Genomic DNA, 1,153,433 nt, shown 5'->3' on the forward strand with positions numbered 1-1,153,433 from the left:
TTTCCCAGGTCCATTTTATTATGGCAAGTACCCCTAGTATTGCAAATATTAATCCTAGTCCCCCGAAAAGTCCATCTAACAATGCTTCCCTCTACTCTTTATTTTTTCAGCTGGGACCAATGTTTCCAGCGGCCCCCACCTTTCATATTTACGCATGCACACGTGTCTCCGCTAATCAGTACCTCATAGGGTCCGCTCTGTCGAGGAGCGAATCCAGATTTTTCTATTACCCTTGCCCCCACCTCAGGTACTACCGCTGGGGATTTTGTTCCTTTATCCTCGTCTTCCTGTCGCATATCTTTCAACTGCCTACTCAGTTCCATCACATACTTCCTAATTAAAGGTCCTAACTCTAATCCTCCTGTAACTATTCCCTCAGGGGGTTCCTTGCTCATCCAGTCATTAGTTTGTAAGGGATGAGTCCTGTTGTGCAGTTCGGTGGAGCACACAGTCTCATCAATATAATGGGCAGGAGTTCCGGCCATGCCTGTCCGGTTCCCTGGATTGCTTTACTCAGGGAGGTTTTAAGGGTTCTATTCATTCTTTCTACCATTCCCGAACTCTGGGGATGGTAGGGGATGTGGAATTTCTGCTTAATGTTCAGTATTTTACAAGTTTCCTTCATTACCTTTCCTGTGAAATGAATCCCTTGGACCGAATCTATCTGAATGGGAATCCCCCATCTAAAAATTACCTCTTCCGCTAATATACAGGCTACCGCGGTTGAGGTGCAATTGCAGGAGGCGAATGCTTCCACCCAGCTTGTAAACTGGTCAATAATCACCAAACAGTACTTCCTTCCCCTGGAGTTTATTAGGGGCCCAGTAAAATCAATCTGTATGTTTTCCCATTGTCCCCGTGGGCAGGGTTGGTGCGCCATCCTTATTTTTATCGCTTTTCCCGGATTATGTTGGGCGCATGTAACGCAGTGCTGACAATGGACGAAATACAGCATGGAAATGGGGCTGTGCTCAATTTCCGGCCACCACCAATCCCGTGAGATATTGGGTATCATGGTGTTACACCCGGCATGGTTAATCCGTGGTGTAACGCCATGATCATTTGCCGAATGCACGAAGGAGCCAACACCTTTCCGTCCTTTCTCCACACGGAGTCTGTACCAGGTGATCCTCCTTTTCTCTCCCATTTTGCTCTTTCTTCCTCATTCGTATCTGCGTGCAGTTTAACTATGTTTATGTCCTTCTCTGTGGTAATGCTACAGACTGACTCTATCTTTATGTCTGCGGATGTGGCCGCTTCTCGGGCGGCATTGTCCGCAGCCTCATTTCCATGCTGTATTTCATCTACTACTCGTTGATGGGTCTTTACTTTTATCACTGCTGCTTCAGCTGGTTTGCTGGCTACTTCGAATTGTAATTTTATATGTTCATCCTGTTTGATGGCCTCGCCGCCGGAGGTAACAAACCCTCTCCTTACCCATGCTACCATGTAGTCATGTACTACCCCAAAGGCATACCTGCTATCTGTATATATATTCACTGTCTTTCCCTCTGCCAGTAATAAGGCTTCCGTCAATGCGGTTAATTCTGCTACTTGGGCCGAAAGGCCTTCGTCCAGCGCTATCTGCATCATTACCTCAAGGTGCTGGTTTAATACCATCCATCCCGTAGGTGGGTAGCCATCGACGTACCGTATCCGTCCCCATACAATGTGAGGTCTGAGTTTTCGAGAACTACCTCACTTACATTCCCTGGGGAATCTTCCCATTCTAATGCGTTACACTTGTGGGGCTCCCCCTAGTGAGGATTCCTTCTGCCGGGTTTTCCCCGGTGTCTCTGACTATCTTTACTGATTCATCGTAGGGCGGTAAAACGGCTTCCCACTTCGCTCGGCGGACATTGGAGACGGTCCGAAGCTTTCCAGTATTCAACGTTTCTACCAGAGTATGTTTGGTGTGTACGACAATTTTGCCTGTCATCACGACAGGTTCACTGACCATGCCTGCCCATGTGGCACAGTCTAGTGCAGCCATGCTTCTGGACAAGCCCACGGCTACTGGTGATTGTTGGGTTGAATAGTAAGCTATGGGTCTCATTCTGTCCCCATGCATTTCTGTCACTCAACAGAGAAAATTGCATTTTTAGATTGTTTCCAAACTTTTAGTATTTTTTTTCTTAAATTGTTTAGTATTATTTTTTTTACAAAGGTTTCCAAACCCAAGATTTTCCAATACAACTAAAATATTTATCAAGAAGAATATCTCAAAATCCCAATTCAAATACTGTACTGCAGATCTTTTTATTTAAATCTCTTTTACTAAACTAGAAGCTTTCACATCATTTAAAATAAGATCCTCCATAAAGGAAATGAGGGTAGAGCTTCACCAGCCTGTAGCCTCAAGAAACCCACGCAGGCTTTTAAAAAAAAGACATTACACTCTCCCTTCTCCTATCTTTATCTCACTCATAGACTAAATTTATTATCTTTCAACCTAATGATTACGTGGGTTTTTTTACACAAGTAATTGGGCATCTCAGCCTGCAATAACCAAATTGAAAAGACAACACTTTGTTTACGATACTAATTGATTTAAAATGAGCCACACATTTTTAATTGAAGTTTTATCTTTTGTTAAACAAACCCATCCTTTGTACATTTCCCAGCTCCGTAACTTATCATCAAAATAAATCCACATCTGTGTTTCTAACTTAAACTGTCATTCAATTCTAGGTACACAATTCAACCTCTTCACATTTTCTTAAACTTCCCACATCTAGGACAACACTACAAAGGTTAAAAACTTTCAGTTCACTGTCCGGAATAGTGGGTGGAGCTAAAACAAAGATACAGATGCACTATTTATCTTTTAAAAGACCAGCTTTCAGACAACTGGAAAATTCATTAACTCCCACCTCAAATATTCGACCGTCAAGAAAACTTCCACACAGCCACTTTCATACAACAAAGCTTATCTTTCTCTTCCTCAGCACAAAAACTGAAGCTTCTGTGTCGGTGTTATTATTCTTCTTAGATCTACCCACTCTATCTCCTACTCTTAATTTACGCAATTCCTCTAATTGAGACTTGGCAATGGCCTTATATTGCAAACATTGACTGACCACCATCAAACCTGCTATGACCATCTGTTTATTTGCCTTTCTCCCACCATAATTTTTGTTTTGCGGGGTCTTCTTTGGGATCCCATCCGTCACTTAACATAGTAACTATCAATTTTTTATGGTCGTCAGCAAACTACCTACTCAGCGAACCTCCCGGCCCATAATCTAGCATATCTTTGCACGCCATCTATTTTTGGTTCGTCTATCCCTCTATCGATTCGTTGTCCCCTTTAACCTGGTTTCCTCGAACCTAGGGTCTGCAATTACAAACCTACAAAGCCAATCCTGCTTTGATAATTACTATTGTGACCTCTTAACCACCCTCAATTCTTTTACACCATTACAGACCTTTCTCACAAGTTCGGACACCCCAGGCGACCAGATTACATCGGATTTATGATTGGTATTTAAAATATATACTCACTCAACACAGGCCTATTGTGGAGAAAAGAATTGTTTAATTGCTTGATCAAGGGAGATATGGTCTACACCACTTCCTTAACTGGATGCTTTCCCAATTGTTCTTGTCGAACACTTTAGGAGCTGCTTCTTTTATCCAGAATTCTTTGCAAAGTCATCATTTACATTTTCATTGGTCAGTCTTTCTACCGCGTGACAATTTTTTCACTTTGTTACAGATTGTTTAATTTCAGCTTTGTTAATTGTTTCAACATCCTCCTTGGGTATGAACATATGTATCCTGCATCCTGCCTCCTGTCAATAACAGGAACTTACACCATAAACTTAGAACCATTGTTCTGAAAAAACACATCCTGTGGTTAGGCGGCACCTGATAATTTGCTATATTAGCTAATTTTTTGCCTGGCTAGCATAAAGCACGTTTAACTCTTTAATCGCCCCTTCAGACAAGTTAAAATGTCCTTGTGCATGCTGTCTCTTGACATACTAGCTGAGCTGTTGTTGTATCGGAACCAACTATGCTTATAGTTGTAAGGAAACAGACATTTACAGGTAACAGATAGTTAACACCAGGATATGGTCAGGGACAAGGCCAGTATGTAATTAGACCCTGGCTTATTGGGTCTAAGTACAGGGCTAGTGGTCAGTGGATTTTAGAATTCTCAGGACAGTCAGAAGTCCACAGCCGAGCAGGCAGCCGACTAAATCAGGAATGGTCACCTTTTCCCTAGGAACCAGGTTGTATGACTTGCTGGTCATTGACTTGCATGTCTTTAATGTAATCTGAAGACAGTTGTATGATAACACGGTTGAGCCAATACATATATATAAAAACTTGTTGTTGAATAAAGCACTCAGGCCTGAATCACGTGGAAGTTATTGTTGAAGGACAGTAAACACGGAGAGAAATCCACTAAAACTAATCAAAAATGTAATTGCCCACATCTGTATGCCCAGTCATAGGTGGCTAATGCCTAACATATTGAACAACTCTGTATTATCTAATCATACAACAGTTACAGCACAGAAGGAGGCCATTCAGCCCATCTAGCCCGTGCTAGCTTTCTGCAAGAGCACTTCAGCTTGTCCCACTCCCCCCGCACTTTAGAGCATTTGAAAAAGAGTTTTATTTTAAAGTATGAAACCGATAACAGAAATGATCATTCAATTGATCCCCAAAGGAAGATCGCTCAGAGACTTCCTGTCACTCAGACTCATTGACAATAATTGGCTGACATTATATAATAGGCACATCGCTCAACTATCGGTAGCCGTGCCTTCAGCTGCCAGTGCCCTAAACTCTGGAACTCCCTACCTAAACTCCCCCACCTCTCTACTTCTCTTTCCTCCTTTATGTCGCTCATTAAAACCTATCTCTTTGACCAAGCTTTTGGTCACTTGCCCTAATATCTCCTTATTGTCCCTTATTATTCTTTCCAATAAAACTTTATGCAATGGTACTGAGGCAGCAGTGGTCATTTTAAGTTTTAGCGATAGTGTAAAATGGACTATTTTGGATTGGATGCCCATTATACACCTTTCCTGATTTCCCTTCCCATTGATTTCAATGACATAAGTCTGATTAGGCTGCTCACTGTTCACTTAGTTCTGCACGTGCTGACCTAATTAATTGCACAGAACTTTCTATAGAATTAACCACTAACAAAACATGCAGACTATTTGAAAACTTCAAAGTTAAACAGATTAAACTGATTCTCCCCTGTAGTTTAGACAATGAGAAACAATGTGATCTTTTAACCAATAAAATAAATACTTAAAACAACCTCATAATGTTGAAGTACTAAAGGCATTAATAGCATTGCCATGCTGAGTGAAATTCTAAAAAGCCAGAATTTGCAGTAACAAAACCAGTTTATAAAGGATTACAAAGTATTTGCTGCACAGAACCAGGCCATTCAGCCCAACAGGTCCATGCTGGTGTTTATGCTCCACACCAAACTTGCACAACCATGCATAATTTCTACCTTAATAACAACAACAACTTACATTTATATAGTGCCTGTAATGTAGTACAATGTCCCAAAACACATCACAGGAGTGTTATAAAACAAAATGTTGACACCGAGCCAAATAAGGAGATATTAGGGCAGATGACCAAAAGCTTGGCCAAAGAGGTACGTTTTAAGGAGCATCTTAAAGGAGGAGAGAGAGGTAGAGAGGCGGACAGGTTTAGGGAGGAAGTTCCAGAGCTTAGGGCCCAGGCAGCTGAAAGCATATTCTGAGTGACACGAAGTCTCTGAACGATCTTACATTTGGAGATCAAATGCATGATCATTTCTGTTATTGATTTCATACTTTAGAAAAAAACTCTGTTTCAAATGTTCTGAAGAGGGAGTTCCAGAGATTAAGGCCTAGTCAACTGAAGACAGGGCTGCCAATGGTGGAGCGATTAAAATCAGGAATGTTCAAAAGTCAGAATAGGAGGAGCACAGAGTTCCAGGGGGATTATAGGCTGGAGTATTATGATCGTGAGAATTATGATGAGCTCTGACTTTTGTTTGACTTGGATTGTGAGGGCACAAGGGCAATCAAGAAGAAAATTGATGACACAGAAATAGTCTGCCTTTAATTCTTCCCTGCATGAATCTGATCGGGCTCCACACCAGCTATTCACTTTGTTCTGTATGTGCTGACACAATCAATTCACAGAAATCACCAGCCTACCAGCTGCTGGCAAATACGCAGGCGGTTGGAAAACGGCAATTTGTTTCACCCAGTAGTTTAAACTGTTTGTCAGATTTCTGGATCGTTTTTGACTCTTTTTTTTCCAAAAAGTGAACTTGGAAGTGAATTACATTTAAGTAGTGCCTTTCAAATTAAAGTAGGTTCAGAGAGGTTTAAAACGCAGCCAATTGCTGCAATCACTGAGACAAACGAATATATGTAACCTTTCATGACCTTGCCCCTCCTTATGGGCTCAATTTTGCCCAAGCCGGTTTTCTGGCATATTGCCAGAGTTACGTCTGTTTTTCTAGGCCAGAAATGCGCCAGAAATAATTTGCCAAAATTTCCCTGATCCATAATTCGAATTTGGTGCTGTGCAGCGTGTCCAGTCACCTCAGGGGTGGAGCCTGCTGTCTGCGCCGAAAAACAAAGTGCAAGCGCGGAAAAAAAAGTTTTGTTTCTGACATTATTGCAATGGAAGCACATGCTCAGTACAGCTCCAAGTTGGCAATCAGCTATTTTTAAAGAGCCAGTTGTGTGTGTGAGAAGCAGTGCTGTGTTAGAGCATTGGAAAAATTGCAACTGCAGCAGTACAAGATGCAACGCAGTGCAAGAACCAAGAATTTCTTACAGGATGAAGTGGAGGCACTAGTTACTGTGATTGAGAACAGATGGCAGGAGCTGGACACCAGCAGGTCACATAAAAGTTCCACCCAAAGGAATGAAGAAACACTGGAACCAAGTTGCAGAAGATTACTGTGCAATGGTGACCACCATGAAATCTGGAGGTCAGTGTAAAAAGAAGTGGCAGGACCTTGGTCATGTAGTTAGTGTAAGTAATATTTTCATTTATTCAATGCAATTGCAATTGCAAATGTGACCATCTGTATGTCCCACCCAGCAGAAAGATACCATCTCTAAAAAGTTAGGTTTTTCTCTTTGCAGAGCAAGGTGGCACATAATAAAAGGGAAAAAAACCCGAACAGGAGGAGGCCCGACAAATCTGCACCCACTGACACCCTTGGAAGCCAGGGTCGCTGCTTTGATGGGTCCTGCCTGGAGAAAAGCAATCAGTACTGCACAAGCTGGGCCCACATTCGAGGGAGAGGGTAAGTCCTGCAAATTCATCATGGTCCTTCAAATCAGCCTGCTGCCTGGCCTGCGATGTGTGAGCCTACTCAGGCCATTCACCCTGCCCCCTCCTCTGCTAACCATTTGACTGTTCTGTTATCTTTTGCAGAACTTGAGGCCAAGCCTGATGATGCAGAAGAAGATACAGACGCGGACGAGGCTGAAGAGGAGAACATCTTCCAATCCAACCCTCCAGACCAAGAACATGAGGGTAAAGGGGACGGGATGGAGCTGGATGAAGCTCCCACTGTTTTACTGACTTCGGAGGAGGTGCCGCTCATGGAGGTGCCAGCTCCATCCGTGACTAGTGGTTTGAGTGCTGGTGGGACATTCCATGGTTTCCCACCTTCCGAGGTTGCAGGTCCCAGTGGTGGGGTGCAGCGAGGCACACAGTCATGTAAGTACATGCTGTTTGTAGCCACCAGATGGTGTCATTGTTGGAGACCACTGAGCAGCACGCACATGGTGCTGCTCTGGTCTAAAAGGCCAGCCATTTTGAGAGTCAGGCACTTTGGTCCGGAATAAAGCAGAGCCAAGGTTGTTCAGTTAAACAATACTCAGTTTGTACCTTTATTGCGTACATAACACACACCCAGGGCCCCACCTTCTGAGGGTCCCAGTGGTGTGGTGCAGCGAAGCACACCCAGGGCCCCACCGTCCAAGGCTGTGGGTCCTAGTGGTGGGGTGCGAGCCATACCCATGGGGAGGAGGGGAAGGAGATCTCGACCGCACTTTCCTGAGGTGCAAGATCAACAGATGTGGTTCTGATGATGTAATTGAGTGCGGAGAGCATTGACCTTACCCAATCACTCCTGGATGCCATCAGTGGGGTGAGTGATAAGGTAACGGGACTGTTGGGAGAAGTAATAGCAATGACACGAGAAACAGGACCGATGTCCGGGACCATCAGTGAGGGAATAGTGGCCATGAGGGAGGGAATGTCAGAGGTAGTTGATGCGCTGTCAGTGACCATCAGGGAGAGAATGTCAGAGATAGTGCAAACAATGTCACTGACCATGAGGGAGGGAATAGAAACATAGACATAGAAAATAGATACAGGAGTAGGCCATTCGGCCCTTCGAGCCTGCACCACCATTCAATGAGTTCATGGCTGAACATGCAATTTCAAAACCCCATTCCTGCTTTCTCGCCATACCCCTTGATCCCCCTAGTAGTAAGGACTACATCTAACTCCTTTTTGAATATATTTAGTGAATTGGCCTCAACAACTTTCTGTGTTAGAGAATTCCACAGGTTCACCACTCTCTGGGTGAAGAAGTTTCTCCTTACCTCTTATCCTTAGACCGTGACCCATGGTTCTGGGCTTCCCCAACATTGGGAACATTCTTCCTGCATCTAACCTGTCTAAACCCGTCAGAATTTTAAATGTTTCAGGTAGTTCAGACAGTTTTGCTTAACATGAGGGAGGGAATGTTGCAGGTCATTGAGTCAGGGCGCATGAGGGATGGCATGTTGGAGTTAGCTGCTTCAATAAGGGAACACGCCCATACCCCATGCCCCTTGACAGCATCAACTGCCACTCCCACTCCAATCCCCACACCAGCCTCGGAAGAGCCCAAAGCCGGGCCCTCCACATTGATGCCGATGCCCTCCGCTCCACTCCCGCCACCCTCCCCCGCCAACAGGCGCGTACCACCCGAGATCTTTGAACGAATAAGCTTTGTACCAAGCCCAGAAACATTGCGCCACCTCCTGCGGGCAAGGGTGGTGGAATGTCCAAGACCGAGCGCAGCGGGCGGTCTTAGAATAAGGTGGAGGAGAGATGGGTGCAGCCTTTCTTTGCTGCTGTTGTTGTTGTTCTTATTGTTATTATTATTATTATTGTTGTTGTTACTGTTGTAACTGTTCTCAAATTAAAGGTTTTTTGTAAGTTATGTAAATTTACAAAGTTAAAAGTTTGTAAGTGATCTTAAAGTTTTTAAGTGATCTAAAAGAGTGATCTTAAAGTAAAGTTTGATACAAGAATAATTTTATTAAAGTTATGTACAAAAGAACTGTTCATTAAACTGTTGAATAAAATATATTTTACATTAAAACTGAATCATTTCCATCATTTGTTCCATTATTAACACAAGTTTTTGAAGTAAAGGAGAATCATTTACAGCATTTGTTCGATTAACACAACACAACATTACAGTTGTACAGGACCTTGGTGAGGCCACACCTGGAGTATTGTGTACAGTTTTGGTCTCCTAACTTGAGGAAGGACATTCTTGCTATTGAGGGAGTGCAGCGAAGATTCACCAGACTGATTCCCAGGATGGTGGGACTGATCTATCAAGAAAGACTGGATCAACTGGGCTTGTATTCACTGGAGTTCAGAAGAATGAGAGGGGACCTCATAGAAGCGTTTAAAATTCTGACGGGTTTAGACAGGTTGGATGCAGGAAGAATGTTCCCAATGTTGGGGAAGTCCAGAACCAGGGGGCACAGTCTAAGGATAAGGGGTAAGCCATTTAGGACCGAGATGAGGAGAAACTTCTTCACCCAGAGAGTGGTGAACCTGTGGAATTCTCTACCACAGAAAGTTGTTGAGGCCAATTCACTAAATATATTCAAAAGGGAGTTAGATGAAGTCCTTACTACTAGGGGGATCAAGGGGTATGGCGAGAAAGCAGGAATGGGGTACTGAAGTTGCATGTTCAGCCATGAACTCATTGAATGGCCTACTCCTGCACCTATTTTCTATGTTTCTATGTTTCTATGGAACAGCTCCAAACAGTAAACATGTCCATGTGGAATAGTTGCCACTGAACCCTCAGGCATCAGTAAAGCGTTCACGGATGAGCTGCTGATGCAAGGCTCGAACAATCGTTAAAGGAACACGATGGCCCGCCCTCCTCCGCCATCGTGCTCTGGCCTCAGGCACTTGCATGGCTTTCTTATCCTCCTCCTCCTCGTCACCTGCATCTTCCTCTTCATCATCAGCCTCTCTCACCGCAGGTAGGTCTTCCACTACCAGGTGCTGCTGCCTCATGATGGCCAAGTTATGCAGCATGCAGCACACAACAGTGAACTGACCGACAATCTCAGGGGAATACAGCAAGTAACCTCCGGAATGGTCCAGGCATCGGAAACGCTGTTTCAAGCTGCCAATGGTCCTTTCTATGAGGCTGCGCCTCGCAATGTGCGACATGTTGTATTCACGGTCAGCTTCCATCCGGGTTACGCATAGAGGCGTCATGAGCCAGGTGGCGAGGCCGTACCCTTTGTCTCCCAGTAGCCAGCTCTGCCCTTCTGGCTGCTGCTGCTGAAACATGGCAGATAGTTTGCTGTCACGTAAGATGAACGCATCATGGCTGCTCCCAGGGTATCTTGCATCGACTGACATGATGCGATGCATGTGGTCACACACGAGCTGTACATTAATGGAGTGGAAGCCTTTTCTGTTCCTGTACATCTCGGAATCCTCCAAAGGTGCTAACAAGGCGATGTGGGTACAATCAATGTAACTCTGTACCTTTGGGAAGCCAGCAATCCTGGCGAAGCCCACAACCCTGTCATGGATTGCTTGGGCGGTCATTGGGAACTTTATGAAGTCATTCCTCTGGACTGCAGTGCAGCTGTCGACTGCTGAATGCAGATATGTGTTGCATGTTGAGAAATGGTGCTCACATTGTGGCTTGAAATGATCCGGAGGCATAGAATGAAAGTGCAGCTGTAACCTTCACTTCAACTGACAAAGCAGTCCTCCTGACGCTTCTAGGTTGCAAGTCTGCTTTGACCAACTCACAGATCTCGGTTACAACTTCTTTGCGGAAATGCAGCCTTCTGACACAGTCTGCATCACCTCAGGTGGAGGTATGAAAGCCTGTCTCGATATACCCAAGGTGGGTAAGGCCTCCTGCCCAGCACCCTATGGGCTCTGATGTTCCTGGTGCAATGACGTTGAATCAATTGTCTCTTATGTAGTACCATGATGCAGAAGGCTTGCACAAGGTATGGCATTGTCAATATTGCCCCCATACTTAAATTTAACCTTTGAAAGACACTCAAAATGGCAGGAAAGCAGGCAGCACAGGTTCGCAATTCTCTCTCTCCCCAAGGTTTGTATGGATGGACCACACCCAAGGTCTTGTGACTGTTCCTCTCTCCCCCCCCCTTAACTAATTGCGTTCTTGTGACTTTTCCCCTTCTCTCTCCCCGCCCCACTCCCCCACTCATTACAGTTTTCAGAAGCCTTACGATCGAAACCTCACTCCACGGCCTTAGTGCAGAAGCCTTACGATCGACACCTCTCTCCTCGCTCTCTCTCTCCTCTCACCCGCCCATCCGCCCCCCACGGCTTGTTTTCTAGCAGAGCCCCAAGCCCCTGTGTCCGGGCATGGGGCCGCTTCTGCCGGCCAAAGCTACGACCCTCCAGCCCTGCTTCAAGACGTTCGGTGGTGGTGTGTGAGTAAAAAAATGAGAAAACTTCTGAAACCCAACAAACTTCCATTTACTACATTGACAGGTAAAAAAAGTTGAACTTTATTGTTGATTTTTACAGCGTTCTTAACTCCCTCCAAAATCTTCGATTTAAAAACAATGATTTCTCCATGTGCACTGGTTTTCTTAAGTGCCCAGAAGGTTTTTCGGGAGTGGCCAGATACACCGACCTAGGAGAAAAAAATGCAAAAAATTATAAAAACCAACGCAGACATCAAAAAAAGCTGGCCTAGAAAAATCGTAACTACAGCAGTTTAAAGCAAATCGCAGGGGGAAACTTGGAAAAAATAAATACGCAAAACAAAACGGCGCAAATTGAGCCCTATACCTGTCATTTCCTTCAGCCCCACAAACCGTCTCCCCATCGCCTGCCCAGATTCTCTATTTTTTTGACTCTGATCTTGTCACCTACCGGAAACCTGGCACACCAACAGTTTTCTAGGTATTTTTACCGTCGCGTCAGATGAGGTGGACTCTTGATCCATTTTCAGCTCTTTGGCAATTTTTTGGGAGTGGACTGGAAGTCAGTCATAATGTGGTCGGAAGTGCGGCGGTAAGTGCTGGTGAGAGGCGGAAGTGGGGGCGGAACGGAGTCTCCACCGCTCCACAGTCAGCGGAGCGGTGGTGATGTCAGTGCGTGTGTGCGTCACCGTGTCTCTCCCCTCATTTAAAGGGGAGAGAACCAGCGATTATTTAGCTTTGGTCCACTGGACAACCAGGGAGGGTTTTGGCCGGGCCAGCGGTCTGGCACCCAAGAGTGGGTGCCAGGCTGCCTATTGGCTGCCCGGCCGAACCCGGGGTCATAATTGTCTGGCCGATCGGGAAGTCGCCTGGCAAAAAGAAAAACATGGTGGCCGCGGCAATGCGCCCTCTCCTTAAAGGGCCGCCACGCTGCTGTGGCTCACACAAAGAAAAAGCTGTCGGGGGCACCGCGCGGTATATCAATGATTTTTCCAGCTAAATTTCGCGGGGGGGTGGGGTGCCATGGAGGTGCAGGAGAGCGGTGGTGCGCGCTTTGATGACACACTTCGCATGGTCAGTAGCAGCCTGGGTGGAAGTGGGGACCACCAGAAAAATCCCCGAGGTGAATTTCGATCGTGGTGACCATTGGACCGGAAGTCGGCAGCCACTCGGCTCCACTGCCTAGCCGCCAATTTCTGGCAGTAAATAGCCTTTTTGGGAGGCTGAATTTTGGCCGCCCCCCCCTTTTCTTTGCCCCACCTTTGGCAGCAGTGTTTTCAACTCCCTTGGCCTCACACTTTGAAACACCATCCCGAAGCCTCCATTTCCTCCTTTATGACCCTCCTTAAAAAGCACCCTTTGTCCAAATGGCCATAATTTTAATCTGGAGACAGGTCAGGAGTGGTTGCTGGCCGAGGTGGGTGGGGGTGTGCTAGAAAGCGGTCGGCAAACCCGGGAGAACGGTTTACCCGCATGCGCTGCCAAATTTAACGGCAGGGCCTAATTAGCATTTCAAAGCTGTTTCCCACCCGCAGCTAGCCAGGTGGAGAGGCTGGCTGGCTGCAGGTGGGTGGGCCGCATAGAGGAAGGAGGGTGGGCTCCAGGAGTGGTGATTGGGGCCAGAGGTTGATCGGGGAATGTGGTTGGGACCGGAAGATGATTGGCGGGGGCAGGGGGTGGAATGAATCGGGAGTGAAGGAAGATCGTGGGGGTTATCAAAGGCCGGATGATGATGGGGGAATGTGGTCGGGGCCGGAGGATGATCGGCGGAGAGAGGGGGTGAATTGGGGGTGGAGAATATTGGGGGCTGGAGGAGCATTGGGGCTGGAGGGAGGAGGCCAGGAAGGTGATCAGAGCACAGGATGGGGGTGGTCGGAAGCCTCATGGTGGATGGGGGGGCAGATTGGGGCCTCGGGAGTCGAAGTCATGGGCAGATCGCAGGCCTCGTGGTGGGGTGTGTGATCACGCTGGGTTGGCAAGGCAGGGACCTGGATACAGCAGGTAGGTGTAAAGGCACTTACCTCCTAGATCCACTAAGTCTCACCTCCTGGTAGCTGGCAGGTTTCTAAGGCCCGGGAAACCTAACCAGCCAGAGTTAAATTTATAATGGTGAATCACCATGAGGCACGGAGCCTCATTATAATATTTAAATGTGCGACCCGCCTCCTGGGAGTGGGTTGGCTGCACACCCCTCGTCCTGCCTCCGTTAAAACCGTGATACCATTTTTTAACTCTTTGATCTCCCACCCGACCCCAACCCACCCGTTTTTGGGATTAAAATTCCATCCTGTATGCCTCTTTCTTTGGCTCAGTTGGAATAACCTGCTGTGAGAATGGCCAGAAAGGCTAGGGATGTTTTTTCTAAAACTAGTGCTGACCAATCCATGTAAAACTTGTTCTGTTTCAATGTTAAAATGGATTAAAAACAAGTGTATTTAGCCCATTAACCAGGACACTGCCAAATACTTCATTATTTTTCTTATTCATGAGGCGGAGTTTGAAGTTCAGTGATGTAACTTGAGTGAGGTTTGATTATAACCACCATTCCGTCAGTTCACTGCAAAATAAAGCAGATTAATGATTCGTATCTGATCATATCTAGCTGAAGTGTTTTCCATACATGTACTGAAAGATTGGAGAAGTGCACATGTGGGCACATGTGAAAGACCTGCGTGGTTAAATTCGGGGGGTGGGTATTGGGTGGGCTGTGATTGGAGGTCAAGGGTGGGATCGGGGGCCTCGGAGATGACATCGGTGGACTGGGGAGACTGGATCGGGGGCTGGGGTGAGGACCAGAGGAGGCTTGAAGGCTTGATTGGAAATTGTGGTCGACATTAGGGGACGGGGGCGTGGAGGGAGATCGGAGCCTCGGAGGAGCGATCGCGTGGTTGGAAGGAAAGAGATTGAGGGTCGGCGGGGGTAGGGGGTGGCTGGGGTTGGGGCCGGGAGATCGGGAGGGAGATTGGCGGTCAGGGCCAGGGCCTGGAAGTTGAATATCGGGCATCTCGGGCCTGAGAGCAGCGACAATTGTGCTACGTGCCCATGTTTATTTAATTACGCAGTGTTTAGAGTTGCTTTTCATGCTGACCACCTCAGGGCAAACCAATGGTGCAGCGAGGACGTGAAGCAGGCATTGGGCCCCCTTATTTGCACATGCAACTACACTAAAGCCTGCTTCAGGCATAGGTAAAGGACGCCTCTGGTTTGTCCTTTCCCAATATGGCGGGCAGCGCCATCAGATGTATGCACACGCTTTCCTGCCCACCATTTTGGCACCTTAGGAGACCACGTAGCTCCTGAAAAATGTGTGCAGCTCGGCCCAATTTAGCCCTCCTTGATTCCTGCGGGGAGGTACTACTGTTACACTCCCAGCATTATGTTAACATTTGATTAAATATCAGGTAGTGAAGTCCTGAACCTGTGAGAACGCCTAAGGCATAGCTGAACCTTGTAACCGTGTTCTCACTGATCTAACCTATACAGTGCCAGCATCACCAGGGTATTTTGGGCTCCAGCCATTTATTTTTAAGTTTTCAAATCACACAGTGTGAAACTAAAACTTACATTCAGATTGCTGCAATAATAATGTCAAAAATCTAAACGAGAAATAAATATAAATATAAAAAAGAATTATGCTTGCCTTTATTTCTGCTTGCACTATTTTCTTCTATTTTTGTTGTTTTATTTTGTTTCTAATCAATTCTATATATGTTGATTTTTCTTAAGCTGGCTTGCAATTAGCTGAAAACCAGCTCCAAAAACTGCATTCTCAGCACTTCAAGGCTCAGCCGGGCTAATGACTAAAATGATCACCTTATTACTTCATTTTCTAGCGTCAGACAAGAAGTACCTGTCTTGGTGAGATACTTTTCTAATGACTCCATCATTCCAACAGCCTCTCAATGTGCTAACTCACTGGCCTCACTCCAATAGTTCAATTGTTCTCTATTTGTAGAAGGCTTGGCTTGAAGACAAAAGTAAAGCCTTCCTTCTTCCTCATGTTAATCAGGATACTAAAGAGGCTACTTTTAAAATGTTTCATCACTGTAGTTGCTGTTATAAAAGTAGCCATTTTCTTGGAATGGCCACAACTGCTTAACAGCGATAGTTCTTAACATTCATCAATTTCACATTAACCATTGTTGTTTGGGAAGCTTCTTCCCTTATCTTTCAGACACTGAGCATAACACATTCCTGAAGAATTGCTGATCAGACATGAATTATTTGTGTTTCCTCTAGTTGAATGTATGAATATTCATATTTCATATTTTGCTTCTTTCCAAACACAAACAATTCCTGGTCATTACAGATGTTTGCATAGAATACATGATGTTATATTGATCAACATGGATCACACACACTCCACACATTATTGCACTGCTAAGAGGGATAATATAATACCTGAGACCCTCATAATTGGGATGGGGTCCACTGAGTATAGGCAAATCACTATTGCACTACGTATTTGATAATGTTGCAATAACATACAACTTCCAGAAAACAAAAGGACAAAAATGACCTCATCATAAGAAAGATTATGATTAATAACGGACCGCAAGATTATTTGAATTCTAACCACTGATCAACAGAGATTGGAAACTGGCTAATAAATGTTGTGACTATTTGCCAATTTCCTTGGATTTCATTGGTCCGATGTCTTTCATTGACAGAACTTTCAACCAATATAGTACAAACATATGGAAATGATGGGCAGGAAAAAAACAGCTGATCTAGCAAGCCTGTCCCACACTCATGATGTCCAAAGCATCATGACTAGGCGCTTTCCATCCCCCTCCCCCATCCCCTCCCCAGCAGCCATATAACCTCCTGGGGCAAAAAGCTGGAAAAAATAAATCCGGGGCCAAAAAGGGAACAAAAAACTCTGGACATTTCCTCTCCGGTCCCTTCAGGCATTCAAAAACAATCCAAGAGACTGACCACATTGGCCATACTTACGTCAACTGTTAAAGCACTTACTTTTTATAAGATGCAATCTCTGCCCCTTCCAAGAATGGTCTAGCTCCCGCTTGAAGGTGTGCAGAGTCAGTACACACCTGCACAAGCCACCACCACATTCCAGAGGTTCATTGCTCTCTGGAAAAGGAACTGACTAACGTCGAGCCATGTTCCTACTCTGGGGTAGTTTAAATGCATGACTCCCTAGTCCTCCCCAAATTGTTAAACTGAAATGATTTATCAATAGGTTCACAATCCTGCTCTATCAGTCTGCCTCTAAGTCTGCACTGATCTAAAGTAAACAGACCCAGCTCTTCAAGCCTGAGTGACTCAGGTTATTTTAGCTCTCCTTTGAACCTTTCCCAAGGTCACTGTATCCACCACCATGTGAGGGCACCAAAACTTGACACAGTGCTCTAGATGCAGTCGAACAAAGGACCTGTATAAGGACAGAAATGTGTCCTTTGACTTGTACTGAATGGTTCTATTAATACAACCCTGTTTGCTTTGGCTATGGCTTCTCGGCATTGGATGTGAACCTTCAGAAGTCTGTGCATAATAATATCTTGATCCTTTTTCTCTCAACTGCTTTCAGGATTGTTCCCTGTAAATGGTAAATATATTCTGTGCTGGTTCTATCTACATACATCACACTTCATTTGTCTAAATGTGACAGAATTGAACCACCAATCAGATTTTACAAGAGATGCTACAAACTCCACCCAATGGGTATGAACAGGGCAGGTATTTTTTCCGAAGGTTGGGCAGGAACTCTTTCCAGGTAAGTGTCACTCTACTCCCCTTCTTCTCCCAGTCCTGCGCCACCCAGGACCAGGATGGATGACAGCTGTTGGTAATTGGCACACCAAAATTGTATTCCACTGGCATTCGGTGAACAAAGTTATGAGAGATCCACTCACAGATCTTTCATGAATACAAAGTAGCAGAACTGCATTAAGCAGTGATGGAGATTAGATTATCTACATCTACAGCCAGAGATAGAGTGAGCTTCAGAAGCAGACCGGTTGATTTTGTGGATTCTGCTCTCACGCCTTTAGTTGTCAGAGCTGATTTTACAAGAAGTCTGAGATTTCTGTTGAGCAAGAGACAGGAGTTATAGAAGATCAGGTCGTCTCCTACTGCTCAAGTGGACAGGCAAGTTCTCTCATTGAGTCTAGTCAGTCCAGAAATCAATGGCCCAAAAATCCTGGTCGGCTGCTTCCAGTAGGCGATCGGGCAAAAAACTTTTAAAAGTTGCGCACTTACCTGAAACTGCTGCACCCACGCGAGTTCCCGGTTCTGAGGTCCCCACTGACTGCGCATCGTAGCACGTGCACGTCAGGACATGCGCAGGGCTGGAGCTGCAAGCACATGGCTCTGGGCAGCCAATCAGGTAAAGTATGTTCTCATTCATAATAATGGGAACTCTGTAAGTTGGAGATCCCATTATTATGAATGAGAAGCCCCCCCAAACACCCAAAACACTAATAAAAAATAGAAAAAATACGCCACATAGTTTTATTAATTTAAATTAAAGTTATTTATGTATTATAAAACAAAAATATTTTTCCAATTTAAAAAAATTTTTTTAGTTATGGTTTAAAATAAACTTACCATAGTGGGGAGGGTTTTTAACAATAAAATGTGTTTTTATAATTTTATTTTAAAATGTTTTTGTGTCTTTTAAAACTCTTACACCTGTAAAAGTAAGCTATGCGCCTGTTTTGATCAGATGCAAGAGTTTTCAGGACATTTGCTGGGCAAGATATGGATAAATCCCACAATCTTGCCCATGCAAGTGTCCTTACTGCTGAGAAGGGGAAGATCTGTCAAGCTCCACTCTGTACAGACCCAGGGAGACCGCGATTTCTGACCCAATATGGCACCACCAGTAGAGCTGTATTTAATCACAAGAGAAATATCGTCACAAGATAAATTAGATGTTTAATGCTGACTGAGAACCAACATTAATTATGCATGTGATAATTACATTATTTATTCTGTGAATAGTCAATGCTGAACTGATGTGGTTGTAAAATAAAACAATTGGTTGGGGAGGGAGTTGGAGAATGGGCTGGTATCTACAGTGTGGAAGCACTGACACAATACACCGTGGTTAAAAAGGCAGCAAGTTCTCTTCTGCCATTCCTCTTACAGCAGGTTCCTGATTTCAGGCAGCCCATTTTACAGAAGTATCGAGCATGGTCAAAACACTTTGCCAGAGAGGTGGGGAGTCAGGCCATGTCATTCTGTGTACCTTATAGTGCTTCAAGAATAACATTGACAGGGATGGTGCAATAGATTGTTGATCTTATCAGTCTTGGTACAGTAGGTTTGCTAAGGTGGCTGCTGGGAAGGCAGCGACCTAGCGAGCTCCCCTGCTAAACAACTCCTCGGCAACCTTCCATCCTCAACCTCCCCCTTCCACTGACTAAACTTCCCCTAGCCCGAATAGACCCTAATAGGGGGCCTTATACACTTAAATCCTCACTCTAATCCCAACCCTGCGAATCCCACAAGTTCGGGCCTACCTCAGGCTTCCCGCCACACCACTCATCGGTGACAGCAGCTGGGCCTCCTGCAGCGACTGGGTGACTCGACGCAACTTGAACCTCCTGGCCGGGCCTCCTGCGGTGACTCAACGTGACTTGAACCTCCCGGCTGGGCCTCCTGCAGCGACTGGGTGACTCGACGCAACTTGAACCTCCCGGCCGGGCCTCCTGTGGCGACTCGACGAGACTGGGCCTCCTGGCTGGGCCTCCTGCGGCGACTGGGCGACTCGACGTGACTTGAACCTCCCGGCTGGGCTTCCTGCGGCGGCTGGGCCTCCTGGCTGGGCCTCCTGCGGCGGCTGGGCGACTCGGCGCGACTTGAACCTCCCGGCTGGGCCTCCTGCGGTGGCTGGGCCTTCCGGCTGGGCCTTCCAGCTGGGCCTCCTGCGGCAACTGGGCGACTCGACGCGACTCGATGCGACTTGAACCTCCCGGCTGGGCCTCCCGCGGCGACTCGATGCGACTTGAACCTCCCGGCTGGGCCTCCTGCAGTGGCTGGGCCTCCCGCGGCGACTCGATGCGACTTGAACCTCCCGGCTGGGCCTCCTGCGGTGGCTGGGCCTCCCGCGGCGACTCGATGCGACTTGAACCTCCCGGCTGGGCCTCCCGCGGCGACTCGATGCGACTTGAACCTCCCGGCTGGGCCTCCTGCGGTGGCTGGGCCTCCCGCGGCGACTCGATGCGACTTGAACCTCCCGGCTGGGCCTCCTGCGACGACTGGGCGACTCGACGCGACTCGATGCGACTTGAACCTCCCGGCTGGGCCTCCTGCGACGACTGGGCGACTCGACGCGACTCGATGCGACTTGAACCTCCTGGCCGGGCCTCCTGCGGCGACTCGATGCGACTTGAACCTCCTGGCCGGGCCTCCTGCGGCGACTTGATGCGACTTGAACCTCCCGGTTGGGCCTCCTGCGGCGACTGGGCGACTCGACGCGACTCGACGCGACTTGAACCTCCTGGCCGGGCCTCCTGCGGCGACTTGATGTGACTTGAACCTCCCGGCGGGGCCTCCTGCGGCGACTGGGCGACTCGACGCGACTCGACGCGACTTGAACCTCCTGGCCGGGCCTCCTGCGGCGACTTGATGTGACTTGAACCTCCCGGCTGGACTTCCTGCGGCGGCTGAGTCTCCCAGCTGGGCCTCCTGCGGTGACTCAACGAGACTGGGCCTCCCGGTTGGGCCTCCTGTGATGACTGGGCGACTCGACGCGACTTGAACCTCCCGGCTGGGCTTCCTGCGGCGAATGCCGACTGTGCCTGGCTATCGGGTCTCTAGCACCCCCTCCAGTGATGATCAGAACACCTCCAGCGGCAACAAATGGGCCTCCACGATGGAGTCTGGGCTTCCTCGGCTACGGCTGGACCTCCTGAGGTGACAGGCGATCTCCTCCTCAAGGGCGCTATCCAGCACTGAGCCTGTGGCCAACATCTTGCCGTAGGCAACTTGGCCCATACAGCAGTGCCTGGTCTCCAGTCGTCTTGGACCCCCTTGCCACTGGACCAAGACCTCGCTCAGCTAAGCCCGTGTGGTAGCCGGTGTGCAACAACCACCCCACGTTAAAATAACTCACGCACAGGCATCTTATACTCCGTTAACATGAGTTTCGGGATCTGGAACATCAAGACCCTCATGGACAACCCAACAGCGACAGACCGGAACGCCGCACCGACATAGTTGCCCGGGAACTTAGACGCTTTGATATCGACATCGCCACCCTGGCAGGGGAAGGCCAGCTCAAGGAAGAAGGTGGAAGTTACACCTTCTTCTGGAAAGTGAAACCAGAGGAAGAATGCCGCCTCCACGGAGTCAGCTTTGCCATCAAAAACGAGCTGGTCAACCGCCTCAAAGACTTCCCCTGAGGGGCGTACGCCCCCAACACTCGATGCAACAGAAAAGTGCAACAGCCCCACTGACACCTGGGAATCCCTGGCCAAAGACCGCCCTAAGTGGAGGAAGTGTATCTGGGAAGGTGCTGAGTTCCTCGAGTCTCGTCGCCGAGAGCATGCAGAAATCAAGCGCAGGCTGCGGAAAGAGCGTGCGGCAAACCTGTCCCACCCATCCTTTCCCTCAACGACGATCTGTCCCACCTGTGACAGGGACTGTGGTTCTCATATTGGACTGTTCAGCCACCTAAGGACTCATGTTCAGAGTGAACGTAAATCTTCCTCGATTCCGAGGAACTGCCTATGATGATGATGATGATGGTACAGTATAGTAAAGTTCACGGGAGGTTGAGTTCCGCTTTGGCCACAATTGGGAAATTGCACCCAAAATACACCTGAAATTGCGCTGGTTAGGTTACAGTTCAAGTTTCCACCAAAATTAATTTGCATAATCACAAATTTGAAGTCTTCCATAAACCAGTACAATTGGGCAGTGTAATAGAACGGAATTATTCCTTTTCTTTCCATTAAAAAGTATTCCTTGATGTATTTAAGAGTGGTAACCTGCTGTTGTTTAATTCATACAGCTGAAAATGTGTTTATCACTAAAAATAAGCATTTTTACTCTAGTCCACCACCTGTGAGTAACTAGATTTAAAATCACTAAAAATAGCATAAAAAACTATACTGAACCATTTAATAGTTTAATTCTTATACACTAGTCAGTTTCCTAGTAACTTCAATATTTTTTTTAATGAAAACACTTTTAAACCGTGCCTATTGGTGCCTGTACTCCTCAGGAAATGAGCACAATTTGATGAATCTTCTCGAACCAGCGCAATCAGCAGAATATCGTATTTGCGACCTGGGGGTGGGGAGTGTGGCCAGTTTTGTGGGCGGGGCCTGACTCAGGCGAATTGAATCTTGAACCAGCGTAGAAGATCGGGATAAACACAAACATAAGTGGTTTTGGGCATAGCTCACTTATGTTTAAAATTCCCCAATCTTTAGCACGGGTTCGACCAAGTACGCTGGAAACTGGGTGGAAAGCTAGCAGAAAGAAGTGGGAACTCTGCCCCATGATGTTGGCAGGTCATGTCTGCTCTGTGAACTGTACTTGGGTGTAGTTATTTTAATTTTCCTTTTTGCTAGTATTGTATGCTTGCCTTTACACTCTTTTCCAATACTCCTTACCATTTGATCACCCCAGAAGTGCCACCATACCTTTCTCCTAACTTCATATTGTTGATTGTCCTCTAACTTAACATTTATTATAAACAGAAGATCTGCACTCCTTTCCTTTATTTATTAGATGTTCAAATTGTGATTCAATGGAGTGAATTTAAATGTAGTCGAGCAGGTGGGTTTGGGAGCAGGTGGTGTGGGGGGAAGGGGTCAAAACTGGAGAAATTGACGGCGCATCGGGAAGCTGGCTCCAACGCGCCAATTTCACCGTTTCATTCCAGCGCATTAGGCTGTGTGCACGCAACCCTCTCGGGAGAGGCAGTTTCCTGGGTCCTAAAATTCAGCAGTGAAAGCAAGGTAAGTACACAGAGGCAATTGAGGAGTCAATTAATCTGAGGGAAATATGGCACAAAATATTCAGCTGATTCCTTACCTGCTACAGAGTAGTAGCAAAAGGTTTGTTCACAGTACTTTTCCTGAGAGTTGACTTTGTTCCATCACATCAGGATGGCTGGTGCATTGACTGCCTTAGATTGGACCTCAGCTGAAGAGCAACATGACCAGCAGCAACACCAGCACCAGCAGTCTGCTGGTCACAGATATGTAGCTGCATAGCAGGGAGGGGACCAGCAGAGAGGGGCAACCAGCAGAGAGGGGGTCTGCAGAGAGGTGCAGCTCACAGGAGGCCAACCAGCTAAACAGGTTCTAAAGGCAGAGGCTGAGTTTCCTTGACATGTCTGAACAACAGTGTCTCAGGATGTTATGTCAGACAGCTGCAGCCTCCTAAAGGACCATTAAAAAGGGCCATAAAAGGTGAGCAGCAAGCAGCCCCTGGAGAGCCTGGCGGCCCCGACCTGCGAAGAAACACCAGCACCAGATCGGGGCCATGAAAGGAGCGGCGAGCGGCGGCCTGGGAGTAGTGTGGCGGCCTGGAGCAGATACCACCAGGGAAAAGTGCGAGCTGGTGCAGGAGGGCAACAGTTGTAAAGAGGGCAACTGGATTGGACGTCACCATAACCCAGGTCGATGATTGGAGCATGGGCAGGTACAGCAGGAACAGCGAGGTCGGGGCGCAGGAGCGGCGAGAGATTGCAGTGCGATGTAATCGGGTCCCAGGAGAGGCATGAGTTCAGGGCCCTGAGGAGGCACGGGCCCAGGGGCAGCACGGGCCAGCCCACACTGCGATATGTATGCACACTTGGTCCGTGCAGCAGAGCTGATCTCCAGTCATCTTGGTTAATCCTCGCTACTGGACCGAGACCTAGCTCTGTCAAGCCTGTGTGGTGGCTGGTGTGCAACTGCCACCACACGTTAAAAAAATCCACGCACAGGAATCTTCCATCCTTCAATATGTAGTTTGGGATCCGGAATATTAGGTCCTTCATTGAAACACCTAAAAGAAAACTTGCTCCCTGCTCGACTTGGTGGCCATGTGTTACCAGTTGCTGTCAAAGTCACCACTGCCCTCAACTTTTTTGACGCAGGTTCCTGCCAGGGCTCTGCTGCAGACATACCCAGGATCTCCCAGTCAGTGGCCCACACATGCGTAAGACAGGTGACTGATGGCTTGTTTGCCAGAGCTGTCAATTATGTCAATTTTCCTGTGATGATGCCAGTCAGAATGAGCGGGCACTTAGGTTTGCTGCTTTGGCTGGCAGGTGCAGGGAGTCATTGACTGCACACATGTGACAATCTGTGCACCCCCAGAACAACCAAGTATATTCCTATCAATGTGCAGCTGGTGTGCAACCACAAAAAGATCTTTATGTAGGTGTGCACTAGATTCCCAGGCAGCTGCCATGATGTTTCTGTCCTGCGTCAGTCCAAGCTCCCTGATGATTTCGGACCTGGAAGATGACTTAAGAGGCGACAAGGCTCATGACACCCATCAGAAAACCGACCACTGAAGCTCAATAGTGCTACAATAAATGCCATATCACCACCAGATGTGTGATTGAACAAGCCATCAGCATGTTCAAGATGGGCTTCAGGTGCCTGGACAGATCTGGAGGCGCCCTTCAGTACACACCAGTCAGGGTTTCCAGAACGGTTGTGGTTTGCTGCGAGGCTTCGAGGAATGAGGCGAAGAGCTCAGATCCTTCTCAGACGATTTGGAAGAGGAAGAGGAGGAGGAGGGTGATGAGGCAATGCACTCCCAGATGCTTACATTGCTGCCTGTGAAGCCAGGGATGCCCTTATTAATCAAAGGTTCACTTAGCTTGCACCGGTGCACCCATTTGAAAACAAAAGCATTTGAAAACAAACTAAAATATTACATTTAAAACAATTTATTTTTTTGTTTCTTAAAACTTTTGAAACTGCAAAATCACCAAAGTAATCAATGTTTCCCCTCATGAAATAACTTCTAGAACAATTGAGCTCAATTTTCCCCAAGCCCGTTTTCTGGCGTATTGCCAGAGTTACACTGTTTTTCTAGGCCAGAAGTGTGCCAGAAATAAGTTGCCAAAGTTACCCCGATGTATAATTGGAATTTGGCGCCGCGCAGCGTGTCCAGTCACCTTGGGGAGTGGAGCCTGCTGTCTGCACCGAAAAACAAAGCCGCACCTTCTGCGCATGCGCGGAAAAAAAAAGTTACGACACACATACTCACTGCAGCTCAGATTTGGCAATGGGCCATTTTTAAAGAGCCAGTTGTGTGTGTGAGAAGGAGTGCTGTGTGAGAGCATTGGGAAAATCGCAGCTGGAGCAATACAAGATACAACGCAGTGCGAGGACCAAGAATTTCTTACAGGAAGAAGTGGAGGCACTAGTTACTGTGATTGAGAACAGATGGCAGGAGCTGGACACCAGCAGGGGTCACATAAAAGTTCCACCCAAAGAAATGAAGAAACGCTGGAACCAACTTGCAGAAGATTACTGTGCAATGGTGACCACCCCGAGGTCTGGAGGCCAGTGTAAAAAGAAGTGACAGGACTTTGGTCAAATAGTTAGTGTAAGTAATATTTTCATTTATTCAATGGAATTGCAATTGTAAATGTGACTAGCTGTATAATGTCCCAACCAGCAGAAAGATACTGTTATGTCTTGAATAAAGAATCTGACCAGATACTGTAAGTTTAAGTAATGTGTGATCGTAGTCCTTTATTACAGGTCTCCAGAGTGCCTCTCCAGCCTGTGAGGCCTCCTTATGTACAGGTGCTCCCAAGGGTTTGTGGGATCCCTTGGGACTCCAGGGGATGAGCCCTCTGGTGGTTAAACAAGGTATTTACAGGTTTATATTTTTAACAGATACCCTCTCTAAAAAGTTGCATTTTCAACTTTGCAGAGGAATGTGGCACATAATAAAAGGAAAAGAACTCGAACGGGAGGAGGCCCGCAAATTTGCACCCACTGACACCCTTGGAAGAGAGGGTCACTGCTTTGATGGGTCCTGCCTGGAGAAAAGCAATCAGTACTGCACAAGCTGGGCTCACACTCAAGAGAATGCAATATCTCCAAGTTTGCAGATGACACTAAGCTGGGTAACGGTGTGAGCTGTGAGGAGGATGCTAAGAGGCTGCAGGGTGACTTGGACAGGTTAGGTGAGTGGGCAAATGCATGGCAGATGCAATATAATGTGGATAAATGTGAGGTTATCCACTTTCGTGGCAAAAACAGGAAGACAGAATATTATCTGAATAGTGACAGATTAGGAAAAGGGGATGTGCAACGAGACCTGGGTGTCATGGTACATCAGTCATTGAAGTTTGGCATGCAGGTACAGCAGGCGGTGAAGAAGGCAATTGACATGTTGGCCTTCGTAGCTAGAGGATTTGAGTATAGGAGCAGGGAGGTCTTACTGCAGTTGTACAGAGCCTTGGTGAGGCTTCACCTGGAATATTGTGTTCAGTTTTGGTCTCCTAATCTGAGGAAGGACGTTCTTGCTATTGAGGGAGTACAGTGAAGGTTCACCAGACTGATTCCCGGGATGGCAGGACTAACATATGAGGAGAGACTGGATCAACTGGGCTTGTATCCACTGGAGTTTAGAAGAATGAGAGGGGATCTCATAGAAACATATAAAATTCTGACGGGATTGGACAGGTTAGAGGCAGGAAGAATGTTCCTGTTGCTGGAGAGTTCAAGAACCAGGGGTCACAGTCTAAGAATAAGGGGTAAGCCATTTAGGACTGAGATGAGGAGAATCTTCTTCACTCAGAGAGTGGTTAACCTGTGGAATTCTCTACCGCAGAAAGTTGTTGAGGCCAGTTCATTAGATATATTCAAAAGGGAGTTACATATGGCTCTTATGGCCAAAGGGAACAAGGGGTATGGAGAGAAAGCAGGAAAGGGATACTGAGGTTGAATGATCAACCATGATCTTATTGAATGGCGGTGCAGGCTCAAAGAGCCGAAAAGCCTGTTCCTGCACCTAATTTCTATGTTTCTATGTAAGTCCTGCAAATTCATCATGGTCCTTCAAATCAGCCTGCTGCCTGGCCTATGATGTGTGAGATGACTCATGCCACCCACCCTGGCCCCTCCTCTGCTGCTAACCATTTGACTGTTCCATTATCTTTCGCAGAACTTGAGGCCAAACCTGACAATGCAGAAGAATATTCAGACGAGGATGAGCCTGAAGAGGAGGACATCTTCCAATCCAACCCTCTCGACCAAGAACATGGGGGTGAGGGGGAGGGGGAGGCGATGGAGCTGGATGAAGCTCCCACTGTTGTACTGACTTTGAAGGAGGTGCCGCTCATGGATGTGACAGCCCCTTCCATGACTGGTGGTTTGAATGTTGGTGGGACATTCCATGGTTTCACACTTTCCGAGGTTGCGGGTCCCCATGGTGGGGTGCAGAAAGGCACACCCAGCGCTTCTCCGTCCCAGGCTGCGGATCTCAGTGTTGGGGTACGAGCCACACGCAGGGGGAGGAGAGGAAGGAGAGCTGACCACGCTCTCCTGAGGTGCAGGATCAACAGATGTGGTTCAGATGATGTAATTGAGCACAGAGAGCATTGAACTTACCCGATCACTTCTGGACACCATCAGTTGGATGAGTGATGAGGTAGCAGGACTGTCGGGAGAAGTAACAGCAATGACATGAGAAGTGGGAACAATATCCGGGACCATCAGTGAGGGAGGGAATGTCAGAGGTAGTGCAAACCACATCACTGACCATGAGGGAGGGAATGTTGCAGGTCGTTGAGACACTGTCAGGGTGCATGAGGGACGGCATGTTGAAGTCAGCTGCTGCAGTAAAGGAACATGCCCAGACCCTGCGTCCATTGACAAAATCAACTGTCACTCCCACTCCAATCCGCACACCAGTCTCTGAAGAGTCCAAAGCCAGGCCCTCCAATTTGCCACTGGGCCTTCCAACTTGCCGCCTGATGCTGATGCCCCCCCACCCTCAAGAGGTGCGTTGTACCCGAAATGTTAGAAAGAATAAGCTTGGTACCAAGCCCAGAAGCATTGCAACACCGCTTGCGGGCAGGGTTGGTGGAGTGTCCAAGATCAAGTGCAGCGGGCGGTCTTAGATTAAGAGGAATGAGAGATGGATGCAGCCTTTCTTTGCTGCTGTTGTTAAGAACAAAAGAACATAAGAAATAGGATTAGCAGTAGGCCATATGGCCCCTCAAGCCTGTTCCGCCATTTAATAGAATCATGGCAGATCCGATCATGGACTCAGGTCCACTTCCCTACTCGCTCCCCACAACCCCTTATCGGTTAAGAAATGTCTATCTCTGTCTTAAATTTATTCAATGACCCAGCTTCCACAGCTCTCTGAGGCAGCGAATTCCACAGATTTACAAACCTCTGAGAGAAGAAATTCCTCCTCATCTCAGTTTTAAAATGGGCGGCCCCTTATTCGAAGATTATGCCCCTAGTTCCAGTCTCCCCTATCAGTGGAAATATCCTCTCCGCATCCACCTTGTCAAGCCCCCTCATAATCTTATACGTTTCAATAAGATCACCTCTCATTCTTTTGAATTCCAATGAATAGAGGCCCAACCTACTCAATCTTTCCTCATAAGTGAACCCCCTCATCTCTGGAATCAACCTAGTGAACCTTCTCTGAACTGCCTCCAAAGCAAGTATATCCTTTCTTAAATATGGAAACCAAAACTGCACGCAGTATTCCAGGTGTGGCCTCACCAATACCCTGTATAACTGTAGCAAGACTTCCCGGTTTTTATACTCTATCCCCTTTGCAATAAAGGCCAAGATTCCATTGCCCTTCCTGATCACTTGCTGTACCTGCATACTATCCTTTTGTGTTTCATGCACAAGTGCCCTCAGGTCCCGCTGTACTGCAGCACTTTGCAATTTTTCTCCATTTAAATAATAACTTGCTCTTTCATTTTTTCTGCCAAAGTGCATGACCTCACACTTTCCAACATTATACTCCATCTGCCAAATTTTTGCCCACTCACTTCGCCTGTCTATGTTTTTTTGCCGATTTTTTGTGTCCTCCTCACACATTGCTTTTCCTCCCATCTTTGTATCATCAACAAACTTGGCTACGTTACACTCAACCCCTTCTTCCAATTTGTTAATATAGATTGTAAATAGTTGGGGTCCCAGCACTGATCCCTGCGGCACCTCACTAGTTACTGATTGCCAACCCGACTCTCTGTTTTTGTTAGTTAGCCAATCCTTTATCCATGATAATATATTGTTACTGCTGCAACTGTTCTCAAATTAAAACATTTTTGTAATTTATGTAGAGTTTTTAAGTGAACTTAAAGAGTGATATTAAAGTAAAGTTTGATACAAGAATAATTTAATTAAAGTTAAGTATATTGTAAACTTTTGAATAAATTATGTTTTACATTAAAACTGAATCATATTCCATTAACGCAACACAACATTACAGAACAGCTCCAAACAGTAAACATGTCCATGTGGAATAGTTGTAGCTGAGCCCTCAGGCATCAGTAAAGCGTTCACAGATGAGCTGCTGACGCAAGGCTCGAGCAATCGTTAAAGGAGCACGATGGCCCGCCCTCCTCCGCCGTCGTGCTCCGGCCTCAGGCGCTTGCATGGTTTCCTCATCCTCGTCGCCCTCCTCCTGCTCAACATCTGCATCTTTCACATCATTATCATCAGCCTCTCTCACCACAGGTAGGTCTTCCATTACCAGGTGCTGCTGCCTCATGATGGCTAAGTTATGCAGCATGCAGCACACAACAGTGAATTGATCGACAATCTCAGGGGAGTACAGCAAGTAGTCTCCGGAATGGTCCAGGCATCGGAAATGCTGTTTCAAAATGCCAATGGTCCTCTCTGTGGTGCTGCGCATCGCAATGTGCGACATGTTGTATTCATGTTCAGCGTGCGTCTGAGTTACGCGTAGGGGCGTCGTGAGCCAGGTGGTGAGGCCATACCCTTTGTCCCCTAGTAGCCAGCTCTGCCCTTCTGGCTGCTGCTGCTGAAACATAGAAACATAGAAATTTACAGCGCAGAAGGAGGCCATTTCGGCCCATTGTGTCTGCGCCGGCCGACAAAGGGCCGCACGGCCCTTCGTCAGCAGCCCTAAAGGTTACATACAAACCCTTGAACAATGACATGGCAGACATAATGCTGTTGCGCAGGATGAACGCATCATGGTATCTTGCATTGACTGACATGATATGATACATGTCGTCATACACGAGCTGCACATTAATGGAGTGGAAACCTTTTCTGTTCCTGTACAGCTCGGAATACTTCAAAGGTGCTCGCAAGGCAATGTGGGTACAATCAATGTAGCCCTGTACCTTTGGGAAGCCAGCAATCCTAGAGAAGCCCACAGCCCTGTCATGGATTGCTTGGGTGGTCATGGGGAACTTTATGAAGTCATTCCTACGCGCGTACAGTGCAGCTGTGACCTGCCGAATGCAGACATGTGTTACATGTTGAGAGATGGCGCACACATCCCCAGTTGTAGCTTGATCCGGAGGCATAGAATGAAAGTGTAGCTGTAACCTTCACTTCAACTGACAATGCAGTCCTCCTGATGCTTCTAGGTTGTAGGTCTGCTTTGATCAACTCATAGATCTCACTTACAACTTCTTTGCGGAAACACAACCTTCTGACACAGTCTGCATCACTCAAGTGGAGGTACGAATGCCTGTCTCGATATACCCGAGGTGGGTAAGGCCTCCTGCCCAGCACCTTATGTGCTCTGATGTTCCTGATGCGATGAAGTCGAATCAATTGTCTCCTACGTAGCACCATGATGCAGAAGACTCGCACAAGGTATGGCATTGTCAGTATTGCCCCCATACTTAAATTTAACCTTTGAAAGAAGCTCAAAATGGCAGGAAAGCAGGCAGCACAGGTTCGCAATTGTATCTCTCCAGATCTGTACAGATGGATCACGCCCAAAGATCTTGTGACCCCTCCTCTCTTCCTCCCCCCCCCCACTTTATTAATTGGAGTCTTGTGACTTCTCTCTCTCCTTCCCAAGGTTCCAAGCCTTCCTGCCCCTCCCCAGGTTCCAAGCCTTCCTCCCCCACGGCTTGTTTTGTAGCCGAGCCCCGAGCCCCTATGTCCAGGCGGGGGGGGCTGATTCTGCCGGCCAGACCTACAACCCTCCAGCCTGCTTCAAGACGTGTGAGTGAGTTAAAAAATTAGAGAACTTCTGAAATCCCAAAAATTTACACTTCTACGTTGATAGATAAAAAAAAGTTGAATGTTATTATTGATTTTGACAGTGTTCTTGACTCCCTCCAAACTCTTTGATTTAAAAACAATGGCATCATTCACTGCAGATTTGTGAATGAGCGCTGGTTTTCGGGAGTGGCCAGATACGCCAACATAAGAGAAAGAAATGTTGGCCAAACTGCGAACAACTGAAAAAAATGGCGCAGACATGAGGGAACTATGACGTAAAAAAAAAACTGGCCCCGAAAAATCATTACTAAGTCAGTGATGCCGGTGCAGATCGCAGGGGAATCTTTGAAAAAACTAAATACGCCAAAAAAAAGGCGCCGCCAAAAAAACGGCAAATGAACAGGGAAAATTGAGCCCAATATCTATACCCTAAATTTTAATTACATAAGAACATAAGAATATAAGAAATAGGAGTAGGCCAGTTGGCCATTTGAACCTGCTCCGCCATTCAATGAGATCATGCCTGATCTTCTACCTCAATTCTACTTTCCTGCCCAATCTTCATAACACTTCGTTCTCCTAGAGTCTAAAATTCTATCGATCTCAGTCTTGTATATACTCAATGATTCAGCCTCCACAGCCCTCTTGGGTAGAGAATTCCAAAGATTCACAACCCTTTGAGTGAATAAATTTCTCCACATCTCAGTTCTAAATGGTCAACCCTTATTCTGAGACAGTGCCGCTTAATTTTAGACTCCTGAGCCAATGTAAACATTTTCCCAGCATTTATCTAGTCAAACCACTTAAGAATTTTAGATGTTTTAATGAGATCACTTCTCATTCTTCTAAACGCTAGAGAATATAGGCCTAATCTACTCAATCTCTTCTCAAAGGACAATCCCCTCATCCCACAAATATTCTTAGTAAGTCTATGTTGCACTCACTGAGGCAAGTATATCCTTCCTCAGATAAGGAGACCAAAACTGTGCACAGTATTCCAGGTGTGGTCTTACCAAGGCTCTATTTAACTGTAGTAAGCCTTCTTTACTCTTACACTCTAATCCTTTGTAATAAAGGCTAACATACCTTTTACGTGGCACCTTATCGAATGCCTTTTGGAAATCCAAATACACTGCATCCATTGGTTCCCCTTTAACTATCCTGCTAGTCACATCTTCAGGAAACTCTAATAAATTTGTTAAACATGATTTCCCTTTCATAAAACCATGTTGATTCTGCCTAATCATAGTATGATTTTTTTAATGCCCTGTTACCATTTCCTTAATAATGGATATCAGCAATTTCCCGATGACTGATGTCAGGCTAACTGGTCTGTAATTCCCTGATTACTCTCTCCCTACTTTCTTGAATAGCAGGGTTATATTTGCTACCTTCCAATCCACTGGGACTGTTCTGGAATCTAGGGAATTTTGGAAAATCGCAACCAATGCATTCACTATCTCTGCAGTCACCTCTTTTAGAACCCTAGGACATCGGCCATCAGGTCCAGGGGATTAGTTGGATTTTAGTCCCATTAGTTTCTCAGGTACTTTTTTTCTACTGATCATAATTGCTTTAAGTTCCTCACTCTCATTTCCCCATTATTTTTGGGATGCTTTTTGTGTATTCCACTGTGGACAGATACATAGTATTTGTTTAAGGTCTCTGTCATTTCCTTATTCGTTAGATGAAGTCCTTACTACTAGGGGGATCAAGGGGTATGGCGAGAAAGCAGGAATGGGGTACTGAAGTTGCATGTTCAGCCATGAACTCATTGAATGGCGGTGCAGGCTAGAAGGGCTGAATGGCCTACTCCTGCACCTATTTTCTATGTTTCTATGTTTCTATGTTATTCCCCATTATAATTTCTCCTGTCTCAGCCGCTAAAGAAAGACTTACATTTATATAGTGCCTTTCACGACCACCGGACATTTCAAAGCGCTTTACAGCCAATGAAGTACTTTTGGAGTGCAGTCACTGTTGTAATGTGGGAAAGGCAGCAGCCAATTTGTGCACAGCAAGCTCCCACAAACAGCACTGTGATAATGACCAAATAATTTTTGTTATGTTGATTGAGGGATAAATATTGGCCAGGACACCGGGGATAACTGCCCTGCTCTTCTTCAAAATAGTGCCATGGGATTTTTTACGTCCACCTGAGAGAGCAGATCAGTCCTTGGTTTAACCTCTCATCCAAATGACTGCACCTGTGACAGTGCAGCATGCCCTCAGCACTGCACTGGAGTATCAGCCTTGATTTTGTACTCAAATCCCTAGACTAGGACTTGAACACACAATCTTACAATCCCGAGGTGAGTGTAATACCCTCTGCGCCACAGCTGACACCTAAGGGACTGCTGCTTACTTTTGCTACTCTCTTACTTTTTACATACTTATAGAAGCTCTTACAATGTGTTTTTATATTTCTTGTTAATTTATTCTCATTTTCTATTTTCTCCTTTTTAATCAATTTTTTGGTTATCCTTTGCTTGTTGACTTGATTATTAGTTTAGGCCTGTGGATTACGACTCTAGAAACATAACCGCGACACTACTATACCCAGAAGTGCCATAATGCATCTGATAACATTCAGCCCATATTTGAGCATGTATTACAGTTTTAGAACAGTGCATGACCAGCAGAATAGAATGAAAATCAGGTGGCTCAGAGGGTGCCCACAAGCATCAGAAAATGGCTGCCGGCAGCAAGGCAAGCCTGAAAGGAGTTGGCAGGGGGGCGGTGGGGGGGGGGGGGGGTTGTTCCGAGGGTCTTGTGACCAAAGGGTGGAGGGGCCTGGAGCAGCAGAGGCCTGAACTCTGTGGGGGCCCAGAGGACCTGCTCATCGGTGGGTTAAACTCCCATCTATTGATGAGTCTCTCGGCAGAGTCCAACAGCAGCCTCATCTTCTGCCAAAAATAGTGACATTTGGGACAACAGATTGGCATGAAGGAAGTGGGAAGTGGAGTTACTGCAGTTTAACGGTTCATGCACACTACTTTAGAATTGCCCTGGACATACTGGCAAGTTGACTAATCGAGAAAAATATACAGAAACATACAGACCATCTGAAGCATAATGTTGACAGTGCACTGCATGCCTGGCCTCATACCGATCAGAAACCTGATCCGTGGACTCGTCTGCAAGCCTCTGTTTTACGTGACTAGCATTTTAATCACGCCTCGACTTGTTTTGGTATTACCATCAGACCAAATGCTGGTTCCCAAGTACTTGATAAAATATCCTTCATTCGTGTATTCACAGCCACTTAACTCTTAAAGAGTAAAAAACAAACTGGGAAATGGGAAGTGCAAGCTGAAAGTATATTTAAGAGAAGCCATATGCAGCCAAGAGCTGTATGGTCCCAGGATAAATTATATGAAATTAGTTGAGCGGTGATTTATAGAGGTTACAGCCCTCATTTTCAACTTGTTCTGGTGCTTAACTATAATTATTGCTGACACACTATCATTGCATGACTTTACATAGCATTCGCAAAGCATGAAGTAGTGGGTCCAAATGTCATGCCCGAGTGATTATTGATAATTGAATCTACTATCTTCATGCCCACAAATTCATAGGACCTGATAATGTTTGGAGAAGTTTTCGATTATATGTCTTTTAAAACTTAAGGATATAAAATTGTGAGTAAGAGTTTAATTTGCATTGAGGCTGAATGTTCCATGTACCAGATTTCTGCATTGCTCCAGCAAATTAAGTATCTTTCCTAGATTAATTTTGAATGATTATATAATTATTGTCCTGCAAAAAAGAAAACTGTAAAGTATTGAAATTATTTCTGTATTCGTGCTTTTAAAAGTAGAAATAATGAGATGAGAGGACAGTCATAATTAAAAAGCAGTTGAAAACAAAAATACTACATTTAAAACAATTTATTATTTTGCTTCTTAAAGCTTTTGAAATTGCAATCACCAAAGTAATCAATGTTTCACTTCATGAAATAACTTCTAGAATCTATGGGTTCAATTTTCCCCAGTTATCTGCACCGTTTTTTGGCGTGTGCTGCTTTTTTTGGCGAAAATTTAAATATCCAAGTTTCCCCAAAGTTTCTACACCAGTGTAACTCAGTTAGTTATGATGTTTTAGGTTAGTATTTTTTTGTGTCATAGGGGGCATAACCTGATGTCTTCGCCAGTTTTAAGCAAGTTTAGCCAACTTACATTTTTCCTTGGACGCATATGTGACCACTCTCAAAAAACCTTCTGGGCACTTAAGAAAAAAAGGGCACACTAAAAAATCGGTGCAGAAAGACAGCATTGTTTCCATGCAAAGTTTTGGAAGAAGTCAAGAAGATGAAGAATATGCCTCATGAAGCTTAATTTTTTCAAAGTCAAAAGGGAGAAAATGGAAGTCTTTAAGTTTTGATTTTTTTCAAAGTACCACGCCACCACCAAACGTCTCTTCACCGGGCCCGAGGGTTGGAGCATCGGCCGGCAGAATCACTCCCTCGCCCTGACGCCGAGCCCCTATGTCCGGGCGAGGGAACGATTTTGCCGATCGACCCTCGAGCCTGGTGTGGAGAAGTTCAATCGCTGGTGGGGTGGTACTTTGAAAAAAAATCAAAAATGAAAGAATTGCATTAGACTTCGTTGCCCCAAATGTCTTCATTGAATTCCTAGCTTCCCGGTCTAAGCAAGCCTATTGCACAAGCGCAGACCAGGGTGTGGTCCATACTAGGGCATCGACCTTGGGGGGCGAGAGAGAGGAAAGAAGGTGTGAGTCCTTTGTCCTGCTGCTTTGAGCTTCTTGCAAAGCTAGAAATTAATTATGGGGGCAGTATTGACAATGCAATACCTCGTGCAAGCCTTCTGCATGATGATGCTGTGGATTGGAAGATTGATCAGACATCATTGCATGAGGAACCTCAGAGCACGTAGGATGATGGGCAGAAGGCCTTACCCACATTGGGTATATCGAGATAGGTGTTCATACCTGCACCTGAGTGATGCAGACTGTGTGAGAAGGCTGAGTTTCTGCAAAGAAGTTGTAACCGAGATCTGTGAGTTAATAAAAGCAGACCTGCAACCTAGAAGCATCAGGAAGACTGCTTTGTCAGTTGAAGTAAAGGTTACAGCTGCACTTTCATTTTATGCATTTAGATCACTCCAGGCCACGACTGGGGCTGTGTGCAGCATTTCTCAACATGCAACACATATTTGCATTTAGCAGGATGACTGCTGCACTATATGCCTGGAAGCATGACTACATAAAGTTACCCATGACCGCCCAGGCAATGTGTGACATGGCTGGGGGCTTTTCCAGGATTGCTGGCTTCTCAAATGTACAGGGCTGCATTGATTGTACTGACAGCGCCTTGCGAGCACCTTTGCAGGATTCCGATATATAAAGGAACAGAAAATGCTTCCATTTCATTAATGTGCAGCTCGTGTGTGATGACATGCATCATGACATGTCAGTCGTTGCAAGATACCCTGGGGGCACCCATAATGCATTCAACATACGCAACAGCATTATATCTGCCATGTTTCAGCAGCAGCCAGAAGGGCAGAGCTGGCTGTTGGAGGACAAAGGGTACAGCCTCACCGCCTGCCTCATGATGCCACTATGCTCGGACGGTGGGGCCCTGTGTGTGCCTTGCTGCACCTCATTGGAACCCGCAGCCTCGGACTGTGCGAAACCATGGAATGTCCCAACACTCGTATCACTCAGGAAAGGGGCTGACACCTCAATGGGCATACAAGGCATCGTGGCAGCACCCTCGCTCCAAACACTGACACCTGCTCGACTATGTCATCGTCTGAGCAAGGGATCACAAGGATGTGCACATCAGCCGTGCCATGAGAGGAGCTGACGCCTGCTGGATGGACCACCGCCTAATCCGATCCATCATTGACATCAACATAGCCCCAAAGCGGCGAGGGCGGCGGAAGCAGTGCCGCAAAAATGTCAATGCTGAGGCACTTAGAGACCCAGCTAAGAGAGCCCTATACAGTCAGCGCCTCACAGCTAACCTGGCGTGCCTTGATGACCCCAAGACACAGAATGCCCACAGTGCTTGGTCTGCCCTCCAGGCCTCCAGTGGCTCCAAAGAGATGCTCGGTCACTCAACCAGGAAACACCAGGACTGGTTTGATGAGAATGATCAGTAGATCCAAGAGCTAATAGATCGCAAGCGCAGGGCATTTCTGAGCCTTCAACAACAACCCAACTAGGGAACAGCAAGACAGCATTACAGACGGCTTAAGGCCAAGACCCAACAAAAAACTCAGGACCTAAAGAACAGATGGTGGATGGAGAAAGCACAGGAAATACAGCAGCTGGCCGACAGCCATGAAGTGTGAGGATTCAACACCTAAGACCCCACCCCACTGCTGGCCAAGAACGGGGAGACACTCATCAAGGACACCGAGGCAGTCAGGGCCCGCTGGAAGGAGCACTTCGAAGATTTCCTCAATCGAGATTCTGCCTTTGACTCAAGTGTACTCTGTGCCATCCCGCAGCATGCTACCCACCACCACCTCAGTAAAACCCCAGCACTGCACGAGGTAGAAAAAGCCATAAGGCACCTTAAGAACAACAAGGCTATGGGAGCAGATGGAACCTCCGCTGAGTCACTGAAGTGTGGCGGGGATGCACTGTTGGCGCGAATGCATAACCTCATCTTTCTCATCTGGAGGGAGGGGAGCATGCCGGGAGATCTCAGAGATGCAGTGATCGTGACCATCTTTAAAAAAGGGGACAATTCCATGCGGCAACTACAGAGGAATCTCCCTGTTATCAGCCACTAGGAAAGTCATCGTTAGAGTCCTCCTCAACTGTTTTCTCCCTGTGGCCGAGGAGCTCCTCCCGGAATCACAGTGCAGATTCCATCCCCACGGGGCACAACGGACATGATTTTTACGGTGCAACAGCTACAAGAAAAAGGCAGGGAGCAGCACCAGCCCTTATACATGGTCTTCTTTGACCTTACAAAGGCCTTTGACACTGTCAACCGTGAGGGTCTATGGAGCGTCCTCCTCCATTTCGGCTGCCCCCAAAAGTTCGTCAACATCCTCCACCTGCTCCACGACGACATGCAGTCCGTAATCCTGACCAACGGATCCACAACAAACCCAATCCATGTCCGGACCGGGGTCAAGCAGGGCTGCGTCATCGCCCCAACCTTCTTCTCAATCTTCCTCGCTGCCTCACAGTCAACAAGCTCCCCGCTGCAGTGGAATTAAACTACAGAACCAGTGGGAACCTGTTCGACCTTCGTCATCTCCAGGCCAGGTCCAAGACCACCCCCAAAGTTCTCACACACAACTGACTCTTTAAAAATGGCTGAATGCAGACCAGGAGGTGTACTGATCATGCACGCCCATAGCATCAGGTAAAAAACATAATTTTTCTTTTCCATGCATGCGCAGAAGGAGGAGCATCGCTTTTCGGCGCAGACATTAGGCTCCACCCCGCTGAAGCTAAAGGACAGGCTGCGCAGTGCCAATTTTAAAAATGAGGATGGGGAAACTTGCTAGTTATTTTTTTGGAGGAGTCGGGGCCAAATAAAACGGGCGTCAAAAATGGCATTGGGGAAAATTGAGCCCATTATCTGAACCCTAAATTTTGATTACATAAGAACATAAAATCATAAGAAATAAGAACAGGAGGAGGCTATTTGGCCCTTCGAGCCTGCTCTGCCATTCAATAAGTTCACTGTTGATCTTCTACCTCAATTCTACTTTCCCACCCGATCTCCATATCTCTTCATTCCCCTAGAGTCCAAAAATCGATCTATCTCAGTCTTTAATATACTCAATGATTCAGTATCCACAGTCCTCTGGTGTAGTGAATTCCAAAGATTCACCACCCTCTGAGTGAAGAAATATCTCCTCATCTCAGTCCTAAATGGCTAACCCTTATTCTGAGACTGTGACCTTAGTTTTAGACACCTGAGCCAGTGGAAACATCTTCCCAGCATCTACCCAGTCCAACCCTTAAGAATTTGATATGTTTCAATGAGATCACTTCTCATTCTTCTAAACTTTAGTGAATACAGGCCGAGTCAACCCAATCTTGCCTCATACGACTATAGACCACTTAGCCTAACATCTGTGATTGGGAAAATGTTTGAGTCTGTCATGTAATCAACCAGCATTGTAACCCATGTATAATCTGACCTAAGTTGTACCCTATGAGAACAATGACCACTAGGTGGTGAACTTGTGGGAGACACTCCTAACCTGGACCTTCAGATATAAAAGCGGAAGCTCCACCCACTTCCATCACTTGAGTGCTATGGAATAAAGGATAGGTCACAGACTGACCTTCTCTCAAGCATGGGCCTTGTGTGCATTTATACCGTATAGTAAGGACGTATCAATGGCGACGAGGATGGGATTTAAACCACGCGAGCATGGCCACGAGCAGAACAGACGAGAGGTACTGTGTTAAGGAATGGTTGGGACAGAGATTCAACATTGTTAAAGCAGCACACAGTTCTCCAGGCAGACAAGGGCAGTCGGGCATGCCCCAACATGTAGTCGAACCCAGAGGGGGAGTTCGACAGAGACAATGGCAAGCTGAACGGCGATTCATGCCATTGCAAGGGACAATGTGGCCAGTAATGGGGCCATCAACACCTGTTAATGGCACACACAAAGACAATAACAGGGGCAGTCAGGGACGATCGACTGGCAAGGGACCTTTTGTTTCCAACAACAGCTCATTTTGGAGGCGTGGAGGCACACACTCAGCCGGAGTTTGCAGAGATGAGCAAAATACCTGCAGAAATTGCAGAACTGAACGCTGGGGGAAATCACTGGAAGCTGAAGTTCAGCGAGTTCATGTGGAGGACGTATGCAGTTCATACACCAGGACGCCACCGATAATGATGAAAGTGCTCCTCAATGGCATCTCAGTATCAATGGAGCTAGACACGGGGGCCAGCCAGTCCCTGATGGGTATCACACAATTCGAAAAGTTGTGGGCATCCAAGGCCAGGAGGCCAAAATTATCGCCGATTCACGCACAGCTACGGACATATACAAAGCAGATAATTCCGGTGCTCGGCAGCGCCACGGTAGTTGTGACCCACAAAGATTCGGAGAACAGGTTGCCACTCTGTGTTGTCCCGGGGGATGGTCCCGCACTACTGGGGAGGAGTTGGCTTGCTGTCATGAACTGGAAATGGGGCGATGTCAATGCAATTTCTTCTGTGGAGCGAGTATCATGCTCACAGGTCCTGGACAAATTTGACTCATTATTTCAACCCGGCATTGGCACTTTCATGGGGGCCAAGGTAGTGATTCACATAAACCCGGATGCCAGGCCAGTACACCACAAGGCCAGAGTGGTGCCGTACGTGATGCGGGAAAAGATAGAAGGCGAATTGGACCGCCTGCTGAGGGAAGGCATCATCTCGCCAGTCAAATTCAGTGACTGGGCGAGCCCAATTGTGCCGGTGCTCAAGGCCGATGGGTCAGTCAGGGTATGTGGCGATTACAAGGCCACCATCAATCGGGTGTCACTCCAAGACCAGTACCCGCTACCGAGAGTGGAGGACCTCTTTGCAACGCTATCTGGTGGCAAACTTTTTTCAAAATTGGACCTGACCTCAGCTTACATGACCCAGGAGCTGGCGAGTGAGTCGAAGAAGCTGACCACCATCAGGACACACAAGGGGTTGTTTGAGTACAACAGATGTCTGTTCGGGATTCGCTCGGCCGCCGCGATCTTCCAATGAAATATGGAAAGCCGCCTCAAGTCGATTCCAGGGACAGTGGTTTTTCAGGACGACATCCTCATCACGGGTTACGATACTGAAGAACACCTCCACAACCTGGAGGAGGTGCTATGCAGACTGGACTGGGTAGGGCTGCGACTGAAAAAGGCGAAGTGCGTCTTCCTAGCTCCAGAGGTAGAATTCCTGGGAATGAGGGTAGCAGCAGATGGGATCAGCCCTACTGCGTCCAAGACGGAAGCGATCCAGAGAGCACCCAGACCCCGTAACACGACGGAGCTGCGTTCATTCCTGGGGCTCCTGAAATATTTTGGTAACTTTCTTCCCAAATTGAGCACGCTGCTAGAGCCGCTACACGTGCTCCTACGCAAAGGTCGCGAATGGGTCTGGGCGGACAGCCAGGAAAGGGCTTTTAATAGAGCATGCAATTTGTTATGTTCCAACAATCTGTTAACGCTATATGACCCATGTAAGAAACTTGTTTTAACGTGCGATGCGTCATCCTATGGTGTTGGGTGTGTGTTGCAGCATGTCAATGCCAAGGGTCAGTTACAGCTTATGCCTCCAGAAGTCTGTCCCAGGCAGAAAGGTGCTACGGGATGGTAGAAAAGGAAGCGCTCGCAAGTGTATATGCGGTAAAGAAAATGCACCAGTACCTGTTTGGCAGGAAATTTGAGCTGGAGACAGATCACAAATCCCTAACGTCCCTTTTGGCCGACAACAAGGACATAAATGCAAACGCATCGGACCGCATACAGAGGTGGGCACTCACGTTAGCCGCCTATGACTACACTATTCGGCACAGACCAGGCACCGAAAACTGCGCCGATGCACTCAGCAGGCTCCCACTAGCCACCACTGAGGGGGCTACCGAACATGCTGCTGAGATGGTCATGGCTGTTGAAGCTTTCGGAAGCGAAGGCTCACCCGTGACAGCCCGTCAGATTAAAGTCTGGACAAATAGAGACCCGCTATTGTCTCTAGTCAAGAAATGTGTCCTGAATGGGGACTGGGCAGCCACGTACAGGGCATTCCCTGAGGAATTTAAACCATTTCACAGGCGCAGGGATGAACTGTCGATTCAGGCTGATTGCCCACTGTGGGGAAACCACGTAGTCATGCCCCAGATGGGCAGAGAGGTGTTCATCAGAGAACTCCACAAGGAAGGCAATTGCCAGGTCACACGTTTGGTGGCCAGGGATAGACGCAGATCTGGAACTTTGTATTCGCAGGTGCAACACGTGTGCCCAGCTGGGCAATGCGCTCAGGGAAGCCCCCCTTAGCCCCTGGCCATGGCCCGCCAAGCCTTGGTCACGCATCCATGTGGACTACGCAGGTCCTTTCATGGGAAAAATGTTTTTGGTTGTCGTAGACGCCTACTCCAAATGGATCGAGTGTGACATTTTAAATTCAAGCACATCCTCTGCCACGGTAGAAAGTCTACGGGCAATGTTCGCCGCCCACGGTCTACCGGACATCTTGGTCAGCGACAATGGCCGGTGCTTCACAAGCATTGAATTCCAGGACTTCATGGCAGGCAATGGAATTAACCATGTCAGAATGGCACCGTTCAAGCCGACCTCAAATGGCCAGGCAGAACGAGCAGTGCGGATAATCAAACAGGGGATGCTCAGAATCCAAGGGGGTTCCCTACAATGCCGCTTATCACGCCTCCTGTTGGCCTACAGATCCCGACCACAGTCGCTCACAGGGATTCCACCCGCAGAGCTGCTAATGAAAAGGACGCTCAAAACCCGGTTATCCCTTATACACCCCACCATGAAAGAAATTGTCGAGAGCAGGAGCCAGTCACAATATGATACCATGACAGGAATGCGAGGGCGCGATGTATTGATGTAAATGACCCTGTTTTTGTCCTCAACTACGCTGCAGGGCCCAAATGGCTCACAGGCACTGTGGTTGCCAAAGAGGGAAATATGATTCTGGTAGTTAAACTTACCAATGGACAAATCTGCCGCAAACACGTGGATCAAACAAAAAGGAGGTTCAGCAACCCCATAGAAGAAGCAGAGGAAGAACACGATATAGAGTTCACTCCTCCACAGGTGACCGAACACAGGAACCAAAGAGAGGAGAGCCCAGTCACTGTGGGCAGTCCGGATAGGCCTGAGACACTGCAAACAGCAGACGATCAAGCCAGCGCCCAACAACCGGAGCCCCGACTCAGGCGCTCTACAAGAGAGCGTAAACCACCAGAGAGACTTAACCTGTGATCCCAATAAGACTTTGGGGGGGGAGGTGATGTCATGTATTCAACCAACAATGTAATCCATGTATAATCTGACCTAAGTTGTCCACTATGAGAACAATGACCACTAGGTGGTGAACTTGTGGGAGACACTCCTAACCTGGACCTTCAGATATAAAAGGAAAAGCTCCACCCACTTCCATCACTTGAGTGCTAAGGAATAAAGGACAGGTCACAGACTGACCTTCTCTCAAGCATGGGCCTCGTGTGCATTTATACTGTATAGTAAGGACGTATCAGAGTCCATTATTAAAGAAGCAGTAGCAGGACATTTGGATAAGTAAAATTCGGTCAGGCAGAGTCAGCATGGATTTATGAAGGGGAAGTCATGTTTGACAAATTTGCTGGAGTTCTTTGAGGATGCAACGAACAAGGTGGATAAAGGGGAACCAGTGGATGTGGTGTATTTGGACTTCCAGAAGGCATTTAACAAGGTGCCACATGAAAGGTTACTGCACAAAATAAAAGTTCACGGGGTTGAGGGTAATATATTAGCATGGATAGAGGATTGGCTAACTAACAGAGAACAGAGAGTCAGGATAAATGGTTCATTCTCTGGTTGACAACCAGTAACTAGTGGGGTGCTGCAGGGATCAGTGCTGGGACCCCAACTATTTACAATCGATATTAATGACTTGGAAGAAGGGACTGAGTACAATGTAGCTAAATTTGCTGATGATACAAAGATGGGAGGAAAAGCAATGTGTGAGGAAACATAAAATCTGCAAAAGGACATAGACAGGCTAAATATTAAGTGGCCAAAAATTTGGCAGATGGAGTATAATGTTGGAAAGTGTGAGGTCATGCACTTTGGCAGAAAAAAATCAAAGGGCAAGTTATTATTTAAATGGAGAAAGATTGCAAAGTGCCGCAGTACAGCGGGACCTCGGGGTACTTGTGCATCAAACATAAAAGGATAGTATGCAGGTACAGCAAGTGATCAGGAAGGCCAATGGTATCTTGATCTTTATTGCAAAGGGGATGGAGTATAAAAGCAGGGAAATCTTGCTACAGCTATACACAGTATTGGTGAGGCCTGGAATACTGCGTGCAGTTTTGTTTTCCATATTTACAAAAGGATATACTTGCTTTTGAGGCAGTTCAGAGAAGGTTCATTAAGTTGATTCCGGGGATGAGGGGGTTGGCTTATGAGAAACGGTTGAGTAGGTTGGGCCTCTACTCATTGGAATTCAGAAGAATGAGAGGTGGATGCAGAGAGGATGTTTCCACTGATGGGGGAGACTAGAACTAGAGGGCATGATCTTAGAATAAGGGGCCGTCCATTTAAACAGAGATGAGGAGGAATTTCTTCTCTCAGAGGGTTGTAAATCTGTGGAATTCGCTGCCTCAGAGAGCTGTGGAAGCTGGGACATTGAATAAATTTAAGACAGTTTCTTAAACAATAAGGGGATAAGGGGTTATGGGGAGCGGGCAGGGAAGTGGAACTGAGTCCATGATCAGATCTTGTTGAATGGCGGAGCAGGCTCGAGGGGCCGGATGGCCTACTCCTGTTCCGATTTCTTATGTTCTTTTGTAGAAAATTCCACAGGTTCACCACCCTCTGCTTGAGAAAATTTCTCCTCATCTCAATCCTAAATTTCCTACCCTGTATCCTGAGACTGTGACCCCTTGTTCTATACTTCCCAGCCAGGTGAAACATCCTCCCCACATCCAGTCTGTCCAACCCAGTCAGAATTTTATATGTTTCAATGAGATTCCCTCTCATTCTTCTAAACTCTAGTGAATACAGGGCTAGTCGACCCAATCTCTCCTCATACGACAGTCCTGCCATCCCAGGAATCAGTCTGGTGAACCTTCGCTGCACTCCCTCTATGGCAAGTATATCCTTTCTTAGGTAAGGAGACCAAAACTGCACACAATACTCCAGGTGCGGTCTCACCAAGGCCCTGTATAACTGTAGTAAGACATTCTTGCTCCTGTACTCAAATCCTCTTGCAATGAAGGCCAACATACCATTTGCCTTCCTAACTGCTTGCTGCACTTGCATGTTTGCTTTCAATGACTGGTGTACAAGGACACCCAGGTCCCTCTGTACATCGACACTTCACAAGCCATCACCATTTAAATAATCCTTATGTTTTTCCTACCAAAGTGGATAACTTCACATTTATCCACATTATACTGCAATCTGCCATGTGTTTGCCCACTCACTCAACCTATTTAAATTGCCTTGCAGTTTCTTTGCATTCTCCTCACAACTCACAATCCCACCTAGTTTTGAGTCGTCAGCAAACTTGAAAATATTACATTTGGTTCCTTCATCCAAATCATTTATATATATTGTGAATAGCTGGGGCCCAAGCACTGATCCCTGTAGTACCCTACTCGTCACTGCCTGCCACCCCAAAAAAGACCCGTTTTTCCTAATCTCTGTTTCCTGTCAGTTAACCAATTTTTAACCCATGTCAGTTCATTACCCTCAATCCTATGTGCTTTAATATTGCACATTAACCTTTTATGTGGGACTTTATCAAAGGCTTTCTGAAAATCCAAATACACGCCATCCACTGATTCTCCTTTATCTATTCTATCAGTTACATCCTCAAAAATCTCCAGTGGGTTTGTCAAACATGATTTTCCCTTCATTATTCCATGTTGACTTTGTTTAATCCCGTTGATATTATCTCAGTTGGGCCAAATGGCCTGTTTCTGTGCTGTACACTCTATGTAATTCTATGTATAGCAATTGGGACATCTTCCAAGATAAGGCATTAAAACATGACTACCTATACCTGTCCCTATAACCCTACTCCACATACTCTGTGCATAAAGTAATTGATTCAGCAGTTTCTTAATTTCTGCTCTGTCTGTATAACAGGACAAAATATGAGAGGTGAATTTCATTTTTCATTGACGGGATGTAGGCGTTGCATGCAAGGCCAGCATTTATTGCTCACCGCTAATTGCCCTTTAATTGCCATTTATTACCATCAATGTCTTTTTCATATTTCCTTGAAAGTCATAAATCCTATAAGCTTGAGTAGACAATGCTTATTAAATTTAGCTTATTGCGCTAAATTTACATATCCTAAATCAATGACTTAGAACATAGATTTTCCCGCTAGCCCACTTATAAAAGATTTCAAAAAAATACTTAGAAACAAGAACAAAATAAATATCCTTTTATTCACTGCTAAAGCAAAATCAGTGTTGGCTTTAGACTTCCTGGAGCAGTGATTAATAGCCCAAACCAAAAGACGGGGAACGATAGGCTGGGGAGATGTTTGAAGAAAAAGAAAGGAAGACTTGCATTTTATATAGCGTCTTTCACGACCACCGGACGTCTCAAAGTGCTTTACAGCCAATTAAGTACTTTTGGAGTGTAGTCACTGTTGTAATGTGGGAAACACGGCAGCCAACTTGCGCACAGCAAGCTCCCACAAACAGCAATGTGATAATGACCAGATAATCTGTTTTTGTTATGTTGATTGAGGGATAAATATTGGCCAGGACACCAGGGATAACTCCTCTGCTCTTCTTCAAAATAGTGCAATGGGATCGTTTATGTCCACCTTAAAGGGCAGATGGGGCCTCGGTTTAACATCTCATCCAAAAGACTGCACCCCCTCAGCACTGCACTGGAGTGTCAGCCTAGATTTTTGTGATCAAGGAGTAGGACTTGAGCCCACAACCTTTTGACCCAGAAGCAAGTGTGCTACCCACTAAGCCACAGCTGACACATGGTGTGCTATGCCTTCTAGGATTCCATTGGTCAGAGGCAGAAATGAAAAGTGAAGTGCTGCTGCATTAGTAAACCAGTCAGCACAACTGGCTTAATCCAGTATGACAGGGCAATGGTAGTCTGTCATGTTATATATATTTAAAAAAAAGTTTTCAGTCTTGCATCAACCCTAACTTACTGTCTGGACTAACTTGAACACATCACTCTGTCAGACAAGACCCTTGATACACAAGCAGAATCCATAGTACCATCATGATTTATCTGATAATGTCACTTTTCGTTGTCAATTCCCCTCGATTGCATCTCTCTACATGCAATGCTCATGTGTATCTAAACACTTTATTATCATTTTCTTGTCACTGTAGTCCAGAGTTCCATCAACCTAGGTCGTGGAAATCTCACACTAAGGAGCAGTAGCAGTCACTTGACATTCTGCAGCAATCTTATTACCAGATTTCATCTTGAATGTTACTTTCTGGAAAATTACATTTTGAGCAAAGTCCTTGTTATTGGCCCTTCGTGTACATTGTGCCTTTTTTTTCCTTCTTCCTTCTGACAAACTGAAATAGGATTCTGCTGGAGTCAGCATTACTTTGAATTGATTTGTGCTTTCTTGAACTGGAAAAAAATACATATTCGCAAGGTACTATTCGAATCCAAGAAGACATATTAAGATAAATGTGCGAGTACAGCTTAGCATAATTAAAGAAACTTTAATTTTCCACAATTGGCAGGACATGGATGGCTCTGCAGGATGCAAAGTCTTACATACTTCACCTTTAGTGTCCTTGAGAGCTAAATTGGATAGTCCCCGAAAACAGGCATGGGGAACGCAATGCGCAATTACCCTGCGCCCATTCGATGTAATGCAGGCAGGACAGCATCTTCGTGCTGCCTGCTCATTATCATTATTTCTGCGTACAGCCACACTGATTGGCTACATACATCAGCAAGGGGCTCAAACGTCCTAGCACTACTTAAAGCTAGCCTGCACTGCTTAAATCTAGCCTGCACCTCTTAAAGGGGAGGTTCATTGTAGCTGGAGCAGGTGCTGCGAGTCTGATTTGAGCTGAATATGAGCTGGGAAAGACAGAAGGATGGCTGAATATGGGAGAGAGCGGGCAACCAGATTTTTCAATGCTGCACTGGAGGTCTTGGTGGAGGAGGTGCAAAGGAGGAGAGATGTCCTGTATCCGCAGGGGGCGAGGAGGTCCTGCAGGCACATGGTTAAAAGGCAGTGGAAGCAGATAGCCGTGGAGGTCAATGCCAGGAGTCTAAACTCAGAAGTGCCACAAGAAGCTTAATAACCTCACATGAGTGGTCAAGGTCAATGACTGCACCTTCAAATGCCATATCCTAACAAATGCACCACTAGCCTCAGCCACTGCTCAAATCACCACACCCCCATCACTCACCAACCAGCAATCTCTATCAATCAGGATACACACCTAACATACATGTGCTTCGCCTCACCTTCACGCACATAGTACCATTGCAAGCCTCACACCCACACCTCACACCATGCACTGCCAGCTATTCAACCATTATAGCCACATAACCAAATGTTTTTACATGACACTCACTGATACACTTCCCTCTCTTTTGCAGGAGAAGGTGGCACACAGCCAAAGGCAGCAAAAACTAACCAGAGGGAGAGAGGTGTGCCTGGATGCTCTAACCCCCATGGAGCACAGTGCTGGCCATTATCCGAAGGCATCGCTGATGCCATGCCCAGTGGCAGGGTTCAAACCATTGAAGATAACATTATCCTAAACCCTAATCCTCCTTCTCACATGGGGAAATGGTAGCATAGTGGTTGCATTGCTGGACTAGTAATCCAGAGGCCTAGACAAATGATCCGGAGACATGAGGTAAAATACCACCATGGCAGCTGGGGGATTTAAGTTCAATTATTTAAATAAACCTAGACTAGAAAGCTAGCGTCAGTAATGGTGACCATGAAACTGCCGCATTGTCATTAAAAAAAACCTATCTGGTTAACTAGTGTCCTTTAGGGAAGGAAATCTGCCGTCCTTACCTGGTCTGGCCTATATGTGACTCCAGGCCCACAGCAATGTAGTTGACTCTTAACTACCTTTGAAATGGCCCAGCAATCCACTCATTTGTATCAAACTACTACGAGAGCAATAACAAGAATAACATGGACCACATAGCATCGACTCGGCACCAGAATCGGACACGACAATGGCACACCCAGCCCAGTCGACCCTGCAATGTCCTCCTCACTAACATCTGGGGACTTGTGCCAAAATTTCACTAACATCTGGGGAATTGTGCCAAAATTGGGAGAGCCGTCCCACAGACTAGTCAAGCAACAGCCTAAAATAGTCATACTCACAGAATCATGGGGCCGAACTTGGTGGACTCACTGCATGCTGCCGCTGAGTTTTCTGGGTGATCTCCCCTCCAATGGAGTTTTGTAGAGGCCTCCTGCTGGCGGGGAGGGAAGACCACTGGGAACCGTCCACTGGCGCGCAACTCACGTAAGAGTCCTCCCGCACGCTGAGCTGCCAGTTTGGTCCGGGCGGGAGTCCGCTACAGCAGGGGGAAGGACCGTCGCGTGGAGGCAGGTCTAACCTCAACAGTAAGTAGGAAGACCTGTAAAAAAGGTTAGTAAACTTATTTTATTTAATTTTTTTCCAGCGATTCAGGTGGATGTGATCCTCTGAAGTTTTCCAGTGTTGTTTTTTATTTTTTGGAAATGTTTAATTTTATATGTTCCCCCCTCCCTCTTTGCCGAGGATTGCATTTGGCGCTGAGATTGGGAGGTCCTGCCCGCTGCTACTCAGATTCATGGCGTAAGTCGTTTTTTTGCCGCCGGGCGGTCTTTCCAGGACTTTTCCATGAAATTCCTGTCCAAAATACCGTCAGGTATCGCAGCAGTCCTTTGGGTGACACTTGGGCAGAACTTAGCTTCCACCAAGTTCGGGGCCCATACCTTTTAGCCAATGTCGCATACTCCTCCATCACTATCCCTGGGTATGTGCTGTCCCACCGGCAGGACAGACCCACCAAAGGTGGCAGCAGCATGGTATTCGGTCAGGAGTGGCCTTAGGAGTCCTCAACATTGACTCCAAACTCCACTGAAGTCTCATGGCTTCAGGTAAAACATGGGCAAAGAAAGCTCCTGCTGATTACCACCTACCACCCTCCCTCAGCTGATGAATCAATACTCCTCCATGTTGAACACCACTTGGAAGAAGCTCTGAGGATAACAAGGGCACAGAATTTACTTTGGGTGGGGGACTTCAATGTCTAATGTCTAAACATAGTTCAGTAGCAATAATAATGACCGAGTTGGCAGAGTCCGGAAGAAAATAGCTGCTAGACTGGGCCTGCGGCAGGTAGTGGGAGAACCAATACGAGGGAAAAACCTATTGACCTCGTCCTCACCAATCCACCTGTTGCAGATGCATCAGTCCATGACAACACTGGTAGCAATGACCACCGCACAGTCCTTGTAAAGACGAAGTCCCATCTTCACGCTGAGGACACCATCCATCGTGTTGTGTGGCACTACTATAGTGCTAAATGGGTTCGATTCAGAACAGATCTAGCAGCTCAAAACTGGGCATCCATGAGATGCTGTAGGCCATCAGCAGCAGAATTGTATTCCACAACAATCTGTAACCTCATTGGTGGGAAATCAAGTTGTGAGGAGGACACAAAGAATCTGCAAAAAGATATAGGTAGGCTAAGTGAGTGGGAAAAAATTTGGCAGATGGAGTATAATGTGGGAAAATGTGAGGTTATCCACTTTGGTAGGAAAAATAAAAAAGCAAATTATTATTTAAATGGGGAGTGATTACAAAAATGAGGTACAGAGGGATCTGCAGGTTCTTGTACATGAAGCACAAAAAGTTAGCATGCAGTTACAGCAAGTAATTAGGGGCCCAAGTTTCGAGCCGCGCCTAGAACGGCGCAGTCCCGACCTGGACGCCCGTTTTTCGCGCCACAAAGTGCGCCTAAAAAAAACCTCCAGATTCTCCACCTCCCTGCAGATCCTTTGGCCCTCGGCGCAGCGCAGCACAAGCTGTAGGGGGCGGAGCCAGGTCCCTGCGCTGAAAACAGTGCCGGGACCTCTGCACATGCACGCTACAGTGGGCGCGCAAGTGCAGTAGCTCCAGGTGCCCGAAACTGTGTGGGAGGGGCCCGAAGCACGCAGCCCCTAGCCCTGGCCGAATGACCTCACTGGGGCTGTGTGGATAAGGCTGCCTCCCACGCCCAGCTCCTGCTTCCTCCCGACCCGACTCGACTCCTGCTTCCCGCCCCCCGCCTCCAAACCAGACCCGACACTGACCCGACTCCCGGTTTCCCCCCCGGCCCTCCCGGCCCCGGACCGGACCCGACTCCCGCTTCCCCCACCCCCCGCCTCCGGACCCGACCCGACTCCCGCTTCCCCCCATCCCCCCCGCCTCCGGACCCGGCCCGACTCCCGCTTCCCCTCCCGCGATCCCGGACTGGACCCAACCCGACTCCCGCTTCCCCCCACCGCCCCCGGACCGGACCCAACCCGACTCCCGCTCCCCACCCCCCTCCCGAACTGGATCCGACCTGACCTCCCTCTCCCTCCTTCCCCCCGACCCGAACCGAACCGAACCGACCTCCCTCCCACCACCCCCCCGACCTGACCCAACGCCACCTACCTGTAAATCTGGTGCTGGGGACAGGCCCTGCCCAAAATCTCGGGCCCGGCCCATTCAGCCTCCCTCCCCCTTCTCCTTTCCCCCCACCATCTCCTTTCCACTCCCATCTCCTTCCCCCATCTCCTTCCCCCCCATCTCCTTCCCCCCCATCTCCATCCCCCCATCTCCTTCCCACCCCATCTCCTTCTCCCCATCTCCTTCCCCCATCTCCTTTCCCCCATCTCCTTTCCCCCCCATCTCCTTTCCCCCCGCCCCCCATCTCTTTTCCCCCATCTCCTTTCCCCCATCTCCTTTCCCCCCCCATCTCCTTTCTCCCCTTCGCCCCTTTATCCCCTTCTCCCCCCTCCTCTTCTCCCCCTCCCCCTTCTCCCCCCCTCTCCCTTCTCCCCCTCCCCCTTCTCCCCATCCCTCCCCCTTCTCTCCCTTCCCTCTCTCTGCTCCCCCCCTCTCTCCCTCTACACCCCTTCTCCCCCTCCCCTCGCTGTCAGAAATACAGACACTGACAGACAGAGAATGAAAGACACACACAGACAGACAGAGAGATAGAGACACTGACAGAGACACACTGGGAGGGGGGCATCCCAGCACGCTGCTGGAGGGCTCCCGGTGCTGCAGTCGGTAAGTAGAAAATGTTTTATTTATTGATTTAAAAAAAAAATTATTTCTTATTAATTTTTTTTGATTGATTTATTGGTTGCTTTATTGATGTATTTATCATTTATTATTGATGATGGCTCTTTATTTGTAAAACTGAAGTGTTTAATGTTTGTAAACTTCCCTTTAAATATCACCCCCCCCCCCCATTCCCTACGCCTGATTTGTAACCTACGCCTGATTTTCTAAAGTGTAGACAAGGTTTTTTCGAGCGTACAAAAATCTTCACTTACTCCATTCTAAGTTAGTTTGGAGTAAGTTTTCACTGATGAAACTTTGAAAACAGGCGTAAGTGGCCGGACACGCCCCTTTTGAAAAAAAAATTCTGTTCCAAAGTGAAACTGTTCTCACTGACTAGAACTGGAGCAAACTAAATGACGAGAATTCCGATTTCTAAGATACTCCGTTCTACACCAGTTGCTCCTAAAAATCAGGAGCAAATCATGTGGAAACTTGGGGTCATTGAAGGCAAATGGAATGTTGGCCTTTAATGCAAGGGGGATAGAGTATAAAAGTAGGGAAGTCCTGCTACAACTGTACAGGGTATTGGTGAGTCCACACCTAGAGTACTGCGTGCAGTTTTGGTCTCTTTATTTAAGGAGGGAAATACTTGCATTAGAGGCAGTTCAGAAAAGGTTCACGAGGTTGATTCCTGAGATGAAGAGGTTGTCATATGAAGAAAGGTTGAGCAGGTTGGGCCTATACTCATTGGAGTTTAGAAGAATGAGAGGTGATCTTATTGAAACGTATAAGATTCTGAAGGGGCTTAACAGGGTAGATGCAGAGAGGATATTTCCCCTCGTGGCGGAATTTAGAACTAGGGGACGTAGTTTCAGAATAAGTGGCCACCCATTTAAAATGGAAATGAGGAGGAATTTCTTCTCTCAGAAACATAGAAACAAAGAAAATAGGTGCAGGAGTAGGCCATTCAGCCCTTTGAGCCTGCCCCACCATTCAATATGATCATGGCTGATCATGCATTTCAGTACCCCATTCCTGCTTTCTCTCTATACCCCTTGATCCCTTTAGCCATGAGGGCCACATCTAACTCCTTTATGAAATTATCTAACGAACTGGCCCCAACAACTTTCTGTAGTAGAGAATTCCACATGCCCACAACTCTCTGAGTGAAGAAGTTTCTCCTCATCTCGGTCCTATATGGCTTACCCCTTATCCTAAGACTGTGACCCCTGGTTCTGGACTTGCCCAACATTGGGAACATTCTTCCTGCATCTAACCTGTCCAATCCCATCAGAATTTTATATGTTTCTATGAGATCCCCTCTCACTCTTCTAAATTCCATTGAATGCAAGCCGAGCCGATCCAGTCTTTCTTCATATGTCAGTCCTGTCATCCCGGGAATCAGTCTGGTGAACCTTCGCTGCACTCACTCAATAGCAAGAATGTCCTTCCTCAGATTAGGAGACCAAAACTGTACACAATATTCAAGGTGTGGCCTCACCAAGGTCCTGTACAACTGTAGTAAGACCTCCCTGCTCCTATACGCGAATCCTCTCGCTATAAAAGCCAACATGCCATTTGCCTTCTTCATCACCTGTTGCACCTGTATGCCAACCTTCAATGACTGATGTAACATGACACCCAGGTCTCGTTGCACCTCCCTCTTTACCAATCTGTCACCATTCAGATAATAATCAGCCCTCCTGTTTTTACCAGCAAAGTGGATAACCTCACATTTATCCACATTATACTGCATCTGCCATGTACTTGCCCACTCACTAATCCATCCAAGTCACCCTACAGCCTCTTAGCATCCTCCTCGCAGTTCACACTGCCACCCAGCTTAGTGTCATCTGCAAACTTGGAGATATCACATTCAATTCCTTTGTCTAAATCTTTAATGTATATTGTTATTGGTGGGGTCCCAGCACTGAACCTTGCGGTACCCCACTAGTCACTGCCTGCCATTCTGAAAAGGACCCATTTATTCCTACTCTCTGCTTTCTGTCTGCCAACTAGTTCTCTCTCCACGTCAGTACATTACCCCCAATACCATGTGCCTTAATTTTGCACATTAATCTCTTATGTGGGATCTTGGCAAAAGCCTTTTGAAAGTCTAAATACACCACATCCACTGGCTTCCCTTTGTCAACTTTACTAGTTACATCCTCAAAAAATTCTAGAAGATTTGTGAAGCGTGATTTCCCTTTCATAAATCCATGCTGACTTGGACCGATCCTGTCACTGTTTTCCAAATGCGCTGCTATTACATCTTTAATAATTGATTCCAACATTTTCCCCACCACCGATGTCAGGCTGACCGGTCTATAATTCCCTGTTTTCTCTCTCCCTCCTATTTTAAAAAGTGGGGTTACATTAGCTGCCCTCCAGTCCATAGGAACTGATCCAGAGTCTATAGAATGTTGGAAAATGATCACCAATGCATCCACTATTTCTAGGGCCATTTCCTTAAGTACTCTGGGATGCAGACTATCAGGCCCTGGGGATTTATCGGCCTTCAAACCCATTAATTTCCCTAACATAATTCGCTGGCTAATAAGGATTTCCTTTAGTTCCTCCTTCTCGCTAGACCCTCGTTCCCCTAGTATTTCTGGAAGGTTATTCGTGTTTTCCTTAGAGGAGTCAGACCAAAGTATTTGTTCAATTGGTCTGTTATTTCTTTGTTCCCCATTATGACTTCACCTGATTCTGACTGTAAGGGACCTACATTTGACTTCACTAATCTTTTTGTCTTCATGTATCTGTAGAAGCTTTTGCAGTTTTTATGTTCCCTGCAAGCTTACTCTCATATTCAACCTCATGAATCTTTGGAATTCTCTACCCCAGAGAGCTGTGGAGGTTGGGTCATTGAATATATTTAAGGGGGAGATAGACAGATAGAAGTGGAGTTGTGGCCAAGATCAGATCAACCATCATCATAGGCAGTCCCTCAGAATTGAGGGAGACTTGCTTCCACTCTTAAAATGGGTCCTTAGGTGTCTGAACAGTCCAATACGACAGCCACAGTCCCTGTCATAGGTGGGACAGATAGTCGTTGAGGGTAAAGAGAGGGTGAGACAGATTTGCCGCATGCTCTTTCCGCTGCCTGCGCTTGATTTCTATATTCTGTCAGCAATGAGACTCGAGGTGCTCAGCGCCCTCCCGGATGCGCTTCCTCCACTTAGGGTGGTCTTTGGCCAGGGACTCCCAGGTGCCAGTGAGGATGTTGCACTTTATTAGGGAGGCTTTGAGAGTGTCCTTGTAACATTTCCTCTGCCCACCTTTGACTCGTTTGCCATGAAGGAGTTCCGAGTCGAGCGCTTGCTTTGGGAGTCTTGTGTCTGGCATGAGAATGATGTGGCCTGCCCAGCGGAGCTGATCAAGTGTGGTCAGTGCTTCAATGCTGGGGATGTTGGCCTGATCGAGGATGCTAATGTTGGTAATGTCTGTCCTCCCAGGTGATTTGTAGGATCTTGTGGAGACATCGTTGGTGATATTTCTCCAGCGACTTGAGGTGTCTACTGTACATGGTCCATGTCTCTGAGCCATACAGGAGGACAGCTGCACTGGTGCACTTGGAGGCAGTGTTGAATCTCGTTGTCAATGTCTGCCACTGGATTAAAACCTTGCTCAGCTAAGCCCGTGTGGTAGCTGGTGTGCAACGACCACCCCACATTAAAAGAACTCATGCACAGGCATCTTCCACTCCTCTATATATATAAGTCTTCCTCGATTCCGAGGGACTGCCTATGATGATGATATATATAATACAGAATCAATTTTATCATTACTAAACACTTTTATTCTTACAGACTCCCCACCTTGAGGGGGAAATATAATTATTGACTCCTCATATGGTTTTTCACCTCAGGGTTCACATATCATAAACATTGAGAGGCTTCTGATAGCTCTGCTCTTTATGTTTCTGTGAGGTGGATGACCGCTGTATAATGTATTTTAAACTTAGAGAAAGAGAAAAAAGTGGATGGCCTGACTTGGTCCCCACTTCGTAAGGTGTATGCCACACGTAGGAGATTTACTGTAGTACAATAACATCTCCAGCGGAGACTCTCCCCTTCCCGTATCTTCAGTGCATTGTCGCTTCTCGAAGCACATTGATGATGTTCGTGAGTCATACTGCAGCTCCCATTTCTCCATCTTCCCTCAGCTTCGGTCGTGACCAGTATCATCCTGACAATCTTAAGGATTCGTATCATGGTCTATGGGAAACAAGATCAGTGTAGTATTTATTCTTGGCAGTTTTTAACTGATTAATGTGAAAACATTTGTTGTACTTAACGCTATTTTTCCCTGGTAACCGAATCAAATAAACCGCAGGGTTCAATTGGTCTATAATCGTATGCTGTCCCCACCACGTGTGTTCAAAGGCATGCTTCTTTTTCCCATAATTTGGAATCATTACTGAGTTGCCCACGTGATATTCAAAGTTGTACAGTAGACACAAGTCGCTGGAGAAATACCACCAACGATGTCTCCACAAGATCCTACGAATCCCCTGGGAGGACAGATGCACCAACATTAGCGTCCTCAACCAGACCAACATCTCCAGCATTGAAGCACTGACCACACTTGATCAGCTCTGCTGGGCAGGTCACATTGTTCGCATGCCAAACACGAGGCTTCCAAAGCAAGCGCTCTACTCGGAACTCCTTCATAGCAAGCGAGCCAAAGGTGGGCAGAGGAAATGTTACAAGGACACCCTCAAAGCCTCCCTGATAAAGTGCAACATCCCCACCGACACCTGGGAGTCCCTGGCCAAAGACTACCCTAAGTGGAGGAAGTGCATCCGGGAGGGTGCTGAGCACCTCAAGTCTCATCACCAAAAGCGTGCAGAAAACAAGCGCAGGCAGCGGAAAGAGCGTGCGGCAAACCTGTCCCACCCACCCTTTCCCTCAACGACTATCTGTCCCACCTGTGACAGGGACTGTGGTTCCCGTTTTGGACCGTTCAGCCACCTAAGGACTCATTTTTAGAGTGGAAGCAAGTCTTCCTCGATTCCAAGGGACTGCCTATGATGATGATGATTCAAAGGGATGTACTTTCTTGTCAAAGTATCTTTTAATTTGTCTTTTTGACTTCCCCAATTTGTTGGCCACAAATCGATTCATCTGATTGGTGTGATCTACCACTTGCTCCAGCCACTTGGAACTACATAGTTTCATTGTCAGGGGACTCATCCCTGTTAGTGTTACCTGGCCTGGCACTCTCATGAGCCTTCCCATCATGGCCTGATATGGGGAGACCCCTGTTGTTTTGTGAGGTGTGGACCTCATTGTCATTAAGCACATTGGCAGCATGTTAGCCCATTGAGTGGGGTGATCTGTGCACAATTTTTTTAACATTAACTTGAGGGTCCTGTTCCCCCTTTCGACCCCTCTGGATGACTGGGGATGGTGAGCAATATGTAATTTGTGTTTTATCCCCAACATTTCCTGCAGGTGTGTAAAAATGTTACCAGTAAAATGTGAACCTTGGTCACTGTCCACTTGTACTGGTACTCCCCACCTACAAAACACATAATTTAACAGTGTTTTGGCTGCCATGATTGCGGTGTTGGAGCTGAAAATTGCCTTGCACCTGTGGAAGTGGCCCAATGAAGTCTATCTGGAGGTGAGTCCATGGCTCTTGAGGTGGGGGTGTGCTTTAAAGCAAGGCTCGGTTAGTTGTAAGTGGTTTCCCTTAGGTGTTTTCGAAGCACCCCCACTTTACAATAGTTCTGGAGTTGGGAGTGATTACTGTACTGAACATATGAATGAGCCACGAATGAATACCTTGGTCTCAAACGGCAATGCTTTTATTAAAGTTAAAGCACACACCTGCTGCACCCAGTAAAACCACACACACCCTGGTGTGTAAAACAAACAAATGCATTACAATACACAGTTTGGCCCATCTAAACTGCCCCCTAATGCGAAGTACCCACGTCTTAAAACCTCCCCTGAAAACCCCTAAGAATTTGGTTGGGAGAATGCATGGTACCCCGTCACACCGTGGCTGTGATCTTAAAAGATGTGTGTGAAGAGATGATGGTCACTGTTTCGTAGGTTTATTCGTTTCTTCTTCTGATGAAAAGGTGTATCTTCTGGTTTCTTCTCTCCGTCCCATACGGAGGGTTGGATTCTTGTAGAGGCGAAGCAGCGAGGCAAGAGAAAGAGCTGTGTCCACATGGCCTTCTTTTATACCCCCATACTGTCTGCCCCTTTCAGCCCAAATAAAGTTTCGAGGCTTCCTGTCGGTGTGTCTTCTTTTTGGCTCAATAAAGTTTTCTTCCTTTGTTTCGAGGTTTTTCCAGTGATAGGTTTCGCCTCCGAGCAGTCTGGGCTTAATGGCTTTCTATTGTTCTGGTATCTCATCCAGGTAATAGCTCGATCACTGATCAGTTCACTTGACGAGTTCACATTGCTTAACAAATGGACTCTCCATTTGCTCATCACCTGCGATGAATTGCCTTATCTTGGCCATTGTTTTCCCAGACCTCCTGGCCATCATTCCAAGTCCAATATGGAAGCAGTACCTGGGCCCATCCCACAAACGGCTTTCAGCATTTTTCTGCAGTGAGAAATTAAAACGCAATGTCCAGATAGCCAAAAAATCCTTGGGGAGTCGATCCTTACATTCCCCCCTATGATATTTCAAGAGTCCGCTGGTGGGCAAGCATCGTGGTTCCCAATCAATCCTATCTCTTTTTACTTTTAAAACACCCCAAATACACCTCTCCGAAATACAGCCGTGCACCGCACTGTTACCATATATATACATATATACTGAAAGTTACATTCAAGGTTCATTAACCACAGCCTCCCATTGACTCCGGAGTGCCTGACTTCTCTTTTTACAAGAAATACACAACAGGTATATCACAATCAAAAGTTGTACAATGACGAGAGCATGTGAGCATATCCGGATCCACGGAGGAACCTCCACACTTATACCAAGGTCACACCAGGGCGGGGAATTTATCCCTTTAATTCTTTTCCCTGTGTCCCGGTTTGTCTGTTCCAATGTGAAATAATGTTTTTGGGTTAGCTCGACGGCCTTTAATAACGTTGTTAGGTGTTCCGGCAGAAAAGGAATCTGATACATGAACTGGGTAATGTACTGTTGCAGGTTCGGGATCGTGTCGTTTACCGCAATGTGAACCATGGATGGTTCTGGGATCGGAATAATACGTTCCTGTGCCACTTGAACTTCAGCGTGGGGTTTGAAGCAGAAAGTGCTGTTGGTGACCGGACACCAAATGTCCCGGTGCACTTGATACCGTTCCACACTCGTGGTTATGCGGTATGTCCCTTCGCCCGCATATACCACCTGAGGTGGAATGTGACTCTGGGCCCTCACCTCCATGGTGCAATTGATAGGCTCTCGACTCTCTGATTCAAACCCACACTCTGGCCGATCGAACGCGTACAAATGCTGGGGACACACTATGACGTGTGCACCCCTGCTCTGGCACCCCTTGAGATCAGTGCCAGTTATGATGTGCTCCCACTTTATAACAAATGGTGGGACTGCATGATACTGCACGTGCGCCCCTTCTCATATAACCCCAATGTTCTCCACCCTGTATACCGGTGCTGGTTGTGATGTCCTACCCATTACCGGCATATGCAACACTATCCCCATGATTGTGCAGTTGGACCAACCGCAATCCACTGGGACTGGGTAGGCTTCGGAAGCTAGATGGAGCTGACACAGGCTCATCGAATTATTATATGGGCTGAGCACTGCGAGGTGCCGGTTGCTGATCCATGACGGAACGCGGCCTTGCTGGAGGTCCTCTAAATTACTGCACACCTCGCTCAGCAACCAGGCATTCCTATCCTCCCGTATTAATGCATTTACAGTCTTTGCGTGTGTCTCCAGCTCTGCGATAACCTCCTTTAAATGGACAGTCATTGCCTGGTCCTCTAACTCTGACCACATTCCCTTCCCTCAGAATTTTCCGCAGCTGGTCCTTTAATCCACTGATCTGCAGCTGCAGCTGCATGTCGTCCATGCTGTTGACGAGAGATGTATCCGTGCTAAACGCCGCAGCGACATCATTGAGCACCCCTCTCCTCTGCCTCCCTGGACCAACGTTATCCCTCACTCCCATATTGTACAATCTTTCCCGACTCACAGCCCTGTAACTGAGTTCAAAGAACTGGCGGAACATTTCTGTAATGAGTGCCTCATACAACTGCTCACTTTCATTTGGACACCACTCAGGTAGATGTATCCCAGTTAGGTTTAAAATGACTGACGCGATCGCGTAATGCATCCCCCTGGAATAAAACCTTTCCAGTCGGCACTAAAACTAAACCATTCCCTGGGCCTGGTGTGGTCGTGGGACACCTAACTTCTGTCGCCTGTACCAGTGGGGCTGTGGGCAGGGGCTTCCTCTGTCCTCCTCTGCTGAATTATAAATTTCTCCCAGTCCTCAAGTTTGCTGCTTTTTCTGGCCAATTTATATGCCTCTTCCTTGAATTTAACAGTATCCCTAATTTCCCTTGTTAGCCACGGTTGGGATTTGGCTTAACCTCATATGATTAAGGTTTTTGCTTTCTTTTTACTTATTAATGGCTTGTGGATTTGTATTTTAGCCAGCAATTATGAAATGGTAAAATTGTTCATTCCCGCGATGTTTTTGGGTTTTGATGTATCAGTGGACAGTTTATCTGAGTGTGCTGTTGAGATACAGATTGTGTGATTTGTGCAATATAGCAAAGGTGATTAGTTACATGTTTAATGGTAAACAGATTGGCCATCTGGAAGTTTTGCAGAAATGACCTCATTTCTGAGGGTCTTGTTCACAATAACTGTTATAAAGATTTGATGGCCTGGAATTTGCGGTTAGCATCAAAGTGAAGGCGTTTGCCGCTGACCCCGAAGTACGCTTCGCACAAGGCTCTCGTGATCTCTGCGCCGAGAACTTGGGGTTTTCTGAACTTCAATTCAAATCAAAGGATGTTAGCGAGGATTCCCGTGTGCAACCTGCCGTGACATCAACAGGCTGTCCAAGCAGCCAATCAAAACGCAGAATTCTCACAGACAGCGAACAAGGAAGTGAGTAAGCTCTTAAAATTCTTGACTTTTTACAAATGTTAGAGGAAGCAAAACAAAGGTTGGGGCTTTCATATGGGGAAAAGACAAACCTGAAATAAAGATAATAACTTTAAAAATAATGGTTTTTTAAATAAATGTCTTTAAAAAATTTAAGAGGTTTAAGTTGCAAACAATATTTGGTGTCAGATTCAAATTCTCTTAAATTCTGTACTTTCTAAAATTATAGAAACTGCTGTTAGCTTTCAAATTATCCATTATTTTGAAAGATCTAATCCATGATTGCAAGTATTTTTTTTAGTATGGCTGTTCCTCTAGTAATTTTCTTGCTTACATTATGCATTCTGGAACTCTGCTCTTGAACACTTCAGTGATTCATTTGTCATTGCCTTGACCGTCTTCAAAGCTCTTGACAAGGGTGCATATTTAAACAAGTTAGCACCATATCATCTCCTACCAAAGTTGTCTTTATGGTTATCTTGTGAGTGTTCAAATCAGTCATTCTAAGGTGTAAGTAATGGCTCATCCACATTTATTGTTCAGTCAACTCAGTTATTCTCCAGGGTTCTGTTTTCTCTCCCCATCTGTTCCTTCTCTCTTATCAATGACCCTTCCACTCATCATCCAGCTCTATTGCTGATGATTCAAATCGACCTTCACCGACATCATTCAAATTGCATGCCCTCAGTGGGTACAACCTCTATCCCAGAATCTTTATATCCAGATCATCTTCATGAGCTTGGATGAACGTAGGAACAGGAGTGGGCCATTCAACCCTTCGAGCCTGTTCTGCCATTCAATTAGACCATGACTGATCTGTATCTTAACCCCATTTACCCACCTTGCTTCCAAATCGGTTAATACCCATACCTAACAAAAATCTAGCGAGCTTAGTTTTGACCAGCAGCCTCAACATATTTTTGGGAGAAAGAGTTCCAGATTTCCACTCTTCTTTTTAGGCAGTCCCTCGGAATCGGGGATGACTTGCTTCCATGCTAATATGAGTTCTCAGGTGACTGATGAGTCCAATGTGGGACCTACAGTCTCTGTCGCAGGTGGGGCAGGCGATGGTTGAAGGACGGATGGGTGGGGTGCCTGGGTTGTCGGGCACTCCTTCCGCTGTTTGCTCTGGGCTTCCGCGTGCTCCCGGCGAAGAGACTTGAGGTGTTCGGCACCTTCCCGGAGTCTTGTGTCAGGCATACGGACAGTGTGACGCATCCATCGGAGCCGATCGAGCGTGGTCACTGCATTTCCACTACCCTTTGTGTGAAATCACCCCTGAACAGCCTAACTCAAATTTTAAGGTTATGCCTCCTTGTTCTGGACTCCCCCACCAGAAGAAAACATTTTTAATCTACCTTATCAAATCTTTTAAAGATTATCCCTTAATTTTCCATACTGAAGGGAATACAAACCTAGTCTATGTAACCTGTCGTCATAATGTAACCCTTTTAGCCCTGGTATCATGCTGAAGAATCTGCACTGCCCCCGACCCCAAATCTTCAATCTTTTTGCCGCTGCTTTTTTAGGCATTGCTGATTTCAGCCTGGGTTTGTCCTTCAATTTTTCAACCTTCTTCGACAGATTCTAGTAACTTTCCCACAACAGCAATGAAAATTGTGGGGGCGAAATTACCCTGCTGTGTGCCTGCCGTTAGCAACTCCAGGGGGCGCTAATGGGGCATGTAAATGTTTTGGCTCAGGGTGACACTACCGGCTCCCTCAAAATTGCACGGTAGTTACCAGAGGCGTGAAACCGATAGCGCCGTACCCCTGCTGGTAACGCCCCAGGCCGCTGTGCCTCTGGCGATGATGTCATCACCGTGTGCAGCAACCCATTTCCGCCCTACGGCAGAAATTGGGCAGCACCCCATGAGGCTCTGTGGGCAATGTCAGCACCAGCCTCGTGGGTCGCGAACCGGGCAGGACGAAACTTAAAGGGGAGGTGCGCGCTGCCATTTTGCGATGCCCTCCAACTGACCGGTCCGGCCTCAGAGTCCACTTTCACATGGTCAATGCCACAATCGTGTAGCTTGGCACTCTGATGTGGTGCCGGGCTGTGGCCACGGCACCGCGCCTCACTGGTGGCCTAGTGGAGGCTCATCAAAAGCCCTGTAGAGCTCGCAGCATGCCCTCCTCTTTAACGGAAGGGGACATGTCAGCGCTAGGCAGAGAGCACTCCGACGTTCACCTGGGTTGCGCTCCTGAGCCCATCCCGGGAGGAAGTGCAGCGCACGACACTGCGCTCCACTTCCTGTCAGGATAGTTAAGCCCAATTTCGCTTCCGGGACGGGACTTCGGCACTGGGCGCAGAAAGTCCGGCCTCAGAAAATTTACTGCCCCCAAATGGGGCGATACGCAATTTCAGCCCCTTGTTTCTTCAGAATTGCAAAGGCACAAGTCTAACCACCAGATATTGACACTTACCTTTGGTGCTTCACCCTTGGTTCTTCTTCATCTATTGGCATCCTTTGCATCACAATCTCCTCTGAGATTCCGCCAAGAAACTTGGTTTCTTCTTTTGCGCCCAAGGCTTCATTTCACTGAACAATTCTTCTTTTTCTTGCTGATTTTCGCTCTCCTCTTCTCCTGAAGGCAATAACTTTTATTGGGATCTGGCTATACAGTTTCCAGATGTCATTTGGCACCACATCTGAGGAGTGTTTAGCGAACTATGAACCTTGACTGAGTTCCAGTAGCCATTTCGACCACTAGTCCAACAAGTCTTATGCTATTTTTCCTAGAATGAGATTTGCTCCTGACTCTGGATTTATACTGCAATTTTAGTTTCATGGTTATGCAGAAATTGACTTGCGGCAATACTAAAATTGCAATAAAGGAACGGTAGCATAGTATTAATGTTATTGGACTAGTAATAAGCTTGGTGCCAGATTTGAGGGCCCGGTCTTCGAACACTCTCTTCCTCAGGCGACCGAAGACTGCGCTGGTGCACAAGAGGCAGTGTTGGACCTCATCATCGATGTCTGCCCTTGCTGATAGTTGGCTCCCGAGGTATGGAAAATGGTCCACGTTGTCCAAGGCCACACCATGGATTTTGATGACTGGGGGGCACTGCTATGTGGCGGGGTCAGGTTGGTGGAGCACCTTTGTCTTACGGATGTTTAGTGTAAGGTCTATGTTTTCATATGCCTCGGTGAAGGTGTTGACAAAGGCTTGGAGTTCAGCCTCTGAATGTGCGCAAGTGTTGTCTGCATACAGTAGTTCGATGACAGAGGATGGAACGACCTTGGATCTAGCTTGGAGACGACAAAGGTTGAACAGGTTCCCATTGGTTCTATAGTTTAGTTCCACTCCAGTGGGGAGCTTGTTGAGCGTGAGATGGAGCATTGCAACAAGAAAGATTGAGAAGAGCATTGGCGTGATGACGCAGCCCTGCTTGACCCCGATCCAGATGTGGATTGGATCTGTGGTGGATCCGTTGGTCAGGATCACGGCTTGCATGTTGTCGTGGAGCAGGCGGAGAATGGTGACAAACTTTTTGGGGCAGCCAAAACGGAGGAGGTCACTCCATTGTCTCTCGAGGTCGACGGTGTCAAAGGCCTTTGTGAGGTCAAAGAAGGCCATGTACAAGGGTTGCTGTTGTTCCCGGCATTTCTCTTGTAGTTGTCGCGCAGTGAAGATCATGTCCGTTGTACCCCTTAGTGGACGGAATCTGCATTCTTACTCTGGGAGGAGCTCTTCAGCCACAGGGAGAAGACGGTTGAGGAGGATTACAGCAAACATAAGAACATATGAACATAAGAAATAGAAGCAGGAGTAGGCCATTTAGCCCATCGAGCAATAAGGTCATGGCTGATCTGATCATGGACTCAGCTCCATTTCCCTGCCCGCTCCCCATAACCCTTTACTCCCTTATCGCTCAAAAATCTGTCTATCTCCGCATTAAATATATTCAATGTCCCAGTCTCCACAGCTCTCTAGGGCAGAGAATTACATAGATTTACAAACCTCTGAGAGAAGAAATTTCTCCTCATCTCAGTTTTAAATGGGTGGCCCCTTATTCTGAGACTATGTCCGTAGTTTTAGTTTCCCCTCTGAGTGGAAATATCCTCTCTGCATCCACCCGATCGAGCCCCCTCATTATCTTATATGTTTTAATAAGATCACCTGTCATTCTTCTGAACTTCAATGTGTATAACAACATAAGAAATAGGAGCAGGAGTAGGCCATACGGCCCCTCGAGTCTACTCTGCCATTTAATACAATCATGGCTGATCCGATCATGGACTCAGGTCCACATTCCTGCCCAACCTACTCAACCTATCTTCATAAGTCAACCTCCTCATCTCAGGAATCAACCTAGTGAACCTTCTCTGTACAGCCTCCAATGCAAGTATATCCTTCCTTAAATTCGGAGAACAAAATTGCACGCAGTATTCCAGGTGTGGCCTTACCAATACCCTATACAGTTGTAGCAGGACTTCTCTGCTTTTATACTCTATCCCCCTTGCAATAAAGGCCAACATTCCATTTGTCTTCCTGATTACTTGCTGTACCTGCATACTAACATTTTGTGTTTCATGCACAAGGATCCTCAGATTCCTCTGTACGGCAGCACTTTGCAATTTTTCTCTATTTAAATTATAATTTGCTTTTCTATTATTTCTGCCAAAGTGGATAACCTCACTTTTTCCCACATTATACTCCATCTGACAATTTTTTTCCCATTCACTTAGCCTATCTATATCCCTTTGCATATTATTTGTGTCCTCCTCACAATTTGCTTTCCCAACCATCTTTGTATCATCAGTAAACTTGGCTACATTACACTCGGTCCCTTCATCCAACTCATTAATATAGATTGTAAATAGTTGAGGACCCAGCGCCGATCCCTGCGGCACCCCACTAGTCACTAACAATGACTTCCCCAGTGGCCGACAGCAGGGAGATTCCTTTGTACTTGCCGCAGTTGGACTTGTCCCCTTTTTTAAAGATGGTCATGATTGCGGTATGGCTGAGATCTCCCGGCATGCTCTCCTCCTTCCAGATAAGAGCGATGAGGTGATGATGTGCCTCAGTGGGGATTCCATCTGCTCCTGATGCCTTGTTGTTCTTGAGCTGACGGATGGCATTTTCTACCTCGTGCAGGGCTGGGATTTTGCTGAGATGGTGGGTAGCATGCTGCAGGATGGAATCGAGGACACGCGTGTCAAAGGCAGAGTCTCGATTAAGGAGATCTTCTAAATGCTCCTTCCAGAGGGCCCTGACTAACACCAGGACCAGGACCTCAAATCTGGCACCAAGCTTATGTTCTACAGGACTGTAGAGATACCCACCCTCATATAGGGCTCAGAGACATGGACCATATACTTTAGACTCCACAAAGCACTGGAGAAATACCACCAACACTGCCTCCGCAAGATCCTGCAAATCCACTGGGAGGATAGATGCACTAACATCAGTGTTCTCAATCAGGCCAACATCCCCAGCATCGAAGAACTGACCACAGTCGACCAACTCTGTCAGACATCGTCTGCATGCCCGACACGAGACTCCCAAAGCAAGCGCTCTATTCGGAACTCCTACACGGTAAGCGAGCCCCAGGTGTGAAGAGGAAATGTTTCAAGGACACCCTCAAAGCCTCCTTGATAAAGTCCAGCACCTGGGAATCCCTGGCCCAAGACCGCAGTGGAGGAAGAGCATCCGGGAGGGTGCTGAGCACCTCGAGTCTCGTCGCTGAGAGCATGCAGAAACCAAGCGCAGACAGTGGAAGGAGCGTGCGACAAACCAGACTCCCCACCCACACTTTCCTTCAACTTGTGTCTGTCCCACCTGTTACAGAGACTGTAATTCTCGTATTGGAATGTACAATCACCTGAGAACTCACTTTTGGAATGGAAGCAAGTCTTCCTCAATTTCGAGGGACTGCCTATTGTAGTGTCTCTGCACCTTGTTACAAACTCACACAAGGCATGTATATATCAGACACGATCACTCTGTGACCTTCACTTTATTCCCAGGACCAAGGAGTGCTGACCCTGGGTGAGACCTCCCCTTTTATACCTGGAAACCCAGATGAGGAATGTCTCCCGCAAACTCACCCTCTGTGGTCAGGGTGTGCATTTCAAGGGTACAGGTACAGTGTACATGAGTTACAGTTACATAACTATTGTCATTGCAAGATGGTGAAATACATGACATCACCTCCCCCCTTGAGTCTTTTAGTTTCAGAGGTTAAGTCTATCGGGTGGTCGGCGCTCTCTCATGGAGCGCCGCAGTTGTGGCTCTGGTGGCTGAGCCTCAGCACGCGTCACTGTCACTTGAGGTGATTCCGGCCTGTCCGGGCTGGCCACAAGGACTGTGCATGCTGAGGGCTGTCTTTGTTGCTCGTCCGTTGGCAGTGGTGTGGGTGCTATCTCATCATGTTCTTCTTCCGGTTCCTCAGTGTCTATGCTGAACCTTGTCTTTACTTGGTCCAAATGTTTGCTGCATATCTGCCCATTGTTTAGTCTGACCACCATGACCCTGTTTCCTTCTTTGCCAATTATGGTGCCCTCAAGCCACTTGGGTCCCAAAGCATGGTTAAGAACAAATACCGGGTCATCTATTTCTATACACCTCCCCCTTGAGCCTCGATCATGGAGCTCGGTTTGGGACTGGCGCTTGCCCTCAACAATGTCTGCCAGGGCTGGGTGAATGAGGGAGAGCCGCGTCTTGATCGTGCGTTTCATGAGGAGTTCTGCTGGTGGGACTCCTGTGAGCGAGTGCGGCCGGGACCTGTAGGCCAGCAGGAGGCACAATAGGTGGTACTGAAGGGAGGGTCCTTGGATGCGTAGCATGCCCTGCTTTATGACTTGGACTGCCCGTTCCGCCTGACCATTGGAAGCCGGCTTGAACGGCCCTGTCCGGACGTGCTTGATTCCATTGCCCGACATAAACTCCTGGAATTAATGGCTGTTAAAACACGCTGACCAGGATGTCTGGCAAGCCGTGGGCCCCCCAAACTGTACATAGACTCCACAGTGATGGATGTCATGCACGAGTTCAATATGATGCACTCGATCCACTTCGAGTATGCATCGACAACGATCAGGAACATTTTCCCCATGAACAGGCCTGGTGGGCCACCATACATAGTCTACATGAATACGTGACCATGGCCTGGTGGGCCACCATACATGTGACCGGGCAATGGTCTTCATTAACACGATGCCAGGGTGCTTGCTGTGGAGTTCCCTGATGAACGCTTCCCGTCCTTTCTGGGGCATGACTACCCGGCTGCCCCATAACAGGCAGTCGGCTTGGATGGAGAGTTCATCCATCCGTCTCTGAAACGGCCTGACTTCCTCCGGGCACGCCCTGTGTACGGGCGCCCAATTCCTAGTCAGGACACATTTCTTTATCATGGATAGGAGGGGGTCCCTGTTGGTCCAGAGTTTGATCTGTCGGGCTGTGATGGGGGAGCCCGCAGTGTCAAAAGCCTCAACGGCCATGACCATCTTGGCACTCTGCTCCGACGCCTCCTCGGTGGTGGCCAGTGGGAGCCTGCTGAGTGTGTCAGTGCAATTTTCGGTGCCTGGCCGGTGCCGTATGGTGTAGTCATACACAGCCAGTGTGAGGGCCCATCGCTGTATACGAGCTGACGCTTTAGCGTTGACAGCCTTGCTGTCGGACAACAAGGATGTTAACGGCTTGTGGTCCGTCTCTAGCTCGATCTGACTATCGAAAAGGTACTGGTGCATCTTTTTCACACCGTACACACACGTGAGTGCCTCCTTCTCGACCATGTCGTATCCACGCTCTGCCTGGGAGAACAACCTGGAGGCGTAAGCCACCGGTTGGAGTCGGCCATCATCGTTACCCTGCTGCAAAACACACCCAACCCCGTAGGATGACGCATCACATGTTAAAACCAGTTTTTTACAGGGGTCATACAAAGTCAACAGTTTGTTGGAACACAGCAGGTTCCTCGCCTTATTGAAAGCTACCCGTTCTTGACAATCCCCCCAAAACCATTCACACCCTTTATAGAGGAGCATGTGTAACGGCTCCAACAATGTGCTTAAGTTCGGCAGAAAGTTACCAAAATAGTTCAAAAGTCCCAGGAATGATCGCAACTCCGACGTGTTGCCAGGCCTGGGCGCCTGGCGAATCGCCTCAGTTTTTGATTCAGTGGGCCGGATCCTGTCTGCGGCAACCCTCCTGCCCAGGAACTCGATCTCTGGGGCCAAAAACACACACTTGGCCTTTTTCAGCAGCAAGCCTACCCGATCCAATTGTCATAGCACCTCCTCCAGGTTGCGGAGGTGTTCCTCGGTGTCTCGACCCGTTATAAGGATGTCGTCTTGGAATACGACCATTCCAGGGATGGACTTGAGCAAGCTTTCCATGTTTCGCTGAAAGATAGCCGCTGCCAAACGGGCACTTGTTGTAGAAAAATAATCCTTTGTGCGTCGTGATGGTGGTCAGAAGCTTGAAATCTTCCGCTAGTTCCTGAGTCATGTAGGCCGAAGTGAGGTCCAGCTTTGTGAACAGCTTTCCACCTGCCAGTGTGGCAAAAAGGTCCTCCGCTCTCAGAAGCGGGTATTGGTCTTGCAGCGATACTCGGTTGATGGTGGCTTTGTAGTCACCACAAATCCGAACCGAGCCATCTGCTTTGAGGATGGGAACGATGGGACTTGCCCAGTCGCTGAATTTAATGGCCGAAATTATGCCCTCTGTGAGCAGCCTGTCCAGTTCACTTTCGATTTTCTCATGCATCACGTACGGCACCGCTCTGGCTTTGTGGTGCACTGGTCTGGCGTCCGGAGTGATGTGTATCACTACTTTGGTGCCCTTGAACGTTCCGACACCAGGTTGAAAGAGTGACTCGAATTTTTGCAATACCTGCAAGCATGAACTTTGCTCCACGGATGAAATGGCGTGCACATCTCCCCATTTCCAATTCATCTCAGCTAGCCAACTCCTCCCCAAAAGCGCGGGGCCATTTCCCGGAACAATCCAGAGTGGCAGCCGGTTCTGTAATCCATTATATGTTACCACCAAGTTTGCACTGCCCAGCACTGGGATGATCTCTTTGGTGTACATCCGTAGCTGCGTCTCAATGCGTTCCAGTTTGGGCCTACTAGCTCTGTGTGGCCATAGTCTCTCAAATTATTGGGCGCTCATGAGTGGCTGGCTAGCTCCCGTATCCAGCTCCATGTGCACCGGGGATGCCATTCAGTAAGACTTTCATCATCTTGGGTGGCGTTTTAGTGTATGAGCTGTGGACGTCAGCCACATGAACTCTCTGAACTTCAGCATCTATGGCTTTACCCCAGGCCTCATCCTGCATTGCAGACCCCTTGCCTGGTTCCTCTGTCTCACAGACTAGCCTCGCTACTGCCTTTTTGCACATCCTGGCCAAGTGTCCACTGATATTACAAATCCTACAGGTATAAAGCTGGAACCTGCAGCTTTTGGCAGTGTGTCTACCCCCATACCTCCAGCATGAGCTGAGATTGCTGTTAACAAAAGGACTACTCCCAGGCATTCCTCTCTGATGGTCCATTTGGCTGTTTCTAAGCACTCTGATGGGGGATGTTAATGGTCCCATCACGGGATGCATTGTTCCTCGTGATGGCGTGAATTGCTGATCCCCTTTCCATTGTCCCTGTTGCGGGCCCACCCTGGAACTTGTTGCTGCCTGGGCGGTGTCGAATTGCCTTTGCCTGCCTGCCTGGGTGGTGTCGAATTGCCCTTGCCTGCCTGCGGGATTCTGTATCACTTTTACAACATTAACTCCCTGGTTCATCGCAACGTTAAAACCAGTTGGTCTGCCATAAAGGTCTGAGCTATCAACGCTGCCCCTTCTAAAGTCAGATCCTTGGTCTTTATGAGCTTCCTGAAAATGCCGGCATGATTAATGCCCTCGATGAAAAAGTCCCTTAATATCTCCCCCTTGCAGGCACCGGAGAACTTACAGAGACTGGCCAAACGCCGCAGTTCCGCCATGAAGTCCGAGAATTTTTGACCCTCCCGACGCCGGTGAGAGTAGAACCGGTGCCGGGCCATGTGTACACTACTTGCCGGCTTGAGATGCTCACTGATCAGCTGGCTGAGCTCTTCGAAGGACTTGTCCGCTAGCTTTTGTGGTTCGAGCAGATCTTTCATCAGCGCATACGTCTGTGGACCACAGCTGGTCAGTAGATGCACCCTCCGCTTGTCAGCCGCTGTCTCTTCCAGCCAGTCGTTTGTGACAAAGCTCTGCTGGAGTCTTTCCACAAAGTCGTTCCAGTCCTCACCCACACAGTAACGTTCCTCTGTGCCACCAGTGGCCATCCTCGTGATTCGGTGATTCCCGATTCTCATCGCCAGATGTAGTGTCTCTGCACCTTGTTACAAACTCACACGAGGCATGTATATATCAGACACGGTCACTCTGTGACCTTCACTTTATTCCCAGGGCCAAGGAGTGCTGACCCTGGGTGGGACCTCCTCTTTTATACCTGGAAACCCAGGTGAGGAGTGTCTCCCGCAAGCTCACCCCCTGTGGTCAGGGTGTGCATTTCAAGGGTACAGGTACAGTGCGCATGAGTTACAGTTACATAACTATTGGCATTGCAAGATGGTGAAATACATGACACCTATGATGATGATGATGATGGAATGGTAATCTAGAGACTTGGGACTTATAATTCGGAGACAAGAGTTCAAATCCCACCACGTCAGCTGGGGAATTTAAGTACAGTTAATTAAATAAATCTGGAATGTATAAAAAGCTAGTATCAGTAATGAAACCATGAAACTAGTGGATTGTCGTAAAAATCCAACTGGCTCACTACTGTCCATTAGGGAAGAAAATCTGCCGTCTTTGCTCGGTCTGGCCTATATGTGACTCCAGATCTACAGCAATGTGGTTGGCTCTTAACTGCCCTCTGAAATGATGGCTCACCACCTCCTTCTCAAGGGCAATTAGGGATGCACAATGAATGCTGGCCTTGCCGATGACACCCACATCCCATGAATGAATTTAGAGAAACAAAATCAACATATTTGTGTAAGAACAGAGAGAAGAACATTGTTGGATTTTTTTTAGTGTGAAAGTGGTATTATTTCAGATGAATCATCATTCTTGTAAAGCATCTTTGGACATTCCACTACATTAAAGATGTTAGATAAATACAAGTTGTTGCAAAAGAATAAATCAACATTCATTTCTGTTCTTGAGGGCAACAGGCAGCATATATTACTATTATTCATTGTAGTTAAGTTTGTAAAAAAAAATCAATCATCAAATTATGTTACTTCCCTTCACTCTCCTTTAAGATCCCTCATTCTCATCCATTTAAAACAATGTATTCATTCACAGGATGTGGGTGTCGCTGGCAAGGCTAGCATTTATTGTCCATCCCTAATTGTCCTTGAGAAGGTGGTGGTGAGCGAATTTCTTGAACTACTGTTCTTTGTAGCAGTTTGGTACGACTGAATGACTTGTTGGGACATTTCAAAGGGCAATTAAGAATCAACCACATTGTTGTGGATCTGGAGTCACATGTAGGCTGGATAAGGACGGCAGATTTCCTTCCCTAAAGGACATTAGTGAACCAGATGTGTTTTTACGACAATCCAGTACTTTCATGGGGCTGAAGGTTCCCCAGGAGTTGTTCCTTTTTTTTTGGAACAACTTGATTTTTCTGGACTATCTTTTTAGTTGCAATTCTGGCCATTTAATTTGCGCCAGTGTAAATGGGTTAGTTAGGTTGTTTTTTAGTTCAGTTTTTTTTTTCAAAAGGGGCGTTCCCAGCTACCTACCCCTGTTTTAGGTGTTTGGTCAGCAAATAGTTGCTCCAAACTAACTTAGGCCAGTGTAAGTTGCCACTTCTGTCCGCACAGAAAAACCTTACCTAGAATTAAGGAATCGGCGCAAGTGTCTACATTTAAAGCACCACCAAGCACCAAACAAAGCACAAAAAGTAATAAACAATTAATTAACAAATAAAAAATGGAAGGAACCCTGCACCTAAAGCACCAAGACCAAAGTAATAAGCAATCAATCAATCAATAACAAATAAAAAAATTGAAGTCCTACCAGAACACGGCCTGGGAAGGCAGCGGGCCGCCGATGAGGGAGAATATTCGGCCAGGGCTGGGGGGGGGTAGGGAGGAGAGGGGGAGTGGAGGGGGGGAGGGGAAGGAGGGCGAGGAGGAGAGGGGAGGGAGGAGGGGGGGAGGTGGAAATACCCTCTTGATCAAATGGTACAAATCTTCTGGAAGGTCTGGAGCGAGCCCCTTGGACTTCAGTATCCTGAGGATTTTGTTCACAGGAGATACAGTGGACGTTCCCTCTGCTCAGGCGCATCTGTTCCTGCTGTCGGGGCCGCTTATTGGGCTGCCTACGTGACGCAGTTACTCCCTGTTAAGTCCTGACTCTAAAGTACTGACTTGCACGAGACACATGCTGAAGTCAAGGTCACTCAGGACCTGCACCTTTAATTCCAGCTCTCCAGTGCTGCACTTGCCTGAGACCTCCCTTTATATACCTCAGTGGGACAGGTATGGAGTGTCTCCTGCAAGTGCACCCCTGGTGGAAAGGTATGCTTATTGTTACAGTCATGTATAGCATGGTAAGATACTGTTATATATAGTAATGTAAGATACATGACATCACCCTCCCCCAAGGTCTTATTGCCTTTATAGATTCAGTCTCTCAGGTGGTCTGCACTCTCGCATGGAGCATCTTAGTTGTGGTTCAGTTGTTTGCCTTGGTGCCTGTTTTTCGTTCGGTGTGATTGCTGGTATCTCGCCTGGGCTGTCTGTTTCGTTCGGTGTGATTGCTGGGATCTCGCCTGGGCTGTCTGTTTCGTTCGGTGTGATTGCTGGTATCTCGCCTGGGCTGTCTGTTGAGACTACCCTTTCCTCAGGTTGTTCCACCTGTCTGTCCACCAGGTGTGGTGTGAGTTCCACATTGTAGTCTGCCTCTGGTTCTTCAGTGTTATCAGTGAATCTACTTTTTACTTAGTCGACATGCCTCCGGCAGGTTTGGTCATTATCCATTTATACAACCAGTAGCCTGTTTCCCTCTTTGTCTGTTACTGTCCCTGCAAGCCATTTGGGACCCCGGCCATAGTTTAGCATAAACACTTTGTCCCCTATCTCATTCTACCTCCCCCTCGAATTTCGGTCATGGTACTCAGTTAGCTTTTGACGCTTAGCCTCAACAATTTCATGCATGTCTAGGAGGATTAACGAGAGCCTGGTCTTTAAGGTTCATTTAATCAATAGTTGCACGGGGGAATCCCAGTCAACGAATGCGGACGAGATCTGTATGCCAGCAGCAGTCGTGACAGGTGGCTCTGCAGCGTGGGACCTTGGATTCTGAGCATGCCTTCTTTAATGATCTGCACTGCTCGCTCCGCCTGGCCATTGGAGGCTGGCTTGAAAGGTGCCGTCTTAACGTGATTTATACCATGGTCAACTCTAAAATCGTGAAATTCTGCGCTGGTGAAGCACGGACCATTGTCACTGACCAGTATATCAGTAATGCTGTGTGTTGCAAACATGGTTCTAAGGCTCTCCACAGTGGTGGAGGTGGTGCTCAAGTTTAAAATGGTGCACTCGATCCATTTTGAAAATCCCAATGACTACGAGGAATATTTTGCCCATGAATGGGCCCGCATAGTCTACATGCACCCGCGACCATGGTTTGGTGGGCCAGGGCCAGGCGCTTAGGGGGGGCCTCCCTGGGGGCATTACTGAGTTGGGCACAAATGGTGCACCGACGGACGCAGAGCTCCAAGTCCGTGTCAATGCCAGGCCACCAGACATGAGATCTGGCTATGGCCTTCATAAGGACGATCCCTGGGTGCTCGCGATGGAGCTCCCGGACAAACGCCTCCCTGCCTCGTAAGGGCATAACTACTCGGCTGCCCCACATCAGGCAGTCTGCCTGTAGTGAGAGTTCATGCATGCGCCTCTGGAAGGGTTTGACCTCCTCGGGGCAGGCATCGCGAGCCTCTGCCCAGTCGCCGGTAAAAACGCATCTTTTAACTGGAGATAACGTGGGGTCGCTGGGCATCTAGGCTCTGATTTGGCGAGCCAACAGGGGCGAACCTGTGGATTCAAAGGCATTGATTGCCATGACCATCTCACAGTCCTGTTCGTCGGACCCTTCTGTGGTCGCCAGGGGTAGCCTGCTAAGCGCGTCAGCACAGTTGTCTGTGCCTGGTCTGTGCCTTATCGTGTAGCCGTAAGCTGCCAGCATGAGTGTCCATCGCTGAATGCACACCGAGGCGTTGGCGTTGATTGCCTTGCACTCGGATAGTAGGGACGTGAGGGGTGTGTGGTCGGTTTCTAACGCAAACTTGGCCCCGAAAAGATATTGGTGCATCTTTTTGACACCGTACACGCACGTGAGCGCCTCCTTCTCAACCATACCGTACCCGTGCTCCGCCCGCGAAAGTGACTTGGAGGCATAAGCAACGGGCTGCAATTTACCCGCATCATTGATGTGCTGTAAAATGCACCCGACCCCGTACGCTGACGCATCACACGTAAGGACTAACTTTTTACCTGGGTCAAAAAAGGCTAAAACACTACTGGAACATAGAAGGTTGCGTGCCTTATTGAAGGCTCGTTCTTGGGCGTCCCCCCAAAACCAATCGCACCCCTTTCTGAGTAGCACGTGGAGAGGCTCCAGCAGCATGCTCAAATTCTGCATAAAGTTCTCAAAGTAATTGAGTAGCCCGAGAAAGGCGCGCAGTTCCGAGACATTCCAGGGCCTGGGTGCCAGGAGAATCGCTTCAGTTTTGGATTCGGTTGGGCGGATTCCATCAGCGGCAATCCGTCTGCCCAAAAATTCAACCTCAGGCGCGAGAAACAGACACTTGGATTTCTTAACTCTTAGGCCTACCCGATCCAATCGACTTAGTATTTCCTCAAGATTGAGGAGATGAGAGTCGGTGTCCCTGCCCATGCTGAGTATGTCATCTTGAAACACAACCGTCCCCGGGATGGACTTGAGCAGACTCTCCATGTTGCACTGGAATATAGCAGCTGCCGACCTGATGCCGAATGGGCATCGATTGTACACAAAAAGGCCTCGATGTGTGTTGATGGTGGTGAGTAGCTTAGACTCTTCGGTCAGTTCTTGCATCATATACGGAGACGTGAGGTCAAGTTTCGAGAAACGTTTTCCTCCAGCCAACGTGGCAAATAGATCCTCCGCTCTAGGCAGCGGGTATTGGCCCTGTATGGAGACTCTGTTTATGGTAGACTTGTAATCCCCACAGATTCGCACGGATCCATCAGGCTTCATGAAGGGGACGATGGGGCTTGCCCAGTCGCTGAATTCCACAGGAGAAATTATGCATTGCCGCAGAAGCCGGTCCAGTTCGTTTTCAATCTATTCCCTCATCACATAAGGCATAGCTCTAGCCTTGTGATGGACCGGTCTGGCATTCTGTGTGATGTAGATTCTAACTTTAGCCCCTTTGAAGGTGCCCACACCTGGCTGAAAGAGATGTTCAAAATGGCTTAGAACTGTTGAGCAGGAGGTCCGTTCCTCTGACGACATGGTGTGAACATCATTCCATTTCCAATTAAGTTCTGCTAGCCAGCTTCTCCCCAACAGGGCTGGGAGATCCCCTGGGACAATCCACAGGGACAGTCGGTGCACCATCCCTTTGTGTGTGACTGAGAGCATGGCGCTGCCAAGGACTGGGATGATTTCTTTAGTATAGGTCCTTAGTTTGGTGTCGACCCTTGTGAGTTTTGGTCTGTTGCTTTTGTCGGCCACAGCTGTTCAAATTGTTGAACGGTCATGCGGGATTGACTGGCCCCCGTGTTCAGTTCCATGTTGACGGGTATCCCGTTGAGTAGAACCCTCATCATAATTGGAGGCGTCTTGGTGTAAGAACAGTGGACATTGATCGTGTTAACCCGCTGTACCTCGGCGTCCCGTGCACTGTTCCCACCATCTTCTGGCCTGCTTTCTGACCCTTCCGATTCATATACCAGCCGAGCTGCTGTTTTTCTGCACATGCGAGCCAGATGCCCTGTGTAGTTGCAGTTTCTGCAAATGGCATGCTGAAATCGACACACCCTGGTTGAGTGCCTTCCCCCACATCTCCAACACAGACTGTTTTCATTGTTTCCAAAGGATGAGCTGCGTCTGGCTGATCTCCCTTGAGCTTCTCTCAAGCTGTTGTTGATTGCTCGCATTGTGGGTTGATGAGGTGTGATCGGCCGTTCATGTGGCCCTTGATTTTGATGGCTTCTGGCGCCACTGTCTGTTGTTGAAGGCCTGCTCTCCTGCCTTTGTCTGTGTGTGGGGGTAGTGGTTTGTTTCACAATGTGAACCCCTTGTTCCAATGCCTCGTTGGTTGTCGTACCCGAAGTATAGATCAGCCTCGTTTCTTCTTCGCCTGCCAAGAACGTCTGTGCGACCAGTGCTGCTGCCTCCAGAGTCAAGTTCTTAGTCTCTATAATTGTTCGGAATATGCCTGCGTGGCCTATTCCTTCAATGAAAAAGTCTCTCAGTACTTCTCTCCTTAGTTCATCGGAGAACTCACATGAACTAGCCAGCCTCCGAAGTTCCACCACGAAGTCGGGTATGCTTTGGCCCACACAGCATCTGTAGTTATAGAACCTGTGTGTGGCCATGTGTAGGCTGCTCGCTGGCTTCAGGTGGTCTCTCATCAGTGTGTTCAACTCCTCAAATGACTTGCTTGCTGGTTTTTCGGGTGCCAGCAGGTCTTTCATTAAAGCGTATGTTTTCGAGCCACAGCTGGTCAAGAGATGGGCTCTTCTCTTGTCTGCCTTATCATCGCCCAGCCAGTCTTTGGTCACAAAGCTTTGCTGGAGCTTTTCTATAAAGTCATCCCAATTGTCTCCAGCATTGTATTTCTCGTCTGAGCTGTTGGTAGCCATTCTGTGGATTCTGTAATCCCATAACTCGTCGCCATGTTAAGTCCTGACTCTAAAGTACTGACTTTCACGAGACACATGCTGAAGTCAAGGTCACTCAGGACCTGCACCTTTAATTCCAGCTCTCCAGTGCTGCACTTGCCTGAGACCTCCCTTTATATACCACAGTGGGACAGGTATGGAGTGTCTTCTGCAAGTGCACCCCTGATGGTAAGGTATGCTTATTGTTACAGGTCATATCCAGTTACAGTCATGTATAGCATGGTAAGATAGTTATATACAGTGATGTGAGATACATGACACTCCCGTCCTCGCTCACAGAGGGCTGGGCTTCACATTTGGGGCACTGATCTTGGAGGACTTTGGTGATGACCGTTTGCTGATGACAATGGTCCACAAACCCCTTCAGAGTCCTGTAAGAATTTGGCAAGTCTAGACTGATGTCCGGCATGGCATTAAACACCCGCATGAATTCCCGGTTCATCTGGTCGAGAGTTACAAACCCAGACCCCCACAAACTCTTCAGGAGTTTTACAATCAGGTCAGAGTTGACACAGCCTGCAGAGCACACTCTGGCTACCGATGAGGGAGCCCATTCTACCAGGGCTAGGGACGGCGTGCTTTGGGCCCTTCCCACACAGCCTGCAGCGCACGTTTGCAGATTTGGCCTGCCAGGAGCTACTGCACATGCGCGCAGACTCTAGCGTGCATGTGCAGAGGTCCCGGCACTGTTTTCAGCTGCAGGACCTGGCTCCGCCCACCATGCATTCCGATGCGCTGCGCCACAGGCCACAGGCCACAGGCCTGGAACCAACGGGGAGAATATGGAGGTAAGAAATCGGTTTCTGTTCTACAAAGTCGGCCCACCTCCTAGCAGAGGGGGCAAACTTGGGCCCATGGTTACCATTACTGACACTCGCTTTTTATTCCAGATTTTATTTAATTACCTGAATTTAAATTCCCCCAGCAGCCGTGGTTGTTTGAATTCATTTCTCAGGATCATTAGTCTAGTCTGGAATACTGGGCCAGTAACATAACCACTGTTCCCATCAGCATTTTCTATCTTGATTATCATATGAGGGATGACATCTATAGGCTTACTTTGCAAATGAGTTCTCCTGATGTGGAGCCTCACCCATCGAGAATGCATATCAGGAAATTGTGGATGAATTCCCCATAACATTTGTGGAGCACATTATTAGGTAGGCCCTCTCGTACGAATCGAAATTTAGAGTGAAATTTGCAGTAAATGTCCCCACCATCCTTCTCTCACAAGCACATCTCTTTCAGACCTATAAGATTTTCCTATTTAGCTGCAGGTTTTATATCGATATTATAGTACTATAATTGCGGAGTTACTAATGACATTACTGATTTTCTTTTACAGCAAGTAACTTTGCAGTTGTCACTTTCTGCCACTGACGTATGTTCTTGCACTGTGGCTGCATAATTGTAAATCAAAACTCCATGATCTGCAATCTCCAGCAGCATTAGCGCTGTTCCAGACCTGAAAATAATACCTGAAATGAGCTCATGAGAATCACTCATTGCAAGTGTGACAAACTATCTGCAGATTTCACTCAGTCTAATAAATTGCAATCAGACCTGGTGCCGATCAGAATTAGATTAATATATTAACATATTATAAGCATTGGTCCTGAAATTCCTGAAGCCCAGAGGGTGATTTGACAGCAGACTTCCAGCCTGGAACTTGGAGTGGAACCTGGATCTGACTGAATTAAAATCATAGGGCTCAAGTTTCGGTCCCCTTCTAGAACGGTGCATGTCGAAGAGCCCCACCTAATTTGTAGAACAGAAATCGCGCCGAATACTTACCTCGCGATTCTCCGATATCTGTAGGCCTGTTTCCAGCTCGGCGCGGCGCAGCAGGAGCTGCTGGGGGTGGAGCTACAGCCCTGCGCCAAAAAGAGTGCTGGCAGCTGTGTATGCGTAGTAGCTCCTGGCCCTTCCAGCGCGTCCTGTCTCCGGGCGGCAGCCCTATCCCTGGCTAAAGGGACGTCGCCCCGATCCCGGGCTGAGCGGCCTGACATCTCTTACCTCATCGTTGGTGGCGGGGCCCGTGCGCCCGACAACTCGCTGGGGTGGGCCCCGCCCAAAATCCTCGGCAGTAGCGATCATCGCTGGGTGCGAGCCCCGCCCGAAGTGGCATTGTCGGCTGTGGCGGGGCCCGCCCAAAGTCCTGGGTGGGGGCCGGGCCCCGCCTGACCGACATCTCCTGGGGGGGCCCCATCCCAGCATGCTGTTGGAGGGCTCCCGGTGCTGCAGTAGATGAGTAGAAACAATGGGGCCAAGTTTCGGCCTGAGTTGCTCCTGATTTTTTGGAGCAACTGGTTTAGAATGGAGTATCTTAGAAATTTGAATTCTTGGCATTTAGTTTGCTCCAGTTCTAGTCAGTTAGAACAGTTTCACTTTGGAACAGAATTTTTTTTTCAAAAGGGGGCGTCTCCGGCCACTTACGCCTGTTTTCAAAGTTTCGGCAGTGAAAACTTACTCCAAACTAACTTAGAATGGAGTAAGTGAAGATTTTTGTACATTGAAAAAACCTTGTCTGCACTTTAGAAAATCAGGCGTAAGTTACAAATTAGGCGTAGGGAATGGGGGGGGAGGTTTAAAGGGAAGTTTACAAACATTAAACACTTCAGTTTTACAAATAAAGAGCCATCATCAATAATAAATGATAAAAATATCAATAAATCAACCAATAAATCAATCAAAAAAAATTAATAAAAAATAAAAAAAATCTTAAAATATCAATAAATAAAACATTTTCTACTTACCAACTGCAACACCGGGAGTCCTCCAACAGCATGCTCGGACGACCCCCCCAGTGTGTCTCTGTCAGTGTCTCTATCTCTCTGTCTGTCTGTGTGTGTGTCTGTCAGTCAGTGTCTGTATTTCTGACAGCGAGGGGAGGTGGAGAAGGTGGGTGGGAGGGGGAGAAGGGGGAGGGGGAGAAGGGGAGGGGGGAAGGAGGTGGGGTGGAGGGGGGAGGAGGTGGGGGGCGGAGATGGGGGGGAAGGTGGAGGGGAGGGGAGAGGAGGAGAAGGAGAGGGAGAGGAAAGGGGAGAGGAAGGGGGAGAGAGGGAGGGAGGGGGAGAAGGGAGAGGATGGAGGGAGGGGAGGGATGGAGGGGGGGAGAGGGGGAGAAGGGAGAGGGGATGGGGAGAGGGAGGAGGGGGGAGGTGGAGGTGGGTGGGGGGAGAGGAGGAGAAGGGGGAGGAGGAGAAAGGGGGGAGAGAGAAAGGGGAGAGAGGGGAGGGAGGGGGAGAAGGGAGAGAGGATGGAGGGAGGGAAGGATGGAGGGGGGAGAGGGGGAGAGGGGGGAGGGGGGAGAAGGGAGAGAGGATGGAGGGAGGGAGGGATGGAGGGGGGAGAGGGGAGAAGCGAGAGAGGATGGGAGAGGGAGAGTGGGGTGGGTGGGGGGGGAGGGGGGGGGGGAGGCGGAGGAGGGGTGGGGGGGAGGAGGAGGAGAAGGAGGAGGGGTGGGGGGGAGGAGGAGGAGGAGGAGAGGGTGGAGGGGGAGGAGGAGGAGGGTGGGGGGGAGAGGAGGAGAAGGGGGAGAGGAGGAGAATGGGGGGAGAGGAAGGGGGAGAGAGGGAGGGAGGGGGAGAAGGGAGAGAGGATGGAGGGAGGGAGGGATGGAGGGGGGGAGAGGGGGAGAAGGGAGAGAGGATGGGGAGAGGAGGAGGGGGAGGTGGAGGGGGGTAGGTGGGAGAGGAGGGGGGGAGAGGAGGAGAATGGGGGAGAGGAGGAGAAGGGGGAAGAGGAGGGGGGGAGAGAGGGAGAGAGGGGGAGAAGGGAGAGAGGATGGAGGTAGGGAGGGATGGAGGGGGAGAGAGGGGAGAAGGGAGAGAGGATGGAGGGAGGGAGGGATGGAGGAGGGGATAGGGGGAGAAGGGAGAGAGGATGGAGGGTGGGAAGGAAGGGAGAGAAGGAGAGAAGGGAGAGAAGGAGGCTGAACGGCCGGGCCCAAGACTTCGGGCTGGATTTACAGGTAGGTGGCGTCGGATCTCGGTGGAGGGGGTGTTGCGGAGGTCCGGGGGGGGGGGGAAAGTCGCGGAGGTCCGGGGGGGCGGGGGGGATGAGTCGCGGAGGTCCGGGGGGGCGGGGGGGATGAGTCGCGGAGGTCCGGGGGGGGAGAGTCGCGGGGGGGGGGAAGAGTCGCGGAAGTCGGGGGGGGTGGGAGAGTCGCGGGGTGGGCCAAGTGAGAGAGTCGTGGGGGGTGTCGCGGAGGTCGGGTCGGGTCGGGGGGGGCGGGGGGAAGCACAGGTCGAGTCAGGTCCGGTTGGGTGGGAGGAGCCTTATTCGTGCAGGGCTAGAGGCTGCATGCTTCAGGCCCCTCCCACAGTTTTGGGCGCCTGGAGCTACCGCACATGTGCGCCCACTGTAGCGCGCATGTGCAGAGGTCCTGGCACTGTTTTCACCGCAGGGACCTGGCTCCGCCCCCTACAGCTCGTGCTGCGCCGCGCCCAGCTCCAGAGGGCCTGCAGGGAGCCGGAGAATAGGTACGTTTTTTTTAGGCGCACTTTGTGGCGCGAAAAACGGGCGTCCAAGTCCGGGCTGCACCGTTTTAGGCGCGGCCCAAAACTTGGGCCCTTAATTTTTTATTTATTGATTGATTTTTAAATTATTTTATTCATTATTTTTTTTTTATTTATCATTTATTATTGATGATGGCTCTTTATTTGTAAAAGTGAAGTGTTTAATGCTTGTAAACTACCCCCCCCCCCCCGCCCCCATCTCTCGTTCCCTACGCTAATTTCTAAAGCGTAGGCAAGGTTTATCTGAGCGTACAAAAATCTACACTTACTCTATTCTAAGTTAGTTTGGAATAAGTTTTCGCTGCCTAAACTTGCAAAACAGACGTAAGTGGCTGGACACATCCCCTTTTGATAAAAAAAATCTGTTCTAAAATGAAACTATTCTAACTCATTAGAACTGGAGCAAACTAAATGCCGAGAATTGCAATTTCTAAGATGCTCCATTCTAAACTAGTTGCTCCAAAAAAATAGGAGCAACTCAGGCCGAAACTTGAGCCCATAGAATGGTTACAGCACAGAAGGAAGCCATTCAGCCTGTCGAGCCTGTGCCGGCTCTCTGCAAGAGCACTTCAGCTTGCCCCACTCTCCTGCCCTTTCCCCATAGCCCTGCAATTTTTTTCCCGTCAATTACTTCTTCAATTTCCTTTCGAAAGCCACAATTGAGTCTGCCTCCATCACCCTTTCAGGCAGTGCATTCCAGATCCAAACCACTCGCTGCATAAAAATATTTTTTCTTGTGTCGCCTTTGGTTCTTTTGCCAATCACCTTAAATCTGTGTCCTCTGGTTCTCGACCCTTCCACCAATGGGAACAGTTTCTCTCTATCTGCTCTGACCAGACCCCTTATGATTTTCAACAGCTCTATCTAATCTTCTCTGCTCTAAGTAGAACAAGCCCAGCTTTTACAGTCTATCCACGTAACTAAAGTCATGTAAATAATTTCTGCACCGTTCACATCCTTCCTAAGGTGCAGTGCCCAGAATTGGACACAATACTCCAGTTGAGGCTGAACCATTGCTTTTTAAAGGTTAATCATAATTTCCACGCTTTTATACTCTTTACCTCTATTCATGAAGCTCTGGATCCCATAAGCTTTTTTAACTGTTTTCTCAACCTGCCCTGCCCTTTTCAATGATTTGTGCACATATACCTTTTGGGACCAGTCGAAAACCCCCAGCACTTGCAGGGGCAGGCCATAATGAAATGCATGATGTGAGTCAATGGAACCTGGCATTGCTGCAATGGGATATAGGACTTCGGAAATTCAGAGGATGATTTTGCGATGTCATTGATCACAGAGAGATTATACTGCTAGAAAGAGCCAGCAGTGCTTTCAGTAGATTTATTTTTTTTAAGGTTCTGGAACCCTTTGAGCCCACTGATGCTATGGCAAGGTGCAGCAGTGAAATTTCTCCCCTACCACTCAGACGGGTTTGCAGCTGCAAAATAACCTGACCCAGGGATTTCTGTAAGGGGAATAGTAGGCAGGGAGAGGTTCTGCTGTATCCCACCTCAGATCTGCCTCCCCTGGAATTTCAGGGTTATATGGGGAACGGCAGCATAGTGGTTATGTTGCTGGACTAGTAATCCAGAGACCTAGACTAATAATCTGGAGATGTGAGTTTAAATCCCACCACAGCAGCTGCAGAATTTAAATTCAATTAAACAAATCTGGAATTAAAAAGCTAGCATCAGTAGTGGTGACCATGAAACTACTGGGTTGTTGTAAAAACTCATCTGGTTCACTAATGTCCTTTAGGGAAGGAAATCTTCTGTCCTTACTCAGTCTGGCCTCTAAGAGACTCCAGACCTACAGCAATGTGGTTGACTCTTAACTGCCCCCTGAAATGACCTAACAAACCATTCAGTTATACCAGACCGCTGCGACAAAGTCAGCACTGGGGGAGTAACTTCATCTCACGGACTGCAGTGATTCAAGAAGGTGGCTCACCACCACCTTCTCAAGGGCAAATGGGGATTGGCAATAAATGCCAGTAACGCCCAGATCCTATGGATGAATAAATGTAAATGTTTTTTTAAAAAAGGCCCCGATATTTACAAGGAGAGTGCGGGGAGGCCAAAACCGGCAAAGAACCCGGAAAGCCTGGGAGGCCCGGAGGTCCTGCTGATCCTAATGGCAGGCCTCACTAACATTTTGCAGCTCCGTCTCCCGTTCGGCAGCTGGCCAAATGGATAACCTACAGGAGGCCGCAACCAAGGACCCTTGGGGACTGTCCCGGCAATTGGGGGGTGTGGGGGGTTGTGGGAATGGTCGACAATCGGGGCTGGATTGGGTGGGATAGGCCTGTGATTGGGACTGGATTGGGTGGGAGAGGCCTGCCATCGTGGCTGGATTGGACAGGTTAGGCCTGTGATCGGGACTGGATTGAGTGGGATAGGCCTGTGATAGGGGCTGGATTGGGTGGGAGAGGCCTGTGATCGGGGCTGGATTGGGTGGGAGAGGCCTGTGATCAGGGCTAGATTGGGTGGGAGAGGCCCGTGATCGGGGCTGGATTGGACAGATTAGGCCTGTGATCGGGACTGGATTGAGTGGGATAGGCCTGTGATCGGGGCTGGATTGGGTGGGATAGGCCTGTGATCGGGGCTGGATTGGACAGGTTAGGCCTGTGATCGGGGCTGGATTGGACAGGTTAGGCCTGTGATTGGGACTGGATTGGGTGGGATAGGCCTGTGATCGGGGCTGGATTGGACAGGTTAGGCCTGTGATCGGGGCTGGATTGGACAGGTTAGGCCTGTGATTGGGACTGGATTGGGTGGGAGAGGCCTGTGATCAGGGCTGGATTGGACAGGTTGCCTGTGATCGGGACTGGATTGGGTGGGATAGGCCTGCCATCGTGGCTGGATTGGACAGGTTAGGCCTGATCAGGACTGGATTGAGTGGGATAGGCCTGTGATCGGGACTGGATTGGACAGGTTAGGCCTATGATCGGGACTGGATTGGGTGGGATAGGCTTGTGATCAGGGCTGGATTGGACAGGTTAGGCCTGTGATCGGGGCTGGATTGGACAGGTTAGGCCTGTGATCGGGACTGGATTGGGTGGGATAGGCTTGTGATCAGGGCTGGATTGGACAGGTTAGGCCTGTGATCAGGGCTGGATTGGACAGGTTAGGCCTGTGATCGGGGCTGGATTGGGTGGGATAGGCTTGTGATCAGGGCTGAATTGGACAGGTTAGGCCTGTGATCAGGGCTGGATTGAGTGGGATAAGCCTGTAATCGGGGCTGGATTGGACGGGTTAGGCCTTCAATCAGGGCTGAGGGAGGCCAAAGGCTTCCTTGAGGCATCCTGGGGGAAATCAGCCCTGCTCCTCCTGACCCACAAGAGTGCTGAAAGAGGCACTTACTTTGTGGAGCCAACAGCTCCCACCTCCCTTTCAATGGCAGGTTTCCCGACCCCTGGGAAACCCTGCACAGCAGCAGTGAATTTCAAATCTGGCTTTGAATTGCACTGTGTGAGTCCGATTTAAATATGCTAATTAAACGGGCCACCTCTCCTCGGCGCGACACTCGGACACCCTGATATCTGCCGTAAAAAAGGCAGCGGACACGTGCGCGGTGGGCTGGGATTGCGATTCACATATTTCACTCTTTATACCACCACCCTCCCTGATCCTCTTCCGTCCATCGTGGGGGGGTGGAGGTTAAAATCAAGGCCATCATGTCTCATCTAGCTCAAGACAAGAAACTTCAACTAAAGCAATGATCTTATAATGTACCCACGGAAGGAATAGAATCGATGGAGATATAACACATTGTACATGCAGTCATATATTCACATTTAAACAGCAAAAATCAATTACATCATTTCACTGTGATAAAGGCCTTTGATTTAAACGGGTGAAAAGACAATGGGCTGGAAATTAGGGTGACGGTTTTCAGAGGCGGTAATGTCGGGCGGTGGATAAATTTAGCGCCGGGAAATGGTTTGCATCGGCTAACAAAATATTCAGCAGCTGCGCCCTGACTGTGGAGTGAAACGCTAAAGGAAGTGTTCCACACTTATCTTAGGGATCCAGACAGGGTGAGCAACTGAATATCCTGCGCTAAAGAGCTGGCTTCGTAGCAACGGAAAAGAGGTTTCCTTGCTAAAAAAAAGAATCAGAACAAAAAACACAAGACATTCCCAATATATTACTCATCCCAAATAAAGCTAACTCGCAAATATAAATCAAACACACTGACCTCATGCAGTCATTCCTTCCCTCACTGCCGCCGGGACAGCTCTGCACACCAGAGTAGTCACTACGGGGCTCTACAGGTGCAGCGCTAAACAAATTTCAAATGCGGTTCGATACCGGGAGCGCTGCACGTTGGCGTAGCGCTCCTGGGCGATACTTCTCAGCGTCACTGGTACCGGCACACTGAAATTGCCGAGCGGTGCGAATGCCAGCGCTCGCAGCTGCAAACCCTTCAGTGCCCTTGTTCCGACCCTCACGAGGGGCAGTACCCTGGTGAATTTCTAGCCCACTGCCTTTTTAAGTTTTCTGACACTGTTACCTCACTCAGGTTAATGAGGATAAACTTTGAAAAACCTCATATCAAGGTATGAGCTGATATCAATCTCTGAGAGTGGATCTGGCAGAGAATCCGTTCACCTTTTAGTCCTGTCAGTTGCAGAGAGTGAGGAGTCTCCCAGCAAAGGTCAGCTGGCATCAAGCAGGATAAATGGAGCTGTGGGGGTTCTGCTATCTAACTGCATTAAATCCCTTCTCTGTCTGTTAGGTTCTGTGGAGAGATCACTGAAGCGTGATATTGTCTTACTGTTGTCGGTGATATCTTCTGCATTGTTGCTGGTAGACATTTCGTCTTTATCTCTGTTGCACAGAGACTGCACTAATATTTCTCCAGGCTGCCATTCAGACCTGCTGGTTTCAACACCATTGGACCATATGCTTTCAATATCACAAGAAAAAACATACCTGTCATCTCTAGGGCATTTTAGCAACTGATTTTTCTTTCTTTGCATGTAATCACATTATTGTCCTCTGCACCCTTTAGCAATTCAAACAGCTAATCTTAACAGCAAGCTAATCAAATATTGATTCCTCTCTCCCCCTTAGCTTCTGGCCAAACGGTAAGTTGCAGTTAATCTTCCACTTGGTCAATTCCATTTGAAGCCTATGACCCCTATAGTTAATAAACTAACAGCTGAAAATTCAGTGCCGCCCCACTTTCCCTCGGGGGCGGAACCGGAGTGCAAATTTCCCAGCGCTACACGGTGGGATGTGTAGTGCTGGCATGTAGACAGCGCCCTCCCCTTCCATTAAAGGGGAGGGCCAAGCTGCTAACTCTGTGGGCGGGAGCAGGGTCACCGCTAGGCCACCAGGGAGTGGAGTGCTCGGGCTGCAAGATCGCGGCACGGACCCCGTGGTCTGCAATCAAGAAGACCGCAACCACTAAATTGGCAATTTTTTAAATTTTTCACAGCTGCACCTCCCCTTTAAGTTTCACCCCATGAGTGGCCTACGGCATCAATAATGGCAGCTTCAGGGGACGATACTGAATTTTCGCTCCGGGGCGAAAACACGTCTCTGCGCACGGTGATGACGCTATCATCGCTGGCGCAGCAGCTCGAGGCACTACTGGTTATCGCCGCCGGGAGTCAGTAGCGGTGCCATGCCCAGGAGAAAAGTCGTTTGCGCCCCATTAGCAGCACCCCCCCCCCCGTAATTGTCCACTTATATTCATCTCTTATTGGTGTTGTAGCACAGAACAATTCTGAAATATTTTGATTATAAAATGTTTTGTTATAATGCTTTCTGTTCTCCTTAATATAGGTTGTTATGTCAACAAATCTAAACTCTAACCAATAATCATAAATTTCATTGCATGAATCCCATCCCTTGGTCCTTCAGTTCCTTCGGAGCCATTCTGGCCTGCAGACTGAACACTGCGCCTACTATGTCCTGATCATAAATCACTCTTTTCCTTTGTGTTTCATTCTGACTTTTTCTGTACCCACTCAAGTGTGAATAAGATCAAGGGACAGCAAGGGGAACATTTCATAGATTTATTGTTTTCAGTTGTATTCATACAGGAAAACATTATCATATATACGACCTATGTTATGTTCCTGTAACAGTGAGATTAATCACTAATTCACCTATGGTCAAATCACATGGAACACGGATCAGAGCGTTTGCAATCCCAAAAAGAAAACAGGTTTGTCTCAGTTAAAGAAATCCTGCGTGTCGTAGGAAATCTTTCAATTTATATATATTGTAAAAAATAAGGGGCTGGATTTTGGACTTTTGCAATTTTGGGGTGTTAATTGCGGTGGGGTGTTAAAGATAGCGCCTGAAAATAATTAGCGCCTACGACTACAAGTTTCGTCAAAAATGTAAGTTGGAGGAGTGTTGGCATTAAGTCAGCCGTTGCACAATGAACTTTGTGCGCCTGAGCTGAAACTTGTGGCGGTGAAGGAGGTGGTCATTTTGCGCATGCACAGTTAATTCTTTTTTTCCTGGCACAAAAGCTAATTCAGGGCACGGCAGCTTCCTGCGCACATGCGCATATGAATTGCCCCGCTTAAGCCACTTCTGCTGAGATGGAGGAGCAGGAAGGAAGGCAGCATGTCAGGTGCTTCTCTAATAAGACGAATGAGGCCTTAGTGCATGCAGTGGAGAGGAATTGGTCCTCACTCCATCTTGCTAGGGGAGCCAGACTACTGCCACCAATATTCAAAAGGCTGTGATTAAGGGATTGCACAGGACGTCTCTGCTGCAGACATTGTTTCCAGAACTGGGACACAATGTAGAAATAATTTCAACGACCTTATCAGGGTCATCAGGGTGAGTACCATTCACATTTATGTATGCCTCCTATTCTTCTAACATGAATCTCAGGCACTATGTGAAGTATTATATGCATACGGTCCCTCTCAAAAGTCTTGCTGTCTGTGGGGTGGGTTTCACAATGCATAAGAAAGAAGAAGGATGATGTCTCTACCCATTGCCTCCTAATGATCGATGCACAGAAACACAAGCATTTCGATCCTTCCTCACAATACACTCCCACTGCTGCTATGGGTTTTGTAAAGATCACCTGCAGTCCTTATGTTACATCCCTCTCATCTCCTAAGAAACACTCACAAAGCTCAAGCAACATCCACGCAGATTGAATGGAAGCCATTAGAACAGCCACACAGTCTCACCTATTGTAATATGATAGGCATCTGCGGCACAACAGGAGATAAATCCTTTCTGAAACCTTCCTATTTTTCTCTTTGCAGCCAAAGCACTCTCAAAACAGGAGGGAGCAGCTGCGCAAACATGGGGGTCGCCTCAACTATTACAGCTAATTGATGTCAAGGAACGGGTGTCCGCACTCATTGTAGTACCAGCTCGGTCGGTTGCCGGAGGCGATCTTGAGCCCCCTTCGGGTAGTGAGGGTATGTAAATGGATAGATTGAATGAAGAGACGGCATTGAGACGTATAATAAAGTGGCGGCAGGCCTTCAAATGAATATATGCAATGGCACCTTCCTCCTATCACCCTGCCCCCTCCCTGACTGTTAACCACACATATGGTTTTTTGTGCTTGGAGAAGAACAGCCACAATTGTGCCAATCTTCCTGGGACGCCTCCACCTCTGGCCATGGTGGTGATGGTGGCTGCAGACACAATGCTGATGACTGAGCCACAGAGCCCACCAATTGACCAACTCAAGATATTACATCTGGCGGCGAAGACAATTTTCCAGGGTTGGAGTCTTTGGAGGCTCCTGCCTGTGTCGTCTACACCAACGCAGTGTGAGAGGGCAATCTTGCAGGCCAGCTCTCCGGAGGGTGAGTCGACAAAGTTGGTCTGCTCAATGACAGGCAGACATGGAACTGGACTTGGTGGAAATGTCCAGGGAAAACACAGGCATGCACCGTGAGCTTATGGATGCATTGGGACAGATCCCAGAGAACATTGACAAGCTTTCTGCGACTATTGTAGAGGCAGCGTCACGGATTGCCGTTGCAACTCAGGAGTCCAGCGAGGCCATCATTGCCCACTCACAGAGGCTGGTGTTTTTGAACAGCAACAGTGGTATTCCAGAGTGTGTGGTGCATACCATTGAGCACTTCGCAGCCTTGGGCGCATCGCAGGCACAAACTACGTTGCAGCTTGGTGATGTGATGCGGTCGCTGACTGCTGCCATCCTCTCTGCATTCCCCACTGTCCAACGGGGAAGGGACGGTGCCGAAGCGGACCAGTGCTCCGGATATTGAGGCCCAGCCCCGTCTGAGTCTCAGTGGCTCCTGGGAAATGGAAGGTGCTGTCCATCCTCAGGATGACAGCATTCCGGCTCCCACTGCTGACTCGCCAACCATACACCACACATGGTTGACACCCCAGCCCCGTCTGCATTGTCTGCCCCTCCCCAACACAACAGCCCTCTAAGCAACCGTGAGGCCTCACTGAGCAGGGGCAGCAGGCTTGGGAGGTGGAAGAAGGAAAGACAGGGACGGGGGTGGGGGGCAGGGGGTGGGAGTGTGGATAAAAGCCATTTAGAGGTGGCACAAAGTTGTGCTGATGCACTTCTGTTGAATGAGTCAAAGTGTAAATAGTTGTCTATTAACAAATGACTTCTTTTGGTTTGAATTGCTGCAGGAAGAAGTTTTGTGTTTAGTTAGGTTTTGTTTCATCATTGTATCGTTTGGGGTTGTTGGGGGGTATTGTATATTATTAATCCTTATAAACTGGTTTCTTTGACTTTTGCCATTTGCTAAAGCATGGGCCTTACACTAAACATCCGTAAGACAAAGGTCCTCCACCAACCTGACCCCGCTACACAGCACTGCTCCCGGGTCATCAAAATCCACAACACGGGCCTGGACAACGTGGACCACTTTCCATACCTCGGGAGCCTACTATCAACAAGGGCAGACATCGACAATGAGCTCCAACACTGCCTTTAGTGCGCCAGTGCAGCCTGAGGAAGAGTGTGTTCAAAGACTAGGCCCTCAGGTCTGGCACCAAGCTTATGGTCTACAGGGCTGTAGTGATACCCGCCGTCCTGTATGACTCACAGACGTGGACCATATACAGTAGACATCTCAAATCACTAGAAAAATACCACCAGCGATGTCTCCACAAGATCTTACAAATTCCCTGGGAGGAGAGATGCACCAACATCAGTGTTCTCGATCAGGCCAACATTCCCAGCATCAAAGCACTGACCACATTCGACCAGCTCCATTGGGCAGGCCACATCGTCCACATGCCCGACACAAGACTCTCAAAGAAAGCCCTTTACTCGGAACTTTTACACGGCAAGTGATCCTCAGGTGGGCAGAGGAAATGTTTCTAGGTCACCCTCAAAGCCTCCTTGATAAGGTGCATCATCCCCACCGACACCTGGGAATCCCTGGCCAAAGGCCGCCCTACGTGGAGGAAGACCATCCAGGAGGGCGCTGAGCACCTCGAGTCTCGTCGTCGAGCATGCAGAAATAAAGCGCAGGCAGCGGAAGGAGGGTGCGGCAAACCAGACTCCCCGCCCACCCTTTCCTTCAATGATTGTCTGTCCCACCTATGACAGAGACTATAATTCCCGCATTTAGCCACCTGAGAACTCACTTTTAGAATGGAAGCAAGTCTTCCTCGATTTTGAGGGACTGCCTATGATGATGATTGTGTCTCATTGCAGAAGTCAGTATAGATGAGCCGTTATGGTGGCACAGAGTCATGAGTCAAAGCTGCAACCCACCTTCTCCATTCAGCATTCATGATGAGCTGGTGACGTAAGGCTCTTGCTGCGGACACATCTTCACACTGCCTCCCCTGTAGATGTGGTGGCTCTGCAATGGGTTCCTCGCCAGACTCGTCTTCCTCATCCTCTTCCTCCTGAGGTGGTCCTGCAATCCCCACTGGCAATGCCTGGCCCCTCATGATGGCTAAGTTGTGTAGCATGCAGCACACCACAATGAGTTCAGAGACCTGTTGAGGGGAGTATTGAAGGCTCCCTCCACAGCGGTCCAGGCATCGGAAGCACTGCTTGAGCACGCTAATTGTCTGTTCAATGATGTTGTGGGTGGCTGCATAGCTCTCATTGTAGCACTCCTTGGTTTCTGTGCCGGAGTTCCAGAGGTGGGTCATGAGCTAGGTAGCCAAGCCATAACCTTTGTCCCCAAACAGCCAGCCCTGCCCATGCCTTTGTCACTGAAACATTCGTGAGGCACTGTTCTCATGCAAGATGAAAACATCATGTGCACTACCTGGATAGCAAGCATTCACTGCCAGGATGCTTTGCGTGTGGTTTCAGACAAGCTGTATGTTTAGGGAGTGGTATCCCTTTTGGTTTCTGATTACCTTTGCATTGTGTGATGGTGCTCGCAAGGTGACATCTGTGCATCCAATAGCTTCTTGAGCCTTCAGGACGCCTGCAATTCTTCCAAACCCTAAAGCCTTATCATTCTGGCTGTCCCTGCTTGTTGGGAACTTTATAAAGTCCATTCTGAATGAGTACAGTGCCCTTGTAACCTGGCAAATGCAGCATGTGCAGTGTGTTGAGAGATGCTGCATATGTCCCCTGCTGCTGCCTGGAAGGAGTCGGAGGCATAGAAAGCCAGTGCCACAGTCACTTTCACCTCAATGGGCAGTGCAGTCCTGTTGGCGCTGGTAGGCTGTAGGTCTGCCTGTAGGAACTGGCATATCTCTGTCAGCTGTTCTTTTCTGAAGTGCAACCTTCTCATGCTCTGCACCACAGAGAGCTGGAGGTATGAGCAATGTTCCTTGTAAACCCATGGGGGGTGTAATGCCCCCTCCCTATACATCTGCGGCCTCTTTGAATTCTGGTTCGACATGGCGAAGAAGCCTTCTTCCAGCTTGAAGCCGCCTGCCAATAGCAACGAGCAGGATACGCTGGTGAACTAGTCTTGCCCCCATTGAAATTTCTCACAGAGTTTGTAAGCAAACTGTCATGGCACACAAAAGTGCCATTTGCAACTCGCAGCTTTACGCAGTGTTCTGCGCGCACTTGTAGCAATCACTGACAACTGCGCCATAAGATCCTCCAGCCTCCGTTTAAATATGCCACCAATAGCACCTGCTGCAGCCTGGGACTGCCTGTTTTTTAATGGCATTTCCTGGGACGGGTGTTAAATGAGGCGTTAGGGCAGAAAGTTCCATCCGGAGCACTAATACAGCATTGCACGACATTTGACGTCATCATCATGCTAAAAATGGACGGCGGGACGGTAAGATTTTGCGGCGGCGCGAATCAGTAGCCGAATCTACCAGCTGGACACTAAATCCTGGATGCCCAGCATTACTCACAAATACAGCCAGGGCACTAACAGAGGCGCAAATGAGCCGAAATTCCAGCCCAATGTTCCTTATTATAAAAACAGTAAATGCTGGAAACATACAGCAGGTGAACCAGCATCTGAGGAGAGAGAAACAGAGTTAATGTTTGGGCTCAGGCTCTAACTTCAAAGGGCCAAGCATTATCTCTGTTTCTCTTTCCTCAGACACTGTCTGTCCTGTTGAGTGTTTCCAGCATTTACTATTTCAGATTACCAACATAAGAACATAAAAATTAGGAGCAGGAGTAGGCCATTCGGCCCCTTTAGTCTACTCCGCCATTCAATAAGATCATGGCTGATCGTCTACATGAACTCTCCTGCACTATCCCCATATCCCTTGATTCATATAATATCCAAAAATCTATCGATCTCTGTCTTGAATATGCTCAAAGACTGAGCCTCCACTGGGGCAGAGAATTCCAAAGATTCACCACCCTCTGAGCATCTGCAGTTTTTTTTGTTTATCATTAATATTTCTTATTAGTTTACTTCAAAGCATTGACTAATCTTAGGGTCAAGACAACAATAACACCAGGGATTACAATCTTATAACAGGCTTGAAACTATGATTTACCCTAAATAACGGGCCATAATTTGCTGTCGGAGTGAATCTAACAGTGCCTGCCGGTCGTTAGGCTTGCCCTTGCGTGTTTAATTTTTATTTTGCGTGGCACGTTGCTGGAAGTGTGAGCTGATATTGTCGCAGCGAGGGAAACCAGGCATCCAGGATCTGAGAATCAGAGCAAACCACTGTGTATCTTCTTAACCAATCAGATGGAAGGATTGTGAAATTAACAGCGCAATGACTGAGAAGGAAGTGTAAATTAGAGTGGGTGAGGTGGGTGTCAGATTAGGTACAGAAACAGAAATGGAGGGAAAAAAGATTGGCTTAAAAGAAAGAGAGAAAAAAAGAGACACAAGGGAGAAGTTAAAAAAAAATGTTTATATTTAAAATGTCATACCTCTTTGCTCATTTCGGGGCGGAAATGGCGGCGGGGTGGTAAAGTTTGCGCCCGGGAACAGTTTGCGCCTCAGTCAGCAAAATTCAACAGCTGGGCCCCGAGTGTGGGGCGGAGCGCTAAGGGAGGCATTGCACACCTCTCTTAGGGCGCTAGGCCAGCTGATCATGGGAAAATCCCGAGCTAAACAGCTGGCCTTGGAGCGCCATAAGAGAGGCCTGGGGGAACAAAAAACCTGAAAAAATACCACCAAAAATATTCCCAATAAGTAACTCACGCCACCACAACATAAATCCCCCCCCCAACAAAAAACTATCACACTTACCTGAGGTCGCGTTACTTACCTCACTGCAGCCGCTACAGCTCGGACTGCCCGCGTTCCCAGCACGGCGCTCTATGGAGGGCTATGGGCCGGCGGGAGCCAAAAATCGAGCCAGTGTTGCAACCAGGGGCAGTGCACTCCAGCTCGCCTTTTCCGGGCGGTAATGCTTCGGGCCCCGCCGAAACCAGTACCGAATATCCCGGCTGGATGAGCTTACCGCTGCCATTGCCGGCCCTCTGGGACGTAAACAGGCGGCAATGGGCTGGAAACCCAACCCATCATGTCGTTAAAAGGATTGAATTGAAATGGATTGGACTCAACTTTCTGTGGTGAGTTTAGTTTGTATTTACCTTGCAAATAAGCAACTTCACAACCATTCAATGATGAGGCAGGAATGCAGTGCGGTGGGAACTTTAAATCGCTGATCTCCTGGGCGGCTAAAAGCAGTGCTTGGGGGAGGAATCTTGGATTCCGGGAAACTCCTGGTCATTCCGGGAGGTTTGGGAACCGTACACATACCAATTTCTGTCCCTATTTGAGAATGGAGCATGCCCGGCAGGTCTTGCTGCACCAGAAGCACTCTGCATCTGCTCACCTACAAGGGGAAATGAACATACCTCCATCCCTTAACTTGGAAATATGCCCGTTATATTAAATGTCCTGTCTACATCTCCCCCACAAATATACCTTCACCCATGTAATTTAACTGCTCAGTGAACTCACAAAGCTTCTGATTTTTTCTACCTGATGAATACTTCGCCCAAACCTTATTTAAAAAAAAATATTCTCTGCACTTAACAACTCCAGTACAACCAGATTTTTAATAATCAAACATGTGTGTGACTGCCTACTGCTTGTTCCCTTTGGTGGCTGTGTGCTACGCAGACACTCTTAATTCTAGTTTATCATTCTTCTGGTGGCAGGACTACCTGTGTTAGCTCGCTACTGTGTGAATAGCTTGAATATCTTGGAATTGAGGTGTCTTTCTCCACTCAGCAGATGAGACAGACCTGCTGCGGAATGTACCACTGCATGGGCAGTCAGGTCCTGTGCACTTTCTGCCAGGTGTGCATTCGTTAGAGGGGGTTGATGGAAGCTTTTGGGCACGTTGACATCCTGAGAGATAGCAACAATGGGACCGAAATTTATCAGCTCACCGCCCACTGCTGTAGGGTGTTTGTTTTTCACTCTACTCTGATTCTTCGACCTCGGAACTTATAGTGGGAAAGGACAACATGTGGCATAAACTTTTAGGCTTAACCCAGTGTCAGTTTTATTATGCCCAAAAAAACAACTAAAACTACAGGACTCGACTTCTGGATGAGATGTTAAACTGAGACACTGTCTGCTCTCTCAGGTGGATGTAAAAGATCCCATGGTACTATTTTGAAGAAGACAGGGGGAGTGATACCCGGTGTCCAGGCCAATATTGACCCCTCAATCAACATAACAAAAGCAGATTATCTGGTCATTATCACATTGCTGTTTGTGGGAGCTTGCTGTGTGCAAATTGGCTGCCACGTTTCCCACATTACAAGAGTGACTACACTCCAAAAGTACTTCATTGGCTGTAAAGCATTTTGAGACATCCAGTGATCATGAAAGGTACTATATAAATCCAAGTCTTTCTTTATTTTCAATGCTTGTGCTCAGAAAACATCTTTCTTTTAAAAACAGCTTTCAAAAGAGCCAGATCCTCGGCTCATCGGCTGAGGAGAGCAGCAAGCTGACCCTCCAGATAGCAGGTTCATCCTCCTTTGCCAGCACCATTTGTTCCTGCTCACCCATATTGTGTGTATCCCCTAGTGCACTTCCCTCTAGTCAGTCTCTAAACGCCCCCCCAGAGTTGATACATCTGAGCTGGTGTTTGGCAGCAAAAGGTGAGTGACAGTGGTTTTCTTTTTCATCTTCTTGGGAGGTGGGAAGTACTGGAAAAGTTTCATTTATTCCCCGTCCCTAATTGTCGAGCAGGTGGTGGTGATCCTTCATCTTGAATCAAGATAGCAAGATATCTAGAAAGCGAATCTGTAAGACAGAGGAAACAGGGCTTAGTATGTAGTAAGCAAGGAGGTCTTCCTGTGCTGAATGGTATATACTTTAATGCAAGGTGTATAGCGAATAAGGCGGATGAGCTAAGAGCACAGGTAGACACTTGGGGGTATGACATTATAGCCATTACAGAAACATGGCTGAAAGAGGGGCAGGTTTGGCAGATCAATATTCCTGGCTACAGGATTTTTAGACAAGATAGTGAGAGGGATAAAAGCGGGGGGGGTGGGGGCTGGTTGTGGTACTGATTAAAGAAAATATTACAGCGGTGAGGAGGAATGATATGTTAGAGGGATCATCAAATGAGGCCATATGGGTTGAATTGAAAAATAAAAAGGGGGCAATCACTTTGCTGGGCGTGTATTACAGACCCCCAAACAGGGGGAAGGAATGGAGGAGCAAATATGTAGGCAAATTGCTGTGAAGTCCAAAAATCATAGAGTAGTAATAATAGGGGATTTTAACTGTCCAAATATTGATTGGGACAAATTTAATGTGAAGGGTATAGAGGGTGCGGAATTCTTGAAATGCATTCAAGAGAACTTTTTTAGTCAGTATGTAGCAAGTCCAACATGAGAGGGGGCAGTCTTGGATTTAGTTTTGGGGAATGAAGCTGGGCAGGTTGAAGGAGTATTATTGGGAGAGCACTTGGGTGCCAGTGATCATAATTTAGTCAGATTCAAGTTGGTTATGGATAAGGACAAGAATAGGCCTGGAATAAAAGTTCCAAACTGGGGAAAAGCTAATTTTGCTAAGTTAAGGAGTGATTTGGCCATAGTGGACTGGAAACAACTACTTGTGGGTAAATCAGTGTCAGAACAGTGGGAGGCATTTAAGGAGGAAATCCTGAAGGCCAAGGCCAAACATATGTCCTCAAAGAAAAATGCTGGGAAAAATAATTCTAGAGCCCCCTGGATGTCTCGGGACTTACAGGGGAGGATTAAGAAAAAAAGGGCCGCTTATGTCATATAACAATGGCTAAATACTATAGAATCTTTAGAGGAATATAGGCCCCAAATTTCCCCAGCTGCTTAGAGCAACGTAGTTCGATGTAGTGCGCCAACTTCCTGGGGGAAAAAAAGCGGCAAAAATCTACTTTTGAATTTGGCCGCTCCTTCGTCATCCAGATCCATCTGCGTCGCACAGCGGAGCCTGGGAGAGGGGGAGGGGGGGTGGTGCCGGAGCTTCGGCCGTGCTTACTCAGCATGGCCAGCAGGGGGTGAGGCTTGGGCCCAGCATATTGTGTAGTGCTGGCAGGGGCACGCATGACCGTTTGAGCATGTGCGCATGTGCAATGGGCAGTTCAGCTTGCACGCATGCACAGTGTAACAGGAAGCTTGGCAATCAGCCAATTAAAGGGACAGCGTCCTCAGAATAAGTGGCTATGGAGCATATATAAGGGTGAGGTCTGAATATTGATTTTTGTGTGGCTGAGGGAGTGGAAAGGAGTGCTGGATAGGTGTAAGAGAGGTGTAAGTGTGATCTTTGAACATTACCTGCGTTTGCGTCCAATAGACGAATGGCGCAAGAGCGTGCAAGAATTTCCTCCATGAGGACATGGAGAAATTAGTAACGGTTATTGAGGAGAAATGCCTGGAGGTGGATATCAATGAGTGGTCCGTCAAAGGTCTCCCCGAAGGAAATCAGGAAAAGGTGGAACCTTGTTGCCGAAGAATGTGCCGTTGGAATCAACACTACAAGATCTGGAAGCCAGTGCAAGAAGAAATGGCAGGACATTGGTCAAGTAGTGAGTGTAAGTAATATCTTTATCTTTAAATTGAATTGCAGTGGAAAATGTGAGCATCTGTATGTGTCCCACCCATCAGAAGCGCACCATGTCTGACAATTTATATTTTCATCTTTGCAGAAGAAATTGGCCCACAACAAGAGGGAGAGAACTAGAACAGGAGGAGGTCTGCCAAGTCTGCACCAACTGACACCCCTGGAACAGAGGATTGCTGCCTTGCTGACTCGCACTGGATGAAAAAGAATCAGCTCTGCACAAGCTGGACCCACAGGCGAGGGTGAGGGTGAGTCATTAAAATGCATAGTCGCCCTTCAAATCAACCTGCTGCCTGGCCTGCTACGTGTGAGACTACTCATGCCACCCATCCTGCCCCCTCCTGTGCTGCTAACCATTTGACTGTTGTGTTGTCTTCTGCAGAAGGAGAAGACACTCCTCAAGATCCTGAGGATCCAGATGCGTGCGCTCCAGACCAAAGTGGGTGGGAGGAGGAGGGGTCTATAGAAATGTGAGCTCAGGAGAATGCTGACCGCGATATGGATCAGGACATATCACAGGGCATCACACTGCCAGAGCCCTCCATTAGGTCCTCGGCAACCTTCCATGGGTTCACACCTACCAAGGTCGCGGGTCGGAGTGGCAGTCGGGAAATGCATCTTGGGACACCCAGTCCCCCACCGTCCCAGCCTGCGCCTCGCACTGGAGGGGTGCCACTCGGCAGACCCACGGCGAGGGGAAGGAGAAGCCGACCAGTCTCTCCTGAGAGGCAGCCCTCAGCAGAGGTTAATCAGGTTGTTTCATTGGGTGAGGAGACCACTCGTGGTGGCCGCCAGTGGGGTGTGTGATGAGGTCGCGACACTGTCGGGTGCAATCTCTGCACTAATACGGGAAGTCAGGGCGGACATTTCAGAGGGTGTGCAAATGATGGCAGATGCCATGAGGGAGCTGGCTTCTGCAATAAGGGCACAAAGGCCAGAGACTCAAATGCCAATCCCACTTCACTCCATGCACCAACCACCGGTCAGACCCAAGCCGGGCCCCCAGCCACCCTCTCCCGCCCCACCACCATCACCGACCCTATGAGGAAGTGCACTTTCTCTGAGATGTGGGTGAGGGATGTGTGCAGACTTTCTTTCCCACTGTTGTTGTTGTTGTTGTTGTTGATGGTATCATTGAAGTGCACTGTAAAATTTACAATAAAAGATATTTTGCATCAAAACTGAATCATCCTCCATTAGGAGCACGCAACATTTAGGGTCAACTGTAAAAAGTAAAAATCCCTCACCCCTACAGTCATGCATGTCTGCCATCCCTAGCCCTGACGGGAGGTGCTAGTCGGTGCATTCTGCATTGGCAAGGTAGAACTGCTCTATTTTCAGTATCTGATTTATCTTTCATTTATTTTTGATGATGTTGTGCAGCTGTTGTGCTGAAGATGTTGTAATATTGTGCTGATGTTGTGAAGGTCTTTAGAGCTTTGGAATCCACTAACTCACCTTCCCCGCTCGCCCCCACCCCCCACCCCCCCGCATCTTTGGCTACCTGCGGCTGATTTCTTAAATGTAGGTAAGGTTTTTCTGTGCCTACAAAAGTGGCCACATACTCTAGCCTAAGTTAGTTTAGAGTAACTTTCAGCTGGCCAAATTTGCTTCTATGGCCAGAACAGGCGTAAGTGGCTTGTCACGCCCCCTTTTGGAAAGAACAAACTAAACTAAAAAAAACCCTAACTAACTGACTTACATTGGAGCAAGTTAAATGGGGAAATTTGCGATTTTTAAGTTACTCCAAAAAAAGCTACTTACTCAAAAAAAAACAGGGCAACTCTTAGGGAAATTTGGACCAATAGAAAGTTAAGAGGCAAAATTAAAAAGGATATTAGGAATGCTAAGAGAGAGCACGAGAAATTATTGGCCAATAAAATTCAGGAAAATCCTAAGATGTTCTATAAATATATTAAGAGTAAGAGGGTAACTAAAGAAAGGGTAGGGCCTGTTAGGGACCATGAGGGTAATCTTTGTGTGGAGGTGGAAGATGTTGGGAGGGTTCTTAATGAATACTTTGCATCTGTTTTCACAAAGGAAAGGGGCAATGCAGATACTGCTATCGAAGAGGAGTGTGATATTCTGGATGAAATAAATATTGTGAGAGAGGAATTATTAGGGGTTTAGCAGCTTTGAAAGTAGATAAGTCCCCAGGCCCAGATAAAATGCATCCCAGGCAGTTGTGCGAAGTAAAAGAGGAAATAACAGAGGCCTTGACCATCATTTTCCAGTCCTCTTTGGATCTGGGCATGGTACCAGAGGATTGGAGGACTGCTAATGTAGTGCCCTTGTTTAAGAAGCGAGAAAGGAATAGGCCGAGTAATTATAGGCCTGTCAGCCTAACCTCAGTGGTGGGAAAATTATTGGTAAAAGTCCTGAAAGACAGGATAAATCTGCATTTGGAAATGCAAGGATTAATTAGGGACAGTCAGCACGGATTTGTTCAGGGAAGATCGTGTCTGACTAACCTGATTGAATTTTTTGAGGAGGTAACTAAGAGGGTCAATGAGGGCAGTGCATACGATGTAATATATATGGACTTTAGCAAAGCTTTTGATAAGGTCTCACATGGTAGACTGGTCATGAATGTTAAAGCCCATGGGATACAGGGCAAAGTGTCAAGTTGTATCCAAAATTGGCTTGGAGATAGGAAGCAAAAGATAATGATTGATGGATGTTTTTGTGACTGGAAGAATGTTTCCAGTGGGGTTCCGTAGGGCCCAGTACTGGGACCCTTGCTTTTTGTGGTATATATCAATGATTTAGATTTGAATATAGGGAGTATGATTAAGAAGTTTGCAGACAACACTAAAATCGGCTGTGTGGTTGATAATGAAGAGGAAAGTCATGGGCTGCAGGAGGATATCAATCTACTAGTCAGGTGGGCAGTGTTGCGGCAAATGGAATTTTATTCAGAGAAATGTGAGGTGATGCACTTTGGGAGGGCTAATAAGGAAAGGATGTACACATTAAGCGGTAGGCCACTTAATAGTGTAGATGAACAAAGGGACCTTGGAGTGCTTGTCCACAGATCACTGAAAGTAGCAGGCCAAGTGGCTAAGGTGGTTAAGAAGGCATACAGAATGCTTGCCTTTATTGGCTGAGGCATAGAATATAAGAGCAGGGAGATTATGCTTAAATTGTATAATACTTTGGTTAGGCCACAGCTGGAGTACTGCATGCAGTTCTGGTCACCGTATTATAGGAAGGACGTGATTGCACTCGAGAAGGTGCAGAGGAGATTTACTCAGATGCTGCCTGGAATGGAGAATCTTAGTTATGAGGACAGATTGGATTGGCTGGTTTGTTCTCATTGGAGCAGAGGAGGTTGAGAGGAGACCTCATTGAGGTGTACAAAATATTGAGGGGCCTGGACATAATGGATAGTAAGGGTCTATTTCCATTGGTGGAGGCATCTATTATGAGGGGGCATAGTTTTAAGGTGGTTGGTGGAAGGTTTAGAGGGGATTTGAGGGGGGGCTTCTTTACGCAGAGGGTTGCGGGGATCTGGAACTCGCTGCCTGGAAGGGTGGTGGATGCAGAAACCCTCACCACTTTTAAGAGATGGTTGGATGGGCACATAAAGTGCAGTAACCTGCAGGATTACGGACCTAGAGCTGGTAATTGGGATTAGACTGGATCACCTTTTGTTGGACGGAGCAGATATAATGGTAAATATTGCAGGGAATAGAATACGGCCAGGGTGACCTCCTGGACTAGTTTTGATCTCCTGGATGGGTCGGAGAGGAATTTTGCCAGATTTTTTCACCCTAAATTGGCCTGGGTTTTTATCTGGTTTTTGCCTCTCCCAGGAGATCATATGGCTCCGGTTGGGTTGGAGTGTAGAATGTTTTAGTATAAGGGGTGTCGCAGTTGTGGTAAGATGGATTGGTTGGGCTGGGTGCTCTTTGCCTTTCCGTCAACGTTCATAGGTTTATATGTAACCTTTAAGGCTGCTGACCAAGGGCAATGTGGCTCTTTGTCGGCCGGCACGGACACGATGGGCCGGAATGGCCTCCTTCTGCGCTGTAAATTTCTATGTTTCTGTTTCTATTCCTTGTGTTGATGGTGTTAGATAGAAAATTGCGGGATTTTGACTCAGTGACCATGAAGGAACGGTAACATATGCCCAAGTCAGGATGATGTGCGACTTGGAGGAGATATTGCTGCTCTTGTCCTTCTTGGTGGCAGAGCTTGCAGAGAAGGGAGGTGCTGTCAAAGTAACCTTGGTAAGTGCAGCATTACATCCAATAAATGGTACATTCTGCAGCCAAATTGCACTGCAGCAACATCTCTAAGACCATGGATATGAATTCTGACATTAAGCCAATGTCCTTTGCTGCTATATATTTCTTTCCTTTGGTGACAAATAGACCAAAAACTGTTTTTTTTTTGTAATGTTTGCCCTCTCTTGAAAGGCATTTTCATTTCCTACATTTTCCTTGTGGAATTGTCCTATTTCTAGTAATATATTAAATTATGGGCAAGTTACCACCATAGAGTCAAGTCCGCTGAGAGTGAGGGTCAAACAAAAGTAATTCGCGTAGAACCCTTCATATCAAAAAGAAAACTTTTACCTATTTCCCTGAGCTGGATTTTAACCCAGGTGCAGGGGCAACATGCTTACCCAAGAGCCACCCAGTGCCCACTTTGAAGGTTGATATTTTCAAGAAGGTTGGGGAGACTGTACTTTGCGCATGGTACAGCAAAATCACGAATGTGTTCTTCGTGGGTTTTTTACTGAATCCACATTTTCAATACCTTAATTGGATATGTACTGAGGGAATAGGAAAACAAATGTAAAATTGTCAGCAGTGTTAAACAACTCAAATGTAGTACAGAAAATAGAAATTAATTTACCCTTCAATACCTACACTGCTGGTATTATATCTGCTGCAGGTCCCAGTAGAGGAACCATTTCCATAAATTCTGAATATTTTTTGGAGGACAAGTAGTTTTCTTTAGAACAAACTGAAATATATCATCGAGGCCTCTAAATTCTGCTTAGATTCTCAAGGGCCAGATTAAGTTGAGGATATAGTGAGATAAAATTGCGTCTGGGCACGCGCCCTAACAAAGAGGCCCGAGGATCGATGGAAGCTGGTCCTCGGGACTCATCAGCATGTTCGAGCCCAGCTGCCGAGCCTCCATGGTCAGCTCATCTGAGGGAAGGCATCAATGTTGGACAAAAAAACAGAAAATGCTGGAAACACTCAGCAGGCCAGGCAGCATCTGTGGAGAGAGAAACTGAGTTCACGTTTCAGGCTGATGACCTTTGTCAGAACCAATGTCAGAAAGCCTGGCTTGCTGACAGCAGCCCTCGGCTATGTCCCGGGCAGGGGTAGGGGGAGTGGGGTGGGCTACGGGGGAGGGGGACGATCGCAATGTCTCTGGAACTTACCATCCGTTGGCAGCCACAGGAGCCACTGAAGAATCCTGAATGGGACAAGCTCATTGCTGACTAATCTCAGCAAGGGGTCCTTCAACAGGCATTAGGCCCCTGATTAACATATTGGGGTCGAATTTGGGATGTCTGTGCTCCTCTAATTCTGCCCTCTTGAGCATCCCTAATTATAATCGCTCAACCTTTGGTAGCCGTGCCTTCAGCTGCCTAGGCCCCAAACTCTGGAACACCCTCCCTAAACCTTTCTGCCTCTCTACCTGTCTTTCCTCCTTCAAGACATTCGTTAAAACATATCTCCTTTCTGCGCTAATTTCTACTTATGCAGCTCTGTGTCACATTTTTATCTCATAATACACTGGTGAAGCACCTTGAGACATTTCATTACATTAAAGGCACAATAGAAATACAAGTTATTTTTGTGTTGCGCCCGTTTTATGCCCAGAAAACCAGAAAAACATATCAATTTTTACCCCCAGTAAGCCAGCAGTACTTGAGCACTTCCGCATTAACTGATTTTCTTTTTTAAATGTATACAAGTTGAGCGTCCGAAATCTGGACATCGTGCTGATCCATGGAGGGGTTGCCCGGAATCTGGAAAAACTTCCGAAACCCAGACATTTTTTTAAACCGATTACTGCTGCGAGAGACACCTTGGGAGGAGGGAAAAAAAAACCCAAAAAATCCAAAAATTAAAAAATAAAAACTCACAAAACATTCACAAAATCCTTACCTACTAAATCGCTGAAAAAGAATCAAAAAACAAAACCTTTAACTTACCTTTTTGGCAGATCTTCAACGCAGGTTTATCCTGGCCACCGACACTGCCGGCCCCCCTCCGCCGACCCTCCGCCGACCCTCCCTCCGCTGGCCCCCCTCCGCCGACCCTCCCTCCGCCGACCCTCCCTCCGTCAACCCTCCGTCAACCGACACTCCCTCCGCCAACCCTCCCTCCGCCGACACTCCCTACGCCAACCCTCCCTCCGACACTCCCTCCGCCGACACTCCCTACGTCAACCCTCCCTCCGCCGACCCTCCGTCGACCGACCCTCCCTCCGCCGACACTCCCTCTGCCAACCCTCCGCTGCCCTGGACCCTCTGCCGCCACACCCCCCCGTCACCCCCCCTCCACCGAGCCGCCCTCCGATGCAACCCCGTCCCACCCACATCGGACCCTCCCTTTGCCGACTCTCCGCCGTCCCAGACCCTCTGCCGACCCTCCGCCGCCACAGCACCCTTACCTTGGCCCAGGCGTTTCCAGATTCGGGATGTCAGAAAGACGTTCCGAAATCCGGAAATACCCGAAATCCAGAATGGTCTCGGTCCCGAGGTTTCCAGATTTTGGACGCTCTACCTGTACTTATAACCCATTAGTTTCTGAATGATCTGAATGGCCCACTGTTGTCTGCATCTTCCCATGACTGTCCTGGTATCCTTCTATTGGTAACTCTCTTCCTCTCCAAAGCATAGGCAAAGGGGTTTTCTAATTGGGAAGCCCATCATGGCACTATCAAAGCTGTAGAAACAAAAAAATGCAGCAGCACAATTGCCACAATGGTTCCTATAAAGTGGCTACAAAAGATTGACCTTATCGCACGTTCATTGAAACATTACAATAACGCTCCCACTCGTCACCATTTAATTCAGTGCCCGCAATTTGCATCTTGTGCAAAGTGGGCGAAGATACAGGGTGGTAGAACACCACTCATTTTTCCACTCTGGTTCGCCCAACGTATGCCTGTTTATCAGACAAATCTGATCGTAAAATATATCGTCATGTATGCATCAGGAATTGCTAATGGTATGCATCTTTGCAATCTGAATGTTAAAATCTTCTGACGAGCAGGAAAAACAGCAATTCCAACCCTTCAGTGACACATCCTAGTTAATTGTGAGATGGAATTCTGATAGCTCTGACTTGTCCTTCTCAATACAGGCTTAGAAGTCAAATGCATTGTAGTTTCTTATTTAGATGAGAAATGCACTAATTTGAAGTCAACCATAAAGTGCTACCTACTTGTATTCAGCAGAGTTATTTTGTTATCCAGCATCCTGACATGCGTAGCAGAGCTATATATCTTTCTGTGTGCATATCAAAAGACCTTTTTGCTGCCAGAGGAACGCAATGCACTGGCAAGCACATCCATGTAGCTCCTTAATGGCAGCTCTTTATTTAAAGTTTCAGAAGTGGTTATTCTCAAGTCCCACATCAAGCAGTTAAGGTGAACAAAATCTTGGGTTTGCTCACATTTACCAGATTGGACATTGAATTCACATCAGCCACATTTCTGCTGCCTTCATGTGCACAGGCCCTCCCCAACCACAACCATGGTATCCATGGTTCCCTGTGCAAGACTGATCTTCAGAAAATATTTCTAAACAAAATCCCTTTCTGCATGCTTTTCTGGCCTCGATTGGTGGGGTCCACATTACACGTTCAATCACTCAGCAAGCTGGCCTCCATTGATATGCCGGATCTTAACTGAGTCAAAGGAATGGCAACATCTGGCACAGGGAGGCTCTAACCCCAGCTCTGGCCATTTGCGTCAGTTGCCTTGTTAGGAATGCACAGAGCTGCTTCTCCCTGCTAGGCAAATAGGAAACTCCCAGAAACGGTGGAGCTCTGGCACAACCTGGGGTTGCTCTGCCAGTCTCCTGTTAGAGTTACAGCAGAAGATCGGTGAAACCCCCCCGAATGAAATACTCCACATTCTACTAACTGTAAGAATCACATGAGTAATGAGTTTAGACAGTCTCAGCCCAATTCTGAGCAAGCATGGGGGTAACTTTAACCCTCAGAAGTGGGTGGGTTGAGGTCGGGTGAGATGCAAAAAATTTTAAAATCTCAAACTCAACTCCCAACCTGCCCACCTCCAGGTTTAATGAAGGTGGGATGGGGGAGGGCAGCCAACTCGCCCACAGGAGGCAGCTTGGCCATTTAAATATTATAATGAGGATGAGAGCCTCACATTTAACCTGTCCTGGCCAAAACCCTTCCCCCCGCCCCAGCCTACGTAAGCTGCCCTTGTCAATATTGGGGCCCATGAGTCCCTAGGAAAAAACATTAGCATAATGGAGCACTAATTAGCTTGCCTTTCAGATAAGCTCAGAAGGATGGTTGTGTGGGAAATGGTGGAATTCACATTGGGATTGAATCTTCTTCTGAAGTTGAAGTTGAGGTCCACTTATGGCTGATCATTGACATGTGCCTAACCCACATAATAATTGACCTGCAAGTGCTTGATGCTAAAACTAAAGACAGAGCAGACACATTTTCCATTCCCTAATACTAACCCAGCTCGTCCAATTGTATGCTCAAAAATACAATGGTGGGGTGGGAATTGTTGAGAGTGGAGGGTGGAGGATGAAAGGAGTGTTGACAGATGTTGTTGAGAAAGGTGGAGAGATAAAGTGCAGTATTCACCCTTGCTTCCCTTGAGGACATTTGAACCTCTTCCTACAATGAAGCCAGGTCGTGGGAATATTGCTGCCGTCAGTGACCCTCTCTGCCACCAGTGTACAGGTCTGGACTTCCTTCACCAGGAACTCCAGGGAGGCATCCTGAGAGCAGCCCTTCAACTCAGAATCCCCTCCTTGCAGCAATATAACATCGAAATCTGAAAGCAGAGAATGCAACCTCACGTTAAGAGGTCCATTCCCGCTTTAAAGCAGCCTTGGGAGGTGTCATGTATGTATGCTTGGTTTTACCAGCCACCAGGTGGCGCCACTGTCGGAGATCATTGGGCTGTGCGCACATGTGAGCGGCCCAGGTATAAAAGGCCAGCCATTTTGTAATGTAATCACTTTAGGCCCTAATAAAGTAGAGCCAGGATTGTACCTGTTCAGAGTTTACAGTATTCAGTCTGTTGAGTTATTGCATACACAACATTTGGCAATGAGGTAGCAAGAACCTTCACATGCAAAAATGAGTACAATTGGAATTCTGAAGCGATTCGTGGAGGGAGAAGATTGGGCCGACTTTGTAGCCCACTTGAAGCTGTACTTCGTGGCCAACAAAATGGAGAAAGAGGCAGACACAGTTCAGTGCCGGGCGATCCTCCTCACGGTTTGTGGTCCGACAATCTATAGACTCATAAAGAATCTCCTCTCACCCTTAAGTCCAACAGACAAGGACTATGAAACATTGTGTGCTCTGGTACGTGACCATCTCAAACCAGATGAAGGCATCATCATCTCAAGATATCGATTCTATACGCACGTTCGTTCTGAGGGCCAGGATGTATCAGAATTTGTTGCCGACCTATGACGTATAGCTGGACCATGTAAGTTCGAAACTGTGTTGGCAGGCATGCTGCGGGACTTCTTTCTAATTGGCATCCACCACGAGGTAATCCTGCACAAGCTACTGGCGACGGGGACGCTGGATATGAGCATCACGATTGCCCAAACATGCATGACGACAGACAAAAGCTTAAAGCAGATATCATTGAAAAATCGGAACTCGGCAAGTACTGTAAACAAGATAGTATCGTCGTTTGGCAGAGCTGCATATGGCAGGGCCTACCCAACTGCGTACGCAAAACCTGTGGCTGCTCAAAGTCTGCCAACAGGAATTAATCCGATATCACCGTGTTGGCGTTGTGGGGGAAATCATCGGCATCATCAGTGTCGATTTAAACAGTATGTTTGTAAGGGCTGTTCGGGAGTGGGGCATTTCCAGCGCATGTGTCCGCAACTGAGCAAGCGTGCTGCGACACACCACGTGGAGGATGATGACCAGTCTAGCGCAGATCCGGATATGCAATCCGAGAGACCAGAGGAGGAAGTGTATGGACTGTTTTCATTCCTAACAAAGAGCCAACCGATAATGATTAATGTAAAACTTAATGGTGTGCCTATATCGATGGAATTGGACGCGAGTCAATCAATAATGAGTCAGAGGACATTCAACAGGCTGTGGGATACCAACGCTGTGAGGCCTAAGCTGAGTCCAGTCAATGCCAAGTTGCGTACGTACACTAAAGAACTCATAACGGTGATTGGCAATGCAGTAATCAAGGTGTTGTATGATGGTGCAGTTCACGATTTAACATTATGGATTGTTCCAAGCAATGGTCCAGTGCTGTTCGGCAGGAAGTGGTTAGAAAAAATCAAATGGAACTGGAATGAGATCAAGCATTGAAGTCATCGGAGGATACTCCATGTGCTCAAGTGCTGAGCAAGTTCCTCTCGCTGTTTGAACCAGGCATCGGCAAATTCACGGGAACCAAGGTGCAGATCCACGTGGACTCGGATGCAAGACCCGTCCATCATAAAACTCGGGTAGTTCCGTACATGATGAGGGAGAAGGTCGAAATGGAACTGGACAAACTCCAGCGTGAAGGGATCATATCACCGGTCGAATTTAACGAAAGGGCCAGCCCCATTGTTCCAGTGTTGAAAAGTGATGGCACTGTCAGGATTTGTGGAGACTACAAGCTTACGATCAACCGAGTTTTGAAACAGGATCAGTACCCATTACCGAAGGCTGATAACCTGTTTGCAACGCTAGTCGGGGGGAAGTCGTTCACAAAACTGGATCTGACATTGGCCTACATGGCACAGGAGCTGGTCGACACGTTGAAGAAACTTACATGCATCAACACTCATAAAGCACTGTTTATCTACAACATTTGCCCTTTTGGAATTCGCTCGGCTGCAGCCATATTTCAGAGGAACACGGAGAGTCTACTGAAGTCCGTCGCCAGAACCATCGTGTTCCAAGATGACATACTGGTCACAGGTCGTGACTCTGCCGAACATCTGAACAACCTGGAAGAGGTTCTACATCGTCTGGACAAAGTGGGACTCAGACTGAAACGCTCAAAGTGCGTCTTCATGGCATCGGAAGTCGAATTCCTGGGGAGGAAAATTGCTGCTGACGGTATCAGGCCCATGGACTCGAAAACCATCAAAAATGCACCCAAACCTCAGAATGTGATGGAGCTGCGTTCGTTCCTTGGTCTACTCAACTAGTTCTGTAATTTCTTACCTAGATTGAGCACCTTATTAGAGACACTGCACATGCTGCTATGAAAAGGCGACAACTGGGTTTGGGGTGCATCTCAAGATAGAGCTTTTGAGAAAGCTACTAATCTGCTTTGCTCTAACAAGCTGCTGGTACATTCTGATCCATGTAAGCGTCTAGTATTGGCCTGTGATGCTTCGTTATATGGAGTTGGTTGCGTGCTTCAAGCTAATGAGTCGGGCAAATTACAACCTGTTGCATATGCTTCAAAAAGTTTGTCAAAGGCAGAAAGAGCCTACAGCATGGTAGAGAAAGAAGCACTAGCCTGTGTGTATGGGGTTAAAAAGATGCATCAGTATTTGTTTGGTCTTCGGTTTGAACTGGAAACAGATCACAAGCCACTCATTTCATTGTTTTCGGAAAACAAACGTATCAATACCAATGCATCGTCCAGCATCCAGAGGTGGGTGCTGACATTATCTGACTATGATTATGTCATTCGCCATAGATCTGGCACTGAAAATTGTGCTGATGCATTGAGCCGTCTGCCGTTGCCCACACCGGAGGTAGAAATGCCACAACCGGCAGACCTACTGTTAGTCATGGATGCTTTTGAAAGTGAAGGAAGCCCTGTCACAGCTCAACAAGTTAAGACCTGAATCAACCAGGACCCGATATTATCGGTTGTGAAACATTGTATCCTTAGTGGTGATTGGTCTCCCATACCCAAGCAAATGTGTGAGGAGACCAAACCTTACATCTGTCGTAAAGACAAACTATCCATTCAATCAGATTGTATACTGTGGGGTAATCGTGTTGTTATGCTTAAGAAAGGCAGAGAGAAATTTGTGCATGATCTACATAGCACTCATCCCCGGTATTGTCATGATGAAAGCCATTGCCAGATCTCTTGTATGGTGGCCTGGAATCGACTCTGATCTGGAATCATGTGCGCATCAGTACAACACTTGCATGCAGCTTAGTAAAGCACCAACAGAATCGCCACTGAGTCTGTGGTCGTGGCCATCTAAACCATGGTCAGGATCCACATCGACTTTGCAGGTCCCTTCCTGGGAAAGATGTTCTTAGTTGTGGTGGATGCTTATTCCAAGTGGATAGAGTGTAGAATCATGTCATCCAGCACATCCACAGTTACCATTGAGAGCCTTCGTGTCATGTTTGCTACGCATGGTCTGCCTGACATTGTTGTAAGCGATAACGGACCTTGCTTCACCAGTATGGAGTTTCAAGAGTTCATGAAACTCAATGGTATCAAACATGTGAGGTCAGCATCATTCAAACCCACATCCAATGGACAAGCAGAGCATGCGGTCCAAACCATCAAATAGAGTATGAAACATGTAATTCAAGGTTCACTGCAAACTCGCTTGTCACGCATATTGCTTAATTACAGGACAAGACCCCATATGCTTACCGGGGTCTCCCCTGCTGAACTATTGATAAAGAGAGGTCTCAAGACCAGGATCTCTCTTGTCCACCCTGACTTGAATAATCGTGTCGAATACAAACGTCAAAGTCAACAAGGGTATCATGATCGCGCTACTGTGTCACGCGACATTTCTATCAATGATCCTGTGTACGTACTGAATTATGGTCAAGGTCCCAAATGGATCGCGGGTACTGTTACGGCCAAGGAGGATAACAGAGTATTTATCGTTAAGCTCAAGAATGGGCAGACATGCAGGAAACATGTCGATCAGATAAAGCTGCAGCACACGGATGAACCGGAACAGTCTGAGGAAGACACAATCAGAGGACTCCGCTGTCATCAATGTATCTGGACTTTCAATCACTGGCATGGTCAATGAATCTGGACTTTCAATCCCTGTCGTGGTCATTGCCACTCCCATCAGATCGGCTACCCAGCCCCCTGTCATAACAGACTCAGATCGCTCGCCTAAAGCTGGAGTTGAACTGAGATGTTCAACTCGGGAACGGAAAGCCCTGGACTGTCTCAATTTGTAAAAAGACCATTAATAATATCTTAAAGGGGGATATTGGCATGTATGTATGCTTGGGTTTACTAGCCACCAGGTGGCGCCACCGTCGGAGGTCATCGGACTGTGCGCACATGTGCGCGGCCCAGGTAGAAAAGGCCAGCCATCTTGTAACGTAATCACTTTGGGCCCCAATAAAGTAGAGCCAGGTTTGTACCTGTTCGGAGTTTACAGTATTCAGTCTATTGAGTTATTGCATACAAAACAGGAGGCCAGCTGGAGATTGCATGGAGAAAGTGGACGGGGTGCCCATTTCCTGACTCGATCGGGTAGGCAGCCCATCAGACAAATGTAAATGGGACCAAGGAGTTAAAATGGCTCAGACCCCATGTTGCCGACGTAATGAGAACTCCCACTCTCCCAGTCCACCCGATTCACACCTCCAGTTAAAACCGTGCATTAGTGTAGCTGAGCTCTGCGTGCAGATGCCGATTGGAGCTGAGGGTTATTCAGGGTAACACCAATGAGAAAACCTGTTGACTAAATCTTTTATCAAGCGAAGATCATGCATGTACAAATCTGGCTATCCTTCGCAATTCTGCATGTGTACATAAGAACATAAGAATTAGGAGTAGACTATTCGGCCCCTTGAGCCTGCTCTGCCATTCAATAAGATCATGGCTGATCTTCTACCTCAACTCCACTTTCCTGCACTATCCCCATATCCCTTGATTCCCTTAATATCCAAAAATCTAGCGATCTCTGCCTTGAATATACTCAATGACTGAGACTCCACAGCCCTCTGGGGTAGAGAATTCCAAAGATTCACCACCCTCTGAGTGAAGAAGTTTCTCCTCATCTCAGTCCAAAATGGCCAGCCCCTCATTCTGAGACTGTGACCCCTGGTGCTAGACTCCCAAGCCAGAGGAAACATCCTCCCTACATCTACCCTGTCAAGCTCTGTAAGAATGTTGTATGTTTCAATGAGATCACCTCTCATTCTTCCAAACTATAGAGAATGTAGGCCTAGTCTACTCAATCTCTCCTCATAGGACAGTCCCCCCCCCCCCCCCCCCTGCCAGGAATCAGTCTGGTGAACCTTTGTTCCACTTTCTCAATGGCAAGTATGTCCTTCCTTAGGTAAGGAGACCAAAACTGTACACAATACCCCGGGTGTGGTCTCACCAGGGCCCTACATAATTACAGAAACAAGTATTTACTCTTATACTCAAATCCTCTTGTAATAAAGGCCAACATACCATTTGCTTTCTTAATTGCTTGCTGTACATGCATGTTAACTTTCAGTGATTCGTATACAAGGACACGCAGGTCCCTCTGAACACCAACATTTCCCAATCTTTCACCATTTAAAAAATACCCTGCTTTTCTATTTATCCTACTGAAGTGGTTAACTTCACATTTCTCCGAGTGGTGTGAACTGATATCTTCTTTCTTTTCACACGTTTTATATATATATATGTGTATGTACACTATCGCAAAGCGAACAGTTTGCAGCTGACTCATGAGTAAGGAGGAGGGATGTGCACTGAATGTAAAGCATGGAGCAATGATTTATTCGAATTGTGTTATCACTACCATGAATTATTCATCACAGCCTCCCACCCAGCATCACAGCCTCTGCAACAGCAAGCGCCATGCTAATGACCTCACTGCCAACCCGACAATGTGAAATCAAAAGTCCCATTGACATTTAAAAAAAATGTAATCTCTCAACCCTAGGTAATTCAGGTCATGCTGACTGGGGTGATTGCAAGTGTTACAGTTAAATATTACAGCAGCTGGTTCAGAGTACAGAGGTAACAATTCCTTCGAGTTCCGAGAATCAGCTTTGCAAAACTAAATTATTTTTCCGCTTACTGCACTGCAATAATTTCTTTTCAACATTCTGCAATGCAAAATCTGACCGATTTTTTTCCTCCCCATTGTCAGCAAGCCAACCTACCTTGCCCTGCATAGTGGTTGATTTGATTTAAAATTTCACAACTATGTCCATGTAGTAGTCTCTTTGGAATATACAACAATTCAGTTTCTTGCCAATCCAATTAACCTTTATCCCGTAAACTGATCAAGTTTTTAGACCGGGGTGAACTTCAAGGTTTGCATTATTTTAATCTGACCATATTATTGTCAAACAGATGCTGCTCCATTTCTTTCCCATCCACAGCTGCAGCTCCTCCTATTGACATGGTATGCCCACGCTGGAATAGTATGACTGGTGAGAATAACTCCAACTATCAGAGGATAGGTAAGTTAAATCCTGATTTTAACTGACATAAGCACGAGCCCGAGCAATTTTAACTCCTGGGCCTCATTTCCATTTGATTGACATTCTCATGCTGTCTTGCCTCTTCTCTAGCTCTCACCACATGCACCGAATGCACAAACCCTAACATATCTCCACTTACAAGACTGGGGCAAAGTACCAATATCATAGCTGTCACTCAAATGGAGCAAGATGCCCCAGAGATTAATGGTCCACGCAGAGCCATGAGCACCGGGAAAGGCCAGGCTGGTGGCTTATCTGAACAAGGTTTTTGCATGTTAATTGTATCCCTTCATTCACCGCAGCCATTATTCAGCAAGCTTCACAATTTTGAGCTGTACATTGAAGACTGCCACCTTCTAATGTTCAGCTTCCTAATCCTTGCCCCTTTTCTCTTTTTTCTCGGTCATTCTCAGCAGCAGGAATCTGCAGAAGAAGATACCTCAGAGGAGAACAGTTCTCCCGAGACTGCACCGTCATGTGTTCCATTCCTCCCAAGCACAAGCACAGACACTCCCATTCCATGTGGGTTAGATAGTGAGGCAGAGGGGCCTGCACAACCATGGAAGACCCAGCATGATTGAGGAGCGGTGGTGGCAGGGACAGCTCAGGAGAGTGCTTGCCAGAGAGTAAGGTCCTCTCCCAACTCTGCCCAGCAGGACAAAGATGAGGACCTCAGGGGGGCCAGCCATGAAAAGAAAACTGCTTGTCTCTCACAATCAGTTATATATTGGAAACCTACCAAGAAGTTTCAGCACCGTGGCTGTAAGTATGGAAGAGTTTGCTTCCATTCTGTGTGGTGTCATCTCACATGGCATCGTCACTCTGCAGAGTGTTGCTGCCTCCAAGGACGCTGCAGTTGGGGCCTCACAAAGGGAGTGAACGTTATCAGCCTTTTCCACTTTGGTGGAAGCTCAAATGGCTGCCGTACAGGCTTTGGACTCCAACTTGGTGAGACAGGTGTCCACCGAGGACAGATTGATAGACTGAATATATGCAGGCTTTCAAGGAGCCAGTCAGCTTCTGCAGTCTGCTCGCCCGCAGATCATGTAAGTGACGACCCCCAGACCCGTGGGAGTTGGAGTGGCGCAATGGAAGCAGAACATGTTCCCCTCTCTCAGGATGGCATGCGCCTGTTCTTTGCCACCTCCTTAACCATTATCTGCCATGGTGCTAGCAAGTTACCTGGGCCAGACTGCAGCGGTAGTGGCCGAAGTGCAGCGGTCTATAGCTGGTCCATCACCCCTCAAGCACCAAGAAGTCACCAGCTACGAGCATCTGAAAAGTCCCAACGTGAGCAACAGAAGCCTCCCACTAGCTTTGCTGAGGCCACTAGGGGAACATGTTGTAGCAGTGGTAGAGTTAGAAAACCTATTTTTCCTATATTGTGCTCAGTAATCCTGTTGAACACATGACATTGATTATAGCTATGTTGCTCAGGCGTGGTGGGATTGCTGAAGGGTGTCATGAGTCATGTGTGCAGGGGGGGTATCCTGTGTCACCCAGCAGCTATCCGGTCATGTTGATGGTAGGATCAAATCTTGGGGGATGGTTGAATGTCATGGAATAAATGCATCCTGACAGCTGCCTAGGTATCTTGCATAAACTTGCACGATCCTGTTTCTGTAATCGGAGACAACAACAACAACTTGCAATTATATAGCACCTTTAACATAGTAAGACATCCCAAGGTGCTTCACAGGAGCATTATCAAGCAGATTTTGACACCAAGCCATATAAGGAGATATCAGGGCAGACGACAAAAAGCTTTGTCAAAGTGGTAGGTTTTAAGGAGTGCCTTAAAAGAGGAAATAGAGGCATAGAGGTGGAGAGGTTTAGCGAGGGAATTCCAATGAGCGATCATAATTGGGCTGCACAAGAGGGCAGAATTAGAGGACAGCAGATATCTCGGGAGGGCTGGGGGGCTGAAGGCGATTACAGAGATAGGAAGGGGGCGAGGCCATAGAGGGATTTGAAAATAAGAATGAAAATGTTAAAATCGAAGCGTTACTTAACTGGGAGCCAATGCAGCAAACACAGGGGTGATGGATGAACGGGACTTAGTATTCAGGCAGCAGGGTTTTGGATGACCTCAAGTTTATGTAGGGTAATAGATCAGAGGTCGGCCAGGCGAGCATTAGAATAATCTGGTCTAGAGATAACAAAGGCATGGATGAGGGTTTCAGCAGCAGATGCGCTGAGGCAGGGGCGGAGTTGAGTGATGTTGTGAAGGTGGAATTAGGCGGTCTTGGTGCTGGGTGCAAGTTAGGATATGAACACTAGTCCTGGAGACTAGCTAGTCTTTAATGGAGTGGTAGTCTTTTTCTGTTGCTGAATGCTGGTGGCTGGTGTTCTGGTGCCCTGATAGCAACATATGTGCAGTCAATAGCGCCTGGATGTGTGGGAGGGCCAGACAGCAATGCAAATCCTGGAACTCTCTCCTGTTAATTGTTGAGGTTAGTGGAGAAAGTGATGTACTGATTAGCCCTGGTGAACAGGGTGTCAGTGACCTGCTTAATACAGCCATGTACTGCAGACTGGGAGATTTGGGAAATTTCCCCTGTAGCAGACTGGAAGGAGCCAGTGTCAAAGAAGTTAAGGGCTGTGGTGACAGTAACTGACAAAGCATGACCTCCTGGTCCGGCCGGCAGCAAGTCCTAGCTGCAGGAGGCTGCAGAGGTCTGCCACAGCGTGTCTGGAACAGTGCAACCTCCTGATGTACTGCTCATCAACTACGTCCAAGAAACTGACCTCCTTGTACACACTGTGTGCCAGGCCTCGTACGATCTGCTGTCTTGCAATAGGCATAGCTACTACTGGTTACTGAGGCTGTTGCTGCTTCTGGCCCTTTTCCGCCAACTGTTTCTCCATTCAAATGAAACTGTCCATAAGAGCACCCATGATAAGCAGAAAAGGGTAATATTGTGTATGGAGAAAGAGTCAGACTGAACAATGTGAGCTCAAAGTAAAGTGTGAGGTTAGTCTTTTATTGCAGGTCTCCAGAGTGCCTCTCCAACCTGTGAAGCCTCCTTAAATACCTATGCTCCAAAGGGATTATGGGATCCCTTGGGACTCCAGGGATGAACCCTCTGGTGGCTGTACAGAGTAAATACAAGTCCACATATATAACAACACTCCCCCCGCAAAGTCAATAGTGTAACTATTTACAATGTGAGTCGATCTGGGGCCCTTCTTGCCCTGGTTGATCGTCTCAGTGTTAAAGCTGGTGTTGTTGAATCATTTGTTGGGCCCTCGCTGGGCTGCTGTGCAGCTGGCCTTGCTGGGCTACCTGGTGTATTAGTCCCTGCTGGGCTGCTGTGGATGATGGGTTCTGCTTCGTGGTCAACCGTGGTGCCGGTTGCCATTGGTGTGTATGTTGGGAGATCAAAAAAGGTAGGGTCCAAGGTGGGTTGCTCAGGATAGTCCGTGAATCCGAGTTCGATTTGGTCCAAGTGTTTCCAGTGAATAAGTCCATTTGAAAGTTTGACCCGAAACACCCTGTTCCCCTCTTTGGCCACGACAGTGCTGGGAAGCCAGTTGGGACCTTGTCCATAATTTAATACAAATATAGGATCATTGATTTCAATCTCGTGTGACACATTTGTGCTATCATGGTATGCACTTTGTTGAAACCGTCTGCTCTCTACCTGTTCATGTAGATAGGGGTGAACTAACGAGAGCCTTGTCTTAAGCGCTCTTTTCATGAACAGTTCAGCAGGTGGGATCCTAGTGAGCGAGTGGGGTCTCGTGCGGTAGCTAAGCAGGACTCGGGATAGGAGAGTCTGCAGTGAACCTTCAGTTACCCGCTTCAAGCCTTGCTTGATGGTTTGCACTGCTCTCCCGGTTTGACCATTTGACGCTGGTTTAAACGGGGAAGATGTGACATGTTTGATCCCGTTAAGGGTCATCAATTCTTTGAACTCAGCACTGGTAAAAAATGGCCCGTTGTCGCTCACCGGGTAAGCCGTGAGTGGCAAACATGGCCCGCAGGCTTTCAGTAGTGGCAGCGGACGTGCTAGCCGACATTATCTCACATTCAATCCACTTGGAGTACGCGTCTACAATCACAAGGAACATTTTACCCAAAGAATGGGCCTGCATAGTCGATGTGTAGCCTAGACCACGGTTTGGAGGGCCAAGACCATAAACTTAGCGGCGCCTCCCTGGGTACATTGCTTAACTGCGAGCATGTATTACATCTGTGAACGCAGGACTCTAAGGCCGCATCGATACCGGGTCACCACACGTGGGATCTGGCTATCGTTTTCATCATTACAATGCCTGGGTGGGTACTGTGGAGGTCATTGATGAAGGTGTCTCTGCCCTTCTTGGGGACCACTATTCGATTGCCCCACAGAAGGCAGTCTGCCTGTATAGACATTTCAACTTTGTGCCACTGGAACGGCTTTAGCTCTTCCTGTATTTCCACTGGGACACTCAACCAGCTCCCCTGAAGCACACAGCTTTTGACTAGAGATAATAAGGGGTCCTGGCTTGACCAGGTTTTGATCTGCCGGGCAGTGTCGGGTGATTGCTCACTCTCAAATGCTTCCATAACCATGGCTAGATCTGCGAGCTGCACCATTTCCATCCCCGTGGTGGGCAATGGCAGCCTACTGAGAGCATCGGCGCAGTTTTCTGTGCCTGGCCTGTGGCGGATGGCGTAGTTGTATGCGGACAATGTGAGCACCCATCTCTGGATGTGAGCTGATGCATTGGTATTTATCCCTTTACGCTCGGAAAACAGGGATATAAGTGGCTTATGGTCAGTTTCTAATTTGAATTTTAGCCCAAACAGGTATTGATGCATTTTCTTTACGCCATAGACACACGTTAACGCTTCTTTGTCAATCATGTTGTAGGCTCTCTCAGCCATAGACAGACTCCTGGATGCATAAGCAACCAGTTGCAGTTTCCCCAAATCATTAGCTTGTTGCAATACCCGACGCCATATGACGACGCATCACATGGTAGTACCAAACGCTTACATGGATCATACAACACAAGCAATTTGTTTGAGCATAATAATTTTCTCACTTTTACAAAGGCATTTTCTTGGCTTTTGCCACAAACCAATTTGCCCCCTTTTCGCAGTAAGACATGTAGTGGTTCTAACAGGGTGCTGAGACATGGTAAGAAGTTACCAAAGTAGTTCAAGAGTCCCAGACACGACCGCAGCTCCGTCACATTCTGTGGCCTCGGTGCGCTCTCGATTGCCTCCGTCTTCATGTTGGTGGGCCTGATGCCGTATGCCGCAATCCTCCTTCCCAAGGACTCCAATTCAGGCACCAGGAAAACGCACTTCGAACATTTTAACCGGAGTCCCAAGGGGTTGAGTCGACTAAGAACCTTCTCCAGGTTCTGCAGGTGCTCGACTGTATTCCGACCCGTGACCAAGATGTCGTCCTGGAAGACCACGGTGTGCGAGACCGACTTCAGTAAACTTTCCATGTTTCTTTGGAATATCGCCGCCGCTGATCGGATTCCAAACGGGCATCTGTTATAAACAAAAAGAGCTTTGTGCGTGTTGATGCAGGTGAGGGCCCTCGATGATTCCTCCAGTTCCTGCATCATGTTGGCTGAAGTCAGATCCAGCTCCGTGAATGTCTTTCCTCCCGACAGCGTTGCAAAGAGATTGTTGGCCTTTGGTAGTAGGTATTGGTCCTGCAGGGAGAAACGATTGACAGTTAGTTTGTAATCGCCATAGATTCTGACTATTGTGTTCCTAACAGAGATGAGGCTGCACACAGGGAGGTTAAAGTAACAGTGACCTCAGTCTTTATTAGACACTCCAGAGTGAGGAACAGGCCTTAGGGGCCGGCCTATATGCTGGGATCCCTTGGGACTTCAGGGGATGAGCTCTCTGGTGGCGAAACATGGGAGTGCATGCTTTACAGATACACAACATCACTCCCCCCCCAAAAGTCAAAGTGAAAACTATTTACAAGGTTAGGCGGTCGGGAATCTTTCTTTCCCTGGTGGACTGCCTCGGTACAAATGTCTGTTCTGGTGTGTTGGCTGTGCCCTCGCTGGGCTGGTGTGTTGTTGGCCCTGCAGGGCTGCTGGGTGAGCCTGGCCTTGCTGGGCTGTTGGGCGTGATGGGTTCGATTTCCTGGTCCGGCGTGGTGTCATTGATCCTTTGGGTGTGTGTTATGGGCTCGAAAAAGGTGGTGTCTGCTGTGGGTTGTTCAGGGCAGTTTGTGAACCGCAGCCTCGTTTGGTCCAGGTGCTTTCTGCAAATTTGTCCATTGTCCAGTTTGACTACAAACACCCTATTCCCTTCTTTAGCTATCACCGTGCCCGCGATCCACTTGGGTCCATGTCCATAGTTTAGCACATACACAGGGTCATTCAGATTAATTTCCCATGACACAGTGGCGCAACCATCGTTTCCATTTTGTTGCTGCCGCCTGCTCTCTACCTGATCATGCAGGTTGGGGTGAACCAGCCAGAGTCTGGTTTTAAGTGTCCTTTTCATGAGCAGCTCAGCCGGGGGCACCCCTGTGAGTGAGTGGGATCTCGTGTGGTAGCTGAACAGTACTCGGGACAGGCGGGTTTGGAGTGAGCCTTCTGTGACTCGTTTAAGGCTCTGTTTGATTGTTTGTACTGCCTGCTCTGCCTGCCCAATGGAGGCTGGTTTAAACGGGGCCGAGGTGACATGTTTGATCCCATTGCAGATCATGAATTCTTTAAATTCGGCACTGGTGAAACATGGCCCGTTGTCACTGACCAGTATGTCAGGCAAGCCATGGGTGGCAAACATGGCCTCGAGCTTTCAATGGTGGTGGTGGCGGTGCTTCCCGACATTATTTCACATTCAATCCATTTTGAAAAAGCATCCAGCACCACCAGGAATATTTTGCCGAGAAACTGGCCCGCATAGTCGACATGGATCCTTGACCATGGTCTGGACGGCCAGGACCACAAACTTAGTGCTGCCTCTCTGGGTGCGTTGCTCAACTGAGCACATACGCTGCATTGCCGTACACAGGACTCTAAGTCAGAGTCGATACCGGGCCACCACACGTGGGATCTGGCTATCGCTTTCATCATTTCTATACCTGGGTGTGTGCTGTGGAGATCCGAGATGAACGTTTCCCTGCCCTTTTTTGGTAGCACTACGTGGTTACCCCACAACAGGCAGTCTACCTGAATGGACAGCTCGTCCTTTCGCCTCTGGAACGGCTTGATTGGCTCTTGCATTTCAATGGGGATGCTAGCCAGCTCCCATGCAGTGAAGAGTTTTTTACTAGGGACAGCAGAGGATCTTGGCTGGTCCAAGTCCTAATCTGGCAGGCCGTGACAGGTGATTTATCATTTTCAAACGCTTCCATGACCATCAACAAGTCTACGGGCAGCGCCACCATCAATAAGTTTGCAGGCTGCGCCATTTCCATCCCCGTGGTGGGCAATGGTAGCCGACTGAGAGCATCCGCACAGTTCTTGGTGCCTGGCCTGTGGCGGATGGTATAGTTATACACTGATAGCGCAAGTGCCCACCTTTGTATGCGGGCTGAGGCATTAGTATTTATCCCCTTGTTTTCAGTGAACAGGGATATGAGTTTCCAGCTCAAATTTGAGGCCAAACAGGTACTGATGCATTTTTTTTACCCCGAACACACACGCTAATGCCTCTTTCTCAATCATGCTGTCGGCCCTCTCGGCCTTAGACAAGCTCCTGGAAGCATAGGCGACAGGTTGCAACTTCCCCGCAACGTTAGATTGTTGTAATACACACCCGACTCCGTACGACGATGCATCACATGCGAACACAAGTCTTTTACATGGGTTATACAATACAAGCAGCTTGTTGGAGCATAAAATGTTTCTGGCTTTCTCAAAAGCAATTACTTGGATTTTTTCCCCATACCCAGTTCTCACCTTTGTGCAATAACACATGTAGGGGCTCAAAATGCGTGCTTAACCCCGGTAGGAAGTTCCCAAAATAGTTGAGGAGTCCCAGGAACGATCGCAGCTCCGTGATGTTCTGTGGCCTGGGCGCATTCCTGATAGCCTCTGTCTTGGCGTCTGTGGGCCGAATGCCGTCCACCGCGATCTTTCTCTCCAAAAACTCCACTTCTGTTGCCATGAAGACGCATTTCGACCTCTTCAGCCGCAGCCCTATGCAATCCAGTCGCTGGAGGACCTCCTCCAGGATTTGTACGTGCTCAGCGATGTCCCGACCCGTGACTAGCAAGTCGTCCTGAAAGACCACCATGTGTCTTTCACCTGAAAGACCGACTTGAGTAGGCTCTCCATGTTTCTCTGGAAGATCGCTGCAGCCGACCGAATTACAAACGGGCATCTGTTGTGGATGAACAGTCCCTTGTGCGTGTTGATGTAGGTGAGGCCCTTCGAAGACTCCTCCAGCTCCTGCATCATGTAGGCCGAAGTCAGGTCAAGCTTGGTGAACGTCTTGCCTCTTGCCAGCATCGCAAATAGGTCATCTGCCTTAGGTAATGGGTATTGGTCCTGTAGCGAGAAATTATTCATAGTTACTTTATAATCGCCGCAAATCTTGACCGTGCCATCACTTTTGATTACAAACAATCGGGCTGGCCCACTCGCTGAATTCCACAGGGGAGATTATGCCCTCACGTTGCAGCCTGTCCAGCTTGATTTCCACTCTCTCCCTCATCATGTGAGGTACCGCTTGTGCCTTGTGGTGAATGGGTCATGCCTCTGGGACCAAGTGGATCCGCACCTTCATCCCGGAAATGTTTCCAAAAGGGAAGGAAATTTGTTAAGAACCTGAGTACATGAGGCCTCATCAACATGTGATAGCGCTCGGATATTTTCCCAGTTCCAGCGGATTTTTCCCAGCCAGCTCCTTCCAAGCAGTGTGGGGCCATCGCCTGGGTCAATCCAGAGTGGAAGTTCATGCACCGCGCCCTCGTAGGTGACCTTGACCATGGCGCTGTCCAGGACAGTGATAAGCTCCTTAATGTACGTTCTCAGTTTCGTGTGGATGGGGCTCAGGGCTGGTCTGAATGCTTTGTTGCACCACAGACTCTCAAACATCTTTTTACTCATGATGGTACCACCAAAGAGCACCTGACCAGTTGAGTTGCGATCACTCAGGTCCTTAACCATATTGATCCCTCCTGGTTTAATGAGTGCTAGTGTCCAGTTTCATGGCTACGGGTAAGCCATTGAATTTTACGTTTAGCATTATAGGTGGACATTTCGTCGAAAATGTATGCACCCCATGTACTACAGCATCTGCCTCCTCTCTCTGAGGCTCGAAATTGCTTTGATCCACCATGAACCGATCTTCCTCTGCCATGTGGTAGTTAGCAGGTTTTGCAGAGCTTGCAGCTCATTTGCAAGCTCGTTTGAGGTGCCCCATTTTTCCACAGCTCTTGCAAACATACCCTTTGAAACTGCATGAATAGGCTGAATGGAAGCCTCCACAATGCCAACAAGGTGTGAATTGCCTTGCATTCATTCTTTGTTGGGGACTCTGAGTCATCTGGGTCACCTGAGGCCTGCTGGCAGTTGCAGACTCGTGGGTACTGCCCTGTACATTTCTGCTCGCAAACACAGTTCCAGTTAATTTATGAACATTGCTAGCACTTGTGTGCTGAGAGATTTGTTTGGTGTTATCACTGCAGGACATAAACACCTGTGCTATCGCAATGGCCTTACTGAGGGTCGGTGTCTCCACAGTCAAAAGTTTTCGTAGGAAGGTCTCGTGGCCAATGCCCAGTACAAAAAGGTCTCTGAGCATTTGCTCCAGGTAGCCATGAAACTCACATTATCCTGCAAGTTGCCTTAGCTCGACGACGTAGCTTGCCACTTCCTGACCTTCAGATCGCTGGCTCTTGTAGAACCAATACCTTGCCATCAGCATGCTCTCCCTCGGGTTAAGATGATCCCGAACCAGTGGACACAACTTCTCATATGACTCATCTGTGGGTTTCAGAAGATTCTTCATGAGGCTGTAGCTCGGTGCCCTGCAGACTGCGAGGAGGACCGCTCTCCTTTTTGCAGCGCTTCCTTCTCCGTCCAGCTCATTGGCTACAAAGTACTGGTCTGGCCGTTCGACATAGGCTTCCCAGTCTTCACCCTCTGAATACTTCTCCAGGATGCCCACAATTTGCTGCATCTTTGCGTTGGATTCGTATTCTCGTCGCCAGTTATTGTGTTCCTAACACAGATGAGGCTGCACACAGGGAGTAACAGTGATCTCAGTCTTTATTAAGACACTCCAGAGTGAGGAACGGCCTGAGGGGCCGGCCTATATACAGTGCTCCCAAGGGATGCTGGGATCCCCTGGGGCTTCAGAGGATGAGCTCCCTGGTGGCGGAACATGGGAGTCCATGCGTTACAGATGGTGCCGTCTCCCTTGAGGACTTGGACAATAGGACTTGCCCACTTGCTGAACTTGATCGGTGAAATGATGCCCTCTCTTTGCAGCCAGTCTAGCTCGATCTCTATCCTTTCTCTCATCATGTGCGGTACTGCTCTCGCCTTGCGATGGATGGGTCGCGCCCCCGGAATTAGGTGGACCTGCACTTTTGCTCCTTGGAATTTCCCGATGCCTGGTTCGAATAGAGACGGAAATTTGTTTAAGACCTGGGCACACGAAGTGTCGTCAGCAGGCGATAGCACTCGTATGTCGTCCCAGTTCCAGCATATCTTTCCCAGCCAGCTCCTGCCGAGCAACGTGGGATCATCGCCCGGTATCACTCAGAGTGGTAGCTTGTGCACCGCTCCATCGAAGGAGACCTTTACAGTAGCACTGCCGATTACAGGAATCAGTTTTTTAGTGTAAATTCTTAGTTTCGTGTGAACTGGAGTTAAGACTGGCCTTGAGGCCTTGTTGCACCACAACCTTTCGAAAGTCTTTTTGCCCATGATGGACTGGCTCACGCCCGTGTCCAGCTCCATTGACACTGGGAGTCCATTTAGTTCAACATTCAGCATTATCGGGGGACAATTCGTGGTGAATGTGTGCACCCCATGTACCTCTGCCTCCTCTATCTGAGGCTCTGGTTCATCATGATCCTCCGTGGATCTGTCCTCCTCTGCAACATGGTGGTTTGCAGGTTTAACAGGCTTTGCAGCTTGTCTGCACACTCATTGGCGGTGTCCCATTGTTCCACAGCCCTTGCAAATGTACTCTTTGAATCGGCATGAATGTAAACGATGATCACCCCCGCAGCGCCAACAAGGTGTTAATGGCCTTGCAGTTATCATCCTTGATGGTGGACTCTGAGTCATCTGCGGATGTGCAGCTGCAGGTATATGTGACCTGCCGTGTACATTACGATTTGAAAACAACATCACTTTGTTTACAATACTTGTAGCAGCACTTGTGTGCTGAGAGATTTGCTTCGTATTGTCACTGGTGGCAATGAACGCCTGGGCTAAAGCTGTGGCCTTACTCAAGGTTGGGGTCTCTACAGTCAAAGGTTTGCGAAGTATGGTTTCATGGCTAATGGCAAGGACGAAAAAGTCTCTCAGCATGTGCTCCAAATGTCATTCAAATTCACAATGTCCTGCAAGGCATCTTAACTCGCCGATATAACTCGCCACTTCCTGGCGTTCAGACCTTTTGTAGCTGTAGAACCGATACCTTGCCATCAGAACGCTTTCCTTCGGGTTCAACTGCTCTTGTCATAGAAACATAGAAACATAGAAAATAGGTGCAGGAGCAGGCCATTCAGCCCTTCTAGCCTGCACCGCCATTCAATGAGTTCATGGCTGAACATGAAACTTCAGTACCCACTTCCTGCTTTCTCGCCATACCCCTTGATCCCCCTAGTAGTAAGGACTTCATCTAACTCCCTTTTCAATATATTTAGTGAATTGGCCCCAACCACTTTCTGTGGCAGAGAATTCCACAGGTTCACCACTCTCTGGGTGAAGAAGACTCTCCTCATCTCGGTCCTAAATGGCTTACCCCTTATCCTTAGACTGTGACCCCTGGTTCTGGACTTCCCCAACATTGGGAACATTCTTCCTGCATCTAACCTGTCTAAACCCGTCAGGGTTTTAAACGTTTCTATGAGGTCCCCTCTCATTCTTCTGAACTCCAGTGAATACAAACCCAGTTGATCCAGCCTTTCTTGATAGGTCAGTCCCACCATCCCGGGAATCAGTCTGGTGAATCTTCGCTGCACTCCCTCAATAGCAAGAATGTCCTTCCTCAAGTTAGGAGACCAAAATTGTACACAATACTCCAGGTGTGGCCTCACCAAGGCCCTGTACAACTGTAGCAACACCTCCCTGCCCCTGTACTCAAATCCCCTTGCTATGAAGGCCAACATGCCATTTGCTTTCTTAACCGCCTGCTGTACCTGCATGCCAACCTTCAATGACTGATATACCATGACACCCAGGTCTCGTTGCACCTTCCCTTTTCCTAATCTGTCACCATTCAGATAATAGTCTGTCTCTCTGTTTTTACCACCAAAGTGGATAACCTCACATTTATCCATATTATACTTGTTGTACGATTTCTCCATGGGTTTCGCTGGAGATTCTTCAAGAAGCCATACATTGGTGTCCCACAGATGGTAAGGAGGATCACCCTTCATTTGGCAGTGCCCTCTTCCCCATCTAGCTCATTGGCCACCAAGTATTGGTCGAGTCGCTCAGATTAACTGGTCATTATCACATTGCTGTTTGTGGGAGCTTGCTGTGCACAAATTGGCTGCCGCGTTTCCCACATTACAACAGCGCCTACACTCCAAAAGTACTTAATTGGCTATAAAGCACTTTGAGACGTCCGGTGGTCCTGCAAGGTGCTATATAAATGCAAGTCTTTCTTTGAAGATGTGCAAGGCAATACAATGGCCCTGAAATTGCAGCCTATCTGGTGCGCACGATGTGTGCGCACAACTGAAGAGGCCTCGCAAGTTCCGGGTTTAGGCACGCAAAGAGCGTGCACCTGAACCCAGCACTTGCAACCTGTCAAAATGTCTTTTGACAGATTGCACATATCCACGGGAGAAGGGCGTTCGCGGGCGGAGAGTTGCGCCATTTGCCCAACTCTCGCCCAGCAAATGATCTTCAAACTCCTACGCCTGGTAAAAGCAGGTGTAAGGCCTGCTTTTACAGTGTAAGAATTTTAATAAGTCGAAACAATAAATGTTGTTACTTGTTTTTACATTGAAAATCCTGTCTATGAAAGTATGTTTATTTAACACTATTAAAATTTATTTTTTAATTTAAACATTTTTTTTTCTCTAAGACAGTTAATTTAATGCAATTTCTATTAATTTTTTAAAAAGTGGTGTTTTTTAAAATTTTGTTTGTGTTTTATTTGATTTTAGGAGTATTCTCTAATATGTCCTTACTATACAGTATAAATGCACACGAGGCCCATACTTGAGAGAAAGTCACTCTGTGACCAGTAACCTTTATTAACCAGTACTGAAGTCATGAAGGTGGGTGGAGCTTCCCCTTTTATTCCTGAAAGTCCAGGTTAGGAGTATCTCCCACAAGTTCACCACCTAGTGGTCAATGTTCTCACGGTGTACAACTTAGGTCAGTTTATAAATGGGTTACAATGACAGTTGAATACATGACATCACCTTCCCCCCAAAGTCTTATTGGGATCACAGGTTAAGTCTCCCTTGTAGAGCACCTGAGTTGGGGCTCCGGTTGTTGGGTGCTGGCCTGAGTGTCTGCTGTTTGCGGTGCTTCAGGCTTATCCGGACTGCCTACAGTGACTGGGCACTCCTCCACTTGGTTCTGGTGTTCGGTCACCTGTGGTGGAGTGAACTCTACATCGTGTTCTTCCTCTGCTACTTCTATGGTGTTGCTGAACCTCCTTTTTGTTTGATCCACATGTTTGCGGCAGATTTGTCCATAGGTAAGTTTAACTACCAGAATCCTATTTCCCTCTTTGGCATTCACAGTGCCTGCGATCCATTTAGGCCCTGCAGCGTAGTTGAGGACAAAGACAGGGTCATTGACATCAATACATCGCGCCCTTGCATCACTGCCATGGTAGTCACATTGTGACTGGCGCTTGCTCTCAACAATTTCTTTCATGGTGGGGTGTATAAGGGATAACCTGGTTTTGAGCGTCGCTTTCATTACCAGCTCTGCGGGTGGGACCCCTGTGAGCAAGTGTGGTCTGGATCTATTGGCCAACAGGAGGCATGATAAGCGGCTTTGTAGGGAACCCCCTTGGATTCTGAGCATCCCCTGTTTGATTATCTGCACTGCTCGTTCCGCCTGGCCATTTGAGGCCGGCTTGAACGGTGCCGTTCTGACATGGTTGATAGCATTTCCTGCCATGAAGTCCTGGAATTCAATGCTTGCAAAGAACGGGCCATTGTCGCTGACCAAGACGTCCGGTCGACTATGGGTGGCGAACATTGCCCGTAGACTTTCTACAGTGGCAGAGAATGTGCTAGAATTAAGAATGTCACACTCGATCCATTTGGAGTAGGCATCTACTACAACCAAAAACATTTTTTCCATGAAAGGATCTGCGTAGTCCACATGGATGTGTGACCATGGCTTGGCGGGCCAGGACCAGGGGCTAAGGGGGGCTTCCCTGGGCGCATTGCCCAGCTGGGCACACGTGTTGCACCTGTGAACACAACGTTCCAGGTCTGCATCTACCCCTGGCCACCAAACATATGACCTGGCAATTGCCTTCATCATGACAATGCCCGTGTGCTCATTGTGGAGGTCTCTGATGAACACCTCTCTGCCCATCTGGGGATGACTACTCGGTTTCCCCATAATAGGCTATTGGCCTGAATCGAGAGTTCATCCTTGCGCATGTGAATTGGATTAAATTCCTCAGAACATGCCCCGTACGTGGCTGCCCAGTCCCCATTCAGGACGCATTTCTTGACTAAAGACAGTAGCGGGTCTCTATTTGTCCAGACTTTGATCTGATGGGCTGTCACGGGTGAGCCTTCGCTTTCGAAAGCTTCAACAGCCATGACCATCTCAGCAGCATGTTCGGTTGCCCCTTCGGTGGTGGCTAGTGGGAGCCTGCTGAGTGCATCGGCGCAGTTTTCAGTGCCCAGTCTGTGCCGAATTGTATAGTCATAGGCGGCTAACGTGAGTGCCCACCTCTGTATGCGGGCCGATGCATTAGCATTTATGGCCTTGTTGTTGGCCAAAAGGGATGTTAGGGGTTTGTGATCTGTCTCCAGCTCAAATTTCCTGCCAAACAGGTACTGGTGCATTTTCTTTACTGCATATACACATGTGAGCGCCTCCTTTTCTACCATCCCGTAGCCCCTTTCTGCCTGGGACAGACTTCTGGAGGCATAAGCTACCGGCTGTAACTGACCCTTGGCATTAACATGCTACAACACACACCCGACCCCATAGGACGACGCATTGCACGTTAAAACACGTTTCTTACATGGGTCATATAGCATTAACAGATTGTTGGAGCAGAACAAATTCCGTGCTGTATCAAAAGCCCTTTCCTGGCTGTCCCCCCAGGCCCAATCACAACCTTTGCATAGGAGCATGTGTAGCGGCTCTAGCAGCGTGCTCAATTTGGGAAGAAAGTTACCAAAATAGTTCAGGAACCCCAGGAACGAACGCAGCTCCATTGTGTTATGGGGTTTGGGTGCTCTCTGGATCGCTTCCGTTTTGGACGCAGTAGGTCTGATCCCGTCTGCTGCTACCCTCATCCCCAGGAATTCTACCTCTGGAGCTAGGAAGACGCAATTCAGTCGCAGCCCTACCCGGTCCAGTCTGCGTAGCACCTCCTCCAGGTTGTGGAGGTGTTCTTCAGTATCACAACCCATGATGAGGGCGTTGTCTTGAAAAACCACCACCCTTGGAATCGACTTGAGGAGGCTTTCCATATTTAGTTGAAAGATCGCGGCGGCCGAGCGAATCCCGAACAGACTTCTGTTGTACTCAAACAACCCCTTGTGTGTCGTGATGGTGGTCAGCTTCTTCGACTCACTCGCCAGCTCCTGGGTCATGTAAGGTGAGGTCAGGTCCAATTTTGAAAAAACTTTGCCATCGGAAGCGTCGCAAAGAGGTCCTCCACACTCGGTAGTGGGTACTGGTCTTGAAGTGACACACGATTGATGGTGGCCTTGTAATCACCACATATCCTGACCGACCCATCTGTCTTGAGCACCGGCACAATCGGGCTCGCACAGTCACTGAATTCGACTGGCGAGATGATGCCTTCCCTCAGCAGGCGGTCCAATTCGCCTTCTATCTTTTCCTGCATCACGTACGGCACCGCTCTGGCCTTGTGGTGTACTGGCCTGGCGTCCGGGTTTAAGTGGATCACTACCTTGGCCCCCATGAAAGTGCCGATGCCGGGTTGAAATAATGAGTCAAATTTGTCCAGAACCTGTGAGCATGATACTTGCTCCACAGAAGAAATTGCATTGACATCGCCCCATTTCCAGTTCATGACAGCAAGGCAACTCCTCCCCAGTAGTGCGGGACCATCCCCTGGGACAATCCAGAATGGCAATCTGTTCTCCAAATCTTTGTGGGTCCCGACTACCGTGGCGCTGCCTAGCACCAGAATGATCTCCTTTGTGTATGTCCGTAGCTGTGCATCAATCGGCAATAATTTTGGCCTCCTGGCCTTGAACGCCCACAACTTGTCAAACTGTTTGATGCTCATCAGGGACTGGCTGGCCCCTGTGTCTAGCTATATTGATACTGGGATGCCATTGAGGAGCACGTTCATCATTATCGGTGGTGTCCTGGTGTATGAACTGTATATATGCTCCACATGAACTCGCTGAACTTCAGCTTCCAGCGCTTTCCCCCAGTGTCCATTTGACCTTAGGGCTTAAATCGGGCTCATCCTCCTCGTACATCAACCTGGCTGCAGAATTCCTGCACACACGCACCAAGTGACCGCTGACGTTGCAGTTTCTGCAGGTATATTGCTGATACCTGCAAGCTCTGGCTGGGTGTTTGCCTCCACACCTCCAACATGAGCCGTTGTTGGAAACAAAAGGTCCATTACCAGTCAATCGTCTCTGACTGTCTGTGTAACTGTCCTTAAGCGTACCATTGACAGGTGTTGATGGCCCCATTACTGGCCGCATTGTCCCTTGCGATGGCATGAATCGCCATTCAGCTAGCCATTGTCTCTGTTGAATTCCCCCTTTGGATTCGACTACATGCTCGGGCATGTCCGATTGCCCCTGCCTGCCTGGAGAACTGTGTCCCGCGTTAACAATGTTGACTCCCTGTCCATTTGCTGCATTTAAGCCAAGATTTTTGTCAAACATCATTCTGGTCTCTTCCTCCCCTGAGATAAATGTCTGGGCCATCAAAGCCGCCGTTTCCAGGGTCAAGTCTTTGGTCTCAATCAGTTTCCCGATGCCCTCAATAAAAAAGCCTCGCAGCATCTTCACTCTGCATGCATCTGTGAACTTACATAGGCTCGCCAGTCGCCGGAGGTCTGCCACGAAGTCTGGAACACTTTGCCCTTCTCGCCGCCGGTGCGTGTAAAACTGGTATCTCGCCATGTGCATGCTGCTCACCGGTTTAAAGTGCTCCCCGATCAACTTACTGAGCCCTTCAAAAGTTTTGTCCACCAGCTTCTCTGGCACTAGAAGGTCCTTCATCAGGGAGTACTGGCTCCACAAACCATCAGGAGATGAAGCCTGTGTTTGTCGGCCGAATCCTGTCCCAACCATTCCTTGATGACGAAACTTTGCTGTAGTCTCTCAATAAAATCGTCCCAATCATCACCAACACAGTACCTCTCATCTGTGCTGCTAGTGGCCATGCTCGCGTGGTTTAAATCCCAGTTTCTCGTCGCCAATAATATGTCCTTACTATAATGTATAAATGCACACAAGGCCCATACTTGAGAGAAGGTCACTCTGTGACCAGTTACCTTTATTTGCTAACACTGAAGTGATGAAGGTGGGTGGAGCTTCCCCTTTTATACCTGAAAGTCCAGGTTAGGAGTGTCTCCCACAAGTTCACCACCTAGTGGTTAATGTTCTCACAGTGTACAACTTAGGTCAGTTTATACATGGGTTACAATGACAGTTGAATACATAACGTTCTCATTGATAGTAATGGGGGCTCGGAGCTCAGAGCTCCCATTGCTGTGAATGAGATACTACATTGTGATTGGTGGTCCAGGATCACGTGATCCCAGGATGTCCAAATGCTCCTGGAATACATGGGCCCCTAAGTTGGGCTGCACAGCTAGGCCTTGGAGTGCAAGTGTTTGTTCCAGCAGGACCACCAGGTACTTTCGTACATTTTTTTTCAGTCGGAGGCATCTTTGGCCCAATGTGAGAAAGAAATTATGTGGAAACTGGAAACTCTTCTGTCAATCCAAAAAGAACAATGGCTCACAGATCATGTGCTCCAATTACCTGCAGGTGAGTGCCCTTTTAAATACTGCTGCAGGACCCTGAGGGACCAATCCCGCTCAGTTTTACTGGCGGGTTGAGTGCTGGCCGGGACTTATATTAAAAAGGGGTCCAAATTGCGTGATGGGACCCTGATGTACATGTATTCATGAGCCTCCTGCCTATGTCTGGTGGGAGCCTTGGTTGAGGCTGAAAAGCATACGGTTAAAATGGTGGCAGACAGGAGCGTGTCAAGAACGCTGTGTATCGTGCAGTGTTACTGCTGGGCGGGCAGGGTTAAAACCGCCTCCAAAATATAATTTTGATTTCAAATAGTTCCTGCTACAACAGCCTGAATGTTTTATAAAATAACTCCACTGTCATAAAAAAAAAGATTAATCTTTGGAGGGTGCAAACTAAAATTAAACTAAATGAATTCACACTTGATATATAGGTAGAGGGCATCTTACCTGTGTACTTTTCACCTGACTGCCCTTCTACTCTCCCTGCAGAATATATTACACTGCCCAATCATTCTTATAGTTCACCCTGAAAATATGGAAGATTAATGAAACTAATTACAGTGCTTTCCAATAAGATGGAATGACCAATCAACACAACTGAGTTGCAATTTTTTTTAATATCTGTAACATAGCCAAAAATGGTCAAATAATTTTAACAAAACAGGTACTTGCGCTGGCTTGTGCTACAATGATTAAGCAGTGTGGATTACAGTGCAGCCTGTATCAGTCTAGCAAACTTTTTATAATACATTATAATAGAGAGCACAAAAGAAATGTACACTAATGAAAGTGTGCTTAAACCGGGGTACAGATGATGCCTCTCGCTGCATATATGATATTCATTTGTTAATTCAACTGATATTGATAACAAATTGCAATGGAATAGCGAGGTTTCTGAATAACAGAAATTTACATACAAGGACTGATTGCCCTGCGGTGGGGAAAATGTCAAATGAGTTTCTGTGTTGGTACTGTACTCAGAATCATCCTAGAAAGCAAAGATAACCCACTAGGTTATAACAAGTCTAAGCAGCTCATGGACTTTTTTTGTCACTTCACATTGAAACTATTTGTTCAATTGCCTCTGCTGCTTTCCCCACCATTCCTCTTGCCCACCAAGCCCAACCTCTGCCCAGGCTAATTCTACCCTAGCCTGGAACACCTGAAACCTCTAGTTTAGCTCCAATCTCCCCTCATGCTTTCTCCAAGCTTGTTTCATCCATGAGACCTACCACCTGCTTCCTTGAGTCCATTGCCACTAGATTGCTGACCGCCCAATTTTCTTTCTAAGTCCCTCTGTTAAATGACATTATACATAGTTCCCTCTCCTCAGGTACTGTCCCCCTCTCTTTCAAAACCACCTTCATCAACCCCCTCCTCCAAAAAAAACCCTTGATTCCTCAGACCTTGCATACTATTAACCAATCTCCAACCTCCCTTTCCTTTCCAAAGTGCTTGAACAGGTTACTGCTTCCTCAATCCATGTTTATTTTTCCCACAACTCCAAGTTGAATCTCACCAAACTGGTTGCCAACTTCCCCCAATAGCACAGAAATGGCCCTAAGTAAAGTCACAAATGGTATCCTCTGTGACTGTGGTCCATTCACCCTCCTCATATTCCCAGACCTCCCTGCAGTCTTGAAAAAAACAACCACACCATCCTCCTCCACTGCCTCTCCTCCATTATCCAGCTCTGTGCCGCTTCACTTTCATATGGTTTCACTCTTACCTACCGCCAGTCGTTACCAGAGCATCTCCAGCAATTACTTTTCTCCCTCATTGTGACATCTAGAGTCCTTCAAGGATCTATCCTTGGTCCTCTCCTGTTCCTCATCTACAGGCTTCTCCTTATTGACATCATCCATAGGAGGGGGTCAGCTTCCATATATACGCTGATAACACCCAGCTCTCTCGACCTTTCCACTGCCTCTGTGTTTTCAGACTGCTTGTCTAATATCCAGTCTCGGATGCACTGCAATTCTGACCAGTTAAAAATTGGGAAGACTAAAGCTGTCACCTTTGACAATCCATCACAAATTCCATATACTTACCACCAATTTCATCTCTTTCCTTGGCATTGTCTCAGACAGTTCATAACCTAGGCATCTGATTTGACTCCAAGCTGAGCTTCCAATCCCATATCCTTTCCATCATAAAGACCACCTACCTCCACCTCTGTATCACTGTCCGTATCTGTCCATCTGCTGCAGAAACCTACATGTACACTGATGTCACCTCCAGACTTGACTAATGCATTACTCTGCTGGCTGGCCTTCCAGTCTCCATAAACTTCAGCTCATACAAAATTCTGCAAACCCTTTTGTATCCCACACCAGGTCCCACTCACCCATCACTTCTGTTCTCATTGACTAATATTGGCTCCCAGGCCACAGATGCCTGAAATCTCAAATTCTCATCTTCATATTTAGATCACTTCATGGCCTTGGCCCTCTCTATCTCTGTAACTTCCTCCAGCCCTACAACCTCCCATCTCTGCCAAATCTCTATTCCTCTGACTCTAGCCCGTCGTCCCACCATTGGAAGCCATGTTTTCAGCTGCTTAGGCCCAACTCTCTGCAATGTCCTTCCACCCCCATTCCCTCTGCCTCTCCACTTTCCTCTCCTCCGTTAAGGTCCTCCTTGTAATCCATGTCTTTAATCAAACTTTTTGCCACCCTTCCTTATATCTCCTGTTTCTGATTATGTCTCTGCTGGGATGTCTTTCTACATTAAAGGAACCATATAAATACAAGTTCTTGATGTTGTTGTTGGTGGAGTGTGGAGATGGACCACTCCAGATTTGACCAGGTCACATTATAACCAAAATTAAATGATGTTCCGTGCATGTCTGGTGGATGAGGAAGACAATAGCTATGCACTCAGGACCAAGTGCCAGTACTGCCTCCTTTGACAAGAAGACTCTGCATGTGCTGTTGTAGAAGGTGGACCAGAGGAAAGTGGCAACTTCTAGGGCCAAAAGGAATCCTCCGAACCAGACCAATGAGCATCAAGCATGGAAGGAAATTGGCCAACAGATTCAATTCAGTCCAGCACATTCGTAGGCCATGCAAGCAAACAAGGAATTCTCTGGATTAAGGAAGAGTGTCAAGATAAAGTTAACAAAAATGTGTCAACTTAAAAAGTGATAATCCTTCTAATGGAAGTAAACAGCTGGTACCACACATGAGCACTAACCAAGCACTCCTGCGCCCCTCAACACCAGCCCACATACATTCACTCAAGGGGAATCCAATATAGAGGCTTGAGGGTTAGGAGCCGCTGAATCAATGAGCATCAGTGAGGAGAAGCAAGTGGACGTGGCAGCAGACAAGCAGCGACAAGAAGGGAGGGTTAGGGCATCTGCTGTGAGACCCATGGATTCACACTTTACACAGCTATACGCAGAGCTGTACCTGTTAATCAGCAGAAGTATTTCATGCAGTCATTTCAGGTTGCCTGCATGGAGCAGTGAAGAATATTCAGCAGTGCAGCTCCAATATCTATGCAGGAATATGAGAGGGTTGTGGATACCTGCAAAGCTCCATGGAACAAGTAACAAATTCAGGGACATGCGCAGTTACGTCTGCGAGGACAAAGAGTCCAACGCTGCTCTGCTGCTCTGCTGGCCAATTATGTTCCTGCAGCTATTGAGACTTTGGTCTCCAGTTTGCAGGAAAATCTCATTTCTGGCCCACCAGTGGTGAAGGGATCAACTTGATGGCAGGCTTTACACTCCTTAGTGGCAGCCAAGGATCTGTCCCCACACAGATCCCAAGTTATCTGCAAGGGGCACCCAACAGCAGTAGCGTAAGAGCAAAGGGCAGGGATGATTTACCTCTCAGGGTGTTGACCCATTCAGCAAGGCTCTCGGAGAACCACAAAAGAGACAGAGAAGGAACAGGAACAGCCAGCCAACACCGAATCACTGATTGACCTTGCAGAAAGATGGAATTCTTCTGCAGCTTAGTCACAAGATCCTGCCCCCATCGCTGGTCCACTGAGATGGCATTTAGAATGTACACAAAACTAGGAAGAAGAAAACACATAATTGACACTCCTACCAAGTGCAAAAATCTGGCAGATGGAGTATAATCTGGGAAAATGTGAGGTTATCCACTTTGGTAGGGAGAATAGAAAAACTAAATATTATTTAAATGCGGAGAGACTATAGAATGCTTCGGTTCAGAGGGATCTGGGGGTCTTCGTACATGAAACACAAAAGGTTAATATGCAAGTAATTAGGAAAGCAAATGGAATGTTGGCCTTTATTGCAAGGGGGGATGGGGTATAAAAGTAGGGAAGTCTTACTACAACTGTACAGGGCATTGGTAAGACCATACCTAGAGTACTGTGCACAGTTTTGGTCTCCTTATTTAAGGAGGTATATACTTGCATTGGAGGCAGTTCAGAGAAGGTTCACTGGGTGATTCCTGGGATGAAGGGGTTGCCTTATGAGGAAAGGTTGAGCAGGTTGGGCCTGTACTCATTGGAGGTCAGAAGAAAGAGAGGTGATCTGATTGAAACATATAAGATGCTGAGGGGGTTTGACAGGGTAGATGTTGAGAGGATGTTTCCTCTCGTGGGGGAATCTAGAACTAGGGCACATAGTTTCAGAATAAGGGGTCGCCCATTTAAGACGGAGATGAGGAAGAATTTCTTGTCTCAGAGGGTCGTGAATCTTTGGAATTCTCTACCCTAGAGAGCTGTGGAGGCTGAGTCATTGAATATATTCAAGGCTGAGATATTCTTGAAATATAGGGGCATCAAGGGTTATGGGGAACAGGCAGGAAAGTGGAGTTGAGTCCAAGATCAGATCAGCATGATATTACTGAATGGTGGAGCAGGCTCAAGGTGCCAAATGGCCTACTCCTGCTCTTATTTCTTATGTTCTTATGTTCTTAAACCCCGGTGAACTAAACATTAAAGCAGAACGTGGATATTGACTGGATTGGTTAATGTCGGCGGCAGGGAGGGGTGTAATTTCTGATAGGAAACCCATAAGTCTAGGTTTTGCCACATGCTGTGGAGGTTTAACTGTACAGCATGTGTCTATTAGCCCTGACAGGCTCCCCACCCAGAAGTCAACCTGATTGACAGGCTTGGCATGCAGTTGATTGGGGGGCACTCCACTGAACTAGGTAGGAACGATCCCTGACCTCAGGGTGTGTCCAATCCCTGGCCTCAGGTGTCTGATGGGGGAGAGCTTTGGGTGTTCAGGGGGAGCATTCCTGCTCCTCCTCGCCCACAAGCAGTGCTCTAAAGGCACATATCTTTCCCCCAAAGCTGTCCTCGCCTCACTTCAGCTGCCGGGGTTCCCGAGGCCCAGGAAACCCGGCCAGCAAAGCATGTTAAATCAGACGCTGCCAGCCTCATTAACATATTTAAATCACCAACCCATCTCCTGGGAGCGGGTTGGCTGCCTGCCCCTTGTCCCTCCCCCATAAAACCCGGAAGTGGACAGGTTGGGGTCAGGGTTCAAATTTTAACATCTGACCCAAACCACTTGTTTTTATGTGCTAAAATTCAGCCCAATATTTGTAACAGAAAAATAAACTGGTGGTACATCCTTTATAGCATGAGGCCTGGGATAATTTAAATACTGGTTGTCTCATCTGCACAGGCAGTATAGATTTAAGCCCTGACTTTAGCTCCCAACTGAGAGTTGTGCGAGGAGGTGCCAAGGCAGACAGCAAAGACAGCAAATGGAATTCAATCCTGATAAGTGTGAGGTAATGCATTTGGGGAGGGCTAACAAGGCAAGGGAATACACAACAGATGGTAGGACACTGAGATGCTGGAGGAACAAAGGAACCTTGGAGTGCGTGCCCACAGATCCCTGAAGGTAGCAAGCCAGGTAGATAAGGTGGTTAAAAAGGCATACGGAATACTTGCCTTTATTAGCCAAGGCGTAGAATTCAAGAGCAGTGAGGTTATGCTTGAACTGTATAAAACACGAGTTAGGCCGCAGCTAGAGTACTGTGTGCAGTTCTGGTCACCAAATTACAGGAAAGATGTGATTGCACTAGAGAGGGTGTGGAGGAGATTTACGAGGATGCTGCCTGGACTAGAGAATTTTAGCAATGAAGAAAGATTGGATAGGCTAGGTTTGATTTCTTTGGAACAGAGGAGGCTAAGGGGAGGCGTTATTGAGGTGTATAAAATTACGAAGGCCTAGATAGTGTGGATAGGAAGGACGTATTTCCCTTAGCAGAGGTGTCATCAACCAGGGGGCATAGAGTTAAAGTAATTGGTAGGTGGTTTAGAGGGGATTTGAGGGAAAATATTTTCACCCAGAGGATGATGGGGGTCTGGAACTCACTGCCTGAAAGGGTGGTAGAGGCAGAAACCCTCACCACAGTTAAAAAGTACTTGGATGTGCACTTGAAGTACTGTAACCTACAAGGCTATGGACCAAGAGCTGGAAAGTGGGATTAGACTGGATAGCTCTTTGTTGCCCGGCGCGGACATGATGGGCCGAAATGGTCTCCACCTGTGCTGTAAATATCTATGATTGTTTGATGAAACCGTTCGACCCTCTATAGCATGAGGCCTGGGATAATTTAACTACTGGTTGTCTCATCTGCACAGGCAGTATCGGTCATTTGCCTGAACCTGGTGGGAAGCGATAGTTGGCTGTTGGGCAGGAGTGAGATTTCGGATGGCACAAGGCCACCGTTGGGGACCCCAGGGAATGGTCCCCAGCTCTCAGGTGAGTGCTTGGAGCAGGGGCATGGCATGGGTTGGTTAGGACAGCATTGCGGTCAGGGGAAGGGGAGGGAAGCCTGGAGCCAAGGAGACCCAAGGAGACGAACGAAACAAAAAAAAAAGACTTACCTTTCTTTGCCTTTTCTGGCCCCGGTTCCTTTTGCCGTCAGGTTGGCCTGGTAGGGAGGCTCCATGGCCTCCAGTTAAAATTGCAGTTGAGCCCCAATGACGACGTTGGAGCCTGGAGTTCTGCATATTTAAAGTAGCACCCCACTGCTTTCCGGTGGGCGTTCCTCTCACCTGCTCAGAACAGCAGGTTATTATTGGATCCCACGGGAAGGCACTAGGATCGGTGCAGATAGTTCCACCAGCCATGTTTACTGCCCGCTCGCCTGATTTCTACCACCCTGTATATTCAGAAAGGCCATAAGAGTGTTGGAGGTAGTGGTAAAGATTGTTGCAAGTAGGTAGTGCAGATTGTTAATGGGGTTACTGTATTACGCAACATCCAATAGGACTGTGAATCAGCCCTTTATATTCAGAAAGGACGGATTGCAAAGCCACAAAATGCAGCTCCTGAGTGAAATTCCTGTAAATCAAAGAATTAACACACCAGTTTTCTTGGCTGTACATCAGCTTTCCCGCCTTCTCTTCTTCCTTCTCCTTTGTCGCAGATGCTAATAACTTTAGTGATTTTCTCAGGACAGTAGAGCAGAACATGATTGAACAAGACAGCAGAATCTGTTTCAGCATGCCAACTGTATTTCAACCAAACTCATATGGAACATGAGCTTCTTCACTCTTGTCAATAGCCGGTGCTCCAGGAAGTAGCTCTGGCCCCCTAGCAGCTCACTGGGCTATTCTGCCTACTCCTTCAGAAGTTGGTGGGTCAATGGGCTGCCACAACATGAAGGCATCATGGCTACTGACAATCCACTTGCATTCTTCTGTTTCTGTAGTTCAACAACACCTGTATGGTGATGGAATGAAATGCTCTTCTATTCTAATGTGCCATGGGGTTTTTGTTAGGTTTTGATGGCCACATGTGCCTTGATTGATGCCTCGATAACATCACCAATAATGGTTTGAAAGGATTCAATCACAAAACAATTTGAATTCTTTGCTGGTTTTCAGAGCAATAGGGCTGTCCCTGTATGGCTCAGGTGTCAGTACAATGCAAAGCAGTGTCAGAGCCTCCCTTGTCAAGTGGATATGGTGAAGGCAGCTCTTCTCACACATGGAAAAGCAGATGTATCTGGGTCTGAAGACATGGCTCCTGCACCAATTCCAAGTTGGCACAAGATGACTAAGGCGCAGGTACAATTGCCTTTCTTCTCTCCGCTGAACACCTTTGAATCCATGGTAGCATTGACAGGCCTGATGGAATACCCACGCTCTACAGGGTGCTCAGAGCGGAGGGTGGCAGCTGCTGTCAACAAAAAATGCTTTGTAGAAATAACCCACTGTTGCAAAAATTCTGCAACAAACAGCAGAAAAAGTTGCAAGATCAGTAATGTAGAAACAGCAGTGTGTACCACTCGCCACGACTTCTTCGGCGGCACCTCCCAAATCTGCGACCTCTACCACCTAGAAGGACAAGGGCAGCAGGCGCATGGGAACACCATCACCTCCAAGTCACACACCATCCTGACTTGGAAATATATCGCCATTCCTTCATCGTCGCTGGGTCAAAATCCTGGAACTCCCTCCCTAACAGCACTATGGGAGTACCTTCACCACACGGACTGCAGCGGTTCAGGAAGGGGACTCATCACCAACTTCTCAAGGGCAATTAGGATGGGCCATAAATGCCGGCCTTGCCAGCGACGACCATATCCCAGGAATGATTAAAAAAGCAGTATGATAAGGAAGCAAACTCCAACTGGCAAAATAAAAGTCTGTCCTAGTGTTGAGAATAGAATGTAATCACTAAACAGCAGCGAAACTGATACGCTCCCTGTTTTACACGGATGGGAACAGCAGAAGGAGTGAGGATCCAAGAGAACACAGAGAATTCCTTGTGGCAGCAATTCAAACTTGGGAGGACAGCGTGGCCAACACTCAGGCCAACCTGCTCAACTCTACAATGCACATGCCGTGTATGGGAGTCTGTTCTGAGTGAAATTATTGGGAATTGGGTGAGGCAAAGAGCGAGTTAGTATTGTGGACTGGAACTGCATCATGAAACAATAGGAAATAGATTTATACGCATGATTCATCACACAGTGCATTCTTGATCTAAGTTAGCTGTTAGGGATAGATGCTGAAGAGAAGGCAGGCACATCCTTGCAGGATCCGAGGGGTATCACGGCCTGATCTCACTACCAACCAGTCACATTGTAGCAGTAACAAAGGACGGACATATTTACCCCTTAAATAGTAATGGGTAACTGGTTATGCCTAATGAACAAAGGGCAGAATCACAATTTACCCTTTCTTTTTCTAGCATAGAGAGGAGCACGGTGGCCTAGTGCTTATGTTACTGGACTAGTCATCCAGAGGCCTGGACTAATGATCTTGAGACACGAGTTCAAATCTCATGACAGCAGCTGGGGAATTTAAGTCCAGTTACTTCAATTAATCTGAAATACAAAGCCAGTATTATTAATGGTGACTATGAATCTGCTGGATTGTCATTAAAAACCCAACTTGTTCACTAATTAGAAAAGGAAATCTGCCATCTTTACCCAGTCTGGCCTATATATGCCTCCACATCCACAGCAATGTCTTAACTGCTCTCTGAAATGGCCTAGCAAGCCACTCAGTTGTATAAGGTGGCTCACCACCACCTTCTCATGGGCAATAAATGCTGGCCTTGTCAGTGATGCCCACTTCCTGTGAATTAATTTTTAAAAATTGGATTTACAGACCACTTGGCATTGAGTTAACTGTACATCTCTAGAATCTATGAATACAAAAGTTTATGATTTTATGGTTCAAAATATATTGCCATATTCCACACACCAGTGATGTTAACAGTGTTTTTGTAGAATCCAATGCCTCAAATAATTATCATTTCATTCTGCTGCCAAGTAACTTAAATCTCAGATGGACTCTAAGAGCTTTGATTCAATTCATCCCAAACATTTTGCCATCTCATTATTCTTTCCCTTGACAGAAATTGTTTGTTTGATATTTGACCCTCAAGAGAAGTCATTTATTTTCTATCTTTTACCAATTTTCCTGTTTTCACAGTGGTTACACTTGGTCTGGCATCTTATTTCACTTCGAGTTCCAGGTCCTCTTCTTCACTGATTGCTTCTGCAGAATCATCAGGATTATACACTGAGCTTCGCTTTATTGCAAACAGCGAACTTGTCTGCTGTCTTCTTAGCCTATGGAAAGAGAATTAAAATCACTACAATATTCCAGTTTAATCTCCAACGTAGTAGCTTTATTTGACCAACCAAGTGAAAACATATCACTAAGATACAGCGAAATCCACATCAGTGGAATTTATGTTCGCCCAATGCACAGTGCATGCTCTATCCCCATAGAGACATACTTAAGTCCAGAGAGCTTAAGCGAAGGTTAGCAGATTCTAGGATGTGGAACTCCGAAGTGTGCATAGGAATATTGATGGGGTTTAACCAGCTAAAACCACACAGTTTGAAATATACAGTAGTTTAGCCACTGACTCTATCCCTCTCCCTGGCCACTGTCTGAGGCGAATCAGACTGTTCGCAATCTTGGCATCCTATTTGGCCCTGAACTGAGCTTCCGACCTCGTATCCACTCCATTACCAACACCGCCTATATTCGCCTCTGTAACATTGCCCATCTCCGTCCGTGCCTCAGCTCAACTGCTACTGTAACCCTCATCCATGCCTTTGTTAGCTCTAGACTCGACTATTCCAATGCACTCCTGGCCAGCCTCCGTAACCTTGAGCTCGACCAAAACTACTGCCTGTATCATAACTCGCACCAAATCCTCTATCAACCCTGAGCTTGCTGAACTACATTGGCTTCCAGTCCGGCAACACCTCTGTAGTGTCCCTGCCCCTTACTACAAACTCAAACGAGGCATAGATATCTCAGACACGGTCACTCTGTGACCTTCACCTTTATTGCCAGGACCAAGGAGTGCTGACCCTGGGTGGGACCTCCCTTTTATACCTGAAAACCCAGGTGACGAGTGTCTCCTGCAAGTTCACCCCCTGTGGTCAGGGTGTGCATTTCTATGGTACAGGTCCAGTGTACATGAGTTACAGTTACATGACTATGTCATTGCAAGATGGTTAAATACCTGACATCACCTCCCCACTTAAGTCCTTTTGTTTCAGAGGTTAAGTCTGTCATGTGGTCGATGCTCTCTCGTGGAGCGCCACAGTTGTGGCTCTGGTGGCTGAGCCTCGGCACGCGTCTCTGTCACTTGAAGTGGTTGCGGCCTGTCCGGGCTGGCCGCAGGGACTGTGCATGCTGAGGGCTGTCTTTGTTGCTCGTCCACTGGCAGTGGTGTGGGTGCCATCTCATGCTCTTCTTCAGGTTCCTCTGTGTCTACGCTGAACCTTTTCTTTACTTGGTCCAAGTGTTTGTGGCATATCTGCTTGTTGTTTAGTCGGACCACCCTGACTCTATTTCCGTCTTTGCCAATTATGGTGCCCTCAAGCCACTTGGGTCCCAAAGCATGGTTAAGAACAAATACTGGGTCATTTATTTCTATACACCTCCCCCTTGAGTTTCGATCATGGAGCTCGGTTTGGGACTGGCGCTTGCCCTCAACAATGTCTGCCAGGGCTGGGTGAATGAGGGACAGCCGCGTCTTGAGTGTGCGTTTCATGAGGAGTTCCGCTGACGGGACCCCCGTGAGCGAGTGCAGGAGGCTCGATAGGCGGTACTGAAGGGAGGGTTCTTGGATCCGTAGCATGCCCTGTTTTATGACATGGACCGCCCGTTCAGCCTGGCCATTGGAAGCCGGCTTGAACGGCGCTGTCCGGACGTGCTTGATACCATTGCCCGACATAAACTCCTGGAATTCATGGCTGCTGAAACACGGGCCATTGTCACTGACCAGGATGTCTGGCAAGCTATGGGTCACGAAAACTGTACGCAGACTCTCCACGGTGATGGATGTCATGCACAAGTTCAATATGATGCACTCGATCCACTTCGAGTATGCATCGACAACGATCAGGAACATTTTCCCCATGAACGGGCCCGCATAGTCCACGTGAATGCGTGACCATGGTCTGGTGGCCAGGGCCACAGGCTGAGTGGGGCCTCTCTGGGGGCATTGCCCAGCTGGGCACACGTCGTGCACCTGCGAACCCAGTGTTCCAGGTCTGAGTCAATCCCCGGCCACCATACATGTGACCGGGCAAAGGCCTTCATTAACACGATGCCAGGGTGCTCGCTGTGGAGTTCCCTGATGAACGCTTCCCTTAATTTCTGGGGCATGGCTACCCGGCTTCCCCATAGCAGGCAGTCGGCTTGGATGGAGAGTTCATCCATCCGTCTCTGAAACGGTCTGACTTCCTCGGGGCACTCACTGTGTGCGGGCGCCCAATCCCCAGTCAGGACACATTTCTTTATCATGGATAGGAGGGGGTCCCTGTCGATCCAGAGTTTGATCTGGCGAGCTGTGATAGGGGAGCCCGCAGTGTCAAAAGCCTCAATGGCCATGACCATCTCGGCGCTCTGCTCCGCTGCCCCCTCGGTGGTGGCCAGTGGGAACCTGCTGAGCGTATCAGCATAATTTTCGGTGCCTGGCCGGTGCCGTATGATGTAGTCATACGCGGCCAGCATGAGAGCCCAGCGCTGTATGCTAGCTGACGCATTGGCGTTGACAGCTTTGCTGTCGGACAACAAGGATGTTAACGGCTTGTGGTCCGTCTCTAGCTAGACTGCCTACCAAAAAGGTACTGGTGCATCTTTTTCACACCGTACACACACGCGAGTGCTTCCTTCTCATCCATGCCATATCTACGCTCTGCCTGGGAGAGCGACCTGGAGGCGTAAGCCACCGGTTGAAGTCGGCCGTCATCGTTACCCTGCTGCAACACACACCCAACCCCGTAGGATGACGCATCGCATGTTAAAACCAGTTTTTTACAAGGGTCATACAAAGTCAACAGTTTGTTGGAACACAGCAGGTTCCTCCCTTATTGAAAGCGCATTCTTGACGGTCCCCCCAAAACCATTCACAACCTTTACGCAGGAGCATGTGTAACAGCTCCAACAAAGTGCTTAAGTTTGGCAGAAAGTTCCCAAAATAGTTCAAAAGTCCCAGGAATGATCACAACTCCGACATGTTGCTGGGCCTGGGCGCCCGGCGGATCGCCTCCGTTTTTGATTCAGTGGACCGGATCCTATCTGCGACAATCCTCCTGCCCAAAAACTCGACCTCTGGGGTCAAAAACACACACTTGGCCTTTTTCAGCCGCAAGCTTACCCAATCCAATCGGCGTAGCACCTCCTCCAGGTTGCAGAGGTGTTCTTCGGTGTCTCGACCCGTTATAAGAATGTCGTCTTGGAATACGATCATTCCAGGAATGGATTTGAGCAAGCTTTCCATGTTTCTCTGAAAGATGGCTGCTGCCAAACGAATGCCAAACGGACACCTGTTGTAGACAAATAATCCCTTGTGTGTCGTGATGGTGGTCAGAAGCTTGGATTCTTCAGCCAGTTCCTGAGTCATGTAGGCCGAAGTAAGGTCCAACTTTGTGAACAGCTTGCCACCTGCCAGCGTGGCAAAAAGGTCCTCCGCTCTCAGAAGCGGGTATTGGTCTTGCAACGATACTCGGTTGATGGTGGCTTTGTAGGCGCCACAAATCCGAACCGAGCCATCTGCTTTGAGGATGGGAACGATGGGACTTGCCCAGTCGCTGAATTCAACGGCCGAAATTATGCCCTCACTGAGCAGCCTGTCCAGTTCACATTCAATTTTTTCACGCATCACATACGGCACTGCTCTGGCTTTGTGGTGCACTAGTCTGGCGTCCAGAGTGATGCGTATCACTACTTTAGTGCCCTTGAAAGTTCCGACACCAGGTTGAAACAGTGACCCGAATTTTTGCAGGACCTGTGAGCATGAACTTCGCTCCACGGATGAAATGGCGTGGAAATCCCCCCATTTCCAATTCATCTCAGCTAACCAACTCCTCCCCAAAAGCGCGGAGCCATTTCCCGGAACGATCCGGAGTGGCAGCTGGTTCTGTAATCCATTATGTGTTACCACCAAGTTTGCACTGCCCAGCACTGGGATGATCTCTTTGGTGTACGTTTGTAGCTGCGTCTCAATGCGTTCCAGTTTGGGCCTGCTAGCTCTGTGTGGCCATAATCTCCCATATCCAGCTCCATGTGCAACGGGATGCCATTCAGTAAGACTTGCATCATCATGAGTGCCGTTTTAGTGTATGAGCTGTGTATGTCAGCCACATGAACCCGCTGAACTTCAGCATCTATGGCTTTACCCCAGGCCTCATCCTGCATTGCAGACCCCTCGTCTGGTTCCTCTGTCTCGCAGATTAGCCTCGCTACTGCCTTTTTGCACATCTTGGCCAAGTGTCCACTGACATTACAAATCCTCGCAGTGTGTCTACCCCCGCACCTCCAGCATGAGCTGAGATTCAGATTGCTGTTAACAAAAGGACTATTACCAGGCATTCCTCTCTGATTGCCCATTTGGCTATTTCTAAGCACTCTGATGGTGGGTGTTAATGGTCCCATCGTGGGACACATTGTTCCTTGAGATGGCGTGAATTGCCGATCCCCTTTCCATTGTCCTTGTTGCAGGCCCACCCTAGAGTCTGTTGCTGCCTGGGCGGTTTCGAAATGCCCTTGCCTGCCTGCAGCGTCCCGAGCCGCATTTACCATGTTAACTCCCTGGTCCGTCACCACGTTTGGACCAGGTCTGCGCGCGTAAATTAGCTTGGTCTCCTCTTCCCCTGTCATAAAGGTCTGAGCTATCAATGCCGCCCCTTCTAAAGTCAAGTCCTTAGTCTTTATGAGCTTCCTGTAAATGCCGGCATGATTAATGCCCCAATGAAAAAGTCCCTTAACATCTCCCCCCTGCAGGCATCGGAGAACTTACAGAGACTGGTCAAACGCTGTAGTTCCACCATGAAGTCCGAGACGTTTTGTCCCTTCCGGCGCCGGTGAGAGTAGAACCGGTGCCGGACCATGTGTACGCTACTCGCCGGCTTGAGATGCTCACTGATCAGCTGGCTGAGCTCTTCAAAGGACTTGTCCATCTGCTTTTGGGGTGCGAGCAGGTGTTTCATCAGTGCATACGTCTGTGGTTCGCAGCTGGTCAGTAGATGCGCCCTCCGCTTGTCAGCCGCTGTCTCTTCCAGCCAGTCCTTTGTGACAAAGCTCTGCTGGAGTCTTTCCTCAAAGTCGTCCCAGTCCTCACCCACACAGTAACGTTCCTCTGTGCCACCGGTGGCCATCCTTGTTGTTCGGTGATTCCCGTTTCTCGTCGCCAAATGTAGTGTCCCTGCCCCTTACTACAAACTCACACGAGGCATAGATATATCAGACACGGTCACTCTGTGACCTTCACCTTTTATTGCCAGGACCAAGGAGTGCTGACCCTGGGTGGGACCTCCCCTTTTAAACCTGGAAACCTAGGTGAGGAGTGTCTCCCGCAAGTTCACCCCCTGTGGTCAGGGTGTGCATTTCTATGGTACAGGTACAATGTACATGAGTTACAGTTACATGACTATGTCATTGCAAGATGTTAAATACATGACAGCTTCCATTTTAAAATTCACATGCTTGTTTTCAAATCCCTCCATGGTCTCGCCCCTCACTATCACTGTAACCTCCTCCAGCCCCATAACCCTCCGAGATCTGTGCGCTCCTCCACTTCTGGCCTCTTGCGTATATCCGATTTTCTTTGCTCCACCATTGTTCCTTCAGCTGCCGAGGCCCTCAGCTCTAGAATTCCTTCCCTAAACCTCTCCACCTCTCTACCTCTCTGCCCTCCTTTAAGACCCTTCTTAAAATCTACCTTTTTGGCCAAGCTTTTGGTCACCTGTTTTAATATTTCCTTATGTGGCTCGTTGTCAAATTTTGTTTGTTAATCACACCCGTTAAAGGCACTATATTAATGCAAGTTGTTGTTTGAGAATTACTGATAGTTAAGACATTGCAGCAAAGCATAGAAAAAGACTAATGCAAATTATATTCACTTTTAAACAAAATAGCATGAATATTACATTGCATGCTATCATCTGAACACTTAACACATTTATCACTAGCAAGTTTCTCCATCCACTATTATATTTGAGGGATGAACCCATTTATCTAAAATGGTTTAACACGTTTTTATGACTTGGAGCCACAAATTGTCATGTGACTTTATTCTTCAATCATTTATAAACCATCAAATGTATTTATGTTTGAGGAGCACAAATAATTCTGATTATCTAACTAAAGGAATAGTTTTACAATAACATTTCTTGTGTCTCTTGTGCATGACGAGTCTGTTGTCAATCATGTGCTCAATTTTCTTTCTCCTCTTGGTTATGTTGTTGTATTTTTCTCCTTTCTGTTTGGCTATTTTTGACTTTTGTTCTACTTTCATTACCATGAATCATAGAATCATGAATCACAGGATGGTTACAGCACAGAAAAGGCCATTCGGCCCATCAAGCTCATGCCAGCTCTCTGCAAGAGCACTTCAGCTAGTCCCACTTATCCCTGCCCTTTCCCTGTAGCCCTGCAAATTGGTTTCCTTCAGAAACTTATCCAACTCCTTTTCGAAAGCCACGATTGAGTCTGCCTCCACCACCCTTTCAGGCAGTGCATTCCAGATCCTAGCTACTCACTGTCTAGAAACGTTTTTCCTCATGTCGCTTTTGGTTCTTTTGCCAATCACCTTAAACCTGTGTCCTCTGGTTCTCGACCTTTCTGCCAATGGGAACAGTTTCTGTGTATCTACTGGGGTTGCAATTGCCCCTCCCGATAAGGCCATTAGCTGCCTGAAAGTGGCGGCCAGGGGGCGGCGCAGAATGGCCACCGACTCTCCGCGGAGGGGCCACCATTTTTTAAATAATCCATCCTCAGGGTCGGAGTGGTGTAGGGAACTGCTCTGCCCGTTTTCCTGCCGCGGTGTTCACCAACAGAAAAAGCTGTCGGGGGCACCAATCGGCGACGACCCCTTCATGAAATTGCCCGGTGGGAAATATCCCCTTTTGTGGAATTGCCCTGCGGGAGCGACGCCACCACTGATCGGTGACCCTGACAGCTTTTTCTTAGTGGTCAGCATCGTGGCCGCCCTTAAAGAGGAGGTGGCGCTGCCGGCGACGCCATTTTATTTTTGATTGTCAGCCGACTGCCAGGTCAGCTGGACAATTTTGCTCCCGGGTTTGGCTGGCCCACCAACAGGCAACCTGGCACCCCCTCTTGGGTGCTAGGCTGTTGGCCCAGTCCGAAACCCACCCTGGTGGCCCAGTGAACCTATCTAAAAAGTATGCAGAGTTCGCAGTGGCCCTTCCCTTTAACTGAGACGTTGTTACGCATCAGCGCGGCGCTGATGACTGGTCGGGGCGGGTGACCCGCTAGCAAGGGCACTTCCACCCCTCAGTCGCCACGACTTCTACTCCGACCGAAAAAAACCTTCAACTGCCAAATATCAACGGCACCTCCGTCGCATGGGTTGCGCCGGAGAAAAACGTCCAAAAATGGAGGATGCGACCCGTTTCAGGTGGTGGATGATTTCACTCTGTCTGGACCCTCATGACTTTGAACACCTCTACCAAATCTCCTCTCAATCTTCTCTGCTGTAAGGAGCTTCTCCAGTCTATCCACGCACCAATTTATGTAAAGCTTTTTCCCCCATTACACAAAAAAAATTTCTACCCAATCACATTCCAGCAAAACAAATTCTGAGATACAGCCAACAAGACTGTAATAATTATAAATTGCAATTTTATTCATGAGTTCCTTCATTGCATTAACCTCAATAAAAATTACATTTTCTGATCAATCATTTTAAACATCTTAATCCGGGCCAATACTTGTATAAACTTACTTAAAGGGTTGGATTTTGTGGGGGGTCAGCGGGTGCGATTAGTGGCGAGTCGGGTGGGAAATTTTTCCACAATGGGTTGGACCCCACTGTGAACCATTGCTACGCGCCTTTCCCAATGTCAGCTCTGTCAGCGCTGAGCAGACCTGACACACAGCGGCGGGGAGGCAGTGAAAATCATTAGTGGCTTGTTTACAGTCACTTATCAATGTTTATTCCCCAGCTTTTTGGATTTGACAGATCACGCACTGATTTCCCACTGTGCCTAGACCTCGTCTGTGAAGCTAAGGCGGGAAGTCAGTGGCCATTGAATCAGCTGATGAGTTGACGGCTTCAAATCGGGGCGGGGAAGTGGAGCTGAGTCTATGATCAGATCAGCCGTGATCTTATTGAATGGCGGACAGGCTCAAGGGGCCATATGGTCTACTCCTGTTCCTATTTCTTATGTTCTTAAATGTCAACTCAAAGCTCCCAGCTGATCAATAAATGTTCCCTTTACCACCAGCTTCTCTAAACTGCATTTCCACAACAGATTCAGAATGCTGCAAGTCTTTACACAAGTCTCTATCCAATCTCAATACTTCGCTTACCATTGACAGATCGCTTCTGTCATCTCTACTTCACCTGCAATCTATTCCATCAGCATGGGTGTCCCTGAAACTCTCTCACTTTGGTCCTCAGAATCCCAGCATGATCAACCCTAACACGAGCCTCACTAAACACACCAGCAGCACCAACAACAGCACCAACCTTCTCTGCAGTCACCTGATGCTGCACAGGACACAGGGCATCAGCACCTGACCACATTGCTGCCCGGGAGGCCAGGGATGGCCTCACCATAGCCACATTTACTTCACTTGATGCTGCATATCCTGGCTGCCATAAGATGCACCAGGTTGGCACCACCCCACACTAACACTATAAAGCATCCCTGCAATGTCTATTCCTTTCACACTCATCACCATTGCGGGGGGTACCGTTATGTCTTACCATTCACTGCAACTCACTAAGCCACTTCCAAAAGTGCATACAAATCTGCCAAAGAAAGCAAAGTGCTGAAAATAAAGATTTCAATGTTTGATGCCACATTAATGGAAATTTTACATGAACATAGCATAAAACATCCAAGTGCCTACCCTTGTGTATTGTTAGTTAGTATGATTGCACTTGGATGAGGGTGAGTGTGAGTGGTGGCTGGCCAGTGAGATGGGGAAGTGATAATGTAGATTGAGAGAGAGAGATGGGTAGAGGTGCAAGGTAAGTTGGTGTGACTAAAGATGTGCAGAGTAGGCCTTTATACCAAAGTTTTGTGATCTACTGAGATCATTGAAACGTTTGCAGCACTGCACCCAGGACCTCCTGACCACATCCCTGCATGTGCCCTCCTGTGCAATGTGCAACCAGGCTGTATTGATCTCCTGGGGAGGTTGCTTCCGCCCATGGGAAGGGAAGACCTCCCTGTGTGCTGTGACCCCCTCCATAAGCATCTGGAGGGAGTCATGGGAGAGCCTGGGTGCAGCCGTGCACCTTTGTACAGTGCTTGTCAGGGTTTGCAGCACCTTAATGCTGTAGAACACTGACAGCACAAATGTCAAAATAAATTTGGCCATGGTCCCTTTAAGGAAACCGGCTGATGACGTGTCATCAAATTACAATACCAGTCCTGTTTCCTCTAATTGGCCAGGAAACACGCTAGGTGGGCTTAACAAGCCCAATCAGGGGAAATTTATTTCGGAGGCCGGGCTAGAGCCAGCAGTGGGGCCGGGATCCACCGTCAACGTTGCCTACCATGGGCCCACCGAAAATTGTAAAATCCAGACCAATGTGTATGTGCATAATTTTGAATTTTGAAATGTTTTATATAAGACTTATATATATATATCCTTATACTGATGCAAGCAGGCCCTATGCCTGCTTTTACCAGCTGTAAGAGTTGAATGGACAATTGCTAGGCAGTTGCTGGACGAATAGGCCAACTCTGCACCATCAATACTGATTTTTTAGGCAGTTTGAATGATCCATTGAGGCATACGTTGATAGATTGCAAGTTCCGGATTTTGTGCAAGCGCGTGCGGAAATCCAGACCTTGCGGGGCCTTTCAAACAGAATACGATGGCATGCTCTGAGAGAAAGCCATCGCAGGCACCGCAATTTCAGGGTCAACATTACCTCCAAAGTTTTTACCTAAATGCACCCTTAAACCTGGAACAAAAAAGTTTTCTAACTGAAAAGAAAGACTTAGTGGGGAAAATTCCATTGCGGCCTGTTAGGGAACGGTAACACCCGGGAGGTGGGACATTTTGCGACCGGTGCAGAAGTCTCGCACCGCTCGAAAAATTGTGGTTACCGCCTCCCCGAAAGGAAGTGCAGCGCAAAATAACACATTCCACTTCCTTTCTGGGATGGTAGTGCGGTGGACGGATAGGGAGTGAGGCGCAGCGCTATGCACTGGGACACGTAACACTGCCGCGTAGGAAGGTCGCTTCTCTTCATTAAAGGGAAGAGCCCAAGCTGAAAACTCTGCAGTGATGAAAAGGGCCTCCATAGACTACCGGGGGTGTGGGGTTGCCGTGCCAACAGCCCGGCACTCAAGCAGAGTGGCGGGGTGACCGATCGCGGCACGGACCCCGAGATCACGGCAGAAGAAAACCGACAGATTTTTATTTACACGGCCGCCATCTCCCCTTTAAATGGCGCCCCACGAGTGGCCTGCAGCTCGTTTCACCTTACCTGAATCGGTTGCTGGCATCGGGGCGATAACATAAGAATATAAGAACATAATAGGAACAGGAGTAGGCCATACGCCCCCTCGAGCCTGCTCCGCCATTCAATAAGATCATGGCTGATCTAATCATGGACTCAGCTCCACTTCCCCGTCCGTTCCCCATAACCCCTTATCCCCTTATCGTTTAAGAAACTGTCAATTTCTGTCTTAAATTTATTCAATATCCCAGCTTCCACAGCTCTCTGAGGCAGCGAATTCCACAGATTTACAACCCTCTGAGAGAAGAAATTTCTCCTCATCTCTGTTTTAAATGGGCGGCCCCTTATTCTAAGATCATGCCCTCTCGTTCTAGTCTCCCCCATCAGTGGAAACATCCTCTCTGCATCCACCTTGTCAAGCTCCCTCATAATCTTATACATTTCGATAAGATCACCTCTCATTCTTCTGAATTCTAATGAGTAGAGGCCCAACCTACTCAACCGTTCCTCATAAGTCAACCCCCTCATCTCCAGAATCAATCTAGTGAACCTTCTCTGAACTGCCTCCAAAGCAAGTATATCCTTTCGTAAATATGGAAACCAAAACTGCACGCAGTATTCCAGGTGTGGCCTCACCAAAACCTTGTATAGCTGTAGTAAGACTTCCCTGCTTTTATACTCCATCCCCTTTGCAATAAAGGCCAAGATACCATTGGCCTTCCTGATCACTTGCTGTACCTGCATACTATCCTTTTGTGTTTCATGCATAAGTACACCCAGGTCCCACTGTACTGCGGCACTTTGCAATCTTTCTCCATTTAAATAATAACTTGTTCTTTGATTTTTATTCTACCAAAGTGCATGATCTCACACTTTCCAACATTATACTCCATCTGCCAAATTTTTGCCCACTCACTTAGCCTGTCTATGTCCTTTTGCAGATTATTTGTGTCCTCCTCACACATTGCTTTTCCTCCCATCTTTGTATCGTCAGCAAACTTGATATAGATTGTAAATAGTTGGGGTCCCAGCACTGATCCCTGCGGTACCCCATTGGTTACTGGTTGTCAACCAGAGAATGAACCATTTATCCCCACTCCCTGTTGTCTGTTAGTTAGCGAATCCTCTATCCATGCTAATATGTTACCCCCAACCCCGTGAACTTTTATCTTGTGCAGTGATCTTTTATGTGGCACCTTGTCAAATGCCTTCTGGAAGTCCAGATACACCACATCCACTGGTTCCACTTTATCCACCCTGTTTGTTACATCCTCAAGCAAATTTGTCAAACATGACTTCCCCTTCATAAATCCATGCTGACTCTGCCTGACCGAATAACGTGGCGCTGCACACGGTGACGGCGTCATCATCATCGGCGCAGCAGAGCGGGTGGCTACAGGTTACCGTTAAACTCACGCGGAATTTAGTGGGGGTAGTTAGGGACGTCGTGCCTGGGTGAAAAGTTGTCTGTGCCCCGACCCGAATTTTTAGGCCTTAAACTTATGCAGGCCCTTGTCATATCTACCAGAAAACTCTCAAACTGCTACATGGAACTGAATTCACAGAGGATGAATGACTTCGAAAGTGTGGGGACTGAAGTTAGGTGGGACAACAGCGAAAAGCCCCCGAACGGCAATGGGATGATCAAGCAGTTAAAAAATGCACCAACTCTCCACATTTTACACAATCAGTGCTGAATTTTCGGTTTGTTGCTGCCTCTGTTTTTGCCCTGGAAGGACGGTAATGGCAGCGGAAATCATTTCGGGGTGGCCGGGCGACCAGCTTCCAGTGCCCCGCCGGGACATTCGGTGCTGGGTTTGCGGGGTTGCAGAGCAGTACTGCCTGAGAGAGGCGAGCCGATGTTCAACACCCTTTGGTTGCGACACCGGCTCGAAATTTGGAACTCGCCCGACCCGCAGCACCCCACAGCGCGCCCCCAGTGGGACCGTCTGTGAAAGCTGGCGGTCCAAGCTGTAGCGGCCGCAGTGAGGGAAGGAATGTCCACCTAAGGTAAGTGTGATTGTTTTTTATTTTTGCGATTCACGTGGATGCGGTGTCAGTAAAGTATTGGGAATGTTTTGGGTGTTTTTTTTTCCTTTTTTTTTCACAGAAGTCTCTCATAGAGTGCTCCGAGGCCAGCTGTTTAGCTCGGGATTTTTAGTTGCTCAGCCGGTCTAGCGCCCTAAAAGAAGTGTGGAACGCCTCCCTTAGCGCTCCGCCGCACACTGAGTCCAGCAGGTGAATTTTGCGGCCAGAGACGCAAAACATTTCCCGGCGCAAAATTTACCGCTCCGCTTGGGTTAACGCCGCAACAGAGGTGCAGCCAAATTTCCACCAGTGTTTCACATCTAGCATTTGCTGACAGAAATTAATGCTGAATTTAAAGTTCCGTGTTGCTACCATGTCGTTCCATAGTCTCTTCTTCTGCATGTCCCCAACTGCATCCGGAGGCTCCAATTCATGTAGGTTGGCAGTCAATGAGAGTCATGTAGGTAAACAGATGCTTATTTACGAACAGACAAGGAACCACCAACTTCTGAATGTAATTAATTTTGCACTATTTAGATTCGCAAAGAAGATACGCGTATAAATAAACTAGTATGTTCGTCTGTGCTATCTAGTTTGTAAAATAAGCCTGCTCAAATATTAAAAAAGAAGTTATTTGCCAATTCAGATTCAAAATACACAGGGAGCTCCTTGACATAATTGGGCTAGAAATTGGTCTTTTGGCGATAGAGGTATTTTTGGGACATTTTTGTGCAAAAATACCGTTACAAATACCGCTATTTTGTAAAGGGGTAAAATTGGCAACAAAATGCACCCGACGATAAAAATCAGCATTGCACGAGGATTCGCAGTGGAAACCGCAGTCCTCGCCAACTGTAGTCCGAGGTCGATTACCGCTAAAAAGAAAGGCCCTGAAAGGGGGGAAAACACACAAACAAAATTGCAAAAAACAAAAAAATCGAAAATTACAAAACATTTACAAGACCCTTAACTAAAGTAATTGCTGCAAAAGAATAAAAAAATAAAAATTATAACTTATCTTTTTTGCATGTCTTCATACTTACTGCTGTTTCTGGGGCTGCAACACAGCTTTTTAACCTGCCGTTTTTTTTTCGCGCAGAATACAGGTGCGCCGAACGGCCAATTTAAAGCAATATTGAGTTTTTTGGCATTGCACGATGGCGGTCCACTTTTCAGTGGTCTTTCCAAACAACTTTGGCCAATTTAGGTGAGCACCTTTTAACATCAAACTAAGCTGGGTGGCGGTGTGAGCTGTGAGGAGCACGCTCAGAGGCTGCAGGGTGACTTGGACAGGTTAGGTGAGTGGGCAAATACATGGCAGGTGCAGTATAATGTGGATAAATGTGAGGTTATCCACTTTGGTGGCTCGAAGGCAAAATATTATCTGAATGGTGACAGATTAGGAAAAGGGGAGGTGCAATGAGACGTGGGTGTCATGGTTCATCACTCATTGAAAGTCGGCATGCAGGTACTGCAGGCGGTGAAGAAGGCAAATGGTATGTTGGCCTTCATAGCGAGAGGATTTGAGTATAGGAACAGGGAGGTCTTACTGCAGTTGTACAGGGCTTTGGTGAGGCCACACCTTGAATATTGTGTACAGTTTTGGTCTCCTAATCTGAGGAAGGACATTCGTGCTATTGAGGGAGTGCAGCGAAGGTTCACCTGATTGATTCCTGGGACGGCAGGACTGACATATGAATAAAGACAGGATCGACTAGGCTTACTTTCACTGAAATTTAGAAGAATAAGAGGGGATCTCATAGAAACGTATACAATTCTGATGGGATTGGACAGGTTAGATGCAGGAAGAATGTTCCCGATGTTGGGGAAGTCCAGAATCAATGGTCACAGTCTAAGGATAAGGGTAAGCCATTTAGAACCGAGATGAGGAGAAACTTCTTCACTCAGAGAATTGTGAACCTGTGGAATTCTCTACCACAGAAAGTTGTTGAGGTCAGTTCGTTAGATATATTCAAAAGGGAGTTAGATGTGACTCTTACAGCTAAAGGGATCAAGGGGAATGGAGAGGAAGCAGGAATGGGGTACTGAAGTTGCATGATCAGCCATGATCTTATTGAATGGTGGTGCAGGCTCAAAGGGCCAAATGGCCTACTCCTACATCTATTTTCTATGTTTCTATGTTTCTATGAAATATCGCTGAAAAAACAGGTGCAAGGCTGGCCAATTTCTAGCCCAAAATTATAATTAATAGTTTCACATTATGAAAAGAACAGTGGTGTTATGACATATGTTGCAGCATCTAGTACAAATAAACAGAAGTCTGTGTTTCATGCAGTCAGCATTTCCTATCAAGTGCACTGATTGTCAGTGTAACTTTTGGGCAAAATTCAGCACAAAATTTAAACCAACATCACCCCATACCCCCACCATCACTTCAGCAAAACTTTTCTGTGCATGCAGCGATCTTTTGTGCATATAGGGCAGCTGCAGCGCAAAAGATGCAGACGTGTCCATAGCAGAAGGAAAAGACTTTACGCCTCTCTTTTTCCCATGCTGACTGAACACTTTTGTTTCTAACCGGCAGGTGTGATCCCAATATTTTACAATGGAAATCGTGCTGGAGAATAATCACGCTGGCCACAGTAATGGCAGCCATTTGCTATGTTTTATGGGACATGAGCAGGTAGGCCCATTGAGGAGCCTTTTTAACAGAATCTCCTTCTCAGCAACACCCTCAGACTCCACATTATTACCCAAAGTACATCTGTAACTTCCCCAAAATACACTATTTTGGGTGTCTAAAGCAAAGTTACATTGGACTCCAAAATGATGGAAAATTTACGAAGAAAGTATCAAGAAGCAACATTTCCTGGGGGAACATGCTCCCAGATCATCATTGGAAATAATTTTAGAACCTTTAGAGCTCATAGCCCCCTTCAGAATGTTTTAAAGCTGCCATTACACAAACATACTTTTGAGCACTTTAGTATTTTCTTGCAGTAACAAGTGATCGAATGTTGGGTGGGCATACAGCTGAAGATACAAGAAGCTTGTGTCCCACTGCACACTCAATCATGGGTGTTAGCAGATGTACACAGCAGATCCAACTATATTAATGTTTTCTGCAGGATGGCACCGGTGTAGATTGTAATTCTAAAACAGACTTTAAAAGCAACTCAATGAAGGGTGCATGCGTGGGCATGACTGTTGCACCATGATGTCCCTGTATAACAGCTAGGGTCGGGGCCAGTTGTACATGCTATTCTTTGAGCCATCTTTTAAACTCAGTTTCAGAACTGGCACCCTGTTGACCGTGCCAAGTATGCGCTGGGAACACAAGAAACAAATCTCCCCTTGTGTAATGTAGACACCTGTGAATATGCTCACAGGTTGAGTGGAGGAGTGGGTTGAATGGCACCTGAGGAGCTGGCACAGCGCCTATCCTGGGCCGATGTCCGGCGCGCGGCCAATGCCATCGAGTCGCTAAAAATAGCACTGGGCCCTGACTCCATTAGGTGTGTCGAGGATGCTCAAGGACGTGGGCCGATTCCGTCCGAACTGACCCCCGTCCAGATGGAATTCCTCATCGGCGCCAAGCCCTGAAACCTCCCTCAGAAGCCGGCGCCTCACAACTTGAGCCTCTTCCAGGAAATCCCCTCATGCCTTTCAGTTCTGCGCAGAGGGGCTTCCTGTACGGGCTGCTCTTGCACACTCTCAACGTTGCCATCCTCATCTGCCGTCTGGACACGCCATGGCGCACCAACTTGCCGTCCAGAGGAGGCGGTGGTCTCCAATGGAGTCCTCTCTACGCGGGAGTCCACCCTTTATTTATTGGGGACTTGGCCTGGAGGGTGTTGCACGGAGCAGTCCCGTGCAATAAGTTATTAAGTCGGTTCACGGACTCCCAGGCCGCCTGCAATTTCTGCGGTCTGGAGGAGTCCGTGTTCCATTTCTATATACATTGTGTGAGGTTGCAGCCCCTCTTCTTCTATTTGAAAGGGCTGCTCCTCAATTTCTGGTTGCACTTCAGTCCCACGCTCCTGATCTTTGGACACCCTGTGCGGAGGGGAGCAGGCAGGTTGAATAACCTCCTCGTAGGACTGCTCCTGGGCATGGCCAAGGTGGCCATTAACTGGTCCAGGCAGAGGGCGGTCGAGGTGGTCGTTCAGCCCGACTGCCTGCCTCTCTTCTGCGGTTACATTCGAGCCAGGGTGTCCCTGGAGATGGAGCACGCGGTATCCACTGGTACGCTCGTGGCCTTCCGCGAAAGGTGGGCACCGGAGAGACTGGAATGCATCATCACCCCCGGCAACCAAATTTGAATTTGATTTAAGTTGATGGTCAAACATTAATTTTTTTATTTATTGGTTTAATGCACCTTTACTAACGGGGCATTTGATTTACAATTCAACTAAAAACAGTTGTAGAGCTATTGAGTTGGGAGTAGTTTAGCCAGTCATGTGATGTTCACAAGACTCAACAAAACCTCACCCAGTTGGGTTCGGTTGATCAACAATGAGGTATGCGGTTGTGAGCCTAGTGAATGAACTGGTGTGTGATTATTAAACCTTTGCTAATAAACCAATTAGTTCTTAAAAGCAATGTGCTGCTATAAATTCTTAAGCAAAGAACCCACGAAGCAAATACATTACACCTTGTTAGGGATTAGATTTAGGATGCGGATTAAGTTTTGGTGAAGGTCAGAACTTGCCGTGTGCAAATTGGCTCCCATGTTTGCCTTCAGTCCCAGTAATTATACTTCCAAAGGTCACCCATTGGCTGTGATGTACTTTGGGATATTCTGAGATGGAGGAATGATTTTTAATTCTTCTTACTTGCCCATGTGAACACTGTGCAGCAAGGATATATTGATAGAATGGAGAACAGCCCCTGGAAGAGGATTGTCAACCTTACATGAGTTTCAAACTATATGCAATGAATGTTTTGTACAATCGGACAATTTCTTGAAAATTGTTGTAAAAGTTAATTGAATTTAAAAGAACTCTGCCCTATAATCCAGAATGTCTGATTTAAGGAAGTGCAGTGACTAACCTCTTATAAATCGGCAAATGTTAAGAAGTAAAAATGTGTTCTGTAATCAACCAGAATATTCCATTTTTGACATAAAATTCACAAATGTCCCCAGGGAGAATGCCACAGGTTACGCTACGAACACCCATACCAGCATCTGCTGGTCAGGAGAAGAGTCATTGGAAGAAATGCATACAATTTGCGAGCTGGCAGCCCGCCCGGAAACCATTCCCGCCGCCATTTCCGCCCCTCCAGGACGCAAACAGAAGCAGCAACATAACGAAAATCCAGCCCCTGAAGTCCAATGTAATAAAAATGGAATTCAACATAATCAGTCACCATGGGGGCAATCTTAACCTGACTTGCTCAGCTGAAATCTGGTGGGCGAACAGTTAAAAATCGCCCTGTTTTCTTACCTGTCCAAAAGCCGCCATGATCCCAACATTTGCAATTTTAACCTGCTCTCCTGAGCAGGCAGCAAGGACACATGCCTGGAGCCAACAGAGTCCTTTGTTACATATGCATGTTGCGGCCTGATGATATTATTGAGACCCAACTATGGGCCCAAGTTTCGAGCCGCGCCTAGAACGGCGCAGTCCCGACCTGGATGCCCGTTTTTCGCGCCACAAAGTGCGCCTAAAAAAACCCTCCGTATTCTCCACCTCCCTGCAGGTCCTCTGGCCCTCGGCGCAGCGCAGCAGGAGCTGTAGGGGGCGGAGCCAGGTCCCTGCGCTGAAAACAGTGCCGGGACCTCTGCACATGCTCGCTACTGTGGGCACGCAAGTGCAGTAGCTCCAGGCGCCCGAAACTGTGTGGGAGGGACCCGAAGCATGCAGCCCCTAGCCCTGGCCCAATGGCCTCACTGGGGCTGCGTGAATAAGGCTCCTCCCACAGCCAGCTCCTGCTTCCTCCCGACCCGACTCGACTCCCGCTTCCCGCCTCCGGACCGGACCAGACCCGACTCCCGCTCCCGCTTCCCCCGCCCGACTGGACCCGACCCGAATCCCGCTCCCGCTCCCGCTCCCCCCCCACCCCGACTGGACCCGACCCGACTCCCGCTCCCGCTACCCCCCCCCGCCCGACCGGACCCGACCCAACTCCCACTCCCGCTCCCCCCCCACCCCCGACTGGACCTGACCTGACTCCCGCTCCCGCTCCCCCCCCCCCCGACTAGACCCGACCCGACTCCCGCTCCCCCCCGCCCCCGCCCCCGGACTGGATCCGACCTGACCTCCCTCTCCCTCCCTCCCCCCGACCCGAACCGAACCGACCTCCCTCCCACCATCCCCCCGACCCGACCCAACGCCACCTACCTGTAAATCTGGTGCTGGGGACGGGCCCTGCCCGAAGTCTCGGGCCCGGCCCGTTCAGCCTCCCTCCCCCTTCTCCTTTCCCCCCCCCAATCTCCTTCCCCCCATCTCCTCCCCCCCCATCTCCTCCCCCCCATCTCCTTCCCCCCCATCTCCTTTCCCCCATCTCCTTTCTCCCCTTCTCCCCTTTATCCCCTTCTCCCCCCACCCCCTTCTCCCCCCTCCCCTCTTCTCCCCCCTCCCCTTCTCCCCATCCCTCCCCCATCCCTTCCCCTTCTCCCCATCCCTCCCCCTTCCCTCCCTCTGCTCCCCCCCTCTCTCCCTCTACCCCCCTCCTCCCCCTCCCCTCGCTGTCAGAAATACATACACTGACAGACAGAGAGAGAGACACACACAGACAGACAGAGAGATAGAGACACTGACAGAGACACACTGAGGGGGGGGGGGGCATCCCAGCACGCTGTTGGAGGGCTCCCGGTGCTGCAGTCGGTAAGTAGAAAATGTTTTATTTATAGATTTAAAAAAAATAAAATTTCTTATTAATTTTTTTTGATTGATTTATTTGTTGATTTATTGATGTATTTATCATTTATTATTGATGATGGCTCTTTATTTGTAAAACTGAAGTGTTTAATTTTGTAAACTTCCCTTTAAACCCCCCCCCCCCCACCATTCCCTATGCCTGATTTGTAACCCACGCCTGATTTTCTAAAGTGTAGACAAGGTTTCTTCGAGCGTACAAAAATCTTCACTTACTCCATTCTAAGTTAGTTTGGAGTAAGTTTTCACTCACAAAACTTTGAAATCAGGCATAAGTGGCCGGACACGCCCCCTTTTGAAAAAAAAATTCTGTTCCAAAGTGAAACTGTTCTAACTGACTAGAACTGGAGCAAACTAAATGACGAGAATTCCGATTTCTAAGGTACTCCGTTCTACACCAGTTGCTCCTAAAAATCAGGAGCAAATCATGTGGAAACTTGGGGCCTATAATTTTAACTCAGGCCTGAATGGGGAAACCACATGGCATTATAAGAACATAAAAACATAAGAAATAGGAACAGGAGTAGGCCATACAGCCCCTTGAGCCTGCTCCGCCATTCAATAAGATCATGGCTGATCTGATAATGGATTCAGCTCCACTTCCCCGCTCGCTCCCTATAGTCCCTTATCCCCTTATCATTTAAAAAACTGTCTATTTCTGTCTTAAATGTCCCAGCTTCCACAGCTCTCTGAGGCAGCGAATTCCACAGATTTACAACCTTCTGAGAGAAGAAATTTCTCCTCATCTCTGTTTTAAATGGGCGGCCCCTTATTCTAAGATCATGCCCTCTAGTTCTAGTCTCTCCATCAGTGGAAACATCCTCTCTGCATCCACTTTGTCAAGCCCCCTCATAATCTTATATGTTTCGATAAGATCGCCTCGCATTCTTCTGAATTCCAATGAGTAGAATTCCAACCTACTCAACCTTTCCTCATAAGTCAACCCCTTCATCCCCGGAATCAATCTAATGAACCTTCTCTGAACTGCCTCCAAAGCAAGTATATCCTTTCGTAAATATGGAAACCAAAACTGCCGCAGTATTCCAGGTGTGGACTCACCAATACCCTGTATAGCTGTAGCAAGACTTCCCTGCTTTTATACTTTGTAATAAAGGCCAAGATTCCATTGGCCTTCCTGATCACTTGCTGTACCTGCATACTATCCTTTTCTGTTCATGCACAAATCCAAGTTATGTTTGGGGCCCCTGATTGTAGACACTTATTTAGAGCTGTTTTTGAGTTGGGAGTTGTTTTTATTAGCTGTCAGCTGTTTTTGGGGCTACTTCAGTTTTTTTTTAAGCTGCCATCAATTTTAGCTAGTTATTAGATTGGCATAAGACGTTATCTGGTTTTTAGTGGTATTGGTTGATGGAGGATTATGGCCGTAATACCTGGAGAACTCCCTGCTCTTCACTGAATTGTGCCATGGAACTTTTCATATTCCGCCAAACCATCATAACAGGCAGAGGGGGCCTTCAGTTTAATGTCTCATTGGAAGGATGGCATCTCGGGCAAACGCAGGGAAAATAAATATTAAATTCCAAAACAAAAGATGGTATTTTCAGCTTCTGAGCTTGCCAGTCCATGATTTTCCTGTCCTTTAGAATAAACGGCAGGGCGAGGGGCAGGACATTGAGGGTTGGTGAACAAATGAAAAGAAAAGCCACAGTCATCCTTCATATCATAGAACGTTACAGCACAGCAGGGGGCCATTTGGCCCGTCGTGTTTGTGTTGGGTCTTTGAAAGAGCAGTCCAATTGGTGCCACTCCACTGCTCTTTCCCCATAGCACTACAGATTTTTCCTTTTCAAAAAATTGTGTAACCTTAACTGTTAAATATTCCTATATTGAAGCTTTTACAGATATTGGCCCTCAAACTATTTAATTTAAACCTAGTGCCACTGGGATGGCCTTCCAGTTTTCAGATGTTAAGGTAGTTTAAATAAGTTATACAGGATTTATTTTCTGATTGGCCACCATTTCTTAAATGCAACATTTTAACTTCTTGTCAATGTAACACCCTATTCGTGCGTACTCACAACAGTCTGCCTTAAAAAGCAGTTACTGACTCCTATAAATCACTGGGCAATCCTCATCATCATAGGCAGTCCCTCGGAATCGAGGAAGACTTGCTTCCACTCCTGAAGTGAGTCCTTAAGTGGCTGAACAGTCTAATACGCAAGCCACAGACTCTGTCACAGGTGGGACAGATAATCGTTGAAGAAAGGGGTGGATGGGATTGGTTTGCTGCACGCTCTTTCCGCTGCCTGCGCTTGATTTCTGCACGCTCTCCATGCTGAGACTCGAGGTGCTCAGCGCCTTCCCGGATGCACTTAGGGCGGTCTTTGGCCAGGGACCCTAGGTGTCAGTGGGGGGTCGCACTTTATCAGGGAGGCTTTGAGGGTGTCCTTGTAACGTTTCCGCTGCCCAATTTCTGGGCAATAATTACAATGACAAAGCAATTTGAAGAATTTCTTGCTATGATTGAGAAGAGCTCACTTTACTGAGACAGAGGTGACCCTCATCATGGAAAAGGCAATGGCAAGCAGGGCTGCATTTCTTGATGTAAGCCTTCATCTATCTAATCCACAGCTTGCTATTCCGAATGACCAAGCAGCTGGAAAGTTAATTGCTGCCATCACTTTCACTGCCACAGGCAGAGCAGCTGCAACCACTGATGAATTGTTTAGACCATGTTTACCATTACATGTACCTCCAATAAGGCTTCTCCAGAAATCCTGGGGCCAAAATCGCTCCTCCCAATAAGGGGCCGACGACTCTCTGTGGCGGGGCCGTCATTTTAGAAATTGCCTTACCTCAGGAACAGAGCGGTGTCTGGGACCGCTGTGGCATGTACGTGCCGGCTGCATACTGTCTGGCAGGGACTCCCTCGTGAAATTGCCACTTACCCAAAACTGCCCCACGGGCGAGGCCCCACTGCAGGCCGGTGCCCCGTGCACTCTGTGTGAAATGGCGGTGTTGCCGCCCTTAAAGGGAAAGTGGCACTGCCGGCTTGGGTGCCAGGCTACTGGCCCGGCCGAAACCCTCCCTGGTGAACCAGTGGACCTAACTAAAATATCTGCAGAGTTCGCAGCGGCCCTCCCCTTTAACTGACGTTATGATGACTGATCGGGGCGGTAGACCCGCTGCGAGGTCACTTCCATCTTGCACTCGACCGGAACACCGCACCACAGAGAATTTAAAAAGTGAATTTCTCCGGCATCTCCGCCCCATGTACTCGGGCGGAGAAAAACTTTAAGAAATGGTAGGTGTCCCCCATTTTGGACAGAGGGCCATTACTACCGATGAATCTACAGACACCCAGCTATGAGATTCAGAGGACAATGGATCCTCTTCCTAGAGTAGACTCTCTTCACCTGTCTCCTGTTAGAAATCTCTACCTCCGTTTCAACCCAGCCATCATAATAAGAATATAAGAATATAAGAATTAGGTGCAGGAGTAGGCCATCTAGCCCCTCGAACCTGCTCCGCCATTCAAAAAGATCATGGCTGATCTGGCCGTGGACTCAGCTCCACTTACCCACCCGCTGCCCATAACCCTTAATTCTCTTATTGTTTAAAAATCTATCTATCTGTGATTTGAATACATTCAATGAGCTAGCCTCAACTGCTTCCCTGGGCAGAGAATTCCACAGATTCACAACCCTCTGGGAGAAGAAATTCCTTCTCAACTCGGTTTTAAATTGGCTCCCCCGTATTTTGAGGCTGTGCCCCCTAGTTCTAGTCTCCCCGACCAGTGGAAACAACCTCTCTGCCTCTATCTTGTCTATCCCTTTCATTATTTTAAATGTTTCGATAAGATCACCTCTCACCCAGACAAGATAATGACTGCTGTAGTTGAAACAATTGCCATGCATATGCTCTTTTGTCTGGGACCTTTCAGCCGACTGGTATAGATTAAGGACTGGTCTTACTGTGGTTTCTGATGATTATGACACATAGCTATACAGAAATTGCAGCGTGACTAATGTGATGTGGATCTGAACTTCCTAAATAATTGGCTAAAGTGGCATCTTTAGAATAGATTTGCTCAGTTAAACTATGTGAGAATTTTCAACTGAAGGTAAAACTGTACCACCCAAAGCAGTCCCAATGTCTAAACTGTAATTTTCTACCTGGTAATAAACCAACACTAAAATCACCATCAGACAGGATATCACTCTGGTCTGGTCGCCTAATCTGGTGTTTGCTGCTCACCCTTTTTTTCTGGAAATCAACAGCATGAACGATAAAATGCAGATCCGTGTTTGAAAGGGGGCACTGCCATGTGATTCACACCTTTCCTGCTAAAGGGCTCTTACTATAATTTGTAAATTCCGGATAGATGGAATGCCATTAGCCTATATCAATAAAACTGGGCTGCAACAGATAAAAAGGATGCAGACAGATGGTCACACCTCATGTAAAAATTATTAAAAAGACTATGGGCTCAAACTTGGTGGAAGCTAAGTTCCGCCCAAGTGCCACCCAAAGGAGCGCCGAGATACCTAACGGTACTTTGGGCGGAGGCTTCGTGAAAAAGTCCCTGAAAGACCATCCGGTGGCAAAAAAGAGACTTATGCCGTGAATCTGGGCGGCAGCAGACGGGAGCTCCCAATCTCGGCGGGAAATGCAATCCTCGCCAAAGTGCCGCCGAGGATTGAGTCGGGACCAGGGAGGTGGGAGCACATAAAAATAAACATTTTCACCTCAATAAATCCACTGGAAGACCTTCAGGGGACCCCAAGCACATAACTTGCTGAAAAAAAAATTAATAAAAGAAGCTCACTAACCTTTTTTTGCAGGTCTTCTTACATACCGTTGGGATTAGACCTACATTCACGCAATGGTCCTTCCCCTTTCTGCCGCCGACTCCTGCCCACACCAATCTGCCAGCTTGGCGGGCGGGAGGACACTTACGCGACTTGCGCACCAGCGGCCGTCAGAGGCTGGTTCCCAGCGGTACTCCCCTCCCGCCGGTGGGATCCCTCCATGAAAATGGCACTGAGGGGAAACCACCCCAAAAACTCGGCGGCAGCCGGGGGCAGTGGGCAGTAAGGCCACCAAGTTCAGGTCCTATATATCATTAATGCATTTAAAAACATTGAACAATTTTGCAGGCCAGCAAGACAATAAAATAGCTGGCTACAAACTGTTTGGTGCAATGTCCCTCCCTCTTTGTGTTTTGTGAACTTGTGTTTTTGATTCCAAAGTCTACATTGGAATCAAAAACACAATTTCTAAATTTGCGGATGATGCCAAATTGAGGGGATCGTCAATACTGAAGAGGACTGCGACAAATTATAGGAGGACAATAATAAACTTGCAGAATGGGCATATCATTGGCAAATGAATTTCAACCCAGATAAATGTGAGGTACAGGTTGGACCTGTCTGGTCCGGGACTCTCTGGTCCGGATATATCCATGGTTCGGCATTAGATGGGCCTGAGGGAGAGGAGGGTTTATTTTGGCTGGAGTTTCGATTGGCTGGAGTGGCTGTCAGTCAGTGAGTGTGTTCGGCGATTGGCTGGAGCAGCTGTCAGTCAGTGAGTGTGTTCGGCAATTGGTTGGAGCAGCTGTCAGTCAGTGAGTGTGTGCGCAGTGAGACGCCCACAGGCTGCCAGCATGTGCACACACACACACACACACACACACAGGAGCCCAGGAGCTATTGACAGGTATCGATAAGCGTGACCTCCCGTGGTTCAGAAAATTCTCTGTTCCGGCACCAGTCAGGTCCCAAGGATGCCGGGCCAGAGAGATCCAACCTGTATTACATTTTGGTAGGAAGAATAGGGAGGTCACTTATTACTTCAAGGGTGCGAGTCTGGGTGGGGTAGAGGAAAGAAGAGATCTCAGAGTACAAATACACAAATGGTTAAAAGTAGCAACACGGAAGATCTCAACAGAATTCAATTTTAATTTTAGGTGGTGCACTCTGATACATCCATGGCCAACATGATGCAAAATACTCCTGGAATACCACGTAGCTGCAAAAAAAAATGTCTACCTCAAATTATACTTTTACAATTATAGCTTATATAATTAGGGATCTCTTCTGGCTGAGGGAGAAAAGACCTTTCTCTGTTTAAACTTGCAATGAAAGGCGCTTTAACTCCACAACACTCTAATGTAATTCTGCCACATGCCCAAAATAATGTTGGAAACAGCAGTTTCACGAGCATTTAATTCATGGCACAAAACGACAATCATCACTGCCAAATAAAACAGATAGATCAACGCTCCAAGTCACTGAAAGGCATTCTGCGCTTTGTGTGCACTGATGCATTAATAATCAAATTCATCCCATAGTTTAAACATGTTTGCTGTGTCTTATTTACCTTTTCAAACTCCATTTACATTAACATGCGACAGTCACAGACAATGGCGATCTGCACATTTTAATCGGGAAAAGCTCAGCATAGAAAGGTCATTGTGCCAGTGCTCATGAATCCATTACATGACAGAATGAAAATTCAAGATATTGACAGTGCTGGAAATTAAAACACTGAAGCTAGGCAGTTAGTAACTAGAGAAAGGTTAAACACAGAGTAAATTGCAAGGATGAGGTAGGCTCTTGGTGATCTTTTGCCCCAATTTACTTTCTAACCAGTGGGGCTCAAACGTACTCAAGAATATGTATTTAGTCATGTTTCACTGTGTATAAAAATAGCCAAATATACTCAAGGAAAGGGTGGCTTAGCTGCATGTGAGGTTGATGGTTTCTGGTTTGATAAGTATTTCTCAAGTCATGTATTATCTCTTGCAGACCTGACCATGACAGGTCAGGGAGAATGTTTGAAATACTGTAATTGTTTAATTATGGCTTTCTCTCAGATGCTTTTGTTTGGATTCTGCTTTACTAAGCTAACTAGCCTTAACAGATATCTGAGCAAAAAGTGTTATGGGATACACTTGCTGTTGATGGTTGTATTCTTTTAGGAGCTCCTGGACCTATCATACCTTATGCCTAGTGCAAGTGTTTTTTTTTAATTAGTTCACGGGATGTGGGTGTTGCTGGCAAGGCCAGCATTTATTGTCCATACCTAATTGCCCTTAAGAAGCTGGTGGTGAGCTGTCTTCTTGAACTGCTGCAGTCCGTGTGGTGAAGGTACTCCCACAGTACTGACTTTGTTATCGCGGTTTATTACAGCTGAGTGGCTTGCTAGGCCATTTCAAGAGGGCAGTTAATAGGGGCCGAAATTGCCACCCTCTTTAAGGTCCATTACTGCCTCTAAGAGGCGATAATGGAGCGGATAGGCCTCACTGACTGGGGGCAGATGGATAGGCCGACCCGTCCTAAATTGCCCCGGGTCGGGAGTAGCGGGAATGGGCTGCTGCCCCATTGGCATGTGCTGACCCCTTCCGAATGGTGGCAACCTCCTTTCCGCCCCGTAAGGGAAATTGCCCCATGGGAGTGGTGACACCGCCGCCAGGTCGGTGCCACTGACAGGTTTCCCCTTCAGGAAGCTGTGTGTGGCTGGGCGGCGCGTCAGCCCTTAAAGGAGAGGGCACGCTGCCAGTGCCTCCATTTTATTTCAATAGTCGGCCACTCCGAGGTTGGCCCGACAATGGCGGTCGGCCGGACCGCCAACAGGTAGCCCAGCATCCCCTCTCAGGTACTGGGCCGCTGGCCCGGCCGAAACCCTCCCTGGTGGCTCATTGGGCCTAACTAAACTGTTTGCAGAGTTTGCAGGGCCCTCTCCTTTAACTGAAGGAGGGACGTTGTGACGTGTCAGCGCGATGCTGATGACTCGGAGCAAAGGCTGCCCTGCTCCCATGCTCCAACGCCATTTCCGTCCCGCAGCCGCCCAGAAATTGAATTGTTTTTAAAAAGCTCTAAATCAATCGATTCTCCACCCAATCCATCCTCAAGATCAGTGAGTGTGACACTTTTTGATCGGGGGGCAATTTTGGCCCCTGTCGGTTTGGATTCACATATAGGCCAGACCAGGTAAGGACGGCAATTTCCTTCCTAATCATCATCATCATAAGCAGTTCCTCGGAATCCAGGAAGGCTTGCTTCCACTCTAAAAATGAGTCCTTAGGTGACTGAACAGTCCAATACGGGAATTACAGTCTCTGTCACAGGTGGGACAGACAGTCATTGAAGGAAAGGGTGGGTGGGACAGGTTTGCCGCACGCTGCTTCCGCTGCCTGTGCTTGCTTTCTGTATGCTCTCAGCGATGAAACTCGAGGTGCTCAGCGCCCTCCCGGATGCTTTTCCTCTATTTTGGCCAGTCTTGGGCCAGGGTTTCCCCGGTGCTGGTGGGGATGTTGCACTTTATCAAGAAGGTTTTGAGGGTGTCCTTGAAACGTTTTCTCTGCCCATCTTGGGCTCGCTTGCTGTGTAGAAGTTCCAAGTAGAGCGCTTGCTTTGGGAGTCTCGTGTCAGGCATGCGGATGATGTGTCGCTCTCAGCGGAGCTGGTCAAGTGTGGTCAGTGCTTCGATGTTGGAGATGTTGGCCTGATTGACAACACTGACGTTGATGCTTCTTTCCTGCCAATGGATTTGCAGGATATTGCGGAGACATTGTTGGTGATACTTCTCCAGTGCTTTGAGGTGTATACTGTATAACAACATAAGAACATAAGAAATAGGAACAGCAGTAGGCCATATGGCCCCTCAAGCCTGCTCCGCCATTCAATAAGATCATGGCTGATCTGATCATGGACTCAGCTCCACTTCCCTGCCCGCTCACCATAACCCCTTATCCCCTTATTATTTAAGAAACTGTCTATTTCTGTCTTAAATTTATTCAATGTCTCAGCTTCCACAGCTTTCCTTGGCAGCGAATTCCACAGATTTGCAATCCTCTGAGAGAAGACATTTCTCCTCATCTGTTTTAAATGGGCAGCCCCTTATTCTAAGATCATGCCCTCTAGTTCTAGTCTTCCCCCATCATTGGAAACATCCTCTCTGCATCCACCTTGTCACGCTCCCTCATGATCTTATATATTTCGATAAGATCGCTTCTCATTCTTCTGAACTCCAATGAATAGAGGCCCAACCTACTCAACCTTTCCTCATCAGTCAACCCCCTCATCCCCAGAATCAACCTAGTGAACCTTCTCTGAGCTGCCTCCAAAGCAAGTATATCCTTTCGTAAATATGGAAACCAAAACTGCACGCAGTATTCCAGGTGTGACCTCACCAATATTTTGTATAGCTGTAGCAAGACTTCCCTGCTTTTATATTCCATCTCCTTTGCAATAAAGGCCAAGATACCATTGGCCTTCCTGATCATTTGCTGTTTCTGCATACTATCTTTTGTGCTTCATGCAAAGTACCCCCAGGTCCCGATGTACCATGGCACTTTGCAATCTTTCTCCATTTAAATAATAACTTGCTCTTTGATTTTTTTCTGCCAAAGTGCGTAACCTCACACTTTCCAACATTATACTCCATCTGCCAAATTTTTGCCCACTCACTTAGCCTGCCTATGTCCTTTTGCAGATTTTTTGTGTCCTCCTCACACATTCCTTTTCCTTCCATCTTTGTATCATCAGCAAACTTGGCTACGTTACACTCAGTCCCTTCTTCCAAGTCGTTAATATAGATTGTAAATAGTTGGAGTCCCAGTACTGATTCCTGCAGCACCCCACTAGTTACTGGTTGCCAACCAGAGAATGAACCATTTATCTCGACTCTCTGTTTTCTGTTTGTTAGCCAATCCTCTATCCATGCTAACATATTACCCCCAACCCCGTGAACTTTTATCTTGTGCAGTGACCTTTTATGTGGCACATTGTCAAATGCCTTCTGGAAGTCCAAATACACCACATCCACTGGTTCCCCTTTATCCACCCTGTCTATTACATCGTCAAAGAACTCCAGCAAATTTGTCAAACATGACTTCCGCTTCATAAATCCATGCTGACTCTGCCTGACCGAATTTTGCTTATCCAAATGTCCTGCTACTGCTTCTTTAATAATGGACTCCAACATTTTCCCAACCACAGATGTTAGGCTAACTGGTCTATAGTTTCCTGCTTTTTGTCTGCCTTTTTTTTTAAATAGGGGCATTACATTTGCAGTTTTCCAATCTGCTGGGACCTCCCCAGAATCCAGGGAATTTTTGTAAATTACAATCAATGCATCCACAATCCCTGCCGTTACTTCTCTTAAGATCCTAGGATGCAAGCCATCAGGTCCAGGGGATTCACCTGCCATTAGTCCCATTGTCTTACTGAGTACCATCTTCTTAGTGATTGTGATTGTGTTAAGTTCCTTCCTCCCTATAGCCCCTTGACTATCCACTGTTGGAATATTGTTAGTGTCCTCTACCATAAAGACTGATACAAAATATTTGTTCTGAGTTTCTGCCATCTCCATGTTCCCCATTACTAATTCCCCGGTCTTGTCCACTAAGGGACCAACATTTACTTTAGCCACTCTTTTCCTTTTTATATACCTATAGAACCTCTTGCTATCTGTTTTTATATTTTGTGCTAGTTGACTTTCATAGTCTATCTTCCCTTTCTTAATCATTTTTTAAGTCATTCTTTGCTGGCTTTTAACAGCTTCCCAATCTTCTGTCCTCCCACTAGTTTTGGCCACTTTGTATGCCCTTGTTTTTAGTTGGATACCATCATTTATTTCTTTAGTTAGCCATGAATGGCTATCTTTTCTCTTACACCCTTTCCTCCTCACTGGAATATATTTGTCTTGAGAGTTGTGAAATATCTCCTTAAATGTACACCACTATTCATCAACCATCCTACACTTTAATCAATGGTCCTCATCTCTGAGCCATATAGGAAGGCGGGTATCACTACTGCCCTTGGTGCCAGATTTGAGGTCCTGGTCTTCAAACACTCTCTTCCTCAGATGACCGAAGGCTGCATTGGCACACTGGAGGTGATGTTGGACCTCGTCATCGATGTCTGCCCTTACTGATAGTAGGCTCCCGTGGTATGGAAAATAGTCTACGTTGGATTTTGATGACCGGGGGGCAGTGCTATGAGGTGGGGTCAGGTTGGTGGAGGACCTTTGTCTTACAGATGTTTAATGCAAGGCCCATGCTCTCGTACGCCCAGTGAAGATGTTGTCGACGGCTTGGAGTTCGGCATCTCAATGTGCGCAGACGCAGGCTTCATCCACATACTAGTACGATGACAGAGGTTGGAAGTGACGAAGGTTGAACAGGTTCCCATTGGTTCTATAGTTCAGTTCTACTCCAGTAGGAAGCTTGTTGAGGGTGAGATAGAGCATTGCAGTTGCAATGCTGGTGAGTGGAGTGGAACTGAACGCTTAGAGACTGAAATGGACCCTGTAGCTGCTGAACACAGGAATACAGACCGAACATGGCCTGCCTACAAACACAGTTTGGTAGTGAAGCATGAGAGCTTGATGCAGCCATTTGTGAGTGTGCCAAGCAGCTTGTATAGTTTGGGGGCATCTATGGAGTTGTCCCAAATCTCAGTATCTGTGCAGTTCTGCATGATAACCTGAAAAGCTGCAGACCACTATGGAGAAGGTCCTCTACAGTGAAGATCCCCTTGGCTGAGTTCACAAACTCAGCCGTAGTTTCTTTAATGAATGCACACACACAGCCTCTTTGGGCAATCAGAGATTCTGCATGTAGATTTCTTCAGCCATGTCCAGGCCTAATTAACCATTTGAACCAAATGATGGTATAAGGGCAGGTTAGAATTGATTACCAAAGATGGAAACACACCTGCCTGGAACACCTCCTCCTGCACAACCTGCAGATACAGAGGGATTCTCAGAGGTATACAGGGAGCATACAATGAAATGGCTCAGGAGAGAGGAGCAGCTCAGGGCTATGTGACTGCATAATCCATTTGCCCACTAGAGTGGTGTAGGGGATTGCGGGGGAAAGTGACAATTGATAATCAGGCTTATTAAAGATGTAAAGGGTCTCAGATTCCTGAACCCAGTCTGCATATTGAGAGTAAAAAGCAAAGCAGAGCGAGGGTGAGGAGTGTGTCTGGGGAAGCGGAGGAATTTGCTCTTGGAAAGAAAGACTTGTATTTATATAGCGCCTGACACAACCACCGGACATCTCAAAGTGTTTTACAGCCAAGGAAGTACTTTTTGGAGTGTAGTCACTGTTGTAATGTGGGAAACGCAGCAGCCAACTTGTGCACAGCAAACTCCCACAAACAGCAATGTGATAATGACCAGATAGTTTTTGTTATATTGATTGAGGGATAAATATTGGCCAGGACACGAGGGATAACTCCCCTGCTCTTCTTCAAAATAGTGCCATGGGATCTTTTACATCCACGTGAGAGAGCAGACGGGGCCTCGGTTTAATGTCTCATCTGAAAGACGGCATCTCCGACAGTGCAGCACTCCCTCAGCACTGCTCTGGAGTGTCAACCTAGACTTTTGTGCCCAAGTTCCTGGAGTGGGACTTGGATCTACAACCTTCTGTCTCAGAGGCGAGGGCGCTACCCACTGAGCCACAGCTGACACTGAACAGCAAATAAACATATGGCAGTGTTAACAAATGTAAATTTGTTGTACTGTATATACATCATTTTCCTGTTAAAAATATTGTATTGTTTTAATGTTTTTAATCTAAAGAGAACCAGTTTGTTTTACCTGCAAATGGTTTCTTGGCTTTGTGTTGCCAGTAGTTTTGCCACACTGAACAGGGAAGCGCAGAGCTTATAAACAACATGCCCTGGCATGGTCTGTGAATAGCTAGTCTTGATGTCAATTATTAAAAAATTAGTAGTTGTAGGCAGAGGCAATTTGGAAGCTGCAGTCTGCTTCCTTTTTGAATCTTTTAAGCTGACAGTGATAGCACTAGGAAGGTTTCTGGACTCGAGCTTCAGACTTCTTGAATGGAGAATATCGTTAGACATTTCAAACTCTCAAAATGCTGTTGTAGAGGTAAATCTACTTATTTTCTTGTACTTTTCTGTCTATTATGTTTCAAACCTTATTTATAGGAGGAAGACTTCAAAGAAATGGCTAAAGTGATATCCAGAACATATTTAGAATGATTGGCTTGGTTAATCTCCTACTTATTTATTGGTAGCTTTTGATGATTTGCATTTGTAGTGTTGCGACACCTGGAATGTGACATACAGAACTTCCACGTCATTGCTGACTGAGATTATACTATTGCAAGGGAGGCTTCAGAGTGGAAGTCAAGTAAAGGTGCACACCTCCACTAAACCAATCAGAAAGAAGTTTGTAAGACATCTCCCCAGAGACAGTGGTGTGCTTTGTGACTGGTTGCTGGAAAAAATGTAAATTATATATTTTTTCCAACTACAGGTAGATGAATAAATATATTTCACCATTTACAACTATGTGATTAAATAAATTACTGTTGCTGCCCATCTGTTTAAAGTGTGGCTTTTTATAGTGAAGGCTAAGAAATATATAACACTTTTGTTTAATCTATCCATTTGCATCTTTGCTTCTTTACCAAATACCTCTGCAACAGTAGCCAGTATTGTTAGGCAGAATATTTTGGTAAAATATTTTAAATTCGGCACTTATTTAGAACTGCCCCCCAGCAAACACTGAATAATGGTACAGAAGTTGCCATTGTTTATACTCAAAAACTAAATGAGAGAAGGCAACTACTGTAACTACTTAAAATAAATGTTTTAAAACATAAAGATCTGCTACAAGGTCTTTCTTTCCTTTATTTAAGGACTGTACCATCTACTGGATGAGACGTTAAACCGAGATCCTACCTGCCCTTTCAGATGGACATAAAAGATCCCACAGCACTATTTCGAACAGCAGTAAAATTCTTCTCAGTGTCCTGGTCAATATTTTTCTCTCAATCAACACCGCTAAAACCGATTATCTGGTCATTATCATGTTGCTGTTTGCGGGAGCTTGCTGTGCACAAATCATCTGCCATGTTTCCTACATTACAACAGTGGCAATGCTTCAAACATACTTAATAAGCTGTAAAAGCACTTTGCGACATCCCAAGGTCATGAAAGGTGCTTTATAAATGCAAGTATTTCTCTTTTCTTTTTTTTCCCACTTGCCAGTGTTCCTCTTGGCTGTACCTGTGTTCAGCTTGCTTATGGTGCTTGCCAACTGTTATGGGAGATCAACTAACATATATAGTATAAACGTTCTTACTTTCAAAGTTAATTTAGAAAAAGTGGAAAAATTCCACTTTGTTATGTCGAAGCTTTATACAAAAAAAAATCCTAGTTACTCCTAAATAATTTTCTGTTGGAAGCAGCAGATCTTTCTAGTCCTGGAGCATTTTTTCTGTTCGTCATAATTTGTAAGAAATGTAGGTACACTTGCATCTTTAGCCTGGTTGCTTTAGTCGCTTAAGCTACTGATCTGGAAAATTACATAAACTCAAGGTTCAAGCTGTCCACATAGGGAGGATTCAATGGGAAAACATTGGGCCTGAAATTCCAGTTGGAGGCTTCTTTTGGACGAATGCCTCCGATCTGAGAATTTTTACGAAATTACCTGCTGGTCCCGGAGGCACCTGCAATTCCAGTGGGGAGACTTTCTCTTCCCACGCTTCGAAGCTTGCTGCCGTCCTTGACGTTCGAATGCAGAAGGTGCAGTCACATGTGACTGCACAACCAATCAGGTACAGTATTCTCATTAATAGCAATGAGACTCCATATCTACAAGTTCTCATTGCTATTAATGAGGAGAAAAAAACAAACACACTAAACACAACATAAAAAATAAAAAACACAGCTCACATAATTAAAATTAATTGAAATTAAAGTTAATAAATATGTTGGAAAAAAAAATATTTTTCCAATTTGTTTTTAAGTTTTGTAATTAGGGTTTAAAATAAACTTACCTTAGTGGGTAGGGTTTTTAACATTAAAATGTGTTTTAAAATTTTATTTTTTATATGTTTTGAAACTCTTACGCTGAGAAAAGTAGGCAAGAGTTTTAAGGACATTCACTGGGCAAGAGATGGGCAAATAGTGCAATCTTGCCCATGTGAATGTCCTGGCTGCTGAGACGCGTGCGATCTGTCAAGCCAGAACAAGACAGATCGGAAAAGCCGGTTTTCGGCACATGCGCTATGTGTGCCGAAAACCTGCTTTTGCGATACCTTCCCAGGTCTGTACACACTCCGTACGGACCCAGGGAGGCTGGGATTTCAAGCCCATTGATACAGGTTTGTAAAACAAAAAAAATGTTATTGTACAGGTAAGCGTTATCATTTTTCTTGTCATTTTTATACCCTTATTATGCTACAAGTCTCATTTGCAGTAGTAAGAGCTCAAGTTAATGAGGAAACCAAAATGGAAACCAAATGGATTTTCAAAAGATCTTTTGGATCAATTTCATTGCTTTCCTTTCATTTTTTATTGGTTGTCTTTGCTGACTGTTTATTTTGATATGTAGTTTCTTGAATTTCATGATTAGTGCTTTTCATTCCTGCTAGCTACTTGCTGGTTTCCCTGTTCAGTTATGATTTGTTGCTGTTTCATGAATACAGAATTTGAGCCAATTAAGCACCAACGAGGGACAAAAGATTTACAAGTAAAATAATGTAATACCTATGTTACGCAGAAATGTAATGCCTCACGTGTGATGGACACAGGTGCGCACGATACACAACATTATATATATCGGATAACTGAACGCGTAGAAGGTAAAATTGTCTTCATACTGTGATTTTCACATGGGGCACTGAACCTGTCCTGTGATTTCTCTATTATTGAAATAAACAGGTGATAGTTTCAATATTGCAGAGAGAGGCAGATGGCATATGCTGCAATTCTTTATTTGTTATGATTTGTGGACTACAAAATAATAGCAAAACTGCCAGGGAAATTTAGAGAGCTGTATTTGGACGGGTAGAAATAAAGCCTTAAGCACACAAATGTACTACTGATTTCACCATCCCAGCTATTTCCAGTTGAACCAGTAAGGTCTTTATTTAAATATTTCAGTTTACTGCACCATTTAGTGCCCAAAAAGTATCAATCACCCCAGCCATAGCCTTTGCGGACAAAACCCCAATCTTTTATGGGGCATTTTAAAAGGATAATGAATTAAGTTTCTAGAGCAATGCCTAGGGGATTTCCAAGTTACTGCTATGGCACTAATGTTAGAAATCTAAAAATAAAGTCAATTACTACTGCCTCAACCCTCATAAAATGCAATAGATGTACTAAGCCATTAGGAGATCTGTACATACCTTTCAGTAAATTAAGTCGAAGACAATCAGAAAATGGGTGGTAATCACACTGACCACTATCCCTTCGAACAGGTTACTTTTGATTCTTTCCCTTTATCAATATGGGGCAAGGGTACACAGAAGTGAAATAATGAATGCAAAATAAAGCCTCACGCAAGTGCCTGGGGACAACATTGTTCACACAAGATGAACCCCAGAATTGTGGTGAGTCCTTTGTTTAATAAGAAACGCTCGTTAAGCAATGCCTCGATTTCAAAATTCTCATCCTTGTTTATAAATCCCTCCATAGCCTCACCCCTCCCGATCTCTGTAATCTCTTCCAGCCCCACAACCCCCTGAGATGTCTGCGCTCCTTTAATTCTGCCCTCTTGAGCATCCCTGATTATAATTGCTCAACCATTGGCAGCCATGCCTTCTGTTGCCTGGGCCCCAAGCTCTGGAACTTCCTCCCGAAACCTCTCTGCTTCTCTACCTCTCTTTCCTCCTTTAAGACGCTGCTTAAAACCTACCGCTTTGACTAAGCTTTTGGGCATCTGTCGTAATTTCTTCTGATGTGGCGTGGTGTCAAATATATTTGTTTGGTCTTATGTCACTCCTGTGAAGCGCCTTGGGACTTTTTACTACGTTAAACGCGCTATATAAAAACAATTTGTTGATGTTGTTGAAAAATTAGGTAAAGAAGTGGGGGCCATAAACCCAGGTGATCAAAATGTTCCTGTATTGTTGTTTGCTGTGCCTTATAGATGACACTGAGAACTTCACATTGATATTAAACTGGGAATGCTGGGTATTCAGGCAGAGATACTTATTCCTACTCCACTGGAGGGATAGGACACAGCTCAAACTAGATGTGGTCAAGAATGTACTGAAAGGGAAATAGTCATGACTTTCTGTTCACTAGTGTATCACAGTGGTACTCCCTCAAAATTGCAGAGGATCATCTCAATAAGAACCAAAATAGTGTTAGTTATAGCTCTGTTCTGCTAACAGTATAGAGCTGGTTGTTCAACTGAGCAAGGTTTCACGATGCAGCACAGTATCCCCTGGTGGGATAAAGAAAGAAATACTTGCAGTCAGAATCAGGGGAAGTCATAACGGGGAACAAAGAAATGGCGGACCAATTGAACAAGTACTTTGGTTCGGTATTCACTGAGGAGGACACAAACAACCTTCCGGATATAAAAGGGGTCGGAGGGTCTAGTAAGGAGGAGGAACTGAGGGAAATCCTTATTAGTCGGGAAATTATGTTGGGGAAATTGATGGGATTGAAGGCCGATAAATCCCCAGGGCCTGATGGACTGCATCCCAGAGTACTTAAGGAGGTGGCCTTGGAAATAGTGGATGCATTGACAGTCATTTTCCAACATTCCATTGACTCTGGATCAGTTCCTATGGAGTGGAGGGTGGCCAATGTAACCCCACTTTTTAAAAAAGGAGGGAAAGAGATAACAGGGAATTATAGACCGGTCAGCCTGACATCGGTAGTGGGTAAAATGATGGAATCAATTATTAAGGATGTCATAGCAGTGCATTTGGAAAGAGGTGATATGATAGGTCCAAGTCAGCATGGATTTGTGAAAGGGAAATCATGCTTGACAAATCTTCTGGAATTTTTTGAAGATGTTTCCAGTAGAGTGGACAAGGGAGAACCAGTTGATGTGGTATATTTGGACTTTCAGAAGGCTTTCGACAAGGTCCCACACAAGAGATTAATGTGCAAAGTTAGAGCACATGGGATTGGGGGTAGTGTGCTGACATGGATTGAGAACTGGTTGTCAGACAGGAAGCAAAGAGTAGGAGTAAATGGGGACTTTTCAGAATGGCAGGCAGTGACTAGTGGGGTACCGCAAGGTTCTGTGCTGGGGCCCCAGCTTTTTACACTGTATATTAATGATTTAGACGAGGGGATTAAATGTAGTATCTCCAAATTTGCGGATGACACTAAGTTGGGTGGCAGTGTGAGCTGCGAGGAGGATGCTATGAGGCTGCAGAGCGACTTGGATAGGTTAGGTGAGTGGGCAAATGCATGGCAGATGAAGTATAATGTGGATAAATGTGAGGTTATCCACTTTGGTGGTAAAAACAGAGACAGACTATTATCTGAATGGTGACAGATTCGGAAAAGGGGAGGTGCAACGAGACCTGGATGTCATGGTACATCAGTCATTGAAGGTTGGCATGCAGGTACAGCAGGCGGTTAAGAAAGCAAATGGCATGTTGGCCTTCATAGCGAGGGGATTTGAGTACAGGGGCAGGGAGGTGTTGCTACAGTTGTACAGGGCCTTGGTGAGGCCACACCTGGAGTATTGTGTACAGTTTTGGTCTCCTAACCTGAGGAAGGACATTCTTGCTATTGAGGGAGTGCAGCGAAGGTTCACCAGACTGATTCCCGGGATGGCGGGACTGACCTATCAAGAAAGACTGGATCAACTGGGCTTGTATTCACTGGAGTTCAGAAGAATGAGAGGGGACCTCATAGAAACGTTTAAAATTCTGACGGGGTTAGACAGGTTTGATGCAGGAAGAATGTTCCCAATCTTTGAAATAGTGCCATGGAATCTTTTACGTCCACCTGAGAGGGCAGATGGGGCCTCGGTTTAACATCTCATCCGAAAGAGGGCACCTCCGACAGTGCAGCGCTCCCTCAGCACTGCACTGGAGTATCGGCATAGATTTTGTGCTCAAGTTCCAGTTCACAGAGAGCAAGTTATGAGAGGTTGTATCCTCTGCTGCGTCTATACTTGTATCCTCTACTTTCAGCACCATATGTACGATTGGTTTACGCCGGCTAGCTCAAATTTTATATTTAAGCAAAGCCAGTCGATCACCAATCTGTAAATGATGTAACACTCCCAGGACAGTCGTAAGGCAACAATAGCAATGCATTGCAGATTACACAAACTGCATTAAAATATATCACTGTAGTTGTACCTGAAATTATCCTGACTGAAACAAAACAGCTACCCCCAAGGCTGCACTGACCTGGTAATTGCTCTTGAATATGGATAACATAAAAATTCATCAACTGCTGAGAAATCTAATTTTCATTAAATGTAGCCAAGCCAGAACGAGTCTGGGGTATCTAAAAATGTATTATGTCTTGCTATGAAGAATCACAATAGCTGTGTTTACAATGATAAGTTTATGCTTAGTGTTTATTACACCCATCAGTGAAATTAGCATGGTTAATGAGCTTTCTTTACAAAACAGGTGAGAAGAATTCATCTCATAGTTTGGTACTTCCTGCCTGGAATATGTGATGCTTTGCTGCAGAATGTGTTCCGAGCACTCTGTTAAATGTAAAGGACTTCAGTTAAATTTTAATCGGAATGTACCCAAAAAAAAACCAAAGGAAAATAAAGCTGATATTCAGCTTAATTAAGCTTATGTAAATGATGATATAAAGAAGATTCTTTCATATTTAAAATACATTTTGATTAATTTTCACGCATGCTTTCAAAGAGTGAGCTCTGTGATTCTTTCCAGGAGAGTTGATCCTGAGATATCAGCAAATATTTGGCCAGAGCGAAATGAACAAGGTTTGAAAGGAGCTAAGTAGACTTCAAAAGCTTGTATTATGGATTTTTATGGCACGTAGGCTGAACATTTTCCAGGCTTGGCCTGAATTCTGTGATTGTTGTTTGCCTTTATTTTCAAGGACAAACGAGATGTCGATGTATGCCTTGGTTTGGGGTTCACTTGTCACTAGTTAGGAGTCAGCCTCTTGCAGAGTGGTAGCATTACCGTCTCGGAGCCAGAAGGAGAAGGGTTTGAGCCCCAATCCAGATATCCCTGGGGCGTGGAGACCAGAATATGATATCTAAATACTGGATTTACATCCACTCGCAAACGGACTAAGTGCCCACTGGTTCAGTGGTAGCATTCCTGCCTCTGAGTCCGAAGAGTTGGGTTCAAGCCCCACTGCAGAGAGCCCTTGAGAGCAGAGACTGGAGCACCAGCTCTGAATACTGGGTTGACGTCCAGCAGGGGTACTTGCATCCGATGTGTGCGGGAGGCTCCCCCTCCCCCATCATAAAGGGTAGGTGGGATTAACTAGGGGGTAGGGGGTAGTGGGAGTCATCTAATGACTCTGCTGGTCAAGAATAGAGGAGCTAAACAATACCAACGCTTTGTGGTCTATACTAACTTAGCTGACCACAGCCAGGCTATAACTTGCCTCAGCATTGCAGAAAGTTGACTAGGGTCCCTGCTCCTGATTGCTATCCAGCAATCCCTGCTGGATGTGTGTGTATGCGTGCGAGGGGAAGCAGCAGATTACGATAAGACTGAGTGCAACTGCAGTGCGTTTATGTTTGAATTTCTTTTTTCATTCACGGGATGTGGGCATCGCTGGCAAAGCCAGCATTTACTGCACCTCTCTAATTGCCCTAAGAAGGTGGTGTGAGCCGTCACCTTGAACCACTGCAATCCATGAGGTGTTTTCCTAGTGGTTATTTACATCTGAATGACTTGCTAGGCCATTTGAGAGAACAGTTAAGAGTTAACCACATTGCTGTGGGTCTGGAGTCACATATAGGCCTAACCAGATAAGGATGGCAGATTTCCTTCCCTCAAAGACGTAAGTGAACCAGATGGGTTTTTACAACAATCCAATAGTTTTCTGGTCACCATTACTGATACTAGCTGTTCATTACAGATTTATTTAATTAATTGAATTTAAATTTCCCAGCTGCCATGATGGGATTTGAACTCATGTATCTGAATCATTAGTCCAGTAACATAAGCACTATGTATAGCCTACTGCCACGCAGAGTTTCCTCTGTGGCTTGATCTGCTGTATGGTGGAGTAAGTTTTGTATCCTCCTGACTGACCCTGGCAGAGTTTGTAAGTTCAGCTTTATTTATTTATATTTTTGCTAAGCTCCCAGCAGGATTTGTGCCCGCCGGGAGAGCGAGGGTGTAAAATGGCCACTGTCACATTCCAGGGTTTTTAGGCCATTTTTACACAGAAAGAATTTGGAAGAAAATAATTACTTATAATGCTAGGTTTTCCAAAGCATAGCATATTCAGACAAGTTTTTTTTAACAAGGGCTGGGATGATAGGTAGTTAAGGTGCCAAGGAGCGAGCAATGATCCTGATTCCCCATTGACTGTAAACGAACAATCATTTGACTGGCTCAGCAATCACAAACCATCCTACAACCATTGCATTGGAAAAGCTTTGATCATTATTCATTTTCAGTTGTGAACAGAGAGATATAAGATAGAGGCTATATGGAAAAAGCCTCTATGGAAAAAGGTTCTCTGCAGGCAGTCACGTCTTTAAAGAGAAAGGTACAAGGGCTTTCACTGCCCAAGTATGATTGGGCCTTTCTACTGTCTGGTAGATAAATATAGGCAAGGATCAACGGAATGGATGGCTAACCACAATCCACCCCACTATTGATGAAAAATCGAAAAAGTGGTGGTACATACGGCAGCTGCACATAATGTTTGATAACTTGTCATGATATAGTGCAGCATCTTCTTCCTCCATCTGACCAAATATTGGAATCTCTGCTTCAGCATGCCAATGATATCTTCTCCCAGGATTCAGTTGGAGTCAGAAGCTTGAGTTTACCTTCATTCTGCCTCTGTTTGGGGGTTCTCTCAATAAGTGCCTTTAACCAGAGGGTTAACTTTGGCTTCCTAGTAGCTACCGATTCAGTCTGCCTACTCCTTCATAAGGGCAGAAATTGGATTATGTTGCGTCCATTTTACAGACATAAAACCAATCCGATGAGGGCCAATTTAGGGACCAATGACCCACACTCAAAATATGCCAGAACGACCCCTGACTTGATATTGGCAGCTGCCTAGTGGGCCTCACACCTGTTCAGGCCTGCTCTGGGGAAATTAGATAGTGACGAGCGAAGAGGGAATGCACCCCGACTTCACAGTACTCTCAATCGGCTCTCACTCGTTGCCATGCCAACCCGACAACATCCCGGGACTTAATCTCGAGGCAAGACCAAGGAGCTGATGTTCACCTTTTTGAACTGGGCGAGCTGCCTGTTGGAGGCACAACAGGTGCGCCTTAAATAATATTAATAAGCTTTGTAGCCCAATCTCAGGCCAATCTCAGGCCTGGCTCGGGCCTCCTGGATGGAGCACAAACGGGCCTAAAGGAACTGCCACCCCATATAGTGATGGTACAGTGGAATGCCTATTTTACTCATATATTGCATGGGGTCATTGCTGAGAACACAGATAGTTACATGTGTGACACCGCGAAGGTCCTGCCCTTCTGTAAAAGGTGCTTCCTTTCCTTGAAGAAAGTAATGAAAAGTATTTTCTGCAGCAAACAAAGCTTCTGTCACTTGTTTTACTGCATCGGTGGAGTGAAGACTGGCTGATGCAGCATGATAAGGCCCAGTGGAATGCCTACGCTGAACACTGCTAAGGAAGCAGCTGCCATCAGCAAAGTGCTGTGGGGAAAACACCTCTACAAAGGGGGATTTGCAATGCAAAAATGCGGCAACAAAGAGCAAGTGGTGCAAACGTATTGCAGAAACCTCTGTATGAAAAGGCCACGAAAAAAATGAGAGCTTGCACCACAGCAGTAAACAGTAACTCACACCATTCAGAATTTGAGCTCTGAAGGTCAGAGTGTCGCCTATTTTAAATGAATGAACAGCGCTGGAGGGGCGAGCAGGTTGGAGAAATCATCACGGAGACCAATTTACATATGATTGCTATCTGCATGGCCTCCAAACTTCTGTACCACCAAATTTAGCACTCGTGCGTGATTCATGGAATACATGGGTGTGCTCTTGAGGCATGGGCCCTACAGTGTCAACTCACCATTCTCAACCTAAACCAAACTCTACAGGAATATTGCCTGGAGATGTGAAGATAACTGAAAGCTTTTTATATTAGAAAGCTAACACCATGCCAGATCCTTTGCTGCAATAGCAATCCTTCTCTGCCAATTTGCCTGTCAGTGTCATTTATTTAGTATCAACCAGTGACCTTTACACAACTGGAGTGATTTAGAACACAATATATCAGTGACAAGACTACCCCATTAATCCTAAATAAATCTTAAAATGAAATTATTAGGTTGAAGTAACTGCTGAAAGGTAAATGAGATACAATGTGCTTTTTATTTGGAGACTTTGAATACAAGTTGCTAGCAGACAATACGGAAAAAAAAGGAGACTGCAATTAAATTTATGTGAAGGTTGACATCCCCTGGTTTAATTAGTTAGCAGCCTTAGGATATTATTGTAGAAATCCAATTTGTGGATTCTTATTAGAGTTAGAAAAGGAAATGAGCTTATTCAGGGCTATAATAACCCTGAGTTGAGAGTTATAATAATCTGCTTTATTGTTCATGCAGAGAAACAGACTTAGTGGAAGCTATTTTATTCAGGAGAAAAACCTTGTGGAATTTCAAGTTTTATTAGATAGCTAAGTAGAATTATCAATTGACTATGCTATACATAATTATTTAGAAGTTTATTATATATGAAATGTCTATTTTGTGTTTGAACCTATGATTTACCTCATTTTCTCATACATTAATTAATAACACTTTGCGATTAGCCTGTGTGATTATATTTATGCTTAAATAATACATCCAATTGGTAAATATTCCTATTCATTCTGGTATCTGTTGTTTTGCTGTTGGGATGATTTTCTTAAAGGCTCATTAGAGGAAATATATTGCCTTAACAAAAGAATGCCTTTGGGAAGCAGAGAATGGGGTCTCATTTAGGATGTTCTAGTTTCAAGTTTTAGACAAAACTGTACAGTATCAAGTTACAATTTAAGATATTATTTCAAATGGCGGGTGCGTTAATGGTGGCCAGCATTTAAAGAGCTTATAACCATCCTGAGTGTAGAGGATCATTTTGTTTAGCCTTGGCTCAGTGGGTAGCACTCTCGCCTCCAGGTCAGAAGGCTGTGGGTTCAAGCCCCATTCCAGAGACTTGAATGTGTAATCTAAGTGATAATTCAGTGCAATATTGAGGGAGTGTTGCGCTGTTGGAGGTGCCATCTTTTGGATGAGATGTTAAACTGAGGCCCTGTCTTCCCTTTCAGGTAGGAGTAAAAGATCCCATGGCATTATTTTGAAGAAGAGCAGGGGAGTTATCCCCAGTGTCCTGGACAATATTTATTCCTCAAACAACAACTATAAAACAGATTATCTGGACATTATCTCATTGCTGTTTGTGGGAGCTTGCTGTGCGCAAATTTGCATTTCTTGCATTACAACAGTGACTACACTTCAAAAGTACTTCATTGGCTATAAAGTGCTTAGGAACGTCAGCAACAGGTTTGTGAGATGAATTTACATTGTGGGCTCACTTCCATTAGAAGTAGTTGCTCCACAGTGGTAGGGCTGGCTGTACTCTGAATTCATCTTGCACAGTGATGTGGATTTGGAGCATGGCAGTAATACCACAACAGACGTGCAAAACCCTAAAACTCCATTTTGATTTTATAATTTTGGCCACAGATCTTTGCTGAAGTAGAGGGAAAATCTGTATCAGCTAACCATGCCAAATCAAATCACGAACTGCCTGTTAAAATTGCCATGGACAGAATAAGAAGATCCCCCTCATCATATCCAGCCATTGGTGGCCATTCACAATTGTCACCAGCAGTACCTTGCCTGAGGCAGAGAACATGTCGCCAAAGGATGTCCTGTGCCTCCAGCGGCACTTACCTTAAGTGCGGCGACTTTGCGGCTGGAAACGGCGCCGGAAAAAAGTTGCCCCATCCTGGCCGCTCTTCCGAGTCCCCGGAGTCCCAGCATGGTGTGCATTGTGAAGTGGGGGGGTGGAGCAACAGGCCAGCGGCGAAAACAGTACCGGCACCTGCGCGCATGCACAGTGAAGTCTGCGCGCATGCTCCTGCCCTCCCAGCGTGACCTGCAGGCTGTGAGCAGGACCTGAGGCTCGCAGCCCCTATCCCCGGCCAAAGGGACACCCCGATCTTGCCGCACCCTATCCCCAGCCGAGTGGCCTCCCGCACCGGCCGGCCGGCCCGCTGACTTCCCGGGCGAGGTAGCACTTCAGTTTTATTTATTATTCATTGATAGTTGTGCTTGAGAGTTTTGATTGGGGGGAGGGGGGGGGAGGAGGAGAGTTTTGGTGGGGGGAGGAAGAGTGTTGATTGCGGGGCGGGAGTGAAAGAATGTTTTGGTGGGGGGGAGAGAAAGAGTGTTTTGATGGCGGGGTGGGGGGTAGATAGAGTGTTTTGTTGGGGCCGGGGGTGGGGGTGGGGGGGTAGAAAGGGTATTTTGTTGGGGCCGGTGGGGGTGGGGGTGACGGGGGGGGGGGCGAAAAAGTGTTTTGATGGGTGGTGGGGGGAACTTTAAAAAAAACTTGATTCTGGCATAAATGTTGGACTTCTATTTTTTATTTGTTATTGATTGATTGCTTATTACTTTTGGGGTTTGTTTAGTGCTTTGTAAGTCTTGGTGCAGGTCATCAGCTTCCTTGTATTTTTTTATTTGTTATTGAATGCTTATTTTTGTGCTTTGTTTAGTGCTTTTTAAGTCTTGGTGCTTTAAATATACTAACCTGCGCCGATTTCTTAACTGCCTGCAAGGTTTTTCAGAGCTGGCCACATACGCTGACCTAAGTCGATTTGGAGTAAGTTTTAGCTGACCAAAGTGGCATAAATGGACAAAACTGCTGTAAGTGTTTGGGAACGCCCCTTTTTGAAAAGAAAATTTAACCAAAAAAAACATACCTAACTGTCTTACTCTGGAGCAAATTTTGGGGGGAAAATGGCATTTTTTAATTTACGCCAGAAAAAACAACTTATTCCAAAAAAATTGATGCAAGTCATGGCCAAAATTGTGCCCATAGTTCTGGAGATAATTGAATTAACAGCATGATTTTGTATGATCTGACTGTTCAGGTCTTTTTGGAGATGCAAATACAAGTCCAGGACTTCATTTTCACATTACCTCGAACAGTGATGGTGTTGAGGGAAAAGGTGGCCAAAAAATATGGCAACCCTTACTTAGCCTGACAATACAGAGTAAAACCAACATAGAAAAGAAAGAAAGACTTGGATTTATATAGCGCCTTTCATGACAACCAGATGTCCCAAAGCACTTTACAGCCAATGAAGTACTTTTGGAGAGTAGTCACTGTTGTAATGTGGGAAATGAGGCAACCAATTTACGCACAGCAAACTCCCACAAACAGCAATGTGATAATGACCAAATAACCTGTTTTTGTTACCTTGATTGAGGGATAAATATTGGCCAGGACACTGGGGATAACTCCCCCGCTCTTCTTCAAAATAGTGCCATGGGGTCTCTTACGTCTACTTATGAGAACAGATGGGGTCTCAGTTTAACGTCTCATCTGAAAGACGGCACCTCCGACAGTGCAGCGCTCCCTCAGCACTGCACTGGAGTGTCAGCTTAGATTTCTGTGCTCAAGTTCCTGGAATGGGGCTTGAACCCACAACCTTCTGACTTATGCATACCACCAGAACTGGAGAGCAGGCAGTCCTTGGTGACTGAAACTACCAATGGTTATGTCTTTCAGCTACTGTTTCTGCCCTCTGTAGGGTTATTCAGGTTATCGGGCTAAAAAATACATGTTGAAATGAAGAGAGAGGAGATGGGCTGCCTTCTCCAGACAGCAGGGAGTTAATGGCAGTCAGCCATGAACTGCATGTGTTGGGAAACAGGATGTATTTGTGTTAATTAAAACTCACTTGTTCAGTACTCCACATGCTTGAGTCTGATTAAAAGAACCCACAACACTATGAGGCCCTGCTGGTCTGCTGGTGAAACTGTCCAACTTTATAAACAGTTTGGTTTTGCTAGCAGGAGGGTGAAATCCTGAATGTATTGACGTGTTTCTGAAAGGCAAACTGCAGTATGAATGGTTTACAAAAATAATTATTCAGGCTTATTCAGTTGTTGGTTCGAAAAGACCTTGGGTTTTCGCAATGTCAACAATACAAATCAAAGTCACTCCAGACCACTAGGATGCTGTATATCAATATCACCAGCAGAGTTGATAGGCAGACACCCAGTTAGAGACATGATCAGTAGGAAATGCAAACTTACAAAATTCTTACAGGGCTTGACAGGATAGATGCAGGGAGGATGTTTTCTCTGGCTGAGGAGTCTAGAACCAGGGGTCACAGTCTAAGAATAAGGGGTCGGCCATTTAGGACTGAGATGAGGAGAAACCTCTTCACTCAGAGGGTGGTGAATCTTTGGAATTCTCTACCCCAGAGGGCTGTGGAGGCTTCGTCGTTGAGTATATTCAAGACAGAGATCGATAGATTTATGGATATTAAGGGAATCAAGGGATATGGAGATAGCGCAGGAAAGTGGAGTTGAGGTAGAAGATCAGCCATGATCGCATTGAATGACGGAGCAGGTTCAAGGGGCCGAATGGCCAACTCCTGCTCCTAATTCTTATGCTCTTATTTACTGCTCCCCCACTCCCCGTCCCACTGTTAAGTCCTGACTCTAATGTATTGAATTACACGAGACACATGCTGAAGTCAAGGTCACTCAGGACCTGCACCTTTAATTCCAGCTCTTCAGCCCTGCACTTGCCTGAGACCTCCCTTTATATACCTCAGTGGGACAGGTATGGAGCGTCTCCTGCAAGTGCACCCCTGGTGGAAAGGTATGCTTATTGTTACAGGTCATATCCAGTTACAGTCATGTATAGCATGGTAAGATACAGTTATATACAATAATGTGAGATACATGACACCCACTGTGTCCATCGGGGATCATAAGCCACAAGAATGTCATCCAGTTTCAGTTAGTCCCTTCTGCTCCCACCAATGCACACTGCAACTCCACCAGGTCTAACATTCGCAAAAAATAAAAATAGGATTAAGAAGAATTGAAGCACAGCAGGCACCAGCCACAGTTGATGATGATGACAATAAATTTATGGCACTGTAATGGATGCTTTCACCCAGGCTCATTAAGCAGTTAACTTCAGTCATTACAACTGTTGCACTATTAATGGAATTCAAAATTAATTTTATTTATTGATAACATCTACAAATTTCCCTGATCCTTTGCATGTAATACAGTTAGTTTGCTCTTCCTGGCATCTAATCATCACAACAGAACCATTTTACATTGTAAGGCTCATTATGTATAGCTGTTTCAATAATGATTCATTCGGCTATGATCCTTTATCCAGTTTTTATGTACCTGAGTATTCGACGTATCTTGCCACAAGAGGAAGGCAGAAATAATTGGACGCATGTATAGTACGACATTAAGCAGCAAAGCGGGTTTCTGCTTTGCAGTGACACGAAAGTTACATTATAAATGCAGAATCAGGACCTGACCTGACCCTCGAGAGCTGTGTGAGGCAGTGTGGCAGAATAAAACCCACCAAGGAATGGGAGGATATACTTAATGGGAAAACACTGAAGAGTGTGGATGATCAAGGTTCAAATACGTAATTTCCTGAAAGTGCAAGTGCAGATAGATAATGCCATAAAAAGGCCAGTGGAATTTTATGTTTTAGAAATAGGGACTAGGGGATGGAAAGTCAGTTGGAGGCTAGTTAGGGAGCTATTGGCAGCGGGATGGTAAATTTTGCGCCGGGAAATGGTTTGCGTCTGCAGCCACAAAATTCATCAGATAGGTCCTGATTGTGGAGAGGAGCGCTAGGGGAGGCATTCCACATCTCTCTTAGAGCGCTAGGCCAGCTGAGCAACTGAAAATCCCGAGCTAAAGAGCCGGATTCAGAGCACCCTGAGAGAGACTTCCCTGTGAGGAAAAGAAATTGGCAAAATAAACACAAAAAACATTCCCAATACCTTGCTCACCACACATAGACATAAATTGCAAAAAAAACAATCACATTTACCTCAAGTATTCATTCCTTCCCTCACTGTGACCGGAACAGCTCGGACTGCCCGCTTTCCCAGGCGGTCCCACTAGGGGGCGCTACGCAGCGCTACGCGTCCTGCTGCAGCCAAATTTCAGAACGGTGTCGCAACCAGGGGCGTTGCACAGTGGTTGGATTCTCCTGGGCGGTACTGCTCCGTGCCCCCGCAATACCAGCACCAAATATCCCGGCAGGGCGCTGGAAAATGGGCACCCGCCCAGAGATCATTACCACGCCCATTATCGCCCCACTGAGGCACAAGCAGAGGCGGCAATAGACCAAATCTCCACCCCATAATGTGTAAGACTATGATGGATTTATACAAAATATTGGTTAGGCCACAATTACAGCAGCTTTGGGAACACAATTTTGGACAGGATATTAAAGCCGTAAACAGAGTACAATGCTGTAAAGTCCTGTCCCCTGAGTACAGATTCACACGAGACATGTAGTGAAGTCAAGGTCACTCTGGATCTGCATCTTTATTTCACAGCTCTGCAATGATGCACTTGCCTGAGACCTGTCCTTATATACCTGTCTCTTGCAAGTGCACCCCTGGTGGTAGGGTATGCTGGTGGTTACAGGTCATATCTTATTATAGCATGTTAGGATACAGTTATATATAATAATGTAAGATACATGACATCACCTTCCCCCAAGGTATTATTGTCTTTACAGGTTCAGTCTCTCAGGTGGTCTACGCTCTCGCATGGAGTGTCTGAGTTGTGGTTCAGTTGTTTGCCTTGGTATCTGTTTTTCTTTGGGTGTAGTTGCTGGTATCTCGCCTGGGCTGTCTGTTTCGATTGGTGTGATTGTTGTTGACTCACCTGGGCTGTCTGTTGGGATTACCCTTTCCTCAGGTTGTTCCCTCTGTCTGTCTACCAGGTGTGGTGCTAGTTCCACATTGTAGTCTGCCTCTGGTTCCGCAGTGTTGTTGGTAATTCTACTTTTGACTTGGTCTACATGCCTCCGGCAGGTTTTGCCATTGTCCATTTGTACTACCAGTAGCCTGTTTCCTTCCTTGCCCGTTACTGTCCCTGCAAGCCATTTGGGACCCCTGCCATAGTTTAGTACAAACACTTTGTCCCCTATCTCATTCCATCTTCCCCTCGAATTTCTGTCATGGTACTCAGTTAGCTTACGGCGCTTTGCCTCAACGATTTCATGCATGTCTGGGAGGATTAATGAGAGCCTTGTTTTTAAAGTCCTTTTCATGAACAGTTGCGCGGGGGGGGGATCCCAGTCAGTGAGTGTGGACGAGATCTGTATGCCAGCAGCAGTCGCGACAGGCGACCCTGCAGCGTGGGACCTTGGATTTTAAGCATGCCTTGTTTAATGATTTGCACTGCTCTCTCCGCCTGGCCGTTGGAGGCCGGCTTAAATGGTGCTGCCTTGACGTGATTTATGCCGTGGTCACTTATAAAGTCTTGGAATTCTGCGCTGGTGAAGCACGGACCATTGTCACTGACCAATATGACAGGGATTCCGTGCGTTGCAAACATGGTTGGTGGAGGTTGTGCTCGAGTTTAAAATGGTGCATTCGATCCACTTTGAAAATGTATCTACAACGATGAGGAAAATTTTGCTCATGAATGGGCCTGCATAGTCTTCGTGCACCCGCGACCTTGGTTTGCTAGGCCAGGGCCAGGGGCTCAGTGGAGCCTCCCTGGGGGCATTGCTGAGTTGGGCACAAATGGTGCACCTTCGGACGCAGAGCTCCAAGTCCGCATCAATACCAGGCCACCAGACGTGGGATCTGGCTATGGCCTTCATGAGAACGATCCCCGGGTGCTCGCGGTGGAGCTCCTGGACAAATGCCTCTCTGCCTCGCAGAGGCATGACTACTCGGCTGCCCCACTTCAGGCAGTCTGCTTGTAGTGATAGCTCATGCATGCGCCTGTGAAAGGGTTTTAATTCCTCGGGGCAGGCATCGCGAGACTCTGCCCAGTCACCGGTTAGGACACATCTTTTTACTAAGGATAACGTGGGGTCGCTGACCATCCAGGCTCTGATTTGGCGAACCGTCATGGGCGAACCTGTGGACTCAAAGGCATTAATTGCCATGACTATCTCACAGTCCTGTTCATCAGACTATTCCGTGGTCGCTAGGGGTAGCCTGCTGAGCGCGTCGGCACAGTTGTCTGTGCCTGGTCTGTGCCTTATGGTATAGTCGTAGGACGTCAGCATGAGTGCCCACATTGAATTCGCGCCGAGGCGTTGGCGTTTATTGCCTTGCTCTCAGATAGGAGGGACATGAGGGGCTTGTGGTCAGTTTCTAATGCGAACTTGGCCCCGAAAAGGAATTGGTGCATCTTTTTGACACCGTACACGCACGCGAGCGCCTCCTTCTCTCCCATTCCGTACCCGCACTCTGCCCGCGAAAGTGATCTGGAGGCATAAGCTATGGGTTGTAATTTGCCCGCACTATTGACATGTTGCAAAACGCACCCGGTCGCATTCGCTGACGCATCGCATGTGAGAACTAGCTTTTTTCCTGGGTCAAAGCAAGTCAAAACATTGTTGGAACACAGAAGGTTGTGTGCCTTATTGAAGGCGCGTTCCTGGGCGTCCCCCAAAAACCAATCGCACCCCTTCCTAAGTAGCACGTGGAGAGGCTCCAGCAGCGTGCTTAAGTTCGGCATAAAGTTCCCAAAGTAATTGAGTAGCCCGAGAAAGGCGCACAGTTCTGAGACATTCCGGGGCCTGGGTGCCAGGCGAATTGCTTCTGTTTTGGACTCTGTTGGGCGGATTCCATCAGCGGCAATCCTTCTGCCCAAAAATTCAACCTCGGGTGCGAGAAACAGGCACGTGGATTTCTTGACTCGTAGGCCTACCCGATCCAACCGCTTTAGTACTTCCTCCAAATTACGGAGATGGGAGTCGGTGTCCCTGCCCGTGATAAGTATGTCGTCTTGAAATACAACCGTCCCCGGGATGGACTTGAGCAGACTCTCCATGTTGAGCTGGAATATGGCAGTTGCCGACCTGATGCCGAATGGGCATCGATTGTACATGAAAAGGCCTCAATGTGTGTTGATGGTGGTGAGTAGCTTGGATTCCTCGGTCAATTCTTGCGTCATATACACAGATGTATACACAGAACTTTGGTTCGATATTCACGAAGGAGGACACAAACAACCTTCCGGATATAAAAGGGGTCAGAGGGTCTAGTAAGGAGGAGGAACTGAGGGAAATCCTTATTAGTCAGGAAATTGTGTTCGGGAAATTGATGGGATTGAAGGCCGATAAATCCCCAGGGCCTGATGGACTGCATCCCAGAGTACTTAAGGAGGTGGCCTTGGAAAAAGCGGATGCATTGAAAGTCATTTTCCAACATTCCATTGACTCTGGATCAGTTCCTATCGAGTGGAGGGTAGCCAATGTAACCCCACTTTTTAAAAAAGGAGGGAGAGAGAACAGGGAATTATAGACCGGTCAGCCTGATCTCAGTCGTGGGTAAAATGATGGAATCAATTATTAAAGGTGTCATAGCAGCGCATTTGGAAAGAGGTGACATGATAGGTCCAAGTCAGCATGGATTTGTGAAAGGGAAATCATGCTTGACAAATCTTCTGGAATTTTTTGAGGATGTTTCCAGTAGAGTGGACAAGGGGGAACCAGTTGATGTGGTATATTTGGACTTTCAGAAGGCTTTCGACAAGGTCCCACACAAGAGATTAATGTGCAAAGTTAAAGCACATGGGATTGAGGGTAGAGTGCTGACGTGGATTGAGAACTGGTTGTCAGACAGGAAGCAAAAAGTAGGAGTAAATGGGTACTTTTCAGAATGGCAGGCAGTGACTAGTGGGGTACCGCAAGGTTCTTTGCTGTGGCCCCAGCTGTTTACATTGTACATTAATGATTTAGACGAGGGGATTAAATGTAGTATCTCCAAATTTGCGGATGACACTAAGTTGGGTGGCAGTGTGAGCTGCGAGGAGGATGCTATGAGGCTGCAGAGTGACTTGGATAGGTTAGGTGAGTGGGCAAATGCATAGCAGATGAAGTATAACATGGATAAATGTGAGGTTATCCACTTTGGTGGTAAAAACAGAGAGACAGACTATTATCTGAATGGTGAAAGATTAGGAAAAGGGGAGGTGCAACAAGACCTGGATGTCATGGTACATCAGTCATTGAAGGTTGGCATGCAGGTACAGCAGGCGGTTAAGAAAGCAAATGGCATGTTGGCCTTCATAGCGAGGGGATTTGAGTACAGGGACAGGGAGGTGTTGCTGCAGTTGTACTGGGCCTTGGTGAGGCCACACCTGGAGTATTGTGTACCGTTTTGGTCTCCTAACTTGAGGAAGGACATTCTTGCTATTGAGGGAGTGCAGCGAAGGTTCACCAGACTGATTCCCGGGATGGTGGGACTGACCTATCAAGAAAGACTGGATCAACTGGGCTTGTATTAACTGGAGTTCAGAAGAATGAGAGGGGACCTCGTAGAAACGTTTAAAATTCTGACGGGTTTAGACAGGTTAGATGCAGGAAGAATGTTCCCAATGTTGGAGAAGTCCAGAACTAGGGGTCACAGTCTAAGGATAAGGGGTAAGCCATTTAGGACCGAGATGAGGAGAAACTTCTTCACCCAGAGAGTGGTGAACCTGTGGAATTCTCTACCACAGAAAGTTGTTGAGGCCAATTCACTAAATATATTCAAAAGGGAGTTAGATGAAGTCCTTACTACTAGGGGAATCAAGAGGTATGGCGATAAAGCAGGAAGTGGGTACTGAAGTTGCATGTTCAGCCATGAACTCATTGAATGGCAGTGCAGGCTAGAAGGGCCGAATGGCCTACTCCTGCACCTATTTTCTATGTTTCTATGTTTCTATGTTTCTATGTGATGTCTAATTTTGAGAAAAGTTTACCTCCAGCCAATGTGGCAAATAAATCCTCCGCTCTGGGCAGCGGGTACTGGTCCTGTAGGGAGACTCTGTTTATGGTAGATTTGTAGTCCCCACAGATTCGTACGGATCCATCAGGCTTCATGGCTGGGACGATGGGACTTGTCCAGTTGCTAAATTCCACAGGTGATATAATGCCTTCCCGCAGAAGCCTGTCTAGTTTGTGTTTAATCTTTTCTCTCATCACATCGGGTACAGCTTTGGCCTTGTGATGGACTGGTCTAGCATCCTGTGTGATGTAGATTTTGACTTTGGCCCCTTTGAAAGTGCCCACACCTGGCTGAAAGAGATGTTCAAATTGCTTTATAACTGTTGAGCAGGAGGTCCGTTCCTCTAATGACATGGCATGGACATCATCCCATTTCCAGTTTAGTTTTGCCAGCCAGCTTCTCCCCAGCAGTGCTGGGGGGTCTCTGGGGACAACCCACAGGGGAAGTCGGTTCACTGTCCCTTTGTGTGTGACAGAGAGCATGGCGCTGCCAAGAACTAGTACGATTTCTTTGGTATAGGTCCTTAGTTTGGTGTCGACCCTTGTGAGTTTTGGTCTGTCTCTTTTATGCGGCTGCAGTTGTTCAAATTGTTGAGCGTCCATGAGAGATTGACTCGCTCCCGTATCCAGCTCCATGTTGACAGATATCCCGTTGAGTAGGACCCTCATCATTATAGGAGGCGTCCTGTTATAGGAGCAGCGGCCATTGATCGTGTTGACCCGCTGTACATCGGTGTCCCGAGTACTGTCCCCACCATCTTCTGGTCCGCTTTCCGACCCATCCGATTCGTATACCAGCCGAGCTGAGGTTTTTTTTGCACATGCGGGCCAAATGCCCAGTATTTTCACAATTTCTGCAAACAGCCTGCTGAAATCGACATCCCCTTGCCAAGTGCCCACTCCCACACCTCCAGCACAGACCTGTTCCATTGTTTAAAGTGTTCCCAAAGAATGAGCTGCGTCTGGCTGATCTCTCTTGAGCTTCTCTCAGTTTGTATTGATTGCTCGCATTGTGGGTTGATGAGGTGTGAACGGCCGTTCCTGTGGCCCTTGATGGCTTCTGCCTGCTGTCGAGAGCCTGTTCTTCCGGTTTTGTCTGTGTGTGGGGGTAGCAGCTTGTTTAGTGCTGTGATCTTCTTGTTCCGATATTTCGTTAGTTGTCGTACCTGCATTGTAAATCAACCTTGTTTCTTCTTCCCCTACCAAAAATGTCTGTGCAACCAGTGCTGCTGCCTCTAAGGTCAGGTTCTTGGTCTCTATGAGCTTTCGGAATATGCCTGCGTGGCCTATTCCTTAAATGAAAATGTCTCTCAGCATTTCTCTCCTCAGTTCATCGGAAAACTCACATAAACTAGCCAACCTCCGAAGTTCCGCCACGAAGTTGGGTATGCTCTGGCCCACACAGCATCTATAGTTGTAGAACCTGTGTCTGGCCATGTGTGGGCTGCTTGCTGGCTTCAGCTGGTCTCTTACCAGTGTGCTCAATTCTTCAAACGACTTGCTTGCTGGTTTCTCGGATGCCAACAGATCCTTCATTAAAGCGTATGTTTTCGAGCCACAGCTGGTCAAGAGATGGGCTCTTCTCTTGTCTGCCTTATCGTCGCCTAACCAGTCTTTGGTTACAAAGCTTTGCTGGAGCCTTTCTATAAAGTCCTCCCAATTGTCTCCCGCATTGTACTTTTCATCTGATCCGTTGTTCGCCATTCTGTGGATTCTGTAATCCCGTAACTAGTCGCCACTGTAAAGTCCTGTCCCCTCAGTACAGATTCACACGAGGCATGTAGTGAAGTCAAGGTCACTCTGGACCTGCACCTTTATTTCACAGCTCTGGAATGCTGCACTTGCCTGAGACCTATCCTTATATACCTGTCTCTTGCAAGTGCACCCCTGGTGGTAAGGTGTGCTGGTGGTTACAGGTCATATCTTATTACAGTCATGTATAGCATGTTAGGATACAGTTATATATAATAATGTAAGATACATGACAAATGCAGATTCACCAGGGTGATGCCAGGAGTGGGAAACCACAATTACGAGGAGAGACTTGCGATATTGAGACTGTTTTCTTTCTGGAGCAAAGAGAGATATGAAGAGCTTTAACAGGAGGTTTTAAATTATGAAAGGCTTTGATAGAATGAACAAGAAAAAACTATTTCCTCTGGTAGGGGAGTCATTGACGAGGTGTCATCAGTTTAAAACTGTCACTAAGTGAGTGGGAACAGAGGGGTTATATTTGGATTTCTCTCGCAGTGGGCCACCACAAACATGATGGGCAGAATGGCATCATTCTGTGCTGTAAACCTCTATGGTTCCTGGGGGAGGTAGTCTCACACTGTTTAGGTTTGACAGCACCTGCAGTGCAACTCCAGTATGATATCAAAGATAGTTTAAAATGCTGCAGGGTGGCGTCCCTTGTACGTATGAAGCCAGAAGCTAACTGAAATGTTTGGAAATGCAGCCATCGTCACCTTCATTCTCTAATCATTTACGTTTTAACTACTAGGAGAAGAGCTTGGTGCGTGCATGTAAAAATATATATGGGGGTGAAATTGCGCCTTTTTATGGCCCATTAGCGCCTCCAAGGGGCGCTAACGGGGCGCAATGAGGGAGGTGGATACTACCGTCTCCCAGGAAATACCCCGGAGGTTTGGGGTTGCAACAGGGCCGCACCCAATGGTTAGTGCCTCGGGCCAGCGCGCAACCGGCGATGGCATCATCGCCGTGCGCGCCGCGCTTCAATACTCCGTGCCGACCCCGTAATGTACCGCAATGGAAATTACCCCACAGGTCGCGAAGCTGGCGGACAACCGCTGACGGGGGCGCCCCTTAAAGGGGAAACCTTTAGCGCACTGGGTCACCATCTTTATTTGTTGGCCTGCCGACAGCTCGGCCTGAAAATGGTGACCCTCGTGTCGACTGGGCCACCATCGTGCAGCCCGGCACTCCGTTTTGAGTGCTGGGCTGCTGACCCGGTCGATAGCGGCCCTGGTCACCCAGTGGCGGCCACCAAAGGGCCTACAGAGTGCGCAGCGGGCCTCCCCTTTAATTGAAGGGGAGGGGCATTGTAGCACGTCAGCATTACGTGGAGTATCCGCATAGCGCTGCCCCGCTCCATGAGGCATTGGACTCAGCGTCATGCAACTGCCACAAGAGCGCCCCTCAAACGAAACGGAGCACCAGAGCGCTCCACTTCCTTTGAGGGGTGCACGGCCCAATTCTGCATCGGGGGCAGGACTTCTGGTCCGGGCACAGGAAATCCCAGCCTCGGAAGCTTACCGCCCCCAATCGGAGCAAAGAGCAATTTCTAGCCCATACACTCCATGCAACAACTGCAGCTGAATATTCTCTGCTTGTCATTCCAACCCAAATTTCCTTCGTGGCCCCCATGTTCGTGGATATTGTTAATGGTCCCCCTTTCTATCAAATCTGCCGTCACCACCTCCTCCTCAAAAAGTCAACCCTCGACCCCTCCGTCCTTGCAAACTACCGCCCCATTTCCAACCATCCTATCTCCAAAGTTCTTGAATGTGGTTGTTAGCTCCCAAATCTGTGCTCAGCTTGCTCAGAACATCTTGTTTGAATCCCTCCAATTTGGTTTCCACCCCTTCCACAATACCGAAACAGCTCTCACCAAGGTCACAAATGACATCCTAATTGACTGCGACAAAGGTAGTCTATCCCTTCTCGTCCTTCTGGACCTGTCGGCAGCCTTTATCACGATTGATCAAAAAATTCTGCTCCAATGCCTCTCCACCGTCGTCGAGCAGGGTGGGACTGCACTCACCTGGTTTCATTCCTATCTTTCCAACCGTAACCATAGAATCACCTGCAATGCTTCTCTTGCCGATCCCGCACTATTACCTCTGGTGTACCCAACGATCTTTCCTTGGCCCCCTCCTTTTTCTCATCTACATACTGTCCCTTCATGACATCATCCGGCAACTCAACGTGAGTTTTCACATGTACGCTGATGATACCGAGCTCTACCTCTCCTTCACCTCTCTCGAACCCTCCACCATCTGTATACTATCAGACTGCTTGTCCAACATTCAGCACTGGATTTGTAGAAATTTCCTCCAATTAAATATTGGGAAGACTGAAGCCATTGTCTTCGGTTCATGCCACAAACTCCATTCCCTTTCCACTGATTCGATCGCTCTCCCTGGCAACTGTCGAAGGTTGACCAAGTCTGTTCGCAATGTTGGTGTCATATTTGATCATGAATTGAGCTTCCTACCTCATATCCATTCAACCACTAAGACTGCCCATTAACACCTTTGTAATATCGCCCATCTTCGCCCTTACCTCAACTTATCTGCTGCTGAAACTCTCATCCATGCCTTTATCACCTCTAGACTTGACTATTCCAATGCACTCCTGGCCGGCCTCCCTAGTTCTACCCTCCATAAACTTGAGATCATCCAAAATTCTGCCGCCCTTGTGCTAACTCGCACCAAGTCCCGCTCATCCATTTCCACTATACTCACTGACCGACATTGGCTTCCAGTTAAGCATCACCTCGATTAAACAATTTTCATCCTGGTTTTCAAATCCCCCATGGTCTTTCCCTTCCTCATCCCTGTAATTTCCTCCAGCCCTATAATCCCCCTAGACTTCTGCGCTTCGCCTATTCTGCCTTTTGAACATCCCGAATTTTAAATGCTCCACCATTGGCGGTCATGCCTTCAGCTGCCTGGGCCCTAAGCTTTGGAATTCCCTCCCTAAATTTCTCTGGCTCTCTACTTTTCTTGCCTCCTTTAAGACGCTCCTTAAAACCTGCCTCTTCAACCAAGAGCTTTTGGTCATATGCTCTCGCATCTCCTTATATGGCTTGGTGCCAATTTTTTTTTAATGCAACACGCCTGTGAAGCGCCTTGGGTCATTTTATTACATTAAAGGCGCTATATAAATATAAGTTATTGTTTTTGTTGTCATGCAGAGAAGTTACTTGCAAACACACATCCTACCACCCTGCTGTGTTAGACGGCAGTCTCCATGCTGCTCAGGAGAGCAGAGTGCACAGAATCCAGAAGTGTATTTCCTTACATGACAAGTTCTCAATTCAGTCATGCTATTAGAAAAAGATGCAAAAGTAGAAACTAGAAAATTGTTTACACAACAAGGTTGGCAGAGACATTTTCATTAAAAATTGGAGGGGAAGCAGCAGTTTTTTGTAATCAATCATCTTACAATAAAAATGTCACTGCGCCGAAAAGTACTGGGTTTGTATCTTCCTAATTACCAGGTGGAAAACTACTAGCTAAACGTGTAAGGCCATGCGTTTGTTTTCCATGCGGCTGGCGGGGTGGGGGTTGGAGACACCCAATATATTGGGCCCAAGTTTCGGCCTCAGTTGCTCCTGATTTTTTGGAGCAACTGATGTAGAACGGAGTATCTTAGAAATTCAAATTCTCGGCATTTAGTTTGCTCCAGTTCTAGTCAGTTAGAACAGTTTCACTTTGGAACAGAATTTTTTTTTCAAAAGGGGGCATGTCCAGCCACTTATGCCTGTTTTCAAAGTTTCGGCAGTGAAAACTTACTCCAAACTAACTTAGAATGGAGTAAGTGAAGATTTTTGTACGTTCGAAAAAGCCTTGTCTACATTTTAGAAAATCAGGCGTAGGTTACAAATCAGGCGTAGGGAATGGGGGGGGGGGGGTTTAAAGGGAAGTTTACAAACATTAAACACTTCAGTTTTACAAATAAAGAGCCATCATCAATAATAAATGATAAAAACATCAATAAATCAACCAATAAATCAATCAAAAAAAATTAATAAGAAATAATTTTTTTTTAAATAAATAAATAAATAAAACATTTTCTACTTACCGACTGCAGCACCGGGAGCCCTCCAACAGCATGCTGGGATGCCCCCCCCCCCCCCCCCCCCCCCCCAGTGTGTCTCTGTCAGTGTCTCTATCTCTCTGTCTGTCTGTCTGTCTGTGTGTGTCTGTCTCTCACTCTCTGTCAGTGTCTGTGTTTCTGACAGCGAGGGGAGGGGAAGGAGGGGGGTAGAGGAGAGTCGGGGGGCAGAGGGAGGGGAGGGAGGGAGGCAGAGGGATGAGGGAGAAGGGGGAGGGAAGGGGGAGAAGGAGAAGGTGGGGAGGAGAAGGTGGGGAGGAGAAGGGGGGAGGAGAAGAGGAAAGGGGGGGAGAGGAGAAGGGGAAAGAGTAGCGGGGAGAAGGGGAAAGAGCGGGGGGGGAGAAGGGGAAGGAGAGGGGGGGAGAGAAGGGGAAGGAAAGGGGGGGAAATGAAAGGAGAAGGGGGAAAGGAGAAGGGGGGAAAGAAGAAGGAAGAAGGGAGGGGGAAAGGAGAAGGGGGGGAAAGGAGAAGGGAGGGGAAAGGAGAAGGAGGGGTGGGGGAAAGGAGAAGGGGGGGAGAAAGGAGAAGGGGGAGGGGGATGGAGGCTGAACGGGCCGGGCCCGGCCGGGCCCAAGACTTCGGGCAGGACCCGTCCCCAGCAATGGATTTACAGTTTGGTTGGGTCGGGTCCGGGGTCCGCGGTCGGGAGCACGGGTCGGGTCGGGGGAGCGCGGGTTGGGGTCAGGAGCGGGGGTTGGGTCGGGGGCGCGGAGGGAGGTCGGGTCGGGTCGGGTCCGGTCCGGGGTGGGGGGGGGGCGGTCAGGAGCACGGGTCGGGTCGGGAGGGGGGAGGAGGGAGGTCGGGTTGGTTCGGGTTGGGGGGGGGAGGCAGGGAGGGAGAGGGAGGGAGAGGGAGGTCAGGTCGGGTGGGGGGTGGGGGGGGGAGCGCGGGTCGGGTCCAGTCCGGGGGTTCTTGTCCGGTCTGGTCCGGGGGTGGGGGGGGGTGCGAAGTGGGAGCTGGGCGTGGGAGGCAGCCTTAAGCACGCAGCCCCAGTGAGGCCATTCGGCCAGGGCTAGGGGCTGCGTGCTTCTGGCCCCTCCCACACAGTTTTGGGCACCTGGAGCTACTGCACATGCACGCCCACTGTAGCGCGCATGTGCAGAGGTCCCTGCACTGTTTTCAGCGCAGGGACCTGGCTCCGCCCCCTACAGCTCGTGCTGCGCCGCGCCGAGGGCCAGAGGACCAGCAGGGAGCCGGAGAATCTGTAAGTTTTTTTTAGGCGCACTTTGTGGCGTGAAAAACAGGCGTCCAGGTCGGAGCTTTGCCGTTCTCGGCGCGGCCCGAAACTTGGGCCATTCACCAAATAAATCAAGCCCCTCCGATTTTGAGAAGCTTCAGGTACTCGTAAAAAGAAAAGCACTACACTGCAACGCCAAAGAATACATTTACTGGCAAAGGTTTGACTCTGCAGGAAATGTTTACCACTGGTGCACCAAAACATCAATTTAAGCAATTATTAGTGAACGGATAATGTAATATAGAGCTCCACCTAGTGGACTACTGCTTTACCGAGTGGACTATGGTCGTAATGCAACTGTTGCTGTGAATACAATAAAAGCATCAAGTGACAAGGTCATCTGACAAGTTCCTGTGTAATGGAGCCATCTTGTAAGTGTGTGTTTGTGATGTGGTGAAGAATATATCACAGATACCATCAACTTAAGTTTGACGTTTTCCGAGATATTCCAAACAATGTTATTTTAGCATCAGCGGCAAACCATTTGAAATATACTGGCCTTTAAATACAATGAAACCTATTAATTACCGACACCTTAGGGAGGGGCATCAGCTGTCCTTTTTTTTTGCAGATGTCAATTATTTTCAAAATGGTCATTGTATATATCGACAACAGCTGCAGGGACAGAAAGGAATCCAGTGACAATCTATCAGTCCTAGCAATCTTCAGACTCAGAAATGATATCTAATTTGAACATTTTATAGCGTGACGTTAGGCAGTGCCCTGCTTTTTAAAGTGTAGTCTGTAGTTCGAGTGTCCGTGGTTTCAGAGTGCCTCTTGTATCTGTTACAATGTAAGTTATTTGGGACTGTCAATCAGTGTCCATGTTTTGCAGGTCTCCATATTCTGGGAGTATCGGTTTAAGCAGGTTTCACTGCCGTGTCAAGCAGAAAATCTGGGGTTTTGAAGTCCTTACACCATTAGCACTATGGGGCTAAATTTCCATGGAGGGTGGAGGGGGGGGTGGGTTCTGATCATCTGCTGTAACTTTGGAGGAAAAGCTGTGGAAAAATATTATAAGCTCATGTATTTCTTGGGATTCTACGGTTCCCCCACCCATCCTTCCGCAGTTTCAGTGTATAATCGGAAAGTACCCTTGCAGAAATTCACCAACATAAGTCACAGTTTGTTGCCATCACATTGAAATCATTAGAACATATTTTCTGGCTAGCGAGGTTCGTCCCATCTGATTTCCTTAAGATTTGAGCAGAATTTCGAAGAGCTGAAGTAAAATATTAAAATGAATAGAAACTGAATATTAATACATGTTAGCACGGCAAACATTCTGTGTAATGCAGACGTTGGCAATCTTTCTAGTAAATGGTACTGTAGGATAATAAGAACTTAAGAATTAGAAGCAGGAGTAGGCCATACAGCCCCTTGAGCCTGCTCTACCATTCAATAAGATCTTCGACCTCAACTCTACTTTCCCGCCTGATCCCCATATTCCTTGATTCCCCATACAATCCAAAAATCTAATTCAGCCCTGAATATACTCAACCACTCAACATTAACAGCCCAATGGGGTAGAAAATTCCAAAGATTCCCAAACATCTGAGTAAAGAAATTCCTCCTCATCTCAGTCTTAAATGGACAATCCTTTATCCTGATACTATGCACCCTTGTTCTACACTCTCCAGCCAGGGACAGTGTAGAACCTCTCAACATGTACCTTGTCAAACCCCTCAGAATCTTACATGTTTCAATGAGATCATCTCTCATTCTTCTAGGTTCCAGAGAGTCTCAGCCCAATCTACTCAATCTCACCTCATCAGACAACCCTCTCATCCCAGGGATCAATCTTTATTGCACCATCTCCAAGGCAAGTATGTCCTTCTACAGATAAGGAGACCAAAACTGTGCACAGTTCTCCAGATGTGGTTTCACCAATGCCCTGTACAACTTTAGTAAACTTACTGTTGTACTCCAACCCTCTAGCAATAAAGGCCAACATGCCATTTGCCTTCCTAATTGCTTGCTGTACCTACATGCTAACTCTGTGTTTCCTGTACGAGGACATCATGAACACCAACATTTAATAGTTTCTCACCATTTAAAAATTATTCTGTTTTCCTATTCTTCCTACCAATGTGAATAATCTTATTTTGACAGCTTCATTAAGATATGTCATCTTCTGCCACATCTGTTCTCAAATTCTGCAGGTAATATTGACTCTGGTCACCATCTTCTGCCAGGAATGCTGCATTGCCATCCTGTGAAGCGAGCACCCTAAAAACAAGGTTGAGCAGGTTGGGCCTATACTCATTGGAGTTTAGAAGAATGAGAGGTGATCTTATTAAAACATACAAAATTTGGAGGGGGCTTGACAAGGTAGATGCAGAGAGGATGTTTCCCCTCGTGGGGGAATCTAGAACTAGGGGGGATAGTTTCAGAATAAGGGGTCGCTTATTTTAAAACGGAAATGAGGAGGAACTTCTTCTCTCAGAGGGTCATGAATCTTTGGAATTCTCTACCCCAGAGAGCTGTGGATGTGCCTCTTGCACGTTTGGCCATTTAACAGTTTGACTACAAACATCTTGTTCCCCTCCTTGGCCAAAACCGTGCCAGCAACCTACTTTAGACCATGACCATAATTCAGGACAAACACAGGGTCATGAACAGCAATGTCACGTGATACGGCCGTGCGATCGTGGTACCATTGCTGCCGTTGCCTTCTGGTTTCGACATGATCATTGAGATCCGGGTGTACAAGGGAGAGTCTGGTTTTAAGGCCTCTCTTCATTAACAGCTTGGCAGGAGGGATCCCGGTGAGCGAGTGGGGCCTTGTCCACTAACTGAGCAGAATGCGGGACAAGCGAGTCTGTAGGGAGCCGTGAGTCACACGTTTTAGACTCTGCTTAATGGTTTGGACAGCCTGCTCTGCTTGACCGTTACACGTGGGTTTGAAAGGGGCAGACCTGACATGCTTGATGCCATTACGGGTCATAAACTCATGGAGCTCCAAACTGGTGAAACACGGTCTGTTGTCACTGACAAGGGCGTCGAGCAGGCCATGGGTGGCGAACATGACCCGGAGGCTTTCTATAGTGGCTGTGGATGTGCTGGATGACATGATTACGCATTCAATCCATTTGGAGTAAGCATCCACTACCACTAAAAACATTTTGCCGAGAAAGGGGCCGGCAAAGTCCACGTGGATCCTTGACCACGGTTTGGATGGCCATGACCACAGACTCAGCGGAGCCTCCACAGGTACGTTACTCAGTTGCGTGCAAGTGTTACACGAGTCAATGCCGGACCACCAAACGTGAGACCTGGCAATGGCCTTCATCATGACAATGCCTGGGGGGGTACTGTGTAAATCTTGCACAAAGGTTTCCCTGCCTTTTTTTCACATAACAACACGATTACCCCATAACAGACAATCAGACTAAATAGACAATTCATCTTTACGGCAGCTATAAGGCTTAATTTCATCCTGCATTTCCCTGGGAAGGGCAGACCAATTTCCATTTAGGACACATCTTTTTATGCTTGACAGTACAGGATCCTGGTTGGTCCAGGTCCTAATTTGGTGAGCCATGACGGGTGACCCCTCACTCTTGAAGGCATCCATGACCGGCAGCAAGTCTGCGGGCTGTGGCATTTCCACCCCAGTTGTGGGCAATGGTAGCTGGCTAAGCACATCAGCACAGTTTTCAGTACCTGATGACATAATCATAAGCGGATAATGTCAGTGTCCATCTTTGGATGCGTGACGAGGCATTGGTGTTTATACCTTTGTTCTCAGAGAACAATGAAATGAATGGCTTGTGGTCTGTTTCAAGCTTAAACCGAAGCCCAAACAGGTATTGGTGCATTTTCCTAACCCCTTATACGCATGCTAAAACCTCTTTCTCTGTCATACTATAGGCTCTTTCAGCCTTAGACAGACTTCTAGATGGGTATGTAATTGGTTGGAGTTTGCCTGATACATTGGCTTGCTGGAGCACACAACCGACCCCATATGATGAGGCATCACAGGCCAGCACTAACCGTTTACATGGGTCATAGTGTACCAGTAACTTATTGGAACATAGCAGGTTCCTGGCCTTCTCAAAGGCTCTATCTTGAGATTTGCCCCAAACCCAGTCGTTACCCTTTCTCAGCAACATGTGCAAGGGCTCTAGCAATGTGCTCAAACTAGATAGAAAGTTACCGAAATGAGAAGACCCAGGAACGAACGGAGCTCCGTCACACTCTGGGGTCTGGGTGCATTCTTGATGACCTCTGTCTTCGAGTCCGTAGGCCTGATGCCATCTGCTGCAATCTTTCTCCCCAGGAATACAACTTCTGGTGCCATGAAAACACACTTGGAGCGTTTTACCCTGAGTCCCACTCTGTCCAGACGACGTAGAATCTCTTCCATGTTGTGCAGGTGTTCGGTGGCGTCGCGACCGGTGATCAGGATATCATCTTGGAACACAACAGTTCTCGGGATAGACTTCAGCAAACTCTCCATGTTTCTCTGAAATATGGCTGTCACCGAGCGAATTCCGAAAGTGTATCTGTGGTATATAAACAGTCCTTTGTGTGTGTTGATGCACGCCAGTTTCTTCAAAGATTCGACCAGCTCCTGTGTCATGTAAGCGGAGGTCAGGTCCAATTTGGTGAACGACTTCCCCTCCCCACTAGCATTGCAAATAGGTCGTCAGCCTTGGGTAACGGATACTGAGCCTGAATCGAGACTCGGTTGATCATTAACTTGTAGTCGCCGCAGATCCTGACCGTGCCATCACTTTTCAACACCGGGACAATTGGACTGGCCCATTCGCTGAACTCGACTGGTGATATGATTCCTTCCCGTTGAAATCTGTCCACTTCGATCTCGACCTTCTCGCTCATCATGTACGGAACCACCCGAGCCTTGTGATGGATGGGTCTTGCATCCGGGCCTAGGTGGATCTTCACCTTGGCTCCTGTGAAGTTGCCGATGACTGGTTCGAGCAATGAGGGAAACTTGTTCAGCACTTGAGCACACGAAGCGTCATCCACTGATGATAAGGCTTTAATATCATTCCAGTTCCATTTAATTTTCTCAAGCCAACTCCTGCCGAACAGCGTTGGGCCATTGCCTGGAACGATCCACAACAATAAATCATGCACAGCTCCATCGTACGATACCTTTACTGCTGCGCTGCCAATGACTGGTATGAGCTCTTTGGTGTAGGTACGCAGCTTTGCATTGATTGGGCTCAGTTTGGGTCCTTTTGCCTTAGTGTCCCACAGCTTTTCGAAAGCCCTCTGGCTCATTATTGACTGACTTGCACCTGTGTCCAATTTCATGGATACTGGAACCCCATTTAATTTAACTTCCAGCATTATCGGAGGATTTTTGGTAAAAGAATGTACCCCATACACTTCTTCGTCCTGCACCTCGGGTTGAGTTGCCTGTGCCGCTTGATTTACGCTAGATCGATCATCCTCAGTCATGTGATGTGTCACAGCGGACACATTTGCTGAAGGTGCCCCATTGTTGGACAGCCTTTGCACACGTATTGCTTGAATCGGCATTGATGGGCCCGATGATAGCCCCCGCAAAACAAACAAGGCAAGATTTAATTCACCCCCCATGATGGACTTTGAGCAGTTACAGGTCATACGAACGCGGACGAGTAGGCCCTGCCATGTGCAGCTCTGCCTGCCGACGATATTATTTTATGCACAGTACTTGCCGGTGAGTTACGATGCTGGGAAGATATCTGTTTCGAGTTTTCGTCTATGGACATGCATGCCTAGACGATCGTGATGGCCCTGTTCAGGTCTAGAGTTTCAGCAACCAGCAGCTTTCGAAGGATGACGTCGTGGCCAATGCCAAGCACGAAAAAGTCCCGCAGCATTTCCTCCAACGCAGCTCCAAAGTTGCACGGCCCAGCGAGACGTCTCAGGTGGCGTCAAATTCCGCCACGTCCTGGCCCTCGGAGCGATTGTGCGTATAGAAACAATACCTCACCATGACGATGCTTTCTTTCAGTTTGAAGTGGTTCCGAACCAGCTTATACAATTCATCGTAAGTCTTATCTGTTGGTCAAGACGGTGAGAGTAGACTCTTGATAAGGCCATAAATGTCTGAACCAAAAATGGCGAGGAGAACCGCCCTGCGCTTAATTGAATTATCGGTTCCTTCCAATCCGTTGGCTACGAAGTACTGGTCGAGGCGATCAGTGAAATCCTCCCAGTCTTTCCCTTCCACGAATCTCTCTAAAATTCCAACAGACATGGTTGCGTGAAAGTTCGTATTTTGAACTCGTCGCCAATTGTTAAGTATCGAATAACTCCACGAGGCTAATTATGGTAAGCTAGTTCAGGCACATTGAATATATTTAAGGTGGAGATAGAGAGATTTTTCAACTACAGGGAAGTCAAAAGTTATGGAGAGAGGGCAGGAAGACGGAGTTGAAGCCAAGATCAAATGAGCCATGATCTTATTGAATGACGGAGCAGCCTCGAGGGGCCAAATGGCCTACTCCTGCTCCTACTTCTTATGTTCTTATGTGTCCTGGCCAATATTTATCCTTCAATCAACATAACAACAACAGGATTATCTGGTCGTTATCACATTGCTGTTTGTGGGAGCTTACTGTGTGCAAGTTGGCTGCCCAGTTTCCCACATTACAACAGTGAGTGCACTTCAAAAAGTACTTCATTGTTTGTAAAGCGCCTTGGGACACCTGGTGGTCGTGAAAGGCGATATGTAAATGTAAGACTTTCTTTCTTTCCTTAATCCCTGGGAGAGAATATACAGAATGTACCATGGAGATCTCAGAATTGAGTGTAATGGGAACTAAAATTCCGGCCTCGCTGGATGCATGCGAAATGTGTACGGACCTGCAGAGGCCTCGCAAAAGCCAGTTTTCAGGTCGCGATGCGCATACGTCAAAAACCGGCTTTTCCGATCTGTCAAGATCTTGACACATCCTCCACATCCCCAGGAGAAGGACATCCACGTGGGAGAGATTGGGCTATTTGCACAACTCTTGCCCAGCGAATGTCCTTCAAACTCATATGCCTGGTGAAAGCAGGCACATAGCCTACTTTTACCAGCAAAAGAGTTTTAAAACATAGGGGCCGAAATTGGTGGACATACTGCCGCATACCACCCGCGGACCGCCGACATACCGCCCAAAATCGCAGAATTGATCAAAAATTACCAACATACCGCCCACATACCACCCGGCGGGAAATTCATCAGTGACATACTGCCGGGCAGTATACACATCGCCCCCGCTGCATACCGCCAACATAACGCCCAAAATTGACAAATTGCTGACTTTCCACCGCCATACCGCCGACCCTGCAGACCGCCCTGGAAAAGATGGTTTTAAGTCGATCTTCAGTTGGTGGTATGCATCTTCACCTGTGAAAATGTTTTTATCTGTCACCCCACCCCCCCAGTCTCTGCCACCCCCAGTCTCTTCCCACCCCCCCCAACAGCGAATTGTTCCCCAGCACAGCAATCTCCCCCCCAAAAAGCAATCTCCCCCAAGTAGCGATTCCTCCCCCCCCTCCCACTTACCTGCATAGCGCTCTCAGGCTGACAGTCTCTGTCGATTCTGGTCTGTGCCTCTCGGGAGCGGAACTTCGCAGCACCATGCGCGTGCGCACAACTCGTGACCCGAAGATTCCCGAGTGAAAAGGACTCACCGCACGCACACCGCCGGCTGCACTCCACTCCGCCCGCTGCACTCCGCTCGGCATACCGCCAAGAAATGGGCGGACGATCAATTTTGGCCCCAGAAAAATTAAATGTAAAAACATATTTTTATGTTTAAAAACCCTGTCCATTCAGGTAAGTTTATTTTAAACCATATTAAAACACATTTAAATATTTCCTAAAAACTTTTCTAAAACATTTAATTAACTTTAATTTCAATTAATTTTAAGTATGTGAGGTGTTTTATTAAATTATTATGTTGTGTTTCGATGTTTTAGGGGTTTATTCTCATTGATAGTAATGGGAGCTCATAAAAACAGAGTTCCCATTATTATCAATGAGAATACTGCAGAGTGATTGGTGGTCCAGGCCCATGTGACTCCAGCTTTTTCGCATATGCAGGGAAGTCCTCTCCCGGTATGCTGCACATCGAATGAAGGCCTCTGACTGGAATCGAAGGTACCTCCGGGACCGGAATTTTAGCCCCATTATATTTGAATATGCTATCACTGATGGCTTGAATGCCAACTATCACAACTCACACGTTGGAGGTCATGATTTACCTCAAGGCTTCTGATTTGTGGCACATAAACACTTGCTCCAGGCTGTTTTACTTGAAGAACCCCTCTCTGATGTTGCTGCAAAGCGGAGTATTGGACTCTACCACCAGGCCTACCACCTTCTGCAGATCTTTGGAGAGGCTTGGTAGTGCCTTGATGCTCTGCTCACATCCTTTATTTCATGGCAGTGTAATGTCTGTAAGCTTGTAATGTTTGTAGCTCCACACTGTGGATCTGTGTACTGCAATTGCAGAGTTAATCATTAAACAGAACCAGGCAGATTTCCGAAGGCTTCCAAGAGAGCTGCCTACCATGTAGGAAGCTGTGTGTGCTTGCGTTCTGTGAAGATATCACATTTGGCGACGAGGATGGGATTTTTTCGGATGATTTAAAGCTTAAATTTTGTTGGTGAAGGATTCAGCCAGCCGACAGAGAGACTTTGGAAGTTTGTGTCATTGGAAAAAAAGCTACAAAATCCGAGGTAAAATACAGTACACGGTGTGAATATATCACAATTAGGGTGGCCAGGTCTTGATAAAGATATAGAGTACATTGTGAGTCAGTCAATCATACGACATGTCAATCGGTAAGCAAGCAACCACCACCAGTACCATTACAGCCATGGAAATGGCCTCCCAGGGTGTGGCAAAGGCTACATGTTGATTTTGCTAAGTTAGAAGGACAACAATTGTTCATTGTAATTGATAGCCATTCAAAGTGGGTTGAGGTGTTCCCAGTATGGAAAAAAATAAGTTTATATCCTGTGATATGTATAAACATGAAAGTTATGTATGATGTTTGTTATAATAACTTCTTCATTAAGGAGGGAGAAGTGTAATGTTTGTAGCGCCACACTGTGGATGTGGACATATTGTGTACTGCAATTGCAGAGTTAATCATTAAACAGAACCAGGCAGGATATGCCATGTCACGCTGATGCATCCCAAGTCCCTCCCCTTCTCTTAAAGGGGAGAGCTGCTGCGAGCTCTGCAGCCACTTCCGTGATGCCCACTGGGCCACCAGGGAGGGTTTTGGCCGGGCCAGTGGCCCAGCACCTAAGAGGGCGGACTGGGCTGCCTGTTGGTGGCCTGGCCGAACCAGCATCCGTCACTGTCGTGCCGACTGCAAAGTCAGCCGTCAAGAAAAAAGATGGCGTGGCATTGCCCTGTGCCAACCTCGCACCTGCGGTATAATTTACCCTGCGGGGCACAAAGTGATCGGCGCGGGTCGATAAGGGTGGACGCGCACGCCGATTATATCATCGTCGTGTGCGCCACCACCTGGGATGAAAAGTAAGGGGCACGACGCAACCCTGTTTCCGACACCGCCATCCCGGGGGCAATTCCAGCCGGGTCGCTTCTCGCACCTGCCTCTGGGTGAAAAGTTCTTAATGCCCTTCCAGAAAGGGGCAATTTCGGCCCCAACATCCTTTAGCTCTTCAACTCCCAGTCTTTCTCTGCTTAGGCGCTTGGCTCCAGGCCTCTCTTCAGCTCAGTCTCCCCGCATGCTGAGCTGAGTCCCTCTTTACTCTGACTGAACCCCATCTCCCGCCTTACTCTCCCTGTTTCTGTTCACCTGGCTGGGTAAAATCTCCTCCCCCTTCAGGGGCTTCCACTCGGAGTGCAATTATCTTTAAAAGGGGAGGTTCTTAAAGGGACCATACCCTTGCTTGGGGATCAGAGTCCTCATTCACCCTGCCCAGTCAAGACCAAATGTTGTCTTCAAGTCAAGCAAGGTTAGAAGATGGGGAATAATTGGATCAAGGAAGATGAAGGGGGAGAAGGGAGGAAGAGGGGCCAGGTGGGAAGGGAAGACATAGAATATGGTCAGAGAAAGGGGGAGGAGGGCAGGAGGAGAGAGGAAAGGAGAGGAAAGAAGGTGGAAGGGCAGAGTTAGGATGTGGGGAAAACAACTCCAAACATTAGAATGGTTCTGATATTTGAGGTCATGATTTTATTACCTTTCATAGACACTGATGCTTTAAAAAAAAAAATAGGCCACATTCTTTCAAACAGTGAAGATGCCTCTCGTTTAAAGAATAAACAGAGATGCCTACTTGTACTGGTGAAATTTATTCCTTTCTGGATTGGCACTGATTTCTCCAGATTTATTCCTGAGATAACGAGTTACTAAAGTTACTAAAGTTAGCAAAATGTAACATTGGAAACCCCGACACAGTGCATAACATGTATTGCAGGCAATTGTGGGGTCTTTTATAATGAACTTTTCCATCGGACCAGGTTGACATCGGTGTTTTCAATGCATTTTGAAATTAAATGTGACCCACCAATCATTTTTAATACATGATACATAATAGTTTGCAGTCTATAAAGTTTACAATATGGATGAATGGCAGCTTTCTGTTATATAGTTTCTTCCTGCACTAGAGAGGGGTCCTGGGGAGGGGTTAGGAAGTTGCCTGCCACTGCCTATGCCAACCTCCTTCCACATGGTTCCAGCTGCTGTGTTGGCAGGTCACTCGTCGCCCACAACCACTATTGCATCCCTCCTGTGCCTAATTTCAGTTGGAAAAATCTATCACTCTCTCTTGAAAAGTTTACTGCTCTTCTTTCAATCCTTGCTGTTGGAGTGATTTCTTCACTTGTCTGCCTGCTGGTTCTGCTCCGAGGTCAGTCAACTTCAAACCCTGCAGTTGACCTCTCGCAACTTCCCCTTCGAATTGTATGGACATCCGAAGGCACGAATTGCCGGTGGGACACGTACCTTCGACCTACCCAGCAACATTCAAGGTTAGCTGACCCTATGATTTCTGGCAGGGTCAGTGTCGGGGGCATTGGCCAGGAAGAGGTCCCATCCTACCACACTTTCAGCAGCAGATCGTGAAATTAAGGGGCCAAAGTGTTTCGTTGTAAGATCAATGTTAGAGGTAAAGATTCTCTCATTCTTCCAACATGAATCCTCACCTGTATCCAGCATCCTACCGCTGCTCAACAACAGAGTTCAGACTGGAGGCTTTGTCTTGAGGCTGTGTTGCGTTCCCTTTGGTCAGATGCATCTGCCTCATAAAAACTGCAGCAACTCAGTGGTGCATTCAGCACACTCCTCTGTACAGGCTAGAGTGATTGTGTTGTATTTTGCTTGAACTGCAGATGTTTTTTTTATAATAATAATGTTGTAGAATATGTTCAATCATTTGTTAGTTAATTTGCAGCAATTGCAGCAAATAATTATGGAAACAGGACATTATACCCACATGCCGTATAAATAAACTAAAATGCTGTGGTGGTTTGCAGATCAGAGAAGATTTTAAGGGTATTGCTATGCTCATATTTTATCCCATCTAAAACAGACAACAGATATTATTTCTATCACTTACCAGACTCCGCAGTAGACTCTGATGTTGAAGTGCTGTCTGTGTTGCTCTGGAGCTTAAGCAATTGGGCTAGCATCTTCCCAGGCTGAGAGACACACTTCCCTGGTGGTTTGCTGTCCAGTGCAGATGATTTGCATTACACAATGTGCTGTAGTTGAGTTCTTACATCCATTTTTATAATATTAATTCATTTATCTTGGGTGTCAGCTTTGGCTCAGTGGTAGCTCAGTTGCTTCTGAGATCCTGGCTTCAAGCCCCACTCCAGAGACTTAAGCACTTAATCTACACTAACAGTTCAGTGCAGTACTGTGGGAGTACTGCACTGTCAGAGATGAGACATTCAACTGCGACCCCATCGTTCCTCTCAGGTGGACATAAAAGTCCCATGGCACTATTCAAAGAAGAATGGGGAATTCTCCTAGTGTCCTAGAGATCGTTTATCCCTCAACTAACACCGCTAAAATAGATTATTTGCTCATTGTCAACTGTGGCTCAGTGGGTAGCACTCTCCCCTCTGATGTCAGAAGGTTGTGGGTTCAGGTCCCACTCCAGGGACTTGACCACAAAAAAATATCTCAATTGACACTCTAGTGCGGTGCTGAGGGAGTGCTGCACTGTCAGAGGTGCAGTCTTTCAGATGAAACATTAAACTGAAGCCCTGTCTGCTGTCTCAAGTGGATGTAAAAGATTCCATGGCACTATTTTGAAGAAGAGCAGGGGAGCTTGGTGTCCTGGCCAATATTTATCCCTCAATCAACAGAAACAAAAAAACAGATTATCTGATCATTATCACATTGCTGTTTATGGGAGCATGCTGTGCGCAAATTGGCTGCCGCATTTCCCACGTTACAACAGTGACTATACTTCAAAAAGTATTTCATTGGCTGTAAAGTGCTTTGAGATGTCCAGTGATTGTGAAAGATGCTATATAAATGCAAGTCTTTCGTGTTATTGCTGTTTGTGGGATCCTGCTGTGTGCACAGTGGCTGCCATGTTTCACTACATTACAATAGTGACTACCTTTCATTGGGATGTCTTGAGGTCATGAAAGGCGCTGTATGGATGCAGCTTCTTTCTATCTGCTGCCCTCTGCAGTTACTGGCACTTTTGCAAATGAACTTTTTTTTGATATTGATGGCGCACCCCTCTCAATGGCCCTCTGTTGTGAATAACATTGTTTCGGTGGCCAGTGCACTGAGTTCCAAATCACAAACACATTCTTCTGTGATGCCACCTTCAGACCTTTACCATCATTGGTGTATTAATTAATCATATTTGCATTCGTCAACTGGTATCTTTCTGCTCATTAAATAGATATATCTGAATGATAGCTCTGATGTTTCAACCTAGAAGCTGAGTCAATGGCACTCAAATTGCAGTGGAATGGTTCGATAAGTAATTGAAAACTGCTATCACTAACAAAGCTTTACACCGAATAGTCCAAATATAGGGCCTGTAATTACCGCCTGTTTTGCCAAAATTGAATTGAACTTTCTCTTGAGTTACCTTTAAGTTTTGTGGTTAACCTTTAAAAGCAGACCTGACCTGAGCAGAGCAAACCTACAGTTCAGCAAAGAGATGGATTGCTTTGACACATTTGGCATTTCTCAAGGAAGAAAAACAAAATCCTTGAAAATGAAAGATTCTATTCCACACTTGACTGCTTCCCCATTTGAGAGCGGACTGCGTTCAGTGAACTGTGCTGCAATGTGTCTTGGCAGATGTTGCTGAACATCATAAACTGTGCCGTTTTTATCAAGTCACACATTCCGAGCACACAAAATGACAAGGCTTCAGGTTAAAAAAATGATCAAATTCCTTTTCCTAATCAAAACTGCATGTGAAATGCAATTATTTCAGCAGATGGAACCAAACTGTTTGAGATTTGAGCATTTATTTTGTCCCTTTGCACTTGCTTGTTTAGCAAGTAGATTTTTGTTAGTCAGGCAAGGGAAAACTTGCAATCGTACACAGATTGGCGTTTCTAAGAACATAGAAATGAGAAAGACTGTTTAGCCCACTCAAGCCCAATACTGGGATGTCAATCTATTATAATCTACAGTTCCTGTCGTGGGCCTCCCCAACCTGTGTGAGAACACCACCGCAGGTCAGGGCTATAAATAGAGCTGGAGCGCTGGGCCCTGGAACATCATGGCGGAGGTGCGGCGAATGAGGGTACAGGGCCCAGAAGAGCTGAGGGCCCAGGGGCAGCACGGGCCAGCCCACACTGCGATATGTGTGCGCACGAGGTCCGTGTAGCAGAGCAAGTCTCCAGTCCTGGTTAACCCTTGCCACTGGATAAAGGCCTAGCTCTGTCAAGCCCGTGTGATGGCTGATGTGCAACGGTCACCACACGTTAAAAAAAAAAATCCACACACAGGCATCTTCCACCCCCTCAACTGGAGTTCAGGACTGGAACATCGGGTCCTTCATTGAAACATCTGTGAACTCTCGTGGAAGCAAGTCATCCTTGTTCGAGGGACCGCCTATGATGATGACAGTTCACATTAATCTGGTGACATTTCCATGGTCCCAAGTAAACTGCAACCAGTGTTCTGCAAAGCATTTAATCAATATCATCATCATCAAAGGCAGTCCCTTGAAATCGAGGAAGACTTGCTTCCACTCTAAAAATAAGTCCTTAGGTGGCTGTACTGTCCAAAACGAGAACCACAGTCCCTGTGGCAGGTGGGACAGAGAGTAGTTGAGGGAAGGGGTGGGTGAGACTGGTTTGCCGCACGCTCTTTCCGCTGCCTGCGCTTGATGTCTGCATGCTCTCGGCGACGTGACTCGAGGTGCTCAGCGCCCTCCCGGATGCACGTCCACCACTTAGGGCGGTCTTTGGCCAGGGACTCCCAGGTATCAGTGGGGATGTTGCACTTTATCAGGGAGGCTTTGAAGGTGTCCTTGTACCGTTTCCTCTGCCCACCTTTGGCTCGTTTGTCGTGAAGGAATTCCGAGTAGAGCGCTTGCTTTGGGAGTCTTGTATCTGGAATTCGAACAATGTGGCCTGCCCAGCGGAGCTGATCAAGTGTGGTCAGTGCTTCAATGCTGGGGATGTTGGCCTGGTCGAGGACACTAACGTTGGTGCGTCTCTCCTCCCAGGGGGTTTGCAGGATCCTGCGGAGATATCGTTGGGTCTGTAATGGATCCGTTGGTAAGGATCACGGCCTGCTGCTCCCGCATTGAGTTGTTGTTTAAGGCTCAGAAATGCACTGCGCTTGCGATCTATTAGCTCTTGGATCTCCTGATCATTCTCATCAAACCAGTCCTGGTGTTTCCTGGTTGAGTGACCAAGCGTCTCTTCGCAGGCACTGGTTATGGAGGCCTGGAGGGCAGACCAAGGGCTGTGGGCATTCTGTGTCTCGGGGTCATCAAGGAATGCCAGGTTTGCTATGAGGCTCTGACTGTATAGGGATCTCTTGGCTGGGTCTGTAAGTGCCCCGGCATTGACTTTTTTGCGGCACTGCTTCTGCTGCCCTCGCCGCTTTGGGGCTACGTTGATGTGAATGATGGATCGGATTAGGCTGTGGTCCGTCCAGCAGTCATCAGCTCCTGTCATGGCGCAGGTGATGCGCACATCCTTGTGATCCCTGGCTCGGACGATGACATAGTCAAGCAGGTGCCAGTGTTTGGAGCGAGGGTGTTGCCACGATGCCTTGTACTTGTTCCTTTGGCGGAACAATGTGTTGGTGATGACAAGGTCATGTTCTAGACATTTTGTCAGGAGTAGGGTACCACTGGAGTTGGTTTTCCCTACCCCCTCTCTGCCGATCACGCCTCCCCAGTGGCAAGGGTGTCCAAGATGACTGGAGACCAGGCACTGCTGTGTGAGCCTAGTTGCTAACGCGAGATATTGGCCGCAAGCTCAGCGCTGAGTAGCGCCCTTGATGGTAGGTGGTCCGTGGCTTGGTTGGGGGCAGGCATTGGGAGGGTCCGTGGCCCACTGGAGTTTAGAGTGGAAGGTCAGGGGGGTCACAGCCATGGTAATCACCATGTGCTGAAGGAGGAGAAGAGGCCAGGTCACCGGTGGGGAAGGAGAGGTCCAGTCATCGCTGAAGGAGGGGGGCAGGCCAAACGCCGTGGAAGAAGAGGTGGAGACCTATTGAGGAGGGGCAGCCCAGCCACCATCACCATACGGGAGGAGTCCCAGATGCCGCTGGAGAGGCCCGGTCACCGTTGGAGGGGGCCCGGTTGCCGTTGGAGGAAGCTGATCACCACTGGAGGGGCCCAATCGCCGCTGGAGGCCCGATTGCCTAATCGGAGGCTCATCGGTGACTGCTCCTCCAATAATGTTTATATTGTCCCTACAGTATTTAAATTCTCTCCATAATCAGATATTCATATTAAGGCAGAATTTATGCATCTACGTTCCTGACTCCAAGCTGGCAGCACATATTGAGAATTCAGGCACAGAGGTCAGTCTGGCCTGCAGGATTTAACTTTTCTTGTATGTATTCTTTCCTCCGATCTACTCTAGCTCATGGCACATAGTGTTGTAATCACACCCTCAGTAGGCTGCAAATTAACATGTCCTCTTTGCAGTTTCAGTTTCTTGCCCTTTCTGTTTGGGGGAATGCACATAACCAGAGAGAAAGATCCCATATGGGAGAAGGCACAACAACTTTTATCCCCTTAGCCTCTTTGGGAAGATGGTCCAATAGACCTGGGGGAATAGGGGAAGGGGAAGCAGGCGGACTAGCCTCCATTCAGTGTTTGCACTAAACATCTACTCTTTTTTTCTTATCTTATTCCCGCATTACAACAGTGGCTACACACCAAAAGTACCACATTGGCTGCAGTCTGGTGATCATGAAAGGCACTATATAAATACATATTTTTTATTCACCCAGATGCACAGAACATGAATGAGCAGCAGCAGGTGGTGGTGGCAAGAATCTACTGTGAAGAAGGTCAGAACATGGATCCAGATATTAGGGACCTACTTTTAAAAGAAGTATGATTTATAAGCACTCAAGATTGTTATAGTCATTGGAGATAGAAACATAGAAACATAAACATCTACAGCGCAGAAGGAAGCCATTTCGGCCCATCGTGTCCGCACCGGCCGACGAAGAGCCACACGGCCCTCGGTCAGCGGCCCTGAAGGTTACATATAAACCTATGAACAATAAACAATGGCGGAAAGGTAAAGAGCACCCAGCCCAACCAATCCACCCCACACAACTGTGACACCCCTTGCACCGCGACATTCTACACTCCATCCCTGTAAGGGATAAATTGTAAGGTTGCAAATAGGGGGTCAGAATTATGCTGAAGGTAGCGAACTTATGTACATAACACTTACTTGTATAGGTATAGCAGACTTATACACATTAAACTATAGCTTAACCTTAGTAACACTTAAACAGCCAAAGTCAGCAGTTTGCTTAAAAGTCCCTGAGGAAGAGATAAAGAAGCCAGTACCTTAGGCGTCAGATAGACTGGGATAGAGGGCAAAATGGAACAAAACAATGATGAGAGATGGACAGTTGCATGGACCACTCAGAGCCCGTCGGATAAGAGTCAACAAATCAATGTAACTTTGCTGATAACAATAGACCTATCGATGATTTTGCAGGAGGATAGCTCCTCTCCGAAACCTGTATAAATTATGCTTGAAAACTCTTGTGTTTTGGAGGTTCCATGACTGAACCTTCCCTTGCAATTGCTCGTAATAAAAGCCGGTTGAACCTGGGATTTCTTGTGTTCACTTCCGTGGTTGTTATACAACAGGAGAAGGGCGAGGTGTCGATTAACTAAATCAGTTCGTCCACCTTGAAGGAGAGAAGCCTCCTTTTTTAACCCCAACACTTGGCGTCACGAACAGGATGCAGACCCTCTGACCTGGATGATGTAACAGCTGAATGGCAGTGAGTATGTTTTGTACCACCTGCAGCTGTAGCATTGACGGGGAAGGGGGTAATCTGTATAAATAATTAGAAGGGGTAATCTGTAGAACAAGTTATAGCGAACCACGGAAGGACGAAAACCAAAGGTGGGATAGATGTATTGCCTAAAAAAGAAGGAATACAACCTAAGGGGGAGAGGACCCCAGCGATCGTTAGAGGAAAACTAAGGTGTATGTCCCGAAGCGTGACACGGTAATAACACGGAGGAGCCGGTATTGATCGTGCGCAGCGCAAACAAAGAAGGAATACAACCTAAAAAGTGGGGTGGGACCCCAGGATCCTAGGAAAACTGGCCAATGGGATAAAATGCTAGCAGAGGAAAATGGAAAATTAATAAAAGAAAAATGCTGGAAAAACACATTGAATTTACAAAGGGCAGCGTGTTTTATCAAAAGATAAAAATGCGACCTTGAAAGCTGCAGATGCTAGAAAGAGAAACAAAGATGTTTAGGAAAATGGACTGGAGGAAGATCATCAAAATACAAAACCTAATTTGAAGAAAGGAGATTTAAATTGGCTGTGAAAAAGATATTGGTTTAAATATAAAAACTTACGAGAAGTTTTGTGCCGAGAAAGAGAAACAAAGATATTTAACTATGGACTAGAGGAAGGTCATCAAAAAAATTATTAAGTTCGGATTCAAAAGGAAAAAAAAATCTAAGCTATGCGTACTCAGCACAGAAAGCAAAAACTGGGAATTAGAAAATTCTTAAAAAAGATGGAACCGACACAGAAGTTTAGATTTTGTGCTGAGAGAAAAAGAACACAAGATTTGCTCAGTGAAGGGGACCGTAAAAAAACAAAATGCTGGAATGTATATAGCTTGTGTGAAAATTGGATTTCAGTAAACAAAATAGCTATTAAAAATGTGTGGTCTCGTTTTAAATCAATGAAAAAATCTTTGGCAAGTATTTGAATTGGAAGTTTAGAGAAATTGGAATTTAATCTAAAATGCTGTCTTTCCCGATGAGAAGGTTTTATTATGACAACTTTACTAATGATTTCTGCTGTTTTAATGGATTCCTAATTTCCAAGCAAGTTTTGAAAGCACAAAGACTTAGGAAAAATTTTCGGATGATTACGTGAAGTCCTGTAAAGGAGTTAACCCTTTCCATTGACAGCTGTTTTATACTGGACATTATTAATTTGGATTTCTTAATAAAAGAAAGAAGACTCACCTGACAGACAGAGGAAATGGTGGGATAGTCAGAATAAAAATAAAACGAAGAAAGCCTATGTAATAATACTCACCTGCTACAGAGGACAGATAGATACTCAAACAAAATAAATTCAAGAGTTAGAAGCTAAGATAAATAAGCTGGAAGAGATAAAGACAGGACCAGACAGATAGTGCAGTGTACAGCCATAGCACCATCACCTACAGTAATAGAGCCAATGTACCCCACGGTGGGTAAGTGTAGTCCACAACCCCAACCTAACAGTCAACCAGACAGGGATAACGAGTGTGGAGTAGAGTGGCCCCGGCACAGGATAATGGCTATTTATCAGCTGCACCGATACGCACTACCACCATTCCCACCAATGGACGTAGAGCAGCCCACGTTACCATACAGGAGGTACCCCTCAGCCCACAGGAGAGACATATTCTATTGAATAAGTTACCAACCCCTAAAGCAAAATAGTAGAAATACAGAATTCTGACAAAAGATTGGAGTAGAATACTGAATGTGATTCAAAAGGCAGGCAAAAGGGTAGGGGGGAGTATGGGGAACGAAAGTGGATTGAATACAAAGACCACTCTGGGGCTAATGACCCCAACAAAAATGATGCAGCACTCTTGAAAATGTTTAAAGACGGACTAGGAGAGGCACATCAAAAGATATTTAAGTTAGGATTTAAGATAGGAGACGATTACGAAGAAACTTTGGAATGGGCAGAACATGTAGAGGAGTTAAGATTAGAACAAAAGGAAAAAATAGCAAAAATAGCAGCAACAGCGGTAGCAGCAGAGACGAAGGAAGAGGAAACACAGCCCCGCGCAGCTTCCCTGATATTGCTGGAGTAAGGGGGGAGGCGCGGGAAGGCGAGGCCCCCAACAGGCAAAGAAGGGAACACCATTAACCCGAGAAGAGCTGATGGACGTGCTCAGACAGGTACCAGCATCACTGCTACCCCTGCCACCACCGCCCCAACCTGAGACACCCTCTAACGAGGATATCATCAATATGCTCTGATTAGCCAGTACACGCTAGGGGTTGCTGGCCTCCGGCAGAGGTTTGGGACGACAGCTAGAGGACCCAAGGATGTTTATTAGTGCAGTGTTAGGGGGCCGGCACTGCGATATGCTAGTAGACACAGGAGCGTCCATTTCCATAACCAACTTAGATTTGCCCCTAACCTGCAGGACTGTAAACATACAAGGAGTGGGTGGGGATATCAGAAAGCAACCCTAAGTGAAATAGTGTTGTTAGAAGTACAGGGAGTAATGCTACCTATTCAGTTCTGGTGCTGTCAGAACACAGAAGGCACATTCACCATGCTGGATATAGCGAATGGATTTTGGGCCATACCTTTAGACAAAGAGTCCCAAGGAAAATTTGCCTTCACCGTAAAGAGAAAACAATATACATGGACCAGAGTGCCACAGGGATTCCATAATAGCCCGAACATATTTCATCGAGTATTGTCAGGGATTTTGGAGCCAGTAGATGTAGGAAAAGGAAGCACCCTTTTGCAGTATGTGGATGATATCCTCATTGCCTCCAGTACAGAACAACAACATGTACTAGCTTTAACTACAGTGCTAGGAGCTCTTCAGAGCGCAGGATTAAAAATAAATACTAGGAAGGTGCAGATGGGAAGGAGTGAAGTAACATATCTAGGATACATAATATCACAAGGGAAGAGACAGATGCCCGAGGACAGAAAGGAAGCAATTCGATCAATGCCCAGGCCAGGAACCGTGAAAGGGGTCAGGCAGGTACTAGGGCTATTCAACTACTGCAGAAATTTTATTCCTGAATATGCCGAGATGGCCCAACCTATACAGGACCTGGTCAAAGGGGGGAAACCTCCCAGAAGCCAGTAAACTGGGGCCCAGATCAAGAAACTACATTTGTGCGGTTAAAACAAGCTCTCACAAGTGCTCCAGCCTTGGGACTACCAGACGAAAATAGGCCCTTTCACGTCTATACCTACCATAATAACGATCATTATAAGGCAGTAGCGACCCAATTACATGGGGACAGGCATAGACCAGTGGCATATTACTCAGGTAAGCCGCAACCCGTAGCCGCAGGACTATGCAGGTGCGTTGCTGCCCTAGGCTGTGCGGCTTGGGCCATCAGAATTAGTGAGCCAATAAAATGTCAGGACGCATTATTCTACATATCCAGCATACCTTAGTAGAATTACTTAACACTGGAAGGCTAAAAACGGTATCCGATGCACGAAGGGCAAGGTGGGAAGCAATGTTCTTACCCCCAATGGGACGGTAACAATAATAAAAGACAACTGTAACAACCCTGCAGGGTGGATCATATGGAGGGAGAAGAGCATCAGTGTAGCCCGACAGGAGAAGACGAGGAAAGTAGTCAGGCAAGTGAAACCCCGCTTGAGGAGGCAGACATGGATCTATATGTAGATAGGTCTCGGCACTATATCAATGGGACACCACGGACGGGATTGGCCGTGGTAGATAGCAGCGGACAGGTTAGAAGGGAAAGACGGTTAGAAAGGGGTCTCTCAGCTCAAGTGGCTGAATTGGTGGCTCTCACCGAGGCTCTGAGGATGGCTAAGGGAAAAAGAGTAAACATCTTTACAGACAGTCGATATGCTTTCGGAGTAGTGCATGATAGTATATGATAGCCTGGAGCAGATGGAAATACATGACCTCAGAAGGAGGACCGATTAAACATGAGGAGATTGTTAAACACCTAGTGGAACCCTCCCTCCTACCCCAGGAGTGTGCGATAATAGAGATCAAAGCGCACATAAAAAATAATGATCAGTATCAACAGGGGAATACATGGGCAGATGAAGCAGCCAAGCGAGTGGCAGAGGCAGGTACACTGGCCAGGGAAGCCCAGGTTGGAGCATGTACCATCGGGCCTGAGGAAGTAAACATGCTTAAGGTACAGGGAGAAGCCACTCCACAGAAAAGGAGGGGTGGAAGCAGAGAGGGGCCCAACAAGGGACCAACGGGATATGGAGGGAAGACAGGAATGTGGTGGCCCCAGAATGCATCCAGAGGAGCCTATTAAATTTATACCACGGATGTGTCCATAAAGGTAGAACCAACATGATAAGCTCGATGTCCAGATGCCGGTGGTGGAAGAGAATGGGTAAATATATAGAGAACCACTGTAAAAGGTGCGTGATATGCGCAAAATACAACACAGGGGGGAAAGTAAAGGTCAGAATGGGACATCAGCCCTGACCGAAAGGACCCTGGGAAAACTTGCAGATAGATTTTACTGGACCGATACCCAGCAACAAGGGGAAGACATACTGCCTAGTTATAATAGACAAAGTGGGTAGAAGCTTTTGCCACTAGAAATTGTTCATCAGAAACCATGGTCAGGATCCCAGCAAAAGAAATAATACCCCGATGGGGAATGTCACTGCAACTGGACTCAGATCAAGGTACCCACTTCACAGGGAAGGTTATGAAACAGGCCTGCGCTTTACTAAGGATTAGGTAAAAGTTCCATATCCCATACCATCCGGAATCCTCCAGATTGGTGGAACGAATGAATAGGACCTTAAAAGCAGCCCTAGCTAAAGCAATCGAGGAAACTATAAAAGGGTGGGTAGAGATGTTACCCCGAGTACTGATGAAGCTCAGGGCAACCCCTAGTTGGATGACAGGACCGACACCCTTTGAACTAAAAAAAAGATAGGGTATGGAAATTTGTAATGGAACTCTGTAAGTAGTTATATGATTTAAAGACACAGGCTAGAGATTAGCAAATCAAGGACTTCAAGAATGACACTAAGAAACAGAAGGTCCAAATACTCCAAATAGACAGTCAGGTGATTATCCCAGAGAGGTCCAGGCTCGCACCCAAATGGACCGGACCCTATCAGGTAATAATGGTAAGTTATGGTAGTTATAAGGGGTATCGAAAGTGGATACACTGGACCCAGTTAAAAAAGTATGGTCACGAACTAACCGGTGACAACCGGGAAATATTGTTTTTTGCAGGAATCTAGTGCTCGTGGAAACAATGTGGGCAACTTAGCCTCATATCAAGGACAACAGGCTGAGGGATGGCAAAGCCTGTATTACACGGACTCGGTCGACATTAGTTTAAAAAGAATCAGAAACACTGATGGTGACGCACGGAGCAACAGTAGACTTAAATAATGGGCATTAAACAACGTAACGAGGAAACGAAACAACATTGGGGATGGCCAGTAATACTGGACCAATAATTAGTGGGAATAAGACCGCAGTGTGTTTTATAACCAGGAGGGGGGGATACAAAGATACTGCACCCGGGGGAAGGGGCTGCAGATTTCACTCACTATCTATGAATGGTGGTGGAGGGTTAACTCCCGAGATAGACCCACCAACACGGCCCCACCCACTACTTTAGCAACAGTGAGCACTACCAGGGCCCTGACCATCACACTCCTAGCACCACAAATGTGTCCAACAATGAACGCTGGGTCAAAAGGGTGAATGATAAGGCAGACCAAGGATAAGATACACTTCGGAGTACATCAGTGAATAATTACTGCATTCATAAATTTAAACAATATAACCACCCCTAACTTCTGCGGGTTAAACACTATAAGCCTGTATAGAAACCTGACCCTACGAGCACTTAAAGGCCCTGAATAAAAACCCAAGAATTTTAAATGGAAAGAGAGTCAGGTAAAAAACGGGACCGGGGAAAAAGATGGACACTAGAAATGGTATGCAGCGGGATACACTGCGGGATACGTGGCTGGAGTTGCGACGGTAAACGCTATAGACCTACACACGATAGTTAATCGAGTTAACACTCTAACACGAACCTTACAGGGATTGCTGGAAAGGGATGAGGATGATGAAAAGATACAGGCACAACTGGGTAATGGCGCAGAAAGGGAATTATTACAAGTGGCCCAAACATTGCGAGACCACGCCAGAACTATAAATTCGATGAATAGAGCAGAACGGAACTTAAGTAAAACCATACAGACAGAACTAGTATGTACAGGATATGGAGCATGATTGCTCAATGGAATACAACATAACCTAGAGCAGCTTCAGAATGGAAAGGTGCCGGATTGGATAACACTTGACGTATTTACCAACTGGACCTTGGACAAAAACATGACTCATGCCTGCGAGGTGCGGAGAAACAGTCATGCTTGGGTCCCAAAGGCCAGATGTGTAACCGGACATTTAAATATAATAGGTTTTGGATTATCTATACCATCTATGATGTGACAAAGGGAGATCCTCGAAACCAAACAATGTAGGAGAAATAAGAAATCAAACTCGCATGCGATACCATGACAAACCAGAAATGTAACTGAAGAGAACAACAATACTAAGAGTCTCAGCATAGATGATTGTTATAAAAATAACCAAGTTGCTTTATGTCAAGATCCACTACGAATGATCAAAGATGACTGTGGATATAACCAAGTGGACGGGTGCACCTTGAATATCACCCCCCTAACACAGGACTACTAAATTATCGCTGTTCCACGAGGAAATGGAGATTGATGTGTGAGCACCACGGTAACTGAAATGAAGAAAGGAACACCTCATGCACCATTATGGATATGGACTCCTGCTTTACTCCACTTGACGAGACAGATATAAACGAGTTTATTATAACCCCTGAGCTTAAGGAGGGAGTGCAGCGAAGGTTCACCAGATTGACTCCCGGGATGGCGGGACTGTCATATCAAGAAAGACTGGATCAACTGGGCTTGTATTCACAGGAGTTCAGAAGAATGAGAGGGGATCTCATAGAAACGTTTAAAATTCTAACGGGTTTAGACAGGTTAGATGCAGGAAGAATGTTCCCAATGTTGGGGAAGTCCAGAACCTGGGGTCACAGTCTAAGGATAAGGGGTAAGCCATTTAAGACCGAGATGAGGAGAAACTTCTTCACCCAGAGAGTGGTGAACCTGTGGAATTCTCTACCACAGAAAGTTGTTGAGGCCAATTCACTAAATATATCCAAAAAGGAGTTAGATGTAGTCCTTGCTACTAGGGGGACCAAGGGGTATGGCGAGAAAGCAGGAATGGGGTACTGAAGTTCAGCCATGAACTCATTGAATGGCAGTGCAGGCTTGAAGGGCCGAATGGCCTACTTCTGCACATATTTTCTATGTTCTATATTCTAATAGTGCATTCCGTGTGGTTCAGATGCCCTATATACACTTATGTTGAGAGTTGCTGAAAAAGGGGAAAGATAACACAGCGTTTCTTAAATGGACACTGCAGCCCCGAGAAGACAATCAGCAATATATCCAGAATATTAAAGTCCAGCCCAGTTATAGGGTTATTATCAGCAGAAACAAACCCCAACTGTCAGAATGAACATGGTTCAGTCGGGATGTGATTAACAGCAGCAATAACAACAGATTCTAATCCCTGCAGTCACTTGTGAACTCGCTAGTGCCTCAGCACGCAGGATGACTGAGTGAATCCCTTCCCACATTCAGAGCAGATGAACGGCCTCTCCCCAGTGTGAATTTAGTTTGCAAAAGAAGTTATGAACTTTTACGTTAATCTTAAATTGATCTTTGTTACAAAATCTACAATAGCGTGTGAAAGTTTCCACTGAATAAAATCTCCAATTAGAAAGATCTTGCTGACAATTCTTACCGACTTGCACATTACACACAGTGACCCCTCCATTATCCACCAGAAAAGAGGGGAATGGGAATTGGTGGGGAATCCATGTCCCCAAATGTTGCCCCTCCCATCTGGTGTAGCAATCCCCTCAGCACGGGAGACAAGTCCAGACCAAAACTGTGCGCAGTACTGCAGGTTTTACCAACCCCCTGTACAGTTGTCGGAGGACTTCCCTACTTTTATACTCCATTCCCCTTGCAATAAAGGCCAGCATTCCATTTGCCTTCCTGATTGCTTGCTGTACCTGCATAAGGAGCAGCGTACGGTCCAGGGTGCAGCGTGGAGGCCCCGACCTGCAAGAAACCATCAGCGGCAGGTCAGGGCCATAAAAGGAGCGGCATGCGACCCAGGGAGCAGCGTGGAGGCATGCCACTACAAGGTCCAGCGCAAGCTGGTGCAGGAGGGCGACGGCACCAAAGAGTGATGTCAGCAAGGTCCAAGTCGGCAGATGCAGCAGGAGCGGCGAGAGACTGTGGAGGGATGTGATCGGGGCCCAGGGGAGGCATGAGTTCAGGGCCTGGGACCCAGGGGCAGCACTGTGATATGTGTGCGCACTAGGTCTGTACAGCAGAGCAGTTCTCCAGTTGTCTTGGGTAATCCTTGCCACTGGACCAAGACCTAGCTCTGACTAGCCCGTGTGGTGGCTGGTGTGCAACGGCCACCACATGTTAAAAAAATCCACGCACAGGCATCTTCCACCCTTCAGGCTGTAGTTCGGGTTCTTTATTCGAAACACCTGTGAACTCATCCTTTTTTTTTGGCATGGAAGCAAGTCATCTCCTTTCGAGGGACTGCCTATGATGATGATGATGATGATACACTTATATTTTGTTGTGTTTCTTCAGGTTACATGCTTTGCTAACACCTGCAGCATTAAACATTTCCAAATGAGTTTCATTATCTCTGGAATTTGTTCAAATATTTCATTCATGATGATTGATGTGAAAAGTTAATGTAACACACAAGCAAGTTTCTCATCCCTCACATTTCTGTAATAAACAACTGTGGGAGAAGCGTTCCAAGCGGAGTGATAGCCATAAACATGCATGGACCACTGATTTGCAATATAATATCATCCACATTGCTTCATTAAATTTACTAGTTAGAATTAATGGGCAATGTAGCTATCACCTTTTTTGAATATGAAATTATATTTGTTTGTTTCCAATCCGTTGGAACCGCCACAGTATTCATTGACTAATACCCATCAGTGCTTCACAAATCTCCCCCCTCGACTCGCTAAGTACCCTGGGATATAATTCATCTATCCCAGGCATAGAGACAACCAGGGGCCATAAATTGTCCTTTTTGTAAGGCCTGTTACTGCCTAGAGGAGGCGGTAAGGCCTTACCAACCGGGAGCAGGTGGATGGTGTGACCCATCCTCAATTGCCCCCGGTCCAGGGGCGGAGGAAATGGGTTTCTGCCACGCCCTGACTTTCTGCACCACCCGGGGCTCCGACCCCTTGTCAGCCACGCGCCGAACCTTTATCGCCCGGCAGAAACCCCTTTTCTGGCCTGTGGGGAAAATTGCCCCACGGGAGTGCGGCCACTGCCGGTTGGTGCCCCCAACAGCTTCGCTGGGAAGCTGCCAGTGGCTGGGCGGTGTGGCCGCCCATAAAGGGGAGGGTCCATCGCCATGGCCACCATTTTGCTTTAATTGTCAACAGGCAGCCCGGCACCCCCTCTTGGCCGAATCCTTTCCTGGTGGCCCAGTGGGCCTCACTAGGCCTCGCACCTTCCCTCCCCTTTAGCTGAAGGGGAGGGATGTTGCTACATGTCAGTGTGACACGGCACGTCCGTATTACGCTGACGTCATCATTGCCCCGCTCCCAATCGCTGAGAGACAGTGATACAGTTAAAGAGCCAAATTTCCTGTCTCTCGCCGGTCGGTAATAATTCAAATATTTCTAATTATCCGCACGAAATGGGACGGAGGGCAATTTCACCCCAAGCACTTAAGAGATATCAGAAAGAAAAGAAAGAAAGACTTGGATTAATATAGCACCTTTCACGACCACCAGACGTCTCAAAGCGCTTTACAGCCAATGAAGTACTTTTGATGTGTCGCCACTGTTGTAATGTAGGAAATGTGGCGGCCAATTGTGCACAGCAAGCTCCCACAAACAACATTGTGATAATGACCAGATAATCTGATTTTCTGTTATGTTGTTTGAAGGATAAATATTGGTCAGGACACCGGAGATAACTCCCCCACTCCTCTTCAAAATAGTGCATGGGATCTTTTACTTCAACTCGAGAGAGCAGGCGGGGCCTCGGTTTAACATCTCATGCGACACACAGCATCTCCGACAGTGCAGCACTCCCTCAGCTCTGCACTGGAGTGTCAGCCTCGATTTTTTGTGGTCAAGTCTCTGGAGTGTGACTTGAACCTGCAACCCTCTGACCCAGAGGCGAGAGTGCTACCCATTGAGTCACAGCTGACACTAGGGGCAATTTAGGAATTTGCAAAGGGGGAGTTTAACCCATGTCAAAAAATTGGGAAAAGGGGAGCTTGTCCCCTATATCCCACTGGAGTGGTTGTACCTGAGATCCCAAGTGAATTACTGCTTCTCAGCCTATCTAGAATGTATGCTTTACGAATGCCAAAAATCCCAAAGCATAAATGTCACATATCTGATGTTGAATGGTATATTGTTATTGTGTTCTCTCTGGTTTAAAAAAATCTCCAAGTAGTCATCAGTTAGCATGTTAATTATCTCCTGTTCACTCTTATGACAATTATTGTTTACAGTAACACCCAGGAGGCCTCTAAGGGGTAACAGATGACCATTAATAACAAAATAGAAAGGCTGCAATAAATTTCTAGCTGTTCCCACGGACTCTGGTGTTTTTTTTCATCAATAACTATAATTGTTTTCAGCATAAAGAGGGCTTGTAGAAAGGTGATGGGTTGTAGCTTAAATAAGACAGCAGGAGGTATGAAAGGAACAAAGAATTAGCAAATGGGCACGATTTAACCCTGATTGGAGCAGTCATTGATCTGGACAGTATATAACAGGATAATGAAAATGTTCATGACGTGGGTGTAATATACTCACAGGTTGGGAGAGTTGTTGCATTGTGAATGGCTTAGCTAGTCACGTGATGTTCACGTGACTAGCTAAGCCATGCTCAATAAAACCCCAGTCAATTGAGTCTACGTCATTCACGATGAGGCATGCAGTTGTGAGCCGAGTGGATGAACTGGTAATATGTAGTGTTTGTTAAACCTTTGTTAATAAACCAACTAGTTCTTAATAGCAATGTGTTGCTATGAATTCTTAAGTAAAGAACCCATGAAGCACATACATTACAATGGGCAAGAATGCAACAGTACTCAGATAGTAAGACCGGAAAATAGATAGACAGGTTGAGGACCTAAAACGAAAATTATATATATATATATATTTATATGCACGAACATTACAACTAGGTAGTTAAAGTAGTGGAGCCAGCACCACAGGAGAAACCACGGTATGACATTTTCTAGCAAGGTTCTAACAAGAAAAGAGTAAATATTTGGCATTTGCTGCAAACCACCAAGCCACAATAAGGAGAATATTAGAATGGCGAGTGGAAAAAAAGGAAGGTAGTGCAGAAGGAGCCTTCAACCAGCCCAACAAAACCTGGCAATATTCAAGTAAAAAGGATTTTGAGCTGGCCAGTGTAGTGATTCTCGTGACTTGTGTGTCAGGGAGCTCCTGAGGGCTGGCTCTCTTCCTGGCTTGGCTGGTGTGATAATCAAGTCATTGTAAAGTCCTGTCCCCTCAGTACAAATTCACACGAGGCATGTAGTGAAGTCAAGGTCACTCTGGACCTGCACCTTTATTTCACAGCTCTGGAATGCTGCACTTGCCTGGGACCTGTCCTTATATACCTGTCTCTTGAAAGTGCACCCCTGGTGGTTACAGGTCATATCTTATTACAGTCATGTATAGCATGTTAGGATACAGTTATATATAATAATGTAAGATACATGACATCACCCTCCCCCAAGGTATTATTGTCTTTACAGGTTCAGTCTCTCAGGTGGTCTACGCTCTCGCGTGGAGCATCTGAGTTGTGGTTCAGTTGTTTGCCTTGGTGTCTGTTTTTCTTTGGGTGTGGTTGCTGGTATCTCGCCTGAGCTGTCTGTTTCGATTGGTGTGATTGTTGTTGACTCGCCTGGGCTGTCTGTTGGGATTGCCCTTTCCTCAGGTTGTTGCCTCTGTCTGTCCACCAGGTGTGGTGCGAGTTCCACATTGTCGTCTGCCTCTGGTTCCGCAGTGTTGTTGGTAAATCTGCTTTTGACTTGGTCTACATGCCTCTGGTAGATTTTGCCATTGTCCATTTGTACTACCAGTAGCCTGTTTCCTTCCTTGCCCGTTACTGTCCCTGCAAGCCATTTGGGACCCCTGCCATAGTTTAGTACAAACACTTTGTCCCCTATCTCATTCCATCTCCCCCTCAAATTTCTGTCATGGTACTCAGTCAGCTTACGGCGCTTTGCCTCAACGATTTCATGCATGTCTGGGAGGATTAATGAGAGCCTTGTTTTTAAAGTCCTTTTCATCAACAGTTGCGCGGGGGGGATCCCAGTCAATGAGTTCGGATGAGATCGGTATGCCAGCAGCAGTCACGACAGGTGACCCTGCAGCGTGGATTTTAAGCATGCCTTGTTTAATGATTTGCAGTGCTCTCTCCGCCTGGCCGTTGGAGGCCGGCTTGAATGGTGCCGTCTTGACGTGATTTATGCCGTGGTCAATTATAAGGTCTTGGAATTCTGCGCTGGTGAAGCACAGACCATTGTCACTGACCAATGTGCCAGGGATTCCGTGCATTGCAAACATGGTTGCGAGGCTCTCCACAGTGGTGGAGGTTGTGCTCGAGTTTAAAATGGTGCATTCGATCCACTTTGAAAATGCATCTACAACTACGAGGAACATTTTGCCCATGTCTACGTGCACCCGCGACCACGGTTGGTAGGCCATGGCCAGGGGCTCAGGGGAGTCTCCTGGGGGCATTGCTGAGTTGGGCACAAATGTTGCACCTTCGGACGCAGAGCTCCAAGTCCGCGTCAATACCAGGCCGCCAGACGTGGGATCTGGCTATGGCCTTCATGAGAACGATCCCCGTGTGCTCGCGGTGGAGCTCCCGGACAAATGCCTTTCTGCCTCACAGAGGCATGACTACTCAGCTGCCCCACATCAGGCAGTCTGCTTGTAGTGATAGCTCATGCATGCGCCTGTGAAAGAGTTTTAATTCTTTGGGGCAGGCATCGTGAGCCTCTGCCCAGTCACTGGTTAGGACACGTCTTTTTACTAAGGATAACGTGGGGTCGCTGGCCATCCAGGCTCTGATTTGGCGAGCCGTCATGGGCGAACCTGTGGACTCAAAAGCATTGATTGCCATGACTATCTCACAGTCCTGTTCGTCACACCCTTCCGTGGTCTCCAGGGGTAGCCTGCTGAGCGTGTCGGCACAGTTGTCTGTGCCTGGTCTGTACCTTATGGTATAGTCGTAGGATGCCAGCATGAGTGCCCACCGTTGAATTCGCGCCGAGGCATTGCCGTTTATTGCCTTGCTCTCATATAAGAGGGACGTGAGGGGCTTGTGGTCAGTTTCTAACGTGAACTTGGCCCCGAAAAGGTGTTGGTGCATCTTTTTGACACTACACGCACGCGAGCGCCTCTTTCTCTACCATTCCGTACACGCGCTCCGCCCGCGAACGTGACCTGGAGGCATAAGCTATGGGTTGTAATTTGCCCGCACTATTGACATGTTGCAAAACGCACCCGACCCCATATGCTGATGCATCGCATGTGAGAACTAGCTTTTTACCTGGATCAAAGAAAGTCAAAACACTGTTGGAACACAGAAGGTTGTGTGCCTTATTGAAGGCGCGTTCCTGGGCATCCCCCCAAAACCAATCGCACCCCTTCCTGAGTAGCACGTGGAGAGGCTCCAGCAGCGTGCTTAAGTTCTGCATAAAGTTCCCAAACTAATTGAGTAGCCCGAGAAAGGCGCGCAGTTCTGAGACAATCCGGTGCCTGGGTGCCAGGCGAATTGCTTCTGTTTTGGACTCTGTTGGGCGGATTCCATCAGCGGCAATCCTTCTGCCCAAAAATTCAACCTCGGGTGCGAGAAACAGGCACTTGGATTTCTTGACTCGTAGGCCTGCCCAATCCAACCGCTTTAGTACTTCCTCCAAATTACGGAGATGGGAGTCGGTGTCCTTGCCCGTGATGAGTATGTCGTCTTGAAATACAACCGTCCCCGGGATGGACTTGAGCAGTCTCTCCATGTTGCGCTGGAATATGGCAGCTGCCAACCTGATGCCAAATGGGCATCGATTGTACATGAAAAGTCCTCGATGTTTGTTGATGGTGGTGAGTAGCTTGGATTCCTCGGTCAATTCTTGCGTCATATACGCAGATGTGAGGTCTAATTTTGAGTAAAGTTTACCTCCAGCCAATGTGGCAAATAAGTCCTCCGCTCTGGGCAACGGATACTGGTCCTGTAGGGAGACTCTGTTTATGGTAGATTTGTAGTCCCCACAGATTCGTACGGATCCATCAGGCTTCATGACTGGGACGATGGGACTTGCCCAGTCGCTAAATTCCAGAGGTGATATAATGCCTTCCCGCAGAAGCCTGTCTAGTTCGTGTTCAATCTTTTCCCTCATCACATAGGGTACAGCTCTGGCCTTGTGATGGACCGGTCTAGCATCCTGTGTGATGTAGATTTTGACTTTGGCCCCTTTGAAAGTGCCCACACCTGGCTGAAAGAGATGTTCAAATCGCTTTATAGCTGTTGAGCAGGAGGTCCGTTCCTCTAATGACATGGCATGGACATCATCCCATTTCCAGTTTAGTTTTTCCAGCCAGCTTCTCCCCAGCAGTGCTGGGGGGTCTCCGGGGACAATCCACAAGGGAAGTCGGTTCACTGTCCCTTTATGTGTGACAGAGAGCATGGCGCTGCCGACGACTGGTACGATTTCTTTGGTATAGGTCGTTAGTGTGGTGTCGACCCTTGTGAGTATTGGTCTGTCTCTTTTATGCGGCCACAGTTGTTCAAATTCTTGAGCGCCCATGAGAGATTGACTCGCTCCTGTATCCAGCTCCATGTTGACAGGTATTCCGTTGAGTAGGACCCTCATCATTATAGGAGGCGTCTGTTGTAGGAGCAGCGGCCATTGATCGTGTTGACCCGCTGTACATCGGTGTCCCAGATACTGTCCCCACCGTCTTCTAGTCCGCTTTCCGACCCATCCGATTCGTATACCAGCCGAGCTGCCTTTTCTTTGCACATGCGGGCCAAATGCCCTGTATATGCACAATTTCTGCAAACAGCCTGCTGGAATCGACATCCCCTTGACGAGTGCCCACCCGCACACCTCCAGCACAGACATGTTCCATTTTTCCCAAAGAATGAGCTGCGTCTGGCTGATCTCTCTTGAGCTTCTCTCAGTTTGTAGTTGATTGCTCACATTGTGGGTTGATGAGGTGTGAACGGCCGTTCCTGTGGCCCTTGATGGCTTCTGGCGCCACTGCCTGCTGTCGAGAGCCTGTTCTCCCAGTTTTGTCTGTGTGTTGGGGTAGCAGCTTGTTTAATGCTGTGAACTTCTTGTTCCGATATTTCGTTAGTTGTCATACCTGCATTGTAAATCAACCTTGTTTCTTCTTCCCCTACCAAGAATGTCTGTGCAACCAGTGCTGCTGCCTCTAAGGTCAGGTTCTTGGTCTCTATGAGCTTTCGGAATATGCTTGCGTGGCCTATTCCTTCAATGAAAAAGTCTCTCAGCATTCCTCTCCTCAGTTCATCGGAGAACTCACATAAACTAGCCAACCTCCGAAGTTTCGCCACGAAGTCGGGTATGCTCTGGCTCACACAGCGTCTGTAGTTGTAGAACCTGTGTCTGGCCATGTGTAGGCTGCTCGCTAGCTTCAGCTGGTCTCTTACCAGTGTGCTCAATTCTTCAAACGACTTGCTTGCTGGTTTCTCGGGTGCCAGCAGATCCTTCATTAAAGCGTATGTTTTCGAGCCACAGCTGGTCAAGAGATGGGCTCTTCTCTTGTATGCTTTGTCGTCTCCTAACCAGTCTTTGGTTACAAAGCTTTGCTGGAGCCTTTCTATAAAGTCCTCCCAATTGCTCCAGCATTGTACTTTTCATCTGATCCGTTGTTCGCCATTCTGTGGATTCTGTAATCCCATCCTCGTCGCCACTGTAAAGTCCTGTCCCCTCAGTACAGATTCACATGAGGCATGTAGTGAAGTCAAGGTCACTCTGGACCTGCATCTTTATTTCACAGCTCTGGAATGCTGCATTTGCCTGAGACCTGTCCTTATATACCTGTCTCTTGCAAGTGCACTCCTGGTGGTAAGGTATGCTGGTGGTTACAGGTCATATCTTATTACAGTCATGTATAGCATGTTAGGATACAGTTATATATAATAATGTAAGATACATGACAGTCACTACTTAGGGAATAGAAGAAGCTAAACAACTACATAATATTGACCACGGCATGATAACATTTAAATTATATAGGCAACTATAAATTCCAACATACTTTTAGGCAAACTTCTGAGGGCCAAATTTAGTAATGTAGGTCAGGGAAGCATTACTCATGGAGGATCATAGAATCATAGTTTACAGCACGGAAGGAGGCCATCATGCCCGTGCCGGCCAACAAGTGGCTATCCAGCCGAATCCCACTTTCCAGCTCTAGGTCCGTAGCCCTGCAGGTTATAACACTTCAAGTGCACATCCAAGTACTTTTTAAATGTGGTGAGGGTTTCTGCCTCTACCACCCTTTCAGGCAGTGAGTTCCAGACCCCCACCACCCTCTGGGTGAAAAGATTTTCCCTCAAATCCCCTCTAAATCTCCCACCAATTACTTTAATTTATAACCCCTCGTTGTTGACCCTTCTGCAAAGAGAAATAGGTCCTTTCTATCCACTATATCCAGCCCACTCATAATTTTATACATCACAATAAGGTCTCCCCTCAGTCTCCTCTGTTCCAAAGAAAACAATCCCAGCCGATCCAATCTTTCCTTATAACTAAAATTCTTCAGTCCAGGCAATGTCCTCGTAATTCTGAAATTTGAGGATATTTGAGAATAAATGGACATCACTGGCAAGGCCGCAATTACTGCCCAAAACTACTTGACCAGAGAAGGGGGTGGTGAGCCTTTCCCTTAAATAAATCTGTCGAGCACCAATGGAAAAATAATTACAAATTCTCCAAAATGGATCAAAAGGAAAATTAACAGGAGGATTAGGAATTTTTTTTTACAAAAGCTTGTAGGGAGAAGGGAGATGGCGACTGTCCAAAATTATAGAAAAACAGAACATAAAAAGACATTTAGCGTGTCATGAGTACAACAGATAGAAACATAACACGAAAAAAATCTTCCAATACATGAACAGCAATTCTAGAGAGCGATGAATGAGAAAGTTAAAGCCTCAAGGGACCCATATGGTGTTGAACATGAAGATGAACAGGAGATATCAAAATATTTGGATTCAGTAAATGCATTTGAACAGACAACATAACTCGAGAGGTTAATGATTGAAAATGGCATTTGACATGATGATGTCGATAATTAGGAGCAAAGATATGATATCACTAAGTTAAATCAAATTTTAACACCTGTTGACGACAAGACTATATGAGTCTTTTTGTGCTAGTGATTCAAGAGTTCAAACAAAATCACATGAAACAGCTTATTTAACTTTTTAAAGGCAAAGCATCCTTGAGAATTTTCAGCAATTATTGTAGATTTGGAAAAGCAGTGTTTTGAAACTGTAAAAAGACACCAGTTGATAAATCTTTGCATATCTGGCTCATGAACTGCACAGCCAAATGAACACAGCAAGGATCCCTATTTCAATAAGAACATAAGAACATAAGAAATAGGAGCAGGAGTAGGTCATACAGCCCCTCGAGCCTGCTCCACCATTCAATAAGATCATGGCTGATCTGATCATGGACTCGGCTCCACTTCCCCACCCGCTCCCCAGAACCCCTTATCGTTTAAGAAACTGTCGATTTCTGTCTTAAATTTATTCAGCATGCCAGCTTCCACAGCTCTCTGAGGCAGCGAATTCCACAGATTTACAACCCTCTGAGAGCAGAAATTTCTCCTCATCTCAGTTTTAAATGGGCGGCCCCTTATTCTAGCATCATGCCTCTAGTTCTAGTCTCTCCCATCAGTGGAAACATCCTCTCTGCATCCACTTTGTCAAGCCCCCTCATAATCTTATACGTTTCGATAAGATCACCTCTCATTCTTCTAAATTCCAATGAGTAGAGGCCCAACCTACTCAGCCTTTCCTCATAAGTCAACCCACTCATCCCCGGAATCAACCTAGTGAACCTTCTCTGAACTGCCTTCAAAGCAAGTATATCCTTTCGTAAATATGGAAACCAAAACTGCATGCAGTATTCCAGGTGTGGCCTCACCAATACCTGATATAGCTGTAGCAAGACTTCCCTGCTTTTATACTCCATCCCCTTTGCAATAAAGGCCTTCCTGATCACTTGCTGTACCTGCATACTATCCTTTTGGGTTTCATGCACAAGTACCCCCAGGCCCCGCTGTACTGCGGCACTTTGCAATCTTTCTCCATTTAAATAATAACTTGCTCTTTGATTTTTTTTTCTGCCAAAGTGCATGACCTCACACATTCCAACATTATACTGCATCTGCCAATTTTTTTCCCACTCACTTAGCCTGTCTATGTCCTTTTGCAGATTTTTTGTGTCCTCCTTACACATTGCTTTTCCTCCCATCTTTGTATCATCAGCAAACTTGGCTACGTTACACTCAGTCCCTTCTTCCAAGTCATTAATATAGATTGCAAATAGTTGGGGTCCCAGCATTGATTCCTGCTGCATCCCACTAGTTACTGGTTGCCAACCAGAGAATGAACCATTTATCTCAACTCTCTGTTTTCTGTTAGTTAGCCAATCCTCTATCCATACTAATACATTACCACCAACCCCGTGAACTTTTATCTTGTGCAGTAACCTTTTATGTGGCACCTTGTCAAATGCCTTCTGGAAGTCCAAATACACCACATCCACTGGTTCCCATTTATCCACCCTGTTTGTTACATCCTCAAAGAACTCTAGCAAATTTGTCAAACATGACTTCCCCTTCATAAATCCATGCTGACTCTGCCTGACTGAATTTTGCTTTTGTTGCCGCGGAGGGGAGGGAGGGGAAGGAGACAGCGGCTTGTTGCCGTGCAGGGGAGGGAGGGGAAGGAGACAACGGCTTGTTGCCGTGCAGGGGAGGGAGGGGAAGGAGACAGCGGCTTGTTGCCGTGCAGGGGAGGGAGGGGAAGGAGACAGCGGCTTGTTGCCGTGGAGGGAGGGGAAGGAGACAGCGGCTTATTGCCACGGAGGGGAGGGAGGGGAAGGAGACAGAGGCTTGTTGCCACGGAGGGGAGGGAGGGGAAGGAGACAGAGGCTTGTTGCCACGGAGGGGAGGGAGGGGAAGGAGACAGCGGCTTGTTGCCGCGGAGGGGAGGGAGGGGAAGGAGACAGTGAGAAGGGAAGCCTCAGTGTTGATGTGCTGATGGCAATGTGGTTTTATTAAAAAATGTTCAAAAATTAAACAGCTACAAAGAACTATAAAAATGGCTGAGTGCCAACGTTTTTTTTCACACTGAGCATACGCGAACGCTCCAACGCGCACGCGCAGCGTTGCCGGCAGGAAAAAACTAATTTAAATAGTACCCGCCCCCTCCCACTTACAAAATCGCGCGAGTGTAGGCTCCGCCCCCCCTGGGCGCCGCGCCAAACAGACAAGGAGCTGCAGAGCGCTCGAGAATAGCGTGTTTTTTTTCTGACGCCGTTTTAGGCATGAAAAATGGGCGCCCAGCTCGGAGGGGCGCCCGTTTTTTAGCCTGTGGAAACTTGGGCCCTTTATTTCTCTCTCTGATTTGACATTGCATTTACCTCCTTTAATTCACCCTCCTTCTCCGTCCTTCCTGTGTTTATTTCCCAATCCTTAAATCTGATTAGTTAAGGAGATATCCTGTTGGTTGCCCTGTTCACTCAGGTCCATATGCCCTGGTTCCCTCGCTGCGCCGTTATCAGTTCGCACTTTCAGCAACTTTGAGCTGAAGGGTGCAGGGGCAAGTTTAACTAATGGCAGATGTCATTAGATTCACGCTACAGCAGTTTATGACCCTATATTGCCAAATTGAATGGGAATGACCAAGAAACTAGATCTAGGCACTCATACCAGTGATATACTTTATTAAGTAGATTTCTGCTTTGATATGAGGCTCAGAAAATGGGTGCTGATTGGGAACTGTAGCCTTAATAAACTTCATGTAAGATTTACAGGTCCATCTTTGATATTAAATTGCAAAATAAAGTAATATGGACTTTCTTCCTAAAGGAATGCCTGCATCCAGTGCAGTACTGAGGGAGTGCTGCACTGTCAGAGGTGCCAGCTTTCAGATGAGACATTAAACCAAGGCCTTGTCTGCTCTCTCAGGTGGACGCAAAAAATCCCATGGCACTATTTTGAAGAAGAGCAGGGGAGTTGTCCTGGCCAATATTTATCCTTCGATCACCATAACAGAAATAGATTATCTGGTCATTATCACATTGCTGTTTTTGGAAGTTTGCTATGCACAAATTGGCTGCTGCATTTCCTACATTACAACACTGACTACACTCCAAACAGTACTTCATTGGCTGTAAAGCGCTTTGGGATGCTCGGCGGTCATGAAAGGCGCTATATAAATACAAGTCTTTTTTTCTTTCTTCATTTATTATTCACGCGTAAATTCTTACAGGGCTTGATGGGTAGATGCAGGGCGAATGTTTCCCCTGGCTGGGGAGTCTACAACCAGGGGTCACAGTCTCAGAATAAGGCTTCGGCCATTTAGGACTGAGATGAGGAGAGATTTCTTCACTCTGAGGGTGGTGAATCTTTGGAATTCTCTACCCCATAGGGCTGTGGATGCTGAGTTGTTGAAGATATTCAAGACAGAGATCGATAGATTTTTTGATATTAAGGGAATCAAGAGAAATGGGGATAGTGCAGGAAAGTGGAGTTGAGGTAGAAGATCATCCATGATCTTATTGAATGGTGGAGCAGGCTTGAAGGGCCAAATGACCTACTTCTGCTCCTAATTCTTATGTTCGTATGTTCTTATGTGCAATGCCATAGGAGGGTGACGTTAACCCTAAAGTGCAGTACTGGGATCCCACTGAGCTGAGGTGATGGGAAAGCCAATGTGGGAATTCGTGTTTCTTATGTTCTTATGTTCTGTTATTAAGATCTTTATACCGATCTCCGTGTGTTCATACTGATTATGCTAATAAATCAAGACTCACCTAAAGAAATAAAGCTGAGTCCTGATTGTATTGATTACCAAATATTTACTAGTATGATAGAATTTTCTGAATGTTTGTCCCCAATATTGCAAATGTTTCCAAGAGTTATAGCTCCTTGTTAGAACACTCTACTACAGGGGTGACAAACCTATGGCCCATGATCCACAGCAATCTGTAGCTTGAAGCCCAGGGAACTGCACTTACATTTCTTATCTGTTGGATTGTCCTCTTAGAATTGTGAGTCTGGAAGTTTGGAAAGGGCTGTTTATTGCACTGTTGTCTCAGTGAATAAATCCTAAACCAGAACACTAGCATCTGTTAGTGTTAGCAACTTGAGATATGTGAATATTACTGCACATGAATTTAAACTTTATATCCAGTCATGACAACAAAAGCTTGGGTACCCATGCTTTAATGTACCATCACTTCTAATATAACGCACAATGTTATGCAAATATATATTTTTTAAATCTCTTTTATAAGATGCATATTGTATAGTTCCCAGACAGTTTTATAGAGAACAAGAAGGGATTACTGCTTCTGGCAAATGAGTGCGCACCCATAGCTTTTTTCAATTTTCCTCAGAAAATACACAATATATAAATGCAACAGCAGCAGAAAATACACAGCCATAACCAGCATAATGTGATTTTAATATTTTGCACAGTCTGCACATGGTTTCCAATTCCAAGAAAGGAAATTCAGATGGTAGAACACTAAATAATGTTTTCTTTAATTATAGATGAGAGTTCCCCCATGGCTCTGCCGGTTTATCCAATGAACAGTTCAGTTCAATCCCCAACCTATGCCAAGTTAGTTGGCCTCATTCCAGATGACAATAGGGTTGCTTTAATGAGCCACAGTGCCTCTAGGTTAGGGAGGAAACAAATGGCCGGTATTCCTACTCGTGATCACCATGTAGTGAGCCCTGCTGGAAATAAGTCACATGTGACAGAATTGGGCTAAGCTGTAACATCCTCATAGTCACTGCCATGGCTCACACATGAATAATGACCATTTGTCAAGATACCAGGTAATGATTGGCACTGATTGAACTGTAGCTCTGTTAAGGTACGTGACTAGAAATTGTGTAGTGTCCCACTTGGGGCGATAACTTTTGCAGGATCGTAGAAATATCGTCGGGCGCTATGCAAGTGAAGCCGATGCGAACTTCCAGTTTCGCGCTCCAGGAGGGTAGTGGAGTGCTAAACCAGACTAGAGGGGCGGTAGCAGCAGAGCGCATCACAATGTCCAGTGCAGTGCTACCGGGATCGCAGGCTCCTTCCCTCCCTTATAGGGAAGGGCATTGCTGCAGGCTCTGCAATAAGTCTAATCCCCTGCTCACCGATGACACCTGCGATCCGTGATGATCAGCCCCAGGCACTCTAACAGATGCATGGCTGATCAATCGTGGCATAACAAAACCTGACTTGAGGGCTCAATACAAATCTTTCACTTCCTTAAGTGGCATTACCATTAAATACCGCTCCCCAAGCGGCCGGCCTACCTAACAACAGCTCCTGCAACTGCCGGTGTTGACACCCAGCGATGCAGCAGGGGACGGAACCAAAGCTCGCATTTGGGGCGGTATTGGGGTGCTGCGCACTGCATGACATTATGATCTCCGAGTCGCAGGAGATTATGGTGTTAGGGTTACCACCGCCGCAAATCTCCATGGCAAGTTCGCGAGTGTCGGTACTCTCGCCGCGCCTGGTTTCAGAGTCGGTAGCATTCTGTTATCACTCCTCCGGAGGCGCTAACTGGAAGCGCAAAGGAGACCAATTTCTCCCCTGGCAGTCAAGGGGAAAGGATTGGTAGAGAAAACTGAGCATTAAAAAATATATATTTTCGGAACTATGTAAAGCATGAAACGCTGAAAGCGCACAGCAGGTGCATTAGCATCTGAAACGAGAACAGACAGGCAAGACCAATGGTTTGTATTTTATGTGGAAAAATAAATGGATTACACAATGCAATTCTAAAATCACCAATACAAATCTCAGAAACCCGAAGACTCTTTATCAGGACTGATCTGATGAAGGGTCTATGCTCAAAATATCCCCCCCCGCCATTGAAAATTGGGCAGGTTCTATAATGGAGGAGTGCATGATCTGCTCTGCCACTTTCCAGGTGGTGATGGTGGAAATTACATAAGAACATAAGAAATAGGAGCAGGAGTCGGCCATATGGCCCCTCGAGCCTGCTCTGCCATTCAATAAGATCATGGCTGATCATCGACCTCAACGTCATTAATATAGATTGTGAATAGCTGAGGCCCAAGCACTGATCCTTGCGGCACCCCACTAGTTACAGCCTGCCAACCTGAAAAAGACCCTTTTATCCCTATTCTTTTTTTTCTGTCCGTTAACCAATCCTCTATCCATGGTAATACATTATCTCCAATCCCATGATCCCTTAACTTGTGTAATAACCTTTTATGTGGCACCTTATCGAATGCCTTTTGGAAATCCTAATATACTACATCCACTCATTCCCCTTTATCTACTGATAGTTATATCCTCAAAAAACTCTAATAAATTTGTCAAACACGATTTCCCTTTCATAAAATCATGTTGACTCTGCCTAATCATGTTATGATTTTCTAAGTGCCCTGATACCATTTCCTTAACAATGGACTCCAGCATTTTTCCGATGACTGATGTCAGGCTAACTGACCTGTTGTTCCTTGTTTTCTCTCTCCCTCCTTTCTTGAATAGCGGTGTTACATTTGCTACCTTCCGCTGGGACCGTTCTAGAATCCAGGGAATTTTGAAAGATCAAAACTAATGCATCCACTATCTCTGCAGCCACCTCTTTAAGAACCCTAGAATGTAGGCCGTCAGGTCCAGAGGATCTGTCGGTTTTTAGTCCCATTAGTTTCACTAGTACTTTTTCTCTACTTAATTACATTAAGTTCCTCACCCTTGTTGGACCCTTGGTTCCCCAGCATTTGAGATATGCTTTTTGCATCTTCTACTGTGAAAACAGATACAAAATATGTGTTTAACGATTCTGCCATTTCCTTATTCCCCATAATAATTTCTCCTGCCTCAGCCTCTAAAGGACCAATGTTAACTTTTGCTGCTCTCTTCCTTTTTACAAACTTCGAGAAGCTCTTACAATCTGTTTTATATTTCTTGCTAGTTTTCACTCATAGCCTATTTTTTCCCTTTCTATCATTCTTTTGGGCATCCTTTGCTGGTTTCTGAATTTTTCCCAATCCTTAGGCTTACTACTATCCTTCGCAACATCATAAGCTTCTTCTTTCAATCTAATGCTATCCTTAACTTCTTTAGTTAGCCAGGGATGGATCACTTTTCTTATGTAGTTTTTGTTTCTCAATGAAATGTTGAAAATTATGAAATATTTCTTTAAATGCGAGTCACTGCTTACCTACTGCCATACCTTTTAATCTATTTTTCCAATCTACCTTAGCCAACTCACCCTTCATACCTATGTAATTGGCTTTATTTAAGTTGAAAACTCTATTTCAGACTTGGGCAAGTCACTCTCAAACATAATGTGAAATTCTATCATATTATGATCACTCTGCCCCAGAGGATCCTTTACTGCGAGATTGCTAATTAACTCTGTCTCATTACACAATACAAGAATCTAAAATAGCCTGTTCCCTGGTTGGTTCCATGATATATTTTTCTAGGAAACAGTCCTGAATGCATTCCATGAACTCGTCCTGCAGTCTACCTTTGGCAATTTGATTTGTCCAGTCTATGTGAAGATTAAAGTCCCCCACAATTATTGCATTACCTTTGTTACAAGCTCCTACTATTTCTTGATTAATATTCTGTCCAACGGTATAGCTACTGTTATGGGGCCTATATAGTACTCTCACCAGTGTTTTTTGCCTCATGTATTAGAAAAGGAATTTGATTTATTCAGTCACCAGTAACCTATGGCCCTGAAGACGAGTTAAAATAGACCCTTTATCAGGACTGATTTGATGAAGGATCTATGCCCAAAACATCGTCGTTGTTCCCCCCCCCATTGAAAATTGGACAGGTTCTATAATGGAGCGGGGCATGATCAGCTCTGCCACTTCCTAGGTGGTGAAGGTGGAAATTACCACCTGTGTCTCTACAGGGATCATCACATTTTAAGGAAAAATGTGTTCTGGAGTGCATATAGGAAGGAAAATGGCATAAGCAAAGAATAAAATGGGTTCCAGCAGGAGGCAGACCATGTATGGTTTGAGATAGAAAAAAAATCAGGGCCCATTTCAATTTACTTAATACTCAGAGAGGATAGTGCACTGCTGAATAGGGATATCATTGTTACATTTGATTAACACATGAAAAGATGAGGCAGTGAAACAGATGTTTTTGGGAATCAAAGTGAGTAGTTTGGAGAAAGGGCTCTACCATCAGCACAAACAAGAATGTGAAGAGATGAGGGGTAGGTTTTAAATATTGGGCAGCTGACCAATGGAGCGAGGAAATATGGCCTGGTCCATTTCAAAGGCTCGGCAACATTTACATATATGTTACAGGATGCGGGCAGCAAACAAGCATGCTAATGCAGCTCGCTTGCTCCAGTTCACTGCAATTTCGGGTGGCCCAGAGACCGACCCAACTGTATAAAAGATAGGTTTGTTGGGGGGGGTGGGGGGGAAATTACAATCATGGAGGGGAGGGTAGAAACCTAAGGCAACAGCGGCCCCACATTGGTGCAGAAATTGCGGTCGGAGGCTTCCTGCGGGCAGTTGCCTCCGATCTGAAAAATATCTACCAACTTGCCTGGTGGTCTGAGAGGTTCGGAGACTTGCGGTCCTGGGTGTCGATGCGAAAGCCTGCGTAGAGGCCCACGTATCGCAGGGACCTAGGCGCTTCACACGTGTCCCTGGGATCATGTGGGCCGGCCCAAGCAATCAAAGTAGGGGTACTTCCATTCATATTTGTGGTGAGTTCCGTATGTACGGAGTCACTATAAGTATGAATTTGAACACCCCAAAAACCACACAAACACTTAAAATAAATTTGTAAAAAACATTACATTTAATGTTAATGAAAATAAAATTTAATTCATTATTTAAAACAAATAGTGAATTTTTTTGAAAAATAAATTTACATATTTTAAAAGGTCTAAAAATAAACGTAATCTTATTTCACAGGTTTTTAAATGTTTAAATTATTGAAAAAAAATATTTTTCTGTCCTTTAAAAGTCTTACGAATTTCACGGGCATTCACTGGACAGAAGTTAGGTAAATATCCCAACTCTCCAGCTGCTGAGTCCCTTTACTTCCGGATGCGTGCGATCAGTCTAGAGGATTCTTGACAGATCGCAAGTTCTGGGTTTAGGTGCATGCTCCTGTTCCTCCTGGACCCACAAAAATAGTTTTAGCACTTACTCTTTTACTGTACCGCCAAGGTTTGCTGAGTGGGGTGTCCATTATGGATGCTCTGCCCAATAGGCAGAGTTTAGAAGAATGAGAGGTGATCGAATTGAAACATATAAAATTCTTAAGAGGCTTGACAGAGGTAATGCTGAGAAAAGGTTTCCCCTGGCTAGGGAATCTAGAACATGGGGTCACAGTCTCAGAATATGGGGTCGACCATTTAGGACTGAGATGCGGAGAACTGTCTTCACTCTAAGGGTTGTGAATCTTTGGAATTCTCAACCCCAGAGGGCTGTGGATGCTCAGTCGTTGAATATATTCAAGACAGAGGCCGATACATTTTTGGGAACTAAATAAATTGAGGGATATGGGGATAGTGCAGGAAGATGGAACTGAGGTAGAAAATCAGCCATTATCTTGTTGAATGGTGGAGCAGGCTCGAAGGGCCAAATGGCCTACTCCAGCTCCTACTTCTTATGTTCTTATGTGCTTAAAATGGCATTCGGGTCCTCTATTTGCATAAATTAATGAAGCTCGCGCCTGATTAGGCAGATGTCTTGGCTGCCCAATGGATGGTGCCATTAAAAATGCCAGCAGAGCTGGTACAAGGCAGTGTCCAGGCCCTCCATTTTAACTCCACTATTGCCCTTTTAAAATCGCCACTAATTTCACATCCCATTAGTTCTTCAATTAGTTTCTTAGAATCATAGAAATTTACAGCACGGAAGGAAGCCATTTCGGCCCATCGTGCAACAAGAGGCTATCCTGCCCTGAGCACCTCAAGTCTCGTCGCCGAGAGCATGCAGAAAACAAGTGCAGGCAGTGGAAGGAGTGTGCGGCAAACCAGACTCCCCACCCACCCTTTCCGTCAACGACTGTCTGTCCCACCTGTGGCAGGGACTGTAATTCCCATATTGGACTGTACAGTCACCTGAGAACTCATTTTTAGAGTGGAAACAAGTCTTCCTCGATTTCGAGGGACTGCCTATGATAATCCTACCTAATCCCACTTTCCAGCTCTTGGTACGAAGCCCTGCAAGTTACAGCACTTCAAGTACACATCCAAGTGGTGAGGGTTTCTTCCTCTACCACTCTTTCAGGCAGTGAGTTCCAGACTGCCACAACCCTCTGGGTGAAGAAATTTCCCCTCAAATCCCCTCTAAACCTTCTACCAATTACTTTAAATTTATGCCCCCTGGTTGTTGACCACTCTGCTAAGGGAAATAGGCCCTTTCTATCCACTATATCTAGGCCCCTCATAATTTTATACGCCTCAATGAGATCTCCCCTCAGCCTCCTCTGTTCCAAGGATAACAAACCCAGTCTATCCAATCTGTCCTCATAGCTAAGATTCTCCACTCCTGGCAACATTCTCGTAAATCTCCTCTGTACCCCTTCCAGTGCAATCACACCCTTCCTGTAATGTGGTGACCAGAACTGCATGCAGTACTCTAGCTGTGGGCTAACGAGTGTTTTATACAGGTCAAGCATAACCCCACTGCTCTTGTATTCTATGCCTCGGCTAATAAAGGCAAGCATTCCTTATGCCTTCCTAACCACCTTATCTACCGAGCCTGCTACCTTCAGGGATCTGTGTACATGCACTCCCAGGTCCCTTTGTTCCTCTACACTTCTTAATGTCCTACCATTTAATGTGTCTTCCCTTTCCTTGTTAGCCCTCCCCAAATGCATTACCTCGCATTTCTCTGGATTAAATTCCATTTGCTATTGTTCTGCCCACCTGACCAGTTGATTGATAGCTTCCTTCAGTCTACAGCTTTCTTCTTCATTATCAACCACACAGCCAATTTTAGTGTCATCTGCAAACTTCTTAATTTTACTCCCTCCATTCAAGTCTAAATCAGTGATGTATACTACAAAAAGCAAGTGACCCAGTACTGAGCCCTGCGGAATCCCACTGGAAACAGTCTTCTAGTCACAAAAACACCCATTGACCATTACCCTCTGCTTCCTGCCTTTGAGCCAATTTTGGATTCAACTTGAAACTTTGCCCTGGATCCTATGGGCTTTTACTTTCGTGATCAGTCTGCCATGTGAAACCTTATCAAAAGCCTTGCTAAAATCCATATACACTACAACATACGCACTGCCCTCATCCACCCTCCTGGTTACCTCCTCGAAAAAAATTCAATCAAGTTAGTCAGACACGACCTTCCCTTAACAAATCTGTGCTGACTATCACTGATTAATCCATGCCTTTCTAAATGAAGATTTATCCTGTCCTTCAGAATTTTTTCCAATAATTTTCCCACCGCCGAGGTTAGGCTGACTGGCCTGTAATTACTCGGTGTGTCCCTTTCTCCCTTCTTAAACAAAGGAACTACATTAGCAGTCCTCCAGTCCTCTGGCACCACAACTGAAGCCAGAGAGGATTGGAAAATGATGGTCAGTGCCTCTGCTATTTCCTCTTTTGCTTTGCTTAACAGCCTGGGGTACATTTCATCCAGGCCTGGGTATTTATCCACTTTCAAAGCTGCTAAACCCCTTAATACCTTCTCTCTCACTATGTTTATTTCATCTAATATTTCACACTCCTCCTCCTCAATAGCAGTGTCTGCATTGCCCCTCTCTTTTGTGAAAACAGCCACAAGTATTCATTAAAAACCATACCCACATCTCCCGCCTCCACACACAGATTACCCTCATGGTCTTTAATAGGCCCTACCCTTTCTTTAGTTATCCTGTTGCTCTTAATATATTTATAAAATATCTTTGGGTTTTCCTTGATTTTACTTGGCAAGAATTTTTCATGCTCTCTCTTTGCTTTTCTAATATCCTTTTTAATTTCACCCCTGCACTTTCTATACCCCTCTGGAGATTCTGCAGTATTTAGCCCTTGGTATCTGATTCCTGATTCTTGATTCCATAAGAAACAGGTACTCTCTAAATTGATCATGACCAGTTGGGTCTCAGCACCTTCTCATACACAAGCAACCAGGTTGGGAAAAGCAGAAAGTTACGGGAAGTGGGAAGAAGAGCACGTAACTGCTTTTACACAACAACTGAGCTCAAGGGATTTGTGTACATTATGAAGAAATGATTCAAATTTGATTACTGCAGATGCTTAATGTCGGAAATTGCATTGATCTTGCTGAAGTTAGCTATTTATATTGTAAAAGTATTAAAGGATAAATTCTTGGGAAAAAATTGACCCAACTGCACTGACTGGCAAGGGGAAAGTAAATATACCAAGCATTTATGTGATACAAATCAATACAAAAATCAGTAAGCTATTATAAATATGCAAGCCAAATTGTCCTGTGATTGTAAAATAAATTTATTTCCTGTTTATCATTTACGTTGCTTCTCTGGTTAACTCAGCAGCTTCCAAATTATTTGCCTTATCAGCCGGCACCCTTCAACTTCCAGCAGGCTCTCTTGTAATAGACAGACCTCATCGTCCACTGTTCCTTCTGCTCACTGGAACACACATGCTGTTTCCTCCACTCTAAATAAAACAACTTCAAAAGTAAGACTTCCACATAACTCAGCTCGCAGTAAATACCTCCAAGAAGACTGTGAACTTTATCAAGACTGGGAAAATGTGCAATTGAAGTACGTGATTTCAAAGAATCTGTTGAAAAGCAAAGCATTCGAAGCACTGTTTTTATACAATTTATTTAAAAGCAAAACTCAAATCAATGAACCAATGGATGAGGATTAAGAGCAGAGGCAAGAATATATAACTGAAACCCAACCAAACTGGCTCAAAGTCAAGCTACTGTGAATCGGGAAGGCAGTCAGCCATGTTGTTTTTATTGTGCAATCATAGGTGACCGTTGACACTTTTAGTCACTGAAAATGGCAGAAAAATCAATCTGACATGGACTCTCATTAATCAAGTCTTGAGATTCTAAAACTAAGGTCGAATAACTTCTGAAAAACTACCCAAAAATAACATTGCGTGTCCAGAATAGTGATCTTCAGTGCTTTCAAAGTTAGTTAAAGATGTAAACTTTTGGAGAACTTACGGCATCGAAAAGATCTGGTGTAATTTTTCTGACAGACCAGCTGAGGTCCAGCACTGTGTGTGCCCCAATTAAATCAAACTCAGCGGAATTGTGTTCGAGCAGGAACAGAAATATCAAGAAAAATGTTGTTGCTGGGACATGTGACTGGCAGTCATAGCCACAGGGAATAGCATTCAATGCCAGTGGCGTGTAACGATTATGCAGCCAGAGATAGAATGGAAATTTTGCTGCTGTGAGGGACCCGGGCTTGTCAGTCTCAATAATTGTTCAACTATTAACTAGTTAGTTTAAATGTGTTGGGCAACACAACTGTGAAGCAGGCTGAATAACCATGACCCTCATGCATACAGGAGACTTGCTAAGCTCAGATGTGCTTGTGATATTGGCACATTCAATGGCACTTACTGTTATCTGTCATAGTGTTGCCTCTGACCAATTGAAATAAATAGGAATATTGATATAAACAGTCAACTAAAGGTGACTGGGCTTTGTTTTAAAATTAGAGTTAATAAAAACAATATTTTGTAACAACAAAATAAAAGAGATGGGTATCCTGCAAAAGAAAAAGTACCCAATGGAAACACTTTTTTTAAAACTTAGGAATTATGGTTAAAGATTCAGCATGCACGACACCACCAAGGTTGCAAAGAGTTAAAAAAAATAGGTAAATCAAGAAGCAGTGACTGGATGATACCAAGGTTGGCCATTAATATCCTGTGGATTGTAGGAAGAAGTGAACTCTGGGAGAGGGAAGGAGTTCCATAATGTTGAGTTTTGGGGAAAGACAGAGTGATAGTAGAAGACTGCGATGAGTTTTGACTTCAATAGGATGAGGAGGCAGAGGGTGAAGTACATGTAAGACAGCTTTTTTTGTAGCTTAGGAAAAACAAGAAAAGCATTTCAGAAAAGCAATGGCCAGAGTAATATTAATAAAATAAAGAGACAATATAATTGTGACTTGGCACTCCAATATTTCCATGTGATCTAATAATGGTGGGATATCAATCTGTGAAGAAAAAGGAAGACTTGCATTTATATGACACCTTTCATGACCACAAGATGTCTCAAAGCGCTTTACAGCCAATGAAGTATTTTTGGAGTGCAGTCACAGTTGAAATGTAGGAAACACAGCAGCCAATTTATGCACAGCAAGCTCTCACAAACAGCAATGTGATAATGACCAGATAATCTGGGGTTTTTTGTTACATTGATTGAGGGATAAATATTGGCCAGGAGACTGGGGTTAACTCTCCTGCTCTTCTTCAAAATTGTGCCATGGGTTCTTTTACAAGAGGGCAGCGTTAGCATTGCACTGGAATGTCAGTTTAGATTTATGTGCCTGGAGTGAAGCTTGAACCCACAACCTTCTAACTCAGAGGTGAGTGTGCTACCCACTGAACCACAGCTGACACTTAAATAGAGGGAACTCTCTGTAACCCCTTCAAAATAATTATGGCTAATAATTCTTCCATGTGCTACATTTATCCCATGGGGAAAGTCATGCACACTGTGACTTTGTTCATGTGTTTAAATGTAACACACAGAAGATTATGGGCCCAAATTTCCCCAAATCCTTTTTCCAGCACACCCACCCAAGACGCGCTGACTTTGTGCGCTCAAAACGGCGCCAAAAAACGTACTCATGATTCTGGCCACTCTGCTGTGTGTCCCGGAGCCTGGCGCAGCATTTCTCGTGGAGTGGGGGGCGTAGTTACAGCCCTGCACCAAAAACAGTGGAAGGGGTAATGAGCGGAGGGGTGTGGAGGGAAGGGGTAATGAGCGGAGGGGTAATGAGCAAATGGGAGAAAGGCACCAGGTGAGGGGTCCACACTTTCTTACGGGTGGGAGGATTACCTGAAGGTTAGCTTACAGTCTAGCAGCTAACTCTTCTCTCCATTCCAGGACAGATATAGGTTTTCAGAGGGTCCATCCCAAAAGCCTAGAAGGAAGACTTTTCTATATAACCATTTATTCTGCAGTGCCACTCACTGGTTACACACACAAGAATGAAAATATAGTGGCAGTGCTGTGATTGGAGCTAATGTTATGTGATAGGCATTTTATCATTATAAATGTCAACCACAGTGCCACCTACAGGCATAACAGGTAATGTTGATGCATGTTGTCTCTTTTAAAATGGGTTTTCCAATGGACAAAGCTTGACTTAGGAGTTTTGAGTGTATCTCGAGTTAGAATGTTGAGACCCACTCAGTATTTTTAATATATAATGGATATAATGAATATTTAAATTAAGATTTAAATATTTATCCCATGGTGCCACAGACTGTTATGAGCATCACACAAGCAGAACATAAGAACATAAGAATTAGGAGCAGGAGTAGGCCATCTGGCCCCTCGAGCCTGCTCCATCATTCAACAAGATCATGGCTGATCTTCGACCTCAACTCCACTTTCTTGCCCTATCTTCATATCCCTTGAGTCCAAACATCTATCTCAGCCTTGAATATACTCATTGAATGAGCATCCACAGCTCTTTGGGGAAGAGAATTCCAAAGATTCACCACCCTCTAAATGGCCGATCCCTTATCCTGAGACTATAATCTCTAGTTCTAGACTCTCCAGCCAGAGGAAACAATTTCTCAGCATCTACCCTGTCAGTACCCCTCAGAATCTTGTATGTTTCAATGAGATCACCTCTCATTCTGCTAAATTCTGAAGCATGAACACAGGGTTCATAATGTTTAAGTGGTTATTATTTGCAGCTTGCTGTTATGCAAGGTGGACCAACAAAATTGGGGAAAAAAGGGCAAATTGGCTGCGGTTAACTCCTGGCCCACTCGATGTCAAGGTTGATACATTTTGGTCTTGATGCAAATTAAGAACTCTGGGCTAGAATTTCTAAACAATCCGCCAGTGCCCAATTGCCGCCCAAAATAACGCTAAGATTCCCCAAATTATCGCTGGTGAAAAATTCCCCCCAAAAAAGAAAAAAATACGCCCAGCAAAAAAAATGGGTGTTGCACCCCGATTCTCGGCAAAAAATGGAATCTTGGGCCGATTGGGTGGTTCTTAAAGAAACTGGGCGATAATTAATAAATTTGCTATAAATTTACTCCGAGGCTACGGGTTGGGCCTAGGAGGAGAAAAACACTAAAAATACTTTTTCAAAAATCAAAAAAAAAATCATAAAAACATTCTCAGGACCCTTTTCACTTAAATCACTACAAGAGAATTTTAAAATAATGAGTAAAAAACCAATTACTTACCTTTTTCTTACAGGGCTACTTACCTACCGCCCAGCTCCGCTGATTCTTGTGGGCATTTTTTTTTCAACTTACCTACGGGTCACTGCTGAGCCAAAAATCGCGATCTATGGATGGTGCACGCCAGCAGTCCGCTCCCCAGCGGTAATTCGAAACCGTCGGCGGAACAGAGCTGGAAAATTTTTCGATGACCCAGTTCTCGCCCAAAACAACCAATACCGCCGAGAAATGGAACGGTGAAGCATTGGAAATTCTAGCCCTCTATCATGGTGGTACCTCTTCACCATCTTCAAGGTAGAATTATCACCATATTCAGGGTTAGACTGTGCGTTGGTAGAAAAATACAAAAATAAAATTGATGGAAGCACTAAACAGCATTTTCCTGTACTTGTTATAGCACATAAAGTTGCTGTACACAAGGTGAATAAAATCTCACTCACTTATTGGAAGAGTGTTCTATATAATGGATGTAAATTGTTTAGAACTTGGAACATCTCTTTAAATGAGGTGGTGCAAGAACTGCAATGACAGGTTGCTGACAATGTTATTGTGCAGTGGATAAGTATCCTCTGCATCCCAACCTACAGTATCAGAGTTGTCAGTGCATTACTAGGCCAGAGAACAGTCATTAAAATGAGGGGAGTTGTAGCCTAGCGATTGATTAATTGCTGTGAGCAAATTAGCAAGGAACAACTTAAGGAAAAAAAGATGACTGTGAGGATAAGTCTGCTTCAAGTAATGCTCCCCAGCCATGCTTTCACATTTGCTAATCATCTGTGTGACTGCGATTACTGTAATATCCTGTTTGTTTTAAGCAAGGTCTAATTCGATCCTGTCTGTTCCTTTGGCTTCATGCTGCTGAGTCTGAAATCATGTTAAAATAACTTGTATATAAAGTTAAAAAAAGAGTTATTCAGCCTGTGAGATATTATTCAGTTGCAGATGATGATTAGAGGAGGAACTGAATTTATTATATTGATGTGCTTTCAGAAAACTGTTAGGTTTTTATCCAGATCATAAAAGAACTCTCAGAAATATTGAGGCACAAATACATGACAAAGATTGGATGGGACACAGTCTTGACTGAGAGTAAATCCAATAACAACAGATGGAGAGAATACTGCAAGAATCTGTACATGAATACTAACTCTCCCATTCTTCATCCCAGGTGAAAGATCAAAATTCACGGAAACCGCCCCCCCCCCCCACCCCCGCCCCGTGTTTGGGTTCATTGGAAAGGAAATTTAATTTGGGACTATCTACCAGAAAGTTTGAAACCCTAATGGAAGAAACTACGAACTTTAATCGAATTTTGGACTTTGACAAGACAAATTCAAGTCTGTGGGCGGGCCTAAGGAACTACAGGAGCCAGCTTGATTATTGGAACTGTCTGGGTGTTGGGACTAAAGTGAATTGTCTGCAGAAATGAATATTCGAAAACCCTTCTCCACAAGAGGCATTTACATTACAACAATAACTCAGAGGTGGCCAGCCATCAAACTAAACTGAGAAAAGCCATCTTCAACATGAATAAGAACAAAGGGCCCACTACAGCCTATATGCAAAAACCAAACACAAAAGGACATTGCGATTACCAAGCTAATATTTCCATCAGGAAACAGATTTAGAAGAGCGACCCAAACAAGACATATTAACTTTTAACAAGCCCGCCAAAATATTACAAAGAAATGTCAAGTCCGCCAAATTTAAACAAAGAACTCTGGACTGATTTGGTGCAAAGATTAGGACAACTCAAACCGTATAACTGGCCCCCTGTTTCAATAACATACTGCGACTATGCCTTCAAGAAGGGAGAGAAACCAACACGACAGTTGAAAACTAACTTCTCCAGCCTCGAAGTCCTGAAGTCCAAAAAGGAAGGAAGAACATCATCATCGTGGCAGCAACCGACCACAGCCAACGTGGTGCCACCGAAAAACCACCGTGATCGACCAAACTTGAAACAAAACTCCAACAGAAAGAAACCGAAGAATCGAAAGTTTCCACTCTACAATCTAAGTACTGACTACCAACAGGTGAAAACATTACTTTGAACCTATTTCTAACAAAGGAAACCGGATACTTACCCCATAGATCCAAAACATGCCTTACGCATCAGCGGACTCAACCCAACTGAAGATTGCGCAGTAAGAAGTCTTCTCCGACGTTCGGGGTGCAGCAAGCAGAACCTACAGAATTCAACGAACCCCAAAATCGCGAAATACCGCTAACTGACCAGAAAGGATTGGTAAGCATAGTCCCTGCCTACCCTGGAGTCTAACCTAGCTAGGATTAGGTATTGGGAGGTGGGAGGTGTAATTTTTACTGTAACCCCCTTTGAATGTGTAATGTATTGTTCTTTATTAGAGTAATTATAAGTTTGACATTGTATTTTTCTTGTCTGTAATAAAATCAAAGTTCTTTGCATCAAACCAGTTATCCTTTGCACTTTATCACACCCCCCAAATAAATCCAGAGTCGAGAATCCAAGGGAGTGAGAGCAATTCGAACCGCTCAAGTAGATCAGAGGTGAACCTGACCCCTTACACAGGAAAATCTATTAGTTTGCAGATTAGCGATGGATGCTCCACCTATTGAAGCAGAAGCTGAAGCTGCATTGAAGCACATAAAACCACAGGTGTCTGATACCCTCAAGCGAACCGATAAAAAGAGGAGGAAATGAAGCAATTAGAGAGTTGGGAACGGTCAGATGAATGCAGACAGATACTGTTTGCACCAATAGCGCTAAGGATGGTAAAGGAGCACACACAAACTACAGAACTGTAACGTTCATCCCACAAGGCAGCACGATGCTGCTAGAAGATATCAGAAACCCCTTTACGCCCCACGGGAGCGAGGTTGGCGTGGGGCGATGCCACCGAAAGCTGTGGTGACATTGCCCTGTCTGCTCTTAAAGGAGAGGGCCTTGCTCCGAGGACGGCATCTTTTTTTGTCAGCCAACTTGGCGGCTGCCAACAGGCCTGGCACCCCTTCTTGGTTGCCGAGTTGCTGGCCTGGCCGAAGCCCTCCCACGGAAGCGGCTGCAGAGTTTGCAGCGGCAGTTCCCTTTAAGAGAAGGGGAGAGATGTTGTGACACATCAGCGTGACACGGCACATCCACATCGCGCTGACATCACAGCCCCGCGCTGACATGGTCAGCGTGGTGCTAAGTGACATCATTGCACTTCCGCCCCTCTCTAGCCGCGCTCCAACAACACAGCTCTCCAATTTGGGAAACAAAGTGCCGAATTTGCAAACTAACTCCCCCCATCTCTGCTGGGAATTGAATAATTAATTCAAATTATGTGCCGCAAACCCAGCGCGGAGCAATTTCGCCCCCCATAATTTCTTCAAAGTGTGATAAAAAATGGCCAAATGCATTCCAGCCTTGAAGGTAATGATGATTTGTACAAAGCAATGATAAGGCCACAGTTAGAGCACTGTGTGCGGTTCTGGCTAACCCTTATAGACAGGACATTTTAACTATAGACAGCAGGCAGCAATGAGGCACCAGGATGATGCCTGGAATGACAAACTATTGTTACGAGAAGAGAATGCAGCAGAGAATTGATACAGGTTTTGCAAGTTATGATGGAATGAGTAGGGAGAGATATGTTTTCCCGGTTGGGAAATCCTCGTCAAGAAATCACCAATTTAAAATTGTTACTAAAAGAACGTGGAAGAAATTTCTTACTGCAGAGAGTTGTGAGAGCATGGAATGTTTTCCCACAGGGAATAGTTGAAACAGAGGTTATTGTGATTTCTAAGGGAACTGTAGATAAATTAAAGATAAGGAGGATACAGGCGACGGGGAGAAAGCCGGGCATTGGAGTTAATTTTAGATTGCTGAAGGAAGGAACTGACAGAGACTGCCGTGAGTGTCTGTACTTGCACAAAATAAGGAACTGGACAGGAATAATAATCAAACTGGCAGTAGCAACAGCACGTGACAGGCAATATTTGTGCAGGATTATGCAATAGCCACCCAAGATCAGACATGAGGATGACACCGAAAGAAGAAATATAAACATAACAACATCTAAGAAAGATCTGTCACCCACTTGGAATGATAATGGTGAATTGCTAACACAAAAGGACAGATGTGAGTCCTTCTCTTCAATGCAGTTATTTGAGAAAAATAATGGCCCCAAACTTGTGGTCCTGATAACGGTGAACTGGTAGCATTCGTCGTCATTTTGCCTTTGAAACTGACCCCAACTTCAGGATGTGGCGCATACACAGCCCAACGCGGAGATGCTGAAGTTACGGTCTGTCAGTCACTGCTCTGACACTGGCTACGCTGAGCGCCCCCTGCTCCCCCCAAGCAACCCGCCACACCCCACAGAGCTGCAATCAATTAAATCTCTAAAATTATGGAAACTGACAGAAACTTTGGCTCTTCTGCATAATGCTGCTGTTAAATACCCCTTAAAAGTTAGACCCTTTTGGATTAGATGTAACTAGGATTTTAACAGCATATTGACTGCTAAACAAAGGTTATGGCCTTGAAAAACTAATTTTAATTTTGTGGAGTGTCAAATTTATCCATGTTAATAAAAATTAAAATCTTTCAAGAAATTTTAGAAAAATGACATTTAAAAATAAAGTTTGTTCATCTTTACTTCAGGTTTACCTATTCCCCATGTGAGAGCCCCAATCTTTATTTTGCTCGCTAACATTTTAAAAAAGTTAGAATCAAAGGAACTTGTTCACTTCCCGGTTCCCTATCTCTGAGAGTTCTGCATTTTGATTGGCTGCTCAGACAGCTTGTTGATGTCACAGCAGCTCGCATGGTTCTCCATTAAATCGTGCTGCTTTCAATTATGCGTTGGAAAAGCCAAACTTTTTGCTAGAGATCGCGAAAATTTTGTGAGCAGCTTACTTCTGGGCCAGCAGCTTCGCCATTGACCGCAAATGATGGGCCATTGTCTATGATCATAGGAAGAACACAAACACCAGGCAAGCACATGGTGCTTTGCATAAAAGATCCCATGGTAATATTTCAAAGAAATGCAGTGGAGTTATCCCCAGTGTCCTGGCCAATATTTATCCCACAATCAACATTACTAAAACAGATTATCTGGTCATTAAGAACATAAAACATAAGAAATAGGAGCAGGAGTAGGCCATTAGGCCACTCGAGCCAGCTCCGTCATTTAATAAAATCATGGTTGATCTGATCTTGCGCACAGCTCCACTTCCCTGCCCGTTCCCAGAACCCTTTATTCCCTTATCGCTCAAAAATCTGTCTATCTCCGCCTTAAATATATTCAATAACTCAGCCTCCACAGCTCTCTGGGGCAGAGAATACAGCCCTCTGAGAGAAGAAATTCATAAGAACATAAGAACATAAGAAATAGGAGCAGGAGTAGGCCATAGGGCCCCTCGAGCCTGCTCCGCATTTAATATGATCATGGCTGATCCGATCATGGACTCAGGTCCACTTCCCTGCCTGCTCCCCATAACCCCTTATTCCCTTATCAGTTAAGAAACTGTCTCTGTCTTAAATTTATTCAATGTCCCACAGCTCTCTGAGGCAGCGAATTCCACAAATTTACAACACTCTGAGAGAAGAAATTACTCCTCATCTCAGTTTTAAATGGGTGGCCCCTTATTCTAAGATTATGCCCCCTAGTTCTAGTCTCCCCCATTAGTAGAAACATTCTCTCTGCATCCACTTTGTCAAACCCCCTCATAATCTTATACGTTTCGATTAGATCACCTCTCATTCTTCTGAATTCCAATGAGTAGAGGCCCAACCTACTCAACCTTTCCTCATAAGTCAACCCCCTCATCTCCGGAATCAACCAAGTGAACCTTCTATGAACTGCCTCCAAAGCAAGTATATCCTTTCTTACCATAAAAGGAGCGGCAAGCGGCGGCCCCTGGACAACGTGGTGGCCCCGACCTGCGAGGGAATATCAACGGCTGTTCGGGGCCATAAATGGAGCGGCTGTGAACTCGTCCTTTTTTTGGCGTGGAAGCAAGTCACCCTCGTTTTGAGGGACTGCCTATGATGACGATGATGATGATCCTTTCTTAAATATGGAAACCAAAACTACACGCAGTATTCCAGGTGTGGCCTCACCAATACCCTGTATAACTGTAGCAAAACTTCCCTACTTTTATACTCCATCCCCTTTGCAATAAAGGCCAAGATCCCATTGACCCCCATGCTAACCTTTTGTGTTTCATGCACGAGTACCCCCAGGTCCCACTGTACTGCAGCACTTTGCAATCTTTCTCCATTTAGATAATAACTTGCTCTTTGATTTTTTTTCTGCCAAAATGCATGACCTCACACTTTCCAACATTATACTGCATCTGTCAATTTTTTGCCCACTCACTTAGCCTGTCTATGTCCTTTTGCAGATTTTTTGTGCCCTCCTCACACATTGCTTTTCCTTCCATCTTTATATCATCAGCAAACTTGGCTACGGTACACTCGGTCCCTTCATCCAAGTCATTAATATAGATTGTAAATAGTTGGGGCCCCAGCACTGATCCCTGCGGCACCCCGCTAGTTACTGATTGCCAACCCGAGAATGACCCAATTATCCCAACTCTTTGTTTTATGTTAGTTAGCCAATCCTCTATCCATGCTAATATATTACCCCTAACCCCGTGAATTTTTATCTTGTGCAGTAACATTTCATGTGGCACCTTGTCAAACGCCTTCTGGAATTCCTCCTCGTCACAGTTTTAAATGGCAGACCCTTATTCTGAGACTGTGGGCCCGAAATTGGTGAACTTATCGTTCATTGCCATCGACTTTTCTCGGCGGTCACCTTGGTTTCTAGGCGGTCTCCCCTCCGAGCGAGTTTGGTGGAGTCCTCCCGCTGACAAGGAGAGAAGACCACTGGGTACTGTCTGCTGACATCCGCTGGTGTGCTACTCAGAAGAGTCCTCCCACCCGCTGCGTTGCCAATTTGGTCCGAGCGGTCCTCCGCTGCAGCAGGGGAAATGACTGCCGCATGGAGGCAGGTCTTATCTCAATGGTAAATATTAAGATCTGCAAGAAATGGTTAGTCCATTTCTTTTCTTTATTTTTTTTGCAGGGATTTAGGTGGACGGAGCCCCCTGAAGGATTTCTGGTGGATTTTTCATTAAAGTTTTGAACATTTTTTATTTGATCAGTTCCCCTCTCCCTGGGCCCGACTCAATCCTCGGTGGCACTTTGCCAAGGATTGCATTTGCCGCCGAGAATGGGAGCTACTGCCCGCTGCTGCCCAGAATCGGTCCTATTTTTGCCGCCGGGCGGTCTTTCTCAGATTTTCCCATGGAATTGCCACCCAAAGTACCATCAGGATCTCAGCGGTCCTTTGGACGGTACTTGGGCGGAACTTAGCTTTCACCAAACTCGGGCCTTATGTCCCCTTAGTTTCCCCCATCAGTGGAAATATCCTCTCTGCATCCACCTTGTCGAGCTCCCTCATTATCTTATATGTTTTAATAAGATCACCTCTCATTCTTCTGAACTCCAAAGAGTATAGGCCCAACCTACTCAACCTATCCTCATAAGTCAACCTCTTCATCTCCAGACTCAACCTAGTGAACCTTCTCTGAACAGCCTCCAATGCAAGTATATCCTTCCTTAAATACGGAGACCAAAACTGTGCGCAGTAATCCAGGTGTGGCCTTACCAATACCCTGTACAGTTGTATACGGAATTCCCTGCTTTTATACTCTATCCCCCTTGCAATAAAGGCCAACATTCCATTTGCCTTCCTGATTACTTGCTGTATCTGCATACTAACTTTTTGTTTCATGCACAAGGACCCCCAGGTCCCTCTGTACTGCAGCACTTTGCAATTTTTCTCCATTTAAATTATAATTTTCTTTTATATTTTTTTGCCAAAGTGGATGACCTCACATTTTCCCACATTATACTCCATCTGACAAATTTTGTCCACTCACTTAGCCTGTCTATATCCCTTTGCAGATTTTTTGTGTCCTCCTCACAATTTGCTTTCCCACTCATCTTTGTATCATCAGTAAACTTGGCTACATTACACTCGGTCCCTTCATCCAAGTCATTAATATAGATTGTAAATAGTTGAGGCCCCAGCACCGATCCCTGTGGCACGCCACTAGTTACTGTTTGCCAACCGGATAATGACCCATTTATCCTGACTCTCTGTTTTCTGTTCGTTAGCCAATCCTCTATCCGTGCTAATATATTACCCCAATCCCCATGAACTTTTATCTTGTGCAGTAACTTTTTATGTGGCACCTTATCGAATACTTTCTGGAAATCTAAATACACCACATTGACTGGTTCCCCCTTATCCACGCTGCTTGTTACATCCACAAAGAACTCCAGCAAATTTGTCAAACATGATTTCACTTTCATAAAATCATGCTGACTCTGCTTGATTGAATTTGCTTTTCCAAATGTTCCGCTACTGCTTCCTTAATATTGAACCAGTGTTACTGCACTGGATGTGCTGTATAGAGTATATTCACAGACCCCACGCTCCCACTTGGTAACTGCACTCAAAAGGACTGTGGCTCGAAGATAGGGTTACATCATGGTTTCTCTGCCCCCTGCTTTCAAGCGTGGGTGCCTGTTGGGAGCATAGGATAAGTCAATGCATCCTTATGTCCTTTCTTCTAGAAATCTAAACTCACAATATATATATAAATATAAGATAGCCACCAAGAAATCCAAAAGGGAATTCAGAAGAAAATTCTTTACCAAAAAGTGGTGAGAATGTGGAACTCGCTACCACAAGGAATGGTTGAAGCAAATAGTACAGATGCATTTAAGTGGAGGCTAGTCAATCATATGAGGGAGAAGGGAATAGAGGGTTGTGCTGATAGATTTAGATGAGGAAAGACAGGAGTAAGCTCAAGTGGAGCATAAATGCCGTCATGGACTGGGTTGGGCCGAGTGGCCTGTTTCTGTACCATACATTCTATGTAATCCTATGATATGAGTGCAATCCTGTAATTTATTTGAATTTCTTGTACATTCATAAGGGCTGATTATGGAGTTCACCTGGTGTAAATGGGGGCAGTGGTGGCTTGCAAATGGTGTGGTGTCATGCACCACCCAATTAGGCTGGTGCTCTGACCGGCAGCATCGAAGGCAGGATTCAGGAGTGCCTGCCTGTTGCAGGCAGTAGGCCACTTTGCAAAATGCAAATTGAGGTTCCGCAGCGTAACCGGGACCCCACCTACCACTTTGGGCAGAGCGTGCGCTGCCAACAATCCACCCATCTACACTGGCGTTGAGCGATCCTACCAGCGGACCTTCAGGGGACCAGTAGAGGCCAGTGAAAAAAAGCACAGCAAAGATATTTAGAACTTTTATTCCTGTGAGGCCAGGAGGAGCTGGAATGGTGTTGGCCCTGTGCTCAGCTCTGCACTACCCCTACCCAACTCCGCCACCCCGCCCCCTGGATCATCTTCCCCTCCTCTTGGCTCTGACTATCCCTAATTTCAGGCCCTCTCTGATTGGCGAGCTGCCTCAGAATGACGGTTCGGTCTATGTAGCCTGTCGGCTGCCTGTAAATGAGGCTCCGGCCTAAAAATGGCTTGGGGATCTGGGCAGCATCAATGGGTAAGCCACATGAGCGCCCTGCCCGCTGACCCCCGTGATGAGCCTAAACTTAAAACGGGCTGCCTGAGTACTTCACGGCAATCTTGTGATCGTTCTGGCCGTACTCTGTAAATCACAATGGCCCTGAAATCCCGGTTACTTCTTCCCGCGGGCGTTCGATTAAAAATAGGACAAAAGATGCACACTCATCTTTTGGTCGAATACTCGCCAGAGATCCTGGACTCGAGGCCTCCTCTTCTTGCGCAACAGAGCGTGTTCACGTTGGGACATCCGCAGGAGTCACGTGGGCTTGGATACCCAATCACGGTAAAGTATTTTCTCATTCATAGTAATAGGAGTTTCGTAAGCTCACATAAATACACTATAGAAATTAAAGTTGATAGAAATGTTTTTGAAAAAAAAATATTTGCCGATTTTTAAAAAAGTTTTAATTATGGTTTAAAATAAATTTACCTGAGTGGGCAGGGTTTTTAACATAAATATGTATTTTTAAATGTTATTTTAATATGTTTTTGATATGTTTTTAAACTCTTATGCTAGTAAAAGTCGGCAATACGCCTGCTTTTATCAGGCGCAAGAGTTTTAAGGACATTCGCAAATAGCCCAATCTCTGCCGTGGGAATATCCTCATTCCCGAGATGCATGCGATCTGTCAAGCCAGAAACTTGTGCATTACGCGCGAAAATCGGCTTTTCCGATGCCTTCCCAGGTCCGTACACACTCCTTATGGACCCGGGGATGCCAGAATTTCAGGGCCAATCTGTTTGGCACAAATGAAAATTGCACCTTCGAGTTCCTGATAAATGAGACACTTGATATCCAATGTCATGCATTTATTTTAGTTATCCATGTAATGTATATTCTATCTACAGCATTTTATGTATCCATGTAATTTTAGTCTGCTATTTTATGATTACTTTCAATCGCTGTCATTTAATGCAAATATTGTAACTGATATTTTATACAGCACTCTCTGACTTTAAAACATAATATTAATATTTTACAAATTTATTTCCGTTGCTCATTGTCATTTTTCTCGAGGAGTTAGCAATTGCGGCGAAAGTGCATTTTCCAAAGTAATTACTGCAGCTATTTAGAAGCCACTGCATTTGTCATTGTGGCAGGGTTTGCAGCTCCACAGGAGCTTCTATCAATCTGTTCCAGTTCAGCTTGTTGGCACATTTTCTGTTGTAAAAGTGCCCAGGCAGAGGCTATTTGGGGATGATTTTCGGCGAATACTTTAGCTGCTAAAGAGGTAAAGAGATGGCCAACTGAGGGTCTTAAGCTTAAATGCCAATTTCCTCCGTGTTTAGCCTAAGATGCCATCTTGGTAAAGGAGTTGAAGCCAACGCTCAGAACAGCCACCCGGAGGCTCGTTAAGAAGCTGATTGCAACTTAAACTGCCTGCTCATGATCACTAAAGAGGCATTTTGATGGCTAGCGTATCAGCTAACATCCTTGCATAACTGCAACCAGCTGTTTGGGGGTAAATGCAGGGCTGCTGTCGATTTCAAGCGCTACATAAAGAGGTACACACCACTTAAAAGATTAGTCACTATTTCATGGTCATTGCTGCTGGAGCTGGGAAGAGGACCTTGGAAACACATCAGGAGACTTTCTGGGGCACTTTGTCAGGACTTCACCAACACTTGAGTAACATTTATTCTGGAAATTCTCTGAGGGCATCACCTAATAAGAATAAGTGCTGTGCTACTCCACCTTACGAGGCACCTTATAGGAGTCACCAGAAGAAAGGGAGCGCTTAGCCATGGGCATCTTGCTAGGGGGTCCCCCTTCATCTGCAGGAGGAATGGGAGGAGACATGAGGGCAGGCAGAGCAGCAGCAGCAGCAGCTGCTGCAGGAGAGAGGGACAGGAGGGTGCAGGACATCCCTCCCCCTCTGGACCTCCTCCACCAGGACCTCCAGTGCCACAGTCGAGAACCTGTGCGCCCTCTCCCTCAGTCCCTGAGCCATCCTGCAACGTACCACTGTGTGCCAGCCAGAGCACTCCACACCTTCAGTGGAAGTGGGTACGAGGAGTTCACTTATACTGCTCCACGAAAATTGCACCTAATCAGTGCTTGAGTGCTAAACCTGCAGGTGTCTGTTTAGCACCTCCAGATAAGTTCAAATTATGTTTTCCCCCTTTGGCGAAAGAATCCCGCGTAATCTCCATGCAGCACCCTGTGTTTCCCAGAGCGAAGAGGGAGGGAAAGTGGCTTTGCACTTGGTTTAATCAGAGGTCAGATGACAGCTTGTGAGACATCATGGAATCCAGGTCATTTATAGTCAAGAATGTTGTCCACAGTATAAGTACTAAGGGCTAGAAATTGCATTGGCTTACCGCCCGGTTTCTGGGCAGTATTGGCCATTGTGGGCAATAACCAGGTTGGCGATGATATTTGAAGAAATAAATCTAAAAGTGTAGGACAAGGTGGTTTGGGCATGGTAACTTGGTAGAAGTAGATTGGGCAGCGATGTCACTCCTTGGAAGACATGTGGTATATCAGTCTTCCCTTGCTGCGTTCTTGGTGCTCTTGCCCAGTTTTCATGAGTATTTTCAGCCTCTTACTCAGTCATGGCTTTTTTGTAGCAAAGTTATAACGCATATGAACATAAAGAAACGAAGGACAGGAAAAGACCAGGGGGCAAAATTGCACAATTTTGAGGCGCACAATTTGAATGATCAGAATTTTTATTGCCCGGTGGCAGCTGCACGCAGGAGCCCCCGGAATTGGGCACTTGAAGTTTCAAAAATGTGAGTCAGCACGGCGCTGATGCCGTCAGTGTGACACGGACGTGCCGTGTCGTGCTGATGCGTCGCAAAGTCTCTCACCCTCTCTTAAATTAAATTAAGGTGGCAGCCACGGCGCTAGGCCCAACCCGTTTAAGGGAGGCTGCAGCGCCCTAGCCACTGACAGATTTGCGCCCTGTGAAACTGTCGGGGGCATTGCCTGGCACCGACCGTGCTCCCGCAGGGGTTATTTCCCCCGTGGGGCACAAACGGGCGATAAAGCATGGATACGCATGGCGATGACATCATCACCATGTGCGCTGCCGCTCGGGGCACCAATTACAGGGCGCGACGCAAAGCCGCTTTCACCCACGGCATCCCAGGGGGCAATTCCGACCGGGTTGCTTCCGCTGTCTGCCTCCTGGGCGCAAACCACTTAACACCCTGTTAGCGCAGCCAGAGGCGCTAACGGGCCTTGTGCAAAGGGGCAATTTCAGCCCCCAGTTGTTTATCAAGCCAGTCCAAGATTGTCATGACATAACCTTTGCATACCTGAACTCCATCTGCTCCATCCCCACTGTAAGAGCGAAAAACCTTAATTAGGGGTAAAGTAATTCGGTGTAATTAAAATAAGGTTTAAAATGCGTTCATGATAGAATAGCTGGATCTCACACCCCAGCTATTAAGTTAAACATAGAAGGTCAGAGAAATTCTCTGAGGAGATAACATTTATGTAGACAGCTCACAGTAATAATGAGAGAAGACCGCAATGTTCCAGTCACACGAGATAACAGACACAAAGCCTCTTTTAAGCAGAGTATAACCAGACACCTGCCAAGGACAAGTTAGCCTGGGAAGACGTTCCCAGAAAAGTAACACATAACCTGCAGGGGCTTTTCTCTAGCAACAGTCGCCAGAACTGAATGTACCAATGGAATCATTAGAAATCACTGTAACCAATAGAATCATTAGACATTACTGTAACCAATAGAATCATGAGAAATTACTGTAACCAATGATATTGCCTGTAACCTGTACTAACCAATGTATTAGTAGCAGGTGGGTGGGGACTGGTGGCAAATAACCAATGGAACACTTCCCTGCGTAGTTCCACCATTTTGACTGTATCTGAACTGTATAAGAATGTAACTGCATAGCTTGTCCCATGAGATCGGCATTGAGAGCACTCAGTAACGGTATTGTTGAGGCCGGATCTCCCTTGATTAATCAGATTTTAATAAACAACTCTTTTCTCTATAAAAGACCTTTCATGTGAGTGTTATATTTTTAATACTCACATCACCCACTCCACCCACCTGCTACACAATTTTATGGGAGCCAGAAAGAGAGAAAAAACCTTTAAATCAATATAGGAAAAAGCTTTGGAAAATTCCTCTCTGAACCCTGAAGGCAATCAGGAGATCATGGTGACTGGGAAACACACCCACTTAGCTCCTGTATATTGCACTGACCACAGTCGACCAGCTCCATTGGGTGGGCCACATTGTCCGCATGCCTGACACGTGCCTCCCAAAGCAAGCGCTCTACTCGGAGCTCCTACACGGCAAGCGAGCCTCAGATGGGCTGAGGAAACGTTTCAAGGACACCCTCAAAGCCTCCTTGATAAAGTGCAACATCCCCACCAGCACCTGGGAATCCCTGGCCCAAGACCGCCCTAAGTGGAGGAAGAGCATCTGGGAGGGCATTGAGCACCTCGAGTCTCGTCGCCAAGAGCATGCAGAAATCAAGCGCAGACAGCAGAAGGAGCGTGCGGCAAACCAGACTCCCCACCCACCCGTTCCTTTAACCACTGTCTGTCCCGCCTGTGACAGAGACTGTAATTGCCATATTGGATTGTACAGCCACCTGAGAACTCACTTTTAGAGTGGAAGGAAGTCTTCCTCGATTTTGAGGGACTGCCTATGATGATGGTATGTTGTTACATTGACCACATTCAGGAACTTATCCAGTTCTCTTTTGAGTGCTTGTAGTGATTCTGCAAGAGATGAGTAACAGATAAAACTTCAAACTAACTAAAAATTTCTACCTAATAATTGTAGTGTTGGCCGTGACTCGGTGGGTAGCACCTTTGCCTCTGGTTTCAGGAGGTTGTGGGTTCAAGGGGACTTGAGCACAAAAATCTAGGCTGACAGTCCAGTGCAATACTGAGGGAGCGTTGCACTGTCGGAGGTGCCATCTTTCAGATGAGACATTAAATTAAGGCTCTTTTCTGCCCTCTCAGGTTGATATAAAAGATCCCATGGTAGAATTTCAAAGAAGAGCAGGGGAGTTATCCCTGGTATCCAGGCCAATATTCATCCCTCAATCAACACCACCAAGCAAACATTATCTGGTCATTATCACTTTACTGTTTGTGGGAGCTTGCTGTGCACAAATTGGCGCAAATTTCCTACATTACAACAGTGACTACATTTCATAAAGTACTTAATTGGCTGTAAAGCACTTTGCACTTTGCGTCTGGGGGTCATGAAAGGCACTATGTAAATCCAAGCCTTGCTTTTCTCAAAGATAACCAGGTGAAAATTTCAGGATATCAGTCTAACATAATAAGCTATATTATTCAATTCATACCAATGATAGTCAACAAATGACATACCCTAACAGGACTGTGCCAATATTGCTCCACAAAGTGTTCAATCATCTATATCTACACTTATCCTTATAACCTTCCATTCTATTCTTTATACTAAAATTGATCTCGATGAATAATGAAAGCCATTTAATTGTTGTTGATGGGGGTCTATTACAGAGATGTACTACTCTATGGGAAGAAAATTATTTTAATCTCTATTTTGCTAGAAGCTATTGCAATTTATGTTAAATAACTTGTTTTGCACATATTCTTAATATAGAACTGCAGATGTTTACAAACAGAAAGGGGCCATTTGGCACATTGGATCTGTGCTGCCTCTTTGCTAGAGCAATCCTAAACTAATCCCACTGCCTTGCTTTCACCTCATAGTCTGTATCTTCCTTTGTTTAAAAGTTGTACCTCCTCCTTTCTTAAAAATGTAATGATCTCCGCCTCAACTACTCGGTGTGGCAAAGCTTCCCATGTTCTTAAGAATTCTCTACATAAAACTGTTCTCCTAATATCCCTCTTCACTCTCTCAATGACAATTTAAAACTGATAACCCCTTGTCATTGGCTTTCCAATCAGAGGAATAAGTCTTTCTAATTAAAACCATTCATCTGTTTAAAAAACACTACTAAATTTCCTCTTAGGCTTCTCTGCCAGTGGAAATAGTCCCAATTTCTCTTTGTGATTATAATTTACCATTCCTGATATTAGCTTGGTGAGTCTACGTTGTATGCTCTCCATGTCCATTTGCGCACAGCAAGCTCCCACAAACACCAATGTGATAATGGCCAGATAACCTGTTTTTGTGATATGGATTGAGGGATAAATGTTGGCCATGACAATGGGGAATTTCCCTGCTCTTCTTTGAAATGGTGTCGCGGGATCTTTTACATCCAGCTGAGAGATCAGATTATAATTTACCATTCCTGATATTAGCTTGGTGAGTCTACGTTGTATGCTCTCCATGTTCTTTCTATAATGGGTTGCCCAAAACCACACACAGTTTAATGTCACATCGAACATCGGTATGTCAGACAGTGCAGCTCAGTACTACATTGGAGTGTTAGCTTAGATTAGGTGCTCAAGTCTCTGGAGTGGGACTTGAATCCACAATGTCTGACTCAGAGGCAAGAGTGCTACTAACTGAGCCACGTCCCACCTCTCTCACCTTCCCTTTAATACCTTGTTGTCTATCAATCCTGCTTTAAGACATTCCTTGAAAATCATGGGGGGAAGTTTCTGGGGCATCAGTGGGTGCGATCGGTTGTGGGTTGGGTGGGAAAGTTTTTTTATAGCGGGTCAGGACCCCGCTGTCAACTTGCTGCCACGTACCTTTATCAAATGTCAGGTCTGTCAGCGCTGAGCAGTCCCGACACGCAGCGGCAGGGGAGTCAAATGAAATCATTAGTGGCTTGTTCACAGCCACTTAAAGCTTTTTTCCCAGCTTCTTGAATGTGACAGGTCGCCCATCGGTTTCCCGCTGTGTCTAGACCTCATCTGTGAAGCTAAGGCGGGAGGTCACTTGCCATTGTTTCAGCTGATGAGTTGACAGCTTCAAATGTCAAATCAAAGCTCCCAGCTGATTGAGAAATGTTCCTTTAACCACTAGTTTCTGTAAACTGCATTTCCATTACAGATTCAGAATACTTTACACCAGTCTGACCTCATTACCTCTTCCATCATTGATAGATCACTTCTGTCACAGGTGGGACAGATAGTTGTTGAGGGAAGGGGTGGGTGGGACTTGTTTGCTGGACGCTCTTTCCGCTGTCTGTGCTTAATTTCTGCGTGCTCTTGCCGTTGAGACTCGAGGTGCTCAGCGCCCTCTCGGATGCACTTCCTCCACTTAGGGCGGTCTTGGGCCAGGGACTCCCAGGTGTCAGTGGGGATGTCGCACTTTATCAGGGAAGCTTTGAGGGTGTCCTTGTAATGTTTCCTCTGCCCACCTTTGGCTCATTTGCCGTGAGGGAGATCCGAGTAGAGCACTTGCTTTGGGAGCCTCGTGTCTGGCATGCAGACTATGTGGCCTGCCCAGCGGAGCTGATTGAGTGTGGTCAGTGCTTCAGTGCTGGAGATGTTGGCCTGAATGAGGATGCTGATGTTGGTGTGCCTGTCCTCCCAGGGAATTTGTAGGATCTTGTGGAGACATCGTTGGTGATATTTCTCCAGCAGCTTGAGGTGTCTACTGTAAATGGTCCATGTCTCTGAGCCATACAGGAGGGCAAGTATTACTACAGCCCTGTAGACCATGAGCTTGGTGGCAGTTTTGAGGGCCTGGACTTCAAACACTCTGTTCCTCAGGCGGCCGAAGGCTGCACTGGCGCACTGGAGGCCGTGTTGGATCTTGTCGTCGATGCCTGTTCTTGTTGATAGGAGGCTCCCGAGATATGGGAAGTGGTCCACGGCATAGCCGTGGATTTTGATGACTGGAGGGCAGTGCTGTGCGGTGAGGACAGGCTGGTGGAGGACCTTTGTCTTACGGATGTTTAGCGTAAGGCCCATGCTTTCGTACGCCTCAGTAAATACGTCAACTATGTCCTGGAGTGCGTCCTCTGTACGTGCGCAGACGCAGGTGCCATCCGCATACTGTAGCTCGACGACAGAGGTTGGGGTGGTCTTGGATCTTGCCTGGAGATAGCGCAGGTTGAACAGGTTCCCAATGGTTCTGTAGTTTAGTTCCACTCCAGCGAGGAGCTTGTTGAGTGTGAGGTGGAGCATGGTGGTGAGAAAGATTGAGAAGAGGGTTGGGGTGATGACGATGCCCTGTTTGACCCCGGCCATGATGTGGATTGGGTCTGTGATGGATCTGTTAGTAAGGATCACGGCCTGCATGTCGTCGTGGAGCACGCAGAGGATGGTGATGAACTTTTGGGGGCATCCGAAACAGAGGAGGACGCTCCATAGACCCTCGCGGTTGACAGTGTCAAAGGTCTTTGTAAGGTCGAAGAAGGCCATGTATAAGGGCTGGCGCTGTTCCGTGCATTTTTCCTGCAGCTGTCGCGTTGCAAAAATCATGTCCGTTTTGCCCCGTAGGGGACGTAATTCGCACTGTGACTCCGGGAGGAGCTCCTCAGCCACAGGGAGAAGACGGTTGAGGAAGACTCTAGCGACTTTCCCATTGGCTGATAGCAGGGAGATTCCTCTGTAGTTTCTGCAGTCAGATTTGTCCCCTTTTTTAAAGATGGTCACGATTACTGCATCTCTGAGATCCCCCAGCATGCTTCACTCCCTCCAGATGAGAGAGATGAGGTTGACTGCGATGAAGAATCCTCGCACATCTTGGTTGTCGGACAGTTGTTGTATCTCCTGTACTTTCTCCATCCACCACCCGTTCTTTAGGTCCCAGGATTTTTGTTGGAACTCAGCCTTGAGCCATCTGTAATGTTGTTTTGCAGCTCCCGAGTTGGGTTGTTGTTTAAGGCTCAGAAATGCCCTGCGCTTGCGATCTATTAGCTCTTGGATCTCCTGATCATTCTCATCAAACCAGTCCTGGTGTTTCCTGGTTGAGAAACCGAGTGTCTCTTTGCAGGCACTGGTTATGGAGGCCTGGAGGGCAGACCAAGCCCTGTGGGCATTCTGTGTCTCGGGGTCATCAAAGCACGCCAGGTTAGCTGTGCGGTGCTGACTGTATAAGGCTCTCTTAGCTGGGTCCTTAAGTGCTCCGGCATTGACTTTTTTGTGGCACTGCTTCTACTGCCCCCTCCGCTTTGGGGCTATGTTGATGTCGATGATGGATCGGATTAGGCAGTGGTCTGTCCAGCAGTTGTCGACTCCTGTCACGGCGAGGGTGATGCGAACATCCTTGCGATCCCTGGCTCGGACGATGGCATAGTCAAGCAGATGCCAGTGCTTGGAGCGAGGGTGTTGCCATGATGCCTTGTATTTGTCCCTCTGGCAGAAGAAGGTATTGGTGATGACAAGTTCGTGCTCTGGACATTTTGTCAGGAGTAGGGTACCACTGGAGTTAGCTTTCCCTACCCCCTCTCTGACAATCATGCCCCCCCAGAGGTCTGTGTCCTTGCCAACCCTGGCGTTGAAGTCAGCGAGGAGGATCAGTTTGTCGCCCGCAGGGACGCAGGACAGGGATTTTTCGAGCTTGGTGTAAAAACCCTATTTGGCCTCATCAGTTGCAACGAGTGTCGGGGTGTATTCACTGATGACTGTGGTGCACTGGTTCTGGGATACGGTGAGTTGAAGAGTCATGAGACGTTCGTTAGTCCTGCACGGGGAGTCTTTGAGGCGGTCAACCAGCTCGTTTTTGATGGCGAAGCCGACTCCGTGGAGGTGGCATTCTTCTTCTGGTTTCCCTTTCCAGAAGAAGGTGTAACCTCCACCTTGTTCCTTGAGCTGGCCTTCCCCTGACGCCGGGTCTCGCTTAGACCAGCGATGTCGATATCAAAGCGTCTAAGTTCCCGGGCAACTATGGCGGTGCGGCGTTCTGGCCTGTCGCTGTTGGGGTTGTCCATGAGGGTCCTGACGTTCCAGGTCCCGAACTTCATGATAATTGAGTGAAAGATGCCTGTGCGTGAGTTCTTTTAACGTGGGGTGGTCGTTGCACACCGGCTACTACACGGGCTTAGCTGAGCGAGGTCTTGGTCCAGTGGCAACGGGGTCCAAGACAACTGGAGACCAGGCACTGCTATATGGGCCATGATTGTACTAGGATGAGAGTGAGTGTGACGAATGAGATGGGGAAATGATAATGTGGAGGTGCAAGGTAAGTTGGTGTGAGTAAGGATGTGCAGGAGTAGGGTAGTGAAGGCAGAGTGATGGAGATGTGATGAGGTTGAGTGTGGCTTTGTACTAATGTTTTGTGATCTACTGAGATCATTGAAAGGTTTGTGCCACTGTATCCCAGTCCTCCTGACAACATTCCTGCTTGTGCTCTCCGGTGCAATGTGCAACCAGGCTGCGTTGATCTCCTGGGAAGGTCTCTTCCACCCATTGGAAGAGAACCTCCCTGCATGCTGTGACTCACTCCATAAGCATCTGGAAAGAGTCATGCGAGAGCCTGGGTGCAGCCCTGCCCCTCTGTGCAGCGCTTGTCAGTATTTGCAGCAGCTCAATGCTGTAGAACACTAATAGCACAAATGTTAAAAATAATTTGCGCCTGGACCCTTTAAGGAAACCAGCTGATGATACATCATCAAATGACGTCATCAGACCCACTTCCTTCAATTGGCCAAGCCCAATCAGGGAAAATCATTCTACACAGCGGGCTGGAGCCAAAAGCGAGGTCGGGACCTTCACCGACATTGCCCGCCGAGATAGGGGAATTCTCGGCCCATATCTTCAACCAAGCTTTTCGGCACCCCTGCTAATATCAACAACAGCAACTTACATTTATATAATGCCTTTAACATTGTAAGACATCTTAATGTGTTAAACAAGAGCGATATCAATTTAAAAAAAAAAAAACTATTTTTACACCGATCCACAGAAGGAGATATTAGGGCAGATGACCAAAAGTTTGATCAAAGAGGTGTGTTTTAAGGAGCGTCTTAAAGGAGGAAAGAGAGGTAGATAGGCGGAGAGGTTTAGGGAAGGAATTCCAGAGCTTAGAGCCTTGGAAGTTGAAGGTACTGTCACTGTTATGTATTGTCCAGGTACATTAAATGTATAAGTACAATGGTGCGCCACAGAGGACGCTGTGATGCGAGACCTGAAAGTACCCGCTAGACAGAATATAAAAGGCTGCCCACCACACCTGAGAGGCACTCTGGAGTTGCACAATAAAGGACTAAGGTCACAGCAGTTACTATAACACCAGACTGTGTGGAGTCAGTGATTTGAGTGCTACATACATCACATTGGCGACGAGGACACAGACGAGCTTCACTCAACCATGGCTACTCTGGGCTTGTTAAAGGATTTTACGGTGGGCAATGATTGGGAGGCCTTTACGGAAAGGCTCGAGTACTACTTTACGGCAAACGGCCTGATGGGGGGCACGAACACACCGAGAGAGAAGCGTAAGGCGATATTGCTTTCCAGTTGTGGCGATGAGGTTAACTGCCTCATCAGGGGTTTGCTGGCACTCGCGAGCACCAGGGACAAGTCATATGAGGAGCTGATCGAACTCATTCGTGACCAACTGAAACCGAAGGAGAGCATCCTCATAGCCAGGCACAAATTCTACCATCACTGCAGACCCGAGGGCCAGGATGTCACCAAATATGCTGCGGACCTCAGGAGACTCGCAGCGGTGTGTGACTTTGGCACACACCTTGACGAGGCGTTGCGGGACGTTTTCGTTATGGGGATTGGCCATGAAGGTCTCCTTCACAAGCTGCTATCCACTGAACCTACAGTCACCCTGAAGCAAGCCATCATCATCAGCAAGGCATTTATGACCTCGACTTGCAGCACCAAGCAGATGATCCACACAGTCTCAAACCCAGTAGGCACTGTCCACAGGATAGCGCCCGCCACGGACAAAACTGCAGAACGCCCAGAGCAGAGAACACGGACCTTGGGGTCCTGGAACTCAGAGTCTGCTGAGGGGGGCTAATCGAGTAGCACCATGCTGGCGCTGCGGAGGAAGCCATGGGGCTCACCGGTGCAGGCATGCCTGCCACACGAAAGGCCACCTTCAGCGTATGTGCAAAAGAAACCTGACTCACCGTGTGGCTGAGGAGATGGTAGAGGACCCCAGCGAGGAGCAGGCAGAAGAAGATGAGGCGTTTGGACTGTACACCTGTGCCTGCCCCAGTGATTATGGAAGTCAAGATTAACGGAGTCCCAGTGAGTATGGAAGTGGACACTGGATCGGGTCCATCGTTGATGAGTCAGGAAACTTTTGATAAACTGTGGATCAACCCAGCTACACGACCCAAGCTGGTCCTGGTCACAGCGTAGCTGCGGACCTACAGCAAGGAACTGATAACTGTTCTTGACAGAGCAGATGTGCAGGTATCTCACGGGGGCGAGATGCATGGTTTACCTTTGTGGGTCATTGCAGGTGATGGGCCGACGCTACTAGGCAGGAGGTGGATGGGGAAGGTCCGTGGGAGCTGGGAAGACTTCATTCCTCCACAGACCGCTGTCCCCCGGGATCCCAAAGAGCAGCGCCGACCGAGCTGGAGGAGAAAGAAGCCGTTCATCGGCAGTCTAAATCCCCACACAGACGAGCAGACCCTGGAAGAGCAGTTTTGTAGGTGCGGGCCGATCGCTGGGGTGCGGGCTGGCGATGCGCTGCGGGCAATGAGCGGGAGGTCCATCGATGACCGACAAATCCGGGGGGCCCACGCAGAGGAAAAGTCGAGCGGCGGTCGCGGCTACGGTGGTGGCAGCCACGGCAGCCGCAGGAGAGAACGGCAGTTGTGGGGACAGCGATGGGAGCGGAGGCTACAGCGGCGGCAGAGGCTATGGCGATGGCTGGTGTGACTCGGGAGAACGCAAGCCAGAGCGACGGATACGGCAGCAATTACGGAGGCCGCTCTCACAGGGACTATAACTGATCGAGTCCAGGGAACCACTTCTGCCAGAGTCAAAATCAAGTTGTTCTTGGCCGTTTTTCTCCTTTCTTTCTTCTTTGTTCCTTCTGTTCCTTCTTCGCCAGCGAGCTCAAGATGGTGGTGAGCCTCGTGGCAGCAGAGCTCTGCAGAGAAAGGCAAGCAGAGCAACTAAAATGACGGCGACCAGTGGAAGCCTCGTGGGAAACACAAGATGGCATCTTAAAAGAGAAATGCACCCGGGAGTCTTAAAAGGACCTTACACCAGTGGCGGTCCCCACAAAGAGACTTTTTGTAAGGCAATTGCGAGTCTAAATGAGCAATGTGAATGTAGGATGACGGATTTATGATAAGAAGTAATATTTTAATGCTGAATGGTTACTGTGCTTAAAATAATGGATATGAATTACGAAAAGAGTTAATACCATGAGGTACAAGTAAAAGGGATATGGATCCGTGACTAACATGACTAATGGACTAATGCGATTTTCGATTCAGGTGATTCATGCAATGGTTCAGCGGTTGCAGATGAGCCGCCAAGGCGACTACTTTCTGAGAACAGAGGCAATGCTCCAGTTGCAATACCCTGTCTCAGTGCAGCCCATTACCTCGGGCAAAAAGGGGCAGTATTCCGCCACCGTACCTCACCCAGAGGAGCTGGGATTAAATAACTGTTCAGTGTACCTGCAACCTTTTGACATAACATCTGTACCACATATTATATGTACCATACAAATGTACTGTCTATGTATACCTGCTTTCTGTTGGAGGTTATGCTCGTGTACTTGTATCACCCATGTAAGGACTGCAAGTACCACATGCTTGCACCGGATCGCAAGCATAATCTCCACATGGGGGGGAGAAGAGGGAAGTGGATGGTCATGGACTCACACTCACAAATCAACCAGGACGAACAAGGCCGAGATCACCGGCAATGGCTTTTGGAACTGGGGGAGGGGGGAGTGAGATGTTATGTATTGTCCAGGTACATTAAATGTATAAGTACAATGGTGCACCACAGGGGGCGCTGTGGTGGAAGACCTGAAAGTACCTGCAAGACATAGTATAAAAGGCTGCCCACCACACCTGAGGGGCACTCTGGAGTTGCACAATAAAGGACTAAGGTCAGAGCAGTTACTACAACACCAGACTGTGTGGAGTCAGTGATTTGAGTGCTACATACACCACAGTCACCAATGGTGAAGCGATTAAAATCAGCGATGCTCATGAGGCCAGAATTGGAGGAGTGCAGATATCTCTGAGGCACTGGTTTCTTTGGCTCGGTGCTTATTATTTCCATACTTCAGTGAAGAACTAGGGAAGTTTTATCTATGTTACAGATGCTGTATGAATGCAATTTTCTATTGTTTTGTACAAATTTATGGTTACTCCTTTACTTATGTACTCTATTCTGTCAAAGGAAAAAGCTGTTACTTTGAACTCTCATATTGGATTGTTATATTGCATGCGCTAATATTTGTTCCTTCCCTCTTTAGAGATTTCTGCAGAAAGCTTGAAGTATTTTTTTTTACAAAGTGCAGAGATACTTGTCCTAAAGGGAACTGTATCACAATTTGTATTAAATAATATGATATGCACACCTTTTTAGTGTAGAATTTCAGATGTTTACTGAACGGAAGGAGGCCATTTGGCACATTGCGCCTGTACTGACTCTTTGCGAGAGCAATCCTAAAGTAATCCAAATTGTTATTATTTTATCATTACTTCATTACTCTTGTACTCTATGGGAGGAATTTTAATCACGTACCACACCCCGCGCCCCCCTGCCACCCCCCCACCCCATGGCAGGCAGGAGAGAGTCGGGGGTTAAATTGGTAAAAACGTGCAATCCAGCCCCAACCCATCGCGAATGTTCCTCCTTCCAGTTTAACAGCAGCGGGTTTGGGGACATCTGAGTAACTTATTCTGGAGAGGTGGGTCAGTGAGTGCATGACATCGGCACTGCAGTCAACCATGGAGCAGGTGGTTAAAGAAAAAAGAAAGAAGGACTTGCATTTATATAGCGCCTTTCACAACCACCGAACGTCTCAAAGAGCTTTACAGCCAATTAAATATGTTTGGAGTGTAGTCACTGTTGTAATGTAGGAAATGTGACGTGCGAGAGAACAGCTCCGCAGGTCGGACATTAAAAGAGCTGGAGCGGCGGGCCCTGGAATATCGTGGCCCCTCGACCTGCGAGAGAACAGCTCCGCAGGTCGGGCTATAAAAGAGCTGGTAGGGGTACCACTTCAACCTCCAACGCTAGCTGCTCCAAGTATGCGACGTTTTTGAGATGGGCAACTGGGTGATGTCATCAAAACCCTGGTCGCCATTTTGGAGTGTGGGCAGGAACATCGGCAGGGCCCAGGTACAGAGGAGTGGGAAGGTTGGGGCGGATGAGCGGCGAGTGTCTGTGGCGAGATGCGGTGAATGTTTATGGCGGAGGAGCGGTGAAAGATCATGGCAGAGGTACGACAGATGAGGGTACGGGGCCCAGAAGAGCCAAGGGCTCAGGGACAGCAAGAGCCAGCCCACACTGCGATATGTGTGCGCGCTAGGTCCGTGCAGCAGAGCAGGTCTCCAGTCATCTTGGTTTACCCTTGCCACTGGATAAAGGCCTAGCTCTGTCAAACCCGTGTGGTGGCTGGTGTGCAACGGTCACCACATGTTAAAAAAATTCACGCACAGGCATCTTCCACCCCTTCAATTAGAGTTCAGGACTGGAACATCGGGTCCTTCATCGAAACACCTGTGAGCTGATGGAAGCAAGTCATCCTTGTTCGAGGGACCGCCTTTGATGAATGGACACTGTCGCTGGGTCCTGCCTGCTGCAATCTGTAGCACCAGTAGTAGCATCTCAGGGATGCTCACACAGGGGTCATGCAGGTTCTGGGCATCAACATCACCTCCTCCTTTGACAGGCTGGAGTATCAAATGGATAGGAGCTTCATTCGTATCATGGATGTCTCCTTGTCTGCTTTCCCGCAGATCAGTGGGAGCGCTAAGCCACAGCCAGCAGCTGGGGCAGGTGTGCGATGGGAGTGGAACTGATTGCCATCATTTAGGAAGACAGCGCATTTGCTCCCTTGCCACTCCCTCAGTCAACTGCTGAGGTGCTGCAGTCTGCAGGCAGGTCTTCTCAGGCCCTAGCTCCTGGAGGTCACTCTGACCATAAGCATCCCATGTACCCGCATCTGACCCGCAGCAGCCTTCCACCTCACAAACATGGTATCAGTCACCTGCTTACTGCAAGAATGAACTGCGGATTGACTGATGTTGCTGAAATGACCTTTTGCAGCCTGGAAACAAGTCAGAAATGAGGCAAAGATGTTCAGCGGTGTGGTGACTTTGACTGCAACAGATAATGCAGTGGTGGCTGTGGCATTGGGTCGCAGGTCTTATTGCAGAAGGTGACACAATTCTGTGACCGCCTCTCTAGAGACAACTGACAAGAGAAATGCAGGGAACAACACCAACCCTTGTACATGGCCTTCTTTGACCTCACAAAGGCCTTTGACATTGTTAACCACGAGAGACTATGGAGCGCCCTTCTCCATTTCGGCTGCCCCCAAAAGTTTGTCGCCATCCATCGCCTGCTCCATGATGACCTGCAAGCCATGATCCTGACCAACGGATCCACCACAGATCCAATCCATGTCTGGACCGGGGTCAAGCAGGGCTGAGTCATTGCGCCAACCCTCTTCTCGATCTTCCTCGCTGCAATGTTCCACCTCACACTCAACAAGCTCCCCGCTGGAGTGAAACTAAACTACAGAACCAGTGGGAACCTGTTCAACCTTCGTCGCCTCCAGGCCAGATCCAAGACCATCCTAACCTCTGTCATCAAACTGCAGTACGTGGTCGACGCTTGCATCTGCGCATATTCAGAGGCTGAACTCCAACCATCATCAACATCTTCACCGAGGCGTACGAAAGCATGGGCCTTACACTAAATATCTGTAAGACAAAGGTCCTCCACCAACCTGACCCCGCCACACAGCACTGCCCCCCGGTCATCAAAATCCATGACGCGGCCTTTGATAACATGGATCGCTTTCCATACATCGGGAGCCTACTATCAGCAAGGGCAAACATCAACGATGAAGTCCAACACTGTCTCCAATGCGCCAGCACAGCCTTCGGTCGCCTGAGGAAGAGAGTGTTCGAAGACCAGAGCCTCAAATCTGGCACCAAGCTTATGGTCTACAGGGCTGTAATGATACCCGCCTTCCTATATGGTTCAGAGACGTGGACCATATACAGTAGACACCTTAAATCACTGGAGGAAGAACACCAACGCTGCCTCCACAAGATCCTGAAAATCCCCTGGGAGGATAGACGCACCAACATCAGCGATCTTGATCAGGCCAACATCCCCAGCATCGAATCACTGACCACATTCGACCAGCTCCGTTGGGCGGGCCACATCGTCCGCATGCCCGACACAAGACTCCCAAAGCAAGCGCTCTACTCCGAACTCCTACACGGCAAGCGAGCCCCAGGTGGGCAGAGGAAATGTTTCAAGGACACCCTCAAAGCCTCATTGATAAAGTGCAACATCCCCACCGACACCTGGGATTCCTTGGCAAAAGACCACCCTGTGGAGGAAGAGCATCCGGTAGGTCGCTGAGCACCTCGAGCCTCATCGCCGAGAGCATGCAGAAATCAAGCACAGGCAGCGGAAGGAACGTGCAGCAAACCAGTCCCACCCACCCTTTCCTCCAACGACTATCTGTCCCACCTGTGACAGAGACTGTAATTCATGTATTGGACTGTACAGTCACCTGAGAACTCACTTTTAGAGTGGAAGCAAGTCTGCTTCGATTTCGAGGGACTGCCTATGATGATGATGATGAGAGAAGCAAAGCCACCTTATGCACCGCTTCTCTAAGAACTGCCGGTATGTTATCCTGGGCCTACAGACTCTGTTAGGAGGGTAGAAATTTCTGTGAGTTCACCTCCTCCTAGCTGGAATCCCTGCAGCTGTAACTCCACATGCTCCTTTCACATTTTGCTGCTGCTGCTGCTCTTCCTCTAGCCAGAATGGACTTGCTAGAAGAAAGAATGTTCCCATAAGATTTCAGACGGTTGTCCAGCCATTACAAGCACTTTAAAACTAAGTAACTTGCAAAAAGACACAATAAACTGCCATCCAAATGTCTCCCAAACCTTTGAACTATTTTACATGAAAGCAGGTGGGGATTGTTTTAAGTAGCATTGAAAGTGGCCACCTCCCAACCTGTAAAGCCCACGACTTGTGGGTGGGTTGAGGAAGCAGCAATAACAGCACTGATTGACATCAAATCATAGTTGAGGTCATCTGATAATATTGACTATCCCCCCCCCAATTTGGTGTCATCCACAAATTTAGAAATTGTGTTTTTGATTCCAAAGTTTAAATCTTTAATATAAATTGTGAACAACAGTGGTCCCAGCACTGATCCTTGTGGAACACCACTGCCCACCTTGTGCCAGCCTGAATATCTACCCTTTACCCTAGCTATCCATTCTGCTAATTGTCCCTTGACTCCGCATTTTTTGACCTTGTTCATTAGTCTATTATGGGGTACCTTACTGAAGGCCTTTTGGAAATCTAGATAAATTTTATCTACTGCATTACCATTGTCTACTCTCGCTGTTACCTCTTCAAAAAATTCTATGAAGTTGGTCAAGCAAGACTTTCCCTTTTAAAATCCATGCTGACTATTCGTTATTATATTTTTGGTTTCTAAGGGCTAGAACCTCCACTTTTGTGGTTATCGCCCCAAAATGGATGATATTTCTGGCATGGGTGGTAAAAAAGGTATTCAGTTCATTGGCTTCTCACCCATTCTCAAACCACCTAGTCTCCACTTTTCAAAATGGGCGTTACTGCGAGCTAGATAAAATGGGCGGTGGCGTTAAATTATTTCGACCTTCTACTGCAAAGTGTGGCCGTCCTTAGCAACGGCATGGCAACGCTCGATTCCCACGATTCTGGAGGTCAAGGGTCACCATGACATGCGCAGAAGAGGAGACAGAGAGGGAGCTCAGAGGGACTGAAGGCATGGCTGGGTGTAGTGTGGCTGCTTTGGGAGGAAGGAGGGAGACTTTAGAGCTTCACAGCAAGTAGGCAAACAAAAAGTAGCTGTTACCAGCCACATATTTGACCGAATTTGCCCTATAATGGACAGAGAGGAGGAGGCATCACAGCACACTGTGGAGACTGACGCTGGAGAGAGCAGTGAGCTGGGAGAGGAGCATATTGGAGGGCGCAAAAGAGCCAGGAGTTCTCGGACGAGGCAAATGCCTCCTTCCTGCAGGAGTTCGAGTTACGCTGGGGTGATTTGACACAGGGAGGGCGTGGGAAGCCCACCCCAAAGGCCTACCAGAAGATATGGACCAAGATAGCAGAGGTGGTCTCGTCGGCGGCCAACGAGGTACGTGAGGGCAACCAATGTCGCAAACGATGGAACGACCTTGTGGGATCCGCAAGAGTAAGCATTACATTGATTTACATGGACTTATGTATTAATATAATTTAATTTGTAACAGTCATGAGTGACTATCAGCAGATGTGAGGTCTTGCACTTTTACCGGGAATGTTTTACTCAAAGTCTGCGGTCACGGTGCACGTCTTCAGGTAAAGAATGATAATAATCATAATAATCATGATTGCATCTGTCGGTTATGTGTTGTATCAGTTTCTGTGACAGTACCTAGCAATGATATCATGCAATGATCTCATGCCATGTCGTCCTGTCACCTTTTACAGAAGAAGCTATTGACGATGAGGTCTGTGCAGAGGCGAACAGGTGGGGGGGCACTAGTCCCCAGCGACATCACTGACATGGAGGAGCGTGTGCTCGCACTTGTGGGGAAGCACACCTGGACAGCCACGGATGCATCTGCAGACCCTGAAGTGATGCCATGTGAGTAAAGTTTACACCATTGTGTGATGTAAAGTCTATAGATGCCACACCCACTCATATCCGAACAATCATATATGATAGATGATTTCTAAAATTGTCGTAGAAATAATGCTGGCCTAATGAAAATCATTACAATGCACAGCGCGGTGATGCTCATGAAATGTGATGTCTGTGATGATTTTGATAGTGGTGGTGTTTTTGTCGTGCATATGTCGTGCATACGCTGGACTCACCTTGTGACCTTGTAACCCTAGCACCCCCTTCTCCTCCTTCGTCGTCGAGCAGCGAGAGGTCGGAGGGAGGCCTATAAAAGGCCCATCTGTCGGAGCAGCGGGAGTTCGTCGGTGAACAGCGGGAGGTTGGAGGGAGGCCTTTAAAAGGCCCATCTGTCGGAGCAGTGGGAGTTCGTCATCAAACAGCGGGAGGTTGGAGGGAGGCCTATAAAAGGCCCATCTGTCGGAGCAGTGGGAGTTCGTCATCAAGCAGCCAGTCGGTGCAGCTGCAGGAAGAGAAGGCAAAAAAGAAGTAGAAGGGTGACGTCACAGCCAAGGGGGTAAGTGATTGGCTGGTGATTGGTGAATAGTTTTTCTTTTTCTTTTCCTTTATCAGTATGTAACATTTATCATTGTTGTTGCCAAATTAAGTTAATCTAAGGGTTAAGTCAGGGCAGGAGAGCTCGGACACGTTTCATGGTCCTCCTGTGCTTTATGGGAACTTAGGGATGCTTCCAGTGTCTCTGACGAGTACATGTGCAGGAAGTGTATCCAGATGCAGCTTCTGACAGACCGCATTGCGGCACTGGAGCTGCGGGTGGATTCACTCTGGAGCATCCGCGATGCTGAGGATGCCGTGAATAGCACATTTAGTGAGTTGGTCATACAGCAGGTAAAGGGTACACAGACAGATAGAGAATGGGTGACCAACAGGAAGAGCAGTGGAAGGAAGGTAGTGCAGATCTCCCCTGCGGTCATCCACCTCCAAAACAGATACACTGTTTTGGGTTCTGTTGAGGGGGATGACTCATCAGGGGAGGGCAGCAGCAGCCAAGTCCATGGCACCGTGGGTGGCTCTGCTGCACAGGAGGGCAGGACAAAGAGTGGAGAGCTATAGTGGTAGGGGATTCTATTGTAAGGGGAATAGATAGACGTTTCTGCGTCCGCAATCGAGACTCCAGGATGGTATGTTGCCTCCCTGGTGCAAGGGTCAAGGATGTCTCGGAGTGGGTGCAGGACATTCTAAAAAGGGAGGGTGAACAACCGGTTGTCGTGGTGCATATAGGTATCAATGTTATAGGTAAAAAATGGGATGAGGTCCTAAAAGATGAATTTAGGGAGCTAGGAGTTAAATTAAAAAATAGGACCTCAAGGGTAGTAATCTCAGGATTGCTAGCAGTGCCACGTGCTAGTCAGAGTAGGAATTGCAGGATAGCTCAGATGAATACGTGGCTTGAGGAGTGGTGCATTGGAACTGATTCTGGGGGAGGTGGGACCAATACAAACCGGACGGTCTGCACCTGGGCAGGACCAGAACCAATGTCCTAGGGGGAGTGTTTGCTAGTGCTGTTGGGGAGGGGATAAACTAATATAGCAGGGGGATGGGAACTTATGCAGGGAGACAGAGGGAAGTAGAATGGGGGCAGAAGCAAAAGATAGAAAGAAGAAAAGTAAAAGTGGAAGGCAGAGAAACCCAAGGCAAAAATCAAAAAGGGCCACATTACAGCAAAATTCTAAAGTGTGTTAAAAAGTCAAGCCTGAAGGCTCTGTGCCTCAATGCGAGGAGTATTCGTAATAAGGTGGATGAATTAACTGCACAGGCAGCTATTAACGAATATGATACAGTTGGCATTATAATGAATATGATATAATAGGCATCACGGAGACATGGCTCCAGGGTGACCAAGGCTCGGAACTCAACATCCAGGGGTATTCAACATTCAGGAAGGATAGACAGAAAGGAAAAGGAGGTGGGGTAGCGTTGCTGGTTAAAATGGAAATTAACACAATAGTAAGGAAGGACATTTGCTTGGATGATGTGGAATCAGTATGAGTGGAGCTGCGGAATGCCAAAGGGAAGAAAACGCTAGTGAGAGTTGTGTACAGACCACCAAACAGTAGTAGTAAAGTTGGGGACAGCATCAAACAAGAAATTAGGGATGCGTGCAATAAAGGTACAGCAGTTATTATGGGTGACTTTAATCTACATATAGATTGGGCTAACCAAACTGTTTGCAATACGGTGGAGGAGGATTTCCTGGAGTTTATTAGGGATGGTTTTCTAGACCAATATGTCGAGGAACCAACTAGAGGGCTGGCCATCCTAGACTGAGTGATGTGTAATGAGAAAGGACTAATTAGCAATCTTGTTGTGCGAGGCCCCTTGGGGAAGAGTGACCATAATAGGGTAGAATTCTTTATTAAGATGGAGAGTGACACAGTTAATTCAGAGACTAAAATCCTGAACTTAAGGAAAGGTAACTTCGATGGTATGAGACGTGAATTGGCTAGAATAGACGTGCAAATGATACTTAAAGGGGTGAAGGTGGATAGGCAATGGCAAACATTTAAAGATCACATGGATGAACTTCAACAATGGTACATCCCTGTCTGAAGTAAAAAGAAAACGGGGAAGGTGGCTCAACCATGGCTAACAAGGGAAATTAAGAATAGTGTTAAATCCCAGGAAGAACCATATAACTGGGCCAGAAAAAGCAGCAAACCTGAGGACTGGGAGAAATTTAGAATTCAGCAGAGGAGGACAAAGGGTTTAATTAGTAGGGGGAAAATAGAGTATGAGAGTAAGCTTGCTGGGAACATAAAAACTGACTGCAAAAGCTTCTATAGAAAAAGATTAGTGAAGTCAAACGTAGGTCCCTTGCAGTCAAATTCAGGTGAATTTATCAAGGGGTACAAAGAAATGGCAGACCAGTTGAACAAATACTTTGGTTCTGTCTTCACGAAGGAAGACACAAATAACATTTCTGAAATACTAGGGGACCGAGGGTCTAGTGAGAAGGAGGAACTGAAGGAAATCCTTATTAGGCGGGAAATTGTGTTAGGGAAATTGATGGGAGTGAAGGCCAATAAATCCCCGGGGCCTGATAGTCTGCATCCCAGAGTACTTAAGGAAGTGGTCCTAGAAATAGTGGATGCACTGGTGATCATTTTCCAACAGTCTATCAACTCTGGATCAGTTCCTACGGACTGGAGGGTAGCTAATGTAACATCACTTTTTAATAAAAGGAGGGAGAGAAAAAAAAACGGGTAATTATAGATTGGTTAGCCTGACATCAGTCGTGGGGAAAATATTGGAATCAATTATTAAAGATGAAATAGCAGCGCATTTGGAAAGCAGTGACAGGATTGGTCCAAGTCAGCATTGATTTATGAAAGGGAAATCATGCTTGACAAATCTTCTGAACATTTTTGAGGATGTAACTAGTAGAGTGGACAAGGGAGAACCAGTGGATGTGGTGTATTTGGACTTTCAAAAGGCTTTTGACAAGGTCCCGCACAAGAGATTGGTGTGCAAAATTAAAGCACATGGTATTGGGGGTAATGTACTGATGTGGATAGAGAAATTGTTGGCAGACAGGAAGCAGAGAGTCGGAATAAATGGGTCCTTTTCAGAATGGCAGGCAGTGAATAGTGGGGTGCCGCAGGGCTCAGTGCTGGGACCCCAGCTATTTACAATATATACATCAATGATTTAGATGAAGGAATTGAGTGTAATATCTCCAAGTTTGCAGATGACACTAAGCTGGGTGGCAGTGTGAGCTGTGAGGAGGATGCTAAGAGGCTGCAGTGTGACTTGGACAGGTTAGGTGAGTGGGCAAATGCATGGCAGATGCAGTATAATGTGGATTAATGTGAGCTTATCCACTTTGGTGGCAAAAGCACAAAAGCAGATTATTATCTGAATGGCGACAGATTAGGAAAGGGGGAGGTACAACGAGATCTTTGTGCCATGGTACATCAGTCATTAAAAGTTGGCATGCAGGTGCAGCAGGTGGTGAAGAAGGCAAATGGCATGTTGGCCTTCATATCTCGGGGATTTGAATATGGGAACAGGGAGGTCTTACTGCAGTTGTACAGGACGTTGGTGAGGCCTCACCTGGAATATTGTGTTCAGTTTTCGTCTCCTAATCTGAGGAACGATGTTCTTGCTATTGAGTGAGTGCAGCGAAGGTTCACCAGACTGATTCCCGGGATGGCAGGACTGATATATGAGGAGAGACTGGATCGATTGGGCCTATATTCACTGGAGTTTAGAAGGATGAGAGCGGATCTCATAGAAACATATAAAACTCTGACGGGATTGGACAGGTTAGATGCAGGAAGAATGTTCCCGATGTTGAGGAAGTCCAGAACCAGGGGACACAGTCTAAGGATAAGGGATAAGCCATTGAGGACTGAGATGAGGAGAAACTTCTTCACTCAGAGAGTTGTTAACCTGTGGAATTCCCTACCGCAGAGAGTTGTTGATGCCAGTTCATCGGATATATTTAAGAGGGAGTTATATATGGCCCTTATGGCTAAAGGGATCAAGGGTATGGCGAGAAAGCAGGAAAGGGGTACTAAGGTGAATGATCAGCCATGATCTTATTGAATGGTGGTGCAGGCTCGAAGGGCCGAATGGCCTAATCCTGCACCTATTTTCTATGTTTCTATGTAATAACCTCATTTGTGTTTTGCAGCTCAGCCAGCAGCTCAGCCCCAGGCAAGACCACAGAGGTATCAGCCCCAAGCACCTCACCACAGGGCACCCCATTTGTCCCCAGGACAGCGCCGACCCCGTGAATGCCTCGCAGACGCGGCAAGTCTGTTCCACGAGCACGACATGAGAGCGGAGAGATGGTGCAGTTGTCCAGGAGGACAGTAGACATTGGTGACCAGCTCATCGATGCATTGGGGGTCATATCCCAATAGCTGGCCACCATGACCGATTACATTCAGCGCATGGCGGAGGCCCTGGATGCGATAGCCAGGAACACTGCTGGCACAGGCTTCCCAGTGGTCCCCAAGCGTGGCACACCACCCCTAGGTTCCGCACCACCACTACGAACGACAGATGAGAGCTTCTGCATCAGAAAATGTTGCCCCCTCAGCACCTCCTGTTCCCGTACCTGTGTAACGACCGCATCTGCCTTCATCTCCCCCAATGAAGCACCGCCTGAGGAGCTCCTCGGCCAGGCACCGTGGAGTGACGAGGGGAAGGGGTAGAGGTGGGGAGAGGAAGGAGATGGGGAAAGGAAAGTGAGATGCATGTGCGCAGATGATGGCTGTGTTGTATCTCCATCTGTGTGTACGCAATTTGTTGCAATGTATGGGGGCTGGGGACCACACTCCTGCTTTGCCTTTGTATTCTGTGTTGCTGGACATGTTGAACATGTTATTTATGTCAATGTCGAAAAAGTGGGGTATGGGCGGGGATTGCGTGTTATTGGCTGTGATACATGTGATTTCAGACCAGTTTTGGTCTTAAATTTTTTGTTATTGAACATAACTTTGTTGCGCATTGTCTCAGATAGCTGGACCATTACACACTGGTGATTCCTTACCATGAAAGGGTTAAATACAACTTAACTTCAACGGAAACTTTAACTGGCACTAACGTGATGGGTAACCTTGATGTCTAAACTGCACTCACACAGCGGTGTGTCAGTGTTGTCACTCCCACAGCGCTCTTTCAGGCAAATCATTCAGAGATCAGCTCCTCACGCAAGAATGGGATTTAACAAATGCCAGCCACACGGCTGGCGTTCATTCCGATTAGTACCACTTTTTGTGGGCGTTTTTTTGGGCGAGCGATATTGTGGGCGATATGTACGCGAAGTGGTGAAATAGACACTGGGCGATCTCATGGCCGCTAGTTTGGGTAAATATGCTCTTTATGACAAAAAACAGGGGACGGGCGTTGATATTGAATCTTGGCATTACTTCCGTTCGGAAAATAACATTGGGCCATATTATGGGTGTTGATTTCGCCCCTTCTGCTGATTCCGCCCCCAAAAATTGGGTGGGCGGTAATATTTTTTCCCACCGTTAAGCACATGGGGAAAGTAACTCTCGGCAATAAGTTTCCTAAAAATACCCGTTAGTTTCCATTTTGTGCCAAAATGGGCGATATATGGGCGTTATACGTCATTTCGGCGGTAAAATGGGCATTAAGTGGGCGTTAAGCATGGAAAAAAAGTGGAAGTTCTAGCCCTAGATGTTCTTCTATTTTCTTCTTTAGTGGGGATTCCATTATTTTTCCGACCATCGACATTAAGCTGATTGGTCTATAATTCCCTGGACATGTTCTTAAATATAGGTATGACATTAGCTATCCGCCAGTCCTCTGGCAATATACGATTTTTGAATGACCTAAGTGTTTTTCTCTTGAAATTTCCATCCCACTATTGCCTTGCTTACAGACATCAATGAGTGGTAGCACGACAAAGATGGACACCGCCATTTCAAGGGGGGCACTTGACCATGTATCTGAATGGTGTCATGCTCTATCAAATTCTACAATCCACTGGCCCATTGCAAAATAGAACTTATCCATGCGTACCCACATTTTATGTTGTATGATCAACATTAAAATCTATCTGTCATTTCTCAGCCCCTTTGCTCACTTGATCCAGAAAATGATTAGGTTATGTTTATCTACATTCAATTCCATCTGCCATTCTTTTCCCTGTCTGCTTAATTATCTAGATTCCTTTTGACTACACAGGCAGCTTGGGTCATCAACATTTTTTATACGATAACCAGAAATGACTTTCGCCATATTATTCATGAATATTATAAACAGAAGAAGGCACAGAACTGACCTCTTTGAAACTTTCCATTGTATCGCCTTTCTATTTTCAATAATTGAGTAGACGAGGAAGAAAAGTAGCAGACGGAACTGAACCTGGTTAAACTTCATCTAATAACGTTTGCCATAACAAGAGTAACTTGGAGAAAATGTACAGGAAGATCTGTGGTACTTCACAGATTTCTCATATCTGAACTTTTGCGCACAAGGCTCTCTGTTCCGCCTGGTGCTAAGATTCCCGCCTCTCAAATGTTACCACCCCAAATGGGTAAGTAACGAATTTCTCCCCCATGGAGTCTACAGCACAGAAACAGGCCATTCAGCCCAGCTGGTCTATGCCAGTGTTTATGCTCCACAAAACCCTACTCCCACCCTACTTCATCTAACCCTATCACCATATCCTTCTATTCCTTTCTCCCTCATATGCTTATCTAGCTTTGCCTTAAATGCATCGATGCAATTTGCCTCAACTACTCCCTGTGGTCATGAGTTCCACTTTCTCACCATTCTTTGGGTAAAGAAGTTTCTTCTGAATTCCCTTCTGGATTTATTGGTGGCTATCTTATATTGACGGTCCCTAGTTGTGGTCTCCCCACAAGTGGAAACATCTTCTCAGTGGAGCAGAAATTCCGGCCTCCCAGGTCCGTACTAAGTGTCTACGGACCCGGGAAGGCATCGCAAAAGGCGGTTTTCAGTGCACAATGCGTATGTGCTGAAAACTGGCTTTTCCAATCTGTCAAGCTGAGATCTTCCGTATCTCAGGAGCGAGGACATTTGCATGGGCAAGATTGCAGGATTCACCAATATCTTGCCCAGCAAATGTCCTCAAAACTCTTGCACCTGATAAAAGCAGGTGCATAGCCTACTTTTACAGGCAGAAGAGTTTTAAAATACACAAAAACATTTTAAAATCAAATTATAAAAGCACATGTTATTGTTAAAAACCTTCCCCACTATGGTAAGTTTATTTTAAAACATAATTAAAGAAACATTTTTAAAAATCGGAATAATATATATTTTTAAAATACATAAATAACTTTAATTTAAATTAATAAAAATATGTTGAGTATTTTTTCTATTTTTTATTATTGGTTTTGTGTGTTTTGGGGGCTGTTTCTCATTCATAATAATGGGAACTTCAACTTACGGAGTTCCCATTATTATGAATGAGAACATACTTTACCTGATTGGCTGCCCAGAGCCATGTGACTGCAGTTCCAGCCCTGTGCACGTCCTGATGTGCACGCGCTGCGACGCGCAGTCAGTGGAGGCCTCAGGACCGGGAACTCGCGTGGGTGCAACAGGATAAGCTAAGTGCACATTTTTTTTAAGTTTTTTACCCGATCGCCCGCGGGAAGCAGCCGACCGGGATTTCTAGGCCTATGTCTTCCTTATTTTATCCTTTCATAATTTTAAAGACCTCTTTATTTGTTGGGCTGCTAAAAATATCAATCTGACTATTTCTATACAACTAGGTTCCTTTAGCTAGAATGTACATGTCTGCAGATTACTTAAAGCACAATGATGCTCCCAAAAATCAGTTGAGTAAGTTCCATTTATCTCAAGCACAAAGAGCAATAAAATGATAAATCTGGTAACTGAAGCATTTTATTAAACCACAGGAAATGTTTTGTCAAATATGGCCAGGAATAGTGAATTATATCACTATTATGCCACAATGAAATGTTGTACTGAATTATGAATATCAATTATGGGAATACTAATAATGAGAAAGTTCAATTAAAGGGGAACTAAATTCCAGTGCTGAAGTAAATCAATCCACTTCTTTCCTCACACTCTGTACTTACATACATACGGACACATATAAATATCAGGCAGGAGAAAAGCAGCTGTTAAGTCAATCATGCCCTTCACGCATGATCCATGAAGAATCATGACAAGACCCTTCCTACCCCCTCCCCACCTCTCCGTCACCCCTCCCGCCTCCGCCCCCACCACCACCACCCCACTGTAATCTCCTGGAAGAGCCAAAAAAACATCAACAAAAACTCAGAAGCAATAAGGGAAAATAAATCTGGAAAAATATTCTCTCTCGCACTTTCCGCTCGAACAGCCGAACGGCTTACTCCTGCTCCTATTTCTTTAGTTACTGTGAATGTTTCTTAATGGAATCACGGAATGATACAGATCAGAAGGAGGCCATTGTATATATTGGCCTTGGAGGGAATGCAGCATAGCTTTACCAGAATGAGACCTGGACTTCAAGTGTTCAGTTACAAGGAGAGATTACATAAATTAGGGTTGTATTCCCTAGAAGTTAGAAGGTTAAGGAGTGATCTGATCAAAGTTTTCAAGATATTAAAGGGAACAGATATGGTAGATAGAAAGAAACTATTTCTGCTGTTTGGGGAGTCTAAGACTAGGGGGCATCGTCTAAAAATTAGAGCCAAACTTTCCAGGAGCGAAATTAGGAAACACTTCGGGCTAGAACCTCCACTTTTGAGCTTAGCACACAAAAATGGGCGTTATTTCCGGCGTGGGTGGTAAAAAAGGGTTTTCAGATCACCAGCTTCTCGCCCATTCTCAAAACACCTAGTTTACATTTTTGAAAATGGGCATTACCGCGAGCGATATCAAATGGGCGGTAGCGTTAAATTTTTCTGACCTTCTGCTGTAAAGTGTGGCCGTTCTTAGCAACGGCATGGCAACGCTCGAATCCCGCGATTCTGGAGGTCAAGGGTCACCATGACATGCACAGAAGAGGAGAGAGAGAGAGAGAGAGAGGGAGCTCAGAGGCAGTGAAAGCGTGTGGCTGTGGTGTGTGCTTGTTTGGCTGTTGTGGGAGGCACGAGGGAGATTCACCAGCAGCAAAAAGCCCACTAAGCACCAAGAACATAGTTGACACTGAGTTTTTGTCCAACAAGTAACATATAAAATGGAAGGGATGGAGGAGGCTCTGGAGCTGGTAGCCAGGAACACTGGTGGCAGAGGGCTCCCAGTGGTCCTGGATCACCACACTGCACCCCAAGGTGACGCACCCCCATTGCCAACCACACATGAAAGCTAGCAACAACATCTTGCTTCTGGCTTGGAGCACGTTCCCACCTTGGGACCATCCTCTCCCGTATCCGTCCAAGCAGCGCTTCGGCCAGGCGGCTTGGAGTCAGGAGGGGAAGGGAAAGGGGTAGAGGTGGGGAGAAGTGGGGGAGTTGGGAGGGGGAGGGTTGGTTTGTACAGAAATACTGATAATTTCAGATTAATGTTCGGTTTAAATGTTTTTTATTTAGCAAAACCTTGCAGCACGTTGGCTCAGATAGCTGCACCATTACATGCTGGTAATTCCTTAACATCAAAGGCTATAATCACACTGAACCTCAATCAACGTAAACTTTAACGGTCACCAAGGTGATGCCCACCATTGATGTATGACCTGCACACCCAGCAGTGTGTCAGCAATGGAAATAACACTAACATTGATAAGCTCCTGACGTAAGGCTCTTGCAGCTATCATGCCACCATGCGGTCTACCTTTCATGCGGTCTAGAAGGGGGCGGGGGCATGGCTTCAGCGTCAGCCTGATTGTCTGGCCCGATGTCAGCATCTGCCTCCTCGACCTCCTCTTCCTCTCTCTGGTGAGGTGGACTGTCAGACTCATCAGTCAATTCTTGTCCCCTCCTGATAGCCAAGTTGCGTAGCATGGAGCACACTATCATGAATTGAGCTACCTGCTCAGGGTTGTATTGGAGCTCGCCTCCTGAATGGTCCAGGCATCTGAAGCGCTGCTTCAGCACTCCAATGGTTTTCTCCACGATATTGCGAGTTGCTCTGTGGCTCTCATTGTATCGCCTCTCGGCTTCAGTGTGGGTGTCACGCAGGGGGGTCATTAGCCAGGTGGTGAGGCCCTATCCTTTGTCACCAAGCAACCAGCATTGACCTTGTGGCAGATTGTTAAACAAATCAGATACAGTGCTCTCACGCTGGATGTGAGCATCATGGTTGCTGCCCGGAAATTGAGCATTTACTGCCAGTAAAATTTGCTGGTTGTCGACAACCAACTGGACATTCAGGGAGTGGAATCCTTTTCGGTTCCTGAAGACTTCAACATCCTGAAAAGGTGCCCGCATCGCGATGCGCGTACCGTCTATTGCTCCCTGCACCTTGGGGAAGTTTGCAATTCTGGAGAAACCTAGAGCCCTCTCACTCTGTGCCTCCCTGGTCATAGGGAAGCCGACCAAGACCCTCCTGCATGCATACAGGGCTTCAGTGACCTGTCTAATGCAGCGATGTGTGGCATGCTGAGAAAGTCCGCAAATGTCGCCAGCTGTGGCCTGAAATGAACCCGAGGCATAGAATGACACTGCCGCAGTGACTTTGACCTTGACGGACAGTGCAGTACTGATGGTGCTGGCAGGCTGCAGGTCTGCCCTTATCAGCTGGCATACCTCAGTGATAATCTCTTTGTGGAAGCGCAGTCTCTGAAGGCAGGTGGTGTCGGGCAAATCGAGGTAAGAATGCTTCTCCTTGGACTTGCGGGGGGTGTAACAACTGGTCCTTCTCATCTGTCTGTCACTTCATACATTGAGCACATAATGGAGTGCATCATTCCTTCAGTGATGTCGAGTCTGCTGCATGTATTTGGTCACCAAGCAAGGGTGAGAAAGGACAGGCCCCATTGCAGTAGCTCTCTGTCTGCCACCAATTGCACACAAACAAGGAATGTCCCGACAAGCACACCTCTTCAATTCCAATCGGTCACAGTATAGTCAAGATGTTTTCAGAGAAGTTCACATCAACTCCAATGACCTGCAGAGTACATTCGAACTCCACCGAGGTTGAAGCACAGCAGTCTTTTAAAGGACACGACATGTGATCTACAACATGGCGTCCATAACGCTATGATTCGTTCCGGTTAGTTCCACTTTTTGTGGACAGTTTTTTGAGCGAGCGATATTGTGGGCGATATGTGTGCGAGGTGGTGAAATTGAAGGTGGGCGATCTCCATGGCCACTAGTTTAGGTAAATATGCGCTTTATGACAAAAACAGTCGCTGGGCGTTAATATTGAATCTCGGCATTAATTCCATGAGGAAAATAATGCTGGGCGATAATATGGGCGTTGAATTCGCCAATTCTGCTGATACTGCCCAAAATAAGTGAACAGGCGGTAATATTTTTTCTCAACATTAAGCCCGTTGGGAAAATAATGCTCGGTGATAAATCTCCTAAAAAAAAACATGTTTCCTTTTTGTGCCATAATGGCCGATTGCTTGCCGTTATATGTCATTTCAGCAGTAAAATGGGCGTTCTTATATATGTGGACTTGTATTTACTCTGTACAGCCACCAGAGGGCTCATTGCCTGGAGTCCCAAGGAATCCCATAATCCCTTGGGAGCACAGGTATTTAAGAAGGCTTCACAGGTTGGAGAGGCACTCTGAAGACTTGCAATAAAAGACTAAGGTCACACTTTACTTTGAGCTCACAGTCTGACTCTTTCTCCATACACTACAACTGGCGACGAGATACAGATAGCGAACCCAAAGGTGCAGAGAACAGTGGGCATCCTGGAGAAATTTTCAGAGGGAGATGATTGGGAAACTTTTGTGAAGCAACTTGACCAATACTTCGTGACCAACGAGCTAGATGGGGAAGAGAACGCTGCCAAACGAAGGGCGATCCTCCTCACTGTCTGTGGGGCACCAACGTATGGCCTCATGAAGAATCTGCTCACACCAGCGAAACTCACGGAGAAATCGTACGATGATTTGTGCACACTGGTCCGAGAGCATTTGAACCTGAAGGAAAGCGTTCTGATGGCGAGGTACCGGTTCTACACCTACAAAAGAGCTGAAGGTCAGAAAGTGGCGAGTTATGTCGCCAAGCTAAGATGCCTTGCAGGACATTGCGAATTTGAAGGATATTTGGAGCACATGCTCAGAGACTTTTTTGTACTTGGCATTGGCCACGAAACGATACTTAGCAAACTTTTGACTGAAGAGACCACAACCTTGAGTAAGGCCATAGCGATAGCTCAGGCCTTCATAGCCACCAGTGACAATACGAAGCAAATCTCTCAGCACACAAGTGCTGCTACAAGTACTGTGAACAAAGTGATGTTGTTTTCGAATCATAACGTACAGGGCAGGTCACACATACTTGCAGCTACACGTCCGCAGATGTCTCAGAGTCCACCATCAAGGGTGATGAATGCAAGGCCATTAACACCTTGTTGGCGCTGCAGGGGTGATCATCGTTTCCATTCATGCCGATTCAAAGGATACGTTTGCAAGGGCAGTGGAACAATGGGACACCTCCAACGAGTGTGCAGGTGAGCTGCTAAGCCTGTTAAACCTGCAAACCACCATGTTGCAGAGGAAGATCATGACGAAACAGAGCCTCAGATAGAGGAGGCAGAGGTACATGGGGTGCATATATTCACCATGAATTGTCCCCCGATAATGCTGAATGTTGAACTAAATGAACTCCCAGTGTCAGTGGAGCAGGACACGGGCACGAGCCAGTCCATCATGGACAAAAAGACTTTTGAAAGGTTGTGGTGCAACAAGGCCTCAAGGCCAGTCTTAACTTCAATTCGCATGAAACTAAGAATTTACACAAAAGAACTGATTCCTGTAATCAGCAGTGCTACCGTAAAGGCCTCCTACAATGGAGCAGTGCACAAGCTACCACTCTGGGTGATACTGGGCGATGGTCCCACACTGCTTGGCAGGAGCTGGCTGGGAAAGATACGCTGGAACTGGAACGACATCCGAGCGCTATCGCTCGCTGATGACACTTCATGTGCCCAGGTCTTAAACAAATTTCCTTCGCCGTTCGAACCAGGCATTGGGAAATTCCAAGGAGCAAAAGTGCAGATCCATCTAATTCCGGCGGCGCGACCCATCCATCACAAGGCGAGAGCAGTACCATACATGATGAGAGAAAGGGTAGAGATCGAGCTCGACCGCCTACAAAGAGAGGGCATCATCTTACTGATCGAGTTCAGCGAGTGGGCCAGCCCTATTGTCCCAGTCCTCAAGGGAGACGGCACCATCAGAATCTGTGGCGATTACAAAGTAACTATCAATCGTTTCTCCCTGCAGGACCAATACGCACTACTAAAAGCGAACGACCTCTTTGCAACGCTGGCAGGTGGAAAGACGTTCATGAAACTGGATCTGACTTCAGCCTAAATGACGCAGGAACTGGAGGAATCATTGAAGACCCTCACCTGCGTCAACACGCACAGATGCCCGTTTGGAATCCGATCAGCGGTGGTGATTTTCCAGAGAAACATGGAAAGCTTACTGAAGTCGGTCCCGCATACCGTGGTCTTCCAGGACGACATCTTGGTCACAGGTCGGAACACAGTCGAGCAGCTGCAGAACCTGGAGGAGGTTCTTAGTCGACTCAACCGCGCGGGGCTCAGGTAAAATGTTCGAAGTGCGTTTTCCTGGCACCTGAAGTGGAGTTCCTGGAAAGGAGGATTGCAGCAGATGGCATCAGGTCCACCAACGTGAAGTCGGACGCAATTGAGAATGCACCGAGGCCACAGAATGTGACGGAGCTGTGGTCGTTTCTGGGACTCTTGAGCTACTTTGGTAACTACTTACTGGGTCTCAACACCCTGCTAGAACCATTACATGCCTTACTATGAAAAGGGGGCGAATGGGTTTGGGGCAAAAGCCAAGAAAATGCCTATGTAAAAGCGAGAAAATTGTTATGCTCAAACAAATTGCTTGTGTTGCATGATCCATGTAAGTGTTTGGTACTAACATGTGATGTGTCGTCATATGGCGTCGGGTGTGTATTGCAACAAGCTAATGATTTTGGGAAACTGCAACCGGTTGCTTATGCACCCAGGAGTTTGTCTATGGCCGAGAGAGCCTACAGCATGATTGAAAAAGAAGTGTTAGCGTATGTCTATGGGGTAAAGAAAATGCATCAATACCTGTTTGGGCTAAAATTCGAATTGGAAACTGACCATAAGTCACTTATATCCCTGTTTTCCGAGAGTAAAGGGATAAATACCAACGCATCAGCCCGCATCCAGAGATGAGCGTGCATGTTGTCCGCATACAACTACGCCATCCGCCGCCATAGGTCAGGCACGGAAAACTGCGCGGATTCTCTCAGTAGGTTGCCATTGCCCACCACGGGGGTGGAAATGGCGCAGCCCGCAGATCTAGCCATGGTTATAGAAGCATTTGAGAGTGAGCAATCACCTGTCACTGCCCGGCAGATCAAAACCTGGACAAGCCAGGACCCCTTATTACCCCTAGTCAAAAGCTGTGTACTTCACGGGAGCTGGTCCAGTGTCCCAGTGGAAATGCAGGAAGAGATAAAGCCATTCCAGCTGCTCAAAGATGAAATGTCTATACAGGCAGACTACCTTCTGTGGGGCAATTGAGTAGTGGTCCCCAAGAAGGGCAGAGACACCTTCATCAATGACCTTCACAGTACCCACCCAGGCATCATAATGATGAAAATGATAGCCAGATCCCACGTGTGGTGGCCCGGTATCGATGCGGACTTAGAATCCTGTGTGCACAGATGTAATACATGCTCGCAGTTAAGCAATGTATCCAGGGAGGCGTCGCTAAGTTTATGGTCTTGGCCCTCCAAACCGTGGTCTAGGGTACATGTCGACTATACAGGCCCGTTCTTGGATAAAATGTTCCTTGTGGTTGTAGACGCGTACTCTAAGTGGAATAAATGTGAGATAATGTCGGTTAGCACATCCGCTGCCACTACTGAAAGCCTGCGGGCCATGTTTGCCACTCACGGCCTACCCAATGTCCTGGTGAGCGACAACCAGTGCTGAGTTCAAAGAATTCATGACCCGTAACGGGATCAAACATGTCACATCTGCTCTGTTTAAACCAGCCTCCAATGGTCAGGCAGAGAGAGCAGTGCAAATCATCAAGCAAGGCTTGAAGAGGGTAACTGAAGGCTCACTGCCGACTCGCCTATCCCGAGTCCTGCTTAGCTACCGTATGAGACCCCACTTACTCACTGGGGTCCCACCTGCTGAATTGCTCATGAAAAGGGCACTTAAGACAAGGCTCTCGTTAGTTCACCCTGATTTACATGAACAGGTAAAGAGCAGGCGGCTTCAACAAAGTGCATACCATGATAGCGCATATGTCACGCGAGCTTGAAATCAATGATCCTGTATTTGTGTTAACTTATGGAGAAGTGGCTTCCCGGCACTGTCGTGGCCAAAGAGGGGAGCATGGTGTTTCAGGTCAAACTTTCAAATGAACTCATTCACCGGAAACACTTGGACCAAATCAAACTCGGATTCACGGACTATCCTGAGCAACCCACCTTGGACCCTACCTTTTTTGATCTCCCAACATACACACCAGTGGCAACCGGCACCACGGTTGACCACGAAGCAGAACCCATCATCCACAGCAGCACAGCAGGGACTAACACACCAGGTAGCTCAACAAGGCCAGCTGCACAGCAGCCCAGCGAGGGCCCAACAAATGATTCAACAACACCAGCTTTCACACCGAGACGATCGACCGGGGCAAGAAGAACCCCAGATCAACTCACATTGTAAATAGTTACACTATTGACTTTGCGGGGGAATGGTGTTATCTATGTGAACTTGTATTTACTCTGTACAGCCACCAGAGGGCTCATTCTCTCGCATCCCAAAGGATCCCATAATCCCTTGGGAGCACAGGTATTTAAGAAGTCTTCAAAGGTTGGAGAGGCACTCTGGAGACCTGCAATAAAAGACTACGGTCACACTTTACTTTGAGCTCACAGTGTTCAGTCTGATTCTTTCTCCATACACTACAGGCGTTAAGTGGGCGTTAAGCAGGCAAAAAAAGTGGAGATTCTAGCCCTTCTACACACAAAGGTTGGTAGAAGTTTGGAACTCTCTTCCGCAAATGGCAATTAATGCTGCATCAATTGTTAATTTTAAATCTGAGATTGATAACTTTCTGCTAACAAAAGGTTTTAAGGTATATGGGGCAAAGGCGGGTATATGGAGTTAGGTCACAGATCAGCCATGATCTCATTGAATAGCGGAATAAGCTCAAGGGGCTGAAAGGCCTTCTCCTGTTCCTAATTTCCTATGTTCCATTCTGCCCATCATGCCTGTGCTGGCACTTTGGTAGAGCTAACCAACTAGTCCCACTTCTGCTCTTATTCCTCGTCACTTAGTTTAGCCACTTAGATTGTCATTGAGTATTAATTACTACTCGTGGTTGAGTGAGATATTTCTAAGACCAAGTAATGAAAGGAGTGCCAAGAAAATATGCACTACACAGCACTTCGAACATTCAATTATATTTGTTACATGCAACCTGCAACAAGCAAGCAAGTGTCATGAGTCAGGAGAACCCAGGTTGCCTAGATAAGTGACCACTCTCTATTGCACTAATGTGAATTTGTTAATTTCCTATAAATGCCATCTTTAGTGAGATTGTCAATTGTACTGTAGTAATTTGCCAAGTCATTGCTCAAATATACTTTCACTGGAGTCATTACAACTGTCAGATAAGGGATTATTTTGTTCTATCATTCTAGGCTGGATTAAATCATTAAATCAAAAGATAAAATGTAATCAAATATCCCCGAATGATTCAAAAGGCAAAATACTGCAGGTGCTGGAAATCTGAAATATAAACAGAAAATGCTGGAAATAGTCAGCATCTGTGGAGAGAGAAACAGAGTTAATGTTTCATGTCTGAGACCTTACATCATAACGGATGATGACAGTGACAGTTTCAGGGACATGAACCAGGCGACCGCCGCTCGCGAGCACAAATTAAAGGGGAGGCGTTTTGAAAAAAGAATTAGGTCAATTTTTTTTGCGTCCCGTTTGCACTTTGGACGAGGGGTCCGTGCCACGATTGGGGTGTTGGCACAGCACTCCCGCTCCACAGTGCTCTAAGTAGGACCCTTTCATCACTGCAGAGTTTGCAGCTTGGGCTCTTCCCTTTAATGAAGGGAAGGGCCCATGCTACACAGCCCAATGCATAGCTCTACGTCTCACTCCTGACGCGTCCGCCCCACTACCACCTCAGAAAGGAAGTGGAGTGCATTATTTTGCCCTCCACTTCCTTTCGGGGGCGGTATCCCCAATTTCGAGAGAGAGAGAGAGAGAGGCGAGACTTCTGCGCCTGGCGCAAAATGTCCCGTGCCTCGCGAGAGTTACCACCCCCAAACGGGGCGCCCTGAATTTTCTCCCTAAGTTTCTTTGGTGATAACTGGGCAAGTGGTACAAAATGGAATGTTTCCTCTCACGGATCTATTTCTGTTCATAAAGTTTCAACTGTGATAGGACTTGATATAACCATTCCAAGGACATGAATGAGGTCACCAGGCCAGGATTTTAAGCTGGTTTTAAATGCTGTGAAGATTGATTTTTGTTTTGAGGATGTTCTTTAATTTGATCATTTTCCTTTTCTTTTCAAGCACCTTTCATTAAGAAGTGTTAACTTTTTTGCTAATCGGGAGAGAGTGCAGCAGATGGTGCTTCTGGTTATGGGCAGCATCTGGTCAGATGTTGCAATTTACATGTAATAACTATTTGCTGACATGTACCACTGATCGCCAGCGGCCCATTCAGCCCCTTACAGTTAATTGACTGAACTGCAATAACATTATACAACATGACAGAAGATAAATTGAGAGAATTTTGTGATAGTAGTATAATCACGCAAAGACCGTTACAGCTGTAATAACAGCTCGCTGCTGAAAATAAGAAATTTGCAAGAATATTGAAAGATGTTGACCTTGTTAATAGTTCCCTCTCCTCAGGCACTATCCCTCTCACTGCAGTCATCACCCCAGCCCTTAGAAAATAACCCTTGATAACTCCGTCCTTGCAAACTACCATCCCATCTCCAGCCTCCCTTTGCTCCCCAAAGTCTTTGGACATGCTGCTGTCCATCAAATCAGTGCCTGTCTCTCCTGAAACTCCCTGTTTAATTCTCTGTAATTAGGTTTCAGCCTTTCCGATGCACCCAACTGGCCCAAACCAAAGTCCTAAATGACATTTTCTGTGACTGTGATTGAAGTGCATCATCCCTCCTCAACCTCTTTACAGCCTTGACCACACCATCTTCTTCCATTGCCTCGCTTCCACTGCCCAGTTTAGTGGGACTACTTTTGCTTGGTTGAGCTCTAACTATCATAGCGCAACCAGGGTATCTCTGCCAATGTATCATCTTTCCACTCCCTTACCATCGCCTTGGGAGTGCCCCAAGGATTCAGATTTGGCCCACTCTTCTTCTGTATCTATATCCTGCCTTTTGTTGACATCATCCATGCACATGGGATACATTTTCACATGTACAGCTCTACCTTTTCAACACCTCTCGTGACCACTCCATTGCCTCTGTGTTATCAGACAATTTGTCTCACATCCAGTCTTGGATGAGCCTCCAGCTAAAGATTGGGAAGACTGAAACCATTGTCGTCTGTCCCCACTCCCAGCTCCATCAATGGCCTCAGCCCTTCCTATGATTGTAAGCTCCAGCACTACAAGCCCCACCCCACACTCTCCGTTCCTCTAACTTCAGCCTCTTATGCATTCCACTCCTTTCGCCCCCACCATCAGCGGTCGTGCCTTCAGCACCACAAGTCCCATGATCTGGAATTCCCTGCCTATATCCCTTCACCTTCTCCTCCTTTGGAACTTTGCTTAAAACACACCCTAAAGGGACAAGGCTTGCTTACACCTCTGTGAAGTGCATTAGGATGATTTTCTATGTTAAAGACATAATATAAATGCATAGAAACAAAGCATTATAGCTCAACAATGTGCATGTCTCCCAAACATGTGTTTTCACTGTGCTTATGAGACAAGAAAATTCTGGCAAACTATTCAGTGTGCAATTGAAGACACAGACATCATTGATGCGTTGTTTTGATTAATTTAAATTTGAATGATTCAGTCCTTGGAATTGACTGAATCATTTAGTTTCTATTTAATGTGGCAATGCCGGAGTGTAGGAACTCATACCCATTGCTCAATCAGTACATTATTGCTTAAATAATTACTTGGTTACAAAGGGCCCACTCAAATGTTTCACTGCACTGATTGCTTCTTTCATCTCCATGCCCACAAGGAGCTGCTGTGTATCTTGTCACTACAGCATCAATGAGCAGTGTTCAGAATGTGGCTGGCTTCCCTGTACCAGTGTTACATAGAGAATAACAATCTGGGAGTATTTTATGAGAATGTGACAGGTTCAAAGAGTTTAGATGATGTTATAAACCGTAGGACTGAAGCTTGTGCAGTTTGCATAATTACGCAAACCTTGAGGGTATGAAAGTCTTGAAAGTCTCAAGCTGTTTTTTGAATATTTTGCAAAGCATGGTTTTATGCTTATTCTTTTTCCACCACCATTTTTTTTTACCATTAAGCACTGACATGACAATCAAGTTTCACTATCCAGTTCCGTGTGAGTGGAAGATAGGGACCTAGAAATTCGGTGGTTTAGCATGTGAGTGTTACAGCATTGGTAAGGTTGTGAGGGTGAAGTGAAGCCATGATTGTGAGGTGTGAGTGGTGAAAGGCAGAAATTGTTGGTAGGTGAGTACTGGGGGTGTGGCACATTGAGCAGTGAGTGAGGTTTGAGGTGCAGATGGTGAGATATGGCATTTTCTGTAGCCTTCACTCACCTTGAGTGATCGTGTGAGGTCATTAAACTTTTTTCGGCACTGGATATTGAGGCTCTGATAAAAGGGCGCGGGGAGTCGGAGGAGCAACACACGCCGGGAGATCGAGGCCCTGATAAAAGGGCGCAGGGAGTCGGAGGAGCAACACATGCCGGGAGATCGAGGCCGAAGGTAAAACAAAGAAGTAAAAAGAAATTGAAGTGCGACATTACAGCCAAACGGGTAAGTGATTGGCTGGTGGATTGGTGAGTATTTTATCTTTTTCTTTTTCTTTTCTTATCAGTAGGAAACCCTTGGCATTGTTGCCAAATTAAGTTAATTTAAGGGTTAAGTCATGGCATGAGAACCCAGATCTGTGTCCTGCTCCTCCTGTGCTATGTGGAAAGTCAGGGACGTTTCCAGTGTCCCTGACTACTATGTGTACAGGAAGTGTATCAGCTGCAGCTCCTGATAGACTGCATTGTGGCACGGGAACTGTGCATGAACTCACTCTGGAGCATCCGCGATGCTGAGGATGTCGTGAATAGCACGTTTAGTGAGTTGGTCACATCGCAGGTAAAGTTTACATAGCCAGATAGGGAATGGGTGACCATCAGGCAGAGCAGTGGAAGGAAGGTAGCGCAGCGGTCTCCTGTGGTCATCTCCCTCCAAAACAGATACACCACCTTGGGTACTGTTGGGGGAGATGGCTCATCAGGGGAAGGCAGCAGCAGCCAAGTCCGTGGCACCGTGGGTGGCTCTGCTACACAGGAGGGCAGGAAAAAGAGTGGGAGAGCTATAGTGATAGGGGATTCTATTGTAAGGGGAATAGATAGGTGTTTCTGCGGTTGCAAATGAGACACCAGGATGGTATGTTGCCTCCCTGGTGCAAGGGTCAAGGATGTCTCGGAGCGGCTGCAGCGCATTCTGGAGGGGGTGGGTGAACAGCCAGCTGTCGTGGTACATATAGGTTCCAACGATATAGGTAAAAAATGGGATGAATTTAGGGAGCTAGGAGTTAAATTAAAAAGTAGGACCTCAAAGGTAGTAATCTCAGGATTGCTACCAGTGCCACGTGCTAGTCAGAGTAGGAATTGCAGGATAGTTCAAATGAATATGTGGCTTGAGGAATGGTGCAAGGGGGAGGGATTCAAATTCCTGGGACATTGAAACCGGTTCTGGGGGAGGTGGGACAAGCACAAACCGGACGGTCTGCACCTGGGAAGAACCGGAATCGATGTCCTTGGCAGAGTGTTTGACAGTGCTGTTGGGGAAGGGTTAAACTAATGTGGCAAGGGGATGGGAATCGATGCAGGGAGGCAGAGGGAAGTAAAAAGGGGGCAGAAGCAAAAGGTAGGAGGGAGAAAAGCAAGAGTGGAGGGCAGAGAAATCAAGGGCAAAAATCAAAAAGGGCCACATTACAACATAATTCTAAAAGGACAAACGGTGTTAAAAAAAACAAGCCTGAAGGCTCTGAGTCTCAATGCGAGGAGCATTCGTAACAAGGTGGATGAATTGACTGCGCAGATAGCTGTTAACAGATATGATGTAATTGGGATTACGGAGACATGGCTCCAAGGTAACCAAGGTTGGGAACTCAACATCCAGGGGTATTCAATATTCAGGAAGGACAGACAGGTAGGAAAAGGAGGTGGGGTAGCATTACTGGTTAAAGAGGAGATTAACGTGGATGATGTGGAATCTATATGGGTAGAGCTGCGAAACACCAAAGGGCAAAAAACTTCAGTGGGAGTTGTGTACAGACCACCAAACAGTAGTAGGGAGGTTGGGATGGCATCAAACAGGAAATTAGGGACGCGTGCAATAAGGGTACAGCAGATATTATGGGTGACTTTAATCTACATATTGATTGGGCTAATCAAACTGTTAGCAATACTGTGGAGGAGGATTTCCTGGAGTGTATAATGGGCGGTTTTCTCGACCAATATGTCGAGGAACCAAATAGAGAACAGGCCATCCTAGATTGGGTCTTGTATAACGAGAGAGGATTAATTAGCAATCTTGTCGTGCGGGGCCCCTTGGGGAGGAGTGACCATAATATGGTAGAATTCTTCATTAAGATGGAGAGTGGCACAGTTAATTCAGAGACGAGGGTCCTGAACTTAAAGAAAGGAAACTTCGACGGTATAAGACATGAATTGGCTAGGATAGACTGGAGAATGATACTTAAAGGGTTGAGGGTGGATAGGCAATGGCAGACATTTAAATATCACATGGATGAACTAAATAATTGTACATCCCTGTCTGGCGTAAGAATAAAAAAGGGAAGGTGGCTCAACCGTGGCTAACAAGGGAAATTAGGGAAAGTGTTAAGTCCAAGGAAGAGGCATATAAATTGGCCAGAAAAAGCAGCAAACCTGAGGACTGGGAGAAATTTAGAATTCAGCAGAGGAGGAGTAAGGGTTTAATTAGGAGGGGGAAAATAGAGTATGAGAGTAAGCTTGCAGGGAAAATAAAAACTGACTGCAAAAGCTTCCATAGATATGTGAAGAGAAAAAGATTAGTGAAGACGAATGTAGGTCCCTTGCAGTCAGAATCAGGTGAATTCATAATGGGGAACAAGGAAATGGCGGACCAATTGAACAAATACTTTGGTTCTGCCTTCACTAAGGAAGACATGAATAACCTCCCGAAATTACTCGGGGACCGAGGGTCTAGCGAGAAGGAGGAACTGAGGGAAATCCTTATTAGTCAGGAAATGGTGTTAGTTAAACTGAAGGGACTGAAGGCCGATAAATCCCCAGGGCCTGATAGTCTGCATCCCAGAGTACTTAAGGAAGTGGCCCTAGAAATAGTAGATGCATTGGTGGTAATTTTCCAACATTCCATGGACTCTGGTTCAGTTCCTATGGATTGGAGGGTAGCTAATGTAACACCACTTTTTAAAAAAGGAGGGAGAGAGAAAACATGGAATTATAGACCGGTTAGCCTGACATCGGTAGTGGGGAGAATGCTGGAATCATTTATTAAAGATGTAATAGCAGTGCATTTGGAAAGCAGTGACAGGATTGGTCCAAGTCAGTATTGATTTATGAAAGGGAAATCATGCTTGACAAATCTTCTAGAGTATTTTGAGGATGTGACTAGTAGAGCGGATAAGGGAGAACCAGCGGATGTGGTATATTTGGACTTTCAAAGGGCTTTTGACAAGGTCCCACACAGGAGATTAGTGTGCAAAATTAAGGCACATGGTATTGGGGGTAATGTATTGACGTGAATAGAGAACTGGTTGGCAGACAGGAAGCAAAGAGTGGGAGCCTAGACAGTGAATGTCGGCAAGCTTGTTAATCATAAGGAGGCATCACAGCCAAGCCTAATCCTGTCCTCATGTGATAATAAGATACTTCCACTTTGTAGCAGGGATCACTGGATAGCCTTCAGGACTAATGACCCTGACTGATTTATCCCTCTCTAACCCAAAGCACTGCGGCCAATTGTAGTGCCTCTACTAATCACTTCATTTGAGGTCAATGAATTAAACCTTTTCGTCCTTGGAGCTAAGTTAAATGCCGTAGCAATACCGTCTTTACCCTAAAGCTTTAATACTACTCACTATATATTATAGAATAATATGTTCTATTTTACTGACTTGAGGATTTGAATTATGCACAATTATAAGGTTGCATAATTATTTACACAAATGAGTTTTCCTTTTGAAGTCTTCCACCTTTCTAATTAATGTAGTGTATTCTCTTTCATGCACTGGGAGCAAAGTGAATTCTAAGTTACTTAATATTATTCCACTTGAAATGCAAATGGCCGACCACTATAAACGTGAAGCTAAAATCAGCAATACAATGAGTGAAATGTCACGTCAATGTTTAAGTCACAAAGTAAAGATCATCACAAAATTATTTTTAACACAAAACCATTGCAAACAATAGATGCCATTAATGTTTGGATATCTACAGCTGCTTTTGGATGTCTGCAATAATCCCTTTATTTCAGGTTTGAGTGAACAATGAGCCAATTACCAGCGGTTGTTTGTCATTGGGATGTTAAAGTGAACATCAAAAACAAAGTGCAGACATCTCAATATCCCCGAACAGCTGCACACTCTCACAAACAGCAGCAACACCAATCAATATATGCAAATTGAACATACATAATGTGACAGATAGTAAATAGCTACTTTGTGCATTAGAACTGAACAAAATCACTTATGTGGATCCCAAGTCTACCTGCAGTCTCTGCTTCCTAACCACACTTACATTTCATAAGGCAAACAGAGATGTAACATGCCAGTATTGTCTCAAGATAAGGTGTATCTCAAGATAAGGTGCATGAACAGAGAGACCTGGGGGTGTAAGTGCACGAATCGTTGAAGGTGGCAGGGCAGGTTGAGAAAGCAGTTAAAAAAGTCTACGTGATCCTGGGCTTCATAAATAGAGGCATAGGGCTAGATTTTTGACAGGTTTGCAACCAGTTTTCCGTTTGGGCGGGGCGCAAAAACTATTCTGTTTGATGCTAAGCAAGTGACATATTTTGCGCCCAGGCGGAAATTTCGGCAGTGGTTTTGCGGCGACGCTAAAACTTAGCGCCCGCCCGATGTTTTCACTGTTTTGATGATGTCATCAGCATGCAACGCTGCGCTATCGCCCCGGGCATAAAATTCTTCGATATCGCCCGATTTATCGTCCGCCTGGGAACCCGCCAGAAAAAATCAGTCGAACCCATTTCGGAACCAAGGTGCACCCAACGCTAACGGTGTTATCTTGAAAACGGAGCAGAAGTTGAGTGCATAACAGGACTTGGAGAAGAAGGCTGCGTTTTACACAGTGAAGTTTTATGTGAGTTTATAGTTTGCTTTAAAGAATATTTAAGGACATTTAAAAAAATATACTATGTCAGCCATTATTCCTGGCTGCATTTTCTATGCAGCGTCGAGCTGGAAGAAGGATTACTGATGAACATTTTGAGTGTAATCGAAGAGGTCGCAGATGTACGGGGAAGTGGCCTTACTCCCCACGAGTTTTCAGGCAACAGCTCTCATACATGTGGCTCTCTGAGGCACAGTGCATTAGAAGGCTGCACTTCTGAAAAGAGATGGTCACAGAGATATGCGAGCTCATAAAGCAGACCTACAGCCTACCAGCAGCAACAGGACTGCACTGCCCGTCGAGGTGAAGGTGACTGCAGCACTTGCCTTCTATGCCTCTGGCTCCGTTCAGGCATCAACAGGGGACATATGCTCCATCTTGCAATAGACTACACATTGCTGCATTTGCCAGGTGACTACTGCACTGCACACATGCAGGATGGACTTCATAAACTTCCCAATGACCAAGGAGGCACAGAATGAGAAGGTTATAGGTTTTGGATGAATTGCTGACTTCCCCAAGGTTCAAGGTGCCATTGATTGTACTCACATCGCCCTGCGAGCACCTTTAGAGGATCCAGAGGTTTACCGAAACCGAAAGGGATTCCACTCCATGAACGTACAGATCGTCTGCGACCATACTCAGCAGATCATGGCAGTAAATGCCCAATATCCAGTGTGCATCCATGATGCTTTCATCTTGCGTGAGGGCAGTGTCTCATGCCTGTTTGAGCATCAACCACAAGGGAAGAGCTGGATGCTCGGGGACAAAGGTTACGGCCTCACCATCTGGCTCATGATCCCCCTCCGGAACCCTCAGACACAAGCCGAGCATCGCTATAATGAGACCCATATAGTCACACGCAACATTATCAAGCAGACAATTGGAGTGCTCAAGCAGTGCTTCCGATGCCTGGAACACTTTGGAGACTGCCTGCAATACTCCCCTCAGCACGTCTCGGAGTTCATTGTGGTGTGCTGCATGCTACACTACTTAACCATCATGAGGGAACAGGATTTGCCAATGGGGACTGAAGGACCACCTCAGGAGAGAGAGGAGGAGGATGAGGAGCCTGGCGAGGAACCCAGGCCACCACCACCACCACAGGGGAGGCCTCGTGAAGCTCTCGTCACTGCAAAAGCCTTACGTCAGCAGTTCATAATTCAAAGCTTTGCTTGAAGAGTGAACGGCATGTTTGACCGTTGCCTGGCCACTCTATCCCACCATGTTGACTATTGCCCCTTTTATTCTGCAATTGAGATACAACACAGGAATGGTCAAGGTGAACAAAATAATTTATTAAACATTGTAAACATAATTGGGAAACTGGAATAAAATGTATTAAACATTATTGTGAACTTTTATAACGTAACAGAATTGAGAAACTTTAAAAACTTTTATAAAATAGTATCAACAACAAAACAACAAAATAACAACAAATCAACAACCCCTGCACCGAACATCTTTTATCTCTGGCTCTTCCCACCCCCACTTCCCCCGCCTCACTCTAACCCCCCTCCCTCATATCATGATCCTACCCAAGGTGGCACCAAGAGTTCATGCAGCAAGGTGGCCAGAGTCCTGCTGTATTGAGGGTAGAGACAATGGAGACACCATGTGTGGATCCACTGGAGAAGCTCGGGGTATGGAAGGCTCAGCTTCTGAGTGGCGAGCCTCTTGCTCGGTGTCGCCAGCCACAGGCGATGTGGGTCTGGGTGTGACACTGGGGACTGCAGTGTCAAAGATGGAAGCCATCAATTGTGTGTGGGCATTGACAGCCTCGCAGGTTTCTTGGCTGGCATGGACAATCTGCGAACCGACCTCTGTCATGTTCGCAGATAGTGCCACAATGATTGTGGGAATCCTACCCAATATCTCCAGGAGCTGTCGGGTGAGTTGGACGCTCTCCCTGGACAGTCCCACCATGTCCAGTTGTGCGTCCGCCTGTCTGTGAGACCGGCTTTGCCAACTCACCCTCCGGAGTTCAACCCCGGGAGTGCGTTGCTGCACGCCACTAGCACTCGGGGCCTCGGATGGCTCAAAGCCCTGGAATGTTTCTTCCTTGGACGAGGTGCTATCTGGAGGAAAAAGAGGTGTTGAGTGCATTGAACCCCCACACACCCCCCAGAATAGGCTGCTCGACCTGCTCCTGAGGTGGAGGCTTCCATTAAAGGATTTGGCGCTTGCGACTCCTCATCTAGAAATAGAAAACAACAGACGAGTGGTTAGCAGCAGGCAATGGGCAGGGTGACATGAGTAAGGTCACATAGCACAGGTTCATTTGAAGGACTGCCGCTGCTCCATTATATGTAGTCCACAGACACTGCATGACATTGCCCCAACCCTAGAGCACAGACACTACATCATATTGCCCCAACTCTAGTCCATGGACACTACATCACATTGCCCCAACCCTAGTCCACAGACACTACATCACATTGACCCAACCCAGCCCGGGGAGTGTGCAGAACTTACCCTCACTATCAAATGCAGGGTCAGCACCCCCATGAGCAGTTGCCCTCCCTGAGGCACTGATCAGACCAGCCACTCTCTCCTCAGAGGCATGGTTGTGGGTGGACCGCCGTCTATCTGCCGCTGCTCCCGGTGGTTGTGGGACGTCTTTCCCTGCAAAGATGACAATTGGAATGGTTACCAGAGGGCCCATCTGCTCTTGTGGCACACTCAGATAGCCATCAAAGCACTTATACCATACTGTGTACATTTAATACAGTCCTCTGTTTAATGACCCTAGAATTTGCACTTGGTTCATGAGGAAGACATCGAAGTGCAGAAACATCTTTGAAGATTTCAGAAAGCAATCTTAATAATGTGTAACGATCATTCATGGAAAATAAGGTGCACACTAACCCTACCTATACCAACATGTGTCAAATTTATAATTTAGGTAATGAAGGAGTGCATCAATAAAATATTACTTACTCTAACGACGCTGCACAGGTCATTGAACCTCTTGCGGCACTGGGTATGGGTCTTTCGGATGTCGTCAATACAAGGCACCTCCTCAACAATGCTGGTCCAAATGTGATGAAAAACCGCTGGCAGGGTTTTACTTGCACCCCTCCTGTTTAATTCCGCCCATCTCTTTTCCACAGCAGTGACAAGGGCCTCTTTTGCCTCACTGCTGAACTTTCTGGCTCGCTGCCTGCTCCCATCTCCTTCCATTGTGAATGCAATCTAAAAATGGCTCATTCACCCAGGGAGTACTGCACATGCGCAGGCACTCCATGACAGCTGACCAGAAACACGGGAGGAAGAAAAAAATGGCAAAACAAAACATTTGCGTATGCTCAAAAGGTTAAATTTTTTTTTCCGTTCGCAGATTTCGGCTCCTCCGCACAAATTCAGTTGTGCAATGCCGGATTTATCATTATCGCTAATGATCTTCACCGTTTGGTGCATTTTGTGAGCTCTGGCGGTAATGGTACCCCAGCAGTAAAAAACATTTTTCACCGCGATTATCGCCCAAAAATTGGCTAACATCCGAAATTCTAACCCTAAATAGAACACAAAAACAAGGAAGTTATGATGAACCTTTATAAAACACTGGTCCGACCTCAGCTGGAGTATTATGTCCAAATCTGGGCACCACACTTTAGGAAGGATATGAAGGTGTTAGAAAGGGTGCAGAAAAGATTTACAAGATTGGTTCCAGGGATGAGGGACTTCAGTTATGTGGATAGACTGGAGAAGCTGGGGTTGTTCTCCTCAGAGCAGAGAAGGTTGAGAGGAGATTTGATAGAGGTGTTCAAAATCATGAGGGATCTGGACAGAGTAGATAGAGAGAAACTGTTCCCATTGGCGGAAGGGCCGAGAACCAGAGGACACAGACTTAAAGTGATTGACAAAAGAACCAAAGGCGACATGAGGAAAAACTTTTTTACACAGTGAGCGGTTAGGATCTGGAATGCGTTGCCTGAAAGGGTGGTGGAGACAGACTCAATCACGGCTTTCAAAAGGGAATTGGATAAGTACCTGAAGGAAAATATTTCAGGGCTACGGGGAAAGGGATGGGGAGTGGGACGAGCTGAAGTGCTCTTGCAGAGAGCCGGCACGGGCCAAATGGCCTCCTTCTGTACTGTAACCACACTTTGGCCCCAAGTTTCCACACGCGGCAAAACGGGCGCCCCTCCGAGCTGGGCGCCCGTTTTTCGCGCCGAAAACGGCGCCTGAAAAAAAACGCGCTATTCTCGAGCGCTTTGCAGCTCGATGTCTGCTTGGCGCGGCGCCCAGGGGGCGGAGCCTACCACTCGCGCCGATTTTGTAAGTAGGAGGGAGCGGGTACAATTTAAATTAGTTTTTTTCGTGCCGGCAACCCTGCGCGTGCGCGTTGGAGCGTTCGCGCAGTCTGAAGGAAACATTGGCACTCGGCCATTTTAAAAAGTGCTGCAGAAAAAGTGAAAATTTGTTTATTGAACCCTTGCAAAGGCTTGCATTTTAATTTTCTTGATATTTCTGTGTGTGAGGGAGTGCATTCTGTAATTAAAGATAGACTGTGATAAACGGGACACATGCACTTGTTTGAGACTATTCAAATTCTTTGTAGCTGTTCAATTTTTTAATATTTAATAAAACCACATTGCCCTTCCATGATCAGCACGGAGGCTTCTTGCAGCTTTCTCCCCCTGCCGTCCGTCGGGCCCGACGGCAAGCGGCTGCCTCAAGTAATGAGGCTTCCTGCAGCCTTCTCCCTGCCTCCACCCCCCCCTGCCATCGGGAATGGCTGCCTCAAGTAATGAGGCTTCCTGCAGCCTTCTCCCTGCCTCCCCGCCCCCCTGCCATCGGGAATGGCTGCCTCAAGTAATGAGGCTTCCTGCAGCCTTCTCACTGCCTCTACCCCCCTGCCATCGGGAATGGCTGCCTCAAGTAATGAGGCTTCCTGCAGCCTTTTCCCTGCCTCCCCCCCTGTGCCATCGGGAACGGCTGCCTCAAGTAATGAGGCTTCCTGCAGCCTTTTCCCTGCCTCCCCCTCTCTGCCGTCAGGAACGGCTGCCTCAAGTAATGAGGCTTCCTGCAGCCTTTTCCCTGCCTCCCCCTCTCTGCCGTCAGGAACGGCTGCCTGCCTGCCCCTCCCGTCGTCGGGACCGACGCCACACCGCTGCCTGAAAGGCCTGCCTGAAGCACTTTCACACAGATAGGAACATGGTTTATTTAATCTTTTCTTTGCTTAGAAATTTTTATTCAGGTTGGATTTATTTGTATAATATTTGTATAAGTATAACTAAGGATTTATTGTAGAATTTAATGACTTCTCTTCCCCCCCCCCCCTCCGCCCCCCACCTCGTTCCCGACGCCTAATTTGTAACCTGCGCCTGATTTTTTAATGTGTAGACAAGGTTTTTTCAAGCCTACAAAAATCTTCACTTGCTCCATTCTAAGTTAGTTTGGAGTACGTTTTCACTGTGGAAACTTTCAAATCAGGCGTCAGTGGCCGGACACGCCCCCTTTTGAAAAAAAAATTCAGTTCCAAAGTGAAACTGTTCTACCTGACTAGAACTGCAGAAAACTAAATGTGGAGAATTCCGATTTCTAAGATACTCCGTTCTACACCAGTTGCTCCTAAAAATCAGGAGCAAATCATGTGGAAACTTGGGGCCTATGATTCTATGTGTTGTTTTAGCATTAATAGTGAGAAAAGTGCTGTGTTTTCCAATGTAACACTGCTCCAAGTTGGGCAGGATAGCGGCAGAAAACAGACTAATTATAACCCTACCTCTTCTCAGCTATGTGAGCTTCCCTCCCCACTTCCCCCCTCCCACTCCCCCTCCCATCCCTTTGAGGACTGCTGCTGGTCAAACCCCTGCCCCACCTGCTGCATCCAGCTGTTAACAGGGCCTGGATTCCCTGCCCTTTTTCTATCTATCCACTCCTGTTGTACTGCTGCTCCCTGGAACTGCCAGATGAGGCCTAGCAATAGTTCCTGGGGTAGTGACCGTAAGTAACTTAGTACTATAGTCGCTTTCATCACCTCAGGATTCCCAAAGTGCTTTACAGTCAATGAAGTACCTTTGAAATGTGGTCACTGCTGTAATGAAGGCACCTTCATGCCAGTATCTGCTAGCAGCTCACCTGAAGAGGAGCCCACAATTGTATTATCGACAGAGAATTTGTATCGAACATATTTTATAACAAACTTGTTTAATGTTTTAAATCGCTGGAATTGAGATTAGTGTTGGCAGGTGGTGTAAAACGGGCGCTAGCTAATCGTCACCCCGTATTGCACCTCGCCTGATTCAACATCACCTATTCTGAGCTACCGCCCATGACCAATTAAACCTCCCCCCCCCTGACAGAATACACAATGATCTGTCAAATAATGTTGGTTGTCTAATTTGTAATCATGTCTTTACAACTAAATGTTTTCACGTTTATTATATTTGAACTATTTCCCAACATTCTTTACACATGCTCGCCAAAAAAATCAGCTTCCAGTTGCCATATTATAAAAAGGACAGCGAGGCACTGGAGAGGATGCAAAAAAAGATTTACAAGGATGATAACAGAAATGCAAATGTATATATATATCAGGAAAGGATGAACAGGCTGGGTCTCTTTTCCCTTGAAAAGAAAAGGCAAAGGGGTGACCTAACAGGGGTCTTTAAAATTCTGAAAGGTTTTGATAGAATAGACACAGAGAGAGTGTCTCCACTTGTGGGGAAGAGAAAAACTAGAGGCCATCAGTATAAAATAGTCACGAAGAAATCAAATAGGAAATTCAGAAGAAATGTCTTTACCCAGAGAGTGGTGAGAATGTGGAACTAATGGTATAGATGCATTTAAGGGTCAGTTAAATAAGCATATGAGGGAGAAGGGAATAGAGGGCTATGCTGATAGAGTTAGATGAGGAAAGACTGGAGGAGGCTTGATTGAAGCATAAATGCAGGCATGGACTGGTTGGGCCGAATGGCCTGTTTTGGTGCTGTATGTCCTATGTAGCTTGCAGGGGCAGGTCTGTGCTTCCATTAAACAGAAACATCATGATATATGCTAAATATCATACTGTTGCAGGGTGAATAACATACCCTTCCACCTTTGGGCTATGCATTGGAAACAATACCAGCTGCCTCTTATATTCTTATCATTATCTTTACGAATTGACATAAAATAACACATTGATAGACCACAGGCTAAAAGCTACTAGTTCATATTTATTAAAAAAGGAAAATTCTAAAAACCAAGAACAAATTAGCAGATAGACATGATGTAAGAATAACTTCACTGATCCCACAGTTCCAGCGGGGAGCCACACTTGAACGGAACAGTAACAGGATTGTAGCCCTACCTCTGACTCACGCTATGATGAAGCACAGCTTCCCATTGGGAGTATGGGATCAGTGAATTTACCCTACAAAATGCTTAACTTCACACATGTTTTCCAAAATGAATGGAAGCTCCAAAGTCTAGCAGCTCTCTTCAATAACTTTTGACCATAAGTTCATGAAGAAAAACTTTAGAAAAGTTCATGGATTGTGTTAGTCCTCAGCTCTAATGGCACAGGAAAATAGGAAAACTGTGGAAGGTAGAACATCAGTCTGGTTATATTAATGTCTTTTCTTTAATGTCCGAGCTCACACGATGGAAAATAAAATGATATCCTTCATAGTTAATCCAATCTGTCCCACTTTAATCTACCTCATGTTAGTAATAGACCAGAGACTCAAGGAACTTCAGATCTAAACTGCTTCATATAAATGCACCCTAGCCAAACAGGATTTGACTTAACTGGAGCCAGAAGCTTTCTTATTTCTTAATTAGATTCAGAACTTCCAGTGGGATGGCCATGGCTCTGACTATTTTATACATACGTTGTCTGAAGGAACAAACCACTTTGTTCTTATAGAACACTATCTTCTATGCAATCAATATAGAGGTAAGTCATCTCCCTTTGAAGTGAGCACATGCAACTTTAAGAATGAAGAACTACTTGCATTTATATATCGCCTTTCACAACCTCAGGATGTCCCAAACTGCTTTACAGCCAATGAAGTACTTTTTGAAGTGTAGTCACTGTTGTAATGTGAGAAACGCGGCAGCCAATTTGTGCACAGCAAGCTCCCACAAACAACAATGTGATAATGACCAGATAGTCTGTTGTTGTTATGTTGATTGAGGGATAAATATTGGCCAAGACACCGGGGAGAACTCCCCTGCTCTTCTTCAAAATAGTGCCATGGGATCTTTTACATCCACCCAAGAGGGCAGACATGACCTCGGTTTAACATCTCAACCGAAAGACGGCACCTCCGACAGTGCAGCACTCCCTCAGCGTTGCACTGGAGTGTCAGCCGAGACTTATGTGCTCAAGGTCCTGGAGTGGGATAATCAAAAGGACCTAAATATTTTGAAACTCTGTTTCAGAAAATCGGTGACTTTAGTAATAATTCAAGCCAAGACAATCATCAATCACTGTTTCATATAGTTAATAGATACGCCATATGTATCACTTTCAAATATAATCACTGAAGGAAGCTTCTTTTACTCATTCACGCATGTAATATTCTGAGTTGGAGGACAGCCAATATATCACCTATTGTAACTTTAACCTTTTTATTTATGGCTCACAAGCTGGCACTTCTCCTGACGGCACCTTTTCAATATTCTATTTACCCACACACCGGAACAGTGCCAAGAAAGTGGATTTTGCAGCCGAATGATCGAATAACTGAAGCATCACACAGTTGTGATGCTAAGACTGTTGTAATATTCAAACATCAGACTCAGTTATTATTTCATTCATTCACACATGCATTTCACATCCACACTAGGGGACAACTGAGAGCCTCTGTAATCTTAGGAGATTGCACTGCTAAAGTTGTTGTGATGGTTGAAATCCTTCTGTTTGACACAGCTCCAGGGCAACAGTGTAGAAAACTGGAAAACTGCAGGTACTACAACCACAGTAGAGTGGCAGTTGGAAATGAAATATATATTAGTTACATAAATGCCCGCATCCTTACTCGCACCAAGTCCCATTCACCCATCACCCGTATGTGCTGACCGAGGAGCTCCTCTCGGAGTCACAGTGCGGATTTCGTCCCCTATGGGGCACAATGGACATGATTTTTGCAACGCGACAGCTGCAGGAAAAATGCAGGGAACAGCACCAGCCCTTATACATGGCCTTCTTCGACCTTACAAAGGCCTTTGACACCGTCAACCGCGAGGGTCTATGGAGCATCTCCTCCGTTTCGGATGCCCCCAAAAGTTCATCACCATCCTCTGGCTGCTCCATGATGACATGCAGGCCGTGATCCTTACCAACAGATCTATTACAGACCCAATCCACGTCAGGACCGAGGTCAAACAGGGCTGGGTCATCGCCCCAACCCTCTTCTCAATCTTCTTCGCTGCTATGCTCCACCTCACAGTCAACAAGCTCCCCGCTGGAGTGGAACTAAACTACAGAACCAGCTGGAACCTGTTCAACCTTTGGCGTCTCCAGGCCAGTTCCAAGACCACCCCAACCTCTGTCGTTGAGCTACAGTACGCGGACAACACCTGCATCTGCGCACATACAGAGGCTGAACACCAGGACATATTCAACGTATTTACTGAGGTGTACGAAGGCATGGGCCTTACGCTAAACATCCGTAAGACAAAGGTCCTTCAACCAGCCTGGGCTCGCCGCACAGCACTGCCCCCCAGTCATCAAGATCCACGGCGCGGCCCTGGATCACGTGGACCATTTCCCATACCTCGGGAGCCTCTTATCAACAAGAGTAGACATTGACGACTGTAATGTCTGTAAGCTTGTAATGTCTGTAGCACCACACTGTGGATGTGGACGTATTGTGTTACTGCAACTGAAGGGAATAAACAGCTTACAAGAACAATGAAGTTCCAGAGACTTCTGGAGCTGCATCCATTTTAGAAAGACTGTGTGTGCTGTCGACGAGATTCAACACCGCCTCCAGTGTGCCAGTGCAGCCTTCAGCCGCCTGAGGAAAAGAGTGTTGAAGACTAGGCCCTCAAAACTGCCACCAAGCTCATGGTCTACAGGGCTGTAGTAATACCCACCCTCCTGTATAGCTCAGAGACATGGACCATGTACAATAGACACCTCAAGTCCCTGGAGAAATACCACCAATGATGTCTCCGCAAGATCCTACAAATCCCCTGGGAGGACAGACGCACCAGCATTAGCATCCTCGACCAGGCCAACATCTCCAGCACTGAAGCACTGAACTCACTTGATCAGCTCCACTGGGCAGGCCACATTATCTACATGCCAGACACGAGACTTCCAAAGCAAGCGCTCTACTCGGAACTCCTTCACAGCAAACGAGCCAAAGGTTGGCAGAGGGAATGTTACAAGGACACCCTCAAAGCCTCCCTGTTAAAGTGCAACATCCCCACCGACACCTGGGAGTCCCTGGCCAAAGACTGCCCTAAGTGGAGGAAGTGCATCCGGGAGAGCGCTGAGCTCCTCAAATCTCATCTCAAAGAGCATGCAGAAATCAAGTGCAGGCAGCGGAAAAAGCATGCGGGAAACCAGTCCCACCCACTCTTTCCCTCAACGACTATCTGTCCCACCTGTGACAGGGACTGTGGCTCTTGTATCGGAGTGTTCAGCCACCTAAGGACCCATTTTAAGAGTGGAAGCAAGTCTTCCTCGATTCCGAGGGACTGCCTATGATGATGGTGTGCTGACCTATTTTGCCTCCTGGTCCACCAACTATTCAAATTTAAAAAGCTCATCTTGTTCAAATCCCTCCATGACCTTGTCCATCCCTATCTCTGAAATCTCCTCCAGCCCTACAACCCTCCAAATACCCTGCGTCCCTCCAACTCTGGCCTCTCATGAATCCACGATTTCCTTTGCTCCACCATTGGCGGCTGTGCCTTCAGCCATCTAGGCCCTAAGCTCTGGAACTCACTCCCCGATCCTCTTTTCCACTCTCCTTTAAGATGCTGCTTAAAACCTACACCTTTGGTCAAGCATTTGGTCACCTGTCCTAATGTCTCTTTGTCTCTTTGTTTGGCTCAGTGTTAATTTTTGTCTGATTACTCTCCTGTGAAGCGCCTTGGGACGTTTTACCACATTGAAGGTGCTATATAAATGCAACTTGTTGTTGAAAATTACCTGCTATCTCACTGCAAATGCTCAGAGGATTTGTTTTTCACTTTCTGTGATATCAGTGCTAATCATGACACAGATTGGCAGTGCTACCATCGGGCCTGTGGTTTGATGAACGGTCATTCTCAAGTATTTCCCAACTCCTTTGATAAAAGCACTTGTCTCTAATTTCTCAGGGGTTTTCCCGACCTCCCATCATAAGAGTAGTGGGACCTCCAGGGAAATGGTTTAAATGGTCATTTATGCCACTTCTGCGGGGTTTCTGCCGATCGCCTGCCAAAGATACAGATCAGCCATGATCTAATTGAATGGTGGAACAGGCTCGAGGGGCTGAATGGCCTACTCCTGTTCCTATTTTTCTAAGTTACGGCACAAGATCGAGAGAATCCGCCCCCTTCCCCCAACCCCATGAAATTTCTACCCCACTATGGAACGTGCAGAGGAGTAGGTTCCAAGTTCAGTTGCTGGTCTGTGCTGTGATGATAGAACCACAACAATTAGCATCAACATCGCTGAGCGTGGGAGGGATAAAAAATAAATCTGCTAGTTTCAGATTTAAATAAATCACTATCAAACTCAATATAAAATTCTATCATATTATGGTCACACTTCCCTAAAGGCCCCTTTACTACTAGGTTATTAATTAACCCTTTCTCATTACACAATACTAGATCTAAAATAGCCTGCTCCCTAGTTGGTTCCCCAACATACTAATCTAGAAATGTATACATTCCATGAATTTGTCCTCCACACTATTACTGCATATTTGGTTTACCTAGTCTGTATGTAGATTAAAGTCACTTTGTCCCATGAGGAGAGATTGAGTAGATTAGGCCTATATTCTCTAGTGTTTAGAAGTGTGAGAGGTAATCTCATTGAAACATACAGCATTCTTACAGGGTTTGATGGGTCGATGCATGGTGGATGTTTCCTCTGGTTGGGGAGTCTAGAACCAGGGGTCACAGTCTCATAATAAGGTGTCGGCCATTTAGGACAGAGATGAGGAGAAACCTCTTCACTCAAAGGGTGGTGAATCTTTGGAATTTTCTACCCCAGGGGGCTGTGGAGGCTCAGTAGTCTTTGAATATATTCAAGACAGAGTTCGATAGATTTTTGGATATTAAGGGAATGAAGGGATATGGGAACAGTGCAGGAAAGTAGAGTTGAGGTAGAAGATCAGCCATGATCTTATTGAATGGCAGAGCAGGCTTGAGGGGCCGAATGGCCTACTCCTGCTCCTAATTCTTATGTTCTTACGTTCTAGTGTTCCCGCTCCTAATCGATTTTTGATAATTCTAAGTGGAAAGTTTGCTTGTGTGTACATTGGGTGAGAACACAATGTGGGTAATTTTGACTTTGGGTGAAAGTGTAAACTGGGCGATCGTGATTCAGCTGCATTTTATACAACTCTCCTGATTTTCATTCCCGGAAATGAAACTCAGGAGAGATGTATAATGGTCGACTGAATCGGTATCGTCCTATTTAAGACCATAACCCAAAGTCAAAATTGCCCCCTCATCTGGCTGAACTCTTATGTCCCCCATGGTGAGGTCACAAATTAAAATTTGCCATTGGACAGTCAGCTCTCATACAACTGTACACTAGCAAAAATCTGCACCTGCCAAAGAGAAGGAAGACAGGCAGAACATAAGAACAGGTGGAGGCCATTCTCTGCCTCGAACCAGTTCTACAATTTTGTCAACTTTAGCAGTTCTTTATCTCAATTCCCTGCCCGTTCTCCTTATCTCTTAATACACTTACTCCTCCAGTAAGTATCTCTTCCTTATAAGCACCTCAAATGATTCCACATTCTAAAAACCTTTCATGTGAAGAAGATTTTCCTGGATTTGTTTTTTAACTCCTTAGTTCTAATTTTAAGATTAAGTTCACTTATTCTCGATTCCCCGACACATGAGAAAATCTGACCCTATACACCTTGTTGATTCCACACATGATTTTCAGATTCTCAACCAGATCACTCCTTAACCTCCTCACTCTTAGGAAGCATTCCCTTCATTTCAGGTATTATCTCAGTGAATCATCACTGGACTCTCTCCAAGGCTAGTATATTCTTTCCCCTAAGGTGGAGTACATCAGACTGAGCACTGAAGTCTGATCATCAGCCTGTATAACTGTTGTATTTCCTAGCTTTTATATTCTGTATTTCTTGTGATGATGACCAGGGTAGCCAGCCAACAGTGATGATTGGACAGGATGTTGGGACATTGCCAATGTAAACTGGTCTCAGATTCAGCCAATGAAAATCCTGGTCACACCAAAGCTTTGCTGCCCCTCCTCTCCCTCCATTCACAACTTCTCCCCATCCATAAATTTATATTTTTAAATCACAATTAAAAATATCAGCACAGACATTTTAGTTTCAAAATATATAATATAAGTACCTGGGACTGGTGCTTAGTGAACATATCTGCAAACCTGGGCTATGAATTGTGCACTTGTGGAAGTCAATGGCATTTTACTGTGATTGGGCAGAAAACTGAACCTGAAATTAACACACTGGAGTGTCCTATGCAACAACCTTTTGGAATCTATTGAAATATTTCAAAATGAAATATTGAGAGGGTTTGACAGGGTAGGTACTGAGAGAATGTTTCCCCTTGCGGAGGAATCTAGAACTAGGGGGCATAGTTTCAGAATAATGGGTCGCACATTTAAGACGGAGATGAGGAGGAATTTCTTCTCTCAGAGGGTCGTGAATCTTTGCAATTCTCTACCCCAGAGAGCTGTGGAGGCTGGGTCATTGAATATATTTAAGGTGGGGATAGCCAGATTTTTGAACTACAGGGGAATCAAGGGTTATGGAGACCGGGCAGGAAAGTGGAGTTGAGGCCAAGATCAGATCAGCCGTGATCTTATTGAATGGCGGAGCAGGTTCGAGCGGCCAAATGGCCTCCTCCTGCTCCTATTTCTTCTGTTCTTATGTTCATATGAATATTTACAAATACACGGTCATTTTCTGTTGGCACATTATTTCAATTTGTCACCTTTGGGACTATATATATATATATATATATATATACAGGTATTACCACATTACTCACTCACTCTTATCGCAATATTTTAATTAAAATGCATACCCAAACTTTCATGCATTGGGTCAGTCTAATATCTAGAACTAAGTGACACTCCAACTGTTGTGTATGGAGAAAGAGTCAGGCTGAACACTGTGAGCTCAAAGTAAAGTATGACCTTAGTCTTTTATTGCAGGTCACCAGAGTGCCTCGCCAACCTGTGAAACCTCCTTAAATACCTGTGCTCCTAAGGGATTATGGGATCCCTTGGGACTCCAGGGATGAGCCCTCTGGTGGCTGTACAGATTAAACACAAGTCCACATATAAAACACCACTCCCCCACAAATTCAAAAATGTAACTATTTACAATGTGAGTTGATCTGGGGCCTTTCTTGCCCTGGTTGATCATCTCGGTGTGAAAGCTGGTGTTGTTGAATTATTTGTTGGGCCCTTGCTGGGCTGCTGTGCAGCTGGCCTTGCTGGACTGCCTGGTGTGTTGGGCCCTGCAGGGCTGCTGTGGATGATGGGTTCTGCTTCGTGGTCAACCGTGGTGCCAGTTGCCACTGGTGCGTATGTTGGAGGATCAAAAAAAGTAGGGTCCAAGGTGGGTTGCTCAGGATAGTCCGTGAATCTGAGTTTGATTTGGTCCAAGTGTTTCCGGTGAATGAGTTCATTTGAAAGTTTGACCAGAAACACCATGCTCCCCTCTTTGGCCACGACAGTGCCGGGAAGCCACTTTTCCATAATTTAACACAAATACAGGATCATTGATTTCAAGCTCGCGTGACACATTTGCGCTATCATGGTATGCACTTTGTTGAAGCCGCCTGCTCTTTACCTGTTCATGTAAATCAGGGTGAACTAACGAGAGCCTTGTCTTAAGTGCCCTTTTCATGAGCAATTCAGCAGGTGGGACCCCAGTGAGTAACTGGGGTCTCATGCGATAGCTAAGCAGGACTCGGCAGTGAGCCTTCAGTTACCCTCTTCAAGCCTTGTTTGATGGTTTGAACTGCTCTCTCTGCCTGACCATTGGAGGAAGGTTTAAACAGGGCAGATGTGACATGTTTGATCCCGTTACAGGTCATGAATTCTTTGAACTCAGCACTGGTTGTCGCTCACCAGGACATCGGGTAGGCCGTGAGTGGCAAACATGGCCCGCAGGCTTTCAGTGGTGGCAGCGGACGTGCTAGCTGACATTATCTCACATTCAATCCACTTGGAATATGCGTCTACAACCACAAGGAATATTTTACCCAAGAACGGGCCTGCATAGTCGACGTGTACCCTAGACCACGGTTTGGAGGGCCAAGACCACAAACTTAGCGGCGCCTCCCTGGGTACATTGCTTAACTGCGAGCATGTATTACATCTGTGAACGCAGGACTCTAAGTCCGCATCGATACCGGGCCACCACACGTGGGATCTGGTTATCACTTTCATCATTACGATGCCTGGGTGGGTACTGTGGAGGTCATTGATGAAGGTGTCTCTGCCCTTCTTGGGGACCACTACTCTATTGCCCCACAGAAGGTAGTCTGCCTATATAGACATTTCATCTTTGCGCCGCTGGAACGGCTTTATCTCTTCCTGCATTTCCACTGGGATACTGGACTAGCTCCCGTGAACCACACAGCTTTTGACTAGAGATAATAAGGGGTCCTGGCTTGTCCAGGTTTTGATCTGCCAGGCAGTGACGGGTGATTGCTCACTCTCAAATTCTTCCATAACCATGGCTAGATCTGTGGGCTGCGCCATTTCCACCCTCGCGGTGGGCAATGGCAGCCTACTGAGAGCATCGGTGCAATTTTCTGTGCCTGGCCTATGGCGGATGGCGTAGTTGTATGCGGACAATGTGAGCGGCCATCTGTGGATGTGGGCCGATGCGTTGGTATTTATCCCTTTACTCTCAGAAAACAGGGATATAAGTGGCTTATGGTCAGTTTCCAATTCGAATTATAGCACAAACAGGTATTGGTGCATTTTGTTTACCCCATAGACACACGCTAATGCTTCTCTTTCAATCATGCTGTAGGCTCTCTCAGCCTTAGACAGACTCCTGAATGCATAACCAACCGGTTGCAGTTTTCCGAAATCATTAGGTTGTTCAAATGCACACCCGACGTCATATGACAACGAATCACATGCTAGTACCAAACGCTTACATGGATCATACAACACAAGCAATTTGAGCATAAAAATTTTCTCGCTTTCACAAAGGCATTTTCTTGGCTTTTGCCCCAAATCCATTGGCCCCCTTTTCGCAGTAAGCCATGTAGTGGTTCCAGCAGTGTGCTGAGACCTGGTAAGAAGTTACCAAAGTAGTTCAAGAGTCCCAGAAATGACCACAGCTCTGTCACAGTCTGTGGCCTCGGTACATTCTCGATTGCCTCCGTCTTCACGTTGGTGGGCCTGATGCTGTCCACCCCAATCCTCCTTCCCAAGAACTCCACTTCAGGCGCCAGGAAAACGCACTTCGAGCGTTTTAACCTGATCCCCACGCGGTTGAGTCGACTAAGAACCTCCTCCAGGTTCTGCAGGTGCTCGACTATGTTCTGACCTGTGACCAAGATGTCGTCCTGGAGGAGTACGGTGTGCGGGACCGACTTCAGTAAACTTTCCATGTTTCTCTGGAATATTGCCGCTACTGATCGGATTCCAAACAGGCATCTGTTATAAATAAAAAGACCTTTGTGCATGTTGATGCAGGTGAGGCCCTTCAATGAATCCTCCAGTTCCTGCATCATGAACGTCTTTCCTCCTGCCAGCATTGCAAAGAGGTCATCAGCCTTTGGTAGTGGGTATTGGTCCTGTAGGGAGAAACGATTGATAATTACTTTGTAATCGCCACAGATTCTGACGATGCCATCTCCCTTGAGGACTGGGACAATAGGACTGGCCACTTGCTGAACGTGATCGGTGAAATGATGCCCTCTTGTTGCAGCTGGTCTAGCTCAATCTCTACCCTTTCTCTCATCATGTACGGTACTGCTCTCGCCTTGTGATGGATGGGTCATGCCCCCGGAATTAGATGGATCTGCACTTTTGCTCCTTGGAATTTCCCGATGCCTGGTTTGAACAGCGAAGGAAATTTGTTTAAGACTTGAGCACACGAAGTGTCATCAGCGGGCGATAGCGCTTGGACGTCGTCCCAGTTCCAGCATATCTTTCCCAGCCAGCTCCTGCCGAGCAGTGTGGGACCATCGCCTGGTACCACCCAGAGTGGTAGCTTGTGCATCGCTCCATCGTAGCAGACCTTTACGGTAGCACTGCCGATTACATGAATCAGTTCTTTTGTGTAAGTTCTTAGTTTCGTGCAAACTGGAGTTAAGACTGGCCTTGAGACCTTGTTGCACCACAACCTTTCGAAAGTCTTTTTGCTCATGTGGGACTGGCTCACGCCCATGTCCAGCTCCATTGACATCAGGAGTCCATTTAGTTCAACATTCAGCATTATCAGGGGACAATTCGTGGTGAATGTGTGCACCCCATGTACCTCTGCCTCCTCTATCTGAGGCTCTGGTTCATAGTGATCCTCCATGGATCTGTGCCCTTCTGCAACATGGTGGTTTGCAGGTTTAACAGGCTTTGCAGCTCATTGGAGGTGTCCCATTGTTCCACAGCCTTTGCAAACGTATTCTTTGAATCGACATGAATGGAAACGATGTTCACCCCCGCAGCACCAACAAGGTGTGAATGGCCTTGCATTCATCACCCTTGATGGTGGACTCTGAGTCATCTGCAGACGTGCAGCTGCAGGTATGTGTGACCTGCCCTGTACGTTACAATTCGAAAACAACATCACTTTATTCACAGTGCTTGTAGCAGCACTTGTGTGCTGAGAGATTTGCTTCGTATTGTCACTGGTGGCAATGAACGCCTGGACTATCGCTATGACCTTACATAAGGTTAGGGTCTCTACAGCCAAAAGTTTGCGAAGTATGGTTTCATGGCCAATGCCAAGTACATTAAAGTCTCTGAGCATGTGCTCCAAATGTCCTTTAAATTCGCAATGTCCTGCAAAGCATCTTAGCTCGGCGACATAACTCGCCATTTACTGGCCTTCAGACCTTTTGTAGGTGTAGAACTGGTACCTCGCCATCAGAACACTTTCCTTCGGGTTCAAATGCTCTCGGCCAGTGTGCACAAATCGTCGTACGATTTCTCCGTGGCTTTCGCTGAAGTGAGCAGATTCTGCATGAGGCCATACGTTGGTACCCCACAGACGGTGAGGAGCATCGCCCTTCATTTGGCAGCACTCCCTTCCCCATCTAGCTCGTTGGCCACGAAGTATTGGTCGAGTCGCTCCACAAAAGTTTCCCAATCATCTCCCTCCGAAAATTTCACCAGGATGCCCACTGTTTTCTGCATCTTTGGGTTTGCTATCTGTATCTCGTTGCCAGTTGTTGTGTCTGGAGAAAGAGTCAGACTGAACACTGTGAGCTCAAAGTAAAGTGTGACCTTAGTCTTTTATTGCAGATCTCCAGAGTCCCTCTCCAACCTGTGAAGCCTCCTTAAATATCTGTGCTCCCAAGGGATTATGCGATCCCTTGGGAGTCCAGGGGATGAGCCCTCTGGAGGCTGTACAGAGTAAATACAAGTCCACATATATTGCACCAACTATTCTAATTCGACTGCATTGCAATTCTTTCATATTATGCTGGTTTGCCAGCAATTCAACAGTTTTTAACTGTTACAACAACAAAAATGTGTATTTATATAGTGTCGTTAACATAGTGAAACGTCCCAAGGCACTTCACAGGAGTATTATGAGACAAATGATTTGACACCGAGCCGCGTAAGTGGAAATTAGCGCAGTTGACCAAAAGCTCGATCAAAGAGATGAGTTTTAAGGAGCATCTTGAAGGAGGAAGGAGAGGTAGAGAGAAGGCAAGGTTTAGGCAGGGTGTTCCAGAGCTTGGGGCCTCGGCAACAGAAGGCACGGCCACCAATGGTTGAGCAGTTATAATCAGGGATGCTCAGAGGGCAGAATTAGAGGAACGCAGATATCTCGGGGGGGTTGTAGGACTGGAGGAGATTACAGAGACAGGGAGGGGTGAGTCCATGGAGGGATTTGAAAATAAGGATGAGAATTTTGAAATAGAGGCATTGCTTAACCGGAAGCCAATGTAGATCAGCGAGCACAGGGGTGATGAAATGCATCCCAACAACCCATATGATATCATCCTCTGTAAGTATGTTGTTTGAGTTATTGATATAGTGTTCTAAGTTCACAAAATGCTGCGTAAGCACCAACATTATCTTCAGCCACACATAGTATTAAAATAAAACTGTCACTTTTGGCACATTGTAATCCAGTAAAATTGACACACGCCACATGTTGAATAATGCTGGGAATTAAAAGAACCCAAGCATGTAGATATATGTACACATGCTGTTCCACACATTTACTTCCAATAAACTCTTGCGGTTTACAACCTCATTACAATTATTGATTGTGGTCTCTCCTGGATATCCATCATTCTCAAAATGATAATCATGTATAATGGATACAGAATTTCCAAACTATTGACTCAGTGTCTCTGGGAAAATGAGGAGGGAAATATAAAATCTCCCAGAGCTCCAGATTGTTAAGCAGCAGCCCCTATTGGGAGTGCATGTGTGGGGATGTCGATTAAGGATAGGACATGACTGCTCTGTGCAGTTGAAAAGCCTACTGCAACTTATGTCCTGGCTGAGCGATGAAAAAAAAATACATGCCATGTATCAGAAGGCTGCTACCATCCTTGAAATTATAACCCAGCGAGAGAAGGGGATTGACAGGGTAGATGCTGAGTGATTGTTTCCCTTGGCTGGGGAGTCTCGGGCACAAACTCAGATAAGGGGTAGGCCATTTAAGACCAAGATGAGGAGGAATTTCTTCACTCAGAGGGTTGTGAATCTTTGGAATTCTCTGCCCCAGAGGGCTGTAGATGCAGAGTCTTTAAGTATATCCAAGACAGATCGATACATTTTTGGATGTTAAGAGAATCAAGGGATATGGAAATCGGGTGGGAAAGTGGTGTTGAGGTAGAAGGTCAGCCATGATCTTATTAAATGGCGGAGCAGGCTCGAGGGGCTATACAGCCTACTCCTGCTCCTATTTCTTATGTTCTTATGTCATTGCCTTCAGGAAAAGAGAATTCAGGAGAGCAAAATATCATTGAAAACTTGAAAGGGGGAAATCGTGCCAGAATTACATCCTGCCATTAATCATGCGGTATGATTGTGTGCAATGTGTAATAATTTGGAGTATAATGTCTATTAGCAGTCACACTGACAGCTGCTTCAAGCCCCAAATCTAAAGAAAACTATCAAAAATGTTAAGTATAGAAAAATACTCATCAGCAATCGAATTCTGGGATCTCTATAACACACCGTTTAAAATTCACCTTCCCTGTTTACAATGTAATCAGAACAGCTCAATTAGACTAATGCCCTGTGCCCACTTTAAAGAATCCTTCATTCTCTGTATAACAATCAGGTATAATAATCATACACTCAACATCGTTAACAGATCAAGTCATTAAAATCATACTGTAAAACAGAAACACTGTAAGAGTTTCTTTTGCTGACTACAAGAGTATAATCAAACCATTAATATAAAGTGAAATGGTAAAAGGCTTTGGGCGCACTTGGAAAATTGTACCCAAAATGCACTCGAAATTACGCTGGTTAGGTTACAATTCAGGTTTCTGCTGAAATTAATTTGCATAATCATCAACTTAAAATCCTCTATAAACCAGCACAATCAGGCAGCTTGATAGGACATAATAGTTTATTTTATTCCTTTCCATTAAAAAGTATTCCTTGATGTATTTAAGAGTGGTAACCTGGTGCAGTTTTATTAATACAGCTGAAAATGGGTTTATCACCATTCTATTAAAAGTGTCCAGTCCTCCAGCTGTGAGTAACCTGATTTAAAATCACCAGAAGTGACTGAAAAAAAACTATACTGAACTATTTAACAACAACAACAACTTTCATTTATATAGTGCCTTTAACATAGTATAATGTCCCAAGGCGCTTCACAGGAGCATTATCAAACAAAATTTGACACCAAACCACAAAAGGAGACATTAGAGCAGATGAGCAGAAGGATGGTCGAAGAGGTAGGTTTTATGGAGCGTCTGAAAGGAGGAGAGAGAGGTAGCGAGATAGAGAGGTTTAGGCAGGGTGTTCCAGGGGCCCAGGCAGCTGAAGCCACGTTTGTGGAGCGATTAAAATCTGGGATGTGCAAGAGGCCAGAATTGGAGGAGTGCAGATATCTCGGGGGGGGGGTTGTAGAACTGAAGGAGATAGGGAGGGGCGAGGCTATGGAGGGATTTGATAACAAGGATTCGAATATTAAAATCAAGTCGTTACTTAACCGGGAGCTGATGCAGGTCAGCTAGCACAGGGGTGATGGGTGAACAGCAATGCTCCCTGTAATAGGTTAGGATGCGGGCAGCAGAATTTTGGATGATTTAATAGTTTCACTGGCGTACACTAGTCCGTTTCTTAGTAAATTAAATATTTTTTGATTATGAACAGACTTATAAAAGGTGCTGACTAGTGCCTGTGCGCCCAAGACAATGAGATCAGTTTGAAGAGCCTTCCCAAACCAGCGCAATCGGTGGAATCCCGCAATTTCGACCTGGGGGTATGGCCTGTTTTGTGAGCGGAGCCTGATCTGGGCCGAGTGAATCTTGAAGCAGCGTAAAATACCTCGGTAAACACGAGTGTAAGTGGTTTTGGGTGTAAGCTCACTTACACTTAAATATTCCCCGATCTGTTGCGCCGGATTGGTCGATTCTGCCGAGATTATGCAGCTATCACCAGCAGAAACTCAAGCCCAACCTTCCTGGATTGTTCATTGTTAATGTGCTGATGATGTTGAAAACCAAACGTTTCATTTTGTTTTAGGGATAGTCCGAATTACTCTGCAAGTTAATAAAGTCTCTGCAGAACTGCATATTTTTTCTCCAATATTTTGGAAGGAAGCAGCAAAATTCATTGCGACTGAAAGTAGGTCAGCAGGCAAAAATATTGCTTCAGTGTATCATCCTTTGCGGCAGCCTTTGGAACACACAATGCTAATCAAAGATCTTGCGGAGAACAGCTCCTACAAATAGTCTGCTATTAACAAGATGGATCCATGCACCCCTCCAAGAATTATTATCTGACAGCTACATTAGTACATATAACTCATAATTATGATAAATAGACATCTTTAAATAACTTTAAATAAATGTTACGCCTCAGCTGTGCTTTAATAAAATCATCTCTCATTAGATCAATGAGCTTGAATTAATTTTTGGCAATGTCAACGTTTCTATGGTCTGAGTGCTCCTTTGTAATTGACAGACTTGTGACAGTGATAGAATCAAAACAAGTTCTAACTAACTGAACAATAAATCAGCCATCAGTTCATTAACCATCTTGGTGCTGAAGTAAGTTAACTTCCGATTTCTTAAAAAGTTGTTAAGCAGACAACATGGTGTTTCTGATGGAGAAAACACAATAGCTGCCCTACTAATCTGAAAGACTTTGTCCAAAAGCAGCCCAGGAATCCCCTTTGCTGGGAAAATGCCCTTTATGCCACAGATCTTCTGCCAAAATTATGGTGGGAGATGGAAGAATTCACAAGGAAATTCTATCCTATTGTGTATGGTTGCACGATATTTACACACAGTAAAGATGCACTTATTTACATAAAGATGCACGGACATGCACATGGACATAACTTGAGAAACAAATATATTCTATCTATTGCCAATGTCACTCCATTGTTTAAGAAGGGAGAGAGGTAACTACTGACCTGCTCGTTTTAACATCAGTTGTGGGGAAGTTAATGGAATTCATCATCAGAGGCAGGGTGCCTTGGTCAAACCTGGCCTGAACTATTGCGTTCAGTTTTGAGTACCAGACCTCAGGAAAGATCTATTGGCCCTCAATTTGCGGTCCCTATGGGTTTAGGCATTTGAAGCGCATGCATTTAAACCCGGAACTTGCGATCTGTCAAGAATCCTCTTGACAGATCCACCACATCCGAAATAAGGGTCTCCACGGGCGGGGATTTGGGCTATTTCCCCAACTTCTGTAAATCAAATGCCCTTCAAATTCTTACAACTGATAAAAGCAGCCGTATGGCTTTCTTTTATCAGCGTAATACTTTTAAAGTACAGAAAAAATTATTTTTTTTCAATAATTTTAAATCCTGTTAATTAAGGTAAGTTTATTTTTAGACCCTTTAAAATATGTAAATTTATTTTTCAAAAAATTAAATTTGTATTTTAAACAATTAATTAAATTCCATTTTTATTAATTTGAAATATGTGATGATTCTAAAAAAGTTATTTTCAGTGTTTCTGTATTTTTATCGGAACTCACCATTAAGCATGAATGGAAATACCCCTACTCTGATAGGTTGGGCTGGCCCATGTGATCCCAGTGATGCGTACGAAGAGCATACGCTGCTGGGATACATGGGCCTCTACGCAGGCCTTCACCTAGAGGCCCAGGACCAGAAGTCTCCGAACCTCCCGGGTCACCAGGTACTTTCTGAGGTCGGAGACATCCACCCGGGGAAGCCTCTGACCACAATTTCTGGACCATTGGCCTTGGAGTGGGTGCAGTGCAGATTTAACAGAATGGACTCAGGCTGAAAGGGTTAAATTATGAGGAAAAATTACATACGTTTGGTTTGTATACCTGTTTAGAAAGTTGAGGGGTGATCTAACGAAATTCTTTACAAAAGTGACTGCATTCCAAAAGTACTTAATTGACTGTAAAGCGCTTTGAAACATCCAATGGTTGTGAAAGCCGCCATATAAATCCAAGTCTTTGGGCTCAATTTTCCCAAAGGTTTTTTTTGGCGTACTTGAAGAGTTACACTCATTTTTGGAGGGCCCAAGTACGCCAAAAAAAAAATGTTCTCAGTATCCCCCTTGGATTTCTTCATTTTGGCGCAGCCTAACCTGTCCTTTAGTTTTGATCTGCGCCAAAAAGATCGGGTTGCCACGGTAACCAGGGACACAATGCGAGCTGAGGCTGGAAAGTGAAAGATACAGCCAGCTCACAACAGATTATAACACATTGCTTCAACTTAAAAACACTTTAAAATATATCGCAGCAACTTACCTCCAATTATTAAAGTACCCCCCCGCTCCCGATACCGGTGCTGATCCCCGCCCCTATCCCAGGCCGAAGGGCTTGCCGGTCCCATTCCCCCCGCACCCCTGAGCCACTTGCTGGTGCCGGTCCAGCTACAGCTCTCCCCCGCCTGCCCCGAGTGCCTTGCTGGTCCCTCCCCTAGCCCAGGCCGAATGGCCTCCTGGTCCACTCCCCCGCCCCTATCCCAGACCGAGTGGGCTCCTCCCTCCCAGTCCCTGCACCTAACTACACCCGAAAGGCTTCCCCCCACCTCTCCCCCTCCCTCTCTCCCCCCTCCATCCCTCCTCTCTCTCTCCCCTCCCTCTCTCTCTCTCTCTCCCCTCCCTCTCTCTCTCTCTCTCTCCTCCCCCCCCTCTCTCCGCCTCTCACTTACCTTTCCTGCTGCTGCTGTCTGAGCGTCTGTTGCACTTACCTGCGCCGATTTCTTTACCTGCGCCGATTTCTTTAATTCTCCAGAGGGTTTTTCTGCAGAGGCCACGTACGCCGGCCTAAGCAGAACTAGAGAACTCTCAGCTGGCCAAACTTGCCTAATGGCCAGAATTAGCTCGGGTGGCAGGTTACGGCCTCTTTGGCTGAAAAAAAACGTACCTAAAAAAAATCGTGACTAACTGAGTTACGGTGGTGCAAATTGATTTGGGAAACTGTTTTTTTAACTTAGGCCAAAAAAGCAACCTGCTCCAAAAAAACAGCATTCATAATTGGGGAAAATTGAGCCCTTTCTTTTTTTTTAAATGATAGAGATTCAATAGCGAAGATACAGAGAAACTATCCAGAGAATCCAGAACCAAGGGGTTTATTCTTAACATTACAGCTCGGCCATTTAGGAGTGAAATCAGGAAGCATTTTTTCCAACAAAGGGTAGTGGAAATTTGGAACTTTCTCCCCCAAAAGGATGTTGGATCAATTGAAATTTTCAAAACTGAAATCAATAGAATCTTGTTAGGTAAGGGTACTAAGAAATATGGAGCAAAGGCTGGTAATATGAGGTACAGATCAGCCATGATTTAATTGAATGGCAGAACAGGCTCAAAGGATTGAATGGCCTGTGTGTTGTATGTAGCACTCAAATCACTGACTCCACACGGTCTGATGCTGTAATAACTGCTGTGACCTTAGTCCTTTATTGTGCAACTCCAGAGTGCCTCTCAGGTGTGGTGGGCAGCCTTTTATACTCTGTCTTGCAGGTACTTTCAGGTCTCCCACCACAGCACCCCCTGTGGCGCACCATTGTACTTATACATTTAATGTACCTGAACAATACATAACATCTCACTTCCCCCCCACCCCAGTTCCAAAAGCCATTGCCGGTGATCTCGGCCTTGTTCGTCCTGGTTGATTTGTGAGTGTGAGTCCATGACCATCCACTTCCCTCTTCTCCCCCCCATGTGGAGATTATGCTTGCGATCCGGTGCAAGCATGTGGTACTTGCAGTCCTTACATGGGTGATAAAGTACACGAGCATAACCTCCAACAGAAAGCAGGTATACATAGACGGTACATTTGTATGGTACATATAATATGTGGTACAGATGTTATGTCAAAAGGTTGCAGGTACACTGAACAGTTATTTAATCCCAGCTCCTCTGGGTGAGGTACGGTGGCAGTATACTGCCCCTTTTTGCCCGAGGTAATGGGCTGCGCTGAGACAGGGTATCGCAACTGGTGCGTTGCCTCTGTTCTCAGAAAGTAGTCGCTTTGGCGGCTCATCTGCAGTCGCTGAACCATTGCATGAATCACATAAATCGAAAATCGCATTAGTCCATTAGTCATGTTAGTCACGGATCCATATCCCTTTTACTTGTACCTCGTGGTATTAACTCTTTTCGTAATTCATATCCATAATTTTAAACACAGTAACCATTCAGCATTAAAATATTAACTCTTATCATAAGGCGTAATTCTACATTCACATAGCTCATTTAGACTCGCTCTTGTCTTACAAAAGTCTCATTGTGGGAACCGCCAATGGTGTAAGGCCCTTTTAAGACTCCCGGGTGCATTTCCCTTTTAAGACGCTATCTTGTGGTTCCCAAGAGGCTTCCTTGGGCACCGACATTTTAGTTGCTCTGCTGGCCTTTGTCTGCAGAGCTCTGTTGCCATGAGGCTCACCACCATCTTGAGCTCGCTGGCGAAGAAAGTACAGAGGGAACAAAGAAAAAAGAAAGGAGAAAAACGGCCCAGAGCAACCCATCTTGACTCTGGCAGAAGTGGCTCCCTGGACTCGATCAGTCACAGTCCCTGTGAGGGCGGCCTCCGTATTTGCTGCCTCATCCGCCGCTCTGGCTCACGTTCTCCCGAGTCACACCAGCCGCCGCTGCAGCTTCCACTCCCAACGCTGTATCCGCACTTGCCGCCTCTCCTGCAATCGTCGTAGCAGCCTCTCTTGCGGTTGCCATAGCTGCCACCATTGCAGCCACTACCGCCACTCGACTTTTCCTCTGCTTAGGTCCCCCGGATCCGCCGGCCATCGATGGACCTCCCGCTCATCGCCCGCAGCGCCCCGCCGGCCCGCCCCCCCCCCCAGCAATCGGCCCGCACCTGCAAACCTGCTCTTCCAGGGTCTGCTCGTCTGTGGAGGCTGAGGCTGCAGAATTGCTTGAGGTCAGAAGTTCTGGGCTGCTGTCGCCTGTGTGGGGATTTAGGCTGCAGCTCCAGCTCGGTCGGCGCTGCTCTTTGGGAACCCGGGGGACAACGGTCTGTGGAGGAATGAAGTCTTCCCAGCTCCCACGGACTTTCACCATCCACCTCCTGCCGAGAAGCATCGGCCCATCACCTGCAATGACCCACAAAGGTAAACCGTGCATCTCGCCCCCGTGAGATACCTGCAAATGCGCCCTACCAAGAACAGTATCAGTTCCTTGGTGTAGGTACGCAGCTTGGCCGTGATTGGGACCAGCTTGGGTCATGCAGCTGGGTTGACCCACATTTTATCAAAAGTTCTCTGACTCATCAACGATGGACCTGATCCCGTATCCACTGCCATACTCACTGGGACTCCGTTAATTTTTACTTCCATTATCACTGGGGGCAAATCGTCGGTACACACACCTCATCTTCTTCTGCCTGCTCCTCACTGAACAGTGGATCATCCCCCATCTCCTCAGCCACGCGGTGAGTCAGATTTCTTTTACACATACGCTGAAGGTGGCCTTTAATGTGGCAGGTATTGCATGTATACTCCGCAAACCTGCACCGGTGAGCCCCATGGCTTCCTCTGCAGTGCCAGCATGGTGCTGCTTGATTGCCCCCCCTCAGTGTACTTTGAGTTCCAGGATCCTGAGGTCCATGCTCTCTGCCACGGGCAGAGCCACATTCTGCAGTTTTGTCCTTGGTGGCCGCTATCCTGTGGACAGTGCCTGCTGGGTTCAAGACTGTGTGGATCACTTGCTTAGTGCTGCAAGTCGAGGTCATTTATGCCCGGCTGATGGTGATGGCTTTTGTCAGGGTGACTGTGGGTTCAGTGGCTAGCAGCTTGTGAAGGAGGCCCTCATGGCCAATCCCCATAGCAAAAACGTCCCACAATGCCTCGTCAAGGTGTGCCCCAAAATCACATGGCGCCACGAGTCTCCTGAGGTCCGCAGCATATTTGGTGACATCCTGGCCCTCAGGTCTGCAGTGATGGTAGAATTTGTGCCTGGCCATGAGGATGCTCTCCTTTGGTTTCAACTGGTCACGAATGAGTGCGATCAGCTCCTCATATGACTTGTCGCGGGTGCCAGCAAATCCGAGACAGTAAACCTCACCGCCACAACTGGACAGCAATATCGCCTTACACTTCGCTCTCATTGCATCCATGTCCGGCATCAGGTTGTTTGCTGTGAAGTAGTACTCAAGCCTTTCCGTAAAGGCCTCCCAATCATTGCCCACGGTAAAATCCTTAGCGAGCCCAGAGTAGCCATGGTTGCGTGAAGTTCGTCCGTGCCCTTGTTGCCAATGTGATGCATGTAGCACTCAAATCACTGACTCCACATGGTCTGGTGCTGTAATAACTGCTGTGACCTTAGTCCTTTATTGTGTAACTCCAGAGTGCCTCTCAGGTGTGGTGGGCAGCCTTTTATACTCTGTCTTGCAGGTACTTTCAGGTCTACTACCACAGCGCCCTCTGTGGCGTACCATATTACTTATACATTTAATGTACCTGGACAATACATAACAGCCTGCTCCTATTCCTCCGTTGCTATATTACAAAGATAATGACACTCTTCAATTGAAAATAGTTGTAACTCAGCTTTATTTATCTAGACTTTTTCCAGCTAGATTGATAAGCCTCGATATGGCTCAGAGTGAAGAACATTGAAAAGGAGATGGAGTATAAAAGCAGGGAAGTTTTGCTACTGTTATACAGGATATTGGTGAGGCCACACCTGGAGTACTGCGTACAGTTTTGTTTTAAGAAAGGATATACTTTCATTGGAGGCAGTTCAGTGAAGGTTCACTAGGTTGATTCTGGAGATGAGAGGGTTGACTTATGAGGAAAGGTTGAGAAGGTTGGGCCTCTACTCATTGGAATTCAGAAGAATGAGAGGTGATCTTATCAAAGCATATAAGATTATGAGGGGGCTTGACAAGGTGGATGCAGAGAGAATGTTTCCACTGATGGGGGAGACTAGAACTAGGGGGGCATAATCTTAGAATAAGGGGCCGCCCATTTAAAACTGAGATGAGGAGGAATTTCTTCTCTCAGGGGGTTGTAAATCTGTGGAATTTGCTGCCTCAGAGAGCTGTGGAAGCTGGTTCATTGAATAAACATAAGACAGAAATAGACAGTTTCTTAACTGATAAGGGAATAAGATGTTATGGGAAGTGGGCAGGGAAGTGGACCTGAATCCATGATCGGATCAGCCATGATCGTATTAAATGGCAGAGCAGCCTCGAGAGGCCGTATGACCTATTCCTGCTCCTATTTCTTATGTTCTTATGTTCTAACATAGCGGCATTTGGAGTTGGAGAGCGTGGGTTGCTTGTGCCTGCCCCTGGACAATGTTACCTTTAAGTTGAGTGGCTACGCAGCTGTCTGGAGGTCCCACGCAGCAGGCTCACCAGTTTTCAAATGGGAATTTCACACGCGTGGAAATTTGAATGGGCCACACAGCCCATTAAAGGGGCCACGCACCCCACTCCCCCAAAAATTAACGGGAACTTTGCCCCTGGATTAGTGAGATGAAAACCCAGCCTAGGTGATTGCTTTCCAGGAACACGTAACTGGAAGGTGGGCATGTGTGGACGGTTGTAAGGACAGGAGCGGGTTTGGCTGTGATATTCTCCAATTGTCTGCTGAAACTCACTGTACAGGCCCACGTATGAAAAATGAATGTCGAGGCAAGATAGCAATAGCTGGAGGAGGGCTGCCGGCACACATGAAACTGACCCTCAGTATCAATTACCAACCGAAAGAGAGGAAGGGGAAAACTGAGGGATTAAAACAAAAAGTCTCTGAACTACTTGTCAGTTTTGGCAGTCATTTGGTTTTCTGGATTTCTATGAACAGAAGCGGTTGAAATAATGCTGTGCACTATTTTTAGTGCAGATTAACCTCATTCATGTTCAGTGTGTGTGTGCACTATTTTAACAAAGCCATCAGTCCATTTACTTAAAAATGAAAGGGGTGACCTGAATTCGATGCAAATGAGCCTTAGAATTTCCCCCAGATGTCAGAAAATTCTACCATCATTCATTAGAAGCCCACTGAGGGGCAACTAGGGATGGACAATAAATGAAGCCCTTGCCACCATTGCCCACATACCAGAAAAGAAGTATAAAGTGACATTATTTTGAGGCTTGCCAAGACAATCACCCACTCAAAACTAATCACCATGACATTAGCCTCTGTAACAATGGGACCAGATTCCAGGCTGGAAACAAGATACCTCACCTGCCCATCATAGACGCAGAAGATATAGACTAGTGATGCATTATAATATTTTGTCATAGTGAATAAAAATAAAAATCTTAAAAATATGTATCAAATAAATCTTATAATCGTTATCCTATGACAGGTTTGAAACCATTCCCTTAACTCTTTTTAAAAATGTGCTATCTACATTATGGAGACAATATAAGAACAAAGAACATAAGAAACAGGAGCAGGAGTAGGCCATTCGACCCCTTGAGCCTGCTCCACCATTCAATAAGATCTGATCATGGAATCATTTCCACTATTCTATTTTTGTTCCATTTGCATTGTTAATGGATATCACAGCAGATCATAACAGTTTTGAGATTCTATACAGTTGATGAGTGAAGGGTCTAGAAATGCGTGGCGCATACCTGTTTTAGAAGCAAAAAAACGGGCAAATAAGCTTCCAATATGAAGTGTTTACTCATTACGAGCCAGTAGTGAGCCGTCTGCCGTATTGGTATAGGCAAAAAAATAGACGTCCATGGCCCGTGGCTGAAAGAGATGTTAGACCCTTTGCATAGCATAGAATCATAGAAATTTACAGCACGGAAGGAGGCCATTCGGCCTATTGTGTCCGTGCCGGCTGACAAAAAGCTATCCAGCCTAATCCCAGCTCTTGGTCCGTAGCCCTGTATGTTACAGCACTTCAAGTCCATATCCAAATACTTTTTAAATGTGGTGAGGGTTTCTGCCTCTACCACCCTTTCAGGCAGTGAGTTCCAGACCCCCACCACCCTCTCTGTGGAAACATTTCCCCTCAAATCCCCTCTAAACCTCCTACCAATTATTTTAAATCTATGCCCCTTGGTTGTTTACCCCACTGCTTTGGGAAATAGGTCCTTCCTATCCACTCTATCTAAGCCCCTCATAATTTGCAAATAAGAGGCCTGTTTCGGGCCCACTGTGCAAAGTTGAGTAGCTCTGAGCTAAGCTGTCACCGGTGTTCAGGAAAACAAGGTCTACTGGCAGCCTAATCAGTGGTCCTTAAAAGGATCGCTGCAAGCCACCACCAAAATTAAACCTCGGTTAGACCACACTTGGAGTACTGTGCAGAGTTCTGGTCTCCATATTATAAAAAGGATATAAAGGCACTGAAGAAGGTGCAAAAAGGATATACACGACTAATACCCAAATTGAGAGGTTATACCCTATTAGGAAAGGCTGAACAGACACAAGAAAGCTGTGTAGTTACCTAATAAAAGTCTTTAAAATTGTAAAGAGATTTGATAAAGTAGACGAAGAGAAGATGTTTCCACTTGTGGGGGAAACCAAAACTAGGGGCTATAAATATAAGGTAGTTACCAATAAATCAAATAGTGAATTCAGAAGAAATGTTGTTACAAAAGAATGATAAGGAACACTACCACAAGGTGAATAGCATAGATGCATTTAAGGGAAAGCTGGATATGCAAATGAGGGAAAAAGGAAGAGAAGGATATGTTGATGGGGTTAGATGAAGACGGGCAGGAGGAGGCTTGAATGGAGCATAAATACTGGCATGGACCAGTTGGGCCAAATGGCCTGTTTCTGTGCTGTAAATTCTGTGTAATTCTATGTAAAAAAAAAAGGTACATTTGTTAAAAAATACTGACCTGATTATTAAAACCATGGGGTATTGCCAGCCACAACTCACCGCAGCCTCCCTCCTGCCACCACCCCCCACCCACTTCCAGATTAACCCGATGTCCCGACGAACCACATTCTGATGTTCTGATCCCCCTGTCCCGATGTCTGGATCCCACATTTCCGATCGTCCTCCATCCTGATGTCCCAATCGAATTCCGCCTCCTGGTCACCCAGTCGAACCATCCCCTGGTTCGCTCCTTCCTCCTGAGCTTTCACCCCCTTTAAGATTGCTACCATGGCCAAAATTCCAGAAGTCTTCACCGGCAGTGGCGAGTTGCCTGGGAAGGGTCAGCAAGCATCTGCAGCTCACCGGCCTGATGTTAATGAGGTTCGTTATATGCCCAGATTCGAATTTCTAGACTGTGATGTCCTCTTAAAGAATGAATGACTGTGATAATCAGTGCAAGATTATTCATATTGCTGCATATGAAGGTTCATATGCAGCAATCACAATTGGTGCAAATTATCTCACATTAGAAAGCAGAGTGATGAGAATTAAGAGCCTAACTTAGGTTACGTGACTGTAATATTATTTTTTCTTACAATTTCAAGTCACCTAATAGCATTTAAATGGATGTGGAATTGAATAATACCCTTATGTGGTTTTTGTCAAAGCAACAATTAATCATTTCTTGCCTGCTTTCTCTAAATCTTGAAGTGCTTCTTTGGGAAGTGAAAAAATTAAATCTTCTCGGTATTTTGAAAGTTTAGAAATAGCAACACAGCGGTGCTGCTCCATGAATCAATTGTGTAGCGCCTGACAATACTTTTGCGCTGCGCAATTTCGTTTGAATTTAGTTGTAATTAGTATTAATCTTATGGAATGTTTGTACTGTGAACTTGTATCCACTGGGAATTGGATTAATGCTGTCCCTTTCATTTCAGATCCTCTTCTTCCATTTTGAAATTTATTTTCCCCCCTTTTCAAAAAGGGGCTCCTCCCACGCCATGCCCCATTCATTCATTACTGCCCCTCAGATGTGTCTACTCAGTGTTGTTCAAGAGAAATGGAGTTTGCTGTTAGTCCTATAATATTCCCCTCCCTCAATGGCAGGTAATCATCAGCACTTCCTCAGACCGAGATCTGGAACTCATGGTGAAAGATGATGGAGTGGGAAATCCACCAGTGCATGGCACAGGATCTAATCACTTGTGAAAATACACACAGTGTTTTCTATCATTTAGAACATCTATGTGGTCTGTAGCACAAAGATTTACCCATTTATTTTCATTTAAATTTTTATAAAAAACCTTAATACAAGCATAATCTTTTCTTACAAATGTTCATTTGCATCAGTGGTTAAGAGTTATTGGCTTAGTCAGAACAGCAGTTGTTTCATGGTACGTTGCCTGCAGATTGACCAGAACCCTTTGGTATGCAATATCCTCACTTTCATATAACCTTGTACATCTCACTGTCACCTTTTCCAAAAGCACATTGACAATTTCCACAACACATCCTCATTTCACCGGGGCAGTATTGGGGCAGGGGTTGGTGCGGAGGGGGCAATAATATCTGTATTGTGCACCCACGGTCATTTGTTCTGAAATGTTACATTATTGCTTGAAACAGCATTGAAACTCTACAAAGAAAAGTACATTAGTCAATGGCAGCATTCATTGCTGCTGTTTACGAGCTAATAATTGAAATGGATTAATTTCAAAGACTACTATAATGAAGGGGTGGAGACAGAACAAAAACAGATGATATCATTTGCAATTCCCAGAGCTAATAACCTAGAAATGTGTTTGTGGTGTTCCCATTTATAGGCATTAAAGAGGCACATTAGGGTCCAATATGGAGGGTGGTGCACCATATTGGATCAGGTGGCCCCTTTGGCATCCATGGCGCGCACCAGAAGTATTAAAAATCAACAGTATTATATTGGCCCTGTGCTTGTTATAGGAACCTTTTTGAAAATTAAGCTGCCTCAGCACCTGAATTGCCATGTGGTAAACTCACCCAGCGCATTATGGCGCTAACAGTCATCAAGGACCCTGCAGGAGTGCTATTTAAAAAGCTCATCCACTCTATACAGGTTCATTGCTGGTTTGTTCTCTTCGGCTGCTAGTTAAATTCTGTGCCTATTTTTTTCTTGGCCATTTACTCTGTTCCACGAGTGATTTTGACTTCTGGGAACTACTTTATACTGATGATATTCTAGATTAATGTCCTGATTGGTCTAATGTCATGAACATAATTGGATGTGTAATAGAGCTCCCCTAGTGGACAACTGCTCCACCTAGTGGACTGCTGATGTACTGCAAATACTGATGTAAATAATAAAGGATCATGTGACAGTCACATGATCACAGTTTCTGTATTAGAGTGTGTTTGTCGGTGATGTCATAATGAATATATCACCTTGGTCATGAGGATAGGATAATTGGATTCTCGAGCTGAAATTTTTGTTGGTGGATAATCTAGCCAACCGACAGAGAGACCTTGAGAGGTTCTTTGTTTTGCAGAACAGCTAAAAATCCAAGGTAAATTACAAGCACACTTGGCTGAATTGAAGAGTCCAGATGGCCATGCCTATGGGAATAATGGGATGCTTAGGTGAGTTCCATCATGACTGAGAGATATTTGGAGCGTATGTGGAGTGGCTAGAAATGTTTTTCATCTCTAATAGTATCGTCGAAGTCCCTGATGATGAGAACTGTAACCGGGGGTTTTTAGAAAGAAAACAAGCTATTTTTTTGACTGAAGCAGGCCCTGACGTGTATGAAACCATGAAAGATTTGCTTGTTCCCATCAAGCCGAAGGAAAAGCCACTGACGGAGATTCTAACCAAGTTAGAGCAGCACAACAGTCCTGAGTCCCTGGAAATTGCTGAAAGTTATCATTTTGGAATACGAGATCAATTAACTGATGAGGATATCAGTGAGTACATTGTAGCTTTAAAAAAGCTATCCATTCACTGTCATTTCGGAAACTTTCAGGACCGAGCATTGCATGACAGCTTTGTTTGTGGGATGAAAAATGAAGCAATCAGAATGAAGTTGTTGACAATCTATATTAACGACTTGGAAGAAGAAACTGAGTGTAACATAGCCAAGTTTGCTGACGATACAAAGATGGGAGGAAAAGCAATGTGTGAGGAGGACACAAAAAATCTGCAAAGGGACAGAGACAGGCTAAGTGAGTGGGCAAAAATTTGGCAGATGGAGTATAATGTTGGAAAGTGTGAGGTCATGCACTTCAGCAGAAAAAAATCAAAGAGCAAGTTATTATTTAAATGTAGAAAGATTGCAAAGTGCCGCAGTACAGTGGGACTGGGGGTACTTGTGCATGAAGCACAAAAGGATAGTATGCAGGTACAGCAAGTGATCAGGAAGGCCAATGGTATCTTGGCCTTTATTGCAAAGGAGATGGAATATAAAAACAGGGAAGTCTTGCTACAGCTATATCAGGTATTGGTGAGGCCACACTTGGAATACTGCATGCAGTTTTGGTTTCCATATTTAAGAAAGGATATACTTGCTTTGGAAGCAGTTCAGAGAAGGTTGACTAGGTTGATTCCGGGGATGAGGGGTTTGACTTATGAGGAAAAGTTGAGTAGGTTGGGCCTCTACTCATTGGAATTCAGAAGAATAAGAGGTGATCTTATCAAAACGTATAAGATTATGAGGGTGGATGCAGAGAGCATGCTTCCACTGCTGGGGGAGACTAGAACTAGATGGCATGATCTTTGAATAAGTTACCGCCCTTTTAAAACAGAGATAAGGAGAAATTTCTTCTCTCAAAGGGTTGTAAATCTGTGGAATTTGCTGCCTCAAAGAGCTGTGGAAGCTGGGTCATTGAATAAATTTAGGACAGAAATAGTCAGTTTCTTAAATGATAAGGGGATAAGGGATTATGGTGAGCGGGCGGGGAAGTGGAGCTGAGTCCATGATCAGATCAGCCATGATCTTATTGAATGGTGGAGCAGGCTCGAGGGGCCATATGGCCTACTCCTGTTCCTTTTTCTTATGTTCTTATGTATTCTTATGTAACCCCTAACTTGACTTTTGATTTAGCTTGTCAGACAGCTACGTCGATGAATATGGCCGACCAAAACTCCCGAGAATTTCGAGTCCATTTCCAGTCATCAGACATGAGCTGAATCGCCTGCAGGTTAAAAGTAAAAGGCAGTTGGGTACCAAGGCCTCAACAATTGGCTAAGGTAACAGTACATTGAAGTCATGCTATCAGTGCCTGAAACAACACATTGCTCAAAGTTGTCCATAAGTGAAGGCGGAGTGTTTCTTCTGCAGGAAATGTGGGCATCTTGCAAATGCATGCTGACTAAAGAGTAAACTAACTTCAAGGTTATAAGTAGAATTCCCCAGAGACTACATAGCATGGAAGAAAAACAATAGGACGAGGAGGTTTTGGAGTTACACATCATCAGGAGCATGACGGTATTTAACAAAGATTGGCAATGTATCATCATCCAAGTAGACGTTGCAGGAACCAAGATACCCATGGAAATCAACACTAGTGCATCCATGAGCGTAGTACTGGAATCGCTATATCTCGACAAGTTGCGTGATTTTTCACTGGAGAAATCGAAGATAGAGCTGTGAGGCTACTCAAGAGAGCAAATCTCTGTGTTAGGATGTATAACCATACCTGTGAAATACAAGGATCAGTTTCAGAGCTTGCCTCTCATAGTAGTGGCAGGAGTCAAGCCTGCCTTGATAGGTAGAAATTGGTTGGGATCATTGAAGCTGGATTGGAATGAGACTTTTTGTGTGGAAATGAAATTTGCATCGAAAGATGATGTCATCAAGCAGTATCCAAAGGTGTTCCGCCAAACAGGTAATCTGATCCAAGAATTCAAAGCGAGTGTCAGAGTGCAGAAGGATGCAAGACCAGTTTACTGCGAGCTACACCCCATACAATATGCACGCAAGGAGAAAGTTGAACAAGAACTCAAAAGACTAGAAACTGAAAACATTATCTCTAAGGTAGAAGAAGTGTTCTATTTTTCATACATTGATGAACTGCCAGTCACAGCTGAAGAGATTTGTAGAGCAACCAAACGTGACCCAGTTATGTCAAAGGTGTATGACTATATAGCAAATGGCTGGCCAAACCAGATATCAGAAGAAGATATTCATCCATACTTCGTCCGTAGGAATGAATTATCAGAGGATAAAGATTGTATCATGTGGAGTGCAAGAGCAGTTATCCCAAATAAATTCAGGTCCAAATTGTTAGGAGTTCTTCATGACATGCACCTGGTATTGTGTTTGACCAAGAGTTTTGCATGCGGTTACTGATGGTGGCCAGGTTTAGATAAAGATATGGGGCTAGATTTTACACTTTTGTGCTTATTGCCCAAAAATGGGCGTTATTTCTGGCGTGGGTGGTAGAAATGGGTTTTCAGATTGCCGGCTTCATGCCCATTCCCAAAGCACCGAGTCATTTTTTAAATTGGGCGTTACCGCGAGCGATATTAAATGGGCGGTAGTGTTAAATCTCGCTGACCTTCTGCTGTAAAGTGTCGCTGTCCTTAGCAACGGCATGGCAATGCTCGATTCCCGTGATTCAGGAGAAGAGGACACAGAGAGAGGGAGCTGAGAGGGACTGAAGGCATGTGTGGGTGTGGTGTGGCTGCTTTGGGAGGAAGGAGGGGGACTTTAGAGCTTCACAGCAAGTAGGCAAACAAAAATTAGCTGTTACCAGCCACATATTTACCTGAATTTGGCCTATAATGGAGGGAGAGGAGGAGGCATCACAGCACGCTGTGGAGACTGATGCTGGAGAGAGCAGTGAGCTGGGAGAGGAGCACATTGGAGGACGCAAAAGATCGAGGAGGTTCTCAGACGAGGCAAATGCCTCCCTTCTGCAGGAGGTCGAGTTATGCTAGGGTGAGTTGACACAGGGAGGGCGTGGGAAGCCCACCCCAAAGGCTTACCAAAAGATATGGACCGAGATAGCAGTTGTGGTCTCGTCGGCGACTAACGAGATGCGCGAGGGCAAACTGATACACTCAAAATAAAAGGTGAAACTGAGTACTGTGTGTAATGAGCAATTGTGACCTTAGCTCCTTTAATAAGATTTCAGAGTGCAGGTACCTCGTGGGTGGCCTGCTTATATACTGTGCTCCCAAGGGATGCTGGGATCCCTTGTGACTCCAACAGGTGGACCCTCTGGTGGTCAGGTGTCATGCAGGTTACAAAGGGTTAAATACATAACCAATGCCACAAACGATGGAACGACCTTGTGGGATCTGCAAGAGTAAATATTACATTTATTTACATGTAGTTATGTATTTATATAATTTGATTTGTAACAGTCATGAGTGACTATCAGCAGATGTGAGGTCTTGCACTTTTACCGGGAATGTTTTACTCAAAGCCAGCAGTCACGCTGCACGTCTTTAGGTAAAGAATGATAATTATCATAATAAGCATGGTTAAATCTGTTGGTTATGTGTTGTATCAGTCTCTGTGACAGTACCTAGCAATTATATCACTCAATGATCTCATGCCATGTCGTCCTGTCAACTTTTACAGAAGAAGCTATCGATGATGAGGTCCGTGCAGAGGCGAACGGGTGGGGGGGCACTAGTCCTCGGCGACATCACTGACATGGAGGAGCGGGTGCTCGCACTTGTGGGGAAGCACACCCGGATAGCCATGGAAGCATCTACAGACCCTGAAGTGATGCCACGTGAGTAAAGTTTACACCACTGCGTGATGTAAATTCAATAGATGCCACACCCACTCATATCTGAACAATAATATATGATAGATGATTTCTAAAATTGTCATAGAAATAATGCTGGCCTAATGAAAATCATTGCAATGCAAATGTGTTGGTGTTCATGAAATGTGATGTCTGTGATGATTTTGATAGCGGTGATGCTTTTGTTGTGCATATTCTGTGTGTAGCGTTGGACTCACCTTGTGACCCGAGCACCCCCTTCTCCTCTAATAATCTAATTTGTGTTTTGCAGCTCAGCCAGCATCACGGCCCCAGGCAAGACCACAGAGGCCAGAAGGTGGGGGCGTGGGGCCTGCCTCTCCGGACGATCCTACATCTGGTGCTGAAGAGCTCCGATTCTCGACCGTCAATCCACTGGGTCTGTTCTCCACGGATAAGAGTGCCAACTTCGAGGAACCTGCGTCGCCACGATCTAGAAGCCATTCCATCCCAAGGCCATCTAGTGGTCCTCCAGTCATTCCTGCTGCCACTCTGGAGGTACCGGCCCCAAGCACCTCACCACAGGGCACCCCATTTGTCCCCAGGATGGCGCCGACCCCGCGGAGGCCTCGTGGACCCAGCAGGTCTGTTCCACCAGCACCACATGAGAGCGGAGAGATGGTGCAATAGTCCAGGAGGACTGTAGACATTGGTGACAAGCTCATCGAAGCATTGGGGGGCAAATCCGGACAGCTGGCCACCATGACTGAGTACGTTCCATGGATGGCGGAGGCTCTGGATACGACAGCCAGGAACACTGCTGGCACAGGTCTCCCAGTGGTCCCAGAGCACGGCACTCCACCCCTAGGTTCCGCACCACCACTGCAAACGACAGATGAGAGGAAGGACCAACATCCTGCTTCTACATCAGAGAATGTTGCCCCCTCGGCAACCCCTGCTCCCGTACCCATGCAACCACCACCTCTGCCTTCATCCCCCCCCAATAAGCCAGCACCTGGGGAGCTGCTCGGCCAGGCACCATGGAGCGAGAGGGGAAGGGGTAGAGGTGGGGAGAAGAAGGAAAGTGAGGTGCATGTCCGCAGGTGATGGCTGTGTTATATCTCCATCTGGGTGTATGCAATTTGTTGTAATGTATGGGGGGAGGGAGCCATCCTCCCGCTTTGCCTTTGTATTCCATGTTGCTGGACATGTTGAACATTTGATTGATGTCAATGGTGGAAAAAGTGGGGTGTGGCATGGGTTGTGTGTTTTTGCCTGTGATACTTGTGATTTCAGACCATTGTTAGTATAAAACATTTTTTATTGAACATAACCCTATTGTGCATTGTCTCAGATAGCTAGACCGTTACACACTGGTGATTCCTTAACATGAAAGGGTTAAATAAAACTTAACTTCAATCAACGTAAACTTTAACTGGCACCAAGGAGACAGACATTATTGATGTCTGAGCTGCACACACACAGCAGTTGTCACTCACAGCAACGTTCTTTCAGGCAAATCGTTCAGAAATCAATTCCTCACGTAAGAGTCTTGCAGCTATGTAACCACCACGGGCCCTTTCCTGCGGTCTGGAGGGGGGCATAGGCATGGTTGCATAGTCAGCCTGATTGTCTGGCCCTAGGTCAGCGTCCAGCCACTTGTCGTCCTCTTCCTCTCTCTCCTGAGGTGGAGCATCAGTCCCTTCTGGCAATTCTTGACCCCTCCTGATAGTCAGGTTGTGCAGCATGGAGCACATGACCACAAATTTACCTACTTGCTCAGGGTTGTATTGTAGCTCCCCTCCTGAGTGGTCCAGACATGCTTCAGAATTATTGTTTCTGGACCACATTGCGTGTGTCTCTATGGCTCCAGTTGTATCGCTTCTCGGCCTTGGTGTGGGTGTCACGCAGGAGGGTCATCAGCCAGGTGGCTAGGCCATATCGGTTATCACCAAGCATCCAGCATTGTCCTTGTGGCTGACTCTTAAAGATGTCAGAGACAGCGCTCTCACACAGGATGTGAACCTCATCGAAGGATCATTTGGCATTCACTGCCAGTATGATCTGGTTGTGGTCGACAACTAGTTGGACCTTCAGGAAATGAAATCCTTTTGTGTTAGGAAAACGCTCCGGGTCCTGAGAAGGTGGCCGCATGGTGATGTGAGTGCACTGTATAGCTCCCTGCACTCTGCGGAACTTAGCAATGCAGTAGAATGCTCCAGCCCTGTCAGTCTGAGCCTCCGTGGTCATGGAGAAGCTGATAAAGTCCATCCTTCTCGCGTACAGGGCTTCCGTGACCTGTCTAATGCAGCAACGAGTTGCTTGGTGTGACAGGGCAAATCTCGACCGCGGAGGCCCGAAAGGAACCGGACGCGTAGAAAGACAGTGACGCGGTGACCTTGACCTCGACCCACACTGATGTCCTGTTGGCAGGCTGCATATGTGGCCTGATGAGCTCACATATTTCATTGATCACCATCTGTGGAAGCGCAGTCTCCGAAGGCAGGTGTGGTCGGACACATCGAGGTAAGACCTCTTTTCCTTGTACGTGAGGGGTGTGTATGGTCTGGTCCTCCTCCTCATTCTTGCATGTCTTAAATTGGGGACATAATGATGTGCATCACACATTGAGCCATCTGCACTCTGCAGCATCTGCGTATTAATCGATGCAGGCTGAGAAATGGCTGGCCCCATTGCAATGAAAGTATAATAGCGATTGATCAGAAGCAATGATTTCCTCACTAAAATACACCTAGAATAAACCCCCAATAGTCCAGAGTCAGAAAATATGTCTGTTGAGATGGTCACTTCATCTGAGAAGATCTCCAGAGTCAATGCAAACTTCCCCGAAGTTAAAGCAGCCTTTTGAATGAAGCGACCTGCGATTTTAAAAATGGCAGCCACACCGCTGGCTTTAGTTCAGAACAATTCCACTTTTTCTGGGTGGTTTTTTGGGCCGAGCGATATTGTGGGCGATATGTGTGCGAGGTGGTGAAAGTGACGGTGGGCGATCTGCTGGGCGTTAGTTTCACCAAATGTGGTCGTTACGACAAAAAAAAATGGGCAGGTGGTATTATTGAATCTCGGCATTAATTCCGTGTTGAAAGTAATGCTGGGCGATATTATGGGCATTGGTTTCACCCATTCTGATGATTCTGCCCCAAAACAGTGGGCGGGCGGTATTATTTTTTCCCAGCGTTAAGCACATGGGGAAAGTAACATTCGGCGATAATTTTCTGAAAAATGCCCGTCAGTTTCCATTTTGTGGCTAAATAGGTGATATATGGGCGTAATACATCATTTCAGCGGTAAAATGGACGTTAAGTGGGAATTAAGCATGCAAAAAACGTGGAAAATCTAGCTCATGGAGTATATCACCAGTCAACATGGTAATTAGTAAGCAAGAAACCATCATCAATACCTTTGCATCCATGGAAATTGCCTCCCAGGGTCTGACGAAGGTTACATGTAGATTTTGCTGAGCTAGAAGGAGAACAATTGTTCATTGTGATTGATAGTCATTCGAAGTGGGTAAAGGTGTTTCCGATGCAGAAAATAACAAGTAAAACAATAGATAATTTGCAAAGATTGTTTTCTTCATATGGCCTCCCAGAAGAAATTGTGTCAGATAATGGGTCGCATTTTATTCAGAACAATTTGCACAGTTCATGAGCAGAAATGATGTGAAACATACAAAAGTTCCACCGTACCACCCTGCTTCAAATGGAAATGTATCCTCATCAAGCAAATGTTGGATCCAAGTGCAAGGAAACAGCAGTTGTCATTGGATCACAAATTGGAAAATTTTCTGATGCTTAACTTTATCATAGTACTCCTCATACAACTACTGGTAGAACACCAGCAGAGTTGTTTCTCAAATGACAGCCACGATCCAGGTTCTTGTTGTTACAGCCAAACTTGGCATAGTCAGCAGAAAAGAAACAATTAAGAAAGAAAGAGAGTGATGATTGTAATGTCTGTAAGCTTGTAATGTTTGTAGGTCCACACTGTGGATGTGGACGTATTGTGTACTGCAACTGCAGAGTTATAATAAACAGAACCAGGCAGATTCTGGAGGCTTCCGAGAGAGCTCCTGCCATGTTAGAAGCTGTGTGTGCTGTGCTCTGTGAATATATCACATTTGGCGGCGAGATGGGATTTTTCGGATGATTTAAAGCTTAAATTTTATTAGGGAAGGATTCAGCCAGCCGACGGAGAGACTTTGGAAGTTTCTGTCTTTGGAAAAAGCTACAAAAATCCGAGGTAAAATACAGCACACAGTGTGAATAGCTAGAGGTTAAAATGGCAGGTGTAATTGGACATTTGGGGGAATATAGACACGATTGGGAACGTTTTAAAGCGTATGTGGATCGTCTAGAAATGTATTTCACTGCAAATAACATAATTGAAGTTCCAGACAATACAGTCCAGAACTGGGCTGTGTTGGATTGTAAGAAAGCGATCTTCTTATCGGAGGCGGGTCCGGCATTGTACGAAACCCTTGTAAATCTGCTTGTGCCTGATGAGCCAAAGGACACAACGCTTAAAGAGATTTTAACGAAGCTGGAGCAGCACTATAACCCCAAACCGTTAGAAATTGCTGAAAGCTATCGTTTCGGGATTCAAAATCAAAAGGCTGATGAATGTATCAGTGATTACATCGTAGCATTAAAAAAGCTGTCGATGCAATGTAATTTTGGAAACTTTCAAAACTGAGCATTACAGGATCGTTTTGTTTGTGAGTGAAAAATTATGCGATCAGAAGGAAGTTATTGACGACAGATGACTTGACTTTTGAGATTGCTTGTCAGACAGCGAGGTCGATGGGCATGGCCGAACAATATTCGTGAGAATTAAATAATAATTACGGTCATCAGTCAACCGAGGTAAATCACCTGCAGGTTCAAAGTAAAAGACGGTGGGGGCCCGAAGTCTCAGAAACTGGAAATTCTAACAGAGCATCGAAGTCGTGCTATAGGTGCCTGGGACAACGCATTGTTCAAAGTTGTCCATACGTGAAGGCAGAGTGTTTCTTCTGCAGAAAGACTGGGCATCTTGCGAAGGCATGTTGACTGAAGGGAAAACCAGTTTTTAAAGCTATGAGTCCAGCGTTCAAAGCTATGAGTAGAAATCCCAAGAGACTACATAGCATGGAAGAACAACAACAGGACAAGGAGATGTTAGAATTACACGTCATCAGGAGCACGAGGTTAACGGACAGCAATTCAGAAAGCATCAAAATCCACATGGATTTTCCGGGATTCAAGATACCAATGGAAATTGACATGGGTGCATCCGTGAGTGTAGTACCTCGACAAATTGAGTGATTTCCAACTGGAGAAATCCAAGATAGAGCTGCGAGACTACTCGAGAGAGAAAATTCCTGTGGTAGGTCGTATCACCGTATCGGTGAAATATAAAGATCAATTTCAGAACTTGCCTCTAATAGTAGTGAAAGGAGACAAGTCTGTCTTACAAGGAAGGAATTGGTTGAGCTCACTGAAGTTGGATTGGAGTAAGATTTTCTGTGTGGAAGCGAGATTTTCATCAACGGATGAGGTTATCAAGAATTATCCGAAGGTGTTCTGCTAAACGGGCAGTCCGATCCAAGGCAAGTGTCAGGGTACAGAAGGACGCTAGATCAGTTTACTACAAGCCACGTTCTGTACCAACTGCACTCAAGGAGAAAGTTGAGCAAGAACTAAAAAGACTAGAGACTGAGAACATTATTTGTAAGATAGTTCGATGTAATTGGGCTACACCCATTGTTGTTGTACCTAAGTCCGATGTTAAGGTAAGATTGTGTGGTGATTATAAAGAAACCATAAACCAGGTTCTAGACGGTAATGTCCCCGATACATTGCTGAATATAGAAGATTTGTTCACAACACTGATAGGTGGTCAGATCTTCTCAAAACTGGATCTTACAAATGCCTACTTACAGCTTGAAGTAGATGAGGAGTCCAAGTCATGTTTGACTATAAATACTCATCGAGGACTATATCAATTTAATAGGCTACCGTTTGGAGTGTCTTCTGCCCCTGCCATATTCCAAGGGGTGATGAACCAGATTTTGCAAGGTATTGAAGGAGTAGTATGTTATTTGGATGACATACTAATTTCAGCACCAAATAGGCAAATTCATAATAACATATTGAATGAAGTCCTCAAACGGCTAGAGAAGCACAGAGTACGAGTGTCTGCTCGTAAGTGTGAGTTAAAAACTCAGTGGAGTACTTAGGGTACAGAGTAGACAAAGATAGTTTACATCCAAACATGGAAAAGTTGGATGCAATTGGAAATGCACCCACTCCCAGGAATGTCACTGAACTTCGTTCATTCTTGGGTCTTTTGAACTATTATGGGAAGTTCCTACCAAATTTGGCTACAGTATTACATCCACTGAATGAACTTTTGAAAAAACAGATCCATTGGAAGTGGTCAAAAGAATGCAATACAGCATTCAAGGAGTGTAAAAGCAAATTGGTAGAGAGCACCATGTTAGTTCATTATGACACATCTAAGGAGATTAAGCTAGCATGTGATGCCTCTCTATATGGAGTTGGGACAGTGACCTCTCTTGTATCACGTAGTGGGGAGGAGAGACCAATTGCTTTTGCTTCACGCACTCTCAGTGTCAGTGAGAGTAATTATGCACAAATTGAAAGGGAAGATTTTGGGGTCAAGAAGTTTCACAAATACTTGTATGGTCATATGTTTACCATCGTTATGGACCATAAGCCCCTAACAGCAATCCTCCATCCAAAGTTCCCAGTTCCAACATTAGCTGCAGCCCGAATGCAGAGATGGGCTTTGATTTTGTCAGCATATACGTATGATATTGAATACAGATGCGAACAGCTGATCACAGTAATGCTGATGCAATGTCTAGATTGCCTTCCCCATCACAAGTTACACCCGACAGGGGAGAAGTGTTTTATTTTTCATACATTGATGAACTGCCAGTCACAGCTGAAGAGATTGGTAGGGCAACCAAACGTGACCCAGTGATGTCAAAGGTGTATGAGTATATTGCAAATGGATGGCCAAACCAGGTAACAGACAAAGATACACATCCATTCTTCATTCGTAGGAATGAATTATCAGTAGATAAAGATTGTATCATGTGGGGTGCAAGAGTGGTTATCCCAAATAAATTCAGGTCCAAATTATTAGGAGACCTCCATGACCAGCACCTGGGAATATTTTTGACCAAAAGTTTTGCACGCAGTTATTTATGGTGGCCAGGTCTTGATAAAGATATAGAGTACATCGTGAGGCAGTGTACGACATGTTAATCGGTAAGCAAGCAACCACCACCAGTACCATTACAGCCATGAAATGGCCTCCCAGGGTGTGGCAAAGGCTACATATTGATTTTGCTGAGTTAGAAGGACAACAATTGTTCATTGTGATTGATAGCCATTCGAAGTGGGTTGAGGTGTTTCCAATGTGGAAAATAACAACAAGTAAAACAATGGACATTTTGCGAAAATTATTTTCTTCATTTGGCCTCCCTGAAGGGATTGTTTCAGATAATGGACCACAATTTCGTTCAGAAGAATTTGCACAATTCACGAGCAAAAATGGTGTGAAACATACCAAGGTTCCACCATACCACCCTGCTTCGAATGGTGCAGCAGGGCGCACTGTACAAATTGTAAAATGTGCCCTCATAAAACAAATGTTAGATCCAAATCCAAGGAAATGACAGTTGTCATTGGATCACAAATTGGCTAATTTTTTGACTACATATCGAAATACTCCTCATACAACTACTGGTAGAACTCCAGCAGAGTTGTTTCTCAAACGACAGACACGAACCAGATTCTCGTTGTTAAAGCCAAATTTGGCACAGGCTGTAGAAGAGACACAATTAAGACAGAAAGAGAATCATGATAGTGGTCGAGTAAAAGAGAGAAATGTGAAATTAAAGCAGAAGGTGAGAGGGAAGAACCATCACCATAAATGGTTAAAGTGGTTATCAGGAAGAGTGGTGAAGATATGTGGTCCTCGCACATATTTAGTAAAGATGTTTGATAATGGACAGGTTAGGTTTGTTCATATTGATCATATTTTACCTACAGACATGGAAGGACTTGAAGGTGGGAATGATTCAATTATTTCTGACTCATCAGTTTTGCTACACCAGTCGAAAATCCAAAATCCAATGTGCTGGAAACAAATCCAGGAGAGAATCAGAATGAAGGTCTGAGTCCAAGTCAGGAAAACAAAGAGCCTGAAGTAAGAGTGAGTTCAAATGAAAATCAAGGAAATTCTGTGGAGGAAAACGTTCCTCAGGATGAACCTCGAATGAGTTTAGATTCAACACCATGTTTGGAAGGTTCTGTTCAAGAGCGAAAGTATCCTCTTCGAAACAGAAAACAAATGGTCAAGTTAAATTTGTAAATATGGAAAAAAAAGTTTATATCCTATACATGAAAGTTATGTATGATGTTTGTTATAATAACTTCTTCATTAAGGAGGGAGAAGTGTAATGTCTGTAAGCTTGTAATGTTTGTAGCTCCACACTATGGATGTGGACGTATTGTGTACTGTAACTGCAGCGTTATAATAAACAGAATCAGGCAGATTCCAAAGGCTTCCATGTTAGAAGCTGTGTGTGCTGTGCTCTGTGAATATATCACAATGATAGAGATAGAATAAGAGAGAGAAGTGTGAAATTGAATCAGAAGATGAGAGTGAAGAACCATCACCATAAATGGTTAAAGTGTTTACCAGGAAGAATAGTGAAGATATGTGGCCATCGCACATATTTGATCAAGATGTTTGATCATGGAAAGGTTAGGTTTGTTCACATTGATCATATTTTACCTACAGATGTGGAAGGAGTTGAAAGTTGGAATGATTTGATTATTTCTAATGATTCAGATAGTCTTGTTACAAGTACAGTACCAGTAGCAAATCCTACATCGGATGTACTAGAAACAAGTCCAAGAGAAAGTCAGAATTTAAGTTGAGTCCGAGTAAGGGAGACAAACTGTCTGAAGTTGTAGAGAATCAAAATGCAGATCAAGGGTTGCCCTTGGAGAAAAACTCTCCTCAGGCTCAGCCTAGAATGAGTCTAAGTTCTACCACAAGTTTGGAAAGTTCTGTTCAAGAGTGAAGATATCCTCCTCAAAACAGAAAATGAGTGGTTAAGTTTGATTAGTAAATATGGAAAAATAAGTCCATATCTTTCGTTGTGTATCACCATGCAAGTTATGTATAATGATTATTTTGTTATGATTACGTCTTCATTAAGGAGGGAGGAATATAATATAGACCTCCGTCTAGTGGGCTACTGCTTCACCCAGTGGACTGCTGATGTATTGCAACTACTGATGTACATAACAAAGGATCACATGATGACAATTTCTGTATTAGAGTTCGTTAGTGATGTAAGGAATATATCACAGGATGGAATTCAAAATATCAACCAGCAACACTTTTATTTCTTTTGATTTTATCATTCTGTAACCTTTCAGCCAAACACTAAAGGATTTGAAATTCTACAAGTGTTGATGGGACAATAGGGTGTAGTTCTGGTGCAGGGAAGCAGAATTTGAGCAACAAATCAGATACACAAGAGCCGCACCTATTCTAAAATACACACCAATAAATTCCAGTGCACTTGGTGGCTGACAGAAGTTATGCCTGATCCTAAGTGGATATGTATGCCAATGGCATAAACTGCTGTCTCAAAGAAATGGCACCATTTACTCCAGAATTCAGTTGCTTCGAAGTTAAGCTTGTAGAAGTCAGAATGGTAAGTTACCTGTGTGAATTGTCAAAACATGAAGCGGTTCAGTTCACTGGATTTGATTGTGTACAATCTTTATCTGAAATAGCTGCTTTGAGTGAAGCAATTGGAATGTTTTTCCCTAAACTGTGCTGTTCAGAAAGGATTCTGTAAACTGCTAGTTTCAGGTAGAGACATCTTTTTCATCCCATTCTTTTGTCATGGAGCCTTTACCATGGCCATTCCCATATATATCCTTATAATGCAGGTAGACAGGAGCAGGAGGAAGAGGAAATGATAGAGGCATGCTGGATAAGGCAACACCAAAGGAAAAGATGATCAATTTGGAGGTACCCTTCCACTGGAGTTTATAGACCACACTACTCTCTTAAGTATGTATTAGAAGCAATCTGCTTCAGAAAGCAATGGCTCAGTAAGGAGACATAAAAGGAACTGTGCATCTCATTGCAAACCGAGCTCCAAACATCCTCTCAAACACAAAAAGCTAAGATCAGACATATTACGGAATACTAGACTTTATATCACAAAATGGTTTTATGCGCAAATATATATTTATAGTAGATGCTTCCTTACCTAGATGCCCTTCTACGCTGTTCTTAAACCGATCCTGGTGACACCCAAGATTCCGGGGACATCACAGGTGCTTGGCTGCACTGCGGTATCGTAAGCCTCTCGATACCGGGGCAGCTCTTATCTTGATGATTCTGAGTCCTGAGAGAACTCTTCAGCGGGTTGTGTCAGTGCTGTGTGTGGGCAGTCATGTGTTGTACCATGCCACCAACATGACCTGGTATCTAAGGGGATTGGCTAGAAAAGTCATATGAGCTGTTATCAGGACAGAGGATGGCTCTCGTTTTTCAGATGAGACATTAAACCGAGGTCCCGTCTACTCTCTCAGGTGGACGTAAAAGATCCCATGGGACTATTTCGAAGAAGAGCAGCAGAGTTATCCCCAGTGTCCTGGCCAATATTTATCCCTTAATCAACATCACTAAAACGGATTATTTGGTCATTATCACATAGCTGTTTGTGGGAGCTTGCTGCGTGCAAATTGGCTGCCGCGTTTCCCACATTACAATATTGACTACAGTTCAAAAGTGCTTGGTTGTAAAGCGCTTTGAAACATCCGGTGGTTGTGCAAGGTGCTATATACAAATCTTTCTTTCTATTTCATGAAGGCCGGCTCAAGCTAGCCTACATGTCCTGGGTCCTGGATCTGAATGCTTACTGATCAGCAGGAGGACAGACCTGATGGTATCAGTTAGATCCTGCAGACCGTAAGAGGTGACACTCTGAAACTCACAGGAGGGTGGCGGGAGGGAGTAGTCAGGTGGAGCCCTTCCATTGTCCTCTGCAGACAGTCCCACAAGGCATGCAGGCCGGTGGTCGAATCAGCCAGTTTTGAAGCACTGACTAGTCTGGAGGCCTCTCTGTCAAGGAGGGATGAATGTAGATGTCGCTCCAGAGATCTGAGTCCACAGGCTTCAGAGACCAGGGCTGACTTCTGTGAATCTCTGGTACTCGCTGCCAGACCTAACTTGCAATTCTGAATCCTCAGGCAGCATGAGGGTCATCATCATCATAGGCAGTCCCTCGAAGTGAGGATGACTTGCTTCCACGCCAAAAAGGGATGAGTTCACAGGAGTTTCAATGAAGGACCGAATATTCCAGATCCCGAAGTACAGCTTGAAGGGTGGAAGACGCCTGTGCTTGGCTTTTTTTTAACGTGTGGTGGTCGTTGCACACCAGCCACGACACGGGCTTGACAGAGGTAGGTCTTGGTCCAGTGGCAAGGATTACCCAAGACGACTGGAGACCTGCTCTGCTGCATGGACCGGCCACGCACACATATAACAGTGTGGGCTGGCTCGTGCTGCCCCTGGGCCCTCGCCTCTTCTGGGCCCCAGACTCATGTCTCTCCTTGGCCCTGGTCACTTCCTGCTACAAACTCTTGCCTCTCTTTCGCCCCTCCTGCTGTGCCTGCCTGCACTGCAATCAGTGACCTGACGTCGCAGCCGTCGCCCTCCTGCAATAGCATGCGCTGCTCCCTGCAGTGGCATGCCGCCACACGCTGCTCCCCCCAATGGCCCTGGCCTGTTGATGGTCTTGCAGGCCAGGACCACGCCGAATTCCGGGCTGGGACACAGCACATTGCTCCCTCTGATGGCCCCGGCCTGCTGATGGTCTTGCAGGCCGGGACCACGCTGATTTCCGGGCTGGGCTGCCACACGCTGTTCCCTCTGATGGCCCCAGTGACACGCATACAAAGAGACTACAATCAATGATCAGGGGAAGCAGTTAGCTTATCATTCACTGCACTGGTGAGGTCACTAAAAAAAAATTGTGGACCTTAAAGAAGTCCTGGGTTTCAAGGAGCTGCTACTCACTGCCACAACTACCTCCCTTCAGAAACATGAATCACTTGCTTGGCAGGTTTCCAGCTCCCCGAAGCCGAACCTAATTCCTCTTGCTCCATAGGAGGATAGAGAAGATGAATGCATGGCTGGAGAGATGGTGCAGGTGGAAGGGCTTTAGATTCCTGAGGCATTGGGACTGTTTCTGGGGGAGATGGGACCTGGACAAGCCGGATGGGTTGCACCTCAACAGAGCCAGGACCAGTATCATAGTGGGAGGTTTTGCTAGTGCTGTTGGGGAGGGTTTAAATGAGCTTGACAGGGGGATGGGAACCAGAGAATAGATTCAATGGAGAGAGAAGCAATGCTGGAATTGGGCAGCAGAGAAGTAGAAGTAGAAAGTGAATTTGGAAGACAGAAGAAACAAGGGCTGGAAAATAGACAATAGGGGAGTTTGGCAATACTAAATGGTATATACTTCAATGCAAGCAGTATAGGAAATAAGGCAGATGAGCTGAGAGCACAGATTGACACTTGGGAGTACGACATTATAGCTATGAATGAAACATGGTTGAAAGAAGGGCAGTTATGGTAGCTCAACATTCCTGGTTACTGGGTTTTAAGACGGGATGGGGGGTGGGGGTAAAAAGGAGAGGGGTCGCAGTTTTGATTTAAGAAACAATTACAGCTGTGAGAAGGGATGATATGTTAGAGGGGTCATCAAACGACGCCATATGGGTTGAATTAAAGAACAAAAAAGGGGCAATCACACTACTTTAGGCCTCCAAGCAGTCAGAGGTAGATAGAAGAACAAATATGAGGGCAAATTGCTATGAAATGCAAAAACTATAGAGCTGTAATAGTGGACGATTTCAACTATCCGACTATTAACTGGGAAAAAATAATGTGAATGGTACAGAGGGTGCGGAATTCCTAAAATGCATTTAGGAGAACTTCTTTAGCCAGGATGTAACAAGCCCACCAAGGGAGGGGGCAGTTCTGGACTTGGCTTTCGGGAATGAAGAGGGGCAGGTGGAAGGGCTATGATTGGAAAAGCATTTTGGTGCTAGTGATCATAATTTAGTAAGATTTAGGGTAGTTATGGAAAAGGACAAAGGGGGACCAGGAATAAAAGTTCTCAATTGGGGTAAAGCCAATTTTGCTGAGCTGAGATGAGATTTGGTCAAAGTGGACTGGAAATGGCTACTTGATGGTAAATCAGTGTCAGAGCAGTGGGAGGCATTCAAGGAGGAGATCCTGAGGGCACAGAGATATTATGTTCCTTTATAAAAAAAGGTTGGGGCTAACAAAGCTAGAGCCCCCTGGATGTCAAGGGACATACAGGGTGAGATAAATAAAAAAAGGGAAGCTTATGACATATACCGGGAACTCAACACTGCAGAAAATCTAGAGGAATATAAGAAGTGCAGAGGTGCAATTAAAAAAAAATATCAGGAAATCAAAGAGAGAGTTTGAAAGAATGTTGGCAAGTAAAATCAGGGAAAACCCAAAGATGTTTTATAAATACATTAAGAGCAAGAGGATAACTAGAGAAAGAGTGGGGCCTATGAGAGACCATAAAGGAAATCTGTGTGTGGAGGCGGAAAATGTGGGTAGGATTCTTAATGAATACTTTGCATCTGTTTTCACAAAAGAGAGGGGCGATGCAGACTTTGCGATGAGGGAGGAGGAGTGTGAAATATTAGAACGGTATAAACATAGTGAGAGAGGAAGTATTAAGCAGCTTTGAAAGTGGATACATCCCAAGGCCCGGATGAAATGTATCCCAGGCTGTTAAGAGAACCAAAAGAGGAAATAGCAGATGATCTGACCATCATTTTCCAATCCTCTCTGGCTGCAGCCTAACCTCGGTGCTGGGAAAATTATTGGAAAAAATCCTGAGGGACAGGATAAATCTTCATGTAGGAAGACGTGGATTAATCAAGGACAGTCAGCATGGATTTGCCAAGGGAAGGTCGTGGCTGACTAACTTGATTGAATTTTTCGAGGAGGTAACCAGGAGGGTCAATGAGGGCAGTGCGTATGATGTAGTGTATATGGATTTTAGCAAAGCTTTTGATAAGGTCCTACATGGCAGACTGGTCACGAAAGTAATAGCCCATGGGATGCAGGACAAAGTGGCAAGTTGGATCCAAAACTGGCTCGGAGGCAGGACGCAAAGGGTAATGGTTGATGGGTGTTTTTGTGACTGGAAGGCTGTATAAGGAACATAGGAAACATAAGAAATAGGAGCATGAGTAAGCCATACGGCCCCTCGAGCCTGCTCCGCCATGTAATACGATCATGGCTGATCTGATCATGGACTCAGGTCCACTTCCCTGCTCATTCTCCATAACCCCTTATCCCCTTATCGTTTAAGAAACTGTCTATTTCTGTCTTAAATTTATTCAATGACCCAGCTTCCACAGCTCTCTGAGGCAGCGAATTCCACAGATCCACAACCCTCTGAGAGAAGAAATTTCTCCTCATTTCAGTTTTAAATGGGTGGACCCTTATTCTCAGATCGTGCCCTCTAGCTCTAGTCTCCCCTATCAGTGGAAACATCCTCTCTGCATCCACCTTGTCAAGCCCCCTCATAATCTTATACATTTCGATAAGATCACCTCTCATTCTTCTGAATTCCAATGAGTAGAGGTCCAACATACTCAACCTTTCCTCATAAGTCAAACCCCTCATCTCTGGAATCAACCTCGTGAACTGCCTCCAAAGCAAGTATATCCTTTCGTAAATATGGAAACCAAAACTGCCGCAGTATTCCAGGTGTGGCCTCACCAATATCCTGCATAGCTGTAGCAAGACTTCCTTGCTTTTATACTCCAACCCTTTGCAATAAAGGCCAAGATTCCATTGGCCTTCCTGATCACTTGCTGTACCTGCATACTATCCTTTTGTGTTTCCTGCACCCAGGTCCCACTGTACTGCAGCACTTTGCAATCTTTCTCCATTTAAATAATAACTTGCTCTTTGAATTTTTCTGCTAAAGTGCATGACCTCACACTTTCCAAAATTATACTCCAGCTGCCAAATTTTTGCCCACTCACTTAGCCTGTCTACGTCCTTTTGCAATATCCAGTGAGATTCCACAGGGCTCAGTGCTGGGCCCCTTGCTTCATGTGGTTTATATCAATGACTTGGAGTTAAATGTTCGGGGTATGATTAAGAAGTTTGCAGATGCCACTAAAATCGGCTGTGTGATTGATAATGAAGAAGAAAGCTGCAGATTACAGGAAGATATCAATGTACTTGTCAGGTAGGCAGAACAGTGGAAATGGAATTCAATCCGGATAAGTGTGAAGAAATGCATTTGGGGAGGTCTAACAAGGGAAGGGAATACACATTAAATGGTGAATGCAGGACATTCTGAAAAGGGAGGGTGAATAGCCAGTTGTCGTGGTGCACATTGGTACCAACGATATAGGTAAAAAATGGGATGAGGTCCTACAAGACGAATTTAAGGAGCTAGGAGCTAAATTAAAAAGTAGGACCTCAAAAGTAGTAATCTCGGGATTGCTACCAGTGCCACGTGCTAGTCAGAATAGGAATCGCAGGATAGCTCAGAGGAATACGTGGCTTGAGCAGTGGTGCAGCAGGGAGGGATTCAAATTCCTGGGACATTGGAACCGGTTCTGGGGGAGGTGGGACCAGTACAAACCGGACGGTCTGCACCTGGGCAGGACCGGAACCAGGAGGAGTGTTTGCTAGTGCTGTTGGGGAGGAGTTAAACTAATATGGCAGGGGAATGGGAACCAATGCAGGGAGACAGAGGGAAACAAAATGGAGACAGAAGCAAAAGACAGAAAGGAGATGAGTAAAAGTGGAGGGCAGAGAAACCCAAGGCAAAAAACAAAAAGGGCCACTTTGCAGCAAAATTCTAAAGGGGCAAAGTGTGTTAAAAAGGCAAGCCTGAAAGCTCTGTGCCTCAATGCGAGGAGTATTCGGAATAAGGTGGACGAATTAACTGTGCAGATAGCAGTTAATGGATACGATGTGGTTGGCATCACGGAGACATGGCTCCAGGGTGACCAAGGCTGGGAACTCAACATCCAAGGGTATTCAACATTTAGGAAGGATAGACAGAAAGGAAAAGGAGGCGGAGTGGCGTTGCTGGTTAAAGAGGAAATTAATGCAATTGTAAGGAAGGACATTAGCTTGGATGATGTGGAATCGGTATGGGTGGAGCTACGGAATACCAAAGGGCAGAAAACGCTAGTGGGAGTTGTGTACAGACCGCCAAACAGTAGCAGTGATGTTGGGGAGGGCATCAAACAGGAAATTAGTGGTGCATGCAATAAAGGTGCAGCAGTTATCATGGGTGACTTTAATATGCATATAGATTGGGCTAACCAAACTGGAAACAATACGGTGGAGGAGGATTTCCTGGATTGCAGAAGTGATGGTTTTCTAGACCAATATGTCGAGGAACCAACTAGGGGGGAGGCCATCTTAGACTGGATGTTGTGTAATGAGAGAGGATTAATTAGCAATCCCATTGTGCGAGGCCCCTTGGGGAAGAGGGACCATAATATGGTGGAATTCTACATTAGGATGGAGAATGAAGCAGTTAATTCAGAGACCATGGTCCAGAACTTAAAGAAGGGTAACTTTGAAGGTATGAGGCGTGAATTGGCTAGGATAGATTGGCGAATGATACTGAAGGGGTTGACTGTGGATGGGCAATGGCAGATATTAGAGACCGCACAGATGAAGTACACAATTGTACATCCCTGTCTGGCATAAAAATAAAAAAGGGAAGGTGGCTCAACCGTTGCTATCAAGGGAAATCAGGGATAGTATTAAAGCCAAGGAAGTGGCATACAAATTGGCCAGAAATAGCAGCGAACCCGGGGACTGGGAGAAATTTAGAACTCAGCAGAGGAGGACAAAGGGTTTGATTAGGGCAGGGAAAATAGATTACAAGAGGAAGCTTGCAGGGAACATTAAAATGGACTGCAAAAGCTTCTATAGATATGTAAAGAGAAAAAGGTTAGTAAAGACAAACGTAGGTCCCCTGCAGTCAGAATCAGGGGAAGTCATAACTGGGAACAAAGAAATGGCAGACCAATTGAACAAGTACTTTGGTTCGGTATTCACTAAGGAGGACACAAATAACCTTCCGGATATAAAAGGGGTCAGATGGTCTAGTAAGAAGGAGGAACTGAGAGAAATCCTTATTCGTCGGGAAATTGTGTTGGGGAAATTGATGGGATTGAAGGCCGATAAATCCCCAGGGGCTGATGGTCTGCATCCCAGAATACTTAAGGAGGTGGCCTTGGAAATAGTGGATGCATTGACAGTCATTTTCCAACATTCCATTGACTCTGGATCAGTTCCTATGGAGTGGAGGGTAGCCAATGTAACCCCACTTTTAAAAAAAGGAGGGAGAGAGAAAACAGGGAATTATAGACCGGTCAGCCTGACATCGGTAGTGGGTAAAATGATGGAATCAATTATTAAGGATGTCATAGCAGCGCATTTGGAAAGAGGTGACATGATAGGTCCGAGTTGGTGAAAGGGAAATCATGCTTGACAAATCTTCTGGAATTCTTTGAGGATGTTTCCAGTAGAGTGGACAAGGGGGAACCAGTTGATGTGGTGTATTTGGACTTTCAGAAGGCTTTCGACAAGGTCCCACACAAGAGATTAATGTGCAAAGTTAAAGCACATGGGATTGGGGGTAGTGTGCTGACGTGGATTGAGAGCTGGTTGGCAGACAGGAAGCAAAGAGTAGGAGTGAATGGGTACTTTTCAGAATGGCAGGCAGTGACTAGTGCGGTGCCGCAAGGTTCTGTGCTGGGGCCCCAGCTGTTTACACTGTACATTAATGATTTAGATGAGGGAATTAAATGTAGTATCTCCAAATTTGCAGATGACACTAAGTTGGGTGGCAGTGTGAGCTGCGAGGAGGCTGCAGAGTGACTTGGATAGGTTAGGTGAGTGGGCAAATGCATGGCAGATGAAGTATAATGTGGATAAATGTGAGGTTATCTACTTTGGTGGTAAAACAGAGAGACAGACTATTATCTGAATAGTGACAGATTAGGAAAACGGGAGGTGCAACGAGACCTGGGTGTCATGGTACATCAGTCATTGAAGGTTGGCATGCAGGTACAGCAGGCGGTTAAGAAAGCAAATGGCATGTTGGCCTTCATAGCGAGGGGATTTGAGTACAGGGGCAGGGAGGTGTTACTACAGTTGTACAGGGCCTTGGTGAGGCCACACCTGGAGTATTGTGTACAGTTCTGGTCCCCTAACTTGAGGAAGGACATTCTTGCTATTGAGGGAGTGCAGCGAAGGTTCACTGGACTGATTCCCTGGATGGCGGGACTGACATATCAAGAAAGACTGGATCAACTGGGCTTGTATTCACTGGAGTTCAGAAGAATGAGAGGGGATCTCATAGAAACGTTTAAAATTCTGACTGGTTTAAACAGGTTAGATGCAGGAAGAATGTTCCCAATGTTGGGGAAGTCCAGAACCAGGGGTCACAGTCTAAGGATAAGGGGTAAGCCATTTAGGACCGAGATGAGGAGAAACTTCTTCACCCAGAGAGTGGTGAACTTGTAGAATTCTCTACTACAGAAAGTGTTGAGGCCAATTCACTAAATATATTCAAAAGGAGTTAGATGTAGTCCTTACTACTAGGGGGATCAAGGGGTATGGCGAGAAAGCAGGAATGGGGTACTGAGGTTGCATGTTCAGCCATGAACTCATTGAATGGCGGTGCAGGCTCGAAGGGCTGAATGGCCTACTCCTGCACCTATTTTCTATGTTTCTATGTTTCTATGGTATGACACTGAAAAGTGTCGAGGAACAAAGAGGCCTTGGAGTGCAGGTCCACAAATCCCTGAAGGTAGCAGGCTAGGTAGATAAGGTGATTAAGAAGGCATATGGATTACTTGCCTTTATTAGTTGAAACATGGAATATAAAGCAAGGATGTTATGCTTGTACTGTATAAAACACTGGTTAGGCTGCAGCTAGATTACTGTGTACAGTTCTGGTCACCACATTACAGGAACGATGTGATTGCACTGCAAAGGGTGCGGAGGAGATTTAGAAGAATGTTGCCTAGAGAATTTTTGCTATGAAGAAAGATTCAAGAAAGCAGGACCTCAAAGGTAGTAATCTCCGGATTACTCCCAGTCCCACGAGCTTGTGAGTACAGAAATGGGAGGATAGAGCAGATGAATACGTGGCTGGTGAGAAGGTGCATGAGGGAGGGCTTTAGTTTCCTGAGGCATTGGGACCACTTCTGGGGGAGGTGGGACCTGTAAAAGCTGGATGGGTTGCACCTCAACAGAGCCAGGACCAATATCCTCGCAGGGGGCTTTGCTAGTGCTGTTTGGGAGGGTTTAAACGAGCTTGGCAGGTGAATGGGAACCTGAAAATAGATTCAGTAAAGCTGGAATTAGCAAGCAAAAATAAAGTGAGTTTGAAGGAGAGAAGAAACAAGTAGGAAAAAAATGGTAAAAAAAACAAACTTAAAGGCACTTTGTCTAAATGCACGTAGCATTTGTAACAAAATAGATGAGTTGACGGCACAAATTGAAACAAATGGGGATGATCTGATAGCCATTACAGAGACGTGGTTGCAAGGTGACCAGAACTGGGAATTAAATATTCAGGGGTACTTGACAATCCGGAAGAACAGACAGAAAGTAAAAGGAGGTGGGGTAGCTCTATTGATAAAGGATGCAATCACTGCAACAGTAAGAAACAATATTGGCTCAATTGATAAGGGTGTTGAAATAGTTTGGGTGGAGATAAGGAACAATAAGGGGAAAAAGTCACTGGTGGGCGTAGTCTGTAGGCCCCCTAACAGTAGCAACTCTGTTGGTTGGAGCATAAACCAGGAAATAGTGGAAGCTTGTAAAAAGGAAACAGCAATAATCATGGGTGATTTTAACCTCCATATTGACTGGACAAATCAAATTGGTCAAGGTAGCTTTGAGGAAGAGTTCATCAAGTGTATAAGGGACGGGTTCCTTGAGCAGTATGTTAAGGAACCAAACAGGGGGCAGGCTATCTAAGATCTGGTCCTGTGTAATGAGACAGGATTAATAAACAATCTCCTAGTAAAGGATCCCCTTGGAATGAGTGATCATAGCATGATTGAATTTCAAATTCAGATGGAGGGTGAGAAAGTTGGATCTCTAACCAGCGTACTCAGCTTAAATAAAGAAGACTATGAAGGTATGAGGGCAGAGTTGGGTAACGTGGACTGGGAAAATAGATTAAAGTGTAAGACGGTTGATGAACAGTGGTGTACATTTAAGGAGATATTTCACAACTCTCAAGAAAAATATATTCCAGTGAGGAGGAAAAGGTGTAAGAGAAAAGATAGCCATCCATGGCTAACTAAAGAAATAAAGTATGGTATCCAATTAAAAACAAGGGCATACAAAGTGGCCAAAACTACTGAGAGGGCAGAAGACAGTGAAGCTTTTAAAAGCCAGCAAAGAATGACCAAAAAATGATTAAGAAATGGAGATAGACTATGAAAGTAAACTAGCACAAAATATAAAAACAGATAGCAAGAGTTTCTATAGGTATATAAAAAGGAAGAGTGGCTAAAGTAAATGTTGGTCCCTTAGAGGATGAGACAGGGGAACAAGTAATGGAGAACATGGAGATGGCAGAAATTCTGAACAAATATTTTGTATCAGTCTTTATGGTGCAGGACACTAATAATATTCCAACAGTGGATAGTCAAGGAGCTATAGGGGGGGAGGAACTTAACACAATCACAATCACAAAGGAGGTGGTACTCAGTAAGATAATGGGACTAAAGGCAGATAAATCCCCTGGACCTGATGGCTTGCATCCTCGGGTCTTAAGAGAAGTAGCAGCAGGGATTGTGAAAGCATTGGTTGTAATTTATCAAAATTCCCTGGATTCTGGGGAAGTCCCAGCAGATTGGAAAACTGCAAATGTAACACCCCAATTTAAAAAAAGAGGCAGAAAACTATAGACCAGTGAGCGTAACATCTGTGGTTGGGAAAATGTAGGAGACCATTATTAAAGAAGCAGTAGCAGGACATTTGGATGAGCAAAATTCAGGCAGGCAGAGTCAGCATGGATTTATGAAGGGGAAGTCATGTTTGACAAATTTGCTGGAGTTCTTTGAGGACGTAATGAACAGGGTGGATGAATGGGAACCAGTGGATGTGGTGTATTTGGACTTCCAGAAGGCATTTGACAAGGTGCCACATAAAAGGTTATTGCACAAGATAAAAGTTCACGGGGTTGGGGGTAATATATTAGCATGGATAGAGGATTGACTAACTAACAGAAAACAGAGAGTCGGGATAAATGGTTAATTCTCTGGTTGGCAACCAGTAACTAGTGGGGTACCGCAGGGATCAGTACTGGGACCCCAACTATTTACAATCTATATTAACGACTTGAAAAAAGGGACTGAGTGTAACGTAGTCAAGTTTGCTGATGATACAAAGATGGGAGGAAAAGCAATGTGTGAGGAGGACACAAAAATTCTGCAAAAGGACAGGCTAAGTGAGTGGACAAAAATTTGGCAGATGGAGTATAATGTTGGAAAGTGTGAGGTCATGCACTTCGACAGAAAAAATCAAAGAGTAAATTATTATTTAAATGGGGAAAGATTGCAAAGTGCCGCAGTACAGTGGGACCTGGGGGTATTTGTGCATGAAACACAAAAGGTTAGTATGCAGGTTCAGCAAGTGATCAGGAAGGCCAATGGTATCTTGGCCTTTATAGCAAAGGGGATGGAGTATAAAAGCAGGGAAGTCTTGCTACAGCTATACATGATCTTATTGAATTGTGGAGCAGGATCGAGGGGCCGTATGGCCTACTTCTGTTCCTATTTCTTAAGTTCTTATGTTCTTATGATGGTGTCTGTTTTCTTTGAACAGAAGAGGCTGAGGGGAGACCTGATTGACATGTATAAAATTATGAGGGGCCTGGATAGTGGATAGGAAGGACCTGTTTCTCTTGGCAGGGCAGGTCAACAACCAGGGTGCATAGATTTAAAGTAATTGGGGGGAGGTTTAGAGGAGATATGAGGGGAATGGAGTCGGGAGGCAGACCGGCAGCGTGGTGAGGCCTACAAGAGGCCCAACGTCAGAGAGGAGGCCCAGCAGTGAGTCGGGAGGTGGAGCGGCAGTGTGGTGAGGCCTACAAGAGGTCTGACGTCGGAGAGGAGGCCCAGCAGGGAGTCGGGAGGTGGAGCGGCAGTGTGGTGAGGCCTAGAAGAGGCCTGACGTCGGAGAGGAGGCCCAGCAGGGAGTCGGGAGGTGGAGCGGCAGTGTGGTGAGGCCTACAAGAGGCCTGACGTCGGAGAGGAGGCCCAGCAGGGAGTCGGGAGGTGGAGCGGCAGTGTGGTGAGACCTACAAGAGGCCCAACATCAGAGAGGAGGCCCAGCAGGGAGTCGGGAGGTGGAGCAGCAGTGTGGTGAGGCCTACAAGAGGCCAGCTGGTGCAGCTGCAGCAGGGAGGTAAAAAAGAAGTAGAAAGAAATCGAAAGATGATGTCACAGCCAAGGGGGTAAGTGATTGGCTGGTGATTGGTAAGTAGGTTTTTCTTTTTCTTTTCTATATCAGTAAGTAACCTTTAGCATTGTTGTTGCCAATTTAAGTTTAATTAAGGGTTAAGTCATGGCAGGAGAGCTCGGACACGTGTTATGCTCCTCTTCAACTATGTGGGAAGACAGGGACGCTTCCGGTGTCCCTGACGACTATGAGTGCAGGAAATGTATCCGCCTGCAGCTCCTGACAGACCGCATTGTGGCACTGGAGCTGCGGGTGGATTCACTCTGGAGCATGCAGGGGCTGCTGGATGGATCATGGATTAAAAACTAGTATTAAAACACTCTACCTAAACGCACGCAGCATTCGAAATAAAGTAAATCAGTTGACGGCACAAATCATTACAAATGGGTATGATTTGGTGGCCATTACAGAAACGTGGTTGCAGGTGGCCAAGACTGGGAATTAAACATACAGGGGTATCTGACGATTTGGAAAGATAGACAAGAAGGGAAAGGAGGTGGGGTAGCTCTGTTAATAAAGGATGATATCACGGCAGTTGTGAGAGACGATATTGGCTCTAATGAACAAAATGTTGAATCATTGTGGGTGGAGATTAGAGATAGTAAGGGGAAAAAGTCACTGGTGGGCGTAGTTTATAGGCCCCCAAATAATAACTTCACGGTGGGGCGGGCAATAATCAAGGAAATAATGGAGGCATGTGAAAAAGGAACGGCAGTAATCATGGGGGATTTTAACCTACATATCGATTGGTCAACTCAAATCGCACGGGGAAGCCTGGAGGAGGAATTCATAGAATGCATACGGGATTGTTTCTTCGAACAGTATGTTACAGAACCTACAATGGAGCAAGCTATCTTAGATCTGGTCCTGTGTAATGAGACAGGAATAATAAACGATCTCCTAGTAAAAGATCCTCTCGGAATGAGTGATCACAGTATGGTTGAATTTCTAACACAGATTGAGGGTGAGGAAGTAGTGTCTCAAACGAGCATACTATGCTTAAACAAAGGGGACTACAGTGGGATGAGGGCAGAGTTAGCTAAAGTAGACTGGAAACACAGACTAAACGGTGGCACAATTGAGGAACAGTGGAGGACTTTTAAGGAGTTCTTTCATAGTGCTCACAAAAATATATTCCAATGAAAAAGAAGGGCGGTAAGAGAAGGGATAACCAGCCCTGGATAACCAGGGAAATTAAGGAGAGTATCAAATTAAAAACCAATGCATATAAGGTGGCCAAGGTTAGTGGGAAAATAGAAGATTGGGAACATTTTAAACGACAGCAAAGAATGACTAAGAAAGCAATAAAGAAAGGAAAGATAGATTACAAAGGTAAACTTGCGCAAAACATAAAAACGGATCGTAAAAGCTTTTACAGATATATAAAACAGAAAAGAGTGACTAAAGTAAATGTTGGTCCCTTAGAAGATGAGAAGGGGGATTTAATAATGGGAACTGTGGAAATGGCTGAGACTTTAAACAATTATTTTGCTTCGGTCTTCACAGTGGAAGACACAGAAACCATGCCAGAAATTGCTGGTCACAGGAATGTGGGAAGGGAGGACCTGGAGACAATCACGATCACTAGGGGAATAGTGCTGGACAGGCGAATGGGACTCAAGGTAGACAAGTCCCCTGGTCCAGATGAAATGCATCCCAGGGTATTAAAAGAGATGGCGGAAGTTATCGCAGATGCATTCGTTATAATCTACCAAAATTCTCTGGACTCTGGGGAGGTACCAGCGGATTGGAAAGCAGCTAATGTAACACCTCTGTTTAAAAAAGAGGGCAGACAAAAGGCAGGTAACTATAGGCCGGTTAGTTTAACATCTGTAGTGGGGAAAATGCTTGAAACTATCATTAAGGAAGAAATAGCGGGACATCTGGATAGGAATAGTGCAATCAAGCAGACGCAGCATGGATTCATGAAGGGGAAATCATGTTTAACTAATTTACTGGAATTCTTTGAGGATATAACGAGCATGGTGGATAGAGGTGTACCGATGGATGTGGTGTATTTAGATTTTCAAAAGGCATTCGATAAGGTGCCACAGAAAAGGTTACTGCAGAAGATAAAGGTACGCGGAGTCAAAGGAAATGTATTAGCATGGATAGAGAATTGGCTGGCGAACAGAAAGCAGAGAGTCGGGATAAATGGGTCCTTTTCCGGTTGGAAATTGGTGGTTAGTGGTGTGCCACAGGGATCGGTGCTGGGACCACAACTGTTTACAATATACATAGGTGACCTGGAAGAGAGGACAGAGTGTAGTGTAACAAAATTTGCAGATGACACAAAGATTAGTGGGAAAGCGGGTTGTGTAGAGGACACAGAGAGGCTGCAAAGAGATTTAGATAGGTTAAGAGAATGGGCTAAGGTTTGGCAGATGGAATACAATGTCGGAAAGTGTGAGGTCATCCACCTTGGGAAAAAAAACAGTAAAAGGGAATACTATTTGAATGGGGAGAAATTACAACATGCTGTGGTGCAGAGGGACCTGGGGGTCCTTGTGCATGAATCCCAAAAAGTTAGTTTGCAGGTGCAGCAGGTAATCAGGAAGGCGAATGGAATGTTGGTCTTCATTGCGAGAGGGATGGAGTACAATAGCAGGGAGGTCCTTCTGCAACTGTATTGGGTATTGGTGAGGCTGCACCTGGAGTACTGCGTGCAGTTTTGGTCGCCTTACTTAAGGAAGGATATACTGGCTTTGGAGGGGGTACAGAGACGATTCACTAGGTTGATTCCGGAGATGAAGGGGTTACCTTATGATGATAGATTGAGTAGACTGGGTCTTTACTCGTTGGAGTTCAGAAGGATGAGGCGTGATCTTATAGAAACATTTAAAATAATGAAAGGGATAGACAAGATAGAGGCAGAGAGATTGTTTCCACTGGTCGGGGAGACTAGAACTAGTGGGCACAGCCTAAAAATACGGGGGAGCCAATTTAAAACCGAGTTGAGAAGGAATTTCTTCTCCCAGAGGGTTGTGAATCTGTGGAATTCTCTGCCCAAGGAAGCAGTTAAGGCTAGCTCATTGAATGTATTCAAGTCACAGATAGATAGATTTTTAACTAATAAGGGAATTAATGGTTATGGGGAGTGGGCGAGTAAGTGGAGCTGAATCCACGGCCAGATCAGCCATGATCTTGTTGAATGGCGGAGCAGGCTCGAGGGGCTAGATGGCCTACTCCTGTTCCTAATTCTTATGTTGTTATTATGCACGATGCTGAGAATGATGTGAATAGCACGTTTAGCGAGTTGGTCTTACCACAGGTAAAGGGTACACAGCCAAATAGGGAATGGGTGACCAACAGGAAGAGCAGTGGAAGGAAGATAGTGCAGGGGTCCCCTGCAGACATCCCCCTGTAAAACAGATACACCGCTTTGGGTACTGTTGAGGGGGATGACTCTTCAGGGGAGGCAGCAGCATCCAAGTTTATGGCACCGTGGATGGCTCTGCTGCACAGGAGGGCAGGAAAAAGAGTGGGAGAGCTATAGTGATAGGGGATTCAATTGTCAGGGGAATAGATAGACGTTTCTGCGGCTGCAACCGAGACTCCAGGATGGTATGTTGCCTCCCTGGTGCAAGGGTCAAGGATGATTCGAAGCGGGTGCAGGGCATTCTGAAAAGGGAGGGTGAACAGCCTGTTGTCGTGGTGCATATAGATACCAACGATATAGGTAAAAAACGGGATGAGGTCCTACAAGATGAATTTAGGGAGCTAGGAGCTAAATTAAAGTAGGACCTCAAAAGTAGTAATCTCAAGATTGCTAGCAGTGCCACATGCTAGTCAGAGTAGGAATCGTAGGATAGCTCAGATGAATACATGGTTTGAGGAGTGGTGCACAAGGGAGGGATTCAAATTCCTGGGACATTGTAACTGGTTCTGGGGGAGGTGGGACCAGTATAAACCGGACGGTCTGCACCTGGGATCGACAAATGCATTGGTGATCATTTTTCAATAGTCTATCAACTCTGGATCAGTTCCTATGGACTGGAGGGTGTTGTGTTCCTAACACAGATGAGACTGCACATAGGGAGGTTAAATTAACAGTGACTTTAGTCTTTATTAAGACACTCCAGAGTGAGAAACAGGCCTTAGGGGCCGGCTTATATACAGTGCTCCCAAGGGATGCTGGTGGCGGAACATGGGAGTGCACGCTTTACAGATACACAACATCACTCCCCCCAAAGTCAAAGTGAAAACTATTTACAAGGAGAGGCGGTCGGGAGCCTCTCTTTCCTTGGTGGACCGCCTTGGTACAAATGTCTGTTCTGGTGTGTTGGCTGTGCCCTCCCTGGGTTGGCATGTTGTTGGCCCTGCAGGGCTGCTGGGTGAGCCTGGCCTTGCTGGGCTGTTGGGTGTGATGGGTTCGATTTCCTAGTCCAGGATGGTGTCGTTAATCCTTTGAGTGTGTGTTGTGGGCTCGAAAAAGATGGTGTCTGCTGTGGGTTGTTCAGGGCAGTCTGTGAACCGCAGCCTCGTTTGGTCCAGGTGCTATCTGCAAATTTGTCCATTGTCTAGTTTGACTACAAACACCCTACTCCCTTCTTTAGCTATCACCGTGCCCGCAATCCACTTGGGACCATGTCCATAGTTTAACATATACACAGGGTCATTCAGATCAACTTCCCGTGACACAGTGGCGCGACCATCGTTTACATTTTGCTGCTGCTGCCTGCTCTCTACCTGATCATGCAGGTTGGGGTGAACCAGTCTGGTTTTAAGTATTCTTTTCATAAGTAGCTCTGCCGGGGGTAGCCCTGTGAGCGAGTGGGGTCTCGTGCGGTAGCTGAGCAATACTCGGGACAGGCGGGTTTGGAGTGAGCCTTCTGTAACTCGTTTGAGGCTCTGTTTGATTGTTTGTACTGCCCGCTCTGCCTGCCCATTGGAGGCTGGTTTAAATGGGGCCAAGGTAACATGTTTGATCCCATTGCAGATCATGAATTCTTTAAATTCGGCACTGGTAAAACATGGCCCGTTGTCACTGACCAGTATGTCAGGCAGGTCGTGGGTGGCAAACATGGCCCTCAGGCTTTCAATGGTGGCAGTGGCGGTGCTTCCCGACATTATTTCACATTCAATCAATTTTGAAAAAGCATCCACCACCACCGGGAACATTTTACTGAGAAACGGGCCCGCATAGTCGACATGGATCCTCGACCATGGTCTGGAGGGCCAGGACCACAAACTTAGTGGTACCTCTCTGGGCGCGTTGCTCAACTGAGCACACACGCTGCATTGCCGTACACAGGACTCAGAGTCGATACCAGGCCACCACACGTGGGATCTGGCTATCGCTTTCATCATTACTAACCCGGGTGTGTGCTGTGGAGATCCGAGATGAACGTCTCCCTGCCCTTTTTGGGTAGCACTATGCGGTTACCTCACAACAGGCAGTCTGCCTGAATGGACAGCTCATCCTTTCGCTGTTGGAACAGCTTGATTAACTCTTGCATTTCAACAGGGATGCTGGCCCAGCTCCCATGTAGTACACACTTTTTTACTCAGGACAGCAGAGGATCTTGGCTGATCCAAGTCCTAATCTGGCGGGCCGTGACAGGTGATTTATCATTTTCAAACGCTTCCATGACCATCAACAAGTCTGCGGGCTGCGCCACCATCAACAAGTTTGCAGGCTGCGTCATTTCCACCCCCGTGGTGGGCAATGGTAGCCGACTGAGAGCATCCGCACAGTTCTCAGTGCCTGGCCTGTGGCGGATGATATAGTTATACGCTGATAGTGCGAGAGCCCACCTTTGTATGTGAGCTGAGGCATTAGTATTTATCCCCTTGTTTTCAGTGAACAGGGATAAGAGGGGCTTGTGATCGGTTTCCAGCTCAAATTTGAGGCCAAACAGGTATTGATGCATTTTCTTGATCCCGAACACACACGCTAATGCCTCTTTCTCAATCATGCTGTCGGCCCACTCGACCGTCGACAAGCTCCTGGAGGCATAGTCGACAGGTTGCAACTTTCCCGCAATGTTAGCTTGTTGTAATATATACCCGACTTCGTACGACGACGCATCACATGCTAGCACAAGTCTTTGACATGGGTTATACAATACAAGCAGCTTGTTGAAGCATAAAATGTTTCAGGCTTTCTCAAAAGCAATTACTTGTTTTTTTCCCCATACCTAGTTCTCATCTTTACGAGGACCTCCTCCAGGTTTTATAGGTGCTCGACGGTGTCCCGACTCATGACCAATATGTCATCCTGAAAAACTACCGTGCGTGGTATCGACTTGAGTCGGCTCTCCATGTTTCTCTGGAAGATCGCTGCAGCCGACCAAATTTCAAACGGCCATCTATTGTAGATGAACAGTTCCTTGTGTGTGTTGATGCAGGTGAGGCCCTTCGAAGACTCCTCCAGCTCTTGCATCATGTAGGCCGAAGTCAGGTCGAGCTTGGTGAACGTCTTGCCTCCTGCCAGCGTCGCAAATAGGTCGACTGCCTTAGGTAACGGGTATTGGTCCTGTCGAGTGAAACGATTAATAGTTACTTTATAATCGGCACAAATCCTGACCGTGCCATCACTTTTGAGTACTGGAACAATCGGGCTGGCCCACTCGCTGAATTCCACTGTGGAGATGATGCCCTCGCATTGCAGCCTGTCCAGCTCGATTTCCACTCTCTCCCTCATCATGTGAGGTACCGCTCGCACCTTGTGGTGAATGGGTCGTGCCTCTGGGACCAAGTGGATCCGCACCTACGCCCTGGAAAAGTTTCCAATGCCTGGCTCAAAAAGGGAAGGAAATTTGTTAAGAACCTGGGTACATGAGGTCTCATCGACATGTGATAGCGCTCAGATGTCATCCCAGTTCCAGTGGATTTTGCCCAGCCAGCTCCTTCCAAGCAGGACAATCCAGAATGGCAGTTCGTGCACTGTGCCCTCGTAGATGACCTTGACCATGGTGCTGCCCAGGACAGTGATGTGCTCTTTGGTGTACGTTCTCAGTTTCGTGTGGATGGGGCTCAGGGTTGGTCTGAGTGCCTTGTTGCACTACAGTCTCCCAAACATCTTTTTACTCATGATGGATTGGCTAGCGCCAGTGTCCAGTTCCCTGGCTACGGGTAAGCCATTCAATTTTATATTTAGCATTATAGGTGGAAATTTCGTTGAAAATGTGTGCACCCCATGTACTTCAGCATCTGCCTCCTCTCTCTGAGCCTCGAAATTGCTTTGATCCACCATGGACCGATCGTCCTCTGTGACGTGGTGGTTAGCAGTTTTTGCAGAGCTTGCAGCTCCACTATGCCAACAAGGTATGAATTGCCTTGCATTTATCCTTTGATGCGGACTCTGAGTCACCTGGGTCACCTGAGGCCTGCTGGCAGTTGCAGACTTGTGGTTTCTGCCCTGTACATTTCTGCTCGCAAACACAGTTCCAGTTAATTTATGAAATTTGCTAGCACTTGTGCGCTGAGAGTTTTGTTTGGTGTTATCACTGGTGGACATAAACGCCTGGCCTTACTGAGGGTCGGTGTCTCAACAGTCAAAAGTTTTTATCGGATGGTCTCGTGGCCAATGCCCAGTAAAAAAAAGTCTCTGAGCATCTGCTCCAGGTAGCCATCACATTGTCCTGCAAGTCGCCTTAACTCGGTGGCGTAGCTCGCCACTTCCTGACCTTCAGATCGCTGGCACATGTAGAACCGATACCTTGCCATCAGCACGCTCTCCCTCGAGTTAAGATGCTCCCGAACCAGTGTACACAGCTCCTCATACGACTTATCTGTGGGTTTCACTGGAGCCAGAAGATTCTTCATGAGGCTGTAGGTCGGTGCCCCGCAGACTATGAGGAGGACCACTCTCCTTTTTGCAGTGCTTCCTTCTCCGTCCAGCTCATTGGATACAAAGTACCGGTCTCGCCATTCGACATAGGCTTCCCAGTCCTCAACCTCCGAGAACTACTCCAGGATGCCCACAGTTTGCTGCATCTTAGTGTTGGATTCGTATACTCGGCGCCAGTTGTTGTGTTCCTAACACAGATGAGGCTGCACACAGGGAGGTTAAAGTAACAGTAACCTCAGTCTTTATTAAGACACTCCAGAGTGAGGAACAGGCCTTAGGGGCCGGCTTATATACAGTGCTCACAAGGGATGCTGGAATTCCTTCAGGGGATGCGCTCGCTGGTGGCAGAACATAGGAGTGCATACTTTACAGATGCACAACAGAGGATAGCTAATGTAACACCACTTTTTTTAAACGGGAGGGAGAGAGAAAGCGGGTAATTATAGACTGGTTAGCCTGACATCAGTCGTGGGAAAAATGTTGGAATCAATTATTAAAGATGAAATAGCAGCGCATTTGGAAAGCAGTGACAGGATCGGTCCAAGTCAGCATGGAATTATGAATCTCCAAGTTTGCAGATGACACTAAACTGGGTGGCGGTGTGAGCTGTGAGGGGGACGCTAGGAGGCTGCAAGGTGACTTGGACAGGTTAGGTGAGTGGGCAAATGCATGGTTGATGCAGTATAATGTGGATAAATGTGAGGTTATCCACTTTGGCGGCAAAAACGCGAAGTGAGAATATTATCTGAATGGCGCCAGATTAGGAAAAGGGGAGGTGCAACGAGACCTGGATGTCATGGTTCATCAGTCATTGAAAGTTGGCATACAGGTACAGCAGGCGGTGAAGAAGGCAAATGGTAAGTTGACCTTCATAGCTAGGGGATTTGAGTATAGGAGCAGGGAGGTCTTACTGCAGTTGTACAGGGCCTTAGTGAGGCCTCACCTGGAATATTGGGGCCAAGTTTCGGCCTGAGTTGCTCCTGATTTTTTGTAGCAACTGGTTTAGAATGGAGTATCTTCGAAATTTGAATTCTTGACATTTAGTTTGCTCCAGTTCTCGTCAGTTAAAACAGTTTCACTTTGGAACAGAATTTTTTTTTTGAAAAGGGGGCGCTTCCGGCCACTTACGCCTGTTTTCAAAGTTTAGGCAGTGAAAACTTACTCCAAACTAACTTAGAATGGAGTAAGTGAAGATTTTTGTACGTTCGAAAAAACCTTGTCTACACTTTAGAAAATCAGGCGTAGGTTACAAATTAGGCATAGGGAATGGGGGGGGGGAGGGGTTTAAAGGGAAGTTTACAAACATTAAACACTTCAGTTTTACAAATAAAGAGCCATCATCAATAATAAATGATAAATACATCAATAAATCAACCAATAAATCAATCCAAAAAAAATTTTTTTTAATTAAAATTTTTTTTAAAAATCAATAAATAAAACATTTTCTACTTACCGACTGCAGCACCGGGAGTCCTTCAACAGTGTGCTGGGATGCCCCCCCCCCAGTGTGTCTCTGTCAGTGTCTCTATCTCTCTGTAAGTCTGTGTCTGTGTTTCTGACAGCGAGGGGAGGGGGAGAAGGTGGGTAGGAGGGGGAGAAGGTGGGTGGGAGGGGGAGAAGGAGAGTGGGTGTGGGAGAAGGGGGGTGGGGGGGTGGGGTGGAGGGGAAGGGGGGGATGAGGGGGGGTGGGGGGAGGAGGAGGGATTGGGGGGTGGAGAGGGTAGGAGGAGGGGGGCGGGGGGGAGGTGGAGGGGGAGCAGGAGGGGGGTGGAGAGGAGGAGAAGAGGAGAAGAGGGGGGAGAGGGGGAGAAGGGAGAGAGGATGGAGGGAGGGAGGGAAGGAAGGGAGAGAAGTGAGAGAAGAAGGCTGAACGGTCGGGCCCAAGACTTCGGGCTGGATTTACAGGTAGGTGGTGTCGGGTCTTGGGGGGGTCGCGGAGGTCCGGGGGGAGGAAGAGTCGCAGAGGTCCGGGGAGGGGGAGGAGAGTCGCGGAGGTCCGGTGGGGGGGGCGGGAGAGTCGCGGAGGTCCGGGGGGGGGAGTCGCGGAGGTCGGGTCGGGTCGGGTCAGGGGGGGTCGCGGAGGTCGGGTCGTGGGGGAGGGGGGAGCGGAGGTCGGGTCGCCGGGGGGGGGAGGGGGTGGGGGGAAGCAAAGGTCCAGTCGGGTCCAGTCGAGTGGGAGGAGCCTTATTCACACAGCCCCAGTGAGGCCATTTGGCCAGGGCTAGGGGCTGCGTGCTTCGGACCTCTCCCACAGTTTTGGGTGCCTGGAGCTATTGCACATGCGCGGCCACTGTAGTGCGCATGTGCAGAGGTCCCGGCACTGTTTTCAGTGCGGGGACCTGGCTCCACCCCCTACAGCTCGTGCTGCGCCACGCCCGGCTCCAGAGGACCAGCAGGGAGCCGGAGAATAGGTAAGTTTTTTTTAGGCGCACTTTGTGGCGTGAAAATTGGGCGCCCAGGTCCGGGCTGCGCCGTTTTAGGCGCGGCCCGAAACTTGGGCACACTGTGTTCAGTTTTGGTCTCCTAATCTGTGGAAGGACGTTCTTGCTATTGAGGGAGTGCAGCGAAGGTTCACCAGACTGATTCCCGGACATATGAGGTGAGACTGGATCAACTAGGCCTTTATACATTGGAGTTTTGAAGGATGAGAGGGGATCTCATAGAAACATATAAGATTCTGATGGGATGGGACAGGTTAGATGCAGGTAGAATGTTCCCGATGTTGGGGAAGTCCTGAACCAGGGGACACAGTCTTTGGATAAAGAGTAGGCCATTTAGGACTGAGATGAGGAGAAACTTCTTCACTCAGAGAGTTGTTAACCTGTGGAATTCCCTGCCGCAGAGAGTTGTTGATGCCAGTTTATTGGATATATTAAAGAGGGAGTTAGATATGGCCCTTACGGCTAAGGGGATCAAGGGATATGGAGAGAAAGCAGGAAAGGGGTACTGAGGGAATGATCAGCCATGATCTTATTGAATGGCGGTGCAGGCTTGAAGGGCCGAATGGCCTACTCCTGCACCTATTTTTTATGTTTCTCTGTTTTTTCACCCAGAGTGTGGTGGGGGTCTGGAACTCACTGCCTGAAAGGGTGGTTGAGGCAGGAACCCTCACCACATTTAAAAGATACTTGGATGTGCACTTAAAGTGCCGTAACCTACAGGGCTACGGACCAAGAGCTGGAAAGTGGGATTAGGCTGGATGTCTTTTTGTCAGCCGGCGCGAACACGCTGGGCCGAAATGGCCTCCTTCCGTGCTGTAAATTTCTATGATTCTATGATACCTCCATTAGGAGGACTTCCATGTCAGAGTCCCTGTTGTTGGCTGCTTTTCTTTTGGCCCTTATTGTCATCCTGCTTGCTGAGTTTGTCTACTTTCCTCCAGTACTGCTAAAGGCATATTTAAGCAGCAGTAGCAGCAGGTTTTTTATCCTCCTGCTGCATCACGTCTCAGCCTCTCTTATAGCTGCTTTCTGCCCTTCCTCGTCTGATAAATATTCAGAGCTCCATTTGGGGCATGCGACTCACTATAGACAGCCTGCATGTCTCTCCATATGCTAAATAACTGATGACAATTTCTGTGTGCCTTGCTTATAAAGAAAGAATGACTTGCATTTATATAGCACCTTTCATGACCATCGGACAGCTGAAAGCGCTTTACAACCAGTGAAGTACTTTTGGAGAGCAATCGCTGTTGTAATGTGGGAAATGCGGCAGCCAACTTGTGCACAAGCAAGTTCCCACAAACAGCAATGTGATAATGACCAGGTCATCTGTTTTTGTTATGTTGATTGAGGGATAAATATTGGCCAGGACACCGGGGATAACTCCCCTGCTCTCCTTCAAAATAGTAACAAGGGATCGTTTACATCCACCTGAGAGAGCAGGCTAATCCTCGTTTTAGCGTCTCATCCGAAAGACAGCACAGCACTCCCTCAGAACTGCACTGAAGTGTCAGCCTAGATTTATGTCCCTGGAGTGGGATTTGAACCCACAACCATCTGACTCAGAGACGAGAGTGCTACCCACTCAGATTGCTAACCAAATGTTAAAAGGCGACCATGAAATCTATTTTCCCCCCCGCACGTTGGAATGGTGAGGGCTTAGTGATCCTGTGAAACATCAACTAGTTTAATATTAACTCTCTGTAGAATTGGGGTAAAGATTTCTATTTCTGAGATTATACTCGGCATTGCGGGAGCAGCATGCACCCGAACCAAGGGAACCAAGGGGAAGACATCAACGACAGGCCTACCTCACTGACAGCGGCCCTCAGGTCAGTCCTGGGAGGAGGGTTGGAGCAGTTTGCATAAGAAATCACATAAGAACATAAGAAATAGGAGCAGGAGTAAGCCATATGGCCCCTCGAGCCTGCTCTGCCATTCACTAAGATCATGGCTGATCTGATCTTGGCCTCAGCTCCACTTCCCTGCCCTTTCCCCATAACCCTTTACTCTCTTATCGCTCAAAAAAATGATAAGTTTTACAGTTTACAGGGCGGGTTGTTCGCGACGCCTATAGAATCATGTGAACACTCTTACAAATAGCCCGTAAACAGGTGTTAGGTGCCTAATTAACATATTGAAGGGGCCTAATGATTGTTTTGGGCATCCGGCTAAAATATGGCCCTCATGAATTTAGTAGTGAGACCAACACCTGCGGCGTTTGGGTGGAGGCTGACTCACTGCTCAATGGCATGCCTTGCGCCCATTTTACGCCCGATCAATGGGCGCTATGCATACCAATTCCTACCCCTTATATCTTCAGCATCCTAAGATTCAAGAAGATCTGTTTTTCAAAGTCATTTTCTATTATTATTGCGTATGCAACAACTTGGCCAGTTTGCAAATCACCAGCTTTCAATTTAATTACAAGTGAAAATAGGAAGGATATTTATTCCCATTGTGAATGTTTCACCTAATGATTTAAAATGAGCTGAACTCTAGGCACGTGTGCTATGTTTGGGGACTACTCAGCTCCAGGCACATCCTGCCATTGGACTCTTCACCACTTTGGCTTCAGTGCATTCTGTCTGCAAGCTGTCTATTTTGTTGTCCTTGGTCTTCATTGGGCGTTTGCCTTATTGTTTAACTGAGGAAACTGGAATCGTACAATTTCAAAATGCTTTAAAAATAATTAACGACTTGGGATATGTACAGGGGAAGGTATTTACTATTCATCATTGTCATGCCGAAAGTTTACGTCTCCTTCAAACAAGGAAAGGGAGATTCTGCTCGGTCAGTTCAACCTTTCAATGGCTACAGTCGAACCTTGGAGAGTACACAGTAATGCTTTGCAGAACAGGCTCATGAACAAAGTATTACCAAGTATTTACATCACAGAAACAGGCCATTCGGCCCAACTGGTCCCTGTCAGTGTTTATGCTCCATACCAGCCTCCTCCCACCCTTCTTCATCTAACCCCATCAATAAATCCTTATATTCCTTTCTCACTAATGTGCTTATGGCAGGAGTCAATAAGGATGCCTTTAAAAACTTATCTCTTCATATCTCAACTGATTTGATTGTCGCTCAGTCAAAACTTTAAAGCTGTAGGGCCCCACATTTGTGCGCAGAACTAAAGTGCTTTCATATGTGTGCATGTGGAAATAATGCACTATTTAACATAGGTGTAACACATCTATATACATTAAATAACAACACACTCTTTTGTACAAATATAGCACTTCTGCTTGCTATTCTACAGAATGCCCTTTAGGGAAGGAAATCGGCTGTCCTTACCCAGTCTGGCCTATATGTGACTCCAGACCCACAGCAATGTGGCTGACTCTTAACTGCCCTCTGAAATGGTTTAGCAAGCCACTTAGTCAAGGGCAATTAGCGATGGGCAATAAATGCTGGCCTTGCCAGCGATGCCCACACCCCGTGAACGAATTTAAAAAAAGGTATACAACAGTCTTCTATATCTGTCTGGATATGTGTACCATAGAGGCAGGTAAATGTATCATATTTTAATCAAAAGTTGATAAACAGAAGATGGAAATATTGTATATTGGCAGCCACAGCCATTGTACTATATTATCAGCTTAATATAAATGAAATTGCTGGGCCTTGTATTTAGTCTAATCATCCCTACCACCGTGGCATATCACAAGAGTGAGGACATAACTTAAATCGGGTGCAGAGCAAACTTTAGAAAATTATTTGTTCTGTAGAATTATGTATTCAAATGTTATTAGTACAGCAGGACCTCAACCAAGTGCAGGAAATAAGGTACGAAATGAGCCCACACAGTAAGGATTCAACTATAGTAAAGCTATTGGAGATGAAATCATAACAAGGTCAACCACTGAGTTAGGATCAACCTCAAAGTGAAGAATCTGTGTATGGCTGCATGGAAGGTGTTACATAAGCAGAAAACGCCAGTTATGTTGCGTAAAACAGGTGAACATTAGGGTGGGGTAAAACTTGGCATGCTGAGTACTGATTGTTTGAGATTTGAATTCTTATTTCTGGAGTTAGCACTGGGGTTACTGTGCTCAATTCAAAACCTTGTCCTACATTTTTTATGTAAGAAACTGAAGCTTGGGTTCTTTCAATGATGACTGGGTAAATTAACTGATGCACTGTGTGGTGTGGTACTGAGCCAAGGAACAACTGAGCTTGTTCAGGGCTAAGTCAGCCAGCCTCAGTTGAGGCAGCAATAATGAGCCTCAACAGGAAAGGGGAGAGAAAATCAGGTAGGTTTCTACTCCTGATAGCTTCGATGTAACGTCTCTTACAATATGCAAATGAAGATTTTTATTCTATTCATTCTTGGGATGTGGACATCGCTGACAAGGCCAGCATTTATTGCCCATCCCTAATTGCCCTTGAGAAGGTGGTGGTGAGCCGCCTTCTTGAATCGCTGCAGTACGTGTGGATTACAATTTTTCGAAGCAATGTTTGATTCAACTGAATGGCTCGCTAGGCCATTTCACAGGGCAGTTAAGAGTCAACCAAATCATTGTGGGTCTGGAGTCACACGTAGGCCAGACCGGGTAAGGATGGCAGATTTCTTTCCCGAAAGGACATTAGTGAACCAAATGGGTTGTTATGACAATCTGGGAGTTTAATGGTCACCATTACTGATAGTAGCTTTTTAATCCAGATTTATTTAATTTACTGAATTTTAAATTCCCCATCTGCCGTGCTGGGATTTGAACTCGCGTCTATGGATCATCAGTCCTGGCGATTGGATAACAAACCAATAGCATAACCACAGTGCTACCGTACTGAGCCACAGTGGGCGAGGACAGGTTTGTATTTAGTTTTAATGCTAGCCCAGTAGAAAGCAGGGCACTGGGTAAAATATTGGAGTGCTGCTGGTATCCAAACAGAAGTTGCCATCATCAGACGGGGTAAGAGGAGAAAATTGGCGCAACAATTATCCCATTGTTATCATTTTTCAAAATGGTGTTGATTGCTGCATCAGCAAACATTGTTATTTAAAACTCCAAGTAAAATCCGTTATTTCAAAGCTTTAATTGCACAAACTTTTTTATTTTCCACCCTCAACCAACTCATCTGAAATGACAGCTCTGGAAGCTGCAACTGACTTATAAGATGGTGGCTACTTCACTGGTGTTAAGATAGTGACAGTATAGGGTCAATTTTATAAAAGCGCAGTCCCGTGGAAGCCTCGCTGTGAGGCTCAGATATCATAAAACTGGACAGTTGTTTCCAATGTTTCCATTCATTAAATCGCAGGAACTGTGAATCAGAAAATTGGCCCCTACGAGTGCTCTGTTTCAAATAGGATATTTTAACAATGGTAGAGTGAATTCTGCTGCCGTGAAATGAATCTCTCGCCAATCTGCGATCAACCGCATCCCCACTGATATTTAGAAATGTAAAATGAAAGTCAGACTTTCTGAAATAGCTCTCGAACTGAAGGCTCTTTTTATTTGACAGCTGCATGGGTTTATTTTTATCCCACAAAGTTCATGATTGAAAAGGTGGTAGCAACTGTCATCAACTGAAAAGGCATTTAAAAATAAAATCTGAATCGCTCATAAGTTACAACAAGAAATGGTTTACTGCAGTTAGAATTAGTCTGGCTGAGATTTTCCTCTGTGATCGTGCTGAAATCGGAGGGGATCTCGATGGAAAATTCCGGAACACATGGGCAGTGAGGACAACTGCCCGACACTGTCCCGACCAGCATTTTCTCCTCCTTTCTCCTGTTGGCATTTCAGTTGGCTGCTCCTTTCCTGCCCATCACAGGGAAGTGGCAGAGGGTATGTGGGGCAAATCCTGGGTGTCTGGAAGATTTCCCTCCCACCTCACTTACCATGATTTTTCAGGGTTACCACAGAGAAGATGGCAGAATGCCCTGGATGGCGGTAGCAATGACCAAAGGAGGAAGAAGGCCTACACTCCCTCCATTTCAGTCCCTATTTATCTTCTGGTGTAGGCCTCGGTCCATGCTGAGGTCTACCACGATGCCAACGTGTCAATCATTCAGGGACATTCTGCCCCTCGAACACACCTCATCACCTCTTGCTGTGCTATGGCAGTGGTCCCGCTGCAGTCCTGCCGGGATTTTGCGGCCAACCAATGCCAGGATTTTGCAATGAATCAACGGGCTACCGTAGTATCAGAGTGGCAGGTGCATGTCCTGCCCTCCCGCGACACCTCTACTGGGAGAGTAATCCCAGCAACAGTACCGCGATGAAGAAACTGGACATTTCAAACAGAACTTCTCTGATTTTCTAAGCGCAAGAAAAACAGTTGGGCTTGACATAAGCAGCAGTGTTTCTGGAGCCAGCGATCTGCCTAGGAAATTGAGTCTGTCCATTGTAATGTATGCACCTGTGAGTCACAGGTTTGTAGAGCTGTTGGGAACCGTCCAGCGAGGAAGCGCGTAGAGTTTTGTGGGAGGACCTGCCGAAGGTCGGCCCGGAGGGCGCCGAAAATCTGGAAGATCCGCTGAGCCTGGCGGAGCTGACCGGCGCCCTCGACCGGCTCTCGAGGGGAAAAGCCCCGGGGCTGGACGGGATGACCGTGGAGTTCCACAGGGCGTTCTGGGACGTCCTGGGGGGCGACTACGCGTGGGTCCTGGGGGAAAGTCTGGCGACCGGGGAGATGCCCCTCTCTTGGCGCAGGGCAGTCATCGTCCTGCTGCCTAAGAAGGGCGATCTCCGCCTACTTAAGAACTGGCGCCCGGTCTCCCTCCTCAGCACGGACTACAAAATCTTCGCCAGGGTGATGTCTGCTCGCCTTGGCGCCGTGCTGGACCACATAATTCACCCCGACCAGTCCTACACGGTCCTGGGCCGGACAATCCACGATAACATCCATCTGGTCCGGGACCTCATCCATCATTCCCAGGAGGCTGGTCTGTCGGTCGCCTTCCTATCCCTCGACCAAGAGAAGGCGTTCGACAGGGTGCATCATGATTATCTGTACGGAACTCTGCACGCTTTCGGGTCCGGGACGCATTTCGTCGCCCGGATCCGACTTTTGTACACCGCCGCGGAGTGTCTGATTAAGGTTAACGGGTCCTTGACGGCGCCTTTTCACTTTAGGAGAGGGGTGCGCCAGGGATGCCCCATGTCCGGCCAGTTATATGCCATCTGCGTCGAGCCTTTCCTGCGCCTCTTGCGGACGAGGTTGACGGGACTGGCTCTGCAAGGGCCAGGCATGGAGGTCGTCCTCTCGGCTTACGCCGATGACGTGCTCTTCACAGTAGAGGATCCCGCTGATCTGCGGAGGATGCGTGAGTGCCAGGAGATTTACTCGGCCGCATCCTCCGTCGGGATAAACTGGGAGAAATGTTCCGGACTCCTGGCAGGTCAGTGGCGGGTGGACTCCCTGCCGGAGGAGTTCAGGCCTTTTGCCTGGAGCACGACCCATCTCCTCTATCTGGGAGTCTACCTTAGCCCCGACGAGGGAGCCTGGCCGGCGAACTGGCAAGAGCTGGAGGCCAAGGTCGCCGCTCGCCTAGGGCGCTGGACAGGACTGCTCCGAGTGCTGTTCTACAGGGGTCGAGGGCTAGTCATAAACCAGCTGGTGGCCGCTATGCTGTGGTACCGGCTGGTCACTTTGACCCCTCCCCCTGCGTTTGTCGCCAAGATATAGATGAAGCTGGTGGACTTCTTCTGGAACAACAGGAAGCACTGGGTCTCTGCCGTGGTCTTGAGTCTCCCGCTTAGGGAGGGCGGTCAGTCGTTGGTGTGCGTCAGCACCCAGCTAGCGACTTTCCGTCTTCAGACCCAGCAGAGATACCTTTACGTCGAGCCCCCTCCTAGGTGGCATGCGCTGGCGATGTATTTCTTCCGCCAGCAGCACAGCCTCAACTACGACACGCAGCTCCTGTTTGTGAGCTTGGGGGGTGTCAGGACCGCCGTCCAGGGGCTGCCTGTCTTTTACAAGGAACTCACCAGGGTCTGGAACAAAGTCTCCACCAAGCGCAGCTCTAGACCGGCTGGAGTGGCGGCTGTCCTGCAGGAGCCGCTGCTCGGGAATCCGTACCTCCACGACCGAGGTTTTAGGTGGCAGTCGGACGAGAGGGCTGTGGCTGGTGAGGTGACCAGGGTCAGGGACCTGCTCGATGGTGGAGGAGCGGGCTGGATGGCGCCAGACACGCTGGCACGGCGCCTAAATTCGGCCGACGTCTGCCGCGCGGCCGATGTCATCGAGTCGCTAAAAACAGCTCTGGGCCCTGACTCCGTTAGGTGTGTCGAGGAGGCTCAAGCACATGGGGAGATCCCGTCCGAACTGACCCCCGTCCGGACGGAATTCCTCATCGGCGCCAAACCCCGGAACCTCCCTCGGGAGCTGGCGCCTCACAACTTGAGCCGCCTCGGGGAAATCCCCTCCGTGCCTTTCAGTTCCGCGCGGAGGGGTTTCCTGTACGGGCTGCTCCTGCACACTCTCAACCTTGCCATCCTCGTCTGCCATCCGGACACGCCATGGCGCACCATCTTGCCGTCCGGAGGAGGCGGGGGTCCCCGATGGAGTGCACTCTACGCGGGAGTCCTCCCACTATTTATCGGGGAGTTGGCCTGGAGGGTGGTGCATGGAGCAGTCCCGTGCAATAAATTTTTATGCCAGTTCACGGGCTCCCAGGCCGCCTGCAATTTCTGCGGTCTGGAAGAGTCCGTGTTCCATGTTTTTATGGAATGCACGAGGTCGCAGCCCCTGTTCCATTATTTAAAGGGGCTGCTCCTCAATTTCTGGTTGCACTTCAGTCCCACACTCCTGATCTTTGGGCACCCTGTGCGGAGGGGAGCGGGTAGGTCCGAGGGCCTCCTCGTAGGACTGCTCTTGGGCACGGCCAAGGGTGCCATCAGCCGGTCCAGGCAGCGGGTGGTCGAGGTGGTCGTTCAGCCTGACTGCCTGCCTCTCTTCCGCGCTTACATCCGTGCCAGGGTGTCCCTGGAGATGGAGCACGCGGTGTCCACCGGTATGCTCGTGGCCTTCCGCGAGAGGTGGGCGCCGGAGGGACTAGACTGCATCATCACCCCCGGCAACCAAATTTTAATTTGATTTAATGTCTAAAGCTTAATTTGTTTAAATTGTCGGTTTTAGTTCACCCTCCCCCCCTTTTAGCCAGGGGGCACTTGTATAATTTGTGGTTTTAGTGCCCTCAAAAAAAAACAAAAATACAAGAGGGCACTTGAAAAGTTTTTGGAGTGTGCCCCCACCCGCCCCCCCCCCTTTAATCAGGGGGCACTTGATTAAAGTTTACAACTCAAAATAGTTGTAGAGCTGTTGGCTTTGCCAGCCATGGGATGTTCACAAGACTCAACAAAACCCCAGTCAGTTTGGTTCAGGGGGCCCACGATGAGATAGGCAGTTGCGAGCCTAGTGGATGAACTGGTAATGTTAGTGTGATTGTTAAACCTTTGTTAATAAACCAACTAGCTCTTAATAGCAATGTGTTGCTATTCATTTTTCAGCAAAGAACCCATGAAGCAAATACATTACAGTCCATAAGATCCTTAAAACAGTGCCCCTTGCCATTTAACAAGGTACAGATTTTGATATTTATGTTGCACTCAGTACCATGAATGTGTGACTATGAAATACACTAGCCATATTATTTATCGCTAATCAACTATTGATAATCACTTGAGAAGCAGAGGGTGAGTGCATTGCAATCATTAACCCTTCAGTGTGGATCCCATCGTCCAACAACGAAGTAAATTGCACTGTCTGCTAGCACCTGTCGTGAAAGTCACTGTTGTCAAGACACCCTCTCCCTCTCAAAATTGGATAAAAATGATGGACAGGAACTTGACCTTCTATCTATGTGGCAAAAAATTATAAATGTCACAGATAATGGAAAGGATTTAATCTCAACTTAAAATTCAGATGACGGTTCTAAACTCTGACAGTGGAAACCATCAGAACCCTTCACTACGATTACTGTCTTTTTAATCACTCCACCTGTCCGATAGATAATTTTGCAAAGTGAAATATTTAGTCTGTTTGGCACGTCTTTCCTCCCTGAAGAAATGCAGAGTTTTAAGATAATCAGATACGCTGCAATCTCACAATAGCATCGTCCTTGAGAAATAATTATTTGGCGCATTATAACGAGGTGGAGGCGACAGTGCTCATTCCCACATGGTATGAAAAACCGAAGCAAGCCAGCGGCCAGGTTCCTGCAGCCCCATGACAAAGACTTATTTATAGCGAAAAGCCTGATAAGGAATAAGGTTTGGTGGAGTGGTCATCTGCGAATGTACAATGAACCACAAAATGTCACAAATGCCCAGTGCGACAATCATAGAAGAATCATAGAAATTTACAGCACAGAAGGAGGCAATACGGCCCATCGTGTCCATGCCGACCGACAAAGAGCTATCCAGCCTAATCCCACCTCCCAGCTCTTGGTCCGTAGCCTTGTAGGTTACGGCACTTCAAGTGCATATCCAAGTACTTTTTAAATGCTATGAGGGTTTTTGCCTCTACCACCCTTTCAGGCAGTGAGTTCCAGACCCCCACCACCCTCTGGGTGAAGAGATTTCCCCTCAAATCCCCTCTAAACCTCTCCCTAATTACTTTAAATCTATGCCTCTGGTTGTTGACCCTTCTGCTAAGGGAAATAGGTCCTGGCTATCCACTCTATCTAGGCCCCTCATAATTTTATACACCTCAATCAGGTCTCCCCTCAGCCTTCTCTGTTCCAAAAAAAACAAACCCAGCCTATCCAATCTTTCCTCATAGGTAAAATTCTCCAGTCCAGGCAAAATCTTCGTAAATCTTCTCTGTACCCTCTCTAGTGCAATCACATCTTTCCTGTAATGTGGTGACCAGAACAGCACACAGTACTCCAGCTGTGGCCTAAAGCAAAGTTACTGCATTCACTTCTCCCAGCAAGGTCAGACTGTATTAATTTCTCTGAAGTTTTTATCCTACTTTAAACTAAAAGAAAACAGAATTCCATCGCATTTTGTTTATGAGTTAATAGATGGCGGTAAATTGTGTTGCAGGCACAATCATGAAACATTGCAAAATTCAGAAGGAACACCTTTTGCGCCCTCTATAATTTATGAGTAAAAGATTCACTCCAATCAGTTGCTATATTTCACAGTTAATTTGTAAACTAGTCATTAGCAACCATTAAACAGGGAGCTGCTTATTCATGCCATTGACACCTAGCTAGTGACACGACACTTGGAAACACAAGCAGCTGCATGCTGATTCACATGTGATTTATTGTGAGCATCCATTTTAAAGTAGGATAAATACTTCAGAAAAATGAATACAGTCTGACCTTGTTGAGAGACGTGAATGCAGTAACTTCGCTTTCGGCAGAATGCCCACAAGGGTATCGGTAATGCATTTATACTTTATGTGACCTTATCCAATTGAAAAGTCGTTTGAGGGCAATCTCTCTCCCTTGTTGGGGAATCTAACGGTTTGAAAGATGTAGTGCGAGTTATGAAGTATTAAAAAAAGGACATTAAGATAAACCATGATGTCAAAATCAATGTTAACAACAGACTTGCTTTCAGAACATAAACTTCAGGAGTACGTTGACAGGCATGGAGTCAAGCCCACAGCAACTTTATATAAGAACATAAGAATTAGGAGCAGGAGTAGGCCATTCGGTGCCTCGAGCCTGCTCCTCCATTCAATCAGATCATGGCTGATCTTCTACCTCAACTCCACTTTCCTACACTATCTCCATATCCCTTGATTCCCTTAATATTCAATAATCTATCGATCTCTGTCTTGAATATCAACGACTGAACCTCCACAGCCCTCTGAGGTAGAGAATTCCGAAGATTCACCACCCTCTGAGTGAAGAAGTTTCTCCTCATTTCAGTCCTAAATGGCCGAAACCTTATTCTGAGACTGTGACCCCTGGTTCTAGACTCCCCAGCCAGAGGCAACATCCTGCCTGCATTTACCCTGTCACGACTTGTGAGAATTTTGCATGTTTCAATATCTCTGAAGATTTTACACAACTCAGCACATAATATGAGGAGAAATTGGTTGAAGCCTGTTTTTTGTGTGAGCTCGATGACGCGTTCGATATGCACGGCAGAAGCCCGGGGCTTGTCTCCAGTATTCCAGTGAGCTACAGGCGCTAATTGGGCATTCAGAGTCAGCTGTACAGTTAGCTCCACACCAATGTGGGCTTGGATCAGGTGTCAGCAGCGGCCATCAGGTAGGTCCGGGGTGGAGTGGGGTGAGGGGTGGGGACATGGGAGGCGAAGGGGCAGGGGTGCAAGTGCAGGCCATCACTAGCCTGCAGTATTGCTGTGGAGCTAGGAGGAGCACTCCTACATTAAGGCAAGTTAAAAAGGAAAAAACTAGGGGCCAAAATTGCCCTGCGCCCCATTTGGGGGCAGTAACTTTCCGGGCACGAGACTTTTACCGCCCGGACTGGATGTCCTGCCCCCCCGGCATACAATTGGGCCTTGCGCCCCTCAAACGAGACAGGATGTTGTCTCAGGTGCTCCTCCTTGTTGGAGCTGCACTTCCAGGGTGTCAGCATATTGCTGAGTTAAGTTCGGCACTGCAGAGGTCAGCGCTACGCAGAAGCTCTGCATAGCGCTAACGTGCTACAACGCCCCTCCCCTTCAGTTAAAGGGGAGAGCAGCTGCATCCTCTCCAGGCCCTTTGATGGCCACCACTGGGTCACCAGGGACCCGCTCAGCTGGCCCAGTGGTCCGGCACCCAAAAGGGAGTGCCGAAGAATCGTCCGGCAAAATAAAATGGTGGCCCGGTGCGCACATGGCCTCCCCTTTAAGGGGTGCCCCGAGTGGATGTCAGCACCCCACGAAGCTGGTGCAGACATTGGCCCGCACTAGCCTCATGTCCCGTGGGGAAATTTCCCCCATGAGCTGCAAAGCGGTCAGTGCTCACGCCGATGACATCATCTCAGGCCGATTTCGCCCGAGGCACTACCGCTCCCCACCCTCGGGTGAAAAGGCCATTGCGTCCTGCTACTGCCTCCCAGAGGTGTTAACGGGGTGCAAAAAAGGGGCAATTGCAGCCCCTTACCATTTTGTTGGTGTCCCTTTAAGGGCCGCTGGTTAGGTTGCAGAAGAGCCCAAAAAACTGAAAGCAGCATGTCCATGTACATTCTCTGCTCAGTTCAGCCAGGTTTTGGAGTGGTGACATAAAACAGGCATTAAGCTCCTCATTAGTATATGCCAAGGGGCTAATGCATATAGCGGAAGGAACGCATGACAGCCCAAGCACTTCAAAAAACCGGCACTTCAACCATCGTACTTTCAAGCACCATCTTTCCAACCCGAGACAGAGATTGCAGCTCCGGCATTGAACTTAACAGTCATCGGAGAACTCATTTTTAATGTGGAAGCAAGTCATCCTCGACTCTGAGGAACTGCCTATGATGATGATGATGAGTATATGCCAAGGGGCTAAATCCTGTTTCAGGCAGCCACCAGGGACATTTTAATGATGCCCGAACCAATATGGCATCGGACATACTACTGGCAGTTCGGGGGAGGATCTTGGCATCGCAAAATTGGTGATTTTTGGCCCATTTTGCACCCGGAAAATAGGTGCAACAATTCAATTTTGTCCTCATAGAACACAAAACAGCACTTTTAGCAAATTATAGTTCTCATTTAAAAGTCGAACAGAACCTAATATTAGTTCTAATATTTGATTTCTCCTCACATTTGTATCTATAATTCTACTTGTGAGTTTCGTCACTTGCCAACGGGATGTTGAATAATAATACCAAAGAACAGATTTCTACTTTACTGCAGAGTGCCAACACCCAGCTCTTCTCTGGCAAGATGCAGCATGGAGATCTCTCTACAATGACAATAAGCCTAACTACCAGTCGCACAAGAGTGCCAGCATGACATTTCTATTTCACACTCTGCTTCTTTATGGCTCTCAGCCTCTCTCAGCAGAAAATCTTAATTTGGTAGCAGCTGTGCTAAATTGGAGTGTAATTTGCTGCTGTGAACTCTTGCCCAATGGGGACTGGCCTATGACTGTGAGGAAACAGGCAGTGACAAGTCCAGTGGAGAGCTGCGGGCCGAGAGAGAAATCTCTTCACCATCTCCTTCGCTCACTGGCTGCAGGATCCATGGCCATCATTCACAGCACTTCCACATTGTGCAGAGACTAAGGGCTGGATTTTCCAGTCCTTTGTGCTCCAGGTTTAGCCGCGGAGCAGTGTGAAAGGTGGCGCTCAGGGCTCCTGTGCCCCATCGCGATCCTCCGGTCCCATTTTGCGGTAGCGTTCAGCAGCACCGCCGGGAAGAGCCACACCGGGTGTGCAACGCCTCTGGTTGCGATACCAGCAGTAGTATCGCCCACCCGGATGTACGCTCGCAAGGACCACCTGGGAAATTACTGCGGTCTAGGATAGCCGGTGGCACAGAGTACTCCAAAGGTAAGTGCGAGTGTTTGTTCTTTTAATTTTTTCTTAGTGAACTGTGTTTTGGTAGCGTGGGCAACGTTTTGGGAATGTTTTTGTGGGTTTTTTTTTTTAAGGTGTCCCCCCCCCCGCTCCCTGCCCGCCGCCCCCCACACACACCCCAGGCCTCTCGCGGAGCGCTCACAGCCCAGCAATTTAATTTGTGGGTTTCCCATCCTTGCGCCTCGAAACGTGTATAACGCCTCCCTTCGCGTTGCGCTTCCTGACGCAGGGCCCAGATGCCGAAGCTTCCTTACTAAAGCGCAAACTATTCCCGGCCGGTAACTTTCCCGCCCTGCCTCCGTTTTTGTCCCAAAAACCGAAAAGTCTAAAATCCAGCCCTAAAAAACGAATCTGCTCAGAGCCAATTTGTGTCAGCGGGTATCAGCTGTGACTCTGAGTGAGGTACAGCTCTAAAGCTAACCTCACTCAGAGTCACAGCTAACATAAGAACATAAGAATTAGGAACAGGAGTAGGCCAGCTAGCCCCTCGAGCCTGCTCCGCCATTCAACAAGATTATGGCTGATCTGGCCGTGGACTCAGCTCAACTTACCCGCCCGCTCCCCGTAACCCTTAATTCCCTTATTGGTTAAAAATCTATCTATCTGTGCTTTGAATACATTCAATGAGCTAGCCTCAACTGCTTCCTTGGGCAGAGAATTCCACAGATTCACAACCCTCTGGGAGAAGAAATTCCTTCTCAACTCGGTTTTAAATACCCGTATTTTGAGGCTATGCCCCCTAGTTCTAGTCTCCCCGACCAGTGGAAACAACCTCTTTGCCTCTATCTTGTCTATCCCTTTCATTATTTTAAATGTTTCTATAAGATCACCCCTCATCCTTCTGAACTCCAACGAGTAAAGACCCAGTCTACTCAATCTATCATCATAAGGTAACCCCCTCATCTCCGGAATCAGCCTAGTGAATCGTCTCTGTACCCCCACCAAAGCTAGTATATCCTTCCTTAAGAAAGGTGACCAAAACTGCACGCAGTACTCCAGGTGCGGCCTCACCAATACCCTATACAGTTGCAGCAGGATCTCCCTGCTTTTGTACTCCATCCCTCTCGCAATGAAGGCCAACATTCCATTCGCCTTCCTGATTACCTGCTGCACCTGCAAACTAACCTTTTGGGATTCATGCACAAGGACCCCCAGGTCCCTCTGCACCGCAGCATGTTGTAATTTCTCCCCATTCAAATAATATTCCCTTTTACTGTTTTTGTTTCCAAGGTGGATGACCTCACATTTTCCAACATTGTATTCCATCTGCCAAACCTTAGCCCATTCGCTTAACCTATCTAAATCTCTTTGCAGCCTCTCTGTGTCCTCTACACAACCCGCTTTCCCACTAATCTTTGTGTCATCTGCAAATTTTGTTACACTACACTCTGTCCCCTCTTCCAGATCATCTATGTATATTGTAAACAGTTGTGGTCCCAGCACCGATCCCTGTGGCACACCACGAACCATGATTAGCATGGAAATCAGCCTCCAGGGAAGGGGGCTATCATGGCCCCTGCAAGGGAAATCGTAAAAGAAATCATTAAGTTTCATCTAGGTTTTCATTTTCACCTGTGTGCATGAATATTTTATTCACAAATTGCTGTTTTCTCCCCCTACCCCTCCCTTGAAGTGTATGTCCACAGATCCTTAAAGGGTGCATGACAGGTCGAAAAGGTAGTTAAAAGGGCATACGGAATGCTTTCCTTTATTAGTCGAGGCATAGAATATAAGAGCAGGGAAGTTATGCTAGGACTGTATACAACACTAGTTAGGCCACAGCTGGAGTACTGCGTGTAGTTCTGATCCCCACATTACAGGAAGGATGTGATTGCACTAGAGCGGGTGCAGAGAATATTTATGAAGATGTTGCCAGGACTGGAAAACTTTAGCTATGAGGAAAATTTGGATAGACTGAGAACAGAGGAGGCTTAATTGAGGTGTATAAAATTATGAGGGGCCTAAATAGAGTGAACAGGGAGGACCTATTTCCCGTAGCAGAGGGGTCAATAGCCAGGGGGCATAGATTTAAAGTAGCTGGTAGAAGGATTAGAGGGAGATGAGGAAACGTTTCTTCACCCAGAGGGTGGTGAGAGTCTGGAACTCACTTCCTGAAAGTGTGGTAGAGGCAGAAACCCTCATCACATTTAAAAGTGCCATAACCTACAGGGCTACAGACCAAATGCTGGAAGGTGGGATTAGGCTGGGTAACTCTTTTTCGACCGGCACAGACACGATGGGCTGAATGGCCTCCTTCTGTGTCATGACTTTTTTATGATTCTGAAGGTGCTATATCAGGATGAGATGTTTCACAGGTACGGACTGCCTTCCAGTGTCTCAGCCAAACGGCCACACAAATGTGAGGCAAGACACTGAGCGTTGACAAGCTATTCAACCAGTTTCATCCTGACCTCATTTAAAGTCCCTGCACACTGACTTTCCAGCAGAGTTCCATAGGCGTGAATGAGGGAAAACAGCCCTGGTCAATTTTTATTCCTCCATAGGCCACCTGTAGCGTCTTTACCAGTTGTGCCGGAAGGCTTGTTTCTGTGCTGTAAATTCTATGCAATTCCATGCAATAATATTACACTTCGGTTATACTTAAACCATAATGCTGAGCTGATCATGCATCTAAATTTATTTCCTGTGTATTTAAACAATGATATGGTATGTGTATGTGCGTACATGTAGGTGGGTCTATGTGTGGGTGTGTGTGTAGACATGAGCACACACACACACACATCTGTGCATCACAGGTAGCTTTCATCCAGTCCCTATACTAAATGAGATTCCTAGCCCCATGAGTTGGAATTAAATTAAAAAGACAACTCGCGTCAGTGAGTTACATTTGTGTACAGCTGTGAGTTAAATATATACGCAACACCATTTTCTACATTATAAATCTATTTTATTCAAAGCTATTTTTAAAGTACGGTCGGTGGCAAATGTTGGTATTGGGAGGAATTGAACATTTCCCAAGTTTTTTCCCCCAACATCAGGATAAACAGCTCCAAGTCAGGTATAACATAGGTTGGATGTAGTAAAGTTCATAGGAACATAGGAACAGGAGTAGGCCATTCAGCCCTACGAGCCTGTTCCGCCATTCAATGAGATCATGACTGATCTGTGACCTAACTCCATATACCCGCCTTTGGCCCATATCCCTTAATACCTTTGGTTAACAAAAAGCTATCAATTTCAGATTTAAAATTAACAATTGATCTAGCTTCAATTGCCATTTGCGGAAGAGAGTTCCAAACTTCTACCACCCTTTGTGTGTAGAAATGTTTCCTAATTTCACTCCTGGTAGGTCTGGCTCTAATTTTTAGACCATGGCTCCTTATCCTAGATTCCACAACCAGCAGAAATAGTTTCACGCTATCTATCTGATCAGTTCCCTTTAATATCCTGAAAACTTCGATCAGATCGCCCCTTAACCTTCTAAATTCTAGGGAATACAACCTTAATTTGTGTAATCTCTCCTCATAACTTAACCCTTAAAATCTGGGTATCATCCTGGTAAACGTACGCTGCACTCCCTCCAAGACCAATATATCCTTCCTACTGTGCCCTCATAGTCCACCTTGTTAGAAGGGTACCCTACAGCACTAATGTGGCATTTCCCATTATTGGACATTCTTATGGATTCTCTAAAAGGAATTTAGTGCCAATTCATGTCATATCATCAGTAGTTTTACGCTGTGGACTCAGACACATTGGGTTAGTCTGCTTAAACTCACTTCATGTAGGGACATTACTGGCAACAGAGAGAGGAGACTTTCACCCCATGAGCCTTTGTTAGAAACATAGAAACATAGAAAATAGGTGCAGGAGCAGGCCATTCAGCCCTTCTAGTCTGCACCGCCATTCAATGAGTTCATGGCTGAACATGAAACTTCAGTACCCCATTCCTGCTTTCACGCCATACCCCTTGATCCCCCGAGTAGTAAGGACTTCATCTAACTCCCTTTTGAATATATTTAGTGAATTGGCCTCAACTACTTTCTGTGGTAGAGATTTCCACAGGTTCACCACTCTCTGGGTGAAGAAGTTTCTCCTCATCTCGGTCCTAAATGGCTTACCCCTTATCCTTAGACTGTGACCCCTGGTTCTGGACTTCCCCAACATTGGGAACATTCTTCCTGCATCCAACGTGTCCAAACCCGTCAGAATTTTAAACGTTTCTATGAGGTCCCCTCTCACTCTTCTGAACTCCAGTGAATACAAGCCCAGTTGATCCAGTCTTTCTTGATAGGTCAGTCCCACCATCCCGGAAATCAGTCTGGTGAATCTTCGCTGCACTCCCTCAATAGCAAGAATGTCCTTCCTCAAGTTAGGAAACCAAAACTGTACACAATACTCCAGGTGTGGCCTCACCAAGGCCCTGTACAACTGTAGCAACACCTCCCTGCCCCTGTACTCAAATCCCCTCGCTATGAAGGCCAACATGCCATTTGCTTTCTTAACCGCCTGCTGTACCTGCATGCCAAACCTCAATGACTGATGTACCATGACACCCTTTTCCTAATCTGTCACCATTCAGATAATAGTCTGTCGCTCTGTTTTTACCACCAAAGTGGATAACCTCACATTTATCCACATTATACTTCATCTGTCACGCATTTGCCCACTCACCTAACCTATCCAAGTCACTCTGCAGCCTCATAGCATCCTCCTCGCAGCTCACACTGCCACCCAACTTAGTGTCATCCGCAAATTTGGAGATACTACATTTAATCCCCTCGTCTAAATCATTAATGTACAATGTAAACAGCTGGGGCCCCAGCACAGAACCTTGCGATACCCCACTAGTCACTGCCTGCCATTCTGAAAAGTACCCATTTACTCCTACTCTTTGCTTCCTGTCTGACAACCAGTTCTCAATCCAGGTCAGCACACTACCCCCAATCCCATGTGCTGTAACTTTGCACATTAATCTCCTGTGTGGGACCTTGTCGAAAGCCTTCTGAAAGTCCAAATATACCACATCAACTGGTTCTCCTTTGTCCACTTTACTGGAAACATCCTCAAAAAATTCTAGAAGATTTGTCAAGCATGATCTCCCTTTCACAAATCCATGCTGACTTGGACCTATCATGTCACCATTTTCCAAATGCGCTGCTGTGACATCCTTAATAATTGATTCCATCATTTTACCCACTACTGAGGTCAGGCTGACTGGTCTATAATTCCCTGCTTTCTCTCTCCCTCCTTTTTTAAAAAGTGGGGTTACATTGGCTACCCTCCACTCGATAGGAACTGATCCAGAGTCAATGGAATGTTGGAAAATGACTGTCAATGCATCCGCTATTTCCAAGGCCACCTCCTTAAGTACTCTGGGATGCTGTCCATCAGGCCCTGGGGATTTATCGGCCTTCAATCCCATCAATTTCCCCAACACAATTTCCCGACTAATAAAGATTTCCCTCAGTTCCTCCTCCTTACTAGACCCTCTGACCCCTTTTATATCCGGAAGGTTGTTTGTGTCCTCCTTAGTGAATACTGAACCAAAGTACTTGTTCAATTGGTCTGCCATTTCTTTGTTCCCCATTATGACTTCCCCTGATTCTGACTGCAGGGGACCTACGTTTGTCTTTACTAACCTTTTTCTCTTTACATACCTATAGAAACTTTTGCAATCCGCCTTAATGTTCCCTGCAAGCTTCTTCTCGTACTCCATTTTCCCTGCCCTAATCAAACCCTTTGTCTTCCTCTGCTGAGTTCTAAATTTCTCCCAGTCCCCAGGTTCACTGCTATTTCTGGCCAATTTGTATGTCACTTCCTTGGCTTTAATACTATCCCTGATTTCCCTAGTTAGCCACGGTTGAGCCACCTTCCCTTTTTTATTTTTACGCCAGACAGGAATGTACAATTGTTGTAATTAATCCATGCGGTCTCTAAATGTCTGCCATTGCCCATCCACAATCAACCCCTTCAGTATCATTCGCCAATCTATCTTAGCCAATTCACGCCTCATACCTTCAAAGTTACCCTTCTTTAAGTTCTGGACCATGGTCTCTGAATTAACTGTTTCATTCTCCATCCTAATGCAGAATTCCACCATATTATGGTCACTCTTCCCCAAGGGGCCTCGCACAATGAGATTGTTAATTAATCCTCTCTCATTACACAACACCCAGTCTAAGATGGCCTCCCCCCTAGTTGGTTCCTCGACATATTGGTCTAGAAAACCATCCCTTATGCACTCCAGGAAATCCTCCTCCACCATATTGCTTCCAGTTTGGCTAGCCCAATCTATGTGCATATTAAAGTCACCCATTATAACTGCTGCACCTTTATTGCATGCACTCCTAATTTCCTGTTTGATGCCCTCCCCAACATCACTACTACTGTTTGGAGGTCTGTACACAACTCCCACTAACGTTTTTTGCCCTTTAGTGTTCTGCAGCTCTACCCATATAGATTCCACATCATCCAAGCTAATGTCTTTCCTAACTATTGCATTAATCTCCTCTTTAACCAGCAATGCTACCCCACCTCCTTTTCCTTTTATTCTATCCTTCCTGAATGTTGAATACCCCTGGATGTTGAGTTCCCAGCCCTGATCATCCTGGAGCCACGTCTCCGTAATCCCAATCACATCATATTTGTTAACATCTATTTGCACAGTTAATTCATCCACCTTACTGCGGATACTCCTTGCATTAAGACACAAAGCCTTCAGGCTTGCTTTTTTAACACCCTTTGTCCTTTTAGAATTTTGCTGTACAGTGGCCCTTTTTGTTCTTTGCCTTGGGTTTCTCCGCCCTCCACTTTTCCTCATCTCCTTTCTGTCTTTTGCTTTTGCCTCATTTTTGTCTCCCTCTGTCTCCCTGCATAGGTTCCCATCCCCCTGCAATATTAGTTTAACTCCTCCCCAACAGCACTAGCAAACACTCCCCCTAGGACATTGGTTCCGTCCTGCCCAGGTGTAGACCGTCCGGTTTGTACTGGTCCCACCTCCCCCAGAACCGGTTCCAATGCCCCAGGAATTTGAATCCCTCCCTGCTGCACCACTGCTCAAGCCATGTATTCATCTGCGCTATCCTGCGATTCCTACTCTGACTAGCACGTGGCACTGGTAGCAATCCCGAGATTACTACTTTTGAGGTCCTACTTTTTAATTTAGCTCCTAGCTCCTTAAATTCTTTTCGTAGGACCTCATCCCTTTTTTTACCTATGTCGTTGGTACCAATGTGCACCATGACAACTGGCTGTTCTCCCTCCCATTTGAGAATGTCCTGCACCCGCTCCGAGACATCCTTGACCCTTGCACCAGGGAGGCAACATACCATCCTGGAGTCTCGGTTGCGGCCGCAGAAATGCCTATCTATTCCCCTCACCATCGAATCCCCTATCACTATCACTATTGTTAGGTTCAAAGGCTCACAGGTTAAAGGTCAGAGTGCTAATACATAGAATCACACAGGCTGACCCACAATGCTATTCTATGTGCTTATACGTGCACTCGTCGGTTTCAAAGTTGGAGAACATTCATTTAGACTACAAGCCAGAGATGACCATTCTGCAAATGAAGCAGAAAGAAAACAATGAAAGATCAGCAATTCTTCCCAAATGTGCTCTTCCCACAGGTTAGGATGCATTGGATGTATATTCAAATTAGTCTGTATTCAGATAAGATGAGCAGTTGCTGATTGTTAATAAAAGCATAGTGCTATTACCTTATTGTAATTTCGCATTCCGCTTTGACTTTTTCAGCACAGTGCCTCAGTTTGAATTAATCTGGAACATTGATCCACTTAAATTGAAGAATTGGTTCTCCCGTGCTGATTTCCAGTCCTGCTGCTATGGAAACAATCCTGTGTCTATTGTAGGACAGTTACTACAGCAGCTCGATTGATTTAAAAAAAAAACTGGACATAAAATTTTAAAAGGCATCAGTTGTCATGATATACTTTAGTAAATCTCAGCAGCCGGTGTCCTAACTCAGACTCAGTCCGGCTCACCTATCACCCCTGTGCTCGCTGACCTTCATTGGCTCCCGGTTACGCAACGCCTCAGTTTCAAAATTCTCATCCTTGTTTACAAATCCCTCCACGGCCTCGCCCTTCCCTATCTCTATAATCTCCTTCAGCCTCACAACCCCACAAGATGTCTGCGCTCCTCATATTCTGCCCTCTTGAGCATCCCTGATAATCACTCAACCATTGGCGGGCATGCCTTCTGTTGCCTAGGCCCCAAGATCTGGAACTCCCTTCCTAAACCTCTCCACCTCTCTACCTCTCTTTCCTCCTTTGACACTCCTTAAAACTTACCACTTTGGCCAAGCTTTTGGTCATCTGCCGCAATTTCTTCTTATGAGGCTAGTGTCAAATGTATTTTTTTTGTCATAACACTCCTGTGAAGCGACCTTGGGATATATTATATTAAAGGCACATATAAATACATGTTGTTGTTGTAAATATTAACCAATATCTGGAGCAAGTAGTGCTTCAGCCATAGAGTCACCAACAGCCATGTTTTTTGGCCACTTGCCATTTTGGTGTTTTCATTGGAGGCAGAAGATCGAATGGAAATTACCAAATTTGGTGCTGCTCCCTATGCCCCCTTTTAATCGTGACACCCTCCCCCCCCCCCCTCCCCAAGCAGGAACAGGGTGGGCAGGTGGTTAAAATGGCTGCTGGGCGCTTCCTGCTGCGGTCTCAATGCGTCCGCCATTTTAACAGCTCTGTTTTTGGTTTCTGAATGGAAAAGCTCCAAGTGACATACTTCAGTCTAAAGTTCCGTGTTGCAAAATATCTGATGTGAGAGAGGAGGTGGGGGGGGGGGGAGCTTGGGGATCCTGTGGGGGGAAGCAGTCATGCTTCTCCTGCCCCACAAGCAGTGCTGTAAAGGCACTTACCTTCTCCCTGAAGCTGTCCTAGTCTCCCTTCAGCCGCCAGGTTTCCCGAGGTCTTGGAAACTGGGCTGCCCACAATAAAACCTGCAAAGCAGGCTAAATCAGAGAGCTTCATAGCCAATCTGCCTCCTGGGAGTAGGTTGGCTGCCCGCCCCTTGATCCTCCTCCGTGGAAGCCAGAAGCCGGTGGGTTGGAGCTAGCTTCTTGACGCGTTTGTAATTGTTCCCCGATTTAACTCCCGCACCACCCGCACCCAATCCCACGCACTCACCCATGTTAAAACTCCCCCCTGTGGTTCGGTACATTTACCACCCATGCTGAAAGAGGAGCCCAAATTTTGCCTTTTGTTAAACAAATGAGAAATTGGACAAGATCCCGTTGGCATACTTTCTTTTGTAATTAGTAATGCTTTACAAAGCTGTGTAATACTAAGCAAAAATATGATGATGGATCCTAGATTGCTGGTGTGTATGCAACTAACCCTTCCTTCCTGTGATAAGGGCTAAAAGTTATCCCAACACCATGCGCCAGAAACCACATCAGTGCCGAGTTTCAATTCACATTATACTGCAGCAAAATGTTGATCATACCATTTACTACCACGACTGCAAAGTCAGCAATGCAAAATATAAAATGTAACCTTTTGGACCTCGCCTATGAATTTTGCACATCTATTAACTCAGAGGCACTGTAGTAAGACATTCCCTTGTGGCGAAAAGATTGGAGAGTTCAGTTTTATCCTGAAGGAAAAAGCCACCTTGCAGTGATGTAAGCAGGTCACCTGTGGATTGGTGACTTGCCTGCTGAATGACATCAACTTTTCAACAGGGTAGAATTTCCCTCAAACCAATCAGGAACAGGATGGGGGAAAATTGCGGTCGGAGGCTTCCTTGGGGTGGATGCCTCCGACCCGAAATTTATTTACAAAAATACCTGCTGGTCCCGGAGGAACGTAGGATTCTGGTCGGAGGTCTAGTTTCGCAGTCCAGCATACTGGAACATGTCTTCCAGGTACATATGTATAGCCTGGAATCACTATCTAGTATTCTCATTGATTATAATGGGAATTCCGTTTGTAATAGTTCCCATTACTATCAATTGAAATACCCTGCAGAAACAAGAACCACAATACAATAAATAAAAAAACACCTTGCTTATTTAAAATTAATTGAAATTGAATTATATTAAATGTTTTAGGAAAAAAATTTTTTTTTTGAAAATGTTTTTAAAATGTTTTAATCGAGTTAAAAAATAAACTTACCTTAATGGACAGGGTTTTTAATATAAAAATTAGAACACAATTTAATTTTTCTATCTTTTAAAACTCTTATGCTGGTAAAAGCAGGCCTTACACCGCCTTTTAGCAATGCGCAAGAGTTGAAAGGGCATTCGCTGGGCAAGAGTTGGGCAAATAGCCCAAATCTCCATCCGCAGAGGCCCTTTACTTTCCGTATGCGTTGGAACTGTCAAAAGACATTTTGACAGATCACGAGTGCCGGATTTTGGCGCATGCCCTTTGTGCACCTAAACCCGTAACTTGCGGGGCCTCTTCGGGTGCGTGCGTACATCGTACACACCGGAAAGGCCACAATTTACGACCCTCCATGTTCTTCCTGCAGTGAGAAACTTCTCACCATTTCCCCACAGTGAGATGACGGAGATCAATAACTCAATGGTGTGGGATTGTGGGTACAAATTTACATCACATAAGGGGACTTTGGAGATAACAGATAAAAATATTAATACTTAAAAACTAGTTCCTGAGACCCTCTTAGTGACTGTGTGTGAGGTTGCTGTTTAATTTGCTATCGCACTGTGGAGAAAAGGTGAGCAGTTTTTCACTGCAGGAAGAACACGATAAAACAGAGGGGTTGTCTCCTACGTGCGTTATTCTGAGTGGTGTAGACTGAGGCAGGTTGTGTACCTGCCCTCTTGTGATTGAGGCACTGCCCAGGTAACTAGAGGCAACATTTTTGTGAAAAAGGCCTGTGACTCTCTTGTTCTTTCTTTACGCGTTTCATAACACTGTCATCCAACAAGTTTAGTGTTGGAAACCATAATTTCATTGAACCTTTTCTTTTGCACCGCCCCTCCCCCACCCCCCACCCCTCTACCCCACCCCCTTACCCCTGCACTCTCATGGAAGTAATTGATCGAATGACATGGAGTGGCTGAGGCTTAGATCCCCTTTCCTTTGTTTCCCCTCGATGTCTTACCTGGTCTGCAAGTGATCAAACTGCACTTGAAGGTTATCGTTCACTTCCGTCTGTTCATCTAAAGAACGCTGCAGTTTCCTGATCTGGTTCAGTGAGTCATCCAGCTGCATCAATAGAAATAAAAAGCATCAAATCAGCCATGATCTATTAAATGGCGGAGCAGGCTCGAGGGGCCAAATGGCCTACTCCTATTCCTACTTCTTATGTTTTTGTAAGACCAGAACACTGGCGTGTTTGGAACAGAAACTGAGGTGCAAGGAAGCAGTACCGTAAAAGAAATGTGTCACTGAGGTAAATACTATATACACAGCACAGAGTGCAATACACCATCTGCTGGAACCCCCGAAAAAATGATATTCCGATCTTGAATTTTAACAATGAGATCAAAAATGTAAAAATAACATTAATTAAACTCATGCAGCAACAGATCATGTGCATTTGTTCGAGCAGCCAATAATGTGACAGGTGAGGACCTGACAAAAGAACTGCTTAACACTCACCCTTCAAGAGAATTCAGATTAAAGTATACAAGGAAGCTGTTATGTCTCGAATAAAGCAATGTGACTGAGTACTGTAAACTTGAGTAAGTGTGACCTTAGTCTCTTTATTCTGACTCCAGAGTACTGGCACAGCATGGGAGACCTGCTTATATACAGTGCTCCCAAGGGATGCTGGGATCCCTTGGGACTCCAACAGATGCGCCACCTGGTGGCGATAGAATGCTGGTTACAAGGTGTTGCATACAGAACAGAAGCAAACTGAACATGTACATGAGCACATTAAATATAATCAGAATTCCTCTCATAACGAGAAAGCTTCAACTGAAGATCTCAACAATATTGATTACAATATGTAGAGTAACTTCAACTGTACAGATTTTCAGAACTACTTGTCCTCAGAATTTAGAATCAAACAATCATAGAAAAATGATGACACATTCTATTGTGTTCCTAATACAGATGAGGCTGCACACAGGAACGTTAAAGTAACAGTGACCTCAGTCTTTTATAAGACACTCCAGAGTGAGGAACAGGCCTGAGGGGCTGGCTTATATACAGTGCTCCCAAGGGATGCTGGGATCCCTTGGGACTTCAGGGGATGCGCTCCCTGGTGGCAGAACATGGGAGTGCATGCTTTACAGATACACAACATCACTCCCCCCACAAAGTCAAAGTGAAAACTATTTACAAAGTGAGGCGGTCGGGAGCCTTTATTTCCATGATGGACTGCCTCGGTACAAATGTCTGTTCTGGTGTGTTGGCTGTGCCCTCGCTGGGCTGTGTGTTGTTGGCCCTGCAGGGTTGCTAGGTGAGCCTGGCCTTGCTGGGCTGTTGGGCATGATGGGTTCGATTTCCTGGTCCGGGGTGGTGTTGTTGATCCTTTGGGTGTGTGTTGTGGGCTCAAAAAAGGTGGTGTCTGATGTGGGTTGTTCAAGGCAGTCTGTGAACCGCAGCCTCATTTGGTCCAGGTACTTTCTGCAAGTTTGTCCATTGTCTAGTATGACTACAAACACCTTATTCCCATCTTTAATTATCAACGTGCTCGCGATCCACTTGGGACCATGTCCATAGTTTAGCACATACACAGGGTCATTCAGATCAATTTCCCGTGACACAGTGGCGCGACCATCGTTTACATTTTGTTGCTGCCGCCTGCTCTCTACCTGATCATGCAGGTTGGGGTGAACCAGCCAGAGTTTGGTTTTAAGTGTCCTTTTCATGAGTAGCTCAGCCGGGGGCATCCCTGTGAGCGAGTGGGGTCTCGTGTGGTAGCTGAGCAGTACTCGGGACAGGTGGGTTTGGAGTGAGCCTTCTGTGACTCGTTTAAGGTTCTGTTTGATGGTTTGTGCTGCCCGCTCTGCCTGCCCATTGGAGGCTGGTTTAAACGGGGCCGAGGTGACATGTTTGATCCCATTGTGGGTCATGACTTCTTTAAATTCGGCACTGGTGAAACATGGCCCATTGTCACTGACCAGTATGTCAGGCAGGCCGTGGATGGTAAACATGGCCCTCAGGCTTTCAATGGTGGCGGTGGTGGTGCTTCCCGACATTATTTCACATTCAATCCATTTTGAAAAAGCATCCACCACCACCAGGAACATTTTACCGAGAAACGGGCCTGCATAGTCGACATGGATCCTCGACCATGGTCTGGAGGGCCAGGACCACAAACTTAGTGGTGCCTCTCTGGGCGCGTTGCTCAACTGAGCACACACGCTGCATTGCCGTACACAGGACTCTAAGTCAGAGTCGATACCGGGCCACCACACGTGGGATCTGACTATCGCTTTCACCATTAGTATACCCGGCTGTATGCTGTGGAGATCCGAGATGAACGTCTCCCTGCCGTTTTTTGGGAGCACTACGGGGTGACCCCACAACAGGCAGTCTGCCTGAGTGGACAGCTCGTCCTTTCACCGCTGGAATGGCTTGATTTTCTCTTGCATTTCAATGGGGATGCTAGCCCAGCTCCCATGCAGTGCACAGGTTTTTACTGGGGACAGCAGAGGATCTTGGCTGGTCCAAGTCCTAATCTGGCGGGCCATGACAGGCGATTTATCATTTTCAAATGCTCCCATGACCATCAACAAGTCTACGGGCTGCGCCACCATCAACAAGTTTGCAGGCTGCGCCATTTCCACCCTCGTGGTGGGCAATGGTAGCCGACTGAGAGCATCCGCACAGTTCTCGATGCCTGGCCTGTGGCGGATGGTATAGTTATATGCTGATAGCGTGAGTGCCCACCTTTGTATGTGGGCTGAGGCATTAGTATTCATCCCCTTGTTTACAGTGAACAGGGATGTGAGGGGCTTGTGATCGGTTTCCTGCTCAAATTTGAGGCCAAACAGGTACTGATGCATTTTCTTTACCCCGAACACACACGCTAATGCCTCTTTCTCAATCATGCTGTTGGCGTTCTCGACCTTAGACAAGCTTCTGGAAGCATAGGCAACAGGTTGCAACTTCCCCGCAACGTTAGCTTGTTGTAATACACACCCGACTCCGTACAATGACACATCACATGCTAGCACAAGTCTTTTACACGGGTTATACAATACAAACAGCTTGTTGGAGCATAAAATATTTCTGGCTTTCTCAAAAGCAATTACTTGTTTTGTCCCCCAAACCCAGTTCTCACCTTTACACAATAACACATGTAGGGGCTCTAAGCAGGTGCTTAAGTCCGGTAGGAAGTTACCAAAATAATTGAGGAGTCCCAGGAACAACCGCAGCTCCGTGACGTTCTGTGGCCTGGGCACAGTTCCTGATAGCCTTTGTCTTGGCGTCTGTGGGCCGAATGCCCTCCGCCGCGATCTTTCTCCCCAAAAACTCCACTTCTGTTGCCATGAAGACGCATTTCGACCTCTTCCGCTGCAGCCCTACACGATCCAGTCGCTGGAGGACCTCCTCCAGGTTTTGTAAGTGCTCGGCGGTGTCCCGACCCATGACCACTATGTCGTCCTGAAAGACCACCGTGTGTGGTACTGACTTGAGTAGGCTCTCCATGTATCTCTGGAAGATCGCTGCAGCCGACCGAATTCCAAACGGGCATCTGTTGTAGATGAACAGTCCCTTGTGAGTGTTGATGCAGGTGGGGCCCTTTGAAGATTCCTCCAGCTCCTGAGTCATATAGGCCGAAGTCAGGTCGAGCTTGGTGAATGTCTTGCCTCCTGCCAGTGTCGCAAATAGGTCGTCTACCTTAGGTAACGGGTATTGGTCCTGTAGCGAGAAACGATTAATAGTTACTTTATAATCGCCGCAAATACTGACCGTGCCATCGGTTTTGAGTACTGGAACAATCGGGCTGGCCCACTCACTGAATTCCACTGGGGAGATGATGCCCTCGCTTTGCAGCCTGTCCAGCTCGATTTCCACTCTCTCCCTCATCATGTGACGTACCGCTCGCGCCTTGTGGTGAATGGGTCGTGCCTCTGGGACCAAGTGGATCCGCACCTTCGCCCTGGAAAAGTTTCCAATGCCTGGCTCAAAAAGGGAAGGAAATTTGTTCAGAACCTGGGTACATGAGGCCTCATCGACATGTGATAGCGCTCGGATATCATCCCAGTTCCAGCAGATTTTGCCCAGCCAGCTCCTTGCAAGCAGTGTGGGGCCATCGCCCGGGACAATCCAGAGTGGCAGTTCATGCATCGTGCCCTCGTCGGTGACCTTGACCATGGCGCTGCCCAGGACAGTGATAAACTGTTTGGTGTACGTTTTCAGTTTCGTGTGGATGGGGCTCAGGGCTGGTCTGAATGCCTTGTTGCACCACAGTCTCTCAAACATCTTTTTATTCATGATGGATTGGCTAGTGCCAGTGTCCAGTTCTATGGCTACGGGTAAGCCATTTAATTTTACGTTTAGCATTATAGGTGGACATTTCGTCGAAAATGTGTACATCTCGTGTACTTCAGCATCTGCCTCCTCTCTTTGAGGCTCGAAATTGCTTTGATCCACCATGGACCGATCTTCCTCTGCTACGTGGTGGTTAGCAGGTTTTGCAGAGCTTGCAGCTCGTTTGCAAGCTCGTTGGAGGTGCCCCATTGTTCCACAGCTCTTGCAAACATACCCTTTGAAGCGACAGGAATACGCTGAATGGAAGCCTCCATAACGCCAACAAGTTGTGAATTGCCTTGCATTCATCCTTTGTTGGGGACTCTGAGTCATCTGAGGCCTGCTGAAAGTTGCAGACTCGTGGGTTCTGTCCTGTACATTTCTGCTCGCAAACACAGTTCCAGTTAATTTATGAACATTGCTACCATTTGTGTGCTGAGAGATTTGTTTGGTGTTATCACAGTCAAAGGTTTTTGTAGGATGGTCTTATGGCCAATGCCAGTACAAAAAAGACCCTAAGCATTTGCTCCAGGTAGCCATCAAACTCACATTGTCCTGCAAGTCGCCTTAACTCGCCGAAGTAGCTCGCCACTTCCTGACCTTCACATCGCTGGCACATGTCGAACCGATACCTCGCCATCAGCACACTCTCCCTCGAGTTAAGATGCTCCCGAACCAGTGTACACAGCTCCTCATACGACTTATCTGTGGGTTTCACCGGTGCCAGAAGATTCTTCATGAGGCTGTAGGTCGGTGCCCCGCAGACTGTGAGGAGGACCGCTCTCCTTTTTGCAGCGCTTCCTTCTCCGTCCAGCTCGTTGGTTACAAAATACTTCCCAGTCCACACCCTCCGAGAATTTCTTCAGGATGCCCACAGTTTGCTGCATCTTTGCGTTGGATTCGTATTCTCGTCACCAGTTATTGTGTTCCTAACACAGATGAAGCTGCACACAGGGAGGTTAAAGTAACAGTGACCTCAGTCTTTCATGAGACACTCCAGAGTGAGGAACAGGCCTTAGGGGCCGGCTTATATACAATGCTCCCAAGGGATGCTGGGATTCCTTGGGACTTCAGGGGATGAGCTCCCTGGTGGCAGAACATGGAAGTGCATGCTTTACAGATACACAACACATTCGGCCCATCATGCCTGTGCCAGTCAAAAAAGAGCTACCCAGCCTAATCCCACCTTCCAACACTAGATCTGCAGCCCTGTAGTTTACGGCACTTCAAGTGCACATCCAAAACTTTTTAAATGTGGTGAGGGCTTCTGCCTCTACCACCCTTTCAGGCAGTGATTTCCAGACCCCCACCACCCTCTGGGTGAATTTATTTTTCCTCATCTCCCCTCCAATCCTTCTACCAACTACTTTAAATCTATGCATCCTGGTTATTGATCACTCTGCTGAGGGAAATTGGTCCTTCCTATCCACTTTATCTCGGCCCCTCATAATTTTATACACCTCCGTTAAATCCCCTCAGCCTCCTCTGTTCCAAGGAAAACAACCCCAGCCTGCCCAATCTTTCCTCATAGCTAAAATCCTTCCTGTAATGTGGTGATCAGAACTGTACGCAGTACTCAAGCTGTGGCCTAACTAGTGTTGTATACAGTTCTAGCATAACCTCCCTGCTCTTATATTTTATGCTTTGGCTAATAAAGGAAAGCATTCCGTATGTCTTTTTTAACTACCTTATCGACCTGTCCTACTACCTTAAGGATCTGTGGACATACACTCCACGGCACCATGTTCCTACACACCTCACATTTATTGTGTATTCCGTTGCCTTGTTGCAACTCCTCAAATGCATTACTTCACACTTCTCCGGATTGAATTCCATTTCCACTTTTCTGCTCAACTGAGCAATCCATCGATATCTTCCTGCAATCTAAAGCTTTCCTCCTCACTGTCAAGCACATGACCAATTTTTGTATCATCTACAAACTTCTTTATCACGCGGCCCTGGACAACGTGGACCACTTTCCATACCTCGGGAACCTATTATCAGCAAGGGCAGACATCAACGACGAGGTTCAATATCGCCTCCAGTGCGCCAGCGCAGCCTTCGGCCGCCTGAGGAAGAAAATGTTCGAAGACCAGGCCCTCAACTCTGGCACCAAGCTTATGGTCTACAGGGCTGTAGTAATACCCGCCCTCCTGTATGGCTCAGAGACGTGGACCATAGACAGTAGACACCTCAAATCACTGGAGAAATACCACCAACAATGTCTCCGCAAGATCCTGCAAATCCCCTGGGAGGACAGACGCACCAACGTTAGTGTTCTCGATGACGTCACGATCTCTGGGCGAAGAAGATCGGGGTGCAACGCCGCACTACCCCCGCGTAGCTCCCGCCTAATTTAGCGGGAATCGCTGATCTCGCTGCTTCCGGTCGCACACCAATTTGTGCCCCCCGGAGGCACTCATGAGAGGCGCAAAGGAACCCAATTTAGCCCCCTCAACCTTTCTTCGACATGAAGGTTGCTATAAAGATACAAGTCCTTGTTGCTGACGACAACATTCTTCCCTTGGCCATGTGCAAAAAGCACCATGCACACTTCATAATGACTAGTTATAGAGCAGCACTGACAAAGGCTAAGAGAGTAGATTGTATACCTGCTACCTTGGCCAGGTATAGTGAATGGTTCTGTGAGACTAAGAATGGGGAGAAAATATTAAGAATACTTTACTGCAAAAAATAAATACGATGAGAATAAATAAATGTAATGCTAATCGGAATATTGTAAAGGTCCGCTTGCTTAGCAACATTTATTCTCCAGCCATTCTACATCATTTGTTTAAAAGGGACAAATAGATAATGGAAACGCATGCTTGAAGTAAGGTGTTCCTGTTAAGAACGTTGTACTTTTGTATATTAACTCCCAGTATATCGATAACTAGCAGATGGTTGGTTCACATAGAAAAATGATGCCAACTTTGTAATACTGCAATCAAAATTCAACGGATGCTGGAAATCTGAAACAAAAATGCCGGAAACACTCATCAAGTCAGCCAGCATCTGTGAAGAAAAAAAGAAAGTTATTGCTTCAGGCATTGTCCTTCATCAGAAGGTTCCGAGGAAGAGCTATGCCTGAAAAGTTAACATTGTTCCTTTCTTTACCGATGCCTCCATTCCGATACAGGTGCAGTACAAAAAGATGAACTGCACTTCAGCTTTGTGCAGTTTTCATTCGTATTTCCATAGCCAGTGCCGGCATAAATGGATGTCTTGCTTTAGTGCATCAAGTGTGATAATCTTATCTCACTGGGTAAATGGATGACCAGTCAAAACAGGTGTGAGTTAGTCTTTTATTGGGAGCCTTATTTTCACTTTAACAACCACGGCAAATTACTTGTTCCAGGTAGCATCAACTAATAAAACACTAAGACCTCCGAGGGGGCGATAACAGTGCCCTAAGCAATTACGGTAGCATAGTGGTCATATTACTGGACGAGTAATCCAGAGGCTTGGACTAGTAACCTAGAGACCTGAGTTCAAATCCCACCAAAGCAGCTGGGAGAATTTAAATTCAGATAATTAAATAACTCTGGAATAAAAAGCTCACCGAGGAGTTGTTCGGGTCGCCTGCCACCGTCGATGAGGTCATCAGGCAGGGCCCAGCTGCCAAGGAGTTGTTTGGGCAGGCCCGCAGGAGCTATTCGGGTGCGCCTGCTAAGGAGGAGCTGATTGGCTGGGCCCTGCCGAGGAGGAAGTGTTCAAGCTGGGCCCTGCTGAAGAGGAGCTGGTCAGGTGGCCCTATCATGGAGGAGGTGTTCCGGCGAGGAGGTCCCGAGGTAAGGGCAGCGGCAGTGAGGTAAGGGCAGCGGCGAGGCGAGGCCTGAGGTCAGCAGGTTGGGATTCCGGGACATTTTAAGGATTCCGGACAACCCTGCTACCAATCGGTCCGGATTTTGGATGCTACACCTGTATCAGTATTGGTGACCATGACACTACCAAATTGTCCAAAAAACCCATCTGGTTCACGAATGTCTTTTAGGGAAGGAAATCTGCCATCCTTACCCGGTCTGGGCCTATCTGTGACTCCAGACCCATAGCAATGTGGTTGACTCTTAACTGCCTTCTGAAATGGCCTAGCAAGCCTCTCAGTTATACCAAACCTCTACAACAAAGCCAGCACTATGGGAGTACACTCAACTCGTGGACAGCAGGGGTTCAAGAAGGCAATTCCCCGTCCCCTCACTGACCCCTCACCGTCCCCTCACCACCATCTTCTCAAGGGCAATAAATGCCAGCCTTGCCAGCGATGCCCATATCCCGCGATCGAATATATTTTTAAAAAGCATCGTCGGGCGAAAACACCGGCAGCTGCAGGAGGCATTTATCGCGAGGCCAGATGCATCGGGGAGCAGATTAAAGGGGAGGCGGTCGAGGTAAGTAAAAATAAAATACTGTAATGCTCTGATTTTTGGTCGATGGTCTTCGCTCCCGATCGTTCCACCCGGCACTCTGCTCCAGTGCATCGGGCTGATCGGGCCGGATAGCGACTGCCATCGGGGAGCAGGTAAGTTTTTAATTTGCAGATCCTGCAGCGATGGCCTTTCTGTTTAAGGGAGGGAAGGAGCCTCAGAACGCGGCGACGCTGCACAGGCCAGTGTGCTGCCCTGCACACTTACCATGACGCCTGCTGGCTCTCGAACTCCAGGAAGGAAGTGGAGTGCTTGATTCAGCGTTCCACTTCCTTCCTGGAGCGCAAACACCAAATTTTTTAAGTTAAAAAAAATTAGCTCCTGGCACTAATTATTTCAACTTTTAAAAATTAGGGGCGCTCCCGAATTTCTCCCCCAGAATACTGACTAAGTGTCAACCGTGGCTCAGTGGGTAGCACTCTCACCTCTGAGTCAGCAGTTGTGGGTTCAAGTCCCACTCTGAGCACAAAAATCTAGGTGTAGTGAGGGAGTACTGCACTGGCGGAGGTGCTGTCTTTCGGATGAGGCATTGACTTAACCAAGAAAAATTCCATGCTACTTCCCCGCTGGTGAATGCCGTTATTTTCTGGCCCCATAGCAATGGAGATCAACAAAATTCAGGGCAAAATTATGATTTTCATTCCAAGTGTTGTGTTTTCCTTTCTCTGGCGTCATTGGAGTTGCTTTGCCATTCACTCTGACCCCAATATCAAACTGTGTAATTGTCTTTTTTTACAATATTTCCTGTACTGAACAAAATGTGTATTCTTACATGTTTAATTTGTGACTTTATGTTTACACACTAATTATCGGGCATTGACCTGCAGGATGCATTGCTTATGTTCACACACCAGCTAGATGTTGAGCGAGTGGAATCCCTTTCGGTTCCGGTCCAGGGCAGAGCTGACGTGCGGCCCCCGCAAAGCAATGTGCATGCAGTCAATGGCATCCTGCACCATGGGGAAGCCTGCAATTTGTGCAAACCCTTGTGCTCACTCTGCCTGCTTCTCTCTGGCAAGAGGGAATGAAATGAAGTTATCTCTCTCTGAATAGAGAGCCTCTGTGTCCTCCAATATGCAACAGTGGAGTGCAAACTGCGAGATGATTCTAAAGGGCCTGAATTTGCACTCCCCACGGGCATGTACGAAATGCACACGTGCCCATGGGGTCCCCTGCAAGTTCTGGGGTTACGTATGCGAAGCGAATGCATCTAAACCCGGAACTTGCGATCTGTCAAGAATTCTCCTGACAGATCGTATGCCTCCAAAACTAAAGGGCCTCTGCGGGTGGAGAGTTGGGCTATTTGCCCAACTCCTGCCCAGCGAATGTCTTTCAAATTCTCACGACTGATAAAAGCAGACCTGCGTAATGGCCTGTCTTTATCAGCATAAGACTTTTAAAATACAGAATAATAAATTTTTTCCAATTATTTAAATATTTTAAATCCTATTAAATAAGTAAGTTTATTTTCAAACCCTTTAAAATAAGTACATTTATTTTTGAAAAATTAAATTTTGTATTTAAATAATTAATTAAATTCTATTTTGATTAATTTTAAATGTGGTATTTAAAAACAAATGATCTTAAATGCTTGCGTGTTTCAGGATGTATTTCCATTCATACTCATAGTGATTGGAATCAATGGGAATACCCCTACTCTGATAGGTTGGGCCGGCCCACGTGATCCCAGTGATGCGTACAAAGTGCGTACGCTGCTGGGATACATGGGCTTCTATGCAAGCCTTCGCCTAGAGGCCCAGGACCAGAAGGCTCCGAAACTTCGGGAACAACAGGTACTTTAGGAGAAATCTTTGCGGTCGGAGGCATACGTCCGTGGGAAGCCTCCAACCGCAAATTCTGGGCCGATGTCCCCAACCCCAATCTGGAAGAAGCTAGATGCATATAAGTTATCCTAATAAAAATGAAGAGTGTGAGATAGCAAACTAACTGAGAGTGTGATGGAAGGAAGGGCAGGGTAGCAGTGGTCCTGGCATTTTTTGTGCTTCCCTGCTGGTGGAAGAAGATACTTCACATTACATCACAGAAGGGATTGTGAGCCAGCAAAGGAAATAATATCAGATATATGTAAATTCAGAAAAAATTAAAGTCTATTTTGCACACTCAGATTGAGAACAAATCAAATACTGAATGGCAAGAGATATGTGGTTATTAAGTTTTATAAATGATAAAGATAATCCTACAGGCAAGAAAGGGCTTAATTGGATGAGCAGATAAAATTGGCCAGTGGTCTTCTCCTGTCCAAAATAAGATGCCTTTTGATTCCAATCAACATTTTCTTTTGAACAAGAAGAACCTTTGATGGGCATGCAGATTAGCAATATTTGCACACTCTTAATATTGATTTATTTGTTAATTATAAAGGCTATTGACTCTGGCAGCACGGAACTCTAGTTGCTGTGTTGCTGAAGGCAGTGTCTGGAGAAACACTCCTGTTTCAAGCTTTACAAAAGGTTTCTGAACATATTAGGAATACTTAATAGACAGGCCCCATGCTGATGCTCCCCCGCAAACTGAATTAATGGTCTTCATTCCATATTATCTTTGTTTACTGCATACTTAGGCACAACTCCTATTGATCAATTGTACGAAAAAAATGCCAACCTGCTTTGGCAAGAGCACTAAGTCCTGTTGTAGACGAGAGTGTGAACCAGAATATCAATCCTACCAGCTTCCTGTTTCAGCATCTGTTTCTGAAATCAATTCAAGCTCCCTCTGGTCTAAAGCATCTTCCCTGGCAACCACTTTAGCTGTTGATCACCCTCTTTATGACCAAACTCTCCCTGAGACCTGTCTTAAGTTGATCCTTCATAACCCTGAACCTGAACCATCGTCCACCTGCTTCCCTGGTGTAATGTATTTGCTTCAAGGGTTCTTGTTTAGAAGTCATACCAACACATTGCTACTAAGAACTAATTGGTATATTTACAAAGGTTTAACAATCACACTACACATTATCAGTTCATCCACTAGGCTCACACCTGCATACCTCATGGCAACTGATTGGGTTTTCATTGAGTCTTGTGAACATCACGTGACTGGCTAAGCCACTCACAATGCAACAGCTCTACAACTATTTTAAGTTGCAACTGTAAATCAAGTAAATCAAATAAATCAAGTGCCCCCTGGTTAAAGTGGGGGGGGAGCACTAAAACCGACACAATTAAACAAATTAAACTTTGGACAGTCAACTGGTTCAAATTAAAATTTGGTTGCCGGGGGTGATGATGCACTCCAGTCCCTCCGGCGGTCGCGGAAGGCCGCGAGCGTACCGGTGGACACCATGTGCTCCATCTCCAGGGACACTCTGGCTCGGATGTAACCGCAGAAGAGAGGCAGGCAGTCGGTCTGAACGACCCCCTCGACCGCTTGCTGCCTGGAACGGCTGATGGCCCTCTTGGCCATACCCAGGAGCAGTCCTATGAGGAGGCCTTCCGAGTGCACCGGGTGCCCAAAGATCAGGAGTGTGGGACTGAAGTGCAACCAGAATTTGAGGAGCAGCCCCTTCAAATAATGCAACAGCTCTACAAACCTGTGAGCATACTCACAGGTGCATACATTACACCTGACATATCTGAAAGTATACTTTATCTATCCCATTAAGTATTTCATATACCTCCATAGCTCCTCCTAAAGACACCCCTCATTAAGAGCTCTCGTCTATTGAGTCATTCTCCTCTAACACCAGGAGCATCTCAGCACTGCGTCTCAGGCACTTTGCTGTGAAGATAGACCTGGGCTTTGATTATGTGAGACTACATTAGGTTTGGAAACTTTTAAAATGAATTCTTATATATGTCAGCTGTGGTACAGTGGGTACAGTGGTACTCGCTTCTGAGTCAGAAGGTTGTGGGTTCAAGTCCCATCCCAGAGACTTGAGCACATAATCTAGGCCGACACTCCAGTGCAGTGCTGAGGGAGTACTACACTGTCAGAGGTGCCGTCTTTCAGACGAGACATTAAATTGAGGCCCCGTCTGCTCTCTCTGGTGGACGTAAAAGATCCCATGACACTATTTTGAAGAAGAGCAGGGGAGTTATCCCTGGTGTCCTGGCCAATATTTATCCCTCAATCAACATAACAAAAACAGATTGTCTGGTCATTATCACATTGCTGTTTGTGGGAGCTTGCTGTGTGCAAATTGGCTGCCGCCTTTCCCACATTACAACAGTGACTACACTCTAAAAGTGCTTCATCGGCTGTAAAGCACTTTGAGACATCCGGTGGTCGTGAAAGGTGCTATATAAATGCAAGTCTTTCTTTTCTTTATATATCTTTAATGGAAAGGAATCATGTTACAGAAAGTCTAGTGGAAGGAGTATCCAATTGCTGATCTTATATATGGTATTATTTTGTAGGAAGCAACTGGGGAGAGGATATGCAGCTATATTGTGGTGTCTATTCAGTGCTTGTACTCCCATGTGGAGGAGGGACGGGTAACCTTGTGATGGTAAAACACCAGTGAAAGTCAAAATAAAGCGACAGATATTACTCATGTGTGTCAGTGCAGTTGAAAACATGGATCCCTCACCATCGGAATCAGGTTTCCACCAGCCCAGATGGTAAACATCAAATTCAGAAATGACCTTGTCAGGTACCACATCTTCAATCCCTTGTATCACCAATGTGCAATCATTTCTAATTATATTACACCATTTAAACACGGTGCACATTATAAAATAATGAAGGTTCACTGTAGGTTGAAGAGCAGATATTAGGGCCTGTGCTAATAACCTCAGATGCCAGTTGCATTCCAGTGCCTACCCAAGTGAGCACTCGTAACTTTAGAGTACATTAGTTGACTGTGCTGGACATCGGGAGTATGGTAGCATACTGGTTATGTTACTACACTAGTAATCCAGAGGGCCTGGAGCAATAATCCAGAGATGTGAGTTCAAATCCCATCATGGTAGCCAGGGGATTTAAATTCAGTTAATTAAAATAAATACAAAAATCTGGAATTAAAAAGCTAGTATTAGTAATGGTGACCAGGAAACTAGTGAATTGCTGTAAAAACCACCTGGTTTGCTAATTTCCTTTAAAAATTGGGGAAGGAATTCTGCTGTCTTTATCTGGTCTGTCCTATATGTGACTCCAAACCCACAGCAATGTGGTTAACTCTGAAATGGTACTCAGTGGTACCAAATTGCTCCTAGAGAAAGGTAGCATATATAACTTCACCACAGGACTGCAGCGGTTCAAGAAGGTGGCTCACCACCACCTTCTCAAGGACAAGTAGGGACGCCCACATCCTGTAAATGAGTAACTTAAAAAAAACTGACCATCACTGTCCTCACCAGATAGCCAGACATGCACACTTTTCAGCAGGCATCACTGAATAGTGGGTTCGCAGAGAAAACCCAGGTTAGTTTTCTCCTCCACAGCTTCAGGGCACTGAGGGCAATTATAGCATCCCTACTGCCACCCTGACATAGACTAGGAATTGAACCTCAGATCTTCTTAAGTCAGTGTAACTTAGTTACATCCTGCCTTTAACAATAGAGCCATCGAGGAACTGTAATTCTGTACAAATCTGCACATTTACTGAAAAAAAGTGTTACAAGAAAAGAAAAAGATGATTATTCATGAGCACTGTTGATGACTGAACCTGGTTATAAATTCTAAAATATGTCTGAGTTTATTCGGTGATAATTCAGTATTCTAGTTATTCATGACATTCATTTTTTTACTGTGACCTTATTCTGAAGACTGTGATTCTTCTAAAGCTACATGAAACTCTTGGTGATAATGTTCCTCTTGTAGGAATTTCCCCCTGTTCCTCTGTGGCTTGATCCTCAATAATGAATGTCAACAAGGCTCTCAGATATACTCTTGTAAAGATTATTGTAGAATTACTTCTCCATTGAGTAGTCCAAAGCATTGTAAAAAATTGACTGTATAATAATAAAAAATGCATTTTCTTGTAAGGAATATTTACAACTATTTACATGAAAATCTGTTTAGTACGAATTTCATGAGGAGGAAAACAGTTGATAAAATCTGGAAGGCGTGCTGATAGTGGAACCACCCAAAATTGGACAAAATTCAGAGAAAAAAAGAAACATTCAATTTCCTTAACAGAAAATTTGGTGCTAATTTTTTTTAGGTTGTGGTGGGGGTGGGGGGGGGGGGGGGGAGGGGAATCCACAAGGTTAATGCTCCAGTTTCCCAGACATGATGCACACATAGAAAAAAATTCTGCTCTCTATCTGTTTTTAGTCATTTCTACCACAACCGGAGTGAGTAATATAATGGTGCATCTGTTGAAGTCTCAATGCTCTATACTGCAGAGTGGTAGAATGCATATTCATAACCACCATGGGAAAGAACCTGTTAAGTATTGTCCATGTACATTAAATGTATAGTTACAATGGTGCGCCACAAGGAGCACTGTGGTGGGAGACCCGAAAGTACCTGCGAGACAGAATATAAAAGGCTGCCCACCAAACTTGAGGGGCACTCTGGAGTTACACAATAAAGGACCAAGGTCACAGCAGTTACTACAACACCAGACTGTGTGGAGTCAGTGATTTGAGTGCCACATACATCACAAATTGGTGACGAGGACACGGACGAGCTCTTCACGCAACCATGGCTACTTTGGGCACGCTAAAGGATTTCACCGAGGGTAATGACTGGGATGCCTTTACGGAAAGGCTCGAGTACTATTTTATAGCAAACGACCTGACAGGGAACACGAACGCACTGATAGAGAAGCGTAAGGCGATATTGCTGGCACCCGTGAGCACCAAGGACAAGTCATATGAGTAGCTGATTGAACTCATTCGTAACCAACTGAAACCGAAGGAGAGCATCCTCACGGCCAGGCACAAATTCTACCACCACTGCAGACCTGAGGGCCAGAATGTCACAAAATATGCTGCGGACATCAGGAGACTTGCGGCGCCGTGCGATTTTGGCACACACCTTAACGAGGCGTTGTGAGACGTCTTTGATATGGGGATTGGCCATGAGGGCCTCCTTCACAAGCTGCTATCTACTGAACCTACAGTCAGCCTGCAGAAAGCCATCAACATCAGCCGGGCATTTATGACCTCGACTTGCAGCACCAAGCAGATGATCCACACTGTCTCGAACCCGGCAGGTACTATTCACAGGATAGCGCCCGTCACGGACAAAACTGCAGAACATGGCCCTGCCCAGGGCAGAGCACAGACCTCAGGGTCCTGGAACTCAGAGTCCGCCGAGGGACGCTAATCGAGTAGCACCATGCTGGCGCTACGGAGGAAGCCATGATGCAGGTTTGCGGAGTATACGTGCAATACCTGCCACACGAAAGGCCACCTTCAGCGTATGTGCAAAAGAAACACGACTCACCGTGTGGCTGAGGAGACGGTAGATGATCTGCTATCCAGCGAGGAGCATTGCGATTTGGCTCGACGGGCATCCCAGCCTCAGGTAGAAGAAGATGAAGCGTTTGGACTGTATACGTGTACCGACGATTCGGCCCCAGTGATTATGGAAGTCAAGATTAACGGAGTCCTAGTGAGTATGGAAGTGGACACGGGGTCGGGTCAGTCGCTGATGAGTCAGGAAACTTTTGATAAACTGTGGATCAACCCAGCTGCACGACCCAAGCTGGTCCCGGTCACGGTGAAGCTGCGCACCTACACCAAGGAACTGATACCTGTTCTTGGCAGAGCGGATGTGCAGGTATCTCACGGTGGCGAGACGCACGGTTTACCTTTGTGGATCATTGCAGGCGATGGGCCGATGCTACTCGGCAGGAGATGGATGGGGAAGGTCCATGGGAGCTGGAAGACTTCATTCCTCCACAGACCACTGTCCCCCGTGTTCACAGACAGAGCAGGCCCCCACCTTGGGATCGGATGGCAGCGAAGGAAGCGTGTGTGGGGTTGGGCAGAGCAGCGGCGGCCGTCGACTCTCCCCTGCAAAATCTGAGAGTGAGAAAGAGGCGCTGGAGCCAGCAGCAGCGCCGACCGAGCTGGAGAAGAGAGAAGGGCTTCGACGGGCTGCTCCAGCAGGCACCGTCGGCCCGCAGGCAGAGGCGGCCGTTCGCGGGGCTTGTAACAGGGGTAGCGGTGAATCGGCAGTTCCGGGAGCGGAACTCGCTCGGCGTCATCGTGAGGGCCAGTGCTCCGAGGAGCGGGGCTCGTCCAGGATTGGCTGCGGCAGTGAGGAGGTTGGCTCCGGAGGACGTGTGTGTGTTTGTGGCGGCTCCCGAGCAAAAAGGTCAGCTGCGTGGGGTGCTCCGGAGGATGCGGCGGTGCGGGGGCCGGTGCGTTGCGGCTCCCGGGTGCGTTCAGAGTGTGGCGGCTTTCTCGAGAGAGGGAGAGTAGGCAGCAGCACAGCGAGTTCAAGATGGCGGCGAGCTTCGTGGCAGCAGAGTTCTGCAGAGAGAGGCAGGCAGGCACCAGCAGAGCACCTAAAATGGCGGTGCCCAGTGGAAATCTCGTGGGGAAAACAAAATGGCGTCTTAAAAGGGAAATGTACCCGGGAGTCTTAAAGGGGCCTTACACCGTTGGCGATCCCCACAAAGAGACTTTTGTAAGGGCAAGAGTGAGTCAAAATGATTACTGTGATTTGTATGATTACGTGATTTATGACAAGAGTTAATATTTTGATGCTAAAATGATTACTGTGATTAAAATGATTGATATGATTGGTGAAAAGAGTTAATATCACAATGCACAGTTAAAAGGGTTAATGGATCTGTGACTAACATGACTAATGGATTAATGCGATTTCTGATTTTATGTGATTTATGCAATTGTTCAGTGTCTGCAGACAAACCGCAAAGGCAACTATTTTCTGAGAACAGAGGCAACGCACTAGTTGCCCTACCCAGTCTCAGTGCAGCCCATTACCTCGGGCAAAAAGGGGCAGAATGCCGCCACCATACCTCACCCAGTGGAACTGGGATTTAATAACTGTTCAGTGTACCTGCAACCTTTTGATATAGCTCTTCAACAAATCTATATATATCATACAAATGTACTGTCTATGTGTACATGCTTTCTGCTGGAGATTATGTTTGTGTACTTGTATCATCCATGTAAGGACTGCAAATACCACATGCTTGCACTGGATCGCAAGCATAATCTCTACATGGGGGGGAAAGAGGGAAGTGGGTGGTCATGGACTCACACTCACAAATCAACCAGGACGACTAAGGCCGAGGTTACCGGCAATTTGCTTTTGGAACTGGGGGCGGGGGGGAGTGAGATGTTATGTATTGTCCATGTACATTAAATGTATAGTTACAATGGTGCGCCACAAGGAGTACTGTGGTGGGAGACCCGAAAGTACCTGCGAGACAGAGTATAAAAGGCTGACCACCACACCTGAGGGGCACTCTGGAGTTATACAATAAAGGACCAAGGTCACAGCAGTTACTACAACACCAGACTGTGTGGAGTCAGTGATTTGAGTGCTACATACATCACAGAACCAACATAAGCAGGTACTGAGCAGAGGCCAGTTACTCCTTACAAGGAGGAAGCACCAAGGAGGAGCAGCCATCCCATGTTTGCCTTTGCATACCTCCCAGCAGCTAGTTTCAAACCACAGTTGATAGAAATGTAGGTCATCCATCAGCAGGGGAATGGTTCACACTGGCAAAATTTGAAAAATAAATCCTTGCCCATTTTCTTCCTGAGGTCTGTCTGACTTGATATTTCAGTGGGCCTCAAAATGGGCTGCCAGCCCTCTCACCTGGAACAGATGGGAACCTTCTTTAACTATTTAAATCAGGGCCCTACGCCCATTGTAGGATAATAAATGGCGGCGAAATGTAAAAATGCATCAGCACAAATCCACGGTGTGAGTGGACATCATCACAAACATTACCTGAAAATCATCACTCGAAGAAGAGCAGGCGAGTTCTTACCGGTGCCCTGGCCAATATTTATACCTCAACCAACGTCACTGAAACAAAGTATCTGGTCAATTATCACATTGCTGTTTGTGGGAGCTTGCCATGTTAACTACATTACAACAGTGACTACACTTCAAAAGTACTTCATTAGCTGTAAAGTGCTTTAGGATGTCCATTGGTATGAAAGGTGCTATATAAATAGAAACATTGAAACATAGAAAATAGGTGCAGGAGTAGGCCATTCGGCCCTTCGAGCCTGCACCACCATTCAATAAGATCATGGCTGAACATTCCCTCAGTACCCCTTTCCTGCTTTCTCTCCATACCCCTTGATCCCCTTTGCTGTAAGGGCCATATCTAACTCCCTCTTGAATATATCCAAGTCTTTCTTAAAATGCAAGTCTTTCTTAAAAACCTGTACAGCTAATGCTTTATTTTCCTCCAGGCTGCTGTCAGATGACAACTATTAAATTACAAGATTCTGACATTCATTGCATGTACACAATGCCATTCCATGAATATTTCATTGAAGCTATGTGACAAAGATATTCAGTACGTAATGCAAAGTTCACAGCGTCAAATGTTGACTTTTACAAGTGCAATTTAATAAGTAAGCCTGTAGCTTAGTTAGCAGTGTTAAGCGCATAAAAGTGCAAGGCTTTGCACATTGGAAGGAAAAAAATCAGGAGGTAATCTCTGAATGCTGAAGAAATAGTTAACAGTAGAGAGAAAGCCACCAGGCTAATCCTTGTATCAGAGAACTAAGCTACAAGGTTAGATTAGAGAAAGTGGGGCCTCTCTGCTTTGAAAAATGGTAACTCAGGGAGGACCTTGTGGAAGTATGAAAGATATTATTAAATGGTGTAGGACAAGGGCTCAAACTGGTATACAGCCAACTTAGAACTGATAACATGAAGAATTTCCTCTCTCAAAAATGAATTAACACTCAGAACCCTAGACCTGATGGCTTGCATCCTCGGGTTTTAAAAGAAGTGCCTGAACAAGTAATGGAGGTTGATTGCTGAGATGAAGGGGTTGTCTTATGAAGAAAGGTTGAGCATGTTGGGCCTATACCCATTGGAGTTTAGAAGATTGAGAGGTGATCTTATTGAAATGAAGGGATGAGTGTGGTGACACACACGCGCAACTGGGATAAAAGCACAGAGCAGCAGGCATTGCTCTTTTAGTTAAGCCGCATTGTGGAAACAAAATAAAGTCTTTTTTTTTCTACAATTAGCCTGTTATCTACTAATCTGGGAATTCTTGATGTTTACACTTGAGCTCCGATCTTAACCTGGGCGCGAGTGCAGGTTGGGGAGTTGGGGTAGGCTCTTCTTTAGCTTTAGTTCAATCAAAATATATCTAATTCTATTTTGTTTCTGAGGTATAAATTTAAAATGCTTTCCTCCCCTGTATTCTTGTGCTCTGAGTTCATTCATCATCCAAATTGGAAGTATTGGCAACCATTCATAGACCAGAAACTTGAAGATGGATGTGGCCACATTAAAATGACTACACCACATCAATCTCTGTTGAGACTGTCTTACAGCTGATAGAGATATGTTCCTGCCAAATGAGTTAGCACATCTGTTGGCTAAAACAGGCTGGGACATGGAACAGAAAGAGCCAATACATTGAATGTTATTCAGTATTTATTGTAAATCATCATCATCATACGCGGTCCCTTAAGCGAGGATGACTTGCTTCCACATGAGTTCACAGATGTTTCAATGAAGGACCCGATGTTCCAGTCCTGAACTCCAATTGAGGGGTTGGAAAATGCCTGTGCTTGGATTTTTTTAACGTGTGGTGGCCGTTGCACATCAGCCACCACAAAGGCTCGACAGAGCTAGGCCTTTATCCAATGGCAAGGGTTGAACCAGGACGACTGGAGACCTGCTCTGCTGCACAGATCTAGTGCACACGCATATCACAGTGCGTGCAGGCCCGTGCTATCCCTGGGCCCTCGGCTCTTCTGGGCGTAAGATGGTCACGATTACAGCGTCTCTGAGATCTCCTGGCATGATCTCCTCCTTCCAGATAAGAGAGATGAGGTCATGGATCTGTGCTAGTAGTGCTCCTCCGTCATGTTTTAGTGCTTCGGCAGGGATTCTATCTGCTCCTGATGACTTGCTGTTCTTCAGTTGTCGGATGGCCTTTTCAACCTTGTGCCGGGCTGGGGGTGTGCTGAGATGGTGGCAGGTGGCATGCTGTGGGATGGAGTCGAGGACACTCACGTTGAAGACAGAGTTTCGGTTGAGGAGATCCTTGAAGTGCTCCTTCTAGCGGGCACTGACTGCCTCTCTGTCCTTGATGAGCACCTCTCCATTCTTGGCCAGTAGTGGGATAGAGCCTTAGGTGCTGAGGCTGTCAGTCATCTTGATTGCGCTGAAGAATCCTTGCACGTCGTGGTTGTCGGCTAGCTACCAAATTTCTTGAGCTTTCTTCATCCACCATCTGGTTTTCACCAGCCCTGAGAAAGATTACCACTATTTGCCACATTGCGGGCAGTTTTGTACTGTAGACCTATGCCCACTAGGAACTCAGTTCAGGCTGTCTAAAAACATCTCACCTTACAGAGAGAAGGGACTCTCAGCGCATCAGTTTTTAATCAAATTCAAACCCAGATCCCAGAAATGCAAGGAGAGTGAGCTAACCAGGTGCTCCACTCAATCCCTCGTGGCAATGAATCCTATTCTCAAACATCTGCATTTCACTGAAATCTCTACCTCGAGATCAATTTCTGTCCTGATGTTTGCAGCCAAACACGTCTTGTTCTCAGACACCTGGGGTGTTGCTGTAATGCTGGTAAGTAATACATCAATTAGAGTTAAGTGATGTGACGGTGCCATTTGTGTCCATCTCATATTAATTGTTCACCCGCTGGCAACAATCAAAATCTGAGCTGCTAAATGGAAGCAGGTACTTGACTTCAAAAAAAAATCAAGTTTCAATAATAAAATATGCAAAATGCAGAGAGTGAGCCATGCACCAGAAACGTTTAAACTGGGGGCCTGAATACGTCTGGAACAAGCACAGATAGTTTATAAGGGGAGCGCGATGGGTCTACCATTTACTAGCTTTAAAGAAAACAGTTCCATAACTAGAGCACCACCAGAGTTTGATGCATGCTTATTTACAGGGGTTACATTCGCTCTGTTCACTTTGCTGCAGGGAAATGAACTAATTCCAAGAGAAGAGGAATTTCTTCTCTCAGAGGGTCGTGAATCTTTGGAATTCTTTACCCCAGAGAGCTGTGGAGGCTGGGTCATTGAATATATTTAAGGTGGAGATAGACAGATTTTTGAATAATAAGGGAATAAAGGGTTATGGGGAGCGGGCAGGGAAGTGGAGTTGAGGCTAAGATCAGATCAGCTTTGATCTTATTGACTGGAGGAGCAGGATCAAGGGGCCGTATGGCCTACACCTGCTCCTATTTCTTATGTTCTTATGTTCTTATGAAAGCACAAAGCAAAGAAAACTGTTAACATTTTGAGGATTGCATCCAACATTGAATAATTGTTTAATCTGAAACATATAAAACAAAAGTCATATTCCAACCAGTCATGGGCCATCACTCATTTGAAAATAATAGAGCCTTGCAGTGAGAGGTGCCATTGGAAATCAGTCGTTTAAAAGGCTGCAGTGAATGATCCAGCATTGTTTACTGCTAGGCTGTGGTATAGATACACAAAAGTGGGAGACCATGTGCAAGTTGAACCTCCCTTAACCGGCACCCTCGGGACCTGGCCTGCCAGATAATGGATTTTGCCGGATGAGAGGAGGTCAGCAGCCTGAGGTCAGGGAGGTGGGGGAGGAGGTCGGCGCCCCAGGCAGGCCCGAAGTGTCGCGGTCCCTCAGCGGGCCGAGGATTGGAGCAGCCCCAGTGGGCCGAGTGTCGGAGCGGCCCAAGGGGGCCAAGTGTCAGAAAGCGGCCCCAGGGGGCCGAGTGTCGGAGCGGCCCCAGCGGGCCGAGTGTCAGAGCGGCCCCAGGGGGCCAAGGATTGGAGCGGCCCCAGTGGGCCGAGTGTCGGAGCGGCCCAAGGGGGCCAAGTGTCAGAAAGCGGCCCCAGGGGGCCGAGTGTCGGAGTGACCCCAGGGGGCCAAGTGTCAGCGCAACCCCAAAGTCGGGGTGGAGGTCGGCTGCGTTCTGCGCATGTGCCCCCTGCTGCCAGAATCACGCCGGATGAGGAGTGGTGCAGGATAAGGAAGGTCTAACCTGTATATCATTTTCGCAATCTAACTACGAGAAGGAAGGCTGACAAAAAATCTGGCTGAGATAAATGGCGAGTTTAGAGGTTTCGATCATTCAAGACTCACAATTCAAGCTAACTGAATTTGTTCAACTTCCACATAAAATATAATCCCCTCAGTGAGAGGTGAATCAGCCAAAGCAAGTGTTTCTTTAAGATCTTTGCGGCATAATTAACTATCTTGAACTGGTGATCTTCATCCACACTGGTGTACGCTCTCACTCAGTTCATCAAATCAATAATGGTTGACACACCTGCTATTGAGCATCACAGTTGTATACAGTTTCCGGATTTTGACAATAACTTTCATGTGTATAGCACCTTTAATGCAGAGAAACACCCCAAGGAACTTTACAAATCTGTGAGTAGGAACAGTCACCGTCAAGAAAGGAGAGATTAGGAGCCGTGATCAAAGGCTTGGTCAAAGAGTGAGTTTTAAGGGGGGTTTGAAAGGAGGAGAGGTAGGTGGTGAGGCAGTGGAGTTTAGCAAGGGAGTTCCAGAGAGTGTGACCTTGCTGGCTGAAGTCACGGCCATAAATAGTCAGGTGAACGGAAAAGGAGAGGAATACACAAGAGGTTAGAGTCAGAGGAATACCGAGTATGGTGGGGGTGGGGTGGGGGATAGTAGTAGCTGGAGGACGTTACAGAGATTGGGAGGAGGGAGGCAATAGAGAGATTTCAAGGTGAAGGCAAACAGCTTTAAATTTGAAGCTTTGGAGGACGGGGTCAGCAGGCCAGTGAGGACGGGAGTGATGGGCGGTGTGCACGTGGAAGCCAACATGTCTGCAGATGATGATGCCAAGGTGCAGGATAGGATGTGAGCAGATGGGCTGAGATAGAGGCAGAGGCAGGTGATGTTACGGAGATGGAAGTAGGCAATATTTGTATGGAGGGGATGTGGTATCAGAAACTCAGCATAGGAACAGTGGTTCAGCCTGAGACAGAGGCTAGAGAAATGTGGTGAGGGTACGGAGTTCTTAGTGGGAGCAGAAGCTGATGGCTTTAACCTTCTAAGGGCCCGAAATTGGTCAGTGCATAAGGTCCGCCCGTTTCTCGGCGGTATGCCGGCAGTGCGTTGTTTCAAACTGCCAGCATATCGGACAAAATTAGTCGGGTTTTTTTCGGCGTTATGTCGATGGTATGCCAGTGGTCTGCAGCGGGCGGTATGTAATCTAGTAGTCGATCCAGGTCGACTTTATCTTCGATGGACGGTGCGGCACTGAATTGCGCATGCGCTTTTTTTTTCCTCGTTTTTTTCACAGGAACATTTTACCTGTGATTTCGGGGGTCAGGGGTCACCCGCGCATGCGCAGTGAGTTGAAGAGGAGGCAGAGAGAGTGAGAAGGAGCAGCAAGCTAGTCGATGGACAATTACTTTAAAAACATATTGCAGAGTTAAAAAAATATTCATAACAACTAATAATTCTACAGTTTGAAGAATAAGAAGACATATTTTATAAAGGAAAAATCATAACATAAATATTTTGGAAATGTTAAAAAAAAATCCAAGCGCAGGAACATCGAAAAGGACGGGAGGTTCAGGGCGCCCGCCTTCGACGAGACGGAGTTACCGGCCCTTCTCGAGAATATCACAGAGAGGTACTTCGAGCTAACGAAGGCTGGTCATGGAAAGCCCTCCCCAAAGGAGTACAACAGAATATGGGACAAGAGCTGTGTCCTCCACAAGTACCATGGTACACACCGGGGAAAAGTGCTGTAAGAGGTGGAACGGCCTGGTGAGGGTTGCAAGAGTAAGTAATGATTTTATTTATGCACCCCCCATGTACCATGTACCATGTAAATGTCGGTTCAGTTGATATTATGATAATATCACACGGTTGATATTATTTATATTAAGGTTACGGCGATGTCGTCGTGCTTTCAGGCAATGACAAGAGGATCAACGCAGTGCTTTTTAATGTGTGTATATGTGTGTGTGTGTGTGCGTGTGTGACCCTGTGTGTGTGCGATGTTAAATGGATTGAAGATTTTTAATTTACTTTACTTTACTTTCTGCAGAAGACATCTGCAATAGCAGCCAATCAGCGGCGTACTTGGGGAGGATCCACAACCCAAGAGCCTATGACTGAATCGAGATCCGTGCCCTGTCCTTGGTTGGGGACAGCAACCGTGCCACCACTGACATTGGAGCTGACCCACTCACACAGGATGGTAAGTTGAATACAATCCAGTCTGTGTTGCAGTCCTCTTATGTCATGTAATGTAACTGTACTGTAATGTTGACCTGATGCAATGTAAGTAAGTTTATTGCACTGTAATGTTGGCCTCATGTGATGTACTGCAATATTGGGGGCATGTAACACAATGTATATATGTATTGTCTGTCTGCGATACGTAATGCAGTAATGCAGCAGTGGTGGACATTTAAGTAAGACTGCGATAAATCACTGTACTATGTCTTCATGTAACCCTGACTCCTGCCCTGGTGCCAAGCATTTTATAATGTTGTTTTGTACTTCCAGATTCTGAAGATTGAGACCACACCGACACAGAGAGACCAGACAACAGACTAACTGCCTCTACCTCTGGCATCACCCAGCCCTCTCCCGACTTCACCACTGGCAGAGATGATGAAAACGAAGAGGAAGAGGATGAGCTGCTGATCCTGGAGCAAGTGGAGGTGGGGGTGGAGACAGAGGAGGATACACCAGCTCCATGTGGGCCGGCTGGAACATTCTCCACCACCGTGTCTGTATTCATGAGATTCCCCCATGGCTCCTCTGATTCTGCGGGACCAAGCCTTGCACAGCAAGGTAGCACCAGTGTTGCAGCGCCTTTGCCTCAGTGACGATGGTTGGTGCAGCAAAGGTCGGTTGCTGTAGGTGTGTACCAGGACATGGGGCGTCTGTCACAGGCCAGTGTCGACACACGCCAAGAGCTTCTCAAGGCCCCATGGCTATGATAGCCGCAAACATTGCGGCTCTATCAGAGCGGCAGTCGGAGGATATGACGCCTATGATCACCGCGTTGGAGCAAACCACTGACGCCATCGAAGCAATGATACAATCGACAGGATCGGGACATGGTGTGGAATCCCCCCATGCCATAGTAGTCAGGTCGACAGCGCCTGAGGGTGGGGAGCTGACAGCATCTTCCAGCCGCGCCTTCCACATCACAAGCTTCTCCTAAGGCCCCATTTATTGCGCCTGCAATGTCTGACCCTCAACGACAGCAACAGCATTCAGGGTGTGGTGCTGCACGCTGGCTTGGTACCACCACGGGGAGGTCCAGGCTCAGGGGCAGTGGGAAAGGGAAGGGCGGGAGTAAGAAAGGGGGGAATAGTCCCAAGGGTGGTGGAGTACACGGTCGAGGTTGAGATTGTGGTCAAGGACAGTAAAGAGTCTTTTGTTGTACTTGTTGATTTAATATGTGAAGTTTGATTTGTAAAAGTTTATTAAAGTTGTTAAAGTTTTGTTAAAGTTGTTATTAAAGTTGTTACAGTTGTTTTATAGTTATAAGTTTTACAAAGTTTTAAAATTGTTGTATATTTTTTACATTTTTACATAAACGTTTGAATTGAATTTTAGCACTCTTGTACAGTGTCAAACTTTTGGGGTAACAGTCATCAGGATCCCAAAATGCAGATCTCCACATTTAAGCAAAGCGTTCATTTATAAACCTTCTCACATCTGGTTCCTCCGTTAGACAGGTAGTCAGCAATACAGGCTGAGATAGAACAGGCCCCATTCTTTTTAAATCTCCACAATATTTTTCAATGAAAAAAGTATAACTAAAATGCCTATATCTTAATAAGTCACTCAGTACCAATAAAAATACATTTTCCACTCTAAATCGCACTGTAAAGTCACTCTTCACCTCTGAATACAGAGGTACTGCTTTAGCTTGACAGTTCCCGATTTCCAAAATGGCAGATCCGTGCACTCCACCCATTTCCACCCACTTAACATTGCGTAAAACCACTTTTTCCAGGACGGTATGCAGCTCCGGTGGTATGTCACCAGTATGCGATGAAAATCGGATTTTTTGGGGGGTATTTGAGTGGGCCTGCATGGCAGACGGTGTGAATACCGCTCGCCCGTATGTCAATGATGAATATTCTGCCGAGCAGTATGTCAGCGGTATGTAGGTATTTTTTCACCAAAATTGGGCGGTATGCGGGCAGTACGGAGGCGGTAGTAGGCGGTATGTTGATGAAGTTCGGACCCTAAATGTTTAGTTGTAGGAAATTAAGACTCATCTAAGGTGAACAAGAAGTCTGACAATACAGAAACAGTAGAGCAGTCAAGAGAGGTGCTGGAAGGTAGAGCTGGGTGTTGTGGCTGTACATGTGGAAGCTGACCCCTAGTCTGCAAATGATGTCACCTTGGGCAGCATGTAGAGGAAGAAGAGGAGGAGGTCCTAAGGTATCCGTGTGGAGGTTGCTAGTGATGCTCTGGCTATAATTAGATAGGCAAGAGTGGAACCAGGCAAGGGCAATCCCACTGAGCTGGACAAGGGAAGAGAATGGTGCAGTCAACAGTGTCAAAGGTTGTATAAAGGTTAAGAACATGGAGGAATAATGTACCATGGTCACAGTCGCAGAAAATATGGGGGTAAAGTTGCAGTCAGAGGCTTTTTCAGATGAATGCGTCCAATCCGAAATTTTTTAACGGAAATACCGGGTGGTCACAGTGGAACCTATGATTGCGGTCGGAGGCCTTCATTCGATGCGCAGCATATGGGGTGATGACTTCCCCATATGTACGGAAATGCTGGAATCATGTGGGCCTGGACCACCAATCACTAGGTAGTATTCTCATTGATAAAAATGGGAACTCCGTTTGTGCGAGTTTCCAATATTATCAATGAGAAAATCCTCCTAAAACAAGAAACACCGCATAATAAATAAAAAAGACACCTCACATATTTAAAATTAATTGAAATTAAATGTAATTAAATGTTTTAGAAAAAATATATATTTTTGGGAATTTTTTTTATTGTGTTAGGGTTAAAAATATACTTACCTTAATGGGCAGAGTTTTTAAACATAAAAATGAATGATTACATTTAATTTTTATATGTTTTAAAACTCTTACGCTAGTAAAAGTAAGCTATGCACCTGCTTTTACCAGGCCCAACACATGCGCATTGCGCCCCGAAAATTGGCTTTTGCAAGGCCTCGCCGGGTCCATGTGCACTTTGTACGGACCCGGTGAAGCCAGAATTTTCAGCCCTATGATTTGTGACTTTGATTCGCGCTATTTCAGTGCTGTGAGAGGAGCGGATGCCAGATTGCAGAGATAGGACATGACTGCACATTCATGAACCTTGAAGGTTGGAGATAGGGCAGTAATTAGCAAAGACAGAAGAGTAAACAGTCTTTTTTTTGAGGAGGGGGTGATGATGGCTACTTGGAAAGGGAGAGAGGCAGTGCCAGAGGTGAGCGAACCATTTCAAGTACAAAATGTACTGAAGTTAACTGATCTGTGATCCAAAAACTAGGGTTCAGATTAAGAAGCACAGATTTTTTTTAAGTAAACTGTAAATTGCCTGTTTCTAAGCCTTAAGTTCTTTGACCATAAGAAATAGACTTGGTTGAATGGTATAGAATGACATAGAATATACAGCACAGAAACAGGCCATTTGGCCCAACTAGTCCGTGCTGGTGTTTATACACCACACAAGTCTCCTGCATCTAACTCATCTCAGCCTTTCAGCATATCTTTCTATTCTCTTTTCTCTCATGTACTCATCTAATTTCCTTTTGAAAGGATCTAAGCTATTTGCCTCAACCACTTCCTGTGGTAGAGAGTTCCACATTTTAACCGCTCTCTGAGTAAAGATATATCTCCTTATTTCCCATTCTGACTGATACAGAAAATTGTAAAGAAAGACTTGCATTTATATAGCGCCTTTCATGACCAAGGGACATCCCAAAGCACTTTACAGCCAATGAGGTACTTTTTTTATAGTGCAGTCACTGTTGTAATGTAGGAAACACGGAAGCCAATGTGCACACAGCAAGCTCCCAAAAACAGCAATGTGATAATCTGTTTTTGTTATGTTGATTGAGGGGTAAATATTGGCTAGAACACCAGGGAGAGCTCTCCTACTTCTCTTCGAAATAGTGCCATGGGATCTTTTACATTCACTTGAGACAGCAGACAGGGCCTTGATTTAACATCTTATCCGAAAGGTGGCACCTCCAATAGTGAAGCACTCCCTCAGCACTGCACTGGAGTGACAGCCTAGATTTATGTGTTCAAGTCCCTGGAGTGGGACTTGAACCCACACCTTTCTGACTCAGAGGCGAGTGTGCTACCCACTGAGCCACAGCTGACAAGGTCTCTAAACTGGTCTCAACCAGACTGTGACACTTCCATCTGAATCTTGGAGTTAATTCTTTCCTCTCTTATATTTTAACAATATATGCCAGTAATTTGCTAGTTTATTCTTATTTTCATGAAACATGGGTGCTGGAATTCCGATGTCATGGGTCCGTACAAAGTTTCTATGGATCCGGGAAGGCATTGGAAAAGCCGGTTTTCAGCTCGCAATGAGCATGCGCTGAAAACCGGCTTTTCCGATCTGTCAAGTTTCTAGCTTGACAGATCATCCGCAGATCGGGAGCGAGGATATTTGCATGGGCAAGATTTCCGATATTTGTGGATATCTTGCCCAGAAAATGTCCTCAAAAGTCTTGCGCCTGAAAAAGCAGGCATATAGTCTACTTTAACAGGTGCAAGTGTTTAAAAACACACAGAAACATTTTAAAATAAAGTTATAAAAACACATTTTATTCTTAAAAACCCTCCCCACAACGATAAGTTTATTTTTAACCATAATTAAAAAACTTTTTTAAAAATCGGGAAAATATTTTATTTTTATAAGACATAATAACTGTCTGCTTTTTATTTTTTATTATTTTGTGTGATTGCTTTTGTTCCCATTAATAGCACTTGAGAACGCATAGTTACCTGTGAAATATTTAATTGATTGGCTGAGCAGTCACACATGACTGCATCTTCTGCATCGCGACCCTCTGCACGGGAGCGCACTTCGCAGCACAGGAGGAAAAGGCCTCCACATCGAAAATCAGGGCGCCTCTAGACCACTAGGTAAATTCATTAAAAATATCCAGCGAGGAGGCAATTACCCACGGGAAGACCCCCAGAGGACTTTCTGGACCATGATCTTAATCATCCAGAACCATCTTATCGCTGACAACTGAATTTAAACTTTTTATTAGACACCTTTACTTATGTCATAACTATTTGGTTGGAGCTCTCTTGTACTGTTTTGAATTTTTCTTTCAAGCTTCGCCAATTCCTCCCACTGTTCATTTTTACAAGAAATATATGTATGACTTCAGCGTGCTCACTGTGCTGTCCTATTTGCATTGCGTATTGTGTCATCCTTCATCTCTGTCAAATCATTCTCTTCAAGCAGTTCTCAGCACCTCCTTGGAAAACAAAAAATTTCTTAGCAGAGTAGCAGGATGTGACAAGTGGTGTTCTCCAGGGACCTGTACTGGGGCCTTAGCTTTTCACCGTATATATCAATGACTTGGATGAAGGAATAGAGAGTTGTACATCTAAGTTTACAGATGACACTAAGTTAGGAAGCACAGCAAGTTGTGTAGATGGGAGCCGGAAGTTACAAAGGGACCTAGGCAGACAAAACAATTTCTGCAAGATGCCTAAAACAGGCGTTAAGCCCTTCATTTATAGGGATGCCTGTAAAATGGACTGACCCAGTTTTCCCCTGAAATTGGGCCTCACATTTTTATGCCCGTAAAATGGATACAACGAGGTCCAGTTTCTGCCCCACTGATCGATCCAGAACTGTGCTTCTAATTTTCTCCTGAGCTTCAGCATGCAGCCCATCCCCCCAATATGGTCGAGTGTTTGGAAATGACCCTCAATCTGAATTTTTCTATTTATCTGATGACTCTTCCAATAACTCTGAGAAACTAATTGGGGCACTTTTCCAAAACAAACTCTCAGGGGGAAAAATTTATGTGGTTTGCGCCACACGTTAGCGCCATACGTTAGCGCCACATGTTAGCGCCACATGTTAGCGCCACATGTTAGCGCCACAAAATGCCGTTGACAGCTGTAACAACAGCTGATGCAGGTTCCAGCATCGCACGTCATATCGGTGTTACCAGTAGCACTGCCGGTAAATTCGCTCGTCAGAGACCTCACCATCATGGAGATCCTGACGTCAGTGAGTGTGCAATGTTCACTGGATGCCCAATCTCCCAACTTCCTTATAGCCAATGGTGTTACCGGCTGCAGTTAACAACCATAGGTTGAAATGCCATGCAACAGCAGAAAGCCGGCTCCAGTGATGCTGTTGAACGGGATCATGACCAATCACTCTCACCTGACAGGTTTGTGAAGTTTGAGTGGCTGTGTGTTAGTTCCTGCCACTGCAACAGTTTTCTTTAGTAATTTCAAGGTTCTTTGGTATCAGGAGTGTTGTGGCAAGTACAAAATTGTATAATTATTTCTGGAAATATTCATAAGAACATAAGAAATAGGAGCAGGAATAGGCCACCTGGCCCCTCGAGCCTGCTCCGCCATTTAATAAGATCATGGCTGATCTGATCATGGACTCAGCTCCACTTCCCCGCCCGCTCCCCATAACCCTTTATTCCCTTATCGCTCAAAAATCTGTCTATCTCCATCTTAAATATATTCAATGTCCCAGCCTCCACAGCTCTCTGGGACAGAGAATTTCACAGATTTACAACCCTCTGAGAGAAGGAATTCCTTCTCATCTCAGTTTTAAATGTGCGGCCCCTTATTCTGAGACTATGTCCTCGAGTTTTAGTTTCCCCTATGAGTGGGAAATATCCTCTCTGCATCCACCTTGTTGAGCCCCCTCATTATCTTATATGTTTTGATAAGATCACCTCTCATTCTTCTGAACTTCAATGTGTATAGGCTCAACCTATCTTCATAAATCAACCCCCTCATCTCTGGAATCAACCTAGTGAACCTTCTCTGAACAGCCTCCAATGCAAGTATATTCTTCCTTAAATACAGAGACCAAAACTGTATGCAGTACTCTAGGTGTGGCCTCACCAATACCCTGTACAGTTGTAGCAGGACTTTTCTGTTTTTATACTCTATCCCCCTTGCAACATTCCATTTGCTTTCCTGATTACTTGCTGTACCTGCATACTAACTTTCTGTGTTTCATGCACAAGGACCCCCAGGTCCCTCTGTATTGCAGCACTTTGCAATTTTTCTCCATTTAAATTATAATTTGTTTTTCTATTTTTTTCTGCCATAGTGGATAACCTCACATTTTCCCACATTGTATTCCAAATTTTTGCCCGTTCACTTAGCCTGTCAAACTACCACATTTACTGAGATTAATCATCATCATCATAGGCAGTCCCTCGAATGAGGATGACCTGCTTCCACACCAAAAGGGATGAGTTCATAGATGTTTCAATGGAGGACCCGATATTCCAGTCCTGAACTCCAAGGGTGGAAGATGCCTGTGCGAGGATTTTTTTAATGTGTGGTGACTGGAGACCTGCTCTGCTGCACGGACCTAGTGCGCGCACATATCGCAGTGTGGGCAGGCCCATGTTGCCCCTGGGCCCTCAGTTCTTCTGGGCCCCGCACCCTCATTTGCCGCATCTCCGCCACGATCTCTCGCCGCTCCTCCCTCTTAAACATGTGTTCACAACAGTGTTATCAACAGTGTGAGAGATAGGGGCAATATAACAGGAAGTTAAAAGATCTTTCTTCTCTCTCCCCGTTCCCCATTTCAATCTCTCTCTTTCCTACTTATCTCTTCTCCCTTTTCCTCTTCTCTCTCTCTCTCCCACTTCTCAATCTTCCTTCCCCTTCTCTACTTCCTCCTTCTCTCCCTCTTACTCATTTCCCCTCCTCTCTCACCTTCCTTTCCTCTTCCTTTCCCCTGCTCTCCCGCTCCCCTTGTTCCTGCTCGCAGCACATTTGAAGTAGGTAGCAGATTTTGACAATTAATAGGGTATTTTGTGATTAAGATTTGAGTGTATGTTTGTTACCAGTTACCGCACTTTCGGAAGGATGTGAAGGCCTTAGAGGTGGTGCAGAAAAGATTTACGAGAATGATTCTGGGGATGAGGGACTTCAGTTACGTGGATGGACTAGAGAAGCTGCATTTGTTCTCCTTCGAGCAAAGAAGGTTGAGAGGAGATTTGATAGCGGTGTTCCCATTGGCGGAAGGGTTGTGTTGTGTATGTATATACCCTGTACACTCAATGTACAGTTGCATAAGACCATTGAATGTATCTTTACACTGTATACAATATACCTGTACCACCAGAGGGTGCAACTGGTGGAGACCTGGAGGTCATCTGCACACCGCAGGTAACCAGATATAAAAGGGAGCTCACCTTACTGTAACCTCATTCAGGAACTGCAATAAATGGACTAAGGTCACAACAGTTCAAGTGCAATACCTTACCTCATGGAGTCATTAATAGAGTGCTTACAGACACAACAATTGACGACGAGAATACGAATTTCCACGCAAAAAATGGCTAACCTTGGCAACTTTCAACAATTCGCTGATGGGGAAGATTAGGATGCCTTTGTGGAAAGGCTAGAACACTACTTCATCCTGAATGACCTGGCTGGGAACACACCAACCTCGCTGGATGATAAGCACCGAGCTATCCTGCTCAGCAGTGGTGGGCCCACCGCTCATGGCCTTGTCAGGGACTTGCTAGCCCCAGAGAAGACGACAACGAAAACGTTGGCAGAGCTCGTAACCCTGATACAGGAACAGCTCAAGCCGAAAGAGAGCATCCTCACAGCCAGACACCGGTTATATACACACTGGCGGCCTGAAGGCCAAGAAATCGCAAACTATGCTGCAGACCTTAGACGGTTGGCTGCATCATGTGATTTTGGTGACCACCTCACCAAAGCACTGAGGGGCATCTTTGTTACTGGAATCGGCCAGGAAGGCCTCCTCCACAGGCTGCTCTCTGCGGACACCACAGTCACCCTGCAGAAGGCAATTAACGTGACCCAAGCATTCATGGCCTCGGCCTGCGAATCCAGAAGGATGATGACTCAACCCCAGGACTCTAACACGGCAAGTACAGTGAACTGAATGGTGCCTTTCAGAGGCAAGACTGCGACCCCGAGCCCCGCAACCCTGAGTCCGCCGCAGGATGCCAACCGGCCAGCCCCATGCTGGCGCTGTGGAGGAAATCACAGAGCCCATCAATGCCGATACACAGAAACATAGAAAATAGGTGCAGGAGTAAGCCATTCGGCCCTACGAGCCTGCACCACCATTCAAGAAGATCATGGCTGATCATTCACCTCAGTACCCCTTTCCTGCTTTCTCTCCATAACCATGGATCCCTTTAGCCGTAAGGATCACATCTAACTCCCTCTTGAATATATCTAACGAACTGGCCTCAACAACTCTCTGCGGAAGAGAATTCCACAGGTTAACAACTCTCTGAGTGAAGAAGTTTCTCCTCATCTCTCTCCTAAATGGCTTACCCCTTATCCTTAGACTGTGACACCTGGTTCTGGACTTCCCCAGTATGGGGAACATTCTTCCTGCATCTAACCTGTTCAATCCCGTCAGAATTTTATATGTTTCTATGAGATCCCCTCTCATCCTTCTAAACTCCAGTGAGTACAGGCCCAGTCAATCCAGTCTCTCCTCATATGTCAGTCCTGCCATCCTGGGAATCAGTCTGATGAATCTTCGCTGCGCTCCCTCAATAGCAAGAACACCTTTCCTCAGATTAGGAGACCACAACTGTGTACAATATTCCAATTGAGGCCTCACCAAAGCCCTGTACAACTGCAGTAAGACCTCCCTGCTCCTATACTCAAATCCTCTAGCTATGAAGGCCAACATACCATTTGCCTTCTTCACCACCTGCTGTACCTGCATGCCAACTTTCAATGACTGATGTACCATGACACCCAGGTCTCGTTGCACCTCCCCTTTTCCTAATCTGCCGCCATTCAGATAACATCCTGCCTTCCTGTTTTTGCCACCAAAGTGGATAACCTCACATTTATCTACATTATACTCCATCTGCCATGCATTTGCCCACTCACCTCACCTGTTCAAGTCGCCCTGCAGCCTCTTAGCATCCTCCTCACAGCTCACACCCAGCTTAGTGTCATCTGCAAACTTGGAGATATTACACTCAATTCCTTCATCTAAATCATTGATGTATATTGTACATAGCTGGGGTCCCAGCATTGAACCCTGCTGCACCCCACTAGTCACTGCCTGCCATTCTGAAAAGGACCCGTTTATCCCGACTGCCAACCAGTTCTCTATCCATGTCAATACATTACCCCCAATATCATGTGCTTTAATTTTGAAAACTTATCTCTTGTGTGGGACCTTGTCAAAAGCCTTTTGAAAATCCAAATGCACCACATCCACTGGTTCTCCCTTGTCCACTATACTAGTTACATCCTCAAAAAATTCGAGAAGATTTGTCAAGCATGATTTCCCTTTCATAAATACATGCTGACTTGGACCGATCCTGTCACTGCTTTCCAAATGCGCTGCTATTTCATCTTTAATAATTGATTCCAACATTTTCCCCACTACCGATATCAGGCTAACCGGTCGATAATTACCCGTTTTCTCTCTCCCTGCTTTTTTAAAAAAGTGGTGTTACATTAGCTACCCTCCAGTCCATAAGAACTGATCCAGAGTCGATAGACTGTTGGAAAATGATCACCAATGCATCCACTATTTCTAGAGCCACTTCCTTAAGTACTCTGGGGTGCAGACTATCAGGCCCTGGGGATTTCCTGGCCTTCAGTCCCATCAATTACCCTAACACAATTTCCTGACTAATAAGGATTTCTTTCAATTCCTCCTTCTCGCTTGACCCTCGGTCCCTTAGTATTACCGGAAGGTTATTTGTGTCTTCCTTCGTGAACACAGAACCAAAGTATTTGTTCAATTGGTCTGCCCTTTCTTTATTCCCCATTATAAATTCACCTGATTCTGACTGCAAGGGACCAATGTTTATCTTCACTAATCTTTTTCTCTTTACATATCTATAGAAGCTTTTGCAGTCAGTTTTTATGTTCCCAGCAAGCTTCCTCTCATACTCTATTTTCCCCCTCCTAATTAAACCCTTTGTCCTCCTCTGCTAAATTCTAAATTTCTCCCAGTCCTCAGGTTTGTTGCTTGTTCTGGCCAATTTATATGCCTCTTCCTTGGATTTAACACTATCCCTAATTTCCCTTGTTAGCCACGGTTGAGCCACCTTCCCGTTTTATTTTTACTCCAGACAGGGATGTACAATTGTTGAAGTTCATTCATGTGATCTTAAATGTTTGCCATTGCCTATCCACCATCAACCCTTTAAGTATCATTCGCCAGTCTATTCTAGCTAATTCACGTCTCATACCATTGAAGTTACCTTTCCTTAAGTTCAGGACCCTAGTCTCTGAATTAACTGTGTCACTCTCCATCTTAATAAAGAATTCTACCATATTATGGTCATATACAGAGACTATACTTGCAAGGGCTGTAACACTAAAGGCCATCTACAGCGAATGTGTAAAAGAAATTTTACTCACTGAGTCGCTGAAGAGTTGGCCGATCACCCGGGCTCCAGCGCTGATGAAGATGAAGAGAGAGTCCAGGAGGCAGCTCAGCCCCAGGAAGAGATGTACGGAGTGTTTACCTGCTCCACCGAGAGTTCCCCGTTGAAGATAGAAGTTGAAATCAATGGTGTTCCAGTCTCGATGGAGGTCGACACAGGGGCGAGCCAATCGCTGATGAGCCAGGCAGCCTTCGAGAAACTCTGGGACAATCCTATTGAACAACCCAAAATGCTACCAATCCAGGTGAAGCTGCTCACTTACACAAATGACACCATCCCAGTCGTTGGCAGCGTGGATGTCCAGGTGTCCCTCGGCGCGATGCACAAGCTACCTTTGTGGATCGTTGCTGGTGGTGGTCCAACACTGCTAGGAAGATGGATGAAACAAATCCAAATCTGTTGGAGCTGGGAAAGCCTCCAGGCCCCGGCGATCGACGTCCTGTGCGTCCCCAAATTTGGATCCATCACAGCACCTGAAGATCCTACCGTCCAACGCGACTGCGCGGCGACGACACAAACCGAATGGCGAGATAATCCAACCTGAACGACCAGACCTCACCTTCTGGGCCATGACAGGACTCCAAAGGAAGAAGATCGACACAGAAGGTAGATTCCCGGCTCCAGCAGCAGAACCTGGGGAGAAAAGGATCACCGCAGCCTACATTGTGGAAAGAAGATGGCGCCTGCAGCATGAGGTGAAACGGCTGAAATCAAGATGACCATGACCAGACCTCAGGGGGCAGCATTGAGGGAGCAACACGTGTTATCGAGCACTGAACCAGATTGGGGTGGAGATTGCAAGGCCCTCTTAAAGGGGACCGGCAACCCAGAACAATTAAAGGGACAGTTCCACTTTTTGTACAGCGATGCCGGTGATACTAATGTGAGAGATGTAATTAACAAATGCAAGTATCTAATGTACCGTTGAACAGCGATGCCGGTAGGATACGTGGACAAGATGTAATTGATGAATACAAGTATCTAAATGTAATATTGTACAGCGATGCCGGTAATATACAGGGAAAATATGTAATTGAGGGAAAAGATGTAATTGACAAATGTGAATTAGTGCCTGAGTGCGAATGTAAATGATGGAATAATGTGTGATGTCAGGTTCAAGATGCTCGCCGACAAAACCAAGGGCAACCTCCCGTTTGAAGCACCCAGGTCCATCGGGCTACCGATCATGTAGCCTGCACCTCCGGGACCAATGTGATGCCGCAGAGAGTGTGGCCACACACAGTGGGAGCATACCCACTGCAGGGCCTGCGATCAGCGGACCGCACAGGCACCACTACTGGCACCCTGCCCCAGATCAGTCCGATCTCTCTGGCCACCAGGGCCAGCACCGGGAACAAGAGGCCAGCACCCTCCAGCCCTCCCGACGGGCCCTGGGATGACCTGGCTCCCACTACTGCTGAAGGGCAGCAGGAAATCCTGCAGCCCTCAAAGGAGGACAGGAATGCCACACATTCCTGTGGATCTGCCCACCACTAGGTAATGGCAAAGGCCCTGAGACCCAGCCAGGGGAGCGATCTGAGCCCACCCAGCTGGCAGGGGGCGCAGCCATGAGATAACCTGGACACAGTCCGGTTACTCTGGAATTAGCATCCTCACCCACCTGCACCTACACCCCAGGGGCAAGATTGTAATACCATGTATGTACCTTACCTATCATATGTACTCGTTCCACTTCTGCAAAATCCAAACAGTGATGTAACCAATCGCACTTTTTTTTTCCATTCTCTGTACATGTATGTAAATGCAATGTCGAGCCACACACACGGTCTATATATGGGGGGGGGGATGTATGTATGTAGCCATGAACACATGGATCACACAGAGAACCCACTCATACCCCCACTTCAACCTCCAACCGTCCACTGCTGACCATTTCCCAATGTTGTGGCAATAAGGACTTGGGGGTCTACAGGGAGAGAGCCATTCCCAAACACAGACAAGGTGCAAGGGCTTTGGGCACTCAAGTCGAGGGCCAGAGTACACGGTGCACACCGCAGGTAACCAGGTATAAAAGGGAGCTCACCTTACTGTAACCTCATTCAGGAGCTGCAATAAATGGACTAAGATCACAACAGTTCAAGTGCAATACCTTACCTCGAGGAGTCATTACTAGAGTGCTTACAGACACAACAGGTTGAAGACCAGCGAACACAGATTTAAGGTGATTGGCAGAAGAGCCAAAGATGACATGAGGAAAAACTGCTTTTACGTAGCGAGTGGTTAGGATCTAAAATTCACTGCCTGAAAGGATGCTGGAGGCAGATTCAATCCAATTTCCTAAGATTAATGGGGTTGTACTGGCTGTCAGCCTCGCCCTCCAGGATCAACGGTGGAGGGAGCGAGAAAGACGGGAACATGTGTGCAGAGAGAGGAGGGCCATCAGGGCTCTCAACAGTAGGCCTTACCCTCTGAGGGTATTCTGAGAGCACTTCTCCTACCTCCAATTAAGCAAGGAGCTTCACCAAGGAGGTGGGCGCAGAACTCTGCCACCTCCTACAACCAGACCTCCAGCCTCAGACCAGGACGACCACGGCTCTCTCAGTGGCAGTCAAGGTCTTTCTGGCCCTCAGTTTCTTCGCCAGCGGATCCTTCCAGTCTGCCGCAGCAGACATAGCTGACATCTCGCAGTTCGCTGTCGATCGCTGCATCCAGGAGGTCACTGAGGCTCTCTACTTTAATTCCAAGGAAGTTCCCATTCCCAGTGGGAAACTGCAGGAGTTTGTTAGTTTCTGTGGTAGCCCTAGGCCACAGCAACTTTAACCAGAGGGCCTCGTTGCCCTGTCGCCGGTCTACTTCCCGGCCTCGTGAACATTGGGCAGCCTGTCGCCGGCCAACTTCATTCACATAGGTGTGGGGAAGGGATTGCAGTAGAGTCTCTCGGCAGGAAATAAGCGGAGTCCTGTGCTGGGGGGGGGAGGGGGGGCCTAAATATTCCATATACCGTACCTGAATTAAACTGTCATTGAGGTCCGATTGGCATCATCGGACCTCGATTGGCATATTTGAAGATTGATCCCGGCAGTCTCTGCCGGTGGCCTTTGCTGTCTGTTCTTCAGAAAAGCCGTTTAAAGTCAGACAAGATGGATTTGAGGCGGTTTTCTGGTGGGAAGTATCCCAAAGCAACTTAACTGACCACTCGGCCAGTTTCCACCGGGTGGGTGTGGTTAAAATCCCACCTCCCCCCACCACTTACCCCCACCCTCTGCCACTGTCTCTTTTAGACATTCTTATTTTTAAATTTGAATTTTTACTTCTGGAGCTCTGAACAAGCTGTGGGCACATCAGCTGCCATCACCACTGCAATAACAACAACCTTTAGCATTGAAAAACATCCCAAGGCAAGTATTAGATCTAAGATTACCATGTCCCAGTATTACTTTGCATCTCCCCAACTCAGTGCTGAACACAATTCAGTTCTTACTCTGAGGAAGATGTCGAACCCTAGAACACAGTTCTGTTCCCTTCAAATTAATTTTCTATGGTAACATAGGAACATAGGGGCCGAATTTGGTCAAGGCCTCCGCTCACCCAAGTGCCGCCCAAGGTGCCGCCGATGGCCGGCGAGATATTTTCGGTGGGGTTTTCATCGCCGAGGTCCCTTGAAAGTCGGCGGGCGGCAAATCAACGACGTATACCGCCAATCTGGGCAGCAGCGGGCGGGAGGTCTCATTCTCCGCGGCAGAGGTGCTTGCCGCCCAAGTGCTGCCAAGGATGGAGTCGGGCTTACGGAGGGTCGAAGAGGTAAAAATAAAAATCATCACCAACAAATAAAAATCTGAGAACCTTCAGGGGACCCCATCCAGGTAAGTAGCTGCCGCCGACTCCAGCCGACTCCCGCCCACACCAATCTGGCCGCTGACGTTGGCGGGCGTTTCCCGGCGGCTCTCCCCTCCCGCCCACTCCAGGCCACGTCGAAAGTGGCACTGGGCGATTCGAGTAGAGGAATGTTTGTGGCAGTGGGTGGCAGTCGGTGGTAAGTTCATCATAGGAATAGGATTAGGCCATTCAGCCCCGTGATCCTGTTCTGCCATTCAATGAGATCATGGCTGATCTGTGACCTAACTCCATCTACCCACCTTTAGTCCATATCCGTTAATATCATTGGTCAACAAAAGCTATCAATCTCCAAATTAAAATTAACAATTGATCTAGCATCAATTGCCATTTGCGGAAGAGAGTTCCAAACTTCAACCACTCTTTGCGTGTAACAGATGGGGAGAAAGGCGTCCATAATATAAGTGCAAACTTCACTGTTTTGGGTGAGATCATGGGGGCGATACGAACATACATAAGAACAAAATAAATAGGAACAGGAGTAGGCCATACGGCTCCTCGAGCCTCCTCCGCCATTTAATAAGATCATGGCTGATCTGATCTTGGACTCAGCTCCACTTCCCCGCCCGTTCTCCATAACCCCTTATCCCCTTATCGTTTAAGAAACTGTCTATTTCTGTCTTAAATTTATTCAATGTCCCAGCTTCCACAGCGAATTCCACAGATTAACAACCCTCTGAGAGAAGAAATTTCTCCTCATCTCTGTTTTAAACGGGCGGCCCCTTATTCTTAGATCATGCCCTCTAGTTCTAGTCTCCCCCATCAGTGGAAACATCCTCTCTGCATCCACCTTGTCAAGACCCCTCATAATCGTATACGTTTCGATAAGATCACTTCTCATTCTTCTGAATTCCAATGAGTAGAGGCCCAACCTACTCAACCTTTCCTCATAAGTCAACCCCCTCATCCCCGGAATCAACCAAGTGAACCTTCTCGGAACTACCTCCAAAGCAAGTATATTCTTTCGTAAATATAGAAACCAAAACTGCACGCAGTATTCCAGGTGTGGCCTCACCAATACCTTATATAGCTGTAGCAAGACTTCCCTGCTTTTATACTCCATCCACTTTGTTATAAAGGCCAAGATACCATTGGCCTTCCTGATTCTTTCTGTACCTGCATACTATCCTTTTGTGTTTCATGCACAAGTACCCCCAGGTCCCACTGTACTGCAGAACTTAGCAATGTTTCTCCATTTAAATAATAACTTACTCTTTGATTTTTTTCTGCCAAAGTGCATGACCTCACACATTCCAACATTATACTCCATCTGCCAATTTTTTGCCCACTCACTTAGCCTGTCTACGTCCTTTTGAAGGTTTTTTGTGTCCTCCTCACACATTGCTTTTCCTCCCATCTTTGTATAGTCAGCAAACTTGGCCACATTACACTCACTCCCTTCTTCCAAGACATTTATATAGAAACATAGAAACATAGAAAATAGGTGCAGGAGTAAGCCATTCGGCCCTTCGAGCCTGACAACTATTCAATAAGATCATGGTTGATCATTCACCTCAGTACCCCTTTCCTGCTTTCTCTCCATACCTCTTGATCCCTTTAGCCGTAAGGGCCATATCTAACTCCCTCTTGAATATATTCAATGAACTGGCATCAACAACTCTCTGCGGTAGGGAATTCCACAGGTTAACAACTCTCTGAGTGAAGAAGTTTCTCCTCATCTCAGTCCTAAATGGCTTACCCCTTATTCTTAGACTATGTCCCCTGGTTCTGGATCTCCCCAACATCGGGAACATTCTTCCTGCATCTAACCTGTCCAGTCCCGTCAGAATTTTATATGTTTCTATGAGATCCCCTCTCATCCTTCTAAACTCCAGTGAATACAGGCCCAGTCGATCCAGTCTCTCCTCGTATGTCAGTCCTGCCACCCCGGCAATCAGTCTGGTGAAACTTCGCTGTACTCCCTCAACAGCAAGAATGTCCTTCCTCAGATTAGGAGACCAAAACTGAACACAATATTCCAGGTGAGGCCTCACTAAAGCCCTGTACAACTGCAGTAAGACCTCCCTGCTCCTATACACAAATCCCCTAGCTATGAAGGCCAATATACCATTTGCCTTCTTCACCGCCTGCTGTACCTGCATGCCAACTTTCAATGACTGATGTACCATGACACCCAGGTCTCATTGCACCTCCCCTTTTCCTAATCTGCCGCCATTCAGATAATATTCTGCCTTCGTGTTTTTGCCACCAAAGTGGATAACCTCACATTTATCCACATTATACTGCATCTGCCATGCATTTATCCACTCACCTAACCTGTCCAATTCACCCTGCAGCCTCTTAGCATTCTCCTCACAGCTCACACCCCGCCACCTGGCTTAGTGTCATCTGCAAACTTGGAGAGATTATACTCAATTCCTTCATTTAAGTCATTAATGTATATTGTAAATAGCTGGGGTTGCAGCACTGAGACCTGCGGCACCCCACTAGTCACTGCCTGCCATTCTGAAAAGGACCCGTTTATCCTGACTCTCTGCTTCCTGTCTGCCAACCAGTTCTCTATCCACGTCAGTACATTACCCCCAATACCATGTGCTTTAAGTTTGCACACCAATCTCTTGTGTGGGGCCTTGTCAAAAGCCTTTTGAAAGCACCACATCCACTAGTTCTCCCTTGTCCACTCTACCAATTACATCCTCAAAGAATTCGAGAAGATTTGTCAAGTATGATTTCCTTTTCATAAATCCATGCTGACTTGGACCGATCCTGTCACTGCTTTCCAAATGCGCTGCTATTTCATCTTTAATAATTGATTCCAACATTTTCCCCACTACTGATGTCAGGCTAACCAGTCTATAATTACCCGTTTTGTCTCTCCCTCCTTTCTTAAAAAGTGGTGTTACATTAGCTACCCTCCGGTCCATAGGAACTGATCCAGAGTCGATAGACTGTTGGAAAATGATCACCAATGCATTCACTAGTTCTAGGGCCACTTCCTTAAGTACTCTCGGATGCAGACTATCAGGACCCGGGGATTTATTGGCCTTCAATCCCATCAATTTCTTTAACACAATTTCCCGCCTAATAAGGATTTCCTTCAGTTCCTCTTTCTCACTAGACCCTCGGTCCCCTAGTATTTCTGGAAAGTTATATGTGTCTTCCTTCATGAAGACAGAACCAAAGTATTTGTTCAACTGGTCAGCCATTTCTTTGTTGTTTCATTATAAATTCACCTGCATCTGACTGCAAGGGACCTACGTTTGTCTTCACTAATCTTTTTCTCTTCACATATCTATAGAAACTTTTACAGTCAGTTTTTATGTTCCCAGCAAGCTTCCTCTCATACTCTATTTCCCCCCCTCCTAATTAAACCATTTGTCCTCCTCTGCTGAATTATAAAATTCTCCCAGTCCTCAGGTTTGCTGCTTTTTCTGGCCAGTTTATATGCCTCTTCCTTGGATTTAACACTATCCTTAATTTCCCTTGTTAGCCACGGTTGAACCACCTTCCCCATTTTATTTTTACTTCAGACAGGGATGTACAATTGTTGAAGTTCATCCATGTGATCTTTAAATGTTTGCCATTGCCGATCCACTGTCAACCCTTTAAGTATCATTCGCCAGTCTATTCTAGCCAATTCTCATCTCATAGCATCGAAGTTACCTTTCCTTAATTTCAGGACCCTAGTCTCAGAATTAACTGTGTCACTCCCCATCTTAATAAAGAATTCTACCATATTATGGTCACTCTTCCCCAAAGGGCCTCGCACAACAAGATTGCTAATTAGTCCTTTTTCAGTACACACCAGCCAGTCTATGATAGCCAGCCCTGTCGTTGTTCCTCAACATATTGGTCTCGAAAACCATCCCTAATACACTCCAAGATATCCTCCTCCACCGCATTGATACCAGTTTGGTTAATCCAATCAATATGTAGATTAAAGTCGCCCATGATAACTGCTGTACCTTTATTGCACGCATCCCTAATTTCTTGTTTGATGCTGTCCCCAACCTCACTACTACTGTTTGGTGGTCTGTACACAAATCCCACTAGCGTTTTCTGCCCTTTGGTATTCCGTAGCTCCACCCATACCGATTCCACATCATCCAAGCTAATGTCCTTCCTTACTATTGCGTTAATTTGCTCTTTAACCAGCAACGCCACCCCACCTCCTTTTCCTTTCTGTCTATCCTTCCTGAATGTTGAAAACCCCTGGATGTTGAGTTCCCAGCCTTGGTCACTTTGGAGCCATGTCTCCGTGATGCTAATTACATCATATCCATTAACAGCTAACTGTGCAGTTAATTCGTCCACCTTATTACAAATACTCTTCGAATTGAGGCACAGAGCCTTAACGCTTATCTTTTTAATACACTTTGCTCCTTTCGAATTTGGCTGTAATGTGGCCCTTTTTTCTTTTTTCCTTGGGTTTCTCTGCCCAAGATTGTAAATAGTTGGGGTCCCAGCACTGATCCTTGCGGCACCCCACTAGTTACTGGTTGCCAACCAGAGAATGAACCATTTATCCTGACTCTCTGTTTTCTGTTAGTTAGCCAATCCTCTATCCATGCTAATATATTACCCCCAACCCCGTGAACTTTTATCTTATGCAATAATCTTTTATGTGGCACCTTGTCAAATGCCTTCTGGAAGTCCAATTCCACCACATCCACTGGTTCCCCTTTATCCACCCTGCTCCTTACATCCTCAAAGAACTCCAGCAAATTTGTCAAACATGACTTCCCTTTCATAAATCCATGCTGACTCTGCCTGACCGAATTTTGCTTTTCCAAATGTCCTGCTACTGCTTCTTTAATAATGGACTCCAACATTTTACCAACCACAAATGTTCGGCTAACTGGTCGATAGTTTCCTGCTTTTTGTCTGCCTCCTTTTTTAAATAGGGGCGTTACATTTGCAGTTTTCCAATCTGCTGGGACCTCCCCAAAATCCAGTGAATTTTGGTAAATTACAACCAATGCATCCACTATCCCTGCCGCTACTTCTCAAGACCCTGGGATGCAAGCCATCAGGTCCACATGGACTTTCCACAAACAATTTTGAATTTAAAACAAATCTAATTATTTATTTCTTAATTAAAAAGCCTGGAGATCCCTGCAGCTTACAATTAGAAAAACTGCAGGTTGCAATGACATTTCAGTTTTATGGAAAAAAGCTAATCAGTGAGAATAATTCCCTTAACCTTCCTTTATTTTTAGAGGAAGTAAAAGACAGATTTGAAATGTCACTTTATGTGCTGCCTCATCTGGACATGGCTGCCAATGAACAAAGGCTACATACTAAAGCTATTGAACTGGGCGCTTTGCAATATATAAAGATATAAAAGAATGAACTGAAACACTAATTACTTTTCCTCATGTTTAAAACTGCAGCAATTAGTCTAAATTTCCACTTCCACATACTTCTAATCTTTTGATGCAACAATTTGCAACATTAACTTCCATCATCGCTATAATCTCATATTCAATCTCTCTGACCCGGCGGTATGAATGTCTTTGAATGGTATAAATTTGTTCTTGCCACAAATATTAACAGCACTACAAGTTTCCCTTTCATCGTCAATCACTAATTTCAAATGTAAATTATTTCATCAAAGGTGGCTTATATCATTAATAAAGATTCCCTCAAAGGTCCTCGACAACCATCCATATGCTGCTCTTCATTAACACTGGCAGCTCTTTCATCTGGGTTTCCGGGGGTTGTAGGCAGTCAGTAGCTTCTTGAGTAATTACCAGAGTTCTTATGAAGCAACTTCATTACTCAATAAGGTCAAGGAACTCACTTTTATATTTAAACTACAAACAAATTCAGGGAAACATAATGTAGGTGGATTATAAATTATCACAGCAATTCTAAACATTGAGTGCCCAACCTCAAATAACATGCTCAATGACCAGAGACTTGTCAATTGATGACAGCGGAATGCATGCCTTAAACTCTAGACTGTACTACTCCCATGGTAATGATACTTTAAATTTAGCACTTAAGAATATTTCATTTTTTTAAACTAAATTTTTAATTGTTCAAATCATTCAACTGATTGATAAAAAACAAACCTCTCTGGATTGACAGTGCCTTCTCTCAACTTGCTCACATGTGCTGGAACAGTTTGGCTTTGACCTTGTTATGCTGGAGGGCAGAGGATCTGCAAAGAAGGGTGCGTTAAGGGTACTGGCAAGTGTCTCCACGTGATATCAGAAAATATCATGCCTGGTTCCCCAATATTCTAGAGCATACAACAACAACAACTTGCATTTATTTTGCACCTTTAACATAGTGAAACATCCCAAGGCGCTTCACAGGAGTGTTATAAGATAAAACAATTTGACACCGAGCCGCATAAGTAGAAATTAGGGCAGGTGATCAAAAGCTTCGTCAAAGAAGTTGGAACGTCTTGAAGGAGGAAAGAAAGGTAGAGAGGCGGAGAGGTTTAGGCAGAGAGTTCCACAGCTTAGAGCCTAGGCAACAGAAGGCACGGCCACCAATAGTAGAGCGATTATAATCAGGGATGCTCAAGAGGGCAGAATTAGAGGAACGCAGATATCTCAGGGGATTGTGGGGTTGGAAGAGATTACAGAGATAGGAATGGCTGAAGCCATTTCAAAATAAGGATGAGAATTTTGAAATCAAGACGTTGCTTAACCGGAAGCCAGTGTAGGTCGGCGAGCACAGGGGTGATGAGTGAGCTAGAAGGTTCAAGGTTCGGTTCCCAACCAGTACTACTGAGTGATTTCAGCCAGGGTAACAGCAGAGACACTGTGACATGTCTCAGCAACCCTGTCATAGGGTCAATGGTGAGGACATGATTTGGCTCGGCTGTTATGCACCTACGGATGAATAGCCTGAAGATATTCACTATCTAGACCTCAAAAATGAAATATGGCTGCTTGGGTGAGGTGCTGAAGGGGAACCTGCTATCCAGGGAACTATAATACAACAGAAATGAACAGTTTTAGGAGAGGAAGGTAGAAATTGGGAGAAGATAAGCAAAAGAAAATAAAAAAATCGGGGTAGAGTTTCCACTTTGGGTACAATCAACATTCCGGGCTCAACCTGTGGTCAAAATTGCACCAGTTTAGAGAAAAAAAATTTTTCTCGAGTTTCTGCTCAAATTCATTTGCATATCGACGAATGTAAAATCTGCCACGATCCAGCACAATTGGGCAGCATTGTCGAATAATTTTTTTCAAACTAATTGTTGTATTCAAAAATATTCCTTGATATATTTAAGAGTGGTAACCAGGTGCAGTTTGATTAATACAACTGAAAATTGGTTTATCACAAAAAACAAACATTTTATTCAGAGTGTCTACTCCACCACTGATTTTAAATAACTGAAAATTACTCTAAAAATCTATACAGAACCATTTACGAGCTACATTGATGTACAGTGGTCAGTTTCTTAGTAAATTAAAAAAGAATATATTCAAAAGCTTTTAAAACATGTCTATTCGTGTCCTTGTGCCTAAAGAAAGCTTAATATTTAGAGCTTCCTCGAAGGCACACAAACAGGCACAATTAGTGGAAAGTCCCAAAGGTGAATAATTTGATCTGGGAGCGGGGCTAGCTTTGTGGATGGAGCCAGCTTCTGGCGGGATGTTTTTAAACTAGCGCTGAAAATTGCAGAAACTTGATTTGCACTGAATGTAAATTGCGTTCAAAATCCTTTTGTGCTGGTTTAGCTGATTATGGGCGAATTCCACCAAAAATCCAGCACAATCTATCGAGAACTCCAGGACCATACCTTTAATGTTTCAGACATCATAACTGAATTGTAATCAATTGATCTAAGTTGCCCCTGAACTGTAGCACTAACTTGTTAAAGTGCCAATTCCAGCTATTTCATGTCCCAATAAGAGTGCCTTCTACTTTTGCAAAATAGCATTGTTGATTAGTGTAGAGTACTACACTGATTGATAATAAGCATGAAACTCCATTAATTCCCAAGCACCACAGCAGCTCTACAGACGGTGCGATGTTTTGCATATACTGTGACCATTATTATGGTAGAGTCTAAAATGATTCCAGAAAACAAAATGCAGCACAGATTTTATGATTGTACATATTATTCTTTTTATATTGCTGGTATTTTCATAGATCCTTAAAAGGTAATATTTTTACAAATTAGCTAAGTTGTAAAATATTACCTTTAATGATCTGTGAAAATACCAGCAATATAAAAGGAATAATATTTATAATCTGCAAATGTAATCTTAGAGTGGGTACCCATCTACCACCCAAATTTCAGTCTTAGGGTTGGCTGGCATCAGAATCTGCCAAACAGAACCAGTCAGAAAAGATTGCAGAACCTCACTTTAGTGACAGAGCAAAATCTATACAATGTCCTCAGCTTAGCACTGAGCAGCACAGCTCCATCAGGCCTCATATGAGGTATGTGGCTCAACCACTCAATAAAACAAGTGCACCAAAACAAAAATCTAGGAAGCAAATGAACAGTCTGAAGGGCTATTTGAATGCTTGAAATTATTTACTGCAGGATTCTTCACAGCTCTTTGCTGGGCAATACCCTTCCTGGAGCTGGTGTCTGAATAGATATTCAAATACAATGCGGTCCATCCCTTTTGGTGGAAGGGCAAAAGTGGGAGCAATTTCTTGTTCTCTTAAATGAACAATATTGATGTTAATTATTGATTAAAATGCTATCTTTTCCAACCTCATCAGAACCTTCAGAAAGCAATCAAGCAAATAAAACACATTTCTCTGCAGGGAAGGCAGAGTTAGAGGTTACATCTGCTAAAGATTTTTCTCTCAGTTAGAAGCATTGGCAGAAGTTAAGCAGCGGTCGCCTGCCCTGCAGGTCCCCTGGCCCACCTTCTTCATCGCAGAATATTATATGACCCAGGCATCCAGAGATGTGAATGATTAATATGGTGTATTCATCTTATGTCAGCATGCATAAAAAGCAAGGAACATGCTTTATATTCATAATAACCTTCTGTTAATATTAGTGAATGGGGGAAAGTATACTCTTATCAGTCTCAATTTGGACTGATTAAGGGCGCATTGCAAAGCCTGTTTACTTAGTCTTATCTGTTACACCAACCTGTACTTTCTAAACCTTCTTCATAATGTTCAGAATGAATAAGTGGTCTGTTAAAACATAACCTAACTGGTGAGGAAGTATTAACTCTTTTCTTTACTTAATAATAAATTCATAAGTTTTTTTTCTTTATTCGTTCACAGGATGTGGGCGTCGCTAGCAAGGCCAGCATTCATTGCTCACCCTTAATTTCTTGCGAGGCTATTTAATTGTCAACCACATTGCTGTGGGTCTGGAGTCACATGTCAGTCAAACCAGGTAAGAACAGCAGATTTCCTTTCCCAAAGGACATTAGTGAACCAGTTGAGTTTTTATGACAATCCAGCAGTGACATGATCACCATGACTGATACAGGCTTTTTAATTTCAGATGTATCTAATTAATTAAGTTTAAATTCCCCCGCTGCCATGGTGCGATTTGAACTCATATTGCCAGATTATTAGTCCAGGCCTCTGGATTACTAGCTCAGTAACATAACCACTATGCTACTGTTGCCTTGGTACTTTGAAGTATGGCTGTACTACAAGGATGCTTGGGGTTAGAGATCTCGGACATAATGATTTTTGCTCCACTTTTTGTTTTTAATTATTCATTCTTGGGCTGTGGGCACTGCTGGTGAGCCCGCATTTATTGCCCATCCCTGGTTGTCCTGAGACACTGAGGATGGTCCTTCTCCATGTACCGCTGCGATCTGCGCGCTCATGGTACTCCCATGATGGTGTCTGATTCCAGAATATTGACCCAGTGATGTTAAAGGAATGGCGTGTGAATGGAGAGGAACTTGGAGACAATGCTATCTCCACAACATTGCTGCTGTTGTTCTTCTGGGTGGTAGAGGTCACAGGGAGCTGGGTGTAATAGAGCTCCCCCTAGTGGACTACTGCTCCAGCTAATGGACGACTGTGGTAATGCAACTGCTGATAATAAAGGATCATGTGGCAAGGTCACATGATGACAGTTTATGTGTAAGAGCCATATTGTAGAGTGTGTTTGTTAGTGATGTAGTAAGAATATATTACAGTGGGTGTTGTCGAAGTAACCATGGTGACTTGCTGCGGTGCAGCCTGTAGACCAAGCATACTACAGCTACAGGGTGTGGGATGGTAGATATTGAGCCCAGTGGCAGGGCCGCTGATCAAGTGAACAGCTCTGTCCTGGATGGTACTAAGCTTCTTGAGTGTTGTCATGGCTGCCCCCATCCAGGCAAGTGGCGAGTAATCCATCACACTCCTGAATTCAGTTATGCATATGGAGGAGGAGCTTTGAGAGGTTAGATGGTGAGCAACTTGTTGCAGAGTACACAGCCTCTACCTTCCTGATAAGGCTAGACCAGTTAACATAAGCACGTAAGAAATAGTAGCAGGAGTAGGCCATTTGTAAAGCCTGCTCCACCATTCAATAAGATCATGGCTGATCTTCTACCTCAACTCCACTTTCCCGCACTATCACCATATCACTTAATTTTCTTCATTCCAAAAAATATAGCGATCTCTGCCTTGAATATACTCAACGACTGAGCGTCCACTGCTCTCTCGGGCAGAGAATTCCAAAGATTCACCACCCTCTGAGTGAAGACATCATCTCAGTCCTAAATGGCCGATCCCTTATTTTGTTTCTGTGACCCCTGGTTCTAGATTCCCCAGCCAGTGGGAAACATTTTCCCAGCATTAACCCTGTCAAGCCCCTTAAAAATTTGATATGTTTCAATCAGATCACTTCTCATTCTTCTAAACTCTAAGGAATATAGGCCTAGTCCACTCAATCCCTCCTCATAGGGCAATCCCTCTTCATAGGGCAATCCCTTCATCCCAGGAACCAGTCTTGTGAACCTTTGTTGCACACCCTCTAAGGCAAATATGTCTTTCCTTAGGTAAGGAGACCAAACTTGTACACAGTATTCCAGGTGTGGGCTCACCAATGCCTTAAGCTTCTGGTCAATGGTGACTCCCAAGATGTTGATGGTGAGAGACTCAGCCATGGTGGGGATGTTGAAAGTCAGAGGGAGATGGCTGAGCTTTCTAGCCCTATTCTTACCAAAGCCATATTAGAATTATTTTAGCAGGTGTTATATTCTTAAAGTGCAAAAATATTTTATAGTTCAAAATTGCTATCATTGGTAATATATGTACAAATTAGTGAATGTCCTAGTAATGAGTGAACCCAGGTATTATCTGTTAAAGTCGCTGGATGAGTCACAACATTCCATTTCCGAATGCATTGAAACTTACAATGGATTTTGTCGCTGATATCGGAAAAGAGTTCGCATATACCTGCGGTACCTCTTTTGCCTGTAGGTGGCAGTATAATAGATGCTTCCAATTGTAAGTCTGCTGCCTGCGCTCTCTTTGTGACCCTCAAAACCTCTTTGATAAAGTGCAACATCCCCACCGGTACCTGGGAATCCCTGGCCCAAATCCGCCCAAAATGGAGGAAGACCATCTGGGAGGGTGCTGAGCACCTCGAGTCTCATCGCCAAGAGCATGCAGAAAACAAGTGCAGACAGCGGAAGGAGCATGCAGCAACCCAGGCTCCCCACCCACCCTTTCCTTCAACCACTGTCTATCCCACCTGTGACAGAGACTGTTGTTCCCGCATTGGACTGTACATCCACCTGAGAACTCACTTTTAGAGTGGACGCAAGTTTTCCTCAAGATTCCGAGGGACTGCCTATGATGATGATGTGACCTAATGAACCTGAATTTGTGGTCGGAGGATTCTGCGGGCGATTGCCTCCGAATCACAATAAAAGTACAAACCTATCTGATGGTCCCGTACCTACGAAGACTCGCGCTCCTGGGAACTCCGTAAGTTGGAGTTCCCATTATTATGAATGAGAAACTGCCCCCCAAAACACACATAACCAATAATATAAGATAGAAAAAATGCATAACATATTTTTATTAATTTAAATTAAAGTTATTTATGGATTTAAAAAATATATATTTTTCCTGATTTTTTTCAAAATTTTTAAAATTATGGTTTAAAATAAACTTACTGTGGGAGGGAGGGGTTTTAACAATAAAATGTGTTTTTAAAATGTTATTTCACAATGTTTTTGTGTGTTTTAAAACTCTTATGGCTGTAAAAGTAGGCTATGCGCCTGCTTTTATCAGGCGCAAGAGTTTTGAGGACATTTGCTGGGCAAGATATGGGTAAATACCACAATCTTGCCCTTGCAAATGTCCTCGCTCCCGAGATGTGTGCAATCTGTCAAGCTCCTCTTCCAATGCTTTCCCGGGTTCGTAGAAACTCCGTACGGCCCCGGGGAGGTCGGAATTTCAGAGCCAATGTAATTAAACATTTAAAACAAAAATTAATTTTTTTTAAAAATAAATTTCAACATTTGTAAAAGGTCCAAAATAACCTGAACTCATTTTAAAGGTTTTTTAAAGTGTAAATGATTTTTTTTAAATTATTTTAATATTTCTTTAAACTCTTACGCTGATAAAAGAAAGTCCTACGCCTGCTTTTACCAGGCACAAGAGTTTCACTGGCATTCGCTGGGCAGTAGTTGGGCAAATCAATCTCTCCGCCAGTGAATGTTCATTTCCCGGGGATTCATACGATCTGTCGAGCTGAAACTCGACAGATCGCAAGTTCTGGGGTGCGGAAAGCCAGAACCTGCGGGGCACTTACAGCCACGTACACTGTGCGTACGGGGTCACAGGCCCCGAAAAATCTGAGCCAATGCTATACGACTGCCTCCCTTAATATTAAGCTAATCCAAAGCTGCTGTTTAAGGGAAACAGGCTCAGTGAACCGGCAGAGAATTCCCAGTATTTTCTATTTCTATTGAAACCTATACGAATAATTTTTTTTTTGGCAGATGCACCTGAGAAGTGATCTAAAAACATTTCCCCAGCTTCTGGAATGTATCCAGCGAGCCCTCCCTCCACTAGAATTCGAGGATTGCTATCAGTTTGAGGGTGTTAGGGGAGCCAAACACCCATCCCCCACTTCCAATAAATCCGCGGAACTTTTCTGTGAATAAACCACCTGCCCGGCATGATCCCGCCTCCCCACCCCCCCTCCCCCCCCGCTCCGCCCACCCCCTGACAACACTGAACTGTCTGCTGGGGAAAATCCAGGCCCGTATTAAGAATATTTTGCATGTCATAGAATCATAGAATCATAGGGCTAGGATCTCCACTTTTTTTGCATGCTTAACGCCCACTTAAAGCCCATTTTTACCGCTGAAATCACGTATAACGCCCAGATATCGATCATTTTGGCACAAAATGGAAACTGACGGGCATTTTTAGGAAATTTATCGCCAAACGTTATTTTCCCCATGTGCTTAATGCCGGGGAAAAATATTACCACCCGCCCACTTTTTTTGGGCTGAATCATCAGAATGGGTGAAATCAACGCCCATAATATCACCCAGCGTTACTTTCCGCACGGAATTAATGCCGAGATTCAATAATACCGCCCGCCCACTTTTTTTTGTCGTAAAGAGCACATTTGGCGAGAGTAACACCCAGGAGATCGGCCAACATCACTTTCACCACCTCGCACACATATCACCCACAATATCGGTCGCCCAAAAATCCGCCCAGAAAAAGTGGAACTGTTCTGAACGAATGCCAGCGGTGTGGCTACCATTTTTTAAATCGCAGGTCACTTCATTCAAAAGGCTGCTTCAACTTTGGGGAGTTTGCATTGACTCTGGAGTTCTTCTCAGGTGAAGTGACCAACTCAGCAGACATATTTTCTGACTCTGGACTATTGGGGGTTTACTCTAGGTGTATTTTAGTGAGAAAATCATTGCTTTTATCGCTATTGTATTTTCATTGCAATGGGGCCAGCCATTTCTCAGCCTGCATCGATTAACAGGCAAATGCTGCAGAGTGCAGATGTCTCAATGTGTGATGCACATCATTATGTCCCCAATTTAAGATGTGCAAGAATGAGGTGGAGGGCCAGACCATACACACCCTGTACGTACAGAGAAAAGAGGTCATATCTTGACTTCTCCGACCACACCTGCCTTTGGAGGCTGCACTTCCACAAGGTGGTGATCAATGAAATATGTGAGCTCATCAGGCCACGTATGCAGCCTGCCATCAGGACATCACTGCCGGTCGAGGTCAAGGTCACGGCAGCACTGTCTTTCTATGCATCCGGTTCCTTTCGTGCCTCCACGGTCGAGAATTGCCCTCTGTCTCACCATGCAACCCACCGCTGCATTGGACAGATCATGGAGGCCCTGTATGCGAGAAGGATGGACTTTATCAGCTTCCCCATGACCACGGAGGCTCAGACTGACAGGATTGGAACATTCTATCGCATTGCTAAGTTCGCCAGAGTGCAGGGAGCTATACAGTGCATTCACATCGCCATGCGGTCACCCTCTCAGCACCCAGAGCGTTTTCGTAACACAAAAGGATTTCACTCCCTGAAGGTCCAACTAGTTGTCAACCACAACCAGGTCATCATGGCAGGGAATGCCAAATGTCCGGCAGCTTCGATGAGGCTCACATCCTGTGTGAGAGTGCTGTCTCTGACATCTTTAAGAGTCAGCTACAAAGACAATGCTGGATGCTTGGTGACAACTGTTATGGCCGAGCCACCTGGCTGATGACCCCCCTGCGTGACAGCCACACCAAGGCCGAGAAGCGATAAAACCAGAGCAGTGCGTCCAGAAAACAATAACTGTGCTTAAGCAGCGCTTCAGATATCTGGACCACTCAGGAGGGCAGCTACAATACAACCCTGAGCAAGTAGGTAAATTCGTGGTTGTCTGCTCCATGCTGCACAACCTGGCTATCAGGAGGAGCCAAGAATTGCCAGAGGCACTGATGCTCCACCGCAGGAGAGAGAGGAAGAAGATGACGAGGGGTGGCCGCTGACCTAGGGCCAGACAATCAGGTTGGCTATGCAACCATGCCATGACCCCCTCCAAACCACAGGAAAGGGCCCATGGTGACTACATAGCCGCAGGAGCTGATATCTGAATGATTTGCCTGAAAGAACATTGATGTGAGAGACAATGCTGACATACTGCTGTGTGTGTGCAGCTCAGACAACAATGGTGCCCATCACCTTGGTGCCAGTTAAAGTTTACGTTGATTGAAGTTAAGTTGTATTTAACCCTTTCATGTTAAGGAATCACCAGTGTGTAACGGTCCAGCGATCTGAGACAATACGCACCAAGGTTATGTTCAATAAAAAAAAATTATGCCAACATTGGTATGAAATCATAAGTATAGAAACATAGAAACATAGAAAATAGGTGCAGGAGTAGGCCATTCGGCCCTTCGAGCCTGCACTGCCATTCAATGAGTTCATGGCTGAACATGCAACTTCAGTACCCCATTCCTGCTTTCTCGCCATACCCCTTGATCCCCCTAGAAGTAAGGACTACATCTAACTCCTTTTTGAATACACTTAGTGAATTGGCCTCAACAACTTTCTGTGGTAGAGAATTCCACAGGTTCACCACTCTCTGGGTTAAGAAGTTTCTCATCATCTCGGTCCTAAATGGCTTACCCCTTATCCTTGGACAGTGACCCCTGGTTCTGGACTTCCCCAACATTGGGAACATTCTTCCTGCATCTAACCTGTCTAAACCCGTCAGAATTTTAAACGTTTCTATGAGATCCCCTCTCATTCTTCTGAACTCCAGTGAATACAAGCCCAGTTGATCCACTCTTTCTTGATATGTCAGTCCCGCCATCTCGGGAATCAGTCTAGTGAACCTTTGCTACACTCCGTCAATAGCAAGAATGTCCTTCCTCAAGTTAGGAGACCAAAACTGTACACAATACTCCAGGTGTGGCCTCATCAAGGCCCTGTACAACTGTAGTAACACCTCTCTGCCCCGTACTCAAATCCCCTCGCTATGAAGGCCAACATGCCATTTGCTTTCTAAACCGCCTGCTGTACCTGCATGCCAACCTTCAATGACTGATGTACCATGACACCCAGGTCTCGTTGCACACCCCCTTTTCCTAATCTGTCACCATTCAGATAATAGTCTGTCACTCTGTTTTTACCACCAAAGCGGATAACCTCACATTTATCCACATTACACTTCATCTGCCATGCATTTGCCCACTCACCTAACCTATCCAAGTCACTCTGCAACCTCATAGCATCCTCCTCGCAGCTCACACTTCCACCCAACTTAGTGTCATCCGCAAATTTGGAGATACTACATTTAATCCCCTCGTCTAAATCATTAATGTACAATGTAAACAGCTGGGGCCCCAGCACAGAACCTTGCGGTACCCCACTAGTCACTGCCTGCCATTCTGAAAAGTACTCATTTACTCCTACTCTTTGCTTACTGTCTGCCAACCAGTTCTCAATCCACGTCAGCACACTACCCCCAATCCCATGTGCTTTAACTTTGCACATTAATCTCTTGTGTGGGACCTTGTCGAAAGCCTTCTGAAAGTCCCAATACACCACATCAACTGGTTCTCCCTTGTCCACTCTGCGGGAAACATCCTCAAAAAATTCCAGAAGATTTGTCAAGCATGATTTCCCTTTCACAAATCCATGCTGACTTGGATCTATCATGTCACCTCTTTCCAAATGCGCTGCTATGACATCCTTAATAATTATCACAGGCAATAACACCCAACCCCCACCCACATCCCACTTTTTCCACCATTGACATCAATCAAATGTTCAACATGTCCAGCAACACATAATACAAAGGCAAAACAGGAGCGTGGTCACCAGTCCCCATACATCACAACAAATTGCATACACCCAGATGGAGATATAACACAGCCATCACCTGCGGACATGCACCTCACTTTCCTTCCTTCCTCCCCTTCTTCTCCCCACCTCTACCCCTTCCCCTCCTCGCTCCAAGATGCCTGGCCGAGCAGCTCCTCAGGTGGTGTCTCATTGGGGAGGATGAAGGCAGATGCGGTGGTTGCACGGGTATGGGAGCGGGGGGGTGCCGAGGGGGCAACATTCTCTGATGCAAAGGCAGGATCTTGGTCCTTGCTCTCATCTGTCATTCGCAGTGGTGGTGCGGAAGTAGGGGTGGAGTGCTGCGTTCTTGGACCACTGGGAGGCCTGTGCCAGCAGTGTTCCTGGCTATCGCATCCCGGGCCTCAGCAATCCGCTGTCGGGATATGTCCCCCAATGCTTCGATGAGCTGGTCACCAATGTCTACAGTCCTCCTGGACAACTGCACCATCTCTCCGCTGTCATGTGGTGCTCGTAGAACAGACCTGCCGTGTCCACGAGGCCTCCGTGGGGTTGGCGCCGTCCTGGGGACAAATGGGGTGCCCTGTGGCGAGGTGCTTGGGGCCGGTACCTCCAGCGTGGAGGCAGGAATGACTGGAGGACCACTAGATGGCCTTGGGGTGGAATGGTTTCTGGAGCGTGGCGATGCAGGTTCCTCTAATTCTGTGCTCTCATCCGTGGAGAACAGATCCAGTGGATTAACGGGTGAGAATCGGAGCTCCTCAGCACCAGATGTAGGATCGTCCAGAGAGTCAGGCCCTGCGCCCCCACCTTCTGGCCTCTGTGGTCTTGCCTGGGGCCATGCTGCTGGCTGAGTTGCAAAACACAAATGAGGTTATTAGAGGAGAAGCGGGTGCTAGGGTCACAAGGTGAGTCCAGTGCTACACACGGCATATGCACAACAAAAGCACCACCATTCTCAAAATCATCAGAGACATCACATTTCATGACCATTAACACATTTGCATTGCAATGATTTTCATTAGGACAGCATTATTTCTATGACAATTTTAGAAAAGGTGACAGGGCGGCATGGCATGAGATCATTGCATGATATCATTGCTAAGTACTGTCACAGAGACTGATACAACACATAACCGACATATGTAATCATGATTATTATGAAAATTATCATTCTTTACCAAAAGACGTGCACCGTGACCACAGGCATTCAGGCATTGAGTAAAGCATTCCCGGTAAAAGTGAAAGACCTCACATCTGCTGATAGTCACTCATGACTGTTACAAATCAAATTATATAAATATATAAATACATGTAAATCAATGTAATACTTATTCTTGCGAACCCCACAAGGTCGTTCCATCATTTGCGGCATTGGTTGCCCTCCCGAACCTCGTTGATTGCTGACGAGACCACCTCTGCTATCTCAGTCCATATCTTCTGGTAGGCCTTTGGGGGGGGCTTCCCACGCCCTCCTTGGGTCAAATCACCCCAGCATGATTTGACCTCCTGCAGGAGGGAGGCATTTGCCTCGTCCGAGAACCTCCTGGCTCTTTTGTGCCCTCCAATGTGCTCCTCTCCCACCTCACTGCTCTCTCCAGTGTCAGTATCCACAGCGTGCTGTGATGCCTCCTCCTCTCCCTCCATTATAGGCCAAATTCAGGCAAATATGTAGCTAGTAACAGCTACTTTTTCTTTCCCTACTTGCTGTGAAGCTCCAAAGTCTTCCTTCTTCCTCCCAAAGCAATCACACCACACCCAGTCCCTTTGAGCTCCCTCTCTCTCTCTCTGTCTCCTCTTCTGCGCATGTCATGATGATCCTTGACCTCCTGAATCACAGGAATCGACCGTTGCCATGTCGTTGCTAAGGACAATGACACTTTATGGCAGAAGGTCAGCGAGATTTAACACTACCACCCATTTCATATCGCTCGCTTTGAGAATGGGGAGAAGCCGGCGATCTGAAAACCCACTTTTATCGCCCACGTCGGAAATAACGCCCATTTTTGGGCAATTAGCGCAAAAGTAGAAAATCTAGCCCCTAGCATGGTTACAGGTTGGAAGAAGGCCATTCGGCCCATCGAGCCCATGCTGGCTCTCTGCAAGAGCACTTCAGCTAGTTCCTCTCCCCCACCCTTTCCCCGTAGCCCTGCAACTTTTTTTCTTACAGGTACTTATCCAATTCCATTTTGAAAGCCATGATTGAATCTGCCTCCTCCACCCTTTCAGGCAGTGCATTCCAGATCCTAACCATTCGCTGCGTAAACAAGTTTTTTCTTATGTCGCCTTTGGTTCTTTTGCCAGTCACCTTAAACCTGACCTCTGTTCCTTGATCCTTCCACCAATGGGAACAGTTTCTCTATCTACTCTGTCCATACCCCTCATGATTTTGAACACCTCTATCAAATCTCTTCTCAACCTTCTCTGCTCTAAAGTGAACAACCCCAGCTTCTCCGGTCTATCCACGTAACTGAAGTCCTTCATCCTTGGAATCATTCTTGTAAATTTTTCCTGCACCTTCTCCAAGGCTTTCACATCCTTCCTAAAGTGTGGGAACATTTACTGTGACCATCAGACATTCAGCTCTATACCCTCCCCCTACAGATAGCATTTTTCAGATATTCCAGATTCTCAGTCCGATGCCAGTGCCCCTCCTCCCATGATACAATTCTCTGACCGGCTCCCCCCTGTCTATCCTTATCTCCTGTCAGCCTTCTTCTACACCCCACCCCATGTCCCTCTTTGTCCATTCCTCCCTCCCTTTCTTCCATGCCAACTTTCCCTCCTCACCACCTACCTTTTTTGCACTCCTCTCTTTCTCTTACTCCCTACCCAAGTCTTCCACTCTTCCCATCCCATGTCACCCTCCCCCTTAGCTCCTCCTCCTCTTTTTCCCCTCCTTTCACCTATCCCCTCTTCCTCTCCCCTCCTTTCTGTCATTCTGCACTCTCCTCCATTCTCTCTCTCTCCTCCCATATGCCTCCTTCCCCTCTCGCCCCTCCCTTCCTCCTCTCCCCATTCCAGTCCCATCCCCACCACCATCTCCCCCTACCCCCTTGGTCCAATTATCCCCATCCTCTAACAGTGCTTGAGCTGAATACTGCACTTGGTCTTCATTCCTGAGGGAGAAATTGGTTAAGGCCAGTAGTTGGTTAGGAAATTAGTGAAGCCCCTAATGAGGGGAGTAAGAATTGGGCTTCACCTCTTAAAGGGGAGGTGCACATTGCCTGCATTCAACTGAATTGCAATTGAACAGCAAAATGGCAGACAGAGGTCATACAGGAAAGCTTCCCAATTTTCTGACGCTACTCTGGAGGTGATGATGAAGGGGTTCAACAGGAGGAAGGAAGTTCTCTTTCCACTTAGCAGCAAAAGTTAGAGGTGGCAGAGCAGGTCAAGAAGCGTTGCACCTAGGACCAGGCTGCAAATCAGAAAGAGGTTTAATGATCTGACAAGGAATGCTAAGGTAAGACTCTCCAGTCTATCAACATAACTATGATGCTATGGTAAACCAACTAGTTCTTAATAGCAATGTGTTGCTATGAATTATTAAGCAAAGAACCCATGAAGCAAATACATTACACCAATCTTCACAAAGACTGAAACACCCACCAAAGCTCACTCTCCAAGATTTGTCAACAGCAAAAAAGCAGTCAAAATAACCATAAAGTTGCCCAAAAGCACATCAGCAGTCTATAAAGACAAGCCAGAGAAGTCGCTGAATGGAGGTGGGGATCCTTTTAAATATCACTAAAGCAACTTGCTTGGCAACTGTTCCAGCCATGATTTGCAGGGAAGACCCAAGAATGAGCCAATCAGCTGCTGCCACATACCAAGATCTCAAAATGGTTCTTAAGCAGGGCGCAGGTCCCTTATTTAAATATTATATATCGGTCTCCATTCCTGTCAGGTGGCAGCCAGGGACGTCTAAAAAGATGTCCGATTCTCTGTTGCCTGCTGACCTGTGGGTGCAGGTTGGATGCGGGAGATCGGGGCCCAATTTGGTAAGCTGTTCCATCATTTTCTGCCCAATAAACTGGTGAAGGTAGATTTAAATCCACCCCGGATCCACGTGTGCACTGCCATGGGAGATTGACTGGCTTTAAGGAGAATTTCTTTGAGACAGATTCATAAGTCCGATAAAAAGTGCCCTTGTTTAGAAAATGGCTTACAACTGGATTTACCACATAGTCATAATTCTTTGGTAATGTATCCAATGCATTACTGGATTAGTATATGTGAATCCCTTAAACAAAAGTAAGTCAGAATTTCATTTGCATATAATGAACCAAAATGTGTTTCCTTTGTGAAGGGTGCTGATCAGACATTTGTTGAGAGATGAGACAGTTCAAGTACAAACAGAACATAGGAACAGGATTAGGCATTCAGTCCCTTCAGCCATTAAATAAGATCATGGCTGATCTGTATCTTAATCCCAGCCACCGATCTTGGCTCCATATCCCTTATTATCCTTGGCCAGCAAAAATCTAGCGATCTCAGATTTAAAATTAATTGAGCTAGCATCTACTGCTTTTTGTGGGAGACAGTTCCACAGTTCTACCACCCTTTGTGTGAAGAAGTGTTTCTTAACTTATCTCTTGAAGGGCCACGCTCTGATTTTAAGGCTATGTCCCTTTGTCCTAGACTCCCTCACCAGCAGAAACAGTTTGGAGGCGAAATTGCCCCTGTTTATATCCGCGCTAGCACCCCTGGGACACTTTTCACCCAGGGGAGGGGGGGCATTATCGGCTCCCGGGAAATTGCCCGGGAGTTTGCGGAGGTGCTGCCATGACTGTGCCCCTTGGTTAGCACCCTTGGCCGCCGTGCAACCGGTGATGATATCATCGTCGTGCACAGCGACTCCTCAACACCCCGCGCCAACACCTTCTTCTTTTGTATGGTAGTAGATGTTACGTATTTAACCCCTTGTAACCTGTATTACACTACCACCAGAGGGCCTACCTGTTGGAGTCCCAAGGGATCTCAGCATCCCTTGGGAGCACGGTATATAAGCAGGCCACCCACAGGGTACCTGCACTCTGGAGTCTTATTAAAGGAGCTAAGGTCACACTTGCTCATTGTACACAGTACTCAGTTTCATCCTTTATTATGAACGTATCAATTGGTGACAAGGTAACGAAAATGCAAAGAACAGTTGGTATCCTGGAGAAGTTCTCAGAAGGGGACGATTGGGAGGCCTTCATGGAGAGATTCGATCAATACTTTGTGGCCAACGAGCTGGAAGGGGATGAGAACGCTACTAAATGAAGGGCGATCCTCCTAACTGTCTGTGGGGCAACAACCTATAGCCTCATGAAGAATCTCCAAGCTCTGGCGAAACCAGCAGCTAAATCCTATGAAGAACTGTGTACACTGGTCCAGGAGCACCTAAATCCTAAGGAAAGCGTTTTGATGGCGAGATATCGGTTCTACACGTGTCAATGGCCAGATGGCCAGGAAGTGGCGAGCTATGTCGCCGAACTAAGGCACCTCGCAGGACATTGCGAATTTGAGGGATTCCGAGAACAAATGCTTGGAGACTTTTTTGTACTGGGCATTGGCCATGAGATAATCCTTCGCAAACTGTTGACTGTAGAAACACCGAATCTAAGTAGAGCCATAACGATAGCCCAGGCATTTATGTCCACCAACGACAACACCAAACAGATTTCGCAGAGTAAAGAAGTTTCGGCCAGTACTGTGCACAAAATAACATTGTTTTCAAGCAGGAACATACATGGCAGAACATACACACTGGCTGTTGCTGCCCGACCTCAGATAACTCAGAGTCTGCCATCAATCGTTAATGCGAGGCAGTTAACACCTTGTTGGCACTGTGGAGGTGATCATCGGCCCCATTAATGCCGCTTCAAGCACTCTGCGTGCAACGGTTGCAGAACAATGAGACCCCTCCAGCGAATGTGCAGGCAAGCTGCAAATCCTGCAAGCCCTGAAAACTGCCACGTTGCAGAGGAAGATCGATCCACCGTGGATCAGGTTGAATTGGAGACTCGTACCGAGGAGGTAGAAGTGTACGGGGTACACACATTCACCACGAAATATCCACCAATAATATTGAAAGTTGAACTGAATGAAATTACAGTATCTATGGAATTGGACACGGGTGCGAGTCAGTCCATAATGGGTAAAAAGACCTTCGAAAGGCTGCGGGGCAAAAAGGCATACAGGCCCAAGCTCAGCCCCATTCACACCAAACTAAGGACTTATACCAAGGAACTAATCCCTGTAATTGGCAGTGCAGAAGTCAAAGTCTCTATAAAGACCTGCCCACTCAGTACAGATTCACACGAGGCATGTAATGAAGTCAAGGTCACTCTGGACCTGCACCTTTATTTCACAGCACTGGAATGCTGCACTTGCCTGAGACATGTCCTTATATACCTGTCTCTTGCAAGTGCACCCCTGGTGGTAAGGTATGCTGGTGGTTACAAGTCATATCGTATTACAGTCATGTATAGCATGTTAGGATACAGTTATATATAATAATGTAAGATACATGACATCACCCTCCCCCAAGGTCTTATTGTTTTTCTAGGTTCAGGCTCTCAGGTGGTCTACGCTCTCGCGTGGAGCGTCTTGGTTATGGTTCAGTTGTTTGCCTTGGTGTCTGTTTTTCTTTGGGTGTGGTTGCTGGTATCTCGCCTGGGCTGTCTGCTTCGATTGGTGTGATTGTTGTTGACTCGCCTGGGCTGTCTGTTGGGATTGCCCTTTCCTCAGGTTGTTCCCTCTGTCTGTCCACCAGGTGTGGTGCGAGTTCCACATTGTAGTCTGCCTCTGGTTCCGCAGTGTTGTTGGTAAATCTGCTTTTGACTTGGTCTACATGCCTCCGGCAGGTTTTGCCATTGTCCATTTGTACTACCAGTAGCCTGTTTCCTTCCTTGCCCGTTACTGTCCCTGCATGCCATTTGGGACTCCTGCCATAGTTTAGTACAAAAGATTTGTCCCCTATCTCATTCCATCTCCCCCTCGAATTTCTGTCATGGTACTCAGTCAGCTTACGGTGATGTGCCTCAACGATTTTGTGCATGTCTGGGAGGATTAATGAGAGCCTAGTTTTTAAAGTCCTTTTCATCAACAGTTGCGTGGGGGGGATCCCAGTCAATGAGTGCAGACGAGATCTGTATGCCAGCAGCAGTCGCGACAGGCGACCCTGCAGCGTGGGACCTTGGATTTTAAGCATGCCTTGTTTAATGATTTGCACTGCTCTCTCTGCCTGGCCGTTGGAGGCCGGCTTGAACGGTGCCGTCTTGACGTGATTTATGCCGTGGTCAATTATAAAGTCTTGGAATTCTGCGCTGGTGGAGCACGGACCATTGTCACTGACCAATATGTCAGGGATTCCGTGCATTGCAAACATGGTTGCGAAGCTCTCCACAGTGGTGGAGGTTGTGCTCGAGTTTAAAATGGTGCATTCGATCCACTTTGGAAATGCATCTACAACTACGAGGAACATTTTGCCCATGAATGGGCCCGCATAGTCAACGTGCACTCGCGACCACGGTTTGGTAGGCCAGGGCCAGGGGCTCAGTGGAGCGTCCCTGGGGGCATTGCTGAGTTGGGCACAAATGGTGCACCTTCGGACGCAGAGCTCCAAGTCCGCGTCAATACCAGGCCACCAGACGTGAGATCTGGCTATGGCCTTCATGAGAACGATCCCCGGGTGCTTGCGGTGGAGCTCCCGGACAAATGCCTCTCTGCCTCGCAGAGGCATGACTACTCGGCTGCCCCACATCAGGCAGTCTGCTTGTAGTGATAGCTCATGCATGCGCCTGTGAAAGGGTTTTAATTCCTCGGGGCAGGCATCATGAGCCTCTGTCCAGTCACTGGTTAGGACACATCTTTTTACTAAGGATAACGTGGGGTCGCTGGCCATCCAGGCTCTGATTTGGCGAGCCGTCATGGGCGAACCTGTGGATTCAAAGGCAATGATTGCCATGACTATCTCACAGTCCTGTTCGTCAGACCCTTCTGTGGTCGCCAGAGGTAGCCTGCTGAGCGCGTCAGCACAGTTGTCTGTGCCTGGTCTGTGCCTTATGGTATAGTCGTAGGACGCCAGCATGAGTGCCCACCGTTGAATTCGCGCCGAGGCGTTGGCGTTTATTGCCTTGCTCTCGGATAGGAGGGACGTGAGGGGCTTGTGGTTGGTTTCTAACGCGAACTTGGCCCCGAAATGGTATTGGTGCATCTTTTTGACACCGTACACGCACGCGAGCGCCTCCTTCTCTACCATTCCGTACCCGCGCTCCGCCCGTGAGAGTGACCTGGAGGCATAAGCTTTGGGTTGTAATTTGCCCGCACTATTGACATGTTGCAAAACGCACCCGACCCCATTCGCTGATGCATCGCATGTGAGAACCAGCTTTTTACCTGGGTCAAAGAAAGTCAAAACACTGTTGGAACACAGAAGGTTGCGTGCCTTATTGAAGGCGCGTTCCTGGGCGTCCCCCCAAAACCAATCGCACCCCTTCCTGAGTAGCACTTGGAGAGGCTCCAGCAGCGTGCTTAAGTTCTGCATAAAGTTCCCAAAGTAATTGAGTAGCCCGAGAAAGGCGCGCGGTTCTGAGACATTCCGGGGCCTGGGTGCCAGGCAAATTGCTTCTGTTTTGGACTCTATTGGGCGGATTCCATCAGCGGCAATCCTTCTGCTCAAAAATTCAACCTTGGGTGCGGGAAACAGGCACTTGGATTTCTTGACTCGTAGGCCTGCCCAATCCAACCGCTTTAGTACTTCCTTCAAATTACGGAGATGGGAGTCGGTGTCCCTGCCCGTGATAAGTATGTCGTCTTGATATACAACCGTCCCCGGGATGGACTTGAGCAGACTCTCCATGTTGCGCTGGAATATGGCAGCTGCCGACCTGATGCCGAATGGGCATCTATTGTACATGAAAAGGCCTCGATGTGTGTTGATGGCGGTGAGTAGCTTGGATTCCTCGGTCAATTCTTGCGTCATATACGCAGATGTGAGGTCTAATTTTGAGAAAAGTTTACCTCCAGCCAATGTGGCAAATAAGTCCTCCGCTCTGGGCAGCAGGTACTGGTCCTGTCGGGAGACTTTGTTTATGGTAGATTTGTAGTCCCCACAGATTCGTACGGATCCATCAGGCTTCATGACTGGGACGATGGGACATGCCCAGTCGCTAAATTCCACAGGTGATATAATGCCTTCCCGCAGAAACCTGTCTAGTTCATGTTCAATCTTTTCCCTCATCACATAGGGTACAGCTCTGGCCTTGTGATGGACCGGTCGAGCATCCTGTGTGATGTAGATTTTGACTTTGGCCCCTTTGAAAGTGCCCCACCTGGCTGAAAGAGATGTTCAAATCATTTTATAACTGTTGAGCAGGAGGTTCGTTCCTCTAATGACATGGCATGGACATCATCCCATTTCCAGTTTAGTTTTGCCAGCCAGCTTCTCCCCAGCAGTGCTGGGGGGTCTCTGGGGACAATCCACAAGGGAAGTCAGTTCACTGTCCCTTTGTGTGTGACAGAAAGCATGGCGCTGCCGAGGACTGGTACGATGTCTTTGGTATCGGTCCTTAGTGTGGTGTCGACCCTTGTGAGTTTTGGTCTATCTCTTTTATGCGGCCACAGTTGTTCAAATTGCTGAGCGCCCATGAGAGATTGACTCGCTCCCGTATCCAGCTCCATGTTGACAGATATCCCGTTGAGTAGGACCCTCATCATTATAGGAGGCGTCCTGTTGTAGGAGCAGCGGCCATTGATCATGTTGACCCGCTGTACACCGGTGTCCCGGGTACTGTCCCCACCATCTTCTGGTCCGCTTTCCGACCCATCTGATTCGTATACCAGCCGAGCTGCCGTTTCTTTGCACATGCAGGCCAAATGCCCTGTATATTCACAATTTCTGCAAACAGCTTGCTGAAATCGACATCCCCTTGACGAGTGCCCACCCCCACACCTCCAGCACAGACCTGTTCCATTGTTCAAAGAGTTCCCAAAGAATGAGCTGCGTCTGGCTGATCTCTCTTGAGCTTCTCTCAGTTTGTAGTTGATTGCTCGCATTGTGGGTTGATGAGGTGTGAACGGCCATTCCTGTGGCCCTTGATGGCCTCTGCCTGCTGTCGAGAGCCTGTTTTCCCGGTTTTGTCTGTGTGTGGGGGTAGCAGCTTGATGGCTTCTGCCTGCTGTCTAGAGCCTGTTCTCCCGGTTTTGTCTGCGTGTGTGGGTAGCAGCATGTTTAGTGCTGTGAACTTGTTGTTCCGATATTTTGTTAGTTGTCGTACCTGCATTGTAAATCAACCTCGTTTCTTCCTCCCCTACCAAGAATGTCTGTGCAACCAGTGCTGCTGCCTCTAAGGTCAGGTTCTTGGTCTCTATGAGCTTTCGGAATATGCCTACGTGGCCTATTCCTTCAATGAAAAAGTCTCTCAGCATTCCTCTCCTCAGTTCATCGGAGAATTCACATAAACTAGCCAACCTCCGAAGTTCCGCCACGAAGTCGGGTATGCTCTGGCCCACACAGCGTCTGTAGTTGTAGAACCTGTGTCTGGCCATGTGTAGGCTGCTCGCTGGCTTCAGGTGGTCTCTCACCAGTGTGCTCAATTCTTCAAATGACTTGCTTGCTGGTTTCTCGGGTGCCAACAGATCCTTCATTAAAGCGTATGTTTTCGAGCCACAGCTGGTCAAGAGATGGGCTCTTCTCTTGTCTGCCTTATTGTCGCCTAACCAGTCTTTGGTTACAAAGCTTTGCTGGAGCCTTTCTATAAAATCCTCCCAATTGTCTCCCGCATTGTACTTTTCATCTGATCCATTGTTCGCCATTCTGTGGATTCTGTAATCCCGTAACCCATCGCCACTGTAAAGTCCTGTCCCCTCAGTACAGATTCACACGAGGCATGTAGTGAAGTCAAGGTCACTCTGGACCTGCACCTTTATTTCACAGCTCTGGAATGCTGCACTTGCCTGAGACCTGTCCTTATATACCTGTCTCTTGCAAGTGCCCCCTTGTGGTAAGGTATGCTGGTGGTTACAGTTCATATCGTATTACAGACATATATAGCAGGTTAGGATACAGTTATATATAATAATGTAAGATACATGACAGTCTCCTATGACGGAGCAGTACACAAACTTCTGCTGTGGATTGTGCCAGGGGATGGCCCCACATTGTTTGGCAGAAGTTGGCTGGGAAAAATCCGCTGGAACTGGGATGACATCCCAGCGCTTTCGTCCATCGACGATGCCTCATGTGCCCAGGTTCTGAGCAAGTTTCCATTGTTGTTCGAGCCAGGCATTGGAAACTTCTCGGTGGCGAAAGTGCAGATCTATTTGGTTCCCGGTACGCGACCCCATCCACCACCAGGCACGAGCGGTACCATATATGATGCGAGAGAAAGTGGAATTGAGCTGGACAGGCTGCAGCGAGAAGGCATCAAAGCGCTGGTGCAATTCAATGAGTGGGCCAGTCCGATTGTCCCATTACTCAAAGAGGACGGCACGGTCAGTATTTATGAGGACTATAAAGTAACGATTAACCGTTTTTCGCTATAGGACCAGTACCCACTATCCAAGGCAGACAATCTATTTGTGACCCTGGCTGGAGGGAAGATGTTCACCAAGCTGGACCTGATCTCGGCCTACATGAGGTAGGAGCTGGAGGAGTCTTTGAAAGGCCTGACGTGCATTAACATGCACAAAGGTCTGTTCATCTATAACAGATGCCCGTTTGGGATTTGGTCAGCCACGGCAATCTTCCAACGGAACATGGAGAGTCTGCTAAAGTCAGTTTCTCACACCGTGGTTTTCCAGGATGACATACTGGTTACAGGTCGGGACACCATTGAGCACCTGAAGAAACTGGAAGAGGTTCTTAGTTGGTTGGATCGCGTGGGGCTCAGGTTGAAATGCTCGAAGTATGTTTTCCTGGCGCAGGAGGTCGAGTTCTTGGGAAGAGGAATCGCAGCAGACGGCATCAGATCCACCGACGCTAAGACGGAGGCCATCAAGAACGAGCTGAGACCACAGAACATGACAGAGCTGCGGTCGTTCCTGGGACTCCTTAACTATTTCGGTAATTTCCTACCTGGATTAAGTACCTTGCTAGAACCCCTGCATGCGCTACTGCGCAAGGGAGACGACTGGGTATGGGGGAATTCACAAGAGGCTTCCTTTAAGAAAGCCAGAAATCTGTTGTGTTCAAACAAGCTGCTTGTCCTGTATGACCCTTGTAAAAGATTAGTGCTAGATTGCGATGCGTCGTCATATGGGGTCGGGTGTGTGTTACAACAGGCAAACGAATCGGGGATCTTGCAACCGGTCGCTTATGCGTCCAGGAGTTTGTCCAAGGCCGAAAGGGCCTACAATATGATTGAAAAAGAGGCTCTGGCATGCATTTACGGGGTAAAGAAAATGCACCAGTACTTATTTGGCCTCAAGTTTGAGCTTGAAACTGACCACAAGCCGCTCATATCGCTGTTCTCTGAGAGCAAAGGGATTAAACACCAATGCCTCTGCCCGCATCCAAAGATGGGCGCTCATGCTGTCGGCATACAACTATGTAATCCGCTACAGACTGAGCACAGAGAACTGTGCAGATGCTCTCAGTCGGCTGCCATTGCCCAACACTGGGGTGGAAATGGCACAGCCAGCGGACTTGCTCATGGTAATGGATGCATTCGAAAATGAAAAGTCCCCCGTTACTGCCCGCCAGATCAGGATCTGAACCAGCCAGGATCCTTTATGGTCCTTGGTAAAAAAACTGTGTCCTCCATGGGAGCTGGTCCAGTGTCTCAGCGGAGATGCAGGAGTCAATTAAGCCGTTCCACAGGCGCAGACAAAATGTCCCTGCAGGCAGACTGTCTGTTGTGGGGCAATCGCGTGGTTTTGCCCAAGAAAGGCAGAAATACGTTTATTTGTGAACAGCACAGCACCCACCCAGGCATTGTAATGATGAAAGCCATAGCCAGATCCCATGTGTGGTGGCCCGGCATCGACTCAGATTTAGAGTCATGCGTGCGTCAGTGCAACACTTGCTCTCAGCTGAGCAATGCACCCAGAGAGACACCACTAAGTTTGTGGTCGTGGCCCCCCAAACCGTGTTCGAGGATCCATGTGAACTATGCAGGCCCATTGCTAGGCAAAATGTTCTTGGTTGTCGTGGATGCCTACGAGCCATGTTTGCCATGCACAGCCTACCTGATGTCCTCGTCAGTGACAAAGGGCCGTGTTTCACCAGTGCTGAATTCAAGGAATGAGATCAAGCCCGCATCCAATAGCCAGGTAGAACGGGCAGTTCAGACCATCAAGCAAAGCTTGAAATGCGTGCCGGAAGGCTCCCTGCAGACCCAGCTGTCCCGAGTGCTGCTCAGCTACCGCACCAGACCCCACTCACTCATCGGAGTTCACCCTGCCAAGCTGCTCATGAAAGGATGCTCAAAACAAGGCTCTCTTGTCCACCCTGATCTCCATGATCACGTGGAGGGCAGGCGGCATCAACAAAGTGTGTACCAGAACCACGCAAATTTGTCACGCGATATTGAGGTCAATGATCCTGTGTTTGTACTCATTTATGGTCCCAAATGGCTCGCTGGCACGGTCATAGCCAAAGAGGGGAGTAGGGTGTTTCAGGTCAAATTGGCCAATGGACTAACGTGCAGAAAGCATTTGGACCAAGTCAAATTGCGGTTCACCAACAGCTACGAACAACCCGAAGAAGACACCACCAACTTTGACCCTTCAACACACACACAAGTGGCAACGGACATCATGGGTGACCACAAAGCCGAACTCACCATCCCCAGCAGCCTGGCAATACCGGCTGCCCAACAACCCAGTGAAGAACTAACCAACTCACCCACATCCGCATTTGTACTGAGACGATCGACAAGGGAGCGAAAAGCCCCAGATCATCTCACCCTGTAAATAAGTATACTATTGACTTCACGGGGGAGTGATATTTATGTATTTAACCCCTTGTAACCTGTATCACACTACCATCAGAGGGCCTACCTATTGGAATCCCAAGGGATCCCAGCATCCCTTGGGAGCACGTTACATAAGCAGACCACCCACAAGGTACCGGCACTCTGGAGTCGTATTAAAGGAGCTAAGGTCACACTTGCTCATTGTACACAGTACTCAGTTTCATCCTTTATTATGAACGTATCAACAGCAAAGCAAATCAAACATCAATATCCAAGTTGGGTATCCAGACCAAGGCTTCCAGTGTAACAGCGTGGATATCTTGTCGGCTGTTGACCCCTTAACACCCCATGGGGGAAATTGCCCCATGGGCCACGAAGCTGCTGGACACCCACTCTCGGGTGCTCCTTAAAAGGGAGGGTGCCAGCACCCCGGGACGCCATCTTTTTCTTTCGGCCAACACTGGGTCGGCTCAACGAAGATGGCCCTGGCATGGTCCGTGCCACCATCGTGCAGCCCAGCACTCTGCCTTGGGTGCCGGGCTGCAGGCCCAGTTGCACACTGCCCTGGTGGCCCAGTGGAGGCCATCAGAGGCCTTGCAGAGTGCACAGCAGCCCTCCCCTTTAATCGAAGGGGAGGGGCATTGAAGCTGGAGCCTCAGCTACGCGGAGCACCTGCGTAGCATTTCCTTCAACACCTCAGTAGTGCCTTTGAGGGGTGGTAAGAGTAATTTTGAGTCAGGAGTGGGACTTCTGCGCCAAGCGCAGGAAGACCCGCCACCAGAAGGTTAGCCAATTCGGGTGCAGGGCAATTTCGCCTCCTTTATCTCCATCAATCCTATGAATTACTTTCAAAATCCTAAAAATGTCAATCAATTCACACCTTAACCTTTTATATTCCAAGGAATATAAGGCTAGTTTCTGTAGCCACTCCCTATAATCTAACCCTTGGAGCCTTGGTAACATTCTGGTGAAACTGTGCTGCAGTCCTTCCAAGACCAATATATCCTTTCTAAGGTGTGATGCCCAGAACTGTACACAGTACTCCAGCTGTGGTCTAACCGGGGCTTTGTATAGTTGCAGCAAAACTTCCTCCCCTTCATATTCTAGTCCTCCAGCTATAAAGGCTAACATTCCATTGACCATTTTGATTATATTTTGTACCTGAACACTACATTTTAGTGATCTGCATACATGGACCCCTCAACCTCTTTGGACCTCCACTGTTCATAGCTTTTCACCATTTAAAAAGAACTCGGATCTATTCCTATTTTTGATCCAAAATGGATGACCTCACACTTACATGCCGTGAAATCCATCAGCCACAGTTTTGCCCACTCACTTAATCTATCAATGTTTCTCCCATTTACACTACTTACTATACCACCAATCTTTGTGTCGTAAAACTTGGATATATGGCTCTCTATTGTATTATCCAAATCATTAATAAATATAGTGAACAGTGAGGCCCCAGCACAGATCCTTGTGGGACACCACAATCACTTCCTTTCAATTTTTTGTCTTCAAGTCCATGAGCTTTCACTTTTGCTAACAGTATGTGGAACCTTATTGAATGCCTTCTGGAAATCCATATTGTCATGTATTCCACTGTCATTGTAACCCATGTATAAACTGACCTAAATTGTACACCGTGAGAACACTGACCACTAGGTGGTGAACTTGTGGGAGACACTCCTAACCTGGACTTTCAGGTATAAAAGGGGAAGCTCCACCCACCTTCTGCACTTGAGTGCTGGCTAATAAAGGTTACTGGTCACAGAGTGACCTTCTCTCAAGTATGGGCCTCGTGTGCATTTGTACTGTATAGTAAGGACATATTATTGGCAACGAGAAACTGGGATTTAAACCACGCGAACATGGCCACCAGCAGCACATACGAGAGATACTGTGTTGGTGATGATTGGGACGATTTTATTGAGAGACTACAGCAAAGTTTCGTCACTAAGGAATGGCTGGGACAGGATTCGGCCGACAAACGCAGGGCTCATCTCCTGACAGTTTGTGGATCCAGGACGTACTCCCTGATGAAGGACTTTCCAACGCCAGAGAAGTAGCGGACAAGACTTTTGAAGAGCTCAGTAAGTTGGTCGGAGAACACTTTAAACCGGCGAGCAGCATGCACATGGCGAGACACCGGTTTTACACGCACCGGCGGCGAGAAGGGCAAAGCATTCCAGACCTCGTGGCAGACCTCCGGCGACTGGCGAGCCTATGTAAGTTCCCAGATGCATGCTAATACATCCTTACTATACAGTATAAATGCACACGAGGTCCATGCTTGAGAGACGGTCAGTCTGTGACCTGTCCTTTATTCCTTAGCACTCAAGTGATGGAAGTGGGTAGAGCTTCCCCTTTTATATCTGAAGGTCCAGGTTAGGAGTGTCTCCCACAAGTTCACCACCTAGTGGTCATTGTTGTCACATTGTACAACTTAGGTCAGATTATACATGGGTTACAATGCTGGTTGAATACATGACACATGCAGAGTGGAGATGCTGCGAGATTTTTTTATCGAGGGCATCGGGCATGCTGGGGTTTTCATGAAACTGATTGAGACCAAAGACTTGACCCTGGAAACGGCCGCTTTGATGGCCCAGACATTTATCTCAGGGGAGGAAGAGACCAGAATGATGTTTGACAAAAATCTTCGTTTAAAAGCAGCAAATGGACAAGGAGTCAACATTGTTAATGCAGCACACAGTTCTCCAAGCAGACAGGGGCAATCGGACATGCCCGAGCATATAGTCGAACCCAAAGGGGGAATTCAACAGAGACAATGGCTAGCTGAACGGCGATTCATGCCAACGCAAGGGGCAATGCGGCCAGTAATGGGGCCATCAACACCTGTCAATGGTGCGCTTAAGGACAGTTACAGAGACAGTCAGAGACGATCAACTGGTAATGGAGCTTTTGTTTCCAACAACGGCTCATGTTGGAGGTGTGGAGGCAAACACACAGCCAAAGCTTGCAGGTATCAGCAATATACCTGCAGAAACCGCAACATCAGCGGTCACTTGGCGCGTATGTGCAGGAAGCCTGCAGCCAGGTTGATGTACGAGGAGGACGGGCCCGATGTAAGCCCTACGAGGCCAAATGGACACAGGGGGAAATCGCTGGAAGCTGAAGTTCAGCGAGTTCATGTGGAGCACATATACAGTTCATATACCAGGACGCCACCGATAATGATGAAAGTGCTCCTCAATGGCATCCCAGTATCAATGGAGCTAGACACGGGGGCGAGCCAGTCCCTGATGAGTATCACAGTTCGACAAGTTGTGGGTGTCCAAGGCCAGGAGGCCAAAATTAGTGCCGATTGACGCACAGCTATGGACATATACAAAGGAGATAATTCCGGTGCTAGTCGTGACCCACAAAGATTCGGAGAACAGGTTGCCACTCTGAATTGTCCCGGGGGACGGTCCCGCACTGCTGTGGAGGAGTTAGCTTGCTGTCATGAACTGGAAATGGGGCGATGTCAATGCAATTTCTTCTGTGGAGCGAATATCATGCTCACATGTCCTGGACAAATTTGACTCATTATTTCAACCCGGCATTGGCACTTTCATGGGGACCAAGGTAGTGATTCACATAAACCTGGACGCCAGGACAGTACATCACAAGGCCAGAGCGGTGCCGTAAGGGGTTGTTTGAGTACAACAGATGTCCGTTCGGGATTCGCTCGCCCGCCGTGATCTTTCAACGAAACATGGAAAGCCTCCTCAAGTCGATTCCTAGGACAGTGGTTTTTCAAGAAGACATCCTCATCACGGGTTGCGATACTGAAGAATACATCCACAACCTGGAGGAGGTGCTATGCAGACTGGACCGGGTAGGTCTGCGACTGAAAAAGGCGAAGTGCGTCTTCCTAGATCCAGAGGTAGAATTCCTGGGGATAAGGGTAGCAGCAGACGGGATCAGATCTACTGCGTCCAAAACGGAAGCGATCCAGAGAGCATCCAGACCCCGTAACACGATGGAGCTGCATTCGTTCCTGGGGCTGCTGAACTATTTTGTTAACTTTCTTCCCAAATTGAGCACGCTATTAGAGCCGCTACACGTGCTCCTACACAAAGGTCGTGATTGGGTCTGGGGGGACAGCCAGGAAAGGGCTTTTGATAGAGCACACAATTTGTTATGCTCCAACAATCTGTTAACGTTATATCACCCTTGTCAGAAACTTGTTTTAATGTGCGACGTGACGTCCTATGGGGTCGGGTGTGTGTTGCAGCATGTTAATGCCAAGGGTCAGTTACAGCCAGTAGCTTATGCCTCCAGAAGTCTGTCCCAGGCAGAAAGGGGCTACGGGATGGTAGAAAAGGAAGCGCTTGCATGTGTATATGCAGTAAAAAAAATGCACCAGTACCTGTTTGGCAGGAAACTTGAGCTGGAGACAGATCACAAACCCCTAACATCCCTTTTGGCCGACAACAAGGCCACAAATGCAAATGCGTCAGCCCGCATACAGAGGTGGGCACTCACGATAGCCGCCTATGACTATACAATTCGGCACAGACCGGGCACTGAAAACTGCGCCGATGCACTCAGCAGGTTCCCACTAGCCACCACCGAGGGGGCAACCGAGCATGCTGCTGAGATGGTCATGGCTGTTGAAGCTTTCCAAAGCGAAGCTCACCCGTGACAGCTCATCAGATCAAAGTCTGGACAAATAGAGACCAGCTACTGTCTTTAGTCAAGAAATGTGTCCTGAATGGAGACTGGGCAGCCATGTACGGGGCATGCCCTGAGGAATTTAAACCATTTCACAGGCGCAAGGATGAACTCTCGATTCAGGCCGATTGCCTACTATGGGGAAACCGAGTAGTCATGCCCCAGATGGGCAGAGAGGCGTTCATCTGAGAACTCCGCAATGAGAACCCGGGCATTGTCATGATGAAGGCATTTGCCAGGTCACACGTTTAGTGGCCAGGGATAGATGCCGACCTGGAACTTTGTGTTCGCAGGTGCAACACGTGTGCCCAGCTGGGCAATGCGCCCAGGGAAGCCCCCGTTAGCCCCTGGTCCTGGCCCGCCAAGCCATGGTCACGCATCCATGTGGACCAAGCAGGTCCTTTCATGGAAAAAATGTTTTTGGTTGTGGTAGACGCCTACTCCAAATGGTTTGAGTGTGACATTCTCAATTCAAGCACATCCTCTGCCACGGTAGAAAGTCTACGGACAATGTTCGCAGCCCATGGTCTACCGGACGTCTTGGTCAGCGACAATGACCTGTGCTTTACAAGCATTGAATTCCAGGACTTCATGGCAGGAAATGGTATCAACCATGTCAGAACGGCACCGTTCAAGCCGGCCTCAAACGGCCAGGCGGAACGAGCAGTGCAGATAATCAAACAGGGGATGCTCAGAATCCAAGGGGGTTCCCTACAAAGCCGCTTATCACACCTCCTGTTGGCCAATAGATCCCAACCACACTCGTTCACAGGGGTTCCACCCACAGAGCTGCTAATGAAAAGGATGCTCAAAACCAGGTTATCCCTTATACACCCCACCATGAAAGAAATTGTTGAGAGCAGGCGCCGGTCACAATGTGACTACCATGACAGGAATGCGAGGGCGCGATGTATTGATGTCAATGACCCTGTCTTTGTCCTCAACTACGCTGCAGGGCCCAAATGGCTCGCAGGCACTGTGATTGCTAAAGAGGGGAATAGGATTCTGGTAGTTAAACTTATCAATGGACAAATGTGCCGCAAACATGGGGATCAAACAAAAAGGAGGTTCAGCAACCCCATAGAAGAAGCAGAGGAAGAACACGATGTAGAGTTCACTCCACCACAGGTGACCGAACACCAGAACCAAGTGGAGGAGAGCCCAGTCACTGTGGGCAATCCGGACAGGCCTGAGGCACCGCAAACAGCAGACACTCAGGCCAGCGCCCAACAACCGGAGCCCTAACTCAGGCGCTCTACAAGGGAGCGTAAACCACCAGAGAGACTTAACCTGTGATCCCAATAAGACTTTGGGGGGGAGGTGATGTCATGTATTCCACTGTCATTGTAACCATGTATAAACTGATCTAAGTTGTACACCGTGAGAACACTGACAACTTGTGGGAGGCACTCCTAACCTGGACTTTCAGGTATAAAAAGGGAAGCTCCAACCACCTTCTTCACTTGAGTGCTGGCTAATAAAGGTTACTGGTCACAGAGTGACCTTCTCTCAAGTATGGGCCTCGTGTTTATTTGTACTGTATAGTAAAGACATATTACATATAAACTATATCCATGGACATTCCGCTGTCTACTACTTTAGTTACTTCCTCAAAAAAATCAATTGGATTCGTTAGTCATGACTTACCCTTTACAAATCCATGCTGGCTCTCTCTGATCAGCTCAAATGTCTATAAGTGCTCAGTCCTTAATTATAAATTCAAATAACTTCCTAACAACAGATGTTAGACGAGCAGGTCTATAATTTTCTGGTTTCTTTCTCTCACCTTTCTTAAATAATGGAATTACACTGGCAATTTTCCAATCTGATGGGACAATTCCTGAACAAGAGGGATGGAAGATTATGGCTAAAGCATCTGCAATTTTCTCACCTACTTCCTTTAAAACCCTGGAGTGGAAACCATCACATTCTGGGGATTTGTCTTTCTTTAGTGCCATTATTTTTTCTATGTTAATTTTAGTGCGTTCCAGTCCTTAATTCATGATTAGTTTCCCTGGAATGCCGGGTATAGTATCCTCTTCCTCTACTGTGAAGACTGACAAAGTAATTATTCAACAAGTCTGCCATTTCCTTATTTTCATTTGTAATATTACCCACATCTGTTTTTAAAGGGCCCATATTACTCTTGACTACCCTTTTTCTTCTAATATAATTGTAAAAACTTTTTCTGCTAATCTTGATATCCCTCGCAAGTTTCTTTTCGTATTCCCTTTTTGCAGCTCTTACTATTATTTTTGTCTTCCTTAGCTGTTCTTTATATCTCCCAGTCTCCTGGATCTACACTACTCTTTGAACTTTTGTATCCCCAATCATATTTTACATAAGATTCTTGCTATAACCATACAATAGACTTAGTCCTATGTGATATAATGGCCCAGTTTCAATTTATTTCTCAGCTAAAGCTAATCAAGAGTAATTTAAAATAAGTTGTTGCAATTCTGGAAAGTGCTAGCTTATTAGGAAACACTTCGCTGTCACAAGACTGTGCCTCCTCAGGATGAGGGCTGAAGATGCATCCATAAGAAAAATGAACCAATCACAAAAGAAATGATTTAGGTAAATGGAGCATGTCACACACTAGGCCTGATTTTAACACAGTCTGTCGGGCGGGACGAGCGCAGGTGATTAAAATAGCGGTTGGGCGCTACCTGAAGTGTTCGCGAGACAATCGCGCCTGCTGCCATTATTGCTGCCAGGTTTCCGTCAACTTCGGAGCCACCCAGCAAAATCAGTGGATGTCTCATAAATAGCAAATGTCAGGGACCGATAATGTCATCTGGATCCCGATACGATCTTAACTGCTGATCGTGGCAATGACACTCAGCGCTTAGCCTGCAAGTGATACCTGGTGGCAGGCGTCATTGTGGCCAGAAGAGACCCATGTGAGCATTAATGTTTTATTTTATGAATGCTTCCTTGTGGGCCAGTGGAGTATTCCTCCGGGCCCCACAAGGAAACCTTGGACCCTACTGCCCTGAGCTTCCCTCCCTCTCCCGCCCGACTGCAATCGCCTCAGGACCACTCGCCTGAACACATACCGCATGTCACGAAGCAATCCCTCGGCTCCCCAGCATCGGCCTCCTGATGCAGAGGAGCCTGCTCCTGCATGCTGGCCAGGTAGTGATTCCCAATTTCAATCATTCACACCAAGCCCGGGAGATTTGCTGCCTGCCTCGATCCCTGTAGGTCGCATTAACAGCCAATGTAGTACTGAGGGAGTGCTGCACTGTCGGAGGGGCAGTGCTGAGGGAGTGCTGCACTGTCGGAGGTACCATCTTTCAGTTGAGACATTAAACCGAGGCCCCGTCTGCTCTCTCAAGTGGATGTAAACGATCCCATGGCTCGATTTTAAAGAAGAGCAGGGGAGTTATCCCTGGTATCCTGGCCAATATTTATCCCTCAATCAACATAACAAAACAGATTATCTGGTCATTATCACTTTATAGTAATATAGACACATAGAAAATAGGTGCAGGAGTAGGCCATTCGGCCATTCGAGCTTGCATCACCATTCAATAAGATCATGGCTGATCATTCATCTCAGTACACCTTTCCTGCTTTCCCTCCATACCCTTGATCCCTTTAGCCGTAAGGGCCATATCCCTCTTGAAAATATCTCATGAGCTGGCATCAACAACTCTCTGCGGAAGAGAATTCCACAGGTTAACAACTCTCTGAGTGAAGAGGTTTCTCCTCATCTCGGTCCTAAATGGCCTACCCCTTATCCTTAGACTGTGACCCCTGGTTCTGGACTCTCCCAACATCGGGAACATTCTTCCTGCGTCTAACCTGTCTACACCCGTCAGAATTTTAAATGTTTCTATGAGATCACCTCTCATTCTTCTGAACTCCAGTGAATACAGGCCCAGTCGATCCAGTCTCTCCTCATATGTCAGTCCTGCCATCCCAGGAATCAGTCTGGTGAACCTTCGCTGCACTCCCTCAATAGCAAGAATGTCCTTCCTCAGCTTAGGAGACAAAACTGAAAACAATATTCCAGGTGAGGCCTCACCAAGGCCCTGTACAGCTGCAGCAAGACCTCCTTGCTCCTATACTCAAATCCCTAAGCTATTTGTCTTCTTCACCGCCTGCTGAACCTGCATGCCAACTTTCAATGACTGATGTACCCAGGTCTTGTTGCACCTCCCCTTTTCCTAATCTGCCACCATTCAGATAATATTCTGCCTTCATGTTTTTGCCACCAAAGTAGATAACCTCACATTTATCCACATTATACTGCATCTGCCATGCATTTGCCCACTCACCTAACCTGCCCAAGTCACCCTGCAGCCTCTTAGCATCCTCCTCTCAGCTCACACCGCCACCCAACTTAGTGTCATCTGCAAACTTAGAGATATTACTCTCAATTCCTTCATCTAAATCATTGATGTATATTGTAAATAGCTGGGGTCCCACCCCACTAGTCACTGCCTGCCATTCTGTAAAGGACCCATTTATCCCTACTCTCTGCTTCCTGTCTGCCAACCAGTTCTCTATCCACGTCAATACATTACCCCCAATACCATGTGCTTTAATTTTGCACACCAATCTCTTGTGCGGGACCTTGTCAAAAGCCTTTTTAAGTCCAAATACACCACGTCCACTGGTTCTCCCTTGTCCACTCTACTAGTTACATCCTCAAAAAATTCTAAAAGATTTGTCAAGCATTATTTCCTTTTCATAAATCCATGCTGACTTGGACCGATCCTGTCACTGCTTTCCAAATGCGCTGCTATTTCATCTTTAATAATTGATTCCAACATTTTCCCCACTACTGATGTCAGGCTAACCGGTCTATAATTCCCCAATTTCTCTCTGTCGTTTTTAAAAAAGTACCGTTACATTAGCTACCCTCTAGTCCATAGGAACTGATCCAGAATCGATAGACTGCTGGAAAATGATCACCAATGCATCCACTATTTCTTGGGTCACTTCCTTAAGTACTCTGGGATGCAGACTATCAGACTCTAGGGATTTATTGGCCTTCAATCCCATCAATTTCCCTAACACAATTTCCCGCCTAATAAGGATATCCTTCAGTTCCTCCTTCTCGCTAGACCCTCAGTCCCCTAGTATTTCCGGAAGGTTATTTGTGTCTTCCTTTGTGAAGACAGAACCAAAGTATTTGTTCAATTGGTCTGCCATTTCTTTGTTCCCCATTATAAATTCACCTGATTCTGACTGCAAGGGATCTACATTTGTCTTCACTAATCGTTTTCTCTTCACATATCTATAGAAGCTTTTGCAGTCAGTTTTTATGTTCCCAGCAAGCTTCCTCTCATACTCTATCTTCCCCCTCCAAATTAAACCCTTTGACCTTCTCTGCTGAATTATAAATTTCTCCCAATCCTCAGGTTTGCTGTTTTTTCTGGCCAATTTATATGCCTCTTCCTTGGATTTAACACTATCCCTCATTTCCATTGTTAGCCACAGCTGAGCCACCTTTCCTGTTTTATTTTTACTCCAGACAGGGATGTACAATTGTTGAAGTTCATCCATGTGATCTTTAATTGTTTGCTATTGCCTATCCACCGTCAACCATTTAAGTATCATTCGCCAGTCTATTCTAGCCAATTCACGTCTCATACCATCAAAGTTACCTTTCCTTACATCCAGGACACTAGTCTCTGAATTAACTATGTCACTCCCCATCTTAATAAAGAATTCTACCATATTATGGTCACTCTTCCCCAAGAGGCCTCGCATAACAAGATTGATAATTAGTCCTCTCTCATTATACATCATCCAGTCTAGGATAGTTGGTTCCTTGACATATTGGTCAAGAAAACCATCCCTAATACACTCCAGGAAATCCTCCTCCACCGTACAGCTACCAGTTTGGTTAGCCCAATCTATATGTAAATTAAAGTCACCCATGATAACTGCTGTTAACCTTTATTGCATGCATCCCTAATTTCTTGTTTGATGCTGTCCCCAACTTCACTACTACTGTTTGGTGGTCTGTACATAACTCCCACTAGCGTTTTCTGCCCTTTGGTATTCCACAGCTCTACCCATACAGATTCTGTGGAAGCTTGCTGTGCACAAATTGGCTGCCACATTTCCTACATTACATCAGTGACTACATTCCAAAATTACTCAATTGGCTGTAAAGCACTTTGAGATGTCCAATGGTCGTGAAAGGCGCTATATAATAAACTCCAATTCAAGAATTAAAGTAGGGGCTATTACCTTTTATCATCTTAATTTAGTCTTTTAAACCTAAAATCTCACTTTAAAAGAGACTTTAAAATGCCGGCTTTATGTTACAGGATTACATTAGTGACACGGTTTCAAAGGTGTCATTACCTTGCAGTTAAAAATGTCAGGCTGTATAGATGAAAGGGAATGTTTCGTGGTGCTGGTCTTTTGTAATGCAAACTCTATCAGTATACGGCATTTACCAGGGGGTGGGTTATCTACAGGGACATCAATAACAACAAAAACAACTTGTATTTATATAACGCCTTTAACGTAGTGAAACGTCCTAAGGCGTTTAACAGGAGTATTATGAGGTTAAAAAAATTTGACACCGAGCTGCATAAGTAGGAATTACGCCAGCTGACCAAAAGCTTGAAGGTAGGTTATAAGGAGCATCTTGAAGGAGGAAAGAGAGGTAGAGAGGTAGAGAGGTTTAGGGAGGGAATTCCAGAGCTTAGGGCCTAGACAACAGAAGGCACGGCCACCAATGGTTGAGCGATTATAATCAGGAATGCTCATGAGGGCAGGATTAGAGGAGGACAGACATCTCGGGGCAGTTGTGGGGCTGGAGGAGATTACAGAGACAGGGAGGGGCGAGGCCATGGAGGGATTTGAAAACAAGGCTGAGAATTCTGAAATCGAGGTGAAGGAGGTGGTATGTGGATGGAGTATGTTAGAGTTAGGTATGGAAATGATCAGTAGTTTGGATAAGTACATTCAGATAATGGGTCATGTCAGAGTATATTACAGGATCTTTAAAGGATGTCATGTATTTTTAGTTGTACTTCTGAAGAGAAATAATGCTGTTCAGTCCTACTTCTGGCTCCAAACTGACTCAATTCAATTCTTTCCTTTGTATTTTATTGGTTTACCAGTTTTAAAACCTAAGGCCCGGATATATACAGGGAGGGTGCAGGGGATGGCAACAATGGCCAGGGAACACATCGAAGCCGGGGATGCGGTGGTCCTGCCGAATGTAATGGCAGGTCCCCATTATCCTTGCTTTTTTCTGTTTCCTGCCTGGCGGCTAGCTAAAACACTATGAGAGCTTGATTCAAATATGTTAATGAAGTGTTCCACCTCACCATAGCAGAATACGCGCTCGCCATGAAACCCGCGGGCGTAAAAACAGTAACAGGCACATGCGCGGTGAGTTAGAGACACCTTCCTCGATTTTTTATTTTTAACCCCCCCACGACACCTCTCTTCATCCAGAAGACAGCACCTCCAACAGTGCAGCGCTCCCTCAGCACTGCACTGGAGTGCCAGCCTAGATTTATGTGCTCCTTTAAGTGGCCATAAGGAATGTGAGGTCCATTTACGGGGATAGCCGCTGACACTGAACCCAAGAAAATCTGGTATGCAAGCTCAAAAATGCGACAATGTTGCATGCTTTACTATCCTTGATGAACTGAGACTGGCAAAATAACTTTCAAAGGGGAATTGGATATATACTTGAACAGGAAGCATTAGCAGGGCTATGGGGGAAGAGCAGGTGAATGGGACTAATTAGATAGCTCTTTCAAAGAGCTGGCACAGACATAATGGGCCAAATGGTCTCCTTCTGTGCTATATGAATATATGAAGTCAAGACGTTTGTGTAGCTCAATTATCCATTGTAACCATAACTGTAGCCATGTTTGCACATACATACTGAAATACATTGACAGACACATTTGAAATTCATCTTTGATCAACCATCATAATATTAATAAATTACTTTTATTATTTACCTCCAATGCTGAAAGGTGGCTAAATCCCCGAGGATGAAATTGTTGCACACACAAGTTAACTTTAACTGTGCATCCTGTTACATCAGATTAATTACACCAAAATAGGATCATTTTGAATCTCCACTACTTTGGGTTATCACATACCTCATCTTCTGCTTGTGCCAGTTCCTTCTTCAGTTCTTCAACCCGCATTCTTAGCTTCTTCACCTCCGACTCATGTTGCTCAACTCTTCTACTGGAGTGAGTGAGTTCTGCCATCTTATCTTGGTATTGCTTCTTCAGTTTATTGTGGGCATGTCGAAGATCAGATAGTTCCTGGAGTTACAAAAAAAAATCAAGCTATTAACTTAAGTATATTTATAGTTTATTTTTGTTCAGAATCCTAAGCGACGGCCAAGACCCATGATTCAGGACATCATCAAGGTTTACATGAGAAGATTAGAGAAATGAAGAAGCAGTATTTAGGGAATACCAAACCTGAGTTGTAATATTCTGTAAATTGTAAGAGCAAGTGCTGACAGATGGAGGTAAGTCATTCTACCGTCTTGAGGTTCTTAAATGAATGAATTTAGCTCCATTTGATGTTCAGGGCCTTGGCTGGTACTATAGTGCAGTAGTTATGGCACTGGAATAGTAACCCAGTCAACGTTACTTTAAATCCCACCATGATAAACAGCAAAATTGAATTCAACTAATCTGGTAATTTATGTAACCACAAAAGTAGAGGAATTGCCATAAAAGTCCATCGGCTCAATACAGTGTTTCAGGGATGGAAACCTGCCACCCGTTCCTGGCCTGACCTACATGTGACTTTTAACATTCTCTGAAGTCACTTAGCAAGCCAGTCAGTTGTCAGGTCAACGAGGCATGGGCAATAAATGTGGCTATGCCAGCATTGCCCGTAGCAAAAGAACAAATAACAAAAACAGTTCAGTACCAAGACTGATCATTTTCTGTCTCCCTTCCTCCACTACCCTCGATCAGGAATTTATCCATTCCCTTTTGATCGCTTTATCTGAATTTGGCTCAGTTGGTAGCATTATTACCTCAGAGTATAAAGGTTGTGGGTTCTTGCCCAATTTCAAGGCTTGAGTATGTAATCTAAATTCATACTTCAGTGCTGTACTGAGGAACTGCGGCATTGTCAGAGGTTCATTTTTTGGGGGAATGAGAAATTCATCTTGGTCCCATCTCCCTGTTCAGTTGGATGCTAAAGATGCCATGACACCACTCAAAGAAACAAAGAATTCTACTGGTGTTCTGGCGAACATTGCTCTCTCAATCAATACAATGAAAAAAACAAATTAACTAGAGTACATATTGATCGCATTTGCTGTTTATAAGATCTTGTCCTGTGCAAATTGACACTAATGTTCACTGGCATAACAATAGTGACAAAAGTAAAGCATTTTGGGATTTTTTGAGGATGTGATTAACTGCTATATAAATGCAAGGCCCTTTCTTTTCCTTTTATACTTGCCGTGTTAAGTTAGTCAGACTTGTTATATATGCAGACTATAGATATACTCTCTGTGTAATCACTGTATAATTGGATTAGATGGAGACTTGTTTACCTGATGTACTAACAATAAGGTTTACACTGTGTATATACATGCTGGCACCACTAAAGGGTGCAACTGGTGGAGACCGAGGTTTCCTGCCCTGGTGGCAGGGGCTGTATAAAGGGGGAGCCACCATGCAGCTATCTCACTCTGGAGTTACGAGAAAAGGACCAAGATCACTACAGGTTGAGTACAACACATTGCCTCATGGAGTCATTCATAAATACACTACAGACATAATAACTGGCAATGAGAATACAGACTTTCACGCGATTATGGCTACCTTTGGCACACTGAAAGACTTTGCAAAGGGTGATGATTAGGATGCTTTCACGGAAAGACTCGAGCAATATTTCTGGGAAACGGGCACATCGGCGGAGAAGCGCAAGGCTATACTGCTGGCCAGTTGTGGGCCCGAGGTCTACCACCTCGTCAGGGACTTGCTGGCACCCATGAAGGCCAAGGATAAGACATACGATGAGCTGACTGAACTAATTCGCGACCAACTAAAACCAAAAGAGAGCATCCTCACGGCCAGGCACAGATTCTATACTCACCGCAGACCTGAGGGCCAGGAGATTGCAAAATATGCTGCCGACCTCAGAAGACTTGCGGCACTGTGTGATTTCAGCACGCACCTCAACGAAGCATTGCGAGACATCTTCGTTATAGGAATTGGCCATGAGGGCCTCCTTCACAAGCTATTATCTGCCAACACCACAGTCAACCTGCAGAAGGCCATCAGCATCAGTCAGGCATTCATGACCTTGACCTGCAACACCAAGCAAATTATTCATCCTGTGGATTCAAACCCGGCAAGTACTGTACACAGAATGGTGCCTTTCACAGGCAAGACTGTAGAATGTGGCTCTGCCCAGGGCAGAGAGCACAGAGCTCAGGGACCCAGAATTCAGAGTCTGCCGAGGGGTGCTAATCGAGTAGCACCTGCTGGCGTTACGGAGGAAACCATAGGGCTCACCAGTGTTGGTTTGCTGAGTATGTATGCAAAGCTTGTAACACGAAGGGCCACCTCCAGCATATGTGTAAAAGAAATATGACTCACAGTCTAGCAGAGGAGTCGGTAGATGACTGAATCCAGCGGGGACTATGATGATTTGGCCAGAAAGGCAGCTCAGCCCCAAGAAGTATATGGAGTGTATACCTGCACCACCGATTGTCCTCCAGTGAAGATGGAAGTCGAGATAAATGGCGTTCCAGTCTTCATGGAAGTGGACACGGGAGCGAGCCAGTCAGTAATGAGCCAGGATGCTTTTGAGAGGCTATGGAACGAAAAATGACCCGAGCTGGTTCCAGTACAGGAGAAGTCACGCACCTACACCAAGGAGTTGATCCCAGTCCTTGATAGTGCGGATGTAAGTGTAATCCATAATGGCGTGGTGCACAAGTTACCTTTGTGGATTGTTGCAGGTGATGGTCCAACGCTACTCAGAAGAAGGTGGATGGGGAAGATCCAATGGAAATGGGAAGACCTCTTCACTCCAGCAATCAATGTCCCCCATGCTCAGAGGCAGAGCAAAACCTCACCTTCGCTTGAGCCAGGCACCAGAGAACAGACCAACCTGAGGCACAGACTGTCCATCACGACTGCGTGCCAATGATCCGACTGGAACGACCTAAAAGTACCTTCCTGGCTCCAGTGGCAGGACTCCTGGGGAGAAGATCGAATTCACAGGCAGTCTTCCAGCTTTTGTGGCAGAATCGCAGGAGAGAAGGATCAAGGCAGTCGACCTCGAGGAAAGAGGCAAGATGGCTTCCCTGCTGCAGCGAGGTGCAGCGTGGCGTGGCAGGGTTCTCTTAAAGGAGACCTGCAACCAACTGCATGGCAATCAAGGTAACGAACCGATTAAGAATGTAAAAAACAAAATGTTGCGAGATGTCGGAATAAAGTGTCCCCAAAAGTAGCAAGCGAGTGAATTCAGGAGGGTAAAGGCGCTGATCCTGATACCCTGTCCCAGGTCTATCACACGCTGCAGGCACCCGATGGCACTATTCGCCATGGATCTGGAAATGCGCCAATATGCACAGTCGGCCGCCGTTGCCCACCACCCGGGTGGAGACGGTGTAGCCCCCAGACCCAGTCACTACCTCGGCCATGTCCGGGAGTGAAAGGTCAGAAACAACGTGTTCCCCAAACGGGACCTGGAACAGCCAGGTTCCCAACACCATTAGAAAGCAGGCAGAAGATTCTGCAGTCCTCAAAGGAGGACAGGGGTTTCACATACATCTGTGGCTCAGCCCACCACTAGGCAACAGCAAAGGCCCTGAGGCCTGGCAAGGTGCGCAAACCAAGCGCACCCCACTAGCAGGGAGTGCAGCACCGTCATCAGATGACTTGGACCCCGTTCAGTTGCTCTGGAACTAGCGTTCTTGCATACCTGTACTGCTACCTCATAACTGACCATGACTAAACCATGAAGGTAATCTACTCAATCCGGGCGCACGACCGTAAAACGTAACAAATAAAAGTCACTGAACCAAGGTGTCGCGATACAAACTGTAAAAAAAATGTTTTTTTTCTTCCTTTCTTTGTACTTGTACTATTTCTGATCCTGTATGTTAATATAACGGGCCAGCTGCATGATCTCACTGTGGAGCGGGGAAATGGATATATGTAGCCATGGACACACACATGGATCACATTCAGAACCCACTGGAACCTCCACTGCATCATCGAACCATCCAAACTGGTAACCACTACCCAACGTTGTGGCAAAAGGACTTGGGGATTAACAGGGAGAGAGCCAAGCCAAAGCACAGCCAAGGTGCAAGGGCTATTGGCACTTAGGTCTGGGGAGAGCTAAGCCAGAGCACATAGTGCAAAGGTAATTGGCACAAAGGACTTGGGGGAGAGTGATGTTATATATGCAGACTATAGATATACTCTCTGTGTAGTCACTGTATAGTTGCATAAGATGGAGACTTGTTTATTGATGTACTATCAATAAGGTTTACACTGTGTATATACATGCTGGCACCCCTAGAGGGTGCAACTGGTGGAGACCGGGGTTTCCTGCCCTGTTGGCAGGGGCGGTATAAAAGGGTAGCCACCGTGCGGCTGCCTCACTCTGGAGTTACGAGTAAAGGACCAAGGTCACTACAGTTTGAGTACAGCACATTACCTCGTGGAGTCGTTCATAAGTACACTACAGACATAATAAGATTAAAGTCTTTAAGAAGGTATTTCCAGTTATACAAGCAAGTGGGTCAACATTCTTTCACGCCTGATAATCATCAGAGAAATGTTAGCTCTTTTAAAACTTTGCCTATATTTTTAGAGAACAGTGCCAAAACAACCTTCAGTAAATGTATAATATCCCACAAGCTATCACACAGAAGACAGCTGAACTACATGTAATAGGAGGAATTAATAGTAGACGGGCTGCCATTGTTTATGGGTCACATGGAAGTATACACAGCTGCACACTATTTTTACATTATTCCACAACATTTATATAGCGTCTTTAACCTAGGGAAACATTCCAACGTGCTTCACAGGAGTATTATGAGATTAAAACTTTGACACCGAGCTGTATAAGTACAAATTAGCGCAGCTGACCAAAAGCGTGTTCAAAGAGGTAGGTTTTAAGGAGCGTCTTGAAGGAGGAAAGAGAGGTAGAGAGGCAGAGAGGTTTTGGCAGGGAGTTCCAAAGCTTAGGGCCTAGGCAACAGAAGGCACGGCCACCAATGGTTGAGTGATTATAATCAGGGATGCTCAAGAGGGCAGAATTAGAGGAGCGCAGACATCTTGGGGTGTTGTGGGGCTGGATGAGATTACAAAGATATGGAGGGGCAAGGCCATGGAGGGATTTGAAAATAAGGATGAGAATTCACTTCCATCTGATGGATTATAAATCAGTTTTGATGGATCTTCTGAAACCAATGGAATCATATAAACTGTCGCACCTCGTAGTTCACAAATTAGGCTTTAGAATTCAAAGCTAATTAGAGTGAAGCAAATTAGACTGTTTCATTCCCCCATTCCACTGAGCTGCCAATTACACCAGTGTCTTCCTTCGGAATAGGGAGGAGAAGAAATCTGAGGAAGACTTTTTCCAGACCAATCTCATATCCTCCTGATGTCTAATCAAAGAGTGAGATTGGTAGAGGCTTGACAGCAGGTCGCCTGGCACCTGTCTTTCAATCTGAGTTGGTGCATGAGATATTGAAATCACAGCGAGGGGAGAAGAAAATTAGCATTAAGGAATAAAAGTTCAGATATATATACAGAAATACAAATAAGACTGTAGCTCAACTAGCCATGTTTGTCACCCAAATCACAATAAAATCAATCTGGATTTACAAATTACTCTAAAGACAAGCCCTAATAAAACATCTACTGGTGATTACTAGTGTAATGTATTTGCTTCATGGGTTCTTCGCTCAAGAACTCACAGCAACACATTGCTATTAAGAACTAGTTGGTTTATTAACAAAGGTTTAACAATCACAATACACATTACCAGTTCATCCACCAGGCTCACAACTGCATACCTTATCGTGAATGACCTAGACCCAACTGACTGGGGTTTTAATGAGTCTTAAGAACATAAGAAATAGGAACAGGAGTAGGCCATTTGGCCCCTTGAGCCTGCTCCACCATTTAATAAGATCACGGCTGATCTGATCATGGACTCAGCTTCACTTCCCTGCCTGCTCCCCATAACCCTTGACTCACTTCACATTCGAAAATCTGTCCATCTCCACCTTAAATATATTCAATGACCCAGCCTCCACAGCTGTCTGGAGCAGAGAATTCCAAAGATTCACTACCCTCTGAGAGAAGAAATTCCTCCTCATTTCTGTTTTAAATGGACGACCCCTTTTTCTGAAACTATGTCCCCTAGTTCTAGATTTCCCCAAGAGAGGAACCATCCTCTCTGCATCCAACCTGTCAAGCCCCCTCAGAATCTTTTATATTTTAAGAGGATCACCTCTCAGTCTTCTAAACTCCATGGGGCCAAAATTCAGTGTAGCCAGAAAGCTGGTGGTGATGAGGCCATGTCCGTGAGCGAATGTGGGACCTACAGTCTCTGTCACAGGTGGGGCAGACAGTGTTGGAGGAAAGGGTGGGTGGGGAGTCTGATTTGCCGCACACTACTTCCGCTGCCTGAGCTTGGTTTCTGCATGCTCTCGACGATGAGACTCGAGGTGCTCAGCGCCCTCCTGGATGCTCTTCCTCCACTTTGGGCGGTCTAGGGCCAGGGATTCCCAGGTGCCAGTGGGGATGTTGCACTTTATCAAGGAGGCTTTGAGGGTGTCCTTGAAACGTTTCCTCTGCCCACCTGGGGCTTGCTTGCTTGAGGCTCCGAGAAGACGGCTTGCTTTGGGAGTCTCGTGTCAGGCATGCAGATGATGTGGCCCACCCAGCGGAGCCGAGTGAGCATGGCATGAGCAAAAACACTGACATTGGTGCATCTGTCCTCTCAATGGATTTGCAGGATCTTGCGGAGACACCATTGGTGGCGCTTCTCCAGTGCTTTGAGGTGTCTGCTGGAAATAGTCCACGTCTCTGAGCCATATAAGAGGGCGGGTATCACTACTGCCCTGTAGACCATAAGCTTGGTGCCAGATTTGAGGTCCTGGTCTTCAAAAATTCTCTTCCTCGGGTGACCGAAGGCTATGCTGGCACACTGACAGCAGTGTTGGACGTCGTCATCAATTTTTTTTCCCCTGCTGACAGGCTCCCGAGGTATGGAAAATGGTCCATATTGTCTAAGGCCTCACCGTGGATTTTGATAACTGGGGGGCAATGCTATGTGGCGAGGTCAGGTTGGTGGAGGACCTTTTTCTTACGGATGTTTAGTGTAAGGCCCATGCTTTCGTACATCTTGGTGAAGGTGTTGACGATAGTTTGGAGTTTGGCCTCCAAGTGTGTGCAAACGCAAATGTCGTCTGCATACTGTAGTTCGATGACAGAGGATGGGACGACCTTGGATCTAGTCTGGAGGCAGCGGAAGTGGAACAGAGTCCCATTTGTTACCGTTCGGAATGCTGAGCTGGGGCGACGTTTCCTGTCTGAGCCCCTGGATTGAGATTTCAGTTTTCTCTCTGTGAATCTCGGGATCTCTATTTCTCTCTCTAGTTTTTCCCCCCCTGTTCTCTTTCTCTATTCCTATTTCTCTATTTCTCTCTCTCACAATCACATTTTCTCATTCTGTTTCTCATTCCCTTTCCTCACTTCTATCTCTTTCTCCTTTCTCTTTTGCTCCCTTCCCTCTCTCTCCTTCTCTTTCATCCTCTTTCTCTTTCCCTCTCCCTCTCGCTCCCTCTCTCCCTCACCCTCTCTCTCTCTCACCCTCTCTCTTTCCCTCTCCCCTTCTCCCTCTCTCTCCCACACCCTTGCTCGCTGCCCTTAAGTGCGGATTCTGTGCATGACATCCTCAGGTTTGGATCTTACCTTCTCCGCTCCCATGGCTCTGAGATCTCTGTCATTCTGCACTAGCCCTAAAAGCTGGCATGGGGCACAGTCAGCTGAAGGGCTGCTTTTTCTCGCTGAAAATGGGTCCGGGGGTGGAGTGCACTTTTAGCGCGTCACTACTGCCGCTAGTCCCACACCGCCACGAGAGTCGACGGTGGCCCACAACACTGCAAAACCTCCCGGGCCGAATCTATGCCGGGGTGGCCAGTTGAGCCCAAAGAGACGGCTATTCGATTTTGATGACTGGCCGCTACAAATGGGCAGTAACGGTCCTTCCCGGAACCGTGAATTTCGGGGCCCATGTCTTGTGAACATCGTGTGATTGGCTAAGCCATTCACAATGCAACAGCTCTACAAACCTCACAGGTGCATACATTACAACTAGCATGTTCCATACTTTGACACAGTACACATTGCTCATCCTGTGTTCCCTGATCAACAAATACATACAGTTACACCTTGTTTACATTGAAGTTACTCTTATTTGGTTCTTGTTTGTTATATAAGTCTCTTTGCATGACACTTATTGTATGGCTTTCAACCACAGGGCTCAGAGTATTTATTTTATAGTCCAGGTTTTAGGAGAAGAGGCAACATGTTTCTCATCCTTTGATCATTTTTACACTCCTGTTTAAGTTCCCTCCAGTGTGGCTTTAATCTATTCCCTGGCTAAGAATACCTACTTCTAGGCAGCTGCCGACATTCATCTATAATTAATTGCTTGGAAATATACAAGAACAATCTGGGTTGCTTTGCTCTCCCTCAGTCTCCAAGAGGCCATACAAGATTAATAACTTGCTGTTTAGGAATTGCATGTTTACCCTCAATACAGCAGAGCATGCTGGTCCTCCAAAACATTGCACCATTGTCATAAGCATGTACTGGACAATGATCAGAAGCGGGAATCCGGGCTGATTTTCCCCAGCCTATCTCATCGGCATTGAAGCGTCTTGTAGTGCTGCTATATTTTAAGCAGTGCTTCATCACTACTTAATGAATTTTATAATATTGGTCCATCTTCCTAACCCCACAACACAAAAGATCCTTCAGTTGGCCAGTTCCGATTTCTGCGGGAGCAAGATGTTTGAAGAATGATGCTCATCAACTGATGGATTACAACATGCTCGTCTACGATCTTATGGGGTTGTATCTGGCATTCACCAAAGCCGGAATTCCAGCTACCTAACTTAAAATTGCAAAATCAATGGAAACTAATGATATCAGATACAACAATTTCCTGGGCACCCTGAGGATACATGTTGTAATGTTCTGTAGCCATATTCAGACTGCACTCATGACTCATTTGTTTGTTCAAATGATAATATATATGACTTACAATAATAAATGTTTTATCAAAAATAAATTCTGGTCAATGTTTTGTTTGCTGTAATAAAAGGTAATTATATTAGCAGTTTCAATATTTCAGGGCTTGGGTGATTGGCAGTTTGATGAAATGGAGAAAGCTGTCAGTTCAGATATAAGATTCTGAGGGGGCTCGACAAGGTAGATGCAGAGAGGATTTTCCACTTGTGGGGGAATATAGAACTAGGGGGCATAATTTAAGAATAAGGGGTCATCCATTTAGAACTGAGGTGAGGAAAAAATGTCTTCTCTCAGAGGGTCGTAAATATGTGGAATTTACCTCAGAGCGCTGTGGAGGCTGGGTCATTGAATATATTGAAGGCAGATAGAGAGATTTTTGAATGATAAGGGAGCCAAGGGTTATGGGAGCAGGCAGGGAAGTGGAGCTAAGCCCAAGATCAGATCAGCCATGATCTTATTAAATATGGAGCAGCCTCGAGGGGCCAAATGGCCTACTCCTGCTCCTGTTTCTTTTGTTCTTACCTTCAGGTTCAGTTACACTAAACTTCTCAGCTTGAAATTGGTGCAGTTGATATTGATTCAAAGGCTGCAATGCAAACACGATTAGACATTCCCCACTTCTTCTTCTTCTGGTGAATTGACCTCAGATTAATTACATAGTTTACAACACTAACTGAGTCCCTTAGACTGTGGTTCCAGCATCTGCATGGGAATGAATGCTTTTAAAAAGATCAATAAAGACAGAGATTAGGTAAATACAGATGCTTTTGACAGGAGAAATTAATTTTCATTGACCTGTGAAAGATTTCATGGACTGATCAAAGGATGTTATCACATTTGGAACTTTTGATATAAACATGCTGCAAATTCACCAACACAGCTCATTCCATCTAGTTAGAGAATGAATTGAAGAAATTGGTATTTTTTCATTTTAAGTGAAATACTGCAGTCAGCTTATTTACTATATCCTGCATAAAATGCAATCCTGCTGAATAAATAGAACCTCCACGTGATTACAACAACTGCAATGACTACTGCTTTAAGAGTTAAAGGAAAAAAATAAAGTTGGAATGCATATTCTCGGCTAACACAAACAATAGCTGCCTGTGGTAAAACAATATTTAATAGTCAGGGAGTTAACCTCATTTCTATGAGATAACCTTCAGCTAAATGTATTTTCCATTCTGCTGAATGAAAATCAAAGTTTCAATCTAAATCTTGTCACATACTTCATATATGTTCACAGAATTGCTGACTTCAATCGATTTGTGTCATCCTGTTGAGAGGCAAATGTTGAGTTTGACTATAATGCTGCAGCCCTTCCAGGCAGATCTTAAGAAGACTCAATTCCGAGGTGGTTAATGATCAGCCTCGGGCATTGCTTGGCAATACGCACAATTGTTGTAATTCGCATCTCTCCACACAATAGAATAATGGATGCAGTTTGTGAACAGAAGAAATGTCATATGCCTTTATACTATAATATCATTTCAGTTTTGATGCACCTGCCCTAAAAAAATAAGCCAGTGCACTATTTATTGAATTGGAGCATCTGCTCTTTAAATGTTTGCAACAGACAATAGATTATTGACGAGGGTAATGTTTGGGATGGATGTACAGTAACAAAGATTTTTAATGCAGGTGGGTTTTGTCAAAAATCACTTCATTGCTTATATTATCATAATTTATTGGTCTGCTGTGCTCCCATATTCCTCTGATAGCAGCCACTGTACTGATATGATTAATCTTCCCTTGTCCATCAACACATTGCCCATTTGAATTGACTTTTGACTCCCAGGTATTCAGCCAGATAAAGCAAATGGAACCAGAACTGACAAGTGGAAATGGGTCTGACAAGCACACGCTCTTCTCAGCTTGGCACAGTTGTACCAATGCTTGAACAGTCAACTTTACAACTCCACAATCAAACTCCCACCTCCCATTTCCACAACATCAATTAGCAATGACCAATCTTGGTACAATTAACAAAAACTATTCAAATACAATAACGCTAAGCCATCACAAATGAACAAGTGCAATTAGAAGCTTGTCATCGGTTCAAAATATGGCACAGTTTAGTGGCTAACATTATATCCATAGGTTCATTTGCATGGATCTCTTTCAATTGTTTTAAATCTCTGTAACTAATTGCTATTGGCGCTTTTTGGTTAATTGAATGCCACACTCTGATTTTTAAAGTCTGCACGTACTCCAGTGACAATATAATAACAGGAAAAATCTGGATTGCATTTCTTTACACAAAAAAATGAATGCAATAAAGAGTGGCAAAGCTAAATCCCCACAGGCGTAACTCAGGTGTCTTTATACTGCGTTTATTAACGTGTGGGTTATTGGATGTTAAATTCTATATTACTGTTGATAAAGGTAACTTGGGTCAGACTGACAATGTTCATAATCCTAGACATTGGGCCAGGTTATGAAGTTTGTCTATATAGATGTGATGCCTTCACTCGTGTGCCATTTTATAGTTTCCTTTTAGACCTGAATAACATTATTTGCCAGGAGAAGAGAAGAATGAGTACATTTTTTCAAGTTGCATTTGAATAACCCAGTCCAAATAATGAACAGTTTTACACATAGATGTTTTCAAAAGGTGATCTCGGCCAAAGCAGCAGTAAGAGCGCTATATCAGCCCAATCTGTCCTCAACATAAGAACATAAGAAATAGGAGCAGGAGTAGGCCACTTAGCCCCTCGAGCCTGCTCCCCCATTCAATAAGATCATGGCTGATCTGATTTTGGCCTCAAATCCACTTCCCTGCCCACTCCCCATAACCCTTTACTCCCTTATCATTCAAAAATCTGTCTATTTCCACCTTAAAGATATTCAATGACCCAGCCTCCACAACTCTCTGGAGCAGACAATTCCAAAGATTCATGACCCTCAGAGAGAAAAAAATTCCTCCTCATTGCTGTTTGAAATGGGCGACCCCTTATTCTGAAACTATGCCCCCTAGTTCTAGATTCCTCCATGAGGGTAAACATCCTCTCTGCATTCACCTTGTCAAGCCCCCTCAGAATCTTATACATTTCAATAAGATTGCCTCTCATTCTTCTAAACTCCAATGAGTAGAGGCCCAACCTGCTCAACCTTTCTTCATATGATAATCCCTTCATCTCAGGAATCAACCTCATGAACCTTCTTTGAACTGCCGCCAATGCAAGTATACAATGCAAGATTTTAAAAAAAAATACCTGCAGCTCCTGTGCCAGATCACTATCCAGAAATCCCTGCTGCAAATTGACGTGTGTGGATGTTGGGTGAGGAGATGGGGTCAGGTTTGTTTGCGTTGCCTCTTGCCCTATCAGAAAACAGCTGATAACCACTGTCAATGTTAATGCATGAGTCTGTTTACTTGGGAGAGGTGCTGAAGGTCGACCACCACTCCAACATAATCACAGCTTCCACAACAAGAAAGAATCATCATAGGCTGTTCCTTGAACGAGGATGACTTGCTTCCACAAGAGTTCACAGATGTTTCAATGAAGGACCCGATGTTCCAGTCCTGAACTCCAATTGAGGGGGTGGAAGATGCCTGTGCGTGAATTTTTTTAACGCGTGGTGACAGTTGCACATCAGCCACCACGCGGGCTCGACAGAGCTAGGCCTTTATCCAGTGGCAAGGGTTAACCAGGACGACTGGAGACCTGCTCTGCTGCACGGACCTAGTGCGCACACATATCGCAGTGTGGGCTGGCCCATGCTGCCTCTGGACCCTCGGCTCTTCTGGGCCCTGTATTCGCCGCACCTCTGCCACGATGTTCCAGGGCCCGACACTCCAGCTCTATTTATAGCCCCGACCTGCGGTGATGTTCTCACACAGGTCGGGGCGGCCCATGATGTTCCAGGGCCCGACACTCCAGCTCTATTTATAACCCTGACCTGTGGTGGTCTTCTCACACAGGTCGGGGCGGCCCATGATGTTCCAGGGCCCGACACTCCAGCTCTATTTATAGCCCCGACCTGCGGTGATGTTCTCACACAGGTCGGGGCGGCCCATGATGTTCCAGGGCCCGACACTCCAGCTCTATTTATAGCCCCGACCTGCGGTGATGTTCTCACACAGGTCGGGGCGGCCCATGATGTTCCAGGGCCCGACACTCCAACTCTATTTATAACCCTGACCTGTGGTGGTCTTCTCACACAGGCCGGGGCGGCCCATGATGTTCCAGGGCCCGACACTCCAACTCTATTTATAACCCTGACCTGTGGTGGTCTTCTCACACAGGCCGGGGCGGCCCATGATGTTCCAGGGCCCGACACTCCAACTCTATTTATAACCCCGAAAGAAAGAATATAGCAGACGGGAAAGAGGTTTTACATAAACAGGGTGTTTTGTGAGCAGAAGCCACACTAGAAGATAAAAACCTATATTGCTCCCACCTTATAATTAATTCCTCTTACTTAAGAGAAAAATTTACATTTCATTCAAGAAGAATCTATCGCCTCTGAACACAATCATCATCATTATAGGCAGTCTTTAACAGGGAAGTGTTATCTGATGAAAACATAGTTTGATCAATTACCAGATTTCTGGGATGTGTTCAAGCCATTCATGAATCAAATGGGAACTAACCACTCATGGTTTGACAGAGATACACCATCTATTCATTCAGCGCAATTGAACTGATACATATTTCTGCAGAACTGGCATCTCTTAATGATGAACTATAGAATGCGGACAAACGAGCGCCTGCAAATCATGGAATATATTTTAGAGGAGATCACCAACATATGAACTGCTAGGCTTGTCAGGAATCTTTAGCAACATCTCTCGAGTTGATCTTGAAAACCAACACAGACTTGGGCAGGGGCATTGTCCACTCTTGGATATAATCACCCCAGATGGGGCATTGATGAACGTAAAAGGGGAATGCTTCAGCTTTCTTTATGACACGTGTAAGGTCTAGGGGCTAGATTTTACACTTTTTTTGCATGCATAACGCCCACTTAATGTCCATTTTACCACTGAAATGACGTATAACGTCTAGATAGCGTCCATTTAGCCACAAAATGGAAACTGACACCCATTTTTCAGAAACTTATCGGCGAGCGTTACTTTCCCCATGTGCGTAACGCAGGGAAAAATTAATACCACCTGCCCACTTTTTTTGGGCGGAATCATCAGAATGGGCGAAACCAACACCCATAATATCGCCCAGTGTTACTTTCCACACATAATTAACGCCGAGATTCAATAATACCGCCCGCCCTTTTTTTTTTGTCGTAAAGATCACTTTGCCGAAACAAACGCCCAAGAGATCGCCCACGGTCACTTTCACCACCTCGCACACATCTCGCCCACAATATCGCTCACCCAAAACACCGCTCAGAAAAAGTGGAACTGTTCTGATCGAATCACAGCGGTGTGGGCGCCATTTTTTTAAATCGCAGGTCACTTCATTCAAAAGGCTGCTTCAACTTCGGGGGAGTTTGCATTGACTCTGGAGTTCTTCTCAGGTGAAGTGACCATCTCAATTGAGATATTTTCAGACTCTGGACGATTGGGATTTACTGTAGGTGTATGTTAGTGAGGAAATTATTGCTTCTGATCAATCGCTATTATGCTTTCATTGCAATGGGGCCAGCCATTTCTCAGCCTGCATCGATTAATACGCAGATGCTGCAGAGTGCAAATGACTCAATGTCTAATGCACTTCATTATTACCCAATTTAAGATGTGCCAGAATGAGGAGGAGGTCCAGACCATACACACCCCGCACTTACAGGGAGAAGAGGTCTTACCTCGATATGTCTGAGCACACTTGCCTTCGGAGACTGCGCTTCGACAAGGTGGTGATCAATGAAATATGCCAGCTCATCAGGCCACATATGCAGCCTGTCATCAGGACATCAGTGTCGGTCGAGGTGAACGTCACCATGGCACGCGTCCGGTTCCTTTCGGGCCTCTGTGGCCGAGATTTCCCCTCTATCTCACCATGCCACCCATCACTGCATAAAACATGTCACGGAGGTCCTGTACACGCATAGGATGGACTTTATCAGCTTCCCCGTGACCACGGAGGTTCAGACTGACAGGGCTGGAGCATTCTACCGCATTGCTAAGTTCCCCAGGGTGCAGGGAGCAATACAGTGCACTCACATCGCCATGCGGGCACCTTGTCAGGACCCAGAGCTTTTTTGTAACAGAAAAGGATTTCACTTCCTGAAGGTCCAACTGGTTGTCGACCACAACCAGATAATAATTACAGTGAATGCCAAATGTCCGGACAGCTTCGATGAGGTTCACATCCTGCGTGAGAGCTCTGTCACCGACATGTTTAAGAGTCAGTCACAAGGACAATGCTGGATGCTTGGTGACAACTGATATGGCCTAGCGACCTGGCTGATGACACCCCTGCATGACACCCACACCGAGGCCGAGAAGCGATACAACCATAGCCACAGCGGCACACGCAATGTGGTCTAGAAAACAATAACTGTGCTAAAGCAGTGCTTTAGATACCTGGACCACTCAGGACGGGAGCTACAATACAACCCTGAGTTAGTTGGTAAATTTGTGGTTGTGTGCTCCATGCTGCACAACCTGGCTATTAGGAGGAGACAAAAATTGCCAGAAGGGACTGATGGTCCACCTCAGGAGAGAGAGGAAGAGGAGGATGAGGGGCTGGATGCTGACCTAGGGCCAGACAATCAGGCTGACTGTACACCCATGCCCACGCCCTCCCTCCAGAACGCAGGAAAGGGCCCGTGGTGGCTACAAGACTCTTACGTCAGGAGCTGATAACTGAACGATTTGCCTGAAAGAACGTTGCTGTGAGTCACAACACTGACACACTGCTGTGTGTGTGTGTGTGTGTGCAGCTCAGACATCAATGGTGGGCATCACCTTTAAGTTGATTGAAGTTACGTTTATTTAATGCTTTCATGTTAAGGAATCACCCGTGTGTAACGGTCCAGCTATCTGAGACAATGTGCAACAAGGTTATGTTGAATAAAAATTTTTTTTACGAACATTGGTCTGAAATCATAAGTATCACAGGCAAAAACCCCCAACCCCCACCCACACCCCACTTTTTCTACCATTGACATCAATCAAATGTTCAACATGTCCAGCAACACAGAATACAAAGGCAAAGCAGGAGGGTGGACCCCTCCCCCCATACATTACAAGAAATTGCTTACACACAGATGGAGATATAACATAGCCATCACCTGCGGACATGCACCTCACTTTCTTTCCCCCGTCCCCTTCTTCTCCCCAGATCTACCCCTTCCCCTCCTCGCTCCACAGCGCCTGGCCAAAGAGTTCCTCAGGCGGTGCCTCATTGGGGGGGGATGAAGGCAGAGGCGGTGGTTGGATGGGGATGGGAGCGGGGGGTGCCGAAGAGGGAAACATTCTTGGATCCAGAAGCAGGATCTTTGTCCTGCTTCTCATCTGTCGTTGGTAGTGGTGGTGCGGAACCTAGGGGTAGAGTGCCGCGCTCCGGGACCATTGGGAGGCCTGTGGCAGCAGTGTTCCTGGCTATCGCCTCCAGGGCCTCCGCTATCCGTGGAACGTACTCAGTCATGGTGGCCAGCTGTCGGATATGCCCTCCAATGCATCGAGGATCTGGTCACCAATGTCTACAGTCCTCCTGGACAACTGTTCCATCTCTCCGCTCTCATTTGGTGCTCGTGGACCAGACCTGCCTTGTCCACGAGGCCTCCGCGGGGTCGGCGCCATCCTGGTCACAAATGGGGTGCCCTGTGGCAAGGTGCTTGGGGCCGGTACCTCCAGAGTGGAGGCGGAGATGACCGGAGGAGCACTAGATGGCCTTGGGGTGGAATGGCTTCTGGAGCGCGGCGATGCAGGTTCCTCGAAGTCCGCGCTCTCATCCGTCGAGAACAGACCTAGCGGATTGACGGGTGAGAATCGGAGTTCCTCAGCACCAGATGTAGGATAATCAGGTGAGTCCGGCCCCGCGCCCCCACCTTCTGGCATCTGTGGTTTTGCCTGGGGCCGCGCTGCTGGCTGAGCTGCAAAATACAAATGAGGTTATTAGAGGAGAAGAGGGTGCTAGGGTCACAAGGTGAGTCCAGTGCTACACACAGCATATACACGACAATAGCAGCACCGCTATGAAAATTATCACAGACATCACATTTCATGACCATCAACACATTCTGCATTGCAATGATTTTCATGAGGCCAGCATTAATTATAGGACAATTTTAGAAATCATCTATCATATATGATTGTTTGGATATGAGTTGGTGTGTTATCTATTGACTTTACATCACGCAATGGTGTAAGCTTTACTCACGTCGCATCACTTCAGGGTCTGCAGATGCTTGCGTGGCCGTCCAGGGGTGCTTCCCCAAGAGTGTCAGCACCCGCTCCTCTATCTCAGTGATGTCGCTGGGAACTGCTGGCCCCCCACCCGTTCGCCTCTGCATGGACCTCATCGTCGATAGCTTCTTCTGTCAAAGGTGACAGGATGACATGGCATGGGATCATTGAGTGATATCATTGCTAGGTACTGTCACAGAGACACATACAGCACATAACTGACAGATGTAATCATGATTATTATGATAATTATCATTCTTTACCTAAAGATGTACACCGTGACCGCAGGCTTTGACTACAACATTCCCGGTAAAAGTGAAAGACCTCACATCTGCTGATAGTCACTCATGACTGTTACAAATCAAATTAGATAAATACATAAGTACATGTAAATAAATGTAATACTTACTCTTGTGTATCTCACAAGGTCGTTCCATCATTTGTGGCATTGGTTGCCCTCACGCACCTCGTTGGTCGCTGACGAGACTACCTCGGCTATCTCGCCGTATATCTTCTGGTAGATCTTTGGGCTGGGCTTCCCACGCCCTCCCTGGGTCAAATCACCCCAGCGTAACTCGACCTCCTGCAGGAGGGAGGCATTTGCCTCATCCGAGAACCTCTTCGCTCTTTTGCGCTCTCCAACATGCTCCTCTCCCAGCTCACTGCTCTCGCCAGCGTCAGTCTCCACAGCGTGATGTGTCGCCTCCTCCTCTCCCTCCATTATAGGCACCAAATTCAGGCAATTATCTGGCTGGTAACAGCTCATTTTTGTTTCCCTATTTTCTCTAAAGTTCTAAACTCTCCCTCCTTCCTCCCAAAGCAGCCACACCACATCCACACACGCCTTCACTCACTCTCAGCTCCCTCTCTCTCTGTCTCCTCTTCTGCGCATGTCATGATGACCCTTGACCTCCTGAATTGCGGGAATTGAGCATTGCCATGCCGTTGCTAAGGACGGCGAAACTTTGCGGCAGAAGGTCAGAGAGATTTTACACTGCCATCCATTTCATATCGCTCGCTCGCTCGCGGTAACGCCCAATTTCAAAAATGGAGACTAGGGTCTTTGAGAATGGGCGAACGATCTGAAAATCCATTTTCACCACCAAAAGTTGAAAATCTAGCCCTATGTCACCAATGAATAGCAGCACATGGATCTTTAACAGCACACAGCTACTCTCTTACAATTAGTTTTCAGCTATATACGTTGGCAGGTACTTTTACTCAAAGCCACAACTAAAATTCATGTGAACACTGATCTCATAATGATTAATAATTCCTACATTTTCAATGCACAAACAGAAATAGTAACAGTAGAAGACATATTTTTAAGCTATCGGCAGGTGCATTAGGCCTCATGAGGCACTGGAAACCATCTGCAAAGATGTTTTCTCAGTATTCATCTTCTAACAGCAAGCTTTATCAATGGGCTTCTGTGTATAAGAACCTGTTATATTATCTGCAAAACAATTTAATTTATGGATATATATGATTAATAAAAATGAGTTTCCATTGACCAGCTATGCCTATCCCTGGGTGTTTGGTTTGACTGCAAGCAATGTTATATGCATGATCGGTAAGCAAACAGCCATTTTATCATCATGATCCAATAATTAACTGTTGCACATTCAAGTTGAATGTTCAACAGAAGTTTAAAATTCCGGTCTGCAGAGAAGCTTTTTGCAGATCAGCGAACTTCAGTGACGCCATCCTGGTGTAGTCATTTGCAGGTGCATTCATCCTTTTAAATACAAAACCTTATGGGTTCAAAACATCTTCAGGAGGGAAACACCTCCTGTTGATACTTTTAACCCCCAAAATTGTGAGCACAGATCCTATTTCCATTCACACCAATGTTTGTGTCAAAATTGTTGCCAGTAGGGAATTACCCTCCCTCACTATGAATACAGTCCACTGTTTTTACACTTCTATGAATGCTGAGAAAGAAAATTTAATTTGGTTTCCTTTTTTTTTCAACAATCGCTTTATACTTAACCATTACTGTTAAATTAACCATCAACCATTACCATTACTTATAAATAAAAGTTATTATTATTTATTATTAAGGATAACTTTGATGGGTACCCAGATGGCTCAGTGGGTAAAGACATTGGTATTGAGCCATTCAGATCAGGAAGGTGCCAGCAATGATCCAGCGTCTGCACTGAGTTAGTGCCGTTAGCTGCGAGGAGTTACCTGGGTGGTAATGTGGCGGAGCGGATCACCTGCTCGTTATAGAAGTCAACTGATTGTCACCGCATTGAATGGGTCTTAAATCAGGTGCATTCTATAATGGGCATGTGATCCGCTCTGCCACATGATTGCCCAGATGGCAAATTTGGAAATTGACCCTCTTACCATTGTCCTTGGATCCCCCACTAGTGAAGGGCAGCTTAATTGTTTAAGAAAATACATTGGTCAGTTGACCTGCTCCTGATCTCTATCCAATTATTCCTGCGTGGCTATTTGGTAAGGATAGGGGTAGGATTCTGCTGTGATGCCGCCATATAGAGTAAATAACGTGCCAATACTCACTACGTCTTTGCCAGAAGAACTGGGAGGGGGAAAAATTCTCCCATTAGCGCCTCTGGGGGGTGCAGGGTATACTGTGCGAACCTGTTTTTGCCCGGGGGTGGGGTGGGTTGGCGGGAGTTAACAAAGGCGTTGACACAGTAGTGCCACGGCCCGCTAGTAGCGCCCTGGGCCGCTACGCAACCGCCGATGATGTCACCATCGTGCGTGACAACCCCTTAGTGCCCAGTGCCCCGTGGCATGGTCTGGGCTGCCATCGTGCAGGTCTTCCCTCAGCCTCCTCTATTCCAAAGAAAACAGACCCAGCATCTCCAATCTTTCCTCACAGCCAAAATTCTCCAGTTCAGGCAACGTTCTTGTAAATCTCCTCTGCACCCTTTCCAGTGCAATCACATCTTTCCTGTAATGTGGTGACCAGGACTACACACTGTACTCCAGCTGCAGATAATCAGCATAACCTCCTTGCTCTTGTATTCAATGCCTCGACTAATAAAGGCAAGTATTCCATATGCCTTCTTAACCACCTTATCTCCCTAGCCTGCTACCTTCAGGGATCTGTGGACTTGAATTTCAAGGTCCCTTTGTTCATCTACATCTTTCAGTGTCGTACCATTTAATGTGTATTCCCTTGCCTTGTTAGACCTCGCCAAATGCATTACCTCACACTTATTCGGTTGAATTCCATTTGCCACTGTTCTGCCCACCTGACCAGTACATTGATGTCTTCCTGTGATCCGTAGTTTTCTTCTTTATTATCAACCACAAAGCCAATTTTAGTGTCATCTGCAAATTTCTTAATCATACTCCCAACATTTAAGTCCAAGTCATTGATATATACCACAATAAGTAAGGAACCCAGCACTGAGCCCCACGGAACACCAATAGAAACATCCTTCCAGTCACAAAAACACCCATCAACCATTACCCTTTGCTTCCTGCCTCTGAGCCAATTTTGGATCCAACTTGCCACATTCCCCTGGATCCCATGGACTTTTACTTTCTACCAGTCTACCATGTGGATCCTTATGTGGAAAGCTTTGTTAAAATTCATATACATTATATCATACCCACTGCCCTCATCGACCCTCCTGGTTACCTCCTCGAAAAATTCAATCAAGTTCGTCAGACATGACCTTCCCCATGCTGATTGTCCCTGATTAATCCATTTCTTTCCAAATGAAGATTTATCCTGTCCCTCACGATTTTTTCCAATAATGTTCCCACCACTGAAGTTAAGCTGACTGCCTGTAATTACTCGGTCTATCCCTTTCTCCCTTTAAGTAGTTCAATTTTTTTTGGCATTGGTCCTCTGCAGTTAAAAGGAAATGGCTCCGCTCCTGATAATCTGCAACTTTAAAGCCATTGGTTTAATGGCATCAGTTGAAAAGGCTCCCCCACCTTCCCACCCGCCATGATGGACACGAGACACCAATTGAATTTTAACCTGCTCCAGAGCAGCGTGGCTGCCCTGATTACCCTGCCAGGTCGGGAAGTCAGGTAGGCTACTGAAGGCTAGTTTTTTTTTAAACTTTCCTTAGTGAGGCCCAGAGGAGCAGGAGGGCTATTTTGGGCCCAACAAGATAAATATGGGCCTCTGCTGCCAACATCTGCCCCATCCCTGACCCCCATCAATGAGATCCTTGCTACAACTCCCTTTTAGGCTTTCCCTTCTCCTCAAGTTGGTGGGCGGCCGCTATGCCACCCGATCGTTGTCCTCACTCACCGGCTAGCTGCCGGTTTTCTTTGGAAATGACCGAGCAGCTGGTAGCGGACATACAAAAGAGGCCTGAGAGTTGTAAGATTAGGATCACAGGTCACACACAGATACCCAAAAATTAGGAGTTACAAGGCATTTTATTAAGGGAACGGTAGTTCAGTTATAGTCAAGCACAACACACAATCAGGATAGACTTAGTAGATATACGACCGTGACCTTTAGCTGTTATTAGTCCCGATCAGACAGACGACTGGTGGTACGAACAGCTCTTATTCTCACCGTCTGTCCTGAAATGCCTTCTAGGTCTTTCTTTTATATTCTTTTTAGGGGTGGGCTTGGAGCAGAATATGGACAGGACCATTTAACCTATGATATGTCGGGTTCTTTGTCTCAACTCTTGGGTGAAACCCTTCTCTTCACATCCTCCCATGGTTGGAGTCAGTCTTGCCATTCTTGGCCTTCAGATGTTTGGAGCTGCCTGTTATCAGTTATTTATGTTCACGCTGCTCAAGTCACTTTAGCTACTTTACCATAGAATGAACCCTTCAATTCTAACACCAGTCTGAAGAGACATCTTGGTCTCAAGTTATTTCTTCCAGTTCACGATTTCTTACACAGTTCAAATCTGACAGGCCTCCAACTTCAGCCACTGTGGGGGATTGCTGACCACACCCACCAGCTTCCGCCAGGAGTTAACATAGAAACATAGAAAATAGGTGCAGGAGTAGGCCATTCGGCCCTTCGAGCCTGCACCGCCATTCAATAAGATCATAGCTGATCATTCCCTCAGTACCCCTTTCCTGCTTTCTCTCCATACCCCTTGATCCCCTTAGCCGTAAGGGCCATATCTAACTCCCTCTTGAATATATCCAATGAACTGGCATCAACAACTCTCTGCGACAGGGAATTCCACAGGTTAACAGCTCTCCATGTGAAGAAGTTTCTCCTCATCTCAGTCCTCAATGGCCTACCCCTTATCCTAAGACTATGTCCCCTGGTTCTGGACTTCCCCAACATTGGGAACATTCTTCCCGCATCTAACCTATCCAGTCCCATCAGAATCTTATACATTTTTATGAGATCCCCTCTCATCCTTCTAAACTCCAGTAAATAAAGGCCCAGTTGATCCAGTCTCTCCTCATATGACAGTCCAGCCATCCCTGGAATTGGTCTGGTGAACCTTCGCTGCACTCCCTCAATAGCAAGAATGTCCTTCCTCAGGTTAGGAGACCAAAACTGAACACAATATTCCAGCTGAGGCCTCACTTAACATCAGCCCTCGAGTTCTTGCCCAGTGTTTAAAGTGTACTCTTTCAATGAACAAAAAAACTTTGTATTTATATAGTGCCTTTAACATAGTGAAATGTCCCAAGGTGCTTCTAAAGTCTAAAGGGACAAAGTGTGTTAAAAAGACAAGTCTGAAGGCTCTGTGCCTCAAAGCGAGGAGTATTCCTAATAAGGTGGACGAATTAACTGCTCAGGCAGCTATTAACTAATATGATATAATTGGGATTACGGAGACATGGCTCCAGGATGACCAAGGCTGGGAACTCAACATCCAGGGGTATTCAACATTCAGGAAGGATAGACAGAAAGGAAAATGAGGTGGGGTAGCGTTACTGATTAAAGAAGAAAATCACGCAATAGTAAGGAAGGACATGAGCTTGGATGATGTGGAATCTGTATGGGTAGAGCTGCGGAATACCAAAGGGCAGAAAACGTTAGTGGGAATTGTATACAGACCACCAAACAGTAATAGTGAGGTTGGGGATAGCATCAAACAAGAAATTAGGGATGCGTGCAATAAAGGTACAGCAGTTATCATGGGCGACTTTAATCTACATATAGATTGGGTTAACCAAATTGGTAGCAATATGGTGGAGGAGGATTTCCTGGAGTGTATTAGGGATGGTTTTCTAGACCAATATGTCAAGGAACCAAACAGAGGGCTGGCCATCCTAGACTGGATGATGTGTAACGAGAAAGGTCTAATTAGCAATGTTGTTGTGCGAGGCCCCTTGGGGAAGAGTGACCATAATATGGTAGAATTCTTTATTAAGATGGAGAGACTAGGGTCCTGAATTTAAGGAAAGGTAACTTCGATAGTATGAGACATGAATTGGCTAGAATGGACTGGCGAATGATACTTGAAGGGTTGACGGTGGATAGGCAATGGCAAACATTTAAAGATCACATGGATGAACTTCAACAATTGTACATCCCTGTCTGGAGTAAAAATAAAATGGGGAAGGTGGCTCAACCGTGGCTAACAAGGGAAATTAGGGATAGTGTTAAATCCAAGGAAGAGGCATATAAATTGGCCAAAAAACACAGCAAACCTGAGGAATGCGAGAAATTTAGAATTCAGCAAGGAGGACAAAGGGTTTAATTAGGAAGGTGAAAATAGAGGAAGCTTGCAGGGAACATAAAAACTGACTGCAAAATCTTCTATAGATATGTGAAGAGGAAAAGATTAGTGAAGACAAACATTTCACTAAATATATTCAATTTCACTAAATATATTCAAAAGGGAGTTAGATGAAGTCCTTACTACTCGGGGGATCAAGGGTTATGGCGAGAAAGCAGGAAGGGGGTACTGAAGTTTCATGTTCAGCCATGAACTCATTGAATGGCGGTGCAGGCTAGAAGGGCTGAATGGCCTGCTCCTGCACCTATTTTCTATGTTTCTATGTTTCTATAGGTCCCTTGCAGTCAGAATCAAGTGAATTTATAATGGGGAACAAAGAAATGGCAGACCAATTGAACAAATACTTTGGTTCTATCTTCACGAAGGAAGACACAAATAACCTTCCGGAAATACAAGGGGACCGATGGTCTAGTGAGAAGGAGGAACTGAAAGAAATCCTTATCAGTCAGGAAATTGTGTGAGGGAAATTGATGGGATTGAAGGCTAATAAATCCCTAGGGCCTGATAGTCTGCATCCCAGAGTACTTAAGGAAGTGGCCCTAGAAATAGTGAATGCATTGGTGATTATTTTCCAACAGTCTATGGACTGAAGGGTAGCTAATGTATCACCACTTTTTTAAAAAGGAGGGAGAGAGAAAACGGGTAATTATATGGTTAGCCTGACATCAGTAGTTGGAAAAATGTTGGACTCAATTATGAAAGATGAAATAGCAGCGCATTTCGAAAGCAGTGACAGGATCGGTCCAAGTCAGCATGTATTTATGAAAGGGAAATCATGCTTGACAAATCTTCTAGAATTTTTTGAGGTTGTAACTAGTAGAGTGGACAAGGGAGAACCAGTGGATGTGGTGTATTTGGACTTTCAAAAGGCTTTTGACAAGGTCCCACACAAGAGCAAAATTAAAAGAACATGGTATTAGGGGTAATGTATTGACGTGGATAGAGAACTGGTTGGCAGACATGAAGCAGAGAGTCGGGATAAACGGATCCTTTTCAGAATGGCAGGCAGTGACTAGTGGGGTGCCGCAGGGCTCAGTGCTGGGACCCCAGCTATTTACAATATACATCAATGATTTAGATGAAGGAATTGAGAGTAATATCTCCAAGTTTGCAGATGACACTAAGCTGGGTGGCGGTGTGAGCTGTGAGGAGGATGCTAAGAGGCTTCAGGATGACTTGGACAGGTTAGGTGAAGAAGGCAAATGGCATGTTGGCCTTCATAGCTAGTGGATTTGAGTACAGGAGCAGGGAGGTCTTGCTGCAGCTGTACAGAGCCTTGATGAGGCTTCACCTTGAATATTGTGTTCAGTTTTGGTCTCCTAATCTGAAGAAGGACGTTCTTGCTATTGAGGGAGTGCAGCGACGTTTCACCAGACTGACGCCCGGGATGGGAGAACTGATATATTAGGAGAGACTGAATCAACTGGGCCTGTATTAGAACATAAGAACATAAGAATTAGGAACAGGAGTAGGCCATCTAGCCCCTCGAGCCTGCCCCGCCACTCAACTAGGTCATGGCTGATCTGGCCGTGGACTCAGCTCCACTTACCCACCCACTCCCCATAACCCTTAATTCCCTTATTGGTTAAAAATCGATCTATCTGTGATTTGAATACATTCAATGAGCTAGCCTCAACTGCTTCCTTGAGCAGAGAATTCCACAGATTCACAACTCTCTGGGAGAAGAAATTCCTTCTCAACTTTAAATTGGCTCCCCCATATTTTGAGGCTATGCCCTCTAGTTCTAGTCTCCCCGACCAGTGGAAACAACTTCTCTGCCTCTATCTTGTCTATCCCTTTCATTATTTTAAATGTTTCGATAAGATCAGCCCATATCCTTCTGAACTCCAACGAGTAAAGACCCAGTCTACTCAATCTATCATCATAAGGTAACCCCCTCATCTCCGGAATCAGCCTCGTGAATCGTCTCTGTACCCCCACCAAAGCTAGTATATCCATCCTTAAGTAAGGTGACCAATACTGCACGCAGTACTCCAGGTGCGGCCTCACCAATACCTTATACAGTTGCAGCAGGACCTCCCTGCTTTTGTACTCCATCCCTCTCGCAATGAAGGCCAACATTCCATTCACCTTCCTGATTACCTGCTGCACCTGCAAACTAACTTTTTGGGATTCATGCACAAGGACCCCCAGGTCCCTCTGCACCGCAGCATGTTGTAATTTCTCCCCATTCAAATAATATTCCCTTTTACTGTTTTTGTTTCCAAGGTGGATGACCTCACATTTTCCGACATTGTATTCCATCTGCCAAACCTTAGCCTATTCGCTTAACCTATCTAAATCTCTTTGCAGCCTCTCTGTGTCCTCTACACAACCCGCTTTCCCACTAATCTTTGTGTCATCTGCAAATTTTGTTACACTACACTCTGTCCCCTCTTCCAGGTCATCTATGTATATTGTAAACAGTTGTGGTCCCAGCACCGATCTCTGTGGCACACCACTAACCACCGATTTCCAACCCGAAAAGTACCCATTTATCCCGACTCTCTGCTTTCTGTTAGCCAGCCAATTCTCGATCCATGCTAATACATTTCCTCTGACTCCGCGTACCTTTATCTTCTGCAATAACCTTTTGTGTGGCACCTTATCGAATGCCTTTTGGAAATCTAAATACACCACATCCATCGGTACACCTCTATCCACCATGCTCATTATATAGAAACATAGAAACATAGAAAATAGATGCAGGAGTAGGCCATTCGACCCTTCTAGCCTGCACCGCCATTCAATGAGTTCATGGCTGAACATGCAACTTCAGAACCCCATTCCTGCTTTCTCGCCATACCCCTTGATCCCCCTAGTAGTAAGGACTTCATCTAACTCCTTCTTGAATATATTTAGTGAATTGGCCTCAACAACTTTCTGTGGTAGAGAATTCCACAGGTTCACCACTCTCTGGGTGAAGAAGTTTCTCCTCATCTCGGTGCTAAATGGCTTACCCCTTATCCTTAGACTGTGACCCCTGGTTCTGGACTTCCCCAACATTGGGAACATTCTTCCTGCATCTAATCTGTCTGAACCCATCAGAATTTTAAACGTTTCTATGAGGTCCCCTCTCATTCTTCTGAACTCCAGTGAATACAAGCCCAGTTGATCCAGTCTTTCTTGATAGGTCAGTCCCGCCATCCCGGGAATCAGTCTGGTGAACCTTTGCTGCACTCCCTCAAAAGCAAGAATGTCCTTCCTCAAGTTAGCAGACCAAAACTGTACACAATACTCCAGGTGTGGCCTCACCAAGGCCCTGTACAACTGTAGCAACACCTCCCTGCCCCTGTACTCAAATCCCCTCGCTATGAAGGCCAACATGCCATTTGCTTTCTTAACCGCCTGCTGTACCTGCATGCCAACCTTCAATGACTGATGTACCATGACACCCAGGTCTCGTTGCACCTCCCCTTTTCCTAATCTGTCACCATTCAGATAATAGTCTGTCGCTCTGTTTTTACCACCAAAGTGGATAACCTCACATTTATCCACATTATACTTCATCTGCCATGCATTTGCCCACTCACCTAACCTATCCAAGTCACTCTGCAGCCGCATAGCATCCTCCTCGCAGCTCACACTGCCACCTAACTTAGTGTCATCCGCAAATTTGGAGATACTACATTTAATCCGCTCATCTAAATCATTAATGTACAGTGTAAACAGCTGGGGCCGCAGCACAGAACCTTGCGGTACCCCACTAGTCACTGCCTGCCATTCTGAAAAGTCCCCATTTACTCCTACTCTTTGCTTCCTGTCTGACAACCAGTTCTCAATCCATGTCAGCACACTACCCCCAATCCCATGTGCTTTAACTTTGCACATTAATCTCTTGTGTGGGACCTTGTCGAAAGCCTTCTGAAAGTCCAAATATACCACATCAACTGGTTCCCCCTTGTCCACTCTACTGGAAACATCCTCAAAAAATTCCAGAAGATTTGTCAAGCATGATTTCCCTTTCACAAATCCATGCTGACTTGGACCTATCATGTCACCTCTTTCCAAATGCGCTGCTATGACATCCTTAATAATTGATTCCATCATTTTACCCACTACTGAGGTCAGGCTGACCGGTCTATAATTCGCTGTTTTCTCTCTCCCTCCTTTTTTAAAAAGTGGGGTTACATTGGCTACCCTCCACTCGATAGGAACTGATCCAGATTCAATGCAATGTTGGAAAATGACTGTCAATGCATCCGCTATTTCCAAGGCCACCTCCTTAAGTACTCTGGGATGCAGTCCATCAGGCCCTGGGGATTTATCGGCCTTCAATCCCATCAATTTCCCCAACACAATTTCCCGACTAATAAGGATTTCCCTCAGTTCCTCCTCCTTACTCTGACCCCTTTTATATCCGGAAGGTTGTTTGTGTCCTCCTTAGTGAATACCGAACCAAAGTACTTGTTCAAAGAACTCCAGTAAATTAGTTGAACATGATTTCCCCTTCATGAATCCATGTTGCGTCTGCTTGATTGCACTATTCCTATCTAGATGTCCCGCTATTTCTTCCTTAATGATAGCTTCAAACGTTTTCCCCACAACAGATGTTAAACTAACCAGCCTATAGTTACCTGCCTTTTGTTGCCCCCTTTTTTAAACAGAGGCATTACATTAGCTGCTTTCCAATCCACTGGTACCTCTCCAGAGTCCAGAGAAGTTTGGTAGATTATAATGAATGCATCTGCTATAACTTCCGCCATCTCTTTTAATACCCTGGGATGCATTTCATCAGGACCAGGGGACTTGTCTACCTTGAGTCCCATTAGCCTGTCCAGCACTACCCCCCTAGTGATAGTGATTGTCTCAAGGTCCTCCCTTCCCACATTCCCGTGACCAGCAATTTTTGGCATGGTTTTTTTGTTTTCCACTGTGAAGACCGAAGCAAAATAGTTGTTTAAGGTCTCAGCCATTTCCACATTTCCCATTATTAAATCCCCCTTCTCATCTTCTAAGGGACCAACATTTACTTTAGTCACTCTTTTCCGTTTTATATATCGGTAAAAGCTTTTACTATCTGTTTTTATGTTTTGCGCAAGTTTACTTTCATAATCTATCTTTCCTTTCTTTATTGCTTTCTTAGTCATTCTTTGCTGTCGTTTAAAATTTTCCCAATCTTCTAGTTTCCCACTAACCTTGGGCACCTTATATGCATTGGTTTTAAATTTGATATTCTCCTTTATTTCCTTGGTTATCCACAGCTGATTATTCCTTCTCTTACCGCCCTCCTTTTTCACTGGAATATATTTTTGTTGAGCACTATGAAAGAGCTCCTTAAAAGTCCTCCACTGTTCTTCAATTGTACCACTGTTTAGTCTGTGTTCCCAGTCTACTTTAGCCAACTCTGCCCTCATCCCACTGTAGTCCCCTTTGTTTAAGCATAGTACGCTCGTTTGAGACACTACTTCCTCACCCTCAATCTGTATTACAAATTCAACCATACTGTGATCACTCATTCCGAGAGGATCTTTTACTAGGAGATCATTTATTATTCTTGTCTCATTACACAGGACCAGATCTAAGATAGCTTGCTCCCTTGTAGGTTCTGTAACATGCTGTTCTAAGAAACAATTCCGTATACATTCTATGAATTCCTCCTCAAGGCTACCCCGTGCGATTTGATTTGACCAATCAATATGTAGGTTAAAATCCCCCATGATTACTGCCATTCCTTTTTCACATGCTTCCATTATTCCCTTGATTATTGTCCGCCCCACCGTGAAGTTATTATTTGGGGGCCTATAAACTACGCCCACCAGTGACTTTTTCCCCTTACTATCTCTAATCTCCATCCACAATGATTCAACATTTTGTTCATTAGAGCCAATAACGTCTCTCACAACTGCCCTGATATCATCCTTTATTAACAGAGCTACCCCACCTCCTTTCCCTTCTTGTCTATCTTTCCGAAGTGTCAGATACACCTGTATGTTTAATTCCCAGTCTTGGCCACCCTGCAACCACGTTTCTGTAATGGCCACCAAATCATACCCATTTGTAATGATTTGTGCCGTCAACTCATTTACTTTGTTTCGAATGCTGCGTGCGTTTAGGTAAAGTGTTTTAATACTAGTTTTTAAACCATGATTTTTAGTTTTGACCCCTCCTGCAGCCCCTTTATATTCATACATATTGTCCCTTCCTATCACCTTGTGGTTTACACTTACCCCAGTGCTGCTCTGCTCTGTTGCTTTCTGCCTTTTGCATCCTTTCTTGGGGTTTCTTCATCTGAGCTCTCACCCACTGGAGTTTAGAAGAATGAGAGGGAATCTCATAGAAATATATCAAATTCTGACAGGACTGGACAGGTTAGATGCAGGAAGAATGTTCCTGATGTTGGGAGAGTCCAGAACCAGGGGACACAGTCTAAGGATAAGGGATAAGCCATTTAGGATCGAGATGAGGAGAAACTTCTTCACTCAGAGAGTTGTTAACCTGTGGAATTCTCTTCCGCAGAGAGTTATTGATGCTAGTTCGTTAGATATATTCAAGAGGGAGTTGGATATGGGGAGAGGGCGGGTAGGTGGAGCTGAGTCCACGGCCAGATCAGCCATGATCTTACTGAATGGCGGAGCAGGCTCGAGGGGCTAGATGGCCTACTCCTGTTCCTAATTCTTATGTTCTTATGTTCTTATGGATAGGCCCCTTACTGCTAAAGGGATCAAGGTGTATGGAGAGAAAGCAGGAAAGGGGTACTGAGGTGAATGATCAGCCATGATCTTATTAAATGGTGGTGCAGGTTCAAAGGGCCGAATGGCCTACTCCTGCACCTATTTTCTATGTTTCTATGTTTCTATGGTCAAAGTTTGGTCAAAGAGGTGGGTTTTAAGGAGCATCTTGAAGGAGGAAAGAAAGGTAGAGAGGCAGAGAGGTTTAAGCAGGGAGTTCCAGAGCTTGGGGCCTCGGCAACATAATGCACGGCCACCAATGTTTGAGCGATTATAAGCAGGGATGCTCAAGAGAGCAGAATTCGAGGAGTGCAGACATCTCGGGGGGTTGTGGGGCTGGAGGAGATTAAAGGTATCAGGAGGGGCGAGGCCATGGAGGGATTTAAAAATAAGGGTTCGAATTTTGAAATCAAGGTGTACTGAGGCGAGTATTGACCCCATAACCATCTTGAAGTTTCTTGAGGTGTCACCCATGTCCTTAGAATGCACAGCTTTGATTATATGTCGCCATGTATAGCTTACAGCCCTTTGACATCCTTTATTATACGTAGCCATGTATAGCTTACAGTCCTTTGACATCCTTTATTATATGTAGCCATGTATTGCTTACAGTTCTTTGACATCCTTTATTATATGTAGCCATGTATAGCTTCCAGCCCTTTGATATCCTTTATTATATGTAGCCATGTATAGCTTCCAGCCCTTTGATATCCTATATTATATGTAGCCATGTATAGCTTACAGCCCTTTGACATCCTTTATTATATGTAGCAATGTATAGCTTACAGCCCTTTGACATCCTTTCCTATATGTTGGCACTGCAAAGGAGAAAATGGTCGGTTACACTACATTATCATTTTTTTCCCTGATATGCAACCAGAAACAATACCTTTGTGTTGAATACTTATTTTTTTCTGGTGAGATTGCTGGGAGAAAGATTAAGACCTATTTTCCTGTTCTGCTTAGCATACTTTGGAAAATTAAATATTAAAAGTAATCGATGAAAATGTATGCAACTTGTCTGGATTTTAAACAGACTTGACTTCAACTAGTAATGCCTGATTTATAAATCACCCATATGAGCGAAGTGCAGTCAAAAGTTGAAAGTGGATCGGTATTATAGAAAGTTGTATTTATTATTCATTTGACAATGAAATATATAGGACAGCTGATCAGTTCACTAACGTGATTATGAAATACTCATGACTCAGATATTGCTGGAAAATTTATTATGACATGTTAGGAAATGTAATTACTTCCACGACAATGATTACAAAGCCATTATAACTGCACAGCTTGTATATCCCCAATGACTTCTCAAAGTCATTTTAGATTTTAACGCTTTATTTGTAATGATATTTATTTTTAAACAAGGTAGTTTTCAACCATTACAAATAATTTGCTTAAATTTAACTTTACTTGTTCTGTTTTCAGAGTAAATCCTCAAAAATATTCAAGATTTTAAAATGTATTTTATGATACTTGTGTAAAATTGCATGACAATGAATAAGGCTGATCAGGCCACACTGGCGCATGAACAACTCAGGTGTGCCCTATTAACATAAAACTTAAGTCTGGTTGAGGAAGCAGAGAAGGGAGAATTACTTGATTATATTATACTGTTATGTACATGTTAGGATGACACAGATCTAATATTTGGATTAACAATCAAGGTTCCCCACAAATTAAGCTTCCAACCTCAGCCATGCTACTGAGACAATGAGGAAGGAAGGCCAGGTGTTTCCTCATAGGCAACGGGGACAAAGACATGAAAGGATCAGAGATCCTGGGGTGCTCTCTCAAAGAATTTTAGTGGGAAGATCTATTGAAGCATTGGCAGTGGCCTCAAAATCCATCCTTTTGGCTGGGGAGGGGGTATTGAATTGAGAGACTTGACGGGGAAAGGAAGGTGAGAAAATAATTTAACAAAAAAAAACAAGATCAAATGGAAGCTTAAACTGAGCCTTGGTGAAGTGAACATTATTCGAGCAATTCTTTGAAAATAATTTTCTTAATATGATTAATTTGTCCTGAAGTCTATTTGAAAATGACATTGAATGATTGCATGAGCTGTATTGTATACAATATTTTGAGGTGATTATTTTTTACTTTACAATTTTTTCTTTTGATAGTGGTGTTCAAAATCTTGAAGGGTTTCGATAGAGTAAATTAAGATATTAGATCCCCAAAACAAGCGCTCTATTCAGTGCTCCGACACAACAAGCAAGTCCCATGTGGGCAGAGGAAATGCTTCAAGGACCCCCTCAAAGCCCCCTTGAAAAAGTGCAACATCCCCACCAACACTTGGGAATCCCTGGCTCGAGGCCGCTCAAAGTGGAGAAGCATCCGGGCAGGCGGTAAACACCTCGAGTCTCTTCGACGGGAGCACTCGGAAGTCAAGTGCAAACAGCAGAAGGAGTTCACGACAACCCAAATACCCCACCCACCCGTCCCTTCAAACACTATCTGCCCCACCTGTGACAGAGACTGTAGGTCCCGCATTGGTCTCATCAGTCACCTGCGAACTCATATTAGTGTGGAAACAAGTCATCCTCGACTCCTGGGGACTGCCTAAGAAAAGAGAAATAAAGAGAAACTGCTTCCAATGGCTGAAGGGTTGGTAACTAGCAGGCCCAAATTTAAGGCGACATGAGCAAAAATGTTTTTATGCAACGAGTGGTTAGGATGTTAGAATGTCTGATAGGGTTGTCGATGCAGATTCAATAGTAGCCATCAAAGGGAAATTGGATAAATACATGAAGGAGAAAAAATTGTAGGGATATGTGGATAGAGCAGTGGAATGGGTGTAACTGGATTTCATCTTCGGAAGAGCTGGCGCAGACTCGATGGGCCGAATGGCCTCCTTCTGTGCTGTACTATTCTATGATTCTATGATCTGTCAGCTGATTTCTTTACAATAGGAAGCATGGTAACAGTTCAATGATCAATAATTTCATTTAGTAGGTGATGCAAACATTTTGCTGAATCAGCAAAAGAAAAAAGAAAGCAAATATAAGCTATAAATAACTAAAGAGTTAATTCTGCAATCTGATGGTGCTGGCGGGAGCACAGGAAGCACATGTTAGAGAATTAGAGCTACAGTTACCTCACTGCTGGGACCATGGGATGACTGAGTTAAGAAACTGTGCACTACATGAAAATGAATGGAAAGTGTAACACAAGTAGACAAAAGGACATTCTCGGAAAGAGACAGTGCAGAAAGAGCATACCAAAAATATTCGTTCTTTTTCCCCTCTTTATTCTGAAAATTCTTTTTTATTCCCTCATTCTTTCATCACAGACGATTATTCAGTTGCAATGGCAGACAGTTAACAAGCACACAGCCTGCTCTCTGAAATCAGTGATCAAGAGAAACATCACCATCATGACTCTACCAAGTTCCCTGTGGGGAAACACTGAGCCACTGCACAAAGCCTCACTCTGATGTCCCTGCCAGGGTCAGGCACTCATTGTGAAGGGGAATCAGGAAGAAATTTGTTATGCAAAATAAATGCCAACAAGCGTGCTCAATGCAGAGGAACATAGGAATGGGTGTAGGCCCTCCATCCCTTGAATCTATTCTGCCATTCAATTAGATCATGGCTGCTCTGTACCTGAATTCGTTGAACAGCCTTTGATGCAGTTACAAATATTTTGGAACATTTTGTGGCATTATGAAAAGCTATCCTCTGAACCTTTAACTGGAAGCATAATTGCTTAGCTACTGTTGTAAAGGTTTCAGTTATTCACCCAAACTGGCAAATACTTTTATTTCAAAGCTCATATCCTTTTTGTAATTACAGTACTCTCATCCTTGTGGGCTGGATGGAAGTTCTCATATCTTATAGAGCTTTGGCCCCGAATAAAGCATCTGATAAGAGGAATGAAGAAAAACTCAGGGCTGGATTTTAGCAGGGGGTCAGCAAGTGGTGAGTCAGGTGGGAAAGTATTTTTTTACCCCAGCAGGCCGGGACCCCGCTGTGAAGCCACCACACTCCTTTACCAATTGTCGGGTCTGCCAGCGCTGAGCAGACCCCACACGCAGTGGGGTGGGAAGCAATTAAAATCATTAGTGGCTTGTTTATGGCCACTTAACAATGGGTTTTTTCCCAGCTTTTTGGACTTGATAGGTCGCCCACTGGTTTCCTGCTGCGCCTAGACCTCGCCTATGAAGCTGAGGCAAGAGGTTATGGCCCCTGACAACATCCTGGCTGTCGTGCTGACGACTTGTGCTCCAGATTTAGCTGCACCTCTAATCAAGCTCTTCCAGTACAGCTAAAACACTGGCATCTATCCGACAATGTGGAAAACTGCCCAGCTATGTCCTGACCACAAAAAGCAGGACAAATCCAATCCGGTCAATTACCGCCCCATCAGTTTACTCTCAATCATCAACAAAGTGATGGAACTGAACTATCAAGCGGCACTTACTCACCAATAACCTGCTCACCGATGCCCAGTTTGGGTTCCGCCGGGACCACTCGGCTCCAGACTTCATTACAGCCTTGGTCCAAACATGGACAAAAGAGCTGAATTCCAGAGGTGAGGTGAGAGTGACTGCCCTTGACATCAAGGCAGCATTTGACAGAGTGTGGCATCAAGGATCCCTAGTAAAACTGAAGCCAATGAGAATCAGGGAGAAAAGACTCCACTGGCTGGAGTCATACCCAGCACAAAGGAAGATGGTTGTGGTTGTTGGAGGTCAATCATCACAGCCCCAGGACATCACTGCAGCAGTTCCTCAGGGCAGTGTCCTTGGCCCAACCATCTTCAGCTGCTTCATCAATGACTAAGGGCAAAAGTGGGGATGTTCGCTGATGAATGCACAGTGTTCAGTGCCATTTGCAACTCCTCAGATAATGGAACAGTCCATGCCCACATGCAGCAAGACCTGGACGACATTCAGGCTTGGGCTGATAAGTGGCAAGTAACATTCATGCCACATAAGTGCCAGGTAATGACTATCTCCAACAAGCGAGAGTCTAACCACCGCCCTTTGACATTCAGCGGGATTACCATCGCCGAATCCCCCACCATCAGCATCCTTGGGGTCACCATTGACCAGAAACCTAACTGCACCAGCCACATAAATACTGTGGCTGCAACAGCAGGTCAAAGGCTGGGTATTCTGCGGCGAGTGACCCATCTTCTGACTTCCCAAAACCTTTCCACCATCTACAAGGCATGTCAGGAGTGTGATGGAATACTCTCCACTTGCCTGGATGAGTGCAGTTCCAACAACACTCAAGGAGCTCAACACCATCCAGGACAAAGCAGCCGTTTGATTGCTACCCCATCCATCACCTTAAACATTCACTCCCTCCATCACTGGTGTACCGTGGCTGCAGTGTGTACCAGCTACAAGATGCACTGCAGCAACTCACCAAGGTCTCTTCAGCAGCACCACCCAAACCTGAAACCTCTACCACCTAAAAGGACAAGGGCAGCAGGCACATGGGAACACCACAACCTCCACGTTCCCCTCCAAGTCATACCCCATCCTGACTTGAAAGTATATTGCCATTTCTTCATTGTCACTGTGTCAAAATCCTGGAACTCCCTCCCTAACAGCACTGTGGGCATACCTTCACTACACAGATTGCAGTGGTTCAAGAAGGCAGTTCACCACTGTTACACTCATAATAAATGGTGAGACCAAGTACTGTGTGTAATGAGCAAGTGTGACCTTAGCTTCTTTATTGTAGTTCCAGAGTGCAGGTACCTCGTGGATGGCCTGTTTATATACCGTACTCCCAAGGGATGCTGGGATCCCTTAGGACTCCAACAGGTAGGCCCTCTGGTAGACAGGTGTGATGCAGGTTACAAGGTTACAAGGGGTTAAATACATAACATCACTCCCCCGTGAAATCAACAATACACTTATTTACAAGGTGAGACAATCTGGGGCTTTGCGCTCCCCTGTAGATCGTCTTGGTACAAATGTTGGTGTGGGTGGGTTGGTCAGTTATTCATTGGGCTGTTGAGCAGCCGGCCTTGCCAGGCTGCTGGGGATGATGAGTTTGGTTTCGTGGTCAACTGTGATGTGATTTGCCACTTGTGTGTGCATTGGAAGATCAAATTTGATGGTGTCCACTTCAGGTTGTGCATAGCTGTTGGTGAATCGCAGTTTAATTTGGTCTAAGTGTTTTCTGTGCATTTGTCCATTGGTCAGTTTGACCTGAAACACCCTACTCCCCTCTTTGGCTGTGACTGTGCCAGAGTGCCATTTGGGACCATGTCCATAATTGAGCACAAATCCAGAATCATTGATCTCAATATTGCGTGACAAATTTGCGCGGTATAGGTACACACTCTGTTGATGTCGCTTGTCCTCCACATGATCATGTAGTCAGGATGGACCAGAGAGAGGCTTGTTTTAAGCGCCCTTTTCATGAGCAGCTCGGCTGGGGGAATCCCTGTGAGTGAATGGGGTGTGGTGCAGTAGCTGAGCAGCACTCAGGACAACCGGGTCTGCAGGGAGCCTTCCGACACATGGTTCAAGCTTTGCTTGATGGTCTGTACTGTCCGTTCTGCCTGGCCGTTGGATGCGGGCCTGAATGGCACAGATGTGATATGTTTGATCCTGTTGCAGGTCATGAATTCTTTAAATTCAGCACTTGTGAAGTACGGCCCATTGTCGCTGACTAGGACATCGGGCAGGCCGTGCGTGGCAACCATAGCTCTAAGACTTTCAATGGTGGCCATGGACGTGCTTCCAGGCATTATTGCACATTCAATCCACTTTGAGTAAGCATCCACGACAACCAAGAACATTTTGCCTAGGACTGGGCCTGCATAGTCTACATGGATCCTCAACCAAGGTTTGAATGGCCAGGACCATAAACTTAGCGGTGTCTCTCTGGGTGCATTGCTCAACTGAGAGCAAGCGTTGCACTGGCATACACAAGACTCTAAATCTGAGTTAATGCCTGGCCACCACACGTGGGATCTGGTTATGGTTTTCATCATCACGATGCCTGGGTGGGTGCTATGTAGTTCCCCAATAAATGTGTCTCTGTCTTTCTTGGGCAATACCACACGATTGCCCCACAAGAGACAGTCCACCTGCAGGGACAGCTCATCATTGCGTCTGTGGAATGGCTTAATTGCTTCCTGCATCTCCATTGAGACACTGGGCCAGCTCCCATGGAGGACACAGCTTTTTACCAGGGACAGTAAAGGATCCTGGCTGGTCCAGGTCCTGATCTGGCGGGCCATAACGGGAGATTTCTCATTATCAAATGCCTACATGACCATTAGCAAGTCCACTGGCTGTGCCATTTCCACCCCTGTGGTGGGCAATGGTAGCTGACTGAGAGCATCTGTGCAATTCTCTGTGCCCGGTCTGTGGCGAATTACATAGTTATATGCCGACAGCGTGAGCGCCCATCTTTGGATGCGGGCAGAGGCATTGGTATTGAACCCTTTGCTCTCTGAGAATAGCGATATGAGCGGCTTGTGGTCTGTTTCAAGTTCGAAATTGAGGCCAAACAAGTATTGGTGCATTTTCTTTACCCCGTAAACGCACGCCAGTGCCTCTTTTTCAACCATGCTGTAGGCCTTTTTAGCTTTGGACAAACTCCTGGATGCATACGCAACAGGTTGCATTATTCACGATTCATTAGCCTGTTGCAACACACACCCGGCCCCGTATGATGATGCATCGCAAGCTAACACTAGTTGTTTACAAGAGTTATACAGGACAAGCAGTTTGTTAGAACACAGTACATTTCTGGCTTTCTTAAAGGCAGCCTCTTGTGAATTCCCCCATACCCAGTGGTCTCCCTTGCGCAGTAGCGCATGCAGGGGTTTTAGCAGGGTGCTTAACCCAGGTAGGAAATTACCGAAGTAGTTTAGGAGTCCCAGAAATGACCACAGCTCTGTCACGTTCCGTAGTCGCGGTGTCTTCTTGATGGCCTCTGTTGTGTATGAATAAAGAGTCTGACCAGATACTGTGAGCTCAAAGTAAAGTGTGACCTGAGTCGTTTATTGCAGGTCTCTAGAGAGCTTCTCCAGCCTGTGAGGCTTCCTTAAGTACAGGTGCTCCCAAGGGATTGTGGAATCCCTTGGGTCTCCAGAGATGAGCCCTCTGGTGGTTACAGAAGGTATTTACAGGTTTACATGTATAACAACACCGCCCCCCCCCACCCCCGCCAAAGTCAATAGTATAACTATTTACAAGGTGAGTCGATCTTGGGCCTTTCTTTCCCTGGTTGATCGTCTCAGTGCAAATGCTGGTTTTGGTGAATCACTTGTTGGGCCCTCGCTGGACTGCTATGCAGCTGGTCTTGATGGGCTGCCTGGTGTGGTGAGTCCTGCTGGGCTGCTGCCAGTGATGGGTTCGGCTTCATGGTCAACCGCTGCGTCGGTTGCCACTGGTTTGTGTGTTGAGGGGTCAAAGAACATCGGGTCCAATGTGGGTTGCTCTGGATAGTCCGTGAATTTGAGTTTGGTTTGGTCCAAGTGTTTCCTGTAGATGGGTCCATTTGAAAGTTTGACCCAAAACACCCTACTCTCCTCTTTGGCCACAACACTGCCAGGAAGCCACTTGGGACCTTGTCCATAGTTCAAAACAAATACAGGATAAGTAATTTCAATTTCGCTTGACACATTTGCGCTATCATGATATGGACTTTGTTGAAGCCATCTGCTTTCTACCTGTTCATGTAGATCAGAGTGGGCTAACAAGAGCCTTGTCTTAAGTGCCTTTTTCATGAGCAGTTCAGCGGGTGGAATCCCAGTGAGTGAGTGGGGTCTCGTGCGGTAACTAAACAGGACTCGGGATAGACAAGTCTGCAGTGAGCCTACAGTGACCCTCTTCAAGCTCTGCTTGATAGTTTTCACTGCTCTCTCTGCCTGACCATTGGATACATGTTTGATCCCATTACAGGTCATGAACCCTTTGAACTTGGCACTGGTGAAACACGGGCCATTGTCGCTCACAAGGACATCAGGCAGGCTGTGCGTGGCAAACATGGCCTGCAGGCTTTCAGTGGTAGCAGCGGATATGCTTGCCAACATTATCTCACATTCAATTGATTTCGAGTACGCATCTACAACCACTAGGAACATTTTACCCAAGAATGGGCCTGCATAGTCAACATGGACCCATGGACCACGGTTTGGATGGCCAAGACGATAAACTTAGTGGCGCCTCCCTGGGTGCATTGCTTAACTTGAGCATGTGTTACATTTGTGTACGCAGGACTCTAAGTCTGCATCGATACCGGGCCACCACACGTGGGATCTGGCTATCGCTTTCATCATTACAATGCCTGGGTGAGTACTGTGGAGATCACTGATGAAAGTGTCCCTGCCCTTTCTGGGTACCACTACCCGATTACCCCACAGAAGGCAGTCTGCCTGTATAGACATTTCATCTTTGCACCGCTGGTACGGCTTTATCTCTTCCTGCATTTTTAATGGGACACTGGACCAGCTTCCGTGAAGCACACAATTTTTTACCAAGGACAGTAAGGGGTCCTGGCTCGTCCAGGTTCTAATCTGTCGGGCGGTAACGAGTGATTGCTCACTCTCGAATGCTTCCATTACCATGACTAAATCTGCAGGCTGTGCCATTTCCACCCCCGTGGTGTGCAATGGCAGCCTACTGAGAGCATCGACATAGTCTTCTGTGCCTCGCCTGTCGGGATGGCGTAGTTGTACGCGGACAACGTGAGTGCCCATCTCTGGATGTGGGCCGATGCGTTCGTATTTATCCCCTTACTTTCAGAAAAGAGGGATATCAGTGGCTAATGGTCAGTTTCCAATTCAAATTTGAGCCCAAACAGATATTGATGCATTTTCTTTACCTCATAAACACACGCTAACGCTTCTTTTTCAAACATGCTGTAGGCCCTCTCAGCCTTAGACAGACTTCTGGATGCATAAGCAACCGGTTGCAATTTCCAAGAATCATCAGCTTGTTGCAATACACAGCCGATACCCTATGACGACGCATCACATGCTATTACCAAACGCTTACATGGATCATACAACACAAGCAATTTGTTTGAGCATAACAGTTTTCTAGCTTTTACAAAGGCATTTTCTTGGCTTTTACCCCATACCCATTCATCTCCTTTATGCAGTAAGGCGTGCAGTGGTTCTAACAATGTGCTGAGACCCGGTAAGAAGTTACCAAAATAGTTCAGGAGTTCTAGAAATGACTGCAGCTCCATCACGTTCTGTGGCCTCGGTGCATTCTTGATTGCCTCCATCTTCGAATCGGTGGGCCTGATGCCGTCCGCCGCGATTCTTCTCCCTAGGAACTCCACTTCAGGCACCAGGAAAACGCACTTCGAGCATTTTAAACTGAGGTATCCACACGGTTGAGCCGACTAAGAACCTCCTCCAGGTTCTGCAGATGCTCTACTGTGTCCCGACCTGTAACCAAGATGTCATCCTAGAAGACCACGGTGCGCAGGACCGACTTCAGTAAGCTTTCCATTTTTCTCTGGATCGAATCCCAAATGGGCATCTGTTGTAAATGAAGAGACCTTTGTGCGTGTTGATGCAGGTGAGGCCCTTCGATGATTCTTCCAACTCCTGCGTCATGTAGGCCGAGGGCAAGTCCAACTTCATAAATGTCTTTCCTCCCGCCAGCGTCACAAAAAGATCATCTGCCTTTGGTAGTGGGTATTGATCCTGCAGGGAGAAATGATTGACAGTTACTTTGTAATCACCACAGATTCTGACAGTGCCATCTCCCTTGAGGACTGGAACAATCGGACTGGCCCACTCGTTGAACTCAATCGGCGAAATGATGCCCTCTCGTTGCAGCCGGTCCAGCTCGATCTCCACCCTCCCTATCATCATGTACGGTACTGCTCTCGCCTTGTGATGGATGGGTCGCACCCCCGGAATTAGGTGGATCTGCACGTTTGCTCCATGGAATTTCCAGATGAATGTTTCGAACAGCGAGGGGAACTTGTTTAAGACCTGGGCACACGAAGTGTTGTCAACAGACGAGAGCACTCGGACGTCGTCCCAGTTCCAGTGTATCTTTCCCAGCCAGCTCCTGCCGAGCAGCATGGGACCATCGCCCGGTACCACCCAGAGTGGTAGCTTGTGCACCGCTCCATTGTAGCAGACCTTTACAGTAGCACTGCCGATTATGGGAATCAGTTCCTTTGTGTAAGTTCTCACTTTAGTGCGAATGGGAGTCAGGACTGCACTTGAGGCCTTGCTGCACCACAATTTATCGAAAGTCTTTTTGCTTATAATGGACTGGCTCGCGCCTGTGTCCAGCTCCATTGACACCGGGAGTCCATTTAATTCAACCTTCAGCATTATCGGGGGACACTTTGTGATAAATGTGTGCACCGCATATACCTCTGCCTCCTCGGTCTGAGGCTCTGGGTCATCTTGATCTGCCGTGGATCTGTCCTCCTCTGCAACATGGTGGTTTGCAGGATTAGCTCGCCTGCACATATGTTGGGGGTGTCACATTGTTCCACAGCCCTTGCAAACGTATCCTTTGAAGCGGCATGAATGGAAACGATGATCACCCCCACAGCGTCAACAAGGTGTTAATGGCCTAGCATTCATCATCCTTGATGGTGGACTCTGAGACATCTGCAGACGTGCAGCTGCAGGCATGTGAGGCCTGCCCTGTACGTTACGATTGTGCTGAGAGATTTGCTTGGTATTGTCACTGGTGGCAATGAACGCCTGGGCTATCGCTATGACTTTACTCAAGGTTGGAGTCTCTACAGTTAAAAGTTTGCGAAGTATCACTTCATGGCCAATGCCAAGTACAAAGAAGTCCCTGAGCATGTGCTCCAAGTGTCCTTCAAATTCGCAATGTCCTGCAAGGCGTCTTAGCTCGGCGACATAGCTCGCCATTTCCTGGCCTTCAGACCTATTGTACGTGTAGAACCAGTACCTTGCCATCAGAACGCTTTCCTTCAGGTTCAGATGCTCCCGGACCCATGTGCACAAATCATCGTATGATTTCTCTGTGGGTTTCACTGAAGCAAGCAGATTTTTCATGAGATCATACGTTGGTGCCCCGCAAACGGTGAGGAGAATTGCCCTTCTTTTGGCATCGTTCGCTTTCCCTTCCAGCTCGTTGGCCACGAAGTATTGGTCGAGTTGCTCCACAAAGGTTTCCCAATCATCTCCCCCCGAAAATTTCTCCAGGATGTCCAATGTTCTCTGCATCACTGGGTTCGTCATCTGTATCTCGTCGCCAGTTGTTATGCATGGAGAAAGAGTCAGACTGAACACTGTGAGCTCAAAGTAAAGTGTGACCTTAGTCTTTTATTGCAGGTCTCCAGAGTGCCTCTCCAGCCTGTGAGGCCTCCTTAAGTACAGGTGCTCGCAAGGGATTGTGAGATCCCTTGGGACTCCAGGGGATGAGCCCTCTGGTATTTACACAAGGTATTTACAGGTTTACATATATAACAGTCTCCGTCTTGGCGTCGGTGGGTCTGATGCCGTCTGCTGCAATTCTCCTTCCTAAGAATTCGACGTCCTGTGCCAGGAAAACACACTACGAGCGTTTCCACCTGAGCCCCATGCAATCCAACCGACTAAGAACCTCCTCCAGGTTCTTCAAGTGCTTCACGGTGTCCCAACCTGTGACCATTATGTCGTCCTGGAAGACCACGGTACAAGGAACCGACTTTAGCAGGCTTTCCATGTTTCGCTGGAAGATTGCTGCAGCCCACCGAATCCCGAACAGGCACCGGTTGTAAATAAACAGACCTTTGTGTGTGTTGATGCAGGTGAGGCCTTTCGAAGACTCCTGCAGCTCCTGCGTCATATAGGCCGAGGTCATGTTCCGCTTGGTGAACGTCTTCCCTCCAGTCAGGGTCGCAAATAGGTCGTCTGCCTTGGGTAGCGGGTACTGGTATTGCAGCGAAAAACGGTTAATCGTTACTTTACAGTCACCACAAATTCTAACTGTACCGTCCTCCTTGAGTACTGGAACAATCGGGCTGGCCCAGTCGTTGAACTCCACTGGCGCGATGATGCCTTCACGTTGCAGCCTGTCCAGCTCGATTTTCACTTTTTCGCGCATCATGTACGGTACCGCCCAAGCCTTGTGGTGGATGGGTCGCATACCAGGAACCAAATGGATCTACACTTTCGCCTCTGAGAAACTTCCAATGCCTGGCTCGAATAAAGATGGGAACTTGCTTAGAACCTGGGTACATGCGGTCTCGTCGATGGACAAAAGCGCTCGGATGTCGTCCCAGTTCCAGAAGATTTTCTCCAGCCAGCTTCTGCCAATTAACGTGGGGCCATCGCCTGGCACAATCCACAGCAGGAGTTCGTGTACTGCTCCATCATAGGAGACTTTGACTTAAGCACTACCAATTACCGAGATTAGTTCCTTTGTATAAGTCCTTAGCTTCATGTGAATGGGGCTGAGCTTGAGCCTGTGTGCCTTCTTCCCCAACAGCCTGTTGAAGGCCGTTTTACTCATTATGGATTGGCTTGCCCCTGTATCCAGCTCCATAGGCACTGGAATACCGTTCAGTTCAACTTTTAACATTACTGGTGGGCATTTCGTCGTGAACGGGTGTACCCTGTTCACTTCTGCCTCTTCTGTGCAAGTTTCCAATTCCGTTTGATCCACTGTGGATCGATCTTCCTCTGCAACGTGGTGGTTTGCAGGATTTGCAGGGTTTGCAGCTCACCTGCACATTCGTTGGAGGTGTCCCATTGTTCTGCAGCATTGCACGCATAGTGCTTGAAGCGGCATTGATGGGGCCAATGATCACCTCCACAGCGCCAACAGGGTGTTAACTGCCTTGCATTAACAGATGATGGCAGACTCTGGGTCAATTGTGGTCGGGCCACAGCATCCGGTGTGTACATTCTGCCGTGTACATTTCTGCTCAAAACCGACATTATTTTATGCACAGTACTGGCCAAAACTTCTTTGTTCTGTGAAATCTGCTTGGTGTTGTCACTGGTGGACATAAATGCCTGGACTATCGTTATGGTTTTACTCAGATTCGGAGTTTCTACAGTCAACAGTTTGCGAAGGATTGTCTCATGTCCGATGCCCAGTAAAAAAACGTCTCTGAGCATTTGTTCTAGAAATCCTTCAAACTCACAATGTCCTGCAAGGCGCCTTAGTTCAGCGACGTAGCTCGCCACGTCCTGGCCCTCCGATCGTTGATACGTGTAGAACCAATATCGCGCCATCAAAACACTTTCCTTAGGATTTAGATGCTCCCAGACCAGTGTACACAGCTCTTCATAGGATTTCTCTGTAGGTTTAGTCAGGGGAAGGAGATTCTTCATGAGGCCATAGGTATTGGCCCCACAGAGAGTTAGGAGGATCGCCCTTCGTTTGGTCGCGTTCTCGTCCCCTTCCAGCTCGTTGGCTATGAAGTATTGGTCGAGTTTCTCCACGAAGGCCTCCCAATCATCCCCCTCCAAGAACTTCTCCAGGATGTCGACCATTCTCTGCATTTTCGCGCAGTTCGTTACCTCGTCGCCAATTGTTACACTCATAATAAATGTTCAGACCGAGTACTGCGTGTCATGAGTGTGACCTCAGCTCCTTTATTGTAGTTCCAGAGTGCAGGTACCTCATGGGTGGCCTGTTCATACACTGTACTCCCAAGGGATGCTGGGATCCCTTGGGACTCCAACAGGTAAGCCCTCTGGTGGACAGGTGTGATGCAAGTTACAAGGTTACAAGGGGTTAAATACATAACAAGGGGTTAAATACATAACAACCACCATCTTTGCAAGGGCAATTAGGGATGGGCAATAAATGCAGGCCTTGCCAATAACGCCCACATCCCATGAACAAATTTTTAAAAAGATCACTGTCCATTGAATCAGCCAATGAGTTGACAGCTTCAAATATCAAGTCAAAGCTCCAGCTGATTGAAATATGTTCCCTTAACCAATAGCTTCTCAGAAATGCATTTCCACTACAGATTCAGGATGCTGCAAATCTTTACACAAGTATCTAAACATTCTGACTTCATGATATCTCCCATCATTAACAGATTTCTTCTATCATCTCTGCTTCACCTGCCATCTATTCCATCAGCATGGGTGCCCTTGAAACTCACTCACCTTAGTTCTGAGAATCCTACTATGATCAGCCCCAACACCAGCAGCACCAACAACACCAGCCTCCTCCACAATCTGCACAGACCACAGCACATCAGCATCCGAGCACATTGCTGCCCGGGACGCCAGAGATGGCCTCACCATGGCCTCATTTACTTCACTTGACACTGTGCACCCTGGCTGCCTCATGATGCTCCAGGTTGGCACCACCCCACACCAACACCATAAAGCATCCCTACAATGCCCAAGCCATTCCTTTCACACTCATGATCATTGTGGTGGGCACCATTATGTCTCACCGTTCACTGCAACTCACTGAGCCACTTCCAAACATGCACACAAATCGGTCCAAGAACGCAACATGTTGAAAATAAAGGTTTCAATGTTTGACAACACATTAACAGAAACTTGACATGAACATAACATAAAACACCCAAATGCCTACCCTTGTGTATTGTTAGTTGATATGATTATATTAGGATGAGGATGAGTGTGAGGGGTGGCTCGTGAGATGGGGAAGTGACAATGTAGATAGAGAAGGATGGGTGGAGGTGCAAGGTACGTTGGTGTGAGTAAGGATGTGCAGGGGTAGGGTGGAGAAGGCAGAGTGATGGTGATGTGATGAGAGGCATAGCAGGATGAGGTTGAATGTGGATTGCAGTAATGTTTTGTGATCTAATAGGATCATTAAAAGGTTTGTGCCACTGCAGCCTGGTCCTCCTGACGACATCCCTGCTTGTGCCCTCCTCTGCAATGTGCAACCAGGCTGCATTGGTTTCCTGGGGAGGTCTCTTCCGCCCATGGGAAGGGCAGAGGCCCTCCCTCTGTGCTGTAACTCCCTCCATCAGCATATGGAGGGAATCAGCAAGAGCCTAGGTGCAGCCCTGCACCTCTGTGCAGTGATTGTCAGTGTTTGCAGCACCTCAGAGCTAAAGAACACAGACAGCACAAATGTCAAAATAAATTTGGTCAAGGTCCCTTTAAGTATGCACTCCCCACTCACAAAGCTCCTCACTGGGCACGCGAAAGAGAAAACCTTCTCATGATGTATTTAAACTAATTTCTTGCTTCATTCCAGCATCATTTGTACTTGTAATGATTGCAGCATCCAAACTTTGAGATTTTTGATTTCTCACGAGGGAACATGAAATATGCAGCTGAGCAATGGACCAGAGATTTTTTCAACTGTTTATTGCTCATGTACCTCCAGCCCGGTGCCGCCTAGTTAATTGAATTGTTGGTGACTGCAATGCAGCAGACAGTTTAAATTGTAACCGAGGGGATGGGTGTTCAGACTCAGGTGCAGCCTCTGCTCCCCCAGCAGATAATGGAACAATTGCAATAAACTCCACATTGAAGACATACGGCGAGAAAGAATTGAATTACCCCATTGTGCAGCGGGGGGGGGGGCTATTACTTTACCTGCTTATTTTAATTTCTCCTAGCAGCAACGGCCGTATCTGTCTCTGAAAACTCATGAACACTGCTTTAAGAGGCTTCAACAAATAACAGCAGATTTTTCCAAAACAATTCCGTTACTAATTTCACCTGCTTTGTTGTGCAGAAAGCATAGAATTGTGCAGAAAGGGTAAAAAAGAAAATTGGTGATGTCAGCTTATTTACCAGTTTTCACACCCATCTCTGCCTTCATTGTCATTGAACAACAGTGGATCACTGAAATGACGTTTTTTTTCCAGGGTGTTAAAATTGGTGGACAACTAGGAAATAAACTGGATTCACCAGTTGGACTTCTCGGATAATATTATCGACATTACCCTGGACATACTGGTTTTGATCTTCCAGAACTCCCTAGATTCCAGAACAGTTCCCACGGTTTGGAAGGGAGCAACTGTAACCCTGCTATTCAAGAAAAGAGGGTGAGAGAAAATAAAGAACTATAGATCAGTTAACCTGATATCAGTAGAAGGGAAAATGATAAAATCTATTATTAGGGATGTAGTAACAGGGCTGAATTTGACTTGGGCCTCGGGCTGGGACGGACCATTGCTCCACAGATATTACGCCCATTTGAGCACAAGTCGAAACCCTCAGCTATAGTGTGAATATTTGTAGACATTGACACTCCAGTGCAGTGCTGAGGGAGTGCTGCACTGTTGGAGGTGCTGTCTTTCGGATGAGACGTTAAACCGAGACTCCGTCTGCTCGCTCAGGTGGACGTAAAAGATCCCATGACATTATTTCTAAAAAGAGCAGGGGAGTTATCCCCGGTGACCTGGCCAATATTTATCCTTCAATCAACATAACAAAACTGATTAACTGGTCATTATGTACGCAAGTTGACTGCCGCATTTCCCACATTACAATAGCTACACTCCAAAAGTACTTCATTGGCTGTAAAGCACTTTGAGATGTCCAGTGGTCGTGACAAGCGCTATATAAATGTAAGAGTTTCTTTCTTTATTTCAGCAAGTATTTTGTTTCGTACAGACCAATAAGTAATGGCACTGGGGCCCAATGGTCCCACTAAAAGGAGGGCACTAGTGTTCCCCCTAATTTTAAGTTTGGGTGCGCGGTCCCTTTAACAGGCTGCAAGACCCATTCAACATTTCGCACATATGCAAAATTTCACATTGGAAAAGCCAATCCCGGGCTCTGTGGCTTAGAGAGAACATTGGGCACTATTAATAAATAGCAAGCAATCTGTTCAGAGTGTAATTAACATTAGTTATTTCAGATAATAATTGTTAAATTTGCATATAATACATTCAATTACCCTGCAGTGCTGACTGGTCATGGTTAGCTTCTAGCCACCATGTGGTCACATTCAATAATGCCCCCGGCATGTACTAAAGATCCACATATGCATCCTGGGTTTGCGCAGTCCATATTTTGCCATGCCCAGGAGCTTGGTGTGGGTCGAGAGTCACATATAGGCCAGATCGGGTAAGGACGGCAGGTTTCCTTCCCCAATGGAGATTGGTGAACCAGTTGGGTTTTTTGCGACAATCCAACAGATTCATGGCCAACTGAATTCTTGTAGCCTGAAATTTACAAGAAACATTGACTTATATTTGACATCACCAATTTACATGCAACGTTTACCTGGACTCCCACAGGTAATACTTTAGAGGTGGCCTGAAAGGGGCAGGCAAGGTTAGCAGCTAAACATCACAACCACACTGCTAACCTCAGAACGTAAGTGGCACTACAGGAGATCTGCCACGGTATGGAAGAAAATATCTTCCCTGGAAGATAAGGATCAAATTTCTTATCTTTGAAACTACCTTTTCTTCAGACCATTAAACTGAAGATAAAAAATAGTACTACATCACAGAAGAGAAATATTGGACTGAAGCCCAATGATATTGCAGAACCAGTCACACGCATCAGCTAGTATCAGTAATGGTGACCATGAAACTACTGGATTGTCTTAAAACCAATCTGGTTCATAATGTCCTTTAGGGAAGGAAATCTGCTGCCCTTATCTGGTCTGGCCTATTTGTGACTCCAGACCCACAGCAATGCGGTTGACTCTTAAATTCCCTCTGAAATAGAAGCTCACCACCAACTTCTCAAGGGCAATTAGAGATCGGCAATAAATGCTGGGCTTGCCAGCGATGCCCAAATCCTGTGAATGAATTTTTAACAATCAGTATCTTAGTTCATAAGATCAGAATATTATTGTTTCTCCTACTATAACGTCATGTGCTAAAGACTCTTGGTTCATGACTGGAACTCAATTAATGGCCAACATAGCAATGGTTGATCATATATGATGGATGGAATAGGCATGCAGTTTATTTAACCATCACCTCACGAGTCGCAGTCCCTCCCCTTCATAAGGAGGTTCTATATACTCCATTGAGTATTAATTGCTTAAATGTAATTTTGGGAGCTAAATAGCACAATTTCTGAAATAGCGATGTAAAAATGGTTGAAGTTTTACCGGATTACTATCACTGCTAAAAAGGCCCATGATGTATTTTCCAGGACCTTACTTATCTTAGTCTGTGATCTCCTGACTGACTCCATCACCAAAATCTCCTGACTCTGCTCCTGACACAGACATGGGCGCATTTGTGCCACAAGAACTGCTGCTCCCACTGTTGCATTATACTACTTTATACGGATGTTAAATGTTACTTTCACCATCGTATGTTAATAATGACTAGAGACTGTGAAAATGAATAAAAAATGTCATTACTCTGACTGCAGGAATTTAACAAATCAATTTTTCACTTAATCCTTTCTTTCGTAGACTCTACCCAATTCATTTAAATTCCTAAGGAGAGATTCTGCAACATTTCTCTCTGTTTCAAAACAGCTATCAAGCAAAACTCCAGAATGGGAATCAGGGGGAAAACTCGCCTCTGGCTGGAGTCATACCTAACACAAAGGAAGATGGTTGTAGTTGTTGGAGGTCAATTATCTCAGCCTAGGACTTCACTGTAGTTGTTCCTCAGAGCAGTGTCCTAGGCCCAAACATCTTCAGCTGCTTCATCAATGACCTTCCCTCCATCATAAAGTCAGAAGTGGGGATGTTCGCCGATGATTGCACAATGTTTAATTCCATTCACAACTTCTCAGATTATGAAGCAGTACATGCCCGCATGCAGCTAGACCTGGACAACATTCAGGCTTGGGCTGATAAGTAGTCAGTAACATTCACACCACACAAGTGCCAAGCAATGACTATCTCCAACAAGCGAGAGTCTAACCACCATCCCTTGACATTCAACGAAATTACCATCGCCGAATCCCCCACCATCAACATCCTGGGGGCCACCATTGACCAGAAACTTAACTGAACCAACCACATAAATACGGTGGCTACAAGAGTAGCTCAGAGCCTGGATATTCTGTGGCAAGTGTCTCACCTCCTGACTACACAAAACCTTTCCACCATCTACAAAGCACAAGTCAGGAGTGTGATGGAATACTCTCCACTTGCCTCAACACTCAAGAAGCTTGATACCATCCAGGACAAAGCAGCCTGCTTGATTGTCAACCCATCCAGCACTTTAAACATTTACTCCTTCCACCACTGGCGCACCGTGGCTACAGTGTGTACCACTTATAAGATGCACTGCAGCAACTCGCCAAGGCTTCTTCAGCAGCACCTCCCAAACCCACAACCTCTACCACCTAGAAGGACAAGGGCAGCAGGACCATCAGAACACCATCACCTGCACGTTCCCCTCCAAGTTACACACTATCCTGACTTGGAAATATTTTGCTGTTCCTTCATCATTGCTGGATCAAAATCCTGGAACTCCCACCCAAACATCATTGTGGGTGTACCTTCACCACACGGACTGCAGTGGTTGAAGTTGGCAGCTCACCACCACTTTCTCAAGGGCAATTATGGATGGACAATAAATGCTTGCCTTGCCAGCGACGTGCACATCCGAGGAACGAAAAAAAAAGAAAAAGAAATCCTATTTTAGCAGCTCAGGAATCATCATCTTCCACACAGCATTTAATTATCCCTGTCTTTATTTACCATGATGGTTGTTTGAAACAGTTATGGGTTAGTTAATAGCTTTTAATGATGAATCTGCACAGTCCTCAATAAAAGTAATCCTTCTACTTTAAAAATGGACCAATGCAAAAATATTCACGCCAAAAATTCATGTAATTAAAGAAAACAATTTGCATTAATATAGTGCCTTATCACATCCTCAGGATATCCCAAAGCGCTTCACAACCAATCAATTATTTCAGATTTCCAGCATCCGCAGCATCCGCAGCCTTTGAATTACTTCTGAAATGTGGTTACTTTGTTATATAAGCAGATGGGGCAGCCAGATTTTGCACAGCAAGATACCCCAAACAGCAAATGAGGTGAATGGCCAGTTAATCTGGTTCGGTGAGATGGGTTGAGGGAGGAATGTTGGGCGGGACCCTATAAAAACCTCCTGTTCATCCACCTGAATCATCGCAACAGGTAGACAGAACTTTTAAGTCTCTTCCAAAAGATTGCATGCTTTCAACAACATAGCAATGCATTGAAATGTCAAGCCTCGACTACATACTCAGGATCTGGAGTAGAACTTCAATCCACAACACTCTGACTCAGAGGTGATAGGGCTACTAGCTGAACCAAGCTGACGTTTCCCATTCATACTCATAAAAACACTGGCATGGACTGGTTGGGTCGAATGGTCTGTTTCTGTGCCGTATATCCTATGTAATCCTATGTAAAACAATTATGTTAATTTAATTCTTAAACTCACGGGGCCCAAAATTGATGGCCTTACCGCCCACTGCCACCAACATTCCTTTGAAGTTATGCCCAGTGCCACTTTTCATTTGGTCTGGAGTGGGCGGGAGGAGAGAACCACTGGGAACCACCCGCTGATGTCAGCAGACGGTCGAGTGCTGCAACTGACCTCCCACCCACCGAGATGCCATATTGATGCGGCCGGGAGTCAGCAGGAGCCGGCGCCAGAACGGAGAAGGACACCTGGCTGGAGGCTGTTCTATCCCCGACGGTGAGTATTGTTGTATATCTGTAAAGCATACACTCCCACGTTCCACCACCAGGGAACGCATCCCCTGAAGTCCCAAGGGATCCCAGCATCCCTTGGGAGCACTGTATATATGCCGGCCCCTAAGGCCTGTTCCTCACTCTGGAATGTCTTAATAAAGACTGAGGTCGCTGTTACTTTAACCTCCCTGTGTGCAGTCTCATCTGTGTTAGGAACACAATAACTGGTGACGAGTATACAAAACTAACGCAAAGATGCAGCAAACTGTGGGCATTCTGGAGAAGTTCTCGGAGGGTGAGGACTGGGAAGCCGAGGTTGAATAGCTAGAATAGTACTTTGTAGCCAACGAGCTGGACGGAGAAGGAAGCGCTGCAAAAAGGAAGCGGTCCTCCTCACAGTCTGCGGGGCAATGACCTACAGACTCATGAAGAATCTTCTGGCTCCGGTGAAACCCACTGATAAGTCGTATGAGGAGCTGTGTACACTAGTTCGGGAGCATCTTAACCCGAGGGAGAGCATACTGATGGCGAGGTATCGGTTCTACACGTGCCAGCGATGTGAAGGTCAGGAAGTGGCGAGCTACGTCGCCGAGCTAAGGCGACTTGCAGGACAATGTGAGTTTGATGGCTAACTGGAGCAGATGTTCAGAGACATTTTTGTACTGGGCATTGGCCACGAGACAATCCTACGAAAACTTTTGACTGTAGAGACAGTGACCCTCAGTAAGGCTATTGCGATGGCACAGGGTTTATGTCCACCAGTGATAACAGCAAACAAATCTCTCAGCACACAAGTACTAGCAATGTTCATAAATTAACTGGAACTGTGTTTGCGAGCAGAAATGTACAGGGTAGAAATCACGAGTCTGCAACTCCCAGCAGTCCTCAGGTGACCCAGATGACTCAGAGTCCGCAACAAAGGATGAATGCAAGGCAATTCACACCTTGTTGACATTGTGGAGGCTTCCATTCAGCCTATTCATGCTTCAAAGGGTATGTTTGCAAGAGATGTGGAACAATGGGGCACCTCCAACGAGCTTGCAGGCGAGCTGCAAGCTCTGCAAAACCTGCTAACCACCATGTGGCAGAGGAAGATCAGTCCATGGTGGATCAAAGCAATTTTGAGCCTCAGAAAGAGGAGGCAGATGCTGAAGTACACACGGGGTGCACACATTTTCGCCGAAATGTCCACCTATAATGCTAAATGTAAAATTGAATGGCTTACCCGTAGCCATGGAACTGGACACTGGTGCTAGCCAATCCATCATGAGTAAAAAGATGTTTGAGAGACTGTGGTGCAACAGGGCACTCGGACCAGCCCTGAGCCCCATCCACACGAAACTGAGAACGTACACCAAAGAGCTTATCACTGTCCTGGGCAGCGCCATGGTCAAGGTCACCTACGAGGGCACGGTGCATGAACTGCCACTCTGGATTGTCCTGGGCGATGGCCCCACACTGCTTGGATGGAGCTGGCTGGGCAAAATCCGCTGGAACTGGGATGACATCCGAGTGCTATCACATGTCGACGAGGCCTCATGTACCCAGGTTCTTAAAAAATTTCCTTCCCTTTTTGAGCCAGGCATTGGAAACTTTTCCGGGGCGAAGGTGCGGAGCCACTTGGTCCCAGAGGCATGACCCATTCACCACGAGCGTTACCTCACATGAAGAGGGAGAGAGTGGAAATCAAGCTGGACAGGCTGCAATACGAGGGCATCATCTCCCCAGTGGAATTCAGCGATTGGGCCAACCTGATTGCTCCAGTACTCAAAAGTGATGGCACGGTCAGTGTTTGCGGTGATTATAAAGTAACTATTAATCGTTTCTCGCTACAGGACCAATACCTGCTACCTAAGGCAGACGACCTATTTGCGACGCTGGCAGAAGGCAAGACGGTCACCAAGCTCGACCTGACTTCGGCCTACAGGACTCAGGAGCTGGAGGAGTCTTCGAAGGGCCTCACCTTTTTCAACACGCACAAGGGACTGTTCATCTACAACAGATGCCCGTTTGGAATTCGGTCGGCTGCAGCGATCTTCCAGAGAAACATGGAGAGCCTATTCAAGTCGGTACCACGCAGGGTGGTTTTTCAGGACGATATATTGGTCACGGGTCGGGACACCGTCGAGCACCTACAAAACCTGGAGGAGATCCTCCAGTGACTGGATCGTGTAGGGCTGGAGCTGAAGAGGTCGAAATGCATCTTCATGGCAACAGAAGTGGAGTTTTTGTGGAGAAAGATCGCGGCAGACGGCATTCGGCCCACAGACGCCAAGACAGAGGCTATCAGGAACATGCCCAGACCACAGAACATCACGGAGCTGCGGTCGTTCCTGGGACTCCTCAACTATTTTGGTAACTTCCTACCGGGGTCAAGCACCCTCTTAGAGCCTCTTCATGTGTTATTGCGTAAAGATGAAAACTGGGTATGGGGAAAAAAAACAAGTAATTGCTTTTGAGCAAGCCAGAAACATTTTATGCTCTAACAAGCTGCTTGTATTGTATAACCTGTGTAAAAGACCTGTACTCGCATGTGATGCATCGTCGTACGGAGTCGGGTGTGTATTACAACAAGCTAATGTTGCAGGGAAGTTGTAACCTGTCGCCTATGCCTCCAGGAGCTTGTCTAAGGCCGAGAGGGCCTACAGCATGATTGAGAAAGAGGCATTAGCGTGTGTGTTCGGAGTAAAGAAAATGCATCAGTACCTGTTTGCCCTCAAATTTGAGTTGGAAACCTATCACAAGCCCCTCATATCCCTGTTCACTGAAAACAAGGGGATAAATACTAATGCCTCAGCCCGCATACAAAGGTGGGCACTCGCGCTATCAGCATATAACTATACCATCCACCACAGACCAGGCACCGAGAACTGTGCAGATGCTCTCAGTCAGCTACCATTGCCCACCACGGGGGTGGAAATGGCTCAGCCTGCAAACTCGTTGATGGTGTCGCAGCCCACAGACTTGTTGATGGTCATGGAAGCATTTGAAAATGATAAATCATCTGTCACGGCCCACCAGATTCGGACTTGGACCAGCCAACATCCTCTGCTGTCTCTAGTAAAAAACTGTGTACTGCATGTGAGCTGGGCCAGCATCCCCGTTGAAATGCAAGAGCCAATCAAGCCGTTCCAGCGGCGAAAGGATGAGCTGTCCATTCAGGCAGACTGCCTGTTGTGGTGTAACCGCGTAGTGCTACCAAAAAAGGGCAAGCAGATGTTCATCTCGGATCTCCACAGCACACACCCGGGTATAGTAATGATGAAAGCGATAGCCAGATCCCACGTATGGTGGCCCGGTATTGACTCTGACTTAGAGTCCTGTGTACGGCAATGCAGCATGTGTGCTCAGTTGAGCAACGCGCCCAGAGAGGAACATTAAGTTTGTGGTCCTGGCCCTCCAGACCATGGTCGAGGATTCATGTCGACTATGCAGGCCCGTTTCTCGGTAAAATGTTGCTGGTGGTGGTGGATGCTTTTTCAAAATGGATTGAATGTGAAATAATGTCGTGAAGCACCGCCACCGCCACCATTGAAAGCCTGAGGGCCATGTTTGACACCCACAGCCTGCCTGACATACTGGTCAGTGACAACGGGCCATGTTTCACCAGTGCCAAATTTAAAGAATTCATGACCCGCAATGGGATCAAACATGTTACCTTGGCCCCGTTTAAACCAGCCTCCAATGGGCAGGCAGAGTGGGCAGTACAAACCATCAAACAGAGCCTTAAACGAGTCACAGAAGGCTCACTCCAAACCCACCTGTCTGGAGTACTGCTCAGCTACCGCACGAGACCCCACTCGCTCACAGGAATGCCCCCAGCTGAGCTACTCATGAAAAGGACACTTAAAACAAGACTCTCGCTGGTTCACCCCAACTTGCATGATCAGGTAGAGAGCAGGCGGCAGCAACAAAATGTAAACGATGGTCGCGCCACGGGAAATTGATCTGAATGACCCTGTGTATGTGCTAAACTATGGACATGGTCCCAAGTGGATCGCGGGCACGGTGATAGCTAAAGAAGGGAGTAGGGTGTTTGTAGTCAAACTAGTCAATGGACAAATTTGCAGAAAGCACCTGGACCAAACGAGGTCGCGGTTCACAGACTGCCCTGAACAACCCACAGCAGACACCACCTTTTTCGAGCCCACAACACACGCCCAAAGGATCAGCGACACCACCCCGGACCAGGAAATCGAACCCATCATGCCCAACAGCCCAGCAAGGCCAGGCTCACCCAGCAGCCCTGCAGGGCCAACAACATGCCAGCCCAGCGAGGGCACAGCCAACACACCAGAACAGACATTTGTACCGAGGCAGTCCACCAGGGAAAGAAAGGCTCCCAAATGCCTCACCTTGTAAATAGTTTTCACTTTGACTTTGGGGGGGAGTGATGTTGTGTATCTGTAAAGCATGAACTCCCATGTTCCGCCACCAGGGAGCTCATCCCCTGAAGTCCCAAGCGATCCCAATATCCCTTGGGAGCACTGTATATAAGCCGGCCCCTAAGGCCTGTTCCTCACTCTGGAGTGTCTTATTAAAGACTGAGGTCACTGTTACTTTAACCTCCCTGTGTGCAATCTCATCTGTGTTAGGAACACAATAAGTATGAAGAGTTGAAAAAAATGGTTAGTAAACCATTTTTTTTTAATTTTCTTTACAGCGACTTAACTGGATGGGGTCCTCTGAAGGTGTTCCGATGTTTTTTTTGGATGATTTTCCTTTCGAGGTCTTCGACCCTCCCTGGGCCCGACTCCATCCTCGGGGGCATTTGGGTGGGCAAGCGCCTTTGCCGCCGAGATTGTGAGCTCCAGCCGGTTGCTGCCCAAATTGGCGGCGTAAGTCCCTCTTTTGCCACCCGCCATCCTTTTTGACGAAAACCCCGCCCAAAGTACCGTCAGGTACCTCGGCGGCCATTGGCGGTCCATTGGGTGGCAGTTGGGCGGCCGGGGGCCTTCATCAATTTCGGCTCCAAAGTGTGACAATTTTTCTTAAATAAAATCAAGGCCACTGGGATATATATATTTCTGATCTCTCCATTCTACATACACACACACACACGCAAATGACATTTTGTAAGTCACTCTAAATGATTGCTACCATGTGTGGTAAGCGAGGCTGGTTGGAGGAGATCATAAAGAGTGGTATGATTTCTTTGATTTTACTTTGATTTTTAGTATATTTAATTCAGTGGGAAAGTTAATTCTATAAGACTGAACATGTCAAGTGGCAGAAGTCATCAGTTTAAATAAAGCTGACTTGAAACATTAACTCTGTTTCTCTCCACAGATGCTGCCTGACCCGCTGAGATTTCGAGCATTGTCTGTTTTTAGTTTAAATATCATGTGGGTTCAAGTCCAACTCCAGGGACTTCAGCACAAAATCGAGGCTGACACTCCAGTGCAGTATGAGGAGACTTTGGATAAGAGGTTAAATCCAGGCCCTGTCTGCTCTCTCTGGTGGACGTAAAAGATCCCACGGCACTATCTCGAAAAAGAGTAGGGGAGTTATCCCCAGTGTCCTGACCAATATTTATCCCTCAATCAACATAACAAAAACAGATTATCTGGTCATTATCACATTGTTGTTTGTGGGAGCTTGCTGTGCGTAAATTGGCTGGTGCATTTCCTACATTACAATAGTGACTACACTCCAAAAAGTACTTCATTGGCTGTAAAGCACTTTGCTGGTTGTGAAAGGCGTTATATAAATGCAAGTCTTTCATTTCGTTATGTTTTAGAATCAATTCTTTTATTCCAAATTCCACATCAATTGATGTCACAGAATCTTGTTGACCTATTTGAACACTTACCATAAACACAAAATAATATTTAGGCAAGGCTTCTGGATGTTTATGCCACTTACGACTACCCGACGAGAAGCCACTTATGATTTAATGATACATAAGTTATCAGGTTGGGTCATTAATGGAATAAGTCCTGCAAACGTCTGCTGCTACGATACATCCTTCACTAACATTCCCGGTAATGCACGGATAATGATATGGTACAAAGACTGGAGGAGGGCAGGATATAATTAAAGTCATTATCTTCTTTGGAACATTTATAAATCATTTATGATATTCTGATATTCGTATTGGTTTAGTTCTTGTAATTTTAAAAAATCTGTCCATTAACGTGTGTGAAGTAAACACTGAACTACTCTGAAAACTCAGTTAGATATTTTAAAGGGGCAGTATATTTTCCTAATTTGCCATATATTCCGAAATGTTATCTCTATGTTGGCTCAGTCCCCTTTTCCTGTGTTTTATGTGTCAAAACTGCTGGTGCGGTGTAATCTGGTAACAGACATTTTGTATAAAAAAACATTGGCCTAAATTTTAATGGGGATGCGGGTTAGGAGCGGTGGGGGGTGGGGGGTTGGGGGGGAGGTGGTGCGTGGCAGAGGGGCGGGGAGGCTCTGAAGCATTCCCTCGGGTTAACTGCAGGCCCTGCCAAATTTAATGGTAGAACCTGATTTGCAGCGGAAACCTCTATTTGTACCCACATTGAGAGGCTTTGGGCGGCTAGGCCTGTGGCACTGGGCCGCGCAGAGGTAGAAGGGTAGGCTTATGTGGGGGATGGGGAGCACAGGGAGGGCCAGAGGAGTGGGGGGAGTCGGGAACATCAGAGGCTGGGAGCAGCGCGGCAGGGGGGGTCAAGAACAATTAGAAGCCGGGAGCAGGACTGGGGGTGGGGGGGCTGGTGGAGTGTCAGGAATGATCGGCAACCAGAGGAGTGGAGGAGGGGCCAGAGGATCAGGGGAGGGGTCAGAAGAGTGGGGGGAATGATCGGCGGCTAGAGGAGAGGGAAGTCGGAGGGGCTGGAGGAGGGAGTCGGCAACAATCGGGGCCTAGAGCACCAGATCGGGGCCGGTGCAACAGTTCGGGCTCGGAGGAACACGGGGGAAGGAGGAGTGGGGGAGGGGAGCAGGAGCACAGGAAGGGAGGAGGAGCGAAGGGAGGAGGGAGCAAGGGGAGGGGAGCAGGAGGGCCAGGGAAGCATGTGGGGGTGGGGAAGACCTGGGGGGAGGAAATCAAAGGCCGGTGGGAGAATTCAGAGACCTCGTGGGGAGTCTCTGATCGCGGGGGGGTAGGCTAGTTTGGGACACTGGATCCAAGAGGTGAGTGTAAAGGCACGTACCTCTTGGATAAAGCAGTCTTCGCCTTACTTTAGCTGGCGGGCTTCACAAAGTTTGCAAAACCCGACCAGCTACAGTTAAATTCAAAATAGGTAAAATCAGTGCCTTCCAGCCGCATTATAATATCTAAATGGATGACCCGCGTCCTGGAAACAGGTTGGTTGCCCGACTCCCCCCCCCGGGTCCTGCCTCAGTTAAAACCGGAAGGAGACTGGTTGGAAGCGAGTTCTGTTAGGGATTCAGATTTTTAACACTTTAACTTCCCACATGACTCCAACCCACCTGTTTTTTTACCTTAAATTTCCCCCCATATTAAATTTAGAGAGCGAAGGGTGTGGTGAAAAATTATACGGCTAAATTTTATGAGCTGGCACCCCTGGTGGGAATCTTGCTTATCAGGAGGAGTGATTGGCCAATCACGCACATAAATCAGTGCATCTGATTCGCTGCCCTCCAATTTCCTATCTGTTCTCTACAGTTGACCGAGACTGGAAGCATCAGCTTATAAAGTTTGCTCCAGAGAAAGTACTCCAGTATAGGACACCACTGAGTGAAACTTGGTGCTAACTAGGAAATGCTACATCATGGAGTACCAAATGGGGTTTCTGTTGATTCTGATGTTTATCATATTCCTAAATGATATGGAGAAGAGCACTTCCAGTAATATTGTAAAATGTGTTGATGAAATCAAGCTGTATGGGAAACTGAGAGCATTTTATGGGATTTGGACAAAGCCATTGGCAGGTAGGCTTTTGTGTATGTAAGTAAGGTACCGCAGATTGAAGCAGGAAATAAATGTTAATAGATCTCTTATGGCCTGACTCATAGATATACCGGGACCTTTTTGATGTTTATGATTACCACAACCCCACTGCAACCTAAATGTGCTATAATATAGAAAATGTTGCAAATCAATACAGTATAAACTGTACCAACCAATGGAACTGATGATCGGACATTTTCTATAACCTGGAAATGCAATTTTATGCCCAGGAGTCAAGGTGAAAATCTACCCCATTGTGATATATTCTTACGACATCATTAACAAACACACTTTACAAGATGGCACTTAACTGTCATTATGTGACTTTGCCACATGACCCTTTACTATTTACATCAGTAGTTGCAGTACATCAGTAGTCCACTAAGTAGAGCAATAGTCCACTAGGGGAGCTCTATTACACTTCTCCCTCTTTATTGAAGAAGTAATCATAACAAAATAATCATTATACATAACTTGCATGGTTATAGACAACAAAAGATATGGACACGTGATTCTATATTTACAAATCAAACTTAACCACTGATTTTCTGTTTTGAAGAAGATACCTTTTCTCTTGAACAGAACTTTCCAAACTTATTGTAGAACTTAGACTTATTCTAGGCTGAGCCTGAGAAGAATTTTTCTTCAAGGGCAACCATTGATATATATGTGGACTCTTTCCATCTTCAAACTGTTTGTCTGTCTGACTCGGACTCAGCCTTAAATTCTGACATTCTCTTGGACTTGTTTCTAGTACATCTGATCTAGGATTTGCTACTGGTACTGTACATGTAACAAGACTATCTGACTCATCAGAAATATATGCGAGAGCCACATATCTTCACTACTCTTCCTGGTAAACACTTTAACCATTTATGGTGATGGTTCTTCACTCTCACCTTCTGATTCCATTTTATACTTCTCTCTTTTACTCTATCTCTATCATGATTTTCTGTCTTAATTGTTACTCTTGTACTGACTGTGCCAAGTGTGGCTTTAACAAAGAGAACCTGGTTCATGGCTGTTGTTTGAGAAACAACTCTGCTGGTGTTCTACCAGTAGTTGTATGAGGAGTATTACGATAAGTAATCAGAAAATGTGTTAGTTTGTGATCCAATGACAACTGCCATTTCTTTGGATTTGGATCCAACATTTGTTTACTGAGAGCACATTTTACAATTTGTACTGTGCACTCTGCTGCACCCTTTGAAGCAGGGTGGTACAGTGGAATTTTGATATATTTCACACCATTTCTGCTCGTGAACTGTGCAAATTCTTCTGAACAAAATTGTGGCCCATTATTAGACACAATTTCTTCTGGGAGGCCATATGACGAAAACAATCTTCGCAAATTGTCTATTGTTTTACTTGTTGTTATTGTTACTTTCCGCATCGGAAACATCTCCACCCACTTCGAATGACTATCAATCACAATGATCAATTGTTGTCCTTCTAGCTCAGCAAAATCTATATGTAACCTTTGCCATCTGGACTCTGACCGTTCAGCCAAGTGTGCTTGTAATTTACCTTGGATTTTTTGCTGTTCTGCAAAACAAAGGACCTCTCAAAGTCTCGCTGTCGGTAGGCTGGATTATTCACCAACAAAAATTTCAGCTAGGGAATCTGATTATCCTATCCTCGTTCGCCAATGTGATATATTCTTACGACATCACTAGCAAACACACTCTACAAGATGGCACTTAACTGTCATCATGTGACCTTGCACATGACCCTTTATTATTTAGATCAGTAGTTGCAGTACATCAGTAGCCCACTAGGTGGAGCAGTAGTCCACTAGTGGGAGCTCTATTACATCCATGGGCTAGATTTTCCATTATTTTTCATGCATACCGCCCACATAACGTCCATGTTAATGCTGAAATGAGGTGTAACGCCCATATATCGCCCATTTAGGCACAAAATGGAAACTGACGCCCATTTCTTGGTCACTTATCACTGAGCATTACTTCTGACATGTGCGTAATGCCGAGAAAAAATAATACCCGCCCGCCCACTTTCTTTGGGCGGAATCATCAGAATGGGCGAACCCAACGCCCATAATATCGCCCAGCATTATTTTCAGCACGTAATTAACGCTGAGATTTAATAATACCGATCGACCACTGTTTTATGTTGTAAAGATTACATTTGCCGAAATTAATGCCCAGTATATCGCCCAGCGTTACTTTCGGCACCTCGCACACATCTCACCAACAATATTGCTAGCCGGAAAAAAAACTGCGAAAAAGTTAAACTGACCGTAACTACTCACAGCGGTATGGACGCCATGTTCTAAATCACAGGTTGTATCATTTTAAAAGACTGCTCTGCTTCAACTTCGGAGGAGTTCGGATGTACTCTGGAGGTGTTTTGAGGTGATGTGAACATCTGAACAAATATCTTATACTGTGTACGATTGGAATTTACTAGGTGTCTTAGTGGGGACTTTCATTCTTTGTGAACAATCGGTGGAAAACTTTTTGCTATTGGAATGGGGCCTATCATTTCTCACCCTCGCTAGATGATCACGCACATGCTGCAGACTAGAGATGGAAGAAGGTACATTCGACAGCATCATGTGCCCAATGCAAGACGTGACAGACTGATGAGGAGGACCAGACGTTACCCGCCCCGCAATTACAGGGAGAAGCAGTCTTACCTCAACTTGTGCGACACCACCTGCCTTCGAAGACTGCGCTTCCACAAGGAGGTTATCAGTGAGATATGCCAGCTCATCAGGGGAGATCTGCAGCCTGCCAGCGCCATCAGGACTGCACTCTCCGTCAAGGTCAAGGTCACCGCAGCACTGTCGTTCTATGCGTCGGGTTCCTTTCTGGCCTCAGCTGGCGACATTTGCGATATATCTCAGCATGCCACATGTTGCTGCATTAGACAGGTCACTGAAGCGCTGTACGGACCCAGGATGGACTTTATCAGCTTCCCTATGACCAGGGAGGCTCAGACTGAGAGGGCTTTAGGATTCTAACGAATAGCTAACTTCCCCAAGATGCAGGGAGCAATAGACTGTACGCACATCGCAATGCGGGCATCTTTTCAGGATGCAGAGGTTTTCAGGAACCACAAGGGATTCCACTCCCTGAATGTGCAACTCGTTGTCGACCACCAGCAAATTATTATGGCAGTGAATGCTAAATTTCCAGGCAGCATCCATGATGCTCACATCCTGTGTGTGAGCACTATATCTGACATGTTTACCAATCAGCAACAAGGTCAATGCTGGATGCTTGGTGACAAAGGATATGGCCTCGCCACTTGGCTGATGACCCCCCTGTGTGACACCCACACCGAAGCCGAGAAGCGATACAACAAGAGCCACAGATCCACTCGCAATATTGTTGAGAAAACCATTGGAGTGCTTAAGCAGCGCTTTAGATGCCTGGAACACTCAGGAGGCAAGCTCCAATACCACCCTGAGCAGGTAGCTCAATTCGTGGTGGTGTGCTGCATGCTGCACAACTTGGCTATCAGGAGGGGACAAGAATTGCCAGAAGGGTCTCACAGTCCACCTCAGCAGGGAGAGGAAGAGGAGGACGAGGAGGTGGATGCTGACATCGGGACAGACAATGAGGCTGATGCTGAAAGCATGCCCTCACTCCCCTCTCGACCGCAGGAAAGGGCCCATGGTGGCATCATAGCGGCAAGACTCTGAGGTCAGCAGCTCATAAATGAGTGCTTTGCTTGAAAGAACATTGGTGGCATTTACAAAGCTGCAACACTGCTGGTTGTACAGATCATACATCAATGGTGGGCATCACCTTGGTGACAGTTAAAGTTTAAGTTGATTCTAGTTAAGTGTAATTATACCCTTTCATGTTAAAGAATCACCAGTGTGTAACAGTGCAGCTATCTGAGCCAATGCACAACAAGGTTATGTTAAATAAACATTTAATCCGACCATTTGTCTGAAATCGTAAGTATATCTGTAAAAAACACCCCACTCCACCCCCCGCCCCAGCCCACAACAAATTTATCACATTTACATCATTTCAATAGTCTCCATTTCCCACAAAACAGAAAACCAACCAAATGAAAACCAATAAGATAGTCCCCTCGACCCTTGCCCCGACCCTCCCACCAAAATAGCAGCAGCAACCTAAAAATATGCCCCAGACAACACCTACGGCCCACCCGCCCACTTCTCCTCCCCATCTCTACCCCTTCCCCTTCCCCTCCTAACTCCAAGCCGCCTGGCTGAGGAGCTCCTCAGGCGATGCTTCATTGGGGGGGGATGATGGCAGAACTGCTGCTTGGACAGATACGGGAGAGGACGGTCCCAAGGTGGGAACGTGCTCCAAGCCAGAAGCAAGATGTTCCTCCTGGCTGTCATGTGTCATTGGCAATGGAGATGCGGCACCTTGGGATGCAGTGCCGCATTCCAGGACCACTGGGAGCCCTCTGCCACCAGTGTTCCTGGCTAACAGTTCCAGGGCCTCCTCCATCCCTTCCATGTTATCTATTATTTGTTGGACAGAAACTCGGTGCCAACTACATTCTTGGTACTTAGTAGGCTTTTTGCTGCTGGTGAATCTCCCTTGTGCCTCCCACAACAGCCAAACAAGCACACACTACACTCACACATGCTTTCAGTCCCTCTCTGCTCCCTCTCTCTCTGTCTCCTCTTCTGCGCATGTAATGATGACCTCTGACCTCCTGAATCGCGGGAAATTAGCATTGCCATGCCGTTGCTAAGGACGGCGATACTTTACACAGAAGATCAGAGAGATTTAACGCTACCGCCCATTTCAGATCGCTCGTGGTAATGCCCAATTTTAAAATGGAGACTAGGGGCTTTGAAAATGGGCGACAAGCTGGCAATCTGAAACCTTATTTTTACCGCCCACATGAGAAATAACGCCCATTTTTGGGTGATCTGTACAAAAGTGCAAAATCTAGCCACATGTTTCTGCTAATCTCTGCAAAACCGATATAACCTGCAACCCTCTATTCTCCGTCCCACTCCCACTCTGACATCTCTGCCCTCGGCCTTCTACACTGTTCCCATGAAACTCAACAGAAGCTTGAGGAACAGCACCTCATCTCTTGATTAGGCACTTTACAGCCTTCTGGATTCAAAATTGAATTCAGCTATTTCAGATCATAACTATCGCTCCCATTTTTTCGGACAGCAGTTGTTGGTAATGATTCTGCTGTTGCCATTTACAACTCATCCAGGCTCACCTTTTGTTCATTTACTTGTCCAATTACCACCCCCTTTTGCCTCGCACCATCATCCCTTTTGTTATTTAATCTCTCCTGCCTTCCACCCTATCACAGATCTTCCCTTTTGATCTTTCCTCCCTTCCCCCTCTTCTCTTAGACCCCCACTTTTCCCTGCCTCTCTACTTGCTAAAAAACATGTTACATCTCTAACTTTTTCCAGTCCTGACGTAAGGTCATCGACCTGAAACGTTAACTCGGTTACCCTCTCCACAGATAGAAACATAGAAAATAGGTGCAGGAGTAGGCCATTCAGCCCGTCGAGCCTGCACCGCCATTCAATAAGATCATGGATGATCATTCCTTCAGTATCCCTTTCCCGCCTTCTCTCCATACCCCTTGATCCCCTTAACCGTAAGGGCCATATCTAACTCCCTTTTGAATATCTCCAATGAACCCGCATCAACAACTCTCTGCGGCAGGGAATTCCACAGGTTAACAACTCTCTGAGTGATGAAGTTTCTCCTCATCTGAGTCCTAAATGGCCGACCCGTTATCCTAAGACTATGTCCCCTGGTTCTGGACTTCCCCAACATCGGGAACATTCTTCCTGCATCGAACTCTCCAAACTTCTTTGTTATAATCTACCAAAAGTCTCTGGACTCTGGGGAGGTACCAGCGGATTGGAAAACAGCTAATGTAACGCCTCTGTTTAAAAAAGGGGGCAGACAAAAGGCAGGTAACTATAGGCCAGTTAGTTTAACATTTGTAGTGGGGAAAATGCTTGAAACTATCATTAAGGAAGAAATAGCGGGACATCTAGATAGGAATAGTGCAATCAAGCAGACGCAGCATGGATTCATGAAGGGGAAATCATGTTTAACTAATTTACTAGAATTCTTTGAGGATATAACGAGCATGGTGGATAGAGGTGTACCGATGGATGCAGTGCATTTAGATTTCCAAAAGGCATTCGATAAGGTGCCACACAAAAGGTTACTGCAGAAGATAAGGGTACGCGGAGTCAGAGGAAATGTATTAGCATGGATAGAGAATTGGCTGGCGAACAGAAAGCAGAGAGTCGGGATAAATGGGTCCTTTTCGGGTTGGAAATCAGTGGTTAGTGGTGTGCCACAGGGATCGGTGCTGGGACCACAACTGTTTACAATATACATAGATGACCTGGAAGAGGGGACAGAGTGTAGTGTAACAAAATTTGCAGATGACACAAAGATTAGTGGGAAAGCGGGTTGTGTAGAGGACACAGAAGGGCTGCAAAGAGATTTAGATAGGTTAAACGAATAGGCTAAGGTTTGGCAGAGGGAGTACAATGTCGGAAAGTGTGAGGTCATCCACCTTGGGAAAAAAAAACAGTAAAAGGGAATATTATTTGAATGGGGAGAAATTACAACATGCTGCGGTGCAGAGGGATCTGGGGGTCCTTGTGCATGAATTCCAAAAAGTTAGTTTTCAGGTGCAGCAGGTAATCAGGAAGGTGAATGAAATGTTGGCCTTCATTGTGAGAGGGATAGAGTACAAAAGCAGGGAGGTCCTGCTGCAACTGTATAGGGTATTGGTGAGGCGCACCTGGAGTACTGCATGCACTTTTGGTCACCTTACTTAAGGAAGGATACACTAGCTTTGGAGGGGGTACAGAGACGATTCACGAGGCTGATTCCGGAGATGAGGGGATTACCTTATGATGATAGATGGAGTAGACTGGGTCTTTACTCATTGGAGTTCAGAAGGATGAGGGGTGATCTTATAGAAACATTTAAAATAATGAAAGGGATAGACAAGATAGAGGCAGAGAGGTTGTTTCCACTGGTCGGGGAGACTAGAACTAGGGGGCACAGCCTCAAAATACAGGGGAGCCAATTTAAAACCGAGCTGAGAAGGAATTTCTTCTCCCAGAGAGTTGTGAATCTGTGGAATTCTCTGCCCAAGGAAGCAGTTGAGGCTAGCTCATTGAATGTATTCAAGTCACAGATAGATAGATTTTTAACCAATAAGGGAATTAAGGGTTATGGGGAGTGGGCGGGTAAGTGGAGCTGAGTCCACGGCCAGATCAGCCATGATCTTGTTGAATGGCGGAGCAGGCTCGAGGGGCTAGATGGCCTACCCCTGTTCCTAATTCTTATGTTCTTATGTTCTGATGTAGTCCCCTCAGAATCTTATATGTTTCTATGAGATCACCTCTCATCCTTCTAAACTCCAGTGAATAAAGGCCCAGTTGATCCAATCTCTCCTCATATGACAGCCCAGCAATCCCTGGAATCAGTCTGGTGAACCTTGGCTGCACTCCCTCAATAGCAAGAACGTCCGTCCTCAGATTAGGAGACCAAAACTGAACACAATATTCCAGGTGAGGCCTCACTAAGGCCCTGTACAACTGCATTAAGACTTCCCTGCTCCTATACTCAAATCCCCTAGCTATGAAGGCCAACATACCATTTGCCTTCTTTACCGCCTGCTGTACCTGCATGCCCACTTTCAGTGACTGATGAACCATGACACCCAGGTCTCATTGCACCTCCCCTTTTCCTAATCTGCCGCCATTCAGAAAATATTCTGCCTTCATGTTTTTGCCCCCAAAATGGATAACCTCACATTTATCCACATTATACTGCATCTTCCATGCATTTGCCCACTCACCTAACCTGCCCAAGTCACTCTGCAGCCTCTTAGCATCATCCTCACAGCTCACACCGCCACCCAGTTTAGTGTCATCCGCAAACTTGGAGATATTACATTAAATCCCTTCATCTAAATCATTAATGTATATTGTAACAAGCTGGGGTCCCAGCACTGAGCCCTGCGGCACTCCACTAGTCACTGCCTGCCGTTCTGAAAAGAACCCCTTTATCCCGACTCTCTGCTTCCTGTCTGCCAACCAGTTCTCTATCCACATCAGTACATTACCCCCAATACCATGTGCTTTAATTTTGCACACAAATTTCTTGTGCGGGACCTTGTCAAAAGCCTTTTGGAAGTCCAAATACACCACATCCACTGGTTCTCCCTTGTCCACTCTGCTATTTACATCCTCAAAAAATTCCAGAAGATTCGTCAAGCATGATTTCCCTTTCATAAATCCATGATGACTTGGGCTGATCCTATCACTGCTTTCCAAATGCGCTGCTATTTCATCCTTAATAATTGATTCCAACATTTTCCCCACTACTGATGTCAGGCTAACCGATCTATAATTATCCGTTTTCTCTCTCCCTCCTTTTTTAAAAAGTGATGTTACATTAGCTACCCTCCAGTCCATAGGAACTGATCCCGAGTCGATAGACAGCTGGAAAATGATCACCAATGCATCCACTATTTCTAGGGCCACTTCCTTAAGTACTCTGGGATGCAGACTATCAGGCCCCGGGAATTTATCGGCCTTCAATCCCATCAATTTCCTGAACACAATTTCCCACCTAATAAGGATATCCTTCAGTTCCTCCTTCTCATTGGACCCACTGTCCCCCAGTACATTCAGAAGGTTATTTGTATCTTCCTTCGTGAAGACAGAAACAAAGTATTGGTTCAATTGGTCTGCCATTTCTTTGTTCCCCAATATAAATTCACCTGAATCCGATTGCAAGGGACCTCCGTTTGTCTTTACTAATCTTTTTCTCTTCACATATTTATAGAAGCTTTTGCAGTCAGTTTTTATGTTCCCTGCAAGCTTCCTCGTACTCCAATTCCCCCTCTTAATTAAACCTTTTGTCCTCCTCTGTTAAATTCTAAATTTCTCCCAGTCTTCAGGTTTGTTGCTTTTTCTAGCCAATTTATGTGCCTCTTCCTTGGCTTTAACACTATCCTTAATTTCCCTTGTTAGCCATGGTTGAACCACCTTCCCAGTTTTATTTTTACTCCAGACAGGGATGTACATTTGCTGAAGTTCATCCATGTGATCTTTAAATGTTTGCCATTGCTTACCCATCGTCAACCCTTTAAGTATCCTTTGCCAGTCTATTCTAGCCAATTCGCGCCTCAAACCATCGAAGTTACCTTTCCTTAAGTTCAGGACCCTAGTTTCCGAATTAACTTAGTCACTCTCCACCTTAATAAAGAATTCCACCATATTATGGTCACTCTTCCCCAAGGGGCCTCGCAAAACAAGATTGCTAATTAGTCCCTTCTCATTACACATCACCCAGTCTAGGATGGCCAGCTCCCTGGTTGGTTCCTCGACATATTGGTCTCGAAAACCATCCCTAATACACTCCAGGAAATCCACCTCCACCGCATTGCTACCAGTTAGGTTAGCCCAATGAATATGTAGATTAAAGTCGCCCATGATTACTGCTGTACCTTTATTGCACACATCCCTTATTTCTCGTTTGATGCTGTCCCCAACCTCACTACTACTGTTTGGTGGTCTGTACACAACTCCCACTAGCGTTTTCTGCCCTTTGGAATTCCGCAGCACCACCCATACCGATTCCACATCATCCAGGCTAATGTCCTTTCTTACTATTGCATTGATTTCCTCTTTAACCAGCAACGCCACCCCGCCTCTTTTTCCTTTCTGTCTATCCTACCTGAATGTTGAATACCCCTGGATGTTGAGTTCCCAGTCTTGGTCACTCTGGAGCCATGTCTCCGTAATCCCAATTATATTATATTCATTAATAGCTGCCTGCGCAGTTAATTCGTCCACCTTATTACGAATACTCCTCACATTGAGGCACAGAGCCTTCAGGTTTGTCTTTTTAACACACTTTGCCCCTTTAGAATTTTGCTGTAATGTGGCCCTTTTTGTTTTTTGCCTTGGGTTTCTCTGCCCTCCACTTTTACTATTCTCCTTTCTATCTTTTGCTTCTGACTCCATTTTATTTCCCTCTGTCTCCCTGCATAGGTTCCCATCCCCCTGCTATATTAGTTTAATTCCTCCCAAACAGCACTAGCAAACACTCCCCTGAGGACATTGGTTCCGGTCCTGCCCAGGTGCAGACCGTCCGGTTTGTACTGGTCCCACCTCCCCCAGAACCGGTTCCAAAGTCCCAGGAATTTGAATCCCTCCCTTCTGCACCACTCCTGAAGCCACGTATTCATCTGAGCTATCCTGCGATTCCTACTCTGACTAGCACGTGGCACTGGTAGCAATCCTGAGATTACTACTTTTGAGGTCCTACTTTTTAATTTAACTCCTAGCTCCCTAAATTTGTCTCGAAGGACCTCATCCCATTTTTTACCTATATCATTGGTACCTATATGCACCACGACAACTGGCTGTTCACCCTCTCTTTTCAGAATGCCCTGCACCAGCTCCGAGACATCCTTGGCCCTTGCACCAGGGAGGCAACATACCATCCTGGAGTCTCGGTTGCAGCCGCAGAAACGCGTATCTAATCCCCTTATAATTGAATCCCCTATCACTCTCCCACTCTTTTTCCTGCCCTCCTGTGCAGCAGAGTCAGCCATGGTGCCATGAACTTGGCTGCTGCTGCCCTCCCCTGATGAGTCATCCCCCTCAACAGTAGCCAAAGCGGTGTATCTGTTTTGCAGGGGGATGACCGCAGGAGACCACTGCACTACCTTCCTTGCACTGCTCTTCCTGTTGGTCTTCCATTCCCTCTCTGGTTGTGTACCCTTTACAAGCGGTAAGACCAACTCACTAAACGTGCTATTCACGTCATTCTCAGCATCGTGGATGCTACAAAGTGAATCCACCCGCAGCTCCAGTGCCGAAATGCGATCCGTCAGGAGCTGGAGGCGGATACACTTCCCACACACGTAGTCGTCAGGGACACCGGAAGCGTCCCTGAGTTCCCACATAGTACAGGAGGAGCATAACATGTGTCCAAGCTCTCCAGACATGACTTAACCCTTCGATACACTTAAATTGGCAACAATGCTAAAGGTTACTGACTGATACAGAAAAGCAAAAGAAAAACTACTCACCAATCACCAGCCAATCACTTACCCCCTTGGCTGTGATGTCACCTTTCGATTTCTTTCTGCTTCTTTTTTGCTTTCTCTCCCTGCAGCTGCACCGGCTGGGCCTCTCGCCGAACTCCCGCCTCTCGCCAACTCCCGGGACTGCCCGACTGCTGAGCCTTTATAGGCCGCTGGCCTCTCGACGCTGCTCCCGCCTCTCGCCGACTCCCCGGACTGCCCGACTGCTGAGCCTTTATAGGCCGCTGACCTCTCGACGAACTCCCGTCTCTCGCCGACTCCCCGGACTGCCCGACTGCTGAGCCTTTATAGGCCGCTGGCCTCTCGCCGACTCCCCGGACTGCCCGATTGCTGAGCCTTTATAGGCCGCTGACCTCTCGACGAACTCCAACCTCTCGCCGACTCCCGGGACTGCCCGACTGCTGAGCCTTTATAGGCCGCTGACCTCTCGACGAACTCCCGCCTCTCGCCGACTCCCGGGACTGCCCGATTGCTGAGCCTTTATAGGCCGCTGGCCTCTCGCCGAACTCCCGCCTCTCGCCGACTCCCGGGACTGCCCGACTGCTGAGCCTTTATAGGCCGCTGGCCTCTCGACGCTGCTCCCGCCTCTCGCCGACTCCCCGGACTGCCCGACTGCTGAGCCTTTATAGGCCGCTGACCTCTCGACGAACTCCCGTCTCTCGCCGACTCCCCGGACTGCCCGACTGCTGAGCCTTTATAGGCCGCTGGCCTCTCGCCGACTCCCCGGACTGCCCGATTGCTGAGCCTTTATAGGCCGCTGACCTCTCGACGAACTCCCACCTCTCGCCGACTCCCGGGACTGCCCGACTGCTGAGCCTTTATAGGCCGCTGACCTCTCGACGAACTCCCGCCTCTCGCCGACTCCCGGGACTGCCCGATTGCTGAGCCTTTATAGGCCGCTGGCCTCTCGCCGAACTCCCGCCTCTCGCCGACTCCCGGGACTGCCCGACTGCTGAGCCTTTATAGGCCGCTGGCCTCTCGACGCTGCTCCCGCCTCTCGCCGACTCCCCGGACTGCCTGACTGCTGAGCCTTTATAGGCCGCTGACCTCTCGATGAACTCCCGCCTCTCACCGATTCCCTGGACTGCCCGACTGCTGAGCCTTTATAGGCCGCTGGCCTCTCGACGAACTCCCGTCTCTCGCCAACTCCCCGGACTGCCCGACTGCTGAGCCTTTATAGGCCGCTGCCTCTCGACGAACTCCCGTCTCTTGCTGACTCCCGGGACTGCCCGATTGCTGAGCCTTTATAGGCCGCTGACCTCTCGACGCTGCTCCCGCCTCTCCAGCATTTTCTGTTTTTATTTCAGAATTCCAGCATCTGCAGTATTTTGCTTTTGTTCACTCTCCTTTTGTTTTTTGTTACTCTATTTCCCATGTTGGACTTTGACTATTGGCTTAAAATGCAGATACTTTATTCGTCCTTCTCCCTTGTCAAAAACATTTTTTTTTTTCAGTTGATCTGGAACTTCCCCTTCCCACTGAAGGTAAAATTCAAGCAGAGTGCGCACAGTGATTGTACCCACCGAGTCACCAGTGACCAGGCCTCGCCAACTGACCGATTCCAGTAGCTATGTCCAAGGTTAGCGTCAAAGAGCTTCTTAAATATTTATTTCTGGGTCTTGTACAAACACCTCCTCAACAACACAAAATAAACTTATCTCAAACAACATCAAAACTCAGAAGCCTCAATTTTAACTCCGGGCCAGTTTTCTGTGGGTAAGCAGCTGTGTGAGTTACAAACCCATCCGCTGCTACAGAAATGAGGCCCAGAATATTTTACCAGCCAGGCCCCATTTAAATTCCATTGGTGGGAAGTGGAGGAAAGTTGCGCAGCCAGAGGCGTCCGCAAGTGGCGGGATCAACTGCCGCACCATCAGGCGGGTCGAGTTTAGGGCAAGAGAGACCTATGGTTAATTGGGGACCCCACTAACTTTGGGCAGGAGAGCAGTTGAAACACGGAACCCGTGAGATCCTGGCGCCTCCAGACTCCAGTAAGTGCCTTGGGTGATTTAAACTGCCCGCCGAGTGGGTAGGGATAAAATAGCCCCCGAAAATGTTCATTTAATGTCTTAAACCACATTGAAATGCTGAAACAATTATATCTTTAGGTCTGGATTTTCAGGTCTTCTGCACTCCGTTTTTCGCCCGGAGCGGTTGCAATGGCAGCGGTGAGGTCTTTTGGGTGGGCAGTCAACCTTCCGCTCCCCGCAGCGATCCTCGGGTCTGGTTTTGTGGCAGCGCTGAACAGCACTGCCCAGAAGAGCTGCACCTGGTGTGCAACACACCTGGTTTCGACACCAGCACGAGTGTGAACTCCTGCCCGACCCTTCCGCCCGGAAGCGCGCCTCGCACTGACCGCCTGGGAAATTAGTGCAATCCAACAATCCTGTCGGCGAACAGGTGAGTAATGGACTCCTAAGGTAAGTGTGATTATTTTTTCAATTAATTTTTTTAGCAATTTGTGTTGTGGTGACGTGGGCAATGTTTTGGGAATGTTTTTGTGTTTATTTTGGTGTGCCGCCCCCACCCCCCCCCGCCCCCCCAGACATCTCTCAGATCGCTCCAGGCCCGGCTCTTTAGCTCGGGAGTTTCCCATCCTAGCACCCAAGAGAGGTGTGCAACGCCTCCCTTAGCACTGCAGCCCTGACTAAGGGCCCAGATGCCCAAACATACCTACTGAGGCGCAAAGTATTCCCGGGCGCTAACTTTCCCGCCCCGCCGCCATTATTGCCCCGAAAACAGAAAAGCCGAAAATCCAGCCCTTGGTGTTTTTTCCCTGACAGTCTCATCAAACAGTTTTTATTTGTAAATCTTTTGAATGATTTGTCAGAGTTCTCCCTGGGTCGTGTAGTGCTACAGAAGCAGGGTGAAAACCGAAAGTCTCATGATTCTATACCCTTGTCACACACAGAATTTCTCCACACAAGCTATAACACGGAATTAACCATCTTCTCCCCATTGGGCAGGCTGGGAGACTGAATGGATAAGGGCTTCAATCGTACCATGAATCTCCAGCCTGCTCTCTTGCAGATCAGAAAGAGTACTGAGTCTGGCAACAGGGCCACTCAGGCAATGCAACTGTAACAAGTGGCTATTTCTCATGATGACAACACGTCAGGACCTTTGCAACCCCCTCATCTAATGTCTGCCCTGCTGCCGAGAAGGCAGCTGAACCAGATTGCCCTGACAGAAGCTGAATTGCTGCAGTCTGCAGTTGGACCCTCTCATCCCCAAACTATTTTCCGTGAGTATTGTTATGTCTCAAATAAAGCATTGTGACTGAGTACGATAGACTTGAGTAAGTGTGACCTTAGTCTCTTTATTCTGACTCCAGAGTGCTGGCACAGCATGGGAGGCCTGTTTATATGCAGTGCTCCCAAGGGATGCTGAGATCCCTTGGGACTCCAACAGATGCACCCTCTGGTGATGGTAGAATGCTGGTTACAAGGTGTTGCATACATAACATCACTCCCCCTCAAAGTCAATAATACACATTTACAAGGTGAGACGATCTGGGGCTTTCCGCTCCTTAGTCGATCGTCTTAGTACAAACACAGGTACAGGTGAGTTGGTTGGGCCTTCGCTGGGCTGCTGTGCAGCTGGTCTTGCTGGGCTGCTGGGGATGACGAGTTCAACTTCGTGGTCAACCGTGATGTCGATTGCCACTTGTGTGTGTATCGGAGGGTCGAAGTTGGTGGTATCCTCTTCAGGTTGCTCGTGGCTGTCTGTGAATCGCAGTTTGGTTTGGTCCAAATGCTTTCTGCAAGTTAGTCCATTTGCAAGTTTGACCTCAAACACCCTACTCCCTTCTTTGGCTATGACAGTGTCAGCAATCCATTTGGGACCATGTCCATAGTTGAGTACAAATACAGGGTCATTGACTTCAATATCGAGTGACAAATTTGCGCGGTCATGGTACATGCTTTGTTGATGCAGCCTGCCCGCGACATGATCGTGCAAATCAGGGTGGACTAGAGAGAGCCTTGTTTTGAGTGCCCTTTTCATGAGCAGTTTGGCAGGGGGAACCCCGGTGAGCGAGTGGGGTCTTGTGCGGTAGCTGAGCAGGACTCGGGACAGGCGGGTCCGCAGGCAGCCTTCTGACATGCGTTTCAAGCTTTGCTTGATGGTTTGGACTGTCCGTTCTGCCTGGCCATTAGATACGGGCTTGAATGGGGCAGATCTGACATGCTTGATCCCATTGTGGGTCATGAATTCCTTGAATTCAGCGCTGGTGAAGCACGGCCCATTGTCGCTGACTAGGACATCAGGCAGGCCCTGCGTGGCAAACATGGCTCGTAGGCTTTCGATGGTGGCAGTGGACGTGCTTACAGACATTATTACACACTCAATGCATTTTAAATAAGCATCCACAACAATCAAAAAAAAATGTTCTAGAAACGGGCCCGCGAAGTCAACGTGGATCCTAGACCACGGTTTGGAGGGCCATGACCACAAACTTAGCAGTGCCTCCCTGGGTGCATTGCTCAGTTGAGAGCAAGTGTTGCATTGGCGCACGCAAGACTCCAAATCTGAGTCGATGCCGGGCCACCACACATGGAATCTGGCTATAGCATTCATCATTACTATGCCTGGGTGGGTACTGTGTAGGTCGCGTATGAACGTTTCCCTGCCTTTCTTAGGCAAAACCACGCGATTACCCCTCAAAAGACAGTCCATCTGTATGGACATTTCGTCTTTGCGCTGCTGGAACGGCTTGATCTCTTCATGCATCTCCACTGAGATGGTGGACCAGCTCACATGAAGGACACAGTTTTTTACAAGGGACAGTAAAGGATCCTGGCTGGTCCAGGTCCTGATCTGGCAGTCTGTAATGGGTGACTTTTCATTTTCAAATGTATCCATCGCCAAGAGCAAGTCTGCAGGCTGTACCATTTCCACCCCGATGGTGGGCAATGCTATCCGACTGAAAATATCAGCGCAGTTCTCTGTGCCTGGCCTGTGGTGAATTACATAGTTATATGCAGACAGCGTGGCCGCCTATCTTTGGATGCGTAAAGAGGCATTGGTATTAATACCTTTGCTCTCTGAGAATAGCAATATGAGCGGCTTATGTTCAGTTTCTAACTCGAACTTAAGCCCAAACAGATACTGGTACATTTTTTTCACCCCGTGAACGCATGCCAGAGCTTCTTTTTCAATCATGCTGTAGGCCCTTTCGGCCTTGGACAAACTCCTAGACGCATAAGCGACCGATTGCAATGTTCCCGATTCGTTAGCTTGTAACACACATCCGAGCCCATACGAAGACGCATCGCAAGCTAGCACCAAACATTTACATGGGTCATACAGAACAAGCAGTTTGTTGGAACATAACAGATTTCTGCCTTTCTCAAAAGCAGCCTCTTGTGATTTCCCGCATACCCAGTCATCTCCCTTGCGTAGCAACACATGTAGAGGTTCGAGCAAGGTGTTTAACCCGGGTAGGAAATTACCAAAATAGTTGAGGAGTCCCAGGAACGACCGCAGCTCCGTCATGTTCTGTGGTCTTGACGCGTTCTTGATGACCTCTGTCTTGGTGTCGGTGGGTCTGATGCCGTCTGCCGCGATTCTTCTCCCTAAGAACTCGACCTCTGGCGCCAGGAAAATACACTTTGAGCGTTTTAACCTGAGTCCCACACGATCTAGCCGACTTAGAACCTCTTCCAGGTTCTGCAAATGTTCGACGGTGTCCCGACCTATGATCAATATGTCGTCCTGGAAAAACACGGTGCGCGGAATTGACTTCAGCAAACTCTCCATGTTCCTTTAAAAAATAGCCGTGGCCAATCGAATCCCAAACGGGGATTGTAGATGAACAGACCTTTGTGCGTGTTGTTGCAGGTGAGGCCTTTCGAACATTCCGCCAGCTCCTGTGTCATGTAGGCCGAGATCAGGTCCAACTTGGTGAACGTCTTCCCTCCTGCCAGCATCGCAAATAGGTCATCTGTCTTGGGTAGCGGGTACTGGTTCTGCAGCAAAAAACAGTTACTTTATAGTCCCCACAAATTCTGACCGTGCCATCGCCCTTGAAAACCGGAACAATCGGACTGGCCCACTCGTTGAACTCAACCGGCGCGATGATGCCCTCTCATTGCAGCCTGTCCAGCTCGCTCTCTACTTTCTTTAACATAATGTATGGCACCGCACACGCCTTGTGGTGGATGAGTCAGCTACCGGGAACCAAGTGGATCTGCACCTTCGCCCCAGAGAAATTTCCGATTCCTGGCTCAAACCACAACAGGAACTTGCTCAAAACCTGGGCACATGAGGCGTCGTCGACGGATGAAAGCGCTTGGATGTCATCCCAGTTCCAGCAGATTTTTCCCAGCCAGCTTCTATCGAACAGTGCGGGGCCATCTCCTGGTACAATCCATAGTGTTAGTTCGTGCACCGCTCCATCACAGGAAACTTTTACTGCAACACTGCCAATTGCAGGGGTCACTCTTTAGTGTAAGTTCTCAGCTTGGTATGAATAGGGCTCAGCTTGGGTCTTTGTGCCTTGTTGCACCACAGCCTCTCAAAGGCCTTTTTGCTCATGATAGACTGACTCGCACCCATGTCCAATTCCATGGGTACTGGAATTCTGTTCAGTTCAACTTTTAACATGATCGGTGAACATTTCGTGGTGAAGGTGTGTATCCCGTACACTTCTGCCTCTTCGGTTCGAGTCTCTAGTTCAGTTTGATCCACCATGGATCGGTCTTCCTCTGCAACGTGGTGGTTTGCAGGGTTTGCAGCTCGTCTGCACATTCGCTGGAAGTGTCCCATTGTTCCACAGCCTTTGCACGTATAGTGTTTGAAGCAGCATTAATGGGCTCGATGATCACCTCCGCAGTGCCAACAAGGTGTTAGTTGCCTCGCATTCATACTTGATGGCGGACTCTGAGTCATCTGAGGTCATGCGGCTGCAGGCATGTACATTCTGCCATATGCATTCCTGCCTGAAAACGACGTTACTTTATGTACAGTACTTGCCGTAACCTCTTTATGCTGCAAAATTTGTTTGGTGTTATCGCTGGTGGACATAAATGCCTGGGCTATCGTTATGGCTTTGCTCAGGTTCGGTGTTTCAGCAGTCAATAGTTTGTGAAGGATAACCTCATGGCCAATGCCAAGCACAAAAAAGTGTTTTAGCATTTGCTCCAGGAATCCACCGAATTCGCAATGTCCTGCAAGGTGCCTTAGTTCGGCGACGTAGCTCGCCACTTCCTGGCCTTCAGACCATTGACATGCCATCAGAACATTCTCCTTCAGATTTAGGTGCTCCCAGACCAGGGTACACAGTTCTTCATACGATTTGGTTGGTGGTTTCACCGGAGCAAGAAGATTCTTCATGAGGCCATAGGTTGTTACCCCGCAAACAGTGAGGAGGATTGCCCTTCGTTTGGCAGTGTTCTCATTCCCTTCCAGCTCGTTGGCCATGAAGTATTGCTCGAGTCGCTCCACAAAGACTTTCCAATCGTCACCTTCTGAGAATTTCTCCAGGATACCAACAGTTCTCTGCATTTTTGCGTGAAAGTTCGTTATCTATTACTTGTCGCCAGTTGTTATGTCTCAAATAAAGCAACATGACTGAGTACTGTAGACTTGAGTAAGTGTGACCTGAGTTTCTTTATTTTGGCACATCGTGGGAGGCCTGCTTATATGCAGTGCTCCCAAGGGATGCTGGGATCCCTTGGGACTCCAACAGATGTGCCTTCTGGTGGTGGTAGAATGCTGGTTACAAGGTGTTGCATACGTAACAAGTACATCATGACTCCTTGACAGAGCTATGCCAGCCTTCTACCATCCATGCTGCAGTCACTGAGGGAGCGCTTCATTGAAGCACTAGACTGGATAAAATAGTATTTATGGCAGCCACTAGGGTGACAATTAGAGTGTAGATATTTCTATAAACCAATAAAATGATAATCCTTTGTGAAATCTGCAGGTTGCTTCTGTAGTAGCTGCTGACCCTGCAATGTTAGTTGACATGTGTATCGATGTTGGTCTTTGGACAGATGCAGTTATTGGAGGGTGGAAGAGCTGGGAGAGACATTGGACATACACAACTTAATTCAAGAGAACAGGGATTGTTCAAGTGAAGCTCTTCAATGAACTGCTGCCAAAAAGCTCTGGCTGTAAGCAACTGTAAGTACCCCCTCCCCCCTCTTACCTCACCGTGCTCTATGTCATCAGTATCTTCTCCCTCAAGATGCTGAAGGTCCCTGTCCAATACTGCTTCCATGTTGCAGAGCATAGCACATGACAAAAGGCAATCATACAGACAATCTTTGTGGGCTGTATTGTGGGACTGCACCAGACATGTTCGGGCATCAGCATTGCTGCTTGCGGACTCCATGGCTTGCTGGATGATGGCTCCATATTATAAAACCATTATGGCAACCTCGGAGAAAGCAGGAAGCCATGGATAATGAAATGGCGGTGGTCACATACTGGTTGCAAATGAATGCAGTGAAAGCTCTTGCAATTCATGAATGTAGTGGGGTGGTGTGAAGGAGACTGCAGGTTGATCTAAGTGCAGTCAAGGACACTCTGAACTTTGAAGAACCTGCAACCTGCAAATTGCAAGAACTCTGTTGTTCGTGGGGAACACTTTTGCAAGCAGAGTTTCAGTCACTTGTTCAAGGCAAGCGTGGACTGCAGACAGACTGGTGTGATGTATTGGACTTGTATTGGGCCGCCCCGACCTGTGTGAGAACACCACCGCAGGTCGTGGCTATAAATAGAGCTGGAGTGTCGGGCCCTGGAACATCGTGGGTGAAAGTGCGATGAATGAGGATACGGGGCCCAGAAGAGCCAAGGGCCCAAGGGCAGCACGGGCCTGCCCACACTGCGATATGTGTGCTAGATCCATGCAGCAGAGCAGGTCTTCAGTCATCCTGTTCAACCCTTGCCACTGGATAAAGGCCTAGCTCTGTCGAGCCCGTGTGGTGGCTGATGTGCAACGGTCACCAAACGTCAAAAAATTCCATGCACAGACATCTGTGAATTCTTGTGGAAGCAAGTCATCCTCGTTCAAGGGACCGCCTATGATGATGATGGTATTGGACACAAACTTTGAATTATATAGATCGGTACAATGAATGGGTGTATATTAGCAAAGTGGAAAGTAAAATAAAAGTTGGTGTGATTACTCACCCTTCATATGCCCAGTTGCTCTGAAGATTGCATCATGATAGACAATCACTTACTGAGATGCGTCTGAAAAGCCTCTGATAACACGTCAAAGCAGATTATCACAATACTGTGCGACTCATTGGTGAGACCTGATTTACAATATTCTGTGCAAATTTGGGCAAACAATCTTTAAAAAGACATCAGTGTTTTGGGCAGGAGGACAGAGAATAACTCTGATAACTAAAATAAAGAAATATAATCCCAGTTATAATTTCCATTTGCTAAATGCGGAGAGGAGACATAATCCAGGTTTATGTTACAAATGGGAGGTGTGCCTATGTAGACATAACCAAGTACCTTAGTTATGACTTTGACCGTAGAGATAGAGGGGCCAAGCATCAATTTAATATAAGCAAATCTAATGGTCCAAAGAATTCGCCTTCATCTCATCCTCCAGAGTAAAATCTATGTGTAATAGATTTCTGTCAAAATATATATTTTTAAATCTGGATAAAGGACTGGTCAAGACCATGAGAAAAAGTATAGGCTTAAATCCTTAAATGCTCGATAGCTGGAATTTTGAAGTTTCCAACCCACCCAGATCAGTGTGGCGGAGGGGTGGGGAGGGTGTCGGTAAACTGTGGGAAACATGGAAGTCTGGGTTTCCCCACACGCTGTGGATTTTACACACCATAGCATGTGTGTGATATCGTGAGCACTCCTGCTCCTCCCAGCCTGCAGGGATTGATCCCCGAGGCTGTGCCCACCTTGCTGCAGCGACTGGGAATCTCAAGGCCCGGGATCACCAGCCGCCTGCAGTAAAACCTGAAGAGCAAAGTAAAGTAGAGGCCTCAGGCCTCATTGTCATATTTAAAATGCCAACCCGCCTCCTGGTGGCAGGTTGTCTGCCCTCCCGACCCCGCCCCCCCCATCCTACCTGAGTAAAAGCCAAAAGTGGGCGGGTTGGAGGCGGGTTGGAGTTGGGATTTAGATTTTTAATACTTTAACTTTTGCCCTCCTGCCCCTGCCAACCTGGCAGCAATACAGTTGAGCAGGATTTCCTGGCATGTATTAGAGATGGTTTTCTAGACCAATATGTTAAGGAACCAACTAGAGGGCTGGCCATCCTAGACTGGGTGATGTGTAATGAGAAAGGACACATTATCAATCTTGTTGTGCGAGGCCCCTTGGGGAAGAGTGACCATAATATTGGTAGAATTCTTTATTAAGATGGAGAGTGACACAGTTAATTAAGAGACTAGGGTCCTGAAATGAAGGAAAGGTAACTTCGATGGTATGAGACGTGAATTGGCTAGAATAGACTGGCAAATGATACTTAAAGGGATGGCGGTGGATAGGCAATGACAAACATTTAAAGATCACATGGATGAACTTCAACAAATGTATATTCCTGTCTAGAGTAAAAATAAAACGGGGAATGTAGCTCAACCGTGGCTAACAAGGGAAATTAGGAATATTATTAAATCCAAGAAAGTGGCATATAAATTGGCCAGAAAAAGCAGCAAACCTGAGGACTGGGAGAAATTTAGAATTCAGCAGAGGACGACACAGGGTTTAATTAGGAGGGGGGAAATAGAGTATGAGAGGAAGCTTGCTGGGAACATAAAAACTGACTTCAAAAGCTTCGATAGATATGTGAAGAGAAAAAGATTAGTGAAGACAAACGTCAGTCAGATTCAGGTGAATTTATAATGGGGAACTAAGAAATGGCAGACCAGTTGAACAAATACTTTGGTTCTGTGTTCACGAAGGAAGATACAAATAACCTTCCGGAAGTATTAGGGGACCGAGGATCTGGTGAGAAGGAGGAACTGAAGGATATCCTTATTAGACGGGAAAATCTGTTAGGGAAATTGATGGGATTGAAGGCCGATAAATCCCCGGGGCCTGATAGGCTGCATCCCAGAGTACTTAAGGAAGTGGCTCTAGAAATAGTGGATGCATTGGTGATTATTTTCCAACAGTCTATCGACTCTGGATCAGTTCCTATGGACTGGAGGGTAGCTAATGTAACACCACTTTTTAAAAAAAGGGAGAAGAAAATGGGTAATTATAAACCGGTTAGTCTGACATCAGTGGTGGGGAAAATGTTGGCATCAATTATTAAATATGAAGTAACAGCGCATTTGGAAAGCAGTGACAGGATCAGTCCAAGTCAACATGGATTACGAAAGGGAAATCATGCTTGACAAATCTTCTGGAATTTTTTGAGGATGTAACTAATAGAGTAGATAAGGGAGAACCAGTGGATGTGGTGTATTTTGACTTTCAAAAGGCTTTTGACAAGGTGCCACACAAGAGATTGGTGTGCAAAATTAAAGCACATGGTATTGGGGGTAATGTACTGACGTGGATAGAGAACTGGTTGGCAGACAGGAAGCAGAAAGTTGGGATAAACGGGTCCTTTTCAGAATGGCAGGCAGTGACTAGTGGGCTGCCGCAGGATTCAGTGCTGGAATCCCAGCTATTTACAATATACATTAATGATTTGGATGAAGGAATTGAGTGTAATATCTCCAAGTTTGCAGATGACACTAAACTGGGTGGCGGTGTGAGCAGTGAGGAGGATGCCAAGAGGCTGCATGGTGACTGGGACAGATTAGGTGAGTGGGCAAATGCACGGCAGATAATGTGAGGTTATCCACTTTGAGGGCACAAAGGCAGAATATTATCTAAATGGCGGCAGATTAGGAAAAAGGGAGGTGCAAAGAGACCTGGGTGTCATGGTACATCAGTCATTGAAAGTTAGCATGCAGGTACAGCAGCCAGTGAAGAAGGCAAGGGGACAAAGTCTAGGATAAGGGGTAAGCCATTTAGGACTGAGATGAGGAGAAACTTCTTCACTCAGAGAGTTGTTAACCTTTGGAATTCTCTACCGCAGAGAGTTGTTGATGCCAGTTCATTGGATATATTAAAGAGGCAGTTAGATATGGCCCTTACGGCTAAAGGGATCAAGGGGTACTGAGGTGAATGATCAGCCATGATCTTATTCAATGGTGGTGCAGCTCGGAGGGCCAAATGGCCTATTCCTTCACCTATTTTCCATGTGTTGTGCATCTGTAAAGCATGCACTCCCATGTTCCGCCACCAGGGGAGTGCATCCCTTGGGAGCACAGTATATAAGCCGGCCCCTAAGGCTTGTTCCTCACTCTGGAGTGTCATAATAAAGACTGAGGTCACAATTACTTTAACAATCCTGTGTGCAGTCTCATCTGTGTCAGGAACACAACAACTGGCGACGACTATACGAATCCAACATAAAGATGCAGCAAACTGTGGGCATCCATGAGAAATTCTCGGAGGGTGAGGACTGGGAAGCCTATGTCGAATGGCTAGACCAATACTTTGTAGCCAACGAGCTGGACGGAGCAGGAAGCGCTGCAAAAAGAAGAGCGGCCCTCCTCACGGTCTGCGGGGCACCGACCTACAGCCTCATGAAGAATCTTCTGGCTCCGGTGAAACCCACAGATAAGTCATATGAGGAGCTGTATACACTGGTTCGGGAGCATCTTAACCCGAGGGAGAGCGTGCTGATGGCGAGGTATCGGTTCTACACATGCCAGCAATCTGAAGGTCAGGAAGTGGCGAGCTACATCGCCGAGCTAAGGCGACTTGCAGGACAACGTGAGTTTGATGGCAACCTGGAGCAAATGCTCAGAGACTTTTTTGTAGTGGGCATTGGCCACGAGACCATCCTATGAAAATGTTTCACTGTAGAGACACCGACCCTCAGTAAAGCCATTGCGATAGTATAGGCGTTTATGTCCACCAGTGATAACACCAAACAAATTTCTCAGCACACAAGTGCTAGCAATGTTCATAAATTAACGCAGAAATGAACAGGGCAGAAACCACGAGTCTGCAACTGCCAGCAGGCCTCAGGTGACCCAGATGACTCAGAGTCCGCAAAAAGGATGAATGCTAGGCAATTCACACCTTGTTGGCGTTGTGGAGGCTTCCATTCAGCCTATTCATGCCACTTCAAAGGGTATGTTTGCAAGAGCTGTGGAACAATGGAAAAGCTCCAACGAGCTTGCAGATGAGCTTCAAGCTCTGCAAAACCTGCTAACCACCACGTGGCAGAGGAAGATCTATGGTGGATCAAAGCAATTTCGAGCCTCAGAGAGACGAGGCAAATGCTGAAGTACACGGGGTACACACATTTTTGACGAAATGTCCACCTGTAATGCTAAATGTAAAATTGAATGACTTACCCGTAGCCATGGAACTGGACACTGGCGCTAGCCAATCCATCATGAGTAAAAAGATGTTTGAGAGACTGTGTTGCAACAAGGTACTCAGACCAGCCCTGAGCCCCATCCGCACGAAACTGAGAACGTACACCAAAGAGCTTATCACTGTCCTGGGCAGCGCCATGGTCAGGGTCACCTATGAGGGCACGGTGCATGAACTGCCACTCTGGATTGTCCTGGGCGATGGCCCCACACTGCTTGGAAGGAGCTGGTGGGTAAAATCTGCTGGATCTGGGATGACACCCGAGCGCTATCACATGTCGATGAGGCCTCATGTACCCAGGTTCTTAACAAATTTCCTTCCCTTTTTGAGCCAGGCATTGGAAACTTTTCCGGGGTGAAGGTGCAGATCCACCTGGTCCCAGAGGCATGGTCCATTCACCACAAGGCGCGAGCGGTACCTCACATTATGAGGAAGAGAGTGGAAATCGAGCTGGACAGGCGGCAACGCGAGGGCATCATCTCCCCAGTGGAATTCAGCGAGTGGACCAGCCCGATTGGTTCAGTACTCAAAAGTTATGGCACGGTCAGGATTTGCGGCGATTATAAAGTGACTATTAATCGTTTCTCGCTGCAGGACCAATACCCGCTACCTAAGGCAGATGACCTATTTGCGACGCTGGCAGGAGGCAAGACGTTCACCAAGTTCGACCTGAAATCGGCCTACATGATGCAAGAGCTGGGGGAATCTTCGAAGCACCTCACCTGCATCAACACGCACAAGGGACGGTTCATCTACAACAGATGCCCGTTTGGAATTCGGTTGGCTGCCGCGATCTTCCAGAGAAACATGGAAAGCCTACTCAAGTAGGTACCACGCACGGTGGTTTTTCAGCACGACATATTAGTCACGGGTCGGGACACCACCGAGCACCGACAAAACCTGGAGGAGGTTCTCCAGTTACTGGATCGCGTATGGCTGAGGCTGAAGAGATCGAAATGCGCCTTCATGGCAACAGAAGTGGAGTTTTTGGGGAGAAAGATAGCGGCGGACGGCATTCGGCCCACAGATGCCAAGACAGAGGCTATCAGGAACCCGCCCAGGCCACAGAATGCCACGGAGCTGCGGTCGTTCCTGGGACTCCTCAACTATTTTGGTAACTTCCTACTGGGGTTAAGCACCCGCTTAGAGCCCCTACATGTGTTATTGCGCAAAGGTGAGAACTGGGTATGGGAAAAAAAACAAGTAATTGCTTTTGAGAAAGCCAGAAACATTTTATGCTCCAACAAGCTGCGTGTATTGTATAACCCGTGTAAAAGACCGTGCTAGCATGTGATGTGTCGTCGTACGGAGTCGGGTGTGTATTACAACAAGCTAACATTGCTGGGTAGTTGCAACCAGTCGCCCATGCTTCCAGGAGCTTGTCGAAGGCCGAGAGGGCCGACAGCATGATTGAGAAAGAGGCATTAGCTTGTGTGTTCGGGGTAAAGAAAATGCATCAGTATCTGTTTGGTCTCAAATTTGAGCTGGGAACCAATCACAAGCCCCTCACATCCTTGTTCGCTGAAAACAAGGGGATAAATACTAATGCCTCAGCCCGCAAACGAAGGTGGGCACTCACGCTATCAGTGTATAACTATACCTTCCGCCACAGGCCAGGCACCGAGAACTGTGCGGATGCTCTCAGTCGGTTACCATTGCCCACCACGGGGGTGGAAATGGCGCAGCCTGCAAACTTGTTGATGGTCATGGAAGCGTTTGAAAATGATAAATCACCTGTCATGGCCCGCCAGATTAGGACTTGGACCAGCCAAGATCCTCTGCTGTCCCTAGTAAAAAACTGTGTACTGCATGGGAGCTGGGCCAGCATCCACATTGAAATGCAAGAGCCAATCAAGCCGTTCCAGTGGCAAAAGGACGAGCTGTCCATTCAGGCGGACTGCCTGTTGTGGGGTAACCGCGTAGTGCTACCCAAAAAGGGCAGGGAGATGTTCATCTCGGATCTCCACAGCACACACCCAGGTATAATAATGATGAAAGCGATAGCCAGATCCCACGTGTGATGGCCCGGTATCAACTCTGACTTAGAATCCTGTGTACGGCAATGCAGCGTGTGTGCTCAGTTGAACAACGAGCCCAGAGAGGCACCACTAAGTTTGTGGTCCTGGCCCTCCAGACCATGGTCGAGGATCCATGTCGACTATGCAGGCCTGTTTCTCGGTAAAATGTTCCTGGTGGTGGTGGATGCTTTTTCAAAATGGATTGAATGTGAAATAATGTCGGGAAGCACCACCACCGCCATCATTGAAAGCCTGAGGGCCATGTTTGCCACCCAAGGCCTGCCTGACATATTGGTCAGTGACAACGGGTCATGTTTCACCAGTGCCGAATTTAAAGAATTCATGACCCGCAATGGGATCAAACATGTCACCTCGGCCCCGTTTAAACCAGCCTCCAATGGGCAGGCAGAGCAGATAGTACAAACCATCAAACAGAGCCTTAAACGAGTCACAGAAGGCTCACTCCAAACCTGCCTGCCCTGAGTATTGCTCAGCTACCGCACGGACCCCACTCACTCACAGGGGTGCCCCCGGCTGAGCTACTCATGCAAAGGACACTTAAAACAAGACTCTCACTGGTTCACCCCAACCTGCATGATCAGGTAGAGAGCAGGCGGCAGCAACAAAATGTAAACGATGGTCGCGCCACTGTGAGACGGGAAATTGATCTGAATGACCCTGTCTATGTGTTAAACTATGGACATGGTCCCAAGTGGATCGCGGGCACGGTGATAGCTAAAGAAGGGAATAGGGTGTTTGTTGTCAAACTAGACAATGGACAAATTTTCAGAAAGCAACTGGACCAAACAAGGCTGTGGTTCACAGACTGCCCTGAACAACCCACAGCAGACACCACCTTTTCCGAGCCCACAACACACACCCAAAGGATCAACAACACCACGCCGGACCAGGAAATCGAACCCATCACGCCCAACCGGCCAGCAAGGCCAGGCTCACCTAGCAGCCCTGCAGAGCCAACAACATGACAGCCTTGCGAGGGCACAGCCAACACACCAGAACAGACATTTGTACCGAGGCAATCCACCAGGGAAAGAAAGGCTCCCGACCGCCTCACCTTGTAAATAGTTTCACTTTGACTTTGGCGGGGAATGATGTTGTGTATCTGTAAAGCATACACTCCCATGTTCCGCCACCAGGGAGCGCATCCCCTGAAGTCCCAAGGGATCCCAGCATCCCTTGGGAGCACTGTATATAAGCTGGCCCCTAAGGCCTGTTCCTCACTCTGGAGTGTCTTCATAAAGACTGAGGTCACTGTTACTTTAACCTCCCTGTGTGCAGTCTCATCTGTGTTCGGAACACAACATTTGAGCAAAACAGACACTTGAGTATACTGAAGGGCACCAGAGCAGGCAGGGTGGCCACTGTATTCCCTGCATTTACATTTGTCCCTTGTACCAAGACCCACAATAAAAATTTCCTCTGGATTTCTGTTCGGCTGCCGTAACTTCAGCAGAAGTTTGGCCCACGTGATTCCATGATCACTTCTACGTACAAACCTTATGACTGCGTATGGCAGATTCTAGCATCTGATCGCCCTAAGAGCTCAAGCCTCTGACCACAAAACTGGAAAGCCTATGCCTTCACCAATTGAATCCATATCCTTCTTTTAATTTTAAAGTGTTGAACTCATTTAGGAGCAGGTATTCGAGACAAACATGGAAGCTAAAATGTCGTTCCAATGGCTCAGTACTTGAGAACATAATCAATGCTCTGCATTCTTTTGATGAAATGCTCACTTACATTATAAAGTCTATCTCTTAAAATTTGACTTGGCAACAAAAACAAGTAATAACATTTATAGGCCTTAAAATACAAAAAGAAAAATATCAAAATTAAAATGATCGATATTCCTTCAAGTGTTGAAGAGTTGAAAATATAATTCTGCCCATCATCCATGAAAGCAGGCATGGATAATTTGAATTCAAGTTGTTGTACTAGACTGTTTCCACAATGGTTTTGGCAAATACACAAATGTCATATTGTACTTTTATGCTTCACTGAACATGACTATATGAGTGCTTCAATCAAAATATCTGGTAGAATCAGTGTCTGGAAACAATATTATTATGTAAAATATGGATAATCATAATTCTACTCTTTGCCTGAATTAAAAGTGCCACTGTAAAAGACTGCAATATGCACTATAGCGCGTAGATAGATAATACGCATTGGTATGTACATTCCTGCACAGCTTTCTGCTTTTTCAGATACATTATTCTGCTTTCCTCCCACAGCCTCTGCACTGAGCGGATTATCATTCTCGGTGATTTCAACCTCCATCTCAGCTCATTACGCCCTCTCTCTTCTGAGTTCACTGTCCTCCTATCCTCCCTTAATCTCCCTCCATATAAACTCACCTACCCATAGTCACAGCCACCCACTCAATCTTGCCATCTCACATGGTCCATTGTGCCAATCACAGATAAGGACATTTCTGATCACTTTCTTGTATCCCTCTTCATTCATAGGATCATAGAATAGTACAGCACAGAAGGAGGCCATTCAGCCCATTGAGACTGCACCAGCTCTTTCAAAGAGCAATCCCGTTAGTCCCACCTTCCCGCTCTTTCCCCATATCCATGCAATTATTTCTCCTTCAAGTATTTATCCAATTCCCTATTGAAGGCTAGTATTGAACCTGTATCCACCACCCTATTGGGCAGTGCATTCCAAATTCTAACCACTCAATGCTTAAAAAAAGGTTATCCTTACGTTAACCTTGGGTTCTTTTGCAAATCAACTTCAATCTGTGCCCTCTGGTTATCGAAACATAGAAACATAGAAAATAGGTGCAGGAGTAGGCCATTCGGCCCTTCTAGCCTGCACCGCCATTCAATGAGTTCATGGCTGAACATTCAACTTCAGTACCCCATTCCTGCTTTCTCGCCATACCCCTTGATCCCCCTAGTAGTAAGGACCTCATCTAACTCCTTTTTGAATATATTTAGTGACCCTTCAGCCATTGGAAACAGTTTCTCTTTAATTACTCGATCTAAACCCTTCATGATTTTAAACACCTCTATCAAATTTGTAGTGCCTATCTCCTTTCCTCTTTCTGTGTCCACCTCTAGAAAACACTCTCCCCCAAATCACTTAGGGCTAGACTTGCCACTTCACATCACCAATCTATAGCCCATCTATCACCCAAAATGGACCTCTATCGCCCATTTTGAACAACATCGCCGGAAAAACAGGTGCCTAAGTTTCTACTTTGATCGTTGAGAAGATCGCCCAAATGATTGCCCAAACAAGGCCCATCCCAAGTTTCGACACCTAGCATGCACTTCGCTGGGCCGATGCAAGGCCCAAAAGAGTGCTGAAAAATAGTTGCTTTTTCAGAACCTAAGAAAAGGAAATGGACATTACGGACACCATTTTGAACTTTGGAGGAAGAGTGGTGAATTAATTGTGAATCATTTAGAGAGTAAAATTGAAGAAAATTGTACTCAGAAATTTGGGACAGGGAATATAAATAGGTATTATCAACTTATTTATGCTAAATAGATCTCATATATTGCAATTATTTTGTAAATTGCTTTTACATAGTGAAGTTATGTAATGATATTGTTGGGGCCTATCAAACTGACTGGTATACAGCTTAGAGAGTACAGAGAGGGCAGACTACAGCGATTAGAGAGTATAGAGTGATGAGATTATTAAAATTAGTGAAAGTAATTATTGATAGTGATATGGGGCCTATGCTTTCCCTGCCATTAACTGCAATTGCTCACACACTGGTTACTGAAAGGATCAATCGAAGTGGTGGCAGAGTAATGCATAGACAGAGACGAAGACAGGAGGAGGAGACCGTATAGCCAACGAAGGTACTTGGAAAAGCAATCCTACCGAACTTGTCTGAAAATGCTTGTCTTAGCAGGCTGCGATTCTGGAAGAAGGTCATCGATGAGATATGTCAACTCGTCAAGGATCATCTGCAGCCTTCCAGTATCATCAGAACCGCACTGTCCATTGTGGTGAAGGTTACTGCTGCCCTAGCCTTTTACACATCGGGATCTTTTCAGGCTTCAGCTAGCGACATCTGCCATATCTCTCAGCACGCTACACACTGCTGCATTCGACAGGTGACTGAAGCCCTTTACACTCGCAGGATGGACTTCATAAGCTTCCCAATGACCAGGGAGGCACAGACCGAGAGGGCTTTGGGTTTCTTGAGAATAACAGACTTCCCCAAGGTACAGGCAGCAATAGACTGCACGCACATTGCCCTGAGAGCATCCTTAAAGAACGTGGAGGTGTTCCGTAACAGAAAGGGGTTCCACTTACTAAATGTGCAGCTTGTTGTTGACCACAATCAAACAATTCTGACAGTAAATGCTACATTTCCTGGCAGCATGCAGGATGCGCACATCCTACGTGAAAGTGCTATCCCTGACCTGTTTGCCAATCAACCAGAAGGTCACGGTTGGATGCTGGGGGATAAAGGATATGGCCTTGCCAGTTGGCTCATGACCCCTCTGCGTAATCCTGTCACAGAAGCACAGAAATGGTATAATGAAAGTCACATAGCGACTCGCAACATAATTGAAAAGACAATTGGAGTCCTAAAGCAGCGCTTCAGATGCCTGGATCATTCCGGAGGCAGCCTCCAGTACCACCCTGATCAGATAGCAGAGTTTATTGTGGTGTGTTGCATGCTGCATAACCTAGCTATAAAGAGAGGACAAACAATGCCAGATCACGCTGCAGGTCCACCTCCAGAAGGAGATGAGACAAAAGAGGCAGCCGGCGAAGATGAAGAGGAGGAACAGATGGGAGAGGATGCGGGCGAGGACATAGGGGAGCTTAATCAGCCTGGCGATCGAGCACCGGTACCACCACACCTTTCCCGAAGACCAGTAGCCAGTGGCAGTTACACGGCCGCTAAGCTTTTGCATCAGCAGCTCATTAATGAACGCTTCACATGAACTATTATTGTTGATATTCAAACATTCAATTACAGTTATGGCTAATCAAAAGTTTCATTTCCATGGGGAAAAAGAATAAACAAACAAATATGCATGAAAAACTGTACGTTGTAAAACTTATGTAACTAAGAGAGAAGGTACAAAAGTTGTAGAGAAACTTTTTTTATTAAGAAACAATTTTTTTTTTAAGAACTAATGAACAACATCCTCCCTCCAACCCCCCAACCCCCTGCACCAACCCACCCTTCCCTCAAAATCCCCAAAACGTTAGAAGAAGAAGAAATTGAACATATAAGTATTAATAACAAGTAGCCATTTAAGTAATGATAACAAGTGATCATTTAAGTGTTGATAACAAGTGGCCATTTAAGTAATAATAACAAATGACTATTTAAGTAATAATACCAAGTGAACTTCTAAGTAATGATAACAAGTGACCATTTAACTGATGATAACAAGTAACCATTTAAGTAATAAATAACAAGTGACCATTTCAGTGATGATAACAAGTGGCCATTTAGGCAATAATAACAAGTGGCCATTTCAATAATGATAGCAAGTGACCATTTCAGTAAGAATGACAAGTGAACAGTTAAGTAATGATAACAAGTGAACATTTAAGTATTGATAACAAGTGCCCAATTTAGTAACAATAAAAGAGAATAATAAAGTGATAAATACAAGTGAACATTTATGGAACAACGGAACTATTGAAAAGCACTTCCCCCTCCCCCCCCTCCCTAACTGCGGCCACGTTTCCCTCCAGATCCTGTCCCACCCTGTGTTCACACCCCACCCACCCATTTTGGTCTAGCTGACCGACACCAAGACGTCGTGCAAAGTGGGACAGCAAAACTTCCTGTCCTGGTGGAGGCTCTACTTCTGAGTCAGGAGGAACTGTGTCCCCCGTACTTGCTTGTGTGCTTGGGGTTGCGCTGCAAGTGGACATAACACCTTGGGGTGCAGCGCCGTGTCCAGCCAGCAACGTGTGCCATAGGGCATTTGTTGCGGCTGTCTGCTCCCTGATCGCCTCCAACGTCTCCCGAGCAGTCTGTGACCGCTCAGAAGACCAGCTGGAGAAGCGCGAGCAGAACTCGCTCCAGGATGTGGAGAACTGGCTCCAATTGGCTGAGAAACCCGCGAACCCCTGGATAAGGTCGCAACCGATTGCGACCGTCTCCCTGCACAGGGATAGTAAGCTCTCCACCTTGTCCTCCGTGGTAGGTGAGTGCATATCACGCTGACCGGACCGCCGTGGGGTCGGTCTGTGCAATGTCACGTGCCTTGGCATCACCATCTGCACACCGCTTGGTCCCGGTGCCTCATCTATCTCAAAAGAGATGGCCCCCTCCCACAAAAAAAATCTCCTGTTCTTCTTCCTCCTCCTCCTGCTCACGCACAGCAGCAGCAGGAGTCTGCACTGGCTCCTCCTCTGGCTCTTCCTCCTGGGAGGTTCCTGAATGTTCAGTGGACATGTCCGTTGACTCCAGTAATACTTGTTGACCTTTGAAAGATAAATGGAAGTTATAAACAACGTTTAACAATTCAAATCAATTCATCTCAATTTTTCAAGAACTCAAAACATTACCATTAGCCCATATGCACAAGCGGTCACCAGGCCTAACATGACCTCATTTGAAGATCAATAGTACATCTCAATACTATAACTCAGTTATATATCAAATTAAAGTATCATTGCATAGGATTACCCGCGTAACAAATATTTACTATTGATTCACACATTGTGCAATGCAGTTCTCATGACTCACGTGACTAGGGTGGGTTCGGTCACACCACAGGTTGTGACCGAACGGCTTTCTGGCCCCACCAAGGCTACTGCAAGCTCCTCGTAGGCATTGAGTGACTGCAGCATGGCACAGCCCCCGCCTGTCCTGCGTTGCTCTCACTGGTTGATGGAAATCTTCTTCTGTAATAGATAAGGTAACATTGCACGGCATAAGCAAATGGATTTGGCAATAAACATTTAAGACTGACAGATTTATAAGTTCAATTACAAGTTTGCACTATATTGCATAGGAATAAGATATTTCATACTGTAACATTCAAATTTATGTTGCAGTGCATAAATGTAATCATAATTTAATCCTAATTTAGTTATTTAGTTATGCTTAAAGATTACAAGATAACATTGCAGATTCTAATTAGAATTTCCATACATCATTAAATAATAACTATGGATGATTTCAAATATAAATTTCAACTTACTCTTGCAGCCGCCAGTAGATTGTTCCATCTTTTGCGGCACTGGTCAGGTGTCCGCGCTTCATTAGATGCCGACGTGACCATGTCGGCAATCTCTGTCCAAATCCTCCGATATGCACGAGATGGAGGTTTCCCATGCCCACCCCGTGTCAGATCCTCCCACCTCGCGCTAACACTGTTAACTAGGGTTCATTGGCCTCCTCGCTGAAGGGCTTTGGCCCTTCGCCTTTCTACAGATCCCTCCATTCCTTAAATTGATATGAAATACCTGCTTCCTCTCTCTCTCTCTCTCTCCCAGACCCACACAGAGCTTCTGAGCATGTGTGAAGACCCTTGACCTCTCAAAACGTGGGAAAGAGCATCAAACTGAAAAAAAAAATCAACTTGCACATGCGCAGTAATGCATCGCTCAGGAAGCTTTTTTTTCCATTCACTTCCATATTCTTTGGGCGATCACATCGCCCATTTGACATCGCTGGGGTAAGGCCGAGTGGAAAATCGCAAAAAAAAAAATGGGCCTTGAGCTGCCGATCAGCACGGGCGATACGTCCCACATCGCTGGAACAAGGCCCATTTTTTTCGGCCTTAGCCACCAAGTGAAAAGTGTAGCCCTTAAAAACATCACTTTCAATTAGCTTTTGGCCCTCCATTCACCACAACATTTGTACAGCTTTCTGCTCAATCACACCCTCACCTCCACCTTTGATGCCCTCGTTCCCACTAAAATCATTATTCTCTCTAACCCTGGTCATTCCCCTGATAAAGCACTCACCTTCACTCCTTTAAGTCTAAGGAATGTAGAATTGAATGTTTATGGGGAATAACTGGTTTAGCCATTCATTACCAGATATGACTGGACAATTATAAGCACTATCTGGTCCTGCACTCCTCTGCCAAAACAGTTCACTATTCCAAGATCATCCTGAAATGCAAAGATAAACCCTGCTTCTTTTCCCCACTACAAACTGTCTTCTTAAACCCCTCTTCCCCCCACCCCCCCCCCCCCCACTCCACCCTCACTTCCAACAACAAGTGCGAGGAGCTCAGGGACTTCTTTGTCAAAAACATGGACACCATTCATTCGGCTCTGCCACTTCCCTCCCTTCATCAGCCCACCAGGCCAAACTTCCTCAAAGTTCACCCCTGCCCTAGCCCTGAACTTGCATCTATTTCTAGTTTTTCTCTCAGCTCCCGAATGTGCTCTCCAAGCTCATCTTGTCGATGAGACCCATGTCCTGCTCACTCGAACCTATTCCCACCAAACTGCTGACCATCCAACTTCCCTTCCTGGCCCACATGTCTCTCCTCTCTTCTCTCTCTTAGGTGGTCCCCCGTATCGAGGATGACTTGCTTCCATGCCAAAATGGGATGAGTTCACAGGTGGTTCAATGAAGGACCTAATATTCCAGATCCTGAACTGCATATTGAAGAGTGGAAGATGCCTGTGCGTGGATTTTTTTAAAATGTGGTGGCCGTTGCACACCAGCCACGACACGGGCTTGACAGAGCTAGGTCTTGATTCAGTGGCAAGGATTAACCAAGACGACTGGAGACCTGCTCTGCTGCACAGACTAAGTGCGCACACATATTGCAGTGTGGGCTAGCATGTGATGCCCCTGGGCCCTCGCTTCTTCTGGGCCCCAAACGACATGTTAGCTGATATTGTTAATGGTTCCCTCTCCTCAGGTACTGATCCCCTTCCCTTCAAATCTGCCATTATCACCCACCTTGTCAAAAAATCCACCCTTGAACAATGTTCCCACTAAGGTGTACGTGCCTGGCTGCGCAGTAATCTGCAAAGTCCTGCGCAGGTCGCTAACCGGCTTTTACATTGTAAACACTCCGCATGCGCAGAAATTTAAAGGGACCGCGCATTAAAAGAAACAGGCTGCGCAGAACAAAGTGCAGCTTACAGGGAACATTTCCCTTGACTCCTCTGTCATTACAAACTACCGTCCCATCTCCAATCTCCCTTTCCTCTCCAAAATCCTTGCACTTGTTGCCTCCCAAATCCATGCCCATCTTTCCCGCAACATCCATTTACGAACCTCCCCAATCAGATTTCTGCCCCTGTCACAGCTCTGGAACAGCCCTTATCAAAATCACAAATTGCATCCTATGTGACTGTGGCTGTGGTAAACTATCCCTCCTTGCCCTTCTCGACCTGTCTGCCGCCTTTGACATCGTTGACCACATCACTTTATTAGTAAGACTGTGAAGTCCTGGCATCTCGTTCAACCTGGAATTGTGCTTCTAACATTGCGTCCTATCCATCACCGAAGTATTCTCACCTCCCTAGCATTGCCCAACTTCGTAACTACCTCAGTCCCTCCACTGCTGGAGCCTTACAGAATTAATTATTCCAGTGTTCTCCTGAATGGCCCTCCTTTGTACAGGTATATAATTACATAAACTCCAAAATGTAACTTCCCACATCCTGTCCTCTATTTACCCATCATTCCCATGTCCACAGATCTACCTTGGCTCCCTGATCCCCAACACGTTACATTTTAAATCCTGATGCTCATCTTCAAATACCTCTATAGCCTTTGGCCACACTACCTCTGCTACCACTTCCGGTGGAACCTTCGTACCATTCCATCTTCACATTCTGGCCTCCCTTGCATTCTCTGCTCTTTGCACTTTCAGTTGGCCCAGTCTTGCTCTCCGGAGTGTCCTCCCTAAACCTTCGACCTCTCTACCTCGCTGTCACTCTTCAAAAACCTCTCAAAGTCTAGCTTTTCACCTACGTATCAACCACTCTTCCTGAACTCAGCACTTCCATTCCTCTTACTATTCCTCTGTAAAGTGTCTTGAGACATTTTGTACGCTAAAGCGGCTATACATATACAAGTAGTTGTTGATGTTGTACATAATGCAAATTGAGGTTCGGTCTGCTTTGATGCCAAAAAGATGTTTCAGACATCAATATAATAATAGACAATAGGAAAACACAATAGGAGAACTTTGATTGACGTGGATTCATATACCAAAGGGACAATGAATGCAAAAAAAGTGACACATGAATAAAGGCATCAAAGCTGCGAGAGATTTTAAATCTTCCTCGGTGTTTCAATATGGTAATTTTATTTTGCTCCGAGAGCTATTTGAACATGTGGATTAACAAAGAAGTGCAGTTTTGTTGGGGTTTGTTCACTCTTCCTCTGTCAAAATAAACTCTGCTTCAAATTTAATTATGGTGCCATGGGGTGGGAATCTATCTCGGCCCGTTTTTTGGGCCTGAAGCAGGGGGTGCTCTGAAACCAGAGACTCATTTTGTTGCCGCCGCCTGCTCTCTACCTCTCTACAGGTGGGTGGGGACGATCGGGAGGGAGCCAAGCGGGCTGCTGTGGAGCCAGGGGGAGCACTGCTGCAAGTACTTTTTATTGAAGTTGCATTTTTTGGTGGTGGCCTCCAGTAGTCCCTTTAAGGACCACCGATCTGACCACACTTAAACAAAGTTATCCTGAATGCAGCAGGCGATTGACAGAAACCCCAGTGTAAATACTTGTGGTAAATATTTCCATGCAAATTCCATTAGTCTCCTGCTGAATTTATGAAGGAAGACTCCCTGCGGAATTTCCAGGCCAAAATCCCAATACAAAGTTCATCCTGACTCAGGCACCAAGACGTGAGGTGACTTTTCTTTTTCAAAACCAGTTGTCTTCCTGAACTATTTCTTCTTAGAACAGGGCCAGGCTTTAACTCAGGATTTTGTATGTCAACTCTGTGCACAGCAATGGTCCTAACCCCTGCTAAGATCAATCTCTATATTTGAAGGATTTGTTAATCTAGTTTATATTGATTAGGTTATTTATGAAGTGTTTTGAATGACACAAATTTTCACCTACGTGTCATTCATTTACCATTTTCAAAACAGAGCATTGAGATCCTAAAGATACACTGCTAATAAGTGACAAGCTTTGACTTTATATGGTGAGCCTGAGTCAACAACCATTCCTCCAGCACTGTTGTTTTTTGCATGGTATGATCAGTCATAAACAATGGGAACAATTACCCATAGTTCAAGTTTGGACCTGCTAGGACTTTACACTTTAGAGAACGGTAGACTAAGGTGTAATTTGATTGAGGTTTAGAAGATGATAAAGGGAATATGTAAATAGTTTGTTTCGATGAGGGAAGACCTGGGGCTACAATCTCATGTAAGGCCAGATCTAGGTTAGATGTTAGGAGGTGATTCTTTTCCAAGAGAGCAGTGGACCTGTGGAATAGGTCTCTGGCTCGTGTTGTGAAAGCTGATCAGCTGAATTCCTTCAAGCGAGAGCTGGACCTGTTCCTGGCTGAGGCGGAGTGCTCCCCATACAGAAGGTAGGTACCTGGTAACATTAATCAGGGCCGGAATTGTCTACTGGACTAGTTTTAATCACCTAAAGGGGTGGGAGAAGAATTTTCCAGAATTTTCTCATCTAATTGGCTTGGGTTTTCATCTGGGTTTTCGTCTCTCCCAGAATATTACATGTTCATTGTCATTTCTTCTCAATAACTGAAATTTCTAATGTCCAAAATAAGGGTTTAAACAAAATAAAAGAATACTTATTTGACGACAATATCATTAAATTTATCCAGTGTCTTTTAAAGGTTTAATTAAAATTTTTACTTGTAGAACGTCTTAGCCTTTCTCAAAAACCTGGGCTTGGACTTGACCAAAACAGCGATCCTGTGAGGTGAATTTAGAATTTGCAGGCTAAACTTGTGCAGTGTGCCTAAATTCTCAGGAAAAATCTGTGTCATTCTGTCAGATGTACTAATGGAATATTCTAGCAGTGCAAAGAAATATATATATGTACAGTTTTCACATGAAATTTTAGACAGAGTTGTGAAATGTAGTCCCAAAAGTATTAATAAAAATCCCAGAATACTTTTGTTTAAAAATGGAATTTAATTTATTTAATCACTTCAAATCAATGTCCCTGATATTATTCTCTACATGGCATAAACTCCCCTATTATATAAGCGCAAATCCTCTGAGACTGTGTGAGCAATGCCATGGGAGATCTACTCACAGTATAAATAAAAAATCTATCACAAATTAGAAAGAGTGCCACTTGTACACTGCAAGTCACTGACAAATATGGAAGGAGCAGCATCTGAAACACTCAGGTCAGACTTAGCTGATTCTCACATTGAATGCCTTGGAAACCACAAAATTTCAGTGATGTGCAATTGATTCACACCCATCCTTTATTCATAAATATTATTTTCTCATGAATTATTATGCATTATATTATAGCAATATTTTTTATTATTTGTTAAATTGAACTTCCCATTTGTTATCATTGGTTATGTGTTCTGCTGTCAGTGATTTTTCATTGTTTCCCATTGCTATTTGAAGCAGTACAGTAATAACAATATTGTGCAGCTTGTTTCCTGATGTGCGTACTACTCTAAGAGCATCCAGAGGTGTGCTCTGTGAAAGATCATCAGATTGAATGGAGGCTGTGAGAAATCTGAATTTGAAGTATCTTTGCACAAAAAAAGTGGTCACCTGCAAGTAGTTAAGAGCCCAGAGCTAGGACCTGTCAGGGCAGGAGGAAGACATTCATACTGATTATGGTGAACAGTTAAAAGAGCCAAACCACTCTCACAAACAACTCACAATCCCGAGAATCTAAATCTCCTGGAGGTCGTGTGACAAGCTATAAATATCTCAACATTAATGTTTCATTAAAGACAGCTAAAGAGCATGACTTCCTTAACTGTGATGACACGCCTCATCCCTTTCAGATGCTGATTGACATTCTCTGTATTTGCAGCAGTTTCTGTTACTGCTAATGATAATAGCCTAGTGGCTAATCCTATATATTTTCCAGGAAGGAAAGAGCCTGCCAAACATGGAAAGACCAACAGAAGAAGGTTTCCAACATCGGGACTATATTTGGCAGATATAACAGATGCTGTTCCAGTCAAAGTATCCTCCAAGCAGATTACCCAATAAATTATTTGATTTCATTTTTAATTCAGCCCAGGAGAGCAAGGCCATGTTGTAAAAGGTTCCGTTCTCCTCTTCCAGTTTCTCCTCTCTTGAAGGTACAGACTCATAAACTGTGATCCACAGACACGAGATGGCCTTCAGTACCTTGGCCAAGCAGCCATTCTTCATTGTGAGCCCACACAGTGAATGTTTACAGGCTATTTGATGTGAGGTGGTAGCCCGACAGCTAAGCTTGATATTGCCCTCACCCACCAAACAAACACACACACTTTCAAATCACATATATATGGAAAACACAGCCTCAGCAAAGGGGAAGTGGATTGTAAGTCAAGCAGTGACACACCAGTAGGCTTAACATGCCAGATGTTCTCTCATTCTGTCAGGAATGCAGAGAGGAATCCAGCCCATCATATCCAGATTGTCCTTGTCTTGGAATTTCTCAGTTTGTAATTGTGTACAGAACATTGTCTTGCATTTTTCACAATTAATGATACAACTGGACACCCAAACCCTCACTCCGAAAATCCAAGTAGCCCTTGATTCAATAGCAACACAAACTTTCTTGTGCATCAGAGTTTCTTCCTTCTGATTGATAGTGTAACCCCTCAGTGTAACAGTAATGTACAAGATCATTGACTGCATTTTGTACAACACAGCGGAAACTAGTCTCGACAAATATATGATTCTATCAGATGGAGCCTCAGCCAGTTCTGCAGATGAACAGTGATAAGAAAAATTACACGATTGGAAGCCATTTCATATTTTAGAACAAGCAACAACATGTCAATCTACACAGAAAGTTGATTTTATTGTTTTTCAAAGTTGCAAGTCCTCACAAATGTTTTTCAGACACTCAACCCAGATCGATGGGATGAAGACTTCGCTTTCTGTTGGCTGTAAAGGTCCCAGATGAAATGAGTTTGGTCAGTCTCAATTCAGTTCCTTCTGGGCATGGACCCATAGAATAAAACGGACTGCAAATTGGCACGGAACCATTGGGCTGGGTGTTGTATGAAATAGAAATGTCACGCATATTTTGCAGATTGAGTACAAGAATTTTGAGCTTCATCTATCACATGTTATACCAGCCCTGAGACCAATTGGTGTTGACACTCAATGCAAACAAAATTGATTAAATGTTCCATTATCCACCACTGACCTATACACATGCACACACATACATAAACTATAACCGTGCCTTCAGGTGTACTCAACAGTCTGTACAGACATCAAAATAAGATTAAAGAATAGAAGTATTGTTTGAAAATAAATCCGTCTTTCCAAATAGTATGTGGAAAAAACAGCATAAATGCTGAACCGTAATGGGTGGCAGGTGCCATAGAAAGTTAGCATTCTCTCATTTTCTAATCTCTTTCTACCCTCCTCTCTTCAAATTTGACCCTCTTCTCCTGGAGGTGTATTTTTGAACATAATAACTCTGTTATCTTTATCAAGTGATTATTCAACATTTGCAAGTTTTGGCAGTGGATTTGACCACAAGCAGCAACAGACCGAGCCTGAAGTGTGGAACTCTCTCCCACGAGTAGCAGTGGATGATAGCTCAAATAGTACTATTAAAGCTGAGATCGATAGATTTTTGCTCATCAAGGAAATTAAGGGATATGGAGCCAAGGCAAGTAAATGGAATTAGGATACAGATCAGACATGATCTTATTGAATGGTGGAATAGCTGAATGGCCCACTCCTGTTCCTATGATCCTGTCCTTACCAAACACCTTTGTCCTTTTTAATAAATTCACGATTATTATTATTTGATAATGTCTATTAAAATTCATGGTAATATCACTTGATTACACAAGAGTTTGCAGACAAATATATCTCATTACAATTTTCTTGTCACGCTGATCAGATTTGGCAACTCCTAAATGGATCATCATCACAGGCAGTCCCTCGAATCGAGGATGACTTGCTTCCACATCAAAAAGTTCACAGGTGTTTCAATGAAGAACCTAAAATTCCAGATCCCGAACTACACGTTGAAGGGTGGAAGATGCCTTTGTGTGGATTGTTTTAATGTGTGGTGATCGTTGCACACCAGCCACCACACGGGTTTGACAGAGCTAGGTCTTGGTCCAGTAGCAAGGATTAACCAAGACGACTGGAGACCAGCTCTGCTGCACGGACCTAGTGTGCACACATATCACAGTGTGGGCTGGCCCGTGCTGACCCAGGGCCCTCGCCTCTTCTGGGCCCCGAACTCGTGCCTCTCCTGGGCTCCGATCACATCCCTCTACATTCTCTCACCGCTTCTTCGCCCTGACCTCGCTGCTCCTGCTGTATCTGCCTGCACTCCAATCAGCGACCTGGACCTTGGTGACGTCCCTCTTCACTGCCGTTGCTCTCCTGCTCCAGCACATGCTGCTCCCTGGAGTGGTATGCCGTCACGCTGCTCCTTCCGCTCCCTCGCCTGCTCCAATGGTGCTCGCAGTCCTAAATGGGCAGTCAACTAAATCTCAGAAATGCAGTGACTTGCTTTTCAATAGTTATTTTGTTTCAATATGAATGACCTTGAATCAAAGCCAAGCTTGCTGCATCTAAAAAAATGAACTGATACTTGTATAGGATAACACAAGTTTTATGTGGACTGTACCTTGTGTACCATGGCTTACAATGGTGCTGGACCACATTGCCCCATGCTAGCTGGTTGCATTGCAAAAATACACTTTTGTCCTTCCTGATTTTTAAATTGCAGGAGGTTTTGGTCCCACTTTTAATTAGCTTGGGTTGGTTCAAATTGAACTAAATCTACAAAACTAAGACTGCATTCTCATCCCTATTAAAGACACCTGTCACCAGTGTCGTTTAAATTGAAATCGTCATATGTCAAAATAGTTTGAATGCAACAGTCATAACAAGATCTAGTTTAATCTGAATATAATTCCAAGTAGAACTCTGGTACAAGTTCCCAGCAATCTTGGCTATGCTGAAGCAGAATTTCGAGATGTCACCAATTATTTACGGCGACACACTCCACCAAAACACAATTTCCATTCGGGATAAGTGATGAACATTAACTTCATTAAAAAATAAATAATTCCTTATACTTCTTCGAGGAAGTAATAATTTGATAAAAGAAAACTGTTATGTTTAAAGAAAAAGCAACTCTTTGCTGCTGGCATTTTCTTCAAGTGACATTTTGTGGTTTGACGGGGCTGACAGAGATTTCAGTGTCTAAAATATGGTAAATTTTTAAAAACCTTTCCATGTCATTACCTGGTGCAAATGAATTACTGATCTCTTTCTTGCTGTAAATGCAGGCAGCAGTGCAGTGAAGGCTAATAAAAGCACACGCTTATCGATTAAGATCAGCTTGCAGGTTGACAACCTGTCATTGTAAATTCAGTGCCTAAAACATCTAATGATTTGGAAGCAGTCTGAATAAGAATCCCACTGACAGAACTCCTTGCTGCCAGAATATATTTTTAAGTGCCTTGACCACTCCATAACCGAGAAATTCAGTGATTAGGAAATTCTAACTCACAGTCCCGAGTGTAGAGAATTGTTCTTTTCTGATCTATATATCCAAATATCATTAATTATGGTGTAGGCACAGTGTGCAGGCAGAGTAATAACAACATAAGAATTTGGAGCAGGAGTAGGCCATGCAGCCCTTCGAACCTGAAATCATGGTTGACCTTCAAATTCAACTCCACTTTCCCGCCCAATCCGCATATCCCTTTATTCCCCTAAAGCTCAAAAATCTATCTATCTCAGCCTTGAATATACTCAACGACACAGCATCCACAGCCCTTTTGGGTAGAGAATTCCAGAGAATCACAACCCTCTGAATGAAGAAAGTCTTCCTCATCTCAGTCTTAAGTTATAGACTCTCCAGCCAGAGGAAACAACCTCTCAACAACTACTCTGTCAATTTCCCTCAGAATCTTACATGTTACAATGAGATCATCTCTCATTCTTCTAATCTCCAGAGCATATGATACAAGCCAATGGCTCCAGGTAAAGGGTAGTGATGACAATCCTGTGCAACCAGCAGTGAAAGAACAAGAATGAATTTGAACTGTTACAGTCAAGTTGATCTTTCTGGCAGATCTTTCAATCTGATAAGTAGGAATCCAAACTGGAATAAAGTAGAGACTTTACAGTTAATTTTAAAAGTCCATGTGGTGGAAAGTCAGTTGGAGATTAATTAGGCGCTAATGGCGACAGGACGGTAAATTTTGCATCGGGAAATGGTTTGCGTCGGCAGCCACAAAATTCATCAGCTGGGCCCTGAGTGTGGAGCAGAACGCTAAGGGAGGCGCTGTACACCCCTTTTAGGGTGCTAGGTAGGCTGAGCAAATGAAAATCCCAAGCTAAAGAGCCAGCCTAGGTGTACCCTAAGAGAGACTTCACCGGGGGGAGGGGAGGGGGGCAAATCACCCAAAAAACTCAAAAAACATTATCAATACCTTCCTCACCCCACATAAAGATAAATTGCAGCAATAACAAAGAACAATCACACTTACCTCAGGTAGTTATTCCTTCCCTCACTGCTGCTGGAACAGCTCAGACCGCCCGCTTTCCCAGGCGGTCCCACGAGGGCGCGCTACAGGGCACTACTGGTTCCGCTGGAAACAAATTTCAGAATGGGTCGGAACCGAGGGCGTTGCACCCCGGCTCGCTTCTCCTGGGCGGTACTGCTCAGCGTCCCCACAAACCCGGCACCAAATGTTCCGGCGGGGCGCTGGAAGCTGGCCGTCCACCTGGAAATCATTACCACCGCTATTACCGACACTCCGGGGTGTGAACAGAAGCAGCAACAGACCGAACTTCCACCTCCTTTACTTTAGATTTAAAATAACTAATTAGATAAGTCATGCAATGCTAAATCCACAGGGGAAAAAACCTCCGCGTTAATTTCTTTGCTCTCCCTTTCCTGAGTTTTAGCCACTTATCAATTAATTTCCTTCATCAACCTGAAGCAGGTTTGGAACATGAGCATCTCGCACAAGTCACTACTTCACACTGGCTTTTTTCCCCTCCGATTTGGAGTATTCAAATCACAAAATGTTCCATCTAGTCACCAAGCCAGTGAGAAAAATATGAGTTCCTGAGATAACTACAGACTCTGAACGTGGTTGAATTGGTAACATTCTCGCCTCCGAGTCAAAAGGTTGCGGCTTCAAACCCCATGCCAAGACTTCAGCACATAATCAGCACAGTGCTGAGAGTGGCGCATTGTTAGAAGTGCTGCCTTTCAGATGAGATGATAAACTGGCACCCTGACACTTCGAGTAGACGTGAAAAGTCCCATGGCAGCATTCAAAGAAAAGCAATGAGTTGTGTTTGTCAACATTCCTTCCAAAAACACTGCCACTAAAAACAAATTAACTGACCATTCATCTCATTTGCTGCTGCTTGTAGGAGCACCGTCAGGCTATATATTTGCTGGCATAACAACCCTTGACTACATTTCAAAAGTAACTTAAGTGCTTTGGGACATCCGAATGATATGAAAGATGCTATATTATTGCCGATTCTTTCTAACCAAGTTGTATATTTGAACTACTGATTTGGAGTTGCAGAGTCTATTGCTATGGCTATCAGGGTACTTCAGTTCACGGAGTACACTGAAATTCCATGATTCAATTTTATTTCATCAGATTTTCTTTCCAATGTCATGACATTCTGAATATGATTCCGTTTCTTGTCCAACTTTGCATAACCTTGGCATTAACTGTTGAAGATTTCATTTCTATTAGAAAGGTGTGCTCGTGTTTTATTGTGCTATGGAAAGAATGTTGCAAGTACCCTATATCTAATTTTAACAAGTGAGTTTATAGTATTATTGTCCTTTGCAGTTATTAGGTAGCTAGAAGAGTTTTGCCACTGTTTTGTTGACAGCACATCAAAAATCCTCCAGTGTGACATTGAAGAGTAGAGAGCAGCTCCTGACAGACAGTAATGAAATGTAATGTGTCCATGGGGTACAGCTCCACGCTGATCCCTCTCCACAAGGTTATCATTTCACCCACAGAAATAAACCACGTGTGTACAGGCTGTGGAGCAGCTGTTCAATAAACAGATTCTGCAACGCTAACAGCAGAAATTTTAAAGAGGCACTCATTTCATGCAAGGTTGTTTAATGGATCCATTTCTGTGTGGAGGAAGCGGTAGGAAGAGCCAGAGGAATCCTGGGTCACGGCTCCCCCCACCTCGCCGTGACAACATCGCAAGCAACTGGCACAATGGGGTTAAATGTTAATCTGCCAAAACGGGTGAGGTTGGGCTGGGTGGGGAATTAAAGGGGCCGAAATTACCCCCCTCCATAAGTTCCATTACCATCTCTAAGAGGCGGGACTGGAGCGGAGCGGCCTTACCGACCGGGGCGAGCACGGATGGGCCGACCTGACCAACATTGCCCCCACTCCGCCTGTTTTCCCGCCACATCGGGCACGCGCTAGCCCATTAGCAACCAGCAGCGACCCCCTTTCCGACCCATGCGGGAAATTGGCCCATGCAGAACTGACAGCGGGAGCAGTGCCACCTGCCGGTCGGTGTCACTGACAGCTTTCCCCAGCGGGGAGCTGAATGTGGCTGGGTGGCGCGCCCGCCCTTAAAGGGGAGGTCACTCTGCTGCCGATTCCATTTTATTTTTTATTGTCGGCCGACTGCTAGGTCGGACCGACAATTATGGCCACGGGCTCCTCTTGGGTGCCAGGCCACTGGCCTGACCGAAACCCTCCTTGGTGGCCCAGATGACCTAACTGAAAACTTTGCAGAGTTTGCAGCGGCCCTCCCTCCATTCACTAATTTTAGCAAGATAACAGACTTGAATATAAAGTGGGGAGCAACAAGTGATGGTTTGCTCAGCATTTAAATCTCGTAGAAGGGAGAGTGTTTCAGGTGATAAAACTGATAGCGAGTTCCAAAAAAATAGATAAGTGGAGTGCAAAGGTTTTCCATTGATATTCCATTGATAAAGATAAAGTAGCCACTGTGTTACTCCGTAAACATGGAGGTTTGCCGTCAATCATTCAACTCCTGTGGTGCTGCTGATATGATCTCGTTGGGGTTAGATAGCTCAGTTGTATCTCATTTATGTTTGCAGAGGTTAAATTGGCACAGAACAGTCCATCCTTATCAAGCCCCTTGGTACTTGAGTTGTATTAAGAAGTAAGAAATGCATTTTCCCTGTTGCCTGATAAACAGAGCAACATTAACGCTTCCCTGGGAAGGTACAGCCTTTGTAGAATGCTAAAGTTTGTTCAAGTAAAAACAAGCTTTCTTTGGGATTCCCACTCAAGCCTTTCCAGACACTTGTGTTATTTACGTGCTTGAACTTAGATTTGATGATTACCAAGAAGCTGAATGCTTGTAACCCCAGAGAGCCCATATATAGACTTCAGCTAGACAGACAGCCTCATAGCTGCAGCCTTTGAATGAGGCTGACAAATAGCGTTGATTTATGAACAGTTTTGAGGAGGAGACTTGTACATTCCATATTTTGAGACTGAATTCCCTGAGGTGACTTACAGCCAGCTGAAAGAGGAGAAAATACTTGAGCACTACAAGAGCTGGCGAGGGAACTTAAAGGAGCAGAAACACCCCAAAGATCAGAGTCGCAGTCTTACTGTCGGCTTACGTTGAGACTTTGGGAGACCGCTACAAGGCCCTCTTGCACATGGTGGGATACCAAGGCAGTTACAGACGCTTCCTAGAGCCTACCACCACCATGGCAGCCCCCGAGAGTGACATGTGAGTGGTGAAGATGGCACCAATGGCCCCATGGAGGGTAGCTGCAGAGAAATCCTAGCCAACACAGCGAGGCGGATTAGCACCTACATTTTTCTTGATTCTCCATCGCAATTCTACCCAATTTCAGGTGGGGTCGTGGAGCGGAATCCCAGCATCTATCTTATTTTCCTCTACAAAATCATGTCAGCCACATCCTTTAAAGGCTGAAATGCCTAAGTTTCCACAGAGTTTCTTCATAAGTCTGTGTTTTGACAGGGCTCCTTTGTGCCTCAGTAACCAGAACTCGACACAGCAGTCAAGGTCTGTTCTGATTAGAGCACTAGATTTAGAGTACTAAATGAGTACTTTGCACCAGGCTTTGTTTACGAAGAGGATGTTGCCAATATACAGTAAAGGAGGAGACAGTAATGATGTTGGATAGGATAAGAATAGATAAACAGGAGGTACTTTAAAGGTTGGCAGCACTCCGGAAGGGATGCATCCTAGGTCACTGAGGGAAATAAGGGGTGGAAATTGCGGAGGATTGCAATCCTCCTTAAATATTCAAGTGGTGCCAGAAGACTGGAGGATTGAAAATGTTACATCCCTGTTCAAAAAAGGGGAAGGGGATAAACCCAAAATAGAAAATTTGAAATATAGGAACATAGAAAATAGATGCAGGAGTAAGCCATTTGGCCCTTCGAGCCCGCACCATCATTCAATAAGATCATGGCTGATCATCACCTCAGTACCCCTTTCCTGCTTTCTCTCTATACCCCTTGATCCCTTTAGCCATAAGGGCCAAATCTAAATCCCTCTTGAATATATCCAACGAACTGGCATCAACAACTCTCTGCAGTAGAGAATTCCACAGGTTAACAACTCTCTGAGTGAAGACGTTTCTCCTTATCTCAGTCCTGAATGGCTTACACCTTATCCTTAGACTGTGTCCCCGGTTCTGGATTTCCCCAACATCGGGAACATTCTTTCTCCATCTAACCTGTCCAATCCCGTCATAATTTTATATGTTTCTATGAGATCCCCTCTCATCCTTCTAAACTCCAGTGAATACAGGCCCAGTCGATCCAGTCTCTCCTCATATGTCAGTCCTGCCATCCCGGGAATCAGTCTGGTGAACCTTCGCTGCACTCCCTCAATAGCAAGAACGTCCTTCCTCAGATTAGGAGACCAAAACTGAACATAATATTCCAGGTGAGGCCTCAACAAGGCCCTGTACAACTGCAGTAAGACCTCCCTGCTCCTGTACTCAAATCCACTAGCTATGAAGGCCAATATGTCATTTGCCTTCTTCACTGCCTGCTGTACCTGCATGCCAACTTTCAATGACTGATGTACCATGACACCCAGGTCTCATTGCACCTCCCCTTTTCCTAATCTGCCGCCATTCAGATAATATTCTGCCTTCGTGTTTTTGCCCCCAAAGTGAATAATCTCACATTTATCCACATTATACTGCATCTGCCATGCATTTGCCCACTCACCTAACCTGTCCAAGTCACCCTGCATCCTCTTAGCATCCTCCTCATAGCTCACACCGCCACCCAGCTTAGTGTCATCTGGAAACTTGAAGATATTACTCTCAATTCATTCATCTAAATCATTGATGCATATTGTAAATAGCTGGGGTCCCAGTACTGAGTCCTGTGGCACCCCACTAGTCACTGCCTGCCATTCTGAAAAGGACCCGTTTATCCCGACTCTCTGCTTCCTGTCTGCCAACCAGTTCTCTATCCACGTCAATACATTACCGCCAATACCATGTGCTTTAATGTTGCACATCAATCTCTTGTGTGCAACCTTGTCAAAAGCCTTTTGAAAGTCCAAATACACCACATCCACTGGTTCTCCCCTGTCCATTCAACTAGTTACATCCTCAAAAAATTCCAGAAGATTTGTCAAGCATGATTCCCTTTCATAAATCCATGCTGACTTGGACCGATCCTGTCACTGCTTTCCAAATGCGCTGCTATTTCATCTTTAATAATTGATACCAACATTTTCCCCACTACTTATGTCAGGTTAACTGGTCTATAATTCCCCATTTTCAATCTCCCTCCTTTTTAAAAAGTGGTGTTACATTAGCTACCCTCCAGTCCATAGGAAATGATCCAGAATCGAATCGATAGACTGTTGTAAAATGATCACCAATGCATCCACTACTTCTAGGGTCACTTTCTTAAGGACTCTGGGATGCAGACTATCAGGCCCTGGGGATTTATTGGCCTTCAATCACATCAATTTCACTAACACAATTTCCTGAATAATAAGGATTTCCTTCAGTTCCTCCTTCTCACTAGACCCTCGGTCCCCTAGTATTTCTGGAAGGTTATTTGTGTCTTCCTTTGTGAAGACAGAACCAAAGTATTTGTTCAACTGGTCTGCCATTTCTTTGTTCCCCATTATAAATTCACCTGATTCTGACTGCAAGGGACCTACGTTTGTCTTCACTAATCTTTTTCTCTTCACATATCTATAGAAGCTTCTGCAGTCAGTGTTTATGTTCCCAGTAAGCTTCCTCACATACTAATTAAACCCTTTGTCCTCCTCTGCTGAATTATACATTTCTCCCAGTCCTCAGGTTTGCTGCTTTTTATGACCAATTTATATGCCTCTTCCTTGGTTTTAACACTATCCTTAATTTCCCTTGTTAGCCACGGTTGAGCTACCTTCGCCGTTTTATTTTTATTCCAGACAGGGATGCACAATTGTTGAAGTTCATCCATGTGATATTTAAATTTTTGCCATTGCCTATCCATCATCAACCCTTTAAGTATCATTCGCCAGTCTATTCTAGCCAATTCACATCTCATACCATCGAAGTTACCTTTCCCTAAGTTCAGGACCCTCGTTTCTGAATTAACTGTGTCATTCTCCATCTTAATAAAGAATTCCACCATATTATGGTCACTCTTCCCCAAGGGGCCTCGCACAACAAGATTGCTAATTAATCCTCTCTCATTACACAACACCCAGTCTAGGATGACCAGCTCTCTAGCTGGTTCCTCGACATACTGATCTAGAAAACCATCCCCAATACACTTCAGGAAATCCTCCTCCACCGTATTGCTACCAGTTTGTTTAGCCCAATCTATATGTAGATTAAAGTCACCCATGATAACTGCTGTACCTTTATTGCACGCATCCCTAATTTCTTGTTTGATGCTGTCCCCAACCTCACTACTACTGTTTGGTGGTGTGTACACAACTCCCACTAGCATTTTCTGCCATTTGCTATTCTGCAGCTCTACCCATTACAGGCCAGTCAGCCTAACGTCAGTGGTGAGGAAACTTTTAGAGACAATAATCCGGGACAAAATTAATTGACACTTGGAAAAATATAAGCTAATAAATGAAAGCCAGCATGGATTTGTTGAAGGCAAATCATGTTTGACTTACTTGATTGAGCTTTTGATGAAGTAATGGAAAAAGTGGATGAAGGTGGTGTGGTTGATATCGGGAGGGAAATTGCAGTCGGAGGCTTCCTTCGTACGAACGCCGCTGACCCGGAAAAAATCTATGAAAGTACCTGGTGGTCCCGGAGGAACATAGGATTCTGGTCGGTGGCCTTGATTCGCTATGCAGCGCACGGGGCGATGTCTTCGAGGTACGTACGTACATGCTGCAGTCACATGGGCCTGGACCACCAATCATAAAGCAGTATACTCATTGATAAAAATGGGAATTCCATTTGTACAAGTTCCCATTGCTATCAATGAGAATACCCCCGTAAAACACCGAAACACAACACAATAAATAAAATAAAACATCTCACATATTTAAAATTAATTGAAATTAAATTTAATTAAATGTTTAAAAACATTTTTTGAATTTTTTTAACGTGTTTAATAGGGTTAAAAATAAACTTACTTTAATGGACAGGATTTTTAATATAAAAATGAGTGTTTAAATTTTAATTTTTATATGTTTTAAAAGTGTACGCTAGTAAAAGTAAGCTATGCGCCTGCTTTTACCAGACGTAAAAGTTTGAAGGACATTCGCTGGGCATGAGTTGGGCAAATAGCCCAATCTCTCCCACGTGGATGTCCTTCTCCCGGGGATGTAGAGGAAATGTACGGAGAAATCTTGACAGATCGGAAAAGGTTGTTTTCCACACATGCGCAACCGGCTTTACAAGGCCTCGCTGGGTACGTGCTCACTTTGTACGCACCCGGCGAGGCCGGAATTTTAGGCCCATTATGTATATGGGCTTTGAATATCATGAATTCCACAATCTAACCATTCTCTGGGTAAAGAAGTTTTCCTGAATTCTCTATTGGATTTATTAGTGACTCTATATAAAATCATTAAAATCTGTAATGGTAGGCTTTCTTAATGACTCAGCATGCAAATATATAACATATTATTTTATAGAGCCATAAAAGTTCCAGGTTTAATCTCTATATCTGTGCTGATTTTGTTGGTCTTAGCTTTGGGGTGCCAGAATTAGTCGCAGTGTCCCCAGGCTGGTGCCAAGAGGATAAAAATCATCAGCTAGCCTTGCTGCTCTTGATTACTATTCTAAGACACTGCTGGAATGTGCACATTGTATAGATGTGAAGGGAGAGTAGCATTGAGCTGGTCTGTGAAAGTCCCCATGGCCAGATAGCCGACTGACATTCATTGTCTAGGATCACACCTGCTGGGCAGGCCACATTGTCCGCATGACAGACACGAGACTCCCAAAGCAAGAGCTCTATTCGAAACTCTTCATGGCAAACGAGCCAAAGGTGGGCAGAGGAAACGTTACAAGGAACACCCTCAAAGCCTCCCTGATAAAGTACAACATCCCCACTTATATCTGAGAGTCCCAGGCCAAAGACCGCCCTAAGTGGAGGAAGTGCATCCAGGAGGGCACTGAGCACCTCGAGTCTCATCGCCGAGAGCATGCAGAAATCAAGCGCAGGCAGCGGAAAGAGCGTGTTGCAAACCAGTCCTACCCACCCTTCCCTCAACAACTATCTGTCCCACCTGTGACAGGGACTGTGGTTCTCGTATTGGACTGTTCAGCCACCTAAGGATTCATTTTAAAAGCGGAAGCAAGTCTTCCTCAATTCCAAGGGACTGCCTATGATAATGATGACATACAGAATGAACATTTGGATGAGGTATGAGGAATATACTGACAACCAGAAAAAAACTGTCAGCATTAGTTACCATCTTAAGCTTACAACAACAACAACTTGTATTTATATAGCGCCTTTAACGTAGTAAAGCATCCCAAGGTGCTTCACAGGAGTATTATGAGATATAACAAATTGAAACTGAGCCACACAAGGAGAAAGCTTGTTCAAAGAGCTAGGTTTTAAGGAGCATCTTAAAGGAGAAAAGAGAGGTAGAGAGGCGGAGAGGTTTAGGCAGGGAATGCCAGAGCTCAGGGCCTAGGCAACTGAAGGCATGGCCACTAATGGTTGAGCGATTATAATCAGGGATGCTCAAGAGGGCCGAATTAGAGGAGCGCAGTCATCTCAGGAGGTTGTGGGGCTGGAGGAGATTACAGAGATAGGGGCCCCAAGTTTCCACACGCTACAAAACGGGCGCCCCTCCGAGCTGGGCGCCCGTTTTTCACGCCAAAAACGGCGCCGGAAAAAAAAATGCGATTCTGGAGCGCCCTGCAGCTCCATGTTTGCTTGGCGCGGCGCCCAGGGGGCGGAGCCTACCACTCGCGTCGATTTTGTAAGTGGGAGGGGGCGGGTACCATTTAAATTAGTTTTTTTCCTGCCGGCAACGCTGCGCGTGCGCGTTGGAGCGTTCGCGCACGCGCAGTGTGAAGGAAACATTTTTGTAGTTCTTTGTAGCTGTTTAATTTTTGAAAATGTTTTAATAAAAGCACATTGCCATCAGCACATCAGCACTGAGTCTTCTTGCAGCAGTGAGAAGGTGCAGGAAGCCTCAGAAAGTTGAGGCAGCCGTTTCCCGACGGCCTCCACCCCCTGCCGTCGGGAATGGCTGCTGAACTTGTGAGGCTTCCTGCAGCCTTCTCACTGTCTCCTTCCCCCCCGCCCGCCATCGGGAACGTCTTTCGCCCCCTCCACTGCGTTCGGTCAGTCGGTCGGACCCGCACTCCCTCCCTCCTCCCCCCCTGCCGTCGGGAACGAACGGCTGCCTCAACTTGTGAGGCTTCCTGCAGCATTCTCCCTGCCTGAAGAACTGTCACACAGGTAGGAAGATGGTTTATTTAATCTTTTCTTTGCTTATAAATTTTTATTCAGGTTGGATTTATTTGTATAATATTTGTATAAGTATAAATAAGAATTTATTATAGAATTTAATGACTTCCCTTCCCTCCCCTCCCCCCACCTCGTTCTGGACGCCTAATTTGTAACCTGCGCCTGATTTTTTAATGTGTAGAACAGGTTTTTTCAGTTCCACAAAAATCTTCACTTGCTCCATTCTAAGTTAGTTTGGAGTACGTTTTCACTGTGGAAACTTTGAAATCAGGCGTCAGTGGCCGGACACGTCCCCTTTGAAGAAAAAATTCTGTTCCAAAGTGAAACTGTTCTAACTGACTAGAACTGCAGAAAAAAAAATGTGGAGAATTGCGATTTCTAAGATAGTCCGCTCTCCACCAGTTGCTCCTAAAAATCAGGCGCAAATCATGTGGAAACTTGGGGCCAGGGAGTGGCGAGCCCATGTAGGGATTTGAAAACAAGGATGAGAATTTTGAAATTGAGGCGTTGCTTAACCGGAAGCCAATGTAAGTCAGTGAGCACAGGGGTGATGGATGAGCGGGACTTGATGCAAGTTAGGACACGGGCAGCCGAGTTTTGGATGATCTCTAGTTTACATAGTTTACATAGGGTAAGAATATGGGAGGCCAGCCAAGAACGCTTCGGAATAATCAAGTCTAGAGGTAACAACTGCATGGATGAGGGCTTCAGCTTAGGGGAGAAATGCTGAAGTGGTAACTGGGCGGTGATTTTTGAAATGGAAAATGACCAAAATCAGCTGCACCATCATGGGAAAATGCCACTCATTGTTTCGAAAGAGGATTGGGATTCAGAAGGATCGATGCTCTCACTTCCCTCATTCATGACAACAGTGAATCTTACACATTAAGTCAGCATTTTGGGGGCCGAATCAGCGTTTGCTGATAAAACTCAATGTGAACTGGGGCAGCTTTGCCCTCTTTAACTCTCGCACCCAAATCTCCATTATCCATTGGCTTCCCTGCTCCTACCAAACTTTGGCTACTAATAGACCGTCTCATCAACATTGCTAATGGAAGTCGTCCCGACTGCAGTAATCTGCAGGCAGGAATTCTCTTGAGTACAGAAGTTTCTGCCTACAATATACAGTGGTCAGCTTCAGTGTCTTCAGTGGCAGGAGTAAAACTGAGGAGAGCACGGAGGGCCAGCTCTGGGCCATTACTAGTCGGTCTCAAGTAGGACTGGGGCTGAGGGAGCAGATGGCAAGGAGGGGGTTGCAATGGATGGGATTAAAGGGGTAAATGGACGGCATTGAAGGGGCAATGGATGGAAATGAAGGAGAGAGAATGGAGCTATGAAAGGGAGAGGAAAATACATGAGAATGAAGGGGCCAAGGGAAGGAGAAAATGAAGAGGGCAGAGAAAGGGGAGAAACAGCTTGAACTGAGAGAAGAAGAATGGCAGATTGAATAGAGGATGATGATGAGATACCAGTTTGAACAGCGTTGAAGGAGAAGGAGCACCTGGTTGAATTGAGGAGAACATAAGAAATAGGAGCAGGTGTAGGCCATCTGGTCCCCGTCGAGCCTGCTCCGCCATTCAATATCATGGCTGATCTGATCTTGGCCTCAACTCCACTTCTGTACCCTCTCCTCATAACCCTTGACTCCCTTATCGTTCAAAAATCTGTCTATCTCCACCTTAAATATATTCAATGACCCAGCCTCCACAGCTCTCTGGTATAGAGAATTCCAAATTCTTCCTCATTTCCATTTTAAATGGACGACCCCTCATTCTGAGACTATGCCCCCTAGTTCTATTCCCCCATGAGAGGAAACATCCTCTCTGTATCTACCCTGTCAAGCAGAGAGGGGAAGAAGAAGTCCAGTATGAACTATAAGATTTGGATGAGCAGTGGGTATCTGTGAATAGAAACATAGAAAACAGGAGTAGGCCATTCGGCCCATCGTGCCTGCACTGCCATTTAATATGATCATGGCTGATCATTCACCTCAGTACCCCTTTCCCGCTTTCTCTCCATACCCCTTGATCCCTTTAGCCGTAAGGGCCACATCTAACTCCCTCTTGAATATATCCAATGAACTGGCATCAACGACTCTCTGCGACAGGGAATTCCACAGGTTAACAACTCTCTGAGTGAAGAAGTTTCTCCTCATCTCAGCCCTAAATGGCCTACCCCTTATCCTAAGACTGTGTCCCCTGGTTCTGGACTTCCCCAACATCGGGAACATTCTTCCCATATCTAAGCTGTCCCGTCCCGTCAGAATCTTACACGTTTCTATGAGATCCCCTCTCTTCCTTCTAAACTCCAGTGTATAAAGGCCCAGTTGATCCAGTCTCTCCTCATATGTCAGTCCAGCCATCCCGGGAATCAGTCTGGTGAACCTTTGCTGCACTCCCTCAATAGCAAGAACGTCCTTCCTCAGATTAGGTGAGAAAAACTGAACACAATATTCCAGGTGAGGCCTCACCAAGGCCCTGTACAATTGTAGTAAAACCTCCCTGCTCCTATACTCAAATCCCCTAGCTATGAAGGCCAACATGCCATTTGCCTTCTTCACCACCTGTTGTACCTGCATGCCAACTTTCAATGACTGATGAACCATGACACCCAGGTCTCATTGCACCTACCCTTTTCCAAATCTGCCGCCATTCAGATAATATTCTGCTTTCATGTTTTTGCCACCAAAGTGGATAACCTCACATTTATCCACATTATACTGCATCTGCCATGCATTTGCCCACTCTCCTAATCACCCTGCAGCCTCTTAGCATCCTCCTCACAGCTCACACCACCACCCAGTTTAGTGTCATCTGCAAACTTGAAGATATTACCCTCAATTCCTTCATCCAAATCATTAATGTATATTGTGAAGAGCTGGGGTCCCAGCACTGAGCCCTGCAGCACTCCACTAGTTACTGCCTCCCATTCCAAAAAGGACCCGTTTATCCCGACTCTCTGCTTCCTGCCTGCCAACCAATTCTCTATGAACGCCAGTACATTACCCACAATACCATGTGCCTTGATCTTGTACATCAATCTCTTATGTAGTACCTTGTCAAAGGCCTTTTGAAAGTCCAAATACACCACATCCAGTGGTTCTCCCTTGTCCACTCTATTAGTTACATCCTCAAAAAATTCTAGAAGATTTGTCAAGCATGATTTCCCTTCCATAAATCCATGCTGACTTGGACCGATCCTGTCACCGCTTTCCAAATGCGCTGCTATTTCATCCTTAACAATAGATTCCAACATTTTCCCCACTACTGATGTCAGGCTAACTGGTCTATAATTACCCGTTTTCTCTCTCCCTCCTTTTTTAAAAATTGGTGTTACATTAGTTACCCTCCAGTCCATAGGAACTGATCCAGAGTCGATAGACTGTTGGAAAATGATTATCAATGCATCCACTATTTCTAGGGCCACCTCCTTAAGTACTCTGGGATGCAGACAATCAGGCCCTGGGGATTTATCGGCCTTCAATCCTATCAATTTCCCCAACACAATTTCCTGCCTAATAAGGATATCCTTCAGTTCCTCCTTCTCACTAGACCCTCGGTCCCCGAGTACGTCCGGAAGGTCATTTCTGTCGTCCTTCGTGAAGACAGAACCAAAGTATTTGTTCAATTGGTCTGGCATTTCTTTGTTCCCCATTATTAATTCACCTGAGTCCGACTGCAAGGGACCTACGTTTGTTTTCACCAATCTTTTTCTCTATAGAAGCTTTTGCAGTCAGTTTTTATGTTCCCGGCAAGCTTCCTCTCATACTCTATTTTCCCCTTCCTAATTAAACCCTTTGTCTTCCTCTGCTGAATTCTAAATTTCTCCCAGTCTTCAGGTTTGCTGCTTTTTCTGGCCAATTTATATGCCTCTTCCTTGGATCTAACACTATCCTTAATTTCCCTTGTTAGCCACGGTTGAGCCACCTTCCCTGTTTTATTTTTACTCCAGACAGGGATGTACAACTGTTGAAGTTCATCCATGTGATCTATAAATGTTTGCCATTGCCTATCCACTGTCAACCCTTTAAGTATCATTTGCTAGTCTATTCTAGCCAATTCACGCCTCATGCCATCGAAGTTAGCTTTCCTTAAGTTCAGGACCCTAGTTTCTGAATTAACTGTGTCACTCTCAATCTTAATAAAGAATTCTACCATATTATTGTCACTCTTACCCAAGGGACCTCGCACAACAAGATTGCTAATTAGTCCCTTCTCATTACACATCACCCAGTCTAGGATGGCCAGCTCTCTCGTCGGTTCCTCCACATATTGGTCAAGAAAACCATCCCTAATACACTCCAGGAAATCCTCCTCTACCGCATTGCTACCAGTTTGGTTAACCCAATCTATATGTAAATTAAAGTCGCCCATGATAACTGCTGTACCTTTATTGCACACATCCCTTATTTCTTGTTTTATGCTTTCCCCAACCTCACAACTATTGTTTGGTGACCTGTACACAACTCCCAGCAGAGTTTTCTGCCCTTTGGTATTCCGCATCTCCACCCATACCGATTCCACATCATCCAAGCTAATGTCCTTCCTTACTATTGCATTAATTTCTTCTTTGACCAGCAACGCCACCCCACCTCCTTTTCCTCTCTGTCTATCCTTCCTAACTGCTGAATACCCCTGGATGTTGAGTTCCCAGCCTTGGTCACCCTGGAGCCATGTCTCTGTGATGCCAATTACATCGTATCCATTAACTGCTATCTGCGCAGTTAATTCATCCACGTTATTCCGAATAATCCTCGCATTAAGGCACAGAGCCTTCTGGCTTGTCTTTTTAACACACCTTGCCCCTTTAGAATTTTGCTGTCATGTGGCCCTTTTTGTTTTTTGCCTTGGGATTCTCTGCCCTCTACTTTTACTATTCTCCTTTCTATCTTTTGCCTCTGTCTCCCTTTTATTTCCCTCTGCCTCCCTGCATAGGTTCCCATCCCCCTGCCATATTAGTTTAACTCCTCCCCAACAGCACTAGCAAACACTTCCCCTTGGACATTGGTTCCGGTCCTGCCCAGGTGCAGACCATCCGATTTGTACTGGTCCCACCTCCCCCAGAACCGGTTCCAATGTCCCAGTAATTTGAATCCCTCCCTTCTGCACCACTCCTCAAGCCACGTATTCATCTGAGCTATCCTGCGATTCCTACTCTGACTAGCACATGGCACTGGTAGCAATCCTGAGATTACTACTTTTGAGGTCCGACTTTTTAATTTAGCTCCTACCTCCCTAAATTTGTCTCGTAGGACCTCATCCCATTTTTTACCTATATCGTTGGTACCTATGTATACCACGACAACTGGCTATTCACCCTCCCTTTTCAAAATGTCCTGCACCCGCTCCGAGACATCCTTGACCCTTGCACCAGGTAGGCAACATACCATCCTGGAGTCTTGGTTGCGGCCGCTGAAACACCTATCTATTCCCCTTACAATCGAATCCCCTATCACTACAGCTCTCCCACTCTTTTTCCTGCCCTCCTGTGCAGCAGAGTCACCCACGGTGCCATGAACTTGGCTGCTGCTGCCCTCCCCTGATGAGTCATCCACCTCAACAGTACCCAAAGCGGTGTATCTGTTTTGCAGGGGGATGACCGCAGGGGACCCCTGCACAACCTTCCTTACACTGCTCTTCCTGCTGGTCACCCATTTACTATTTGGCTGAGTACCCTTTACCTGCGGTGTGACCAACTCGCTAAACGTGCTATTCACGTCATTCTCAGCATCGTGGATGCTCCAGAGTGAATCCACCCCCAGCTTCAGTGCTGCAATGCAGTCCGTCAGGAGCTGGAGGTGGATACACCTCCTGCACACGTAGTCATCAGGGACACCGGAAGCATCCCTGACTTCCCACATAGGGTACTGGAGGAGCATGACACGTGTCCAAGATCTCCTGCCATGACTTAACCCTTAGATACACTTAAGTTGGCAACAACAATGCTAAAGGTTGCTTACTGATAAAGAAAGAAAAAGAAAAGCTACTTACCAATCACCAGTCTATGGACTATAAGTGCCTCTGTGAACTAGGTTAATGGGGTTTCTTGTGACCGGAGATTCTTTAGGGGTAATCGTGTTCTGGATGCTCAGTTGTAAATCAAAATGTTACTTTGCTTTTTATCTTTTAGATTAAAAATCTAGTAATTCATTCCACTTGTATTGATCAGCCAGTAATTAATGTTATCCATGCACAATGTTCCAGAATCAGCAGCAATATGAGACAGGGTGTTTAGCAGACAATTTTCTACGCAGTTACTATTGATCAGCTACAACTTTTCTGAGGAACAGGTCGCGGCACAATCAGCATTTAACCAGTGCCATTTTATGTGGAGCTGTCATCAACGAGACGCAGACTAACACAGTCTACTGAATCGGCTTTCAAGGGTAGAGTACTCGCTCAGTTCCTAATTATTCATTCATAGTTTTAAGCCACTCACATTCCGGCTTGGATAATTTGGAGTGATGGGAAGAAAATGGACAACTGTACTCGATACCAGAATGTTAAAGAAAAATCTTTAAAATGGGTTGCATGAGCAACAATTACTCCTGTAGTTGGCTCTCCCTCCTGTGCAATGGTCTCCCCTCTTATGTACCTACCTTGATCGCGTTGGAGGGACTGGTGTATAAAACATAATTAAAACTTAATAAAAATTTAAATTTGAATTTTTTTTTGGATATTAAGGGAATCAAGGGATATGGGGATAGTGGAAGAAAGTGGAGTTGAGGTAGAAGATCAGCCATGATCTTATTGAATGGCGGTGGAGGCTCGAGGGGCCGAATGCTCCTATTTCTTAGGTTCTTATGTAAAACATTGAAAAATAAATCTGCATAGGCACATGAGCAGATTTTGCTTAAACAATGCAAGATTTTTTGCTAACCTTTTCTTTTCTTCCACACATTGATAGATTTTCAACTTCAGTACTCCCAGCTCACAAATCTTTGCGACAGGGCACTGAAAGCGAAACTATAGCGACAATATTGGCCCAGATTTTGCCGTCAAAATATCGGTGAGGCTAATGCACTTTATTGATGTGTGAATGGTACAGCAACTTCAGGTGAGGGGCAGATACGCAGTTAAATGTTCATATCCAAAAGTCACTGACTGAGTTGATCCGATGTTTGTTTCGCAGATCCTGGCTCACCACTGAAATGCATGGAATGGCATGAAGTTGCTGCATGTGCTCGCCACAAAACGTTTAAGATTTGGCATTTCAAGAGCAAGTATCCTTTTAACAATGTGATAATTGTTAATTACTGCCAATCAACCTCTCTGGGACTGAAAATTAACTAGTCATAGTCTGGAGTCTCATTCCTTCAGGGATTAATTATTGTTAGAGATTTTTAAAATGTCAAATTTTAAACATTCCATTTTTATTTTTCCTCTCTTTTTTTCTCTCTCAATCCAATCTTCTTTTCCTCTATTTCTCTTTCCGCACCTGATCTGACATTGAATTCATCCACTCTAATTTACATTTCCTTCTCAGTATTTGCGCTGTTCATTTCACAATCCTTCAATCTGATTGGTTAAGGAGATATCCAATTGATTTCCCTGTTCATCATATACCAGATGCCGGTTTTCCTCGCTGTGACATTATCAGCTCACACTTTCAGCAACTTGCCATGCAAAATATGTTCAATCCTTGAAGGGCAAGTCTAACTAATGGCAGACACCATTAGGTTCCCTGCCACAGCACAATCTGGGCCATTAGCTTTGAGAAAAAGTCTTGGGTGGGAAGGTAAACCAGCCTTGGAAATTCAGAAGGGTGGCAGAAATCAGAGTCAGACGTTTTTCTCAACATGCCAGCCTGTCAGTCCATCTCAGAATAAACAGAATTGGTTTAATTAACTGGTAGGAACCCAGGCATTAACATTGAACTAATGAATCAAGTACTTAACACAGCTGTAAACAACATCCTGCACGATGTCTGCCTTGCTCAGATAGTCCTCCCAGACACAATCTGCGGCAGGAGACATGGAGAACAGTTCCTAAAGCTACAGAGAATGGAGAAGGTCAAAGAATACAGCTCCTAAACTATATCATCATCATAGGCAGTCCTTCGGAATCGAGGAAGACTTGCTTCCACTCCTAAAGTGAGTTCTTTGATGGCTGAACAGTCCGATACGATAGCCACAGACCCTATTACAGGTGGGACAGACATTCATCGAGGGAAGGAATCGGTGGGGCTGGTTTGCCGCACGTTCCTTCCGCTGCCTGCGCTTGACCTCTTCATGCTCTTTGCGTTGGGACTCGAAGAGCTCAACGCCCTCCCAGATGTACTTTCTCCACCTCGGGCAGTCTTCGGCCAGGGTCTCCCAGGTGTCAGTGTTGATGTTGCACTTTACCAGGGAGGCTTTGAGGGTGTCCTTATAATGTTTATGCTGTCCTCCTTTGGCTCGTTTACCATAAAGCATTTGCTGAGGGAGTCTCGTATTTGGCATGCGAACTATGTGGCCTGCCCAGCGAAGCTGATCGAGTTTGGTCAGTGCTTCAATACTGGGGATGTTAGCCTGTTCAAGGACACTGAGGTTGGTGCGCCTGTCCTCCCAGGGGATTTGCAGGATCTTGCGAAGACATCGTTGGTGATATATCTCCAATGACTTGAGGTGTCTTCTATACATCGTCCGTGCCTCAGATCCATACAGGAGGGCGGGTATCACTACAGCCCTGAAGACCATGAGCTTGGTAGTAGATTTGAGGGCCTGGTCTTCAAACACTCTTTTCCTCAGACGGCTACAGAAGGAATGGTAAAGGCTGCAAGAGATGCATACCATATTGACGGAGGATGGCAACGGCTGTTGTTTCATGGGGCCTACAAAAGAATGTTTAGTACACCCTGAGACAAAGTACACATTCCCTCTGCCCCCAACTTTACTTTGCTTCAGATATTCCAGTTGCATTTTTGAATTTGTTTCACATTTTTCAGTAATAAAAAAGTTGTTCTGTACGGTTTATATGCACAAGTAATTTGCAGCGCTGGTTCAGCTGATTAAACACTGGAAGTACCGCTAAACACAACTGAAGGTCTTTGAGACCTGGGTCCTGCCAACCTGCGCTTAAGCTCTTTGGGCTTAGGAAAGTGATGCGTGTCCCTACAGCAAAGAGCATGCACTCATATACTGGGCGGACCGAAGCTGCAATCTCTGTGCATTGCTCGGTAGCCTAGTGATTATGTTAGTGGACTAGTAATCCAGGGACATGAGTTCAAATCCCACCATAACAGCCAGGGAATTTACATTCAGGTAATTAAATAAAATCTTGAATAAAAAGCTAGTTTCAGTAATGGTAACCATGAAACTACTGGATTGTCATTAAAAAAAAACCCTGGTTCACTGATGTTCTTTAGGGAAGGAAATCTGCTATCTTTACCTGGTCTGGCCTATATGTGACTCCAGACTGACAGCAATGTGGTTGGCTCTGAAATGGCCAAGCAAACCATTCAGATGTACCAAACTTGTTCAAGAAGGCAGCTCACCACCACTTTCTCAAGGACAATTAGGGATGGACATTAAATGCTGGCCTTGCCAGCGACGCCCAGATCCCATGAATGAATTTTTTAAAAAGCTTGGTTTTGGAGATTCTTTTACATGATGGTAAGTTTTTGTGCATGTATCAAAAACTATTAAATATTTAAAATAGAATGTAATTATGCTTTTAATCATTCTATTTGCATTTCAGTATTCTTGATAGGGTTTTATTTTTGATAGCAGTAGGTCTAGGATCACATCTGATGTATTCACCGCCTTAATTGGATGAATGCAAGACCAAGGTACGAGTTGTGTAAAATTGGAACATGAGAGGGTAAAATTGAGAAAACTGATTTGGGTGGAGTCAAAAACTACAGAACAGACTGCATAAACTAAAAGCCAACACTTTACCTGTTGTACATGTATAGGATATGCTACCCCATTTGCACAGGAGATACCTTCCACTTTTACAGGAAACCTTATTTTTATGGCTGTTCTACCTTTATTAGATGCTGGAAACAAAGTAGAAAATGCAAGTCAATTATTAGCTTCTGCCTGATAGGAACTGTACATGATTGCCTTTCAATGCACTTGCAGAAAGTATTACAACAGGTCCTCAGAGAAAAAAGTAATGATGTTGTTCAACAGATGTACAGGTTGCTATAAATGCAGCCATTATTTGAGCAGACGTTGAGTTCCATTCTGGTTTTGTTCCTTTGTTCTTTATGTGGATCCCTGTGCAACTTATCTTTTATGACAGAGACGGTTTAAATTTGCATAACATTAAGGTAATAGTCTTCTCAGCTGGATGTGCTTTATTGATACTATAAGCCCATTAATAACATCTTGCCTTTCATATGCAGTATTTTAGTAAACCATGTCAATTCGCTAGGCTCGCTTGCTTAATGGATATTTTCCCCTCCAGTTACTCAGCCATGTATTACAAATGCTGCTATTCTAATGCAATCATCTCGAGTCTACAATCCGCAAGACTCGTGCCATCCTTACCTTATTTTTCTCGAATAGCTCGCATTGCATCGCTTTGAAGTCTGAATCAATTATGTTTGTGGTGTGTTGACTCCTCTTTGCCAGTTGCTTCTCCAGCTCTTCAATCTGGGCTTTTAGCTTTTTGTTGTCCCTCTCCAGCCCCAGCTTCTCTGTTTCTAACCGTTCCCTTTTCCCCCACTCAGTGGTGTTCTCAGTCTGAAGTCTCTCCAGCTGCGAATAGGAAGAATCCAACAATTTGGTCACTAAGCAGAACAATAAGAGTGCTAAGACATTCAGTTTTCAACAGACACCGTTCTTATTCCTCAACTATAATAATTTGGGTTTTACTTGCTTTTTTGCCTAACTTTTTCCCCATCCCTCTGCTCCCCTCCTCTGTTGAAGACAATGAGGGCTAGAAATTGTGTAGCATCCCGTTTGGGTTTTTGCGGGAGCACAAAAGTATCCCCGAGCACTACACAAATGATTCCGACGGGAACTTCCGATTTAGCGCTCCAAGAGGGAAATGGAGCGCTCAAACCTATTAAAATCATCTCAACTTATATTGATCGGTATTTTGCATTCTTGATGATGTCGTATGCACAGCATATGCCAACGTAACCCCTCAGAAAGGCCCGCAACATCTGGGTTTCCGCAGACGCAAAAACCCGAAACTTGCGATCTGTCACAGTCCACCTTAACAGTTCTACTGAACCAACACAAAAAGCAGTATTGCTAGCTCAGATTTGGGCTATTTGCCCAACTATTCCCCAGAAAATGCCCACAAAACCCTTATGCCTGGTAAACGCAGGTGTGGGCCCTGCCTTCACCAGCGTAAGAGTTAATATAAATCTTATATTAAAAATGAAAAAATAAAAATATAAGATCATGCACATACACTGAATATTAGTTGATGGCCTTGAAATTTCAGGGTTTTTAAAAGTAAAAAGTGTTTTTAAAATTTTATTTTTTATGCTTTGTGTGTTTTAAAACTCTTATGCCTGTAAAAGTAGGCTATGCGCCTTCTTTTATCAGGCGCAAGAGCTTTCAGGACATTTTCTGGGCAAGATATCGGTAAATAGCGCAATCTTGCCCATGCGAATGTCCTGGCTGCCGAGATATGGAAGATCTGTCAAGCTCCAGCTTGACAGATCGGAAAAAACGTTTTTCAGCGCATACGCATTGTGCGTTGAAAACCAGCTTTTGCAATGCCTTCTCGGGTCCATACACACTCAGTACAGACCCGGGAGGTCAGATTTTATGCCCCATTTTAATGTTAAAAACTCTGCCCACAAAGATAAGTTTATTTAAAATCATAATTAAAACATTTTGTAAAAATCGTTAATTTTTGTTTTCAAAAACAGTTCTATCAACTTTAATTTCTATAATGTATTTATGCGTGGTGTTTTTTAAATGTTTTATGTAGTGTTTGGGTGTTTGGGGGTGTTTCTCATTTCTAGTAATATGAGTTTCGGACTTACGAAACTCCTATTACTATGAATGAGAAAGTACTTTACCGTGATTGGGTGTCCAGGCCCACGTGACTCCTACGGATGTCCTAACGTGAACGCGCTCTGTTGTGCAACAAGAGGAGGCCTCAGGACCGGGATCTCTGGTGGGCGTAGCAGGAAAAGGTAGGTGCGGAATGTTTTAGCCATTTTCTGGCAAGCGCCCGCGGGAAGCAAAGGACCGGGATTTCAGGGCCGATGTAAATTTTGGCCTGGATTAAAATGTTTAAAAGTTATTTTTCAAAAAATTAAGTTTTTATTGTATATGCTTTATTGAAATGACTTTTAATGAAATTTGAAAATGGGAACATTTATTTTTATTCCAGTTGTGTAAATTATTGAATTATTTGGGGATTCCTCATATGCTTATGGGAATTTTGTTTGTAAATGGAATTCCGCATAAGCATATTAGCAATCCGCCTTTTGGATTGGAAGACCTGGACCATGTGATCCCAGGGACACTTCCCGAAGTGTCCCTAGGATCCATGGGCCTTTCCGCAGGTGTAATCCTGCAGGCCCAGATACGAAGTCTCCAAAACCAGGGAGCCTGAAGATCGGTGCGGATTTTTTTTTATCAGGTCGGTAGGCCTCTGGCTGCAAATTCAAGGCCACTATATTCATCAGACATGTGGCATGTGCACAGAGGTGATCTATCCAATAATATTCTCATGAAGAAAGATAATCATATCTATAATGTAAATTCAGTATCATAAAAAGCTTTGTGTCTGCAGTGAACATCATGAACACTGGCATTGTTCTTCCTTCTCATTGACTACATTGCAGTCTCTTTTTACTGCCTTCTATTTTTACTCTTAGAAATATCAGCCAAGGCTCCATTGGAGAAACCCTGCTTTTGAGCCAGAAGTTTGTGGGTTTAAGGTCCACTCCAGTGACTTGAACATCCCTTTAAAAACATGCTCCTCGGTCACATTATAACAAATAAATTCTACCCAATTGCAAGGAAAATGTTTTCTAAATTACAGCCACCAACTGGGAAAAGTGGGATTGGTGAATTTACCCAATCATTTATTCACATTTGAACTTTATATGTAACTATATATTTTAGATATAATTGCAAAATGTTGCTAAATTCTTATTTGGGGGTTTATTTAATAACCTGTCTACTGTGGTTCAGCAAGGTCCTTACGCCTGTGCTGAATTAGCTGAACTCGGCAAAGATGGCACCAGGGGTGCTAGAACTGGTCTTAGCATCTCTGGGTTCCTGCTTTTGAATATTAACAGTGGTAAAGTGAGCATCTATGAGTGTCAAAGAAAGACTCAGCCTCAACTCTAATGCACCCATCCCTCCCCCCCACACATTTAAATAGTCTAAAAAGGATCACTGTGTAAGCGCAATGGGCTGGATTTTCGGCTCATTTGCGCCTCAGTTAGTGCGCCAGTGGGGCGTTAAATGCTGTTTTTGGGCGCTATGCCGGACGTCCAGGATTTACCATCCAGGTGGCAGATTCGGCTATTGGTTTGCGGCGGTGCAAAAACTTACCGCCTAGCTCTCCGTTTTTAGCGTGATGATGACGTCAATCGTTGTGCAATGCTGCGCTAGCGCTCCAGATAGAACATTCGTCCTTAATGCCTCATTTCCCCCCCGCCCCAGAAAACGCCTGAAAAAAACAGGCGGTCCTAGGGTGCAGGCAGGCGGTATTGGCGGGATAAGGATCCTACATCGTAGGTTATATTGACTACAACGGTTGTGCACATAATGCTCTGTGAAGCTCCAACTTGCAAATGTCACTTTTATTTGCCATTACAGTGCCATTACAACTTCAGTGCGAGAATTTAATGGGGGCATTATTAGTTCGGCAGCGTATCATGCTCCATGCTATTGCCAGGCAATATCAAGCTAGAGGAAGGATTCTTGGCCATGTCGGCCCACGGATGATGAAAGGCCGAAGACATCCAGGGAAGAGAGTTTACCCCCATGGGTTTACAGGCACCAACATTTAGACCTCCAGCTCTCTGAGGAGCAGTGGGTGAGAAGGTTGTGCTTCCGAAAGGAAATGCTGACAGAGATATGCCATCTCCTACAGGCAGACTGATACCTGCACCACTCTGGAGACAGCTTTCAATACTCTCCTCAACTGGTTTCCAAATTCATTGTGGTGTGCTGTATGTTGCACAGCTGGGCCACCATGAGGGTCCAGGCATTGCCAGTGGGGATTACATGTCCAGCTCAGGAGGAGGAGGATGATGAAGAGGAGCCTGGCGAGGCCCCCATTGGATAGCCACATCATCCAAAGGGGAGGCAGCGTGGAGCTGTTGCCGGACCAACACTCACATGTTGCCAGCTCATTTTGGACCAGCTCTCCTAAATGGAGGAAACTGAGGGATGGAGCTAATACTGGACACACTATGTACCCCCATAAAGGCACATCTCCGGTGAACGTTGGAATGATGCACAAGACACCAATGGCAAATAATGAGTCATAAATTTTACTGCAACAAAGTCACAAACCCCCCCCCTCCACCAAACCAAAATCAAATCATAAAATATATAACGTTATGTTGCAGGGCACTAAACAACAATGAAACTTCTTTACCGCAGCAAGTTTCGGCTTGAGTTCACAAAGTCCATTGTGTAACGCCTGACTTAACGCTAACACTCCTCCAACTTACATTTTCACCGAAACTTGCAGTCGGAGAAGCAAACTATTTTCAGACACTGACTTTAACGCCCCACCACGATTAAAGCCCTGAAATCCAAAAAGCCCAAAGTGCAAAGTGTCAGAAGGTTGTGGGTTCTTCGGGCTCAAAATTGCCCAGGAGTTGCTCTGTTTTTTTTGGAGCAACTTGATTTTTCTGGAGTACCTTAAAAATCCCCATTTTGCAAATTCAATTTCCGCCAGTGTAAGTGAGTTAGTTAGGATTTCTTTAGTTTGGTTTAGTTTTTTTCAAAAAGGGGTGTTGCCAGCCACCTACGCCTATTTTGGCCATTTAGGCCACTTTGGCCAGCTAATAGTTACTCCAATCTAACTGAGGCCAGCGTATGTGGCCACAAAATCCTTGCGGAGAGTTAAGAAATCAGCGCAGGTAGGTATATCGGAGGTACAACCTTCTGACGCTTTGCACTTTGGGCTTTTTGGATTTCAGGGCTTTAATCGCGGTGGGGCGTTAAAGTCAGCATCTGAAAATAGTTTGCTCCTCCGACTGCAAGTTTCGGTGAAAATGTAAGTTGGAGGAGTGTTAGCATTAAGTCAGGCGTTACACAACGGACTTTGTGCGTCCGAGCCGAAACTTGCTGCGGTAAAGAAGTTTCATTGTTGTTTAGTGCCCTGCAACATAACATTGTATATTATATGGTTTTATTTTGGTTGGGGGGGGTTTTGTGACTTTGTTGCAGTAAAATTTATGACTCATTATTTGCCATTGGTGTCTTGTGCATCATTCCAATGTTCACCGGAACTTAATGACTTGACTAAAGAATATGAATAGGATCAAACAGCTATACAGGACATATGACAAACTTCGCAAAGTTAATTTACTCTACAACAGAAGCATTCGTGGAAGCTGAAACTACAAAAATAAAAGAAATAAAGAGACAAAACATATTTACATAATTTTTTCAAAATATCCAAATAAAAAATAGAAGTACCTCCTGTTCGTAATTCTTATGTTCTTATGTAGGAAAGTATTTTCATCAACAGGGTAAAGGAAAATCTTGAGTAAGCTCATTAAAATTACTGGCTACACAGTTATCACACCCTCCCCCGCCATTCCCCTGGGATCAAACCTCCCCCCACCCACCCCGGGATCAACATTCCAACCCCAGATCAAAACTCCTCCCCGGGATCGAAACTCCCCCCCCGGATCAAAACTCCTCCCCTGGATCAAAACGCACCCACCCCACCACCCGGATCAAAACTCCCCCCCCCACCCCGGGATCAAAACTCACCCACCCCACCACTCTCCCCGCGCCCCCACCCACCCACCGCCCGGATCAAAACTCCCTCCCCCACCCCGGGATCAAAACTCCCCCCACCTCCGCCCCGATCAAAACTCTCCTCTCCCTGGATCAAAACTTTTCGCCCCCCACACCGATCAAAACTCTTCTCCCCCCCCGGATCGAAACTCTCCTCCCTGCACTGCCCCCCCACCCACGCCCCCACTGGATCAAAACTCTCCCTGCAGCAACCTTAGCCTGGGAAGCCAGCGGGCCGGCCTGTGCGGCAGGCCACTCGGCCTCAAATAGGGGCTCCCACGCTGCAGCACGCACACAGGGGCTGGGGGCAGGAGCTACTGCGCATGCACGCACGCTCCAACGTGTATGTGCAGTGCTGCCAGCACTGTTTCTGGTGCAGGGCCCTAGCTCCACCCCCCAATCGACTGGCCACACTGTGCCAAACCCCGGGAGAGGCAACGCAGCGGCCAGAATCGGGGGAGATTTTTTAGGAGCCGTTTTCAGCCCACAAAGTCGGCGCATCTCTGGTGAGTGCGCCGAAAAAAGGGGTGGGCCAAATTTGAGCCCATAGTTCCACTCCAGGAAGTTTGAGCACATAAATCTAGGCTGACACTTCACTGCAGTGCCGAAGGAGTACTGCACTGTCAGAGGTGCCTTCTTTCGCATGAGATGTTAAACCGAGGCCCTGTCTGCTCTCTCAGATGGATGTAAAAGATACCATGGCACAATTTTGAAGAAGAGCAGGGGAGTTATCCCCGGTGTCCTGGCCAATATTTATTCCTCAATCAACATCACTAAAACGGATTATCTGGTCATTATCACATTGCTGTTGGTGGAGCTTGCTGTGCGCAAATTGGCTACCGGGTTTTCTACATTACAACAGTAACTACACTTCAAAAGTACTTCATTTGCTGTAAAGTGCTTTGGGATGTCAAGAGGTTGTGAAAGGCGCTATATAAATGCAAATCTTTCTTTCTTTCATTTTAACTGCCCCTGACTAAGCAGGGGAGTTAAAATTTGCCCATTGCCTGTCCTGATGCCACAGACAAAAGAAAAGTGCATTTTGGGGAATTTATATTTAACTTATGGAATTGAATTAAACTGTATATGATGTACAAAAGAGTTTTGCACAATTAACATTGCAGTGTATTTATTGTTGAAAGAAAACTGGCAGCTAATAAAAAACAGAAATGTGAAAAAGGCCACCATTGTTAAATACTGTACATCACCCTCATGCGAAAGTTTCTCCTTCTCTGAACAGTGAGTAGATTCATTTGGGTGATTTTAATCTGAACTAATTTGGTTCTGAATCCCGCAGAGTTCAGAATTGTCTTAAATCAATTCCAGTTAAATCAATGTGTAGAATCTCCCAGTGGACTATCTCGTGGATCTCGACACTGAATTGATCTATGTTGTACTAATAAGCCTCATCAGCTGGTCCTCGGTGACTCTAATTTATTATGGTAATTAGAAAACCTCCGAAAGTAAGAAAATTCTCAAGTTAAAAAAAATGTGGCCATGATTATTTCCATTCTGATCTTTCCAACACCGTCTGGCCTGACGCTATTTCATGCTGAGATATTTATAAATTGGACTGACAGTGAAAGTTCTTTCTGAGGCCCCTGGCTCTCAATCCACTCCACCATTCATAACTGTCAGGATCTTCTTCTTCACACACAGTGAAAACAGTGGAAAGGCAAGCAACCCGAGCTCCTGGATTATAGCACGACATTTAAATTGGTTCCCTCACACAGACTTTAACGTTCCTTTTCCTTCTTCCCATTCTAGAGCTCAAAGTGCAGAGGGCTGCGCTGGTACATAAGACCCTCACACTGGAGAGGCAAGGTGGGGGAGGCCATAGAGGCGCCTCTGGACAAAGATAATGGGGGAGAAATTGGCCTCCTTTGCACCTCCCGTTAGCGCCTCTGAGGGGGGGGGAGAGGGGACGATTATGAGGCACAAACAGCTTTCCATCCCGTGGTGGCAAAAGTACCGACGCCAGCAAACATCTCTTACAGGTTAGCGGTGGCGGTAAAACTTAACGGTGCCCAGCATCCCATTACCGCCCCGGATCCTAAATTTGCTTCCACCCCCTGCAACATTGCCAGCTGCAGGAAGTGATGTGAGGTCGGCCGGCCACTAGGAGAGTGCTAATTAAAGGCAGTGGTAGTCAGGTAAGCCCCCAAAACATTTAGACCTCTCTACATAAGAACATCAGCAATAGGAATAGGAGTAGGCCATACGGCCCCTCGAGCCTGCTCCGCCATTCAATAAAATCATGGCTGATCTGATCATGGACTCAGGTCCACTTCCCCACCCACTCCCCATAACCCCTTATCCCCTTATCGTTGAACAAACTGTCTATTTGTGTCTTAAATTTATTCAATGTCCATGGCTTCCACAGCTCTCTGAGGCAGTGAATTCCACAGATTTACAACCCTCTGAGAGAAGAAATTTCTCCTCATCTCTGTTTTAAATGGGCGGCCCCTTATTTTAAGATCATGTCTTCTAGTTCTAGACTCCCCTATCAGTGGAAACATTCTCTCTGCATCCACTCTGTCAAGCCCCCTCATAATCTTATACGTTTCGATAAGATCACCTCTCATTCTTCTGAATTCCAATGAGTAGAGGCCCAACCTACTTAACCTTTCCTCATATCAACCCCCTCATCCCCGGAATCAACCTAGTGAGCCTTCTTTGAACTGCCTCCAAAGCAAGGATATCTTTTCGTAAATATGGAAACCAAAACTGCACGCATTATTCCAGGTGTGCCCTCACCAATACCCTGAATAGCTGTAGCAAGACTTCCCTGCTTTTATACTCCATCCCCTTTATAATAAAGACCAAGATACCATTGGCCTTCCTGATCACTTGCTGTACCTGCATACTATCCTTTTGCATCTCATGCACAAGTACCCCCAGGTCCCGCTGTACTGCGGCATTTTGCAATCTTTCTCCATTTAAATATTAACTTGCTCTTTGATTTTTTTCTGCCAAAGTGCATGACCTCACACTTTTCAACATTATACTCCATCTGCCAAATTTTTGCCCACTCACTTAGCCTGTGTATGTCCTCAGATTTTTTGTGTCCTCCTCACACATTGCTTTTCCTCCCATCTTTGTATCGTCAGCAAACTTGGCTACATTACACTCAGTCCCTTCTTCCAAGTCATTAATATAGATTGTAAATAGTTGGGGTCCCAGCACTGATCCCTGCAGCACCCCACTAGTTACTGGTTGTCAACCAGAGAATGAACTATTTATCCCGACTCTCTGTTTTCTGTCAGTTAACCAATCCTTTATCCACGCTAATACATTACCCCCAACCCCATGAACTTTTATCTTGTGCAGTAACCTTTTATGTGGCACCTTGTCAAATGCCTTCTGGAAATCCAAATACACCACATCCACTGGCTCCCCTTTATCCACCCTGTTCGTTACATCCTTGAAGAACTCCAGAAAATTTGTTAAACATGACTTCCCCTTCATAAATCCATGCTGACTCTGCCTGACTGAATTTTGCTTTTCCAAATGTCCTGCTACTGCTTCTTTAATAATGGACTCCACCATTTTCCCAACCACGTATGTTTGGCTAACTGGTCTATAGTTTCCTGCTTTTTGTCTGCCTCCTTTTTTAAATAGGGGCGTTACATTTGCATTAATCTCTCTGATCTCTCTGATCATTTTTTAATTTTTCCAATGCCGCTATTGATCAGCCCTGCACTCTGTTAGAGAGCCTGGGGCTAATCATCGCAAATCGCAGGTGCCGTCGCCAACCAGTTGATCATTACCTTTCAGCGCCCTCAGCAATGGTCCTTCCCTTTAAGGGAGGGAAGGAGCCTGTGATTCCGGCAATGCTCCAAGTTAAAATCAGAGCTTTTGAGTCATTATAAGAATTTGAGAGTGCAAACTGCTGTGGTCTCCATGTGTAGCAACATCGCAACCATATTATTTTTTGTCAGCTGTGGCTCAGCGGGTAGCACAGTTGCCTCTGAGTCTGATGGTTGTGGGTTCAAATCCCACTCCAGGGACTTAAGCACAGAAATCTAGGCTGACACTCCAGAGCAATGCTGAGGGAGTGCTGCACTGTTGGAGGTACCATCTTTTGGATGAGATGTTAAACTGAGGCCCAGTCTGCTCTCTCAGGTGGACTCAGAGAGTTGTGGACATTGGGACATTGAATAAATTTAAGGCAGAAATAGACAGTTTCTTAAACGATATGGGGAGCGGGCAGTGAAGTGGAGCTGAGTCCATGATCTTATTGAATGGCGGAGCAGGCTCGAGAAACCATATGGTCTACTCCTGTTCCTATTCCTTATGTTCTTATAAGAGCAGGGGAGTTATCGCCAGTGTCCTGGCCAATATTTGTCCCTCAATCTTCATCACTAAAACAAATTATCTGGTCATTATCACATTGCTGTGTGTGGGAGCTTGCTGTACGCACATTGGCTGCTGTGTTTCCTACATTATAACGTGACTATACTTCAAAAGTACTTCATTGGCTGTAAAGCGCTTTGGGACATCCAGTGGTCGTGAAAGACATTATATAAATGCAAGTCTGTCTTTCTTTGAATACATTTTCGATGCCGCTACACATTGCAACCAGAACAATTCTTCTCCCACTGAGGAGAACACCAAGAAAAGATCAGTTAGCTCATTATGCTACCTGTGATAATCTCTATTTATTGAACCTTTAGAAATCGGCTCAAATTCATAACATTGATGATGTTTGGCATCCTATCAGAAAGTTGTTAGCCAGATTACACAAATAAAAGCAAAATTCATTAGATTAAATGGATCAAATTAGTAATTTTTCTCATCATGCCAAAGCATTTAGTACAGTCCGAACTTTTTTTGGCCAACTTTAGTATTTTCTGAACTCAAATAGGGCAATATCTGTTTCAGAGTTTAAGATCAAAACTTTTTAATGCATTCTTTAGCCTGCTGCTAAATCCAGACAGTATCCTTGTTATGTTTCAGGATTTGATCATTTCTTTCTTCATGGAAAGGATTTAGGAATGAGCTATGTCTAAGTTTATTGCAAAGTGAATTGGCATAGGTTTAAAAAAATATTGCAGGCTGCAGGCATTGAGGATGTTTATTAAAACCAGGCAGTTTGTGAAACGTTGCAATTCACATTCCATCAAACTGATGCAATGAGGTTCAATTTTGTCAGTCCAGACCCAGTAAGCCAGACTGACCTTTAATTATCTTTAAAATAGCAGAAGACGAGCTCTTTTTAAAAAATTATTTGTTGCTGGGATGGCAAAGCCAACATTTACCACCCATCCATAAATGCCCTTGTGAAGGATTGGCTTGCTAGGCTATTTCAGAGGGCATTTATGAGTCAATCACAGTGCTGTGGGTCTGGAGTTGCATATAGGCCCAGGCCAAGTAAAGACAGCAGATTTCCTTCCCTAAAGGACACGTAAACTAAATGGGTTTTTATGAAATCCAGTAGTTTCATGACTATCATTTATGATACTAGCCTTTCATTCCAGATTTATTTAATTACCTAAATATAAATTCCCCAGCTGCCATGGTGGGATTTGAACACATGTCCTTGAATCATTTGGCTTGGCCTCTGGATTATTAGTTCAGTAACATAACACTATGCTACCATTCCCATACACTTCCAGGTGAGATCTGAGACGATAAGGTAGGCTGTTTTATTAAAAAGCCTACTGGCACATCATTGATCAGAGAAAGAGCCAGAGGGCCATCCCTACTAATGGCTGGGTACATGGACAAAAAGGACAAAGAGAAACAGTTAGCCAGCTAGGTCACGAAATGAAGCCTGGCCTAGCGAAGGGAAATTCACCCTTCTCAAGTCTAGAGCCAGTTAGCATCAGAAAGGCTGAGCAGGAAAAGTTAAGTAAGACCAATAATAGGAATAGCGTGGTATAATTTTTTTTCTTCTTATGGAGGGTCCTGTTGTTAGTTGAAGCAAGGTAAAATTTCCTTACATATGCTACTCTGGATGTTCACGTGCTGTCTGTAACATAAAGCAGCTTAATAATTTGTATCTGGCTCTATCTTATTCCAGTCTGCCTTTGAACAGATTGGAGAATTACTAGAGGGGACATCCAAAATATCCAGTTTGATTCACAAGGGGATCTTATTGTTACACACTTGGTTTATACAATTGTGTAATTAAGATATTTGGCAGTATGGGCACCCCCCCGAACAATAGGATGCTTGAACCACTTATGGGAGTGATCAGCAGTGCTTGAGCTGAGAGAATATCTAAGGCAGAACTGAAACTTGTAACAATCCAATCGGTTTATCACGTATCTCATGCTATAATAAATTTCACACCAGTACATCATTTGTCCTTTAGCAGATACGAATCGATCGCAAGATGGAGTCACAGCAGTTGACAGAAGCTGCTGGCTCACTGTGACTGTTACACTATACAAATGAACCAGATCAGGAGACCTACTGATGTATCAGGACCTATTCATCTGTAAGTACCTGAAATAGCAAGAATTAGTAAATAGGATACAGAATTGTTGATGTTAGATTTTTCCATTGCTGCTCAGATTTGCTTACTCAACCTCTTACTCATATCAATATATCTGTCTTCAAATTAAGATATATTTTCATAGGATTGAAATTGTATGAAGATTTCACAGGCAACTATCTCTCTCTCTATCTGACATCATTGACCGTGCCCAGTATCACCTATTCTAATATTCATTAAAGTCTTAAGAAGAACAGTTTACAATAAAGACTGAAACAACTTAATCCCCAAGTATCATCAATGACATAACTCATTTTATTGAACTCTCCTATCTGGGCTGTTAACACTTACCTCATCCTGCACTTTTTCCTTTCGGGAGTCAGCCAGAAAAAATACTAGGTATTCAATAGTTTCATTTAAAATCTAGCTCCTGCATAATTACTGCATTATTGAATTACACAACTTGTTGATGAGTTACTAGTTAATCCTGTGAAATACACAAATTAGGGTTGTATTCCCTAGAATTTAGATGGTTAAGGGGTAATCTGATCAAAGTTTTCAGGATAGTAAGAGGAACAGATAGGGTGGATCAAGAGAAACTATTTATGCTGGTTGGGGAGTCTAGGACTAGGGGACACAGTCTAAAAATTAGAGCAGACCTTTCAGGAGTGAAATTAGGAAACACTTCTACACACAAAGAGTGATAGAAGTTTGGAACTCTCTTCCACAAACGGCAACTGATGCTAGATCAATTGTTAATTTTAAATCAGAGATTGATAGCTTTTTGTTAACCAAAGGATTAAGGGATTATGGGCCAAAGGCGGGTATATGGAGTTAAGTCACAGATCAGTCATGATCTCATCGAATGGTAGAACAGGCTCAAAGGGCTGAATGCCTGCTCCTGTTCATATGAATCATGCACTGCCATCTAGCTGTTTCAAAAATCATAACTGCAACAACACAACAGCCCATTGGTGGATTTAAGGCCAAATTGGATAGTCTGAGAAGGCTATGCTCAGTGGAATCAAGTTGGATGGTGAAAGCACTATAATTGAGTTAACCCCCAGGACCAATTCTTGCCCCATTTCTATTTAATAACCTCCCCATTTTTACTTCCCATTTTTACGTTGATAAATGATCATCATCTCTGAGTCATAACCAGCTCACCTCTGAGAAAGATGTTTCGGATTGCTCGCACACAGGGAGAACAATCGATTACCATTAAATGTTGTGAAAGTTAACACTGTCCCATTTAGTTTTTGCAGTAAGTTGAAGACTTGCTCTTCCCTAGTCAAACAACTTAACCCTACATGTATAAAGGCGGCAAGTGGATTGCTCAAAAGAGACAGTGGGCTGAGTTAGTTCATCTTGGATCTGGGGGAGACGGATAAAATATTGGATAAAGAATTAAACCTAGCCACACCTGGTCTCAATGACAGCTTAGAAAGGGCTTTCAGGTAATGGTGGAGATACTGCATGAGTACTTTGTATCAGTCTTCACTCTTGAAGATGGTGCTAACTGACATAATTAAATGGTGTTGTTAGCAATAAAATTGATAATATTAACATCGGTGAACATATTGTTTTAGAAAGAATTAGGATCCTTGTTAACTACATAGGTTAGGGAGGACTAGGGGTCACATTTCAAGTTATGTAAGGACAGAACTAAGTTAGATGTTAGCAGGTTCTTCTTTTCCCAGAAAACAGCGAACCTGTAGAACATGTTGCTGGCTCGTGCGGTGAACGCTGAATTCCTTCAAGTGAGAGCTGGACCTGTTCCTGGCTGGGGTGGAGATCTCCCCGTCCAGGAAGTAGGTACCTGGTGATGTTAATAAGAACATAAGAACATAAAAAATAGGAGCAGGAGTAGGTCATACGGCCCCTCGAGCCTGCTCCGCCATTCAATAAGATCATGGCTGATCTGATCATGGACTCAACTCCACTTCCCCGCCCACTCCCCATAACCCCTTATCCCCTTATCATTCAAGAGACTGTCTATTTCTGTCTTAAATTTATTCAATGTCACAGCTTGGCCCTAATCAGGGCCAGAATGGTCTCCTGGTCCAGTTTTGATACCCTAAAGGGATCGGAGAAGAAATTTCCAGATATTCCCCCCGCCTTTTTGCTCCTAATTGGGCCTGGGTTTTTATTTGTTTTTTTGACTCTCCCTGGAGTTTACATGGCTTCCAGGTGGGGTGGGGAATACATGTATTATAATGTACAAGGCATCACAACTGCATGGGGCAGTCTGGATGGACCAGAGATACTGTCCCTCTTCATCATGTTTCGTATGTTGATATGATTCAGGACCTAATTAAAATTGTATCTGGAATTTTAATCTTTTCCTTACTGATGCCGAATATGAGCCCTTGGTTTCGTTGAAACACATTATTGTGCCACCTGTGTATGATATATATATGGTGAAAATGGTGACTCATTGAAAAAAAGGTGTGCCAAAATATTTTCACAAATGCAGTGCACCTGTAAATTGCATGAAAAGCAATCGATTTCAGTGAAGTTGGTACATTTGCTGTATATTTTGTCATTGGTATCTGATGAGCAGCTGTAATAAAGTTAATTATTCTACTACTTGCTAATCCAGATGTTGTATGGTCTAAACCTCACCAATTCATATTCATTTACCTAGTAATATTTTGCAATAGAGCAATAGTTTGATTAACTATTAGATTAACTATTTTGCAATAGTTTCCACATTACAACAGTGACTCCACCCCAAAAGTACTTAATTGGCTGTAAAGTGCTTTGAGAAGTCCGGTGGTCGTGAAAGGTGCTATATAAATGCAAGTATTTCTTTTTTTTCTTTTAGAGCTACGAAAATCATATTCAAAGGAGATGTATTTCATTCTCATTGTACTTTGGCAATGCTGATCTTTGAGGGTTACTGGATCTCACACAGTTTTATAAAGGATTGGATGAATTAATACCACCGGTCCATACAGATGAAGTGTTTGAATTATCACCTTCTGACAGATAGCTCCCTTCTCACACAATACAATGCCAAAGAGAGGCTGTCCTATCTTTGACAAATGTCATTTTGCACTCCAAGTTTTCCTGCTGTTGAATTTAATTCCCAGGACATTAAACTTCTCCTTTCAGTTCTGTCTTTTCAGAGAGCTGTATAGTCAGTTTCATAACTGTAATGATAACTTCATTATGAGATTTTCTTTTACCATCTACAGCATAGAGGTGGCCATTCAGTCCATCGTGCCTGTACCGGTTCATTGGTAGAGCTATCAAATTAGTTCCACTCCCCATAGCCTTGTAAACGTTTCCCTTCAAGTATTTATCCAATTCCCTTTTGAAATGTATCTGCCTCCACCATTCTATCAGGCAGTGCCTTCCAGATCACAACAACTCACTGTGTGAAAATAATGTTTCCCCATGTCGCCTCTAGTTCTTTTGTCAATCACCTTAAATTTATGTCCTCTGGCTATCGACCCTTCTGCCACCGAAAACAGTTTTTCCTTATTTACTCTATCAAAACATTTAATGATTTTGAACACCTCTATCAAATCTCCCCTTAACCTTCTCTGCTTTAAGAAGAACAACCCTAGGTTCTGAAATCTCTCCACATAACTGAAGTCACTCATCCCTGGTACCATTCTCGTAAATCTCTTCTGCACCCTCTCTAAGGCCTCGACACCCTTCCTAATGTGTGGTGCATGGAACCAGAGGCGACATGAGGGGAAAAAAAATTATGCAGTGAGTTGTTATGATCTGGAATGAAAGGGTGGTAGATGCAGATTCAGCAGTAACTTTCAATAGGGAATTGAATAAATACTTGAAGTGGAATAATTTGCAGGGCTATAGGAAAAGAGCAAGGAGCGGAACTAATTGGATAGATCTTTCAAAAAGCCGGCTCAGGTATGATGGGCCAAATGACTCCTTCTGTGCTGTTTGATTCTATGATTAACATATGACATAAGATAAGAAAAAGGAGCAGCAGTAGGTCATACAGCCCCTCGAGCCTGTTCCGCCATTCAATAAGATCATGGCTGATCTGATCTTGGACTCAACTCCACTTTCCTGCCCATAACCCTTGACTCCCCTGCAGTTTAAGAATCTGTCTATCTCAGCCTTGAATATACTCAATGACCCAGTCTCCACAGCTCTTTGGGGTAGAGAATTCCAAAGATTCATGACTCTCTGAGAGAAGAAATTCCTCCTCATCTCTGTCTTAAATTCTGAAACTATGCCCCCTAGTTCTAGATTCCCCCCATGAGGGGAAACATCCTCTCAGCATCTATCCTATCAAGCCCCCTCAGAATCGTAGATGTTTCAATAAGATCACCTCTCATTCTTCTAAACTCCAATGAGTATAGGCCCAACCTGCTCAACCTTTCCTCGTAAGACAACCTCTTTATCCCAGGAATCAACCTAGTGAACCTTCTTTGAACTGCCTCCAATGCAAGTGTATCCTCTCCTTCAATAAGGAGACCAAAATTATACGCAGTACTCTGGTAGCAAGACTTCCCTACTTTTTTTACACTCCACCCCCCTTGCAATAAAGATCAACATTCCATTTGCCTTCCTAATTACTTGCTGTACCTGCATGCTAACTTTTTGTGTTTCATGTACGAGGACACCCAGGTCTCTCTGTACCGCACCATTCCATAGTCTCTCTTCATTTAAATAATATTTTGCTTTTCTATTCTTCCTACAAAAGTGGATAACCTCACATGTTGCCATATCATACTCCATCTGCCAATTTTTTGCCCACTCACATAACCTATTTATGTCTCTTTGCAGACTTTTTGTGTCTTCCTCACAACTTGCTTTCCCACCTATTTTTGTATCATCAACAAATTTGGCTATATTAGACTCAGTCCCTTCATCCAAGTCATTAATATAGATTGTAAATAGTTGAGGCCCCATCACTGATCCCTGCGGCACCTCACCAGTTAGAGTTTGCCAACCTGAAAAAGAACCATTTATCCCGACTCTCTGTTTTCTGTTAGTTAGCCAATACTCTTACCGTGCTAATATATTACCCTCAACACACGAACTCTTATCTTGTGTAAAAGAAGGACTTGGATTTATATAGCGTCTTTCGCGACCACTGGACGTCTCAAGGCGCTTTACAGCCAATACAGTACTTTCGGAGTGCAGTCACCGTTGTAGTGTGGGAAACGTGGCATCTCCATCCTTTCTTGAACAGTGGCATTACATTTGCGGTTTTCCAATCCGCTAGGACCTCTCCAAAATCTAGGGAATTTTAGAAGATTACAACGAATGCAAGGAGGCCAGTTTTAAAAGCAGTTTCTGTGTCTATATAATTCTTTTACAGTTTAAAAGTTTTAAAATCTTGACTTGACCTGTAAAATTACAGATTCATTTTTAACTTTCAATCTGCACTGAGTTGTGGTATGAGTTTGTTATTCTGCAAACCTATTGATTTTTTACATAGGAGAAATATGTGCAAATAGCATTAGTTTGCACTTTTATAATATGAAACAATATGGGAGAACCATATTAAAAATGTATTCTGTTACACATTGAAGTTTTATTAATGTTTCTAATATATCAGTTGAGCTACAGGAACACGAAAACTGGATATATTTATCTTCATCATGTCGAAAAACAAACTTAATTTAAACTTTATTAGAAGACCTTGCTGAATACATTCCCATGAAATGCCTTGGGTGTTTTTACCATGTTAAAGGTGCTATTAGTTGTTATTGGTGTGAACTTCAAGAAGAGATACGTGTGCACAATACAGCAGGAATCTGGGAAGATTCCCATGACATGATTTCTCAGTTGGCACTATCTATTACCAGTGCTGAACTCGATCAAGAAAGCAGCAGACTCAAAGTTGCTACCCAATATTAATGGTAAGAAATAAAAACAGAAAATGCTTGCAACACTCAGCAGGTCAGGCAGCATCTGTGGAGAGAAAAACAGAGTTAACGTTTCAGGTCGATGACCCTTCATCAGAACTAGAAAAAATTCAAGATTTAACAGTTTATAAAAAGGTAATCGATCTGAAATGTTAACGAGCTGGATTTTAACCCCCAAAAAAGGTGGGATTGTTGTGGGGTCAGATGTTAAAAATGTTTTAAATCTGAAATCTCGACCCAGCCCACCTCCAACATGCTCACCTGCGGGTTTAATGGAGGCGGCACAAGGGCGGGTTTGCAATTTAAATATTTGAATGAGGCTGGCAACCTCTGATTTAACCTGCAGTGCAGATTTTACAGTGGCCGGCTGGGTTTCCGAGGCCTCTGGAACCACGGCAGCTGAAGGGAGGCGAAGACAGCATTGGGGAGAAGCTAATTGCCTTTATAGCACTGATTGTGTGCCAGGGTTTGGACCCCCCCCACCCTTCGCCTCCAGAATCAGACATCCCCAGGATCAGACAGCCTTCCCCTGGGTTGGGGATCGGACCCACAACCACCCCCTTTCACCCCCCCAACCCCGACTGGGGAGCAGACCCATCTCGGGGTCGTGGACCGGATGTACCTGCCCCTGTAATCAGGCTGACTTCTGGGTGGGGAACCTGTCAAGAACATAAGACGTAGCATGTGGGGAGACCTGTATCTCCGGGTTTCCTTTCCGAAACACTGCCCGCCCCGCCCACATAAACCCACCCCTGTTAATATTCAGGCCATTAACTCTGTTCTCCCTCAGATGCTGCCTGACCTGCTGAGTGTAGCCAGCATTTTCTATTTTTATTTCAGATTCCCAGCATCCACAGCATTTCACTTTTGATTAATTATAAGAAGCTACAAGCAAATTACAAGCATTTATCATTTTGTTTTAACATTGGCAAAGTGTCTTAAATAAATTTTCACATGGGTTCCGTCTCAGTGATTATTTTCAGAGAAAATGGCTTAAGTGCTTTAGAAACCTAAAAAATATATACAGGGATTTAAAAAAGCATGTTTATACAATGATAAAGGAATCAGGTCTTAGCAGCAAAGTTGTGTTTGGTGACTGTGCTAAACAATAGAGCCACATTTCATGCAGAAAGATGATTGTGAATGACAAGCAGACTCACTGAAAATGAGATCAGCCACAGTTCATTTGCTAAGATAACTGAGCTCAGCTGAAAGGTTTCCTCAAAAAATTTTGAAATTTGCTGTTTCTGTGACTTGGGGCATAAGCAACTCGTATCTTTATTGCACATTGAAATGTTCAGCACACAATTCCAGTTCGCACATTAGCTTAAAAGCAACCTAACATTCTCCAGAACAGCCCCAAACTGTCTTTAGCAAATTCCAGGAATATTATCCTAAAATGTATCGCTATCAACTGTGATAAATTGTTCAAATGTTAGTACTGATTTTATTTCTATATTTTAATAATGGTTATACATTAGTCATTAATGTGGTTTGATTCATGGTGCTGCATTTTAAATTTCCTAGATTGCTTCTAAGCCCTCACCCCCATCACCGCCCCCCTGCCCCCCCAGCTCCCAACCCGCTACAAACTGTTTTATGCCTCTGTATACCAGTGGCTCAATGGGTCGCACTCTCACCTCTGAGTTAGATGGTGTGGGTTCATAGTCCCACTCCAGAAACTTGAGTGCAAAAAATCCAGGCTGACACTCCAGTGAAGTGCTGAGGGAGTGCTGCACTATCAGATATGCTGTCTTTGGGATGAAACATTAAACCAAGGCCGTGTCTGCTCTCTCAGGGGGATGTAAAAGATCCCATGGCAGCATTTGGAAGAGCAGGAGAGCTATCCTAGGTGTCCTGGTCAATATTTCTCCATCAGTAAACACTACAAAAAATGATTATCTGCTCATTCTCACATTACTGTTTGTGGGAGCTTGCTGTGCGCAAATTGGCTGCCACATTTCCTATATTGCATCAATGAGTACTCTTCAAAAAGTACTTCATTAACTGTTAAGCGCTTTGGGGTGTCTGGTGGTCATGAAAGGTGCTATATAAATGCAAGTCTTTTGTGATTGACAGCTAGGTCGATTGCTGGTTGGGTGTGTGTTGGTGAATTGTCGATGGTGATGTCCTCTTCAAGTCGTTCCTGGTTGTCAGTAAATTGCAATTTGGTCTGATCTAAGTGCTTTCTGCACATTTGGCCATTTAACAGTTTGATTATAAATACCCTATTCCCTTCCTTGGCCAAAACAGTACCAGCAACACACTTGGGACCATGACCATAATTCAGGACAAACACAAGGTCGTTAACTGTAAAGTCCTGTCCCTGCAGTACAGATTCACACGAGGCACATACTGAAGTCAAGGTCACTCAGGACCTGCACCTTTATTACACAGCTCTCGAATGCCACACTTGTCTGAGACCTGTCCTTATATACCTGCCTGGGACAGGTATCCAGTGTCTCCTGCAAGTGCACCCCTGGTGGTAAAGTATGCTTATTGTTACAGGTCATCTCTAGTTACAGTCATGTATAGCATGGTAAGATACAGTTATTTACAGTAGTGTGAGATACATGACATCACCCTCCCCCAAGGTCTTATTGTCTTTATAGGTTCAGTCTCTCAGGTGGTCTACGCTCTCACATGGAGCGTCTTAGTTGTGGTTCAGTTGTTTGCCTTGATGCCTGTTTTTCTTTCAGTGTGATTGCTGGTATCTCGCCTGAGCTGTCTGTTTCGTTCAGTATGATTGTGGTGTCTCACCTGGACTGTCTGTTGGGATTGCCCTTTCCTCAGGTTGTTCCCTCTGCCTGTCCACCAGGTATGGTGTGAGTTCCTCATTGTAGTCTGCTTCTGGTTCAGCAGTGTTGTTGGTAAATCTACTTTTGACTTGGTCAACATGCCTCCGGCAGGTGTGGCCATTGTCCATTTGTACCACCAGTAGCCTGTTTCCTTCCTTGCCTCTTACTGTCCCTGCAAGCCATTTGGGACCCCTGCCATAGTTTAGCAGAAACACTTTGTCCCCTATCTCATTCCACCTCCCCCTCGGATTTCGGACATGGTACTCAGTTAGCTTACGGCGCTTTGCCTCAACGATTTCATGCATGTCTGGGAGGATTAATGAGAGCTTTGTCTTTAAGGTCCATTTCATCAATAGTTGTGCGGGGGGAACTCCAGTCAATGAATGCGGACAAGATCTGTATGCCAGCAGGAGTCGCGACAGGCGGCCCTGAAACGTGGGATCTTGGATTTTGAGAATGCCTTGTTTAATGATCTGCACTGCTCGCTCCGCCTGACCGTTGGAGGTCGGCTTGAACGGTGCCGTCCTAATGTGATTTATGCCGTGGTCACTCATAAACTCTTGGAATTCTGCGCTGGTGAAGCACGGACCATCACTGACCAATATGTCAGGAATGCGATGCATTGCGAACATGGTTCCAAGGCTCTCCACAGTGGTGAAGGTGGTGCTCGAGTTTAAAATGGTGCATTCGATCCACTTTGAAAATGCATCTACAACTACGAGGAACATTTTGCCCATGACTGGGCCCGCATAGTCTACGTGCACCCGCGACCACGGTTTGGTGGGCCAGAGGCTCAGGGGGGCCTCCCTGGGGGCATTACTGAGTTGGGCACAAATGGTGCACCATCGGACGCAGAGCTCCAAGTCCGCGTCAATGCCAGGCCACCAGACGTGGGATCTGGCTATGGCCTTCATGAGAACGATCCCCGGGTGCTCGCGGTGGAGCTCCCGGACAAATGCCTCTCTGCCTCGCAGAGGCATAACTACTCGGCTGCCCCACATCAGGCAGTCTGCTTGTAGTGACAGCTCATGCATGCGCCTATCGAAAGATTTGATCTCCTCGGGACAGGCATCGCGAGCCTCTGCCCAGTCACCTGTTAAGACATATCTTTTTATTAGTGATAACGTGGGGTCGCTGGTCGTCCAGGCTCTGATTTGGCGAGCCATCATGGGCAAACCTGTGGACTCAAAGGCATTGATTGCCATGACTATCTCACAGTCCTGTTGGTCAGACCCTTCCGTGGTCACCAGGGGTAGCCTGCTAAGCATGTCGGCACAGTTGTCTGTGCCTGGTCTGTGCCTTATGGTATAATCGTAGGAGGCCAGCATGAGTGCCCACCGTTGAATGCGTGCCGAGGCGTTGATGTTTATTGCCTTGCTCTCAGATAGTAGGGACCTGAGGGGCTTGTGGTCGGTTTCTAATGCGAACTTGGCCCCAAAAAGGTATTGGTGCATCTTTTTGACACCATACACGCACGCAAGCGCCTCCTTCTCCACCATTCCGTACCTGCGCTCCGCCCGCGAAAGTGACCTGGAGGCATAAGCTATGGGTTGTAATTTACCCGCACTATTGGCATGTTGTAAAATGCACCCGACCCTGTATACTGACGCATCACATGTAAGAACTAGCTTTTTACTTGGATCAAAGAAAGCCAAAACACTGTTGGAACACAGAAGGTTGCGTGCCTTATTGAAGACGCGTTCCTGGGCGTCCCCCCAAAAACAAATGCACCCCTTTCTGAGTAGCACATGGAGAGGCTCCAGCAGCGTGCTTAAGTTCTGCATAAAGTTCCCAAAGTAATTGAGTAGCCCGAGAAAGGCGCGCAGTTCTGAGATATTCCGGGGCCTGGGTGCCAGGCAAATTGCTTCTGTTTTGGACTCTGTTGGACGGATTCCATCAGCGGCAATCCTTATGCCCAAAAATTCAACCTCGGGCACGAGAAACAGGCACTTAGATTTCTTAACTCTTAGGCCTACCCAATCCAACCGATTTAGAACTTCCTCCAAATTGCGGAGATGGGAGTCGGTGTCCCTGCCCGTGATAAGTATGTCGTCTTGAAATACAACCGTCCCCGGGATGGACTTGAGCAGACTCTCCATGTTGCGCTGGAATATGGCAGTTGCCGACCTGATGCCGAATGGGCATCAATTGTACATGAAAAGGCCTCGATGTGTGTTGATGGTGGTGAGTAGCTTAGACTCGTCGGTCAGTTCTTGCGTCATATACGCAGATGTGAGATTTAGTTTTGAGAAAAGTTTGCCTCCAGCCAATGTGGCAAATAAGTCCTCCGCTCTGGGCAGCGGGTCTTGGTCCTGTAGGGAGACTCTGTTTATGGTAGATTTGTAGTCCCCACAGATTCGTACGGATCCATCAGGCTTCATGACTGGGATGATGGGACTTGCCCAGTCGCTAAATTCCAACCGTGAGATAATGCCTTCCCGCAGAAGCCTGTGCAGTTCATGTTCAATCTTTTCCCTCATCACATAGGGTACAGCTCTAACCTTGTGATGGACTGGTCTAGCATCCTGTGTGATGTAGATTTTGACTTTAGCCCTTTTGAAGGTGCCCACACCTGACTGAAAGAGATGTTCAAATCGAGTTAGAACTGTTGAGCAGGAGGTCCGTTCCTCTGACGACATGGCGTGAACATCATCCCATTTCCAGTTTAGTTTTGCCAGCCAGCTTCTCCCCAGGAGTGCTGGGAGATCTCCGGGGACAATCCACAGGGGAAGTCAGTTCACTGTCCCTTTGTGTGTGACTGAGAGCATGGCGCTGCCAAGGACTGGGATGATTTATTTGGTATAGGTCCTTAGTTTGGTGTCGACCCTTGTGAGCTTTGGTCTGTCTCTTTTGTGCGGCCACAGCTGTTCAAATTGTTGAGCGCTCATGAGAGATTGACTCGCTCCCGTATCCTGCTCCATGTTGACAGGTATCCCGTTGAGTAGGACCCTCATCATTATTGGAGGCGTCTTGTTGTAGGAGCAGTGGCCATTGATTGTGTTGACCCACTGTACCTCAGTGTCCCGGATACTGTCTCCATCGTCTTCTGGTCCGCTTTCCGACCCTTCCGATTCGTATACCAGCCGAGCTGCCATTTTTCTGCATATGTGGGCCAGATGCCCTGTATAGTCACAGTTTCTGTAAACAGCATGCTGAAATCAACACCCCCTTGATGAGTGCCTTCCCCCACATCTCCAGCACAGACCGCTTCCATTGTTTCCAAAGGATGAGTTGCGTCTGGCTGATCTCTCTTGAACTTCTCTCAGTTTGTAGTTGATTGCCCGCATTGTGGGTTGATGAGGTGTGAACAGCCGTTCATGTGGACCTTGATGGCTTCTGGCACCACTACCTGCTGTTTAGTGCCTGCTCTCCTGCCTTTGTCTGTGTGTGGGGGTAGCGGCTTGTTTCACGCTGTGAACCCCTTGTTCCGATGTTTCGTTGGTTGTCGTACCCGCAATGTAGATCAACCTCGTTTCTTCTTCTCCTGCCTAGAATGTCTGTGCAACCAGTGCTGCTGCCTCTAGGGTCAAGTTCTTGGTCTCTATGAGCTTTCAGAATATGCCTGCATGGCCTATTTCTTCAATAAAAAAGTCTCTCAGTACTTCTCTCCTTAGTTCATCGGAGAAGCTAACCAACCTCCGAAGTTCCGCCACGAAGTCGGGTATGCTCTGGCCCACACAGCATCTGTAGTTGTAGAACCTGTGTCTGGCCATGTGTATGCTGCTCACTGGCTTCAGGTGGTCTCTTACCAGTGTGCTCAACTCCTCAAATGACTTGCTTGCTGGTTTCTCGGGTGCCAGCAGGTCCTTCATTAAGGCGTATGTTTTTGAGCCACAGCTGGTCAAGAGATGGGCTCTTCTCTTGTCTGCCTTATCGTCGCCTAACCATTCTTCGTTACGAAGCTTTGCTGGAGCCTTTCTATAAAGTCCTCCCAATTATCTCCAGCATTGTATTTTTCATCTGAGCCGTTGGTCGCCATTCTGTGGATTCTGCAATCCCATCCTTGTCGCCACTGTAAGTACAGATTCACATGAGGCACATACTGAAGTCAAGGTCACTCAGGACCTGCACCTTTATTACACAGCTCTCGAATGCCACACTTGCCTGAGACCTGTCCTTATATACCTGTCTGGTAACCACGTGATTACCCCATAAGAGACAATCCGACTGGATGGACATTTCATCTATGCGTCGGTGAAACAGCTTAATATCATTTTGCATTTCCCCGGGAACGGCTGACCAGTTCCCATTTAGGACGCAACTCTTTACTAATGATAGCACAGGATCCTGGCTGGTCCAGGTCCTGATCTGGCGAGCTGTGATGGGTGACCCCTCACTCTCAAAAACATCCATGACCAGTAGCAAGTCTGCGGGCTGCGCCATTTCAACCCCAGTGGTGCGTAATGGTAGCCGGCTGAGAGCATCGGCACAGTTTTCAGTGCCTGGTTTGTGGCGGATAACATAGTCGTAAGGGGATAATGTTAGTGCCCATCTTTGGATGCGGGACGAAGCATTAGTATTTATACATTTGCTCTCTGAAAACAGCGAAATGAGCGGCTTGTGGTCAGTTTCAAGCTCAAACCGAAGTCCAAATAGGTATTGGTGCATTTTCTTAACCCCATATACACATGCTAATGCTTCTTTCTCAACCATACTATAGGCTCTCGCAGCCTTAGACAGACTTCTAGACACGTATGCAACCGCTTGGAGGTTGCCCGATACATGCTGTAACACACAGCCGACCCCGTACGATGAGGCGTCACAAGCTAGCACTAAATGTTTACATGGGTCATAGTGTACAAGTAACTTATTTGAACATAACAGGTTCCTGGCCTTCTCAAAGGCTGTGTCTTGAGATTTGCCCCAAACCCAGTCGTCACCCTTACGTAGCAACATGTGCAAAGGCTCTAACAACGTGCTCAATCCAGGTAGAAAGTTACCAAAATAGTTGAGGACTCCCAGGAACGAACGCAGCTCTGTCACATTCTGTGGTCTGGGTGCATTCTTGATGGCCTCTGTCTTTGAGTTGATGGGCCTGATGCCGTCTGTTGCAATCTTTCTCCCCAAAAATTCGACTTCTGGCGCCAGGAAAACGCACTTGGAGCGTTTCAGCCTGAGTCCCACTCTGTCTAGGCGACTTAGAACCTCTTCCAGGTTGTGTATATGTTCGATGATGTCACGACCAGTGATCAGGATGTCGTCTTGAAACACAACGGTGCGCGGAACAGATTTCAGCAGACTCTCCATGTTTCTCTGGAAAATTGCTGCTGCCGAGCGAATCCTAAAAGGGCACCTGTGGTATATAAACAGCCCTTTGTGTATGTTGATGCACGTCAGTCTTTTTGAAGATTCAGCCAGCTCCTGTGTCATGTAGGCAGAGGTTAGGTCCAACTTGGTGAACGACTTCCCCCCCCGCTAACATTGCGAACAGGTCATCCACCTTGGGCAGCGGTTATTGGTCCTGTAGTGAGACTCGGATAATTGTTACCTTGTAGTCTCCACAGATTCTGACCGTGCCATCGCTTTTCAACACCGGAACAATTGGACTGACCCACTCGTTGAACTTGACTGGCGATATGATTCCTTCGCGTTGGAGTCTGTCCAGTTCGATTTCGACTTGCTCCCTCATCATGTATGGAACCGCGCGAGCCTTGTGATGGACGGGCCGTGCATTGGGGCTTAGATGGATCTGTACCTTGGCGCCTGTGAAATTGCCGATGCCTGGTTCGAATAGTGAGGGAAACTTGCTCAGCACTTGAGTACATGAAGCGTCATCTACTGAAGATAGTGCTTTGATGTCGTTCCAATTCCATCTAATCTTTTCTTGTCAGCTTCTGCCAAACAGCATTGGGCCATTGCCTGGAACAATCCACAATGATAGGTCATGCACAGCTCCATCATACGATACCTTCACTGCTGCATTTCCAATGACTGGTATGAGCTCTTTGGTGTAGGTACGCAGCTTTGCATTAATCGGGCTCAGTTTGGGCCTTTGCGCTTTATTGCCCCACAGTTTCCCGAAAGCCTTCTGGCTCATTATTGACTGACTCGCACCGTATCCAACTCCATGGATACTGGAACTCCATTTAATTTGACTTTCAGCATTATAGGCTCTTGGTGGTAAAGGTATGTACCCATACACTTCTTCCTCGGGTTGAGTTGCCCGTGCTGCGTGATCCGCGCCGGATCGATCATCCTCTGCCACGTGGTATGTCGCAGCACGTTTGCACATTCACTGGAGGTGCCCCATCGTTGCGCAGCCTTTGCACATGTAGTGCTTGAATCGACATTGATAGGTCCGATGATTACCCCCGCAGCGCCAACACGGTGCTAATGGATTCACATTCACCCCCGATGGCAGACTCTGAGTTATCACAGGTCTTGCAGCCGCAGATGTATAGGCCCTGCTATATGCAGTTCGGCCTGTTAGCGACATCATTTTACGCACAGTACTTGCCGGTGAGCTTCGATGTTGAGAAGATATCTGTTTGGTGTTATCGTCCATGGCCATGCATGCCTGGGTGATCGCGATGGCCCTGCTCAGGTCTAGGGTTTCGGCAGCCAGCAGCTTTCGAAGAATGAACTCATGGCTGATACCCAGCACGAAAAAGTCCCGCAGCATTTTCCCCAACGCAACTCCAAAATCGCAAGGTCCCGCGAGGCATCTCAGGTCGGCGACATAATCCGCCACGTCCTGGCCACTGGAGCGATGGTGCGTGTAAAAACGATATCTGAGGATACTCTCCTTCGGCTTGAGGTGGTCCCAAACCAGCGTGCACAACTCTGTATATTCCTTCTCTGTTGGTTTTGTCGGTACGAGCAGATTCTTGATGAGGCCGTATATTTTCGGCCCACAGACGGTGAGGAGAACCGCCCTGCGCTTGGCCATGTTAATGTCTCCTTCCAGCTCGTTGGCCACGAAGTACTGGTCGAGACACTCAACGAAGGCTTCCCAATCATCATCTTCTACGAATCTCTCTAATATTCCAATGTCAACCATGGTTGCGTGAAGGTTCGTATTCTGTTACTCGACGCCAGTTGTTGTGTATAGAAGAACTCCATGAGGCTGAGTACTGTGAGCTAAACTTAGTGTGACCTTAGTCTTCTTTATTACAACTCCAGCGTGCCTAAACAACATGGCAGCCAAACTTTTATACTGGTCCTGCACGTGTCTGAAGATGACCATTAGGACTCCAACAGTCTCTGGTGGCATGTATTACATAGTTACATACATAACAGCATTAATCTGTATAAAGTTGAAAATTACAGCACATTTGAAACCAGCATGGATGCATGCTTCCATGTGGCATAATTTTGAAGCTTACTGCTTTATATAATCATCATTAACAAAGCAAAGTTATTACTCATCTGCGATGAAAAATGAACTAGATTTAGCTCTCGTTTTGACAAACTGCTACCAATCAAAGGTTAATGATAAAACTAATATTTTATTGCATGTATTTACTGCAGTAAGACTTTAGGATGATTTTATCATTTCCGATCAGTGGGAATGGAGTGGTGGAGCATTCAAGTGGAGCGGCTCCCCTTCCTGCATCATTATTCTGCACTGTTCCCTCCAATCTGCGATTTTGACACTGCTAATTTTGGCGGCTGATGAGACTCATGTCAGGCTCTGATGGGAGCCTCACTATTAAACGTATACCAGGTATCCATGATGCACATGAGACCTTAATGCCATTTTAACTAGCTCATGAGCAGCGGCCGCCCGCCAGCTGAACCTTTCGAGGGAAACCCACTAAGGCAAGTTAAAAAAATCTTTCCTTCATGGGGCCTGGAAGAACAGGAGTGCTCCTCCATCTAGGCCCACAAGGAAACCCCAGGCATCTGCTGCCTGGGCTTTCTCACCCCCCTTTCCCCTTCCCCCACCCGTTGCCCTTCATTAGCCACAAGGTCACACTCCAACCTCACTTCCACCCCCTCATGGGCTTACCTTGGTGCTGGCTGACTTCTTCTGCTGCATTTCCGGCCTTTCCTGCAAGCCAGTTGCTGCTTTCTGCCAGGAACAGCCAAGCTGCTGACCAGCAGGATTCGAAAAAGGCCTACCAGTTAAAACCTGCTGGACCTCCGACTCACGCACCCATACACCCTGCCATCTTCTCTCACCGACTTTCTGCCGGGACTTCAAATTAGCCCTTTTTTCACAAACATCACAACACAGGTATCAATCTACAATGACATCATACTATTTCATGAGATGTAGGGTTGTAATCCAAACAATTTCTATTTTTTGATCAATACAAGCCCCATTAAATGGATTATATTGGATAAGAGAAACCAATTAAGGCAGTGCCAATAGCATTCATTTATCTTTGCTGTCAAGGAAGTCCTTAAAGATTCTAGCAAATTTCTATTTTGCTGTTCTCAAGGGACAACAGAGGCTTTTCAAACTAGAACAAGACATAAGTAGTGAAATTGGTCACCGCCAGTAGCATGCAATATGCTGACTGTGAATCGGCGGCACGTCTTATACTGCACCCGGTTTTCTTCCCTGAAAGGACAACAACAACAACTTTTATTTATATAGCGCCTTTAACATAGGGATGTTTTACTATGCGCTTCACAGCAGTGTTATAAGACAAAATAGATAAATTTGATACCGAGCCACATAAGAAGAAATTATGGCAGATGAGCAAAAGCTTGGTCAAAGAGGTAGGTTTTAAGGAGCGCCATAAAGGAGGACAGAGAGGTGAGAGACGGAGAGGTTTAGGGAGGGAATTCCAGAGCTTGGGGCCTAGGCAACAGAAGGCACGGCCATCGATGGTTAAACAGTTATAAACAGGGATGTTCAAGAGGGTAGAATTAGAGGAGCGCAGACATCTCGTGGGGTTGTGAGGCTGAAAGAGATTACAGAGAGGCCATGGAGGGGTTTGTAAAGGAAATAAACTTCAATGAAAATGAAAGTTGTCCGTGGTGTAAAATGTGCTGCCAATTCACTACCAGCCAGTCTTGAGCTACTGGCTTTGACCAATTTGTAAGGTTATACACTTTTCCAAAAGGCACAGAAAGAGGCCACAAACTAAAAATTGATTAAATTGATTTAATACAGCTTTTGGGATTGTCTGGACAAAGGGCGAAAAAGGCGCCAGCCTGGGGCAGGTGGTGACTCATCACCAATTAAGGACAATCACTGCGGTTGAGAACCAGACTGGTTTTATGCAAAGAAACAATGGGTTTGATACATTTGATATAAACCCACAGAAGAGCCCCTGAACTGATTGGCCAGAGGGGGAAAAAACAAATCTCTCTGGAGACTCCAATTCTGCAAGGAGCCAAAACAACAAAGGGACCCCACAAGGTGTACATTTTTGTAGAACGGGGTACTTAAGATGAGGAGTTATCTTTTGCCTTGTAAACTCCGTGTGCAAATTGGGGACATCCAGGTTCATCATCACAGTCAGTCAAACAGAGCACACAAACAACGTATCAATCCAAACACATTATCGGAAACCGCAGTGCAGCGGAGGTATCATTCATAAAATGGATATAAGTATACGAGCTAGAAGCAGCTCAGAAGAGAGGTATGGAAGCGAAGCGAAGTACGGAAGCAAATGGAAAGGAACAGAACTGAAGACAACGACCAGAAGAAGGAACAACCGGTCACGGAACCAATGACCACAATCTACGATTTTAGCTATGAACTAGACGGGTGATTGTATGTCTTCAGCCAATTCTCTCAGAAGTCTAGTTCTGTAGTTTTTAGTTAATTTTGCGTAATAAAACTGACACTGGGATAAGCCTAAACTTTGCGTCACGTGTCGTCCTTTTTCCTGTAATTGCCGAGGTCTACGAATCAAGGTAGCGTGTAAAACAAACAGCCTACAAAGTTCACCCCCATAAATATAGTTCTTGACACATACAGTGAAACTCATTCAGGAACTGGATGCAGTAATTTATAACTAAGTGCTGATTTTTGTGTATGAGAGGAAGCACAGATGTTAATTCACAAAGGAGCAGTTTGGTATAATCTGAAACAAACATGATCTGATAGCTCCGATATTTACGAGGAGGCGGGGGCGACTATTAGTGGCCGGGAATCTGGGAAATATGGGGAGCGCGGAGGTCCTGTCATTACTTCAATTGAATGTTTTTTCTCCATTTCCCGTCTGGCCGCCGGCCTGTTGGAGAGGCTGGCTGGCTGTCGGGCAAGATGGCCTGCAGTAGAAGGTCGCAACAGGGTACCAGAGAGGAGGCAGGGAAGGAGAGATTGCCGGGGATGGGGGGGTGTGGGGGGGGCGCGGGTGGTGCGGGAGATAGCGTGTAGCGTGTCGGATCGCAGGGATGGCTGAAGATTGGATCGTGGGGCAGGGGGTGAAGTGGCAGGGAAGCGGATTGCGGCAGGTTAGCTTGGGGGGCCGAGGGGAAGCACTCCTGCTCTTCCTGGTCCACAAGCAGTGTTAGATCCGGCCGTTCATGCCTCCATTTAGCTGACGGATTTCCCGAGGCCTGGGAAAGCCAGTCCACAGCTGTTAAATCCACATGGCTGCTAAAATCTGAGGCAAACAGCCTCATTTAAATATTATAATTAATGGCCCGCCTCTCGAGAGTGGGTTACCACCAACCCACCCTGATTAAAATGGAAGCAAGCGCGTTGGCGGCAGGGTCCCCATTTTTAAGAATTTCCAATCCCCCCTGCCCGGCTTGGCTAAAATGTTGAAATAATGAATTACAACCTTAACTGTCCCCACGAAGGAAAATTGGCCAGTCAATTTTCAATCATTACCTACGTTAGTTTGGGAATTTAATCTCTACTTTCTCCCCCACTACTCAGGTTGGCAACTCCTCCAATGCATTAATCCAAATATTCACATCGTTGGACCAAATCTTGTTGGGAGTGGGGCATCGGGTGGCCTACACTATTCGTTAGTCTTTCTCCTGCAATCTTCAGCTCAATCAAATTTGCACCGTAACTTGCCGGTAGTGCGAGACGATAACGGTGTGGCAAGGGCAACGGGGCAGCTGGGATCTTGGTGAGCAATGGGACCAACAGTCTATCTCCTTAACCAATGAGATTTAAGGATTGAGAAAGAAACAGAGGAACAATGGAGAAAAATCGGGTGAATTAGAGTGAAATCAGGTACATGAAGAGAAATAAAGAGGAGAAAGAAATATTGGATTAGGAGAAAGCGAGAGATGAAATAGACAGAAAGGAAAATTAAGAAAAAACATTTAAAATCTGAAATGTTTAAAATCTCTGAAAAAAATTTACTACAAACAGGAATAGAAACAAAGAAAAAGAGAAAATAGGTGCAGGAGTAGGTCATTCGGCCCTTCGAGCCTGCACCACCATTCAATATGATCATGGCTGATCATGCAACTTCAGCACCCCATTCATGCTTTCTCTCCAACATCTTGATCCCTTTAGCCGTAGGGGCCATATCTAACTCCCTTTTGAATATATCTAACGAACTGGCCTCAACAACTTTCTGTAGTAGGGAATTCCACAGGTTCACAATTTTCTGAGTGAAGAAGTTTCTCCTCATCTCGGTCCTAAATGGCTTACCCCTTATCCTTAGACTGTGACCCTTGGTTCTAGACTTCCCCTACATCAAGAACATTCTTCCTGCATCTAACCTGTCCAATCCTATCAGAATTTTATATGTTTCTATGAGATCCCCTCTCATTCTTCTAAATTCCAGTGAATATAACCCTAGTCAATCCAGTCTTTCTTCATATGTCAGTCCTGTCATCCTGGGAATCAGTCTGGTGAACCTTCTCTGCACTCCCTCAATAGCAAGAATGTCCTTCCTCAGATTAGGAGACCAAAACTGTACAATATTCAAGGTGTGGCATTATCAAGGGGCCAAGTTTCGGCCTGAGTTACTCCTGATTTTTTGGAGCAACTGGTTTAGAATGGAGTATCTTAGAAATTTGAATTCTCGGCATTTAGTTTGCTCCAGTTCTAGTCAGTTAGAACAGTTTCACTTTGGAACAGAATTTTTTTTTCCAAAAGGGGGTGTGTCCGGCCACTTACACCTGTTTTCAAAGTTTAGGCAGTGAAAACTTACTCCAAACGAACTTAGAATGGAGTAAGTGAAGATTTTTGTACGTTCGAAAAAACCTTGTCTACACTTTAGAAAATCAGGCGTAGGTTACAAATCAGGCGAAGGGAAAGGCTGGAGGGCTGGGGTTTAAAGGGAAGTTTACAAATATTAAACACTTCAGTTTTACAAAAAAAGAGCCATCATCAATAATAAATGATAAATACATCAATAAATCAACCAATGAATCAATCAAAAAAAATTAATAAAAAATAATTTTAAAAAAAAATCAATAAATTAAACATTTTCTACTTACCGACTGCAGCACCGGGAGTCCTCCAACAGCGTGCTGGGACGCCCCCCCCAGTGTGTCTCTGTCAGTGTCTCTATCTCTCTGTCTGTCTGTGTGTGTATCTCTCACTCTCTGTCTGTCAGTGTCTGTGTTTCTGATAGCGAGGGGAGGGGGAGAAGTGGGGTGGGAGGGAGGGGGGAGTGGGGGGTGGTGGAGGTGGAGGGAGGTGGAGGGGGGTGGGGGGAGGAGGTGGAGGGGGGTGAGAGGGGGAGGAGGAGGAGGAGGAGGAGGAGGAGAGGGGTGAGGGGGGGAGGGGGAGGGGGGAGAGGGGGGAGAGGGGGAGGGGGTAGAGGGGGGGAGAGGAGGGGGTGGGAGAGGGAGAGAAGGCAGAGAGGATAGAGGGAGGGAGGGAGGGAAGGAAGGGAGAGAAGTGAGAGAAGGAGGCTGAATGGCCAGGCCCAAGACTTCGGGCTGGGTTTACAGGTAGGTGGCGTCGGGTCTCGGAGGGGGTCCGGGGGGGGGAAGAGTGGAAGAGTCGTGGAGAAGAGTTGCGGAGGTCCGGGGGGGGGGGTGGGGGGGGGGGGAGGAGAGTCGCAGAGGTCCGATGGGGGGGGGGGGGAGAATTGCGGAGGTCCGGGGGGGTGGGGGAGAGTCGCGGAGGTCCGGGGGAGGAGTCGCGGGGGGGGGAGGGGGAAGAGAGTCGCGGGGGGGGTGGCGGGGGGAAGCAGAGGTCAGGTCAGGTCCGGTCGGGTGGGAGGAGCCTTATGCACGCAGCCCCAGTGAGGCCATTCGGCCAGGGCTAGGGGCTGCATGCTTCGGGCCCCTCCCACAGTTTTGGGCGCCTGGAGCTACTGCACATGCGCGCCCACTGTAGCGCGCATGTGCAGAGGTCCTGGCACTGTTTTCAGCGCAGGGACGTGGCTCCGTCCCCCACAGCTCGTGCTGCGCCGCGCCCAGCTCCAGAGGGCCTGCAGGGAGCCGGAGAATAGGTAAGTTTTTTTTAGGCGCACTTTGTGGCACGAAAAACGGGCGTCCAGGTCCGGTCTGTGCCATTTTAGGTGCGGCCCGAAACTTGGGCCCCAAGTACCTGTACAACTGCAGTAAGACCTCCCTGCTCCTACACTCAATTCCTCTTGCTATGAAGGCCAACATGTCATTTGCCTTCTTCACCGCCTGCTGTACCTGCATGCCAACTTTCAATGACTAATGTACCATGACACCCAGGTCTCATTACACCTCCCCTTTTCCTAATCTGTCACCATTCAGACAATAATCTGCCTTCCTGTTTTTGCCACCAAAGTGGATAACCTCACATTTATTTACATTATACTGCATCTGCCATCCCCAACCTCACTATTACTGTTTGGTGGTCTGTACACAACTCCCACTAGTGTTTTCTGCCCTTTGATGTTTCGCAACTCTATCCATATATATTCCACATCAAAAGCTAGTTCAGCAGCCTATATTACCTCAGCCACAAATACCAGGAATTTGCTGGATTTTCTATTAGTCCGATGGGCTTTCCTGCCTTTTAGCCCTCACCGGAGAAGTGTCTCATGCAAACTGAGCATTGCATAGTCCATACAACATTTTCTTTTGAATTTCTTGAGCTCAGGGTCTCTAACCTCTACCAGCTGGAAATCTCTCTTATGAGTGAGAAGGGATTAGAAGTGGCTTACTTTCTGCCTTAATTCTTGTCTGATCCCAGCCTCCAACAGTGAAAACAATTCTCACTTTATTCTTGGAGCTTCCATCATTCACCATGGCCTTTGCTCCCAATACTTCTCAATGTTCTGTGCATCAAGCCTCTACCGTGACCTTCAATAACCTGAAAGTGTCTCAGTGTCCTGCATGGGAACAGTGGCATCGTGGTTATGTTACTGGATTCTTAATCTAGAGTCCTGGATTAATGATCCGGAGACATGAGTTTCAAGCCGCATCACGGCAGCAGGGGAATTTCAATTTAGTTAATTAAATAACACTGGAATTATAAAGCTATTGTCAGTTATGGTGACCATGGGCCCAAGTTTCGGGTGGAGTTGCTCCTAGTTTTTTGGAGCAACTAGTTTAGTTTGGAGTATGTTAGAAATTGCAATTCTCGGATATTAGTTTGCTCCAGTTCTAGTGAGTTAGTTTAGGTTGGCTTTAGGTAAGGTACTTTTTTTTCAAAAGGGGCTGTGTCCAGCCACTCAGGCCAGTTTTGCAAGTTTCGGCAGTGAAAACTTACTACAAACTAACTTAGGATGGAGTAAGTGTCCACTTTTGTAAGTTCTGAAAAAACTTACCTAGAGTTAAGTTTAGTGCAGGCACAGCCAGAGACGGCAGGTGGGAAGCATTAAACACAAAGGACACATCAACATCACAACAGGGCAGGGGGGGAAGGGAAGTTAGAGGATTTTCCATAAACACCTACACATCAACATTAAAGAAGCAATGTACATTTAAAGTACCAAGCACTAAACGAAGCACAAAAAGTAATAAGCAATTAATTAATAAAAAGTAGAAGGAACCCTGCACCTAAAGCACCAAGACCAAAGTAATAAGCAATCAATCAATAAAAAATAGAAGTCCTACCTTTATGTGAAGGGAAGGTGTCTCTGTCAGTGTCTCTCTCTGTAGTGTCTCTCTCTCTCTGTATCTGACAGTGAGGGGTGGGAGTGGGGTGAGGGTGTGTGTGTGTGTGGGGGTGTGGGAGGAGGTGTGTTTGGGGGGGTGGGAGGGGGATGTGTGTGTGGAGGGGTGTGAGGGGGTGTGTGTGAAGGGGGGGAGGTGTGTGGAAGGTGGGGGGGGGGGGGAGAGGCTGGAAGGAGTCACCCCTGCTCTCTTCTCCGGTCCTTCGATCATTTTGAGTGCCCCCCAACCCACGCTCCTCCATCCCTTGCCACACTTCCCCCTCCATCCCTTGCCACGCTCCCCCCTCCATCCCTTGCCACGCTCCCCCCTTCCCCACCCCAGTACCCACGCTCCCCCTCCATCACTTGCCATGCTCCCACCATCCTCATCCGGGTACCCACGCTCACCCGAGCCATTGCGCAGGTGCGCATGCTCCAAAGCACCTGCGCAAAGCTGCCGGCACTGACAAGAAGGCATGATCCCCAGCCCCGCCCCCCTGCAGACTGTGATCGGCTTGCTCCGCCCCAGGGAGACTACGCTGCGCCACGCCACGGTCCAGGAGGACCGGAGAATTGCTGCAGAATATTCCGGCGCACCTTCAAGCCCAGGCAGGTCACGTAAGTCTCGGAGGTGCGCCGTTTTCACCAGATGCCGAAACTTGGGCCCCATGAAACTACTGGATTGTCGTAAAAACCCATCTTGTTTACAAACGTCCTTTAGAGAAGGAAATCTGCTGTCCTTACCCAGTCTGGCCTATATGTGACTCCAGGCCCACAGCAATGTGGCTGGCTCTTAATTGCCCTGTGAAATGGCCTAATAAACCACTCAATTGACAAGAAGATGGCTCACCACCACCTTCTCAAGGGCAATAAATGCTGGCCTTGCCAGCGACGCCCACAGGCTGTGGATGAATTTTAAAAATTTACACTGTGAAAATCGACTAAATGCCACATTCCTGCCAAAAACCTGCTGACCACTATTTTAACTCTGACTTGGATCAGAAATGCACTTGCCAGAAACAGGTGGGTAGCTCATGAATAAATTGAAATAGGGATTCAATTACATCACCTGGACCCTGACATGACTTTAACTGGCTGGGTCAGATGTCCTGCCCAGCAACAAACCTGCTATAGTATAACGTAGCGGCATTGGCTTAACAAACTGACTGACACAATTGAAGCTGAATTTAAAAGGGCACACCTGCAAGACATTACGGTCTGTGTGCCAAACTGAGCATCCAGTTTGCTTCTTTCTGATTGTTCTCCGCTGACCTACCCTCATTCAGCACTTACTGTTTAGCACAGGTGCAGTTTTTGTTTCAATCCTTTGGATGAACAAATGGTTAGAGGAAGAGGAGCAGCAGCCTGAAGAAGCAGGACAAGCAGCACTGGGGCCTGTTAAAAGGCAGGTGAGGTGGGCCTTACCCAGCCCGCAGTATCTGTAAGCCATAACTTACTCTCTTGGATAATTCTGAGGATCAGTGCAGAAGAAGGCTGCATTTCACTAGGCAGGCTGTCATTAACTAATGCAGCCTGTTGCAGCATGCCCTGCTGCCTGCTTAACTAGAGCCATGCTTTGACAGTGGCTATCTAGGTCACCTATTCACCGTAGGCTCCTTATTGGCTGCTACATGGGGTCTTACCCACATCTCCTAGTCTGCAGTGCACAGTTACATCAACAATGACCTCAGTGCCAGAGCAAATCAATGCGTTATGATTGAAATGATTGGATCATGGGTGGATAATTTGTTGACACTTTCTCCATTATTTCACCATTCTTTATACATAACTTTTTCATAAAGCTTCACAAACAATGATTTCCCCTCAGTATATTATTGTTACAATTCTCGAGCTTTTTTTGAATAAATATGTCATTGGATTCTGGTTAAGTGAGCATGAAAGATAGGTCATCATAAGTGAGAAAGTAAAGTCACTGTTCCTGTAAAGGTTAAAACACTTCATGAACTGCTGAGTCCAATTAGCACCACTAAATGTCAAGGGGAAAAATATATTCTGCAGAATATCTCTGAGTAATAGATCATCTATGATTCATATCTAGGAAGTAAATCCCATTAATTCCAAAGTAGAATGAATTAATTCCTCACATACTTGTACACCTGCAGTCTGTTTTTAATAGACCAACATTTTAAAGATGAACTACAGAAAATTAATTTGCTGAGTATAAACTTTTAATGGCCATGCTTATTATTTGAGAAAGGTTGATTACACAACTATATGAACTGGTCAGGCCACATAGTACACATGCCAGACACGAGACTCCCTAAGCAAATGCTTTATGCAGAGCTCCTTCATGGTAACTGAGCCAAAGGAGGACAGCGGAAACATTATAAGGACACCCTCAAAGCCTCCCTGGTAAAGTGCGACATCACCACTGATACCTAGAGACCCTGGCCGAAGACCGCCCGAGGTGGAGAAAGTGCATCCGGGAGGGCGTTGAGTTCTTCGAGTCTCAACGCAAAGAGCATGAAGAGGCCAAGCGCAGGCAGCGGAAGGAGCGTGCGGCTCCACCGACCCCTTCCCTTGACGAATATCTGTCCCACCTATAACAGGTCTGTGGCTCTCGTATCGGACTGTTCAGCCATCAAAGAACTCACTTTGGGATTGGAAGCAAGTCCTCCTGAATTCCGAGGGATTGCCTATGATGATGATGATGATATGAACTGGTTTCTTCATTCTTTGAATGATGTTATCTTTCATGCACTGTGAGCAATTCATATCATCCCACAGGAATTTAATTGAAACATGGATCACCTATTTTTCATCTTCATACATTTTCATCCAAATACCATGGAGAATACTCCCAAAGCAGCATATCTTCAGAGGCGAGAACCTGTTTATGATCGGCTGTAAAGGGTAACATAGTCCTTCTACACTGCAGTCCTTTCTTTCAAAATCTATCCAAGCAGTAATGTTTGGGGACTATGCGATAATTAGAACAAAAGAAATAGGAGCAGGAGTAGGCTATTTAGACCTTCAAGCCCGTTCCCACATTCAGTAAGATCATAGCTGATCTTCTACCTCAACTCCACCTACCTGCACTATCCCTATATCCCCATATCCCCACATCCTTTGATTCCCTAAGTATCCAAAAATGTATCGACCTCTGCCTTGCATATACTCCATGACTGAGCATCCACAGCCCTCTGGTCTAAAAGGCCGACCCCTTATTCTGAGACTGTGATGCCTAGTTCTAGACTCCCCAGCTAGGGGAAACATCCTCCTAGCATCTACCCTGTTAAGCCCCTTAAGAATGTTATGGCCTAGAAATTCGATTAGGCCTGGAAATGGCCAGAAATAAATAGCTGCCTGCAAAAAGAGCGCAGGCAGCACCGGTATTTTGCACAACGATTGATGCCACGATCTGCTAATTTACATTTCCGAGGCAGCGCTGTCAATGGCCCTCACCAAAATGGTGGCTGGTGTGTCCCACGCTGGAAGCGAGCAGAAGCAAAGCAGCCACCATTTTAAAATAAATAGGCCTTAATGGCCGACGCTACACTGGGGAATTTCTAGGCTAGTACTATGTTACAATGAGATTATCTCTCATTCTTCCAAACTCTAGAGAATGAAATCATTAAGTCCTCTACTGAAACCTGCTTGAAATTATCGCAGTTACTGTTCTTATAAAAAAGCCCTTAATTTTACCAGAGAACTTTCTCATGTTAGTTGGTAACAATGCAGAACACACATTGTCAACAAATAATCCATCCATTTCTGGGGACAAAGTTTTAGCCATAGTTTTACTTCTATCAGATGTACCAACAGCTGAATTTGTTGTCTGAAACTTTCTCGGTGTTCCTACAAATTCAAGTGATAACCCATTCCTCCATCTAATTGAAGATTCTTCATTTAATTTTGGAGTAGTGTGAAGAGGAAAGAAATGATTTTTTTTACAAACCTAATGGAAATTTGACAAACTTAAGACATTTTGAAATGGGTAGAGTTCCAGCTTTGGCCCCAATTGGCAACCCAGGTGTAAATTGCACAAATAATTGCACTCGTTTTCCAAATTGTTTATAAGGTTCAAATTTCCGCTAAAATTCATTTGCATAATCAAAAACGTCAAATGTTCCATGAAGCAGCACAATCGGGGAGAATTTTAGAACATAATTGTTTTAATTTATTTTCCCCTTGAATTATAAAATGTTCCTTTATGTATTTAAGAGTGTGACCTGGTGTAGTTTTATTAATATAGCTGGAAATGGGTTTATCACAAAAAATAAACATTTTAATTAGTGTCTAGCCCACCACCTGTGTGAGTAAGCTGATCTTAAATAACTGAATTTAAAATAACTTAAAAAAAACGATACAGAATCATTTACTCGTTTCATTGGTGTACACGAGTCAGTTTCTTAGTAAATTACATATTTTTCAATATTTATACCTTTTAAAAGGTGCCTATTAGAGTTCTTGCGCCTAAAAAACAGCTCAGCTTTAAGAGCCTCCTCGAAGGCCCGCTAACAGGCGCAATTAGCGGAAACGCGCCATGATGATTAATTCAATCCGGGCCGTGGCCAGTTTTGTGGGCGGGACCAGCTTGCAATGCCACATTTTATAAACCAGCGCAAAAGATCGCGGAGACTCAATTTGCACTGGGTGTAACTTGCGCTTGAAATCCCTCGAACTTCTGCGCTGCTTTGGCCGATTTCGGGCGAGCCCAACATGAGCACTTCTCTGCAGTCAGTGAATGAAAGGGTCGTCAGATCTGATGTGTCTCCCACTCCTGAGCCTCTCACCACCTGCCTTGGTTGGCATTGGGAGCTATGAAGGAGTTCACAGGCCAGATTACCCAGTCAAATGAATGCTAACATTCCAGCAGCAGAAAGCCAGCAAATGAGATTTAACCAAGAGTAAAATTGCAAATGTAAGCAAAATCTTCAAAATGTCCTTGCAGTCCTACCTTAGTTTCAATACTTCCCACATTAGCATGTTAATAGCAAGCACTGCTTTTCCTGTGAGATGAGACGTGCAGGCACCATGGCCTGGAATTTTCTGCCTATTTATGGCCAAAGGTATGCGTAATCAGGGAAGCAAAGCCAATACGCGGCCTAAGAGATAGCGGAATTTTGGCCTGTGCATACAAGTACAATACGCCCAAATCTCCCTGATCTTTTACGATCGTCTATCGATCCCTCCACCTGAGCGCATTGCCACCCATAATAATGACCCCACTCCCAAATTACAAAGACTGCTTCGGGAGTGTCCTGGAGTCCTGCTGACTCAGAGACTCGCTTACAATTACCACCATCATCATCATCATAAGCAGGCCCTCAAAATCGAGGAAGACTTGTTTCGACTCCAAAAGTGAGTTCTTAGGTGACTGAACAGTCCAATGCAGGAATTACAGTCTCTGTCACAGATGGTTGAAGGAAAGGGTGGGTGGGTAGCTTGGTTTGCCGCACGCTCCTTCCGCCGTCTACATTTGTTTTCTGCATGCTCTCGACGACGAGACTCGAGGTGCTCAGCGCCCTCCCGGATGCTCTTCCTCCATTTTGGGCGATCTTGGGCCAGGGATTCCCAGGTGCTGGTGGGGATGTTGCACTTTATCAAGGAGGTTTTGAGGGTGTCCTTGAAAGGTTTCCTCTGCTCACCTGGGGCTCGACTGCCCTGTAGGAGCTCTGAGTAAAGCGCTTGCTTTGGGTGTCTCGTGTCGGTCATGCGAACAATGTGGCCTGCCAATTACCACCAGATGTTCCGGCGCAGCACGAAACAAAGTCATTTTTCTGATGCTTTATTTCAATTTTTTCAGTGTTTTTTTTTTACTTGATCCTCAGTGAGACCTGCACTGTATTTTCTGCTCCGTTAAATGCATTGTTATGGCGTCAGTATAAATCACATTAAAAACATTGCACAATTACAGGTTCTTCAACATGCTGTGCCTAAAGCGCATCCATGATGGCTAAATCAGTTGAAACTTAAATGTCATATTTAAAGAAGGAATATATGGTATGACCGTGTGAGTTCAGCATCTTCCTCAGGCCTCAATTGTTCATGTAGATATACGCCCATTTTTACATTCAGGCCTATGTTAATGAGATTGGCAAGAAATATGGCACTGGCAGAATGGGTACGGAAATGGGCCTCACTTCGGGCACTACTTCTGGGTTGTACCCTCGCAGGAAATTCCAGGTTCATAATCCTTTCAATGAGCTTTCGACCACATATCCACATCATAACTAAAACCGCCTATTTCCATCTCCATAACATCGCTCAATCATTGGTGGCCATATTTTCTGTTGCCTAGGTCCCAAGCTCTGGAACTCCCTGCTTAAAATTCTTCGCCTCTCTACCTCTCTTTCCTCCTTCAAAACGCTCCTTAAAACATACCTACTGACCAAACTTTTGGTCTCCTACACTAATTTCTACTTTTGCGGCTTGGTGTCAAATTTTTTATCTCATAATACTCCTGTGAAACGCCTTGGGACATTTCACTACATTAAAGGCACTATATGAATGCAAGTTGTTGTTCTTCTTGTTGTTGATATGCACCTTATTTTCCCCCTATTTTCTCCCCTCCTTTCCTGAAGGAAATGTCTGATGCTGGGCTACAATTCCATCGGTGCTGGCAGCTCTCCTGCACATTACTTTGGTTCTGTATTCACGAAGGAAGGCACATATAACCTTCCGGAAATACTAGGGGACCGAGGGTCTAGCGAGTAGGAGGAACTGCAGGAAATCTTTATTAGTCAGGAAATTGCGTCAGGGAAATTGATGAGATTGAAGCTGATAAATCCCCAGGGCCTGATAATCTGCATCCCAGAGTACTTAAGGAAATGGCCCTCGAAATAGTGGATGCATTGGTGATCATTTTCCAACAGTCTATCGACTCTGGATCAGTTCCTATGGACTGGAGGGTAGCTAATGTAACACCATTTTTTAAGAAAGGAGGGAGAGAGAAAACTGGGAATTATAGACCGGTTAGTAGTGGGGAAAATGATGGAATCAATTATTAAAGATGAAATAGCAGTGCATTTGGAAAGCAGTGACAGGATTGATCCAAGTCAGCATGGATTTATGAAAGGAAAATCATGCTTGACAAATCTTTTGGAATTTTTTGAGGATGTAACTGGTAGAGTGGACAAGGGAGAACCAGTGGATGTGGTGTATTTGGACTTTCAAAAGGCTTTTTACAAGGTCCCACACAAGAGATTGGTGTGCAAAATTAAAGCACATGGTATTGGGGGTAATGTATTGACGTGGATAGAGAACTGGTTGGCAGGCAGGAAGCAGAGAGTCAGGATAAACGGGTCCTTTTCAGAATGGCAGGCAGTGACAAGTGAGGTGGCGCAGGGCTCAGTGCTGGGACCCAGCTATTTACAATATACATCAATGATTTGGATGAAGAAATTGAGTGTAATACCTCCAAGTTTGCAAGATGACACTAATCTGGGTGGTGGTGTGAGCTGTGAGGAGGATGCTAAGAGGCTGCAGGGTGATTAGACAGGTTAGGTGAGTGGGCAAATGCATGGCAGATGCAGTATAATGTGGATAAATGTGAGGTTATCCACTTTGGTGGCAAAAACATGAAGGCAGAATATTATCTGAATGGCGGCAGATTAGGAAAAGGGGAGGTGCAATGAGACCTGGGTGTCATGGTACATCAGTCATTGAAAGTTGGCATGCAGATACAGCAGGTGGTGAAGAAGACAAATGGTATGTTGGCTTTCATAGCTAGAGGATTTGAGTATAGGAGCAGGAAGGTCTTAATGCAGTTGTACAGGGCCTTGATGAGGCCTCACCTGGAATATTGTGTTCAGTTTTGGTCTCCTAATCTGAGGAAGGACGTTCTTGCTATTGAGTGAGTTCAGCGAAGGTTCACCAGACTGATTCCTGGGATGGCGGGACTGACGTATGAGGAGAGACTGGATCGACTGGGCCTGTATTCACTGGCGTTTAGAAGAATGAGAGGATATCTCATAGAAACATATAAAATTCTGACGGGACTGGACAGGTTAGATGCAGGAAGAATTTTCCCGTTGTTGGGGAAGTCCAGAGCCAGGGGTCACAGTCAAAGGATAAGGGGTAAGCCATTTAGGACCAAGATGAGGAAAAACTTCTTCACTCAGAGAGTTGTTAACCTGTGGAATTCTCTACCACAGAGAGTTGTTGATGCCAGTTCATTAGCTATATTCAAGAGGGAGTTAGATATGGTCCTGACGGGTAAAGGGATCAAGGAGTATGGAGAGAAAGCAGGAAAGGGGTACTGAGGTGAATGATCAGCCATGATCTTATTGAATGGTGGTGCAGGCTCGAAGGGCCGAATGGCCTATCCTGCACCTGTTTTCTATGTTTCTATGGTTCTATTATCAGAGGTGCCCGTTCTTCAAGCTGGACGCTGAATGTGGGTCGGCTACTCGGCAAAAGGGAGCACATCACATCTGACATACACACATGCAGACATGGCAGCGGGAAGTACTGATGAGAAACCATGACAAATTTCTCTCCTGCCCCAAGCCCAGAGACTTTAAAGTCAATTAAGGTGATTTATATTACAATTGAGCTGGTTTGCGCTGCTTAGTAGTGCATAACAACAACAAGAACAACAACTTGTATTTATATAGCGCTTTTAATGTCGTAAAACGCCCGAAAAGGCATAAAACAAAATTTAAGGAGAAATTATGGCAGATGACCAAACGTTTAGTCAAAGAGGTAGGTTTTAAGGGTGTCTTAAAGGAGGAAAGAGAGGTGGTCGGAAGCTCATTTCAGGTTAATTATGAGACCAAGGTTGTGAACAGTCTGGTTCAGCCTCAGACAGTTGCTAGAATGATGGAGGGAGTCGGTGGCTAGGAAATGGAGTTTGTGGTGGGGATCGAAGACAATTACTTTGGTCTTCCCAATATATAGGAGGAAATTCCTGCTCATCCAAATCTGAATGACAGATAAGCAGTCTGACCATTTGGAGACAGTGGAGGGGTCAAGAGAAGTGGTGCTGAGTTCGAGCTGAGTGTCATCAGCACACATGTGGAAACTGACACTGTTTTTTCGGATGATATCACCGAGGGGCAGCATGTACATAAGAAATAGAAGGGGCCAAGGATAGATCCTTGAGAGACACTAAAGATAACGATGCGGGAGTGGAAGAGAAGCGATTGCAGGTGATTCTCTGGCTATGATTAGATAGACAAGAATGGAACCAGACAAGTGCAGTCCCACCCAGCTGGACGATGATGGAGAGGTGTTGGAGGAGGATGGCGTGGTGAACTATGTCAAAGGCTATAGACAGCTCGAGAAGGACTGAATTAGAAACCAAAAGGTAACCTGTGTGTTGAGGCAGAAGATATAGATATGGTTCTTCATAAATACTTTGTGTCTGTCTCCACAAAAGAGAGGGGCAATGCAGATATTGTAGTTAAGGAGGAGGAGTGTTGAAATATTAGATGAGATAAACATAGTGAGAGAAAATATTAAGGGGTTTAGCATCTTTGAAAGTAGATAAATCGCCAGACCCAGATGAAATGTATGCTAGTCTGTTAAGAGAAACAGGGGAGGAAATAGCGAAGGATCTGACCATTATTTTGCAATCCTCTCTGTTTAAAAAGAGAGAAAAGGATCGACCAAGTTATTACAGGCCAGTTAGCCTAACCTCGGTGGTGAGCAAATTATTGGAAAAAATCTTGAGGGACAGGATAAATCTTCATTTAGAAAGACATGGATTAATCAAGGACAGTCAGCATGGATTTGTTAAGGGAAGATCGTGTCTGACTAACTTGATTGAAGTTTTTGAGGAGTTAACAAGGAGGGTTGATGAGTTTTGGATGTACTCTACGTGGATTTTGACAAGGATCCACATGGCAGAATGCTCAGAAAAGTAAAAGTCCATGGGATCCAAGAGAAATTGGCAAGTTGGATCCAAAATTGGCTCAGAGGAAAGAAGCAAAGGGTAATTCGCTGGGTGTATTGGAAAGCTGTTCCAGTGGGGTTCTGCAGGGCTCAGTACTAGGTCCCTTGCTTTTTGTGGTATATGGTAATGATTTAGACTTCAATGTTGGGGGCATGATTAAGAAGTTTGCAGATGATACAAAAATTGGTCATGTGCTTCATAGTGAGGAAGAAAGCTGTTGACTGCAAAAAGATATCAAAGGACTGGTCAGGTGAGCAGAAAAGTGGCAAATGGAATTTCTGAGAATGTGAGGTAATGCATTTGGGGAGGGCTAACAAGGCAAGAGAATACACATTAAATGGTAAGACACTGAGAAGTGTAGAGGAACCTTGGAGTACAGGTCCACAGATCTCTGAAGATAGCAGGACAGGTAAATAAGGTGGTTAAGAAGGCTTATGGGATACCTTCCATCATTAGCTGAGGCATAGAATACAAGAGCAGGGAGGTTATGCTAGAACTGTATAAAAAATTAGTTAGGCCACAGCTAGAGTACTGAGGACAATGCTGGTCACCACATTAAAGGAAAGATGTGATTGCACTGGAGAGGGTACAGAGGAGATTTATCAGGATGTTGCCTTGACTGGATAATTTTAGCTGTGTGAAAAGATTGGATAGGCTGGGGTTCTTTTCTTTAGAGTAGAGGAGGCTGAGGGGAGATTTAATTGAGGTTTGGGGGCATTGTATTGGTAGCGCCGCGCCCCACGATTTGCACCCCAGGCTGGCGCACGCACGGCGATGACGTCATCCAAGCCCACCCCTCACCGCCCCGCGCCGCCCCCTTTGTGCCCCGTGGGGGAAATTGCCCCGTGAGCGGTGAGGAGGGCGCTGGCCGATGTCACCACCAGCTTCGTGGGTCGTAGAGCTGGCAGAGATCCACTGCCGGGGTGCCCCTTAAAGGGGAGGCCATTTGCGCCGTGGGCTGCCATATTTTTTTGTCAACCGACTCTTCTGTCTGTCCGACAATTTGGGTACCAGGCTGTTGGTCTGGTTGAGGGTGTCCCTGGTTGCCCTGTGGCAGCTGCCAAAGGAATGCAGAGCGCGCAACGGCCCTCCCCTTTAATTGAAGGGGAGGGGTGTTCTGCCAGAGCAGAGCTATGCAGAGCTCCATGGGCCAAATTCCATGCTGAGGATGGAACTTCCGGGCCGGGCATTAAATGTCTCCAAATGGGATGTGGAGCAATTTGCCCCCTTGGGATTTTGAATGTGCAGTTTTAAGTGAGTTGGGGGAGAGTTTTTTCCAGGGGCGGACACAAAGGATGTAGGGTTGGGTGGCAGGGAGGTTGGGTGGAAGAGGGATGTGGAAGGAGAGCGATATAAGGATGTGGACAGTGATGGCCTTATCTGAGATTGGCACCAAATAGTATTTTGATTACTGAGCCATTAAAAATCATGAATAGTGAGCTGTACAGAAAGGAATCAGGGTTTCATTATGGACCAGCCATATTGCTTCATCAAACTGCAATAATAATGTTCCAAATTACACATTACTGCATTTGCTCACATTCATCTCACTGCTGGATGAACAATGCTTTGCAACTGGTTAAAGTCAATTGAAGGTAATTAGGCGTATCCACTCAGCACATTTCTATGAAATGCCTTTTAAAGCAATCTATAATTTTGTGCTTTGTTTTGTTTTACAGATGTTGAGAGAATAAAGAAAGGTCAAATTCAAATTGCAGAAGATTCCAGTCTTCATTAAAGAATTGAAGAGGCATACAAAATTACAATCAGGCCAGCCACACTAAGAAGAGCACCAAAGAAAGGCTCCACTGATGTTAGTTCGTAACAACCTCTCAGGTATGGCTTTGTAACAATGTCATTGGCATGACAATGATGTTAGCATACAAAGATTTAATGCATTGAGATGATCTTCATTTGTTGCTTTTGGCTCCTCCTAGACTTACTCATTGTTCACTCCATCATAAGAACATAAGAAATAGGAGCAGGCATAGGCCATTTGACCCCTTGAGCCTGCTCCACCATTTAATAAGATTGTTGTGTATGCAATAACTGTTAGACTGAGTACTGTTCAATTCCAAGAGGTATGACCTTGGCTCTGCTTTATTAAGGCCCAAAGTGCATATATACAAAATGGCTGGCCTTTTATACTTGGGCTTCACACACGTGCGTGCAACCCAATGGCCTCCAACAGTGACACCATCTAGTGGCTAGTGATCCCAAAATTACATACATGACAATACCCCCCCTCTGAGATATTAACACGGTCTTTTACAAATTGAGATGGTCCGCTGTTTTATACTCCCAGGTTGGCCGTCTCAGTTCAAATCCAGCCTTGGGTGAGTGTTCAGTCTGTTGTGACTGGTGGCTGGGTGGCTGATCTGGTGGGACTGGCAATGGCCATGTCAGGGATTGAAAGTCCATTTTCATTGATGACCACTGAGTCCTCTGATGACTGGGGATAGGTTGGTTGGTCGTCGATTGCCTCTTCCTCCGACTGTTCCAGTTTGTCTGTGTGCCGTAGCTTTGTCTGATGCATATGTTTCCTGCATGTTTGCCCATTTTTGAGCTTGACAATAAATACTCTGCTGTCCTCCTTGGCCATGACAATCCCAGCGATCCACTTGGGACCCTGACCATAATTCAGAACATATACAGGATCATTTACAGAAATATCGCGTGACACAGCTGTGCGATCGTGATAACCTTGCTGACTTTGTCTTCTATATTCAACATGATTATTCAAGTCAGGGTGTACAAGAGATAGCTTGGTCTTAAGACCTCTCTTCATCATTAGTTCAGCAGGTGAGACCCCAGTAAGCGTGTGTGGTCTTGTCCTGTAACTCAGCAGTATGCATGACAGGCAGGTCTACTCGCTTGGGTTACTCGCTTCATGCTCTGCTTTATGATTTGGGCAGCACATTCTGCTTGTCCATTGGATGCAGGTTTGAATGGTGCTGACCTTACATGTTTGATACCATTGAGTTTCATGAACTCTTGAAACTCCTGACTGGTGAAGCACGATCCGTTGTCGCCAACAATGATGTCAGGCAGACCATGTGTCGCGAACATGATACTGAGATTCTCAGTGGATGTGCTGGATGACATGATTATACACTCTATCCACTTCGAATATGCATCCACCACAACTAAAAACAGCTTCCCCAGGAAGGGACCTGCAAAGTCTACATGGATCCTGGACCCAGGTTTGGATGGCCATGACCACAGACTCAGCGGCGATTCCGCTGGTGTTTTGCTGAGCTGCATGCAAGTGTTGCATTGATGCAAACATGATTCCAGCTCAGAGTCAGTTCCCGGTCACTATACATGAGACTTGGCGATGGCTTTCGTCATTAAAATGCCAGGATGTGTGCTATGTAGCTCACATACAAATTTCTCTCTCCCTTTCTTGGGCATAACAACACGATTGCCCCACAGTATACAATCCAACTGAATAGACAGTTCATCTTTGCGACGAATGTAAGGTTTGGTCTCCTCGCACATTTGCTTGGGTATGGCAGACCAATCACCTTTGAGGATGCAACTCTTCACCACCAAAAAAATCGGGTCCTGGCTGGTCCAAGTCTTAACTTGTTGAGCCGTGACAGGGGTTCCTTCACTCCCAAAAGCATCCATAACTAACAATAGGTCCGCCGGTTATAGCGTTTCCACCTCCGGTGTGGGCAACAGCAGACAGCTCAAAGCATCGGCATAATTCTCGGTGCCAGACCTATGGCAAATGACATAATCATAAGCGGATAATGTCAGCGCCCACCTCTGGATGTGGGATGAAGCATTGATATTAATACCTTTGTTTTCAGAGAACAGTGAAATGAGCGGCTTGTGATCTGTCTGCAGTTCAAACCGAAAACCAAACAGGTACTGATGCAACTTTTTAACCCCATACACACAGGCTACTGCTTCTTTCTCTACCATGCTGTCGGCTCTTTCCGCTTTAGATGAACTTTTTGAAGCATACGTGACTGGTTGAAGTTTACCCTACTCATTAGCTTGTTGGAGTATGCAACCAATTCCATATGACAAAGCATCACAGGCCAATACTAAACGTTTATATGGGTAATAATGTACCAGCAACTTGTTAGAGCAAAGCAGATTAGTGACTATCTCAAAAGCTCTGTCTTGAGATGCACCCCACACCCAGTTGTTGCCTTTTATTAGCAGCATGGTTCTAATAAGGTGCTCAATTTAGGTAGGAAGTTACCAAAATAGTTGAGTAGTCCCAGGAACGAACGCAGCTCCGTCACATTCTGCAGCTTGGGTGCATTCTTGATGGCCTTGGTTTTCGCGTCCGTGGGCCTGATGCCGTCAGCAGTAATTTTCCTCCCAGGAATTCGACCTCTGGTGCCATGAAGACACACTTTGAGCGTTTCAGCCTGAGTCCCACTTTGCCCAGACGATGTAGAACCTCTTCCAGGTTGTTCAGATATTCCTCAGAGTCATGACCTGTGATCAGAATGTCACCTTGGAACACGACGGTTCTGGGAACGGACTTCAGTAGACTCTCTATGTTCCTCTGAAGTGTTGCTGCAGCCGAGCGAATTCCAAAAGGGCACCTGTGATAAATAAACAGTCCTTTATGCGTGTTAATGCACGTAAATCTCTTCAACATCTCGACCAGCACCTGTGTCATGTAGGCCGCGTCAAGTCCAGTTGGTGAACGACTTCCCCCCCGGCTAGCATTGCAAACAAGTCATCAGCCTTCGGTAACGGGTACTGATCCTGTTTCGAAACCCTGTTGATCGTAGCCTTGTAGTCTCCACAGATTCTGATTGTGCCATCACTTTTCAGCACAGGAACAATGGGGTTGGCCCATTCATTAAATTCAACCCGTGATATGATCCCTTCATGCCGGAGTTTGTCCAGTTCGATTTTGACCTTCTCCCTCATCATATACGGAACTGCCCAAGCTTTATGATGGACGGGTCTTGCATCCGAGTCCACCTGGATCTGCACCTTGGCTCCCGTGAAGTTGCCGATCCCTGGTTCGAACAGCGAGGGGAATTAGCTCAGTACTTGGGCACATGTATCTTTTTCCGACGACAACGCCTTGATATCGTTCCAATCGCATCTGATTTTTTTCAAGCTAGTTCCTGCCAAACAGCATTGGACCATTGCCTGGGACAATCCATAGCGGTAACTCATGAACAGCACCGTCATACAACACTTCAATTGTGGCACTGCCAATCACCGTTATGAGTTCTTTGGTGTACGTGCGCAACTTGGCATTGACTGGACTCAGCCTGGGCCTCACAGCCTTAGTATCTCACAGCTTGTCGAATGCCCTCTGGCTCATTATCGATTGACTCGCCTGCATGTCCAGTTCCATCGATACCGGCACCCCATTAAATTTCACACTGATCATTATCGGTTTGCTCTTAGTTAGGAACGAGTACAGTCCATACACTTCCTCCTCTGGTATCTCAGATTGTGTATCCGGATCCGCGCTAGTCTGACCATCATCCTCCACGTGATGTGTTACAGCACACTTGCTCATCTGTGGACACTTGCGCTGGAGATGCCCCACTCTCAGGCAGCCTTTGCAACTATATTGCTTAAATCGGCACTGCTGGTGCCGGTGATTTCACCCACAACGCCAACATGAAGAATTCGGATGCTTTCCCACTGGCGGACTTTGGGCAGCCACAGGTCTCGCATATGTAGTCGGGTAGGCCCTGCCCTGTGCCGTTCTGCCGAACGGCGAATCAATCATATTTACAGTACTTACCGAGTTTTGATTTTTCACTGATATCTGCTTTAGACTTCTATCCGGCTGAGTGATTGTGATGGCCCTGTTCAAGTCCAACGTCTCCACCATCAGTAGTTTACGCAGGATCACCTTGTGGTTGATGCTGATTATAAAGAAGTCTCGCAGCATGTCTGCCAACACAGCTCCGAACTTACACGGTCCCGTTAGACGTCTCAGGTCGGCAATGAATTCCCTCGCATTCTGGCCCTCTGAGCAAACATGCGTGTAAAATCTGTATCGCGAGATGATGATGCCTTCGTCTGGCTTAAGATGGTCCTGTACCAGTGTACAGAACTCTTCATACGTCTTCTCTGTTGGACTCACAGGCAGGAGTAGATTCTTTATCAGACCATAAATTTTTGGACCGCAAATCATGAGCAACACAGCCCGACGCCGATCTGTGTCGCCGACCTCCTCTATTTTATTGGCCATGAAGAACTGGCTCAAAAGGCTCACAAAGTCTGCCCAATTATCTCCTTCCACAAATCGCTCCAACAATCCAATTGTGCTCATTTTTGCATGCATAGGTTCTTGTTGCCTCATCGCCAAATGTTGTGTCTGCAATAATTGTTAGACTGAGTGCTGTTTAACTCCAAGAGATATAACCTTGGCTCTGCTTTATTAAGGCCCAAAATGACTAATATACAAAATGGATGGCCTCCAACAGTGATGCCATCTAGTGGCTAGTGATCCAAAAGTACATACATGACAAAGATCATGGCTGATCTGATCATGGACTCAGCTCCACTTCCCTGCCTGCTCCCCATAACCCTTTATTCCCATTTCGCTCAAAAATCTGTCTATCTCCGCCTTAAATATATTCAATGACCAGCCTCCACAACTCTTTGGGGGCAGAGAATTCCATAGATTTACAACCCTCTGAGAGAAGAAATTCCTCCTCATCTCAGTTCTAAATAGGTGACCCCTTATTCTGAGACTTTGACCCCTAGATTTAGTTTCTCCTATGAGTGGAAATATCCTCTCTGCATACACCTTGTCGAGCCCCCTCATTATCTTATATGTTTCGATAAGATCACCTCTCATTCTTCTGAACTCCAATGAGTATAGGTCCAACCTACTCAACCTATCTTCATAAGTTAACCCCCTCAGCTCTGGAAACAACCTAGTGAACCTTCTCTGAACAGTATCTAATGTAAGTATATCCTTCCTTAAATACGGAGACCAAAACTGTGCATAGTACTCTAGGTGTGGCCTCACCAATACCCTGTACAGTTGTAGCAGGACATCTCTGCTTTTATACTCTATCCCCCTTGCAATAAAGGCCAACATTCCATTTGCCTTGGTGAATACGTGCTGGACCTGCATACTAACTTTTTGTGTTTCATGCACAAGGACCTCCAGGTCTCTCTGAACTGAGGCACTTTGCAATTTTTCTCCATTTAAATTACAATTTGCTTTTCTATTTTTTCTGCCAAAGTGAATAACCTCACATTTTCCCGCTTTGTACTCCATCTACCAAACTTTTGCCCACTCACTTAGCCTGTCTATCGAGTTTCCTCATTTGATGGATGCTTAACACCAACTTAACGTCCATTTTACCGCTGAAATGATGTATACCGCCCATTTATCGCCCAGTTAGCCAAAAAATGGAAACTGTCAGGCATTTTTCAGAAACTTATCGGCGAGCGTTACTTTCCCCATGTGCGTAACGCCAGGAAAAACTAATACCGCCCGCCCACTTGTTTTGGGCGGAATCATCAGAATGGACGAAATCAATGCCCATAATATCACCCAGTGTTACCTTCCGCACATAATTAACGCCGAGATTCAATAATACCACCCGCCCATTTTTTTTTGTCGTAAAGAGCACATTTGGCGAAACTAACGCCCAGGAGATCGCCCACGGTCACTTTCACCACCTTGCACACATATCGCACACAATATCGCTCACCCAAAAAAACGCCCAGAAAAAGTGGAACTGTTCTGAATTAAAGCCAGCGGTGTGGCTGCCATTTTTAAAATCGCAGTTCGCTTCATTAAAAAAGCTGCTTCAAATTCGGGGGAGTTTGCATTGACTCTGGAGTTCTTCTCAAGTGAAGTGACCATCTCAATAGACATATTTTCAGACTCTGGAATATTGGGGGTTTACTCTAGGTGTATGTTAGTGAGGAAATCATTGCTTCTGATCAATCGCTATTATACTTTCATTGCAATGGGGCCAGCCATTTCTCAGCCTGCATCGATTAATACACAGATGCTGCAGAGTGCAGATGGCTCAATGTCTGATGCACATCATTATGTCCCCAATTTAAGACGTGCAAGAATGAGGTGGAAGGGCCAGACCGTACACACCCCGCACGTACAGGGAAAAGAGGTCTTACCTCGACGTGTCCGAGCACACCTGCCTTCGGAGACTCCGCATCCACAAGGTGGTGATCAATGAAATATGTGAACTCATCAGGCCACATATGCAGCCTGCCATCAGGACATCACTGTCGGTCGAGGTCAAGGTCACCGCGGCACTGCCTTTCTACGCGTCCGGTTCCTTTCGAGCCTCCGCGGTCGAGATTTTACCTCTGTCTCACCATGCCACCCATCGCTGCATTAGACAGGCCACGGAGGCCTTGTACGCGAGAAGGATGGACTTTATCAACTTCCCCATAATCACGGAGGCTCAGACTGACAGGGCTGGAGCATTTTACCGCATTGCTAAGTTCCCCAGGGTGCAGGGAGCTATATAGTGCACTCACATCGCCATACGACCATATTCTCAGGACCCGGAGCGTTTTCGTGACTTGAAAGGATTTCACTCCCTGAAGGTCCAACTAGTTGTCGACGACAACCAGATCATCATGGCAGTGAATGCCAAATGTCCGGGCAGCTTCGATGAGGCTCACATCCTGCATGAGAGCGCTGTCTCTGACATCTTTTTGAGTCAGCAACAAGGACAATGCTGGATGCTTGGTGCTAACCGATATGGCCTAGCCACCTGGCTGATGATGCCCCTGCGTGACACCCACACCGAGGCTGAGAAGCGATACAACCAGAGGCACAGAGACACACGCAATGTGGTCCAGAAAACAATAACACTGCTTAAGCAGCGCTTCAGGTGTCTGGACCACTCAGGAGGGGAGCTACAATATAACCCTGAGTTAATAGGTAAATTCGTGGTCATGTGCTCCATGCTGTACAACCTGGCTATCAGGAGGGGCCAAGAATTGCCAGAAGGGACTGATGCTTCTCCTCAGGAGAGAGAGGAAGAGGACGACAAGGGGCTGGATGCTGACCTAGGGTCAGACAATCAGGCTGGCTATGCAACCATGCCCACGACCCCCTCCAGGAAAGGGCCGTGGTAGCTACATAGCTGCAAGACTCTTACGTCAGGAGCTGATATCTGAACGATTTGCCTGAAAGAACATTGCTGTGAGTGACAATGCTTACACACTGCTGTGTGTGTGCAGCTCAGACATCAATGGTGCCCATCATCTTGGTGCCAGTTAAAGTTTACGTTGATTGAAGTTAAGTTGTATTTAACCCTTTCATATTAAGGAATCACCAGTGTGTAATGGTACAGCTATCTGGGACAATGCGCAACAAGGTTATGTTCAATAACAAAAATGTTATACCAAGATTGGTCTGAAATCATAAGTATCATAGGCAAAAACACTCCAATCCTGCCTACACCCCACTTTTTCCACCATTGACATCAATCAAATGTTAAACATGTCCAGCAACATGGAATACAAAGGCAAAGCAGGAGGGTGGTCCCCTCCCCCCATACATTACAACAAATTGTATACACCCAGATGGAGATATAACAGCCATCACCTGCAGACATGCACCTCACTTTCCTTCTCCCCTCCCCTTCCCCTCCTCGCTCCATGGTGCCTGGCCGAGGAGCTACTCAGGCAGTGCCTCATTCGGGGGTTGAAGGCAGAGGACGTGGTTGCACGGGTACAGGAGCGGGAGGTGCCGAGGGGGCAACATTCTCTGATGCAGAAGTAGGATCTTGGTCCTTGCTCTCATCTGTCATTCGCAGTGGTGGTGCGGAGCCTAGGGGTGGAGTGGGACCACTGGGAGGCCTGTGCCAGCAGTGTTCCTGGCTATCGCATCCAGGGCCTCCGCCATCCATGGAATATACTCAGTCATGGTGGCCAGATGTTGGGATATGCCCCCCAATGTTTCGATGAGCTGGTCACCAATGTTTACATTCCTCCTGGACAACTCTTCCATCTCTCCACTCTCATGTGGCGCTCGTGGACCAGACCTGCCATGTCCACGAAGCCTCTGCGGGGTCGGCGCCGTCCTGGTAACAAATGGGGTGCCCTGTGGCGAGGTGCTTGTGGCCGGTGCCTCCAGAGTGGTGGCGGGAATGAGCGGAGGACCACTAGATGGCCTTGGGGTGGAATGGCTTCTGGAACGTGGCGATGTAGATTCCTCGAAGTCCGCGCTCTCATCCGTAGAGAACAGACCCAGCGGATTGACGGGTGAGAATCGGAGCTCCTCAGCACCAGATGTAGGATCGTCTGGAGAGTCGAGCCCCGTGCCCCCACCTTCTGGCCTCTGTGGTCTTACCTGGGGCCACGCTGCTGGCTGAGCTGCAAAACACAAATGAGGTTATTAGAGGAGAAGGGGGTGCTAGGATCACAAGGTGAGTCCAGTGCTACACACAGCAAATGCACGACAAAAGCACCACCATTATCAAAATCATCTCAAACATCACATTTCATGACCATCAACACATTTGTATTGCAATGATTTTCATGAGGCCAGCATTATTTATAGGACAATTTTAGAAATCATCTATCACATGTGATTGTTCGGATATGAGTGGGTGTGGCATCTATTGACTTTACATCACGCAATGGTGTAAGCTTTACTCACGTCACATCACTTCAGGGTCTGCAGATGCTTGCGTGGCTGTCCAGGATGTTTCCCCACGAGTGCAAGCACCCGCTCCTCTATCTCAGTGATGTCGCTGGTGACTGGTGGCCCCCCACCTGTTCACCTCTGCATGGACCTCATCATCGATAGCTTCGTCTATAAAAGGTGACAGGACGACATGGCATGAGATCATTGCGTGATATCATTGCTAGGTACTGTCACAGACACTGATACAACACATAATCGACAGATGTAATCATGCTTATTATGATAATTATCATTCTTTACCTAAAGACGTACACCGTGACCGCAGGTTTTGAGTAAAACATTCCCGGTAAAAGTCAAAGACCTCACATCTGCTGATAGTCACTCATGACTGTTATAAATCAAATTATATAAATACATAAGTACATGTAAATCAATGTAATACTTACTCTTGCGGATCCCACAAGGTCGTTCCATCGTTTGCGGCATTGGTTGCCCTCACACACCTCGTTAGTTGCCGATGAGACCACCTCTGCTATCTCGGTCCATATCTTCTGGTATGCCTTTGGAGTGGTTTTCCCACGCCCTCCCTGTGTCAAATCACCCCAGCGTGACTCGACCTCCTGCAGGAGGGAGGCATTTGCCGCGTCTGAGAACCTCCTGGCTCTTTTGTGCCCTCCAATGTGCTGCTCTCCTGCCTCACTGCTCTCTCCAGTGTCAGTCTCCACAGCATGCTGTGATGCCTCCTCCTCTCCCTCCATTATAGGCCAAATTCAGGTAAATATGTGGCTGGTAACAGCTAATTTTTGCTTCCCTATATGCTGTAAAGCTCTAAAGTCTCCTTCCTTCCTCCCAAAGCAGCCACATCACACCCACACACACCTTCAGTTCCTCTCAGCTCCCTCTCTATCTGTCTCCTCTTCTGCGCATGTCATGATGAACCTTGACCTCCTGAATCATGGGAATCGAGCGTTGCCATGCTGTTGCTAAGGATGGTGACATTTTACGGCAGAATGTCAGAGAGATTTAACGGTACCGCCCATTTCATATTGCTCGCGGTAACGCCCATTTTCAAAAATGGAGACTAAGTGCTTTGAGAATGGGCGAGAAGCCGACGATATGAAAACTCATTTTTACCGGCCACGCCGGAAATAAAGTCCATTTTTGGGCGATAAGTACAAAAGTGTTAAATCTAGCCTATAACCTTTTGCATAATTTTTGTGTCCTCCTCAAAATTTGCTTTCCCACCCATCTTTGTATCATCAACAAACTTGGCTACATTACACTCGGTCCCTTCATCCAAGTCATTAATATAGATTGTAAATAGTTCAGGACCCAGTACCGATCCCTGCGGCACCCCATTAGTTACCATTTGCCCACTGGAAAATGACCCATTCATCCCGACTCTCTTTTTTTCTGTTAGTTAGCCAATCCTCTATCCATGCTAATATATTAACCCCAATCCCGTGAACTTTTATCTTGTGTAGTAGCCTTTTATGTGGCACCTTATCGAAAACCTTCTGGAAATCCAAATACACCACATCCATTGGTTCCCCCTTATCCACCCCGCTCGTTACATCCTCAAAGAACTCCAGCAAATTTGTCAAACATGAAGTCCCTTTCATAAAACCATGCTGACTCTGCTTAATTGAATCATGCTTTTCCAAATGTCCCACTTCTGCTTCCTTAATAATGGACTCCAACATTTTCCCAATGACTGATGTTAGGCTAACTGATCTATAGTTTCCTGCTTTCTGTCTACCTCCTTTTTTAGGAGCATTACATTTGCTGTTTTCCAAACTGCTGGGACCTCCCCAGAATCCAGGGAATTTTGGGAGATTACAACCAATGCATCCACTATTGCTGCAGCCACTTCTTTTAAGACCCTAGCATGCAAGCCATCAGGTCGAGGTCAGTCCCATTATTTTACTGAGTACTCCTTCTTTAGTGATAGTGATTGTATTAAGTTCCTTCCTCCCTATAGCCCCTTGATTATTGGGATGTTTTTAGTGTTTTCTACAAAATATTTGTTCAAAGTTTCTGCCATTTCCCTGTTCTCCATTATTAATTCCCCAGTCTCATCCTCTAGGGGATCAACATTTACTTCAGCCATTCTTTTCCTTTTTATGTACCTGTAGAAATTTTCACTATCTGTTTTTATATTTCGTGCTAGTTTACTCTCATACGCTATTTTCCCTCTCTATTATTTTTTTAGTCATTCTTTGCTCGCTTTTAAAAGTTTCCCAATCCTCTGGCCTCCCACTAGTCTTGGCCACATTGTATGCCCTTGTTTTCAATTTGATACCATCTCTTATTTCCTTAATTAGCCACGGATGGTTATCCCTTCTCTTACAGTCTTTCCTTCTCATTGGGATATATTTTTGTTGAGAGTTATGGAATATATCCTTAAATGTCTGCCACTGCTCATCAACTATCCCATACTTTAATCTATTTTCCCAGTCCACTTTAGCCAACTCTGCCTTTGTACCTTTGTAGTCTCCTTTATTTAAGCTTAAGACACTGGTTTGAGATCCAATTTTCTCACCCTCCATCTGAATGTTATGGTCACTCATTCCTAGACGATACTTTATTAGGAGATCATTTATTAATCCTGTCTCATTACACAGTACCAGATCTAAGATAGCCTGCACCCTGGTTGGTTCCGCAATGTACTGTTCAAGGAAATGATCCCGGATACAGTCTATGAACTCCTCCTCAAAGCTACCCTGGTCAATTTGCTTTGTCCAATCAACAAGAAGGTTAAAATCGCCCATGATTATTGCCGTTCATTTTTTATAAGCCTCCATTATTTCTTGATTTATGCTCCATCCAACAGTGTAGCTATTGTTAGGGGGCCTGTAGATTATGCCCACCAGCGACTTTTTCCCCTTATTATTCCTTATCTTCATCCAAACTGATTCAACATCTTGATCTTCTGAGCCAGTATCATTTCTCACTAATGCACTGATCTCATCCTTTAATAACAGTGCTACCCCACCTCCTTTTCCTTTCTGTCTATCCTTCCGAATTGTCAAATACCCCTGAATATTTACTTCCCAGCCTTGGTCACCTTGCAACCACGTCTCTGTAATGGCTATCAGATCATACCCATTTGTATCTATTTGTGCCGTCAACTCATCTATCTTGTTACGAATAAGATGGTGGCCGGGGCTGGGGTCTCGACATCCTGGGGTGTTCGGCATTTGGGAAGGATTCTGTCGGGACAGGGTGGGTTGGGTGCGGGGGGGAGTGTTCCCGGTGTTGGGTGGGTCTGGAGCATGTGGGGGGTGGCATGCTCTTGGGATGGGGGGTGGGCTGTTTGGTGCTGGGATGGGGAGAGACTTCTTCACTCGGGGAGTTGTTGACCTGTGGGGTTCCCTGCCGCCGAGAGTTGTTGATACCAGTTCATTGGATGTGTTCGGGAGGGAGTTGGATATGGTCCTTGCGGCTGAGGGGGTCAGGGGGTGTGGGGGGGGGGGCTTCTGGGGTGGGTGATCAGCCATGATCTTGTTGAATGGCGGTGCAGACTCGAAGGGCCGAATGGCCTACTCCTGCACCTATTTTCTATGTTTCTAAGTTTCTATGAATGCTGCGAGCATTCAGGTAAAGAGCTTTTAAATTTGTTTTTTTAACATTTTTTCCTGCTTTGACCCACTTTCTGATTCACTCTTATGTTTATGCATTCTGTCCCTTCCTGTCACGCTCTGGTTTTTATTTCCCTCAGTGCTACCCTGCTCTATTGCCTTCTCTTTATTCTTTGACTTTTTAAATTTTCGCTCACCTGAACCCTCTCCCCACAAATTAGTTTAAAGCCCTCTCTACAGTCTTAGTTATTCCATTCGCCAGGACCCTAGTCCCAGCATGGTCTAAGTGGAGCCTGTCCCAACGGAACAACTCCCTCTTACCCCAATATTGGTGCTAGTGTCCCATGAACCAAAACCCATTTCTTCCACACCCGTCTTTGGGCCATGCGTTTAACTCTTTGATCATATTTATCCTATGTTAATTTGCTCGTGGCTCAGATACTAATCCAGAGATTATTACCTTTTGAGGTTCTGCTTTTTAATTTAGCCCCTAGCTGCTCATAATTCCTCAGCAGAACCTCTTACTTTGTTCTACCTATGTCGTTGGTACCCACATGGACCATGACAACTGGATCTTCCCCCTCCCACTCCAAGTTCCTTTCCAGCCCAGAGGAGATGTCCTTAACCCTGGCACCGAGCAGGCAACACAACCTTCGGGACTCACGCTCTCGGCTGCAGAGAACAGTATCTATCCCCCTAACTCTACTGTCCCCTAGCACTACAACATTTATTTTTACTCCCCCCACTTGAATGGCCCCCTGTACCACGGTGCTGTGGTCAGTTTGCTCATCCTCCCTGCAGTTCCTGCTCTCGTCCACAAAGGGAGTAAGAGTCTCGAACCTGTTGGACAAGAGCAAGGGATGAGGCTCCTCCATCACTACATCCTGGATCTACATTCCTTCCTCACTTATAGTCACACCCTCCTGTCCCTGACTATGGACCAAATTTGAATTCGGAGTACTGCGTAAAGTTCTGGTCACCATATTACAGGAACGATGTAGAATTTTAGCTATGAGGAAAGATTGGATAGGCTGGGGTTGTTTTCTTTGGAACAGAGGAGGCTGAGGGGAGACCTAATTGAGGTGTATAAAATTATGAGGGGCCTCGATAGAGTGGGTAGGAAAGACCTATTTCCCTTCACAGAGGGGTCAATAACCAGGGGGCATAGATTTAAGGTAAGTGGTAAGAGGTTTACAGGGAATTTGAGCAGAAACATTTTCACCCAGAGGGTGGTGGGTGTCTGGAACTCACTGCCTGAAAGGCTGGCAGAGGCAGAAACCCTCACCACATTTAAAAAGTATTTGGATTTCCACTTAAAGTGCCATAACCTACAAGGCTACGGACCAAGAGCTGGAAAGTGGGATTAGGCTGGATAGCTCTTTGTCAGCCGGCATGGACACGATGGGCCAAATGCCCTCCTTCCATGCTATAAATGTCTTATTCTATGAATCTATTGCCAGTCATTGACTTTCTCTTACTCTATCATCTTTCATTTTTACCGCCCTACCCCCACCACACACCCCCTCCCCCCCCAAGCCATCACTAGACACGTCTATGAGCCTCCTTGGCCCTCTTGCCTTAGTTTTCACATCCCAACCTACTCATTGCTGTCCTATTATTATCAACATCATCAACATTTCCCTTTCTTCTGGGGCTCAGTCGCTACAGCCTTAAAAACTGTCATCGCTACTTCCCCCCAAAAAACTGCTCTCAATTCTTCCATTCTCTCCAACTATTGCCCCATCTCAATTCTTCCCTTTGTTTGTGGAGCTTTGCAATACTACTCCACCTCTTCCACATTTTTTGTTCAACGCCCTGCAATCACACCATCTACAGCACCACATGTGCCTGGTCAAAGCCATGTAAGAATTCGGCGAAAACATCAACAGCAAAAGCATAAAATTTTGGACTTATACTTTTGGACTTTAAGTTTTCGAACTTGGCTGTTACTGCAGAAGGGCAGACGGCCTGACATGGGACAGGTCCAAACATGTCCCACAGGAATACACATCAGGTGGGCAGGAATGGATCAATGGCTGAAATGGCAGGAAGATGGTTGATGAAGGGTGGGGCCCTTTGTCATATAATTAGTGAGAGATCAAGAAGATTGGTCGGTGCTCAAGTCACAAAGGAAGCTTTTCGACCAACCAGATTTATCCAGGAACAGGACAGTTGACAAAGACAACGTCCGAAAATGTTTTAGATTTTGCTCTTTCAGTTGCACTGCCTGAGGCGAAGGACTGATTTTTGGTGCGAGAAATTCAGAAGCATTTTGCAGGTATAAGAGAGGCAGTTTTTGGCTACCATCTCTTTCATCTCTCTCTCTCTCTCTCCTCTTCTACACTTACTCACTTCATTCAACACACAAGGACTGAGCACTCCATCAGAGACGGAGAGAAGAAACACCATCTATGAGCTAAGAAAGCCTCGCTACTTCAATTGGGAAGCTGACCTTGAGACTGGACTTGAACACCACAGATTGGTACAGAACCAGAAGGTACGCTCATCAGGAGAAGCAGCGAGTAAGCCAGAGGGGCACTTGGTGAGCATTTATCCCAGCCCACACATCTTTAAGACCACCACATAGTGTGAAAGGGTATTGTGTGTGCAACCAAGCCTTAGGGGTTTAGTGGGGAGGTTTTTGCAAGGATCGTAAGCGTACACACATTCTGTTGGACAGATTCGGTGGTATACTTTTGAATCCGAGCAGGGGTGTTTTAGTCGTGGACACTTCACATTAGGGGCCTGTTCAGATGGACCAGAGTGTGTTTTACTGCATGCAGGTGTGTGCTTTAACTTGAATTAAGAGCATTGTGACAGTTGAGACCGAAAGATCCGGCTGTAACTCTGTATTCTGTTCACCACTATAATTCTGGTGTCTAGAACTGTTGTAAGGGGGGTGATTCAAAACCACCAAGGGCAAAACCACTTACAGCCATCAACAGCATTGTATGTGACTGCAGCTCACTGTTCCCTCCTCATTCTCTCCGCTGCTGTCGTCACCCCGTCCTTCTTGAACACACCTCCTTTGTAGTCCATCTCCATGATATGACTCTCTCTTGAGTATACTCCTGCCTTTTGCACAGTAAACATTGGGCCAAAAATGCGGGCAGGTGCTTCCGACCAAAATTTATTTTACAAAAGTACCTGGTGGTCCCAGAGGAACGAACACTTGCGTTCCGAGGCCTAGATGCGCAGCCCAGTGCAGAGGCCCATGTATTCCAGGAGCGTATGGGCATCCTGGGATCATGTGGGCCAGACTACCAATCACAATGTAATATCTCATTCATAGTAATGAGAGATCCGAGCCCAGAGCTCCCATTACTATCAATGAGAATATCCCTAAAATCAAATAAAACGCACACATAAATAAAAAAACATTTCACTTTTTAAAAATTAATAGAAATTGCATTAAATTAATTGTTTTAGAGAAAAAATATTTTTTTGAAATTTAAAAAAAAATATTTCAATAGTGTTAACAATAAATTTATAAAGACGGTTTCAATATAAAAATAAGTAACATCATTTATTTTTTCCATCTAGTAAAACTCTTCCGCTGGTAAAAGCAGGCATTACGTGTGCTTTTACCAGGCGTAACAGTTTGAAGGACATTCACTGGGCAAGAGTTGGGCAAATAGCCTTCTCCCCGGGATGTACGCGATCTGTCAAAAGACATTTTGGCAGATCGCAAGTGACGGTTCAGGCGCACACGTTTTGTGCACTTAAATCTGGGACTTGCGGGGCCTCTTCAGGTACATGTGCACATCGTACACACCCGGAGAGGCCGCAATTTCAGGGCCAAAATATCACCTCCAGTAGTTTCTCCCCATGTCTGCCCTGTCACCCCTCATGTAACCGAGAGCACCCCTTCCTCCTCATTTACACACGATCCCTCGACAATGATAAGAGGAAAATGGAGTCAACTTTCATATGCATGCTGACAGCAGTCACCGAGTTATGTGATTTGCTAGCTTATATATTTAGTAACTCATTGAGGTTGGTAATGTTGCCATGGAGTAGGAACAAGCTCATATGGTGCTCTTATTTAGGAAGGCTAGTCCGTGAGAACTTTGGAATTATAGGCCAATTAGTTTGAATTCAGTTGCATGTCAGGGATGAGAAAGAATTACTGGAGATGCACTGTACAATCACTTGAAAAGGACAACAGTTATTCGGGAATTGCAATGTGGCTTTTGGAAATTAATGCCCTGCCTCACAAACTTGGTTGAATCTTTTGAAGAGGTAACAAAGTTGGTGGATGATGGTACTTTGGTAACTATTGTTCATCTCAATTTGCACAAAAGCTTTTATTAACATGCTACACAGGAGGCTACTACATCAGGAAAGGTTGCGTCCTATATGATTGGCAGGCAGATTTTAAGCTGAATAACCAATTTGATTGCATTCGACTGGGCAGTGTGTAGTTATTAATGGTAGCAGCTCTGCATGGTGTCTACTTACCAGTAGGGATCCATATTAGGACCACTCCGCTTCACCACTTTTATCAATATTCGGATAAAAGAATCAGGTGAACAATGAAGTTTTCTTATGACACAAAGATGTATGTGCGAGTTAGAATTAAAATAAACAGGCTGCAGTGAACAAATGGTATATCAATGGAACAGGCTCCCTAGGGAGATGATGGAAGCAGAGAGTGCTGATTCATTCAATGCGAATTGGATAGATTTATTTCAGAAAATAATGGCCCTGAAATTCCGGTCGGAGGCTTCTTTCGGATGCGCCTGGGATTCTGGTAGGGAGGCCTTCTCTTCCCGTGCTGTGAAGCGTGCTCCCGTCCTCGAGGTTCCAATGCAGAAGGTGCAGTCACGTGTGACTGCTCAACCAATCAGGTAAAGTATTCCACAGATTCTCAAGCATAACAATGAGAACTCTGTATCTACGAGTTCTCATTGCTATTAATGAGGAAAAAAAAACAGACACACTAAACACCATAATAAAAAATTAAAAAAACACCTCACATAATTAAAATTAATTGCAATTAAAGTTAAAAAATGTCTTAGAAAAAAAATATTTTCCCAATTTTTAAAAAGTTTTTTTAATTAAGGTTTAAAATAAACTTACCGTAACGGACAGGGTTTTTAAACAATAAAATGTTTTTTTTTAATTTTATTTTACTATGTTTTTGTATGTTTTAAAATTCTTACGCCTGTAAAAGTAGGCTATATGCCTGCTTTTATCAGGCGCAAGATTTTTCAGGACATTTGCTGGGCAAGATATGGGTAAATATCGCAAACTTGCCCATGCAAATGTCCTGGCTGCCGAGATGCAAAGGACCTGTCAAGCTGGAGCTTGACAGATCGGAAAAGCCGGTTTTCAGCGCATGCGCATTGTACACTGAAAACCGGCTTTTGCGATGCCTTCCCGGGTCAGTACACACGCCGAACGGACCCAGGGAAGCTGGGATTTCTAGGCCAATATCTTGGGATACACAATATGAGTAATTTGAGACACGGCATATGCAAGTGCAGCAGGCTTGGGAGGAACAGATGATTTTTGGCCTATGGGGTTAAGAATTTGACAAGGCCCGAAAATGGGCGCGGAGATCATGATGAGCGATCTGCCCGTGCCCGATGAAAGTAATGCAGGCGGCACGCCACATTCATGCTGCCTGATAATTAACATGATTGATGTGCTCGGCCCGCGCTGAGAGCGCTCTGGTTGGCCGAGCGTGCTCAGCAGGGGTCAAAGTTCATGGGAAGTGATCTCTATTTAAAGCTAGCCTGCAGTTTGAAACGCTGTCTGCATTTTTTAAAGGGGAGGTGCTTTCTGAAATAAGCAACTCATTGTTAATGCAGTGAAGGAAACCGTAGGGTTGCCATGGCTCTACAGGGCAGTGAAAGGGCACCACTTTCTCAGATGCAGCACTGGAGGCCTGAGTGCAGGAGGTCGAAAGGAGGAGACAGATCCTCTGCACGCAGGGGGCCAAGAAGCCCATCAGACTAACTGTAAGAAGGCAGTGGGAGCAGACTGCTGAAGCCGTCTCTGCCACAAGTCTTTCCCCCAAGAACTAGATCCAGTACCGAAAGAAGTTAAATGAGCTCATACATAGACATAGAAACATAGAAAATAGGTGCAGGAGCAGGCCATTCAGCCCTTCTAGCCTGCACCGCCATTCAATGAGTTCATGGCTGAACATGAAACTTCAGTACCCCCTTCCTGCTTTCTCGCCATAACCCTTGATCCCCCGAGTAGTAATGACTTCATCTAACTCCCTTTTGAATATATTTAGTGAATTGGCCTTAACTACTTTCTGTGGTAGAGAATTCCACAGGTTCACCACTCTCTGGGTGAAGAAGTTTCTCCTCATCTCGGTCCTAAATGGCTTACCCCTTATCCTTAGACTGTGACCCCTGGTTCTGGACTTCCCCAACATTGGGAACATTCTTCCTGCATCTAACCTGTCTAAACCCGTCAGAATTTTAAACGTTTCTATGAGGTCCCCTCTCATTCTTCTGAACTCCAGTGAATACAAGCCCAGTTGATCCAGTCTTTCTTGATAGGTCAGTCCCGCCATCCCGGGAATCAGTCTGGTGAATCTTCGCTGCACTCCCTCAATAGCAAGAATGTCCTTCCTCAAGTTAGGAGACCAAAACTGTACACAATACTCCAGGTGTGGCCTCACCAAGGCCCTGTACAACTGTAGCAACACCTCCCTGCCCCTGTATTCAAATCCCCTCGCTATGAAGGCCAACATGCCATTTGCTTTCTTAACCGCCTGCTGTACTTGCATGCTAACCTTCAATGACTGATGTACCATGACACCCAGGTCTCGTTGCACCTTCCCTTTTCCTAATCTGTCACCATTCAGATAATAGTCTGTCTCTCTGTTTTTACCACCAAAGTGGATAACCTCACATTTATCCACATTATACTTCATCTGCCATGCATTTGCCCACTCACCTAACCTATCCAAGTCACTCTGCAGCCTAATAGCATCCTCCTCGCAGCTCACACTGCCACCCAACTTAGTGTCATCCGCAAATTTGGAGATACTGCATTTAATCCCCTCGTCTAAATCATTAATGTACAATGTAAACAGCTGGGGCCCCAGCACAGAACCTTGCGGCACCCCACTAGTCACTGCCTGCCATTCTGAAAAGTACCCATTTACTCCTACTCTTTGCTTCCTGTCTGACAACCAGTTCTCAAGGTCAGCGAATGCATCTTCAAAATGCTATATCCCACCAACTGCACCACTAGCCTCACACGCTGCTCAATGCACCACACCCCCATCACTCACCTACCAACAATCTCTAGCAATCACCACTCATACCTCACAATCATAGATTCACCTCAACTTCACACACTGACCACTGCTAAAAGCCTCACACCCACATCTCACGTCTTGCACACACTGTCTGCTATTCAACCATGACAGCCACATCAAACAAACACACTGCACCACACTCACTGACACACTTCCCTCTCTGGTGCAAGACACAGTGACACATAACCAGCACCAGCAGCAGCTAAGTGGTGGGGTCAGGCATGGCTGCAGAGCTTGACCCAGCTGGAGGAGACAATGCTAGACATCATTGAAGGGGCCGTCACTGAGGCCGTGGCGATCAACATTATGCTCAAACTTAATCCTCCTTCTCACATCCCGCTTCCCTCTCATCCCACAATCTCTTCTCACTTACAAGTTGCTGATGGTGTAAGCATGCGCACCTTACTCTTCCCCCTCCCCTCACCACAGCCCTACCATTGTGCCTTTCTCCTTTCTGATACCCAAGAACTCCAACCAGCCCGGTCAGTGCAGGAAGCAGAAAAGGAGAGTGATGGAGAAGATGGGACACCTTCACTCAGTTTGACACTCGCAGGCACCAGCTCAGAAACAGGCACCCATGTAGAGGTGGTGCAGTTTACAGCCGGGCCTTCTAGGCCTAGAACTATTCGAGGTCATCCTGCAAGGCGATCTGCAGTCTCAGTTTAGGAGAGGGCATTAAATGGAGCAGCGACATCCAAAATGGCAGGTTGGGCAGAAAATCAACATTAAACACTGACTGACATCACGATCTGTCTACTCTGCACACTGCCGGTGCACGTACTTACTGTCTGCACTATCACCCTCACCAAGATAGAGAATAGCGCGGGCCGTGCCAGAAGTGGGCAGAAGCCAGGTGAACACCATTCTGTTTTCAAAACCTGCCATAACTACTGGCGCTAAGGTGTCAAATTTCACAGCCATGGTTCCCAAAGCTTTTTGTCATTTGGGATTTTCCTCGCATGTGGGTTTGAGGACTGTTAGACAAATTGAGAGAGATTAATTGCCATGATTAATCCACAACTTCATTATTGTTGCATAATGCAATGACCAGGATAATAGAAGGCAATCTAGATAGACCTTTGCACCACAATTGGGGGCAGTAACCTTCCGGGCCTTCACTTAAAGGGGAGGGCCGCTGTGCACTCTGCATGGTCTCTGATGACCACCGCTTGGTCACCAGGGCAGCGTGCGACCATCCAGCAGCCCGGCACCCAAGGTGGAGTGCTGGGATGCATGAAGGCGGTCCAGACCCGAGAGTCAGCTGACAAAAGAAGATGGCAGCCCAGGGCACTGGCGCCCTCCCATTTAATCACCGTCCCAAGAGTGGCTATTAGCCAACTTCGTGACCCGCGGGGCAATTTCCCCCGTGGGGCGTTAAGGGGTCACTCGCACGGCGATTATATCATCGCCGGTTGCGCGGTGGCCCGAGGCGTTAACCATGGGGTACAGAGTTGCCATGGTAGCACGTCCTCAAACTCCCAGCAATTTTTTCCCACCCCTTGCCCACTTAAGACCACAGAATCAGAGAGGGATCTGGGGATTGTAGTTCACGATATATTGAAGATCTATGAACAATGTCATGGGCCTTAGGGTAAATGAATAGGGTATGAGGGTATGATAGCTAGAACATTTAAATGCACAATTAGAAATACAATATTTACCTCCTACAAACTATTGGTATGGTCACATCTGGAATATTATGCCATTTTTGGTGCCTTACTATAGTCGAGAGTAGCAGGCACTTGGAGAACGATCAGGAAACATAGGGCTAGAACCTCCACTTTTGTGCTCATTGCCCAAAAATGGGCGTTATTTCCGGCGTGGGCAGTAAAAAAGGATTTTCAGATCGCCGGCTTCTCGCCCATTCTCAAAGCACCTAGTCTACATTTTTGAAAATGGGCGTTACCGTGAGCGATATGAAATGGGTGGTAGCGTTAAATTATTTTGACATTCTGCTGTAAAGTGTGGTCGTCCTTAGCAATGGCATGGCAATGCTCGATTCCCGCGATTCAGGAAGTCAAGGATCATCATGACATGAGCAGAAGAGGAGACAGAGAGAGAGGGAGCTCAGAGGCACTGAAAGCGTGTGTGGCAGTGGTGTGTGCTTGTCTGGCTGTTCTGGGAGGCACGAGGGAGATTCACCAGTAGCAAAAAACCTACTAAGCACCAAGAACATAGTTGGCACCGAGTTTTTGTCCAACAAATAAGATATAACATGGAAGGGATGGAGGAGGCCCTGGAGCTGGTAGCCAGGAAAACTGGTGGCAGAGGGCTCCCAGTGGTCCCGGAGAGTGGCACTGCACCCCAAGGTGCTGCACCCCCATTGCCAACCACACATGAGAGCCAGCAGCAGCATCTTGCTTCTGGCTCGGAGCATGTTCCCACCTCGGGACCCCCTCTCCCGTTTCCGTCCAAGCAGCGCTTCGGCCATCACCTCTCCCCCCCCCCCCCACCCCAGCCAATGAAGCATCGCCTGAGGAGCTCCTTGGTCAGGCGGCTTGGAGTCAGGAGGGGAAGGGGAAGGGGTAGAGATGGGAAGGAGAAGCTGCACCATTACATGCTGGTGATTCCTTACTATCAACGGGTATAATTACACTTAACTTCAATCAACTTAAACTTTAACTGTCACCAAGGTGATGCCCCCCATGGATGTATCACCTGCACACCCAGCAGTGTGTCAGCCTTGTAAATAACACCAACGTTCTTTCAGGCAAAGCGATCATTGATGAGCTCCTGACGTAAGGCTCTTGCAGCTATCATGCCATCACGGGCCCTTTCATGCAGTCTACAGGGGAGCAGGGGCATGGCTTCAGCATCAGCCTGATTGTCTTGGCCGATGTCAGCATCCACCTCCTCGTCCTCCTCTTCCTCTCTCTGGTGAGGTGGACTGTCAGACTCATCAGGCAATTTTTGTCCCCTCCTGATAGCCAAGTTGTGCAGCATGGAGCACACCACCACAAATAAACTACCTGCTCAGGGTGGTATTGGAGCTCGCCTCCTGAGTGGTCCAGGCATCTAAAGCATTGCTTAAGCACTTCAATGGTTTTCTCCATGATATTGCGAGTAGCTCTGTGGCTCTTGTTGTATCACCTCTCGGCTTCGGTGTGAGGGGGTCATCAGCCAGATGATGAGGCCATATCTTTTGTCACCAAGCATCCAGCATTGACCTTGTGGTTGATTGTTAAACAAGTCAGTTACAGTGCTCTCATGCAGGATGTGAGCATCATGGATGCTGCCCGGAAATTGAGCATTCATTGCCAGTATAATTTTCTGGTGGTCGACAACCAGTTGGACATTCAGCGAGTGGAATCCCTTGTGGTTCCTGAAAACCTCTGCATCCTGAAAAAGTGCCCGCATTGCGATGTGCATACAGTCTATTGCTTCCTGCATCTTGGGGAAGTTTGCAATTCTGGAGAATCCGAGAGCCCTCTCACTCTGTGCCTCCCTGGTCATAGGGAAGCTGATCAAGTCCCTCCTGCATGTGTACAGGGCTTCAGTGACCTGTCTAATGCAGCGATGTGTGGCATGCTGAGAAAGTCTGCAAATGTCTCCAGCTGTGGCCTGGAAAGAACCCGAGGCATAGAATGACAGTGCCGTGGTGACTTTGACCTCGATGGAGAGTGCAATACTGATGGTGCTGGCAGGCTGCAGACCTGCCCTTATGAGCTGGCATACCTCAGTGATAACCTCTTTGTGGAAGTGCAGTCTCCGAAGGCAGATGGTGTCGGGCAAGTCGAGGTATGAATGCTTCTCCTTGTGCTTGCGGGGTGTGTAACATTTGGTCCTCCTCATCAGTCTGTCACGTCTTACATTGGGCACATAATGCAGTGGGGCATTCCTTCGGCGATGTCGAGTCTGCTGCATGTAATTGGTCACCAAGAGAGGGTGAGAAAGGACAGGCCCCATTGCAGTAGCTCTCTGCTTTCTACCGATTGATCACAAACAAGGAATGTCCCGATGAAGACACCTATTGAATTCCAATCGGTCACTGTATAGTCAAGATGTTTTTAGAGATGTTCACATCAACTCCAACGACCTGCAGAGTACATCCGAACTCCCCCGAGGTTGAAACACAGCAGCCTTTTAAAGGATGCAACATGTGATGTAGAACATGGCGTTCATAACGCTGTGATTAGTTCCAGTTAGTTCCACTTTTTCTGGGCGGTTTTTTGGACGAGTGATATTATGGGCTAAATGTGTGCGAGGTGATGAAATTGACACTGGGCGATCTCATAGCCGCTAGTTTCGGTAAATATGCTCTTTACGACAAAAAACAGTGGGCGGGCATTAATATTGAATCTCGGCGTTAAATCAGTGCGGAAAGTAATGCTGGCCGATATTATGGGCGTTGGTTTCACCCAGTCTGATGATTCCGCCACAAAAAATTGGGCGGGCGGTAATATTTTTTCCCGGCGATAAGCACATGGGGAAAGTAACGCTCGGCAATAAGCCCGTCAGTTTCCATTTTGTGCCAAAATGGCGATATATGGGCGTTATACGTCATTTCAGCGGTAAAATGGGCGTTAAGTAGGCATTAAGCATGCAAAAAAAGTGAAGGTTCTAGCCCATAGAACCATAGAAAATAGGAGCAGTAGTAGGCTATTCGGCCCTTCGAGTCTGCACTGCCATTCAATATGATCATGGCTGATCCTCTATCTCAACACCATATTCCCGCTTTTTCCCCATACCCCTTGATGTGTTTTGTGTTTAGAAATCTATCTATCTCCCTCTGAAATATATTCAGTGACTTGACTTCCACAATCTTCTATGGTAGAGAATTCCACAGGTTCACCACCCTCTGAGTGAAAAAAATTCTCCTCATCTCGGTCCTAAGGAAGAAAAAAGAAAGAACTTGCATCTTTCAAGTCCCAAAGTGCTTTCCAGCTAATTAAGTACTTTTGAAGTGTAGTCACTGTTGTAATATAGAAAACACAGCAGCCAATTTACACACAGCAAGCTCCCACAAACAGCAATGACCAGATTATCTGTTTTTGACATTGATTGAAGGATAAATATTGGCAGAACACCGGAGATAATGTCCCAGCACTTCTTCAAAATAGCACCGTGAGATCTTTTACATCTTTTACATCTGTCTGAGAGAACAGACAGGGCCTTGGTTTAACATCTCATCATAAAGACAATACCTCTGACAGTGCAGCACTCCCTCAGTACTGCAGTGTCAACCTAGGTTTTGTGCTCAAGTTTCTGGGACTGAACCTACAACTTTCTGACTCAGAGGCAAGATTGCTACCCACTGAGCCATGGCTGACACTCTGGAGCACCACTAGAATAATACCTAGTCATAGTTATCACAATATGCTCAGGGAACTGTGTCTTTTTTTCACTGGCGAAACATAGGAATTAAATTGCCCCTCTCAGAAAGGCCTGTTAGCGCCTCTGGGAGGGGCACTAAAGGGTGTTTTACCTGGATATGGCGGCCAGAGCCTCTCCCCCCTGGAATTGCCTCTGGGGCTCGAAGCGCAAAAAGTGCTTTGCGCCGCGACCCGCAATTAGCACACCGCTGACGTCCTCGCCGTGCATGCCGACCTCTTATCGCCCCACGCTGCCCCTTTGTGCCCCGCAGGGGCAATTGCCCCACGGGATGCGAGGTCAGCATGGGGCGATGCCACCGACAGCAGCGCAGGGCGAGAAGCTCGAGGGGAGATATTAGCTCCGTGGCTGCCATCTTTTCTGTGTCAGCCGACTTATCAGTCGGCCCAACAATGGCGGCCGCTGGTGCAGCTGAGCTACCAAGATGCAGCCCGGCACCCCCTCCTGGGTGCTGGGCCGCTGGCCCAGTCGACATCCTCCCTAGTGGCCCAGTGGGCACCACTAAAGTGCTTGCAGAGTTCGCAGTGACCATCCATTTAAAAGAAGGGGAGGGACGTCAGCATCGTGCTGATGTGCTGATGTGCTGAGCGCCTCGCGAACGTCCCCTTACTGGCACACAACAATTTTTGGCTCTAAGAGCCCAATTCCGGAACATTTAGTGGCCCTCCTCGCCAGGCGCTAAATTTTCTTTTAATTCAAACTGTGCACCTCAAACCCAGTGCGGGCCAATTTTGGCCCCATAGACTTTAAAGAGATATGATTAAAGTTTAAAAATGATGAAAGAAATAGATTCTGTTTAGGGTGATAGATTATTTGAGATAGATAGTGAGGGAGTACTTCGGGAAATCAGCACAAACTATAAAAACATTGGCCTAGAAACTGGCCTCTTTAGCACCTCCGGGGAGCGACAACAAGGCGCGAAGCACTTATCGACCGGGCGCGGTGAGAAGATCAACCCTTGCCATATTCGGCAAGAGCTTTGCGACAGCGGTATAGCGTTGCACTCTAATCTCCTTCGCCCGGATATCGTGACGTCATCGCTGTGTGCATCGCCCCGATAGGGCCCCTGGACTCGAACTTCAGTTCCGCCCCCTGCATCATCGGCGGACGAAAACACCGGCAGCTGCAGGAGGTGTTCATCAGGAGGTGGGGCGATGATTAAAGGCGAGGTGGCCGAGGTAGGTGAAAAAAATTATGGAATGCTCTATGTCAATTTTTTCCATGGTTTTCGCCCGCGATCATTCAGCCCGGCACTCTGCTGCAGTGCATCGGGCTGATGGGGCCAGATCGTAGCTGCTGTTGGGGAGCAGATAAGTTTTTCGCTTGCAGAGCCTACAGCGATGGCCTTTCTGTTTAAGGGAGGGAAGGGGCCTCGGAATGTGGCAGCGCTGCACAGCCCAGTGTGGAGCGCTGCATCATCTACCGCCCTGCCTGCTGCCTCTCATGCTCCAGGAAGGAAGTGGGGCGCTTGATTTAGCACTCCACTTCCTTCCTGGAGCCCAAACGCCAAATTTTTAAAAACTTAAAAAACATTATTGCCTGCCGCTAATTGGGACGCACCCGAATTTCTCCCCCATACAGTTAGGTTAGAAGCCAAGATGATTTTTTTTCACCAAGTTATTAACCTCTAGATGAGACTCGATGCAATGCCGATGGAACAAAAGAACGTAAGCATTCAAAAAGGAGCTGGAAAAGCTCCTGAGAGTCTCTGATATCTTGAATGTAAAAGGTAGGTGAAGGTTAGCTGTAATTAGTGATTACTGAAGCATTCTGGAGTTTGCTTGATTGTCCTTAGGTGTTAGAGAGGAATTTACCCTCTTTTTTTTTTAAACTGGCTAACAATCAGGACTTGGAACCATAAGTGTTTTCTCCTTTTACTCAGCTGACTAATGTCAGATCTCAAATGGATTTAAAATTCTCCTCTTTTGTTAATAATCTACCTCCATAATGCTGTGCGATCTTTAGTATCGGCCTTTCGTATAGGCCTTTAGTCTAGGCCTTTAGCAATTAAAAAAAACTGTGGGGGAAGGCTCAGAGCAATGCTAAACATGGACAACTAATCCATTAGCGCTCTCCACCAGTATTAGAATAGTTTCTTTTTTGAATGTCTATTTTTTTCCATTAGAATTAGGAAAAAAGAAATATCGCCTTTAATAAGTCTTTAGTTTCCTACGTACAAATACTCGGGTATGGGCAGGTTTAACAACTGAATTTAACAAGCAAATAAATTGGTACAGAGGGCAGTTTATCTTACATGTTATACTGGTGTTAAAAAAAAGCAACTAAAGCACATTTTTATTTTTTAAGAATATCTGGTCTGGTTTTTCTATTCCTAGTTACTATATCTGAAGTGTCTGCTTGACAAAAAAACTTAATTTACTGGAAGCATTCTTCAAACTTCAAATGCCGCTACAAGATGATTAACTTAGATTGAATGTAGTCAAGGATGCTGGAGTCTTATTGTAGTGCATACCACACAATGTGCGTGGCATCCAGTGACTGCAGGTATTATTCCAGCTGTTACATTTGTGGTCCTAAGTACCTCTGAGCTTTTCTAGATTTCTTTAGTGTTTATGTTTCTTGGTCTCTCTTCATTTCGCTTTTTTTCCCAAAGTGAACTCGAGACATCTTCAGTTATAAGAACCTGTAATCTGATTATGTTTGGCTATTCAGTTACCAAAACTCTTTTAACTTTCCAAATGAACATGAACACCTAACTTGCAAATCCACAGAGGTCCACAACACAGTACACTCAAATGCAGCTATGAAGCTTTCCTGGTACATTATTGAAGTTTGGATGAGGGTTGAGATTTCAAACCTTAGCCTTGACTGTAATTTGAGACTAAGCTCCTTTTACTTCGAAAGTTTTGATCATTTTTGACCACATCAATAGGCAGGGCACAAAGTGAAAATAGAGTATTTTATCTTAGGCAAGTTTCACGCTGTAGAAAGTGATTTCCTGTTGGTTCATCACAGCATCATAGAGCACAGCAGGAGGCCAGTAAACCCAACGTGCTTGTGCTGGCTCCATGGAAGAGCTATCCAATTTTTTTTTTTATTCGTTCACGGGATGTGTGCGTCGCTGGCAAAGCCGCCATTTATTGCTCATCCCTAATTGCCATTGAGAAGGTGGCAGTGAGCCAACTTCTTGAACTGCTGCAGTCCATGTGGTGAAGGTTCTCCCGCAGTGCTGACTTTGTTGCAGCGGTTTAGTACAACTGAGTGGTTTGCTAGGCCATTTCAGAGGGCATTTAAGAGTCAACTATATTGCTGTGCGTCTAGAGTCACATATAAGCCAGACCAGATAAGGACGGCAGATTTCCTTCCCTAAAGGACATTAATGAACCAAATATTTTTTTCTACGACAATCTAATAGTTTCATGGTCATCATTACTGATAGTAGCTTTTTTATTCCAGATGTATTTAATTAAAATTAATTCAAATTCCCCCAGATGCTGTGGTCCAGGCCTCTGGATTACCAGTTCAGTAACATAACCACTACGCTACCATACCCCTTAGTCCTGCTCCCCTGCTTTTTCCCTGTAGCTCTGCAAATGTTTCCTTTTTAAATATATATCCACTTCCCTTTTGAAAACCACGATTGAATCTGCTTCCGCCACCCTTTCAGGCAGTTCATTCCAGATCATAACACTTGCTGAGTAAAGAAAAATCCTCCTGCTCACCACCTCTGGAAGTCTATTCATTAAGTAGCCTTTTGCCCTTTTGGCTGAAGGAAGGAATTAATCAGTCAATCTCCTGTAGCAAGGCATGCTTTGATATCAATGGAAATTGAACTTTGGTTGGTTTCTATAATGGGCGGGTGATCTGCCCCACTGATGAAGCTGAAAATTACCTCAAGACCAAGTATAGTCTTCGGGTGAAGTGGGGTTAGATGTGGGGGATAATTGAACCAGGGCACGCAGATTTAAGATTATTAATAAGATATATCTCTGCAATACAAACTGAAGATCCTGCATGTGCATAACCGACATGCTACAGTACCTTTACAAGTGAGAGTGCATGGTTACAGCATGACAAATTTACAGCAGCAATTTCTATTATAACTGTGGACATAGCAATTTAGAATTGGAAAACTTAACACAAAAGTGTGACAAAAATGTGACAATAGAAAGTAAGGTTTTCTAGACAGATACTGCATGCAGACTTAAGATTTTTTAATATATTAGAAATGCTTTTCTGTCACCAGATTTTCTAATCAAGCCAGGGTATTAAAACACATGCATAGCATTACCTCAGTACGCAGATCAGCTAATTTCCTATCCATGTTAGACCTAGCTCCAACCTCATCTTCCAGATCTTCCGAGATCCTTCCAAGCTCATTCTGATGGGCATCACGAAGCAGGGTCAACTAAGTAGCAGAAAGAATAACATACTCTTTAATAGTCACCAGAGTTTGCCTCAATTAATTATGTTCTGTCGGGGAGTGTTCGGAACATTTATCATACAATTCTCCAAAGCAATTATGGAAAACTTCCTACAGTCACATTGATTTTCTTTTTCTACCCAATTATGTAAAACATTCAACTTCCTACTTTGGCACAGTAGCGCTTGTTAATCGTTATTGAAATCAGACATTTTGTGAACACTTTTATAATTTACTTGACATTGGTAAAGTACAATAATGCAGTGAGATGACTGTGCATATTGAAACCAGATAACAACATTCAAAAAAAAAATCACAAGATAGGAAAGGAATGTAAACTTTGTATGGCGGCCCTGTGGCGTAAAGCATTAGTGGTTACAGCACAGTTTGGAACAGCAAGATTCAATTTGTTATGTATGTAAACCTGTAATTTATATGTCTAACCACCAGAGCGCTTATCCCCTGGAGTCCCAAGGAATCCCACAATCTAGTCTGACTCTTTATTCAAGACATAACAACTGGTGACGAGATACACATGACAAACCCCAACGCAACAATGCAGAGAACTGTGGGCATCCTGGAGAAATTTTCAGAGGGAGATGATTGGGCAACCTTCGTGGAGTGACTTGACCAATACTTCGTGGCCAACGAGCTGGAAGGAGAAGGGAATGCTGCCAAATGAAGGGAGATCCTCCTCACCTTTTGCGGGGCACCAACGTATGGCCTCATGAAAAACCTGCTTGCTCCAGCAAAGCCCACAGACAAGACATACAATGAGTTCTGCACATTGGCCCATGAGCATCGAAACCCGAAGAAAAGCGTTCTGATGGCGAGATATCGGTTCTACACGTACAAGAGGTCTGAAGGCCAGGAAGTGGCGAGCTATGTCGCCAAGCTAAGGCGCCTTGCAGGACATTGCGAATTTGAAGGACACTTGGAGCATATGCTCAGGGACTTCTTTGTACTTGGCATTGGCCATGAAGTAATACTTTGCAAACTTTTGACTGTAGAGACCCCAATCTTGAGTAAAGCCATAGCGATAGCCCAGGCATTTATTTCCACCAGTGACAATACCAAACAAATGTCCCAGCACACAAGTGCTGCTGCAAGTACTGTGAACAAAGTAACGTTGTTTTCGAATCGAAATGTACATGGCAGGACTTACACGTCCGCAGATGACGCAGATTCCGCCATCAAGGGTGGTGAATACAAGGCAATTAACACTTTGTTGGTGCTGTGGGGGTGATCATCGATTCCATTCATGCCACTTCAAAGGATACGTTTGCAAGGGCTGTGGAACAATGGGACACCTCCAACATATGTGCAGGCGAGCTGCAAACCCTGCTAATCCTGCAAACCACCATGTTGCAGAGGAGGACAGATCCACGGTGGATCATGATGAACCAGAGCCACAGACTGAGGAGGCAGAGGTATATGGGGTGCACACATTTACCACAAAGTGTCCCCCGATAATGCTGAAGGTTGAATTAAATGGACTCCCGGTGTCCATGGAACTGGACGCGGGCGCAAGCCAGTCCATAATGAATAAAAAAACTTTCAATAAGTTGTGGTGCAACAAGGCTTCAAGGCCAGTCCTGACTCCCATTCGTACCAAACTTAGAACGTACACAAAGGAACTGATTCCCATAATTGGAAGTGCTACCATAAAGGTCTCCTACGATGAAGCGGTGCACGATTTACCACTCTGGGTGGTACCGGGCGATGGCCCCACGCTGCTCGGTGGGAGCTGGCTGGGAAAGATACACTGGAACTGGGACAACGTCCGAGTGCTTTCGTCCGTCGTTGACACCTCATGTGCCCAGGTCCTAAGCAAGTTCCCCAAGCTGTTCGAACCAGGCATCGGGAAGTTCCAAGGAGCAAAAGTGCAGATCCATCCGGGGGGTGCGACCCTTCCATCACAAGGCGAGAGTGGTACCTTACATGATGAGAGAGAGGGTGGAGATCGAGCTGGACAGGCTGCAATGAGAGGGCATCATTTCGCCGATCGAATTCAATGATTGGGCCAGCCCGATTGTTTCAGTCCTCAAGGGAGATGGCACCGTCAGAATCTGAGGTAACTATCGATCGTTTCTCACTGCAGGATCAATACCCGCTACCAAAGAAGGACGACCTATTTGTGACGCTGGTGGGAGGGAAAACGTTCACGAAACTGGACTTGACCTCAACCTACATGACAGCGGAGCTGGAGGAATCTTCGAAAGGCCTCACCTGCATCAACACGCACAAAGGTTTTTTCATTTACAACAAATGCCCGTTTGAGATTCGATCGGCCACGGCGATATTCTAGAGGAACATGAAAACCTTGTTGAAGTTGGTCTCGTGCACCGTGGTCTTCCAGGACGACATCTTGGTTACAGGTCGGGACACCGTCAAGCACCTGCAGAACCTGGAAGAGGTTCTTAGTCGACTTAATCATGTGGGGCTCAGGCTAAAATGCTCAAAGTGCATTTTCCTGGTACCTGAAGTGGAGTTCCTGGGGAGAATAATCGCGGCAGACTTCACCAGGCCCACCAATTCGAAGACGGAGGCAATCAAAAACACCAAGACCACAGAATGTGACGGAGCTGCAGTCGCTTCTAGGACTCAACTACTTTGGTAACTTCTTACCAGGTCTTAGCACATTGTTAGAACCCCTACACTCTTTACTGCATCAAGGAGATGAATGGGTATGGGGTAAAAGCCAAGAAAATGCCTTTGATAAAGCTAGGAAGCTGTTATGTTCAAACAAATTGCTTGTGTTGTATGATCCATGTAAACGTTTGGTACTAGCATGTGATGCGTCGTCATACGGGGTCGAGTGTGTATTGCAACAAGCTAATGAATTTGGGAAATTGCAACCGGTTTCTTATGCATCCAGAAATTTGTCTAAGGCCGAGAGGGCCTACAGTATGATCAAAAAAGAAGCATTAGCATGTGTTTACGGGGTAAAGAAAATGCATCAATATCTGTTCGGGATCAAATTTGAATTGGAAACCGACCATAAGCCGCTTATATCCCTCTTTTCTGAAAGCAAGGGGATAAATACGAATGCATCGGCCCGCATCCAGAGATGGGCGCTCATGTTGTCCACATACAACTACGTCATCCGCCACAGGCCAGGCACAGAAAACTGTGCTGATGCTCTCAGTAGGCTGCCATTGCCCACCACAGGGGTGGAGATGGCACAGACTGCACATCTAGTTATGGTAATGGAAGCATTCAAGAGTGAGCAATCACCTGTTACCGCCCGACAGATTAGAACCTGGACGAGCCAGGACCCCTTAATATCCTTAGTAAAAAACTGTGCTCCACGGGAGTTGGTCTAGTGTCCCGTTAGAGATGCAGGAAGAAATAAAGCCGTACCAGCAGCGCAAAGCTGAAATGTCCATACAGGCAGTCTGCCTCCTATGGGGTAATTGGGTAGTTGTGCCAAAAAGGGCAGGGACACTTTCATTAGTGATCTCCATAGTACCCACCCAGGCATTGTAATGATGAAAGCATTAGCTAGATCCCACATGTGGTGGCCCGGTATCGATGCAGACTTAGAGTCCTGTGTGCACAAATGTAATACATGTTCCCAGTTAAGCAATGCACCCAGGGAGGCGCCACTAAGTTTAAGGTCTTGGCCCTCCAAACCGTGGTCTAGGGTTCATGTTGACTATGCAGGTCCTTTCTTGGGAAAAATGTTTTTAGTGGTTGTAGATGCGTACTCCAAGTGGATTGAATGTGAGATAGTGTCGGCAAGCACGTCCGCTGCCACCATTGAAAGTCTACGGGCCATGTTTGTCACGCACAGTCTGCCTGATGTCCTTGTAAGTGACAATGGGACATGCTTTACCAGTGTCGAATTCAAGGAGTTCATGACCCGCAATAGGGTCAAACATGTCACGTCTGCCCCGTTTAAGCCAGCATCCAATGGTCAGGCAGGACGAGCAGATCAAACAATCAAGCAGAGCTTGAAAAGGGTAACTGAAGGCTCACTGCAGACTCAACTATCCCGAGTCCTGCTCAATAACCGCACAAGACCCCACTCGCTCACCGGGGTCCCTCCCACTGAACTGCTCATAAAAAGGACACTTAAGACAAGGCTCTCTTTAGTCCACCTTGATCTGCACGAACAGGTAGAGAGCAGGCGGCTTCAACAGAATACATATCATGGTCGCGCAAATGTGCCACGAGAAATTGAAGTAAATGATCCTGTATTTGTGTTGAACTATGGACAAGGATTGCTGGCACTGTTTTGGCCAAAGAGCGGAGTAAGGTGTTTGTGGTCAAACTCGCAAATGGATTCACCTGCAGAAAACACTTGGACCAAACCAAACGCAGATTTACGGACTATCCAGAACAACCCACAATAGACTCTAACTTTTTTGACCCTCCAACATACACACAAGTGGCAACTGACCCAGCAGTTGACCACGATGCAGAACCCATCAGCCCCAGCAGTCCAGCAAGGCCAGCTGCACAGCAGCCCAGCGAAGGCCCAACAAACGACTCACCAACACCAGCATTTGCACTGAGACGGTCAACCAGGGACAGGAAGGCCCCAGATCGACTCGCATTGTAAATAGTTACACTATTGACTTTGCGGGAGTGTTGTTATGTATGTAAACCTGTAATTACCATGTCTAACCACCAGAGGGCTTCTCCCCTGGAGTCCCAAGGGATCCCACAATCCCTTGGGAGCTCCTGTATATAAGGAGGCCTCACAAGCTGGAGAGGCATTCTGAGATCTGTAATAAAGGATTATGGTCACACTTACTTTGAGCTTGCAGTGTCTAGTCTGACTCTATATTCCAGACATAGCACAATTTACAGTCTTTGAAATGTATTTGCTTCATGGGTTCTTTGCTCAAGAATTCAGAGCAATACATTCCTATTAAGAACTAGTTGGTTTATTAACAAAGGTTTAAATATCACACAGCACATTATCAGTTCATCCACTAGGCTCGCAACTGCATACCTCATCGTGGATGACCTAGACCCAACTGACTGGAATTTTATTAAGTCTTCTGAACATCACACGACTGGCTAATCCACCCACAATGCAACAGTTCTACACCTATTTTAATAAAGCTATAAAGCCGAGTGCCCCCTTATTAAAGGGGCACCAGAAATGATAAATTAACAAATTAAACTTTTTGAACAATAAACAGTCAAATTAAAATTTGGTTGCTCGGGGTGATGATGCACTCCAGTTCCTCCGGTGGCCACCTCTCGCAGAAGGCCGTGAGTGTACCGGTGGACACCGCGTGCTCCATCTCCAGGCCAGGTTACCCTGGCGCAAATGTAGCCACGGAAGAGAGGCAGGAAGTCGGGCTGACTGCCCCCTCGACCGCCCGCTTCCTGGACCTGTTGATGGCCCCCTTGGACAAGTCCAGGAGCAGTCCTACAGGAGGCCCTCCGACCTGCCCGCTCCTCTCCGCACCAGGTGCCCAAAGATCAGTTGCGTGGGACTGAAGTGCAACCAAAAATTGAGGAGCAGCCCCTTCAAATAATGGAAGAGAGGCTGCAACCTCACTCATTGTGTATATACACAAGGACCACGGACTCCTCCAGACCACAGAAATTGCAGGCTGCCTGGGAGTCTGTGAACCGACTTAATAACTTATTGCACGAGACTGCCACGTGCAACACCCTCCAGTCAAGTCCCCAATAAATAAAGGGAGGACTCCCGCATAGAGAGCACTTCATTAGGGACCCCCGCCTCCTCCGGATGGCAAGATGGTGCGCCATGGCGTGTACGGACGGCATACAAGGATGGCAAAATGGAGGCTATGCAAGTACAGCCCATATAGAAATCCCCTCCACGCAGAACTAAAAGGCACGGAGGGGATTTCCCGGAGGCGGTTCATGTTGTGAGGCGCCAGCTCCCAAGAGAGGTTTCAGGGCTTGGCGCCGATGAGAAATCCCGTCCCGACGAGGGTCAGTTCAGACGGGATCGCAACAGCTCAACAACTATTTTCGTTGATAACCATAAATCAAGTGCCCCCTGATTAAAGGGGGGCACTAAAACTGACACATTAAACAAATTAAACTTTTGACAGTAAACTTAAATCAAATTAAAATTTGGTTGCCGGGGGTGATGATACACTCCAGTTCCTCCGGCGCCCACCTCTCGCGGAAGGCCACGAGCATACCGGTAGACACCGCGTGCTCCATCTCCAGGCCAGGTTACCCTGGCGCAAATGTAGCCACGGAAGAGAGGCAGGAAGTCGGGCTGACTGCCCCCTCGACCGCCCGCTTCCTGGACCTGTTGATGGCCCCCTTGGACAAGTCCAGGAGCAGTCCTACAGGAGGCCCTCCGACCTGCCCGCTCCTCTCCGCACCAGGTGCCCAAAGATCAGTTGCGTGGGACTGAAGTGCAACCAAAAATTGAGGAGCAGCCCCTTCAAATAATGGAAGAGAGGCTGCAACCTCACTCATTGTGTATATACACAAGGACCACGGACTCCTCCAGACCACAGAAATTGCAGGCTGCCTGGGAGTCTGTGAACCGACTTAATAACTTATTGCACGAGACTGCCACGTGCAACACCCTCCAGTCAAGTCCCCAATAAATAAAGGGAGGACTCCCGCATAGAGAGCACTTCATTAGGGACCCCCGCCTCCTCCGGATGGCAAGATGGTGCGCCATGGCGTGTACGGACGGCATACAAGGATGGCAAAATGGAGGCTATGCAAGTACAGCCCATATAGAAATCCCCTCCACGCAGAACTAAAAGGCACGGAGGGGATTTCCCGGAGGCGGTTCATGTTGTGAGGCGCCAGCTCCCAAGAGAGGTTTCAGGGCTTGGCGCCGATGAGAAATCCCGTCCCGACGAGGGTCAGTTCAGACGGGATCGCAACAGCTCAACAACTATTTTCGTTGATAACCATAAATCAAGTGCCCCCTGATTAAAGGGGGGCACTAAAACTGACACATTAAACAAATTAAACTTTTGACAGTAAACTTAAATCAAATTAAAATTTGGTTGCCGGGGGTGATGATACACTCCAGTTCCTCCGGCGCCCACCTCTCGCGGAAGGCCACGAGCATACCGGTAGACACCGCGTGCTCCATCTCCAGGAACATCCTGGCTCGGATGTAACCGCGGAAGAGAGGCAGGCAGTCGGGCTGAATGACCCCCTCGACCGCCCGCTGCCTGGATCGGCTGATGGCCCCCTTGGCCATGCCCAGGAGCAGTCCTACTAGGAGGCCTTCCGAACTGCCCACTCCCCTCCGCACAGGGTGCCCAAAGATCAGGAGTGTGGGACTGAAGTGCAACCAGAATTTGAGGAGCAGCCCTTTCAAATATTGGAACAGGGGCTGCAACCTCGCACACTCCACATATACGTGGAACACGGACTCTTCCAGACCGCAGAACTTGCAGGTGGCCTGGGAGTCCGTGAACCTACTTAAAACCTATTGCACGGGACTGCTCCAGGCCAAGTCCCCAATAAATAAAGGGAGGACTCCCGCGTAGAAAGCCTTTCATTGGGGACCACCGCCTCCTCTGGATGGCAAGATGATGCGCCATGGCGTATCCGGACGGCAGACGAGGATGGCAACATGGAGGCTGTGCAGGAGCAGCCCGTATCGAAATCCCCTCAGCGCAGAACTGAAAGGCACAGAGGGGATTTCCCAGAGGCGGCTCAAGTTGTGAGGCGCCGGCTCACGAGGGAGATTTCGGCGCTTGGTGTCGATGTGAAATTCCGTCCGGACGGGGGTCAGTTCGGACGGGATCGCAACAACTCTGCAAACCTGTGAGCATACTCACAGGTAAGTACATTGCAGTCCTGATTAACATTAAGGCTCAGGTTTCCTCTAACCAGCAGATGTTGACTAGATTTGGATCAACTTCAAATTGTCAGATGTGGCACTAGCCAGAAATGGCCAGAGGCGCCCAGTCAATGGATGATGAGATAATTTGTATATACTTAAACTCAGATTTTACTTCATGACATGACATTGCCTGGCAACAGAACACGTTTTGAAATGATTTTGAACAGTTTGTTGAAGGAGGGTTTAATGAATTCAATTTTAATTTCACTTTTTTTTTAAAACTTGTCCATAGAACTATTTGCAGTTTCTTACCTATTTCTTCAACTGAAATTCACAATGCAGCAAAAATGAGAAAGTAAAAATGTGTTTTAATTAGTCAAGTTATTTTTCCTATATATATATATATATACAAAAGCAAAATACTGCGGATGCTGGAATCTGAATTACAAACAGAAAATTCTGGAAATCTCAGCAGGTCAGACAACATCTGTGGAGAGAAAAACAGAGTTAATGTTTCAGGTCAATGACCCTTCATCAGAGCTGGCAAAATTTTGAAATTAATGGATTCTTAATGAAGTGCAAGGGCATTGAAAGAGGGAGGGGAGGAAAGAGTTATTTTGCCTGCCCATCTAGAAACCTAAAGGATAAACCTTGTCAAGGACATTATGAAACTCCTGGAAAATATGAGAATATATAGTAATGGAGTAACTCAGCATGTGCCAACCAACCATTCATCTTCTTCTTAGGCAGTTGAGGATGACTTGCTTCCACACTAAACATGAGTTCTAAGGTGACTGATGAGACCAATGCAGGATCTACAGTCTCTGTTACAGGTGGGGCAGATGATGGTTGGAGGGACGGGTGGGTTGGGTAATTGATTCGTCATACGCTGTTTTCGCGCTGTTTCCGCTTTTTGTACTTGGCTTCCGTGTGCTCCAAGCAGAGAGACACTAAGTGTTCGGTGCCTTCTCGAATGCTCCTGCTCCACTTTGAGCGGTCTTGGGCCAAGGATTCCCAAGAGTCAGTGGAGATGTTGCTTTTTTTCAAGGAGGCTTTGAGAGTGTTCTTGAAGTGTTTTCTCTGCCCTCCTGGGACTCGCCTGCCATGACGTAGCTCGGAGTAGAGTACTTATTTTGGGAGTCTAGCATCGGGCATGCGGACAATGTGACCCGGCCACCGGAACTGGTTGAGTGTGGTCAATGTCTCGATGCTGTGGATGTTGGCATGAGAAAGAACACTGACGTTGGAGCACCTATCCCGCCAATGAATTTGCAGGATTTTGCAGAGGCAACGTTGGTAGTACTTCTCCAGTGCTTTGAGGTGTCTACTGTACATAGTCCATGTCTCAGAAGCATATAGAAGGACGGGTATCACTACTACTCTGTAGACCATGAGCTTGGTGCCAAGTTTGAGATCCTGGTCTTCTAACACTCTTTTCCTCAGGCAGTCGAAGGCTGCACTGGCACACTGAAAGCAGTGTTGGTCTACGTCATTGATGTCTGCCCGTGCTGTTATTAGGCTCCCAAGGAATGGGAAATGGTCCACATTGTCCAAGGTCTCATTGTGGATCTTGATAACCGGGGAGCAGGACTGTGTGGCGGGGGCATGTTGGTAGAGGACCTTTGTCTTACTGATGTTTAATGTAAGGCCCAGTCTCTCGTACGCTTCAGTGAAGGTGTCAACAATGGTTTGGAATTCCGACTCTGAGTGTGCACAAATGCAAGCATCATCTACATATTGTAATTCAATGACAGAGCAACCTTGGATCTAGACTACAGGCGTTGGGAATTGACCAATTTTCCGCTTGTCCTGTAGATTAACTCCACTGCAGCAGAGAGCTTGTTAGTGAGGTGAAGCATTGCACTTCCCAAATCTTGGGAGCCTACTAACAGAAGAACGTTGGTGCGATGACACAGACTTGCTTGACCTTGGTCTGCACTTGTAAGAATCACGGCTTGCATGTCATCGTGAAGCGGGTGCAGGATGGTGACGAATTTTTGAAGACAGCCGAATTTGAGAAGACACTCCATAATCCTTTGCGGTTGACAGAGTTGAAGGCCTTTGTGAGGTCAAAGAAAGCCATGCACAGAGGTTGATGCTGGTCCCTGCATTTTTCTTGGATTTGATGCAGATCATGTCCGTTGTACCCCTTAATGGGCAGAATCCGCATTGCGACTCTGGGAGGAGCTCTTCAGCCACTGGGAGGAGACGATTGAGGAGGATTCTTGCGATGACTTTCCCTGCGGCAGACAGCAGGGAAACTCCTCTGCAATTACCGTAATTGGACTTGTCCCCTTCCTTGAAGATGGTCACAATTACGGCGCCTCTAAGATCCCCTTGCATGCTCTCCTCCTTCCAGAGCAGAGAGATGAGGTCATGGATTTGCGCCGAGAGTACTTCTCCGCCATGCTTTAGTTCTGCTTCCATCTGCTTCTGAGGTCTTGTTGTTTTTCAGTTGTCGAATGGCCTTTTCAACCTCATGCTGGGCTGGGATTGTGCCGAGGTGGTGACTGTTAGCATGCTGTGGGATGGAGTGAAGGACACTCACGTCAAAGACAGAGTCTTGGTTGAGGAGATCCTCGAAGTGCTCCTTCCAGCGGGCACTAACTGCCTCTTTGTCCTTGATGAGCACCTCTCCCTTCTTGGCTCTCAGTGGAATAGGACCTTGCATCCTATCTATCCAGTCACGTATTAGGAGGAAGCATTTTGGAAAGAAGAATGAAAAGAGGAAATATAAAGTAAATGATACAATTTTAAAGTGGGTGCAATTTTTTCCTTTTTAAATATGTATCCACTTCCTTTTTGAAAGCTACGATTGAATCTACTTCCACCACCCTTTCAGGCAGTTCATTCCAGATCGGTGAGTTAAAAAAAAAATCTCCTCACCACCACCACATGAACAGAGAGACCTGAGGTTGTATGTACATAAATCTTTGAAGGAGACACAATAAGTTGATAAGCTGTCAATAAAGCATACAGAATCCTTGGCTTTATAAATAGAGGCAGAGAGTATAAAAGCTAGAAAGCCATGCTAAACCTTTATAAAACACTGGTTAGGCACTAGCTGGAATACTGAGTCCAATTCTGGGCATTACACGTTCGGAAGGATGCCAATGCCTTGTAGAGGGTATAGAGAAGATTTACTAGAATGGTGCTAGGGATGAGGGACTTCAGTTATGTGGAGAGATTAGAGAAACTGGCATTGTTCTTGTTATGTAAGTAATACAATGTCTAACCACCAGAGGGCTTATCCCCTGGAGTCCCAAGGGATCCCACAATCCCTTGGGAGCACCTGTACATAAGGAGGCCCCACAGGCTGAAGAGACACTCTGAGATCTGTAATAAAGGACTACAGTCACACCTTAATTTGAGCTTGCAGTATCTAGTCTGACTCTTTATTCAAGACATAACAACTGACGACGAGATACAAATGACGAACCCCACCACAACAATGCAGAGAACCATGGGCATCCTGGAGAAATTTTCAGAGGGAGATGATTCAGAAACCTTTGTGGAGCGACTCGACCAATATTTCGTGGCCAACGAACTGGAAGGAGAAGCGAACGCTGCCAAACGAAGGGCGATCCTCCTCACCGTTTGCGGGGCACCAACGTATGGCCTCATGAAAAATCTGCTCACTCCAGCGAAACCCACAGACAAGTCATAAGATGAGTTGTGCACGTTGGTCCGGGAGCATCTAAACCCGAAGAAAAGCGTTCTGATGGCAAGGTATCAGTTCTACACGTACAAGAGGTCTGAAGGCCAGGAAGTGGCGAGCTATGTCGCCGAGCTAAGGCGCCTTGCAGGACATTGTGAATTTGAAGGACACTTGGAGCACATGTACAGGGAATTCTTTGCACTTGCATTGGCCATGAAGTAATACTTCGCAAACATTTGACTGTAGAGACCCCAACCTTGAGTAAAGCCATAGCGATAGCCCAGGCACTTATCGCCACCAGTGACAATAGCAAACAAATCTCTCAGCACACGAGTGCTGCTGCAAGTACTGTGAACAAAATAATTTTATTTTTGAGTCGAAATGTATAGGGCAGGACTTACACACCTGCAGCTGCACATCCGCAGATGACTCAGAGTCCATCATCAAGGATGGTGAATACAAGGCCATTAACACCTTGTTGGCGCTGCGAGGGTGATCATCGTTTCCATTCATGCCGCTTCAAAGGATACGTTTGAAAGGGCTGTGGAACAATGGGACACCTCCAACGAATGTGCAGGCGAGCTGCAAACCCTGCTAATCTTGCAAACCATCATGTTGCAGAAGAAGACAGATCCACAGTGGATCATGACAAAACAGAGCCTCAGACCGAGGAGGCAGAGGTATATGGGGTGCACACATTTACCACAAAGTGTCCCCCAATAATGCTGATGGTTGAATTAAATGGACTCCCGGTGTGCATGGAGCTGGATACGGTTGTAAGCCAGTCCATAATGACCAAAAAGACTTTCAATAAATTGTGGTGCAGCAAGGCCTCAAGGCCAGTCCTGACTCCCATTCATACTAAACTAAGAACGTACACAAAGGAACTGATTCCCGTAATTGGCAGTGCTACTGTAAAGGTCTCCTACGATGGAGCAGTGCACGATTTACCACGCTGGCCCCATGCTGTTCGTCAGGAACTGGCTGGGAAAGATATGCTGAAACTGGGACAACGTCCGAGTGCTTTCGTCCGTCGATGACACCTCATGTGCCCAGGTCCTAAACAAGTTCCCCTCGTTGTTTGAACCAGGCATCGGGAAGTTCCAAGGAGCAAAACTACAGATCCATTTGATTTCAAGGGGTGCGACCCATCCATCACAAGACGAGAGCAGTACCCTACATGATGGGAGAGAGTGTGAGATCGAGCTGGACAGGCTGCAACGAGAGGGCATCATCTCGCCGATCTAATTCAATGAGTTGGCCAGTCCGATTGTTCCAGTCCTCAAGGGAGATGGCACAGTCAGAATCTGAGGTGATTACAAAATAACTGTCAATTGTTTCTCACTGCAGGATCAATACCCGCTACCAAAGGCAGATGACCTATTTGCACCACTGGCGGGAGGGAAAACGTTCACGAAGCTGGACATGACCTCGGCCTACATGACGCAGGAGCTGGAGGAATCATCGAAAGGCCTCACCTGCATCAACACGCACAAAGGTTTCTTCATTTACAACAGATGCCTGTTTGGGATTCGATCGGCCGCGGTGATATTCCGGAGGGACAGGGAAAACTTGCCAAAGTCGGTCCCGCGCCGTGTGGTTTTTCAGGCCATCTTGGTTACAGTTCAGGACACCATCGAGCATCTGCAGAACCTGGAGGAGTTCTTAGTAAGCTTAATTGTGTGGGGCTCAGGCTAAAACACTTGAAGTGCGTTTTCCTGGCACCTGAAGTGGAGTTCCTGGGGAGAAGAATCCCAGCGGAAGGCATCAGGCCCACCGATTCGAAGACGGAGGCAATCAAAAACGCAGCAAGACCACAGAACGTGACAGAGCTGCGGTCGTTTCTAGGACTCCTGAACTATTTTGGTAACTTATTACCGGGTCTTAGCACATTGTTAGAACCCCTTCACTCTTTACTGCATAAAGGAGATGAATGGGTATGGGGTAAATGCCAAGAAAATGCATTTGAGAAAGCTAAAAAGCTGAAATGTTCAAACAAATTGCTTGTGTTGTACGATCCATGTAAGCATTTGGTACGAGCATGTGATGCGTCGCCGTACGGGGTCGGGTGTGTATTGCAACAAGCTAATGAATTTGGGAAATTGCAATCGGTTGCTTATGTATCCAGAAGTCTGTCTAAGGCCGAGAGGGCCTACAGTATGATCGAAAAAGAAGCGTTAGCGTGTGTTTACGGGGTAAAGAAAATGCATCAATATCTGTTCGGGCTCAAATTTGAATTGGAAACCGACCATAAGCCACTTATATCCCTCTGTTCTGAAAGCAAGGGAATAAATACGAATGCATCGGCCCGTATCCAGAGATGGGCGCTCACGTTGCCCGTGTACAATTACGCTATCCGCACAGGCCAGGCACAGAAAACTGTGCCGATGCTCTCAGTAGGCTGCCATTGCCCACCACAGGGGTGGAGATGGCACAGCCCACAGATTTTGTGATGGTAATGGAAGCATTCGAGAGTGAGCAATCACCTGTTACCGCCCGACAGATTAGAACCTGGGCGAGCCAGGACCCCTTACTGTCCTTAGCAAAGAACTGTGTGCTCCACGGGAGTTGGTCTAGTGTCCCATTAGAGATGCAGGAAGAAATAAAGCCGTACCAGTGGCGCAAAGATGAAATGTCCATAGAGGCTGACTGCCTCCTGTGGGGTAATTGGGTAGTTGTGCCAAAAAAGGGCAGGGACACTTTCATTAGTGAACTCCACAGCACCTACCCAGGCATCGTAATGATGAAAGCGATAGCCAGATCCCACGTGTGGTGTCCCAGTATCGATGCAGACTTGGAGTCCTGCTTGCACAAATGAACTACATGTTCCCAGTTAAGCAATGCACCCAGGGAGATGCCACTAAGTTTATGGGCCTGGCCCTCCAAATCGTGGTCCAGGGTCCATGTCGACAATGCAGGCCCATTCTTGGGAAAAATGTTCTTAGTGGTTGTAGTTGCGTACTCCAAATGGATTGAATGTGAGATAATGTCGGCAAGCACGTCCGCTGTCACCACTGAAAGCCTGCGGGCCATGTTTGCCACGCACGGCCTGCCTGATGTCCTTGTAAGTGACAATGGGCCATGCTTTACCAGTACCGATTTCAAGGAGTTCATGACCCGCAATGGGATCAAACATGTCACATCTGCCCCGTTTTAACCAGTGTCCAACAGTCAGGCAGAACGAGCAGTTCAAACAATTAAGCAGAGCTTGAAAAGGGTAACTGAAGGCTCACTTCAGACTCGCTTACCCCAAGTCCTGCTCAGTTACCGCACAAGACTCCACTCACTCACTGGGGTCCCTCCGCTGAACTGCTCGTGAAAAGGGCACTTAAGACAAGGCTCTCGTTAGTCCACCCTGATCTACACGAACAGGTAGAGAGCAGGCAGCTTCAACAGAATGTGTCACTCGCAAATATGTCACGCGAAATTGAGATGAATGATCCTGTATTTTTGTTGAACTATGGACAAGGTCCCAAGTGGCTCCCTAGCACTGTTTTGGCCAAAGAGGGGATTAGGGATTTTTGTGGTCAAACTCTCAAATGGACTCATCTGCAGGAAACACTTGGACCAAATCAAACTCAGAGTTACAGACTATCCAGAACAACCCACAATAGACTCCACCTTTTTCAACCCTCCAACACACACACAAGTGGCAACCGACCCAGGGGTTGACCACGAAGCAGAACCCATCACCTGCAACAGTCCAGCAGGACTCACCACCCCCAGCAGCCCAGCGAGGGCCCAACAAATGATTCACCAAAACCAGCATTTGCACCGAGACGATCAACCAGGGAAGGAAGGCCCTAGATCAAATCACATTGTAAATAGTTACACTATTGTCTTTGGGGGGGAGTGTTGTTTGTATGTAAACATGTAAATACCATGTCTAACTACCAAAGGGCTTATCCCCTAGAGTCCCAAGGGATCCCACAATCCCTTGGGAGCACCTGTATATAAGGAGGCCTCACAGGCTGGAGAGGCACTCTGAGATCTGTAATAAAGGACTACGATCACACTTACTTTGAGCTTGCAGTATCTAGTCTGACTCTTTATTCAAGACATAACAGTTCTCCTTGGAGCAGAGACAGTTAAGAGGAGAGTAAATATAGTTGTTTAAAATTATGAAGGGTTTTGATAGAGTAGATAGGGATAAAACTGTTTCCACCAGCGGGCATATTGATAACCAGAAGGCACAGATTTAAGATAATTGGCAAAACAGCCAGGGGGGAGGTGAGGAGATTTTTGTTTTTACACAGTGAGTTGTTATGATCAGGAATGTGCTGCCTGACAGGATAGTGGTGAAGATTCAATGATAGCTTTCCAAAGGTCATTGAATACAAACTTGAAAAGGGAAAATTTGCATGGCTACAGGGAACGAGCAGAGGAGTGAGACTAATGGGATAGCTCTTTCAAAGAACTGTCACAGGAACAATGGACCAAATGGCCTCCTTCTGTGCTGTAAGATTCTATGATCATCGTTTATTAAAAATACCATCTACGGTGTGGAGTGATAAGAAATGAAAAACAGTGGAAAATAAAATGATCTTAAAGTGGACGAGTAATTATCCAGCAACAAAATCTAACCATACAAAACTGTGTCCAAAATTGTTATTGTCATATATGTATACTTGTATTTACTCTGTTCGGCCACCAGAGGGCTCATTCCCTGGAGTCCCAAGGGATCCCATAATCCCTTGGGAGCACAGGTATTTAAGGAGGCTTCACAGGTCAGAGAGGCACTCTGGAGACCTGCAATAAAAGACTAAGATCACACTTTACTTTGAGCTCACAGTGTTCAGTCTGATTCTTTCTCCATACACAACAACTGGTGACAAGATATAGATAGCGAACCCAAAGATGTAGAGAACAGTGGGCATCCTGGAGAAATTCTTGGAGGGAGATGATTGGGAAACCTTTGTGGAGCAACCAACCAATACTTCGTGGCCAACGAGCTAGATGGGGAAGAGAGCGCTGCCAAACAAAGGGCGATCCTCCTCACCGTCTGTGGGGCACCAACGTATGGCCTCATGAAGAATCTGCTCACTCCAGTGAAACCCACGGAGAAATCGTACGACGATTTGTGCACACTGGTCGAAGATGATTTGAACCCGAAGAAAAGCATTCTCATGGCGAGATATCGGTTCTACACCCACAAAAGGTCTGAAGGCCAGGAAGTGGCGAGTTATTTCGCCGAGCTAAGACGCCTTGCAGGACATTGTGAATTTGAAGGACATTTGGAGCACATGCTCAGAGACTTTTTCGTACTTGGCATTGGCCACGAAACCATACTACGCAAACTTTTGACTGTAGAGACCCCAACCTTGAGTAAGGTCATAACGATAGCCCAGGCGTTCATTGCCACCAGTGACAATACGAAGCAAATCTCTCAGCACACAAGTGCTGCTACAAGTACTGTGAACAAAGTGATGTTGTTTTTGAATCGTAACATACAGGGCAGGTCACACATACCTGCAGCTACACGTCCATAGATGTCTCAGAGTCCACCATCAAGGGTGATAAATGCAAGGCCATTAACACCTTGTTGGCACTGCGGGGGTGATCATTGTTTCCTTTCATGCCGATTCAAAGAGTATGTTTGCAAGGGTTGTGGAACAATGGGACACCTCCAACGAGTGTGCAGGCGAGCTGCAAAGCCTGTTAAACCTGCAAACCACCATGTTGCAGAGGAGAACAGATCCACGGAGGACCACGATGAACCAGAGCCTCAGATAGAGGAGGCAGAGGTACATGGGGTGCACACATTCACCATGAATTGTCCCCTGATAATGCTGAATGTTGAACTAAATGGACTCCCGGTGGTGTCAATGGAGCTGCACACGGGCGCGAGCCAGTCCATCATGGGCAAAAAGACTTTCGAAACGTTGTGGTGCAACAAGGCCTCAACGTCAGTCTTAACTCCAGTTCGCACGAAACTAAGAACTTATACGAAAGAATTGATTCCCGTAATTGGCAGTGCTACCGTAAGGTCTCTTATGATGGAGTGGTGCATAAGCTACCACTCTGGATGGTACCAGGCGATGGTCCCACGCTGCTCGGCAGGAGCTGGCTGGGAAAGAAACGCTGGAACTCAGACGATGTCCGAGCGCTATCGCCCACTGATGACACTTCGTGTGCCCAGATCTTAAACAAATTTCCTTCACTGTTCAAACCAGGCATCAGGAAATTCCAAGGAACAAAAGTGCAGATCGACCTCATTCCGGGGGCACGACCCATCCATCACAAGACGAGAGCAGTACCGTACATGATGAGAGAAAGGGTAGAGATCGAGCTAGACCGGCTGCAAAGAGAGGGCATCATTTCCCCAATTGAGTTCAACGAGTGGGCCAGTCCTATCATCCCAGTCCTCAAGGGAGAAGGCACCATCAGAATCTGTGGTGATTACAAAGTAACTATCAATCGAATCTCCCTGCAGCACCAATACCCACTACCAAAGGCCGATGACCTCTTTGCAACGCTGGCGGGAGGAAAGACCTTCACGAAGCTGGATCTGACATCATCCTACATGATGCAGGAACTGGAGGAATCATCGAAGGTCCTCACCTGCATCAACACGCACAAAGGTCTTTTTGTTTATAACAGATGCCCGTTTGGAATCCGATCGGTGGCGGCAATATTCCAGAGAAACATGGAAAGCTTACTGAAGTTGGTCCCACACACCTGTTCCAGGACGACATCTTGGTCACAGGTCGGATAACAGTCTAGCATCTGCAGCACCTAGAGGAGGTTCTTAGTCAACTCAACCGTGTGGGGCTCAGGTTAAAATGCTCAAAGTGCGTTTTCCTGGCACCTGAAATGGAGTTCCTGGGAAAGAGGATTGCGGCCGACGGCATTAGGCCCACCAACGTGAAAATGGAGGCAATCGAGAAAGCACTGAGGCCACAGAATATGACGGAGCTGCGGTCGTTTCTGGGACTCCTGAACTACTTTGGCAACTTCTTACCGGGTCTCAGCACACTGTTAGAACCACTGCATGTCTTACTATGAAAAGGGGACGAATGGGTTTGGAGCAAAAGCCACGAAAATGCCTTTGTAAAAGCGAGAAAATTGTTATGTTCAAACAAATTGCTTGTGTTGTATGATCCATGTAAGCATTTGGTACTAGCATGTGATGCATCGTCATATGGCGGCGGGTGTGTATTGCAACAAGCTAATGATTTTGGGAAACTGCAACCGATTGCTTATGCATCCAGGAGTCTGTCTAAGGCAGGGAGAGAGCCTGCAGCATGATTGAGAAAGAAGTGTTAGCGTGTGTCTATGGGGTAAAGAAAATGCATCAATACCTGTTTGGGCTAAAATTCGAATTGGAAACTGACCATAAGCCACTAATATCGCCATACACAATAGTTATGTCTGCAATAATCTTACCAGTGGATTTCTACAAATAATGAAATAATCCTTTTGACAGTAACTCTCCTCTTGGCCTAATTATCCCACAATCATGGTTTTCACTATAAATTAAACGCTGCAAAAACTAAAATATCAACTAAACTAATAATCAAAGATAAGACATGACTAAAACAATTAAGCTGTGCATAATTTCTGCATATTACATTTTTGTGCACTATAAGGTTATCTTCCAAAGAGCTGGCACAGGCACGATGGGCCGTGTGGCCTCCTTCTGTGCTGTATCATTCTCTGATCTATGAAAATTGCCTAGATTCAGGAAAAGTCCCAGCAGATTGGAAGGTAGAAAATATAACCCCCCTATTCAAGAAAGAGGGAAGAGAGAAAACTGTGAACTACAGGCCCGTTAGCCTGACATCAGTAGTTGGGAAAATGCTGGAATCCACTGTTAAGGAAGTGGTAACAGGGTACTTAGAAAATCATAATGGGCCCGAAATTCCGATTAAGTTCTTCCTGCAAGCAAACGCTGAAAAAGTTAAAAAAGATGCGCACCTACTTGTTCCTGCTGTGCCCGCATGAACTTCCGATCCTGAGGCCTTCACTCCTACGCATCGGAGTGTCGTGCGCAGGCCTGGAGCTGGAGTCACATGGCTCTGGGCAGCCAATCAAGGTACAGTATTTTCTCATTCATAATAATGGGAACTGTGTAAGGGAGTTCCCATTATTATGAATGAGAAATTCTCCCCAAACACACAAAAAATGAATAAAAAATAGAAAAATACATTACATATTTAAGATTCATAAATTATAGTTCTTATAAAAAATATATTTTCCTGACTTTTTTAAAAGTTTTTAAAATTATGCCTTAAAATAAACTTACCATTGTGAGGAGAGTTCTTAACAATAAAATATGTTTTTATGACTTTATTTTTAAATGTTTTTGTGTATTTTTAAACACTTGCGCCTGTAAAAGTAGGCGATACGCCTGCTCTTTCAGGCGCAAGATTTTTGAGGACATTTGCTGGGCAAGATATGCGTAAACATCGGAAATCTGGCCCTGCAAATGTCCTTGTTCCCGATATGCACGAGATCTGTCAAGCCAGAAACGTGACAGATCGGCGAAGCCGGTTTTCAGCGTATGAACATTACGCACTGAAACCGGCTTTTCCGATGCCTTCCCGGGTCCGTAGAAACTTCGTACGGACCCGGGACATCGGAATTTCAACACCAATATGATTAGGCAGAGTCAATATGGTTTTATGAAAGGAAAATCATGTTTGACAAATTTATTATAGTTTTTTTGAGGATGTAACTAGTAGGGTAACTAAAGGGGAACCAGTGGATGGAGTATATCTGGATCTCCAAAGGCATTCGATAAGGTGTCACATAAAAGGTTGTTAATCAAGATAAGGGCCATGGGTTTGGGAGTGAGGTATTAGCATGGATAAAGGATTGATGAACAGACATAAATCAGAGAGAGTGTATAAACGGATCATTTTTAGCTTGGCAGGCTGTAACTAGTGGGGTGCTGCAAGAATCACTGCTTGGGCTTCGGCTATTTACAATCTATATTAATGACTTAGATTAAGGGACTGAATGCTGTGTATACAATTTTGCTGATGACAAAGCTAGGTGGAAAAATAAGATGTGAGGAGGACGCAAAGAGTCTGCAAAGGGATATAGGGCTAGATTTTACACTTTTGTGCTTATCGTCCAAAAATGGGCGTTATTTCTGGCATGGGTGGTAAAAATGGGTTTTCAGACCGCCGGCTTCTCACATATTCTCAAAGCGCCTAGTCTCCATTTTTGAAATTGGGCATCACCACGAGCGATATGAAATGGGCGGTAATGTTAAATCTCGCTGACCTTCTGCCGTAAAGTGTCGCCGTCCTGAGCAACGGCATGGCAATGCTCGTTTCCCACAATTCAGGAGGACAAGGGTCAACATGACATGCGCAGAAGAGGAGACAGAGAAAGAGAGAGAGATGAGAGGGACGGAAGGTGTATGTGGCTGTAGTATGTGCTTGTTTGATTGTTGTGGGAGGCATGAGGGAGATTCACCAGCAGCAAAAAACCTACTAAGCACCAAGAACATAGTTGGCACCGAGTTTTTGTCCAACAAATAAGATATAACATGGAAGGGATGGTGGAGGCCCTGGAGCTGGTAGCCAGGAACACTGGTGGCAGAGGATTCCCAGTGGTCCCGGAACATGACACTGCACCCCAAAGTGCCGCACCCCCATTGCCAATGACACATGAGAGCCAGGAAGAATATCTTGCTTCTGGCCCGGAGGATGTTCCCACCTCAGAACTGTCCGCTCCCATATCCGTCCAAGCAGTGGGTCGGCCGTCATCTCCCCCCGCCCCCCACCAATGACGCATCACCTGAGGAGCTCCTTGGCCAGGCGGCTTGGAGTCAGGAGGGGAAGGGAAAGGGGTAGAGGTGGGGAGGAGAAGCGGCGGCGGGGAGGGGGGGGGAAGGGTTGGTTTTTACAGAAATATTTATGATTTCAGACAAATGTTCGGTTTAAATGTTTTTTATTTAACAAAACCATGTTGCGCATTGGCTCAGATAGCTGCAAGGTTACACACTGGTGATTCCTTAACATCAAAGGGTATAATTACATTTAACTTCAATCAACTTAAACTTTAACTGTCACCAAAGTGATGCCCACCATTGACGTCTGACCTGCACACCCAGCAGTGTGTCAGCTTTGTAAATACCACTGACATTCTTTCAGGCAAAGCGCTCATTGATGAGCTCCTGATACAGCTATCATGCCACCATGGGCCCTTTCATGCAGTCTACAGGGGGGCAGGGGCATAGCTTCAGCGCCAGCCTGATTGTCTGGTCCAATGTCAGCGTCCATCTCCTCATCCTCCTCTTCCTCTCTCTGGTGAGGTTGACTGTCAGACTCATCAGGCAATTCTTGTTCTCTCCTGATAGCCAGGTTGTGCAGCATGGAGCACACGCCATGAATTGAGCTACCTGCTCAGGGTGGTATTGGAGCTCGCCTCCTGAGTGGTCCAGGCATCTAAAGCGTTGCTTAAGTACTCCAATGGTTTTCTCCATGATATTGCGAGTAGCTCTGTGGCTCTCATTATATCGCCTCTCGGCTTCGGTGTGGGTGTCATGCAGGGGGTTCATCAGCCAAGTAGCGAGCCCATATCTTTTGTCACCAAGCATCCAGCATTGACCTTGTGGTTGATTGTTAAACAAGTCAGATACAGTGCTCTCACACAGGAAGTGAGCATCATGGATGCTGCCTGGAAATTTAGCTTTCACTGCCATTATAATTTGCTGGTGGTTGACAACGAGTTGGACATTCAGGGAGTGGAATCCCTTGTGGTTCCTGAAAACCTCTGCATCCTGAAAAGGTGCCCGCATTGCGATGTGTGTACAGTCTATTGCTCCCTGCACCTTGGGGAAGTTTGCAATTCTGGAGAATCCTAGAGCCCCTCACTATGTACCTCCCTGGTCAGAGGGAAGCTGAGCAAGTCCCTCCTGCCTGCGTACAAGGCTTCAGTGACCTGTCTAATGCAGCAATGTGTGGCATGCTGAGACAGACCGTAAATGTCGTCAGCTGTGGCATGAAATGAACCCGACACGTAGAACAACAGTGCCGTGGTGACTTTGACCTCGACGGACAGTGCAGTACTAATGGTGCTGGCAGGTTGCAGATCTCCCTTTATGAGCTGGCATACCTCAGTGATAACTTCTTTGTGGAAGTGCAGTCTCCGAAGGCAGGTGGTGTCGGGCAAGTCGAGGTAAGACTGCTTCTCCCTGTACTTGCAGGGAGTGTAACTTCTTGTCCTCCTCATCAGTTTGGCACGTCTTACATTGGGCACATAATGCTGTGGAGTGTACCTTCGGCCATCTCGAGTCTGCAGCATGTAATTGGTCTTCAAGAGAGGGTGAGAAAGGACAGGCCCCATTGCTATAGCTCTTTGTTTTCCATCGATTGGTCACAAACAATGAATGTCCGATGAAGACACCTATTCAATTCCAATCGCTCACAGTATGGTCAAGATGTTTGTACAGATGTTCACATCAACTCCAATGACCTCCAGAGTACATCCGAACTCCCCCGAGGTTGAAGCACAGCAGCCTTTTAAAGGATGTGATGTAGGACATGGCGTCCATAACGCTGTGATTAGTTCCGGTTAGTTCCACATTTTCTGGGCGGTTTTTTGGGCGAGCGATATTGTGGCCGATATGTGTGCGAGGTGGTGAAAGTGGTGCTGGCCGATCTCATGGCCGCTAGTTTTGGCAAATGTGATCTTTACGACAAAAAAAAGTGGCGGGCGGTATTATTGAATCTCGGCAATAATTCCATGCAGAATGTAACACTGGGCGATATTATGGGCGTTGATTTCGCCCATTCTGATGTTTCTGCCAAAAAAAAGTGGGCGGGCGGTATTATTTTTTCCCGGTGTTACTCACATGGGGAAAGTAACGCTCGGCGATAAGTTTCCGAAAAATGTCCGTCAGTTTCCATTTTGTGGTTAAATGGACGATATCTGGGCATTATATGTCATTTCAGTGGTAAAATGGACGTTAAGTGGGCGTTAAGCATGCAAAAAATGAGGAAACTCAAGCCCATAGACAGGTTAAGTGAGTGGGCAATAAGGTGGCAGATGAAGTATATTGTGGGGAAATGTGAGGTTATTCATTTTGGTAGAAAGGATAGAAAAACAGAATATTTTTTAAATGGTGAGAAACTATTAAATGTTGGTGTTCTGAGAGGTTTGGGTGTCCTAGTACAAGAAACACAGAGTTAGCATGCAGGTACAGCAAGCAATTAGGAAGGCAAATGGCATGTTGACCTTTATTGCTAGAGGGTTGGCGTACAAGAGTAAGGAAGTCTTGCTACAGTTGTACAAGGCTTTGGTGAGACCACAGCTGGAGTACTGTGCACAGTTTTGATCTTCTTATTTAAGGAAGGATATACATGCCTTAGAGGGGGTGCAGTGAAGGTTCACTAGATTGATCCCTGGGATAAGAAGGTGTCCTATGAAGAGAGCTTGAGTAGATTGCTCTCCGGAGTTTAGAAGAATGAGAGGTGTACTCATTGAAACATTTAGGATTCCAAGGGGGATTGATAAGGTAGATGCTGAGAGATTGTTTCCCCTGGCTGGAGAGTCTAGAACTAGGGGACCTAAGGCCCAAGTTTCCCCAACCCCTTTTTCCGGTGCATTAACACGAGATGCGCCAGCTTTGTGCGCTCAAAACGGCGGCAAAAAACTTACTGCGTATTCTGGCAGCTCTTCTGTGTGTCCCGGATCCTGGCACGCCATTTCTGTTTGAGTGGGGGGGGCGAAGCTACAGCCCTGCACCGAAAACAGTGCTGGCAGCTTTGCACATGCGCAGTGGAGTCTGCGAGCACGCGCAGTAGCTTCTCACCCTCCCAGCGCGTCCCGATGCTTGCTGCCCCATCCCTGGCTGAAGGGACGTCCCGATGTTCGCCGCCCCTATCCCGGGCCGAGTGGTCTGCCGCACAGGCCGTCTGCTGCCTTCCCGTGCTCGCACCCCCCAGTGCCTGCATCCTCTGCTGCCAAGCTACAACTTGCTCTGTACTGTGAGGTGAAGTAGAAAGGTTTGCAATGAAAAATATTCCCTCTAAATATTTTTTTTAGCTCAGAGGTGTATGATGAGCTCAGTAGGTCAGTGGACAGTACTGTTGGTACCTGTACTGAGTCGCACAGATTAAAAAGCTCCCAGCTTAAATCATCAATCTGTGCTGTGTTAATTGATCTCAGTTACTAAGGGCGCCATACAAGTCTTCCGCATCCTTGGGCTAGAATAGGAGAAAAATCAGAGCTCCTACTCCTGATTATTACGGACTGATCCTTATTGGAAAAATACAGGTGTCGATTGAGGACTGGATTGGGTTCTGCTGTGGAGCCTCATGTCTTTGAACAGCATGCTGACACTGTCTGGTCTCCTGCACGAGTAATGGCCTCTCCTGCTGCTTGTTGCCAGCCTCCCTACCCTAGCCCTGGCCGAAGGGCTTGCCAGTATATGCTGCAATCGGCGAGGTCGGACATTTTATTTTTTAGTAGTTGATTTATTTTTCATTTATTATTGATGATGGTTTTTATGCTTCTTTAATGTTGTTGTGAAGGTGTTTAATGCTTTTCAAAATCCTCTCACTTCCCAGTGGTGCTCCCCTCCTGCCCGCTCCAGCCCTAGTGAAAACCGGGAGTGAGAGGAAAATGGCAGGAAAACTCAGCGGCAGTCGGCGCCAGCCGGCGGCAGTGGGCGGTAAGGCCACCAATATGGGGGCCAAAGTGTCACGTATATTTTATAACAGATGAAACTGTTGTGACTTGGGAAACTATTGGGAGTTGTTAATATTCACCGTGGCTGTGAGAACTGATAAGTTTTTTTTTAAATTTCAGCAATGTGCTTCAAACTGAAGTGACTATATCACATGTATAGTTGAATTAAAGACATCGGCCGCAGGGGGTTTTCCTGCCATTCCCCCACTACAGTTACGACTGGAGACGGGCTTCCACCAGTTTTGGGGAGATCTGCTCATCTCTCTGTACAGTTCCTCCTGGAGACAGGGAGCATCTCTGCAGAATTTCAGGGCCATCATTGGCACTCCAATGGCTCCATGAGTTTGTCCAATGAGCAGCTGAGCCACACAGACCTGGGTAAATATCAGGTTCATTCACTCATCTATGCTGAGTAAGCTGGAGCAGTGGTGAGGAATTACAACTGGCATCGTTGTCCATAGGTTAGGGAGGGCAATTGTGTTCCTTGCTCCTGATCACTACCTGGTTAGCTGTATTGGAATTGCGCTTAGGTGTAGATATTGGGCGACAATAGGATCAGACTCAGGTAAACTGCCTCCCAAAAGAGAGTAGACTGCTGACACTCACATCAATAATTGCCACTGGGTTAGGTACCCGAGGCAGCCAGCAACTATGAAACCCTAGCTTAGCAACAAAAGAAAATTGGTCAGGTAAAAGCAATAATGCAACAAACCAAAACTTGCTTTATCCAACTACTTCACAAATTATCTGGCATAGAGCAAGCTAACTATTATGCTCATACATCGATGGCCAGAGGAATGCAGGAACTATGCCAGAAGGTAAAAATATATGAATAGGGGCCAATCCAAACCACCTGCTGCACATTTTTCAAATTTTATTTTGAAATCGTCACCAGTTTTCCGTCGCTGAGGAAAAAATGGAGTCATCACAGACGTGATGAAACAGGATTTTATGTCAAGAAGCTTCCAATAGGAAAGATAATGACCTAGATTTTGAGGTCCGCAGTGAAGTAACGGCGCTCGACGCTGACCTCAAAGAAAGTTGCCCACTACCTTTTAGCGGTCTCTGTGGTGTGGATTTCATCTTTCCCAATATCAATTTTGTTTTGGCTCCATCTATAGGGAATCTCTGGCTTCAAACAACAGTGATGTCATCAAGCAAGCTAAGCAGCCAATCACATTGAAGAATTCTCACAGACAGCAAACAAGGAAGCAACAAGCAGGTTTTATCATTCACTTTTTATAACTTTACAGAAAGCAAAATAAAGATCAGGACATGCACATGAGATTAAATAAAAATTTATTTTTAAAATTTGAATAATCTATGGGGCTGGATTTTGGTTGTCTAACACCTCAGTTAGCGGCCAGAGGGCGTGTTAATGGAAGTGTAAGAGGTTACCGACCGGGAATGCAGCTTTTAGCGCCCCGACCAAAAATTCATTAGTGGCTCACCCGGGGTGCAAACCAGTAGTGCCTGGTTGCTGACGATCAGTGCGATCCTGACGTCAGTCCTGGTGCAACGCCCACGCTTGTAAATTCGGTGCGACCGCGTCATTTAGCAGCCGCCAAAACAACGTCTGGAAAAACAGTGGGTACAGGTTTGCAGAGTCATTAACTGGTGGCTGCTTAAAGGGAAGAGGAAGTGCTTCCCTCAGAGGTCACAGTCAGTGAAACGTTTACACACAGCATGGTGTGTGAGCCTCCGAGTTTGCAGCGGCAGACAGACATAACAGTACAGGTTGAAAACAAGTGATTTTGAAAACTTTAATGGGTGCATTACTATGCCACGCCTTTAAGACTCGACTTTTCCCGGGATCTGAATCAGAGTTCCACGCATGCACAATGAGCCTGAAAATGTACCGACCAAACTTTTGTTATGGCCACCCCAGCTCTGGTGTGCAACGGTTGATTTATTGCTCCTGTCAGCTCTTCGACCGATTCTGGTGAATTTCTGGGCAGGAGGCGCAAACTTTTTCAAGTACCGCTCTGCTTGGGTTACTGCCCTAAATGAGGCGTGACCAAATTTCCACCCCATGGAATTTTTTAACATGGAATTGAGAAAATTGACATTCTACAACTATAAAATTTGTTTTTCAGGGCCGGAGAGGTTGTTCAGCAGTAATTATGCATAGTATACCGTTAAAAACTCAGTTACACCTCATTCAACAAGGCTTAACCTGTTCAAGGGTTTTTAAAATGAGAATACAGTGTAAAAAATGGAAATTCACATCAATTCAAGTGATTTCTAATCTGCGAGGACTGGAACAGCGCACTCTGTGGAGAAGCAGGGTATCACTGACAGCGACGTCAGGATTTCCGCGTTTAAATGCGCATGTGCCAATACCAGAAGTGGCTGTCAGTTTCACAGAGCAATGACGGCAAAGGTTGACAGCTTTGCCATAATTACAATCACAAATTCCGGGCCAATGAATCTGATTTTTTTTTTTACACAGTGATGACTGACAGCTAACTTTGCTCCTGATTATTTTCATACAAAAATTATAAATATTATTTGAAGTAGAGCTCTGGAAGGCGGCATTGCAGGAAGGAATAGGGTCAGCCTCTGACAAGAGGTACCTCAGCCTGAGTGGTGCATGACGTGGTGCCAACAATCCTGCCAGGCTGGTCATCCAAGCATTCCAGACGGGTCTGTTAACACCATTGCAACTCTGTATAGAGAAGATCAGGTGATTACATGCTAATGACAAAGGCAATCTCCATTTGCCTGGTTGAGTGCAGCTCCTACAAAAGTCAAGAATCTTGACAGAATCCAGGACAAAGCAGCCCACTTGATCGGCACCCCATCCACCACCTTAAACATTCAGGATTTTCGGCCTCTGTTCGCACCCAGGAGGGGCAATAATGGCTGTGGAAATGGGTACCGCCGCAGTGGCCAACTTCCAGCGCCCCACTGGGACATTCGGTGCTGATTTTGCAGTGGCGCTGAGCAGTACCGCCCGGGAGCGTCGCACCAGTGTGCAACGCCCCTGCTTGTGACAGCGTTGTGAAGTTTGTTTGGAGCGGCACCCATAGCACCCCGTAGTGGGACCGCCTGGGAAAACGGGCAGTCCGAGCTGTTCCAGCGGCGGTGAGGGAAGGGATAACTGCATGAGGTAGGTGTCATTGTTTTTCTCGTAAAATTTTTGCGATTTATCTTTATGTCAGGTGAGCAACGTTTGGGAATGTTTGTCTGTTTTTTTTCGCGATTTTTTTTTTCCAGGGAAACCTCTCTTAGGGCCCTCCAAAGCCGACTCTTTAGCAATGGATTTTCAGTTGCTCAGCCAGCCTTGCTGAGGTGCGGAACGCCTCCCTAAGCACTCCTGTCCACACTCAGGGCACAGCTGATGAATTTTGTAGCTGCAGACGCAAACCATTTCCCGGTGCAATATTTACCAACCTGCCACTATTATTATCTCCCGAAAAAGCCTGCAACTCAAAATCCAGCCCTCAATCCCTCCACCACCGTGGCTGCAGTGTGTACCATCTCTAAGATGCACTGCAGCAACTCGCCAAGGCTTCTTCGGCAGCTCCTCCCAAACCCACGACCTATACTACCTAGAAGATTAAGGGCAGCAGGCGCATGGGAACACCACCACCTCCATATTCCTCTCCAAGTCACACACCATCCTAACTTGGAAATATATTGCCGTTCCTTCATCGTCGCTGGGTCAAAATCCTGGAACGCCCTCCCTAACAGCACTGTGGAAATACCTTCACCACACGGACAGTGGTGGTTCAAAAAGGTGGCGCACCACCACCTTCTCAAGGGCAGTTAGGGATGGGTATTAAATGCTGGCCTTGCCAGCGACACCCGCATTCCATGAACGAATAAAAAAAATCTACTTAGCTCTACTTAGACTTCAACACAATGATGTAACAATTTTGCATCCGATGGATATCAGTGTAAATAATATTGAAAGGAATTTTAGTCCCACAAGCCCTTAGCAGTTCCTGCTATTTCAAAGAACATGTCTTTAAAGGGAGAGGATAAGTCCTGATCCTAGTGGATGAGGCGTCTTTCACATTTTCTAAATACACCCAACAGAGATCTCTATTTGTTGTGGTCTAGCGTGAGGAAGCAGTTCTAACTCTGAATTCGAGCTCTGAGTTTCTCTTCAGCCAGCTGTGTTTTTGTCCTGTGCTAGTGTTGAGTTGTTGAGTTAAATTTTGCTGTCAAAGAGTCAGATTCACAGCACAGCCACAGACTGGGGATCTGGACCAGAAGAAAATAGGTGAAGTGTCTATCTGCATTGAAACAATGGAAATTCATTAGAAAATACCCCAGGAAGCATTAAGGTTAGGAATGTCGTTATCCTTTTGGGCTCTTCAAGAGCTAATTTCAGGAAGTCCGCCTCTAATGGAACAGTAGCAATGTTAATTAGCAGTTCTAGAAACATAGAAACATAGAAAATAGGTACAGGCCCTTCAAGCCTGCACCACCATTCAATATGATCATGGCTGATCAGGCAAATTCAGTACCCCATTCCTGCTTTCTCTCCATAACCCTTGATCCCTTTAGCCGTAAGGGCCGTATCTAACTCCCTTTTGACTATATCTAACAAACTAGCCTCAACAACTTTCTGTGGTCGAGAATTCCACAGGTTGACAATTCTTTGAGTGAAGAAGTTTCTCCTCATCTCGGTCCTAAATGGCTTACCCCTTATGCTTAGTCTGTGATCCCTGGTTCTGGACTTCCCCAACATCGGGAACGTTCTTCCTGCATCTAACCTGTCCAATCCCCATCAGAATTTTATATGTTTCTATGAGATCCCCTCTCATTCTTCTAAATTCCAGTGAATATAAGCCTAGTCGATCCAGTCTTTCTTCATATGTCAGTCCTGCCATCCTGGGAATCAGTCTGGTGAACCTTGCTGCACTCCATCAATAGCAAGAATGTCCTTCCTCAGATTAGGAGACCAAAACTGTACACAATATTCAAGGTGTGGCCTCACCAAGGCCCTGTACAACTGCAATAAGCCTTCCTTGCTCCTATACTCAAATCCTCTCGCTATGAAGGCCAGCATGCCATTTGCCTTCTTCACCGCCTGCTGTACCTGCATGCCAACTTTCAATGACTGATGTACTATGACACCCAGGTCTCGCTGCAGCTCCCCTTTTCCTAATCTGTCACCATTCAGATAATAATCTGCCTTCCTGTTTTTGCCACCAAAGTGGATAACCTCACATTTATCTACATTATACTGCATCTGCCATGCATTTGCCCACTCACCTAACCTGTCCAAGTCACTCTGCAGCCTCTTAGCATCCTCCTCACAGCTCACACTGCCACCCAGCTTAGTGGCATCTGCAAATTTGGAGATATTACATTCAATTCCTTCATCTAATTTATTAATGTATATTGTAAATAGCTGGGGTCCCTTGCGGTTTACCCCACTAGTCACTGCTTGCTATTCTGAAAAGGATCCATTTTTTCCTACTCTTTGCTTCCTGTCTGCCAACCAGTTCTCTATCCACATCAATACATTACCCCCAATACCATGTGCTTTAATTTTGCACACTAATCTCTTGTGTGGGACCCTGCCAAAAGCTTTTTGAAAGTCCAAATACACCACATCCACTGGTTCTCCCTTGTCCACTCTACTAGTTACACCCTCAAAAAAACTTTTGGAAGATTTGTCGAGCATGATTTCCCTTTCATAAATCCATGCTGACTTGGACCGATCCTGTCACTGCTTTCCAAATGCGCTGCTATTACATCTTTAATAATTGTTCCCAACATTTTCCTCACTACCAATGTCAGGCTAACCGGTCTATAATTCCCTGTTTTCTCTCTCCTTCCTTTTTTAAAAAGTGGGGTTACATTAGCTACCCTCCAATCCATAGGAACTGATCCCGAGTGTATAGAATATTGGAAAATGACCACCCCTTGGATACGGAAGGAATCAGGGGAATCACACTGCAACCCTCCTGTCCAAGGGCAGAACACAAGAACCAAGCAAACACATGTTTCAGATCAGTTTCAACAAAGACTGTTGTGAGAGGCAGGGATTAGGCAAGCTTTCCTCAACAAGCAAACTGCCTTAAGCTCAGAGAGGAGCCCCAGTTTTAGAAAAGTGAATGTTTTTCGCCCACTAACAGGCTCCAGATTGCAGATTATTATTTGTATTTTGATACAAGGAAGGACATAGAATCGAGTCATGTTGTGAATTACATCAAATGTTTCCCTATTTGTTCACTCAATAACTGCAAAATAAATTATATTGGCCCGGATTTTGCAGTTGGTGTGGCGGCAAACTCTCAGAGTACGCTGCCATACCTTATTTGAAATCCGCCGCAAGTTTGGGATTTCCATATGCGCTTGCGCACACGCAAAATCCAGATCTTGCAGTCTGTCAACGTTTGTGTTGACAGGCCATCCGTGCGGGCCATAAAAAAGTAATCACTGCCACCGAGTTGGGCTACTTGCTCAACGACTGGCCATCAATTGCGCACGGAAGTGTTATGGTTGAGCAAACAGGCTCAGGGACTGTTTATAGTAATGTAAAGGGATATCTAAGGCATCAATTAAACATTTTTGGATCATAAATTATGCACATACAGTGTATGAAATGAGTTTCTGCAAATATTGGCCCAGATTAAACTTTTAGTGATGTCTAAAATTATCAAAAAATTATATTTTTAGTGAACTCTGTGGAATAAAGGTAATTATGACTAAAATTGGATTAGATTTTGGGGTTCCTTTACATCTCATTACAGGATTCCCTTCGGAAATGATTAAAAATGAATTATGCTTTGTGATTGGAGGACCAGACCCACGTGATCCCATGTACGTTTCTGCAACGCCTGCGTCCCTGGGATCTGTGGGCCTTTACGCTGCCTTCTGCCTCAAGGCCTGAGATTGCAAGTTTTCGCAGCCTGGCCGGCAGCAGGTAGATTCATAATTCCTTCGTTAGTTGGAGGCATACTCCTGAGGGACGCTACCGACCCACAATTTGTGGCCCATTGTGCATTTGCTTTTAGCTTTATCTCACTTAAGTGTGAATCAGTCCACTTTTTCAAAGATTGGTGAAGCACATAAAGCACTATCACCTAGTTGTGAAAGCAAACTCTTCAGCAGAAGTGACACAGGTCTGTATACAGGAGAAACCCACCTGAGATATTGGCCCAGATATTCTGGGGTCCATGATTGTATACGAGGTGTGAATGCAGTCATAAGTGTCCCGCAAGTTCCAGTTTCCACATGCACTGCGCATGCGCGAAAACCCAGAACTTGAGATCTGTCAAGTTTCAGCTTGACAGAGCATATGAATCCCTGGGCCTAACTAATGTTTTATGCAGTTCTAGCATAACCTTCCTGCTCTTATATTCTATGTCTCAGCATAAGGGAAAGCATCGCCTATGCCTTCGTATCCACCCTATCTACCTGTCCTACTTCCTTCAGTGATCTGTGGACATGCACTCCAAGGTCCCTCTGTTCCTCTACACTTCTCAGTATCCTACCATTTACTGCATATTCCCTTGTCTTGTTAGCCCTCCCCAAATGCATTACCTCACACTTCTCCAGATTGAATTCCATTTGCCACTGTTCTGTCCACCTGACCGGTCCATTGATATCTTTCTGCAGGCTACAGCTTTCTTCCTCACTATCAAGCACTTGATCAATTTTTGAATCATCTGCAAACTTTTTAATTATGCCCCCTACATTGAAGTCTAAACCATTGATATATACCACAAAAAGCAAGGGACTAGTACTTAGCCCTGCGGAATCCCACTTGAAACAGCCTTCCAGTCACAAAACGACCCATCAACCATTACCCTTTGCTTACTGCCACTTAGCAAATTTTGGATCCAACTTGCCACTTTGCTTTACTTTTGGGATTTACTTTTCTGACCAGTCTGTCATGTGGGACCTTGTCAAAAGCCTTGCTAAAGTCTATATAAAGTACATCAACCATGCTACCCACATCAACCCTCCTTGTTACCTCTTCAAGAAATTCAATCAAGTTAGTCAGACATGACCTTCCCTTAATCAATCCATGTTGACTGTCCTTGATTAATCCATGACTTTTGAAATGATGATTAATATTGTCCCTCGGAATTTTTTTCAATAATTTACCCACCATCAAGGTTAGGCTGACTGGCTTATAATTACTTACTCTATCCATTTCTCCCTTTTTAAACAACCGTACAATGTTAGCAGTCCTCCGGCACCACACCTGTAGCCAGAGAGGATTAAAAAATGATGGTCAGAGCCTCTGCTATTTCCTCCCTTGCTTCTCTCAATAGCCTAGGATATATTTCATCTAGTCCGAGAGGCGGGAGTGCGTGGTTGGTGAGGCCTGTAAAGGCCCAGCGGCAGCGAGAGGCGGCGGCAGTCCGAGAGGCGGGAGTGCGTGGTTGGTGAGGCCTGTAAAGGCTCAGCGGCAGCGAGAGGCGGCGGCAGTCCGAGAGGCGGGAGTGCGTGGTTGGTGAGGCCTATAAAGGCCCAGCGGCAGCGAGAGGCAGTGCAGTCCGAGAGTCGGGAGTGCGTGGTTGGTGAGGCCTATAAAGGCCTAGCGGCAGCGAGAGGCGGTGCAGTCCGAGAGTCGGGAGTGCGTGGTTGGTGAGGCCTATAAAGGCCCAGCGGCAGCGAGAGGCGTACTTGTGCAGCTGCAGCGGGGAGAGAAGGCAAAAAGAAGTAGAAAGAAATCAAAAGGTGACGTGACAGCCAAGAGGGTGAGTGATTGGCTGGTGATTGGTGAGTAGTTTTTCTCTTTTCTTTTTCTCTTCTATAACAGTGAGTAACTTTTAACATTGTTGTTGCCAATTTAAGTGTATCTAAGGGTTAAGTCATGGCAGGAGAGCTCGGTCGGGTGTTATGCTCCTCCTGTACCATGTGGGAACTCAGGGACGACACCAGTGTCCCTGACGACTATATCTGCAGGAAGTGTATCCACCTCAAGCTCCTGACGGTCCGCATTGCGGAGTTGGAGCTGAGGGTGGATTCACTCTGGAGCATCCACGATGCTGAGAATGACGTGAGTAGCACGTGTAGCGAGTTGGTCTTACCGCAGGAGAAGGGTCCACAGCCAGCTAGGGAATGGAAGACCAGCAGGAAGAGTAGTGCAAGGAAGGTAGTGCAGGAGTCCCCTGTGGTCATCCCCCTGCAAAACAGATACACTGCTTTGGGTACTGTTGAGGGGGATGACTCATCAGGGGAGGGCAGCAGCAGCCAAGTTCATGGCACAGTGGCTGGCTCTGTTGCACAGGAGGGCAAGAAAAAGAGTGGGAGAGCGATAGTGATAGGGGATTCAATTGTAAGGGGAATAGATAGGCGTTTCTGCGGCCGCAACCGAGACTCCAGGATGGTATGTTGCCTCCCTGGTGCAAGGGTCAAGGATGTCTCGCAGCGGGTGCAGGACATTCTAAAAAGGGAGGGAGATCAGCCAGTTGTCGTGGTGCACATTGGTACCAACGACATAGGTAAAAAAAGGGATGAGGTCCTACGAAACGAATTTAAGGAGCTAGGAGCTAAATTAAAAAGTAGGACCTCAAAAGTAGTAATCTCGGGATTGCTACCAGTGCCACGTGATAGTCAGAGTAGGAATCGCAGGATAGCGCAGATGAATACGTGGCTTGAGCAGTGGTGCAGCAGGGAGGGATTCAAATTCCTGGTGCATTGGAACCGGTTCTGGGGGAGGTGGGACCAGTACAAGCCGGACGGTCTGCACCTGGGCAGGACCGGAACCAATGTCCTAGGGGGAGTGTTGGCTAGTGCTGTTGGGGAGGATTTAAACTAATATGGCAGGGGGATGGGAACCAAAGCAGGGAGACAGAGGGAAACAAAAAGGAGGCAAAAGCAAAAGACAGAAAGTAGATGAGGAAAAGTGGAGGGCAGAGAAACCCAAGGCAAAGAACAAAAAGGGCCACTGTACAGCAAAATTCTAAAAGGACAAAGGGTGTTAAAAAAACAAGCCTGAAGGCTTTGTGTCTTAATGCAAGGAGTATCCGCAATAAGGTGGATGAATTAACTGTGCAAATAGATGTTAACAAATATGATGTGATTGGGATTACGGAGACATGGCTCCAGGATGATCAGAGCTGGGAACTCAACATCCAGGGGTATTCAACATTCAGGAAAGATAGAATAAAAGGAAAAGGAGGTGGGGTAGCATTGCTGGTTAAGGAGGAAATTAAGGCAATAGTTCGGAAGGACATTAGCTTGGATGATGTGGAATCAATATGGGTAGAGCTGCAGAATACCAAAGGGCAAAAAACATTAGTGGGAGTTGTGTACAGACCTCCAAACAGTAGTAGTGATGTTGGGGAGGGCATCAAACAGGAAATTAGGGGTGCGTGCAATAAAGGTGCAGCAGTTATAATGGGTGACTTTAATATGCACATAGATTGGGTTAACCAAACTGTAAGCAATACGATGGAGGAGGATTTCCTGGAGTGCATAAGTGATGGTTTTTTAGACCAATATGTCGAGGAACCAACGAGGGGGGAGGCCATCTTAGACTGGGTGTTGTGTAATGAGAGAGGATTAATTAGCAATCTCGTTGTGCGAGACCCCTTGGGGAAGAGTGACCATAATATGGTGGAATTCTGCATTAGGATGGAGAATGAAGCAGTTAATTCAGAGACCATGGTCCAGAACTTAAAGAAGGGTAACTTTGAAGGTATGAGGCGTGAATTGGCTAGGATAGATTGGCGAATGATACTGAAGGGGTTGACTGTGGATGGGCAATGGCAGACATTTAGAGACCGCATGGATGAACTACAACAATTGTACATTCCTGTCTGGCATAAAAATAAAAAAGGGAAGGTGGCCCAACCGTGGCTATCAAGGGAAATCAGGGATAGTATTAAAGCCAAGGAAGTGGCATACAAATTGGCCAGAAATAGCAGCGAACCTGGGGACTGGGAGAAATTTAGAACTCAGCAGAGGAGGACAAAGGGTTTGATTAGGGCAGGGAAAATGGAGTACGAGAAGAAGCTTGCAGGGAACATTAAGACAGATTGCAAAAGTTTCTATAGATATGTAAAGAGAAAAAGGTTAGTAAAGACAAACGTAGGTCCCCTGCAGTCAGAATCAGGGGAAGTCATAACGGGGAACAAAGAAATGGTGGACCAATTGAACAAGTACTTTGGTTCGGTATTCACTGAGGAGGACACAAACAACCTTCCGGATATAAAAGGGGTCGGAGGGTCTAGTAAGGAGGAGGAACTGAGGGAAATCCTTATTAGTCGGGAAATTGTGTTGGGGAAATTGATGGGTTTGAAGGCCGATAAATCCCCAGGGCCTGATGGACTGCATCCCAGAGTACTTAAGGAGGTGGCCTTGGAAATAGTGGATGCATTGACAGTCATTTTCCAACATTCCATTGACTCTGGATCAGTTCCTATCGAGTGGAGGGTAGCCAATGTAACCCCACTTTTTAAAAAAGGAGGGAGAGAGATAACAGGGAATTGTTAGCCTGACATCGGTAGTGGGTAAAATGATGGAATCAATTATTAAGGATGTCGTAGCAGCTCATTTGGAAAGAGGTGACATGATAGGTCCAAATCAGCATGGATTTGTGAAAGGGAAATCATGCTTGACAAATCTTCTGGAATTTTTTGAGGATGTTTCCAGTAGAGTGGACAAGGGAGAACCAGTTGATGTGGTATATTTGGACTTTCAGAAGTCCCACACAAGAGATTAATGTGCAAAGTTAAAGCACATGGGATTGGGGGTAGTGTGCTGACATGGATTGAGAACTGGTTGTCAGACAGGAAGCAAAGAGTAGGAGTAAATGGGGACTTTTCAGAATGGCAGGCAGTGACTAGTGGGGTACCGCAAGGTTCTGTGCTGGGGCCCCAGCTGTTTACAATGTATATTAATGATTTAGACGAGGGGATTAAATGTAGTATCTCCAAATTTGCGGATGACACTAAGTTGGGTGGCAGTGTGAGCTGCGAGGAGGATGCTATGAGGCTGCAGAGCAACTTGGATAGGTTAGGTGAGTGGGCAAATGCATGGCAGATGAAGTATAATGTGGATAAATGTGAGGTTATCCACTTTGGTGGTAAAAACAGAGAGACAGACTATTATCTGAATGGTGACAGATTAGGAAAAGGGGAGGTGCAACGAGACCTGGGTGTCATGGTACATCAGTCATTGAAGGTTGGCATGCAGGTACAGCAAGCGGTTAAGAAAGCAAATGGCATGTTGGCCTTCATAGCGAGGGGATTTGAGTACAGGGGCAGGGAGGTGTTGCTACAGTTGTACAGGGCCTTGGTGAGGCCACACCTGGAGTATTGTGTACAGTTTTGGTCTCCTAACCTGAGGAAGGACATTCTTGCTATTGAGGGAGTGCAGCGAAGGTTCACCAGACTGATTCCCGGGATGGCGGGACTGACCTATCAAGAAAGACTGGATCAACTGGGCTTGTATTCACTGGAGTTCAGAAGAATGAGAGGGGACCTCATAGAAACGTTTAAAATTCTGACGGGGTTAGACAGGTTAGATGCAGGAAGAATGTTCCCAATGTTGGGGAAGTCCAGAACCAGGGGACACAGTCTAAGGATAAGGGGTAAGCCATTTAGGACCGAGATGAGGAGGAATTTCTTCACCCAGAGAGTGGTGAACCTGTGGAATTCTCTACCACAGAAAGTTGTTGAGGCCAATTCACTAAATATATTCAAAAAGGAGTTAGATGAAGTCCTTACTACTAGGGGAATCAAGGGGTATGGTGAGAAAGCAGGAATGGGATACTGAAGTTGCATGTTCAGCCATGAACTCATTGAATGGCGGTGCAGGCTAGAAGGGCCGAATGACCTACTCCTGCACCTATTTTCTATGTTTCTATGTTTCTATCCAGGCCAGGCGATTTATCTGTTTTCAAAGAGGCTAAACTCCTTAATACTTCCTCTCTCACAATCTTTAACTCGTGTAATATTTCATACTGCTCCTCCTTAACTATAATGTCTGCATCATCACTCTCTTTGGTGAAGATAGATGCAAAGTATTTATTAAGAACAATACCCACATCTTCCACCTCCACACACATGTTACCTTTTTGCTCTCTAATAGGCCCTACCCTTTCCTTAGGTATCTTTTTGCTCTTTATATAATTATAAAACATTTTGGGTTTTCCTTGATTTTACTTGCCAATATTTTTTCATGCCCGCTCTTTGCTTTCATAATTTATTTTTTAATTTCACGCCTGAACCTTCTATACTCCTCTAGGCTTTCTGCAGTATTGCGCTATCGTTTTCTGACAAAAGCATCCGTTTTTTGCCTTGTTTTGTTCCTTGACATCCAGGGGGCTCTAGAGTTGTTAGTCCCACCCTTTTTATTTGTGGGAACATACTTGCTCTGAACCCTCACTATCTCCTCCCTGAATGCCTCCCACTGCTCTGACACTGATTTACCTTCAAGTAGCCGTTTCCAGTCCACTTTTGCTAAATTACATCTCAGCTCAGTAAAATTAGCTTTTCCCCAAATTGGGAACTTTTACTCCAGGTCTATCTTTGTCATTTGCTATAACTACCATAAATCTAACTGAATTATGATCATTACCACCAAAATGCTCTCCCAAAATACCCCTTCCACCTGCCCAGTTTCATTCCCTAAAACGAAGTCCAGAAACACCTCCTGTCTTGTTGGGCTTACTTCCATACTGGCTTAAAAGGTCCTCCTGAATGCATTTTAAGAATTCTGTACCCTCTATACCTTTTACACTCATTCTATATCAGTCAATGTTAGGGTAGTTAAAATTCTCGACTATTACTGCCTTATTGTTTTTGCACTCCTCGGAAATTTGCCTTTCATTTTTGCTCTTCTATCTCCCTCTGAATGTTTGAGACTCTATAGTATACTCCCAGCAGTTTGATTACCCCTTTTTTGTTCATTTCAATCCCAACGGGCTCATTTGATGATCCTTCTAATATATCATCCCTCCTCACAGCTGTAATTGTTCCTTTAACTAATATTGTGACCCCCATCTTTTTTTATTTCATTCGAAAGCCCTGTAACCAGGAATGTTTGAGCTGCCATTCCTGCCCTACCTGAAGCCATGTTTCAGTAATAGCTATAATATCATACTTCCACGTGTCTATCTGGAACTTGAGCACATGAATCTATGCCTACAAAGCTGACAGTGACATCAGCTGGCGCCATTTCTCCCGCGAGGCGCTAAGGAGTCGGCATGGGGCAGTGAGGGGTCGGTGAGCAGGGTGATTATATCATTGTCGTGTGTGCGCCAGCCCAGGATGCAAATCACGGGGCACCGCGCTACTGGCACAACGCCCTCCAAACCTCACAGGCAATTTCCCCAGAGGCTCTATCAACCGCTTCCCCCGGGCGATAACCTTGTTGGGCACCATTAGTGCCCCCCGCCCCACCCAGAGGCACTAATGGGGCTATAAAAAAAGGCAATTTCGTCCCCTCAGTTCTTTGTCTATGCATTGCCAACCCAAACTTCGATGTTTTCTGTGCCACTTTGAGACCATAATATTTGACAAGCTTAGGACATCTTGATAGGGGCTGGTACCGAAGGTGGGTAAAGGGTTATGGAGGCAAAACTCTATAAATTAGTGCAGCTTAGAAACAGTATAAATGAGATGAAGTCACAACGACAAGGGGAAAATATCAGAAGTAATAAGTAGAACTCAATTGGCTGTAACGGATTATTCTTTGGCGACAGCGTCTTGTGTAACCTTAATGTTGGCCATGGGTAAATGTAACATTTAACTTTAATAAATTCCATGGGCTATGAACCTCCACTTTTTTTGCATGCTTAACGCTCACTTAACACCCATTTTACTGCTGAAATGATGTATAACGCCCATATATCGCTCATTTTGGCACAAAATGGAAATTGACGGGCATTTTTAGGAAACTTATCGCCGAGCGTTACTTTCCCCATGTGCTTAACGCCGCAAAAAATATTACCGCCTGCCCACTTTTTTGGGGCGGAATCATCAGAATGGATGAAATCAACGGCCATAATAATGCCCAGCGTTAATTTCCGCACTGATTTAACGCCGAGATTCAATATTAACGCCCGCCCACTTTTGTCGTAAAGAGCATATTTACCGAAACTACCGGCCATGAGATCGCCCAGCGTCAATTTCACCACCTCGCACACATATCGCCCACAATATCGCTCGCCCAAAAAACCACCCAGAAAAAGTGGAACTAACTGGAACTTATGGACGTTATGGATGCTATGTTCTAGATCACATGTTGCATCCTTTAAAAGGCTGCTGTGCTTCAACCTCAGGGGAGTTCAGATGTACTCTGCAGGTCGTTGGAGTTGATGTGAACATCTCTAAAAACATCTTGACCATACAGTGACCGATTGGAATTCAATAGGTGTCTTCGTCGGGACATTCCTTGTTTGTGACCAATCGGTATGTGTATTTTGTACACTACCCATCTTATAAATTCTGCACTGCTTATCCAGCATTCTATTTGCTAACTTTTCTGCCCAGTTAACTGGGGATTGATCCCTTCTCCTCAAACAAGATAATGGCACTCCAGCCACATTGTTCAATCTGAATAAAGCATTGGTGTAGATATGAAAGTTCAGGAATATGTAATTTTAGATTCCCCATCTTCTAAATGGTCATTGAACTACTTTCTTGCTATGCATTTTGACATGAAGATTAAAGTGAATAATACAGAGTTAGTCACTTGCTCTTAGCATAGAATATATATCAGACAATTACACACGCATTCCATAATCTTCCCATTAATTGTAATGGATGGAAAATCACAGGGTGCACTTGCCCATTACGCACTCCTGCCAAGTGAGCCTCTGCGTTATAAGAAAGCAATCAGAAAATGTATCTTTATGACAAGTGAAATTTAATATTTCAGTGGAATATGAATTACATGAACCTAAATTAGATCTGCTGCAAAAGTATTGAATAGTGAATGACATGCTATAATGTGAAAGGTTAAAAGAAAAACCTTCTTCGTGGTCTCTGGTCATGTTCTATAGCTCAGACAAACTGGCAAGGAAACATGGACCGACGCCCCTGAATTTCCTGGATTACACTTAATTTATGCCGGTTTCTATGCTAAACTTGCCAATGGGAACTTACGTCAACATTTTTGGTGGAGGCCGGAACAAAGCAGCCAATGTAAAACAAGCACAATGGCAGCATAACCAATAGGGGTACTAGCAAGTGGACTGCTGTCTTCTGCTATGGCACCTCACTCTTGGAGCCTCTTGCCTCAACTGTTCCTCTTCCTTTTACATTATTATGCAGAACAGGGGCAATCCCATTGGAAAAGCCATTCTAGCTGCTTAGTCCATCTGAACACGTGAAGAGTGGGGGAGGTCCAAAAAAAAATTCAGGTCCGCTGAGACTGATATTTTGGTTATGTATACTAGACTCGCAAAACATGTGCTCTAATCAGAGCTCTGACACAGCAACCGAGCCTCAGGTGGGCAGAGGAAACACTTCAAGGGCACCCTCAAGGCTTCCTTGAAAAAGTGCAACATCCCCACTGACACCTAGGAATCTCTGGCCCAAGACCACTCAAAGTGGAGGAGAAGCATCTGGGAAGGCGCCGAACACCTCGAGTCTCTTCACTGGGAGTACGCGGAAGCCAAGCGCAAACAGCGGAAGGAGCGCTCAACAACCCAAGCACCCCACCCACTCGTCCCTTTAACCACGATCTGCCTCACCTGTGACAGAGACTGTAGGTCTCGCATTGGACTCATCAGTCACCTGAGAACTCATAAAAGTGTGGAAGCAAGTCATCCTCGACTTCGGGGGACTGCCTAAGAAGAAGAAGAATGTTAAGTCTAGTGCAGGTCTCAGTAAGAAAACTCTTTTAAAGACCGCAAAGAAAAATCACTACCATACTCCAGAAAGTTCAGTTACACCAATATCATATGACTTTGGGCCATGAGGTGCCTAAATCTTTGGGCATGAATCTACACCAGTGCATTACTGGCATAAATGCAGTAATTCACGTGAGCTGGTCTTCTGCATGAGGGCGGAGCTATGTAAGTGAGTGGCACAGGCTTTCAGTGGATAAGAACATAAGAATATAAGAACATAAGAAATAGGAACAGGAGTAGGCCATACGGCCCCTCGAGCCTGCTCCGCCATTCAATAAGATCATGGCTGATCTGATCATGGACTCGGCTCCACTTCCCGGCCCGCTCCCCATAAACCCTTATCCCCTTATCGTTTACGAATAATGTATCCTGGATGAAGCACAAGTGACCATGGAAATCTGCGTGCACCGATGATTCGACATAAAACCAGTGTTGAATTCCCGCAGATAAATGGCATAATGCTATAGTCATAGTTACGCCAAAAGAATCCAGGAAATTCTGGATCACCATAACTGAGTATTGATGCACTGGTTCCATGTCATTGCATAATTAGCATCCTGATGAAGGTTCCACAAGATCCCTTCCCACTACACCCCCCCCCCACCCCCAACCACACTCCCTCCGCCCGCCCCCATCACCACCACCCCACCACCAAAGATTAGGCATTTGGACAATCTTTGGCTTAGGTATATTATGATACAATAGGACCAGATAGCATTGCTTTCTCATATGGCATGGTTCTCTGCGCTCTGGTGCACAGTTGAGTCAAAGAACACTACATTTTCTCTCTGACAGCAGCACCACAAATCCAGATTAAACATGCCCGTTTCCGATATACTATGAACATAGAAATCAGAATTGGGTTATTCTGGATTAAACTAGTGAAGACCAAATTCTTTATTTCAATAGGTCCTGAACATATTCTTAAAAATTTCATTGTAAAACTCCCTATCTGGCTTAGCAAGTGGATCATTACTTGGCATCATGAGCCATACAAATCATGAAGGTCCTAGGTTTAACCACTGGTCAACGTTGAGTTAATTGATATGAGTTAGCTGACTTTGAGCTAAGAATGAGAAAAAAAGCCATAGTTCGTGCTCTTAATCACTGTCCTGTGATCCATGATAGACAGTCTGCACATGTGAGTATAGGGAATGGACAGAATCGAGCTCAAGTGTGGTCAAATAATCAGCCAACAATCACGGTCTCAGCTCACATTCAGGCAAGAACTTAAGAACATAAGAACTAGAAGCAGGAGCAGGCCATACGGCTCCTCAAGCCTGTTTTGCCATTCAGTAAGATCATGCCTGATCTTCAACCTCAACACCACTTTCCCGCTCCATCCCCATATCCCTTGATTCCCCTAGAGTCCAAAAATCCATCTATCTCAGCCTTGAATATACTCAATGACTCAGCAGCCACAGCCCTTTCAAGTAGAGAATTCCAAAACTTCACAACCCTCCGAGTGAAGAAATGGTTGCCCCCTTATCTTGAGACGATGCCTCCTAGTTCTAGACTCTCCAGCCAGTGGAAACAACATCTTGACATCTACCCTGTCAATGCCCCTAAGAATCTTATATATTTCAATGAGATCCTCATTGAAGTATTGAAAGAACTAAACCTCAATACTAACCACTGTTTTCCAGATCGGAGGGGCAGTTATGTCATTGTTATGCATTACTTGGTGGAATTAGTGTTGAAAAATATCACATATGTCAATGTATTGTTCTGTCTGTATCATGTGACAAAGCTATACAGTGACTACATATATGTATGTTATACCCTTTCAGAAAGAAAATTTTAATAAAAGAAAAACCTAACTACAGTCAGTGCTGCTCTCACCTACCTTATAGATAGCAAGATACTTCAAAGAATGCCATGTCATTCTCTCTCTGCATGCTACTTATGCAGTTCGGTGTCAAATTTTATATCTTATAATACTCCTGCGAAGTGCCTTGGGATGTTTCACAATGTAAAAGGTGCTATATAAATATAAGTTGTTGTTGTCATTCTGCATGGCTTTCTCAGGGCAAAACCTTTCAGTTCACTGAACTACTTTGACACCTACTGGATTATTTTATTGTGAGAGCTGTTTAACACTCAGCAACCTCCTCCCTCTTCTAGGATCCCAGGATTGTTGAATTCATAATATGCTCACCCCCTAAATATCTCTGCCATAAAGAGTTTCAGTTCCTGCTCTGTAAATTTTGGCATCTTAATCTCGCAGCTAAAGATCCAATTTTGTGTAATTTTATGATTGCAACATACTAAGTGGTAACTTTTGTTTTAAATTAAGAAATCAAAGTGATAGCAATTTCTGGCAAATTAAGCTATTTCAATCAATTGCTGCAGGTATATTTTCTTTGATGGCTTAACTACTTCTCAGCATGCAAAGTAATTGGCATTGCAGTAGTTGGGCGGCAATTATGCTTTATTATCTAGCAGTACACGGAAACAGTGTTAACAGCTGGAGATTTGGGGCTCTGTTCCAAATATGGTACATCTTACATAGTCTTACATCGTGTTTACAGCACAGAAACAGGCCATTCGGCCCAACAGGTCTATGCCAGTGTTTATACTCCACACCTTCTTCATCTAACCCCATCAACGTATCCTTCTAATCCTTTCTCCCTCATGTATTTATCTAGCTTCCCTTAAATGAATCCATTCTATTTGCTTCAACTACTCTTTGTGATCGTGAGTTCCACATTCTAACTGCTTTCTGGGTAAAGAAGTTTCTCCTGAATTCCCTATTGGATTTTTTAATGATTATCTTATATTTTTTGGGCCCTAGTTCTGGTCTCCCCTGCAAGTGGAAACATCTTCCCTACGTCTACCTATCAAACCCTTTCATAAGCTTAAAGATCTCTATCAGGTCACGCTTCTGTCTTCTCCTTTCTAGTGAAAAGAGCCCCAGCCTGTTCAATCTTTCCTGATAGGTCTAGTCTCATTCTAGTAAGTCTTTTTTGTACCTTCGACAGTGCCTCTATACCCTCTTTTTGTAATATGGAGACCAGAACTGTTCACAATACTCCAAGTGTGGTTTAATCAAAGTTCTATACAAGTTTAACATAACTTCTCGACTTTTCAATTCTACCCCTCTAGAAATGCACCTCAATGCTTTGTTTGCTTTTTTATGGTCTTATTAACCTATGTCGCCAGATTTAGTGGTTTGCGTTTGTGTTCCCTCAGATCCCTCTGCTCCTGTAGTCCATTTAGACATTTATTTTCCAAGGAGTATGTGGCCTCATTATTCTTCCTACCACAATGTAACACCTCACACTTATCTATATTAAAGTTAATTTGCCAATTACACACCCATTCTACAAGTTTATTAATGTCTTCCTGTATTTTGTCGCTGTTGCAGAGGATCGTTCAGCCCGACTGCCTGCCTCTCTTCCGCGGGTACATCCGAGCCAGGGTGTCCCTGGAGATGGAGCACACGGTGTCCACCGGTACGCTCGTGGCCTTCCGCAAGAGGTAGGCACCGGAGAGACTGGAGTGCATCATCACCCCCGGCAACCAAATTTTAATTTGATTTTATATGATTTAAAGTTTAATTTGTTTTATTGCCGGGTTTTAGTGTCCCCCTCCCATTTTAGCCAGGGGGCACTTGTATGATTTGTGGTTTTAGTGCCCAAAAAACCCCGAAAAAAACAACATTAAAAAAAAAAGCAAAACAAAAAAGGGCACTTGAAAAGTGCTTGGAGTATCCCCTCCATTTTTAATCAGGGGGCACTTGAACTAATTGTTTAATTTGTTTCACAACAAAATAATTGTAGAGGTGTTGCAGGGGATCGTTCAGCCCGACTCCTGCCTCTCTTCTGCGGGTACATCCGAGCCAGGGTGTCCCTGGAGATGGAGCACGCAGTGTCCACCGGTACACTCATGGCCTTCCACATGAGGTGGGCGCCGGAGGGACTGGAGTGCATCATCACCCACGGCAACCAAATTTTAATTTGATCTGTTTAATGTCTAAAGTTTAATTTGTTAATTTGTCAGTTTTGGTGCCTCTTTAATAAGGAGGCACTTGATTTACAGGTTCAACTGAAATAGTTGTAGAGCTGTTGCATTGTGAATGGCTTAGCCAGTCATGTGATGTTCACAAGACTCAAGAAAACTCCAGTAAGTTGGGTCTAGGTCATCCACGATGAGGTATGCAGTTGTGAGTCCAGTGGATGAACTGGTAATGTGTAGTGTGATTGTTAAACCTTTGTTAATAAACCATCTAATTCTTAATTACAATGTGTTGCTATGAATTCTTAAGCAAGAATCCATGAAGCAAATACATTTCAGTCCTCTGCATAATTACACCCTCCAATTTGGTGTCATCCGCAAATTTTGAATACTTCCACTTTCCGAGTCCAAATTGTTTATGTAAATGGTGAACAACAGTTGGCCCAGAACCGATCCTTGTGTGTCAGTATTGACACTACTTCCCATCATTGGCATTTCTGAATAACTACATTTAACCCCTACTCTCTGTTTTCTGTTTTGTAGCCATCTTGCTATCCATTCTGCTACTTGCCCCCTGATTCCACATGTTCTGATGTTAGTCATGAGTCTACTTTGCAGAACCTTTTCGAAGACCTTTTGAAAATCCAAATATATTACAACTACTGCATTACCCTTGTCTACTCTTTCTGTCACTTATTCAAAGTATTCCATAAGGTTGGTCAAGCATGACCTTCCTTTTTGAAATCTGTGCTGACTACACTTTATTATATTTTTGGTTTTTAGATGGTTTTCTATTACTTTTTTGGGTGAAGATTCAATGATCTTTTCTACCATTGACATTAAGCTAATTGGTCTATAGTTTCCTAGGCTTGTTCTATCTCCCTTTTTAAATATATATGAGTGATCACTCCAATAAAATTATTGTCACAATCAAACACTTTAACTACATTCCCTCTTGCATCTTGCATTTACCAGTAATCCTAAAAGGTGGCAGATAGTCAATTTATTCTAAGACCTTGGCTTGTTCAGAGTGATATTCGCGTGCTACCTTGAACTTTCCAGTCAATAGAATTGTCACCAGTGTAATGTATGTATGCCTAGGTTTACCTGCCACCAGGGGGAGTGACCGTCGGAGGTCATTGGGCCACAGACACACATGTGCAACCCTTGTATATAAAGAAAGCCTCTATGTTTAATCCTCACTTTGAGAGCTAATAAAGTGGAGTCAGGTCGCACCTGATTGAGTTCACGGTACTAAGCCTATTGAGTTATTGCATGCACAACATTTGCCGATGAGGCACAATACGAACTTTCACGCACAAAAAAAATGAGCACCGTTGGAATCCTGGAGCAATTTGTGGAGGGAGAAGACTGGGAGGATTTTACAGATCGCCTCGACCAGTACTTCGTGGCCAAAAAGATGGATGAAGACACTGAGGCAGTTAGGCGCAGGGCGGTTTTCCTCATGGTTTGTAGTCCAAAAATCTATGGCCTCATAAAGAATGTGCTCTCACCTGCACGTCCAATGGAAAAGACCTATGAGGAATTGTGTGCTCTGATTCTGGACCATCTCAAACCTAAAGAAGACATCATTATCTCGAGATATCGCTTTTACAAGCATGTTCGTTCTGAGGGCCAGGACGTGGCGAAAATTGTTGCCGACCTGAGACGTCTCGCTGGGTCGTGTAAGTTTGGAACCGTGTTGGAAGACTTGCTGTGCGATGTCTTTGTAATAGGCATAAACCAGGAGATGATCCTGCGGAAGCTGCTGGCTGCGGAGACGCTGGATCTGAGTAGGGCCATCACAATCGCCCAGGCTTGCCTGACCACGGTCGATAGTACAAACCAGATATCCTCACGGAGTCAGAACTCCACGGCAAGTACTGTACACCAGATTGTGTCGTTGGTTGGCAGAGCTGCACCTGGCAGGGTCTACCCGACTGTGTTTGCGAAACCTGTAGCTGCTCGAAGTCCGCCATTGGGCATGAATCAATTTCACCCTGTTGGCGTTGTGGGGGCAATCATCAGCCTCATCAGTGCCGTTTCAGACAGTATATTTGTAGAGGCTGTGCGAAAATGGGGCACCTTACCGGATGTGTCCACAGCTCAGCAAGCGTGCTGCGACACACCACGTGGATGATGATGACTGATCCGGAGCGGATCCGGCAATGCAACCCGAGATACCCAAGGAGGAAGTGTATAGTGTACATTCGTTCCTGACAAAGATAATGATTGAAGTAAAATTGAACGGTGTGCCGGTATCTATGGAATAATACATGGGTGCCTGTCAGTCAATTATGAGCCATAGGACTTTCGAAAAGCTGTGGGACACCAAGGCCGTGAAACTCAAGCTGAGTCCAGTAAATGCACAATTGTGTACCTACACCAAAGCGCTCATACCAGCGATTGGCAGTGCAGCAGTCAAGGTGTCGGTTCATGGGACGGTTCATGAACTATCGCTGTGGATCTTTCCAGGCAATGGTCCAACACTGGCAGGAAAAAATAAAGTTGAACTGGAACGATATTAAAGCTTTGTCATCGGTGGATGACACTTCGTGTGCTCAAGTGCTGAGCAAATTTCCCTCACTGTTTGAACCGGGCATCAGCAACTACACGGGAATCAAGGTGCAGATCCACCTGGATTTGGATGCAAGACCCGTCCATCAAAAAGCCCGGGCGGTCCCGTACATGATGAAGGAGAAGGTCGAAATCGAACTGGACGGACTCCAATGTGAAGGGGTCATTTCACCGATTGAAATTAACGAATGGGCTAGTTTCATTGTTCCTGTGCTGAAGAGTGATGGCACTGTTAGGATTTGTGGAGATTACAAGGTTACGATCAACTGAGTTGCGAAATAGGATTAGTACCCGTTACCAAAAGCTGATGACCTGTTTGCAACGCTAGCCAGGAGAAAGTCGTTCACTAAATTGGATCTGACGTCAACCTATATGACACAAGAGCTTGTCGAATCGTCGAAGAAACTTACGTGCATCAATACGCATAAAGGGCTGTTCATTTACAACAGGTGTCCTTTCGGAATTCGCTCAGCTGCAGCCATATTTCAGAGAAACATGGAGAGTTTACTGAAGTCTGTCCTTAGAACTGTGGTGTTCCAAGACGACATTCTGGTCACAGGTCGTGACGCTGCCGAACACCTGCACAACCTGTAAGAGGTTTTACATCGTCTGGACAAAGTGGGGCTCAGGCTGAAACGTTCAAAGTGCGTCTTTATGGCACTGGAAGTCGAATTCCTGGGAAGGAAGATTGCTGCAGATGGCATTAGGCCTACGGACTCGAAATCAGAGGCCATCAAAAATGCACCCAGACCCCAGAATGGGACGGAGCTACATTCGTTCCTTGGTCTTCTCAACTACTTTGGTAATTTCTTACCTAAATTGAGCACATTATTTGAGCCACTGCACATGCTGCTCAGAAAAGGCAACAGCTGAGTTTGGGGTGTATCTCAAGACAGGGCCTTTGAGAAGGCTAGAAATCTGCTTTGTTCCAACAAATTGTTGGTACATTATGACCCGTGCAAGCGTCTAGTATTGGCCTGTGATGCTTCATCACATGGGATTAGTTGCGTGCTCCAACAATCCAATGAGTCAGGCAAACTACAACCCGTTGCATACGCATCGAGAAGCATTCCAAAGCGGAAAGAGCTGATGGTATGGTAGAGAAAGAAGCTTTAGTCTGAGTATATGGGGTTAAAGAGATTTACCAGTATCTGTTTGGGCTTCGTTTCGAGCTTGAAACCGATCACAAGCCACTCATATCTTTGTTTTCAGAGCATAGAGGTATCAATACCAGCACATCGTCCCGCATCCAGAGGTGGGCACTTACATTATCTGCCTATGATTATGTCATTCGCCATAGACCTGGCACCGAGAATTGTGCCGATCCATTGAGCCGTTTACCGTTGCCCATGCCGGAGTTGGAAACGCCACAGCCCGCAGACCTTCTGTTGGTCATGGATGCCTTTGATAGTGAAGGGTCGGCTGTCACTGCTCAACATGTTAGGACCTACACCAGCCAGGATCCAATCTTATCAGTTGTAAAACGAGGAGGCGGGAGTTCGAGGAGCCAGCGGCCTTTAAAGGCCCAGCAGTCGGGAGTCCGGGGAGTTCGAGGAGACGGGAGTTCGAGGAGCCAGCGGCCTTTAAATACGCAGCAGTCAGGTGTCCGGGGAGTTCAAGGAGGCGGGAGTTCAAAGAGCCAGCGGCCTTTACAGGCCCAGCAGTCGGGTGTCCGGGGTGTTTGAGGAGGCAGGAATTCGAGGAGCCCAGCCGGTGCAGCTGCAGCAGGGAGAGAAGGCAAAAAAGAAGTAGAAAGAAATCGAAAGGTAATGTCACAGCCAAGGGGGTAAGTGATTGGCTGGTGATTGGTGAGTGGTTTTACTTTTTCTTTTCTTTATCAGTAAGTAACCTTTAGCATTATTGTTGCCAAATTAAGTTAATCTAAGGGTTAAGTCATGGCAGGAGAGCTCGGACACATGTTACGCTACTCCTGTGCTATGTGGGAAGTCAGGGACGCTTCCACTGTCCCTGACGATTACATGTGCGGGAAGTGCATCTGCCTGCAGCACCTGACAGGCCGCATTGCGGCACTGGAGCTGCGGGTGGATTTACTCTGGAGCATCCGCAATGCTGAGGATGATGTGAATAGCACATTTAGTGAGTTGGTCTTACCGCAGTAAAGGATACACAGCCAGATTGTGGATGGGTGACCAACAGGAAGAGCAGTGCAAGGAAGGTAGTGCAGGGGTCTCCTGCGGTCATCCCCCTGCAAAACAGATACACTGCTTTGGGTGCTTTTGAGGCGGATGACTCGTCAAGGGAAAGCAGCAGTATTAAGTTCATGGCACCGTGGGTGGCTCTGCTGCACAGGAGGGCAGGATAAAGAGTGGGAGAGCTTTAGTGATAGGGGATCCTATTGTAAGGGGAATAGATAGACGATACTGCGGCCGCAACCGAGACTCCAGGATGGTATGTTGCCTCCCTGGTGCAAGGGTCAAGGATGTCTCGGAGCGGGTGCAGAACATTTTTGAAGGGGGAGGGTAAACAGCCAGTTGACGTGGTGCACATAGGTACCAACGACATTGGTAAAAAACGGGATGAGATCCTACAAGACGAATTTAGAGAGCTAGGAGCTAAATTAAAAAGTAGGACCTCAAAAGTAGTAATCTCAGGATTGTTACCAGTGTCACATGCTAGTCAGAGTAGGAATCGCAGGATAGCTCAGATGAATACATGGCTTGAGGAGTGGTGCAGAAGGGAAGGATTCAAATTCCTGGGACATTGGAACCGGTTCTGGGGGAGGTGGGACCAGTACAAACCGGACGATCTACACCTGGGCAGGACCGGAACCAATGTCCTAGGGGAAGTGTTTGCTAGTGCTGTTGAGGAGGGGGTTAAACTAATATAGCAGGGGGATGGAAACCTATGTAGGGAGACAGAGGAAAGTAGAATGGGGGCAGAAACAAAAGATAGAAAGAAGAAAAGTAAAAGTGGAGGGCAGAGAAGCCCAAGGCAAAAAGCAAAAAGGGCCACATTGCAGCAAAATTCTAAAGGGGCAAAGGGTGTTAAAAAGACAGGCCTGAAGGCTCTGTGCCTCAGTGCGAGGAGTATTTGGAATAAGGTGGACGAATTAACTGCGCGGATAGCAGTTAACGGATATGATGTAATTGGCATCACGGAGACATGGCTCCAGGGCGACCAAGGCTGGGAACTCAACATCCAGGGGTATTCAACATTTAGGAAGGATAGACAGAAAGGAAAATGAGGTGGGGTGGTGTTGCTAGTTAAAGAGGAAATTAATGCAATAGTAAGGAAGGACATTAACTTGAATGATGTGGAATCGGTATGGGTGGAGCTACAGAATACCAAAGGGCAGAAAATACTAGTGGGAGTTGTGTACAGACCACCAAACAGTAGTAGTGAAGTTGGGGACAGCATCAAACAATAAATTAGGGATGCATGCAGTAAAGGTACAACAGTTATCATGGGCGACTTTAATTTACGTATTGATTGGGCTAACCAAACTGGTAGCAATGTGGTGGACGAGGATTTCCTGGAATGTATTAGGGATGGTTTTCTAGACCAATATGTCGAGGAGCCAACTAGAGGGCTGGCCATCCTAGACTGGGTGATGTGTAATGAGAAGGGACTGATTAGCAATCTTGTTTTGCGAGGCCCCTTGGGGAAGAGTGACCATAATATGGTAGAATTCTTTATTAAGATGGAGAGTGACACAGTTAATTCAGAGATTAGAGTCCTGAACTTAAGGAAAGGTAACTTTGATGGTATGAGACGTGAATTTGCTAGAATAGACTGGCGAGTGATACTTAAAGGGTTGACAGTGGATAAGCAATGGCAAACATTTAAAGATCACATGGATGAACTTCAACAATTGTACATTCCTGTCTGGAGTAAAAATAAACCTCCTCAAAATAAACCTGAGTGGCTCAACCGTGGCTAACAAGGGAAATTAAGGATAGTGTTAAATCCAAGGAAGAGGCATATAAATTGACCAGAAAAAGCAGCAAACGTGAGGACTGGGAGAATTTTATAATACAGCAGAGGAGGACAAAGGATTTAATTAGGAGGGAGAAAATAGAGTATGAGAGGAAATTTGCAGGAAACATAAAAACTGACTGCAAAAACTTCTATAGATATGTGAAGAGAAAAAGATTAGTGAAGACAAACGTAGGTCCCTTGCAGTCAGATTCAGGTGAATTTATAATGGGGAACAAAGAAATGGTAGACCAGTTCAACAAATACTTTGGTTCTGTCTTCACGAAGGAAGACACACATAACCTTCCGGAAATACTAAGAGACCGAGGGTCTAGTGAGAAGGAGGAACTGAAGGAAATCCTTATTAGTCAGGAAATTGTGTTAGGGAAATTGATGGGATTGAAGGACGATAAATCCCCGGGGCCTGATAGTCTGCATCCCAGAGTATTTAAGGAAGTAGCCCTAGAAATAGTGGATGCATTGGTGATCATTTACCAACAGTCTATCGATTCTGGATCGGTTCCTATGGACTGGAGGGTAGCTAATGTAACACCACTTTTTAAGAAGGGAGGGAGTGAGAAGGTGGGTAATTATAGACCAGTTAACCTGACATCAGTAGTGGGGAAAATGTTGGTATCAATTATTAAAGATGAAATAGCAGCACATTTGGAAAGCAGTGACAGGATCGGTCCAAGTCAGCATGGATTTATGAAATGGAAATCCTGCTTGACAAATCTTCTAGAATGTTTTGAGGATGTAACTGGTAGAGTGGACAAGGGAGAACCAGTGGATGTGGTGTATTTGGACTTTCAAAAGGCTTTTGACAAGGTCCCACACACGAGATTGGTGTGCAAAATTAAAGCACATGGTATTGGGGATAATGTACTGACGTGGATAGAGAACTGGTTGGCAGACAGGAAGCAGAGAGTCAGGATAAACGGGTCCTTTTCAAAATGGCAGGCAGTGACTAGTGGGGTGCTGCAGGGCTCAGTGCTGGGACCCCAGCTATTTACAATATACATTAATGATTTGGATGAGGGAATTGAGTGTATTATCTCCAAGTTTGCAGATAATACTAAGCTGGGTAGCAGTTTGAGCTGTGAGGAGGACTTGGACAGGTTAGGTGAGTGGGCAATCGAGTGGCAGGTGCAGTATAATGTGGATAAATGTGACGTTGTCCACTTTGGTGGCAAAAACATGAAGGCAGAATATTATCTGATTGGCAGTAGATTAGGCAAAGGTAAGGTGCAACGAGACCTGGGTGTCATGGTACATCAGTCATTGAAAGTTGGCATGCAGGTACAGCAGGCAGTGAAGAAGGCAAATGGTATTTTGGCCTTCATAGCTAGGGGATTTGAGTATAGGAAAAGGAAGGTCTTACTGCAGTTGTACAGGGCCTTAGTAAAGTCTCACCTGGAATATTGTGTTCAGTTTTGGTCTCCTAAACTGAGGAAGGACGTTCTTGCTATTGAGGGAGTGCAGCGAAGGTTCACCAGACTGATTCCCGGGATGGCAAGACTGACATATGAGGAGAGACTGAATTGACTGGGCCTGTATTCACTGGAGTTTAGAAGGATGAGAGGGGATCTCATAGAAACATATAAAATTCTGACGGGACTGGACAAATTAGATGCAGGAAGAATGTTCCCGATGTTGGGGAAGTCCAGAACCAGAGGGCATAGTCTAAGGATAAGGGGTAAGCCATTTAGGACTGAGATGAGGAGAAACTTCTTCACTCAGAGAGTTGTTAACCTGTGGAATTCCCTACCGCAGAGATTTGTTGATGCCAGTTCATTGGATATATTCAAGAGGGAGTTAGATATGGCCCTTACGGTTAAAGGGATCAAGGGGTATGGAGAGATAGCGGAAAAGGGATAATGAGGTGAATGATCAGCCATGATCTTATTGAATGGTGGTGCAGGCTCGAAGGACCGAATGGCCTACTCCTGCACTGATTTTCTATGTTTCTATGTTTCTATGTGTCCTTAATGGTGATTGGTCGGCCATTCCCACGGAAGTGTGTGATGAGACCAAACCTTACAAGCGTCGCAAAGACAAACTATCCATTCAATCTGATTGTTCGCTATGGGGTAATCGTGTTGTTATGCCCAAGTAAGGCAGGGAGAGATATGTACGGGCTTTACACAGTACCCATCCCAGTATTGTGATGAAGAAGGTCATTGCCAGGTCTCACGTTTGGTGGCCTGGCATTGACTCTGATTTGGAGTCATGTGTGCATCAGTGCAACACTTGCCTGCAGTTAAGCAATGCACCAGTGGAATCTCCACTAAGTCTGTGGCCGTGGCCATCCAAACCATGGTCGAGGATCCTTTCCTGGGCAAAATATTTTTGGTGGTGGTGGACGTGTATTCCAAATGAATGGAATGTGTAATCATGTCATCCAGCACATCCACAGCCACCATTGAGAACCTTTGTGCCATGTTTGCCACTCATGGTCTGCCCGACATCATTGTGAACGACAACGGATCGTGCTTCACGAGTTTGGTGTTTCAAGAGTTTATGGGACTCAATGGTATCAAGCACGTGAGGTCAGCACCATTCAAACCCGCGTCCAATGGTCAAGCGGAGCGGGCCGTCCAAACCATCAAGCAGAGCCTGAAACGCATAACTCACGGTTCTTTGCAGACTCCCTTGTCATGCATACTGTTTAGTTACAGCACGAGACCCTACACGGTTACCGGGGTCCCCCCTACTGAACTGTTGATGAAGAGAGGTCTCAAGACCAGGCTCTTGCTTGACCACCCTGATCTTAATGACACAGACGTCAACATCAGCAGTGGTATCATAATTGCACTGCCGTGTCACGCGACATCTCTATTAATGATCCTGTGTATGTGCTAAATTATCGTCAAGGCCCCAAGTGGGTCACTGGCACTGTTATGGTCAAGGAGGGTAACAGGGTGCTTATTGTCAGGCTCACTAATGGGCAAACATGCAGGAGGCACATTGATCAGATGAAATTGCGGTACACAGACGAACCGGAACAGTTTGAAAAAGACACCATCAATGAGCAACCGATTCATATTCAGGCATCAGAAGACCCTGCTGTTGTCAATGAATCTGGACTTTCAATCTCCAACATGGACACTGCCACTCCCATTAGATCGACTACCCAGCCTCAAGTCATGAATGACTCGGAGAGCTCACCCAGATCTGGAATTCAGCTGAGACGATCAACTCGGGAGCAGAAAGCTCCGGACCTTCTCAATTTGTAAATAGGACTGATACCAAGATCTTGGGGGGGAATGATGTAATGTATGTATGCCTGGGTTTACCTGCCACCAGGGGGAGTGACCGTCAGAGATCATTGGGCTACAGAAACACATGTGCAGCCTTTGTATATAAAGAAAGCCTCCATGTTTAATCCTCACTTTAAGAGCTAATAAAGTAGAGTCAGGTCGCACCAGATTGAGTTCACAGTACTAAGCCTATTGAGTTATTGCATACTCAACAACTAGAGACACAGATTCAATTATAATTTTAAATAACAATAATAAAACTACCTGTGGAGAGTAACTATGTTGTGCAGCCAGATAGAAAAACACTGATAATCTGAATAAGGTGTTGCGCACATTTTTCAAAACTATGAGAGAGAAAAAAAAGGGAAATATATTTCTCTGGATAAAATGGTAGATGGACTTTTTTTTTTAAAAAGTGGCATTATTCAAAAACTTTTTAGAGTAACTTGAGGCCTCAGTCACAAGAGTAAAGAGGAGCCAACACCATCTATCAGAAGTCAGGATTCTTATTTGAGGACTGAGTATGATATACCTGGAAAGACAAAGGACTAGAAATACTTTGTTCTAATGTCAGCCATTGAGGTCGTTTTTTGTTGAAAAAATGGCGGCTGCCTCAATTCCACCTGCTTCCAGTGTGGGACACAGTGGCGGCTATTTTGGTGAGGGCCATAGTGCTGCCGTTGTCAGTGCTGACCTCTCAAATTTAAATGTGCAGATCGTGACGTCAATCAGCATGCAACGGTTGACTTGACTCCTTTACTGCTATTTTGGATGTCGCTGCATGCCATAATGCATCCCTACCATGCCCAAGCCATTGCTTTCACATTACCACCATTGCCTGGGTTACCGTTATGTCTCACCATTCACTGCAATTCACAAAGCCACTTCCAAAGGTGCACACGAATCTGCCCAAGACCAGAAAGTGTTGAAAATAAAGGTTTCAATGTTTGACAACATATTAACAGAAACTTTGCATGGACATTGCATAAACCACCCAAGTGCCTAGCCTTGTTGTTAGTTGGTAATATTGCACTAGGATGAGGCTGAGTGTGAGGGGTGGCTAGTGAGATGGGGATGTGATAATATAGATAGAGAGAGAATGATGGGTTGAGGTCCAAGTTCAGCTGATGTGAGTAAGGATGTGCAGGAGTAGGGTAAGGAAGGCAGAGTGATGGGGATGTGATGAGTGGCACAGCAGGATAAGATTGAGTGTGGCTTTGTACTAAAGTTTTGTGATTTACTGAGATCATTGAAACGTTTGCTGCACTGCATCCAGGTCCTCCTGACCACATCCCTGTCTGTGCCCTCCTGTACAGTGTGCAACCAGGCTCTGTTGATCTCCTGGGGAGTAAAAGGTTACTGCACAAGATAAAAGTTCACGGGGTTGGGGGTATATTAGCATGGATAGAGGATTGGCTAACTAACAGAAAACAGAGAGTCGGGATAAATGGTTCATTCTCTGGTTGGCAACCAGTAACTAGTGGGGTGCTGCAGGGATCAGTGTTGGGACCCCAACTATTTACAATCTATATTAATGACTTGGAAGAAGGGACTGAGTGTAATGTAGCCAAGTTTGCTGATGATACAAAGATGGAAGGAAAAACAATGTGTGAGGAGGACACAAAACATCTGCAAAAGGACGTAGACAGGCTAAGTGAGTGAGCAAAAATTTGGAAGATGGAGTATAATGTTGGAAAGTGTGAGGTCATGCACTTCGGCAGAAAAAAATCAAAGAGCAAGTTATTATTTAAATGGAGAAAAATTGCAAAGTGCTGCAGTACAGTGGGACCTGGGGGTACTTGTGCATGAAACACAAAAGGATAGTATGCAGGTACAGCAAGTGATCAGGAAGGCCAATGGTATCTTGGCCTTTATTGCAAAGGGGATGGAGTATAAAAGCAAGGAAGTCTTACTACAGCTATATAAAGCATTGGGGAGGCCACACCTGGAATACTGCGTGCAGTTTTGGTTTCCATATTTACGAAAGGATATACTTGCTTTGGAAGCAGTTCAGAGAAGGTTCACTAGGTTGATTCTGGGGATGAGGGGGTTGACTTATGAGGAAAGGTTGAGTAGGTTAGGCCTCTATTCAGTGGAATTCAGAAGAATGAGAGGTGATCTTATCGAAATGTATATGAAGGGGCTTGACAAGGTGGATGCAGAGGATGTTTCCACTGATGGGGGAGACTAGAACTAGAGGGCATGATCTTAGAATAAGGGGCCACCCATTTAAAACAGATGAGGAGAAATTTCTTCTCTGAGGGTTTTTAATCTGTGGAATTTGCTGCCTCAGAGAGCTGTGGAAGCTGGGACATTGAATAAATTTAAGACAGAAATGGACAGTTTCTTAAACGATAAGGGCAGGGAAATGGAGCTGAGTCCATGATCAGAGCAGCCATGATCTTATTAAATAGCGGAGCAGGCTTGAGGGGCCGTGTGGCCTACTCCTGTTCCTACTTCTTATGTTCTTATGTTCTTATGTCTCTTCCACCCATTGGAAGGAAAAAGGATCTCCCTGGGTGCAGCCGTGCACCTTTGTGCAGTCATTGTCAGTGTGTGCAGCACCTCAATGCTGTAGAACACTGACAGCACAAATGTCATAATAAAGTTGGCCATGGTCCCTTTAAGGAAACCGGCCAATGACGGTCATCACATGACGTCACCAGATCCGCTTCCTCTAATTGACCAGGAAACGAGCTGGGCGGTCTTAACAAGCCCAATCAAGGTAAATTCTTTTCGGACAGCGGGATGAAGCCGGCAACGGGGCTGTGACCCGCCACTGACATCGCCCGCCACTCGCCGAGGTCAGCAAAATCGCAGCCATTAATTTTGAACCGAGTCCTAACAATGGGCAGGGTTGGGTGGGAGGAAAGGGTGAAACAGCAACTGCCCTGTCACACTGGATATAAAGCTTTTACCACATCAATGATTTTTTAACCACAAACCCCTACATGGTGAATTCCGGTTTACAGTACGTCATCAGGGGAAATGTACAGGTCAGAGGTCAGTCCTTTCCCCACAATGAGTCATATAGACTGGTCTTTTGCTTATCCTGTTGGTTGACTGCAAAGCAGTACTCGATAAGACCTCGGAGCAAGCTGATAATTGTTCAGAAAGGGCAATAAGAGGAAAATATAAATATGTTTACAAAATAAAAAATTGGTAAAAAAGGTCTATTTTCTTGTAAAAAAAATATAGACATAAAACCGCCATAATCTTTAATCTAATTGTCTAGTATATGTGCCATCTGGTGTCTGGTGCTACAAGATAGACAGATCAGAAAGTGTAGCCTGCTGGAAAACTAACAGCAACTCATTAAGATTTGCTGATGAATTTCCAGACATTAAAATGCAGGGAAACCTATTAAGGCCACATTTTCATCCAGCCAGCAGTCCATCATCATGCAGGAACAGTCACTGGGAATAAAAAAGGTGTTACTCTCTACAACTTAAACCGTTTTCCTTTCAGCATGTACCAGATAGCAGCGCACTACACCCCAGAAGATAGTAACTAAATTTAGCGCTGCACCTGATGATTTAAATAGATTTTTTTTAACTCATACTACCTGAAGTCAATGTTTTAAAAATAATTTTAAAACTATTCAATTCTACTGTGACATTGCTGGGCAACTAACATGATACCATAGCAAGTTCAGTGAGTAGGAATGGTGCAAGGACATTATTGGAAATAAATAATCAATGAAGTTGAATGCAGAATATTATGTCGTTCAGCCTGACTGCCTGCCTCTCTTCCACGCCTACATGCGGGCCAGGGTGTCCCTGGAGATGGAGCACGCGGTGTCCACTGATACACTCGCGACCTTCCGCGAGAGGTGGGCACTGGAGGGACTGGAGTGCATTATTACCCACGGCAACCAAATTTTAATTTGATTTTATATGTTTTAAAGTCTAATTTATTTTAAATGCCGGTTTTAGTGTCCCCCTCCCCTTTTATAGGGGTCACTTGAAAAAATATGATTTTAGTGCCCAAAAAAAAAGCAAAAAAACTACAAAAAAATACAAAAACCAAAAAAAAACACAAAAAAGGGCCTTGGAAAATGTTTGAGAGTGTCTGGGGGACACTTGATTTAATGTTTACTTTTTGTCCCCAAAAAGAGTTGTTGACTGCCATGCGGGGGCTGCCTGTCTTTTAGCAGGAACACATCAGGGTCTGGAACAGAGTCGCCACCAAGCGCAGCTCTCCACCGGCTGGAGTGGCGGCTGTCCTGCAGGAGCCGCAGCTCAGGAATCCGTACCTCCATGACCGCGGTTTTAGGTGGCAGGCGGACGAGAGGGCTGTGGCTGGCGAGGTGACCAGGGTCAGGGACCTGCTCGATGGCGGAGGAGCGGGCTGGATGGTGCCAGACATGCTGGCACGGCGCCTAAACTGGGCCGACGTCCGCCGCGCGGCTAATTCCATCGAGTCGCTAAAAACAGAACTGGCCCCTGACTCCGTTAGGTGTGTCGAGGAGGCTCAAGCACGTGGGGAGACCCCGTCCGAACTGACCCCCGTCCGGACGGAATTCCTCATCAGTGCCAAACCCCGAAACCTTCCTCAAGAGCCGGCGCCTCACAACTTGAGCTGCCTCGGGGAAATCCCCTCCGTCCTTTCAGTTCTGCACGGAGGGTTTTCCTGTACGGGCTGCTCCTGCACGCTCTCAACCTTGCCATCCTCGTCTGCCGTCCGGACACGCCATGGCGTACCATCTTGCCGTCCGGAGGAGGCGGGGTTCCCCGATGGAGTGCACTCTACGCGGGAGTCCTCCCACTATTTATCGGGGACTTGGCCTGGAGGGTGGTGCACGGAGCAGTCCCGTGCAATAAGTTTTTAAGTCGGTTCAGGGGCTCCCAGGCCGCCTGCAATTTCTGTGGTCTGGAGGAGTCTGTGTTCCATGTTTTTATGGAATGTGCGAGGTTGCAGCCCCTGTTCCAATATTTGAAGAGGTTTCTCCTCAAATTCTGGTTGCACTTCAGTCCTATGCTCCTGATCTTTGGGCACCCTGTACGGAGGGGAGTGGGCAGGTCCGAAGGCCTCCTCGTAGGACTGCTCCTGGGCACGGCCAAGGGTGCCATCAGCCGGTCCAGGCAGCGGGTGGTCGAGGGGGTCATTCAGCCCGACTGCCTGCCTCTCTTCCTCGGTTACATCCGAGCCAGGGTGTCCTTGGAGATGGAGCACGCGGTGTCCACCGGTACGCTCGCGGCCTTCTGCGAGAGGTGGGTGCCGGAGGGACTAGAGTGCATCATCATCACCAGCAACCAAATTTTAATTTGATGTTTTGTCTAAAGTTTATTTTGTTTATTGTGCCGGTTTTAGTGTTCCCCCACCACCCCTTTTAGCCAGGGGGCACTTGTATAATTTGTGTTTTAATGCCCTCAAAAAAAACACACAAAAAACCCCAAAAAACAAGGGGGCTCTTGTTTGAAAGTGTTTGGAGTAACCCCCCTCTTTAATCAGAGGGGGCACTTGAATTAAAGTTTATTTTGTTCACAACAAAAAAGTTGTAGAGCTGTTGACTGCCATGCGGGGGCTGCCTGTCTTTTATCAGGAACTCATGAGGCTCTGGAATAGAGTCACCACCAAGCGCAGCTCTGCACCGTATGGATTGGCGGCTTCCTGCAGGAGCTGCTGCTCAGGAATCCGTACCTCCACGACCGTGGTTTTAGGTGGCAGGCGGATGAGAGGGCTGTGGCTGGCGAGGTGACCAGGGTCAGGGACCTGCTCGATGGCAGAGGAGTGGGCTGGATGGCGCCAGACGTGCTGGCATGGCGCCTAAACTGGGCCGACGTCCAGCGCGCGGCCAACGCCATCGAGTCGCTAAAGACAACACTGCGCCCTGACTCTGTTAGGTGTGTCGAGGTGGGCCAAGCACGTGGGGAGATCCCGTCCAAACTGACACCTGTCCGGACGGAATTCCTCATCGGCGCCAAGCCCCAGAACCTCCCTCTGAAGCCAGTGCCTCACAACTTAAGCCGCCTCAGGGAAACCCCCTCCATGCCTTTCAGTTCTGCGCGGAGGGACTTCCTGTATGGGCTGCTCCTGCACACTCTCCACCTTGCCATCTGTGATATCTTCACAGAGCACAGCACACACAGCTTCCTAACATGCAGGCTGCTCTCTCGGAACTCTCCGGAAAGCCTGTTCTGTTTAATGATTAACTATACAGTTGCAGTACACAATACGTCCACATCCACAGTGTGGAGCTACAAACATTACAAGCTTACAGACATTACACTTCTCCCTCCTTAATGAAAAAGCCATCATAACAAACATCATAAATAACTTTCATTTTTATACATATTTACAAATTTAACTTTACCACTTGTTTTCTGTTTCGAAGAGGATACCTTTGGTGGAGCAGATTTTTGGACATATACTGGACTAGTATACGGGACCAAACATTTGTTTTATTTTCCCCATTAATGAATTTTATAAGGGACAATACTGATGCATTATGCTTTATATAAAAAAACTGTTAGACTTCAAGGTATGCTGGCCTTGAGTTATGGAGATGGGAAAGTGAGATAATGAACACTGGAGAGTTAAGTGCTGGGTATGTTTGTTTATACCGGTGCCAAAAGCCTGCACTTGTTTATACTGCCCTGTCACAATGCAGGATGGTTTATATCAAAAGCTTAGCCTTCGATAGTAAAAGCTTTGTAGTGCTAAAGCATGTGTTGTAAAGTGACGTAATTTGTAAGATAAAAGAACCTCACTGAAGATACCAATTTGAGAAGTGTTCAAAGACAGGGGTCTTTAACACTTCTCCCAAAGCTTTGTCTCCGATTTAATAAACCTCTCTTTATATATTATACAGTCTCGGAAATATTTTTCCACAACAAAATGGCGTCACGTGAACAGGATATTGTCCGATCAGACGTGATAGCTTAAGACAGTATCTGGAATCTGGTGTTAGAGACTGAAAAGAGAGGTGTACGGGCACGACGGGATAGTGTATAAGATATGAGTAAACAGATAGCGGGAAGAGGCTGACTAACCAGTTTGAGTTGTCCCTTTAGTAAATAAGGTCGGTGCGGAAGGGAACTGATCGATCCAACCCAGAGCTGAAAACTCCGGTGGTAAGGAAACACGCTAGCTTTGTTGCGAAGACAAAGGGTCTCCACAGAGTAGTCGTGGCCGTGAGTATTACAGAAACAAAGGGAAACGTCCGAGACTGGCGAACATGGAAGGTAAGGAAGGGAATGTAAAACACGGGCTGCCCGGGTCATTAATTAATTCCTATCATTATTTGTAACTTGCGTAATTACGTAATGCCATAAAAAAGCTGATAGTGACTATCTTAAGTGACATATGGATCCAGACATAAGCTTTGTTGAATGAAGAGAGACTTTTGTGAGTGTCTATTTTGAATGAAGAGAGTACTCGAGTGATTTTGACTGTGGAATGAATGAAAGCCTGCTTGGGAAGGTGTGGAGTTGCCTGCCTGTTTTAGCTCCACCCACTCTTTCCAAACAGAGTGAAATGTTTTTTTTTTAACCCTTCGTAGTGTTGTCCTGTATGTGGGAAGTTTAAGAAACTGTGAACCTTATGGTATTACATTTTAAATTAGAAACGAAGGTGTGGATATATTCGGATGATAAGTTACGGAGCTAGGAAATGCACAAAGGATAGGTTTGTTGAGTAAAAGATAAAAATACATAGTCCCGATAGTAAAAAAAAAAGGCTAAAACAGTAAGCTTTAGCAGTTTAGAAAAGAAAAAGATAAAGCAGGAAAAGGTCTCTGCCACGGGAACAGGAGGAGGGCAGAAAAGGGGGACTTGCCCTAATTGTGGAAAACCGGGCCATTTTGCCAGGGAATGCAAAGGGAAAGGCAGTGAAAAGCACTGGTAAGAAAGGGCACCTGGAAGCAACATGCTATGGTAAAAATGGCTATCCTAATAAGGCAAGGACCCTGTCAGAACAGGAATACCAGCAGTGGCAGGCGTACAAAGCCATCCGGTGATGTCCGGCGGCCCCTGTACAAAGTAAAAAGGAGGGAAGGATATATGTGTCTGCACTAGTAGGGGGCCGACAGTGTGAGATGCTAGTGGACACGGGAGCCTCAATATCCATTACCAATATGCCCCTTCCCGTCACCGACAAGAAGGCTCTGATAAACGGAATAGATGGACAGCCCACACTGGCCTACCTGAGTACCACCCAATTGGTGGAAATTGATAACTTATATATACCCATGAGATTTTACGTATGCAAGAATCGTGAGGGAACAATATTGGGGAATGATGTAATAAGGGAATTTAAGGACCTGATTGATTGCGGCAAGGGGAAACTGACATGGCCAAAGGCGGATGGCAGTAAGGGAGATTTAGGACAGATAGCCCACCATGTGGACAGTATAGGTGTAGCTACAGCCACAAAAACTGACTGGCTTATCGGGACTGGAGGGTATGGAGGCATATGTGCCTCTGTGCCCGGGGTCTGGGCACAGACAAAATTGGATACTGGAAAGGCGAAGATGGATCCTATTAAAGTCCCTGGACCACCTCATAAACCACACCGACAATACCCTATAAGACCTGAAGCTAGAACAGCGGTTGTAGAAATAGTAAAAGGGCTAGTGGAAAAGGGTATCTTAAAAGAAACAGTTAGCACCACTAACTCCCCAACATGGCCGGTAGGGAAACCAGATGGGAGTTATAGACTCACTATCGACTACACTGCCCTTAACAAGGTCACCCCCAAATTACACGCGATAGTGGCCAGCCCCTCCACAATCCTTACCTTATAGAGTGGGGCCCTGAACAAGAACAGGCGTATAGTAAACTCAAGTCAAAACTAGTCTCCGCACCTGGATTGGGACTGCCTGACATGGGTAAGGATTTCCACATCCACTGTAACAATGAAGGTGGGTTCTATATGGCCGTGGTTACCCAAGATCACAGGGATAAAAGGAGACCTATAGCCTATTACTCTACCACCGAAAGCCCGGTGGTGACTGGGTTATCCAGATGTATAGCCGCGCTAGATTGCGCAGCTTGGGCGCTAAAAAAAAAATTAAGCGAGCCTGTGGTGATGACTGGAAACATCATTCTCCACACTAAACACACATTGGTAGAAATGTTAAACACAGGAAAACTGAGAACCGTATCTAATATGAGACGGGCAAAGTGGGAAGCAGTCCTCTTAACACCCAACAAAGCGGTAACCATAATTAGGGATGTAGGAAACAACCCCGCAGAAGGTATGATGGGTGAAGGGGAACCCTACTTTTGCGAAGAGGTATGTGAGGATATGGAAGAGGATAGAATAAAAGACGCCCCCCTTCAAACCGCAGAACAAACCTTGTTTGTGGACGACTCACGAAAATACGTAGAGGGACTACCTCGTACCGGATGGGCCATAGTTAACCAGGATCTAGAGACAGTTGAATCAGGGCGAATTAATGGGGGGTCGTCAGCTCAAGTGGCAGAACTGGTAGCCCTTACCCGGGCACTGGAATTATCGGAAAATAAGATTGTTAATATCTATACGGACAGTAAATATGCATTCGGGGTAGTACACGATTATATGACAGCATGGGGGAGAAGGGGTGTTTGCGATGGATAAAGACATAACTTACTAAATACCAGTTGATATCAGCTGTGAAAAAGATATTGGTTTAATTGAAAAAAAAAGAATTTGAAGAGGTAAAAAAAACCACTCTCCATTGATAATGATTTAAAATTATTAAAATTAAGTCAGTGCCATTGGGGCCCGAGACAAACAGATAAGTATTGAGAAACTACACCAGGACGCTTCTGAGGAGGAAATAGGTATGTGGACAAAGCAGGGCGCAACGCAAGGGAAGGATAACGTTTGGAGACGAAACAACAAGGTAATGGCGCCTGAATGCATACAGAATACCTTATTGGAGTTGCATCATGGCCTGTCTCATTCAGGATGAGAGGCCATGCCTGGGAGTCTTGGGAGAGATTGGTAGTGGAAAGGGATGGGGAGAGATATCGCCAAACATTGCCATCGATGCGTTACGTGCGCACAATATAATCCAGGCAGGCCCATTAAAATGAAAATGGGACACCAGCCCCATCCACGGGGGCCATGGGAACACGTACAAATTGATTTCACAGGTCCTTTGCCCCAATCCCATGGAAAAAGATATTGCCTAGTGATTATAGATCAATTTACCCGGTGGGTGGAAGCTTTCCCCACACGTGATTGCACTGCCTCAACAGTGGTAAGGATATTGACCGAGCAGGTGATTCCCCGATGGGGAATCTTCAAATAGATTCCGACCAAGGCACCCACTTCACCGGAAAAATTGTAAAAACAATATGCCAGCTGATGGGCATAAAACAAAAATTCCACATCCCATACCACCCGCAGAGTTCTGGGATGGTTGAGCGCATGAACCATACCCTTAAGAACGCCCTGGCAAAGGCCATGCAAACGTCAGGAAAAACGTGGACAGAAGTATTACCCATTATATTGATGAAGTTAAGAGCCACGACAAACCGGACAACCGGATTAACCCCTTATGAACTAATGACAGGAAGGGCGATGCAATTACCAGAGAACATCATAACAGGGGGGGCCGATGTAGGCCAATTAAAAGACAAAATAAAACGGTATGTTTTGGAACTAAGTACTCAATTAAAAGGGATGCGTAAATTAGTTAGGGACAATCAGGAAGAAAGAGACGCGGAAGCAGAGCTTACAAAGCTCCCTGATGTCCCGTTGGCAGGAAGTCGCGTTATGGTAAGGGTCCTCCCGGGAAAACCGGGGTTTGCCCCAAAAATGGATAGGACCGTATGAGGTTATAATTAGCAGGGACACTTGTGCCTGCATCGATGTTAAAGGGAACGGACAATGGAAGCATTGGACCCCAGCTTAAGGTTTTTGAACCAGCCGTTTAGCACACGTATTAGTTGTTGTTGTTTGTCTATTTACAGATTGACAGCGAGAGATTCTTCAAGCAAGCCATACGGCCATTTTGCCTTTGACTATTTGTTAAATATAGAGTAATAAGATGAAACTATATATTGCGATCGGTGCGATTATCATAGTTCGTGTTAGGTCCGGCCTGCTAGCTAGACCGAAACGAGAGTTACATGTGAATACCTTTTTGTATATGTCTTATGTTTATGCGCAAAATGAGAACTTTTCTAGTTGCTGGGTATGTTCGCACATCCCCATACATAGCAAAGGAGGCATCCCTTTGAGGTCAATCTCCCTTAACATCTCGGATGTAGCAGAGTGGGTAATGCGACAAAACGGTACAGGGGAAGTAAATGATACTTGGAACCAGAGTGGGGATAAAGAAACGTGGAGATCGGGGGGTTACCTTTTGGATGCATTTGACGGATGGTACCAGCCGGAATATAATAGGTCGGTACGACCCCCGTTCCTGGTTTTGACCAACACCTCAGGAGTTGGAAGGCCCACCGCTGACATTTGTTTCACTAGAGACCTGACTGGTGAGGAAACAGGTTTTATAGCAGGATATAGCAATTGTACGCAATACTTTAACCTCACCAGGTGGAACATAATAGCCAGCGAAACAACAAACCAGGGGTTCTTTGAAATAGAGGGTTTGAAGAATCAGACAAGTAGCCAGGACTGGGACCCTAAGATTAGGTGGCGACGGGGGCTAAGAGAGAGATTGGGATCGAATCTAACAGCATACAATGGTACTTATTTTATGTGCGGGCATAAGGCCTACCCCTGGTTGCCTCAGAACTAGAGGGGGTCCTGTTATTTGAGATATGTGGTCCTTTTTGTCAGACGGGTACGTACTTTAGCAGAAGTACAGACACCAGGTCGACTAAGACGAGATCTTACCCCGGTAGAGAGGCTATTTGGGGTCATGATGCTCCCATTCGGGATAGGACGCACCATGGATGAATTACGTAACCTAGAGAGGGTACTGGAACAGATAGTTAACGACACTGCTGAAGCAATGGAGGGCATAACGGCTGAAATGGTAGCCATATGCACAATGGTACTCCAGAACCGAATGGCCCTAGATACTAGCACAAAGTGCCTTAATTGGAGCTGAATGTTGCACTTACATTCCCGATAATTCAGAAAACATAACCAACCTCACTGATCACATAAGAAGGGAGGTAAAGAAGTTATCCACGACAGCAGGAGGATCTGGCTGATTTGACTGGCTGTTAGGGGAATCCTGGAGGTCCTATCTTATGCATGGAGTAATTATTCTGGTTGTAATAATAATTACTTGCTGTCTGATTATCGGGTGTTTTAATATCTGCTGTAAAGTTATGATGGCTCGACTGATGCCAGTAGCCAGTGTAATCGCCGAAGAAGAAGCACACCTGATGGAAATACCTGAAGACACCATGGATGAAGAAACAGATGACGATGACACCGACCACTATCTTTGAAGGGTAGCCTAGAGCTACAGGCAAGGTGGACATATGGAACATCAGGGAAGTAACATACCCCAAAGGGCGAATATATGACATCATGCTACTATCATTGTGGTCATCTGGATTTCGTGAACATCATCCAGGACCAAAAGGGGGAATATTGTTGGAGCGGATTTTTGGACATATACTGGACTAGTATACGGGACCAAACATTTGTTTTATTTTCCCCTTTAATGAATTTTGTAAGGGACAATACTGATGCATTATGCTTTATATAAAAAAACTGTTAGACTTCAAGGTATGCTGGCCTTGAGTTATGGAGATAGGAAAGTGAGATAATGAACACTGGAGAGTTAAGTGCTGGGTATGTTTGTTTATACTGGTGCCAAAAGCCTGCACTTGTTTATACTGCCCTGTCACAATGCAGGATGGTTTATATCAAAAGCTTAGCCTTCGATAGTAAAAGCTTTGTAGTGCTAAAGCATGTGTTGTAAAGTGACGTAATTTGTAAGATAAAAAAACCTCACTGAAGATACCAATTTGATAAGTGTTCAAAGACAGGGGTCTTTAACACTTCTCCCAAAACTTTGTCTCCGATTTAATAAACCTCTCTTTATATATTATACAATCTCGGAAATATTTTTCCACAACACCTTCGCTCTTGAACAGAACCTACCAAACATGGTGTTGATTTCACACTCATTTGAGGCTCACCCTGAGGAACATTTTCCTCCATGGAATTTCCTTGATTTTCATTTGCACTCACTCTAACTTCAGGCAATTTGTTTCCCTGACTTAAATTATGATTCGCTCCTGGATTTGTTTCCAGTACATTGGATTTAGGAATTGCTACTGGTATATCAAAACTATCTGAAAAGTCAGAAATAATTTAATCATTCCCACCTTCAACTCCTTCCATGTCTGTAGATAAAATATGATCAATGTGGACAAACCTAACCTGTCCATTATCAAACATCTTTACCAAATATGTGCGAGGACCACATATCTTCACCACTCCTCCTAGTAACAACTTGAACCATTTATGGTGATGGTTCTTCACTCTCACCTTCTGGTTTAATTTTACTCTTCTCTCTTTTACTCTCCCTTTATCGTGATTCTCTTTTTGTCTTAATTGTGTCTCTTCTACGGACTGTGCCAAATTTGGCTTGAACAATGAGAATCTGGTTCGTGGCTGTCATTTGAGAAACAATTCTGCTGATATTCTACCAGTAGTTGTATGAGGAGTATTTCGATATGTAATCAAAAAATTAGCCAATTTGTGATCCAATGACAACTGTTGTTTTCTTGGATTTGGATCTAACATTTGTTTTATGAGGGCACGTTTGACAATTTGTACAGTACGCTCTGCTGTACCATTCGAAGCAGGGTGGTATGGTGGAACCTTGGTATGTTTCACACCATTTTTGCTCAGGAATTGTGCAAATTCTTCTGAATGAAATTGTGGTCCATTATCCGAAACAATTTCTTCAGGGAGGCCAAATGCAGAAAATAATTTTCGTAAAATGTCCAATGTTTTACTTGTTGTTATTTTCCACATTGGAAACACCTCAACCCACTTTCAATGGCTATCAATTACAATGAACAATTGTTGACCATCTAACTCAGCAAAATCAATATGTAGCCTTTGCCACACCCTGGGAGGCCATTTCCATGGCTGTAATGGTACTGGTGGTGGTTGCTTGCTTGCCAATTGACATGTCGTACACTGACTCACGATGTACTCTATATCTTTATCAAGACCTGGCCACCATAAATAACTGCGTGCAAAACTCTTGGTCAAGCACATTCCCAGGTGCTGGTCATGGAGGTCTCCTAATAACTTGGACCTGAATTTATTTGGTATAACCACTCTTGCACCCCACATGATACAATCTTTATCGACTGATAATTCATTCCTACGAATGAAGAATGGATGTGTATCTTTGTCTGTTACCTGGTTTGGCCATCCATTTGCAATATACTCATACACCTTTGACATCACTGGGTCACATTTGGTTGCTCTACCAATCTCTTCAGCTGTGACTGGCAGTTTATCAATGTATGAAAAATAAAACACTTCTTCCCTATCAGGTGTAACCTGTGATGGGGAAGGCAATCTAGACATTGCATCAGCATTACTGTGATCAGCTGATCGTCTGTATTCAATATCATATGTATATGCTGACAAAATCAAAGCCCATCTCGGCATTTGGGCTGCAGCTAATGTTGCAACTGGGGACTTTGGATGGAGGATTGCTGTTAGGGGCTTATGGCCCGTAACGATGGTAAATTTACGACCATACAAGTATTTGTGAAACTTCTTGACCCCCAAAATTAATGCCAAAGCTTCCCTTTCAATTTGCGCATAATTTTCCTCACTGACACTGAGGGGCCAAGTTTCGGCCTGAGTTGCTCCTGTTTTTTTGGAGCAACTGGTTTGGAATGGAGTATCTTAGCAATTTGAATTCTCGGTATTTAGTTTGCTCCAGTTCTCGTCAGTTAGAACAGTTTCACTTTGGAACAGAATGTTTTTTTCAAAAGGGGGCGTGTCCGGCCACTTACGCCTGTTTTCAAAGTTTAGGCAGTGAAAACTTACTCCAAACTAACTTAGAATGGAGTAAGTGAAGATTTGTGTACGTTCGAAAAAACCTTGTCTACACTTTAGAAAATCAAGCGTAGGTTACAAATCAGGCGTAGGGAATGGGGGGGGCGGTTAAAGGTAATTTTATAAACATTAAACACTTCAGTTTTACAAATAAAGAGCCATCATCAATAATAAATGATAAATACATCAATAAATCAACCAATAAATCAATCCAAAAAAATTAATAAAAAATAAAATTTATTTTTAAAAATCAATAAATGAAACATTTTCTACTTACCGACTGCAGCACCGGGACTCCTCCAACAGCGTGCTGGGACAGCCCCCCCAGTGTGTCTCTGTCAGTGTCTCTATCTCTCTGTCTGTCTGTGTGTGTGTCTCTCACTCTCTGTCTGTCAGTGTCTGTGTTTCTGATAGCGAGGGGAGGGGGAGAAGGGGGGTGGGAGGGGGAGGGGGAGAAGGGGGGTGGGAGGAGGAAGGGGAGGGGGAGAAGGGGGAGGGAGAGGGGGAGAAGGGGGGTGGAGGGAGAGGGAGAAGGGGGGTGAGGAGAGGGAGAAGTGGGGTGGGGGGAGAGGGAGAAGGGGGGTGGAGGGGGCAGAGGGAGGAGGGGGGGTGGGGGGAGGGAGGGAAGGAGAGAGGAGGGAGGGAAGGCGAGAGGAGGGAGGGAAGGAGAGAGAGAGAAGGAGGGAGGGAAGGAGAGAGGAGAGGAGTGAAGGAGAGAGGAGAGGAGGGAGGGTGGGAGCGAAGGAGAGAGGAGGGAGGGAGGGAAGGAGGGAGTAGGGAGGGAAGGAGAGAGAGAGGGAGGGAGGGAAGGAGAGAGGGAGGGAGGGAAGGAGAGAGGAGGGAAGGAGAGAGGAGGGAAGGAGAGAGGGAAGGAGAGTGGAGGGAGGGAGGGAGGGAAGGAGAGAGGAGGGAAGGAGAGAGGAGGGAAGGAGAGAGGAGGGAGGGAAGGAGAGGGGAGGGAGGGAGGGAGGGAAGGAGGGAGGGGAGGAGGGAGGAGAGGGAGATGAGGGAGAGAAGGAGGCTGAACAGCCAGGCCCAAGACTTCAGGCTGGATTTACAGGTAGGTGGCGTCGGGTCTCGGGGGGGGGGGGGAAGAGTCACGGAGGTCCTGGGGGGGGGGGTCACGGAGGGGGGTGGGCGTGGAGTCGCGGAGGTTGAGGGGTGGAGGGAAGAGTCGCAGAGGTCCGGGGGGGAGTCGCGGAGGTCGGGGGGGGGGGGTTGGTGGGGAGAGAGTCGCGGAGGTCTGGGGGGAGTCGTGGAGGTCGAGGTGGGAGAGTTGCGGAGGTCGGGGGGGGGAGAGAGAGTTGCGGAGGTCCGGGGGGGCGGGGGGGAGCGGAGGTCAGGTCGTCGGGGGGGGTGGGGGTTGGGTCGCCGGGAGGGGGGGGGGGCGCAGGGGTCGGGTCGCCGAGGGGGGGGAAGATCGGGGATCGGGTCGGGTGGGAGGAGCCTTATCCACGCAGCCCCAGTGAGGCCATTCGGTCAGGGCTAGGGGCTGTATGCTTCGGGCCCCTCCCACACAGTTTTGGGCACCTAGAGCTACTGCACATGCAGAGGTCCCGGCACTGTTTTCAGCGCAGGGACCTGGCTCCGCCCCCCCACAGCTCGTGCTGCGCCGCGCCCAGCTCCAGAGGGCCTGCAGGGAGCCGGAGAATAGGTACGTTTTTTTTAGGCGCACTTTGTGGCGCGAAAAACGAGTGTCCAGGTCCGGGCTGCGCCGTTTTAGGCGCGGCCCGAAACTTGGGCCCAATGAGTGCGTGAAGCAAAAGCAATTGGTCTCTCCTCCCCACTACTTAATACATGAGAGATTACTGCCCCAACTCCATACGGAGAGGCATCATATCTCCTGAGATATGTCATAGTGAACTAACATGGTGCTCTCTACCAATTTGTTTTTACACTCCTTGAATGCTGTTTCACATTCTTTTGACCACTTCCACTGGACCTGTTTTTTCAAAAGTTCATTCAGTGGATGTAATACTGTAGCCAAATTTGGTAGGAACTTCCCATAATAGTTCAAAAGACCCAAGAATGAACGAAGTTCAGTGACATTCCTGGGAGTGGGTGCATTTCTAATTGCATCCAATTTTTCCATGTTTGGATGTAAACCATCTTTGTCTACTCTGTACCCTAAGTACTCGACTGAGTTTTTAAATAACTCACACTTACGAGCAGACACTCGTACTCTGTGCTTCTCGAGCAGTTTGAGGACATCATTCAATATGTTATTATGAATTTGCCTATTTGGTGCTGAAATTAGTATTGTCATCCAAATAACATACTACCCCTTCAATACCTTGCAAAATCTGGTTCATCACCCCTTGGAATATGGCAGGGGTGGTAGACACTCCAAACGGTAGCCTATTAAATTGATATCGGCCGAGATGAGTATTTATAGTCAAACATGACTTGGACTCCTCATCTAGTTCAAACTGTAAGTAGGCATTCGTAAGATCCAGTTTTGAGAAGATCTGACCACCTGTCAGTGTTGTGAACAAATCTTCTATATTCGGCAATGTATTGGGGACATTACCCTCTAGAACCTGGTTTACGATTACTTTATAATCACCACACAATCTAACCTTACCATCAGACTTAGGTACAACAACAATGGGTGTAGCCCAATTACATCGATCTACTTTACAAATAATGTTCTCAGTCTCTAGTCTTTTGAGTTCTCGCTCAACTTTCTCCTTGAGTGCATATGATACGGAACGTGGCTTGTAGTAAACCGATCTAACGTCCTTCTGTACCATGACACTCGCCTTGAAGCCTTGGATCGGACTGCCCGTTTCGCAGAACACCTTCGAATACTGCTTGATAACCTCTTCCATTGATGAAAATCTCGCTTCTACACAGAAAATCTTACTCCAATCCAGCTACAGTGAGCTCAACCAATTTCTTCCCAGTAAAGCAGACTTGTCTCCTTTCACTACTATTAAAGGCAAGTTCTGAAATTGATCTTTATATTTCACCGGTACGGTGATACGGCCTACTACAGGAATTTTCTCTCCTGAGTAGCCTCGCAGCTCTATCTTGGATTTCTCCAGTTGGAAATCACACAATTTGTCGCGGTTCAGTGATTCCGGTACTACACTCACGGAGGCACCATGTCAATTTCCATTGGTATCTTGAATCCCGCAACATCTATGTGGATTTTGATGCTTTCCGAATCGCTGTCCGTTAACCTCGTGCTCCTGATGACGTGTATCTCTAACATCTCCTCGTCCTGTTGTTGTTCTTCCATGCTATGAAGTCTCTTTGGATTTCGACTCATAGCGAGTTAAGATGTCAAGGTTCATCATGACATGCGCAGAAGAGGAGACAGAGAGAGAGGGAGCTGAGAGGGAGTGAAGGCGTGTGTGGGTGTGGTGTGGCTGCTTTGGGTGGAAGGAGGGAGAGTTTAGAACTTTAAACAAATTGGGGAAAAAAAATTTGCTGTTACCAGCCAGATAATTGCCCGAATTTGGTGCCTATAATGGAGGGAGATGAGGAGATGACACAGCACACTGTGGAGACTGACGCTGGCGAGAACAGTAAGCTGGGAGAGCACATTGGAGGGCGCAAAAGAGCAAGGAGGTTCTCGGACGAAGCAAATGCCTCCCTCCTGCAGGAGGTCAAGTTACGCTGGGGTGATTTGACCCATGGAGGGCGTGGGAAGCCCACGCCAAAGGTCTACCAGAAGATATGGGTCGAGATAGCAGAAGTGGTCTCGTCGGTGACCAACGAGGTGCGTGAGGGCAACCAATGCCGCAAATGATGGAACGACCTTGTGGGATCTGCAAGAGCAAGTATTATATTTATTTACATGAACTTATGTGTTTATATAATTTGATTTGTAAGAGTCATGAGTAACTATCAGCAGATGTGAGGTCTTTCACTTTTACCGGGAATGTTGTACTCAAAGCCTGCGGTCACGGTCTATGTCTTCAGGTAAAGAATGATAATTATAATAATCATGATTACATCTGTCGGTTATGTGTTGTATCAGTCCCTGTGACAGTACCGAGCAATGATATCACGCAATGATCTCATGCCATGTCGTCCTGTTACCTTTTACAGAAGAAGCTATCGACGATGAGGTCTGTGCAGAGGCGAACGGGTGGGGGGCCACCAGTCACCAGCGACATCACTGACATGGAGGAGCGGGTGCTCACACACGTGGAGAAGCACACCTGGACAGCCACGGAAGCATCTGCAGATCCTGAAGTGATGTGACGTGAGTAAAGTTTACACCGTTGCGTGATGTAGAATTAATAGATGCCACACCCACTCATATCCGAACAATCATACATGATAGATGAGAATTAAACTTTTCCTACAAATAATGCTGGCCTAATGAAAATCATTGCAATGCAGAATGTATTGATGGTCATGAAATGTGATGTCTGTGATGATTTTGAATGCGGTGGTGCTTTTGTCGTGCATATTCTGTGTGTAGCGCTGGAATCACTATCAAGGGAAATCAGGGATAGTATTAAAGCCAAGGAAGTGGCATACAAATTGGCCAGAAATAGCAGCGAACCTGGGGACTGGGAGAAATTTAGAACTCAGCAGAGGAGGACAAAGGGTTTGATTAGGGCAGGGAAAATGGAGTATGAGAAGAAGCTTGCAGGGAACATTAAGACGGATTGCAAAAGTTTCTATAGATATGTAAAGAGAAAAAGGTTAGTAAAGACAAACGTAGGTCCCCTGCAGTCAGAATCAGGGGAAGTCATAACGGGGAACAAAGAAATGGCGGACCAATTGAACAAGTACTTTGGTTCGGTATTCACGAAGGAGGACACGAACAACCTTCCGGTTATAAAAGGGGTCGGGGGGTCTAGTAAGGAGGAGGAACTGAGGGAAATCCTTATTAGCCGGGAAATTGTGTTGGGGAAATTGATGGGATTGAAGGCCAATAAATCCCCAGGGCCTGATGGACTGCATCCCAGAGTACTCAAGGAGGTGGCCTTGGAAATAGTGGATGCATTGACAGTCATTTTCCAACATTCCATTGACTCTGGATCAGTTCCTATCGAGCGGAGGGTAGCCAATGTAACCCCACTTTTTAAAAAAGGAGGGAGAGAGAAAACAGGGAATTATAGACCGGTCAGCCTGACATCGGTAGTGGGTAAAATGATGGAATCAATTATTAAGGATGTCATAGCAGTGCATTTGGAAAGAGGTGACATGATAGGTCCAAGTCAGCATGGATTTGTGAAAGGGAAATCATGCTTGACAAATCTTCTGGAATTTTTTGAGGATGTTTCCAGTAGAGTGGATAAGGGAGAACCAGTTGATGTGGTATATTTGGACTTTCAGAAGGCGTTCGACAAGGTCCCACACAAGAGATTGATGTGCAAAGTTAGAGCACATGGGATTGGGGGTAGTGTACTGACATGGATTGAGAACTGGTTGTCAGACAGGAAGCAAAGAGTAGGAGTAAATGGGTACTTTTCAGAATGGCAGGCAGTGACTAGTGGGGTACCGCAAGGTTCTGTGCTGGGGCCCCAGCTGTTTACACTGTACATTAATGATTTAGATGAGGGGATTAAATGTAGTATCTCCAAATTTGCGGATGACACTAAGTTGGGTGGCAGTGTGAGCTGCGAGGAGGATGCTGTGAGGCTGCAGAGCGACTTGGATAGGTTAGGTGAGTGGGCAAATGCATGGCAGATGAAGTATAATGTGGATAAATGTGAGGTTATCCACTTTGGTGGTAAAAACAGAGAGACAGACTATTATCTGAATGGTGACAGATTAGGAAAAGGGGAGATGCAAAGAGACCTGGGTGTCATGGTACATCAGTCATTGAAGGTTGGCATGCAGGTGCAGCAGGCGGTTAAGAAAGCAAATGGCATGTTGGCCTTCATAGCAAGGGGATTTGAGTACAGGGGCAGGGAGGTGTTGCTACAGTTGTACAGGGCATTGGTGAGGCCACACCTGGAGTATTGTGTACAGTTTTGGTCTCCTAACCTGAGGAAGGACATTCTTGCTATTGAGGGAGTGCAGCGAAGATTCACCAGACTGATTCCCGGGATGGCGGGACTGACCTATCAAGAAAGACTGGATCAACTGGGCTTGTATTCACTGGAGTTCAGAAGAATGAGAGGGGACCTCATAGAAACATTTAAAATTCTGACGGGGTTAGACAGGTTAGATGCAGGAAGAATGTTCCCAATGTTGGCGAAGTCCAGAACCAGGGGTCACAGTCTAAGGATAAGGGGTAAGCCATTTAGGACCGAGATGAGGAGGAACTTCTTCACCCAGAGAGTGGTGAACCTGTGGAATTCTCTACCACAGAAAGTTGTTGAGGCCAATTCACTAAATATATTCAAAAAGGAGTTAGATGAGGTCCTTACTACTAGGGGGATCAAGGGGTATGGCGAGAAAGCAGGAATGGGGTACTGAAGTTGAATGTTCAGCCATGAACTCATTGAATGGCGGTGCAGGCTAGAAGGGCCGAATGGCCTACTCCTGCACCTATTTTCTATGTTTCTATGTTTCTATCACCTTGTGAACCTAGCATTCCCTTCTCCTCTAATAACCTCATTTGTGTTTTGCAGCTCATCCGGCAGCGCGGCCCCAGGCAAGACCACAGAGGCCAGAAGGTGGGGGCGCAGGGCCGATCTCGGCGGACGATCCTGCATCTGGTGCTGAGGAGCTCCGATTCTCACCCGTCAATCCGCTGGGTCTGTTCTCTACGGATGTGAGCGCGGACTCCGAGGAACCTGCATCGCCACGCTCCAGAAGCCATTCCATCCCAAGGCCGTCGAGTGCTCCTCCGGTTATTCCTGCCTCCACTCTGGAGGTACCGGGTCCAAGCACCTCACCACAAGGCACCCCATGTGTCCCCAGGATGACCCGATCCCACGGAGGTTTCGTGGACGCAGCAGGTCTGGTCCATGAGCGCCACATGAGAGCGGAGAGATGATACAGTTATCCAGGAGGACTGTAGACATTGGTGACCAGATCCTCGATGCTTTGGGGAGCATATCCCGACAGCTGGCCACCATGACTGAGTACGTTCGGCGGATAGCGGGGGCCCTGGAGGCGATAGCCAGGAACATTGCTAGCACAGCCTCCCAGTGGTCCCTGAGGGCGGCACTCTACCCCTAGGTTCCGCACCACCACTGCGAATGACAGAGGAGAGGCAGAACCAAGATCCTGCTTCTGGATCGGAGAATGTTGCCCCCTTGACACCCCCCACTCCAGTACCCATCCAACCACCGCATCTGCCTTCACCCCCCCCAGTGAGGCACCGCCTGAGGAGCTCTTCGCCCAGGCGGCGTGGAACGAGGAGAGGAAGGGGTAGAGGTGGGGAGAAGAAGGGGAGGGGGGAAGGAAAGTGAGCTGCATGTCCGCAGGTGATGGCTGTGTTATATCTCCATCTGGGTGTATGCAATTTGTTGTAATGTATGGGGGCTGGGGTCCACCCTCCAGCTTTGCCTTTATATTCTGTGTTGCTGGACATGTTGACCATTTGTTTGATGTCAATGGTGGAAAAAGTGGGGTGTGGGTGGGAGTTGTGTGTTTTTGCCCGTGATACTTATGATTTCGGACCAATGTTCGTATAAAAAAATTTTCATTCAACATAACCTTGTTGCGCATTGTCTCAGATAACTGGATCGTTACACACTGGTAATTCCTTAACATGAAAGGGTTAAATAAAACTTACCTTCAATAAATTTAAACTTTAACTGATACCAAGGTGATGCCTACCATTGATGTCTGAGCTGCACACACACAGCAGTATTGTCAGCATTGACACTCACAGCAACGTTCTTTCAGGCAAATCGTACAATTATGAGCTCCTGAAGTAAGAGTCTTGCAGCAATGTAGCCACCACTGGCCCTTTCCTGCGGTCTGGAGGGGGGCATGGGCATGGTTGCATAGCCAGCCTGATTGTCTGGCCCTAGGTCAGCGTCCAGCCCCTTGTCATCCTCTTCCTCTCTCTCCTGAGGTAGACCATCAGTCCCTTCGGGCAATTCTTGTCACCTCCTGATAGCCAGGTTGTGCAGCATGGAGCACACGACCACGAATTTAGCTACTTGCTCAGGGTTGTATTGTAGCTCCCCTCCTGAGTGGTCCAGGCATCTAAAGCGTTGCTTAAGCACAGTTATTGTTTTTTGGACCACATTGCGTGTGGCTCTGTGGCTTTGGTTGTATCGCTTTTGGTGTGGGTGTCACGCAGGGGGGTCATCAGCCAGGTGGCTGGGCCACATCGGTTGTCACCAAGCATCCAGAATTGTCCTTGTGACTGATTCTTAAACATGTCAGAGGCAGCACTCTCATGCAGGATGTGAGCCTTATCGAAGTTGCCCAGACATTTGGCATTCACTGTCATTATGATCTGGTTGTGGTTGACAATTAGTTGGACCTTCAGGGAGTGAAATCCTTTTCTGTTACGAAAACGCTCCGGGTCCTGAGAAGGTGGCCGTATGGCAATGTGAGTGTACTGTATAGCTCCCTGCACCCTGGGGAGCTTAACAATGCGGTAGAATGCTCCAGCCCTGTCAGTCTGAGCCTCTGTGGTCATGGGGAAGCTGATCAAGTTCATCCTTCTCGCGTACAGGGCCTCCATGACCAGTCTAATGCAGCGGTGTGGTGTGGTGAAAGAGGGGAAATCTCAACCGCGGAGGCTCGAAAGGAACCGGACGCGTAGAAAGACAGTGCCGCGATGACCTTGACCTCGACCGACACTGATGTCCTGATGGCAGGCTGCATATGTGGCCTGATGAGCTCACATATTTCATTGATCACCACCTTGTAGAAGCACAGTCTCCGAAGGCAGGTGTGTTCGGACATGTCGCGGTAAGACCTCTTTTCCCTGTAAGTGCAGAGTGTGTATGGTCTGGACTTCCTCCTCATTCTGGCACGTCTTAAATTGGGCAATAATGATGTGCATTAGACATTGAGCCATTTGCACTCTGTAGCATCTGCGTATTATTCGATGCAGGGTGAGAAATGGCTGGCCCCATTGCAATGAAAGTACAATAGCGATTGATCCGAAGCAATAATTTCCTCTCTAAAATACACCTACAGTAAACCCCAATAGTCCAGAATCTGAAAATATGTCTGTTAAGATGGTCAATTCACCTGAGAAGAACTCCAGAGTCAATCCAAACTCCCCCGAAGTTGAAGCAGCCTTTTGAATAAGGCGGCCTGCGATTTTAAAAATGGCACCCACACCACTGTGATTCATTCAGGACAATTCCACTTTTTTGAGCGGTGTTTTGGGCGAGCAATATTGTAGGCAAGATGTGTGCGAGGTGGTGAAAGTGATGCTGGGCGATCTCCTGGGCGTTAGTTTCAGCAAATGTGATCTTTACGGTAAAAAAAAGTGGGCGGTTGGTATTATTGAATATCTGCGTTAATTACGTGCAGAAAGTAATGCTGTGCGATATTATGGGCATTGGTTTCACCCATTCTCATGATTCCGCCCCAAAAAAGTGGGTGGGCGGTATTATTTTCTGCCGATGTTACGCACATGGGGAAAGTAACGCTCAGCGATATGTGTCTGAAAAATGGGCATCAGTTTCCATTTTGTGGCTAAATGGGCAATACCTGGGCGTTATATGTCATTTCAGCAGTAAAATGGATGTTAAGTGGGTGTTAGGCATGCAAAAAAAGTGTAAAATCTAGCCCTATAAGTCTCTGCTCCAATCATGACTGACAAAATAGCTTTCATCTTCTCCTGAACTGCTTAATTCCTTAATTGTGAATCTGTCACACCTGCTGGGACTTCATTGACATCATTAACGCCGAAGAACATTTGCAAGCCTTCCCTGTAGGATATTAATGAAGACAAACGTAGGTCCCTTGCAGTCAGATTCAGGTGAATTTATAATGGAGAACAAAGAAATGGCAGACCAATTGAACAAATACTTTGGTTCTGTCTTCACAAAGGAAGACACAAATAACCTTCCGGAAGTACTAGGAGACCGAGGGTCTGGTGAGAAGGAGGAACTGAAGGATATCCTTATTAGGCGGGAAATTGTGTTCGGGAAATTGATGGGATTGAAGGCCGATAAATCCTGATAGTCTGCATCCCAGAGTACTTAAGGAAGTGGCCCTAGAAATAGTGGATGCATTGGTGATCATTTTCAAACTGTCTATCGACTCTGGATCAGTTCGTCTGGACTGGAGGGTAGCTAAAGTAACACCACTTTTTAAAAAAGGAGGGAGAGAAAACGGGTAATTATAGACTGGTTAGCCTGACATCAGTAGTGGGGAAAATATTGGAATCAGTTATTAAAGATGAAATAACAGCGCATTTGGAAAGCAGTGACAGGATCAGTCCAAGTCAGCATGGATTTATGAAAGGGAAATCATGCTTGACAAATCTTCTAGAATTTTTTGAGGATGTAACTAGTAGAGTGGACAAGGGAGAACCAGTGGATGTGGTGTATTTGGACTTTCAAAAGACTTTTGACAAGGTCCCACACAAGAGATTGGTGTGCAAAATTAAAGCACATGGTATTGGAGGTAATGTACTGACGTGGATCGAGAACTGGTTGGCAGACAGGAAGCAGAGAGTTGGGATAAATGGGTCCTTTCAGAATGGCAGGCAGTGACTAGTGGGGTGCTGCAGGGTGCAGTGCTGGGACCCCAGCTATTTACAATATATATTAATGAGTTAGATGAAGAAATTGAGTGTAATATCTCCAAGTTTGCAGATGACACTAAACTGGGTGACGGTGTGAGCTGTGAGGAAGATGCTAAGAGGCTGCAAGGTGAATTGGACAGGTTAGGTGAGTAGGCAAATGCATGGCAGATGCAGTATAATGTGGATAAATGTGAGGTTATCCACTTTGGGGGCAAAAACACAAAGGCAGAATGCTATCTGAATGACAGCAGCTTAGCAAAAGGGGAGGTGCAACGAGACCTGGGTGTCATGGTACATCAGTCATTGAAAGTTGGCATGCAGGTACAGCAGGCACTGAAGAAAGCAAATGGTACATTGGCCTTCGTAGCTCGGGGTTTAGAGTATAGGAGCAGGGAGGTCTTATTGCAGTTTTACAGAGCCCTGGTGAGGCCTCACCTGGAATATTGTGTTCAGTTTTAGTCTCCTAATCTGAGGAAGGACGTTCTTGCTATTGAGGGAGTACAGCGAAGGTTCACCAGACTGATTCCCGGGATAGCTGGACTGACATATGAGGAGAGACTGGATCGACTGGGCCTTTATTCACTGGAGTTTAGAAGGGTGAGTGGGGATCTCATAAAAACATATAAATTTTGATGGGACTGGACAGGTTAGAAGCAGGAAGAACGTTCCCGATGTTGGGGAAGTCCAGAACCAGGGGACGCAGTCTAAGGATAAGGGGTAAGCCATTTAGGACTGAGATGAGGAGAAACTTCTTCACTCAGAGAGTTGTTAACCTGTGGAATTCCCTCCCGCAAAGTTGTTGATGCCAATTCGTTGGTTATATTCAAGAGGGAGTTAGATGTGGCCCTCACGGCTAAAGGGATCAAGGGGTATGGAGAGAAAGCAGGAAAGGGGTACTGAGGTGAATGATCAGCCATGATCTTATTGAATGGTGGTGCAGGCTCGAAGGGCCGAATGGCCTACTCCTGCACCTATTTTCTATGTTTCTATGTTTCTATGTTTAAACAATTCCTTATTCTTGTCAAAAGCTCCCAAATTACTGACATAACTCGTTGTCACATCAATGTTGTCTTCTTAGCTTAATAGCCATTAATCACTCTCAATAATCTTGAATTGCTTTACAATTGCTCTAAATGTGGTCAGGTGCTGATGCCATGTGTCCTGTGCAGCGTCAGGTGATTGCGGAAAAGGTTGGTGGTGTTTTTGTAGGTGCTGCTGGTGTTGGCGATGATCGTGGTGGGATTCTGAGGACCAAGGTGAGACAGTATAAAAGTCACCGATGCTGATGGAATAGATGGCAGGTGAAGTAGAGATGACAGAAGCAATCTGTTAATGGTGAGAGAGGTATTGAGGTCAGACTGGGTGGAGACTGTGTAAAGATTTGCAGCATGGTGAATCTGTTGTGGAAATGCAGTGAGGAAGAGGTTGTGGCTGAGGGAAGAAATCTCTAAGGTGGGAGCTTTTACTGTGCATTTTAAGCTGTCCGCTCAATAGATGATTCAGTACCCGCTGACCTCCCTCCTCAGCTTGACAGACGTCGTACACGAGCAGCGTGGATCCCGTATGCGAGCTGCCAAATGCATAAGATGAGCTCAAATTCATTCTTAAGTGGTTCTAAACAAGCCACTAATGACCTGAATTGGGTCCCCCCGCTGTGAACCCGCCACTGTGTGTTGGGACTGCTCAGCACTGAAAGACCTGACATCGGGGAAAGGTGCGTGGCGGCGGGTTGACAGCGGGGATAAAAGCCACTTTCCCACTCGACCTGCCACCGATCACGCCCGCTGAGACCCCTCAAAATCCAGCCCTACATGTTTTTGGCTCCAGCTCCAATAACCCTACCGGCTTGCTCAAGAAGAATTCAGTAGTATGCAACCTTGGTGTTTTGTTTGATCCAGGACTGATTTTTATGCTCCACATTCAGTCTGTCGAGACTGCCTCCAGAACAATGTCAGCTTATGTGACACCTCATGCCTCACTGCTGGCTTCATAATCACAAGAATTGATTGATTAAATGTTTTCCTTTAGCGGCCTATCAACCATCACCCATTGCAAATTTCAACTAATCTAGAATACTGAGCTCCATCTCTTAGGCCTACACATCCTGCAGCCTATCCTCCCCAAGCTCCACTAGCTTCCTTTATCTCAGCAAATTGATTTTAAGATCTGTGTCCTTATCTTAACTGGAAAATCTTCTCCAACTGTACATGGCCACATTCATCCAGTGAGTCTATTACTGTGTGTTCCCTTCACCCATCAGTGGATGGTGTTTCACCTATTACGCCATTTAAAAAAAAATGTATTCCCGGGATGAGGGTATCACTGGCAAGGCCAGCATTTATCGTCCGTCCCTAATTGTTCTTGAGAAGGTGAGCCGCCTTCTTGAACTGCTGCAGTCCATGTGGTGAAGGTGCTGTGAGGGAGGGAGTTCCAGTATTTTGACCCAGCAACGCGATGAGGGAACGGCGATATATTTCAAAGTCAGGCTAGTGTGTAATTTGGATGGAAACCTGGAGGTGGTGGTGGTCCCATGCGCTTGCTGTCCCTGTCCTTCTAGTTGGGAGAGGTCGTGGGTTTGGGAGGTGCTGCCAAAGAAGCCTTGGTGAGTTGCTGCAGTGGATCTTGCAGATGGTACACACTGCAGCCACGGTGCGCCAGTGGTGGAGGGAATGAATGTTTAAGGTGGTGGATGGGATGCCAATCAAGCGATTTGCTTTGCCTGGATGCTGTTGAGCTTCTTGAGTGTTGTTGGAGTGGCATTCATCCAGACAAGTGGAGAGTATTCCATCACACTCCTGACTTGTGCCTTGTAGATAGTGGAAAGGCTTTAGAAAGTCAGGAGGTGAGTCACTCACCACAGAATATCTAGCTTCTGACCTGCTTTTGTGGCCACAGTATTTATGTGGCTGGTCCAGTTACATTTCTGGTCAATGGTAACACCCAGGTTGTTGATGGTGGGGGATTCGACGATCGCAATGCCGTTGAATGTCAAGGGGCGGTAGTTAGACTCTCGCTTGTTGGAGATAGTCATTGCCTGGCACTTGTGTGGCGTGAATGTTACTTGCTACTTATCAACCCAAGCCTGAATATCATCTAGGTCTTGCTGCATGCAGACATGGACTGCTTCATTATCTGAGGAGTTGCGAATGGAACTGAACACTGTGCGATCATCAGCGAACATCCCCACTTTTGACTTTATGATGGAGGTAGCAGGTGAGGATGTTGGGCCTAGGATATTACCCTGAGGAACACTTGTAGAGATGTCCTGGGGCTGAGATGATTGCCCTCTGAAATTATTTTTCAGTATCACCACCTCCTTCCCTGTTTTCAAAAGCCTCCTAAAATACTTTTTTTACGTATATCTTTGGTCTCTTCTCCATTCCAAATGCCATCACTTTCTGTTCAGTGTGCACCTCTCCCTGTTCAAAATGTACCCCAACATGTTCTTCCATTTGAAGAACTCTATATGTAGCTTTTTTTACGGTCCTTCACCAATCCTATGCTTTTTGTGCATAATCAGACTCAAAATGATTGGAAGGAAATTGTTCAGGCACTACTAATTTGACACTACTAGAACCTTCATCTTATTGTCAGCCCTTAGAATCTTTGAGACCAGCACATGAAATTGAGAGTGAAAATAAAATATTAGTTCGTTGTATCAAACCAGATCGACAGGAATAGATTTTCCATCGTATAAGATGGTCAACACAGTAATTGTTATGCTATATCATATTGTGTTAAATAGCATCCTTCTGATATTAGTTGGGGGTCTTCCTTATCTGTGGATATTTTCCACACATTAGAAAGAAAAGTCACGGAACAGATGGATAAATAGAGCCGAGTGTCAAAGTTAAAAAGTGTGAAATTAATTATCAGTCCGTTTGGGGCAGTAACAGTTGGGAGGGGTGAGACGTAGCCCCAGGCGCTGAAGTCTCACCCCTCTCAAAAATTCTGGTTATCACCCGCGGAAGGAAGTGGAGCGCTAATGGGACGGACGCCTCAACAGTGCTGCACACTGGGGCGTGCAGTGCTGCCGCCTCCGAGAAATTGTCCCTCACTTAAAGGGAAGGGCCCACGCTGCCAACACTGCAGAAGTAAAAGGGAGCTACCTGGACCACCATGGAGCAGGGGTTCCGCCCAATCAACCTGTCACTCAAGCAGAGTGTCGGCTGAGGGATCGCAGCCAGGATCCCAGGAAGAAACTGCATCAGGAGCAGCAACAGGAAGGTAAGTTTTTTTTCACCCGGTCACCCCGCCTTTAATTATCACCCTGGTAGCGGCCGTCTAGTCCACACCTCCTGCAGCTGTTGGTGTTTTCGCCCAGTGCTGCTACAGGGAGCGAAAGTGAATTTCGGGACCGGTGTGCTACCGGGGCGATGTGCACGCTGATGACATCATGATCTCTAGGCGTAAGTGATCAGGGCGCAAAGCCGTAGCACCATTGATAAACTCGCGCCCAATATGGGAGAAAGCATTTGCGCCCTGTTAGCGCGCCCCTGCTAACCGGAAGCGCAAATGAACTGAATTTCTAGCCCTTTAAAGTCTGTTTTCTTGGTTTGGATCACTGTGCAAAAGCATAATGGTGATTGAAATCTGACATTGTCATCTGTAAGAAAAATCTGTCTGGGATGACATGAACATTGTTGTTCAATCTTTTGTGGCATGTTAAGTATTAAATCCCAAGCTACTGTAAGCAAAATCTGTTCTTCAGAATCACAGCAAATATCTGAAGCAGCAGAGTCACTCCCCAGAGCTTTGGAATATAGCGGTCTTTACAAAAAATCATATGAAAAGGATAAAATTTTTTTCATTATGCAGTGTGGAAGTATATTTCCGAGAAGTTCATGCAAGAAGTTTAGTAGGTTTGGTTGACCAAGGGTCATTGCCTTAGACAGCAATTGGTAGCTTGTGTCACAAGTATTTAGAGCTATGAGTGAATTTGGCATCATGCACAAATTAACCATTTCTGCCATTTTTTATGATGGAGACAGCAAATCATTCAATAGCCATGCTGAACATACAAATAACATTCAAATATTTGATACCCAAAGAGAGAAAATGACAGATGGACAGAAGCAGGTAGTCACGTTTTCAAAATGCAGGACTGTTCCTGAAGTAAGTCCTGACTTAGTGACAGATCACAGCAAATGTCAAAGTTGATAAAAGATCCAATGCTGATAGCAAATCCCCCAGAATGTTTTGAAATACCAGCGATTTACATGTGTGGGAACATCTGGGATGAAGTTGGAGATGTTTGGTTTCTAATTCACAAAATATGCTACTTTCTCTATGGAATTACTTCAAGGTAACTCAAAAACTACTTGGCTGGATAAAGTTCACTAACAGGATGTCTTTTCCATGTACAAATCAATGCATCCAATTCCATATAAATTATGTTGCAAATATTTTATGCAATGCGCAACAATCGGGTAGAAATTTAAGATTCATATGTATGCTTGAGAAGTGAAAAATCAGGTCTATGGGTTTTGTCCTGCAGAAATAGCTCAAATAAATATAAGCCAAAAGCAAAATTAAATCATAGGAGGTAAATGCCATAGAATAGGATCAGGGGTCAGTTATTATGCTTTGCCCCGCCATGGAGATAACATTCCATGAGAAGAAACATCATCGCTGGGAATTTCCTTGGGGGCTCTCCCATATCTTTGGCGGATGATCAGCAGAACCAACGGATAGACATGTAATCAGGTTTCCACAGATTTCTGGCTGAAGTTGTGGCAGCCGATTGGGAGAATTCCCAAGGAAATACAACGAATATGCATGTACAAAGTATAAGACAGTTGATCATTAACAAATGAAGTTTTGCAGATAATATTGGATTGTTGGTGGACTCACTGGAGATCCAGTACACTCTACTCACCATCCTGCTTCAAGGTTCAGAACTTGTAAGCATGCAATGGCACATGTGTGAAATTCAGGATCACTCTATGAGAGGAAGCAACTGCAGGGAGCGATGAGCTTCATACCAGGCACATCTCTTTTCCAAGTTCCCTCACATAAGGACCTGGATTAAAAGCTAATGATGAGTAAATCTAGTATATGACAATGTATTTGGATGTCTAGAATGTCAAGGGGCTAGCATGACACAAGTCACCCAGCATAGGTCTTTCCAGCATGCTGAAGGCAGAAATGTCCATCATATCAGCTTTGGCTCAATGCCTTAGTCAGAAGATGTGGGTTCAAGTCCCACTTCAGCAACTTGAGCACATAAACTTGGATAACACTTCGGTGGGACACCAAGGAAGTATTGCGCTGTTGGCAGTCCTATCTCTCAGGTGGATGTTAAGAACATAAGAACATAAGAAATAGGAGTAGGAGTAGACCATTTGGCCCCTCGAGCCTGCTCCGCCACTTAATAAGATCATGGCTGATCTGATCATGGACTCAGCTCCACTTCCCTGCCCGCTCCCCATAACCCTTTATTCCCTTATCGCTCAAAAATCTGTCTAGCTCCACCTTAAATATATTCAATGACCCAGTTAAAGATCCCATGGCATTATTTGAAGAAGAGCAAGCGAGTTCTCCTGGTGTCCTGGACAACAGTATCCCTCAACCAACATCGAAAACAGATGGTCTGGTCATTTATTTAACTGCTGTTAGTGGGAACTTGCTGTGTGCAAATTGGCTGTCATGTTTCCCGGCATTAAAACAGTGATTACAGCCCCAATTTGAACTAAGAACACATTTGGGGCAGACTGGGTGGAAGGGAAACCCCCATGGACTGAGGCCTCATTTAAATAGATCTGTCTCCCGCTGAAACCAATGAGAGTGATGTCATGGTCAGCCAGCGGGAGCGGGAATTGTGGCGAGAGCTGCCTGGGACCCAAGAAAATGAAAGCCGCTATATAAATGCAAGTTCTTTCCATCTTTCTTTATAAGTCATGGGATTTATGTTGACAACTGGCAGAAGTCATTACCCAGAGGCCAGATATAAGAACATTAGCTCATATATTCAGGGCTCAGTGCCTAGCGGGATTGAGTGGCAGAGAGGCAAGTAGCTGCTGCTGAAGTTCCACACTTTTAACTGGTATAAGCGACATTTTGTGGGGCAAGGTGTGTGTCCATGTTGCGGTCAGCCTGTTGGTAGCAATGAATGCACACCTTTTAGTGTGAGTTGTGCTGCTCACCTTGCTGCTCATACGGAGGCCCTGGTGCATATTGGTGACCGAGCAAGGGCTCAAGCCCATACTTGTCTGTTGTCTAATAATCAACAGGTCCTCTGGGAAGTGGAAGATTCAGCACTCAAGGGGACTCCAGGGTATAGTGTATATAGGTACCTTTAGTAATGACTCCACGAGGCAGGGTATGGTGCTTAAACTCTGCAGACTTGCAGTCCTTTTATTAGCAGCTCCTGAGTGCCTGCCAACAAGCTGTGTGTTCCTTTTTATACTGGGTTACCTGCCATGCACAGGCAATCCCTGGGTCTCCAGGAACAGCACCCTCTAGTGTACTGGTAAGGTGTGTACAGTACAAGGTTACATTCAATGTTGCATACAGTGTTGCAGACATCACCAATAAACAGGCATGCATACACAACGCAGGGTGATGTCCCTGGCAATGGAAATTCGAAAGTAGGTCAATTTTCTATGACAGACCGTTATCCATTGGCTGAAACAGAGAAATCCGCAGTACTCCAGGGCAATATTCCCTGTAATATATTCGGGGGTGCACAGGCCCTTTAACTGGCTGCACGGCCCATTCAATGTTTGCGCGTGTGCAGTTATTTCATTTGTAATCCCTATCTCTGTAATCTCTTTCAGCCTCACAACCCCACGAGATGTTTGCGCTCCTCAAATTCTGCCCTCTTGAGCATCCCTGATTACAACTGCTCAACCATCGGTGGCCGTCCCTTCAGCTGCCTAGGCCCCAAACTCTGGAACTTCCTCCCTAAACTTCCCCGCCTCTCTACCTCTCTCTCCTCTTTTAAGACATTCCTTAAAAGCTACCTCTTTGACCAAGCTATTGGTCATCTGCCGTAATTTCTTATGTAGCTCAGTGACAAATTTATCTGTTTTGTCGGGAGCTCGAGGTGCGGCCTATAAAGGCCCAGCGGCTGCGAGAGGCGGCGGCAGATCAGAGGCGGGAGCTCGAGGTGCATGGTGAAGCCTATAAAGGCTTAGCGGCTGCAAGAGGCGGCGGCAGATCGGAGGCGGGAGCTCGAGGTGCGTGGAGAGGTCGATAAAGGCCCATCTTGTGCAGCTCCAGCCGGGAGAAAAAGCAAAAATGAAGTAGAAAGAAATCAAAAGGTGGGACGTCATAGACAAAGGGGTAAGTGATTGGCTGGTGATTGGTGAGTAGCTTTTCTTTTTCATTTTTATATCAGTAAGTAACCCATTAGCATTGTTGTCGCCAAATTAAGTGTATCTAAGGGTTAAGTCATGGCAGGAGAGTTCGGTCACGTGATATGCTCCTCCTGTACCATGTGGGAACTCAGGGACACTTCCGGTGTCCCTGACGACTATGTGTGTGGGAAGTGTATCTGCCTCCAGCTCCTGACGAACCGCGTTGCGGATTTGGAGCTGAGGGTGGATTCACTCTGGAGCAACAACGACGTGAGTAACACGTGTAGCGAGTTGGTCTTACCACAGGTGAAGGGTCCACAGCCAGCTAGGGAATGGAAGACCAGCAGGAAGAGCAGTGCAAGGAAGGTAGTGCAGGGGTCCCCTGTGGTCATCCCCCTGCAAAACAGATACACTACTTTGAGTACTGTTGAGGGGGATGACTCATCAGGGGAGGGCAGCAGCAGCCAAGTTCATGGCACCGTGGCTGGCTCTGTTGCACAGGAGGGCAGGATAAAGAGTGGGAGAGCGATAGTGATAGGGGATTCAATTGTAAGGGGAATAGATAGGCGTTTCTGCAGCCGCAACCGAGACTCCAGGATGGTATGTTGCCTCCCTGGTGCAAGGTTCAAGGATGTCTCGGAGCGGGTGCAGGACATTCTAAAAAGGGAGGGAGAACAGCCAGTTGTCGTGGTGCACATTGGTACCAACGACATAGGTTTAAAAAAAAAAGGGATGAGGTCCTACGAGACGAATTTAAGGAGCTAAGAGCTAAATTAAAAAGTAGGACCTCAAAAGTAGTAATCTCGGGATTGCTACCAGTACCACATGCTAGTCAGAGTAGGAATCGCAGGATAGCGCAGATGAATATGTGGCTTGAGCAGTGGTGCAGCAGGGAGGGATTCAAATTCCTGGGGCATTGGAAACGGTTCTGGGGGAGGTGAGACCAGTACAAACCGGATGGTCTGCACCTGGGCAGGACCGGAACCAATGTCCAAGAGGGAGGTTTGCTAGTGCTGTTGGGGAGGAGTTAAACTAATATGGCAGGGGGATGGGAACCAATGCAGGGAGACAGAAGGAAACAAAATGGAGACAGAAGCAAAAGACAGAAAGGAGATGAGTAAAAGTGGAGGGCAGAGAAACCCAAGACAAAAAACAAAAAGGGCCAATGTACAGCAAAATTCTAAAGGGTCAATATGTAATAAAAAGGCAAGCCTGAAAGCTCGGTGCCTCAATACGAGGAGTATTCGGAACCCAGGAGAGGGCTCTGAGCTAGTTAGATTGGGTGAGAGCGCAGATGAACAGGACCCCAAGAAAGAATGCAAAAGGCAGGAGGCAACAGAGCAGAGTAGCACTGGGGTAAGTGTAAACCACAAGGTGATAGGAAGGGACAATATGTATGAATATAAAGGGGCTGCAGGAGGGGTCAAAACTAAAAATCATGGTTTAAAAACTAGTATTAAAACACTCTACCTAAACGCACGCAGCATTGGAAATAAAGTAAATGAGTTGACGGCACAAATCATGACAAATGGGTATGATTTGGTGGCCATTACAGAAACGTGGTTGCAGGGTGGCCAAGACTGGGAATTAAACAAACAGGGGTATCTGACAATTCGGAAGGATAGACAAGAAGTGAAAGGAGGTGGGGTAGCTCTGTTAATAAAGGATGATATCAGGGCAGTTGTGAGAGATGATATTGGCTCTAATGAACAAAATGTTGAATAATTGTGGGTGGAGATTAGAGATAGTAAGGGGAAAAAGTCACTGGTGGGTGTAGTTTATAGGCCCCCAAATAATAACTTCACGGTGGGGCGGATAATAATCAACGGAATAATAGAGGCATGTGAAAAAGGAACGGCAGTAATCATGGGGTATTTTAACCTACATATCGATTGGTCAAATCAAATCGCACCGGGTAGTCTGGAGGAGGAATTCATAGAATGCATACGGGATTGTTTCTTAGAACAGTATGTTACAGAACCTACAAGGGAGCAAGCTATCTTAGATCTGGTCCTGTGTAATGGGACAGGAATAATAAACGATCTCCGAGTAAAAGATCCTCTCGGAATGAGTGATCACAGTATGGTTGAATTTGTAATACAGATTGAGGCTGAGGAAGTAGTGTCTCAAACGAGCGTACTATGCTTAAACAAAGGGGACTACAGTGGGATGAGGGCAGAGTTAGCTAAAGTAGACTGGGAACACAGACTAAACGGTGGCACAATTGAGGAACAGTGGAGGACTTTTAAGGAGCTCTTTCATAGTGCTCAACAAAAATATATTCCAGTGAAAAAGAAGGGCGGGAAGAGAAGGGATAACCAGCCGTGGATAACCAAGGAAATAAAGGAGAGTATCAAATTAAAAACCAATGCGTATAAGGTGGCCAAGGTTAGTGGGAAACTAGAAGATTGGGAAAATTTTAAACGACAGCAAAGATTGACTAAGAAAGCAATATAGAAAGGAAAGATAGATTATGAAAGTAAACTTGCGCAAAACATAAAAACAGATAGTAAAAGCTTTTACCGATATATAAAACGGAAGAGAGTGACTAAAGTAAATGTTGGTCCCTTAGAAGATGAGAAGGGGGATTTAATAATGGGAAATGTGGAAATGGCTGAGACCTTAAACAATTATTTTGCTTCGGTCTTCACAGTGGAAGACACAAAAACCATGCCAAAAATTGCTGGTCACGGGAATGTGGGAAGGGAGGACCTTGAGACAATCACTATCACTGGGGAGGTAGTGCTGGACAGGCTAATGGGACTCAAGGTAGACAAGTCCCCTGGTCCTGATGAAATGCATCCCAGGGTATTAAAAGAGATGGTGGAAGTTATAGCAGATGCATTCGTTATAATCTACCAAAATTCTCTGGACTCTGGGGAGGTACCATCGGATTGGAAAGCAGCTAATGTAACGCCTCTGTTTAAAAAAGGGGGCAGACAAAAGGCAGGTAACTATAGGCTGGTTAGTTTAACATCTGTTGTGGGGAAAATATTTGAAGCTATCATTAAGGAAGAAATAGCGGGACATCTAGATAGGAATAGTGCAATCAAGCAGATGCAACATGGAGTCATGAAGGGGAAATCATGTTTAACTAATTTACTGGAATTCTTTGAGGATATAACGAGCATGGTGGATAGAGGTGTACCGATGGATGTGGTGTATTTAGATTTTCAAAAGGCATTCGATAAGGTGCCACACAAAAGGTTACTGCAGAAGATAGAGGTACGCGGAGTCAGAGGAAATGTATTAGCATGGATCGAGAATTGGCTGGCGAACAGAAAGCAGAGAGTCGGGATACATGGGTCCTTTTCGGGTTGGAAATTGGTGGTTAGTGGTGTGCCACAGGGATCGGTGCTGGGACCACAACTGTTTACAATATACATAGATGACCTGGAAGAGGGGACAGAGTGTAGTGTAACAAAATTTGCAGATGACACAAAGATTAGTGGGAAAGCGGGTTGTGTAGAGGACACAGAGAGACTGCAAAGAGATTTAGATAGGTTAAGCGAATGGGCTAAGGTTTGGCAGATGGAATACAATGTCGGAAAATGTGAGGTCATCCACCTTGGGAAAAAAAAACAGTAAAAGGGAATATTATTTGAATGGGGAGAAATTACAACATGCTGCGGTCCTTGTGCATGAATCCCAAAAAGTTAGTTTGTAGGTGCAGCAGGTAATCAGGAAGGTGAATGGAATGTTGGCCTTCATTGCGAGAGGGATGGAGTACAAAAGCAGGGAGGTCCTGCTGCAACTGTATAGGGTATTGGTAAGGCCGCACCTGGAGTACTGTGTGCAGTTTTGGTCACCTTACTTAAAGAAGGATATACTAGCTTTGGAGGGGATACAGAGACGATTCACTAGGCTGATTCCGGAGATGAGGGGGTTACCTTATGATGATGGATTGAGTAGACTGGGTCTTTACTCGTTGGAGTTCAGAAGGATGAGGGATGATCTTATAGAAACATTTAAAATAATGAAAGGGATAGACAAGATAGAGGCAGAGAGGTTGTTTCCACTGGTTGGGGAGACTAGAACTAGGGGGCACAGCCTCAAAATACGGGGGTGCCAATTTAAAACCGAGTTGAGAAGGAATTTCTTCTCCCAGAGGGTTGTGAATCTGTGGAATTCTCTGCCCAAGGAAGCAGTTGAGGCTAGCTCATTGAATGTATTCAAGTCACAGATAGATAGATTTTTAACCAATATGGGAATTAAGGGTTACGGGGAGCGGGCGGGTAAGTGGAGCTGAGTCCACGGCCAGATCAGCCATGATCTTTTTGAATGGCGGAGCAGGCTCGAGGGGCTAGATGGCCTACTCCTGTTCCTAATTCTTATGTTCTTATGTTCTTGATCTTATGTCTTTTATAATACTGCTGTGAAGCACCTTGGGATGTTTTACTACATTAACGGTGCTATATAAATAAAAGTTGTTGTTGTAAGGCCGGTGAGTGGCCTGCGTAGGACTCCTAGACCGCTGCACGGCCATGCGGCATAACGGGAATATTGATCGAGGCACTATTAATGATTGACCAAACAATGTGTTTCAGTAATGGGACCTTGAGGGATAAACCCGTCAGTGGAGTCTGGGATTCATCCCTCTGGCTCCAGAGTACCCTGCAAGTAAATGCCCGAAATGGTAGCCAAACAGCAGGAAGCTTATCATCACGATGTCTTAACTGGTTAAACCTCAGCCGTACCCCTGCGCACACTTGGGAGTCCCTAAGCCTTGGGTCTCTGCTCTCTGGACTTGGAATGTCCATATTGGAAGAATGCATGCACTCCTTGTTAAGCAGAAATTCTACACAAACGCAGTTATGAGTAGCTTGGTTCAGAGACTCAAACACGGCGGGGTCTTTTACTGGACTGCTGGGGCACTCAGCTGAGGTGGGAGAGCAGCGGAAAATAGCTGCTGTCCATTTTGGCTAGTGATGCTGGTCAAAGATTCAGAAATTAATGTATAAAATAGAAATTTTTGGAATTGTCACTTTTGCACAAGGCAAACTGTCCAATTAAAATTTGGTCCCACTCCCTCCCCCCCCCCCCCAGCCAGCCCCACCCCTCCGGTACGCCCATAGAAAAGCAGGATACAGGGACCTGTTTCATTTAACATTGCCAGATTAGCAAAAGTTGGGAAATGCTGTGAAATATCATCCCATCATTTGCATCCATTACAATGCATCCATCCATATATGGGCAGACGTGTTATATTGCAGGCAATACACTTCCAGCAGAAAATCCTGGATATATATATTGTATACAGATAGATTTTCTAGCAGGCTGAAGCTTACTCTTGGCTAGTTAAAAGGCAAGGGTTTAATATCTATTCCTTCTAAAGAGCATACTTCTCTGAGAGAGATTATATGAATTCTGCTGTAGAATATTGGATTGCAAAACAGCCACAAAAGATGTAGTCTGGCATATCAATCATTGTAAAAATAGTAAAAATAAAAAGCTGCCACTAATGTAATTGCTCAAGTTTATTTTTGAACAGTAGAATAGATCATTTATTTTTTTTTGGAATTCAAATTCAACTCTCTGAGGTCCATCACTAAAAGCAAGATCTGAAGCAAATTGTGTGCTTTCATCCCTTTCATTTTCCCAAATGACATTTCAGTTAGCAAAGTGTCTAGATACTAATCCCCTTGTACCTTGAGGTTTTATAATAGGCCATTTGCAGCGACTGCAAAGTAGATTAAAAAAGGTTGCGGTTAGAAATTTTCAGTAGCATTTGGAACAAATGTAAATGGAAGCTCGTCGCTCGTCATGTTGCATGAATTTCAGAACAACCACATTTTAAAATGGTTTTAGAATATTGAACATTAATCCCTCAATATCGCACTGCCTGGAGAAAAACTGAGCCATACCATATATCATAGGCAGTCCCTCAGAATCGAGGAGGACTTGCTTCCACTCCCAAAGTGAGTTCTCTGATGGCTGAACAGTCTGATACGAGAGCCACAGACCTGTTACAGGTGGGACAGACATTCGTCGAGGGAAGGGGTGGGAGGGGCTGGTTTGCTGCGCGCTCCTTCTGCTGCCTGCGCTTGGCCTCTTCATGCTCTTTGCGTTGAGACTCGAAGAGCTCAACGCCCTCCCAGATGGACTTTCTCCACTTCGGGCGGTCTGCGGCCAGGATCTCCCAGGTGTCAGTGGTGATGTCGCACTTTACCAGGGAGGCTTTGAGGCTGTCCTCCTTTGGCTCGTTTACCATGAAGGAGCTCCGCATAAAGCATTTGCTTAGGGAGTCTCATATCTGGCATGTGAACTATATGGCCTGGCCAGCGAAGCTGATCGAGTGTGGTCAGTGCTTCAATACTGGGGATGTTAGCCTGGTTGAGGGCACTGATGTTGGTGCATCTGTCCTCTCAGGGGATTTGCTGGATCTTGCGGGGACATCGTTGGTGATATATCTCCAGCGACTTGAGGTGCTTTCTATATATTGTCCATGCCTCTGATCCATACAGGAGGGTGGGTATCACTACAGCCCTGTAGACTATGAGCTTGGTGGTAGGTTTGAGGGCCTGGTCTTCAAACACTCTTTTCCTCAGACGGCCAAAGGCTGTGCTGGCGCACTGGAGGCGATGCTGAATCTCCATATCAATGTCTGCCTTTGTTGATAAGAGGCTCCCGAGATATGGGAAATGGTCTATGTTGTCCAGGGCTGCGCCATGGATCTTGATGATTGGAGGGCAGTGCTGTGCGGCGACGACAGGCTGGTGAAGGACCTTTGTCTTACGGATGTTAAGCGTAAGGCCCATTCTTTCATATGCTTTAGTGAATACATTGACTATATCCTGGAGTTCAGCCTCTGAATGTGCACAGACGCAGGCGTTGTCCGCATACTGCAGCTCAACGACAGAGGTTGGGGTGATCTTGGACCTGGCCTGGAGGCGGCGTAGGTTAAACAGTTTCCTACTGGTTCTGTAGTTTAGTTCCACTCCAGCGGGGAGCTTGTGATTGTGAGGTGGAGCATGGCAGCGAGGAAGATTGAGAAGAGGGTTGGAGCGATAACGCAGCCCTGTTTGACGTGGATTGGGTCTGTAATGGATCCGTTGATAAGGATCACGGCCTGCATGTCATCGTGAAGCAGGCGAAGAATGTTGACAAACTTTTGGGGGCATCCGAAACGGAGGAGGATACTCCATAGACCTTCATGGTTGACAGTGTCAAAGGCCTTTGTAAGATCGAAAAAGGCCATGTATAAGGGCTGGCGCTGTTGTGCCCCGTAGGGGACAAAATCTGCATTGTGATTCCGGGGGGAGCTCCTCAGTCACACGGAGAATCCGATTGAGGAGAACTCGAGCGACAATTTTCCCAGTGGCTGAAAGCTGGGAGATTCCCCTGTAGTTGCCCCCCTTTTTAAAAATGGTCACAATCACTGCGCATCTCAGATCTCCTGGCATGCTCTCCTCCCTCCAGATGAGAGAGATGAGGTCATGTATCCGTGCCAACAGCGCTTCTCCACCATATTTTAGCGCCTCAGCAGGGATTCCATCTACACCCTTAGCCTTGTTATTCTTGAGCTGTTTTATGGCTTTGCCTACCTGTGCAACGTTGGAGTTTCACTGAGTTGGTGACGGGATGGAATCGAGAACACTCGAGTCAAAGGCAGAGTCTCGATTTTGAGGAGATGTTCAAAATGCTCCTTCCATCGGGCCCTGACAGCCTCGGTGTCCTTGATGAGTGTTTCCCTGTTCTTCGCCAGCAGTGGGGTGGGGCCTTGGGAGTTTGGACTGTAGGTGGCCTTGACTGCAGCGAAGAATCCTCGCATATCGTGGCTGTCGACCAGTTGCTTGATCTCCTGTGCTTTCTCCATCCACCACCAGTTCTTTAGGTCTCGAATTTTTTGTTGGGCCTGAGCCTTGAGCCGTCTGTAATGTTGTTTTGCAGCTCCCAAGTTGGGCTGTTGCTTGAGGCTCAGAAATGCTTTGCACTTGCGATCTATTAGTTCTTCAATCTCCTGATCATTTTCATCAAACCAGTCCTGATGTTTTCTGGTTGAGTGACCAAATGTCTCTTCACAGGCACTGGTTATAGAGGCCTGGAGGGCAGACCAAGCGCTGTGGGCATTCAGCATCTCAGGGTCATCAAGGCACGCCAGATTGGCTGTGAGGTGCTGGCTGTATAGGGCTCTCTTAGCTGGGTCTCTAAGTGCCCCAGCATTAACTTTTTTGCGGAACTGCTTCTGCTGTCCCCTCTACTTTGGGGCAATGTTGATGTTAACGATGGATCAGATTAGGCGATGGTCCGTCCAGCAGTCGTTAGCTCCTGTCATGGCGCGGGTGATGCGCACATCCTTGCGATCCCTGGCTCGGACGATGACAAAGTTGAGCAGGTGCCAGTGTTTTGAGCGAGGGTGTTGCCTTGATGCCTTGTATTTGTTCCTCTGGCGGAACAGAATGTTGGTGATGAGGAGTTCATGTCCTAGACATTTTATCAGGAGTAGGGTACCGCTGGAGTTGGCTTTCCCTATCGCCTTTCTACCAATCATGCCTCCCCAGAGGGGTGTGCCTTTACCAATCCTGGCATTAAAAGCACCCAGGAGGATCAATTTGTCGCCCGTGGGGACGCGGGATAAGGATGTCCCAAGGTTGGAATAAAAATCCTCTTTAGCCTCATCCGTTGCATCGAGTGTAGGGGCGTACGCACTGATGACTGTGGCACATTGGTTCCGAGATAGGGTGATACGGAGTGTCATGAGGCGTTCGTTAACCGCACAGGGGGAGTCTTTGAGGCGGTCAACCAGCTCATTCTTGATGGCAAAGCCAACCCCATGAAGGTGGTGTTCTGCCTCTGGTTTCCCTTTCCAGAAAAAGGCGTAACCTCCACCATGTTCCTTCAACTGGCCTTCCCCTGCCCGCCGGGTCTCGCTTAGGGTGGCGACGTCAATGTCAAAACGTCTGAGTTCCCGGGAAACTATGGCGGTACGGCGTTCCGGCCTGTTGCTGTTCGGATTGTCCATGAGGGTCCTGACGTTCCAGGTCCCGAACTTCATACTGACGAAGTGGAAGATGCCTGTGCGTGAGTTCATTTAACGTGGGGTGGCCGCTGCACACCGGTAACCACACGGGCTTAGATGAACAAGGTCTTGGTCCAGTGGCAAGGGATTCCAAGACAACTGGAGACCAGGCACAGCTCTATAAGCCTAATTGCCTACGGCGAAGTGTTGGCCGCCAGCTCGGCGCCGGGTCGCGCCATTGATGGTAGATGGCCCGAGGCTAGGTTGGGGGACAGGCATTAGGAAGGTGACTTCCAAAGTTATTTTAAAAGTTGATAAAGATTCCCAATTTATTTCAAAAGTTTCTAAGAGTTGTTAAAAGTCTAAGATGTAAATCAATAATAGATTAGAAAAGCTTTCCCAATTTACAAAGTTTCAAAAAGTTGTTCAAAGTCAGAGATGTAGATTAATAAAAGATATTTAAAAGTATTTCAATTGAGTCGAAAATGTAAGTTTTAAAAGTTCTCCCAAATTGTTAAATAAGCTTAAAAGTTGGTTAAAAGTTTAAAAATTAATTAAAAGTTGATTGGGACTATAAGACGACGCCACGCCTCGGTCCCTTCAGCCGGTTCAGTGCCGGTCTCGGAGTCCCTTCGGCGGATTGAACGCCGGTCTCGGAGTCCCTTCGGCGGATTGAACGCCGGTCTCGGAGTCCCTTCGGCGGATTGAACGCCGGTCTCGGAGTCCCTTCGGCGGATTGAACGCCGGTCTCGGAGTCTCTTCGGCGGATTGAACGCCGGTCTCGGAGTCTCTTCGGCGGATTGAACGCCGGTCTCGGAGTCTCTTCGGCGGATTGAACGCCGGTCTCGGAGTCTCTTCGGTGGATTGAACGCTGGTCTCGGAGTCTCTTCGGCGGATTGAACGCCGGTCTCGGAGTCTCTTCGGCGGATCGAACGCCGGTCTCGGAGTCTCTTCGGCGGATCGAACGCCGGTCTCGGAGTCCCTTCGGCGGATTGAACGCCGGTCTCGGAGTCCCTTCAGCCGGTTCAGTGCTGGTCTCGGAGTCCCTTCGGCGGATTGAACGCCGGTCTCGGAGTCCCTTCGGCGGATTGAACGCCGGTCTCGGAGTCTCTTCGGCGGATCGAACGCCGGTCTCGGAGTCTCTTCGGCGGATCGAACGCCGGTCTCGGAGTCCCTTCGGCGGATTGAACGCCGGTCTCGGAGTCTCTTCGGCAGATTGAACGCCGGTCTCGGAGTCCCTTCGGCGGATCGAACGTCAGTCTCGGAGTCTCTTCGGCGGATTGAACGCCGGTCTCGGAGTCCCTTCAGCCGGTTCCACGTCCTCGAGTCCCTTTGGCAGGTCGTCCCAGAGTCCCTTCAGCCAGTTAGACGTCACCCAAATGTGGTGCAAAGCCCATTTGGCCCGGGCTGCCTGGGATAGAAGCGGCAGGTATGAGGTCCCTTCAGGCAGGGACAGAAGCTGCTGAATGTCCAGACCTCTCCCAAGCGGCGTCCAGGCGTTTGTGCCCCCTTCGGAGACAATTGAGCCATACAGGCCACAAAGGTTCCCAGGTTCAATCTCCAATCTGAGCTGAATCCGTTGTTCGCAGTCAAGGTGGCACGGTACAAGCACTGCAAGTGACTTCAGTATTCCCATATATGGATGCAGGAAGTGGGCTGTTCATTGTAAATTGACTGAATTTGATGTACCAGCATGCTTCAAGAGGCTAAGAAGCCATGTAGCTGGGCAAATACTGTAAAGATAGAACTGCTGTGGTTTACAAATCTATGGTTGGGACAAGCTGCATGACCTCAAGAGTTCCGCAAAACAAACCTTTAAGCTGTTGTACAATGATTGAACAATAGTCAATGTGGTCTGAGACAGAAGAAATACCGATGATTGCTGCTGCAGTGAGTCAGGCAACTTGACCGGTCACACAGGAAGAAGGGCCTACTGGTCACTGATAGTATGTACGTATGCATGTACTTGTACTCATAGATTGATTTTTAGCTAAAGAATAGTTACCCTGAAGTCTTTTGTTTCAAGTTATCTGTTCCACTACAGGTCCGAACTCTATATACTGTTAGATGGAGGCAAGGTAGACACGTCTTACAGGGGAAGTGAAGAAACATTAGACAAGGTTCTTGATCCTGTCTCTGTTCAGTAACCATGCCAGTATAAGGAGTCAGTGAAGACAGAATCGTGACATCCCTGTACTAATCATACTTTAACATTCCATAAGCAGCTAGCAGGAACATAAAAACTGACTGCAAAAGCTTCTATAAATATGTGAATAGAAAAAGATTAGGGAAGACAAATGTAGGTACCTTGCAGTCAGAATCAGGTGAATTTATAATGGGGAACAAAGAAATGGCAGACCAATTAAACAAATATTTTGGTTCTGACTTCACGAAGGAAGACACAAATAACCTTTTGGAAATAGTAGGGGACCGAGGGTCTAGTAAGAAGGAGGAACTGAAGGAAATCCTTATTAGTCAGGAAATTGTGTTAGGGAAATTGATGGGATTGAAGGCCAATAAATCCCCAGGGCCTGATAGTCTGCATCCCAGAGTACTTAAGGAAGTGGCCCTAGAAATAGTGGATGCATTGGTGATCATTTTCCAGCAGTCTATCGACTCTGGATCAGTTCCTATGGACTGGAGGGTAGCGAATACAACACCACTTTTTAAGAAAGGAGGGAGAGAGAAAATGGAGAATTATAAACCAGTTAGCCTGACATCAGTTGTGGGGAAAATGTTGTAATCAATTATTAAAGATGAAATAGCAGCGCTTTTGGAAAGCAGTGACAAGATCGGTCCAAGTCAGAATGGATTTATGAAGGGGAAATCATGCTTGACAAATCTTCTAGAATTTTTTGAGGATGTAACTAGGAGAGTGGACAGGGGAGAACCAGTGGATGTGGTGTATTTAGACTTTCAAAAGGCATTTGACAAGGTCCCACACAAGAGATTGGTGTGCAAAATTAAAGCACATGGTATTGGGAGTAATGTACTGACGTGGATAGAGAACTGGTTGGCAGACAGGAAGCAGAGAGTCGGGTTAAACGGGTCCTTTTCAGAATGGCAGGCGGTGACTAGTGGGGTGCCGCAGAGCTCAGTGCTGGGACCCCAGCTATTTACAATATACATCAATGATTTCGATGAAGGAATTGAGTGTAATATCTCCAAGTTTGCAGATGACACTAAGCTGGGTGGCAGTGTGAGCTGCGAAGGGGATGCTAAGAGGCTGCAGGGTGATTTGGACAGGTTAGGTGAGTGGGCAAATGCATGGCAGATGCAGTATAATGTGGATAAATGTGAAGTTATCCACTTTAGTGTCAAAAACATGAGGGCAGAATATTATCTGAATGGCGACAGATTAGGAAAAGCGTTGGTGCAATGAGACCTGGGTGTCATGGTACATCAGTTATTGAAAGTTGGCATGCAGGTACAGCAGGTGGTGAAGAAGGCAAATGGCATGTTGGCCTTCATTGCTAGGAGATTTGAGTTTAGAAGCAGGGAGGTCTTACTGCAGTTGTACAGGGCCTTAGTGAGGCCTCACATAAAAACATAGAAAATAGGTGCAAGAGTAGGCCATTCTGCCCTTCGAGCCTGCACCACCATTTAATAAGATCATGGCTGATAATTCACCTCAGTACCCCTTTCCTGCTTTCTCTCCATACCCCTTGATCCCTTTAGCCGTAACGGACATATCTAACTCCCTCTTGAATATATCCAATGAACTGGCATCAACAACTCTCTGCGGTAGGCAATTCCACAAGGTAACAACTCTGAGTGAAAAAGTTTCTCTTCATCTCAGTCCTAAATGGCTTACTCCTTATGCTTGGACTGTGTCCTCTGGTTCTGGACTTCCCCAACATCAGGAACATTCTTCCTGCATCTAACCTGTCCAGTCCCATCAGAATTTTATGTTTCTATGAGATCCCCTCTCATTCTTCTAAACTCCAGTGAATAAAGGCCCAGTCGATCCAGTCTCTCTTCATATGTCAGTCCTGTCATCCCAGGAATCAGTCTGGTGAACCTTTGCTGCACTCCCTCAATAGCAAGAACGTCCGTCCTCAGATTAGGAGATTAAAATTGAACACAATATTCCAGGTGAGGCCTCACCAAGGCCCTGTACAACTGCAGTAAGACCTCCCTGCTATTATACTCAAATTGCCTAGCTATGAAGGCCAACATACCATTTCCCATCTTCACTGCCTGCTGTACCTGCATGCCAACTTTCAATGTCTGATATACCATGACACCCATGTCCCGTTGCACCTCCCCTTTTCCGAATCTGCCGCCATTCAGATAATAATCTGCCTTTGTGTTTTTGGCCCCAGAGTGGATAACTTCACATTTATCCACACTATATTGCATCTGCCATGCATTTGCCCACTCACCTAACCTGTCCAAATCATCCTGCAGGCTCTTAGCATCCTCCTCACAGCTCACACCGCCACCCAGCTTAGTGTCATCTGCAAACTTGGAGATATTACACTCAATTCCTTCATCGAAATCATTGATGTATATTGTAAATAGCTGGGGTCCCAGCACTGAGCCTGCAGCACCCCACTAGTCACTGCCTGCCATTCTGAAAAGGATCCGTTTATCCCGACTCTCTGCTTCCTGTCTGCCAACCAATTCTTTATCCACGTCAGTACATTCCCCCAATACCATGTGCTTTAATTTTGCACACCAATCTCTTGTGTGGGACCTTGTCAAAAGCCTTTTGAAAGTCCAAATATACCACATCCACTGGTTCTCCTTTGTCCACTCTACTTGTTGCATCCTCAAAAAATTCCAGATTTGTCAAGCATGATTTCCCTTTCATAAATCCATGCTGACTTGGACTGATCCTGTCACTGCTTTCCAAATGCGCTGCTATTTCATCTTTAATAATTGCTTCCAACATTTTCCCCACTACTGATGTCAGGCTAACCGGTCTATAATTTCCCCATTTTCTCTCTCCCTCCCTGTTTAAAAAGTGGTGTTACATTAGCTGCCCTCCAATCCATAGGAACTGATCCAGAGTCGATAGACTGTTAGAAAATGATCCCCAAAGCATCCACTATTTCTAGGGCCACTTCCTTAAGTACTCTGGGATGCAGACTATCAGGCCCCGGGGATTTATCGGTCTTCAATCCCATCAATTTCCCTAACATAATTTTCCGCCTAATAAGGCTTTCCTTCAGTTCCTCCTTCTCACTAGGCCCTTGGTACCCTAGTATTTCCGGAAGGTTATTTGTGTCTTCCTTCGTGAAGACAGAACCAAAGTATTTGTTCAACTAGTCTGCCATTTCTTTGTTCCCCCATTATAAATTTACCTGAATCTGACTGCAAGGGAACATTCATTTGTCTTCACTAATCTTTTTCTCTTCACATATCTATAGAAGCTTTAGCAGTCAGTTTTTATGTTCCCAGCAAGCTTCTTCTCATACTCTATTTCCCCCCCTCCTAATTAAACCCTTTGTCCTCCTCTGTTGAATTCTAAAGTTCTCCCAGTCCTCAGGTTTGTTGCTTTTTCTGGCCAATTTATATACCTCCTCCTTGGATTTAACACAATCCTTAATTTCCCACCGCCAACCCTTTAAGTATCATTTGCCAGTCTATTCTAGCCAATTCATGTCTCATACCATCAAAGTTACCTTTCTTTAAGTTCAGAACCCTAATCTCAGAATTAACTGTGTCACTCTCCATCTTACTAAATAATTCTACCATATTATGGTCACTCTTCCCCAAGGGACATTGCACAGCAAGATTGCTAATTAGTCCTTTCTCATTGCACATCACCCAGTCCAAGATGGCCAGCCTCTAGGTTCCTCGACATATTGGTCTAGAAAACCATCCTTAATACACTCCAGGAAATCCTCCTCCACCGTATTCCTACCAGTTTGGTTAGCCCAATCTATATGTAGATTAAAGCCGGCCACATGGAATATTGTGTTCAGTTTTGGTCTCCTAATCTGTAGAAGGACGTTCTTGCTATTGAGGGAGTGCAGCGAAGGTTCACCAGACTTGTCATGTATTCAACCAGCATTGTAACCCATGTATAATCTGACCTAAGTTGTACACTGTGAGAACAATGACCACTAGGTGATTGATACGTCCTTGCTATACAGTATAAATGCACACGAGGCCCATGCTTGAGAGAAGGTCAGTCTGTGACCTGTCCTTTATTCCTTAGCACTCAAGTGATGGAAGTGGGTGGAGCTTCCCCTTTTATATCTGAAGGTCCAGATTAGGAGTGTCTCCCACAAGCTCCCAATGTTGGGGAAGTCCAGAACCAGGGGTCACAGTCTAAGGATAAGGGGTAAGCCATTTAGGACCGAGATGCGGAGGATCTTCTTCACCCAGAGAGTGGTGAACCTGTGGAATTCTCTACCACAGAAAGTTGTTGAGGCCAATTCACTAAATATATTCAAAAAGGAGTTAGATGAGGTCCTTACTGCTAGGGGGATCAAGGGGTATGGCGAGAAAGCAGGAATGGGGTACTGAAGTTGAATGTTCAGCCATGAACTCATTGAATGGCGGTGCAGGCTAGAAGGGCCGAATGGCCTACTCCTGCACCTATTTTCTATGTTTCTACCTAGTGGTCATTGTTCTCACAGTGTACAACTTAGGTCAGATTATATATGGGTTACAATGCTGGTTGAATACATGACAAGACTGATTCCTGGGATGGCAGGACTGACATATGAGGAGACACTGGATCGACTGGGCCTGTATTCACTGGAGTTTAGAAGAATGAGAGGGGATTTCATAGAAACATATAAAATACTGACAGGACTGGACAGGTTAGATGCAGGAAGAATATTCCCGATGTTGGGGAAGTCCAGAACCAGGGGACGCAGTCTAAGGATAAGGGGTAAGCCATTTAGGACTGAGATGAAGAGAAACTTCTTCAATCAGAGAGTTGTTAACCTGTGGAATTCTCTACCGCAGAGAGTTGTTGATGCCAGTTCGTTGGATATATTCAAGAGGGAGTTAGATATGGCCCTTATGGCTAAAGGGATCAAGGAGTATGGAGAGAAAGCAGAAAAGGGGTACTGAGGTGATGATCAGCCATGATCTTATTGAATGGTGTTGCAGGCTCGAAGGGCCGAATGGCCTACTCCTGCACCTATTTTCTATGTTTTTATGTAACAGGCCATTTAACCTGTATAACTGATGAATACATCTGTGGAGTGGGCAATGTTTGTATGAAGTGGTGATGGGCAAGTTTGAAAAGCCCATTATACTCAAGAGCCTGCAAGTGCCTCTAATCAGCATTAGGGAGAATCAGAAGGTCCCATTTCAGTGAGGAAAATGGCCCCAAAACATGATAGAGGAACAAGCAGACAGTGTGTTATAAAAAATGTGAACTCTATAGCCTGGTTTTCCTGATATAGGTGGCATTTAGATCCGAATTGTTAGAAGTGGATTTTAAACAGACTCGGGTGTAAAAGCAAAATACTGCGGATGCTGGAAATCTGAAATAAAAACAGAAAATGGTGGAAACACTCAGCAGATCAGGCAGCATCTGTGGAGAGAGAAACAGAGTTAATGTTTCAGGTCCATGAGTTCTGACAAAAGGTCATCAACCTGAAATGTTAACTCTGTTTCTCTTTCCACAGATGCTGCCTGACCTACTGAGTATTTCCAGCCTTCTCTGTTTTTATTTCAAAAGTAAGTATGCTATTTTCACTGAATTTTTCTCATCAGCAAAGCTCCAGGTGCAGAGTTGGACAAGTGCAAGGAACACTACTACTAGTGGTGGGAGCAGGAAATTCTGCAGGCTAAATTCGATAGCCCCCAAAAATGGGCACAGGGATCGCGATGCGCGATTAACCCCGGTTCGTTGCTCCGGATGCAGGCAGCCTGCTAATTTGCAGCATTAAACGTACTGTCGAGTGGCTCCATGCCTCAGCCGTTTGTGCGAGGCTAGCATCACTTAAAGCTAGCCTGCACCTCTTAAAGGAGAGGTGCATTCTGGCTGGAGCAGCTGCTGGAACTGTTTGTGGAAGAGCATCTGAGCAGGAAGAAACCTGAATTATGGCGCAACGTCCAAGGTTCTCTGACGTTGTACAGAAGGCCTTGGTGGAGGAGGTGGAGAGGAGAAGAGAGGTCCTCTATCCACAGGGGGCCAAAAAGGCCCTCCAGACAAACTCTGGGAAAGCAGTGAATGGCAGCAGATAGCAGTGAAGGTCAATGCCAGGAGTCAAGCCCCAAGGACCTGGATGCAGTGCTGCAGGAAGTTCAATGACCTCACATGAGTGGGCAAGGTCAGTAAATTTATCTTCAAATGCCATATCCCACCCTCTGCACCACTAGCCTCACACACAGTTCAATGCACCATACCTTCATCACTTACCTATCAACAATCTCTATCAATCAGAACTCATACCTCATAATCCTAGCTTCACATAACCCTCACACACTTAGCATTGCTGCAAGCCTCACACCCACATCTCACAGCTTGCACACACTGCTAGCTATTCAACCATGACTGCCAAATCACCCAAACACATTGCACCACGCTAACTGACACACTTCCGACTCTTTTGCAGAATAATTTGGCACATAACCAGAGGTAGCAGGAGCCAACTGGCGGGGAACAGTCAAGGCTGCATGTCCTAACCCCGATGGAGGAGATGGTGGTGACCATCATTGGAGCGGCCATTGCTCAGGCCGTGGTCCATGGTGGGGCTGAAACAATGAAAGATGATAGTATCCTCAAACCTAATCCTCCTTCTTGCATCCCACTTTGTCCTAATCCCACAATCTCTTCTGATTTACAAGCTGCACAAGGTGTAAGCATGTACCTCTTGTTTCCCCCCACCGTCCCCCTCACCACAACATGGCCCTTGTTCCTTTTCTCCTTTCAAATACCCATGAACTGTCACCTGGCCAGGCAGTGGTGGAGGAGCAACAGGTCGAAGAACAGGAAGTCCGTGATGAAGATGAAACACCGTCACTCGATTTCACACTTGCAGCCGCCATTGACATTGCGTGTAACTTAAAGGATAAATTAGAGGCAGCATCTGCCATGTGGTGAGACACCGGGCACAAGTAGCCTTCAGCCAGGACAGAGAACAAGAGGGGTGCAGGAGTCCGCTCCCAGGAGTGTGAGGTCGCACACAAGTTTTGCTGCCGAGGACTCGGATGAGGATGTCGATGGGGTGGCCTGCAGAAGAACGCTGATGGGTAGCACAATGAAATGCTTAGTGCATTGGCAGGTTTGCCAGGAACTGAGTGCAATGTCAAGGAGCATGGAAGAGTCTGACACTAAGTTTGCACAGGGCTTTGTGCAGAACTTGGAGCCTATCTTTTCCAGCATGGAAGTGATAGCCAACTCCATTAGCACAATTGTAGACCCAACCAAGTCTCCATGGCAGCACAAGCAGCAGCTACTTAAAGTCTGAGTGCTGCAATGGAAGCTCAGACTGCTGTCATCATGTCTGCGGATTCCAGTGTTCAAAGGAGTTTGCAGCACGTCACAACAGTCCAGCACTCTATCCTCCAACAGATTACTAGGATTGCTGAGGTGCCACCCTGGGGTAGTGGCAGTGGCTCCATGGAGCAAGAACCTGTTGTCCTCTCTCAGGATGACAGTATTTATCCTCCCACCACTGCCACTCCACCAGTGCTCTTGCTATTGCTTATCAGCTAGCTAGCCAGCCAGCCAGCCCAGACAGCTGCTGCCCCTGCCAAGGTGGTGCAGTCTACAGCTGGGCCTTCTAGGCTCAGAGCTGCTCGAGGTCATCCTCCAATTCCTCTGCAGTCTCTCCCACTGACAGGCAGCACCCTGCCACCAGCCCTGCTGCAGCCACTGAGGTAGCCCTGCAGTAGGACAGGCAAAGGCACATGGAAGACAGGCACTAAGGGGATGCGCAGGAGTAATTAGTTGCCGCCTGCATGCAATATGGCATGGTTTCATTTATAAATTTGGTTTGGAATGTTCATGTTGTGTTGGCTTTATTGTAGTAGTCTTGCCAAGTGGACGCTACGATGCTCAGTAACAGAGGGAAGGTAAGGTGTGGGATTATCGGTCAATGTGGCATTGCGGTTGCGGTTACTGGTATCACAGTTGGATGAGTCGCTCACGGACATTCCAGGCAGAAAGTGGCTCTCTAGGGTTCCTCTTCCTTCTCCTGCTCCTCAGCTGCTCGCCGTATAGCTGGTGACAAGGGCTGTGCCCGCATCATGGTGAGGTTGTACTACATGCAGCAGGCCACCACGAATCTTCATCCCTGCTCTGCCGAGTACTGCTGCAGGCCAAGGGAAATGCCCAACTACTGCCCAGCAAATGCCTGTGAAATTCTTGCGCCTAGCAAGAATAAGGCCTGCTTTTACCAGCGTAAGTGTTTAAATGAATATAAAAATAAATGTTTTTCAATTATTTAAACATTAAAACACCTGTAAAATAAGTTAGTTATTTTTAACCCCTTTAAAACATTGACATTTATTTTTCAAAAAATTAAATTTTTGTTTTAAATGTTTAATTAAATAGTATTTTAATTCATTTCAAATATGTAATTTTAAAAATATTTGTTATGTACATGTGTTTATGTGATCCCCATTCATGCTTATGGAGTTCCGTAAGTATGAATGGGGATCCCCCTTCTTTTGTTGGTTGGGCTGGCCCACGTGGGATACGTGGGCCTCTACACATGTCTACACATAGAGGCCCATGAGCGCGAGACCGTGGATCCCTAGACAGCAGATAGGCGTAGATTTTATTTGCGAATCAGACGATTTCCCCGCGGGAAGTCTCCAACCACAAATTCAGGCCCAATGTCACAATAAGGTGTCAACAATAACTAAAGTCTCAAATGACATCTCAACCCCTTAGCAGCCTTTTCAATCACTGCAAGGTGTCATGTATTCAACCAGCATTGCAACCCATGTATAATCTGACCTAAGTTGTACACTGTGAGAACAATGACCACTAGGTGGTGAACTTGTGGGAGACACTCCGAACCTGGACCTTCAGATATAAAAGGGGAAGCTCCACCCACTTCCATCACTCGAGTGCTAAGAAATAAAGGACATGTCACAGACTGACCTCTCAAGCATGGGCCTCGTGTGCATTTATACTGTATAGTAAGGACGTATCAATGGTGACGAGAAACTGGGATTTAAACCATGCGAGCATGGCCATGAGCAGAACAGACGAGAGTTACTGTGTTAAGGAATGGTTGGGACAGAGATTCAACATTGTTAAAGCAGCACACAGTTCTCCAGGCAAACAAGGGCAATCAGGCATGCCCCAACATGTCGTCGAACCCAGAGGGGGAGTTTGACAGAGACAATGGCAAGCTGAACGGCGATTCACGCCATTGCAAGGGACAATGCGGCCAGTAATGGGGCCATCAACACCTGTTAATGGCGCACTCAAAGACAATAACAGGGGCAGTCAGGGACGATCGACTGGCAAGGGACCATTTGTTTCAAACAGCAGCTCATGCTGGAGGCATGGAGGCACACACTCAGCAGGAGTTTGCAGAGATGAGCAAAATACCTGCAGAAATTGCAGAAATGAACGCTGGGGGAAATCGCTGGAAGCTGAAGTTCAGCGAGTTCATGTGGAGCACATATACAGTTCATACACCAGGACGCCACCGATAATGATGAAAGTTCTCCTCAATGGCATCCCAGTATCAATGGAGCGAGACACGGGGGCCAGCCAGTCCCTGATGGGTATCAAACAGTTCGAAAAGTTGTGGGCGTCCAAGGCCAGGAGGCCAAAATTATCGCCGATTGACGCACAGCTACGGACTTGCACAAAGCAGATCATTCCGGTGCTAGGCAGCACCACGGTAGTCGTGACCCACAAAGATTCGGAGAACAGACTGCCACTCTGGATTGTTCTGGGGGATGGTCCCGCACTACTGGGGAGGAGTTGGCTTGCTGTCATGAACTGGAAATGGGGCGATGTCAATGCAATTTCCTCTGTGGAGTGAGTATCATGCTCACAGGTCCTGGACAAATTTGACTCATTATTTCAACCCGGCATTGGCACTTTCATGGGGGCCAAGGTAGTGATTCACATAAACCTGGACGCCAGGCCAGTACACCACAAGGCCGGAGCGGTGCCGTACGTGATGTGGGAAAAGATAGAAGGCGAATTGGACCGCCTGCTGAGGGAAGGCATCATCTCGCCAGTCGAATTCAGTGACTGGGCGAGCCCGATTGTGCCGGTGCTCAAGGCGGATGGGTCGGTCAGGATATGTGGCGAATACAAGGCCACCATCAATCGGGTGTCACTCCAAGACCAGTACCCACTACCAAGAGCGGAGGACCTCTTTGCGACACTATCCGGTGGCAAACTTTTTTCAAAATTGGACCTGACCTCAGCTTACATGACCCAGGAGCTGGCGAGTGAGTCGAAGAAGCTGACCACCATCACGATACACAAGGGGTTGTTTGAGTACAACAGATGTCCGTTTGGGATTCGCTCGGTTGCCGCGATCTTCCAACAAAATATGGAAAGCCTCCTCAAGTCGATTCCAGGGACAGTGGTTTTTCAGGACGACATCCTCATTATGGGTTACGATACTGAAGAACACCTCCACAACCTGGAGGAGGTGCTACGCAGACTGGACCGGGTAGGGCTGCGACTGAAAAAGGCGAAGTGCGTCTTCCTAGCTCCATGAGGGTAGCAGCAGACGGGATCAGCCCTACTGCATCCAAGACAGAAGCGACCCAGAGAGCACCAAGACCCCATAACACGACGGAGCTGCGTTTATTCCTGGGGCTCCTGAACTATTTTGGTAACTTTCTTCCCAAATTGAGCACGCTGCTAGAGCCGCTACACGTGCTCCTACGCAAAGGTCGTGAATGGGTCTGGGGGGACAGCCAGGAAAGGCCTTTTAATAGAGCACGCAATTTGTTATGTTCCAACAATCTGTTAACGCTATATGACCCATGTAAGAAACTTGTGTTAACATGCGTAGCGTCGTCCTATGGTGTCGGGTGTGTGTTGCAGCATGTCAATGCCAAGGGTCAGTTACAGCTGGTAGCTTATGCCTCCAGAAGTCTGTCCCAGGCAGAAAGGGGCTACGGGATGGTAGAAAAGGAGGCGCTCGCATGTGTATATGCGGTAAATAAAATGCATCAGTACCTGTTTGGCAGGAAATTTGAGCTGGAGACAGATCACAAACCCCTAACGTCCCTTTTGGCCGACAACAAGGCCATAAATGCAAACACATCGGCCCGCATACAGAGGTGGGCACTCACGTTAGCCGCCTATGACTACACAATTCGGCACAGACCGGGCACCGAAAACTGCGCCGACGCACTCAGCAGGCTCCCACTAGCCACCACTGAGGGGGCTACCGAGCATGCTGCTGAGATGGTCATGGCTGTTGAAGCTTTCAGAAGCGAAGGCTCACCCGTGACAGCCCGTCAGATTAAAGTCTGGACAAATAGAGACCCGCTATTATCTTTAGTCAAGAAATGTGTCCTGAATGGGGACTGGGCAGCCACGTACAGGGCATGCCCTGAGAAATTTAAACCATTTCACAGGCGCAAGGATGAACTCTCGATTCAGGCCGATTGCCTACTATGGGGAAACCGTGTAGTCATGCTCCAGATGGGCAGAGAGGTGTTCATCAGAGAACTCCACAATGAGCACCCGGGCATTGTCACGATGAAGGCAATTGCCAGGTCACACGTTTGGTGGCCAGGGATAGACGCAGATCTGGAACATTGTGATCGCAGGTGCAACACGTGTGCCCAGCTGGGCAATGCACCCAGGGAAGACCCCCTTAGCCCCTGGCCATGGCCCGCCAAGCCTTGGTAACGCATCCATGTGGACTATGCAGGTCCTTTCATGGGGAAAATGTTTTTGGTTGTAGTAGACGCCTACTCCAAATGGATCGAGTGTGACATTTTAAATTCAAGCACATCCCCTGCCACGGTAGAAAGTCTACGGGCAATGTTTGCCGCCCACGGTCTACCGGACATCTTGGTCAGCGACAATGGCCCGTGCTTCACAAGCACTGAATTCCAGGACTTCATGGCAGGCAATGGAATTAACCATGTTAGAACGGCACCATTCAAGCCGGCCTCAAACAGCCAGGCAGAACGAGCAGTGCAGATAATCAAACAGGGGATGCTCAGAATCCAAGGGGGTTCCCTACAATGCCGCTTATCACGCCTCCTGTTGGCCTACAGATCTCGACCACACTCGCTCACAGGTGTTCCACCCGCAGAGCTGCTAATGAAAAGAATGCTCAAAACCCGGTTATCCCTTATACACCCCACCATGAAAGAAATTGTCGAGAGCAGGTGCCAGTCACAATATGACTACCATGACAGGAATGCGAGGGCGCGATGTATTGATGTAAATGATCCTGTTTTTGTCCTCAACTACGCTGCAGGGCCCAAATGGCTCGCAGGCACTGTGGTTGCCAAAGAGGGAAATAGGATTCTGGTAGTTAAACTTACCAATGGACAAATCTGCCGCAAACATGGGGATCAAATAAAAAGGAGGTTCAGCAACCCCATAGAAGAAGCAGAGGAAGAACACAATGTAGAGTTCACTCCACCACAGGTGACCGAACACAGGAACCAAAGGAGGAGAGCCCAGTCACTGTGGGCAGTCCGGACAGGCCTGAGGCACCGCAAACAGCAGACATTCAGGCCAGCGCCCAACAACCGGATCCCCAACTCAGGCGCTCTACAAGGGAGCGTAAACCACCAGAGAGACTCAACCTGTGATTCCAATAAGACTTTGGGGGGGAGGTGATGTCATGTATTCAACCAGCATTGTAACCCATGTATAATCGGACCTAAGTTGTACACTGTGAGAACATTGACCACTAGGTGGTGAACTTGTGGGAGACACTCCTAACCTGGACCTTCAGATATAAAAGGGGAAGCTCCACCCACTTCCATCACTCGAGTGCTAAGAAATAAAGGACAGGTCAGACTGACCTCTCAAGCATGGGCCTCATGTGCATTTATACTATATAGTAAGGACGTATCACAAGGAACCTCAGGAGTAAGTTAGCTTCCCACCTGCCCATTGCCACATGAGGCCAAGGCAATTATAACTGCAGGGTCTCATTAACACACGACCAGTCCACTTCCCACCCAGAATGAGAGGTACCCAGCGAGGTGGTAGTAATAAGGCCCAATAAAGTCAAAAGGATCCCGACAGCAATTTAACTCCAGCATGAGCAGGGAAATCATTGCGGTTTTCCCACCATGTTGAAATAAGTCAGAAGAAAATTGAGAGTTGACGAAGATTTGCTGCTCTGAGCCCCACAAGGAAAATATAGGCCACCCCTCCTCAAAATCCACCCTCTCCACCCTTATTGCACTTCCCCACATTGAACTCCATCTGCCACTATTTTTCCCACTGACCTAGTCTTTCCATGTCCCTTTGCAACTCTCTGCTCCCATATACACTCTTTACTGTACCACCTCACTTAGTGTCGGCAGCAAACTTAGACATACAGCTCTCTTTTCCTTTATCTAAATTGTTGATAACTATAGTGAAAAGCTGAGGCCCCAGTATAGATCCATGAGAGACACCACTACTATTATCCTGGAATACATACCCATTGTCCCTACTCTCTCTCTCCTACCTCCTGACCAATTCCCTATCCAAGCCAATAAGTTGTCTCCAACTCTATACACTCTCATTTTTGCTAACAGTGTCTTGTCTGGAACTTTATCATAAGCCTTCTGGAATTCCATATACATAACAGCCATAGACAAGGTTAGTTAGACATGACTTACCCTTTACAAATCCATGCTGGCTTTCCCTGATCACTTCATATTTGCCCAAGTGCTCAGTCACTCTGTCCCTAATAACAGATTCTAGTAACTTCCCACAACAGATGTTAAGATGAATAGGTCTATAATTTCCTGGTTTATTTCTTCCACTCTTCTTAAATCATGGAGTGACGTTGACAATTTTCCAATCCAAGAGCACAATGCCTGAATCCAGAGAATTTTGGAGAGTCATGATTAAAGCATCTGCAATTTCCACACCCACTTCTTTCAATACCCTGGGGTGGAAACCATCAGGTCCGGGAAATTTGTTAATCTTCAGCCTCTCTATTTTCTCCGTTACCTTTTTTTTTGTTATTAAATCTAGTAAGTTCCTCCCTTTGATGTATTTTGAGTTTTTTTCCTTGTATCTCTGGATCTTTATCCCCAACCTCTACTGATGAAAACCAATACATAAGTGGCTATTTATCAAGTCTGCCATGGTACTAGTTTCAATGATAATATCTCCTGTGTCTGTCTTTAAGGGGCCCACATTACCCTTCGCCACCCCCTTTCTCTTAATATACTTTGAAAACCTTCACAAGTATATTGTAGATGATAGTGCAGATGGTCTAAGTCATCCCTCATCAGACAGCACACAACAGTTACAGCACCTGTTGAGCCTGACCCTGCTGTTCTGCTGTGCCGAGGTGGGTGAGTCTGTTGGTATGCTAGATCTATTGCCTGGGTTAGTGCCTCCTGAAAGGCATGTGCATTCTGTGTTGCCGATTTCTGCTGTTAATGGCCCAGAAATCCCAGCCTCCCTGGGTCCGTACGGAGTGTGTACGGCCCGGGAAGGCATCGCAAAAGCCGTTTTTTAACACACAATGCGCATGCGCTGAAAACCGGCTTTTCCGATCCGTCAAGCTCCAGCTTGACAGATCATCCGCATGTCGGGAGCGAGGACATTCGCATGGGCAAGATTGCAGTATTTACCCATATCTTGCCCAGCAAATGTCCTGAAAACTCTTGCGCCTGATAAAAGCAGGCTCATAGCCTACTTTTACAGGCATGAGAGTTTTAAAACACACTTAAAACATAAAAAATAAAATTTTAAAAACACATTTTATTTTTAAAAACCCTGCCCACTACGTTAAATTTATTTTAAACCATAATTTTAAAAACTTTTTAAAAACTTGGGAACATTTTTTTTCCCACAAGATATTTATTAACTTTAATTTCAATTAATTTTAATTATGTGAGGTGTGTTTTTTTTAATTTGGTGTTAGTGTTTGCTATTAATTGAGAAAAGTAAACACGATGGGAACTCATAGATACGGAGTTCCCATTGCTATTAATTGAGAATACTTTACCTGATTGGTTGAGCAGTCACACATGACTGCATCTTCTGCGTGGGAGGCTCGAGGACGGGAGTGCGCTGTGCAGCGTGGGAAGAGAAGGCCTCCCCAGCGGAATTACATGCTCCTCCGGGACCACCAGGTACTTTCGGAAAAATTCTCCGGTCAGAAACATTCATCCGAAAGAAGCCTTCGACCAGAATTTCAAGGCCAATGTGTAAAATTTGGCAACGGTCGCTTTACCCATCTTGAGGGGAAGAAAACTCCTGTGCCATTGACTTCTGTCACAGCTGTGCATGACTATTTCATGCTTGATCTGTAACAACACCTTTACAGGTGTTTTTTTTTCTCTCACTTTGTGTTAATGTCTGTCAAGCCATTGTTGGATAGGATCAATCCTCAGAGCATTGCTTTCCACCAGTTGTTACTTTCAGTTGGTGGGGCACCAGTCTGCGCCTACTTTTCCTGCTAAAACTGGACAAGAGAGTCAGATATTCAGGGAGATCGGACTACTTGTTAGCCTGCCCTCCAGTCCGACCCCTGACACTGTGCAATGTTTCATTGTGTGTGAACCCTTTGTGTAATTGCCACGCCACCTCCCCTCACTCTTTGCCCTCAGGGACGCAGACCCTCCTCCTTGGGTTTAAAGGTTTTCCTGGTGCAGCGTATGGAGGACAATTGGGCAGTAAGGATTGTATGCACATCGAACCCGTCCGATTCTCTGTCAATTACAACAACAACAACTTGCATTTATATAGCACCTTTTAACATAGTAAAACATCCCAAGGTGCTTCGCAAGAGTATTATAAGACAAAAATTTGACACCAAGCCTCATAAGTAGAAATTAGGTCAGGTGACCAAAAGCTTGGTCAAAGAGGTATGTTTTAAGGAGCGTCTTGAAGGAGGAAAGAGAGATGGAGAGGTTTGTTGTGTTCCTAACACACATGAGACTGCACACAGGGAGGTTAAAGTGACCTCAGTCTTTATTAAGACACTCCAGAGTGAGTAACAGGCCTTAGCGCCGGCTTATATACAGTGCTCCCAAGGGATGCTGGGATCCCTTGGGACTTCAGTGGATGCGCTCCCTAGTGGCGGAACATGGGAGTGCATGCTTTACAGATACACAACATCACTCCCCCGCAAAGTCAAAGTGAAAACTATTTACAAGGTGAGGCGGTCGGGAATCTTTCTTTCCCTGGTGAACCGCCTCGGTACAAATGTCTGTTCTGGTGCGTTGGCTGTGCCCTCGCTGGGCTGGCGTGTTGTTGGCCCTGCAGGGCTGCTGGGTGAGCCTGGCCTTGCTGGGCTGTTGGGTGTGATGGGTTCGATTTCCTGGTCCGGGGTGGTGTCGTTGATCCTTTGGGTGTGTGTTGTGGGCTCAAAAAAGGTGGTGTCTGCTATGGGTTGTTCAGGGCAGTCTCAACCGCAGCCTCGTTTGGTCCAGGTGCTTTCTGCAAATTTGTCCATTGTCTAGTTTGACTACAAACACCCTATTCCCTTCTTTAGCTAACACCATGCCCATGATCCACTTGGGACCATGTCCATTGTTTAGCACATACACAGGATCATTCAGATCAATTTCCCGTGACACAGTGGCGTGACCATCGTTTACATTTTGTTGTTGCCACCTGCTCTCTACCTGATCATGCAGCTTGGGGTGAACCAGCGAGAGTCTGGTTTTAAGTATCCTTTTCATGAGTAGCTCAGCCAGGGGCACCCCTGTGAGCATGTGGGGTCTCGTGCAGTAGCTGAGCAGTACTCGGGACAGGCGGGATTGGAGTGAGCCTTCTGTGACTCGTTTGAGGCTCTGTTTGATTGTTTGTACTGCCCGCTCTGCCTGCCCATTGGAGGCTGGTTTAAACGGGGCCGAAGTGACATGTCTGATCCCAATGCGGGTCATGAATTCTTTAAATTCGGCACTGGTGAAATATGGCCCATTGTCACTGACCAGTATGTCAGGCAGGCCATGGGTGTCAAACATGGCCCTCAGGCTTTCAATGGTGGTGGTGGTGGTGCTTCCCGACATTATTTCACATTCAATCCATTTTGAAAAAGCATCCACCACCACCAAGAACATTTTACCGAGAAACGGGCCCGCATAGTCAACATGGATCCTCGACCATGGTCTGGAGGGCCAGGACCACAAACTTAGTGGTGCCTCTCTGGGTGCATTGCTCAACTGAGCACAAACGCTGCATTGCTGTACACAGGACTCTAAGTCAGAGTCGATACCGGGCCACCACATGTAGGATCTATCTATCGCTTTCATCATTACTACACCCGGGTGTGTGCCGTGGAGATCCGAGATGAACATCTCCTTTTGGGTAGCACTACGCGGTTACCCCACAACAGGCAGTCTGCCTGAATGGACAGCTTGTCCTTTTGCCACTGGAACGGCTTGATTGGCTCTTACATTTCAATGGGGATGCTGGCTCAGCTCCCATGCAGTACACGTTTTTTTTACTAGGGACAGCAGAGGATCTTGGCTGGTCCAAGTCCTAATCTGGCAGGCCGTAACAGGTGACTTATCACTTTCAAATGCTTCCATGACCATCAACAAGTCTGCGGGCTGCGCCATTTCCACCCCCGTGGTGGGCAATTGTAGCCGACTGAGAGAATCCACACAGTTCTCGGTACCTGGCCTAGTATTAGTATTTATCCCCTTGTTTTCAGCGAACAGGGATATGAAGGGCTTGTGAACAGTTTCCAGCTCAAATTTGAGGCCAAACAAGTACTGATGCATTTTCTTTACCCCAAACACACACGCTAATGCCTCTTAATCATGCTGTAGGCCTTCTCAGCCTTAGACAAGCTCCTGAAAGCATAGGCAACAGATTGCAATTTCCCTGCAACGTTTGCTTGTGATACACACCCGACTCAATATGACGACGCATCACATGCTATCACGAGTCTTTTACACGGGTTATACAATACAAGCAGCTTGTTGGAGCATAAAATGTTTCTGGCTTTCTCAAAAGCAATTATTTGGTTTTTTCCCCCATACCCAGTTCTCAACTTTACACAATAACACATGTAGGGGCTCTAAGAGGGTGCTTAACCCCGGTAGGAATTTACCAAAATAGTTGAGGAGTCCCAGGAATGACCGCAGCTCCGTGACGTTCTGTGGCCTGGGTGCATTCCTGATAGCCTCGTCTTGGCGTCTGTGGGCCGAATGCCGTCCACCGCAATCTTTCTCCCCAAAAACTCCACTTCTGTTGCCATGAAGACGCATTTCGACCTCTTCAGCCGCAGCCCTATGTGATCCAGTCGCTGGAGGACCTCCTCCAGGTTTTGTAGGTGCTCGATGGTGTCCCGACCCGTGACCAATATATCGTCCTGAAAAACCACCGTGCGTGGTACCGACTTGAGTAGGCTCTCCGTGTATCTCTGGAAGATCGCTGCAGCCGACCGAATTCCAAACTGGCATCTGTTGTAGATGAACAGTCCCTTGTGCGTGTTGATGCAGGTGAGGCCCTTCGAAGACTCCTCTAGCTCCTGCGTCATGTAGGCCGAAGTCAGGTCGAGCTTGGTGAACGTCTTGCCTCCTGCCAGCGTCGTAAATAGGTCGTCTGCCTTAGGTAGCGGGTATTGGTCCTGTAGAGAAACGATTAATAGTTATTTATAATCGCCGCAAATCCTGACCGTGCCATCACTTTTGAGTACTGGAACAATCGGGCTGGCCCACTCGCTGAATTCCACTGGGGAGATGATGCCCTCGCGTTGCAACCTGTCCAGCTCGATTTCCACTCTCTCCCTCATCTAGTGAGGTACCGCTCGCGTCTTGTGGTGAATGAGTCGTGCGTCTGGGACCAAGTGGATCTGCACCTTCGCCCTGGAAAAGTTTCCAATGCCTGGCTCAAAAAGGGAAGGAAATTTGTTAAGAACCTGGGTACATGAGGCCTCATTGACATGTGATAGCGCTCGGATGTCATCCCATTTTCAGCAGATTTTGCCCAGCCAGCTCCTTCCAAGCAGTGTGGGGCCATTGCCCGGGACAATCCAGAATGGCAGTTCATGCACCGTGCCCTCGTAGGTGACCTTGACCGTGGCGCTGCCCAGGACAGTGATTGGTGTACATTCTCAGTTTCGTGTGGATGGGGCTCAGGGCTGGTCTGAGTTCCTTGTTGCACCACAGTCTCTCAAACATCTTTTTACTCATGATGGATTGGCTAGCACCAGTGTCAGTTCCATGGCTACGGGTAAGCCATTCAATTTTACAGTTAGCATTATAGGTGGACATTTCGTCAAAAATGTGTGCATCCCGTGTACTTCAGCATCTGCCTCCTCTCTGAGGCTCGAAATTGCTTTGATCCACCATGGACTGATCTTCCTCTGCCACGTGGTGGTTTGCAGGCTTTGCAGAGCTTGCAGCTTGTCCCATTGTTCCACAGCTCTTGCAAACATACCCTTTGAAGTGGCATGAATAGGCTGAATGGAAGCCTGCACAACGCCAACAAGGTATGAATTGCCTTGCATTCATCCTTTGTTGCGGACTCTGAGTCATCTGGGTCACCTGAGGCCTGCTGGCAGTTGCAGACTCGTGGTTTCTGCCCTGTACATTTCTGCCCTGTACATTTCTGCTCGCAAACACAGTTCCAGTTAATTTATGAACATTGCTAGCACTTGTGTGCTGAGAGAGTTGTTTGGTGGACATTAACGCCTGTGCTATCACAATGGCCTTGCTGAGGGTCGGTGTCTCTACAGTCAAATGGTCTCGTGGACAATGCCCAGTACAAAAAAGTCTCTGAGCATTTGCTCCAGGTAGCCATCAAACTCACATTGTCCTGCAAGTCGCCTTAGCTCGGCGACGTAGCTCACCACTTCCTGACCTTCAGATCGTTGGTACGTATCGAACCGATACCTCGCCATCAGCACGCTCTCCCTTGGGTTAAGATGCTCCCGAACCAGTGTACACAGCTCCTCATACAACTTATCTGTGGGTTTCACCGGAACCAGAAGATTCTTCATGAGGCTGTAGGTCGGTGCCCCGCAGACCATGAGGAGGACTGCTCTCCTTTTTGCAGCGCTTCCTTCTCCGTCCAGCTCATTGGCTACAAAGTACTGGTCTAACCATTCAACATAGGCTTCTCAGTCCTCACCCTCCGAGAACTTCTCCAGGATGCCCACAGTTTGCTGCATCTTTGCGTTGGATTCGTGTACTCGTCACCAGTTGTTGTGTTCCTAACACAGATGAGACTGCACACAGGGTGGTTAAAGTAACAGTGACCTCAGTCTTTATTAAGACACTCCAGAGTGAGTAACAGGTCTTGGGAGCACTGTATATAAGCCGGCGCCTAAGGGATGCTGGGATCCCTTGGGACTTCAGGGGATGCGCTCCCTGGTGGCGGAACATGGGAGTGCATGCTTTACAGATACACAACAAGGTTTACAAAGGGAATTTCAGAGGTTAGGACCCAGGCAACAGAAGGAACGGCCACCAATGGTTGAGCGATTATAATCAGGGATGCTTGGGAGGGCAGAATTAGAGAAGCATAGACATCTTGGGAGGTTGAAGGGTTGGAGGAGATTACCGAGATAGGGAGGGGCGAGGCCATGGAGGGATTTGAAAGCAAGGATGAGAATTTTGAAATCCAGGCGTTGCACAACCAGGAACCAATGTAGGTCAGCGAGCACAGGGGTGATGGGTGAGCGGGACTTTGTACAAGTTAAATTAATTAAATTTAAATTAATGGATGGAAAATTTGACAGGCTCCACCAGAGGCATGCAAACCTCGACCTCTTACTTTCCTCTTGGCGCTGCACCTTTACACCCGACCTGCCGTACTGCTCCTGACATTCCACCGTCACTTTGCTGAAGATCGATATGAACCCCAGACAAATAGCCTAAGCTGCGGTTTCCAGCCACTTATGTCAATTCCCAGGGGGTTCCACTGACTCTGGCCAAATTCAGACCAGAAGATCAGAAGAAAATTCATTGAATTTCTGGGCCACTATTTTTAAGCTAATTCTGTGGTAAGTTCGCTCTTAAAAAAAAAAAATGCCAAATTGAGCCTGAGGCTTAAGATTGAAAATTTGCATTAAAACATTTTTTTAAACACATAAACCAATTTTGTCACACGTGTGTTACATTATGAACACTTGTTGGGAAATCACAGCTGAAACTCAACAATATTCAAAAGCATCCTTTAAAGAGAGAAGAAATCTTTAAAATATTGGCATTATTTTTGGAACCGGCTGGTCAGCTGAAGTAATAATGTGTCTGTAGTCATCATAGATGGTCCCTCGAAACAAGGATGACTTGCTTCCACGCCAAAAAAGGATGAGTTCACAGGTGTTTCAATGAAGGACCTAATATTCCAGGTCGAGAACTACATCGTGAAGGGTGGAAGATGCCTGTGCATGGATTTTTTTTAATGTGTGGTGGTCGTTGCACACCAGCCACCACACAGGCTTGAGGGCACAGATGTGTCACCTACCCCCTGCAGGTGACACATCAGTGCATCAGAAGATGATTTTATATAGTACGAAAGAAATGAGCTACTCCACCTCAGCATTAATATTTTTCCAATGTGTTTTCCAAATTTTGCGGAGGTTAACATACTGATGTCGTGGTTTTACTTACAAGGCACTTGGATGAACATACACAATCCAACGGTTGGGCAGCAGTGCAGAATAAGTGACAGTGAATCGATTAGACAGCACAAGCCCGAGAACTGAAACCATGGCCTTGCTATTTGCAGGGTGGGAAACCCAGAAATCAGGGAGATGTGCCGGTCCTGCCGAATTTAATGGCAGGACCTCATTATCATCTCATTATCATTTTCCTCTGCTGTGTCAGCTGTGGCTCAGTGGGTAGCACTCTCGCCTCTGAGTCAGAAGGTTGTGGGTTCACGTCCCACTCCAGGGACTTGAGCACATAAATCTAGGTTAACACTCCAGTGCAGTGCTGAGGAAGTACTGCACTGTCAGAGGTGTCGTCTTTCAGATGAGACGTTAAACCCCATCTGCTCTCTCAGGTGGACGTAAAAGATCCCATGGCTCCATTTCAAAGAAGATCAGGAGAGTTATCCCTGGTATCCTGGCCAATATTCATCCCTCAATCAGCATAACAAAAACAGATTGTCTGGTCATTAACACATTGCTGTTTGTGGGAGCTTGCTGTGTGCAAATTGGCTGCCGCGTTTCCTACATTATAATGGTTACTACACTCCAAAAGTGCTTCATTGGCTGTAAAGCGCTTTGAGACTTTTCCTGCACGGCAGGTGGACTGGGTGGGAAAGCCAGCGGCAGGAAGTCGCAGACGAGGATCATTGGGGATGGCAATTGGGAGGAAAAGGTCAGCGCCTGGTTAGGAGATGGTTAGGATTGGCCGATCGCAGGACGGCTCGGGATCGGGGCTTAGTGGGGGGGAGCGGAGCCGGGCAATTGGGAGGGAGGGAGGGAACGACGGGTTATGTTTGGGGAGGGGTGATGTGTCGGGTGCTCAAGGGGCAAGCGGCTCGAAAACATGGGTTGGAGGGGGAGGTGTTGTCAATAGACAGAAGGGAGACCGAAGGTTTGGCTGAGTGGCTGGACGGAGCTCTCCTGCTCCTCAATGGCCTACAAGCAGTGCTCTAAAAAGCACTTCGCTGCTGTAGTCGGCTACTCCCATCTCCATTTAGCTGCCAGGTTTCCCGAAGCCTGGGAAACCCGGCCCACAGCTGTTAAATTTAAAATCAGGCACCCATCACTTTGTGGGAGATTGATCGAAACATTATAATGAAGTGTCCCGCCTCTCCAAGATGGAAGATACACACACCACGCAACCCGTCATCATAAAAATGGGTGTCAGGTACGTATGCAATGGGCTGATGTCACGTTCCTCGATTATTTTATTTTTAACACCTCAGACCTTCTCCCACCCATCGTGGACAGCTTAATAAGGCAGATCACTTTTTTTTATTCATTCATGGGATGTGGGCATCACTAGCAAGGCCAGCATTTATTGCCCATCCCTAATGGTCCTTGAGAAGGTGGTGGCGAAGCAGCCTTCTTGAACCCTGCAGTCGACTTATTTGCAGCGGTTTGGTACAACTGAGTGGCTTCATCGGGCATTTCAGAGCACAGTTAAGAGGCTTAGGCTGGATTTTCCGGTCCTTTGCGCTCCGGGTTTCACCTCGGAGCAGCGTGAATGGCAGCATTCAGGTCTCCTGCGCCCCTTCGCGATCCTCCGGTCTGTTTTTGCAGTGGCGCTGAGCAGCACCGTCAGGAAGAGCAGCGCCGGGTGTGCAACGCCTCTGGTTGTGACACCGGCAGTAGTTTGGACTTTTGTCCGATCCGTCCGCCTGGAAGTGCGCCCGCAATGACCCCCTGGGAAATCAGTGCGGTCCAGCATAGCCAGAGGCACAAGGAAGGTAAATACTCCAACGATAAGTGCGAGTGTTTGTTCTTGTAATTCTTTTAGAGATTTATGTTGTGGTGGCATGGGCAATGTTTTGAGAATGTTTGTGTTTTTTTGTAAGGTTTCCCCCACCCCCCGGCCTCTCTTGGAACGCACACAGCCTGGCATCTTAGTTGGCAAGTTTCCCAGTATTGTGCCACGAAAAGTGTATAATGCCTCATTTCACACTGCGCCCCGTGACGCAGGGGCCAGATACAGAAACTTCCTTACCAAAGCACAGACTATTCCCGCCCGGCCTCCGTTTTCGCCCCGAAAACAGAAAAGCTTAAAATCCAGCCCAATATATAGGCCAGACTAAGTAAGAATGATAGATTTCCTTCCCTAAAGGACATTAGTGACCCAGTTGGGTTTTTATGACATAAGAACTTAAGACCATAAGAAATAGGAGCAGGAGTAGGCCATACGGCCCCTCGAGTCTGCTCTGCCATTTAATACAATCATGGCTGATCCAATCATGGACTCAGGTCCACTTCCCTGCCCGCTCTCCATAACCCCGTATTCCCTTATCGTTTAAGAAACTGTTTCTTTCTGTCTTAAATTTATTCAATGACCCAGCTTCCACAGCTCTCTGAGGCAGCAAATTCCACAGATCCACAACCCTCTGGGAAGAAATTTCTCCTCAACTCAGTTTTAAATGGGCGGCCCTTTATTCTAAGATTATGCCCTCGGTTTTAGTCTCCCCTATCAGTGGAAACATCCTCTCTGCATCCACCCTGTCAAGCGCCCTCATAACTTTATATGTTTCGATAAGATCACCTCTCATTCTTCTGAATTCCAATGAGTAGAGGCCAAACCTACTCGACCTTTCCTCATGTCAAACCTCTCAACTCCGGAATCAACCTCGAGAACCTTTTCGGAACTGCCTCCAAAGCAAGTATATCCTTTCATAGAAACATAGAAACATAGAAAATAGGTGCAGGAGTAGGCCATTCGGCCCTTCTAGCCTGCACCGCCATTCAATGAGTTCATGGCTGAACATTCAACTTCAGTACCCCATTCCTGCTTTCTCGCCATACCCCTTGATCCCCCTAGTAGTAAGGACCTCATCTAACTCCTTTTTGAATATATTTAGTGAATTGGCCTCAACAACTTTCTGTGGTAGAGAATTCCACAGGTTCACCACTCTCTGGGTGAAGAAGTTCCTCCGCATCTCGGTCCTAAATGGCTTACCCCTTATCCTTAGACTGTGACCTCTGGTTCTGGACTTCCCCAACATTGGGAACATTCTTCCTGCATCTAACCTGTCTAACCCCGTCAGAATTTTAAACGTTTCTATGAGGTCCCCTCTCATTCTTCTGAACTCCACTGAATACAAGCCCAGTTGATCCAGTCTTTCTTGATAGGTCAGTCCCGCCATCCCGGGAATCAGTCTGGTGAACCTTCGCTGCACTCCCTCAATAGCAAGAATGTCCTTCCTCAGGTTAGGAGACCAAAACTGTACACAATACTCCAGGTGTGGCCTCACCAATGCCCTGTACAACTGTAGCAACACCTCCCTGCCCCTGTACTCAAATCCCCTTGCTATGAAGGCCAACATGCCATTTGCTTTCTTAACCGCCTGCTGCACCTGCATGCCAACCTTCAATGACTGATGTACCATGACACCCAGGTCTCTTTGCACCTCCCCTTTTCCTAATCTGTCACCATTCAGATAATAGTCTGTCTCTCTGTTTTTACCACCAAAGTGGATAACCTCACATTTATCCACATTATACTTCATTTATCCACATTATACTTTCGTAAATATGAAAATCAAAACTGCACGCAGTATTCCAGGTGTGGCCTCACCAATACCCTGTATAACTGTAGCAAGACTTCCCTGCTTTTATACTCCATCCCCTTATGTCCTTTTGCAGATTTTTTGTGTCCTCCTCACACATTGCTTTTCTTCCCATCTTTGTAACGTCAGCAAACTTGGCTACGTTACACTCGGTCCCTTCCTCCAAGTCGTTAATATAAATTGTAAATAGTTGGGGTCCCAGCACTGATCTCTGCAGCACCCCATCATTACTGATTGCCAACCCGAGAATGAACCATTTATCCTGACTCTCTTTTCTGTTCATTAGCCAAGCCTCTATCCATGACAATCCAGTAGTTTCATAGTCACCATTATTGATACTAGCTTTTTATTCCAGATTTATTTAATTAACTGAATTAAAATTCCACAGCTACTGCAGTGGGATTTGAGCTCAATCTCCGGATCATTAGTCCAGGCCTCTGGATTAACTCGCCCAGTAACATGACCAGTATGGTACCGTAGCTGCAGCGTTAGTCATGGTGAGTCAGAGGAAGCACTGATTTATAACACGAATGATATTGTCTGTGAAAGATGAAGTATTGCTGTATTATACGGTCGAGTTTGTGTGACATTACTGACAGAACTGAATGGATTGGGTTTTACACCGATGGCGATGGCAGTAGTGGGATTCGGACTGAATGTGAAATAGAAATAAATATGAAGGGTTGAGGCAGGGAGGATGAAAGATGCAATAAACAGGAAAGGCTGAAGTGGCACAGAAACACATAAAGGGATGTGGTTGGGAAATATATAAATGCAGAAAAGCAAATCTAGCTGGAAATAAAGAAAAATTGGAAATGAAAAGGAATGGCCGGGTTGCAAAGAACCAAAATCAGTTCCAGCAGGAAATGAGAAGTAAAAAAGGAGCAGCTCAGGAAGGGTGGCTATAAAATAAAGGAATGGCAGAACGCAGAACGAATCACGGCAGGAAAGGAGGAACCCTTGAGGTTGAAGGAGGAATCAACATGGTCACTGAAAGACGTAAAGAAAATAAATTCATAGATGTGCTCAGAAGCAATGAAATAAATGTTGAAGTACTTTTCCCTTTGGCTCAGGAAGCTTCAGGAGATTTCTATAGAACCCAAAACTTTCCTTTGTAAAGATAGATAAAGAGACAGACACAGACAGACAGACAGATAGCCGCAACCGATCGGAGGGGAGATAAAAACAGTGCGAGCAGGAGCTGGGGCACAAACACTGAGAGTTACAGCCAATCGGAGGCGAGATAAAAATAGCCAGCCCAACCAGCACCAACTGAATATAAGAAGTTAAAAGATTCAAAGTGTGATGTCACAGGTGTTATGTCTTTAATACTCTTATGAATGACTCCACGAGGTCTCATATTGTACTTGAGCTGTTGTGACCTTAGTCCCATTTATTGTAACACCAGAGTGAGGCACAAGCATGGTGGGCAGCCTTTTATACTGGGTCCTGCACACCTATGCAGGTGATCCTCAGTCTCCCACCACAGTGCCCTCTGGTGGCACACCTTATGTGACTATACAGTTAGTATACATGGTCTACATACATGACATCACTTTCCCCCAAGTCTTTAATGCAAATTGACTCGTACATTGACGGTGACCTGGGCTTTGCTCTTCCTAATTGACCATTGGAGGGTCACTTCTAGCTTGGGTGGGTTGGTAGTGAGATTTGTTGCCAGTGGACGTCCCAGTGGTTTCTGGTTGTGGGTCCATGACTACTCCATTCTCTTCCCAACACAGAGATCATGTTAATGGCCCATTACATGCAAGTTGCATTCAAGTTCATCACATGGGTTTTACATTTACATCTTGGTACATTTGTTTGGTGGATTACAGTTGCGTTTCTTTTTGTGTGGTACATTTACATGATCAGTACATGTATATCAGTACAGGTACACAAGGACAGTCTAGTCCCAGCACGGCCGGATGAGATCCAGGTCGTCTGGTGGCGGTGTAGTGCTCCATGCTAGTGGGTCTGTGGGCGAGGTGAGCTCATTTTGCTCGAGTTGCCGGAGCTCAGGGCTTTTGCCGTTACTCCTAGTGTCGGGCAGGACCAAAGACATCTGATGTGTCTGTGACCTCCCTGTCCTTTTCGTTTGCACAGTGTCGCTGCTGCTCCCTGGGAAGTGGTCTAAACGAGCGAGCATTTCATCTAAGTGATGGTGGGGCTGCCTCGTCTTGACTAGCAGTTCGTAGGGGACTGCTGACTTGCTTTTCTTGAGGGCACCATTGTGAGCACTCTCTAGTTTGGGATCCTGGCTGGTCCAGGTCCCGTTCGGAGGAGCCGTTGCAGGTGACCCTTCGCTCTTGGGCATTGCCATGGTGGCGAGTGGGTTTGTGGGCTGTGCCTTTTCCACCCGGGTGGTGGGCGACGGTAGCCGACTGCGAGCATAGGCACAGTTTACTGTTTCTGGCCTGTGGCGGCTCATGCCATCAGGTGCCTGCAATGTTAAACCGATCTGAGGCAGGGTATCGCTACCGGTGTCTCTGCTCTCCGGGGATCATTTACTCTGCGGCTTGTCTACTTCTGTCAGCTGTGGGAACACTTTATGATACATCGTTCTGGTCCCGGGGATGCAGGCTACAGCATTGGGTAGCCCGCTGGACCTGTATACGACTGTTAAGTGTTCGCCGCTACATTGGCTGATTGCAATTTGCACCCGACATCACTCAACAACATTTTGCTCGTTACAGCTGGACTTTTACATTGGTTGCCAATTTCAAGCAGTTCATTCAAAAATGGCGGGTTGCTGGCCTTTTAAAATACCTTACTACTTTTACCCCAATCATTTTCCTTGCGTGGAACTATGTGTCGTTACTTCATTAGCGTTGCACCTCGTGGTTTGGACGCCATCTTTTCCCTGTCCATGATGTCGACTGCCATGATCTTCTTTCCCAGGGATTCTGCCACTGAAGCTGGGAAGGTGCCCTCGGATCCAATCTTCCTCCCCAGGAGTCCTGCCACTGAAACCGGGAAGGTGCATTCGCATCATCTCGGCCGGATCATCGCCACGCAGTCGTGATGAACAGTCTGTGCCTCGGGGGCTGCGCAGATCTGCTCTCCGGTGCCTGGTCCAACCGAAGGTGGGGGCTTGCTCTGCCTCTGAGCACGGGGGACATCGATCACTGGAGGGATGAAGTCTTCCCAGTTCCAATGACTCTTCCCCATCCATCTTCCAAGTAGCGTTGGTCCATCACCTGAAATTCACAATGGTAAATTGCGCACCGTGCCATCATGGGATACACTTACATCCACACTACCAACAACTGATATCAGTTCCTTGATGTAGGTGCACAGCTTTGCCTGAACCGGGACCAACTTGAGTCGTTCAGCTTGATCGTTCAATAGCCTCTCAAAGGCTTCCTGGCTCATTACTGACTGACTCGTACCCATGTCCACTTCTATGAAGACTGGAATGCCATTTATCTCGACTTCCATTATCACTGGAGGACAATCTGTGGTGCAGGTATATACTCCATACACTTTGTCCTGGGACTGAGCTGCCTCTCTAGTCATCTCCTCGTAATCCACGCTGGATTCACAGCCATCTGCTGACTCCTCTTCCACGTGGTGAGTCACAGCTCTTTTGCATATTCGCTGGAGGTGGCTCTTTGTGCTGCAGCCTTTGCACACATAGTCTCTAAACCGACACTGATGAGCCCTGTGATTACCTCCGCAATGCCAGCATGGTACTAGTCGACTTACATTTGCACCCCTCGGCGGACTCGGAGTTAAAGGACTCGGGCCTGTACGCTCTGCCCTGGACAGATTCGTGTTCAACAATTCTGCCTGTGAAAGACGCCATTATATTTACAGAACTTGCCGGGTTTGAATCCTGAGAGTGAGTCATCATCTGCTTGGAGCTGCAGCTTGAGTTCATGAACGCCTGGCTGATGCTGATGGCCTTCTGCAGAGTGACGGTCGTTTCGGCAGACAGTAGCCTGTGAAGAAGGGCCTCATGATCGATGCCAATTACGAAGACGTCCCGCAACGCATCGGCGAGGGATGCGCCAAATTCACACGGTCCTGCCAGCCTCCTGAGGTCGGCAGCGTACTTCGTGATTTCCTGGTTCCCGGGGCGGCAGTGTGTATAAAATCGATGCCTGGCTGTGAGGATGCTCTCCTTCAGTTTGAGTTGGTCCTAAATTAGCACTTTCAACTCCTCGTATGACTTGGTGGTTGTTTTCTCTGGTGCAAGCAAGTCCCTGACTAGGGGATAGGCAATGGGCCCACAACAGAATAGCTCTGCACTTATCTGCCAGCGTGGCCGGATCATCACCTACCAGGTCATTTGCTATGAAATATTGGTCGAGCCGCTCCGTAAAGGTTTCCCAATCTTCACCCTCTGAGAACTTTTCTAATGCACCAACGTTAGTCATTTTTGCGTGAAAGTTCGTAATCTTGTCACCAGTTGTTATGTCTTTAATACTCTTATGAATGACTCCATGAGGTCTAGTATTGTACTTGAGCTGTTGTGACCTTAGTCCCATTTATTGTAACTCCAGAGTGAGGCACAAGCATTGTGGTCAGCCTTTTATACTGGGTCCTGCACACCTATGCAGGCGACACTCGGGTCTCCTACCGCAGTGCCCTCTGGTGGCACACCTTATGTGACTATACAGTTAGTATACATGGTCTACATACATTACAACAGGAAAGCAGGTAAGTGATTGGTTGGTCTGTATTTCTCTCTCTTTCTTGGGTATTGCTTTAAATTAAGAGCTGGGCTTAAAAATCTAAACATTCAAAACGTGAAAACTTAATTAATTACATACATTAGAGATGGTAGGACAGGCGATGTGTTTCTGCTGTTGCATGTGGGAGTGGGTTGACCCCATTGAGGTCCACAGCAACCACATCTGCAGGAAGTGTCTGCAGCTCGAAGAACTTCGGCTCCGTGTTGATGAGCTGGAGTCCGAGCTGCAGACACTGCGACACATCAGGGAGGGGGAGAGTTACCTGGACGCTGTGTTCCAGGAGGCAGTCACACCCTTTGGATTAATTAATTCAAATTTGGTCCGTAGTCAGGGACAGGAGGGTGTGACTACGAATGAGGCAGGTATGGGGCCCAGGAGGCAGTGATGGAGGAGCCTCAGCCCTTGCTCTTGTCCAACAGGTTCTAGGCTCTTACTCCCTGTGTGGACGAGATTAGGGACTGCAGGGAGGATGAGCAAACTGACCACAGCACAGTGGTAGAGGGGGCCATTCAAGTGGAGGGAGTAAAAAGAAATGTTGTAGTAGTAGTAGTAGGGGACAGTATAGTCGGGATAGATACTGTTCTCTGCTGCCAAGAGCGTGTGTCCCGAAGGCAGTGTTGCCTGCCCGGTGCCAGGTTTAGGATATCTCCTCTGGGCTAGAGAGGAACTTGGAATGGGAGGGGGAAGTTCCAGTTGTCATGGTCCACGTAGGTACCAATGACATAGATAGGACAAAGAAAGAGGTTCTGCTGAGGGAGTCAAATGAAAAAGCAGAACCACAAAGATAATAATCCCTGGATTACTACCTGAGCCATGAGCAAATGTGCATAGGGTAAATAAGATCAGAGAGATGAACACATGGCTCAAAGACTGGTTTGGGAAAAATGGGTTTCGATTCATGGGAAACTGGCACCAGTACTGGGGTAAGAGGGAGCTGTTCCGTTGGGACAGGCATTACGTGAACCATGTTGGGACTGGTGTCCTGGCGACTCAAATAACTGGGGCTGTAGATAGGGCTTTAAACTAAATAGTGAGGGGGAGGATTCAAGTGAATGGAAATTTAAAAAGTCAAAGAGCAAGGAGAAGGCAATAAAGCAGGGTAGCGATGGGGGAAATGATAACCAGAGTGCGACAGGAAGGGACAGAATGTATAAAAATAAGAGCGTATCAGAAAGTAGGGTCAAAGCAGGGGAAAATGGTAAAAACAAAAAATGTAAAGCTCTTTATCTGAATGCACACAGCATTTGTAACAAGGTAGATAGGTTGGCGGCACAAATAGATATAAATGGGTATGATTTGATAGCCATTACAGAGATGTGGTTGCAAGGTGACCAAGACTGGGAACAGAATATTCAGGGGTATTTGACAATTTGGAAGGATAGGCAGAAAGGAAAAGGAGGTGGGGTAGCTCCGGTGTTAAAGGATGAGATCAGTGCAGTAGTGACAAATGATATTGGTTCAGAAGATCAAGATGTAGAATAAGTTTGGGTGGAGATAAGAAATAATAAGGGGAAGAAGTCATGGGTGGGCGTAGTCTATAGGCACCCTAACAGTAGCTACACTGTTGAACGAAGTATAAATAAAGAAATAATGGAGGCCTGTAAGAAAGGTACGGCAATAATGATGGGCGATTTTAATCATTTTATTGATTGGATAAATCAAATTGGCCAAGCTAGCCTTAAGGAAGAGTTCATAGAGTGTATCCAAGATGGTTTCCTTGAACAGTATGTTGTGGAACCAACTAGGGAGCAGGCTATCTTAGATAATTTATTAATCCTGTTTTATCTAATAAAACAGGATTAATAAATGATCTCATAGTAAAGGATCCTTCAGGAAAGAGTGACCATAGCACAGTTGAATTTCAAATTCAGTTGGAGGGTGAGAAAGTTGGATCTCAAATCAGTGTCCTGATCTTAAATAAAGGTGATTACAAAGGCATGAAGGCACAGTTGGCTAAATGGACTGGGAAAATAGATTAAAGTGTAAGACGGTTGATAATCAGTGGCAGACATTTAAGGAGATATTTCATGACTCTCAAAAAATATATATTCCAGTGAAAAGGAAAGACTTGAAGAGAAGGGAGAACCATCCGTGGTTAACTAAGCAAGTAAAGGATGGTATCAAATTTTTTTAAATGGCGTACAAAGTTGCAAGATTAGCGGGAGGCCAGAGGATTGGGAAATGTTTTTAAATCAGCAAAGGATGACTAAAGCATTACAGATAGTAAAAGCTTCTACAGGTATATAAAAAGGAAGAGAGTGGCTAAAGTAAATGTTGGTCCCTTAGAGGATGAGACCAGGGAATTAATAATGGGAAATAGGGAAATGGCAGAGACTTTGAACAAATATTTGTATCGGTCATCACGGTAGAAGACACTAAAAACATCCCAATAATAGATAATCAAGGGACGATAGGGAGGGAGAAACTTAAAAAATCACTAGCATTAACGAAAAAACACTCAATAAAATAATGGGACTGAAGGTGGACAAGTCCCCTGGACCTGATGTCCTGCATCCTAGGTCTTAAAAGAAGTGGCAACAAAGATAGTGGATTCGTTGGTTGTAATTTACCAAAATTTCCTGGATTCTGGAGAGGTCCCAGCAGATTGGAAAACAGCAAATGTAACGCCCATATTTAAAAAAGGAGACAGACAGAAAGCATGAAACTATAGACCAGTTAGCTGAACTGTTGCGTATCTATAAAGCATGCACTCCGCCACCAGGGAGCTCATCCCCTGAAGTCCCAAGGGATCCCAGCATCCCTTGGGAGCACTGTATATAAGCCGGCCCCTAAGGCCTGTTACTCATTCTGGAGTGTCTTATTAAAGACTGAGGTCACTGTTACTTTACCCTCACTGTTTGCATCCTCATCTGTGTTAGGAACACAATAACTGGCGATGACAATACGAATCCAACGCAAAGATGCAGCAAACTGTGGGCATCCTGGAGAAGTTCTCGGAGGGTGAGGACTGGGAAGCCTATGTCGAACTCCTAGACCAGTACTTTGTAGCCAACGAGCTGGACGGAGAAGGAAGCGCTGCAAAAAGGAGGGCGATCCTCCTCACAGTCTGTGGGGCACCGACCTACAGCCTCATGAAGAATCTTCTGGCTCCAGTGAAAACCACAGATAAGTTGTATGAGGAGCTGCGTACACTGGTTCAGGAGCATCTTAACCTGAGAGAGAGCATGCTGATGGCAAGGTATCGGTTCTACACATGCCAGCGATCTGAAGGTCAGGAAGTGGCAAGCTACGTCGCCGAGCTAAGGTGATTTGCAGGACAATGTGAGTTTGATGGCTACCTGGAACAAATGCTCAGACTTTTTTGTACGGGGCATTGGCCACGAGACCATCTGAAGAAAACTTTTCACTGCAGAGAACTGACCCTCAGTAAGGCCATTGCAATAGCACAGGCGTTTGTGTCCACCAATGATAACACCAAACAAATCTCTCAGCACACAAGTGCTAGCAATGTTTATAAATTAACTGCAACTGTATTTGCAAGCAGAAATGTACAGGGCAGAACCCACGAGTCTGCAACTGCCAGCAGGCCTCGGGCAACCCAGATGACTCAGAGGTTCCAAACAAAGGATGAATACAAGGCAGTTCACATCTTGTTGGCATTGTGGAGGCTTCCATTCAGCCTATTCATGTCACTTCAAAGGGTATGTTTGCAAGAGCTGTGGAACAATGGGGCACCTCCAACGAGCTTGCAAACGAGCTGCAAGCTCTGCAAAACTTGCTAATCACCACGTGGCAGAGGAAGATCGGTCCACGGTGGATCAAAGCAATTTCCAGCCTCAGAGAGAGGAGGCAGATGCTGAAGTACACGGGGTGCACACATTTTCAACAAAATGTCCACCTATAATGCTAAACGTAAAATTGAATGGCTTACCCGTAGCCATGGAACTGGACACTGGCGCTAGCCAATCCATCATGAGTAAAAAGATGTTTGAGAGACTGTGGTGCAACAAGGCAGTCAGACCAGCCCTGAGCCCCATCCACACGAAACTGAGAACGTACACCAATCACTATCCTGGGCAGCACCATGGTCAAGGTCACCTACGAGGGCATGGTGCACGAACTGCCACTCTGGATTGTCACGGGCGATGGCCCCACACTGCTTGGAAGGAGCTGGCTGGGCAAAATCCACTGGAACTGGGATGACATCCGAGCGCTATCACATGTCGATGAGGCCTCATGCACCCAGGTTCTTAACGAATTTCCTTCCCTTTTTGAGCCAGGCATTGGAAACTTTTCTGGGGCGAAGGTGTGGATCCACTTGGTCCCAGATGCATGACCCATTCACCACAAGGCGCGAGTGAGGGAGAGAGTGGAAATCGAGCTGGACAGGCTGCAACGCGAGGGCATCATCTCCCCAGTGGAATTCAGCGAGTGGGCCGGCCCAATTGTTCCAGTACTCAAAAGTGATGGGACGGTCAGGATTTGCAGCGATTGTAAAGTAACTATTAATCGTTTCTCGCTAGAGGACCAATACCCACTACCTAAGGCAGACAACCTATTTGTGACGCTGGCAGGAGGCAAGACATTCACCAAGCTCGACCTGACTTCGGCCTACATGATGTAGGAGCTGGAGGAGTCTTTCAAGGGCCTCACCTGCATCAACACGCACAAGGGACTGTTTATCTACAACAGATGCCCGTTTGGAATTCGGTTGGCTGCAGCGATCTTCCAGAGAAACATGGAGAGTCTACTCAAGTCGGTACCGCACACAGTGGTCTTTCAGGACGACATATTGGTCACGGGTCGGGACACCGCCGAGCACCTACAAAGCCTGGAGGAGATCATCCAGTGACTGGATCGCGTAGGGCTGTGGCTGAAGAGGTTGAAATGCGTCTTCATGGCAACAGAAATTGAGTTTTTGGGGAGAAAGATCGCGGCGGACGGCATTCGGCCCACAGACGCCAAGACAGAGGCTATCAGGAACGCGCCCAGGCCGCAGAACGTCACGGAGCTGCGGTCGTTTCTGGGACTTCTCAACTATTTTGGTAACTTCCTACCGGGGTTAAGCACCCTTTTAGAGGCCCTACATGTGCTATTGCGCAATGGTGAGAACTGGGTATGGGGGAAAAAAACAAGTAATTGCTTTTGAGAAAGCCAGAAACATTTTATGCTCCAACAAGCTGCTTGTATTGTATAACCCATGTAAAAGACTTGTGCTAGCATGTGACGCGTCGTCGTACGGAGTCGGGTGTGTATTACAACAAGCTACCATTGCGGGGAAGTTGCAACCTGTCGCCTATGCTTTCAGGAGCTTGTCTAAGGCCGAGAGGGCCTACAGCATGATTGAGAAAGAGGCATTAGCGTGTGTGTTCGGGGTAAAGAAAATGCATCAGTATCTGTTTGGCCTCAAGTTTGAGCTAGAAACTGATCACAAGCCCCTCACATCCCTGTTCGCTGAAAACAAGGGGATAAATACTAATGCCTCAGACCGCATACAAAGCTGGGCACTCATGCTATCAGCGTATAACTATACCATCCGCCACAGGCCAGGCAATGAGAACTGTGCGGATGCTCTCAGGCGGCTACCATTGCCCACCACGGGGGTGGAAATGGCGCAACCTGCAAACTTGTTGATGCTGGTGCAGCCCGCAGACTTGTTGATGGTCATGGAAGCGTTTGAAAATGATAAATCACCTGTCACGGCCCGCCAGATTAGGACTTGGACCAGCCAAGATCCTCTGCTGTCCCTAGTAAAAAAACTGTGTACCGCATGGGAGCTGGGCCAGCATCCCCATTGAAATGCAAGAGCCAATCAAGCCGTTCCAGCGGCGAAAGGATGAGCTGTCCATTCAGGCAGGCTGCCTGTTGTGGGGTAACTGCGTAGTGCTATCAAAAAAGGGCAGGGAGACGTTCATCTCTGATCTCCACAGCACACACCCGGGTATAGTAATGATGAAAGCGATAGCCAGATCCCACGTGTGGTGGCCTGGTATTGACTCTGACTTCGAGTCCTGTGTACGGCAATGCAGCGTATGTGCTCAGTTGAGCAACGCGCCCAGAGAGGCACCACTAAGTTTGTGGTCCTGGCCCTTCAGACCATGGTCGAGGATCCATGTCGAATATGCGGGCCCTTTTCTTGGTAAAATGTTCCTGGATGCCTTTTCAAAATGGATTGAATGTGAAATAATGTCGGGAAGCACCGCCACCGCCACCATTGAAAGCCTGAGGGCCATGTTTGCCACCCACGGCCTGCCTGACATACTGGTCAGTGACAACGGGCCATGTTTCACCAGTGCCGAATTTAAATAATTCATGACCCGCAATGGGATCAAACATGTCACCTCGGCCCCGTTTAAACCAGCCTCCAATGGGCAGGCAGAGCAGGCAGTACAAACAATCAAAAAGAGCCTTAAATGAGTCACAGAAGGCTCACTCCAAACCTGCCTGTCCCGAGTACTGCTCAGCTACCGCAAGAGACCCCACTCGCTCACAGGGGTGCCCCCGGCTGAGCTACTCATGAAAAGGACACTTAAAACCAGACTCTCGCTGGTTCACCCCAACATGCATGATCAGGTAGAGAGCAGGCGGCAGCAACAAAATGTAAACGATGTTCGCGCCACTGTGTCATGGGAAATTGATCTGAATGACCCTGTGTATGTGCTAAACTATGGACATGGTCCCCAGTGGATCGCGGGCACAGTGATAGATAAAGAAGGGAATAGGGTGTTTGTAGTCAAACTAGACAATGGACAAATTTGCAGAAAGCAGCTGGACCAAACGAGGCTGCGGTTCACAGACTGCCCTGAACAACCCACAGCAGACACCACCTTTTTCGAGCCCACAGCACATACCCAAAGGATCAACAACACCACGCCGGACCAGGAAATTGAACCCAACAGCCCAACAAGGTCAGGCTCACCTAGCAGCCCTGCAGGGCCAACAACACGCCAGCCCAGCGAGGGCACAGCCAACACACCAGAACAGACATTTGTACCGAGGTGGTCCACCAGGGAAAGAAAGGCTCCCGACTGCCTCACCTTGCAAATAGTTTTCACTTTGACTTTGGGGGGAAGTGAGGTTGTGTATCTGTAAAGCATGCACTCCCATGTTCCGCCATCAGGGAGCTCATCCCCTGAAGTCCCAAGGATCCCAGCATCCCTTGGGAGCACTGTATATAAGCCGGCCCCCCTAAATCCTGTTCCTCACTCTGGAGTGTCTTATTAAAGACTGAGGTCACTGTTACTTTAACCTCCCTGTGTGCAGCCTCATCTGTGTTAGGAACACAATACTAACATCTGTCGTTGGTAAAATGCTGGAATCCATTATTAAGGAAGCAGTAGCAGGATATTTGGAAGAGCATAATACAGTCAAGCAGAGTCAACATGGTTTTATGAAAGGAAAATCATGTTTGACAAATTTGCTGGAGTTCTTTGACAAGTGGGCTGGATAAGGGGGAACCAGAGGATGTGGTGTATTTGGATTTACAAAAGACATTCAGTAAGATGCCACATAAAAGGTTACTGCACAAGGTATGAGCTCAAGGGGTTTGGGGTAATATATTAGCATGGATAGAGGATTGGCTAATTAACAGAAAACAGAGAGTGGGGATAAATGGGTAATTTTCCAGTTGGCAAGCAGTGACAAGTGGGGTGCTGCAGAGATTGGTGCAGAGGCCTCAACTATTTGCAATCTATATTAAGGACTTGGATGAAGGGACCGAGTGTAATGTAGCCAAGTTATAAAGATGAGTGGGAAAGCAAAAAATCTTCAAAGGGATCTAGACAGACTAAGTGAATGGGCAAAAAATTGGCAGATGGAGTATAATGTGGGAAAGTGTCAGGTTATCCATTTTGGCAGGAAAAATAAAAAAGCAAATTATAATTTAAATGGAGAAAAATTGCAAAGTGCTGCAGTACAGAGAGAGCTGGGGGTCCTTGTACATCAAACACAAAAAGTTAGTATGTAGGTACAGCAAGTAATCCAGTGCACCAGCACAGCCTTCGGCCGCCTGAGGAAGAGAGTGTTCGAAGATCAGGCCCTCAAATCTGCCACCAAGTTCCTGGAATACAGAACTGTAGTGATACCCACCCTCCTGTATGGCTCAGAGACGTGGACCATATACAGTAGACACCTCAAATCGCTGGAGAAATACCACCAACGATGTCGCCGTAAGATCCTGCAAATCCCCTGGAAGGACAGACGCACCAACGTTAGTGTCCTCGATCAGGCCAGCATCGAAGCACTGACCACACTCGACCAGCTCCATTGGGCGGGCCACATTGTTCACATGCCTGACACAAGACTCCCAAAGCAAGCGCTCTACTCTGAACTCCTACACGGAAAACGAGCCCCAGGTGGGCAAAGGAAATGTTTCAAGGACACCCTCAAAGCCTCCTTGATAAAATGCAACATCCCCACCGACACCTGGGAGTCCCTGGCCAAAGACCGCCCTAAGTGGAGGAAGTGCATCCAAGAGGGCGCTGAGCACCCTGAGTCTCGTCACCGAGAGCATGCAGAAAACAAGTGCAGGCAGCGGAAGGAGCATGTGGCAAACCAGTCCCACCCACCCTTTCTTTCAACAGCTGTCTGTCCCACCTGTGACAGAGACTGTAATTCCCGTATTGGACTGTTCAATCACCTAAGGACTCACTTTTAGAGTGGAAACAAGTCTTCCTCGATTTCAAGGGACTGCTAATGATGATGATGAATCAAGAAGGCAAATGGAATGTTGGCCTTTATTGCAAGGGGGAAAGAGTATAAAAGCAGGGAACTCCTGCTAGAACTGTACAGGTTATTGGTGAGCCCACACCTGGAGTACTGAGTACAATTTTGGTCTCCGTATTTAAAGAAGGATATACATGCATTGGAGGCTGTTCAGAGAAGGTTCACTAGGTTGATTCTGGAAATGAGGGGATTGACTTATGAAGAACGGATGAGTAGGTTGGACCTATACTTGGAGTTTAGAAGAATGAGAGATGATCTTATTGAAACATATAAGATACTGAGGGGGTTCGACAAGGTAGATGCAGAGAGAATGTTTTCACTCATGGAGGAATCCAGAACTAGTGCGCATAGTTTAAGAATAAGGGGTCGCCCATTTAGAACAGATGAGGGGGAATTTCTTCTATCAAAGAGTCGTAAATCTGTGAAATTCTCTGCCCCAGAGAGCTGCGGAGGCTGGGACATTGGTCATATTTAAGGTGGAGATAGACAGATTTCTGATCAATATTAAATGGCGGAGCAGGCTCGAGGGACCTAATGGCCTACTCCTGCTCCTATTTCTTATGTTCTTATGACAGACAGACAGAGACGGACAGACAGACAGACAGAGACGGACAGAAAGACCAACAAAATCAGTCTGACACTGCAGTTGATTTCTTTGTATGCAGAAGTAAAGGTGAAATGCCAAGGCCCTTAGGGGAGGATATTACCAGTGCCTTTTAGTCTTGAAAAGTGTAAAAAGGACAAATCAGGTGACAGCACGCATTGGTTTAAAAAGTTTGCAAGATGAATAAAAGACTGAGGGAGGTAGGGAGTTACAGTTTGTGATCCTGTTAGAGAATGATTTAGAGCAGAAGCCCCCAATATTCTGCATTATGTGCTCAGGAAATGCTCAAATCTCAGGTGCAGTGGGGAAATGGGTAGAGGCCCGTGATGCCAGACCTCCAACCTGTTTACATTGGCCCAAGATTTCCAGGGCTTGCCCTTGGGATGGGGGTGAGGAGTGGTGGAGCACATGCATCTTCAGTAGGCATAGGCATTGAAAGTTCATGGCAATGCGGAGGGATGGGCTGAACAATACTTCCCACTTCTTTCTCCGCTGAGGGTGCCGGTTGGATGCCCAATTGGCCAGGAACAAAAGAAGCTGTCACTAGCTTTTGTGTCTGGCATCCATAGATCGTAGAGTCTGAAAGGAGCATGTAGCCACACCAAGAACGTCTATAAAGGTAAGTGGCCTTTTCTCCCTACAGGAACCCATTGGGTCTTTGGAGCTGCAGTTTTGAAGACAGCAAGGGGAAAGCCACACAGCTTGGGAGCAATACTGTTGACCCAGGTCTGAGAATCTGGTTTTCCTCCCTTGTTTCTGGATGCAGGCCTCTTACAGGAGATGAGCCCGCACCAGGAACACAGCAGGGCCATGCCAAATTCACATAACCCACCACTTTAGGTGGATTCGGGTCAGATCAGGGGCAACACACATTGGATATGTACACCAGACTCGTAAACCAGTGCAGGAGGAAGATGAATACCGTGACTCAAGACTCTGCAATCAGTCTGCTGGTTTCTCTCATTCAGGTGCTGGCTATTGTTCCTTCTCTCCCTCCCAATCCCTCCCAAGTGTTGGCTCCTGCTGCTCTTTGGGATGAATAGTTAGGCTTAGCCATGAAACAAAGATGATGGCCATAAAGAATAACAAACCAAATGCTGATAGGATCAGGAGAAACAGAATGTTGAATGCGTTACTACAAGCAAAACCGGTTAAATAAGGAAGGAATAATCTGCGAAAAGATAGGGGAAATGGTCTGGAACATGTCACCATTGCTTCGATGGCAGAAATATCTCCAACAGGCAGAATCCTTCTGTCAGAGAGCATAAAGAATGAAGTGTTGTAGGGAGTAAGAACGTTCCTTTTTCTGGAGCTTGGAAAGGCCAAATAACATTACAATTTCAAATCATTTTTTTACCGCGTAAGGCCACAGATTAATTAGAACAAGAGCTAATTGACTGAAGTGCACATGCTGAAGCTGTGTATAGTTTTCTTTTCATGAAAAGCTTTTACTCATGGTGGTATTGTTTTAATACTAGACTCTAGGTAACTTTGAAAAGGTAATTGCTTGAAAAATGTGAATGCTAAAGGATACAGGAACCAAACAGCAGACTAGGGTTAGACTAGGTGCTAGAAATTGGGTGCTTTTGTGCCTCCCATTAGTGCCTCCAGGGGACGCTAACGGGGAGCAAATGCCTTTTCGACTGGGCACGGCGCTGACATCGACTCCCGCCATATTGGTCGGGGCGTTGCGCCCCGATCTCCTGCGCCCAGAGGTCGTGATGTCATTGTCGTGCGCATCGCCCCGTTAGTGCCCCGGACCCAAATTTACTTTTACTCCCTGCATCACCGGGCGAAAACACCGGCGGTTGCAGGAGGCGTGTATCGGGTGGCCAACCGCTACCTGGGCGATGATTAAAGGTGAGATGGCCAAGGAAAATTTAAAAAAAACTTACCTTTGTTGAAGCCGTTTTCTTCTCAGGTACCTGCCCGCGATCATTCAGCCTGATATTCTGCTTGAGTGCCAGGCTGATCACGTGGGTTTGCCACTCCCTTGGTGGTCCAGGGTAGGCCGGTTTTTATTTGCAGAGCCTGCAGCAATGGCCCTTCCCTTTAAGGGAGGGAAGAGCCCTTTGTATGCGGCAACGCTGCAAGGCCCACTGCTGAGGCCTCCATCCCGCCTGCACTCCAAGAAGGAAGTGGAGCGTGATTTAGCACTCCACTTCCTTCATGGAGTGTGAAAGCCCATTCTTTGAGAGCAGGAAAACATTAGTGCTTGGCGCTAAGTTTCCCAGCTTTTAAAAGCTACTGCTCCCAAACGGGGCGATAATGAATTTCACCCCCGAGGTGGTTCATGGAGAGAAAGCACTCGTGCGATGTAATGTATGCACTTGTGAGTATGCGCACAAGTTTGTAGGGCTGTTGCATTGTGAGTGGCTTGGCCAGTCACGTGATGTTCAAAAGACTCAATAAAACCCCAGTCAGTTGAGCCTAGGTCATCCACAATGAGGTGTGCAGTTGCGAGCCTGGTGGATGAACTGGTAATGTGTAGTGTGATTGTTAAACCTTTGCTATTAAGAACTATTTGGTTTATTAACAAAGTGTTGTTATGAATTCTTAAGCAAAGAACCCATGAAGTAAATACATTACAGAGGGGTAAATGGTCTGTTTCTGTGACATCTTACAATTTTATTTGTTCAAACACCAGCAGCTTTTGCAATGCAGTGAAATAAAACTATGTCAGAGGACTGCGATTTACACTGGGGGTTTAAATTTAAGGTGCAATTAAAGTTGTCTGGTAGTCTTATGTCAAACAGAACTCTCAGAACAGATTGCATTCATGCAATTTAAAATTTTCTGTAAATTTCTGTGATCATTTAACAATTATTTAACAGTTCACCGTGTAATGTTGCAGAAAAATGCAGGAATTAGTCTTTTAAAAAGTGTGGGTGGAAGAAATCAGGTTAAGCAATACAGAAAAATTTAATTGTAAGGATTTAAAATGAGTCATCTTCTCAAACTGTGAAAGAAATCAGATTAAGTTAGAATGAAAACTGCTGATAGAGGCATTGGGGCCGAAATTCACCATCCCCAAAGGGATGGCTACCTTGGGGTTTTGGCGGCTGATCGAAAAAATTGATCACCACCACGGTTGGATGATTTTTCCCTCCCCGAGCCATATTCAGCTCGGGTGGGGGAGTTTGAGCTATGCGCACTTCCACCAGAAATGGCGGGGTGAAGCCGCAGTAAAGGCAGACTTTCTGCGGTGAGCTCTTCAGCGGCCCGCACGCTGCAAAGTGGCAAAGACAGGGAAATTCACCTACAAAAAGGTAGGACTTCTTCAGGCAGTGTCCCGCGAGATATTCGAGTCGGTGCTCGAAAGCAACACCCCTGGAGTTTTGCCGCGATCGGGGCCCTTTGGTAGGTAAATAGTTTTATTAATTTTAGTGTTTTTATGTTAGATTCCATCATCCGCTGTATGTAGCTTTTCATATAGTTTTATTAATCGTTTTAGCTCCATTAAATCTGCTGAGTGCTGCTCAGAGGTTTGCACATACGTTTGTACAACTTTCAGATCTGACTCTTTCAGTGGAGGCTTGTGGGCTGCAGAGACCTGCTTGGCAAGGTTCACTTTCAGGATGGGAGGAGTGTTGGGAGGACAGCACCTGGTACACCTGCTCAGCAGCAGGGCAGCACGCAGAAGAAGGCATCACTGTCAGCACCGTGCAGAGAGACAGAGATCAAAGGAGGCAGCAACTATGATTCGTTCATTCTGTGCCAGACCAGTGTGCCCGCCATCTTGATCGGCCAGAATTTTGTATTTGACCTTATGTGACAATTTGGAAGGACATATAGAAAGGAAAAGGAGTTGGAGTAGCACTGTTAATAAAGGATGAGATCAATGCATTAGTGAGAAACAATATTGGCTTAGAGGATCAAGATGTTGAATCATTTTGAGTGGAGATAGGAATAATAAGGGGAAAAAGTCGCTGGTGGGCATAGTCTATCGGCCTCCTAACAGTAGTTACACTGTTGGACGGCGTATAAACCAAGTAATAATGGAGGCTTGTAATAAAGGAACGGCAATAATCATGTGCAATTTTAACCTCCATATTGATTGGACAAAGCAAATTAGCCAGGGTAGCCTTGAAGAAGAGTTGATCGAGTGTATCCGGGATAGTTTCCTTGATCAGTATTTTGCAGAACCAACCAGGGAGTAGGCTATCTTAGATCTAGTACTGTGTAATGAGACAGGATTAATAAATGATCTCCTAGTAAAGGATCCTCTAGGAATGAGTGACCATAACATGGCTGAATTTCAAATTCAGTTGGAGGGTGAGAAAGTTGGTTCTCAAACCAGGGTCCTAAGCTTAAATAAAGGAGACTACAAAGGTATGAGGGCAGAGTTGGCTAAAGTGGAATGTCAAAATAGATTAAAGTATGGGACGGTTGATGAGCAGTGGCAGACATTGAATAGTGGGGTGCCGCAGGGATCGGTGCTGGGTCCTCAACTATTTACAATCTATATTAATGACTTGGATGAAGGGATCAAGTGTAATGTAACCAAGTTTGCTGATGATACAAAGATGGGTGGGAAAGCAAATTGTGAGGAGGACACAAAAAATCTGTGAAAGGATATAGACAGGCTAAGTGAGTGGGCAACAATTTGGCAGATGGAGTATAATGTGGGAAAATGTGTGGTTATCCACTTTGGCAGGTAAAATAGAAAAGCAAATTATAATTTAAATTGAGAAAAATTGCAAAGTGCTGCAGACCTGGGGGTCCTTGTGCATGAAACACAAAAAGTTAGTATGCAGGTACAGCAATTAATCAGGAAGGCAAATGGAATGTTGGCCTTTATTGCAAGGGGGATAGAGTATAAAAACAGAAGTCCTGCTACAAATTTACAGGATATTGGTAAGGCCACACCTTGAGTACTGCAGACAGTTTTGGTCTCCGTATTTAAGGAAGGATATACTTGCATTGGAAGCTGTTCAGAGAAGGTTCAGTAGATTGATTTCAGAGATGAAGGGGTTGACTTATGAAGGTAGGTTGGGCCTATACTCATTGGAGTTCAGAAGAATGAGAGGTGATCTTATTGAAACACTTAAGATAATGAGGGGGCTCGACAAGGTGGATACGGAGAGGATATTTCCACTCATAGGGGAAACTAAAACTAGGGTACTTAGTCTCAGAATAAGGGGCTGCCCATTTAAAACTAAGATGAGGAGGAATTTCTTCTCTGAGGGTTGTAAATCTGTGGAATTCTCTGCCCCAGAGAGCTATAGAGGCTCGGTCATTGAATATATTTAATGCGGAGATAGACATTTTTTGAGCGATAAGGGAGTAAAGAGTTATGGGGAACGTGAAGCCGAGGCCAAAATCAGATCAGCCATGATCTTATTGAATGGTGGAGCAGGCTCGAGGGGCCAAATGGCCTACTCCTGTTCCTATTTCTCACGTTCTTATGAATCAGGATTGCGGTTGGATATCCCCTGTCCACTTGGCTGCTCGCTCCACTGCGGAACCCCAGGACAGCACCAGAGCATGCAAACAATGACACTCATTGTGCCACCCAGGTGTATCATTGAGCAGTACATCGGCATCCTCAAGCAGTGGTTCCAGTGCCTGGACTGCTCTGGTGGCACCTTGCAGTACTCTCCCCAATGGGTCTCCATCATCGTCGTGGTCTGCTGCATGCTGCACAACCTGGCCATCATGAGGGGACAGCCGCTGGAGGTCGAGCCAGCAGTACCACCTGAGGAGGAGGAGGAGGTGCAGGAGGAGGAGGAGGAGGATCCCCAGAGCTAGGAGGTGTCGACCCATCGCCACCCTGGAAGGGTTGGGTGCAGACTGGCCAGCACCCTCCTGGGAGGGTGCATCCTCACATATATATATGGAGGTGCCTGACCCCTCCCCTGCAATCTCCTCCAGGCATTATGTACTGGCGGTCTGCCAGGTCTTCCCACATCAGGAAACAGTATTCTTCTTTTGTTCTCCACACCGTCATCAGTGTCTCCAGCTCCATATCAGTGAACCTGTTGGCTCTCCTTGCACCTCTTATCAACCATCCTTCCAAAACTCCTTCCCCCCTCAGGGCCTTGCTGCAAACCCTGGTCTTTAAAAAGGCCAGGAAGCAACTGGCTCATTAGATACCCTTACCTGCATGCTGAATTTCTCAGTGGTGATAACGCTCAAATTAAGACAGCCACACCGCTGAAAAATCCACTTTGGAAGGATTCATTAGCGCTGGAACCCATTTGTTCTCTTTTGGAGCTGAATATGGGGTGTTCCAGCCACGAAAAAATGTTGACGCTAATGGCCCCAAAAAGGTGGGGGAAGCACCAGCTTTCCAGCAATACTGAATTTCGGGACCATTTAATTAGCCTAAAATATACTTTCAAAGTAAAGCCACCAAACATGGAGTTTTATTCTTTAAAAGATTCCACTGCTGACACAAATTAATGAAACACGGCAGCTTGAAACACAAAATAAGACCGAGACTATCCATACAAAGCACTGATAATGCTCAAGTATTTAACAAAATACTGAAGAATATCTTTCAATGAGGTCAATGGTTCAGTTTGGTTGTCACCCTGTGCATCAAGCTGGTTTTCTGCAGCCAAAATCAACTATTACAAACAAAATAGCCAAAAGAGAAGGAACTTTATGGCGCTGATGTGAATACTGAGGATATAGCAGGGGGTAGTGTGCTGACATGGATTGAGAACTGGTTGTCAGACAGGAAGCAAAGAGTAGGAGTAAATGGGTACTTTTCAGAATGGCAGGCAGTGACTAGTGGGGTACCGCAAGGTTCTGTGCTGGGGCCCCAGCTGTTTACATTGTACATTAATGATTTAGATGAGGGGATTAAATGTAGTATCTCCAAATTTGCGGATGACACTAAGTTGGGTGGCAGTGTGAGCTGCGAGGAGGATGCTGTGAGGCTGCAGAGCGACTTGGATAGGTTAGGTGAGTGGGCAAATGCATGGCAGATGAAGTATAATGTGGATAAATGTGAGGTTATCCACTTTGGTGGTAAAAACAGAGAGACAGACTATTATCTGAATGGTGACAGATTAGGAAAAGGGGAGGTGCAAAGAGACCTGGGTGTCGTGGTACATCAGTCATTGAAGGTTGGCATGCAGGTGCAGCAGGCGGTTAAGAAAGCAAATGGCATGTTGGCCTTCATAGCAAGGGGATTTGAGTACAGGGGCAGGGAAGTGTTGCTACAGTTGTACAGGGCATTGGTGAGGCCACACCTGAAGTATTGTGTACAGTTTTGGTCTCCTAACCTGAGGAAGGACATTCTTGCTATTGAGGGAGTGCAGCGAAGGTTCACCAGACTGATTCCCGGGATGGCGGGACTGACCTATCAAGAAAGACTGGATCAACTGGGCTTGTATCCACTGGAGTTCAGAAGAATGAGAGGGGACCTCATAGAAACATTTAAAATTCTGACGGGGTTAGACAGGTTAGATGCAGGAAGAATGTTCCCAATGTTGGGGAAGTCCAGAACCAGAGGTCACAGTCTAAGGATAAGGGGTAAGCCATTTAGGACCGAGATGCGGAGGAACGTCTTCACCCAGAGAGTGGTGAACCTGTGGAATTCTCTACCACAGAAAGTTGTTGAGGCCAATTCACTAAATATATTCAAAAAGGAGTTAGATGAGGTCCTTACTACTAGGGGGATCAAGGGGTATGGCGAGAAAGCAGGAATGGGGTACTGAAGTTGAATGTTCAGCCATGAACTCATTGAATGGCGGTGCAGGCTAGAAGGGCCGAATGGCCTACTCCTGCACCTATTTTCTATTTCTATGAAGGCCTCACTTTTCCTCCCAATCTTTCTTTCTACTATTTAATCATCATAAGGATTTGAGGGACATTTATCTTAAGCCTTTCTGCATCTGTTTCGTTGTTCCAATACTTTAGGCCACAAAATCATTTCAAAGCAAACAGGCCTACAATAGAGGCAAACATTCGTGGATCAAAGAAACAAACAAATAAAAAAATATAGAAAGCATGCCATGAAAAGAAAGACTTGCATTTATATAGCGCCTTTCACGACCACCGGACGTCCTAACATGCTTTACAGCTAATGAAGTACTTTTTGGAGTGTAGTCACTGTTGTAACGTGGGAAACGCAGCAGACAATTTGTGCGCAGCAAGCTCCCACAAACAGCTATGTGATAATGACCAAATAATCCGTTTTAGTGATGTTGATTGAGGAATAAATATTGGCCAGGACACCAGGGATAACTCCCCTGCTCTTCTTCAAAATAGTGCCATGGGATCTTTTACGTCCACCTGAGAGAGCAGATGGGTCCTCGGTTTAACGTCTCATCCAAAAGATGGCACTGGAGTGTCAGCCTAGATTTTTGCGCTCAACCCACAACCTTCTGACTCATAAACACAACAGATAGATTGAAAACCGTGGATTGCTGTTACAATTCCTTGCCCTATTTATCTCCATAGCAAACAAAAGTTTCCATAGGTAGATCTACATTCTCTATGAACCAACATCTACAATTTAAAGCATGCACATGAATAGAATGCCTCATGAGCTAATAATATGCACAGTAGTTCTGTGGGACGGTCACCATACATTCCTGATATCTTCAATAGACAGACAAATGCTACTCTGTCAGATCCTATAGTTCAGGCTAAAATTACAGTTGAAGTTTATTACAAGAAATGCATCTACACAAAAGCAAAACAGAATCAGTGTATAAGCAGCAATACTGTGCTTAGTTCACACTGATAATTTAAAGTGTTTCTAAAACCAAAATATAAAATATTCAAAAACCCACAAAAAAAACCCACAAAACAAAACAAAAAAAAAGAACATTGAAAAGTGTTTGGAGTGCCCCCCCCACCCCCCGCCTTTATTCAGTAGGGCACTTGAACTAATTCAAATTTAGTGGTAGTGACTGGGATAGGTGTGGGTGTGCATGGTGAGATTGAGTGAAGACATGGATTAGAGAAATCAAAGCAGAGGGGGTGAGGAAAATTTAGCTTGAAATCAGGAGAATAACAGATTTCAGCAAGGAAATTGCTGGGAGACTTGAGAGGTTGGTGGATGGTAAGGTGTTTTGAAGAAGAGTTGAGATGGGTGATAGTGAGATTGACTCAAAAGAGGTGAAAGTGCAAGTGGAGTTCGAGAGTGTGGGACCTGGTATTAGGAGCTGCTACGACAGTTTAACTCCAGTTTTGATTCTATGCCTATCACCATTACTGTACAATATTGCAAATGGAAGAATTTGTTTAATGATTATTTCTACCCCAGAGGGAATAATAAGAAAACATTCAAATGTTATTAAGGTATTTAACTGGGCAATTTCACAAATGCCACAGGATCTAATCACATTTAAAGTAATAACATTATTTAGCAGTGAAGGCACCAACATAATTTGTTAAAGAATAACTGAGATATTATAGAAAAACTGAGTAAAATTGCTTATTTGTCAAGATACAGCAGCATTTACTACTTCAACACACAAAACTAGCACGTACTAAAATGCCATTAAGTCTGAGCAAGCATTTGGCGCAGTTTTGAGGTACAAGAAATTGTGCAATCAGAGAAAAGTTGGAATTTGTCCATGCCATGATCAGCCAGAAACAGAAAATGATTTGATATATTGCAGTGCACAGGCTAGAGTGGTGGAAGAATAAACTGCAGGGATGATCTACAAACACAATGTTTTCTCTTCCCCAACTTTACTAAGAAAATTGATTATTTTTTCTGAAGCTTTTTTTGTGTAATTTATGAATAATGCATAAGGGCCCTGTTATTTACAGGGAGGGCTTGGAGAAATCCCAGTCAGCTTGTGGGCGTGGAGGCCCTGCCGAATTTAACGCGGGACCTCATTGTATTGTTTTTCTTCCATTTCCCTCCCAGCAGCTGACCATATTGACAGGGTGGCCAGCTGCTGGGCGGGAGAGGCTGTGGCAGCTGGTCACAGCCAGGGCCCTTGAGGTTGGAGCAAGAGATCGAGGCTTGCAGGGGGAGGCGGGAGAGCATGGATGAGGTCGCCAATTGCAGGAGGGAGGGAGAGGGAGATGGGGGCTTGTGTGGCGGGAGGTCACCAATCACGACAGGGAGGAGAGAGAGGCTGCGATCGGCAGAAGGGAGGCAGAAGATTTCGGTGAGGGGCTTGGGGGAACACTCTTGCTTCACCTGGCTCACAAGGAGTGCTGTAAAAGGCACTTACCTTCCTGAGCCACCAGCTCCCACCTCGTTTTCACTACCGGTTTTCCTGAGTTCTGGGAAACCCACACGGCAACTGTTAAATTTAAATCAGGCCGCCTCCTGCACTGTGGGAGCCTGATTTAAATATGTTAATGATGTGGGACACTCGCACGACGCAAAACCCATCGCTGTAAAAACAGCAAAGGGCACATACATGGCCGTTTGGGGACACGTGCCCCGTTTAAAACATTTTAACCCGATTCCTCCTCTGACCCTCTCCCACTGTCGCGGGGGTGGGGGGGGGGGGTTAATATTGAGGCCAAGATGTCCATGCAGATCAATTTTATTCTTGAAAATTTTAATAAAGTAGAAGAGGCGAGGAATACCTTCACAGTGCCAGTTGTATTACATGTCCGAAGGCATTCAACAAGAGTGAATGAGATTAGCAACACTATCTCAGCCAGACAGGTCAGAAAACATCCAAGTTACATCCACAATTTATCCTCCATTAGATAATATCAACTGGACTTCCAACAGGAATGCTGCAAGTGACCTCAGCACCCCAGGGTTGCATGGTGTAATGTATGCACCTGTGAGTATGCTCACAGGTTTGTCGAGCCCTATTTGGACGGAATTCCTCATCAGCGCCAAGCCCCGAAACCTCCCTCGGGAGCCGGCACCTCACAACTTGAGCCTACTCCGGGAAATCCCCTCCGTGCCTTTCAGTTCTGCACGGAAGGGTTTCCTGTACAGACTGCTCTTGCACACTCTCCACCTTGCCATCCTCGTCTGCTGCCCGGACACGCCATGGCACTCCATTGGGGATCCCCGCCTCCTCCGGACAGCAAGATGGAGCCCTCCCACTATTTATTGGGGACTTGGCCTGGAGGGTGGTGCATGGAGCAGTCCCGTGCAATAAATTTTTAAGTCGGTTCACGGGGTCCCAGGTCATCTGCAATTTCTATGGTCTGGAGGAGTCCGTGTTCCACATTTTCATGGAATGTGCGAGGGTTGCAGCCCCTATTCTATTATTTGAAGGGGCTGTTCCTCAAATTCTGGTTGCACTTCAGTCCTACTCGTAGGCGCCGGAGGGACTGGAGTGCATCGTCACCGCTGGCAACCAAATTTTAATTTGGTTATTGTCTAAAGTTTAATTTGTTTATTGTGCCGGTTTTAGTGCCCCTCCCCCGTTTAATCAGGGGGCACTTGATTATTACTTTACAACTAAAATAGTTGTAGAGCTGTTGATCCGAACTGACCTCTGTCCGGACGGAATTCCTCATCGGCGCCAAGCCCCGAAACCTCCCTCGGGAGCCGGCACCTCACAACTTGCGCCTCCACCGGAAAATCCCCTCCATGCCTTTCAGTTCTGCGCGGAGGGGATTCCTGTACGGGCTGCTCCTGCACATTCTCCACTTTGCCATCCTCGTCTGCCGACCGGACACGCCATGGCGCACCATCTTGCCGTCCAGAGGAGTCAGGTGTCCCCAATGGAGTGCACTCTACGCGGGAGTCCTCCCACTATTTATCGGGGACTTGGCCTGGAGGGTTTTTCATTGAGCAGTCCCGTCCAATAAAGTTTAAAGTTGGTTCATGGGCTCGCAGGCCGCCTGCGATTTCTGCAGTCTATAAGAGTCCGTGTTCCACGTTTTTATTGAATGTGTGAGGTTGCAGCCCCTTTTCCATTATTTAAAGGGGCTGCTCCTCAAATTCTGTTTGCACTTCAGTCCCACACTCCTGATCTTTGGGCACCCTGTGCGGAGGGGAGCAGGTAGGTCCGAGGGCCTTCTCGTAGGACTGCTCCTGGGCATGGCCAAGGGAGCCATCAGCCGGACCAGGCAGCGGACGGTTGAAGGGGTTGTTCAACCCGAATGCCTGCTTCTCTTCCGCGGTTACATCCGAGCCAGGGTGTCCCTGGAGATGGAGCACGCGGCGTCCACCAGTACGCTCGCAGCCTTCCGCAGGAGGTGGGCACCGGAGGGACTGGAGTGCGTCATCAACCCCGGCAACCAAATTTTAATTTGATCATGAATGTTTAAAGTTTAATTTGTCTATGTTTGCCGGTTTTAGTGTCCCTACCTCACTTTTAGCTAGTGGGCACTTGTATAATTTATGTTTTTAGTGCCCTCAACAAAAAAAAACAAGGGGGCACTTGTTTGAAAGTGTTTGGAATGTGCCCCCCCCCCCCACTTTAACCAGGGAGCACTTGATTAAAGTGCACAACTAAAATAGTTGTAGAGTTGTTAAGTTGTTAGTGGCTTAGCCAATCACATGATGTTTACAAGACTCAATAAAACTCCAATCAGTTTGGTTCAGGGGATCCACGATGAGGTATGCAGTTGTTAGCCTAGTGGATGAACTCATGAACTCTAATGTGTAGTGTGATTGTTAAACCTTTGCTAATAAACCAACTGGTTCTTTATAGCAATGTGTTGCTATGAATTCTTAAGAAAAGAACCCATGAAGCAAATACATTACACCATGGGGATCAAAATAGCGAGGAGTTCCTTCTCTTTCCAGAGGATATACATTTGCAGATGGCCAGTAAAAACAAGATGATAAAGTCACTTGCTGACTTTCATTGCCTAAAGTGTCACATGAAGAACAGCCATTTGCCAAAGATCCCAGAGGGTCAGCAACACCTGCGGAATGGTATTCCGGTATTGGTCAATGGAGCTGATTTTCATCTCCGTTGTAACCCTGAAATCAGCACAGACGAGGAACAGCGGAGCATTAAATTGGATCAAAATCACTTCCACCCAATTTCCACCTATTTCTGTCCCCGGTGAATTTCCCGGTCACTGTGGGCTGGGCAGTGGAAGCTCCCATCCAAAGAAAGTGGGACTTGCATATTAAAATGGGGGTGCGGGCATCATACATGTGATTTCCTGACATACGGATGTTGCAGGACACCCAGTATAAGCCACACCCAAGAAACTTTGGTTTCCAGGATTGCTAGGGCCAGACCTTCCAGTGGAAGGTCATCTAAAGGGCATAGAATGCTAACATGTGTGTTTTATATCACTCCTGGACCACATTTATTAACTTTATCTTTCTTTATTTTCCCTACTGGGATTCGCAAATGGATTTCCCCAATGAGAATCCTCCAATCCTCAAAGCTGTTTGGAAGAACTGAAGGAACAACAGAGCTATATCTGGCAGATCAGGCTGCCCGAGAGGTTGTCCATGCCCTCCCACTGGGACCCATACACACACATCTGCAGAAACAAGTGAAATTGCCCCACTTTGGCAGCTGTTGTGCTGGTGGAGGCACCTTTTCCCAAAGAAAGCTGCACCACCAGACATCTGATGGTGTCACAATGATGTGTGAATGCCTGAGTAACCATTATGCATGCCAACCATTATGTGGTGTTGCAGGAAAGAAGGCATTGCTGGATTACTGCACCCACCAAGATTCCACTAAGCACACCTATCTAGAAAAGACAGTGTTGATCTAGCTTCTCAGGGTTTAGTTCAGAAGAGAGGCAGGTGCAAAAGCATTACCATCTGCTGCAAGGACATCTGCACTACTATGCAATGAAAGGCTGTTACATGCAATGACAGTAATAGTCAGCCCGACGTGAAACTTGACTCAAGCTCCGTACAGGCATGTTATTCTTCAATTAACTACCAGCGATGTCATCACCATCTATTTTTTAAAGCTTCAATGAGAACACCATTTTTATAGGATTTCCCTAAATTTCAGCCAGAAAATGAATTATCCTTTCACTTTAAAAAAATGTATTCCTTCACGGGATATGGGCATCGCTGGCAAGGCCAGCATTTATTGCCCATCCCTAATTGCCCTTGAGAAGGTGGTGGTGAACTGCCTTCTTGAAAGTAACAGTGGATTGCTTGGGTAAGAGTCAACCACATTGCTGTGGGTCTGGAGTCACATACAGGCCAGACCAACAGATTTCCTTCTCTAAAGAGCATTAGTAAACTAGATAGGGTTTTACGACAATTGTCACATGGTCACCATTATGGATTTATTTCATTAATTGAATTTAAATTCCCCAGCTGCCGTGTTGGGATTTGAACTCAATTCTCTGGATCATTATTCCAGGCTCAGGATTACTAGTCCAGTAACATAAACAGTATGCTACCATACCCCTGATTTTGTATCACAATTTCTTGAAAAGTAATGACCGCTAAAATTCCCAGGAAGTTTAAAAAAAAGTCAATAAAAATACTGAGTAAGCTGCAAACAGATTAACTGTGCATTACCAGTTCTCTTCCAGTTTCACACCTGTTTAAGGATTTCCTGCTTGGATTTGCTCAAGTCTTCGTATTTAACTTTCCACTGAGATACATCTGCTTCCAGTTTTTCAATCTGCCTTCCAAGTGTGGCTTTGTCCCTGTGTGAAAAATATAATGAATGCCAGTTTTTTGTAAATGATATACAGCTAGAAAAAAAGAAAGACTTGGATTTATATAGCGCCTTTCACAACAACAGGACATCCCAAAGCACTTTGCAGCCAATGAAGTACCTTTTGAAGTGCAGTCACTGTTGTAATGTAGGAAATGCAACAACCAATTTGCGCACAGCAAGCTCCCACAAACAGCAATGTGATAATGAGCAGATAATCTGTTTTCATGATGTTGATTGAGGGATAAATATTGCCTAGGACACCAGGAGTAACTCCCCTGCTCTTCTTCGAAATAGTGCTACGGGATTTTTTACATGCAGCTGAGAGAACAGGCAGGGCCTTGATTTAATGTCTCACCCGAAAGACGGCACCTCTGACAGTGCAGCACCTCCTCAGCACTGCACTGGAGTGTCAGCCTAGATTTTTGTGCTCAAGTCCCTGGAGTGGGACTTGAACCCACAACCTTCTGACTCAGTGGCACAGCTGACAGTACAACTACAGAATCTATAGTTTGCAAATAATTGAGAAATAAATGTTTAAAAAGCACTTTACAACCCACTAATGAAGGTGCGTCCAGCAATATACTTATATAGTGTGAGCATTTATGAATGTTCCAGTATCTCAGTAAATGCCAATATTTCACATTAGATTTGAGTATGTCATTTAAAAACGTTTCTTTAACAATCAGTATCTGCCAGGGTATCAATTAGCCAACCAGTTTACAAACAGTCTGCACCACCCGAAGGGCTGAATAAAGAAAGAACTTGCTCTTATGTGGCATCTTTCACAATTTCAGGACATCCGAAAGCAATTAAATAATTTGAGACGTAGTATAAGAACTGGGGTGTGGGACTAACTGGATAGCTTTTTCAAAGAGTCGGCACAGACACAATGGGCCTCCTTCTGTGCTGTGAGAGTTTATGATTCGATGAATTGCTGTATATATTGACTTGGGTATCTTATGAATCTATGTAAAAAAATTAATTATTCTGCTGTGTGCCAAATCTTACCAGACAAAGGTAGCGACCAACACCCCCGAAGAACTGGTACTATTTTTTTTTAAGTGTATTATTCGCCATTGTAAAATCATTTTTCTGAGGGGTATGTGGACAATAACCCCCCAGCCCCAACCCCAAACCCCCACCACCCCCAGGTCAGAGCAAGTAGCAACTTCTGGCCTTTCTAGGCTGATGGCCAGCCGAGATGCCTCAATTGCCAGGGGCAAATGAGCTGCCATCCCACTGATCTAACCTAGTGTGGAGGGATCCCGGAGATCCCCAATCCCAGCATGTCTGCCAGCATCACAGCCAGTGCAAATTCCAAGCCAATTCACTTGGTCCCATTTGTGGGTTTTTTTACTTTTTATGTAAATAGTTTCTCTCTGTTGAACAAAATAGCAATAATGAGAAGAATTTGGGTATAAATTTATCAGCTTTGTATGTTTTATGAAGAATGAGGTGAATTCACTGTCCCTAGTCTCCCAGCGGGTTGCCCCACTTGAAAGCAGCACAGGATGGAGAATCGATGATAGCCTTGTGGCTTTAACTCTGATCTGTGCTCCCTGGAGCACAGCTTCCCATTGGGAGTGTTCTGAATTCAACCATATATAGCTAGACTTCGAAGCAGCTGAAAACATAACATTGATCTTATCTTTTAATAACTGTGTATACAGATATATATAATATATAATATATATATATATATATATACCCTCTCATATATTCATGATTACTTACTTTTTCATGGGGTTATACTCATGAATAGAACTGATATGTGTATCCCTCAGTATAACCAAGATTAACAAGCACTGGCTCCTGAGTGTAAGATAGTTGTGTACTAGACCCAGCTTTTGTTTCTTTACTTGTCCCATTGCCACCCACTTTTTCCTTGCCCTATTATCCCTTTTGTCATTTAATCCCTCCTGCCTTCCACCCTATCACATACCTTCCCTTTTGTTCTCCCCTCCCCCCTTTCCCTGCCTCTGCACTTCCTTAAAACCTGGTACATCTCTAACTTTTTCCAGTTCTAACGAAAAGGTCATCGATCGAAAACTATTGCCTGACCTGCTGAGTATTCCCAGCATTTTCTGTTATTAGTTGTACCCTATGGTTTAGTTGTTCTCTAAATCCAATTCCCTAGAGAACTGGGAATTCGGAACGCCAACATATCAGTTTCCATAATGGTCCAGTGGGTCTATACACTCACTTCACTAGTGGTCAGAACTATCCCTCTAGAACATACATTTCATTGGTGACCTGGAAGACCTCGCAGTTTGGTTTGGTTTTCTGGATTTGAAATTCAGACCTTAACTAAAATTTAGAAAAGATAGGGCAGAATCAGAATCTAACTCTAGATCAAATGTTCCTTCCTCCTGGTCTCCGGCTGATCTGGGGAGACTGCAGCAAAACTTCCAAATCTTAAATGCAATTAACCAAGCTGCAATTACCGTAAATATTGTCAGCAAACTAGTGAGATCAGTATGGGCCACAAGATGCTGATATGGAAGAGGAGAATAAGAGGCCCTGCACATTCAGAAATTAAAAGGACTTGAAATAGTGATTTTACGCATGTCTCACAGTCTAGCTTCCTTTTTATGCCAATAGTATGGCCTACGCTTCTGAAAGCTGTACTGTGAGTTTCATATGAAGTTGCATTGACCTGATGACATTTTAAAAGCAAACTAATTGCTAGAAGTCATGCTTGATCTGTCTTTCTGGCATACTGTCCAAGTGAACAAATGTCAAGGTGCCCTGATTCGACAATAGATGCAACGACCTGAGAAAAGCAATGGGATGTGGACATCTGGATACGTCTCCTGCAGACGAATTAAATCAGCCAGAACCAATAATGCTCATTGTCAGCGTGACCTTTAAACATAGAGGTACAAATGACTTCCAAACAACCCTGATCTCACAGTTCCTCCTGAGCTCATTATAAAAGTTTAGCACTGCATGTTTCATCAGCTTGATAACATGATCTTCTCTCCATTTCCAGAAGGTTATGTTAGAATACTGGTCTGTAGGTCTTTCTGAGCAATAGGGTGAAGCCACCTCCCACCTTACTGTCATTTGTGTATAAGTCCAAGAGAAGACATTTGCAACTCTATAACAACACCGTGTAGAGATTACACAGTTTGCACGCAAACAACGGCTGCTGATCCTAAATTACAATTCTACCGGTCTGTAGCACTTTGTGAATAATTAATAAATGCCAGTTCTTGATGCCAACTCCAGAAGTCAGGCTTAAATATCACAGATATGTTTAGCATACATTCAAAATTAATATGCAAACAATCATTCCTGAAACAAATGAGGTAAACCACTGTTTAGTTATATAAAAGCTTTGATAACATCCCTCAAGGTTGTGGATTGACATTCAGCAGCACAGTGAATAAGAACAACTTTTGAAAAGCAAAAAAATAGTCATTTTAACACTAGCAATCTGAAAAATGTCTTCAACAGTATATAATCCCAGCAAAAGCAGTGAAAATTACATTGGATAACTCCTCTTAAAAAGCAGCTAGACAATTCTTCGGTTAATAACTGAGTTGAATGTTATAAGGATATGTATAGATATGTTATTAATTATTGTATGGTAGGTGCACGGTATGCACTGCACATGGAGAAGAGAGTGCTTGTGGATTCTTGAGCACCATCTGAGCTCCAGAGAACATCTCTGTCATGTTGGTTCCGTTATCAGAAGCTTGTCCACGACAGAGTTTGAAATCAGCTGTGGTGTTTGTTATGTCTTGGATAAGGAGTCAGACTAGATACTGTAAACTCAAAGTAAGTGTGACCTAGTCCTTTATTACAGATCTCAGAGTGCTTCTCCAGCCTGTGAGGCCTCCCGCCAGCATCGCAAATAGGTCATCTGCCTTTGGTAGCGGGTATTGATCCTACAGTAAGAAATAATCGATAGTTACTTTGTGATCACCACAGATTCCAACTGTGCCATCTCCCTTGAGGACTGGAACAATCGGACTGGCCCACTCATTATATTCGATTGGCAAAACGATGCCCTCTCGTTGCAGCCTGTCCAGCTCGATCTCCACCCTCTCTCTCATCGTGTAAGGTACCGCTCTCGCCTAGTGATGGATGGGTCGCACCCTGGAATCAAATGGATCTGCACTTCCCGATGCCTGGTTCGAACAGAGGGAAACTTGCTTAGGACCTGGGCACATGAGGTTTTGTTGACGGACGTCATCCCAGTTCCAGCGTATCTTTCCCAGCCAGTTCCTGCCGAACAGCATAAGGCCATCGCCCGGTACCACCCAGAGTGGTAAATTGTGCACCGTTCCATCGTAGGAGACCTTTATGGTAGCACTGCCAATCAGTTCCTTTGTGTATGTTCTAAATTTGGTACGAATTCTTTCTCAACTCGGTTTTAAATTGGCTCCCCCGTATTTTGAGGCTGTGCCCCCTAGTTCTAGTCTCCCCGACTATTGGAAACAACCTCTCTGCCTCTATCTTGTCTATCCCTTTCATTATTTTAAATGTTTCTATAAGATCACCCCTCATCCTTCTGAACTCCAACGAGTAAAGACCCAGTCTACTCAATCTATCATCATCAGGTAACCCCCTCATCTCCGGAATCAGCCTAGTGAATCGTCTCTGTACCCCCTCCAAAGCCAGTATATCCTTCCTTAAGTAAGGTGACCAAAACTGCATGCAGTACTCCAGGTGCGGCCTCACCAATACCAGTTGCAGCAGGACCTCCTTGCTTTTGTACTCCATCCCTTTCGCAATGAAGGCCAACATTCCATTCGCCTTCCTGATTACCTGCTGCACCTGCAAAGTAACTTTTTGGGATTTTACATTGAATTAAATATTCTAACTTACACTTCCTGGTTTAGATTCTGCGTAGCTCAGTAAGGATTCTTCAATCTGATTGTTTGAAGAGACTCGCTGTTGCTTGACCTGTTCACATGGGTCTCATATTCCCTGTAGAGGGCGCTGCACTATATTGGATTCCTGATGACCGCAAGTTGCCATTGCAAAAGCCCACAAAAAGTCTGTGGGCAGCTGTAAATATAATAAATGGTGACCACCATTCATTGACCGCTGACCGCAAAGTCCGGGCCAATGTTTTATTCTTATGAGAACCCAAGGAGAAAGATGAGAATACAACAGAGGAGAAATTGTTCTGTAGCAGTATTGCAAAACAGGCGATAGCAAATCGGCTAGCCTGCAGACAATGGAAAATAAATTTGTGCAGGGTGTAAAACATGCATGCCGATTCATTATTGCCTGTTTTGTGCTATTGCCAGGTGGGGGGTGGGGGTAGACACCTTCTACTCACACTACTTCTGGTGCTACACAATCAATGGCAGCATTTCTTTGTGGGGGGGGAGCAGAAGGGGTGTGCAGCCCCTGGTGAGTACTTGCTGGTTTATTGGCGGAGACTGGAACATGGAAACAATAATGGGGGGGAATTGCGTAGCACCCCGTTTGGGGGCGGTAACAGCCATGAGATGGGACTTCCTGCGGCGGGAGCGGAAATCCAACCCCCTCGTCATATTGGGGTTACCGCCACCGAGAGCAAGTGGAGCAAAATAACGTGCTCCACTTGCTCTGTGGGGCAGAAGCAAAAGGACAGGGTCGCAACGCTACGCACTGGGGCGCATAGCGCTGGGATGCGTAGTGCTGCCGCGGAGAAGGGGTCCCCCCCTTCATTAAAGGGGAGGGCCAAGCTGCCGACTCTGCAGGTCCCTACCTGAACCACTGGGGAGCGGGATCTCAAGTCATCAGCATGGCACTCAAGCGGAGTGCCAGGCTGCAATATCACGGCCCGGACCCCGTGATCCATCATGCAATGGATTGCGGCCGGAAAGTCGGCCAATTTTTTTCATTGTGAGTGCCACCTCCCCTTTAAGTAATGCTGCGCAAGTCCGTTGAAGCTTTTGCTGGCATCACCCGCCACAGCTTCAGGGGGCGCTCCCGAATTTTCGCTCCAGGGTGCAAATGGGTCGCTGCGCATGGTAATGACATCATCATTGACGGAGCGGCTCAGCAGAGTGGGACGCTGCCGGTTACCGCCGCCACTAAACTCCCATGGAATTTAGCAGCAGTCATTAGCGGTGCCGTGCCTGGACAAAAAGTCGTTTGAGCCCCATTAGCACCACCCAGGGGCGCTAACGGGAGGCACAAATTTCTCCCGCTAATCATCTGCAGCCAGTCGGTAGATATCAGGAGGTAATCTATTTTGCTTTAGGTTAATTCAAATTTGCAGTATCTGGTGTAAAAACTAGCTGTGCACTACACTGATAGATAGAAAGCCCAAAGCCATCCAATGTCTATGGCTAGCAGATGGTACAAGGCAGAAACACCAACTCAGACACTATGGCCAACAGATGATATCCTACAGAAACCAAAGCCATTTTAAATACACAAACAAGGGAGTTTACTGACTTGACATTCCTGCCAGGAGCACATATACAAAATTCAGGCATACGTTGCACCTGATGTTCTGACCATTAATTTGAACGGTCACAAAATGATGGACATGGCTCACTCGGAGTTCCAATATGCTCTCCCAGCGGGCAGTGTTGCCAACCATGAATGCAAAGTCACAAAATGATCCTTTCCACCTGCTACGATCATCTCAAATGCATTGTGTTATATTTTAGTTTACTGTGATTTTTGTCTAGAAGCTTCCACATTAAGATTACAATGTTTAATGCTCAAGTTTAGTAAAGACCGACAATGGATAATACATAACATATTCATATGACATTCATTTGCTGTTTTTTTTATCCTGTTTAAATGGTTAAAATAGCAGAAATAGGAATGACAAATGTGTAATAGAGTGCCCCCTAATGAACTACTGCTCCATCTAGTGGACTATTGTGGTAATGCAAGTACTGATGTAAATACAATAAAAGGGTCATGTGACAAATTCTGACAGTTTCTGCTGGAGCCATTTGGTAGAGTGTGTTTGTTAGTGATGTCATAAAGAATATATCACAATGAGAGCATTAAATATTCAACTATTAATATCATAGTAGACTACAGATTTTGGGAAACCTATATTGGCCTTGCAGTCTAATGCCATTTTTGATATTATGATCACAAGAAGTGGTACTTAAGCTGTTGCCATGACATTTCAAATCACAACTCTCAACAGCGGATTTGTGGCCCCTTTCAGATCGGAACAAGCAGTGCTTAACGCTCTCACAGGAATTACACTGATGCTTCAAAATGCCTTGTTTCCTCTTCACTCATTCAAAGGGTGACTAGTGTTTTCACAGCGACTTGACTAGAATGGTATGTGTAACGCACAGTGCTAAGTTTAAATAAAGGAGACTACAAAGGTATGAGGGCAGAGTTGGCTAAAGTGGACTAGAAAAATAAATTAAAATGTAGGACGGTTGATGAACAGTGGTGTACATTTAAGGAGATATTGCATAACTCTCAAGAAAAATATATTCCAGTGAGGAGGAAAGGGTGTAAAAGAAAAGATAGCCATCCGTGGCTAACTAAAGAAATAAAGGATGGTATCCAATTAAAAACAAGGGCATATAAAGTGGCCAAAACTACTGGAAGGACAGAAGATTGGGCAGCTTTCAATAAACCAGCAAAGAATGACTACAAAAATGATTATGAAAAGGAAGTTAGGTTACGAAAGTAAACTAGTACAAAATATAAAAACAGATAGCAAGAGTTTCTACAGGTATATAAAAAGGAAAAGAGTGGCTAAAGTAAATGTTGGTCCCTTAGAGGGCAAGACCGGGGAATTAGTGATGGGGAACATGGAGATGGCAGAAACTCTGAATATATATTTTGTATTAATCTTTACAGTAGAGGACACTAAAAATATCCCAAACAGTGGATAGTCAAAGGGCTATTGGGGTGGCGGGGGGGGGGAGGAACTTACCACAATCACAATCATTAAGTTGGTGGTACTCAGTAAGATAATGGGATGAAAGGCGGATAAATCCCCTGGACCTGATGGCTTGCATCCTAGGGTCTTAAGAGAAGTAGTGGCAGGGATAGTGGATGCATTGGTTGTAATTTACCAAAATTCCTTGGATTCTGGGGAGGTCCCAGCACATTGGAAAACTGCAAATATAACACCCCATTTAAAAAAGGAGGCAGACAAAAAGCAGGAAACTATAGACCAGTTAGCCTAACATCTGTGATTGGGAAAATGTTGGAGTCCATTATTAAAGAAGCAGTAGCAGAACATTTGGAAAAGCATAATTCAGTCAGCCAGAGTCAGCATGGATTTATGAATGGGAAGTCATGTTTGACAAATTTGCTGGAACTCTTTTGAGGATGTAATGAACAGGGTGGATAAGGGGGAACCAGTGGATGTGGTATATTTGGACTTCCAGAAGGCATTTGACAAGGTGCCACATAACTTTTAGCTTGTGCGATAACCTTTTAACAGTGTTGGGGGTAATATACAAACATAGAAAATAGGTGCAGGAGTAGGCCATTTGGCCCTTCGAGCCTGCACCACCATTCAATAAGATCATGGCTGATCATTCACCTCAGTACCCCTTCCCCACTTTCTCTTCATACCCCTTGATCCCTTTAGCCGTAAGGGCCAATCCAACTCCCTCTTGAATACATCCAATGAACTGGCATCAACAACTCTCTGCGGCAGGGAATTCCACAGGTTAACAACTCTCTGAGTGAAGAAGTTTCTCCTCATCTCAGTCCTAAATGGCCTACCCCTTTGCCTAAGAATGTGTCCCCTGGTTCTGGACTTCCCCAACATCGGGAACATTCTTCCCGCATCTAACCTGTCCCATCCAGTCAGAATCTTAGACGTTTCTATGAGATCCCCTCTCATCCTTCTAAACTCCAGTGTATAAAGGCCCAGTTGATCCAGTCTCTCCTCATATGTCAGTCCAGTCATCCCTGGAATCAGTCTGGTGAACCTTCGCTGCACTCCCTCAATAGCAAGAACGTCCTTCCTCAGATTAGGAGACCAAAACTGAACACAATATTCCAGGTGAGGCCTCACCAAGGCCCTGTACAATTGAAGTAAGACCTCCCTGCTCCTATACTCAAATCCCCTAGCTATGAAGGCCAATATGCCATTTGCCTTCTTCACTTCCTGCTGTACCTGCATGCCAACTTTCAATGACTGATGAACCATGACACCCAGGTCTCGTTGCACCTCTCCTTTTCCGAATCTGCCGCCATTCAGATAATATTCTGCCTTCGTGTTTTTGCCACCAAAGTGGATAACCTCACATTTATCCACATTATACTGCATCTGCCATGCATTTGCCCACTCACCTAACCTTTCCAAGTCACTCTGCAGCCTCTTAGCATCCTCCTCACAGCTCAAACCGTCACCCAGTTTAGTGCCATCTGCAAACTTGGAGATATTACACTAAATTCCTTCATCCAAATCATTGATGTATATTGTAAAGAGCTAGGGTCCCACCACTGAGCCCTGCGGCACTCCACTAGTCACTGCCTCCCATTCCGAAAAGGACCCGTTTATCCCGACTCTCTGCTTCCTGTCTGCCAACCAATTCTCTATCCACGCCAGTACATTACCCCCAGTACCATGTGCTTTGATTTTGCACACCAATTTCTTATGTAGGACCTGGTCAAAGGCCTTTTGAAAGTCCAAATACACCACATCCACTGGTTCTCCCTTGTCCACTATACTAGTTACATCCTCAAAAAATTCCAGAAGATTTGTCAAACATGATTTCCCTTTCATAAATCCATGCTGACTTGGACCGATCCTGTCGTTGCTTTCCAAATGTGATGCTATTTCATCCTTAATAATTGATTCCAACATTTTCCCCATTACTGATGTCAGGCTAACCGGTCTATAATTACCCGTTTTCTCTCTCCCTCCTTTTTTAAAAAGTGGTGTTACATAGCTACCCTCCAGTCCATAGGAACTAATCCAGAGTCGATAGACTGTTGGAAAATGATCACCAATGCATCCACTATTTCTAGGGCCACTTCCTTAAGTACTCTGGGATGCAGACAATCGGGGATTTATCAGCCTTCAATCCCATCAATTTCCCCAACACAATTTCCTGCCTAATTAGGATATCCTTCAATTCCTCCTTCTCACTAGACCCTCGGTCCCCTAGTACATCCGGAAGGTTATTTGTGTCTTCCTTCGTGAAGACAGAACCAAAGTATTTCTTCAATTGGTCTGCCATTTCTTTGTTCTCCATTATAAATTCACCCGAGTCTGACTGCAAGGGACCTACGTTTGTCTTCACTACCCTTTTTCTCTTCACATATCTATAGAAGCTTTTGCTGTCAATTTTTATGTTCCCGGCAAGCTTCCTCTAGTACTCTATTTTCCCCCTCCTAATTAAACCCTTTGTCCTCCTCTGCTGAATTCTAAATTTCTCCCAGTCCTCTGGTTTGCTGCTTTTTCTGGCCAATTTATATGCCTCTTCCTTGGATCTAACACTATCCTTAATTTCCCTTGTTAGCCACGGTTGAGCCACTTTCCCTGTTTTATTTTTACTCCAGACAGGGATGTACAATTGTTGAAGTTCATCCATGTGATCTATAAATATTTCCCATTGCCTATCCACCATTAACCCTTTAAGTATCACTCGCCAGTCTATTCTAGCCAATTCACACCTCATACCATCGAAGTTAGCTTTCCTTAAGTTCAGGATCCTAGTTTCTGATTTAACTGTGTCACTCTCCATCTTAATAAAGAATTCTACCATATTATGGTCACTCTTCCCCAAGGGGCCTTGCACAACAAGATTGCTGATTAGTCCCTTCTCATTGCACATCACCCAGTCTAGCATGGCCAGCTCTCTAGTTGGTTCCTCGACATATTGGTCAAGAAAACCATCCCTAATACACTCCAGGAAATCCTCCTCCACCACATTGCTACCAGTTTGGTTAGCCCAATCTATATGTAAATTAAAGTTGCCCATGATAACTGCTGTACCTTTATTGCACACATTCCTTATTTCTTGTTTGATGCTGTCCCCAACCTCACTATTATTGTTTGGTTGCCTGCATACAACTCCCACCAGCGTTTTCTGCCCTTTGGCATTCCGTAGCTCCACCCGTACCGATTCCACATCATCGAAACCAATGTCCTTCCTTACTATTGCATTAATTACCTCTTTAACCAGCAACGCCACCCTGCCTCCTTTTCCTTTCTGTCTATCCTTCCTAAATGTTGAATACCCCGGGATGTTGAGTTCCCAGCCTTGGTCACCCTGGAGCCATGTCTCCGTGATGCCAACTACATCATATCCATTGACAGCTATCTGTGCAGTTAATTCGTCCACCTTATTCTGAATACTCCTCGCATTGAGGCATAGAGCCTTCAGGCTTGTCTTTTTAACACACTTTGCCCCTTTAGAATTTTGCTGTAATGTGGCCCTTTTTGTTTTATGCCTTGGGTTTCTCTGCCCTCCACTTTTACTATTCTCCTTTCTATCTTTTGCCTTTGTCTCCCTTTTATTTCCCTTTGCCTCCCTGCATAGGTTCCCATCCCCCTGCCATATTAGTTTAACTGATAATATATTAGCATGGATAGAGGGTTGGCTAACAAAACAGAGAGTCGGGATAAATGGTTCATTCTTGGGTTGACAATCAGTAACTAGTGGGGTGCAGCAGGGAACAGTGCTAGGACCCCAACTATTTACAATCTATATTAACGACTTGTATGAAGGGACCGAGTGTAACGTAGCCAAGTTTTCTGACGATACAAAGATGGGAGGAAAAGCAATGTGTGAGGAGGACACAAAAAACCTGCAAAAGGACATAGACAGGCTAAGTGAGTGGGCAAAAATTTGGCAGATGAAGTATAATGTTGGAAAGTGTGAGGTTACGCACTTTGGCAGAAAAAAATCGAAGAGCAAGTTATTATTTAAATGGAGAAAAATTGCAAAGTGCTGCAGTACAGCAGGACCTGGGGGTACTTGTGCATGAAACACAAAAGGTTAGTATGCAGGTACAACAAGTGATCAAGAAGGCCAATGGAATCTTGGCTTTTATTGCAAAGGGGATGGAGTATAGAAACATAGAAAGTTAGAAAATAGGAGCAGTAGTAGGCTATTTGGCCCTTCGAGTCTGCACCGCCATTCAATATGATCATGGCTGATCCTCTATCTCAACACCATATTCCCGCTTTTTTCCCTTACCCCGTGATGCCTTTTGTTTCTAGAAATCGATCTATCTCCCTCTTAAATATATTCAGTGACTTGGCCTCCACAGCCTTCTGTGGTGGAGAATTCCACAGGTTCACCACTCTGAGTGAAAAAATCTCTCCTCATCTCGGTCCTAAATTTCCTACTCCATATCCTGAGACTGTGACCCCTTGTTCTAGACTTCCCAGCCAGAGGAAAGATCCGCCCTGCATCCAGTCTGTCCAACCCCGTCAGAATTTTATATGTTTCAATGAGATCCCCACTCATTCTTCTAAACTCTAGTGAATACAGGCCTAGTCGACCCAATCTCTCCTCATATGACAGTCCTGCAATCCCAGGAATCAGTCTGGTGAACCTTCGCTGCACTCCCTCTACGGCAAGTGGTGGCTGGTGTACAACGGCCACCCCATGTTAAAAGAATCCATGCACAGGCATCTTCCACCTTTCAGTATGTCGTTCGGGACCTAGAATGTCAGGTCCCTCATTGAAACACATGTGAATTCATCCCTTTTTGGTGTGGAAGTGGGTCATCCTCAATAGGAGGGACTGCCTAATACTATACTATACTATGGCAAGTATATCCTTTCTTAGGTAAGGAGACCAAAACTTCACACAATATTCCAGGTGCGGTCTCACCAAGGCCCTGTATAACTGTAGTAAGACATCCTTGCTCCTATACTCAAAACCTCTTGAAATGAAGGCCAACATACCATTTGCCTTCCTAAATGCTTGCTGCACTTGCATGTTTGCTTTCTGACTGGTGTATAAGGACACCCAGGTCCCTCTGTACATCGACATTTCCCAAGCCATCACCATTTAAATAATACTTTGTCCTTATGTTTTTCCTACCAAAGTGGATAACTTCACATTTATCCACATAATACTGCATCTATCATGCGTTTGTCCACTCACTCAACCTATCTAAATCGCCTTGCAGCTTATTTGCATTCTCCTCACAACTCAGAACCTCACCTAGTTTTGTGTCGTCAGCAAACTTGGAAATATTACATTTGGTTCCCTCATCCAAATCATTTATATATATTGTGAATAGCTGGGGCCCAAGAATTGATCCCTGTTGTACCCACTAGTCACTGCCCACCACCCGAAAAAGACCCATTTATTCCTACTCTCTGTATAAAAGCAGGGAAGTCTTGCGACAGTTATACAGGGTATTGGTGAGGCCACACCTGGAATACTGCGTACAGTTTTGGTTTCCATATTTACGAAAGGATATACTTGCTTTGGAGGAAGTTCAGCGAAGGTTCTCTAGGTTGATTCTGGAGATGAGGGGTTGACTTATGAGGAAAGGTTGAGTAGGTTGGGCCTCTACTCATTGGAATTCAGAAGAATGAGAGGTGATCTTATCGAAACGTATAAGATTATGAGTGGACTTGACAAGGTAGATGCAAAGAGGATGTTTCCACTGATGGGGGAGACTAGAACTAGGAGGCATAATCTTAGAATAAGGGACCACCCATTTAAAACTGAGATGAGGAGAAATTTCTTCTCTGAGGGTTGTAAATCTGTGGAATTCACTGCCTCTCAGAGCTGTGGAAGCTGGGTCATTGAATAAATTTAAGACAGAGACGGACAGTTTCTTAACCATTAAGAGGATAAGGGGTTATGGAGAGCGGGCGGGGAAGTGGACCTGAGTCCATGATCAGATCAGCCATGATCGTATTAAATGGCAGAGCATGCTCGAGGGGCCGTATGGCTTACTCCTGCTCCTATTTCTTCTGTTCTTAATGCACAGTGCATTGGAAGGTTTACAGAGAAGAGTGGATGACTCGGAGTAATTACAAAATATCTTTTTCAGAGATTGCGATGGCGTAAGTGTCAGCTATGGCTCAGTGTGTAGCACCCTCAGCTCTGAGTCAGAAGGTTGTGGGTTTGAGTCCCACTCCAGCGACTTGAGCACATAAATCTAGGCTGACACACCAGTGCAATGCCGAGGAAATGCTGCACTGTCGGAGGTGCCGTCTTTCGGATGAGAAGTTAAATCGAGGCCCTGCTCTCTCAGGTGGACGTAAAAGATCTCATGGAACTATTTTGAAAAGGAGTTGTGGAGTTATCCCTGGTGCCTTGGCCAATAATTATCCCTCAATCAACATAACCAAAAAAAAACAGATTTTATCATTATCACATTGCTGTTTGTGGGAGCTTGCTTGTGTGCAAATTGGCTGCCGCGATTTCCACATTACAACAGCGACTACACTCCGAAAGTACTTCATTTCCTGTAAAGTGCCTTGGGATGTCTGATGGCCATGAAAGTCGCTAAATAAATGCAAGTCTTCCTTTCTTTCTTTAAAGCTCCATCAGAATGGAGCTCACGCAGTTAGTGAACAAACCCTCCAAATATAACACAGCCTCAAACTCATCCCCTGGTGTCTATTATTTTCAAATGCAGATTTTGTTTCACTTATTTCTGGACATTTTATTCCATTTGTGAACTATCTTTCTACTGCTACTGACAGACATCAATAATATCCCTCATCTGAAATGATTTGGGTGATTCCATGATCCAGTTTCCATAACATGGGATGACAATTGCTGATATAATCATGGATGCACAGCCCATGACTGTCTATTCTTTATGCAGCCTGAGGCATACTCCTTTCAAGAATTCCTTCCCACAGGGAGTGCAGAATCATCCATAATCCACTAAAGGATATTAATATTTGGTGATCCAGAAATGACAGCACTGATAATGTTTGATTAAACTATTTTCTGTCTTCTTATTTGGCCCCCTTTTCCCCTTTCATTTCGTTTGTGACACAGGCGTTTCCATGACTATCCTTCCTGCGTATGCCTCAGTGACATCCATGTGCACATATGCAGCAAAGGCTAGTGAACAGCAATTCGGGAAGGGAACACTGGCTCATTTTGTTCTTTCCTTAACTGAGGGACACTGCTGCCTGGTACCACCCTGGCTGAGATTAAACAAATTCAGCAGAGAGTGGGAATTGAACTGGCAGCCTTCCTGGTTAGTGATGTAAGATTCGGCGAAAACATCGGTGTAAACTTTTGGACTTATAAGTTTTGAATTTTGCTGGGACACATTCACTGTACAGCAGAAGAGCTAACCTGGGCAAGTCCAAACATGTTTTAACTTGAATACACATCAGCTGGGGTGGGGGCGGTGGGGAGGGGAAACATCATGGTTAAGTGGGCACCTTTTGTCATGGAATGGGAACCCATCAGTGAGACATTAAGTAAAGTGGCCGGTGTTTCAGGCCATCGAAAGACAAAGGAAAGCTATTTTGACCACAGACACATCGGAGCCACCCATCAAGGGACAGCCTCAATAACAAAGAGACAGGCTGGAGGTGTGACTTGCTTTTCAGTTGGACAGCCTCAGGCGGGAAGGGCAGTTGGACTTTAAGCAGTCTTGCAGGTATAAGAGAACGGCAGTTGGAAGCCATCACTCTCTCTCCCCTCTTCTACGCCTGCTTGCAACACACAAGGACCGAGCACTCCATCTGGAACGGAGAGAAGAAACCACCACCTACGAGCCAAGAGAGCCTTGCTACTTCGACTAGGAGGCTGATCTTGAGACTGGACTTGAATACCACAGTTTGGTACCGACCCAGAAGATACGCCTCATCGGGAGAAGCAGCGAGTAAGCCAGAGGGGTAATTGGTGAGCATTTATCCCAGCCCACGGATCTTTAAGACCACCGTATAGTGTGAAAGGAGGTTGTGTGTCCCAATCAAGCTTTAGGGGTTTTAGTGGGGAGGTTTTTGCAAGGATCATAAGCGTATGCACATTTCTGTTGGACAGATTTAGTGGTGCAATGTTGAATCTAAGCAGGGGGTTTTAGACGTGGGTACTTCGTGTTAGGGGCCTGTTTAGATGGGCCAGACTGTGTATTGTACTGCATTTGTTTGTTTTATACACCAAGGTGTGTGTGGTTTTACTGGGTGCATGTATGTGTTTTAACTTTAATAAAAGCGTTGCTGGTACTCGGACCAAGGTACCCGTCCCTGACTCATTCATCTGTTCAGTACCATAATCACTCCCAACATTAGAGCTATTGTAAAGTAGGGGTGCTTTGAAAACACCGAAGGGAAACCACTTACAGTGACCTGTCATTCAGGAAGACAAATAGAATGTTGGCCTTTATTGCAAGGGGGATGGAGTATATAAGTAGGGAAGTCCTGCTACACCTGTACAGGGCATTGGTAAGACCACACCTGGAGTACTGTGTACAGTTTTCGTCTCCTTATTTAAGGAAGGATCATCATCATCATCATCATAAGCAGTCCCTCGGAGTCGAGGATGACTTGCTAAAACTGAGTTCTCAGGTGACTGTACAGTCCAATGTGGGACCTACAGTCTCTGTCACAGGTGGGGCAGACAGTGATTGAAGGAAAGGGTACTCAGGGAGCCTGGGTTGACGCACGCTCCTTCCGCTGTCTATGCTTGGTTTCTACTTGTTCTCGGCGATGGGACTCGAGGTGCTCAGTGTCCGAATGCTCTTCCTCCATTTTGGGAGGTCATGGGCCAGGGATTCCCAGGAGTCGGTGGAGATGTTGCACTTTATCAAGGAGGCTTTGAGGGTGTCCTTGAAGCATTTCCTCTGTCCACCTGGGGCTCGCTTGCCGTGTCGAAGCTCCGCGTAGAGCGTTTGCTTTGGGAGTCTCGTGTCGGGCATGCGGACAATGTGGCCCACCCAACTTGCATTGAAGGCAGTTCAGAAAAGGTTCACGAGGTCGATTCCTGAGATGAAGGGATTGTCATATGAAGAAAGGTTGAGCAGGTTGGGCCTATACTCATTAGAGTTTAGAAGAATGAGAGGTGATCTTATCTGAGGGAGCTTGACAGGGTAGGTGCAGAGAGGATGTTTCCCCTTGTGGGGGAATCTAGAACTAGGGGCATAGTTTCAAAATAAGGGGCCGCCCATTTAAAATGGAAATGAGGAGGAATTTCTTCTCTCCGAGGGTCGTGAATCTGTGGAATTCTCTACCCCAGGGAGCTGTGGAGGCTGTGTCATTTAATATATTTAAGGTGGAGATAGACAGATTTTTGAATGATAAGGGAGTGAAGGGTTATGGGGAGCAGGCGGGGAAGTGGAGTTGAGGCCAAGATCAGATCAGCCATGATCCTATTGAATGGCGGAGCAGGCTCGAGGGGCCAAATGGCCTACTCCTTCTCCTACTGCTTATGTTCTTATGTTCAACTATCTTCCTCTCTTTCCTTTTCATTCGGCATTCCCACACTGCATGGGCTGCTTGCAGGATGCTCCCAGTACTACCATGAGCTACCAGGAGACGAACCTGTGCAGTTGCCGGTAATTTCCCTTTATTCGCTCCTTTTACCTGTGGTGAAGTACTTGATATTGACTTGACACCACCCCTAAAGAAATAGCAGAAATCAGGAAATTGTGCTGCATGATATGACTGGGATGAAGTCACATCCTACCCTATAAGGAGCAGCACACTATTATGCTTCCCTTAATAATGCAGAGCTGAATTCCAGGATTTATCAAAGTCAATGTTCATTCTAAAATAGTAATTTGAGGCAATGTAAATATGACAATCAACAGCTCCCTTTGAAAGAAATATGTATTTCATATTTTCTTTGTTCGAAGCGGAGGACTTTTTTTTAATGTGCTTCATTCACACTAAAGTGGCTATTGAAAAAATGCCTTTTTTCAACAGGAAATGTGAGACAATCGTCACAAGGTTCAGCTTTGTGAACTGTGACCAGGGCAGGAAATGAATGTGCAGCCAGCACAGCTAGACTCTGCGGGTCATTTGGCACAGAATATCCAGAATCAGTATGAAATATTATTGTGCAAGGTGAAGGGACCTCCTTTCAATGAATGAGATATTGTGAAAGTCATCAATCTCTTTCACTGAAATCAGTTCTTATGTGAATTCTGGAATAATAACATAGTTACCAACTCCTAATTACTCCATTTCTTACATTATTGATCATGGATGCTTATAGCACACCCAGTGGTGTCAATAGTGACGCCATTGAAGTATCAAATAAATGCAATTAAATGAAAAGTGCAGTGACATTATCCTTGAACATTTGTTCAATGAACTTCCTCTATAACAGGGTATGGTAGCATAGTTGTTATGTTACTGGACTCATAATTCTAGAGACCTAACCTAATGATCTAGAGACAAGAGTTCAAATCCCGCCATGGCAGCTGTGGAATTTAAATTCAATTAATTATTAAATCTGGAATAAAAATGGTGACCATTGTTGTAAAAAACCATCATCCATTTAAAAATTAAACAGCAAGAATTGGGAGGGAGAGTTTCACAATACTTTCTGCCCGTCAGGCCAGAGAAAGAATTTACTTGAAATGTAACCATTATTTTAAGTTACAGTCTGTGACTCCATCTGATGTCTAGTGTACTCGGTAAGAAAATGTGAAAAGCATTCTTAGGGATGATGAACATTCAAAAAATAAAACTTTTCCCTTTATAAGAGAGGAATTTCAAAGCTTGCAGACTTCACCCACCTGCTACGATAAACATAAGAACAGTTCGGGCTCAGGTTAATATTGATCCCACCTTCCCCACCAAACAAATCACAGAAACTTCCACTGGACTTAATCCTAATTTATTAATGCTAGTGATGAAATCATCCAATCATAGAAACATCAGCACAGCTGGAGACCAGAAAAGGAATATTCGGCCAGTGTTTCGTTCATGTTTGGTTATTTTCCACAGTCATGTTATTTGATAGCTTATCCAGCCAGTTAAGTGATGCGCAGAGTTTCATTCAAAGGACAATTTTTCATTCTGATCCTTGTGATATCCTTTTGAGTACGTCGAAGGTCAGAACAATTCTGATATTGATAGCGAAATAAAAATCTATGAAAATTTATTTTTAAAACTTAAAACTTGTCTGGAGCATTCTCATTTTCCAACCCTTTTGGAATAACACTCAGCTTGGGTTTTAAAACATCCAAGATTGTGGGAGAGTGAGGTGATCCACTGCTCAGACATTCAGGGAGAGAGTGTTAGCGTTGTAGACAGTGAATTGAATATGTGCCTGGAATTTCCTGGGAACTGCTCCTGCTCTGCTGGTATCACTTCGCTGGCTGCACGCCCTATGTCTCCTTAACTAAGGAAGGATATACTTGCCATTGAGGGAGGCAACGAAGGCTCACCAGACTGATTCCTGGGATGGAGGGATTGTCCTATGAGGAGAGGTTGAGTAGACTAGGCCTTTATTCTCTAGAGTTTAGAACGATGAGAGGTGATCTCATTGAAATATACAACGTTGTTACAAGGCTTGACAGGGTAGATGCAGGGAGGATGTTTCCTCTGGCTGAGGAGTCTAGAACCAGGGGTCACAGTCTCAGAATAAGGGGTCGGTCATTTAGGACTGAGATGAGGAGAAATTTCTTCACTGAGTGGGTGATGAATCTTTGGAATTCTCTACCCCAGAGGGCAATGGAGGCTCAGTCTTTGAGTATATTCAAAACAGAGATCGATAGATTTTTGGATATGAAAGGAATCAAGGGATATGGGGATAGTGCAGGGAAGTGGAGTTGAGGTAGAAGATCAGCCATGACCTTATTGAATAGCAGAGCAGGTTCCAATGACCCACTCCTGCTCCTAATTCTTATGTTTTTAAACAAGGTTTCCGCCACACTTCCGGTGAAGTTACTACGTTGGAGTGTGAGTAGCTCCAAGGAAGTTTTGGCCTGTTAGTTTCAGCCAAGTGAACATGTAGCTAGGATGAACCGTATATAATGTACAGCTCAGGAGCAAGAAGAGGAGAAAGTTCTATTTTTGGATGAGAAGGGTGAAGCTGTACTTTGTAATATTTATTATTTACGTTGTATAAGTGTTTATCTGACCTGTTTCAGTACATCACATACCTGCGGTGGTCTACGACGTGTCACAGCAATGTCTTTCCATAAAGATCGAATGGATCTGTGTCACGTGATACTCATTTCATTATGAACCAGTGTGTCCATGGTATTCAGTGTGCCTGGTTGTCAAGAGACAATCATGATAATGGTGTTCACTTCCTGTAATTTTACATACCTACAAATTTTTATTGATTTTCTAAAGTGATTTTGATGATCCAGACCCTTGATGAGCGGGTAGATCGCAATTCAAAGTTAAGATGCATTCGAATGATTATTTTCTAAAAAGCCATCTGCCAAAATGTTGTAAGTTGTGTTATTAGATCCCATACACGTCAACCTACAAATCATGCAAAGGCCATCTGTTACTAAAAAGCTGATGCAGTCTCCAAAAAGCTAACAACACATAAAACAATCAGCAACTCAACCAAAGTCCTGAATACAGATGTGTGACCACAGTCACTTCTTTACAGTGACTGAATAAGTTAAATTCTGTTTTTTATTACCTGGGATTCCAAGGTTTATATCAGTGTTTTGGAGATCACATTTTGAAATTTGGTGAATTTTTCTAGGCCCAAAATGTCTGTGGCAATTGAAAACAAGTAGCTACATTGAGAATGCAGTGGGACGTAGCCCTGTTGTAACCAAAGCTGCTAGAATACTTCATTTATCCATCGATTGTAGTGCAAGGGAAATATAAAAACATAGAAATTAGGTGCAGGAGCAGGCCATTCGGCCCTTCGAACCTGCACCACCATTCAATATGATCATGGCTGATCATTCAACTTCAGTACCCCACCCCTGCCTTCTTTCCATACCCACTGATCCCTTTAGCCATAAGGGCTACATCTAACTCCCTTTTGAATATATCCAATGAACTGGCCTCAACAATTTTCTGTGGTAGAGAGTTCCACAGGTTCACAATTCTCTGAGTGAAGAAGTGTCTCCTTATCTCGGTCCTATATGGCTTACCCCTTATCCTTAGACTGTGACCCCTGGTTCTGGACTTCCCCAACATCGGCAACATTCTTCCTGCATCTAACCTGTCCAATCCCATCAGAATTTTTATGCTTCTATGAGATCCCCCTCTCATTCTTCTAAATTCCAGTGAAAAAAGCCTAGTCAATCCAGTCTTTCTTCATATGTCAATCCTGCCATTCCGGGAATCAGTCTGGTGAACCTTCGCTGCACTCCCTCAATAACAAGAATGTCCTTCCTCAGATTAGGAGACCAAAACTGAACACAATACTCAAGGTGTGGCCTCACCAAGGCCCTGTACAACTGCAGTAAGGCCTCCCTGCTCCTATACTCAAATCCCCTCGCTATGAAGGCCAGCATGCCATTTGCTTTCTTTACTGCCTGCCTATCTTCAATTACTGATGTACCATGACACCCAGGTCACATTGCACCTCCCCTTTTACTAATCTGTCACCATTCAGATAATAATTTGCCTTCCTGTTTTTGCCACCAAAGTGGATAACCTCACACTTATCCACATTATACTGCATCTGCCATGCATTTGCCCACTCAACTAACCTGTCCAAGTCCCCCTGCAGCCTCCTAGTATCCTCCTCATAGCTCACACTGTCACCCAGCTTAGTGTCATCTGCAAACTTGGAGATATTACATTCAATTCCTTCGTCTAAATCATTAATGTATATTGTAAAGAGCTGGGGTCTCAGCACTGAGCCCTGCGGCACTCCACTAGTCACTGCCTGCCATTCTGAAAAGGACCCGTTTATTCCTACTCTTTGCTTCCTGTCTGCCAACCAGTTCTCTATCCACGTCAATACATTATCCCCAATCCCATGTGCCTTAATTTTGCACACTAATCTCTTGTGTGGGACCTTGTCAAAAGTCTTTTGAAAGTCCAAATACACCACATCCACTGGTTCTCCCTTATTCACTCTGCTAGTTACATCCTCAAAAATCTCTGGAAGATTTGTCAAGCATGATTTCCCTTTCATAAATCCATGCTAACTTGGACTGATCCTGTTCCTGCCTTCCAAATGCACTGCTATTACATCTTTAATAATTGATTCCAGCATTTTCCTTACCACCGATGTCAGGCTAACCGGTTTATAATTCCCTGATTTCTCTCTCCCTCCTTTTTTAAAAAGTGGGATTACATTAGCTACCCTCCAATCCATAGGAACTGAAGCACAGTCCATGGAATGTTGGAAAATGACCACCAATGCATAGCAGTGATTCTATGGTCACAACCTGCCAATATTGGAGCTCTGAATCCCTGACCCATACTCCCAGCTAGCTTGGCTTCCTCGCTGACTGTGCAGGATTTTGGAATCAACCATTATAGTTCCACAGGAGCGAGTGAAAAGTAAAATATCTCTCTCATAATTTCTCTTAAGGATCTAGAACCCTCTGGTCATTTTCTACCTGATTGCCATATAATGTAGCTTGTTATGGTGACCTTTAGGTATTGTATTTCCACAGGTATAGAGTGAAAACTATAAGTCCAGTGAAGTTTCTCTCATACAACTTTTTTGAAGACAAAATTAAACATTTAAGTCAAGTGCCCCCCGATCTGGGGGACACTCCAAACATTCTTCAGGCCCTTTTTTGAGTGTTTTTGTTTTAGTCTCTCTCATACAACTCTTTTTGGAGTAAACAATAAACATTAAATCTTAAATATTAAATCGTGCCCCCCGATCTGGGGGATACTCCAAACATTTCCCAAGGCCCTTTTTTTTGTTTTGTTTTAGTCTCTCTCATACAACTCTTTTGGGAGAAAAAGTAAACATTAAATCTTAAATATTAAATCGTGCCCCCCGATCTGAGGGACACTCCAAACATTTTTCAAGGCCCTTTTTTGTGTTTTTTTTTAGTCTCTCTCATACAACTCTTTTAAAGTAAACAAAACAAACATTAGATCGAGTGCCCCCCGATCTGGTGGACACTCCAAACATTTTTCAAGGTCCTTTTTTGTGTTTTTTTTTAGTCTCTCTCATACAATTCTTTTAGGGAGTACAAAACAAACATTAGATCGAGTGCCCCTCGATCTGGGGGACACTCCAGACACTTATAACTGCCCTCCTTTTTTTGTGTGTTTTTTTTTTCCTTTTGTGATTGTTTTTTTGGGCATTAAAATCCTATAATTTACAAGTGCCCCCTATAAAAGGGGAGGGGGACACTAAAACCCGGCAATTAAAACAAATTAAACTTTACAACAAATAAAATCAAATTAAAATTTGGTTGCCGGGGGTGACAATGCACTCCAGTCCCTCCGGCGCCCACCTCTCGCGGAAGGCCGCGAGCGTACCGGTGGACACTGCGTGCTCTGTCTCTCACATACACAATTCTTTTAGAGGAGACAAATAAACATTAGGTCAAGTGACCCCCGATCTGGGGGACACTCCAAACATTTCGCAAGGCCCTTTTTTTTTGTTTTTTTTTATATTTTTGTAGATTTTTGGGGGGGATTTTTATGGGCTCTAAAAACATAATTTACAAGTGCCCCCTATAAAAGGGGAGGGGGATACTAAAACCCAGCAATTAAAACAAATTAAACTTTAAAACATAAAATCAAATTAAAATTTGGTTGCCGGTGGTGATGATGCACTCCAGTCCCTCCGGCGCCCTTCTCGCGGAAGGCCGTGAGCATACCGGTGGACACCGCATGCTCTGTCCCTCACATACACATAGAATTTTTTCACACAGCAGCTGAAAATAATCAGGACTTGGGCATTGCTGAACCTTCCACCTCAAGCCTCACACACCAGACAAAATGTAACTCTAAGGAAACGCATCTTGCAGCCATTTTGAATATGAAATAATCAATTTCACGGGCAACTTTAGTGATTTTCTTTTTCAAAATGATGTCATTTTTATGCATTTGTTAATTTATAGATGTTATTTTTACCTATTTACACTGACCTGTGGAAAATGCTGGTTGAAAACAGTGCGAATAAATTATCTGAAGGATCTGATTGGTCAGTCTTGTGGTACTTGTCTCATAAAGGCAGTTTTGGAAAAAAAATTGAGGGGTTTGGTTTTCTGCAGGTTACGTTGTTCCTCTTTGGTGCTGCTTTTGATTGATTCATGCTTAGTTAATTGGATATTTAATTGATAATTTAGAAGATTATTTGACCCATGATGATTTTCTGTCCAATTGTGACACTTTCAAAGTTTGAGGACAACCCTTCAGGTTTGATGCTTTTAAAAAGTATGATGTGACAGATGCAAAACTTTTCCTTATATAGATGGCAACCTTCAAATTGGTCAGAAACTATTGCTTAGAGAAGCCGCAGGATAGTTTGTGTGGGAAATGGAAATAAAAGGTCACATTAGTGCAGTAGAGAGTTTTGAGCTGGAGCTGAGGCACATTGTTGGAGCTTAGTTGAAGGAGCTTTACTGCATCTAACAATTTTATATCTGATTAAGGAGTGCTTAACGTTGGCATCAAGTGCCTAAAATGGGAAAATGAAAGAAAAAAAAAAGAAAAGAATTTGCATTTAAAAAGTCCCTTTCACAACCTCAGCACGTGAATTTCATTTAAAAAAATGTTTTCATCTAATTGAGATGTTCAGATAGAATATAAACTGTGTGCCATATGATCATCTTTTCTTTGTTTGAGAACACTTGCTCTTTTCAAAGGAATTTCTCAAACCTCCATTTCTGGGGCCTTACTATGCCACATCAACCAAGTGTAAGAATCCTGAGAAATCTCCATTTCAGATTTCCACTAGCTAACATGGACGAAATGAAATAAGCATTATTAGTTGTAGGTTTAAGTTTTTATTATGTAACTGTTCATTAATGCATGCCGATTCTAGAATAATCAAGCATTTAAACTGGTGTAATATGTCTTGGATAGACCTGGTTAGATTTTAAAATGAAAGAAAGAGGCATTGAGTGTGCTTGACCAAATATTGAAAATGCAGACTCCAACACGGACTGCTAGCAGAGCAACAGTCAGTCTGTGAGAAAAGCTGAGAGAATTAATGGATTTCCAGAGACTGAGATAAGAGACAGGGACTGTAAGATTGTTATGAATCACATGTTAGTTGGTTTTTCAGAATGCTTGTTTTGCATTAATATCTTATAATCATCAGTAGTAGATCTATATTCTTGTCTAAGGATTAAATGTGGAAGTTTGTAATCATCAAGTACTTGCAAGTATAACCTGAATTATGTATAACAAGTAATCCTTTTCCTTCTGATTAAAAGTCTGCGGGTGAGCTGTAACCAGAGAACCTGGGGTGAGGAAGAGATTACCATGGTCGAATAGACTGCAGTGCTGGAATGTTATAACATCCGCAGTGAATTATAAAAACACATGCCGTATCTCAGCCTGTGGAGACATATTCCTTTTGTATTGCCATAACTACCCCAGATATGAGTCTTGATGGTTAAGAACAGATGATGGAAGAGTATGATTAAACCAAAAACCTGCGTAAACCAGGGTGCTACAAACATAGCAATTTAATGATTGGATTTTGGGTTTTATGTGTCAGCAAGTGATTGGTTCAGGAGGACTCCATAGGTTTTGAATGAGAGTCAGGATAAGAAGGGGGTCTTAACAGCCACAAATGGTAGAAGATTTCAGGGGTAGAAGATTTCAGGGGCAGAAGATTTCAGGGGCAGAAGATTTCAAGGGTAGAAGATTTCAGGGGCAGAAGGTTTCAGGGGCAGAAGATTTCAGGGGTAGAAGATTTCAGGGGCAGAAGATTTCAGGGGCAGAAGATTTCAGGGGCAGAAGATTTCAGGGGCAGAAGATTTCAGAGGCAGAAGATTTCAGGGGCAGAAGATTTCAGGGGCAGAAGATTTCAAGGGTAGAAGATTTCAGGGGCAGAAGATTTCAGGGGCAGAAGATTTCGGGGGCAGAAGATTTCGGGGGCAGAAGATTTCGGGGGCAGAAGATTTCAGGGGCAGAAGATTTCAGAGGCAGAAGATTTCAGGGGCAGAAGATTTCAAGGGTAGAAGATTTCAGGGGCAGAAGATTTCAGGGGTAGAAGATTTCAGGGGCAAGCTAGAAACATAGAAACAAAGAAAATAGGTGCAGGAGTAGGCCATTTGGCCCTTCGAGTCTGCACCGCCATTCAACAAGATCATGGCTGATCACCCACCCCAGCACCTCCCCCCCACGCCCCCTCCACACCCCCCGACCCCCCCCCCCAGCTGCAAGGATCACATCCAACTCCCTCCTGAACACATCCAATGAACCGGCATCAACAACTCTCCGCGGCAGGGAACCCCACAGGCCAACAACTCCCCGAGTGAAGAAGTCTCTCCCAATCCCAGCCCCAAACAGCCCACCCCCCATCCCAAGAGCGTGCCCCCTCCCAGCTCCGGATCCACCCAACACCGGGAACACTCCCCCGGCACCCAACCCGCCCCATCCCATCAGAATCCTTCCCAAATGCCGAACACCCCCGGATGTCGAGCCCCCAGCCCCGGCCACCCCGGAGCCACGCCCCCGCGACGTCAACCATGCCTCATCCACCAACCACCATCTGCGCAGTCAACCCGTCCACCCCACTCTGAACACTCTCCGCACCGAGGCACAGAGCCCCCAGGGCCGCCCCTCCAACACACTTCACCCCCCCCCAGACCTCCGCTGCAATGTGGCCCCTCCTGTCCCCCGCCCTGGGTTTCTCCGCCCCCCCACCTCCACCACTCTCCCCTCCATCCCCCGCCCCTATCTCCCCCTCATCTTCCCTCTGCCTCCCCGCACAGGACAGAAGGTTTCAGGGGCAGAAGATTTCAGAGGCAGAAGATTTTAGGGGCAGAAGTTTTCAGGGGCAGAAGATGTCAGGGGCAGAAGATGTCAGGATGAACCAAAGAGATACCCGGGAGATGGGGAGAGAGAGAGACAAAAGTTGCAGCCTGCCCACGGTTGCGGCTTCTACCCAGAGTATAAGTGGTAATACAAGTCTCAATTATTCTCTCTAAACTGCTGCTCGAATATTGCAATGTATTAAGTCTTGCTTGTGCTGAATAAAGTTAAGTCACTGTCCCCAATACGGGTCAATCTTAAATTATTTGGAATCAGGGTCCCTCTGGGATCTTATACTGGTTAAACAGGATGGGGGCCTGCTTCTTGACCAGCACCAATGCAGCTCTGAAAGCAGATGCTGGAAGATCACTGAGTACCCTGTGGTGATGGTCCCTCTGAAACCTACCAATAAAAGGTTTTGGGCTAGAAATCCGATGGGATACTGCCCCTCGCGAGGGTCGGAACGGAGGTGCTAAAGGGTTTGTAGCTGCGAGCGCCGGCATTCGCGCCGCTTGCCAATTTCACTGTGCAGGTACCGGTGGCGCTGAGGAGTATCGCCCGAGAGTATCGCACTGATATACAACGCCCCTGGTATCGACAGGGATGCAACATTTATTGTGTGCTGAACCCGTAGCGCCCCGCAGTGACACCGTCAGAGAAAGCTGCCATGCAGAGCTGTCCCAGGGTGCTAAGGGAAGGAATGACTGCATGAGGTAAGTGTGATTGTTTTTCTTTTTTTTTGCGTTTGAACTTTATTTGGGGTGAGTAATGAAAAGGGAATGTTTTTTGTGTTTTTTGTTCAGATTATTTATTTTTGCAGGGAGGCCTCTACGAAGCCAGCTCTTTAGTGCAGGATGTTCAGTTGCTCACCCAGCCTAGATCTTTCAGATAATTGTGGAACACTTCCTTTCGCGCCCCACTCCACTGTCAGGGCGCAGCTGCTGAATCTTTTGGCTGCTGATGCAAATCATTTCCCAGTGCTAAATTTATCCACCGCCCGACATTAACAGCATAAAAACACTTCAACCGAATTTCCAGCCCTAATCTCTGTATGATCAAATTTAAACTTCCTTCTGGCTTTTAGTCCATGCTTAACATTGGCTGTTGTCCATCACATGCTTAACAGGGACCAATCAGATGCTGGAACTATAAAAATAAACGAGTCATGACATTCTGATCCCAGATGTGCCTTGTCTGCCAATTTTGGTTTGCTGTTGGTCACTCTGTTGACTAACTCACCCTACAGCCACTTGTATTTCAACATTTTATTTAGTAGTTCTCAATGCAATGTGTGAAAATTAAAAGGAAACTATTTCTTTCCAGTATGTGAGCTGCAGCTATCCGGAAGCTCAACATCCACCACACTGTCCCAAAGCATAGAATACTATTAATAATATTATTATATCTTCCACCTACTCTCTTTCCTTCTGCAGTATTTTCTGTGACTCATCCAGGCGGAACTGTAGGGCCATGGTTTTCATGGAGTCATTCTCACAGGACTGCATGGTATCATCCAGTAGGAGCTTGGATCTTTCAGAGCAGATGGTAGAGTTATACAAACTCACAGTGGCAGAAGACTCCAGACTTCGTCCTCCTCCATCCTGCTTCTCTCTCAGCATATTTTCAATTATATCAAAACCCTGGGGATAGACCACATCAAATCGTTAAAATGCTAGAGATACATTCAACATGAATAATACAAACATCTGCATTTTTTAAAAAATACAGTTTTACTGGAAAATTTCCCTAAGTGCAGGAAAAGGACTTTACCAAGAATTTGTTATGGTTGATTCTGTTTAGTCTGAGGAAATGACTTTATAAGGTGCACCATGTGTGAGCCATATCTTTGAGGGATCTTGACTCTCATTCGGCCTTAGCCAAATTATGGCCCTCAAAATGCCCATGACAGCCCCTTGCAATTACAGCATCAATTTGGGAAATGACTGCAAAGAATTTGCCTGTTATCTGATGTTCATTTTGAGGAGAATAATCTCAGCAAAAAGAATAGTGATACCTATTACAAACAAGAGCTTCACATAGGGCAACTTAGAATGCCAGGTTTGGAGACTGTACAAATAATGTGGCACTTCTGGGAAGCCCTTTTGATAGCTTAGTATTTGAATTGTATTTCTTCCAAAAATACAAATGTATAGACTGGATTATTCCATTAAATTTATTTAAAAAACAAAAATAAGAACTAATACATAAGAACATAAGAAATAGGAGCAGGAGTAGGCCATTCAATAACATCATGACTGATCTGATCTTGGTCTCAACTCCACTTCCCTGCCCGCTCCCCATAACCCTTGACCCCCTTATCGTTCAAAAATCTGTCAATCTCCACCTTAAATATATTCAATGACTCAGCCTCCACAGCTCTCTGGGGTAGAGAATTCCAAATATTCATGACCCTCTGAGAGAAGAAATTCCTCCTCATTTCTGTTTTGAGTGGGTGAACCCCTTATTCTGAAACTATGCCCCTTAACAAAATGGAAAAGAGTGACTAAAGTAAATGTTGGTCCCTTAGAAGATGAGAAGGGGGATTTAATAATGGGAAATGTGGAAATGGCTGAGACCTTAAACAATTATTTTGCTTCGGTCTTCACAGTGGAAGACACAAAAACCATGCCAAAAATTGCTGGTCACAGGAATGTGGGAAGGGAGGACCTTGAGACAATCACTATCACTAGGGAGGTGGTGCTGGACAGGCTAATGGGACTCAAGGTAGACAAGTCCCCTGGTCCTGATGAAATGCATCCCAGGGTATTAAAAGAGATGCCGGAAGTTATAGCAGATGCATTTGTTATAATCTACCAAAATTCTCTGGACTCTGGGGAGGTACCAGCGGATTGGAAAGCAGCTAATGTAACGCCTCTGTTTAAAAAAGGGGGCAGACAAAAGGCAGGTAACTATAGGCCGGTTAGTTTAACATCTGTAGTGGGGAAAATGCTTGAAACTATCATTAAGGAAGAAATAGCGGGATATATAGATAGGAATAGTGCAATCAAGCAGACGCAGCATGGGTTCATGAAGGGGAAATCATGTTTAACTAATTTACTAGAATTCTTTGAGGATATAACGAGCATGGTGGATAGAGGTGTACCGATGGATGTGGTGTATTTAGATTTCCAAAAGGCATTCGATAAGGTGCCACACAAAAGGTTACTGCAGAAGATAAAGGTACGCGGAGTCAGTGGAAATGTATTAGCATGGATAGAGAATTGGATGACGAACAGAAAGCAGAGAGTCGGGATAAATGGGTCCTTTTCGGGTTGGAAATTGGTGGTTAGTGGTGTTCCAGAGGGATTGGTGCTGGGACCACAACTGTTTATAATATACATAGATGACCTGGAAGAGGGGACAGAGTGTAGTGCAATAAAATTTGCAGATGACACTAAGATTAGTGGGAAAGCGGGTTGTGTAGAGGACACAGAGAGGCTACAAAGAGATTTGGATAGGTTAAGCGAATGGGCGAAGGTTTGGCAGATGGAATACAATGTCGGAAAGTGTGAGGTCATCCATCTTGGGAAAAAAAACCAGTAAAAGGGAATATTATTTGAATGGGGAGAAATTACAACATGCTGAGATACAGAGGGACCTGGGGGTCCTTGTGCATGAATCCCAAAAAGTTAGTTTGCAGGTGCAGCAGGTAATCAGGAAGGCGAATGGAATGTTGGTCTTAATTGCGAGAGGGATGGAGTACAAAAGCAGGGAGGTCCTGCTGCAACTGTACAGGTTATTGGTGAGGCCGCACCTGGAGTACTGCGTGCAGGTCACCTTACTTAAGGAAGGATATACTGGCTTTGGAGGAGGTACAGAGACGATTCACTCGGCTGATTCCAGAGATGAGGGGGTTACCTTATGATGATGGATTGAGTAGACTGGGTCTTTACTTGTTGGAATTCAGAAGGATGAGGGGTGATCTTATAGAAACATTTAAAATAATGCAAGGGATAGACAAGATAGAGGCAGAGAGGTTGTTTCCACTGGTAGGGGAGGCTAGAACTAGGGGGCACAGCCTCAAAATACGGGGGAATCAATTTAAAACCGAGTTGAGAAGGAATTTCTTCTCCTAGAGTGTTGTGAATCTGTGGAATTCTCTGCCCAAGGAAGCAGTTGAGGCTAGCTCATTGAATGTATTCAAGTCACAGATAGATAGATTTTTAACCAATAAGGGAATTAAGGGTTACGGGGAGAGGGCGGGTAAGTGGAGCTGAGTCCACGGCAAGATCAGCCATGATCTTATTGAATGGCGGAGCAGGCCCGAGGGGCTAGATGGCCTACTCCTGTTCCTAATTCTTATGTTCTTATGTTAACAGGAATTCCAGTGTTTTTGTAAAACCTGCCATGGCTTTCTGTTCCATCCTGCCCACTGGCAATCTGTTCCATAACTCCATTAGCTTCTTACCAAAGAAAATGTTGCTTAAATTTCCTATTTTCATATGACAACCTTAACTTGAAACTAGTCCTCAAATCCTGTCCGGAAAGAAGTATTTTGCAAATCTAAATTCTCCATTACTATGAAAATCTTAGAACTCTCAATATTGTACAGTTCTGATGAAAAGTCATCGACCTGAAACATTGGGGGTAATTTTAACCGCTCCTCGCAATACCAGGGTGGGGCGGGGGGGGGGGGAGGCGGTGGGGTGGGGAGGGTTCGGGTGAATCACAGGTTTTACACCCCGCCCAATATTATTTCACTGGAGAGCAGAATCATCATTGCACTCGATCCAGTCAGTTTCTCGACGGGTTAGTTTAAAATTGCCCCCAATATGCAATATGAGTGTTTCCAGCGTTTTATGCTTTTATTTCAGATTTCCAGCAGCCGCAGTACTTTGATTTTGTCTCTATATAATATCCTGTCATCCTCCTTCACTGTAGAGAGTTACATCCCAGGGTCGTCAATCTTTGAGAGCTCAACTCTCTAAGTTCAGGAATCAACTTCATTGTCCTCCTCTGGGCTTCCTTTAATAATTCTACATTGTTCCTGTAATACGGTGATCAAAACTGAACACCGTGCATGACAATGATACTTCATTATGATTCATATTTGATCATATCTATATGTATATATCATTATATGTTTAATAATCTAAAATTATCTGAACCAATATTCACATTCACAATTTAATTAATAACCACTTTCATGAATTGATTTGCTGTAATAATAATGGCAGGAACTTTAGGCAAAGACCTTTACATTGTTTGTGCGATCACATTGTTTGTATGGCCATTCAGCACGGAAGATATTGGAAAGTCCTGAAGTGAGATTAATCAGTTACCCATCATCATCATAGGCAGTCCCTCGAAATCGAGGAAGACTTGCTTCCATTCTAGAAGTGAGTTCTTGGTGACTGCACAGTCCAATATGGGAATTACAGGTGGGACAGACAGTCGTTGAAGGAAAGGGTGGGTGGGTAGTCTGGTTTTCTGCACACTCCTTCCGCTGTCTGCGTTTGCTTTCTGCATGCTCTCAGTGACGAGACTCGAAGTGCTCAGTGCCTTCCCGGATGCTCTTCCTCCACTTAGGACAGTCTTGGGCCAGGGATTCCCAGGTGTCGGTGGGGATGTTGCACTTTATCAAGGAGGCTTTGAGGGTGTCCTTGAAACGTTTCCTCTGCCCACCTGGGGTTCGCTTGCCGTGTAGGAGTTCCGAGTAGAGTGCTTGCTTTGGGAGTCTCGTGTCGGGCATGCAGACAATGTGACCCGCCTAACGGAGCTGATTGAGTGTGGTCAGTGCTTCGATACTGGGGATGTTGGCCTGATCGAGAACACTGACGTTGGTGCGTCTATCTTCCCAGTGGATTTGCAGGATCTAGCGGAGGCAGCGCTGGTGGTACTTCTCAAGCGCTTTGAGGTGTCTGCTGTATATGGTCCACATCTCTGAGCCTTATAGGAGGGTGGGTATCACTACTGCCCTGCAGATCATAAGCTTGGTGCCAGATTTGAGGTCTTGGTCTTCAAACACTCTCTTCTTCAGGCGACCGAAGGCTGTGCTGGCACACTGGAGCTGGTGTTGGACTTCGTCGTCGATCTCTGCCCTTGCTGATAGTAGGCTTCCGAGGTATGGAAAATGGTCCACGTTGTCCAAGGCTGCACCGTGGATTTTGATGACCGGGGGGCAGTGCTGTCAGGCGGGGTCAGGTTGGGTGAGGACTTTTGTCTTACGGATGTTTAGTGTAAGGCCCATGCTTTCATATGCTTCAGTGAAGATGTTGTCAATGGCTTGGAGTTCGGTTTCTGAAAATGCGCAGACGCAAGCGATGTCCATGTACTGTAGTGCGATGACAGAGGATGGAACGATCTTGGATCTCGCCTCGAGGTGATGAAAGTTGAACAGGTTCCCATTGGTTCTATAGTTTAGTCCACTCCAGTGTGAGATGGAGCATTGCAGCGAGGAAGATTGAGAAGTGCTTTGGCGCGATGAGGCAGTCCTGCTTGACCTTGGATTGGGTCTGTGATGGATTCGTTGGTCGGGATCACGGCTTGCATGTTGTCATGGAGTAGGCGGAGGATGGTGACAAACTTTTGGGGGCAGCCAAAACGGAGGAAGACGCTCCATAGTCCCTCGTGGTTAACAGTGTCAAAGGCCTTTGTGAGGTCAAAGAAGGCCATGTACAAGGGTTGGTGCTGTTCCCTGCATTTCTCTTAGTTGTTGCCCGTTGTACCCCATAGTGGATGGAATCCACATTGTGACTCTGGGAGGAGCTCTTCAGCCACAGGGAGAAGAGAGTTGAGGAGGTTTCTAGCGATGGCTTTCCCAGTGGCCGACAGTAGGGAGGTTCCTCTATAGTTATCACTGAAGAAAAGACTATTGGGTACACTGCAGAATAATTCAAGCACCGTTAGACATTACAATGAGAGATCTCGGAACAATTTTCGCCACCATTGGGCACCATTTTTTTGGCGCCCGGCGATTTTTTTTGAGTAATCAGTATTTTGCAATTTTCCACAAAGTTTTGATTCCAGCGTGATTGTCAGCGCCAGATTTTTTGGCGCCAGATTTTTTGGAGCCAGTCTGCGTTAAAAATGGATTGCGCGTCGTTTTTGGTGATTTATGCCAGTTTCCCCAACAACGATTTTTTTCAGAATGGTGCAGTGTGACCTTGGGTACCATTCTAAAAAAACCCTACCTTAATTTAAGGAAATCGTCGCTCAGGCCCGCTGCAATCCCGAGCCGAATGGCCTCCCCGCTCCCAGTCCGCTACAATCCCAGGTGCAAGTGCATTGGGGGTTGCATCTGATTTAATTTTTTTTGCTCAGTGGGTACATTGTAGTTTCCACCTGGAAATGCTGTGCAGTGGGCAAAAGGTGGTTTGGGATTTCGGATTGGGTTATGTCCTTTTTAGCAGTGGGAGATGGGGACAGTTGCCTGTGAATTGGTGTTATTTCATTTGACTCTCTGCTCAAGTGGTGGGGGTGGGGAGTGGGTGTTTTGGGTTACCATCGGATGCTGGACTTTGTGCTGTTTTATGAGTTAATTTAGCAGGGTGTTGCTTTCCCAATATTTCACAGTGGCTGGGGGCGGTTGATTGGCTTCAGATGTGATTTTAGAGATTATGTTAATTCTCTGTAAAGGGGCATGGGAGTGGCACCTGCCTTTCTGTTAGGAAATATCATCAGAGTTCTTCTGCCAATCCAGGGCGTAACATTAGTGCTTGTAGTTTCCCTTTCATCTCCAGCACACAATCACAGAATGGGTATTCAGGCCAGCATTAGAAAGGAGCATGATTATTGTTAAGTGTGTGTGTGGTTTTATTCTGCAAATTTGGCTCTGAACAAAATGTTAATTCTCAGCTTTTAAAAACATGTTGCACAAAACATCGTGGTGTGCGTAAGATGCCGGTTTCTGCAAGGCTGCAATCATTCATTTTTTTAAAGAGAAGATACGCGCGTTGATTAAGGGTAGCTATCATGTAACACCCATTGTTTTCTATGCCGTGCAATGTTACATTTATCATGAGAATTACTGCTGCACTCAGGCCTGCTGCAATCCTGGGCCGAATGGCCTCCCCCGCTCCTGGCCTGCTGTAATCTTGGACCGAAAGGAATGCACAGAGTTTAAATGTGAACGATATTTGTTCCCTTTTGTTCTTATTTCTCTCCCTAAGACTACATTGCTTCATAATTACCTTTTTTATTATCAACAGGATAGGTACATTATGCACATTATGCAGAGACATAACCTAGAAAGATTTTCTAGTGCTGGATTCAAAAAATAATATACAGGATCCTGGTTAAATTTAAAAAATAAATAGGTTTATTAAACTTTTGTACAGTACAGTTGTACTTAACTTAACTTTTAACTTTAATAACTTTAATAAATTTTGTATCAAACTTTTCAATGAAGAAACAAACAAACAAACAAGCCATCTCTCCTCCGCCCTTGCGCTGTGCGCCACTCCTGCCCCTGTTGTTGCCTCTATCCTTACCCGTGCCCATTGTTGCAGCCTGCTGCTTCCTCGCTCCCCCCGATCCCAAGGTTTTTTCTGTATGCTTTCCGATGGCGCATTTGTTGTTGATGGGTTCCGAAAGGGACAGAGTTAGCAGACGTCATTGTGGAAGGCCTGGGTTCCTCTTCGGACTCTTCTTCAGCCTATGGATCAACCCCTGATTTTGGTCTGGGGGTTAGAATGACAGCCTGGGTGTGCCCCCTTATTGCTGCTACTACCTCTGACATCCCCTCCCTCATCTGTCCCGACAGTGTTGCTACCTCTAATGACAGTCGCGCAATTTCTCCCCTCACCTCATCCATTCCTCCAGCCAGTGTTGCTACTTCAAGTGCTAGTCCCACTAATTCTAACCTCACCCCACCCATGGTTTCCAGGAGTGATCTTGTTAGCTGGATGCTCTCCCTACTCATCCCCACGAGCTCTCCTATGCTCCCTGCAGCCTGTATTTCAGGGTCAGCTCTCCCTCCCACCCTCCTCTGCTATCTCCCAGGTGTGGCTTGCTACGACACACTGGGACCCGCAGCCTCAAACAGTACACCTTGAAATGTCGCCTCGGTTGAAACGCTCAGGAAAGGGCTTGGAATCTTCGAGGGGTTCACCATCTCCAATTCCAGTGTAACCATCTCAGTATTGGGGTCTTCCTGCTGCCCTTCATTCTCCTGATGTAGATGAACAATATCTGGACTGACGGCTTTCTGATCATACTCTTCTTCTACTTCAGGTGCATCTTCTGTCTCTTCCTGATGCGCAACACCTGCAAAACATAACAGAGCAGATGCTTGGTTGGCAGCAGGGGAGAAAGCGGAAGCATAGCTAGCCCACGCAGTACTTAACATTTAGCCAACCCAGACTGTGCAATTTGCAGGGCTTACCCTCTCTCGGTAACCTGGGCCCAGGGTCCACATTGGTGATTGATCTTCTCCTGTGAGATTTAATCATATCAGCGATCCTCTGTTCCATGGCTGTTAGTTGCAGCCTACCTGGCGCACCTCCTCCAGTTTTTGACCTTTCTTGCATGATCTGTGACACCATCTTCTGCAAAGATGAAAATTGAACTTTTTAAGAGAGGGTCCTTTTGCACACACACAAATACATACACACACACACATTAGTCACATTTACAAATGTTATTGCAGTGCATAAATAAAAATATAAATAAAAATAAAAATATAAATTTAAATAAAAATATTACTTACAGTAAGTGCTTGTCAGAGGTCCTGCCATTTCTTTTTGAGCTGTATGCCACTTCTCGGGATAATGGGCAATGAATTAAACTCTTCTGCAACTTGGTCCCAAACTTTTGCGAGTACAGAGGGTTTCAGTTTCTTTTGTCCCATTCTCCCTTTGTTCTCAAGCACATCCCATCTCCTCTCCATTATGTCTGCCAGGGGCTCAATTTCTTCTGCAAGAAATCTCTTGGCCCTTACAGCTTCCCCTTCCCCTTCTCCTTCTTTATCCCTTTCTCCTTCTCTGTCCCCTTCCCTTGCATCCATTTTTTGAAGCTGTAATTTTAATTCCAAATCCAGCTCTGAAACCAATGGGTTCTCACTGGAGAATTTTTCTCCAAGGGTAATCCTTCAATCCTTGATCTACATTTTGACTCTTTACAACTTCAGACTGTTTATGTGCCTGACTCGGACTCGGACTTAAATTCTGACTTTCTCTTGGACTTGTTTCTAGTACATCTGATGTAGGGTATGCTACTGGTACTCTACTTGTAACAAGACTATCTGACTCATCAGAAATAATCAAAGCATTCTAACTTTCAACTCCTTCCACATATGTAGGTAAAATATGATCAATGTGAACACCTAACCTGTCGATTATCAAACATCTTGACCAAATATGTGCGAGGGCCACACATCTTCACTACTATTCCTGGAAACCACTTTAGCCATGTATGGTGATGGTTCTTCACTCTCACCTTCTGATTTAATTTCACACTTCTCTCTCTTACTCTACCTTTATCATGATTCTCTTTCTGTCTTAATTGTTTCTCTTTTACTGACTGTGCCAAGTTTGGTTTTAACAACGAGAACCTGGTTCATGGCTGTCATTTGAGAAACAACTCTGCAGGTGTTCTACCAGTAGTTGTATGAGGAGTATTATGATAAGTAATCAGCAAATTAGCCAATTTATGTTCAAATGACAACTACCGTTTCTTTGGATTTGGATCCAACATTTGTTTGATGAGAGCACGATTCACAATTTGTAATGAACGCTCTACTGCACCATTTGAAACAGGTTGGTGTGGTGGAACCTTGGTATGTTTCACACCGTTTCTGCTCGTGAACTGTGCAAATTCTTCTGAACAAAATTGTGGCCCATTATCAACACAATCTCTTCCGGGAGACCATATGAAGAAACTAATCTTTGCAAATTGTCTAGTGTTTTACTTGTTATTTTTTGCATCGGAAACACCTCTACCTAATTACAGTGAACAATTGCTGTTCTTCTAGCTCAGCAAAATTGATATGTAACCTTTGCCGCACCCTGGGAGGCCATTTCCATGGCTATAATGGTACCGATGGTGGTTTCTTGCTTACCGATTGACTCTACAACTTCAGACTGTTTGTCTGCTTGACTCGGATTCAGACTTAAATTCTGACATGTTGTACACTGACTAACGATTTACTCTATATCTTTACTTAGACCTGGCCACCATATGTAACTGCATGCAAAACTCTTGGTCAAGCACAGTCCCAGGTGCTGGTCATGAAGATCTCCTAATAGTTTGGATTTGAGCTTATTTGGGATAACCACTCTTGCACCCCACATGATACAATCTTTATCCATTGATAATTCATTCCAATGAACCAAGTATGGATGAATATCTTTCTCTGATACCTGATTTGACCAGCCATTTGCTATGTAATCATACACCTTAGACATAACTGGGTCACATTTTTGTTGCACTACCAATCTCTTCAGCTGTGACTGGCAGTTCAGCAATGTATGAAAAATAGAACACTTCTTCCCTATTGGATGTAACTTGTGATGCGGATGGCAACCTGGACATAGCATCAGCATTACTGTGATCAGCTGATTATCTGTATTCAATGTCATATGTATATGCTGACAAAATCAAAGCCCATCTCTGCATGCAGGCTGCAATTAAGTTTGGAACTGGGGACTTTGGATGAAGGATTGCTGTCAGGGGCTTATGGTACATAACGATGGTAAACTTACGATCATACAAGTATTTGTGGAACTTCTTGACCTCAAAAATGATTGCCAAAGCTTCTCTTTCGATTTGCGCATAATTACGCTCACTGGCACTGAGAATGCGTGAAGCAAAAGCAATTGGTCTCTCCTCCCCACTATGTAGTACATGAGAGATCACTGCCACAACTCCATACAGAGAGGCATCATATGCTAGCTTGATCTCCTTAGATACATCATAGTGAACTAACATGGTGCTCTCTACCAATTGGCTTTTACACTCCTTGAATGCTGCATCGCATTTTTCTGACCACTATCAATGGACCTGTTATTTCAACAGCTCATTCAGTGACTGTAACACTATAGCCAAATTTGGTAGGAACTTCCCATAATTCTTCAAAAGAAACAAAAATGATTGAAGTTCAGTGACATTCTTGGGAGTGGATGCACTTCTAATTGCATCCAGCTCTCCCTTGGTTGGATGTTAACCATCTTTGTTTACTCTGTGACCTAAGTCCTCCACTGAGCTTTGAAATAACTCACACTTGCGAGCAATCACTCCTCCTCTCTACTTCTCCAGCCATTTGAGCATTTCATTCAATTTGCTATTATGGACTGGCCTGTTTGAGCCCTTTCAATGCCTTGTATCCTGCCACTACTACGAGAGGCAAGCTCTGAAATTGATCCTTGTATTTCACCTGTACGGTGATACATCCTACTACAAGGATTTTCTCTCCTGAGTAGCCTCGCAGCTCTATCTTTGACTTCTCCAGTGGAAAATCACTCAACTTGTTGAGATACAGCGATTCCGGTACTGTGCTCACGGATGCGCCAGTGTTGATTTCCATGCGTTTCCTGGTTCCTGCAACATCTACTTGGATGATACCTTTTAAATCACTGTTAGATACCCTCGTGCTCCTGATAACATGTATCTCTTTGTCCTGATGCTTTTCTTCCATGCTATGTAGTCTCTGGGGATTTCTACTTATAGCCTTGAAAGTTGGTTTACTCTTCAGTCGGCATGCCTTCGCAAGATGCCCAGTTTTCTTGCAGAAGGAACACTCTGCCTTCACATATGTACAACTTTGAGCAATGTGTTGTCTCAGATACTGATAGTACAACTCCAATGCTCTGTTACCTTGGCCAGTTGCTGAGGCCTTGGGGCCCAACAGCCTTTTAGTTTTAACCTGCAGGCGATTCATCTTGGTTGTCTGATGACCGGAAATGGTTTGAAATTCTCGGGAATATTGGTCGGCCATATCCATTGACATAGCTGTCTGACAAGCTAAATCAAAAGTCAACTTAGGAGTTGTCAACAACTTTCTTCTGATTGCTTCATTTTTCATTCCACAAACAAAGCGGTCACGCAATGCTCGGTCTTGAAAGCTTCCGAAATTACAGTGAATAGATAGCTTCTTTAATGCTACAATGTATTCATTGATACTTTCATCAATTAATTGATCACGTGTTCCAAAACAATAACTTTCAGCAATTTCCAGGGGCTCAGGACTGTAGTGCTGAATCTCCGTATGTGATGAGTCCTTTGGCTTGACGGGAAAACATTTTTTAAGGTTTCATACACATTGGGGCCTGCTTCAGTCAGGAAAATAGCCCGTTATCTTTCTAACACCACCCAGTTACGGTTTTCATCATCGGGGACCTCGATGATACTATTTGTGGTGAAAAACATTTCTAGCCACTCCACATATGCTCCGAAAGTGCCTCGGTCACAATGGAATTCACCTAAGCACCCTATTACTCCCATAGGCTCTGCCATCTGGACTCTGGCAGTTCAGCCAAGTGTGCTTGAATATTACTTTGGATTTTTAGCTGTGCTGCAACACAAAGGACCTCTCTAGTCTCTCTATTGTTTGGCTGGAATCATCCACCAACAAAAATTTCATAGGGTATCCAGAAATTCTATCCTCATCGCCAATGTGGTATATTCTCTACGACATCACAACACACACTTACAAGATGGCTTCAACTCAGGAACTTGTCAGGTGACCTGTCCTTTTTATTATATACAGCATTAGTTGCATTACCACAGTAGTCCACTAGATGGAGCTATATATTACACCCATTCCACCATTATAAAGCCTCAACGTAACTCTCACCAACTGACAGGTGGCAAGAGTTCTGCTGAAGCCTTTTAAAAGGCCCAAACCTTTACCAGACAAAGGTAATTTATACAAGACGGTATTGGTTACCTTATTTTACAAGACGCCTGGCTCCAACTGGAGCTGAAGATCTTTATCCAGAATTTTTTCTTCAGCTCTGCAAGAGCCTAGCGAGCCACCTTTCAAGGCATATCAGGCTAGGTGCCATCAGCCCGTCCCAACCATGTAAATGGCCCTGCCCCTATAATTTGAGACATGATCTACATCCGTGACCATTGGCAGGCTGGGCTTCTGCTCTGCTGCACTTGTGCAGTTGAACTTCAGGCCCTTACTCTTTACTGATATCCAGTTGGAGCCAGCACTCAAAGATAATGCAATAAACTGTCTAATTGTCCTAAATTATTGGTGCAGCAAAACCATCAAAGTGACATAACTATTGGACACATCTAATACTTTAGAAAGACAAACTTTCAGGGTGGCACAGTGCCATAGCGCGTTGGAACCCAGCACTCTGTGCCATTAGCTTCTTACCGACTGAATGGAATCAGCCAGCTTTGTAACATTTAGCCATACAGACCAGAGGTTTGTTCTCTAGTCTGTGTGAAATGAGTTGATCTCAACAAAGCAACAGCAGAAAAGCTACATGTTGTTTCATCTGTAGATAATGCAAAGAAATTGCAACAGGAGAAGGGAGAGAAGAAGATAGAGAAATCAACTGATCAGAAAATAATCTAAATCAATTTAACTGGTCTTCAAGTACTTCAGTAAATTGAATGTTACAGAAACATATCAGTTGAATGGTCTAACTTTGAGATTATTTCCAAAGTGACAAAGTAAGCAGGCATATTTTCTTTACATGTGCATGTGTTTCATCCACTGAACTCTGCAGATGGTTGAAGAAACAGAGTTCTTCTGATGAAAGAATATTATTGGTCCAGATTACACAAACTAATGAGTTGACCCAGTAACCATTTGCCACTTGTCCTTCAATGGCCTTCTGCTGATGGGCCATTTAATATCATTGTGGTTTGTATTTTTAATGTGTCTGCCCCAACCTATAATTTACATAGAAACATAGAAAATAGGTGCAGGAGTAGGCCATTCAGCCCTTCTAGCCTGCACCGCCATTCAATGAGTTCATGGCTGAACATGCAACTTCAGTACCCCATTCCTGCTTTCTCGCCATACCCCTTGATCCCCCTAGTAGTAAGGACTTTATCTAACTCCTTTTTGAATATATTTAGTGAATTGGCCTCAACAACTTTCTGTGGTAGAGAATTCCACAGGTTCACCACTCTCTGGGTGAAGAAGTTTCTCCTCATCTCGGTCCTAAATGGCTTACCCCTTATCCTTAGACTGTGTCCCCTGGTTCTGGACTTCGCCAACATTGGGAACATTCTTCCTGCATCTAACCTGTCTGAACCCATCAGAATTTTAAACGTTTCTATGAGGTCCCCTCTCATTCTTCTGAACTCCAGTGAATACAAGCTCAGTTGATCCAGTCTTTCTTGATAGGTCAGTCCCGCCATCTCGGGAATCAGTCTGGTGAACCTTCGCTGCACTCCCTCAATAGCAAGAATGTCCTTCCTCAAGTTAGGAGACCAAAACTGTACACAATACTCCAGGTGTGGCCTCACCAAGGCCCTGTACAACTGTAGCAACACCTCCCTGCCCCTGTACTCAAATCCCCTCGCTATGAAGGCCAACATGCCATTTGCTTTCTTAACCGCCTGTCAACCTTCAATGACTGATGTACCATGACACCCAGGTCTCGTTGCACCTCCCCTTTTCCTAATCTGTCACCATTCAGATAATAGTCTGTCTCTCTGTTTTTACCACCAAAGTGGATAACCTCACATTTATCCACATTATACTTCATCTGCCATGCATTTGCCCACTCACCTAACCTATCCAAGTCGCTCTGCAGCCTCATAGCATCCTCCTCGCAGCTCACACTGCCACCCAACTTAGTGTCATCCGCAAATTGGAGATACTATATTTAATCCCCTCGTCTAAATCATTAATGTACAGTGTAAACAGCTGGGGCCCCAGCACAGAACCTTGCAGTATCTCACTAGTCACTGCCTGCCATTCTGAAAAGTACCCATTTACTCCGACTCTTTGCTTCCTGTCTGACAACCAGTTCTCAATCCATGTCAGCACACTATCCCCAATCCCATGTGCTTTAACTTTGCACATTAATCTCTTATGTGAGACCCTGTCGAAAGCCTTCTGAAAGTCCAAATATACCACATCAACTGGTTCTCCCTTGTCCACTCTACTGGAAACATCCTCAAAAAATTCCAGAAGATTTGTCAAGCATGATTTCCCTTTCACAAATCCATGCTGACTTGGACCTATCATGTCACCTCTTTCCAAATGCGCTGCTATGACATCCTTAATAATTGATTCCATCATTTTACTCACTACCAATGTCAGGCTGACCGGTCTATAATTCCTTGTTTTCTCTCTCCCTCCTTTTTTAAAAAGTGGGGTTACATTGGCTACCCTCCACTCCATAGGAACTGATCCAGAGTCAATGGAATGTTGGAAAATGACTGTCAATGCATCCACTATTTCCAAGGCCACCTCCTTAAGTACTCTGGGATGCAGTCCATCAGGCCCTGGGGATTTATCGGCCTTCAATCCCATCAATTTGGCAGCAACTGTTTGATGTTTTATTAAAACAAGGGTCAGTCACTGCCCGGGGAGGTTCGCCTCCCGAGGAATCATTATGTAAAATAAGAAATAGGAAGCTGGTGCAAGAGGTGACTTTTAATAAAGAAAGAAAAATACAGAACTAAGGAAGAACAATTACTTATTTTAGTTAAAGAAAATATTTTGATATATTTTCCTCTTTTGTGAGAAAACCCCCCCACCCCCACATTTGCAATCTGTGTCACTCTTGTTGACCATAAATGTCAATCCAAACATTTCCCTGATGTTGATAGCTCTGAAAGTACAGATAAAAATAGAACAAGAGAGAGAGAACGTTTTGCATTCCTGATGTCAACAGGAGCCATCAACATTTTGAATTTGACTATAGAGACAGCCTATTTCTATCATATTAACATTAGTCTTTGCCTGTCACACAGACACTATTATTTAACTACCTTGATGGTTCAGTGTGTTTACACAGTGGGTTTTTGATCCAGGCAATTACTTGGCCCCTCCTATTTTGCATCTATATGTTGCCCCTTGGCGACATCATCCAAAAACACAGCATCAATTTCCACATGTACGCTGTTAACACCCAGCTCCACCTCACCACTACATTTCTCGACCCCTCCACAGTCTTTAAATTGTCAAACTGCTTGTCCAACATCCAGTTCTAGATGAGTAGAAATTTTCTCCAGTTGAATATTGGGAAGACCAAAGCAATTGTTTTCGGTTTCCCGCCCCCCCCCACCCCACCCACAAACTCCGTTCCCTAGCCATTGACTTCATCCCTCTCCCCAACTTCGGTCTGAGACTGAACCACACTGTTCACAACCTTGGTGTCATATTTGATCCTGAAGTGAGCTTTCGACTACATATCCGCAGCATAACTAAAACCGCCTATTTCCACCTCCGTAACTTCGCTCGTCTCCACCCTTGCCTCAGCTCATCCACTGCTCCATCCATTCCTTTGTTATCTCTAGGCTTGACTATTCCAATGCATTCCTGGCTGGCCTCCCATATTTTACCTGATCCAAAACTCAGCTGTCCATGTCCTAACTCGCACCAAGTCCTACTCACCCATCACCCCTGTGCTCACTGACCTACATTTGCTCCCAGTTAAGCAACGCTTCAATTTCAGAATTCTCATCCTTGTTTTCAAATCCCTCCATTGCATCACACCTCCCTATCTCTGTATTCTCCTTCAGCCCCTCAGCCCTACGAGATATCTGCGCTCCTCTAATTCTGCCCTCTTGAGCATCCCTGATTATAATCGCTCAACCATCGGTGGTCATGCCTTCTGTTGCCTCGGCCCCAAGCTCTGGAATTCCCTCCCTAAACCTCTTTGCCTCTCTACCTCTCTTTCCTCCTTTAAGACACTCCTTGGGACCTACCTCTTTGTCCAAGCTTTGGTCACCTGCCTTAATTTCTACTTATGTGCCTTGGTGTCAAATGTTTTTTGTCTCACAATATTCCTGTGAAGCACCTTGGGATGTTTTACTGCATTAAAGGCACTATAGAAATACAAGTTGTTATTGTTGTTGTCAAGCCATTAAGATTCCAGATTTGATTCCCAGGCTATGTTGAGCTAGTTGATTTCAGCTGGGGATGTATTGGAGGCATGGCAATAGGCATTCATCCCTCTTGGTTCGATAGGGGAAAATTAACCATGGTTAGTGTTGCTGATGTTCATTCAGTGATTCCTGTTGAAGGTCACACTTGGGATGTAAGATTTGGACTCCGCTGTAAGGCCGCTGTGTTTGAATAGCTCACTGACACTTATTGACAAGCCTCGGGCACCAATAATAACCCATGTGGGAGATTAGCGAATACCTTTTAAACCATCGATCAGTATGGACTCAACAGCTTGAGAAGTGGGAAGAAAATTAGTGGATAAAGAAAATTGTAAATTATGTTTGCAGTAAGAGTTTGCCAAGTTCTTAAATTTATTATCGTCAACAAAGTTAAATAAATTTCTTCGTAACAAATGTCAAAATCATTTATATAAATGGAAAATAAGAGATCTTGCACAGACCTCTCCTCCATTTAAAAAGAAAAACTTGGATTTATATAGCGCCTTTCACAACCACCAGATGTCCCAAAGCACTTTACAGCCATTGAAGTACTGTTGAAGTGCAGTCACTGTTGTATCAATGATGGCGACGAGTAACAGTTGGATTTGGCGGTTGGGCTCGAAGAATGTCCATTAGAGAAAGAGTCCAGGTACAACAAGGAGCGAGAGGATCGAGGCCCAGATAAAAGGGCGCGGAGAGTCGGGAGGAGCCAGCTGCTGCAGGGACAAAAAGTTAAAAAATCGAATCGAAGTGTAACGTCACAGCCAAGCGGGTAAGTGATTGGCTGATGGATCGCTGAGTATTTTTCTTTTCTTTTCTGTAGGAAATCTTTGGCATTGTTGTAAGTAGGATCTGCCAGTAAATATATGTGATCTTTATTATCTAAGGAGAGTCAGTTAATTAAATCGGCTATTTACTGAGTAGCAGCTGGGTGTCTTTTGCTAAGGTTTAGAGTTTAGTTCTACTCGATAGTTGCGAGTGTAACTAGAGGGATGGCAGGACAGCTCAGTCCCGTGGATTGCACATCCTGTGGCATGTGGGAAATCCTGGATGCTTCGTGCAGCCGGGGCGACCATGTGTGCAGGAGGTGTCTCTAGCTGCACCAACTCGAGCTCCGTTTTGGAGCTTGAGCGGCAGCTGGGGTCACTGCGATGCATCCATGAGACTGAGAGCAACATGGATAGCGCGTTTCTAGAGGCGGTCACCCCACAGCTTAAGAGTGTGCAGGCAGATAAGGTTTGGGTGAACCCTGGACAGAAGAGGAGGACTATGCTGGTAGAGCAGGAGTCCTCTGAGTCCATCTCGCTCTCCAACTGGTGCTCTATTCTGAGTACCAGTGAGGGTGATGGTGGCTCTGGGGAGTGCAGCCAGAGCCAAGTCCACGGCACCACGGGTGGCTCAGCTGCATGGAGGGGGGAGGAAGAAGAATGGAAGAGCTATAGTGGTAGGGGATTCCACAGTCAGGGGAGCAGACAGGCGTTTCTGCGGCTGCAGACGTGACTCCAGGATGGTATGTTGCCTCCATGGTGCCAGGGTCAAGGATGTCACTGAGCGGCTGCAGGGCATTCTGGGGGGAGAGGGTGAACAGCCAGAGGTCATGGTCCACATCGGTACCAATGACATAGGTAGGAAGAGGGATGAGGTCCTGCAGGCAGAGTTTAGAGAACTTGGAGAGAGATTAAACAGCAGGACCTCAACGGTAGTAATCTCCAGATTACTCCCAGTGTCACGAGCGAGTGAGTACAGAAATAGGAGGATAGAGCAGATGAATAAGTGGCTGGAGAGATGGTACAGACAGGAGGGCTTTAGTTTCCTGAGACATTGGGCCCACTTCTGGGGGAGGTGGGACCTGTACAAGCCAGACGCATTGCACCTCAACAGAGCCAGGACCAATATCCTCACGGGGGGGGGGGGGAGGAGCGGGGGGTTGCTGGTGCTGTTAGAGAGGGTTTAAACTAGCTTGGCAGGGGGATGGGAACCTGAAAATAGATTCAGTAGGGAGGGGAGTAAAGTTGGAATTAGAAAGCAAAAATAAAGAAAGTGAGTTTGAAGGAGAGAGGAAACAAGCAGGAAAAAAAGGTAAAAAAACAAATTTAAAGGCACCTTGTCTAAATGCACGTCGCATTTGTGAAAAAATAGATGAGTTGACGGCACAAATTGAGACAAATGGGTATGATCTGATAGCCATTACAGAGACATGGTTGCAAGGTGACCAGGACTGGGAATTAAATATTCAGGGGTATTTGACAAACAGGAAGGACAGAAAGGAAAAGGAGGGGAGGTCGCTCTGTTGATAAATGATGGAATTACTGCAATAGTGAGAAAGGATATTGGCTTAAATGATCAGGATGTTGAAACAGTTTGGGTGGAGATAAGGAATAATAAGGGCAAAAAGTCACTGGTGGGCGTAGTCTATAGGCCCCCTAACAGTAGCAACTCTGTTGGTCGGAGTATAAACCAGGAAATAGTGGGGGCTGGTAAAAAGGGAGCAGCAATAATCATGGGTGATTTTAACCTCCATAGTGATTGGACAAATCAAATTGGTCAGGGTAGCCTTGAGGAGGAGTTCATAGAGTGCATAAGGAACAGGTTCCTTGAGCAGTATGTAATGGAACCAACCAGGAGGCAGGCTATGTTAGATCTGGTCCTGTGCAATGAGACAGGATTAATAAACAATCTCCTAGTAAAGGATCCCCTTGGAATGAGTGATCATAGCATGATTGAATTTCAAATTCAGATGGAGGGTGAGAAAGTTGGATCTCTAACCAGCATATTAAGCTTTAAAAAAAGGAGTCTATGAAGGTATGAGGGCGGAGTTGTCTAAAGTGGACTGGGAAAATAGATTAGCGTGTAGAACAGTTGATGAACAGTGGCGTACATTTAAGGAGTATTTCACAACTTTCAAGAAAAATATATTCCAATGAGGAGGAAAGGGCGTAAGAGAAAAGATAGCCATCCGTGGCTAACTGAAGAAATAAAGGACGGTATCCAATTAACAACAAAGGCATGCAGAGTGGCCAATACTAGTGGGAGGACAGAAGATTGGGAAGCTTTTAAAAGCCAGCAAAGAATGACGAAAAAAATGATTAAGAAAGGGAAGATAGACTATGAAAGTAAACTAGTGCAAAATATAAAAACAGAGAGCAAGAGTTTCTATAAGTATATAAAAAGAAAAAGGGTGGCTAAAGTAAATGTTGGTCCCTTAGAGGACGAGACCGGGGAATTAGTAATGGGGAACATGGAAATGGCAGAAACTCTGAACAAATATTTTGTATCAGTCTTTACGGTAGAGGACACTAACAATATTCCAACAGTGGATAGTCAAGGGGCTATAGGGGGGGGGGAGGAACTTAACACAATCACAATCACTAAGGAGGTGGTACACAGTAATGAGACTAAAGGCAGATAAATCCCCTGGACCTGATGGCTTGCATCCTAGGGTCTTAAGAGAAGTAGCGGCAGGGATTGTGGATGCATTGGTTGTAATTTACCAAAATTCCCTGGATTCTGGGGAGGTCCAAGCAGATTGGAAAACTGCAAATGTAACACCCCTATTTAAAAAAGGAGGCAGACAAAAAGCAGGAAACTATAGACCAGTTAGCCTAACATCTGTGGTTGGGAAAATGTTGGAGTCCATTATTAAAGAAGCAGCAGCAGGACATTTGGAAAAACATAATTCAGTCAGGCAGAGTCAGCATGGATTTATGAAGGGGAAGTAATGTTTGACAAATTTGCTGGAATTCTTTGAGGATGTAATGAACAGGGTAGATAAATGGGAACCAGTGGATGTGGTGTATTTGGACTTCCAGAAGGTATTTGACAAGGTGCCACCTAAAAGGTTACTGCACATAGATAAAAGTTCACGGGGTTGGGGGTAATATATTAGCATGGATAGAGGATTGGCTTACGAACAGAAAACAGAGAGTCGGGATGAATGCCAACCAGAGAATAAACCAATCAGTAACTAGTGGGGTGCCGTAGGGATCAATGCTGGGACCCCAACTATTTACAATCTATATTAACGACTTGTAAGAAGGAACTAAGTGTAACATAGCCAAGTTTGCTGATGATACAAAGATGGGAGGAAAAGTAATGTGTGAGGAGGATACAAAAAATCTGCAAAAGGACATAGACAGGCTAAGTGAGTGGGCAAAAATTTGGCACATGGAGTATTATGTTGGAAAATGTGAGGTCATGCACTTTTGCAGAAAAAAATCAAACAGTAAGTTATTATTTATATGGAGAAAGATTGCAAAGTGCTGCAGTACAGTGGGACCTGGGGGTACTTGTGTATGAATCACAAAAGGATAGTATGCAGGTACAGCAAGTGATCAGGAAGGCCAATGGAATCTTGGCCTTTATTGCAAAGGGGATGGAGTATAAAAGCAGGGAAGTCTTGCTACAGTTATACAGGGTATTGGTGAGGCCACATCTGGAATACTGCGTGCAGTTTTGGTTTCCATATTTACGAAAGGATATACTTGCTTGGGAGGCAGGTCAGAGAAGGTTCACTAGGTTGAGTCCGGAGATGAGGGGATTGACTTATGAGGAAAGGTTGAGTGGGTTGGGCCTCTATTCATTGGAATTCAGAAGAATGAGAGGTGATCTTATCGAAACGTATAAGATTATGAGGGGGCTTAACAAGGTGGATGCAGAGAGCATGTTTCCACTTATGGGGGAGACTAGAACTAGAGGGTATGATCTTCGAATAAGGGGCCGTCTATTTAAAACTGGGTTGAGGGGAAATATCTTCTCTCAGAGGATTGTAAATCTGTGCCTAAGAGAACTGTGGAAGCTGGGACATTGAATTAATTTAAGACAGAAATAGACAGTTTCTTAAATGATAACGGGATAAGGGGTTATGAGCAGGCAGGGATGTGGAGTTGAATCCATGATCAGATCAGCCATGATCTTATTGAATGGTGGAGCAGGCTCGAGGGGCCGTATGACCTTCTCCTGCTCCTATTTCTTATGTAATACAGGAAACACAGCAGCCAATTGCGCACAGCAAGCTCCCACAAACAGTGATGTGATAATGACCAGATAATCTGTTTTAATTATGTTGTTTGAGGGATGAATATTGGCCAGGATACTGAAATATTGCCATGGGATCTTTTATGTCCACCTGAGAGGGCAGACAAAGCTTCAATTTAACATTCAACTGAAAGACCATGCCTCCGACAGTACAGCATCCTCACAGTACTGCACTGGAGTGCTAGCCTAGATTTCTGTGTTAAAGTCTCTGGAGTGGGACTTGAACTCACAAACTTCTGACTCAGAGGTAGGAGTGCTACCCATTGAGCCACGGAGGACACCGCATCCCATCCTTCAAAAAAAACATCCATTTACCTCATTTTTACCTTCTGTCCCCAAACATCTCTATAGCCATGCGGTTACATTTCCTTTTATATGCGCCTTAATTTTAATAACAAATCTTTTACAAGACACCTTATCAAATGCCTTCTGAAAATCCATATATATATATCAAACATCCATTGTTTCCCATTATACATTCTGCGATTTTGTCAAAAAAATTTAATTAAGTTAGTCATTTAACTTGTTCTTTACAAATCTGTGTTGACTATCCCTAATTAACCCTCACCTTGGTAACCACACCACTGACTGCTCACTAACTTCATCCAATATTATGGATACATGGGGCTGAGGTCCTATGGGGGTTTCACCAGTCTCCTGCCGTAATTCCAATGGAAGATCTCCTGTGGAATTTCTCCTAATTTACCCACAATTAAGGTAAGATTGCATAGAAATACACATACCCGGAATTTGCGGTCAGCAGTGAAGCAAAGGCATTCGTCACAGGCCCAGAAGTAAACTTCCCACAAAGATCTGCTGATCTCTGTGGTGAGATGTTTGGCTTTTCCGATGCATAATTCAAATCAATGGAGCATAGAGGGAATCCCATAGTGCGAGCTGCTGTGGTGTCAACAAGCTGTATAAGCAACCAATCAAAATGCAGAATTCTCACAGACACCGAACCAAGAAATAAGCCTTCGGTGAGATATTTAACAGCATAATTACTATGGAAGAGCCAAAGTTTTTGTCAGTTTCCAGGATTTGAGAGATTACACTGATGGCAGGCTTTATAGCTGGTTTGGGGAGGGAGGGTGGGGGAGGTGACTGGGCACAGCACAGCCTGTGGAGGAGCAGTGAATGACAAACCGCAGCTTCAGGATTTCTGCATTAGGCTGCACATGTGCTAACTCCTGAAGTTGCGGTCAGTTTCAAAGGCGTAATAATGGTGAACGCTGCCAATTCATCGTCATCAGTACCGTGAATTCCGGGCTATAGAATCGGCACCAGAGAAACAGGCTATTCGGCCCAACTGATATTTAAAATCCACACAAATCTGTTCTCACTCTAATTACCTCTTCCCAAACTGACCTATATCCCTTCTCCCTCATGCATGGAAGAGGAACTGACCCATAATTTTTTGATTTATCCCTTTCTCCTTTCGGGAACAAGGATATAACATTTGCCACCTTCCTTTGATACAGTTCCCATTGGCTAAGGTAATTCATATCAGACTTGAAGGGTTGCAAAATTCGTGGGAGAACCCCCCCAGTGTTTGGACTCATTGGAAAGGAAATTTAATTTGGAACTATCTACCAGAAAGTTTGAGATCCTAAAGTGCACATGGAAGAAACTACGAACTTTAATCGAATTTGGTATTTTACAAAGCAGATTGAGTTTGTGTGGGCAGAGCTAAGAACTAAAGGAACTATCCTTCAAAGAATCCAGTTTTGAGTATTGAAGCTGTCTGGGGTATTGAAACTAAAGCAAATTGTCTGGAGAATTATGGGTACTTAAAAACCCTTCTTCCCAGGAGACATTAACATAGCAACAATTAACCCAGAGATAGCTAACCATCATCCTGATCTGGAAAACCATTCCAGCCCATACATAATAACAATGGCACATCCAGCCTGCATGAAAATCCCAAGCACAAACAGACACTGCAAATACCAAAGCTAATATTTCCATCAAGAAACAGATTTAGAAGATCGACACATCCGAAACAGGTTAACATTTAATGAGCCCGCCAAAATATGACAAAGAAATATCAAACCCGCCAAAATTAAACAAAGAATCTGGGCTGATTTGGCACGAAGATTAGAACAGCTCCAAAGGTATAACTGGGCCCTGCTTTAACAAAGGGTATGCAATGCAATGCTTATGGTTTTGCTTCAGAAGACACTGCTAGGGACGCTTAGCAGAAGGTATGCACACGGCAGCATAGCATTATAGAGCATCAAGAAGGGAGAAAGATCACCGCAGCAGTTTTAACTAGCTTCTCCAGCCCCGACGTCCTGAAATCGGAAAAGGAAGTAAGAACATCACCATCGTGGCAGCAACCGACCACAGCCAACGTGGTACCACCAAAAGCACCGCAATCGACCAACATCGAAACAAAACTCCACGAGGAAGAAACCGAAGAATTGAAAGTTTCCACTCTACAACCTAGACGTGACCACCAACAGGTGAAAAAATTATCTAAAAAGACTTTGAAACCTATTTCTAATGAAAGATAGTGGTTAGACTTACCCCATAAGTCCAAAACGCACCTTACCGCATCAGCGGACACTACCCAATTGAAGATTACGCAGTAAGAAGCCTTCTATGACGTTCGGGGTATGGCAAGCAGAATCTACAGAATCCACCGAACCCCGAAATCGCGAACCACTGCCAACTACCAGTAAAGGATTGGTAAGCATAGTCCCTGTTTGCCCTGGAGTTTAACCTAGCCAGTGTTAGGCATTGGGAGGTGGGAGGTATATTATTCACTGTAACCCCTTTGAATGTGTGATGTATAGTTCTTTACTTGAGAGATTATAAGTTTGACATTGTATTTTCTTGCCTTTAATAAAACCAAAGTTCTTTTGCACCAAACCAGTTGTCTCTTGCGTTTTATCACATCCCCCAAATAAATCCAGAGTCTAGAACCCAGAGAGTGGGAGCGATTCGAACTGCTCAGAAGGTCAGAGGTAAACCTGACCCCACACACCACTCCCTACAGACTCCATGTTAACATTTGAGTATTTTATGGAACAATTTTTCTCACTCAAATAGATTCATAGCAATTTCCCTAAGTGGACCGATTTGATCCAAAATCTGCATTTTATTGAAAATCTGCCTTTTTCAAAATTGTGTGACCCAAGGATTTACTGGATTAACTCTAATCCATACTAGGAAACAACTCTCTTTGGATTGGTAGAATATTAAGTACAGGCTTCTAAAGCTAAAGCAAACAAAATATTTATTTACAATTTAATGGGGAAAAAAATAAGTTCATGCATTCAATTAAAATATTAAACTCAAATATAATGACCAAAGTTTCTAATAATCCTTTTGGAAAATAATATAATATTTGGTTTGGCAAATCCTTCCTATCTTCAAGCTTTCATCCCTTTTTAAGCCTAATGTCGAACTAATTAAATTATGATCTGTATAATGGCTGGGAATTTCCCCAGGAATGCTCCCGTTCCACCACCATAACTTTGTGCAGCAGAAATGCAGTGGAAATCCCGTTTGCACATTATGAGTTGCTTCGCTGATTGAGCTCAGAATGAACTGCGGAGCTGAAAACCCTTGCCGTTTAAGCTGCTGACGCACTAGAGCCATTTGTGCTCAGAAATCTCCGACATTCCTCTCCTGGTAAGAGCAAATAAAGACTCGCTGGTATTAAAGTTATTTTTAGATGTTTTTGGACCGGCTCCCAGGCAAACAGAGCAAACTTAATAACATAGCAATTAAAAAGACAAGCAACTAAGTACAACATGCAATTTAACACAGTATTCTACAGAAACTAACGCCCCGATTGTAACCTGGGGTCCAGGCTCAGGGCGGGCATTCACATTTTAACTAGGGATCCCATCTACCTGTGGCTGGCAAGCGGCCTCCGCACTGCTGAAAAACCCTGTGGTTAAAATAGTGGGAGCGGGAAAGCTGCTGGAAAGTAGCGGCTTCCAAACGACCACCATTTTAACTACCCCACGGTCACAACATTCCCACCAGGTGGGCTGGGGTTGAAGATATATCTTTGACTACATAGTTTTCTACCATTTTCCATTAACAAGTTACCAGACATAATAGATAAACCTTGGGGTCGAAATTCACGTCCGCCGGAAACGGATGCACCTACAGTTTTTCTTGTGTTTTGGCCGGCGCAATGGATGCGGTCATAATGAGGGTGGAAGTAGAGGTGGGACGGACTCTCCGCCGCTGCCATTCATCAGCGACGGGCCCGTGATGTCATCGCGCTGGTGCGTCACAATGTCTCTTCCCTTCAGTTAAAGGGGAGAGTCGCTGCGAACTCTGCACCACCAGCGAGGGTTTTGGCCGGGCCAGTGGCCTGGCACCTAAGAGATTGTGACAGGCTGCCTGCTGGCGGCCTGGCCGAACCTGGGGGCATAATTGTTGGTCCGACCTGGCAGTCGGCCGACAAAAAAAAATAAGATGGCGACCACGGCAGTGCACCCTCCCCTTTAATGCGGCCGCACAGCCATTTCACACACTGCAAACACAATGCACCGACAGAAAAAAATGTCGGTGGCACCGAGCGGCGGCCGGAAGATTTTCTAAGGTGAATTTTGCTTGCGGGGCAGGACATCAGGCGGTGTGCGCTTTGATGACTTAGGCAGGTTCGGCAGCAGTGGGGTGGAAGTGGGGACCGCCGGAAAAACCAGCGGGGAGAATTTCGCGAGTGGCGGCTATTTGATTACAAATCGGCAGCCATTCGACACCACCACGTGGCCACCGCTTTCTGACGGTAACAGGCCTTATCGATAGGCTGAATTTCAGCCCCCTTACCTCATACAAGGTACAAGAATAATTCACTGTTTACACCAAGGCAACCATGAGCAATTCAACACAGTGATCACAATCAGAATATCATAAGCAAATCCACATATTTACAATATTTGTGAAAATACCCTTACTGAGAATGGTTTGTCCAGGCTTACCAGTAGAGTTCTACATAAATTTGCCAAAAAATAGTAAAGAATACATTTACTACCTAAACAGAAATGATAAGAAATACATTGCCTGATTAGTGCATGACATTTGTGCAAGTGGGGAAAACTGTGTTTACCACTGATCCTATATCGGAGGGCAACATTGGGCTGCCTGCCTATTACTGATAGAGGAGCTAGTATGATCTGAGTACATGTATAAGAAGCATATCTGTCAACTACAAAAAGGACCTTCATCACCTGTCTGTCAGTCAGCACACTTGCCTCTGAGTCGCAAGGTTTGTGGGTTCAAGTCCCACTCCAGAGACTTGAGCGCAAAAGTCTAGGCTGATATTCCAGTGCAGTGCTGAGGGAGTGCTGCACTGTTGGAGGTGCCGCCTTTCAGATGAAACGTTAAACCGAGGACTCATCTGCTCTCTCAGGTGAACGTAAAAGATCCAATGGCACTATTTCAAAGAAGAGTAGGGCAGTTACCCCCAGTGTGCTGGCCAATATTTATCCCTCAATTAACATCACTAAAACAGATCATCTGGTCATTATCACATTGCTGTCTGTGGGACCTTGCTGTGTGCAAATTGGCTGCTGCATTTCCCACATTACAACAATGCCTACACTTCAAAGAAATTACTTGATAGGCTGTAAAACACTTTGGGATGTCTGATGGTTGTGAAAGGTGGTATATAAATTAAAGTCTTTGGGGGAGAATATCATAACCGCCCCGTATGGGGTGGTAAACTTGAAATAAGGAAAACTTAGCGGCGGCAGGCACTAATGCTTCCCTGCTCTCAAACAACTGGTTTTAGCACTCCAGGAAGGAAATGGAGCACTAAGTCAAGCTTCCTTCGAGGAGCGCTAAAGGACCCGAGCGGGGTGGAAACGTCAGCAGTGCTGCCACATTCAAAGGGCTCTTTCCTCCCTTAAAGGGAAGGGCCATCGCTGCAGGCTCTGCAATTTAAAAGTCACTTACCTGGGCCGCCAAGGGAGCAGTGAACCTGCGTGATCAGCCCAGCACTCCGGCAGAGTGCAAGGCTGAGCGATCGTGGGCAGGAACACCGCGAAGAAAATGACAACAACAAAGGTAAGTTTTTTTTTTACTTACCTCAGCCACCTCGCCTTTAATCATTGCCCTGGTAGCAGCCGGCCGCCCGATCCATGCCTCCTGCAGCTGCCGATGTTTTCGCCCAGCGCTGCTACAGGGAGCAAAAGTGAATTTCAGGTCCGGGGCACTAGCTGGGTGATGTGCGCAGCGATGACATCACGTTCTCTGGCCAAAGGCATTTGTGCCCCGTTAGCACCGGGGTGCTAATGGAAGGTCCAAATGCAACCAATTTCTAGCCCTTTCTTTTTTAAAGTATATGCTTCTATCTGATACAGATACCAGGGTCTGCTACCAACTGTTGTATACTCTAAGCTGTAGTTTATCACTTGTTACTTTTATGGAAAATTGTTTCTGGTGCTTATGTTGGGATTGACTGAGCCATACAGGTTCCAGGTTTAAGTTCAGTTCTATTCTATGTTTGCTGAGCTCAGCAAGGCAGATTGAAGGCCAGTATAATTCCCTGGGCTAGGGAGAGCAGAATCACTCCCTGTACTGGGGAAAGCAGAATCACTCCCTGTACTGGGGAGAGCAGAATTACTCCCTGTACCGAGCAGAATCACTCCCTGTACTGGGGTGAGCAGAATCACTCCCTGTACTGGGGTGAGCAGAATCACTCCCTGTACTGGGGTGAGCAGAATTACTCCCTGTACTGGGGAGAGCAGAATCACTCCCTGTACTGGGGAAAGCAGAATCACTCCCTGTACTGGGGTGAGCAGAATCACTCCCTGTACTGGGGAAAGCAGAATCACTCCCTGTACTGGGGTGAGCAGAATCACTCCCTGTACTGGGGAAAGCAGAATCACTCCCTGTACTGGGGAGAGCAGAATCACTCCCTGTACTGGGGTGAGCAGAATCACTCCCTGTACTGGGGTGAGCAGAATCACTCCCTGTACTGGGGTGAGCAGAATCACTCCCTGTACTGGGGTGAGCAGAATCACTCCCTGTACTGGGGAAAGCAGAATCATTCCCTGTACTGGGGAAAGCAGAATCACTCCCTGTACTGGGGAGAGCAGAATCACTCACTCTGGCTGACCTCATTTGCTTTCCAGTGACATTTGCTGGAAAAGATACGTACATTGGCAGTCTTGGTTGTAATACGCCCATGGATCAAATAATTTGTCATCACTTACAGACCAGGATAATGAGTGCTCATGGAAAGGTATGGCAATACTCTCAGGAGAGGAGGGGAGTAAACTGAGGAGGGGGGGTTGGGGGTAAGAAAAGGGGTTCATAGGATTCTATTTTTATATTTTATATAGAATGAATTACTGGAATTTGAATATGCTTTTTCATCACCACTTTATACCTGAGTAGAGCTTTTTTCTTACATACCTTCTTTGGCGAACTAGTGAATTTATTTGGGGATGATGGATTTTTACTGTTTTTCATGTCTTTAACTGGTTCCTGTTCCAGAGCATTGAATTTGTATTCCTCCAGTCTGACCAACAAGGCCTCTGACTGGGCTTCTGCTGGTTTTGCTTCTCTTCTCAGTTGCTCATTTTCATTTAACAATTCCTGTTTTTCCCTTTTCAGCGCAGCCAGCTCCTTCACGACCGACTCCAGTTTCTGCCGCACCTGCCGCACCTCCTCGCGGGCCTTGTTGCGCTCCGCCCGCACTTTGCTCCACTTCTCCCGCCAGTTGGCCGTGCAGTCGGACCACCAGCGCATGGTCTTCTCCATCTGAGCGGCCCTGGCCCGCACCTCTTCCAGCTCCCGGTGATACAGTCCTTCGATGCTATCCCAGTCGCCGCAGACGCCCGCGTGCTTGGTCAGCAGCTGCGGCGAAGGGGACGGGGGTGGGACCTGGAACCGGTGAACTGACGAATCGCCGCACAGCATCTTCTCGGTCTGGTTGCTCTGCCTGAACTGCCCATACAGTTGGCTTGCTGGAGACTGGTGAACGTGTGGGGTCTGTGCCCCTTCTCCTTGCTTGGCAATGGGGTTTGAGCTCATTATCTTCTCTCAAAAACAATATCTTCTCTCAACTCCTTCTCCACTCACTGAAGCGTTCCATTTTCAATTTCCTGCAAAAAGAAATAAAGAAGTATACAAATTATTCTACAAAACTTTAAATGATAAGGCAGAATAAATAGCCTCTAAATTAATTTTAAATGAAGCATTTAAAATGCTGTGTGTTTTGTGATCTTTTGACCACACACTGTATGCAGATTTTAATCACATCTGGTCAAGTATTAAATCTAAACACTACTGTCTGATCATCCCCTCGCCCAGATAAACTCCATGCACAGTGTCACTGTATTTTCATAGTGAGCTCCTTCAGACAGTTACTGATGCTGCAACACTTGAAACTGCGAATGCAAAATAAATTTAAAAGCAATGGTTGTGATTTTCAAAATTGTAGCCAGACACTAACATCTCTCGGAGAGAAAGGGAAACGTTTCTAACTTCCAGGTAATTACAAGAATTCTAGGCCCATCTTTTGTTGATTTACTTATCTCTTTACCACCCCTTACCCTTGCATCACCATCCCTTTTGTCATTTAATGCCTTCCACCCTATCACAGACCTTCCTTTTTGTTCTTTCCTCTCCCACCCCCTTTCACTGCCCCTGCATTTGCTTAAAACCTGTTATATCTTTAACTTTTGCCTGTTCTGATGAAAGGTCATCGACCTGAAACGTTAACTCTGTTTCTCTCTCCACAGATGCTGCCTGACCTGCTGAGATTTCCAGTCTTTTCTGTTTTTATTATGTAAGGCTCTGGAGTTGGACTGCAGCTTAAACTAGAGCATTATTACCTTCCAATAGTTTTTATCCTATTAAATAATTATTTTTCATCCTACTCATGCTTCACAACAGAATAGGGATGGAGCATTACATTGGAGGGCAAGAGGCGGGATTTGGGGTTCAAAACAGCAATAGATCGCTGTGGGGGTGGGGGGGGAGTTAGAAAATATCTGCGCGAACAGAGGAAGGGGGCAGTGGAGCGGGGAAGTGACAGAAGAGTGGAAAGCGAGAGAGAAAGGGGTTAGGAAGGTGGAAAGGGTAGGATGTGCGGTGGGTGGGGGGGGCGGGGGGCATGCTGGGGAGTGGGCGATGCAGCTGAAAAATACTTGAAGGATAACCAGAAGCCTGGTGCAGCAGCAATATGTAAACTTGCTGGTGCTTAAAGGGGCTGCAGCAGCAATGAAGGGAGCAGGAAATCTTGGCAACAAGAAAGGCAGCCAGACCAAAGATATGAACCAGAGCATGATGTTCTCCTAATGCAGATATTCAACAGGACAGGCAGTGTATTTGGGGTTGGGAACCGACCAAAGATATGGGCTCAATTTTCCCCAAAGCTGTGTTTTGCCGTACTTGAAGAGTTATGCCTGCTTTTTTGGGGGGCTCAAGTACAACAAAAAAAATCATCCAAGTTTCCCCGTTTGAATTCTTCATTTTGGCGCCACCTAGCCTGTCGTTTAGTTTTGGGGATGGAGCCTTGATCTGCGCCAAAAAGATCGGTGTTGCCACAATAACCAGAGACACAATGTGGACTGAGGCTGGAAAGTGAAACATCCAGCCAGGTCGCAACCTGCACAAGCACATTAAAATACATTGCAGCAACTTACCAAGCACAAGCATATTACAGCAACTTACCTCCATTAAATTATTAAAGTCCCCCCCCCTACCCCCTTCCCGATGTCAGTGCCGGTCCCCGCTCCTATCCCAGGCCAAAAGGTCTCCCAGTGCCGGTCCTGATCCCTGCATCTATCTCAGGCCGAATGGCCTCCTCCTTCCCAATCCCCGCACCTATCCCAGGCCGAATGGCTTCCTCCCTCCCAGTCCCCACACCTAACTATACCTGAAAGGCTCCCCCTCGCCTCTCTCCCACTCTCTCTTACCTCTCCTGCTGCTGCTGTCCGGGCTTCTGCTGTGCTGATTTACTTACCTGCGCCAATTTCTTGAACTCATCAGAAGGTTTTTCTACAGAGGCCACATACGGCGGCCAAAAAGGAACTGGAGTAACTCTGAGCTGGCCAAACTTGCCTAACTAGCCAGAATTGGCGCGGGTGGCAGGTTACATCCCCTACCTAAAAAAATCATTACTAACTGAGTTACGCTGGTGCAAATTGATTGGAGAGACTTTTCTTTGTTAATAGGCCAAAAAAAGCGGCATGCGCCCAAAAAAGGGCGCAAATGACTGGGGAAAATTGAGCCCGTGGTATGAACTCTGTGGCAAGAGGGGACAATGATTGCCACCTCCTCAAGCTCCAGAATTACTTTGCAGTGCAGGGTTTATTTCTAGAGGGATAGAATTGAAAAATAGTGAAGATATACTAAACCTGTATCAAGCCTTGGTACGACCACACTTGGAGTACTGCGTACAGTTCTGGTCGCTATATTATAAAAAGGATATAGAGGCACTGGAGAGGGTGCAGAGAAGATTTACAAGGATGATACCAGAAATGCAGAGTATTAGGAAAGGATGAACAGGCTGGGTCTCTTTTCTCTTGAAAAAATGCTGAGGGGTGATCTAAAGAGCTCTTAAAAAAATTATGAAACATTTTGATAGAGTACATACATGGAGAATATTTCCACCTGTGGAGAAGAGTATAATTGAGGCCATCAATATAAGATAGTCACCAAGAAATCTAAGAGGGAATTCAGAAGAAACTTCTTTACCCAGAGAGTGGTGTGAATGTGGAACTCACTACCAGAGAGAATAGTTGAGGCAAATAATATAGATGCATTTAAGGGGAGGCTAGACATGAATATGAGGGAGAATGGAATAGAGGGTAACGCTGATAGATTTAGATGAGGAAAGACGGGAAGAGGCTCGAGTGGAGCATAAACACAGGCATAGACTGGTTGAGTCGAATGGCCTGTTTCAGTGCTGTATGTCCTATGTAATCCTATGAAGAAGTTTACCAAGCTCATCAGAGCAGCCAAGGTAAACTCTTGGACCATTCCTTGCTGGCTCTTTACATCTGTAGCACTTCTTCATTTGTCAACCTTGTGGTGTCAGAGATGTAAGTGGGACCTGGCAGCAAAGATCAAAGGCTGTGCAGAAGTCAGCCCATGGCTCCAAAGATTGTTGTTTTTGATTGCTGGGGGTCCTGCTCTAGAAATGATGCAGGATGAGTGGTTCTGGAATGATTGACGTGGTAATTTCTGTGGTATTTTCGATGACAAATAAAGTGGTCACTGATATTCATGTGTTTTCCAAACAGGGTTGCAATCAAGAAGTAAACGAAGGCACTTTATGTAAAGGAAGGATGGCCAAGACAGAGACTCTTTACTAACAAATAGGGGTTTAGGTATCACTGTCTGTCATGAAATTCTCAATTGCAACATTCTTGCTGCCGCGGCTGTTGGTTTCTGCTGCTCCCTCTTCTTGTGGGTGATCTTCAACCTCCAATGATGTGTTAGCATCTGCCTCACCCACCTCCTCCTCCACCATGTCCATCTCCATGTCTTTTTGGATTGCCAAGTTGTGGAGACACAACAGGAGATCATCCTGTTGACAGCATGCTAGGACAGTAGTGAGCCCCATTCCCCCCCCCCCCCGCTACAGACCTAAACAGACCCACCCCCACCACAGACCTAACCAGACCCACCCCCACCACAGACCTAACCAGACCCGTCCCCATCACAGACCTAACCAAACCCACCCCCACCACAGACCTAACCAGACCCACCCCCACCACAGACCTAACCAGACCCACCCCCACCACAGACCTAACCAGACCCACCCCCACCACAGACCTAACCAAACCCACCCCCACCACAGACCTAACCAGACCCACCCCCACCACAACCCTAACCAGACCCACCCCCACCACAGACCTAACCAGACCCACCCTCACCACAGACCTAACCAGACCCATCCCCACCACAGACCTAACCAGACCTGTCCCCACCACAGACCTAACCAGACCCACCCCCACCACAGACCTAACCAGACCTGTCCCCACCACAGACCTAACCAGACCCACCCCCACCACAGACCTAACCAGACCTGTCCCCACCACAGACCTAACCAGACCTGTCCCCACCACAGACCTAACCAGACCCACCCCCACCACAGACCTAACCAGACCCACCCCCACCACAGACCTAACCAGACCCACCCCCACCACAGACCTAACCAGACCTGTCCCCACCACAGACCTAACCAGAGATTTGAATCTTCCTCTTTTGATTTCCTATTACTTACTCGTTCTTGTGTGACGGTTGTATCTCGCCGCTGTGCCATGAGAGGAAAAGGGGATAATTTGGGCCCAAGCAGCCTTCCTGCCATTTGTGCTTCATTCTAAAGCATTGCTTGAATGCTCGACTGCTGGAGTATAAATGCACCATAACAGCTGACTTTATGCTTGGAAGGCATGAAGGAATTGATGTCGAGAATCACAGACTAGTTGAACATTGATGGAGTGAAAACCCTCGTGTTTTACCGAAAAGATGAGGCTTGTCAGCTGGGGCACATAAAGGCACATAAATGCCATCTTATTCATGATCCTGGGAATGTTGCCACTATTGAACTGGATAACACAGTTGTTTAGTGGCCTCTGACCAGTATCAAACATGATGGGTTGAGCAGGACACTAAAATTCCCTGCTGTTCTACAAAAGGTGACATGGGAATCCTGACAAATGCCAGTTCTACCAGTCACCCGGCAGTAACCCGCCCCAGGGAAACTGCATAAATGGCTGTAAATGACCATGGATGTTGTTTTCCTCTGGGTTCTGCCAGAGCTACAGCTGACGACTGATATAATCCTCACAGTTTCAGAACTGGGATCTTTAGCACCCACTTGAAACACCAGAAAAGTCAGTTTACTGTCTCATCCAAATAATAGCACCTCTGACAATGCAGTACTCCCTCAGTGCTGCACGGCAGTGTCAGGCTAGATTGTATGATCAAGTTCTGCAATGCAGCTTGAAGCCACAACCTTCTCACACAAGGGAAGTGCTACCAACTGAGTCAAGATGACACCATGTATTCTGTTCATAGTTCTAAAGGATGATTCCACTATCTAGCACTTCCAGGAGGGACTGGTACATTACAGGGATCAAGGACCTACAGTCCATGGTTTTTGACGATTAATTTAATGAGCATAAAATTGCAGGCTGCTCATCCAATTTTTCCCATGGCGCTCTCCCTGCAATGCTCCTCACTGGGAAAGCCAGATTGCAGAATCACATCATTAATGTTCACTTTCATATCACTATTACACATTACATAGAATGTGCAGCATCAAAATAGGCCATTAGGCCCAACTGATCCATATGGTGTTTATATTCCACAAGAGCCTTCTCCCACTCTAATTACCTCTTCCCACCCAGCCCCCTCTATTCCTGTTTCCCTCATACATCCATCAAACCTCCTCTTAAACATGCCAGTGCTGTCTGCTTCAACCTTTCCACACGGCAGTGAGTTCCACATTCTCACCACTTTCTGTGTAAAGAAATTCCTCCTAAATTTTCATGACTTTATCCCCTTGTTCTCAACTCATCCACAAGTAAAAACAGTTTCTCCACTTCCACCCTATCAAACCCCTTCATAATTTGAATAACCTGTATGAGGTCTCCTCTTAATATTCTTTTTTCCAAAGAAAAGCTTCCCAACCTGGTCAATCTTTCCGGATAGTTACACCCTCTCACTTCTGGTAACATCCTTGTAAATCTTTTCTGCATTTTCTTCAGTACTTCAATATCCATTACTCAGTACTCCCAAGTGTGGTCTAGCCAAGGTTCTATATAAATTTAACATTACTTCCTTTAAGTCCATGAAATCCACATCCCCACTGCATTGCCAATGTCTACTCTTTCTGTTATTTCTTCAAATAATGACTTATCTATATCTATAAAGATTGGAACTATTGGAAACTCTTTTTGGAGTTCACCTGCAAAACATAAAACATTAAACGGAGCCACCCGACCTGGGTGACACTCCAGACATTTACAAGGCCCTTTTTTTTTTCCCCCCTTTTTTTTGTTTTTTTTTTGTTTGGAACTATTGGAATGGTGTACTCTTAAAGAAAAGCTGCACACAATAAACAATTAGATTAATGTATTAAATAGGACTAACAGGCATGCCGACTAGATTATAGCACCATGGATGCAGTACACGGCAAATTCCTGACCTGCATGTGGCCAAGATAATTGTGTATTGCTCATGACATAATTTGTTCAATCCCAAATTTTGTCGGATTTCCTTTCCCTCTTGTATAATTGATCATTTAAACACAGACCTTGGCAGTTCTAGAGTTTTACACAGAACCCTATTCAAGACTCTCGAGAGGTTTCAGCGCAAGATAAAACCAAAGGCTAGTGCACTCTTGATGTTCTCAAGTACCCTGACAACTGCCCTTCCCCAAACACTATTGCTATGGAGATGTGATTATGGTGGATGTTCCTGGCCTATTGCTTCTGATCAGACTGGCGAGGGCCGCAGTCATTTCTCCAAGTGGGTAACCTCAGTTAATCAGGAGATCAGTGAATCCTTCTCCCCCTTTGCCTGACAAACCTATACATTTTAACTCGGAAAGAGGAGTTTCCTGCATTTGTAGAGGCCTGCTCGCATGAAGCGAAAGACAAAACAAGAGATGATTGTGTGTCCAGAGTCGTGTTGTGTTACAAGAAATTAGGAACATGAATTCTTTGATAAATATGGTACAAAGGAAACATTGCTTTAACATTCAAAACTCGTGCTGAACTCCAGCCTAATGTTTCATATTGAAACAGTTTTCTTTGAATTGGTTGAAATGTATTTATTATGATCATTTCATTGTTACCCTGAATCAGTGATATTTAAGCACATCTGCGATGCTGTATTCCTTATGTTTGGCTTTCATATTGAAATATATTACTTTAGGAAATGACTTTATATTCTTGAATCCACTTGGAAAGAGTTGAATTTGTAATATTTCAACACAAAGTTATTCAGCCAGCACAAGATTTATTCAGGATATCCCTGTATAAGTGAAATTTGTTTTTAAAAGTGACTGAAAATGCACACAAAATGCATTCTGTGTATTGCAAATAATCAGCTTTCTCTGATAAATAAAGGGCAGTGTGTACTGTCTGAGACAAAGGCCCCAATATTTACGGGGAAATGGGAAGGGAGCGATGGGGTGGAATTCCAGACGGGAAACCCATAAGTACGGCTTTCCCGGACGTCCTGCTGAAATTAACAGCAGGACGTATTTTGAATTTTTTCAACAGGTTTCCCACCTGACAGGCTGCCAGATTGACAGGTTGCCTGTCAGTCAGGTGTGAAGGCCTGGGGCACAAGGTCGCAGCGGAGGAGCAGAGAGGAGGGAAGGAGAGATCGCGGGGAGGGTGAGATCGTGGTCGGGAAGAGATCATAGGGGTAGTTGATCGTGGGCTGGGGGATCAGTCGATAGCCTGGAAGGAAGCAGGTAAGCTTGTTAGGCCTGGTAGGAAACGCTTCTGCTCCTCCTGGCCCACAAGCAATGTTGCAAATGCACTTACCGCATGGATCCGACCCTTCTCACCTTTTACCTGCCGGGTTTCTCGGGTCCTGGGAAACCAGACCAAAATGGGTAAAAAAATTAAAAGCCTGTAAAGGTGAAGGCATGCAGCCTCCTTAAAAGATTTTACCAACCGGATTTTGAGAACATATTGGTCGCCCCCCATCTCACCCCGCCATCCCACATGTTAAAACTGGAAGTGGGTGGGTTGAAGGCGGATTTGAAATTTTAAAAAATTCTATCTCCACTCGGCCCAAATCCACCCATTTTGGGGGCGGGGGGGGGGGGGTTAAAATTATCCAGAAAGACTCTGACCATCTGCTTTACACTTCCCTTACTCCTGAGGAATAAGCTGACTGAGTTCTCCAGGTATTATTTAGTTTGGAAATGGAGGTTCCACATCATTATCTTTGTTTAACTTTATTTGGCTATTTAAAAAATAAACTGTGGTCGCCTAAACCCATTGAAGCATCCTGGGGTCAGGTATAAAATGGATTAGCTGTAGACTTTCTCTGCTCTTAATCCAGCTCAGAAAAAATATATATTGCTGCAGCATTCTAACACCCTGATTTCCCAGACCAGTCATCCTAATAACCTATTTGCATGCCAATTAGTGTCAAATTATAGGTAGTTTTGAACTGCAAACACATAGCTGTTCAGAATTCAGGGGACACTGTTCAAATTCATTTTGCATAGGATCCTGATAGGCAGTGTAGAGTCAGACAATGGGCCAAGTCTTGCTGGAATGGCACATCTCACAACGTTAGTTAGAATTTTTATCAACCTTTCAGCTTGAAAAAATGTTGCTGGCAGTGCGAGCTGATAATGCAAGGCTAACAGGGCATCTGGGGCCTTAGTGAATGGTGGGACCAACAGGGTCTCTCCTTAAACAATGAGATTTAAGAATTAAGAAATAAGGACTGAGAAGGAGGGTGAATTAAAAGGGGGTGACTTTAATGTCAAAGCAGGTACAGAAAGAGAAAGAAAGAGAGGGTCAGAAAGATTGAATTAAGAGAGACAGAAATAAAGACAATAAAGAAAAGTAAGACTTTTTAAAATTAAAATTTTAATTTTTCTTAAATCTCTAAAGAATTTACGACATGCAGGAATGAGATTGAAGAGTTTAAATTGTTCCAATTTTGGGCTAAAGAGATTGATTGACATTACATTAACAATCATCAAGTCGTTGAAAGGGTACCTGCACTGTTAATCACCAGCCCTAACTTTCTGCAGTGAGTTTAATGGGCAATTAATGTGTAAATCCAGCAAATTCTTAAAAATAACAGGGAGGCTAAAGGCAAGATGCCGTTTGTACGAAACAAATGGTGGAGTGGCATAAATCGACCAGTAACTTCTGGAGATCAGCAACTCACGGCACATCTCTTAATCCCCTGAATTTGCTGGCCGATTTGAGCACTAATAACAGAGTGTGCCGTTAACAGGCCGCTATTCTTCCAGCACAATTTGGGCCATTGTCTATCAGTCTGAGCTGGATTTACATCCAGTGTCCAGATATGAAAGGACAGAGCATTACTCAGGAGCTGTGTGAAAGCAGAATGGGCTGACCTTTCACGTGATTTTATCCCCCCTTCCTTCCTTTGGAAATATGGTAGGTTTCCCTTCGTGGCACACTGAGCTTGGGAATTCATCCTGTGGTCCAGAATCATGTAAGCTGTGGTTTTAGTCTCTGTAGAATTACAGGATAGACATAGAACGAATAATCTTTGGCAGCATTTTTAAAAACATTAACAATGAAATATTGGCATATGAATTGTTGGATCATAAAGTTATAAAATATATATTTAATAGTATTTATTTTATGCCGCACAGTGGAAACAGCTAGCGGGCGTTACATTCCTGGGAAGTTTTTTGTCTTGTATTTAAGTCACGTGCAAACAAAATTTTACAGCAAAGGTTTATTGTAAAAGAAAAGTTTAATGATTGGTTGAAATCATCTTATCATTTGGCTAAGCTCAATATCCCAAATAAGTAAAGTAACAGGATGTTAAAGCAGTCACTCCAGTAAAAATCATTGAACTACACAGGTTTACAGCACAGAATGCACAGCCTTTTCTAAAAACCTCAGTGAAACATTCTCCATTAGATGATGTGCCAAGGGGATGATCATAAGGATAATGGCCATGATGATGTTGATCATTGTCGCTATAAAAACAATCTGTTTTCAGTACGTAAAAATATTTTGTATCAGAAGCCAGCGAGCATAACTTGAATTTAATAATGTATCCCTTCAAAAACTGAAATTCCAGCACCATAATATAGTATAGCGAGGAAGGTAACCCAAATATGAATCAGCCATCTGTAACCCTTTCACCAGCAGAAACCTGTATTTGGGTTTCTACAAACTTCACTCCAGTTGCTCCAACTTATTCTTTCCCAGGAGTTCCAAACTGTGCAACTGTTACCTTCTCTTGTTCCTACAATCTATGGAATTTCAAAACTCATGTTTGGCATCACTGTAATGTATTTGCTTCATGGGTTCTTTGCTTAAGCATTCATGGCAACACATTGCCATTAAGAACAAATTGGTTTATTAACAAAGGTTTAACAATCAAACTACATATTACCAGTTCATCCACCAGGCTCACAACTGCATACCTCATCATGGATGACCTAGACTCAAATGACTGGGGTTTTATTGAGTCTTGTGAATATCAAATGACTAACTAAGCCATTCAAAGCAACAGCGCTACAATTATTTTAGTTGATGACCATAAATCAAGTGCCCCCCTGATTAAGGGGCACTAAAACCGTCACGTTAAATAATTAAACTTTTGACAGTAAACTTAAATCAAATTAAAAATTGGTTGCTGGGGGTGATGATGCACTCCAGTCCCTCCCACGGAAGGTCGCGAGCGTACCGGTGGACACAGCGTGCTCCATCTTCAGGTACACGCTGGCTCGGAAGAGAGGCAGGCAGTCGGGCTGAACGACCCCTTCGACTGCTCGCTGCCTGGACCGGCTGATGGCCCCCATGGCTGTGCCCAGGAGCAGTCCTACGAGGAGGCTTTCCAACCTGCCCGCTCCCCTCTGCACAGGGTGCCCAAAGATCAGGAGCGTGGGACTGAAGTGCAACCAGAAATTCAGGAGCAGCCCATTCTAATATATCCTTACTGGACAGTATAAATGCACATGAGGCATATACTTGAGAGAAAGTCACACTGTGACCAGTTACCTTTATTACCAAGAACTCAAGAGACAGACGGTGGGTGGAGCTTCCCCTTTTATACCTGAAAGTCCAGGTTAGGAGTGTCTCCCACAAGTTCGCCCCCTTGTGGTCAATGTTCTCAAGGTGTACAACTTAGGTCAGCTTATACATGGGTTACAATGACAGTTGAATACATGACATCACCTCCACCCAAACGTCTTACTTGGATCACAGGTTAAGTCTCTCTGATGGTTTACGCTCCCTTGTAGAGCGCCTTAGCTGGGGCTCCAGTTGTTGGGCACTGGCCTGAGTGTCTGCTGTTTGCGGTGCCTCAGGCCTGTCCGGACTGCCCACCGTGACTGGGCTCTCCTCCACTTGGTTTCGGTGTTCGGTCACCTGTGGTGGAGTAAACTCTACGTCGTGTTCTTCCTCTGCTTCTTCTATGGGGTTGCTGAACCTCCTTTTAGTTTGATCCACGTGTTTGCAGCAGATTTGTCCATTGTTAAGTTTAACTACCAAAACCCTATTCCGCTCTTTGGCAATCACAGTGCCTGCAAGCCATTTGGGCCCTGCAGCGTAATTAAGGACAAAAACAGGGTCATTGTCATCAATACATCGCGCCCTCGCAATCTTGTCATGGTAGTCACATTGTGACTGACGCCTACTCTCAACAATTTCTTTCATAGTAGGGTGTATAAGGGATAACCTGGTTTTGAGCATCCTTTTTATTAGCAGCTCTGCGGGTGGAACCCCTGTGAGCGAGTGTGGTTGGGACCTATTGGCCAACAGGAGGCGTCTTAAGCAGCTTTGTAGAGAACCCCCTTGGATTCTGAGCATCCCCTGTTTGATTATCTACACTGCTCATTCCGCCTGGCCGTTTGAGGCCGGCTTGAACAGTGCCGTACTGACATGGTTGATTCCATTGCCTGCCATGAAGTCCTGGAATTCAGTGCTTGTGAAGCACGGGTCATTGTCACTGACCAAGACGTCCGGTAGACCATGGGTGGCGAGCATTGCCCGTAGACTTTTTACCGTGGCAGAGGATGTGCTTGAATTTAAAATGGCACACTCAATCCATTTGGAGTAGGCGTCTACTACAACCAAAAACATTTTTCCCATGAAAGGACCTGCGTAATCCACATGGATGCATGACCATGGCTTGGCGGGCCAGGACCAGGGACAGAGGGGGGCTTCCCTGGGTGCGTTGCCCAGCTGAGCACGTGTTGCATCTGCGAACAAAAAGTTCCAGGTCTGCATCTATCCCTGGCCAAAAACGTGTGACCTGGCAATTGCCTTCATCATGACAATGCCCGGGTGCTCATTATGAAGTTCTCTGATAAGCACCTCTCTGCCCATCTGGGGCATGACTACTCGGTTTCTCCAGAGTAGGCAATCGGCCTGAATCGAGGGTTCATCCTTGCGCATATGAAATGGTTTAAACTCCTCAGGGCATGCCCCGTACGTGGCTGCCCAGTCCCCATTCAGGACACATTTCTTAACTAAAGACAGTAGTGGATCTTTATTTGTCCAGACTTTAATCTGATGGGCTGTCACAGGTGAGCCTTTGCTTTCGAAAGCTTCAACAGCCATGACCATCTCAGCATCATGCTCAGCTGCCCCTTCAGTGATGGCTAGTGGTAGCCTGCTGAATGCATCGGCACAGTTTTCAGTGCCCAGTCTGTGCCGAATTGTGTAGTCATAGGCGGCTAACGTAAGTGTCCACCTCTGTATGCGGGCCGATGCATTCGCATTTATGGCCTTGTTGTCGGCCAAAAGGGACGTTAGGGGTTTGTGATCCGTCTCCAGCTCAAATTTCCTGCCAAACAGGTACTGGTGCATTTTTTTTTTACTGAATATACACATGCTAGCGCTTCCTTTTCTGCCATCCCGTAGCCCCTTTCTGCCTGGGACAGACTTCTGGAGGCATAAGCTATCGGTTGTAACTGACCATTGGCAATCACATTCTACAACACACACCCGACCCCATAGGACAATGCATCACACGTTAAAACAAGTTTCTTACACGGGTCATATAACGTTAACAATTTGTTGGAGCATAACAAATTGCGTGCTCTATCAAAAGCCCTTTCCTGGCTGTCCCCCCAGACCCAATCGCGACCTTTGCTTAGGAGCTCATGTAGCGGCTCTAACAGTGTGCTCAATTTGGGGAAAAAGTTGGCAAAATAGCTCAGGAGCTCCAGGAACGAACACAGCTCCGTCATGTTACAGGGTCTGGGTGCTCTCTGGATCGCTTCCGTTTTGGATGCAGTAGGTCTGATCCCGTCTGCTGCTACCCTCCTCCCCAGGAATTCTACCTCTGGAGCTAAGAAGATGCACTCCGCCTTTTTCAGTCGCAGCCCTACCCGGTCCAGTCTGCATAGCACCTCCTCAGGAGTGAAGGTGTTCTTCAGTATCGCGACCCATGATGAGGATGTCGTCTTGAAAAACCACCGTCCTTGGAATCGACTTGAGGAGGCTTTCCATATTTCGCTGAAAGATCGCAGCGGCCGAACGAATCCCGAGCGGACATTTGTTATACTCAAAACAACCCCCTGGTGTGTCGTGATGGTGGTCAGCTTCTTCGACTCACTCGCCAGCTCCTGGGTCATGTAAGCTGAGGTCAGGTCCAATTTTGAAAAAAGTTTGCCACCGGATAGCGTCGCAAAGAGGTCCTCCGCTCTCAATAGCGGGTACTGGTCTTGGAGTGACACCCGATTGATGGTGGCCTTGTAATCGCCACATATCCTGACCGACCCATCCGCCTTGAGCACCGGCATGATCGGGCTCGCCCAGTCACTGAATTCGACTGGCGAGATGATGCCTTCCCTCAGCTGGCGGTCCAATTCGCCTTCTATCTTTTTCCACATCACGTACGGCACCGCTCTGTGGTGTACTGGCCTGGCGTCCGGGTTTGTGAATCACTACCTTGATCCCCATGAAAGTGCCGGGTTGAAATAATGAGTCAAATTTGTCCAGGACCTGTGAGCATGATACTCGCTCCACAGAAGAAATTGCATTGACATCGCCCCATTTCCAGTTGATGACAGCAAGCAACTCCTTCCCAGTAGTGCGAGACCATCTCCCGGGACAATCCAGAGTGGCAACCTGTTCTCCGAATCTTTGTGGGTCACGACTACCGTGGCGCTGCCTAGCACCGGAATGATCTCTTTTGTATATGTCCGTAACAGTGCGTCAATCGGCAATAATTTTGGCCTCCTGGCCTTGGACACCCACAACCTTTCGAACTGTTTGATACTCATCAGGGACTGGCTGGCCCCCGTGTCTAGCTCCATTAACACTGGGATGTCATTGAGGAGCACTTTCATCATTATCGGTGGCCTCCTGGTATATGAGCTGTATATGTGCTCCACATGAATGCGCTGAACTTCAGCTTCCAGCGATTTCCCCCAGTATTAATTTGGTCTCGTAGGGCTTACATCAGGCTCGTCCTCCTCATACATCAACCTGGCTGCAGGCTTCCTGCACATACGCACCAAGTGACCGCTGACATTGCAGTTTCTGCAGGTATATTGCTGATATCATCTCTGACTGTCTCTGTAACTATCCTTAAGCACACCATTAACAGGTGTCGATGGCCCCATTACTGGCCGCATTGTCCATTGTGATGGCATGAATCGCCGTTCAGCTAGCCATTGTCGCTGTTGAATTGCCCCCTTTGGGTTGGACTACATGCTGGGGCATGTCCGATTGCCCTTGTCTGCCTAGAGAACTGTGTGCCGCGTTAACAATGTTGACTCCCTGGTCGTTTGCCACATTTGAGCCAAGATTTTTGCCTTAAATCATTCTGGTCTCTTCCTGCTCTGAGATAATTATCTGGGCTATCAGAGTCGCCGCTTCCAAGGCTAAGTCTTTGGTCGCAATCAGTTTCCTGAAAACCCCAGCGTGCCCGATCCCCTTAATAAAAAAGTCTCGCAGCATTTCCGCTCTGCATGCATCTGGGAACTTACATAGGCTTGCCAGTCACCGGAAATCTGCCACGAAATCTGGAACGCTTTGCCCTTCTTGCCGCCAGTGCGTGTAAAACCGGTGTCTCGCCATGTGCATGCTGCTCGCCAGTTTAAGGTGTTCCCCGATCAACTTACTGATCTTTTCGAACATCTTGTCCGCCGGCTTCTCTGGCGCTAGAAGGTCCTTCATCAGGGAATACGTTCTGGATCCACAAACCGTCAGGAGATGAGCCCTGCGTTTGTCGACCGAATCCTGTCCCAACCATTCCTTAGTGACAAAACTTTGCTGTAGTCTCTCAATAAAGTCGTCCCAATCATCACCAACACTTTTCTTCATGCTCGCATGGTTTAAATCCCAGTTTCTCGTCGCCAGTAATATGTCCTTACTATACAGTATAAATGCACACGAGGCTCATACTTGAGAGAAAGTCACTCTGTGACCAGTTACCTTTATTACCAAGAACTCAAGAGACAGATGGTGGGTGGAGCTTCCCCTTTTATACCGGAAAAGTCCAGGTTAGGAGTGTGTCCCACAAGTTCGCCCCCTGTGGTCAATGTTCTCAAGGTGTACAACTTAGGTCAACTTATACATGGGTTACAATGACAGTTGAATACATGACACCTTCAACTAATGGAAGAGGGACTGCAACCTCACACATACAACATAAACATTGAACAGGGACTCCTCCAGACTGCAGAAATTGAAGGCGGCCTGGGAGTCCGTGAGCAGATTTAAAAACTTATTGCATGGGACTGCTCCATGCAACACCCTCCAGGCCAAGTCCCCAGTAAATAAAGGGAGGACTCCCGCGTCCTCTGGACGGCAAGTTGGTGCGCCATGGCGTGTCCGGACGGCAGACGATGATGGCAAAGTGGAGCATGTGCAAGAGCAGCCCGTACAGAAATCCCCTCCGCACAGAACTGAAAGGCACGGAGGGGATTTCCTGGAGGAGACTAAAGTTGTGAGGCGCTGGCTCCCGAGGGAAGTTTCAGGGCTTGGCACCGATGAGGAATTCCATCCGGACGGGGGTCAGTTCAGACGGGATCGTCCCATGTGCTTAAGTATCCTCAACACACGTAACGAAGTCAGGGCCTAGTGCTGTTTTTAGCAACTCGATGGCATTGGCCGTGTGCCGTACGCCGGCCCAGTTAGGCGCTGTGCCAGCTCATCTGGCGCCATCCAGCCTGCTCCTCCACAACAGCTCTACAACTATTTTTGTTGTAATACTTTAATCAAGTGCCCCCTGATTAAAGGGGGGGGGCACACTCCAAAAATGTTTCCGGTGCCTCCTTGTTTTCTTTTGAGGGTACCAAAACACAACTTATAAAAGTGCCCCCTTGCTAAAGAAGGGGGTGGGTGGGGCGGGCACTAAAAACCGGCAAATTAAACAAATTAAACTTTAGACATTAAAATCAAATTAAAATTTGGTTGCCGGGGGTGATGATGCACTCCAGTCCCTCCGGTGCCCACCTCTCGCGGAAGGCCGCGAGCGTACCGGTGGATACTGCGTGCCCCATCTCCAGGGACAACCTGGCTCGAATGAAACAGCGGAAGAGAGGCAGCCAGTCAGGCTGAATGACCCCTTCGACCACCCGCTTCCTGGACCCTTGGCCATGCCCAGGTGCAGTCCTACGAGGAGGTCTTCCGACCTGCCTGCTCCTCTCCGCACAGGGTGCCCAAAGATCAGGAGTGTAGGACTGAAGTGCAACCAGAATTTGAGGAGCAGCTTCTTCAAATATTGGAAGAGGGGCTGCAACCTCGCACATTCAATAAAAACGTGGAACACAGACTCTTTCAGACTGCAGAAATTGCAGGCGGCCTGGGAGCCCATAAACCGACTTAAAAATTTATTGCATGGGACTGCCCCATGCAACACCCTCCAGGCCAAGAGATCACTCTATTGGGGACCCCCGCTTCCTCTGGACGGCAAGATGGTGCACCATGGCATGTCCGGAAGGCAGATGAGGATGACAACGTGGAGAGTGTGCAAAAGCAGCCTGTACAGAAATCCCCTTCGTGCAGAACTGAAAGGCACGGAGGGAATTTCCCCGAGGAGGCTCAAGTTGTGAGGCGTCGGCTCCCGAGGGAGGTTTCGGGGCTTGGCGCCGATGAGGAATTCCGTCTGGACGGGGGTCAGTTCGGACAGGATCACCCCATGTGCTTGAGCCTCCTCGACACACCTAACGGAGTCAGGGCCCAGTGCTGTTTTCAGCAACTCGATGGCATTGGCCGTGTGCCGGACGTCGGCCCAGTTTAGGCACCATGCCAGCACGTCTGGCGCTCCTCCACCATCGAGCAGATCCCTGACCCTGGTCACCTTGCCAGCCACAGCCCTCTCGTCCGCCTGCTACCTAAAACCGCGGTCGTGGAGGTACAGCTTCCTGAGCAGCGGCTCCTGCAGGATAGCCACCACTCCAGACGGTGCAGAGCTGCGCTTGGTGGTGTCTGTTCCAGATCCTGATGAGTTCCTGGTAAAAGACAGGCAGCCACCGCATGATGGTCCTGACGCCCCCTAGGCTCAGAAACAGGAGCTGCATGTCATAATTGAGGCAGTACTGCTGGCGGAAGAAATACATCGCCAGCGCACACCACCTAGGAGGATGCTCAACATAGAGGCATACATTACAATCACCTTATCACTACTTCTTGATTTACGCCATCCTCTCTCAAGTTCTTTGCATGCTATTAGATGTCCTGCACTATCGGGCGCTTGTCTTTCACCTAGATCTCTCATTTTCATTAACAGCACCATTAACCCACATTCCACTTTGCTTCACTATTACCTTTATTTTTATATGTATCTTAGCAAGATAAAAAAATAATGGCAACAGCAATCTCTGGCAATTAATGCTTTTATGACTTTAGTTTTAATTTGGCCAGGTTTTGGGAGGCTGGGTTGTTTGAAACTCACCCATTGCACCAGAAAACATAAAATAGACTTCTGGGTCTCATTAGAATCTCATGGGCTCGATTTTCCTACCGGGTTGGAGAGAGGTGGGCGATGACCGAGGTGGACTGTGACCACACTCCTGGCTCCATATCGGCTTCCCCCATGACTTTCTCCTGATTGTGCCTGCTGTGTGAGGTTCCCGGCCAATTAAAAAGATGGCATCATTTGATGACGTGTAATCAGCCGCTTTCCTTAAAGGGACCATGCCCACATTTATTTTGACAGTTGTACTGTCAGTGTTCTACAGCATTGAGGTGTTGCAAACACTGGCAAGCACTGCCCAAAGGTGCAGGCTGCACCCAGGCTCTCCCATCACTCTCTCCATATGCTTATGGAGAGAGTCACAGCACGCAGGGAGGTTCTCTTCCCTTCCCATAAGTGGGAGAGACCTCCCACGATACCAACACAGCCTGGTTGCACAGGAGGGCATAAGCAGGGATGTCATCAAGAGGACCAGGCTGCAGTGGCGCAAACCTTTCAATGGTCTGAGTAGATCACGAAATGTTACTGCAAAGCCACACTCAACCTCATCCTGCCGTGTCACTCATCACATCCCCATCACTCTGCCTCCCCATTCTACCCCTGCACATCCTTACTCACACCAACGTACCTTGCACCTCCACCCATCCCTCTCCATCTACATTATCACTTCCCCATCTCACTAGCCACCCCTCAAACTCACCCTCATCCTTGTCCAATCATACCAACTAACAACACACAAGAGTAGGCACTTGGGTGTTATCTCCAATGCTGATGTAAAGTTTCTGCTAATGTGTTGGCAAACATTGAAATCTTTATTTTCAATGCTTTGCCTTTTTGGACAGATCTGTGTGCACCTTTGGAAGTGACTTAGTGAATTGCAGTGAATGGTGAGACATAAGGGATAAGGGTCTTCCTGAACAGGGACTCTGACTATTACTTGCATCCCTTCGTGAACCTCGGAAAATCGAGCTTAATTGTATCACATTTTGATACCTGTCATCTGCTACTGTACAGCCTTTCAAAGTAAAATAGAACATAAGAAATAGGTGCAGGAGTATGCCATTTGGCCCTTCAAGCCTATCTGATCTTCTACCGCAACTCCATTTTCCTGCACTATCCCCATAGACCTTAATTTCCTTCATTCCCAAAAATCTATTAATCTCTGTTTTGAATATACTCAATGACTGAACACCCACAGCTCTCTGGGCTAGAGAATTCCAAAGATTCACAACCCTTTGAGTGAAGACATTTCTCCTCATCTCATTTTCAAATGGCCGACCCCTTATTCTGAGACTGTGACTCCGTGTTCTAGATTCTTCGGCCAGGGGAAACATTTTCTTAGCATTAACCCTGTCAAGCCCCTTAAGAATTTTACATATTTCAATTAGCTCGCCTCTCATTCTTCTAAACCCTAGGGAATATAGGTCTAGTCTACTCAATTTCTCTTCATAGGACAATCCCCACATCCCAGGAACAAGTCTAGTGAACCTTCGTTGCACTCCCCCTAAGGCAAAAATGTATTTCCTTAGGTGTGGAGATGAGAACTGTAGACTGTACTCCAGGTGTGACCTCACCAATGCCCTGTATAATTGCAGTAAGACATCTTTATTCTTATACTCTAATCCCATGAAATACGACGCTAACTCTTGTCCATTTTCTCTTTCCTCTAGGACTTTATCAGCATCCGCAGCCTGCTGAAAAAAACCTGCTGATGCACTGCAATGCACTGCACCACATCCAAGTACCAGCACAGAGATTGGAACCCCGACTGGTTTACAGAGTGAGTTAGGGGGGGTGCACACCCAACACTAGTGAGCAGCAACAGGTAATTCATAGCTAGAAAATATGGTCAGCTTGGTAATGACATCAGGCCTGATTTTAACCCCACCCACCCAATGGGTACATTGCGAGGGAACTTGAGACAGCCATGGCCAGTGACCATGAGCAGCTCAGGCCTGCGAAGGATCAGTTGTAGACTGTAGCACCTCGACTGCTGCTGGGGCAGTCTGGCTTTGCCACACCAGGACTGGCACTAGACAAGGGGATTGCAGGGAGCAGGCATGCTGTCGCCCTGAGAGAGGACAGCATGCACCTATCCCGTGGTGCCCCTGCCACTTGCACAGCGGGGTGTCTCCTCAGTTCTACTGATCTGCGGGCGAGCAGACTAGGAGCACTTGGAAGCCCCTATCAATGTTTTCCGTCAAGTTTAGTAAGCTGCAGAAAATGGTGGGCCCAGAGCTTTCATGGCCTCTGAATGTACATTCCTGAGAGATGCTACCACTGGTGCCAAAAACTCCTGGATAGTGGACCCAGCTTTTTACTTATTCATTCACAGGATGTGGGCATCACTGGCAAGGTCAGCATTTATTGCCCATCCCTAATTGCCCTCGAAGGTGGTGGTGAGCCGTCTTCTTGAATACAACTGAGTGCCTATTTCAGAGGGCAGTTAAGAATTAACCGCAATGCTGTGGGTCTGGAGTCACATATAGGCCAGACTAGAAGATTTCCTTCCCTAAAGGACATTCGTGAACCAGTTGGGTTTTTACGACAATGCAATATTTATACATTACTAGTGCAAGCTTTCTTTTTCAGATTTATCTAATTGAATTTAAATTCCCCAATCGTGGTGGGATTTGAACTCATGCCTCCGGTTCATTAGTCTAGGCCTCTGGATTACTAGTCCAGTAACCACTGTGCTACTATACTGCTGTGTACCTCTGCACTCTACATAGAGGTGGCCATACACTCCATGGAGTCCACTGCAGTGACTACTTGTGACTCCAGTCCCACACTACATGGTTGACTCTTAATTCTCTCAGGCAACTACGGATGGTCAATAAATACTACCTTGCCAGTGTTGCCCACATTCCAAGAACAAATTAAAGAAACACTGGGGGTTATTTTAAACTAACCCACCCGATTTTATGAAAGCCTGAATTAAAGTGAGCAGCAGCAATTTTGCCTTTGGGGGATAGTGTAAGATGGCCGATATTGATTCAGATACACGTTATCCATCTCTCCCGATTTTCATATCTATTGGCTTCAGTGGAAAGAAAAATCCGGAAAGATCTATCGCCTATTTTACACTATCGGCCAAAGTGTCAATAACCCTAATGAGTTAAACAGAGCATGTGAACCATAACGCCAACTGGTATAGTAATCAGCACATTTGACACATGCACATTCAGTACATATTCCACTCACATCGTTGATCAGGCAGATCCTGACTCTCTCAGAGGCTGTGTAATTATTCTAAAATCAAGCAATACATCAGGTTCCAAACCTGCCGTCCTCCAACAGATATTTGAAAAAGCCTATCCTTCATATGTACCTTACACTTCACTGATGTTGTGGCAGACTCAAAAGGCAAACACAATGGAAGATTGTAGCCAATTTCAGTACCAAAAATTGCATGAAAAAGCCTAGCGCCACAAGATCATTGAAATCTAGAATCCTGCATTAAAGGCATTTGAAATATTGTCAAACCAAACCCTTTTAAGAACACAGAAATGTCATTGAAGATGATATTAGTACTGTAATAAATATCAATTAGTTGTCCATCTATAATTTTCGAGTACTTAAATATAATTCACCAAGTAATAAAAGAATTCTATGCATTGCAAATGTCCTAAAACACAAACTCTTTTGAGTTACTTCATCTATTTTAAAAAATTTGTTCCTGGGATGTGGGCATCACTGGCAAGGCCAGCATTTATTGCCCATCCCTCATTGCCCTTGAAAAGTTGATGGTGAGCCGCCTTCTAGAACCGTTGCAGTCCGTGTGGTGAAGGTACTCCCACAGTGCTGTTAGGGAGGGAGTTCCAGGTTTTTGACACAGCGTCGATGAAGGAATGCTAATATATTTCCATGTCAGGATGGTATATGACTTGGAGGGGAACTTGCAGGTGATGGTGTTTCCATGTGCCTGCTGCCCTTGTCCTTCTAGGTGGGAGAGATCGCTGGTTTGGGAGGTGTTGTTGAAGAAACCATGATGAGTTGTTGCAGTGCATCTTGTAGATGGTACACATCGCAGACATTTAGTGCCAGTGGTGAAGGGAGTGAATTTTTAGGTGGTGGATGGGGTGCCAATCAAACGGGTTGCTTTGTCCTGGATGGTGTTGAGTTTTTGTGTGTTGTTGGAACAGCACTCATCCAGGCAAGTGGCGAGTATTCCATCACATTCCTGACTTGTGCCTTGTAGATGGTGGAAAGGCTTTGCGCTGTCAGGAGTACCCATCCCGTGACCTGTTCTTGTACTCACAATATTTATGTGGCTGGTCCAGTTAAGTTTCTGGTCAATGGTGACCACCAGGAGGTTGATGGTGGGGGATTTGTCAATGGTAATGCTGTTGAATGTCAAGGGGAGAAGGTCATTGCCTGGTACTTGTGTGACGCAAATGTTACTTGCCATTTATCAGCCCAAGCCTGAATGTTGTCCAGGTCTTGTACACTCGGGCATGGACTGTTTCATTATCTGAGGAGTTGCGAATGGCACTGAACACTGTGTAGTCATCAGCGAACATCCCCACTTCTGACCTTATTAAGGAGGGAAGGTCATTGATGAAGCAGCTGAAGATGGTTGGGCCTAGGACACTGCCCTGAGGAACTCCTGCAGCAATATCCTGGGGCTGAGATGATTGACCTCCACCAACCACAACCATCTTCCTTTGTGCTCAGTATGACTCCAGCCAGTGGAGAATTTTCCTCCTGATTCCCATTGACTTCTAGGGCACCTTGGTGCCATACTCGGTCAAATGCTGCCTTGATGTCAAGGGCAGTCACTCTCACCTCACCTCTGGAATTCAGCTCTTTTGTCCATGTTTGGACCAAGGCTGTAATGAGGTCTACAGCTTAGTGGTGCTGGCGGAACCCAAACTGAGCATCGGTGAGCAGATTATTGATGAGTAAGTGCCATTTGATAGCACTGTTGGCAACACCTTTCATCACTTTGCTGATGATTGAGAGTAGGTTGATAGATACAGTCATTGGCCGGGTCCACCACCATTCATGACTGGATGTGGACTGCAGAGCTTTGATCTGATCTGTTGGTTATGGGATCGCTTAGCTCTGTCGACAGCATGCTGCTTCCATTGTTTAGCATGCATGTAGTCCTGTGTTGCAGCTTCCCCAGGTTGGCACCTCATTTTTAGGTATGCCTGATGCTGCTCCTGGCATGCTCTTCTACACTCCACACTGAATCAGGGTTGGTTCCCTGGCTTGATGGTAATGGTAGAGTGAGGGATATGCCGGGCCATGAGGTTATAGATTTTGGTGGAATACAATTCTGCTGCTGATGATGGCTCACAGCACCTCATGGATGCCCAGTTTTGAGCTGCTAGACCTGTTCTAAATCTATTCCATTTAGCACAGTGGTTGTGCCGCACAACACGATGGAGGCTGTCTTCAGTGTGATGCTGGGACCTAGTGTCCACAATGACTGTGCAGTGATCACTGCTACCAATGCTGTCATGGATAGATGCATCTGCGACAGGTAGATTGGTGAGGATGAGATCAAGTATGTTTTTCCCTCGTGTTGGTTCTCTTACCACCTGCTCTAGGCCCAGTCTGGCAGCTAAGGCCTTCAGGACTCGGCCAGCTCGGTCAGTAGTGGTGCTACCAAGCCACTCTTGATGATGGATATTGAAGTCCCCTCACCCAGAGTACATTCTGTGCCCTTGCCACTCTCAGTGCTTCTCCAAGTGGTGTTCAACATGGAGGAGTACTGATTCATCAGCTGAGGGAGGGCAGTAGGTGTTAATCAGCAGGAGCTTTCCTTGCATCTGGAGACTTCATTGGGTCCGGAGTCAATGTTGAGGACACCTAGGGCCACTCCATCCCGACTGTACCACCACTGGTGGGGCTGATCTACCTGTGGAAAGGACATACCCAGGAATGGAGATGAAAGAGACTGAGATGTTGGCTGATAGAAAGAAAGAAGAAAGACATACTTGCATTTATATAGCGCCTTTCACGACCACCGGACGTCCCTAAGCACTTTACAGCCAATGAAGTACTATTTGAAACGTAGTCACTGTTGTAATGTAGGAAATATGGCAGTGAATTTGTGCCCAGCAAACTCCCACAAACAGCAATGCGATAATGACCAAATAACTTGTTTTAGTGATGTTGATTGAGGGATAAATATTGGCCAGGTCACCAGGGATAACTCCCCTACTCTTTTTCAAAATAGTGCCAGGGGATCTTTTACATCCGTTTAACATCACATCCAAAATACAGCGGGGCCAAAATTCAGCCCTGCCGGAAACGTGGCGCACCTACCTTTTACAAAGTGTTTTTACCGGCGTTTCGGATGAGGTTGCCTCTTTGCCGAAATTCAGCTCTTTGTCTTTTTTTTTAAGCGGACAGGAAGTCGGCCATAATGGGGGAGAGAATCGTCGATTATTTAGGATCAGTCACTGGGCCACCGGGGAGGGTTTCGGCCGGGCCAGCGACCTGGCACCCAAGAGGGTGGTGCCAGGCCACTTGTTGGCAGCCCGGACGAACCAGGGTCACAGTAGTCCGGTCGACATGGAAATCGGCCAGCAACAAAATAAAATGGCTGCTGCGGCATCGGGCCTTTGCCTTTAATGGCCGCCGCGCAGCCAGGGCTGATGGAGGGAATCAAAGATGCACCGCCAGAAAAGCTGTCGGGGGCAAAAGAATGTTCGGCCTAAATTTCGATGGAGGTGGGGGCTCCCAGCGGTGCGCGCACTGATGACTCATTCACGGCTGCTCAGCAGCAGGGCCGAAGTGGGGACCACCAGAAAACCCCACCCTGCTGAATTTAGTTTGCGGTAGCCATTCGACCAGAAATCAGTAGCCACTTGACTCTACCGCATGGCCGCCACTATCCGGCAGTAACGGGCCTTATTCGGGAGCTGAATTTCGGCCCTGACATCTCTGACAGTGCGGCACTCCCTCAGTACTGCCTAGATATTTGTGCTCAAGTCTCTGGATTAGGGCTTGAACCCACAACCTTCTGACTCAGAGGCGAGAGTGCTACCTACTGAGTCACAGCTGCACTGCTTAGGTAGGATTCTGTGAGTATGACTATGTCAGGCTGTTGCTTGACTAGTCTGTGGGCAGCTCTCCCAATTTTGCCACAAGTTCCCAGATATTAGTGAGGAGCACATTGCAGGATCGACTCAGCTGGGTGTGCCTTTGCAATGTCCAATCTGATTCCTTGGTCGATGCCAGGTGGGCCATCCAGTTTTATTCTTATTATACATTTTGTGGCTTGCTGGGCCATTTCAGAGGGCAGTGAGTCAACCACTTTGCTGTGGATCTGGAGTCACATATAGACCAGACCGGATAAGGATGGCAGATTTGCTTCCTTAAAGGGCATTAGTGAACAAGTTGGGTTTTAACAACAATCCAGTAGTCATGGTCACCATTGCTGATACAAGCTTTTTATTCCAGATTTATTTAATTAACTGAATTTAAATTCCACAGCTGCTGTGGTGGGATTTGAACTTACGTCTCTGGATCATTAGTCCAGGTCTCTGGATTACTGGTCTAATAACATAACCCCTGTCATGTATCTTACATTATTATATATAACTGTATCCTAACATGCTATACATGACTGTAATAAGATATGACCTGTAACTACCAGCATACCTTACCACCAGGGGTGCACTTGCAAGAGACAGATATATAAGGACAGGTCTCAGGCAAGTGCAGCATTCCAGAGCTGTGAAATAAAGGTGCAGGTCCAGAGTGACCTTGATTTCACTACATGCCTCGTGTGAATCTGTACTGAGGGGACAGGACTTTACAGTGGCGACGAGTTACGGAATTACAGAATCCACAGAATGGCGAACAACGGATCAGATGAAAAGTACAATGCGGGAGACAATTGGGAGGACTTTATAGAAAGGCTCCAGCAAAGCCTTGTAACCAAAGACTGGTTAGGCGACGATAAGGCAGACAAGAGAAGAGCCCATCTCTTGACCAGCTGTGGCTCGAAAACATACGCTTTAATGAAGGATCTGTTGGCACCCGAGAAACCAGCAAGCAAGTCATTTGAAGAATTGAGCACACTGGTAAGAGACCACCTGAAGCCAGCGAGCAGCAGACACATGGCCAGACACAAGTTCTACAACTACAGACGCTGTGTGGGCCAGAGCATACCTGACTTCGTGGCGGAACTTCGGAGGTTGGCTAGTTTATGTGAGTTCTCCAATGAACTGAGGAGAGAAATGCTGAGAGACTTTTTCATTGAAGGAATAGGCCACACAGGCATATTCCGAAAGCTCATAGAGACCAAGAACCTGACCTTAAAGGCAGCAGCACTGGTTGCACAGACATTCTTGGTCGGGGAAGAAGAAATGAGGTTGATTTACAATGCAGGTACGACAACTAACGAAATATCGGAACAAGAAGTTCACAGCACTAAACAAGCTGCTACCCCCACACACAGACAAAACCAGGAGAACAGGCTCATTGACAGCAGGCAGAAGCCATCAAGGGCCACAGGAACGGCCGTTCACACTTCATCAACCCACAATGCGAGCAATCAACTACAAACTGAGAGAAGCTCAAGAGAGATCAGCCAGACGCAGCTCATTCTTTGCAAGCAGTCTGTGCTGGAGGTGTGGGGGTGGGCACTCGTCAAGGGGATGTCGATTTCAACAGGCTGTTTGCAGAAATTGTGAAAATACATGGCATTTGGCCTGCATGTGCAAAAAAATGGCAGCTCGGCTGGTCTACGAATCGGATGGGTCGGAAAGCGGACCAGACGATGGTGGGGACAGTATCCGGGACACCGATATACAGCGGGTCAACACGATCAATGGCCGCTGCTCCTACAACAGGACGCCTCCTATAATGATGAGGGTCCTACTCAACGGGATATCTGTCAGCATGGAGCTGGATACGGGAGCGAGTCAATCTCTTATGGGCGCTCAACAATTTGAACAACTGTGGCCGCATAAAAGAGACAGACCAAAACTCACAAAGGTAAACACCAAACTAAGGACCTATACCAAAGAAATCGTACCAGTCCTCGGCAGCGCCATGCTCTCTGTCACACACAAAGGGACAGTGAACCGACTTCCCCTGTGGATTGTCCCCGGAGACCCCCAGCACTGCTGGGGAGAAGCTGGCTGGCAAAACTAAACTGGAAATGGGATGATGTCCATGCCATGTCATTAGAGGAACGGACCTCCTGCTCAACAGTTATAAAGCGATTTGAACATCTCTTTCAGCCAGGTGTGGCCACTTTCAAAGGGGCCAAAGTCAAAATCTACATCACACAGGATGCTAGACCGGTCCATCACAAGGCCAGAGCTGTACCCTATGTGATGAGGGAAAAGATTGAACACGAACTAGACAGGCTTCTGCGGGAAGGCATTATATCACCTGTGGAATTTAGCGACTGGGCAAGTCCCATCGTCCCAGTCATGAAGCCTGATGGATCCGTACCAATCTGTGGGGACTACAAATCTACCATAAACAGAGTTTCCCTACAGGACCAGTACCCGCTGCCCAGAGTGGAGGACTTATTTGCCACATTGGCTGGAGGTAAACTTTTCTCAAAACTAGACCTCACATCTGCGTATATGACGCAAGAATTAACCGAGGAATCCAAGCTACTCACCATCATCAACACACATTGAGGTCTTTTCATGTACAATCGATGCCCATTCGGCATCAGGTCGGCAGCTGCCATTTCCAGCGCAACATGGAGAGTCTGCTCAAGTCCATCCCGGGGACGGTTGTATTTCAAGACGCATACTTATCACGGGCAGGGACACCGACTCCCATCTCCGTAATTTGGAGGAAGTACTAAAGCGATTGGATCGGGTAGGCCTACGAGTCAAGAAATCCAAGTGCCTGTTTCTCGCACCCGAGGTTGAATTTTTGGGCAGAAGGATTGCCGCTGATGGAATCCGCCCAACAGAGTCCAAAACAGAAGCAATTCGCCTGGCAATGTCTCAGAACTGCGCGCCTTTCTCAGGCTACTCAATTACTTTGGGAACTTTATGCAGAACTTAAGCACGCTGCCGGAGCCTCTCCAAGTGCTACTCAGGAAGGGGTGCGATTAGTTTTGGGGGGGCGCCCAGGAACGCGCCTTCAATAAGGCACGCAACCTTCTGTGTTCCAACAGTGTTTTGACTTTCTTTGACCCAGGTAAAAAGCTAGTTCTCACATGCGATGCGTCAGCATATGGAGTCGAGTGCGTTTTGCAACATGTCAATAGTGCGGGCAAATTACAACCCATAGCTTATGCCTCCAGATCACTTTCGCGGGCGGAACGCGGGTACAGAATGGTAGAGAAGGAGGCGCTCGCGTGCGTGTACGTTGTCAAAAAGATGCACCAATACCTTTTCGGGGCCAAGTTCACGTTAGAAACCGACCACAAGACTCTCACATACCTCCTATCCGAGAGCAAAGCAATAAACGCCAACGCCTCGGCGCGAATTCAACGGTGGACACTCATGCTGGCGTCCTACGACTATACCATAAGGCACAGACCAGGCACAGACAACTGTGCCGACGCGCTCAGCAGGCTACCCCTGGCGACCACGGAAGGGTCTGACGAACAGGACTGTGAGATAGTCATGACAATCAATCCTTTGAGTCCACAGGTTTGCCCATGACGGCTCACCAAATCAGAGCCTGTACAGCCAGCGACCCCACGTTATCCTTAGTAAAAATATGTGTCCTAACCGGTGACTGGGCAGAGGCTCGCGATGCCTGCCCCGAGGAATTAAAACCCTTTCACAGACGCATGCATGAGCTATCACTACAAGCAGACTGCCTGATGCGAGGCAGAGAAGCATTTGTCCGGGAGCTCCACTGCGAGCACCCGTGGATCATTCTCATGAAGGCCAGAGCCAGATCCCACGTCTGGTAGCCTGGTATTGACGCGGACTTGGAGCTCTGCGTCCGAAGGTGCACCATTTGTGCCCAACTTAGCAATGCCCCCAGGGAGGCTCCACTGAGCCCCTGGCCCTGGCCTACCAAACCGTGGTCGCGGGTGCACGTAGACTATGCTGGCCCATTCATGGGCAAAATGTCCCTCGTAGTTGTCGATGCATTTTCAAAGTGGATCGAATGCACCATTTTAAACTCGAGCACAACCTCCACCACTGTGGAGAGCCTCGCAACCATGTTTGCAATGCACGGAATCCCTGACATATTGGTCAGTGACAATGGTCCGTGCTTCACCAGCGCAGAATTCCAAGACTTTATAATTGACCACGGCATAAATCACGTCAAGACAGCACCGTTCAAGCCGGCCTCCAATGGCCAGGCGGAGAGAGCAGTGCAAATCATTAAACAAGGCATGCTTAAAATCCAAGGTCCCACGCTGCAGGATCGCCTGTCGCGACTGCTGCTGGCATACAGATCTCGTCCGCACTCACTGACTGGGATCCCCCCGCGCAACTGTTGATGAAAAAGACTTTAAAAACAAGGCTCTCATTAATCCTCCCAGACATGCACGAAATCGTTGAGGCAAAGCGGCGTAAGCTGACTGAGTACCATGACAGAAATTCGAGGGGGATATGGAATGAGATAGGGGACAAAGTGTTTGTACTAAGCTATGGCAGGGGTCCCAAATGGCTTGCAGGGACAGTAACGGGCAAGGAAGGAAACAGGCTACTGGTAGTACAAATGGACAATGGCAAAACCTGCCGGAGGCATGTAGACCAAGTCAAAAGCAGATTTACTAACAACACTGCGGAACCAGAGGCAGACGACAATGTGGAACTCGCACCACACCTGGTGGACAGACAGAGAGAACAACCTGAGGAAAGGGCAATCCCAACAGACAGCCCAGGCAAGTCAACAACAATCACACCAATCGAAACAGACAGCCCAGGTGAGATACCAGCAACCACACCCAAAGAAAAACAGACACGAAGGCAAACAACTGAACCACAACTCAGACGCTCCACGCAAGAGCGTAGACCACCTGAGAGACTGAATCTATAAAGTCAATAATACCTTGGGAGAGGGTGATGTCATGTATCTTACACTATTATATGTAACTGTATCCTAACATGCTACACATGACTGTAATAAGATATGACCTGTAACCACCAGCATACCTTACCACCAGGGGTGCACTTGCAAGAGACAGGTATCTCAGGACAAGTCTCAGGCAAGTGCAGCATTCCAGAGCTGTGAAATAAAGGTGCAGGTCCAGAGTGACCTTGACTTCACTACATGCCTCGTGTGAATCTGTACTGAGGGGACAGGACTTTACAACCCCTATGATACCATACCCGTATGGTTGAATACCCCTCCAGTTGAAAGTTAAAACCTGGGCCGGAATCTTCCCAGCCCTGCGAGTGCGGGTTTGGAGGCGGGCCCACTAGCAAAATGACCCTGATTGATAGCAAGTCGAGGTCCCGCTCTAAATCCGCCTCTGAATGAGTTTCTCAGCTGGCAGGACTGCGCTCGGATCACAGACCCGACAGCAAGCGGCGGGTTTGGTAATTTACATAATAAAAAGGTACTTAAATGGTACTTAAGATGGTTAAAAGCAGGCACTTACAATTTTACGGGTTTGGCGTGCTTCGGAGAACACGCCAGGTAGGAGGGGACCGGGTTCTCAGTGACTCCATCGCGTTGGCTAGTTGACAGATTGGTTGTGATCGGCAGAGAGCGGGTAGGGTAAACCAATTCCAACAGTACCCTCCTCCTGATGAAATGCTTAGAAAATGGTCTTGTCATAACCAACAGAGAGACAGTACAAATCATCATGGCAACACCCTCTATCCAAGCACTGGCATCTGCTAGACTACGTGATCATCCGACCGAGGGACCGCAAGGACGTGTGCATTACCTGTGCCATGACAGGAGCTGATGACTGCTGGACAGACCACCGCCTAATCCGTTCGGTGATGTCCATCAATGTAGCCCCAAAACAGCGGCGGCAACAGAAACAATGCCACAGCAAAATCAACGCTGGAGAACTCAAAGACTCTGCTAAGAAAATGCTATTCAGCCAGCACCTCACTACCAACCTGACGAGTTCCAGTGATCCAGAGACGCAGTGTGTCCACAGCGCCTCGTCTACCCTCAAAGCCTCCATAATTAGCACCTATGAAGAGACGCTCGGTCATTCGACCAGAAAACACCAAGACTGGTGAGACGAGAATGATCAGGAGACCCAGGAGGTAATAAGCCACAAGCGCAAGGCATTCTTGAAATGGAAACAGCAAGATAACTCAAGAGCAAGAAAGCAGCTCTACAGACGTCTGAATGTCGAGGTCCAACAAAAACCTTGTGACCCAAAGAACAGATGGCGGGTGGAGAAAGTGCAGGAGATCATCAACGAGGCGACAAACACGTCGTGCGAGGATTCTTCAGCACAGTCAAGACCAACTATGGCCCAGGCACCCAAGGCCCTACCCAACTGCTGGCCAAGAACAGAGAGGTACTCATCAAGGACAGAGAGGCAATCAGTGCCTGCTGGAAGGAACACTTCAAAGATCTCCTTAGCAGAGATTCTGTCTTCGACGTGAGTGTACTTGACTCCATCCCGCAGCAAGCTACCCGCCCTACCTCAGTACAACCCCAGCCCGGTATGAAGTTGAAAAGGTAATCCAACAACTGAAAAATAACAAGGCCTCAGTAGCAGATGGAATCCCCACTGAAGCACTAAAACATAGCGCAGAAGCACTATTGCCATGAATACATTAACTCATTTCTCTTATTTGAAAAGAACGCATGCCAGTGGATCTCAGAGACGCCGTAATGATGACCATGTTCAAGAAAGGTGACAAGTCCGATTGTGGTAATTACAGAGGAGTTTCCCTGCTATCCATCACAGGGAAAGTCATCGCAAGAATCCTCCTCAATCGCCTTCTCCCAGTGGCTGAAGAACTCCTCAAAGAGTCGCAATGCGGATTCCGCCCACTAAGGGGCACTATGGACAGGATCTTCACCATGCGGCAAATTCAAGAGAAATGTAGAGAACAGCACCAACCTCTGTACATGGACTTCTTTGACATCACAAAGGCCTTAGACACTGTCAACCGTGAGGGATTATGGAGAGTCCTCTTCAAATTCGGCTGCCCTCAAGAGTTTGTCACCATCCTCCACCTGCTTCACGATGACATGCAAGCCCCTCGGGAGCCTCATGTCAACAAAGGCAGACATTGATGCGGAGATTCAACAGCCTCCAGTTCGCCAGTGCAGCCTTCAGCCACCTGAGGAAAAGCGTGTTCGCAGACCAGGCCCTCAAACCTACCACCAAGCTCATGGGATGAAATCCTACAAGCTGAATTTAGGGAGCTAGGAGTTAAATTAAAAAGCAAGACCTCAAAGGTAGTAATCTCAGGATTGCTACCAGTGCCACGTGCTAGTCAGAGTAGAAATAGCAGGATAGCTAAGATGAATACGTGGCTTGAAGAGTGGTGCAGGAGGGAGGGATTCAAATTCGTGGGACATTGGAACCGGTTCTGGGGGAGGTGGGACCAGTACAAACCGGATGGTCTGCACCTGGGCAGGGCCGGAACCAATGTCCTAGGGGGAGTGTTTGCGAGTGCTGTTGGGGAGGAGTTAAACTAATATGGCAGGGGGATGGGAACCAATGCAGGGAGACAGAGGGAAGTAAAATGGGGGCAGAAGCAAATGATAGAAAGAAGAAAAGTAAAAGTGGAGGGCAGAGAAACCCAAGGCAAAAGGCAAAAATCAAAAAGGGCCACATTACAGCAAAATTCTAAAGGGACAAAGTGCGTTAAAAAGACAAGCCTGATGGTTCTGTGCCTCAATGCGAGGAGTATTCGTAATAAGGTGGACGAATTAACTGCGCAGGCAGCTATTAACGAATATGATATAATTCGGATTATGGAAACACGGTTCCGGGGTGACCAAGGCTGGGAACACAACACCCAGGGGTATTCAACATTCAGGAAGGATAGACAGAAAGGAAAAGGAGGTGGGTTAGCGTTGCGAGTTAAAGAGGAAATTAACGCAATAGTAAGGAAGGGCATTAGCTTGGATGATGTGGAATCTGTATGGGTAGAGCTGCGGAATACCAAAGGGCAGAAAATGCTAGTGGGAGTTGTGTACAGACCACCAAACAGTAGTAGTGAGGTTAGGGTCAGCATCAAACAAGAAATTAGGGATTCGTGCAATAAAGGTACAGCAGTTATCATGGGCGACTTTAATCTACATATAGATTGGGCTAAACAAACTGGTAGCAATATGGTGGACGAGGATTTCCTGAAGTGTATTAGGGATGGTTTTCTAGATCAATATGTCGAGGAACCAACTAGAGGGCTGGCCATCCTAGACTGGGTGATGCGTAATGAGAAAGGACTAATTAGTAATCTTGTTGTGCGAGGCCCTTTGAGGAAGAGTGACCATAATATGGTGGAATTCTTTATTAAGATGGAGAGTGACAGAACTAATTCAGAGACTAGGGTCCTCAACTTAAGAAAAGGTAACTTTGATGGTATGAGACGTGAATTGGCTAGAATAGATTGGCGAATGATACTTAAAGGATTGACAGTGGATAGGCAATGGCAAACATTTAAAGATCACATGGATGAACTTCAACAATTGTACATCCCTGTCTGGAATAAAAATAAAATGGGAAAGGTGGCTCAACCGTGGCTAACAAGGAAAATTAAGGATAGTGTTAAATCCAAGGAAGAGGCATATAAATTGGCCAGAAAAAGCAGCAAACCTGAGAACTGGGAGAAATTTAGAATTCAGCAGAGGAGGACCTAGGGTTTAATAAAGAGGGGGAAAATAGAGTATGAGAGGAAGCTTGCTGGGAACATAAAAACTGACAGCAAAAGCTTCTATGGATATGTGAAAAGAAAAAGATTAGTGAAGACAAACGTAGGTCCCTTGCAGTCAGAATCAGGTGAATTTATAATGGGGAACAAAGAAATGGCAGACCAATTGAACAAATACTTTGGTTCTGTCTTCACGAAGGAAAACACCAATAACCTTCCAGAAATACTAGGGGACCGAGGGCTAGCGAGAAGGAGGAACTGAAGGAAATCCTTATTAGTCAGGAAATTGTGTTCGAGAAATTGATGGGATTGAAGGTCGATAAATCCCCAGGGCTTAATAGTCTGCATCCCAGAGCACTTAAGGAAGTGGCCCTAGAAATAGTGGATGCACTGACGATCATTTTCCAACAGTCTATCGACTCTGGATCAGTTCCTATGGACTGGAAGGTAGCCAATGTAACACCGCTTTTTAAAAAAGGAGGGAGAGAGAAAACAGGGAATTATAGACTGGTTAGCCTGGGGAAAATGTTGGAATCAATTATTAAAGATGAAATAGCTGCGCATTTGGAAAGCAGTGACAAGATCGATCCAAGTCAACATGGATTTATGAAAGGGAAATCATGCTTGACAAATCTTCTGGAATTTTTTGAGGATGTAACTATTAAAGTGGACAAGGGAGAACCAGTGGATGTGGCGTATTTGGACTTTCAAAAGGCTTTTGACAAGGTCCCACAAAAGGGATTGGTGTGCAAAATTTAAGCACATGGTATTGGAGATAATGTATTGACGTGGATAGAGAACTGGTTGGCAGACAGGAAGCAGAGAGTCTGGATAAACGGGTCCTTTTCAGAATGGCAGGCAGTGACTAGTGGGGTGCCGCTGGGCTCAGTGCTGGGATCTCAGCTATTTACAATGTACATCAATGATTTAAATGAAGGAATTGAGTGTAATATCTCCAAGTTTGCAGATGACACTAAGCTGGGTGGTGGTGTGAGCTGTGAGGAGGATGCTAAGAGGCTGCAGGGTGACTTGGACAGATTAGGTAAGTGGGCAAATGCATGGCAGATGCAATATAATGTGGATAAATGTGAGGTTATCCACTTTGGTGGCAAAAACATGAAGGCAAAATATTATCTGAATGGCGGCAGATTAGGAAAAGGGGAGGTGCAACGAGACCTGGGTGTCATGGTACATCAGTCAGTGAATGTTGGCATACAGGTACAGCTGGCGGTGAAGAAGACAAATGGCATGTTGGTCTTCATAGCTAGGGGATTTGAGTATAGGAGCAGAGAGGTCTTAATGCAGTTGTGCAGGGCCTTGGTGAGGCCTCACCTGGAATATTGTGTTCAGTTTTGGTCTCCTAATCTGAGGAAGGACGTTCTTGCTATTGAGGGAGTGAAGTGAATGTTCACCAGACTGATTCCTGGGATGGCAGGACTGACATATGAGGAGAGACTGGATCGACTGGGCCTGTATTCACTGGAGTTTAGAAGAATGAGATTGGATCTCTTAGAAACATATAAAATTCTGACGGGACTGGAAGGTTAGATGAAGGAAGAATGTTCCCGATGTTGGGGAAGTCCAGAACCAGGGATCACAGTCTAAGGATAAGGGGTAAGCCATTTAGGACCGAGATGAGGAGAAACTTCTTCACTCAGAGAGTTGTTAACCAGTGGAATTCTCTACCGCAGAGATTTGTTGATGCCAGTTCGTTAGATGTATTCAAAAGGGAGTTAGATATGGCCCTTACGGCTAAAGGGATCAAGGGGTATGGAGAGAAAGCAGGTAAGGAATGAATGATCAGCCATGATCTTATTGAATGGTGGTGCAGGCTTGAAGGGCTGAATGGCCTACTCCTGCACCTATTTTCTATGTTTCTATGGTCTACAGTATGGATCGGAGGCATGGACGATGTACAGAAGACACATCAAATCGCTTGAGATATATTTCCAACGATATCTCCGCAAGATCCTGCAAATCCCCGGGAAGGACAGATGCACCAACATCAGTGTCCTTGCCAGGCTAACATCTCCAGCATTGAAGCACTAACCACACTCAATGAGCTTCACTGGGCAGGCCACATAGTTCACATGCCAGACACAAGACTCCCTAAACAATTGCTCTACGCGGAGCTCCTTCATGGCAAACGAGCCAAAGGTGGACAGCGGAAACGTTACAAGGACACCCTCAAAGCCTCCCTGGTGAAGTGCGACATCACCACTGACACCTGGGAGACCCTAGCCGATGACTGCCCTAGCTGGAGAAAATGCATCCAGGAGGGCGCTGATCTCTTTGAATCTCAACACTGCCAGCGTGAAGAGGTCAAGCGCAGGCAACAGAAGGAGCGTGCATCAAATCAGTCCACCCACCTCCCCCCTTCCCCTGATGAATATCTGGCCCCACCTGTGACAGGGTCTGTGGCTCTCGTGTTGGACTGTTCAGCCACCAAAGAACTCATTTTAGGAGTGGAAGCAAGTCCTCCTTGATTCCGAGGGACTGTCTATGGTGATGATGGCTCGACTCCATCCCACAGCAAGCTACCCGCCCCACCTCAGTACAACCCCAGCCCGGCATGAGGTTGAAAAGGCAATCCAACAATTGAAAAATAACAAGGCCTCAGGAGCAGATGAAATCCCCACTGAAGCACTAAAACATGGCACAGAAGCACTATTGGCATGAATACATTAACTCATTTCTCTTATTTGAAAAGAGGAGAGCATGCCAGGGGATCTCAGAGACACTGTAATCGTGACCATGTTCAAGAAAGGTGACAAGTCCGATTGTGGTAATTACAGAGGAATTTCCCTGCTGTCTATCACAGGGAAAGTCATCGCCAGAATCCTTCTCAATCGCCTTCTCCCAGTAACTGAAGAGCTCCTCCCTGATTCGCAATGCGGATTCCGCCCACTAAGGGGCACAATGGACATGATCTTCACCGCGCAGCAAATTCAAGAGAAATGCAGGGAACAGCACCAACCTCTGTACATGGACTTCTTTGACATCACAAAGACCTTAGATACTGTCAACCGTGAGCGTCCTTTTCAAATTTGTCTGCCCTCAAGAGTTTGTCACCATCCTCCACCTGCTTCACGATGACATGCAAGCTGTGATCCTAACCAACAGATCCACCACATACCTAATACGAATCAGGGTGAAGCAAGGCTGTGTCAATACTCTTCTAAATTTTCCTTGCTACAATACTCCAGCTCACCCTCAGTAAACTAACTGCTGGAGTGGAGCTAATCTACAGAATAAACGGGAAACTGTTCAACCTCCGTCACCTCCAGACCAGATCCAAAGTCGCCCCATCCTCTGTCATTGAATTACAGCATGCAGACGACGCTTGCGTCTGCGCACACTCGGAGGCTGAACTCCAAGCCATCATCAACACCTTCACCCTAGCGTACGAGGGCATGGGCCTTACACTAAACATCCATAAAACAAAGGTCCTCCACCAACCTGTCCCCGCCACACAGCACTGCCCCCGCCCCCCCCCCTCCCTGATTATCAAAATGCACGATGAGGCCTTGGACAACGTGGACCATTTTCCATACCTCAGCAGCCTACTGTCAACAAGGGCTGATGTTGATGACGAGGTCCAACACCATCATCAGTGTGCCAGTACAGCCTTCGGTCTCCTGAGGAAGAGAGTGTTTGAAGACCAGGACCTCAAACACGGAACAAGCTCATGGTCTCCAGAGCAATAATGATACCCACCCTTCATAGACATGGACTATATATAGCAAACACATCCAAGCACTGGAGAAATACCACTCTGTTGCCTCCGCAAAATCCTGCAAATCCATTGGCAGGATAAGCACACCAACATCAGTGTTCTCGCTCAGGCCAACATCCTCAGCATTGAAGCATTGACAACGCTTGATCAGCTCCAATGGATGGGCCTCATCATCCGCATGCCCAATACGAGACTCTCAAAATAAGCGCTCTACTCGGAGCTCCAACACGGCAAATAAGCCCCCAGGTGTACAGAGGAAATGCTTGAAGTACACCCTCATGGCCTCCTTGAAGAAGTTCAACATCCCCACCGACACCTGGGAATCCCTGGCCCAAGACCACTCAAAGTGAAAGAGAAGAATCCGGGAAGGTGCCGAACACCTCGAGTCTCTTCGCCGGGAGCAAACGGAGACCAACTGCACAAACAGCGGAAGGAGCATGATGACCCAAGCATCCCAAGCATCCCAACCAGCCGGCCTTTCAACCAACATCCCCTCAACCACCATCTACCCCACCTATGACAGAGACTGTAGGTCCCATATTGAACTCATCAGTCATCCTCAACTCTGAGGTACTGCCTAAGAAGAAGAAGGCTAGTTGACAGCTGCAAAAGCTACCATTTCACAGCTGTTCACTTTCCAATGTCAGAAGCTGAAGCTTTCAGGTTTTGGAATAGACTTTTGAGCTGTATGCAGGTTGGAAGTGTTTGCCGTGAACTCTCTATTCACTATCACCTCCTTGGAGTAACCTCTCTCACCATTGACAGATCAATTCTGTCATCTCAACCTCACCTGCCATCTATTCCAGCAGCATTGGTGCTCCTAAAAAAATCTCACCTTGGTCCTTCATATCCCAAATACCCCAACACCAACATCACTGAACATACCAGCATCACTACCAACAACACCAACCTTCTCCGCAATCACCTGATGCTGCACAGGGCATCAGCACCCGAGCACATTGCTGTCCGGGAGGCCAGGGATGGCCTCACCATGGCCACATTTACTTCACTTGATGCTGTACACCCTGGCTGCCACATGATGTGCCAGGTTGGCACTACCCCACACGAACACCATAAAGCATCCCTACAATGTCTAACCCATTCCTTTCACATGCATCACCATTGTGGGGGATACACTTATGTCTCACCATTCACTACAACTCACGAAATCACTGTTCAAGAATGCAAAGTGCTGAAAATAAAGATTTCAATGTTTGACAACACATCAACATTAACTATACATGAACATTGGCTAAAGGATCCAAGTGCCTACCCTTGTGTGTTGTTAGTTGGTATAATTGGAATAGATTGAGGGGTGGCTAGTGAGATGGGATGTGATAATGTAGATAGAGAGAGATGGGTGGAGATGCAAGGTAAGTTGCTGTAAGGATGTGCAGGAGTAGGGTAGGGAAGGCAGAATGATGGGGATGTGATGAGTGGCACAGCAGGATGAGGTTGAGTGTGGCTTTGCAGTAACGTTTTGCAATCTACTCAGATCATTGAAAGGTTTGCGCCACTGCAGCCAATTCCTCCTGTCGGCATCCCTGCTTGTGTCCTCCTGCGCAATGTGCAACCAGGCTCCGTTGGTGTCCTGGGAAGGTCCCTTCTGCCCATCTGAAGGGAAGAGGACCTCCCTGCTTGCTGTGACTCCCTGCATAAGCATATGGAGGGAGGCATAGGAGAGGCTGTGTGCAGCCGTGCACCTTTGTGCAATGCTTGTCAGTGTTTGCAGCACCTCAATGCTGCAGGACACTGACAGAAGAGCAGTCAAATCCATTGTGGACATCATCCCTTCAAGGAAACCGGCTGATGATGCGTCATCAAATGACATCATCAGACCGGTTTCCTCTTAATTGGCTGGGATGCCCACAGGGCGGGCTTAACAAGCACAATCATCGGAAGATTTGGGACGCAGAGCAGGCTCGAGTCGGGAGCAGGCTTACCACACGCCACCAACCCCGGCCACATCGATCTTGACACGTGTGGCGAAATCGCGGCCCTGGTTTTGTTTTTCTGCCCAATGCCAAGTTGTTCTGGTTCCACATTCTATGATTTAAATACTAACATGTGATGTGAAAGGTTTCTCAATTTCTTTTGTTAAAATATAATGTTCAATCATGAGGGGGGAGGGGGGCAATTTTAATGCTACCTGCCAGGCGGAAACCGGGGAGGGTAGGCAGTTAGAATCGAGCAAGTTATTTACCCTCTCTGGAGCCGCGGGAAGCTGACAGGTTTGTATTTTAACTTGCTCTCCTGAGCAGGTGACAGGGTCATCTGCCCAAAGCCAACAGGGTAATTTTTCACATGTGCACATCGGGTCCCGATGATGTGCAATTTTTACTAGGAGGCACGAGCAAGAAAGGCCAATGAGTTTTCCCCTAGGCCAACCCACCACGGGAGTAGATCGGAGCCAGAAGAGGCCCGATAAATTAAGTTCTGGGCCCTGGCAAGAAATCTTAGGCCTCCCCTGCCACAATCTCCTTCTCCCTTCCTGACCGTGAAGACTCCCGCAGGATGGGCCTGGCAACCGACACCACAGACTCACCTGCGACCTCTGGGCCATGCACATCCACGTTATTTCCCGCCAAGCCGTTTGACGGAATTTAAATAGTTAAAGTACCCCGGGTTTCTTTTTTTCCTGCATCGGCTGAGTATTTGAATTGACATCAAAAGTGGTCCCCTGTTAAAATCGGAATGTAATTTTCAGTTTCCCTTGTCTTCATTTTTATTTTTGAGATTGGGAGTATTCTGAGAACAGCATCATCCATCGTCTACTACCTTCTCCCATCTTTACTCTTCAACCTTAATGTATTGCCCTTCACCGGCAACATCCCCCGTCGATCTAAACACGTTCCAAACCATTGAAGTTCTGGCAGCATTTGATCAACTGAGAAGAAAGTGGGGGGCTATTAATGTTATCCTTGAGATTGGACTAATCGTATTAACTTTTAGGAATGTTACCAGCTTTAGCCTCACGATGATCACAACACCTTCAGAGCAGTTGCACAGAAATTACATAACCACTGCAGTTTGTTCAAATTTTTGTTGAAAGTAGAAACAAAAGTTGCCTGTCCAGTCAGCCACCCCCTGTGAGGCCGAGGTTCCCAGTGCTCCTCGCCTCACTTTCCTCCTGTCATCGCTTTCCTTTCTTTAACTCTACGATTGTGAAAGAAAATGACAGCTTTAAGCTTCCTCTACCAAGTGAAGCCATTTATTCCTCAAACAGAGTTAACTGCAGCATGCTAGTTTGGATACAGACCGGAAATGTATCAAAATTACTCAATTAAATGTTGGTCATGTCTTGCATTACTGTACATTCCATGGATGAATAAGATCCTTTGTTTTGGCCCAGTCACACGGAATTGCAATTTGCATCCAAGCAATAAACACAGATAAGCTTCAGCCCCTTTAAGTAACCAAAGTTTCAAGTCAGTCGATGAGAATAATGGCAGCTCTGTACTGTTCTAACTAAGGCAGGGAGAGTGAAATTAAATTAAAATATATTTTTAATCATACCAATTTAATCTACTCTAATATTAACCTCCCCTACCACCATTAAAATATAAAATAAATGTCACACAGACACTGTTTTCATTACAAGAAAACAAATACTGGGGTTGTAATTCGGTAGCACCCTGTTCGGTTCCATTAAAGGGCAGGTCACGCTGTGAGCTCTGCAGTGGGGCCTTCACTAGGCCACTGGGTACGCAGGGTGCCATGGCCGCAACCCGGCACAAAAGCGGAGTGCCAGGCTGCACCATCGTGGCACAGACCCTGCAAAATGAAGACTGGAAGTCCGGACCGGCAAGTTGGCCATGAAAAAAAGATGGCGCTGCGCACCGCCCCTTTAATTTTCACCCCGCGAGCAGAGTGCGGCCTGGTTTGCGACCCGCGAGGCTGGCGCTGACATTGCACACGGCGGCCTCACGGGGCGCTGCCTAATTTCCACCGTGGAACAAAAACGGGCCGCTGCGGTATGAAAATGGGGCTCTACCGGTTTTGCGCCTCCGTTCACTCCTGCGTAATTTTGCAGGAAGTGGTAGCGCACAACCCACCCAAATATCTCAGGTGAAAACCCCCTTGCGCCCTGTAAACACCCCGTAGAGGCACGAACGGCAGGCACACAGGAACCCAACTTTGCCCCCATAGAGCCTAAAGAACTCAAAATGAAAGTTATGAAATGTTGACTGCCTTAAGAGAGTTTGCCACGAGAGACCATCAGGTAAGTGGTTTTGCCTGCAGCTAAGACATGTCAGGATTCACGTTTCTACATACAATGAAGAGTGGTCTATGTACTATGCACCACCTCTAACTTTTCTACAAACAACTAGTTTTATCCAAAATTTAAATCTGGATCGAATTTAAACCTAGCCTAAAGCTAATGTAAACCACACTTTAAAAGTATTGTGTGTTTAGATATGTTTTGTAGAGTCAAAAGTTAGACTGTGAACCATTATTTAACTAAATTACATTTTATTCCAACATCTGGAAAGCAAATTATTTTTTAGCAAGGTAAAACAAACTTTTTACATAATCGTGTAGTGACGGGCAATTCTGGGCATTGTCCTCAAGGTTTCTGAGATATGTTCAGAGTTATTTTGTGTAGAACCAGTAATTCGGTTATCTAGCGGCATTGTAATTAGATGGATAGTTACAGCGGAGAGGCTCATTTCACTAATTAGTTTAATAGTTCTGCAGTTAGTAAAGGAATTGGAGTAATGTGATGGACTAAATGAGCAAACTGGTAACTAACGTTTCGAGATAGAAAGCAGGCAATAAACTTCTGTAATGTAAGTTCTTGCAATATCTATTAGGAAATAGAGTTGGTAATTGTAGGGATAGGTATAGACTGAGAAGGTGAAGTACTCCAAGGACACAATAGTTTCCGTGCTGTTTGAGCATGGAGTGCTGAGAATATTGGCTTTGGAAGGCAGACAACTGGAGCTCACGTGGTGGTGTGAGAATGTATAAATAAAGCCATTGTGCTTGATTATCTTTGTGTCGGGGAGTATGTATGCAGACTTTTCCTCTGTAGATTAACGGTTGGAGTCCATCATTGGATGCATTGTGCACAGGCTTGATGGGCTCAGCAATTGTTTCTCATTCTGTGCTTTCTTCCTGATCATAAGACAGATTGCAACCTGCAGAAAAGATATGCCATGGAATTCAGCAATTACCAAAAAGACCGACTGACTATTCGAGTGAATATATGGAGGCCAGCTCTGAGGTGGTTTATTTATTGTAGCACATGGAGTGTTGTAATGTGTTAAACCACACCTTGACTGATTTTATAAATGTAATGTTACTTTTGAAAGATTTCGGCAGTGGCTTGGTTCTCTGTAGGGAATATATATATATAGCAGAAAGCTACTGCATGCTCCATGATACAGAATTGCTGAACAACACTTCAATAGTGTTGTGTATCTGTAAAGCATGCACTCTCATGTTCCGCCACCAGGGATTGCATCCCCTGAAGTACCAAGGGATCCCAGCTTTGGAAGGTAGACAACTGGAGCTCACGTGGTGGTGTGAGAATTGGGAACACTGTATATAAGCCGGCCCCTAAGGCCTGTTCCTCACTCTGGAGTGTCTTAATAAAGACTGAGATCACTGTTGCTTTAACCTCCCTGTGTGCAGTCTCATCTGTGTTAGGAACACAACAATTGGCGACGAATACACGAATTCAACGCAAAGATGCAGCAAACTGGGCATCCTGGAGAAGTTCTCGGAGGGTGAGAATTGGGAAGCCTATGTCGAACTGTTGGACCAGTACTTTGTAGCCAACGAGCTGGATGGAGAAGGAAGCGCTGCAAAAAGGAAAGTGGTTCTCCTCACGGTCTGCGGGGCACCGACCTACAGCCTCATGAAGAATCTTCTGGCTCCGGTGAAACCCACAGATAAGTTGTATGAGGAGCTGTGTACACTGGTTCGGGAGCATCTTAACCCGAGGGAGAGCGTGCTGATGGCAAGGTGTCGGTTCTATACGTACCAGCGATCTGAAGGTCAGGAAGTGGCGAGCTATGTCGCCGAGCTAAGGCGACTTGCAGGACAATGTGAGTTTGATGGCTACCTGGAGCAAATGCTCAGAGACTTTTTTGTACTGGGCATTGGCCATGAGACCATCCTACGAAAACCTTTGACTGTAGAGACACCGACCCTCAGTAAGGCCATTGCGATAGCACAGGCATTTATGTCCACCAATGATAACACCAACCCAATCTCTCAGCACATAAGCAATGTTCATAAATTAACTGGAACTGTGTTTGTGAGCAGAAATGTACAGAGCAGAAACCATGAGTCTGCAACTGCCAACAGGCCTCAGGTGATCCAGATGACTCAGAGTCTGCAACAAAGGATGAATGCAAGGCAATTCACACTTCGTTGGTGCTGTGGAGGCTTCCATTCAGCCTACTTATGCTGCTTCAAAGGGTATGTTTGCAAGATCTGTGGAACAATGGGGCACATCCAACGAGCTTGCAGATGAGCTGCATAAGAACATAAGAACATAAGAATTAGGAACAGGAGTAGGCCATCTAGCCCCTCGAGCCTGCTCCGTCATTCAACAAGATCATGGCTGGTCTGGCCGTGGACTCAGCTCCACTTACCCGCCCGATCCCCATAACCCTTAATTCCCTCATTTGTTACAAATCTCTCAATCTGTGATTTGAATACATTCAATGAGCTAACCTCAACTGCTTCCCTGGGCAGAGAATTCCACAGATTCACAACCCTCTGGGAGAAGAAATTCCTTCTCAACTCGGTTTTAAATTGGCTCCCCCGTATTTTGAGACTATGCCCCCTAGTTCTAGTCTCCCCGACCAGTGGAAACAACCTCTCTGCCTCTATCTTGTCTATCCCTTTCATTATTTTAAATGTTTCTATAAGATCACCCCTCATCCTTCTGAACTCCAACGAGTAAAGACCCAGTCTACTCAATCTATCATCATCAGGTAACCCCCTCATCTCCGGAATCAGCCTAGTGAATCGTCTCTGTATCCCCTCCAAAGCTAGTATATCCTTCCTTAAGTAAGGTGAACAAAACTGCATGCAGCACTCCAGGTGCGGCCTCACCAATACCCTTTACAGTTGCAGCAGGACCTCCCTGCTTTTGTACTCCATCCCTCTCGCAATGAAGGCCAACATTCCATTCGCCTTCCTGATTAGCTGCTGCACCTGCAAACTAACTTTTTGGGATTCATGCACAAGGACCCCCAGGTCCCTCTGCACCACACATGTTGTAATTTCTCCCCATTCAAATAATATGCCCTTTTACTGATTTTATTTCCAAGGTGGATGACCTCACATTTTCCGACATTGTATTCCATCTGCCAAACGTTAGCCCATTCGCTTAACCTATCTAAATCTCTTTGCAGCCTCTCCGTGTCCTCTACACAACCCGCTTTCCCACTAATCTTTGTGTCATCTGCAAATTTTGTTGCACTACACTCTGTCCCCTCTTCCAGGTCATCTATGTATATTGTAAACAGTTGTGGTCCCAGCACCGATCCCTGTGGCACACCACTAACCACCGATTTCCAACCCAAAAAGGACGCATTTATCCCGACTCTCTGCTTTCTGTTAGCCAGCCAATTCTCGATCCATGCTAATACATTTCCTCTGACTCCGCGTACCTTTATCTTCTGCAGTAACCTTTTGTGTGGCACCTTATCGAATGCCTTTTGGAAATCTAAATACACCACATCCATCGGTACACCTCTATCCACCATGCTCGTTATATCCTTAAAGAATTTCAGTAAATTAGTAACACATGATTTCCCCTTCAAGAATCCATGTTGCATCTGCTTGATTGCACTATTCCTATTTAGATGTCCCGCTATTTCTTCTTTAATGATAGCTTCAAGCATTTTCCCCACTACAGATGTTAAACTAACTGGCCTATAGTTACCTACCTTTTGTCTGCCCCCTTTTTTAAACAGAGGCGTTACATTAGCTGCTTTCCAATCCACTGCAAGCTCTGCAAAACCTGCTAACCACCACGTGGCAGAGGAAGATCGGTCCAGGGTGGACCAAAGCAATTACGAGCCTCAGAGAGAGGAGGCAAATGCTGAATTACACGGGGTGCACACATTTTCGACGAAATGTCCACCTATAAATGTAAAATTGAATGGCTTACCCGTAGCCATGGAACTGGACACTGGCGCTAGCCAATCCATCATGAGTAAAAAGATGTTTGAGAGACTATGATGCAACAAGGCACTCAGACCAGCCCTGAGAGCCATCCACACGAAACTGAGAGCGTACACCAAAGAGCTTATCACTGTCCTGGGCAGCGCCATGGTCAAGATCACCTACGAGGGCATGGTGCACAAACTGCCACTCTGGATTGTCCCGGGCGATGGCCCCACACTGCTTGGAAGGAGCTGGCTGGGCAAAATCCGCTGAAACTGGGATGGCATCGAGCGCTATCATATGTCGATGAGGCCTCATGTACCCAGGTTCTTAACAAATTTCCTTCCCTTTTTGAGCCAGTCATTGGATACTTTTCCGGGGCGAAGGTGCAGATCCACTTGGTCCCAGAGGAACGACCCATTCACCACAAGGCACGAGTGGTACCTCACATGATGAGGGAGAGAGTGGAAATCGAGCTGGACGGGCTGCAACGCGAGGGCATCATCTACCCAGTGGAATTCAGCGAGTGGGCTGGACCAATTGTCCCAGTACTCAAAAGTGATGGCCAGGATTTGCAGCGATTATAAAGTAACTATTAATCGTTTCTCGCTACCGGACCAATACCCACTACCTAAGGCAGACGACCTATTTGCGACGCTGGCAGGAGGCAAGACGTTCACCAAGCTCGACCTGACTTCGGCCTCCATGACGCAGGAGCTGGAGGAGTCTTCTAAGGGCCTCACCTGCATCAACACGCACAAGGGACTGTTCATCTACAACAAGTGCCCGTTTGGAATTCGGTCGGCTGTAGCGATCTTCCAGAGAAACATGGAGCGCCTACTCAAGTTGGTACCAAACACGGTGGTTTTTCAGGATGACATATTGGTCACGGGTCGGGACACCGTCGAGCACCTACAAAACCTGGAGGAGGTCCTCCAGCGACTGGATCGTGTAGGGCTGCGGCTGAAGAGGTCGAAATGCGTCTTCATGGCAACAGAAGTGGAGTTTTTGGGGAGAAAGATCATGGCGGACGGCATTCAGCCCACAGATGCCAAGACAGAGGCTATCAGGAACGTGCCCAGGCCACAGAACGTCATGGAGCTGCGGTCGTTCCTGGGACTCCTCAACTATTTTGGTAATTTCCTAATGGGGCTAACACCCTCTTAGAGCCCCTACATGTGTTATTGTGTAAAGGTGAGAACTGGGTTTGGGGGAAAAATCAAGTAATTGCCTTTGAGAAAGCCAGAAACATTTTATGCTCCAACAAGCTGTTTGTATTGTATAACCCGTGTAAAATACGTGTGCTAGCATGTGATGCATCGTCATATGGAGTCGGGTGTGTATTACAACAAGCTAACGTTGCGGGGAAGTTGCAACCTGTCGCCTATGCTTCCAGGAGCTTGTCTAAGGCTGAGAGGGCCTACAGCATGATTGAGAAAGAGGCATTAGCGTGTGTTCGGGGTAAAGAAAATGCATCAGTACCTGTTTGGCCTCAAATTTGAGCTGGAAACCGCTCACAAGCCCCTCATATCTCTGTTCACTGAAAACAAGGGGATAAATACTAAAGCCTCAGCCTGCATACAAAGGTGGGCACTCGCGCTATCAGTATATAACTATACCATCCGCCACAGGCCAGATACTGAGAACTGTGCGGATGCTTTCAGTCGGCTACCGTTGCCCACCATGGGGGTGGAAATGGCACAGCCCGCAAACTTGTTGATGGTGGCGCAGCCCACAGACTTGTTAATGGTCATGGAAGCATTTGAAAATGATAAATCACCTGTCACGGCCCGCCAGATTAGGACTTGGACCAGCCAAGATCCTCTGCTGTCACTAATAAAAAACTGTGTAATGCATGGGAGTTGGGCCAGCATCCCCGTTGAAATGCAAGAGCCAATCAAGCTGTTCCAGTGGCGAAAGGACGAGCTGTCCATTCAGGCAGACTGCCTGTTGTGGGGTAACTGCGTAGTGCTACCCAAAAAGGGCAGGGAGACGTTCATCTCGGATCTCCACAGCACACACCCGGGTATAGTAATGATGAAAGCGATAGCCAGATCCCACGTGTGGTGGCCCGGTTTCGACTCTGACAGAGTCCTGTGTACGGCAATGCAGCGTGCGTGCTCAGTTGAGCAACGCCCAGAGAGGCACCACTAAGTTTGTGGTCCTGGCCCTCCAGACCATGGTCGAGGATCCATGTCGACTATGCGGGCCCATTTCTCGATAAAATGTTCCTGGTGGTGGTGGATGCTTTTTCAAAATGGATTGAATGTAAAATAATGTCGGGAAGCACCGCCACCGCCACCATTGAAAGCCTGAGGGCCATGTTTGCCACCCATGGCCTGCCTGACATACTGGTCAGTGACAATGGGCCATGTTTCACCAGTGCCGAATTTAAAGAATTCATGACCCGCAATGAGATCAAACATGTCACCTCGGCCCCGTTTAAACCAGCTTCCAATGGGCAGGCAGAGCGGGCAGTACAAACAATCAAACAGAGCCCCAAATGAGTCACAGAAGGCTCACTTCAAACCCCCCCTGTCCCGAATACTGCTCAGCTACCGCACGAGACCCCACTCACTCACAGGGGTGCCCCCAGCTGAGCTACTCATGAGAAGGACACTTAAAACCAGACTCTCGCTGGTTCACCCCAACCTGCATGATCAGGTAGAGAGCAGGTGGCAGCAACAAAATATAAACGATGGTCGCACCACTGTGTCACGGGAAATTGATCTGAATGACTCTCTGTATGTGCTAAACTATGGACGTGGTCCCAGTGGATCGCGGGCACGATGATAGCTAAAGAAGGGAGTAGGGTGTTTGTAGTCAAACTATACAATGGACAAATTTGCAGAAAGCAGCTGGACTAAACGAGGCTGCGGTTCACAGACTGCCCTGAACAACCCACAGCAGACACCACCTTTTTCGAGCCCACAACACACACCCAAAGGATCAACGACACCACCCCGGACCAGGAAATCGAACCCATCACGCCCAACAGCCCAGCAAGGTCAGGCTCACCCAGCAGCCCTGCAGGGCCAATATCACGCCAGCCCAGCGAGGGCACAGCCAACACACCAGAACAGACATTTGTACCGAGGCGGTCCACCAAGGAAAGAAAGGCTCCCAACCGCCTCACCTTGTAAAAAGTTTTCACTTTGACTTTGGGGCAGAGTGATGTTGTGTATCTATAAAGCATGCACTCCCATGTTCCGCCACCAGGGATTGCATCCCCCTGAAGTTCCAAGGGATCGCAGCATCCCTTGGGAGCACTGCATATAAGCCGACCCCTAAGGCCTGTTCCTCACTCTGGAGTGTCTTAATAAAGACTGAGGTCACTGTTGCTTTAACCTCCCTGTGTGCAGTCTCATCTGTGTTAGGAACGCAACAAATAGCATCGCAGTTGGTGAGTTCAGTATGAAGGCAAGTTGAATGCCAATACATGTAATAGAGTGTTGGAGATAGCAGTCAATAGATTGCCTTGTACCTCTTCTTGATTTGCGGGAATGGAGTGGGGAAGCAGTTAAAGTGGAGCGTTTCCATTTCCTACTATGTTTCCTGTGAATCAGATATTTTAACACTTGGTATTTGGCTGAGGGTGAGGATCCCATAGGATTCCATTGGAGGCTTCATTAATAAATGCAAGTCAGGTTTAAACTAATGAAGGGGGGTGGGAGGATTCAGGAAAGAGTACATTTAAAAGCAGCAAGAGAAATGTCAAGGCTCTGGAGCAGAGCAGAATTTTGGGTAAAAATAAGCAGAGTGGGTCAGGAAGGGACAGAGAGAGTAACAAAGGTAATAGGGCATCAGTGACTAAGGTGACATCAGGGAAAAGTAGAAAAAAGTCAAAGCTAAAAGCACTATATCTGAATGCGTGAAGCATTCGCAACAAAATAGATGAATTAATAGCACAGATAGAAATGAATAGGTTTGATCTAATAGCCATTACGGAGAGGTGATTGCTAAGTGATCAATTTTGGGAATTGAATGTTCCAGGGTACTTAACTTTTAGAAGAGATAGGCAAAATGTAAAAGGAGGAGAGGTAGCCCTGATAATAAAGGATGGAATAAAGACAGTAGAGAGAAAGGATCTTAGCTCGGAAAATCAAGAAGTAGAATCAGTTTAGGTGGAGCTAAGAAACAGCAAGGAGCCAAAAACATTGGTGGGAATTGTCTATACGCCCCCAAAAAGTAGTTGTAATGTAGGGCAGAGTATAAATCAGGAAATTAGAGGTGCATGTAACAAGGATAATACAGTAATCATGGGGGACTTTAACCTGCATATAGACTGGGCAAACCAAATATGCAATAATAGTGTAGAGGTCAAATTCATGGAATGTATCCAAGATGATTTTCTAGATGAGTATGTTGTGGAACCAACCAGGGAACAGGCTATTTTATATCTAGCATTGTGCAATGAGAAAGGGTTAAGTCATAACCTTGCGATACAATTTTATATTGAGTTTGAAAGTGATTTAGTTAAAGCCGAAACCAGGGTCTTAAACCTAAATAAAGCAAACTACGTAGATGTGAGGGGCAAGTTGGCTAAGGTAATTGGGAAACTACGTTAAAAGGTATGACGCTAGACAAGCAATGGCTAGCATTTAAAGAATTATTAAATAATTTACAACAAACAAACATTCCTTTAAGTCACAAAAAACCCACAGGTAAAATGGCCAACTGTGGCAAACAAGAGAAGTTAAAGATAGTATTAGATCAAAGGAAGAGGTGTAATGGGATAAAAATGGTCACTAATGTGGATACTGAAGGTAGTGAATTGAGCTGACACATGGTCCAGATTGTATGTAAAACTCGCTTATGTATGTAAAACACGCTTATACACTTGCTTGAATGGGTTTTAAGAAGGGGAAGCTATGCAGCAAAGCTTGATGGTTAATGAACCATCCGTTGTATTAACCTTAGTACAGACTCATGGAAACTTACATATTCAGTACAGAACAAGGACAGTAAAATGTTTGGGAACATAGATTATAGCAGCATGGGAACAGGATGGTATTGGCTGGTAGTTTTGACTAGAGTTCTAGGGAGAGGGATAAGGAGGCACCACCCTGAGAAACAAAGTTAATCAACACATCATGAGGAACTGAGGCAAAGTTAACATCACTGAATAACACATTCCAGAAGGGTGACATGTGATGGGAGATGGACAGGTGGGGAAGAACCACTCAGAGCCAGTCTGATAAGGGTCAACAAATCAATGTAACTTCGCTGATAGCAGTAGGCCAATCGATGGTTTTGTAGGAGGGTCGCAGACCTTGAGAAACTGCATAATTGTAATTGTAAAACCTCTGATCAGAGAAGTGTTCATCGGAACCCTTCCCGAGCATGCTTGAATAAAAACCGGTTGAACCAAAGTTTTCAACTGAGTGATTCCGTGGTCGTTATACGAGAGGGCGGGTGTCGATTTCTTATATCAGGGAGTCCACCTTGAGAAAGAGAAGTCTTCTTCTTACCCCAACATTTGGAGCTGCGAGCAGGCTACAGACACTCTGACCCGAATGATGTGGCAGCTAGCTATTCCAGGGAGTATGCTCTTTTGTACCACCTGCAGAGCTGTAGCATTGACGGGGAAGGAGGTAATCTGAATGAAGAACTAAGAGGGGGTAATCTGTATAACTAAGTTATAGCGAACCAAGGTAGGGTAGGTGTATGTCCTGAAGCGTGACGGGTGACATGGTAATAACAGGGAGAAGCCTGAATTGATCATGCGTTGCTCAAACAAGAAAGAATACAACCTAAAGGGGTGGTGGGTGCCCAGGAAAAACTGGCCAGTGGGATGAGATGAAGACCCTGGGGAGGAGAGGGGGGTCTCTGAGATATGGACCAGAAGGGTCTCGAGTATAAATGCTACTAAGAAAGAATGTGAAAATAATCAAAAAAAACTTACGAGTTAAAAGCGACACAGAACCTGCAGCTTTTGTGCCGAGAAAGAGAAAATGTTTACGAAGGACTGGAGGAAGGCCATCAAAAGATTATTAAGTTACGATTCAAAGGTGGGGGGGGCGATGAGTCTGTATGTTTGTTCTAGCTCCCCTACTTTTTGGATATGGAGCGGTGTTAAAATGTTCATTGTGCACCTGGAATTGAATTAGATTTTAAGTTAGAAATGCAGGTTCAGAGTTAATTGGATTATTTATGGAAAATGAAATGCACAAAGGACGGGTTGTTTACAAAAGATAAAACCTCAACCTTGAAGCAAGAGTTGCTAAAAGAAAAACAAATTGAATGTTTAATTGGAGTAAAAAAAATGCGACTGTCTTATGTAATTTAAATTAACAATGGTAAATGACGTAACTTACTGGGTGATATTTTATATTGGCTATGTAAAAGATATTGTTTTAATTGGATTATTAAGGGCAAGTGGCCACGGTGAAATTCTGGTTCCTTTTCAAGGTATGAATATGAAACCTTCACCACATTGGAAAAGAGATAAAAGACGCACTATGTTGATAATGATTTTAAATTACGGGGAAGTTTCTACTTCAGTAAAGGAGATTTAAATTTCGGGTTTGAAAACCTTTTTAAAATGGATGCCGTATTCTGATATCGGGAAAGGTTTTAAAAGAAAGAATTACGCAAAGTCACATAATGATGTCATGCTTTCTTACAAACCTGCAAACAAGTTGACCCTTTACACTGATAGCTGTTTTATTTAGTTCACCAAACAAATTTAGCATCGCTGCATGGAATTAAAAAAATTACTGGACATTATTAATTTGGGTTTCTTAATTGGAAGTGAATTTTTTTCCCACATGCGAGAAGGAAAATAAAATTGTAATGGTGATAAAGAATTTTTTTTTAAATGTGTCATCTTTAATATGGAAAGAGTGAAGTAACATATCTAGAATACATCATAACACGAGGGAAAAGACAAATGCCCAAGGACAGAAAAGAGGCTATTAGATCGCTACCAAAGCCAGGGACCGTGAAAGGGGTCAGGCAGGTACAAGAGCTATTCAATACTGCCGAAATTTTATTCCCAAATATGCCGAGATGGCCCAACCTATACAGGACCTGATCAAATGGGGAAAACCTCCCAAGAGCCAGTAAACTGGGACCCTGATTAAGAAACAGCGTTCGTAAAGTTAAAACAAGCTCTCACAAGTGCTCCAGCCCTGGGATTACATGGGGACAGGCATAGGCCAGTGGCATAGTAATGTCGAGACATGTTATCCTACATACCCAGCATACCTTAGTAGAAGTGTTTAACACAGGAAGGCTAAAAATGGTATCTGACATACGAAGGGCTAGGTGGGAAGCAATGCTCTTACTCCCCCCCCCGCCGCCAACGGGACGGTAACAATTACTCAGGGAGAGGAGCATCAGTGTAGCCTGACAGGAGAAGACAGGGGAAGTAGTCAGGCTAGTGAAAGCCCGCTTGAGGAGGCAGACATGGATGTATATGTAGATGGGTCTTGGCGCTATAGCAATGGGACACCATGGACGCAGTGACTAACTAACCGGTGGCAACCGGGAAATATTGTTTTTTTGCAGGAGTTTTGTGCTCATGGGAACAATGTGGGGTAACTCATCCTCATATCTAGGACAACAGGCTGAGGGATGGCAAGACCTGTATTACAGGGACGCAGGCAACATTAGATGTGATAAAGAATCAAAAACACTGACAGTGACGGATGGAGCAACAGTGGACTTAAATTGCAGCATCGGAATAACGGGCATAAAACAATGTAACCAGGAAACGAAACATCATTGGAGATGGGCAGTAATACGGGACCAATAATTAGTGTGAATACGGTATGTTTTATAACCAGGAGGTGGGGGGGGGACAAAGATACTGCACCCCGGGGAAGGGGCTGCAGATTTCACTCAACATCTATAATGGTGATGGAGTGATATCTCCCGAGATAGACCCACCACCACGGCCCCAGCTAGTACTTTAACAACAGTGAGCACTACCAGGGCCCTGACCACCACACCCCCAGTGCCACCAATGTGTCCAACTATGAACACCGGGGAAAAAGGGGGATTGGTAATAAGGCAGACCAATGATAAGATACACTTCGGGGTACGTCAGCGAATAATTTAACAGACTTACCCATCCCCAGCTTCTACGGGTCAAAACTGGAAGCCTATATAAAAACCTGACCCTGCGAGCACTGAAGGCACTGAATCAAAAGCCATGAAGTTTAATGTGGAAAGAGGGTCAGATAAAAAGCGGGACTGGGGAAAAAGAGGAATACTAGAAATGATAGGCGTGGAATACGCGGCGAGAGTTGCGACGGTAAATACTATAGACCTGCACACGATAAATGATCAGGTCAGCGCCCTAACCCGAACCTTACAAGGATTGTTGGAGAAGGAATTGTCACACATTGCGAGACCACGTCAGAACTAGAGTGGAAAGAAACTTGAGCTGAACCATACAGACAGAAATAGTATGTGCAGGGTACAGTGCATGGTTACTCGGTGGTATACAACACAACCTAGAGCAACTTCAAAATGGAAAGGTGCGGGATTGGATAACACTTGATGTATTTACCAACTGGACCTTGGACAAAAACATGACTCATGCATGTGTGGTGCGGAGAAACAGTCATGCTTGGATCCCAAAGGTCAGATGTGTAACCGGACATTTAAATCTATACCACAGTATGATGTGACAAAGGGAGATCCCCTATACCAAATAAATAATATAGAGGATATAAGAAATCAAATTCGCATATGGTACCATGACAATCCAGATATGTAATTGAAGAGAGCAACAGTACTAAGAGTCTCAGCACAGATGATTGTTATAAAAATAACCAAGTTATTTTATGTCGCGATCCACTACGAATGCTCAAAGATGACTGTGGATATAGCCAAATTGACGGGTGCACCTGGAGTTTCACCCCCCCCTAGCATGGGACTACGAAACTATCGCTGTTCCACGAGGAAATGGGGAATGGTGTGTGAGCACCACAGCGACTGAGATGACGGTCACAAATAAGGGAGGAGATACCTTGTGCGCCATCAATGGATACGGACTTCTGCTTTACTCCGCACGTTTAAAGGGATACGTTATAAACCTTGAACTAAAGGAAGAAACCATCAATGGGGCAATGATAAACGCTATCCGAGAAGGATATGAGAAGGCCATCCAGCCTGAAGGAAAACCGATAATCCGATCTGAATGAGGAACAAACTCGACTGGAGCAGTGAATTGAACATAATATCTGAAGCAACATAGAGAAGACCCCAGGTGGGGGAAGATCAGGAAAGATAGAAGTAACAGAGGATACCCCAGGCGGGGCAGAATTCAAACACTGAGAAAATGGAATGCTGGACTCAATGTGCATCCGTGGATACGGATAGTGTCACATGTACTGGTTTTAGTGCAAGGGATCATACTGGTCATCTTGCTATTGTTAGTCTGTAAAAGGTGTAACCAACGTAAGAGGCAGGCCATAGCCTGAACTATAGTTAAAGCATTGAATAAAGGGAATATAGACTGTCCGGCAGAAAGGACTTATCTAATATAACCTTGATGGGAAAGCCAACAGATGGGTCCTGCAGTTCAGGAAGTAGCGCTACCCAAGCGAAAGGACAACCCTGGAGGCTCACCCATGAGGAATTAATTGGGAAATGGCCTATCTTGGGCATATAGCCAAGGGCCATTACGGGGGATAGTAAGGGGATAAAAAATGGTCACTAAAGTGGATACTGAAGGTAGTGAATTGATCTGACACATGGTCCAGATTGTATATAAAACTCGCTTATGTATGTAAAGCATGCTTATACACTTGCTTGAATGGGTTTTAAGAAGGGGAAGCTAGACAGCAAAGCTTGATGGTTAATGAACCATCTGTTGTATTAACCTTAGTACAGACTCATGGAAACTTACATATTCGGTACAGAACAAGGACAGTAAAATGTTTGGGAACATAGATTATAGCAGCATGGGAAGAGGATGGTATTGGCTGGTAGTTTTGACTAGAGTTCTTGGGAGAAGGATAAGGAGGCACCACTCTGGGAAACAAAGTTAATCAACATGTCATGAGGAACTGAGGCAAAGTTGACACCACTGAATAACACATTCCAGAAGGGTGACATGTGATGGGAGATGGACAGGTGGGGAAGAACCACTCAGAGCCAGTCTGATCAGGGTCAACAAATCAATGTAACTTTGCTGATAGCAGTAGGCCAATCGATGGTTTTGTAGGAGGGTCGCAGACCTTGAGAAACTGCATAATTGTAATTGTAAAACCTCTGATCGGAGAAGTGTTCATCGGAACCCTTCCCGAGCATGCTTGAATAAAAACCGGTTGAACCAAAGTTTTCGTCTGAGTGATTTCGTGGTCACTATATGAGAGGGCGGGTGTAGATTCCTTATATCAGGGAGTCCCCAACAGAGGCTTATAATGTTGCCAAAAAGACCATTAAGCCTGAGGATTGGGAGGATTTTAGAATTCAGCAAAGGAGAACCAGAAAATCGATAAAGAAAGGGAAAATAGAATATGAGAGTAAACTAGTGAAAGACATAAAAACAGATGATAAAAGCTTCTATAGGTATGTAAAACGGAAAAGATTAGCAAAAGGAAATGTGTGTCCCTGAGGCAGGAGAAATTGTAATGGAGAATAAGGAAATGGCAGAGCAATTAAGCAAAAGCTTTGTGTCTGTCTTCATGGAAGAAGCCACAAAAAATCCCTCAGAAATAGTGGAGAACCAAGGGTCCAGCGAGAATGAGGAAATTAAAGAAATTAGTATTAGTAAAAAAAAAACAACACTGGAGAAATTAATGGGACTGAAAGCTGATAAATCCCCTGGACTTAATGGCCTACATCCTCGGGTTTTGAAAGAGGTGGTTATAGAGATAGTGGATTCATTGGTTATCATCTTTCAAAATTCCATAGATTCTAGAATGGTTCCCACAGTTTAGAAGGTAGCTAATGTAACCCCACTATTTAAGAAAGGAGGGAGAGAGAAAACGTGGAACTATAGATCAGTTAGCCTGACATCAGCAGCAGGGAAATTGCTTGAATTTATTATTAAGGACGTGGTAACAGGGTACTTAGAAAATAATAATAATAGGATTGGGCAGAGTCAACATGGATTTATGAACGGGAAATCATGTTTAATGAATCTGTTGGAGATTTTTGAGGTTGTAACTAGTAGAATAGATAAGGGGGAACCAGTGGATGTGGTGTATTTGGATTTTCGGAAGGCATTGATGGTAATATACTAGCAGGAATTGAAGATTGGTTAACTGACAGAAAATAGAGAGTGGGAATAAACAGGTAATTTTCAGGTTGGCAGGCTGTAATTAGTGGGGTCCCGCAAGAATCGGTGCTTAGGCCCTAGTTATTCACAATCTATATCAATGATTTGTCTGAAGGGACCAAATGTAATAAGTTTGCTGATGATACAAAGCTAGGTGGGAATGTAAGTTGTGAGGAGGATCCAAAGAGACTTCAAGGGGATATAGACATCATCATCATAGGCAGTCCCTCGGAATCGAGGAAGACTTGCTTCCACTCTTAAAAATGAATCCTTAGGTGGCTGAACAGTCCAATACAAGAACCACAGTCCCTGTCACAGGTGGGACAGATAGTCATTGAGGGACAGGTTTGCTGCACGCTCTTTCCGCTGCCTGCGCTTGATTTCTGCATGCTCTCGGCGATGAGACTCGAGGTGCTCGGTGCCCTCCCGATGCACTTTCTCCACTTAGGGCGGTCTTTGACCAGGGACTCCTAGGTGTCAGTGGGGATGTTGCACTTTTTCACATTTCCTTTGGGGATATAGACAAGCTAAGCGAATGGGCAAGAACATGGCAAATGGAATATAATGTGGAGCAATGTTAAGTTATCCACTTTGGTAGGAAAAATAGAAAAGCAGAGAATTATCTACCCAAAGAGCTCTGGAGGCTCAGTCTTTGTGTATATTTAAGACAAAGATTGATAGATTTTTCAATATTAAAGGAATTAAGGGGTATGGAGACAGTGAAGGCAAGTGGAGTTGAGGTAGAAGATCAGCAATGATCTTATTGAATGGCGGAGCAAGCTCGAGGGGCCAAATAGCCTACTCCTGCTCCTAATTGTTATGTTCTCATGTTCAATGACGTACACGGGACCCCGATGGAATTGTAACCTGTTCCTGAGCGGAGTGCCCGCCACAGCCGCCCCGCCAGATGAACCTGTCAGAAAGCCAGTGAGGGAGGCCTGCTACGGTAAGGTTTTTAAAAAACTTTCCTTAATGGGGCCCAGAGCAGCAGGAGTGCCTGCCTCCCCAGCCTTGCCCCTCCACAAGACGCTTGGAACAGCCTCCTTCACACTCCGATGTTGCTGCCAGCCGCCTTCCCTCAGGCTGCCTGAGCTTCAGCTCCTGCCCTCCATCAGCTTGTGCCAGCTTCCTGCTGGCATTTAGAGTTTGCAGTGATTTCTATTATTATAATTGCAGAAATTATGTTGTAGCAAAGATCATGTCCAATAAATGAGATGGATTCCAGCCTCACTTGACCATGTTACATCTTAAAACTTATTTACATAGTTCTGTAAATAGGTTTGGAAAGCTCGGAAGTATGTAACGTTGGCATTATGAGGCTCTGATTTTTGAAACCTTAAATATCCTAAACATTCATCCCTACTAGTTACCAAATTTCCTTCCCAGGGCAGCACATTTTTGTGGTATTTGGTGCTATCTGTTCTGAAAAAAATCTGATTTTAAAGGAATGCAAGCTTTATTTGCCAATACTTTTGATATGGGACGAATCAACTAAAATAGAATTGTTCTGTAAAACTATTTAAATAGATAGCATTGCTGTTATTTTCCTCCAAACATTTCACAACTATAAAGAACTTGTACTGAGGCACTAATGCAATTTAGCTTAGAAAAAATGTAAATTTTACAGCATAATATTTTGATATATGAAATGAAATATATATATATATATAATATATATGAAATGAGCTTCTGACCACATATCTGTGTCATAACTAAAGTCGCCTATTTCCACGTCCATAACACCGCCTGACTCCACCCTTGGCTCAGCTCATCCACTGCTGAAACCTCATTCATAACTTTGTTACCTCTTGACTTGACTATTCCAATGCACTACTGGCTGGCCTCCCACGTTCCACCCTACATAAACTAGAGGTGATCCAAAACTCGGCTGCCCATGTCCTAACTCACAACAAGTCCCGTTCACCCATCACCCTTATGCTCGCTAACCTACATTGGTTACTGGTTAAGAAACACCTCGATTTCAAAATTCTAATTATTGTTTTCAAATCCCTCCATGGCCGTGCCCCTCCCTATCTCTGTAATTTCCTCCAGCCCCACAACCCCCTGAGATATCAGCTCTCCTCTAATTCTGCCCTTTTAAGCATCCTGATTATAATCGCTCAACCTTTGGAGCCTTCAGCTGCCTGGGCCCTAAGCTTTAGAACTCCTTCCCTAAACCTCTCTGCCTCTCTACCTCTCATTCCTCCTTTAAGATCCTCCTTCAAACCTACCTCTCTGACCAAGTTTTTGGTCATCTGCCCTAATTTCTCCTTGTGTGGGTCGGTGTCTAATTTTGTTTTATAACACTCCTGTGAAGTGCCTTGGGACATTTTACTATGTTAAAGGGGCTATATAAATGTAAGTTGTATATAAGTTCACAAGAGTGTTAATATTTAGCAATGAATTGTGTTTAAGGTAGTTAGAGCACTTTCTAGTGTTTACAACAATAACAACAATTTGTATTTATACAGTGCCTTTAACGTAGCAAAATGACCCAAGGTGTTTCACAAGAGTGTTATAAAACTTTGACGGAAGCCTTGGAATAACAATGTGAACAGCTAAAAGCAGCAGTTTGCGCCATTTCTCCAGGGGTTTTCGCCGATCTTCCACTGACTTTATGGCGAAAGGTTAGGAGAACCCTGTGGAAACTCTATTCCTTAATCTTCCACCCAGGTTGCAGTAGGAGATCCGGAGTACAATCACGGGAACTCCAGATGTAAGTAACAGAGTGTATTGATAAAACAAACGCAGTGGATATTGCAAATATCAGTTTACCAAAGGCTTTTCGTGAGGTGCAGCATAGCAAGCTTGTTGATAGTTGAGGCGCATTTTATTGGGGAAATGTGGCACCATGGATAGAAAGTTAGCTAGAGGAAAGAAAGCAGTGAGCAATGGTTGTTGGATTTTTTTCAGATTCGAGAGAGGTAAACAGTGGTGTTCACCGCGGGTAAGTGTTAGGACCATTGCTCACAAATATAAATATCAAAATTAACTTGATCTGAGGACGGGGGCGCAATATCCAAAGTTGGAGACACAAATATGGCGAGTATGGTTAACTGTGAGGAGGACTGTAGGTGACTTTGGGGGAACATAGAGAAGTTAATAGATTGGGCCAATACAATGTCAGATAGATTTTAAGGGGGCGAAAAGTGAGGTAATACATTCTGGGAGGTACAACAAGGAGAGGATGTATAGATTAAATGCTAAGATTTTTAACGAGCAATGTGGTTTAGGGGTTCAGATACACAAATCTTTAAAGGTGGGAGAGCAATTTAAAGATAAAGCTGTAAAAATATAATTCGGGAATCCTAGGTTTAATGAACGGGGCAAAGAATTGAGGTACTGTTAGACCTGTATAATTCATTGGTTAGGTTTGCCATTGAAGTATTGTATCGAGCTTTGTGCATCCTATTTTAGGACGGATGTCAAGGCTATGGAGGGGCTACATAAGAGATTAATTGGAATGATTCCAGTAACGAGAAGCTTTACTTGTAGTGAGAGACAAGAGAAAATAGGGTGCTTTTTTAGAAACATAGAAACATAGAAAATAGGTGCAGCTGCAGGCCATTCGGCCCTTCGAGCCTGCAACACCATTCAATATGATCATGGCTGATCGTACAACTTCAGTACCCCACTCCCGCCTTCTCTCCATACATAGAAACATAGAAACATAGAAAATAGGTGCAGGAGTAGGCCATTTGGCCCTTCGAGCCTGCACCACCATTCAATAAGATCATGGCTGATCATTCCCTCAATACCCCTTTCTTACTTTCTCTCCATACCCCTTGATCCCCTTAGCAGTAAGGGCCATATCTAACTCCCTCTTGAATATATCCAATGAAATGGCATCAACAACTCTCTGCGGCAGGGAATTCCACAGGTTAACAACTCTCTGAGTGAAGAAGTTTCTCCTCATCTCAGTCCGAAATGGCCTACCCCTTATCCTAAGACTATGTCCCCTGGTTCTGGACTTCCCCAACATCGGAAACATTCTTCCCGCATCTCACCTGTCCAGTCCCGTCAGAATCTTATACGTTTCTATGAGATCCCCTCTCATCCTTCTAAACTCAGTGAATAAAGGCCCAATTGATCCAGTCTCTCCTCATATGACAGTGCAGCCATCCCTGGAATTAGTCTGGTGAACCTTCGCTGCACTCCCTCAATAGCAAGAATGTCCTTCCTCAGATTAGGAGACCAAAACTGAACACAATATTCCAGGTGAGGCCTCACTAAGGTCCTGTACAACTACAGTAAGACCTCCCTGCTCCTATACTCAAATCCCTAGCTATGAAGGCCAACATACCATTTGCCTTCTTCACCGCCTGCTGTACCTGTATGCCAACTTTCAGTGACTGATGAACCATGACACCCAGGTCTCGTTGCACCTCCCCTTTTCCGAATCTGCTGCCATTCAGATAATATTTTGCCTTCGTGTTTTTGCCCCCAACATGGATAACCTCACATTTATCCACATTATACTGCATCTGCCATGCATTTGCCCACTCACCTAACCTGTCCAAGTCACCCTGCAGCCTCTTAGCGTCCTCCTCACAGCGCACACCGCCACCCAGTTTAGTGTCATCTGCAAACTTAGAGATATTACACTCAATTCCTTCATCTAAATCCTTAATGTATATTGTAAAGAGCTGGGGTCCCAGCACTGAGCCCTGCGGCACTCCACTAGTCACTGCCTGCCATTCTAAAAAGGACCCGTTTATCCCGACTCTCTGCTTCTTGTCTGCCAACCAGTTCTCTATCCACGTTAGTACATTACCCCTAATACAATGCGCTTTGATTTTGCACACCAATCTCTTGTGCGGGACCTTATCAAAAGCCTTTTGAAAGTCCAAATACACCACATCCACTGGTTCTCCCTTGTCCACTCTGTGAGTTACATCCTCAAAAAATTCCAGAAGATTCATCATGCATGATTTCCCTTTCATAAATCCATGCTGACTTGGTCCGATCCTGTCACTGCTTTCCAAATGTGCTGCTATTTCATCCTTAATGACTGATTCCAACATTTTCCCCACTATTGATGTCAGGCAAACTGGTCTATAATTATCCGTTTTCCCACTCCCTCCTTTTTTAAAAAGTGATGTTACATTAGCTACCCTCCAGTCCATAGGGACTGATCCAGAGTCGATAGACTGTTGGAAAATGATCACCAATGCATCCATTATTTCTAGGGCCACTTCCTTAAGTACTCTGGGATGCAGACTATCAGGCCCTAGGGATTTATCTGCCTTCAATCCCATGAATTTCCCTAACACAATTTCCCAACTAATAAGGATATCCTTCAGTTCCTCCTTCTCACTAGACCCGCTGTCCCCTAGTACATTCGGAAGGTTATTTGTGTCTTCCTTCGTGAAGACAGAACTGAAGTATTTGTTCAATTTGGCTGCAATTTCTTTGTTCCCCATTATAAATTCACCTGAATCCGACTGCAAGGGACCTATGTTTGTCTTCACTAATCTTTTTCTCTTCACATATTTATAGAAGCTTTTGCAGTCAGTTTTTATGTTCCCTGCAAGCTTCCTTTCGTACTCTATTTTCCCCCTCTTAATTAAACCCTTAGTCCTCCTCTGTTGAATTCTAAATTTCTCCCAGTCCTCAGGTTTGTTACTTTTTCTAGCCAATTTATATGCCTCTTCCTTGGTTTTAACAATATCCTTAATTTCCCTTGTTAGCCACGGTTGAGCCACCTTCCCCGTTTTATTTTTACTCCAGGCAGGGATGTACAATTGCTGAAGTTCATCCATGTGATTTTTAAATGTGTGCCATTGCTTATCCACCGTCAACCCTTTAAGTATCCTTTGTCAGTCTATTCTAGCCAATTCACACCTCATACCGTCGAAGTTACCTTTCCTTAAGTTCAGGACCCTAGTTTCCGAATTAACTGTGTCACTCTCCATCTTAATAAAGAGTTCGACCATATTATGGTCACTCTTCCCCAAGGGGCCTCGCACAACAAGATTTCTAATTAGTCCCTTCTCATTACACATCACCCAGTCGAGGATGGCCAGCTCTCGAGTTGATTCCTCGACATATTGGTCTAGAAAACCATCCCTAATACACTCCAGGAAATCCTCCTCCACCGCATTGCTACCAGTTTGGTTAGCCCAATCAATATGTAGATTAAAGTCACCCATGATAACTGCTGTACTTTTATTGCACACATCCCTTATTTCTTGTTTTATGCTGTCCCCAGCCTCACTACTATTGTTTGGTGGTCTGTACACAACTCCCACTAGCGTTTTCTGGCCTTTGGTATTCCGCAGCTCCACCCATACCAATTCCACATCATCCAGGCTAATTACTATTGCATTAATTTCCTCTTTCACCAGCAACGACACCCCGCCTCCTTTTCCTCTCTGCCTATCCTTCCTAAATGTTGAATACCCCTGGATGTTGAGTTCCCAGCCTTGGTCACCCTGGAGCCATGTCTCCGTGATGCCAATTACATCATATCCATTAACTGCTGTCTGCGCAGTTAATTCGTCCACCTTATTCCGAATACTCCTCGCATTGAGGCACAGAGCCTTCAGGCTTGTCTTTTTAACACACTTTGTCCCTTTAGAATTTTGCTGTAATGTGGACCTTTTTGTTTTTTGCCTTGGGTTTCTCTGCCCTCCACTTTTACTATTCTTCTTTCTATCTTTTGCTTCTGCCTCCATTTTATTTCCCTCTGTCTCTCTGCATAGGTTCCCATCCCCCAGCCATGTTAGTTTAACTCTTCCCAAACAGCACTAGCAAACACTCCCCCTAGGACATTGGTTCCGGTCCTGCCCAGGTGCAGACCGTCCAGTTTGTACCAGTCCCCCAGAACCGGTTCCAATGTCCCAGGAATTTGAATCCCTCTCTTCTGCACCACTCCTCAAGCCATGTTTTCATCTGAGCTATCCTGCGATTCCTACTCTGACTAGCACATGGCACTGGTAGCAATCCTGAGATTACTACTTTTGAGGTCCTACTTTTTAATTTAGCTCCTAGCTCCCTAATTTCATCTTGTAGGACCTACATGCACCACGACAACCAGCTGTTCATCCTCCCTTTTCAGAATGTCCTGCACCCGCTCAGAGACATCCTTGACCCTTACACCAGAGAGGCAAAATACCATCCTGGAGTCTCGGTAGCAGCCGCAGAAACGCCTATCTGTTTCCCTTACAATCGAATCCCCTATCACTATAGCTCTCGCACTCTTTTTCCTGCCCTCCTGTGCAGCAGAGCCAGCCACGGTGCCATGAACTTGGCTGCTACTGATCCCCCCTGATGAGTCATCCCCCTCAACAGTACCCAAAGCGGTGTATCTGTTTTGCAGGGGGATGACCGCAGGGGATCCCTGCACTGCCTTCCTTGCACTGCTCTTCCTGTTGGTCACCCATTTACTATTCATGTCATTCTCAGCATCGTGGATGCTCCAGAGTTCATCCACCCGCAGCTCCAGTGCCGCAATGCGGCCCGCCAGGAGCTGGAGGCGGATGCACTTCCCGCAAGCGTTCCTGACTTCCCACATCGTACAGGAGGAGCATAACACGTGTCCGAGCTGTCCTGCCATGACTTAACCCTTAGATACCCCCTGATCCCCTTAGCCGTAAGGACCACACCTAACTCTCTCTTGAATATATCCAACGAACTGGACTCAACAATTTTCTGTGGTAGAGAATTCCACAGATTCACCACTCTCTGGATAAAAAAGTTTCTCTTCATCTCGGTCCTATATGGCTTACCCCTTATCCTTAGACTGTGACCCCTGGCTGTGGACTTCGGGGTTCTTCCTGCATCTAACCTGCCCAGTACCGTCATAATTTTATATGTTTCTATGAGATCCCCTCTCATTCTTCTAAATTCCAGTGAGTATAAGCCTAGCTGATCTAGTCTTTCTTCATATGTCAGTCCTGCCATCCCGGGAATTAGTCTGGTGAACCTTCGCTGCACTCCCTCAATAGCAAGCACGTCCTTCCTCAGATTACGAGACCAAAACTGCACACAATACTCAAGGTGTGCTCTCACCAAGGCCATGTACAACTGCAGCAAGACCTCCCTGCTCCTATACTCAAATCCTCTCGCTATGAAGGCCAGCATGCTATTTGCTTTCTTTACTGCCTGCTGTACCTGCATGCCTACCTTCAGTGACTGATGTACCATGACACCCAGGTCTCGTTGCACTTCTCCTTTTACTAATCTGTCACCATTCATTTCTCCACCATAATCTGCCTTCTTGTTTTTGCCACCAAAATGGATAACCTCACATTTATATTGCATCTGCCATGCATTTGCCCATTCACCTAACCTGTCCAAGTCCCCCTGCAGACTCTTAGCATCCTCCTCACAGCTCACATTGCCACCCAGCTTAGTGTCATCTGCAAACTTGGAGATATTACATTCAATTTCTTCGTCTAAATCATTAATGTATATTGTAAACAGCTGGGGTCCCAGCACTGAACCCTGCGGCACCCCTCTAGTCACTGCCTGCCATTCTGAAAACGACCCATTTATTCCAACTCTTTGCTTCCTGTCTACCAATCAGTTGTCTATCCACATCAATACATTACCCCCAATATCATGTGCCTTAATTTTGAACACCAATCTCTTGTGTGGGACCTTGTCAAAAGCCTTTTGAATGTCCAAATACACCACATCCACTGGTTCTCCCTTATCCACTCTGCTAGTTACATCCTCAAAAAATTCTAGAAGATTTGTCAAGCATGATTTCCCTTTCATAAATCCATGCTGACTTGGACCAATCCTGTCACTGCTTTCCATATGTGCTGCTATTACATCTTTAATAATTGATTCCAGCATTTTCCCCACCACCGATGTCAGGCTAACCGATCTATAATTCCCTGTTTTCTCTCTTCCCTCCTTTTTTAAAAAGTGGAGTTACTCTCCAATCCGTAGGAACTGATCCAGAGTCCATGGAATTTTTGAAAATGACCACCATCTACTATTTCTAGGGCCACTTCCTTAAGTACTCTGGAATGCAGACTATCAGGCCCTGGGGATTTATCGGCCTTCAGTCCCATCAGTTTCCCTAACACCATTTCCTGACTAATAAGGATTTCCCTCAGTTCCTCCTTCCCGCTCGACCCTTGGTCCCCTTGTATTTTTGGGAGGTTATTCGTGTCTTCCTTAGTGAAGACAGAACCAAAATATTTTTTCAATTGGTCTGCCATTTTCTTTTTCCCCATTATGAATTCACCTGATTCTGACTGCAAGGGACCTACATTAGTCTTCACTAATCATTTTCTCTTCACATATCTATAGAAGCTTTTGCAGTCAGTTTTTATGTTTCCTGCAAGCTTACTCTCATACTCCTATTTTCCCCCTCCTAATTAAACCTTAGTCCTTCTCTGCTGAATTCTAAATTTCTCCCAGTCCTCAGGTTTGCTGCTTTTTCTAGCCAATTTATATGCCTCTTCCTTGGATTTAACATTATCCCTAATTTCCATTTTTAGCCATGGTTGAGCCACCTTTCCTGTTTTATTTTTACGCCAGACAGGGATATACAATAGTTGTAATTCATCCATGTGATCTTTAAATGTCTGCCATTGCCTATTCACCATCAACCCTTTGAGTATCATTCGCCAGTCTATCCTAGTCAAATCACACCTCATAACATCGAAGTTTCCTTTCTTTAAGTTCAGGACTCTAGTCTCTGAATTAACTGTGTCGCTCTCCATCTTAATGAAGAATTCTACCATATTATGCTCACTCTTCCCCAATTGGCCAAGCATGATCAGAATGCTAATTAATTCTCTCTCGTTACACAAGACCCAGTCTAGGATGGCCTGCTCTCTAGTTGGTTTCTCGACATATTTGTCTAGAAGACCATCCCTTATACACTCCAGAAAATCCTCCTCCACAGTATTGCTACCAGTTTGGTTAGCACAATCAATATGTAGATTAAAGTCACCCATGTTAACTGCTGTACCCTTATTGCACGTGTCCCTAATTTCTTGTTTGATGCCATCCCCAACCTCCCTACTACTGTTTGGTAGTCTGTACACAACTCCCACTAACGTTTTCTGCCCTTTCGTGTTTTGCATCTCTACCCATATAGATTCCACATCATCCAAGCTAATGTCCTTCCTTACTATTACGTTAATCTCCTCTTTAACCATTAACGCTACCCCACCTCCTTTTCCTTTCTGTCTATCCTTCCTGAATATTGAATACCCCTGGATATTGAGTTCCCAGCCTTGGTTAACCTGGAGCCATGTCTCCATAATCCCAATTACATCATGTCCGTTAACAGCTATCTGCGCAGTTAATTCATCCGCCTTATTAAGAATGTTCCTCGCATTGAGACTTAGAGCCTTCAGGCTTGTTTTTTTTTAGCACTCTTTGTCCTTTTAGAATTATATTGTATTGTGGCCCTTTTGATTTTTGCCCTTGATTTCTCTGCCCTCCACTCTTGTTTTTCTCCTACCTACCTTTTTCTTCTGCCCCCTTTTTACTTCCCTCTGCCTCCCTGCATAGGTTCCCATCCCCCTGCCACATTAGTTTAACCCCTCCCCAACAGCACTAGCACACACTCCACCTATGACATAGGTTCCAGTCCTGCCCAGGTGCAGACCGTCCGCTTTGCACTGGTCCCACCTCTCCCAGAACTGGTTCCAATGTCCCAGGAATTTGAATCCCTCCTCCTTGCACCATTCCTCAAGCCACGTATTCATTTGAATTATCCTGCAATTCCTACTCTGACTAGCACGTGGCACTGGTAGCAATCCTGAGATTACTACCTTTGAGGTCCTACTTTTTAATTTAACTCCTCGCTCCCTAAATTCAGCTTGTAGGACCTCATCCCGTTTTTTACCCATATCATTGGTACCTATATGCACCACGACAACTGGCTGTTCCCCCTTCCCCTCCAGAATGCGCTGCAGCTCCTCCGAGACATCATTGACCCTTGCACCAGGAAGGCAACATACCATCCTGGAGTCTTGTTTGCAGCCGCAGAAACACCTATCTGTTCCCCTTACAGTAGAATCCCCTATCACTATAGCTCTCCCACTCTTTTTCCTGCCCTCCTGTGCAGCAGAGCCACCCATGGTGCCATGAACTTGGCTCCTGCTGCCTTCCCCTGATGAGTCATCTCCCCTAACAGTACCCAAAACGGTGTATCCATTTTGGAGGGAGATGGCCGCAGGAGACCCCTGCACAACCTTCCTTCCACTGCTCTGCCTGATGGGCACCCATTCCCTATTTGGCTGTGTAACCTTTACCTGCAGTGTGACCAACTCACTAAACGTGCTATTCATGACATCCTCAGCATCGCGGATGCTCCAGAGTGAGTCCATGCACAGCTCCACTGCCGCAATGCGGTCTGTCAGGAGCTGCAGCTGGATACACTTCCTGCACACATAGTAGTCAGGGACACTGGAAGCATCCCTGATTTCCCACATAGCACAGGTGGAGCATAACATGGTTCTAGGCTCTCCTGCCATGACTTAACCCTTAAATTACTTAATTTGGCAACAATGCCAAAGGTTACCTACTGATACGAAAAGAAAAGAAGTGGAGCAGGGAAGATTAAGAGGAGGTCTGATGGAGATGTTCAAAATTATGGGGGGCTTTGATACGGTAAATAGATAAGATTGTTTTCATTGGTCTGTGAGTTGGTAACTAAAGGCATGCACTTAAGATCAGTGGTGAAGGGTTGCTGGAGCATAGAATGCACTTCCAGAATAGTGGTGAAAGCAGAATCCATAGTAGCTTTTAAAAGTGAAGTGGATAAATATTAGAAAAAGAAGAATTTAAAAGAGTCTCAGGAATTGTTTTTTTCAGAGAGCCAATACACATGGGACAAAATGACTGGCCATCCTCTGTGCTGTTAAATTTTATGAATTTATGGTTGTATTTATTGGGCTCAGAGCCATGGATTCCTATAGCCAAAATGTGACTGATTCAATGGTGTCATCACAGGAATCAGCCAAGAGTTGGATGCTCTGTGGGGGAGAGGTGGCTTATGTTCACAAACACTATTGCATATAGATTAACACAGCTTGTACACCAGCGATACAGCTGAGCCACTCACAATTTTATAATACAATAATTATTCATGAAGTTCACAGAGATTTGGGACAATTTCACATTTTACCGTAAAAATAATTCTAAACCATTCAGAAACTGTATTATTGAAAGATCTTGGCTCTTCAAGACTTTTACTGTAAGTGAGTTTGCTTAGCATATCAGCAACCGGGGGCCACTCAAGCAGAGCATTACTAAAACAGGAAAACAGGAGTTTCAATTCAGTGATACTCTGCAGCACTAAACTGAAAGTGAGAGTGGGAAGGGTAAGCATGGCAGCTGCCCAGAGGAGTCGACATGGAGCTCAGTTAATGTTGATCCTGCATGCTACTTAGAATCCAGTGCAAAGCCCGCTCCCCAATAGGCAGATTGATGATCTGGTGGTGGAAAATCAGGCGGGGTAGCCGAATGTGTAGGGCCTGCAGCAGCACGTTAAAACGGAGAGGTAATGTGTCAGAAATGGAAAGAAGCAGTACTTTACACCAGAAGGTAACGTGTGCAGAACCTACAGCAACTAATACATTTGAAAGTCGTTGAGACTTAAAGCCACAACTGGCTGCCATAGAAATGTCCCCCAAACCTCCATCCAGTTCGTCTCCTGACGTACTGAATTCAAATTCAATTGGAGGGTGAGAAAGTTGGGTCTCAAACCAATGTCCTAAGCTTAAATAAAGGCGATTATAAAGGTATGAAGGCAGAGTTGGCTAAAGCGGACTGGGAAAATAGATTAAAGGGTAAATGGTTGATAAGCAGTGGCAGACATTTAAGGAGATATTTCAGAACTCTCAGCAAAGATTTATCCCAGTGAGAAGGAAAGACTTTAAGAGAAGGGAGAATCATCCATTGCTAACTGAGGAAGTAAGGGATGGTATCAAATTGAAAACAATGGCATCCAATGTTGCCAAAATTAGTGGGATTAGAGGATTGGGAATTTTTTTAAAACCAGCAAAAGACGAATAAAAAATAAATAAAGGGAAGATAAATTATGCAAGAAATTTAAAAACAGACAGTAAGAGCTTCTACAGGTATATAAAAAGGAAGAGAGTAGCTAAAGTAAACGTTGGTCCCTTAGAGGATGAGACTGGGGAATTAATAATGGGAACAGGGAAATGGCAGAGACTTTGAACAAATATTTTGTATCAGTCTTTATGGTAGAAGAAACTATAAACATCCCAATAATAGATTATCAAGGGGTTATAAGGAGGGGGGAAACAATCACTATCAGTAAAGAAAAAGTACTCGGTAAAATAATGGGACTAAAAGTGGACAAGTCTCCTGGACCTGATGGCTTACATCCTAGTGTCTTAAAAGGAGTGGCAGCAGAGATAGTGGATGCATTGGTTGCAATCTACCAAAATTTCCTGGATTCTGGAGAGGTCCCAGCAGATTGGAAAACCGCAAATGTAACGCCCCTATTTAAAAAAGAAGGGAGACAGAAAGCAGGAAACTATAGACCAGTTAGCCTAACATCTGTCATTCGGAAAATGCTAAAGTTCATTATTAAGGAAACAGTAGCAGGACATTTGGAAAAGGATAATACAGTCAAGCAGAGTCAGCATGGTTTTATAAAAGGGAAATCATGTTTGACAAATTTGCTGGAGTTCTTTGAAGAAGTAATGAGTAGGGTGGATAAGGGGGAATCAGTGGATGTGGTGTATTTGGATTTCCAGAAGGCATTCAATAAAATGCCACATAAAAGGTTATTGCACAAGATAAAAGTTCACAGGGTTGGGGGTAATATATTAGCAGGGATAAAGGATTTGCTGTAAGAATAAAAGTGTTTAGTAATGATAACATTGATTCCATATTTATATATATTTATAAATGTTAAAAGTGTAGATTATATGAAAAGACAAATTTGAAGAGACAAAATGGATACCTTCCCCAAGTTCATGTCTCCTGGCTGGGCAGAGCTCAAGTTACAAAGGAAGCATGGCTTTGAAACTCACCAAACTAGAAAAGGTGTTAATTGGAAAGCCATTAACCTAACCAAGGAATGGCAATGGCCCTCCAGCCAGACACATATATGAGGAGAAGCCAATCAGGAATGGCCCTGGAAACAATATCCAATCCTGAGGCTTTCTGAGAAAGAATGGCCTTAAGGGATATAAAAAGTCAAGCCAAAGTTTTCTGGGTCTCTTCTCCTTAGCACATGGCAAAAGCAGGAAACTCCCTTCACAGCAGAAGCAAGGACAAACGTCATGCTTGTTCTTTGCCAGAGGGACGTAAAGTATACCTTTTTATACCTTTTTTATTGTAACATCATTGTATCTGTTGTAACTAAGTAGATCCGTAGGATAGCTGAGGACTGCTGTTTCTCTGATAGATGTGCATGTGTGTGTGTTTAATAAATTTATTCCAAATTGTTTTAAAGGAATTGGTCTTGCTGTCAATTTAATGCCAGAGATTTAGAAATCTTACATAGCTAACTAAGAGAAAACAGAGAGTTGTGATAAATGGGTAATTTTCCAGTTGGCAAATGGTAACTAGTGGGGTGCCACAGGGATCGGTGCTGGTGCCTCAACTATTTTCAATCTATATTAATGTCTTGGATAAAGGGACCGAGTGTAATGTAGCCAAGTTTGCTGATGATACAAAGATGGATGGGAAAGCAAGTTATGAGGAGGATACAAAGAATCTTCAAAGGGATATAGACAGGCTAAATGTGTGGGCAAACATTTGGCAGATGGAATATAATGTGGGAAAGTATGAGGTTATCCACTTTGGCAGGAACAATAAAAAATCAAATTACTATTTAAATGGAGAGAGATTACAAAGTGCTACAGTACAGAGGGACCTAGGAGTCCTTGTGCATGAAACACAAAATATTTGTATGCAGGTACAGCAAGTAATCAGGAAGGCAAATGAAATGTTGGCCTTTATTGCAAGGGAGATAGAGTATAAAAGCAGGGTAGCCCTGCTACAACTGTACAGGATATTGATGAGACCGCACCTCGGGGCCGATTTTGATCAAGGCCTCCGCCCACCTAAGTGCTGCCCAAAGTGCCGCCGATGGCCGCCGAGGTAGCGAACGGTACCTTGGGCCCTCGAAGGTCGTCAGGCGGCAAATGGACGACGTACGCCACCAATCTGGACGGCAGCGGGGGGAGGTCTCATTCTCGGCGGCAGAGGTGCTTGCCGCCCAAGTGCCACTAAGGATGGAGTCAGGCCCACGGAGGGGCGTAGATCTGAAAAAAATATCGTTAGTAAAAAATAAAAAAACTATCGGAAGACCTTCAGGGGACACCATCCAGGTAAGTCGCTGTGGAAAAAAAATATATAAAATGTTCACTAACCTTTTTTTCAGGTTCTTCATACTTACCGTTGGGGACAGACCAGCCTCCTGGCAGCGGTCCACCCCCGTTCTGGCGCTGACTTCCGCCTACATCAATATGGCAGCTCGGCGGGCGGGAGGTCAGTTGCGCCACTCGGTCATCCGCTGATGTCAGTGGGCAGTTCCCGGCAGCTCTCCTCTCCCACCCGCTCCAGGCCACCTCAAAAGTGGCACTGGGTAGATCTGCAAGATCAATGTCGGCGACAGTGGGTGGCAGTCAGCGGCAGCAGGCGGTGAGTTGATGAATTTTGGCATCCTAGTGCAAAGCATACAGTTTTGGTCTTCTTGTTTAAGGAGGGATATACTTGCATTGGAGGCAATTCAGAGAAGGTTCACGAAGTTGATTCCTGAGAGGAAGGGGTTGACTTATTAAGAAAGGTTGAGCAGGTTGGGCCTATACTCATTGGAGTTTAGAAGACTGAGAGGCGATCTTATTGAAAAGTCTAAGATTCTGAAGGGGCTCGACAAGGTAGATGCAGAGAGGATGTTTCCACTCATGGGAGAATCTAGAACTAGGGGGCATAGTTTCAGAATAAGGGGTCGCCCATTTAGAACTGAGGTGAGGAGAAATTCTTCTCTCAGATGGTCGTAAGTCTGTAGAATTCTCTGCCCCAGAGAGATGTGGAGGCTGGGTCATTGAATATATTTAAGGTGGAGATAGACAGATTTTTGAACGATAAGGGAGTGAAGGGTTATGGGGAGCGGGCAGGGAAGTGGAGCTGAGCCCAAGATCAGATCAGCCATGATCTTATTAAATGGTGGAGCAGGCTTGAGGGGGCAATGGACTACTCCTGCTCCTATTTCTTATGTTCTTATGTACCACCCATGGTTGGTGGGCGGAAGTAGGAACACAGCCAGGGATCTTAATGATCTCATCTGACCCCATTTTTCGTATATTTATCAGCCGGGAGGTTGTGGGTTTAATTCCAATGCAAGGATTCGAGCATATAATCCAGGCTGACACTCCAGTGCAGTGCAGAGAAAGTGCTGCACTGTCGGAGTTGCTGTCTTTCGGATGAGACGTTAAACTGAAGGGTGGACGTAAAAAATCCCATGGCATTATTTTGAAGAAGAGCAGGAGAGTTATCCTGGCCATTATTTTTCCCTCAATCAATACAACAAAAACAGATTATCTGGTCATTATCACATTGCTGTCTGTGGGAGCTTGCTGTGCACAAATTGGCTGCTGCGTTGCTCACATTACAATAGTGCCTACACTCCAAAAGTACTTAGTTGGCTGTAAAGTGCTTTGGGATGTCCGGTGGTCGTGAAAGGTGCTATATAAATGCATGTCTTTCTTTTTTCATTTGCTACCACCAATTTCTGCCGGTGCTCCAGCCACCAGAATGGAGGTCCACCCAGAAATAGGGATGGATGGAAACTCGACGGTAAGTTGGCATATCCACCAGTTGCATCATTTTGGTTCCGATTCCATTCTGTTTATGAGTGCAATGGCAGTGACATGAAAATAGCCACCCAGATTTAAATGAAACAGTTTGCAAATTGGTTGGCACAATAATTAGATCAGCAGCAATTTTGTGATGATCGTATGATTGCAGAAACACCTTTTCTAAAATCTTGTGGTCATTATACTGCCTGTTGGCCTATTCTCAGTAGTTCTGTCTGCAATGATTGTTTGTAAAGCCACTACCTGAGTCTTTCAAAAATAATGTATGCAAGTTTGATGATTGTTTGTAAAGAACTTCGAAAGATTAGTTTGGAACAAAGCTAGGGAGAGTAGTTAAATTTTCGCCAGTCCTAAAATCCTGGACAAATATATTAATTATGGTTTGCCACATCTTCTGATGCAAGGATTATCCCTGCTTTTCTGTTTGGTTTTCAAATAGTCAATGGCCCGGATTTTGTGGTCAGCGGTGAAGGGACGGCGCTCACATTTGAGCAGAGACTTGCTCTAATCCAACGTCTGATCCAGCGTGGTGCCACCTATAGTGGATCTGTGGCGTCTGTGAGCAGGTCAGGAAAACAGCGTGGCTCATCAACCAATCAGATTGAAGAATACTCACTGAGAAACGCCGGATGGAATATTGCCGGTGCTCAGAGGACAGGATGGGTGTCGGGTCAGCTGTTAAATTTGTCAAGCTGTCAACCCGCCACCACACTACTTTCCCAGATGCCAGGTCTGTCAGCACTGACCAGACCTGACACTCAGCAGCAGGGAGGCAATTTGGATGATTAAGACCTTGTTAAGAGGCTATTAAAGATAATTTTGAGCTCAACTTACCATTTTTCCATGTTTTCCACGAGTTTCCCGCTGCTCGGGAACCACGTCAGTTAAGAACGTTGGGAGTTGTGTCAACATGAATTCATTTCATTTCCTCACAGCTGGAAGTGTGTGATAAAAAGCTCCCATCTCACAGCTGTTCATTTTCCAAGATCAGAACCTCTTGCTTCTTGCATTTGGAAGGCCCATTGGGCGAGAAATTCAATTGAATAGCGGCAGCCGTTAGCGCCCGAGTGGGCCACTAAGCACTTACCGGCTGAGCGCTGCGCTACCAGCATCTCCCGGGAACTTGAGTGCACGTGTAGCGGCGGCGCAAACAGTCAGCGCTGCACCCTCTAGTGCCACGCCAATTGGCGACGTCAATGATTGTGCAACGCCCCATTAGCGCCTTGGACGCATACTTCAGTGGGTTCTCCTGCCTTACCACCTGGTGCTAATCACGGCAGGAAAAGCAGGCATCACAGTCTTCAAAATAGTGCCATGGGATTTTTTTTATGTCCACCTGAGATGGCAGACAGGGCCTCGGTTTAACATCTCATCTGAAAGACGGCACCTCTGACAGTGCAGTGCTCCCTCTGCACTGCACTGGAGTGTCAGCATAGATTTTTTTTTCATGCCCAAGTTCCTGGAATGGGACGTGAACCCACGACCTTTTGACTCACAGGCGAGTGTGCTACCCATTTAGCCACAGCTGACATTAATTTTACCGGTGCTCAGAGGACGGGATCAGTGGCAGGTCAGCTGTTAAATTTAAAATGAATGATAGCAGGTCGGGACCCCACTGTCAAGCCACCGCCATGCTACTTTCCCAGATGTCAGGTCTGTCAGCGCTGATTAAAGGGATGAGCAGTTGAGTCTTTATCATTTAAGAATCTGAGATGTGATTGCACTTTATTTCAATTGATTTCACTTTCTTTGCTGTGTAGCACTCTTCCTGATGTTCAAATTAGCTCCTTTGTATTTTTTTCGAAGTGTTCAGGGGCTCCAGCTAACCTCCCTTTTAGGTGCTAGGTGCTGGTATTACAGCACCAAAACTACATTAACGTGCCCCTGATTCCAGTTTAGCACTCCACTCCACTCTTGGAATGCTAAAAATCAATATTAATATCAATATCAATCTAAAGTTAGCGACCAGGTAGTGTTACCACCACAATGAATTTTTAGCCTGATCTTTATGCAGGTTGCAAGTGTTGGAGCAAACTCTCTATCCAGTGTCACCTCATTGTAACAACCATCGCTTCTGCCATCTCAAGTTCACCTGCCATCTATTCCATCAGCATCGGTGCCGTTGAAACTATCTCACCTTGGTCTTCAGTATCAATCCATAATCAGCCCCAACACCAGCAGCACCAGGCAGACCAGCAGCACCAACAACACCAACCTTCTCCGCAATCACCTGATGCTGCACAGGACACAGAGCATCAGCACTCGAGCACATTGCTGTTCAGGACGTCAGGGATGGCCTCACCATGGCCAGATTTACTTCACTTGATGCTGTTCACCCTGGCTGCTACATGATGCGACAGGTTAACACCACCCCACACCAACACCATAAAGCATCCCTATAATGCCCAAGTTATTCCTTTCACTCTCATCGCCTTTGCGGGGGGTACCATTATGTCTCGCAATTCACTGCAACTCACTAAGCCACTTCCAAAGGTGCACACAAACCTGTTCAAGAATGTAAGAATGTAAAGTGTTGAAAAAGAGGTTTCAATGTTTGTCAGCACATCAACAGAAACTTTACATAAACATGACTTTGCAGTAACATTTCGTGATGTACTGAGATCGTTGAAAGGTTTGTGCCACTGCAGCCTGGTCCTCCTGACGACATCCCTGCTTGTGTCTTCCTTTGCAATATGCAACCAGGTGCATTGATCTCCTAGGGAGGTCTCTTCCGCCCATTGGAAGGGAAGGGAACCTTCCTACATGCTGTGACTCCCTCCAGAAACATATGGAGAGAGTCATGGGAGAGCCTGAGTGCAGCCGTGCATCTTTGTGCAGTGCTTGTCAGTGTTTGCAGCACCTCAATGCTGTAGAACATTGACAGCACAACTGTCGAAATCAATTTGGATATGGTCCCTTTAAACAAACCAGCTGATGACATGTCATCAAATGACATCATCAGACCCGTTCCCTTCAACTGGCTGGGAAATGCGCTGGGCGGGCTCAAAAAAATGATTTCACAGAGCATGCTGAAGCCAGCAGCGAGGTCTGGACACGACATCTACTCTGCACCCGACCTGCCAAGGTCGCCGAATTCGCAGCCACAGAGTCTAAACCAGGAAGTATGAAGCAGAAAATATAAATTAGATTTAAAACATGTAAACAAAGCAAAATAAAGTTTGGGAAAGATAGGTGGGATTAAGAGAGAGATAAAAGAGACAGACAGAAAAGTTTTTTTTCAAATATTTGAATTTTAAAAAATATTTCCAACACTAATTAACATCAGAAGGAATGAGACTCCACATCTGTAAAATAAAATTTTCATTGCCAGAGAGGTTTGGCAATAATTATCACTTATCATGCCGTTAAAAATTCACTTACTCCTGAATGCACCAGCCCTAACTTTTTCTGGTGTCATTAGTGGGGAGCTAGTGGGCAAGTATTCCAAATTCACGCCATTGCATTGATTTCAATGTCGAATCGATCGGTGACGATCTAGAAGAGCGGGGTATCTCTGACAGGAACTTCCGGATATCCGCGTTTAACTGCCCATGTGCTGATGCCGGAAGTTGCTGTCCGATTTACTCTGTTACAACGGTGAGCAATGTTAGCCTCACAATTACTCCTATCGCAAATCCAGACCCATATGATCCCAATATTTTTTGTTCCCCTCTCTTATTTAACTTATTGCAGCACTATGTATTTTCTAATGAAGTCATACTATGAAAATTTAAAAGTTGTTAATATGCAAATGAAAGTTAAATCTAAAATCCAAATGAAATAGTGAGGATGCAGTTCAACTTCTGGGGGGGGGGGGGTGGTGAGGGCGAGTGGTGTAAAACGGGCAGTAGCAGATTAGCCGCCCGTCATACACCCTGCCCAATATTGAAGTAAATGGAAAGGAAAATCATGCGAAGTGAGTGTATAACTGGTGGATGATCCGCTATCAGCTGTTTTGCACCCCTGCTGAAGCTGAATCTCAACCCCAGTGTTACAGATTTAGGGTGTTGGCATAAATATTTTTTCGGGTACACAGTGCAGGTTACTTCTGAAAGCAGTCTGATCATTTTGTGCTAAAGGGTGCACCCATACTGCCCAATATCTAACTACATGAAAGTATAACCCAGGGGCTGCAACAACAGTAAACCCCTGTGATCTGAATTGGATATCGCTGTCTTTTGTACATGTGCTTTTTCAATCTCTTCAAAGACATATTGAATAAAACACTTGGTCAGGCAAGGCCAGATACGAATCATTAAGCTGCAGCAAGTAAAAATACAAAGCAACAGTTATTATCAGGTTCACTTCGTTCAATCTGTATATCTTGTCTTCACAGCATTCCATCTGAACATCAATGCTGCTGGGAAAGAACTCAACATTTCCTTCTGCGGAAGGCGACTTACTCATGCACCCCACCCAAAATACCTGGGTGTCACCCCGGACAGGAGTCTCTCCTATCGGCCTCATCTCACCAACACCGGCCAACAAGTAAAAACCAGGGTGAACCTGGCCGGAAACTCGCTGGAACGGCAGAGGGAGCACAGCCAGAACATTTTGCACAACTGTGGCTCTAGTCTACTCTGCTGCAGAATACTGCTCTGCCTCAGGGTCCTGCAGCTGTCACACATAGATCATGGATGTGCAGCTAAATGTAGCAATGACGATCGTGTCAGGGACGCTCAAGTCTACTCCAACTGAATGGCTCCCAGTGCTGTCCCACATTGCCCCGCCTGCCATTCACCACAACGCCACCGTGCTCCATGAGATGGAAAATATCATGAGCAACACCAACCTTCCCATTCACAAACACTTGAAAAACCCACCATGAAAGAGTTTAAAATGGCACCGGCCATTCTGGAAACAACAGCCAATATTCAGGCAGCTGGTATCGACCCACTATCCAGATAGACGGAATCGTGGGACACATGCAACATAGAGAGCCAACACCTCATTCACTGACCCAACAGCAGAGGTCCCTGGCTTCGACCTCCCTCGAAAACAGCGGTCAGCGCTCAACCAAATCCGCACTGGGCATGGACGACACGACCACCTGCTCCACATGTGGAAAATGAGGGACAGCCCGAAGTGCGACTGTGGCCATAGTCCCAGACCATGGAACAATCACATCAACCTGCCCACTGAGATCTGTTGTGGGAGGCACCTCATTTCTCCACTCATCATCTCAGGAGGCCATCGACTGGAGAGTCAAATTAGACATCACATTGTAAACTTTTCCTGTCATACAAAACATAAACATAATAATACAAAATAATGAAGATGCTGACATTTCTCATTTGTGGCTCACCTTACTTGACTGACTCAACTTTTGCCTTCACTTCCTGGTCAAAGCTTTCATTCATAGATTTCTGTTTTCCAAACCTGGCTGACTGTACAGTCTTTGATGGACCTGGCTGCCGGCCTGTGTCTCTGTCTCCATTTTTATTACCTTGTGTTCATAGCCAGAAAGGGCCTAAAAGCTTCCTAATACAATCAGCAGGAGTTGCTTATCAATTGCCAAGCCAGGCTAATAAATTCTTTATTATTTACAATCAATGGGGAACCAACATCAAAGCTTCTTGCAATAGGATTTTAACCACCTAATTTAAAAGGTTGTGTGAACACACATTGGGGGCTGGATTTTCGGTTCTGGTTATTTCGGGGCAGTGATGGCGGCGGGGCGGTAAAGTTTGCGCCGGGAAATGGCTTGCGTCCTCAACCATAAAATTCATCAGCTGGGCCCTGAGTGTGGAGCGGAGCGCGAGGGGAGGCATTGCACACCTCTTTTAGGGTGCAAGGCCAGCTGAGCATGTGAAAATCCCGAGCTAAAGGGCCAGCCTCGGAGCGCCCTAAGAGAGTCACGCTTGAAGAAGAAAAAAATCGACACAAAACACACAAAAATCATTCCCAATACCTTGACCACCCGACATTAGGATAAATCGCAAAATTAAAAATAAACAAAACAATCACACTTACCTCATTCATTACTTACTTCACTCACTGCCGACGGGTTAGCTCTGACCGCTTGGTTTCCCAGGCAGTCCCACTAGGGCGCACTACGGCACGCTAGAGGGTCGGCGCCAATTCAAAATCAAAGCGCTGTCAAAACCGGTGGCGTTCCACACTGGATCAATGCCCCCGGACGGTGCTGCTCAGTGACCCGCAAAACTGGCGGCTATTTCCACGGTGGGATGCTGCAAGCTGACCGCTGGCCCGTAAACCATTCCTGCCGCCATTGCTGCTCCTCCGGTGCGCTAACAGTGGTGGCAGAAGATCGGAATTCCAGCCCCCAATATTTAAAGTACAGGCAACCCTTGATTATCCGCACACGGATGCAACGGGAAACTATTGTAACGGCATTTAAAAATCCGTGTGTGTGATGTCACTTTGAAACTCTGATGTTCCTTTCGGATGTTGCCTGTTGAGCCATGCTTTTAAGCGCTCTGCCTTGCCTCAGCTCCCGCTGCTGCTCGCACACAGTTCCACTGCCTTTCATAATTCATTAAAATGCCACAAACAGTTACAGGAAGTAATCAACAAGCCTAATGGTCTTTAGATCTAGAGGACTAGAATTCAAGGATTAGAAGATACGCTACAGCTATTGGTTAGAGCACACCTGCAGTACTGTAAGCATTAACCATAATGTCAACTCACTCTAACGGAGAAATCGTTTACGCAGCATAGCCCAATCCCCGTGGGACCCGGATAATCGAGAGTTACCTGTAATTCTTTTTCCAATCCTTTCTGTGGAAAAACGGCCATAAAATCCCTAAACATGACCGACCGCACTGGATAAATTTTCCAGTATGCTCTGGCAGCAGGGGCCTCACGAAAATTGACCCTCATATATCCACAGAATATACAATATACAAATAAATAAAAAATAAATATTTCCATTTATTTACTTGCAACCTTATTCCATTGTGAAAACTGTCATGTATGTAGACCATGTATACTAACTGTATAGTCACATAAGGGCACTGCGATGGGAGACCAGAGGGTCACCTGCATAGGTGTGCAGGGCCCAGTATAAAAGGCTGCCCACCATGCTTGTGTCTCACTCTGGAGTTACAATAAATGGGACTAAGGTCACAACAGATCATGTGCAATACAAGACCTCATGGAGTCATTCATAAGAGTATTAAAGACATAACTGACGACGAGATTAGGAACTTTCACGCAAAAATGACTAACGTTGGTGCATTAGAAAAGTCCTTAAGGGTGACGATTGGGAAGCCTTTACGAAGCAGCTCGACCAATATTTCATAGCAAACGACCTGGTAGGCGATGATCCAGCCACGCTGGCAAATCAGCGCAGAGCTATCCTGTTGACCAGTTGTGGGCCCGCGGTCTACGGCCTCGTCAGGGACTTGCTTGCAGCAGAAAAGACAATGACTATGTCATACGAGGAGCTCAAAGTACTAATTCGGGACCAACTCAAACTGAAGGAGAGCATCCTCACGGCCAGGCATCGATTTTATACACACCGCCGCCCCGAGAACCAGGAAATCTCCAAGTACACTGCCGACCTCAGGAGGCTGGCAGGACCGTGTGAATTCGGTGCATCCCTCGCCAATGCGTTGCGGGACGTCTTCGTAATTGGCATCGGTCATGAGGCCCTTCTTCACAGGCTACTGTCTGCCGAAACACCGTCACTCTGCAGAAGGCCATCAGCATCAGCCAGGTGTTCATGACCTCAAACTGCAGCTCCAAGCAGATGATGACTCACTCTCAGGACTCAAACCCGGCAAGTACTGTAAATAGAATGGCACCTTTCACAGGCAGAACTGTTGACTGTGAATCTGCCCAGGGCAGAGCGTATAGGTCCCAGAGTCCTTTAACTCAGAGTCCGCTGAGGGGTGCAAATGTAAGTCGAGTAGCACCATGCTGGCGTTGCAGAGGAAATCACAGGGCTCATCAGTGTTGGTTCAGAGACTATGTGTGAAAAGGCTGCAGCACAAAGAGCCACCTCCAGCGAATGTGCAAAAGAGCTGTGACTCACCACATGGAAGAGGAGTCAGCAGATGGCTGTGAATCCAGCGTGGATTACGAGGAGATGGCTAGAGAGGCAGCTCAGTTCCAGAATTAAGTGTATGGAGTATATACCTGTACCACAGATTATCCTCCAGTGATAATGGAAGTCAAGATAAATGCCGTTCCAGTCTTCATAGAGGTGGACACGGGGGCGAGTCAGTCAGTAATGAGCCAGGAAGCCTTTGAGAGGCTATCGAACAATCAAGCTGAATGACCCAAGCTGGTCCCGTTTCAGGCAAAGCTGCGCACCTACACCAAGGAACTGATATCAGTTGTTGGTAGTGTGGATGTAAGTGTATCCCATGATGGCGCGATGCACAATTTACCATTGTGGATTGTTTCAGGTGATGGACCAACGCTACTTGGAAGAAGATGGATGGGGAAGATTTATTGGAACTGGGAAGACTTCATCCCTCCAGCGATCGACATCTCCCGAGCTCAGAGGCAGAGCAAACCCCCACCTTCGGTTGGACCAGGCACCAGAGAGCAGATCCGCGTAGCCCCCGAGGCACAGACCGTTCATCACGACTGCGTGGCGATGATCCAGCCGAGACAACCAGAACACACCTTCCCGGTTTCAGTGGCAGGACTCCTGGGGAGGAAGATTGGATCCGAGGGTGCCTTCCCAGCTTCAGTGGCAGAATCCCTGGGAAAGAAGATCGCGGCAGTCGACATCATGGACAGGGAAAAGATGGCGTCCAAACCACGAGGTGCAGCGCTAATGGAGCAACGACACATGGTTCCACACAAGGAAGACGATTGGGGTAAAAGTAGTAAGGACATTTTAAAGGAGGCCAGCAACCCGCCATTTTTGAATGAGCTCTTGAAATTGGTAACCAATGTAAAAGTCCAGCTGTAACGAGCAAAATGTTGTGGAGCGATGTCGAGTGCAAATTGCAATCAGCCAGTGTAGCGGGCGAACACCTTACGGTCGTATACAGGTCCAGCGGGCTACCCAATGCTATAGCCTGCGTTACCGGGACCAGAACGATGTATCATAAAGTGTTCCCACAGCTGACAGAAGTAGACAAGCCACAGAGTAAACGATTCCCGGAGAGCAGAGGCATCGGTAGTGATACCCTGCCTCAGATCGGTTTAACATTGCAGGCACCCGATGGCATGAACCACCACAGGCCAGAAACAGTAAACTGTGCCTATGCTCGCAGTCAGCTACCGTCTCCCACCACCCGGGTGGAAAAGGCGCATCCCACAAACCCACTCCCCACCATGGCAATGCCCAAGAGCGAAGGGTCACCCCAATGGCTCCTCCGGATGGGACCTGGACCAGCCAGGATCCCAAACTAGAGAGTGCTCACAACGATGCCCCCAAGGAAAGCAAGTCAGCAGTCCCCTGCGAACTGCTAGACAAGACGAGGCAGCCCCACCATCGCTTAGACGAATCGCTCACTCGCTCAGACCGCTTCCCAGGGAGCAGCAGAGACACTGTGGAAACGAAAAGGATAGGGAGGTCACAGACACATCAGATGTCTTTGGGCCTGTCTGACACTAGGAGTAATGACAAGAGCCCTGAGCTCCGGCAACTCGAGCAAAATGAGTTCACCTCGCCTACCAAGATGTAAATGTAAAACCCATGTGATGAACTTGAATGCAATTTGCATGTAACGAACCATTAGCATGATCTCTGTGTGGGTGGGAGAATGGAGTAGTCATGGACTCACCACCAGAAACCACGGGGATCTCCACTGGCAACAAATCTCACTACCAACCCACCCAAGCTAGAAGCGACTCTCCAATGGTCAACCAGGAAGAGCAAAGCCCAGGTCACCGTCAATGTACGAGTCAATTTGCATTAAAGACTTGGGGGGGAAGTGATGTCTGTAGACCATGTATACTAACTGTATAGTCACATAAGGTGTGCCACCAGAGGGCACTGCGGTGGGAGACCTGAGGGTCACCTACATCGGTGTGCAGGGCCCAGTATAAAAGGCTGCCCACCATGCTTGTGCCTCACTCTGGAGTTACAATGAATGGGACTAAGGTCACTACAGCTCAAGTACAATATGAGACCTCGTGGAGAAATTCATAAGAGTATTAAAGACATAACAAAAACATTTTAACATTTCAAGTAGTTAATTACTTTTAAGAACATAAGAATATAAGAACATAAGAAATAGGAGCAGGAGTAGGCTATTTGGCCCATCGAGCCTGCTCCGCCATTCAATAAGATCATGGTTGATCTGATCCTGGCCTCAACTCCCCTTCCCTGCCGACTCCCCATAACCCTTGACTCCCTTATCATTCAAAAATATGTCTATCTCCACCTTAAATATATTCAATGACCCAGCCTTCACAGCTCTCTGGGTAGAGAATTCCAAAGATTCACGACCCTCTGAGAGAAGAAATTCCTCCTCGTTTCCATTTTAAATGGGCAACTCCTTATTCTGAAACTATGCCCCCTAGTTCTAGATTCCCCCACGAGGGGAAACATCCTCTCTGCATCTACCTTGTCAAGCCCCCTCAGTATCTTGTATGTTTCAATAGATCACCTCTCATTCTTCTAAACTCTAATGTGTATAGGCCCAACCTGCTCAGCCTTTCTTCCGAAGAAAGCACCTTCATCTCAGGAATCAACCTCGTGAACTTTCCCTGAACTGCCTCCAATGTAAGTATATATTTTCCTTGAATAAGGAGACCAAAACTGCACGCAGTACTCCAGGTGTGGACTCACCAACACCCTATACAGTTGTAGCAGGACTTGCCTGCTTTTATACTCCATCCCCTTTACAATAAAGGCCAAAATTCCATTTGCCTTCCTAATTTCTTGCTGAACCTGCATACTAATTTTTTGTGTTTCATGTACAAAGACACACAAATCCCTCTGCACCGCAGCATTTTGTAATCTCTCCCCATTTAAATTATAATTTGCTTTTTTATTTCTCCTACCAAAGTGGATAACCTCACATTTTCCCACATTATACTCCATCTGCCAAATTTTTGACCACTCACTGAGCCTATCTATATCCCTTTGTAAAATCTTTGTGTCCTCCTCACAACATGCTTTACCACCCATCTTTGTATCATCAGCAAATTTGGTTATATGACACTCGGTCCCTTCATCCAAATCAGAAATATAGATTGTAAATAGTTGAGGCTCCAACACTGATCCCTGTAACACCCTTCTATGTTACAGTTTGTCAATCTGGAAATTGCCCATTTATCGCGACTCTGTTAATTAGCCAATCCTTTATCCATACTAATATATTACCCCCAACCCCGTGAACTTTTATCTTGTGCAGTAACCTTTTATGTTGCATCGTATCGAATGCCTTCTGGAAATCTAAATACACGACATCTACTGGTTCCCTTTATCCACCCTGCTCAGTACATCCTCACAGAACTCCAGCAAATATGTCAAACATGATTTCTCTTTCATAAAACCATGCTGACTTTGCTTGATTGTATTATGATTTTCTGAACGTCCAGCAACTACTTCCTTAATAATGGACTCCAGCATTTTCTCAATGACAGATGTTAGGCTAACTGATCTCTAGTGTCCTGCTTTCTATCTCCATCCTTTCTTAAATAGGGGCATTACATTTGCTGTTTTCCAATCCGCTGGGACCTCTCCAGAATCCAGGGAATTTTGGTAGTTTACAACCAATGCATCCACTATCTCTGCAACCACTTCTTTTAAGATCCTAGAATGCAGGCCATCAGGTCCAGGAGACTTGTCCACCTTTAGATCCATTAGTTTGCCCAGTACTTTTTCTCTAGTGATAGTGATTTTTTTAAGTACCTCCCTCTGATTATCCCCTTGATTATTAGTTATTGAGATGCTTTTAGTGTCTTCTACCGTGAAGCCCGATACAAAATATTTGTTCAACGTCTCTGCCATTTCCCTGTATTAATTCTCCAGTCTCATCCTCTAAGCGACCAATGTTTACTTTAGCTACTTTCTTTCTTTTTATATTCCTGTAGAAGCTCTTACTGTCTCATAAACTATCTTGTCTCTCTTTATTATTTTTTTAGTTGTCTTTTGCTGATTTCTAAAAGTTCTCTAATCCTCTGGCCTTCCACTATTCTTCACAACATTGTATGCTTTTGTTAGCCACGGATGATTCATCCTTCTCTTAGAGTGTTTCTTTCTCACTGGGATATATGTATGCTGAGAGTTATGAAATATCTCCTTAAATGGTTGCCACTGCTTTTCCACTGTCTTATCCTTTAATCTATTTCCCAGTCCACTTTAGCCAACTCTGCCTTCATACCTTTATAATTACCTTTATTAAGTTCAGGAGACTAGTTTGAGACCTAGCTTGCTCACACTCAAACTGAATTTGAAATTCTCTCATGCTATGATCAGTCTTCCCAAGAGGTTCCATTACTATGAGATCATTAATTAATCCAGTCTCATTACACATCACCAGATCTAAAATAGTCTGCTCCCTGGTTGGTTCCACAATATATTGTTCTAAGAAACCATCCCAAATACACTCTCTTCTTCAAGGCTACCTTTGCCAATTTGTTCAATCTATATGAAGATTAATATTGTTATATATGTGGATTTGTATTTACTCTGTACAGCCACCAGAGGGCTCATTCCCCAGAGTCCCAAGGGATCCCATAATCCCTTGGGAGCACAGGTATTTCAGAAGGCTTCACAGGTTGGAGAGGCACTCTGGAGACCTGCAATAAAAGACTAAGGTCACATGTTACTTTGAGCTCACAGTATTCAGTCTGACTCTTTCTCCATACACAACAACTGGTGACGAGATACAGATAGCAAACCCAAAAATGCAGAGAACAGTGGGCATCCTGGAGAAATTTTCAGAGGGAGATGATTGGGAAACTTTTGTGGAGCAATTCGACCAATACTTCATGGCCAACGAGCTAGATGGGGAAGAGAGCGCTGCCAAACGTAGAGCGATCCTCCTCACCATCTATGAGGCACGAACGTATGGCCTCATGAAGAATCTGCTCTCTCCAGCGAAACTCACAAAGAAATCGTACGATGATTTGTGCACATTGGTCCGAGAGCATTTGAACCTGAAGGAAAGCGTTCTGATGGAGAGGTACCGGTTCTACACCTACAAAAGGTCTGAAGGCCAGGAAGTGGCGAGTTAATTCGCCGAGCTAAGACGCCTTGCAGGACATTGCGAATTTGAAGGACATTTGGAGCACATGCTCAGAGACTTTTTCGTACTTGGCATTGGCCACAAAACCATACTTCGCAAACTTTTGACTGTAGAGACCCCAACCTTCAGTAAGGCCATAGCGATAGCCCAGGCGTTCATTGCCACCAGTGACAAATCTCTCAGCACACAAGTGCTGTTACAAATACTGGAATAAAGTGATGTTGCTTTCGAATCATAATGTACAGGCCAGGTCACTCATACCTGCATCTACACGTCCGCAGATGTCTCAGAGTCTACCATCAAGGGTGATGAATGCAAGGCCATTAACACCTTGTTGGCGCTGCGGGGGTGATCATCATTTCCATTCATGCTGATTCAAAGGATACGTTTGTAAGGGCTGTGGAACAATGGGACACCTCCAACGAGTGTGCAGGCGAGCTGTTAAGTCTGTTAAACTTGCAAACCACCATGTTGCAGAGGAGGATCATGACGAAACAGAGCCTCAGATAGAGGAGGCAGAGGTACATGGGGTACACACATTCACCACGAATTGTCCCCTGATAATGCTGAATGTTGAACTAAATGGACTCCCGTTGTCAATGGAGCTAGACACGGGCACAAGCCAGTCCATCATGGGCAAAAAGACTTTCGAAAGGTTGTGGTGCAACAAGGCCTCAAGGCCAGTCTTAACTCCAATTCGCATGAGACTAAGAACTTACACAAAAGAACTGATTCCTGTAATCGGCAGTGCTACTGTAAAGGTCTCCTATGATGGAGCGGTGCACCAGCTATCACTCTGGGTGGTACTGGGCGATGGTCCCATGCTGCTTGGCAGGAGCTGGCTGGGAAAGATACGCTGGAACTGGGACGACATCCGAGCGCTATCGCCCGCTGACATCACTTTGTGTGCCCAGGTCTTAATCAAATTTCCTTCGCTGTTCGAACCAGGCATCGGGAAATTCCAAGGATCAAAAGTGCAGATCCACCTAATTCCGGGGGCATGACCCATCCATCACAAGGCGAGAGCAGTACCGTACATGATGAGAGAAAGGGTAGAGATTGAGCTAGACCGGCTGCAACGAGAGGGCATCATTTCACCGATCGAGTTCAGCGAGTGGGCCAGTCATATTGTCAAGAGAGACGGCACAGTCAGAATCTGTGGCGATTACAAAGTAACTATCAATCGTTTCTCCCTGCAGGACCAATACCCACTACCAAAACCCGACGACCTCTTTGTAATGCTGGCGGGAGGAAAGACGTTCACAAAGCTGGATCTGACTTCAGCCTATATGATGCAGGAACTGGAGGAACCATCGAAGGCCCTCACCTGCATCAACACGCACAAAGGTCTTTTTGTTGATAACAGGTGCCCGTTTGGAATCCGATCAACGGCGGCAATATTCCAGAGAAACATGGAAAGTTTACTGAAGTCGGTCCCGCACACCGTGGTCTTCCAGGACGACATCTTGGAACACAGTCGAGCATCTGCAGAACCTGAAGGAGGTTCTTAGTCGACTCAACCACGTGGGGCTCAGGTTAAAACGCTCGAAGTGCGTTTTCCTGGTGCCTGAAGTGGAGTTCCTGGAAAGGAGGATTGCGGCGGACGGCATCAGGCCCACCAACACAAAGACGGAGGCAATCGAGAACGCACCGAGGCCACAGAACGTGACAGAGCTGCGGTCGTTTCTGGGACTCTTGAACTACTTTGGTAACTTCTTACCGGGTCTCAGCACCCTGCTAGAACCACTACATGTCTTACTACGAAAAGGGGGCGAATGGGTTTGGGGCAAAAGCCAAGAAAATGCCTTTGTAAAAGTGAGAAAATTGTTATGCTCAAACAAATTGCTTGTGTTGTATGATCCATGTAAGTGTTTGGTACTAGCATTGATGCGTCGTCATATGGCGTCGGGTGTGTATTACAACAAGCTAATGATTTCGGGAAACTGCAATCGGTTGCTTATGCATCCAGGAATCTGTCTAAGGCTGAGAGAGCCTACAGCATGATTGAAAAAGAAGCGTTAGCGTGTGTCTATGGGGTAAAGAAAATGCATCAATACCTGTTTGGGCTAAAATTCGAATTGGAAACTGACCATAAGCCACTTATATCCCTGTTTTCCGAGAGTAAAGGGATAAATACCAACGCATCGGCCCGCATCCAGAGATGGGCGCTCACGTTGTCCGCACACAACTACGCCATCTGCCACAGGCCAGGCACAGAAAACTGCACCGATGCTCTCAGTCGGCTGCCATTGCCCACCACGGGTGTGGAAATGGTGCAGCCCGCAGATCTAGCCATGATTATGAAAGCATTTGAGAGTGAGCAATCACCCGTCACTGCCCGGCAGATCAAAACCTGGACAAGCCAGGTCCCTTTATTATCTCTAGTCAAAAGCTGTGTGCTTCACAGAAGCTGGTCCAGTGTCCCAGGAAATGCAGGAAGAGATAAAGCCGTTCCAGCGGTGCAAAGATGAAATGTCTATACAGGCAGACTGCCTTCTGTAGGGCAATTGAGTAGTGGTCCCCAAGAAGGGCAGAGACACCTTCATCAATGACCTCCACAGTACCCACCCAGGCATCGTAATGATGAAAGTGATAGCCAGATCCCACGTGTGGTTGCCCAGGTATCGATGCGGACTTAGAGTCCTGCGTTCACAGTTAATCAATTTACCCAGGGAGGCGCTGCTAAGTTTATGGTCTTGGCCCATCCAAACTATGCAGGCCTGTTCTTGGGTAAAATGTTCCTTGTGGTTGTAGACACGTACTCCAAGTGGATTGAATGTGAGATAATGTCGGCTAACATGTTCGCTGCCACTACTGACAGCCTGCGGGCCATGTTTGCCACACACGGCTTACCCGATGTCCTGGTGAGTGACAACAGGCCATGTTTTACAAGTGCTGAGTTCAAAGAATTCATGACCCGTAATGGGATCAAATATATCATATCTGCCCCGTTTAAACCAGCATCCAATGGTCAGGCAGAGAGAGCAGTGCAAACTATCAAGCAAGGCTTGAAGAGGGTAACTGAAGGCTCACTGCAGACTCGCCTATCCCGAGTCCTGCTTAGCTACCGCATGAGACCCCACTCACTCACTGGGATCCCACCTGATGAACTGCTCATGAAAAGAGCACTTAAGACAAGGTTCTCGTTAGTTCATCCTGATCTACATGAACAGGTAGAGAGCAGGCGGCTTCAACAAAGTGCATACCATGATAGCGCAAATGTGTCACATGAGATTGAAATCAATGATCTTGTATTTGTTTTAAATTATGGACAAGGTCCCAAGTGGCTTCCCGGCACTGTCGTGGCCAAAGAGGGGAGCAGGGTGTTTCGGGTCAAACTTTCAAATGGACTCATTCACCGGAAACACTTGGACCAAATCAAACTCAGATTCACGGACTGTCCTGAGCAACCCACCTTGGATCCTACCTTTTTTGATCCCCCAACACACACACCAGTGGCAACCAACACCACGGTTGACCACGAAGCAGAACCCATCACCCACAGCAGCCCAGCAGGACCCAACACACCAAGCAGCCCAGCAAGGTCAGCTGCACAGCAGCCCAGCGAGGGCCCAACAAATGATTCAACAACACCAGCTTTCACACCGAGACGATCAACCCGGGCAAGAAGGGCCCCAGATCAGCTCACATTGTAAATAGTTACACTATTGACTTTGGGGGGAAATGTTGTTATATATGTGGACTTGTATTTACTCTGTACAGCCACCAGAGGGCTCATTCCCTGGAGTCCCAAGGGATCCCATAATCCCTTTGGAGCACAGGTATTTAAGAAGGCTTCACGGGTTGAAGAGACACTCTGGAGACCTGCAATAAAAGACTAAGGTCACACGTTACTTTGAGCTCACAGTATTCAGTCTGACTCTTTCTCCATACACAACAAATATCACCCATTATTATTGCCATTCCTTTCTTACAAGCTTCCATTATTTCTTGATTTATACTCTGTGCTACAGTGTAGCTACTGTTAGTGGGGGCTATAGACTACTCCCACTCGTGACTTCTTTCCCTTATTATTTATTATCTCCACCCAAACTGATTCTACATCTTGATCTTCTGAATCAATATCAATACTCACTAATGCACTGATCTCTCCTTTATTAACAGAGCTACCCTTTTCCTTTTCCTTTCTGCCTATCCTTCCAAAATGACAAATATTCAATTCCCAGCCTTGGTCACCTTTTGCATTGCAGTGACTGTTTTTTATGTAAACAAGTCATATAGGACACCACCTGTTCTGTGGAATAAATCTGAATATCAGTGTAGATTTCCCCCTCAACTGCATATTTTCCTGAGAGGACCAATTTTTGTTGAGGACTTTTGGAGCAACATCTCAAGAGTAGCTCTCCTGTTCTTACCTTCTTCTGGCCTACATTCTGCCTCACCACTTTAACTTGCTTATACTTCTTTATGTTAAACAATGTTAACAAAAACAGATTATCTGGTCATTATCACATTGCTGTTTGTGGGAGCTTGCTCTGTGCAAATTGGCTGCCAGGTTTCCAACATTACAACAGTGACTACACTCCAAAAGCACATCATTAGCTGTAAAGCACTTTGAGACGTCCAGTGGTCATGAAAGGCACTATATAAATGCAAGTCTTTCTTTAAACAGCAGCTCTTTAATAGCTCTTTGGCAGGAAAAACGAGGAGAGGAAATATAAATTCAAGGGTACAATTCTAAAGGGGTTGCAGAAACAGAGAGACCTGGGGTGAAATGTACGCAAATCATTGAAGGTGGCAGGGCAGGTTGAGAAAGTGGTTAACTAAGCTTACGGGATTCCGGGCTTCACAGAGTACAAAAGTAAGGAAGTTAAGATGAACTTTTATAAAATACTAGTTTGGCCTCAACTGGAGTATTGTGTCCAATTCTGGGCACCGCACTTTAGGAAGAATGTGAAGGCCTTAGAGAGGGTGCAGAAATGATTCCAGGAATGAGAGATTTCAGAAACGTGGATTGACTAGAGAAGCTGGTGTTGTTCTCTTTAGAGCAGAGAAGATTGAGAGGAGATTTGATAGAGGTGTTCAAAATCATGACGGGTCTGGACAGAGTAGATAGAGAGAAACTGTTCCCATTGCGGAAGGGTCGAGAATCTGAAGACACAGATTTAAATTGATTGGCAAAAGAACCAAAGGCAACATGAGGAAAAACGTTTTTACACAGCGAGTGGTTAGGATCCGGAATGCACTGCCTGAAAGGGTGGTGGAGGCAGATTCAATCACGGCTTTCAAAAGTGAATTTGATAAGTACTTGAAGAAAAACAAATTTCAGGGCTGTGGGAAAGGGGCGGGGGAGTGGGACTAGCTGTGAGTCAGCACGGACTTGATGGGCTGAATGGCCTCCTTCTGTGCTGTAACCATTCTATGATTCTATGAATAGTGGAATTTGGATGCAGTTTCAGTGGAGGCACTTTAATTTGGGGTAAAAACTGAATCTACCCTATTTTCATTTCTTGACAGAATGCACAGCAAATTCCAATTGGGAGATAGAGTGAGGACGTCTTCTGCCCATCCCCTACTTTGTGACCACATTTCTACCCTAGGAATTCTACCAGATACGTCACTGGTAGGTCCAGCAGCATCTACATCTCCACAGAGCAAGGATAGGTGCTGTTCTTGGCCCCACAACGAAAGAATCTAACAGCAGTCGATCCCAAAATGTAACCAATCCCAGAGGGATCAATTGCTGTTCAACTCTGAGCCTACATACCAGGGGATAGAATTCAGAGGCATCAATATCTTTAGCCCAACCGGCTCATTTAATTCCTTTTGGAGCAGCAGGATGACACGCCAATATTTTGTTGTGTCATTCTGCACTGTGACTGGCAAGGAACTTTCCCCTAATATTTAAATGAGCCTGGATTTAGGACAGGGTCATCACAGAATCATAGAAATTTACAGCATAGAAGGAGGCTATTTCGGCCTATCATGTCCACGCTGGCTGAAAAAGAGCTATCTAGCCTAATCCCACTTGCCAGCTCTTGGTCCGTAGCCCTGTAGGTTACCGCACTTCAAGTGCACATCCAGGTACTTTTTAAATGTGGTGAGGGTTTCTGCCTCTACCACCCTTTCAAGCAGTGAGTTCCAGACCCCCACACCCTCTGATGAAGGGATTTCCCCTCAAATCCCCTCTAAAGTAGAGTCAAAGCAACCAAGGGGCATTCTAGAACTTCTGCCCCTCTGCACTCACGTGGTGTAATGGGACCATCAGAATTTTTACCAGCTAGTCAGAAAATATAAATGTCTCACCCTTCAAAATGTTACAGCAAAATGCTGGAAAATGCAGCAAATTACATGGCAGAAATCCCTACTTCCTACTTGAGGTGTTTGGGGGGGTATGCCTCCAGATTCCTCGAGAAAATAAATCTTGCATCCATCGTTAGAAATATCTACATTTGTCACCATGGCCAGATGCTTTTAAAGTTTAATAGAGCAACCAACACTTTTCTAACTAGCTTAATTAACATCCTTCATTTTTTTATAAAATCAAAATACTGCAGATGCTGGAAATCTGAAATAGGAACTGAAAATGCTGGAAATGCTCAGCAGGTTAGCCAACATCTGTGGAGAGAGAAACAGAGTTAATGTTTCAGGTCGATGACCTTTTGTCAGAGCTGGAAAAGTTAGAGATGTAACAAGTTGTAAGCAAGTGCAGAGATGGGGGCAGGGGAAGGGGAGGAAAGAACAAAAGGGAAGGTCTGTGATAGGATGGAAGACTGGAGAGATTAAATGACAAAAGGTATGATAGTACAAAGCAAAAGGAGATGGTAATGGGACAAGTAAAGAAACAAAAGATCGGTCTAGATAGGGTGGAAATGGAAATGGCAGAAACATCAACAGCTGCCATGTGAAAAAATAGGGGCCGAGGTTATGGTCTGAAATTGTTGAACTCGATGTTGAGTCCAGAAGGCTGTAAAGTGTCTAATCGAAAGACGAGGTACTGATCCTCGAGCTTGTGTTGAATTTCATTGGAACAGTGCAAGAGGCCATGGACGAAGAGGTCAGAGTGGGAGTGGAGTGGAGAATTAAAGTGACAGATGATCGGAAGCTCAGGATCATGTGTATGGACTGAAAGAAGATATTCCGCAAAGCGGTCACCCAATCTGCGTTTGGTCTCCCCAATGTAGAGGAGACCGCATCATGAGCAGCGAATACAGTATACTAAATTGCAAGAAATACAAGTAAATCGCTGTTTTTTTTTAATCCTCTTCCCCCATATTCTACCCTACAAGGTGGATTTATGAATTGTTCATATGCCTGCCCTTGCCTCAGTCACGCCACGCCTGAGTTGGAGAAAAACTTTCATTTTTTGTGCAGTTGCAGACTGGTGCCTGATAAAGACCTTAGTTTTTCTCTCACATTTTTTGTTAAAATTCACAAATTCATTTTTAGAGTAAGAGGAATTACTACATTATCATTAAACATGGATGAATATTTCATTGGTATGTTGTCCTCAGAATTCACCACTTTTTAGAAATGTGTATTTTTACAATAAATGGTGTCAATGGAAAAATGTCACCAGAACATTGTTCTGATGATCAGGGAGCAACACGTTACATTTACAATCTTGAATTGATGGAGAAGGTGGAGTTATAATTAGTTGTTGCTTCCAACCATAATTTCTCACGTGTTTAAATATGTATGTGTGTGACTGCACGCATGTGTGCATGATTTCTGGCAGTTTGGTTTCCTTTCACGCACAATTCCCACAAGGTTACGTCAATGGTAGAATAAATTTAGGAAGGGTGGTCGTTTCTGCTTTTGCCCAAAATGAGACAATGCAGATATTCCATTGTCCTATTCCTAAAAATACTTAAGATGCACAATATTTGTAGCAGTCTTTGGCATTTCTTTTAGGTTTCGGGAGCTGTACAATTAAATCCAAACTGAGAATTCCACCTCTGGAAGCAGACAAAATTCAAAAATACATTGTGAGTTTGAGAAAGTAAATATTTTGTTCCTTTTCAAATTTATCTTTTATCTGGAAAGAATGCCAAAGTATTCATTGAGGTAAATTATCCTTAAGTCAGCCACAGAGATTCTGATCTTTGAATAACTCTTTCCAGATCAACTTTTCTCTTTTGTTAAATTCCATCTAAGATAGTGTTTTTTTCTAACATAGGTCCTCATGTTTTATATTTAATAACAACAACAACTTTTATTTATATAGCATCTTTACTGTAGTAAAACGTCCCAATGCGCTTCACAGGGGTGTTCGAAGACCAAAAAATAAATTTGACACTGAGCCAGATAAGAAGAAATTACGGCAGATGACCAAAAGCTTGGTCAGAGAGGTAGGTTTTAAAAGAGCGTCTTGAAGGAGGAAAGAAAGATAGAGAGACGGAGAGGTTTAGGGAGGGAGTTCCAGAGCTTAGGGCCCAGGCAGCTGAAGGCACAGCCACCAATGGTTGAGCGATTATAATCAGGGATGCTCAAGAGAGCAGAATTGGAGGAGCACAGATATCTCGGGAGGTTGTGAGACTGAAGGAGATTACAGAGATAGGGAGGGGCGAGGCCATGGAGTGATTTGTAAACAAGGATGAAAATTTTGCTTAACCAGGAACCAATATAGTTCAGCGAAGACATGGGTGATGGGTGAGTGGGACTTGGCGCGAGTTAGGACACGGGCTGCTAGGTTTTGGATGACCTCAAGTTTACATAGGGTAGAATGTGGGAGGCCAGCCAGGAGTGCGTTGGATTAGTCAAGTCTAAAGGTAGCAAAGGCATGGATGAGGGTTTCATAAGAAACACTAAAATGATTTAATGAAGGATGAATCATTAAACCATATATCCACTCAGAAAATGTTAAAATAATTCACAGAGCTGGAAACCAGCTGCTTATTCAAAACACACACTCATGTTATATATATATGTATATATATACACATATATATATATATATATACACACACACACATATATATAGATATATATACATACAAAACAATGAAAGTAATTACACAATTACCCTAAGTTGGCACAGACAAGCATACAATTAAATAAATGGAAAATGCTGGAATTCATTTGAAAAAAGAGAGCATGTCATATGTCCGAAGTTTGCTTCATAAAGACTGATTCAAAAATAACAATGCTATGAAATGAAGACCATACAAAAGGCTATAATAAGTAACTGTGTAATGGTTCAACGGGTTTACAAAGTAACTGAATTGCATGGACCAAGAGAGTGCCAGGTTCCGTTTCTCATCTGGTGACCTCAACTAGAAGTGCATGCGTGTGGATGTTGGGTGATCACGGGATTAAACAGCCATGAGGCTACTGCAGTCGAATAGATTGCTGTCACGTTTTGATGATGTTTTGAATATTTTTACATAGAAAGGATTTGGAGAAAGAAAAGTTATATTTAAGGATTGCGTTTTAAAGAAAAGTGTATTTACCACAAGTTTGAAGATAAAAGGGCACTGAGATGAAAGATGGTTATAATGAACCAGACCATGAAATTCTTTTGCCACAGACTGTAAACAATTCCTTAATCTGTAATCATCAAACACATGCCCATTGTGTTGGGGGATTCCTGGTCCAAGTTTCTGGAACGGGGTTGTCTGGCATTGGCATTCCCCTTGAGCCATGTACTCAGGGAGATTAAAAACAACAAATCAAAGACACACGGAGTCAGGTTTCAAATAGAAAGCTGCGAAGGACAATATTTGACCAAGCTCAAAGATTCAAACACAGAAGGATAGTTAGAAGTTATTTTGTTTAAGTCAAGCAAAGTGACTCACTGATGTGGGGCAGTGTGGCATGTTGTTATTATATATTATTATGTGGTTGTACTGAGTGAAGTGAGTCCAATCATAACTGTTGCTCTGTATGCTCACTTGCTGTGAATAAGGCAGCTTAACAGTTCATACCTGGCCTTGCCAAGCGTTCTTTTCTTCAAAACAATTTCAGAGGGGCACATGCGAAAGATACAAATATCAGATCACAAGTTGGTACTGGTTGCACTACTGCACAATAGAAATTAGGCAGTACAGGGTCACCTCTAAACATAAGTTTGTAGAGTTTTCGCTTTGGGCAAAATCGGCAATTCAATCACAAACTGCACTTAAAATTGCGCTCGTTTTCAGAAGTGATTTTTGTTCTCAAGTTTCCACACAAACTCATTTCTATATCGCCAAATGTAAAATACACCATGAACCATATGAACATAAGAATTAGGAGCAGGAGTAGGCCATTTGAGCCTGCTCTGCCATTCGTAAGATCATGGCTGATCTTCTACCTCAACTCCACTTTGCTGCACTGTCCCCATATCCCTTGGTTCCCTTAATATTCAAAAATCTATTGATCTCGGTCTTGAATATACTCAACGCCTAAGCATACACAGTCCTCTGTGCAGAGAATTCCAAAGATTCACCACCCTCTGAGTGAAGAAATTTCTCATCTCATTCGTAAATGGCCGACCCCTTATTCTAAGACTGTGACCCCTGGTTCTAGACACCCCAGCCAGGGGAAACATCCTCATCTACCCTGTCAAGCATTGTAAGAATATTGTATGTTTCAATGAGATCACTTCATTCTGCTAAACTCGACAGAATATAGGTCTAGTCTACTCAATCTCTCCTCATAGGACAATCACCCCATCCCAAGAATCAGTCTGATGAATCTTTGTTGCTCTCCCTCTATGGCAAGTATACCCTTCCTTAAGTAAGGAGACCAAAACTGTACACAATACTCCAGGTGTGGTCTCACCAGGGGCCTATATAATTTCAGTAAGATGTCTTTACTCTTATACTCAATCCTCTTGTAATAAAGGCCAACATACCATTTGCTTTTTTAATTGCTTGCTGTACCTGCATGTTAAGTTTTAGCGATTCGTATACAAGGACACCCAGGTCCGTCTGAACACTAACATTTCCCAATCTCTCACCATTTAAAACATACTCTGTTTTTCTATTTTTCCTACCAAAGTGGATAACTTCACATTTCTCCACATTATATTCCATTTGCCATGTTCTTGCCCACTCATTTAGCCTGTCTATCCTCTTGAAGTCTTTTTGCATCCTCCTCACAACTTACATTCCCACCTAGCTTCATCAGCAAACTTGGATATATTACATTTGGTCCCATCATCCAAATCATTGACGTGGATCGTATTGTGTTCCTAACACAGATGAGACTGCATACAGGGAGGTTAAAGTAACAGTGACCTCAGTCTTTATTAAGACACTCCAGAGTGAGGAACAGGCCTTAGGAGCTGGCTTATATACAGTGCTCCCAAGGGATGCTGGGATCCCTTGGGACTTCAGGGGATGCGCTCCCTGGTGGCGGAACATGGGAGTGCATGCTTTACAATTACACAACATCACTCTCCCCCAAAGTCAAAGTGAAAACTATTTACAAGGTGAGGCGGTCGGGAGCCTTTCTTTCCCTGGTGGACCGCCTTGGTACAAATGTCTGTTCTGGTGTGTTGGCTGTGCCCTCGCTGGGCTGGTGTGTTGTTGACCCTGCAGGGCTGCTGGGTGAGCCTGGCCTTGCTGGGCTGTTGGGCGTGATGGGTTCAATTTCCTGATCCGGAGTGGTGTCGTTGATCCTTTGGGTGTGTATTGTGAGCTTGAAAAAGGTGGTGTCTGCTTTGGGTTGTTCAGGGCAGTCTGTGAACCGCAGCCTCGTTTGGTCCAGGTGCTTTCTGAAAATTTGTCCATTGAAGAGTTTGACTGCAAACACCCTACTCCCTTCTTTAGCTATCACCGTGCCCGCGATCCACTTGGGACCATGTCCATAGTTTAGCACATACACAGGGTCATTCAGATCAATTTCCTATGACTCAGTGGCATGACCTTAGTTTACATTTTGTTGCTGCCGCCTGCTCTCTACCTGACCATGCAGTTTGGGGTGAACCAATGAGAGTCTGGTTTTACGTGTCCTTTTCATGAGTAGCTCAGCCGGGGGCACCCCTGTGAGCGAGTGGGGTCTCGTGCGGTAGCTGAGCAGTACTCGGGACAGGAAGGTTTGGAGTGAGCCTTCTGTGACTCGTTTAAGGCTCTGTTTCAATGTTTGTACTGCCCGCTCTGCCTGTCCATTGGAGGCTGGTTTAAACGAGGCTGAGATGACATGTTTGATCCCATTGCGAGTGATGAATTCTTTAAATTCGGCACTGGTGAAACATGGCCCATTGTCACTGACCAGTATGTCAGGCAGGCCGTGGGTGGCAAACATGGCCCTCAGGCTTTCAATGGTGGCGGTGGCGGTGCTTCCCGACATTATTTCACATTCAATCCATTTTGAAAAAGCATCCACCACCACCAGGAACATTTTACCGAGAAACGGGCCCGCATAGTCGACATGGATCCTCGACCATGGTCTGGAGGGCCAGGACCACAAACTTAGTGGTGACTCTTTGGGCGCGTTGCTCACCTGAGCACACACGCTGCATTGCTGTACACAGGACTCAAAGTCAGAGTCGATACCGGGCCACCACACGTGGGATCTGGCTATCGCTTTCATCATTACTATACCCGGGTGTGTGCTGTGGAGATCCGAGATGAACGTCTCCCTGCCCTTTTTGGGTAGCACTGCGTGATTACCCCACAACAGGCAGTCTGCCTGAATGGACAGCTTGTCCTTTTGCCGCTGGAACGGCTTGATTGGCTCTTGCATTTCAACGGGGATGCTGGCCCAGCTCCCATGCAGTACACAGTTTTTTACTAGGGACAGCAGAGGATCTTGGCTAGTCCAAGTCCTAATCTGGCGGGTCATGACAGGTGATTTATCATTTTCAAACGCTTCCATGACCATCAACATGTTTGCAGGCTGCGCCATTTCCACCCCCGTGGTGAGCAATGGTAACCGACTGAGAGCATCCGCACAGTTCTCGGTGCCTGGCCTGTGGTGGATGGTATAGTTTTACGCTGATAGCGCGAGTGCCCACCTTTGTATGCAGGCTGAGGCATTAGTATTTATCCCCTTGTTTTCATCGAGCAGAGATATGAGGGGCTTGTGATCGGTTTCCAGCTCAAATTTGAGGCCGAACAGGAACTGATGCATTTTCTTTACCCCAAACACACTCTTTCTCAATTATGCTGTAGGCCCTCTCAGCCTTAGACAAGCTCCTGGAGGCATAGGCGACAGTTTGAACTGGTGCTCTCCACTCTCTCTCCTGTGACAGTTGGAACTGCTGCTCTCCACTCTCTCTCCTGCGACAGTTGGAGCTGGTGCTCTCCATTCTCCCGTCCTGCGACAGTTGGAACTGGTGCTCTCCACTCTCCCGTCCTGTGACAGTTGGAGCTGGTGCTCTCCACTCTCCCGTCCTGTGACAGTTGGAGCTGGTGCTCTCCACTCTCCCGTCCTGTGACAGTTGGAACTGGTGCTCTCCACTCTCCCGTCCTGTGACAGTTGGAACTGGTGCTCTCCACTCTCCCGTCCTGTGACAGTGGGAACTGGTGCTCTCCACTCTCCCGTCCTGCGACAGTTGGAATTGGTGCTCTCCACTCTCCCGTCCTGCGACAGTTGGAACTGGTGCTCTCCACTCTCCCGTCCTGCGACAGTTGGAATTGATGCTCTCCACTCTCCCGTCCTGCGACAGTTGGAACTGGTGCTCTCCACTCTCCCGTCCTGCGACAGTTGGAACTGGTGCTCTCCACTCTCCCGTCCTGCGACAGTTGGAACTGGTGCTCTCCACTCTCCCGTCCTGCGAAAGTTGGAACTGGTGCTCTCCACTCTCTCTCCTGCGACAGTTGGAACTGGTGCTCTCCACTCTCCCGTCCTGCGACAGTTGGAACTGGTTCTCTCCACTCTCTCTCCTGCGACAGTTGGAACTGGTGCTCTCCACTCTCCCGTCCTGTGACAGTTGGAACTGGTGCTCTCCACTCTCCCGTCCTGCGACAGTTGGAACTGGTTCTCTCCACTCTCTCTCCTGCGACAGTTGGAACTGGTGCTCTCCACTCTCCCGTCCTGTGACAGTTGAACTGGTGCTCTCCACTCTCCCGTTGGTGTAGGAGGGAGGGCTTTAGTTTCCTGAACAATTGGGACCGCTTCTGGGGAAGGTGGGACGTGTACAAGTCGGACAGGTTACGGGACCAATGTTCTCATGGGTGGTTTTGATAGTACGGTTGGAAGGGCTTTAAACTAGCTTGGCAGGAGGATGGGAACCCAGGAGTGGGCTCTGAGCTAGTAAGGGTGGGTGAGAGCTCAGATGAACAGAACCCCAAGAAAGAATGCAAAAGGCAGGAGGCAACAGAGCAGAGTAGCTCTGGAGTAAGTGTAAACCACAAGGTGATAGGAAGGAACAATATGTATGAATATAAAGGGGCTGCAGGAGGGGTCAAAACTAAAAACCATGGTTTAAAAACTAGTATTAAAACACTTTACCTAAACGCACGCAGCATTCGAAACAAAGTAAATGAGTTGACGGCACAAATCATTACAAATGGTTATGATTTGGTGGCCATTACTGAAACGTGGTTTCAGGGTGGCCAAGACTGGGAATTAAACATACAGGGGTATCTGACAATTCGGAAAGATAGACAAGAAGGGAAAGGAGGTGGGGTAGCTCTGTTCATAAAGGATGATATCAGGGCAGTTGTGAGAGACGATATTGGCTCTAATGAACAAAATGTTGAATCATTGTGGGTGGAGATTAGAGATAGTAAGGGGAAAAAGTCACTGGTGGGCGTAGTTTATAGGCCCCCAAATATTAACATCACGGTGGGGCGGACAATAATCAAGGGAATAATGGAGGCATGTGAAAAAGGAATGGCAGTAATCATGGGGGATTTTAACCTACATATCGATTGGTCAAATCAAATCGCACGGGGTAGCCTTGAGGGGGAATTCATAGAATGCATACGGGATTGTTTCTTAGAACAGTATGTTACAGAACCTACAAGGGAGCAAGCTATCTTAGATCTGGTCCTGTGTAATGAGACAGGAATAATAAACGATCTCCTAGTAAAAGATCCTCTCGGAATGAGTGATCACAGTATGGTTGAATTTGTAATACAGATTGAGGGTGAGGAAGTAGTGTCTCAAACGAGCGTACTATGCTTAAACAAAGGGGACTACAGTGGGATGAGGGCAGAATTGGCTAAAGTAGATTGGAAACACAGACTAAACGGTGGCACAATTGAGGAACAGTGGAGGACTTTTAAGGAGCTCTTTCATAGTGCTCAACAAAAATATATTCCAGTGAAAAAGAAAGGCGGTAAGAGAAGGGATAACCAGCCGTGGATAACCAAGGAAATAAAGGAGAGTATCAAATTAAAAACCAATGCGTATAAGGTGGCCAAGATTAGTGGGAAACTAGAAGATTGGGAAAATTTTAAACGACAGCAAAGAATGACTAAGTAAGCAATAAAGAAGGGGAAGATAGATTACGAAAGTAAACTTGCGCAAAACATAAAAACAGATAGTAAAAGCTTTTACCGATATATAAAACGGAAGAGAGTGACTAAAGTAAATGTTGGCCCCTTAGAAGATGAGAAGGGGGATTTAATAATGGGAAATGTGGAAATGGCTGAGACCTTAAACAATTATTTTGCTTCGGTCTTCACTGTGGAAGACACAAAAACCATGCCAAAAATTGCTGGTCATGGGAATGTGGGAAGGGAGGACCTTGAGACAATCACTATCACTAGGGGGGTAGTGCTGGACAGGCTAATGGGACTCAAGGTAGACACGTCCCCTGGTCCTGATGAAATGTATCACAGGGTATTAAAAGAGATGGTGGAAGTTATAGCAGATGCATTCGTTATAATCTACCAAAATTCTCTGGATTCTGGGGAGGTGCCATCGGATTGGAAAGCAGCTAATGTAACGCCTCTGTTTAAAAAAGGGGGCAGACAAAAGGCAGGTAACTTTAGGCCGGTTAGTTTAACATCTGTAGTGGGGAAAATGCTTGAAGCTATCATTAAGGAAGAAATAGCGGGACATCTAGATAGGAATAGTGCAATCAAGCAGACGCAACATGGATTCATGAAGGGGAAATCATTTGTAACTAATTTACTGAAATTCTTTGAGGATATAACGAGCATGGTGGATAGAGGTGTACCGATGGATGTGGTGTATTTAGATTTCCAAAAGGCATTCGATAAGGTGCCACACAAAAGGTTACTGCAGAAGATAAAGGTACGCGGAGTCAGAGGAAATGTATGAGCATGGACCCTAACCCTAACCCTAACCGTAACCCTAACCCTTTCAGAAAGCAGAGAGTCGGGATAAATGGGTCCTTTTCGGGTTGGAAATCGGTGGTTAGTGGTGTGCCACAGGGATCGGTGCTGGGACCACAACTGTTTACAATATACATAGATGACCTGGAAGAGGGGACGGAGTGTAGTGTAACAAAATTTGCAGATGACACAAAGATTAGTGGGAAAGCGGGTTGTGTAGAGGACACAGAGAGGCTGCAAAGAGATTTAGATAGGTTAAGCGAATGGGCTAAGGTTTGGCAGATGGAATACAATGTCGGAAAATGTGAGGTCATCCACCTTGGAAACAAAATACAGTAATAGGGAATATTATTTGAATGGGGAGAAATTACAACATGCTGCGGTGCAGAGGGACCTGGGGGTCCTTGTGCATGAATCCCAAAAAGTTAGTTTGCAGATGCAGCAGGTAATCAGGAAGGCAAATGGAATGTTGGCCTTCATTGCGAGAGGGATGGAGTAAAAAAGCAAGGAGGTCCTGCTACAACTGTACAGGGTATTGGTGAGGACGCACCTGGAGTACTGCGTGCAGTTTTGGTCACCTTACTTAAGGAAGGATATACTAGCTTTGGAAGGGGTACAGAGATGATTCACTAGGCTGATTCTGGAGATGAGGGGGTTACCTTATTGAGTAGACTGGGTCTTTACTCGTTGGAGTTCAGAAGAATGAGGGGTGATCTTATAGAAACATTTAAAATAATGAAGGGGATAGACAGGATAGAGGTAGAGAGGTTGTTTCCACTGGTCGGGGAGACTAGAACTAGGGGGCACAGCCTCAAAATACGGGGGAGCCAATTTAAAACCGAGTTGAGAAGGAATTTCTTCTCCCAGAAGGTTGTGAATCTGTGAAATTCTCTGCCCAGAGAAGCAGTTGAGGCTAGCTCATTGAATATATTAAAATCACAGATAGATAGATTTTTAACCAATAAGGGAATTAAGGGTTATGGGGAGCGGGCGGGTAAGTGGAGCTGAGTCCACGGCCAGATCAGCCATGATCTTGTTGAATGGCGGAGCAGGCTCGAGGGGCTAGATGGCCTACTCCTGTTCCTAATTCTTATGTTCTTATGTTCTTATGTTCTTATTAATGTTGGGGAAGTCCAGAACCAGGGGTCACAGTATAAGGATAAGTGGTAAGCCATTTAGGAACGAGATGAGGAGAAACTTCTTCACCCAGAGAGCGGTGAACCTGTGGAATTCTCTACCACAGAAAGTTGTTGAGGCCAGTTCACTAAATATATTCAAAAAGGAGTTAGATTTAGTCCTTACTACTCGGGGGATCAAGGGGTATGGCGAGAAAGCAGGAATGGGGTACTGAAGTTGCATGTTCAGCCATGAACTCATTGAATGGCGTTGCAGGCTCGAAGGGCCGAATGGCCTACTCCTGCACCTATTTTCTATGTTTCTATGGGCCCAAGTTTCCACAGGATAAAAAACGGGCGCCCCTCCGAGCTGGGCGCCCGTTTTCGCGCCTAAAACGGCGCCAGAAAAAAAACGCGCTATTCTCGAGCGCTTTGCAGCTCCTTGTCTGTTTGGCGCGGCACCCAGGGTTGCGGAGCCTACACTCGCGCCAATTTTGTAAGTGGGAGGGGGCGGGTACTATTTAAATTAGTTTTTTTCCTGCCGGCAATGCTGTGCGTGCGCGTTGGAGCGTTCGCGCACGCGCAGTGTGAAGGAAACATTGGCACTCGGCCATTTTTGTAGTTCTTTGTAGCTGTTTAATTTTTAAACATTTTTTTATAAAAGCACATTGCCATCAGCACATCAGCACTGAGGCTTTTTGCAGCCTTCTCACTGTCTCCTTCCACTCCCCACCCTCCACGGCAACAAACGGCGGTTTCCTCCCCCTCCCTCCCCTCCACGGCAACAAACCGCTGTCTCCTTCCCCTCCCTCCCCTCCACGGCAACAAACCGCTGTCTCCTTCCCCTCCCTCCCCTCCACGGCAACAAACCACTGTCTCCTTCCGCTCCCTCCCCTCCGCGGCAACAAACCACTGTCTCCTTCCGCTCCCTCCCCTCCGCGGCAACAAACCACTGTCTCCTTCCCCTCCCTCCCCTCCACGGCAACAAACCACTGTCTCCTTCCCCTCCCTCCCCTCCGCGGCAACAAACCACTGTCTCCTTCCGCTCCCTCCCCTCCGCGGCAACAAACCAATGTCTCCTTCCGCTCCCTCCCCTCCGCGGCAACAAACCACTGTCTCCTTCCCCTCCCTCCCCTCCGCGGCAACAAACCACTGTCTCCTTCCGCTCCCTCCCCTCCGCGGCAACAAACCACTGTCTCCTTCCGCTCCCTCCCCTCCGCGGCAACAAACCACTGTCTCCTTCCCCTCCCTCCCCTCCGCGGCAACAAACCACTGTCTCCTTCCCCTCCCTCCGCTCCGCGGCAACAAACCACTGTCTCCTTCCGCTCCCTCCCCTCCGCGGCAACAAACCACTGTCTCCTTCCGCTCCCTCCCCTCCGCGGCAACAAACCACTGTCTCCTTCCCCTCCCTCCCCTCCGCGGCAACAAACCACTGTCTCCTTCCCCTCCCTCCGCTCCGCGGCAACAAACCACTGTCTCCTTCCGCTCCCTCCCCTCCGCGGCAACAAACGGCGGTTTCCTTCCCCACCCCCGCAGGAACGAACGATGGCTGAAGCACTTTCACACAGGTAGGAAGATGGTTTATTTAATCTTTTCTTTGCTTATAAATGTTTATTCAGGTTGGATTTATTTGTATAATATTTGTATAAGTATAAATAAGGATTTATTGTAGAATTTAATGACTTCCCTTCCCCCCCCACCCCCCCACCTTGTTCTGGACGCCTAATTTGTAACCTGCGCCTGATTTTTTAATGTGTAGAACAGGTTTTTTCAGTTCTACAAAAATCTTCACTTGCTCCATTCTACTTTAGTTTGGAGTACGTTTTCACTGTGGAAACTTTCAAATCAGGCGTCAGTGGCCGGACACGCCCCCTTTTGAAGAAAAAATTCTGTTCCAAAGTAGAACTGTTCTACCTGACTAGAACTGCAGAAAAAAAAATGTGGAAAATTGCGATTTCTAAGATAGTCCGTTCTCCACCAGTTGCTCCTAAAAATCAGGCGCAAATCATGTGGAAACTTAGGCCCTATGTTTCTATGTTGCAACTTCCCCGCAACGTTAGCTTGTTGTAATACACACCCGACTCCGTACAACGACGCATCACATGCTAGCACAAGTCTTTTACACGGGTTATACAATACAAGCAACTTGTTGGAGCATAAAATGTTTCTGGCTTTCTCAAAAGCAATTACTTGGTTTTTTTCCCCATACCCAGTTCTCACCTTTACGCAATAACACATGTAGGGGCTCTAAGAGGGTGCTTAACCCTGGTAGGAAGTTAGCAAAATAGTTGAGGAGTCCCAGGAACGACCGCTGTTCTGTGACGTTCTGTGGCCTCGGCGCGTTCCTGATAGCCTCTGTCTTGGCGTCTGTGGGCCAAATGCCGTCCACCGCGATCTTGCTCCCCAAAAACTCCACTTTTGTTGCCATCAAGACGCATTTCGACCTCTTCAGCCGCAGCCCTACACGATCCAGTCGCTGGAGGACCTCCGCCAGATTTTATAGATGCTCGACGGTGTCCCAACCAGTGACCAATATGTCCTGCATGGTACCAACTTGAGTAGGCTCTCCATGTTTCTCTGGAAGATTGCTGCAGCCGACCAAATTCCAAACGGGCATCTGTTGTCGATGAACAGTCCCTTGTGCGTGTTGATGCAGGTGAGGCCCTTCGAAGACTCCTCCAGCTCCTGCGTCATGTAGGCCGAAGTCAGGTCGAGCTTGGTGAATGTCTTGCCTCCTGCCAGCGTCGCAAATAGGTCGTCTGCCTTAAGTAGCGGGTATTGGTCCTGTCGAGAGAAATGATTAATAGTTACTTTATAATCGGCGCAAATCCTGACCATGCCATCACTTTTGAGTACTGGAACAATCAGGCTGGCCCACTCACTGAATTCCACTGGGGAGATGATGCCCTCGCATTGCAGCCTGTCCAGCTCGATTTCCACTCTCTCCCTCATCATGTGAGGTACCGCTCGCGCCTTGTGGTGAATGGGTTGTGCCTCTGGGACCAAGTAGATCCGCACCTTCACTCTGGAAATGTTTCCAATGCCTGGCTCAAAAAGGGAAGGAAATTTGTTAAGAACCTGGGTACATGAGGCCTCATCGACATGTGATAGCGCTCGGATGTCATCCCAGTTCCAGCGGATTTTGCCCAGCCAGCTCCTTTCAAGCAGTGTGGGGCCATCGCCCGGGACAATCCAGCGTGGCAGCTTGTGCACCGTGCCCTCGTAGGTGACCTTGACCATGGCACTGCCCAGGACAGTGATGAGCTCTTTGGTGTACATTCTCAGTTTCATGTGGATGGGGCTCAAGGCTGGTCTGAGTTCCTTGTTGCACCACAGTCTCTCAAACATCTTTTTACTCATGATGGATTGGCTAGCACCAGTGTCCAGTTCCATGGCTACAGGTATGCCATTCAATTTTACATTTAGCATTATAGGTGGACATTTCATTGAAAATGTATGCACCCTGTGTACTTCAGCATCTGCCTCCTCTCCCTGAGGCTCAAAATTGCTTTGATCCACCATGAACCGATCTTCCTCTGCCATGTGGTGATTAGCAGGTTTTGCAGAGCTTGCAGCTTGTCTGCAAGCTCGTTGGAGGTGCCCCATTGTTCCACAGCTCTTGCAAACATACCCTTTGAAGCGGCATGAATAGGCTGAATGGAAGCCTCCACAATGCCAGCAAGGTGTGAATTGCCTTGTATTCATCCTTTGTTGCCGTCTCTGAGTCATCCGGGTCACCTGAGGCCTGCTGGCAGTTGCAGGCTCGTGGTTTCTGCCCTGTACATTTCTGCTCGCAAACACAGTTCCAGTTAATTTATGAACATTGTTAGCACTTGTGGGCCGAGAGATTTGTTTGTTGTTATCATTGGTGAACATAAACGCCTGTGCTATCGCAATGGCCTTACTGAGGGTCTGTGCCTCTACAGTCAAAAGTTTTCATAGGATGGTCTCGTGGCCAATGCCCATTATAAAAAAGTCTCAGAGCATCTGCTCCAGGTAGGCATCAAACTCACATTATCCTGCAAGTCGCCTTAGCTCGGCGACGTAGCTCGCTACTTCCTGCCCTTCAGATCGCTGGCACGTGTAGAACCGATACCTTGCCATCAGCACGCTCCCCTTCGGGTTAAGATGCTCCTGAACCAGTGTACACAGCTCCTCATATGACTTATCTGTGGGTTTCACCGGAGCCAGAAGATTCTTCATGAGGCTGTAGGTTGGTGCCCTGCAGACCGTGAGGAGGACCGCTCTCCTTTTTAACAGCGCTTCCTTCTCTGTCCACCTCGTTGGCTACAAAGTACTGGTCTAACCGTTCGACATAGGCTTCCCAGTCCTCACCCTCCGAGAACTTCTCCAGGATGCCCACAGTTTGCTGCATCTTTGCGTTGGATTTGTATACTCGTCGCCAGTTATTGTGTTCCTAACACAGATGAGACTGCACACAGGGAGGTTAAAGTAACAATGACCTCAGTCTTTATTAAAGCACTCCAGAGTGAGGAACAGGCCTTCGGGGCCGGCTTATATATAGTGCTCCCAAGGGATGCTGGGATCCCTTGGACTTCAGGGGATGCGTTCCCTGGTAGCGGAACATGGGAGTGCATGCTTTACAGATACACAACAGATTGTAAATAGCTGAGACCATTAGTTAGAATCTGCCAACTCAAAAATGACCTGGTTATTCCTACTCTCTGTTTTCTGTCCATTAACCAATCTTCAATCCATGTTAGTATATTACCCCCAATCCCATGAGCCCTAATTTTGTTTAATAATCTTTTGTGTGACACTTTTCTGAATGCCTTCTAAAAATCCAAATGGACCACATCCACTGGTTCCCCCTTATCTATTCTGCTAGTTACAACCTCAAAAAACTCTAACAGATTTGTCGAACATGATTTCCCTTTCATAAATCCGTGTTGACTCTGCCCAATCCTATTATTATTTTCTCAGTGCCCTGTTACCGCATTCTTAATAATGCATTCTAGCATTTTCCCTTCTACTGATGTCAGGCTGACTTGTCTGTAGTTCTTGCTTTTTTTAAATTCCCTTCTTTCTTAAATAGCGGGGCTACACTTGCTACCTTCCAATCTGCGGGAACCTATCTCGAATCTAAGGAATTTTGGAAGATGACAATGAATGCATCCACTATCTCTATTGCCACCTCTTTAAAAATATAGCAATACAGCAGCGAATTAGAAAATATTTTTTATTATGTATTAAAAACTATTATTAATACAGCTGAAAATGGGTTTGTACACAAAAAATTAGTATTTTAATCAGTGTCTAGCCCACTACCTGTGGGTAACCTGATTTGAAATAACTCAAAATAACTTAAAAAAAACTATACAGAACCATTTACTAGTTACATGGTTAAACTCGTCAGTTTCTCTTTAATTTAAAAAAAAATATTTAAAAACATTTAAAAGGTGTCTACGAGTGCCCTTGCACCAAAAATACCCAACTTAATTTGAAGAGCTTCCTCTCAGGGCCATAAAGGAGCACAATCAACCGAAATTCGATAATGTGATCTGGGGGAATAGCCAATTTTGTGGGCGGGGCCAGCTTCCAGTGCCATGTTTTTTGAACGAGCGCAAAAGATCACGGAAACATGATTTGCGCTGAACTTTATTGGTGATTGAAATTCCTTGCTCTTTTACACTACTTTGGCCAATTTCAGGCGAATTGCTCTGAAAAAAAGTTAGCGCAAACTAACTGAAACTCCAGGTCTTGGGGTCTGACTTGTGAGACTGACTAGCGTAACTGTACACAAGAAGATATCTCAGCAAGAGCCAAATTTTGTAACTTCTGCCAACATTTTTGGCTCACGCAAGAAAAAGGGCCATGTATAAAACAGTGACTAATCTTCAAGTAAAATAGTTCTAAAATCTGTCTAAATCAGAGGCTTCTCCTCTACCACAGTATCTTTCCAAAATTGTTTGACTTCTTCATCCTAACGAGCTGTTCATAACTGCAAGGACAGGTTTCATGAGTTTCTTGGGGAAAATGTTGGAATCAATTATTGAAGATGAAATAGCAGCGCATTTGGAAAGCAGTGACACGATCGGTCGTAGTCAGCATGGATTTATGAAAGGGAAATCATGCTTGACAAATCTTCTAGAATTTTTTGCGGATGTAACTAGTAGAGTGGACAAGGGAGAACCAGTGGATGTGGTGTATTTGGACTTTCAAAAGGCTTTTGACAAAGTCCCACACAAGAGATTGGTGTGCAAAATTAAAGCACATGGTATTGTGGGTAATGTATTGACATGGATAGAGATCTGGTTGGCAGATAGGAAGCAGAGTCTGGATAAACGGGTCCTTTTCAGAATGGCAACAGTGGATAGTGCTGGAACCCCAGCTATTTACAATATATATCAATGATTTAGATGAAGGAATTGAATGCAATATCTCCAAGTTTGAGATGGGTGGTGGTGTGAGCTGTGAGGAGGATGCTAAGAGGCTGCAGGGTGACTTGGACAGGTTAGGTGAGTGGGCAAATGCATCGCAGATCCAGTATAATGTGGATAAATGTGAGGCAGAATATTATCTGAATGGCGGCAGATTAGGAAAAGGGAAGGTGCAACGAGACCTGGGTGTCATGGTACATCAGTCATTGAAAGTTGGCATGCAGGTACAGCAGGCGGTGAAGAAGGCAAATGGCATGTTGGCCTTCATAGGAGATTTGAGTATAGGAGCAGGGAGGTCTTAATGCAGATATACAGGGCCTTGGTGAGGCCTCACCTGGAATATTGTGTTCAGTTTTGGTCTCCTAATCTGAGGAAGGACATTCTTACTATTGAGGGAGTGCAGCGAATGTTCACCAGACTGATTCCCAGGATGGCAGGACTGACATATGAGGAGAGACTGGATCGACTGGGCCTGTATTCACTGGAGTTCTGCCTATGATGATGATGATGAGAAGAATGAGAGGGGATCTCATAGAAACATATAAAATTCTGACGGGATTGGACAGGTTAGATGCAGGAAGAAAGTTCCCGATGTTGGGGAAGTCCAGAGCCAGAGGACACAGTCTAAGGATAAGAGGTAAGCCATTTAGGACCGAGATGAGAAGAAACTTCTTCACTCAGAGAGTTGTTAACCTGTGGAATTCTCTACCACAGAGATTTGTTGATGCCAGTTCATTAGATGTATTCAAGAGGGAGTTAGATATGGCCCTTATGGCTAAAGGGATCAAGGGGTATGGAGCGAAAGCAGGAACAGGGTACTGAGGTGAATGATCAGCCATGATCTTATTGAATGGTGATGCAGGCTCGAAGGGCCGAATGGCCTACTCCTGCACCTATTTTCTATGTTTCTAAGCTTCTATGTTTCACCTTCAGAGAATGTAAGAAAGCACCAGCGAGGTTTTAGTACATTTAAGGTGCTCTATAAATTCCAATTGTTGTTGATGTTAAAGAGATGGGAAACAGATTTACAAGATACTATATGTGCTGAAAATGTGGAGCCGTTCCAGCAGACTCACACTGTAAGTTCAGCTGGGATCTGGATAGGCCGGAGCCTGGCCTTACAGCAGGCCATCTGCATGGCCTGTGGGTTCAGAGCTTCTGCCTTCCCCTATAATTTGGCACCCCCTGCCTGAGCAGTGGCTGGAGCAGGTGCTGTGAGTCATGCAAGAAGACATTGTGACCTGGGAAAAATTGAATAATGCGCAACAGAGAGAGTTAGTGGAGTTGGTGGTGGGGAAGAGCTGTGCTCTATCCACAGGGGGCCAGGAGGCCCTCCGGACAAATTTTGCAAAGGCTGTGGGAGCCATGGAGGTCAATGCAAGGAGTCGAGCCCCAAGGACCTGAATGCAGTGCCGCAAGAAGTTCAATGACCTCTCATGAGTGGTCAAGGTCAGTGAATGCATCTTCAAAATGCCGTATCCCACCAACTGCACCACTAGCCTCAAACATTATTCAATGCACCACACCCCCATCACTCACCTACCAGCAACTCTAGCAATCTGAACTCATACCTCACATTCATAGCTCCATCTCACCCTCACCTACAGCTCACAGCTTGCACACTGTGCCAGCTATTCAACCATGACAGCTACATCACCCAAACACATTTCACCACACACATTTCACCACACACAATGACAAACATCCCTCTCTCTTGCAGGACAAGATGACTCATATCCGGAGGCAGCAAGAGCTACCAATAGGGGGATAGGCACGCCTGCTTGCTTAATCCAATGGAGGAGACGGTCCTGGCCATTATTGAAACAGCCATCTCTGAGGCCATGGCCTGTGGTAGGGCTGAAACAATAGATGGTAACGGTTTCCTCATACCTAATCCTCTTTCTCACATCCCACATCCCCCTCATCTCACAATCCCTTCTGATTTACAAGCTGCAAATAGTGTAAGCATGTACCATTTACTCCCCCCGCTCCCATCACAACAACCTTACCCTTGTGCCTATCCCCTTTCACATACACAAGAACTGCCATCTGGCATGGCAATGGTGGAAGTGCAACAGGTGGAAGAGCAAGAAGACAGTGATGAAGAAGAAAAACAATCACTCGATTTCTCACTTGCAACCACCAGCTCAGATACTGACACTGCATGTAATTTAGCCTTGAGGCAAAATCTGCTTAGGAATATGGTGAGACATATGCCAGCTCGCCAGAGCTCAAGGTCGCACATGAGTTCTGCTGCAGAGGACTCAGATGAAGACTTCAATGGGGCAGGTTACAGAAGAAGGCTGGTGGGTATGCACAATGAAATGCTTGGTGCATTGGCAGGCCTGCCAGAAAGCCTGAGTGAAATGTCAAGGAGCTTGCAGGAGTCCAGCACTAACCTTGCATGGTGCTTTGCACAGAGCTTGGAGCCCATCCTTTCCAGCATGGAAGTGATGGGCAACTCCATTGGCGCACTTGTGGACGCAGCGAGTGAAAAAAGACAGGGGACAAAAAGCAAAACATAACAATTCTTTTCCCTCAGTGCTGTACATAGCATACTGAGTTTTGTCATGACCTATATATTTATGATGACTAGCGGTAATATTTATTTCTATATTTCAACAGAAAAGTAATAAAGAAAAATAAATTAAAGATAAGAAATGCTGAAAATATACAATGCTCTCATAAATGTTGAATTTACTTTACTTTTATTGAAGCTTTAATAGCATTGTTAACAAGAGATTCTTTTGAGTGTACATTACAGAGCCAAAATTCAGCCCATATGTATTTACAGAAAGGGCATCAGATGTAGATGTGATACAAGTGGCAATAAGTTGTGTTTAGAGAAAACAGAAATCATATTCAAGCTACACTTATTTAACTTTTTCAGCCGCTAAAAAGTAAGTACAAATAATAATAGTCTGGACATGGCTTTCTATTGTTACCTAGGTTTACAGTGAATATACGGCACAGAAACTGGCCATTCGGCCCAACCAGTCCATGCTGGCGTTTTTGCTCTACTCGAGCCTCCTCCCCTCATCTAAATCTATCCCTTCTCCCTCATATGCTTATCTAACCTCCCCTTAAATGCATCTATACTATTCACTTCAACCATTCCCTGTGGTAGCAAGTTCCACATACTCTTTGGGTAAAATTTCTTCTGAATTCCCTATTGGATTTCTTGGTGACTATCTTATATTGATGGCCTCTAGTTATGCTGTTCCCCACAAGTGGAAACACTCTCTCTGTATCCACTCTATTAAAACCTTTCATAATTTTAAAGACCTCTCTCTGTAAGGTCACCCCCTCAGCCTTCTTTTTTCAAGAGAAAAGAGACCCAGCCTGTTTATCCCTTTCTGATATGTATACCCTTGCTTTTTTGGTATCATCCTTGTAAATCTTCTCTGCAACTTCTCCAGTGCCTCTATATCATTGAAACATAGAAAATAGAAGCAGTAGTAGGCCATTCGACCCTTCGAGTCTGCACCGCCATTCAATATGATCACAGCTGATCCTCTATCTCAACACCATATTCCCGCTTTTTCCCCATACTCCTTAATGTCTTTTGTGTCTAGAAATCTATATCTCCCTCTTAAATATATTCAGTGACTTGGCCTCCACAGCCTTCTGTGGTAGAGAATTCCACAGTTTCATCACACTCTGAGTGAAAATATTTCTCATCTCAGTCCTAAATTTCCTACCCAGTATCCTGAGACTGTGGCCCCTTGTTCTAGACTTCCCAGCCGGGGAAACATCCTCCCCACATAAAGTCTATCCAACCCAGTCAGAATTTTATATGTTTCAATGAGATCCTCTCTCATTCTTGTAAACTCTAGTGAATACAGGCCTAGTCGACCCAATCTCCCCTCATACGATAGTTCTGCCATCCTAGGAATCAGTCTGGTGAACCTTCGCTGCACTCCATCTATGGCAAGTATATCCTTTCTTAGGTAAGGAGACCAAAACTGTACACAATACTCCAGGTGCGGTCTCACCCAGACCCTGTATAACTGTAGTAAGATATCCTTGCTCCTGTACTCAAATCCTCTTGCAATGAAGGCCTATATATCATTTGCCTTCCTAACTGCTTGCTGCACCTGCATGTTTACTTTCAATGACTGGTGTACAAGGACACCCAGGTCCCTCTGTACATCGACACTTCCCAAGCCATCACCATTTAAATAATACCTTGTCCTTATGTTTTTTCTAACAAAGTGGATAACTTCACATTTATCCACGTTATACTGCATCTGCCATGTGTTTGCCCACTCACTCAATCTATCTAAATCGCCTTGCAGCGTCTTTGCATTCTCCTCACAGCTCACAATCCCACCTAGTTTTGTGTCGTCAGCAAACTTCGAAATATTACATTTGGTTCCCTCATCCAAATCATTTATATATATTATGAATAGCTGGGGCCCAAGGACTGATCCCTGTAGTACTCCACTAGTCACTGCCCGCCACCCCGAAAAAGACCCGTTTATTCCTAAGAGGCTTCAGGGTGAGTTGGACAGGTTAGGTGAGTGGGCAAAGGCATGGCAGATGCAGTATAATGTAGATAAATGTGAGGTTTCCACTTTGGTGGCAAAAACAGGAAGGCAGAATATTATCTGAATGGTGACAGATTAAGAAAAGGGGAGGTGCAACGAGACCTGGGTGTCATGATACATCAGTCATTGACATGCAGGTACAGCAGGCGGTAAAGAAGGCAAATGGTATGTTGGACTTCATAGCCAGGGGATTTGAGTATAGGAGTAGGGAGGTCTTACTGCAGTTGTACAGGGCCTTGGTGAGGCCACACCTTGAATATTGTGTACAGTTTTGGTCTCCTAATCTGAGGAAGGACATTCTTGCTATTGAGGAAGTGCAGCGAAGGTTCACCAGACTGATTCCTGGGATGGCAGGACTGACATATGAAGAAAGATTGGATGGACTAGGCTTATATTCACTGGAATTTAGAAGAATGAGAGGGGATCTCATAGAAACATGTAAAATTTTGACGGGATAGATGCAGGAAGAATGTTCTCAATGTTGGGGAAGTCCAGAACCAGAGGTCACAGTCTAAGGATAAGGGTAAGCCATTTAGGACCGAGATGAGGAGAAACTTATTCACTCAGAGAGTTGTGAACCTGTGGAATTCTCTACCACAGAAAATTGTTGAGGCCAGTTTGTTAGATATATTCAAAAGGGAGTTAGCTGTGTGGCCTTTATGGCTAAAAGGATCAAGGGATATGGAGAGAAAGCATGAACGGGGTACTGAAGTAGCATGGTCAGCCATGATCATATTGAATGGTGGTGCAGGCTCAATGGTCTGAATGGCCTAATCCTGCAACTATTTTCTATGTTTCTATGATTCTATTCTGTTTCCTGTCAGTTAATCAATTTTCAATCCATGCCAGTACATTACCTTCAATCCTATGTGCTTTAATTTTGCACACTAACCTCTTATGTGGGACTTTATCAAAGGCCTTCTGAAAATGCAAATACACTACATCTACTGATTCTCCCTTATCTATTCTATCAGTTACATCTTCAAAAAACTCCAATAGGTTGTCAAACATGATTTTCCTTTCATAAATCCATGTTGACTTTGTCTAATCCTTAATATTATCTAAGTGTGCCATTATCACATCCTTTACAATAGACTCCAGCATTTTCCCTACTACTGATGTGAGGCTAACCGATCTGTAGTTCCCTGTTTTCTCTCTGTCTCCTTTATTAAATAGTGGGGTTACATTTGCCACCCTCCAATCTGCAGAACCTGTTCCATAATCTAGAATTTTGGAACATGACAACCAATGTATCTACTATTTCCATGGCTATTTCTTTTAGTACTCTGGGATGCAGATCATCAGGCCCTGAGGATTTATCGGCCTTCAGTCCCATTAGTTTCTCCAACACTATTTTCTTACTAATAATCATTTCCCTTAATTCCTCTTGCTCACCAGACCCTTGGTTCCCTAGCATTTCTGGAACGTTATTTGTGTCCTCTTCCGTGAAGACAGAACTGAACTATTTATTTAATTGTTCTGCCATTTCCTTGTTCCCCATTATAAATTTTTCCCATTTCTGTCTGTAAAGACCTACATTTGTCTTCACTAATCTTTTTCTTTTTACGTACTTATAGAAACTTCTGCAGTCGTTTTTTCCATTTCTTGTAAGTTTACTCTCGTTCCCCACTTAATCAATCTCTTGGTCTTTTTTTGCTGAATTCTAAACTGCTCCCAATCCTCAGGCTTGCTACTTTTTGTGTCAACTTTGTATAACTCCTCTTTGAATCTAATACTATCCTTAATTTCTTCGAATATTATCCTTAATTTCTTTTGTTAGCCATGGTTGGGCCACTTTTCCTTTTGTGTTTTTGTGCCAGAAAGGAATGTATAACTGTTGCAATTCATGCATTCGCTCCTTAAATGTTAGCCATTGCCTATCCACCATCATGCCTTTTAATAAATCTTCCCAATCTATCATAGAAACATAGAAACATAGAAAATAGGTGCAGGAGTAGGCCATTTGGCCCTTCTAGCCTGCACCGCCATTCAATGAGTTCATGGCTGAACATTCAACTTCAGTACCCCATTCCTGCTTTCTCGCCATACCCCTTGATCCCCCTAGTAGTAAGGACCTCATCTAACTCCTTTTTGAATATATTTAGTGAATTGGCCTCAACAACTTTCTGTGGTAGAGAATTCCACAGGTTCACCACTCTCTGGGTGAAGAAGTTCCTCCGCATCTCGGTCCTAAATGGCTTACCCCTTATCCTTAGACTGTGACCTCTGGTTCTGGACTTCCCCAACATTGGGAACATTCTTCCTGCATCTAACCTGTCTAACCCCGTCAGAATTTTATATGTTTCTATGAGGTCCCCTCTCATTCTTCTGAACTCCAGTGAATACAAGCCCAGTTGATCCAGTCTTTCTTGATAGGTCAGTCCCGCCATCCCGGGAATCAGTCTGGTGAACCTTCGCTGCACTCCCTCAATAGCAAGAATGTCCTTCCTCAGGTTAGGAGACCAAAACTGTACACAATACTCCAGGTGTGGCCTCACCAATGCCCTGTACAACTGTAGCAACACCTCCCTGCCCCTGTACTCAAATCCCCTTGCTATGAAGGCCAACATGCCATTTGCTTTCTTAACCGCCTGCTGTACCTGCATGCCAGCCTTCAATGACTGATGTACCATGACACCCAGGTCTCTTTGCACCTCCCCTTTTCCTAATCTGTCACCATTCAGATAATAGTCTGTCTCTCTGTTTTTACCACCAAAGTGTATAACCTCACATTTATCCACATTATACTTCATCTGCCATGCATTTGCCCACTCACCTAACCTATCCAAGTCGCTCTGCAGCCTCACAGCATCCTCCTCGCAGCTCACACTGCCACCCAACTTAGTGTCATCCGCAAATTTGGAGATACTACATTTAATCCCCTCATCTAAATCATTAATGTACAGTGTAAACAGCTGGGGCCCCAGCACAGAACCTTGCGGTACCCCACTAGTCACTGCCTGCCATTCTGAAAAGTATCCATTTACTCCTACTCTTTGCTTCCTGTCTGACAACCAGTTCTCAATCCATGTCAGTACACTACCCCCAATCCCATGTGCTCTAACTTTGCACATCAATCTCTTGTGTGGGACCTTGTCGAACGCCTTCTGAAAGTCCAAATATACCACATCAACTGGTTCTCCCTTATCCACTCTACTGGAAACATCCTCAAAAAATTCCAGAAGATTTGTCAAGCATGATTTCCCTTTCACAAATCCATGCTGACTTGGACCTATCATGTCACCTCTTTCCAAATGCACTGCTATGACATCCTTAATAATTGATTCCATCATTTTACCCACTACCGATGTCAGGCTGACCGGTCTATAATTCCCTGTTTTCTCTCTCCCTCCTTTTTTAAAAAGTGGGGTTACATTGGCTACCCTCCACTCCATAGGAACTGATCCAGAGTCAATGGAATGTTGGAAAATGACTGTCAACGCATCCACTATTTCCAAGGCCACCTCCTTAAGTACTCTGGGATGCAGTCCATCAGGCCCTGGGGATTTATCGGCCTTCAATCCCATCAATTTCCCCAACACAATTTCCCGGCTAATAAGGATTTCCCTCAGTTCCTCCTCCTTACTAGACCCCCCGACCCCTTTTATAACCGGAAGGTTGTTTGTGTCCTCCTTCGTGAATACCGAACCAAAGTACTTGTTCAATTGGTCCGCCATTTCTTTGTTCCCCGTTATGACTTCCCCTGATTCTGACTGCAGAGGACCTACATTTGTCTTTACTAACCTTTTTCTCTTTACATATCTATAGAAACTTTTGCAATCCGTCTTAATGTTCCCTGCAAGCTTCTTCTCATACTCCATTTTCCCTGCCCTAATCAAACCTTTATCCTCCTCTGCTGAGTTCTAAATTTCTCCCAGTCCCCAGGTTCGCTGCTATTTCTGGCCAATTTGTATGCCACTTCCTTGGCTTTAATACTATCCCTGATTTCCGTTGATAGCCACGGTTGAGCCACCTTCCCTTTTTTATTTTTATGCCAGACAGGAATGTACAATTGTTGTAGTTCATCCATGCGGTCTCTAAATGTCTGCCATTGCCCATCCACAGTCAACCCCTTAAGTATCATTCGCCAATCCATCCCAGCCAATTCACGCCTCATACCTTCAAAGTTAGCCTTCTTTAAGTTCTGGACCATGGTCTCTGAATTAACTGTTTCATTCTCCATCCCAATGCAGAATTCCACCATATTATGGTCACTCTTCCCCAAGGGGCCTCGCACAACGAGATTGCAAATTAATCCTCTCTCATTACATAACACCCAGTCTAAGATGGCCTCCCCCCTAGTTGGTTCCTCGACATATTGGTCTAAAAAACCATCCCTTATGCACTCCAGGAAATCCTCCTCCATCGTATTGCTTCCAGTTTCATAGCCAATTCATTCCTCATACCTTTGTAGTTTCCTTTGTTTAGATTTAGAACCCTAGTTTCGGATTGGACTACTTCACTTTCCATCTTAATAAAGAATTTAATCATGTTATGGTCACTCTTCCCTAAAGGACCCCGCACAACAAGACTGTTAATTAACCCCTTCTCATTACACAATACCCAGTCTAGGATAGCCAGTTCCCGAGTAGGCTCCTCAACATACTGGTCTAAAAAACCATCTCGTACACACTCCAGGAATTCATCTGTCACAGTATTATTACTAATTTGGTTTGGCCAGTCTGTATGTAGATTAAAGTCACCTATGATTACTGTAGCACCCTTGTTACATGCATCTCTAATTTCCTGTTTGATGCCATCTCCTACATTACAACTACTGTTTGGAGGCCTATAGACAACTTCCACCAATGTTTTCTGCCCCTTGGTGCTCCTTAGCTCCACCCAAACTGATTCTACATCTTGATTTTCTGAGCCAATATCCTTTCTCACTATTGCTCTGATTTCATCCTTTACGAACAACGCCACACTATCCCTTCTTCTTTTTTGCCTGTCCTTCCTAAATATTGAATATTCTTGGATATTCAGTTCACAACTCTGGTCACCCTGCAACCATCTCTCTGTAATTGCAACTATATCGTATCCGTTTACATCTATTTGCGCTGTTAATTCGTCTACCTTATTACAGATGCTTCGTGAATTCTGATACAATGCTTTTAGATTTGTCTTTTTAACATTATTAGACATTTTAACATTATTTTGTATGATAGCCCGATTTGTCTTATTGCTCTTTTTTCTTACCTGGACCCTATTTGTTAGTGCACTCTTTTGTTTGTATGCTCTGTCCCTTCCTGACATAATCTGGTTATGCTTGCCACAATCACTTTCCTGCATTGCTTCCTTTTCTTTTCTCTTTAGCTTCATAGATTTCTCTCCACTGCGACCCTCCTTCTCCACCACCCCCTCCACCCCGCTCACCCCTATTTAGTTTAAAGTCCTGTCTACCTCCCTAGTTATTTGGTTCGCTAGAACTCTGGTTCCAGTATAGTTCAGGTGCAGTCCGTCCCCACGGAACAGCTCTCTCTTTCCCGAGTATTGGTGCCAGTGCCCCACGAATCAAAACCCACTTTTCCCTCACCAATGTCTGAGCCACGCATTCATCTCCCTGATTCTATTGACCCTACGCCAATTTGCTCATGGCTCAGGTAATAATGCAGAGATTATTACCTTTGTGGTTCTGCTTTTCAATTTAGTCCCTAGCTGTTCAAACTCTCTCAGCAGAACCTCTTTCTTAGTCCTACCCATGTCATTGGTACCTACGTGTACCACGACAACTGGATCTGCCCCCTCCCACTCCAAGTTCTTCTCCAGCCTGGAGGAGATGTCCTTTACCCTGGCACCGGGTAGGCAACACAGCCTTTGGGACGCACGTTCTCGGCTGCAGAGAACCCTACCTATCCCCCTAACTATACTGTCCCCTACTACAACCACCTGCTTCTTTACTCCCCCGACTTGAATGGCTTTCTGCACCACGGTGCCTTGGTCAGTCTGCTCGTCCACCCCACAGTCTGCACACTTGTCCACAAGGGTTGTAAGAACCTCAAATCTATTGGACAAGTGCAGGGACTGAGGCTCCTGCAATACTGTTAAGTATGCAATAAAGGTTCAAACTGAGTATTGTTTAACTAAGCAAGGTACAACCTTGCTTTGCTTTATTTTGGCCCAAAGTGCCTGACACACAAAATGGCTGACCTTTTATACCCGAGCAGCACCATGTGCGTGCTGCTCAGTGGCCTCCAACAATGACACCATCTGGTGGCTACAAACAGCACGTACATACATGACAATACCCTCCTCTGAGATCTTATCACAGTCTTTCACAGGTTGAGATGGTCCGGTGCTTTACGCTCCCGGGTTGACCGTCTCAGTTCGATTCCGGCCTGGGGTGAATGTGCGAAGTCTGTTGTGGCTGATGGCTGGATGGCTGACTTGTTGGAGGTGGCAGTGGCCATGTCAGGAATTGCAAGTCCATTTTTATTGAACAAGTCCGTGATGGAAATTCCGGGTTCACTGATGGCCCTTGAGTCCACTGAAGGCTGCTGGTAGGTTGGTTAGTAGCCGACGGTTTCTTCGTCCGACTGCTCTGGCTCATCTGTGTGCCTCAGCTTTGTTTGATCCATGTGTTTCCTGCAAGTTTTCCCATTCTTGAGCTTATTAACAATTGCTCTGTTGCCCTCCTTGGCCATGACCGTACCAGCAATCCATTTGGGACCTTGACCATAATTCAACACATATATAGGATCATTAACAGAAATCTCGCGTGACACAGTTACGCAATCGTGGTACACTTGTTGACTCTGTCTTCTGCATTCAAGATGATTACTTAAATCCGGGTGTACAAGAGATAACTTGATCTTAAGACCTCTTTTCTTCATGAGTTCAGCAGGCGAGACGCCTGTGAGTGTGTGGGGTCTTGTCCTGTCACTCAGCAGTATGCAAGACAAGCGGGTCTGCAGTGACCCTTGGGTTACTCTCCTCATGCTTTGCTTGATAATTTGTACTGCATGTTCTGCTTGCCCGTTGGATGCAGACATGAATGGTGTTGACCTTACATATTTTATGCCGTTAAGTTTTACAAACTTCTGAACTCCTGACTGGTGAAGCACGACCCATTGTCGCTCACCACTATGTCAGGCAGACCATGTGTCGCGAACATGACATTGAGATTCTCTATGGTTGCCGTGGATGTATTGGATGACATGATTATGCATTCTATCCACTTCGAATAAGCATCCACCACCACGAAAAACATCTTGCCCAGGAAGAGACCTGCAAAATCTACATGGATCCTGGACCAAGGTTTGGATGGCCATGACCACATACTCAGCGACAATTCCGCTGGTGCTTTGCTGAGCTGCATGCAGGTGTTGCACTGATGCACGCATGCTTCCAGCTCAGAATCAATTCCTGGCCACCATACGTGGGACCTGGCAATGGCCTTCATCATCACTGTCATGTATTCAATTGTCATTGTAACCCATGTATAAACTGACCTAAGTTGTACACCATGAGAACACTGACCACTAGGTGGTGAACTTGTGGGAGACACTCCTAACCTGAACTTTCAGGTATAAAAGGGGAAGCTCCACCCACCTTCTTCACTTCAGTGCTGGCTAATAAAGGTTACTAGTCACTGAGTAACCTTCTCTCAAGTATGGGCCTCGTGTGCATTTGTACTGTATAGTAAGGACATATTATTGGCGACGAGAAACTGGGATTTAAACCACGCGAGCATGGCCACTAGCAGCACAGACGAGAGGTACTGTGTTGGTCATGATTGGGATGATTTTATTGAGAGACTACAGCAAAGTTTCGTCACTAAGGAATGCCTGGGACAGGATTCGACCGATAAACGCAGGGTTCATCTCCTGACGGTTTGTGGATCCAGGACGTACTCCTTGATGAAGGACCTTCTAGCGCCAGAGAAGCCGGCAGACAAGACGTTCGAAGAGCTCAGTAAGTTGATCGGGGAACACTTTAAACCGGCGAGCAGCATGCACATGGCGAGACATCGGTTTTACACGCACCGGCGGCGAGAAGGGCAAAGCGTTCCAGACCTCGTGGCAGACCTCTGGCGACTGGCGAGCCTAGCTAAGTTCCCAGATGCATGCAGAGCGGAGATGCTGCACGACTTTTTTATTGAGGGCATCGGGCATGCTGGGGTTTAGACCAAAGACTTGACCCTGGAAACGGCGGCTTTGATGGCCCAGACATTTATCTCAGGGGAGGAAGAGACCAGAATGATATTTGACAAAAATCTTGGTTTAAATGCAGCAAATGGACAGGGAGTCAACATTGTTAACGCGACACACAGTTCTCCAGGCAGACAGGGGGAATCAGACATGCCCGAGCATGTAGTCGAACACAAAGGGGGAATTCAACAGAGACAATGGCTAGCTGAACGGCGATTCATGCCATCGCAAGGGACAATGCGGCCAGTAATGGGGCCATCAACACCTGTCAATGGTGCGCTTAAGGACAGTTACAGAGACAGTCAGAGACGATCAACTGGTAATGGAGCTTTTGTTTCCAACAATGGCTCATGTTGGAGGTGTGGAAGTAAGGGCTTGCAGGTATCAGCAATATACCTGCAGAAACTGCAACGTCAGTGGTCACTTGGCACGTATGTGCAGGAAGCCTGCAGCCAGGTTGATGTACGAGGAGGACGGGCCCGATGTAAGCCCTACGAGGCCAAATGGACACTGGGGGAAATCGCTGGCAGCTGAAGTTCAGCGAGTTCATGTGGAGCACATATACAGTTCATATACCAGGACGCCACCGATAATGATGAAAGTGCTCCTCAATGACATCCCAGTGTCAATGGAGCTAGACACGGGGGCCAGCCAGTTCCTGATGAGTATCAAAGAGTTCGACAAGTTGTGGGCACCCAAGGCCAGGAGGCCAAAATTAGTGCCGATTGACGCACAGCTACGAACATATACAAAGGAGATCATTCCGGTGCTAGGCAGCGGCATGGTACTCGTGACCCACAAAGATTCGGAGAACAGGTTGCCACTCTGGATTGTCCCGGGGGATGGTCCCACACTGCTGGGGAGGTGTTGGCTTGCTGTCATGAACTGGAAATGGAGCGATGTCAATGCAATTTCTTCTGTGGAGCGAATATCATGCTCACATGTCCTGGACAAATTTGACTCACTATTTCAACCCGGCATTGGCACTTTCATGGGGATCAAGCCAATGATTCACATAAACCCGGACGCCAGGCCAGTACACCTCAAGGCCAGAGCGGTGCCGTATGTGATGCAGGAAAAGATAGAAGGTGAATTGGACCGCCTGCTGAGGGAAGGCATCATCTCTCCAGTCGAATTTCGTGACTGGGCGAGCCCGATTGTGCCGGTGCTCAAGGCAGATGAGTCGGTCAGGATATGTGGTGATTACAAGGCCACCATCAATCGGGTGTCACTCCAAGACCAGTGCCCGCTACCGAGAGCGGAGGACCTCTTTGCGACGCTATTCGGTGGAAAACTTTTTTCAAAATTGGACCTGACCTCAGCTTACATGACCCAGGAGCTGGCGAGTGAGTCGAAGAAGCTGACCACCATCACGACACACAAATGGTTGTTTGCGTACAACAGATGTCCGTTCGGGATTCGCTCGGCGGCCACGATCTTTCAACGAAACATGGAAAGCCTCCTCAAGTCGATTCCAAGGACGGTGGTTTTTCAAGATGACATTCTCATCACGGGTTGTGATACTGAAGAATACCTCCACAACCTGGAGGAGGTGCTACGCAGACTGGACCGGGTAGGTCTGCGACTGAAAAAGGCGAAGTGCGTCTTCCTAGCTCCAGAGGTAAAATTCCTGGGGATGAGGGTAGCAGCAGGTGGGATCAGACCTACTGTGTCCAAAACGGAAGCGATCCACAGAGCACCCAGACCCCGTAACACGGCGGAGTTGCGTTCGTTCCTGGGGCTCCTGAACTATTTTGTAACTTTCTTCCCAAATTGAGCATGCTGTTAGAGCCGCTACATGTGCTCCTATGCAAAGGTCGCGAATGGGTCTGGGGGACAGCCAGGGAAGGGTAGAGCACGTAATTTGTTATGCTCCAACAATCTGTTCACGCTATATGACCCATGTAAGAAACTTGTTTTAACGTGCGATGCGTCGTCCTATGGGGTCGAGTGTGTGTTGCAGCATGTCAATGCCAAGGGTCATTTATAGCTGGTAGCTTATGCCTCCAGAAGTCTGTCCCAGGCAGAAAGGGGCTACAGGATGGTAGAAAAGAAAGCGCTTGCATGTGTATATGCAGTAAAAAAAATGCACCAGTACCTGTTTGGCAGGAAATTTGAGCTGGAGACAGATCACAAATCCCTAACGTCCCTTTTGGCCAACAACAAGGCCATAAATGCAAATGCGTCGGCCCGCATACAGTGGTGGGCACTCATGGGCCGCCTAAGACGATACAATTCGGCACAGACCAGGCACTGAAAACTGCGCCGATGCACTCAGCAGGCTCCCACTAGCCACCACCGAGGGGGTAATTGAGCATGTTGCTGAGATGGTCATGGCTGTTGAAGCTTTCGAAAGCGAAGGCTCACCCGTGACAGCCAGTCAGATCAAAGTCTGGACAAATAGAGACTCGCTACTGTCTTTAGTCAAAAAATGTGTCCTGAATGGGGACTGGGCAGCCATTTAAACCATTTCACAGGCGCAAGGATAAACTCTCGATTCAGGCTGATTGCCTACTATGGGGAAACCGAGTAGTCATGCCCCAGATGGGCAGCGAGGTGTTCATCCGTGAACTCCACAATGAGCACTCGGGCATTATCATGATGAAGGCAATTGCCAGGTCAGACGTTTGGTGGCCAGGGATAGATGCAGACCTGGAACTTTGTGTTCGCAGGTGCAACACGTGTGCCCAGCTGGCCAATGCATCCAGGGAAGCCCCCCTTAGCCCCTGATCCTGGCCCGCCAAGCCATGGTCACACATCCATGTGGACTACGCAGGTCCTTTCATGGGAAAAATGTTTTTTGGTTGTAGTAGACGCCTACTCCAAATGGATCGAATGTGACATTCTCAATTCAAGCACATCCTCTGCCATGGTAGAAAGTCTACAGACAATGTTCGCCACCCATGGTCTACTGGACATCTTGGTCAGAGACAATGGCAAGCATTGAATTCCAGGACTTCATGGCAGGAAATAGTATCAACCATGTCAGAACGGCACCGTTCAAGCCGGCCTCAAACGGCCAGGCGGAACGAGCAGTGCAGATAATTAAACAGGGGGTTCCCTACAAAGCCGATTATCACGCCTCCTGTTGGCCAATAGATCCCGACCACACTCGCTCACAGGGGTTCCACCCGCAGAGCTGCTAATGAAAAGGACACTCAAAACCAGGGTATCCCTTATACACCCCACCATGAAAGAAATTGTTGAGAGCAGGCGCCGGTCACAATGTGACTACCATGACGGGAATGCGAGGGCACGATGTATTGATGTCAATGACCCTGTCTTTGTCCTCAGCTATGCTGCAGGGCCCAAATGGCTCGCAGGCACTGTGATTGCCAAAGAGGGGAATAGGATTCTGGTAGTTAAACTTATCAATGGACAAATCTGCCGCAAACACGTGGATCAAACAAAAAAACGAGGTTCAGCAACCCCATAGAAGAAACAGAGGAAGAACACGATGTAGAGTTCACTCCACCACAGGTGACTGAACACCGGAACCAAGTGGAGGAGAGCCCAGTCACTGTGGGCAGTCCGGATAGGCCTGAGGCACTGCAAACAGTAGACACTCAGGCCAGCCCCCAACAACCGGAGCTCCAACTCAGGCGCTCTACAAGGGAGCGTAAATCACCAGAGAGACTCAACCTGTGATCCCAATAAGACTTTGGGGGGGAGGTGATGTCATGTATTCAATTGTCATTGTAACCCATGTATAAACTGACCTAAGTTGTACACCGTGAGAACACTGACCACTTGGTGGTGAACTTGTGGGAAACACTCCTAACCTGGACTTTCAGGTATAAAAGGGGAAGCTCCACCCACCTTCTTCACTTCAGTGCTGGCTAATAAAGGTTACTGGTCACAGAGTGACCTTCTCTCAAGTATGGGCCTCATGTTCATTTGTACTGTATAGTAAGGACATATTAATCACTATACCAGGAAGTGTGCTGTGTAACTCATGCATAAACTTCTCTCTCTCTTTCTTAGGCATTGCAACTCGATTGCCCCACAATATGCAATCTGCTTGAATAGACAGTTCGTCCTTGCGACGAATGTATGGTTTGGCCTCCTCACACATTTGCTTAGGTATGGCAGACCAATCCCCTTTGAGGATGCAACCCTTTACCATCGATAACATTGGGTCCTGGCTGGTCCAGGTCTTCACTTGTTGAGCCATGACAAGGGTACCTTCACTCTCAAAAGCATCCATGATCAACATTAAATCTGCCGGTTGGGTGTTTCAACTCCGGTGTGGGCAACGGCAACCGGCTCAAAGCATCGGCACAATTCTCTGTGCCAGGTCTGTGGCGAATGACATAACCATAGGCAGGTAATGTCAGCACCCACCTTTGGATGCGGGATGAAGTGTTGGTATTGATACCTTTGCTCTCGGAAAACAACAAAATGAGCGGCTTGTGATCGGTCTCTAATTCGAACCTCAGGCTGTATGCTGTGGTCTGCTGTGGCTTTTATCCCCACTCTCGGGATTCGGTCTGCTCCCACTCAGGTACGCCAACACTCTGCGACCAATATTCTCAGGGGCCAAAATTGTGCCCCGCCGAAAACATAGCGCACCTACCTTGTTTCAGCTGTTTTTCATCATCATAGGCAGCCCCTCAGAATTGAGGAGGACTTGCTTCCACTCCCTAAGTGATGGCTCCGATACAGGAGCCACAGAACCTGTTACAGGTGGGACAGACATTTGTCGGGGGAAGGGGTCAGTGGGGCTGGTTTGCCGCACGTTCCTTCCGCTGCCTGCGCTTGGCCTCTTCATGCTCCTTGCATTGAGACTCGAAGAGCTCAACGCCCTCCCAGATGGACTTTCTCCACCTCGGGCGGTCTGCGGCCAGGGTCTCCCAGGTGTCAGTGGTGATGTCACACTTTACCAGGGAGGCTTTGAGGGTGTCCTTATAACATTTCTGCTGTCCTCCTTTGGCTTGTTTACCATGAAGGAGCTCCGCAAAAATCATTTGCTTAGGGAGTCTCGTATCTGGCCTGCCCAGCGAAGCTGATCGAGTGTGGTCAGTGCTTCAATACTGGGGATATTAGCCTGGTCGAGGACACTGATGTTGGTGCGCCTGTCCTCCCAGGAGATTTGCAGGATCTTACGGAGACATCATTGGTAATATATCTCCAGCGACTTTAGGTGTCTTCTGTACATTGTCCATGCCTCAGACTCATACAGGAGGGCGAGTATTACTACAGCCCTGTAGACCATGAGTTTGGTGGTAGATTTGAGGGCCTGGTCTTCAAACACTCTTTTCCGCAGGCGGCCGAAGGCTGCACTGGCGCACTGGAGGCGGTGCTGAATCTCCGCATCAATGTCTGCCTTTGTTGATAAGAGGCTCCCGAGATATGGGAAATGGTCCATATTGTCCAGGGCCGCGCCGTGGATGTTGATGATTGGAGGGCGGCAGTGACAGGCTGGTGGAGGACCTTTGTCTTATGGATGTTAATCGGAAGGCCCATGCTTTCATATGCCTCAGTGAATACATTGGCTATATTCTGGAGTTCAGCCTCTGAAAGTACACAGATGCTGGCATCATCTGCATACTGCAGCTCAACGACAGAGGTTGGGGTGATCTTGGATCTGGCCTGGAGGAGGCGTAGGTTAAACAGCTTCCCACTGGTTCTGTAGTTTAATTCCACTCCAGCCGGGAGCTTGTTGATTGTGAGGTGGAGCATGGCGACGAGAAAGATTGAGAAGAGGGTTGGGGTGATGACGCAGCCCTGTTTGACCCCGGTCCGGACGTGAATTAGGTCTGTAATGGATCCGTTGGTTAGGATCACGGCCTGCAGGTCATCGTGAAGCAGGGGAAGGATGTTGACAAACTTTTGGGGGCATCCGAAACGGAGGAGGACGCTCCATAGACCCTCACGGTTGACAGTGTCAAAGGCCTTTGTAAGATCGAAAAAGGCCATGTATAAGGGCTGGCGCTGCTCCCTGTATTTTTCCTGCAATAGTCGCGCTGCAAAGATCATGTCTGTTGTGCCCCGTAGGGGACGAAACCCGCATTGTGATTCTGGGAGGAGCTCCTCGGCCACAGGAAGAAGAACTCGAGCGACAACTTTCCCAGTGGCTGAAAGCAGGGAGATTCCCCTGTAGTTGCCACAGTCGGACTTGTCCCCCTTTTTAAAAATGGTCACAATCACTGCATCTCTGAGATCTCCCAGTATGCTCTCCTCCCTCCAAATGAGAGAGATGAGGTCATGTATCCGCGCCAACAGCGCCTCTCTGCCATATTTTAGCGCCTCAGCAGGGATTCCATCTGCTCCCGTAGCCTTATTATTCTTAAGCTGTTTTATGGCTTTGCCTACCTCGTGCTGTTTTTACCGGCACGATGGATGCGGTGGCCTCTTGAGTGAAATTCCACTATTTGGCTTTTTTTTCCCCAGTGGCCCAGAAGTCGGTCATAATGGGGGTAAAAGTGTGATGGAGAGCGGAAGTTCGATCACAAGAGGGGCTGAAGGGGGGGTGGGGGAGCAGGCAGATTGTCTGCCGCTGTCACTCATCAGCGCAGTGCTGATGACATAATTGTGCTGGCGCAACACCACGTCTCTCCCCTTCACTTAAAGGGCAGAGTCACAGGGATTCTTTAAGTTAAATCCACTAAGCCACCAGGGAGGATTTTGGCTGGGCCCAAGAGGGGGTGCCAGGCTGCCTGTTGGGTGGCTCGTCCAAACCCGGGGGCATAATTGTCGGCCCAACATGACAGTTGGCCGACAAAAAAAATAAGATGGCGGCCACGGCAGTAGGTCCTCCCCTTTAATAGCAGCTGCACCGCCATTTTAGACGCACTCCAAACACAGTGCGCCAACAGAAAAAGTTGTTTGCGGCACTGAGCGGCGGCAGCAAGACTTTCACGGCAGAATTTCGCCTTTGTGGGGGGCACCTCTGATGGTGCACTTCGGACAGATTGGCAGCAGCTGAGCAGTAGTGGGGGGAGTGGGTCACCGCTGGAATACCACAGGAGTGGAATTTTCAAAACGGCGGCTATTCCACGAAAAATTGGCAGCTATTCCACTCCGCAGCGTGGCCGCCAATTTCCAGTGGAAACGGGCCTTAAGGGAAGGGGCAATTTCAGACCCTAGTTGTGGTCTATCCAAGGTTCAAAACAGGTTTGGCATAACTTCCCTACTTTTTAATTCTATACCTCTAGAAATAAACCCTAGTGCTTGGTTTGCTTTTTTTACGGCCTTGCTAACCCGTGTCGCTACTTTCAGTGATTTGTGTATTTGTATTCCAGGATCCCTTTGTTCCTCTACCCAACCTAAACTCGCACCCTCCAAGTAATAAGCAACATAGGAACATAACAACATAAGAAATAGGAACAGGAGTAGGCCATACAGCTCCTCGAGCCTGCTCCGCCATTCAATAAGATCATGGCTGATCTGATCCATGGACTCAGCTCCACTTCCCCGCCTGCTCCCCATACCCCTTATCCCTTTATCGTTTAACAAACTGTCTATTTCTGTCTTAAATTTATTCAATGTCCCAGCATCCACATCTCTCTGAGGCAGCAAATTCCACAGATTTTCTGGGAGAAGAAATTCCTCCTCATCTCTGTTTTAAATGGGCGGCCCGTTATTCTAAGATCATGCCCTCTAGTTCTAGTCTCCCCCATCAGTGGAAACATCCTCTCTGCATCCACCTTGTCAAGCCCCCTCATAACCTTATACGTTTCGATAAGATCACCTCTCATTTTTCTGAATTCCAATGAATAGAGGCCCAACCTACTCAACCTTTCCTCATAAGTCAATCCCCTCATACCCGGCATCAACCTAGTGAACCTTCTCTGAACTGCCTCCCAAGCAAGTATATCCTTTCATAAATATGGAAACCAAAACTACACATAGTATTCCAGGTGTGGCCTCACCAATACCTTATATAGCTGTAGTAAGACTTCCCTGTTTTTATACTCCATCCCCTTTGCAATAAAGGCCAAGATACCATTGGCCTTCCTGATCACTTGCTGTACCTGTATGCTATCCTTTTGTGTTTCATGCACAAGTACCTGCAGGTCCTGCTGTACTGCGGCACTTTGCAATCTTTCTCCATTTAAATAATAACTTCTTCTTTGATTTTTTTCTGCCAAAGTGCATGACCTCACACTTTCCAACATTATACTCCATCTGCCAAATTTTTGCCCACTCACTTAGCCTGTCTATGTCCTTTTGCAGATTTTTTGTATCCTCCTCATACATTGCTTTTCCTCCCATCTTTGTATCGTCAGCAAACTTGGCTACGTTACACTCAGTCCCTTCTTCCAAGTCGTTAATATAGATTGTAAATAGTTGGGGTCCCAGCACTGATCCCTACGACACCCCACTAGTTACTGGTTGCCAACCAGAGAATGAACCATTTATCCCGACTCTCTGTTTTCTGTTAGTTAGCCAATCCTCTATCCATGCTAATATATTACCCCCAACCCAGTGAACTTTTATCTTGTGCAGTAACCTTTTATGTGGCACCTTGTCAAATGCCTTCTGGAAGTCCAAATACACCACATCCACTGGTTCCCCTTTATCCACCCTGTTCATTACATCTTCAAAGAATTCCAGCAAATTTGTCGAACATGACTTCCCCTTCATAAATCCATGCTGACTCTGCCGGACCGAATTTTGCTTTTCCAAATGTCCTGCTACTGCTTCTTTAATAATGGACTCCAACATTTTCCCAACCACAGATGCTAGGCTAACTGGTCTGTAGTTTCCTGCTTTTTGTCTGCCTCCATTTTTAAATAGGGGTGTTACGTTTGCAGTTTTCCAATCTGCTGGGACCTCCCCAGAATTCAGGGAATTTTGGCAAATTACAACCTCCCTATTCTTCCTACCAAAATGTAATACCTCATATTTATCTGTGTTGATCTTCATTTGCCAATTATATGCCCATTCGGCAAGTTTATTAATGTCCTCCTGTAATTTGCTGCAGTCCTCCTCAGTATTGGCCCAGAAATTCCTGTTTCTTCTTTCCACGGGCATTCAACTAAAAGTAAGAGAGAAGATGCGCACCTATCTTTTGCTCGAATGACCGCCCGAGATCCCGGACTCAAGGCCTCCTCTTCTTGCGCAACGGAGCGCGTTCACATTGAGCGTCCTCAGGAGTCACGTTGGCCTGGACACCCAATCACAGTAAAGTATTTTCTCATTCATAGTAATAGGAGTTTCGTAAATCTGAAACTCTATTTCTATGAATGAGAAACACCACCAAACACACAAACACTACATAAAACATTAAAAAAAAACTCACATAAATACACTAATAGAAACTAAAGTTGTTAGAAATGTTTTTTAAAGAAAAGACATTTGCCGATTTTTTAAAAAAGTTTTAATTATGGTTAAAAATAAATGTAATGTGTTGGGCAGGGTTTTTAAAAATATGTTTTTTTACTTTAATTTATTTATATTTTTGTATGTTTTTAAACTCTTATGCCTGTAAAAGTAGGCTATGCACCTGCTTTTATCAGTCGCAAGAGTTTTGAGGACATTTGCTGGGCAAGATATGCGTAAATCCCACAATCTTGCCCTTGCAAATGTCCTCGCTCCCAAGATACGGAGGATCTGTCAAGCCAGAAACTTGACAGATCGGAAAGTCCGGATTTCAGCGCATGCGCATTGGGCGCTACAAATCGGCTTTTCCGATGCCTTCCCGGGTCCGTAGACATTCCGTACGGGCCCGGGAGGTAGGAATTTCTGGGCCATTGACTATCCCCCCCAATTTGGGGTCATCCGCAAATTTAGAAATTGTGTTTTTGATTCCAAAGTCTAAATCGTTATTATAAATTGTGAACAACAGTGGTCCCAGCACTGATCCTTGTGGAACACCACTACCCACCTTCTGCCATTCTGAATAGCTACCTTTTACCCCGACTCTCTGCTTTCTGTCTTGAAGCCAGCTAACTATCCATTCTGCTACTTGTCACCTGACTCCGCATTCTCTGATCTTGTCTATTAGTCTATTATGGGATATCTTATCGAAGGCCTTTTGAAAATTTAGATAAATTACATCTACTGTATTACCATTGTCTATTCCCTCTGATATCTCTTCAAAAGATTCAATGAGGTTGGTCAAGTCCTTTTGAAATTCATGCTGACTATTCATTATTATATTTTTGGTTAGTAGATGTTATTCTATTTTCTCCTTTAGTAGGATTTCCATTATTTTTCCTAGCATCAATGTTAAGCTGACTGGTCTATAATTCCCTGGACATGTTCTTCTTAAGTATAGGTATTACGATAGGTATCCACCAGTCCTCTGGCACTACATCTTTTTCTAATTAATTATTAAATATGTGCAGTAATGCCTCTGCCATCTCTTCGCTAGATTCTTTTAAAATGCGTGGATTATCCTCTTTGATTTTGATTAATTTATTTAATATATCCCCTCTTTTTATTTTAAAGGCAGTTATCTCATTACTAATCTCATCATTCAATGTCATGTCCACCTGTTCTATCTCCCTGGTAAATACTGAAGCAAAATAATTATTTAATATTTCTGCCATCTCTCTATCGTTACCTGTGGTATTATCCTGTCTATCCCTTAATGGCCCTATCCCCATCCCAACCTTTCTTTTTTTTATTGATGTGCCTGTAAAATATTGTCCTATTTTTTTTATGATCCTTGATAATTTAATTTCATAGTTCCTCTTTGCTTTCCTAATTGTTTTTTTTTACTTCTCTCCTAATCTTTTCATATTTTCCCTTATCATGCACTCCCCTGCTGCCTATGTACATAATGTATGCATTCACGGTGCGACAATTGCAAGAGAAATGCAGGGAAAAGCACCAACCCTTGGACTTCTTTGACCTCACAAAAGCCTTTGACACTGTTAACCACGAGGGACTATAGAGCGTTCTCCTCCGTTTCGGGCTGCCCCCTAAAAGTTTGTCACTATCGGCCTGCTCTACGACAACATGCAAGCAGTGATCCTGACCAACGGATCCACCACAGACCCAATCCAAGTCCGGACCAGGTTCAAGCAGGGCTGCGTCATTGCGCCTACCATCATCTCGATCTTCCTCACTGCAATGCTTCATCTCACGCTCAACAAGCTCCCTGCTGGAGTGGAACTAAGCTATAGAACCAGTGGGAGCCTGTTCAACCTTCGTCGCCTCCAGGCTAGATCCAAGACCGTCCCATTCTCTGTCGTCGAACTACAGTACGCGGGCGGCCTTGGACAACATGGGCCATTTTCCTTACCTCAGGAGCCTATTATCAGCAAGGGCCGACATCGATGATGAGGTCCAACACCGCTTCCAGTGCACCATCACAGCCTTCGGCCGCCTGAGGAAGAGAGTGTTCGAGGATCAGGCCCTCAAATCTGGCACTAAGCTTATGGTCTACAGAGCTGTAGTGATACCCGCCCTCCTGTATGGCTCAGAGACGTGGACCATATACAGCAGACACCTCAAATTGCTGGAGAAATACCACCAATGATGTCTCCGCAAGATCCTACAAATCCCCTGGGAGGATAGATGCACCAATGTCAGTGTTCTCGATCGGGCCAACATCGCCAGCATCGAAGCACTGACCACACTCGACCAGCTCCGTAGGACAAGCCACGTTGTCCACATGTCCAACACAAGACTCTCAAAGCAAGTGCTTACTCGGAACTCCTACATGGCAAGTGAGCCCCAGGTGGGCAGAGGAAATGTTTCAAGGACACCCTCAAAGCCTCCTTGATAAAGTGCAACACCCCCACCAACACCTGGGAGTCCCTGGCCAAAGACCACCCTAAGTGGAGCAAGTGCATCCAGGAGGGCGCTGAGCACCTCGAGTCTCGTTGCCGAGAGCACGCAGAAAACAAGTGCAGACAGCGGAAGGAACGTGCGACAAACCAGACGCCCCACCCACCCTTTCCTTCAATGACTGTCTGTCCCACCTGTGACAGAGACTATAATTCCCATATTGGACTGATCAGTCACCTGAGAACTCACTTTTAGAGTGGAAGCAAGTCTTCCTCAATTTTGAGGGACTGCCTATGATGATGTATGCCTCTTTCCTTACCCTCAACTGTTCCCTTATGACTTTATTCATCCATGGAGTCCCATTCATGTTTAGTTTGTTCTTTCATATTAGCGGAATATATTGTTCTCCAAACTAACCTCAAGTTCACGTGCATTTTCAATCATTCTGATAGAAACACATTGGTAAACTTGACACAAAAAGTTAAACTGAAGGCAGCAGTATTCTCAGCAGCAATGGATGCTTCAAAGTAAAAACAAAGAGATTCCTAGCCCAGGCCTGTTTAACTCACCATCCAAAACCAATCCGGAGTTAAAATGAGGGCCAAGGTGCCCAAGATTTCAGCCCAAGTTTAAAATGTGGCCAGTGATTTATATAAGAATATCCCAGCACACAAATAATCCTATGAACAATACACTCACATTGACTACTGCTTCCTTAAACTGAGGCGGGAGTTCAATGACCATTGAATCAGCTGTTGAGTTGACAATTTCAAATGTACAGTAAAAGCTCCCACCTTACAGAGGTAGATTCCCTCACACACAAGCTCTTCCTCACCGCATTTCCACAACAGATTCACCATGTTGTAAGTCTTTACACAAGTCTCCATCCAATCTGACCTCATTACCTCTGACAGATCACTTCTGTCATCTCAACTTCACCTCCCATCTATTCCATCAGCAAGGGTGCCCTTTATACTCTCTCACCTTGGTCCTCAGAAGCTGACCACGATCAGCCCCAACACCATCAGCACCAGGCACACCAGGCACACCAACAACAACACCAACCTTCTTTGCAATCAACTGACAAGTACACTGCACTGGACACAGGGCATCAGCACCTGACCACAATGCTGCCTGGAAGGCCAGGGATGGCCTCACCATGGCTACATTTATTTCCCTTGACACTGTACACCCTGGCTGCCACATGATGTGCCAGGTTGACATCACCCCATACCAACACCATAAAGCATCCCTATAATGTCCAAGCCATTCCTTTCACACTCATCACCACTGTGGGGGTACCATTATGTCTCACCATTCATTGTAACTCACTAAGCCACTTCCAAAAGTGTGCACAAATCTGTCCAAGCACATAAAGTGTTGAAAATAAAAGTTGAAAATAAATGCTTGACGCCACATTAACAGAAACTTCACATGAACATTGCATAAAACATCCACGTGCCTACCCTTGTGTGTTGTTAGTTGGTACGATTGCACTAGGATGAGGGTGAGTGTGAGGGCTGGCTAGTGAGATAGAGAAGTGATAATTTAGATAGAGGAATGGGTGGATGGGTGGGTTGGTGTGAGTAAGGATGTGCAAGAGTAGGGTAGGGATGTCGTGATGGGGATGTAATGAGTGGCACAGCAGGATGAGAGTGACTGTGGTTTTGCAGTAACATTTCGTGATCTACTGAGATTATTGAAAGATTTGCGCCATTGCAGCAAGATCCCCCTGACAACATCCCTGCTTGTGCTCTCCTGTGCATTGGTCTCCTGGGGAGGTCCCTTCCACCCATGGGAAGGGAAGAGGGCCTTCCCTCGTGCTGTGACTCCTTCCATAAACATATGGAGGGAGTCATGGGAGAGCCTGGATGCAGCCCTGCACCTCTGTGCAGGGCTCGTCAGTGTTTGCTGCACCTCAATACTGTAGAACACTAACAGCACAACTGTCAAAATAAATTTGAACTTGGTCCCTTTAAGGAAACCAGCTGATGACGCGTCATCAAATTGCATCGCCTGTCCCGCTTCCTCTAATTGGCCGGGAAACGCGCTGGGTGGGCTTAACAAGCCCAATCAGGGTAAATTCATTTCACTGAGCAGGATGGAGCCACCAGCGGGTTTGGGACCCACTACTGATGTCATCCGCCACAGACCCACAGATGTCAGCAAAATCGTGGCATTGTGTTAGTAAGCCTGCCATTTGGCCTAAGGATGACACAATCCGTACACCATCCACATACCCACCCATTTCCATGAGTGATCAATAGATATTAATCAGCAGCCTGGCTGATTTCTGTCCCTCTGTACTCCAGGGGTAACTCTACTGCGCTCTCTATTTGAGATCATTTGGTTCACTACAGGCAAGGTATAAAAGATTGGGGCTTCCTGCTCTGTATGGGTCAGTAATCCTGTGGTCCGTTTATACAGAGGAGCACACAAGGATATTTTAAAAACAAAAATGTAAAACTTATAGGGAGGTCATTCAATCGGTAAATACTTTTCAGTAACAATACTTCCCCATACTTCTCCATATAAGAGATACTAAGGAGACTTTAGAATGTTTTATTTGTTCCTTTATTAGATCACCAGATGATGTCAGGAAAAGTCGATCAGTCTACAAGCTTTCAGTCCCTTTGGTTTGATTCAAACTCAGACAAGCATGTCAAGTTTGAATCTGATCTAATTTAATACCCAATGCTCTTCCATCTTTCCTCTAACTCAATGACAATGTGAAAACTATACTCAATTCCAACTTAAGCTTCTTTCCACATTGTCAATGGAAAGTTTCTGAACCATTCCAAGACTAAACATAATAAAATACATTTCTGCTCACCCTGATCACACCAGCCAAGTTTCTGATGGTTCAAGATTTCCCTGCCCTTTCTTCCCCCACCCCCATTATTTAGTGAATATCTCTGTTTGCTTTATTGAAGCACATCATTTTAAAGTAGTAAACAATATGTAGGCGAAGCAGAAAAATTATTAAAACTGACATTCCATGATAAGGATTTACACCTGAGGTGAATTGATGTAATATAAAGTTTTGGAAAAACTCTTGTGTAGGTGTTTAAAATATACTCGCACTAGCAAAACTCTAGCAGATGTCAAAAAGTGAGATGCTGAATAAATAAGAATAGATTCAAATTAAGATTTGAAGAAGTAAAAAGGTGCAGTTGGCAAAACTACATACAAGCAAAACAACCCTTCATAGACAACCTGCACAACACAATTCCTTGGATTTTAACAGAGGGATGTTTTTGGCCGTTTCAGAACTGCATTAAGTACACATTTAATGGGAAAAAATTGTAATAGTCACAAAAATTAGGCTTTCTGTAACTAGGTATTTTTACATTCCCACAGCATAGTTGAATTAGCTTCTATTTTTAACACAAATATTCAGTAAAAGTTCAAAACACCCAACTTTCCCACACAGTGTCTAGTTACTGTGTAGTGTTCTGATTATTGCCAGCAATATAAAATCTCTCGTACATGTCCCACTCGAAACATATAAACTCTTTCACCTACCTCAAATCCTTTCAAAGGCAGTCAGTAACTTAGTATGATATTGTTTTTCAAAACTGGCTCTTTCCAGCAGCAAAAGTACAAGTGCAATATTTTGTTTCCCACTAGTTGTCCACAATTGTGATATCTTCATACAGTCAATACAGAAAGAATGTTTTACAGTTATGGCTTCAGTTCAAAGCGCCTACAAAATACAATGCAAATTCTCACATTCTGTAAACTATCGACAACGTCTCGAGAGGACTGTTGACAAAGGTTCAATAAGTCAAACTTTTCTTTTGGGGAAGACAGGTCCACACTGCACAGAGGAGGCTCCATTACACAAACAAATCGGTAACCTTAAGAAACTAGATCCATCTATTCTTTGCTAACAGAAACCACACTGACTTTCCAAGGTTATGCTGAGGGCAGGCAGCCTATAACAATTTCTGTCACTAATAATCTTGGGATTTAACTATGAAATACTGCAACATTTTAATTGTTTAAATGGGTATAAAATCAATTTGCCCCTCCTCAACATGGCAAAGAAAGAAACAAACTACACAGATGGTTTGATCTAATTCATTACAGATGTCATGTCAGACAGGGAACATACTTAAACCATTTACTTAAATAAATTGAACTAGAGACAATTGTGTTCAAGGGTGGTTTATCGGAAATCTGAAACACAGATGTTTTATTATAGGAAACTCTTAGTGATATTTGGAATGATTTTTTTATTACCATTTCACCTCAGGACCGTTACCCTGATGAACAGGATAGTAACGATTGTATGACAGGGTGATTAGAAAAGCTATTTTCTTTATTTTACAGCTTATTTTCGACTGATAAAGCAAAATATTTGAATTTAAATATGCTGTGGGAATGTAAAACTGTTTTGTTAAAGATACATCTTTGAAAGCAAACAATCACATTCTTATCATAAAAAACTGTTTCCTTTTCTCATACTGTGGTTCACACTTGTGTATTTATTGGGGAGAAACAGAACCAATTTCTAATCCACTGTATTTTATTACCAACATTACTGAATAGGTCAAACCTCCATACAAAGGCTGCGATTTCACCAACAGTAGCGAGATCGGTGCGGCCGGCATTGGTGGCGTGTGGGTAAGGCACCCCTGGCTCCAGCCCGCCCTCTCAATACAATCTTCCATTGATGGGGCTTGTTATGCCCGCCCTGCGAAGTTCCCGGCCAATTATCAGGAAGCGGGTCTGATGACGTCATCTGATGACACATCATCAGCCGGTTTCCTTAAAGGGACTTTTTTGGACAGTTGCTCTGTCAGTGTTCTACAGCATTGAGGTGTTGCAAACACTGACAAGTACTGCACAGAGGCTCAGGGCTGCACCCAGGCTCTCCCATGACTCCCTCCATAGTGTCACAGCACACAGGGATCTCCTCTTCCCTTCCAATGGATGGAAAAACTTCCCATGGACACCAACGCAGTCTGGTTGCAGATTGCAGAGGAGGACATAAGCAGGAATGTCATCAGGAGGACATGCAGTGACACAAACCTTTCAATGATCTCATTAGATCACAAAATGTGAGTACAGAACCACACTCAACCTCATCCTGCTGTGCCACTCATCACATCCCCATCAACCTGCCTTCCCTAACCTACCCCTGCACATCCTTACTCACACCAACTTACCTTGCACCTCCACCCATCCCTCTCTCTCTATCTACATTATCACTTCCCCATCTCACTAGCCACCTCTCAAACTCACCCTCATCCTTGTCCAACCATAACAACTAACAACAAACAGGGGTAGGCACTTGGGTGTTTTAGCTAATGTTCTGCGAATGTGTTGTCAAACATTGAAATCTTTATTTTCAACACTTTGCATTCTTGGACAGGCATGCACCTTTGGAAGTGGCTTAGTGAGTTGTAGTGAATGGTCAGACATAAGGGTACCCCCCACAATGGTGATGAGTGTGAAAGGAATGTGTTGGACATTGCAGGGATGCTTTATGGTGTTGGTGTGGGGAGGTGTCAACCTGACGCATCATGTGATAGCCAGGGTGTATAATGAAGTAAATGTGGCTATGGTGAGGCCATCCCTGGCCTCCCGGGCAGCAATGTGGTCAGGTGCTGATGCCCTATATCCTGTGCAGCATCAGGTGACTGTGGAGAAGGTTGGTGCTGTTGTTGGTGCTGCTGGTGTGTTTAGTGATGCTCGTGTTGGGGCTGATCATGCTGGGATTCTGAGGACCAAGGTGAGACTTTTTTCAAGGGCACCGATGCTGCTGGAATACATGCAGGTGAGGTTGAGATGAAAGAAGTGATCTGTCAATGGTGAGCGAGGTTGCTCCAAGAAGGTGACAGTGAATAGAGAGTTCACTGCAAACATTTTCAAATTGCATACAGCTCAAAAATCTCTTCCAGATCCTGAAGGCTTCAGATTCTGACATTGGAAAGTGAACAACTGTGAAATGGTACTACATAGTGGGGAGGAGAGACCAATTGCTTTTGCTTCATGCACGCTCAGTGCCAGTGAGTGTAATTATGTGCAAATCAAAAGGGAAGCTTTGGAATTCATTTTTGGGGTCAAGAAATTCCACAAATACTTGTATGGTCATAAGTTTACCATCGTTACGGACCATAAGCTCCTGACAGCAATCCTCCATCCAAAGCCTCCAGTTCCAACATTAGCTGTAGCACGAATGCAGAGATGGGCTTTGATTTTGTCAGCATATATATATGATATTGAATACAGACGATCAATTAATCACAGTGATGCTGATGCAATGTCTAGATTGCCTTCCCCATCACAAGTCACATCCGATAGGGAAGAAGTGTTTTATTTTTCATACATTGATGAACTGCCAGTCACAGCTGAAGAGATTGGTAGAGCAACCAAACATGGCCCAGTTATGTCAAAGGTGTATGATTACATCACAAATGGCTGGCCAAACCAGATATCAGACAAAGATATTCATCCATTCTTCATTCTTAGGAATGAATTATCAGTTGATAAAGATTGTATCGTGTGGGATGCAAGAGTGGTTATACCAAATAAATTCAGGTCCAAATTATTAGGAGATCTTCATGACCAGCACCTGGGAATGTGCTTGACCAATAGTTTTGCACACAGTTACTTATGGTGGCCAGGTCTTGATAAAGATATAGAGTACATCGTCAGCCAGTGTACGACATGTCAATCGGTAAGCAGGAAACGATCATCAGTACCATTACAGCCATGGAATTAGCCTCACAGGGTGTGGCAAAGGCTACATATCGATTTTGCTGAGCGAGAAGGACAACAATTGTTCATTGTGATTGACAGCCATTCGAAGTGGGTTGAGGTGTTTCCAATGTGGAAAATAACACCAAGTAAAACATTAGACATTTTGTGAATATTTTCTTCATTTGGCCTCCCAGAAGAATTTTTTTCTGATAATAGACCACAATTTCGTTCAGAAGAATTTGCACAGTTCACGAGCAAATATGGTGTGAAACATACCAAGGTTCCACCATACCACCCTGCTTCAAATGGTGCAGCAGAGTGCACTGTACAAATTGTAAAACTGCCCTCATCAAACCAATGTTGGATCCAAATCCAAAGAAATGACAGTGTCATTGGACCACAAATTGGGTAATTTTCTAATTACGTATCATAATACTCCTCATACAACTACTGGTAGAACGCCAGCAGAGTTGTTTTTCAAACGACCGCCATGAACCAGATTCTCATAGTTAAAACCAAACTTAGCACAGTCCATAGAAGAGAAACAATTAAGACAGAAAGAGAATCATGATAGAGATAGAGTAAAAGAGAGAAGTATGAAATTAAAGCAGAAGGTTTGAGTGAAGAACCATTACTATAAATGGTTAAAGTGATTACTAGTAAACGTGGTGATATGTAGTCCTTGCACATATTTGGTCAAGATGTTTGATCATGGATAGGTTATGTTTGTTCACATTGATCATATTTTACCTACAGACGTGGAAGGAGTTGAAGGTTGGAATGATTCGATTATTTCTGACTCATCAGATAGTTTTATCATACAAGTAAAGTACCAGAAGCATATCCTACATCAAATGTACTGGAAACAAGTCCAAGAGAAAGTCAGAATTTAAGTCTGAGTCCGAGTCAGGCAGGCAAACAGTCTGAAGTTAGAGAGAGTTCAAATGTAAATCAAGGGCATCCCTTGGAGGAAAAATGAGAGGAAAACTTTCCTCACAATCAGCCTCGAATGAATCTAAGTTCGACACCATGTTTGGAAGGTTCTGTTCGAGAGTGAAGGTATCCTCTTAGAAACAGAAAACAAGTGGTTTAGCTTGATTTGTAAATATGGCAAAATAAGTCCATATTTTGTTATGTATAACCATGCAAGTTATGTATGATGAATGTTTGTTATAATTACTTCTTCATTAAGGAGGGAGAAGTGTAATATATATAGCTCCACCCAGTGGACTATTGTGGCACTGCAGCCATTGCTGTTTATTACAATAAAGAGGGAGTCACCTGACTGGGCTTCCTAAAGTTATCAGCCATCTTAAAGCAATGTGTTTGTGATGTCGTACTGAAAACATAACAGAGACGGGTGGGGTGGGCAGCCAACTCGTTGCCAGGAGGTGGGTTGGCATTTAAAATATGATAATGAGACCTGAAGTCTCTGCATTAATCTGCTGAGCAGGTATTACTACAGGCAGCCGGGGATCCCGGGCCTTGGGATTCCTGATAGCTACAGCGAAGTGGGCAGGAGTGCTTCCTCCCGGCCCCCCAAGCCTACCCACCAGCAGCCCACCCCTCCCTAGGGTCAGGGATCAGACCCTACCTCTGCCCCCCCTCCCCTGAGATTGTCCCTCCCTCCTGAGTCTGGGGTCGGACTCCCCCCAGACGTGGAACCATCCCTAAACGCCACACCCCCCCCAAGTTTTGGACTACTCCACAGGCCTTGCACCCCCCGCACCCTGGACCCCTCACCTACCTGTCACTGCGGTGTCCTGGTCAGCCAGCATTCCCCACCGAACTGTTAATCAGGCTGGCTTTGAGCGGGGAACCCGTTCCGGGCGAGTGGGAAATGGGAAAATCCAGACACTACTCTTCATTAGATAAATGTCATTAAATTCAGGTACATAGCAGCAACAATATTTTCTTTTGTTTATGAAAGCTTCAACTTAGCTATCCCTCAAGTAAAACAACATGGGATGAAAATAGTCTTGCGTGGCTGCACAAAATGGGTGATAGCAAATTAGCAGTCTTTTTTACACCCTGCCTGATTTTCTTTTCCATTGAACAGCACAGAAAGTTTGGACGTTGGTTACATCTTGCCATGCAGCAAGTCCCTGATCTCCATTGTGCCACTGTGAGATGGCACGAAGGGGAGCTCAGGAACATACATCCAATGAAGATAGAGGGAAAATCAGAGAGCCAGTCAGCGGAGGTTGCTCTTGTACACCTTTGTGGTTGATAAAGCATTCTGTAGTGTAACAGGAATGTATATGGTAAACTCTGTGCTGGAACAATACTGCTGCTCTCACAACGGAACACCTGCCTTTTCTGGAAAAAGGAATCTGCACACATTACTGGGGCCCCTGTCACATCGCACACAGTAATTTGGAGAATATGATGCCTCTCTCTCTCACCTGTCTCTGTTATCTCCGTGTTGGTGTTCTCTCAGTGCCTGCCCCTTCTGCTTCAGTCTCTCTCTTTCTCTTCTGCTACACTCTCCCTAACTCTTCCCCTTCCTCGCTCTGTCTTTTTCTCCTATTCTTTCGGCTGTTGGGTGGCATTATTGGGACTACAGCCACCGAATGCTGTAGACTGCATTTGGGGTAAAGATTGCAGGGAAAATGTGTTCCTCGGTGCTTTCCTTCCCAACCCCTCCCACAATCATTTGTGCTTCCCTTCTCTTCCACTGCAGCCTTTACCCTTTCGCCATCAGCATACCCTTTTCCCCTTCCTACTAACCCTTCATTGCCATCATTACTTTTATCTCTTTCTTTTTCAACTGCCTGTTTCTTTAGTCTCCCTCACTCCAATGTCACACACCTCATCTTTAGGCCTCTGCCTACTTCAACCATGGTGTATAGAGTGGAACAACTACACGTAACAATATGCAGATCAACAATACAGTGAAGCTATGTATGAAGGCTATGTATGAAAGCAGGTTTGTAGGATGAAGCAAAGGACAACTACCAAACCTAGTTGTACCTTTAGGGGGAGTGAGCAAGTGTAGCAGAACATGGGACAATAAAAGGATAATGTTGTGTATCTATAAAGCATGCACTCCCATGTTCTGCCACCTGGAAGTGCATCCCCTGAAGTCCCAAGCGATCCCAGCATCCCTTGGGAGCACTGTATATAAGCCGACCCCTAAGGCCTGTTCCTCATTCTGGAGTGTCTTAATAAAGACTGAGGTCACTGTTACTTTAACCTCCCTGTGTGTGTTAGGAACACAATAACTGGCGACGAGTATACAAATCCAACGCAAAGATGCAGCAAACTGTGGGCATCCTGGAGAAGTTCTCAGAGGGTGAGGACTGGGAAGCCTATGTCGAATGGCTAGACCAGTACTTTGTAGCCAACAAGCTGGACGGAGAAGGAAGCGCTGCAAAAAGGAGAGCGGTCCTCCTCACGGTCTGCGGGCACCGACCTACAGCCTCATGAAGAATCTTCTGGCTCCGGTGAAACCCACAGATAAGTCGTATGAGGAGCTGTGTACACTGGTTCGGGAGCATCTTAACCCGAGGGAGAAGGTGCTGATGGCGAGGTATCAGTTCTACACGTGCCAGAGATCTGAAGGTCAGGAAGTGGCGAGCTACGTCGCCGAGCTAAGGCGACTTGCAGGGCAATGCGAGTTTGATGGTACCTGGAGCAAATGCTCAGAGACTTTTTTGTACTGGGCATTGGCCACGAGACCTTACTACGAAAACTTTTGACTGTGGAAACACCGACCCTCAGTAAGGCCATTGCGATCGCACAGAAGTTTATGTCCACCAATAGTAACACCAAACAAATCTCTCAGCACAGGGCAGAAATCACAAGTCTGCAACTGCCAGCAGGCCTCAGGTGACCCAGACGACTCAGAGTCCGCAACAAAGGATGAATACAAGGCAATTCGCACCTTGTTGGTGTTGTGGAGGCTTCCATTCAGCCTATTCATGCCGCTTCAAAGGGTATGTTTGCAAGAGCTGCAGAACAATGGGGCACCTCCAACGAGCTTGCAAACGAGCTGCAAGCTCTGCAAAACCTGCTAACCACAACGTGGCAGAGGAAGATTGGTCTAGGGTGGATCAAAGCAATTTTGAGCCTCAGAGAGAGGAGGCAGATGCTGAAGTACACGGGGTGCACACATTTCCGACGAAATGTCCACCTATAATGCTAAATGTAAAATTGAATGGCTTACCCGTAGCCATGGAACTGGACACTGGCGCTAGCCAATCCACCATGAGTAAAAAGATGTTTGAGAGACTGTGGTGCAACAAGGCACTCAGACCAGTCCTGAGCCCCATCCAGACGAAACTGAGAACGTACATCAAAGAGCTTTTCATTGTCCTGGGCAGCGCCATGGTCAAGGTCACCTACGAGGGAATGGTGCATGATCTGCCACTCTGGATTGTCCCGGGCGATGGGTCCACACTGCTTGGAAGGAGCTGGCTGGGCAAAATCCGTTGGAATTGGGATGACATCCGAGCGCTATCACATGTCGATGAGGCCTCATGTACCCAGGTTCTGAACAAATTTCCATCCCTTTTTGAGCCAGGCATTGAAAACTTTTCCAGGGCGAAGGTGCAGATCCACTTGGTCCCAGAAGCACGACCCATTCACCACAAGACGCGAGCGGTACCTCACATGATGAGGGAGAGAGTGAAAATCGAGCTGGACAGGTTGCAACGCGAGGGCATCATCTCCCCAGTGGAATTCAGTGAGTGGACCAGCCCGATTGTTTCAGTACTCAAAGGTGATGGCACGGTCAGCATTTGCGACGATTATAAAGTAACTATTAATCGTTTCTCGCTACAGAACCAATATCCGCTACCTAAGGCAGACGACCTATTTGTGACACTGGCAGGAGGCAAGATGTTCACCAAGTTTGACCTGACTTCGGCCTACATGACGCAGGAGCTGGAGGAGTCTTCAAAGGACCTCACCTGCATTAACACACACAAGGGACTGTTCATCGACAACAGATGCCCGTTTGGAATTCGGTCGGCTGCAGCGATCTTCCAGAGAAACATGGAGAGCCTACTCAAGTCGGTACCACGCACGGTGGTTTTTCAGGACGACATATTGGTCACAGGTCGGGACACCGTCGAGCACCAACAAAACCTGGAGGAGGTCCTCCAGCGACTGGATCGCATAGGGCTGCGGCTGAAGAGGTCGAAATGCACCTTGATGGCAACAAAAGTGGAGTTTCTGGGGAGAAACATCGCGGCGGACAGCATTCGGCCCACAGACGCCAAGACAGAGGCTATCAGGAACTCGCCCAGGCCACAAAATGTCACGGAGCTGCGGTCATTCCTGGGACTCCTCAACTATTTTGGTAACTTCCTACCGGGGTTAAGCACCCTCTTAGAGCCGTTACATTGCATAAAGGTGAGAACTGGGTATAGAGAAAAAAACAAGTAATTGCTTTTGAGAAAGCCAGAAACATTTTATGCTCCAACAAGCTTGTATTGTATAGCCTGTGATGCGTCGTCGTACGGAGCCGGGTGTGTATTACAACAAGCTAACATTGCGGGGAAGTTGCAACATGTCGCCTATGCCTCCAGGTGCTTGTCTAAGGCCGAGAGGGCCTACAGCATGATTGAGAAAGAGGCATTAGCGTGTGTATTCGGGGTAAAGAAAATGCATCAGTACATGTTTGGCCTCAAATTTGAGCTGGAAACTGATCACAAGCCCCTCATATCCCTGTTCGCTGAAAACAAGGGGATAAATACTAATGCCTCAGCCTGCATACAAAGGTGGGCATTCATGCTATCAATTATACCATCCACCACGGCCAGGCACCGAGAACTGTGCAGATGTTCTCAGTCAGCTACCATTGCCCACCACGGGGGTGGAAATGGCGCAGCCTGCAAACTTGTTGATGGTGGCGCAGCCCGCAGACTTGTTGATGGTCATGGAAGCGTTCGAAAATGATAAATCATCTGTCACGGCCCGCCAGATTAGGACTTGGACCAACCAAGATCCTCTGCTGTCCCTAGTAAAAAACTGTGTCCTGCATGCGAGCTGGGCCAGCATCCCCGTTGAAATGCAAGAGCTAATCAAGCCGTTCCAGCGGCGAAAGGATGAGCTGTCCTTTCAGGCAGACTGCCTGTTGTGGGGTAACCGCGTAGTGCTACCCAAAATGGGCAGGGAGACGTTCATCTTGGATCTCCACAGCACACACCCGGATATAGTAACGATGAAAGCAATAGCCAGATCCCACGTGTGGTGGCCCGGTATTGACTCTGACTTAGAGTCCTGTGTACGGCAATGCAGCGTGTGTGCTCAGCTGAGCAACGCGCCCAGAGAGGCACCACTAAGTTTGTGGTCCTGGCCCTCCAGACCATAGTCGAGGATCCATGTCGACTATGCGGGCCCATTTCTCGATAAAATGTTCCTGGTGGTGGTGGATGCTTTTTCAAAATGGATTGAATGTAAAATAATGTCGGGAAGCACCGCCACCGCCACCATTGAAAGCCTGAGGGCCATGTTTGCCACCCACGGCTTGCCTGACATACTGGTCAGTGACAACGGGCCATGTTTCACCAGTGCCGAATTTAAAGAATTCATGACCCACAATGGAATCAAACATGTCACTTCGGCCCCGTTTAAACCAGTCTCCAATGGGCAGGCAGACTGGGCAGTCCAAACAATCAAACAGAGCCTTAAACGAGTCACAGAAGGCTCACTCCAAACCCGCCTGTCCCGAGTACTGCTCAGCTATCGCACGAGACCCCACTCGCTCACAGGGGTGCACCCGGCTGAGCTACTCATGAAAAGGACACTTAAAGCAGACTCTCGCTGGTTCACCCCAACCTGCATGATCAGGTCGAGAGCAGGCAGCAGCAGCAAAATGTAAGCGATGTTCGTGCCACTGTGTCATGGGAAATTGATCTGAATGACCCTGTGTATGTGCTCAACTATGGACATGGTCCCAAGTGGATCACGGGAATGGTGATAGCTAAAGAAGAGAGTAGGGTGTTTGTAGTCAAACTAGACAATGGACAAATTTGCAGAAAGCACCTGGACCAAACGAGGCTGCGGTTCACAGACTGCCCTGGACAACCCACAGCAGACACCACCTTTTTCGAGCCCACAACACACACCCAAAGGATCAACGACACCACCCCGGACTAGGAAATCGAACCCATCACGCCCAACAGCCCAGCAAGGCCAGGCTCACCCAGCAGCCCTGCAGGGCCAACAACACGCCAGCCCAGCGAGGGCATAGCCAACACATCAGAACAGACATTTGTACCAAGGCGGTCCACCAGGGAAAGAAAGGCTCCCGACCACCTCACCTTGTAAATAGTTTTCACTTTGACTTTGAGGGGTAGTGATGTTGTATATCTGTAAAGCATGCACTCCCATGTTCCGCCAGGAAGTGCATCCCCTGAAGTCCCAAGGGATCCCAGCATCCCCTGGGAGCACTGTATATAAGCCTGTTCCTCACTCTGGAGTGTCTTAATAAAGACTGAGGTCACTGTTACTTTAACCTCCCTGTGTGCAGTCTCATCTGTGTTAGGAACACAATAGATAAAATACATTTAAAATGGGAAGGTAAAAATAGAAAATTGCCAGTGCAACTAAAAACTATGAGAAGCTATTGGCTGAAACTTGTTCATATCCTAAATGAAAGACTTGCATTTATATAGCACCTTTCATGACCACCAGATGTCTCAAAGCACTTTACAGCCAATGAAGTACTTTAGAAGTGTAGTCACTGTTGTCATGTCGGAAACACGGCAGTCAATTTGCGCACAGCAAGCTCCCATAAACAGCAATGTGATAATGACCAGATATTCTGTTTTAGTGATATTGACTGAGGGATAAATGTTGGCTAGGTCACCAGGGATAACTCCGCTGCTCTTCTTTGACATAGTGCCATGGAATCTTTTATGTTCACTTGAGAGAGTAGATGGGGCCTCAATTTAACATCTTATGCGAAAGACGGCACCTCCAACAGTGCAGCATTCCCTCTTGTAGAAGGGCAATATTCATGGGAACTGCCCCCCCCAGTGTTTGGACTCATTGGAAAGGAAATTTAATTTGGAACTATCTACAAGAAAGTTTGAAGTCCTAAAATGCTCATGGAAGAAATTGTGAACTTTAATCAAATTTGGGATTTTACAAAGCAGATTGAACCTGTGTGGGCAGGGCGAAGGAACTATCCCTTAAAGAAGCCAGTTTGGTTATTGAAACTGCCTGGGGCATTGAGACTAAAGTAAATGGTCTGGAAAATGGATACTTGAAAACTCTTCTCCACAAGAGACATTAACACTGCAACAATTAACTCAGAGATGGCCAGCCATCAACCTGAAGCTGGAAAGCCATTTTCAGCCTATGCATAAAAACAAAAGGCCCACTGCAGCCTGCATGCAAAAACCAAGCACAAAAGAACATTGCGATTACCAAGCTAATATTTTCATCAAGAAACAGATTTAGAAGATCAGCCCACCCGAGACATATTAACTTCTAACGAGCCTACTAAAATATGACAAAGAATTCTCGAGCCCGCCAAAATTAAACAAATAATTCTGGGCTGATTTGGCACGAAGAATAGGACAGCTCAAAATTTATAATTAGGCCTGTTTTATCAAAGGGTATGCTTTGCTTTGCTGCTGCTTATGCTACTGCCTCAAGAGACGCTGCTTGTGCTAGTGCTAGTGCCATACTACGCCTATGCCATCAAGAAGGGAGAGAAACCAACGCGACAGTTGTAAACTAACTTCTCCAGCTTCGACGTCCTGAAATCGAAAAGGAAGGAAGAACATCACCATCGTGGTAGCAAACAACCACAGCCAACCTGGTACCACTAAAAACCACCGCGTTCGGCCAACCTAGAAACAAAACTTCACAAAGAAGAAACCGAAGAAAAGAAAGTTTCCACTCTACAGTCTAGGCCTGACTACCAACAGGTGAAAACGTTACCTAAAAGGACTTTGAAACCTATTTCTAATGAAAGAAAACAGGTACTTACCCCACAAATCCAAAACGCGCTCTACCGCATCAGCGGACTCAACCCAACTGAAGACTGCGCAGTAAGAAGTCCTCTCCGACGTTCGGAGTACGGCAAGCAGAACTTACAGAATCCAAGGAATCCCGAAACCGCGAACTGCCACTAACTGACCAGAAGGGATTGGTAAGCATAGATCCTGTCTGCCCTGGAGTCTAACCTAGCCAGTATTAGGTATTTGGGAGGTGGGAGGTGTAATTTTCACTGCAACCCCTTTGAATGTGTGATGTACTGTTCTTTATTAGTGTAATTATAAGTGTAACACTGTATTTTCTTATCCTTAATAAAATCAAAGTTCTTTTGCACCAAACCAGTGGTCTTTTGCACTTTATCACATCCCCAAAATAAATCCAGAGTCTAGAACCCAAGGGAGTGGAAGCGATTCGAACCGCTCAAGTAGGTCAGAGGTGAACCTGACCCCCGGGACCACCCCTTACAAAATGGTGACTGTGGCGGGACTCTGGTATAAGGTGTGTGATGCAGAGAGTGCTGGCTTGGGAGTAAGAACCAAGATGGAAGAGAGGATTTCATCCTATGTGTATTAGAAGGTCAATGTCACTAAAGAATGGTGCTTGGTCTATTGCGCGCTGAGCGTCCAGTTGACGCTGCAGCCCAGTGGACAGCAAGTAAGGACCAGAAAGAGTCAGTAGAGAAGGCAATTTGGTTGGTCTGTCTACAGCGACAGGTCTAACTCCTAAACAACACCGTTGAGTCAGTACAGGCAGAATTATGGGAATGCACAGAGACCCATCAGGGAAGAGCTATGGCAGAAGAAAGGTTATGGGGAGAACTCCGTAAGCTAAAAAAGGGAAAGGCCCAGCTAATGGAAGGGTTTAAAAACAGTCAGGACTATTTTCAATGTCAGGATACAGAGGCTAAAAATAATGAAAAGATACTGCAGGAGGAAAGCGCTCGCCTCACCCCACAAGTGAAAGAGCTGGAGGAAAAATTAAGAGACGTGCAGGCAGCATATAAAGTAGTGAGCTCGAACGGGGTTTGAGTCAGGAGACCACGGTCCCTGCCAGCAACAAATCAAAAGTTAAAACCTTGCTCTGTCCAAGGCAAAAGGCATGGTATGCCCAATAAACCCAGGTACGGCCCAGGTAAGCCTGGAAGAGAAGGAAGAATCTGTTCAGTCACCACCTGTGGCACCAGTGACTACACCGGTTCAGCAGCAGGAGGGGCGAACGATGGACAGGGATAGCGAACCACCACCACCTGTGGCACCGAGTTTCAGCTTGGTCTGGCAGCAGGGAGGAGTGGTAAGCGAGCCAGAACAGGAAGAGCCAGAACCAGGGCCAATGTGCCCGGTCCGGCAATAGAAGATTGGCCCGCCCACCAGTGCCGGAGGTCAAGGGCCCCTGGAAAGTCAGTTTATGATCCCCCACTCTACCCAACAGCTTAGGGCTATGATAAGCCACCTGGGAAAGCTAACTCCAAAGGGAGACCCCTCGGTTCACTTTATGGAAGTGGAACAGGCAGGGGATATTAATGGATGCAATGATGCCGAGATAGCAAAGATGCTCCTTCTATCCCTGGAAGGCAAGCTGTACCAGTCCCTCTCTACCGAGAGCAAAAGGGGACAGAGAACATTTGCTGCTGTCCAGGAAGACATTTTAGAAGCCATGTCGGGAGTCCCTTCTCCAGAGTAAACAGTGCAGCTCACAGGGGAAACCCCACAGGCCTTCGCAGACAGACTGTGACCTGTGTACAAGAGCGCCTGTGCAGGGGACCTCAACCGAAATCACTTAAGCCGGGACGAGAGCGTCCACTGGCTCCCAAGCCTGGTGGCAAACAGTTTACCCTGAATAAGAACCAAGGCTGAGGCCTGGTTTGACCCAAGAGATCCCCAGGCCACCGAACAGAGAGTGATCAGGCAACTGACCCTAGTCTACCGGAATGGTCGGGGGACGGAAGAACACCCACCCAAGAGAAGGGTCCATGAGGTCAGGCCTAGTCAGGATAAGAGGGAATGGCGCTATGAGGGGGGCAACCCCTCCGATACAAAATGTACCTGCTTCGGGTGCGGAAAGAGTGGGTACTGGAGAAAGGATTGTAGAAATACAAGGAAGAGTAGCGCAGGGAAGAGTTCTCCAGCCCCTGCCAAACGACTGGGACCGAGAAGCCAGTCCCTCCCCACACGTTTGATACTTTCCTAACTGCGCTCCTACAATGGTAGATGGCCCTGGGAGGGTAGCCACTCCCACAGGTACCGAAACCCCATCTGCCCCATCCCAACCAAAACCATGACTAGGACAAGCACAGCCTGTCCACCTGTGTTCCCTCGAGTATAATGCGTAGGGGAGACCGACTGTTCAGATGGAAGTGAAAAAGGTGAAAGGGACTTACCTGCTGGACACTGGTGCCTCAAACACCCTTGTCTATGTAGCTAACCCCGCCGCCTCACCTCTGTCTAGCGAGGTCCTCTACAGTTTGGTGGATTTCACAGGCACGGAGCAGACTGGCCCATTCTCCGTTCCGCTCTCCATTTGTTTAGGTACACTCCACACTAAGTGGACTTGTGTCCTGATGAAGTGGGAACATGAAGGGAGAGGGATCCTCGGGGCTGACTTCATCCAAGGCCACGGGATCCTAGTGGATTTAAGAAACCACTGTCTTTGGGGGTCAGTCTGCACGGGACAGGAGAGTGAGGTGATGGTTATCCCAGAAAAACGGGGTAAAGGGACGGTGTGCACCATGAAACCAAAGGAGGGTTACGACCTTGAATCACTGGTCAGTAACACTCCGGTAGAGTACCAAGAGCATGTGAGGGCAAACCTTGCAGCTTTTGCCACTCACAAACACGACTGTGGAAGAATAAACAGGGTCGTGGTTAGCATAGATGGGGATCCCATGACCCGACCACAGAAACAGTTTAACTTCCCCAGAGAGGCAGAGGCAGACATGGAAACAGCCTTGGGTTCTTTAGTTAAACATGGAGTATTGAGACTAATAGCTACCCATGTGAACTCTCCATTATGGCCGATTAAGAAACCGGACAACTCCTGGAGAGCCACGGTGGATTATCGAGTACTCAACCGTAACATCCCCGCCTGTGCATCCACCGTTGCTGCCGTCGCCAACCTCATTGGAAGTATCCCAGCCTCCGCGACCACCTTCAGGGTGCTGGATATTTCCAACGGGTTCTGGTCCATACCTTTAAGAAGGGAAGATCAGTACAAGTTTACTTTTATCTTTAAAGGCCAGCAATACACTTGGAACTGTCTCCCTCAGGGCTTCTACAACAGCCCCAGTATTTTCCATCAATGTATGGCCAACTGTTTAAAGAGCTTCAGCAGACCCCAGCAGCTAGTACAGTATGTGGATGACCTGCTCCTGTTCACCGATAAGGGGGAGGAGCATGGCCCACTGCTGGCTGAGCTGATGGAGTTGTTGAAAGAAGAAGGATTTAAAGTAAACCCCAAGAAGGCACAGATCGGCCTGAAGGAAGTAAAGTTCCTGGGACTGGCTGTGCGCGCTGGGGAAAGAGCCATTAACAAAGCTAGAAGGGAAGCAGTGCAGAAGTTACCAGCCCCCAACACAGTAACAGGAGTAAGATCCTTTCTAGGGCTAACCGGGTACTGCAGAGATTTCATTGAGGATTATGCAGCCACTGCAGCCCCTCTGCTCCGACTCCTACACAAGGAAGTGGAGTGGGAATTGGACAAAGGTTGCGAGGCAGCATTTATCCAACTCAAGAAAGACCTGCAGACCGTGCCAGCTCTAGGGGCCATCGATGGGGGTAAAGAGTTTTTTCTGGAGGTAGTAGCCAGTGGGGACAGCCTGAGTGCAGTACGGCCGGCTGAGACCAGTGCTCTACTCCTCCAGGATACTCACGGATGTGGAGAAGGGATACTCCAACAGTGAGCGGCATCTCCTAGCCACTCACTGGGCTGTAAAAAAATCACTGATCTTCATAGGGGGGTCTCCTACCACACTCCTTACCCACCATACGCTCACCCAAATATTCCTGGACGGGAGAATCAAGGACGTTACAGTGAGCAGTGCCCACATTGCTTGCTGGACCCTGCTCCTCTCTCAAATGGACCTAAGGGTAAAGGGTCTCTGCGAGCCAAGACTCGCAGCCAACATGATTTATCCAGAGACAGCCCAACGGTGTTCCATAGAAGGGGTATGGGAAATTAACATAGGCTTTCCGGCTGGGTTACACCGCACAGGCCGAGAGATCTATGTGGACGGTTCAAGCACGGTATCTGTGGGTGAACGATTCACAGGCTGCGGAGTTTATGACCCCGAGGCAGGCATTGCCCTGGTGATTATACTCCCCAGTACTATGAGCGCCCAGCACGCTGAACTCCCTCCGATGGTGTACATAGTCACACACCCCGAAGAATTCCCTACCCCATACACGATTTGCTTGGACAGTATGTTCACATGTAATTCATGTACAGAGTACCTGGCTATCTGGTCCCGTCGCAGATACACATCCGCAGACAGGAGACCCCTGGCAATTAAGCCCTTACTGGAAAAGATCATGACAGCCGAAGGGGAGGAAGGGAATATTTACATACATAAAGTGAAGGCTCATTCCACCACAGAACCCCGTAGCAAAGGAAACCAGCAGGCTGACATGTTGACAAAGCAGGGTGCCCGCACGGGCAAGCTCTGGGATCCGTACAACCCAGGACCTATCGCAGCAGTCAGGGGCAGGATTGGGACGACAGGGAGGGCAGGGATCCTGAACACGCTAACTAAAGGGGAAAGGATAGACGGCCCGTACGGCACTGCATCAACTGCCATTAAAGAAGGCATGCTGTTCAGGGATGAGCAATGGGTAGTGCCGCAACAACACCAGAGAGAATTCCTCCAGCTGGCCCACGAGGGTTCAGGAGCAGGACACCCAGGACCTGAGACCACTTGGCAACGAGTGAAACAGGCAGGGTGGTGGCCGGGACTCAGGGAAAATGTCTGCGAATTCTGCGCTGTGCGCTGCCAACAACCCCGACCCCCAGAAAAGAAAGGTGTCTATGGGACATATCAGGAGGGTAGAGGGGCCCTGGCAGTCAATCCAGATCGATTACATCAGGCCCCTACCCACCGCCCAGGGAGGCTACAAGTACTGCCTAGTATTGGTGGACATATTCACCAAATGGGTGGAAGCTTTCCCATGCCAAACAGCCACTGCCCTGGGAACAGCCAGGATCCTGGTCAGAGAAGTGGTCTCTCGATGGGGACTATGACAATACATGGAATCCGACCAAGGGAGTCACTTCACCGGGCAGGTGATGCAGGAGACCCTTAAGGTACTCGGCATCAAAGGGAAATGGCATGTCGCCCACAACCCGCAGTCATCCGGGCCTGTGGAGTGTTTAAACTGCACTATCAAAGAAAGGCTGTGCAAAGAGACAGGGGACTCACCCAAGGGGTAGGTAGAGGTCCTACTACTGGTCCTCATGGGGATCCAGGCCAGCCAGTCAAAGAGCACGGAGTACCCCCATACGAGCTCATGAGCGGCAGAGCCATGCGAACCCCCACCCATGTGTTAGCCCCTTACTCATGGAAGGTCATCTTAGGGATGCGAGCTGGGACAGCTTTGTCAGGAATCTGTTTGAACACCTTAAACAGATTCACTGGCAGGCTGCTAACAACATGGGAAAACAGCATCGGAGCAACCGAATGCTGCTAGAACCTCGCAAGCACCACGAATGGGAGTTAGGGGACCAGGTCATGGTGAGGAACTACGCTAGAGTAGGGGTCTTTGAGGCACTGTACATGGGACCATACCACATTGTCGACAAGGCAAGCCCCATGGTCTATGCCATAAAAATGTCCCGCCGTACAAAGTGGTTCCACATAAATCAGTGCAAATTTTTCAACCCAGGGGCAGCAGCTTAACGTAAGGGACAGCCAAAAACAGTAAACCGTACTAAAGACAGGGATCCCCAGCCAGCAACCCCCGACTGTGGAAATCCCACATGGAATGTGGCAAACCCACAGACTGTACCTAGAGGGGCGGTGGACTGTGTTACCGGAGGAGCTGTCCCCCCAATCATTTGGGACTCGGATGCACCCCCAGTAGCTAGAGCCTTAAGAAGGACTCCCCGCACACCATGGCCAAAGACATCATGGTCACCAATGCCCCAATTTAAATGGTTCAGCCCCGGGAAAGGGACCAGCCGCGAAAGGGTACCTAAGCAGGGAGCCCAGCTGGTAGCCTCAGGCAATGAAGGAACCCCAGAAAAGATGGTGGTGGACCAGCCAGCAATTGGGAGTCCCCAGGCCGCAGCTCTCGATCAGGCAGAACCCCCAAGGGTCAAGATAAACCATGCAGCCACCCCCAAAGGAGCAGTGTACTGCAGCACTGGAGGGAACGTTCCCCCAATAGTGTGGGACTCAGACCCACGTCCGGTCAGGACACTCCGGGTCCTGCGGTACAGGTCAACTTACTACCGGCCCCGCTGGAAACCCAGAGGCCAGAGGAGAAAGAAGAAAGACAAGAATTAACCTGGCCACCTTGAGATGGGTGGCAGATGTACATATATATGTGCTTTTATGAATTTAAGTATGTTCAGTAAGGATCTAGCATAGTGTAGGATTATCTGTGTAATGATAGGAACATGTGTAATAGTTATTGGGGAAAACGTGTAAAAGCCCATCCAAGGGTAAGAGAAAGAATCCACCTGTGCAGCTATTACAAGAGACACAGGCTGGGTAACACCCGGGAGTCGGAAGAATATACCGATATAGTTATTAAGGAAGCACCGGGAAGATAAGAGTAAAACGGCTGTGAGACAAAAGTTAAAGGCAGACACCATTTCCACAGGGAACTGAATAAGACAGCCAGTCAATTAAAGACTGTATTGTGTGTCTGAGAAGAAATGAGCCCAAATTGGAACTCGGTCACCTTTGTCAAGCCAGTGAGCTTTTCTCAGGGCTGGACCATCTGTTTTTGTGCCCCTACAGGAAAGAGAACAATATGGGAAGGATCCTGTTCCTGCTCGCCCTGATAAGGATGAGCAACGGCGGCCAAGGAGATGTGGAAGAATCCCTCATTTATGGGTGCTCAGGAGAGGGAGCACCGATCATGACTGCGGGGGCGGCACACCGGGTGTGGAAGAACTCGCCATTTACGCCCACGAGGGAAGGTGGCCAGGGTGGATGGGATCTAATTCTACTCACTACTCCAGCCAGGAAGGGTTTACCTATGAGGAGGCCTCAGTTCCAAGCTCCCGGATACGGATCGGCGCTGCCCGAGTCAGTGTTACGGAGGAAAAACGTGTATGTTTGACTTGCAAAGGAAAGATTCCCCTGGGAAGATGGTGGTGGCTCAGAAAGCTCAGCAAGGATGCGTGGGACCAGGAATCGGACTGGGAAAGACTCGGTAATGATACGTACCGCACCAGCACGGGGACACGGGGGGGAGTAAAAGTGTGTTGGGACAAGTGGTGGGAATCTGAACAGGGAATTTACGTTTGCATGTGGGGATCAGAGAACATTTGCCCAGCAGGCATATCAATCGTCTTCACCAGGCAATGGCAAGATGAAGGGGAAGGGATGGGGGGGGGACTCCAGCCTACACTAGTGTGTGGTCCCACACTCCCCACTCCCAATTAACACCACCGAACTAAGAGCACACATTAAGAAATCTCTGCCCACGACCCCGCCAATATGCACAATAATACAAAGGTGTCCTTCCACCATCAAGGGACCAGGGAACGGATTAGTATTGGTACCGACCGAAAAGGTGTTATACCAGAGGGTATACTATGCAGTAGCTTCAGTAATTTTAAACCTTACCGAGCTACACATACCTGCATGGTGCCTGAAGGAAATAGAGCTGCGATACCAGGCCCTATTTAGAGAAATGTTCAAGAAATTTTACGAGTTGGATTTTGGGAATGTAGACAAAGCAGATGTATACACCCTAAACGCTAGGGACACCATGGGCACAGGGAAACCTAGAACTGGCATCATAAATTATGTCTTTACTGCCTACAATACAGGATCCTCTGTAATAAATAGCCTAGATGATATAGAACTGCAAACACAGTCTAAAGAACCAATTGAGGAAAATCCTGAAACAAGAAAACACAGTAGTAGGCTCAGAGCTACATGAGGACCAGGCTATGACGGTCCATTTAAAAGTAATTGTGGCTGAGCTGGAAAAATATGCACAGACAGTGAATGCAGTCATATGGGAGGATAGAAACGCATCGGACTAGACTGCACAGAATGAGGTGTGTGTGCTATATGGGGCGTGGTTGTTGGACGATGGCCGCAACAACCTGGAGGATTTAAAACAAGATTCAGTCCCCTCCTGGATCAGTAACAAGCACCCATACAGTAATTCATTAAGCCCGTGCCAACTCCGCCTAGCCTCTGAAGCCTACCCTGTCCCAGTAGACAGTGGGAAATCTAACCACACTATTATGGGAATAGTACTAAGAATCCCGGTCATGGGTGGGACAGCCCGACCCACACCAGTATACCGGGAGGAGAACATTAGAGTTATTCAGGGAGGTGCCCACATTCGTTTTGCAGCAGTCCCACCCTATGTCATAAAGTGGGAGCACGCTGTGACGGGTACTGACCTCTCCGGGTCCCGGAGCCGGGGTGCACACATAATACTGTGTCCCCAGTACTTGAGTGCCCATTCAAAGTCACAGTGTGGGTTTAAAGCTGCTGGTGCACAGCCTATTAACTGCACCATGGAGGTAATGGCACAGGACCATGTCCCTCCACAGGTAGCATATATAGGGGGTGGGACATATTGTGTCACCACCAGTGTGCCCCACTACCAACATAGACACTTCTGGTGTCCGGTGAGTGACAGCAGTTTTTGCTTCAAACATGAGGCATCAGTTCAAGTGGCCCAGGAACGGATTGTCCCCATTCCTGAACCCAACACTGTCCACCTCACTGTGAGGGAAAACATTACAAACCTGCAGGATTATGTTGTACATTTTGGCTATGCAATTCCCCCTCTACCCGAACATCTTACTGCTCTGCTAAAAGCGGTAATAATGTCGTAAAAACATTTCTATACTCTAGAACAGAAAACAATTGAGATAGGGAGAAAGATTCTCGAGATTACAATTCCGCCTTGGTGGGACCTTTTCAGAAATATAGAAGTCCCAGTCTGGATCAGAATCGCTTCCCACACTTTAGTTATCTGTCAACTCGCGATTATTCTTTACTTATGGTGTCTCACTTGCCGAGTGAAATAGAGAAGCCGTCAGGTCAGGCACCAAAGGGTGCTGCACGCCCCCTGGCCTAACTTGAGAATCCACAGGGAGGGGTGACACCATACTACCATGTTTAATTTGTGTTTAATTTTTCTTGATGTGGAGTGTTGTAAGAGCGTTCTTAAGATCGTGTTTGACTATGTATCTTTTATTTTTACTGTACTAAAAGTTGTGTTTGACTATATATTGTTATTTTACCGTGAAAACAGAGTAAAGGAGGGGTGTCAGACCCCTCTACATTGTGACCGAATTGTAATGACTATATTCGCCTGTAAACTGCATTGCATTTCAAATGGGGCTGCACGTTAACGTTTAGCTAGGTAAATACAGGGACTCTCGAAAAATCAGGAATTTTGCTCACCTAGCATGACACTCAAAGTATGTAGAGTGTCACAGGGGCGACTGTAGAAGGGCAAAATTCGTGGGAACCGCCCCCCCTCCCCCCCCCCCCCCCCCCCACAGTGTTTGGACTCATTGGAAAGGAAATTTAATTTGGAACTATCTGCCAGAAAGTTTGAAGTCCTAAAATGTTCATGGATAAAACTATGAACTTTAATTGAATTTGGGATTTTACAAAGCAGATTGAACGTGTGTGGGCAGGGCTAAGGAACTATCCCTTAAAGAAGCCAGTTTGGTTATTGAAACTGCCTGGGGCATTGAGACTAAAGTAAATGGTCTGGAAAATGGATACTCGAAAACCCTTCTCCACAAGAGACATTAACATTATGACAATTAACTCAGAGATGGCCAGCCATCAACCTGAAGCTGGAAAGCCATTTTCAGCCTATGCATAAAAACAATAGGCCCACTCTAGCCTGCATGCAAAAACCAAGCACAAAAGAACATTGCGATTGCCAAGCTAATATTTCCATCAAGAAACAGATTTAGAAGATCAGCCCACCCGAGACATATTAACTTTTAACGAGCCTGCCAAAATATGACAAAGAATTCTCGGGCCCGCCAAAATTAAACAAAGAATTCTGGACTGATTTGGTGCAAAGATTAGGACAGCTCAAAATGTATAACTGGGCTCTGCTTTATCAAAGGGTATGCTTTACTTTGCTGCTGCTTATGCTACTGCCTCGAGAGACGCTGCTTGTGCTTGTGCTAGTGCCATACTACGCCTATGCCATCAAGAAGGGAGAGAAACCAAGGCGACAGTTGTAAACTAACTTCTCCAGCCTCGACATCCTGAAATCGAAAAGGAAGGAAGAACATAACCATCGCAGCAGCAACCAATCACAGCCAACATGGTACCACTAAAACCACCGAGAAACCTAGAAACAAAACTTCACAAAGAAGAAACTGAAGAATCAAAAGTTTCCACTCCACAATCTAGGCCTGACTACCAACAGGTGAAAACGTTACCTAAAAGGATTTTAAACCTATTTCTAATGAAAGAAAACGGGTACTTACCCCACAAATCCAAAACGCGCTCTACCGCATCAGCGGACTCAACCCAACTGAAGACTGCGCAGTAAGAAGTCCTCTCCGACATTCAGGGCATGGCAAGCAGAACTTATAGAATCCAACGAATTCTGAAACCGCGAACTGCCACTAACTGACCAGAAAGGATTGGTAAGCATAGTCCCTGTCTGCCCTAGAGTCTAACCTAGCCAGTATTAGGTATGTGGGAGGTGGAAGGTGTAATTTTCACTGCAACCCCTTTGAATGTGATGTACTGTTCTTTATTAGTGTAATTATAAGTGTGACATTGTATTTTCTTATCCTTAATAAAATCAAAGTTCTCTTGCACCAAACCAGTGGTCTTTTGCACTTTATTACATCCCCCAAATAAATCCAGAGTCTAGAACCGAAGGGAGTGGAAGCAATCTGAGGCCCTTCTTGCCCTGATTGATCATCTCTGTGTGAAAGCTGGTGTTGTTGAATCATTTGTTGGGCCCTCGCTGGGCTGCTGTGCAGCTGGCCTTGCTGGGCTGCCTGGTGTGTTGGGCCCTACAAGGCTGCTGTGGATGATGCGTTCTGCTTCGTGGTCAACCATGGTATCGGTTGCCACTGGTGTGTGTGTTGGGGGATCAAAAAAGATAGGGTTCAAAGTGGGTTGCTCAGGGTAGTCCATGAATCTGAGTTTGATTTGGTCCAAGTGTTTCCGGTGAATGAGTCCATTTGAAAGTTTGACCCGAAACATCCTGCTCCCCTCTTTGGCCATGACAGTGCCGGGAAGTCATTGGGACCTTGTCCATAATTTAATACAAATACAGGATCATTTACATCAATCTGACACATTTGCGCGATCATGGTATGCACTTTGTTGAAGCCGCCTGCTCTCACTCTCCCCTCCCCCTCACTCCTTTCCCCTCCCCCACTCACTCACTCCTTTCTTTTCCCTTCCCCACCTCACTGCCCCACTCACCTACCCTACCCCTCACTCTCCCCTTTCCCCCCTCACTCTCCCCGCTGATCAGGGTGAACAAACAAGAGCCTTGTCTTAAGTGCTCGTTTCATGAGCAGTTCAGCAGGTGGGATCCCAGTGAATGTGGTCTCGTGCGGTAGCTAAATAGAACTCGGGATAGGCGAGTCTGCAGTGAGCCTTCAGTTACCCTCTTCAAGCCTTGCTTGATGGTTTGCACTGCTCTCTGTGCCTGATCATTGGACGCTGGTTTAAACGGGGCAGATGTGACATATTTGATCCCGTTACGGGTCACGAATTCTTTGAACTCAACAATGGTAAAACATGACCCGTTGTCGCTCACCAGGACATCGGGTAAGCCATGTGTGGCAAACATGGCCCGCAGGATTTCAGTGGTGGCAGCGGACGTGCTAGCCGACATTATCTCACATTCAATCCACTGGAGTACGCGTCTACAATCACAAGGAACATTTTATCCAAGAACGGGCCTGCATAGTCGACGTGTACCCTAGACCACGGCCAAGACCATAAACTTAGCAGCGCCTCCCTAGGTACATTGCTTAGCTGCGAGCATGTGTTACATCTGTGAATGCAGGACTCTAAGTCCGCATCGATACCGAGCCACCACACGTGGGATCTGGCTATCGCTTTCATCATTACGATGCCTGAGTAGGTACTGTGGAGGTCATTGATGAAGGTGTCTCTGCCCTTCTTGGGGACCACTACTCGATTGCCCCACAGAAGGCAGTCTGCTTCTATAGACATTTCACCTTTGCGCCGCTGGAAAGGCTTTATCTCTTCCTGCATTTCCACTGGGACACTGGACCAGCTCCCATGAAGCACATAGCTTTTGACTAGAGATAATAAGGGGTCCTGGCATGTCCAGGTTTAGCTCTGCTGGGCAGTGACGGGTAATTGCTCACTCTCAAATGCTTCCATAACCATGGCTAGATCTGCGGGCTGCGCCATTTCCACCCCCGTGGTGGGCAATGGCAGCCGACTGAGAGCAACGGTGCAGTTTTCTGTGCCTGGCCTGTGGAGGATGGCGTAGTTGTATGCGGGCAACGTGAGCACCTATCTCTGTATGCGGACCGATGCGTTGATATTTATCCCTTTACTCTCGGAAAACATGGATAAAAGTGGCTTATGGTCAGTTTCCAATTAGAATTTTAGCCCAAACAGGTATTGATGCATTTTCTTTACCCCATAGACACACGCTAACGCTTCTTTTTCAATCATGCTGTAGGATCTCTCGGCCTTAGTCAGACTCCTGGATGCATAAGCAACCGGTTGCAGTTTCCCAAAATCAGTAGTTTGTTGCAATACACAGCTGACGCCATATGACAACGCATCACATGCTAGTACCAAACGCTTACATGGATCATACAACACAAGCAATTTGTTTGAGCATAACAATTTTCTCGCTTTTACAAAGGCATTTTCTTGGCTTTTGCCCCATTCGCCCCCTTTTCTTAGTAAGACATATAGTGGTTCTAGCAGGGTGCTGAGACCCGGTAAGAAGTTACTAAAGTAGTTCAAGAGTCCCAGAAACGACCGCAGCTTCGTCACGTTCTGTGGCCTCGGTACATTCTCGATTGCCTCCATCTTCGTGTTGGTGGGCTTGATGCGCTCCACTGCAAACCTCCTTCCCAGGAACTCCACTTCAGGTGCCAGGAAAACGCATTTTCAGCGTTTTAACCTGAGCCCCACGTGGTTGAGTCAACTAAGAACCTCCTCCAGGTTCTGCAGGTGCTCGAATGTGTTCCGACCTGTGACCAAGATGTCATCCTGGAAGACCACGGTGTGCGGGACCGACTTCAGTAAACTTTCCATGTTTCTCTGGAATATCGCCGCCGCTGATCGGATTCCAAACGGGCATCTGTTATAAACAAAAAGACATTTGTACGTGTTGATGGTGAGGGCCTTCGATGATTTCTCCAGTTCCTGCATCATGTAGGCTGAAGTCAGATACAGCTTCGTGAACGTCTTTCCTCCCATTGCAAACAGGTCGTCAGCTTTTGGTAGTGGGTATTGGTCCTGCTGGGAGAAACGATTGAAAGTTACTTTGTAATCGCCACAGATTTTGACGGTGCCATCTCCCTTGAGGACTGGGACAATATGACTGGCCCACTCGCTGAATTCGATCAGTGAAATGATGCCCTCTCTTTGCAGCCGGTCTAGCTCGATCTCTACCCTTTCTCTCATCATGTATGGTACTGCTCTCGCCTTGTGATGGATGGGTCGCGCCCCCGGAATTAGATGGATCTGCACTTTTGCTCCTTGGAATTTCCCGACGCTTGGTTCGAACAGCGAAGGAAATTTGTTTAAGACCTGGGCACACGAAGTGTCATCAGCAGGCGATAGCGCTCGGACGTTGTCCCAGTTCCAACATATCTTTCCCAGCCAGCTCCTGCCGAGTAACGTGGGACAATCACCCGGTACCACCCAGAGAGGTAGCTTGTGCACCGCTCCATCATAGGAGACCTTTATGGTAGCACTGTCGATAACATTAATCAGTTCTTTAGTGTAAGTTCTTAGTCTCATGCGAACTGGAGTTAAGACTGGCCTTGAGGCCTTGTTGCACCACAACCTTTCGAAAGTCTTTTTGCCCGTATCCAGCTCCATTGACACCGGGAGTCCATTTAGTTCAACATTCAGCATTATCAGGGGACAATCCGTGGTGAATGTGTGCACGCCATGTACCTCTGCCTCCTCTATCTGAGGCTCTGGTTCGTAGTGATCCTCCATGGATCTGTCCTCTTCTGCAACGTGGTGGTTTGCAGGTTTAACAGGCTTTGCAGTTCACCTGCATACTCTTTGGAGGTGTCCCATTGTTCCACAGCCCTTGCAAATGTACCCTTTGAATCGGCATGAATGGAAACAATAATCACCCCCGCAGCGCCAACAAAGTGTTAATGGCCTTGCATTCATCACCCTTGATGGTGGACTCTGAGACATCTGTGGACGTGTAGCTGCAGGTATGAGTGACCGGCCCTGTACGTTACAATTCGAAAACAACATCACTTTGTTCACAGTACTTGTAGCAGCACTTGTGTGCTGAGAGATTTGCTTAGTATTGTCATTGGTGGCAATGAACGCCTGGGCTATCACTATGGCCTTACTCAAGGTTGGAGTCTCTACAGTCAAAAGCTTGCGAAGTATGGTTTCGTGGCCAATGCCAAGTACGAAAAATCTCTGAGCATGTGCTTCAAATTCGCAATGTCCTGCAAAGCGTCTCAGCTCGGCGACATACTTCGACACTTCCTGGCCTTCAGACCTTTTGTAGGTGTAGAACCGTACCTCACCATCAGAACACTTTTCTTCGGGTTCAAATGCTCTTGGACCAGTGTGCACAAATCGTCGTACAATTTCTTCGTAAGTTTTGCAGGAGTGAGCAGATTCTTCATGAGGCCATACGTTGGTGCCCCACAGACGGTGAGGAGGATCGCTCTATGTTTGGCTGTGCTCTCTTCCCCATCTAGCTCGTTGACCACGAAGTATTGGTCGAGTCGCTCCACAAAAGTTTCCCAATTATCTCCCTCCGAAAATTTCTCCAGGATACCAACTGTTCTCTGCATCTTTGGGTTCGCTATTTGTATCTCGTCGCCAGTTGTTATGTATGGAGAAAGAGTCAGACTGAACACTGTGAGCTCAAAGTAAAGTGTGACCTTAGTCTTTTATTGCAGGTCTCCAGAGTGCCTCTCCAATCTCTGAAGCCTTATTAAATACCTGTGCTCCCAAGGGATTATGGGATCCCTTGGGACTCCAGGGAATGAGCCCTCTGGTGGCTGTACAGAGTAAATATAAGTCCACATATACAACAGATAGAGCTTTGGATATTAAGGGAATCAAGGGATATGGGGATAGTGCAGGAAAGTGTTGAGGTAGAAGATCAGCCATGATCTCATTGAAAGGCAGAGCAGGCTCGAGGGGCAGAATGGCCTACTCCTGTTCCTAATTCTTATGTTCTTATAATTACTCTCATAATTCCAAGCTTTATATTCACCATACAGAGGTCAAATTTGTTTATCAAGGTAAAGTCTTGTTAGACCTATATTCTTGTTTTTGGAACAGGAGAGGTAAGTTAAAAAGCACTGTCCATATAGAGTGAACTAGTTGTATTTAACAGTGGAACATAAAATAACTCTCATGTCTGTCATTCACTCAACATTTTTTTCATTAACCTCAATCTGGGTATGGTGCCAGACAGTTTGCTTCGAATTGGTTCACACTTTACTAGGCTTGCTAGTCTTTATGGTACCCACATTCACATCCCATAACTATTACTTTTCAAATATCCAGTTATGAAAACCATAACTGCACATGTTTTTAACTTTGTGCATTCGTCTTAAAACTACAAATACAGAAAAGAAAAAGCATACACACCAGTAATATAATCAGGCTGACTCTTGATGCCCACTGATGACTGGAATCTGACTGACTCACGATGCTTACTGATGTTTGACCACTAGTGAGATCTTTACTCGAAGATATAATAGAAAAATATCTCGGCCGGCGCTCAGCAGATGGGAGTGGTGGCGGGTCAGCTGTTAAATTTTAAATGATTGACAGTGGGTCAGAAACCGGCTGTCAAAATGCGCACACTGAACTTTCCTGATGTCGGGTCTGCCAGCACTGAACAGACCCGACAGGCAGCGGCAGGGGAGGCAATTCATTAGTTGCTTGTTTACAGCCACTTAACCATGTTTTTTTCCAGCTTTTTGGATTTGACAGGTCGCCAGCTGGTTTTCCGCTTGCCTAGACCTTGTCTGTGAAACTGAGGCAGGAGGTCACTAGCCATTGTTTCAGCTGATGAGTTGATAGCTTCAAATGTCAAATCAAAGCTCCCAGCTGATTGAGAAATGTTCCCTTAGCCACTAGCTCCTCTAAACTGCATTTCCACAACAGATTCACCATGTTGTAAGTCTTTACACAAGTTTCCATCCAGTCTGACCTCATTACCTCTCTCACTATTGACAGATCGCTTCTGTCATCTTTACTTCACCTACGATCTATTCCATCAGCATGGGTGCCCTTTGTACACTCTCACCTTGGTCTGCAGAATTCCACCACCCCAACACCAGCAACACCAGGCACACCAGCAGCACCAGGCACACCAGCAGCACCAACAACACCGACCTTCTCCGTAATCAACACAGGGCATCAGCATCCGACTACATTGCACAGGGATGGCCTCACTATGGCCAGATCTACTCACTTGCTGCTGTACACCCTAGCTGCCACATGATGTGCCAGGTTAGCATCACTACACACCAACACCATAAAGCATCCCTACAATGCCCAAGCCATTCCTTTCACACTCATCACCATTGTGTGGCATACTATTATGTCACACCATTCATTACAACTCACTAAGCCACTTCCAAAGGTGCACACACATCTGTCCAAGAACTCAAAGTGTTGAAAATAAAGGTTTCAATGTTTGACACCACATTCACTGAAACTTTACATGAACATTGCATAAAACACCCTTGTGTGTTGTTAGTTGGTATGATTGCACTAGGATGAGGGTGAGTGTGAGGGGTGGCTAATGAGATGGGGATGTGATAATATAGATAGAGAGGGATGGGTGGAGGTCCAATGTAAGTTGGTGTGAGTAAGGATGTGCAGGAGTAGGGTAGGGAAGGCAGAGTGATGGGAATGTGATGAGTGGCACAGCGGGATGAGTTTGAGTGTGGCTTTGTACTAATGTTTTGTGATCGACTGAGATCATTTTAAGGTCTACACCATTACACCAAGGTTCTCCTGACCATATCCCTGCTTGTGTCCTTCTGTGCAATGTGCAACCAGGCTGCGTTGGTCTCCTGGGGAAGTCTCTTCCGCCTCTGAGAAGGGAAGAAGACTTCCCTGTGTGCTGTGACTCCCCCCATAAGCAAACGGATAGTGGCATAGGTGCAGCCCTGCACTCTGTGCAGTGATTGTCATTGTTTGCAGCACCTCAATGCTGTATAACACTGACAGCACAACTGTCAAAATAAAGTTGGCCATGGTCCCTTTAAGAAAACTGGCTGATGATGCATCATCAAATGGCATCATCAGACCCTCTTCCTTCAATTGGCAGAGAACTCGCTAGGCGGGCTTAACAAGTCCAATCACTGGAAAGTTATTTCAGAGGCTGAGCTAGAGCCGGTTGCAATGCCATACCCACCACCGATGCCACCCGCCATGGACCCGCTGAGGTTTGTAATATTGCGGCTCTAGAAACTGAAAATACAATAAAGAGTAGTCAGCATGGATTTCAAAAGGGACTGTCATGTTTGACCAACCTTACTGAATCATTTAAATAAGTAACAGAAAGGATAGTTAAGGTTAATGAAGTAGACGCAATATATTTATATTTTCAAAAGGCCTTCATAAAGGTATGGAATAAAAGACTCATAACTAAGGTCAGAACATGTGGAGTCAGGAAATAAGTAGCAGAATGGATAGCAAACTTGCTACAAAACAGAAAACGGAGAGTAGTTATTAAGACTGGCAAAGTGGTGTTCCACAAGAAGTGGTGCTGGGATCACTGTTTTACACGATTTACATAAATGATTTGGACTCGGGAATCGGAAGTAGAATTTCCAAATTTGCCGACGACACCAAATTGGAGGATGTAGTTAATAGAGAAGAGGTCTGCGACATATTACAGGAAGACATTAATAAACTTGCAGAATGGACATGTAATTGGCAAATGAACTTCAATATAGATAAGCAATTTTTGTAGTAAGACTCAGGAGGCCACATAATGCTTGGAAAATAAGTGTCCAAATAGGGGAGAGAAGCAGAGGGATCTGGGGGTACAGATACTCAAATCACTATAATTAGCCACGCAATTTAATAAGGCCATAAAAAAAAAACAAAGCACCTAGGTTCATTTCTAGAAGGATAGAATTGAAAAACAGAGAAGTTATGTTAAATTTGTATAGAACCTTGCTTAGACCACACTTGGAGTACCGTGCACAGTCCTGGTCTCCATATTATAAAAAGGATATAGAGGTACTGGAGAAGGTGCAAATAAGGTTTACTAGAATGATACCAGAACTGAGAGGATATATCCATCAGGAAAGATTGAACAGGCTGGGGCTCTTTTCTCTAGAAAAGAGAAGGCTGAGGGGTGACCTGATAGAGGTCTTTAAGAAAATGAAAGGGTTTGATGAGTAGAAGTAGAGAAGATGTTTCCACTATTGGGGAAGACTGGAACTAGGAACCATAAATATAAGATAGTCACTAATAAATCCAAAAGGGAATTCAGGAGAAACTTCTTTACCCAGAGAGTCGTGAGAATGTGGAACTCGCTGCCACAGGGAGTAGTTCAGGCAAATAGTATAGATACGTTTAAGGGGAAGCTCGATAAACACATGAGGGAGAAAGGAATAAAAGGATATGTTGTTGGGGTTAGATGAAGAAGGGTGGGAGGAGGCTTGTGCGGAGCATAAACTCCGACCTGGACCTGTTGGGCTGAATGGCTTGTGTCTGTGCTGTAAATACTATGTAATACTATGTAGCCCTGTTGAAATCCAGAAGAAAAGCCTGATGGAGTCAATTTTAACCTAACCCGTTCATCGGGAAACTGACGGGATTGGATGCAATGCGGTTTTACATGTCGCCCAACTTTACTCTCTATTGAAGTCAAACCAGCATTCCACCCGATTCAGTGTGTTTTCCCACCCAGCAAGTTAGATTAAAATTACCCCTGATAGGTGGAACTTTCAACTTTAGCAGAAGCATAACTGCCCGTTAAGATAGTCACCAAGAAACCCAATAGGGAATTCCATTCCTAGTGTTGGCGTTACAACTATATTTTAGTCAGTCGCGTACATTTTGATTTATTCTGCTGGCAGAATATATAAATCTTGACTTAAGTATAACTCCAGTGTACTTTTGCAGCACCACTGCAATGTTATTGCTGGAGCTCCAACTGAAATAGATCCAATATATATATATACTTTTTTAAACAGGAAAATAGCACAAAGGGTGTTTATCATTCAGCCCCTTTGGGGATGCGAGGGTGTGCTATGTTTTTGAATTCTAGACGTTCACCAACTGAGAAAGAAGAATTAAATTCGGCACTTTACTTCTCAATGAATAGTGAAACTTTAAAAATTGAAAACACTGGGCGCGAAATTCGGATCAGTAGTGACTGTTAGCTGTGTAATGTATTTGCTTCATGGGTTCTTTGCTTAAGAATTCATAGCAACACATTGCTATTAAGAACTAGTTGGTTTATTAGCAAAGGTTTAACAATCACACTACACATTACCAGTTCATCTACCAGTCTCACAACCACCTTCCTCATCGTGGATCCCCTGAACCCAACTGGCTGAGGTTTTATTGAGTCTTGTGAACATCACGTGACTGGCTAAGCTACTCCCAACTCAACAGCTCTACAACTATTTTGTTGAACCTATGAATCAAGTGCCCCATTATAAAAGGGGCACTAAAATTGACAAATTAATCAAATTAACTTTTTAACCAGAAACTGAAATCAAATTAGAATTTGGTTACCGAGGGTGATGATGCACTCCAGTACCTCCGGTGCCCACCTCTCGCAGAAGGCCGCAAGCGTACCTGTGGATACTGCGTGCTCCATCTCCAGGGACACCCTGGTTTGGATGTAACCATGTAAGAGACGCAGGCAGTCGGGCTGAACGATCCCCTCGACCGCCTACTGCCTGGACCGATTGATGGCCACTTTGGCCATGCCCAGGAGCAGTCCTACGAGGAGGCCTTCTGACCTGCCCACTTCCCTCTCACAGGGTGCCCAAAGATCAGGAGTGCAGGACTGAAGTGCAACCAGAACTTGAGGAGCAATCCCTTTAAATAATGGAAATGGGGCTGCAACCTCACACATACAACATACACACTCGAATCAAAGGCAGAGTCTCGGTTGAGGAGATCTTTAAAGTGCTTCTTCCAGCGGGCCCTGACTGCCTCGGTGTCTTTGATGAGTGTTTCCCCGTTCTTGGCCAGCAGTGGGTGGGACCTGGGGGGTTTGTTTCATAGGTGGCCTTGACTGCGATGATGAATCCTTGCACATTATAGCTGTTGGCCAGCTGCTGTATCTCCTCTGCTTTCTCCATCCACCACCTGTTCTTTAGGTCCCGGGCTTTCTGTAATGCTGCTTTGCTGCTCTCGAGTTGGGTTGTTGTTTAAGGCTCAGAAATCCCTGCGCTTGTAATCTAGTAGCTCTTGGATCTCCTGATCATTCTCATCGAACCAGTCCTGGTGTCTCCTGGTTGAGTGACCGAGCGTCTCTTCGCAGGCACTGGTTATGGAGAACTGGCATCAAGGCGCACCAGGTTAGCTGTGAGGCGCTGACTATATAAGGTTCTCTTAACTGGGTGCTTAAGTGCCCCAGTATCCCGCAGCATGCTACTCGCCACCACCTCAGTAAAACCCCAGCACTGCATGAGGTAGAAAAAGCTATAAGGCAGCTTAAGAACAACAAGGCGTCGGAAGCGAATGGAATCCCTGCTGAGGCACTGAAGTATGGCGGAGAAGCACGAATAAATGACCTCATCTCTCTCATCTGGAGGGAGGAGAGCATGCTGGGAGATCTCAGAAATGCAGTATTCGTGACCATCTTTAAAAAAGGGGACAATTCCGACTGCGGCAACTAGAGGAATCTCCCTTTTATCAGCCACTGGGAAGATCGTCGCCAGAGTCCTCCTCAACTGTCTTCTCCCTGTGGCTGAGGAGCTCCTTGTGGAGTCACAGTGCGGATTTCGTCCCCTACGGGGCACAACGGACATGATTTTTGCAGCGTAACAACTGCAGAAAAAATGCAGGGAACAGCACCAACCCTTATACATGGCCTTCTTCGACATTACAATGGCTTTTGACACTGTCAAGCACGAGGGTCTATGGAGCGCCCTCCTCCATTTCGGATGCCGCCAAAAGTTCATCACCATCCTCCGCCTGCTCCGTGATCCTTATTAACGGATCCATCACAGACCCAATCCACGTCCGGACCGGGGTCAAACAGGGCTGCATCATCACCCCAACCCTCTTCTGAATCTTCCTCGCTGCCATGCTCCACCTCACAGTCAACAAGCTCCCCGCTGGAGTGGAACTAAACTAAAGAACCAGTGGGAAGCTGCTCAACCTTCGCCGTCTCCAGGCCAGGTCCAAGACCACCCCAACCTCTGCCGTCGAGCTACTGTATGCGGACGGAGCCTACGTCTGAGTACACACAGAGGCTGAACTCCAGGACATAGTCGCCGTATTTACTAAGGCGTACAAAAGCACGGGCCTTATGCTAAACATCAGCAAGACAAAGATCCTCCACCAGCCTGTCCTCACCGCACAGCACTGTTCTCCAGTCATCAAGATCCATGGCGTGGCCCTGGACAACGTGGACCACTTCCCATATCTCGGGAACCTTTAATCACAAGAGCAGGCATTGACGATGAGATCCAACATCGCCTCCAGTGCGCCAGTGCAGCCTTCGGCCACCTGAGGAATAGAGTGTTTGAAGACCAGGCCCTCAAAACTGCCACCAAGCTCATGGTCTACAGGGCTGTAGTAATACCCGCCTTCCTGGATGGCTCAGAAACATGGACCATGTACAGTAGACACCTCAAGTCACTGGAGAAATACCACCAACGATGTCTTCGCAAGATCCTACAAATCCCCTGGGAGGACAGACACACCAACATTAGTGTCCTTGACCAGGCAAACATCCCCAGCATCGAAGCACTGACCACACTTGATCAGCTCCACTGGGCAGGCCACACAATTCGCATGCCAGACACGAGACTCCCAAAGCAAGCGCTCTACTCGGAACTCCTTCACGGCAAACGAGCCAAAGGTGGGCAGCAGAAACGTTACAAGGGCACCCTCAAAGCCTCCCTGATAAAGTGCAACATCCCTACTGACACCTGGGAGACCATTGCCAAAGACTGCCCTAAGTGGAGGAAGCACATCCGGGAGGGCGCTGAGCACCTCGAGTCTCATCGCCAACAGCGTGCAGAAATCAAGCACAGGCAGCAGAAAGAGCAAGTGGCAAATCAGTCTCACCCACCCCTTCCCTTAGCGACTATCTGCTCCACCTGTGACAGAGACTGTGGTACTCGTACTGGACTGTACAGCCACTTAAGAACTCATGTTAAGAGTGGAAGCAAGTCTTCCTCGATTCTGAGGGACTGCCTATGATGATGATGATGATGACAACGTACACATGGAACATGGACTCTTCCAGACCGCAGAAATTACAGGCAGCCTGGGAGTCCGTGAATCGACTTAAAAACTTATTGCATGGGACAGATCCGTGCAACACCTTCCAGGCTAAGTCCCCAATAAATAAAGGCAGGACTCCCGCGTAGAGAGCACTCCATTGGGGACCCCCGCCTCCTCCAGACAGCAAGCTGGTGTGCCATAGCGTGTCCGGACGGCAGTCGAGGATGGCAACGTGGAGAGTGTGCAAGAGCAGTCTGTACAGAAATCCCCTCGCGCAGAACTGAAAGGCACAGAGGGGATTTCCCGGAGTATGCTCAAGTTGTGAGGTGCCGGCTCCCGAGGGAGGCTTTGGAGCTTGGCGCCGATGAGGAATTCCATCCGGACGGGGGCCACTTCGGACGTGATCGCCCCACGTGCTTGAGCTTCCTCGACACACCTAACGGAGTCAGGGCCCAGTGCTGCTTTTAGCGTCTGGCGCCATCCAGCTCGCTCCTCCGTCATCGAGCAGGTCCCTGATCCTGGTCACCTCGGCAGCCACAGCCCTCTCATCTGCCTGCCACCTAAAACCGCAGTCGTGGAGGTACGGATTCCTGAGCAGCGGCTCCTGCAGGACAGCTGCCACTCCAGACGGGGGAGAACTGCGCTTGGTGGCGACTCTGTTCCAGACCCTGATAAGTTCCTGGTAAAAGACAGGCAGCCCCCGCAAGGCAGTCAACAGCTCTACAACTCTTTTGTAGAATACAAAATTGAACAGTTAAATCAAGTGCCCCCTGATCTGGGAGACACTCCAAACATTTATCAAGGCCCTTTTTTGTTTTTTTGTGTGTTTTTTGTGTGTTTTTTTGTTTTTTTGGGGACACTAAAATCATACATTATGCAAGTGCCCCCTATAAAAGGGGGGGACACTAAAACCGGCAATAAAACAAATTAAACTTTAAAACATATAAAATCAAATTAAAATTTGGTTGCCGGGAGTGATGATGCACTCCAGTCCCTCCGGCGCGAACCTCTCGCGGAAGGCCGCGAGCGTACCGGTGGACACCACGTGCTCCATCTCCAGGGACACCCTGGCTCGGAAGTGAGGCAGGCAGTCAGGCTGAATGACCCCCTCGACCACCCGCTGCCTGGATCGACTGATGCCACCCTTGGCCGTGCCCAGGAGCAGTCCTATGAGGAGGCCCTCGGACCTACCGCTCCCCTCCGCACAGGGTGCCCGAAGATCAGGAGCGTGGGACTGAAGTGCAACCAGAAATTGAGGAGCAGTCCCTTTAAATAGTGGAACAGGGGCTGTAACCTCGCACATTCAGTAAAAACATGGAACACGGACTCCTCCAGACCGCAGAAATTGCAGGCGGCCTGGGAGTCCGTGAACTGGCTTAAAAATTTATTGCACGGGACTGCTCCGTGCACCACCCTCCAGGCCAAGTCCCCGATAAATAGTGGGAGGACTCCCGCGTAGAGTGCACTCCATCGGGGACCCACGCCTCCTCCGGACGGCAAGATGGTGTGCCATGGCGTGTCCGGACGGCAGACGAGGATGGCAAAGTTGAGAGTGTGCAGGAGCAGCCCGTACAGGAAACCCCTCCGCGCAGAACTGAAAGGCACGGAGGGGATTTTCCCGAGGCGCCTCAAGTTGCGAGGCGCCAGCTCCCGACGGAGGTTTTGGGGCTTGGTGCCGATGAGGAATTCTGTCCGGACGGGGGTCAGTTCGGACGGGATCTCCCCACGTGCTTGAGCCTCCTCGACACACCAAATGGAGTCAGGGCCCAGCGCTGTTTTTAGCGACTCGATGGCATCGGCCGCGCGGCGGACGTCAGCCCAGTTTGGGCGCCATGCCAGCATGTCTGGCGCCATCCAGCCCGCTCCTCCGCCATCGAGCAGGTCCCTGACCCTGGTCACCTCACCAGCCACAGCCCTCTCGTCCACCTGCCACCTAAAACCTCGGTCGTGGAGGTACGGATTCCCGAGCAGCGGCTCCTGCAGGACAGCCGCCACTCCAGCCGGTGGAGAGCTGCGCTTGGTGGCGACTCTGTTCCAGACCCTGATAAGTTCCTGGTAAAAGACAGGCAGCCCCCGCAAGGCAGTCAACAGCTCTACAACTCTTTTGCGGGGGAACAAAATGAACATTAGATCAAGTGCCCTCCCGATCTGGGGGACACTCCAGATACTTTTAACTGCCCTCTTTTTTTATATTTTTTGTTTTTTTGTGTTTTTTTGTGGGGTTTTTTGTGACTTTTTTGGGGGGCATTAAAATTATATATTTTACAAGTGCCCCCTATAAAAGGGGAGGGGGACACTAAAAACCCGACAATTAAAACAAATTAAACTTTAAAACATGTAAAATCAAATTAAAATTTGGTTGCCGGGGTGATAATGCACTCCAGTCCCTCCGGCGCCCACTTCTCGCGGAAGGCCGCGAGCGTACCGGTGGACATCGCGTGCTCCATCTCCAGGGACACCCTGGCCCGGATGTAGGCGCGGAAGAGAGGCAGGCAGTCAGGCTGAACGACCCCCTCGACCGCCCGCTGCCTGGACCGGCTGATGGCACCCTTGGCCGTGCCCAGGAGCAGTCCTATGAGGAGGCCTTCGGACCGACCCGTTCCCCTCCGCACAGGGTGCCCAAAGATCAGGAGTGTGGGACTGAAGTGCAACCAGAAATTGAGGAGCAGTCCCTTTAAATAATGGAACAGGGGCTGCAACCTCGCACATTCAGTAAAAACATGGAACACGGACTCTTCCAGACCGCAGAAATTACAGGCGGCCTGGGAGCCCGTGAACCGGCTTAAAAATTTGTTGCACGGGACTATTCCGTGCATCACCCTCCAGGCCAAGTCCCCGATAAATAGTGGGAGGACTCCCGCGTAGAGTGCACACCATCGGGGACCCCCGCCTCCTCCGGACGGCAAGATGGTGCGCCATGGCGTGTCCGGACGGCAGACGAGGATGGCAAAGTTGAGAGTGTGCAGGAGCAGCCCATACAGGAAACCCCTCCGCGCAGAACTGAAAGGCACGGAGGGGATTTCCCCGAGGCAGCTCAAGTTGTGAGGCGCCGGCTCCCGAGGGAGGTTCCGGGGTTTGGCGCCGATGAGGAATTCCGTCCGGACAGGGGTCAGTTCGGATGGGATCTCCCCACGTGCTTGAGCCTCCTCGACACACCTAACAGAGTCAGGGCCCAGAGCTGCTTTTAACGACTCGATGGCATCGGCCACACGGCGGACGTCGGCCGAATTTAGGCGCCGTGCCAGCATGTCTGGCGCCATCCAGCCCGCTCTTCCGCCATCGAGCAGGTCCCTGACCCTGGTCACCTCACCAGCCACAGCCCTCTCATCCGACTGCCACCTAAAACCTCGGTCGTGGAGGTACGGATTCCCGAGCAGCGGCTCCTGCAGGACAGCCGCCACTCCAGCCGGTGGAGAGCTGCGCTTGGTGGAGACTTTGTTCCAGACCCTGGTGAGTTCCTTGTAAAAGACAGGCAGCCCCCGCAAGGCAGTCAACAGCTCAACAACTCTTTTGGGGGGGGGAACAAAATAAACATTAGATCAAGTGCCTTCCCGATCTGGGGGACACTCCAGACACTTAACTGCCCCTTTTTTAAAAATGTGTTTTGTTTCTTTTTTTTGTTTTTTGTGGGGTTTTTTTGTGATTTTATTTTTGGAGCATTAAAACCATATATTTTACAAGTGCCCCCTATAAAAGGGGAGGGGGACACTAAAAATCCGGCAATTAAAACAAATTAAACTTTAAAACATATAAAATCAAATTAAAATTTGGTTGCCGGGGGCAACGATACACTCCAGTCCCTCTAGTGCCCACCTCTCGCGGAAGGCCGCGAGCGTACCGGTGGACACCGCGTGCTCCATCTCTAGGGACACCCTGGCCCGGATGTACGCGCAGAAGAGAGGCAGGCAGTCGGGCTGAACGACCCCCTCGACCACCCGCTGCCTAGACCGGCTGATGGCACGCTTGGCCGTGCCCAGGAGCAGTCCTACGAGGAGGCCCTCGGACCTGCCTGTTCCCCTCCGCACAGGCTGCCCAAAGATCAGGAGTGTGGGACTAAAGTGCAACCAGAAATTGAGGAGCAGCCCCTTTAAATAATGAAACAGTGGCTGTAACCTTGCACACTCCATAAAAACATGGAACACGGACTCTTCCAGACGGCAGAAATTGCAGGCGGCCTGGGAGCCCGTGAACCGAGTTAAAAATTTGTTGCACGGGACTGCTCCATGCACCACCCTCCAGGCCAAGCCCCCGATAAATAGTGGGAGGACTCCCGCGTAGAGTGCCCTCCATCGGGGACCCCCGCCTCCTCTGAACGGCAAGATGGTACGCCATGGCGTGTCCGGACGGCAGACGAGGATGGCAAAGTTGAGAGTGTGCAGGAGCAGCCCGTACAGGAAACCCCTCCGCGCAGAACTGAAAGGCACGGAGGGGATTTCCCCGAGGCGGCTCAAGTTGTGAGGCGCCGGCTCCCGAGGGAGGCTCCGGGGTTTGGCGCCGATGAGGAATTCCGTCCGGACGGGGGTCAGTTCGGACGGGATCTCCCCACGTGTTTGAGCCTCCTCGACGCACCTAACGGAGTCAGGGCCCAAAGCTGCTTTTAACGACTCGATGGCATCGGCCGCGCGGCAGACGTCGGCCGAATTTAGGCGCCGTGCCAGCATGTCTGGCGCCATCCAGCCCGCTCCTCCGCCATTGAGCAGGTCCCTGACCCTGGTCACCTCGCCAGCCACAGCCCTCTCGTCCACCTGCCACCTAAAACCTCGGTCATGGAGGTACGGATTCCCGAGCAGCGGCTCCTGCAGGACAGCCGCCACTCCAGCCACTCCAGACGGCGGAGAGCTGCACTTGGTGCGACTCTGTTCCAGAGCCTGATAAGTTCCTGGTAAAAGACAGGCAGCCCCCGCAAGGCAGTCAACAGCTCTACAAGCCTGTGAGCATACTCACAGGTGCATACTCACACTGCTTCCCCTTTTTAAAAAAGATTAATTTTTTATTACAATTATCACAAAAATAATTACAATTTAAAAATTCGACCGCTGAGTCTGAGTATCTTGTCGCTTCCTCCTGCTCCAGCCCTCATTTCTTTGCAATTGGCTGGCTATGCTCAATTTCTACATTTTTATTTGACTCCGGAGACCGTCTTGTGGAATTTCTGTTTTCAGGGCGTGTAGCCCAGGATTCCTGACCTCTATCTTCCTGTGTCCTCTTGAGTTTCCTTGGAACCCTTAAATCCGTCCTTGTGTTAGCTTTCTTCCCAAGAACTTGATACCAGTTATCAATATCCTGTCTCATTATTGAGCGATCAGCTGCTATATCCATTATCATATTAATCCATCAATTATTAATCAGTACTAAAGTTCTGAAATCCTGACATAAGGAATGTACTGCCTTGCCCTTCACTACATATACACCAAAACCTACACTGTTCTGATCGGTTTCCACCCAGTGAAGACTTTGATTATCATTGGGCGTGTCCTTGGATTTACATGTGGCTGCAATGTGTCCCCTTACTTGGCATCGGTAGCATCTTGCCCACTTGAACTGACATTGTTGTGCTGCATGGTTGCCATTACACCTATGACCTCTATTCTCCTTGATTTCATAACTCTCCCTCCATCACGGGCTCACCCTCTTCTGCGTTTCTACAGCCCGGTGACTGTGAACTGCTACTACTGCCGGTAATGCGTGAAAATCCTGAAAATTTTTCTCTGCCATCTCAATCGAGGTGGCTATCTTACAAGCTCTCTCAAAAGAGAGGTCATCTATGCCTAACAATGTTGATTGGATACGTTCATCCGTTTGTCCACATACAAATTTATCTTGAAGAGCCCTATCTAGAAATCCTGCAAAATTGAAGTGTAGAGATAATTTATTATGGCAACAATGTGTTCAGTGATGGTTTCATCAGGTCTTTGGTTTCTCATTGCAAACTTATAGCTCTCCACTATTTCTAAAAGCTGTGCATCAAAATGTTTCTCCAATATCTGTAGTATGTCTGAGAGAGAAGCATCCTTAATCTTTCTCAGGGTTAACAAATTCACTAAGACACCATAATTCTCTGCACCAAACACTACGGACAGAATAGCTTTCATCTTCTCATGCACTGTTTGATTCCTTATTTGTGAATTTGCCACAACTGCTGGGACTTCATTGACATCATTAGCTCTAAAACACATTTGCAATCTTTCACTGTAGGATCTAAACGATTCCTTATTCTTGTCAAAAGCTCTCAAATAACTGACATAACTCGTCACATCCATATTGCCTTCTTACCTTAATGGCCGTTAATCACACTTAATAATTTTGAATTGCTGTTCAATGACTCTAAATGGCTTTCCACCAGCTCTTTTATCAGTTCAACAGAGTTCAGTACTCACAAAAAAAATGGTGCTACCAGACTCTCATTCGGGAATCACACTGCCAGTATATCTCCTTGCTGTGCTCCACTTGTATTTGCCTTCTCATAAAGGGAAATTCCACCAAACATTTGTCCATGAAGAAACTGCCATGCTCATCCCCATTTTGTGAGGTATTTGCTTCATGGATTCTTTGCTTAAGAATTCATAGCAACATATTGCTATTAAGATGTAGTTGGTTTATTAGCAAAGGTTTAACAATCACACTACACATTACCAGTTCACTCACCAGGCTCACAACCACCTGCCTCGTCGTGGATACCCTCAACCCAACTAGCTGGGTTTTATTGAGTCTTGTGAACATCACGTGACTGGCTATGTCATTCACAACTATACAAACATGTGAGAATACTCTGATGTATACATTACAGTTTGAGCGCTATGGGTGCCACTTGGCATCCAATGCACGTGCGCACACTTCTGCTGCGAATCGTGCCGGACGCCATATTGGTGAGGGCATTAGCGCATGCACAGCTAACGTCCGCCGGAAGTATGCAGAGCAGGCAGATCATGAAGTCACTAATTGATGGCAGTGATGCCATTTTGGAGCTAAATGCTCCAGCCAACCTCTTAACCTCGAATGGCTCAACACGCGTTGAGCAGCAGGAAGGACCCACTGGCGCTATTTAAAGAGATCATCAACTACTCGCACATTAGTTGCTGTTGATTTCTTTTGGCTGTTGCTATGATTCAACAAATGTTTGGTGCTTTCCATTGCTCTTTCAAGTTGCAAAAGTCTACAGGAAAGGATGTAGGGCATTTTGAAATAATTTTTCCTGACTTCAAAGTTTCTGCACAAACCAGTTGCTGCCAGACATGGGTGTCATGTATGTAACCACAATGTAACACCACTGTATTACTGTAAACACTCAACCTAGATGCACACCTTGACCACAAGGGGTGAACTTGTGGGAGGCACTCTTTACCTGATCACACAGGTGTAAAAAGGAAGGTCCCATGCAGGGTCATGGTCTTTGGAGTCCTGTGAATAAAGAATTAACGTCACAGAGTGACCTTGTCCCCAGAATGTGCCTCGTGTGGTTTCATACTGTAGAGTAAGGACTTTACATTGGCGACGAGAAATGGGAATTCACGACCCACAAGAATGGCCACCGGTAGCACAGAGGAACGGTACTGTGTTGGGGAAGACTGGGATGATTTTGTTGAGAGGCTTCAGCAAAGGTTCGTTACGAAAGAATGGCTGGGGGATGCAGCGGCCGACAAGCGAAGGGCTCATCTTTTGACCAGCTGCGGACCAAAGACTTACGCGCTCATGAAGGACTTACTAGCACCTGAAAAGCCGGCAGACAAAACCTTTGAAAAACTTAGCAAATTGATCGGGGAGCACCTCAAACCGGCGAGTAGCAGACATATGGCCCGGCACAGATTCTACACCCACCGACGTCGTGAAGGACAGAGCATAACGGATCTCCGGCGTTTGGCCAGCCTCTGTAAGTTCACAGACGCCTGCAGGGGGTATATGCTAAGGGACTTCTTTATCGAGGGCATCGGTCATGCGGGAATTTTCCGCAAATTAATTGAGAACAAGGATTTGACTTTGGAAGCGGCGGTGTTGATAGCTCAAACTTTCATGGCAGGGGAGGAAGAGACGAAAATAATATATGCACGCAATTCTGCCTCTAACGCGGCGATGGATCAGGAAGTCAACATCATCAATGCGACTCAGAGCCCCACAAGCAGGCAGGGGCAGTCCGACACTCACCAGGCAGCAATAGACCCCAGAGTAGGACTTCAACAGAGACAATGGCAGGCTGAACGGACATTCACGCCATCACAGTGGACAATGCGGCCTGGGATGGGGCCATTGATACCCACTAATAGGGTACACGAGCAGTCAAAGGGACAGTCAGCACGGAATACCTGGCCATAGTCCCTTTGTTCCCAACAATGGAAACTTTAACTAATGCTGGAGATGTGGGGGAAAACACTCAGCTAGATCTTGCAGATTTTAACAGTTTGTCTGCAGGAACTGCAATCTCAGTGGCCACTCAGCTCAAATGTGCAGGAAGTCTGCAACCAGACTAATATATGAGGCGGATGGACCAGAAGAGAGATCTTTGAGGCAGGATGGCGTTTGGGGCAAATCGATGGATGCCAAGGTTCAGCAGGTCCATGTGGCGAATATTCACAGTTCATACACCAAAACGCCACCAATGATGATGAGGGTTTAATTAAACGGTATCCCAGTATGCATGGAGCTGGGCACTGGGGCCAGCCAGTCACTCATGAGCGTTCAGCAATTTGAGAAGCTATGTCCACTTAAAGCTAGTAGACCCAAATTAGCACGTATTGAACACAATTACGGACTTACACTAAAGAAATCATTCCGGTGCTAGGCAGTGCAATGTTGGCTGTCACACACAATGGGTTAGTGAATCAGCTGCCACTCTGGATTGTCCCGGGCAATGGTCCCGCACTGTTGGGGAGGAGCTGGTTAGCCAAGATGAACTTGAAATGGGGGGATGTTCATGCAATGTCATCTGTGGAGCGAAGTTCGTGCTCACAAATCCTACAACAATTCGATTCACGATTCCAACCTGGCGTCGGGACTTTCAAAAGCACTAAAGTAGTGATACACGTCACCCCGGACACCAGGCCAGTGCACCACAAAGCCAGAGCAGTGCCGTATGTGATGCGGGAAAAGATCGAGACCGAATTGGACCGGCTGTTGAGAGAGGGCATCATCTCGCTGAATTCAGCGACTGGGCGAGCCCAATCTCTCCCGTCCTAAAAGCGGATGGCTCTGTCAGGATCTGTGGCGACTACAAGGCCACCATCAATCGGGTGTCCCTACAAGATCAATACCCGCTCCCGAGAGCGGAGGACCTCTTCGCCACGCTGGCAGGCGGCAAGCTGTTTCCAAAGTTGGACCTCACTTCAGTCTATCTGATCCAGGAACTGACCGACGAATCTAAACTACTGACCACCATCACCACGCACAAGGGACTGTTCGTTTATAACAGGTGCCCGTTTGGCATTCGATCAGCGGCCGCGATTTTTCAACGAAACATGGAAAGCCTGCTTAAATCCATTCCTGGAACGATCATATTCCAGGACGATATCCTCATCACGGGTCAAGACACCGAGGAACACCTCCACAACCTGGAGGAGGTGCTACGGCGACTGGACCGGGTAGGTCTGCGACTCAAGAAGTCTAAATGTGTGTTCTTAGCTCCTGCGGTTGAGTTTCTGGGCAGGAGGGTTGCTGCAGATGGGATTCGGCCCACCGAATCCAAAACAGAGGCGATTCGACAAGCACCCAGGCCCTGCAACACATCGGAGTTGTGTTCATTCCTGGGACTGTTGAACTATTTCGGGAACTTTCTACTGAACTCGAGCACATTGTTGGAGCTGCTACACGTGCTCCTGCGAAAGGGTTGTGATTGGTTTTGGGGGGACTGTCAGGAACGGGCTTTTGATCGGGCGTGAAACCTACTTTGTTCAAACAAGTTGTTGACCCTGTACGACCCCTGTAAAAAACTGGTTCTGACATGTGATGCATCGTCCTATGGGGTTGGGTGCGTATTGCAGCAGGGCAATGCTGAGGGTCAACTACAACCTGTGGCTTATGCCTCCAGGTCGCTCTCTCAAGCAGAACGGAGATATGGGATGGTCGAGAAGGAAGCGCTTGCATGTGTCTATGGTGTAAAAAAAATGCACCAGTACCTCTTTGGTAGGAAGTTTGAATTAGAGACGGACCACAAGCCATTAACATCCCTGTTGTCAGACAGCAAGGCTATCAATGCCAACGCATCAGCTCGCATACAACGATGGGCTCTCACGATGGCTGCTTATGACTACTCCATCCAGCACCGGCCCGGCACTGAAAACTGCGCTGACGCGCTCAGCAGGCTTCCACTGGGCACCACTGAGGGGGCAGCTGAGCAAAGTGCCGAGATGGTCATGGCTGTCGATGCCTTTGACAGTGCAGGCTCCCCCATTACAGCCCGCCAGATCAAAATCTGGACAAACAGAGATCCCCTCCTATCCCTGATTAAGAAATGTGTCCTGATTGGGGATTGGGCGCCCGCACACGGAGCATGCCCTTAGGAGGTCAGACCGTTCCACAGACGGATGAATGAGCTCTCCGTCCAAGCCGACTGCCTACTCTGGGGCAGCCGGGTAGGCATTCATCAGGGAACTCCACAGCGAGCACCCAGGCATTGTGCTGATGAAGGCCATTGCCCGGTCACACGTTTGATGGCCTGGAATTGATTCAGACCTGGAACACTGTGTTCTCAGGTGCACAACGTGTGCCCAGCTGGGTAATGCCTCCAGGGAGGCCCCGCTCAGCCCGTGGCCCTGGCCCACCAGGCCATGGTCACACATTCATGGTGACTACGCGGGCCCGTTCATGGGAAAGATGTTCCTTATTGTGGTAGATGCGTACTCGAAATGGATCGAGTGCATCATTTTGAATTCATGCACGTCATCCACCATCGTGGAAAGCCTACATGCGATCTTTGCAACCCATGGCTTGCCGGACATCCTGGTTAGTGATAATGGCCCATGTTTCACAAGCTATGAATTCCGAGAGTTTATGTCGGGCAATGGCATCAACCACGTCAGGATTGCGCCGTTCAAGTCGGCCTCCAATGGCCAGGCGGAACGTGCGGTCCAAATCATTAAGCAAGGACCCTCCCTACAATGCCGCCTATCGCGTCTCCTGCTGGCCTATAGATCCCGACCGCATTCACTCACGGGGGTCCCGTCCGCAGAGCTACTAATGAAACGGACACTCAAAACTCGGTTGTCCCTCATTCACCCAGTCCTGACCGACATAGTTGAGGGCAAGCGCAAGTTACAAAACGAGTACCATGGCCGTATATTCGAGGGGGAGATGTATAGAAATAAATGATCCTGTATTCGTCCTCAATCACGCCATGGGGCCCAAATGAGGGCACTGTAATTTACAAAGAGGGGAATAGGGTCATCGTTGTAAAACTCAACAATGGTCAGATATGCCGTAAGCATCTGGACCAAGTAAAAAAAAGGTTCAGCATCGACACGGAGGAACCTGAAGAAGACCATGAGATGGAGCTCACAACACCGCCAGTGAATGAGCAACAAGAGCAATCAGAAGAATGCATAGTCCCTGCAGTCAGCCCGGACAGGCTGAAATCACCACAGGTGACAGACACTCATGTCAGTGTCCAACAACCAGAGCCCCAACTGCAGCGCTCCACGAGGGAGCGTAGACCACCTGAAAGACTAAACCTATGATCCCAATAAGACTTTGGCGGGGGTGGGGAGGTGATGTCGTGTATGTAACCACAATGTACCACTGTATTACTGTATACACTCAACCTAGATGCGCACCTTGACCACAAGGGGTGAACTTGTCGGAGACACTCATTACCTGATCACACAAGTATAAAAAGGGAGGTCCCATGCAGGGTCATTGTCTTTGGAGTCCTGTGAATAAAGAGTTAAGGTCACAGAGTGACCTCGTGCCCAGAATGTGCCTCGTGTGGTTTCATACTGTAGAGTAAGGACTTTACAATGGGTGCAGTAATAGGCATTCCCCTTGGAATAGCGCATGACTGGGAGAATGAGCAGAAGCCACGCAGAGCAGGACAAGCTGCTAGAAGAGGAAGAAGAGGAGGGGAAGATGGTCTCTCAGCAGGAGGCCATATCCATCCAGGGTCTCCAAGGAGCAATTCTTCACCTGAACCACAGCGAAGACCAATGTGTGAGACATCTGCTCTTCAATAAGAACGTCCTCACTGAAAACCCCCACAGCAACAACTGTAACCTCAGAGCAGATCAAGGACTCCATTGCCAATGGCTATCAAAGTGACCTGGCCATGAACCTTTATGCAGCTGGATCCTTCCAGGCTGGAGCTGCAGATATTTGCAACATTTTGCAGTTTGAGTTCAATTGTTGCATAAAGGAGACCACTGAGGCTCTGTATTCAAAGAGAGCTGACGACATTTCATTCTCCCTTGCCAGAGACCAGCAGGCGGAGCAAGCACACGGCTCTGCTAGGATTGTAGGCTTCCCCATGGTGCAGGGTCATATTGACTGCATGCACATCACTTTGTGGGGGCCGTATGTCAACTCTGCCATATACCAGAACTGAAAGGGATTCCACTCCCTCAACACCCAGCTGGTGTGTGACCATAGGCAGCACTCATGCAAGTCAAAACACGATATCCTGGAAACATTCATGATGCCTTCATTCTGCAGCAGTCCACTGCGCCATTTGTATTTGAATCACCACGGCAAATCAAAGGACAGCTACTGGGCCACAAGGACTGTCCACTGACAACATGACTCATGGCTCCGGTGCGCAACCCACACACATGTGAACAGCATGCATACAATGAGAGTCATGCAACACACGAAATGTGATAGAGAAGACCATTGGCATGCTGAAACAGCACTTCCACTGCCTGGACCGCTCTGGAGGAGCTCTGCAGTACTCGCCCGATGTGGTCACAAGCTTCGTGGTGGTCTGCTGCATGCTGCACAACCTCGCCATCTGAGGTGACAGCCCTTTCCACCAGCCATGTGGTGAGCAGCTGAGGAGGAGGAGCATCAAAAGGAGGAGGAGGAGGAAGATGACGAAGGGAAGCCAATGAACCAATGAACCAAGCATTTCATTGTGCATACCCATCAGCATTCATCTGTAGCCTGGCCCAACGTAGTCCTGAAAATATGCAGATCCCGTCTCTATGCTATCCTCTAAATTGCGCGCAATATCTGAGCTGGTCGCTGCAGTGAGAAATCGAGTGAAGGTGTGTCTTATTCATCAACTGTCTTATCGCTGTTCCTCCACTACCTGGCCAGGTTGCACTTTTTGGGTATCAGAAAAGAGAAAGGCACAAGGATAGGTTGTGGTGAGGGGAGGGGGGAAAGTAAGAGGTGCATGCTTACACCATCTGCAACTTGTAAATCAGAAGAGATTGCAGGACGAGGGGGAAGTGGGATGTGAGAAGGAGGATTAGGTATGAGGATACCATCATTCTTCGATGGTTTCAGTGCTGCCGCTTGCCACGGCCTCAGCGATGGCCGTTCCAATCGTGACCAGGACCGTCTCTTCCATGGAGGTTAAAACATGCAGGCGTACCTGTCCTCCTGCTCCTGCTGCCTTCAGTTGTGCACCACCTTGTCCTGCATGAGGGAAGTGTGTCAATGAGTGCCGTTTAATCTCTTTTGGTGGTGCAGCTGTCATGGTTGAATAGCTGGCAGTGTGTGCAAGCTGTGAGATGTGGGTATGAGGCTTACAGCAGTGCTAAGTGTGTGAGGGTGAGGTGAAGCAACGAATGTTAGGTATGAGTCCTGATTGATAGAGCTTGTTGGTAGGTGAGTGATGGGGGTGTGGTGCATTGAGCAGGGGCTGAAACTAGTGGTGCAGTTGGTGGTATATGGCATTTTGAAGATGCATTCAGTGACATTGACTACTCGTGTGAGGTCATTGAACTGCTTGTGGGCACTACATCCAGGTCCTCAGGGCTTGATTTCTGGCATTGACCTCCAGCTATCTGCTCCCACTGCCTTTTGAATGTGTCTGGAGGGCTTTCTGGCCCTCTGAGGATACAGAACATCTTTCCTACTTTCCACCTCCTTTTTTATTAATTCATTCATGGGATATGGCTTCGCTGGCAAGGGCAGCATTTATTGCCCATCTCTAAATTCCCTTGAGAAGGTGGAGGTGAGCCGCCTTCTGGAACTGCTGCAGTCCGTGTGGTGAAGGTTCTCCCACAGTGCTGTTAGGGAGGGAGTTCCAGGATTTTGACCCAGCAGCAATGAACTTCCAAGTCAGGATGGTGTGTGACTTGGAGGGAAACATGGAGGTGATGATGTTCCCATGCACCTGCTGCCTTTGTCCTTCTAGGTGATAGAGGTCACAGGTTTGGGAGGTGCTACCGAAGAAACCTTGGTGAGTTGCTGCAGTGCATCTTGCAGATGGTACACACTGCACCCACAGTACATCGGTGGTGGAGTGAGTGAATGTTGAAGGTGGTGGATGGGGTGCCAATCAAGCGGGCTGCTTTGTCCTGGATAGTGTCGAGCTTCTTGAATGTTATTGAAGCTGCACTCATCCAGGCAAGTGGAGAGTATTCCATCACACTCCTAACTTGTGCCTTGTAGATGGTGGAAAGGCTTTGGGGAGTCAGGAGGTGAGACACTTGGCACAGAATACCCAGCCTCTGACCTGGTCTTGTTGCCACAGTATTTACGTGGCTGGTCCAATTAGATTTCTGGTCAATGATGACCCCCAGGATGTTGATGGTGGGGTATTCGGTGATGCTATAGCCATTAAATGTCAAGTTGCTTGTTGGGGATAGTCATTGCTTGGCATTTGTGTGGCACGAATGTTACTTGCCACTTATCAGCCCAAATCTGAATGTTGTCCAGGTCTTGTTGCAATCGGACATGGACTGCTCCATTATCCGAGGCGTTGTGAATGGCACTGAACACTGTGCAGTCATCAGTGAACATCCACATTTCTGACCTTATGATTGTGGGCAAGTCATTGAGGAAGCAGCTGAAGATGGTTGGGCCTAGGACATTGCCCTGAGGAACTCCTGCAGCAATGCCCTGGGGTTGTGATGATTGACTTCCAACCACCACAACCATGTTCTCCACCAAGACTTCCAGTGCAACATCTGAAAAGCTTGAAGCTGGCTCTCTCCTCTGCAATTCTTCACTGTTTCCCAGCTCAGTTTCACTTCCTGCAAGCCTCGCAGCCCCTGCTCCAGCCACAATGCACCTCCCCTTTAAGAGGTGCAGGTTAGGTTTAAGGAATGCAGGCTGGCTTTAGCAAGTTACAAATTTTGGCACCCTACTGATGCATGCAGCCAATGAACAGTGCGGTAAGCATCCTGAAATCATTAAAATGAGCATACTGAAATCATTAAAATGAGCAGATAGCATGAAGTTGACGTGCTGCCTGCATTGCAATCAACGGGCACAGGTTAATCATGCATCACAATCCCCGCGACCCTTTTCTGAGGGCTATCAAAATTAGCCCCATCATTTTTGAAAGGTTACAAAACAGGTTAGCCACAAACTTTCTGGAGTGAATTCAACGAAAGCAAGAAGCCAAAACATTGGGCTAAAAGTTGGATTATGCCCAAACCTCAGGATGATCAGCATGCAGCATATTCCTTAAACCTAGCCTACTCCTCTTAAAGGGGAGGTGCATTGTGGCTGGAGCAGATGCTGGGAGTCATGCAGGAAGTGAAACTGACCTGGGAATCGATGTGCCTCGTGAGGCCGCCAACCTCATTAGTATAGTACCGGCGAACTACAGATGCTAGCCACAGCCCCAGAGGCAGCTCACTGGTGGGAGGGGGGGAGTGGGTAGCAAGATCGGCCAGCTGAGACGCCAGTCAAGTGGCTAAGGTGTATCCGAGGTGGATGGGGGGAGACAATTGGGAGGGAGGCGAGTGGTGGCAAGCAGTGGCCTGCAGTTTTACTGTAAAGTTAGAAGGATCACTCCTGCTCATCCTGGTCCATATTAAGGCAAGTATTATTTTAAAAACTTACCTATTTGGTGGCAAACACCAGCTGTCCCTTTAAGGACCACTGGCTCGGCTGCATTTAGTAGACTATGCAGTGTTGAACAACAACAACTACTTGAATTTATATAGTGTCTTAAATGTAGGAAAATGACCCAAGGCACTTCATAGGAATATAATCAGACAAACATTGACACCCTGTCAAAGGAGATATTAGGATAAAGGTCACTAAATGTTTGGTCAGTGAGGTAGGTTTTAAGGTGCTTCTTAAAGAAGGAGACAGAGCTAGAGAGGCTGGGAGGGATAGGGAGGGAATTCCAGAGCTTAGGAACTAAGTGACTGAAGGCACAGCCGCCAATGGTAGGTTAAAGGAATGTGGGAAGCATTAGAGGCCAGAGTTGGAGGAACACAGAGTTATTGTAGGGTTGTAGGGCTGGAGGAAGTTAGAGAGATAGGAAGGTAGAGGCCATGGAGAGATTTGAACACGAGGATGAGAAATTTAAAATCAAGGCATTGGTGGACCAGGAGCAAATGTATATCAGCGAGCACAGGATTGATGGGTGAACTGGATGTGGTGCGAGTTAGGATATGGGCAGCAGAGTTTTGGATGAAGCCAAGTTTATTGCGGGTGAAAGATGGGAGGCCAGCAAGCAGAGCATTGGAATAGTCGATTCTGGACATAACATAGATGAGGGTTTCAGTAGCAGATAAGTTGAGGTAGCGGCAGAGAGAGGTTAATGTTACAGAGGTGAAAGTAGATGGTCTTGGTGATGGAGAAGATATGGTGTCGGAAGCTCAGCTCAGGGTCAAATAGGATGCCATAGTTGCGAGCAGTCTGGTTCAGCCAGAGACAGTGGCTGGGGAGGGAGATGGAATCGATGGCTAGGGAACGGAGTTTGTGGCAGGGATTGCTTCAGTCTTCCAACTGTTTAATGGGAGGAAATTTCAGCTCATCCAGCACCAGATGAGCCAGTTGAAAAAGCAGTCTGACAACATGGAGGAAGTGGAGGGGTCGAGAGAGGTGATGGTGTTTGTTTTCATGACTCTAGATCGAGTAACTATGAATTGTAAAGTTATTAATCTTCAGAAAAACACAGACCATGAACTAAAAATTGATTAATCCAAACTTCTTGAATTAAGCTGGCCAATTAAGGACATAAAACTGGCTTCATGCATAACAACAATGGAGTTGTTACGTGAGGCTTTGAACTTGATTGACCAGGGTGGGGAAAACAGCCACTGGAGACATCGAGTCTGTAAAAAGACCGGCAACAAAGGACCCCACAAAATGCAACTTTTTGGATATCTTTTGCATTGTCGACTCCATGTGCAAATTAGTAGCCATTCAAACTCATCACCACAACCAATTAAACAGATCACCACATCGATAATCGAATCTCGCCCCAGCGGGAAACTTATTCAAAACCTGGATATAAATATATGGACACAGGCACATAAGCAGGCAGCAGAAGAAGGATAAGCAGCAGAAGAAGACAGGCAACAGAAGAAGGACAGGCAACAGAAGAAGCGGCAGAAAAGGAACAGAAGCTGCAGAGAACAACTGGAAGAAGAAACAGCAGGTTATGGAATCAAGGACTACTAATCTCTGGTGATTGTATGTCTAAAGTCAAATTTCTCTTGGCAGTCTAGTCCTGTAGTTTTAGTCGGTTTTCGTTGCGTAATAAAACTGACACTGGGTTAAGCCTAAAATTTTGTGCCACGTGTTGTCCTTTCCCACTATAAGTTCTGAGGTCTAAGAATCAAAGTAGAGTGAAAAAAAATAAACAACCTACAGAATTAAAAATTGGCTTTAAAATATCTTTAAAATATATCTTTGTGTCAGTGAATAGCCAATACAGTAACCTGTACTAATTTATCGGAGGCTTCCAACCGAAATATTTTTAATGAAAATACCTGGTGGTCCTGAAGGAATGTAGACTTGCACTTCGAGGCCTAGATGCACAGTCCAGCGCAGAGGCCCACGTATTCCAGCATACGGGCATTCTGGGATCACATGGGCCTGGACCACCAATCACAATGTAGTATTCTCATTCACAGTAATGGGAGTTCGAGCTCCCTTTACTATCAATGAGAATACCCCTAAAATCAATTAAAACACAAACATAAATTAAAAAAGCACTTCCATTTTTTTAATTAATAGAAATTGCATTAAATTAAATGTTTTAGCAAAAAATGCATTGTTTGAAATTTTTTTTAATTGTTTTAATAGTATTAAAAATAAACTTACCTTCATAGGCAGGGTTTTTAATATGAAAATAAGTAATAATATTAATTTTTTCTATATGCTTTTACCAGATGTAAGAGTTTGAAGGACATTCGCTGGGCAAGAGTCGGGCAAATAGCTCATATTTCTGCCTGCAAAGGCCCTTCTCCCGGAGATGCGTTGGATCTGTCAAAAGAAATTTTGACAGTTCGCAAGTGCTGGATATTGGCGCATGCGCATCACGTGCCTAAACCCAGAACTTGTGGGGCCTCTATGGCTGTATGTGCACATTGTACACATCCATAGAGACCGCGATTTTTGGCCTATTGCTTGCGACTCAGCTGCCATCCTTTGTTGGTGCCACTGTCAGTAATAAAAGTTTATTTGGTGTCTAGGCAATTATTTCTTTGATTATTTTGGATAGCTAGATTTTAAACTATACAAAACTAAAAGCCAGAAATTTATATTATTGACAGATTATGTTGGGAAAATGTTGTCTTAACATGAGTGATCAGTCAATTGGGCAGAGAGACAGTCAAGATGTTTCTCGGCAATGTTTTATAGAAAAATTCTGGGCATAACTGAGGATAATGATTCAAGTGGTACATTTTTTTCTTTTCTAATTCAGCCACAGGCTAGAATCCAATGTTTACAACTGCAGCTCTTGGCAGCTTTGACTTTGCGAAGGAGACATGTATGACTATAATCCCTGGCTTCTCTATACTGTATGCAAATTGCAATGTGTTAGTTATGCTTTATTTATGTTGGTTGAAAGAAAAGCGGTGCAGTGGTTTACCTGCCTGGGATTCATTATGAGCTTTGTGTATGGCCTACGATGGCTGGTGCTACCATGAAATGTCCTGCTGTGTGTATTAAAGTCCAGGGTTCTTCCTTTCTGCCTTGAGTCATGGTTGAAAAATGTAGGCAAATCTATGGTGTATCTGCCTCTAATCATCTGCAAATAGGTCTGACAAAGACACTATGGCGATGCACTGTATTACTGGATCATCAAAATACTGGAATTGATGTATCTGCCTGCAAGGTGTTACAGGACACTTTCTAAAAGTGCAGCCCAATGCAACCAAGCATAAGAATATATTAGTGAGACAATGTGCACAGAATGGGGTAAGTGAATGGCTGGCAACATAAATGGAGAGGGAATCTGTTACAATTTTGTTGGCATTTAATATAGTCTTTAGACCTATTACTGGCACTGTCAGTTCATGGTACGGAGTAATCATTGGCTTGGTCTCTGCAGCAGTTACCCCTGAGGCAGCAATCATTCCGAAAGCTTGTGTATTCTTTCATCTTTCACGTTTCAACAGGAGACACAAACTGATGCTGACTGGACTGACATAGAACTTTCATCTTGAGAGAATCTGTTATTCAAACATGAGGGTTGCGAATCACAGAGTTAAATGATACTATTTACATAATATCATGACATTATTGTTGATCTACTGAGGTTTGGTGCTTTAGTGATAAGTTCACTGGATATTGTAATGATCTGGGCGAAGGTGGTTGAATGGTTGGTAGATCTTAATGTACAGTATTTGATTTAACAAATCACAGAAACCTTCTGGTGTGCATTGGCCATCAGGTTTTCTGGCTTTGTTAATAGACCAAATGTCTGATTTTGTGAAGCCTCTCCCAGCACACCATGATTTACAGAAGAAAGATTTAGCCACTTCAACTGTTGTTGGTCGCAGTTCTTCAGCAGCAAGCACAATCTTTGCCACAATCAAAGTCCTCCACCCTATAAATAAACAAATATCCTCCCTCCCCCTCATCAATCATACTGCTTGCCAGACCTTTGAGCACAGGGAGTCGTCTAAAGTGAGGAGAAACCAGGCCTCACAAAGTTGTGGCCAAGGACACACCCTTCCCATGCCACAGATAGGAGCAGCTCTGATTTGTATCAACTTTGGTCACTTTGCTTATGGTCACCCTTATAAATTAGCTCATTAACAATAGTAGTTACACTTCACAGTCCCAAGCTTAGATATCAAGACAGTCTTGATCAAGCCATTAATTTTAACTTTTAGAGCCGGGCTAAGAATGAGCGATACCAAATAGGCCACCCAGTTTACCATTTGTCTGATTTTCTTTTCCAATGGAAATGAGAATCAGCCGAGGTATAAAACAGGCAGCCATTTTTTTTCACCAAGTGATAAAAGTTAAAATTACACCCATTATTTCTGCATTTGTTGACAAAATATCAAACTATGTGGAAACAGGACAGAGTAATCAATTTACCCATTTTGCAGGCTAGTTTCAAACTAGTCAGTCTCAACTCCATTTGAAAGCTTTATTCACAGTCTACTGTGGTTGATACTGGGGAATCCATTTTCAGATAAGAAGGAAGTCAGGTGGGAAAGTTTCACCCAAAAAGCAGGACAAATTATACAAAGTAGGACAATGAAGAAAATCATAGGTTTTGGATCAGGGAGAAGAGGAGGACATCCCCCATGTTTAAAAAATTTCAGGAGGGCACCAAGAAACACATATTTCTCATTTCCCCCTACACCCTAACATAATTTGCACCTATGTCACAGGATAATAGAGTTATGGAATAAGTTACTATGTAGCACCTTAGAAGCAGACAGTGAGCATTGGTCACTTTACTTATGGTCACCGTTATAAAGTAGCTCATTGACAATAGTAGCCACATTTCACAGACCCAATCAACAGGATTAATGTGTAAGGATGCAAGATAGTTTTCTCAATGTGTTTGACAAGGACTGGCTCTTTACAAAACCAGTTTGATCCTCACTGATAATAAAAGAATCTAAAGCATGGAATAAGGGAAGGTCACTTGGCTCACCAAGGCTTTTCTTCTACAAGCCGTGTACAATCTACACATCACAGACTTCCCCAACTTCTTTAATTTCCTGAGGGAAATTTCCATCACTGATACAATTAATATAAATTCCAGAATTTCTACCTAATCCCCATTTCTCCACTATGGCAGGGCCTTCAGAAATATTGACCTAGATATTTGAACCTTTTTGAACCTAAGGCCGGTTTTGAAGAAAAAATGGCGGCCATCTCGCTTTCATCCACTTCCGGCATGGAAGACGACGGCCGCCATATTGGGCACATCAGCAGCGCTGCCATTGTCTGCGCTTGATGCAAGTATTTTAATTACTATAAGCATGACACCAGTCAGCGTGCAATGCCGAATTGATGCACGCTCAACGATTTTGGAGCCCACCGCTCCTATTATCACCCTTTCCAAAGCACGCCTGTGCATGCAGTCACTGACAGCGCGTAGGGCCGGGAGAAAATGGCAGTGAGCTATAACCCGTACAGTAAACAGTTGCTGAGATAACTGGTAACTATGGAGAGGTCAGACTATGTAATTGGAGTGAAAACTGCTTCCAATCAGATGCATCAAATCTCCCCCATGGTCAGTCAAATATTACAGGAGGTAAATACTTTTAAAATAAACTATACCCTACTACTCTCAAGAAATAATCTCAAGAAAAAAATAAAAGCTGCATTTCCTTACATTTTATACATTGGGGTTTTCTAGTTCAGGAAATGATACAATAATATGCAAAGCTTGGAAGTCTGTTTTTAAAAGACCACAAGAATTAAGGAAAATTTAGCACCATAGTCTCATGTAGGGCCGAATTTTTGGCTTTTGGGGTTTTTTCGGTGAAAACGGCAGCGATACCTGAAACTTACCGTTTTCGCTGCGCTACCATTTTTAGGCCGAACCTTCGGCCTTTACGTCTGCGCCAGGGCCGTATTGGTAAGGGAGGCGTTGCACAAGCATTCGTGGCGCAAACCGCGAGTTTCGGCAACTTTAGTCCGGGGCCAGGAGTGCTGCGAGAGAGGCCTTGGGAGAGGGGGGAGGAGAAATTCCCCAAAACATTCCAAAAACAGTCCAAAAACATTCACAAAACCCTTAATTATCTAATCGCTGCAAAAAAATTAAAAAATAAGAACTTTAACTTACCTTTTTTGCAGGTTTTCATACTTACCGCTGCTGGCAGAACTGCACCGACAGGTTTGACCTGTCGTTATTCTGAGTGCGGCATACGGGTCAGAAGAGTGTCGAAACTCGGATGCAAAAGCAATCCCAGTCGTTGCACGTCGGTGCACTTCTCTCTGGCAGTACTTGAAAGTGCCGTCGCAAGCAGGTACCCGAGGATCCTGCCCAGTCTTTGCGACCAGATTTTCGCCACGGTGGGTCAAATTGCGACGAAAACCCGGTCGCAAACCAGCCGAAAATCTGGCCCCAAGAGTTCTTCAAAAGTCTGTTGTTAAAATTTTTGAAACGTACTGTTAATAAGGTGACTGCCTGTGAACACCGTACCTATCTTTCACTTGCTACCGTCAGCCACCTGCTGAGGTTACCACCTGAAAAAGTGCATTGCACAAGAGATACCGGTGCTGCCTGCGCTCTTTTTGCAGGCAGCCGTTAATCTCGGCCCACAGCGGCACCAGCCGTTTTTGGGCTTAATCGAATTTCTAGGTCCAGTGATCCTTAATGCCTCCATATGGCAGGAGGGGTGGAAGCCTCAGGGCTAAATGGCCATACACTAGAATTATACAATAAATTTTCTCAGCAGTTAAAGGCTTATATTTCATCAAACAGCTATCTAAACATTTATCTTCATGATGCCAAAGAAAGGAATGATGCTATATTGCATACACAGTGGCTACAGGCCTATGCTGAATAGCGATGGTAAACTATTTCCAATACGATGTTCTTTTTTGCTGTTGACTCTAATTGCCTGTCCATCCTTGCACAGCCAATATAAATCTGTAAAAAGAGATACACTATTAAAGATGAGGCAAAGTGTAGGACAGAAACCACAAAGCTATTGCGTAAATTAACCTTTGGACTGATGCCAAGGTTGTTTCTATGAATAACCCAGGCATATGTATATGTAGAAACATTTCTTGCACCTTTTTCTGATTTGCATGGATTTGCTGTTTTGGCCAACAGTAACATTCGCAGGCTCAAATTATCTGTGCCATTTCAATAGAGGAGTTTAAATGGTTATATTAAATCATCCATGACTCTTTTATTATAAACCACAGAATGCCTCACACAAAACTAACCATTTCTCCAACTCCATAAATATCGTATTTTATACCCTGTCATTAAATCTCCGAAGACTCCCACATTTTCTCACAAAACACAGTATATCAGTAATGTAATATCTCAGGGTTCTACAGCACATTTTATTTTGTATCTGCTTTGCAAGAGATTACTGCCTCCACTTCACTGGTCCGAAAGTTCATTTTATGAACTCAGCATGTATTTCAGGTGTAATGTTCATATTAGTCAATAGCACAATGTACCCAAACCTTTCTTTCCACCATTATACCTCAGTCTCACAATCTGCTACTCTCCTGTCACATGAGCGTGAATGGCCAGCCCTCTCCAGCCAGCTTCTAATAACCATTTAACAAGGCATGCGGCCATTTGTAAATGGTACCTTTTTACTCAGGCTCTTGATGAAGATTTCAATGATGTTATGGTGCGCTTTGCTCTATAATTCACTAGATTTACAGAACTAATTACAGCACAAATGTTCAGCTAGCTGCCTTGTAAGCTAAGGCTGACTCTATGTTATATGTTGTACTTATATTTATATACGAATAGCAAGAAAATCATATTTGATATTCCAACATTAATTATCAATAACAACAACTTTTACTTATATAATGCCTTTAACATAGTAAAACATCCCAAGGTGCTTCACAGCAATGTTATATGACAAAGCAAATAAATTTGACACCAAGCCACATAAGAAGAAATTATGGCAGATGACCAAAAGCTTGGCTAAGGAAGTAGGTTTTAAGGAGCATCTTAAAGGTGGAAAGAGAAGTAGAGAGGCGGAGAGGTTTAGTGAGGGAGTTCCAGAGCGTGGTGCCAAGGCAGCAGAAGGCACATAAGAACATAAGAAATAGGAGCAGGAGTAGGCCATTTGGCCCTTCGAGCATGCTCCGTCATTTAATAGGATCATGGTTGATCTGATCATGGACTCAGTTCCACTTCCCTGCACGCTTCCCATCACCCTTTATTCTCTTATCGCTCAAAAATCTGTCTATCTCCACCTTAAATATATTCAATGACCCAGCCTCCACAGCTCTCTGGGGCAGAGAATTCCACAGATTTACAACCCTCTGAGACAAGAAATTTCTTCTCATCTCAGTTTTAAATGGGCGGGCCCTTATTCTGAGACTATGGGCTAGAATTTTCCAACAACCTGCCGCCCAAAAGACCGTTAAGATTCCCAAGATTATTGCCAGCGAAATCTTCCCCCCAAAAAAGAAAAAAATCCGCCCAGCGAACAAAATGGGCATTGCACCCCGATTCTTGGCGAAAAAGTGGAATCTTGGGCCAATTGGGCAGTTCCTAAAGAAAATGGGCGATAAATAAAAAATTCACTAAACATTTACCCCGAGACTGCAGGTTGGGCCTAGGAGGAGAAAAACATTAAAAATATTTTTTTTAAAAACAGAACATAAAATATAAAAACATTCTCAAGACCCTTTTAACCAAAATCACCACAACAGAACCCCAAAAGGAAAAGAAGTGGCTGATTCTCATTGTTTTTTTTTCATACTTCCTATGGGTCACCACTAAGCCAAATATCGTGCCAAGGCGATCTGAGGACGGTGCGCGCCGGCGGTCCACTCCCCAGCAGTACCTCGAAACCACCACCATAACTCAACTGGGGAATTTCTCGCCGATATGGTTACCGCCTACAATGGCCAATACCACCCAGAAACCGAGCGGTAAGCGAATGCAATTCCTATGTCCCCTATGAGTGGAAATATACTCTCTGCATCCACCTTGTCCAGCCCCCTCATTATCTTATATGTTTCGATATGATCACCTCTCATTCTTCTGAACGCCAATGAGTACAGGCACAACTTACTCAACCAATCTCCATGTCAACCCCCTCATCTCAGGAATCAACCTAGTGAACTTTCTTTGAACAGCCTCCAATGCAAGTATATCCTTCCTTAAATACGGAGACCAAAACTGTACGCAGTACTCTGGGTGTGGCCTCACCAAAACCCTGTACAGTTGTAGCAGGACCTCTCTGCTTTTACACTCCATCCCCCTTGCAATAAAGGCCAACATTCCATTTGCCTTGTTGATTACTTGCTGTAATTACATACTAACTTTATGTGTTTCATGCACAAGAACCCCCAGGTCCCTCTGTACTGCAGTACTTTGCAATTTTTCTCCATTTAAATTATAATTTGCTTTTCTATTTTTTCTGCTAAAGTGGATAACCTCACATTTTCCCATATTATATTCCATCTGCCAAATTTTTGCCCATTCACTTAACCTATCTATATCCCTTTGCAGATTTTTTGTGTCTTCCTCACAATTTGCTTTCCCACCCATCTTTGTATCATCAGCAAACTTGGCTACATTACACTCGGTCCCTTTATCCAAGTCATTAATGTAGATTGTAAATAGTTGGGGCCCCAGCACCGATCCCTGCGGCATCCCACTAGTTACTGTTTGCCAACCAGAAAATGACCCATTTATCCAAACTCTCTGTTTTCTGTTAGTTAGCCAATCCTCTATCCATGCTAATATATTACCCCCAACCCTGTGAACTTTTATCTTGTGGAGTAACCTTTTATGTGGTACTTTATCGAATGCCTTCTGGAAATCCAAATACACCACATGCACTGGTTCTCCCTTATCCACCCTGCTCGTTATATCCTCAAAAAACTCCAGCAAATTTGTCAAACATGATTTCCCTTTCATAAAACCATGTTGGCTCTGCTTGATTTAGTGATGCTTTTCCAAATGTCCAGCTATTAGTTCCTTAATAATGGACTCCAGCATTTTCACAACGACCGATGTTAGGCTAACTGGTCTATAGTTTCCTGCTTTCTGTCTGCCTTCTTTTTTAAATAGGGGCGTTACATTTGTGGTTTTCCAATATGCTGGGACCTCCCCAGAATCCAGGGAATTTTGATAGATTACAACCAATACATCCACTATCTCCGCAGCCACTTCTTTTAAGACCCTAGGATGCAAGCTGTCAGTTCCAGGGGACCTGTCTGCCTTTAGTCCCATTATTTTACCGAGTACTGCTTCTTTAGTGATAGTGATTATATTAAGTTCCTCCCTCCCTATAGCCCCTTGATTATCCACTATTGGGATGTTTTTAGTGTCTTTTACCATGAAGACTGATACAAAATATTTGTTCAGTATCTCTGCCATTTCCCTGTTCCCCATTATTAATTCCCCAGTCTCATCCTCTGGGAGACCAACATTTATTTTAGCCACTCTTTTCTGATGGTTGAGCAGTTATAATGAGGGATGTTCAAGAGGGCAGAATTTGAGGAGTGCAGACATCTCTTGGGTTTGTGAGGCTGAAATAGATTAGAGATAGGGAGGGGGAGGCCATGGAGGGGTTTGTAAACAAGGATGAGAATTTTGAAATCGAGGCGTTGTTTAACTGGGAACCAATGTAGGTCAGCGATCAGGAAAAGAAGTGGCTAAGCACAGACTAATGAAATGTTCCTTTGCTTTTCCTTTGCTAATTATGGCACTCTAGTCATAATAGGAACACAGTAACTCAACAGCAAATCTAGGATGAGGCACATCACATTGCTATGGCATATTATTTCTTGTAGCTGATGATTTAATTTGTAATACAATAATACTATGGTTACAAATTCAAAAAAGTATATTGAAAAAGTAACATGATATTTGATATGATCAAATCAACCTATCTTCTTCTTCTTAAGCAGTCCCTCGGAGGCGCAAATGCACCGAATTTCTAGGCCTTAGTGTCCAAAAACATATTGATCTCAGTCTTGAATATACTTAACGACTAAGCACCTACAGATCTCTGGAGTAGATAATTCCAACGATTCACAAGAAATTTCTCCTCATTTCAGTCCTAAATGGCCGGCCCCTTCTCCTGAGACTATGATCCCTAGATCTAGATCCAGGCACTCCAGCCAGGAGAAACAGCTTCTCAGCATTTATTAGTCTTAGTGTCATTTGGTTAAGAAGGATGGGGGAATGCAGTCTGTGTTCCTGTTTCTGATTAGTATTCAGTGATTCATGCTTCAAAATGCATGTATGTGGCAACTCATGAGGACAAAGTTTGAGCTCAACTGTGATGCTGAATATCACATGAAAAATGCTCACTGAAGTCCCAGAGGATGGGCGGCACCCACTGAACTGTACCCCAGCATGAGTTTGCAGCTACAGAGAAGGAAATCAGAATAATTTGTCCAAAAATAATCAATAATTTGTCTGCAATGATTGACAGTAACCTATGAAAGACAACAGCTCCTTTATTACTTTGCTGTTTGAGATGTTTGCTCAGCTGTTCCCTGTCATTTGTGAGGTACTGCATAGCGCTATTCTTGCATTCGTTTGGAATATTATATAAATTTCTGCACACATCATAAATTAGATTTATATTACTTAAATTTTCCCTGCATTTTCATGGATCTTGTAATTTTTGTCATTTAAGTGAAAACTTTAAAATGTTCAATGTTAAGTAGAATTTACAGCATAGAAACAGGCCATTCAACCCCTCTCGTAAACTTAACTTTCACAAGTCATTAATCATTTGGCAATTTAAGGTGTTTTCATCTAAATGCAACGTTTGTATAAGGTGATCACAATGTAGGATTGCAGGTACTTTTAGTTAGCCTGAGATATGAAAGGTCAGAGAACACAACTTTGACTGATGAAGATAAATTTTAATTTCTATTAAAGACTGTTGACAAGGGAGATGTAAAATTAATACTTATAGGGTTCATTCTGCAACAACTTCACTTGAGAGTTAAGGTTTATGGCGCATTCATTGTATTATTCTTTGTGCTCATCATCATCATAGGCAGTCCCTCGGAATCGAGGAAGACTTGCTTCCACTCTTAAAATGAGTCCTTAGGTGGCTGAACAGTCCAATACGAGAACCACAGTCCCTGTTACAGGTGGGACAGATAGTCGTTGAGGGAAAGGGTGGGTGGAACAGGTTTGCCGCATGCTCTTTCCGCTGCCTGTGCTGGATTTCTGCATGCTCTCGGTGATGCGACTTGAGGTGCTCAGCGCCCTCCCGGATGCACTTCCTCCATTTAGGGCGGTCTTTGGCCAGGGATTCCCAGGTATCAGTGGGGATGTCGCACTTTATCAGGGAGGCTTTGAGGGTGCCCTTGTAACGTTTCTGCTGCCCACCTTTGGCTCGTTTGCCGTGAAGGAGTTCCAAGTAGAGCACTTGCTTTGGGATTCTCATGTCTGGCATACAAACAATGTGGCCTGCCCAGCGGAGCTGATCAAGTGTGGTCACTGCTTCAATGCTGGGGATGTTGGCCTGGTCAAGGACGCTAATGTTGGTGCGTCTGTCCTCCCAGGGGATTTGTAGGATCTTGCAGAGACATCATTGGTGGTATTTCTTCAGCGACTTGAGTTGTCTACTGTACATGGTCCATGTCTCTGAGCCATACAGGAGGGTGGTATTACTACAGACCTGCAGACCATGAGCTTGGTGGCAGATTTGAGGGCCTGGTCTTCAAACACTCTTTTCCTCAGGCGGCCGAATGCCACCAATAGTATAGGATCTAGATACAAATTTTCACTGATGTACCATTGTACTTGCTGCATAACATTTTTAAGCAAATTAAAATACAGTTGGGAAAAATAAAATGCATTATTCTGTTAGAATGTAAATTATTAGGGTTGATACTTACTTAAACTCAAAATACAGAAACAAATTGCGAAACCATCAGTTTCAATTTGCGTCTATTTCAGTTTTGAGCATATTTTAGAAAATTAGGTTAAAGTAAATGATGTTCAATATTTGTAGACTTGTCACATAGAATTATATAGAACGTACAACACAAAAATAGGCCTTTCGACCTAACTGTTTCATACCGGTGTTTATGTTCCACACGAGCCACCTCCCACCCCTCTTCATCTAATCATACTTTCTATTCCTTTTTCCCTCATGTGTTTTATCTAGCTTCTCCTTAAACTCAAAAGAAACATAAGGAATAGAAGCAGGAGCAGGCCTTACGGCCCCTCGAGCTTGCTCATCTATCCTATTCCACTCAACTACTCCTTGTGGTATCGAGTTCCATATTCTATCCGCTCTCTGGGTACAGAGGTTTCTCCTGAATTCCCTATTGGATTTATTAATGACTCATCATCATAGGCAATCCCTCGAAATCAGCGAAGACTTGCTTCTACTCCAAAAGTGAGTTCTCAGGTGACTGAACAGTCCAATATGGGAATTACAGTCTCTGTCGCAGGTGGGACAGACAGTCGTTGGATGAAAGGGTGAGTGGGAAGACTGGTTTGCCGCATGCTCCTTCCGCTGCCTGCGCTTGTTTTCTGCATGCTCTCGACGACGAGACTCAAGGTGCTCAGCGCCTTCCCGGATGCTCTTCCTCAGGGCGGTCTTTGGCCAGGGACTCCCAGGTGTCGGTGGGGATGTCGCACTTTATCAAGGAAGCTTTGAGGGTGTCCTTGAAACGTTTCCTCTGCCCACCTGGGGCTCACTTGCCGTGTAGGAGTTCCGAGTAGAGCGTTTGCTTTGGGAGTCTTGTGTCCGGCATACGGACAACGTGGCCCACCCAACAGAGCTGGTCGAGTGTGGTCAATGCTTCGATGCTGGTGATGTTGGCCTGATCGAGAGCACTGACATTGGTGCGTCTGTCCTCACCGAACCCTTTAGGTATGTTACAAATTTGTAACAGATTTACAACCAGTGTTTCCTCCTGTTATAATGGGGTAAATTTTCATCTTTGCCCTATAAACGGTAATCTGTTGGGAGGATCGCCCACCATTATAGAACCCGTCCAATTTTCAATCTAATGTAATAAATTGATTGAAAATCAGGCAGGTTCTATAACAGACAGGCGATGCACTCCACCAGATTACTGCCCACACAATGAAGAAGACAATTTAGCCCAATGTGCCTTCAAAAGTCCTAGGCCTAGAAATTGGGCACCTTTGCACCTCCCGTTATCGCCTCCAGAAGGGCTAACGACTTACTGACTGGGCGCGGTAAAATGAATGACTCCCGTTAAATTAGCCAAGAGGTTTACGATGCCGGTAACACCTTGTGCCACGATCACCTGCGCCGGGAGATCATGACGTCATTGTCCTGTGCATCGCCCCGGTAGCACCCAAACCCAAACTTCGGTTCCGCCCCCCTGCAGCATCGCCAGCTGACAACACTGACAGTTGCAGGAGGCGTTGTTCGGGAGGCCGAGCGCTTCGGGGGAGCAAGTTAAAGGGGATGTTGGTGTGGGGAAGAAAAAAATGTAATAAATACATAATGTAAATTTTTTGATTTTTCTTCAGCTACAATCGATCAAACTGGCACTCTGCTAGAGTGCTTGGGGCTGATCAGCCAAATCACAACTGCCTTCTGTGACCAGCTAACTTCCAACGCAGAGCCTGCAGCAATGGCCTTTCCCTTTAAGGGAGGGAAGGAGCCTCAGACATTGTGTAGCGCTGCACCACTACCGCCCCACCTGTGTAGTTTAGAGCTCCAGCGAAAGTGGTAGAGCTTGATTTAGTGCTCCATTTCCTTCCTGGAGCAGTAACACCGAATTTAGAAAAAGCTGAGAATCACGAGCACCTGGCAGCCACTTTTCCTGATTTCAAAAGCTAACGCCCCAAACGGAGCACTACCAAATTTCATCCCCTTTAACTAGTGACAAGGCTGTGACTTAAACAAGACTTAGACTAGTGACAAAATCAGTGTTAATCTAATATTACACTGCATAGACAGGAGGGGTTGTTTCCCTGGAACCATAGACGTTTACAGAACAGAAGGAGGCCTTTTGGTCCATCGTGACTGTAATGTCCTTACCTTACAGTATGAAACCACACGAGGCACATTCTGGGGATAACCTTAACTCTTTATTCACAGGACTACAAAGACAATGACCCTGCATGGGACCTCACTTTTTATATCTGTGTGATCAGGTAAGGAGTGTCTCCCACAAGTTCACCCCTTGTGGTCAAGGTGTGCATCTAGGTTGAGTGTATACAATAATACAGTGGTGTTACATTGTAGTTCCATACATGACATCACCCCCCCCCCCACCCCTCGCCAAAGTCTTATTGGGATCATAGGTTTAGTCTTTCAGGTGGTCTACGCTCCCTCGTGGAGCGCCGCAGTTGGGGCTCTGGTTGTTGGACACTGACGTGAGTGTCTGTCACCTGTCTGGGCTGACTGCAGGGACTGTGCATTCTCTGATTGCTCTTGTTGCTCGTTCACTGGCGGTGTTGTGAGCTCCATCTCATGGTCTTCTTCAGGTTCCCCCGTGTCGATGCTGAACCATTATGTTACTTGGTCCAGATGCTTACGGCATATCTGACCATTGTTGAGTTTTACCACGATGACCCTATTCCCCTCTTTGTCAATTACAGTGCCCTCAAGCCAGTTGGGCGCCATGGCGTGATTGAGGACGAATATGGGATAATTTATTTCTACACATCTCCCCCTAGAATTACGGTCGTGGTACTCGTTTTGTGACTTGTGCTTGCCCTCAACTATGTCAGTCAGGACTGGGTGAATGAGGGACAACCGGGTTTTGAGTGTCCGTTTCATTAGTAGCTCTGCGGGCGGGACCCCCGTGAGCGAGTGCAGTCAGGATCTATAGGCCAGCAGGAGACGCGATAGGCGGCATTGTAGGGAGGGTCCGTGAATCCTGAGCATACCTTGCTTAATGATTTGGACCGCATGTTCCGCCTGGCCATTGGAGGCCGGCTTGAACGTCGCAATCCTGACATGGTTGATGCCATTGCCCGACATAAACTCTCGGAATTCGTAGCTTGTGAAACATGGGCCATTATCACTAACTAGGATGTCCGGCAAGCCATGGGTTGCAAAGATCACATGTAGGCTTTCTACGGGGTGGATGACGTGCATGATTTCAGAATGATGCACTCGATCCATTTCGAGTACGCATCTACCACAATAAGGAACATCTTTCCCATGAACAGGCCCGCGTAGTCAACATGAATGCATGACCATGGCCTGGTGGGCCAGTGCCATGGGCTGAGTGGGGCCTCCCTGGGGGCATTACCCAGCTGGGCACATGTTGTGCACCTGCGAACACAGTGTTCCAGGTCTGAATCAATTCCAGGCCACCAAACATGTGACCGGGCAATGGCCTTCATTAGCACAATGCCTGGGTGCTCGCTGTGGAGTTCCCTGATGAATGCCTCCCTGCCCTTCTGGGGCATAACTACCCGGCTGACCCATAGTGGGCAGTCAGCTTGGATGGAGAGCTCATCCATCCATCTGTGGAACGGTCTGACCTCCTCAGGGCATGCTCCGTGTGCAGGCGCCCAATTCCCAGTCAGGACACATTTCTTAATCAGTGATAGGAGGGGATCTCTGTTTGTCTAGGTTTTGATCTGCGGGTTGTGATGGGGGAGCCTGCGCTGTCAAAGGCATCGACAGCCATGACCATCTCGGCGCTTTGCTCCGCTGCCCCCTCAGTGGTGGCCAGTAGAAGCCTGCTGAGTGCGTTACCGCAATTTTCAGTGCCGGGCAGGTGCTGGATGGAGTAGTCATAAGCAGCCATCGTGAGAGCCCATCGCTGTATGCGAGCTGATGCGTTGGCATTGATAGCCTTGCTGTCTGACAACAAGGATGTTAATAGCTTGTGGTCCGTCTCTAATTCAAACTTCCTACCAAAGAGGTACTGATGCATTTCTTTTACACCATTGACACATGCAAGCGCTTCCTTCTCGACCATCCCACATCTGCTTGAGAGAGCGACCTGGAGGCATAAGCCACAGGTTGCAGTTGACCCTCAGCATTGCCCTGCTGCAACACGCACCCAACCCCATAGGACGATGCATCACATGTCAGAACTAGTTTTTTACAGGGGTCATACAGGGTCAACAACTTGTTTGAACAAAGTAGGTTTCGCGCCCGATCAAAAGCCCGTTCCTGACAGGCTGAATTCAACAGGCGAGATGATGTCCTCTCACAACAGCTGGTCCAATTCACTCTCGATCTTTTCCCGCATCACATACGGCACCACTCTGGCTTTGTGGTGCACTGGCCTGGCGTCCGAGGTGATGTGTATCACTACTTTAGTGCCTTTGAAAGTCCCGACACCAGGTTGGAATAGAGAATGGAATTGTTGTAGGATTTGTGAGCACGAACTTCGCTCCACAGATGACATTGTGTGAACATCCCCCCATTTCAAGTTCGTCTCGGCTAACCAGCTCCTCCCCAACAGTGCAGGACCATTCCCCGGGACAATCCAGAGCGGCAGCCGATTCACTAACCGATTGTATGTGACAGCCAACATTGCACTGCCTAGCACCGGAATGATTTCTTTAGTGTAAGTCCGTAATTGTGTCTCAATACATGCTAATTTGGGTCTACTGGCTTTAAGTGGCCATAGCTTCTCAAATTGCTGAACACCCATGAGTGACTGGCTGGCCCCATTGTCCAGCTCCATGCGCACAGGGATACCGTTTAATAAAACTCCCATCATCATTGGTGGCATTTTGGTATATGAACTGTGAATATTTGCCACATGGATCTGCTGAACCTCGGCGTCCATCGATTTGCCTCAAAGAACCCTCTTCTGGTCCATCCGCCTCATATATTAGTCTGGTTGCAAACTTCCTGCACATTTGAGCTAAGTGGCCACTGAGTGGTTCCTGCAGACAAACTGTTGAAATCTGCAAGATCTAGCTGAGTGTTTTCCCCCACACCTCCAACATGAGTTAAAGTTTCTATTGTCGGGAACAAAGGGACTATGGCCAGGCATTCCGCCCTGACTGTCCCTTTGACTGCTCTTAAGTACCCTATTAGTGGATGTCAATAGCCCCATCCCGGGCTGCATTGTCCACTGTGATGGCGTGAATGTCCGTTCAGCCTGCCATTGTCTCTGTTGAAGTCCTACTCTGGGGTCTATTGCTGCCTGGGCAGTGTCGGACTGCCTCTGCCTGCCTGCAGGGCTCTGAGTCGCATTGATGATGTTGACTCCCTGATCCATCACCGTGTTAGAGGCAGAATTGTGCCCGTATATTATTTTCGTCTCTTCCTCCCCCGTCATGAAAGTTTGAGCTATCAACGCCGCCGCTTCCAAAGTCAAATCCTTGTTCTCAATTAATTTGTGGAAAATTCCCGCATGACCAATGCCCTCGATAAAGAAGTCCCTTAGCATCTCCCCCCTGCAGGCGTCTGTGAACTTACAGAGGCTGACCAAACGCCGGAGGTCCGCTACGAAGTCCAGTATGCTCTGTCCTTCGCGACATCGGTGGCTGTAGAATCTGTGTTGGGCCATATGTATGCTACTCGCTGGTTTGAGGTGCTCCCCGATCAATTTGCTAAGTTCTTCAAAGGTTTTGTCCGCCGGCTTTTCGGGTGCTGGTAAGTCCTTCATGAGCACATAAGTCTTTGGTCCGCAGCTGGTCAAAAGATGAGCCCTTCGCTTGTCGGCCACTGCATCCCCCAGCCATTCTTTCGTAATGAAGCTTTGCTGAAGCCTCTCGACAAAATCATCCCAGTCTTCCCCAACACAGTACCATTCCTCTGTGCTACCGGTGGCCATTCTCGTGGGTCGTAAATTCCCGTTTCTCGTCGCCAATGTAATGTCCTTACCTACAGTATGAAACCACATGAGACACATTCTGGGAACAAGGTCACTCTGTGACCTTAACTCTTTATTCACAGGACTCCAAAGACAATCACCCTGCATGGGACCTCCCTTTTTATACCTGTGTGATCAGGTAAGGCAGGTCTCCCACAAGTTCACCCCTTGTGGTCAAGTTGTGCATCTTGGTTGGGTGTATACAGTAATACAGTGGTGTTACATTGTGGTTTCATACATGACAGTGTCCATGCTCTTTGCTCGAGCAATTCAAAACTAATCCCGCTGCACTGCTTTCTCCCCATAACCCTGTATCTTCTGCTTCAAATTTTTATCCAATTGCTCTCAAAAGACACAAGGGTCTCTGCCACAACCATTTCCTGTAGCAAAGCCTGCCATGCTCCAACAGTTTGTTGTGTGAAGACATTTCTTCTAACTTCTTTCACTCTCTTTTTTGACTATTTCAATTTGATGACCACATGACTCCCCAACCAAAGAAGTCACCTTTCCCTCTTAATCTCTATCAAGACTCTTCATAATTTATTTTTTTAAATACTAAATCCCCTCGTATCCTGCTCTTGCTTCAGTGGAAATAGTCCCAGTACCTCAGGTCTCGCCTCTTAATTATGATTTCCCATTCCTAGAATAATTGTCACGAATTACCCTTATATCCTTTTTATAATAGGGTTTCCAAATCTGCACAAGGTACATAAGAACATAGGAACTAGGAGCAGGAGTAGGCCATTTAGCCACTCGATCCTGCTCCGCCATTCAATAATATCATGGCGAATCTTCTACCTCAACTCCACTTTCCTACCCGCTCCCCATATGTTAATATCCAAAAATCTATATGTCTCTGCCTTGAATATCCTCAACGACTGAGCATCCACAGCCCTCTAGGGTAGAGAATTCCAAAGATTCACCAACCTTTGAGTGCTAGGACCACTGCTTTTTTGATATATATAAATGACTTAAATATTCGAATACAGGGTAAAATTTCTAAATTTGCTTATTATACCAAACTTGGAGGTGTGGCAAGCAGTGAGGATGATACCAATCGACTGCAACAGGACTGGCAGAATGGACAAACAAATGGCAGATAGAATTTAATACAGAGAAGTGTGAGGTGATGCATTTTGGCAGAAGGGATGGGGAGAGGCAATATAGACTTAATGGCACAGTTCTAAAGAATGCAGGGACAGAGGGACCTGGGGGTTCATGTGCATAGATCTTTGAAGTGGCAGGACATATTGAGAGAGTAGTTCGCAAAGCATATAGGATCCTGGGCTTCATAAATAGAGGTATTGAGTACAAAAGCAGGGAAGTTATGCTGAACCTTTATAAAGCTCTGGTTAGATCACAACTGGAATATTGCATCCAGTTCTGATCACCACAGGAAGGATGCAAAGGTCCTTGAGAGTGTGCAGAGCAGATTTACCAGAATGGTTCCAGGAATGAGGGATTTTAGCTATGAGGTTAGGTTGGAGAAGCTGGGGTTGTTCTCCTTGGAGCAAAAGAGGTTGAGGGGAGATTTGTTAGAGGTGTGCAAGATTATGACAGGTTTAGATAAGGTAGACAAAGAAAGGCTGTTCCCATTAGTTGATGGCACAAGGACTAGGGGACACAGATTTAAGGTTTTGGATAAGAGATACAAGGAGGATGTGAGGAAGAACTTTTTTGTGCAGCGAGTGGTAATGACCTGGAACTCGCTGCCTATGAGGGTGGTGGAAGCGGAGACGATCAATGATTTCAAAAGGAAATTGAATAAGCACTTGAGGGAAATAAACTTGCAGGGCTATGGGGATAGAGCGAGGGAATGGGACTGACTGGATTGCTCTACAGAGAGCCGGCCTGGGCTCAATGGCTCGCATGGCCTCCTTCTGTGCCGTATGACTCTATGACTCGATGAAGAAATTTCTTCTCATCTCAGTCTTAAATGGCCAACCCCTTATTCTGAGACTGTGATCCCTGGTTCTGGACTCCCCTGCCAGGGGAAACATCCTCCCTGCATCTATCCTGTCAAGCCCTGTAAGAATTTTGTATGTTTCATTCTTCTAAACTCTAGAGATTATAGGCCTAATCTACTCAATCTCTCCTCAAAGCACAATATCCCTATCCCAGGTACACTAACTGTGGCCTAAAAAATATTCTGTACAAATTTATAATTAATGTGCAAATCGGCCAGCAACTTTTGGGGAGGAAAGAATATCCTGTGAATTAAGAATCGCCACAAATTGCTGGCCAATTTGCACCATTCCACCGTTAGCTTCACGAAGAAAGCATCTCACCCTTAAGCTCCCCGTGATTTTCATTAAATGGCGGCATTTGCACATTAATTGCCCATTAAACATGCTACAGAAAGTTAAGTCTAGTAATTAACAGCGTAAGTTCCCTTTTAACAATGTGATAATTGTTTAATGACTGCTAATCAACTACTCTAGCCCAAAAAGTGAACAATTAAAAGTGTGGTTTCTTATTCCTTCAGGTAATGAATTGTTGTTGGAGATTTTTAAAATGTCAATTTAAAAAAAAAAATTATTGCTTTTACTATCTGTCTTTTTTTCTCTCTCTCTTAATCCAATCTCTCTTTCCCTCGATTTATTTCTCTTTCTTGTATCTGATTTGCAATTGAATTCACCCTTTCTAATTCACCCTCCTTCTCAGTCCTTCCGCTGTTTATTTCTCGATCCTTTAATCCCATTGGTTAAAGAGAGACTCTGTCTGTCCCGTTATTCACTCAGAGTTACCCTCGCCGCATCATTATCAGCTCTCACTTCCAGCAACTTTGTGGACAAAACATTTTTGAGCTGTAAGATGCAGGAACAAGTCTAACTAACAGGGCACTCATGCAATGCCCTGCACCAGCAAATCCTGGGCTCAGAAATTAGACATAAAAGTGTGGCAAGAGATGGGCTCGATATAACTTAAGCTGCAGGTTAGCCCAAGAGTCCAATTTTATTGCAGGTGAAAACAGCTAAAGTTTATCTTGTAGCAGTGGTGAATTTAGAAATTAATGAATGGGTTGTAACTGACTAAAGCGGTAAGATTTATTCTCTACTGCAGCTTGTCCTCCAGGCAGTTTAGATTTTGGAGACTTTGGGCTAGAAATTCGATAGCGCCCCAAGAAAAGTTGAAAAAGTAGCAGCAGGCACTAATCATTTTCTTCTCGAGTGATATTCAGTTTTAGCACTCCAAGAGAGAAGTGGAGCACTAAATCAAGCGCTAACCCCTTCTCTTAGGGCGCTAAAGTCCGAGAGCAGGGAGGTAGCGGCAGAGCGCTAAACATTTTCAAGCGCATTGGTAACGACATGAGAGGCTGCTTCCCTCGCTTAAAGGGAAGGGCCAATGATGCTGCACAAGCTCATTGTCGGTAGTTCTGTGTTGCAAGGCGACCTGTGTGACTGCCATTACAGCCCCAAACACTCTCACAAAGTGGAATGCTTGGACATCTTCCACCAGTGAAACATGAAAAACTTTACATGGGCACCAGACTGGTGCAAATAATAAAGGTTGTGCTAGCTGAAAACCATTCCCTTTAATTACTGCTTCCCTAGCTGCCAGCCGGGTTCACAACACCTCCTCTTGTTGGCGTTGTCAGCACAAGGCGATACAGCAGGGGGCAAGAGACAACTTTACATCCATGGCGCATTTTATGACATCACGATCTGCGAGGCGCTCGAGGTCCAGGCGCTACGGGTTAGCGCCAGAGCTAAACTGCCACTGAAGTTCACGGGATTTGCTGCATTCACTGCGTCCGGTCGCTAACCCCTTAGTGCCCCGTTAGCGCGCCCCCCCCCCCCCCACCTCCCTGCCCCCAGGCGCTAACCTACTGAATTTCTAACCCTTTATTTGATGCGTTTTATAGCATTTTGGAGTCTATCATAATTTCTCCAAAAATCCTCCTGTCAATTAGGGACTTCAATACACGTTTTCAGGGTTCAGTTCCTTTCATTGGGGATCTAAGCCTGGGCATATCATGTTAAATTGGGAAGTGAAACCTTTTATAACAAGCATCTACTGTAATCCATCCAGCAGTACTTTCATGATTTGAAAGCCAAAATTGGTGCACTGTTACATGTGTTCCTGTTCCAAACCCTCTGTCCACTTAGAGTCACACAAGAGATTACTTGGATTAAGTGGATGTTGATTTGAAACAGACTATCTTTCTAGTTTCAGGAGGAATAAGCGAGGAGTAAGTATCATTGAAATAAAACCTTGGAACTGAGGTCTGATGAAGCATCACGGCCTTATTCTCTTTCAGATGTAAATCAACCTGCCATGCACTTCCAACATTTCCCACTTCTTAATTCTTAAAATGCAAGGCGAGAAACTACTGTTGCCGATAATAGGGGACAAATGTTTATTGTGTTTGTATGACACTCCTCTGTCTGTTATATTAACAGAGGTCCTAACCCATTCAAAACAAACAGATTTAGACCTCCATTAAAATAGTAGACAGAGCAAGCGCATATTAATGTTACACAAACACATTAAGCTATTATTGACAGCAGCAATTGCTGACCTATATTGCTCTGTTGACCCTGTCAAAAAGGTTATTTTTCTTATACTGGAAAATAAAAATCATTGCGCATTGCACTTCATTAAAAAGGATGAAAGGACATGTAACGTGATTTGCAGGAACAGGTATGAGGATCTCAATTTTGTACTCTGTACTTCCTACAGTTTTGGGTTTACAATGTGCTCTATTCTTATGGTACATTGACACTATGAGGTAGAATTTCCACAGGTGGCCCCTGACCCCCCCGCCATGACTTTGGTGGACACCCCCCAAGACACAATGTGAATGGAAAAAAAACAGAAAATGCTGGAAATCTCAGCAGGTCAAGCAGCATCTGTGGAGAGAAAGCAGAGTTAATATTTTAGGTCTGTGACCCTTCGTCAGAACTGGAAAAGTTCAAGATGTAGCAGATTCTTAAGGAAGTGCAGGGTCAATGAAAGGGGAAGGGGAGGAAAGAACCAAAGGGAAGGTCTGCGATAGGGTGGAAGACAGAAGAATGGACATTCCTCCTGTGTTACTGCCGTAGTTCTGGTGGATGATCAGGAGAACCCCGTGGAAATGACTGCTACACAACTTTAGCAGTGGCTTTAGATTCGCACCGATACTGAACTTGCATTGGGTATCATGAGCAAATAATTTACACTGTAAGATTTTATTCGTTTCAGCAAGCTATTAATTTATCAGATAATTAAATGGGGTCACTTTATTGATTTACGCTCAGTCAATATACATTCAGTCAGTCGTAGATGAGTTTTTCGTAAAAGAACAGGCAATCGCCTTGCACGCATTATATATACATACTGAGCACAAAGATGTTTTGAAACACCTCTCCATATGTTTGCAACTAGTCCAGAGTTTTTGGATCAGAAATCATATTCCCAATTTCCACTGCTGACAGCTGTGATTTGTACACAAAAAAAGCGCAATGAGTAGCACATAGCTGTGAAACTCTTTTGTTCTCTCAGCAACTCGGTTTTGGAGTTACATATTCAGTGGTACTACCTTCAGGCCACAAAAAGAAAGCACTGGAAGTGAAAGAAATTATTACCAGTCCGAGAAAGTCAGTGAACTGACAAGACAGTTTGGAGCCTCAAACCTGCACATCAACCACATGATCAAAAAATATATTTCCCCTTCAACTCAAATGCACTCGTTACAGCCACTGGGAATCCTGCGATCCTGGGCTGCTTGCATAACAGATAAAAGCAGAGGCTTCAGGCCTCATTATCATATGTACATTGTCACCCACCTCCTGGCAGCGGGTTAGCAGCCCCCATCCCCCCCCTCTCGCTCCCGTCGCTCTGGATTGAAAGGTGAAAGTGGGCGGGTTGGCGTCAGGGTTCACATTTTTCCAACTTTCACTCCCTCACCCACGCTTCAAACCCACCCGTTCATACTTCAGAAAATCCTGGCCTTAAAGTTCAGGTGAACTAGACAGATGGGGACATTGACAGTCCCATAGCACTGCGCTGGACTATAAGCATAGATAATGTATTCAAGGCTTCAACTGACAACCTTCTGATTCCAAGGCGAGAGTGCTACCAACTGAGCCAAGCTGAGCACATAGAGAAGGTAGAGATCCACATGTAGATGTACTTTTACAATATGGTTAATGTCAAATCCAGTTCTATAACTGATACTGTCTTGTATGCATGTACTACTGCGTTGATAAAAACACATCTGTGAGCACATTGCGTATGATCGCTATTAAGTGGCGACAGATCACTTAATAGAATAGCCTGCTTAAACAAATCAATTTTGTTTATAGACTGATTATTCATTTAAACTAGCTCCACTCTAGTATCACATATCAACTTCATTTACAAACTTACTTCAGTGTATTCCTATTTCTTAACCAGCAATGTAAAATCCACTCAAAACATTATAGTTAAGTAGGTCAAACGGGTGACTTTAAATTTCATTCAAAACAAAGTTAAACAGCTTACATGGGTCAATGTTCTGATCTTTTTAGTTCCTGCAGAGCTTCTGTTTCTCCTCACCCACAGCTTGACTTTAGCAATACATTCCATCGCTACAGCTGCAAGTTAAGCCAACAAAGCAGGAATACTGCGACCTTCCTGTAACTGCCTGGAAACAATGATGTACAATTGCGGACAAAAAAAAAACGATACAATAAGCCGCTTTTGTGAATGCAGTTTGCACGAAATCGTTTTGTTTGTTTCTGTTTTAAACCAAGTTGTAAGCACATTTAGCTGCCAGCAGCTATACTAGCCCAGGCTCATTGGTAATAAAGTGCTGTTACCCAGTCTCATTCAGCACAACGCAAAGCCCAACTAAAAACATTCCTACATCTGTCTTCGGGACTGTGGATGCATTTTTGTCCCCAACCCGAAGTCTAAACACAAACATCCCGAGGTCCTGCACTCAAGCCATCTTTAGTCTATGGTGAATTTGAACTGTTAACAACAACGAATAATCTTTCCTAGTTATGTTTCAAATTATCACCACTGATAGAAAGTACTGAAGAGGGAGTTGAAACTGTGCTAGCACTCGTTTAAACACCATACATCAGTCTGCGCAGGAAATTATGCTTGATGCAATTCATCGTTGCTACGAGCCTGATGAAGTACACTGAACTAAAGTTGTGATAAGCGGAACTACAAACAATAACATTGTATTTTGTTTCCCATATCAACTTACCTCTGCAAAGCACTGCATTGGCCAGCACCGGCTAAGGATGAGACATTTTTGTACAGTCTTACTCTGGTAAGATCTTTCACAGACTAACATCTGGCTGAAAAGCAAGGACGGCCACTTCATAAAGTCAGCAGGAAAAAGAGTCAGATGGCACATAAAGCATCAGGACACAGGAAGCACTAATTATTTCCATGCACTCTTCCTATTATTCACAGTGTCACAGATGTATTTAATTAGATGACACCATTTTGAAACTTAAGTATTTCATGGATCAAAGTTATACCGTTTGGCAGAATCTATTTGACCTGGGGCAAGGAACGGTCATCACAGCAGAGAGAGAAGCTGACATTTTATCCATTCCTTTCCTTTTTCTTCAGTGTTGCAAATGTGTGTTTCACTGAAATTACTTGCAACCAGCGTTTCTGTTTCATCTCATCACTTCTTGTTCAATTTTTGTATTTCTTATGTACAGGTTTTAAATGCATAGAATGTACATACAACATCTATTAGAATCATAGAATCATAGAAATTTACAGCACGGAAGGAGGCCATTTCAGCCCATCATGTCCGTGCCGGCCGACCAAGCGATGAATCCAACTTTCCAGCTCTTGGTCCATAGCCCTGTCGGTTACGGCACTTTAAGTGCACATCCAAGTATTTTTTAAATGTGGTGAGGCTTGCCTCTAACACACTTTCAGGCAGTGAGTTCCAGACCCCCACCACCCTCTGGGTAAAGAAATGTCCCCTCCTATCTTCTCTATACCTTCCCCCAATGACTTTAAATCTATGCCTGCTGGTTGTTGACCCTTCTGCCAAGGGAAACAGGTCCTTCCTATCCATTCTATCCAGGCTCCTCATAATTTTATACACCTCAATCAGGTCTCCCCTCGGCCTCCTCTGTTCCAAAGAAAACAGACCCAGCATCTCCAATCTTTCCTCATAGCCAAAATTCACCAGTCCAGGCAACATTCTTGTAAATCTCCTCTGCACCCTTTCCAATGCAATCACATCTTTCCTGTAATGTGACCAGTACTGCACACAGTACTCCAGCTGCGGTCTAACCAGTGTTTTATACAGTTCAAGCATAACCTCCCTGCTCTTGTATTCCATACCTCGATTATTAAAAACAAGTATTCCATATGCCTTCTTAACCACCTTATCTACCTGGCCTGCTACCTTCAGGGATCTGTGGACCTGCACTCCAAAGGTGTCTTTGTTCCTCTACACTTTTCAGTGTCATACCATTTAATGTGTATCCCCTTGCCTTGTTAGCCCTCCCCAATTGCTTACCTCTTATCCGGATTAATATTGTTGCTCTAGTATATCAAAACTATTTCCATGATATTTTACTGGCATCATCACTCTTGCAGTACTCAGGTATTGTCGTGCTTGCTTTGTAAAGTTACAATATATCTTCAGTTGTCATTCTTTGTTTAAAATCCAAAAAGCTAATTTTTGGATTTTTTTAAAATCAGTTTGCAGATCAAATAAACTGTGGTAAATAATTTACATGCTTTTTTGTTCATTTAGAGGGGGCGAAGTAGGATTTTACTCTCACAAGACCAAATGAGGTTGTGTCATATATGAAGCAGTTCTGTTTGGTTTTGCTCCAGTAGTTGTTCCTTTAATTCAGGCACTGTACTTGGGAGTTTAAAAAAACACCTGCACAGCCTCAGCCTTTATCAGTACATAATTTGCTATTATTGTCTCTCTGGTAACACCTAGCTGCCGCTTGCAAACATCGTACCACCACATCTATGCCGTGAATATACAGTCTCCAGAGAATACAACCGCTGCACCAGTAAAGACATGCCCATCCAAGCTGACTTAAACAACCTACTACCAACCCGTCTCAATTCTAGAAGGCGATTTTGGACCATCGCCGAAGTCCTTCAGCAATCTCCCCTCAGCCTTGATGACTGATGGCGAAAGGCTTGGAAGAACTGCGATGTACAGAATGGATTCCTTATAGAGGACCCCACAGTACAACCCGAAGCATCAAACCTTCCTCACCGCAGGTCCAATTTTGGCCATGACGTGCATCAATTTTTTTGGAGTAAGTTGGCTTTTCTGACGTAAGTTAAAAAAAAACATTTTCCCCAATAAACTTGCTCCAGAGTAACATAGTTAGGTATGTTTTTTTTAGTTCAGTATTTTTTTTAAAAGGGGGGCGTTCCCAGACACTTACGCCAGTTTTGGCCATTTATGCCACTTTGGCCAGCTAAAACTTACTCCAAATCGACTTAGGTCAGCGTATGGGGCCAGCTCTGAAAAACGTTGCGGGCAGTTAAGAAATCGGCGCAGGCAAGTAAGTAAGGACCTGCACCCAAACAAACATTCCAAATAAAAGTTAAATTAACTAAATAAAAATAAGGAACTCAGGTAAACAATTGATTAACAATTAAATATTTGAAGTAAATCCTACCTTGGGCCGGGGAAGGCAGCGGGCCAGCCTGTATGGGAGGCCATTCGGCATGGGATAGGGGCAGCCGGCAAAGACGCATCGGGAGGCTGGGGGAGGGAGAGGAAAGGCTGGGCTCGGCGGCATCTCAGGTAGGGTTCTGGCAGCCTGGGCTGCACTCAGACGCGGGCGACCATTTGGCCACGGCTAGGGGCGGCGAACATTGGGTCCTGCTGACAGCTTGCAGGACACGCTGTGAGGGCAAGGAGCATGTGCGCAGACTCCACTGCGCATGCAGACAGCTGCCGGCAGTGTTTTCAGCGGCGCAGGGCTGTAGTTCCATCCCCCCACTCCACCATGGACGCCACGCCAGGACCCGGGACACTTGGCAGAGGTGCCTGGATACTAAGTAAGTAAGTTTACTAAGTAAGTTTCCAGCGCACAAAGTCGGCGCATAAAGGGTCAGCGCGCCAAAAAAATGGGTTGGCCAAAATTGGGTCCAAACAGTGGGCAACCATCAACCGCCTCACAACTGGTAATGGTAGATGCTGCCACCTTCTCCATAGGTGGAAGATTAAAGAATCCCCATTATATGACTGTGGAACTCCAAATCAGACCCTGGAGCATATCATTGAGCACTGCCCTCAGAGGAAATTTGCAGGTAGCCTACAAGATATCCACGCTGTTACACAGGAAGCTTTGGCCTGGATATCCAGCTTAGATATTGGTATTTGATTTGCTTTGCTGCTACCAGACGAAGGAAGAAGAAAAAGAAGAAGGGGCCACTTAACCCCAAGTTATCTCACCAGGCTACATGGGACAGTTAGGTGATACACGCAGCTATTACTGTAAACAGTTGAACAGAGCATCAATAGCTCAGAGATTAAGCACAGTAAACTACTTAAACAATTTAAAATCTCTGATTTTTCTAAATAAAAGCCTCCAGATTAGTCATTTTTATACAGTATTAAAAAAAATATTTATCATATTAAGTTTCACATGCCTTCAAATCTTGGCAAAATCTACATTCAGATGCTGCAAAATATGGTTCGGCTTGCTACAGAAACTGGTCTTGAGGTGCCGTAGAATTCTAAAGAATCTGGTTTCACTTCAGCAGCATGTAACAGATACTTAGCACTACTGTATTCTAAGAAGGCCCACTTTGGCTGTCCACCTGAGTTAAATTCTGCAATATTGAATTTAATCTGAAAATATTACTACATTTTTGTCCCATGTTAAAATCGTATTGCTGCTTTGATCATCACTGACCTACAACCTCAAAGAAAATTTGGCTTCATAGGCTGTGAAATTTCTGCTACTAAGAGATCGAAAGAGAGCTCTCAAATAATCCCAGAAGCCAAGTTTGGTGTAGGTAGATGCATCTTTTAAAACACTGCAGTAGACTGTTTTCTACTAAAGGAAAAAAATGGTGATAGTAGACTGATGTTTTAATGGACTTTACTGCATTCATTTTATTGTTGATCATTCAGGCATTTGAATTGTGGAAAACCATTAGGAATATTTAGGAATAGCCAAACCAAGGTACTGAGAAATGTACAGAGGTTGAATTTCTGTCTGCTGTATATGGAGTGCACACTTTCTCCCTGTAGGGACACACCCCACTTACCCAAGCCCGGAGATCTTTGGCACGGGTTGGTATGGAATGTTGGCCTTTATTGCAAGGGGGATGGAGTATAAAAGCGGGGAAGTCTTGCTACTGTATAGGGCGTTGGTGAGACCACACCTGGAGTACTGCGTACAGTTTTGGTCTCTGTATTTAAGGAAGGATATACTTGCATTGGAGGCAGTTCAGAGAAGGTTCACTAGATTGATTCCTGAGATGAAGGGGTTGTCTTATGAGGAAAGGTTGAGCCTATACTCATTGGAATTTAGAAGAATGATAGGTGATCTTATTGAAACATATAAGATTCTGAGGGGACTTGATAATGTGGATGCAAAGAGGATGTTTTCCCTCATGGGGGAATCTAGAACTAGAGGGCATAGTTTCAGAATAAGAGGTCGCACATTTAAGACGGAGATGAGGAGGAATTTCTTCCCTCAGAGGGTTGTGAATCTTTGCAATTCTCTAGCCCAGAGAGCTGTGGAGGCTGAGTCATTGAATATATTCAAGGCGATGATAGACAGATATTTGAACCACAGGGGAGTCAAGGGTTATGGGGAACAGGCAGGAAAGTGGAGTTAAGGCCATGATCTTATTGAATGGCAGAGCAAGCTCGAGGGGCCAAATGGCTTACTCCTGCTCCTATTTCTTATGTTCTTATGTATATGCCAGGGTTTAGGCCCCCAAATGCTAATTGGAATACTGCTGGAGGTTAACCAGCTAAAATCATACCAGCACTGAACACTGATAAGTTTTCCACTGTTTATCCAGCCCAGACCAACCAACCCGTTAAGGCATTGGCTTCTAAGGTTATTTGGAGCTGTGTAGGAAGAATCGCAGTCTCAGTGATATGTCTCCACCGCTAGGTTCTGTAGGGTATTCATTTTACACTCTACCTTGATTCGTAGACCTCGGGAATTACAGGAAAGGACTACACATGATGCAAAATTTAGGCTTAACCCAATTGTCAGTTTTATTACGCAAAAACTAACTAAAAATTACAGAACAAGACTTCTGAGAGAATTGACTGAAGAAATACAATCACCCATCCAGTTAGTTGCTGTAACCGTAGATTGTAGGTTCGTGGTCGTTGGTTCCGTGACCGGTTGTTCTTCTTCGATGTTCCCTCTTCTGGTCATTCTCTTCTCTACCGTTTCTACCATGTTCGTTCCGTTCCTTTTCATTCACCCTGAGCTGCTTCCAGCTCGTGTATATATATCCATTTTATGAATAAAACACCCGCTGAGCTGAGGTTTCCGTCAATGTGTCTGGATCGATTCGTTGTTTGTGGTGATCCATTTGACTGACTGCGATGATGGGCTTGGATGTCGCCAATTTGCACATGGAGTCTACAGGGCAAAAGATAACTCCTTATCTTAAATACCCCGTTCTCCAAAAATGTACACCTTATGGGGTCCTTTTGTTGTCCTGGTTTCTTGCAGACTTGGAGTCTCTAGAGATAATTGTTCCCCCACCCCCAGCCAATCAATCCAGGGGCTCTTCTGAGGGATTTTATGAATTGTATCAATCCCTTTGTTTCTATGCATAAACAGGTCTGCAGAGATTGGTGATGAGTCACCACCTGCCCCAGGCTAGCGCCTTTTTCTCCCTTTCTCTAGTCAATCCCAAAAGTTTGTGTTAAATAATTTTTAGTTTGTGGCCTCTTTCTGTGCCTTCTGTAAAAGTGTGCAATCCTGACAGTCCCATTAACAAAGCCAGAGTACTGGTCAGTCATCAACACAGCCCTGCAGTATTGAAGACCAGCGTAGCTCCAGTATTGGATTACCGAGTAAGTCATAGGGCCCAAGTTTCCACACGCGCCTAGAACGGCGCAGTCCCGACCTGAACGCCCGTTTTTCGCGCCACAAAGTGCACGTAAAAAAATCCTCGGTATTCTCCACCTACTTGCAGGTCCTCTGGCTCTCGGCGCAGCCAGCACGAGCTGTGGGGGGGCGGAGCCAGGTCCCTGCGCTGAAAATAGTGCCGGGACCTCTGCACATGCGCGCTACAGTGGGCACGCAAGTGCAGTAGCTCCAGGCGCCGAACTGTGTGGGAGGGGCCCGAAGCACGCAGCCCCTAGCCCTGGCCGAATGGCCTCGCTGGGGCTGCGTTAATGAGGCTCCTCCCACGACCAGCTCCTGCTCCCCCCCCCCCCCCCGACCAGACCCGACACTCACTCCCCGCCAGCCCCCTGCCTCCGGACCAGACCCGACACCCGCTCCCCCCCCCCCCCCGCCTCCGGACCAGACCCGACACCCGCTCCCCCCCGCCCCCCCCTGCCTCCGGACCAGACCCGACAACCGTTCCCCCCCGCCCCCCCCGCCCCCCAGCCTCCGGACCCGACACCCGTTCCCCACCGCCCCCCCCCTGCCTCCGGACCAGACCCGACACCCGCTCCCCCCCGCCCCCCTGCCTCCGGACCAGACCAGACCCGACACCCGTTCCCCACCGCCCCCCCCCTGCCTCCGGACCAGACCCGACAACCGTTCCCCCCCGCCCCCCCCGCCCCCCAGCCTCCGGACCAGACCCGACAACCGTTCCCCCCCGCCCCCCCCGCCCCCCAGCCTCCGGACCCGACACCCGTTCCCCACCGCCCCCCCCCTGCCTCCGGACCAGACCCGACAACCGTTCCCCACCGCCCCCCCCCTGCCTCCGGACCAGACCCGACAACCGTTCCCCACCGCCCCCCCCCTGCCTCCGGACCAGACCCGACAACCGTTCCCCCCCGCCCCCCCCCGCCCCCCCCCGCCCCCCCCCGCCTCCGGACCAGACCCGACACCCGCTCCCCCCCGCCCCCCTGCCTCCGGACCAGACCAGACCCGACAACCGTTCCCCCCCGCCCCCCCCTGCCTCCGGACCAGACCCGACACCCGCTCCCCGCCCCCCCCTGCCTCCGGACCAGACCCGACACCCGCTCCCCGCCCCCCCCCGCCTCCGGACCAGACCCGACACCCGCTCCCCGCCCCCCCCCGCCTCCGGACCAGACCCGACAGCCGCGCCCCCCCCCCCGACTGACCCGACCCGACCCGCGCTCCTGTTCCCGCTCCCCGCCTCCCCGACTCAACCCGACCCGCGCTCCTGTTCCCGTTCCCCGCCTCCCCGACTCAACCCGACCCGCGCTCCTGTTCCCGTTCCCCGCCTCCCCGACTCAACCCGACCCGCGCTCCTGTTCACGCTCCCCGCCCCCCCGACTGGACCCAACCCGACCCGCGCTCCTGTTCACGCTCCCCGCCCCCCCGACTGGACCCAACCCGACCCGCGCTCCTGTTCCCGTTCCCCGCCTCCCCGACTCAACCCGACCCGCGCTCCTGTTCCCGTTCCCCGCCTCCCCGACTCAACCCGACCCGCGCTCCTGTTCACGCTCCCCGCCCCCCCGACTGGACCCAACCCGACCCGCGCTCCCGCCCCCCGACCCGACTCCCCCCCCCCCCCACTGGACCCGACCCGACTCCCGCTCCCGGACTGGATCCGACCTGACCTCCCCCCCTCCCCTCCCTCCCTCCCTCCCTCTCTCTCTCTCTCCCCCACCTCTCTCTCTCTCTCTCTCCCCCCCTCTCTCTCCCCCCTCTCTCTCCCCCCCTCTCCCTCCCTCCCTCTCTCTCCCCCGCTCTCTCTCCCCCCCCTGACCCGACCCGACCCGACCCAACCCAACGCCACCTACCTGTAAATCTGGTGCTGGGGACTGGCCGGCAGCCTTCGGTCCCGAAAGGACTGCCTGAAGCACTTTCACACATTTAGGAAGATGGTTTATTTAATCTTTTCTTTGCTTATAAATGTTTATTCAGGTTGGATTTATTTGTATAATATTTGTATAAGTATAAATAAGGATTTATTATAGAATTTAATGCCTTCCCTTCCCCCCTCACCTCGTTCTGGACGCCTAATTTGTAACCTGTGCCTGATTTTTTAATGTGTAGAACAGGTTTTTTCAGTTCTACAAAAATCTTCACTTGCTCCATTCTACTTTAGTTTGGAGTACGCTTTCACTGTGGAAACTTTCAAATCAGGCGTCAGTGGCCGGACACGCCCCCTTTTGAAGAAAAAATTCTGTTCCAAAGTAGAACTGTTCTACCTGACTAGAACTGCAGAAAAAAAAATGTGGAGAATTGCAATTTCTAAGATAGTCCGTTCTCCACCAGTTGCTCCTAAAAATCAGGCGCAAATCATGTGGAAACTTGGGCCCAAAGTGAAGGGTTGACTTGGTTCCGATCTTCCATGGCCAGCTGTGTCACTTTGGTGCAACCTCGACCCCCAAAGAGACACAATTACCTCCCTCCCAAGGACAATAGTTACTAGTTAGGCAACTATATGTAGAATAATACAAAGCCATAATACTGCGGATGCTGGAAATCTGAAATAAAAGCAGAAAATGTTGGAAATACTCAACAGGTCAGACAGCATCTGTGGAGAGGGAAACAGAGCTAACGACCGGAATCTTCCCAGCCCTGCGAGTGTAGATTTGGAGGCGGGCCCACTGTCAAATGGCCCTGATTGACAGCAGGTCTAAACCCACCTCTGAATGAGTTTCTCAGCTGTCAGGACTCGACAGCAAGTGGTGGGACAGGTAATTTACATAATTAAAAGGTACTTAAATGGCAGTTAAGATGGTTAAAAGCAGGCACTTACAATTTTACCAAACTTTTGATGGGTTTGCCGTCCCTCGGTGTTCACGCCAGGTAAGTGGAGTCGGGTTCTCAGTGACTCTCCATTACTTTGGCTAGTCGACAGCTGCAGAAGTAATATAAAAGCTACCATTTCACAGCTGTTCACTTTCCAATGTCAGAAGCTCAAGCCTTCAGGATTTGGAAGAGACTTTTGAGCTGTATGCAGGTTAAAAGTATTTGCAGTGAACTCTCTATTCACTGTCACATCCTTGGAGCAAACTCTCTCACCATTGGCAGATCGTTTCTTTCATCTCAACCTCACCTGACATCTATTCCTGCAGCATTGGTGTCTTTAAAGAAATCTCACCTTGGTCCTTAGAATCCCACCACGATCAGCCCCAACACCAACATTACTAAATACACCAGCATCACCAACAGCAACACCAACTTTCTCCGCAATCATCTGATGCTGCACAAGGCATCAGCACCTGACCACATTGCTGCCCGGGACGAAAGGGATGGCCTCATCATGGCCACATTTACTTCACTTCACACTGTACACCCTGACTGCCACATGATGCTCCAGGTTGACACCACCCCACACCAGCTCCATAAAGCATCCCTGCAATGCCAAACCCATTCCTTTCACACTCATCACCATTGTGGGGGGTACCCTTATGTCTCACCATTCACTACAACTCACTAAACCACTTTCAAAGGTGCCCACAAATCTGTCCAAGAACGCAAAGTGCTGAAAATAAAGATTTCAATGTTTAACAACACATCAACATTAACTATACATGAACATTGGCTAAAAGACCCAAGTGCCTACCCTTGTGTTGTTAATTGATATGATTGGACAAGGATGAGGGTGAGTGTGAGGGGTGGCTAGAGAGATGGGGAACTGATAATGTAGATAGAGAGAAAGAGGGATGGCTGGAGGTACAAAATAAGTTTGTGTGAGTAAGGATATGCAGGAGTAGGGAAGGCAGAGTGATGGGGATGTGATGAGTGGCACAGCGGGATGAGGTTGAGTGTGGCTTTGCAGTAACGTTTCGTGATCTACTGAGATCATTGAAAGGTTTGCGCCACTGCAGCCTGGTCCTCCGGACCACATCCCTGCTTGTGTCCTCCTGTGCAATGTGCAACCAGGCTGCATTGGTCTCCTGGGGAGATCTCTTCCACCCATGGAAAGGGAAGAGAGCCTCCCTTTGTGCTGTGACTCCCTCCATAAGCATCTGGAGGGAGTCATGGGAGAACCTGGATACAGCTTTGTGCAGTGCTTGTCAGTGTTTGCAGCACCTCAATGCTTATGAAAGTTAACATTTGAAAAAAAATCTGAGTGAAATAAAAATGAAAAATTCGATGTATTTCCTTTTTTGAAAAAGCCACAGCTCTGTGGCTATTTCAGCGCCTCACTGCATTCCTGAGGTGAGAGAGAGAGAGGGGGAGCTCTACATTTTCTGTGGGAATGAGAGAGTCAAAGTCATTGGGGGGATTCCATTTTTATTATTTTTCTTCTCCTTTCCCTTCACACAGAGTGTATTGTAGATTCATGCTCGTAACGCATCTGCTCAGCTTCCGGTTCGTTGGCAGCAGTCACTCTTGTCGAATATCCTGGCAACAAACTTTTGATTGTCAATTAATAAACGTTCAGTGATGATGCTGTAATGTGGACATCATGCATTAATAATGTGGTTGGTATCTGATATGTTAGCAAAAGTATGGACTCAAACTTGAATAAAACACTTTGTAAACTTCTAATTATTTTTAGAAAAATACTGAAAAATTGTGAGAAGTTTTAACTTTGTGATCAGTTGACAGCTCGGGACTGTTTGCCATTGTGGCTTATAACAGCGTTTGGATTGTTCAATGAGAATGTCGTCTTGTAATCTTTTTCAGATGTAGACTTAGTCTACATCAGAGATAATTCACACACTTGAAACTCATGACAAAATATGTGAATTATCAAATAGCCAAAAAAATATTTACCAGCTCCCCGCAATACAGAGAACATGTGAGAATTATTTAAGGAGCCCATACCTCTGTCTCTATCTGTCAACTGGCTACCCCCAGGCCTACCGTTAATTATTTTATTTCTGTTTTTCATTATGTTTAAAATAGAAAGAACGGGCGGTAAGTCATACCCCACCATTTTCAGGACACTACTGCTCCATTCAGCATTTAGAAAGGATAGACAGAAAGGAAAAGGAGGCGGGGTGGCGTTGCTGGTTAAAGAGGAAATCAATGCAATAGTAAGGAGGGACATTAGCCTGGTTGATGTGGAATCGGTATGGGTGGAGCTGCGGAATTCCAAAGGGCAGAAAACGCTAGTGGGGGTTGTGTACAGACCACCAAACAGTAGTAGTGAGGTTGGGGACAGCATCAAACAAGAAATAAGGGATGTGTGCAATAAATGTACAGCAGTTATCATGGGCGACTTTAATCTACATATAGATTGGGCTAACCAAACTGGTAGCAATGCGGTGGAGGAGGATTTCCTGGAGTGTATTAGGGATGGTTTTCTCGACCAATATGTCGAGGAACCAACCAGAGATCTGGCCATCCAGACTGGGTGATGTGTAATGAGAAGGGACTAATTAGCAATCTTGTTGTGCGAGGCCCTTTGGGGAAAAGTGACCATAATATGGTAGAATTCCTCATTAAGATGGAGAGTGACAAAGTTAATTTGGAAACTAGGTTCCTGAACCTAAGGAAAGGTAACTTCGACGATATGAGGTGTGAATGTGTTAGAATAGACTGGCATAGGATACTTAAAGGGTTGACGGTGGATAAGCAATGACAAACTCTTAAAGATCACATGGATGAACTTCAGCAATTGTACATCCCTGTCTGGAGTAAAAATAAAACTGGGAAGATGGCTCAACCATGGCTAACAAGGGAAATTAAGGATAGTGTTAAAACCAAGGAAGAGGCATATAAATTGGTTAGAAAAAGCAACAAACCTGAGGACTGGGAGATATTTAGAATTCAACAGAGGAGGACAAAGAGTTTAATTAAGAAGGTGAAAATAGAGTACGAAAGGAAGCTTGCAGGGAACAGTAAAAACTGACTGCAAAAGCTTCTATAAATATGTGAAGAGAAAAAGATTAGTAAAGACAAACGTAGATCCCTTGCAGTCGCATTCAGGTGAATTTATAATGAGGAACAAAGAAATGGCAGACCAATTGAACCAATACTTTGGTTCTGTCTTCACAAAGGAAGATACAAATAACCTTCCAAATGTACTGGGGGACAGCGGGTCTAGTGAGAATGAGGAACTGAAAGATATCCTTATTAGGCGGAAATTTGTGTTCGGGAAATTGATGGGATTAAAGGCCGATAAATCCCCGGGTCCTGATAGTCTGCATCCCAGAGTACTTAAGGAAGTGGCCCTAGAAATAGTGGATGCATTGGTGATCATTTTCCAACAGTCTATCGACTCTGGATCAGTTCCTATGGACTGGAGGTTAGCTAATGTAATGGCACTTTTTTAAAAAGGAGGGAGAGAGAAAGCGGGTAATTATAGACCGGTTAGCCTGACATCAGTAGTGGGGAAAATGTTGGAATCAATCATTAAGGATGAAATAGCTGCCCATTTGGAAAGCAGTGACAGGATCGGACCGAGTCAGCATGGATTTATGAAAGGGAAATCATGCTCGACGAATCTTCTGGAATTTTTTGAGGATGTAACTAGCAGAGTGGACAAGGGAGAACCAGTGGATGTGGTGTATTTGGACTTTCAAAAGGCTTTTGACAAGGTCCCACACAAGAGATTGGTGTACAAAATCAAAGCGCATGGTATTGGGGGTAATGTACTGACGTGGATAGAGAACTGGTTGGCAGACAGGAAGCAGAGAGTCGGGATAAACGGGTCCTTTTCAGAATGGCAGGCAGTTACTAGTGGGGTGCCGCAGGGCTCAGTGCTGGGACCCCAGCTCTTTACAATATACATTAACGGTTTGGATGAAGGAATAGAGTGTAATATCTCCAAGTTTGTGGATGACACTAAACTGGGTGATGGTGTCAGCTGTGAGGAGGATGCTAAGAGGCTGCAGGGTGACTTGGACAGGTTAGGTGAGTGGGCAAATACATGGCAGATGCAGTATAATGTGGATAAATGTGAGGTTATCCATTTTGGGGGCAAAAACACGAAGGCAGAATATTATCTGAATGGCGGCAGACTAGAAAAAGGGGAGGTGCAACGAGACCTGGGTGTCATGGTTCATCAGTCACTGAAAGTGGACACGCAGGTACAGCAGGCGGTAAAGAAGGCAAATGGTATGATGGCCTTCATAGCTAGGGGATTTGAATTTAGGAGCAGGGAGGTCTTACTGCAGTTGTACAGGGCCTTAGTAAGGCCTCACCTGGAATATTATGTTCAGTTTTGGTCTCCTAGTCTGAGGAAGGACGTTCTTGCTATTGAGGGAGTGCAGCGAAGGTTCACCAGACTGATTCCAGGGATGGCTGTGCTGTCATATGAGGAGAGACTGGATCAACTGGGCCTTTATTCACTGGTGTTTAGAAGGATGAGAGGGGATCTCATAGAAACATATAAGATTCTGACGGGACTGGACAGATTAGATGCGGGAAGAATGTTCTCGATGTTGGGGAAGTCCAGAACTAGGGGACATCGTCTTAGGGTAAGGGATAGGCCATTTAGGACTGAGATGAGGAGAAACTTCTTCACTCAGAGAGTTGTTGACCTGTGGAATTCCCTGCCGCAGAGAGTTGTTGATGCCAGTTCATTGGATATATTCAAGAGGGAGTTAGATATGGCCCTTGCCGTTAAGGGGATCAAGGGGTATGGAGAGAAAGCAGGAAAGGGGTACTGAAGGAATGCTAAGCCATGATCTTATTGAATGGCGGTGCAGGCTTGAGGGGCCGAATGGCCTACTCCTGCACCTATTTTCTGTTATATTTCTCCCATTGCGTGCTGTACGTGTTCTGCTGACTTCACGGGTGCAATGTAAACGAGCCTGACTTGAATTTTGGTAAGAAAAGAAACAAAAGCAATGCAATCTGGATTTTTTTCAAAGGGGATCAGACACATCTTTAGCTATTACTGGTCGGAAGATATTCTGTATATTGCAGGAAATACCACTATTTAATTTCTAAAAGATTGCAAGTGTTTCCCTGTGCATAATCTCAAACAATATTTATTATCCTACCATCATAGAATGATACAGCACAGGAGGAGGCCATTCAACCCACCATGCCTTTGCCGGATCTTTGAAAGAACGATCCAATTGCATTGGATTACATTGGAAATACGACATAGAAACAGGCCATTCGGCCCAACCAGTCCATGCTGGCATTTATGCTCCACTCGAGCCTCCTCCCATCTTTCCTCATTCTGCCAGCATAAGCGTCTATTCCCTTCACCCTCATATGCTTATCTAGCTTCTCCTTAATTAGTCACGTTCCCCTGTGCTTTCCCCATAGCCCTTAAAATGTTGAAGTTTAGTATTGAATCTGCTTCCACCACTAGTGCAAATTAGATCATAGCAACTCGCTTCCTTATATCGCCTCTGTTTTTTTTCGCAATTATCTTAAATATCATAGCAGCGGTTAAGTGGCTGGAGCTGCAACAATAAATATAGATGTTTCAATGTTATTCTTAATTTTTTAAAAAACGAAGGATTAAGTGAGAGTTTGATGGTGAGCACCATAAAACTGATTCCATGAATTAATTGTGAGTTGTCATTTCGCTTGATTTTATCTTTTTTTTCAAAAATAAGTATTTTGTTTGTTTTCACGAGTTTTATCAATGTTCATAGTAAAAACTGTATTTTATATATTTCCTATGAATTTACTTTGGGATTTTTTTCTGGTCCAATTTTCTTCTCCAGTTTCCAAAATATCCAAAGAGCACCCGGGTTTTAAATTTGTCAAGAAAGGCTGGCGAGAAGGGCTGAATCCATGCGGTAACTGCCTTTACATCACTGCTTGTGGGCCAGGAGGAGCAGGAGTGTTTCCTCCAGGCCCAACAAGCTACCCAGTAAACCCCCTCCTCCCAGGAACTAGAACACAGGAGCAGGAGTAGGCCATACGGCTCCTCGAGCCTGCTCCGCCATTCAATAAGATCTTGGCCTCAACTCCACTTCCCTGCTCGCTCCCTATAAACCTTGACTCCTTTATCAATTCAAAAATCTATCTATTTCCACCTTAAATATATTCAACAGTTTTCTGGGGTAGAGAATTCCAATGATTCACGACCCTTTGAGAGAAGAAATTCCTCCTCATTTCCGTTTTAAATGGGCGATCTCTTATTCTGAATCTATGCCCCCTAGTTCTAGGTTCCCCCACGAGGGGAAACATCCTCTCTACATCTACCCTGTCAAGCCCCCTCAGAAACTTATACATCTCAATTCTCATTCTTCTAAACACCAATGAGTATAGGCCCAACCTATTCAACCTTTCTTCATAAGAAAACCCCTTAATTTCAGGAATCAACCTCATGGGCTAGACTTTTCACTTTTTTTGCATCGATCCCACCCACTTAACGTCGATTTTAATGCTGAGGTGAGGTGTAACGCCCAGATATCGCCCATTTAGGCACAAAATGGAAACTAACGCCCACTTATCGCTCACTTATCGCCCAGCATTACTTTTGGCATGTAATTAATGCCGAGAAATAATAATACCGCCCGTGCACTTTTTTTTTGTCGTAAAGATCAGAATGGCCGAAACTAACGCCCATTATATTGCCGAGCGTTACTTTCAGCACCTCGGTCACATATCGCCGAGAATATCGCTCGCGAGAAGCCAGCTGAGAAAAAGTTGGTCTCACCTGAACCCAGCGGTATCGACGCCATTTTGTAAATCGGAGGTTGGTTCATATAAAAGGCTGCTTCAACCTTTGGGGAGCTTTGATGTTTTCTGGAGGTCTTTTAAGGTGATTTGAATATCTGATCAAACATATTATCATATTGTAGATGATTTGAAGTTATTTAGGTTTCTTAGTAGGTAAATTTATTGTTTGTGAACAATTGGTATAATACTGAGAGTTTTGGAATGGGGCCTGTAATTTCGCAGCCTGTCTTGATAACCACAGATGCTGCAGCCTAGAGATGGCAGAAGGTATATTCAACAGCATTATGTGCCCAATCAAAAACATGCCAGACTGCTGAGGAGGACGAGACCTTACACCACACACAGTTACAGGGAGAAATGGTCTTACTTGAACTTGTCCGACAACATGTGCCTTAGGAGACTGCGCTTCCGCAAAGAGGTTATCAGTGAGATATGCCAGCTCATCAGGGGAGATGTGCAGCCTGCCAGCACCATCAGAACCGCACTGTCCATCGAGATCAAGGTCGCTGCGGCACTTGCCTCCTACGCATCGGGTTCCTTTCAGGCCTCAGCTGGCAACGTTTGTGCTATATCTCAGCATGTCACACATTGCTGCATTAGACAGGTCACTGAAGTTCTGTACGCACGTAGAATGGACTTTATCAGATTCCCTATGACCAGGGAGGCACAGACTGAGAGGGCTCTAGGATTCTCCAGCATTGCAAACATCCCCAAGGTGCAGGGAGCAATAGACCGCATGCACATCGCCATGCGGGCACCTTTTCAGGATGCAGAGGTTTTTCGGAACAAAAAGGAATTCCACTTCCTGAATGTGAAACTCGTTGTCGACCACAACTAAATTATAATGGCAGTGAATGTAAAATTTCCAGGCAGCATCCATGATGCTCACATCCTGCGTGAGAGCACTGTATCTGACATGTTTACCAGTCAGCCATAAGGTTGATGTTGGATGCTTGGTGACAAAGGATATGGCCTCGCCACCTGGCTGATGACCCCCCTTGAGTAACACCCAGACAGAAGTCGAGAAGCAATACAATGAGAGCCACAGAGCCACTCGCAATATCGTCGAGAATACCATTGGAGTGCTTCAACAGCACTTTGGATGCCTGGACCACTCAGGAGGCGAGCTACAATACCACCCTGAACAGGTAGCTCAATTCGTAGTGGTGTGCTGCATGCTGCACAACTTGGCTATCAGGAGGGGACAAAACTTGCCAGAAGGGACTGCCGGTCCACCTCAGGAGAGAAAGGAAGAGGAGGTCGAGGAGGTGGACACTAACCTCGGGCCAGACAATCAGGTTGACTATGAAACCATGCCCCCGCTCCCCTCTAGATCGCAGGAAAGGGCCCATGATGGCTACATAGCTGCAAGGCTCCTACGTCAGCTGCTCTTAAATGAGCACTTTGCTTGAAATAACATTGGTCGTTTTTACAAAGCTGCAACACTGCTGTGTCTGCAGCTCATAGAAACATAGAACCATAGAAAATAGGTGCAGGAGCAGGCTTTTCGGTCCTTCGAGCCTGTACCACCATTCAATAAGATCATGGCTGATCATTCCCTCAGTACCCCTTTCCTGCTTTCTCTCCATACCCCTTGATCGCTTGAGCCGTAAGGGCCATATCTAACTCCCTCTTGAATATATCCAACGAACTGACATCAGCAACTCTCTGCGGTAGAGAATTCCACAGATTAACAACACTCTGAGTGAAGAAGTTTCTCCTCATCTCGGTTCTAAATGGTTTACCCCTTATCGTTAGACTGTATCCCCTGATTCTGGACTTCCCCAACATCGGGAACATACTTCCTGCATCTGACCTGTCCAGTCCCATCAGAATTTTATATGTTTCTATGAGATCCCCTCTCATCCTTCTAAACTCCAGTGAATACAGGCCCAGTCGATCCAGTCTCTCCTCATATGTCAGTCCTGCCATCCTGGGAATCAGTCTGGTGAACCTTCGCTGCACTCCCTCAATAGCAAGAACGTCCTTCCTCAGATTAGGAGCCATACATGGATGCTGTGCATTACCTTGGTGACAGTTAAAGTTTAAGTTGATTCAAGTTAAGTTTAATTATCCCCTTTCATGTTAAGGAATCACAAACGTGTAACGGTGCAGCTATCTGAGACAATGTACAACAAAGTTATGTTAAATTAAAAACATTCAATGAGAACTTTGGTATGAAATCATAATTATAACTGTAAAAAACACCCCACCCGCACCCCACGTCACAACAAATGTATAACTTTTATATCATTCATTCAAGGGACTGAGTGTAACGTAGTCAAGTTTCCTGATGATACAAAGATGGGAGGAAAAGCAATGTGTGAGGAGGATACAAAAAATCTGCAAAAGGACATAGACAGGCTAAGTGAGTACGTCGACTATGTCCTGGAGTACAGTCTCTGTGTGTGCACAGACGCAGGCGTCATCCGCGTACTGTAGCTCAACAACAGAGGTTGGAGTGGTCTTGGACCTGACCTGGAGACGGCAACGGTTGAAAAGCTTCCCACTATTTTCTGTAGTTTAGTTTCACTCCAGCGGGGAGCTTGTCAACTGTGAGGTAGAATATGGCAGCGAGGAAGATTGAGAAGAGGGTTGGGGCGATAGAAACATAGAAACATAGAAAATAGGTGCAGGAGTAGGCCATTCGGCCCTTCGAGCCTGCACCGCCATTCAATGAGTTCATGGCTGAACATGCAACTTCAGTAGCCCATTCCTACTTTCTCGCCATACCCCTTGATCCCCCGAATAGTAAGGACTACATCTAACTCCTTTTTGAATATATTTAGTGAATTGGCCTCAACAACTTTCTGTGGTAGAGAATTCCACAGGTTCACCACTCTCTGGGTGAAGAAGTATCTCCTCATCTCGGTCCTAAATGGCTTACCCCTTATCCTTAGACTGTGAGCCCTGGTTCTGGACTGCCCCAACATTGGGAACATTCTTCCTGCATCTAAACCCGTCAGAATTTTAAACGTTTCTATGAGATCCCCTCTCATTCTTCTGAACTCCAGTGAATACAAGCCCAGTTGATCCAGTCTTTCTTGATATGTCAGTCCCACCATCCCGGGAATCAGTCTGGTGAACCTTCGCTGCACTCCCTCAAGAGCAAGAATGTCCTTCCTCAAGTTAGGAGACCAAAACTGTACACAATACTCCAGGTGTGGCCTCACCAAGGCCCTGTACAACTGTAGTAACACCTCCCTACCTCTGCACTCAAATCCCCTCGCTATGAAGGCCAACATGCCATTTGCTTTCTTAACTTCCTGCTGTACCTGCATGCCAATCTTCAATGACTGATGTACCATGAAACCCAGGTCTTGTTGCACCTCCCCTTTTCCTAATCTGTCACCATTCAGATAATAGTCTGTCTCTCTGTTTTTACCACCAAAGTGGATAACCTCACATTTATCCACATTATACTTCATCTGCCATGCATTTGCCCACTCACCTAACCTATCCAAGTCACTCTGCAGCCTCATAGCATCCTCCTCGCAGCTCACACTGCCACCCAACTTAGTGTCATCCGCAAATTTGAAGATACGACATTTAATCCCCTCGTCGAAATCATTAATGTACAATGTAAACAGCTGGGGCCCCAGCACAGAATCTTGCGATACCCCACTAGTCACTGCCTGCCATTCTGAAAAGTACCCATTTACTCCTACTCTTTGCTTTCTGTCTGCCAACCAGTTCTCAATCCACATCAGCACACTACCCCCAATCCCATGTGCTTTAACTTTGCACCTTAATCTCTTGTGTGGGACCTTGTCGAAAGCCTTCTGAAAGTCCAAATACACCACATCAACTGGTTCTCCCTTGTCCACTCTACTGGAAACATCCTCAAAAAATTCCAGAAGATTTGTCAAGCATGATTTCCCTTTCACAAATCCATGCTGACTTGGACCTATCATGTCACCTCTTTTCAAATGCGCTGCTATGACATCCTTAATAATTGATTCCATCATTTTACCCGATGACGCAGCCCTGCTTGACCCCGGTCTGGACGTGGATTGAGGGTCTGTAATACATAGAAACATAGAAACATAGAAACATAGAAAATAGGTGCAGGAGTAGGCCATTCGGCCCTACGAGCCTGCACAACCATTCAATAAGATCATGGCTGATCATTCACCTCAGAACCCATTTCCTGCTTTCTCTCCATACTCCTTGATCCCCTTAGCTGTAAAGGCCATATCTAACTCCCTCTTGAATATATCCAATGAACTGGCATCAACAACTCTCTGCGGCAGGGAATTCCACAGGTGAACAACTCTCTGAGTTGAGAAGTTTCTCCTCATCTCAGTCCTAAATGGCTTACCTCTTATCCTAAGACTGTATCCCCTGGTTCTGGACTTTCCCAACATCGGGAACAATCTACCCGCATCTAACCTGTCCCGTCCCGTCAGAATCTTGTACGTTTCTATGAGATCCCCTTTCACCCTTCTAAACTCCAATGTATAAAGGCCAAGTTGATCCAGTCTCTCCTCATATGTCAGTCCAGCCATCCCAGGAATCAGTCTGGTGAACCTTCATTGCACTCCCTCAATAGCAAGAACGTCCTTCCTCAGAGTAGAAGACCAAAACTGAACACAATATTCCAGGTGAGGCCTCACCAAGGACCTGTACAACTGCAGTAAGACCTCCCTGCTTCTATACTCAAATCCCCTGGCTATGAAGGCCAACATACCATTTGCCTTCTTTACCGCCTGCTGTACCTGTATGCCAACTTTCAATGACTGATGAACCATGACACCCAGGTCTTGTTGCACCTCCCCTTTTCCTAATCTGCCACCATTCAGATAATATTCTGTCTTCGCGTTTTTGCCCCCAAAGTGGATAACCTCACATTTATCCACATTATACTGTATCTGCCATGCATTTGCCCATTCACCTAAAACCTGTCTAAGTCATCCTGCCAGCCTCTTAGCGTCCCCCTCACAGCTGACACCGCCACCCAGTTTAGTGTCATCTGCAACCTTGGAGATATTACACTCAATTCCTTCATTCAAATCATTGATATATATTGTAAATAGCTGGGGTCCCAGCACTGAGCCCTGTGGCACTCCACTGGTCACTGCTTGCCATTCTGAAAAGGACCAGTTTATCCCGACTCTCTGCTTCCTGTCTGCCAACCAGTTCTCTGTCCACGTCAGTATATTACCCCCAATACCATGTGCTTTGATTTTGCACACAAATCTCTTGTGTGGGACCTTGTCAAAAGCCTTTTGAAAGTCCAAATACACCACACCCACTGGTTCTCCATCGTCCACTCTACTAGTTACATCCTCAAAAAATTCCAGAAGATTTGTCAAGCATGATTTCCCCTTCATAAATCCATGCTGACTTGGACCGATCCTGTCACTGCTTTCCAAATGCGCTGCTATTTCATCCTTAATAATTGATTCCAACATTTTCCCCATTACTGATGTCAGCCTAACCGGCCTTTAATTACCCGCTTTCTCTCTCCCTCCCTTTTTAAAAAGTGGTGTTACATTAGCTATCCTCCAGTCCATGGGAACTGATCCCGAGTCGATAGAGTGTTGGAAAATGATCACCAATGCATCCACTATTTCTAGGGCCAGTTCCTTAAGTACTCTGGGATACAGACTACCAGGCCCCGGGGATTTATCGGCCTTCAATCCCATCAATTTCCCGAACACAATTTCCTGCCTAATAAGGATATCCTTCATTTCCTCCTTCTCACTAGACCCTCGGTCCCCGAGTACTACCGGAAGGTTATTTGTGTCTTCGTGAAGACAGAACTGAAGTATTTGTTCAATTGGTCTGCCATTTCTTTGTTCCCCATTATAAATTCACCTGAATCCGACTGCAAGGGACCTATGTTTGTCTTCACTAATCTTTTCTCTTCACATATCTATAGAAGCTTTTGCAGTCAGTTTTTATGTTCCCGGCAAGTTTCTTCTCGTACTCTATATTCCCCCTCTTAATTAAACCCTCTGTCCTCCTCTGCTGAATTCTAAATTTCTCCCAGTCCTCAGGTTTGCTGCTTTTTCTGGCCAATTTATATGCCTCTTCCTTGGATTTAACACTATCCTTAATTTCCCTTGTTAGCCACGGTTGAGCCACCTTCCCAGTTTTATTTTTACTCCAGACAGGGATGTACAATTGCTGAAGTTCATCCATGTGATCTTTAAATGTTTGCCATTGCCTATCCACCGTCAACCCTTTAAGTATCATTTGCCAGTCTATTCTAGCCAATTCACACCTCAAACTATCGAAGTTATCTTTCCTTAAGTTCAGACCCTAGTTTCTGAATTAACTGTGTCACTCTCCATCCTAATAAAGAATTCTATCATGTTATGGTCACTCTTCCCCAAGGGGTCTCGCACAACAAGATTGCTAATTAGTCCTTTCTCATTACACATCACCCAGTCTAAGATGGCCAGCTCCCTGGTTGGTTCCTCGACATATTGCTCTAGAAAACCATCCCTAATACACTCCAGGAAATCCTCCTCCACCGCATTGCTACCAGTTTGGTTCGCCCAATCAATATGTAGATTAAAGTCACCCATGATAACTGCTGTACCTTTATTGCACGCCTCCCTAATTTCTTGTTTGATTCTGTCCCCAACCTTAGTACTACTGTTTGGTGTTCTGTACACAACTCCCACTAGCGTTTTCTGCCCTTTGGTATTCCGCAGCTCCACCCATATCGATTCCACATCATCCAAGCTAATGTCCTTTCTTACTATTGCATTAATTTCCTCTTTAACCAGCAATGCCAGCTCGCCTCCTTTTCCTTTCTGTCTATCCTTCCTAAATGTTGAATATCCCTGGATGTTGAGTTCCCAGCCTTGGTCACCCTGGAGCCATGTCTCCGTGATGCCAATTAAATCATACCCGTTAACTGCTATCTGCGCAGTTAATTCGTCCACCTTATTCCGAATACGCCTCGCATTGAGGCACAGAGCCTTCAGGCTTGTCTTTCGAACACACTTTGCCCCTTTAGAATTTGGCTGTAATGTGGCCCTTTTTGCTTTTTGCCTTGGGTTTCTCTGCCCTCAATTTTTACTTTTCTTCTTTTTACCTTTTACTTCTGCCCCCATCCTACTTCCCTCTGTCTCCCTGCATAGGTTCCCATCTCCCTGCCATATTAGTTTAACTCCTCCCCAACAACACTAGCAAACACTCCCCCTAGGACATTGGTTCCGGTCCTGCCCAGGTGCAGACCATCCGGTTTGTACTGGTCCCACCTCGCCCAGAACCGGTTCCAATGTCCCAGGAATTTGAATCCCTCCCTGCTGCACCACTCCTCAAGCCACGTACTTGTAAAGTCCTGTCCACTGTAAAGTCCTGTCCCCTCAGTACAGATTCACATGAGGCATGTAGTGAAGTCAAGGTCAATCTGGACCTGCACCTTTATTTCACAGCTCTGGAATGCTGCACTTGCCTGAGACCTGTCCTTATATACCTGTCTCTTGCAAGTGCACCCCTGGTGATAAGGTATGCTGGTGGTTACAGGTCATATCTTATTACAGTCATGTATAGCATGTTAGGATACAGTTATATATAATAATGTAAGATACATAACATCACTCTCCCCCAAGGTCTTATTGTCTTTATAGGTTCAGTCTCTCAGGTGATTTACGCTCTCGCGTGGAACGTCTGAGTTGTGGTTCAGTTGTTTGCCTTGATGTTTGTTTTTCTTTGGGTGTGGTTGCTGGTATCTCGCCTGGGCTGTCTGTTTCGATTGGTGTGATTGTTGTTGACTCACTTGGGCTGTCTGTTGGGATTGCCCTTTCCTCAGGTTGTTCCCTCTGTCTATCCACCAGGTGTGGTGCGAGTTCCACATTGTTGTCTGCCTCTGGTTCCGCAGTGTTGTTGGTAAATCTGCTTTTGACTTGGTCTACATGCCTCCGGCAGGTTTTGCCATTGTCCATTTGTACTACCAGTAGCCTGTTTCCTTCCTTGCCTGTTACTGTCCCTGCAAGCCATTTGGGACCTCTGCCATAGTTTAGTACAAACACTTTGTCCCCTATCTCATTCCATCTCCCCCTCGAATTTCTGTCATGGTACTCAGTCAGCTTATGGCGCTTTGCCTCAACGATTTCGTGCATGTCTGGGAGGATTAATTAGAGCCTTGTTTTTAAAGTACTTTTCATCAACAATTGCGCGGGGGGGATCCCAGTCAGTGAGTGCGAACGAGATCTGTATGCCAGCAGCAGTTGCGACAGGTGACCCTGCAGTGTGGGGCCTTGGATTTTAAGCATGCCTTGTTTAATGATTTGCACTGCTCTCTCCGCCTGGCCGTTGGAGGCCGGCTTGAATGGTGCTGTCTTGACGTGATTTATGCCGTGGTCAATTATAAAGTCTTGGAATTCTGCACTGGTGAAGCACGGACCATTGTCACTGACCAATATGTCAGGGATTCCGTGCGTTGCAAACATGGTTGCGAGGCTCTCCGCAGTGGTGGAGGTTGTGCTCGAGTTTAAAATGCATTTGATCCACTTTGAAAATGCATCTACAACTACAAGGAACATTTTGCCCATGAATGGGCCCGCATAGTCTACATGCACCCGCGACCAGGTTTGGTAGGCCAGGGCCAGGGGCTCAGTGGAGCCTCCCTGGGGGCATTGCTGAGTTGAGCACAAATGGTGCACCTTCGGACGCAGAGCTCCAAGTCCACGTCAATACCAGGCCACCAGACGTGGGATCTGGCTATGGCCTTCATGAGAACGATCCCCGGGTGCTCGCGGTGGAGCTCCCGGACAAATGCCTCTCTGCCTCGCAGAGGCATGACTACTCAGCTGCCCCACATCAGGCAGTCTGCTTGTAGTGATAGCTCATGCATGCGCCTGTGAAAGGGTTTTAATTCCTCAGGGCAGGCATCGCGAGCCTCTGCCCAGTCACCAGTTAGGACACATCTTTTTATTCAGGATAACGTGGGGTCGCTGGCCGTCCAGGCTCTGATCTGGCGAGCCGTCATGGGCGAACCTGTGGACTCAAAGGCATTGATTGCCATGACTATCTCACAGTCCTGTTCGTCAGATCCTTCTGTGGTCACCAGCGGTAGCCTGCTGAGCGCGTCGGCACAGTTGTCTGTGCTTGGTCTGTGCCTTATTGTGTAGTCGTAGGACGTCAGCTTGAGTGCTCACTGTTGAATTCGCGCCGAGGCGTTGGCATTTATTGCCTTGCTCTCAGATAGGAGGGACGTGAGGGGCTTGTGGTCGGTTTCTAATGCGAACTTGGCCCCGAAAAGGTATTGGTGCATCTTTTTGACACCGTACACGCAAGCAAGCGCCTCCTTCTCTCCCATTCCGTACCCGCGCTCCGCCCGCGAAAGTGACCTGGAGGCATAAGCTATGGGTTGTAATTTGCCCGCACTATTGACATGTTGCAAAACGCACCCGACCCCATACGCTGATGCATCGCATGTGAGAACTAACTTTTTATCTGGGTCAAAGAAAGTCAAAACACTGTTGGAACACAGAAGGTTGCGTGCCTTATTGAAGGCGCGTTCCTGGGTGTCCCCCCAAAACCAATCGCACCCCTTCTTGAGTAGCATGTGGAGAGGCTCCAGCAGCATGCTTAAGTTCTGCATAAAGTTCCCAAAGTAATTGAGTAGCCTGAGAAAGGCGCTCAGTTCTGAGACATTCCGGGGCCTGGGTGCCAGGCAAATTGCTTCTGTTTTGGACTCTGTTGGGCGGATTCCATCAGCGGCAATCCTTCTGCCCAAAACTTCAACCTCGGGTGCAAGAAACAGGCACTTGGATTTCTTGACGCGTAGGCCTACCCAATCCAACCGCTTTGGTACTTCCTCCAAATTACGGAGATGGGAGTCGGTGTCCTAACCCGTGATAAGTATGTTGTCTTGAAATACAACCGTCCCCGGGATGGACTTGAGCAGACTCTCCATGTTGCGCTGGAATATGGCAGCTGCCGACCTGATGCCGAATGGCCATCGATTGTACATGAAAAGGCCTCGATGTGTGTTGATGGTGGTGAGTAGCTTGGATTCCTCGGTCAATTCTTGCGTCATATACGCAGATGTGAGGTCTAATTTTGAGAAAAGTTTACCTCCAGCCAATGTGGCAAATAAGTCCTCCGCTCTGGGCAGCGGGTACTGGTCCTGTAGGGAGACTCTGTTTATGGTAGATTTGTAGTCCCCACAGATTCGTATGGATCCATCAGGCTTCATGACTGGGACGATGGGACTTGCCCAGTCGCTAAATTCCACAGATGATATAATGCCTTCCCGCAGAAGCCTGTCTAGTTCGTGTTCAATCTTTTCCCTCATCACATAGGGTACAGCTCTGGCCTTGTGATGGACCGGTCTAGCATCCTGTGTGATGTAGATTTTGACTTTGGCCCCTTTGAAAGTGCCCACACCTGGCTGAAAGAGATGTTCAAATCACTTTATAACTGTTGAGCAGGAGGTCCGTTCCTCTAATGACATGGCATGGACATCATCCCATTTCCAGTTTAGTTTTGCCAGCCAGCTTCTCCCTAGCAGTGCTGGGGGGTCTCCGGGGACAATCCACAGGGGAAGTCGGTTCACTGTCCCTTTGTGTGTGACAGAGAGCATGGCGCTACTGAGGACTGGTACGATTTCTTTGGTATAGGTCCTTAGTGTGGTGTCAACCCTTGTGAGTTTTGGTCTGTCTCTTTTATGCGGCCACAGTTGTTTAAATTATTGAGCGCCCACGAGAGATTGATTCATTCCCGTATCCAGCTCCATGTTGACAGATATCCCATTGAGTAGGACCCTCATCATTATAGGAGGCGTCCTGTTATAGGAGCAGCGGCCATTGATCGTGTTGACCCGCTGTACATCGGTGTCCTGGGTACTGTCCCCACCATCATCTGGTCCGCTTTCCGACCCATCCGATTCATATACCAGCCGAGCTGCCGTTTTTTTGCACATGCAGGCCAAATGCCCTGTATATTCACAATTTCAGCAAATAGCCTGCTGAAATCAACATCCCCTTGACGAGTGCCCACCCCCACACCTCCAGCACAGACCTGTTCTATTGTTTAAAGTGTTCCCAAAGAATGAGCTGTGTCTGGCTGATCTCTCTTGAGCTTCTCTCAGTTTGTAGTTGATTGCTCGCATTGTGGGTTGATGAGGTGTGAACAGCTGTTCCTGTGGCCCTTGATGGCTTCTGCCTACTGTCGAGAGCCTGTTCTCCCGGTTTTGTCTGTTTGTGGGGGTAGCAGCTTGTTTAGTGCTGTGAACTTCTTGTTCCAATATTTCGTTAGTTGTCGTACCTGCATTGTAAATCAACCTCGTTTCTTCTTCCCCTACCAAGAATGTCTGTGCAACCAATGCTGCTGCCTCTAAGGTCAGGTTCTTAGTCTCTATGAGCTTGCGGAATAGGCCTGCATAGCCTATTCCTTCAATGAAAATGTCTCTCAGCATTTCTCTCCTCAGTTCATCGGAGAACTCACATAAACTAGCCAACCGCCGAAGTTCCGCCACGAAGTCGAGTATGCTCTGGCCCACACAGCGTCTGTAGTTGTAGAACCTGTGTCTGGCCATGTGTAGGCTGCTCGCTGGCTTCAGGTGGTCTCTTACCAGTGTGCTCAATTCTTCAAACGACTTGCTTGCTGGTTTTTCGGGTGCCAACAGATCCTTCATTAAAGCGTAAGTTTTCGAGCCACAGCTGGTCAAGAGATGGGCTCTTCTCTTGTCTGCCTTATCATCGCCTAACCAGTCTTTGGTTACAAAGCTTTGCTGGAGCCTTTCTATAAAGTTCTCCCAATTGTCTCCCGCATTGTACTTTTCATCTGATCCGTTGTTCGCCATTCTGTGGATTCTGTAATCCCATCCTCGTCACCACTGTAAAGTCCTGTCCCCTCAGTACAGATTCACACGAGGCATGTAGTGAAGTCAAGGTCACTCTGGACCTGCACCTTTATTTCACAGCTCTGGAATGCTGCACTTGCCTGAGACCTGTCCTTATATACCTGTCTCTTGCAAGTGCACCCCTGGTGGTAAGGTATGCTGGTGGTTACAGGTCATATCTTATTACAGTCATGTATCACATGTTAGGATACATCCAGATATAATAATGTAAAATACATGACAGTATTCATCTGAGCTATCCTGCGATTCCTACTTTGACTAGCACGTGGCACTGGTAGAAATCCTGAGATTACTACTTTTGAGGTCCTACTTTTTAATTTAGCTCCTAGCTCCCTAAATTCGTCTTGTACTCATGGCTTTTATAACCTCTATCATTGGTACCTATATGTACCACAACAACTGGCTGTTCACCCTCCCTTTTCAGAATGCCCTGCACCCGCTCCGAGACATCCTTGACCCTTGCACCAGGGAGGCAACATACCATCCTGGGGTCTCGGTTGCGGCCGCAGAAACGTCTATCTATTCCTCTTACAATTGAATCCCCTATCACGATAGCTCTCCCACTCTTTTTCCTGCCCTCCTGTGCAGCAGAGCAAGCCATGGTGCCATGAACTTGGCTGCTGCTGCCCATCCTCTTCAACAGTACCCAAAGCGGTGATGGATGCGTTGGTAAGGATCACGGTCTGCATGTCGTCGTGGAGCTGGCAGAAGATGGTGACGTACTTTTGTGGGGCATCCGAAACGGAGGAGAATGTGCCATAGACCCTCGCAGTTGACAGTGTCAAAGGCTTTTGTAAGTTCGAAGAAGGCCACGTATAAGGGCTGGTGCTGTTCCCTGCATTTGTCCTGCAGCTGCAAAATTCATGTCTGTTGTGCCCCGGAGGGGACAAAATCCACACTGTGACTCCGGGAGGAACTCCTCGGCCACGGGGAGAAGACAGTTGAGGAGGACTCTAGCGACGACTTTCCCAATGGCTGATAGCAGGGAGAATCCTCTGTAGTTGCCGCAGTTGGACTTGTCCCTTTTTTAAAGATGGTCACGATCACTGCATCTCTAAGATCTCCCGGCATGCTCTCCTCTCTCCAGATGAGAGAGATGAGGTTGTTTATTCGCGCCAGTAGTGCCTCTCCGCTATAATTCAGTGCCTCAGCAGGGATTCCATCCACTCCCGTAGCCTTCTTGTTTTTAGCTGTCTTATGGCTTTTTCAACCTCATGCAGTGTTGGGGTCTCATTGAGGTGGTGGCGGGTAGCATGCTGCGGGATGGAGTCGAGAACACTCGAGTCAAATGCAGAGTCTCGATTGAGAAGACCTTCGAAGTGCTCCTTCCAGCGGGCCCTGACTGCCTCGGTGTCCTTGATGAGTGTTTTCCCAGTTCTTGGCCAGCAGTGGGGTGGGGCCTTGGGTGTTTGGCCCGTAGGTGGCCTTGACTGCGATGAAGAATCCTCGCACATCATGGCTGTCGGCCAGCTGCTGTTTCTCCTGTGCTTTCTCCATCCACCATCTGTTCTTAGGACCCAGGTTTTTTGTTGGATCTTAGCCTTTAGCCATCTGTAATGCTGCTTCGCTGCTCCCAAGTTAGGTTGATGTTTAAGGCCCTGAAATGCCCTGCGCTTGCAATCTATTAGCTCTTGAATCTCCTGATCATTCTCGTCAAACCAGTCCTGATGTTTCCTGGTTGAGTGACCGAGTGTCTCTTTGCGGGCACTGGTTATGGAGGCCTGGAGGGCAGACTAAGCGCTGTGGGCATTCTGCATCTCGGGGTCATCAAGGCACACCAGGTTAGCTGTGAGGTGCTGACTGTAAAGGGCTCTCTTAACTGGGTTCTTAAGTGCCACGACATTGACTTTTTTGCAGCACTGCTTCTGCTGCCCCCTTCGCTTTGGGGCTACGTTGATATCAATGATGGATCGGATTCGGCGGTGATCCGTCCAGCAGTCGTCGGCTTCTGTCATGGCACAGGTGATTTGCACATTCTTGCGATCCCTGGCTCGGACGATGACATAGTCGAGCAAGTGCCAGTGTTTGGAGCGAGGGTGTTGCCATGATGCCTTGAATTTGTCCCTCTGGCGGCCCAAGGTGTTGGTGATGACAAGTTCATGTTCTAGAAATTTTGTCAGGAGTAGGGTACCGCTGGAGTTGGCTTTCCCTAACCCCTCTCTGCCAATCACACCGCCCCAGAGGTCTGTGTCGTTGCCGACCCTGGCGTTGAAGTCGTCGAGGAGGATCAGTTTACTGCCTGCGGGGATGCAGGTCAGGGATTTTTCGAGGTTGGAGTAGAAACCCTCTTTGGCCTTATTTGTTGCATTGAGTGTTGGGCGTAAGCACTGATGACTGTGGCGCACTGGTTCCGGGATAGGGTGAGTCGATGTGTCATGTGGCGTTCGTTAGCCCTGCAGGGGGAGTCTTTGAGGCGGTCAACCAGTTCATTTGTGATGGCGAAGCCTACTCCGTGGAGGCAGCGTTCTGCCTCTGGTTTTCCTTTCCAGAAGAAGGTATAACCTCCACCTTGTTCCTTGAGCTGGCCTTCCCCTGCCCACCGGGTCTCGCTTAGGGTGGCGATGTCGATATCAAACCGTCTAAGATCCCGGACAACTATGACAGTGCGGCATTCCGGTCTGTCGCTGTTGGGGTTGTCCAGGTCCCGAACTTCATGTTAGAGGAGTGAAAGATGCCTGTGCATTATTTCTTTTAACGTGGGATGGTCGTTGCACACCGGCTACCACACGGGCTAAACTGAGCAAGGTCTTGGTCCAGTGGCAAGGGGGTCCAAGACGACTGGAGACCAGGAACTGCTGTATGGGTCTAGTTGCCTACGGCGAGATGTTGGCCGCAGGCTCGGCGCTGGGTACTGCCCTTGATGGTAGGTGGTCCAAGGCTTGGTTGGGGACAGGAATTGGAGGGGCCAGTGGTGCACTGAGGTTCAGAATGGGGGGCGGGGGGGGGGGGGGGTCACAGCCATTGTACTCACCACATGCTGGGGGAGGAGAGGAAGCCAGGCCATCAGTGGGGAAGGAGAGATCCAGATGCGGGGGAGGGGAAGAGGTGGAGGCCAGATAGCCAGGTCCAGCTGCTCAGTCGCTGCAGGAGGTCCAGCCGGGAGGCCTAGGTCACGTCGAGTCGCCGCAGGAGGTCCAGCCAGGAGGCCCAGGTCATGTCGAGTCGCCGCAGGAGGTCCAGCCAGGAGGCCCAGGTCATGTCGAGTCGCCGCAGGAGGTCTAGCCGGGAGGCCCAGGTCGCAACGGGTTGCTACAGGAGGTCCAGCCGGGAGGCCCAAGTCGCGTCGAGTTGCCAATGTGTGGTGTGGCAGGAGGCCTGAGCAAGGCCTGAACTTTTGGGATTCGCGGGGTTGGGGTTAGAGTGAGGATTTAAGTGTTTAAGACCCCCCATTAGGGTCTATGAGGGCTAGGGCTGGGGCTTGGGGAAGTTTAGACAGTGGGAGGGGTGGGGGTTGAGGGTGGAATGTTGCCGAGGAGCTGTTTAGCAGGGGAGCTCCCGAGGGAACAGCTACCCCGACGGCAATTTTACATAGTTACATACTTTAAGCTTATGAGGGGGCTTGACAAGGTGGATGCAGAAAGGATGTTTCCACTGATGGGGGAGACTAGAACTAGAAGACATGATCTTAAAATAAGGGGCCGCCAATTTAAAACAGAGATGAGGAGAAATTTCTTCTCTCAGAGGGTTGTAAATCTGTGGAATTCACTGCCTCAGAGAGCTGTGGAAGCTGGGACATTGAATAAATTTAAGACAGAAATAGACAGTTTCTTATCCGATAAGTGGATAAGAGGTTATGGGCAGCGGGTGGGGAAGTGGAGCTGAGTCCATGATCAGATCAGCCATGATCTTATTGAATGGCGAAGCAGGCTCGAGGGGCCGTATGACCTACTCCTGTTCCAATTTCTTATGTTCTTATGTTCTTATTTCCAATAGCACTTCATAAACATAGAATACAAATGCAAAAAAACAAGGTGCCCCCCTCCCCCCAAACTTCCCAACAAAATAGCGGCAACAACATTAAAATACTGTGACCAAGACAACACCTGCGGTCATGCACCTCACTTTCCTTCCCCCCCCCCACCCCCGCTTCCCCTCCCCACCTCTACCCCTTCCCCTTCCCCTCCTGACTCCAAGCCGCCTGGCCAACGAACTTCTCAGGTGCTGCTTCATTGCGGGGGGATGACGGCAGAACCACTGCTTGGATGGATACGGGAGAGGACGGTCCCAAGGTGGGAACATGCTCCGAGCCAGAAGCAAGATGTTCCTCCTGGCTCTCGTGTCGTTGGCAATGGGGGTGCGGCACCTTGGGGTTCACTGCCACGCTCCTGGACCACTAGGAGGCCTCTGCCACCAGTGTTCCTGGCTATCACCTCCAGGGCCTCCACCATCCACGGTACGTACTCGCTCATGGTGGCGGACATGCTGGCCACCTGTTGGGATATGGCCCCCATTGTCTGTAGGACCTGCTGACCTATGTCAACACTTCTCCTGGACAAGTGTACCATGTCGCCGCTCAGATCTGCCGCTCGTGGAGCAGACCTGCTGCGTCAAACCAATCTCCGCTTGGTCGGCGCCATCCTGGTGACATCTCCGGTGCACTGCGGCAAGATGCTTGGGCCCGGTACCTGCATGGTGGAGGAAGGAATGGCCGCAGGAGCACATGTCATGGGTGTCGACTGCATTATGGAGCTTGGTGATGCAGACTCCTCAAAATCCGCACTCTCATCCATGGAGAAGGCACCCAGCAGCTCCACGGGTGAGATTCGGGGCTCCTCAGCACTAGATACATGATCGTCCGGCGATTCCAGACCCATACCCCCAGCTTCTGGACTCGGTGGTGTTGCATGGCACCGCACTGCTGGCTGAGCTACAAAACATAAATAAGGTTATTAGAGGAGAGGGGGGTGCTAGGGTCACAAGGTGATTCCAACGTTAAACACAACATATGCATGACAAAAGCACCACCACTATCAAAATCATCACAGACATCACATTTCATGACCAAGACCAAATTCTGCATTGCAATGATTCTCATGAGGACATCGTTATTTAGAGAATACTTTTATCAATCATGTATCATATATTATTGGTCGGATATGAGTGGGTGTGGCGTCAATTGACTTTACATCACACAATGGTGTATACTTTACTCACGTGGCATCACATCAGGTTCTGTAGCTGCATGCGTGGCTGACCGGGGTGGCTCCCCACAAGTGCCAGCACCCGCTTCTCGATGTCGATGAGCTCGATAATGACTGGTGACCCGCGACCTGTTCGCCTCTGCTCGGCCCTATTCCTCGAAAGCTTCTTCTGTAAAAGGTAACACCAGCACCACATGGCATGAGATCATTGTGTGAGATCATTGCTAGGTACTGTCGCAGGGACTGATACAACACATAACCGACAGATGTAATCATGATTATTATGATAATTATCATTCTTTAGCTAAAAATGTAACGCAGGCTTTGAGTAAAACATTCCCGGTATAAGTGCAAGAAATCTCATCTGATTTTAATCAATCATTACAATTCAAATTATATAAATAAAAAAGTACATGTAAATAAATGTAATACTTACTCTGGTGGAACCGACAAGGTCGTTCCAGCGCTTGCGGCATTGGTTGCCCTCATGCACCTCGTTGGTCGCCAACAAGACCACCTCAGCTATGTTGGCCCATATCCTCTGGTAAACCTTTGGGGTGGGTTTCCCATGCCGACCCTGGGTCAACTGACCCCAACGTGACTCCACCTCCTGCAGGAGGGAGGCATTTGCCTCGTCGGAGAATCTCCTCGCTCGTTTGCATTCTCCCAATTGTTCCTCTCCCATCTCACTGCTTTCACCAGTGTCAGTCTCCACAGCGTGCTGGATCGCCTGCTCCAATCCTTCCATTTAAATTTTTTTTTCAACAGAAACTCGGTTCTTTGTGCTCAGCAGGCCTTTTGCTGCTGGTAAATCTCCCTCCTGCCTCCCAAAACAGTCAAACAAGCACACAACACACACGCTTTCAGTTTCTCTCTGCTCCCTCTCTCTCTCTCCTGTTCTGCACAAGTATTGATGACCCCTGACCTCCTGAAACGCGGGCAACAACCATTGCCATGCCGTTGCTATGGACACCAACACTTTACGGCAAAAGGTCAAAAAAATGTAACGCTAACGCCCATTTCAGATCGCTCGCGGTAACGGCCATTTTATAAAATGGAAAGTTGGAGTTTTGAAAATGGGCGATAATCCGGAGATCTCAAAACCCATATTTACCACCAATGCTGGAAATAACGCCCATTTTTGGGTGATCTGCAAAAAAGTGGAAAGTCTAGCCCCATGAACCTTCTCTGAACTGCCTCCAATGCAGTTTACGCATCTGTCTGCTCCCATCCTCCCTCCCCCGCCACGATTGGACCCCGACCACCATCTGCTCCCCCGCACACCTCCCCCCCCCCACCCCCGTGATACAGCAGCACAGCAAGCTGCCAGGACTGTACGGCAGCAAATTATCGAGGAGAGATTCTCTTGAACAATCCTTTCCCTGCCCAGAGCACCATAACCAACTCCTTCCATTTAACCCACTCATCACACTCATCATATCAATGCTCTCAAATGATATATCTTCATGGATTACATCACTAAGATTATGAAGACCAGCAGCTACACCAAAATAAAACATTTTTACTTCCAACAGACTCCATTCTTGATTTCCCAAATTGTACATGACTGCTGTATTTCTACAATTCACCCTTGTGAACAGCCCCAGTGCCTGACTGGTGTGCTCTTTTACCTATTCTAGTGCTAATACGAGGTGGTTCCCTAATGGTCACAGCTGAGGAGGTTGCAGAACTACCGCTGAAGGCTGTAGTGGCCGGCCTTGAGGAGCTCTGATTGTTGACGACCTGGCTGCCGTCTGCTGGGGACGGGAAAGTCTGGCCCAGCTGACACCAAAAAGAGCACTGGTTGAGAGGCTGGCAGTAGAGAAGGTGAGCTGTCATCCTGAGAGAGGACAGCAGGTGCCTCTCCCATAGAGCCAATGCTATAGTCGGGTGGGCTAAACCTCAGCACTTCCACTGCTCTGCATAAGAACAGAGTGCAGGTGTACTGGGAGTCTTTCAATGCTCCCATCATGCCCTCAGGCTTTGTATGTTGTACTTTTCACACCTTGGGTCATTTTACTGTGTTAAAGGCGCTATATAAATGCAAGTTTTTGTTGCTCTTTGTAAGTCAGAGGAGATACTTGACCCCAAAGCCAAGTTGATAGCAGTCTAAGCATCCATCAAAGTTTTCAGAGCTGTCACCAGAGGCTCCATGGCTGTGGGTGTCCCTGCAGTGCTCACTCTATGTTTGGTTCGGGTTTCTGGTGTGTGAACTATTGTAGTGATAAGTGGAGGTGAAGGAAGTAATATTGAGATTAGCAGATGCCGAGTGCTGCAGTAGAAGAAGCGCGTAGAGGAAAGCGTGCTGCAGTGATTGGAGGAGAGTGCTGGTAATCAGGGGAGGAAAGGGTTGTGAGTGCTGGGGCAACAGATAGAGCAAGGCTAAGCAGTGATTAATGAGAACAACGAGCTAGTAGTCTTATCTTAGCTATCCTTGTCAGGTTGATAAAGGTTTTTCAATACTGCAGGTATGTCCTGGGGTTGGTGTGACGGCACTCATGCACTCTGCCCACTCTGCCGGGCAGCTTGCCTGGATATCTTCCGACCAACTGGTAGATAGAACATCTCCCTCCTCCTACCGACCACTTCCACTGAATTTGGGGGCTTCTGTGTGGCCATGTGATTCGGTGCGCTCCGAGCGCAGTGCCGAATTTTCACACGGAAACACACTTACAGCAATTTCTACCCCTTCAAATCCACATCCATCTCAATGGCAGTACTTAGCAATTCTGAACACCCATTTTGTACAAGCAAGAATATGATTGGGTGCAGTAGAATTAGCAGTGATGGGAAATTGGATGTATGACGTCACCTCATGGAAGTGACGGGTGCAAAAGCTGGCAGTGATCAGATATTTAAAGATCACATGGATGAACTTCAACAATTGTACATCCCTGTCTGGCGTAAAAATAAAATGGGGAAGGTGGCTCAACCGTGGCTAACAAGGGAAATTAGGGATAGTATTAAATCCAAGGAAGAGGCATATAAATTGGCCAGAAAAAGCAGCAAACCTGAGGACTGGGAGAAATTTAGAATTCAGCAGAGGAGGACAAAGGGTTTAATTAGGAGGGGGAAAATAGAGTATGAGAGTAAGCTTGCAGGGAACATAAAAACTGACTGCAAAAGCTTCTATAGGAATGTGAAGAGAAAAAGATTAATGAAGACAAATGTAGGTCCTTTGCAGTCAGAATCAGGTGAATTTATAATGGAGAGTAAAGAAACGGCAGACCAATTGAATAAATACTTTGGTTCTGTCTTCACTAAGGAAGACACAAATAACCTTCCGGAAATACTAGGGGACCAAGGGTCTAGCGAGAAGGAGGAACTGAAGGAAATCCTTATTAGTCAGGAAATTGTGTTAGGGAAATTGATGGGATTGAAGGCTGATAAATCCCCAGGGCCTGATAGTCTGCATCCCAGAGTACCTAAGGAAGTGGCCCTAGAAATAGTGGATGCATTGGTGGTCATTTTCCAACATTCTATAGACTCTGGATCAGTTCCTATGGATTGGAGGGTAGCTAATGTAACCCCACTTTTTAAAAAAGGAGGGAGAGAGAGAAAGCGGAATTATAGACCAGTTAGCCTGACATCAGTAGTGGGGAAAATGTTGGAATCAATTATTAAAGATGTAATAGCAGCGCATTTAGAAAGCAGTGACAAGATCGGTCCAAGTCAGCATGGATTTATGAAAGGGAAGTCATGCTCGACAAATCTTCTAGAATTTTTTGAGGATGTAACTAGTATAGTGGACAAGGGAGAACCAGTAGATGTGGTGTATTTGGACTTTCAAAAGGCTTTTGACAAGGTCCCACACAAGAGATTAGTGTGCAAAATTAAAGCACATGGTATTAGGGATAATGTATTGATGTGGATAGAGAACTGTTGGCATACAGGAAGCAAAGAGTAGGAATAAACGGGTTCTTTTCAGAATGGCAGGCAGTGACTAGTGGGGTACCGCAAGGTTCAGTGCTGGGACCCCGGCTACTTACAATATACATTAATGATTTAGACAAAGGAACTGAATGTAATATCTCCAAGTTTACAGATGACACTAAGCTGGGTGGCAGTGCGAGCTGTGAGGAGGAAGTTAAGAGGCTGCAGGGTGACTTGGACAGGTTAGATAATTGGGCAAATGCATGTCAGATGCAGCATAATGTAGATAAATGTGAGGTTATCCACTTTGGGGGCAAAAACAGGAAGGCAGAATATTATCTGAATGGTGATAGATTAAGAAAAGGGGAGGTGCAACGAGACCTGGGTGTCATCGTACATCAGTCATTGAAAGTTGGCATGCAGGTACAGCAGGTGGTGAAGACAGCAAATGGCATGTTGGCCTTCATAGCGAGAGGATTTGAGTATAGGAGCAGGGAGGTCTTACTGCAGTTGTACAGGGCCTTGGTGAGGCCACACCTTGATTATTGTGTACAGTTTTGGTCTCCTAATCTGAGGAAGGACAATCTTGCTATTGAGCGAGTGCAGTGAAGGTTCACCAGATTGATTCCCGGGATGGCAGGACTGACATATGAATACTGGATCGACTAGGCTTATATTCACTGGAATTTAGAAGAATGAGAGGGGATCTCATAGAAACATGTAAAATTCTGACAGGATTGGACAGGTTAGATGCAGGAAGAATGTTCCCGATGTTGGGGAAGTCCAGAACCATGGGTCACAGTCAAAGGATAATGGGTAAGCTATTTCGGACCGAGATGAG

The 1,153,433-nt window shown here is 46.2% G+C and overlaps 1 protein-coding gene and 1 long non-coding RNA gene across 2 annotated transcripts; one reads left to right on the forward strand and one right to left on the reverse strand.

Moving 5' to 3' along the window:
* Positions 1 to 141,180: 141,180 nt before the first annotated feature.
* LOC139270881 (coiled-coil domain-containing protein 102A-like) lies at positions 141,181 to 901,639 on the reverse strand. Its single transcript, XM_070888470.1, has 8 exons — positions 901,019 to 901,639; positions 872,048 to 872,271; positions 843,823 to 843,931; positions 689,713 to 689,829; positions 613,383 to 613,592; positions 489,168 to 489,338; positions 405,441 to 405,544; positions 141,181 to 142,681 (listed from the first exon to the last, which is right to left on the reverse strand). Exons 1-8 carry the CDS (start codon positions 901,637 to 901,639, stop codon positions 142,564 to 142,566), a joined length of 1,674 nt encoding a protein of 557 aa, XP_070744571.1. The 3' UTR covers positions 141,181 to 142,563.
* LOC139270897 (uncharacterized) lies at positions 220,089 to 256,476 on the forward strand. Its single transcript, XR_011594876.1, has 3 exons — positions 220,089 to 220,309; positions 254,113 to 254,390; positions 255,265 to 256,476. It is a non-coding gene; the product is annotated as an uncharacterized lncRNA (long non-coding RNA).
* Positions 901,640 to 1,153,433: the final 251,794 nt, after the last annotated feature.

The sequence above is a fragment of the Pristiophorus japonicus genome, chromosome 1 (assembly GCF_044704955.1).
Source record: "Pristiophorus japonicus isolate sPriJap1 chromosome 1, sPriJap1.hap1, whole genome shotgun sequence".
NCBI classification, from domain to species: Eukaryota; Metazoa; Chordata; class Chondrichthyes; family Pristiophoridae; genus Pristiophorus; species Pristiophorus japonicus.

What these genes read in the sequence shown, in the direction of transcription:
- LOC139270881 (XM_070888470.1), bottom strand. Translation starts at nt 901,639, where the DNA reads ATGAGCTCAAACCCCATTGCCAAGCAAGGAGAAGGGGCACAGACCCCA. An exon ending in ATACTGCAGAAGGAAAGAGA is followed by an intron (nt 843,932 to 872,047) that starts GTAGGTGGAAGA and finishes TTTTTCACACAG; the next exon opens with GGACAAAGCCACACTTGGAA. An exon ending in TAGCTGATCTGCGTACTGAG is followed by an intron (nt 613,593 to 689,712) that starts GTAATGCTATGC and finishes TCCTATTCGCAG; the next exon opens with CTGGAGAGACTTCAGACTGA.